We start from the raw sequence: 1,059,070 nt of genomic DNA, 5'->3' as shown, positions 1-1,059,070 counted from the left end.
CCACCATCCCTTTCACCAGAAAGGAATGCTGTAAATATAATCTTAGATTCAGCAAAGACTTTGATGAAATTGTACACAATGTCCTGTGAACAGATAAACAGATAAAAATTATCATCTGTTATTTTTAGAGAAATATCCAGGTGTTGAATACTGAGAGTATTAATAAAAGAGCTTGGTGATATAGTACCAGAATACTATTGAATGACCTAAGACTTTCTCTTAATACCATGTTGTTAAAATTATCTGTTAATGACTTAAAGCATTAAACCCTGCAAATAATACAGAACTGAGAATATTAAGCAATAGGGCTGATGTCATATACAAAATTATATTAATAGACATGCTCTGACTTCTGTGGCAGATTAACTTGTATCAGATGGACCTTCCAGCCAAGAACAACTTGGAAAGCTGATAACCTTTTTTAAATTATTGGGGTAAATTTACATAAAATAAACCCACTTTAAATGTACCGTTTGATTAGTTTTGAAAAATGCATATACTTGTGTAAGCCAGTACCACAACACAACATTTCATCACTCTGAGAAATTCCATGTGCCCCTTTTCAGCCAATACCTGTCCTCGGTCCCTGGCCTCAAGCAACCACTGATGGGCTTTCTGTAACTATAGATTAGATTTGGCTTTTTCCGGGGTTGCATGTAAACGCAGCCATACTACAACCACTCTTTTCTAACTTCTTTGATTCAGCAGAATGTGATTGACCCAGAACCTATGATGAGTGTATCATGATCTTTTTATTGCAGAGCAATATTCCATTATGTGTGTATACCACAATTTGTTTATACCTTCATTTCTTGAAATTTCTGTGGAAAGGGAATTTATTGGGAAGGAGGCATAGGAGTGATAAAATGTGCCATATTTTGATAGGGGCGTGAGTTATGTATTTGTCAAAGTTCCTCAAACTATTAGGATCTCTGAATTTCCTTGTATGCCAATTATGGCACAATGAGAAAGAGGGTGGGAATGTGTTTACAATTTTAAAAGTAATTTACCCTCTATGCTTGACTATAAGGTCATCCAGAATATCTAATTCAAAAAAAAATTGAAAATAAAGCAATAACTGATTAAAATCAATAGAGAAAAACAGATAATAGAAAGTTACACGTGAGTTCCAAATATTGCAATTGTCCTTTATAAAAGCTGTGATTAGAATGTTCAAGACATTAAATGAAGAGATCAAGCATTTCAGTAGAGAACTAGAAATTATAAGATTCAAATGGAAATTCTGGGACTGAAAAATAAAGTAACTGAAATTAACTCAAAGGTGAGCTTACATATTAAATACAGCTGAAGAGAGAATTATACCAGAAGACACGTCAAAAGAAAATATCCAGACTGAAACTCAGGAAGACAAAAGAATAGAAAATAAAGAATTGAACATAACGGTTACGTGGGGCATAGTGAAAACAAATTTACCTAAAAAGTTAAGTATATAGGTATGATTTGTGGGGCTTGCACACATGCATATGTTTGTGTGTGTTCGCATGGCTAAAATATATTACAAGAGTAATACAAATGCTGAGAGGCAAATAGAGCCAAGATATTCTGAGGTATTGACATTGTTTAGGAAGTGGTGAAAGTACTAATTTATATCAGATTTAATGAATCAGGAGACTTACTGTAATCTAACAAACTATAGTAAAGGAAATGAAATACTGAAAACCATAAAAAAGGGAGGTGGGGAAAAATGGTAATGTAGGATAGATGGGAAAAATAGAAAACAAATAGATGGTAAGTGGGGATCCCTGGGTGGCTCAGCGGTTTAGCGCCTGCCTTTGGCCCAGGGCGCGATCCTGGAGTACCGGGATGGAGTCCCACATCGGGCTCCCAGCATGGAGCCTGCGTCTCCCTCCTCCTGTGTCTCTGCCTCTCTCTCTCTATGTCTATCATGAAAAAATAAATAAATAAATCTTTAAAAAAAAAATAGATGGTAAGTCAAAACAAAAATAATACAGAAAATGTGAAGAGATTAAATGGTTTACTTAAAAGTTTATCATACAGGGACGCCTGGGTGGCTCAGCGGTTGGGCATCTGCGGTTGGCTCAGGTCATGATCCCGGGATCTTGGGATCAAGTCCCACATCTGGCTTCCTGTAGAGAGCCTGCATCTCCCTCTGCCTATGTTTCTGCCTCTCTCTGTGTGTCTATTTATGAGTAAATAAATAAAATCTTAAAAAAAAAAAAAGTTTGTCCTACTTGACCAAACCAAATCAAAACTTACAAATATACAACTTACAGGAGTCATGCAACTACACAAAAAAGTTTAAAATAATGAAAACATAAACATTAACAATGAAACGGAGGTATAAATTAGACTTAAGCCGAAAAAGATTACTAGAGATGAAGATATTCATATTGGTAAAAGAGCCAGTCTATCAGAAAGATACAAAAAGCCTGAATTTCATGCAGCTATTTACATAGCCTCAAGACATGGAACGCTAGAACTGTCAGAACTGAAAGGAGAAATAGACATATTCGCAATATGGTCAGAAATTTTAACCACCTCCCTTAATAATTGATGGAACATGTGAAGAAAAATCAGCAAGGGTATAGAAATGTAAACACCATTAATTAATTCGCCCTAATTGATACGTGTAGAACACTTCACCCTCAGTGTTAAGAGTGCATGTTCATTTAAAGTGCATGTTAACACTCACCAATATTGACATAATGTTGGGCAGTAAGGAAAATTTCAGCAACTTTCAGTGAACTCTACAGAGTGCCCCCTGACTAGTGTGGAGTTACACAAGAAATCAGCATCAAATGGAACTATAAAAATCACATGTGCTTGGAAATTAAACAGTACACTTGTAAATAACTCAGAGGTCTGAGAAGAAATTACAATGGAAATTTAAAAATATAACAATATTGAAAATATGACAGTTCACCTCCTATAAATAAGCAAAAGACAACAAATTAAACCCACAGAAGTAATGACATTAAAAGAAAAAAATAGTTCAGTGCACACAAGTAGGGATTAGTAAAGCCCAAAAAACAGCCATTTGAAAAAACTAATAAAACTGATGAAAGTAAATAGTCCATATCAAGCACAAAAATAGAGGTGATGTCATCGCAAATTCTAGAGATATTTAAAGATAGTAAGAGGATTTTATGGAGGGGTGCCTAGATGGCTCAGTTGGTTAAGTGTCTGATTCTTGGTTTCAGCTCAGGTCATGATCTCAGGGTCCTTCAATCAAGACCCCCATTGGCTCTGCGCTGGGTGTGAAGTGTTTTGGAGATTCTTCCTCTCCCCCTGCTCCACCCACCACTCGTGTGTGCTCATGCTCTTTCTCTCAAATGAATGAATAATTTTAAAAATAAATCTTTAAAAAAGTATTTTATGGAAACGTGCCAATAAATTTGAAGATTAGGTATAATGGACAAATTCCAGGGATAAAAAACCTTTCCAAGACTGACACAAAAGAAATAGAGAATCTGTCAAAGACAAAGGGCTAATCTCCCTAATATACAAAGAGCCCTCAGAAATTAAGAAGTGAAAGACCAACAAGCCAGTAGAAACATGGACAAGGAAGGAGGGGAATAGCAATCATGAAGGTACTAAGCGATTCATTATCGCTGGGTGCTAAACTAGTGTGGGAGAGCTGCGTGAGAAACAGGACACACGCCATGGTCTTTAAGTCATTCTCAACTGTAAGTGCTTCAGTTTCTACACACTGGAGTCCCTGCACTAGCTCTATTATTATTACTACTGCTGTTCTTCTTATATCAGCCCTCAATTTACTCCTCTTCTTGGTGGAAAGATCTAGATTGACCTAATCAAGCCTTAGAAACTTATCCCCATTCAGCTTTGGTGGTGTAATTCTTTCCACTCCTAAGAAGACGCTATCCTAAAACTCTTCTTGAATTCTCAGACGCTTTGTTTGGGATTGGTTAAAGGGACAATAGTAAAATTAGGAACATTTCAATTACATTTAAAATGTAAGGAATCTAATTTTTTTCCAAGTCGTGTTCTGCTATTTTCTTCAAAACAGATCGTTAGGAAGAAAAAATCTCTCCGTATAGTAGTATCCAAGACTAATTTCAAACAACTTACCCATTTTTGAACTCCGTATCTGAGAAGTCTGATAGGCAGTGAGATCTATTAAGACTCTTATCTCAATCACTTTGGTATGAGTTTATACTTCGGCTTAAGGCACCAGAGTATGTGATATTTCTTGATCTAGTCTATATGGACATAGACTTTCTTTTTTAAAAAAATTTTTTTAAAGCTTTTATTTATTTATTCATGACAGCAGAGAGAGAGAGAGAGAGAGAGAGAAAGGCAGAGACACAGGCAGAGAGAGAAGCAGGCTCCATGCAGGGAGCCTGATGTGGGACTCGATCCCGGGTTTTCAGGATCACACCCCGGGCCGTAGGCGGCGCCAAACCACTGGGCCACCCACGCTGCCCGACATAAGATTTTCAAGATCTCTGTTCTATGTTTCTTTGGGTTGGGGTAACCAACACAGAACTGTCAACTCATTTTGAAAATGACTACATTTTGCATAACATTCAAAAGTGAAGGAGAAAAACATCTTTCACTTAGTATGGAAGTGATTTGTGCAGAGACTGCCCTTGTTTCCCTTCATTTCACCTAAACAGATCAGTCTGCGTCGCTGTCTTTCACACTGCTCATCAATAAAAGGCACATGGTCTCCTTCTCCAAGTAGCTGAGTCTGCTTGAAACTTTAATAGTTACTGTTTTATGAGCCAACCTGCTTCAAGTTTTTCTCTTAGAGAATGGTTATATTTTATTGAGAATAATTGTGCTGCCAGGTAATGGAAAATAAACATTAAACACTGATACTATCATGCTCTTGACTTGTCTAATTTTCCTGGTTCATAATGCATTGTGGCTAGACTGATGAAATCAAACCATTAATGGTAAATTACCTGTCAGACTGATTTGTCTGCTCTGTTCATTATCTTTGGTGAAAATATGTCTGAGATGGGATATGTGTGTGTTTTAATTTCCTTGAGCTTGGAGCAGAAGCTGGAAATGCCTCTTTGCAGAAAGTAAACTTAGTGTGCGTATGTTTAAAGTAAAATAGCGATCTACTCATAACCTAGTTTAGATGTTCGAAATATAATCATCGAGCTCTTACTGTTTTGGATTTTTCTTGTTTATATGGATTAATCTCAGGGTCCTAGAAAACAGCAGTGGGAACTCTTCACTCTTTATCTTTACTACCCAGAGGGATTTTAAGGACATACCACGTACATACATCACTCTGCTAGGCTCTGGACAGAAGGTTTTCCCACTCCTTGGGTGTTTGAAGCTGAAAGCAGCTTTGTCATAACCACATGACAGCCTTCCAAAGAGCAAAATGGAAACCGGAAGTTGATTCCAAAGTAGACTGAAGTGTAATTCCGTTCAAAAACTTAGGAAACAGTATTTTTGCATCTGGAGACAACGTGGCAAAAATTTAAATCGGTTTTTTGTCTTAAGGTTGAAAGAGCATTTTTAAAAACCTTTGGTTAGATGAGAAAACACTTCTAGTATCAGCCTCTCCTCCCATGATCTTCAGATTCCTGAAGACTGCTTCAACTGTTTGTTTGCAAGCAGAGGGCGAGAGTAAAGTCATCTTGAACCAAGCAAATCTCAGACAAGATGAGGCAAGAAGCACCATCATCAGAATCATGGGAACATTCTGTGAGGAGGCAGAAGGCTTTGCAGAGCTGGGTCTGCCCGGCAGATCTGGGCTCTTTATACGAGGCAGTGCTGTGCTCTGATATGTTTGTTCTAGTGAATTCAGGAAAGACATGGATAGGAGAGGACCTTTGATGTCCACTCCTTGATTCCTAACCAGCCAGCCAGTCAGTTCCAGAGTGGACGTTACTCCCTCAGAGCAGGGCTTGGCGAAGCGGGGCTCTGGGATGACACTGAGGCATGGAGGTTAAGAGTGTGCAGGCACTGGGACCAGAGAGACCTAAGTTCAGATCCCAAATTCCTCGACTGGACTTGAAGCAGATGTCTTGAACTCTTAGGACTTCAATTTCTTTGTTCGTAGAATAAAAACCTTAGTATCTTCTTCACAGTTTTTAAAATAAGGATTAAATCAGATAATGTATTTGGAACACTTTGCATAGTGCCTAGTTTATAGTAAGTACCCAAAAAGTGTTGGGCATATAGCATACTTTGATATTACTCCAGCTATAATCCTATAATAAATTTCCTTACAATTCATATATTGGGGTTTATTTGGACTTTATAAGAACCCTGGGAAGTAGGTGGGTAGGTCTTACTATTCCATTATGAAAGAAGAGAAACTAAATTTCAGATAGATCAGTGCCTGACAAAGGCAAAGTGGCAATGTTGGGAGAAACTGTGTTCTGAGCTTCTGCAATTCAGCCATTCAAAAATAATTTTGAATGTGTTAAATACTAGAATTTATGACAAATATTACCAGATAGATTTTCTGCTACCAAGGTGTTTATAGTCTTGTGAGGGACAGAGATATTAATCAAATAATCCCACTAATAAATGTCTAATTCAAAACTAATTTAAGGGATCCCTGGGTGGCTCAGCAGTTTAGCACCACCTTCAGCCCAGGGCGTGATCCTGGAGGCCTGGGATCGAGTCCCGCGTCGGGCTCCCTGCATGGAGCCTGCTTCTCCCTCTGCCTGTGTCTCTGCCTCTCTCTCTCTCTGTATGTATCATGAATAAATAAATAAAATCCTTAAAAAAAAAAAAAACTAAACTAATTTAAGTGCTCTGGAAGCAGGGAAGGAAGTTTTATGAAGGTGTATTTACCAAGGGGCCTGACTTAGACTTGGGGGCAGAACAAGGTTACCCGCAGAAATGTCAGTGGAGCCAAGGTCAAAAGGATGAGTACAGGTTAGCTGCTCCCAGAGAGAATGTAGAACCCCAAGGGTAAGGCCGGGGTGGGGGTGGGGGTGGGGGGGTGGGGGGGGGTGGGGGTGGGGGTGGGGGTGGGGGGGGGTGGCAGGAGACCATGGGTGCTTCCAGGAAGTGGGAGGAGGCCAGTGCAGCCGGAGGAGGTCACAAAGGCTGGGCGGAGGCAGGGACTGGGTAGGTGGAGATGCTAGCTGCTAATGCTTATTGACTCTGTGCTGGTCCAGTAGGCTGGGCCCGTCTGCGATCGCCCTACACCAGATTCTGAGCTCGAATTTCCCTGTAACTCGAGGCTGCTAATCCAGTTTAGGGCTGGTGCCCAGGGATGTGTTGTTCCTTTCATGTTTTCCCTCATCTTGCTTGCTGGCTGCAGAGGCATCTTGCCATGACCCGTGGGCTGTGTGCACATGTAAGGCAGGGAGAATGGGCTTGGGCCCAAGTGGAAGCTTCCATGGGAGAGGGTGTCCTGTGGGCTGCCCTGTCTTGGGGGAATCCCGGGCCTTGGTTTCCGTTCCTTTGCCCCAAGAGGCTGTTAAGGTAAGATCCATTTAGTTTGTCCATTTTCTTTTATTTTTAAAAAGATTTTATGTGAAAGAGAAAGAGGCATGTGAGAGCTGGGGAGGGGTGGGCAGAGGGAGAGGGAGAAGCAGACTCCCCACTTAGCAGGGAGACCGGTGTGGGACTTGATCCCAGGACCCTGGAATCATGACCTGAGCCAAAGGCAGATACTTAACCGACAGCCACCCAGGCGCCCAAGTTTGTCCATTTTAGCAACAGCTCTCAAGGTCAAAGGAGCTGAGATGCTTCAATGCTCTCTACCTCTCTGGGTTTCCATTACCCTTAGTTCTAGCCTGATAGTTACTATCTGGTCAGCTTAGTGATGCTTTTAAGGAGTTTGTTCCTATTTTATCCAGTATTTTTTCACCGCAGTGAGCAGCTTGGTCTGAAAATCTGGTGTGCCATTGAAGGAATCAAAAGCCCACCTACCTATTTCTGGCTTCTCGCTCCGCCTGTGGGGAAGCCTTATGTAATCTGAGAGTGATAAGGGTTTTTTTTCCCCCTCGTTACTTAACGAGGAGTTAAGTAGCTGACGACCTCTTTTTTATTATGGAAAAATACATGTAACCCCCAAATTTACCATTTTAATTGTGTAATTCTGTGGCCTTAAGTACATTTACAATGTTGTGCAGCCATTCCCAGACCATTCCAAACAATTTTATACACATTAAACCACAACTCCCATTCTCCTCCTGTCTAGCGCTTAGGAACCTCAGATCTGTCTCTATGGATGTAACTACTCTAGGTGCCTCACAGAAGTGGAATCTTACAGCATTTGTCCTTCTGTGTCTGGCTTATTTCACTTAGTATGAGGTTTCCGAGGCTTCCTTCCATTTTATGGCTGAATAACACACTGACCATGTAAATCCACATTCTGTTTGTCGGTTCATCTGCTCCTTCCACTTGGGGGCTGTTGTGAATGATGCCGCTGTACACGTGCGTGTGCAGACACCTGTTTGAGGTGGTGCTTTCCATTCTTTCTCATCGATTTCCTAGGAGTGGAGCTGCTGGGGCACACGATAAATCTATGTCCAACTTTGGGAGGAACCAACAATATGTTTCTCAAGTCACTTCTATGGCACATACTTTCTGACCTGGGGCCTTCCCCGCACAGGTCCTCACACCCCAGCTTCTCAGAGTCAGCAACCCCCGCCCCTGTCCCCCATGTGCTCCTGGGGTTCCTCCACCAGCCCTGTGACCACACAGGTGGGACTTAAGGGTGCATCTCCTGGGGCTTCCAGGAGGGCAAGGTCTGTGTGTGCATCTAGCACAGTACCTGGCACACTCATGAGCTCTGCTGATGAATGATTTTATATCCACCCTTCCCAGGGTTGTGGCCTTGGAACACAGCCTCTGAGAACCTGTTCCCCCTTCATCTAGAATGGGTGTAGATGCAGCCTGGACCGAAGGCTCAGAGCCCAGGCACACCCCGCGGACACGGAGCCTCGGACCTGCCCTGCTTCCTACGGGTGGGGACTCAAAGTTTGAGGGTACCTGCGACCGAGGTGTGCCCTCGTGGGTGCCACTCCTTCCTATGAGCACCAGCAAGCTTGGACAGTCTTTCCAGCGGCTAGATTCGGAAACAATCGAACACTTTTCTTCTCTTTATTCCCATTAGGTTTTTCTTCCTTTTTAACAATTGTAGTGGAGGGATGCCTGGGTGGCTCAGGGCATGACCCCGGGGTCCCAGGATTGAGCCCCACAGTGGTGTCCCTACAGGGAGTCTGCTGCTCTCTCTGCCTGTGTCTCCGCCTCTCTTTCTGGGTCTCTCATGAATAAATAAATGAAATCTTAAAGAAATTGTGGTGGAACATATGTAATATAAAATTAAGCATTTCAACCATCTGTAATCATACATTCAGTGGCATTGGTGCATTCATAGTCATGCAACTTTGCCATTAGTTTTTCTTTTTTTAATTTTATTTATTTATTCATGAAAGACACAGAGAGAGAGAAAGAGAGAGAGAGGGAGAGAGGCAGAGACACAGGCAGAGGGAGAAGCAGGCTCCTTGCAGGGATCCTAATGTGGGACTCGATCTCGGGACTCCAGGATCATGCCCTGGGCTGAAGGGAGATGCTCAACCGCTGAGCTACCTAGGTGTCCCCCTTTGCCATTAGTTTTGAGAAGATCTCAAAAGAGATTTTCTCTTTCTAAATACTAAACAGGGTGTTACCCGAGGGAAGCAAAGTGTGTGTGATTTTTCATAAATGTGCACAGCATTGCAAGTAGAATAGGTAGCAGCACAAGGCAGCCCCCAGGCTGTGGAAGAGAGGGGGAGCCACAGCTCTTCCTTCACCACCCTTCCTCTCCCTCTACTCTCCCTTCTGTCCCCACTTCCCCCTTCCCTTTGTTTCTGTAGTATTGGAAGTCAACACAACTGAGGTTGTTCACCTTCTCCCAGAGGCTCAGCATCTCTGATGGTGTCTGCAGGAGCGGCGCTGCTCTGTGAATAACAGCGATGTATTCTGGCCTTGTCGGCAGTAGGTGATGGGGGTGGGGGTGGGAAGCAAAGCAAAACTAAGATAGCTGGAGTGGAAGGCTTTATTTACACATTTATTTATTTTACCAAACAGCATATTTTTAAGGAATTAATCTGTTAGGTTTTATTTCAGGGCCATCGTTTTTAGAGCAAGTGCCATTGCAAACTGTAGCAGCTGCAAAGCAGGAGACCTCACCTGGTTGTCTTGTGGCACTGGGTCCCAGGCTGGCCACCGAGAGACTTGGGCTCTGCTTTCAGCTCCATCATCAACCTTGGGTCTGCCTGCGACCTCTCCTCATCTGCAAAGTGAAAGAGATGACAGGCACAGTGCCTACTGTGAGCTCTCTAGCTCCGGCGGTCCATAGCCCGTCTTCCACCGCTCGGGGAGGAATGTCACCCCCCAGGCTCTGCACAGTCCTGAAAGCAGGATTGATAAAGCTGGAAGGACTGGAGGGAGCGAATCCAGTGCCCATTTTGCAGATCAGTTGATTGTGGCTGTCGGGGAGCAGTGCCTTCAGGCTGAGGCAGATCCAGGAGCAGAGGCAAACTGTCTTGAGAGAACCAGCACCCTTGTGTCCCCTCCAGATCCCAGGCTGTCTGCACCAGGTTGGGCAGTGTTGAGACTCTCCCAGGGGCTCTGGACTGGGCGACCGGGGGATCCTGGGGCTCAAAGTTTGGCTTTCAAAGATGTAGGATAACCACAGGGACACCTCCGTGGCTCAGTGGTTGAGCATCTGCCTTTGGCTCAGTTTGTGATCCCGTGGTCCTGGGATCAAGTCCCACACTGGGCTCCCTACAGGGAGCCTGCTTCTCCCTCTGCCTGTGTCTCTGCCTCTCTCTGTGTGTCTCTCATGAATAAATAAAAATTAAAAAAAAAAAGAGTTGTAGGATAATCACAGACCCTCCCCTTCCTCCTTTCTTTTTCTTCCTTTTCACCCAGGCAGTGGGCCTGTGCCAACCCCCGCCCCCCACCCGGCTTGCAGGAGCCTGTTGTTGATTTACGGGGACACGGCTCCTCTGCGTGCACCCAGCTGCATAACTTAACGGGATCTGTCACCTTCCATCAACTGCCACACAGCTGCGCGCAGGAGCAGCTGTCCTCCCGGCCTTTGTTTGGTGTCAGTGCTCGTCTGGGCGGCCATGGGGCCCTGCTCCTCCCGGCGCCTTGACCAGTGCGGCCTGGGTCTGCCCGCCAAGTGCCTAGGTTGACCCGCGTATATACGGTGTCTTGTGCAGAGTTTACGCTAGTGAGAGCGAGCAGAGGTCATCCATAAACACGGAGTTGTGGGTAACAGCATTTGCTCTTACAAATCATAATCAGCTCCCCTGGTGGCCTCTTAAATGTGTGTGGGGCTTTTCTTCTCATCCATAAAGTAGGCCACTCTAGACAGAGGCTCTGAGTTGGCAAGGGTGCAGAGCACATGTTTTGCCTTTGGTGCCTCACATGAAAGTTCAATCCCCAGTTTGGGCTGGAGAGAGTCTGTGTGCCTCCAAACACGTCCGCACACACCTCCCGTCACACAGGAGCACTCAGGCACACATGCGCTCCCCGGCCGGCCTCGGGGGTGGGAACCCTGCCGGGGGCTGGGCCTGCGATCCCGAGGACGGGGAGCCTCCTGCCTGCTGCTGCTGGCGGCCCTGGAGTGGGCCTGGGGACAGGAGTCCAGGTTCCCCACTGACCATCTGCCCAGATGCAGGGCTGCAGAGGGGAGGGAACGCAGGGTTCCCAGACAGTCCACCCCGGGCGCCCCAGGGCCTAGCTCCTCTGCTCCCTGCCCCTGAGGCCTGGGGCGAAGGGGGACTTGAACCTCTGAGGCCCAGTGTCCTTATCTATAAAAAATGAAGATGAAAGAACTTGCCCTCTTAGGCGCTGTTAATGGGATTTAAAGAAAGGATGTGTGTGAAGGGCCAATTGTTTTATTGGGGCCTCCATACACGGCAGCAGCGATAATAAATACTATTATTATTTTATTGTGTCTGCGGCCCAAGGCTTTGATACCAGGAAGAGGACACGGCAGGGAGCCACACAGGCGGCAGAACCAGGGCCTCGGCTGGGTGATGGGCAACTCACGGCTTCTGGCTCATTCCCCCACTGCCCGGGGCTCCTTGGGCTCCCCCGGGCACTGGCGCGTCTCGGCTGGGACCCAGCCCTCCGCGGTGCTGAGGCGGGAGGAGGTGGGAGTCGGAATGGCCAAGGAGTGGCGGTCGGTCCGGGTCACCTCCCACACCTGCCCTGGTCTCCCATCAGGCCTCAAGTGCACTAAGCCAGAGACCAAACCAAGGCCCAGCCTTCAGGGGAGGGAAGCCTGGAGACGAGGGACCACGGGGACCTGAACGCCGAGCAGAAGCTGTGGGAATGTGGGGGTTGGAACCCACTGGCTTGGGCCAAAACCTGAACGTTCCCGCATGCTAGAAGCTCCAGTTCAGGTTAGCACGGAAGGAGCAGCTCTCTCCTCTCGACGCCAGGAGACCCGCTCAGTTGTCTGGCATGTGAGCAGGACAAGGCATGACCCTTGTGATGTTCCTTGGAGGAACCATGTTATACTGACAGGTATTACCCAGGCCGAGCTCGCAGTCTGCCCCAGGACAGAGCTGAGAGCTGGGGAAGCGCCTGCTGCCTCACACCCCCAACCCCTCGTCCGCCCAGCACCTGGTGCCCATCCAGTCATCAGGAGGCCCCGGCTCAACTGGGCTGCTCTCATCTGTCCCCCAACCCTGGGAGCTCATCCCTGCCGCAGCTACCTCCTCTCACTCTTCCCGGGGTGCTGTGTTCCCTCCACACCCACGTACCCCAGAAGGTGCAGCTTGGTTCAGGTGCAGATGAGCAGGAGTATTAGTAGACAAACATTTTGATTTGCCTTTGCCATTTATATGAATAACTGTCATATGTGTGTGTATACACTTTAAGGTATAAAATTAAATTATCCTATATATCCTGGTTTTGAAACTTAAAAAAAAATTTTTTTTAAAGATTTTAATCATTTATTCATGAGAGACACAGAGAGAGGCAGAGCCACAGGCAGAGGGAGAAGCAGGCTCCCCATGGGGAGCCCGATGTGGGACTACATCCCAGGACCCTGGGATCACCCCCTAAGCCAAAGGCAGACACTCAGCCACTGAGCCCCAGGCATCCGTGTTTTTGAAACTTTTACCATTCAATATGCTGTGACTATTTTCCCACGTCTTTATAGGTAGTCTTCTCTAACATAATTTTTAATAACTGCAAAGTGGTCCCTAGTGGTCCCCAAGCTGGGGTGCATGCAAGCCAGTCCACTGGAATGAGGGAAGAAGATACTACAACTTCCTTTCATATGAGTTTTTATCCAAACATAAGAGAGAACTTACAGTTTACTGATACTCTAACTGCTGGACTCGCCCTGGTGTTATACCCGGCCATCTAGTCCCATGGCTACCTGTGGCACCTGTGGGTCCTGGGGGTGGGCAGTGGCACCCCCACGGTGTTGTTTGCTTCTGGCAAATTGCAGCTTACTACAGTTCATGAGTCTAGGTTAAAGAGATTTTGCCCGATTATATTCTTTTAACTTATAACCTTTATAAAATGAACAGGTGACCTAAACATCTTCCTGCAAAGAAAACACAGTGCATGAGAAAAGAACCAGAAAATGGCAGAGTGGATTCTTCTTCAATTTCTGGCATGTCATAATTCTTATTAGATGTAAAAGAAAAATGCTCCAATATCATCAGATCTGAAAAGTCAGGCAAAAGTGTATTAATATCTTGAGAAGATTATGTGAATAATGGATATATAGTCATTTCACTCATGATGGCCTTACCTTAGCTGTGTATTATATACAGAGATATTAGCTAATGAGACTATCACCATAGGCAAGACATTAAAATATAGACATTGAGCTATAAGGGTAAATCCCAATATGTCACCGATGTTTAAAGTCAAGCAATATTTCAGTACTTAAATATTTTTGCTAAACTACCAATAAATGTTTAGAAGCTTAAAAGCCACATACCATGACAAAAATGCCCAAAATTGTCAGAAAATACTGTTGGAAGCTGCAAGGAAAGCAATTGCTGAATGTTTGAAGAAACAAGTATGAGAATACATAATGCAGTGTGGGAGTGTTGCCACATACTTGGATGAAAGTCCATGTGTTTCCAACAGGATTCAATTATGGCAGTTGCCAAGTTCTGCTTCCAGAACAAAAACAAAACACATGAATTATGTTTGTATAAGCCACTATAGGAAGGATAATTGAAGAACATATATTCTCAATATTCAACGAGGTTTTCAGTAATGGTTAAAACAACAACAACACAAATGATGTAAGTATAAGTGCAGAGAGGGCACCTGCTTTGGCTTCGACAAGATTCTTTTTTTTTTTTTTTTTAAGATTCTGTATATTTATATATTTATCTTTGAGGGGTGAGGCAGAGGGAGAAGAAGAGTCTCAAGCTGACTCCACGTTGAGCACAGAGCCAGATGCAGGACTCCATCCTATGACCCTGAGATCATGACCTGAGCTGAAATCCAGTCTGGCGCTTAACGGTCTGAGCCACCCAGGCACCCCAACAACAAGATTCTTGAGCATCATTGCACAGATAATGGTTTAACATTGTGGGGAACAGCACTGTCCCTGGATCCTGGTCACAGTTCAAAATCCCGTGCTGCCACTTGCTAGCTCTGTGACCATGGGCAAGTCACCTAACCTCTCTGTGTCTTAATTTCCTCCCCTGTAAAATGGAGATAATTGTATCTACATGACAGGTAGTTGCAAAAAGTAAATGAATTCAAAAAAAAAAAAAAGTAAATGAATTCATATATGTAGGGTGCTTAAACTATGGCTGACGTGTACTAAGTGCTCAACAAACATCAGCTGGTAATTTATACTGCACTTGACATTTATTTTTAGACAACCTACTACAGCAAAGAATTTGAAGCTGGAAGTTCTACACTGAGCATCAGTGATGTGCTTCAGTTAAGAAAATGAAGCTTTTAATATACAGTAGAATCTTCATGATATTTTATATATCAATTCATTATTATATACATATATATGATTTGTATAATATGTATGTTTATATAACATAGAATACTTATGTTAGAATATTAAGGACATAGAGAATGAAAAAAATCTTTCATGTACACAAAAGTTAGATGTGTATCGTGTAGCAAATTAACAGTTAATAAATATAAAAATGAGTTAGGAACTTTTGTGGCTTCCTATATTATGTTACTTAGCTTTTGAAATATGTAAATAATTATATGGGGTTTGTCTCTTCAAATTATGGTGACATTTAAAAAAATGAATAAAACATGAAACTTTTTGAAAGAAATAGAGCATTTTTGTTTCCAGTGTTATAGGACTCTATTGCTGCAAAAAGTGCAGTTATATATAAAAACCCTCCTATACCCACTTTAAAATGTGGAAGCTGAATTTACTAACTTATTTAAAGATCTACCAGTGAAATTTTTAGTATTTTGGATGTATTCATTTAAAATACAAAAAATTTAAGATCTATAGATTGAAATGCTAGCAGGAGAAAATCTATTTAGCCTAATTTCAATAAAAATCTCTGTATACTGTCCACAATAGCCAAACTGTGGAAGGAGCCTTGGTGTCCATCGAAAGATGAATGGATAAAGAAGATGTGGTTTATGTATACAATGGAATATTACTCAGCAATTAGAAAAGACAAATACCCACCATTTGCTTCCATGTGGATGGAATTGGAGGGTATTATGCTGAGTGAAATAAGTCAATCGGAGAAGGACAAACATTATATGTTCTCATTCATTTGGGGAATATAAGTAATAGTGAAAGGGAATAGAGGGGAAGGGAGAAGAAATGGGTAGGAAATATCAGAAAGGGAGACAGAACATGAGAGACTCCTAACTCTGGGAAACGAACTAGGGGTGGTGGAAGGGGAGGAGGGTGGGGGGTGGGGGTGAATGGGTGGCAGGCACTGAGGGGGGCACTTGACCGGATGAGCACTGGGTGTTGTTCTGTATGTTGGCAAATTGAACACCAATAAAAAATATTATTAAAAAATAAAATAAATCTAAAAGATTAAAAAAAAATCTCTGTATACTTAGCATATGAGAATGAAAAATAAATTTCTTAATAAGTGTGCCCAATTATGCTTTTCTTCTATCTGTATCTGTGTCTTTATAAAAGATTGTTTTCAATTATGACAACTCTTATAACCAAGTATAAAAATATATTGACCTTTTAATTATTGTATCACCAAGTGTTGAGATAAGATTTTAAGAAATAATGGCACATATCCAAAATCATGTTACTCTAAGCCAAAATGCTTCTGTAGTATTAATGAGTAAAATAAGAAATTTAGAATATTGGTTAAAATTTCCGTATGGAAATTTTATGTATGTATGTATGTATGTATGTATGTATTTTATTCTGTATGTTTTGTAGTGTGCACACCATTTTTAGTTCAGTTGTATGCATGTATAACTTATTATAAACAAACATAGCAGGATGTGAACTCAAAAATTATGTCTGATAAAAGTATGTAAGTGTTGACTGAAAGTGCAAGAGACCACTTAACCCTCTATTGTTGGGCACTTAAGCTTTTTCTAAATTTTTTTCCTTTTGCCACATTCTGGCTGATTTTCTGGGATAGATTCCTAGAAGCAGAAGTGCTTCATCAAAGAGTATGTTCATTTTAAGGGAATATTTTTATATTTATGTATTACAAATTGACTACAGAAAGAGAGTAAATCTGTAATAATCCATGTGTCCACCGCCATCAATGAGAACGTTCATCCCCCACCAGTGGGTGTGTGTGTTTGAATCTGATTTCACGCTAGTAGGAGGGGAGGGCTGTGATCTGTCTCAGGGCACTCGTGGAGCCCAGAGGGTTCTGAGGAAGACAGTTTTGGGCAGGGAGCCCAAGTGACCACAGAAAATGGCCATCCAGGGCATCCTTTGCTTCACGCCTTTTCTCTCTGGATCATGAGCTCCCTGGGGACTTAGGGGCATGGCTCCTGGGTCGTCAGCCAGTGGGGTGGTGCAGGGTGGTGTGGGAACATGGTTGTCTTGTTCAGAGGTGGGAGTAGGAGGTCAGTAAGCGAGGTTCTGTTTCTGGAAACTGTCTGTGGGATGATGATTGTTTACACGCTGCAGTGTCTAAGGATCAAAAGCAAGTGGAAAGAAGCCTCCTCCACTCTCAGGCCATGTGGAAAGCATTTATCTCCTGCTGGAAACCTTGCATGAGAACAAAAGCAAACCTCACAGAATGCTTTCAGGGCCTGTATCTTCTTGGTGCTGGTGCCTTGGCCTTTGGCTAACAGAGCAGAGTGGGACTTCCCACCAGAATCAGAAAAGCCAGATTTTCCCAGCAGAGTGGGCTCACAGCAAAATGGTGGGACTGTGTTCTCTGTTTCCTGGTCTTGCTAAGCCAGTGAGATGTTCCATACGAAGCTTTTTTCTCTGGAGGCCCAGAGTGCTGCCCAGTTGAAGGTGTTGTATTCGGTCTTGAATTCCCTTCTTGAGGCACAATGTGGAAGTGGGGGATGATGACTTGGTCAGATGAGGTTTTTTGGTACCATCTAACCCCATCTTTGTGCAAGTGGGTCCCTGAGAGTCAGAGGACTAGCCTTGCAACGTGGGTGGGAGGGCTCTGGCCCCACAGGGAACCCTCACCTAGCATCCCTTGGGTCCTCCTAACCCTACCCAGAGCTGGAAGGCGGTCATGGGGAGGGGTGGAAAATCTGTAGGCCCAGGGAGGGGTGAACGTAGTTGTTGGGTCTGAAGAGAGGATGATTGAACTTGCCCTCCAAGAGCAAAGGACTCGAGGAGATGGTGACCACTTGCTTCATGTCATTTGTGCAGGTGTCCAGGCAACCAAAGAGACTGGAAGGCTTATTGAGGAATCTTCCAGAATAAGTAGCGGGGCCAGATTAACATCTCCACTGGCCCTCTTGATTTGTCTTCTCCCTATTCTCTGAGACCTTACCCTGTCTATCTCTAATTTGCCCAAACTTTCTCTTGCTCTCCATGCACACACACACACACACACACACACACACTGATTCCTTCCACCCACCATTCTAGCCAACCTTCCAGCCATGTATTTGTTTTTCACTTGTTCATTCATTCACTCATTTTTTCAATCCATAAACATGAGAATATTTTAAAGCACATGGCTGCAGTTGGGAGGGGTTTATGGGCTCTGACCTGTTCATACGACCTCACAGGTGGGTGGAACTTTGGACAGAATCTAGTTCAGAGCTTTGTGGGCTCAGAAACTAATTTTTGTCCACTTGCCCAGAGGTTCATTCCAAAGAAGTCAGAAGATTCTGATTTGTAAACCTAAAGGCCAAAAATCAGTAGTACCCTCAAGCTAGACTGGGTGGACTAACTACTTCCTACAAGTGTTCCCTCCTGGGGCAATTTAAAGTCCAGAATGGGGATGTCGACGCCCGATCAAGAATGGATTGCTTTTCCTCACACCAAGAAGAGTCCTCTCTAGATAATGCTACAGTCCATTAGCCATTAACAGCCAGAGTGGTGTTTAGAGATGTAAATCAGCTCATGCCTCTCCCTGGCTTAAAACCCTGTGATTGTTTTTCATTGGACTTAAAATTCCAGCTCCTTACATAGGAGTACTAAGTTCTGCAAGATCTGGGCCTGCCTTCCCTTCCAACTTCACCTCCTACCACAGTACTACCTCTGAGTACTTTGCTCCAGCCCTCTGCCCTCCTTCCTGTTCCCTCAGTATCCAACTATGTGTCACACTATTACCGCACTAGGTACCTCCACCAGCAGGCTGCCACTGCAGCTGGGAGCCTCAATGCTGTAGGGGTGAGTGTTTTCCTAGTCTGGCTTGTTTGCCAGTATACCTCCAGTGCCAGCCCAGAATAGGTGCTCGAAGGGTTTGCCCGTTACTGATGGGATAGGCTCTGCTTTGAACTCAGGTAGAAAAGACTTTGAACCTTGCTCTGTAGGGCGGGGAAAAGATGCATTTTAGCCCTTTATCTTCTTTTCTTCTTCTCCTCCTCCTCCTTTCCCTTCTTCCTATGGTTAGACATCACCATGAACTTCCAATTTCTGTGCAGATGGTTAACCAGTTTGGCTGCTTGTCTGTTTGAGAACAGTGTTGAAGATATTCTGAAGCAAAAGGAAAAGTTGGATTTTAGAAATTAACCAGAAGACTAGAAGAACACTACCTGAAAGCTGTTTTGATTTGGTACCTGTGGTGGGGGAGGCAGGTGGCTGCATCCTGGGGCAGAAGATGGGCAGAGACAGCAGGCAAGAAGAGGCCAGAGGAAAGCTTCTGAGATTCTTCCCTTGCCTCACAAAAGCCTTTCCTGTTTGATGAGATTGTAGTAAATGAGTTCAGTAAATGCCCTGATGCTGGGGTAGAGGAGGAGGCACAAGCTGTAGGTACAGGGAATGAGGTGACGTGGGTTTGGTAAAATGAGGAAATCTATCCTTGGATGACTGCAAGACTTCACAGGTACCAAATCCAACTGATTCTGTGTTGTGGGTTTGGGATATTTGGGGAATAAGAGAATCCAGCCACTAGCCACCCTGCTGCTGACCTAATGCTTCATCACTCTGCCTTTTAAGGTTTGGAAAGCTTGTGAAATCATCTGCGAGTCCTGCAAAGCGAAAGCCTATGTGTTGCAGAATCACTGGAATGCTCCAGAGTTTCGGACTGTGCCCAAGTTAAAGGCAGCTTCTTTGTTTTTCAAGGAATCTACCTTGGCTACTCTCCAAAAACTCAGCTGGGTCCTTGCCTTCAGTTTCTGAGGACTGGATTTGTACGTTGCCAATTGTTACTGGACGGTATGAGAGAAGGAAGAAGCAAACCGGGGCTCCCAGGGGAAAGCAAATGGTCTGAGCTGTCCCGCATGATGGGGCAGAAAGGACACAGTATTTCTGCTCTGAAAGCTGGGCTGCCCGGTGCAAGTCCCCTAGCATCTCTGGGCCTCAGACTTCTTATCTTATCCGTAAGGCAACGGGGTGCTGCTTGTTTATCGTCCCTGCAGGCTCTGACATCTGACACTTTAATCAGTCCTCAGCCCAGAGCTATTCCACATGTCCTTGGGTTGGATGGGAAATTCATCTCCCTTGCAGATTAAACACCTATTGATTTTTCCCCCCCTCTGGTAAAGGGGAATGAGACAGCTCTTTCTTCCTTTGCAGACAGAAGGAAAGAAAAAAACAAAGTCAAACCAGACTCCCATTCGGTGATTTTCTGTTCAAGGCCTGAATGCTAAACAGCATTGGCTCCCAGGGGGTGACTCAGCTTCCGCAGCTCATAGAAATTTGGAGTTGGAAGGGTCCCAATAGACGCCCAGTCCTCTGTAAACTGAGGCAACAGAGACCCCCCCCCCCCCCGCCCCCCAGATAGGAAGTGACAGGGAATTAGGTAGTGATGGAAGCGCCCGGACTGCACAGGTACGTATACAGGAGGAGCGTAAGCTGACGGCTCCTCGCCCGCAGAAACCCTTCCAGGGCTGACTACTGGGGGCTGCTCGGGCTCACGTATGGATCCTTTATGTAAATGCGATTAGATAATCGTGTTCGCGTTTTGCCTCTGATTGGAGTTCGCGTTAAACTCAATGAAGCCATCAGCCCTGCTTGCCCGCTCAGAGCACGGCTCCGGGAAGGAGGTGTCGCTCGACCCTTTGTAAGGAGACACGGCCGATGATTGGTGCCTTCGGGGAGCGCCGGGGCCGGCGGCCAATGGGGAGCGTGGGGAGGCGGGGCGTCCGGGGCGGGGCGGAGCCGCGGGCGGCCGGAAGCCGGGCAGGGGGCGGGGCGAGGCCCGCGCGGTCGCCGTGGTTACCGCGGCCGGGCGGCGGCGGCCCCGGGTCGGTAAACACTCATTATGCCGCCCCCCGGGGGCCGGGCCGCCGTGCTGGAGACTGAAAGACACCCCGGCCCCACTCCGGGACTTTGGTATGGCTTTTATGGCCTCGAATCTGCCCAAGCGTATTAGTAGGACGCGCAGGGCCCCGACAGGCCTGGATGGATGCTGCCCGGAGAGAAGCTGCCTTCGCGGGCGGTGGAGAGCTTCTCCCGAGGCCTGGATGCTCGAGCGCCGCTGTGCGCGCCCGCACCGGGTGCCCGGGTGGTCACGGCCCAGGCGGGCGGCCGCGGACAGGCGCCCCTCCCGCTGCAATCGGCCCCAGGTCGGGGTGCTGGGGGCGGCTTCCCCCGAGACTCCCCGGAGCCCCACGGTCCTGCCCGCCAGCAGGGGGGGCTCGAGCGCGCACGGACGGCCGGGGCCCCTCCACCGCCACGTCCGGGCTCGCGCCCTGCCCTCCCGGCGCTGCCCCCTCTGCCCCCACAGCACCCTCTGGCGGGGCCGGGTGCACCCTGATCGGCGGGCTGCCTGACCCACGGGAACCTAGCCCCAAGCACCCACCTCCCTGGCCCCCTCCCAGTGCCTGGGGCTGCGGCGGGCTTGTTTGATCACCTGCCTTTCTGTTTCTTCTGCAATTATGACCCTGCTGACCCTGGGGAGAGGGCAACACAGCTGCCAATCAGGATGCACTCATCTCTAAAGGTCAAGGTACTGCCCATTTCCCAAGATCATTTATAGACCGAAGGATGCTTGTTCTCTGGACAGAACGTGGCAGCCCTAAGTGTGACTTTCTCCCAACCGAAAGAGTAAGAAGCTGAAGATAAAAACGAACCCTTTTATTAGAATGTAGAGGTCAGTCTTCTTACGTGAACGCCCGCACCTCTCACTTGGGACCTGTCTTCAGTCTTAAGAGAAAGCACTGACATGAAAGGAGTCAGTCTGCATCCCTTGCATTCCAAGCTTGTTTCCCTCATCATTTTAGGTAATTTCTCCCCTCCTCCCCCCTTTAGCTACAAGACACAGACCACCTGCTGAATTGCACCATATGCAAAATGGATCCATTTGAAATACATCAATTTGCAATCTTAAAAGTCATAGGAGGTTGGAGGAGGTTGGAGGATGAAGGGGCTGGAAGGCCGGGGATGCACACCCATGGAGTCCCTTGCTTTCAGATAAGGAGGCTGAGCCTTTCAGTACACTGAATCTAACTCTCATTCCCACCTGTGAAAAAAATGTGTTTTCATCCTTATTTCTGTGCTTGAAAACCTAACACGACTCCTGGTTTGGACCTAATGTGCTAAAGACAAACTCTGGCCTCTGCAGTCTGAAGCCTGGAGCTACAGGTCTCATGAAACCACCCTCACTGTGGATGCTCTTTCTACTGCCATGCTTCGCCCTGCCCAGAATACCTTCCTTTCATCCCTCTAACTCCACCTGCAAATCCCCCCATCTATCTCCATTCATATCGGGCAGCCCCACAGCTCAGGCATCCGCTGCTTTTGCCTCATTAGGTACTAGAATAAGGCATTTCAGATGGGAGGGTTAGTCCAGCCCTTGGTAAGAGGCCTCTGGTTCCCACAGGGTCTGGTTCTAGCCTTCATGTGGTCCTAGGTTTGTGGAGCAGCGTGGTAAGGTTTGAGGAAGAAGGAACCCATTTGCAGTCAGCAAAGAGGAATGAAGGTGAGCTAGGAAAGTTGAGGTCAGTATCCGTAGCAGCTGAGACCTGTTTGGGATTTGTCCTGAACTCCATAATAACCCTAGACACTAAAATAATTTGAAGAGCTGTGTTTTTCCCTGTCAATTTATGACTGGCCATGTCTGGCCAAGAAAAAGGAGGTGGAGGAAGCAAGCCAGGAGCCATTTGCCAGACAACTCGGCAAATAAGGCTACATCTGAAACTGAGGCAGGCCAGAAATTGTAATTAGCGTGGAAATGAAGATCTTTTCAGAAAAGAAAATGGCCCCAGTGCTTGTTCTCTATTGTTTCACCCATCCTCTGGCACCCACCCAGACAGCCCTGAGACAGCCCCTTGGCTCACAGATTTGTGAATACCCTGCCAGGATAAGGGGGAACAGTCACCCGTCTTCACCTGCGTCTTCACCTGCTTCCTGAAGCGCCATGCGGCCTGTGGTGAAGGGAAGCTCAGGGAGGCTGGTGGGAGGCAGGTCAGTGGTCAGCAGGGAGGCCGGAGGTCTGCTCCCCTGGATGCATTTGGGCAGATTTTGTCACAGTCCCCCCCCCTCCCCCCAATGTGGGGAGTTTAAAATGATGTCCTTGAGAGTTTGTCTGTTTTCCCACTAGCTACCTAAAATGTGCATGGGAAGCCCGGAGCTCTGAGCTGAAGTTAGAGGACACAAACTTCGTCAACATTTTTCTTGGCAATAAAGAGGATAGGGGAACGCCTGGGTGGCTCAGAGGTTGAGTGCCTGCCTTCGGCCCAGGGCATGATCCTGGAGTCCAGGGATCCAGTCCCACATCGGGCTCCCAACGTGGAGCGTACTTCTCCCTCTGCCTGTGTCTCTGCCTCCCTCTGTGTGTGTCTCATGAATAAATAAATAAAATCTTTAAAAAAAATATAAAGAGGATAGGTTTTTTCCTTCTCAACCTAATTTTGTTTATAGAGTATGGGTGGTAGGCCCTGCTGGCCTACATTATACTCATTCTAATGAAGCTATCCATCATTTGAGCATTTTCCAGTGACAGGCCTGGAGTCAAGTGCTTTGTATGCAGTTTCATTTTATCCCCCGACTGCTCCACCCTGTGAGCTTTGATCACTGTGAGTGGAAGAGGAACTGGAGGCTGAGAGGTTAAGTAACCTACTGGATGCCACACAGCTCCTAAGTGGTAGCTCCGACTTAAAACTCAAACTGGGGATTATTATTATTATTTTTGAAGATTTTATTTATTTATTCCTGAGAGACATAGAGAGAGGCAGAGACATAGGCAGAGGGAGAAGCAGGCTCCCCGTGCCCAATGCGGGACTCGATCCCTGGACCCTGGAATCAGGCCCCAAGCTGAAGGCAGACACTCAACCACTGAGCCACCTAGGCGTCTCCAAACTGGGGATTCTGAGCCCACAGCCCAGCAGCTCTTGGCAGTCCCTGAGGGCACGGGGCTGTGGGGGCCTAGGCCGGGGAGACCCTTTGCCCCTTGCAGCCTCTCAGGAGGAGTCTGTGGAGTCTGGCGGGGAAAGGCCCCAAAGGTCCCAGGCAAAAGTACTGTGGAGACGGCCCCTGGCGGCTGGAGGGTGGCATGGAGGTGGGGGAGGTGGCCTCCAGTGGGGCCTCGGCTCGCTGAGCCTCCCAGGGTCACATACCCCGGGTGCACATGCGGTTGAGTAGGCCCATCACAGGACGAGTGATTAGCCACGATGCACTGTGTTTATAGTTCCTTGATTAGTCCTCCAACAATCCTGGGGTGGGGTGGGGGGTGTAGAATCCTTATTAGGGTTTTGCAGAGACAGAGGGAACCAAAGAGGTAAAATAAGTAGCCCCAGGTCATTCTGCTAGGAGGTGTCAGAGTTGAATTTGACCTACCTGGGACACAACAGGCAGGCTTTGGGAACTGGAGGAGTCAGAAAAGTTGTGGACTGTTGGGATCTGTCAGGAGGGCACAGGACAAGGGGATGTGAGGGCTTCTGTCCTTAGAAGCCTGTGCGGCGGTGGGACGTGGGGTCAGGAAGGCAGGGAAGCAAGTCTCCTCCTTCCATTTGCTCAGGTTCCAGGCAATTGATAGTCAATAGTGATACGATCCTCAAACTATATTTTCAACCACTTTTTATCACCTCTCTGCTGTAGTCAAGCCCCCATGAAACCTCCCCAGAACTGTGGAAGCCCAGCAGGGGGTGGGGATGAGGGGGGCCCCTGCCCCCATCCTTCCCCTTCTTGAACCTGTGTTCAACAAGGCAGTCACAGACATCCATTAGAACTCAGATTGGGTCATTCCTCTACCAACCCCCCCAGGATTTCCCCTATGTGAACTGTTTCCTGCCCCCTCCTCACCTGACTGAACTCCTCTTCTACCACCATCTTGTGGCTGCCTCTGCTTGGCCTTCAAGCCTGGGCACTTGCTCTTCTCTCTAACTAGAATACTTTCCCCCACTCTCTCACCCCCACCCCAGGTACCTGCATGGTTGTTTCCTCACCTGTGTTTTTTACTAAAAAGTAACCTAAGGTTTCCCTGGCCTCATCTGAAATATAAACCACCCCCTCATATTTCATATCTTCCTTTTGTCTTCTCTTTCTCCTTACTGCTTGCTTACTTTACACATTCTTATTTTTTTATTCACCTTTTGTCTCCCCAGCCAGTGTGGAAGCTCCATGAGGGCAGGGGTTTTTGTTTGCATTGTTTGGTTTCTTTCATTCACTGCTGTGTCCCTGTGCCTGGAACAGTAGCTGGCACATGTGATGAACTAAGAAATGTTTGCTGAACAAACAGATGAATGAACAAGTCCTACAGTTTATCCCTTGTCATGGAAAGGAGCTAGAACCTTCTGATAGGACATGAGGGCAGGGGGGAAGGGTGGGAAGGAAGGAGGGGGACATGAAGGAGACATGAAGGAAGCCATGTGGAAGGAGGAGGTGGGCAAAGACCTATGAGCTAAAAACAGATGTCATGAGAGGTGGTGGATGTGGGGAAACCCCCTCTGTCACCCACCCCCTCTTCTCCATTATGTACTGGGTCATTGTGACTGAGCCCTAGCACCTGGTATCAACTTGGAGAGTCCCATGGGAAGCCCTCCTGTAGATCTAGGGACAGGATGAGATATGTCAGATACATCGGTGTGTGAAATGTAACTTCCACGGTTAGAGCTGGGATGAAGTGGCCTTGTCTTAAGGAAAGGGAGGCCAAGAGAAAGCCAAGGAGTCTCTTGGAAACCAGATGCCATTGGCATCAGGGCAGGAAGTGTCTTCTCTGGTGGGGCTGCTTTGTCCACCTCATCAAGGGTGACATCTGAGACCTGCCAGGTAAGACCTGGGGACCCAGCAGGAGAGTCCCAGTGTTCTTCTAGCTCTTGGCAGCAGTTTAAGAAACACAAGCTTAATATATGGAAACAAGCCAAATGTTCATCAATGAATGCATGGATCAAAAAGACTTAGTATCTATACATAGTAGATTAATGTTCAGCTATGAGAAAGGAGGCTATCCTGCCATTTGAGACAACAAGGATGATGTGCTACAGACGTAGCACATTATGCCAAATGAGGTAAGTCAGAGAAAGATGAGTATTATATGATATCACCAATGTTTTGAATCTAAAAGAATGAAGCCTGTATAAAAGAGAGTCAGGGATGCCTGGGTGGCTCAGTGGTTGAGCGTCTGCTTTCAGCTCAGAACATGATCCTGGGGTCTGGGATCAGGTCCCATATTGGGGTCCCTGCAGGGAGCCTCCTTCTCTCTCTCCCTATGTCTCTGCTTGTCTCTCTCTGTGTGTCTCTCATGAATAAATAAATAAAATCTTAAAAAAAAAAAACAGAGTCAAATGGTTACCTGGGGATAGGGGAGTGGTAAAGAGTGATGGTATTTCAGGTACCTACTTGTAGTGCATAGTAAATAAGCCATAGAAAGCTAGTGCACAGTATAATGAACATAGACAATAATAGTGTACGATAATTATGTAACATAATATCACTACATTGGCAATCCTATTACAATATATAAAATGTATCAAAGTGACAGGCTGTACACCTTAAACTTACGCAATTTTTTTTTAAGATTTTATTTATTCATGAGAAACACAGAGAGGCAGAGATATAGGCAGAGGATGAAGCAGGCTCCATGCAGGGAGCCCAATGCGGGACTCGATCCCAGGCTGCGGGATCACGTTCTGAGCTGCAGGCAGATGCTCAACTGCTGAGCCATCCAGGCATCCCTAAACTTAGGCGATTTTATATGTCAAATGTATTTAAAGAAAAAGTTCAGGCTTCTTGTCCCCAGATTCTGGGCTCTCTGGGACTTGGAGTTATACAGGCCTGGGATGAATCCTCACTCTAGGGTTTATCGTGTGTGATGTTGAGAAGGTCTCTCTGGTAAAATGAGAGCGGGCCACTGGGAGAAGTAATGACATCATGCACAGGAAGTGCCTGGAATTCAGGTGCTCAAGGAACCCTGTAAGAGCCTTTTCTCTTCTGTCAGAGTTACATTCAGAAGCTAGGATAGTGTCCAACTGCACTTGAGAAAGCAAGGACCCAACAAGGAATCTGGGAGCTGGTGCTGGGCTCCAGCGCCAGTTTTATGGTCTGGGCAGGCTACTCCACCTCCAGAAGGCAGTGTCTGTAGGAAAATGGAGTGGCTTGAGCTCCATGACTCCTTATGGTGCCTTCCAGCTCCAGTATTTGTGATGTGTGACCCTGAGCAAAGATCAGTTATTTATTAATTTGTTTATTTAATATTTATGTATTTATTATATTTTATTTTTTAAGATTTATTTATGATAGACATAGAGAGAGAGAGAGAGGCAGAGACACAGGAGGAGGGAGAAGCAGGCTCCACGTTGGGAGCCGACGCCGAACTCGATCCCGGGACCCCAGGATCGCGCCCTGGGCCAAAGGCAGGCGCTAAACAGCTGGGCCACCCAGGGATCCCCTATTTAATATTTATTTAAATTCAACTTGCCAACATACAGTATAACAGCCAGTGCTCATCCCATCAAGTGCCCTCCTCATTGCCCGTCACCCAGTTACCCCATCCCTCCACCCCCTCCACTTCTGCAGCCCTTTATTTGTTTCCCAGTTAGGAGTCTCTCATGGTATGTCTCACTCTCTAATTTTTCCCGCTTAGTTTCCCTCCTTTCCCTTCTAGTCCTTTTCACTATTTCTTATAGTCCACGTATGAGTGAATTGTCTTCCTCCGACTGACTTATTTCACTAAGCATAATACCCGTTAGTTCCATCCACGTCAAAGCAAATGGTAGGTATCCAACCTTTCTGGTGGCTGAGGAATATTCTAGTGTGTATATAGACCACAGCTGCAAAGATCGGTTTTAATTGGTTTCCACTGAAGAGGAAATAGGAGACAGGGGCCCATTAGCCTTCACAAAGGGCCTCCTCAGAGGGCTTCTCCAGAGTCGGTGGGCACCTGCTTGTTCATACTGTGAACTTTGAGGAGCTCTGCTGCTACCCTAACTGCCATTGTCACTCACATGTAGGACCCAACCTCAATCTGGCCAAGGAAACACAGGGACATCCCTCACGTGTTGGCAGCCGGGTCCATGATTTGTGAAACTGGTTGTGCCTCACATTCACCTAAAAGCAGATTCTCAGACCCCACCTCAGGCTTATTGATTCAGAATCTTTCTGGGCCAGCTCAGCAATCTATATTTTTTTTCAGTTTCCCCAGGGGATGCTGATAGCCATATAAGGATGTGCATTTGGGACATCCTGGAGCAAATGGTCCTGTAGTATACAGTGTGAGATGGACAGGACACAGGTTCTCCTAAATGTCTTCACAGCGTGATGACAGAAAGGGACATCCTGTCTGAAAAAGTCCGCCAGTTGACAGCCCACCCCACAGATTTGAGAGCATGGTGACCAGGGGCTGTGCCCTTGCTTCTCTGGTGCTTTGCTAGGCCGAATGGGGAGCAGCTCTTTGTGGGACAACATCACCCAGTAGGGCAAGAGGATGAGTGGAAAGGCAGGCAGGAAGGGGCTGTGTGAGTTCACCAGGGCTGTTGTCGCGAAGTTCTACATGCTGAGTGGCTTAACACAAATCTATTTCCTCACGGTTCTGGAGGAGGGAAGTCTGAGCCCTGGTGTCTGTAGGCTTGGTTTCCTCTGAGGCCTCTCGCTTGGCTTCTAGATGTCTGCCTTCTTCCACAGCATGGTCTTCCCTTCGTATGGGTCTATGCCCCAATCTCCTCCTCTTATAAGGACATGGATCATATTGGATTAGGGCCCAACCCGTAGACCACATTTTAACTTGATTACCTCTTTAAGGATCCTATGATAGCAGCACATGCTGAGGTACCTGGAGTTAGGTCAACATAGGGATTTTGGGGGGATACCATTGATCCCATAGCAAGAACACACAGAGGCAGCATGGAGAAGAGGGGCACAAGGGGGAGTGTCTTCTTGTTTCCAGGCTTGTCCCAGGGCCCACCTGCCCTTCCTATGCACCGGCTCCTGAGGGCTCACCTCCTTCACATGTTTCTTGGAAGGGAGTACTGGGCTCTCCCTCTCATGGTTCCGATCTCATTTATTCCTCACAACCTCCTATGAGGCTGGCAGGGCAAGTTTATCACTATTTTGCAGGAAAACCTGAGTTCAGAGAAGTTAAATGGTGTATCCCAGGATATAATGATTGGCACCCAGCCTCTCATTCACCCAGAATTGTATTCTTTCCACAGGTGCCTGCTCTGTGCACTATGGCTTCCAGGGACTTGGGTGCAATGTCTGAGCAAGGCTGAGAGCTGGCAAGGGAGGGTGCCAGGAGAGACTCCATGCCTCTCTCCCTCCTCCTCCTCCTCCCTCCCTCATCCTTCTTTCTTCCCTCCCTCCCTTCTTGCCTTTCTTTTTTTGGCCTTTGTTTTTGTTTGATTACCTCTTCTATTCTCTGATGGGATTCCTGGGAGAATAAAGCCAATTCTGTGTATATGGTTAAGTATTTTTTCACTTTTGGGCCTATTAAGAGCATGGGACTTGCCTGATTCATTAAAAATCCCAGTTCCATTTGCTTTGATGTGGATAATGAGAAGGCTGAGGGGCCAAGGAGACCAGGGGGTGGATGGCTGGGCTGGGAATTAGAGAACCCTCTGGAGGAGCCGATTCATTCTACAGACACTGAAGTGCTTGCTCTCCCAGGCCACAAATGAGACGCAGCCTCTGCTGTTACTTCAGGGAACTAGAGAGGGAAACAGTTAAACAAATGGATGGTGCCCTGACAGTGCAGTGAATAGGGTGATGGAGATGTGCTCACTGAGGTCCCAGGTAAGGGCAGGATGAATGGGGCAGCTAACAGCGGATGGGGAGGGAACTGGGAGCTACAGTTGTTGGGCTGGGAGTGCTGGTTATCTCCGGCCCTGTGTGTGACTGGGGTCTCACCCCCGCATGCACACGCTGGCTCTTGTGATGAACAGTGCATGTTCTAGTCTGCATTTTCTGTTCTGGAGCCTGAGCCATGCTGGTGGAAAGCTCTGTGGGAGCCCCAGAATTCCCAGGCTGCCTGCCAGCCCTCAGCCTGCCCCAGAGTCGGTACTCAGTGGCCACTATGCTGCAGGCAGCCGATGACCAGTGGGGGGAAATGACATGGGGCTGAAGAGTCACAGGGCTCCCTGGCCTGTGGTCACCTCCAAGACAAGCTCAACTGCTTGTTTCCTGAAGCATCTCTGAGTCACCAGGAGGGTGGGAAGGAAAGTGAACGCCTAATCTGCAAAAACCAGAAACCAGAAGCAGGTGGGCCACGATGACAAAGCACCAGAGGGTGGCCCGTGTGGGGGCTTGAGTGTGACCGTCTTGTCACTCTGCTGTTGTATTCTGACTTGGGGACTTCCAAAAAGGAGCATCCTTGGCTGGCTTAGTCCCCCCGACAGTCCTTTCTGGTAGGCGCGGTTGCACTAGCCGCGGGGGATGAGGTCGCCCGGGCCGCCGGGCCTGGAGGTCCCCCTCCTGCTGCTCCTCCGCGTCCCGCTGCGCTCAGGAGGCGCCCCGGGCCGGCTGCCGTCGGGCAAGGCCGAGCACAGGACTGCGGGCTCCTTGGCTGTCAGAGCCTCACGCTAGCCAAGGTGCGCCCACAGGCTCTCTCGCTGCTTCCGAGCAGGCTGCCGGGCTTGGCGGCGGGTCGGGGCTGTAGCTTGAGCCCCGCGCCCCGCGCCCCGCGCCCCCGGCCCCCTCGCACCCCCGGACCCCCGCCCCCTCCCGTCCGCGCTTCGGCCGAGGGACGCGGCATCGCCGACGGGGGCGGGGCGCTGCTTCAGGAGCCGCCGCGGAGGCTCCGGGCGGGTGATGCAGTGACAGGTCCTGCTCATCGGCCCTCCCGTCCCTGGGGGCCGGCGCCCGGCCCCGCGGCCCCGCGGCCCTCGCCGTCCGACGGGCGCGGCGGCCTGGGGGCTGCGCTGCCGGGGGCCGGGCTGGCGGCCAGCAGGCGGCTTTGTGTCTCCGCCGCCCCGCGGGCTGAAGCTTCTATTTCCCGAGACGCCAGCTGAGCGGGGGAGGGGCGGGAGCCGGGCCTGAAAGGGACAGACTGTGGCCGCGGAGAGCGGGGCTGGGCTGGGCACAGCTGCGGCGGGGCGGGGGCGGGGCGGGGGCGGGGGCTGGACGCCCGCCCCCTCGGATCCCGCGCATCCGCCCTTCAGATCTCTCCGCCAGGGGAGCAGATGTCTTGCTGCAGAGACTCCCCATCAAGCCCCCCTCCAGTCCCCCGCCTCCCTCCCCCGAGGCTCAGCAGGGCAGGCGTCAGGCTGAGAGAGGGCCTGCCAGCTGTTGGCTCCCTCGGGCGCTGGCCCTGGCCCTGCTTTGTGTGTGCCAGGCGGCAGGTGCCATGCAGGGGGTACTGACCCCTGCAGTTAGTGTCTAGGCGCTGGGCTGTGCAGGGAGGGGGGAGGGGGTTGCTGGTGACAGGAGCCTGCTGGAGGGGCACAGGCTGTCGGAGGAAGGGCAGCTGCCTCCTCGGGCTGCAGGCCGCAGAGGCGTCCCGGAGGTCCTCCACCAACAACAGTTACAACATGCACAAAACACTGGGTAGACAGGTGGACCAAGTCTCGGCCTAAACCTAAGATGCCACGCAATTCTGTTTTCACTTGAAAAAAAAAAAAAAAAAAAAAAAGGCCTCCAGCCGTGGTCCCTCCCAGGCCTCAGACTTTCCCAGGACAGCGAGTGCTGGAGGAAGGAGCCCTTAGTGCCAGGAGACATTTCTCAGGCTGCTCTGGCCAAGCCTGCTCTGAAGCTGACCCTGAATTGGGCCCAGAGCCCCGGGAGTGCGGATTGGCTCAGCTGAGCAAGTGGTTCCACTTCTCCAGGCTTCTGCGGGCTTCTGGCACCGCCCACCGCCAGGACCTTCCTCCCCAAGCCTTCAGACCTCTTCAGATGGTGGGGAGAGCAGCTGCCACTGTGAGGTCACCATGGTGACTGGCGACAGCCGGCAGCCCCCGCCTCCACCCCGCAGCCCCCAGCCCCAGGCCCCCAGGGAGCTGCCTGCCCACCGGCTGCCCCGGGGCCTCCTTCCAGCCACACGTTGCTCTCTGGCAGCCTCCGCTCAGAAGCAGGGCTCTAAGTAGAGGCAAACGGGCTAAACGTATCCCTAGAGAACTCTAAGGCATTACACATGTGAGGTATTGTTGTTAGAAAGAAAATCAAACTCATTACTCAGGAGACAACAAAAATTATGATGTTAGAAAGAACCCTGGTCCTGTGATTTGTTCATTTAATGAGTCTTTCTGCTCTGCTGACATCTTCACTGTATTTTAAGATCATTTGCTCCTAGTGTGTCCGAGGTACAGAATGACAGACTCCCTTCTCAGAAATCAGCTATTTGAAGGCCACTTGAGGCGTCTCTTCCTTAAGCGGAGCAACCCCAACTCTTCCGACCCTGGCTTTTTAGTGACCACACGTCGTTTTTTCTTTGAGAATGACATAGACCTATCTGCTGACTGAAGTACCATGGGCTGACTTATTTGGCTTTCACAAGTCCACTTGCCAATCAAGAAGAGGGGGAGGAGTAAAGCATTAGAGGAACCCCAGGGGAGTCGCCTGACCATTATCAAGAGAAGAGAGCCAGCACCCAACTTAAAAAAAAAGAAAAGCACTACTTTTAACCTTCGTGTTTCCCATATCTTGAACCATCTCTTTTGATCTTCTCTGAATCCTTTCTAGTTTTCAAAGTCCTTTGGAAGGGATGTTAATCAAAATTACCCATTATTCTGATCAGGGCTCAAGTAGCCACACTGTATCATAGAGGAATTACTTTCCAATCTTTGTAAGTCATACAAGTATCCTTTATTGTAGCCCAAGTTAGAAGTACCTTCACTTCTAACAATCCTAAATTGTTGGGGCACTTGAATGGCTCGGTCAACATCCAACTCATGTTTTCGGCTCAGATTATGATTTCATGGGTCATGAGCTCATCAGTTGGGCTCCGTGCTCAGTGGGGAGTTTGCTTGAGATTCTCTCTCTCCCTCTGGCCCTCCCCCCAGTTGCATGAGTGTGCTCCCTAGCTCTCTCTCTCTCTCTCAAGTTAATAAATGAATAAATAACAACCCTAACTTGTGGGGAGCCCGATGCAAGACTTGATCCCAGGACCCCAGGATCATGACCGCTGAGCCACCCAGGCACCCCAACAACCCTAACTTGTTATTTCATGTTCAGCTAGTGGTCACCTATGGCCCCTGAATTTCCTTTCTTTTTTTTTTTTTTTTTCTGTTCCCTACACCTGTGCTGAACTACCAATTATTTTTGTGTTAGTAGAAGCTCTCTGCCATTTCATTTAGCATATTTTTATTGAAGTATCATAGACACACACAAAACTACAACATATTGTAAGTTTACAACTTGCTGAATTTCACAGACACAGCTCATGTAATCAACATTCAGATTAAGCAACATTATATCATCATCAACAGCCCTGAAGCCTCCCTTGGGCCCCTTTACCAACTTGGCCCTCACCCCACCTACGTTAACTGATGTCTTGATTGCTAATACCATAGATTAATTTAGCTTGTTTTTATTCTTTATGAAACACAATCACAGTGTGCACTATTTTGTGTCTGGTTCATTCGTGTTGTCACTCACCTCCGCTCTCCTTTATTAAAGTCCCCCTTTGCATTGGTAGGCCTAGAAGGATCTAGGGGCCTGAGAAACAGGGCATTGCAAGCTCAGGCCTGTTGGCATTGACTGCATCTAGGTGACACTCCTGTGATGTACCAGATTTCCCAGTTAGAAATTTGCCTGTCCATTTACTAGTGATGTTTGTCTCTTTTATTCCTCAAAATCAATGCTCTCCTCCCCAGGTCAGTTTGTACTCTTATATTCAGGGTAATCTTTGAGGACATAGTGCGTGTGTGTGTGTGTGTGTGTGTGTTACTACGTTAGCCCTCTGGGGAATTATTTCTGTGTTTATGATGGGAAGTATTATGGAAAGTTGTGTCTATGTTTAGGGATGCCTTTAATTCAGATGTTCAATTCAGCATTTAATTCCTAGTTATGGTTTGTGTTATTATGCTGTGGGCATGACAGGTATGGGAGGTGGGGAAATCACACAGGCTGATACCTGAGAGCAGCGTTTCCCAGCCTTTGTCACCACGTGGCACCACAGAGACGACAACATTTATATGGCAGCTTGGGGTCAATGAGAAGATATTTTGGATAATGGGTGACAAAACGTAAGACCAAGTTTTACACCGTTCAAATATTTACAACAGTTCCATTTATGTATATATTTATACTTAAACAGATATAATATATAATGAATTTAAATATATTGAGTAAATATGTAAAGCATGCATTTATATAATTATATATATTTATATTTAAGGAACCTAATAGCTCTTTTCTTTGTGTCATATGTAATGTTGATTTGTGTGTGTACGTTTGATGATGTGAATAGAATTTCAAATCCAGACTCATTTATTTCACGTCAACAATTTCAGAATAAAGACATTCTAATTTGCAGAATAAACATGCGTTGTTAGAGCGGCGCTTCATCAGCTGGCTTGAGCACCACTAAAAGGAGCGTCAACCAAAATCAAAACAGAAGTATCGGATCTACACAATGCTGGGGACCAAGCTTTGCCTAGGGGAGCCTCTACCCCCACCCCCAAGGCCTTCTGTGGGCCGTGGGCCATGCCCCAGGGCTCATGGGACTAGAGAGCCCTGCAGCAGCTCGTGGACTCCTTGTCCGTGAACGGCAGCTGCAGACTTGGGGCGGCTCCCGGGGCCCAGGCCAGGGGTGGAGGCAGCCACAGGGGAGGGTGTCTCCATGGTGTGCTGCCTGCAGGACCAGGAGCATCCGCCAGACCCCCCTTCCCAGGCTGCTCTCCGAGGAGGAGCAGGAGGTGAGGCGGCCCCAGCTGCTCAGGCCCTGCTCAGCTGGCCCGAAGGATGAGGGGATCATCGCCTCTGGCATCCCTGGAACTCAGCTGCGGCATTCCAGGTGCCTCACCATTTGGGACATTCTTCCTAAGACATATCAGTGACAGAGCCTAATGCCCTAGAACCAACGTCTAAGTCCATGCAGGCTGCTAAAACAAAGTACAGTAGGCTGGGTGCTTATAAACAGCAGAAATGCAGTTCTCACAGTCTTGGGGTCTGGAAGTCTGAGATCAGGGTGCCGGCATGGCCAAGTTCTGCTGAGGACCTCTTCCAGGTTGTAGACTAACTTCTCATCGTATCCTCAGGTGGCAGAGAGAAGAGAGTCTCTGTGGTCCTTTTGTTTTTAAGGCCATAATTCCATTCATGACCTACTTACCTCCCCCCCAGTCCTTACCTCCTTATACCGTCACAATGGGGGTGGGGATTTCAACAAATTTTGAGGAGACACAAACATCCAGTCCATTGCTACCCTTCCCCAGGCAAGCTGCTTGTGCCAGTCGATACCAGGGGAGTCCTGTTGGACAGCTTCCTGATTATCTGTTCAGGAAGTGGAGAGGTGGAGAGGTGTCTGAATACATGTCACACTGAAGACTTTTACACAGGATACTGATAGGTGAATCATAGAGTCAAGAGCTATGAGTCAGGCCCACTCAGAACTGGTGAGGATTGGCACTAGTCTGAGAGAAAGTTTCCATTCTAAATTCAGCCTGACTAAACTGGGCTGTATCAGAGAGGGTTGTGATACGTTATTCAAAGATTGATTTATTTATTTGAGAGAGAGAGCGAGAGCCTGCAGTATGTGAGCAGGGGTTGGGGGTGGTAAAGAGCGGAGGGAGAGGGGGAGGCTCTCAAGCCGACTCCCAGCTGAGCCAGGTCTGATGCAGGGTTGGACCCCAGCACCCTGAGATCATAACCTTAGCTGAAATCAAGGGTCGGATGCCCAACGAACTGAGCCACCCGGGTGCCTCAGATTATTCAAGTGGAATAATAGAGAAGAGTTTAATAAAGGTATTAGTTTCAAGGGTATTGGCAGGGTTAAGGGAATCAGCAGCAGTTAGTAAATCATCTTGGGAGCAGGGTCCCATTACCACTCTTTGGCTTGAAGAGAAGAAGAAGAGGGGTGGGGACCAGATCCTAGAATGCAAAGAGCCATATATTTTTTTAAGATTTTATTTATTCATGAGAGACACAGAAAGAGAGGCAGAGACATAGGCAGAGGGAGAGGCAGGCTCCCCACAGGGAGCTCGATGCAGGACTTGATCCCAGGACTCGAGGATCATGCCCTGAGCCAAAGGCAGACGCCCAACTGCTGAGCCACCCAGGTGTCCCAGCTGTAGGCTTTGGTAAAGGAATGTGGCCTCTCACAACCTGTGATGTGATGGAAAGGAGCTGATGCAAACGTGCTATGACCTCATTGTCCTCCTGCCTTCCGCCTCCTGCCAGAGCCCACCGTGGCCAAACCCAAGTGGAGGCTGAAGGCAAAGGAGCCCATACGTGTGGTGTGCAGAGGCCAGCTTCCTGGAAGAGAGCAATGGAGGAAAGAGACCTTTTCACACCTTTTGCACTTCACCATCCTCCTTGTCCAGATGGACTTCATGTCCCCAACACCAGGTGCACAAAATCCCATTAGATACCCAATGACATCATTTCCACCTGAAACCTAAAATGTTAGCCGTAATGCTCTTCATGGGGGTAAAAGTGAGGAAAGACAATCAAGTAATTAGCAGAAAAGCTGCTATAATCCCCACTTCTACACCTGGTCATGAGACCCAAGATGATAATTAGGACTTCTTTTCCCACCTATTACACATTTTCCCAACTCTTTGCTAGCACCTTAACTGATCAGACTCCCTTACCTTCATTCCTTCAGGATCTGTGTCCTTGGTGGTCCTCTTTTAGGGTTGCTTCAGTTTTCCACTGGCCAGTAATCCAGGTAACAGAATACTCAATGGTGGCCCATGAGTTCCCAGATTCTACACCTAGTCCTTCCTGGCCTCATTGTGTGGAGCAACCCAATTTCTCCTTGGTAATCAAATCAATTGCTTTGATGAGAAGTATGATCGTCTTTTCTGACTGTTGAATTAGAAGAAAGAGAAGCTGAAAATGGTTTGATGGTGATATCTGCTTCTGTCTTAACAGAACCACAGCCATGTTTTCTGGTTCTTCCCTTGCACACAAGGACCTCCACTGAACTCAAGGTTACAGGGATCAGAAGCAAACATCCCTTAAGAGAGTACAATAGTGAGAGGCCACTCCCGTGTCCACTCTTGATTCCCAGACTTGTGCATTCTGGTTATGAGAGAGCACTATATATTGGCTGCTGGTTTGAGGAATGTACCACGTCCGATTTTGCAGACTATTATCTTCCAACAGGCATGATACCTGAGCCCTTGATGGGCCATTCCACTGGAATATGAAGCCATCTATTTCTGGGTGACAGGGTATGTGGGAAAACCACATCAATTTAATTGGAATAAACCCTCTACTGCACCTGTTTTGCACTTTTAAAAAAATGGGTTTCCTGGTCATAAGCAATGTGACCTATAGTGGTGAATAAGGCATTCTTGTAGGTGCTGGTAGAGTGTTATGAGCAGGCAAAGCAAAAAACAAATGTAGAGTATATAACTATTCATATAAGGGCAAATCACTGCCCCACCCTCACCCCACCCCCGCCCCGCCCATGGTGGGATAGATTCAGTGTCATCAACCTGTCACTAGGTGGCTGGCTATTCAGCTCAGGGAAGAATCCCATATGGGAACTCAGCCCTGACCTCTGCTGATGGCAGCAAGGGCATTCAGCAGCGGCACTGCTTAGGTTAACCTTGGTGAGGCAGAGTGCATGCTGTTGAGACTCATCACTTAGACTCCAGGAAGGGGTGGGGTAAGCTACTCTGCACGTGGTACCAGTGAGTTAGCCTCAGTATGCCCTCTGGCAGGCACTCACATGGAACAGGAGTATTTTCACAACCTTGGCCTGTTCAGTAAAGTCTATTCATACACCCCTCCCCATTCCTCCTTGTCACCAATTTATCTTCACAGAAACATCAGGAATACTGTTTGACTGAGGGGCTCTTGGGTGGTTCAGTCAGTTAAGTGCCTTCAGTTCAGGTCAAGATCCCAGAGTCCTGGGATTGAGCCCCATATCTGGCTTCCTGCTCAGCGGGGAGTCTGCTTCTCCCTGCCTTCTACCCCTCCCCCTTGCTCATGCTCTCTTTCTCTCCCACATTCTCTCTCAAATAATTTTTTTTTTTTTTTTTTTTTACAAAGAATAATGTTTGATTGAATATCAGGGTACTAAGGTCCAGGTAAGTTGATACATAAATTAATCACCACACTGCAATTTACTTGTGCCTGAATTGGTAGATAATGCTCAGCTAATGATGGTGGTGCTGGTCACATAGTCACTTGGTATTGAATGACCAGGGATTCCGTGTCTATCAGAACCTAGTGATAAGCAGGGAACTGCTTTGCCGATGGAGAATAGTTGTCAGCAAAAGAGGCTGTACACCCACACTGTAGAGATCTCTACCAGACTTCCCCTGAGGCTACCACCAGCATCTTATTTAGTCTATGGATGAACATTGTCTCTAGGACTGGGTCTGCTTACTTGTATAGTTCCAAACGCAGAGCAGGTTGCTCCATGACCAGAGTATTTCTTGGTCTGGCATCCCTCAGAACTGGCGGCTCAAATGGGTCAGAGCAGCACACCCAATGGTGGTGTATGTTATTCTGGGAAACCCACAAGTCCTCCAAACATTGTATTTCTTTATGGTGGGAAGTGCAAAATGTAGCAATTTGTCATTCATTCATGACATCCTTCAGACCCCTGGGTCCCTAGAAACTTCACAATGTGGAATGCTATAAACATGCATGGGGTTTGTCTCCCATCCCCCAAAATGCATGTTTCTTATTAAGGCACATAAAATATTTGCCACCAGGTCCAATTAGCACAATGTCACCAATGTAATACAGTGATTTTTTTTTTTATATCAAAGTGATCAAGTTCTGTGGACCATAGTACAATAGAGAACAAGGCAGTCAATAAAGCCTTGACATAAGGCTTCCGGTGGAAGTGTACAGTGGTCCCTGCCATGTGAAGGCAATCAGCTTGCTCCTGGGAATTGGGATAAAAGCCTTTTCTGGGCTTCTAGCTGCATAGTGGGTGTCAACGGTGTTTTTCATTTGCTCTGGTTAAGATACCCATCTGGAACCACATTCGCAATTGGTGTCACCACATGACTGAATTCTCTATAATCTAGGGTCGTGCTCTACAACTTATCTGATTTCTGCACCAGCCAAACGTGGGCTAGATATTAAAGTGATAGGAATCACCACTCCTGCATGTTTTAAGGACTTAATGATTCCACTAATCTGTGCGATTCCCCCTATTTCTTTGGGTTTATGATCTTGGCAGTGGGGGAGAGGCAAGTTCTATTTGGAAGGGGACAGTTCCCACTTGGAACTGATAATAATGGTGTTCATTCCATGGGTCAGGGAGCCAGTTTGAGATTCTGTGAGTTAGTAACATATCCATTACTATCATATGTTCTGGGGCTGGAAAAGTCACAAGAGCATGGCTCCTCAGCCCTCTTGGAACACTATTCTATTTATCACCTGATCTCCATGAGTTCACACTCAGACTTGTGGATCCCAGTGCCAATCTGAGCCCCCCTGGTTAACATGAGTTCAGAAACAGAATCTAACAGTCCCTGGAAGTTCTTAGATAGTTCCCTTTCCCCATTCCATTTAACCATCTCTGGTTTTTCTGGGGAGGGGTTGGGGAAGGTTCACAGTATAGATTTATGGCCGCATTTCAGGTGCTTGTTCAGAGACTTCCCCTTACTCCCACACCCCAGTCAAGGGATCCTGGGCCTCTAGCTTCAAACACTGGGTAAACTCTGATTCTCCACCATGATTTTTCCCACCAGACCCAGAATTTTCCTGCTTGTGTATGTCAAGCAGCACCTGAATAATCTGGACATCTACCACAGGCCTAGGGACCCTATGATTAGGTAGATTAGAGTGCCAGAGATCCCTACAGGCCCACGCATTCCAATTACCACTCCTCTTTCACAGCTCATTATGCTAATTGGGTCCACCATGGCTTTGAGACCCCTATGACACCGGGATCCCATTTTTTCCCATTAAAATCAGGGAGTCTAATTTCAATGCAACCTCTCCCATTGTCATTTCCTGCTCACAGAAAACAGCCAAAAACTTTTCAAGGAGGTCTGTGAACACTTGACAATGGAATTCTTCTGGTCTTGTGAAGAGAGTATCCTCTGGCCTCCTGGGGAGTGTGGTTAAGGTGTGGCTGTGCATGTTGTACAGAATAGATCCCCTCCAACATTCCTAACCTCCTGAATCTTCAGTTTCCTTCTCAGAATGCTAGAAAAGTCCTCATTAATGGCCAGCCACCATTGAATCCAGGCTTCTGTTGGCCAGTATAGCTGACTGCCACTCCCAGCGTCATGAGCCAGCACATGAAGTCCTGAGTCTTGAGTGAGCATGCCTGTATCATTACGTTCTCCCATTCAATGGCCTTACAACTCTCTCCTGTATATGCTGCACAGGCCCCTACTGGGTGTCCCACAACCCTTTTAATGTATAGGCCCTCGGCCCCCGTACTAGGCTTTGTCCTCCATCCAGGCTATACTATAACATAATTTTTACTGCGGGCCTGGAGACAATGAGGGCTGTGGACCGAGGTCCTGAGGTGACTTCACCACATCTGTGTCTGCTCTAATGTCCCAACCTATGAATCAGGGTACCACTTTTTCAACCAGCAGAAAGTGTAAGAATTCTTAATTGACTCTGCATATGTGTCACTGTTATAAACAGTCCTTGGGCATATCTGCCCAACAGGAGATCTGTGACTCTCTCAAAGCTACCATCAAGGCTTTCTGCATTTCCATCCATGTTCCAAGTATTCGGTACCATCAATTTGTCCCCCTTCTGTTGTATACGGTCTCTGGGGCTATCAGATAAGCCACCCCAAACCATGGTAATCACCACTGTCAGCATAGCTAAACCACTGGATCTGCCAACATTGTATCTTTGATCTATGTTCTTTTAATGCCACTGATGGTGATAATTTGAACAACTATAATGCCGCTGTATTTTATAAATTACCTGTCTTCTATCTTCCTCTGTCTGGCAAGGGGCTATCTCTGGCCATACATCTCAAATGTGTGAGCAGTCCAATCCTAGAATCTCATCTGAGAGTTACTCTGTAGGGCCATCCCTGGCACCATTACTTTATCAGTCAGGGACCCAATGGGAAGGGGATGGCATGCTACAGTGGTGTAATTGCAGAGAGTTTAACAAAGATATTTACAAAGTTGTGAGCAGCATTAAGGAAACTCAACAGGGTTATAGTAGTGCTCCTGGGCTGCAAAGAGCAGAGATCCCTGGTCTTATCTAGTCTCTGAGTGGTTACCAGAACCTGGAGAGGGAGCTATAGTTGTAGGAAGGGGCCACTGAAAAGGCTATGTGGTCTTGGGAAGAAGAATGTTGTTACTGTCAATCCTCAGCCAAAAAGGGCAAGAGTCTGTGAGTGGGGGGAGGCTGCAGAGTCGTCACGCTTGGACTCCAGGGGAAAACCAGCTTCTCACCAACATGCTTGTCTGGGTACAGAAAACCTAGGGGGCTCTCACCAGCACTCCATCCTGGAAATCCTCATGCTCTGTGTAGACCAGCCACATGAAAATTGGTAGAACACACTTCCTGATTTGGAGAAAAAAAGTCACCTGTTAAAGATATTTGGGGGAATATTGGGAAATTTAAATATAAGAATTGATATTCAATGATGTCAAAAAACTATGCTAAGTGGGATCATTTTTTATGGATGATAGGAAAATGTTCTTATTTTTAAAATGCAATTAAAAAATGGCACAGTGTCTGTAATGGTTCAGCCAAAAGGATGGTTTAAGATGGTTCAACCAAAAAGGAAAATATATGGATGGTTTAAGACAGTTTTAAGGTTCAGCCAAAAAGGAAAATACATGGATACATAGAGATGCAGGAGATAGAGCAAAATGTTAGCTGTTCTTTAATCTGGGTGGTGGGTATGTGAGTGGTCCTTGATTTACTCTTTTTTCTGTATGTTCAAAACTTCTCAAAATATAAAGTTAACAACATAACAGGGCATCTGTGGCCTCCCATTTCCTCAAAGAAGTGGAAGCAGATGGAAGCATTCAGCGGTTGGACAGGGGATGTCACCCCCTAGGGACAACAGTGCTCAGCATGGGTCACTAGACCAGCCTGTATAAAAGTAACTATGGAGCTTGACAGAAGTGCAGATTCCAGGGCCAGATGTTCTTGTGTGCACCTGCATATTTAACAGATTTCCTGGGTGAGAAGCACAACAGTAATAAATCACCCACCAAACTAAAATTCAAGGGTGAAACATTTTGATTCTGTTCGCCACTAATCGCTGTGTGATCTTAGACAATTGGCTTAACTTTCCTGAGCCCTGGTGGTGTCCTATGTAAAGTTGTGACATTACACACACATGCTACCTCCCCTACATCACTGGTTTATTCCATATTGTATGTTTCTTAAATGTTCTCTAAAGTGCTCTTCGGGTGTAAGGCGACAATCCTAAGGGGTAAAGAGAGAATACCTATTGCTCACTGAATGCTTATTTCACCTCTCAGTAAGTGTGGTGCGTGCAGTGTTGGGTTTGGTGCTCATAATGATGAAGAGAGACACAAATGACACGCTTCTCCTTACAGATGAGGAAATATACTTGTCCTGTTGTATCCATTTCCTATAGCTGGGCCGAACTCCGATTACTCATTCATTCATTCACTTATATTTGTTCTGGAGCTCAAAAGTCCTAAATTCAAGGTGTCGTCAAGGCTGTGCTCCTTCTGGAAGCTCTGGGGGAGGATCTGCTTCCTTGCCTCGTCCAGCTTCTGAAGATTGCCAGCATGCTTGACTAGGGCCCCTTCTTCAAACCCACAGTGCAGCATCTTCAGATCTACCCCTGCTCCCACTGCTCTCTCCCTCTTTCTGACCTTTGGTTCACTGTCTATTGTCAGGCCTTCTCTTCAGCCTCCAACCTTCTTGCCTCCCTCTTAGAAGGCCCTTGGGGTTACATTGGGCCCTCCTGAATAATCCAGGAGAGTTTTCCCACCTCAGAAACCTTAACCAATAACCGCTTCAAAGTCCCTTTGGCCATGTAAGGTAACACGTTTACAGATTAACACAGGGATTAATATGTGAACATCTTTGGGGGGCCATTGTTCCCCCTACAGCTGCTGAACACCTAGGCAGTGCCCACCCGATTGCAAAGCCCATGCCCGTGGGCTGCTCTTTCAGGGATAACTTGAGCCAGTGACATGCCAGACACCCTCCAAGCCTCCTTACAATCTTCAACACGGTTTAGTTTATCAAGAAAGGGGATGGTCTGACAACCCAAGTTGTCGAATATTTGTTGAATGGTAGACAACTAGAGCAGCACACAGGTGCAGCAGAGGCTCCGGATGGAAGTGGAGCCACGTGGTGGGGCTCTGTGGGTACAGTCACATCGCCTGGGATGCTGGGACCTGCGGTTTCCCATAGCCCCGTACAACACCACTGAGGCACACACCTGCTTTTCTTTCCTTGATTGTAGAAGTAATATTTACTCATTTTGTAAACTGAAAATATAAGTGAGTATGAAGGAAGAAATGTCACAAAATTCCCACAATTTAGGCAGATTTTTAACATGGTATGTCTTTTTTTTTTAATTTATTTTTTATTGGTGTTTGATTTGCCAACATATAGAATAACACCCAGTGCTCATCCCATCAAGTGCCCCCCTCAGTGTCCGTCACCCAGTCCCCCTCCACCCCCCTGCCCACCTCCCCTTCCACCACCCCTAGTTCATTTCTAACATGGCATGTCTTGCTCTAGCATTTTTCCTACACATTTTTATATGATCTGGATCATACTATATATGTAACTTTGCATCTTTTCTCCCTCAACATCATATTGTGAATATTATTCCAAATCATTAAAAACTCTCTGTAAACATCATTTTTTAATGGCTGCATTATTTATTTAATCGATACATTCTTTTTGGACAATTAGGTTAGGTTTTATTTTCCTTTTTTTTTTGTGCCATTCTATACACTGCTTCAGTTGATATTTTTGTACATCAATCTATGTATAATGAAGTTGCATCTGATGCTGAGGTTAAGCTTTAAAGTCAAAGTGTAAAACCAAAATTGAGAATAGATAAAATTAATCTTGAAAAAAAATCCCTTAAGTCAGCCTTAATTCATCAAGGCCACCAGAAGCTCTCAAGTTAAGAATTAACTCTTTGTATTCCTCTTTGTCGTTCAGCTGTGACTGCTTTCCCTGGGGCAGTGGAGAAAATATGGATGAATAGGAAACGCTAATGGGGTAAAGAAAATATTTTTTCCTCCCTCTATCCATCCTTCTCCCCTTCCTTACAGCCTTCTTTTCTTTCTCTTTTTCAGGTATAGTTACATACACACACTGTTCCCTCTTTTGATTACAGCTGACCCTTGAACAACATGGGGTTGGGGTTCTGACCCCCACCACGCATCTGAAAATCTAGTTATAACTTTAGAAACACCTACTACCTACAAGTAGCCTACTGTTGACCAGAATCCTTATCAAGAACATAAACAGTTGATCAACACATATTTTATATATGTATTATGTCCTGTATTCTTACAATAAAGCTGGGGAAAAGAAAATGTTATTAAGGAAATTTTAAGGAAGAGAAAATAAACTTACAGTACTGTCCTGTATGTGTAGATGCTCTAAGTGTGCATCTGTGAATCCTCTATCATTACCTACAACAATTATCACCTAATAGGACATAACACACTGCTGGTGTCATATGTAGAACTAACACTAGACATCAAAAATGAAACAATAATATACAATCTATGTATGTATAAACTTTGATAAATGATAACTTTTTGTAATAGATTTGTGTATATTTTATGTTAGTGAATGATAAAATAGATGAGTACCTATATTTTAGGCATTCGTGCATAACATACCTCATTTTTCCATATCTTGTTTTTTGGGCATTTCTAGGCTGCATGATCCATTTATGAGTTTTTCTTTTTTTTTAATTTTTATTTATTTATGATAGTCACACACACACCACACACACACAGAGAGAGAGAGAGGCAGAGACACAGGCAGAGGGAGAAGCAGGCTCCATGCACCGGGAGCCCCACGTGGGATTCGATCCCGGGTCTCCAGGATCGTCCCCTGGGCCAAAGGCAGGTGCTAAACCGCTGCACCACCCAGGGATCCCCCATTTATGAGTTTTTCAAACTGTCACAAGTCTCCCCCAAATTTCCCCATATGTTTAAAAAAAATTACGTATGAGTGGGGCCATGCATCTCTAATCTGTGTTGTGCACGGATCAGTTGTATTTCCCTAGATGGATACTCTAAAGGGTAATTCCTGAGACAAAGGGAATGCTGTGTGGTCATTGGGGTATCTCAAGCATTGCTTCATTTGGCTTGGCCCTGTCTCTTGTTCCCTCATGATTCGGATCAGCTATGTGCAGGTGCAACTTGACAGCCTCCTGTGACTTCTAGATTCCCGTCCTAGGGCTATTCTGAAGCCTTGGTGTTCCCAGGTGTGCAATCTGGAAGCATTAGTGCCTGTGAGCCTACTTTGAACTTGGTGATGGGGCCAGTAGATGATTGCTTCCCCTTCATGCTCAGAGTTGGAACTTTTTTTTTTTTTTAATTTTTATTTATGATAGTCACACACACACACACAGAGAGGCAGAGACACAGGCAGAGGGAGAAGCAGGCTCCATGCACCGGGAGCCTGATGTGGGATTCGATCCCGGGTCTCCAGGATCGTGCCCTGGGCCAAAGACAGGTGCCAAACCGCTGTGCCACCCAGGGATCCCGAGAGTTGGAACTTTTAAAATCACTTCAGGGACCTCCTCAGAAGATCCTGCAGGTTTGAGCTCTCGCCACCAACTGCAGAGTGACTTGCTAACACATCCTTAGGCTGGCTTCTCTCCTTTGGTTTCCCTATCATGTTCTGCACTGCTTCTTGAGCTCAGCTTCAAGCCCACTTCCTGGAATTTGCTTCAGAGACACCTAAGGCAAGACATCAGGTGAGCCCTACCAGCAGGTGACAAAGGTCCAGTTACCCTCACTCTTAGAACCTTGAGTATCTCCACCCTCTAATGGTTGATAATTGTCATGGGAATGGCATTTCTTTGCTTCTTTTTCATTTTTAAAGATTTTATTTAGGAGAGAGAGAGTGAGAGAGAGCATAGGAGCAGAGGGGGAGGTAGATGGAGAGGGAAAGAATCTCAAGCAGAGGGATGCCTGGGTGGCTCAGTGGTTGAGCTCTCCTTTCGACCCAGGGCATGATCCTGGAGTCCAGGGATCGAGTCCCACATCGAGCTCCCTGAGGGGAGCCTGCTTCTCCCTCTGCCTATGTCTCTGCCTCTCTGTGTGTGTCTCTCATGGATAAATAAATATTAAAAAAGAATCTCAAGCAGATTCTATTCTGAGCACAGAGCCCGATGTAGGGCTTGATCCCACAACCCTGAGATCATGACCCAAGAGGAAACCAAGAGTTGGTCGCCCAACCGATCGAGCCATCTGGGCGCCCCCTATACCGTCATTCTAATTTATATTTCTTTGACAAATAATGAGGTTGAACAAATTTTCTTCTGGAAAGTTTTTTTCCTCTATATTTTATAATTCTTTCTTTAATGCTTTAATTATATAAAGTATCCTCATAATCCTGGTGTTCTAAACTTTCTGTTTACTGAGAACTATCTTTCCACATATACTGTGATTTGGGCCCTGTCATAGGCCCTGTCACTTGGCCTGCCGGGGCCCCTCAGAGCAGTTGTGCATTTGTTTCCATCAGGAAACATAGTGGATACCATTTTTTATATTATGTTCTTGGCTTGGAGTTCCTAGATCACTGGGATGATACTCTTCAATGTAAAAAAAATCTCTGTGGAGTTTCTTTCCCCACCAAAAGGCTAAGACCAGCTTCCCAATGGTCTTGGTTGGCCAGTGGATTGACTTTTTTGGGGGGCCCACCCTTTCACATCAAAGACACCTTTAACGGGAGTCTTAGTTCCAACTCCCTCCCTTTCTCAGGCCCAGGGCTGTGGCTCCTGCTCCTGTCTGGCCATTAACACTCCAGTCTTTGGGTTTCCAAGGCCAGCCAGCCCTTAGAGGTGAGATAAGGCAGGAGCTCTAGCTGGCCAAAGTGGTTTTGTTTTCCTCTTCACTTTTTGGCCTTTGGGGGTTTCCCTTACCTCTTCTCCACCACCCCCTCCCCATGCATTTAAAAAGGGGTTTGTCATATTTTGCCCAGAATAGTCTTTGTTCTCTCCCAGGAAGGCATTCAGGCTATCTGGTTCTATGTTGGTGGAAAGGCAAGTTGTCACTTAGCAAAGATTTGGGGTTTGGAAAGGGAAGCTGTGCTCATGCCCCATGAGGATGAATCTCAGTGGGACAAAGCTCAGGCTCCTGGCTCAGCTGACGTCCTCCACATGCATGTTCTCCTTGCAGAACACTTCTTTCCAGTGCTGGGGAGTTTTGTAGTTTATTTCCCAGGGGCCCAGCACAGAGCCTGGCATACTATTAGTGCTTTATAATTGTTTACAGGGAACGTTGTTGTTTACATCCTTCCATTATAAAACTTCCCAACATTAATTTTAGATTAAATAATTTGAATGTAACCTTTTATTTAAAGATTACTTCATTAAAGTTAATCTTAACCCCTAAAGATTAAATCTCAACATTTAATCTTCAGGGAATCTGGGTCCAGCTCCTATTTCTCCTGGAAATCGGCCCTAGAGTCAAGCTTAGGACTAATGGCCTTGTGGTTTTTCCACATTCAGTCTATCAACAAGGGGCCTTTATTTCTACTCCCAAAATAAGCCTTGAATATTCCGTTTCTCTGCATCTCCACTGCCACGCCTTGACTGGCAGGACAAACAGGCCCGTTGGTGTTCTCCCTCCAGACTCACCCACTTCTAGCCCATTCTCCCTCATTGGAGCAGAATGATCAGGCTACCAGACTGCTTTGAACCCTTCCAATATCTCCCATTGCACTTAGATTAAGGTCAGGACTCCTTGCCTTGGCTGCAAGGCCATGGGTGACCTGGTGCTTCTCTTAATTCCCGCCTGCCCCTGCCCCCCTCCCGTCCTGGTGGCAGCCATCCTGCATTTACTTTCAGCTCCTCAAACCCATGAGTTCTTTCTTGCTTCAGGGCCCAGAGCACTGATCTGCTCAGTCTTGGGATCAGAAGCTTTTTATTAGACTTTAGGAATGCACTTAAATGTCTTTGCTTCCCTCAGGAGAATAATTATAATTTGTAACTATTCTTCCAGTTTGGTTGTTGTATGTTTTTTTTGTGCTTCACTGTCTGTCCCAGACAGTGAAGAATGTAAACTCCATGTAGGGAGGGACATTCTGTCTTTTTGTCATCACTGGGTCCATCACACCCAGTCCAGCGTAGAGCATGAGCTTAAGAAATACATGTGAGGGACACCTGGGTGGCTCAGCGGTTGAGCACCTGCCTTTGGCCCGGGTCGTGATCTTGGAGACCCGGGATCAAGTCCCACGTCAGGCTCTCTGCATGGAGCCTGCTTCTCCCTCTGCCTGTGTCTCTGCCTCTCTCTCTCTCCCTCTCTGTGTGTCTCTCATGAATAAATAAAATATTAAAAATAAATAAATACATGGTGAATGACAGGGCAAGTGAGTGAATGGTAAGTTCTCTCCAAGGGTTTCAGCCTCTTCAGTTGATTTCTTAGCTCTCTAGCTAAGGACAGCCAGAGCCTCCCATGATTTGTTGAGGTAAGTATCTCTTGGAGATCCCTGAATGGGATCTGCCCTGAATTTATTTATTTTTAAAAAATTTTTTAGACAAAAATCCGATTCAGGACCAGAACCAGAATTCTTCCTAGGGAAGGGATTTTTTTGTTGTTGTTGTTGGGGAAGATATCTTGACTAAGCTCTTTTGGGATACAAGATGAGACTGTGAAAGGTATGGTTTTGGCAGAGACCCAAGCAATAAGAAGAGCTGTTTAAACTGCCTTTCAGCAGAAAATGAGGAAAATTTTTATCTTAGCTTGAGAAGGACAGAGAGAGGAAATGAGAGGGGACTGTCAGATGGTGACAGGCTGTTTGTGGTCAAACTTTTGACCAGAAGAAGCAGAGGCTCTCTCAAGAAGTAGCTGGAACAATAGGAGATTCTGAGGAGGGGTCCTGAGGGCACTGGTTCTGGAGCTGTAGGCCCAGGCTCTTTCTATCTATGTGCATCACTGTTCTGGTTGTGCCACATCTGTGTTACTCTGGACACAAGTCCTCATATAGCTGCATTCCACCTTGAGCAGGTGGAAAGGGAGCAGGAGAGAGAGAGAGAGGTTTTCCTTTCGTATTTTTAAATTTTTCCTAAGAAGAATATTTTCCAGAAGCTTCTAGGACACTTCCTTTCAAACCACTGGCCAGATCGGATATTTCTGATTTCAGGTGCCTACACCATAACCCATCCCAGTAAAGGGCAATGGAATTGTCATGATCAACAGGCCCAGCATGGCTCACTCTCTGGCCCTGTTGGAAAGCTCACCTTTGGAGAGCATGGAACCTATGGTTGAATAAAATGAATTTTCATTAGCAAGAAAAAAGCAGAAGATGACTGTTAGGTAGACAACAAATGGTGAAGAGTAAGTGAGAAGGAGCCCCTGCTAAGGGGGGTGTTTTTTGTTTGTTTTTGTTTTTTTGTTTAAAGAATGAGAGGTAAGGGAGGGACAGAGAGTTTGTTTGTTTGTTTTTTTAAAGCTTTTATGTATCTATTCATGAAAGATGCAAAGAGAGAGGCAGTGGGAGAAGAGGCGCCTTGCAGGGAGCCCGATGTGAGACTCGATCCCAGGATCCTGAGATCACGACTTGAGTCAAAGGCAGAAGCTCAACCGCTGAGCCACCCAGGTATCTCAATACAGAGAGTCTTAAGCAGGTTCCATGCCCAGTCCAGCACTGAGCCTGACACAGGGCTTGATCTCACAACACTGAGCTCATAACCTGGGATGAAATCAAGAATCCAATGCTTAATCGACTGAGCCACCCAGGCGCCCCAATGGGTAAGTATTTCTAATGTCCCCCTGGTTGTGTGCAAATCAAGGGAGAGTGTAACTTTCACACATTGGTCAGTATCATGTCAATCTAGGCTGTCAGGTGGAGGCAGATAGGACCATATAACTTAAGTTCCCAAATGAATATGTGAAATCTCAGGAGTGCTTTGGACACCCATGAGTCATGGGAAAGACGTGTGAGCCAACTTCACCTAGATTTTAAGTGGCCAGAAGATGTAGCTGACACATGAGTTATGAATGCACTGCACTGCTCCCCGTCGAGTGGGACATACAGGCTATGGGGAATTCTCAGAGAACACTCACAAGGGTCTCCCAGGGGTGTTGTCAAGTTGACCTGGCTCCTCCTTATCTCTCTGCACTTGCCTGGGTTCTTCTTGCTCCTCCTTCCAGGAGTCCATCAAGGTTTGGGGAAGGTCTGTGTAGCTGTAGCTTCTCAAGTCATCCCCAGACCAGGTAGCCAGCCTGGGGAGGTGTGGAGTCCTGTTCCCCTTCCAGCTCTGGATGCAAGGGAGATCTTGCCTCTTCCCTCAGTGTGGAGAGCAGGAGTTAGGTGTCCAGAGCTGGGAGGATGTGCACCTGAGGGTGTGATGTTGGGCTTCTACAACAGTATGTTTCTCAGGAACTGGGCCCTTTGTCTAAAAGGAATTCTTGGGGACATCCATCTTCCATTGATAAATACTGTTGGGGCATCTGAGACTTAGTTATATTTGATTCTCTGGTGTGTAAAGCCAAAGGAGCTATTAGGTAGCAATTGTGAGGAGCTCTGAATAAGATCTACAAAGGCAGTTATTAAACTGGAATAAAGGCAAGAAAGGGTGCTAATTCTGCCTGGCTTAACAGAAGCATAATTTCTCTGGCAGTCTTTCTACAAGTCAAAAGTGGGTAAGAGCTCCAGTCAATACAAAGCAGAATGGCAGCTGGTGATGCAGAGCAGGTGACTGCTGACGTTGCTACCTTAGGAGAATCAGTGTCCCATCCTGGCCATTGCTGGGATGAGCAGCCTTTCTTTCTTAGCAAAAGGGGACCCAATCCTGCTGGGCTCTGAAGCTCTCTTGGCAGGTGGGAGGAGGCCAGTACTGGGCCAGTCTCTTGTCTTTGGTGCCTCAGATTCACACAGTCTTTAGGGTTGCTCCCTCCCCTTCTTATATCTTATTGCTCCTCCGGCCGGGCTCTATTCCTCCAGTTTACCTCATGGTCCAAGATGGCTGCTTCAGCTCTATCCTCACGTCTGCATTCCAGCCGACAGAAAGGAGAAAAATGGAAGATAAGAGCTGCCTTTTTCTTTAATGGCATCTAGAAATTGCACATACCATTTCTGTTAATATTGAATTGGCCAGAAAGAGGCTAATTGGCCAGTTTGCTAAATGAAACAAAAGAGACACTTGGGAATAAAAATTATGGTAATGACAAATGAGCCAGGGCCTGGGGGAAGAAGGCAGTAGGGCACTGGGCTGCACACTGGGATATATTTGGCCCATCCAACCTTGCCCTGGGCCTCTGCAGGCCTGGAAGGAGAAGCTGAGGATGGCAGGTAACCCCTGGCAGAGGCGGTGCTGACAGCAAGGCAACATCTCTTCCTGCAGATTTCATGATTGGAACGTCAGAGGTAATGGCACCTCATATACACACTGTTCTGGACTCCCTCATCACAAATGCTGATGCTGTTGGCAGCCAGGTTATACCCTTCCTGGTACCTCCCTCATGCTCAGGAGGCAGAAACATAAAATGAGTTGTTTCCAGGAACGTTTTTTTGTTTCTGCTCCCTGTCCTCCCTGTCCTCTTGCAGACTCTGCTCTTGGCCTCAGTGGAATGTACAAAAGGTATGTGTGGGGGTTTCGCTGAAAGGATTTTCCTTCCTCACAGGCTTCACATGTACTCGTGGCACGGTCTCCGCACGATGCTCTAATGCAGTTGTATTTGTCTTTACATTTGTCAGTATTGAAAATGTTTGTTAAATATTTTTATATTTGAAATTTTTCTTTCTTTTTCTCTTTCTTTCTTTCTTCCTTTTTTTTTTTTATACATAGAGGCTCAAAAATGGAGGTGACTCATGTCTGTCTGTGTCCACCCTCCTGGTTTTATCTTGGCATTTCCATGCTCTCTGCCCAGCACCAAAAGATCAGCCATCTGGATGATTCCCCTGGCTCTCTCCCACCCCACATGGCCTGCACCAATGATCCTCTGCCCTTTTACCTTCCATCTTTATCAGATTTTGGTGTCAGGGTTATGTGATTTGTTAAATGAATTGAGTAACCTTCCTCCTTTTCTGGTACTTTCTTAAAAAGTGTATATAACTTAGGAGTTCATCTCACCTTGACAATTTAAAAGAAATCCACCAGGAAATCTGTCCGGTGCTGAGTTTACATTAAAGGTGGTTCCTGCCTAACTTCTTTAGGTCCTGTTGGTTTCAAAGTTTCCACATCTGGTTGCATTGATTTTGCCTATTTATATTTACTCAAAAAAGCATTTTTTAAAAAAGATCTCCAGATCTTTTATTACCATAAAATCATGTATAGTTTTAATTAAAAGATCTCCAGATCTTTTTATTACCATAAAATCATGTATAGTTTTAATTTTTTAATCTTTGAAGTTTATCACTTTCTCATTTCTAATCTTTTTTTTGTTGTTAAAACAGTTTTCTTTATATTTGCCAAATGTTAATCAGTTTTGTTTCTTCTCAAAGAACTAAATTTTTAATTTACTTATTCAGTTCATTTCTCTACTAATTAATTTTTTTCTACCTTTATGGTCTCATTTTTGTTTATTTCCTTTCTTTTTATTACTTTTTTAAGTAATAAAAATATATTTTAAAAATATTTTATTTATTTATTCATGAGAGACACACATGAGAGAAAGAGGCAAAGACACAGGCAGAAGGAGAAGGGCTCCATACAGGGAGCCCGACATGGAACTTGATCCTGGGACTTCAGCACCACACCCTGGGCTAAAGGCAGCGCTAAACTGCTGAGCCACCTGGGCTGCCCAGTAATAAAAATATTTAAGGTCATGATGTTTCCTTTGAGTTTAACTTTAAAAAAAAATAGACTCTATTTTTTAGAGGAGTTTTAGGTTGACAGCAAAACTGACAGCAAGGTCAACAGATATGGGTTCTTCCTGCTATCCAAAAGTAGAGTTTTCATCAAAACTTTTGTAAAATGGTATAAAGCAAAGAGTTTCTCTCTGCTTTCTGAAAGTTCATGTTTCACTGCTTTGCTTTTATAAAAGACCTGCATTGGGTACCTACTCCCTGCACAGTCTCCTCCATATCAACATCCACCACCAGACTGGTACATTTGTTACAATCAGTGATTCTACATGGATCTTTCATAATCACCCAAAGTCCAGAGCTTACCTAAGTCATCAGTCTTTTTTTTTTTTTTTTTAAGATTTATTTATTTGTTATTTTAGACAGTGTATGGGGAAGGAGCAGAGGAAGAGAAAGAGTCTGCTGAGTATAGAGCCTGACCATGAGATCATCACCTGAGCTGAAACCAAGTGTCAGACGCTTGACTGACTATACTTCCCAGGCAGCCCCTAAGGCTTCAGTTTTAATGCTGTCATTCTATGGGTTTGGCCAAGTTTGTGATGGCATGTCTTCACCATTATTGTGTCATTTAGAGTAATTTCATGGCCCTAAGAATCCTCTGTGCTCTTCCTATTCCACTCTCCTCACTCTTTTTCTTTGAACCCAACTGGTTTCATATTTTATTGTTTTTTCAGAGTAGCCTATGACTAGATTCTTAATTTTCTTCTTAAATCATTGCTTTTTTGATGACTGTTTTTTAATATCCACGTGACTAGGATTTTAAAAATCATTGTTTTGCCTAGAGTCTGATTTTTCAGTTTTTGTTTTTATTGTTTTAAAGTAGGCTCTACATCCAGAGCAGAGCCCAACATGGGGCTCAAACTCATTACCTCAAGATTAAGACCCAAGCAGAAATCAAGATTCTGATGCTCAATCGACTGAGCCACCCAGATGTCCCTGATTTTCAGTTTCTATCATTTGAGATCAAAGAACATGGACTGAGAAATTTCTTTCTTTTTTTTTTTTTTTTGGACTGAGAAATTTCTGACCAAAATTTGGGAGAAATTTTGGTTTTGTTAACTAGCATTTCATCAGTTTTTATAAGTACTTTGCATAAACTCAAAAAGAATGTGCATTTTGTTTCCTTGGGAGCTATGAAATACTTCAACATTGTGATCAGGAAGTAGACTGTATATTGTTTTCAATACCTTGATATTCATGGAGATTTATTTTACTGACCAGCCTGTGGCCTATTATGGTGAATGTTCATATGCGCTTAGAAAGAATATACACTCTGAAGTTGGGAGCTGTGTTCTATAAATGTTAAGTAGTAAAGCTAGTTGATTCACACCTTTTATATTTTTACTGGTATTTTTTCCATAAATTATTGAAATACAGATGTTAAGAAATCTTCTATATTTGCCACCTTGTCTATTTCTCCCATTAGTTCTTTTTTTTTTTTTTTTTTTTTGATTTTAAGTAGACTCTACACTCAACATGACACTTGAACTCACAACCCTGAGATCAAGAGTCACATACTCCACTGACTTGAGCCAGCCAGGCACTTTGATTTCTCCCTTTAGCTCTTTTAATTTTCTAAGTGCATTTTGAAGATCTGCTGTGAGTTGCACATGCACGTCTTCTTGATGAATTGATCCTTTTATATTAGGAAGCGACCCTCTATCTCTAGTAACACTGTCTTAAAGTCTACTTTGTTAGATACTGATTATAGCTACACCAACTCTCTCATGCTTATAACTTGCATGGTATCTTTTCCCCCCTCCTCTTTGCTTTAAACCGGTCTGTGTCTTTATACACAGCAGCCTATATTTCATCTTGCTTTTGTATCCTGGTTGTCAAATTCAGACCCCTAATTGGAAAGTTTGTCCCATTCACATTCAGTGTAATTATTACATGATTAGATTTATGTTTCCCAGGTGAACTGGCTATTATTCATCTCATTAGCTCTGTGTTCCTTTGTTTCTTCTTTCCTGACTTAAAAAACCCACTCCTTTGAAGTACTGTGGATATACAAAAGGCTGTACATACTTAATATATACACTTGATGAATGTGGAGATAAGTGTACATTTGTGAAACCATCACCACAATCTATGCCACAAAGCTACCCGTCACCTCTAAAAATTTCTTCCCATCCTCCTCCTCCTCCTCTTCCTCCTCCTCCTCCTCCTCCTCCTCCTCCTCCTCCTCCTTCTTCTTCTTCTTCTTCTTCTTCTTCTTCTTCTTCTTCTTCTTCTTCTTCTTCTTTTTCTTCTTTTCTTCCCTTTTATTGTGGTAAGAACACTCAACATAAGATCTACTGTCTCAGAAAATTTTGGAGTATATGATACAGTATTATAAACTATAGGTTCTGTGCTGTACAGTAGGTCTCTAGGATTTTTTTTTAAAGATTCAATTTTATTTATTTATTCTTGAGAGACACACACAGAGAGGCAGAGACCAGGCAGTGGGAGAAGCAGGCTCCCCATGGGGAGCCCAATGTGGGACCTGATCCCAGGACCCAGGGGATCATGTCCTGAGTCAAAGGCAGATGCTCAACCTCTGAGACACTCAGGTGCCCCTAGATATCTAGGACTTTCCTTGTACTCTTTATCTTCCTGTTTGCCTCTCCCCCTATTTCTTACCTTTTTTTAGGGGTGGGAGGTTACTGGGTATTTTTTAGTATTCTATTTTTTCCCTCGTATTGACTTTTTAACTATATCTCTTTGTGATATTTCTTTTAATGGTTGCTCTCAATCTCCCTTCTAATAATGTGCTACTTAATGAGCTGTATAAGAATTCCGTTTACTACTTTCTGTATTTTGTGTTATTATTGTCTTATGCTATGAAACCTATGATACATATTATTATTTTTGGTTTAAATAATAAATAGTGTTTTTAAAATTATTTTAAAAATTTACACATATGCTTGAAAATACACACACATACACACAATCACACAACTACAAAGATGAAATCTTTTATATTAACTGCACTGATGTTTACTCTTCCTGTTGCTCTTCATTCCTTCCTGCAGATCAGGGGTTCTATATATTCCATATGCTGTGTTTTTTCCCTTAAGAAAGATATAATTCTTTCAGACTGAAAAATATTTTAATATTTCTTGTCTTCTTTTAGCAATTCAGTGTGCTGGCAATGATTTCCTTATGTTTTTGTATGTCTGAAAATATCTTCATGTTGCCTTCATTTTTGAAGCAGCTTCGTATTGGGTATAGAATTTTACATTAACATTTTTTTTTCTTTTAGCACTTTAAAAAAGATATCATTCTATTGCACTTTGCTCTCTATTGTTTCTGGTGAGAAATGACATATCCTTCTTCCCTGGCTACTCTTAAGATTTGATGTTTATATTAGATTTTTAGTAGTTTGATCATGTTGTGCCTAGGTATGGTTATTTATTTATTCATTCATTCATTTTAAAGATTTTATTTATTTATTTGACACACACAGAGATAACACAAGCGGGGGGGGGGGGTGGGGGACAGCAGGCAGAGAGAGGGGGGAAGTAGGCTCTCCACTGAGCAGAAAGCCTGACATGGGCTTGATCCCAGGACCATAGAAGCATGACCTGAGCTGAAGGCAGGCACTTAACTGACTGAACTACCCACGTGCCTTGGTATGGTTTTCTTTTAATTCCTTGTGCTTGAGATTTGCTGAGTTTTTTTTTTTTAATTTTGGATTTGGAAATTTATTGGCCATTATCTGCTCAAATATTCTTTTGCCCATTTCTTTCCGTCCTCTCCCCTGGGACTCCAATTACACATGAATTAAAATGTTTGATATTTGTTATTGTCTCACAGATCTCAAATTCTTTGTTCTATTCTTTTCATTCATTCATTCATTCATTCATTCATTCATTCATTTTTATCTTTGTTCCAGTTTGGAAATTTTCAATTGCTCTGTCTATAAATTTACTTGGTTCTTTCCTTTGCTGAGTCCAGTGTGTCATGAAGGCCATCAACTGAGTAATTTATTTGGGATATTGTATTTTTTATTTCCAACATTTCCATTTTATTCTGTTACAGTTTCCATGTCTCTAGAAATTCCTTGAATGTTTTCCCCCTTCCTACTAGATACTTTAACATTTCTATCGTTGTTTCAAAATTCCTGGTTTGGTAATTCCAAAGATGATCTATCTGCTTCTACTATTTCTTCTTTTGATCAAATATCATATTTTCTTGTTTTTTCATGTGTCTTCTAATTTTTTTTATTGATGCCAGCTATTTTATATTAAAGAACAATAAAGAATGAAGTAAACAGTATTTACTTCCAGGAAAGGGTATTAGAATTAAGAGGCTGAGTTAAAATTTGTGCAGTTGGGTCTCTGTATTTTATTATAGTTTTATTTCTATTTGGTCTGCTGATAGATACCAAATGTCTCAGAATATTTTGAGAGTATAATCAAAACTTTTCTTTCTCCGGGTCTTGGGGCCTGGGTTAGCAAGATTCTGGAGAATTTGTTGTTTTTATAGCTGAGCTGACAGCTTTCTGAGGCATAGGAGATCTCTCACTTGACTTAGAGCCTGACAGCATTTTGAGTTGTGACGAGTTCTCTTTGCTCTAACCCCAGATTTTCTGTACCTGTCTGCCTAGAATTCCTGGAGCCATTTCCGTCAGCTATCCTTCCCTGCTTCATCTTGTGGCAGTCAAAAGTCCAGAGTATCTCATATTGATTTTTCTCAGCTTTCTTCCTTTGCTCTGCTACTTTCATACTGTCTTGAGCTTGGTGGAAGACCCACATACTTCAGGCAGTATCTCTTTCGGCTCTTTTGCTCTGCTTTCAGCCTTTGGCACACTCTTCCTGAGAATTCAGTGAAAATCTGTGGGAAGTCATTGGTGGATGGGAACAGCATGGCTCTGTGGCTTGAACTCCTGGGAATTCTTATGTATAATACTAGTCAATTCATGCTTGTTAAACAGTTTTGGGGGTTTCAGCTGGTTTCTCCTTATCCAAAACTATGGAAGATTCTTCCTCTTCTTGCCACTTTACCAGAGACCAGGTGTAGGAACAGTTGTAGGTATCTTATTTCCTATAGATACAGCTTGGCACTTTTGGTGGTCAAATCCACTTAGGTTACTTTGCGTTCTCAGCTCTCTGATGGGTTCTGAAAAACTATAATTTTGTAGCTTATCCAGTCTGTTTCAGTTGCAAAGGTGAGAGTGAGAATATCTTGTAATCTTTTACATCTTTATCAGAAGCAAAACTCAACGTAATGTAATTTATTGTAATTATTGTTCAAATCTTCCTTCTTTATCTGCTACTGGTAAATCACAAATTCATTAGAACATCCCAGGGCAATTTTGCTGCTGTTAATATTCTATGTATTTCTAGATTTTTTACATTATATAATTTGTTGCCATACTTGGTAAATAAAGAAAGCAATGTATTGAATCAATAAATCCCAAAATGGCTCTTTGGCATACTACTAAACAAACAAATGAAAACCCACAAAATAAATAATTCTCTCAAGTTCAGTTGATTTTACCTTTGACAATATGAAATTGTTATTTTGTTTTAATGATTTGTCTTAATTCCACTTGTGCTGTATTAATTAATCTTTTCTTTGTGCTCATGTTTCTTATTTTTGACTACCACAATCCTTTTATATTTAGCGCTTTATGTTATTTATGATATTATGCCTTAGAGATAACCTTATAAGCAGAAAAGTTTTAGATTTTGCTTTACAATTTAATCTGAGTCCTTGAAGATATTTAAGCCATTTATATTTATTGTCATAATTTGATGCTCATTATGACTTTTTATTTACTTATTTATCAAATATTTGTTGAATACCTTTCTAGAAAAAAAAAGGGAACAAAGCAAAATTTTTGCCTTTGGGAGGTCACAGTCTAGTAAAAGATTGTGATTACCACTACCAATGATAATTTTACCTAGGGAATATGAAGGAGTGAAATGAGAGAACTGATTCCAAAGAAAAATGCATTTTTCAGTTCTAATATATAATCCAGTTGAATTTATATGGGGGTACAAAATATATGCTTGTTCCTTGCTCCTTTTATGGCTACAAAGGGGATTTTTTCACTTTCAAGTGATATGATATATAAAGTGGTTTTCTTAAATCTACTCAGTGTATCATGATCCTAGAAGAAAAATTTTATTTTTGTAGCCACTTTGGATCATCTCAGTATTTTTTTTGGACATCTCAATATTTCAATATAATTTCAGTATAATTTTTGCCTAGAGCTTGAGGATAAGTTCTGCTGTAGAACAGTATTTTGCAGGCCAGTGTTGAATTTCTACTCTAGAAGGGAATAACCTTTTTTCAGTGAACGAAGACGTTTCCATCATATAGTTAATAGGTCTTGGGGGGCACTTGACGGGATGAGCACTGGGTGTTATGCTATATGTTGGCAAATTGAACTCCAGTAAAAACAAAAACAAAACAAAACAAAACAAAAACCTCTTTGGTTCTTTGGGGTCTGAGGAGAGAAAAGTTATAATATGATTATTTCAGATAATTTTGTCCCTGAAACTAGAGGAAGTTGTTTCTTACCAAACTGCTGGCTGGCTGTGTTAAATGGGGGGCGTAGAAGGAGATGGCATCTGACCTTCTAGCATTGCTCAGGGTGGGAAAGGATTTTGAGCAGTGGGCCTATCACTGTACCCGTTTAGAATGGATAAAGGACCATACTTTCTGCCTGGAAGCCAAGGACAAATGACTGTTGCAGTCTGTCTTCGGATAGACTTCACAGAGGCCTGAGGGAGGAGAGTGGACTTGAAATTCCAAACTCAGGACTCCTCAGGACTCTGCTGTCTTTTGCACTTGGAGAGGATTGGAGAGGAAGTTGGCAGAACTATCACTTTGCTGAGAGCAGTGAGCAGCTTAGACAAGGAACCTGGCTTTCCTCAAGTCTGCGGCAGAGCAAGCTTTCTCTAACCCTCTCTCTCCCAACTCTCCACTCCCCACCCCTGTATAGCTTCAGAAGGTCATGGCTGCTGACAGTCACCTTCTGTTCCCCCCTCAATCCCTTCTACCTTGTTGGGCCCAGGGTCACTTGGATCCAAATGAATGTCTAATATTGGAGCTGATACCCACTTAGAGCTCACAGTTGATAGGGTGACTCTACGTTCCAGTTTTCTGGGGACAGTCACCCTCTATACTTCTTGTTTCGGCCTAATTATTAATAGCTCTCCTTTTCACTCAACAGTGACCAGAGTTAGGCAATAAATCATGTGGTTACTCTAACTTTTTAATCTGTAATGAGACCCATTCTTTGGCTTATACTGACACCTGTAGGACACAAAATGGCTTTGAAGAAAATGAAAAGGTAGAAGACTCGCTATCCTCAATGGCCAGGATGTTAGCCCACCTCCTGAGTATACTGAGAACCCTGATTGTTTGGCATGTTCTAGAAAAGGACAATGTTGGGGAAACATTTCCACTTGAAGATGCTACACACTCTGCTGTGCCGAGTGTCCAGGTTATACTAATAGTTGGAGGAATGTCAATGCTCTGAAGAGGACATTTTGACCCCTTCTGTTGGTGACCATAATTTCTGATCAAACGGCTCTAAGAGCTATGAAAGACGGTGCCCGGGTTGGGAGGTGTGACACTTGGACCCTTCTCTGGGACGGACAGTCGTCTGGAAAGGGCAGGGAAGGACTCTGTGAGGACAGTCATATGAGCATTGAGGCTTTGAGTGTTCACAACTAGAAAGGCTTAGAGGAAGGATTTCTGCGGGTCATTGTCAAGGCACCTTGGCTCATCTGTTGGAAAGTAGGTGATGTTGGTCCATATAGACAAAGACAGGGCCATTAGAGAGACATGTGCTGTAGAAGAGCATAGCCTCCTTTCTCCTCTCCCTCAGGTTCCATTGTGACACCTGGGGTCTATTCTGAATGTCAGCAACAGCACACCACACTTAAAAATAAATAAATTCAGAAGTCAGGACAGCTTTGAGCAGAATTAGTCGGTAGGCTTGACTGTCACAATGATGGATTTGCAGTGCATTAACCCTTGGGCTCCTGGGCCCAACTGCCCTGTGGGGCCACCTTTTCCTGCATAAGACTGACTCCTCATGGGGTCCCCTGTCCTGGCGGAGGTCACCTCCTCCTGTGGCCTCCCAGCCCAAAGCTCAGAAAAGTGAAAATAGACTGTTGCCAAGATAAGAAAGGAGGCTTGAAAAGCGTGTTTGCCCTATTCAGAGTAAATCAGGATAGGGAAGGGAAACACAGGATGTTGTCTGACTTCCAGGTATTCTTGTAGGTTTTTACTGGAGCTTTTGTTTCTGAGTTTTTTTTTTTTTTAAGACACTAGTTGTTGTAAAGTTTTAGTTAAAGTGAGGCCAGATAGAAACCCCAAGCCTCACCAATTCCCTTGGAAAGGGCTTGCACTGGCTTTTTCCAGACTCTCTGTGAGAAAATCCTGGCTGTGCCCCCTGACCTGCATCTTGGGAATGTGAGGACTGAGGGGGCCGCCTTCTGGCTGTCACTTGCTGAATGAACAGCCCATAATGAGTCAATTCTCTGCTGCCTGCTATTTAAAACAACGGGTTCCTTCCTGTTTCCTACGCGCTGACTGAGGCTTCTTCTGTGTGAGAGGGAAAAAAAAAGGAACTCCGGGATAAAGTGCATCCTCGGAGACTGAATGAGCTACACATCTCAGCCCGCTGTGGCACAAAAGCTTCTAACTGTTTTATCTGTACAGATGGCTCTAATTTGGTGTTGGTGGCATGACTCTGTGAGCTAATTTCCTAAATACTTGGTTCATTAAATCGGGGGCGGGGGGGGGGGGAAGAACAAATCCTCTAAGCCAAGCTAGACTCATTCCAAGAAAGAGAATTGCTCCTAGGCTTGCATGTTGCATTTTTGCAGAAGTCCCTAAGTATTTAACTGCAAGGTTGCCTCCAAGAGGGAAAGAAGGAGAGTGTGAAAAGCCCCAGGCCAACACTGAAATGTCCAGCTGTGCGGATTCTTTGTCCCTCACCCTGGGGAAGCGCAGTTACTCACTAGGATGAGCAGGTCCTCAGTGATGCCCACATCAGGGCCTTTCTCAGGAAGGGCCCTAACTTTGACTCTTTCACCATTTCTCCAATCAAGTGTAAGGGATGTAGGGGGGAAGCGGGGTGCCCTGGCGGTAGTGACAGTTGAGTTGCTGTGCAGCAGTGGTAGGAGACAAGGAACTCTTGCTTTCCTGAGGACACCACTGGGCTGTTGCCGAGCCCCATGGACATCAAGACTAAGCCACCTCTGGCTGGTGTGCCTAGTGGCTCTGGGAACCAGAGCTTTTGAGGGATGACAGAGAAGCATGCGGACAGCTCAGAGCGCTGCCAGGAGTGTGTTCACTTGCTCATGCAGCAAGCACGCTAGAGCCTCACAGCAGGCCACGGGAGGCGGACGATTAGTGACTCAGGTCCCCACCCGCAGGGCTGTCATTTCTAACTGAGCCAGGCATATAAGAGATGCATCAGGGCATCCAATCCACCTGGGACGCAGGCAAAAGATCACAAAAAGGGTGCCACTGAGCCAAACTTCAAAGAAAAGGGATAGACCTACATTAGTCACGAAAGGAGGAGGATATTTCCCACTGAGCACATAATAGAAAACACCAGAAAACACGTTTGTGATATGTTTAAGAAATGGTCAGTGCTGTATCCCAAGCACAAACAGTCGGCACTCTGTCAATAAGTGCAAACACGATTGACTGGTAGGGCATGACCAGAACAGAGTGTGCATGGGTGTGTATGTGCGCATATGTGTGTATGCATAGGTGTGTATATGTGTGTGCACGTGGTCTGTAGAGGAGTAGAGGACTCAAGGCTTTATAGAGCAGGCTGGAACCTATTGGTTCCAACCAAGGCCTCAGATTGCCAAGAGACTGTTGACAAAGGGAAGCCTAGAAAAAATTTTTTAAAGTCTCAAAATATGTAAGCATCATTTAGGATGTAATAATCAGACATGTATTTCCAAAAGCTTATCCTGGCTGCTGTTCAGGGGTGAATGGGAGGGGCACTGATTGGGAGGCGAGTGTGGAGTCAAGGCAAGGTGCTGCTGGGACTCAGGGAGGGGCAGTGGAGGTGGAGAGACATCCAGAAGGCAGGGCTGGTGCTTGAGCAGCTGGGGGCAGGGTGGGGAGGAGAGTCTATTGTGACCCTCGGGGTCCCAACTCCAGGGCAGCAGGGGATCTAGACTCCACACTAGGTGTGGAATGGGAGCAGTAGGTCCAGGGAAAGAGGATGAGTTTAATGTCATCGAATCATAGGTTCTGAGGGGCAGCAGAACCAAGGAGAGCATGGGCATGGGGGTGAGGGGGCTCCTCGAGAGGGAGATGTCCCAGAAGTGACAAGAGGAAGCTCAGGAAGGAACCAGGGACAGAGGAAACAGATGCCCATGGTGGAGCTGGAAGCCTCCACGTCGAGTCCAGGAGAACAAGGGGCCAACCAGAGAGCTCGAAGGGAGAACAAAGTGGAGAGAGTCTGCGGTGTGCAGCAGAGAGAGGCGCGGGCCTACCCGGCCAAGGGTGGCTGATGGCACAGGATCTCAGGGAGGCAAGACAGGCCTACAACCACGGCTGTAGGTCCCCCCTGATTCCGGGCTTGGATTTGGAGGTAGACACCTCAGGGTGCTGGGGGAGCCTTTGGGGGGATTGTGCATGTGGAGGGCAGAGGGTAGCAGCCAGACTGGGCTGAGGGAGGGACATGCGCTCCCCTGACAGGCTCACCCATACTGGCACCCCAAGCCCCCAGGCCAGCTTCCCAGCCAGGCTTGGGCTCTGGATGCTTATTTCAGGGGGTCCCAGGGAGAGGGCGCCCCCACGCCCTGGCTGCTGCGTTCCAGCGGCAGCTCCACTGAGGTGACATCTGGAGGGGGTGCCAGTCATGGCCTGTGTGCTATGGAAAGGGTAGGAATTTTTGTGCTGCCACTAACAGGGCACCGTGGGGCACTTTCTACCCTGACCCTCTTGGAACACAAGGCTTTCCTCTTCTTATTGGGCCCGAGTGTGAAACCAGGGACAGCCTCCTCAGACTGATCCATCAGCTGCAGGGCCTCTGGGAGCAATAGCAGAATGAGCCAGCCCGGACCCCCAGACCCCCCGACCCTCGGGCGCAGAAACTGCTCTGGGTCGTGTCTTGTGCAGCTGCTCGCAGCAGTGCCTGACACGGGGAAATGCTTCAGAACACCTGATAGACGGAGTGAGCTGAGGCTCCCAGCTTGCCCAGGCTGGAAAGATGGAATAAATGAGTCCTCCCGGGGTACCTGGGTGGCTCAGTGGTTGAGCATCTGCCTTTGGCTCAGGTCATGATCCTGGGGTCCCAGGATCGAGTCCTGCATCGAGCTCCCATTGGGAGCCTTCTTCTCCCTCTGCCTGTGTCTCTGCTTCTCTGTGTGTCTCTCATGAATAAATAAATAAAATTTTTTTTTTAAAAATGTGACTTCTCTTTCTCTCCCATGACTTTTCCTGCCCCCTATTTCTTTTCCTTTGCCCGGTGCCTCTCCGTCATCTTGGTGTGGTTTCTTCTGCCTTCCTCCTCACCTTTCCCTTGCTCACCTTCTCTCTCTCTCTGTTTCTTATTATCTTTCTATTCCCCTCCTTCCCTTCCTGCTGATATGAGGGGAGTAGTGTCCCTCCCCCCCACCCTACCCTCGAAATTCATAGGCACCTGGAATCTTTGAGTATGACCTGATTTGGAAATGGAGTTTTTGTGGATATCATCAAGTTAAGATGAGGTCATACCGGATTGAAATGGCCCTAAATCCAACAGGACTGGGGGCCTTACCAGAAGAGGGAAGGCTGGACACAGAGACCCCGGGAGATGGCCAACAGTGCCTGAGGGCCCAGGTGGGCAGAGGGATACTGTTACAGGCTTCCTGCCACCCCCGAGAGGTAGGAGCCACCCAAGCAAGGCCTCCAGCAAAGCTACCAAAAGGCATCAAGCCCACCCACGCTGATTTCAGACTCCCAGCCCCAGAACTGCAGGAAACTTGCTGCTGTTTGGGACCAGACTGGGCTGGAGGAGGGACATGCACTCCCCTGACAGGCTCACCCATACTGGCACCCCAAGTGTGGTCCTTGATGAGGCAGCCCAGGGAAGGGACACGGGCCCTTGTCCATCTTCTCTGCATGGGGTTGTAGGGACCAGGACGTGACTTTGTTCTGCGGAGCTGTGCACGCTTGTCGCTGGGCCCGGAGATGGGGGGCCTGCAGGCCTGCTGTGTATCCCTGGCCTCACCTGAGTCACACGAAGAAGTCACACAAAGTGCCACAAAATCACAGAAAATACCTAGGGCGGGGGGTAAGTCGCTCTGGGACCCGTGTGAGGAGAGGAGGCAAACAAGACTGGCTGGCCAGCAGCAAGCAGGGAGTTTGAGGCCTGCTAACAAATGCATTGTCAGAACTCGCCACAGGTCGGCCCTGGGAGCAGGTGAAAAATGGGCTGCAGAGATGCGGGCCGGCAGCTGTGCTTCCAGAACACATTCATCTCAGGTACTGGAGCGGCCGGGAGGCAGGCAGGGAGTTTCCACAGGGTTCGTCACCCACATAGACCATCTATGGCCCGGGCACTGTGGGCGGCCTGGCAGCAGAGGGGGTGCTGTGCAGGCAGGAGGCACCCTTAGTGAGTTCTCGGGGACGTGGGTGCTCCCTGCACTCATTCTGCCAGGGGGCCAAGGGCCAGCAGCCCCGCTCGGAGGTCACATGCCAGCCAGTGGTCATCTAAGGATCCTTGTTCTTCTTTCACCCGGAAGAATGTGGCACAAAAGGGTGGGGGGCAGCTCCGTCAACCTCTGCAAGCTCCCCACGGAGCTCTGGACACAGCAGCATCATGGGGAGAAGACAGGGATACAGAGGTACTGTGGGCAAAGCAGAGAGGCTCACACTCTCAAGATCCCCAGAGCCAACAGTTGCGAGTGGGAAGGCATCGTCTCCTGCTCCCTCAGAAGGACTTCAGGCCTCGTCAAGAAAGAAGAGCCACGAAGAACACTGCAAAGAACGGGAACAAGGCTGCACGGCCCTGGTGGAGTCTCTCCACTGTCCCCTCAAACGGATAAGGCCGGGCCACTTCCTCCAAGGGAGGGGCATCGTGGGGGCAAAGGCAGAGGCCAGGAGCAGGACGGGGAGCACCACAATGGTCCATACCCGGAGAAGGAAGCCTCGTCCAGGGAGATGTGGTGGGTGGGAAGCCTGGGTGGGGAAGCGCTCACGTCCTCAGGGTGTCCTGGCTGAACGTTCCAGGGAGACCCAAAGTGAAATAACAGCAGCAGAGCAGTAGCAGCAACGTGCTGGAGACTCTTGCTTCCCTCATGGCCAGGGAGGAAGAGTCCTAGTGTGGTCAGGGGGAAAAATACGGGTGGGACTGGAATTAGCTTAGGACAGGGATAAGCTGGTCAAGCGATTGAGCCATGTGCCGCCTGTGCTCACCTAGGGGAGCCGAGGAGAGCAGCGTTGTCGCCCACATACCAGCCGGGCATGTGCTGTGTAGGTAATTCCCTGCAGAACTGAGAGGGCCTCTGTCCCAAGGCTGTGGTGTGAAGGAGGCCTTCCTTCGGGGCGGCTGGGGGGAGCCGTCTGCTCTGGGTGCCAGCACCTGGGAGCCCCACGTCCTCCAGATGGGGTGGCTGCAGTGTCGGAGAGCCGCTCCCCCGGCTCCAGAATTTACAGGAACAGAAAGGAAACCTGTCTTTCAGGGTTTTAAAACCTGTTTTGTATGTGTATATGTGTGAGCCGTGGACTGCTTTGTCAACTTGGTAAAGCCTATAAGACTCCTTAGAAATGGTTTTAAGTGGATAAAATAGTAAACTAGATTGAAATTTGTCCTGAAATACAGTTATTAAGATGTAAAAAAATAATTTAATATACATACATATCTCTCCTAAAATTTATTTATTATTATTTATTAATTTTATTAAATAACAAGATATAAATAATAAGGGGGTGGTTTAATAACCACCAATTATTTATTTATTTATATTTTATTTATTTATTCATGATAGACATAGAGAGAGGCAGAGACACAGGCAGAGAGAAAAACAGGCTCCATGCTGGAAGCCCGATGCGGGACTTGATGCGGGACTCGATCCGAGACTCCAGGGTCACGCCCTGGGCCAAAGGCAGGCGCTAAACCGCTGACCCACCCAGGGATCCCTGCACCAACTCTTTAAAAAAAAAAAAAAAAGTATTTATTTATTTATTCATGAGAGACACAGACAGAGGGAGAAGCAAGCTCCCTGCCAGGAGCCGGATGTGGGGCTTGATCCCAGGACCCCGGGATCACAACCTGAGCTAAAAGGAGACACTCAGCCACTGAGCCACCCAGGTGCCCCACCCACCATACTTTTGAAGTAGTGATGAGTATAAACGATATTTTGATATAAATGCAACTGTAAGGTGATGTGAAAATATCTTTGATTTCCGTTGGTGATGACATCATAGGCATTGTCAATACTAATGTGACTTATTGACTGCATTTATTATTGAAGAAAGTGCTAAGTTTACAGAATATAAAGATGTAGTTTTTTTTCTATCCAAATTCACAGATCCCCTGAATTCTCTCTAAGGATCCTTTGGAAATGCTGGATATAGGTTAAGAACTACTGTTTTTGGATGAAGCCATGGAGATTTTGGAGATTTTGGAGTTTGTGCATTCCAACTGCAGCTAGCATTAATTATCCTAACATATTTGTTGACCTGCAGAGAGGCACCCTGCCTTATAAGGAAGTTGAGCTTCATGCAAGGTTACCATGATAGGCTAAATAATGCCCCCCCCCCCCCCCGCTCCAATTGTCCATGTCCTAATGCCCAGAACTGTGTATGTTACCTTAAATGGCAAAAGAGGCCTTGCAGATGACGATTAAATCAAGGATTTTGAGATGAAGGGTTTATTCTGGAATATCTGGGTGGACCCAAAGTTGTCACAAGGGTCCTTACCAGAGAGAGATCAGGGAGTAAAAGGTGCAGTAGTAGGAGTAGTAGGTGCTTCTGTGATGGCAGAAGTAAGAGGTTGGAATGACATGAGAAAGGGTTGTTAGTCACAGCATGAAGGCAGCTTCTAGAAGCCGTAAGAGATACGGGAGGCAGATTCTCCCCTGAAGCCTCCAGAAGGAACTTAGCACTGCTGAGTTCCTTTGGTGGTAAACTTCTGACCTCTTGCAAGATAACAGGCCTGTGTTGCTTTAAGCCACTAAGTCTGTGCTAATTTGTCACAGCAGCAATAGGAAGCAAATACACTATATAGGATGTATCATTCTATCTTGAGAACGTTTTTGTTGAGGTATGTTGACATTCATGAAGCGTCTGGGTCTTACACACACAGCTTTGTGACCTCTCACATCATGCTCTGTATAACCATCCCCCAGACCAAGCTATGGAGCATTCTAGCACCCAGAAGCCTCTTGGTGGTCCGTCTCAGTCAGCAGGCCAGGAGTGACCACTCTTCTGATCTCCATCCCCAGAGATTAGTTTTCATTTTGCTTGCTGTTGAGCTTCGTGTAAATGGAAGCATGCCCCATGCACTCATTTGTGTCTTGCTTCTTTCATTCGACCATATGTTTGTGAGGTTCAGCCATGCTGCTGCTTGTCACTGTTCCACATTCCATGTAGTCCTTTTATCAATTTAGTGGGAAATTCTTACAACCATGCCAAAAAAGGAAAAAGAAAAAAGAGGTGGAAATAAAATAAAGGCACTGTCTTGTATTTTTTAATTGCATGGCTTCCCTTCAATGGCTTAAAGCATTCCAAACTTCTTCCTCCTTCCTCCACCAGGAGACCAGGGCCCTGCTCAGCAGCCCGCTTGGAGGTATTTGGACCTGGGTTCTTTTTTCTCCACAAACCGGTGCTGCAGGCTGTGCCAGCAGCATCTGGGCAGAGTGGGGGGCCTGTCTGCCACACAGTTTTCTTAAGGGGAACCAGCCTCCCGACTCTTGACATTTCCTGAGATTTTTCTGGCAAAGATTGTCTTTAGGGCCCTCTTGTCACCTGTGTCCTCCGCCCCTCTTCACACCTTTGCTTTAGAATAACTGTATTCCTGGGATGCCTGGGTGGCTCAGTGGTTGAGCATCTGTCTTCAGCTCAGGTCATGATCCCAGGGTCCTGGGACTCGAGTCCCACATTGGGATCCCCACAGGGAGCCTGCTTCCCCCTCTCCCTAGGTCTTTGCCTCTCTCTCGGTGTCTCTCATGAATAAATAAATAAAATCTTTTTTTTTTTTTAAGAGTAACTCTATTCCTACTCCAAGAACCAGCCTCTACTCTGCTCCCTTCTCATCCCAAAACCACACCAAAGACTCCTTCTCTTTGAGTCAGCATTTCCATCTATCCCAGTCTCTGAGTCTCCCGCAAAAAGATCCCCAATCCCTCCCCACGTTGGCAACATTGCCTTAAGGTGGCACGGTCCGGGCATCGCCGGGTGGCTCAGCGGTTTAGCGCCACCTTCGCGCAGGCCGTGATCCTGGAGACCGCGGGTGGAGGCCCACATCTGGCTCCCTGCATGGAGCCTGCTTCTCCCTCTGCCTCTTTCTCTCTTTCTCTCTGTCTCATGAATAAATAAATAATCTTAAAAAAAAAAAAAAAAAGGTGGCACGGTCACCTGGAGAGCCTGCGTTCGCTGAAAAGGAGGTTCTCTTCTGCTCAGCCGGGGTGGCTCAAAGAGAGGACGTCCTCGCGGGCCTTCCTGCCTCCTTGCTGCCCTCGGGACTGCCTGGCCTCAGCTCCCAGACCCCTCCCTCCGCTCTGTCCTTGCCGGCCCAGGGAGGCCCCACAGCCTAGGGTCTCCCGGTGCTGGGAGGGCAGCAGGGAGAGGCAGAGCCCCCGAGGAGGGGGCGGAGGCAGGTGGGCCCACAGGCGCGCGTCAGAGCCACGGCCCGGCTCTGAGTCCGGGATTACAGGCCTCTTGCGGGGCTTCCAGTCACTGTCCCCTCTGTCCCACCCCGGTCTGCAGCTGTCACAGTCACGCTCGGCGACTCAAGACATCCCGGGCATCACTGTACACCTCTCGGAGAAGGATCTACAGCCAAGAAGGCTTTCCAATATGCCCCGTCCTCTCCTTTAATTGGACTCATTACCCCAAACTTCCAACCTCTCCCCTTATTCTTATCTTAGGGCGCGATTCGTTGTCACCCGAGGCCCCCGCAAGGCGCAGGGGAGGCCCGAGGAGCGCGGGCGAGCGGACGCGGAAGGAAGCAATTCTGCTGCTTTACATCCTTTCTCTAGTCGGAGAAGGTCACCGCTCCCCCCCTCCCCCCCAAAAAAAACCTACAGACAAAACCCTGGTGAGAGTGTCTGAAGAATTTTGTTTTGAAAGCTGTTCCCTGCCCCAGGTCCCCGGGAAGGAGACGAGGGTGCAGGGGTGCGGGGCCGCGGCTGGGGCACCCTCCGCCTCCCCTCCGGGAAGTTCAGGGCCTCGGCCTCCCCCCTCCACCCCCACCCCCAGGTTTTCAATAATAAACATTTGTTATCCTTGCCCACATTCGTTGCATTTTTTGAAAAGGAAAACTAAGCCATACAAAGAGGAGCCGTGGGCAGAAAAAAGCCTGGCTGCAGCCGGGCTGGAGGGGCAAGGAAGGGGAGGCCACCTACCATTGATTTTTATAAACATCGTAATAAAAAACGCGAGTTTGAAGCGGCGACGGCTATGAACAACGCAGGCTGTTCTCACTCAAGGCTGCCCAGGCCCCCAGGTGCTTGCGGGGACGGACCAGAGCTGCGCGGCCTCCCCTTGCGGCCTCAGGCCTCAGGCCTCATTGTCTTGGGAGGCAGCGGGGCCTCCCCGCCTCCCCGCCCCCGCCCCGCCCCCGACCTTCCCGGGCAGGAGGACACCTGAGGAGGGAGAGGGGGAGGGAGGCGGATGGGTCCGGCTTCCTTCCTCAGCCACTCACGGCCGCAGCCTCGCAGATGTTCTCCTCGGGTTTGTTTTGATAGCTTGTTGCAAAAACAGTTCCTATCCACCAACTGTTCGGATAATAATATTCCAAGTGGCAAGCAACTGTGATTATCTGGGTGGCTGTTTGTCCTCGCAGGCCCAGCCCAGCTGGGAAACACGGGGCCGGGAGCCCTTGCAGCTTTCTCCCCATGGGAGCCCCGTCCCCAGAAGGGGCCGTGGAGTCAGAGGCAGGAGGCCCGGTAGTGGGGCTCTTCCCGGCTCTGAAAACCCTCTCAGCCTGGTCCACCCTCCCACTGAGAACCTCCTGCAGGCGCCTGTGCTGGGACTTCTGGGGGCCTGGCTGAGGGTGGGGGTGCTCATTTGAACCGACTCCCTCCCCAACCTCCTGAACGGTCCAGGCTGAAAATCCAACCTCCCAGATGTGTCCCCCCCACCCCCCCTCCCGACCCCCCAGACCAAGCCCCAGGGGCCCTGCCCTCTTCCCTAAATGTGCAAAGGCACCTCCACTCGGCCTCCCCAGGCACCCAGGCCAGGACTACTGGCCCCTAGGACATTCCCCTCCCTTGACCCCAAAGTCAGTGATTTGCCAAGTTCTACTGATTCTCCTGGGCTTTGTTATCTCTAACATCCATCTCTTGTTCTCCATCCCAGCTGCCTCCACTCACACATGGCCCCGTCACCTGTCCCTTCAACTGTGGCAGGAACTTGTGACCTTGGTCCCAGATTTTCCCCTCCCCCCACCCGTTACTAGGCTCAGCTTCCCACAGCATCGTTGTCACCCTCCCACTCGAAGCCCTTACTGACTGCTGGCTGCATGCAGAGTCATCACAAACCATGATGCCGGGCCCTCCGTACTCTCACTCTAACCTGACTTTGCACCTGGTCTCTCTCTCTACTGTCTACACAAACCCTTCCCACTGCCCAGGCTGGCTCACTGTTTCCTGACCACATCAGTGCTTTCCAGCTGGGCTACCATATGGCCAATTCTGGGGCTGGCCCCTCACCTGATAAACTCCAGGAAGATACTTTTTGGTGTTGTACAGCCGGAGTGACCAGAGGGCCCCTGGGCCTTTGCACAAGCTGCTTCCTCATTCTGGGGTACTCTCCTCTCCCAGCTCCATCTGTCAAAACCATACTATTCTCAAGCGCCACTTCTTCCTTGAGCCTTTAATCAAGGCTAGCAAAGGTCGCCTTTGCTAGAAAGGGTAGCTCTTGTTCATGAGTCACTGAGAAAAATTATAGCCCAAGTGTTTACTATTTCTTTGTGTTTGTGTGTCAGATTTTGTTAGAACATAAGCCTCCTTACGGATAAAGACCATAGGTTACTTTTCTGTATATAATTTGCTGTGCCTAGCACTCGGGATGGTACATAGTAAGTGCTCAGTGAATTCTTGCTGGACGAATGAAAGAACGGATGATTTATGTTGGGCTTGGGCCTGCCAAATTTCACCATTGACCTCTGGTTGCATTAAACTTAGGCACATCTATCAGGCTTTTTCTCCTCCTTCTTTGCTCCTAGATTGCAGACAAAGATCAAGTAGAACACTGAGGACGTTCCCTATGTTATCCGGACTCACATAACAGTGAATCAGGGATTCTGAGGTATGCGAGTCCACAAACTCCAAGCCATGGTTCCAAGCCCTGAGCCCAGGCGACGTCTCCAGGGTGCAGGGATACGGGGGGCAGGGGCTATGGGCTGGGGAGCTATGGGCTCCTGCCTCCCACTTCAACGAGATCAGCTCTGCTCATACCTGTCTCATTCTTGAGGTCTGAGAGAAGCTGTATGCAACCAGAGGCTAATTTTTTTTTTTTTAAATGAAAAACCAAACTAAGCCATTGATATAATCCATAGATATGGTCCTAGGTAAAGATTCCAAACTCTTAAGAGAAATGCCTGTTTAAATCTCTGTGTCAGGGTCTTACAGTATGTGCTACAGCTTTCAATCCAGAGAAATCAGGGCCCTATGCCAGGACAGCCCACAACAGAGTCAGCATGTCCCAATGTCCTGGGTCCAGGAGAAGAGCAGGATGGGGGGAGCCTGGGTGCCAGGTTCCCACGCTCCTGCTCTGCCATGAACAAGTTGTGTTGACTTAGTCCGGGTTCTCAGCTCCCTAGACTCTGCACTCACTCAGAAGTGCAGAGTGGCCCCAGTGGCCCGAGTGGCCGCTGCAGGGTGTTGCGGAGGTCACAGACGCAGGTGCCCAAGCCCCAGGGAAGCTGTCCTGGGCAGAGAGCCGCAGCGGGAGGTGACGCACAGGGAGAGGGCAGCAAGCGAGGGCTCAGCCTCAGCCCGAACCTGTTGATCTGGAAGGGGCCTCTCCGGCTCTAAGGTTTCGGCCTCTGACTCAGCTGGCAGCCGCGAGGGCCCAGTGGCTGGGGGAAATGCTGCGTGCACATTTATTCTGGGTTTGGATATTTAAAGAGCAGGGAGTGTTGCGCGACATTTCGGAAGTGCTTGAAGAGGGAGGGGGCTGCAGACTGGGCTTTTCTTTAAACAGTTATAGATATCCTGTCCTGGTCTCTCGGTCCACAAAGAGTGATTTTCTTCCCCCAAGAATCTGACGTGGGTCCTGCCCATTGTGTCTGCCTGGCTGGCTCCGGGCTGCTCGGCCTGGCAGGAAGCAGGTGGCCCGAGGCAGGACATGTGCCCGCTCCCCTCCCCGGCCGGCCGTGGGTCCCCATCCAAGTGCTACCAGACTCCCGGAGGGCCAAGCGTGGCGGTGGCCCCCGGGGTTCGGTCCCCCGGGGCCCGGGGCTGACCGTCTCTGGGGGGTGCAAGAAGGAGATCCCTGGCTTGCGGGGGTCTTGGCACAGGTGGCAGCCCCAGGGCCGCGGGGCCAGCAGGGAGCCCAGGCTTCCTCTTCCACGCCGGCTGTTTTCACTGGCTCAGGAAGCTGACCGGAAGCTGGGACTTTGTTTTCAAAGCCCTGCGTCATTTTTACTATTTAAATGGCCACTTTGGGCTGCTTTTAGGGAGGTGGTTCTTTTGTCGCCTTTCTCACTCAGGATGTTGTTGCCAGTTGATTTCCTCCCAGACTCCGTCTGCTGCCTTTGTCTGGCTCTCCCGCTGCACACGGAGAAGCCTCCCAGACCCCAGGCCGAGCCAGGGACGGGCCGGCGCTGTCAGGGCACCAGCTCCCTTTAGTTGGCCTCAGGTGGCGTTTATTGTTTCAGGTCTGCTCACAGGGGTCCTCTTGTCCACACGCTCGTTATAGCACATTTGAGGAACGGGAATAAATGTAGGTGATGTGATAGAGGAGGACAGTTACCAGCACCCAGAGTCCCGCGGCCACAGATGGACCACCGGCAGCCTTCGCGTGTGGTTTGTCCGTCTGTCTGTCTGTCTTTCTCACTGGGCTCATACTACACAGATCGTTAAGGAACTGGCTTTTCCACCCAACACGGTCGTTGACATCGTCCCAGGCCCTTGGATGTTTCGTAGGCATAATTTTCAAGTCTCTTTCGCTCTCCTTTGGCTCTGCCACCAGCAAAGCGGCATCAAAGACATTGGCCACTATTACAGAGAAAAGAATATAAACCATAATTCGCATCTGTATGGAAAGCCTAGATGGCTGGGATTGTGGGTAACTCTTATTTTCTAGTTTCTCTTCTGTGGTTTGCACGGTTTTCTGGAGCAAACCTGGGAGGAGAGGCAGGATGGTGTAGTGATCAGAAGTGCGTGCCCAGGCAGCTGGTGGCATGGGTTCCTTGCTGCCACTGCCTGCTGAATGGCCGTGACTCAGTTTCCTCGTCTCTAAACTGTGAACACGGATGCTACGAGTGATGCACTAGAAGCTGGGTAAATATTGGGCAAACAGTAACCATTGTGGCTTTTACTTACATTTATGTCTCCATTATAAATAACAACCATTACAATAAATTATACTTTCATTGTGATAGTAGAAATTCTGAGTTAGGGGCTTATGTGAATCGTGTCCATCTTTCATGTCCTAACCTCCCGTAGCTCAAAATCTGACTGTACTTGGAGATTGGGCTTACAAAGGTAATTGAGTTAAAGTGAGGTCATCTGGATGGGCTCTGATCCTGTATGATGGGTGTCCTGATAGGAAGAGATTGGGACATGGACACCCACAGAGGGAAGACCATGCGAGGACACAGAGTGAAGCCAGACAGAGAGGCCTTAGAAGAACCCAACACTCTGATCTTGGGCTTCTGAAATTATGAGAAAATAAATTTCTGTCGTTTAAGCTCCCCCAACCTGTGGTACTTTGTTATGGGCAACCTAATGAAGTTCCTTAGTATGAGTATTGGTGCCTCTGGTGTTTATGGCCTCTCTGCCCTGAGATCCTTACAATCTTACACCAAGAGGTCTAACGACGGTGGAAAAATCTCAGAGAGAGGAAAGAGCCCCTACCGTGGACCCAGGAAAGCAGACAGCCCGTGGCCACCTCTTGAAGCTCCCTCATCTTCCTGACATGCTTGGTGTCCTGGGGTATTCTTGGGGCCCCACACCTATGCTTCACCAGGACTACTTGTCCATATAGCAGCCACAGCTCTCAACTCCATTTGGAGAGAATTCACTCCTTCCTCCTCCAGGAACCTTGGCCAACCATCCTCCCACAGAAGGTGCCCTCTTTCCTGAAGGTGTATCTGCATTTGAATGAAGTGGTTTTAATGCTGCAGGTACCAACAGGAGGGTATGTTCACATGTGCTCCGTTCGGATCACAAACACAATGGTTTCTTAGGGTAGGACTTTTTTTGAATGCTTTATTATTATTTTTTTAAAAATTTACTTTCTTGTGGTAAGAATACTTAATAAGAAATCTACCTTTTTAACACGTTTTTAAGTGTATAATACATTGTTGTTGACTACAGGTACAATCTTGTACAGTAGTCATCTTTCTCGACTATTCTCGAAACTTCATGCCTGTTAACTAGTAACTCCTCTTACCCCCTCTTTCCAGCCCATGGCAACCACCATCACACTCTCTGAGTCTGTGCATCTGACTTTTAAAAAATTTTAACTACTTCATATAAGTGGGATCGTGTCTGTCTGTGACTGGCTTATTTCATGGCACAATGTCCTCAAGGTTCATCCATGTTGTCCCATGATACAGAATTTCTTTCTTTTAAGTCTGAACAATATTCCATTGTATGGATACACCCGATTTTCTTATCCATTCATCTGTCGATGGACATAGGCTGTTTCCACATGTTGCCTATTATGAATAATGCTGTGGTGAAAGCCAGAGTACTAGCATCCCTATGAGATCAAGATTTCAGTTTTTTAGGATAAACACAGGGCAGTGGGATCACAGCATAGGTTTTTGAAGACAGGGAGAGGAGGCCTCTAGGAGATGCCTATACAGTGTGCCTCAAGTTATCCAAGTACAGCTAGCCCACCACGGAGAGGGACCAGTGGGGGAAAAGTGGTTGTTGGACCAGAAAATTTTGTTTTTGAGGGTCAGCTCCTTTTCTTGGGCTGGAAAGTTAACCACTGCAAACCCTGGGGGCTGTTCCAGTCTGCTAAGCCAGCCCCTCCCCAGCCCTATTTTCTCAGGAGACAGTCTTATAAATCTGGCTAATAACTCCCATTTCATTTCCCCAAACTCCATTAGAGAGAAATTATAATGAAGCTCAAATACTTGCCAGGTTATTCATGGGAAAGACCTTTGGCTTTTAAAGAATGCATTTTAGATGGCTGGATTAATCTAGTGGCACATTACAATATGGCCCTGCTGAAGCTTGCAGGAGATCCCTGGCACCCAGCATTGTGCATTACACAATGCTGCCAGGGAGCATGAATTATCTTTACAGGAAGAGGCAGGAATTAATATATCTGATGGAAAAGACCCACTAGCAGGCAGCACTTGATGAAAGCCCAGGACCCTTGGTTCTCGTCAAGGTCCTGCAAGGTGGAGTCATGATCACACAACTCAAGAGCAAGCCCTCTGGGCAGGCTCCTCTCCAAGAAGGGCACGGGGCAGAACAGCAGAGAATTTATGCACTACCCCTTTCCATCTGGCCCGGCTCACCCACAGGGGCCGGGGCAGGAGTGTTTGCAGCCTTGGAAAGAGACACTTACTTAGATGCCTAATTTATGACAGGCACGTTGAAAAAGAAAATGCTGATTTCATTCATTTTATTACCTCCCTGGCACAGCAAGTTAATTTAAAAAAAGGTATGATTGCTGCCTTGTGCTCACTTAAGAGTTTGATTTGTAATGCAAATATATGCATCTGTGTGGTACATACATTGATATAAAAGTAATAATAACGATGAGAGCGTCTATCAGTAAATGGGTTCCAGACCCCGGGGAAGGAGTTATTTATAATCCTGCCAAGCCAGTAGTATTCAATTCATTTTATTGATGGAGAAACTGAGGCTCAGGATGGTCACGGACCTTGCCCAAGGTCACACAGCTGCTATGCTGGAATTTGACCTCACTTATAAGACAGTGTTCACGACAGGGTGAACCAGAACTTCTGTCTGTACACCCTGCTCCATCCCACCATCTGCGTCTCTCTAATCACTACCACGGTCAAGGGAGGACCCTGGGCATTAGGGAGAAGCAAGACTGCCAACCATGTTCACTGTTCCATAATATGAGGAGGCTGAGGACTGTGACTCAGAGCAGACTGTATGCTGCCACAGAAATGCAATTTTAATGAGACACAAGGAGGTTAAATGTAAAAGGATGAAAAAAGATACATGCTGCTAACCATTAATCAAAAGAAAACTAGAGAGAAGATATTAATATAAGACAAAGTAGATTACAGAGCAAACAATATTTCCAGGGGAAAAAGAGTGTCGTTTCATAATGATAAAGAGATTAATTAATCAAGAGGACATGACAATTCTGAATCTTTGTGTACTGAGTGACAGTCCTTCAAAATCCACGAAGCAAAAACTGACAGAACTGCAAGAAGAAATACACAAATCCACAATTATAGTCCAAGATTCCAATACCACTCTCTCAACAATTAATAGAACAGGTGGGCAGAAGATTAACAAGGACACAGAAGACTAGGACAACCCTATCAGCCCACTCAGCTTGACCGACATTTATAGATCAATCAGCAAGAGTGGAATACACGTGTTCTGCAGGTACACACAGAAGATTTACCGACCACATTGTACTCTGATCTATGAAACAAGTCTCAGTTTATTTAAGCAGATTCAAGTCATATAAAGTATATCCTCCGACCGTGGTGGAAGTCAATTACAAATCAAGAACCAATATTCAGAAAATCTCCAAACAATTGTAAATTAAGCAGCACATTGGTAACCAGCCAGTGAGTCAAAGAAGAAATTATTTGATTATCTTAATAGCTGTATAAAAAGCATTCAACAAAATCCAACTTTTGTTCCTGATTAAACACACACACAATGTAAAAGACTTAGTAGTAACTAGTCTTGACTTCATAAGGGGTATCTACAAAAAATGTATCACTAACATTATTGATGGTGGGAGACTAAATCCTTTTCCTCCCCTAAGGTCTGGAATAAGAGATGTTTGCCTCACAACTTCTGTTTGACATAGTATGGGAGGCACTGAGCAGGGAAACTAGGAAGATAAAGACCTAAGAGACACTGAGACTGAAAGGGAGAAGCAAAGCTCTCTTTACTTGCAGACAATATAGTCATCTATGATCAAAGTGATCAACTAAGAAGTGAATTATTGCAAGCCTGCAGGATACAATATCAATATAGAAAAATCATTTTTTGTTTTGTTCTGTCTTTTTTTTTTTTTTTTTAAGAGAGGGAGAAAGAAGGTGGGGGCAGAGGGAGAGGGAGAGACAGACTCTGCAACCAGCTTAGAGCCTGATGCGGGGCTCCATCTCACAACCTGCGATCACGACCTGAGCCAAAATCAAGAGTCAGAAGCTTAACCGTCTGAGCCACCCAGGTGACCCCAAAGTCACTTTTATTTCTGTATACTGGCATTGACCAATCAGGAGTTGGAATTAAGAAAAAATAATGTCATTTACAATAGCATCCAAGCAAGTGAAATTGGAGTACATTTGACAAGAGATATGCAGGATCTGTACACCGTGAACTGTGAACCATTGCTACGGCAGTTGGAGAAGACCTAAACGAATTGAGAAAGATGCCTTGTTATGGGTGAGGAGACTGACCCCAGCTAAGATGTCAGTTCTCCCCACATTGATCTATTTCTAGACTTAACCCAACTCCTACCAAAATCTCAATCGTTTTTATGTAGAAACTCAATTGATTCTAAAATTTGTCTGGAAATGTAGAGAACCTAGAAGAGTCAAATAACTTTGAAAAAGAGAAGTGGCTACCTGATTTTAAGATCATTGAAATTAGGAGGTTAAGTTCTTTCTCATATCTCTTTCAGTGCAAAACCTTACCTGTGACTCCCTAGGAGTCTTCTCATTGGCCTGAGGTTGAGGATGATCTTGTGGGGAGGATGGGTCCCCAGAGGAAACCCTGGGGCCTGTTCCAGAGAAGAGGAACACACAGATGTGGGACACACAGAAACCACAGATATCCATCTCAAGGGAGCCATGAGAAGAATTCAGGGCCAGCCGCTCATTTCGTCTGGTAACTCCCAATAAAACAAATGTGGTTGTGGAGGTTGTGCACATGCTAGACAAGCTACACACCTCAGGGCCACAGAACTTGGGAAACAGTGGAGGGAGTATTCAAGACACACTTGAAGAGCACGTAAGGTTGTGAAATGTCTTCCCTTGTGAGGCACAGCAAAAGTCTAAAGGGAGCAAAGGTGGAACCTTTGCTTCCTCTCCAGTGATATCACCTTTAAAGCTATCCCCATTGTTCAGTGGAGAGTCTCTCACAGGGAGCACAGTCCAGGGTACTGGCCAGCCAGAGGCTGGCAGCACTGTGTGGCCCTAGGAAGTGGGAAGGGGGCTGTTCCTCCTTCTTTGCTAGTCTAAGCTCCCAGATGGAGGACTGTGGAAAGGGTGGCCTTGGAGAAAGGCCAGGAGCTGTGGGATGCCAGAGAAAGTCTGTGAGAGGGACAGCAGATGGGGGTGGAGGGGGAAAGGGGATTAACGCTCAGTCTTCAGATTCTGCTGTGGATTGGAGTGGCCAGCCTTCAGCCTTTAGCTGCAGAAAGGGCTGCTGCCTGAGGAGTATTGGAGTGACACATAACAAGCAAAGTAACTTGCAACTTCTCTGAGAAGTAGTTGCTCTTAGAGCCCACAGACCCAGACTTGGCCCCAGGGGCCCCTTTCCTTTCCTGCCCCTGCCCCTACCCTAGCTCTTTGTGCCCCCATCACAGAAATTTCCAGGTGGCAATCTCCATGCTACAGGGTCTGGGGAAAGCAGGTAGGAGGGCCTCAAGTGGAGGAAGACATGTCCCCCCCTTCACTTCAGGCTCATTTTTGGCTCCCAATCTGACATCTTCCCAGATCACACACAAAGATGTGTTCTTGTCCTTGGGCCACCAGAAAGATATTCCCAGTATGTTAGAATGATAATAAAGTTGCAAAACTTACTTAACGCCTGTTAGGTACCAGGCACTCTTCAAAGTGCTGTACAAATCGTGGCTCTTTGAACACTTACGACTGCATGTGGGAGTCACTATTATCATTCCCATTTAACAGTTGAGAAAACTGAGGCACAGACATATTGGTAACTTAGCCATGACAGGCGTCTGTGTCTTCCCTGAACTCCTTTCCATTCAGCCCCATCCTTTTTGGAAACAGTTGCTCCAGAACATACCCGGTGCCTTAGGAGAACCAGGTGATACCGAGAAAACAACCCCACTATAAATACATACACTCAATTCTCATTACTTAAGAGAAATCTTGACTTCCTGGCCTTTTTCAAATGACTTTACTATGTTCAGGTTTCTCAACAGGTTCTTATTTTACTACCAGTGGCCCATAATGGTGACTTTTTCTTCCCCAGGAGGAAGGACTATTTGTCCCAGGATGACTTGGTTTCTCCTTGGAAGACCGAAACTGCTAGACCTGTAAAAATGGGATAGTTTGTCTCTAGCTAAAGAATTCGTGGTGGGCAAGGCTGTGTGGGGGGAGTGGGGACAGGATGAGAGGGCGGCCCCCGACTTTCACTACAACACAGAGGATGTCAGACCAAATATTGGAAACCAGGCAGCTATGTCCAGACTTTATCACTCTCCTTTTAACCTTCTATTTTGAAGTGGTTACAGATTCACAGGAATTTGCAAGGCTAGTAGACAGACGTCCTATGGCCAGACTATTTACCCGGCTTCCCCTCAAAGGTGACACCTTACACAGCAAGAGAACAATGAGAAAGGCAGACTGACACTGGTACAGTGGTGTCACACATCGGGCCATTTCATCACACGTGCACATATGTGTGATGGGGGCTGCAGTCAGGATCCAGAACTCCTTCCTCACGGCAAGACTCCCTCCTCCTCCTCCTCCTCATTCCTATCCTCTGGCCATCACGAATCTGTTCTCCATATCTTTCATTTTGTCATTTTGAAGATGTTATGTAACTAGGAACATCGACTATTTACCTTTAATGTAATTATTGGTATATTAAGAGCTAAACCAGCCTTTTTATTTTTTTGTTCTCTGTTTTTCCCTTTGCTTTCTTCTGTTTTTGCTTTTCTGTCTTACTGTTGGTTACTTGAACATTTGTCAGGATTCCATTTTGATTTTTCTCTAGTGTTTCCAAGCGTATCTCTTTACAGAGATGGTTTAGTTGTTGGTTTAGCTATCGTACATTATGCATACATAATTTATAGCAGTCTACACTATTGACATTTTACCAGTTTGAATAAGGTGCTGAAAGCCTCCCTCTTTTTCAGTTCCTATTACTCTCCCTTGTTTATGATATAATTTCCTGGAGTATTTCCTCTCCATGCATTTAGAGCCAATTGAACAATGTTGTAATTTTTGTTTCAACCAAACACAATTTAGAAGATTCAAGAGGTCTATGGTCTTTGTCTTTTTCATGTTCTTCCCATTGTTCTTTTTCCCCTCCCAGATGTTTCTTTCTGTTCAAGAATTTTTTTAAGCTATTTTAGAATATGTCTGCACACCACAGATTCTCTTTGTTTTCCTTCATTTTAAAATATCTTGATGTCTCTTTACTCATTAAGGATTTCTTCACTGGATACAGGATTCTGGACCAATAGCTCTTTCAGCACTTGAAAATGTGGTGCCACTTCCTTTTGGCCTCTGTGGTTTCTGATGAGAAATTCACTGTCATTCAAATTGTTTTTCCCCTCAAGGTAAGGTATTATTTCTCTCTGATTGCTTTCAAGAAGTTTTTGGTGGGGCGCCTGGGTGGCTCAGTTAGTTGTCTGATTCTTGATTTCAGCTCAGGTCATGATCTCAGTGTTGTGAGATCAAGCCCCATGCAGGGCTCTGCGCTCAGTGGGGAGTCTGCTTGAGACACTCTCTCTCCCTCTGCCCCTCCCCACCTAGTGCTCCTTCTCTCACAAATAAATAAATCTTTTTTAAAACAATTTTTTTTTGGTCTTTACTTTTTAGAAGTTTAACTATAATATGACTTGGTGTGGTTTTCTCTGGCCTTATCCTCTTTAGGCTTCATTCACCTTTTCAGATCTGTCAGTTTAGGTCTTTTGCTGAATTTTGGAAATTTCCAGCTATATTCCTTCTAATGCCTTTTCCACTCTTCTCCTCTCTTTTGGGGACTCTGGTGACATGAATATTAACTCTTACAAGGCAGTCCCACAGGTCCCTGAGGTTCCCTTTTATTTTTTATTCTATTTTCTCTTTTGTTTAGACTGGGCACTTTCTATTATTTTATGCTCAAGTTTATTTATCCTTTCATTTGCCATTTCCATTCTGTTGTTGAGCCCATCCATTAAGTATTTAAAATTTTGGTAATCATCTATTTTTCAGTCCTAAAAATTCCATTTAGAGAATTTACATCCTTACATCTTCTATTTCCTGGTTGAGATTTTCTTTTTGTAAGTGGGTTTGTAATTGTTCATTGGAGCATTTTTAAGATGGCGTTTTGAAATTCCTTGTCTCATAATTCTAACATTTATATTGTCTTGGTGTTGGTGTGGGTTGAGTGTCTTTTCTCACTCATAGTGATTCCTGCTTCTTGGAGTAGTGATTTTTGTTTGTATCCTGAACCTGGATATTGTGTTACAAGACTTTGCCCTTTATTTACATCTTCTCTTTTAGCAAGTTTCTACTGATACATGGGTCAAGCCAAGTAGAGCTCTGCCCCACTTCATGGTGCTGAAAATTGTGGATTCCCACCCACTTTCCAGTGATACTGGGGGAAGGGGAGGTGCTGCCTCATTACCACTGGGTGAGTGTGGAAGTTCAGTGTCCTCACATGGTCTTCACTGGCTCTAGAGAGAGGGTGGGTGGGACTGAAGTTTCCAGATCCCTACTCAGTCTTCTCCGATGCCACCCTAGTATGCAGGAGGAGGAAGGGCACCTTGTTAGAGTAGGCGAGGTGGACACGGAGGCTCCCTGTCCTGTTTGTGCCAATGGAGTGGCAGTGTGACAATATTTTTTCCTTGGTGTTTGGTTGGGGGTGGAGTGGTTATTGTCTAAAAGTTTTCCGGGCAGCCTGGGTGGCTCAGCGGTTTGGCACCACCTTCGGTCCAGGGCGTGATCCTGGAGCCCCGGGATCGAGTCTTATGTCGGGCTCCCTGCATGGAGCCTGCTTCTCCTCTCTCTGTGTGTCTCTCATGAATAAATAAATAAAATCTTTAAAAAATAAAAAAAAATAAAAGTTTTCCATCTTGCTCGGTTGCCCCTTTCCTGGTCCTTTACCTAGGGAAATATATTTACATTGCTAGTATTTACATTTATATTAAATATTTGTGTATAAATATATGTAAAATATATCTATATATTTATTACTAAATATAAATGTATCAATAGAAACATATATTTATCCAAGTATTTTTATTTGTATTTAACAGGTGGAACAGAGAAAGTGTGTATACCCTATCTTGATGTGGAGATCTAATCTTAGAAGAAAAGAACTCCCCACCCCAAAGCACAAAGAGAAAGATAAGCTTGACCACTGCCAATGCCCCAGCAGCAGCAGCTCAGTCGACAGATCACCAAGATGGGAGAGCTCTAAGCAGTGAGCTCTCAGCTTTCAACTCACATAACACACTCAGTCCATTCAGTGTGTTTTCAACTGCTTAGCCATTTTACTCACTAGATTTTGTTTTGTAGGAACAAGCCCCCCTTCTGAAAGTGAAAATTTGTCACTCTAAGATTTACAAGAAAAAAAACCTACTGACCCTGAAGACTTTTCTAGAAGCAAAGTTATAGCACTGCAGTTAAAAAGCACACTGTCTTCCAAGAGAACTTGTTTATTTGGGGTATCATTTCTGAAGGTATTGTCAGACAAAACCAAACAGAAAAAAGTCACCTTCCTTCTTTCAGAAATAATCTCTCCCTTCTACCTTCAGTGGGTCACGGGGTTCCCTGGGGGCTTCTGTATTATTAATAGCTTCATGGAGAAAGGCCAGGCTTTAGGCTCCAATAAATGAACAAAAATGTGTTGTATTGATGGAAGCACAACATTATTAGCTTTAGCCCTGGAAGGTTTGTTAAGGATTCAGTGACTAGTTTCACTTGCAAATAACAATTAGTTACCAAACACCTAAAAGGCTAAATTTAACAAGAAGTACAGCATTTCTACCAGTGTTTTCTTTTTTTAAACCTTCATTCCATTACTTATTCAACAAATATTTACTGAACACTTATTTTGTGCCAGTCACTGTTCTGGGTGCTGGAGATACAGCACCAAAGAAAACAAAACTCTGCCTTCATGTCGGCTGACATTCTGCTGGGAAGACATATGATAAATGTAATAAATAAATAAAATATATAGCACATTAGAAGGTCATAAGTGCTCTGGAGAGAAATGAAGCGGGAAAAGGAAGTAGGAAGTGCTTGTAGGTCAGATTGCATTAGTGTGGCCAGGGGAAGCCTCATTGAGAGGATGACATTTGAACAAGAACTTGAAGGAGGGACAAGGTAGATAGAGGGTGAGGCATTTGGACTGCAGGGCCAAGGCCCTCCCCACAGTTGCTGACAGCCTTGAGCTGGGAGCATGCCTGACCTGTTCAAAGACTGTCAAGAAGGCAGAGGAAAAGACTCCATGAGGTGGACTCCTAGTCAGGGCAAGTGAACATAGTGAAAATAATGTTTTAAGATTAATCTGGCAGTGGGTCCCAGAGGAGACTCACTACTTTGGTCAGAAGGGAATAATCGTGCACCTGGGAGAAGCAATCAGAATAGGCTGGTGCGAGAGCCTCCTGAAGGAAGCTTCAGTGGAATGGGCAATAACTGGTTATTGGGGAGAACTTTAAAGTACATGTGTGGGGATCCCTGGGTGGTGCAGTGGTTTGGTGCCTGCCTTTGGCCCAGAGCGCGATCCCGGAGACCTGAGATCGAGTCCCACGTCGGGCTCCCGGTGCATGGAGCCTGCTTCTCCCTCTGCCTGTGTCTCTGCCTGTCTCTCTCTCTCTCTCTCTCTCTCTCTCATAAATAAATAATTAATTTAAAAAAAAGGACATGTGTGTATGTACCTGTGTTCTGGAGCTTTTGACAGTGAGATGCACCCCCCCCCCCCCCAGTTTCCTTCCTGCTAGCCTGGAAGTTATATAGCTCCCAAGAGGTTCCTTCTGGCTTCCCCCTCTTATATTGCTTGCTCCCCACGAATGACCTTCCCAGTGGAATAGTGGAGTATCTTGAAGTTCATGGCCCATGATTTCCTCCAGTGGTCTGCTCCTGGGTGGGGAGGCATAGGTGGTGTTGACGCAGCCAGACTCTACTGTAAATTCATGAAATTTTTGAATTATAGGGGCTCCTAATTAAGAAATAACAATAAGTTTGTCATCCATTTGTTGGTGGGGTGCACTGTGCTGAGCAAAAGAGGAGCCTGGCCCTTTCACTCTGGGTTATCAGTGATAACCAGAGCTTCTCTTTTAGATACGCTGGCCCAAAGGTAAGGGTGCGTGAGTGGTGGCGGGGGGGGGGGGGTGTCTCATCAGACACAGCAGGTGTTGGTTCCCCCCAGCCGGTGCTCTGTCTCCCAAATGGTGGATCCAGTCGTTCTTTAGGTATCCTCAGACATTCGGGTCTTTCAGACAATCAGGGACACACCTCGAGTTCCAGGCCAGATCGGGCCAACGTTCATTTTTAAAGTGGAAAAACTGATTAAATCAGACACAAAGTGTATCCCATGGGATTCTGGTCTCATGAGTGTCTCTTCACAAACAGCTCTAATAAGCTGAGGAAATGCTTTATTCTCTGTTTCCTGTTACATGACTCACAGTGCATGTTAGCACATTGAAAGCTCTGAGAAGTCCTGTAATAAGGAAATTTTAGTCTATTTAACTTAGCATTTACTAGTCTTTGCTGACCATAGAATTTGTTTTCCTTTGGATAATTCACCTCAGAGTCAGGTCTTTAGTGTCACCCTCTTCCCTTATCTTTCTCTGGTGACACAGGACGTGGCAGCCCTTTGTACCCTTGTTCCAGGGCCTGAATCAGTTGGGGACCCTTGACAAATGAGGTCTTCAGTTCAGAACATGGCTGCCACTCAGACAGCCCGGATGTGACAGCGCTGCTCTGCCATTTGCCCCCAAACATCCTGACAGCTTATCATTTCTTAGATACTTGGAGGGTTCCATCTGCTGTCTTATCTTAGACCTTCCTCCAGGGTCCTCAGGTGTAAAGTGAGGTAAATAGTAACAGTACTAACTTTGCAGGGTTGCGATGAAGTTACCAATACATGTTCATGCATGTCCGGTGCTCAGGACAGTTCCTGACAGCCTGTGAGCTCTGTATGCATTTCCAAGTCTTGGCTTGAGGATCTTTCTTTCTTTCTTTCTTTCTTTCTTTCTTTCTTTCTTTCTTTCTTCCTTTCTTTCTTTCTTTCTCTTCCTTCTTTCCCTCTTTCGTTTCTTCCTCTTTCTTCTTTCTTCTTTCTTTCTTTCTTTCTTTCTTTCTTTCTTTTCTTTCTTTTTTTCTTTTTTCTTTCATTTTTTTTCTTTTCTGGCCTGAGGACATTTGTTAATGACCTTTTTTGTATTCATTATTGTTAAATTACAATTATTGTATAATGTTAGTTGTCTTACACGCACACACACACACACACAGACATGCACACACACTCCACTCTCTTCTTCTGAATTCACTGATTCCCATTGATCTATGTCTCAGGGCCTGGGGCCCAGTTACAGGCCCCCTGAGGTATTAACTCAAAAGATGAGAGAAAGAGAAAAAAGAGGCTTTCTTTGGGGAAGAGAAATGGGAGGAAGGGGGTGGGGTCTGCAGATATACAGGATCATTGTTCAGTGAGGGTCCTGGACAGTTTTATAGGAACAACACAGAGAAGTGTGGGCCAGCCATTCCCACTGAAGGGAAGTAGAAGCCACTGGGCTCTGTAAAGTCTCTCCAAGAGTAAGGTATGTGTATCACGTGTTAGGAAACACTGTCACACATGCTGGGAGGAAAAAAGATGTAAGCGAATGGGAAGGATTCCCCTCAGAGGTAACGGCCAGCTGAGAAGGCAGCGGCTGCCTTGTTCAGAGGAGGGGAAATGGCTGGTTTGGGGGTGCTCCTTGCCGCCCACCCTGCCACCTCCCTCACGAGAAGCAGAGAGGCCCGCTTTCCCCCGACAAGTGGGCACTAGAGATCCGGGAATGGCAAAGTGTGTGTTTTGCCTGTCACCAGTGAAGGAACATTTCTGAGGAAGGGGCAGGCTCTGGAGAGCCCAGCCTTTCCTCCCAGATCAACTTTTCTGAAGTGACGAGGATAGAAGGGATGCCAAGGAGACTGCATTGACATTTCCAAACCGCAAAAGTATGTCCCTGACTTTCAGAGGGCAAGACCCGGGCAGGCCCAGGGGCCACTTTGGGAACCGGGCTGTGGAGTAATGCAGTGTTGAAAGCATGTGCTCAGGAAGGCGTGTCTCCTTACACTTTAGTGACAAAGAAAAACACTCTTCAAAAAATATACGCCTCCTTGTGCATCTTTGGTAGCTAACAGATTGAAGGTGACAAGGGAACACAAACCTCAATGGCTTGCCTGTCTCCCGGGCAGGAAGGAAGCTTCCGTCAGCATCGCTCTGCCCTGAAAGGTCTTTGAGGTCTCCCCTGCCCTGGGATGACTAAAGTAGCATCGGAACCTCCAAAGTGAGGCCCAGTCCCATCAGTACCTGGCCACCTGGGCCTGCAAGTCTGGCAGACCCTCATCACCCTGCCACCAAACAGAATGCAAGGTTGGGTCCCCAATGACTGCTCACACACAGGAAAGGGACAGGTCCAATTTAAATTGTGTCACTGTCTCCATGCCCAGACTGGGAGGGACAGTGCTCAGTGGAAGCATGGGCAGGGTGCCAGTAGGCTCGGGAAATGATACACTGCCTGCCAGCTAGCCCCCCTCCCCGCTCAGTGTTTTCCCGAGGATGCCCGAGTAGGCCTCACAACCCAAACATGGCCCACTTCTCCCTGGAGGTGGCTGTGTCCTTCTGACCTGCACCCAGGTCTCTACCTGCAGAGCAGGGCTGAGGATGAGCTCTCAGCCGGCCTCTAGATTTACTGTTGCACCAGGAGGGCTTGGAAAGCCTTCAAACAGGACCCCTGCCCCGATGGGCACCTCAGGTAGCCAGGTCCCCTGGAGCCCAGCCTCCAAGCTGCACGGCCACTCCTAGCAGAGCTGACTGCTTGGCATGCTCTGCCCCGATTTGTGTGTCATGTGGTTTTGTTTGAAAGACTTGTCCTCTGCTGCTGCTGCCATGGGCCTGCTGGCTCCTGGCTGCCTGGTGAGCAGCTCCAGGCTGGAGGAGGGGGGAATCTGCAGGCCTCGCCCCTCCCCCAGCCGGGCCTGTGGCTCTGCTCTGCCAGGCCCTGTTCGCCATGGCTGCCTCTCAATTCAGGGTGTGTCTCTTCCATTTGTTCTGGAAAAAGTCCCCAGGGACAACCTGGACCTGCCTGGGAAGCCAAAGCGCAGGCTTCCAAGAATGCTGGGGCCGGTCTCAAAGCTCAGCTCCTCACAGCTCCAGTCCAGGGAGGCATAGGAGGCGGTTCTTTGTGTCCAGTGGAAGATACCAAAGGCCTGCGTGAGGAGGGGGCCACCCAGCCGGGACAAACCATTTCATCTCATCTTTCCTGAAGGCTGAGACAAGGCAGGACAAAGCCCACGTTTTCCCTTCCCCTGGTAGCCATGTAGAGGCGTCAGTGAGGTGGGGCTGAGGCCTGATTCAGTGAGCTCAAGAGCTGTTATCTGTGGGCAGATGGCTTCTCCTTGCAGGCCTTGGACTAATTGTGGGAGGCAGGCCCTGGGCCTCCTACCACAGGCCCCAGCCCAGGGAGATCCCCAGGCTCCTGGACCTCCACCTGCTCTGGGACCAAAGCTGCGGTGGGGATCACTCCTTATAAATAGCACTCACCTAATCCAAGTGCTGAATTAAATGAGACTTAAAATAGTCACACAGTCAATACCTGGTTTACTGCTCCTGGTAACCAACAGCTCCCACTTGGAAGTGCTGGTTTTCTGTGGCAGCTCCCCACTTTCCAAAGCTCTATCTCTTGAATTGAACCCAAGGCTGATTTTCTTCTGTGCTGTATGTGGTCTTTGTGTTGACAGCCAAGTCTGCAGAGGACAATTTGACCAACATCATTACCTGGTGTGATCCTGAGCTTGCTCTGGCTCCCTCCACTGACTGGCCCAGCAGCAGGAGAACTCATTTTTCTTCACGTCTACCCCGCAACCCCCCGCTTCCATCCACTTTTTCTCTGTCTCTTGGCGCTCACAAGAATGACCTGCTCTATGCCCTGGCCCCATCCACCACACCCTCAGGTCCTGCTTTCAGCTCAGTGTGCCCCAGCCTCAGGCTACTGCTGCAAATACTTTCCTCACCTGCTGGGGTCACAGCACCAGGCCCCTCAGCCACTGCTGCACAGCAGGGCCCAGTGGGTAAGCAGATGGGTTTGGGTTTTCAACGAACATTAAGTATTAGCTAAGTGTCATGCAGCACGTTACACGTGGGGGTTACAAGAGGAATGGCCATGGTTCCTGCTCCTGAGGCATCAGAGGCTTTGAACAGAAGGGGCGGTGGTGGTCCTGTGTTGTTTATTCTCTCCTTCATTTACTCAAGCTTTACTGGGGGCTTGTAGGTGCCAAAGACAAGGACACTCCATATACAAACTGAATGACACCTAGTCCCCACTACACAGGAGCTTGCAGCCCAAGTGCAACATTAGATAAACCGCTGTGTTCAGGGTAGGAGGCCACAGATGATTGCAGAGATATGCAGAGTAAATGGTGGGGGCCCCCTGGAAAGGTTGTCTACAGCAGAAAGCTGCAGTCCAGTTCTCTGGTGATGATCCTGGAGCTGAGTTTTCAAGGGTGGTGTGGTAGATTCACGGGGGTCCCGGTCTTCGCCACTCCTCACCCTGAGAAGTAGGCTCTGACTCTTCTGCCCTTGAGTATGGGATGGGCTAACTTGCTTGTCCCATAGGATGTAGTACAAGTGATGATCTGGAATTCCCATGTCACCCCTCCTGACATGGGGGTGCTCTTATTGACAGTCCCACCTGGGTCCAACTTTCTGGCCATCTCCTCTAAGGCAACAGACACGGGGATGAAGCTCTCCTGGATGCTCCAGACCAGCCTATCTGCTAGCTGAGTAACACCGAGTGACCTCTGTTGATACCACGAGGGACAGAAGAATCACTCAGCTGAGCCCTGCCCAAATTCCTATTTTACAAAATATTAAATACTAGAAGGTAAGGCCTACAGAGGGGTGGGCAGACATATCCCCAGGATCATATTCAGGTTAATGGGGACAGGGAGAGTATGCAGGTTGTCATCCTGGTCACAGAACTTAGCATAGCTTGCTGCTGGGTGTCTCAGGCATGTGCTCCTTTCTCTTCATCAAGATAAATGATCACCCCCCACACACACTCCCTAGATGACCACTCCCTACTCTACAATTAGGCATCCTGGCATTTGCAGATTCATTTTCTTTTTTTAAAAAGATTTATTTATTCATGAGAGATACACACACAGAGAAAGAGAGAGAGAGAGAGAGAGAATGAGAGAGGCAGAGACATAGGCAGAGGGAGAAGCAGGCTCCATGCAAGGATCCCCATGTGGGACTCGATCCTGGGATCCCAGGATCATGCCCTGAGCTGAAGGCAGAGGCTCAACCGCTGAGCCACCCAGGCATCCCCAGATTCATTTTTTGACTCGTTTGAAATACAATAATTTGATGTATATTCATCATACTAGCAACACTGATTTCGCCACTTCTCAGGCACTGGATTTAACACTTATGGGAATTATCTAATTAATCCTCATGCTGTCCCCCTCATGAACTCATGAAGCAGTTAGTACAGCCAGCTTTGCTATAATACTAGTTTGAAAAATGAAAATTTGTTTCACCATAATTGATGTATGAGGAGAACAATGTGATCATACTGTGAGCTTTGTGTTCAATTTTGTCCACAGGCACAGACAAAACTGGGATGCAAAAGACTGCCACCAGCTGCACGTCCAGCACGTCCTGGTGCCCCTGTACAGGAGCCGTACCCACCACATCCTGCCAGTACTTTCCCCCCAGTGTCAGACAGCACTTCCCCCTCTACTGTGAGGGGAACTCATACACCAACATCCACCTCTGCAAGCAAACTCCAGGTCTTCCGCAAAGTAGGGCACCAGACTTATTTGTAGTAGTTACATATTTCTTAACCACTGAACATGTGTGCAATGATGCTACAGTTTCTACCTTATTCTATGTGTCACTGATTAAATTTTGGGGTGTTGTACCCCAACCCCACTGCCTCGAGTTTTCTATCTTGCGATTTTGCAGAGCAGTGATCTTTAGGAACGCCTGTGTCATGTTGTGGCAGAACTGAGTGCACAGTTCTCTCCGCCTTAAAGATGGAGAAAGGGAGATTTGCCGCTAAGCTTAGTACCCAGAAGTCAGAGGCCGGGGTTGAGAAACTGGCCCTGCTCACTCCCCTGTCTCCTGGATCAGGGGCTTGAAGCCCTGCATTCAGCCGCCTTTCTGTGCTCTTCTAGGTGAGTGGAGAGGAAAGGCCACTGGGGGAGGGCAAGGCTTTGAAGCTCTCCGGTGCCCTAATTCAGTTTGCAGCTCGCAGTTTGTCAGCAGGCCTTTCCTCTCCAGCCCCCCTGCCCCCTGCTCCCCAGGCTTGCCTCTGACTCTGCAGCGTGTGGTGCGGGGCTGGCACCTATCCCTCCGGGCCTCAGAAATGCTTCTGGAGCCTGCCACCCTGAAGAGATGGCATGGCGGCGGGGAGCAGAGGGGCCAGCCTCCTGGGGCAGGCATGGCCAAGGCCGGGAAGGCTCAGTGGCAGCCTGCACAAACATAGACCTGTCGTGAAGCAAACTGTTGCCTCAGAACTCCAGGTGCAATGGGAAGTCTGCCCCCATACCTGATGGGGAGTTAGTGGGGACAGTGGCCTGCAGCCTGTTGAGACCCTGGGAGCTTCTAGAAGTGAAAGCAAGCTCCTTGCCCCTCCCATTTATCCTCGAGCCTGTGTAGCTGCTTTTCTTTGCTCTTTTTTGCCTGCGTTATCTGTTATCCGAAGCCCACCTAGGATTCAGAGCTGATCCCACACTTCCTTGGTCTCCAGGGAAACTCTCCACCCCAACACACTGCAAGCTGCAAGATTCTGTGTCTTTAGAACTCAGTGTCCTGTGGTTTCATGCTCCTTTGGTAATTAATCACATATGCTCCGTGATGAGGCTGAAGTCATCATCTGGTGCTATTAACTCCTCAGATACAGGCAGGTCCCCCCTAAGACGAATTGTGTTCTCAGGTCAAGGGTAAGTGCTGCTAGAATCAGAGCACATGTTCCCATAGAAGCTGTGTTGCAATGGAGGGTGGGCCCCTACGTCATCACATAAAAGCCTATGTAACCCATAGTGTGGCGGAACCAGAAGTTGGTGTGCTGAGGTGTGGGGAGGCCATCCAGCAGGAAAGGGAAAGCAGAGAAGAGTTGATTCCTCCTGAGCATAAGACCAGCTGCCAGGAAAACACACAAACAGTCAAAATAAACAAAAAACTCCAAAACAAACAAACAAAAAACAATATTGAAAGGATTCTCCCACCTGCTGTTCTTTCTCCCCTTACCTGTCATCCTCCCTTGTGCCTCATGCCTGCCCTTAGAGCACCTAGTGAGATGTTCCTGTCTCCAGAATTCCTAGAACTGTCTTTCCCAAGGCTCCCCAAGCCCATGAACATTCTTATTTTGCCTAAAGGGTTTATCCAAGAAAAACATTGAGACTAATAAATGCACTGCTACAAGGAGGATGGCAGAGAGGTCAATAGCAGAGGATTGGTTAGGCTGGTGACCTTGGGTGAGGAATGAACCTCCAGCTACAGCTTCCTCCTCTGATGACAATGCAGTTATAAGGACAGAGAGGATGTGGGTGGACCTAAATGCTATCCTGAGTGGGTGTCTTAAGAGCTCAATGAGCGTTTGCTATTTGGTGGCGTAGGCTCACTGCCTAGGCCTGCAGGCATCCCTAATGGGAAACAATCCAAGCTTCTCTAATACGTCCATTTGGACAATTATATTTCAGATTCTATTTCTTTATTTTGTGTTATTTTAAAAAGATTTTATTTACTTATTCATGAGAGAGAGAGAGAGAGAGGCAGAGACATAGGCAGAGAGAGAAGCAGACTCCCTGAGAGGATCCCGATGTGGGACTCGATACCAGGATCCCGGGATCACAACCTGAGCCAAAGGCAGATGCTCAACTACTGAGCCACCCAGGCACCCTCAGATTATATTTCTTTAAATATTACTTCTTCTCTATTTTCCCTTATATGTCCACCTAGGCCTCCAATTTCATTTATTTGAAACATTTTTACTGATTCTCATATGTCTGTTAAGCTTGAAGAAGCATCTTTTTCCCTCTGTCTGTGCTGCTTCCTCCTGGATACTTTTAACTCATCTCTCTTCCAAGTCACTAAACCTGTTTCCTGCTGTGTTCTATTGTTTAATCTACTGGATCCTTATTTTCTATTATTGTGGTTTTCAGTTCTAGGAGTGTCCTTTGGTTCTTTCTTCTAGATTCCAGTTCTCTGGTGAAATTCCCTGTCTTCTCCATTATTTTCTTGAACTGTTGATCATAGCTATTTAAAACCTGTGTCTGTTACATTTAGCATCTAAATCACCTCCCTCTGGTTCTACTTTCTGCTTTGTCTCTTTCTATCCCCTCCCCTTACCCCATGTCATTTGCTGCTGTCTCCTGGTTGTCTGATAATTTTTTATGTTGGGCATTATGTAGGAAAAGTCACAGAGAGTTTGGCTGATGTTACCTTCTTTAAGAAAAGACTTAGTTTTCTTCTGAGAGGCTGATAATTTGCTGATCTCCTTGAGATGATTTCAGGCTCTTACTCCTATGGGCTAGCTCTTCCAAGTCCTCAACTAAACACTTGGATGTTTATCAGTGCCCTTCCTTCTTGCCGCCCTTGAACTCATTGCTGTATCTCTAGCACTGTAAGATGACCGAAGTTAATATTGGCTTTTTAACCTCTTAGAGGCCGATTTCTGCTTGGTTTCTCAGTGTGTGATGGATGCTGTGATGCAATGGCCAGGTCACCTTCAGAAATGAAAGATTTATCCCCCTAACTACTTGGAGTCTCATCAGAAGGCAGCCTCCAGCAGTGCTTGGGTGGCTCAGTTGGTTGAGTGTCTGACTCTTGGTTTCGGCTCAGGTCATGATCCTGTGGGTCATGGGATGGAGCTCCATGTTGGGCTTCATACTCAGGGGGAGTCGGCTTACAGGTTCTCCCGCTCTGCCCCTCCCCTCACTCATGTACATGCTCTTTATCTCTCTCTCTCTCTCTCAAATAAATAAATGTATCTTAAAAGAAAAAAAAAAAAAGAAGCCTCCAGTCATCAGCCTTCTTTGGGGATTGCCTCTTCTGAAGAAAACTGCTTCTCCACCTCATTCCAGCCTGTACCCTGTTCGACAACTCAGGTTAACTCAGAAGGCTTCTTCTAGCTCTAGAACTTGCTATGGGTCAGCAGAGGCTGGACCTGCAACACAGCCCTGCCTTCTTCCTCTCCCCTTCGCAGAGGTTGATCCTAAATACCCTCTGGTGAGCATCATGCTTACTAATCTGTTTTAGGGAACCAATCTTCAACATTAGGCCTGTATCAGCACAACTGAGAAGTCAGCAAATGCCTCCAGGGGAAGTCCTGCACAGAATATTAGGCACATATCAATGCATTTCCTGTGCCTTCAGGATCTTGGCCCCTTTGGGGCCCTGGTTGCCTTGGTTGCTCTCCAGTGCTTTCCAACAGTTGGCCTTTGTATTTTATCCAGCTTTATAGTTGTTCTCAGTGGGGGATTAATCTGATATCATCCATTCCATCATAGCTGGAAGCATGCTCACTGTTTTAAATCTCAAAAGTCAGAAGGAGCGATGAGGGAAACTGTTGTGGTAGATCTAATTCTGTTCAACAAAGAACAGTTGGTTGGAGATGCAGAAATGATGAGAATGTGAGGAGGAAATGATCTGGTTGTCTCGGACTATGCAGGACTCCCAGGCCGGGACGTACAGAGCATAGCCAGATACATGCTCTGGACTTTAGAAATATAGATTTCAACCTCCCAAGGAAAAGATATAGATACAGGGGCCAGATAAGTAAAAGTGAAGAATTATTAAAAGACTCTCAAAGTGAAATTTTGCTATAAAAAGAGAATTTCCCTCTAATGACAAAATCTCTTACAGAAAGAGAAGTAAATCTAAAATATAGGCTGGTATGCAGGTATGCCTTTTGGTATTTCTTTTTGGAGAATAGATAATAAATAATGGCTATGAATAGAGATATTAATAGTTTGAACAATAGGAACAACATCAGAAGGACCTAAAGGAGAGGCTGGAAGGCTGGGAGAAACCTAACAAGATAAGATTTAACAGGGACAATGAATTTACTCAGGTCCTGAGAACCTAACTTCACAAGAGCAGGGTGATAAAAATCAGGTTTAGTAAGTGTTGGTGTGAAAAACAACCAACCAGCAACATACCTTAAGCACTTCAGTTTACTTAAAAACACAGGTTGAATTAATAGTATGAAGTTGTCATCAAAAATAATCTTCAGTCATGCTAAGAGAAGTATAAAGTCTCAAATGAAGAAGCTGGAAGAGTTCTGTGATGTTCCGTGCTATGCGCCAGCAGGGTAGTAGAAGGAGTGGATCACATGAAGTGCTTCTGAAGAAATGAGAAGAGGTAGGTGTGTTGAAGGTGTCGTCAAGTATGTCTTTGGCTATCACACTGAAGGGGCTTTTGTTTTTTTTTTTTCCCCTTCACATCATGAAAGACAGATTGTGAGGATACAGATTTAGATTCAAATAAATGAAAGAATTTTAAATGAGCAGAACTGTTGGAAAGCAAGGGGGGCTTCCTTTCAAAATAGTGTTGTCTCGCTCACTGCTATGTGACTAAAGGTCAGTTGTTGGCTGAAAGGTGGAGGAGATAAGGGGATATTTTGGTGGACTCATACTGTTTAGAAAGTTTGAGTGAACATTCAAGTTTGGGAGATTTTACTTTATTTTAATTTTTTAAAAATATTTTATTTACTTATGAGAGACACAGAGAGAGAGGCAAAGACAAAGGCAGAGGGAGAGGTAGGCTCCCCACTGGGAGCCCGGTGCGGGACTCAATCCCAGGACCTCGAGATCACGCCCTGAGCCAAAGGCAGTCAACTACTGAGCCACCCAAGCAAGCATCCCTTTTGGGAGGTTTTAAGTAAAGTATCAAGTGTCTGGATTCTGTGGAAGAATTGGAAGATCTGCCAACACCAGGCCCTCTTTTCTGCATGACAACAAACCCACTGGAGCTAATTTTCTCCTCTCCTTCATACCAGGCTACATTCTCCAGTTCTCCCAAGTCTTTCCCACTCAAGCAATGCATGCTCTTGACCAGACAATTGAACACAGCTCCGTCGCCTGTCTGGCCACTGTAGGCACTGGAGTTTGAAAACCCTACTGAAGAGGACACTCAACTGTTAGATCAGGGTAGAGCAATCCCACAGCCTTGCTACCCCTCCCTTTCTAGTAGGAACAGCCCACCCAGAGCCCCTGTGGCCAAGATGGCTGTGTTTTGTACCGTGTTTCTCCATGTTGGACTGAACAGTTTGGGTTGACACCTGATCTCAGGGCTGTCAATTCACAGGGTGACAGTAACACATAATCGGGCCTGGTGTGTAAAAAGGTACTGAATAAAATTTTCTCAGATTCTAAAACTAAGAAATGCATGTGAGCCAGCAAGTTTGGTTTTGATGCTAAGGGGAGGCTGGAAAAGTCATAAAGGACCACGAGCAAGTTGAAAGTGTGAGGCAATTAAAAAGAGTTCATTTTTATAGGGATAGGAGGGAGCATGTGAATGAAGAGGCAGAGGTATACCCCTGAGAGGGAAAATCGTGTGGCCTGAGACAGACAAACCAAGTCGCTGGGCCCCAGGGCCGTCTTGGATCTTTATAGTTTTTCAGCTTCAGACCTGGTTCATGCATCTTCTTACTCGAGCTAAGTGGAATGTTCTCTTGTCCTTGCACTTGAGAAAAGCTAATCAGAGCCATTATTAAGGCCTCTACTAACCTGAAAGTCTGTGAGTCTACAAATTGAGTTTAAGCATTTACCTCCCTGATATGACTTCCCTAGGCCCCCATCACTGTGGACAGATAACAGATGCAGGACTCCATCTCATGCCCCCCTTTTGCTTCTGCAACAAAGGTATACTTATAATTGCAAGGCAAAAACGTGCAAGCATGTGAAGATTTAATTTTATCACATTATCATATTCCCAACAAGTAAAAAAAGCGTGTAGGTAAACCTCCTTGCTTCTTATATACATCTGTCAGCCCTAATCAGAAAAACCCCACTTAAGTGATCGAAAACTATTCAGAGGTTGTCATCATTCTTGTGAACCTGAAGAATATTTAACTTGTTGATTAAGCACTTAACATTACAAATGAATGCAAAACTGTCTATCAGTTCTGGTGTGATTATTTTGGAAATGGTGTGAGTTTTGAGGGTGCTGTGATAATGAATGACCTTTGTGACACTTATGGCTTGCATCAGCCTTTTTTTGAGGAGTCACTCTGAGGGCTCCAAGGGGAGAAAAATAAAAAGAAAGAAAGATGCAGATTATAACATCATAAAGTCGCTGATTTGTCTTTTTCAAGCAACTGGTGTTGAAATGACATGACAAAGAATTTCAGGCTGTAGCTGGAGGGAGTGAAGGGCGTTGAGGAAGTGCAAGAAAATGTGTTATTGAGGAAAGCTGCCAACTCTGATGGGTCTCCCTGGCATCCGCCAAATAATCTGACACCAGTCTCTGAGCAGTCCCAGAGACTGAGAGACACACAGAGACAAAACAGCTGGGGAACGGACTACACTTTCCTCTTTGCAGCCAAGTCTTTTGGCGTCACAGAGATTAGGACTTGACTGATCTCACCGGAAAATTGTTCCAGCCTTTGCTATGCTCTGTTTTCGTAGACACCGTTGAGCCTTCCAAGGGAAAAAAATATCCACACCTGCTTAATCATTTCAAAAACAATAGAATACAGGGCACTTATTACCAAAATAGTGCAACAAGCAATTGTTTCCCTTTGCCCCATTTTTGCTAGTTTCAAAGGGTGTCAGAAAAAAAGGTATCTTTGCAATTTCTGGTGATAAAGACAAATTCATAAGAAAGCGCCAGGGAGAGAGAGAGAGAGAACACGTTTTATTATCTACTTTTAAAATTTATTTATAAGTCATATGCAGTAGAATACAGGAAAATAGCTCTTTGTGGTGTGTGGGTTTTAACAAATGCACAGCCTTATACTTCCATCCCCAGGATCCATAGGGCACAGCTCTCGGAGCCCCAGGGTATCCCTCCACCCTCACCCTGGCAACCACTCATCTCTCCTCCATCTCTGTAGTTTGCCTTTTTCAGAATATTGTATGAATGGGATCATTCATATAATTGTTTATTAATTATTGACTCATTAACTTTTGCTAAAGTTTCCACAGATATAGTGGTCTGTGTCGAGAAAAGAAAATCTGGAAAAATATTTTGGTTTCTCGGGATCTTAAAAGATAAGAAGGAGGAAGTGGGGAAGTGGCTGGGCCTGTCTGCAGAATTACTTTCATCTGTGCAGAGGACGTGTCTTAAAGGTGGTAATAAGAACTGATCCCAAAGCTCTAGGCACCCAAACTTGGCCTCTGTAACACACAAAGGAAGAACCCATGTGCTTAGCCCTTGGCCACCTTTAACCAGCCTTGGGATCTGACCCAGGGTTGGGTAATTAACACAAGTAATTAGCTCCTATTTAGTTATGAGAGTAGTTGTGGTGTATGCAGCATCAGGCTTGTGGAGAAAAGTGCAAATTAACTCGGCGTCCTGCTCCATAGCAGCCACCTTTATTATGCTTTATCAACATAGCAGCTGGATTAGCCCTCCATTCAGTTTGCTTTCCCTCATTACGATAATTGCCTTCTGAACAATGGCATGTGTCAGCTTGATCCTCCTTACTCGGGGAACATGATTTGTTTGTACAAGTAAACCTGCTGGCAGAAGGGGCAGCTGGCTAGGCTAATATTTGGTTCTTGAGATTGATATTAAGTTTTAAAAATCAAGTTAGATTTGCTCTACTAGAGATTCTTGGAAGGCTCATTATAAGTCAGGCCCTATGCCGGTTGTGTTCACCCAATGATGGTTACCCCCATTTTTCAGATGAGGAACTCCCATCCAGCTTCTCTGCACCCCCCCGCCCCGGGAGACTTTCCCCCATGTTTGTGGGCTCCACTGGTTTTGTTCTTCAAGATGTTTGGTAGGTTCTACAAAGTGGCTGCCATCATATGGAGCTTCTACCAAGAGGCAATGATACCTCAACAGGGGTCACATGCTATGTTTTGTCAACATACTTGGAAACTTTCTGAGAGTTTCACAACCACTTTATGAAGTAGACTGAGGGCATGGGAGTCAAATCACTTGAGTTCCTTGGAGGCTTTTTAAAATGGCCACTCCTCCATCCTCTCCATGGGCATCTTCAACTGTTGTTTACAAGGAGATTTAGGAAAGACTTTTGAGCCCTTGGCCATCCCAATGAAGAAGGGACTGGCCTCAGCTCAGGCCCTCTAGAGGAGACTAACTCATAACTTCTAGCAGTGAGTGGGCCCAGCTCTGTACAGCTGCCTGGAAGGAGGTCTCCTGCAACCCCAGAAGGTATGGAACCCTCATTAATCCCATTGCAAATTGTTACTTCTGGAGGACTCTGTGTGTGTACCCCATGCAGGAAAGTCAGAGGGAGGGAAAGTACAAGAAAAGGGAAAGACGGTCTGGTTTGTTCCTTCTGGGAGTTAGCTGGGGGAGAAAAAACAGTTATCTCAAGTAACTTGGTGACTTAGGTCCTTAAGATGTACATGTTTCTATAGTCATATCTTTGTAGGAGTAGTAGTAATACTGGCAAGAGATGCAACCCCACCTCCACCCCCCCAGACTCTGGGGTCAGGTAAATGTTGGCTCAGTTTCCAACTTTCATTACTCTCTGTATAACTTTGAACGAGCTCCTTAAATTCTGTGAGCCTCAATTTCCCCACCTGTAAAAGAGGATATTACTGTTCTTGTAGGGTTATTGTGATAGATAAGATCATGTAGCTAAAGCTAATCAACTGAAGGCTATTTAACCTCAAAGACCATGCTCTTAGGCATTAAGCAGATACATAAACTTTTGTTTCTGTGTGAAAGACAGGTGGCTGTGTCTGTGCATATATTTCTATTACAGAGCTGGACTGAGAAAGAGTCCATTTAAGGTTCCCCCCCCTCAAAAAAATCTGGGAGTCTCAGGATATAGCCAATAGATTGAAGGTGGGCATGTAAGGCCTGCTAATAAATATTTGGAGTACATGGTAGCATCTTGGCTTAATTAGGGATTCCACCTACTAGGGCTGGAAGGTGGTTTCTTGCAGCATTGTGATTCAGTGGTTTCTACCAAACCCTCTGCTGCAAGTGGTGAGCATAAAGTTATCTGAACTGAGTATAAAAGACTGGTGATGGAGGGGTTTTGTGCCCTACTCCTAGCCAGCCTGCTATTATCTAGTGGGGTTATTTATGGTTAGGTAAAAAGGACAATCATGAGAACCATCCTTTATATGGTTTTGCAGGGGTAATATGGAGTCATCAGATGGTGTCTAGGCACCTCATGTCCCACTGGGAAACTGCAATAAAGCGATATGGGAACAAACATCAACTAAACTCCCCTAACTTCCCTCCACCACTCACAGAAAGCAGAAACAAAAAAACCCTACAACTGTGAGCTTTCTATACTTGTTTATTAGAAAACTGCAAGACGCTCACTTAAAAAATAACATTAGAAAACTATCCAATGAATATGTGTTTATTGTAGAAAGATGGGGAAATGTGGGTAAGAGAAGGAAAGTAGTTACCTACAAGGCTTCTTTCTCTCTCCTTCAAGATAACCCTTGTTAACATGTCGGTATCACTTCGGGATCTTTTTTTTTATTTTTTATTTTTTATTTATGATAGTCACAGAGAGAGAGAGAGAGAGAGAGAGAGGCAGAGACACAGGCGGAGGAAGAAGCAGGCTCCATGTACCCGGAGCCCGATGTGGGACTCGATCCAGGGTCTCCAGGATCGCGCCTTGGGCCAAAGGCAGGCGCCAAACCGCTGCGCCACCCAGGGATCCCCACTTCGGGATCTTTAAGCTACAGACACACACACACACACACACACACACACATACACACACACGCACGCGCACCCCCACATGTATAGACATATGCATATGTTTGTTTATAGAAATGGGATTGCTCTATACACACAGTTTTATAAACGGAATTCTTCACATACTATCTCATAAACAATTCCAGGTTATGAAATCTTTGAGGTGTTGTATCTTTTTATAGGGGTTAGCTGGCTCCAACATCAGACATTCACAGTGTCCCTCCAGATGCAGCCCTCTGAAGAGGCCTGGCCCCCGGGGATTACTTTTTGGGAATATTGTGAATTCAGGAAGCTTGAGTGGGCTATGGGAGCCCCACATGCAAGAAATCAGCTTTCATAAATCCTAAATAAGAACCAGAGTTATTGTTGCTTCTTCATAAAAGTGAACTGGAATAACAAATGCCACCTGACATCTCAGCCAGCAGGGACCCTTTGCTGTGTGCGTACATTTGCAATCCAAATAAGGCATCAAAACCTAAGAAGAGAATGGGCGACAGAGCCGGCTAGGCTGAGAAATGCTTCCCTGTCACTTCTTTGGCAAGAGAACTGATCTTTCCACCACCTTCTTACCTCCATCATATCATAAACCTGCAGCATATTTCCCTCTGTGGGCTTTTGGCAGCCAGACCTTTAGCTTGTGGATGAAAGACATGGGCTCATTTTATCAACCACCTCTGCATTCCTCTGTTCTTACGAGCTTTCACGCTAGCTCAGACCAGCGACTCTTGGTGTCTTGATTCTGACATGAACTAACTCTTGAGGCTTCAGAGAAAAGGGTTTGAGGTCATTTCAAAATGATACAAATGCAATTAACTCTAATTTGTTAATGCAGAAGCAAGACATTTCAAAAGTTGTTACCAGTGAGTAAGGGTGGCCTATTTCTGAGATGTGGGGTGTTTTCCTGCTTCCTGGTAGGGGTTCCTCTGGCCTCCTAGGTGGCTGGGTGGGCTGCTACCTCTCAGCCTGCAGCTCAGCCTCACAACCGGTACTCCTGATCTCTGGCACCATCTCATTTTTGTGCTCACAGCCCTGTTGGTGGCAAGCAGTACTCACTAGAATCAGCTGGGGCCCAAACGGGAAGAATGTGTTGGGGGCTTCCTGTACCCAAGTCACAGGAAGGACGGTGGTGCGGGTGGGCTCCAGGGGTCCTTGGATGCTGGGGACCATGTGCCTACTGCCTCTTTCCTCTGCTCTCTGAAGGCCTATTTCCTTCTCTCCTCAAGAATATTTCTGTAGCTTCTGCCGGCAAGGGCCCTGGGTGCTAGGTGGGGATGGGGGTATCCGACTGGTCTGACCTGGCTAACCCATCCCTGGTAACTGGGAGGGAGCTGATGGCAGCCCCTCTACAGCCCCATGGATGGCATGCAGGGGAGGTTTATCTAAAGGTAAGGAAGTGTGTTTCTCAGAAGCAGGCAGATTTAAAAAGCACAGATATACTCAGCTCTTCCCATCCAGCTTTGCTTTTCAGTTCCTTTGGATGGATGTCATTTCACTGGTCTCTCCTTGGTCCTCCTTGGCCTCTGCCTACCCCTGTCCATATGATTTTGTTTACACTGGTTCCCAGGCACAAATGCCTCCTCTGCTCTCTATTGATCCAAATCCTGCCTGTTACCCGAGGGCTGAATCTCATCCAGAAGTTCTCCCCCACCTGTTCCAGCCTGTTTGAAGCTCCTTTCCCCAAGCTTGTGATGATAAACTTCCTGTACTCTGTTGGCTCCTGTTTTCTGAGTTGAGTCTTATCCCTGTCGCCCTCCCTATGTCCCTTCCAGGGAGAGCTGACCACTCAGTCTTTCTCTGCCTTCTAGTTTCCCACGGATAACTTCAAACCATTTCGCTCTGGCTTCTTTCTCTCTTTCCCCAAATGCTTTTGCTAGATCCACCCATGGCATGTGCACTGCCCATTGGCCACTTTTTAGTTTTTATCTTACTTGACCTTTCAGAAGTACTGGACTCAGCTGGCCACTTTGTCATCCTTAAATCCTGTCTTCTCTTGGATTTCATGGCACCAAGCTTTACTTGTTTCTCCCCACTTGAGATACTCAAGTGTTTTAAAAAATATATTCTTTGTCTTCTGGGGTACTTGGGTGGCTCAGTCAGTTAAACATCCTACTCTTGATTTTGGCTCAGGTCGTGATCTCAGGGTTGTGAGATGGAGCCCTCAGTCAGGCCCTGCACTCAGTGTGGAGTTGGCTTAAGATTCCCTCTCTGCCCCTCCCTCCACTCTCATGCATGCTTATGTGCTCTCTCTCTCAAATAAATATTTAAAAATCTTAAAAATATATGTATATTTTTTTCTTCTTATATACATATATATTATTATTCTTTCACCTGGCTAAAGCTCCTGCCTTCTTTATGTCTACAGCCTCTCCCCACATAACCTTAACCAGTTCCATGGTTTTATATACCAGTTGCCTGCTATTTGCTGCCATGTTTATATCTCCCCCAGGTCTTTTCAGCTCCAGATGTATACATCCTACTGTCCATTTGACATCTCTTCTTGTACGTCCCACAGACATCTCAAAGTTAACATGCCCAAAAGTGAATTTCCCTCAGAAATGTGGCTTTTCCCTAGGCCTTCCCATCTGAGTAAATGGCACCTTCACACAACAGTTGTTTTTACCAGGGTAAACCTTGACACTCTCCTCTCCCACTACCCACATCCATCACCAAAGGACAGTTCCAAAACATATAAGTTCATCTGTTTTTGTCCGTGTACCCTGTCGCTGCCTCATTGTACACTAACAAGTCCTCTCACCTAAACTAGCTCCTGACCTCACCTGTTCCTTTTCAGGTCACCTGTCCCACCTTTCCCGCTCAGCAGCCAGACATCTTCCCACATCATTCTTCTGCTCTCATACTTCAATGATAACTTATTGCTACTTAAAAGAAATCCAGAATCCAAACTCTGTCCTATGGAGACCTGATTAGGTGGCCGCTTCCTCTCCAGCCTTATTTTCCCATCAGCTTCCTGCTGACACTCCCACCCACACACTTCTGAGTTCCTGCAGTCCCAGGCCCTGGCACACACCTTCCCACAGTTCCTGTCTGGAACTTCCGATTCCTCACTCTTTGTGAGGTCACAGACTAGGTCACTCCCAACACAGGCTTTTCCTGACTTACCCAGACTAAATTGAGACCATGTATCCTAGACTCTATTGGATAGCTCTATAGCGCTCCTACTTTTCTACATAACATTCATTACAATTTTAATTCTATGTTACTTGTGTGATTGTTTGTGTCCCATTAACGGTCTGTTTCACAAGGGCAGGGATATCCAGTTTGTCACTGTTTCCCCAGGAACATGGTGTGTGCTCAATGAGAAGATTTTGAATGAAGGAATGAATAAATAAAAATAACTAGATTTTAATATCCCCAAAGGACAAAATGGTTTTCATTCTTTCACCCTTAGCTAAGAGTTAATAAATACTTATTGACCTCAGTACTGTATCATGAAAAAAAAATAGTAATAACAAGGAAGAGAATCACAGCACTATAAATCAATGTGACAGTATAAAGGTTATGTACTCTAATATAATTAGTCCCAGCCAATAAGGGACAGGATTCTCCCCACAGGATTCCTGAATCTGTGAAATAGTAATGCGCTTAATAATGTAAGTTTATTATATTTTGAAATAGCAGATGAATTGGACACACACATCTGGATATTTGGCATTGTATAGACAAAAACATCTGGATTATTGGCAGAATATTTCAACTTAACTAATGTATTTTAGAGCTGTGTAAACAGTCACAGATTACTCTGAAATTATGTTTCTTGGGAGATGGCCACATGAATAAAGGACAGAGGAGATTTCTAGTTCCAGAAAGATGATGGACTAAGAAACTTGAAATCCCTCCTGTCACAAATGCACTGAAATTCTGGATACATATACCTTAAAAATTGTATAGCTGAGATCATGAATATCTGAAATGAGGAGAAAATGGAAAATGGAGCAGTAAGTGCAAGAACTGATGTGGGAGTTTGCTTTTGGTCCCAGTAAACCTAGGCGCTTGGGTTTTAACACCTATTTGAGGAGAGGAGACAAGGTCTTGGGATACTGAGAAGTATAAATTAGGACTTTTGAAGAGCTGAACTCTCAGAGGAAAGGGAGATTAGAAAAAATCCGTCTCTTGGCACAAGGAGAAGACAAGGAAGCAGTCTCAGCTTGAGTCTAGGGAAACAGTCTCCCTAGAGAAAATTAAGCACTGGGCTAGCCCTTGGGTTTTAGGTCCAAAACATGTCTTTAATCCACTCAGAAACATGCAAATATCTCTGCAAGTCTCAGGAAACTCCTAGCAGAGAAATAAACATGACAATCTGTCCCAAAGTGGATACCCCTGGAATGCCTGGAGTCCTGAATCACCCTGAAGTGACACTCCAACAACACAAGCCTCACTGTATTTTCTCAGAAAATAAGCTCCATTAGCGATGAGCTCATGAGTTTAAAAAATTAAAAACATACAATGAAATAATTCACTGTGAGCAAGAGTCGGCAGACACAACAAACAGTAAGATTCAAGTTCCATGAGCTTGAGATAACAGAAGAACAATTGGAGAGGGAAAAGTATACTAAAAATGCTTTAAAACATAATAGAAGGAATCAAACTCTGTAGGAAAGATCAAGATACTAATAAAGAAAAGAAGTTTACTAAATAAACTTTCTAGAAATGAGAGATATACTCACTGAATGAAAAACTCATTTTGATGGGTTACACAACACATCAACACATGACAGGAGCAAATTATTGAACTAAAGGTTAGAAGATTTTAGCTAAAATACAGCAGAGAGAGATAAGACAGAAAAATAAGAGAAAGAATTCAAGATAATGAGAAAGTCCAATACAAGGTAGTAAGAGTTCCAGAAGGAGATAGTAAAGAGAAAACTTTAGAGGAAAATGGATGATAATTCTGAACCGATTAAAGCCATGAACCCTCAAATGGAAGAATCCTAAGGAATCCCAAACTGGATGAGTTTAAAAAAAAATCCACACCTAGATATTTTCTAATGGAACTATTTAAACACCAAGTAAAAAGACAAAATCTGCAAATCACAGAGGGATAAGAGATCACATCACATAGTAACAGGGGTTAAAATGATGGAATATTTCTCAATACCAACAATAGAGACCAGAAGATAATACAATAACATCTTCTTAGAATTAAAATATTAATCAAGAGAGGGGAAAATAATAAAGGCAGTTTAGCTGTCAAATAATGTAGAGGATTTGCCTCTCATAGAACTTACTTAGAATATTTACCAAAATATGGATCATCACAGCATGAACTCTTTTTTTTTCTTTATTTTCTGCATTTTTTCCCTTAGTACAATGCTTTTTTGAGATTCATCTGTGTCATTGGGTATACTGGTAGTTCATTTCTTTTTTACCGGTGAGATGTATTCCGTCTTTTTTATCCATTTACTAGTTGATGGACATTTGGATTTTTCCAGTTTTCAGTTATTATGAATAAAGCTGCAGTGAACATCACAAATGGTCTTTGTATGAATACATTTTTTAAATTTCTGTTGGGCATCTAAGGAATGATACTGCTGGGTCGCATGGTAAGTTTATGATAATTTACAATAAACTGCCAAACTGTTTTCCAAGGTGGTTGAACTATTCTGAATTTTCACCAATAATTGAGACGTCCAACTGTTCCACATTCTCACCAATACCTCTATACTTCCACGACAATCTACTACAAGTTTAGTGGCTTAAACAATACAAATTTATTGGCTATGAAGCTTTGCTAGACTAAAAATTAAGGTGTTGGCAGGATTGTGTTCTTTTCATGAGGCTGTAAGGGAGGAACCATCTCTTTGTTCACTGCTCTTTTTCTTGCTGGCTGTAAACTGATGTACATTCTAGCTTGACTTCTGGCCCCCTCCCTCCATTCAAAGCTTTCAATGGTAGGTAGTCGCATCACATCTCTCTAACCCATCTTCCATCATTATATCTTTCTGACCGCAACAGGGAAAGTTTCTCCCCTCCATGTGATTAAATTGGATCTACCCAGAACACCAGCATAATCTCCCTGTCTTAACATCCATACCCTTAATTACACCCGCAAAGGCCCGTTTGCCATGTATGGTAACATATTCACAGGTTCCAGGGATTAGAGCACAGACATCTTTGGGGCCATTAGTCTGCCTTCCATAGTGAGTTCAGTACTTTCAATTTTAGCCATTCTAATGGGCATATCATTAGTAGTATCTCATTATGGTTTTAAGTGCTTTTCCCTAGTGACTAATGATGGTGAACATACTTTCATTTGTTTGTCATTTATATATTTTCTTTTGTAAAGCAACTATTCAATTGTTTCTTTTTTTAAAAATTGGTTAATCTTTTTGTTAGTGGGTTGTAAGTGTTCTTTACACATTCTGGATGTAAGTCCAGCACAAATGTCTTATAAATATTTTACCCAGTCTCTGGCTGACCTTTTAATTTTTTTAACACTGTCTTTTGAAAAGTGAAAGTTGATGAAGTCCAATTTTTCAAGTATTTTCTTGTGGTTCTGCTTATCATATCCTACCTAAGAGTCAGCCTAACCCAAAGTCATAAACATTTGACCTACATTTTCTCCTACAAGTTTTACACCTTTGGGTCTACATTTACGTCTGTAATTCATTTCAAGTTAATTTTTGTATAAGGTATAATATAAGGATCAAGTTCCATTTTCTTGCATATGGATGTCCAACGGTTTCAGCACAATTTGTTAAAAATACTGTCTTTTCCCATTGAGTTAACTTTGGTACTTTTTCTTAAATTAATTGGCCAAATATGAGTAGGTCTATTTTGGGAGTCTCCATTCATTGATATATATCATCTATCCTTTGTCAATATCACACTATCTTTCTTTTAAAAGATTTTTTAATTTATATATTCATGATAGACACACAGAAGGAGGGGCAGAGACACAGGCAGAGGGAGAAGCAGGCTCCATGCCAGGAACCCGATATGGGACTCGATCCTGGGACTCCAGGATCAAGCCCTGGCCCAAAGGCAGGCACTAAACCGCTGAGCCACCCAGGGATCCCCACACTATCTTTTTTAATATGCTATTTAGTAAGTCTTTAAGACAGGTAGTATAACTCCTCCATGTGGTTCTCCCCCATCCCCCAGTATATTTGACACACAATGTTACATTAGTTTCAGGTGTACAACAGTGATTTGACATGTTCATACATCACAAATGTAGCTACCCTCTATCACCATACAACACTATTACAATCATTGACTATATCCCTTATACTGTGCCTTTTATTCCTGTGACTTACTCATCCCATACCAGAAGCCTGAATCTCCCACTCTCCTTCACCCATTTTGCTCATTCCTTCACTCACCTCCCTGCTGGCAATATGTTGTGCAGCCATAAAAAAGAATGAGATCATGCCATTTGGAAAACATAGAGTATATTATGCTAAGTAAAACAAGTCACACTGAGAAAGATAAATATCACAATATTTCACTCATATGTGGGATCTTAATAAATAAATAAACAAAAAACAAAGTCAAAGCTATAATAGAGAACCAACTTATTTTTTTTCAAAATTGTTATGACTACTCTAAGTCCTTTGCATCTCCACATAAATATTCAAATCAGCTTATAAATTTCTACCAAAAAAAAGACTTCTGGGATTTTACTGGAATTGCCTTGAATATTGAAATTCAGAAATAATTGATAGCTAAACAATATTGAGTCTTCTAACCTATGAACATAGATGATGTATCTATGGTGACATACCTCACCATTTATTTGGGTCATATTTAATACTGCTTGGCAATGTTTCGTATTTTTAGTGCATTGGTTTTGAAAATATTTTGTTAAATCTCTCCCCAGGTACTTCATACATTTTGATGCCACTCTAAATGTTATTATTTTTCAATTTTCAAATGTTAACTCATATATTTTGTATGTTGACCTTTAATCTTGATACTTTGCTAAAGTGTCTGTTAGCTTTTTTTTTAGTTTCTATAGGTTTTTCTCTATAGATGATGATACTGTCTATACGCAGTTTCTTTTGTTGTTGTTGCTTAATTTCCTTTGCTAGGTACTCCAATTTAATATTGAATAGATGTAGTAAGAGTGAACATTCTTGTCTTATTCTCAATATTAGGGGTAAAGCATTGTCTTTCATCATAAAATGTGACAGTAGTTATAGATTTTCATATATGCCCTTTATCAGATGGATAGTTTGTATAGCATGAATACTATTTCATCCTTAAAAATGTGAAATCAAAGAAACCATCTGAGCCTGGAGTTTTCTTTGTGAGAAGGGTTATAATTACAAATTCATTTAAAAACAAACTTGGGGGATCCCTGGGTGGCGCAGCGGTTTGGCGCCTGCCTTTGGCCCAGGGCGCGATCCTGGAGACCCGGGATCGAATCCCACATCAGGCTCCCGGTGCATGGAGCCTGCTTCTCCCTCTGCCTGTGTCTCTGCCTCTCTCTCTCTCTCTCTCTCTCTCTCTCTCTCTCTGTGACTATCATAAATAAAAAAAACAAAAAACAAAAAACAAAAAACAAAAAAAAACAAACTTGGGATCCCTGGGTGGCGCAGCTGTTTAGCACCTGCCTTTGGCCCAGGGCGTGATCCTGGAGACCTGGGATCCAATCCCACGTCGGGCTCCCGGTGCATGGAGCCTGCTTCTCCCTCTGCCTATGTCTCTGCCTCTCTCTCTCTGTGACTATCATAAATAAATAAAAAAAAGATTTAAAAAAAAAAAAACGAACTAAAAAAAAAAAAAAAAAACGAACTTCAGCTGCTCCAGTTTTATGTGCTTTTCAGTGAGCTTTGGCTTACTCATTTGTGACCTCCAAGAAATTTGTCTATTTAATTTGTCTAATATATTGGCATAAAATTGTTCATTATATTTCCTTACTATCCCAGTAATGCTACTGGATCTGTAGTGATGGTTCTTCTTTCATTCATAACATTGGTAATATGTTTTTTTTTCTCTCTTCCTGATCAGTTAGGCTAAATGCTTGCTGGCTTATTGATCTTTCCAAACAACTAGCTTTTGGTTTCATTGATTTTCTTGATTCTTTTAAAATTATCTTTTCATTTCTATTTCATTGATATCTACTTTTACTTTTATTATTTTTTTCCCTTTGCTTCCTGTGGGTTTAATTTTTCTTTCCTCAGATGGGCATTTAGTTAATTGAATTGAAATCTTTTTTACTGTAAACATTCAACTATCAATTTCCTCTAAATATTGGTTTGGCTATATTTCATAAATGTTGTTTGTTGCATTTTCATTTTCATTCACTTCAACTTTTTTTTTCCTTGACTTATGGGTAATATAGAAGTGTGTTCCTAAAATTTTGAGTATTTGATCATATTCCAAATATATATGTTATTGATTTGTGGTTATATGAAATTACACTGTGTTCAAATAATGTACTTTGCATAATTCTGGTTCTTCTAAATTTATTGAGTCTTGTGTTACAGCCCAGGATTTGGTTTATCTTGGGGAATCACCTGTGTGCCCTTTAAAAGAATGTGTAATTCTGCCATTGTTGGTGGAGTATTCTCTAAATGATTGATTAGGTCAAATTGGTCAATAGAGTTGTCAATACTCTATTTTTTTTAAAAAAGATTTTATTTATTTATTCACAAGAGACACAGAGAAAGAAAAAGGCAGAGTCACAGGCAGAGGGAGGAGAAGCAGGCTCCATGCAGGGAGCTCAACATGGGACTCGATCCTGGAACTCCAGGATCATGCCCTGAGCTGAAGGCAGATGCTCAACCACTGAGCCACCCAGGTGTTCCAAGTTGTCAATATTCTAGATAGTTACTGATTTTCTATTTATTCTAACAGTTATGACAAAGGAGTGTTGAAATCTTCAATTATATTGCGTACTTGTCTATTTTTCCTTTCACTTCCAGTAGTTTTGCTTCATGTATTTTGAAGCTCTGCAAAAGAGGGCACTCACATTTAGTTTTATTATCCTCATGGTGAATTGATTTCCTTATCATTATGAAATGTCCCTCTTTACCTCATATAATCTCTAATAATATATATTTCTCCAAAGTCTACTTTGACAATGACATAGCCATTCTAGCTTACTTTTTTTTTTTTTTCAAGATTTATTTATCTGAGACAGAGAGAGACCATGAATGGGAGAGGCAAAGGGAGAGGGAGAAAATCCCCAGCAGACTCTGCACTCAGTGCAGAGTCTCATGACCCCAAGGTCAACAACCTGAGCCAAATCTAGAGTTGGGTGCTTGAGTGACTCTGCCACCCAGGTACTACCCCCCCTCCCCCAGCTTACTTTTGATTACTATTTGTGTGAAGTATCTTTTCCATTCTTTTAAAATCTGACTTTATACATGAAGTAGATTGCTTCAAAGGGCATGTGGTCGGGTCTTACTTTTTCTTTTTTCCCCCCATACGATAATCTCTGCCTTTTAACTGCATTGGTTAGAACATGTACACTCAAAATACTTCATCATGTCATTGGGTTTAAATCTATCACCTTGTTATTTCTTTCCTGTTTGTTCCATCTTGTCTATGTTTATGTTTCTTTTTTCTCTTTATCTGCTTTCTTTTGGATTAAGTATTTTTAATAATTCCATCTTATCTCCCCTACTGCCTTTTTATGTACACCTCTTCTTGTGTGTGTGTGGTTGATGTGGACTTTACGATGGACATTGTTCTTTTAAAATTGTCTATCTTAAATAACATTAAGTCACTGCAAGTACATGTAGGAACTTTACAACAGTACAGTTAGGATTCACTTCCATCCTGCATGCTCTTGTTGTAAATTGTCCTACATATGTTATAAACTGCACAATATATTCCCATTACTTTTGTTCTAATCAGTCAATTATCAATTAAATAAATTCAAACATGAGAAATATGCCATTTATATTTATCCATTTATTTACAATTATGGCCCACTTCATTTCTTTGTACATCAAAATTGCCATCTGGTATCATTTTTCTTTTGCCTCAAGAAGTTGCTTTAATACTTCTTATAGTGCAGGTGTGCTGGCAATGAATTCTCTTTGCTTTTGTTAGTCTCAGTGAGGATGAATATCATGAAAAATGAGAGTGATAAAAGTAAATCTAATATTTTTACTAAAGGTGCTACATTTGAATGTATTTTACTACCAGATACAACATAGTGGCTCGGACTGGATTTTTAAAAATCCTATCCTATGCTATTTACTAGAAATACACCTAAAACATAATGACACAGAATTGTTCACAGTAAACTGAGAAGCTATAGTAATAACAGAAAAGATACACCTTAAGGCAGAAAAGCACTATTAAGAATAAAGAGGCTTGTCACATAATGATCAAAGAAAAATCCAGCATAAAACATGAAAATTCTGAACTTTTAAGTAACTAATAATTTAGCTCCAAATCATACAAATACAAAATGGATAGAATTATAAGGAAGTTCACAAATCTATAATCTTGGTAGGACATTCTAACAACCTTTGCCTTGCCTTGATGGATGAAATAGGCAAAACATTAAAATGATACAGGGAATTGAAGTATAATGACAAAGCTTATATATTGGTGGTCTAAATATCTATGTCTGTATCTATATCTGTCTTTATATAGAGAACCTCTCTCTCAACAATTCAGAAATTCACATTCATCCATGAATATAATTTATAAAAACAGAGAAAACTTCAAAAATATTAAACATTTAATATATGATACCCCATATTCTCTATAACGAGGGGGGAAAATAAATATCTCAAGAAAACATGCAAAACTCACTTTGTTAAATTTTAAAACCCACTTCTAAATAATTGATGGTCAAAAAAAATTATAATAAAATCTAAAAAATTAATCATACTTGTGAGAGATATAATAAAATCTAAAAAATTAATCATACCAAAACAGTTTTATTTATTTATTTATTTATTTATTTATTTATTTATTTATTTATTTATTTTAAAAGATTTTATTTATTCATGAAAGACACAGAGAGAGACAGAGACATAGAGGGAGAAGCAGACTCCCTATAGGGAGCCCAATGTGGGACTTGATCCCGAAACTCTGGGATCACACTCTGAGTGGAAGGCAGACACTCATCCACTGAGCCACCCAGGCATCCCACTAAAACAATTTTTTAAAATAAATCTATATCTTTAAATGTAATGAAATGAAGCAATATAGTTATTAGGAAAAACAGCAACAGATTAAATAGAAGGGAAGTATAAGAGAATAACTCCTCAAGAACAAAAATTAACAAAATAGAACACAAAAAATAGAATTGAAAAAAATTACTAAATCCAAACAGCTAGTCCTTTGAAAAGACTAATAAAATAAATAGATTACTCACAAAGTTTAGCTAGTAAAAAAGGAGACCTAGTTCACATATTAAAAACCTTAAGCAAAGTCTATCAATAAAAATATGACAATTGAGGTTAGAGTTTCTTAGAAAAATCTAACTTCTAAAAATTTGCTTGATAATAGATAGAAAACCTTACTAGATCTATAACCCATTAAGAAAATAAATTTAAAGTTAAGGATCTAGTTGTTTCCCTTCTTTAACACAAACAGAATCCTTGAATTCTCCAACACTCTAAGAGACAAATACTTTTTATCTTATGACAACTGTTCCCAGAATAAGGAAAAAAGGGAAAGACCTTCCTCTAACTTCTTTTATGAGTTCATATAACCCTAATACCAAAGCCCAAAGAAGAGTAAGATGAAGGAAAATTATTGAACAATTTCACTTATGAATATCGATACAAAGTTCTAAATGAAATGTGGGCAAAATAAATCCAGCAATACACAAAATACTCTATCACCAAATTCTGGGGTTTTCCTGGAATACAAGAAGGGTAACTGAACACATTAACAAATCAAGGGATGAAATAATGTAATCATTTGAATAGACGCAGGAAATAAATTTTATATCATTCAAAAGCCATTCCTTTTTTTTTTAAAGGTTTTATTTATTTATTCATGAAAGACAAAGAGAGAGGCAGAGACACAGGCAGAGGGAGAAGCAGGTTCCATGCAGGAAGCCCAATGTGGGACTTGATCCCGGGTCTCCAGGATCACACCCTGGGCAGAAGGCAGGTGCTAAACCACGGAGACACCCAGGGATCCCCTCAAAAGCCATTCCTAATGAAAATCCTTAGTACACCATGACTAGAAGGGAAGTTTCTTAACTTAATAACCTACCAAGAACCCACAATAAACATTATTTACTGGTAAAATATCCAAAGCATTCCTTTTAAAATTAGTATCAAGCTAAGGATACCTGCCATCACAACTTCTATTTAATATTAGCCCTGAAGTTCTAGTAATAAGAAAAAGAACTATGATGGTTGGAAAAGACAAAATCCTAACTAACAATATTTTAAGAAAATATGTTGAAAATATGTGCTGCCACTTGTAGACAAACTATTGAATAAGCTAACTAAGTTGCAGATAAACTACTGGGAGAATTTAGCAAGGTTGCTAGATATAAGACCAATGTTCAAAACCTAATAGTTCCATAATTATTAGTAAATGGTATTACAGACAATATTCTCTGACTAACAACAAAAAGCAGCAATAGGATACAATGTGGCAAAAATAAGAGGTCTTTATAAGAAATCACATTTATTGAAAGACAACAAAAAAAAGATCTATGTAAACAAAAATACCTTCATAATGGAAAGGCTCAATATTGTAAGGTTAATAGTTCTCCTAAATTAATTTATAAATGCAATGCAATTCCATTCCTGACTGGGAATTTTCCAAACTGATCCTAGAATTATTATGGTATAGTGGAAAAGGCCAAGAATAGAAAAAGTAGTTTTGTGGAAGACTAAAGATGGGGAGGCGTGAGGGGTTGTTGCAGATACCCAGACTTATAAAAGAATAATGATAAAGGCAGCAGAACTGGTAAGGTATAGAGAAACAGACCAGTGGGGCAGATTATTAATTCAGTAATACATATTTGGTAACAGTAAAGTGTCATTACCAATCAAGACTGTTAACAGAGACGACTGTTCATAGACAGGACTGGGCCAATTGGCTGCCCATAGAGAAAAAGAAAAATCGATTTTTATCTTACTTCATTCACAAATTACAGACTTATATAGAAGCTGTAAACTTTTTAGAAGAAAATATAGCTGAATATGTTTTATGATGTTACGGTCAGGGAAGCTGTTTTTAAGAAACGAAAGGCACAAATGACACAAATGACAGGCATGAACATTTTGATTAGATGGTTTTAATGTAAAGAGACAAGCCACAGAGAGGGAGAATATAACTGCAATCCCTATACAGTAGCAGAATTGATCCATGCATGTAAAGTAATCCTGCAAATGAATACAAGGAAAACAATCCTATAGAAACATGAGGAAAGGATGTGCACAGACAATTCTGGAAAGGAAATCTAAGTGTGTCAGTATGGAGATCTCAGCCACACTCCTAATCTGGGAAATAAAAATTAAAAAGTTATCACTTATACTCTTCAGAAAGGCCAAATTTAGAAATCTGGTAAGAACTGGCAAGGATGTGGAGAAGTGGAGATCCTGATACCTGGCTGGTGGGAGTATGCATTGGCATGACGGATCCCTGAGGGAAGTGGGGTGGATGGTGTTTGAAGATGCGCATATGCTCTGACTCAGCAGTTCCCAAAGGAGCCCAGAGCAGGGATGTGTATTGTAAGCCAGCCCCGCTGTGGAAGAGTCATCATTTCACCAGGTATAATACCAGGTAGTGGTTAACTGGAAGCACTGTGCCCTGTCTGAATTGCCAACCTTGCTCCCCACCCCCAAACACACCCTCTATCCCCTTCCTTCCTTAAATGTTCTCCTTAGTACTTCCCACTACCATAGTGTAATTTTCCATGTACACTATATTTCATATATATCATAGAGATGATCTCATATTCATATTTGACATTTTAATCTCCTCTACTGTCTATCTCATGAAGGTAGGTTGTCTCTGTCTTGTTGTCTTTTTTTCCTAATCCTACCCCCCAGCACCTAAAACACTGCCTGGTGTATTGTTGGAACCCTATAACCATGTGTGGCAAAAATGAATGGGACAAGTCACAAAAACACAATACTGAAAGAAAAAAATGAAGATCTGAAAGAGTATGGATACCATTCATTAAAACACATGATGGTACATAGTTTATGGCTATGGATGTGTAGTAAACAAAATAAATAAAACATGCATATTAACTAGCAGCTCTCTCTGGGGAAGACCCTGGGGTGGAGGGTGGGGGGCTGGGGTTGTGGAGGGGGAGCTTTGGGGTTGGATTTTGGTCACATCTATAACATCTTATTTCTTAGATTGATGGGCCTGACATAAATTTGGCAAGATGTTGACATCTGCTATCTGCGGTGCTTGAAATATTTTAGGATTAAAAAAATTTGCCAGTAAGTAAGGAAGAGAAAAGGTATCAGGGCATCTCCTTATATGAAGGCTGTCCCTCCATTTCCCATGCCAAGGCCGCCTTGGACATAGGGAATTCTTCACATTAACTCCCTCTCCTTAGAGTTGCTGACGCAGCCCTAGGCAGTCAGGCATAGGTGTTTCTGGTTCTACTTATCTTGGAAGATCTAATTCTTCTGGGTTTTATTTAATCAGGACTCTCTATTTGCCTGCAGGGAGAGGGCATCAGCTACTGGAAATGAGCTCTTCCCCAGTCAGCCATAACGTCAGTGTCCACTAACCAGGGTTGGGAATGGACACCGGCATCTCAGTGATCAGATGATGGGTGCATGCCAAGCAGACCAATCTCTAAGGCCAGAGCAGACATACACATGTATTAACACAGATAAGTTTTGATTGAATTAAGAAGGAGCACTTAGAAAGAAGACTCTAGGGCGTAAGAGGATTAAGTCATTTTGAAACCTTTTTATCCTGTCAAGTGAGCAAATGAAACATCAGGGTGGCCATCTGGCTCTGGTTCTCTCTTGCCATGTGGAATGGAAGTGAAGGACCCATAGGGTCCCAGGAAAAGCGTCTAGGGATAGGAGTGAGGAAGGACCTACCTACAGGACATTTCCATGAGCAGAACATCCAGAGAGTACACCACTCCGATAACAAAGGAAGGCGATGCGGAAGGTACCATGGTCTTTTTTCTTTATTAATAAAAAAATGCAATTTTTAACAAAAAGTGTTGATGTACTTTTCTTCCTTGATAGGTTGCTTTTCGGTAGTACACATAAAACGCCCACCATCTCTGCCACAACCCTGTAGTGGCCATTAGCGTCCTCACTGTGATGGTTAGGCTTTGAGGCTCCAGTGAGGTTAAATAATGCTGGTCACAAAGCAGGGGTGGGGTTCCAGGTGCCGCCACCTTCAACACCTTCACCTCTTTCCCCTGCCTCACTCCCCCCAGCCCCACCCCTGCCGACACACAGACACACACATACACACAACTGAGACTTTGATGACTAAGTATCTTTGGTTCATATTCTGAAAGTGAAATTATGTGTGAGGGATGGTTGGATGTGTTCTGAGCTGAGAGTATCCTGTACAGACTGCTACCTCAATTATTATAGTTTTCATTTCCAGGATTTCTAGTTGGTTCTTACCCCTAACCTTTTCTATTTCGTCACATTCTAGTTTTGTTTCATAAAATCTGGTTAATATCTTGGCTTGTCTTCCTTTATATCTTCAAGAACTTAAACATGCTCTTTTTTTTTTTAGATTTTTAATTTATGTATTTGAGCGAGAGGGCATGAGCAATGGGGAGGAGCAGAGGGAGAAGCAGACTCCCCGCTGAGCAAGGAGCCCTACTTGGGACTCCATCCCAGGACCTCAGGATCATGACCTGAGCCAAAGGCAGACGTTTAACCTACTGAGCCACCCAGGCGTCCAAAACATGCTCTGTTTAAATTCTTTTTGAGATTGTTTCTGTTACATGCATTCTACAAAGAGTAGGTTTATCTGTTGATTATGGAGTTGGTGGGAACACTGTCTTAGAGCTGCATCTCCCGTGTCCCTTAGAATTTTGTTTGTAAAACCACCTGGCCTGGAGTTGTTTCTGATTTCTCTCCATCCCTCTCATTGCACACCTCCTTGGTTTCCTCGTTGCCTCCAGCTGCCACCCAAGATGGCCTGTTTCTCTGACCGGGGCCTCCTCCGTTCCTTGGTGATACCTTCACTGGTGAAGACTTTCTTGGCTCCTTCCCCAGCTGTGAGGATGAATCATGACACGGGCTGTGTTCTGTCCTTCCTGCCCCACTCCCCCTGAAGCTGGCCTCCAGGAAAGTGTTCAGTGTCAGCTCCCCGCATGGTTGAGTTCTGGTTTCCTCTGCTTGGAGCTCCACAAGTTTGTGACATCAGCACTTACCACTGTGTTCACTTTCTAGTCCTTAGATGTGTTTATTTTGGTTCTAATTGTGACCTTGTCTTTCTTAGGTTAAAAAAAAGTCATCTATAACTACTATGCTTGCAAAGCAGGAGAGAGTCAAAGGGTAAACTCATAATATTGCTTTGACCTGAAGCCCAAAAGCTGCTATTAATTTTTTATTCTTTGAACAGGAATGAATGTTTTTTTAAACTATTTTTTTTCTGCTTCTTCTGATTTTTTTAATCTAAAAGTAGAATGCAGGACATTCTCCACCCCCTGTGGAAAGTCTTGATTTCTGAGGGTATTGGCAAGGTGGTTTGGATTTTTTTTTCAGATTTTTATGGTAGTACATTCATCTATAATGGGTGGAGTCTGACCCATTCCTGTATTAGGAGGACTAAAAATTGGAGGAAGGGAGGGAGGGGATAAGAGCTGCATTCCATGCCTTATCTTTAGCATTTACAAGAACCATATAAATGTATTCAAAATCCCTAAAGCAGGAAGAGAGTAGTAAAACCCATGTGTTCATAGGAAATTCCGTAGCTATTTGCTCTGCAGTGTGTTCTGGAAAGAGCCAAGAGGTAAATACCCAAAGGGAGGTGTCCTGGGTCTCAGAGAGAAGATGGCAGGTCCCACCCTGGCTTCCCGCTGGGGCCACCATGCCCAGTGGGCCCTCCCATGCTTCTCCTGGATCCCTGTGGATTATGGATACAGAGTGAGAAGCTTTGTGAGCCAGGATGGGTTGGTGGTTGTTGCCAGGCCTGAGCATCTGCATTATTGTGTCTAAGGGCTGAGAAGTCACGGGACTGTCTTCCTACTTGGCCGCTCTCCACCTTCCACAATAGAATGGACAAAATATCAGAGTCTGCCCATTCAGTGTGGCAGGTAGCATGGTACAAAGGCCAAAAGGCACAGACCTAGGAATCAGAAGTACTGGGTTAGTGAGGCAGCCTTGGCCCCTACCTGCCACGTAGACAGGCTCCTCAGTCCCTCCAGATCTCAGGCTCTCGCTATCACTAGAGTGGGACTCAGGGAATCTGGCTCACTGAAGGCTCTTGTGAAATGATGGGAAAGAATGTACAGTAAGCACTTAGCACAGGTAAGTACTCCATGCTGTGTTATTCTTTTTTTGCATCATTTCATCATCTGGTCTCATAAAGGCAAACTAGAAAGCCAACATATTTTTTTGTTCCTGGGCTAAGTTCCAAGAACTAAGCCATCCTTCTCCCACCGCTACCCTGAACCCAACTGGGACACTCTTTTAAATAAATCTCATTCTGATTGCATATCTATGCCTCTTAAGTTTTATTTGGTCTTTTTTTTTTTTTAAGTGTTCAAAGTTTATTTGCATTTTGCATTCGGCAGGTTTTTTACATTCTCAGCACTGATGAACATGCTTGCATAGAGTTGATCTGCCTGAGACAAAGGAGTCAGGTCTTGATTTCTACTCCCCATCTATCTGAAATATGGCTGTTTCCACAAAAGTCAGAGAATGCATCTTTACTGGGACTCAGCAGCCTCAATTTGGGAAGTGGTAGGGAGCCAGGGGCTCTAAGGCCTTGGCTGAACTGAAGTTTCATGCATCCCTCACCCACACTCCACAGGACAAAGCTGTCACCCAAAGGAACCACTAGTACCCACTTGTATCTGTTGGGCCTGTGCTACCAAGGCCTCCTGACCCACTCCCTCCACCTGGAGGACTTCTGTGGAAAACAGGAAATTGTTTTGCTCTTCACAAATTGCAAAGAGCTGTGTACCACTCTTTTTAAGATGAACCATGTTTGTTGAGGAGAATCACAAATTTACCTCTGCTATAGTATAAACTAGAGTATAAGCAGGGGTGGGAATATTTGTGCTTTCAAGAGAATCTCATCTATACTTTTTGTGCTTCAGGTACGTAAATATGATTAATCTTCAAAATATGATTAATCTTATTTTAATCTGTTGCATTTTCTCCATCAACTAATTATTGTTTCTTAGCATTAATTGATATGCTTTCTTTTCCTCACTGAATCAACAAGCCACTTTCCCCAGTCAAACATAACATTTTAGAACAAATTTTTCTTTTTTTCTATTTATTTATTTATTTGTTTGTTTATTTATTTATTTATTTTAGAACCAATTTTTCTACAGCTCACTTGAATTCTCTAACAGTATCATGAGGGACCCTAGGGTTCCAAGGATGAGAACACATCAGGAGAGGAAGGGGGTGGGGAGTAGTCAGATGGATGAGGCTACCCTACCTTGTTTTAATCCAGCCAGTCCATTTTATATAGCATATTGTACTTCTGTGCAAGATTTCACCTCGAGAAAAAATTCTACTGTTCCAAAACAGTAATTCCAATGCATTTCATGTGTGCCCACCTCTCATGAATTGTGAATGTACGAGTGTGATTAAAACGGTGTAGCTATTTTAGTCAACCAGAACTCACACTTAAGGAAAATGCTTCCCCTTTGAAGTTACCACATTAATATAGTATAGACATATTCCAATGATGTTGCCATTTCTCCAAAAAATTTTTGGCATGTTTCAAGAATTGATTCCAGGGCTAGTTGTATATTACTTTGGCTATTTTCACTAGAAACAAGATCTCATACATGAAATGGTGATAAAAATAATACTTACTTCTATTGTAAGTATTTCCATTGATCTGGAGAACCAAGGAAATGTGAAATTTATTGTGCAAAATGTGAAACACTAAACAAATGTTTTTAAAAAATCTCTGAGGATGGGCTGAAATGTTTGAAATGATCCCAAATCACTCTAAATTAAAACTACTAAACAAGATAGATAATCAAGTGAGTGGCCCACAAATAGGAGCAACTGTAATGCAATGGGGTTAACCTCCTTGGTGGTTTAACATTGGCTCTAAAGGCAATTCCAGAAGGGCAGCTTTCAAGATTAGAATATTTTAGGGCAACACCTTTGGGAGGTACCATTGGTGAATATACTCTGCTAGTTACCATTGTCCTATGTCTGGATATGGGGATTTGGAGAGTATGAATCCCATAAAGAAGTGAATTTCCCTACTCATCATCCCCAGAACCTGGCACACTGGCAGGAGGAGGCAGAAAAAGAATGGATATTGGTTGAAAATAAAACTTTCTCAAGGCTAAGTATGTACATATTTATAGGAATACTGATTCCTAAAAGATTGTATTTATGAATCGCAAACTAGATTCAAAAACTTGAATTTTCCTCACATCTTTGTTCTTTATCTTGGGTTGTCAGATGACCCAGAGAAGCTAAGTGACTCACCCATAGTCACCCAGCAAGCACATGGCATGTTGGGAACCAAACCTGAGGCTACCGACTCTCAGCCCCGGGCTCTCTGCACACTACCTTGTTGCCCAGGCTGGCTTCATGAGCATGCCACCTGTGTATTCACACAGAGTCCCCACCTTGGTTTAATGATCTGTTGTTGATATCTTGAAATTCTTAATCATTTTTAAAGAAGGAGACCCTCGTGTTAATTTTCCACTGGACTCCACAAATTAAATGGGTCCTGCCAGTACCTTTGTGGATATGTTTCAAGGATTAGTCATGTTGGGGAATTGTGATCTGGAAAATTCTGGTCAAAGATAGAGGCTGACAGTAAAGGAGGATCTTTACTCTACCCTTGGTTTTGACTTCTGTTTGGTGCTTCATTCATGGCAACTGCTTACCTGTTGGCTTGCTCTACTCCAAAACTAGTTCTTCCTATGGCAACTCCCCTTGCTGGGAGATAGCTTGGAAGTAACACTGGCCAAGACAACTACAACCAGCTAATGTCGAAATGGCTGGTTGAAGAGTGAAAAATCTTCTTAAACACAATCACTGGCTGTTTAGTATATTGCCAAGAGAATTGAACTACTGCTTTTTGTTTATTTATTAGTTTTCCTGCTGAACTAATGATGTTTCACTGAAGTGCCTCAAACACACAGTTTTGATGTTGTGTGGGAATGGGCACTGGCTTTTGTTGTATGGAAATTGGTTTCTTTCCTAATGCGACCTCATCAAGTCATGTGTTCAGCTGATGTGATTAAGTGTGGAGCCCGCTCATAAAAGCTCATTTATCAGCTTGACCATCTTCTTCCAACCGAGGCTGGTCTTTGGCAATGCTAGAAGATGAATAGCGCCTGTTTGGCACCTTCCTCCATTCTTCTGGGTCTTCTCTGACTTGCTTCTTCACACATAAAACAATCAAGTCTCTGGGCCACCACTGTGGCCCCTACCTCCATCCCCCACCCCCTGGCCTGGGACTTTGCTCTGCATTTTTAGTGTTGCTTCCTCATCACAGTTTCCCTGGGCTGGCCCTTGTTTCCATAGAGATCATGCCCTGCTGCCCAACCGTGCACAATCTTCAGTTGTTGCCTCTACCCCAGTACCTGTCTTGCATTGGCTTGCTAGCATGTCCCTGTGCAGGTACATATGCCTCAGCTCATTTAAAAACGTCTGCAGGCTGTAGCAGATGCGGTCACTGTCCTGAACCATCTCGCAGCACTGCATGGTTCTAGTCTGTGTGGACAGGTGACTGCAAATACCTGCTATTCTCTGCCTGAGGGCTTTCTTTCAGTTGCCTGGGGGTCACATTGGGGTGACACCTCCAGGAGTCAGTGGGAGTTGAGGACAATGCCTCAGCCTTTACAGCAGGTGAGGATTCTGAAGCTCGTGTCATGTTGGCTCCCAGAGATTGCAGCAAGATTGAACCCAAGTTGACCAAATTGGTAAGTTGCTGTGAACATCCTATTAGTGACTTCTCTTCATTTCCCATCTCACTTCCCACTCCCCTGTTGGTGTTTCCTGGTCTACCTGCCAAATAAATCACTTACATCCAAATCTTTGTCTCCAGATCTATTTGTCAGGGAGCCAGCTTAAGACATTGGTGCCAGGAGAAGCTTCAGAAGCAGAACAACGGGTTTGGCTTCTGGGTGACATCATTGCTGGCTAGTGGGGGTTGACTTACCAGGCTATGTGCAATTACATTTACTAAGGCTTATGCCTGCTTTGGACCAAGACAGGCTCTAGGCTGGAGGGCAACTCTAGTGACTGAAGATATAGGGGGAATGACCATTGTAAGGATTCATTGTAACTGCCATAGTAGCCCAGAAGAAAGACAGTAGCAGGCCCAGGCTGGGCAGTTATCATTCAGGGCACAGAGTGAAAGCCAGGTGTCTCTGTGGAAGCACTTGAAGAGCTTCTTCTCTCCTAGACAGAGAGAATGTGGAAAGCCAGCCCAAACCTGGTTGTAGGGATGGTAGAGATACAAGTACTGGCAGGTCTCATCTGCTGAAGTCAGGACTCTGGTAGAGAACAAGTGGAAACCAGAAACCTGTGATGAGGCCTTTTTGTGGATGAACTTGATCCACTGAGCCCTCAGGACGGGCAGGGATGGCACCCTCCTTATTGCCAGTGGTGAGCACTCTCCCATTGTCTGTATACCACAGAGAGGCCTCACATGGGGCAGATACTCTGCAAGGTGATGTATATTTTCCCCAAGAACTTTCCTGCCTTTCCTCCTGGCTTCGAGCTCTGGAGCGAGGGTCCTAACTTAGCCTGGCCTGAGCAGGGAAGAATAATAGCCTGTCCCTGCTACTGGAAGAAAAGGGTATGGTCCCAAGTGCTGCAGGGTCTGCCTGGCATATGCTGGCAAGGACTGGGTAGGACATGCCCAGGAATGGCTCATCGACGGAGGTTGTGAGGACCAGGGAGCAATGAATATAAGCATAGATGTGACATAGTGCCACACTTCTGTGACTCAGCAATTAGCAAGCTGTCAAGCACAGCTGAAGCTAGCCCTATGCATTGACAGCATGGCTTCTTGAAGCTCAAGAAGTCGGCGAGGTGGAGATGCTGTAATGAACTGGCATCCAGTATTAGTACATATGACACAACTCCACACTTCTGAGTCCAGGTAGCTGCAGGTAATTCCCATAACAGAGAGCAAGAACAGAATGGCCACTGGAGACATTGACCCACAGAGATCTCTCGTGAGGGTGAATAGACCTGGAGCTCCAGTGTCGAGGTGGACAGGAAACCCATAAGGATATTGCTTGACTTGTTCTCAATGAGATAATGAGAGACTGAGCGGAAGGTTGATATCTACCACAACCGTGGAAATGGCTATTCCTTGCCTAGTGTTCAGGACTGAATCTGTTCTCCGACCCAGAGACCAATAAAGGAGAAGCCAAGTTTCCTTGAGGAAGGACCCTGTAGCAAAAGTATGGAGTAGATATTCCTCTAATCCTTCCCCAAAGGAGTATGCAGATATATCTAGAATATATCCACTAGGAGAAGGGGAACATTGGAATTTTTTGAGGGTTTTTGGTTCCAAGTATATTGGTTATTTATTGTTGTATAACAGATCACCCCAACAGTTAGTGGCTTAACATGGCAATGATCCTTTACTATCTCTTACTGTTTCCATAAAAAGTCAGGAATTTGGAGGGACTTGAAGGCAGGCCCAGAGTGTTCAGGAGCTAACATCCCGGGGCTGCCCATAGCCACAGGTGATGGGGAGGCAAGCCCCAGGTGTCTGTTAGTGGGCTCCAGGCTTCCAGCTCACTGTGTGCTGGCTTCTCTCCCTTCCCAGTCTGACTCACCCACTTCCCTGTTGGTGCTTCCTGAAACCACTTCTCTGTTAAATCAATCACACTTCAATCCTCGTTTCAGGGTCTGCTTGTGGTGAACCCAGCCCAAGACACAGGCCCATGTAGCATAGGCTCTCACCTGCTTGGGACCGAGGCACTGTGTCTTTGGGGCAAAGAAGAATATACTGAACAGACTGTAGGAAGAGTCCATGACCTTCACCAGCCTTTTAAGAAGAGTCGTCTAAATCGGTGATTTCCTGGGTACACTGCCACGGCTTGTGCTACTCATAAGGGTCACCATTACTGCCACCCTCACCACAGGTGACAGACTAGGATTGTTGTCTGAGTCAAAGACAGTGATGGGACAAGTTAGACACCTCCGTAGATGATGCAAAATTGCCAAATCCGTGCTTCAGATCATATGATGACAAAAGACCACTGTCTGGGGAATGTAATGCTGGGCAGACAAAGAGAAGGCAAGTCACTCCATGCCTCATCAACGCCAAGGTGTCATGGTTGATTCCCTCAGGTTTGCAGCATGCCCCAGGTGGGAAGCCCTGCAGTGAATGTGTGGTTACTGAGAAGCTCTCTTCTCGTGTATCCTGTCACCTGAGATTAGCTAGGCATCTGTTTTCTTTAAAATTTAAGGAGTCCTTGGAATCCCATCATGTGGCCTCCTAAGGATCCTCTTAGCAGCATACTAGGATCATCATGTTTAAACCAAGATCTATATAAGGTAACAACCAAAGTCCCAAGACCATAAGTGCCTCTTGGGTTTACCAGGGTGTAGTACCATGACCTTGTGTTACCTTACTGACCCTAGTGCAGTGCTTCTCAACTCTGGCTGCCTTTGCTCTCACTGAAGAGTTAAAACACACACACACACACACACACACACACACACACACATTTACCTGCTCCTACCCCTAGAAATTCTGATTCACATGTTCTGGTTTTTGTATTTGTTTTAAGATTTTATTTATTTATTTTTAAGAGAGAGAGAGAGAGAGCATGAACAGCAGGAGAAGCAATTGGAGAAAGAGGAGCAGACTCCCTGCTGAGCAGGGAGCCTGACGAGGAGCTGATCCCAGAACCCTGGGATCATGATCTGAGCCAAAGGCAGATGCTTAAATGAGTGAACCACCCAGGATCCCCATACATTTCTGTTTTGAGGCACTTTTTATTTTGAAATAATTATAGATTAAAAAAAAAAGTCTTGTGTACTTTCAACCCATCTTCTCCCAGTGGTAACTTTTTGTATAATATAGTAGACTATCAAAACCAGGACACTAACATTAGTACAATACATAAAGCTTATTGAGATTTCACCAGTTATACCAACATTCTATGTGTGTATGCACATCTGCCACGTGTGAGCACATCTATGTGTGTGCACATCTGTGTGCATGTGCATATGTGTGCACACATCTGTTCGTGCACACGTGCCACCCGCTCCATCTCCTACTTTAGGGCAGCCAGCCTTCAACTTTTTGTACCTCAGTTCCATGGGAACCAGGGAGTTGAGTTTTATTATCTCCAAGTCTCTTCCAGGTCCATCACTGAGAATCAGGCCACTTGGATTGGGCCTAAGAGATGAGCTTTGTGTCTCCCAGGAGCTGGGAAGGACAGAGAGTGAGCCAAGCAGGTCCTTGCTGTGGGGGCGGGGTGGGCCGTGGAGGGGCATTGCGAGCACCTGGAGGAGTAGGAGTGACAGATCCAGGAGGACACTGTAAGTACTCACTTCCCTTCTCATTGCTGCCTTTCCAAATTGTGGAGAATGGCCCGTGGTAGAGCGCTGGCTAATGGACCATGGCCAGAGTCCCTGAGTGGTCCAGCAGCCAAATTGACACGTATTTCTGAGCTTCAGTATCTGAGAAAAGATATTTTGCAAAGCTACCCATCTGCTCCTGGGCAGGGTGAGGGCTGTGGTTGGGGTGGGAGCTTGGGGAACCCTGCTCTGGGTGGGTCTCTGCAGTTGCATGGGAGGGAGGGAAGAGGGGGACAGAAGAGAGAAGTTGGGTGACCGTGAGATCCGTAATGCCTGGGGCTGAGAACACCGTTAACCCAGCATGGGCCTGAGGACAGAATCCTAATAGGTCAGCGCTACCTAGCAACATTGAGGAGAAGGTACAGAGATATCCCACATACCCCTCCCCTCACATGCATAACCTCCCAGCAGAGTGGTATGTTTGTTACAAGAGATGACCCTGCATTGATCCATCATTATCTGTACATTATATTTTAAAACCCCTAAAAATGCTCAGTACTAATATTATTTGTAGTAGTTGTGTGAGCTTTTTGGTTTGTCAGTGGATTTATAAGACCTTCTGGGGCTGACAGATACCAATGCAGAGATAGTCTCCTCCTGGATCACCAATATTAGGGGATGAGGACAACGTGCTGTGACAGAGACAGAGCATGCCCTGGCACAGGGCAGCTCTTCTTCAAAGGAGAAACCATCACCCAATGGTAAAGGCTACAGTTCACCAGAAAAATATAACAATTTGGGATATTTATATACCTACGTTCACCCAATGTGTAGCCCTCAGATATGTAAAGGAAAAACCTGACAGTCACAGGAAAAGTTGGCAGACCCACATTGATAATGGGAGAATTTAAACTTTTTTTTCAAGCACACGTGGAACAGTTTAAAAAAATGATCACATGCTGGGACATTATGATCACCAATACACCTGGAGAAATGACAACACTTCAGTACCGTCTAGGCCAGGTTCTCTCAACACAGTGCAATGAAATGAGAAAACAAAATGGTAGAAAAAATTCCCCAATTTTCCATGCTCTTAGAAATGTTAAAATGTTTCTGAATAACTCATGATAGAAGAAATCATTTGGAAAATGGACAGTAGGATGGTGGGTAGAGGCAGGGAGACTGGTGAGGGGATGGCTAGAATGGTCCAGAAAGATGATGGCAGCATGAGTGACAATGGCCATGAATGAAAGAAAGAACTGGGATCCTATCTGTGATATACTGAGGAAGTGAAACTGATGGAAAGAAAAAAAAAGGCACCGTGGCTCTCTCTCATCCCCCTGATTGGAACATTGACTCTTTACCCCTGCCATCTACTTCTGGTTTTCATTGCTGGTTTTAAGTGCCATTACAGTTATGCCTGGGGAGATTCTGGTCCCCGGGCATGGGGTGGGACAGACCATCCTCTGTCCTCAGCCACCGAAAGACTGGAGGGGGACCCAGATCTCTCTCTTCCCCCTGCCTTGCTGAATGCAGCTCTGGGTTGGAGAGAACAAGTGTGTGTGGCTGAGGGACACAAGCTCCACTCATTTCCACGGTGCATTCCTGGAAACCAACACAGAGCTGGTTGCTTAAAGAAAATCTTTCTCCCTGCTAAAACAGTGTTGTAATTAAGGGCTATATCCTGTCCACATAACTCATAGATGTGATGCCCTCACCATGTAAATACTACGCAGTGAATTACAGAATGTAGGTGACCTAATCCAGTCTCCTTATTTTACAATTGGACTAAATGTTCCATAAAGTTAACCATGATGGTTTTGCTCACTATCACATTTTCAAGACCCAGAACAAAGAACAAGATATAGAAGAGGTTCTAATTGTGTTTTCTTAGATTTTTTGCTTATTTGCCATCCATTCATCATTGGGTCAATTATATTAACTGTATTTTCTTTTTGCCCTCAGTTTTATTGAGGTATGATTAGCAAATAAAAAATGTACATGTTTTCATTTACAGTGAGAAATGGTGACCATGATCATACTAATTAACATATCCATCACTTCATAAAGTTACTATTTGCATGAGTGTGGTGAGAACGTTTAAAATTTACCGTTAGCAAATTCCAAGTGTACAATATAGCATTAATCACGATAGTCAACATGCTATGCATTAGACTTCTATTTCATTTATTTCTGCTCTAATCTTTATTATTTCCTTCCTTCTGCTAACTTTGGGCTTAGTTTGTTATTTTTCTAGTCCCTTGAGGTATAGAGTTAGGTTGTTTGAGATCTATTTTCTTAATGTAAGAATTTATTTCTATAAACTTCTTAGAGCTGCCTTTACTCCATCCCATAAGTTTTTGTATTTTGTGTTCTGTTTTCACTCATTTCAAGATAATGTTTATTTTCCTTTTGATTTCTTCTTTGTCCCATTGATTGTTCAGGAGCATGCTGTTAATTTCTATTTATTTGTGAATTTTCCAGTATTGCTCCTGTTACCAATTTCTAGTTTCAAACATTGTGGTAAAAAAAAGAAAAGATACTTGATGCAATTTCAAACTTCTTAAATTTGTTAAGACTTGTTTTGTGGCCTAACATACGGTCTATCCTGAAGAATGTCCTGTGTGCACTGGGAAAGAATGTGTATTCTGCTGGTGGTGTTTGGGATGTTCTGTTTGTCTGTCAGGTCCATGTGGTCTAAAATGCAGTTCAGGTCCAATGTTCCTTATTGATTTTCTGTCTGGATGATATATACATTGTTGAAGTGAGGTATTGAAGTCATCATCTATTATTATATCCCAGTCTACTTTTTCAATCCTGTTAGTATTTGCTTTGTATATTCAGGTATTCCAATGTTGAATACACATGTGTATTTACAATTGTATATTTTCTGAATGAATTGATCCCTTTATCATTATATAGTGATCTTGTTTGTCTCATGTGACAGTTTTTAACTTAGTCTATTTTGTCTTGATCTAAGGATAGCCACTCCCACTCTGCTTTGGGTACCATTCACATGGAACATCTTTTGTCTCTTCACTTTCAGCCTATACGTGTACTTAAAGCTAAAGTGAATCTCTCATAAGAGCATATAGTTTTTAATTGTGTTTTTAATGCGTTCAGCCACTCTAAGTCTTCTGATTGCAGAATTGAATCCATTTACATTTAAAGTAGTCATTGATAGGTAAGGACTTATTACTGACATTTTGTTAATTGTGTTTTCATTGCTTTGTAGTTCCTTTCTTGCTCTTTTGCTGTCTTCCTTTGTAATTTGATGATTTTTTTTCTTTTCTTTTTTTGGTAGTGGTATGCTTTTATTCCTTTCTCTTAATCTTCTGTTTATTTACTATAGGTTTAGGTTTTTTCCTTGTGATTACCATGAGGCTTATAGTTAACATCTTATAGTTATTAGATGTTATAGTATAGTTATCGATGTTATAGTTAACATCTTATAGTTATTACAGTCTGTTTCATGCTGGTAACAACTTAACTTTGACCACATACAAAAACTCTTTATTTTTACTTCTCCTTCTCCCACATATTGTGGTTGATGTCACAGTTTACAAATTTAATATAGAACAATTCATTAAGAAACTTTTGTAGCTATAGCTTAAAAAATACTTTGTCTTAACTTTTACACTAGAGTTAAAAATAACTATATGCCACTATTACTAAAGTATTCAAGTACTAAAGTATTTGAATTTGACTATTATGCCTTTTACAGTGAGTTTTATATTTTCATATGTTTTTATGTTATTAGTATTCTTTCATTTCAACTTAAAGAACTCCCTTTAGCATTTCTTGTATGGCAGGTTTATTGGTGGTGGACTTCCTCAGATTCTTTTGGTCTGATAAATTCTTTATCTCTTCTTCGTTTCAGAGGGACAACTTTGCTGGATATGGTAATTTTGGTCAGCAATTTTTTTTTCTTACAACACTGACTATATCATCCTTTTTTTCTCTAGGCCTGTTTCTGCTGAGAAATCCACTGACAGTTTTATGGGGTGTCCCTTGCATGACAAGTCACCTTTTTCCTGCTTCTCTTAAAATTCTCTCTTTGTCTTTGACTTATGAGAATTTGATTATCATGTGTTTTGGGATAGTCCATTTGGTGATGATCTCTTTGTATTGGATCTATTTAGAGTTCTTTGGGCTTCATGGATCTGTACCCCTTCAGATTTGGGAGGTTCTCTGTCATTATTTCTTTAAGTAAGTTTTCTGTCTCTCTTTCTTTTCCTGCTCTTCCTGGGACTTGGGTAATGTGCATACAACTTCCTTAATTTATGATGGGGTTATGTCTCATAAACCCATCCCAAGTTGAAAATATTGTAAGTTGAAAATGCATTCAATATACCTAAACTACCAAGCATCACAGCTTAGCTTAGCCTATCTTAAACCTGCTCAGGACACTCATGTTGGTCTGCAGTCAGTCAAAATAACCTAACACAAAATCTATCTGATAATAAGATGTTGTTCTTCCTTCTGCTTGACTGAATCTACAGTTGAAGCTCTCTTCAATTTCTCAGTTCAGTCATTGTGTCCTTTAGCTCCAAAAATTATTTGGTTCCTTTTTATGGTTTCTGTGTCTTTGTTGAACTTCTCATTTTGCTCATTATTTTCCTGGTTTTGTGTGGTTATTTATCTGTGTTCTCTTGTAGCCCACAGAGCTTCTTTATTTTTACAATTATTTTGAATTATTTGCAAGGCAGTTTGTAGGTTTCCATTACTTTGAGATCAGTTACTAGAGCTTTATTTTATTACTTTGGTGTTGTCATAGTTCTCTGATTATTCATGATCCTCAATGCCTTGTGTTGATGTCTGTGCATTTGAAGAAATAGTTACCTCTTCCCATCTTCACAGATTGGCTTTGGCAGGAAAAGCTCTTCACCAGTCAGCCTGTCCAGAAATTCTAGATAGGCCAGTTGGGGGAGTGGGGTGGTCCATGGGCTAGTTTGGTACTAGAGTCCTCAGTGGGGCTGGGCTTGTGTTTGGGTCAGTGGGCTGGTGTGCTGATCCCTGGGTCCATAGGGATTCACTCAGAACCTAAGGGTATGATCCTGGGTTGGCCTGGGCAGGCCTGACAGTAGGGTTCACAGAGGCATACCTAGAGACTGAGTCTTCAGGGATGGTCCTGGTACTTGGGTCTTTGGGGACCCTCCTGGTGCTGGGGCAGGCTTTCAGTCTGAGTCCTCAAAGAACAGCTTGGCACTGGAATGGGCCAGATGCCTTGATCTACAGGGATGGAGCTGGTCCTGAAGTCTCTAGGGGCTGGCCTGGCACCAGGGTTTACTGAAGGAGGTCTAGTGCCTGGGTCCATGGAGGTCAACCTGGCCCTGAGGTCAACTTGGAGCCTGACTTTCTGGGGACTTACCTGGAGCCTGAGTCCATAGGGGCAGGCCAGGCGCCTGGCGTAGGGGCTGCCTTGTCACTGAGAATGAGCCTGGAGCCTGAACCCTGGCTAGCCTGTGCCTAGGTTCATTGAGGCAAGCCTGATGCTGTTGTCCATGGCAAAAATGCGTGCTTGTATCACTGTCCTGCCTCCATGCAGTGTATATCATTCTCTGTGCTATGGTGTAAGGAGTTGAGGAAGGTGTAGTGTGGTGTCAGTTCAATCAGGCTGCTATAATAAAATACTACAGACTGAGTGGATTATAAACACAGAAATTTATTTCTTATAGTTCTGGAGACTGGAAGTCTAAGATCAGGGTGCTCGCATGGTCAGGCCCTGGTGGAGACCTCTTCTGCATTGCAGAATTTTTTATTTCTTGCTGGGTCCTCACACGGCGAGAAGGGCAAGGGAATTTTGTGGCCTTCTTTTATAAGGGCACTAATCTGATTCATGAGGGTTCTGCCTCCCAGAGTCCCCCAAGGGCCCTGCCTCCTAATGCCATCATAGGGAACATTCGGTTTCGACATATGAATTTTGGGAGAACACAAGCATTCAGACCATAGCACGCGGGTAATGGGAAACTGTCCTTCCTATCCTCTTCAATGCATTTTCTTATTCTGTGCTCTACTCAGGTGCTACCAACTGTCACCTGGATTCCTCAGCTCTCATGAAGGTACTTTCGTGTGAATCATTGTTCAAATTGAAGTTTCTGGAGGGACAAGTGCTGGAAACTCCTATTCTGCCACTTTGCTAACATCACTCCTAAAACCATATTTTCTTATTTTTTGCATTCTTGATACTCTGGCATGTGGGGGTCTTGCAGACCCTGGGAGAGATTGCCCTTCCCAGGACTAGCCAATTCTTAGAACGAGCACATGACTTGGTCAGGAGCATCTCTCTCACATGCAAACCAAACGGTCTCAGGTCTGCCGCCTCCACCACCTCTTCATCTACCTCTCACGCACCTAGCCACACTTCCTCTGCCCTACATCATTCCAGGGCCAGATGCCAGGTAACTAGAGACCATCCTTATTGCCCAAAGCAAAGTAATTATTCAATCTACTCAGTCTTAAATTCTTTACCCTGCTTTGCTTTTCCTGAGGGAGCCTTAATAGACTGACTCAGACTTTCCCCTTGCTTTTGTCATCTGCCTCCTGGCCAGTCTGATGCTCCGCTGGTAGCCCTGCTTGGAGTGGTGTGTCCCTTCCTCTTAGAAAACAATGAAAATAAATAAAAAATAAATTCTTCTTTCAATAGCGTTGGCCTCTTAGTGTCGCCTCTATAAATTAGAACTACAGAGTCTACATTTCAGAATAGAAGAGGCCTAATAAATATTTGACTGTCTTAATGAAAGAACGAATGTATTAATTAAAAATAATCTTTGGTGATCTTAAGTGGCTAACCCAAAGTCACCCAGCTAGGCAACAAACACCGAAACCCTTCCTTTGGAGGTCTCCAAGTACTTGCCATATTGATGTACAGGAGCTGTTATATAATCTAAAGAATATACATGGCCAACAAAATACAACTCTGCTGTATCATAAATTTGACCTCCCAAACCATACTTTCAGGCTATTGCAAATAAAATATATATTTCCTTCTTAACTGGATGTGCTTTTTTCAGAATTTAAGAGGATTTTAGGGATGATTCCTATTTTTTTGAAGTTGTTTCAGGGAGAGCTGATGAGAGCCCTATTTTCTTGTAATATGTTGTCATACAACAAGTAGAGCCTTTTAGAACAACCTCATTGATCAGTCTTCTTAAGGCAGTTATTACCTCTTCAGAGTTTTTGAAGGCTTTGCTAGGGGATCTTAGGTGAGAGGCCAAGGAAATGATGACAGGCCTTTGGGAGCTGCTTTTCTGTTAGATAATTGGATAGTGTTGGAAGATGAGAATATGAAATGGAAGCTAGAATCAAGGACTGTCTGTATGCTGTGATGGTTTAGAGAAGAGTCTTCTAGTTAGCCAGACTTGGGTTTGAACTCTACCTGTATAACCCTAAATATGCCAATTAATCCTCAGTATGCTCATCTGTAAAATGGAACTAAAAACATCTACATTCCCAGCTTATTAGAATTGGATGACACAGTCACATAGAATCAATTAAGTATTCACCAAAAGGAAGCTGTTGTCACATTTCGAAGGGCAGGTCTATGGAGAGGTGATGATTTCACAGAAAAGGGCTGTGTGTATGGTGCTAATGTGAGGGCAGCCTGGTTGCCTGGTACCCTCCAAGTGCCCAATCACCCTAAGTGCCCATTTGTATCTTTCCTGTGTGCATGCTGATCACCAGCTAGCGGCACATTGAGTGGGATGTGCTCAGTTCCAGGAATTTGATAGTCAACAAACCAATCAGACAAACACTGAACAGACTGTACTGATCACCTACTGTGTGGAATGCATCAGGCTTAGAGAATCTATTCTTGTTCTTCCTCGTGAACCAAAAGAGAAGCTAAACTTCCCTGGAACTGAATAGGCTGGAAACCACCTGCTTCTGTCAGGGGTTGAGGTTTTCCAGAGCACTGTGGGCAAGAGTCATTGCTGACCTTAAAGTCAGTGACTATTTTGGACTTTCCAATACAATTCAATGAAAGGTTAATTGCAAAACTTAGGAAAAATTAAGATGTGATTTTCAAAGCTATGAGTTTCTGAGAATTAAAAGAAGTAACTATTCAAGGGTAGTTTTTAAAAAGATAGCTAACATCCTGGTGAATGATCTACAACACTTGAAAATAATTTTGTTTTATCTTCATTAATGTTTATTTTTATTGAAGTATAGTTGACATACAATGTTATATTAGTGTCAGTTGTACAACATTGTGATTCAACAACTCTATATGTTATGCTATCCTCAGCACAAGTGTAGCTAGCATCTGTCACCATACAACACTATTGTAATGTCATTGACTATATTCCCTATGCTGTGCCTTTCATCCCTGTGACCTATTCATTTCACAACTGGAACCTTGTACCTCCTACTCCTCTTCGCCCATTTAGCTCATCTTGCCCTCCCCCACCTCAATTTGTTCTCCATATTTATGGGTCTGTTTCTGCTTTTTTTGTTTGTTTGTTTCTCTGTTCACTAGTTTTGTTTTTTAGATTCCACATATAACTGAAATCACATGGCAACTGTCCTTCTCTGTCTGACTTATTGTGAAATTTAGCATAATACTCTCTAGGTCCATCCATGTTGTCACAAATGACAAGATCTCATTTTTTTTTCTGAGTGATATATGTATACATAACAATGTTTATTTTTAAACTTTAAAAATAACATATGTGCTCTTATTTTACATCATGTACAAAAAAGTAGGATCAAAGACCTACACATAATATATTATATATTATATTTATAATATTTATGATATAATTAATATTATAAAGACTCTTAGAAGAAAAATAGGGGGAATTTTCATAACAGTGGATTTGACAATAATTTCTTGGATGTGATACCAAAGCTTAGGTGGGAAAGGAAAAAATACATAAGCTGGACTTCTTCAAAGTGAAAACTTTTGTGTATCAAACGATACAATTAATATAGTAAAAGGCAACCTATGGGATTGGAAAAATACTTACAAATTATATATCTTATAAGAGATTATTATCTAGTTAAAATCTTTCTGGGAGGTGGGGTGCCTGGGTAGCTCATTTGGTTAAATGTCGGACTCTTGATTTCAGCTCAGGTCATGATCTCAAAGCCTTGAGCATAGTGCCTGCTTAAGATTCTCCCCTCCTCCCCCCTCATGCTAGCTCTGTGTGTGTCTCTCTAAAAAAAGAGATTAATAACTAGAATATGTAAAGAACTCTTATAATTAAGCAACTAAAACCAACTCATCTAAAAACCGACTTGAAAAAAAAGATTTCTTTTTTTTTTTAAACTTTTATTTATTTATGATAGTCACAGAGAGAGAGAGAGAGGCAGAGACATAGGCAGAGGAAGAAGCAGGCTCCATGCACCGGGAGCCCGATGTGGCACTCGATACCGGGTCTCCAGGATCGCGCCCTGGGCCAAAGGCAGGCGCCAAACCGCTGCGCCACCTAGGGATCCCCGAAAAAAAAGATTTCAATAGACATTTTTCCAAAGAAGATATACGAAGAAGACATAAACATGGTCAGTAAACACATGAAAAGATATTTAACATCACTAGTCCTTAAGGCAATGCAAATCAAAATCACCATGAGACAACAGTTCACACCCATTAGGATGGCTACTATCAAAAACAAACAAAAACCCATAAGTGCCAGTTGTTGGCAAGGATGTAGAGAAATTGGAACACTTGTGCATTACCAGTGAAAATGTAACATGCTATGGAAAACAGTTTGGCAATTCCTCAAAAAGTTAAACATAGAATTACCATATGATCCAGCAATTTCACTCCCAGATGTATCCAAAAGAATTACAAGCAGGGACTTGAACAGATACTTGCACATTAATGTTAACAGCAATATCATTCACAATAATGAAATGGTAGAAGCAGACCAAATGTCCAACAGATGAATGGATTAAAAAAATACACATGGTGTATATATACAATGGAATACTATGCAGCTTTAAAAAGAAATGAAATTTTGACACATGCTACAACATGAACGAATCTTGAAGACATCACACTAAGTGAAATAAGGTGGTAATGGTCCCACCACAATGTGAAAGTACTTAATGCTACTGAACTGACACTTAAAAATTGTTAAAATGGTAAATTTTATGTATATTTTTCTGCAGTAAAGGAGAATGAAACTCTAATACATGGATGAACCATGAAAACATGCTAAGTGAAATAGTCCAGATACAAAAGGACAGATGTTGTATGATTCCACTTATATGAGGCTCTGAGAATAGACAAATTCATAAAGACAATTGTATTGAATTGTGGTTACCAGAGGCTGGGGGAAAAGTGCAATGAAGCATTACTGTTGAATAGGTTTCTGTTTGAGATGATGGAAAAGTTCTGGAAATGCCTAATGGAGGTGGTCATGCAACATTGTGAATGTACTTAATGTTACTGAACTATAATTTTAAAAAGGGGCACCTGGGTGGCTCAGTGGTTGAGCGTCTGCCTTTGGTTCAGGGCATGATTTCAGGGTCCTGGGATCAAGTCCTGCATCGGGCTCCAGGAAGACAGCCTGCTTCTCTCTCTCCCTGTGTCTCTGCCTCTCTCTCTCTGTGTCTCTCATGAATAAGTAAATAAAGTCTTTAAAAATAAATAAATAAATGAATAAATAAATAAATAAAATGATTAAAAATGTAAATTTTGTGTCATGTATTTTACCACAATAAAAAAGTAATATGTGCACAAGTTAAAGGCGTCACATAATATAAAATAGTATAAAATGAGAAAAGAATCTCTCCTCCTTCTATTAAATACTTTTAAGCGTTTCTAGTGGTTATCACCATTATTCTAAATCACCCATGTGTATCTTTTTGCCTTGATCATCCCACCGTAGATGATGCCTGGGCCTCTTCTCAAGGACAGATGAGGGATTGAGTATATGTCCACTAACCCCCATCGACCTTCTGACTGCTGATATTCAATATTTACATGATACTTTTGGACTTTCTACTGGTTAATTTTAGCTTTAAATAACACACTTAAAACTTTATCTTCTGAAACTTTTAAAATACAGAAGTGTTCAAACATATGCAAAACTAGAGAGAAGAGTATAGTGAGCTATGTCTCTAGCACCTAGTTTCCCCTGTGAACCTATAACCAATCTTGGTTCATCCATGTTCCCACTCCCTGCCCTCCACTGATTATTTTGAAACAAATCTCAGACATTGTATCATCTTATCTGTAAATATTTCAATATGTATTTCTTAAAGATAAGAATAAAAAATCCTACAACACGATCACAATGCCATTACCATGCCTAAAAAAGAACAATAATTCCTTAATAGGCAGTTACTGTTGATATTTTAATCTTGGGGGTTTTTTTTTTCAGTTTATTTAAATCAGGATCCAAACAAAGTCTTAGATTGCAACTGGGTGACATGTCTCTTTCATTTCTCAATCTATTGATCCCTCACCCTACTATTTCTTCCTATTGTAATGCACTTTGTTGAAGAAACTGTCTTTTGGTTTGTAGTTTCCATTGTCTGGATTTACACAATTCCGTCTCGATGGTGTCACTCAACATGTTTTCCCCTTGCATTCTCTGGTATTTCCTGTAACTTGGTAATTAGATCTGGAGACTTGATCAGATTGAGATTTGATTTTATGGCAAGAATACTTCATACGTAGTTTTATTAAATTCCACCAGGCAGTGCATCATGTCTGGTATCTTTTTTAATGATTCCAGCAGTCATTGATAACTCTTGCCTGGATCCTTTAATTCATTAGTGGTAGTGATGGACTCAGTTTGTATTCAGTTAACAGTTGAGATGCTTCTATAAAAAGAGATTTCACCTTTGCCTATTTGATAATCCTCAGATACAGGAAAAGTAGAAATGATTGCTTGATCTTAATTAGTTTAAAATGTGTTTAATTACCAGTTTTGAAAGTGATGAGTTCAATCTCTAGCATCCTATAATGGTAAGTGTTAAGTTTCTTTTTCTATTAGTATCATAAGTGAACCCATACTGGATGTGTTTCAAGTCACTGTATTTTGGTTCTTACTGGTGTTGAAATTGTCTTGTTTTGGGCCAATGAAAGTCTCTTCAAATTTGCTCGAATCCTCTTGGTCTGATTCCAAGAGTCTTTGGTACCTTCCTCACTTTCTAGCATGAGTAGGTGTTCCAGGCACATGTGACATATTTGCTGTCCCAGGCCTGGGTTAATTATTTCTCCAAGGAGTTATGGTTGTTTTCAGTAGAAAATGATATTTGGAGGTCACAGTTTGAGTATCTGAGTTCTCATTGTTACTAGTTTAGTCTTTGTTTTTTGTTCTGTTCTGTTTTTAAATTGATAAATTAATTTTTTGAGGGAGAGAAAGAGCATGCAAGAGAGGCAGAAGGAAAGGAAATAAAGACTCTTAACCAGGTTCCACGCTCAGCATGGAGCCTGGGACCAGGCTCTACCTCAGGACCCTGAGATCATGACCTAACCCGAAATCAAGAGTTGGATGCTGAATTGAGTGAGCCACCAAGGCACTCCTAGTTTGGTCATTGTTAAATCTTTATTTCTAAATCCATAAAATTCAGACCATTTTTCTTAACTCCTTTCCTCAGATAACTGAAAAATTTAGCATACCTCCATTTTTTCCTACTTTTCTCTTTAATATTCTTAATTTCTGTCATCTATAGCATTACTTTTACACATCTTTAAAACTTATAACCTTGGTATTTGGTTCTTTGACTATAATCTTCCTGATTTTGTCCGTAGACCAATTTATAAGAACCATAAACTAAAAGCCAGCATTTGTAAAGTTACAATTATGTAAATATCATCTACTGATGGGCCTCAAAAAAAGGTGGCTAGATCCATGGCAAAGGAAATGTAATCATATTCCACTGCCCTGGGCCACTGGGGAAAACTTTGTAAACCACGTGGCCAAATGGATTCTTTTTTATTTATAATTATGATTATTTGCTCAATATCATGCCACATTTTATTCTGCTTTATATTTGTACCATGATGTTGTTCAGCTATTTATTTTCTCTGGAATTTGTAGCTATTTATTTGTTGTTGTTGCTGCTGTTGACAGAAGCATATGCTTTCATCTGATTAAAAATTTCTAGGTTCCTAATCACAGAACTGTGTAATGAAACCCTTTAGATTTCGAAGACATTCATGGTGGAGTCTTTTGATACAACTCATTTTAATTTTGACCTGTTGTTTTCCAGGCCTGTCACAGAATTTCAAGCTAAGATTTATTTTCATTGCACTCCTGAGTTAATTTCATTTTTTTTGGATCATAGATACTGCTCCTCTTTATTAGATTCCTATTTTCTCTGATGAAAGATGGAATACATCTTCAAATATTTTTTTAAAATTTTTGAAAAGTTTATGGAAGATGAACTTTCTGATTCCTCTCTACCTGAAACTGGCTTTAATTTATCTCCTATTTGATAGTTTGGCTGCATATAGATTTCAGGTTCGAAATATTTCTCACCTAGAACTGTAAATGAATTTCTCTTCTGTCTTCCAGCATTTAGTGTTGTCAGTGATAAATCTTATATCTGTCTTAGTGATACCTCTTGGTAGTAGACTACCAACTATCTAGCATTTTTTCTTCCTTTTTAACAAATCTTGATTTTGTTCAAGTGTCAAGACCACCGTTTTAGAAGGAGGAGGACCTCTTTCCCAGCCCCAGGGAAGGACTAATGACTCATTTAAGACAATCATGATAAAGTCATTTCTCATCAGTGATCAATTTAGAAAGAGGCTTTTGGATATTTCTGCTTGAGCATTAATGATGTTAAATGGTTAGCAGCCAAGTGACCATAAAGAGAACTATAAAATGTCAGAGCTAGCAGAGTAGAAAAATGGAAAGAATCCAAGTTATTGATGCTATAATTGTGCAGTTGAATTAACCAACCTTAAAGCTAACTACTTTACAATGTAAAATTTTCATTTGTAAACAGATTTTAGAGAGTCTTAGATTGTGGGTCACTTTGCTTCTTGAGATTACTTTTACTACTAGTTATTTATGTAAAGATTCTGTTTATTTATTTATTATTTATTTATTTAGAGCAGGAGTGGGAGGAGGGGCAGAGAGAGGGAGAGAGAGAATTGCAAGCAGACTGCGCTGAGTGCAGAGCCTGATGCTGGGCTCGATCTCATGACCCTGAGATCATGACCTGAGCCAAAATCAAGAGTTGGACAATGAACCAACTGAACCACTCAGGTGCCCCTTTTTATTACTATTTATAACTCTTAGTTTGAATCATTGACACCTCAACATGGCTAACTTTTGTATTAAAATGATTTGGGTCTGATGTTTCTCTAATCTCTTCTTCATGGAGGAATAAGAAATTACCAAAAAAAGAGAAAAAAGCATCTTTATAATAAATTTGATAGACTTGCAGACCTGAAAAGGCTGTCAAGAGTTAATTTAGTCTATTGCCTTGACTCTAAGCAGGCCTGATGAGAAACTACCCCATAAAATTGTTCATATGCTTTTCATAGACACAGAATGTCATCACCTCCCTTGCTGTGGTGCATTCCAGCACATTGATGCCAAAGAAGGAGGCACAACCTCAGAGTTTTATCCTGAAATAAATGTGATGGCATTTGTCCTGATAGAGCCAGTTTTCATTAGTGTATAAAGGCATATGTTGCTGCAAAAAAATAAAGTGCAAATTTGCAGAAGAGAAAGATTTCAGGGAAGTGAGAATTTGAACTGCAGAAATGGCTTTGTTTTACAGAAAGTTTCTTAGAGTGTTCTTTTAAATGTAGAGTTCACCAAATGAATTAAAAATATAACTTAATTTCAAAACTAAAAATTCCAAATACAAAACATTGAATGGATAATCTATTTCAAGTGAAAATGCTGTCAAATGTACAAAATCCCTCTATTATGTAGTAGCCATGTGGAAGCCTCTACTTTGAGAGTAGCATTTGCCTGCTCTCCATTGGGGACTTTCCTAGGGTGGGGTCATGCTCAGCTACCCTAATTCCTTCCACATGGAAGCTATGGACATCTGCAGTTGTAAACCACAATTCTCTGACACGCAAATCCCAGATGGTGCTTTGAATTTAAGGCCCATATTGCATGCAGATTCCTACCACATGCAGTTTAATTTTTTTCTTATTGTTAACTCAATGCCTGCTCATTGTGGGTGAAAAAGTAGATAAACACATTATGGAAAGAAAAAAAAGCCTCTCATAGCTCCATGACTGTTAATATTTTAAAATTTATCCTTCTAGATGTTTATTCATTAATATGTATAACTTTATTTTTCAAAATATCTATTTATTTATTTTGGAAGGGGGGGGGAGAGAGAGAGAGAGAGAGAGAGGCAGGGGGATGGGGCAGAGAGAGAGAGAGGGAGAGGGAGAATGTCAAGCAGACTTTCCGCTGAGCATGGATCCTATCGTGGGGCTTGATCTCACCAGCCTGAGATCATGACCTGAGCCAAAATCTGAGAGTTTGAGAGTTGGGTCAGACGCTTAACCGACGGAGTCACTCAGGCTCCCCTAACTTTATTTTTCCTTACAGAAGTGGTATTGTGCCCTGCCCACCTCTGGGCTGCTCCTACCCTGCCCTGTATATTCATGCTGTCGATGCCATGGCTCACAGGTGACCTGGACGTCCCCCTCATGAACTATAATAGCTCCAGAATCCATGATCTAATTATAATAGTTGACTGCAGTTCACTAACATGAAAGGAAGAACAAAGGGGCCACTGAAACCCAGAGCTACAGGGTATTGAGTGCCTACTGTTTGCTAGTTGAGATTCTACATGCATTATTTAAATTCTCATACCTACCCTCAGGGATGGTTTGTCACCACCTCTTTGCAGATGAGGAAAACTGGCACTTGGCTGGGTCAGAATTTCAACTCAGAGTGATTTGGCTGCAAAGCCAGTATTTCCGATGGTACCACAGTGCTTCCAACAGGGGAGTTGCGATTTCCTTCAGCCCATAGAGATCTGGCATGAAGGCAGCTGGAAGGAGAAGGCACCACTTGTGGAAGAAGATGGAGATGGGGATGGCCTGGAGTTACCTGTGATGGACTGAGAGGGTGCCCAAGGGCTGCTATCTGCAGAGTCAGGAGAACATGCTTGTGGCTGGGATCAAGTCTCCATGGGAGAGGCAGGAACGAGGGCAGATGAGTCACTTTGGACAGGGCTGGCCTGGCGGAAGCCATGAGGCTGAGAGGTTGATTTTGACCCATCTACCAAGCCCTCAAGCTCACCAGGTGCCTGCAAGGCCCGGGACCCTATGCCCAACTCCCAGGCCTCCTTGAGCAAGACCATGCCACAGTGCAGGTGTCCTTCCTGTCACATCTAAACTCCCACCTGTGCTTCCTGAGCTTTCACAACACTTTCTCTGCCAGAGCTCACTGAAGGGCAGCGTTCATGTTGTTAGGTTAGCGGATATTATTGGTTCAGTGGGTTTCTCTCTCCTGAATATTTGCCCTTTTACAGCAGTGTTGGCACCGGGAGCTGGAAATACAAAGCCCAAGCTACCTTCTCTTAGCAGCTCCTTGTGGCGGGAGGATAGACACTTGCATAAATGAACATGATGCAAGAGGCTGTGACAGAGGCGTGTGCGGGGTCATGCTGTACTTCTCCCCTCAGAGAGACGTGGGTGATCATAGTCTGGGAAAGATGTTTGAATGGGGCTTTGAGGGATGAGTAGGAGATGTGAAGCAGGCCCGGCAGGGGTGGGGGGTGGTCACTGAGCCAGCAAAGCAGCATAGCTGATGCAGACGGCCTCTCCTCTGGCTACAGAGTGCGGGCAGAGGCCAGCGGCCTGGGCCACGCTTCGGAGAGCCTCCCTGGTATCATAAGACACTGGAGCTGTATCCTATGGGCAGCAGGACTCATCGTATTTAAAACTGTTTTAATCAAGGGAAAGACTTAATTTGATTTGTGTTTTGGAAGGATATTCTTGGTAACAATGAGGAGGCTGGATGAATCACTTGGAGAGAAGGAGACAGTATTCCAGAGAGTTCAGAAATATGGACTTTTCCAGCAGATGGTGAGGGGGAATCAGGTCAAGGAGGCCTTTTCCCAAGGTCCTGGTGAGGGAAAGACTAGCTCTGTCTTCAGAAAAGGTGGAGGGTGCTATCTGGTTTCCAGCAGGTTAGAGGAGCCATCACCCACCACCCCTGCTTCTGGCCCTCACTTTGAAGCCCTGCAGGGACCTAATGCGGGGCCCTGAAGGGAGTGGACCGCCCTTCTTAAAGAAATGAAGACTTTTGTTGTTCATGGGTCCCCATAAATTCTGGGACTGGCCAGTGGAGGCCCTGGATGCCTTTCCTGTGTTCACTCCTTGGCTCCCCCTCCTCCACCCCCTACCACCAGTCCCGTGTTCACTTTTTAATGGCAACCAAGCTTTGTACAACTCTTTTGCTTCTGGAGGTGGGGCACAATATAGGAAACCGGTTCTGGTTGAATTGTCAGAACTCTGGAGGGGAGGTGTCCAGGTGGGCAGGAGGGTTCCCACCTGGAGAGAAAGCCAATCACAGACCTTGTGGAACCTTCCAGGGGATGAGAGCCAGCAGGCAGGGTGTGGTCTGCTTCTTGGGCAGAATAGTTGGTTTTAGGGGCACCTGGGTGGCTCACTGGTTGAGCATCTGCCTTTGGCTAAAGTCACGATCCTGGGGTCCTGGGACGAGTTCTACATCGGGCTCCCTGCGAGGAGCCTGCTTCTCCCTCTGCCTGTCTCTGCCTCTCTCTCTGTGTCTCGCATGAATAAGTAAAACGTTAAAAACATAGTTGGTTTTAAAGTTCACTTAAAGAGGCAATGTAGTGTGTCCTGGTTAAGAGCAGGGACTCTAGAGCCAGATCATGGGTTCAAATCCTAACCCTGGCACTTCCATGCTGTCTTCCTTGGGAAAGCCACTTTATCTCTCTGTGCCTTGGTTTTCTCATCTGTAATATAGAGGCAATGATGGCATCCCTTTTCCAGGTTTGTTGTGAGGATTAAATGAGCTAATACACCTATAGGATTTAGAGCAGTGAGCCTCATGAGTACCACATATGTATTCCCCTTTGCTGGAGACACAGAGTGGCATAAGCTCCCAGAAAGTAAACCTGCCCAGACTCACCCTGGCCAAAGACTCTTCCTTGTCCAATGTAGGCTCCAACGTGGGCAGCAGCTGCACCCCAAGACACCACCCGTCTCTCCTCCCAGCTCTCCTCCCAGATCCAAGGACCAGCTGGTGCCCAGACACATCCAGCCAGGGGCGGTGTGGGGCAGCATGGCTCTCCCACCTGTCCGGAGCCCAGCACAGCCGGGGAGGAGCCCTCCCTGCCCGGACTGTCCAGCTGTACCTGGGCCTAGGCCTGTCAGATCACCCCTTACCTGCAATTTCAAAGTGGTTTATTTTTTCCTTTTGCATTTGGATTCCAGGAATATTTAATGGGGCGTGTTAGAGCAAAACAGCCGTAACTTGCAATCTTTCTCTCAAGATTAAACAGGTGCATAATCCTTCTTTAGCCAAGCCCGTCAGCTGCAGCAGCCTGGGAGCTCCCCATCTGTGTGGGCCTCTGTGGCTGTGCTGTCCTCCTGTCTTCGGGGCTCCCCAAATGCTCTTCCATTCAGGGCCTTCCCAACATTCCCAGCTGTCCTGGCCCAGGGCAAAGCACTGTCCTCCCGCACCACGCTGGGCAAAGCCATCTTAGCTGAGAGAGCTGAAGTAAAAATGAAAAATATTTTTCTGTCAGCAGGTGCTTTGGGCTGAATTCACAAGGATTGTGGAGGTGGGGTGTGGTAAGCCCAGTGGAAGCCACCCCATGACAAGCATGTGGAGCCGTTGAGGTGGGCTCTCCCACCCCTGTCCCCTCTGATGTGGCTCTGGCTCCCACGTCAGAGAATATTCCGGCATCTCCTCAGGGACAGCCTGGGCCTTGGTGTGGTCTGCCTCCCTGCGGGTGAGGCGGCTCGGCTGGCCCAATGGCATGCTCTCTGCCACCTCTCTTCTTTCTGGAAGTTTCACAATCATATTCTAATGTAAACAGTCCTGTCAGAGAGTGCAGTGGGCCCTTGGGAATTCCACTGAGCAGTGATTGATGGGCCTGAGGACCCACACCAGTCACACCTCCCGCCTGGCTCCAGCACCGGCCTGTTAGCACAGCCTGACTTGGATCATTTGTCTCCAAGTACCAGGGGATTTTCAAACAGCTGTGGAGTCAACCATTTCAAAAAGGAACATAGTTCTGGTTTGTGGTAAGAATAACACACCCCGCATGTGCTCCAGAATCCGGGCCTCTGAATTCCTGGAGCGCTGGGTGTGGCGGCCTTTCCTCTTAGGGCCTGCTGTGCCACCGCCTCACCTCAGCGCACCGACGGTTATGCAGCTTAGAGCCGCCGTGGGACTCACACGCGGGGCATGCTGAGGTGGAGGATTTTTTCCTCTTTCCCTTTCCCTGTGACCTCATTTCTGCCGAACTCCAGGGGTGGGAGCCGTGCTTGGCGCCAAAACCTGGGCCAGGAAGGACGTTTCTTTCCACAGATGCAAAACTGTGTTCCGTTCTTCCTCTGTCCCCTCCTTGTCCCTTATCCTTTAGCCTGCAGTGTTAGTACAAGAAAGCCAAAAAGCCAGTGCGGAGAGTCGGCGGGGTGTCAGCGGCCACTTCCCTTCTCCCTGCACAGCCGTGCCTGGGAGCCACATAGGGCGGAAGGCTTCCTCCCTCCGCATCCTTCTGCATGGAAGCAGGCCTCACTCCTGGGAGAGCCGGGGGCGCAGCGTGGGCCCTTGGCCGGAGAGCGTGGGTTAGCCTTGGCTGCTTCAGGAGGGCTGGTGCCGGCTTCCCAGAGCGGGTCATGGAAAAGGCTGGCAATAGATACACAGTAAGGACGCTAAGAGGGAGAAAGAGACCAAGAGAGGGAAGATAGGGTACCAGAGGCCAATGACCAGCCAGACACAGTGGCCCGAGGCGGAGAACAAGAGAGGGAAGTGAGAGGGAGAGCAGAGGCACACAGCCACCCTAGGCAGGAAGGAGACCAAGGCCACGAGGACCCCGGGGCCCCACTGCCTGTCCCACACCCTGGGCCAACCTCTCGGGCTCTTGATGGGCTGGGCCTCCAGGCAGGGCCTGGAGACTGGAACCCCCCCTTTATCTCTTCCAGAACTGCCAACCCAAGTAGAAGGGAAGGGAAGGGAAGAGAGCCTTCCCAATACATCCTGCCCGCCCCAGGGCTGGCTGGCAGAAAGGGTGCCTCTGAGAGCTGGCACAGCTTCCTGGGCCTCCGTAGTTATGTCCAACCGGGCAGGAAAATTCTGGAGCCCAGTAGACGGAGCCAAGAGCTCAGGCAGCATGCAGGCCAATGTCTTCCAAAGATCCCCTCTTCCCCCTGCCAAGTGATTGGGACACTGAGGGACACTTGGGGGGATGGGAATTCAAGACTAGTAGGTCCAGCAGTGTCTGTGAGATTGGACAGTTTGTCTACTGGGTGTCATGGAGCCCAGCTGGGGTTTAGATTCTTTGTCTGCCTCAGAGCTATCTCTATAGGGAAGAAATTTTAGTCTTGGGGTTGTCAGCCCAGGTACGGTCCTCAAGGATGACATAAGCAGGCCACCCGGGGACATGGGCCACCTTCACTGTGACTCCCCTGCCCACCTTCTCGCCAGGTGACTGACATTCGCTAAGCCCAGATGGTGCTTCCCCACTCCCCCATTCTTCCACCTCAACTGCAGTGTGTGAAGCGAGGGCTCCACACTTAAGTATCCCACTCATACATGCATACACGCACCCGTGCACGGACATGTTCACTATAAAAGTAATCATAGCCCCATTACAGAACATTATGAAAACAAACATAGAAGGAAAAAAATCCCAAATCCCTTCATGATCTCACTTAACACAGCAGCTGTGACAATTAGAGGTTTATACCCCTTTTCACATGAAAATGCCAATGTAAACACAGGGAGTAGTTTTACTCTCATATATTTTTGTCCCCTCCTTTTCTCACTTAATATTTTGTTATAAGAATTTTATTTTAATTTTTTATAAGAATTTTAGATGTTGTAGATGTTCGGTTTTCAGTGAAAATGAGAGATTAATATTCCAGGAAATGGATGTAAAATGGATAATAGTCACGTGTTTCATTTTGGACATTTAGGTGATTTCTGTGCTTTCCCTTCTTGGCAGTGTAGCTTAGTAACAATTTGAATTTGTTTCTGGGAGAGATGAACCACCAGTTTCACATTCCTTGTGACAGACAAGGGCTACTATCTTTCAACCCCATGCCATTTACCACAAGGGAAACTGTGTCAAGAGAGTGGGTGAGTCGGGGCACCTGGTAGCTCAGTCGGTTAAGCGTTTGACTGTGGATTTCAGCTCAGGTCATGATCTCAAGATCATGAAATCAAGCCCGTGGTCAGGCTCTGAACAGTTTGGAGCCTGTTGGGGATTCTCTCTCCCTCTGCCTCCCCAATGTGTGAGCTCTCTCTCTCTCTCTCACTCTCTCTCTAAAAGAAAGAAAGAAAGAAAGAAAGAAAGAAAGAAAGAAAGAAAGAAAGAAAGAAAGAAAGAAAGAGAGAAAAAGAAAGAGTGTGGCTCTTTGTGAGTCCGTGCATATTCATGACCACTCCTGGGTTGGCTCAGCCCCTTCTGGTGAGAGGTGTTGCAGATTACTGTGGCATAGTTTTTTTTTTTTTTTTTTAAGATATTATTTATTTATTCGTGAGAGAGAGACACACACACACACACACAGAGAGAGAGAGAGAGAGGCAGAGACACAGGCAGAGGGAGAAGCAGGCTCCATGCAGGGAGCCTGACACGGACTTGATCCTGCGTCTCCCGGATGACACCCCGGGCAGAAGGCGGCACCAAACCGCTGAGCCACTGGGGCTGCCCTGTGGCATAGTTTATAAGTCAACAGATGAATTGTTGGAGTAAAGCAAGTTACTGGTCCACCCTTCCCAGTTGGCTGGGCTTTGGAGAAGTGGCCTTAGCTGGGACTGCTGAAAAAAGTTTTAGGGGACATTTGTGGCACTTTTGAAATATATCAGGTGCCTCTCAGTGGGAGCCACCTGTCCACCTTCCCACATTACTGAGCAGGGAGCAAAATTACCTTGACGAAGGTGCAGTCAACTCTTCCATGGTGGCGGAGGGGGGATACTTACTGCCCCTCATTTGCCTGAAACTCCAGGATCCCATGCAAATGTCCCCAAGAGCAGTACTAAGGGCACCCGTGTTGTGGGGGGTACTGGCTGAGCCATGGATTTCTCAACGTCACTTTTTGCTTTAAAGGAATTAAATTCAACAAGGAGATATAATTCCCGGCAATTTTCATTTGTAAATGTGGAAAATTTGAAAAACACAACAATGTAACAATAGAGGACACTATTTGAAACATTTGATTGATATAGGATGCTATTTGCAACGCATGTTTGTGGGGAAAGCAGGATCCCAATTTTTACTGAAAAAAAAAATGACACACATGCAAGTCTGGAAAGCTAAAAATATACACTTGAATCTTAAAATGTTATTTCTGGATAGTGAAATGATGAGTGAGCTTTATTGTCCTTTTTTTAGCTTAATTATATTTTCTACTTTAATACAGTTAGCACACAATAGTGGTGTAATTGTTAAAAGGTGCTGTTTATGGTACAAAAATATCTTTCATCCACATTTCTATTCACTTCACAAAGCCTTTCATAAGTACTATTGTATTTGGTCATCCCAGCAACACAGAAATAAGTAAAGAACAGTATTAAATAAAATTTATTTAATAAAAAATTTGTAAAATAAAATAAAACAAATCTCACACCCCATTTTACAGATGAAGTAGATCATCTGGGGGTTCTCTTTCCGGATGGAGTGCTCTCCATTCCAGGCTGTCAGCTCCCTGGTTCCAACAGCCACTCCTGGGCTGCATTCTGGTTTTTTTTGTTTTGTTTTGTTTTGTTTTTAAAATCAATTTCCTAACTCGTTCAATATGGACAAGGGAGCTAAGAACACATCTCTAATCATGTCACTGCCCTGCCTAGAGCCTTCAGTGGCTCCTCGTGACTAGTGTGGAGGTTCTCAATCCTGGGCATTCCCAGCTGATGATTCCTTATTGTGGGGGGGGGTCCTGGGTGTTGAAAGGCTATTAGCAGCATCTCTTGACTCTGGGTAGATGCTCATAGTACCCTCCCCACCCCGAACACACACCATTGCATCACCCAGAAAGCCTGCAGACATTTTGTCTCTAGACAAAATTGCACCCAGTTGGGAACCAGCCAAAACCCAGGAGCTGCCACCCAGGCCTCAAGTTAGCTCTGCGCATCCGCCTTGCCAGAGCCTATCACACGTATTAACCCGGGCATCTGCATCATCCTTCACCTCCACCTTCTTCACTTACCTTCTTGGGCAGCTGAAACCTGCTCTTCGTCCTCTCATAGTCCCCGGGGCAGGAGGCTTCCTCTGTACCCCCCTAAGCCCTTCCTGCCAGTGGAATTCCTCACCTGCTCAGCAGGGTGAGCTTGGGAGCCCTGTGCTCTGTTCATTTTGGAGCCCCACGTGCCTGGGAAGGGGACATTGCAAATACTTCATAAAATATTTGGGTTAGAAAGAAGGAGAGGAGGTAAAACAGGGCAAAGTTACTCGCATTTTGGTGATCCAGCACTCTAGTTTTTTTGTTTGTTTGTTTGGTTTTTGGAAAGGTCTGTTTATGCCTGTCAAGTTTTGTTTTGAATTGGAAGAAGACTGTGCGAGGGAGTCGCAGCCCAGTTTGTCTCTGGCAACCTGAGAAAGGGGGGACATCCAATGAGCATCCGTAGAGCAGCAGCAGCAGGAGGCAACCCGGGGATGTGACACCCAGTGCACATGGGTGATAACCATGCCCGTCGGGGAGTTGAGAGCAGGGGTGCACTGAGCTGGAACATGGGGCTCACCCGGCTGGCCTGGGTGCATAAAAAAGGTTCCGCCCATAGTGATTGAATAAGGTTTTAATCTGACCTGTCGCGTCGGTAGGACCCCGTCCAGCAGCCGAGGAAAACAGGTCATGATGTGACCTTGGAGCTTACACTGAGAGATAGACTTTCTGGTCCAGACCTCCTGAAGGGAGCTGAGAGGACAGCCTTCTGCTGGCGGAGGTCCTGCAATTGCATTTTCTACCTGTTCTCTGGGTTATTCCCTGGCTGTCAGGGCTTTCTCCCAGGTTCCTGGACCCTTCCTGTCCCCTGGGCTGGGGACTGGCTGCTGAGGCGGTGGGCCAGCTGCAGGTGCCTGCTGGGGACAAGGCTTCCAGGAGAGGTGGTCCCTGGGGGGCCTCTTGAAGCCCCCCTGCTCCCCTGTCTCTGGGGTCTGGCTCCAGGGAAGTGGCCATCCCGCTGGCAGCCAGAAAGGCCCTCTCCCTGCAGCAGAGCTCATGGTACCTCCGGGTTCCTGCCCTCAGGGGCTGCAGGTCTGGAGTGGCTGGCACGGCGTCCAGGCCCACAAACATGAAACCTGCCACTTGTATCATTGCAGGGTGCTGTTGCGTGTGTGGCCAAGAAAAAAGATCTGGGGCTTCAGGGGCGCCTGGGCGGCTTAAGTTAAGTGAAGGATTCTTGGTTTTGGCTCAGGTAGTGATCTCAGGGTCATGAGATCGAGCCCCATGTCTCACTCTGGGCTGAGCACAGTCTGCTAAAGTTTCTCTCTCCCTCTCCCTTTGCCCCTCCCCACCTCTCTTTCTCTCTCTCTCAAATAAATAAATAAATCTTAAAAAATGTCTGAGGTTTCAGCATCAGAAAAAAGCTGTGCTTCCTCTAAACCATGGGTTTACTTTTGTCTCATGGATACCATGGCCTTTGCAGTTGCTTATTTCCCTCATTGTTTAGGCTTTTAGGGAGCTCAGAGTCCAAATTGGGTCCTGCTTCTCTATACCTGAGGCAGATCATGTCATCTGACTTTTATTTTCTCATTCATGTTTCTCTTCAGTCCCTGAAGAGACTTAGGGACTGAAGTCTCTTCAGTCCCTGTTATTATTGTTAACATTGTTATTATTGTTATTATTCTGAATAAAACCTGCTTGTTGTATGAGGTTCATGGAATCATGTCTCTTGACAACCAGTGAGCTGGCCAGTGAGCACACCAGCACCTGTGTCCCATCATCCTCACACGGTTGCTGAAGGCTGCAGGAGTCAGCAGCCCAAGGATGCGTTGTATTTTCCATGTTCATTTAAAATCCTGCCCTGTTGGTTTATTTTCTTCCATTCCCACATGAGGCTGTGTGAGTTTTCACGGCTCCTCACGGGACTCGATGCCTGGCACTAAAGAAGAATTAAAGTGGATCTGCGTGTCAGGCACATTTTTCTTAAGTCAAATGATTTTCAAAAACAATTCTCTGAGGCTTCTCACAGCTCTTCTTAAGATGTTCCTTCTACCCCGCCCCTTGCTCCTTCTTTCTCCCTCTCTCTCTTTTTCCCTCTCTCCCTTTCCCTCTCTCCCTCTCCGTCTCTCTCCTCTTCTTTCCCTCCCTTTCTCTCCCTGCCCCTCTCCACCACCCCCCTGTCTCTCTCTCTCTCTCTCTCTCTCATGCACCCCTTTGCCCTTCTTTCCTTGCATCCAACATTCAGTCACTTACCCGCTAAATAAGTGACTTCACTTATTTGAGACTCTGTTGTTTTTTTTAATCCCTAAAAAAGAAATTGAAAAACATCTCATAGGAAGATTGTGTGAATTACATTACATTTGCTTGTGTAAAGCACTCAGCATATTGCCTGACACAGAAGTGTAAAAAACGCTAGCTCTTTTTGTTCATTTGTTCAAGAAACATTTATGATAGACCGTATGTTAAATGTTGGATGTACATAACCAAACATTTCTCAAAGAAAAATAATTCTTGTTATTTAGATGCATGTACCCTCGCAAGAATTTGGGAGCAGAGAGGTCGTGAGATTCCACTAATGGGGGCACCTCTGGCGTCCTAAGAAAGGCTGGAGTGGCCTGTTGCCTCGTCCTTTTTTGGAAGCCTCCACGGCATTGCTTATCATTAGTTCTTATCTCCTTGTCTTGCTCCTCCCCCTACTCCTTTTGCTTCTGAGATCCTCCTTCTCTGGTTTGGGGTTACCTTTGGGGCCCTAGCCCTTCCCCCCCCCCCCCCCCCCAGGCAAGCAATTCCCATAACTGAACTTTGATGTTCGTCCCTACCTGGGCTACTTGAATTGTCACTAGCTTTATGCAAATTAGTTTAAAAGAGATGAGTCTCAGTGTAAGATTTGCTTCCTCCCCCCTTTTTTTTCTAATCACGGCCTAATTGCTTTCTGTTTCCCTCTCTGCTTTTGTGGACCTGTTGTCCCCGTGGCTCTCACAGACTCTAAACACCCTCCATTCAGTGATGCCATGAGTGATTAATCTGTGGCTCGTTTCCTCCCATGTTCCCCAGAGCATGTGCAGTACCCATTCATCAAGATGCCCAGATAATTGAAGCAATCCACCTTCATTCAGGGCCATGCTCTGGGCAGCGATGCTGGGCCAGAGATCTGTTGTGCTCAATGTAATTACTCTTCCTGAGTGAATCCCTGGGGCCCCTCCCCGCCTCCTACAGATCCCCATCACCTTGACCAGTGTTTCCATGTGTGCCTTGCCTCCTCCCCTCCTCCCCACCAAGTCCTTCTGTGGACTTCCCCCCTGGGCTAGCTTTCATGACGGTCTTATCCTGATCCCGAGAAGAGCTATTGGCATTGAAGGAGCAGGCAGATGGATGCACTAAGATCAGTTTCAGGGAGCTGAGTTGGCCATTGGAAAGAACTGTCTTCCCTGAGGCTTGAGAGGCAGAGATCCCCTGTTGTGGAGGTGGTGTGGTGTTTCTCAGAAAGCTCAGGATAAAGGCCAGAAAGGGAATCTCTCTTGAGTGATGACTGGAGAACTGAATGTCTTCTCTGACCTGTGCCCAGAGGAAGAAGAGCTCCTAGGGTCAGAGGAGGCCTTAGCCATCGTGAGCTTCAACTGCCCTCCCATCCCAATCTTGGGATGCCTCTTCTCAGCACAGATCCTCTTTAATTTTTCACTTATTCATTCATTTACTCATTCCTCAGATACCTGTGACTCAAAGCACTATGGTGCCATGTCTTCACTGTCCTAAGCACCACGTGGCTGGAGGTGACAACAACAAAGTGGTGTCCCAGTAACCCAGAGGAATGAAAGTGTTGTATGAGTATCATCAATATCATCTCCAGACTGTCAGGTTAATAAGAGCAATAAACATCACCAGCTGTTTTAGGGGACATTCTGCAAGGGAGTTTTTGTATTCAAGAGGGTATGATTTCCTCCAACCAACGCCAATCAATAGCAGCAATAAAATGAGAAGGCATAAATCACCACAATAAAGAAAACTCTCCTGTGTGTGGCCTTGTATGCTATGCAGTGAAGGATCTAACTCCGGTGTTAGACTAGGGGTAGAGAATGTGAGGTTGCCAGTGGCCTTGAAGCTCCTTGCACAGCAGGGTGGGTGGGCTTTGATTGCCTCACTTGGAATTCAAGTCCTGCAGAACATGACCCCAGCTTGATTGTCTCCTAATGGGCTGCATCAGACCTTTCGAGGAACAAGCACTGATATGATCATGCTGTCTCACTTCTGTCTCCATAGAAGGGATTATACATGATTAAAAACCATAATGTAAGTGTAAGGAAGCCCAATTCTGTTCTAATTTTTCCCATAAAGACTTCTGCATGCTTTTTAAAAAACTATCAAGCCACAAATTCTTAAGCAGAGAATTGTTGGTGTCCTTGCTGGGTATGTATTCAGTGTGATAGAGGGGACCCCGCATTGTCCACTTTTGCCCCCATGAGAACCCTCCATTCAGTCCACTCTGAATCTGACTTTGCTGTTTCATGAACTTTCTCCGTGGCTACAGTCTCTCTCTTTCTTCTCCAGCTACATAACTCTATTTGTCATCTCCAGCCTTGCTCACTTCCTGGATGAGTAGTATGGCTAGACCCTCTCCCAACCGAGAAGGCTCCATGATCATTCCCATACAGGGAAAGCTCTCTTGCATCTGACCTCATAGAAAGTGTTGTTGTCCACATCACTTAATAACGTGCCACTTCGTGACACGTCTCACATTCTTACTTCATGCTTGTATTTAACTTTTTTAAGTGTTGCTGTGTCATCTTCCTAATGAGCCCAGGAATGTTTGAGGAAGAGACTCCGGTGTTGCACTTCTGTCTCTCACTATGGTGCTGCCAGGTACATAGACAGCTCTCACATTTCAAGGAAGCTTATTCCTTGAGTCAGTACTTCCTAATCTGAGGAACAAAGACACTCTCTTTAGAAGTAGAAAATTCTCTGAAACGTTGAGAATACATTCCACTTTGAAAACAATGCACTAAAAGTTGGTGAGCCCTCCATGCCAATGGGACAGTAAATTAAAATGCACAATCGAGTACTGATATTAACATGAAGTGAAAATACAAAACTTCAATGTCATTAAAACTCTCAGACTGTCCATAATATATCCCTAGCACCCTCTTCCATCCCAATCCCTGTTCTCTACCCTCTTCTTCCACTATAATCCACATTTGAGAGACACCGAGCTAAGTCTGTGAGAGCTGCTATCAAAATAATGAAATAAGTCATCTGTTAACACCTTGGCTTCTATGATTTCACTAGATAAGTTAGCCTTCACTCTGTGATGCACCAGGAGCGCGGGCACAGGCCGGCTGCATCTCTATGAGGTGAGAAGAGGTTTTGGAAAGAGGTTTGGAAGAGCTGTGGATCCTTAGAATATTTAGACCCTGGTACAGCTTCTGCAGGTCAGGAGGCTTCTTTGTGTTAGAGCAAGAGCCAGGAGGAAAACCATCCGGAGGAGTGCCTGTGTCAAGACTGAGAGAGTGGATGAGTGAGGCCAGATGCTGCAGACAAGCGGCAGGAGTTCTGGGAATTGGGCATAGCTCAGGATGCACTGCTCATGGGGAAAGAGGTGCAGGATTGCAGTCTAAAATGGAACTGGGGGATATGGGATAAAGAATCTCACACACATGCCTTCAGAAGAATGGAATTTAAGAGCCAAGAAACTGATTTCCTATCATTGTCTGATTTATAGAAGAGTGAGACTCATCTCCTGACTTATGAACATCCCTCAAGAATGGCTCCCTATCTTCAAGCCCGTGACTTGCGTGCTTGGACTCTGGCTGGATGTCCCCCTCTTGGCACTCCTTGCCTACAAATCTAGCCTGCCTCAAAACCTTAGTGGCCTTGCCCAATGTTGCTACAACATACATTTTCTGAATCGCGCTTGCTCTGTTATCCTCAAATAAACCCGGTTTCTGGTGATTTGAGCTCGCCTCAGCTTACCTCTTTATTTAGGTGAGCAGAGGGAAGATGAGAGGGAGCCCGATCATAGCAGTAGATTAGGTATCATAGGAGGTAAGGAAACAGAGGTAGAAGGGAAGGTACTGGAGCTTGGAGGAGGAAAAGAGTTGAAAATCTTTGTTTTATTATTTAGTTTTTGGATATAGAGATATTTCTATCCCCTGTAGGTCATCAGCTTTGTCAGTCTGAAGGGGGACACAAGGCAGACAGCTGTAGCCACAGGAGACAAACTGGACTGACTCAAAATTCTGTGGAAAGTTCTCACTGGCTCAACTTGAGTCTTTAGGAGCCCGGACTGGGTCAATAAATTGTGGCATGGGGAGGAGGTCCCATGTGGAGTATGTGGCAGCGCCCATGGGGGCCACACAGAGGGAGCAGAAAAGAGGGCAGTTTTCATCAAAGAGGGGTGTCCATCAATATATGTCGCTTGGAGGTCAAAGAGAGTGTAGAAAGTACAAGAAGCTCATACTTCAGATTTATTTTGTTTTTGCTCTTTGTTCTTGAAGAAGTTAGGGCCAGTGCCAAGAGTTAGAGGGTAGGTGGAGATTTGGGTTACCTAAGTCTTGGAATATTACCATGTGAACCGAGAAAGCCCACAGAGCAACTGAGTGATGCTGAGATGCATTCAAGGGTAGGAAGCATAACTGTGAAGTGGTGTCAATCCTGATTTATTCACTTAACAAACATTATTGATGACAATCTCTATTATCTCCCAGCATCCCAGACACAGATAGCACCAATAAAGGAGATGGTTGGGCTGATCCAGAATTGGAGAGTGGAAATATAGGGGCCTCAGGGAAGAGGGCAAATCAGCAGAGGAGAGAGAGGAAGGGCTGAAGTAGGTGTTCACAGAAGAGGACTAGGACTGATTTTTTTTCTTCATTTTATAAGTGAATATTTAGGGATGCCTGGGTGGCTCAGTGGTTGAGCATCTGCCTTTAGCTCAGGTCATGATCCTGGGGTCCTGGGATCAAATCATTGGACTTCCCATGGAGAGCCTGCTTCTCCCTCTGCCTGTGTCTCTGCCTCTCTCTCTTTGTGTCTCTCATGAATAAATAAATAAAATCTTTAAAATAAATAAGTAAATAGATAAATAAATATGAATATTTAATTCAGCACTGCAGTAAGAATTGAACAGTATTAAAAACAGGAGCAGGGCAGCCCAGGTGGCTCAGCGGTTTAGTGCCGACTTCAGCCCAGGGCCTGATCCTGGAGACCTGGGATTGTGTCCCACGTCGGACTCCCTGCATGGAGCCTGCTTCTCCCTCTGCCTGTGTCTCTGCCTCTCTCTCTCTCTCTCTCTGTGTCTCTCATGAAAAAATAAATAAAATATTAAAAAAAAACAGGAGCAGCTTAAAAATGAATATTAATCTTTAGTTTGCCAGTTCCCTAGCAAAGTGATGCTAGGAAATTGTCTCTAGAAGACAGAAATTCTTGCAAAATGCACATCTAAAATTCTTAAAAAGGATGAAGGATTCAGGGAGGAGCTAACCAACTGTCCTGTTTCAGCAGTATCAGCAGTACCTTCTATCATGGCCCCTGCAGATGGAAACAACCCCTCAAGTAAGGTGAACACACCCTGGTTTGCTCAGGAAAGTTCCATGCAATTATCAGTGGCACCTCTTTTCATTATTGAGAGGTTCCAATGTAGATGCTGAATCACTTGGTCAGCCCAGACTTGGTCATGTCTGAACCGACTGGGGAAAATTGCCTCTCAGTAATGTCATTTCTTTGTGTGGTGTGCTGCAGGCCTGGTGATCTGGAAAGAGGAAACCTTAGCTCTCCACCTGCTTCTCTCCTCTTGGTGACACCAAGGGACAGGGAGACTCCTGGAAGTCACCAGTGCCTGCAGATCTGGCATTTAAAGAGAAAGGATCCACAATAGAAACAAAGCTACCCTGTCCTGCTGGTTCCCCGTAGGGAGAAGCCACATAAGCAAGCGCTCCATCCCTTGTAGGCAGCTGACTTAGAAATTACTGTCCTACCCAAACTGGATTCCCCTGGGCCATTTGATATACCCAGGGTGCCTCAGGGCAGGAAGTCCCAGAAACCACATGCAGGTTCTGACCGCCCACTTCAGCTTTTTTCAGCATGAAAAAGACACAGCCATGCAGGAATCATCTTTGTTTCTGCCACAGTGAAGACCAACGACATCTTGCCTAAAGTATATTCCCTGTACATACTCCCATGACTGAATGGATGTCCTCTACAGAACAGATTGGAGCTGTTTTGTCTCAGAGGCGCTTCAGCTGCCAGGCTTCGGCTTGGTCTACAGACCTAGATGTGCAACAGTACAGCATAGAAGATGGGGCAGGTGAGGATGGGGAGGAGGCTGGCACGAGCTGGGATAGATTTTTTCCCCCTGAGCCCAGCTGGTGATCAGCTTATACCCTAAAGCAGAAGGATTAATAACCAGAGTCATTTTATCCCCATCAGAATGTAACTACAGATGTGGGCTTATTGGGTGAAACAGCTAATCCTTTCTACATTTGGCTCACTCATGAAATATGATGCCTGGGGTTGTCCAAAGCGCTGTTTCCACATGGGCGTGCGGCTGGTGTGCTGCCCTCGTGGGCTGAGTGGGCAGCTGTCGACTGCCTGTGTGCTTGCTATTGGGTGAGCCCATTTCTCACTGGCCTGATGGAGGAGGGGGAAGGGAACAGGCCTGCGTGTGTGTGTGTGTGTGTGTGTGTGTGGACACTGAGGGGAAGAAGAGAGTAGTTGAAGGAAAATAAGTGTCAGGTGTTGGAGGAGGTGGGTTCACAGAGAGGCTGGAAGGAACAGCCTAAGTAAGGTTCATTGCAACCACAAGTCCTAAGGTTTCAGGGAGAAGGAGGCAGCAGGAAAAGGGAAGGAGGCTGAAGAAAGGGGGGTGCACCTGGGCGTACACGTGCTCCAGATCGGAGCCAGCAGGCACCCAGGGATTCACAGCGTGGCAGTGGCTCCACGCTCCCACGCCAGGAGACTCCATTAATCAAAGAGCTGCTGCTGATGGAGCAGGGATGAAAAGGTTTCCAGGCCAGGCAGCGATACGCTTGGAGCCGTTCCCTGGGCAGCCCCTGGGGTGAGTAACAGGAGACCTGGCCCTCCGCGCGCGAAGGTCTGTGGGCTCGGCGCTGCCAACCCCGGAGCCACCAGGCAGCGCGGGGGGCCGCAGGGGCGTGGCCTGGGCGGCGGGGCGTGGCCTGGGCGGCGGGGCGTGGCCTGGGCGGCGGGGCGTGGCCCCAGCGCCGCGCGTGCCCGCCGCCTCCGCCTTCCGCTCCGCGCACCGCCTTCCGCTGGGCGGGGCCTGGGGGGCCGGGGGCGGGGCCTGGGGGGCCGGGGCCGGGGCCGGGGCGTCCTGCCTGACCCCGTCCGGGCTGCGCGGCCTCCCGCCCACCCACGCCTCCGGGCTCGGCCGGGCGCTGCGACCCGCGGGCTCACCCCGCTTCTCAGTCCCGGGCGGGGCAGGAGGGTGAAAGCTTCGTTCCTGCGTGTCCGTTCCCGAGACTTTAAAAACTGCCCCGGGGTTCCCGGAAGACGCGGAGACGCGAGCAGCGTCCGACATCCCCGCCCGCCGGCTCGGGATCCGGGCACGCGGCCCTGACGGAGCGGCGGGCGGGAGGGAAGCGCTCAGCGGCCGAGGGGCTCGTCAGGGCCCTTCTCACCCACTCTTCTTCCTGCCCCTTCCCTCTGACCTTGCGTTTTAATTCCTGGCCCCTCCTCCCCTCGGGCCCCGGCACCTGAGGCCTCCACCCGCTCCCCCCGGGCAGGGCCGCGCCGGCCGGTCCGGGCTGGGAGGCTCCCACTGCCGAGGTCGAGGTCTCCCTCCTTCCCGTGGGAATAACCAACTCCCGGAAGAGCAGCGGATCGGAAAGGGAGCTGCTGGGCGCCAGCTGGGGCTGCGGGCGGGAGGCGGGGAGGCGCCGCTCAGCACCGCGGGGCCGCACGTGCGGGACACGTGACGCCCCTGCTCCGGCGGCGGGTGTGGTCGCTGCCCCGGTGGAGCAGCCACTGCCCGGCTCTGGTCGGGTTCAGGGGGACCGGTCCCCTCTGTGCTCCGCTCAGAACTTTTAGCTACGGAATTCGGTTCTCGGTGGTTGAGGCCATTCATTTTTTTCATTTTTTTAGACTTTTTTTTGAGTTTTAAAACTGGTTTTAGTGGTAAAAAGAAAAAGTGTTTTCCCCCCAATTCTTAAAAGTGTAAAGGAGGAAAGGAGAATGATCCACAATTCCCAACTCTTATATCCAGAGATAACCAGTTTATATTTTGTTGTCATCCTTCGAGATTCTCCCTGCACACACGTTCGCACACGAATGTACTATTTGCAAAAGTAGATTATGCTGCACATGATGCTTTGTCATCTGCATTTTCACTTAATGTATCACAGACATGGTCTTTCTTTCTTTCTTTCTTTCTTTCTTTCTTTCTTTCTTTCTTTGTTTTCGTTTCTTTCTTTCTTTTCAAGATTTTACCCATCTATTTGAGAGAGAGCAAGCATGAGAGGTGGGAAGGAGCAAAAGGAGAGGGAGAAGCAGACTCCCTGCTGAGTAGTGAGCTTGACTTGGGCCTCTATCCCAGGACCCCGAGATTATGACCTGAGCAGAAAGCAGGTGCTCATCCGACTGAGCCATCCAGGCGCCCCAATTTATAATTTCTAATGGCAACATAGAATTACTCTAATGTATTAGCCAAGTTGCTAGTGCTGGAAATTTTAGTTGCTTCCCAATTTTTACTCTTCTGCATGGAAATAGATATCCTCACACATGCATTTTTGCACACAGTCTGTTAGTTTTCTTAAGTGAAACTTTTGCAAGTAGAAGTATATGGGCTTTTAAAATTTCAATGTCCGTTTCTAAAATCTGGGGCTGTGTGTTGTTTCCAAAGCAAGGGGGCTTTTACCCTCCTCCATCAGTACTTGGAATGGCAGGGAAAGTTCATTATCTATGGTGTCTTGATTGATATTCCTGCCAAAACAAGATCTGAAACAAGAATTTGGATGTGAGTAGTTTTTTTTTTTTTCAGGGGTGATCCTAGAAGCACTCTGAAGAGTGAGCAATAAAAGGGGCACTGGTGAAGGGGTTACTACTGTGGGTTGCTGGGGTCCAGTTAGGCTGACAACCCTCCGAGACAACACATGGAATGCTCCTCAGAATGGGTCCCCGTTTGTTTCTGCACGACGTTAACTCTCCACATCTGTGTCTTTCCTTGCTGTTATTTGGAAAATTTCTTCAGGTAAGTTCTAAGGTAGGCCAAGAAGATATGGCTGGAGCATCTACAGCCCCAGCTACAACATGAACTATTACAACTTCCCCTGAACCTGAGCCAAGGCTTGAGGTTAATACAGGACAAAATTGCGTAACGGACTAGAATTTTCATCAACTCCTCCACCTTCCCTGTCTGTTCCCTGAACCATTTCTTGGTGCCAACATCGGCTGTCCAGGGCTCCCAGAGCATATGATCCTCTAAGACACATCAAAGAGGTCTCTGTGATTTGCTCTAGAGGGTTAGACACAAAATCTATTACTTTTCCAGGGACTTTTACGTTTTCAGACAGGAGGAAGCAGAGGGGAGAAGAATTCTTCACCAGGGGAGTTGATGAGAATGCTGGCATTTCAGGCGTTGTGGTGGCTGGAAGCTTCTCTGGCAGAGGCACTGGAGTGTGAGGCCCGTCCAGCAGAGGAATTCTGCTTGTCCTCACCTGACCTGCAGCAGGTGAGGGGCAGTGAAAAGGCGAAAGTGGAACACGAGAGGACGCTCCAGAGCCTCGTTTCTCTCATAAGGACGACACTCAAGGGGCACCTGGGTGACTCAGTGGTTGAGCATCTGGCTCAGGTTGTGATCCCCCGGGGTCCTGGGATGGAGTCCCCCATCGGGCTCCCTGCAAGGAGTCCGCTTCTCCCTCTGCCTGTCTTTCATGAATAAATAAACAGACAAACAAACAAACTTAAAAAAAAAAAAAAAAAAGGATGACACTCACTGGCTTGTGAATTTGGAAAATGAGGCCGGCAGGAGGAAATAAAGCTGAATCTGCTGGAGGCACTTGGGAAAGCCATGAGCCACCAAGGCAGGTGTAGAGGGAGGAAGAAGCACCTCAGGGCTCTGGGGGGAAGGAGGCATCTGAATGAGAGCCTCAGCCTGGGATCCCCTCCTCCCTGCCTAGAGTCCTGTCTGCCGCTCTTCCTCTTCCCTGGCCCACCAGGGGCCCACTGGTTTCTGCCTGTGCCCGGGCTGCTGGTGCTACCAGGGTCCTGCTGGTCACCTGCTGTCTTCCCCAGCGGGTCTCGCCAGAGGGGAGGTCAGCGTCCCTCCTGGGCCTCCGCTGCACCCCCCATACCCCGTGCGGCCCTGAGGGCCCAGGCCGCTCTGTCTCCCGAGCTCCCACCCCCCGGGCCTGACCCGAGTCCCCCGGCGTGGCAGGACTCGCGGGGCAGACGGCAATTCCCTTCGGGCTGTGTGTTCTCTGGTTGTCACACTTGGAAGTGGAGTCCCTAAGGAAGTGGTGAGCTGCGTTGGGCTGGGGGCTGTGGCTTGCGCTCCCCTCATCAGGCCGGGAAGTGGCCAAAGGACAGTGGCCGAGGGGACTGCAGAAGGGGAGTCCCTCCCAGCCCCGCTCCTCTGTGGGCTCCTTGGTGTTTACTGCCTCGCCCCGCTTGCCCTCTGCAGTCCGCGGCCCTGGCCTCTCCGGCCTCCGCCGTCGCAGCCTCCCAGCCTTCCTCTGTCCAGTGAGCCGTTTCCCTGCTCCCCGGACCCCGGGCTCTGGGGCAGCGGGACTAGGGCAAAGTACGGAGGTTTGGGAGCCGGCTGCCTGTGTCTGCTTCTGAGCTGCCTCGGGAGTTGGGTGACATTTCCGGCCTCCGTTTCCTCAGCTGTAAAACGCACATGCCATGGGGGCTCGGAGATGGCAGAGGTAAGGGGCCCGACCCAAAGTAATGGCTAGAGGCTTGCACTCAGGGGCGTCCTCCTGGGACTGCCAAGCATCCCCGGCCCGCCTTGGCGCATGCTCAGCTCGGAGCTGAGGAAGGACAGTCCCGCCATCCCGGACTGCTCTTCTGCGTCCAGCCTCGGTCTCCCCATATCTACCAAGTATCCCCACTTGCGATGCCCTGCCGTGACCTCAGTGTCGCCTGCGCAGAGAAATCTTGTCCCTTCTCCAGAGCTCGTCCTGTCGGGATTTCCCTGCTTCAGTCGTCCACACAGCTCTTTTGCAGGCTCTTAGCCTTGAAAGGCTCGGAGGTGTCTTCCTTTGCCTTTCTTATCTGGAAATAACGATTATTGTTGGTAGAGGGCCTTCCCAGGCAGTTCAGACTTGCCCTCAACAGTGTTTTGAAGTAGGCTGGAGCCGGACTCAACCTAAATCCTGGGCTTAATCCCATATCTCAGAGAAGGCCTTCCACAGACTGGTAGCCAGGCTGATCCCAGTCTCACTGACCCAAAACGCTGAAGTCTCTCCATCCTAAGGACCAGTTGACAAACCCTTCCCAACATCTTCCTTCAGCTCCCAATTTTCTCTCAGCACCTCCTCCCCCCTTCAGAGACAAGCTCCTTTAAAAATTTATACACATCTACCAGTTTGATTTATCCTCTCTCTTTGGGTCCTCAGGGACTGCTGTACAGCTTTCACCAGCTTGTTTGGCCCTCACCAGGGTCATTAGGTCACTGGGCCCTATTTAACCCTTTCACACACATACACTCGCCCCTCCCCAACACCCTTTCCCCTCAGTGTCTCCCCTGAATCCCTTGTGTCTCTCTGGCAACTCTGCCTTAGGGTCTTTGGCTCAGCCCATCTCTTTTTTCTTTTTTCTTTTTTTTTAAGATTTTATTTATTTATTTAAGATCAAGAGAGAGGGAGAGCATGAGCAAGGGGGAAGGGCAGAGGGAAAGAGAGAAGCAGACTCTTCACTAAGCAGGGAGCCTGGCTCGGGGCTCGATCCCAGGACCCCAAGATCATGACCTGAGCCAAAGGTAGATGCTTAACTGACGGAGGCACCCAGGCACCCCGAGATGATCATTAATTCTATTTGAATGTCTCATAGACACATCTACTCAGCATGTTGTAAACTGAGCTAATCCTCTTCTATTTCTGTCTTAGATTGGGTTCCTTAGAAGCCAAATCTGAGACAGGGATATAGATGCATGAGATTTATTGAGGAAGAGAGAGAGAAGGAGTGAGGGAAGAAAGCAGGATAGGGCAGGGGAAAGAGCTAAGCATGGCTGTGATCTCAACTGGAATCCAGCTTCATCCCACAGGGACCTCTGGAGTTGATTTGTGCCACTGAGGTAATTCTACTTTGAGACAACCCTTCACAAGCCAAGATCAGGGTTTTTCTTCCTCCATTAGGTCTTAAGTGTGAATCAAAGGAAAGACATTGTTATAACCGTAGTGAGTGACATGATGGTTTATGTCACTTGTTGATACAGCTTATATACAAACTTTAGACCTGAAAGTCCAATTCTAGATGTATTATATACATTTCAGTGGATCTCTACTGGGTCCTTTCAACCTGATGATTTGGTCAGTTTAAGAGTACCAGTTCTGGCTGCATAGTCACTTGACGGCTCATCACCAGATGCTCAATCTCTGAAGTATAGTAGCATGTCAGGAGCTGTTTTTCAAACATCATGGAGGTCACTGCTATAGATTGCATGTCCTTTCTCTAGATCTCTAAGAGTTATCAATATGGTAGATAAATACAAGGTTCTGTGCAATGTTCAGATTGCCTAGGTTCCTTATAGACTAAGACTGTAGATGTATACTATGGTCCATCCCATGTGAATGCAAACTGTTTCTGACTCTCCTCTTTCATGGGTACTAGAAATAATATATACTATGTATCAAAAGCTGTGTTAATTTGTTCTAGTGAAGATACCACACAGCACCTACAGGTGGAGCTACTACTAGACTAAGCATGAGGTGGTCCATTGTCAGCCATCATTGTACATCCAATTTTTTGCAGGAGCCAGATCATGGATTAAATGGAGATACAACGAGGACCACCCCCTTAAAAGGACCAGTCCGTTAAGTTTTTGAGGGTAGCACTAATCTCTGCCACTTCTCTCAGGATGTGATTTTTTAAATTTACTATTTTGGCTGAGTAGTGGGGTCAGTTTTATTGGTTTATACTTGGGTTTTCTTACTGTAGTAAGGCTTATAAGGGTTATGTCAACGGCTAACATCCATCCCCATTATGAACTTGGGAAACAGGGATTTATGAACCCACTGTGGACAATAGTCTATTACTAGGTCCTCATGTAACACAATTCTAGCAGGAGGTCTAATGGCATGTGGAGATACAGGATATCTGCATCTACTCAGATCCTATATCCAACCATTCTCAAAATATCTGGGTATTCTTTCCTCACTGTATAGTTCTCTAGGTAAATGGCCATAGGTCCCTTTGGAGGGAAGACTGAAGTATCACTGCTGACCCAGACCCTTCCTGGGTCTGAAAAGTGGTTCAGATATGAAAGATTGTGATTTTTTTTTCCACTGGGGCTGCTGACAATCTTCTACTTACTTATTTTTTATCTCTCTTGCTTGTATATATTAGACAATACTTTTGCTAGTGACCCATCTATCTTCCCTTCAGGAACATCATATTCTGTTAGTCAGTCATTCCCATAGCTTACTATAGCTCGGGATCTGTGGTTGCCCATCCAAACTGTTCTCCCATTACAATAACTATGTTTATATGGCTTCTGATGGCTAAGTGCTGCCATTGGCCTCTGCTATTCCAGAATCCAATATTATCCTCATTACTACCAAAAAACCCAGTCTGTGGGGGACATAGGGGTAGACAGGTGAAATAAGTGATAAGAATTAAGGGATACACTTGTCATGATGAGAGTACTGTGTGGCGTATGGAAATATTGATCATATTGTACACCTAAAACTAATATAACACTGTATGTTAACTCTAATGGGATTGAAATAAAAACTTAAATAAAAAGCCTGGTCTGTGACCACATCTCTACAACAGCCCTAGATTAGAGGAAGTCACTACTTACTTGATGGTGCTCTCCTTAGCACTTTGGCGGATGCCTGTCCTCCAGGCCCTTCTGAGGGAGAAAGTCAGCCAGTGGGTTTTCTAGTATGCAGATTTGTTCTAGCACACCCACATCTATGGCCTTTTGATCCCATCTTCCATAGTAGGACATGATGATTCTGGCATTGCTCTTTCTAAGAGCCATTTCAGTAATATAAAAGGACTTCCCTCTTTCATCTGCTCTTACGTTCTTGCTGTAATGTTAAATTCATATTACTGAAGTGTATTCCCATCGCAATAAGTTTGCCTTATTTTCTTCCCTTCATGATCCACCACTCTTTTTTTTTTTTTTTTTAAGATTTATGTATTTATTTGAGGGAGCAGGACAGAGGCAAAGGGAGAGAAAGTTTTAAGCAGACTCTGAGCTGGACATGGAGCTAGACACAGGGCTCAATCTCATGACCCTCATATCATGACCTGAGCCAAAACCAAGAGTCAATGGCTTAAACCAACTGCGCCACCCTCGCACCCTGGTTTACCACTCTTAAGATGCATCTAAGCCATAGACCTCCAGTTCCTGCCACTCTTAAGATGCATCTAAGCCATAGACCTCCAGTTCCTTACCTCAATCCCACAGCAACCTTGATATATAATTCTTTTTTTTTACCCTTTAGCAGGCCCAGAACTTTCCATGAGTCACTCTATACTTAGCCCTAGTCATTGGTCTGGGGGCCAGGAAGAAGGGGAAGAGGGAAGACCCTAAGAGAACAAGCATGATTGTGATGGGCATTTGCCTCAGTTGAGGCTTCTGCATACTGTTCAGCAAGGGAAAGTTGCTCTCTTCTGACAAGATGGAGTGGGACACCTCTGCAAACTGAGAAAGTTCAGGGGGATCTGGCCTCTCTAGCACATCTCCCTAGAAACAACCCCTCCTCATCTCAGGCCCATTCAGTCCCTTCCAGGTTGTATCAGGACCTGACTTTGATGTAAAAGGTCTGCTTTCCTACAAGTCTTGAGTTTGGTTTTGGTTTATAACTTGGTTACCTGCTGGCTATAGGAGATGTTTTTGTTTTTTTTTTAAGATTTTATTTATTTATTCATGAGAGTCACAGAGAGAGGCAGAGACATAGACAGAAGGAGAAGTAGACTCCCTGTGGGGAGCCCCATGCAGGACTCCATCCCAGGACCCTGTGATCCCAACCTGAGGCAAAGGCAGACGCTCAAACACTGAGCCACCCAGGTGCCCTGTTTTTTTTTTTTTTTTTTTTTTTAATTTATTAGTTTGTTTGCTTAACATTTCCCAGGAAGCCTCTGTCTCTTACCTTTTGCTTTGAATTGATCATTGATTGCCTGAGCCTGTCATTTTCTCTCTTTAATGTGTGTGTTTTTTTTTTTAAGATTTTATTTATTTATTCATGAGAATACACAGAGAGGAGAGAGAGAGAGGCAGAGACACAGGCAGAGGGAGAAGCAGGCTCCATGCATGGAGCCCAACGTGGGACTTGATCCCAGGTCTCCAGGATCAGGCCCTGGCTGAAGGCAGCGCTAAACTGCTGAGCCACCCGGGCTGCCCTCTCTTTAATGTGTTAATGATGATCAACAGTAACCACCATTCCCACTGTCCTTTAATTACCATTTGTCCCATATCTCTCAAGTGCCAGAGATATTGCACAAACCAGTGTGTCTCCTTCAATTTGTACCCCTTTCAACTTGCCACAGGTGAGTGAGTCTTTGCATTGCTGCATCAGGGCGAAGTCTTTCACATTTCCCACTCTGCCACTAACAACGAACCCTCAATGCCAGCTAGTTGGCAAGTGATCGACTCCAGGATTCATCTTTAGAATTTGCTCTGAAGAGTACTCTTTGTACCAACTATCTTAGAGTGGGTTTCCTAAGAGCAGAGCCTGAAACAGGGATTTGGACTGCTGTGGTTTACTGAAGGAACGCTCTTCGGAGAAAAGAGGTAAGAGAAGTAGCATAGGCCAGAGGAAGGACCTAAGCATAGAGCTGGAGTCTAGAAATAGCATCGCTTCTCAGGTAGCCTTGGAGCATGAAGGGTACCCCAACACTAGTCCCACTCTGAAGCAAAAGAGCTAGCCCTTTGTACTTCTGTGCCAGTTGGTCATTAGCCGCCGGTTTCTGGGGGGTGTGACCTCCTGCCCGAGGCAGCTCCTGGATTCTGTTTGGCTGAGGATAATTTTCTGGTATTTGGCAGCTGGGTGTAGTGGCCTGTAAAGTGATCCGGGCAGGACACCAACAACTTCTAAGACTGTTTCAGTAAATAACTCCTCAGTCCACCAGTTGCTCAAGCTAGAAACCTGGGAATCATGCATTTCCCTTTTCTTTTTTTTTCAATTTTCAGCCCTATCAAATCAATCTCTAAAGTACGTATTCAATCTCCTAATCATTTCACTAAGTTTTCCCATTTTCACACTCACTACCCAGTTGATGTCTCCACCATCTATTGTCCTTGTTACTGCAATATCTCTGAACAAACCTCTGTAGTTTCTGATCTGAAAGACAGCCAAGATAATCTTTCTAAATCCTCATCTTTTCACATCACTTCCTTTATTAACCCTTCAATGGGTTCCATTGCTCTTATGATAATTTAAAACTGCTTTAAATAACTTAAAATATCCTTCATGACCTTGGTCCTACTCGTATTTCCTGGCTCATCTCTCACTACTTACAACCTCAGATAGCTGACCCAAATGAGCTTCTTTTAGTTACTTGAGTATACCATAGTCTCTCTTGATTCTATGTCTTGCATTCTATGATTTTTTTTTTTTTGTCTGCCAGGACACCTGTACCACCTCTCACCTGATTACTTCTTTTTCATCTTTAAGGATCTGCCTAGTTATGCTTGCCCTTGCAAAGCCCTCCTTGCTCTCAGCTTCTAGAGTCCCATAACACCTCATACTTTCCCATCATGTTTCTTATCACATGGCACTGCAATTGCTTCTTTATTTCATTGCCTATGTCTTCTCACTACAGTGCTATTTCTTTACCAATTTCTTCATTCTGTTCTCACCCTTCTTCCTTTCCCGTATTTCTTAAGACAAATTTCCTTCCATTTTTCTCTTCTTTAGTAATTTTGCAGTAATACAACTAATTTTTACACTTTAATGGTTTAGGATTAGATAATCTCAAATTAAATTGTAAGGTCTGTGGAAGCAGGGATGATGCTTATTATTTATCACTGTGTTATCAGTGCTTGGTATATGGATGGAACTCAGTAAATGTTTATTAAATGAACTAATGCATGTATAAGAAGATTTGGTTTCTGTTTTCATTGCCAGTCTAGGTGCCAGCAACCTGCAACAATGCCTTGCATATAGTACATGCTTAATGAATATTTGTTAAATTCATTAATGAACTTAGCCTTTCCTCCCAATTTGCATGACAGCTCTCCTGCGTGATTTAGGCCCTCAGCACCTGTGTGTCAGAGTCAGGCAGTAGATCCTGGCACGAGCAAAGTGACAGGCCAGAAAGATCCTTGTTCTCATTTTCCTAAACAAACATCAAAACAAAACCCAAGATGTCTTAAACAACTTTGAAGGAGCTCTGGAAACTGGTTAAAGGTTACAGCAACTAAGTAATGCCCAATTGAAAAACTCATTTTCAAAATGGTAAGAAATTTTGGAGTTTTTACTCACCCTCAATTCAGCCCACCTCACCTCTTCCAGCAGAGTAGTGATTTTGTTTGGGAGCAGGTGGCAACCCAGCTCACGGTTCACACCAGCCAGAGGGCACAGAATAGACCTTATTTTCAAATTACCATGTTTGTCTGTTCTAAATAGTCTGGAAGTACTAAAGGACCAATGCAAGGCAATATCTCTGTTCCACATAACTTAGAATGCAAGTAGGGAAAGCACTGGGCAATGTTTGTAAAAGCTGCAGACTGGTTACAATCCTACAGACAGCTGGGGCTAGAGATTCTCTGAGTGGAGGCATACAGTAGACCATCTAAGGCCAGGAGGATAAACTGAGGTGAGATGCTTTGGGGAATTAGGACATTCAAAGTAGCCATGTATATAGGGAAATTAGCACATTATAATGGACATTCAAAGTAGCCATGTATATAGGGAATATTAGCACATTATAAACACATGTGCTAATCCCTAGGGTCATAGTAAGCCTACCTAAATGGTGAAGGGATGACCCCAGACCAAACCATTCTGTAGAATGGTTAAAAGTGGTGGATGTTCTCTTTTTGTCTTTTTTTTTTTTTTTTTTGGTATTTGTTTGTTTTAGTTCCTAGCATTTCAGGAAACCTCTATCCAAACACTAGCTGAACACAAGCTAAAGAAATAGAAACCTCAGCGATTACACATGACAAGGCATATTGTCTTTGCCAAAATAGTTTGGAAAAGTTTTGAAACAAATGTATTGTTTCCACAACAACCACAACAACCACCTCCAGAAGAAATAAAGAATGGAGGAAAGAAAGAAAGAGAGAGAGAAAATTAGCAATCTTTGAGGTAGAGGGAGAATCTGATTTATAGAGTTACCACATGATAATAGTCAAATGCCTAATTTTCAACCAAAAAAAAAAAAATCCCAAGGCATACAAAAAGTAAGAGCACAAGTCTCATTCAGATGAACAAAATTAACTGACAGAAGCTGACCATGAGGAAACTCAGACATCAGAATAAGTAGGAAAAGACTTTAAGCCAACTATATTAGATATATTTTACCCTTATATATTAAGGGAATACATGGGCAAAGAACTAAATGAAATCAAGAAAACAATATATGAACAAGATGAGGATATTAACAAGGATATAGACATTGTAAAAAAAGGGGGCACCTGGGTGGCTCAGTGGTTGAATATCTGCCTTCGACTCAGGTTGTGATCCTGGGGTCCTGGGATTGAGTCCTGCATCAGGCTTCTGGAGGAAGCCTGCTTCTCCCTCTGCTTATGTCTCTGCCTCTATCTCTCTCTGTGTCTCTTATGAATAAATAAATAAAATATAAAAAAAAGAAATTGCAAAAAGGAACTAAAATTCTGGAGTTGAAAAGCATAATAGCTTAAATAAAAGTTTATTAGAGGGGTCTGACATCAAATTGGAGCAAGAGAAAGAATCAGAGAACTTTAAGATAAGATGATTGAAAGTATTGAGTCTTAGGAGTAGGAGGGGAAGAGCAAAGAAAAGTGAACAGAACATAAAGGACTTATGGAATGTTATTAAATGGACAAATTTATGTATTATGGGAATTCCAGAAAAAGAGAGCAAAAGAGGTAGAATAATTATATAGAGAAATAATGACTGAAAATCTCTCAAATTTGAGAAAATACATGTATCTACAAATCTAAGAAGCTCAATTAACTCCAAACAGGATAAACCTAAAGAGACCCATAAGGAGGCATATAATTAAACTGTTAACAGCCAAAGACAAAGAGGAAAAAATCTTGAAAATAGAAAGTAACTTGTCACAAATAAGGGATTCACAACTGACTTCTCATCAGAAGCCATGGAGGCTAGAAAGCAACTAGTATGATTTATTTAAAATACTAAAAGAAAAATACCTGTCAAGCAAAAAATCCATATCTGGTAAAACTGTCCTTCAAAAAATGAGAAATTAAGACATTCTCAAAATAAATAAACAAAAGCTGAGAGTTTATTACCATTACCCTCGCTCTCCAAGAAATTCTGAAGGGGTTCTTCAGTTTGAAATGAAAGATTTTAGACAGTAGCTCGAAGTGATATGAGTGCTCTAGTAAAGGGAAAAATATGGACAAATATAAAATCCAGCATCATTGCAGTTTTGATTTGTAACTTCATTTTGAATTTTCTCTTATATCTAAGAGACAAGTATATAAAAATAATTATAAATCTGTTATTAGGGACACAATGTATAAAGATGTAATTTGTGATATCAATAATATATAACTAGGAGTGATGGAACTGTATAGTAGTTTTGTATGTGATTGAAATTGATATCAATTCAAATTAGATTGTTATAACAATAGTATACCATAAATAAATCCCCATGGTAACTACAAACAAAATATAAACATACAGAAAGGAAATGAAAAGGAATTCAAAATCTATCACTACCAAAGAATCAAGTAAACACAAAAGAAGGCCATGACAGAAGAAATGAAGAAGAAAAGACCTAGAAGACATAGAAAAAAATAGCAAAATGGCAGAGGTATTTCCTTGTCAGTAATTATTTTAAATGTAAATAGATTGAACTCTCCAATCAAAGACATACATTATGTAACACAATAAAGAAGGACTGGGTGAAAATCTCCCATAACCTATTATAATATGTCCCAAGTCTTACATTATAAAGACCTTAGGAAAGAAAACAAAATGTAACTATTGGAATTGGAAATGTAATAAAACATTAAAATTAAAGATATATTTTAAAGAAAAAGCATAGATTGACATGTTGAACAAAATAGACAAAACTATGTGCTATCTACAAGGTACTTATGTTAGATTTAAAGATGCAAATAGGTTGAAAGTGAAAGAATGGGGAAAAAACTCCCAGGCAAATGATAAACAGAAGAGAACTGAGGTGGCTATATTATGATTATACAAAGTAAACTTTAAGTGAAAAACTGTTAAAAAAGACAAAAATATGTCAAGTCACAAAGATGATATGCAATTAATAATACATATGAACCAAGCATCAGAGCCCCAAAATATATAAAGCAAACATTGACAGATTGAAGATAGAAACAGAAAACTCTGCAGTAAAAGTAAATTTTAATATTACATTTTCAATAATGGATAGAGCAACCAGATAGAAGTTCAGCAAGGAAATATAGGACTTACACAACAAAACAGACCAACCAGATCTAACAGGTATATATAGAACACTGAGTAACAGCAGAATACACCTTTTTCTTAAGTATACATGGAAGATTCTCCAGGACAGACCAAATGTTAAACCACAAAACAAGTATTAATAAATTTTAAAAGATTGAAGTCATACAAAATTTCTTTTCTGATCATAATCGAATAGAACTGAAACTCAATGACAGAAGGAAAACTAAAAAACTGCAAATATATGGAAATTAAATAACATATTCTGAAACAATCAATGGATGGAAAAAGAAATCACAAGGGAAATTAGAAAATACCCTGAGATGAATGAAATAAAAAAAAAACAATACTCTAAAACCTATGGGATGAAAGAAGTACTAAAAGAGAAATCTATAGCATTAAACATATATATCAGAAAAGAAGACAGATCTCAAATCAATAACTTAACTGCATACCATAAGCAACTGGAAAAAGAAGAGCAAACTAACCCCAAAGCTAGCAGAAGAAAAGAAATAATAAAGGTTAGATCAGAGATAAATAAATTAAAGAATAAGAAAAACAATGGAGAAAATCAGCAAAATCAAAGGTTGACTATTTGAAAAAACCAACAACATTGACAAAGTTTTAGCTAGGCTAAAAAAGAAAAAAAGAAAGTAGATGCCAGTAATAAAAATTAAAAATGAAAGTGGGAATATTGCTACTGATTTTACAGAAATAAAAAGAATTGTAAGAGGATACCATGAATTATAGTAAGCCAACAAACCTGAATAACCTAGATGAAATGGACAAATTCTTAGAAACACATATATACCAAAACGGAATCATGAAAAAGTAAAAAATCTGAATAGACCTATAACTAGTTGGAGATACAATCAGTAATGAAAACCTCCTGACAAATAAAAGCCCTGGACCAGATGGCTTCACTGGTACATTAGACCAAGCATTAAAAGAAGAATTAACACTAGTCCTTCTCAAACTCTTCCAAAAACTGAAGAGGGGGGACCATTTCTTAAGTCATTTCATAAAGTCAGCACTACTCTGACACCAAAACTAGACAGAGATACTACAACAAAAGAAAACTACAAACCAGTATTTTTTATAAATATGGATGCAAGATCTTCAACAAAATACTGGCAAACTGAATTCAACAACATATTAAAAGTGTTACACACCATAACCAACTAAGACTTATTCCCAGATTACAAGGATGGTACAACCTATGAAAATTAATCAAAGTGATTCACTACACAGACACAATAAAGGGGGGGGGGAACACAGTCATTTCAGTTGAGGCAGAAAAAGTATTTGACAAAATGCAAAATCTTGTCAATAAAAATACGCAATAAACTGTGACTAGAAAGAAACTTCCTGAACATAACAAAGGCTATATATGAAAAACCATCAACCTGCCATTATGGTGAGAGGCTGAAAGCATTCCTGTAGGATGGGGGCCAAAGCAAGAATGCCTATTCTCACCACTTTGATTCTACATCTTATTGGAAGTTCAGACAGAGCAATTAACCAAGAAGAAAAAAAATGCACTTAAACTGGAAAGTAACAAGTACAATAATCTCTATTTCAGATAACTTGATTTTCCATATAGAAAACTCTAAATTAGAGTCCACACACACCCACACACACACCACAGACACACCACACACACAGTATGTTAGAGCTAATAAATACATTTGGCAAAGTTACAGTATACAAAATTAACACTAAAAAAATCAGTTGCATTTCTGTTCACCAAGAATAAGTAATCCAAAAAGAATACTAGAAAAACAATTGCACTTATAAAAATATCAAAAATAATAAATACACAGAAATAGATCTAAGCAAGGAGACAAAAAAACTTTTTGCACTGAAAATTACAAAACATTGCTAAGAGAAATAAAGACATAAATAAATGGAAACATAGCCCATGTTTAAGGATTAGAAGACGATGAAAATACTACCCAAAGAAATTATAGATTCAATGCAATTGCTATCAAGACTTCAATAGTTTTCTTTACATAAATAGAAAAACCTATCCTAAAATTCACATAGGATCTCAAGGAACCCCAAATGTCAAAACAATTTGAAAAATTACAAAGTCGGATGACTCACATTTCCCTGATTTCAAAACTTTTTATAAAGCTACTGATGTGACCACAGTGAAGCATTGACATAAGGACAGGCATAGACCAATGGAATAGAATAGGGAGGCCAGAAAAAAATCCTTGTATGTATGATAATTGATTTTCAACAAGAATGCTGAGACTACTCATTGGGGGAAAGGACAGTCTTTCAACAAATGGGACTGGGAAAACTCGATATCTATATGTAAAAGAATGAACCTGGACCCTTACCTTACACGATATACAAAAATTAACTCAAAATGGATTTAAAAAAAACCCTAAATGTAAGATCTAAAACAATAAAACTCTTAGAAGAAAACAGGACAAATTCTTCACATTGGATTTGACAATGATTTTTTGGGTATGCAATCAAAAGCACAGGCCACAGAAACAAAGCTGACGAATGGAAACTACATTAAACTTACAAATTTCTCCTTGTTAAAGGAAACAATAAAAAAAGAATAAAGGAAACAATCAACAGAGTGAAAAGACAACCCATAGAATGGGAGAAAATATTTCCAGGTTATATATCTGATTAGGAATTTACATGCAAAATATATAAGGAACTGGTACAACTCAATAACAAAAACTGGACAGTATACTTAAAATGTTTTGTTATAAATTTTGTTTTGTATATTTCACTACAATAAAAAGTCAGTGTAGCAGCTTCTTCACTGCTCTCCCTACCTTCTGGGTGTTTCTTCCTTAAGTTGCTCTAAAAGGAGAGCAACTTAAATGCCTCGATTGGTGTTTAACATGATTAGCTTATAAATTAGGGAAGAAATAATAATTCTGTCTATATGGCCAGATTAATTGTCCCAAAGTCAAGCTTTGATAATGTTGTTATCCTGTTTATATTTCAGTGGTTCCCCACTGCCTACAGGGCAAAATCTAGGTTCTTTCTGATTTACAATCTGATTCCAGTTTATCCTTTCTCCATGCCTCCCTCTCCCACTGTTTCTACTGCAGCCAGATAATGTCCCTAACAGACACCCCCATGTGGGGCTGTCCTTCTCCTCCTCTCCGAACTTGATCCTAATCCACCCTCCTAGGGCTATCTTGAACTCTGTCTCCTTCAGGAAGTGCTTCCTGCAACTTCCGATGCTGACATGTCATTTTTCCCCTCAACAGCACAAGTACATTCTGTCTGTGTAGCTATGGTTTAGTCCTTCCACAGACTTCCTGGCTGGATTTTGAGCACTGTGCCCTGTACATTTGTATTTCCCACACTTCCTAACTTTGCATATTGTTATCTGACCACCTGGCTTCCCAGGAAGTTTTTTCAGTGGCCTTTCTGGGAATATCGTTTGCAAAATTTCAAAAAGAGGAGACTGAAGTAGATGATAAGGCAGGTCTCTTGAGTTGTAAGGGTCCATGCCTGTTTGCATGAAAAACAGGTCAAGGCCTTAATCCACGCGAGCCACTCATCTTCATTTAAACCAGAGGGTCGGGATCCCTGGGTGGCTCAGTGGTTTAGTGCCTGCCTTTGGCCCAGGGTGTGATCCTGGGGTCCCGGGATCGAGTCCCACATCGGGCTCCTGGCATGGAGCCTGCTTCTCCCTCTGCCAGTGTCTCTGCCTGTCTCTCTCTCTCTCTCTCTCTCTATGTCTATCGTAAATAATAATAATAATAATATTTAAACCAGAGAGTCCTGAGCAGCACTGGGAGGGAGGTGAGTTCTGGCAGTCCTGCGGGCGACCACTTAGCCCATGGGCTCTGGACTAATAAGATCTTTCTCTGGATTCTGCCCCTCCTTTTTCTTAGTCTAATCTTTTCCCCAAATGCTATAGGAGTATTTCTGTAGACATTGGTCAAAAACAAATTCTAAAGATTGAGTGGTAGAGACTCCAGGGTAGCCTTGTGACTCCTGCCTCCCAGTATCTCTGACCTTGCATAATCTCCTGTAAGTGCAAGTGGTACCTGTGCTTCTGAGAGAATACAACAAAGGTGATGGACTGTCACTCCCATGATTAGATTATATCAGACTTAGCTAACTGGGGCTAGAGATTCTCCTTATGATCGGAAAGGAATGATGCAGCCATTTTGGAGAAGGTCACATGTCAAGGAACTGTGGGCAGCCTCTAGCACCCAACAGTGGCCTCTAGCCAACAGCCAGCACATAGCTGTCAGCTGTACAGTCACAGGAAGTGTCTTCTGCCAACAACCTGAATGAGCCTGGAAGCAGAGTCTTCCCCATGTGAGCCTTCTGATGAGAATGTGGCTCAGCCGCCACCTTGACTGCAGCCTTGTGAAACAGAGCACTCAGTCCAGACTCGGGACCAACAGAAACCGACATAATAAACACGTATTGTTTTAAGCCATTAAGTTTGTGGTAATTTAGTGTACAACTAGGAAACCAACACAGATTGTGTTCAGCTAATACACAGTAGCTGAGAAATGCAATGTCCCTAAAGAAATCTGACTATACTTTCCAGCTCCACCTTGGAACCCACGAACCCTGAGCAGGAAGGTTCCAAGGGCCATGTTCTCATGGTGTTTGCTTTCTAATCATGACTAATCTACTTAAAATTCAAATGTGTGAACGCATAGAAGGACAAACTGTCTTGCTGGGTAGAGCCCAGCACGGTAGTTCCTGTAGAATGGAATGTGATGAAGACTCAGTTTCGGTCCTCTGTTCCCACCACAAACACAGTCAGGCACCAGTTCTCCAATGGGGTCTCTAGGGGTGATGTTACCGAGGAACAGTTTTAATTTGAGTCTCAAATCAGTGATAAAACCAAATAAAAAATTTCAAAATAAGTTGCCTTAATACTTTTAAGCAATTAAGACAAGATACAACGTTTAATGAATTCTTGTTAAACTTGCTTTTATGATTGGATAAGCACACTTTGTAATTAGCAAAGTACTTGCTGATATTCAAAAGGGAGTGTGAAGATTTTAGTTTTTTTAAGACAGGCTAAACATTATCACAGTCGTCTTTGAATTATTTGTGTTTTAAGAGACAGATACGTTCCTATGTACCCTCTCTAAATAGTCACAGATAGCAAATAAGTTGGATACAAATGATCAGACTTTTACTTTGTGCTGGAAGGATGCCCATGAACCCCACCGCGCCTCCCGACGGCCCTCCGGCGCTGCCAGAGGTCACAGAAGAGAGAAGGGCATGCGTGTGTTCTCTGTCTGCAGCCAGGAGGGAGCGGTGCCAGCCTTGGGCTGCCTGCCTTGATAGAATCTAACATTTCCTCTTTCTCCCCTTGGAAAGCCCTCCAGCAGCAGCCCCACAGTCCACGTGGAGTGGATGCAGGGCTTGGGAATACCAAATGGTGTTAGGGTAATCAGATCCTTTCCAAGAGAATCTTGAAGTTCGACACAAAACCCCAGTTAGTCTGATAATGTGCAATCGGCGTTATGAGGTCACAGTCCTTGACTAGGAGGTGAGGAAGTGCCATTCTGGTCTTAGTTTGTTCTCGTGATGGCTGAGAACACTTTCCCTCCCTTCTTTCACCATCACTCCCGAAACCACGAAAACAATGCCGAGTGCCCCACACTGTCGATCTCGAGCAGGGAGTGACACTTTTCCCTGCAGCATCCAAGTCAGCATCTCTCCTTGGAAAAGTCCGTGTCTTCCCTGTGGCAGGGGTGAATCACAGCCGAGAGGGGAGCTGGAGCTCAGTTTTTGCCAAAACTCCCTGCAGGACTACCTTTCCTTCCAGATTGTTGACCTCTAAGGCCAAGGCACTGAACTGTTGGTAAAATGCTGCACGCTGCCCCGAGAGGCAAGGCAAGGCAGTTGCCACCCCATCTAGCATCGCGCTGGGAGGACGGGGCAGCCCGTGCCTGCCCAGGACAGCTCCTCTTCCAGAGCCTGCTCTTGGCTCCCAGGTGTCCGTGTGGTCACCAGCTGTGCTCCGGGGAGGTCCAGCAGAGGGAGGTGAAGGCAGCCGAGCTCGGGGCCGGGTACTACGCCAGCAGAGAGGACGCTGCACCCTGGGCCCGTGGCCCCCTGCCAGCAGTGTGACCCTGCAGTGGACCTCTGGGCAGCTCCCAGCTAGGCTTCTCTCCCCTGTGGAACCTGTCCCGGTCCCCGCCGGCATGTCAAGTTCCCGCATTTGTTTCCGCGTGTCCCCGAGTGTGGCATCAATTGCAGAATCTCTGATGATAAGGATCAGAACATAATTTTTCCATTTCTTATATTAGGGAGGATTTTTTGGGCTGCCTGTAAAAGAAGGTTTCTTTCCCTCTGCTGTAAAAGTCTGAATGAGGGAAGCACTGGAGGGCAGGATGGATGGTCCCCAAACCAGGTTCTCCAGGCCACCTGCTCAGCCATCCCGAGGGCGTGGCTCCTCCAGGTCCCAGGTGAGTCAATGCCCCCCAAGCAGGGTGGAGGACCCGAGAAGGAGAGGCATGACCCTTTCTTTAACAGATCTTGTCTCAGGTGTTTGCACGTATCCTTTCTGCACACTCCATTGGCTACAGGAAGGCAGAGAAATGTGGCCACAAACCCAGCTGAATATCGACAGATCTATTATTGTGGAATAAAGAGCGAATGATTATTGAAGGCACAGCATTCAGCCTCTGCCGCCTTTTTTTATACAAAACTCTCTACTATATCAATTTTTTAAAATTTCAAAATACTTGCTCAAAACAAATTGTTATAAAAGTATAAAAAGGAAGACCTCTATGCACCCCCCACCTGGAACTCCTATGAAGGGATTGATGTGCCTTCTCTCATGCCTTTCTTGACAGTCATTTAAAAATATGCAAAGCTTTCTGCCTCCCTGACCACGTCTATTTTTTTAATGAGATCATTCTAGACACAATATTTTCTATGATTTGCTTGTTTCTCAATACATAATGCATCTGTTTGCTTATTGGTAACTACATGTAGCTCTAAACCATTCTTTTTAATGACTGCATAGCTCATAATATGGGTTTCTTAGTCGGAGGCACTATAATTTCTTCTACCACTCCCCAGCAGAACATATAGCTTATTTCCTTTTATCATCACTGTGAATAATGTGGCAAGAAACAGCCTTGTGCACACATCCTCAGGTGTTTCTTTTTGTAGGATACTTGATTAAAGGATACGTACAACTAAAAGTGCAACAGATTCTCCTCGGTCACTTTATGGAAAGACCATCATAATTTGCAGGCTGGTGGGTCGCAGATGAGAATGAGGGAGTCCTTGGCAGCACCCCCCCCCCCCACCCCGTGCTGTTGGAAAAGAAGATGAGAGGATGGAGAAGGATGTCGAGCAGAAGAGTGATTTCCAGGAACCGGTTCCCTGGTCTAGTAGCTGAGAAACTGTTCATTCCACCTGCTCTCGGAGAGGCCATGAGGACACCTCTGTTTCCACCAAGAAGCGGGTGGAAGGAATCACAGTGTCGGCCGCACAGCAAGCTGCCCTGGCCTGGGGAGGACTATGACAGAGATGCAGAGGCTGAGGAGGATGGGCCTGGGTGCCCTAGAGGGACATGAGCCCTTGCAGCCCCATGGCCAGGCCAGGGTGGCACTGCCTGGGGGACAACCCAGCCCCGCAGGTGGACGGAGCACTGAGCCTGCAGCCCGGACTCACACAGCCCCTTCTCCATGGTCCAGAGGAGGGAGCAAGGCTCAGGGACAGCATGGCTTGGCCAAGTCCGTGGAGGAAGGCTGGGGGAGGCTCTGGGGATGAAAACCCCCTGCTAGGACTCCTGAGTCATTCCCCTTGCCCATAGTCCTGCACTTGGCCAGCATTTCTGGGGTTTTTGGCTTGGATTCTCTTTGTTGATTCCAGTTTGCAGCCTGGAGAAGCTCATGGATCGGCCACACCGGCTTGTGATTTGTGGGTGTGTGAAGGTTGGGGAGGGCGGAGGAAGGCTTTGCAGGGTTTGGGGCGGCTGGGAATCACAGCTAGGGGTGGAGAAGCAGAAGCCGCTCCCTCCTGCCCCTCCTCTCTCTCCCTCCTCTGTCTTCTCAGCAGGCAGGCTCTAGGGAGGTGGCAGGCCTACAGGATGACAAGCATGAGCCATCCCCCAGCTGGCCACCACAGGGAGAGGGCTGGCATGTGGGGAGCCTTCAGCCCCACTTACAGACTGGGAACTGAGAACTCAAGCCCTCTAGCTAGTGCAGTGCTGAGCTGGGAGCTGACTCACCCCCCAAACCCTTGCCTTCCCCTCCATGGCCACAGGTGCCCCCACCTCCCCTGCACAGAAACCCAGTGCTCACCCCCAGCTGTAGTCCTTCTGTCTTAACAGGGAAAGGGGAAGGATGTCGGGAAAGACAGGCTAATTCTTGCTCATGCTCAGCACTTTACAGGGCATCCTGTTTTTCTGTTGGGGGTGTTCAGCCCATGGGCCAGGACGGTTGGTGCTTAAGGACGTCAGGTCAGCTCCTGGCAGGCAGCCACACCCCCTCCAGAAACCACTTGGCTTCCTGGATTCCTGGAATCTCCACTTCCGAGGTTCATCTCCTAGAAGGGGGCCACCAGCACCCCCAGCCTCCCCACACTCACTATTGTGTCCTGGATGTATGGCAGAGACTGACCACTACCCAAGCAATTTTACTTGCCACCAACAAGAGGAAATGACCCGCATAGCCGGGAGAGGAGGGCAGACTCTTTCATCTTGGGGGGTCCTATGCATCTTGTGTCTTCTGGCAAAATGGCTGCTGCCATTGTGCACAGACAAATCAAAGTTATTACATCTAAATAACTTCAAGAAACTGCCTTGCTCACTTGGGCCTGGCTGCTGGGAAGATGATCAGTGTTGCTCAGCCTGGGTGTACTGACCTGCCCAGCCCAGTCCAGCCCAGCCCAGCCCAGCCCAGCCCAGCATGTAGGGCCGGGCCTGGGAGCCAGCCCCAACGCTCTGGGCCTCCCCTTTTTATCTGCCACTGACTTGTGCTGCATGCGGACACCTCATTCCCATGGGCCTACCCTTTGTTACTCAGGAGCTTATATTTAGCTGTTGTTTTTCTCACATTTTGGGAAGTGCTGACTTGGTGCCCATGAGGGTGAAGCCAGAGGCCAGAAGCTGTCTCGTGTGTTTTGCCGAGCAACCGAGAAAGCTGTTGTATCTCAGCATATTCTGACTTTGGAAGAGGAGGGAAATAAAACCTTCCAGGATAGTCCTGGATTGTTGTAGGGCCAGAGCAGCAGGTATCTTGTCCTTTGGGTCATTGGAAGATGAGCTCCCTGAAGGGCCATGATCTGTCTTATTTCTGAATCCCCAGCACCTATCAGGGGCTGGCCTGGAAAGTGCTAGTTAAATATTGCTGGGCAAACGTAGAGAGACCCGGACATCACAGACCGGCCACAGGCCAGGAATAACCGTGCCCAGGAACCCAATGTCTTTTGTGGTAGGGACTCCAAGAGTGGCTACGGCTCAGGCCAAAGGGGTCCCCACAGCACCCCATCTGCCCCTGGGGCTGGCTTTTGGAGGACTTGGGGGTGGTTAGCTGTGTGTTTGTCCCTTGGCTTCCCGGGGGCAAGGCCACGAGGCATGAGGCCACGGAGGTTGTACCATGGGAACAGCTGTGCCCCGTGAACATCCCATGGGCTCTGGGGTGGCGGGCTGGAGGCTGTGCACCTCCACACAAGCTGGGAGCTTGATTTCTCCTGGAGCTTTATTTCTGCAGTGCCGGCTCTGCTCCAGGCGGTGGCCAGCCACTGGCCGTAGCAACAGTTTCCAAGATAAACAAACAGCAGAGGATGCCTGGATCACAGATCGTTCCCTTTTGGGGCTGGCCCTGAGGGAGACAGGTCCGCCCCCCCAGATGGTCTGGGGGTGGGATGGGGTGGGCGGAGCAGGGAGCCCACAGAGGGCTCTTGGGATTGCTGCACAGCACAGAGATGAGCACAGCCATTTGTTATGTGTAATTAAATTGAGCTAATTTCATTCTGTGGCACAGAGCCGGAGAATCCGGGTTCTCAAAAAATGTTATTATCTTATCTCATCTTGTGTAAATGTCATCATGGCACAGCTGGAACGGGAAGAAAGGACATTTTTGAGATGTTCCTGGTCCCCTAAATGGATTGCGTTCTGTTCCTTCAGCATTAAAGTCAATCTGATGCCAAAGCCTCCAGGAGCTGATGTAGATGAAATGTTACATTTATATAATCATTCCACAGACAGACAGGAAAGTGCTTTTTCTGGGTAAATCTCAGAAGTGAGTGAGGGAGGCTGAGAGATCAGAGGATCGCAAGCCCCTGGGGGCCCCTGGCATCTCTGCTCCTGAACCAGCTACAGCCACTCATTTTTCTAGCCTCACCCCAGAGGGGAAACGACCGAAAGAGATGGGGAAATAAACCCTGGCAGCTAAGCTCCCTTTAAGTCCTTGTCCTGCAGTGGCTCCGTGACAGTAGTCAGCCCCCAGGGACGTGGCTGGAAAAAAAGTCAGTGAAACAAAAAGAATAGCCATACGATTCTTCTCAATATAAGGATATGACCAAATGTATGGCATGTGCCGTCAGAGGTCATGACTGCAGACTCAATGAGCCCGTTCCAGAGCTCGAGGGAGAAGGCCCGGGGAGACGCACACACGATGGACAGTCTCTTCCCAGGGGGCTAAGAACCTTCTGGGCCTTCCTGGGCCTTCCTGCCACGCAGCCCTGGCCTGGGGGATAGAGGCAGGCATCCCCAGCCTCCCTGCCTACCCACGCCCCCCCCCCATGACCACACCCTCGGCCTCAACCCCTTTTAGAATTCTCTGCCCCCGAAGCTACTCGCTGTCCCACTGCTGTCCTCATGGCAGGAATGGCCACTGGGGATGCTGTGGCCTCGCCTGCATCAGGCTCCCAATGACGGCCACCGCGTCCTGGAGGGATCGAGGGCCCTGTCACGTCAGCAGGAGCTTAGCCAGACTGTGGTGCCTCCATCAGCACCGGGGAGTTTGGAGATGGATCCCCATTGTCGCCGACTGGCCGTAGGAGCCGTGGGGCCAAGTATCCGATTGTCCTTGCGCCCCGGGCCTGTTGGCCACCCCACAGTCCTTCCCGGCTCCTGGAAGGTTGGGAGGGACTCGGATCTTAGGGGTGAACCAGCCAGTGGAAAAGTGTTCCCAGCAACTTGAGGAGGCGTGTCCGATGCTGAGGACCACCCAGGGCATTGCTGTGGTACATCCATGTATCCCCGCAGAGCCCGCCAGCCCTTGGGATGGCCTCGTGCTTGTGTCCCTGGGAAGATGGCCTGGCGACACCAGCTCCCTCCTGCCCGTGCCTCCTCTACAGGGTCACCGCGCTGCTGGCCTTTCTGGGTCCAGATTTTGCAGAGACGCACAGCTTGGCTCTGGAAGGGACCCGGGCAGTAGTTTGTATTCCTGTCACGCTACTGCTGTTCATTGCTGTCAGGTCCATGTTCTCATTTCCTCAAAAGATTGTCATCCCCTCCCCCACACCCTCTGTGGAGCACAGATGAGGACACAGAGGTTGGGACAGTTTAAGTGGTCTGTCCAAGGTCATGCTGTCCCTACTGGGGGCCCCGCCCCTTGGTTTTCCAACCCTGATGCCTCCTCATCCATGTCCCGCTTGGACTCCCCACCGCCTCTAGTGCTGAGTGGATCTGTCACCCAGTGGACATCCTAGGGCCACCCTAGTGGGCAGTGACCTGCCCCGATGCCTGCGAGATGTGGACAGAGCAAGTCTTGAGGCCCTTGTCTAAATGCCCCACCCCGGGGTGGGGGGTCCAGGCAGGGTCAGCCCGGATGCAGATGCACTAAAGCCACACTTTGACATGGGTCACCCACGGCAGAGACTGGTAGGTATGGTCGCAGGCGCCGGGCAATTCCATCTCCACCCCCATGTAGCACTTTGGGGCCATGCGCATGGGAACGTGCTCCCGCAGACCCACCCTCACCTCAGTGAGCTGCACGCCCTGGGCCTCCTCCCCAGCAGTGTGCAGCCGGGAGGATGGAGGCCCTGGACCCGGCCGCTGAATGAGCAGTCTAGGGGCAAGGAGGTTCCTGGGGATTCTCCGCCATGGGGCCACAGCCCCCGGGTCAGGGTGTTGCCGCAGCCCGGTCACCACGGACGTCTGCCGCCGGGGGTCCGACCTGCACGGAGCTCAGCCGTCCCAGGCGTGTGAGCTGCCCCTGCCTTCCGCAGCTACACCGCGGGCGGGCCGGGCTGACCTGTGTTTTAAGGCCAGGTGAGGGAGGGGGTCCTGTTACCTGAGGCACAGACCAAAGACGCTGGGCGGCGGCCCTGCTTCCGGACGCCATCGGGGGCCTGCCATCCAGCAGCGGGACAGAGGACACGTCCGTGGGGATGCGGTGCCCACTTGCTGACGGTGGCGCAGGAGGAGGCAGCGCCCTGAGCCTGGCCTGGGGGAAGAGGAACAGCTGAGGCGCGGAGAGCTTCGGTGGGCTGGGGCGGGAGGCAGGGGATGGAGAGGCGCGTTTGAGGCCAGGCCGTGAGGGCATCTGGGGCCCGCGTGCTGGCTGGACGCTGCAGAGACTGGGGCGGGCGGGCAGGGGGCCAGCAGGAGCCTCACATGTGGCCTGCGGGTTTGCCCTTCACCCCGCAGGCCCCAGGGAAGCCCTGAGCTGTTGAAGCCTGGCAGTGACCATTTCCCTGAGCCCCTGCTCCCACCGCCAGCTCCTGGAAACTACGGATTCATTTTCTGTTCCTGTCATTCCTGTCTCCTCCAGGATGTCATGTAAATGGAACCATCAGCTTTTGAATGTGGCCCCTTTCAGTCAGCAGAATGCATTTGAGATTCGTTTGCCGTGTTCTCTTTCTTTGTTTGCTTATCTCTTCTACCATTGAGAGAATTTTGGCAATCAGGCATAAAGCCTCTAGAAACATTTGCATACAGGATTTTGTGTGACCATAGGTTTTCCTTTCATTTGAGTAAACACTTGGGACTGAGAACACTGGGTGTTATTGGTAAGAGCTTTTGTGTAACTTTATGAGAAACTCCTGAAATATTTTCCAAGATAGCTGTACCTGTCTCGCGTTCCCACAGCAGTGTGAGATTTCCAGCTGCTCCCTGTCCTTGTCAGCACTTGGTACTGTCAAGTTCTAGGCTTTTCCCTCCATTCTAATAAGTATGCAAAGGTATTTCAGCATTTTGTCATGGCTTTGATTTGCATCTCTCTAATGACCAGTGATGTTAAGCATGTTTGCATGTGCTCATTTGCCATCTATGTATTTCCTCTGGTAAAGTGTATGCTTGGATACATTGTCTAGACTTTTAAGTTGGGTTGTTTTGTGACTTTTGAATTCTTCGAATATTTTCTGCACCAGTCCTTTATCAGCTATGTGATTTGCAAGTATTTTCTCTCAGTTTGTGTCTTGTCTTCTCATTTTTTTAGTGATCTCTTTTAAAGAGCAAAAGCTTTAATTTTGATTAAATCCAATTTACACATTCTTTCCTTTTTGGATTGGTCCTTTAGTATTACCTCTGAGACCTTTTGATCTCTGCCACTATCATAAATATTTTTGCCTGTGTTTCCTCCTGGAAGTGTATAGTTTTAGGTTTTACCCTTTAGGCCCTGGTGATCTTTCAGATGCATTCAACAATTATCTACTGAAGATGGAGGAAAATCTATTTTCTTTAAATGAAAATTTTCTACAGTAATAGTCATTAAAAAAAAAAAAGGTAGATGAAACCAAAACCAAACCAAAACTGAAACAGAAACAAAACAAATACACAAAAACCAAAAAGTAGACCAAAGGGCTCAAATCTGTGTCCTTTAATGACAGGGCAAGTCCACTTTCAGCATATCTATCGGACGTGGCTGTAGCCAGGCTTCAGGCTCACATAGAAAAGGTTGAGTCTGTTGCAGTTTACAGCACACTTTTATCATTGACATTAAAAATATGAAGTATGCTCAGTGTGTTACCCCTCCTTAGCAGATGCACATTTCAGTGTAGGATCTCAAGGAATGCATCAGTGCAACATTGATAAAATGTTGATAAAATCCCTGCACATGTCTCTGTCATGTGCTGGTTCTGATGACTTGTGCCTCTGATTTATACTAAATAAACTTGTGCCACTAATATACTCCAGAAGAAAAAAACAAGGTGGTTCAATATGCAGAAAAATAAAATAGTATTCATGCTTTCAGATTTAATGGCCACTGTATATATATATATATATATATATATATATATATATATATATATATGCATCTTTATAAAATATATGATATTGCGGTATATTTCTGTTTCTATTTCCTTTTGTTTCCTACTCAGTGCTTTTTTTTAAGACTCCCTCCTGTTGCAGTAGGCAGATCAATTCTGTTTCTTCTAATATTGTACAAAATTAAACAATATGCCTTCCACATAGTTTCTTACTTGTTCCCAACACAGATTTCTGACCTTCCTGATGCCATAAACAATGCTGTGAATTGCCTCCTACCCACCACCAGGAAAGACCTCTCTGAGAATTTCTCTGGGTTATATGCTCAGAGGAGGGACGGCTGGGTCACTAATATGGGTGTACTTAACCTCACTACATACTACATACTGGCAGGATGGCTGGACTGGTTTACTTTCCCATTAGTGGTATATGAGGGTTCCTGCTTTTGCATTTTGTTTTTTTCACGTTCTCACTCTCATTTCATTTGATCTCTTTTCACTTTATCCTCCTCATCTGACAAATGAATGCTCTTATTTTTGTTTATATTTGGATCTTCTTGTGAGTTTGTGCATCTCATCATATTTTTCCTAGTCATTTGGATTTTCCATTTATAAAGTGTCCATTCATATACATTTCCAAGCTTTTCTTTTCTTTTTTTTTTCATTTCCAAGCTTTTCTATAGGATTTTCTGTTGTTTTTTTCTTCTTATTTTCCAGTTATTTCTTGCATATTCTGGACATTAATCCCCTATTGGTTTTAGAGAGAAAAAAAAAATCTCTTTCCTTAGTCTGTTATATGTTTATTAACTTTGATTAGGCTATCTTTTATGATAAAGAAATCTTTAATTCTACGTAGTCATGTACTTCAATTTTTTTACCTTTTTGTTTCATTCTTTCCAGGTCTTCTTTAAGAAGTCCTTTTCTGCCCATAAATCAGAGATATTCTCCTCCATTTTCTTCCATTAGCCTTTTAGTTTTTCCCTACAAGATTCAATGGTCCTTAATTCCTCTGGATCACTTGAGTAATTATTGAAGATCAATTGAGGATATTATTTATATCAAATGATATAAATAGTTTTATTTTTCCACATGATGACTTAATTTACTCAGCAACACCTACTAAATAATCTGCCCCTTCCCATTTACTTGTGATGCCAACTATATAAACGCATACACATACACATTGTTCAAAGAAAACTGAGGCATATTAAAAAATTTTTAAGTTTATTTGAGCAAAAATCGATTTGAATAGGGAGGCACCAAGCCAGAAGAGGTTAAGGGCACTCTGCCAATAGGAGCCGGGAGAAGGGCATAGGTGTAGAAGCAAAGAATGGAAATTATTTGAGGGGCTGTAGCTTAAAGCCTATTTGGCTCTTTGTGTTTGGTTGTTCCTAGCATTTCAATTTCATGACCTTGAGGTATTTATAGGCTTTGGTTTGGGTTGCTTAAGTGGGGTGCTAGGGCATCAGATCCACCTCAGTCTAATGGCCTCCCTGTTTAATTAATTTAACAACACATGCACACAGTCGATTCTCATTACTCCCTGTAGTTGTCTTCTGCTGCTGGGTTCATGAATAGTGCTAAATTGATACAAAAGTGGTGAATAGGAAACCATTGTTCCTAGGGGAAATACAAGGTCAAGTTTCTTTGAGCCTCTGATCACAAGGTTTTCATCAACCAATACATACAGAACCTTGTTTTGTAGGTGTTTCTGTTTAAAGACAACTTGTTTAAGATATATTTCTCACAAATAATTACATTCACTATCTTAGAGTGATTTAAAGCCAGGGACTTTGGAGGCCACTCACATTTTATAGGTTCATTTGCCAACATCCTTGTAAAACAAGACGGTCTCATCAGCATCTAGAGCCTGCTCTTCCATGTAGAACTCTTTTCCTGCATAACGCTTAGCAGGTATTTTTAAAAATTCTTCTGCAGCCTCTTGATCTGTGGAACCTCCCCTTCTGCAAGTTTAACATTTTTCAGACTGTATTGCTTTTTGAAACTTGCGAGCCAGCCGACACCAGCCAAGAAGGATTTAGCATCCCCTGCCCCTGGGTAAAATGTGATAGCAAATGTCTTTGGCTTTAATGGCGCACAACAATGCTGTCTACTGTGCTTTACCTATGGGTCATCATTTTGAGAGTTGAGTCCACACCCCGCTGCCATAGCTTCATCATGCACTCTGGATGTTACTCTAGCCCATTCCTGAGCAGCCTCCTATACAGATTAGCAAATTTCCTTGTCTTTTCTGTGGATATATTGTATTGTTGGATCCTTAACATTGAAGTCATCATGGCCAACAGCACCCTCACACATACCTGAAAAATATTTATCAAAAAAATGTATTTTTTTTTCCTAAGGCACACCACAACTTTTTTTGCTTAGGAACACTAGACAGTACTTCAGCACTATGCCTGCAGACCATCTTAAACATTAAAATCAACACCCACCCTGCCCACCAAGAAATGTGAAAAACATGTGAACAAACCACAAACATTGGTTCACAATATGAAAACTGAAACAAGAAGACAGTGTTGCCTTGTTTGCCTCAGCTATGAACATGTACATCCAATAAGTCAAAATTTTCACCACTCAGCACATGTTCTCAAATGACCCCTAAGACATTATGAATATTGATTGTGGGTTACAAATAAATTTTAGTGAGTAGGCAGATTTATAAATGTGCAATGCACAATTAATGAAGATCAATTACATTTGTTTTTTTTTTGTTTTTTTAAATTTTTATTTATTTATGATAGTCACAGAGAGAGAGAGAGAGAGAGAGAGAGAGAGAGGCAGAGACACAGGCAGAGGGAGAAGCAGGTTCCATGCACCGGGAGCCCGATGTGGGATTCGATCCCGGGTCTCCAGGATCGCGCCCTCGGCCAAAGACAGGCGCTAAACCGCTGCGCCACCCAGGGATCCCTACATTTGTTTCTGAGCCACTTTTCTTCTCCCTCTATCTATTGTTATGTACCTGTACCACTGCCAAAGTTTTATTATCGTTGTTTTGGATTGTGTCAGTGTCCAATAGGATGGATTTCTCAGTGCTTTGTTCTCAGTTTTCAAAATAGACTTCTCTATCTGTGTATCTCAGTCTTTCTGTAGACAATTGTAGTAGAATCTTTGAACTCCTCACATAATCCAGCTGGAATTTTATCAGGCATTCAGTTTGTAGATTAATTAGAGAATAATTTATTTTAATGTTAACTCATCCATCCATGAACATAGTATATCTCATTTGTTTGATTTTCTTTTTTATCAATTACTATTTTTATATTATTTACTATTTTAATTCCTATATACATTATAGATCAATTGTAACCATTGTGAACTCTATCTTATTTTTTATTTTATTTCTAAGTTGGGTGTCATAGATGAAGAACAAAATTAATTTTTGTGAGTTCATATTTTATCTTATAGTATTGGTAAATTCTCTTATTATGATTTATCTAATGGTCCTGTTGGGTTTTCTATGTAGATTATCAAATTTGCAAATAAAGACTGTTTTATTTCTCCTCTTTGAATTCTTTAAGCTCTTATTTTCTTTTTCTTTCTTTCTTTCTTCTTTCTTTCTTTTTTCTTTCATCTCAGAGTGGTTGCCAGTACCTCAGGATTTATATGTAGTGGTAAGGATGATGGTAGGCATTTCTTATATTGATAGCTTTTTGAGCTTTTTTTAAAAATAAAAATCATCAACAGATGTTGAATGTTACCTAGTACTTTTCTGCATATATTTTTATAATAATATGATTTTTGGTTTTAGTCCTTAGTACCTTAATCCTTTTTTTAAAAAAAAGATTTTATTTATTCATTCATGAGAGACAGAGAGACAGAAAGAGAGAGAGAGAGAGAGAGGCAGAGACACAGACAGAGGGAGAAGCAGGCTCCACACAGAAAGCCTGATGTGGGACTTTATTCTGGGACTCCAGGATCACACCCCCAGCCAAAGGCAGGCACTAAGCCGCTGAGCCACCCAGGGATCCCTAATACCTTAATCCTTAATGTGGCTGCTTTCCTGATGCTAACACATCCTTAAATTTCCAGGATAACCTTTTCTTGATGCTGTCACATTGCCAATACCCATTGACTTGGTTCGCTAATATTTGTTTAGGGTTCATGAATAGAAAGAACTGTTACATTTCTTGTACTCTCCTTATTCAATTTCAAAATCAATCATACAAGAGAGATTATCTATTCCTTTGATAGAATGCACCCATAATACCTGTCTTAGTTCAGGCTGGTATAGGAAAAATACCATAGACTGGTTGACAACAACAAACACTTATTTCTTAACAGTTCTAGAGGCTGGGTATCCAAGATAAAGGTGCCTATAGATTCCCTGTCTGATGAAGGTCTGCTTTCTGGTTCATGAACATCCATTTTTCGTGCTGTACTCCCACACGGTGGAAAGAGAGTAAGGGAGCTCTCTGGGAGTCTTTTTTATAAGGACACTAATTTCATCATGGACACTCCACCCTCAAAACATACCTAACCACTTTCCAAAGTCCCCATCTCCAAATAACATCACACTGGGGGTTAGGCTTCAACAAAGGAGTTTTTGGAGGATACAAACAGTCAATCTGTAGCAATACCCTTTGGGCCTGGGAATTTTTTGGAAACTTTAATTTCCCTAATAATTATTAGTCTACTCAATATTTCTTTCTTGTGCCTTTTTTTTTGTATTTTATATATTTCCAGAATTTATTCATTTTGTCTAGATTTTCTGCATTGGTTTCTTAATGATTTTACTCTGTTATATCTCTGTTGTGTTATAGTTAATCCTCCTTTAATTCAGGATTTGATTTACACCATCTCTTTTTTTCTTGGATAGTTATGCCAGAGGTATGGGTACCTGGTTAGGCAGATTTATCTTCTGATTTGTTTGTACTGGCCAAAGCAGATCCAATTTTCTTTAAAAATCAGCAAAGCTTTCCGATTTTTTGGTAATTATTATTCTCTTTTTAAATTTTCTTTCGGATTTTTCCAAACTAGACAACCTCTTGGGAGTCATATCACAGGGTTTAGAGTATGTAAGTTAAATGTAATTTCATGTCATATATGATAGAAGAGAGAGACCAGATCCCTTTATCTCAGGGAGATTAGGGTTTAAGGGAAATTAGTTACATCAAAGCAAAAATTACACCTGTGGTGAGTTCTAAGGAGTGGAGAAAGCCTATGAGAATTTTGGCAGTTAAGGAAGGTTTCTCTTTGCAAATAATGAGATTTAATCTGATGAGGAAGAGAAAGAACAGCATTTTGTATGGGAGTAGGGGGACAGCATGAACAAAGGTTCTAGTGCAGGGAGCCAGTATGACTGAGTGAAGAGAAAGAAAAATAAATACATCCAGGGATTCCTGTAGTTAAGTCTGAAACAGTGGGGTTGATTGTATGCTTAGACAGTAGTGTTGAGAATGAGCACGAGATTATAAACCCAAAGAGGTCTGAATTACGGTTGGAAAAAACCAAAAGACAAATTGGAAGATATAAATCTTATTTGCATCCAGAGAAGAACGACAGAGATAGATTTTAATAAGTGAACATACCCTTCAGAAAACACTTCTCCCTCACTGCAAGTGCCATAACAAATATTGTTTTGGGAAGAGTTTGAAATTGTTCCTACATTGATTTTAAATAATTAAAACTCAAAATGTTTTAGTTTAAATAAAAATTTAAATTTAAAATGACTCTTTGGGTGAAGGGGGTCAAAAGGCACAAACTTCCAGTTATAAAATAAATGTCATGGATACGTAATGTCCAGAATTATGATTATAGCTAATAGTACTGTATTATAGATCTACAAGTTGCTAAGAATAAATGTCTTTTTGTGTGTGCATGAATAAACACTTTACTTTTTTATGAAATTATTTTGTAATGTAATTTTAAATTCTAATAGAGTTAATGCACGGTATTTTATTAGTTTCAGGTATAAAATACAGCGCTTCAACAATTTCATACATCACTCAGTGCTCATCACAAGTGTGCTCCTTAATCTCATCATTTATTTCATCTGTCCCCCCACCCACCTCCCTGCTGCTAACCATCAGTTTGTTAAGAGAATAAATCTTAGAAAGTCTTATCACAAGAAAAAAAAAGGTTCTTTGGGATGATATAATCCAAGGGAGCATGTTAGATCTGGAGTAAAATTTGTTCACCTTTCCCATCACTTAATATTAAAGATTAATATATTTTCAACTTATAAAATAATTTTTGCCTTTAACTTAATTTGAGGGAAAACGTGCTGATTAGGAAACTTCCATTATGCAACAACCAGCCTTTCTTAAGAACACAGACTCAGAAGCAATGCATGATGACATCTCACCTTGATTCATTGAGAAAGTGGTGTGCACACATTGACACTTCTGTCTATGCTGTGCCATATACTAGCTTTTTGGTTGAAAGAGGATATCCACAAGCACTAAATATCTCTTGAAGTGAATAGGCTTCAGGTTTGCTTACAGAATACAAACTTCAGCCGCCCCAAATATGTGAATGTAGGCTGCAAATCTGAGCCAAAAATGAGCCAAGAAATTGGGAGGATGTGATTTATAGCTTCTGTTCCAAAGAAGTTGAAAAAAAATTTGCTCAGCCTAATAGGGTTTTAATAGATTCTTTCCCATGACACATATTGCAAAATAGAACATTAAGCATGACAGAAGCCTTATTATGACTATAGATTTAGTAATGTGACAAACAAATCGCCTTGGTTATAACACCTGAGATTGCTTCATTTGGTTTTGCAGCATATGGAATTCTTCTTGGTAAACCATTACACATATAATATGCCTTTCTAATTAAAACCAGTGATTCCTGGGATCCCTGGGTGGCGCAGCGGTTTAGCGCCTGCCTTTGGCCCAGGGCGCGATCCTGGAGACCCGGGATCGAGTCCCACAGTCGGGCTCCCGGTGCATGGAGCCTGCTTCTCCCTCTGCCTGTGTGTCTGCCTCTCTCTCTCTCTCTGTGACTATCATAATAAAAAAAAAATAAAACCAGTGATTCCTTTGTCACCATTTATTTCATCAGTTCTAAATTTTTTTTTAATTTTTATTTATTTATGATAGTCACACACACACACAGAGGCAGAGACATAGGCAGAGGGAGAAGCAGGCTCCATGCACCGAGAGCCCGATATGGGATTCGATCCCAGGTCTCCAGGATCGCGCCCTGGGCCAAAGGCAGGCGCCAAACCGCTGCACCACCCAGGGATCCCCTATTTCATCAGTTCTAGGTGCAGAAACCTTCATAGCATCATATGATAAAGGCCAAATATCACAGTCTGCAGTGCAACTCCCCCACAACCTTCCTTCGTGGTCCTGCCACCTTCAGGCTCTTATAGGAAACTTAGAGATGTTTCATGATTTTCCCTGAATGTGACTTGAACTTGCTTGCCTCTGTAGTTTATGAAATGCTGCCTGGAAAGTCCTTTCTTTCATCTTGGTATACTGAAATTCTTGTGACTCTCTTAGAATCAGCTCATATGCACCATGTCTCCTGGAAACTTTATGTGTTCTTCATGATTATGTTTCCCAACCTCAGAACACCAGTCTTAGGCTCATAAGATCTCTATGATCTTAAGGACTTTGCTTTTTGGAGAGTCACAAAACAAAAGCAGTACCTTAAATGCTCTGAGAAGTCATATAGCAAAGACACCTGTTAATTTTTGTTCAGCTCAGGAGTTCATAAACATATTTGACCATGTAATTCTCCCCTTGCCAAACAACATCCATTAGTATTTTAGAGAGCACACTTAGAGAAATGTTTCCCTACTATACTGTGTTCCTTGTTCTCACATCCTATTTATTCATTCATTCAGTTAAGATGGTCAAACATGAATGGGTCAAACAGGGTCCTTAAGGAAGATTAATAGGGCAGTATGTGAAGATGAATAATCAAAAGAGGAAATATATTTGTTAAGCATCTACTACATATAGCACATGCTCAAAACACTTGTACACATTTTCTCATTTAATTCTCAGGACAGAGCATATTAAACATTTTATGAATGAAGAATTTGAGGAGTTATTCCTCACATTCTGAGAGTTAAGCCTAGGTCTATCCAACTGGGGGAAACCAAAAGTTTCTATGTGATAGGATAAGAGGTAAGAGATTTGATTGTAAGAATGGAGAACAAGACCCAAATGATAGAGAAGCATGAGGAAAAAGGGAGGGGCCCTATGCTCTGTAGATTTCCTTGTGTTCTCCTGTGTGTACTTGTGTGTATGACAGTACCCTGTGGTGTACTAAGGTATTCCACACATGCTCACCTTCACAATACATTCCTCATCATAGGTAATCACAGCTAACATTCAGCAGTAACAATGCTTTCAATGTATGAACTCATGTAATCATCACAACACCCTTTTGAAGTGGGTTCTGTTACCACCATCTCCATTTTACCAGGAAGGAAACAGATTCAAGATGTTAGGTAGCTTGCCAAGGATCATGGAGCTGTTAGGTATACATCACTGTCTCAGCTGGCATGTGAACATGTCAATCTGGTCCATCTGTAATATTATGCATACTGTCTTCCAACTCAATTTCAATAACTACTGAGTGAATTAGTCTCTCATCTGTAAATGGACATCTGGGCTCTTTCCACAGTTTGGCTATTGTGGACATTGCTGCTGCAAACATTGTGGTACATATGCCCCCTTGAATCACTATGTTTGTATCCTTTTAGTGTAGTAGTAATAGTGCAATTGCTGTGTCATGGAGTAGATCTATTTTTAACTTTTTGAGGAATCTACTATTGTTTTCCAGAGTAGTTGTATCAGTTTGCATTCCCACTAACAGGGTAAGAGGGTTCCCCTTTCTCCACATCCTCACCGACATCTGCTCTTTCCTGAAGAGATGATATATACAATGGAATATTACTCAGCCATCAAAAAGAATGAAATCTTGACATTTGCGATGATGTAGATGGGGCTAGAGGGTATTATGCTAAGTGAAATAAATCAGAGAAAGACAAATACCATATGATTTCATTCATATGTGGAATTTGAGAAACAAAACAGATGGACATAGAAGGGAAGGAAAAATAAAATGAGAACAGAGAGGGAGGCAAACCATGAGACTCTTGACTATGGGAAACAGAGCTGCTGGAGGTGAGGTGAGTGGAGGGATGGGGTAATGTGGTGATGGGCATTAAGAAGGGCACTTGATGTGGTGAGAATTGGGTGTTGTATGCAACTGATGAATCACTGAATTCTACCCCTGAAACTAATAATAAAAAGAAAAAAATACTGAGTGAATTAAAAGACAGCTATTCCTTCTCATAGGTCTAGACTTTTAGCTTTTTAACCTTGCTAAATGTTAATGTTGTAACTAAAATAATGGTGCCTATGGCAGTCAGAAAGATAAAAACTGCTGTTTTCATTTTCTAAAGGGAGAATAAGAGATCAGTTTCTTCCAAGATATTCCACAGGAGAGAAGATCCCTCCTCCATGCTTTCTTCTTGCTTCTAAAATGTGGCCTGAGCCTCTGGGTGAGTGGCAGTAGTATCTATTGGGATGGGGATTGCTGGGGAAGAAGTAGATTGTGGGTAAGGGCAGAGAGGTCTAGAGTCAGTGCAAATCAAACCCACCATCAGATACCATCTCATGCCCTTTAGAATGGCTATTATAAAAAAAAAATTAAAAAAAACACAAAACAAAACGGAAATAAGTGGTGGTGAGGATGTGGACCAAATGGAATGCTTGTGTGTGGCTAGCAGTATACAAAATGTCTTCCACTGCGGAAGACAGTTGGGCAGCTCCTCAGAAAGTTTAACGCAGAATCACCATATGACCCAGCAGGCCCATTTGGTATACACCCCAAAAATTGAAGGCAGGGACTCCGATACTTGCACATCAATGTGCATTGAAGCATTATTCACAGTAATCAAAAGGTGGAAACAATCCAATGTCCATCAACAGATGAGTGGGTAAACATGTGGCATATACATACAATGGAATGCTTAGCTTGAAAAATAAATGAAATTCTAACATGAACTACAGCAACGATGGACCTTGATGGCTTTATACTTAAGTGAAACAAGCCAGACACAAAAGGATAAATACTGCATGATTCCACTTATATAAGGTGCCAAGAATCGACAAATTCATAGAGACACAAAATATAATAAAGGGTTAACAGGGGCTGGAGAGAAAGGAATGATGGGGGGAGGTTATTGTTTAATTGGTCCAGAGTTTCTGTTTGGGATGATGAAAGATAGACAACATTGTGAATGTCCTTAATGCCACTGAACTGCAGATTTACAAATGGTTAAAAAGGTAAATTTTATATTTCATGTGATATATTTGACCACAAAAAGGAATATACAAGCCCAAGAAATAATAGAGAACATTTTTCTGAAGATCCAGATGACTTGGAAAAAAATGTAACTTGCAATTTGCCTTGACTATGCTTGCCATTTCAGGGATATATCTTTCCACCTTCCAGTATTTGAAAAGAAACTTAATCAAAAAATAGAAATATTAAGTCACTGCACAAAAACAATGGCAATTCAACCCAAATATATACTTAGAACAGAAAACCAGTGCTTATTACCTGCTGTTTTGATCTTTTAATTAATAAAGGAGATGGAGGGTGTTAGTTGACATTTCTGATTTTTACAGTTTTTACATTTACAATTTATACATTTTACAAATGTATATACCTGAGTAGCCAACACACAATCATGTTACACTTAGCATATATCTGCTTTTGAGATTCATCCATGTTGTTATGTGTTTGTTGTTATTATTGCTGAGTGGTATCACAATGTATGAAAATACTGCAATTTGTTATTAATTCAATGTTTTATAGACATTTGGGTAATCGTCAGTGTGGCTATTAAGACTAGAACTGCTATGAACATTTTAATATGAGTCTTTGGACATACGTTTTCATTTATCTAGAGTAAATACCAAGGAAGGGATTGCTGGGTATGCTAAACATGTCTTTAACTTCATAAAAAACTGACAAACTATTTTTGAAAGTGGTTGTACTATTTTAAATTCCCACCACCAATGCCTGGAAATTCTGGTTGCTCTATATTTTGGCCAACATTTGGTATTACTGAACTTTAGTATATGAATTTTAGCCTTCTGTTGGGTGTGTAGTGTAAACGTGATTTTATTTTGTCTTTCTCTAATCACTAATGATGTTGATCATGGTTTCATGTGCTTATTTCCCATCTGTAGACCTTCCTTGATATAATTATCTTTTCAAATATTTTGCTTAAAAAATTGGGTTGTCTTACTATTTTGTAAAGTTCTTTATATATTCAAAATTCATACACATGTATTTTTAAGTTTTTTTGAGATGTAATTCACACACCATAAAGTTATCCATTTAAAGTTCCAGAGATTTAGTATAATCACAGACTTGTGTAAATATCACCACAGTCTAATTTAGGACACTTCCATTATCCCCAGAAGAAACCCATACCCATTAGCAGTCATTATCCATTCACTCCCCACCCCCAGCCCTGGACTCCCACTAATGTATTTGCCTATTTTGGACATTTCATAGAGTGGAATAATAGAACATGTAGTATTTGTGACTAGTGTCTTTCACTTAGCATAAATTTTTCCTGGTGCATCCATGTGGTAGCATGCATCAATACTTCATTCCTTTTATTGTCAAATAAAAAATATCATTCTATGGATATACCATATTTATTCATCAGTTGACTGACAGTGGAGTTGTTTCCACTTTTTAGTTATTATAAACAATGCTTGTATAAACATTATATACAGGTTTTTGTGTGAATGTATGTTTTCATTTCCCTTGGGTATACAGATACTCGTTTGCAAATATTTTCTCCAAATCTATGTCTTCCCTTTTGATTTTCTTAACAGTATCTTTTGGGGGGCAAAAGTTTAAAATTTATATGAAGTTCAATTTGTCAACTCTTTTATGATTCATTCATGTTTCTTGTGTCTTATCCAGAGAAATCTTTCCTTAACCCCAGGTCACAAAGAATTTGTTTTCAACAAGATTTACAATTTTAGCTTCTATATTTAGGTCCATAATTCATTTTGAAACAATTTCTGTATATGGTATGAGGTTGAAATCAAGTTCATTTTTCTGCATATGGATATTTAATACCAGCACTGCATTCTGAAAAGATGGGTTATCTTGGCACCTTTGGCAACGATTGACTGTAAACGTGTGGGTCTTTTCTCAACTCTTAATCCTGTTTTCTTGATGTAGGTCTATTCTCATGTCAATACGATCCTATATTAACTACTGTAACTTTATAGTAACTCTAGAAGCAGTGTTAAGTCCTCCAACACTATTCCTTTTTAAAACTGTCTCGTATACTTGAAATCTTTTGCATGCCCATTTCTATAATTATGAGGCTGGGATTCACTGAAATTGTATTGAATCAATAGATAAATTGGGGAGGATTGACACTATAATGATATGGAGTTTTCTCTTTTACATGTATAAAGAAGGAATATCTATTTTATTTGCATCTTTAATTTTTTCAGGAATGTTTTACAGTTTTCAGGGCACAGGTTTTGTTTTTTTGTGTGAATTTTGTTAAATTATCCCTCTTTCTTTTTTTTTTTTTACTTTATTTTTTTTTAAGATTTTATTTATTCATGAGAGAGAGAGGCAGAGACACAGGCAGAGGGAGAAGCAGGCTCCATACAGGGAGCCCGATGAGGGATTTGATCCTGGGACTCCAGGATCACGCCCTGAGCAGATGCTTAACCGCTGAGCCACCCAGGGATACCACTATTTCATTTTTTGATACTGTTTTTTAAATTTCCATTTTTAGCACTACTTTGTAGAATATTATTGAGTTTTGTATACTTTGTTTTTTTAAATAATAAATTTACTTTTTATTGGTGTTCAATTTGCCAACATTCAGAATAACGCCCAGTGCTCATCCCGTCAAGTGCCCACCTCAGTGCCCGCCACCCAGTCACCTCCAACCCTGCCCTCCTCCCCTTCCACCACCCCTAGTTCGTTTCCCAGAGTTAGGAGTCTTCATGTTCTGTCTCCCTTTCTGATATTTCCTACCCATTTCTTCTCCCTTCCCCTCTATTCCCTTTCACTATTATTTATATTCCCCAAATGAATGAGAACATATAATGTTTGTCCTTCTCCGATTGACTTATTTCACTCAGCATAATACCCTCCAGTTCCATCCACGTCAAAGCAAATGGTGGGTATTTGTCGTTTCTAATGGCTGAGGAATATTCCATTGTAGAGTTTTGTATACCTTGTATCCTGTAACCTTGCTCTCACCATCTCTAGTTGCTTTATGTGTAAATTCCTTATTTTCCTTATAGACAACCAAGCTGTCTGCAAACATAGTTTTACTTTCTTTCCCCCACCTCTGTGCCTTTCATTTCTTTTTCTTGTCATGTTGCACCTGGTGTGACCTCTGGTCCAGTGTTTGATAAAATTGTGGGAGCAGACATTCTAGCCTTAAATTATAAATTTAAGAAGAAAGCATTTAATTTTTTATAATTGAGTATGATATTAACTATAGGTTTTTTGTGAGATGACTTTTATCAGGTTTTGGAAATTTCCTTCTATTCCTAGACTGCTGAGAATTTGTATGACTTGGTGTTGGATTTTGTCAGATGCTTCTTCTACACCTATTGTGATGATTATATGGGCATTCTTTTTGTTCTGTAAATATGATGCATTACTCACATTAATTGAATTTTGAATTCAATTCAAAATCAACCTTGCAATCCTGGGATAAATTCCATTTGGTCGTGAGATATTTTCCTTTTGATACACTATTCAAATTGATTTCCTAATATTTTGTTAAGGATTTTTGCATCAATATTCATGAGACATATTGGTATGTTTCTTGTAATGTTTGGTATGTAATGTGTAATGTTTTTGTTTCTTGTAATGTCATTTCTTGGTTGTGGTATCAGGTTAATCCTGGCTTCACAGACTAAAGTGGGAAGACGTGTCTTCTCCTTTTTTAATCTTCTCAATGAGTTTATGTAGAATTGGTACAATGTCTTCCTCACATGCTTGATAGAATTCACCAGTGGAGCTGTTGAGGCCTGGGGTGATTTTTTTTTTTTAAAGATTTTATTTATTCATGAGAGAGAGAGAGAGAGGTAGACACAGACAGAGGGAGAAGCAGGCTCCATGCAGGGAGTCTGACATAGGACTTGATCCTGGGACTCCAGGATCACGCCCTAGGCCGAAGCAGGCGCTTAAACCGCTGAGCCCCCCAGGCTCCCCCTGTGGGGTGATTTTTAACTAGATATTTAACTTTTAACTTCCTTGACATTGGACTATTCAGGCTATTTCTTCTTTTGGTATTTTGGATCTTTTGCAAAATGTGTCATTTGCATCAAAGTTGTCAAATTCACTGGGATAAATTTCATGTTTTCTTTTTTTTTTTTTAAATTTCATGTTTTCTTTTTATCCTTTTATTCTGCAAGGATGTTTTCTCTCTCATTCTTGATATTAGCAATTCATGTCTTTTTTTTTTTTCTTTGATCTGGCTGAGGGTTTATCAATTTTATTAATCTTCAAAGAATCAGATTCTAATTTCATTAATATATTACTTTTGTTTCCTATGCCATTAATTTCTGTCCCTTATTATTGCCTCCTTTATGCTTGGTTTGGGTTTATTCTTTTTCTAGTTCATAGGGTAAAAGCGGATACTTGACGCCTCTATTTTTTTTAGGAAGGGGGGGGGTCTTGCTTATTTAAATTCAATCTGCCAACATATAGTATAACACCCGTAAGCATTTAATGTTATAAATTTTCAATATGCATTGCTTTTGCTGCACACTATAAGTTTTGATATAGTGTATTTTCATTTAGTTTACCCTATTTTATAGTTGTTAATTTCTTTACTTTTTATAGATTACTTTTTTGGGGGGGTGTTTCTTAAAATTTTTATTGGAGTTCAATTTGCCAACATATAGAATAACACCCAGTGCTCATCCCACCAAGTGCCACCCTCAGTGCCCATCACCCAGTCATTTGTTATAGATTACTTAGACATGTTTGTCTTCTTTCCAGTAATTTTTGGGGATTTTCTACATATATTTCTGTCATAGATTTCTAGTTTAACTTTTTTTTGTAATCTGAGAAAACATTTTATTTGCAGTTCTTTTGAATTTGAGAGTAGTTTTATGGCACATAAGGTGGTTTATGAATGTCCCATATGATCTTGGAAAAAAAAAGTATTCTGCTGTGTTGAATGGAATGTATTTGCTGGTTAGAGTAGAGGACCTTCTGCTTTTTCTTTAGGTTCAAAGTCCATATAGTGATTGTTCTAGTATGTCCTCCCTTGATCTTAACAGGAGAAATCTAAGTTTATACTTTCATTTTTCAAGGCTAATTTTAACTTTGCACACAGATTTGAAAAACCTCATGCTCCTATGCTCCTTTCCTTTTTCATCCTGTTATGAAATGTACATTGGTCTTGCTGACATTTTCTTCTCATATTCTATGAGGCCAGGTTTGAGTTTAAACACAGAGTGAGCTTTTATATGAGATGTAGTATTGGCTAGTTAAGAACATGGAGTTAGAGTCACCGAGGCCTGTATTTAAATCCTTATTCTGCTGTGTTTGTGGGCACATGGTTTTTATATATTTTTTTGTGAAAATTAATTTTGATAATAGTAGCAAAGCACCTTTACATGGCACAAGTAAAAAACACATGGCCCTATTGTTATGTGATCTGAACAAATACTGGCAAGTGTCCAAAACTTCTCTGATAATGGCTAGATTCCTTTGTTAGCCATTTATCAATATGTATCAAGCACTGCCTTCTTTGAGCTTATTACAGTGATTGCAGTATAAATGCTTCCTAGAAAGGGTTACTTACTCTTATTTTTTAACCCTATATGGTGAATTTGTTTATTGGGTAGCTATTCTCAATGACAAAAGAAATGAATCAATATGACGTTCATGAGTACTTAGGAATGTGTGGCCATAAAATGGGAAGTGGTTCCTAAAATAGAGTCTCCTAGGACTGGTCATATCCTTCATACTGGAGGGAGTCACATCCACAGGCCTTGAATGCTTGTGTCATGTACCATGAGAGGAAGCGTCAGAAAGACACCTAGAAATAAACACTCAAGTCAGAACAGTAAGGCAACAGAGGAGGCACAATTTACTGTCGATGATGTCAAATGTTTAATAGGGCCTAAGAAAAATATTAGATTGCTAGATTTAATATACATATTCTTGGATTAGAAGCAAAAGAGTAGTAAAGACAGCTGAGCTCTGTTAACATGCAAATTACATTTTCAATCAACAAAGTTTGTTGTACCTCCTAGGTCTGGGCACTCTGCTAGGCACTGGGGATGTGAGAGTGACTGGCAGACAGGTTCCTGTCCCTAGTGGGGAATTCCTTCCTATAAGTCACTGCGTAAGAGTTATGGCAAGAAAGGTACAATGAACAGGGAGTGTACAAAGGAAAGGCATCTACAACCCAGGCTTCCCTGAAGTGACCTGAGTATGGCAAGTCCTAGAATCAAGAGTGGGAGGAGGTGGGTAAGGGTTTCAGGAAGAGGCAGCAACCTCTGAGGAAGCCTTTAGTGGCCAAATCTGATCTTCCCAGAAACATTTAGCCATGGGGAAGTCCATGACTTAATGGTGAATGTCTAAAACATTTAGTTTCTTACTCAAATTCAGCCCAAGATAAATCGAGTACAGGATGACTGTGCAATACCCCATTTCACAGAGAGATTTCCAAAGAAAATCTTGATAATAAAAGAATGACAGCAGGTCAGGCTTGTTGATGCATTTTATTGTGAGATGGGGGAGTCTGGTAAAAAACTAGAAAATGACCATGGTGTAACAAGGAACTGAAAAATGAAGAATCAGATTTGTAACTTACATACATGAATACAGGAACAAATTGGCACAAAATGTTAAACATTGTTCCCAACACTGTTTATATAAGGTTATCCTAATTTGGCTTACTAAGGAAATGAGTTTTATGGTTAGGCTAATCTCTTAATAAAACTGCAGAGCATCATGCTATTAGTCACACAGTGAATTTCAAAATTTAAGAGTTTTATATTAAAAACTGGGTAAAGGTAAAATGACTTGATTGTAGTTGTAAAACTAATACATTCCCATTTAAATTCTGTTCTACAGTCCAAGGCAAGTATAAATGTTAACATAATACTGTTAAATCAAATCTCAATGCAAGAGAACCAATTGCATCTCTACTTTAAATCTTATCAACTTTCCAAATTTTCATACTAAAATATATTATTGTATTAATACAAACTACAGTATTATACACTACACTGTGTAATAAATAAAGAAATATAAAAATAAGACACATAAATATAAAAGTTTTCTAAAACTAAAAGTACATGTCAGTAAGAAGGGTATTAATACTGCCAGGTTTGAAGACATACAGTACAAAAATGTTGCACAGATCTATAAACTAAAAGAAATAAAATAATACTGATAGGTAAAAATCAGCTAATGTTGTTAATAAACTCGGTCCATAATAACTAACATTTGGAAACAGTTATGAGCCAGATAATGATGGCATGTCCATGTCTGAAACGCAAGTACATGGACAGAGCAGATCAGAAAATTTCCCTTTCATTTCTGTAGAGAAATTTTGAAAGTCAATTAACACAAAATGAATACTGAGGAATTAAAGGATGAAATGTCCCAGTGTTTAGGTTTCTCTGACAGAGTCAGTGGTTTGAAGTTTTATTTGGAATTTTGATACAACAAACAAATCAACAAATGCTAGTTATTGTAGGCCACATATTGAACAAAGGCGGGTTAGAGCCTTGAAAATACTGAAAATGGCACTTACAGCACACAGGTCTTGCTTAAGGCCAAAGGAGATACAAAGCTTCATATCATATCCTTCATATTTGTCACCACATACTCAAACACAATAGCGAACACTGATTCTGACGACTCTGCTACCCTTCCCAGGATTAACACTGTTAGTCCCTGCAATCAGAACTCAACGACAATCTTCTGAACTCCATTTTAAACCACATGAGTAAGAAACTTCAGTTCTTCTATCGGCTGCTTTCTTAAGGCTAACAATACACTTTAAATGATAATACTCCACTATGACATCTAAATATTAGAAATTACTACCTTCTAGATTGAATTTATAAAAGGTAGTTAGCATGGTTTAGAACTGCGTTATACTTCTCTGTGAAGGGAATTTTGTAGTGCAGAAGTTCTCACATTTTAAAAAACATAATAAAATACTGAAGCGGATTTAGCATACGCTTACCAATAAAAAATTATAAAATTTCTCCCAATTATACAGCTTAAGAATAAACCAACATAAGAGTGATAATACTGACAAAATGAAACAATGCCAGACGCTTATCTAATTAATCAGTTTCCTTTAACCTGTTAAATCTTTGCTTTCCGAGTCATTGAAGTTTTCTAATCTGCTTCATGTTACAAACTTGTTCCTAACTTTGAAAAATGCATGAAAAATTACTAGGTCTGAGATCAGGCACACCCGGATTTTTTTTGTGTGTGTGTGTGGTTTTTTTTTTTTTTTTTTGTATTTTGTATTTTTTTAAATTTTTACTTTACACAGTAGTGAACAGAAACAACAGTATACAGGTTACTGTGTTTCCATGAAAAGCATGTATAATATAGAACAAACTTCATTACCAATTAGAATGTTATTTTCCTTCTAGAAAAACTATTAGGCTTCATTTGTTTTTTCTTCAGACACCTGCTCACTATTCTTGCTTACTTTTTGTTCTAAGTTGCTCTCTTGATTTACAGCTTCATCTTCCCTCATCAGACCTTCAGTTTTTGCTTCTTCTCCCTCATTCTCTGCCTCTTCCCCCTCCTCCTCCTCCATCTCGTCTTCCTCCTCCTCCTCTTCCTCCTCCCCTTGTGGTTTTTCACATTCTTTCTCTTCCTGCAGTTCTTCCATCTCTTTGTCCTCCTCCTCCTCTTCCTCTTTTTCACTGTCTTCATCCTCTTCCCTCATCAGGCTCTCCCTCTCATCGGAGTCGGCCTGTGAGGGAGACCCCCGGGCACCCACGTGCTCACTGGCCAGGACTTCTGGTCCAGCCTCCTCCTGCTCGGTGCTGTCACGCTCCTCAGCTTCCCGCTTGCAATAGGAGTAGCGATGATTCATGTGTTGAGAGTAAGACCCAGAGTGTGAGAAACGCTTTCCACATTTGTCACATTGATAGGGCTTTTCTCCAGAATGTAACCGCATGTGTTCAATCAAATGATGTTTGTGTTTAAATGCCTTTTTACAGATTCCACACTCGTGAGGTCTCTTACCTGCAAAGTAAGAACACAGCCATGAAACAAAATCCTCAGAAGGCTTCTGAGGGTGCTTCAGTTTGGGGAAAGGGTTAGAGTCATTTTTCAAAAGTTGTCAGGTTCATTGACATACCTGTGTGTTCATATTTATGTCTCAATAATGAGCTACTTTTTTGGAATATCTTATCACACAAATCACAAGCATACATTCCATTTTCTGTCTTCCGCATTTTCTTTTTGGGTGGTGTAGAATCAGAGTCATTCTGATCCTCTACATTTGATACACCTTCTGAGCTAGTGTCTTGCCTTTCCTCCTAAAGGAAGAAGAAAATTTATTTTCAAATTAAAAGGTAAACAAGAGACCTATATAAAAGCACAAGTTAAAAAAAAACTACTTTGATTTATACTTTCAATAGCTTGACCAAAGCAAGCATACTCATCACTGCAGACTGGCTGGAAGGGTGGGGCTAGATGCTAGGTGGGGGTGGATACAGACAAAAAGTGAGGTTGGGGGCAACATGGTCACAACATGACAAAAACAAGTGATCAACTGAGGAAAAGAAAGAATGTAAAATGTATAGTAACAAAATTTACCTGGCTCCAAATGAATCATTACTTTATGAGAAATTTGCAGAAAATATTAACTTACTGACTTTGCTACATAATTACTAATTTCTAACCACATCATTTACCTTCACTGTTTTCCTTCTGGGTTTTACTAAGAAAAAAACTAAGATTCTGTTTTTTAAAGGTGGTGTTTCACCTGTATCCTCCAGAACTTCAGTGGTCTATGAACTGACCACTATGGTTTCTTTGAAAAGAGAGAGGTTTGCTCTACTACTTTTCTAAGGAACCAGATGGCAAAACAATGCAGGGGAGGTCTATATTTTGAAATAAGAACACTTGTTAGACAAAGTAAATCTTTGTGCAGGGAGCTCTCATGCAGGTAAGCAATGAATGGTAGTGGGATTGGGTCCCCCGAGACCCTTACATCTTTCCTAAAGTCTTCCATTCTATTCCCTCTAAACTCACAAATTTTCTAAAAGCTCAAAGGTTTTTCACAACAGTTCTTAAGAGCAAAGTGGGAGAGGCACAGCCATTTGCTTGGGTCATTTGTGAGCTGCATTTGTGCTAAAGGAACTTGATACTTTCCTGGCTGTTTGACTTGGTCCTATGATTATGTGAATATTGGTGGGTCCCCCTTTATTATTCAAAGGTGTGCACAGTGTTTTATAAGAGTCTAGATGAATTAATTAGTCGTGTGACAATTTTTTTCAAGAGTAACCACGACTGCAGGAAACTTATTCAACAGCAATATTTAAGGGGAAAAGAGCAGCAGTACACATTTGAACAGATACTGTAATTATTTCGGCTGCACCTACTTATAGCAAACATTTAGATAAAAGATCAAACATCTCTAGTATTCTAGTGTTTATCTCTAGGTTCAATCAGAAATTGATGAAAAAGACGGGGGGGGGGTGCACATCATGGTTAGTAACCTAGAAAACATTTGGACAATGAGCTGCACAATAGTCACACAAAATCATTCTATCTAAAACTACATCATAGATTTTGGGGGGTAAGGTTAAAAGGAAAATGCATCTATAGATTCATATATATTAATTATGACTAAATGCTGTTTTAGTTTACAGTTCATGAAATGATGAGCAAACTCACTAGATGAGCTCATTGTATACTTAATTCTTGATTAATTAAAGCCTTTAGTAAACATAGGTGTTAACACATAAAAAGTAATATCTCAGTTTTGTTGGTGTGAAAGGTCTGTGAATGGGAATGTATTTTCATGTATTAATGATCATACAGCTAACATACTGTTACTAATTTGGGAATATAACTCTAAAAACAGAACTCCAATTGGTGAATATTCCAATTTTTCTTTTCTGTTTCAAATTTCAGATAGTCAAGTCTTTAGCTGAGAGTTGTCATTTCCACAGCAGAATAACACAAATAGAGTTGATAGCCATACCTTGGGTTAACTGGTAAGAAACCAAGGTGTGATGCTATGGAAGTTAAAGCAAACATTCATCTATTTTCTTTCAAAAAAAAAAAAAAAAAAGACAGTTTGTAACAACCTGCTCAGCTCTCCAGAGACTGATTTTTATTTTCCCAAATAGCTTTAGGATGGGGGCCTTTTCTTTACCTGATTCCCATTTGGCTGGATCACCTTCAAGGGTGGTTCCTGGACCGCAGGGCTGACTGTAGTTGAGTACGTGTAAGCCACCTGGGGAATCAGAATAGTCTGCTTATTGGCAGCTAGTGCTCGCAAGCATGGGACACTGTTCTGGTCAGCAATGGCCACGATCGTGGGTAACTGGGCAGTGACTGTAGGTATAGCAATATTTATGGGGTTGGCACTTGGTGGGATTACATTTACAACTGGTTCTGAGTCTGTAACACAACTGTCCTTTTGTGGCTCCTTTTTTGCGCAAGACAAGTTCAAGGGTTCTTCCTGGACAGAATAAACACTGTTCTGGTAAACACTAGTGATAGTTGACCTTTCCAATAATTCTCCCTGTTGCTTTGGTAGTGAAAGATCAAGAGGTTCTACTTGTGGCTCTTCTTGTGCACCTTCTGCTGTGTACAAGTAACCCTGTGTATTTCTGGATGAGGAAAGGTTTAGAGGTGATGGGGATGATGGACTGCTTCTGGAACCATTGATGGTTGATCCCGCTGGTAAAACTGGAGAGTCAGTCATCTTCAGAGGACTTTGTAGATTTACTGTGCTGTCCAGGGGTTCATTTGCATTTGTAGATTGAGGCTGCTCATCGTTCTTTGTAGGGATATTTACTTTGCCTGTTTCAGGAGAAGATGGTTCAGAAGACTGCACTGAAATTTGGCCAGCTTGCATCTTTTCAAACCACTTTTTTACTACATCCAGGGGTAGGTTTACTGAATCAGCAATTTTTGAGAGCTCTTCTGCACTTGGTTGTGCGTTCAAAGCATAATATGCTTTTAGAAGAGACAAGAGGTTCTTTAAAGGTGGCTGACTGGGAGACAAATTGCCATCTCCACCTGATGACACGGAGGACTCTGGCTTCTCAGCTTCTGGTGCAGGGAGTGGAGGAGGCTGAGCAGGCTGTTTTAGGTCATAGTGCTTTAATTCTGGAAGTGCATTAATATCTCCTGGACATTCGTCACACAGAAGGCAAGTGCTATCATTCACTCCTCCTTCAAAGCTTTTGTCCTTCTCTGATTTAACAGTAAGATCTTCTGGCAATTTTTCACTTTTGCAACTGTTTGTGGGGACTGGATTCTCTTTTTTTAAATTCTGAGGAACAACTTGAAGTTGGCTAGGCTGCTCAAGACTGTAGTTAATGATAATTTTGGTTGTTCCATCCTGATCAACCAAAGGAAGACTGATGGCAGAAATAACAGAATGGCCACCTTGCTGTATGGATGAAGCATTGATTGTTTCTTGTTCTTTGGATGCAAGACTGGCTTGATTATTCTCCAAAACTTGCCTTATTACATTACCATCTACTGCCACTTTGAGTACATTCTGAATATCACTTAAATTGATACTTATGGGAGACACCAAACCAACTGTTGGCAGAACAACAGCTTGCACCACACCCTGAGGAGAACTGGTTGCCTGCAATGGGCCACCACCACTAAAAACCCCATTCTGTAAAGGGGTTGAACAGTTGATTCCTGAAGCAACCACTATGGGTTTGAATTCATAATCCACAGGTTCAGTTTTAATTTGGTTTATAGAAAGTTGCTCTTGAAGGGGCTTATTCTCTATCTTTTGCCGTATCTGTGGTCGTGTGGGACTGCCTGGGGATGCAGAAAGAGATGGTGAGGAACACTGAGGTGTCTTGAGTCCTGTTCTTGGTCGCCCATTCACAGGCATCAAGCTGATACATTTCTTACTGCTTATGTGTGAGCTATAGGAACCAGAATGGGAAAAACGTTTCTTGCAGTTTGGGCATTCATATGGCTTCTCTCCTAAACAACAAAAAAAAATCATATTCACTCAATTATTACATATAAATTTTTATGTGTCCACATTTTCCTTAAAACAAACTATCAATTTTAAAAGAGATTAACATGTATCTTGCAATACAGTTTTATTTAGAATTATTTTAAGTTCAAAACTGACGTAAATGTTATGAAGACTAGTATTTGTGCTAACCAATAAGGGAATCTTCTCAGCATGTGTGTATAATATTCCTGCTAACCTCTAAAACTTCAAATAATTCTCAAAAGCCAAAATTAATTACAATTGACCCTTGAACAACATGAGTTTGAACTGCATGGCTTGACTTAACATGTGGATATTTTCTGATAAATATACTACAGTACTGTAAATGTATTCTCTCTTCCTTATGATTTCTTTCCCTTTTTTAAAAAGATTTATTTATTTATTCATGAGAGACACACAGAGAGAGGCAGAGACAGAGGCAGAGGGAGAAGCAGGTTCCCTACAGGAAGCCCAATGTGGAACTTGATCCCAGGATGCCGGGATCATGCCCTGAGCTGAAGGCAGATACTCAACCACCGAGCCACCCAGGTGTCCCTGATTTTTCTTAATTCCCTTTTCTTTTCTCTTGCTTGTTCTAGTGTAAGAATATAGTATATAATATATGCAACATAAAAAATATGCATTAACTGATGGTTTATCTTATAGGTAAGGCTTCTGGCCAGCAGTGGGCTATCAGTAGGTAAGTTTATGGGGAGCCAAAAGTTGTATGTAGATTTTTGACTGCATGGGGGGTCGGCTCCCATAACCCCTGCATTTTTGTTCAAGGGTCAAATGTACATTTACTTTTTCAAAGTAGATTTTTTTTCTTAACCTATTTCACCTATTTATATAATTTTTCTATATTTTACTACGCTTAACCATCTGCAGGAGAAATTAATATTAGAGGAAAGAAAAGTAAAGCCTTGATTATAAAATACTTAACAAGTACAAATAACTATCCTTCCCATATCCATAAGGTTTTAAGGTTTCCTTGAAAGATCTTTCTCAATGGGAAGAAAACTTTAAATATGAGGTATTGCTATAAGCCTTGGTTTATTAAACTGGGAGGCACGTACTCCTGGAGATATAAGGCAATGTTCTAGTGGGTATGCAAAGCTTTCTTGTAGTTTCAATTTTAGTGACAGTGGTTAACAGTAATTTAAAACATTATAATATCAAAACACAGCTTATACTCTGGAGAGAAATACAATATTCATGTGAATTGTTAGGAAAAAAACCCCCACAATATCAAAGAAGCTCCTTGTTTGTAGAGGCTTCTGTCAAGTTGCCTCTCTAGACCTTCCAAGATATAAGGCATTTATTATTCTTGTTGACTGTTAGGGATACTTTGGTAAAAACATTTTGAGAGGTATGGAACCAAATGGAATACTTTCAAAAACCCTAATTTTTCACCTTAATTTTAATTTATATTTATAGTTTATTCATTTATAACTTATAGGTTAGAGACTATCAGTTTCAATGGGGTAGTAACTTGAGTCTTGTGTGTCATTTATGCCTTGTACCTATTGAAGTGTAGGTCACAAAAAATATTCAATAAACCTTTTTTAGATGAATGGATGGCTAATTGCAAAATTATGAAATATGGTGATGTTTTTTATCTACTCAGTATCAAGATAAAGCTCTTTCTCTCCTGTTATTTTTATAAAACGAAAGTAGTGAGAAAGTCAATGTAAGCTCTTCTAATAAAATAATTTCAGTTTTGTAAAGTTTTTAAAAAGTTGAGTTGTATTTTCTCAAATTACTTCAAGAATTGGATATTAGAAGTGGAAGGGATCTAAGAACCCCTCTTGTACACAGTAAAGATTCATTTTCTAACATTCTTGACTTTAGTCTCCTAAAGAGACTAAACCTCTTTAACCTTTAACCTCTTTTATTAAAGGGAGGTTACTACCTGCTGGACTGCTCTATGGAAGATGGTCTAGTTTGGCTCTGCTGAGGATCATAAATTTGGATTCAAAACCTGCTTTTGCCACTAGTTTTTTAAATTTTTTTTTTAAATTTTATTTATTTATGATAGGCACACAGTGAGAGAGAGAGAAGCAGAGACACAGGCAGAGGGAGAAGCAGGCTCCATGCACCGGGAGCCCGACATGGGATTCGATCCCAGGTCTCCAGGATCGCGCCCCGGGCCAAAGGCAGGCGCCAAACCGCTGCGCCACCCAGGGATCCCGCCACTAGTTTTTTAAAAAAGATTTTATTTCTTTATTTTGAGAGAGAGAGAGAGAGAGAGATTGAGCAAGAGAACACAGTAGGGGAAAGGGAGAGGGAGAAGAGGATAGAGAATCATAAGCAGACTTGCCCCGAGCACAGAGCCCCATGCAGGACTCAATCTCATGACCCTGAGATCATGACTTGAGCTGAAATCAAGAGTTGGTCACTCAACTGACTGAGCCACCCAGGTGCCCCTGTCACTTAGTATTTTCTTAATCTTTCCAAGCCTCAGTGTTTTGGTGTGTAGATACATCCTCACTGGGATGCAATTATAAGACAATATAGCAAAACTGTGTGTGGTCTCAATACATATTAGTGATTCTTTTAAAAAGTAATACTATGGTTGAGTACTAAGCTAGAATTCGCTTGTTATAATGCCTACTTTCCTGTCCTAGTCTTCCCTCTGATGCCACACAGAGTAAGTCTAACTTTTCTTCTAAACATCAGACTTCCAAATTGATGAGAAGCTGTCACCTGTAACCTTAAACTTCCCTTGTGTGGATTAAATATACCCAGGTCCTTCAAAGACTCCTCATAGGACATGGGGTTTAGAACCCTTCCCACTTACCCATTTATTGACTCATCTCTAGAAATTCTCCAGTTTATCACTATCTTTCCAATGGGACGCCTGAAATATGATTCAGTACTCAAAGTGCACCAGGTAAATTTCAAGGGCAGGTAATACAAGGGAATACATTTTAAATTGTTGTATAACATTTTTAGATGAGCTATATATTGGTTCTCTTGTTAGAAACACTCAGAAAATAAGATTCTATGATATAGATTGTCTTTAAAAAATATTTTATTTGAGAGAGAGACAGAGAGAGAGAGAGGGAGTGAGTGCATGGAGAAACTGGGGCAAAGGACAGAGGGAGAGGGAGAAGCAGACTCCCTGCTGAGCAGGGAGCCTGACAGGGGCTCAATCCAGGATTTGGAGATCATGACCCAAGCTGAAGGGAGATGGCTGACTGACTGAGCCACCCAGGTGCCCCATAGATTATTTTTATCTCTAAATAGGGAGATAGAGGAGCACAGTGGCTAAGGCAATGGCTTTGGAGTCAGGACACCTACACTGGGACTCTGGCTTTGCCAGGGACTAGCTGAGTGCCTCTGGAGAGGCTAATTAAAGCTCTCCGAGCTTCCATTCTCTCATCAGCAGAAAGAGAGGAAATAATAGCATCTATCTCATGGGGCTATTGTTTAGGACTATATGAGTTAATGTATACAAGTAACTCAAATGTGGCTGTACATAGTTAAGTACTCAATAAATGCTAGTTATTATTATTATTGTTGGGGATTACCTGATATTTTGTCATTGCCAGAAAGAAAGTGCAGAGCAACTGTTCTAAAGCCAAATTCACTATGTTTGTTGGAAAACCCCGTTTCTAACTTCATAGCTTTATGGTTTATAGCTGAAGTCCCTTACCTAATCTGTCTGTCTGGCGACTGTCAAACCCTGGAGGGGAAGTCGTGCTATAAAAAGTCAGATGTCCTATGAATGCTCATTTTTTTTTTTTTTGCAATGGTTGGGGTGTGTGTTTGGTTGCATCTGATGTAAAAACTTTCCAGGCTAAAGTTCCTAGGACTATGGAACAAACCCCAGTTCTTTTCTGGGGAGGAACAGAGGCCGGGGAGCAGGAGCTTTTGTGTCTCATCTCTGAGTGGAGGTGAGGTGACCTACTCCTCATTAGAGCTCAACTCTCACATGAGGACTTCAGATGATGGCTAAAACATTTAATTCTCCATAGGGCTCATTTTAGTGGCAGTATCAGAAGATAGTAACAGTCCAGGTAATTTTAGGGAGTATAATTTGAAGATCCTGATTAAAAACTCAGCCGAGAAGAAGATTACAGAGGTTTCTTGAAGGATATGAAGCTTATCCATTATTCAGTGATCTAAACGCGCTTTCAAAACTATCTGTGTTCACCAGATAGTGACTTTTTTAATATTCATTTCTCTGTTTTAAATTTCCAATCTACTATACAATCAATTAAAATATAATAAAATTGTCACAGCATTTTCTTCATATAATACTTTCTAAATTACTTTCAATTTCTGTATTTATTTCTTCAAGAACCAGTCTCAAAAAGCTTACAGACTGGTCCAGTCCTAGGAGGACACCCAGTCATCTCAACTCAGAAATCTCCCTTTGGAATAAACATGAGATATACAAGCCTCATCTTAAGTAACCTTAAGGATAAGACTACCATATATGCACATAATGAATAGACAGTATAGAATACAGTGGATGCACTATGTCCACGATGTGCCCTAATTTGTAATCAGCTACTTCAGCAGCAGCACCAGAATGCTGTTAACAAGCCTATATAAAGCTCTCGACCAGCTACACTCCTAAAATTTTTCTGTCAGTACTACAGACGATAGCTCCCTACTCACTACTTGACTGAGACTGATTTTTGAATATCAATGCAGAATTTTGTGATAAATACCAAATTCCTGTTTCTAGTCCTGTTTCAATCTTTAGAATGTTCCATGCTTCCCAATTCTGTACTATCTATGGGTCTGACAGATCCTCCTATATACAATGATTTTGTACATGAGTCTTATTCTAAAATTTATTTTCCTTCCTCTACCCAAATCTCAACATTTAGGAAAACTCTCCTGAATTAGTTATATCCCTATCAACAACTTCAAATCATCTGTAGTAAGAAAGCAGGTCATCAAAAATATATTCTTTTTTTCCCTAAGATTTTGTTTATTTATTCATGAGACACACACACACACAGAGAGAGAGAGAGAGAGAGAGAGAGAGAGAGAGAGAGAGGCAGAGACACAGGCAGAGGGAGAAGCAGGCTCCATGCGGGGAGCCTGATGAGGGACTTGATCCCAGGTCTCCAGGTTCAGGTGCTGGGCTGAAGGAGGTGCTAAACTGCTGAGCCACCAGGGCTGCCCCCAAAATATATTCTTGATGAAAAGTTTTCAGTAACCCAGGAGCTAAGAAATAGGATTTTGTGCCAGACTGCAAAAGACACTTTTACTTTTCAGAAATATTAAAGTGTGAAAATAAATGATAAATGTTTTTGCAAAAATCTTGGTTTACACAAATTGGTAACTTTAACACTTAGCCCTCAATGAATAAGATAGTAAAACTTCTAAAAATGTAGTTCCAAAATAAAACAGATATCACCAGTCATCCCTCACATAGCCACCTGCTGTACTTTTTTTGTAGAATGTTTGTGAGATGTCAATATAATAATTTTCACAAAATAAGTAATGTGCAGATACCCGTCATTTCTCATTAATTAGAAAATAGGTGTTTTCACTACTATTTAAATCTAAAACAACATACCAAAATTAATCAGATGAACAGACGTCACAGTGCAATGTAAGATGCTACCCAGTTTTTGCTATAGCTTTTGTTGAAGTAGAGCCTCTAAAGACATGCACATACAGTTTTTTTTGTGTCTTAGTTTCTAAAACAGGCATATTTTTTCACATACCATTTTGTAAGTAATAATTTAGAAAAGGATGTGAAATAGAAAGGTGAAATGACAGGTGAACATAGTTTTCTTTTAAATTCTCAATGCTGCCCTGCCTGGGTGACTCCAAATCACCCTGACCACTTCCTATTTGGAGTTTACATTTTTACTTCTCTCATGTAGAGAGTATCTTCACCTCCTTACTTTCTTGTGCAAATTGTACCTCTATCTCCTTTTCCATTCCCTAATTGTGCAAAAGAGGCAATGAAACTAGCATTCATTGGAAAGCTCAAGAACGTTGTACTTTTTTGTTAAAACATGCTATATCCTAATTAGGAAATTTGGAGTATGTCATATTATATTAGCTTAATATGCTTAAGTTAAAGATTAAGACTCCAATAAGATACCACTTATAAATAGAAAATTTCTCCAGGTTAGTCTTTGTAAGAAAAGCAAGAAGTTTCTGACCATGTGTATAGACCACATGTTATAGATTTATTTATTACCACATGTGCTATGATATTCAAGGTGAAGAAAGAAAACAAATATTTACCACTGTGGATTCTTAAGTGCTCTTTTAGATGATGTTTGTATTTGAAAGCTTTCCCACATTCAGTGCACTTGAATTTACGATTACCCCCGGACTGTGTCACATGTCTCTGTAAGAAAGAATTGATATTTTAAATATAAAGCAAAAAAGCTCTGGACATAAAAGAATAGCCAATCTGCTAAAAGTAGTATTTTGGTGAATTCTGCTTCTCAAAGGCCTCAAATTGCGGCAGGCAGTCACAAAAATCTAACACTTGGAATATTACCAAAAAGAAATGATAGTGGGAACAGAATTTTGACATACAGAAAAATCTCCATTTGCTAATTTAGAGTATTAGAATCATACTTTATTGAGTAATATAGTTATTTAGCACAAATAAGATAATATGTACTTTACTAGAAACTAGAGATTATCTCTTCTGCAGTCAGGCTTTTTCCAGTAGTTTATCCTATTGCTTAAGAGCTTGCTATTTCCAGAATGTACTTTAATCTGATGAATTTAAAAAATACTTCCATCTTTTCATTCAAGTATGGAGTATTATAATGGCTTTCTGTCAAATTCCCACTTTTATATATTTCAAATATATTCTGCATTCTTAGATTTTTTCCAGATCCCATTACTTTGTTTACTTTTATTTATTCATTAAATTTATTTGTTATTAAGAAATGTTTTTCAATCAAGTATAGTTGACATGCAATGTTAAGTTAGTGTCAGCATACAACACAGTGAGTCAACAACTCCATATGTTATGCTGTGCTCACCACAAGTGTCTACCATCTGTCACCATACAACACTATCACAATACATTGACTATATTCTCTATTCTGTACCCTTCATCTCCTGACTTGTTCATTCTGTAACTGGAAACCTGGACTTCCCATTCCCCTTCACCTGTTTTGCTCCCCCCACCCCCACTTTGGCAACCACCAGTATGTTCTCTGTGTTTATGAGTCTGTTTCTGCTTTTTTGCTTTGTTAGATTAATCATACAAAAGGGATGCTTAAATTGAATTCTGTCATAAACCTCATAAACCATCAATTGCTCATAAACCTCCAAAGGCTCCCCATTAACCCTGAATATAGATTCTGAGTTTATATATTCCAAGTTTACCTGAGTTTCCAGGCTGATCCTTCACCAGTTCCCTATAAGAAGTTTATGCCATAGTCACTTAGTGAGTCCCAGGTTTTGTACATATACTACTCTTCTCTACTCCTTGCTTTGGTTTATACTTATTCCTTCTTGGCTATATTTCCCTAAAATTATGATTATTAAGATTCTAGCCATACTTCAAAGGTTTATTAATTCAGGTATTACTTGCTTTATGCTCACTCTAGCTGGAATCTCCCTTCTTTTGTTTTTCATACAGGAAGGAAAGAGGAATACTTACTATGTATCAGGCTCTACTGCATCCAAACTCATGGCTTTAAGCACCAAATATATGGTGATAATTCCCAATGGTGTATCTCTGGACCTCTTCCCCTTAACTTTAGACTCTCATAGACAATTGTGTCCTTGATGTTGCCAGTTGGAACACAATGGGCATGTGAAACTTAACACAATTAACACTGAACTCTTAACTGCCCGTCAGAGAGCACCTCCTCTGGTGTTTCCTGTCTTTGTGAATGACATTTTCATTAATTTGATTATGCTTAGGCCCTGTACTTTGGGGTAACACTTGATTCCTTGCTTTCTTTTAACACCCTTCATCAATCCATGAACAAAGCCATCTGAATATACTCTGAATTTAACATTCATCATTATGTTGTATCTGTCACCACCAGTGATTTCAAAGCCACCACCACGTTTGGCCTGGATTATAACAGCCTCCAAAATGGTCTCCCTGCTTCTGTTCTTATCTTTCTTGACCTACTCTCCACCCAACAGCCAGTGTTCCCTTAAAAATAAAAAATAAAGACAAAATTCAGTATCTTTCAAAGGCTTCCCTGTCACACTGTATAACAAAATCAAAGTCTCTATCATGGTCTATACAAGGGGATATATCATCTGGCCCCTGATACCTCCTGTTCTTACCTATCTTTCTACCTTAATTATTCACACTGGCCTCCTTGCTATCCTTTGTGGATGCTGGGCAGGCTTCTGGCTCAAGGCCTTTTCATGTTTCCCTCTGTTCCTTTTGACCAGAACGCCCTCCCCCCAATCATCCTATGACTGGCTCCTTCCTTTCATTCAGATTTTAGTTCAGATGTCCCATTCTTAGGAAGGTCTCCCTAACCTTAAAAAAGTTGCAACTTTCTACCTTCTGCTTTATTTTTCTTCACACTATCTGTTCTTATATTTTATATCACCTGCTAATATATGTTCCCTACTGTCTTGATCCTTGCTTATCTTTTTCACTATTGTGCTTTTATCAGCTAGAACAGGGCCTGACATGTAATAGAAACACAAATGTTTGCTTAACGAATAAATTAATAATACATAGAAATGCTTAACTAAGTCCTAGCATGACTTTTCAAACTCAGGTTTGTTGCCCCATAACCTAAATTATTTCTAAGACATCCTGATCATATTTCCTCACATTGTTGGTCCCCATATTAATCACAGCTCCTTTCTAACTTTGTCTGATCACATACTTCATATATAAAACCTACTACCTTTCACCCATTAGAAAAATCACCACAAAATTGGCTGGCATGCTCATCATTGGTCTTATGATTTGTTTCTATAATGGCCTCTCTCATTTTCACCAAAAGGATCTGCCTGACTAGTCTGCAGATCCTTTTCTTTGACAACGGCCCATGGTACAGAAAGGATATTGGGACAACAGTTGGAATTTGGGTCGGCTTCCCAAATGTCACACGAATAGGTTCTTTTCCCAAGGCCTGACTGTACTGTAGTCATGTTAGAACTCAGATGGAAAAAAGATTCTTCTGCATTGTCCCTGATAAGACTTGTATAGGGGTAGACGGTAGACAGGTGGTCTTTGTCTTCAGAAGTTCCTGCTCTGTATCAATTTCTTCCTTCTTTTGGTATTCTCCCCAATTTCAAGTGTTCCCTCATGGATTTAACCATTAACCTAAGAAAATCTTGGTCCTATACTTACTTCTTGATTGCCATGCTCTCCCCCTTCATCTTTTGATTTTGTGAGGGTTACTGCCAAAATCCTGAGAAGGTAGGTTGAACCTGCTCGATGAGTCTATTTTGGCTATAGTTTGTTTGGTTTAACCATCAATGTAGAAAAGGTTTAACTGGTTCTCTATGATACAGGACTTACGTTAGGCACATGAATAGGGCAGAGTTCTCACAGATTTGATTTTATGGATGGTCATAATCCTTTAAGAAACTGGATGCATGCCCCAATCATAACACATACCCTTAAAATATCCTATACAGCTGAATATTTATTTGGTTTTTAAAATTAGAATCACGTTGATATTAATTTGTTCAGAGTTGGCACTTATCAGGATCTTATAAAAGAAGGTCAACTGGCAAGAAGAGCTTCTTCATCTTTAATCCTTAAATACAGAGCCAACATTTCAAATGTAACTTATTGAACAGTCTTGGTTTTTTTTTTTTTTTTTTTTTTTTTTTTAGTCTTGGTTTTTATACATCTAGAAATCGAGGCAAAGTGACAGAAATAGAACAAACCATGTGAAAACTGAATCTTCAGAATAAAAATGTTTAGAATCTAAGCTTTAGATTCTTAGAGGAAGCATCTTCCCTTCCTACAGTAAACAGAACCCCGTAACTTATACTGAGAGTAAATACAGTAGTCTTTGTTTCCCAGAAAATTAACCTTTATTATTATTATTTGACTTTCCTCTAAATTTAGTTAGTATTTAGGCATATGGTTTATGAAATGAGTATTTATTTTTCTTACACTGAACATTTTAGTAGAATGCATTTTGAATCTAGTTATAAACTTAAGGGAAATACTTGTTGCAATATAAGCAAAATAAATCAAGATCGAAGGGATCTTATCTGAAAAAGAATTAAAAAACTTAGTTACTGCTAAAAGAATGTTCACATGCACTTTGGAACTCAGATAATTCATGTAATTACTTTAATTCTTGTAAGGCTGAAGATGCTGCCTAGTACATCCTTTTAAGTATGTTAGAACCCTTGCCTTCAATAGACACTGGATTTCACTTACTTGATCTCTTCCTGATTTATGTGATGTCATGTGACGCTCAAGTTGGGTTCTGTACGCAAAGGTGTAACTGCACAGGGAGCAACTAAAATTATCTTCATTCTTTTCATGGCGATATTTAATGTGTTCTTTCAGAGAGGTAAAGCGTTTATAGCCTCTATCACAATATGGGCAGGTAAGTAACTGGGAGAATGCATCTGGTGTTCCTATAAAAGAAAGATCATATATTTTGAATTTAAACATTCAAAAAATATTACCAAAGCTACCACTTACTCCCTATGCTTTGTGCCAGATATTATGACACCCACTTTATATTTGATCCTTAAAACAATACAATGATACTCATCTCTATTTTATAAAAGAGAAAACAGGAAGCTCAGAAAAGTTAAATGACTTAAAATTATAAGGCTGGTAAATGATGAAGTCAGGATTCAAATATGTGCTGTCCGACTTCAAAGTCCCATATCTTTTCCACTAAACTATAAGTCTTCCCTTCTTTTTGTATGATTAGACAAAGAAAACAAAGATAAACTTAGAATACATTACATTTGTAAATGTATACATACTGAAGAGGATTTGTATGCCACAATAGAATCTTTCCACTGATAAGAACATATCATTATTTATTTAATGCTTGTTCTTTCTAACTTGGAAATGACACCACAAAGTTATTGTCATCAAACAGTAAGTAGTACATAAGTAGACTATGTTTTTAAGACATTCCTGCAGTTAGGTGTGGCCATATGACAGAATTCAAACCACAAGAACAAGTACTAGGGGAAGTGAGTAACAGGAGCCATATCTAGGCCTGGCCTACAAAGACTTCCCATGCAGGCTTCTTTATGTTCTTTCCCTTACTGAATTATACAGATACATTTTTTTTGTAGAATTTTATATGGATAAATACAGGATAGCTTTTAGAAAAAAAGGCAATATGGAAAAACAGAGTTCACTGCATGAACCATTTTTTTTTTTAAGATTTATTTATTTATTTAGAGAGAGGTGTGCGACTGGGGGAAGGAGCAAAGGTAGAGAATCTTTAAGCAGACTTCTTGCTGAGCACAGAGCTTGGATGTGGCTTGAGGAGGCTTGATCCCAGAATCCAGGGATCATGACCTGAGCTGAAACCAAGAGTTGGACACTTAATCGCCTGAACCACCCAGGCGCCCTGAATGAACCATTTTTTTTTTTTCCACAGGAACCACCTAAGCCTGACAATCCTAAAATGTAATATGGTTTTGCTAATTAATATTATTTAACTAAGAGCGCTTTTCCATATATTATTTCTTCAAAATATAAGTTCCTAAAAGATAACTTATTGTAAATAGTATCTCTACCTTCATTTTGAAATTTTTATTGAAAAAGAGACTACCAGGGATGCCTGGGTGGCTCAGCGGTTGAGTGTCTGCTTTCAGCTAAGGGCGTGATCCTGTGTCTGGGGATAGAGTCCCACATTATGGTCCCTGCAGGGAGCCTGCTTCTCCTTCTGCTTATGTCTCGGACTCTCTGTCTCTCATGAATAAATAAATAAAATATCTTAGACAAAAAAAAAAAAAGAAAAAAGAGACTACCAAAGAAAATTTCATTACAGTCTCAAAATCCTTCATAAACATGTATCATCTTTATTGAAATTCAAGTCTATATAAATTAAAAGACTTTCCTGAGAACCAGCCTGCGTATAAGAGACTGAGCACCTAAACCCATATAGTTTGTTAATTATGTTGAAATATGTATCAAATATATGAATAAAATAAAAAAACCAAACCTTCCACAGTTTATGAAGGTACCTTTATTACAGCTAGCAAGGCAACTGGAATCAGTTGCGTGTTGGTGATATCTTTAAAATGACCTACTTCTGTGGAGACTAGATTAGCCACATGAAATTGTTTTGGAAATCATGCTATGTTTTGTTTAGTATTAATTTCCTTTTGAACAGGCAGGTAGGAAATCAACATTTGGGGCACTCTCCTTGCCAGGGTACCTAGTCTATCCTATTGGTTTTATCTGGTTACAATGGCAAGAGTCCAAGTCAGCCGTTGCAGATGCTTCATTATTGGCACCACAATCACAATGTGATTTCCATTACTTAAGCTGCTTATACTCTATAGCGTAATACAGCTGTCTGCTCTCATTATGTACTATTTTGTTCTTTACTTTCATCATTAATAAACAAAATACTAATTTTGTAAAATGACAGGTTACTCATGATATTTTACCAGCAAGTTATCATTTTCATAAATCGATTTCTATTGAATTTCTCACACATATGAGGTATGAATTTATTCTTTAGGATACTAGCATAAAACAGTTTTTGTTCCTATTTTTTAAGAATATTGGATATTTGCTTTTTTAAAAGAATCACTTTTTTAGCAATGAAGGCTTGTCATATAAGGAAAAAAAATTTTCTTTTTAGAATTCTTATAATCAACTTAAGGTAGTGATTCAAGACTACTTAAAAATCTAACCCATGTCATATCCTATGACTATGACTATGACTATGCTTATTTTAAAAAAAATCTTTAATTTTTGTATCCTAAATTTCCTTTGCTATGTAGTGTAACATTTCAGACTGATAGTAGTACTTCATATAAAACCTTTGAAAAATCTCCTTTGTTTGTGACCCACTGATTCAGAGTTTGTGATATTTCAGTCTGCTAGAATAAATTTTGCCCTTTCACAATTTTTGAAGTACAGGAGAGCATATTTAATCCATTAAAACTTTAAAAACTTAAGGGCTTCTGAAGACAATCAGATGTTACTGGTGTGACAGAGTATCTCCTGTGCAATAGTTTATCAGCTGTATACCTGAAAGTAATAACTACCTGAATTAAAAAACAGATTCTAGAATTCAAATGTTTCATTAATTCAAAATGTTAAATCCTAATTTTTATGGGATTTTACTGTGTTGATTAGTAACAATGGACTTTACAAAGTGTAACCTTATTTTGATCTGTGCAATGAAACACTGCTTTAGTTCTTATTTTCTTTCATGAGGCTTCTTGAAAAACTTTTGTTGCATAAAACATTTACATATATATATACAATTATATTGAAGAATTTTTATTCTTTTTCATTTTTATTGTAACCTATTGCTTCTTCAGGTGAAAGTTAACAAATTTTTTTTTAAGAAAAAAAACAAACAAACAAACAAACTGAAGTGCCTGGGTAGTTCATTGGTTAAGCATCCAACTCAGCTGAGATTATAATCTCAGGATCATGACACTGAATCTCATGTCAGGCTCCACGCTCAGTATAGACTCTAATTAAAATTCTTTCTTCCTCCCTCTGCTCCTCACCTACAACTAAACAAATAAATAAAATCTTGAAAAAAACACCCCCAAACCCTGAGGAATCAAAATAGAAATGGTAGGGCCCTACAGGATTACAATGCCTACAATTATATGCAAATATATCAATACAACACTATTCATAAAGCTTTAATGCTGTGTCCCTAGGGGCAATAATCTATAGTCTTCAAAAATGTGTCCTTTTGGCACACTGGAGGAATCAGTTATAGAGTGCCCTACTTCTATTTCCTTTGTCACTGATTTAGTGACAGAAAATCCTACCTATTCTGCGGTGAAACTTCTGTTTCTGCTTTTTCATAGCTGATTCCTGATTTAAGGAAGGCAGTTGACTCTGCAATGGAATATATTTTTCTATACCATTCTTCTCAATTTCCTTCAGATATTTAAGAGTTGATTGATTAGTAGCTTAACATTTATTTAGCACCAAAACACCAAAATACTTATGTATAAATTTAACAAAATATATGTAAGATTTATATGAGGAAAACTATAAAACTCTGCTGAACAAAATCAAAGAACTAAACAAATGGAGAGACATTCAATGTTTAAGAATAAGAAGACTTAATATTGTCAAGATGCCAGTTCTTCCCAACTTGATTCAATGCAATTCCAATTCAAATCTGGAGAGTCCTTTTACAGATATTGACAAACATTCTAAAGTTTATATGGAGAGGCAAAAGACCCAGGATAGTCAACACAATACTGAAGGTGAAAAATAAAGCTGGAGGATTGACACTATTTGACTTTAAGACTTACTGTAAAGCTATAATAATCAAAACAGTGTGGTATTGGTATGAGGATACAGAAATAAACTAATGGAACAGAGAGCCAGAAATACCCTCATATAGTCAACTGGTCTTTGACAAAGGAGCAGAGGCAATACAATGGAGTAAAGATAGTCTTTTCAACAAATAGTAATGGAACTTAGGAAGCAAAAGCAAAAATGAATTACTGGAACTTAAAGTAAAAAGCTTTTGTACAGCAAAGGAAACAATCAATAACCAAAAAACAATCAATAACTAAAAAGCAACCTTCCGAATGAAAGAAGAAATTCACAAATGACATATCAGATAAAGGGCTAGTATCCAAAATCTATAAAGAACTTAGAAAACTCAACACACAAAAACAAAAAATGCAGTCAAGAAATGGGTAGAAGACATGAACAGACATTTCTCCAAAGATGACATACAAATGGCTAACAGATACATGAAAAAATGTTCAATATCACTCAGCATCAGGGAAATACAAATCAAAACCACAATGAAATACCACCTCACATTTCAGAATGACTAAAATGAACAAGGCAGGAAACAACAGATGTTGGTGAGGATGTGGAGAAAGGGGAACCCTCTTATACTGCAGGAGGGAATGCAAACTGGTGCAGCCACTCTGGAAAACAGTATGGAGGTTCCTCAAAAAGTTAAAAGCAGAGCTACCCTATGATCCAGCAATTGTACTACTAGGTATTTATCCAAAAGATAAAAAAATAGTGATTCGAGGGATCCAGGTACCCCAATGTTTATAGCAGAATGTCCACAACAGCCGAACCATGGGAAGAGCCCAGATTTCTATCAACGGATGAATGGATAAAGAAGATGTGGTATATAAATATACAATAGACTATTAGCCATGAAGAAGAATGAAATCTTGCCATTTGCAACAATGTGGATAGAACTAGAGGGTATTATGCTAAGTGAAATAAGTCAGGGAAAGACAAATACTGTATGATTTCACTCATATGTGGAATTTAAGAAACAAAACAGACGAACATAGAAGAAGGAAAGGAAAAATAAAATAAGATAGAAAAAGAGAGAGGCAGACTAGGAAACAAAATGAGGGTTGCTGGAGGGGAGGTGGGGGAGAGATGGGATAACTGAGTGATGGTTATTAAGGAGGGCACCTGATATATCGAGCACTTGGTGTAATATACAACTGATGAATCACTAAATTCTACCCATGAAGCTTTTAATACATTATATGTTAACTAAAATGAATTTAAATTAAAAAATTTTAAAAAGTAATGGAACAACAAAACATTCAGGACATGCATAAAAATGAATCTAGACACAGACCTTACGTCCTTCACAAAAGTTAACTCAAAATGAATCACAAACCTAATTGCAAAATGCAAAACTATAAAGCTCCTAGAAGATAACAGGAAAACCTAAGTGACCCTGGGTATGACAATGCCCTTTTTAGATATAACACCAAAGGCATGATCCATGAGAAAGAACTGACAAGCTGGACTTCATTAAAATGAAAACTTCTGCTTTGTGAAAAATGTTCTCAAGAGAATTAGAATACAAGTCACAGACTGGGAAAATATTTGCAAAGACATATCAGATAAAGGACTGTTATTCAAAACATACAAAGGATTCTTAAAACTCAACAATAAATCAATAACTTGATTAAAAAATAGTCCAAAGACCTTAACAGACACCTCACCAAAGAAGATATACAGATGACAAATAAAGACACTCCACATCATATATCATCAGGGAAAAGCAAATTAAAACAAGAAAGATATCACTACACACCTATCAGAATGTCCAAAATCCAGAACACTGACACCAAAAAATGCTAGTGATGATGTGGAGCAACAGAAACTCACATTGCTGGTGGGAATACAAAGTTGTACAGCCTCTCTGGGAGATAGCTTGGCAGTTTCTGACAAAACTAAACATACTGTTACTATTTGATCCAGTATATGAACTTCTTGGTATTTACCCAAAGGAGTTGGAAAACTTAAGTCTACACAAAAATCTGCATATGGTGGTATATACCAACTTTACTCATAATTGCCAAAACATGGAAGTAACCATGTGTCCTTCATCAGGTGAATGGGTAAACAAACTTATGATACATCGGGACAATGGAATATTATTCAGCACTTAAAAGAAATGAGCTATCAAGCCATGAAAATACATGGAGGAAAGTGGAAAAAAAAGTGAAAAAAAAGTAAAAAAAAAAGTGAAAAAGCCAACTTAAATATTACTAAATGAAAAAGAAGCCAACTTAAAAGATTACATGTTGTATAATTCCAACTATATGACCTTTGGAAAAGGCAGAGAATTATGGAGACACATAAAGATCTGTGGTTTCTAGGGGTGAGGGGAGGTGGGGAAAATGGAGGATTTTTAGAGCAATGAAAATACTCTAGGAGATATTATAATGATGGATACATTATAATGATGGATACACACTTATAGACTTTGGGTGTTTATGACGTGTCAATGTAGGTTCTTCCTTGGTAAAAAATGTACAATTCTAGTGAGTTATGTTGATAATGGGAAAAACTATGCACATGTGGGGGGCAAGGGGTATATGGGAAATACCTGTACTTCTATATCACTTTTTTTGAAGCCTAAAACTTCTCTAAAAATGTCTTTTAAAAACGATTATTTAAGTATTAAGTTAAATCGATCTATTAAACTGGGAATCCAAAAATAAAAAAATAAACAAATAAACTGGGAATCCTGAAAAACAATCAAACCAGATTAAGGTAAACAAGCCAGTAACTTCTTAGTTCTTGGTGCAGATCTTTAATAAGTTTTCTTACAGAAATATCTGCATGCGAGTCATCTGTTTCTAGCATGGAAGGAGAGAATGGTAGCCTGCTTGCTTTCAGGAGAGTATGAACATATTAGTACTGCATTTTGCCACTCTTCATACACTGGCTGTTCATGTCAGAATGGCCTAGAGCAGATATAAAAAACCCCATTTGTCTCCAAATCGGTATGTTTTGAACCTGACAACCACGTTTTGCTTGCTAGCAGAGCAGAAAAATATCCAGAGTCAGAAAAAAAAGTCAAGAGTTAGTTAAGGATCATCCTAGCTCCCATTTCTACTACTTGCTGCTATGTGAGTGAGTGGAAGTCAACATCCAGGCATTATTCTAAACCTCACTGCAGTGGCCTTACCGCAATACAACACATGAGATGCCACTAATTTTAATACGACACTGTTACCATAAATGTGTTCCTTTCTCTAAGAGATTATTTTCTATGGGCACTTGCCATAAATTTTGGATTTCAGATCCCTAGAGTAGAGGAGGTTCCCATTGTACAATTATAGATATAATAATCCTGTACATATGAAAACAAAAACAACTGTGCAGCTCCACTTACCACTGTCATCATGACCACTGGCTTCTGGGGTGCCCTGCCTCTGGTCCTCTTCAGGTGCTTCGGGGTAAATGACAGCAGTGTCTTGTTGTTGCAGAAACTCTTCAACGTTAGGATCATGGTTTTGCTCATTTTCTGCATCTGAGTCACATTCATCATCTTTTACTAAAAGAAATGCATATTTTATAGAAAGCTTTCACCACCAGTTGTTACAAAGTTTTTCTAAATAAAAAAATAACTTAAGAGAATTCACTATTATTCTTGAATTTGTTGGAAATATTTACCAAAAGTTAAAAACAAAATTCACTCATTCTGTTATCCTCTATTAAAAAGTCTTTTAGAAAGCAATATGAAAGTTCTGAAATTTTTACAATATCCCTTTTAAACTTTAGAGTGTAATTCTAGTCCATGTGACTGATAAGACAAAGAAAAGGTAATATAGTTGACTGAATTCTTAATTTCTCAATCAAGGAAAAAAGGAGAAAATCTTACATCTCAAACCTTAGTCCCTCCTAGCAACCTACTGGATATTTATTTAGAGTTGTAGCTTAAATCCGAATCATTGTCAATTTAAACCACTCTGAAGTTCATTGCAGTTATGTGATGTCTTCGAAAAAAAACAGTGTAAATAGTTATCTATAATTAGAAAAATTTCTAGTAAGAATCAAAGAGTATAAAATCCATAAAACTGCTTCTTATCTCCTCTAGTATTCATACATAAACATGGCTATTCTTTATTTTTGCTTCAATAATGTTTAATAGTGGGCTAAGGGCAAAGGCATTTTTTCCTTTGATTAGAAAGGCTCAAGTGAAAATCAAATGCTTTCACTTTGAGAAGGTACCCAAAGTGCTGCTGAGTTTCTACAGCAGCATTGCTGCACCATGGTTTCCTTCCATTTCCTCCACTGGCTCTAGAGGACAGTGTCTACTCCATGCTGGTGGTAACTGTAGCACATTGTATGGCTCCCAGATGTCTCATGGCTGACTTCTTTATACACTTTGGGCTGAACTGTCAGTTTTAAATTTGTAAAAGAGCATTTCCCAGCAGACTAAAATTGGGCCAAATTAAAATGCTGAAGTATGGGCATGTTTTTGTTTAACAGTTATTGAAAAAAATCTTGCTAAGTGAACTTCTCAGGGCAGCTGCTGTTTTAAAACCTTAAAGCCAATGATATAATCATAATGGTGAGCCACCATTTCCCCCTCCTTTATAATACAGCCAATATGATATCAATTATTTAGCACTGGGTTATTGGATCCAGGGGTAAGTGAAGACTCAAGAGGTAAGCTGGTACTGTGGGTTTTATGGGAGTCTATTTCCAAATCCTCGACTTCTGTGTATATTCTTTCTTAGAACCTGGAAGATTCTTCTCTTTACTCTCCCCTTTCCACAGTATCTTTTGCTCACATCTAAAAGGAAGAAGAGAAGGGGTACCTGCATGGTTCAGTGGGTTAGGCATCCAACTCTAGATTTCAGCTCATATCATGATCTCAGATTCAATCTCAATCTCGTGAGATTGAACCCTGCATCAGGCTTTCTGCTCAGCTGGGAGCCTTCTAGTCCCTCTCCCTCTGTTTCTGCCACCCCACTCTGCTCACACTGGTACTATCTCTCTCAAATAAATAAAATCTTCAAAGAAAGGAAGAAGAGGGGCACCTGGGTGATGGTTCAGTCTACCCAGTCTTCACTTAGGGTACCCTTCACTTAGGGACCCTTCCTAGGGTCCTGGGATCAAACTCCACTTGGGCTTCCTGCTCAGCAGGGAGTCTGCTACTCCCTCTCCCTTTGCACCTCTCCCCCTATCCACTCCTGTTCTCTATCTCTCATAAATAAATAGATAAATAAATAAATAAATAAATAAATAAATAAATAAATAAATAAATAAAATCTTAGGGGAAAAAAAGGAAGAAGAGAAAAAAGCATATCCCAGTACATTAATATGGTGCATCGCTTGAAGTGTAAAAACTTTTGGGTTGCCAAAGGAAAAAATCCAAAATACTGATTGGGGAATATTTTCCCCAGTTGATTATTGATTAATCAAAGCAACATAAAACCACCACAATCCTTCCAGTTTTCCTGTTTATATGGATTTCTATCAGGGATAAAACAGGGCAATTTTCTGAAATGAATTATTTTGGTTTAGTAAGGAAGTTCTGAAATCAAGCTATATAATAATATGGCCAGAGGGAGTGGGAGTTTTCCTTTAATGACCTCATCTGTTCCATTCCGCAACTATTATTAAAACGTTCATTGCTCTTCAGGAAACTGGTAAGAGCAAAGCCAAGAGTATTCTCAAAAATCATTCCTACAATCAATATGTCATTAGTTGGAAAAATAAGCATTTTTGAGCAGCTAAAGCAGTACAAGTGAGTGTCACTGAGTATTTTCTATGTAACTTCAAATTTTCAAGTTAAACTAGATAAAACTTATGAAATTTATATTTTTATGTGACTGATTAACAATTCCATATAGATTATAAGATGCTTAAAATATTTTACTCAAATTATATTTATTTCAATTATAGTCTTCACCTATAAAAATTTCTATTTTCTGCATCCTATTAAGTATGTGTGTACATATGTGTGTGTAAAGGCTAGATGCTAGAATAATGAGTTTTTAAAGTATACATTTTACAGAATAATATAATCTGTATTTTACACATGAAACTTACACCTTCAGTAATTTATCAGCTTATATATGTACTTACTTGCTCTAAATGTACTACTCATTTTGGTAACATGAAAATAATATTAGATATAATCTTCATCTCACTATTGAAGAATCTATTTTTTAAAAACAATTATTAAGTTTTTAATTTTAATTCCAGTATAGTTGACAAATAGTATAATATTAGTTTCAGGTGTAAAATATAGTGATTCAATAATCCATACAATACCTGTTACTCCTCACAACAGGTGCACTCCTTAATTCCCATCACCTATTTCACCCATTCCCTATCCTTACCCCACTGGTAACCATCAGTTTGTTCTCTATAGTTAAGTGAATAATCTATTTTTAAGAAGATAGGTTTATTTATACTTTGCATATTCCTCATTATTTATAATTTATTTCTCACAGAGGAAATTTTTATAAAATTTCTCAAATTGTGTTTTGGCAAAATTACTTGAATTAGAAAAATGAGAACACTTTTTTCTTGACACAAAGTCTGATTTGGCTGAATGGTATAATAGTAATAATATCTGGCTTTGCTAGTTAGGTTATTAGGTACAAAATTCTTGGAAACTGAATGACCTAAGTCTGTAGCTCTAAGGCATTAATGACAATATTATTATCTCAAGTGATAAAAGGATTTTTGTTAAAATTTGTAATGTATTTATGTTACCATCAACTGTGTAATACTGATAATTATATGGTAAATCAATCCACAAATTTAAAAAATCTTAAGATCCTGTGCCTAGAAATTAAAAAGAAACTTAAATTTTAATTTATATACATATTTTTCTTATAAAGAAATGACAGCTGATCAGAAATACCTTCAAACAGGAAATATATACTCTGTTAGCATCAAATTCTATTGGTTTATGAAAACAGAAATATGAGTTCAAGGAGTAAATATTATGATATAACACTTCTGACTTTTAAAGAAGAGCTCGTAACCAAATTGAATGATTAGCAGGATTAAATTGTTATGGATTTCACATATAAGAGTGATGTTAAAAATGCCATTTTTAATGTCAGAAATTATATTGTAACTACTTATACTTAAGATGAAAAATTTTAAATGTACATTAAGAAATATGTGGCACAGTGTATAATCAGTTTATATAATATAAAGTTTGGAGGACAATAACAGTACCTCTTAGGGTAGTTGTGAGATTTAAATTAATTAATAGTGTGTTTATTACTGTACCTGCATATGTAAGTGCTATTTAATTGTTAGCTATTTTCCTCAAAGCAGTCCTGGTAAAGTAAACATTATAATTTCCTAATCAAAAGTTTTCCCAATAAAAAAATAGGGTCAGAAAGCTTAGATAACTTCCAAAGTCACACAGTAAAAAAATATTACTATTAGATTACATGATTTGGTATTGGGTATGGTATCAACTTCTGGGCTCTTTCCCACTGAACTACACTGTTTCCATGAACCTGCATCTAGCCAAACAACTTCAAGCTGAGACCAGAAATTCTGCAGTTTTACCTATAAATTTTAAGTGCTGGGAAGTGCATATTGTAAAAAGGTCAATTATGAAGCAAAATTTCTAGTCCTAAGACTGATAAACTTACATATTTCAATAGTAGAGAGATAAGCAAACACATAGGGATGTAATAATAACTTGGCTTCTTGAGATATGACAAAACTCAGAGCTGTCCAATATAAAATTATTTTGGACCATAGAACTATATATGACCAAAGTGTAGAATTCTGAGGTTATAATCACAAATTAGAGCAAAGAGAGAGAGAGAGAGAGGTAAACTTTTAATATAAAGATAAAAAATTATTTAGCTATTAATATTTTAATTCTACTGGAAAATATATCCTTAGGCTTCTTCCGAGCTTGACCTTCCATTTTACAAACTTTGTAAACTATTAACTATATAAACAAAAAAGGGATGCTCAGAAGGAACAAAGGATGTTTTGGGTGAATTTTTCACTCTCTGAATACTAAGCTGAGACTACAGTTCTCTTAACTTCATGAACTGCAAAAGGAAATCAGCTGAAGAAAGGATCTGACAAAGTTCTGAACTAATGATGGTGACCTTTGTACAATGTTTTTGTTTACTTTGTCAGCACATTATTCCCTAGCAGTCAAGGAAATAACAAAAGCAAAGGCAGAACATAATTTTTAAGTTTAAATGAACAAAAACCTCAACCATCTAATTTCTAACCTTTTTCCCTTGAAACTACACTTATCAGGGCTTTATTAGATGCTTACTTGCTCCCAACTCTCCAAGTTCCAGGGAAATAATGCAGCAGGGATCATCTTCCACTGGGTGGGGGACCTCATATTTCAGCAACAACTTAAGTTACTACAAGATTACCTTACCTTCCAGATGTGATTTTCTGGGGAGAGGAGTTAAGGGAATTTATATACTACTCAGTACTAACTGAAATAATTAATTTTTGTGGTGAAGAGCAAAGTGTAGGTTAAACACTGAAACCTGAAATTGTGAAATTTTTTTTTTATAGCATTTTGCCTAAAAGGGCAATTGATCTTCTGTTACTCTGGTAATGTAAGTCATCCAACTTTAACATTAGGCAAAAGAGTAATGACAGCATTCTTTTGTGTTCATTAATACTATTTTACTAGTAACAAATATCCCGTTTAAATATTTTATGTAATGTGTAAGTTAGCATGACAAATATTTGATAACATATTTGAATACATTATTCATGTAAGTTAAACACAACCAAGTTAAAGGCAGAATATAAAATCTTAGGAAGTAGGTACCATAAATGATCACATATCCCATTATTATTTAATTATTTTGGAATCCATCTTTAACAACAACATGAGGATTTACTCTTTGTTTTACAGAACTGACTGACAAGTATGGGAATGCCTGTTTATACCATAGATGAAATCTATTTTTTGACATATTACTATGAAATATACTCATCTTACACAATGAAAGATAATTTATAGGGCTCTATGGAATATTCCTAAAAGGCACTGCAGAGAAAAGAAAAAAAAAAAAAAACTAGAAGTGTTAAACCAAAAAAAGAGAAGAAAAACAGAAAATTTAATTAAAGTTATATGATAGAAATTTCTAATTTATGGTTAAATATACAAAATACAATTATACTACTTTGAAGTGCAGTATTTTGAAGAAATGTTTTAATAACTCAGAATTCAGTTTTGAAGCTTTCACTCTAGGAGTTCTAGCTGACTTATGTGACACAATAAAAAGTGCCTGGTGTTATCATACATAAGATCTTGATTTAAGTTTTCCACTTACTCTTTTGCTTCTTAAATCTGATTTGTATCCATTATAGAAATATAGCTTTAAGTCTCAGGGAATATGTACTTTTAGTCACCTAGAAGCAAATTTTCTTGTTTACTAGAATTTAACTTCATCTTGGCCTTTTTCAAAATCATAGAAGTTACAAGAAAAAATTTTGAATCTTTTGTTTGCTGTGACATGTTCACTCAGCTCATCAATATTCATGACTCTCATCTGGTTTATAGATAACTCATGATATTTGCTTATTCTTCTCCCTTCTGCTTTCTGTCTTGTGGGCAACTCAATGTAGATCCTGGTAACTAATAATGAAACTCAAAATAGTTAAATCTGTATTTCTGTAGCTTTGGTAAACAATTTGATATAAATTCAAATCATGATTTAAACACTTATTTTTTAGGTTTATCTGTAGGTTGTACTTGTCATCCTTATAAAATGGAAAATATGCTCTGTTAGATGAATCTGCAAATTTATACTATATTTAAAGAATATAAACTTCAAACTTTTCATATAGTGTCCTATATGCTTGGGTACTGAAACACTGAAAGAGGTCAAGATAAAAGAGGAGGAAATAGATTAAATTCATGACTCACAAATGCAAAAACCAGTGACACAAAAGACCTTGTTCAAAGACTACAGTATGAAAGAAAACAAGGAGAGAGTACCTGCACATCCCGCTTCATCTGCCTGAGCTTCAGGCCCCAGGATTTCTTGTCCTTCCTTTCCTGCTAAAATCAAAGAACAAAGGATTAAAATAGATCCATGTGGCACAAACATTTTTAACATCTAGAAATATGAAAAGGAACTTTTAGATTATATTTAATTTGGATTTTCTTCCCTTTTAGAAGTAATGTACCCTTGAAAAGTGAACTTTTTAAAAAGAGGTCTAGCAGACAGTTTTACCAAACTCACAAAGGTATCGTAAAGAAGCAAAATTAGTGAAGATTTCTATATAATCCTGGAATTATACATGTATTAGAATTATACACATACTGGGATTTTAGTGTTGTTTTGGGAGAGGAGTTCTACCTCTAGGTAGCAGGATTCCTTTTTAAAATTTTCTTCTGCAAAACACAAGTTTCCATGTTTTAGGCACTGTGCTAGATGCTTTATAAACTTATTTCTTTTAACCTTCATAACTACCTATTTTAGAAGTGAAAAAAAAAAAAAAAAAAGAAACCCAAAACTTCAGGCCTGAAAAGGTTGAACAGCCCAAAGACACACTGCTATTAGTAGAAGAGGAATTTTTTTAAAAGATTTTATTTATTTATTCATGAGAGACACAGAGAGAGACAGGCAGAGACAGAGGCAGAGGAAGAAGCAGGCTCCATGCAGGGAACCTGATGTGGGACTTGATCCTGGGACCCTGGGATCGATCATGCCCTGAGCCAAAGGCAGACGCTCAACCACTGAGCCACCCAGGTGTCCCGGGAATTTGAATTCAGGTATGAATGGCTGTAAAACCTACTTTTAACTCCAGCCTTGCCTGTATGATTAAAGTATCAGACAATCAACTAGAGAGAAGACCATACTAAACTTCACTGTGTCCAGAGCAAACACCTAGGGCACTACACTTTATCTTTCACTCTAGTCACTATTCTAACTACTGATAAATCATCATAATAATAGTACTGGTAAACATTTTTAGATGTCAGTTGTCCTCCTTTGCTACCTAAGGCTTATAGTGAGCTGACTGTAGTATTCTATACAGAATAAAATCAGAGTAAATAGGCATATCATTTTGGCAAGCAAAAAGTATGTTTTGTATATTCAGGTATATTTTATTTATTATAATGTTTATTAAGGACATGTATAGATATAAAAGACATGAAGGAGTTAAAAACTGCTTTAGAAAACTAGCAGAATATATATAATTATGATCAGAATACTTAGAAAGACATGCTAAAACATCACATCATGTAGTTAATCTGCACCCCAATCAAATCCCATTGAATGTCAGTCAAAAATCTTGATTTAGATTTCCCCTAAGTTTGATAATTGAATTGAGAAATAGAACACTAATCAAGTAAAATCTTTGCTCACATTAAGCATATTTTTCTGTAAGTGCCTTGGATTATCAGCTGGATTTATTTATTCAGCAGATTTTCTTTACTCATTAACTTTATATTAGTACTTAAAGATGATCACTATGTGAAAAATAGTTAAAATATGTATAAACCTCTTTAGACCAGCATAAAAACACGGTCTAAAGTAGGTAATGAAGCGATTAACGTCTGATAAATAATTCTCATTTTATACTTGCTATCAGCAAAATGACAATTAAAAACCTCATGTTAAAGTGTTTATACTATAGTAGGACAAACACCAGTATTGGCTAAGTGTTTGCATATCTCTAACATCTTTTTTTATCTCTCTCTCTAAAGCATCTACTCAAACTGAAATAATAAAGACTATGACAATTGGATAATTATATGATGGTAATATATTCATTCATTTACTGTTGATCAATCTATACTCTTTATTTCTCCTCAAATGAAAATTAAGATAGCTGGAGTTTTTACTTACGAAGATGGAAGATGACAGTGATATTCAAAGTTAAAATGGTATTTCGGACATGACTAAATTTTCTACTTATAGTTATTATAGCTAATTAAAAATCTGCAATTCAATTAAATGATTTCTTCATTTCTGCTCAGGATAAAAATCTAGGCTCCTTTGATGAGCATTTAACATACTTCAGAATTTTGCCCTAGACTTCTTAACTGTGATTTAAAAACTGGATGTCTCCATTCCTTCTCTCATCCCTGGGGCTGGAATTTTGGTTAAACAACTAAAATCATATTGTCTAATGGGAATAGAAAATATCCTAATGTTGGTCTGTAGCATAAACATACTTCTTTCACTATAGAGTGCTGCCAGGAGCAGGCTCCTTTCTGCTTCCCATGGATCAGCACAAGGGTGGACTGAAATGGCTAACTACACTGTTCAAGTAGCCTTCTCCCCTATGTGTCCCCTATTTCTAAGCTCGGAGAGCTTAGAAAACATAAGGGTAGTAAAGTAAGAGAATCTCCTTGTGCATAAGATTTTCTCTCCTGCAAGACTTACTAATGTCAACACATTGTGACCGACTAACCTAAATGCAATTTAGAAAGGTAAACTAGAATGCTCCTAAGGCTTTTACTTTTAGTTTAAATTCCAAAGCAAATACACAAATGAGGAAAAACTCTCAAGTGACAAGACTTTCTTTTTTCAAATAATGGCAAAATATAGCTGAAAAATAAGTCATGAAATACTACTCAGAAATCAAAAGGGACAATTTATTGATACATCCAACAATTCAGATGAATCTCTCAAGAAATTATGGAAAGTGAAAAAAAATCAATCCAAAAGATTATATACGGTATGATTCCATTTGTATAACATTCTTGAAATAACAAATTTTTTAAAATGGAGAAGAGGTGTCTGGTTGTGAGGGGTTAGAGTTGGGACAGGAAGGTAGGTGGGAGTATAGCATTGTTCTATCTTGTCTATATCAATGTGGATATTCTGGTTTCATACTGTACTAAAGTTTTGTAAGATGTTACCACTGGTGAAAACAGAGTAAAGGATATACAACAAGACCTCTGAAAATTTGTGAATCTAGATCTATTTGTGAATTACTTGCAAATCTATAATTATCTCAAAATTAATAGTTTAAGTGAAAAATAAGTCAATGCCTGATATCACAAATTTAGATCAAATGGACAGCACTTGTTTATTTTGCCATGTCATTCCTGTAAGTAAAAACAAGAATGGTAAATGCAATTCATTTTAATCAAAAATCCAGAAGGCTTAATGCCAATGGCAGGATAGAATAGCTCAAAGTACAGACTGGTTACTGAGCACACGTTGAAAATTCTAAAACTTTCATTTTAAATTCATACCAGTGTGTTTTTAACCATTTCAAATGTGTTTGTGGGAAGATTTTATAGCAATTTTTTTTTAATTTTTATTTATTTATGATAGGAACACAGTGAGAGAGAGAGGCAGAGACACAGGCAGAGGGAGAAGCAGGCTCCATGCACCAGGAGCCCGACGTGGGATTCGATCCCGGATCTCCAGGATCATGCCCCGGGCCAAAGGCAGGCGCCAAACCGCTGCGCCACCCAGGGATCCCAGCAATTTCTAATAAAGAATAAGAAGTGGGTAACTGAACCAGATTTTTCTTTCCTGCTTTCATCTCTTCCTCTATAACACACATGCACAGATGCCATGCACATTTATACCTGTCTTTTCTCAAGTTGACCCCTCTATCTAGAATGCTGTTACCCATTCCATCTGAAAAACTTTTACTAATTTGATTCTTTAAAGATCAGTTCACATTTATCTCATTCTGTAAGCCGTCCTTCACGCTGCTCTGAAGTAAATGCCAATAGATTTCTGAATTCAAACATAAAGTGTTCAAACTTTAATTAAAGATTATTTTTTTACTGTGTATTTTTTCAGAGTATTCCCAAGTGGCTTCATTTTTCTCTCTTGTGTTTTCTAGTTTCTACATATATACATATATTTTTGGTGTAACTGTCTATCAAAGTCACAGTAAATGTAATTCACAGTCTCCACGAATACATGTTAACTTAAACAAAGGTAAAAAAACATGTAACGGAGGTTAGATATTGTTAAGATAAAATGAACACAAACCACCCTGTGTGTCCCACTGAATGCAGCTAGAACAACCTGGGGAGAATTTAAGAAGTTATTTGAAGACTCTAAAAGGTAACCCATATTAGGAAGACCAGGGAAGGCGACATGACAAGATTTCAAAGTGCCACTGAATCACTGAGTAATTTCTCCTACTCTCTAGTCTGGATTCAAGGCAGCCTAGATTTAGAAGTGAGCATGGGAGCAGAACAGAGAAAAACTCCACGAAGAACACTCTAATTTAGGCTCACAGAACAAGAAAGGCCCCAGAGAAGGGAGAAATCATTTTTTTCCTTGATTCTCTTGTATTCCAGTCCCTAGATCATCCCCACGTAGTAGCTGAGATCATGGAGAAACCAGGAAAGTAAAGATACCTAAAATGCCAAGAATGGGGAACCTTCTTACCCACTCAGAGAAATAGTGGCCCGAAGAGGATGGTACAAATTTCCATCAAATTCTCTCTCACTGAAAATGAGTGGGAAATATCAGTGAGGGTGACAGAACGTGAGAGACTCCTAACTCTGGAAAACAAACAAGGGGTGGTGGAAAGGGGGGTGGGCTGGGGGTTGGGGTGATTGAGTGACGGGCACTGAGGGGGGCACTTGACAGGATGAGCATTGGGTGTTATGCTATACATTGGCAAATTGAACTCCAATAAAAAATATACAAAAAAAAGGGGGATTGTTTCCTTAAAAAAAAATTCTCTCTCACCATCTTTCACCTCTTCCTGCAGGCACAGTTGCAGGAAGTATGTGGCAAGGTATGACCAAGGAAATCCCAGATTTTTGGATAGAGAACTGACAAGGGCAGTCCCACAGAACTGAAGGTACTAGGGAGATCATGGATAGGGAGTTGCACAGGAAAGCAACCCAATAACACTGCATGTGAACTTCTGGTTTCATATCCAAACTTCCCATGTGTGGATCTGACCACAGGCTTTGAGAACTGAAGTAAGCATAAGACCATTAATCATGTCCCAGAATGGCCAATATAGGGCGCTGATCCAAAAAGCACTGTAAAGTCTTTGAAAACTGAACTGATATTGCAACCATAACCCACAGAAAGTTATTTAGAAATTATAGTCTGATACAACTGGATAAGTTGCTTGCTAAGCCAAAAATATCAAAATGCTCCACAATATTTAAATAAGACCAAGAATCTCATAATATTAAAAATGTCCAGGATACAATCCAAATTACTTAGCACATGAAGAACCAGGGAAATCTCAACTTCTGGAGCAAAAGGTAATCAAAAGATGGCAATATGAGAAGACACAGATGTTGAAACTTTCAGAAACAAGCTTTAAGCAGCTATTAATTATGACAGTACTCCAAGGCCTAAGGATGAACACTTGAAAAAAATGGAGAGATAAAAGGTCTACGCAAATTCTTATCAACAAAAAGAAGGTATAGATAACAACCCAAAGGAAATATAGAATTAAAAATACACTAAGAAAAAATTTTTTTTAAATCACTGGATGGACTCAATAGCAAAATGGAGATGAAAGAAGACCAGTGAATTTGATGATAGGTAAATGGAAATTATCCAGTTTGGACAACAAAGTGAAAATACTTTTAAAACAGAGTATCAGTGTGTAGAACAATAATAAAATATCTAACATTCAGCCATTGGAGTTCCAGAAAGAGAAAAAAGAGTATAGTACAGAAAAAATAGTTGAAGAATTAGTGTCTAAAAACTTCCCAGATTTAATAAAAAACACAAACCAATAAATAGATAAGTTAACTGAATCTCAAACAGGATAAATGCCCCCATATCCAGGCCTAGATTATCAATCAAACTCTGAAACTAAAGGTCAAAAAAATTCTGAAAAGAGAAAAAATGATACAGAACTATAAGGAAATAATGATTTAAAACAAAGCAAATTTATCATTAGAAATGAAATATTTCATAAGGCAATTGCACATTGTTAGAGTGCTAAAAGGAAAAAATACCTGTCAACCGCAAATTCTATATCCAGTGAAAATATACTTTAGAAACAAAGGCAAAATAAAGATATTCTCAGATGAAGGAGAGTGAATAAAGTATACTGCCAGCAAACTTGATATATTACTAAAGGAAGATCTTCAGAAAGAACACGAAGTAATATTAGGTGAAAATTTGAAATGTCAGGAATGAAAGAGGACACAAGCTATGATGTAGTATACATGACAACTATAACATAAAGGAAGGAGGGTAATGGAACCCATATGAGCATAAAGTTTCTATATTTTACTTGGGAGTGGTGAAATACTTAATTCTAAGTACACTATGAGAAGTCAGGTATATACATTTTCATTTACAGAGCAACTACAAAACATCTGTACAAAAAGCTATAGTAAAAATGAAATAAACAAATGGAAACAGAACACTAAAAATATTCAAATGATTCAAAAGAAGGCAGGAAAGAAGAAACAGAAGAATTAAAAGCAGGGAAAAACAGAAAGCAAATAATATAGTGATAGACCTAAATCCAAACATCAAAACTTACATTATTTGTAAATGGTCTAAATGAGCCAATGTAAAGGATTAAGATTGTTAGAATAGATTTTTAAAAAACCAAGCCCCATTTATAGCATTCTACAAAAAAATTATCTCAAACATAATATAGACAGGTTAAAGTAAAAAGTTGGAAAATATATACTGTGTAAAGATTAATCAAAAGAAACCGAAAGTGACTATTTTACATCAGAAAAGTAGACTTTGCAGCTAAGAAAATTACCAGAAATCTAGAGAAACATTACATAATAAGAAGGTCAAAACAATCTAACAACATAGCTTCAAAATATGTGCCCAACAGAACAGTAGAGAAAAATCCATGTATATACCTGGAGACTTCAATACTCTTCTCACATTAATTAACAGAACAAGCAGAAACTCACCAAGGATATAAATGATCCAAGCAACACTAACAACTACTCCATTCAATTGATATTTGTAGAACATTCCACCCAAGAGCAGACTACACATTCTTTTCAAATACACATAGAATACTAATGAAGACAGACCATATCCAAGATTATATAACAAAAACTTAAACTTAAATGAAATCATACAACGTATGTTCTCTGACCATAATAAACTAGATATCAGTAGCAAAAAGATAAAATCTCCAAACACTTTGGGAATTAATGAACATACTTCTAAAGAACCCCTGGGTCAAAGAGAAAAGTGAAAAACACCACATCAAAATTTGTGGGATGTACAGAAAGCAGTGTTAAGGGAAATTTAAAGTATTAAATGCTTATTATGTTACACAAAAGTTCTCAAATCAAAATTCTAAACTTCTATGTTAAAAAACAGGAAAAAGGAGCAAAATATGTCCAGAGCAAGCAGAAGGAAAAAATAAAGAGCAGAGAGCAATACAACGAAAGACACACAGAGAGAGAAAGAGAGAGAAACAATGAAAAAGAAACCTAGTTCTTTGAAAAGATCGATAAAATTAACAAGCCATTAGTAATACTGACAAATAGAGGCTAGCCACAAACAACTAACATCAGGAATGAAAAGGGAATGTCACTACAGAGCTAGGAGGTAGTAAAAGGATAATAAGGGAATACTCTGAGTTCAAGGAGTAAACATTATGATTTAACACATTCGACTCTTAAAGAAGACCTTATTATTTTTTAAAAAATTGAATGATAGGTGTTAAATTGCTATGGATCTCATATATAAGAATGTTGTTTTTTTTTTTTTTTTTTTTTAAATGTTTTATTATTGATGTAAATAGCTTCTGAGTACCAATTTTTTTTTTAATTTTTTATTTATTTATGATAGTCACAGAGAAAGAGAGAGAGGCAGAGACACAGACAGAGGGAGAAGCAGGCTCCATGCACCGGGAGCCTGACGTGGGATTCGATCCCGGGTCTCCAGGATCGCGCCCTGGGCCAAAGGCAGGCGCCAAACCGCTGCGCCACCCAGGGATCCCATATATAAGAATGTTAAAAAGCCAATATATTTGATATGCCAGAAATTGTTTTCAAGTATTTACACTTAAAATGAAAAATTTTGTATGCCCATTAAGAAATTTGTAGACAATACATAATCACTTTATATAATATAAACTTGGAGTATTTCTTATATAATATATATAATATAATATGGTATAGTATATACTATATATTATATATAATATATTTATAATATATACTATATATAATATATACTATATATTATATATAATAGTATATCTTAGGTTAGCTATTGAGGATTAATTAACTATAGTATGTGCTTAGTACTTTACCTGGCATATAGTGAGTGTTATGTAATTGTAAGCATTTTCCTTAATACAGTCCTATAAAGTGAACATCTCTACACTCATACATTTGAAAACTGAAATGGAGCAATTCCTCAATAACTAGAAAGTGTTAAAACGAATCTGAAATAAGAAAAGCTAACCTGAGTATTCCTGTAACGGTTTTAAAAATTGAATTTGTGGTTTAAAATCTTCCCCCAAAACAAAACTCCAGGCCCAGATGGTTTTCCTTGCAAATTTTGCCAGACCTTTAAACAAGAAATAATACTAATTTAAAATAATCTTTTCAAGAAAATAAAAAATAAAGGAACACTTTCCAATTCATTTTATGAGGCTAGCATTTTCCTGATACCAAAACCATATAAAAATAGTAGAAAAAAGAAAGAAAACTATAGACCAATATCCCTCATGAAAATGGACCTAAAAATTTTCAACAAAATTGTCGAATTGACCAATATGTAAAAGGAAAAGGACTGAGTGGGGCTTTCCAGGGAATTTCAGGCTGGTCTAATATTTGAAAATCCATTACTGCATTCACTATATATTAACAGACTAAAGAAGCAAAACCACATGATCGTATCAACTGACAGAGAAAAAATTCAACATCTATTCATGATGAAAACTCTCAGCAAACTAGTAGGAGTAGAAAGTTACTCAATTTGATAAAAGGCATTTACAACAAATCTAATGTTAACATTATAATTAAAGGTAAAAGACTGAATAGTTTCCCTCTAAGATTAGGAAAAAGGAAAATGTCTACTCTCACCACTCCTGACATCTTATGTCAATAAACAGGAATAAAAAGCATATGGATTAGAAAGGAAGAAATAAAACTGTCGCTATTTGAGAAGATTGTTTATGTAGAAATCCTAAAGAATCTACAAAAAAATTCCTAGAATTAGCAAGTCCACAGTATACAAGACACTGATACACTATAAGACACTGATACAAAAAACTGAATATGATACAAGTAAATGGAAAGATAATCAATGTTCATGAATTAAGAATTAATATTGTTAAAATGTCCATACCATCCAGAGCCTCTCTCTAGATTCAGTGAAATCCCTACCAACATTTCAATGGCATTTTTTTTTAATTTTACAGAAATAGGAAAAAGCAATCTTAAAAGGCCCCATATAGCCAAAGCAATCTTGAGAAAAGGAAGGAATGGGGGTTTTGCTTCTTTCTGATCAGGATTTTTAAAAACTTAAATTTAAAATAATTTTAGACTTACAGAAAAAAATGTAAAACTAGCACAGACTTCCAGTATACCCTTCAATCAGCTTCCCTTAACGAGAATATCTTACAGAATCACAATACTCTTATGGAAACCATTAAATTAGTGTTAATACAATACTATTAACTAACATACAGACCTTATTTGACTTATGTCAATTTTACCACTAATGCTCTGTCTTTTCTGGTTTAGAAACCTGTTCGGGACCCATAGTGCATTTGTCAGGTTTCTAGAGCCTTCTCCAAAATCTTACAATCCAATCACGTTTGAGAAGTTGCTTCTAGTCTTTGCTTTTTTGACCTTACCACAATTGAAGATTTTGTAGGGTGCCCTCAATTTGAATCCCTGACATTTTCTAATGATCAGAAGAGGAAATGCACTATGAACAAGAATACCACTGAAGTGATATGCCTTTGTGAATAGATCTCACCAGTGGTATATAATGTCACTGTATCTTCTTATTGGGACATTAACCTTGATCACCCGGTTAAGGTATCTGTCAGGTTTCTTTATACTAGTTATTATATAGTTACGATTAATAATTATCTGGTGAGGAAATACTTTGATACTATACAAATATCCTTTTTTCATATACTTTCACCAATTTTAGCATTCATTGAGGATTCTTTTTTATTAATGACTTATTTATTGGAGAAAGAAAGCACAAGCATGTCTGAGTGGGGGGAGAGGCAAAGGGAGAGAATCTTCAAGCAGACTCCCTGCTGAGCCTGACACAGGGCTTGATCTAAAGACCCATGAGATCATGACCCGAGCCAAAACCAAGTTGGACACCTAACCAACTGAGACACCCAGGCGCCCCCACTGATGGTTCTGGCCTGCAACAATTATTACCATGATGTTTGCCTAACAATGATTTTCCATTTTCCTAATTACTTCATAATTTATAACTGAAATTCTACTATAAGAATTATTTTCCTTCTCTCCCATGTATTTATTATTTATATCAATATGGATGTGTGGATATTTATGATTATAATCCAGTACTATCATTATTTATTTTGCTGCTAAAATTGTTCCAAATTTGGTCAACAGGCACTCCCTTGGTTGGCTCTTGTGCCCTTTTCACAGGTTGACTTTTAAAAAATACTCTTACTTGTTGTTCTGAGCTTACCTTACATTTTCCCTACCTCAGTTGTAGAATCAGCCATTTATGCAAAGAGTTTTGGCACCTTTTATTGGCGAATGGTATTTGAATCCCAGATCTGGGCACTAGGTATACTTACTGCTACTGGGTATTACTGTCCACAGGCATTCTCAGAAGACAGAGTTAGGAAATAGATGCATGTATACTAATACCTGCATATACCCCATCTATATTTTTGTATCTATCTTACATAAATTAAGAACCATGAGTTCATTGACAACTCTGATTCCAATAGAAAAATATAGGATTTATTCTAGCCTTCTCACTTTTCCTTGTTTATAACCTCTTTCTCTGATAGGAGGAATTTTGGTCTCATTATCCTCTCTCTCTCTCTCTCTCTCTCTCTATATATATATATATATATATATATATATATATATAATTTTTTTGTTCACTTCTAGTATATACATATTTTCAGAATAAACTTTAGCTTTTAAGAAACAAATTTATTAACTATAGGGAAAATGGGGGTGGGGGTAGTAGGCATAGGGGTATGGACACATCTCTGAGTATACCTCTTTGTATAGCTTACATATATAAACATGAAAATGTTTCCCATTCACACAAAAATAATTTAAATCACTCAGCAGAGATAATGGAAAATGAAATACAAGCAATGACAAATGAATCTGAATGTATTATAAATGAGTTATACAACACATTGAAGGGATTATTCCTTCATTACTGTCATCTCTTAATGCTTAGACAGAGGTAATTAAATACTAGAGGTATATATTTAGTGCAAATGAAATTGGATTCTCTTATAAGTACAGCTAAAAAAAATATCTCTGTGGTCGTCTGGGCCAGTCTTTTCATTTTACAGATGCAAAAGTGGAATTCAAGAGACATAGTGGTATAATGAAGACCAGAAAGCATGTGCTGAGCTTTTTCTACATTACATACTACCTTTGGTTGAAAAGTTCAAAGAGTAGGTTAAACTGATTTTTGAGAGGTAAGTATAAAATGGTTCAATGATGAGTTACATAGTGATTGATGTATTCTTTGCATAAGATTATTTATAGTATTTTGTTATAACCTGTGCCTAAGACAGCCTTTTTGCTAGAGTAACATCAGGATTTTAAATATTTTTATCATAAATAAGCTTTCATTTCCTTGGCATTTTTGTAAACAGGTAAATTTCTATGGAGTTTTAAATTTCAAGTCAGAAAAATGTTTTACTCATTATTGGTATCATTCTTTTCAGCTCATCAATTAAAAAAATAAGAAAAACATACTGAACACTATTTTACATCATCAGATCAGTTTTATATACTTTTTTAAAACTCAAATTATGAGAGGCCTATAAGAACAGGTGTTTCATAAGTAAGAGTATATATTTAAAAACGTTTAATTGACACAAGCATGAGTTTTGTGCTGAACCACAAGATATGTTGGAGCACTGCCAAGTTATACTATCTTCCCTACACACAACAGACTTAATTAACCTAGTTTTATTTATTTTTGAAAGTGCACATGTAGTAGCTTACTTAATATCTACAATAAAAATATTGTTTCTTCTATATATTCCTTCTAAGAACTTGATCCTAACTTGAGATTTCATTCACAGCCAAAAATAGTTTTAAAGGTACTTATTACAAAATTAACATTTCAATGGCACGTTATATTTTCAAATATACTTAGATTGTTGATTTACACTATGCTACAGATCTGTGAATATCAGTCCCATGTGCTGGTCTCTAGCATGGTTAAATGTTATTGGTCACTTTCTTCTCTACTGTTTTTCCCTATTTTAAAAAAAGTCTTTAAAGTAACTCACTGGCATAAATGGTGTGGCTTCCACTAACTGAGTGACAATAAATGGCCTTTGCTTCACTATTTCTTGGTCATTCTTGAGTAGAGAGGAAACACTTCACTGAGCAATTTGCATTCTAAAAACCTAAGTTGCAGCTACTCTATTTTGTAAGCGAAAACACTGTTAATCTCTTTTTATAACAGCTGGAGATTTCACATATTGCTATCTTCTTGGAAGTTTTAGTAGCGAGATGATCAAAACACCCTACACTCTTCCCCTTGTGTTTGTTTTTCACATTGGTAGTAGTTTACAAATGGAATGCGCAAAAAAGAACACAAGAAGAGCAGTGCAGCAGACAGCGCTCATGAAAAGAATCAGGAAGTAACTGAAAACAGTGGAGCTCAACTAAGCAGACTGCCCGTCAGAGCAAGCCCCTCTCTTGGAAACTCCAGCATTCTTTTTCTGCTTTAGGACCAGGTTGGTTTTGTCAACCATGTACAATTTGATAGACTAATTTTTCAAATTTAGCCACAGGGATCATCTTGAGAAGCCTTAAAACAATTCAAGAGTAGAAGTTCCTTGTTTGGATCTGAAGCCCCACCACATAAACTTTCATTTAAATGCATGACTTAATGGTTACCAACTAAATGAACTATTAAGGATTACTAACGATATTTGTGAACTTAATTTACTGAGGATTTTGAATCAGTATTCTAGCAAGAAGTTTTGGTTGCCTTGCATCACTGGGCAGGGCAGTGTTGCAGATCTATTGTGCACATTTTCACAAAGACATTTTAAACACTCACAATGGGAAAGGATACTTTTTAACTGACGGAATGCCAGAATTATCTTGATTTGTGATTTCTGGTGGCTGATAATGATTTTCTTACTTTGGTCAAAATTGTTTACCAGTTTTGTGTTTACTGGTTTGTTCTATTTGGTCAGGCAATATTGTTTTGAACATGGTATGGCACATTTCATAAACCTTTCATTTTTTAAAATTAGGTGAGGTAAAACCTAAACTAGTGCTATATAGGCTTAGAAATGTAGTTTCTTTACAAAAGAAATGTATCTTCAACTTGAGTATGTTTTTTTTTTTTTTTACAGGAATTTTAAGTAGCTTTCAGTATCTGAGAGTATTCTCTTTATAATAATGCATGTTGAACAATAATGACTCAAATGAAAATAGTTGTGTTAAGGTAGGAATTAATGTATAATTCTAAATATCCCATGACTTTATCATAAAAGTTGGTTATATATAACTCTTTAGGTAGGATGTACACAAATTATTATACAATTTATAATAATAAGTATTAATATTCACTGTATGTTTCATTAATTTAATTTTTATTTTTAAAATTTAAAAAAATTAAATTTTATTTATTTAATTTTATTTTTAATTTTTATTTTTTTAATTTTATTTTTTAAAAAGTATTTATTTATTTGAGAGAGTGAGAGATCACAGCAGGGGGTAGGGATAGAGGAAGAAGCAGACTCCCTCCCCACTGTGCAGGGAGCCTGATGCAGGACTCAATCCCAGAATCCTGGGATCATGATCCAAGCCCAAGGGAGATGCTCAACCGACTAAGCCACCCAGGCACTCTCATCAATTTTATTTATCCCTACTCTTGCTTCATTATACATAATTAAGAAAACTCTAGAAGGAAATTATATTGTATATACCCATATTTTTACTCTTTCTCATGTTCTTCCTTCCTGATATTCCAAGATTCATAATCTTTTACCATTTCTTTTCTGTTTAGCAGATTTCTCCTAACTGTTCATTTAGGGTAGATCTGCTGCTGACAAAATCTCTTAGTGTTCCTTCACTTGAAAATGTCCTGATTTCTTTTTCATTCTTGAAGGACATTTTTTCTGGATATAGAAATCTGGGTTGGATTTCTTTGGATTTATCCTGTTTGGGGTACAGGTTTATGTCATTTGCCCAATTTTGGAAATTTTCAGCTATTAATTCTTTGAATACTTTTTCAGCCCTATTCCCATTCTTTTCTCGTGGAATTCTGATTCTAAATTGTCTATTTGGTGCTTCTTTAAATTTTCTATTTCAACAAAGAGACTGTCTCTTTCTCCATCTTTTTTTAAAATGTGTAGTGACACAATATTATATTTGTTTTTTTACACAATATTATATTTAGATGCACAACATAATGATTTGACATTTGCATATACATTGAGAAATGATCATCACATTAAGTCTATTTACTGTGTCACCACAGGTATTTACAACTTTTTTCTTTTGATGAGAACTTTTTAGATTTGCTTTCTTAGCAACTTTCAAAACTATCATACATTATTGAAGTCCATCTATGTTGTCACAAATGGAAAGAATTCATCCTTTTTTTATTAGCTGAGTAGTATTATATATAAATATACCACATCAACTTGATCCTTTCTTCCATCAGGGGACATTTAGGTTGTTTCCATATCTTTGCTATTACAAATCATACTGCAGTGACCATATGGGTACATGTTTCTTTTCAAATTAATGTTTTTCTTTTTTTTCAGATAAGTAGCTGGAAGTGGAGTCACTGAATTGTATGGCAGTTCTATTTCTAAGTTTCTGAGGAAACTCCACTGTTTTCTATAATGGCTGTACCAATTTACATTCAACAAAGCATGAGGGTTCCCTTTTCTTCACATCCTCACCAACACTTATTTTGTCTTTTTCAGAATAGCCATTTTGATAGGTGTATAGGTTGATATCTTATTGTGGTTTTTATTTCTATTTCCATGTTGTTTAGTACTGTTGAGCATCTTTCCATGTACCTGTTGGTCCATCTTTGGAAAGAGGATTCTTGACATCCTCTGCCCATTTTTAATTGGACAATTTTTTTGCTATTGAGTTGAGTTTAGATACTTTGGATATTAACTCTTCATTGAATGTATGATTTGCAAATATCTTTTCCCATTCAGCATTTATTTTGTCAATGGTTTCCTTTACTACGCAGAAACTTTTAAGTTTGAAGTAATCCCATTTTTTTTCTTTTGTTGTCATTGTTTCTAGAATCAGATCCAAATACTTATCAATGAGACTAATGTTAAGGAGCTTGCCACCTATGTTTTCTTCTAGTAGTTTTTTTATGGTTTCTGGTCTTAGACTTACAAGTCTTCAATACATTTTGAGTTAATTTTTGTGTGTGATGTAAGATAATGGTCCAGTTTCATTATTTTACATGTGGCTGTCAAGTTTTTCCCACACCGTTTATTGAAGAGACTGTCCTTTCTTCATTGTATAATCTTGCCTCCTTTCTTGTAAATTAATTAATTATGTATCTGTGAGTTTAATTCTGGGCTTTCTTCTGTTCAGTGATCTACACATCTGTTTTTCACACCAATATTATACTGTTTTCATTCCTATAGCTTTGTAGTGTAGTTTCAAATCAGGGAGCATGATGCCTCTAGCTTTGTTCTTCCTTTTCAGGATTGCTTTGACTATCTGGCATTTTTTTGTGGTTTCATAAACATTTTAGGATGCTTTGTTCTATTTCTGTAAAAATTCCACTAGAATTTTGATAGGGATTACATTGAATGTGTATACTGCTTTGGAAAATATGGATATTTTAACAATATTAATTCTTCCAATTCATGAGCACAAAACAGCTTCCCATTTATTAGTGCTTTCTTCAATTTCTTTTAGTAATTTCTTATAGTTTTCAGTGTATAAGTCTTTCACCTCAGTTAAATTTATTCCTAGGTATTTTATTCTTTTTGATGCAATTGTAAAGGGAACGACTTTCTTAATTACTCTAATAGTTCATTGCTATTGTATAAAAATGAAATGGATTTTCATATACTTATTTTGTATCCTGCAACTTTACTGAATTTGCTTATTAGTTCTAAAAGAGCATTCCCTTCGCTTTAATTTTTTGGAAAAATTTGAGAAAGACAGATATTAACTTTTTTTTTTTTAAATGTTTGGTAGAATTCACCAGTGAAGCCATCTGGACTTTTGTTTGTTGACGTTTGTTGATTACTAATTCAATATCCTAGCTAGTAATTGGTCTATTTAGATTTTGTATTTCTCTATGATTCAGTTTTGGAAGATTGTATGGTATCCATTTCAGTTTGTTGTATTTAATTGTTCATGGTATTCTTTCATGCTCCTTTGTTTTCTTTGGTGTTAGTCTAACTTCTCTTTCCTTTCTGATTTATTTGAGCCCTCTCTCTTTTTTTCTTGCTGAGCAGAGCTAATGGCTTACTGATTTTAATCTTTTTAAGGAACCACCTCTTAGTTTCAATGATCTTCTTTTACTGTATTTTCAGTCTCTATTTCATTTATTTCTACACTCATCTTCATTTTTTTCTTCTTTTTGAGACTGTATTTTTTTAGTTGAAAAATGTTCATAATTGCTTGTTGAAACATTTTTATCATGGCTATAATCTGTGAGGATCCATGTCAGGTAATTTGCCACCTCACTGTTAGTCTGTTGATTGTCTTTTCTAATTAAGTTGAAGTTTTTCTGGTTCAGGTATGACAAATGATTTTTGAATGAAACTTGGACATTTAAGTTATTACAAAAGAAGAGACACTAAATCTTATTTAAATCTTCTGTTTTAGCAGGCCTCTTGTGAGAAAGAAGGCATTGTCCCATTACTAGCAAGTGTTAAGGTTTTTGTGGTTTGGCTTCTCTAGCACCCAGTCTGACCTATGAGGGATGTATAAGAGGGCACATAAGCTCAAATAAAACCCAGGGAACTCACTGTAGTATTGTTGCTTAGTTCCTGAGGTCCCTAAGCCTATCTCCTTCTATTTACCTTTCAGACTCTGCTGTTTGTTTGTTTATTTATTGATTATTTATTTATTTATTTATTTATTTTATGTAATATGTTGAGATTTTGGCTACTTAATAGGAGGAATAGAGAAAAAGTGTATCTACCCCATATTTCTAGAAGAGAAAGTATAATTTTTTTAAAAAAACAACTGATAAAAGTATTATATAATTATCTTATTTTACTTCTTCCTATATGCCTTATATAGGGCCACAAAAACTCCTTAATGTCTATTCATATTTAATATAAGAAATGTTTCTTAAGAAAAGTGGTAGGATCCCTGGGTGGCACAGCGGTTTAGCGCCTGCCTTTGTCCCAGGGCGCGATCCTGGAGACCCAGGATCGAGTCCCACGTTGGGCTCCTGGTGCATGGAGCCTGCCTCTCCCTCTGCCTGTGTCTCTGCCTCTCTCTCTCTCTCTCTCTGTGTGACTATCATAAAAAAAAAAAAGAAAAGAAAAAGAAAAGAGGCACACAGAATTTCCAGGAAGCTCAGATTTTAAAAGTATATTTACAAAGAACAGAAAGAACATCATATAACTAGGGTTAAATTCTGACTTAAGGCAATGTAAGGCCTGACAAGTGCCAAGAAGATAAAAAATGTAAAATACACGAAGCTCTCAAAATGCTAGGGAAACCAAGGAGGGAAAACCATTTTCTTGAAATTAATGGTATAATTAATGGAGATTAAAAATTAAAAAGGAAAGCATTTTAGCTCATTCACTCATTTGTAGGAGATATTTTAAAGTATATAATATGGATTAAGCATTGGTAGTAAAAGACAGATCATTAAGTTACAGTTGTTGCCCTCAATAATGTTTTAGTGACACAGAGTGATCAGTCAATCACAATACAATGTGTAAAAGCTATGAACAATTGTGGAAAGCTAACTTACTATGTCTATGGAGGTCAGGCAACGGTTTATAGAGGTGATACAAAAAAGAAGAGAAAGAAATGCTAGGAAGGCAGAAGAAGATATAAAGGCTTAAAGAAATGGATGAGTATTTACAAAGGGAGTGGTGCAAAATCAAGTTTGGGAAGACAATGTGTAGCTGTCATGCTAAAGAATTTAGACTCAAATCCTATGGGCAACCAGGGTCTACAAGAATTAGTTTTGATTTTTCTCTTCTAGGAACTCTAAGTTCAGGAAGCAAAAGAGAATAAAAACTCAGGATAGATTAAATCATTATAGAGAAGATCTTGGGTCTTCTGGCTCAAATAAAATATCTTCAGAAAATATAAAGGCACTTGAAAATAATCACTGATCTGGTTATAATCTTTGAGGAATAGTGAAGTTTAGGAGAGATGAACAAATGTCATTCAATTTGTACCTTATACCTCTGATTTCCTTTTGTATACTACAGAGATATTTGATTTCTATCCTACAAACTAGATTATAAAGGTGTGTCTGTGTGTTTAAAAAAAGACACATTGATCATGAGCATTCAGGATGCATTCACTGAAAAAAAGTCAAAGTGGCCTCAGATCCATTTTTGACAGTATTTCATATAATATTTTTGAAAATATGGATGGATTAAAAATAACTGAATAAACTTATTTAAAAAGTCATGATTTATAGAATGATGACAATAGAAGAAAGCTAGTGCCATGTCATTAGGTCTGCTCTTGGCCTGACTCACCACATTTTTGGATGATAAGAAGGATATGGACATGATAAATAACAGAATCAGAATAAAAACCAGATACAGGGACTGGTTCCAACAATATTAAGAGTAATAACTGTCTTATAATTAGATCCCCTCTAAACATAATCATCAAATGGAGGAAATCATGGAATCATCTTAAGCTCCTCTTTCTTTTGCAATCCTGATCCTATTAGCAAGTCCTATTGACTCTACTTTCAAAATATAACTTGAATTTGTTATTTTCTCACAATTTTTACTGCTGCCTTCATAATTCAAATGGCCACCTTAGGGAATAGTAAAAATCTCCTTGTTGGTCTTCTCGCCCTTACCTTTGGCCTTCTATAGTTTATTTTCAGAACAGCAGCCAGAGTCATACTTCTAAAATAAAAATAAAATTACACTACTATTCTGTTTAAATTCTTCTAGTGTCTCCACATTTCAATGAAAGTATTCCTGGGATGTCTGGGTGGCTCAGATGGTTAAGTGTTCGACCTTTGATTTTGGCTCATGTTATGATCTCAAGGGTTGTGGGATTGAACCCTGTGTCGGCATCCATGCTCAGTGGGGAGTCTGCTTGGAATTCTCTGTCTCCCTCTGTTTCTCTCCCCACCTGCACTCTCTCTCTAAAAATAAATAAATAATATTAAAAAATATTCCCAATGAGTTTTAAGACCTTTAAATGTTCTTGTATTCCATTAATTCATCACCTTCATTTCTACTAATCTCTCCCTCCTTCACTTTGTTCATGAGCTTCCTGGCTGTTCCTCACATGCCAGGTTAAATATCACAGTGATATCCTAGGTTGATCTAAATTGTCCTGAACTGACTGAATTGTTGAATCATTATATTGTACACCTGAAAGTAACAGAACACTGTGTGTTAATTATACTTGAATAAAAAAAGAAAAAAAAACAAAAAAATTAAGTTCATGAGATTACTAGGAAAAATAATCAAAGTGATGGCTTGAGGCTATCATATGCCCCCTGATAGGAAGTTGATGAGAAGGGCATTTTACCCCTGTGTTATTCTTTTCAAAATTTCACACTCTCATATAATCATGAGAAAAATATCAGACAAACTTAAACTGAGAAACATACCACAAACACCTAAACAGTACTCCTGAAAATTGTCAAGAGCATGAGAAACAATAAAAGGCTGGTTTCCTGAGACTGAGAAGACATAACTAAATACTATGCAGCAGGCTGGAGTGGATCCTGAACAACAAGAGGGTGTTGATGGAAAAACTAGTGAAATCAAAATAGAGTCTGGAGTTTAGTTTAAAAAAAAATTGAGTCTTCTAATTTGTGAGCATAATTTGTACCTTCACCTTACTGAGAAATTTGAAGAGTTTATATTTTTTTTCATGTGGTTTTATACAGCTATTCTCATTTTATAGTTCTTATTGATGTATAAAGACGACTTTGAGTTCAGTATATTGGTTGTTTCCAAAAACTTGTCAAATTCCCTTATTAGTGTAATAATTTGTTTAGATTCCTTTTTATATACAGTTATATCATCTGTAAATAATGAGATTTTTTTCCCTTCTAATCCCTATCTCTACTGACTTATTTTCTTGTCTTCTTGCACTGGGTAGCAATTCTTTTTTTTTTTTCTTTAAAGATTTATTTATTCATGAGAGACAGAGAGAGACAGAGAGAGAGACAGGCAGAGGGAGAAGCAGGCTCCATGCAGGGAACTTGATGTGGTTCTCCAGGATCATGCCCCAGGCTGAAGGCAGCGCTAAACCACTGAGCCACCAGGGCTGCCCATGGGTAGCGATTTTAATAAAAGACTGATTGAAAGTGGTGATGTAGATATCATTACCTTGTTATTGACTGCAAAAAAAAAAGTTCGCAATATTTTGTCATTACGTATAGTATCTGCGATAGATTTTAAAGAAATATACTTTATTAGAACAAGGAAGTACCCTTTTTCCCTGGTTTTCTGGCTTTTATGATATCCATTCATATGTACTAAATTTTACATACTTTTTTTCTGTCTGTTGGGATGAATATTTGTCCTCATTAAGTCTGGTAAAGTGATATTGTTTAATTGGTTTAAGTGCTGTTCTGACCTTGTATCCCACATATGTACATACATATATATTGTATAATATGCAATATACATTTTTTGCTTGGAATTTGTAAACAACTGAGTGAGTCTGTAATTTTCCTTTCTTATACTTTTTTGTTTTGGTATCAAGATTATTGCAGCTTCATACAAAGAGCTGGAGAATCTTCCCTCTTACACTAGGCTTTGGAAGAGTTGTCTAAAACTAGTATTATTAGTCCCTTGAATGTTTAGAAAAACTTACCAGTAAAGCCATCTGGGCTAGTGTTTTCTTTGTAGGAGAAAAAAAATATATAAATTTTATAATATATACATGTATAATATATATGCTATATATACACACAAACACAAGCACATATACAAATATAAATTATCATACAGAAAATTTTACTGTTTTTTCTTTCAGAGTATGGATCTTTGAATTTTAACACATGTACAGATTCATATAAACACCACCAAAATCAGGATCCAGAATACTTTTTTTTTAAGATTTATTTATTTATTTATGATAGAGAGAGAGAGAGAGAGAGAGAGAGAGAGAGACACAGGAGGAGGGAGAAGCAGGCTCCATGCCGGGAGCCCGACATGGGACTTGATCCCGGGACTCCAGGACCACGCCCTGGGCCAAAGGCAGGCGCCAAACCGCTGAGCCACCCAGGGATCCCCAGGATCCAGAATACTTCTATCACCCCCCAAAACTCCCTAATGCTTTCCCCTTTAGAGTCACACTCCCTCTAGCTCCAGCCCTTGGCAACTGTTGATTTGTTACCCAATGTATATGTTGTCCTTTTAAAAATGTCGTATGTTGGGGATTTACCCCAAAGATTCAGATGCAATGAAACGTCGGGACACCTGCACCCCGATGTTTCTAGCAGCAATGGCCACAATAGCCAAACTGTGGAAGGAGCCTCGGTGTCCATCGAAAGATGAATGGATAAAGAAGATGTGGTTTATGTATACAATGGAATATTACTCAGCGATTAGAAACGACAAATACCCACCATTTGCTTCAACGTGGATGGAACTGGAGGGTATTATGCTGAGTGAAATAAGTCAATCGGAGAAGGACAAACAGTGTATGTTCTCATTCATTTGGGGAATATAAATAATAGTGAAAGGGAATATAAAGGAAGGGAAAAGAAATGTTGGGAAATATCAGGAAGGGAGACAGAACATAAAGACTCCTAACTTGGGGAAACGAACTAGGGGTGGTGGAAGGGGAGGAGGGCGGGTGTTGGAGGGGAATGGGTGACGGGCGCTGAGGTGGACACTTGACGGGATGAGCACTGGGTGTTTTTCTGTATGTTGGTAAATTGAACACCAATAAAAATTAATTTAAAAAAATGTCGTATGTATGGAATCATATAGTATGTATTTTTGAGACTGGATTTCTTTGACTCAGCGTAATGACTCTGAGTGAGTCATCACTCACTCAGTAAATTCACCCAACTTGTTGCTCCTATGAATAATTTGTTCATTTTTTACTGCTATGTAGTATGTGGATGTACGACAGTTTTCTTATCCTTTCACTTGTTAAAGGACAATGGGTTATTTCCAGTTTTTGGCAATTATAAAGAGTGCTTCTTTAAGCGTTAGTGTAGAAGTTTTTGTGAAAACCTAAGTTTTGATTTCCCAAGGAAAAACACCCACGAGTGGGACTATTAGAGCATGATTAAATTTATATTTAATTTTATGATAAACTGACAAAATGTTTTCCAGAGTGACACTTCACTTAAAATGAGCAAGATACAAGAGTTTGTTGTTCTGTATCTTCACTACCTCTTTATGGGAATACTTTTGACCATCATTTCAATTTTTTTAGAGGACTGACAACTATTCATGTTTCCTAATTATTCTCCAGATACTTTTGGTTAAGAATTTCTAATATCTTTCCATACTTTCAAATTTATTGGCATGTAGATGATCCAATGCTTTATTTTACCTAGTCAATATCTGTAGTATCTTAGTTATATCCTCTTTTTCATTCTTGATTTTGGCTGTTTTATATATTCTTTTTTTTAAATTCTTGGCCAATCTTGTCAAAGGTTTGTTAACAGTTTTCAAAGAATGGAGTTTTGCCTATGTTGACATTTGTATTGTAGGTATATTTCTAATTTTATGTTACTTTTTTGTTTTTGCTTTCAAAAATTTCAGCTTGCTGTTCTTTTTCTAAGTTCTTAAAACAGATGGTTAATCCATTTACTTTTAGCCAGAATCTTTACTAAAGTATGTACTTAGGTTTCTAAATTTTCCTCTAAAAACTATTTTATAAATATTCCATATAGTTGAAAAATATTTTGCAATTACTATGTACATTGCTTATACATCTTATGTATATTTTCAAATCTACACTCTCATTGGTTTTGTGTGATTATTCTATCAATGACTGACTAGGTGTGTTAAATCTTCCACAATGACTAGATTTGTATTTCTCTCCTAATAGATTGCCTGTTTTTCTTTCTGTATTTTTTGAAGCCTTATTATTAGGTACAAACACATTTAAATAATATTTTATTAGGGAATTTAATCTTTCATTATTATAAAATGATCCTATTATCTATAATCATGATTTTAAGCCTTAAAAGTTGGTAACATCTGAAATTAATTTAGTCACATCCACCTTTTAACATATTTTCATAGGAAAATCTCACAAATTCACAGGAAATATATCTACTGTATCTATTTTTTCCATCTGTTTGTAATTTTCTCTGTTCTTACATCTCAGATCTATCAAGGATCTCTTTCCTCATGCTTAGCATACACTCTTTAAAATTCACTTTAGCAATAAGTGTTTACTGATAAATTTTCTATCTTCAAACTTCCCTGAAATCCTTACCCGTACTTCATCTATTTTTGCGAAGTATAGAATTCTGTATTGGCAGGCATCTTTTTACTGTCTGGCTTCCATTGTGGTTACTGAGAACTCAACTGTCAGTTTAATTGCTGCTATATCTCAAACACAATGTGACTTTTTTGAATTTACTTTTAAGAGTTTTCTTTTTGTCTCAGATGTTCTGCAATTTCACCATAATGTGAGTGGGGTTAGATTTATTTATGCTTCTTGAGATTTGTCTTCTTGGAGTCTGTGGTCTGCTGTCCTTATCAATTCTGAAAAAATCTCAGCCATCATCTCTTCAAATATTGCTGTTTCCCTATTCTCTCTTCTCCTAGAATTGAGACATATATTGGAATGTCTCATTATATCCTTCATGTTTCTTATCCTGTTTTTTGTTTTTGTTATTTTAAGATTTTATTCATTTATTCATGACACACACACACACACACACACACACACACACACACACACACACACAGAGGCAGAGGCAGAGGGAGAAGCAGGCTCCATGCAAGGAGCCCGACGTGGGACTCGATCCTGTGACTGCAGGATCACGCTTCAGGCCAAAGGCAGGCGCCAAACTGCTGAGCCACCCAGGGATCCCCTTATCCTGCCTTTTTTTTTCTATTTTTCTATATCTTTCTGAGTTGTATTTAGTATAATCTCCCCCACTTTCCAATTCTTTTTTATTTAATTCTATTTACTTTATACAGAAGCCATCCTTTGAATCTGAATTTCTATTATTCCAGTTTTTCATTTTTATAAGCTCCATTTGGTTCTTTTAAAAACCTGTTGGCTATATTTTATTCCCTCAAAGCAGGCAATTTTAAATTTGCCTTGAAAAATGACATTTTATCATTTCTATCAGATAACTCTACTAATTAAAGTCTTTATGGGTGAGTTTCTGCTTCCTTTTGTTTTTGGTAATTGTCACTTATGTTGTTCTCTTCTTATTAACTTATTTGGGAGATTTCTGCAGCATTAGGATAAAGGTATGTTCTTCCAAAATATCTGTATTTGCTTCTTCTTGGTGTCTATGAGTATTAGCAGTAGTTCTACTTTAAACTCAGTTATGGCTTGAGATTTATCAGGCTATATAGTAATGTGAATTTAATCTGTAAATCAACACAAGGTAGCTGGCGGTTGCTCCTTGCCAGAGACAATTCTCCACAGCCAAGGCAATTTTGTTTGCTAACTCCTGAGGATGGTAGGGATGGTAGAGAGTTTGCTTTTAGTTCACCATAGTTCAATATATTGTCAAGATGAAATTCATACTAGGGGAGAATCTGCTATTAAACTCTTATGTGGTCCTAAGCTTTGTCTCATCTCATAGGCTTGAAAACCACCTCTTATATTACCCTGATTAGGTGAATGTCCTTAAGACCAAAGAGAATTCTATGCTGTGCTCTGCTTACCTCTATGGGTTCTTGTCTCATTTAGATATAGATCTGTTAATGTCTTAGTATCTAGTTAGCTCTTTTAAAGCTTTCAAGAAGATTAATTTTAAATCTAGCATCATTAGTTATTCTCAGTGAGACAGTTCAAATAACTTATCCCAACATATTTTCAGAAACAGAACCTCTTCATTGATTTTTCACCTTTCCTTTTCCCCTCTATCTCATTCTCCTATCTCCTATCATGGCCTTCTTGTTTCCATATTAACACTCTGGATCAATGGATCAATTCTGGTCCCAGAAAGGAAATATATATGAGATCCTTGATCCCAGAAATTTTGAGCTCAGTATTACAGTTTAACAAGCTCTTCTATTAATCAGATGTGATTTAAAAAAAAAAAAAACCCAAGCCATTTTATTTCTCTGGGTTCTACTTTTCAGAAGCCTGGGAATTGTCAATCTTCATTTCCATTACCTTCCACGTAGAAGAAACCAAATCTTATATATACTACCTCCTGTATTCCTGTTAAATCTTTCCCTTTTATTCTCATTCCAAGGGCCATTTCTTCAGTTCAAAACTCTCATTTTCTGAATCTTCACATTCTCCTTACTGAAGGGACCATCTGTCTCTAGACTCCCTCCCTCCAAAATTCTTTTTCCATATTGCTACCATACTTATTTCTGAAGTACATATCAATGACATTCTTATAGCTTCTAAGGTAAAAGTTCAAATTCCTTGACTTATAAAGCATACAATGCCCTTCATAGTCTTTTCCTTACGTACTTCTCTGATCCCCTTTTCTGCAAACACCACTTGTCCACTTGTCCAAACCTCTATGGCTTCATGTATATTGCTTCTTCTGTGGAAACACATTCCTTTCTTTCTCCTTTACCTAATCAACTTCTACTGGTCTTTTTATAACTAAAGACCAGTGCTGTTTCACTTAGAAATTTTTCTAGGACATCTCTTCCTGTCTCTCATTTGGACTTTCTGCTTAATGTTCACAGAATTCTAACATATACATCAAACTGTAATGAATTTGTGACTTACTTCTCACTCACTAAATTATAAATGCTTTTCATATAGGATTGTCTTATTCAAGTTTGCAATTCCATTCCTGCAGAATTTGCTTAATGGACAATTAAACAATGCTATGAGGGAGCCAGCTACATGATTTTGAAAGTTCTTTATTAACCATAAATTTGCCCTATCGTAGAAATTTTAGCTACTGCTATACTGCATATTATTAGATCCACCTTTTATCTAAGCTTCCATGCTTTGGTATCCAGACTCTCTGACCTGCAAACCTGACTCATTTTCCCAGACTGCCTAGACTGAGTTTTGAATCTTATTTAGATTATCTCCTCAAATATGAACTCTTGCTGAGGAGGCTTCTCCTTTGACTGACTTTGAATGTGATCACTTGCATGCTCCTCTTTGCCTTTGCTGATGCCTCCATTCCTGATCCCCAATCCCTCTCACAATACCTTCCGTCTCCACATTCTTCTGTTTTTATACCCCTATGGTTTAAATATTGGCAAGACAGGCTAAATAATTTAATTAGTTCTATTAGGAAAAGCAGAGAGGAGGAATTAAGATCTAGAAGAAAAGACTATAACTATAGTCCAATTTCTTCATTTGACAGATGAGGAAGAATGTTAAATATTCAATGTAAGTAAATAGAAACATTCACCTGGAGAGACTCACTAATCCTTCCACTCATTCATGCTTGATATTGGTAAAAGAAATTTTACTTGAGTGAAAATTTAAAGCATTCTGATATAGATGGGAGAAGGCAGAGAAGTAAAAGGATGGGGAAGAGGAGGGAGAAGCTTTCAAACACTAAAAATACTCCCATGATATATCTGTTTTGGGGATTTTTGTTGAATTATGTTATAATTTAAAAGTAGGTTCAATTATATCAACAGTATATGGAAAGTTTGATTCTGGTTTTAAAATACTACTAAAATTCAATTAATATTTTATATGCATTGTACAAACAATCAGAATATTATTCCTTTTAACCTAATCAAAATTAGGGTACTTTCTAGAGATTAACAAAGTAGGGTTAGTGTTAATCAAGTAGGGTACTTTCTAGAGATTAACAAAGTCACAGATTATTTCAAGCTTTTCATCAAATTTATCTTTTCAGGTAATATATATTTTTTAAAGAATCAGGAGACTAGAATATTATGAAAAAAATTAAACTTACCATTATCCTCCCAGCAGCTCTTAGCATTGCCTTCTCTTTCACTGCTCCCCGGTAACACTGTCTGGTCTGTTGGCAGGTCATCTTCTGGCACACCTTCACAATCTGCTGCATCTGTAATACTTTCTTCTTCCACAATATGGAGTTTGTCTTCATCATCTGAATCTGAATTTGTTTCTACCACAGTATTATAATTTGTAACTGTAATACAAACAAGAAATAAATAATCAAAACCAACTAGTATAAAAACCAGTTTTTATACCTCAGTAAAAAGGGATTTTAAAAAGGACTTAGTATGAGTGTTCTATCAATAGTAACTCATTTATTCTTACAACAACCTTATAGCAATCATATGAAATAGAGTATCTGCCATCTACTACTCATAACCCGGAAACAAGAAATGGAAACCAAAACACAGGAATGTAGCTTGTTCAATATATAGCTAGGAAGTAGGAGGGTCAGGATTTAAATCCTAGCAGTCTGGTTCTATATTCTGTGCTCTTAAATACTACATTAAATATCCTCTCCAGTCATAATGAGTTTATTCTATATGATACTGCTTATGTACAATTAGGGCCTCAACTCTTGAAAGCATTACAATTAAGAGTTAATATCTCCTAATAAGACAACAAAATCTCATCAAATTTACCATAAGAAAGATATTTTCAAGATGCCAATTGGGCCCATGCATTTCATTTTAATCCCACACTGACTTTAGAAAGAATCCATCAAATCAATTTAGTCAAACTTCTACATAAATTAAGGCATGATTTAAGTAATGTTTGTATGTAAGCCTGTAATTTTGGAAAAAATAACTGTCATTCCAAAGTTTTCAAATGGGCATCCTTTCCACATTTTTAATGAATTTCAATAAAATTTAAGCCTAGCATTATGAGGATAAATAAGTATTTGGAATGACCACAGCTCACAGAACCATCAATAATAGCTGAGAATAAAATTCTCTAAAACAAATAATACAGTATAATCAATATTTTTTCTTCAGAGTCCTTGTAATATTCACTCTACTGGGATAAATTATTTAGTACCTCACTGGATATGATCACTCGAATACCTCTTTTCAATTATTTGCAAGGTGATTCTTATTTGCTAAGCAAAGATTGAAAGGGAGAAAAAGGAATCTCTGCTTCGTTTAGATAATAATTACTTTGTTATTCTTTCCATTTCTTCCGTAAAATTTCCAGCCATTCTTGAGAGAAGGTAATAAGCTAAATGTTTAAGGGAAATGAATATATCCCCCCTTACCATATAAAAACACACATACGCCTTAAAACAGGAAGAAAGAAATACAATCAGAAGTTTGAATGTATTTATCACAGTGAAAATGAATAAGCAAAAATCTCAAAAACTGATTTATAAACCTTAGAAAGACCCCGCTGTTCAAAAGACTACTGGAATTAACCTTTTATCCACATTAGAAATTCTTTTTTTTTTCACATTAGAAATTCTTCAACATCTTGTGTCAGAAGAAAAATACCAAGTTTTGTTGTGTCATTAATATTTTAGCGAGAATACATTTTTCCAAATCTTTTCCTAAGAGCAAATTATTTTCTAAGGTTATTACAAAAGTAATACAAATTTAGTGCAAAAAAATCAGATAATATAAAATGTGTAAAACTAATGAAAACCCTCCCACTAAATATTCCTTCCTCAAATCATTCCTTAAAGGTAACAATAACAGCAAGTTTTGATTTATTAATGCATGGCATACTAAGCATTTTATATACCTTATCCTATTTAATTATAATGCAGACACACAACTTACACACATATGTCATATTTAGTATCACTTATCTATATAAATACATTATACATCTTTTTTTAAAAAAGCTTTATTTATTTATTCGTGATAGACATAGAGAGAGAGAGGCAGAGACACAGGAGGAGGGAGAAGCAGGCTCCATGCCAGAAGCCTGACGTGGGACTCGATCCCGGAACTCCAGGATCGCGCCCTGGGCCAAAGGCAGGTGCTAAACCGCTGAGTCATCCAGGGATCCCCTACATCATACATCTTTAAATACACACATATGGGATCACATTGTACTGTTTGCCACCTGATTTTTTGCCACTTAATAACATATCTTAGAAATTTTTCTATTTTAGTGTATATGAAGTTCTTTCATTTTCCTCTCACTGGTTACCCGTCATTACATTGTACAGACAGGATTTAACCAATAACCTATATTGATAAAATTTATGTTTCCAAGTATTTTTTAAGCATTAGCAATAAGCTTCCTTGTAAACAGATCTTTGGCCATCCCTTAAATATATTTGTCAGGTATACTAGTAGAGATGGAAGAGCTGAGTCAAAGGGAAACCTTATTAAAAATAGATAGATATGGAAACATGGAGAATTCCTTGTACTCCAGCCACACAATGAGCAGAGTAAATTATGCAATTTTATGTGTGGATAAAGGTTCTCAAAAGGTTGTTCTATTGCTCTTAGTGCACTTGGACACGTATGGATAGTTGAAATTCTGACTATTTCGTGAAAAGAGGGCTTAGTGATTCTTCAGTACTTTGAGATGCCCACAGTTTTATATTGGCACTATTCTTGCCTTTTAATGATATAATACAGTTTTATCCGTATCAATTTTGTTAGCTGTTGGTTGTCTAGTCCTACATTTACATTAAGAGTACTGCGGCTTAAAAAGTACCCTATAATTAGTCTTTAGACATATATATCTTTGGTTCAAATATTTGTTTGCATGCTTCATAGTTTTCACTAAATTCCTTTACCCTGAGCTGCACTAGGCTCTTTTCACCCAGAGTTCCCTCACCTTGTTCTGCCTGGGTCAGCTGTAGCTCAAAGTACTCTTTAAGAATACCTGTTAATTCTAGGATTCTAGTCTCCAGTATGAGCTGCCATTGTGGTATGGAAGATTGTAAGTCAAATACCCAAAACCATAAAGATTGCACATATTTTATATTTATCTTGGGAAATTTCCCAAAGCATGTTTTGCATATGTGGCATAGAACTTACAAAAATTTAAAAACCACTACATTTTACTGGCTAAGTTGGAAAAAAGACCAGTAACTATTTTCCAAGTCTTCTTACTGTCTCTGCTTCACAGTCACTCAAGTGATAGAAAAAGCAGTGAAAACTGCTTATGTTGATTAGTGTAATTCAGAAAAAGTCAAGCTTCCTATGTTTCTGTATCTACCCTTTTATGGATCTATTTTAAAAAAATAGAGTCCCAGCATGAAAAGCATAAATAATAATGCAAGCCCTGATAAATTCTAGTAGCCAATGAAAATGTCCATTATCTTAACTGCCCATTTATCTCCATACCTCTGTATTTTTAAACCTCTGGTTAAAAAAAAATGACGAAAAATAGTTTATCTGAAGAGTGGCAGTCTTAATAATTAAGTGGTTACTGCATCTTGGTTTGAGTTTTAATTAAAATAATAAAATCCAAGAAAACAAAGATAAAGGAAAATAGAAAATGTAAATAGTTTTTAAAATCTTTACATATAATTCACAATACACAATATGAAATTTCTATAGAAAATGGTAATATTTCAATACATTTGTTGTCACTAGAATGTGTTTAAGGACACAATAACTTCTTGGTGGTAGTTCTTGTTGGTTTTATTTGCTAACATTTAGTGCCAGCTATAACAGTATCTACTGAATAAAGTATTTGTGAGGGTCCAATGATTTAAAAATGTACTGTACTTAGGTCAGTGTCTGGCACACAGTAAAGACTACAGCAGTATCTGCCATTATTATTATTATTATTATTATTATTATTATTTTATTTTATTTTATTATCATCATCTCACTGAATTTTTACAATTCCTAAGAAGCAGGTATTTTTATAGCTCCCATTCATAGACTAAAAAAAAAAAAAAAAAAAGCCAAAACAAAACGAGAGTAGTTAAGTAAATTGTTTGAGGTTATTTAGCAATTAAGTTGTGGAGCTAGACTTAAATCCTTGTGTGTCTGATTCCACAGATCATATACTTTAACTATTTGTGTACAAAGCCTCTTGATTAAAAATTATTACACTAATGATAAATATTCTTTTTTTTTTTAAATTTTTTTTTTCAATTTTTTATTTATTTATGATAGTCACAGAGAGAGAGAGAGAGAGAGAGAGGCAGAGACACAGGCAGAGGGAGAAGCGGGCTCCATGCACCGGCAGCCCGACGTGGGATTCGATCCCGGGTCTCCAGGATCGCGCCCTGGGCCAAAGGCAGGCGCCAAACCGCTGCGCCACCCAGGGATCCCAATGATAAATATTCTTAAACTTGTATTTTGTGTATGGCCTATTCTGGGGCTCTGAAATTCCATACTTAACAATACGCTACTAAAACATTTTCAAATGACTAATATCATCATTATAGTCAATAAACCTTTGAAAGACTTTCATATAACATACTATTTGTAGCACCTGATAGCATGTAGCACCATATCAAACTGCACTAATTAAACTCCCATGAAAATATCTGTTTCTGGGATCCCTGGGTGGCGCAGCGGTTTGGCGCCTGCCTTTGGCCCGGGGCGCGATCCTGGAGACCCGGGATCGAATCCCATGTCCGGCTCCCGGTGCATGGAGCCTGCTTCTCCCTCTGCCTGTGTCTCTGCCTCTCTCTCTCTCTGTGTGTGTCTCTCATAATAAATAAATAAATAAATAAATAAATAATTTTTTTTTAAAAAAAGAACTCTGCCAAGTACTGTTTACCAAAGGTCTGAATAGCAGGTTAGGCCTCACAGGGGAAGAGAGAGGGAGGGGAGAGAGGAGGGGACATATTTAACCCACAGGACTTTGATTCTTATCAGGTGATAACTGTGGCATGTGCTGATGAAAGCCACAGGCTAAGGCCACATGTCAACATATTTTCAGGCAGAAGGTTTTTTTTTCTTTTTCCTAGAGAGAGAAGTTCTGCTTACATCATGCCATTAATACATGCTTAGCGATGTCACACTCATTTCTATCAAACACACACTCTTCAACAAGGTAGAAAAGAAAGATAAAATTTCGGTTAGGAAAAGGGACTGATCCTTAAAAAATAACACACTACTGTACTTCTAACAAATTTATCCATATCCATTAGACTAATCCAGTGTCATAAATTAAGAAATACCCAGAAAAACATACATTTTGAGTCATGTTCTCAAGAGTAATGGATTATAGCTCGATTAAGTAACAACGTTAGCACTATGCTGAGAACAACATAATTTAGGATGAATGTTATGAAATATGAAGATAAAGGTGGAGACACTGAACAAGTATTTCCACTATTCACTGACATCAGTTGGGACAAAACCATAATACCACTACTTAATTTGCTTTTCTTACCCTGAAGAGAGTCCCTGGCACACTGCCTTCCACATAGTAGGTACAGAATTATTTGTTAATTGAGTGTGGGGCCACATTTTTTTTCCTGAATGATGAGGGAAATCAATATACTTAAGTGTTACTGATGATTCAGGATACTGCAGTGATAACCAAAGAATTGGCAAATCAGTACACAAAATGAAAAAGAGAGGGCATCTGACAATCCTAAGAGTGAGAGAAACCTTTATAAATAATGTTACCCCGGGACAGAGGAGCTTGTGTGTCCATGAATACTGTATCTAGCCATACTGTAAATATTTGTTAATCTGGCTCTTGACGTAACTTATAGATAACATTAATGTATATGTATTTTACTGTATAATAAATGTCATGACATAATATGCATATTTAATGTAATATGTAATATTACATGCAATATATATATTATGTAGTTACAACTTAAGTCTTTTAAAATAGGTATCAATGATTTTAGAATGTTCTAAGCACAATGAACATATTAGGTTTATTTATTTATTTGAGAGAAAGAGCACATGTGCACACAGAGGGGTGGTGAGGGGCAGAGGGAGCACACTCCCTGCTGAGCATGAGGGTGAGCATGCAGAGTTTGACATGGGGCTCAATCTCACGACTCATGAGATGATGACCTAAGCCAAAATCATGAGTAGGTAGCTTAACTGACTGAACCACACAGGAAACCCTGAACATGTCAGGTTTAAATAAATGCTAATGGTTCAGCAAATTTGGGTCAAGTTTTTAAATCTCTTTCTAGGTAAAGTTCTTTTTAATTTAGGGTGCCTATTAAATTGAACCATAGACTGTTTTTACATTTTAAAAATAATTTTAAAAATCTAGCTCCAATAAATGTCAGTGATTCTGACATTTACCCCTGCAAAGGTTTTCAGTATCTTCAGAAACAAGCCATTCATAAAATGAGAATAGACAAAGACAGAAGAGACAGTTGCCATCATGCACAGAATCTTAGTTCTTATTTTCCCCCCTTCCCATTACACAATCATTACTTAAGCATTCCTGGGATTTGTCTCTGATTGTTCTCTCCATTTTTATTCTGGCCTCTTTCTCATTCTCCACAGGTCCTCTGTCTATGTACCCCAACAAGAGTCATCCCAAATTACCTTCTCCTTTCCCTGATTGATCAAAGCTCCCACTCTTCTGAGAGCTAATTTCAGCTCACTAAGAAATAGATGAAACAGTTAAATAGCAAAGTTCTCTAGCAGATTAAACCAAAATCAGTCCCAGGGACAGGTGGTTCTTTTGTATGTGTGAGGAAAAGTATCTAGACTAAAATAATTCATATGAAATTATCAATAACTAATATTTCCTTCATAGGTAAAATATGCATTTATAAAAAGGATGCTTTTTAATTTATAAGACTTGTTACTTGTAGAATACAAGCAGGATGACAAAATTCAAGTGAAGTGTGAAGACTGAATTAAAAATACACAGAAATTGTAGAGAAGCCATATAATCGATAAATCAATCCAAAGCCAGATCTTTGAGGAATCAATAAAATAGATAAATCACTAGCCCTGAAAAAGATAAATCCTCTTAGCCCTGAAAAAAACTGAGAGGCAAAGATTCAATATTAATGCAGAGAAGTAATTATAGCTATAAAGGAATTTAAGAGACTTACTTTATAAATATTTTGTACAAATCTAAGCAAATAAATTTAAAAACATGGATAAAATAACTCTCTAGGAAAATATTAATAATTACAACTACATTTATTATTTTATAGAATTTATAAAATTATACAAGAGATGGTAAAGGTAGACCAGACCATAGAATAAATTTAGGAAGACATCAAAGAGTTAACTACCCCAAAACTGCCAGATGTTTTCCCAAGTGAATTTCTTCAGATCTTCAAAGGCCTGGTAATTCTGTTGCTTTTAGAGTCTAAATTCTTTCTATGAAGCCAGCTTTGTAACAGTCAACTAAAATCTGAGAAAGAACATACTTGTATGCATGTGCATGCACATGACACATACAACCATAAACTCAGTCTGACTGATGTAAAAATGCTAAAAAAACTATTAAATCCAGTGGTACATTAGAAGTTAAATATATCAAGCATTATCAACATTAGGAAATATTTAAGATAAGCTCACTATTTTAACACACTAAAGAAGAAACAGTATGACCACGAGAGGCATTTGGTAAAATTCACTCTTCCTTGTTGATACTTTCTCATAAAAATAAACGTGGAGTCAGTAGTATGATAAATGATTATGTATCAGTCATTTATAAGATAAAGATGATTAACTGTCATCATTACTTATAGCACTTTAAAAGAAGTTATTTTTTTACAAAGAACAAAAGGAAAAAAAGCACAAATAGTAGAAAAGAAAGCAAAATTATTATTTGTAAGGAATATGTTGATGTTCCTGGAAAAATCAAGAAAAAGGACTGCAAAAAGCTACCAGCAATTAGAGAATTTGGTAAATGACTAATTACAAATTTAATAGAAAAAAGAATCAATAGCTTTCCACTAAACCAATAATAACCTGCTAAAAACATAAATGAAAAGAAACTATCAATCTCTCGATTTCTATCAACTCTATCAAAAGATAACCCATGAGGCAAAAAACAAAACAAAACAAAAAACAAAAAACAAAAAAAAACAAGGACCTATATAAAGAAAATTTTAGCATTCTATTGAGGGTAATAAAAATTCAAAGGGATACATGCACCTTGATATTTACAGCAGTTTTACCTACAACAGTCAAATTATGGAGCAGCTCAAGTATCCGATGACTGATGAATGGATAAGACAATGTGTATATGTGTGTATATTCCACATAACGGAATATTACTTGGTCATAAAAAAGAATGAAATCTTGCCAATGGCAATGATGTGGATGGAGCTAGAGTATTAAGCTAACATAAACTAGTCAGAGAAAGATAAATACTGTATGATTTCACTCATGTGGAACTTAAGAAACAACAAACAAGCAAAGGGGAAAAAATAAGGACACACCAAGAAACAGTTCTTACTGGTAGAGAACAATAAGACAGTTCCCAGAAAGGAGAGGGTAGGGGGATGGGTGAAATAGATGATAGGGATTAAGGAGTGCACTTGCTGCGATGAGCACTGGGCGATGTACAATGTACAATGGGTGCTGAATCACCATATTGTACACTTGAAACTAGTATTATACTGAATGTTAACTAGCTGGAATTTAAATAAGAACTTAAAAAAAGATTTGAATAAACGAAGACATGTCTTGTATTTTGGTAGAATGGTTTCATATTATAAAGATGTCAATTCTGGGGATCCCTGGGTGGCTCAGTGGTTTAGCCCTTGCCTTTGGCCCAGGGCGCGGTCCTGGATTCCGGGGATCGAGTCCTGCATCGGGCTCCTGGCATGGAGCCTGCTTCTCCTTCTGCCTGTGTCTCTGCCTCTCTCTCTCTCTCCCTCTATGTCTATCATGAATAAATAAATAAAAATCTTAAAAAAATAAAGATGTCAATTCTATCTAAAACAATCTATAAATTCAATGCAATACTGATCCAAATATTAACATGATATTTTGGATTCTAAATCTAAGTGATTTAGGCCAAGTGATTCTAACATTTACAAGGAGATGTAGGAACACAATCTCTGCAATAAGCCTGCCTAATTCAAAACACAGCTTCACTACTGATTATCTATGTCACCTTGGGCAGGTTTCTTAATCTTCTTATGCCTCAGTTTCCTTATTTCTAAGGTGGAGATAATAATAGTATGTCCCTAACAGGGTTGTCACAGAGATAAAAATAGCTATATATGCAAGACTTAATATAGTACTGCATGTAAGTGCCCAATACCTATTGCTAGTATTATTATTTTCTAGCAAAATAAACACAAAAATATTCCAGAAAATTCAGAGAAATGATAGTAATTGTGGTGGTAGGAGAACAAGGATTTAGCCATACCAGACAGAAAATGAATCTTGAAGCTACAGAAATGGAAACAGATTTGTACTAATACAGGGATAGGCAGAAAATTAATAGACTTAAATAGAACCCAGAAATAGACTTATGGTTGTCTTGCTAATCAGATTCCACCTCACAAATTTAACCAAAATAGAATCTACATGAATTGAAGATTTTCATTAAAGAAAAAGGAATTAGAAAAGTAATAGAAGAAAATATAGGCAAATCCATTAACAGTCTTGGAATAAGTAGGGCTGGACTGTTATAAGCATGATACAAAATCCATGCTTGTACACAGAAAATATTTCAAATCAAAAGACAAACAACAAACTGTGGAAAATATTTGCAATACAGGTTACCAAAAATGGATTTTTATTATACAGAGAATTCCTTAATATCCATGGGAAAAAAATGAATAACTCAGTAAGAATATGCAAAGAAAATTCATACACACAAATATGAATGGTCAATAAACATGTAATAAGATGTTCAGCCTCACTAATTAAAGAAATACCTACTTTAATCCTATATCGTTTTAGTCACTCCTCACAAATACTCTTAATTCTCCTGTCTTTCTCTCATTTAAAAACCATATTCTGGGGATGTCTATGTGGCTCAGTGGTTGAACATCTGCCTTTGGCTCAGGGTGTGATACCAGGGTCCTGGGATCGAATCCCACGTCGGGCTCCCCTCGAGGATCCTGCTTCTCCCTCTGCCTATGTCTCTTTCTCTCTCTGTGTCTCCCATGAATAAATAAAATCTTTAAAATAAATAAAATAAAAACCATATTCTAATTTTTTAAAGATTTCATTTATGAGAGAGAGAGAGAGAGAGAGAGAGAGAGAGGGGCTTCATGGAGGGAGCCTGATGCGGGACTCGATCCCAGGACTTCAGGATCACGCCCTGGGCCAAAGGCAGGCGCCAAACCGCTGACCCACTCAGGGATCCCCTAAAAACCATATTCTAGTTAAATCCCTATTTTGATTAAATCTTACTTTTCCAAATTCTATGCCTCAGGCCCTTTTACTGGAAAACTTCTTGAAAAAGTTACCTATATTTGTATCTCCAATTTGTTTCTTCCTATTCTTTCTTAAACCCATACCCATTCGGGTCACAAAACTGTTCTTGTCATGATTATGAAGGACCTTTACATTGTTCAAGGCAATGACCATGATTAACCCACATCTTATCTGACCTACTAGCAGCATTTGACATAAAATCTCTACTTTTCAAACCAATCTCTTCTCTTGACTCCCGTAATTTCTCTAACTCACTGACTGCTGCCTTTACATTTCTTTCCTCCACTTCCTGGACCTCAATCTGTCTCATGGCTTTAAAATACTGTTTGATGACTCCCTGCTTTATATCCCAGCCCCAACTTCTCTGCACTCCAGACTTGTAAACCCAATTGCCTACTTGGATGTCTAGGCAAATATGCCATATCTAAAATGTAGTCTTGACCATCTCAGTTTTCTCTATTTCAGTCAGTGGCACTACTACTCTTCTTAGCTGGTCAGGCTAAAATGTTTGTTGTCCGTTTTGACTCCCCTTCTCCCCCCCATAACCCACATCTAATCTAGAGAGAAGTGTCTTAAAATTTATTTGACATCTGACCCCTTACCAATAACTCCCTACCACCATCTCTCACCTAGAGTGCCAAGATTGGCTGCCATGAGGTCTCCTTGCCTTCACTTTTGCCTTCCTGTAGAGCATTATCAACACAGCAGCCAATACAATCCTTCTAGGGCATTAGAGAAATTCTATTATTCTTCTGCTCATACCATCTAATGGCATCTCACCTCACTGTGATCCAAAGGCTTTTCATGAACTGGCTCCCACTCATCCACTATCTCTCATCTTCTACTTTAAACTTGCTCACTCCATACCACATACACTGGCCTCTTGCCTCAAAGCTTTTGTACTTCTTGTTGCCCTCCCCGGAATGTTTTTTGAGCATGGCTCAATTTTACCTGCTTAGTGAGGACTCCATTTAAATTCATAGACCTTCAACTAAGAGCACATCTCACTCTCCTGTGATTTATTTCTTCTTAAAATACTTATCACTAAATGGCATAATATTTTATTATTTTTTATTATCTCCTTTCACTAGAATACAAATTCCATGTAGCCAGGATTATTTTGTTTTGTTTACTGCTGGGCCCCCTTACATGTGTAACACTGACTGTAAGTATTAACTGCTCAATAAATGTTTAATAAATTAGCAAAAAAATAAATCTCAATAACACAGGGTACATATATGTTAAGGAAATGAGTACGTATTTACATTGCTGTTGGGTTAATTGTTGTTTATCAAAACACATTTTTTTAACTAATTTTTATCAAAATTTAAAAGGTTTACCCATTGATCCAGAAATTTCTTGGAATTTACTCTAAAATTAACTTATACACATATGCAAATACAGATATGTTTATCTGCAAACTTGTTTTTAACTACAAAAAGCCTAAATAATAACCCAAGATATATCCCTTTGTATGGAAAGAGAGAGGGGTCCTCCAGAATAGTTTGATTTCATTTTGCAGAAAATGAAGACATAGTAGTATGTGTACATGTACCTGAAAAATGTATAAAATCTAGAAGAACATACAAATGAAATATGGTAAAGAAAGAGTTGATTTGTCTTTTCCATTTTATGCTTTCTATATTCTTTAATTAAATACATATATTTCTTCAAAAAATTTTAAAGATTTATTTTAAATGTGCAAGGAAAAAGCCTGAAATAATATTCAGCATACTGTTGCCAATGGTGAACTTTAGAAAACTGACCTGGAATTAGGGGAAGTATTTTGATACTTTTGTTATTTGAATTTTGAGAACAGTAGGTAGGAGATGTAATTAGAAACAGCAATCAAAATACTAAAATGAAATTCCAAAAATAAAGTTTAAAATGAAAAAAAATAAATGTTATCTTATAAACATATATTCTGTGGATTTTGAAATAAAACAATTTATTTTAAGTTCTTATTTGGAAATAATCTTTATTTGTCAGGTGTGAAAGCCAGTGATCTTTTTTAGACTATGAATAAACCTCACCTTTTCTATTCATAACTACATAAAATGTGAAGTTATTGTAAAATGAAAAAGGAAGGTAGCACTTGCAAACGAAGTAAGTGAAGACCAAGACAAGTGAATCCTGCCCCTCCTCACTAGTGCTGAGGGCAGATGTGCACACTCTGCAGACATCCCAAAGAATGCTGTTGTGGAGAGCATATACTTCCCTTTGCCAGAGGCAACTACTACCCCCCAAATACAGGTTAGAGCCACATCCACATCCACATCCACACACACACACACACACACTTATATGTTTAATAGTTTCTACTATAGGAGTTGGCTTGATTCTAGTTTTTTCTTAATTTACAAATAAGTCTTTTTTTAAAGTATTTATTTATTTATTTATTTATTTATTTATTTATTTATGAGAGAGAGAGAGAGAGAGAGAGAGAGAGAGAGAGAGGGAGGCAGAGACACAGGCAGAGGGAGAAGCAGGCTCCATGCAGGGAGCCCGAAATGGGACTCGATCCTGGGACTCCAGGATCACACCCCGGGCTGAAGGCGGCGCTAAACCGCTGAATCACCGGGGCTGCCCTACAAATGAGTCTTTTTTTTTTTTTTAATTTTTATTGGTGTTCAATTTACCAACATACAGAAAAACACCCAGTGCTCATCCCGTCAAGTGTCCGCCTCAGTGCCCGTCACCCATTCCCCTCCAACACCCGCCCTCCTCCCCTTCCACCACCCCTAGTTCGTTTCCCCAAGTTAGGAGTCTTTATGTTCTGTCTCCCTTCCTGATATTTCCCAACATTTCTTTTCCCTTCCTTTATATTCCCTTTCACTATTATTTATATTCCCCAAGTGAATGAGAACATACACTTTGTCCTTCTCCGATTGACTTATTTCACTCAGCATAATACCCTCCAGTTCCATCCACGTTGAAGCAAATGGTGGGTATTTGTCATTTCTAATTGCTGAGTAATATTCCATTGTATACATAAACCCCAAAGATTCAGATGCAATGAAACGTCGGGACACCTGCACCCCGATTGTTTCTAGCAGCAATGGCCACAATAGTCAAACTGTGGAAGGAGCCTACAAATGAGTCTTAAGAAATATTTTGTCATTTACCAATCTCAGAAGGCATTTTTCCCCTAACTGGTTTTGAGACTCACTGATTCATAGCTGAACTGGTTATGAAAAATAAGATGAAGGAAGAGGATAATTTTATTTGAATTCCTTTCATTTGGGTTTCTCAGATTCCTTTAAACTAGTAATATAGTGTGTATAATTGAAAACTGTTGGACATGTGCTAGATACTAGTGCTCACAATGGGAAAGGAAATCATAAGAGAAAAGAAACAGGTCAAAAACCACATGGATGCAGTCTGAGGACCAATCCTCCCTTGTTTCCGAGGGAGTGGCAGTAAACAATAATCCAAGTAAGGCTTCATGGTACCCATCCAGGGCACCTCCTCTTGGGAAAGCTTTCCTGAGGGCCAAATTTTAATGCAGGTGTGCTAATTCTCTGAGTCTAAAGTCCCTCTCACTCCTCTATTGGCTAGACATGGAAGATCAAGGATCATGGTAATAAAAATTGATTGGAAGTTATTTCTTAATGAACCATTAAAAACAATCAGAGTTTAGTTTTACTGAGACCTCCTAAATAGCACATGTTACAAGCTTGTGAATTATCACATTAAAAGGAATAATTTAGTTCCTCTGACTTAAGTGCTCCAGAAAGTAGAAAGAAGACATAGACTACTTATAGTCTCTGCTTCTGAGATACAGGCACTATTTATAAAATATGAGTAATGTACATTAAATATTATAGGTGAAATGTGACAATAAATAATTCAGTGCTAAATTAAGAACAAACACTAAAGGATTCCCTATCCCACTGTATCTAATCTTTTCTTTTATGCTCTGTTGATGTTCCAAAGAAATAAAATTTTACTTTTTTATTTGAAATATATTGTTGGGAAGTTAAATGGATTTGAATTATATAGTATCAAAGACTTCCTGGTGTTTTCTCTTACCTGATTTATCAGAAAAACAGTTAAAATGGTAACCATCTGTGAATAGAACCTATACAGAAAATAAATATCCAATAAACAAGAAACCACATGAACTCACCCACATTCACATTTTCATATAAATTTTATCTTAAGAGAGTAAATGGACTTAGTGGTGAAAGAAGTGGACACCTTGGAAAAATACAGACAAATGGAAACTTTAATTCCATATGTAGAAACAAATATTTTTTAAGTATTTCAAAGAAATTATGTTTTCTCTGGCAGAAAGAAAAGTTAAACCAATCAATGCTGATGTAGTTTTGCATGCTGCTCCTACTCTGCTCCATGAAGTACTTAAAGTATTCACTGAATTTGTAATACACTGAATTGCTTAATCCTATTATTAAAGAGACACATGAAGAATTACTATCCTCATTTTATAGATAAAGAAACTGAGACTTAGAGATATCATTTGCCAAAGGGAGACCAGTTAGTAGTGGAGCCAGGATTTCAACCCAGGCCATTTGGCTCTAGAGATTTTGCTCTGAACCTACTTATATTGCTTCTCTGAAGCAAGCAGATTATAGTCAACAAACATGCAAAAAATCCTCAAAAACGAAACAGAAAAGAGGTTACAATGAATTATTAAACACTTCATTGACAAGAACTTAATCAAGTTCTTAGAATCTAAGAAAATAAAATTTTAAATATCCTTACTATTCGTTTTTGCATCAGAATGACAATGGTAGATACGTAAAACCATAAAACCTTAGTTCAGAAACTGTTTTATTCAAAATTTAAAATTCTGACAGCTCTCCACTGTATATATATGAATTCCAAACTCCTATGCATAGCAAATAAGGGTCTCTAGACTGTGAACATTAGAGCCTCAATTACCTGTACTTCCTACCATTGCCCAATATATTCTATTCCCTAGACGTTGCTGTACTTTCATGCTTCCCCTTTGCCCTTTTTCCTCAACTGCCAAATTCCCATTCATCTTTTAAAATTCATATCCAACTCATCAACAAATCCTGTTGGTTGCATCCCTCCATCTCTGCTGCTGCTATTCTATTTCAAATTGTCACGCCGCCTTCCTGGGTCCCTGTCTCCATTTACCACATAGCAACCAGGGTAACTTTTACAAACCGTAAAGTAGAATGTCACTCTACTTCTTGAAAACTTCCAATTGTTTTCCAGTGTTCTATCACGGCCTGCAAGGGCTCACATGCTTGGGTCTTCACCCTACTCTTCCACATCCTCACTGAATACTCTTTTCTTTCTTTGCAGGTGACAAGCCCTTGCACTTGCCTTTCCCTCTGCCTAGAATGCTATTCCTAGTTCTTTGCAGGCCTGGTTCTTTATTTCCCCCATATCTCTACTCCAATGTCCTGACTTCAACAAACCCTTCTGTAACCACCTAATCAAATACGTTCCATCCTTTATTCCTCACATCTTGTTTATTTCCTTCAAAGCATCGAATCTGTAATTATCTTAGTTACCTGCTTATTTTCCTTTTCTCTACATTAGTTTTCATTGCTGCTGTAACAACTTATCACAAACTTAAGAGGCTTAAAATAACACGCACTTGTTATTTTATAGTTTTTGAGGTCAAGAAGCCCAAGATGGATCTCACTAGGCTAAAATCAAGGTGTTGTAGAGCAGTTCTAGGAGAGCCTGTTTTCCTGCTTTTTCCAGTTTTTAGAGGCTGAATGCATTCCTTGGCATGTGACCCCCTTCTGTCTTCAAAGCCAGCAGTGGCCAGTTGAGACTTTTCTCATATCACATTAGTCTGACATTGACCCTTCTGTCTCCTGCTTGTACTTTTAAGGACTCTTATACTGGGCCTAACTAGATAACACAAAATAATCTCCCTACTTTAAGGTTAGCTGGTTATCAACCTTAATTTCTTCTGCTACTTTAATTTCCCTTTGCCATGTAATATATTCACAGGTTATGGGGATTAGTATACAGGACATCTTTGGGAAGACATTATTCTACCTACCACACTTCTTCACTAAAACGTAAGATCCATGAGGGCAAGGACATTGTCTTATTCAGTCCAGTAGCCTAAGTTCCAAATATCAAAGGCACTTAGGGTATTTGTTGAGTTAATGAACAAATTAAAACACTATTGCTTTGTTGATGCTCTTGACTTTTTCTGACTCTTGTCCTAAACTTTGTGCTCCTATATAATTTTTTACATCTCCCAGCAATAGTGCCATATCCCATCTTGTTTTCATTATGTTCACATGCTTATCATTAAGACCTTGGTCAAGGGTGAAGTGTTGTGATAATATGTCAATAAAGGATTAAGTGCTGTGAAAGATGTGTTGAATCAATAAATTTTATTTTATTTTATTTTTTTGAATCAATAAATTTTAAAGTAAAAGGGACAGTAAAAGTTTCCAAAAGATTTATGTTAATAATTTTGTAATTATTTTCATGATTCCTAATAAAGTATGGAATATTCTTTTTTTTTTTTTAGTATGGAATATTCTAATAATGTGTTGGTAAAGGATTACCTTCCTGTAAAGTGTGTATTAAATTAATGAATTTTAAACCTGTTAAGATAAATATCAGTTCCATATTTTACCCTTGAGGAAACTGAAATCCAATGAAGCTAACTAATTTGTATAGTTACACAAAAAACTGTGAGCCTGGCACAAAATCCAGTGGACTTTCTGTAAAAATCAACCTCCTAAGGTTGCCATGAAGATTAATTTAATGCATTTAAAAGCACATAAATAAACACAATGACTAGCACAGAGCAAGTGTTCTATAAGTAAGGGACACGGTAGATGCTTTTACTGGTATGACCATTATCATAAACACTATATATTACATTTCTCAACAATATAAATAACTTATACAAAGTACTCAATAAAATACTTGAATCTATAAATGATATAAAATACAAACATGATTAAACAATTTTAATAATGAAATAAATTAAACAATTTTTATAGGAAAATGCAGGAAAAAGAAAGCAGAGCATGCATTTCACAGTGATCTCTATCATGAAGCCTTCCCCAACTTATTCTAGCTAACAGCAAATTCTCTCCTCCTTTCATGTCTATGCCAATAAGGTCAAAATTGTTTTTATATTAGTACTAAGGTATTACATTATTTGCCTTTTTAATTCTTGATGTTTGCACTGATGCAAAGGCAATGGAAAACAGAACTCTTGGTGCTTTAGCATGATTCAAGGCCATGGCAACAAATCATATATATCCTACATCCTTCACTGATACTCATTCCCAATAAAAAATAAAAAAAATAAAAAATAATTACCAATTTCATTTAAGAATGTCCCTGATAAAGTAGTAAAAGTTACTTTACTAAATAATACCTCTTAATACATGTTTCTAGTATTCTGTGTGAGAAAATATATAAACTTCTGTTGGGTATTAAAGTACGTAGTTGTTTTGAAATGCCAGCTGAACCAGCTGCTTTTTTCATGGTACACCAATTTTACAAAGGAATGACGACTATGGTTTTTCTGACTTGAATATTTGAAAGACATTTTCTAATAAACAAACCAAATAATAAGCCTGTCACTTCAAGGAAAATAAAAGACCAAATGTGTTGTTGATAATTAAATTTGAGCTTTCAGGTATAAATTAGAATTCTGGAAAACATGCAACTGCCACTGTGAGTTACGCAGCTTCTCAATTTTAAAGACCCTTCTGAAGAAAATGATGCTAGTATCAGTGGGGTTTTTTAATAAGGTAAATTGCAATAACTCAACAACAGCTGAAAGATCTATACAAGTAAGTGAACCAATATATTCCAAATGAGTAGTACAGGAAATACAAATTCATGAGTGGGTAAAGAAGATCCATTTAAGGTTCAAGACAGAATTCAAGGTTTCATATTCTGCATCGCAACTAAACTTTAAGACCTGCTACTTGGTAAGTTTTGGTGCAGTAAACAAATAACACTCAGAATTACCTGAAAAGGCTAATTCCACATACATATCTATGTGAGGCCAAGTTTTAATATATTTCAACCATAACAAGTTACAACAGATTGAAAGCAGAAGCAAATATGATAACTCAGCTGTTTTTATTTATTTTTTAGACTTTATTTATTTGACAGAGAGAGAGAGAGAACAAGCAGGGGGAGTGGCAGTCAGAGGGAGAGGGAGAGGGAGAGGGAGAAGGAGGCTCACAGTGGAGCAGGAAGCCCAACGCAGGGCTGGATCCCAGGATCCTGTGATCACGACTTGAGCCGAAGGCAGATGCTTAACCAAATGAACCACTCAGGTGCCCCTAGCTGCCTTTATTATTAAAGACCAATTAATAAACATTTTTACATTTTTTCTTTTTTAAAGATTTATTTATTTATGAGAGAGAGAGAGAGAGAGAGAAAGAGAGAGAGAGAGAGAGAGAGGCAGAGACACAGGAGGAGGGAGAAGCAGGCTCCATGCCGGGAGCCCGACATGGGACTTGATCCCGGGGCTCGATCCCGGGACTGGATCCCGGGACTCCAGGACCACGCCCTGGCCAAAGGCAGGCGCCACCCAGGGATCCCCTATTTTTACGTTTTTTCACTTTTAATTGTGAATATAGTAAATAGTGATAAATATAACCCACATAATCAAACAGTTTGAGGTATTCAATATTTTAAAAGAGTGTAAAGGGATCCTGGGATCAAAAATTTTTGAGACTCATACTGTTAATAAGTAGCCACTCAACACACATGTCTAATCATACTAAAGTTAATTAAAATTATAAATAAGATATGAAGTTTGGGTCCTCATTCATACTAGACACATTTCAAGTGCTCAGTGACCACATGTGGCTAGTGGCTATGAGATATAATAGATATAGAAAGTCCTATGGGACAGTGCTGGTCTATATTTGGGGGGCAGTTAATTAGCATATTAGTAAAAATATCACTTGTATAATCCTACAGTCTTTTATCATACCTGCTTTAACTCTTTAAAAAGAATATATGCCTTTTGAGGGCTAAGACTAGAACACTGATATATCTATATATGATATTGTTTTATATATATACACATATATATGATGTTATATTCCATAAAATGCTTTATATATATATATATTATTTGGAATAAATACAACAAATATGATACTTGTTAAACTGATTATTTATTAACTCAATAAATACTTATTCAGGGTTTACATAGCCAGGTGCCATGCAATTATGATTATCTTTCATATTTCACTAATGTTCATAGCCAAATTTATAAGCTCTGGGTCTCCACTTTTCCTGTTCTCATGTAATTATAATAAACTATTCTATCAACAATTTAATATTTACATTGCTTCAAGTCACATTTTTCATAAATGAGGATTAAAGATAATCTTTCCTCTATTGGTTATATTAAATAGGATTTATAGTTCATAATTATGGACTACTAATTATGACTTTCAAGTTTTCTAAAGACTTCCATACATATGCTAAAAACAATGTTTTAAAGGTTACATTAAATCTGTAAACAATATCTGAATTTGTTTTGAATGAATTAGTATCACCTGGGGTTTACTGCTTGATTTTATTTCCTTCATAGCTTTGTAGGATTTTGACTTTTTGGAACTGTAGCACCTATTATTTAAATTTGACAATCTTTTCCGATTGACTTACTTCACTCAGCATTATACCCTCCAGTTCCATCCATGTTGAAGCAAATGGTGGGTATTTGTCGTTTCTAATGGCTGAGTAATATTCCAGTGTATGTTCTCATTCATTTGGGGAATATAAATAATAGTGAAAGGGAATATAAGGGAAGGGAGAAGAAATGTGTGGGAAATATCAGGAAGGGAGACAGACATGGAGACTCCTAACTCTGGGAAACGAACTGGGGGTGGTGGAAGGGGAGGAGGGCGGGGGGTGGGGGTGAATGGGTGACGGGCACTGAGGGGGGCACTTGACGGGATGAGCACTGGGTGTTATTCTGTAAGTTGGCAAATTGAACACCAATAAAAAATAAATTTATTATAAAAAAATTAAATTAAATTTTGTTTAAATACACTTCTGAGATTTTTATATCTCAGAACTGCAAAGGACTTTGGGATGCCAAAAAGCTAGGGGCTGGCTTGTTGTGTTCTAGCTGCCCTCTATTGCTCTTTGTGCAGTAATCAGAGATTTATAGTGCAATGAATGTTGCTTGTTTCCAGTGTAGTTTAAGGCAATGCTCCTGGCCAGCAAGACCACATTTGTAAGAAGCAGAATAACAGGAGAGATATGTGGGCTTCTGGCCAGGTACTTTTCTGGTCAACAACCAAGATATGTACCTGGAACTAGGTGAGACCAGCTGCTGTATGGAAACACCAGCCCTTTGCTAATTTAGGACAATGCATCACCCTCTCCATATACTTCTAGAGAATGTTTGGAAAAAAGTATATAAAATATTTCTTAAGCCTGCTTTTTGGATGAGAAAAGCAAAACATGATCTACAAAACTGACATATTATTTGTGCAACAGGAAGTAGGCACCGAAAAGCCTTATACAATCAAGTCGACTCCATGCAAAAGAATGTGTACTATAAATTGAATCACTGGAATTTATTTCTTCCATAAAAGTAAAGAAAATAATTGCTATTTAAATAATTTTTGTAAGCTGTAAACTTTATATTATGCTAACTTCTAAAGTTTGTTTTCAATTTTGCTTATAGAAGTTAATTTTAAACAATGTTTCTATAGCTAGAAAGGCTTATGATCTAAATAAAAGCTAACATTTTCATAAACTGCTTTGCTTTCCATACAGATTGGGTGTGTACCTATGCAGCAATTTATTTTCCAAGTAACAATCTACAGCCAAGGGTAAAATTTTTATACTATATTTTAGTGGTAGAAATTTTTTTAAAAAGTAAAACCAGATTTTATGGTTCAGATTGGTTTGTTAAATTTTAACACAAAAATTAGAAAATTTAGATAAAAGTCATATGACTAAGTAGTTATTAAACTTAAAAAAAGAATTTTTAGTAAGTTCAAGACATGTCTATTAACAGTAGCAATCTATGATACTATATTAAAAGGCAATATTTATTTAGCTTGCATAAGGAGGCAGTTTATTAATAAAAGATATAAAGATATAATAAGACAATGTAACAGGCTTTGGAGTCAGGCTGGTATGAGTTCAAATTATAGGTCAAACACTCAATGATTGTTTGTTTTGGGAAAAGTTTCCTTCCTAAGTCTTGTTTTCTTCACATATAACGTGATAATAAAAATCACTTATAAGGCTGTTTAAAGGAGCAAATTAGGTGATTTATGTAAACTGCTTAGCACAGTAAGTGATATACAATAAGTGATAAATAATGCCTTACACACCATACATATACAAAGTTTCCTCAGGACACAACCATATTTATAAGCACTTCACCTTGATTCATTCTAGTAATCTGTACCTGGTAGAGTAGGAAATTTTAAATAGCCTATTATTTCAAATACCATTTAGAAGTATAAATAAGAAAATTAAAAGATTTAGACTTCAAAATCATAAGCACAATTGCATACTAAGAACATGAAAAACAAGATCTCAGAATCCTATGAGACTCCTCCCCTCAGTAAGAATTTAGTCTATAGGGGATCCCTGGGTGGTTCAGCGGTTTAGTGCCTGCCTTTCACCCAGGGCGCGATCCTGGAGTCCCGGGATCGAGTCCTACATAGGGCTCCCAGCATGGAGCCTGCTTCTCCCTCCTCCTGTGTCTCTGCCTCTTTTTAGGTCTATCATCAATCAATCAATCAATCAATCAATCTTAAAAAAAATTTTAGTCTGTAGTATTCCTGACAGACTCACTGGCTTTTAAAATAACCATTTCAAGCCCTTTATAACTCAGATGGGAGATGATGAGAGAAAAAATTAAAAACAGAAAAAGAGACTGAGAGAAACAGATCAAGACTGAGTTTTGATGATATAGTTTGAACCCCTGGATCAATCAAAGAATCACTCTTTGTTCTCTTCCCTCTTTTAGTCTATGCCTAAGTGACTGAGCTGGGTTTCTAAAGCTCATGACCAAAACAGTCTTTATTAATACACTAATTATGGGTGAGAATGTAGCAATTAGACAGAAGGGAGGTTTTATTTACACCATACCATTAGAATTCTTTCGTAAGTGATGGATTTAGCATTTGTAGTCAGGATATTGATTCCAGAGCTTGTGTCCATAATCATAAGGCCTAATCATAAGGCTGTAGTAAACGGCAACAGTAATACATATATCCTCTTGAGATGTAATAGAGTTCTTTTCTGAATTAAGACAAGGTTGCACACATCTATATGCATCTATCTTTTAACCACACATTTGACACTTTGTAAAGAGAATGGAATAGCAAGGGAGACTACAATGATGTAAATGGTATTTTCCTATTCTTAATGATTTAGATAAGAAGATAATTAAGAAATTCTCTCTCTTCCCAGAACAATCTTTTCTATTTTTATGGGAAGAGGTGTACAATTCAAAACCTATTTCCTCAATTATACAGAAAGACTACAGCCTTGGATTTGTATTTTAGATATGTCTTCCATCCAAATCAACTGGAAACGCATGCAAAGTATGACTATAGAAACATAATTAAATATGTTTTATTATTTAATCTTGCCTTTTTTGAGCAAAGAGACTCACCTACAAGAGGTGTTTGATTAGGGAGAAGGTAAATAAACACTCCAACTAGAGAGTTCTATTGTAGAGGGTGCTATATAATCTGGCACTAGAATTTCCAGGCATCCATCCAATTATTCACAAACAGGATACGGGTGGGATTAGCTTGTGCACTTGAGCGGTCAGAATACAGGACGTCCCCAGTTGTAAAACCTAAACAACACTAGGGTTCTTCGCACTACTGTAGAATTATAAAGTTAGACTGGCTTTATAGCCACAATATCGCAATATTCTAGACTTTGGAGTGAAGTTACAGACATAAAACTGTCTTTCAAGAAAAGCATTTCAGAACACCAAAATGAACTTGAAGTCAATGAATATCCATAGGGAGCTCCCCAAACTATCATGTTTTTTCCCCAAGTCATCTCTTAACTCTGAACAGCTGGCAACTTGAGTCACCTTGTGTGGGGGAAGGGTGTGGTCACTTGTGTATTCAACTTGAATCTTCAAGTTGACAAGGAGTAAAATTACATCTTCAGACTTTAAAATTCTATTGCAATTTACAAATTGCAAAGCACTCCAACCAGAACAGAATACTGTAAGACTGACTGGTAGAGTTGGTATTACCACTTTTTAAGAAAAAGGCATATGAAGCTTGAAGAAATTAGGCAGGCTACTCAAATTCACAGAGAAAGTAATTAGGAAAGTTAAGAATTAAAAACTTCTCTGGGCATTCTCTCCAAAGTACCAGGGTACTCCAGGAATAAATGTTCTTGTTGTGTGGGTGCTTTGAATACATCACATTTAATTTTCACAAAACCTTTGGGCTGTTTATATGTATGCACATACAGTTCTGTTTGATACCTTCAACCAGTTTTTCCACCTTATGGTAAATATTTGCATTCCAATTTCTCAATAGATGGGAAGATGTTCAATTTTAGAAAAATATGCCCTTAAGTACCATCAAAATACAAGCTGCTTCACAATGATTTTTCAGACTTGGAAAAAAATAAAGCAAGGGAAAAATGAAATGAAAAAGTAAGTTTCAAAACAGGCTTTAAAAACTTTAAAAATGGGTACAATTTACATACTTCAAAATGCTACAGATCATGACTGAAGACAGTGGGTCAAGTAAGGAGTTTAGGAAGTTTATCACACTGAGAGATGGAGTTTACTCTGAAATTTTTAAAAAGATTTCTCGGACTAACAGTGAAATATATACCGAGTAATTTTTATGGATACTTCCCTAACCTTTGTTTTTTGTGAAGCTTGACTTTCTCTGTTTCAATTTCACTAACCTCATTCTTTTCAGAAACTTAACCTCCTGGCTGGTAAGGGATAAATGAGTGATAATGCTAAAATGGATATTAGATAAATCTGTAGTGTATTTTAGAATGCACACTGACAAAGTGCTCTGAATGTATGGTAGCAGTGAAAAGTCATTAGGTTAATTATTGGTTTACTCAAATTTTAAAATACTTTCCTACCTTTCTCTTTATTCTTAAATAAAATATTATCTAATAAATTCAATTAATTCAAGTTCATATTTTTCTGGTCTTGATATTTAAAATTAATAAAGGTTTGCTGAAATACTAAGTATACAGCTCTTTTTTTGGATATATTGTGCTATCCCAAATATCTTCAGAAGTATTGACATTCTCCCCCAAAGTAACAACTGCTGAATATCCAACTTACTAAACATTTTCAAATTTTCTGTAAGAATTGTTTTTTCCATTAAAAAAAAAAAACTTGATTGCATTTGTCTTATTGGAAAGGTTCAGATAGGAGACCAATGCTGTCTATATCGGATGTTTGATTAAACCCATATTAAGGTTATAATTATTAAGCATAAAATGCTGATTCATTAAGTTGAAGAAAATATGAAGCATAAAATAAATCAATAAAATACTATGATTTGGTACACAACTTTAAAGAGAAAAACCATGGAATATATTGTGCCAATAATACACACGTCAAAAGAAAAATTCCCACCTTAGAAAAATAAAGGACATCTGAGTAGCATAAATGTTCTAACACTAGTTTAGCAAACCAGGAGCTGTCAAGTTCCAATAACCTATTATTCACACCTCTTTAATCACTGACACACAGTCGATTATAAATAGCCTCATACATTTTTAAATAAGGTCATTCTGAAATGAAACAAAGAAGGTAGTAAATATTCTTGTACATAAGGAATTCAAATCTTAATGCACAACAGAACTGTATACTTCTTAAATATTCAATATAAATAAGGTTAACCAAATCTTTTATTATGTCAAGTACAGACTCTATGTGGATTCAGCGCAATAAACTAAATTGTAGCACCATTTAAACACATCCTCCTAAAAAAAAAACCCTTCCCAATGAATTTCATTCATTCATTCATTCATTCATTCATTCATTCATTCATTCATTATGAGGCATTACTCATGGTATAATAAAAACAAAATACAATAATTAATTTGTTGATCTACCTGAAACAATGCCATGGAAAGGCATGATGGATGAGAAGACCATTCTATAAGGAAAAATGTATAATATCATTGATAATGCCACTGGCTATTAATTACCCCATTTAGCTGATAACCTGAATGTATTTCTTCAACATGAATTTAGTAAACATGTTAGAGAAGATGTAAAATGTTTTAACAGAGTGGCAAAATATCTTTCTGAAAAAAATTAAATTAAAATTTAGAATAAAGGGATAAAGTACCACTTAGAAGGCAAAGATCTAAAATAACAAGCTAAAACAAACAATCAAAATAGGCAAAACAAGGACAATATAACAATGAAAAAAAACAAAAGAAACAATATGGTTTTGCACAACAGGTCCTTTATAGTAACTGATCATTATAGAATCTCTAGGAAAAATCTAAATTATTTCCATGATTCCAGAGTGCTCTGGAATGATTATAGAATCATGACACTTTTGGAGATTACCTGTTGAAATGACAGTGGCACACTACTAAAACTCCTCATTTAAGGACTAACAATACCAACAGATTGGGGCTAAAGAACATTTGATAACAAGTAACTACAATCAGATTTTAATTGACTATTTTAAGATTTCCTATTAAGTTTCAGATTAAAAATCCTACACAACCCACTTTCCCCCATTTTTCCATTTCTTCCTACCAGTGTGCCTGTTTAGAGATAGCAAAAGATAAAACATTACATTTGGGGAAGAGATAAACGAGAAGTCTATGACTATACTTAGTTTCTTAAAATCTTACCTTACATATTCACATTATATGGTAATACAACCTTGTGGGAGTATGCCTACTGCATAAACCTCTGTTATCAGAATAATTTGAAAACAGAAAAAGAAGTTGGAAAATCACGAATATTAAAATGTTTTACAATGAAAAAAAATCACATGCATGTCTCAATTTTTACTGAATCATTTATTACCTTCACCTGGTTTTAGAGCCGTTAACTTAAAAACATCATTTATGGCACAATAAAAAGTTAGTCATCTTGTGGGATCAATTTTTCATCCACAAAAGATTTCTTTTTTAAACAAGAACTTTTAGTTAATTATAGTCAGTTGAATATCTTCTGATGAGGTAAGTACCAACAAAAAATGATGACCAGAGAAAACGATGATACTAATTTCTGTTCATATTCCAGAAGAAGAGCTACATAGAGATTTCTGAAATCAATGAAGCATTGTTATCCGTATCACTAATTCTATATTCCTATGCTACTGTCTTTCATATTTTATAGAATTCTCAAATTAAAAAGACATTTCCAATTGGACGTGATTGTTCTTCCAAGGCCATATTTCTAGTGATGCTACTTTATCATCTTTAACATTGCTTTTCAACAGTCAAATACACAAGGGTCTTCAGTGGAGATGATAATCTGAAGATACTATCTCTGTCTAAGCTCTCTGCTAAGTATGAATTAAAAAATTAGTCTCCTTACTCCAAAATATTATAAAACTTTAAAATTATTCATCCCCTACAGTCTTAAAAATGTAGGGTACATTTTCAAATGGGATTTCTGAAGGTCTTCCTTGGCCCATACCCAAACCTAAGGATGCTGGGATGATAGCCCTTACTCTTCTATTTCACAGGCTCAGAAGTTCACTCAAATGTGAAGAATTATAATGAAGATCCTTGGCTATTTGCTATACTTTGTGACAAGCGGTTTCTTTTCCTATACTTTCTGGAGTAACTTATGTGGCTTCAAGACAAAAAGACTGTCCCAGCCATAGTCCCAGACTTCTTTTTGGAAGTCTGGTCTAGTAACTTTAAAACATGCCAGGATGCCTGGGTGGCTCAGCAGTTTGGCGCCTGCCTTCAGCCCAGGGCATGATCCGGGATCTAGTGCCGTGTCAGGCTCCCTACATGGAGCCTGCTTCTCTCTCTCTCTCTCTCTGCCTGTGTTTCTGCCTCTCTTTCTGTGTCTCTCATTAATAAAAAAAATAAGTAAAATCTTTAAAACATGCTGATTGCCGTGGGAGGGGAGCAGGGAGAGGGAGGCAAAGAACTCTAAGTCAGACCAAACTACCTACAGAACAGATGGCAGTACTTCTACTTCATATATGGATATATGGATAAGTGGGTGAGAATATTATGATTTGGGTTAGTGCAATGATTGATTCATTTACTTATTTAAAACACTTATGAGGCATTGGTTATGTCAGGCACTATAGTTAAGAAAATGAATATATCAGGACCCCTGTGCGGCTCAGTCAGTTAAGCGTCCAATTGTTTATTTTGGCTTGGGTCAGGGCTCAGGGTTGTGGGATTGAGTCCTGCTACAGACTCCATGCTTAGTGAAGAGTCTGCCTGAGATTATCTCTCTCCCTTTGTCATTCCTCCTGCATACTCTCTCTCTAATAAATAAGTAAAAATTTTAAAAGAGAAAATGAATATATCCTTTCAAATAAATAAAATCATTTTTAAAAAATAAAATGAATATATCAATTTCTACCAGCAAGGATCTAACTAGTATGGTGGACAAACATGTGAATAACTAAGTTGTCTAATATATTATGATAGGTATAACTGACATAAATCTGGAAAAGGAGAAAAGGATGAACTTTCTCAAGGATAGATACTGGGGGCTGCAGGTTTCTAAAAATGAAAGTACTTTAATAGGGAGATAATGTCTAAGCTTTTTTTTTCTAGGATGATTTTCTTAAAGATTTATTTATTTGAGAGAGAGAGAATGAAAGTACAGAGTAGGGAGGGGCAGAGGGGAAGGGGGAATGAGAATCTCAAGCAGACTCCTCCCCAACATGGGGCTTGAACTCATGACCCTGAAATCACAACCTGAGCTGGTCAAGAATCAGGTGTTCAACCAACTGAGCCACCAAGGCACCCCTCTAATCTGGTTTTTAACAAACCAATCAGATAAAAAGAGAGAGTTAGGTCATTTCACAGAGAGGAAAGGCAGTGCTTTTCCCAAGTAAATTCCTCCAAGCTATTCCTAAATTAAGACTAAGGAAGACTGAAGGCCTTAAGTTGTATGCAAGATACTTAATTCTGCTAGACGACAGAGGTCAAATTCAGGCGAAAATACTACAGCTACACGTAAATTTTAAGAATGTATTTGTTTTTAATTTTTTTATTAAAACTTTTTTTTCAGGGTGCCTAGCTGGCTTAGTCTGTAGAGCGTGCAACTCTTCGTCTTGCAGGCGTGAGTTCAAGCCCCACATTGGGTGTTGAGTTTTATTTAAAGTTTTTTCAAACCCATATCCCCATCCTCCTTCCCTTTTAGCAATCTCCAGTGTGTTCTCTGTATTTAAGAGTCTGTTTTTTTCGTTGTTCATTTGTTTCGCTTTTTAAATTCCACATATGAGTAAAATCATGCAGTATTTGTCTTTCTCTGACTTATTACATTTAGCATTATACCCTCTAGGTCTATCCAAACATAGAGTTTTCCACAGTGGCTAAACCAATTTGCATTTCTACTAACAGTGCACAAGGGTTCCTTTTTCTCCACATACTCAGCAACACTTGCTATTTCTTGTGTTTTTAATTTTAGCCATTCTGAAAGGTGTAAAGTAATATCTCATTGTGGTTTGAATTTGTATTTCCCTGATGGTTAGTGATGTTGAGTATCTTTTCATGTGTCTCTTAGCCATCTGGATATCTTCTTTGGAAAAAGAAGGACCTGTCTTTTCAGGTCCTCTGCCCATTTTTAATTTGATTATTTTTTTGGTATTGAGTTGTGTAAGTTCTTTATATATATTTGGATATTAACTCCTTATTGAATATACCATTTGCAAATATCTTTGTCCATATTAGGTTGCCTTTTTGTTTTGTTGATGATCTTATTTTCTATGCAAAAGCTTTTTATTTTGGTATAGTCTTAAGAGTTTAATTTTGCTGTTGTTTCCCTTGCCAGAGGAGACACATCTAGAAAAAAAAGTTTCTATGGCTGATGTCAAAGAATCTATTTGTTTTTAGCAATATACTTTGAAATCATTGGTTGGTGAATTAGCACACTGTTGCCCAACTCATTCATACCTGGTCCCTCTCAATAAAAGTCATGACCACACTCATATTCTTCTAAGGAACAAGACAATATTCTCCCATGCTATTGCAGCTACATCTTCTAGACTCAGCTGACACAACTCCCTATCTCCTAACCTGGTGAAGTTTTCCCAACCATCCTCAGGGTTTTCTTCACAATCCATGAACAACTTACCCTACCTTAAGTAGCTAGAGCTGAATCAATAATGCTCCTCTAAGCTAGGAATCTTCCCGTTTCTTCCCAAATGGATCCAAGAATGGCAGAATAATAGATGGCTTTTATTTTACTCATTTATCTCACTAGTTTGTATTCTTCAGCAAGTGATTGAAGGAAAAAGAATGTGCTGTTAGATTTATTTTTAGTAGGAAATTGGTCCTTGGCCAGTGCAAAACAACAGATACAGGGTCAAGAAACAGGTTGGAGGGTTAATGGGATATTCTGGGGAACCTCAACATTTACAAAATGGAGAGACCATCAGAGACACAGAGATACTAAGAAGAGCATGCCTGGTTGGAAGCCAACAGATATCGAGATTTAAAAAAGGGCAATTGAGACAGGCAGAATAATTCCCTCCTGAATATGGATAGGAGCTATGAATATGATGGGATACCACTCTCATTATAATGTTTGGTTATATGACAAATGTGAAGGGATCTTGCAGCTGTATTGCCAGTTTCTAATCAGTTGACTTTGCATTTATCAAACAGATTATCCTGAGTGGCCTTGACTTAATCAGGAAAAAGCTTTAAAAGAGGTCTTAGGCCTCCTGAGCTATGAGATTCCAAGTAGCAGAGACTCGCTCTCTTCTGTGTCCTTGAAGGAGCAAAGAGCCAGGTTGTGAACTATCTATGAAGAGGGGCATAAGGAAATGAATTCTGTCAACAATCTAAGTGAGCTTGGAAGAGGAACCTGAGTTACATGTGAGAATGCAGTATGACTGATGCTTTGATTGCAGTTTTGAGTGGAGAACCCAGTTACACTGTACTGGACCCCTGACCCACAAGAAATGTGACTTAATAAAAATGTGGTGTTTCAGCCACTACATTGTGGTCATTTGTTATGTAGCAATAGAAGGATAATCCATCAAGCAAGTTCTCAGCTTTTTTAAGAGTAAAGGAGGATGGGGATTCAATCTTTAGGTTGTCAGATCTCTGACATATGTGTTAGGATTTTTTAGGGGCTGAATTTTCAGTGAAGATAAAAGAGAAACCTAGTAGTACAAATTAGAGCCAAGAGGAGGTAAGGAAAAGATAGTTTAATTCACAAAAACATTGTATGGTTCATCTAGGACATTCCTGATGCTGAGGCTGGGATAAACCGACAAATTCCATGCCACATTGTTTCATAGGGATTAGGCCAAAACTGCTGGCTTTGCTTAGATCTGTATATCTGGTTAACCAGACTAGAAGTCACTTGATGGCAGGTATAATCACTATTTTATTTAGTGATTCTATGTCCTCAGCCCCAGTAAGTACCTGATATTTTAAAACCGCTTAGTATTTGTTGAATGAAAGAATGAATGATGGATTTATTTCACATTAGTCAATGTGAAATAGTAGTTTAAAAATATGAGATTTTGAGGAAACAGGAGTATAAACTGGCACCACTCTTTGTGACTTCTTGAAAATATTCAAGCTAACTCTGTTAAAGTATGAAAAATTTGAGATGTCACAACAGATACTGTGATATAGTGATCATCTAGGTAATCCAGAAATATCTACTGATACCCTACTGTGTGCCAGATTCTAAAATAAGACTTCTGTAATAGTTTCTCAGCTGATGTCTCTGTATCCATTCTAGCTCTTAGCCAATTTCCACACATCAGCCACAGTAATATTTTAAGACAAATCATCTTAATCATTCCCCTGTTGAAAACCTTTTAATGGTTTCTCATTATACTGAGAATAAAGGCCAAAGTCCTTAACTTGTCTTTCTCTACTCTGGCCTCTGCCTCTCCAACTTCCATCCCTTGCTACTCATCTCATCACCTCCAAGCATTCATGTATGTTATACACCCTGCCTAGAACATTGTCTTTGCCTACCTCCTACTCATTCCTCAGATCCTAGCTTAAATCTCTACTTAAATATCACTTCTTCAATGATCTACTAATACCAATTATACACAGCATTTATTGTATAGTTTGTAATTACATTGTATGATTACTTTTTAATATCCATAACCTCCATTACACTGAAGCTACGTTAGGTCAGGTATTATGTCTATTTTGCTCAGAGAAATATTGCTAGTACTAAGAATACTTCATACATATTTGTTGAATAAATAAAATCAAAGGTTAGGAGACCATTAAGTACAAATTTTGAAGCCACTGCTACCATCATTAGAACAATGAATCCCTACCTAGTAATGTCACTCTAGAACACAATTCGTAACTTCAGTGGAGTACAGAGGCAAGCAACCAAAACAACTATCACCCCTACCACTCCAACATCTCACCATAAAAACGAAATAAACATTAAACAGCACCAGAAGTAAAAATAAAGTCATTTTCCTTTTATTATTACTATTTTTCAGTACTGAATTACTGGGTAGAACTTTAAAATTCTCAATAGTTCTAATGCTAGGAAAGCAAAACTTTTAAAAGGATAAGGAGGTAAATATTCCAAATGTTTTTTATAAAGAATATTTTTTGAGAGTAAGAAAGTATAGAGTAACATTTTTAGAAATCTGATTAATAAAAGATATGAAAATGAACTAAACATCTATATTGAGCTTAGAACAACTCTGACATTTAAGCAGGATCCCGTCATTTTTCTTTCACCTAAAACCTTTCATTAAGTTCCCATTGGTTTCATGAGAAAGAATCATGAATCATGAAGCCTTTAAAGCCCTTCACCACCTGACTCCTGTCTACTTCTACAACGCATCTATGACCATTTCCGCTTCACCAACCCTTCCAACCAAATCTATATGCAGACCTTAGAGAACTACTCCCTCTAACTCGCCATCTTCTCTTTTCACCACTGGCCTTTGTTCATGTTCCCATCCCAGGAATATTCTTGGTCCTATCTCCTTGAGGATGACTTCCTACATACCCCACTTAGACATCCCTTCCACTTAAAGGTGGCTCCAGAATTTCTATATGAGAAGGTTTAGTGGTGGCACTCTGAAGAAAAAGAAAACTGGACGTTTGTCTTACAGCTATATTTGCATAACAAAAAACTGGCTACTTGGATTATAAATTTCATCTGGTACAGTTTGGAAGACTGAAGACTATAAGGAATTTAAGCTTCTTAATTCTCTCCTTGATACTGCTTCTACTGGAAAAAGTTTGCCTAATACTTTCTGAACTGAAAAGGTACCACATAATATTATGTATTTACTTCTATCAGAGAACTTACACTGTACTAGGTATGTCTGTCTACTTGTTTATCTCTTCCATTAGTCTGAAAGCAAGTTTAGAGCATAAACTTTCCATAACTATAGTCGTAAAGTCCTATGTCCTGGCCCATAGCAGATTTTTAACAAATATTTTCTGACAGAATGAGTCAAATATTTTATGAAAATCTACTCTATACAAAGTACCATATTAGGTGTTCAGAGCAGAGGAATAGAAATGATTACTGCCTGATTAAAAATATAAAACATATAAAATATTTACAATAGCTTCAAATAAATAAAACATCAGGAAATATGAAAGACAGTAAAATTGACATTTCCACTAACCAGCATTCCTATACATCAAAACTTCTAAGTGAAAGACTTCTATATCATCAAAGAAGCATTAACTATATTGCAGTATATTTTTTCATAACGTTAAGTTGACTGAATAAAGAGTGCTTAGCATTGTTAACCTACGAGTAATATGTGATAAGCCACTAATTAACTAGAATACTCAACTTTCTGATGATGCTTTCAGGATCCAGAACAAAGAATGATCCAGATTAGAAAATCAATCTAAAACTCAAACCTAACAAGGTATTTTTGGCTGTTGTTGTTTTAAATTATAATCAAGGAGGAGTATATCCTTAAAGAGAAATGATGAGGTACCAAGACAAGAAGTGGGATGCCATGCTGAAAAGAATAATTGTTACCATGAAGAAACTGTGCTGAAGAGTAAGAATAAGCAGGATTTGGAAAATGTGAAATTGTAGCTTGAGTTTTTGATTTGGTAACTAATGGAAGACTACTAAAACTCCCAACTGGAACTTGGAAACATAAATATATTGCTTAAATAAATTTAAGCAGGGCTAAACGGAGGCACAGATTCTAGCATAGAAGATACAATGAACCAGATGTAAAAAGATGAGAGCCAGAACTAGGGTAGCAGCTGCAGAACTGGATAGTAATGGTTTTGTAAATAATCTGACAGCCCAAATATTTGCACTGGAGCTGATTTCATTAATCAGAGTAATGCCACAAATACAAACTTTCAGGCTGTTATGGTACAATCAAGAAAATGTTTGCTTTATAGAATCATTGTATTTGGAAAATATGTGCCCAAGTGGTTGAGCCCTTGGATTAGCTATAAAATGTGCACTGGATTCATTCTTTCTATGTACTTCTGTATTTCTCTATAGTGCTCTCAAAATAAGACTTAGGTACATCTGTAGTATCTCCTAGCTTGCAAGGTACTTTAAATTTCTAATCAAATAACAATTTTAAATTAATTAATTAATTAATTTATATCAAATAATATTTTTAAGTTTACTTCAGTATCTTAGAGGAAAATAGCTAAAGAGTTCACAAAGGATTCAAATTCAGTATTTTCAATTTCTTATTTTCCATTTTAATCAGTCTGGTGCATTACCGTCATGTAGATATCTAAGCTTATGACATAAAGACTAGAAAATACATATTACACACATCATAAGAGTAAGAAAGAAATTGGAATTTCATTTTTTAAAAAGATTTTATTTATTCATAAGAGACAAAGAAAGAGACAGAGAGGCAGAGACACGGGCAGAGGGAGAAGCCAGCTCCATGCAGGGAGCCTGATGTGGGACTCGATCCCAGGACTCCAGGATCACGCCCTGGGCTGCAGGCACTAAACCACTGAGCCACCCAGGGATCCCTGGAATTTCATTTCTTAAAAAATGCTTTTCCTGAATTTTTAACTTTTTAGCAGCTTTACTGAGATAACTTTGACATATAAAATCATATATACTTTTGGTTTACAACTTGATGCTTTGATGTATGTATACAATTGTGAGAAGAGCACCATAATCAAGCTAATTAATAGATATCATCACCTCTATATAGTTACCATTTAGAGTGTGGTGAGATTTAAGATATATCCTCTTTGCAAATTTCAGGTATATAATACAGTATTGTCATCACCATGCTGTATATTAGATCTGTAGAACTTATTTGTCTTGCATAACTAAAACTTTGTATCATTTGATCAACACCACTCCATTTGCTCATTCCTCCAGCCCCTGGCATATCATTCTACTCTCCACTTCTATGACTGACTACTTTAGATTCTCCATAAAAGTGAGATCATGCAGTTTTCTCTTTCTGTGTCTTGCTTATTTCACTCAGCATAACATCCTCCAGTTCCATCCATACTGTTACAAGTGGCAGGATTTCCTTATTTCTTTAATGCCTGAATAATATTCCTTTATGTTTCTGTATACATATGTATTTTTTCTTTATCCATTCATCTGTCAAAAGACATTTAGATTGCTTCCATATTTTGACCATTGTGAATAATGTTGCACTTGGGAGTGCAGGAGATTTCTTCAAGATTCTGATTTTATTTCCTTTGGTATATACTCAGAAATGGGATTGCTAGATCATATAGTTCTATTTTTAACTTTCTGAGCAGTCTCCAATCTCTTTTCCATAGTGGCTATACTGAGTCAATTTCCACCAACAGTATACAAGGATTCTCTTTCCCCTTACATCCTTACCACTACTTGCTATTCCTTATCTTTTTGACAATAGTCATCCTGATAGGTATGAAGTAATATGACCTGGTTTTTATTTGTATTTCTCTGATGATTAGAGATGATGGGTACCTTTTTGCATACCTCTTACCCACCTGAATTTCTTTTGAGAAATGTCTATTAGGTTCTTGGATCATTTTGAATGGGTTATTTGTATTTCGGTACTGAGTTGTATGACTTCCTTATATATTTTAATTACCCTCTTATTGGATACGTAGTTTTTCCCATTTTGTAGGCTGCCTTTTCACTTTATTTCCCTTTGCTGTGCAGAAGCTCTTTAGTTTGCTGTAATTCCATTTGTCTATTTTTTTTTTTTTTTTGCATTTGTTCCTGTGCTTTTGGTCTCATTTTCAAAAAACTGCTAAGACCAACGTAAACTTTTCCCTTTGTTTTCTTCTATCAGTTTGATAGCTTCAGGTCTTACATTTAAGTTTTAATCCATTTTTGCGAATGGTGTAAGAACTTCGTTCTTTTACATGTAGATATCCAGCTTTCCCAACACCATTTGTTGAAGAGATTATCCTTTCTCTGTTACTTTTTTATGGGAAAGCTTATCAAAGACCAGTTGACTATAAATGCATAGGTTTATTTTTTCTCAGTATTATTCCATTTGTCTACTTGTCTGTTTTAATGCTGGTAGTTATGATTACTGTAACTTCATAATATAATTTGAAATCAGGAAGTATGATGCCTCTAGCTTTGTTCTTCTTGTTCAAGATTGCTTTGACTATTTGGGGTCATGGTTCCATACAAATTTTAGGATTGTTTGTTTCTATAAAAAATGTCTTTGAGATTTGGACAGAGATTGCATTAAATTTATAGAACACTTTGGGGAGGCTTCTGGGGGGCTCAGTCAAGCGTCTGACTCGATTTCAGCTCAGGTCATGGTCTCAGGGTCGTGAGATCAAGCCCTATTCTGGACCCCACACTCAGCAAAGAGTTTGCTTGGGATTCTCTCTCTCTCCCCCCCTCTATGCTACCCCCCAACTTGTGCTCATGTGCTTGCTTTCTAATAAATAAATTAAAAAAAATTATAAATCACTTTGGGTAATACGGACATGTTAACAATAGTAACTTTTCCAATCCATGAATATGGGATCCATTTATTGTCTTAATTTCCTTCATCAGTGCTTTAGAATTTTCAGTGTATAAGTCTTCGCCTCTTTGGTTATTTCCTAAGTATTTTATACTTTGCCTAGCTAATTTGAATGGGACTATTTTCATAATTTCTTTATCAGATAATGTATCTGTCAGTGTATACAAATGCAACTAACTGTTGTATGTTGATTTTACATCCTTTAACTTTGCTACATTATTAGTTCTAAAGGCTTTATGGTGTGTGTGTGTATGCATCTGAGTATTTGGAATCTTTACAGTTTTCTACATACATAATCATGCTATCTACGAAGAGCAATAATTTTACTTCTCTTCTGATTTGGATGCCTTTTATTTCTCTTTCTTGCTTGATTATGCTGGCTAGGGTTTTTTAATGCCATGTTGCTGGTTGTGGTTAAAGTGGGCATCCCTGCCTTCTGCTGTATCTTAGAGTAAATGCTTCCCAGTTTTTTCCCATTGATTATGGTGTGAGTCTTGTGTTTTTCATATGTGGCTTTTCTGTTTTAAGTATGTTCCTTTTATACGTACTTTGTGGAGGTATTTTATTAAAATATTTGAATGCTTTTTCTGAATCTATTATCACATGGCCTTTTTTTGGTCTTTCCTTTTATTAATGTGGGGTACACTACATTGATTATCACAGGTTGAATCATTCTTGTATCCAAGGGAGAAATCCCAGTTGGCCATGGTGTATGACTGTTTTAATGAGCTGCTGCTAGCATTTTATTGAGAATTTTTGCATCTGTGTTCATCAGAAATATTTACCTGTAGCTTTTTAAGTTTTTCTTGTGCTGTCTTTGTCTGGCTTTGGAATTGGGGTAAAGCTGGCCTCAAAATGAGTTTAGGAGTATTCCATCTATTTCATTTTTTTTGGAAGCATTGAAGAAGGATTGGTATTAGTTTGTCTGTTAGAATTCCCTCAATGAAGTCATCTAGTTCTGGCCTCTTCTTTGTGGGAAGGTTTTCTTTATCACTTATTTAATCTCTTTGTTATAGGTTTGTGCAGATTTTCTATTTCCTCTTTATTCAGTCTTGGTAGGTTGTATGCCTCCAGGAATATACTGATTTCTTCTAAGTTATCTAATTATTGGTGTATAATTATCTTAATAGGCTCTATGATCCTTTTTGTGTCTGTGTCATTTGTTGTAATGTATCCTCTTTATATTTGAGTGAGTGTTCTCATTTCCTTGAACTAGCTGAATGTATCATTTTTGTTTATATTTTCAAAAAACTGATTCTTAGTTTTGTTGATTTTTTTATGTTGTTTTTCTATTCTGTATTTCTGCTCTAATATTTATCATTTCATTCCTTCCACTAATTTTGGGTGCAGTTTGTTTTTTAGTTCCTTGAACTGTATGTAATGGTAGGTTGTTCGGGACCTTTCTTTTTAAAATGCAGGCATTTATTGCTATAGATTTTCCTCTCACTGTTGCTTTTGCTTTATCCCAGGTTTCGCTGAATTGCATTTTCATTGTCTTTTTTGTCTCAAGTTAGCTTTAAAATTGCCTTTCATTTCCTCTTTCACTCAATGGTTGTTCAAGAGTATGTTGTTTATTTTCTACCTAATTGTGAATTTTTCTATTTTCTTTCTATTGCTGATTTCTAGCTTTGTTCTCCTGTGGGTCAAGAGGATATGATTTCAATCTTCTTTGTTAATATTTGTTAGATATGTTTTATATCTAACATGTGATCTATCCTAGAGAATGTTCCATGTGCACTTGAGAAGAATGTATATTCTGCTGCTGTTTGGTGGAAAATTCTGTCTGTTACGTCTATTTGGTCTATAGTGTTAAGTCAGCTGTCTCCTTATTGATTTTATGCCTGGGTGTTCTATTCATTTACTGAAAGTGGGACACATTGAAGTCTTCTATTATTCTACTGTTGTCAAGTTTTTCTGTTTAGATCTGTCAATATGTTTTATATATTTAGGTACTTGGATGTTAGGTAAATATCTACCTGTTTATCTGTTATAGCTTTATATAATGACCTTTGTTTACAGTGACAACTTTTAAAATCTGTTTTGTTGAATATAATTATTGCCAACCTTGGTGTCTTTTGGTTACTATTTCTATAGAATATCCTTTCTATCCCTTCACGTTCAGCCTATGATATCTAAAGTGAGTATCCTGTAGTCAGCTTATCATTAGATCTTGTTTTTTTATTTTTCTTTAAAAAATCCAGTCAGCCACTCTATCTCTTTTCATTGGGGAGTTTAATTCATTTATACTTCAAATAATTATTGATATGTAAAGACTTAACTATTTGTTTTATTAATTGCTTTCTGTTTTGCAGTTATTTTTATTCCCTTCTTGTGGTCTTCTTTCATAATTTTTTTTATAGTAACCTGGTTTGATTCCTTTCTCTTTCTCTTTTGGGTATATATGATAAATTTTTCCTTTGTGGTTACCAAGAGGCTCATATAAAATTTTTTTATTTATAACCATTTATTTTAATTCTATAAGAACTTAAGTTCAACTGCATAGAAAAACATTATGCTTTGTCCCCACACACACATTTGTGTTCTTGAAATCAGCATTTACTTCTTTTTATACTGCCCAATTTCTATGGTTATAGTAATTCTTACTACTTTGTCTTCTAATTTTTATATCAAATAACTTGTAGAGTGTTATATTATTCTGCTTTTGTCTATGTATTTACCTTTACTAGTGAAATTTATACTATAATATTTATATTAATACATTTTATTTTTTTTTAAAGATTTTATTTATTCATTCATTCATGACAGAGAGAGAGAGAGAGAGAGAGAGAGGCAGAGACACAGGCAGAGGGAGAAGCAGGCTCCAGGAAGGGAGCCCGATGTGGGACTTGATTCTGGGACTCCAGGATAGCACTCTGAGCTGAAGGTAGGCGCTAAACCGGTGAGCCACCCAGGGATCCCCTATTAATACATTTTAATGTTCTTGTTTAGAAGTGTTTTAATTCCATTTGAGGAATTCACTTAGGATTTCTTGCAAAATAGGCCTAGCAACAAACTGTCTTCAGTTTTTGTTTATATAGAAGTGATTTTATCTCCTCTTCATTTTAAGTAGTTTTGCTTGGTATAGTAACCTTGGTTGGCAGTTCAGTACTCTGAATTATATCATCCCACCCTTTCCTGGCTTGCAACGTTTTTATCAAGAAATCCACTGATAGTCTTATTGTGTGTGTGTGTGTGTGGGGGGGTCCTCTGTCATGTGATGAGTCACTTCTTCTTGATCTTCAATTCGTCTTTGTCTTTGACAGTTTAACTGTATGTTTCTTGATGTGGAATTCTTTATGTTCAATCTATTTGGAGTCCTATTGGTTTCATGAGTCTGGATATCCATTTCACTGCCCAGATTTGTAAAGTTCTCAAATTATTATGTCTTTAAATAAGCTCTCTGTCCTTTTCTCTGTCTCTTCTCCTTCCAAGACTCCAGTAATATGTATATTGCTTCATTTAGTAGTGTCCAATAACTTCTGTAGGCTTTTTTCACTCTTTGTCAATCTTTCTTTTCCTCTGACTGGATAATTTCAAATGACCTGTCTTCACATTCATTGATTCTTTCTTCTGCTTGTTCAACTCTATTGCTGAAACTCTGAATTGCATTTCCAGTCTAGTCATTGCATGTTTCAGCTCCATAATTTGTTGTGTGTGTGTGTGTGTGTTTTTAAAGATTTTATTTATTTATTCATGAGACACAAAGAGAGGCAGAGACATAGGGAGAGAGAGAAGCAGGCTCCATGCAGGGAGTCTGATGTGGGACTTGATCCTGGGACTCCAGGATCACACCCTGAGCCGAAGGCAGACGCTCAACTGCTGAGCCACCCAGGCATCCCTTTGTTGTTGTTTTTTAATACTTTTCCTCTCTCTTGTTGAACTTCTCTTTTTGTTCTTGTATTATCTGTCTAATTTCAATAAATTGTTTATTGATGTTCGCTTCTGGTTTGCAGAGTTTCCTTAGGACAATTATTTTATATTCTTTTTAGGGCAAATTGTGAATTTCCATTTCTTTGGGGATAGGTTATTGGATGCTTATTGTTTTTTTTGGTGGTGCCATGTTTCCCTGATTTTTGGTGTTTTTTGTTTCCTTGCATTGGTGTCTGTGCATTTGAAGTAACGGTCACATTTTCAAGATTTTAGAATTGGTTTCCATGAGAAATGGCTTTTTCCACCTGTACAGAGGAGCAGAGGGGAGGTGTGTGGGTGCCACTTGAAGTGTTGTGTGTGAGTGCACTATTGCACCAGGTCTAGTTGTTCATGGGACAGCAAGTGCAGGAGTATACAGCAGCTCCAGGTGTCAGGAGGGGCCCAGTGGCATGGCATCTAGGCTCCATGACATAATCCCCTGCATGGTACTGAGTGGTGATGACGGTGGGGTTTAGCAATGACTGGCAGTGCTAGTGGGGGTCCTCAGCATTGCCTCTAGTCTCGGAGTGAGTGTTCTTAGGCTGGTTCTGACTGGGTACATGGTAGTGGGGGCCAGCTATAGGCCTGAATGTGGCAGCAGGGGCCAGCCAGCTGTGTGCAATTGTTCTGCTGTGGGAGGTCATATCCAGCAATACACTGAGTAGTACAGCCGGGAGGTGACAGGAACCAAATGCAGCCATGGGGGGCCAAATGTGTGGTGGCGGCATGCTATGAAGAGTTGTGTGGGGGCAGTGCCAGCAGAGTGTGGGTGTAACTGTAGAGGGTGACAACTACTGTATGCATGGCAATGACAATTAAGATTGATAGTGGAAGCTGGGCAATAGAGGCTAGTGGCTAGCTTGCATGTGACGGCAGAGGCTATTTAATTTTTATTATAGTAGTAAAATATAAAAATGTTCAACATATTTTATTATACTAATTTCAGCTTAGAAGTATACATCACAAAAAGACAGATATTAAGACGCCACTTATAAATATTCTTAAAACTAAACTGTCTTTCTTCCTTCTCAAATACAAATACTAAATTATAATCAATCAAAATAAAAATATTTAGCCAAGATAAGTCTTTATAACTATGTGTTAATAGTAAATACTATTGTATATTAAAAATCTGGGGGAAAAAAGCACTCTTCAGAAAAGTCACATTTCTCCATAGGACCTAAAATATAGCAGAAGAAATAATTTCAAACATTTCAACATGTTTTTATACCAGCAATAAAGTAGAGAAGAAAACCAACAAGACATTACCATTTATGTCTAAGATTATTACAAATAATTCAGCATTGATTAACAATTAGCTATCTCATGTTCTGAAGCCCTCTCAAATTTTTGAGCATCAAATTTGGTTAGCTCTTAAAATACTAATTCTAAGTAACTTTTTTGTTCTTATTCACAGTGGAAGAGAAATTAATATTTATCACTAATAATGATTTAAAAGAGAAAACAAAATAACCAATCAATTTAGTGTTTCTAAATTATTTTTCAGAATGAAAAAAAAAGGCAATAAATATCTCAAATACAGGTTTTACATCCAAATGTATTTTTCACTTTTCTACTTAGAATTACTAAGTATTTACAAAATTGACAAAGTATGTCAAGGTATTGAGAGTAAATTGTAAATGGCTCTATTAATGTCAGAAATGAATTATGTAAATGAAAAATAATTGGTGTAAATAAAGAAGCCCAATAGGATAGGATTTTTAAATTAAAAATAAAAAAATACATAAAAAGATTTTAAAAGAGATGTGATCCAACCACCCATAATCACTGCCCTTTTCCCCATCATGAGAGAGATCTTTTTCTATACTAGCAGTAGTATAGTTATAAGTACTAGTAGTAGCAGCAGCAGCAGTTACCATTATTAAGGTATCCTTCCTTAATTTATACAACATATGTGGGCTAAATGTTCCTAGCATTACTTCTCAGAAATGTAATTTGGTTTATACGTATATATCATCCCAATGGTTGAGAATTTTTTTTGACATTGGAGCTTTCAGAATTAAATGAACAAGGTAAAAACAAAAATCTATTTTTATAGGACTGTTCTATATTTCCACAGAAATCTTGTTATCCCTTTTGAACAGCTAATTATATCGGAAACATAAAGTGTGTATTGGAAGGAGAGACATCAGGACACTGCATTTCACCATTAGCAATGCCTACCAGATCAAAGGTCTTTGTAAACTAAGGATATGGAGGTAGACAAAGAGGAGAGCAAAATGATTCTGAGTTAAAAAACAACAATCAGTTATTATAACTGATATAATTTGGGTTAGATGAAATCTATGATTCCTGTTTCTCAATAAGCTTGTCTGAATAAAACTGATCTGCTCATCTTAAGTTTCAGTTCCAATCTTTCATTAGTAGTTAAGCATTATAAAGTATGAACAATGCTTTTATCATTCCTTGAGTGATGTTATTTAATATATCTAAAAGTCTAGTTGACAATGCTATTTATAACAATCGAGGACTTAATTTTACTTTACTAAGAGATCTTGAAAGACAGTAGGAGATAGTTATGACAGGTAAAAGGCTTCATATAAATATTATGAAGTGTCCAACAGAATGCCACATATGTCCAGAATATAATGATTGGATAATCTATAATGAGTCATTACATATAATAATGTGAAAACATTAAATCACAATCTCTAAAATCACTGTCATTGATAGAGAGATGGAATTAGAGAGGTAGCCTTAGTCTGAGAAGCAAATAATTTCATAACTAAACTGAGAGCTAAGTATAATGTGCCTCATATAACAAGACCTCTTACTAATTTTCAAAATATATCTCATATAACAAGCCCTCTGACTAATTTTCAAAATAGGCCTCATGTAACAATCCCTCTTACTAATTTTAAAATTTATTTTAAAATAGTTATGTTTTTATGGATTGTTTAAAGACAATGTTTCATTTTCTTATGTCCCAATTAATCCTTTAAAACAGCAAAGCAACTAAGGTAAAAACACTCAATAACTTATCTAATGAGAACAAGTTTATACATAATCCACTGTATAAGTACAAGCCATAATTTTAGCAAATATCACAGTTCATTTAAAATGTTTTCCCTAAATTATCTAGAGCTATTATTACCAGTTGAAAAGAAAAGCAAATAACATTCGTTGAACGAAAGCTCAACTGTGATGTGCCAGGCACTATGTTAGGTGCACTCACTTAACTCTGAAAGTGACAAAATTTTATTAGCCCCATGTTACATCTCAGAAAAATGAGGCACAGAGAGATTAAAGCAATTTACAAAAATTATATCTAGGATTAAAGAACAGTAGAGAATAGAGAGAAAATAGGACTTTGCTAGTCCTTAGAAATGCTATTAAGAGAGAAAGGAAGTTTGGGAGGGGACAGGGCTTTGCCCAGAAACAGCATGGAGGAGCATGTGGCAATGGAAGTGTCTCTGTGCAAAAGCAGACAACCAAAAGAGCAGTTTTAGGGGCAGGTGGAGACACACACTAGCACAGAGACTAAGACATTTTATCTTTTTATGTTTATGAACACCAAGTTTACTTTAATTCCCATAAAATTATAAAAATATTCAATCTACAAAATTAAACTGTAGCCAACTCTCAATATTAAAAGTATGAACCATCTCTGTATTCTTGTTTTTTTTTTTTTGTTTTTTTTTTTTTAGGATTTTATCCATTTATTCATGAAAGACAGAGAGAGAGAGAGGCAGAGACACAGGCAGATGAAGAAGCAGGCTCCCTCTGAGGAGCCTGCTGCAGGACTTGATCCCAGGACCCCAGGATCACGACCTGAGCCAAGGGCCCTCAACCACTGAGTCACCCAGGCATCCCCCATCTCTATATTTTTAACAGAATCGAAGTTTTATAGGTAGCCTTAGTAAGAGACTGTATTTTGTCTCTTTCAAACTTTTTACTCTGGAAAAAATGCCTATTAGTGAACAACTGGGTACATCAGCTTCGCTCTGCATCAGCTTTCTCCTCATCTCTTTTATGTTTGTCCCTTTTCTCTCTTTTGACAAATATGTTCAGGCCTTTAGCCCAATAGGTTTTGCTTTCTAGTTCCACACCACCGCAAGTCTATGGCCACAGATTCCTAAAGTTGGTGCTTCCTTACCACTGTATCTGTAATCACACATTCCCTTCCTTTTTTAATTGCAACTTGTTGAAAGCAATTTATCCCACCATCCACATAACTAAAATCCTATTTCCTCTGTAAAGCTTCTTTAGACTAAAGAAAAAGATGCATTTTTTTGCTGGACTATTCTAGCAGAAACAAAGGTTTATTATCTGTGAAGCCAAAAATGCAGTAGTTTATCAATATATTCTCTAACTTCCGCTGTTTGTTCAGTTGCTTACATATCTTCTAAAGGGCTGTGTTGACAGTATGTAAGCTTTAGGCTTCTGATGAACAGATATATTTAACTTTATATTTATAGCTATTAACTTATACAATGCCATGCAAAACTAGATGCAGAACTAATGCTTCTAATGTAGTTTATTTTCTATATAATTGTACAACTCTGGATAAAAAGTGCAATAAAATCATTCTTATCCATAACTTAGAATCTATGGCTTTTAAAAATTGTTAACTATATGACTCTTTAATCATTTCTTCCTACAACAGGATAAATTGCAGAGTAAATCATGGGTTTGGGGTTCTCTCTGTTAGTTCTACTTTTAGGAGGTAGAAAACTTCCAACACCCTTACTAGACTGACAGTATTCCTGCTTAAACCTTCAGCCTGATGCTTCCCGATAGCTTTTTGGAATACTTTATAAACCCAGCTGGTTAAAATATTTTGGACTGAAGCCAAGGAGAACTAAAATCAAGCCAACAAGTCCTTAAAATTATGTAAGAAAGAGTCTTACAGAAAAGTGGGCATGTACTTTCACTAAATTAGCAGAGAAACAAGTAGTGTTGTTATTTTTCCACACTCCTTTTTTTTTTTTTTTTTTTTTTTTACAATTTTGCTTCTAAAAGGAGTAGAGTCTCCTATTTCATGCTGTTTAAATATAATGAATTCTGGCTGAGATCTGTAAAGTAGAATTACATATAGCAGAAAATCTTATCCTGGCTTACTTAAATTTGCAAAGATACTTATGAATTTAGGCAATCCTCTCCCCCACCCATATTTCATATGTTATTAGAGTAAAAGAACTCTCACATGAAATAATGTAAAAAAAGTTTAGTTTTGTTTTAGCTTTGTTATGCAGTAAACGAAATTCAGCTTAAGCAAGGAAGAATCTGGAAAAGTTGTCTTGATGTGATAGGAACAATAGATGAGTACTATGTAACTATCAAATAAAAGAAAGAAACAGACAAGGCTTCTTATAAACTACTTAAAAACTGTTTGGGATTTTGAATTTCTAAATTTTAATTTCCAAAACTTTTTAAAAAAATATTTTTCAAACATTGTGAAGGCAAGGAACAATGACCATGTTAGATACAGTAACAGTATTAGAGAGACATAATCACCAAACAATAAAGCATTGCACTGAATACAAAGTCTCAGGCTCTGCAGCTGAAGAAAACACACTGTGGTTTGCATAAACATGTAGTAGGTTCACTCAGGAATAAAATCCTGCAGTTCCCATTGTTTTTACTTCTCAAACTATATATACTGTATACTTACTTGGTAAAGTCTCTATTGAAGTTTGATCACCTTTGATATTTTTATTAAAAAAAATTTAAAAGCTCTTACTTCCCCTTACCCAATTCTTTGGGAAGTGAATCAAGTACAGATGTGAGTACATATATAATCATTTTCAAATTAGGCTAATTTTCTATAATATTTCATTGCCTGTAAGTCATACTTTTAAAAATAATTCCCATTCTGGCTATACTGGGAAAAGGAATGAAGAACCAGGAGACAGAAGAAATCTCTGCTTCCTTTTCTCCTCTGTTATTCACTGATTTGCACAATCAGCTATATCATTTCGGAGATCCAGTGAGAAATGAGAATATTGGGAGGACCCGTGTTTGCTTATTAAAAATTTAAAGATGGTTTACAGCAGAGCATTCAACCAAATGCTGTTGGGCCCTGAATGACCACTTAAATCACCTGTCCATGAAACTATCCCTATTCTTTTCCCTATGTGACTTTGACTTTGTTTCACTCCCTCACCCAGTCTTCTGTTGAAGACTTATTTCCTCTAAAGTCAGCCACATCTGCTTTCACCTCTTAGCCACCACATGGCTTCTGGCTGAGATCATATTCATTTTCTGATACTGCCACTATCTTCAGAGGGACTAATAAAAGGAGAGACGCAGTCTGAACATGATAAAAGGCAAGGTCCTCTGTTTAGCACAATACCTCTCAATGGTCTTTGAGTTATTTTAATTGTAACCTGGTCCTTACATGACAATAATAGTATGTAATAAATCCACAAAAAGATCAACTTGCTAGAAAACTATACAAACACAAAATGCAAACAAAGTGATACATGAAAGTGAGCACAAAGTAAACTTAAAACATGACCAAATATGTTTTTTTTCCTACAAAGGTAAAAACAAATCCTCTCAAGTAGGAGGTTGAATTTCACTTTTAATTTTTTTTAAAGTAAATTAATACTTGCTTGCCCAGGCTAAGTGCTATATGTAGGAAAGTAAAAATTGTATAAAGACAGATAAACAGAAGCCTGAAATTTATTATTAACAAATAAATAATCATTTATGTTTCTGAAACAAGGGGAATCACTATAATGAAACAAACTTTTTTTTTTATTTTTTTTTTTGAAACAAACTTTAAGAGTAAAAAATAAAAAGGTTGTAGAAAAGGGATTGATTTTTAATTAGGAAAGCAATGATTGATTTTATTAAGATACACTCTTCAAATATAATTGCAATCATATAAAGTATTTCAAACACACTATTCCTGCCCTTAAAAAGAATGTGATTTACTTTTAAATGCCAGAAGGATAATGTATTGAATCTTTTATAATTTAAATAGGTATTTAATAAATATAGGCCAGTCTGTTCATACTCAATGCTTACAGAGTTTATCCCTTTAGCACTATGTGATTTTTCAGTAGCAATGTGCCTTTCATATTTCCTCCATCTATTTTAAAAGTTGTTTTTATCATTTCAGAAAATAATATGGGATTTCTACAAAAACATGAGTTTTACCATATTATTAGCATCACGTTTTTATTTAAAGCAAAACATAAGAGATATCAAGAAGTATCTAGATTTCAAATATTTTTGTAGATATTTAAACTTTATAAAAGCAAATATAAAAAATATACTAATAAACAATCATCAATACATAAATATCAGCTATATTTTAAAGGAAGTAGTATAAACAAGATTCTGTAAGATACTCTTTGTCTTACTTTGTCAGATCTAGCTAGCAGATGACTAATATGAAGAATTACTTTTAAAGAACTTTTTCATATTTGTTTCAGAAATGCAAGAATTTTTAAATGCAAGAGAATAGAGAAAGTCATCCAAATTTTACACAAATAACTCTTCTCTAAACAAAGAAATGATTTGATTTCCGTGTTTAAATGGCAGAAGAAATTAGTTTACCTGGAACAAGGTCATTTTTTGACTCTATTGCTAGAACCCAGTAAAAAAGAGTCACAAAACAAGCTTTAACACATGTAATTCAAACATTATTAATTTTTAATTGGTTGGAGGTGGGGTCAAGTAAAGTTACGCAGTTATTAAGTGTAGTGGCTTTCAAACTATGGTCCTTGGAACAATAGCATCGGTTCCATCTGGGAACTTGTTAGAAATTTCTTGGAAATTCTGGGGCCCCGCCTAGATCTACTAAATCAGAAAAAATGGGGGAAAGGTCCATCAACCTTCATTTAAACAAGTTCTCTAGGTGATCCTGGTGCAGCTAAAGTTTAAGAACCAGTGGCTTAGTATGTCTTCAAAATGTATCACAAGGTATTTGAAATTAAATGGTCCAAATTTCATGTATTTTTATTTATAAAGGGTCCCTAGACCAAATGAATAGTTTAATTGAGCTTAGAAGAAACACAGAATCAATTTTATAAATATATCTACTCTTTTTAGTAATAATATAATCAAACATATGAGAGAGAAATTATGATTGAATGTAATTTCTTGGTCAACAACAGGTTAAAAAGAACCACCAAAAATGCTGTAAGTAACACTATAATAAATCTTAGGAATTGAGAAATCATGAGTGCACAACACCTACTGACCTCACACCAGGTACAAAATGCAGCATAAAAGGAATGCAACATAAGAGAAAACCATATGCCTGTTTCTTAAAGAAATTTGGTCTCAAAACATAGCTAACTTATGACAGTTTCATCACACTTCCAGCATAAAATAGGTACTCTGATAGTATACCATTGGCATTAGTAATATTTGCATCTCTATGCTTCTTTAGTATTCAACTTAACTTATCTCTTCTCTTGAAGATAAATAACCTTTATGCTCATGTAATATATATTCCAAGTATTAGGGACTTTAAAAAATTTCCTTTTAATTTTTCATCTTTTCCTATTTTGCCTTCCTGATTAACATCTTTCTTGGTAAACCAAAAAATCATTTTCATCCATCTTTTCTTCGTTTTGAAGCTCATGATATGTCTGTATGAACCTTGTTCCCTCACTTACTACTCTTTCTTCCTCTACATGTTTGAATAAAGAACTTTCTGGGCTTCCTTTAAAAAGTATGTATCAAGCCAGTGAAGCACATCCCCCTTTCTTTAGATGCCCAAAGATCCTGAAAGAGGCCATTGAGAACCACAAGAAACTTCCTCTAGTTAAATTCCAGGGCAGTTCTTCTGGCTCTGGCACCAGAAATAGTAATTTGTATGTGGTATGGCAACACTCTGTATAACATTATAAAATATAACCAATAATCTATAAAGAAAAGGAAACGAGCCTTCCTGATTCCTATCAAAAAACATTCTGCATTATATGATCCAATCCCCTAAAAGTATACTTCCAGTGATTTTACTGAATGATGGTCTCAATCTAACAAGTGTCCTTACAAGAACAGTACAAGATGGGCATTTATAAGGAAACAAACATTTCTTTAAAAAGAAGCATTATCCCATCTGAGACCTAAATGTGCTGAAACTGTAGGATAAGAATTTTTAAAATAATTCTTTAGTTTTGACAAATCATTTAAAGCTGCCAAGAAATTGAATAGTAGAAATCCTAAGGTCTCACACACACACATGATCCTAATTACAGGATAAAAATATAGAGTAAGTGTTTCATACAGGTAAGATTTTGAAAAAGTATTAACTAAGTACACATACTAACAATGGCTGTTACTTTTTCATTTCAACCTGTCTAAAGAGACACAATACAGTAAAAAAGAGTGATATTTGAACCCAAACTAATTCCAAAATCTATAATCTTTCTGCTATAGGATACTGCTTCCCCTAGATTACACTTATTATGTTTATTTTACATTATATTTACATGACATTATAGTTGACTACATTAGTCAATATGTAATTGAATTACAGTCAATTTTTTTTTCTGAATAAGTTATTGGGATTTCTGGTAGCTAATAACAGTTAAGAACCCTCAAAGTATGTTTTAAAGAAAATTCCAGAGTGCCTTTTCCAAGTCTGGCCTTAATCCAATCTTCCTTGTTCTAAATTCTGATCTATGAGAAGTTCTGGCTGAGAAAGATAAAATGAAACAGCAGCTCTGCACTTCCTGTGTCAAGTCAAGTGTTTCAGTATTAAGGGATGTGTAATCTCCAATAGACTCAGGATTGAGCATTTCATGGTCTTTTCATTATTAACCGAAGCTTTCTTGAAAGGTCACTAGAAAATAGTGAGAAGAAACAGGAATGAAGTTCAAATAAAACACAAGACACAGCAATTGTCCCAAAGTTGGAAGAGCCTTCAGAAATCCTCTAGTAGTCCAATACTTATTTTGCAGATGACAAAACTGAAAGTTCAAGAAGTGAATGGCTATCCAGGGTCCCACACGATTAATCAAACTTTTCCGACACTCAGGTCAGTAGTACTAAACATATCATTTCAAGAATACCTCTCTTTCCACTCACAGAATTCTTTCTGATCCTCTATTCTTTTCTTAGGATCATTATTCCTTAGGTACTCAGGATACTTTGGAGCAATCTTGGACCAATATTTATTTTGCTTCCTCTTTATCCAACATTTACCAGGAAACGAATCTTACCACTTGCATTTATGCTTTCTTTTCCATTCTTACTGCCACCATGCTGGATGGCAACCTCCAAAAAGAGAACAGTTTATTAATAATAAACATCAGCAATATGGTCTATTATCAGTCGTTTAAAAAGATAAAAATGGAGACTACAATGAAACATGGAAAATGGATGTCATATTTGATTTAAAAATCAAAATGAAATACGTATTATGACTATAATTATTTAAAATAGTCACACATGCAGTCAAAACAGAAAATATGAACATTTGAAAACCGTAGCTATCTGGTGGTTTATAATGGTTATTTTAAAAAGGAATAACCTTACAAAAACTACACTGGCAGGCTTAATTAGTATTCATCTTATGCTTTTGGAAGCTTGCAAACTTATAAAACATAAAACAAGGGTCCTGAAGAGTACAGTCTTTTTACTATTTTTGCAACTCTTCTATAAATCTAAATTACTTCAAAGTTTTAAAAACTAAGAAAGGAAGACACACTGCGCTAAATGACCAATACTTTTAATGACAAAAAGATTTTTTATAAATATCCGCGTTGTACCATACTCAAATTGTAATATTTAATTTCAAATAGTAATTATTTTTTCAGCATTCTACACTTATAAAATTGGACAAGTAAGGGATGCCCAAGTGGCTTGGTTGGTTAAGCGTCCAACTCTTGATTTAAGCTCAGGTCCCCATCTCAGAGTCATGAGATCGAGCCCCATGTCAGGCTTCGTGCTGGGCATGGAGCCTGCTTAAGATTCTCTCTCTCCCTCTTCCCCTGCCCCTCCCAAACCCTGCAGATAAGATCCCTCTGGATTGCTCAAAAAATAAATTGGCTAAGCAAATAATCAAAACCAAGGATTTGTTCAAAGAAGAAAGTTAATTATGTTATAATATCAATTTATACATATTTCTAACACCTTAGTTTCATGCATGCTATCTACTGAAATGTTTGAACACTTATTAAATGATCCAAGGGCTCTCAAAATCCGAGTTAGTTTTAAATTTTTTGTGTTGTCAATTTTCAACTGCATTCATTCATTCAACAAATACTGAGTGAAAAACATGAGCCAAGCACTATACATATATGTGCTGAGAATAGAATAGTGAACAAAGCAAACAAAATCCTTCCCTTTCATTCTAGTGGAAGATGGAAGAAAATAAACAGGAAAATGAAGTAAAATATGGGATGGGAGATGGCAATAAGGTTTACAAGAAAAGAAACATATAGGAGGAAAGAGAATTACAGTGGTTTAGGGGAATTATGAAATTTTAGATTGAGTGGCTAAGGAAAGACTAAATTGGCTTGAATAAAAATCCCAAAGTGATTAAGAGACTGAGCTGTACAGGTAATAGGGAAAAGCATTACAGGTAGAGAGAAGAGCCAGTGTGAATCTCCCAAAGCAAAAACTTGCCTGATCCCAAGACCAGCAAAGAGGTCAGTACAACCAGAGCAGTTAGTTGGGGGAAAAAAGTAGTTGAAAGTCTAGGAGTAACAGGGGCCCAGGGGATAGACCTTGGGAGGCCATTTCTTGGACTCTGGCTCTTGTTTTCATAGAGATGAGAAGTCAGTGCAGGGTTTTCATCAGGAAGTGACATGACTTATATTTTAATATACTTACTCTACCTGCTCTATTAAGAACTGATTGAAGAAAATCATGAGTAGGAACAGCATGAAGACCAATCACAGGAAGCTTTTATAAAAATACAGGCAAAATGTGAAGATGACTTGGATCACAGAGATAGCTGTGGGAATGGTGATGAGTACTAAATTTTAAGTATATATTAAGGGCACAGACGAGAGAAAAGACAGAGATATGGGGAATTATTAGGCATGGGGTAAAAGAAAGCTAGGAATCAAGGATGACAACAAGGTTGATCAAAAGGATGCAGTTATTCACTGAGAGGGGAAAACCTGGGGGGGGAAGTTCTGGTGAATTCAGTTCACTACATTATATTTTGAGAAAGCTAAATGACTTCTGCTCATCAGCAAATGGATGGTCATCTAAAGCCACGGTATTGGATGGGGTCATCAAGGGAGTAAATATGGGGGGAAAAAAGAGGCCCAAATTCCAAATGTTGGAGCACTTCCAAGGTAGAGATTGGAAAGTAAGAAGGAATCAGCAAAAGAGATTTAGAGTATTAGCCAGAGAAGGAGAAATTTGGAGAGTGGAGTAACTGAAAGCCTTATAAATAAATAAAGTGCTCGGTGCTGCTGCCAGGTAGGTCAAGTTAAGACGAGGACAGGGAAGTGACCAGCACAGGGGTCAGTAACGGGGGCAATTTTGGTGCCATGGCAAGGGTCACAGAAAATGAATTCAGAGCACAGACAATTCTATCAAATAGATTGGCTGTAAATAGAAAGACATAGGGGAGTACACAGAGGGAGAAGTGGAAACAAGAACTTTTTATAAGAGATGAAAAAATCCAATACTTTTCTATGTTGATGAAAAAGATCCGGTGGTGAAGGAAAAAATAATAATGCAGGAGAGAGAAGTCAGAATTGCCCTAATTGTTGTCCATTAATAAGAATATTTCAATATTTATCTAAAAGTTGGAATCACAGTATCTCATATATTAATAATTAAAAAGTCAAAAATATATTTAACAGTTTCAAGGTAAGTTTAATGAATAAACCAATGAATAATACACTTTATAGCAACTGCCCTGCCCAACACTTTACCAGTTAAATGTATGTTCTCTTTTTCCTTTATACAATATACTTGCTTTATGTAAATGGTATCTTCAAAAGTAAAGATTATATTTTTAGGTTAAGTTGAAGATCATATTTTAATATTTATCAATGAGGATCTGTATTGTGGTTTCTGCACTATGTATTTGTGAAGAACAAAATCTACTTTTATATTCACACAGTCCTCTGAAATGGGTCACTAAGTCCACATTTTGTCCATATACTTTCACTGCAGAATTTAAAAAGCTGAACTACTAGCTGAATACCCTGTTATGATTATCTTACCTAATCAACTGTGCTAGAACTCTACAAATATATGCCCAACTCCTAAAACATCCACAAGCAATGTATCCTCTTGTAGCATAACATATGTATTTGGAAGAGCTTAAAAAATAAACTACTTTTAAACCAAGGATTGGCAAGAAAGCTAAAAAGTAAACATTTTAGGCTTTGAGGGCTAAACCGTCTCTCTTAAGTATTCTTCTTTTTCAGTCTTCAATCCTAATCACTTACCATCCTTTATTTTATTATTTTAAAATGTAAAAATAATTCTTAAGTTGTGGGCCATATAAAAAGAAGCTGAAGACTAGATCTGGCCCATGGGCTATAATTTGTTGACTCCTGCTTTAAACTGCTGTATAAAGGATTAGACATGACCCAGGTGAGTCATATCTCAGGATTAAAGTTGGACATTTATTTAAAATACTTTATATTCTATAGAAAGGAGATACATATTTTTTCCAAAAATGGGAAGAAAGTTCTACCTGAAGTAGCATGCTCAGAAATATGCTTGTATCTAAAAAAATCAAGTTAGTAGTTTTTTTACTGAAAGCTACAAAACTTAGAATATAGCCACTATCTCTGATTACATAATGAATCCAAATTGATACTATTTAACTCTTAATTACTGTACCTGTAAATCGTGAAAGAAAAAATGTCCAATAACATTTAATATGTTTTAATTCTCCTATTTTCCTATATTATGATTATTTATATAGAAAGGAATTAGATTAAAAATATTTTAAGTCAGGAGAGCAAAAGTTGTATTATTAACTGCTTTTGGCTTGTCAGATCCTTTAAGACTCTGATAAAGGTAATGGACTCTTCCTCCAGAAAAGAGATATATCCAAACTTCTGCCTTAATTTTAGAGAAATCCAGACTCCCTGAAACTAATCCACAGATCTTAGGTGAAGATTTTTCAATCACTTTACCCCAGCAGGTAACCTTACATGAAGTTTCTAAAAAGATAAAAATCTAAGGAATTACCACATAATGACAAGTAAAATTATACTATATATAATCTAAAAATCAACACAACAATCCACACTCTTATTGCTGGTGGATGTCTGAGTAATTCAAAGCTTCTAACAACATGGTCTTCATTAAACGTTTTTGTCTCTCCACACACAGTCTGTGTCTCTGCTGCAGTCTGGCCAGTTTCTCACTGTGCCCAATATATGCCATATTTGTTTCTGTACTTTTCTCATGATGGCACCCTTGCCTGCAATGCTCCTGCCACACATACTCAAATTCTACTTATCCACTGGGACCCAAATTAAATTCTACCACCTCCATCATTTCTTCTCTGATAGCATAACTTTTTTTTTCCCCTGAATTCACTGGTTTTACAACACTATTCAGTTAATCCAATAATAATTTGCATTATCACACTGTTTTTGTATATTTAGTCTCCCAACTATTGTGCCAGTAACAAAAGGCAGAAATACTTCTTTTGCATCATTATCCTAGGCTATAAAGCTATTACAAATACGGGATATTTTTCATAAATGTATGTTGAATAAATGAATCAACTCCAATGGCTTTAAAAAGTACTGGTTTGATTTCACTATATAAATGTTGATTTGGCAAAAATTTGAAACCAAACCAAAAAAAAAAAAAAATCAAAAACCCAAATCCATGAAGTGAAATGGGAGTATTTAATTTTGAAAACACAGAATAAACAGTGACATATCCTAAAGCTAGGGAAAATTCCATAAACTGAAAATTATGATCATGATTGCTTACTGGTGTTTTCCATGGACATGATAAAATGCTTTTACTTCAAATTTTGTGGGCTAAATAGAACACTAAATCATAACTTAGTGGTGTAAACTGCCAAGTCTATTAAGTATTCCACTATGTGCTAAGCATCTGCTTATTAATTCAGTGCTATATCTATTATTCCTCTTCCCATAAAATTTCCCAAGGGCATCAGTCCCAGGCAGCACTGCAAAGTACGCAGAGTTCCTACTTCATAATTCCCATCTAGCCCCTTTAGTATCTCATCCCTGTAAAACCAGGAGCTTTCATTCTGCTTTCTGACATCTAAGATTCTCTCTGCAGCTCCCTACTTAGGCTTGTGCTTAGGCTTCAGGTTTCACCTCATTTTTATCACTCCTTTCCTCTACCAAAATTTAATGAATATTTATTGCAGTCACCTTAAATGTTGCCAATCATTCCATATGAATAAACTCACTTTAAAGTGTGGCTATTGTACACTAATTCAAGATTATAATGATAGAAGCACAATTTTTAAAGTATGGAGGCATTACAATGCCTTTTATATCATATGTATGGGAAGATATGACTCCACATGCATGTTGTTAACAGTACAGTAGGGGAAATATAAGTATACATACAGATATATGGAAAAAAATAAGATGTGACAAAACCATGCCTACAAATATTAGAAAGCGTACCTTATGAAATTTGTAAAACAACAGATAGTGAGAAGATAAGATTTACAACTTTCCCCAAATACAAGAGTTCTTTGTTAGCACTGTTATTAATGAATGTCAAGTCATGCATTCATTCAGTTAATAAACAGGTCTTTAGCTGTACAAAGCAGACCTGTGCAATGGTTCATAACTCAAATATATGGATGCTAAACTCATTATCCCCTTCTATCACTAAAACTCATACGATCCATTCCTCTCCAGTGTTTGGACTTAAAGGGTACCACCACCCACTCCTGCTCAAGTCAGAAACCCATGAGTCATCCTTAGTGTCTCTGTATTCCTCAGCTCATTTAATTAATCTGCATGCGTAAAAATTCTTACTCATAAATCTCTCTCTAATGTGCCCACTTCTCTTTATCCTTACTGTCACCACACCAGCTCAAACCCCATTATCTCTCCCCTGGACTTACTGTGAAACTTGCTGACTTCACATCTTTCTATCCTTCATGGGGCAGATGTGGCAAGTCTCACGGTACATTGATATGAGGCATATAGCCACAAGACTAATCAGCAACCATCATCAGTAATATGGGCAAATCTCAAAATCAGAATATTGTGTCTGACTTCTTTCACTCCTCTGAAATGAGCATATACTGTAAGGCCCCATTTATATAAAGTACAATATAGGCAATACTATCTATGTAGTAAGAAGTCAGGTGAGAGGTGTCCTTGGTGGGTGGGGCGGCAAAACTCACTGGAAGGAAAGAGGACAGGGAACTTTTGGGAGCTGATGCTGTTCTGTTTCCTCATCTGGGTGATGGTCACATAGGAGTATTCATCATGGAGCAATATACTTATGATATGCTCACTTTTCTACTGTATTATTATGCTTTCATTAAAAATTCTAGAAAAAATAAAATACAATGTTCAATGTCTTCCCACTGTTCTTAAGCTAAAGCCCAAAGGCCAAATATCTGATAATGATTTTAAAGATACTTTAAAGATCCTTTCCCTCTCTCCTAAGTATTTTCTCTTCATTGTGTCTTATTTCTTCCTTCAGGGCTTTCACGTATGCTTATTCTGCCTTCCCATTTTGTTTGACAACCCCTAAGAATGCTTCAGGTTCAGTTAAAATTTCATTTTGGCAAAGAAGTCTTCTCTGACCCCCAGATTAGGTTAGAATCCTCTCTATCTTCTTTATACCACTCCATCACACATCTTTAGCAAGCTATAGTTTCTAGGAGTACAGGGAATTTATTTTATCTACCACGCTATTCTCATAATTTTCTGTATGTTTGATGACTGATGGAATAAATTTATTTCCTAAACAAGAATATGAAAAGCAGTTGTGGCAGTTTCAAAGTCTATGTACTGCAGTATAAACAGTGAAACTGTTAAAGAGTTTTGACACATGAACTGAAAAGAGTTAAATGCTAAATTGTTTATACACAGAAAGATATAAGCCATGCATTGTAGGCATGCAGAGGCTACTTTTAATTATTCTGGTTTATTTGAAACTTCTATTTTTTTGAAACTTCTATTTTAAACCATAATCTATGTTAATGAAATTGATATGAAATTGACTGTAAGTAAACTTCTACTCATCTACGTTCAGATGTTGGATTATTTTTAAGCTGCCATGTAAACCAAAGTTGTACTACTGATTTAAAGAACTGAGTAGGTGAATTAATTTTATCAATTTCTTTGAAAGCATAGAATATTTAAAATTGGTCTACCTCAAATTAAAGAAAAACTATTTCTAAATATTTGTAAATGTTCCTAAGAAAAAAATTAAGCTTTTCTATTTTAAACATAAAATAATTTGATGAATTAAAAGTAAAAATACAACTTTTATTTGTTACAATTACCTACAGAAAGTAACATAAATGGCTTACTGGGTAGCATATACAAACTGTTCTTCCTGGATGAAAAACCAAATCTGGTTCTCTTGAAAAGTTAGGCTCTACAAAAGCAAAGCAAAAGAGCATAAGTGATAAATAATCACTTTGAGTGAGAATTCCCAAAGGGAGGGAAGGGAATCAAAACTGTAATCTATTTCAGAAATCAACACCATTTTCTATAATGAGCTTTATATTATGCATTTTAGAATCTTTAAGAAAAATTAAATTATTAAATATTTAATTATTAAATATTATTAAAAATTAAATATTAAAATTAGATATTAAATTTAAATAAAAAATAAGGGTGGCTCATTTGGTTAGGCATCTGCCTCGGCTCAGGTCATGACTGAGCCCGAACTGGGTTCCCTACTCAGATGGGAGTCTGTTCTCCCTCTTCCTCTTCCCCGGCTTATATGTGCACACTCTCTTTCTCTCTCTCTCTCAAATAATAAAATCTTTAAAAAATATATAGGTAGTGTCCTAAGTTGTCTTACTGTTTTCTGCTTTTGGGAAATGACCGCTTTTTTGTGAATCATCCCTCAAATTTCTTTTCATTCTAACTTCAAAAATGGTATAAATTCATTAAATCCTGAATTAGGCACACTTTTGTGGCTACCAGAAAAAAAAATAAGTAAAAAAAGGTATTTCCTTTATTTTGAAAAAGTATTAGTTTCCTTAATATAGAATTTGATTACTTACTAAAATTCTACTTTAATAATAAAAACATCTTCTAATCAAAAAAATGAATGACCTTAAAATACTCTCATCACAGAAAAACGTGAAGTATGTACAGTCTACTGTAGACTTTCTTTAACTAGAGACAAAATTAGAAGGAGTCTCAGGCAACACTGCTCAGTGTGATGTTAATTAAAGCAATTAACTGCTTTTTTAATATTCTCAAAATAACATTATTTGCCTATTTTCTTGAGTTTTACTCTCTTTGAATAAGGGATTTGAAAAGAGGAAAAAAAAGTAGGAATCAAATTATAATAGATAATTCATTTTTTCTTTAACTGATCTTTAAGAATTTATCACATAGTCTCACTCTTTACTGAGGGGCCATTTTTATGTAACAGCTGGTAAAGATTCCAGTCAAAGGGTAGAATGGAAGAAACTAGTAGCAAATAAACTGCTCCCCGTTAGGCTGATATTCTCAAATTTAATTAATTCAAGGTAAAACTTTTCCTTCTAAAAACAAGTACAATGTTTTTTTAGAACCAAACTTTATATTTTTTACAAGTATTAAATTTCAAATGAGTAAAGGCAAATAACGTATTCTTTAAAATTCAGCTTATCAGTAGTGATAATGTTAGGCTTATCAGTGGCTGTTAACCAAATTTTTTGTTGCAAAACCCTTCAAGAAAAGGATGAAAATTATGTACACTCTTCCCAGCAAAATACACATACATGTGAAATTTTATTATAATTTCAGGGGATTCACAGACCCTTTAAAGTTCATCCAAACATCACTGGGTAAAAAAGGAACTACATTTTAAGATATTTTACAGCTTTAAATTTTGGTTTCAGAAATAAGGTTAAAATCTTTAAACCAAAGGAAGTCAGTCTTGAGAATAAAAGTGAAAACCCAAACACAATTCAGTAATTTACTCATTGCTGTTAAAGATATTAACTCACAAAGGCTGAACACCTTATCTATATATAGATGTAGGTGTTAATTTGACAAAATAATTCATACCTCAGACCTTAGAAGTTAGGCAAAGTAAGATTCTTACATAAACCTGGATATTTCTAGACATGGAAATGTGTGATATTCACAGCTTTCAAATGACAATAAGTTGTCTCTTCCCACTCCCCTCCTTTCCAGGTTCAATTCCTTCTTAGACTGAGGAAGAAAACTATTATATAACATAGGCTATATTTGAGACTTTTTAGGTGACTGTTTCAGGAAAAGAGTAATACTTTCAGATCCTTAAATTTCTTATATAAAAATAATTTTTGGATCACTGAAAAAAAAAACCAACACAATAAAACAAACCTTACCTGTAATTCTTGTTCTCTGAAGGAAATGCAGTAATTATAAACATATCCACACTCTTGGGTACATTCTCCTAAGCATGAATGGATTTGGAATGCGCCATAGCTTAAACTGAACTGCTAAACTGCCAAACCGCACTGGCGGCTGGATCTATCTGCCTTGCTGGTAATGCAGACCTGTTACCTAAAGTCATTCACCTCGTGAAGGAAAGTGTTCCCCCTGAGAGGGAGTGTGGAGCTGGTGTAATTACTGTCCTTAGAGAACACGAATTATAAATGGTCTCCTTTTTAGAGGTTAAGAGGAATAGATCTACTACTATAGAAACTGTTACATGCTTCAAAATGGTGCTAAAACTTGAACATTAAGAATGTTAAAAAATACGGATGAAAGCTGTTCTTCTGAAAAAGAAGCCCTCAGGCTGTCGACTGTGTCAGGGTCCAATGATCAATACCAGAGCACAGAATTACAAGTACTTAAATACTTGCCATGTAAAATAAGTCTTATCTTGGCATTTAGCATCCTAATATTTTGTGTTAATGCTTGCCAACTCGAGATGATGTGATAGTTGCAGTGGGCACCAATGGTAAGAAACTAACTTGAAATAGCTAAGACCCTGAAAACTGCCAAGACTGTTATCAAGGGTAAAATGTTTTTCATAAGAGGTGATACTAGCAATATGCTTTAGATAATTTCTATTTTAGAAACTCAAGTAACTAATCACGCAAGCCATAATATTTTATAAACCTTTAAGCTTAATGTAGTAATTTAGATTTATAATGTTTAAATTTTAAGGATTGAGTTTCCATGATAAAAACCCATCTTCCGTCTTAAATATCTTAGAGAATTACAAAGAAACGGGCTGTAGATAGTTTCTGGTTTGCATGCTGGTTTTGAGGGGGTTATCAAAATTCCCTGCCGAGGAAGAGATTCTCTACTCTCTAGTCCTACAAGTATCTAGGAAGCCTGATGATGTCTTCTACTCAGTTAAAACCAGCATAGGATTGCCATATAAAATACAGGCACCCAGTTTAATCTATATTGCAAATAAACATTTTTTTTCCTACGTACATTCCAAGTATAGCATGGGTGACAATTATATTGAACAGTTACTCATTATTTACCAGAAATTCAAATTAAACTGGGTATTCTGCTTTTTGTTCTTGATTTTTTTTTTGTTTTGTTTTCTGCTAAATCTGGCAACTCTAAACCTGGGTAAGGGTAGCTTACAGAGTCACCCAGTGGAATTCAGCATGGATGATGCTAACTAAAAATGGGAGCTTCACTCCTGGTGTAGATCTGCACTAATACAGTAGCTATTAGCTACTTGTGGCTGTCGAGTACTTGAATGTGGCTAGTTCAATAGACAATTTTCTATAAGTGTAAAATACACATCAAATTTTGAATATGTCATTGAATAAAAGTAAAATGTCTCATAAATTTTTATACTGATTACATGTTGAAGTAATATTTTAGATATATTACGTTATTTAAATGTAATTAAAATTAATTTCGCTTTTCTTTTTCCCTTTTTAATGTGGCTACAAAACAAACTTACAGCTATATATGTATTTGTGGTTTGTATTATATTTTTACTGAAGAGTGCTGGACTAGATGGCTCTAAGGAGAGGGCTGGGCTAAAATGTCCTTGTTCTTTCTCCAAAATATCAATACTGGCAAAAATAATATCAATACTGTAAACATAGAGCTGCCTCTCTTACCTCCCTTTAGCTATTAGAGTAGGTAGGGAGCATGATTATGTCAAAGAAACTAAATTTCTAGTAGGGACAGTTTCCATGGATTAGCTATGACTCTTTAAAAATAAAAACAAAACCTGACATCTAAGTGCTAGTGAAAGACAAATCAGAAACCTGATCTTTGACAAATAATTCTTACATAATTCAAAAGAAGAAATAAATACTAGGATGTATATGTGTATATGATTAAATGTGCATATGTATACATAACAGATCCTAGTTCCATTTCCAAGAGATGAATTCCTTAGTGCCAATATGTTGGGTTTTCACTTCCATATGTTATAAAAATCAAAGAACTATAGTTTACTTTAATGCCTAATATGAATGGAAGTCTTATGTTTAAAAAAGATCTTATTTTTCATACCCTAGATACAGAAGGCAAGATCTCAGTGGTCCCCATTATATATATCCATGCTACATAACTTATTTGAAATTAGAACACTAGTTCCAATGTGGTGAAATAAATTTTTCTTTTTATAAAATATATTGCCAATACTATTGTAAACCAGCTCATTTTTAAAAAGATAGGGTAGTTTTTTTATTTAAAAAATTCAGCTACAATAATGCTTTAGTCTAGGCACCACATAATAATCTATTTAGTTATTCTTATATCCTTACATTTTCAGTTGGTTTGACTTTCAATTCAAATTTTTTTTTCTAAACTGGCTCAAAGAGTTATTAATGCATTCATCTATTCTGTCTCATGCCATTATAAAGGTTAAAAATGTTTAACATACTCTGACAGATAAAAGTTCAAAAGAATTATATACAGGTTATTTCCAAATACACAGTAATCTCTACATCTTCACTATATTAGCTATATCATACCTACTTTGAAGATTTAAATATTTTAAAGTTGCTGACAGTTACAATAGCAAGACCAGTTCTAATTCCTCAACTATTTTCATAACAAAACAGTAAACTGGTTCTCAAAGTTTTTCCAAAAAAAGTCTCAGCTCCATTTTTTTCCCATTCTAACAGCAAATGCAAAGGTTTTTTTTTTCCTCCTTAATATCTTTTATTATACAGATATAGGAAGAATAATTATTTTAAAAGACAATAAAATTTATCATAAACCAAAGATAGGGCTACTAGATAAAAATCAGCAGATTTCTCCCAAATTTAATGCTACATTCTAGAAGTTCACATCTTTTAGAACTAAAGTTTCCAAGATCACTTTAAGGAAAAAAAAAAGATAAATGAAACTAGATGTAGACTAATTAATTTCTTCATCAGCACCTTAAATCATCCTTGTCAATAGTATAGTATCCTGGTGACTACAACACGAATGTTTTGTTAGACATTTAATCTCTTGGTGGCAGCCCAAATTATCTTATTTAATTCTAACCTACTTTTAATCTTGACATTTTCAAAATCAACATGCTCCTGTTCTTCTTCATAGTCAACGAATGGTATTCAAATGACAATTTAATTTAGGGCTGGTCTTTTTGGGAGGTGTCAATACACTGTATGATAGAACAATAAGGTTTTCTGATATTAGAGTTTAGTAGAAGTAAAAGTGAGACACTAATTTATTTATCCTTTATGAGGTTTGTCTTATGGAACCAACAATGTATATTTCTTTATTTCCTAGAGATAGGGAAAAGCTGTAAGATAGGAAAAGTACCTCTCATTTTAAGTAACTTTTTTCAATTAGGATCTGCCATAAGCAATTTTATGATCATATACCTACTAAAGATTAAGAAGGTCTTTGCTTCCATACTTTCTGAATCTTAATACAGATTAAAAAATGGTTTTAGAAACTTTCTCTGAAGGTAAGAGACAGCTTCAGAAAGATCATAAAAGCGACTCTTCAGAGTAGTTTATATCAATTTAAGCTATTAAGTCACCAGACTGCTTAAACCACTGTCACTGCTTCAAAATTCTTGAATGTAAACCTGAAGACATCCAAGAAGAGTTCCTGATGAGGGATCAACCATAGCAGTTATTAAACTGATTTAAATGCAGGCTGAACTAGAAGACAAGTTTTACTAAAATTGGGATTTAAAACAAAACAAAACAAAAAAACCCCACCCATACATCTCTAGGATATGCCTCACTTCTAAACAAGGAAAACCATCTCTTGATGTACGTGTGTGATGCCTTGCCCACAAGTGGCTGCCTAGGCCATCCGTCTATGAATGAGGAAGTTTGATGGCCTCAAATCCTCAATGGAGCATTCCAAAACCAGACCTGCATTAGGAGCTTGGGCTCATGAGTGTGCACTCACTACACAGTGCTTACCTTTAGAGAACAAGGTGGTTGACACAAACTGATCAAGTTCTCACACCCCACACCTCCAAGAACACTGAAAAAGATCTGCAGATCTTTCTTGGTGCAGGAGGGACCTCTTTTTAATCTTCTTGTGGTGGAAGTTAAAGATTTTCCTGAAGGAGGAGAGAAGAGTAAAATATTATACTGAGATCATACCATCTGGTTCAAGCTTATCTACCTATAGTACAAAATGTAGGTTCTGAAAAAAAGAAATTAGATAAAATCCTGAGTATTCCAAAACCACATTATCTTCTTCAAAAAAAGAGTATCTTCTCTAAGGAATATTGCATGCTCCAAATACTACTCCTTAAACCTAAAACCTTCAGTGGCTAGTTTAACTTTATGTCAGCACTGAATTATCAGTTGGGAAGTTGAGAAAAATGCAGAGAAATCTTGGGTTGACAAATGATCATTCTTGTAAATTCAATGAAAAACATCAGTAAAGCTAAATTCATCAAAGAACAATGAGCGAGACTCACTGAGTTAAAAGAAATTTCCCCCCATTTTTCTGTATCTCTGTATTTCCAAATAATGACATAATGCATCTACTGACAACAGAAAACTAGCCTTCTGGTTGTGTTAATTGCCACAGAATCATATATGAAGCAATCCACTAGAAGAATATAAGCTTGCAAAGGAAAAGGGTTTTAGCTTGTTTTTTAAACACTGATTACCTAAAGAACCTTAAATAGTTTCTAAAACATAAGCACTAAAAAGGGAATAGGAAAAATATTAACCCTTCAGTCAATATCCTCAAGGTCAAAACTTGCATAAAATAAAATAGAAGACTACAAATATTCTGAGGAGTCTGAAGCATGATAAATAGAAATAATATTAGCAATATAAAACTCTTATTTACATATTAAGAACATTATGTCTTTAAAATGCTGTACCTTAACATACTTACGAGAAAATGCTAAAAATCTATTATTACAACCCAAATCCTAAAAAGAAATGGAATACTTTGTTCAGATCAGGAATCATATACTGTACCTTAAAAATATATTACCAAATATCAAATAAAGTAAGATTAATAGAGCTAAGAAGGAACATGCTTAACACATTAGCATTATTTTTCATCTTTTAAAGATACTATACTACGTAAACCAAGTGATAATTATCTACAATTCTGCTCAACTAAAGCAAATCAAAATATTATAGTGAAATCAGAAGATGCCATTCTATCAGCATATTCATATATTTTTTAAATAAATACGTACAATTTGTTCAATTTCAAAAAACACAAAATTTAAACAAGAAATGCTGAACACTACTCATTTATTTTTCTGTAACTTATAGACTGTTATTGAAAACAGACTGATTTCCATCAAGTGTTTTCTAATCTTTTTCAAATTTGATAAACTAAGGAGAAAAAGAATGCTAAAATCAGATTAATCAGTCATATGGACTGATTCATATTGAATCAGTCATATTCAAGGACTGAATATGATTTTTAACCCAAAATGCAAGGTCCCTAGAATCAGAAGAAAGAACAATTATTTAGTACTTGCTTCCATTTGACCCCAAATTCCACAAATATGGAATTGGTCCTCAAAACAAACTGGACAGCCCATAAGGGGCATTTCATTTCAGGGAACAGACATTCATGATATACTGCCAAAATCACAATAAGAATACAGGTAGTAAGTCTAGGATTATGCTTACCCTGTATCATTAAAACAATGGTTTAGCTGACAGATTATACCTTAATTACAGTAGTAAAAAGCTTTCCACACTTCACAAATAATTCAATTGAATGTCTTGTATCAGGGAATCAAGCATAAACTTGAAAAAGGGAAATTTTAAAACAAAGCATGAGAAGCTCAGTCTAAAACAATTTTCCCATTTTGGACATTTTACAAGCCTCTGAAACAAACTTTGTGGGGAAGATATGAAAAGAGTTACAAAGAACTAAGTGTAACAGTATGCCAAAAGGAGCTTAGAAGGGGTAAAGGAAAACGTGAAGTTGGAAATTCTGCTAAAAGGAAAAGATTCTGCTAGCTGGCTGGATCCCCTCCATGCGCAGGAGGAGAAGAGGGAACCTAAAATAGAGGCATTGACTAGGAAGAATTCCTTTACAATCCTTATTCACACTGTTGAAGAATGAATCTTTTGCCTTGTTTCTACAGCAAGGAGGGATGAAGTCTAAGTTTATCATGTTCAGAGATTTAGCGTTCAATTTTTAATTTCACTTGCAACTATATTATTTTGCTATACTAACAACTTAAGTTCCTTACAAAATTGCCCTGGGCAGCCTTTCTCTTCTTCCTCTTGACCTGTTTTTCATCCTGCCTATAATACTGTTTTTCTCCCCAAATTTGTACTAAATTCTAGTTAGTTAATTTACAGTGTAATGTTGATTTCAGGAGTAGAATTAGTGATTCATCATTTGTATATAACACCCAGTGCTCATCACAAATGTCCTCCATAATACCAATCACCCATCTAGCCCATTCCCCACCCACCTCCATCAACCCTCAGTTTGTTCTCTATCATTAAGAATCTCTATGGTTTGCTTCCCTCTTTTTTCCCCCCTTCCCTTATGGTCATTTGATTTGTTTCTTAAACTTCACATATGGGTGAAATCATTTGTAGTAAAGAACTGTTTTTATTCCCATTGAGAATCCATACTCGTGGACTACTGCTCACAACTAATACTCAGCTCACACTACATAGAATTCTACAGGCAGCTTCATTAATAACTAGATCAGTTCAATGAGATAAGATAGGTGATGTGCTTGTATGACAGATAACTATCATATTGCTATAAATGTTGCTAAACAAGTATGAAATTGAGATGAAGCATTTAGTCATGGAATGACATAACCAGAACTATTTGGCAGCCCATACTTTATGGAGTGCTGATCTAAGACAAGTATAAGGTCTTATGATACTACTGTTCCTTATACTTTTTCACTAAAACCACTTTCCAGTTTTAATTCATTTGTGCCCTTAGAAATTATTGACTAATACATAATCAATGACGTGTTGCAGTACATTCTTTTATCAGCTCTGTAAATCTATACAACAGCATTTTTTGCAATGGTAGAAATGTTCTATATCTCTTCTGTCTAAATGGTAAACATTAGCTATGTGTGCTACTGAGCACTTGAAATGTGGCTAGTGTGACTGAGGTACTGAATTTTTAGTTTTACTTAATTTAAATTAATTTAAATGAAAATTGCCACATCAGGCTAGTGGTTATTATACTGAGCAGCATAATGCTAGAGTGATGTATTATTTCAACTGATGTTTTATTTTTATTTTTTTTTCAACTGATGTTTTAATCAGCATTTTTAAAAAGTCACCCATTTCCTCCAATCCTAACACAGATATTTTAATTCTGAGTATTATTTTCCTTATGTACACACAGGAATTTACATACTTGTAATCATGTCATATAAACTTATTAATTTTTTGGTAATTACTAAATTACTAACAATTTATTTTTTTCCACCTAACATTTCTCTGTATTTCTAGCACTGCACTGTCCAATACCATGGCCACTAGCCCTACATGAGTATTTCAGTGCAAATAATGTTAAATGAAATGTAAAATTAAGTTCCTCAGTTGCTTTAGCCACATTTCATGTGTTCACATGTGCCTAATAGATACCATATTGGGACAGTGCATATTACAGAACTTCTCATCAACATGAAAGTTCTATTGGACAATCGTTTTAGAGTCCTCAAAAATAACTATTTAAAGAAAACATGATATTTTACATTGTGTCCTATAATTAAGTCATTTTTTCTATGACTTATAATTAGCACAATATTTATTTCCTAAATTCCTTATTAGTGAAATATCTGAACAGTATTGTGACTCTCAGCATATACTCCTGGTGTTACATTCCAAAGGTGTTTGGTGTTGATCATGGCTTATCTTGCCAATATTAGATTTCTTTCTAAAAAATGTAATTTCTTTAATACAGTGAAAAAACTTTGCAAAATCATTTTACTTGTAACTTTGTAATAAGTACATGGGTAGGTATTTTCCTGCATTTATTATTCATATTTATTTTCATATTCTTAATCTATCATATTTTCTCTCACTTATATACTAGGATCTTGATGCCGAAATTAGCAAATTCTGCAATAATATAAAATTATTAAAGCTATTATCATTTGATTTGCAACTTCAAATGCAGAGATTTCCTACAATCTCCCATGATCCTTTTAATTACAATATTTCAGTCTAACATTTTTTTCAGATATTCAAGTACATCTTTATATTTTGGTGAGTTACACTAATGCATCAAACATGAGATGCAAAGGTATAGTGTATGCTTTTTCTTTTAAATTCCTATGGTTGTATAAAACACAAATGAAATTTTTTTTGGTCTAATCAGTTTTGCAGTTTTACCATTGAAGACTACGATCTAACAATACTGAATAAATAATCCTTTAGGTGGTCTCTCCTATAGGAAAGAGTGTTTATTTTATCATATATTCAGTTGTTATATGTAGATGGGACTAATTTTGGATTCCTAATAATGCTGCAATGATCCATGTTCTACAAAATGGAAAAAAGGTTTAATCTTCAGAATTCCCCTTAAGAAACCAACTGTATTTACTTAGGAAAGAGGGCATGGATGTGGACAGTAACATTTTGCTCAAAGACCAAGAAAAAAAGTCTGCTGGTAAACTAAAAACTGCTAAGTTTTTGAAACTCGCTAAAGGGGCCGATTTCATACCTATATTGGCACTAGCAGAAATCAGGGTGGCATGCAAGAAGAAGTAAGAAATATGAAATGCATTAGTCAGGCACAGAAATCTCATCTGTAAGTCACAGGATGAAGAGCATTTCTCTTAACTCTCACTGACCAGGAAGTCAGGGTCAAGTAAAGTTTATATTTAAATCTCCCAAGAGGCACAGAGGTCTCTTGTAGTTAGCCAGGCTGCCTATCTATTCCTGCATCACTCCACTAATTTAGACATTGTTGCCTTAAAAGGTTTCTGGTACATATCAGGGGTGAGACTTCCCCCACTGTAGAATCACTATAAATCACTTAGAGGGGCGCCTGAGTGGGGCAGTCAGTTAAGCTTCTGACTCTTGGTTTCAGCTCAGGTCATGATCTCAAGGTCCTGGGATAGAGCCCAGGGATGGGGCTCAGTGGGTAGTCTGTTGGAGATTCTCTCCCTCTCCTGCCCCTCTCGCTGTGCTCTCTTTAAATAAGTATATGTCTTAAAAAAATCACTAGGAATTTTGAATTAGAAGTAAACCCAGAAATCTATAAATTAATTATAGCCAATTTTCCAATATTCTCATGATTCAGAAAGTTTCCATTTATTTGATCTTAAAATATTTTCAAATATATTAATAGTTTCTTTCTAAAGATCTAACACCTCTCTCAAATTTATTGTTAAGTATTATATTTTGATGTGTTACAATTCTGAGTTGGGTCTTTTTCCATTATTACCAATGTAAAGATACGTTGTATTCTGTACTTCATTGAATTTTTATTGTACATAAACAGTTTTAAAGCTGACTGCTATATGTTTCCCTAATCAATCATGTCATCTAAAAATGAAATATTTTGGTTTTATTTCTTCTTCTTCAGGTTTTGTCCATTGACAATGTTAAGTAAAAATGGAATTAGTGTTGATTGTTGAATAAACTAATAAAAATGGTGATTGTTTTATTCTTGAATTTATAATTATAGCAATATAAAATCATCCCTACCTATGCTACTACTCTGCTAGGAGATACGGGTTTAGTGCTGACTTAATGAAGTTTCCTATTCCTTGAAGCTCAACTTATCATCCAAAACTTACCACAAGGCAGTACATCTGACCAAGCAGAACCAGGAAAAGGTCCTCAATTCCAGCCTGATCAAAACTGAATATGGTAATTATACAAAGTTATCCTAATACTGACAATGTTCATGAAAATCACATATGAAATACTTTTATTATATAAAAATCCTACAATTACATGGGTATGTAAGTGCCATGTGCTCCTCATATCTAAAGTTACTCTTGGGCATTAAACTAGGGATATAAGATCTATCAAAAGCACCAGGTTTCTATTTAGGATGAACTATGTCAGGGAAATCCAAAAGCCATAGTTCACAAGAGAAATTCTTCTTTATAGAAGAATTTCCACTAATGAATGTGGAAAGGGTAGATTAAAAATTTATTATCTTGCAAACCCTAATGACAGAACTGATTCAGAGAACAATCAGCAAGGGATGAAACAATGAGAAGAGACTGGACTGTCACCAGACCAGTTTCAGCATCACTAAAAGCATGACAAGGAGACTTTATATGCTCTCTAATGTGATGCAGTCTGAAGGAGAAGTCCCATGTATGAAGTCTTCCTGTCTACCTGCCCCATCATGAGCCAAAATAAAAGCTGAACTTTAATTAAGTATGTTGAGCTAACTTCTAATTTGCAGGCAACTTAGAGGTTAGAGAAGTGAACTGGGAAAGCTGACAGAAAAATCCAGAATAGGGATGTTACAGGGGAGAACTTATTCAGTTTCTTTAATAAGTCATGAATAGGAAGTAAAGAGGAAGAGAAGAAGGATCCTGTGTGCATTCCTCATGAACAACCCCAAATGGTACATGGCATTTTTGAAACAAAAGTGAAGGAAACTGAATAGGGAGATAACGTCAGGTCATACATAATTATTATTAATTTTGTTTGATGTCAGAAAGATGTTATGTTTATGTAAAAAATGTCTCTTTTTTAAGAAAAAAAGAAATGCATACTGAAGAATGTAGGAGTAAAAAGAGTTAAAATATGGGGTCTGCTTCAGAATAGTTAAGAAAAAAAGGAGGAAGTGGATGAGGCAAATGTGGCATAATTTGGCTGTTTAATTTGGGCCACCGACAGAGGGCATTTATTAGACTAGTCTCTCTTGTATATGTTTGAAATTTTTTACAATAAATTTTTAAAATTCAGGCCCCAGGAATATCACCTAATAAGCCAAATATATTCTTGTGAAAGTAAAAACAGAACTTTTATTTACTACCCTATTAAACACCAAACATTCACAATCTATACAAAGCAAGGATTCAGAATATATGATGGACTGTCCTGCAAATGGCAATAGACATGTTTGCATTTTAAAAGATTAATTTTAAAATTGATTTTTTCCCATTTGCTTTTCTGCAAAACCTCTGTGTCACTGAACCTTCTATCTTTCCTTTGCATCTCAAATTACCTACTTGAGTTCTCCTCTACTCCCTCTCTCAGCCAGAATTCTCCAAAACGTAGCCCATACCTAGAGACCAGAATCCTCACTGTAGCTAAGGCAAACTCTTCCTGGTTGTCAGGAACCCAGGAAAACAAAATCAATGAGTTAGAACTTAATCTTGGTTAAATGTCTATTATGTAGAACAGTGGATTCTTTTTTCTTTACATGTTATTTTATTGAATATCTCAACAATTGTATCAGAAATATGCTATGATCTCTCTTTTACTGATGAGGAAACTGACACTGCACATGAACTATACTAAAAAAAAAACCAATTAGACTTGCTTATATTGTTACAGTGTATATAAACATCTGTACAGAAAAAAATGTTTAATTCTAGTCCAATAGTACTTTAGGGAAAAAAATTTCAGAAGAAAAATAATTTGTACCCCCAAAAGAAACAAACGATATTACAGTTTGTTGGGCACACTGAATCAATGCAAGGTAGATTATTTTGCTACTTTCCTACCTCCTTCAAATCTCAATAAACTTACGTTGCTGCCTTATTTTAATGGTACATATTAGTTGGGTCTGCATTTTCAAAAATTGTTCCAATATTCAAATGACCCCTTCTTTAACCAATTGGATATTCCCTTCTCTGAATGAGACTGACTGGTCTCAGCTAAGTAACAGGAGGTAGTGTGTTACAGCCTCACTGTGCTAAGTGTAAAAGCACAAAATTTTATATTTAGTAAGTCGGGACTTAGGTATTCAGTGAATGACAGATAAAAGTTTAACATCCATAGGGATATTTGGATTTATATGCTTCTCTTAAAAATTTAAATGAATTTCTAAGGGCTGAAGAGTATGTGGCAGAAACACATTTAAACCTGAAAGACTTCCAGGAGCCCTTTATGCATGCCTTCATGAGCCTCTATCAAAGAGCAGCAGTGGTCAGGTACTCTTTCCCTTATAAAAAGAATTCTACAGCCTAAGATAGGATTGTCTACTTGTCATCTTATTTTCATAGCAATTAGGTTATTTTTGCTGGTTCTTGACTTCACTTTTACTGTATTAATGATTGCTTAATGATGTATAACAATTTTTCCACACGACACCACAATTAAGCATTCTCCAAAGAAAATTTTTTCTTTGTTAAATTTTCTTATAAATTTTAGTCTTCTTTCATATGATTGCTTTAATATTTCCTCCAAATAACTTACAGACTTAAGTGTTGATTCTTGCCCCAAAGATATTTTCACTCAATACCCTTGTAGCATTTTAATACTTAAAACGTTGTAGCTCCTAATACAGGTAGGTGTTCCTAAATCTTTTATTAAGCTTAAAAAGGTATCAATTTTAATTCATTAATTTTACATGAAAAATTATTCTAATTATGATTATAGTAGCATCTAATAGTTCAATAAACATATCAAGCAAGTTCTTATGATTAGTAGATATAAATACAACATTTTCTACCCAATATTCACTTGACTTAAAACCAGTCAGGGCATAGACCTCTACAACACTAATAATATCATTGGTGCTTCGATTAGCTACTCCCAACTATCCTCTCCTCTTTAGCAGCAGTGAATGGTGTTTAAGTGAGTCACTGAGATCACTTTGTACAACAAGTGTGTGCGTGTGTGCATATACACATAAATTATGCTTGTTTTATTTCTTTTCTCTTAAAATGCTTTAGTCTTTCTTTTGATGAATTAGTAAAACTAATCTGAGAATTCATGATGCTACAGAACTAGGGATGTCTTAATAATGTTGCAACAGTAGAACTGGTAATGACTGTAGCTATTTAAAACTGGTTTATAAAAAGTGAGTTGATATATAAAAAATATGTATTGGTATAAAAAATAATTTGGTATCTACTGAAAATGTTCATTAGAAAAAAATGAATCACTTAACAAGGAAATCCAGTTTGAAATTAGGCACACTGAAGAAAGTTTATATTCCCTTTGTGAAATTTTGGAACAGTACATAATTTATATGAAAATATTTGAGAGGTCCTAAAATAGTATATGTAAAAATCAGTAATGTTGTTTCCCGAAGGAATCATGTAAAATATTTTGCAGTACAGAATTCTTTACTCTGTATATTTGAACATGAAAATCTTAATGAATTAAAACAACTTAATGAAGTCTTATCCTTTTATTTCAATTCAGCGCATTAATTTAGGATGGATGCATACATATGTGTACACATAGAGGCATACACACACACACATATATATGATGATTAAACTTGAGATGCTAAGATGGCCTCACAATTTTAATAGGTTCTATATCTAAGATTCCTCTGTTTATTAGTAGCAGAACAAGATCTAGGTCTTAGATTTTCTGCTTCATGTCTAAGTATTCTTTCCATGGTACTAGTCTTCCTAGGGCCTAAACAGAGTGGTGGTATGATTATTTTAGGTTATCATGATTCTATTACTAGCAAGTGCTAGATAGTATGTCTTTAATAGATAGTTACTGAGTGATCTTATTCAAACTCATTGTGATCAAGGGAAACTACATGTGTAATATTTAAAGAATTTTCTCTCAGCATTTTATAGTGAAAGAAGTATTTCCACGTTACAAATGAAAACAACTAGGTTATGAAATACTTTAGATTTAACTCAAATATTTTATCTGAAAACAATTAATTGGAGTACTTGCTTGTACTTATTATAATTAAATTGAATCCACAGATTTAAATTATAATTTTACATATGCAGACTTGAAAATGTCATATTAAATTTTACCCTGAAATTGTTTTTCAACTAGAATTACTTAGCAAAAGTTATTTAAGTCTTACAAACATTTTTCTTGGCTATCAAACTAAAAGATACAGTAAAAGTCTACATAAAAATATATTTTTTTATAAATTTAAAAAATAGTTTCTCAAATTACATATAGAAGTAGTAATGTAATATACGACTATTTTATGGCAGAAAATTTATTTTCTAACATGAGCAAAGTAACAAGTAGTGCTACATATGGTTAAGTTTACAAATTTTACAAATACATTGTAAACCTATTATAAGAAGAAATCCATTGTTTAGATTTCTGCAGGAAAAAAAATACTTAATATCAACATAGTTATTTCCTTCCCAAACTTACTCTAATCTGGTTTGGGCTTATCTCCCATGGGTAAATAAGATCTTTGCTACTTCCTTTCTTAGACAAGGAGGGTCAGTTCCATCAGTTCCATGATGCACCGAGTCTTAGGTTAAATGCTGAGATAACCCTGGCTCTGGAGATGGCACTCTATGGAGGCCTCTGAGTGATTGCTGTATAGCTGCTAAAGAGGGCCTAAAACCTGGGTGAGAATTTCACTGAGATTTTGTTAGCAGTAAAAAGGATAGTTCTTTGTAGTGCAATACCTATATATTGAAAGCAACATTCTGAAATTACTTCAGTTGGCCCAACTTTGTGAATCAGGCAGAACATTTTGACATGGGGAAATTATTTCATTATTGTTTTTGTTAACTTCAACAACACATGTGGCTCCTTAAGCATTTTCTATGGGCCAGACGCTGTTTTAGACTTTTTATACACATCAAATAATATTTTATAAGATATGTTATAAAATTTTATATTATTATCCCCATTTTACAGATGAGGAAACTGAAGATCAGAAGAGTTATGCAAGTTTTCTGAAACTGCAAAGCTTTCAAGTGTCAGTTATTACTCAAATCCAATCAGTCTAACTCTAAAGGGCAACTCCTTAACCACTATGACTTTGAAATTTTTCATGTAATACTGCTTTCATGATTTTATTAAATGATCTGTATAGTGTATAACATACATGAGGCATTATGAGTTTGTTCTACTTATATTCACATTTCTTGGTACTCATTTTTCCTTAGTAATTTGTTTTAAATAAGCCATAGAAAAAACAAGACTATTTAAGTCTCTACTAATTTCTAAGACTGACTCCCAAAATTTTAGTCCAATTTTTATGTCAAAATGAATAACTTCATTTTGTGAAGTAAGCTGATTAAATGATCGGCATACTAGAGATCAATTCTCAAGGTATCCTTAAGAAAGGACTGCTTTGTTTTCAAAATGTCACAAGCCACTAAACTTTATTGTAATTATTTGTTCAATCCCTATCTTCCCTGACAGACTATAAACTAGAGGGTCATATCAGTCTTATTCATGACTATACTTCCAATGTCTAGTGCCATGCCTGACATAAAGCAGGTTGTCAGTTAAGAATTTGTAGAATGAATGGGTTGGATTTGTTCTTTTATTTCTTAAGTTTATTTAGTAAAGATCCTACCATAAATAGTAGCATAAAATTGCTAGTGACAACTATTTTATATAATACTGTATATACTTATTATATGACTATGCCACAAATTTCCTCCAAAAAATCCTTATGATTTATATCAGGAAGAATTCCTTCTTTATCATTTCTGTCATAGATTCTTAAAAAAATGGAAGACATTCTATTTTATTTTCCACATTTAAGAGGTTCTTCTTTATCTATTGAGCTGAAAATGTTTTTTCTTCCAACAATTGCAAACATTTTTACTAAAAATTTCCTTTCTCAAACTTCCAATTCAGCACCATCATTAATCACCATTTCTTCAGTCAGCAATAGTCCCAAAATTCTGAAGAGAAGCCATTATATGACAACCTATGTACCCAATCAGACACCACATTGTTTTTTATACTGAAAAGTTACATAATTAAAAACTGATAACCTCTGGCAGACCTTTGCTTGCTTTGAAACAGGGTTATTTTTCATTCATTTCAGTAAAAGAAATGTATCCTCTTCCATCTGTGAGGCTTACATATCTACATTTAAAAAATATCTTTGTGTGGCTAATGACCAGTTCTCCAGCTGACATCACAGACCAATCAAAGCAAACTGCACAGAAGCAAAAAGAGCAGTCAATAAAATAGAATATCATGGGCACTGCAAGGCATGTCACCCAGCAAGGAACATTTTCCCCAAAACAATCCTAGAAGTATGGAAGGGACATCTTTCTTCCAGCATTGATAGGCAGACCTGCCTAGATATTTGAGCTAAGAACTTCAAATCAGAATACTGAGGTTGGTGAACTTCTTTTGAGTATATCCAGGAAAAATTAAATTTAGAGGTCTATGTAGAGATGAAATTCAGCATAATTTTAAGTTAAAAGTTAACAACAGACTTAATTTCAATTTTGCTCTTTGAAAAAATACATTTCTTGAGTATTGTAAATAGCTTACATTATTTTAGTAGTAAGTTAGGGAAAGATCACTTCTGTTGTAAAACTAAGCTTTTCAAATTTTAGTTGCATACTAGATTGTACGCCCTGATTCAATTTGCTTATAACTATGAGATGAATAAAGAAAAGCTAGTCTTCAATTAGAGTTTTAAAAAATGTTGACAGATTGAACATACAAAACAACGAATTTTCTAATTCTTCAAACATCACTAGAGACTTTCCCTTAGATGAGATTCTGTGTGTCCCACAGAGAAAGTGTAAACATTAGGCCTCTGAATGTTTTTTCAAAAATTTAATAAATATATAATATACAAAAGATACACAAATTTTACATTCTTTTCCTTCAAAAAGGGATAAAAGTTGATTAAGGAAATCATACTGCCATTAAGAAATGTCTACATGTAACAACTCAGTGATTTAAAGGAATGATAAATAAATTCCTGTACTAGCTTGAAAATAGAATGGAACAGTTGCTAAGAAAGGAGAGTAATTATTTTATGGTTGACATCCTTTAATTAACTTAAATTCAGCTGAAGAAATCAAGGCCCTCATTCATTGCATTCAATCCTGAAATGTTAAAGCATCCTGTAACACTTTTCTCCTATAAGTGAAATTCTTCGAGGAGAATGCTACTTTGACTAAATTCTTGATGCTACTTTGTTTAAATTCTTCAGGAATATAATAAAATTACAGCATAAAAATGTATTTCTCCCCAGTTAAAATGTAGTCTTTCTGCATATCTTCTTTAGAAGATACCCACACTTAAATAGAATTAAACTTTAAAAGTTAAAAAAAAAAACAAGTTATCAATTCACTTTAAGAAATAAATGTGTGGGTTCTGTGCTTTATTTACACACCCACCACATTTTTACTCTCAGAGCGACTTCTGCCTTTCCATAGTATTAGTTCCAGTGGCAATTTTACATTCGCAAAATTTTTTCTACACTATAATTACTATCTACAATGGAAGTTCAAGAGCAGGTAGAAAGTATCTCTATTTTTAACCATGCCATTTTATCCTCAGCACCTAGCTGAATGGATGACACATAACAATCTATAAAAATTGGAATTACGAGGTAGATAGATTGAAGGACAGATGTTGCCATCTAGAGTACTTAGTTCACTGTCAATGTTTGAATGCTTACATAATGACAGATGCTGTACTAGGTGCTTGCCACATGTGCTATTCATGATATGTTTATTACTAAGCTCTAGAAAATAGTTAAAAACATGGTCACATTCAGTTATCATCACTTTGACATCTCTAATAGAGCAAGAAAAATTACTCAATCTCAAATATAAGTTTGACAACAAGAATCACAATATATTATTAATATCTGAGCTTCATCACCCATTATCCAGTTATCACAAAGCTACTATGTCCATAATGTTACTAAAATAAGCTCTGACAAACAGCAATTTCTGATTTCAACCTTTGTAAGCTACTACTGCCACTTCTGTCTGAAGTTAATGTGACTAATCACAAATCTGATGGGACACAGATGTCCAAATGAAGGGGTATAAAGAGAACAAATACAAACAGAATAAAAATGTTAGGTTTAAGGTCACCTGAAGCATATAACTGACATTATTTTCTCAATGCAAACTTGTGTAAGGCAGGGGGAGATGTCTGATTTTATCACCAAAATTTGATAAATGCTATATTATGAATAGATATTCTACTTCATTTTTGCTATATAAACATCTAATCCTGATAATTTAATATTTTCCACAGAGATATAGTAGCAATGATACAGTTTTAAAGACCTAATGTTAAACTAAGTGGATTTCATTACATGATACACTTTCTTTCTCTCCCCCCACCCCCATCATTTTACTATGGAAGTAAAAAACAAAACAGAGATTAACAGACTATTTTACTGAAAAACTTACGACTTACTTTATTTAGTAAGAAATATCTATGAAACTAACAAATTCAGTTTGGTATAAATTTGTTTTTTAAAAAAGTTAAGCTTCACTCAAGCAATATTTATATGTTATTTTTTAAAGATAACCACAGAACTATAAGAAAGTCAAACCTGTTAAACTATATAAATCATTCTTCATACTTTTAACTAGCATTTTCTTATCAACATTAAGCATATAAGATCACTTGTCTATAAAACTATTCTTTGCATTTATTTTATTACAAATGTAAATCACAGACATATAAATTTAAACATTTGTCTACATTTCTAAAGTTCTAAAATTTTAATTCAAATAAATTGATATGCTTTACATACACACACATACACACACACTGTAATTTAAATGAAAACTCTTACCATTGATTTTCTTTTGATAGTTAATCACTCCATTAGTTTTTCTTGATAGGGCCTTCCTATGTCAAGCAGACAGTAGCCAAATCACAAAAGGACATTTTGATGCTCACGTCTTCTGATGGGAGTTTTCGGCCAATTGCCAGTTGAGAATTTAAACTGAAACTAAATTACCCAAACTTTATTAAGTTGTTTCCACACCTACCAACTGATAATGAGCAATGACTCTAAACTGGAAAATAAAGTGAGCGATATTTATCTCCTTTCAAGTCATTACATTATGTTTAAGAAGAAATGCTAGGACAAAAGAAAGAAAAAAACCCTCTAAAATTCTAATATCTTCAGAGAACAGTTTTAAGTAAACTTCAATTTCTTCTAACAAAAATCCCTCAATTATTTTGTAAACCAAATTCACACACGATAAGATGACATTTATTCAATGATATATCTATAAATTACACAGTCTCTAAATTGTGTCAAACACTGACTCCACCTTAAAACTAACTTTAATACTTAGAAACATCTTGATAGTATTACCTACAATCACAAAATATATTAAATCATCAATTACTTGTAGTAGTACATACCATAAAAAGCTAAAGGTTACACTGAAAAGACATGCTCCGCCTGCAAATTTCATTCTTTTTATTGAAAAGACAAAGATCTATGGATATAAACTTCTAGTAACAGTGCAAAACAACTCAGTTACTTTTCTGCACCAAATTTAGGCTATTTTTCTCTCAATTATTATAGCTATCTTTGTAGAACCTGTCAATTATATATGATTCTTAACCACTAACCTTTATGATTGTTGAGTTTTACAGTCTGTTTTGATGCTTCTCAAATATTAGGCATATTAAACTGTTCCCATATGCTATTAAGATATACTGCAGAGCTCCAGTATTTCCACCCAGCTACACAAGTTGACCCATTTCAAAAATATTTTATTTTTGACAATTTAAGTGTTTGGAAAATATACAATAGAATAAAGCTGAAAGGAATGGAAAACAGGTCCTTATTTCCTGAAGTATCACATTTACCATTGATTAAAAGTTTTTTCTGCATGTCAGTAGTCTACTATTAAGTGCACATAACTAGATAATTATGTAATACTCAGACCAGAATTCTGAACATACCATGTAGCCCCAATTCCCAGATATCTATGCTTTCTCTTGTACACATACATGAGCACATGTGCATGGGCACACGTACATCTATCCAACCTAGCCCTTGACAAGCTTTCTGCTATCAACCTGATACTAAAGGATTATATAGAGAGAATATAAGGTGACTAATCAATTTATGGTTAAATCAAGAGAAACTGACTTCAGAACAAGTGCAGAGCTTAATAAAACTGCCATGTCTTATGTCTTTTGAATTAATCACACTGACCCCAATTTGATATCTTAGAAAAGGCTCATTCTACTTTATCCAATAATTTTAATCCAAAACCCTCAATAATAATAACATTTATACATTATTTAGTGACTAACAGAATTCTTTCCTGGGTACTATGAGATAGAAAGGAAAGATTAAATTCCTTTCTCAGCAGGTTTATAATCCAGAACTTAACATGGGAGTAGAGGGAGGAGAAAAACAGCTCATAAAGACTTATAAATGGTTATATTTCCAAGAAAGAAACAAGCACACTGGGGAAGCTTAAATTGTTTGAAAAGGTTTGCCGTATGTGTGGCTGATCTGAGAAGACTTTATTAACAGGAACATTTTTAAAGCTGAAAATACACAACCACTGTATTCTTATTTAGCCTGATGAAACTCACAAAGCAAAAACTAATTACAGAATATGGCTATAGAAGTAGTTATATCCTTACTCTGGAAGAAGATCAAAGATCTATTCTTTAGTCAAATGAAATTACAGAACATTGAGTATGTAAAAAATACTGGATCTTCAGTATAAGAAACAATTTTCAACTTGCTCATGTCACTCATTCTAATAATTCCAATCATCATGTCAGTAATTTACAAGATACATAATCCTGAAAAGTACTATCAGATTAACAAAATCATGAATCAAAAAAGCACAGTATGATTCTCTTGGTGTAATATTATCGATAAGGCACCCAACACAACAAAACTAGTTTCAGATTCCAACAATGATGAGTAGCAAGGGAACTGCCAATGTATTTATGTTTGTATATATCTTAAATATATTCTACTAATCTACTTATAAGAGTTTTAGATTTTAACACTACCTCTAATTTTATAAATGAATAGTTCCAGTAATATGACATTATTTGTGCAGTCACACAGCTAGTCAACAAACTTAAGACCTCTTAAGAACAAATGCTTTTTTTTTTTACTATCAAGGAAAGAAACAGTTGTATCTCAGAAACAGACATAATTTTATTAGAAAGATTTCAGCTTTTTAACCTCCAAACCAAATCTCAAATATTCAAATTATCAGTCCAAGCAAATGCAAAGAACCAATTCATAAAGTTAGAGAAATAAAGCTCTATGATTAAATTAAACCTTTATAAGCTTTAAGGCATACATTCAGTCTTATACACAACTCTTACAGTCTAAAAGCATGGATTTGAGGAATATATACAAATGTAGCAAATCTTTTTAATAAAAAACACAACTTCTTAGAATTTGCCATGACATCACTTCTATTTTTCCTTCACTGGCACCTTATTTTATTGTTTTTCATAGGACTGCCTAGCAATTTAAGCATGCTTCACAGATAGCATTAGAAAGAAAGTCTTATTTTGATTACTTCAGGTGATCTAACTAATTCCAACTACATGTAAATGGGCAGCAAGAGGGGTTCAGGATATTTGTAAATGGGAAATATAAAAAGAAACAGTCAAAACACTGCTTAGATTTAGTTGTAAGGATAAAAGCTGGCTACTAACTCACATGAAATTTCATGGTCTATCCAGTCATAACTCGTAAGATGTTTCTAGTGAAATGCAACAGGCTTTTAGTTCAATTGGTCTCAAAAGTCAGAGGGAGTACTCATTAGGTAACACCTAAAATCATTCAACACTCACCAAAACTCTTTTGAACAGGCAATGATGCTAAGCAAATTAATTCTACCCTACCACTACCCCAACAATCACAGTCCGTACTTACAAATAAATCTCAATAATAAAGCTCATTCATTTCCTTTGGAAGTGAGACTCCTTGCTTCGTTAAACTGGACTCACCTTAAATCTCCTATCATTCTTAAATGTAAGAAAATTCTAAATCACATCTTTGACTCTCATTCAAACCCTGTCTCCAGCCCACCCACCTTCCCCTCCCCAGTCTTTTTAGAAAGCTTTTAATAGGCAATTTTATAGAATTTCATCATATTACACATACAGGTCTTCTCAATCAAGTTGTTCACACTACTATGAGACAGCTCTCTATAAGTCTTTTTGTTTTTTTCCCCTATGGTACAATCAAAACTCAATAGCACGAGATGTGTATTTAGGGCGCTTAATAAGTGCATGATATCTTTATAATCTGATCTGTAAATGGACTGAATAAAAGCTGTGGATGATTATAAAATCTCATAGTAATAAATATGTGATTTATAAGAGTACTCAGACAATACTGTTTCAGGTTTCTGAAGCTTGCTGGAATAGGGTGCATCACTGTTGTGGCACTGGTAAATACAAAATGACCTTGAGAACTCTGTAGAGTTTTTAATTTGTCTACATGGTTTTTAGGTTAACATCTACCTTTGCATTAAAGAAACAGCATTCACTAGTTTATTAACTCTTTGGAGATATCAGTAAAGTATTTCAATATGATTAATCCTATTGGCTGAAAAAAAAAGAATCCCACATTTTATTAAAAATGATTTTTCTTGCTTCTGTATTTGTATTTCAGTTTTCAAAAATATCTCACCTCATTTTATTCATATGATCAACCAAATTAATCAACAATATCTTGTCATATACTATTTATTTCTGATTACAGAGATATTAAAAGCTACCATATTTTAGGGATACTGACTCATTAAACATTAGAGTATAAAATGATACTATAATGGGCAAATATCATTTCCGAAGTAAATGGGTTACTTATTTTAAAACTTAAGGAAAGGGAACTAACATTTATTAAAGTATTTCCTACACTAGATTTAAGACCCATTATTTTTAAGCTCACAATCCTCAGATATTGGTATAATATACCCATTTTACAGCTCTGAATTTGCCCAAGATTCTGGCAATATTCAATGATCCTGTTATAACCCCATCATTTGCTTCCAAAATCTGGAACACATGCCAAGTGCCATGCTTTTAAGGAAAAAAAAGGGGGTGGGGTGGGGCTGGGCATAAGAGAGTGGGATCATGAAACAGAGGGGAAGCACCAAGTGAAATAAAAGTAAACATCGTGAAGTCCAAGTACTTCCCTCACTGAAGTACTCTTCAAGCCTATTAAGAACCTTCTTTCTCTTACTTTATTCACAAATACCCTTCCTTCTCTGAATGCTAGTAGCCATAAGAATTAATATCAAGCTTTGAAAAATAGAAACACCATTTAACAAAAATCAAAAGAATAGTTATTGAGAACGGTTTATTGTTAAAGACAAATGGCCCTATGACATACCTCAGTAGCCCCTAAAGACACTATATCAACAAATATTCATCAACAATCCAGAATCATTAAAATACATAAAGCTTTCTAAGATTCTTTACAATAAGAATGGTTGAGATGAAATGTTTTAGCAATCAAAGAAGGTAAGCACCTATTATCTGGAAAATTTACTAACTGAATATCTAATGATAATAAACTATTATCTAGGCACTTTCAAGAAGTATACATGCTGTCATTTTGTTTTCAAAGCAAGATACAGCAGGGAGAAATCAAGCATTATTAATTTAGAGTAAAAACAATATTAAAAATTCCAAAAGGTATAAAGTTCTTAATTTCGGCAAAACTATGGGCCCTGCATTAACACAAACTGCCATAAACTATATTCCTTTCAAAGTTAAAAATATTTCAAAGTAGCCTTTACTTTACTACTTCAAAAATGCAGGTGAAATATTTGTTGTTCTGATATACATTCCCTCTCCCCTTATCTCTGATACTACAACGCTTAAGATTTCTCATTTTATTTTTTTTTAAAAGATTTTATTTATTTATTCATGAGAGACACAGTGAGAGAGAGAGGTAGAGACATAGGCAGAGGGAGAAGCAGGCTCCATGCAGGGAGCCTGATGCAGGACTCGATCCCAGGTCTCCAGGATCAGGCCCTGGGCTGAAGGCGGCGCTAAACAGCTGAGCCACCCAGGCTGCCCCAAGATGTCTCATTTTAACTTGAAGATGCTATCCCATCTAGTATGACATGTGAAACAAATTTACATTTCAGATTTTCATAGGGTCTTTAGGAGTTTCAATGTTCCCAGTAACTGACTGCATACAGGTTGAAACTTTAAGAAATGGGAGAGCTCGTGTGCCCAAACATGGTTTCTCTAGTATCTTAAACAAGTTTTACACAATCATTAGTACTGCAGTAGATAATTTAACATGTGTGACTCTCTGTACAGTAACAATTCTAAAACCTAGCAGTCAAGAGCACATTTATTTATTTGCTCTGTTCCCTTGATTCAGGGTAGGGAAAAAAAAGACCAGTTCCATACAAAAAAAAAAAATTAACACAGTACTCTGAGAAACAAGTAAAAGTTTAGTTGAAAGGGACCAAGTAACAGAAAGTCAGGCATAGTCAAACAGAGGAACTAAAGCTGGCAACTGAGAAGCATAAACCATTTTGGCCTAGATTTGTTTATAATGATAGTGTGACCCAGATACTAAATATTTGGCTAATATTTAGAAATTTGAAAACTGAAAGAAACGAAATACATGGTCAGTTGGTTAAAATTTTAAAAGCAAAAAAAAGTGAAAATGATAGGTGCTTAAAATACATCATTAGCATTTTCTACACAAAGATTTTTATTTATTTTGTTTTAAAGATTTTTAAATTTTATTTATTCATGAGAGACACGGAGACAGAGAGAGAGGCAGAGACACAGGCAGAGGGAGAAGCAGGCAGGCCCCATGCAGCATGCAGGGAGCCTGATGTGGGACTCATCCGGGGTCTCTAGGACCACGCCCCGGGCTGAAGGCAGCGATAAACCGCTGAGCCACTGGGACTGCCCTACACAAAGATTTTTAAAACTTTAATAATAAGTATTTTTGTTTTGTAAATAATCTCATAAATTATATTTCACCTTTATAATCAGATTATAAGGATAACACTACCTATTACAGAGATCATGGTATAAAAATCCTTTGAAAAGCAAAAAGAGAATATACATTTTTTCAAAGTAAAGCTTATTTAAGAAACTATTTATCTAAACTAAGTTTGTTCCATTCATGGTCCACAGCTTATTCTACAGAGTTGTCTATTAAGTGACAAGAAAATTTTTGGATAAAAACCTCAGTAGCATATAAATGTTTTGCTAATGAGACTGTTGAACCGAGACAAAACACATTCACCAGAGACCCACCTCATTCTTCGTGGTATTGACTGAGAGAGATGGCAGTGTTTCACAAATTCCAGACAACACATACTTCTTCATATACCTGTAGTGCACCAGGCTGAGCTTATCCATCGTTGCCTCGCTTTCTCCTTCCTAATTATTCATGATTGGATTCAGGATCCAAGTCTCTCCCAGTAGTCAGTGTGCCTCAGGGAAAGCTGACTGACCCTGAGCTAGGAGCCTAGACCACAATAAGTCTAATCCCTTATTATGGTAAACCCTATTCCCTTTACCAATGATTATTTTAGGTATTTCAGAATCAGACAAATTTAGGTCAACGAGAAGCAAGCAGGGGTGAAGGTAAAGGGTAACTGCTTAGGGCAAACTAAAAAAGCTATATTGCCCTTGAAAGTAAAGTTACCTTTTCTCTGTGGATCTGAAAGAAGAAACACATAATTCTGATTGCAACTGGCAGTCATTCTGTAACCACAGCCCTGGGAGAAAGGCAATACACCATATAGAACAGAAAGGCAAACTGAGTCCTTGAAGAAAATCACTGAGCTACTGGCTTCACTGACAATCTACATCTTACTTAAGATGATTTCTTACATGAGGCAATTAACAGTCTTTTCCAAAATCAGATGAATTTGGAAACTACTTATCTTTTAGAAAACTATTAAGTGCCAAGTTCTAAATAATTTCAGAAAATTATAAAATGTATTTTTACCTATTCCTGGCTTTTATTTTTTTTTATTTTTTTTTAAAGAATTTTATTTTATTTTATTTATGATAGTCACAGAGAGAGAGAGAGGCAGAGACACAGGCAGAGGGAGGAGAAGCAGGCTCCATGCACCGGGAGCCCGACATGGGATTCGATCCCGGGTCTCCAGGATCGCGCCCTGGGCCAAAGGCAGGCGCCAAACCGCTGCGCCACCCAGGGATCCCTATTCCTGGCTTTTAAAGAAAAGTGCTATACAATACTTTTCTCTATTTTCTTAATTGCGTACAATGATTGCATAGTATGTGTTATTGGGATGGCAGTATTTAAACCTCAATTGTAGCAAACAATTGGGCCTCTTTTTGGTCATTAATAACAAAGTCAAGTTATGCTTTTAATAGAGTAATGCTTTCATGGTCTATACTCAGTTTGCTGTTGTCTGATTTCTTTCTGATGTCACATGAACTGTTTAAGAACCACTAGGCTTTCCTCTATATTTCATTGGCTCCCAATACCCTATACACACTCCCATCCCACTCTGAGTTCCCAGTTACCATATTAAGATAGTTGAAGTTGTTACAAATATGTTCTGAAGCATATAAAATTATGCTGGGGACTGTGAATTTCTTTTTGAACTTAAACTAAAAAAAAAAAAATACCACCTAGATAATTAATTTTGTATTTCTTTCAAAAAAGTATCTCATCTCTTCTTTCCTCTCTTCCCTTTATCTTTCCCTATTTTGGCATTTACTTTGCCCAGGAATAATCTGATCTTTTACCTATATACAGTAGACCTCTATAAAGCAGAAGGTATAAAACAGAGACCTATAGGCCAAATATATTCCACATGCTTATTTTGTATGGTAGTGTTAGAGCATTTTTAAAACATCTGAATTAGTTGCCAACTAATTCACATAAAGATATGTATTTTAGGATATTTTTGAAAAACTAAAAAACTTGACACCAATATCAGTGTGAATATCTATGTGGCTACAACCAAATGCAACAGAATACTAGTTGTCCCCTGCCCTACCAAGATGAATATAAACTTTCTAGAATTCCAGTCTCCATATATTTCCCTAAATTCCCTAATTCTTCATAGTCAAAAGTCCTTCTAGGTATTTGATTATTCAGCCCCTGATATAACAGCTAATATTAACCAGAAGTATACAAAGGAAACTGTTAGCTAAGAAAATAAAGCAATTCATAAGGTGTTCAGGGAAATATATTTCTAAAATTATCTCTTCTTGAATCTTATAACTAGGAGCCTATAGACAATACACATATCTGCCTATTTCTAAAGCCAATGATCCAGCAATAACTTTTTATCATAATAAAGAAAAAAGTATTTAATAGAATGTTACTTGAAACAGAATGGTTTAATGGTTTAAATTCACCTGAGTTTCAACCAATCGACCAAGAATAGGAGAATCTTAAAGATTCAGTCAACTTTCAAATCTGATACTGATTAAAGAGTGATGTAAACAAAATCACATGCACAATATGTATATGTACCATACATACAAAATTACTTCTATGCTTTACCAGGGGTGCCTGGGTGGCTGAGTGGGTTAAACTTCTGCCTTTGGCTCAGGTCATGATCCCAGAGTCCTGGGATGGAGCCCAAGTCAAGCTCCCTGCTTGGTGGGGAGTCTGTTTCTCCCTTTCCCTCTGAATCTCCCTTCAACAAGGTTCTCTCTTTTTCTCTCTCAAATAAATAAACATAAATAAATAAATAAATAAATAAACAAACAAACCAACCAAATTCTCTTTTGAAACTAAGCTCTTCCATTTAATGGAATTCGCTCAACTCACAAATTATTTAAGGAATAATGCTTTCTAAATTATTTAATATAGTCACTTCCTAACATTAAGCATAAGTTAGTGAAAGGATTTTGGCGATAATCTTGTAATCAAACTCTACAGATGAAACAATAATACTGGTTTTGGGTTTCTGTCAAATCCCTAAGCTTTGTCTTACCTCAAAAATTTCAACCTATCACCTTCTCTCCAACTCAACTGCTGTATCCATGATCCCCAATGTTGTATGCAGAAATAGCTTGTAATAAAAGGCTTTTACATGCACTACAGATTCATGTTTTCTCAAATGAAAATGTAATCATATTATTCCTCTACTTAAGACTTTCCCAAGGCTTCCCAATAGTAGCCTTTAGGATAAAGGCTAAAATCCTAAATAAGATCTTATTTGTTTCCTGCATTCTTCTCCATCTTTACCCCTCCTTCTTCTCAATGCTCAGCTAACACTGATATCCTTTCCATTCTTTTGCTTTTGCAGTCACTATTTCTGCTACCTGCAACGTTCTTTGACTCAATGCTGATTCTTCCCATCTCAGCCACAAAGTAATTTCTCTGGTCCTCGCCTGACTTGACCATCAATACTGCCATTCCAGGCAGTTCCGTTCTATGATATATACTCTCATATCATCCTATAAATTCTCTTAATGTTCCTTTAGTTGTAATTATTTGTTTAGTCTTTTCCAAAGTTTTTGGTTTCATGAGCACACAGATTTTGTTTTATTTACTGTCTTACAATATAATTTAACATAACACCTGGCATACAATAAGAGCATTTAATAAATATTTGTTGAATAATGAATCTCTTGAGACTGAAGTTAACTGATAACTAAATTACTGTTGAAAAGGCAAAATACTACAGTAGGCAATACACGTATCTGGAAGTATTGAGAATCTGTCCCAGATCTACCATTTATTATGTGACTTTAACTCTCAAAAATTCAGATTCTTTACCTTAGTAACACTTTCCAACATCTGCTCTGCCTTCCTTATGTAGGTATTGTGAGGAGGAAAAAAAAGAAATAGTCTATTTACTCTAAAATGTGCGTTCTTTCATATCAAGAAGAGTCTTACAGTAGATAACTAAGACACTTGCCAGTCCTTACATGTTATAATACCTTGTCACTGTCTATCCAAGTGTAAACTTAGACATGACCAAGAATATACCTTTTATCTGTCACTTCAGTTATCTGCATTGATAGAACCATATATAGTTGCGTTTTAACCTAATGTTAAATTATTCTGGGTGACTTTCAAGAGAAGTTACTTAACTTCTAGTAATAGGTAATATAATTAGTGGAGGAAAAAAAAACTACAAGTTTAATAGGAAAGGAAACCAAACCAAAGTAATTGCTACTAGGTGTGCCTCCCAAGTATGCTATCAATCATAAATGCGTTAGGGTCAAGAGTAGCATGTGGCTGCATTGCCTGTGCTTACAAGTAATTCAGAATAATCCCTAGAGAGAATGCTACTTTCTTCCCCAGGAAAAGTGATTCATTTTTCTGAAAAGAGAAGAAAAAGTTATTAAAGCATGTATCTTAAATTCTTGATTTCTTTGAATCAAGCAAAAATAATAATATGCATGCACATGTTCTCTAAATCAAGTGCTACACAAACAGGTAGTTTTAAAGGTGCCCATTGTTTGTATACAGAAAGTCATGCTTTACATAAAACTCACAAGTTTCTCCCAAAAATCACTTATAAAGTCAGCGCTTAAAAATACAATGAAACAAGATTTTAATGTTACTAATTTTTTAGAAGAAATGAAGCACTGCCCCCTTTTAGGAGACAGACCTGACAAAACGGACTCCACTTCTTTTCTCCCATTCTTTCAGGGCTTCCCACACAATCCTTAACGCTATTTTATGTCCAATTCTTTGAAATATTCTCCTTGGAACCCTATTCTAATATATAATCATTACTACTGTCCAAAAATTCTTCCTTATGTCTATCTCCATTTTTTCAATTGTCTGTTATATTTAATGTGATATTTTGTTGGGTCTTTGTAGATCTTGTTTGAAGTCAAATCAATATCCTATTCAATCTGATCTTCAAGAGAAAAACAGGACATGGACTTTCACTTATTTTTATACAAGTACTGGTTTTCTACAACTTGCTTACCTGGTCACTAAAACTATGCACTGACAATATGACAGGTTGGTGGCACTGGTGACTACTGAGACTGGGACAAACATCTGGCTCAAACAGAATCAAACCTTTGACAATTAGTACCAAGAACAATTCCTTGCTCTCTTGAACAAAGAAAGTATAGAATCTCTATGCCCTCCCTTATAAGTGACCACTGGAAAATTAGATATCTCTTCAGACTTCTTTCTTTGATTCAGTTAATCTTTATGTGAAGGACTTATACATTAGATCATAAACAAATTCTGGAAGATGACCTAAAAAGACTGCTTAGGAAAAGCCACAAGACTTTCCTGCAAAGTGGAAGGCAGAATAAAATGTAGAACTATGGCAAATAAGGACAGCCAATTTGTTTAAACATTTCTACCAACCAGCAGTTCATTACTTTGTGAAACAGCCCATATAAGAGGAGTTTATAAAGAATTTTATATGAAATAGATGCTTAGAAGACCTACAAATTATATGTACCTTATAAACTTTATTCAGAAGGGAATTATCAAAATGCCTTGATGAGATGAGTAAGACTTTAGGTAAATTATGACTTGTCATTAAAAACACACTTTTAAGTACCATCATCACAAATAAATAAATAAATAAATATATATATATATATATATATATGTAAATGTGAAAGACATGAGACAAGGGTGGGAGAGGAGTAACTGAATTTCCAGCTCTATGCTGTGTACTTTCAAACAAACCATCTAAACTGCTAAATTATCCTGTGATGTTAACATTACTATGTACAGCTGAGAAAATAATAGATAATAGCCCTTAGGTGATTTTAGTATAAAGTCAGTGTACAATCCTATGTGCCTGACTATACCAGTTTGTGAAATGTGGTAATGGCAAATAGCTAAATTCAAAAAAAAAAATTCTATTCCCCTGTTATAAAGTCTAAGTTTCTAAAGTTGGCTACAACAATATATCTCATCCCATTTGCTCTTTTATAGTGTGATCTCCCCCCTCCAACAATTAAAAAACAACAACAAACTACTGCCCCTCCCCTTGATCTGAACTGGTTTTGTGACGTGTTTTGACCAACAGAATGGGCAGAAGTGATTCTGGATAATTCCAGAATCTCATAAAAGAGCTACAGTTTCTGCCTTTACTTTTTAGAACATTCCTTCTTGGAATCCAGCTATCCTACTGTAAAGGAGCCCAATTGACCTTAGGAGAACTAAGGATCGGGGGGCAGCAACCAGCATCCATTGCCAGTCAGGTGAAGGACCATTTGAGACTACCCTGCCTTCCTAACACACCCCAACAAAGACCATACAAGGCAGAAGATTCCCCAGTCAACCTTCAAAATGATGAGGAAAAATAAATTACTGGTGTTTAAGCCACTAAACCTTAGGGGTTTTTTTTTTGTTAAGCAGCCATTGATAAGTGAAATACTATTCTCCTTAAAAATATAGCTCAAAAATAACTGGTGTCAGCACTTAAATGGCCAATAAAACCCAAAAATATTTGGTTTCTGTGACTAACGAAATATAATTGTGGAAAACTATGGTAAAGTCTAAGTTTGAAGAATTACTAAGGGTTACATTTAGTTTAAATAAAAAAAAACCAATATAGTTCAGTGCTTAAAATCACAATGACTATTTATGAATAAGGTTAATATGAACTGAATCATTAAGTCTTAAAATAAGAAAATAAGAAGGCATCACTTCAAGTTAAAGAAAATGAAGACAAATAGGTAACAGAGAAGAGTTTGGTTATATCAAAATAGATAATCCAGATCAGATTTAATTAGCCTATTATAGATTACCATCATATGGAGAACAGCATACAATAAAATATACAGCAATGAATTATACTAAGCATAATATTTTATCTCATTCAGAAACTTCTTCAAAGAAGAGGTAAAGTACTAACACCCTGGAGGAGTTGCAAAATATCAAATATTCATAGATATTTTCAGCTGACAGAAGTCTGGATTACAGTCTACAGTCTTACATTATATTTCTATTACATAAAAGTATTGTTATACTATGAAATATGCTGAATACACAGAAATTTCAAAAAATTTGGGATATCAGATGCTGATTTATTACAAAATATAAGTAGTTGATTTATAAAAAATAACCATCATCTCCAGTGGTGTCACTGTCAAATTATTAGGATAAACAACAGCTCTGATTCAATATAATCCTGAGTCTCTTAATGACTTAAACAGCAGAAATAAAACAATCTGGCATAATTCCTACTTTGGTGCTATAATATAATAGGTAGGAAAAAATAGAATTTCACATTAAATATTTAATGTAATCTTATCATCCTTAGAAAATAAAACATTCTACAATATCATATAAAGAATTAAAAACAAAATTTCATGTTTTACCAGACTAACTCCGTGTCATTTAATCCAGTAAAAAGGCTTCTGAAAAACTAGAAGAAATTCATTTATTTATTCAAATTTAAAACTCAATTTGATTTTGAGGCCGACACTATGAAAGATACTATATCCGGTAAGAAAAATGTCTTTTGCTAAAAGAAACTCCCAAAGAAACTTTACTATAAGGATAAGGTCTAGTGATTTATAACTACTATATATCTTTCAGTTGCTACTGGAGAATATACATTTAAAACAGATTCTTCATTTTCTTAGGTTGACCTCAGATAGTTAACACTAGTTGCAAGGATGCCGATTTCAAGCCCTTGCACATTCACACAAAGTTACTCTTTGCCTCCAAAGGACCCTTTCTAAAAGAGAGAAAATGAATATAATGGGGGAGAAAGGAACTGGGGAGAAAGAAAAAGCCGCTTTTGTGCCATATGAATTATTTATTCAGTCAAGCAATGAACTCACTATTTCTAACTCTAACAATCTATCAGGGAACTCTAAAGAGTGAACTCAATGACTAATAAGGTTTAAAAACTAACACTATTTAACAAACTTGATTTTTTCTACCTAAAAACATTTTAACTATATAAATTTTGTTTTTACAGGATAATTTATATTCCTCATTTATAAATTTTATAAATCAGATGAGAAGTGTCAACTTACAAAACAGGCAAAAAATCAGCTAAGAACTTTCAAGATATCAAGAAAAAACTATTTTTTGTTATTCTTCATTTAGGAAGCTAATTACAGAAAATCTCATTTATCAACTTTTTATTATTACTATTATTTTTGTCTGCTTAATAATTAAATATCTGAAACTGGTTCAAGGAAATTTTTCTCCACTGGTGATAATGTCATTGAGATGTTTTACAGAAATTTCTGGTTCTTGAGAAGCAAAGCCAGGCTAGAGTCAGATTTCCCTCACAACCATTAATGATGTTTGGTTGCCTAAATTATTAATAGAGATTAAGTTTTTTTACTAAAGGCAAAGATAAAGTTGTTTCCTGAAAAGAAAAATAATGAGGCTTAATCTACACTACACCTTCACCTTTACCTACATATTGGAGATGATGCAGAATTTCTGCCTCCTTTCTTGTCACAAAACAATTTACTCTTTTTTTATAAACGTCTAAATCTTTAACATTCTCTCTCCCTTTTTCTGGCTTGGATTAAAGCATCTTGTAGCCTATAAGCCACACAGAGCACAACTTTTGAAAAGTTACATACAAATCTCCTTATTCTCTATTTAAAATTGTTTGAAAATCCTTAAGTCTCCACAGAAGTCTTATAATTTGACTGGACTGTATTCTTCTTTAGATAAAACACCTGAATAGAAAATCAAATGTCTTGTCCATTTGGCCTCCCTCCCTTCCTGTTCCAGGTACATCTGTTTCATCCTCTCAGACAAATCATCTGCTCAGATGTCACACCACTGATCCTCGTTTCAACTCTTTTTTTTTTCATAGAATTAGAATCAGAGCTAGGAGAGTACTTAGAATTTATCTTGGTTTACAAGGAAACAGAGTTCCACACCAGTGAGGTTAAGCCAGATACAAATTCTACAATTTGTATGTGGCACAGCAGAGATTAGAGACCACGTTTCCAGACACCATCTGGCACTCTCTGCTACATGTCTTCACCAGCCTCCCCAAAGGATCCTTGAATTCACATCCAAGGATATCAATTGATAAAGCCTTTTGGAAAGCACTTTAGCAATATGTACAGCGAGGCTTAAAAGGGTTTGGTTTGCCCAATAATTCCACTCCTGGGACTCTATCTTAGGATAAATTGTCACATAAGCTTTATATATGAATATCCATGTTAGATATTTATAATAAGAACATTTAAGAAAATATATGTCTAGTAGTAAGAGGAGATGGTACATCCACTAAAAGAATTATAATGGAACAATTTGAAATGTTTATTAAAATTTTATAGTACTATTATAAAAGGCACTTACCCATGTTAAGTGGTGCTATGTGTGTGGGGAGGAGGACAACTTACAAAACTTATGAATGAATACAAAACAAATATTCTCAATCAAATCCTTATGGGGTGTGCGAGGGTTGGGGGGGTGCTCAGTCAGTCTGATGGCTGCCTTCAGTTCAGGTCATGATCTCCAGTCCTGGGATGAAGCCCTGAATCTAAATCCCTGCTCAGCAGGGGGTCTAATTGTCCCTATCCCTCTGCCCATCCCCCACTTCATACTCTCTCTCCTGCTCTCAAATATATAAATAAAATCTTTTAAAAAATCCTTAGCTTTTCATTGAGTGACATTCTATCACATTAAGATAAATGGAAGTAAGAGGAATCTTATTTTAAATAAGAGATTGTAAGGGAAAGAAAATTATCTTTCTCTAAGAAATACATTCACCTTATTTTTTTTTAATTAGCAGTGCACAATTTCTTTTCTTTCTCTAGTGCTTTATAGGAAACAAAACCCTGCACTGACAATCACTTTAGACTGGAAATAAAATGAATTTCCTAAACCTTATATAAAACTTCAAGACCCTCCTTATCAAAAGCTGAACTGCATTTTACTTAGTAGGATTGTAATAAATATCTTCCAAGTGATTTGAGAAATGTTTTTAAAGTTATTAAGGCACTATTGGCTATTAAAGTACTACCATTTATCAAATCTTCTAATGATCTCAATAGAGGCCTTTCAAAAATCTCTCTAAAAAAATCTCTAGCTCTTGTCTAATCTAACCCCAAGTTTAGAGCTGAACTAGCAGAGGCACAGTTTGAAGACAGAAAAGTATTTCGTGCTTCTATCAACAACCAGGCAGTAGAGAAAAAAACTGCAAAGAATATTCATATTTAAGACTCAAAGGTCTGAGAACACATTTATTTATTCTGTAACTTATAGCGAAAGAAGACCTACCTGTTAATTGACATTACTGAACATGTATGACATGTGGCAGAAATAGGACACAAGTGGAACGTATGTGAAAGTTCACAAGATTCATTAAGTTTATAAAAGCTTCTTTTTATAACCAGATTACAAGACAGCGAAAATGTATAATTTTTTTCTAACAGGATGTTTTTCTTTTAGTTACTATTTCATTTTCTTCAACAAGTAGCTTGTTCTTGAGTTACCAAGACACACTAGATAAAAACATTCAAATGCTCATCTACCTCAGAAAGTTCCATTTACATATTTATTTCTTTGCCAAAAGAAATAGTATTACTCTCAATCTCATTTAAGATAAATTGTTAAGGACAACTAGTAAAACATCTCAAAAAGGCATTGTTTCATTCAAATTTTAAGTATTAAACTCACATCATTCTATCTTTATTTTGGGTATAAGGTTTCCATATAGCAAAAAACCTTATACTCCCTTGCTATTAAGTCTCCCTAACTAGGATTCTGAAAAATGGTCTAGTTCCTAAAAATAATCGTCAAGTAGTTGAAACACCCAAGCTGGCAAAAAATTTCCCCGTAATTCCCATTTGTAGGAAGGTCAGAGTCTCTCACACAAATTACTGAACAGTTTTTCATCGGAAACAAAGTAGATGAGTTGCAGTGAACAAACTGTAAAGTAGTAGTAGTTCTTCTGTCATAGGGTCCCCTATAACCTCCCTACCTTTTACCAATGACTGTTCACACTTTTAACCAGCTAAACCCAGTAAGGAAATTGGAGCTTCCACCTCAGACTAGCTCTGTAATCTACACCAAATCACATAACTGTTTGAGCTGCTCAATTCCCTTCTGTAAAATGACCAGACCAAATGGATATAAGTCTCTTTCCAATTTAAGAATTTTTATTTCATTTCTCTCAGTCTTTTTCAAATCGCTTTCAAAGTGATAAGGTACTTACAGTAAAAGAACACGTTCCACCTTTCTCTGATAGTCTGCACAGAAAAGTTTTCTGTGCTTTCCCAGCATTTTCAAAACCCTCCTTCAGATCTAGAGAAGCTGATTTCACTGGTTACATGATGATTCCTAGGAATGAATGAGGTCTCTGATAACAGCATCCTTTTGGTCACTCTCCACTTAGACTACTAGTTCCTACTGTCTTCTGCTTACTCAAGATGAGCACCATAACCTGTAACAGGCATTTCTCTCTCATAAAAGGTATTAGGATTTTGTTTTATTTTGCCTTTATACATTTTTGGGAAACATCAAGGTTTCTGGAAAGTTGTTTTGTATGGCTGGACAACTTACAGCACACCAGGTCCATATCCACCATATTAGCTAAAGAATGTGACAAACATAGAGAAAAAATTAATTTTAGGTTACCAGTTTACTTTCCTATCACTGAAACAATTCTGAATGGTGAAATTATTGTTTCTATTTTAAATAGCTTTAATGGAACTTATTGCATTACATAATACAAGCCACCAAAATTGTTTTCATTTATCACAACGTATGCTTTAATCTTTAGCTAAATGAGTTTATAGATAAATGGAATAACTTTAGAGCCCTGTAAACAAAAAGACCAGTCAACAAAAATGCCTAAATGGTTTAGTGAAATACCCATGGATTTGTATACTTAGCATGTGGTTAGTCTGGGTTTAGCTACCTCCACAATTCACTTCCCCCTCCCTCAAATTATTAAAATTAAAACAAGTTCTGGTAGAAAACATCTACTTCTAGTCAAATCTAGACAAATATTTATTTTGATTTTCTATGTTCTACAATATCAAAATTATTGGACCTTACCTCCATGTGATTTCATTACATTTCATTAACCTAAGTTTTAACATTTCTTTATTAAATATGTTGAAAGGCCATAAGCTTTAATCATTAAATACTCATTCATCAAACAACCAAAAAAATTAATTAGCTACGTTCTCAATCATTTCCCGACTCCAGCTCAGTGTGTTCAAAATACTCCTGAACAAGTTGAAATGACCAAGTTAGCAAGAAATGTCCTACCAACTTCATCTAAAAAGAGGTAAGGGTCTTCTCACTCAGGGCACTGAATTGAGCTTTTCTTCTGAAACAAAGTACCTGAGGTGCAGCAAACTATAAAGGTAACTAGTTCTTTTGTCATATGGTCTCCTACAACCTTCTTATATTTGAACAATTAATGACTGCAGCTTCTAATCAATTATAGCCAGTAAGATGTAGTAGTGTCTGCTACTACAAGTCATGTGAGCCTAAGTATGTTCCTAATTTTCAGAGAGATTATCAGAACTGAAATGAGAAAGTTTGAAAGAATAAGATCCAAGAATTTTCTATTTTCATTACTATAAAAGTAAAAACTAATTTAATACTATTTATTAAGTATATTTATATTTAAGTATTTTATACTTTAGAGTTGACAAATTGGCATTTACAAAATTTACATAGAAAAACAAATATTTCAATAAATATTATACACACGAACACATGAAAAACCTTATATGATATTAACTACTGTGAGACAATCTAATCTAGTTCATTGGTAATGGAAAAGTGAGATACTTTCCAATATAATGCCTTGATTTAATTTGTCATTTAACGTGTCTTTAACAGAGAACTTGGATCAAATGAGAACCATAAACACTAATCAGTAACCCACCTGGTCTGCTTTCATTAAAATATCGAAATCAGCAAGGCCCAATGAGGCTGCAGGGAAAAAGCATGAAGAAGACAACAGTCTACCTACTCATGCTTTCTCCTCAGAAAGGAGTGTTAGCCCATCCCCCAAGAAGTCTCTAGAACAGAAAAAGATGAACATGGGGATTATGCTAAGTTGACCCAAGCTTTGTTCTCCTCCTCAAGGCATGTTCAGTAAAAAGATCTAATTTGACACATCTAATTTGACAAGCATTTAGGTTTACAAAGAAAGGGGTGAAAGTGAAATTATACTTGGGGCATTCATGGGTTCTGTGTCAAAGGTCATTTAGCAGTACTTCAGTGGCTACTAAGATCTGAAGTGGGCAGAACATAGAGAACCACAAAATCACAGCATATCTGCTTTTGAAGGCACCCTGGAAATCATCTCTTCCAACCTTTTCATTATAAAAAAGTATTTCATAACATATTTGATTAACTCTGAATTTCCTAAGAGCTATTCAGAGGGTGATACTTACTTGTGGGAAAGACACATATATACACAAACAAAAGGACAAGCAGGCATAACTTTATAATACAAAATGAAAAATTCTGTAACTCAAAGTCTATGCTTTAAACTGATACAAAGATTGAATTTTAGGTTCAATATGCTCTTATAAGAAATTATTGGATCTTTATATTTTTCTGAAGGAAAATATTCAGGACAGAAATTACAATGTTATCAAAATATATGAAAAGAAATTAGAGCCTTTTAAAGCAAACAAAATATGAAATTGAATAATTCTTTTTAAAACGAACCTGGATTGCTTAGGTTACTGAAACATTCTGAAAATATTTTTTTTCTGAAAATATTCAACTTAAAATGTTAACTATAATTTAGTGCTAAAATAAATTTTACTGTTTTTCTCTGCCAAAATGTAAAGTAGAAAGAAAGCTCTCAAGAGCTTCTTGAAACAAAAACATTCAAAAGAGACTTCGGGGAGGGGGGAGGGCAAAAGGGTCAGCAAGGGAACTGGGAATGAATGACAATACACTGGGCAGTCACTGAAGAGTTAGAAGAACAACTGCATTTTATTTTCACCATCCTTGAGATGTGTACTCAACAGCTAACAAACAAAAAGAGTTGAGCCATGCTGCTTAGGACTCAAACAGAATATTGCTCTACTCCTATATTAAGAAAAGTGTGGAAAGTTTTTTTTGCAGGGGAGATATGTAACATTTAGAATTCAATTTTAAGCATGGCTGCAATACCAGGCAAAATTTTAAACATTCATATTTACATTGTGAGTACTTTTGAAGCTTTCCAACAAGATTATCTAAATAACATTCATCCATTTCCAATATTGTTTCTCAACTACACATTCCACAGAATTACTCTTCATTTATTGAAGACTGTATCATAATCTTCTCTACCCAAACTTCTATCATATTCTTAGAATTTTTCAACAGCTACATATATACTCATAGTTTCCACAATAAACATCTACTCCGCTGTTCTTAAGACCTGACCCTTGGTCGTCACCTGGAACTCCACTTCAACAAATTATAAACTCTAATACTTTACTCTCTGACCAGACTTCCTCTTCTTCTATAATCTCCCACACCTTTATTTCTACTGTATCCCACAGAGAACTCATGTCCTAGAATCCCTCAGTTGTTCACCAGCTCCCTCTGCTAGGCTCATACCGTTCCTCCCCACAAGCTCTGCCACTAAATTGCATAAGTTACTTAACCTCTCCTTACCCAGTTTCCGTATCTATAAAATGGGAATAATAATGTACTGCATCTTGACTCATTTATTCAACAGGTGTTTGAGCCCATTCTGTATGTCGGGCACGGAGACTATAGACAGACAACAAAATAACCTGCCTTCACGAAATTTAGATGCTAGGAATGAGGTTGTGTCAAGCTGATTGTGAGGATTAGAAGGGTTAATAATTCTAAAGAATAATGCACAGCACATAATATGCAACATTTGTCACAGCTCATCATCTAAACTGCTCTAACTTCAACACTTCAATTTCCCTAGACTCATAACTTTTTACTGTTACCAGTATGGTAAAATCTCAATCTTAGACTAATGTTACATTCTAATCTCTATCACTTACTCAGGCTACAGAGGACATCTAAGTAAACCACAAATATATTAAGTTGTTCCATTAAAAATAAGTAGTTTGTAGTCTCAGCTGGATCCATAGGTTGGCTCACTGATTATTTCATTTGTTTTTGGTTAGCTTCTCTCCTTTATGGGGCTTCTTTCTCTCTGCTGGACTCTAAAACACTGATGCTCCCCAAGATCCTGTATTCTGCCTTTTATTTTCTACTCAGCCCATATACGCTCCATATATGGTCCCATGGTTTCCAGCCCAGGGCCCCGAGTCACATCCTACAGCATCAGATTCAAAAGGTCAATTGCCTTGTTAGACCTCCCACACTGGTTATCTCACTACTGTCTCAAACTTAAAATATCCAAAACTTATAACTTCTAACTTGACTCTTATTCATGTATTCTCTTTGTTTGGTGTCATCACCATCCATGCAGTCACCCAAGCTAGGGACTCTGGATTTAATTTGTCTACTTCTCACCCACTGGCCATTTCCAAGTATCAAGTCCTAATGATTTTACAATTTACCAAGAACAAATGTAAAGTGTCTGAAATCTTTCCCTATTCTCCACGTCTATTAACACAGCCCTAGTTTAAGCTCCCGTCAGCCAACTACTTCACAAATGCCTTCCCTGCCTCCGATCTTTTCCCCTTCAAATTTATCATTCACAACAGCTACCAGAGTATTCTATTAACCCTACCTATAATCAAACCAGGTGCCCACTTTAAAGTCTTCAATGGCTTCCCAAAACCTAGAATGAGAGATAAGTTCAAGCTCCTAAACATGGCAGTTAAAACTCTCCATGATTTGGTTCCATTCCACTCCATCATTCCCTGTCCCTTGTTTATACTACTAAAACACACATATGCTTATGCTTCCAGAACATACCATGCTGTTTCGTACCAGCCAGTTGGGTCCTCTGCTCTCATTCCTCTCTGTTTCCCTCACCTCAATTTTCTCTCTCTTTCTCTGATCCTTTAATATTCAGGTCGGATATTAACTCTTTCAGCAATGCTTTCTTTGGCCATTCTTTCCATTTCTATTATAGTGACTGCACTATACTACAAATACCTGTTTTTGTTATTCTACCCATCATTTGTGAGTTCTGGAAGTGCAGAACCTGTTTTACCCATTTTGTATCTCTAGCAATTAACACAGTGACTACAATACAATAGGCAATTATTAAATGTTTGTTACATTATATTACCTTATCTCATACCAAGAATAAGTCATCAAGTACCAAATGGCAAAACTATATAAAACTGAAAATGAAAACTTAGGTGATTTATTTATCTTTTATGAATGTTAAGTGCTATGTTATCAGTGGGTCTTCAAGATCAGCTGCAGCTCCATTAACAAAAACTAGACTTTTAAATTGTTATAGTTTATCCTCCAAATGGTTTCAAGTCTGTACTAAAAAATTCCTAAGTGTTTTGACATCTTAAAGAAAGATATCTTGTGCCAAACACAGGAGGTACTTGGTAGAGGAAGGGAGCAACAACATGGAAACTTGAAGCCACAGATTAAATAAGGTAATCATCCTAGAAGGCTCATTTGACCCAATTTTTAAAGGAAAAAAATTACTACCAATTCCCATAGTCCTTAAATTAACACACATAAATAAATTACAGAGTAACACAGCAATTTTGCATTTAATATAAAACTTGAAATCAAGAAAAACTCCTCACTTTCTGGGATACATTTTATGAAGGTTATTGCCCAAAATCTTGAAGGATATTTCAAGAAGAATCATGGTATAATAAATACACTCTCTCCTGCTGTGTTGAGATGGATTAATCTAAAATAATTTAAAATACCATATACTATATGATCTAGTCTTGCTAGTAGAGAAGCAGGCAAGACAAATTCAGATGTGGATGGGATACTCTCATAATTACCCAGAATTCTTTGGGAACATCTCAAATTACCTAATGGTCAGAGCTATAAATTGCTGTACATTCATATGCGTTCTTAAAAAATAAATGTATTCAAAAAGTGTCTTTATTCAATAGTAAGAGCTTGCCTTCTTCTTTAAATATAATTCACTGCCTAAAATATACTACATATGTGCTTGATCTAACAAAATAAAAACAGGCCACTGAAGTAAATTAAGTAGGAAATACTGTCTCTTTGAAGAATCTCTGAAAAAGTATATTTAGGCCACATACAGAGTTTCAACTCTAAAGAACAAATCATAACAGTCATGTGTTTTGACTGATAAAACCACATGTCCCTAGAAATTATCTGAAGTGGCTGACAAAATGTCACAGACAAAAAAGTTGAACTTTTAGAGACAACATATAACATGAGCATATAGGTGTAGGAAGAGTTCTCTTAAGAACCCCTAAAGGCTCCACATGGGAATAAGGTTAGGGGTTGACCCATGGAAGGACTTTAATGCAGTTATAAAACCCTCGAATGTATACAGAAACTTCTGTAAGCTAACACATTCTCAAAAGAGTTTGACCCTCAATGGTAAAGAACCATTCAATGCTCTAAAGGATCTGATTCTCCTCACTCCTTGGTACATTACTTTCAAATATTACTACTAGCTTCTTCACAAATCATAATTGCATAATTTTCTCCATTCACAGTAACTATTTTATTGTAAGAATTTTCCAAAAGTACCAGGTCAACAACCCTGAATATTGCTTTCCTAAATTCATGCATGCTACTCTTAAAATTTCTGATTTTAAATTATGACTCTATGAACTTCAGAATAAGAAAGAGAAGTCACTATTACCATTTATGCATATGGTCATATCTGTAATTAGACTAACAGGTACTTTTATCTATATATTTTTCTCATCCCGTGAATCTGTAATAAGTTTCATTTTAAAGCAGTATCTAAAAACATATCAATTGTTAATATTTTTTACATTCTTGGATAAAAGAAAGGGAATTACATAATCATTGCATCATTGTGTGACAGCATGCTAACAGCCCTTAAAATTAATATGCTATTTAGTAGAGAATATTGAAAAACATGGCACATTCCCCTTAGAGATTTTTTTTTAAAGCTTAGAGGTTAAGTGCACAATATGGAGCCAGAGTGCCTACGTTTAAATAAAGGCTCTACCTACTAGGTATGAGATCTAAGACAATACCTGTGTCTTAGTTTCCTTACGAACACAGTAAGGATAACAATATCTTCCTCATAGGGTTAGATTCTCTTTCTCCCCTCACTCTGCCCTTCCAGCCCCACTCACAGGGCACATACCCTCTCTCTCTTTAAAAAAAAAAAAAAAGAAAGAAAAGAAAAAGGAAATAAAAGAAAAATATAAGCTAGGCAATACCTTTCTCAAACCTCTTAAAATGCAGCCAATAAACAAGAAAGATGTAAGGGAGGCCCGGGTAGCTCAATTGATTAAGCAACTGATTTTGGCTCAGGTCAGGATCTCAGGGTCCTGGGATCAAGTCCAGCAAAGGGCTCCCTGTGCAGCAGAAAGTCTGCTTGTCCCTCTCCTTTTTCTACCCACCACCTGCCCAAACTTCACTGCCCCACCCCTGGCTCATGCATACTCTCACTCTCTCAAATAAATAAATAAATAAAATCTTTAAAAAGCCCAGGAAATCTATGAAGGTGGAAAACATGTAAATTTAGTGCTAAGAAAATGAAAAGAATGACAATTGTACCCTTTGAAATAAATGAATAAATACATTTGGAGTATCTCACAATCAGTGCAGAAATTATTAGGCTCTATTAAATACAAAAATACTATTAAAAGACTAAAACTAGCAAAAAAATTGACATTTGAAAATTCAGATTAAATATAAGTGTACAGGAAATACACAGCATTCTCCCCAAAATGATTCACTTTTCTTTTTCCAGTTACTATTTTTTTTAAGATTCATTTATTTATTCATGAGAGACACAAAGAGAGAGGCAGAGACACAGAGAGAGGGAGAAGCAGGCTCCATGCAGGGACCCCAATGTGGGACTCAATCCCGGATCCCAAGATCACACCTGAGCCAAAGGTAGAAAGAAGCCCAACTGCTGAGCCACCCAGGGCTCACTCCAGTTACTATTTTCAATTATCAGTAAATATCATTCTTAAAATTAATTATCAGTATTAAGTATGAAATAAATAATTCTATGAAAAAAGCTTAAGGTAAAAAGAATACAATAATTATTTGAGTACTCACCATTCAGTTTAAAAAATAAGATCATTACTTTCACCTCTTGTATCTACACCGTGTTCCTTCCCAAATCCCTAAATTTTATATTTATCATTTCTTTTAGAGCTTTACTATATTCGTATTCTTAACATAACATCATTCTGCATGTTCTTAAATTTTGTATAAATGGAAATATGTTGTATATTCTTCTATGGTTTGTTTTTCCCCAACATTATACTCCTGAGATGGCCCTAGCTGCTGAGCATAGCTATAATCCATTCATTTCAAAATTGTGTAACATTCCACTGAATGAATATACCATGATTCATCCTAGTATTGATAGATATTTGAGTTGGTTTTTGTTGTTTCGGCATTATGAACAGGGCTATATTAACAACTATATACATCACCTTATCACCTGTATAGAGGTTTCACTAAGACATACTTAAGAACAGAGATATTGGATCATAGTGTACATACATCTTCAACTTTATTTAATAATGCCATTTTTTTCTGTGCACATACCACTTAACATTACCACCTGCGCTGTGTTCCAGGTGCTCCATATTCACATAACAGCAATACCATTCGGCCCTGAATTTTTGAGCATCTAGGAGGCATGAAATGCCTTTTCACTGTGGTTTTAATTTGCATTTCTTTGATTACATATGAGGTTGAATATCTTATAATGTGCTTACTGGCCAAATGAATTTATTCTTTTATGAGCGGCACATTCAACTGCTTTACTTAGTTTTCTATTAAGTTTTTACCTTTATATTTAACTGTGTGGCAGATCTTCATTTGTGCTAAATACTAATCCCCACTCTCTTTATGGTACTACTGGTGAAATTATTTTCATGAAGTGATATTTACCAATCTTTCGCATTGTGTTTTATACATTTTTATTTGAAATCATAAAACCACTCTATTGTCTATAGGAATTCTTGGTTTTATCTTAACTATATAATTACCTTATCTATAGATTTAGATCTATAACCCAGTCTAATTTCTCTAAATAATATGAGGTAGTGTCCCAAATCAATTTTTTTCCACTTAATTAGCTAACTACCTCAATTATTGAAAGAGCCATACTGTTTCCTCTGACTGGCAATACCAATGTCATTAAAGATCAAGTTTCTTTAATGAGTATCTTGCTATTATCCCTTGGATGTTTTAAAGAACTTGCTATATAACCTGTGTGGACGTGGTATACTTCTTTACAAGAATATTTTTCCTTTATATTTTAAGACTATCCAATTTTCTATTTCTTCTTCAGCTAATATGAGCTACTTTTTTCTAGGAATTTGTCCACTTGATATAAGCTTTCAATATACTAGCATAAAGATAACTATTCCTGAAACATCTGTAGTAACATCCCCTTTTTCACTCTACTTATTGCTTTGTGACTTCTCTTTTCCCTTGATTAATCTTGCCGACAGTTTTCAATTTTGTCTTTCCAAATCCATTTTTAGCTGCACTGTTTTGTCTCTGATTTACTTCTATTTTCTATTTCTTTAATTTATATTTATTTTTTAGTTCAATTGGGAGAATATTCTTTTAGTCACTTCAAAAGAATGCAGTTATTGGTTTTCAACATTTATGTAAGCATTAAATCTATAAATTTTCTTAAAGTATCAGTTTATCACAGTTTATCATATAAGTTGTGATATATAGTATTTTATTACTGTTAAATGATATTTTCTAATATTCCTTACAAGTGCTTCTTTTACCTATGGGTTAACTGTAAATAATACATTTCAACTTCCAAACATTCAGGAAAATTATGGTGCTTACAGCTAATGACATTGTAAACAGAGAATGTAGTATAATGCCAATCCACTGAAATTATGAAAACTGGTTGTATTTGGCCAGGATGTTACCAGTTTTTGTAAACAGCTCTTATGTGCTTTTAAATAATTTTTTAAAAATAATATTTTAGAAAAGTATTCTGAAATGCAGTGTTTCCTAAATGTCCATTAATGCAAGCTTGTAAATCCTGTTATTAAGATCTTCTATATATTTTATTTATTTGGCAGAAGACAGCACAAGCAGGGGAAATAGAGCAAGATGGAGAAGCAGGCTCCCCACTGAGCAGGGAGCCCAATGTGGGGCTCCATCCCAGGATCCCAGGATCATGACCTGAGCCGAGGGCAGACGCTTAACTGAATGAGCCACCCAGGTGCCCAGATCTTCTATATTTTTAATTTTTCTCTGTTTATTCCAGTATTAAAGGGATTATTTTAAATAATTCACAATGCCGATGAACTTGCCTATTCCTTCTGTGGTCCTATTTTTTGCATAATGTATTTTCAGAGTATATTATCAGGTACATAGCAATTTCAAATTATCATTGCTTTTATAATTATTTAGTGACTCTCATTCTCTAGGATAGTTTTTCCACAAAGCCAACTTCAGATAACATTAGCATAGCCATACAACACAATCTTACTTTAGTATTACCAAGCATATCTTTTTACATCCTTTCTATTTTCAAGTTTTCTATATCCTTTTTAAAGTTATGTTTCTTAAAAATAGTACAGATCTAGATTTTGTTATTTTAGCCAATCTGACAATCAGTTTTTGTTAACTGGAGCATTTTGTCAGTTTATATGTGCTGTAATTACTAATACATTTGCATCTACTACTAATCTTACTTTGTGCTTTCCTCTTGCCTTTTTTCTGTATTTCTTCTCCTTCCTTCATTTCTTTCTCTTCTAGATTATTTTTTCTCCTCTACTAATTTGAAAGATACCCATACTATATCTAGGTTTTTATTCCTCATCTCAGAGATTTCAACATGAATACATAACTTAACCAAAGTCTATAGCTGATCAATAATTTTATCCTCCTCCCAGGTTTTTTTTTTTTTTTTTAAAGATTTTATTTTTTTATTTTTTTTAAAGATTTTTATTTATTTATTCATTCATGAGAGACACAGAGAGAGAGGCAGAGACACAGGCAGAGGGAGAAGCAGGCTCCATGCACCGGGAGCCCGATGTGGGATTCGATCCCGGGTCTCCAGGATCGCGCCCTGGGCCAAAGGCAGGCGCCAAACCGCTGCGCCACCCAGGGATCCCCTCCTCCCAGGTTTTATAGTGTTTGTCTATAATTGCCTGTATTTACCATTTCCTGTGTTCTTTATCTTTACATCTCAGACCTTCCATCTGTAACCACTTTCCTCATCCGTGAGACTATGGTGATCAGAAACTCAAAGAACATAATGGCAGAAGTATGACCACTACTCTTACCTGACTGTTGACTCAATCAAATACAGTAAGGGCAGATGAAAATCCCCAAGCTCTATATGACCCAGGTGAACATGAACAAGATGGACATTTAGTGTGGCCATGAAACCTTAAAATAGCTAATGCTTTGCTTCCCACTGCATATGCTTAATATATTAGTCTTAATATAATAGACACTCAAAGTTTGTCTTACTGCCCTGAACTATTTTTGGAGTTGGTACAGTAAAAGTCCTAATCTACTGCTAATGAAAAACAAAAAAAAAGAGGATGATATTCCCCACCAAAAAAAAAAAAAAAAAAAAATCAGCTTGATGTGGTAGAAATTGAAATTATACAGCATTTTATGGGCTATTAAGTTTTACTGTTCTAAGCATATAAATAAGGTACAGTAAGATATAAATTACTAGTGAAATGAAGTTAAGTTTTAAAGTTTAGATTAAAAAACACTCAGAATATAACTACAGAACACAAAAGCCCCTTACCATATAAATTATGTCACATGTGAAATATTAAGAAAAATCGTGTATAAATAAGGCATTTTTTAAAATAAGGCATTTTTATATAAAGATTAACTTAGAGACTGAAACATGATAAAGTCTATTTTCTCAGCAACTGGACTGAAAAAAAAAAGGTGCTGTCTTTAATCTGTACATCTTGTAGCATATAGTGTAACTTGCAGAAAAGTTCAATTTTTTTTTTTTTTTGTTCAATAAGAAAAACTTCTATTAGGCCTACAGCTAGTTTCGATTAGAAACACTCAGGTAAGTGTTTTATTTTATTTGGAATGTGAAGTTTTGTGGATGGCCAGTTATTTAAATGCAAACAATAAAATATCCAGCTTATTTATCAGCCTAATGTATCATAGGCGGTCAGGTACTGGGATCGTGCCAGCTAAGAGAATGGCAAGGATTATCTAACTGTATTTTATTAAATATCTGGAATAAAAAAACTGATATCAAAGCACATATAATAGCTTCTACAAGATGGGAAGTTCTACACAGAATCATTAATAAGTGCCAGAAATAACCCAAAAATTTATCTAGTAATAATAAACTCAAAGGATTTTTACATGTTTGAAGAACCATCATTAATGACAGTAAAACTAACACATCTATATAAGCTGTGATTTAATGACTGGGAAAGAGGAAAAATGAAAACGTAATTCCTCACAATAGTGTAGAGTTCAGAAACGCATAGCCAACTTGATGCATAGATTTTAGCAACCAACTCTAACCAAGGCCACTTTTGCTTCTAGTAAAGGATGCTTTTTATTGTTACTGATGATGACAGAAGTGGTGTAGTGGCAGCACCATTTTAGAGCAATTACCACATAAATCTATTAACATTATAGTGTATATAAGCAAAAATTCAGGAAAGCAGGACAAATCAGCTTTTACTTTAACAGGTTTTCCCCCACTTTTAGTAAAGCGTGTACTCTTGAATTTTTAATCACTTAAAATTTAATACATAAGTCTTAAAGAACTTAAAGTTCTTTAAGTTCAAAGAAAACATAAGTTTTCTTTCTTTAGAAAGAAAATAAAATGATGAGCTATATATCTACATTCAAGTCCCTCCTACTTTAAGATCTTTGGAAATTCCTCAACACTTTCAAGAGAGAATCCAGTCATGGCAATATAAAGCTTGTTTTTTCTTCTCATTTTCTTCCTATCTAATTCTCTAGCCTCGTGTTTAGCTTTTCCTCCACTCACCCTACAGAGTTCAACCAAATCTGTAACTTGCAGGTCCCACATTATGTGTATATGTGTGTCTCACATACTTGTACACAATCTATTCCCCTACCTAGAGTAATATTTTCCACATTTTTACTAAGATAACCCACACACATACTTTAAGATTTGGCTAGCCCCTCTATGTGCATGCATGCACATGTGTCTCATGTGCTTTTACACATTCTACTCCCCTACCTGGAGTAATATTTTCCACATTTTTGTGAAAATAACCCACACACATCCTTTAAGATTTGGCCATCCCCTCTATGCATATGGGATAGAATATCGCAACAGTTACCAATATATATTGTAAAGGTTTGTTTCTCTGTGGTTCCCCCCCCCCTCTAGTATGCTGTAAGCTCTTCAAGTCAAGAAATCATATTTTTCATCTTCAGAGTCTCAGTGCCTAACACACAGTAATCCATCATATTCATTCTACAGATGAACAGACTTAGGCCAATTAATAGCAAATTTAGTATTAGACTCAGACTTCTATCTAAGACTTCTCCTAGTTCAATGCTCTTTCCATAAATGCACCTACAGATACCAGATCAGAAGGAATTGGGTCACTAATGTCTAGAATGTTCAAGGCAGGTCCAGAGCTAAATGGAGTATAGAAATGTGAGTGCTTTAAAAACAAAAATAAAACACAAGTTAGTTATGACAGATTTTCAAGGAATAGCAATAGGTGATAAAAATAAATAGAAAAGTCAGATAGAAAAATAGTCTTAAAAGTAAGAATTATGTGGGAGCTATTTCAGTGACATATACACTTTACCCATAAATATGAATAAGTAAATAAATGCATCTGTAATCAACTCATCAAAGTTCAAAGGAACTAAAATAAACCTTTTTCTCTTTGACTATAACAAAATGAGGGGTAAAGTCAGTAGCTAAAAATTAATAAGATCAAGCATTTATGTCAAGGTAATTGGCATAATAATTTGTGCCAAGAAAAATCACCAATTTAAGAAGAAAGGATTGCAAAGGGATTAGACAAAGCGTTTTTGAAGAAGTATCCTGTCCACCTTTCAAAATATACCAGAAAATATAAGATAAGGGAAAAAGGAAATAAAGTTCAGGTAGAAGAAACAGAAATATATTCAAATGCATGGAAGGAAAAATAGGAATCTATAGTTAAAAGGAGGTGGGGGAGTGGTCAGCAGACAGAAGAAAGAGCAGGGATAGGATCATAAGTCTGAGCCTTGTATGTCATGGAAAGAATCTTGGTTTTATCCAGCAAGTTACTAAAGATTCAGGGAAGGCATTTGATTGGGAGAAGGACTAAATCAGTTGTTTTTTTTTTACAAAGATAATTTTTGCACGGAGCCTGCATGGCAAAGAAGAGTAGGGACAAACAATAAGCCAGTGTAAGAGTTTGCATAAGAAATGAGGATCCTAAACCAACAGAGATAGAAATGAAGAGGAAAAGACTGATTAGAAAGACATTCAGAATATAGAACTGACAGATCTGGTGATCATCACAATATGGGAGGGAAGGTAAACCCCTAGTTTTTAACTTGAGTGTAATACACTGGCAGTGGCACTAACAAGATCATAAATGATAAGGAAATTGTTAAGACTTGGTGGGAAATAAATTAGTTTAACTTTGGACTTGTGAAACTTGACAGTCCTGTGGGATACATAGATGAAGAAGTTGTACAGACAACTGTATATATATTTGGAACTCAATCTAGTTCTGGGCAAGAGATAAAGATTTTGAAAACATGAGCATATAGGTGGTAGCTAAAACTAAAAGAACTGGGTCAGACTTCTAGGTAGGATGTGCTGAGTGAGAAGAGAAGCAGCCCTGGGCAATGCCAAAGAGAAAGAGGCTCTAGGAAAGATGAATGGAAAAAAATGAGAATTTAAGAAAAGAGTAAAAATGTAGAAGTTAAGGAAGTAAAACTTTCCAGGAAAGTCAACAATAATAAATATAGAGAACTCAAGTAAGAGAAAGGTTGAGAAAGACTGACAGGATTTGAAGTTCACTGGAGACCTTTACTATGTATCGCAGCTTCAGTGCAACAGTAGGGTGGAATCCTTATGCTAGAAACATAAAAGTGGTTAATGAGATGTTATTTTCAAATGTATAAAATTATGTCCCTTAATGAATTCAAGATAAATGTAGGTGTGAACAAATTCCTAAGTAAAGATAAAAGCTATGGCATGCAAAGAAGAGTTGGTATAATGCTAAACTCATTAAAACTGTGTAGGGAATAAGAGACCATGAAGATAACATTCTCTACGGGCACTCTCTTGGAGAATCTTTCTCTGAAATGCTAGCTTACTCAATGCTAAGACATTACTTATGTCTCTGTGAATCAAAAATGTGTCAAGGACATGAAAATTTCTGAAAATGCCATTGCTCTCAGTTCAAAAATGCATAAAACCAGGAAAGCAGGATTTGCGTTTCTCTACAATCTTGAGGTCTGGTTCTCAGCTGGGTCCTGAAAAATATTTTTTAAATATTCAAATAGAATTCTCACACAAAACTTTGATTAGTAAGGCCAAGGTTTAACCTCCTGCAAACTATTCAGAGCTACCTCAGGCAGGCTTGTAGATGAAAGATCAAAACTGGTTAAGACAAAAATTAACCTGCAATGGATCACAGGTGTAAATGTTAAAGTTATAAACTTTTAAAAACACGACGGAAAAAAAATCTTGGAATGAGCAAAGATTTGTTACAACACAAAAATCACAAAGGCCTAAGAGAATAGAATTATAAATTGGACTTCATCAAAATTGAAAACTTTTGCACTTTGAAGATACCATTAAGAAAATCAAAAGATAAGCCACAGAAAGGCAGAAAACATTTTAAACACCTATATCCAAAAAAAGAACTTGGATCCAGAATATATAAAGAACTCTTAAACCTTAATAATAGAAATAATAGAAAGATAAGCAACCCAATTAAAAATGGGCAAATGAATGAAACAGACACTTCACAAAAGAAAATACACACATAAATACATAGTAAGTACATCAAAAAATACTCAAATATCATTATAGTGAAGTCCAAATTAAAAACAAAAGAATACCATGACATACCTGTTAGAATAGCTAAAGTTAAAAACATGGACAAAAGTCTGTAAGGATTGGAACAACTAGAACTTTCACAAATTGGCGGTTTCTTACAAAGTCAAACATATACTTACTATGTGACCCAGCAATTCAAATCTTGGGTATTTACCCAAAAGAAATATAAGCATATATTCATATGAAAATTTGTATGTAAATGTTCACAGCAGCTTTACTCTCTCTATACTAAAAATCACAAACAACCCAAATACTTTCCCATTGTAGGTGAATGGATAAACAAATTATGATACATTCATTCAACAGAATACTACTTGGCAATACAAAAAGAAAGAACTACGAACTCATGCAGTAACATGCATGAATCTTGAAAATATCACATGAGCAAAAGAAGGAGACAAAAGAGTACATACTCTATGATTCCATTTATAGGAAACTCTAGAAAGAGTAAATCTAATCCCCACTCATCAAAAACAGATCACTGACTGCTTGGGCTAGACTGTGGAGGACTGACTGAGACGAGGTGTAAGAGAACTTTTTGGAATGATGGAAATGTTCTACAGCTTAACTGTGGTGGTGGTTACACACGCGTGTAAGTATGTGGAGAGTCGTCAAAATGTACATGCATAATGACGTATGTAAATTATACCTCAATAAAGTTTATTGACACAAACACAAAATGGTACAAGTTTAGCTTCTGTCTTAGGACTGCTCTGTTCTATACCACAAGCACATAACTATGTATTAAGAAGACATACAATCATCTTCTTAAAAATACTCTCAGCTAAATGAATGAATCTGTGTGAAAATCTGTGGACTCCACATTCCTTAGGGCATTCAAATATGGAACATAAAGTTTAGCTTTCTTGGGCCTGGGTTCTTTGTTTTATGAAACAGAATAGCATGGGGACATTATCCTTAAAGTCCATGTAAATATTACAAATAAAAGTAATATGGTAAGGTCTCCCTCAATATAATACCCCTTAAAGAGTCCAAGGCAGCCTTCCTCAAGCTGAAAGATGTATCACAAATAGCATTAACATACCATTTTCTGTTACTCATTTAACAAAAAGCCTTGTCCTTAAGGCCAGAACAGCTAAGCAATGTTTAAGGTCAAAGCTATAGAAACAATGAATAAATTTTATAACTACATCCTTTTAGACTGAAGTTATATCAGAGTTAATACTAGACAAAAGAATAAGAAATTGTCAGTTGATGGAAGATATATTTAAACCAAATAAACCTGGGAATCCCTGGGTGGCTCAGCGTGGCCCAGGGCGTGATCCTGGAGTCCCGGGATCGAGTCCTCCCTGCACGGAGCCTGCTTCTCCCTCTGCCTGTGTTCTCTGCCTCTGTGTGTGTGTGTGTGTCTCTCATGAATAAATAAATAAAATCTTAAAAAAAAAACATAATCAAATGTAAGTAAAATTTTAAACAAATACAAAGCACAGTGCTTGATACTTCTCATTTAGCCTTCCCACCTCTGAGATTATCATACCCATTTTACACACAGGGAAACTCAAGCATAGGGAGACTAACTTGACCAGGAGACTCAGCTAGCAAACTACAGAATAACCCAAACTCTTAACCACTCTGCTTCTCTTAAGAAAGAAATGATAAAGAAAAAAGGAAATCCTTTTTTTAAAAATTTTTTTAAATTATTTATTTATGATAGTCATACAGAGAGAGAGAGAGGCAGAGACACAGGCAGAGGGAGAAGCAGGCTCCATGCAACGGGAGCCCGACACGGGACTCGATCCCCGGTCCCCAGGATCGCGCCCTGGGCCAAAGGCAGGCGCCAAAGCACTGCGCCACCCAGGAATCCCAGAAAAAAGGAAATCCTATGTCCAAAAGGTGAACTCCAGATGCATTAAAGACTTAAACATGAAAGGTAAAATTACAGAACTATTAGAAGAAAACATAGGAAAATATCTTTGTAACTTGTAGATCAGGAAGGACTTTTTTTTTTAAAAGATTTTATCTATTTATTCATGAGAGACACACAGAGAGGCAGAGACACAGGCAGAGGGAAAAGCAGGCTCCATGCAGGAAGCCCAACGCAGGACTCAATCCCGGGACTCCGGGATCACACCCTGAGCCAAAGGCAGACGCTCAACTGCTGAGCCACCCAGGCGTCTCGATCAGGAAGGACTTTTGACTGCCTACAAAGTAAAAAATGTTAGGCACATTAAAATTAAGAATTTGTGTAACATAGTCAAAGTCAACACATGACTGACAGACTGGAAAGATACCTGTCATATCTAAAACCACCAAGGGATTATTATCTCAGAGGATTCTGGGAAATCAACCAAAAAATGGAAACCCAGCCAAAATGAAGGGCAAAGTGTATGAATAGGCCAGATATGGAAAGGGAAACTCAAACGACTAGCAAGGATATGAAGAAATGATCAACCTCCCTGGTAAACAGAGAAACATATAGCAACCATAAGATTCCATTTAACAGTTAAATTACTAAAATGTAAGATGTTCTACAATACCAAATGCTAGCAAAACTGGGAAAAAGTAAAAATTCGTATACGTTTTTGGTGACGGTAAACACTGGTGTAGCCATTTCAGAAATAATCTGGCATAATTTAGTGATATTAAATATGTGACTAACCTATAACACAGAATACCACACCTGGATATGTATACCCAGAGAAGTTTTTCCACAGCTGTTAGCAACACGTATGAAGATGTTTATTACAGAATAATTTGTACTCAAGAGTTGGAATCAACCTGGGCATCTATCATTAGGGGAAATGATAATCTGTGCTACATGCAAACCATGAAATATTCCTTAGTTAGAATCAATGAATTAAATGTACATAGAGCAATATGAACAGAAGAAAGTAAAATATATATCAAAATATATAGATGTAAAACATACAAATAACAACATTACTTTCCAAGGATAGAGACATAACTAAGAATATATATAAAACATACTAGATTGGATACAAGTGAGGGTTGGGAAGGAGTTGAGATGGGGAATGAAGAGTAAAAATTATAATCCAAATAATGAGGGTATGCCTCTAAGAAAAACTAACCTGAAATGTTTTAAATGATATAGTTAGGCCAACTATTGAATTTGATAAGTTTATGCAAATGGTTAAGAAATTCGCTTTTCTGGGATGATTGAACATTCCTTACAATACATCTTGGTTTTAACCATGATAAATTTGAAAATTCATGGCATATAGTTCTTCCTTGTTGCCATCATAGATAAACATGTCCAAATGTTCTAATAAAAGGAATACTGAGCTATGAACCCGAAAAGCTGTTAGTTTAGTCCAAGGTAACTAGTAAAAGGAACCTGGCAAAGTCATTTACCTCCCTGAATGTTTGCTTACCTGAAAAAATAAATTTGAATGATTCTCCAAATCTCTCCAGTTCCAAAATTATTTCATTCATTTTCCTAATTAATATTTATTCATATAAAATTATTTTCTCTCTCCCCAACTGTTTACCGCTACCCCCACCAAAACAGTAACAGAAACAAGCAAAACGAATAAAAAGAGATTTAGAAAAGAGATGTAGCAATAGAAGTGAATAGCAACTTAGCTTTTTTAAGTTAGAAAGAAGAAAACACTGAAGAAATACAGTGATTTTCACAGTCTTTTCAAGTATCTATGGCAGAGCATTTCAGCCCAAGTTCAGACAATCTACTCCCTGAGAGATTTACCACATGTCACTATTACCTCTTCTAAAACCTAAGTTAAAGTCTCTCATGGAATTTCTACTTGAAGGCCCTAAACTTCAGCTTATCTGTATCAGTTTTCAGATTAAAAAAAAAAAAAGAGATCTCTAAAGACCCCTTCTATATTAAACATGTAAAATTCCAAAAGAAAAATGAATTTTTAATTAACAAACTAGTCACACTCTGAGCATTTAACAAATAACCAAGCATTCAATTAGAAATGAGGATTAAATGGGGGAAAAGACCTTAAGATTAAGGAAAATCAGAATATACCATAAGTTGGTGACCATGAATAGTAACTGAGATATCTAAAAGATAATAGTATCACATACTGTAAAAAGAAAATTAAAATCAGAATATTAAAAATAACTAAAAACCAAAATTAAGATAGTTATTCCAAATTTCAAATACATAAAATTTGAAATTATATTTTAAAGGGGAAAAGAGAAGACTTGAAATTTCTTAGAATACAACAATAAACACGAGGAATTGACATCATTCTTGTATTTATCTCCCATTCGCATTTAATTTTAAATACGGATGGGAAAGAGGGGTGGGGAATGGGAATTAAGAGGTCACAAAACATCTGTTACTAATAATTCCAGCACAGATGTAGTTGTTACTGCAGAAGAGATGACGAAGTTGTTCCCAGGCTGCCATACCGTAAGGTATGGCTCCTACCAACAGCCATAGTTATACTCAAACTCCATGTATCAAATCTCAATAAATATGTAAAGTTAATTATGAGGGGAATTGTCTATATGGACAGATACATGCAATCTCTATAAATATAGTAGGCACGTATTAAATAACAGAAAGATGTTTGAAGAAATAAATGAGATAAAAATAACTTCTAGGAGAATGAACAATCTAGTAACATTTCACAGCTAGAATACATGTGTAGACTTAAACTTGGTTGTTTTTGCTCCACCTTTTGGCATCTTTTCCAATTTATCAACACCTAAATGATATACTTCAAAAGAGGTTTTAACAAAATTAATAAAGCGAGTTCTAAATATTAATTTTTTCTCTGAAAACAATTGTAAGGGAGATTTTACTTATTAGAGGACACTTTTATATTTAAGTGTTATAGAATATTGCCATATTTTCAAGCAACCAGTTCCATATTAACCAGCAGCATAGCCCACCTGCATGAATGTTAAAAATCTAGACCTCCTCACACACACATTGAAAACTTTCATTACTTAAAATTGATATCCTAAGCATGCTGCCTTTAGGAAAACAGTTCTGAAAATACTATACCATCCAAAGGAAAGATTATTTCCTAAAGTAATACCTATGGGATAGATTACATTTTTAACCAGGGTTACTAAAAATTTGTTCTGTTAGGTGTATACCCATTAATCTTCTTTCAACTCACATCTAGCTTAATATTTTACAAGTAATATGTATAAAATATAGCCTTCTAAAAAGTGTTTTTTGAAAATATTTTATTTCCTAACCAAGGTACTTTTCTAGCTTATGATTTATAAAATTTTCTTTTAACAACTATCACTTTCATTCTAGTTTCTAGCTCTATTAGGAACAGATATTTCGCCATAAATTAGTGATCATGCCACAAACATTAAGAAAACTTTTCCAATACCAAATGTTATTCTACAATTTCATCAAGTCCTCTAACCTTTCATTGCAGTTTTACATATTTAATGCACATCTTCTTCCAACATCTTCTCCTGTACTACAATTCAATACAGGTAGTTGAGAGTGGTTAACAATATAATTCCACATGATGTTGCATCTGTGTTTACATATGGCTCTAATCACATGTTTACAAGTAATTTATACAGGGGAAAGCAAAAAAAAAAAAAAGAAAAGAAAAGAAAAAATCACAATTATGAGAAATAATTGTTATTTTTAAGGTATCATTCCCAATGTTATTGAACTTTCTCACTTCTCAACACATGATTCAGAGCAACTACAACTGCAAACAGAGGGTATAGACTTTCAAAAATACTATTAATTAGAGAAAGAAAAAAAGTAAGAACAAAATATTCCATATTCTTTTACCTTAGGCTCATCTTAACAAATGACTGATACTTTCAATTTATAAGATGCTTTATGTTTTGCTCCATGCCACAATCATGTATGTTATGGCTCTGTGGTAAACTTCTTCAGTCCATAAAAGTAGTAAGTGAATCACACCTATTTACTACCGAGCTCTAGGAATTAGGTGAACACCAAATTCAAGAAACATCTGTCAGGAAACGTAAAACTATATTTATACACACACTCTCTTTCTCTTTCTCTCTCGAAAAACCATGACACCCTAAAATGAGAAATTCACACAGGCTTACCTGATAATTCAGGTAATTCCTACTTTAATTCAAGATAAACAGTACTACTATCGCATTATGAGATTGCTGTTGGTATATTTATAGAAACACCATTAAAAATAATTAGGGAAATAAATACGTGTAACATTTGACCTAACAAAAGCCTTCCAAAAGTTTACACTTATATTAGTGTAATTGTATGAACACACACCGAAAAGATATTACTAAATACATTAAGTCTCATGCAGTTATATATATTGAAAGTTATGCCAATTTACAGTTGTTTGAAAAGAATTCCTGAATACAAACATACAATAATTATCAAACTACAATTTTGCTGCATTTAAAACACCAAAGCAAAATTATATTTCTTAAATTTACAACTGATAAATGTAAAATTTATACTCTACCTACTTCTGATTCTTAACTAGAAGGGAAAGGAAAAGATAAAATCTAAAAATCGCTACCATCTGAGTGACTGCTGGCTAACACCTTATTTAGTAGTTGTCTGCCCAATCCATGTATAGTTTAAGTTATGGAAAAATAATTAGTATTAACAATCAATTAATTGCAACCTTTCTTAACCATCTTTAACAGCTTACATCTTTTAACATCTAAGATATATGTTTTCAGGGAATCTTACTAAAATAAAAAGGTTTAAAAGTATAGTAAATACGCTAAATAAATAGGGGGCCAATCATTACATGTTCTTTTCCAAATATAACATAAAACCAAACTTTAAAAAAAAAACCAATAATACAACTGGACTAAAATACGACTAAATTGATAGAAATATTAACCTCAGTATTTAAAGCTCAAATTTATAAAACTGTTCAAGTTAAAACACTCCTACTTCTTTCTATCTTAGCAGACTAGAAAACGCTTATGCCTAATTTACCCAGGGCTAGTTTTCAGTAACACTAAGACCCAAAATTACACCAAAGGTCCCTATTAATGTAGAGGTCCCAATCAACAGGAGATAGACTTATGGTGCTGCTACACCAATAATCATTTTTGTTAGCATCCTCTACTGGCGGCTTCCAATGACAGCAAGTGGAAATGGTGCAAATGACAGAAAAATATGTACCTGCTATTCTATCTAAAGTAAATTAATCAGCATGTGGTCATTAGCAGCTAGAGCACATTTCTCTCCCTGCCCCCCTCCCAAATGTACATATACATACATATGAAAACCACACACAGAGTGAAGTGGAAAATTAGAAGACATATTTTTAAAATACAACAAAGCATTACATTACAAATGGCAAAAATCAATTTTACGCAATTCTAATGCCACTCCTTTATAGATAACTAACATCATCACCATAAAGTTACCACCTAAGGTTTGATGCTTGGTCAAACCTTGCTCAACTGGTTTACCCCTGTTAAGTTACATTACTTGATTCTCCTATTAATATCCTACTTCGAAGATATATTCCAGAAGGGAAATTAAAATGTTTTACTGGAGGCTTAGCAGTAAAATCTGCATATCTTATTTTTAAATGAACAAAAAATTATTTACATATAAATAACAACATAAAGTATCCCTGGGACTGCTGCCCACTGTACACATCATTTATTCCCTCATTAAAAAGATTTAAGAGTTAACATTTTTCATGCAATTCTCTCCAAAAAACAACTGCAACTTAAATCTGACTGCGTTGCTAAGAAATATTTAACCAGCACCTATTCTGAGGTTTCACGACACAATGGCATATAACTTCATTTTTAATTTGCAAATTACAAGGTTTAATCAAATAGCATGGCTGTAATCACCGGCAATGGATGAAATGCATTTGAGAACAAAAAGAAATACAAGGACAGAGCCAAAAGTGATGAAAATGGAAGATACCTGTAGTAGTATGGTGCTATCTTAAACACCTTTTGTTTTCTGTGAGTAATGCAGACTGCAGACAAGACATTTTGTGCTAAATAGCCCAAATCTGTTTTTCTAATATTAAACACAAAGGAAAAACACTGACAGCAAGCATGGTAAATAAATCCCTCCCTTGAGAATGAAAGCAGCAGACAGGAGGGGGCTGACATACATGCAGGAGAAAACTAAACACCATCTTTTTTCTACCTGCACAAGTTGCCATTTGCTGCAGCGATCGAGAACCTCTTTTTCCTGTTGATTTCAAGTACCTTTCAGGATAGCTTTTTTCCCCCTTAAGTCATCTGTTGATATGCCTTAGGAGTGTAATATTCATATCACGGAATCTTTAGGAGAAAAATCCATTCTTTCCTGTTCAGGTAAACATGTTTACAGCAGCTGCACAGACGCTGGGTGGTTCAGACTCACATGTCACACACATGTCGTCAGCAACAAGAAAAGCCCCTTTCTCTGGCGATGAACATTTTAAATAAGGTAAAAAAACGAGCAGCCCTTTCCGAACCAACTTACCTTTCATAAAGCCACATCAGCAACAGTGGCAACAGCTCAATATAGCACACTATTTGACGCTAAAACAGGAAATTAAAATCGCAATAGCCTATGCTCCGCTCCTTGCTGTAACAAGTCATCTCTCCACAATGACGATACCAAATATTAGTTATCAGTCATCATTAACAGACGTCTTTAAAATGCAAACGTTTATTTGAAGAACTAGAATCGTTCACCCACGCAGTGATTTTAATGTCGGCTCAAATACATCAAAAATATTTTTTTACGATTGGAAGGAAACATCTTGAAACAGCTTAAAATCTTCGTATCTGCTTCTAGACAGGAAATCCCACACAAAAATCTAAAATTGCCAGGAAAGGTTACAAAACCTCGCGTTTCGCATCCCAGAGCGGAGGGAGGAAAGCAGCCCAGGAGCGGGGGTGGGGCGGGGGGAGTGCGGGAGAGTTTGTACCGAAACACGTATTTCCTCATTTTCTGGAAGAAACAGCGATCCCATCATAGGCGCGTTAATTTCCCTACAGTTAAAAACTCGTCTTAAAAATCCCGTGGGCAGCCTCCGGGGCCCCCGGGTCCGACATGCGCGTGTAATTCCTTATATAGCCTCGGCGCGGCCAGCGGCGGGCCGGTGCCGCCCATATTATACAAACAGGTACCGGGCGGCGAGGACCTCGCCCGCGCCCCGCGCCCCGCGCCCCCGCTCGCGCCCCGCTCGCCACAGGAACTGTCCAGACAATACCAGTCAGCAGACATGTCGCTGCCGCACGAGACGGAGGGAAAGCACAGAATCGCCCGCGAGATAAGCAGAAATAGAATCAACTTACAACGTCTCCCCAAACTGGACAAGGCGACTGTGCAACAACCACCACATGCTCGGGTCTCGCTCTCTCTCGCCGTCCGTGTCGCTGTCTCTTATTTCTTTCTAAGTCCGAAGTCAGGCCGCGGGGTGCGTGCGGCCCCGGCACCGCGGCGCCCATCGATACTCCCCGCAGCCGCAGCGCGGGCAGCGGACCCGCCGTCCGCCGGTCCGTCCGCCCCTCCCCCACCCCCGTCCACCCGAGACCGAGCGCCATCCCAGCTCCATTATCCGGCTTCAGCGCTCCGTGCGTCCGGCCCAGGTAACAACTTCCCCAAAAACCGAAAGAGAACAGCGAGGCGTTCGCACGGAGCCCCGTCCCGGCGCGGGGCAGGAGTGTCCCCCGGGGACCGGGATCTGTCTGTGGTGCTTCCCGGCCCCCAAGACCAGGTAACAAGTCCACAAACACGCCCGCCGCCAGCTCGCCGCCATCCACGCGGCTCCCACGGCGGCAAGTAGGTGCCCGCTCGCGCCCCGGCCGCCCCGCCGCCCGCCAGCTCCCCCGCGGGGCCCGGCTCCGGGTGCCGGGCCCGGGCCCGGGACGCGGGGGCCGGAGGCGCGGGGAGGAGGGGCGCTCCAGGGACCCGTCCGCCCGCGCGCCTCGCCGGCCGGCCACAACTTTACCGCCGCCGGCCGAACCCCGTCCGCCCGCCCGTCCGCCCGCCGCCCGCCGCGCGCCCCGCCGGCGCCCGCGCACACGCGCGCACGGACGACACGCAGCCCGCCGCCGCCGCCGCCGCCGCCCGCCCTCCGCGCGCCCGCAGCCCGGCCCGGCCCGAGCCGGGGGCCCGAGCGACGCCGCCGGCCGGGGCCGGGGCCGGGCGCGCGGAAGCCACTCTGCAAGGGCAGCACCGGCCACAAGTTTGTTCCGCGGCTCCCGAGGGCCTCCGCGCCGAGGGAGAATAACGCGGAGGGGGCTGAGAGGAGGGGGAGAGGGGAGGCGCCGAGGGGCGAAGAGTGGGGAAAAGTGCGAAAAGAAGCAACAGCCGCTCCACCCGGGACCAGAAAAGTGGCGGCCGCGTCCCGGCCGCCCGCCCTGCGCCGGGGATGCGGCGGCTAACGGTCCAGGCGGCGGCAGGGGCGGCAGGAGCCGCTAGGCGGAGAGAGACCAGGTAAGAGACATAACGGTTCAGGGAGAGCGAGCGGCCGCGGCGCGGCTCCGGCAGCGGCGGCGGCGGAGGGGGGCACAGAGCACTACTTTCTACTTTCCCACTCCACTTTGCCCGTCCCTGCCCCGGCCGCCCCCAGCCCGGCTCGCCCCCCTCGCCCCCGGGGGCGCCCCGGCTGCCCGGCTCCCCCTGACTCCGCCGCTCCCCGGTCCCCTCCGCCACTCACCGTTATTGCGCCGCGGGTTCGCCTGCTTTCTGCGCTTACACCTGGGGCCATCCGCCATGATCCTCTCGCTTGTGTCTAAATGCTCGAGTCACCTCCTCCCCCTCCCTCCCCCTTCCCCCCCACCCCTCCGCCTCCACCCCTCCCCCCTCCCCACCGCACCTGGTTTACGACACTCGCGGCTTTACGACATCACCTTCCTAACACCTAGAGCCGCTCGCTCTACGGCCGGAACCTTGTTGCTAGGAGAGGGCGGTTTGCGGCAACCGTAGGAGCAGCTGAGTTTGAATTGAGGGGAGAGGGAAAAGTTTCCTTCAGGTGTTGGGGGACCGGGGAGGGAGCGTTGGGAGGCTGTGGGGACGTGGTCGGAAGGGTGGCGGGCAGTCCGAGTGAGAAAGGTAAAGTAGGAGGCTCGGTGGCGCTGCCCCTCCGGACTGGCCACACCCGCCGCGGCCGCCTGCGGTGCGGACGGGTCTGGCTGATCCCTTCAGGACCCTGTCGCCCCGCTCGGTCAAGGCTGGGCTCCGCGCCCGCGCAGCGAGGGCTCGCTCGGCGCACCGTGGCGCGCACCGTGGGGCGCGGGAGTGGGTTGTGCCCCCGGCCACCGGGTGGTCCCCGGGGGTAGCGGGAGGGCAGGTGCGGGGAGCCCGGCGAGGGCTCGCGGCGTCACGAGGGAGGCTCCCTGACCCGTACGCGGACTCCCCTCCTTACGCGGACGCTCGGTCCCCCCCCCCCCCCCCGGCCCCCCGAGCGAACCGGGGTGGGAAGGGACTTCGAGTAGATAGAGCTCGAGCGGCAGCGAAAGACAGGCGAGCAATTCCGCTTGCCGGCGACACCGGCGGTAAAGCGGAATGAATAATACGCACCCGGCCGCGGTCTCACTTCCTCCTGCGCTTGGGGCTCTCACCTGCTGTCACCTCGGCCGCCCCCGCCCCGTGCCCTGCCCCCCTCGGAGCGGACGGGGCCAGGATCTGACGGCGAGAAACCGGGGCCCACAGATGTGGCCTCTGAAATGGATGGATCGTTGATCGTATCTGCAGTCCCTGACTTTGTACAAGTTAGAAGATTTCTGAAATACCATAGACATGAACACTCCAAATCCCGAAAAAGTCAAGTTCTCGGTGTTCGGTAGGATTTAGCTTCCCTTCCTCCCCCCATCCCCCACGCCCCGTTCAGATGGGGAAATGTCTTTGGTAACAGCTTCATAGGACAAATGAGCTGTATTTCAAGTTGTAAATTAGGCCTGTGAAAGTTACTGAGAAAGAGATGGAGGAAACTGGAAAGTGACGTACGGCATTACGAATAGCACAGTAAGGCGCCCAGCACGGTGCTGTCACCTAGTAGGGGCTCAACACCCCTATTTAGTCTATGATTTTTGCCATACCTATGGCAAGATTATGGTGTTAAAATCATCCTTTAAAACTCCAGAATTTTAGAAGATCCATTAATAATCTCTTCGAACCTTTCAACTGAAATAAATTTACATTTGAAGCCTGGTAATTTAAAATTAGAAAGTTTAATCCTGAATATAGATGAAATTCTCCCTTCCACATTTTCTTTGGCATTTTGAGAAGTGAATGCATTATTTATTAGGGCATGAAATGTGACTGTAAATATTCTTTGCTATACATTATGCCGATATATCTACTCATCCTCAGTGCTGAAACTAGACTCATTACTCTTAACGAGTACATTCAGTCCTCAATTTCCTTAATAATTCCCTGTTAACAAATTGTGTGTGTCAGAACCAGAACCATGTCCATGTTTTGCTTGGTTCAGGTGGTAATTTTTTCCTGCCTTCTAAAAGCTGTACAGTGTTCTTCAGTTGCCTTCTGAATCCAGCAGTTCCCCCCACCACCACCACCACACAACTCTTTTACAGGTACCCTGATTTCCAGTCCGGGAAAGCAAAACAAAACAACTTCGTACTTAGCACACACTACCTATTCCTGAACTTAGGAACTATTAATCATGTCCTTTTCTCTTTCTGAACCGTTTGTCCCATACCTCCCTAACTAAGCTTCGTTCAACATTCGTCTTCACCTTAAAATCAAATAAACAAAGGGACAAGTAGGTGGTCATTGTCTTCTTTACTTGGATGGTTACTGGTTTAGTTAGCTTGGCCTGGATTTTTTCTGTACCCCCATCACCTAGTGGAGTGCCTAGTTACATAGTACTTGCTCAGGGAAATATTTCTCAAATTAATATTCTTGATCTTTCCAATACAAAATGATTGTTTATCTGCCTTCATCACATTAGTTGTTAGGAACAGTTGAAATCATGGATATAAAGGCTGATTAGGGTCATTTATATCTTGCCTTATTTTGAAATTAATTGATGTTGATTTTAGTGTCTCCATAATGGTTTTCCCCAAATGATTAACTCACTTCTATGTTTTAAATATGCACAGGAAATATTGTTCTCCTGAATCTTCTAATATAAAATTTCAGGTTTGTAAAATCCTGGGATAATAGTATATATTACAAATTGAATATTTGATTAATACATTTTGTTGACTGTCATATTCCCAAAATTATTGAAATCTAGACTGAAGAGAAAGCAGACAAAAGTAAATCTCAGGGTAAAATTGCTGCTTTAAGCCTGAGCATGTGTAATGGTTGCTGCTTCTCTCTTAAAGAGGTGAAAAAAATCTTTTAAGTTTAGAAAAGTAAGAACTTTATTAAAATTTTTTCTTTACTTAGTCCATTACCTCAATTAAAAATTTAGGGCATTTAAATCAACCATGGTAGGGATACTAATAAGAATTTAACATGTAACTTACTGTTGATTTTAGTTATTAGGATGTCGTTAGGCAGTATATATTCAACATATATACTCCTAATTTAAGTGTAAATGTTAATATTCTGCTTCTAGTGTGCGCTGGGATTGCATTTGCTGAAAGAGGTATTCTGCTAAAAATGGATTACAATCTTCTTTAAATATATAAAGAAAATGAAAATGGGTAGAATACTCAGTGCTGAATTTTTTTCTATAAATTTTTCATAAACCCTTTGCACCTGCTATTTACTTTCCATGTAAGATCCATGTATAAGTTAGGATAAAATTTGACAAAATTATTTTGAGTTTAAGATGTAGATATTTCATGGTGTTCTGCATCAAGCATGTGATTTTCACATACTTCACTTCCTGAACACACTAGGAAGTATAACTTATAATATGATTCTATAATCTTCATCAAAATAAGTTGGTTTTCTTTGAAAGATAACATTAATTACACCAATTAACTTAATGACATTACCATGTAATTTTAATCTTAGAGCTTTGAAATGAAAAGAATAAATTTGATGCAGGTTATCCATCAAAGTACATAATTTAGAAGTCCCTTAATATTGCCCCTCAATCCTTTGCTTAATAGTGACTCTGGACATGGGGTTTGCAGTGAGACAAAAGAGGGCAATGGCGGTTTAACTGCTGCAGTTTGACCAAGTTCTACAGTTGCTGAGTCAGGAAGGAAACATGACTGCAGAGTGATCCAGAACCAACAGCTGCCTTAGGGACCCACACCAACTTTTCTAATAAAGTCTCCCAGGAGGTCATAATAGGGACAAATTTTTTCTCCGAACCTCCGTGTGGTTTTATGATATATTGCACCATAAAATGATTTTTCCCTCTAGGGAATAAGGCTCCTAATATAAGTCAATGAAATGTTAACACACAGCACTTCTTATCTTGGCGGCATTTTTTCAGGAACATGTCTAAAACAGAGTGATATAAGTATAAATAAATGTTTGAAGTGTGTCAATGAACATCCGAAAACTAAATCTAATCTTTCCATAAGATCACAGTAATTAATATGACTGTTTTCAAGTGTTGCCTTCATGAAAGATAGATAATAGTTTCTAGTATTAATATCAGAACACAAATAACTTCTTTTTGTATACTTGACAACTATAGGTAGGTAGAGAGCAACATGCATATTCTGGATTTGAATGAATTTTAGGTATCTTATCAGAGATCTGGTCTTTTCCCCCTTTGTCTCCATATATGTTTTTTCTCTGACATCTTGGTTGGGTTTTTTTTGTTTTGTTTTGTTTTGTTTTTAGCAGCTGACTGGTTCTGCAACAGAGTATAGCTTTTTTTTTTTTTTTTTTTTTTTTTTTACCTATACTCCACAGATCCTGTTACAATCACTACCACTTTTCATTCCTTAGAGTATATTTATTTAAAATACTTGCAGTCAGTAACAGGTTTTAGATGTCGTACAGTTGTGTTAAAGTCACGTGAAAAGTTGGCAATAAGAAACACTATTCAAATATATCCACAACTTTAAGATTCCTGATCAGACCCTCCTCATTCCTTCTTATGCCTTTATTTCTAGATCACTCTCTTTATCCTAATTACATAAATAGATCACAGATTCTGCCCTTCTCAACTGTGTTATGTTTTAATCATTCTCTTCACCTTTGGATAGCCTAGGTCTAATACATCTATTTGGATCAGTTCCATTTCTCTTTGTTTTATTTTTTTATTATTTTTTTAATTTTTATTTATTTATGATAGTCTCACACACACACAGAGAGAGAGAGAGAGAGGCAGAGACACAGGCAGAGGGAGAAGCAGGCTCCATGCACTGGGAGCCTGACGTGGGATTCGATCCCAGGTCTCCAGGATCGCGCCCTGGGCCAAAGGCAGGCGCCAAACCGCTGCGCCACCCAGGGATCCCCATTTCTCTCTTTGTTCAAAGTTTTTGAGTCATCCCAACTCTCTAAAATGCTTTGATTTCTCATATTCTGGTATTTCTCTGTCCCTCAAGGTCCATTCTCTGTATTTCTCTGTTCTTAGAGGCTGATTTTTATGGACCACAACACCCAGGCTCCTTTGCCCTCTGGTTTCTGTTTGGTTTCAGCCAATTTGGAGGCCTTGGCAAATGATCACAGGAAGGAAAGAGAGAGGTCAGGATATTTATTTCACCTTCCCCCCCCCCCCCAACTCCCTCCTGCCTTTTTGTGGCTTTTGGCAGTAGCTTCATTCCTCTACCTAAGGCTATGGCTCTAGTCATACAACTCCGTCTCATGGCGACTGGTCTTGGCAAGTTCCAGAAGTTGCTTCCCTCTGTCCCTTCAGGCCTACGGATGGCAGTGGTGTCCTTGTGTTACAAGTCCTTGGGGACTTTATCCCTTATTGGTTCCCCTAAAGCCAGCCCACATCTCTGTGAATAAGTCTTTTCATCAAGCTGTCTTAAGTTTACCCTTTGAGTGTGCCATTTGTTTCCTGCTAGGTCCCTCAGTACTACACATGGGGGTGGGGGGTGTATTTAGCCCTCTTTATCAACCAAGAATTCTATTTCTGTTGGTCACAACACTAAAGTTTGAATACCAAATAAATGTGTCATTCATTGACCAAGTATATACTCATATTATACTGTGTGTACATGCAAAATCTGGCAAATACTTAGAAATATGCCAGAGTCTATTACATAGTAATTATTCAGAGACTATTTGTAGAATGAAGGCCCCTGTGCTAATGATCTGAAATCTAGGAGATGCTACTTTTATATACTTAAGACATGAAGGGGAAAAGAAAATCACAATACCACAGTATTAGAGATAGCTGGTTGTCCCAGCATATTTCTTCTACTTAATAATGGAATCCTCCCATGGCCACTTGAATGGTCTTTGCATGTATCTAGGTGCTACCATGCTACTCAGTTCTGACCAGTGAGCTTTAAGTGGAGGTGACATATGTGATATTGAGGAAGTCTGTCCTTCAAAAGGAGGTGGTTAACCTTTCTTTTCTTATTGGTTGCAATCAGACCTGCTAGCTAGAGCTCCTGACGATTAAGAAAGGTAGAGCAACAAAATTAAAGGGGCCTGAGTCCTTGAAACAATGGAATACCAAAACTAGCCCTGAACTGCCTACCTCCAGATCTCTCTTTTTTTTTTTTAATATACAGAAAGAAACATACCTTCTTTAAGACAGCATTATCTTGGGTTTACTGTTGTAGCCAGCCAAAGTTAATCCTGTTTGATGTAGGCATGTATATGAGCTTCCTAACAGTACTTCAAAAAATTATCACAAACTTAGTGGCTTAAAATAACGCAAATGTATTATCTTACAATTCCTGAAGTCCAAAGTCTAAAATGAGTCCCACCAGGCTAAACTCAAGGTTTGGATAGGATTAGGTTCCTCCAGAAGACTCTAGGGGAGAAGCTTTCTTTGCCTTTTCCAGCTCCTAGGAGCCACCCACATTCCTTGGCTCATGGCCCCTTCCTCCATCTTCAAAGTCAGCATTGGGCAGAGTCCTTTTCAAGCTGTCAGCTCACTAGTTCTTTATATTTCTGCCATCCTCTTCTGTTTTTGAGGGCATTTGTGATTCAATTAGGTCCACCCAGGTAATTCAGGATATCTCCCCGTATCAAGATCAGCTGAGCCCCAAGCTTAATTCCCACATAACATATTCACAGGTTCTGGGGATTAGGATATAGACATATTTGGAGGCCACTATTATGCTTACCAAAGTATGCAAGCTTTAAGTTTCATGATTGGTAGGTGTTTTTATTGATTTATTTGTTCATCTTTAATTTATAAGCAGCTTTAAAATATGGCAATTGGTCATTACTTTTTATGTAACATTTAGCAGTGTGCCACATATAGAAGTTTTAATAATTACTCATTAGTTCATTTATTCAATTACTATTCTTGTGCATATTCTATGTGACAGATGTGTGGAGCTATACATGCTTCATACACTTTTTGACCTCAAGAGGTGCAAAAAGAAACAGATTGACAAAGAGGCTGTCAGACAAATGTCAGGGGGTTGTAGTATACATAGGAAAAACATCTAAACTAACTTGGAGTCCAGGAAGTCTTTCTTGGAGAGGTAATAGAATTTGTCAGGAAACTGAGGTAAGAATGTTAAAGGCAGAAGTTATAGCATGTGCAGACCCCTCCAGATGAAAGTACAGTGTTTTGGTGGCAGAGGATCCAATAGAATCAGAGCACCAGATAAAGGAATACTACTTATTCCACATGAAGCTGCAGAAGTGGGTAAGCAAGAGCCAGATCACATGAAGATTCTAAGGATTGGGGATCGTCTAGTGAAAGGAATTATAATCCATGAAAGGGTTTTTTAAAAAGTCAAGAGTGTCCACATTATACAAGTATTCTGGGGGTCAGGGGATAGCAAGAGGAGCAGAGGAAAAGTGAGCAGAACACCAATCATGAAGGGAGTTTTAAAAGGTTTTTTTTTTTCCCTCTTGGAAAATCATTTATAAAGGAATAACTCAGCAAGTAAAAGCCATACAAATACAAGATGCAGGTATCCAAATGAAGCACAGATGAGGAATAACATTTTCAGATTATATTAACAAATAGTATAATTATGTTGTTAAATCTTAAGCAATATAAACTGTAGTTAACATTTCTAATGTTTATAATAGTAATAAGTCGTTTCAAGTTGGACATTCTTGTAGTGGTCTTTCCACCTCCTAAAACTGTCTTACTATCTGCCAGGCCCTCAAAATTATATGATAAGTGAATGAATATTTTAAAAGTCTCCAATGTATTTTTAATACAATTTTTTCCTCTTGTGTTTGCAACAGCCTAATGCACTAAAATTAACATCCCCTCTGTTCAAATTCTGCTGTCCTCCAAATAGCCTTCTATATTTCCAAGAAAGCAGACTCATTTTCTTTCCCTGGATTTCAGTGTCTCAGCTCTTCTTCCATTGTGTCACAATTGGGAATTAGACAACCTGCCCTTGCATAGCTAGTAATTTCCTCACATCCTTCAGAGTATCTTGTATACCCCACTGTTGCAGCATTGACCACTTTTACTGTGTCATCTGTCTTTTCTCCTAGCCTGAAATTTTCATCTTTGTATTTCTGATACCAAAAGCAATGCCTGTATAATGGGAAGCACATTCAAGAGCTATGGAAAAGAGTAAAAGTTCCTGCCGTTGGTGAGGGATTCTGGCACAGGAGCTTTAGTGATGAGCAAATGAGATTGTATGTGAAGTGCTTTACTAGGTGCCTGCCACGTGGTAAACAGTAAATGATAGGTAATACAGCAAAAGCAAATTCTTAGACAAAGATCAGAGCCAGATTTTAAGAGCATAACCTATACCATTCCTTTCTGTTCAACAAAGCTAAACGGTAATATTTATCCCCAGAAATGTCACTTCAGGCATAGGTGTAATGATTCTAATTAAAGGGCAAAAAGAAGAGATGCGATTAACATGTTTGTTTAGCATTAGTTGGAATATTTGTTGTATCATTTAGAAATACTCTTGGCTTCCATTAGCTATATTATCTAAGGAATTGTCTGCACAATAAGTAAATTTACTACCCTAGGATAAATAACACTATTTGCAATGTAATTAGATGGCATACAGCACTTTTTAAAAATATGTTAAAGATTATGAAAGAAATATAAGGGCTTAGTTTTATTTCTTGGTTTGTATATAACAGACACCATTTCAAAATGGCCCAAGAAAAAAATATTGAAATTTATAATAAGGATGTAAGTTTGTGATTTTTTTTTCCACAGAATCCAAGAGTAGGAGAACACTCAGATCTCTTAAGTAAGGAGTTGGAACACCTTTAGATATACAGACAGTAACTCTCCCATTTCTTACCTCTGCATCTCTGCACATCTGTTTCACTTTCTTTCAGGACTTATCACTGTGCATGAAAGTGGTATTGACTCAGAAGAGGTATGAGGAGACACTTAAATATGTCCACTATAAAATTACACAGTACTTAGAGGAAAAACAATCATTCTTATTCCTACCCCAACACCAGTATTATTCAGTCTTTTTTCATGTTTACTTTATATAGTTATAAAAACTATGCCTAGTTTTTGCCATATGCATATGAGAACTATGTATAATTTAGTATTATGCCTTTTCACTTTAACATATCACATACCTTTTCCCATACAGGCACATAACCTTATACTTGATTTTTTTTTTACTTGACTGTAATATTCCTAGAATTGGTATACTATAATATACTAAACCAGTTACATATTATTGAACATTTGAATCACTTCCATTTTTTGTTTTGTGAATAGTGAGCCCTGTTGTAATACAGTTTTTGTTTGGTTTTTGATCATTTCCTTGGGGAAATATTCTCAAAACTGAAATTATTTAGTCAACAGGAATAAATATAGTTCTAACTTTTTAAGCCTATTATGAGCCTGCTTTTTTGAAAAGTATTGTACCAATGAATGATGCCACTGAAAATACATGAGTTTTTCTCACCATGATTAAAAATTTTTGGAAATTGGTAGCTTATCTTCCAGAGTGGCTGAAACAGTTTGTGTTCCCACAGTATAGAGATTCCTCAAAAAAGTTAATAGAACTACCCTACAATCCACCAATTGCACTACGAGGTATTTACCCAAAGGATACAAAAATACTGATTCTAAGGGATACATGCACCCCAGTTGTTTTTAAAAGCAATATCGACAATACCGAAATTATGGAAAGATCCCAAGTGGCCTTTAATTAATGTATACATACACACATGCACATGCGCACACACACATATATCATGGAATATTACTCAGCCATAGAAAAGAATTACTCAGCCTTGTCATTTGCAGCAACGAAGTTGGAACTAGGGTGTATTATGCTAAGTGAAATAAGTCAGAGAAGAAAAAATACCATATGATTCCACTCATGTAGAATTTAAGAAACAAAACAGATGAACATGGGGAGAAAAAGAGAGGCAAATCCTAAAACAGACTCAACTATAGAGAATAGAGTTGCTGGAGTGGGAAACGTGGGGAGGTGGTTAAATGGGCAATGGGCATTATGGAGGACACTTGTGAGCATTGAGTGTTATATTGAAGTGATGAATCACTAAATTCTACACCTGAAACTAGTATACTGTATGTTAATTAGCTATAACTTAAATTTTTGAAAAGAAAATTAGTAGCTTACTTACACTGTGAAAACATGAATTGTGTAATGGTGTAGAATATGTACATAGGAAAACACCTAAATATGTGATAAATTTCATATTGGAGTAAACCAATAATTATTTCAGCTCTGGATATTAGAACTTATTCAAGCTCTTTTATGCTTAGTATTACAAAAAACAAAACAAAACAAAAAACCCTTTAAGTATATATAAAATACCCTTACTAGTGAAAGAACAGTTTGTATTTCATTTAGCTTCTAATTAAACTTATCACTGGATTTTTATTTATTTTTTATCACTGGATTTTTAAAGAAGTGTCTAATAAAATAGCCATACTTAGAATTTTTCTAAGTTTCATATTCTTGCTAGCTCTTATGCAGTAATCAGTTAACTGCAAGGATTCCTGTTATGTGCTAGCAAAAGTTAACCATTTTGGAATTCTTGGGCAAGTGTACTCGACTGCAAAATAAGTTGGAGAGTAATTCAAAGGAATTCCTAGTAATACTATGCAATCATTAGAAAAGATGAAGCAGCTAATCTGAAAAGCTCTCAAAGATAGAGATGTAAATTCAGGTGAAAGGGCAAGGTGTAAAGAACAGTGTGTAGTTTGCTGTCATTTACTACACACACACACAATTATACACACCCAAAGGTAGGTAAGTGCAGAGATTTTCTGTGGGAGGACACATGGTAGCAGTGTTTGCCTCTAGAGGGGAGTTCTGGGAGACTGAAACACAGCAAAGAGACTTACTTTGTACTGAATATCTTCATATTTTTTGAATTATGTCTTATGAACCCATGTATTCAAGAACATGAACAATGATAATTTTTAATAATGGATACAAAGGGCTAGGTAATACTCCTGAAAATTGTTTTGGGTGTAAGATTATTCACTAAGGGATGGTAGTTTTAAACTAGAAAGACTGAGATTACGGAACAAAATTATGATTCCATTTATTCATTTATTCAATTACTATTCTTGTGCGTATTCCATGTGACAGACGTGTGGAGCTGTACATGCTTCATACACTTTTTGACCCCAAGAAGTGCAGAAAGAAACAGATTGACAAAGAGGCTGTCAAACAAATGTCCAGGGGTTGTAGCATACATAGGAAAAGCATCTAAACTAACCTGGAGTCCAGGAAGTCTTTCTTGGAGAAGTGATAGAATTTGTCAGGAAACTGGGGGAAGAATGTTAAAGGCAGAAGTTATAGCATATGCAGACCCCTCCAGATGGAAGTACAGTGTTTATGTGGCAGAGGATCCAATAGAATCAGAGCACCAAATAAAGGAATACCCCTATTCCACATGAAGCTGCAGAAGGGAGTAAGCAGATGGAATTAAGCTTGCTTATCGGCTGATCTTGAAATGGGGAAATATCTTGAATTATCTGGGTGGACCTAATTGAGTCACAGATGCCCTCAAAAACAGAAGAGGATGGCAGAAATATAAAGAACTAGTGAGCTGACAGCTTGAGAAGGACTCTGCCCAATGTGCTGGCTTTGAAGATGGGAGGAAGGGGCCATGAGCCAAGGAATGTGGGTGGCCTCTAGGATCTGGAAAAGGCAAAAAAAGCTTCTCCCCTAGAGTCTTCTGGAGGAACCTAATCCTATCCAAACCTTGAGTTTAGCCTGGTGAGACTCATTTTGGACTTTGGACTATAAGAACTGTAAGATAATAAAATTTTAAGCCACTAACTTTGTGATAATTTTTTGAAGTAACGTTAGAACTCTTATACATACTTACATCAAACAGGATTAACTTTGGCTGGCTACAACAGAAAACCTAAGATAATGGTGTCTTAAAGAAGATATGTTTCTTTCTCTATATATAAAAGTGATTCCATTTAAAGCTGTAGAGACATAGTCAATTCTTAGCCCTTCTAACAGGCAGAGGAATAACATGATCTGACAAAATTACAAATTTCTGTTAGCCAGTATTTTTACTTTTCATTCACATCCAAACCATACAATTCTTGCCAGTTTTCCATTTTTCTGATTTTCTATGGTAATTTCTTAATTTTAAAAATTAATTTATTAATCTCAGGTGGATTTTCTTGTTCTCCTCTATCAAGTTTGCCTTCAATTGACAAAAGGCACTTAGGAAATGGAAGAACACTTTCAGTATTAACAAAAGATGAATGAATGAATGAGATTTGAGAGTCCACATTCAACTCTCTACTGTGGGTGTAACCTTGAGTAAATCACCTAACTTCTCTGAGCCTGACTTCTCTGCAAAGTCAAACCTAATTTCTCTACAAAGTCTCTTCATATTCACAGGGTTTTGGTGTCACATGAGATCATATATGGGGAAATTATTTTAAAAACCGTAAGATAGAATTTTGAATTTTTACTGTACAAATCTGCTATATCAACATAACTCTTCCCAGAGTCAAATACTAATGAATTTTGAATAACTGACTTTTTTTTTGTATTTTTAAAAGATTTTATTCATGAGAGAGAGAGAGAGAGAGAGAGGCAGAGACACAGGCAGAGGGAGAAGCAGGGTCCCTGCAGGGAGCCCGATGCGGGACTCGATCCCAGGACCTTGAGATCACAACCTGAGCCAAAGGTAGACATCCAACCACTGAGCCACCCAGGTGCCCCGGCTCTTTTGTATTTTATTACAGCCCCTATGATATCTATCCACTCATTTCAGTTACATGAATTGAGTTGATATTTTTTTACTTCTTTTTGTTTCCTCTGCAATGGAGTTAAAATGTCAAAAACAGGTCTGAACTGACATGGCATATCAAATATTTGACTATTATGTTAAATCTACCTTGATATAGTTTTGAAAAATATTTGCTTTTTATTTCTTAAGGGTTTAGAAAAGGACTGGCTTTGGTTTTATGACCAGTTTTGTCTGAAATTATCGACTTAGATTTGGGCCAACTGTCAAATGCAATTGAATTTAATCTTGTTTTTCTTTCTAGGTTACTTCACAAAGTGTTTTTACAGATCATAAAGATGTCCACAAAGAGCCAAATTATTTTATTCCCACATTTGATATTGTTTTATATTGTGGCTGTATATGTAGATAATTATGTTGTTTTATCTTTGTAACCATATTTTAGTTATAGCTGAATTTATTCCTAGCTAAAATAGTATGTAAAGCATGTGCATTTAGAACCAACATTATTCAAAGTGATTTGCTATTACTCACAACTAACAATTTGCATTATTTTAATGTTGTAAATAGTTACGGAAGCTAGTCATTTTGTATACGTTGAATTTATTATTGCCATTAAATAAGTATCTCTGATCTTTAGTAGCTCAACTTATTTCCTGAATACTCATTTGTATTACCGATAAATATGTGTTTCTATTTTTCAAATAATGTCATAATAGTATGAAAGATTTTCTGGCAGATATTTTTATTAGCTAACTGGTAACATTTTTAGTAAATGCCAAAAAGTAATAATATATGAAGATAAAACATCGTATGTTCAGCATCAATAGCAGAAATGGTTAGTAGGAGAAATTATTCAGATGCTATCTGCTAAAGAAAATAATTAAAAACATGACTGTATGAGAAAAATATAGTTTTTGAGATGATTGAGTAAATTGTAGTTCTTCTCTATTATATATTTTTAAAATTTTTTATTGGAGTTCAATTTGCTAACATATAGCATTACACCCAGTGCTCATCCCGCCAAGTGTCCCCCTCAGTACCCATCACCCAGTCACCCCAACCCCCCACCCACCTCTCCTTCTACTACCCCTTGTTCATTTCCCAGAGTTAGGTGTCTCTCATGTTATTCTCTGTGCTTATTTTTTTTAAAAGATTTTTAAAATGTATTTATTCTTGAGAGAGAGGGAGGCAGAGACACAGGCAGAGGGATAAGCAGGCTCCATACAGGGAGCCCAACATGGGACTCGATCCTGGGTCTCCAGGATCAGGCCCTGGGCTGAAGGCAGCACTAAACCGCTGAGCCACCAGGGCTACCCTATTTTCTGTGCTTATAGGAGAAAATGTACAACCTGATTTTTTTTTTTGCTTATTACCTAGTTTACTTATGTTTTTGTCCTTCCCTGAACTCAGGTTCTTCAGACTTTGGATATGTTATGGACATACATCAAACTACTAAAATCCACTTTTGGTGGTTGAGGTTGGTTTTAAATCATGTCCTTGTTGTATCTGCTCTCCTCTCAGTGCCAGTCAGCATCAGGATGACCAAAAAACTCAACCAGACAAAAAGCATTTCATGCAAAGAATTTTGACAACCCATTAGCTAGAAAACCATCACCTAAATAATTCAAAATTGATTGAAGTTTTTCAATACAGAACAATATATGAAATTGTTCTGTAGTTCCATTCATTTTTGCATTTCTCTTTTGTAGCCTTGGAAAACATAGATCAGTGATGTAGCAGCAAAAGACATCATGATACCAAATAGGAAATGAGGACTTGGGAGATGCTTTGGACCTCTTAATTTTCAGGCCACTTGATAGCAGATACAGTTCATTACACAGGAAAATTGCTTGATCTTGGGAAAAGAGGGTGCTGGAGGTGAGGGAAAATGAGTTAGTCACCAATATGGTTCACCTTGCAATTCAGTCATTTAGATCTAACTGGAGAGTGATTGCTGCCATGTTCCAGATAAAGCATGAAAGCTCTTCTCACAATAAAATGGTGAATCACATATCTCCTGTGCAGATTCCGGAATAAAAAAGTAAAATAAAGCAAATATCCTATGTATGTTAATACACCAATTTTAATAGAGAATGTACTATTTGTAGAGCCTTTATCTACTACACATGGTTTTATTTGAGCTTCGTTATGGCATTAATAGATATTTCCATCTCATATGTATAAAGACAGATTGAGACAGGCTATAGTCACACAGTTCATATAATCTAGACTGGGACTCAAATTCACATCAGAACTACAGATTCTATATGTAAATTCTGTTGTACTCAATAAACATAAAATCATACCCAGGGTGGAATGAAGACACGATTCTGAAGCATAAAACTTTATTCTAAAACATAAAATTAATATTCAGAAAAAGAGTTCTGAGCAGACATATTTTAGTGAATATTTTGTTATATGTTCAATATTTCTATAAATTTTCTTGTACAAAATTTTGAATGGCTTATAATTATTTCTATACTCCCATTTTCTATGTTTCATGAATGTAAAACATTCCCTCCTGCCCCCATTTCAGAAGATCTTTGTCCTTCCTTCCCACTCCCTATCCCTCTCTATCTGCCCTTTAATCTTCATTGATTCCTCTCATCTCTGACCACCGACCACAAGTTTTATCATCTCTATTTCATAATCAGTTGTTTCATGTCTTGTCTTTCATTCTCTATAATAAGCTCTTTTGTGATAGAGGCCATGGCTAATAATTCCTGTTATAGTGATGAGCATATCTGGAAAAAATATTTTAAATATCTTTTATGATAGAAAACGACCATCTTTGACTGGTATAAGAAGAGGATCCTGGGACGTCTGGGTGGCTGAGTCAGTTAAGTGACCAACTCTTGATTTTAGGTTAGGTTATGATCTCAGGGTCTTAGGATCGAGCCCCATGTCAGGCTTCACACTCAGAGAGGAGTCTGCTTGGGATTTTCTCTTTCCCTCTCCCTCCACCCCTCCCCCACCTCTCACATACACATGCTCTCTCTTGCTTTCTCTCTAAATCTCTTTTTAAAAAAAAAAAGATCCTGATTGGATGCTAATATGGAAAAAGATCAGTTTGCTTCAGTGTACTTGACAACCTTAACACAATAGGAAACAAAAGGGCTGAAAAAATGGTAGCCATTTTTAAATGAGCAGCCAGGGATTAGCTATAACATTTTAGTACCATTGCATTGGTATTGATATTAGTATACCTGAGATCTGAGAGCCAAAGAAGGAAAGATTGATTTTTGGAGCAAACACCTTTAACATGACTAGACGAAAACAAAAAAGGAAGACAGCAGTGAGAAGTTGATATCCATCCTCCAAAACAACTGGAATTCTGGATTAGAATTTAGTACCTCTGGAATAGGAAGGGATCTACATTGTTTATGGATGCGAGGACACATGACAATACATCTTTAGAGTTATGGAAACAAAAGAAAATATATATCTAGAGGAGTGAATACCTCTACTGGAGAAAACGAAGAGTTAGAAAAAAAATTAATACTGCATTGTTAGCATTACCTACAAACAGAAAGGTTTTCTTGAAACACAATTTTAAAGTTCTTGCATTAATATATGGAGGCAAGAGGCTGTAATTAGAGTAGTTCCTTCTGGACCAAAAAAAATGCCGACCAGATACAACACTAATTTGTAGGATATCATGCCTTAAATATGCTAATTTTAGATTAGCCAATGGAAAAATTCATAAATGGTAGAAATAGAGGTAAGGGGAGGAAAGATTTTTTTTAAGATATCACAAGATATTTTAGTTGTCACTAGTTGTCAAAGAAGGCAAGAGCTCAAAAAGATGTATCACTTATACCATGGTAATCTATTTTTTTCAAAATCAAGACTACCTGTAGTCAAAAATGACTGCAGAATAGAAAAAAATCTCAGAAGCCTACCAAAGTTTTTAAAATAAAGTAAAAAAGTTTAAAAGTTTTAACATGTGTTTCAGAACCAAGACTGATTCTATAAGAATAAAGATAGTGTTACACAGAAGCACACATGATACAGTGATTGAGAATTTTAAAAAGTGAAATGAAATAAATATATTAACTGAATATCTGAGGAAAATGATAAAAAGACATGAAAGTTGGGAGAAAATCTGATATCCAAGGAAAAAAAAAGGGAAAGAATATAGGTACAGATAATAATTTTCCACAAAGAAAGAATACCTCTTAAGAATCAAGTCATGGGCACCTGGGTGGTTCAGTTGGTTAAATGTCTGCCTATGGTTCAGTTTAGGATCCCAGGGTCCTGGAATTGAGCCCCGCATTGGGCTCCCTGCTCATTGCAGAGCCTGCTTCTCCATCTCCCTCTGCTTGCAGCTCCCCTTGCTTGTGTGCGCTCGCTCGCTCTCTCAAATGAATAAATAAAATCTTTAAAAAAGAATCATTCAAGTTGTTAACAAAGATATCAAAAAATCATAGTGAAATAGAAGGATGGATTTTTAAAGGAATTTCTGAGTGAAGCCAGCTATTGATTTAAGGAATAAAAATTATCGTTCTGGGGCTCCTGGGTGGGCCCAGTTGGTTAAGCATCTGCCTTCAAGTCAGATCATGATCTCAGGGTCCTTGGATCAGGCCCTGCATGGCATCGGGCTCCCTCCTCAATGGAGAGTCTGCTTCTTCCTCTCCCTCTGCCACTGCTCTTCCTCCTGCTCATGCACACACACACACACTCTCTCTCTCTCTCTCTCTCTCTCTCTCTCAAATCAATAAAATCTTTAAAAAAAATTTTTTTAAAGAATTATTCTTTCATTGGTGGGGAAGGTCAATCATTACAGAAAATATTGCTGGATTGTTTTTAGAAAACTCTACAGAACTCTTGTGTCTGAGTGTGATGAAACTAAGATAAAATATTAAGCCAAGATGTCAAAACATGCCATTTAGCCTTGTAAGCCTAGCCTGAAAACAAGGGAGAGTGCCTAATCTTTTTTAAAGAGGGACACTTAAGAATTCATTTATTCATTTATTTAGCAAGTATTTAATGATCTGCTTCTCTGTGCCAGGCATTATTCTAAGTTTTGGGGGGAACATCAGGGAACCAGATAGACAAAAATCCCTGCCTACCAGAACTTATAGTCTAGTAAAATGAGACAAATAACAAATATAAATAAATTGTATGCTAGAAGAGGATTAAGTGCTCTGGGAAAATAGAGCAGGATAATGATTGGAGATGCAGAAAGATCATGGTTGCCCTTTTAAATTACAAAATATAAAATTCCAGAGCTATGTAACGAGTTCTCAGAAAGGTGCACGTGAGTATATTGAGGATGTCCATGGAGCTAAGCCTTAGGATATGTCCAGTAAATGACTATTTGATTTTAACTACTGAGTAATTCGTCTTTGGTTCACAGCAGGTGTCATAGCAGAAAGTAAGTTGTGGAATTCTCATAAAAGAAATATGTAGGTTTTTTTATGAGTGCTCTAATAAACAAAATCTGTGATGTGTACCATTAATTAAATCCCTAACACCTGTTCTCTATATTTACCATACTTTTGTTTTTCATTTTGTTAAGTACTATTTCACTACTGTTTTAAAACAAAATAATTGAACATATGTGCACTATTAGTCATAAAACATTTACATTACATTCTTTCCATCATTATTAATGATAATATAATTTTCTGTTTCATAGGTTTAAAAAGATAGAAATAATTACATTACCACAAATGAATATGTACATTTCATCTGTTTGCATAGGGATTTACTAACTTAGGGGTAGGTGAAGGACCTTTGGCTTCGTGTACCTTTTGCTTAGTTCTTTTAGTTTTATGCAGCAACATTATCAGTGACATGTAAGTTCAAGACCACATGGCTATAGGAACTTCTGCCTCCTTTTCTTAACCTTTGAAAGATCATTAGAAATAGGAAACTAATATATTAAACTACAATAATAATAGTTCAAAGGCCTTCGTGCTCTTTACTGCTTAAAATCTCACTTAATACTCATAATAACATGATGTCAGGAAGATTCTTTGCAAACAGGCTCAGAGAGGTTATTTGACCAGGGTCACTAAGTAGTAGGGGTGGGGTGGAGAGCACAGTGCACGGGGCTGAAATGAATACCATAGTTCTTTAAACACGAACATCTCAGCTATGTTAAGTGACCTGGTTTTGTTGTGAAAACTGGAAAAGTATTTAATAGAGTTTACCAAATATAGACATTGTATTGTCTAGGTAAATGCTCATCATTAAATGACAAAGCATCTTTCTTGCTCCAGTGTTCCTTCCTCTGCCTCAGCCAACAGCTCAGCTCACCTCATCTCCCAGGGCAGAAACAGAACTGTTGTAATCTCCAATAAAGGACATGACAAAGGATGCACAAAAATTTTAATTGGCTTATTTTTAATGTTACGCTCACTCAGGGTATGAACCGTACAATTTTTGAGTGAAATAATATCTCTTGTACAGTCTTAATAATTCACGATTCTTTAAGATTGAAAAAATCTCAAAGTGGGTATCATAAAAATATTTCAAAGTCAGCTTTTTGCTACTTTGTACATAATTTATGGATCAAGCCAAAATTTTGGAATTCAAGTTTGTGAAATTTTCCAGTTTCAATACTCATTACAGAGTAGAAATGCTAAACATTTAGTCTTTTACGGTATATTAGTGTCTAGAACATTAGCTGCCATAGGTATTGCCTCAAGTCTCTCTTTCAGGTTTGTCATTAAGCTTGCAAAGGAATAACCTGTCACATTTTCTTTAATGAAACTGACAATACAAAATTACTATTCTTGAAATCTAAAGGGTTTTTTTCCCTTTTCCAAAAATATTTTTGGAGTGTGCATATTATGTGTGTGCACGTATATGCGTGCATGCATGTCCACTCTATTAAGGGATTGGTAAGCAAGTTTAATTGCATGTTGAATAATGAGGTGAAATTTAACATTATCCAGCAGAATTACCCTCCCCCGTTCCCAGGTGAAAATCACTGTATTGTTTATCAAAAGTCCCTAAAGATTGAAGTAATACCCCAGGTAAGGAGATTTAGAATCTCATTCCGATCTTAACAGGTTTCTTAAGATACCATTTCTTATTGCTCAGACAGCTTACCACTTTTGCATTTTTGGATTTTTTTTCTGGTTTTCTCTTTAACTGGTAATAAGGCAGAGTGAATCCTTCGACTTATACACTGAATCCCACAGCTTCTCATCCACTCAGGGGCTGAAATTACCTCCTTTCTTCTCTATCCGTATTCTCTTCAGTACTACAATGTGCTGTAATCTTGTTAGACCCAGTGGTTCATTCTTCGTTCTCACATACCTTGTGATAAGCAAATCCCCCAGTTGATCCTCTGTCCTCTTTGAAATACTTCCTGCAATTAGCTTTAGGACACTTGCCTAGCTTCTCTAATTCTTCTTAAGCTATTCCTTTTCAGTCTTTTCTTACTTGTTCTCCTCTTCCCAAACTCTAAATATTAAAATACCAAGGGTCAGTCCATGGATGCCTTACTTAAATGATCTTATCCCTTTTCTTGGCTTTAATTCTTGTTATATGCCGATGGCTCCCAATTAAGTATCTCCAGACTGGACCTAATCCGTGAATTCCACGCTTATTTGGTGCCTCTATTTGGATGGCCAGTAGACGTTGCAAACGTAAACTGCCCCAAACTGTGCTTCTGGTGTCAACCTCCCCAAACCTGCTTCATCTGCAATCTCAGCTTCTTATTTCACACAATAGTAACTCCATCCTTCTAAAAGCTCAGGTGAAAACCTTGGAGTTAATTATGACTTCCCCTTGTTCAATTTTCTCAGAAAATTCATATCTTCTACTTTAAAAGCACATCCAGAATTTGGCCACTTTTCATCAGTTTTCTTGCTACTCTCTCCCTCACTGGGTATTATTATTTCTGCTTTGTTACCCTTCAGATTGTTCCAATAGACCAGCCACAGTTATCCTGTTAAAATACTAATCATGGTGTTTGCTCAAACCCATGGCTTCCCCTCTCAGTAAATTAAAGCTAGAGTCCTTACAATGCTTTTCAAGGTCCCCATGATCTCCCCACACTCAACTCTCCAACCTTACTCCTACAGTCCCCATCCTTTTTTTTTTTTTAAGATTTTATTTATTCATGAGAGACACACAGACAGAGGCAGAGACATAGGCAGAGAGAAGCAGGCTCCTCAAGGGGAGCCCGGTGTGGGACTCCATCCTGGGTCTCTGGGACCACGCCCTGAGCCAAAGGCAGATGCTCAACCGCTGAGCCACCCAGGCATCCCAACAGTCCCCATCCTTAACCCTGTTCAACCACTTCTGCCTCCTCAGTGTTCCTTGAACATGCTAGGCATGTTTCTGCCCTAGAGCAGGGATTGGAAACAAGATCTCTCAGATTCCCAACACTGCCCCTAAATCTAAATAATTTAAAAGAAGATGTAACAGAATTCTGAGATGTATGATATAGACCATCTAATTAAACCAAAAGCATCTAAGTAATGTCTACAAATGTTCACTCAGTATTTATTAAGTGCTAGTATCTATTAAGTCATCTACCTTGACCACATGGGTATCAAGTCTCATGTTAGGGAGGGATACAGTGGTGAATGAGAGAAACAATCTAAGAGAGAGAAACAGGAGAAGGCCCAAGTGATTTTGCAACAAGGATTAGCAGATGCCTTTGTCCAATAGGTAATAAGACATACAACTGTTAAATGAATCTGGGAATGCAAGTCTTAATATTATAAGTTAATGAATTATCATATTAATAGATTAAAGAGGAAAAAACTGTATCTGAATAGATGCAGAAAAGCCATTTGATAAAATTCAATGTTCGTTAAAAAAAAAAAACCCTCAAACTAAGAATAGAAGGAAATTTACTTAATCTGACAATGAGTACCTATACAAAAACTTAAACATTGTGTTTATCACTGAAATGCTGAAAACCTTCTAAGATCTGAGTGAGATAATGATGCCCAATACCAGCCTATCCAATCAATATTAAAATGATGTTCCTATCTAATGCAATAGGCAAAAAAAAAAAACAAGATATAGAATCTGAAAGTAAAACATAAAATTCTTTGTTCACAGATGATATGATTGGGTCAAGGAGAATTCAAAAGAATCTTCAGATAAATTTTTAGAATTAGAGTATTAGCAAGAAGGCTGAGCACACAATGTCACAATGTACAAAAATCAGTTGCATTTCTCTATACCAGCAATAAATAGGACTTAGACAAAGAAAAAAAATTAAAGCACCATATAGAATAGTCTTAGGAAGCATCACATGCCTAGGAATAAGCTTAATAAAAGCTTAATAGAAAGCTTTTCATATCCAGACAACCATAAAACATTATTGAAAGCATAGAAGACCTTAATAAATATGCATGCATTGGAAAACTTTCTATTGTAAAGATGTTCATTTTCCCTAAATTCAGTGATTTTGATGTGATGAATATATTCAACCAAACCAAATAAAAATTCCAGGTTTTTATGAAAACTGACAAGCTGATTCTAAAATTTAAATGGAAATGCAATATGCCAAGAATAGCAAAGAATCTTAAGAAAAAGAAATATGGAGATGTTCGTTTCTCAAATATCATTATTTTTAAAATATAAAACAAAAGAATTAAGTGTGTGAATTGGCAAAAGGATTGAGACAAAGACCAGAAAAGAGATCTCAAAATTTACTCATATACATCTATGGACTCTTGGTTTATGACAGGTGGCATCTTTCAATAAGTAGGATGAGTCAATTGGCTATCCATATGATAAAAGAGGAAACAGGAGACTTCATACCATATACAAGAATCCATTACAAGTAGATTGATATAAATATGAAATAAATATTAAATCTTGCAGAAAATAAAATAGAGGACTATCTTCAGGGCATTAGGATAGGCAAGGTTTCCTAAACAGAACACAGAAAGCACTACCTAAAAAGAAAATTACTGATACATCACACTAAGTAGACTACATTAAAATTAAGAACTACCACTCAAAGAAATCGTTAAGAGAATAAAAATGAAAGCCACAAAGACAGTATTTGCAACTTGTGTAATCAACAAAGAACTCATATCCAAAATACATGAAGAACTCTTATAGGTGAATAAGAAAAAAAAAAAGTGGGCAGGAGACTTGAACTTCACAAAAGAGGATTTCCAGATGGCCAATAAAGATATGAAAGGTGACATCATTACCCTTCAGACGAATGGAAATTAAAACCACAAGGAGATAGCATTTCAAATAATAAGAATGGCTAAAATGAAAAGCCTGAAAATTTTATGGGGAGGATATAGAGCAATGGGTATTCATATTGCTGGTAGGGATGTAAATTGGTACTGGTAATTTAGAAAACTATTTTGTATCACCTACTAAAATTGAACGGGTTCATACCAATAGTTCCACTCCTTGATGGAAATGCATGCATGTATGCATAAATACCAGAAGACATGTACAAGAATGTTCATATATATGTGTGTGTATATATGTGTGTATACACACACACACACACACACACAGATATCATTGTAAAATGCCCATTCAATCAATGGAAATAACCAGTGCTATTCCATTTATGTGAAGTTTAAAAATAGGTAAAAATATGGTAACAAAAATGAGAACATTGATTATCTTTTAAGAGAAGGGAGGGTTTATGAATGGAGAGGGACTAAGAGGAGTATTTTGAAAGTTCTAGTAATGTTCTATTTCTTGACCTGTGTGATGGCAAAAAAGGTGTTTACCTTATGATAATTCATTAAGTGTATGATTTTCACTTTAATACGACTTTTATACTTAATAATTTTTTAGAAATTTTATTGGAGAGAGAGAGGGAGAGAATGAATTGAAGGGAAAGGAAGAGAGAGAGAATTTTTCAAGCAGACACCTGCCTGAGTGTGGAGCCCAACTTGGAGGTCAGTCTCATGACCCATGAGATCATGACCTGAGCCAAAACCAAAAGTCAGATGCTTAATCAGCTGAGTCACACAGGCATCCCTATACTTAATAATTTTTTTAAAAAGATTTTTAAAAAATATCCACATACTAGGTGCCATTTTTACCAGTTTTGTCAATCATTTATATCTGTACAGTGTCTTAGAGCTGTTGAGAAAGGCATTATATGAGCTAATGCATATATTAGCACCTCAGGAAATCATAATCTTGGCACTAAAAATGATGGGATACTTAACTGGATATTTTCAGATAGCAAGCATGAGAACAAAATCTTAAGAGGCACTTTATCAAATAAATACCTTTTCAAATAATATTTTAATTCCTAATTAAAATATTTTTCTATGGTTCTAGACATTAGTCTATGCCTGCAATTATCAATATATGTAAAAATAAATAGTTTTTTAAGAGATAAAATGTAATAAATTACAATTTTGTGATTTATTTTTATACCTAAACATGTCTGAAATCATTCTATTTGTTTATTTTTATAAAGTTATTATTCAAAATAAAAAGATCTTAGAATGGGAAGCAAATTCTATGACTTCCCATTCTATGATGGGAGACTCCTCTCCCCCATCAAAATCTCCCCCATGCTAATCCCCATTAGCAGATTGTTTTTTGCATCCTTCCGTAAATTCTCTATGTGTATGGCAATGTGGTTTTTGTTTGTTTGTTTGTTTTTTTACAGACTTTGAGGTCATACTCTTCTACAACTTTTTTTATCAATATAGTTTCAGCATATTTACATATCAGTACATAAATATATCATTCTTTTAAACCTAGATAACATCCATATAATTATTTTTAATGGTTGCATAATATTATAACAGAGAAATTTCATTATTTAGCCTTTCTCCCACTAATAGGTAGGTTGCTCCCATTTTTTGTCATTACAAAAATGTTACAACAAATATGTGGGTGTCTATTTGAGAGAATATATGTATAAGAATTGCTGAGTCAGGAATATAAATATTTCTTGACATTGAAAATAACACAAACCATACTTTATTTTTGTGAATAGTCATTGAGAATTGGATAGAGCATCATAGCAAGAAAACAAATTTCAAGTAAAGCACCAAAATGGGAACCAATGAGTCTTTTAAGGCAGGTAGAATATACTAAGCCATTAATGGTGTGGGGTTTTAGTAGGAAGGAAGACATACTGGAGATAATTTTCCCTTGCTCCAAGACCATAGTCACAAGAACCACTTGAATTTGAAATGTAAGGATGGACAAGCAAAACTTAAAATTACACCCTCTATTCACAAACAAAAATTGTAATACAATATAATTAAATCACAAATTTATAATTCTAATAGTCAAGCAAAATATTTCACTTAGATTCCTTAAAATTAGAAATTGTCTTCTCAGGATGAGGCCACATTTACTCTGAAAGGTGATCATCCTTGAGACATGCTGTTCTAAGAATTGGGTTTCTCTTCTACCAGAGAATTGTTGATCATTTAAGTCTGTACCTACTGCTGATAGTGATCCTTAGCTTAACACCGGGAAATGAAGGCATCAAAACCTCTTAGAAATGAAGCAGTGACACTATTTGTATTAATGCACTCTAAAAATAGTTGAATTTAGAAAGGCGTGAATGAAATTTCTTCTTTACAGTCAAAAAATTAGTTACTCTAGCTCTGTTATTTGCCTATTACCACGCATCAAATTACAATCTTTCTTCACTATAATACAAGATTGTTGATAGTAACTGGAGACATGGCAGAAATTTAGATATCTGAATGACTTTAAGTTTTTGTGACTAGTCATAGCCAGTTTTTGAGAGCTTATTATGTGTTTGGTGCTCTTATAAGTACCATTTACCTGTTGTAACAACACTAAAGGTGGATGTTACAAAAAACACCATTGTACAGATTAGGAATAGGAAGTGTGTACACTGATTTCTAACCCAGGTAATGTGACTATTTCACTAGAAGTGGAGTTTCATTCAGTTCTGAATTTGTGAAGGCTGAGGCTCTGAATATTTTTTGTCTTCACCCACTTTAGAGCACACAGTATCATTTGGTCACGAGATTCCCCTGCTTTTGGGCAGAGGGACTAGATAAGGGCAGATATTTCTATTTGTATCATTTGTGAGATGAGTGTCTTAACTTTTTGCCTTTTAGGATAACTTGTAATTTTTTGCTGAAACCTAGATATGATATGCCTGGTGATAAGAACTGAGGTATCAAGTTTGTAGTATGAGGTGTTAACATTAATCTAATCAGGAGCTGGGCTATGTTTAATGTTCGCTGTAGCTTTAAAACTAAAATTAAAATCTTACCTATAGTTAACTAGCATAATTCTTATTTAAGCCCAGAGGCTTTAGTTCCCTCTAGGGTTTTTTGTTTTCATTTGTGGGTTTGTTCGTGGGTTTTGTGTGTGTGTTTCTTCCCGTTGTCTTTAGGTTTCCCTAAGAACTCCTTCTTAAATAGTGTGTGTGTGTGTCTAGCAGCTCTCTCATTTGTAATCCACTCTTAATATACTGGAGCCCTGTTGATATGGTGGTAAGGTATTGAGGAGGGGAACTGTTCTGTAATCTTATGATTAAGTGTCTGCTTTTTCTCATGGAAAACCATGCAGCTACATACCGCAGATAAGGTGGTATCTGCAGGAGATGGCAACAGTACCAGTCATGCACATAAAATGTGGTGGTGCTTGATAGGTCTGGCAGGTCTGGGTAGACTCAGTGGATATAGGAGTGTCCAGGAGATGTAGTGATAATCAATGGAGGGGACACATAGAGAAAAAAAAGGGATTAAAACTCTACAAACTGATGAATTATCTTCATTTATTCTAACTTGGGGAAAATTGACCAGATTTGCTAATGAGCTCATGTGAGACAGTCCTCAGGAACTCGCAGAAACACTTGGGGCAGGTTTTTAGAGGCCTAGGATGTTGTATTGGCAAAAAGATTGACTGAAAGATTGACAAAAAGATCCACTGAAATAAGAATTATGCTAGTTAACTATAGGTAAGATTTTAATTTTAGTTTTAAAACCCAGAGCTCTAAAATAAAGGCTATTAAATATTCTCCTATTTTTATCTCTATATTTTTGCTATCTAAAACTCCTTATTTGCCAATAACCCAGGTTTTTTTTATTTGATCACAAGTCTACAAAGTGGTTTAACTGTTTTGGTCCAGAGCTCAGATTACAGAAGAGCCAGTATAGAAGACAGCCAAACATATTCCACCAGGACTTCAAGTTTCTAAGGCAAGCACAGGAATGCACATCATCTTTCAGAGCTCTTGGCTCAGTGGGGAGCAGGGAGGGATGAGTTTTTACCTCTTCCTTGCCCCTTCTCTAAGCTCCATCCCTCCTCAATATTCTCTGGTCTCATTAGAGGTAATGGATATTCACAATATGATGTTGATAAATAATGTCACCAAGTACGCTTTCGTAGTTTCTCCTCTGTATAAGTTTCTATTCTTTGTTCCAAAGTGATGGGTACTTGATTTTTTATCATGAATGTTGACTTAGAAAGCCAGTCTCAATGTATGGTTGCCTTCCCACCAACCATCATTGTAGCTCCCAGACCACACTGCTGTGTCCTGTGGCACCATGGAGAACTCATGGAAGCACTGTGAGATCTTTTAAATTTTCAAAAGAAACACTGTAACAGTTGGATGTTACATGAACTACTATTATTACGTTGTTTATAAAAGGAATAAAAACGACCTGTTGGATATTTTCTTTGACACCAGGAAAAAGCTACTGGGGCAAGGGCAGTGTGAACAGAGGATGTTGGGCACCTCTGAAGTACCTCCTTCCCAACCACTTATTTCTCTTTGAGGATGCACACAGATCTGAAACCTTGACTCTACCTTCAAATCCAAGTAATGGAGTATATGATTCAGTTAAATTCACCAATGCAGTGCCTCTTTAAGAGGGGAGCATATGTCCCAAATCAGCCCAGTCAAAGTAAACCTCAGGTCTCTTGCTTAAAATGTTTGAACAATCTTAATCTCCTCTCTCTGCCTCTGACTGAGAAAGCATGTAGCTACTGGAGTTGTTGACAACCATCTTTTGACCATAAGAGCCAGCCTTCTTGGATGAAGTTGACACTGCTGATGGTAGAGTGGTGAAACTGAAGGAAACCGGGTCCTTGGTAACATCCTTGAGCCACTGGATCAAGCCCAGTCTGAAGCCTGAATGCTTCTTTTCATTTATGTTTGTTCCTCTAAATATTATTGTTTCAGCAAGTTTCCACCAGTTGCCTTGTTATTTTTAATTCATAGTTCTTGTTTTATTCTGGTTATTAGTCATATACGCTACTGCAAATATATTTTAGTTTTTCTTGCCTTATTCTGCTAACTAGGATCTCTGATACAGTTTTGAATAGAAATAATAGTATTGGAAATGCTTGTCTCATTCTCAGTCTCAGGAAGAGAGCTTTCAATAATTCACCGTTTAGTATTACACCTGTTCTGTTTTGTTTTTGTAAATACTCATTCGCCAGATTAATGAAATTCTCTTTTATTCATTGTTGCTAAAAGTTTATATCACAGATGAGTGTTGAATTTGTTAAATCAGTTTTTTTTGTTGTTGTTGTTGTTGGGAAGTAGCCATTACTGTACCTGTTGTCCTTCTGGATTGCCCAATCAGTGTTCTGGGCCTGTAGCATTCCCCTATCTGGAAGCGGGGTTCCAGACTGTCATTTTTTCCCATTTACTTCTTTGTTATTAGAGAAACCTCTCTCCTCTTCTGGGTACACAGTGAACTTCCTTGTATTGATTGGCATTATCACATGCTTTCTCTGTGACTCTTGGAATGTCCACATATTTTTTCCCCTTTTTTTTCTGTTAGTGTGGTAAATTATATGAACTGATTTTCAAATGTTATATTACCCTTTTGTTCCTGTAATAAACTCCACTTAGTCATAATCTAATATTTTTTAATACATAGCTAGATTTGACCTGCTACTATGTGGCTTAGGAATTTTGCATCTATCTTTAAGAGAGAGATTGATTTGTAATTTTCTTGTAATGTTCTTGTTAGATTTTGCTATCAAGATTATTCTGGTCTCATTTCCATTCTCTCAACAACCGTAGAACCTGTTTGGGAACATACATAGTCATTATATCATACCATGTCTTGGTTTGCAATTAAATATTATTGTGTGATTGTAAAAAAAAAAAAAAAAAAAAGTAAGTGAGCAGCTACCTGAATTGTAATGCATACCAAAAATAAATACTCTGGTTTCATTAAAGAGTTGTGATTCATTCTGACCTTTTCTGTTCTTTATAAGAATTTATTAGTGTAAGTCTTCCTTATAATTTGTGGAAGACTTCACCAATGAAGCCATTTGGGCTTGGAGCTTTCTTCAGCGTAAGATGTTCAATAATATATTTAATTATTTAGTGTCTTTTCATGCACACGTGTGCTCACATGTATGATTATTCAGTATTTGTATTCTTTTGTCAGCTTTGTTCAAAGTGCTGTTTTTCAAGGATTTGTTCATTTCATTCAAACTGCCACATTTTATGGTATAAACTTGTTCCAATTAGTCCTTTAATATATTCTTTATGTCCATAAAATCTGTAGTGATATTCACTTTTTTCCCCTAATGTTGTAATTTGTGTATGCTTTTTTTTTTCAATGATTGGTCTTGATAGATTTTCATCAGTTTTAGTTGATTTCTGCCATTGTGTTTGTTATTTTTTCTTGTGGTTTATATATTTCTTTTCCTAGCTTTTGAGATGGAAGCTTAAAAAATTGCTTTTTAGTCTTTTTTTCTTTTCTCATTAGTGCTTTTAAGGACATAATTTTTCATTATGTAAGGCTTTAGCTGCATACCATGAGTTTTGATATGTTATTTCTTCTTTATAATTAGGTCAAAATATTTTCTATTTTTTTGTTTGTTTGTTTTTTGTTTTTTTTCTTTTTCTTTTTTTTCTATTTCTTTTTAATTTTCTTTTTTTCCCATGAATTATTTTACTGTACGTATTTTTTAAGGCATAAGTTTATTTACAAACATATTTAGTATGTTGAATGAAAAAATTTGACACATTTTTTAAAGAACTTGCACCTCTTAAAATGCTCCTTTTCACAACTGTGTAATGGATTATAGTGTATTGTAGTTGCTGTTGTTATTTTGCAGGGAGTTGGTATTAGTATCAGTTTCTAGCTGAATTCCATTGTGGTCAGAAACATACTCTAAGTGATTTTTGTCTTTTAAAATTTGTTAAGACATTTTTGTAACCCAGAATATAGTAGAGCATGTTAAGTATTTCATATACATTGGAAAAGAATGTGAATTCTTTATTTCTTCATGCTTAAATTAGACAAAATTTGCTGACTGTGTTGTTCAGATGTTCTATAGTCTTTCTAATATTTGGCTTGCTTGCTCTGTCAGCTACTTAGATTAAATATTAAAATCTCCCTGCTATGGTTATAATTTAGACCATTTTTTCTTTTAGTACTGTTGATTTCTGTGTGTGTGTGTGTGTGTGTGTGTATATATATATATATATATATATATATATATATATATATATATATATATATATTTACCTTATATATTTTGAATCTCTGTCTTTGAGTGCATACAGATTTAGAACTTTTATGTTTCCTGGGGATTGATCCCTTTATATTTATGAAAAGTCCCTCTTTATCTCTGATAATGCTACTTGTTTTAAAATCTATTCATCTGATGTTAATATAGCTAAGGCAACTTTTCTCATATTTTACTTTCAATCTTTGTCTTTATATATTTAAGATGTATCTTTTATATTTGGAATATAGTTGAATTTTTTTTTAATCTGGTCTGACAGTCTTAGTCTTTTACTTAGAATATTTAGGCCACTTACATTTATTGTAATTATACTGTTGTGTTTAAATCTGTCTTCCTTTGTTTTCTATTTGACTCACCTGTTTTATGGTTTTTTCCCCTCTCCTTTCTTGCTTACTATTGTCTTAATGTTTTTTTTTATTATTTTGTTTTCATATGTTACTTGTTAGTCATTCTTTAACTTTTCTTTAGTGACTACCTTAGAGAGTATAATTTATGTTCTTGATTTATAGCAAGCTAATAATGTAAATGATTACTTTTAACACTTCCCAGATAATGCTAAGATCTAATAAGTTCTTAATTCAATTTACCCCCTTCTGCTTTCTTTATTATTCTTAATTGCATTTTAGTTCTTCTGTAGTTCAAACTCTGTAAGATGACATCATCATTATCATTCTGTACAGTCAGTATTAAATTGTTACTTTTTCTCCTACTCTTCATGACTTTATTATATTTGGTGTTTTCATCTGTGATCATTTTTCTTCTGTTGTTCTACTAGCAACAGATTATCTCAGTGTCAGTTTCTGTTTTTCTGAAAAGTATATCACTTGTCATTTTGAAAGATTTTGAGGAGTACAATTCTAGATTGGCAGTTATGATCCTTCAGTAGTCTTAGTTATACCATTGTTTTATGGTTTCAATTATTGTTGACAAGTTACCAACCAGTCTGTAGATCCATTTTTTAAAGGATTTTACTAATTTGAGAGAGAGATAGCAAGACAGAGAGCACAGCAATGGGGAGAGGGAGAAGCAGCCTCTGTTGAGCAGAGAGCCTGATGTGGTGCTTGATTCCAGGACCCCAGAAACATGATCTAAGCCAAAGGCAGACGCTTAACCAACTGAGCCACCCAGGCCCCTGTGGATCCTTTTCAAGTAAAAATTTTCTCTGGCTGCTTTGAAATTTTTCTTTTTGTTTTTTCTTTTTAGAAGTTTTATTCTGATGTGCTACAAGTATTTATCCTTCTTTTTATTTTATCCTTCTTGAAGTTTACAGAGCTTATTGATCTATATTTTTATGTCTTTCATCTTTTGGAATAGTAATCTTTATTTCTTCAAATATTTCTTTAGTTTCATTTTCTCTTCCCTCTCCTCACAAGACTCCAGTTACATTTTTGTTAGACCTTTGCACTATGCTTCACATGTATTTCATATTCTTTTTTGTGTCTCCCACTCATATTTTACTCTGTTCTTTAGTACTGATGTTTCACAATTACCTGCTTTGAGTTAACTTACCATTTTAATCCTTTGTATATAATCTATGTTAAATTCATGTGTTGAATTCTTAATTTCAATTTTTGCCTTTTTCAGTATTTGAATGTGTTTTTTCCTTCTCCTCTATTTCATTGAACATGTTAATCATAGTCATTTCAAAGTTGTTGTCTGCTAAGTCCAATCACCAGGTCACATAGAGGTCTGTATAATCTCTTGAGTTTTGTTTGTATGATCCTTTTCTTGACATTCTTTTAAATATACAATATCTATGGTGTATCAAAAATGAGTGTTGTGTATTAAAAATTATATAGGCTCCATATCATGTTCTCTTTCTTCAATTTTACCTTTTCTGCTGCTAGGCAGGAAGGAGTGAAGACTGAGGTTTTTGTAAGCTGTATGGAGTATACAAAGAAGAAGGCCCCAGGAGGCATGGGAGACTATTGATCACAATTTGCTTGTGACTTTAGGGGCTGTTATCTAGGGTATGTACTTACACAAGGGGCTAGTGTCAGTTTGAAGCCCCTGCAGGTGATTTGACTAAACAAAATGTATGCTGAGGTAGTATAAAGTAGCTCAGCTAAAGTCTCAACAATCATTTTCAATTGAGTACTAGCCCTACAAATCTCTAATTTTATATCTCAAGTATTGCAGGGCCACCTAAAACTCTGCTGGTGTTTCTTCATAGTAGCCAATTCTCAGATTCTAAGATCCAGCATCGCCAAATTTCCCCAGGGAAGAAGCGGCTAGAGATTCTCAGCTTTTCTTTCCATGGTTGTCTCTTCTCAAGAATCTTCAGAATCTTGACCTCCCTTCTTTCTCATTGCTTCAGTAGGTCACTAATGCATTTAAATAGTGCATCTCATTTTCAAAATGCATTTAAGTAATGCATCTCATTTTCTATTTGTCTTTTTTTTTCCCCCTCAGGGGGAGCATTGGTGTACTCCAAGGTACATTCCCTAAAATCGAAGTTGATTTTTTTTTTCACATTAAGCTTTCCAGTTGAACCATGTTTTAAGGAATCCAGATTTTCTATGTGGTGCTGAGTGGAGTCAACTAACAAACACTATTATTTAAATACTAAGTACTTTAAGTAAGATAAGTTACATATAAATTTAGAAGGAATCTGGAAGTAATTCTCACTTAAAAGTATTTTTAATGTTTGTAATACAAACAGGACTTTTCAAATACTCCTTTTTAAATTAAAAGTAATGTACGTAAATTTCTGTATGTTACAGGAAGGGGGTGTTATCAACATATAGAAACTGTGTTATCTCTTTTCTTCCATGTGATACCTCCTAGGATTTGGGACAGGGACACATCTGACCAATGTCAGAAAGATAAGGAATTTTGTTGACTTAGAGGGATAGCCACATTTCTAAAGACCAGTTTAGAAAAACAGAATGAGAATTTTCTGTCCTTAGAAAGGAAAAGCCAAGGAGATAAAATCCCTCTAGAAGAAGACCAAATTGGCAAAGGATAATCTGTTGGGATATAGATACCCAGCTAGCATTAAGAACAAGTAATAAAAGTTAGGATAAGCTATTTGTAGTACATATAAACACCTAGAGAAATATATGAGAGATTTCCAATTAGCCATAGAGGTTATCTAAGTATAATGGAATTTTGTGCCTCATATTGCTTCTCTTAATATCTTCAAACACACATTTGTATTTAAAGTTAAGGTAATATAATGCTCTGGAACAGTTTTGAAACCTATGTTAGCAGAAAAGAAGGAATTTAAGATTGGTAAATCATCAATTTACTGTGTCACCAGTTAATTCTAGTCCCACTGATCACTCCCCATCACTGATTCCCACTTTGTTTCTTCCAATTACTGATCCTTTTTAACATTTAGAAGCCTTTATTACTTACTTTTCTGGCCTCATCTTCCTCTCCTACCTTGTTGGTACTTATACTCCAAGCAGGCCACCTGCAGTTCTGGAAATATACCCTATATTTTTTATACCTCTAAGCTTTTGTTTATTTGGTCTATTTCCTTGGAGTATATCCTGCCATTTTATCCAACCCCTTTGCTCTTCTTTTTCCAGTCTCTCTGTTTATGGTAATCTTTTTTATTTTTTAGTACTCTCTCCCATGCCTCTTTCTCTAGTAAATATTTCTATTCCCAGCCAGATGTGACCTGTTCTTCCTTTAAACTGCTCTAACACTTTGCTTATGTCTCTCTTAGGACTTTTATTATAATCTGCCTTGAGGAAAATTATATGTGTTCTAGTGTTATCCCTCTTATTAGACACTGAGCCCTTTAAGAAACAGAACTGTGATTTTCAAAAAAAAAAAAAAATCACAGCAGAGCCCACTAGAGTCTTACATACAAGTACTAGTCAGTTAGTAAATATTTGTCCAATTAAATATAGGTGACACGTGGCCCCCATAGGCAGTTCACAATACTGCTGTTGTTTACTTCCAGGTCAGTTGGAACACGTTTCTTTAAAGGCTTACCTGATTAGGTAAAACCCAACTGAGACAATTTCTGTTTTGATTACTCATAGCTAACTTATTAACTTAATCATCAGAGTGATACTCTATCATATGTGTAGATTCCACCTGTACTCAAGGAGAGGGGCACAAAAATAACAGGGGCCATTTGAGCATCCTGCCTATTGGATGCCCCTTACTTTTCTGCATCTATTTTGTGTATCTCACCCAAGTGGTTTTCAAAGTGTGATCCCTGGACTCTCAGCATCAGTAATACTTAGAAATGTAAATCCTCAGGTCCCATCCCTACCTACTGTATCAGAAACAGTCTGTGTTTTAACAAGCCTTCATAGAGATGCTGATGCACACTCAAGTTTGAGAACCAGTGGTTAACCCACTGGCCTTTTATTTAAGTCCTGTGCCATATATAATTCCCTCTGTTCTGTGCCTTGATTAACCTTATTCTATTAGCTGTCTTATTCCTCATTTAATGAAGAATTTATAAGGAACATTGATTCCCAAAGCCAGGGTCTCTCCTATGCTGACTGTGACTCTGTGACTTCCCAACCCTTCACTTCCCTTCATGGGGACGAATTTTGTATAAAAGCCAACTGGTTAATTGGGCAATTCTTTGTTCATCCCTTTGCACTTCTTTACCCTCTTTTTAAAATCTGAATAATTGTCATGACTCTGAGTCTGTTGTCCTTTTTTGTTGTTATTGTTGCTGCTGCTATGTGGGAATAAGTGGAAAATTCTCATGTAAGAGATATGATACTTCCTGAGGCTGATAGTAGTTGATTAATCTCAGACATTAGCACTGAAAATAGGTTAAAAAATGTTACAGAGTAGAGATTTACCACATTGAAGCAGAACTATGTTATGATATGGAAATTAGATATAATACTTTATGTGTAAGCTCTTCATGGTTTAGGAAGTGAAATCTAAACACTACATATGTTTCCTCCATAATAAATCTATAGTATAGCTATTACTGAATAATTTAATTTATTTCATTATACTTTAATGAATTCTAACCACATAAATTAACCAATCTTCAACCTGTTTTCCAAATCCAAGAATATTTTGCACAGCAAATATCTGTGTATAACTAACTGATACATTTCTGTAAAAAGTCTACCTTCACATTGACTTTCCTTCCTTGCTTTGTTCCTTCCCAAAGTAGTTTTCATTAATGTAGGGCTTTCTGTATGTTTTGGCCTACTACTGAATCCTTAGCACCCAGGAGATGGTGCTCAACAAGTATTTGAGGAATAAATTTAATTTTTTAAATCATTTTATCAATGGAAAAATAAAATTGACTGAATTGCCTTGCCTGAAAATCCTCTAGGAATGTGAGGATCACTGGATATTTTAGTAAGAACCAATTCCTAGCAAGAACATGGCTTGGGTTTTAGTCATAACAGTGTAGATTATATGTTAAGCTGAATTTAAAAAATCTAATCCAAACTTTTTGAATTAAAATCAGAGATTTTCTAATGTGGCAAGGTATTCCATGGAGTAGGTGTCTCTCTAAAGGAAATTTTTCTAACATTCAGTATTTTATTAATTTGAGGTGTACAATATAGTGATTCAACACTTCTATACATGTCCTGGTGCTTATCACAACAGGTGAACTCCTCAGTCTCCATCACCTATCTCACACATCTTCCCATCTACCTCCCCTCTGGTAACCATCAGTTTGTTCTCTATAGTTAAGAATCTGTTTCTTGAGGCACCTGGGTGGTTCCGTTGGTTAAGCATCTGGCTCTTGATTTCAGCTTAGGTCATGAGTTCAGGGTCACGAGATGGAGCGGTGTGTCGGGCTCCATGCTGGGTGTAAAGCCTGCTTAAGACTCTCTCTCTAAAAAAAAAGAAATGTTTCTTAATTTGCCTCTCTCTTTCTTTTGCTTTCCTTGTTTGTTTTGCTACTTAAATTCCATATATGGGTAAAATCGTATGGTATTTGTCTTTCTCCACTGATTTATTTTGCCTAGCATGATACTCTCTAGCTCTATACATTCTGTTGCCAATGGCAATATTTAATTCTTTTTTAATATACCACTGTATGTCTGCATGTGTATGTGTGTGTATATATATATATGTATGTGTGTGTATATATATATATATATACACACCACTTTTTTGTACTTTTAACTTTTTATTTAAATTCCAGCTGATTAATATATTGTGTAATATTAGTTTCAGGAGTAGAATTTAGTGACTCATTACTTACATGTAACACCCAGTGCTCAACACAAGTGCCCTCCTTAATACTCATTACCATTAACCCATCCTCCCACCCACCTCCCCTCCAGCAATCTTCAGTTTGTTCTCTATAGTTAAGAGTCGGTTTTATGGTTTGCTCTCTCTTTTTTTCCCCTTATTTTCATCTGCTATGTTTCTTAAATTCCACATGAGTGAAATCATATGGTATTTGTCTTTCTCCAGTGACTTATTTCTCTTAGCATGATACACCATAGCTCCATCCTTAACATCGCAAATGGCATGATTTCATTTTTTATGACTAATACTTCAGTGTGTGTGTGTGTGTGTGTGTGTGTGTGTGTGTGTGTGTGTACGTGTACTACAACATTATCCATTCATCAGCTGGTAGACATTTGGGATGCTTCCATAATTTGGCTATTGGAAATAATGGTCCTATAAGCAAAAGGATACATGTATCCCTTTGAAGTAATGTTTTGTATTCTTTGGGTAAATACCCAGTAGTGTGATTGCTGGATCATAGGATAATTCTATTCTTTTTCTTTAAAAAAAAAGTTTTTATTCATTTATTTATGAGAGACACACAGGCAGAGAGAGAGACAGAGGGAGAAGCACATTCCCCATGGGGAGCCTAATGTGGGACTTGATCCTAGGACCCGGGGATCATGACTTGAGCCAAAGGCAGACAGACACTCAACCACTGAGCCATGCAGGTGCCCAGATAATTCTATTCTTAACTTTTTGAGGAACTTCCATACTGCTTTCCAGAGTGACTGCACCAGTTTGCATTCTGAACAACAGTGCAAAAGGGTTCCTTTTTCTCCACATCCTCATCAACACTTGTTTCTTGTGTTGTTGATTTTAGTCATTCTGACAGGCATGAGGTGATATTCATTGTAGTTTTGGTATGCATTTCCTGATAGTAAGTGATGATGAACATCTTTTCATGTGTCTGTTGGCCATCTTCTGTATGTCTTCTTCAAAGAAATGTGTAATTATGTCTTCTGCCCATTTTTAAATTTTTTTGTTTGTTTCTTGGATGTTGAGTTTGATAAGTTCTTCATATATTTTGGATACTAACACTTTATCAGATAATGTCATTTGAAAATATCTTCTCCCATTCTATAGGTTGCCCTATAGTTTTGTTAATAATTTCCTTCACTGTGCAAATTTTTATTTTGGTGTGGTACCAATAGTTTATTTTTGCTTTTGTTTCCCTTGCCTCAGAAAAACGTTGCTGTGGCTATGTCCTTTTCTAGGATTTTAATGGTTTCAGGTCTCACATTTCAGTCTAATCGATTTGGAATTTATTTTTATATGGTGTAAGAAAGTGGTCAAGTTTCTTTCTTTCTTTCTTTCTTTCTTTCTTTCTTTCTTTCTTTCTTTCTTTCTTCTTTCTTTTTTTATTGTTGTTGCTATCCAGTTTTCCCCATACCATTTGTTAAAGAGACTGTCTTTACCCACTGGGCATTAATTGACCATATAGTTGTTGGTTTACTTCTGGGTTCTGTATTCTTTTCCATTGATCTACGTGTCTAATTTTGTGCCAGTGCCATACTGTTTTGATTACTGCAGCTTTGTATTAATAACTTGATGTCTAGAATTGTGATGTCTCCAACTTCGCTTTCCCTTTTCAAGAATTCTTTGGCTACTTAGGGTCTTTTGTGGTTTTATACAAAGTTTTAAGGCTGTTCTAATCCTGTGAATAAAGCTGTTGGTATTTTGATAGGGGTTGCACTGGCAGTATAGATATTTTAATAATATTTGTTCTTCCAATCCCTGAGCATGCAATGTTTTTCTTTGTGTCATCTTGAATTTCCTTCATTGGTGTTTTATAGTTTTCAGAGTATAGGTCTTTCACCTCTTTGTTTAGGTGTGTTCCTAACTAATCTTATCATTTTTGGTGCAATTGTAAATCAGATTGTTTTTTTTTTAATTTCTCCTTCTGCTGTATCATTATTGGTGTATAGAAGTACAACAGATTTATGTACATTGATTTTGTACCTTGCAATTTTACTGAATTCATTCATCAGTTCTATCAGGGTTTGTTTGTTTTTTTGTGGAATCTTGGTTTTTCTATGTAGAGTATCATGTCATCTGCTAATAGTGCAAATTTTATTTCTTCCTTACTGGTTTGGATGTATTTTATTTCTTTTTGTTGTCTCATTTCTGTGGCTTGGACTTCCAGTACTATGTTGGATAAAGTGGTAAAAATGGACCTCCTTGTCTTGTTTCTGACTGTAAGGGAGAAGCTCTCAGTTTTTTCCCCATTGAGAATGATATTAGGTATGGGTTTTTCATATATGATCTTTATTATGTTGAGATATGTTCCCTCTTAAACCTACTTTTTTTGAGTGTTTTTATCATGAATGGATGTACTTTGTCAAATGCTTTTTCTGCATCTATTGAAATGATAATATAGTTCTTATCTAAAGGAAAAACATTTTTATATACTTTTTGTATTCATGTTTATTTTCAGTGATATTCAACTAACTCAGTTGATTTATGTGGTACCTTTTGCAGTAATTAGTCTCCAGAAGAGTGTTGGTTAGAGGCAACTTATGAGCTAGCTGGCCAGCAGGCAAAGAACAATAATGAAACAAAAGTTGGGTGTAGGAAGCTAATAGGAGCCCTAAGAAACACTTGCCTTGCTCCTGCTCTTCAGAAGACAGGCCAAGAACTTAAGGAGAAAATGTATACTCCAGACCAGGGCTACTTTTATTCCTAGAATTCTTGTAAATATAATTAGAAATGATTAAAAAATAAATTACTGTATAAATTATTGTAGAATAAGCAGGCCATGTCTACATTTACCTTATAGAAAAGACTGCATTTTTCTTCCCTTTATTCACACAGTGTATAGGGCTTCAAACTTCTGTTCCCATAAATAATGGTGGCATCAAAATGGCCACTTTGGCTTTAGAATGATCTACCTGTGGCCTTTAGTTTCCACAGTGTTGGACAGGCTTTCAGATTTCACAATACATTGGATGCATGGAAATGAGGCTTTAAATATCACTTTACCCAGAAACTCAGAACATTTGGAAATTTATGTAGCACAAATAGTTATTAAAGTATAGAAGACATAAAGGAGTATTAATTCAGAGTTAAACCTGTTTCCAATTAGGGGAGGAAAAAAACCCCCTACACTTCCAAGATCTTTTTCCCAGATCTTCATTTGCCCTGCATCCTCCTCTTTTCTAGAGAAAACTGCTCTCCAGCCTGGGAATCCCCTGTTACATATACATCGGGAAAGAGCTCTCAGCTTCTTTGGAAATGTTTTTTTTTTTTTCCTTCTCAAAACGTGTTGGTTCTATTATTTTTTTAAATTATAATTAAATATATAACTTAATTCATGTATTTAATGAACTCTTAATATTCCTATAATTTCATAAGTCTCCTTTCTTGGGCTCGAAAGGGAAAAAATAAACCTTTCTAGGAAATAGTTTCAAATCAAGTTATCAATAAATTTTTAAATGTTTTATTTGCCTTCATTAAATCTTTTCCTTCTCATTGCTTTCTGTTTGTGCTTGTGGATGACCAGCACAGGTCTCTGTGAGTCTGTCTTCTTTCCCACTTCCTAATGATTATATAAACCTTTCCACGGTTCCTTGGCTTTCAATGTTACTTCCTTTTCAAGTTCTTTTTTCTAGCTTATTTTCTTTTCTCTCACTTTCCTGTCTTTATTTCTCCTCTTAGTGAATATCTCTCATCCTCAGATTTCCTGCTTCTTGAGTTTGAGGCACTAAAATTAACTTCCTAAATTCAGAATTTTTTTTAAAGAGCAAAATTACAATCTTTAGCTATCAGATTGGAATAATTTAATATGGTTCTAAAAGCAACTTTTTAAAATTAATATAGACTCTCTGATGAAGGCTACCAACTCAAGATTAGTCCTTTTTAAATGTATTATTTATTTTTATTTTTTCATCTGAACCATAGCACAGGAGCATGTTTACATATTTTGAAATTTAAAAAACCTGAAGTCCATACAACTGAAACTAATATAATGTTATATATCAATTACCTCTCAATTAAAAAAAAAAAACTTAAACTCTTGTTGAAAAACAACACTCTCCTCATCATCCCTCTTCACTTCCCAGACTGATGACTCAGAAGCAACCAAATTCAATTCTTTTATCTGCTTCTCTACATTATAAGTAATATACTTGAATATAGTTTCTTGAATTCTAGACAATGTCAACTGGATATTTTGGTAGGTGGAGCTATAGTTACAGTGTCTCACCCTCTCCACACCTCCTTTTCCCATCTTCCTTATAGAATGGAATTTCAATTTTTGGCTAAATCAGCAGTATTTGTTTACATGAATAGAACTACATAAATATTTTGTTTCCTTTTTTTGTAGCACTTTTATTCTTTTTAGAAGTAATAATTACCTTTCTTGTATTATTTGCTTAGTTTCTATGTATCTATCACTATATATTTTCCTCTAATGCTGTAACATACCTGCCAAACAACTAAAAGATAACTTACAGCAAATCAATCAATTCCATTTTCCCCTGTCTGGAGATTTTGCTCCAATGGTTTTCAATCTTATTGCTGAAATATAGGCTTGCTGTCCAGGGCTGTTGCATAGCCGTCATTCTGGAACATTCTTTTACTAAGTCTTGGGAATTTCCTTAGTCTACTACATCCTCTATTTCCTGTTATCTCAGGTTTTCCTTTTTCCTCATTCACTTCCTCTTTTCTGTGAAGCAGATTCCCTAGTCGTTTCCTACTAGGAAAAAGAATATACAGAGGAGATAAAATTCTTGTGCCTTCAAATTTCATAAGATCTGAAAAAATTGATAATTTGGGTGTAATGTTTTATTAGGTCAGAAATCATTTTGCCTCAAACTTTTGAAGAGATTTCACCATTCTTGTCTAGTTTCCTGTGTTGTTGAGGAGTTTGATGCTTTTTATTTTATTTTATTTTTTATTTATTTATGATAGTTACACAGACAGAAAGAGAGAGAGAGAGAGAGACAGAGACACAGGCAGAGGGAGAAGCAGGCTCCATGCACCGGGAGCCCAAATGTGAGATTCGATCCCGGGTCTCCAGGATCGCGCCCTGGGCCAAAGGCAGGCGCCAAACCGCTGCGCCACCCAGGGATCCCGATGATTTTTGATACCTTACACTTTTCAAGCAGTTTGTTTGCTGGTTTGTCTTTTTAAGAAGATTTTAGGGTCTTCGCTTCCTTCTGATATTCTTAAATTTCCATGATGATGTCACTTGATGTGGGTGGTTTCTTGTTCATTGTGCTAGCCCCTTTCAATTTGGAAACTTTTTAATTTGGGAGCATTTTGGAAAATTATTTTCTTTATACTTTCTAGCATCCATTTTCTCTGTTCTCACTAGGACTTGCTAATAATTTCACTGTCTAATAACCTTTTTAAAAAGTTATTTAGACCATAAGCCTCATTATGATAAATGGTTTTCATGATTTAATGATGGAAAAAGAGGTAAAGGGGGAGAAAATTAAGTCTAAATCTAAAGAATGATTTATCTTACCCTGATTCAGTTTTTTACTATATGTGTATCTTGCTTTTATAATATTTTTAAATAAAGAAATTCCTTTTTGTTTTACTTGCTTTTATTGTTAGATATTAATGCTTTTAAATCCCAACACTATTAATGACACTGTGATTATTAATAGTAATGGCTGCTACTGTGTCAATTATTGTGCCTCAGATCCTCATTGTAAAGTCAAGTCTGAAATAAAATCTATTCCTTAGAGTTGTTTTGAATACTAAATGAGTTATAGCACATGAAGTGCTGGCACCAAATGTTGTACATAGTAAGATATTCAGTAATAATAGATACCTATTTTAGCACTATTTACGATCCAATTTATGTAATCCTAGTACTACCCCCATTTTACAGATGAAGAAGGTTCAGATTACTGAACCTGTTCAGATTACTAACCCCTCAGAGGTTAAATTACTTGCATAAGGTGACACAGCTAGCAAGTGACAGAACTGGAACCACCTTCTGTGGCTTTAAAATCCATGCTCTTTACATTTTGCTACTTCAGTAAAGATGTTCTTGTCTTTCCTTCCATGCCCTTTTTTTCTGCTTATGGATGCAACTCACTCACCTATTGTAAAATGGAATAGTATGCAAGATCAATTTGGGGTCACCAAATAGTAGAGAGTATTTTCTTGAAGACACTCCAGAAGCACATTGACAATACTCTGCCCCAAATATACTTAGTATTCATTGTGTGGAGGGAGGCAGGGACTGGGATAATGCATTTTCCACCTATGCAATTCTATGACATCATGGAAAGTTTAGGATTTGTCTCAAGGCTGTGATGATTTTCCGTTGGTAGTGCACTAAGAGCATTGCTATGCAATGCTAAGCTCACGTTAAAACAAGTGAGATATAGTGTCCCTTCTAGAAGAAGTAAACATTTGCCATCAATGTTCCTTATGACACTTTCCCAAAGTAAAGTTTCCATTTGTGATTGTACAGGCAATAAGTACAGTTTCCTAGTCAGTCACACAGAGTTCAGTCCCTTGAAGCTCTCCTGACATATCCCCCCATTGTGGCCAAGAGCTGGGGCAGCTGAACACCTTCCAGATCCTCAGAGGTCGCCCTGACAGAACCAGTTCTATCCTGTGCCAAGTGTGGAATTCTCAGCATGCTGGCTACAATAGGTTTCACTTCTCATTTTGGAACTGGAAAACATTCTTTCTTGATAAACCTGGACACTTTTGCCCAAGTCCTTTGCATTAGACAACTTTTGAACTAGAAATAATATAAATTAGCTTGGGTTGAAAAGGATCATTGCCTTTCTCACCGGTCAAAACCTCTTAACATTTTTAACAAATGTAAAAAAGAACAAACACTGAAGGAGGTGATGGGCTGTGTTATTCTTGTGATCCTGAGCATATGTCCTAGAAAGGAAGATGCCCAGGGCAAACAGCTAAAGATATTGAGACTATAGAAATACAAGGAACAAAAAATATATGCCAAAAATTTTATATGCTGGTCAGTCTGTTTCCTTATTGAAAATCTTTTTCTCAGTGAAGATCCAGTTTTCAAAGATTGCTTTCATGCTTCTGACAGTAATGAAACACCTAAGAGTCTGGAAGCCGAAGAATCGGGCTGAAAGGAAATACTGTATATAATTTCCATAATGTGCTCTAACCCTTCTTGTCTTAAGGTTTACATTAATGAGAATGGACTGACCAGATAAGCCAGATTAAATAATCGGGTCAGAACCAGAGGGAAGAGAAGGTGCTAACACACGTTGGGTACCTGCTAGGAGTCATGCGCGCCTAGATCCTGTACATTTCCTATTTAATTCCTTAACTCAGTGAGGTAGTCATTTCTGTTTGCATTTTATAAGTGAGAAAATTAAGTCATTTAGAATTCGTTTAAAGCAAGTAACATATAGAGAAGGAGCTGGGATTAAGCTTGTGTTGACTTTAAAATCTATGCTTTTTTCAACTATATCATATTACACACATACACACACACACACACACACACACACACACACACACACACAGCTATTGCAGACTAGCTGACCTCTGGAGAGGTAGTGTAACATGGTTAATAGGAAACAGGCATGGAGCCAGGCTGTCCCTGTTCAGATCCTGGCTCTGTTAGTTACTGGGTGTGGTACTTGACAAATGATTGTACTTAACCTCTGTAACTCAGTTTCCTCATCTGTAAAATGAGGTAATATCAGACCCTACCTCATGCAGTTATTTACAAGATATAAATGATTCTTGCATGAAAAATACTTTAAATAATGCTTGTACAGGGGAAGCATTCAATAAATAAAAGTTATTTCTAAAAATCCCATAAGGGGAGAGAAGTACTCTAGATGACCCAGGTAGAGTGGTCATTGGAACATTGATCTTAAAAAATCTCATTTTTTAAGATACTCCAATTTTTAATATGACTGATTACCATGTATGTTTATTAATAAGAAAAGACACATTTCATAGGATTTGCAAACTCATAAATGTGAGCAGACCTATTGCTAGTAAGGCCAGAGCAAGTCTCAATAAGAAATAAATAAATAAGAAAAATGAGAATTGTGAGGAAAAAAAAGGGAGGGGGCTCCTGAAGTGCCTTATTTATTTATTTATTTATTTATTTATTTATTTATTTATAGATTTTATTTATTTATTCATGAGAGACACACACACATAGAGAGGCAGAGACACAGGCAGAGGGAGAAGCAGGTTCCATGCAGGGAGACTGACGTGGGACTTGATTCCAGGTCTCCAGGATCACACCCTGGGCTGAAGGTGGTGCTAAACCACTGAGCCACCTAGACTGCCCCCATTTATTTATTTTTTTATTTTCTTAGGCAGGAGGGAGTGGCAGAGGGGGGAGGAAGAATCTTTTTTTTAAAGATTTTACTTGCTCATTTACTTTAGAGAAAGAACAAGCAGGGTGGAGAGAAGGAGAAGAGGGGAGAGAGAGAGAATCTGAAGCAGACTCAGCACTCAGCACAGAGTCTGTTGCAGGGCCCAATCCCACAACTGCAAGATCATGACCTGAGCTGACACCAAGGCTGGGGTGCTCAACTGAGCCACCCAGGTGCCTCTAGAGGGGGAATCTTATGCAGGCTCCATGCCCAGTGAGGAGCCCAATGGGGTAAGGGGGCTGGATCTCACAACCCTAAGATCCTGACCTGAGCTGAAGAGCTGGATACTTGACCAACTGAGTCACCCAGGCACCCCTGCAGTGCCCCATTTATAGAGACCTATCATAGTGATGGTGTGAGAATTTACCCTCCTAAGGGAAGGAATTTTTGAATGAAATACTCCTAGATTAACTTATATTATTATCAGAGTCCTTATAGCATGCCTCAGTGACTGATTCTGAGGCCCCTTAAGTGGAAGTAATCACTACATCATCTTTTTCATGGACTCCAAGATTTCTCTGCTCCGTACCCTTTGTTGCCCAGCTGAAGCGCAGTCAAGAAGAAAGGAAGTAGGGGTTTTTGGAAAGGTGAAGAGAGTTTTCAAAGTCCAGAACAAGCTTTCTCAGAAGCTCTGAGCCAGAGAGCAAAGCATGTCTCATTCTTATCTCCCTTCTGGCCCTGTTGCTTTAGGCATGAATACAGAAGGAAGACAGGGTCTAAAGATTGGGACCACCTTATGAATATTATGTAGCATATGAAGATGTGGACTAGGGGGCCTGGCACTTTACAGCTGAACCACTTGTCCTGTGTGCTATCCAGGCAAGTCATGGGAAATATTTGGGCTTTGATATATCAGGGCAGTAATATCCACGGTTCTTTCACTTCTCACATCCTATGACTCTGTTCTATGATTCTTTTGCTCTTTAGGTCTGGAATTAATCTGGTCAATCCAAGAAAGCATCTGGTTGTATAAAATACACAGATGACAGTCTGAGAGCCAACAGCCACCCATCATTATTCTTAATCCCTTTTGTCAGTTCCAGGTGGTATGTACTACCCTGGGGACAATTTGTCCCTCTCAGCCAGCTCAAGAGTAGCACTGCCTTAGAAGACATAGGAGATTAATAATTTCACCTTGACCTTATGTATCTCCCTTCCCAGCATATATTCACTATTCTTGTCCTTTCTAACCATTACTCCTCTTCCTCTTCTCCACCCAAGAGGCAAATAGAATCAAAGGCAAAGAGAGGTCCTTAGGCAAACCCTTTTTAGTAAAAGGGTAATTTATCAAATTATACAATAATTTTCCAACACTCTGTGACCCAAAGTTGGAAAATCGGCTGAGTTTCTGACAGGCAATAGTAAGAAAAATGCAATCACAAAGGTAGGCAGGGTGGATAAGAAGAACTTTCTGTTTTGAATTCTAAATGTCAAACGGCCATTCTAGTTTTAATTGTAGGGCAAATAATCATTATTTGTTGAGATTCTTCTGCAAATAACAGTTTGTTAAGGCTTTTGAGGAGAAATTACATGGGGAATATATTTGGTTCACTTCCTACTTAAAATTCACATTGGAACAGCTATTTTTGAGTATAGGCATACCTTGGAGATATTGTTTGCTCCTAGACCTCTGCAGTAAAGCTAATATCGCAATAAAGTAAGTCAAATTAATTTTTTGGTTTCCTAGTACATATAAAAGTTACATGTACACTGGATTGTACAATAGCAGTATGTCTAAAAAGGCAATGCACATACTTTAATTTTTAAAATATTGCTAAAAATGCTAATTATCATCTGAGCTTTTAGCAAGTCATAATCTTTTTGCTGGGGGGAATGTCTTGCCTCGAGGTTGATGGCTACTGACTGATCAGGATGGTGGCTGCTGAAGGTGAGAGTGGCTGTGGCAACTTCTTCTAATAAGACAACAATGAAATTTGCCACATTATTGACTTTTTCTTCTACTTTTTCTTTGTAGCATGTAATGTTGTTTGATAGCATTTTGCGTACAGAACTTCTTTCAATATTGGAGTTGATCCTCTCAGACCCTATCATTGCTTTATCAACTAATTTTATGTGATATTCTAAATCCTTTGTTGTCATTTCAACAATCTTCACAGAATCCTCACCACAAGTAGATTCCATCTCAAGAAACCATTTTCTTTGCTCATCCATAAGAAGCAGCTCCTCATCTGTTCAAGTTTTATCATGAGATTAAAGTGACTCACTCACATCTTTAGGCTCCAGTTCTCATTCTAGTTCTCTTGCTGTTTCTACTACACCTGCAGTGATGTCCTCCATTGAAGTCTTGAACTCCATCCATGAGATCTGGAATCAACTCCTTCCAAATTCTTGTTAATGTTGATGTTTGACGACTTCCTGGGAACCATGGATATTCTTAATGGCATCTAGAATGGTATCCTTTCTACAAGGAAAGTTTTTTTTCCATAACTCAGTTTTCAGTTTACTTTGCCCAGATCCATCTATGGCATCAGTAGCCTTATGAAATGTATTTCTTTAAAAAGATTTGAAAATCAAAATTACTTCTTAAGCCATGGACTACAGAATGGATGATAGTTTAGCAAGCATGAAAACATTAATTAATTTTGTCCCTCTCCATCAGAATTCTTGGATGACCAGGCATATTGTCAATGAGCAGTAATATTTTGGAAGGCATCTTTTATTCTGAGTAGCAGATCTCAATAGTGCACTTAAAATATTCAGTAAGCCATATTGTAAACAGATGTGCTTTGTTGTCCCATTTATAGAGCACAGGCAGAGTAGATTTAGAGTAATCCTTAAGGGCTTGAGGATTTTCAGAACAGTCAATGAGCACTGGCCTCAACAAGCTACATTAGCCAATAAGAGAGTCAGCCTATCCTTTGAAACTTTGAAGCCATTAATTTCTCTCTAGCTGTTAAAATCTTAGGTGGCATCTTCTTCCAGTAGAAGGCTGTTTCATCTTCACTGAAAATTTGTTGTTTAGTGCATCCCCTTCTTTAATGATCTTTTCTAGATCTTCTGGGTCACTTGCTGCAGCTTCTACACCAGCACTTGCTGTCTCCCTTGCACTATTCTTTTACAGAGATGGCTTCTTTCCTTAACCCTCTTGAGCTAACCTCTGGTAGCTTTAGACTTCTTCTCTGCACTTTCTCACCTCTCTCAGCCTTCACAGAATTAAAGAGAGTGAAGGCTTTGCTCTGGATCAGGCTTTGGCTTAAGTGAGTGTTGTGGCTGGCTTGATCTTCTATCCAGATCACTCATATTTTCTCCGTATCAGCAATCACGTTAGGTCACTGTCTCTTCATTCACTTGTGTGTTCACTGAAGTGACACTTCTAATGTCCCTCAAGAACTTTTCCTTTGCGTGCATGATTTGGCTAACTGGCACAAGAGGCCTAGCTTTTGCCTATCTCAGCTTTTGACATGCCTTCCTCACTAAATGTAATTATTTCTAGCTTTTGATTTAAAGTGACAGACATGTGATTCTTCCTTTCACTTGAACACTTAGAAGCCATTGTGTGGTTACTAATTGGTCTAATTTCAATATTGTGTCTTAGGGGATGGGGAGGCAGGAAGAGAGGGGGAAAGTGGGGAATGGCTGGTGGGTGGAGCTGCCAGAATATAAAACTGTTACTAAGTTTGCCGTTTTCCAAGGGCGTGTTTTGAGGCACCCCAAACCAATTTCAGTAGCAACACCAAAGATCACTGATTCTAGATCTCCATAACAAATGAATACAAATGACAAAACTTGGAATATTGCAAGAACTACCAAAATGTGATACACAGACATGAAGTGGGGCAGATGCTATTGGAAAAATGGCACCAATAGACTTGCTCCACTCAGGGTTACCACAGACGTTCAATTTGGGAAATAAAAAAAGCAGTATCTGTGAAGGACAATAAAGCAACATATGCCTGTACAATGAAATGCCATTTTAATAATTGCATGTAATGTTTTAGTGATGAATATCTACTTTAAATTTACATGCCAGCTATGTAAATGGCCTTAAGTGATTTTTCATTATCCTAAATGAAAGAATGGTAAGTAGTTTGAGATATCAATGTGAGCGCAATGCAAACATACCATTCATAGTTTATTAAATTAAAAGGATGCTAATCAATCATTATATTTAAAACAACATTCACTGGGGAAGGAGATTGATTTGCTACTTTTTAGAGTTAGAATTTACTCTAACAAGTATTTAATTTTACTAAGTAAATTGGTGGTAAGAACATACAATTATAGTTGCTAAGGATTAGTTTGACCGCAAGAGAAAACTGCACTTGTAGAGCCCAGGGGAGTGAGAGCAAGTGGGAACCCGTTGGAGGATTTCCTAGTAGCTGGATTGGCTTAACTTCTCTCGTATAAAGAAGACATTGATACTTGACAATCGTGTAAGCCCTAAAACTCAGTATTTCTATAATGACATCTAGACTCTATACTACATTTCTTTGGCTTTTTGTATTAAAAAGAGAGCTTTTCAGGGTGCCTGGGTGGCTTAGTTGCTTGGGTGTGTAACACTTGATTTCGGCTCAGGTCATAATTTCAGGGTGTGAGATTAAGCCCTGAGTAGAGTTGGCTCTAGCTCAGCATGGAGTTGGCTTGAGATTCTCTCCCTCTGCCCCTCTCTCTACTCAATATGCTCTCTTTCTTTCTCAAATAATTTTTTTAAAAATAGAGCTTTTCATTAAGCTTTAGTAGCAGAAGGAATGACATCAAGGAGAAGTAGTTTAGCCAAGAACAGCAACACAATCTTTTAAAAATCATATTTGTGAAACAACATGAAATTTGGTTTTTATGCTGTAAAAAAATTTGATCTAGGTCTTTAAGTGAATTGTAGTAACTAGAGATGAATTAAATAACGCTTTTAAAGTAATTATATTTTTTCACACAGCTAATTTTTCCAAAGGAACGCAGGATAGATTTATGAATTGTTTTGACCAGATTTTGTCAGCAAGGTATCAAGTTTGTTTCAGTGGGGGATCAAGCCCTTAGGTTCGTATTGATTACCTCTTATGAAACATATTTCCAGTTAATTATTATAGCAATGTTTCAACTGATTCAGAAATTGATCACTTTTCTTGGCAAGAAAAAAGTATACATTTGTATGTAAAGTTACTTTAAATGGTTAATTCATAATAACTTATTCTTGATTAAATTATTTTATAATTCTATGATACTTTAAAAACTGGAGAAAAAACCTGAAGCATTATTATATAGGTACCATTTTTTTTAATTAACTTTTATTGGTGTTCAATTTACCAACATACAGAAAAACACCCAGTGCTCATCCCGTCAAGTGTCCACCTCAGTGCCCGTCACCCATTCCCCTCCAACACCCGCCCTCCTCCCCTTCCACCACCCCTAGTTCATTTCCCCGAGTTAGGAGTCTTTATGTTCTGTCTCCCTTCCTGATATTTCCCAACATTTCTTTTCCCTTCCTTTATATTCCCTTTCACTATTATTCATATTCCCCAAATGAATGAGAACATACACTGTTTGTCCTTCTCCGATTGACTTATTTCACTCAGCATAATACCATTTTTAAAGCCATTTCATTTTCTGCACTTTTTTCATTACCAACTTTAGTTTTAGGCATATTTTGATGTGTCAAGGACAAACCTTGCAGAACATAGTTTCATTTGATGTCCTTTCAAAAGTAAAATCTTTGTGGGATTTGAAATTTTAAAACATTTCTCTCAGTGCTGACATTATGCATATTATGCATATAAGGTATTCATTTGCTCATTTATTTGATATTTATTTCAATAAACAGCTACTGAAAGCTTATTCAATATAAACCACTGAGCTAAATCATGACAAGCTTACAAAAAGAAGTAAGATATAGTCCCTGCTTCATGGGGAGCATATTTGTTAGGCTAATAACTTGGCTGCTATAACAAAGAGATCCAAAATATAGTGTCTTACATAAGATAGAAATTTATTTATTTCCCCTGTAGCAATCCATAGGTGAGTAAGTCAGGGTGATAGGGGCGTTGTGCCACCCTGACCATGTGGCTTCCAACGTTGCTTTGGTTATCAAATTTTCTAGCCTGCAGGAAGGGAAAACTTAAGATGAGAAATTTGCCATTAGGAAGGTGACCTGTAAGTTGCATATATTATTCCTGCCCACGTCTCATTAGAGTGAATTTAGTTTTGCAGCCACACCTAAGGAATGTAGTCTCCCAATAGGGCAGTGGGTACCCAACTAGAACTTAGAGCACTCCGTTACTGACAAGAAGAAGGAGTAGCTCAGCAATTAAAGGGGTCAAAATATAAACATATGCAAAATATGGCTGAATCTCAAAAACATTAGGTTAAGTGAAAGAAGTCAATCACAGGGGTGCCTGGGTGGCTCAGTCCCAGTTAAAGGAATCAAGCTGCCATCCGTCCCCTCACCCCTGCTGCTCAGCAAGGAGTGTGTTTCTGGCTCTCCCTCTGTCCCTCCTCTCCCCTCCCCTTGCTCTACTTTCTCTCTCTCTCTCTCTCTCTCTCTCTCTCAAATGAATTTTTAAAAAGTCAATCACAAAAAGTTAGGTATTGTGTGATTTCATCTGTGTGAAACTCTGGAAAAGGTAAAATACTGTGTTGTAGGTCCATGCTTTTTGGAGTGATGGAAACCTTCTAGATCTTGGTTGAGGTTGCATGACTATATACAATTACCAAAATTTGTGAAGCTTTACACCTAAAGTGAATTAATGACTGTTGTTGTTACTACTGGGGCTGTCCTTATTATTGCCTTAAATGGGGTTCTTAGAATTTTAAGGGAGTTAAGAAAAAAAAATCACTGGCTAAATTTGGAATTATTGAGTCAAAAAACTAACATTGCTGTATTTTGATTGAATTACTATTTAAAAAAAAAAAGGCAAATATTTGTTTTTGTGAAGACAATGAAAATGACTGTTCCACAGGGGGCACCTGGGTGCTCAATCAGTTAAACCCAACTCTTGATTTTTTTGTTGTTGTTTTTTTTTTAAGATTTTATTTATTTATTCATGAGAGACACAGAGAGAAAGAGAGAGAGAGGGAGAGAGACATAGGCGAAGGCAGAAGCAGGCTCCATGCAGGGAGCCCTACGTGGGACTCGATCGTGGGACCCCAGGATCACACTCTGGGCTGAAGGCATGCACCAAACCGCTGAGCCACCCAGGCGTGGCTCAGGTCATGATCTCAGGGTTGTGAGATTAAGCCCTACTTGGGCTCCACACTGGGTGTGAAGCCTGCTTAAGATTCTCTCTCTGCCTTTGCCTTTGCTGCTCCCCCCACCCAAAAGACAAAGAATAAATAAAATGACTCTTATACAAATAAACCTGAAGCTTAATAGCTTCACAGAGAAATAAACACAAGAACAGATGTATTTCTCATTCATTTCACAGTCCTCCTGGTTGGGTTGCTCTTTTAGCAGCATCGAGCAACCTAGTCTCTTTCCTCTAGCCTCTCCACCACTTTCTGGGGCTCTGGAATTGTTTGGGATCTTGGAACAGCCTCTGTGCAGCTGGTCAGGGCCAGGCTTGGCAGTAGCTCACTCCTAATATCCATATCCCATTGGCCAGAACAGGTCATATGACCGTACCTGGCAGGACGCAGGGAAATGTAGTCCTTCTGTGAGCCCAGAGCAAGAGGGAAATGCTTAGTAAACCTGTATAGCACTGTGTCTACTACAGTACAAAAAGTTGTAAAGACACAGTAAAAGTTGTTCTTAATCCCAATCTGGAAATAAACACCAGACTGCTTTCCTTCTAAGGTTTCAATCTATGCATTTTAACATTTTTTCATCTATGGATTACATAATTGTATGTACTTATTTTTCACTAAATATTACTATATATTTTTCTATTATTAAAAAGTTCACACCCTATCTCTGCAATATACTAATTGGGTGAGTGTGAGACAGTTTCTAGACCTTGAGTTTGTTTTTATTTAGAAATGACATAAATGATACCTACTTACTACTCAGGGACCTGGTGAGGATTAAGTGAGATCATTCATTTAGAATCCATGGTGTAGGGCCGAACACATAGTAGGCATATAATTCTGAGCTACTCTACCTAATTGAGTTTTCTGCCTAGTTTTCCTTGTATGAAGACCATACTGATTTAATCATTGTGGATTTATAATATGTATTAATATTTGATTGGGCTACTCCTTTATCATGTTTATATTTAATAAAGAAATTGAACACTGTTAATGATGGCTTATTCTTCCAAATAAATTGCAGAGTAGTATTTTCCCTGGACAAGTGTGTCTTAACCTGGCTTCTCTAGAAGGTAGAAGCCAAGACAAAGGACTTAAGCCTATTAGGGAGTGTAAGCCCAAGGGACACTGTGACGGACAAGGGAGGGATGCAAGGGAAGAAGAGGGAGCCCTTGCAAGAATGTGTCATCTAGTTCACTGGGGCTCAGCGCAACTCACTGTTCAGCCTCACAGTAGTGCCTTCTGGGAAGTTGTATCTCAAGCCAGTCGATCCAGGGGGAGGAAGGGAGATTTTGCCTACCAGCCCTTATATCTCATTGATTAAGATATCACCTCAAGGGGAACCTATTCCAAATGCTTCAGGTTTGAACATGACCCACCAGAACCCAGTGGATCCCATGACATGTCATGCCCATCTATCAGAGAGAAGCCCCAGAGAAAGCCCAGGCAAAGCCAACACAGGATGATCAGTGAAGCAGAACCAGGTAGGTGAGGCTGAGAGCACTTGAGGAGATTCTGAGAGAAAGAAAATTTGGGATACGTTAACACCTTTATATTAATACTCAGTTTTCCTATTCTGGAACATAGCAATAGCATTTGCAAAAGAGAGTTACCCTATTTATTCCTCAAGACGTGTTCTTACATTCTCTTCGATTTGTCTCTGTTAGGATCAAATTAACAAATGTATTTGTGTATTAATGATGTAACCACAAGTCCTTGTAAGGTAGCTTCCCTTATTACAGAGAAAATTTGGACAGTTTGGCACTATTTTTTAAAAATAAAGGATTTACTACTGCCTCTCGAGATGAGACATCACGTGTTCTCTGGCCAAGGAGTCTAGGATCAGAGAGTTAGTGGGCAATTTGTACCCTCACCCCAAGCCACTTATGATCTGCCTCAAGGCACCTTCTCTTCTCCCCAGTTGCTTTTAAAGGTCCCTTAGAGCTGTCCTTAGCAGTAAATTACTCTTGTTTAAAAAATGATTTGAGAATGGACATGTAATGAATGTCCTCCAAAATACTTTTTTCCATTCAAACTTAAACTCTTGTACCAGAAATAATATCCTGGGTACTCTAAGAAGTATCTCTATGGATATATAAAGGGACTTTGCCCCATATTTTGACATGCTATGAATCTGACAGTCAGTTAAAGGTGATCATTTTGCATTCAAGAGAATAAACTGTATGGGCTTGGTTTTCTCCTCTTGTTCAAAGTACTTTTAATGAGAGCCAGGTGGTAAGTTTCTGGCCTGGGATGCTGAGCTGTACATGGGAGTTCTAATACGTGCAACCCATACCAATTCTTTGTCATGAGATTATTCTGGGATGCTCTGAGCTTTAGGTTGTTCCTTGTGTAACCACAGAATTGCTGCATGCCCTTTGGAGTTATTTTACTCTGCTCCTCCATGTCTGGATGTAGTAGGGTTATTATATGATATCAAATTTCTCCACAAAATGCCATTGGCTATTCATTTGCGTACACCAACATTATTATTTACTGTACTTAGTCCATTTTGTCGTTTTCAGTAACCTTCACCAGAAGTTTAGCATCCTGGCAGGCATCTTTCCCCTTGGCCACAGAGGAACCCTGTATTTCTCTGAATCTTTCCAAGAGTTGGGAATGCAACAGAAGCAGCTGGAGATATGAAAATAACTAAGAACAAAATAGACATCAAGTTCAGGAAAATACTGAAAAAGAATTTCAACAGAAGCAGTTCTCTTCTGACACTGCACATTCTGTAGGATTCAGTGATAGGTTGGCTGCCACATGGCAGTTTTGAGCAGGGGAAAAAAGGACTGGATGTATATTGATATGTGAGTTCATATTTTTAAAAAAGATTTTATTTATTTATTCATGAGAGAGAGAAAGAGAGAGGCAGAGACACAGGCAGAGGGAGAAGCAGGCTCCATGCAGGGAGCCCGACATGGGACTCAATCCCAGTTCTCCAGGATCAGGCCCTGGGCCGAAGGCGGCGCTAAACCGCTGAGCCACCCAGGCTGCCCGTGAGTTCATATTTTAAATGCAAATGATAGAGTTCAGATTATACTCTTAGACCCATGTGGGTGATTAATATTATGTGCCAAATACATGGGCATAATTAGAAAAGGATAGAATTCTAAGATAGTTCCATTTTCAACCAGACACAAAGAAAACTTTAGGACTTAACCAAAAAAATGAATCTAGTAGGTGGATGATGTCAGTGCCTAAATTTCTGTTAATACTTTCAAAGTGTTCTTTTTTAATGTAAAAAAGTATGTTTCAGGGATTGGAAAGCCAAAGCTTATTGAGATACACAATGTCTTTGAGTGAGCATTCAAAAAAAAAAAATGAATATGTCATCCTGGCATGGATTGTTCTTTCTTTGCCATTCCCAGTTGACACAGCCACATTTCTTCAGTTACATGTTCTATATTACCCCTGAGACTCCTGGGCCGTCCCACCCAACAGCATTAAGGTTACCATAAAAGTCTACCCTGCAAGTAAAACAAATGGGCTGCATTAGCACAAAAAGCAGCCTTCCCTCCTGGATTGAAGAAAACATACACCCAACACTTGTGGTTGCTGGAGTTTCAGTCTCTTCCTGAGAGGATGATGATTTCCAAAGTGCAGAAAGCTTTACTCCAGTACAACAGAGACTTCCCTAATCTTTGTGCTTTTTCCCCCTTTAGGAATTTTAATGCATAAAATCTTAAATCTAAAGCTGTCTTTGAGATCAGGGAGAAATATTTAAACATTTATGCATTCAGTTCATGATTCAGAGATTTATTTATAAGACTGTTGATTCTGGGACACCCAACTCTTGCATTTAAACTGCTGAAGTGAGTCATGTTTGTGGGAGGTAATTACTACCAGAAAGTACAACTAACTTGTAAGCTTCTCTTTAAAATGTCCACTCACAATCTACAATTACTGTAAATAACAGGCTACCGGGACTCTTGCTCTGTTTTATGGCTGCATATATTTATTATGAGTGCATTAGGCTATACCCAAACATACTTTTGTCACAGAGGGGTTTCTTGGAGGAGAAATGAGTCCCTTCATTAAAGTATCAGTATAGATTTCTGAGGATGTAGGTTTGAAAGATATAATATCGCAAAGCTTCCTTCCATTATAGGGAACAAAGCCCAGAGAACAGCTGGCTCAAAGATGCACTAGATTGCAATTGGTAGAGAATGTATACATATGATTAGTGAATCATTAAAGATCAGATCCAACCCACTGAAATTTATAGCAGGCTCTTCCTCTTTACACCTCAGTACCTCTCTCAGACTGATATTGCGTCCTCCTAGAAGGCTGTCTGATCCTCCATGCAGTGAGTGATGAGGCCCACACTCATCTGACTAGCAGCAGAGTGGATAGCTGCCTGTGGGCCATAATGCCAGAGTTTCTGAGAACCTGCAGTTAAAATATTCATGACTGCTTCTTCACCATTCAGTGCCTGAGATTTCACAGATAAGATGCCTAGAGACCCCATAATGTAGAAAGGAGAAAAAGTAGGAGGGAATTTGGTGTCTGGAATCAGCTTAAAAAGGGAACTGCTATGGTAAGAATTGGCAAAAGCATCAAAAAAGGAAAGGCTGGAATTTCTGGCTACTTGATGGTTTTACCCTGCCTTTGACCTCACCTTGCTTAATACAACTCAGCTGTGATAGCAAGTCCTCCCAGTCTCCTCCAAAGTTCCTTGAATCCTGAGCCAAACACATACTTTTCGTTGGTGGGTTTGAGACTTAACCAACTATATAACCATGACTGCTTAGGGTGCCTCTGACTCGGCCACCTTCTTGGATCTGTTTACATTCATCCATTCTGCAACCATTTACTCACCCTGCATTCAATAACCGTTTACAGACTACCCTCTATATGTCGGTTGTCATGCTAAGGGCTGGGATACATCTGTGAATGTCACCCAGCCCCTGTCTTTGAGGATCATACTCCCTTGTTGGTAAATAAATCTCTGAATCAAGAACTAAAGGAAAAGTAGGAGATAGGAGACATAAGGGGAAGAGAAGGTAAAATATTCTATGCAGGAGAAGAGGAGCAGGCCAGAACCTGTGAGAAACAGGAAGATCCAATTCGCAGAAGAGTGTGATTAGTTCTCAGTGGAGGGAGCAGGAAGCAGAACAGTGGACTGATGACTGTGAAGGCCCTTTTCTGCCAGGTTAGGGCATGTGAATGTAATTGGGATCTGCGAAGGATACATGCTATATACCATGTTTCCATTAGAACAGCAGTTTACTGATTCTGACATGCTGGTATCTAAGCATCCATCTGAGCAAGTTAATAAGCTCTCAGTCATTCAGCTAGCTTTCTTACTCTCCTGATTTTCCACAATTAGCCTCTCTTATGGCCAGAACGACTGCACTATTTGCGTCCTCTGACTGGTGGCATTACCCACGTTCTATCTTCCTTACCACACACTGCTGTTTTACACATTTTAATAAAAAATGTCTCTCTTGCTTACTTTTAACTTGAAGAAAAATCTGGAGCATATAAGAATATATGATCTTACTATCCACTCAACAAATATTAAGGAACTCTTGTGTGCAAGGGAATATGTGCTCCAGGTAATACAGTAATGACCAGAAAAGACTAAGCTTCCACTCTCATGGAGTTAATCTTTTAGAAGAAGAAGACAGACAAGTGAGCACTATATCAGATAGTGATAATTGATGTGTCAAAAAAATAACTATGAGATAATGATTACTATGTAGAAAACTTTAGCAGGCAAGGGCTGCTGGAGGGTTGTTACCTTGCTGTAGGATTGTAATATATATATGTTCAATAGAATAGATACATGCTACTATTGTGTAAGCATGGATCAACAGGGTTTTTTTTTTAATGAATTGAGGATTCAAAAATTAGAGAATTCACACAACTAGTTTGAAATCCTAGACTTTGACAGTAATGTCATTGTCGCTTGTAAATTTCAGTATTTTCATGAGTCTCTCTGATTTTTAGCTTATTAAATTCAGTGTGTGATTTTAATTTCAGTTTCATAGTATAATACATAGGATTTTGTAATAATCCTATACTCTAAACACCACTGTCTTAAATAATGTGATTTAGTGCATTTCTGAATGAAAATTTTGCTTTATGAAAATAAGAGTTAAGCACTTAACTGTATTTTATATTAATTTTCCATTTGGAAGGGTAGACAAGCATTGTTGTTACAACCTTGTGAACAATAGTAGGGATTTTGGTAGAGAATGACACAAGTCCTCGACTATGCCTAATAGGAGTAAAGAAAAAGGGAATGGAGAAGCAATATTTGAAGAAAGAGGAGCTGAGATCTTCTAGCGTTGGAAGACGCATGAATACTCAGATTAAAAGTACACTAGTAGGGCAGCCCAGGTGGTTCAGCGGTTTAGCGCCGCCTTCAGCCCAGGGCCTGATTCTGGAGACCCGGGATCGAGTCCCACGTCAGGCTCCACTGCATGGAGCCTGCTTCTCCCTCTGCCTGTGTCTCTGCCTCTCTCACTCTGTGTCTCTCATGAATGAATAAATAAAATCTTTTAACAAATTTTTAAAAATTAAAGAAAAAGTACACTAGTAGTTGGGGCACCAACTCTTGATTTCAACTCAGGTCATGATCTCAGGGTTGTGAGATTGAACCTGGCTTTAGGCTCCACGCTCAGAGGGGAGTCTGTTTGAGATTCTCTCTCCCCCTCTCCCATCCTCCCCATTAAAATAAATAAAAATTTTTTTTTAAGATTTTAAAAAATTTATTCATGACAGACACAGAGAGAGAATGAGAGGCAGAGACACAGGCAGAGGGAGAAGCAGGCTCCATGCAGGGAGCCCAACGTAGGACTCGATCCCGGGTCTCCAGGATCACACCCTGGGCCAAAAGTGGTGCTAAACCGCTGGGCCACCAGGCCTAACCAAAAAATCTTTTTTTTTTTTAAAGTACACTAGTAGCAAATAAGATGAATGAAAATAAGTATAAAACATAGTGAAGTTGAAGAACATCAAGACTGAAGAGAAAAACCTTAAAAGCTATCAGGAATAAAAGATTTCATGCAGAGGAGCACTCCATGGACTGGTGGAAGACTGTCATTACTACAACAGATATGAGAAGACAGTAATGTCTTCATGACCCTGAGAGAAATTAACTGTCAATCTAGCATTTTGTTATCAGATAAATTATTAAAAATGGAAAAATAGACATTTTTATGATTATAAAGATTTAGATAATTAACCAATCATAAACTCTTACTGTAGAATATACTTAAAAAGAAAAAAATGAACCTAAAGGGAAGGTATCAATACAAGATAATGGTGGACACAGATGTCAGTATAAACAAAAGATAGTGAATTAACCACTAACAAGCAAGTAAGGTTTATAAAAGTTTTTAGGGTCATAGAAATTAAACTGAAAAAAAACTTTTTTAAGAGAGAGAGAGAGAGAGCACACCAACAGGGAGGGACAGAAGGAGAAGGGGATAGAGTGCTCAGCATGGAGCCTGAGGTAGGGCTTGATCTCACAACCTTGAGATCATGACCTGAGTCCAAATCAAAAGTCTGATGCTCATCTGTTGGACCCACCCAGGTGCCCTTTAATTGAAACTTTAAATAACAATGTAAAATATCCAGTGGGAGAAGGTTAAAATACTAAACAACTTTAGATCTTAGCTTTGAAAAAAATTATAGGTTGGAGTATATTTTTAAATTTTAATACTGATCACCAAAAGAATTGAATTGATAGCGTCTGAACAAGTGGAAGGGAGAAAGAGGATGATCAAAAACTGATTCACTCCAACAGAAGACAGAAAAAAGGAAAACTACAAAGGAAATTAGAGTAAATTAAAATTACAGGTGTTGGAATTACGTGCAGTATATCAACAATCACAATAAATATGAGTGGATTAAACCAGGAGTTGGCAAACTTTTTCTGTAAGGGACCAAATAATAAATGTTTTAGATGTTGTGGGTCACATACAGTTTCTTCAATCCTTTAAAGACCTAAAACAAAAAACAAAACCCAAACATTCTTAGCTTGCAAGCCATACAAAAACAGATTACAAGCCAGATTTAGCCTATGGGAGAAGTTAGTCAACTTCTGGATCAAAGTTTTAACGACAAAAATTTCCAGATTGGGTTTTTTTTTTAAGCCAACTGTATGCTTCTCATAAGAGAAGAGCTTAAAACACATGAAGGATTTATAATAAAGGATGGGGAAATATACACTTACAAGTGTATTAACCAAAAAGAAACTAATTGGCAGACCTGGAGGCAAGGATTCAAGTGCAGGTAGTCCACTGAGAGGGAATCTCAGGAAAGTGGAGGGAAGTGGAGACATGAGAAAGAGAAGAGAAGCCAATTAATCAAAGATGTGTTGTCAGCCACTTACCACTGTAGGCAACTGGAGAAGCCCCTGAGGAAGTCTGGGAGACAGAGCAGAATGTGCCTCAGAGCCATTCACCTGAGGAGCAAGGAAGCTTTATGACCAACTCTCTGTCATTGTTGAGCAGTGGCTCTGGAGACATGAACTCTTTGGCTCTCTTGGCTTGCCTTATGGATAGGTAGGTAGAGTGTTCTACCACAGCCAGGGAAAAAGCCCTCAAGCAGAAAGTCACTTGTTTGTTTAAAGATTTTATTTATTCATTCATGAGACAGACAGAGAGAGAGAGAGAGAGAGAGAGAGAGAGAGGCAGAGGGAGAAGCAGGCTCTATGCAGGGAGCCCGATGTGGGACTCCATCCTGGGTCTCCAGGATTAGGCCTTGGGCTGAAGGCAGCGCTAAACCGCTGAGCCACCTGGGCTGCCCCTGAAAGTCACAGGTTCTTGCAGCAAGCGCTCTTTACCGGTAGAGACAAATACTGAGGGAATAGGTGTTGGGCAAAGAGTGAATTCTGCTATGTTAGTACAATATTAATGGAAGTCAAATTGAATTTAGGGCAAAACGAACTAAAAGGGATAAAATGGGAAATTACATAATAACCGAGGAATAATCCACCAAAAAACCAAACCAATCATGAATTAGCTCAAGACATTGCATCAAAATATGCAAAGCCAATTGACATAATCACATGGATAAATTAACAAATTTAAAATCCTGTTTGGAGATTTTAATGAACCTTAGAAGAAATGAATAGATAACACAGACAAAAGTTAGTAAGGAAAGAAAAATGTGGAAAATATTAATTTGAGATCATTTATAAGAAGAATGAAAATGTGAAACAACTTTCTGACCAAAATTGTTCCCACTGGGCTAAAATCGATGTATCCTCAGGGCTGTGGGTAGGAGAATATCCATTTCTCTGAATTTTTCCACTTCTAGAGGCCATATGCATTCCTTGGTTCATGGTACCTTTCTCCATCTTCAAGGCCTGGCATCTCTAAAACTCTCTCTGACTTCTCTTGCTTTTCTTTTTCACTTCTAGGAACTTTTATAATTGCATCCGTTTCCCTCAGATAATCAGGATAATCTCACCATCTCAAAATCCTTAACTTAATCACGTCTGTTGAGTCCCTTTTGCCATATAAGGTAACATATTTACATATTTACAGCTTCCAGGACCAGGACATCTCCCAGAGGGTCATCATTCTGCAAACCACACAGTCTATATAAAGTTTTGTACTGTGTATATTAGAGACAAAGAGACACATTTACAAGGCTGATTTAGATTCAGAAATTTCAGACCACATTCTTTCTTCAGCTGGTTTTTGGAATTCTGTTTTGGTGCTATAGTATAAGGTTTAGATAAACTGTTAAGGGTAACCAACCATAGTACAAAATAATAAAATTAAAAGTTACCTATAAGAGTTACTCAGCAACCTTATTTCATGACTTACTCCATATAGTGTTATAGGTGACATGATTTGATCTTATCTACAATGCTACTGAATGTACCTTTGCTTACAATAGTGTAGACTGGGGGGCAGCCCGGGTGGCTCAGTGGTTTAGTGCCACCTGCAGCCCAGGGAAGACTGGGGATCAAGTCCAACGTCAGGCTCCCTGCATGGAACCTGCTTCTCCCTCTGCCTGTGTCTCTACCATTCTCTGTGTGTGTGTGTCTCTCATAAATATATAAATAAAATCTTTTAAAAAATAGTGTAGAATAGTCATTTTTCTATCATAAAACACAAAATTAATATGCTTAATCGAATAGTTTTATATAGAGGGCTACATACCCCCTCCCCTAGGAAATACATTTTCTTTTCAAAAACTTTAGAATATTTCCAAATATTAATTATGTACTAAATAACAAAGGAAACAATACATTTTAAAGAATTGCTAACATACAAAGAAATTCTCTAACCTGAATGAAATTAAGTTAGAAATCAACAATATAAGATAGGGAAAATATGCTTGGAAACTTAAGTAACAAAAAGGTGAAGAGAAAATTGCACCAGAAATTACTGTTAACACCAATCAGCAAAAAATGTACTACATGATAAACAGATAAAGTTATGGCACTTAGAGGTGAATGCATAGCACCAAAATATCTCTATTAAGATATATATATGTGTGTGTGTGCGTGCGTGCGTGTGTGTGTGTGTGTATTTAAGATAAGCTGGTGATTAAGAAGCTAGAAGAGAGCTGTAAAATGAAGCCAAGAAATATAAAAGAAAGAAATAATTTTATAAAAATTAATTAAATAAAAAATAAAGGAACAGTAGAGAGGATAAACAGAATCAAAGACTGATGTTTTGAAAAACCTAATGTTAGATCAAGATTTTTTTAATGTTTACTGTGAACAAGTTTATGCTCCAAATTTAAATATTTAGATTAAAAACTTCTTTAAAAAGAATCACAAAAACTCCACCAAAAAGACATCAAGTACTTAGGATTTTATGGCTGAGCATAATATCTTCAAGGTACAGATAATCTCCAACTTATATACATTATTTCAGGGAATTGGAAGAGAAGAAAGCCTACTTATATCATTTTTAAACCTACTGTGCTGTTGAGATCAGGGAAAATGTAAGAAAAAAAACCCCTGTAGATCCATTTTATTTAAAAGCACAGCAAAAAAACATTCTAAATAAAAAATAGCAGTAAATCAAATTCAGCGGTATTTATGTTTAAGTTGGGTTCATCTCAGAAGTGGAAGGGTGATTTCAGAAGGAATTCTAAAATCTTTTGGCATAGAGATTAAGAAAATCTTTATGATTATATCAATTCCAGAAATGCATATGTTAAAAAATCAATTCATGATGATTTTTAAAAAGCAAGCTAGGAACAGAAGGGAACTTTACTTAATATTCAAAACCTACAATAATCATGCATATTTTTTTTGATTTACACTTGAAACATTTAAATATAAAGCTAATAATCATGCATATTGATGAGACTTTAAAACCATTTGCATTAAAGTCAGGGGCCAAATAAAGATATTTCATGTCACCACTTCTATTCAACAGTATGCTAGATGTTCTAGACAATCCAGTAGATGAACAAAAACATAAGAGGTACAAGAATTTGAAAGACATAAAGCATGTTTATATACATCTGAAACCTAAATGTAATATTATTTCTAGTAATAAACCAATATAAAATTCTAAAACTAATTTGAAAGTTGTCTAAATTTTTCCATACAAGCTCAGCATAATCAATAACATTCCAAATAATCCACATAAAGCAACACATAAAGCATACTTTTTGCAATGACAACAAAAACCATAATTTACCTAAGGATAAATCCAACAAATTGTACAATTACAAATAATACACATAAAGCAACACATAAAGCATACTTTTTGCAACGACAACAAAAACCATAATTTACCTAAGGATAAATCCAACAAATTGTACCTTACCCCAAGGTAATGAGGGACTCAAATAAATGGAAGAGTATTGAATAAAAGCCATGTTTTGGGATTAGAAGATTCATTATAATAAAGAAGGCAAGTATTTGCAAATTAATTCATAAATTCAGTGTAAAATCCAATTCCATTTAAAATATCATCCCAGTTTTATATAGAACTTGACAAGTGTCCTTAATATTCATATGGTAGAGGAAAGGACAAGAATAGCTTAAAAATATTTAAAGAACAAGCTGAGAAAGTGATAATACTTTTGGCAAAATTATGCTGATTAATACAATACAATTTTGGCACAGAGATAGACAATATGCCCAATGGAATAGAATACAGAGCTCAGTCCCATGCATACAGTGACATTTAATATTTGTCAGGAGTTGTATTACTGATCAGTGGAGTAAAAAAATGATGGTGGAAAAATTAGTTACCAGTATGGAAAAAGAAAACACTTAATTCTTAGTTTATTCCCCAGGGTGAATTAAATACTAAATGTGTAGAGCGGCATTATAAAAATTTAGAACATAGCTTTAAAAATGTCATTAAAATTCAAAGATAGAGGGCAGCCCAGGTGGCTCAGCGATTTAGCGCCGCCTTCAGCCCAGGGCCTGATCCTGGGGACCTAGGATTGAGTCTCACGTCAGGCTCCCTGCGTGGAGCCTGCTTCTCCCTCTGCTTGTGTCTCTGCCTCTGTCTCTCTCTTTCTGCGTCTCTCATGAATAAATAAATAAAAATCTTTTTAAAAACATTTAAAGATGGAGAAAAGAGAGTTCTTTACATACAAAAGCAATCAAGGAAAGAATTGATAAGTTTGACTCGTTTAAAATTATTAAACTCCTTTACAAAAAAAGATACTATAAAATTAAGGTAAAATGCAAACCGAAAGAAGATATTGACAGTGTATATAGTTGACAAAGGATCAGTGACCAGAGTATATCACGGTTGCCAACAAATTAAAGAGAAAGGGAAAGAAAAAGAAAGAGAACTCAGTAAAAAATAAGCAAAGTATTGTGTGTGTGTGGGGGGGGGGTGAAGAATGAATAACCAAAGCCTAAAGGATCTTTTGGGCAGTGAAAATAGTCTGTATGACACCATAATAATAGCTACATGTCATCATACATTTGTCCAAGGCTGTGGAATATACAATCCTAAGAGAGACCTGTAATGTAAACACTATGGACCTTGGTTGATAATGTAGATAATAGGTTCCTCAATCATAACAATTGTAGCACTTTTGAGGGTATGCTTATAATGAATATGTGGGTGCAGGGGTATGTGGGAAGTCTCTGTACCTTCCCCTCAATTTTGTTGTGAATTAAACTGCTCTCAAAGAATGAAGTATTTAATTTTTAAAAATAGGGACAGCTATATGAGATAGCAGTTTATAGAAGAGGATTGTCTAATGACCAACACACATGAACAATTGTTCAACTTTTGGCAGTAATCAGAAATGCAAAATAAGAACTTGCCATTTCACATTATGAGATTGGAAAAAATATTTAAAAGCCCGACAATACCAAATGGTGACTTGGATGTGCAGCAAGGAGAATTTTCAAATGTTTCTGTTGGAAATATTAATTTGTACAAAATATTTAGAGAATAATTTGACAATATCTAGTAGAGATGAACAAAAGAAAAAGGCCAGATTATCAACAGCAACTCTTCATCGGGGATGGAGAGAGGTGAATAGGATCCAGGAAGAGTAACATAGGAGGCTTCTACAATACTTCTTGCAATACTTAATTTCTTAAAAAAATATGGAGCGATTATGGTAATATGTTAAAATCTGATAAAATGGGATGTACAAATACATTTTCAATTTTAAACTGTGTACGAATCTGGGCCTATTTATTCAAAATGAGTACCTAGCATGTGCCAAACACTCTTTTAAGAACTGAGAATAGAGCATTGAACAAAAGAGAAAATCTCCAGCTTCATAGAATTTAAGTTCCAGAGAGTGTTTAAAATATTCCATATTTTTCAAAGAAAAGAAAAGACCAAGAGAAAGATAGGAGAAGTGGATAGAACTTTTTTGAGAAAGGTTGGTTGGCATTGTGTAGATTCCAGTTGTGCTTGGTGATCATCAATTTATGGTGGTTAGAAATCTATCCATGAAAACAATTTTCTCTAGTGGAATTGAACTGCCTGATTGCAAACAAGAAGAAGGAGCAACTGGGTTGGTCCAAAGTTGTTTTTGCCAGCTAGAGAAGTGTCATTAAAAACCAAAGGTACTGTAAGGATTCTGGGGAAATGGCAGAATAAAAAGCACAGGAATCTGTGTTCCCACTTAGACAACAATTGCACTGGCAGACTCTCTCCTATGTAACTATTTTGGAATTCTGGGGTCAAGCAACTTCCAAAGGAAAACTTGGACAGTACATTGCGGTTAAAGTCAATCAATTTCGGCTCATAGCATGGTAGTAGCTATACTCCGTATCCTTTCAGCCTCCCCAAACTGGCCCCCCTTCTCTGGCTAGCAACCATGTATGTGTTCCTAAAGCAGCTTGCACAACTTTGGGGAGCCAGGATGGGCAGTAAGAATCCTGTCCTTCAAATACTGAAGATCTGTGCACTGATCACGCTGATTGCTGCTCTGACCACAATGTGCAGACAAAGAATACTCAGCCATTGTTGCAAGCCCCTCCTCTTCTGGCTGAAGTGACTTCCAGGGCATTTAAAAGTCTGATGACTCCCCCTCTTTCACTTTTCTCTTTGTCCCCTATTGGGAACCAGATACTGGAGACTAGAATATTAAAAAGGAACTGCATATACAGGGACCATTAGAAAGTTACCACACATACTCAGGGAAAGGTGCAGCCTCAGAAAAGACCTGAGAAGACCTTAAGTTTATACCTTGGGCTGATCCTCAGCATAGAGACAGCCTATAAAAATCAGAAGAAAAAAAAGAGAAAGAAACGATTAAAAAAAAATCAGTGAACTCTGGGAAGGGGAAGAATATGATTTCCAGAGTTATCACTTCATTGGGAGCAAATTTTCAGTTTTAAACAACAAAAACAACAACAAAATCACAAAAAAAATATGAAGAAATAGGGAAGTATGATCCATTCAAAGGGGGGAAAAAACTGTCCCAGAAGAAAATCAGATGATAGACCTACTAGACAAAGATTTAAAACAACTGTCTTAAAAGATTCTCAAAGAACTAAAAAAGTTGAGAAAGCCAAGTGAACAATGTGTTAACAAAATGGAAATATCTATAAAGAGATGTAAAATGTAAATAATAAAATTCTAGCTAGCATGTGGAAGCAACATAAGTGTCCAGAGAAGCAAAGTGTGGTATACGTGTGCCATACAATATTATTCAGCCCTGAAAAGGGTGGAAGTTCTGCCACCTGCTGTGGCATGAATGAGCCTTGTTAGATGACATTATGTCCATATTGAAGTCAGTGTTGCTTTTCTTGCTCAGTGATTTTCTAGCATGACTTCTCTTTCTTTCCTAAATTGCATTCCTATTCCCACCAAAGTCACGACTCTTTGTATTGGCTACTACAGTATTTCAAAGTATTTGAGACATTTCTCTCAATTTCATACAACCCAAAATGTTCTTTTGTATGGATCACAAGTGCAGCATCCCTTAATTATTTCTCTTTGTCACAAGTGTTATTTAAAAAACCAAGTTTGTCTTACATGAAAACATTATGACCATTTCTTCTTGGTTTAAATCAACTCCAAGGTAACTGGAAAAAAATATGTTAAGTGAAGTAAACTAGTCACAAAAAGACAAATATTGTATGATTCCATTCACATGAAGTACCTAGAGTACTCAAAATCATAGAGCCAGCAAGTGAAATAGTGACTGGCAGGCAGGAACTGGCAGGAGGGAGTATTGGAGAGTTTGTATTTAATGGAGACAGAGTTTCAGTTTTGTAAGATGAAGAAAGTTCTGTGTATGGATGGTGGGGATGATTGTATAACAGTGTGAATGTATTTGATGCTACTGAACTGTACACCTAAAAATTGATAATATGGCGAGTTTTATGTTTTGTGTATTTTACCACAATAAAAAAAATGGTGGTGGGAAGCAAAGGGACAAGGGAGTGTACAGTATTTGCAAGAATGTAGTTGACATAAGGAGTCTTGGAATCCAAACTTGATGGGAAGGAAATGGAGAAAGTGAAAAAAGGAGAGTTCAAGTTTGGAAGATAGACATTTCTCAGAGGTTGCAATAGAGTGAGTGGTAGTGGGGATACCCGAGCAGGCAAGCTGGAAGGCCAAAGTGCTACTTGGAGAGCTTTGAACTGGTGATTCTTGAGTGGAGCATTTTTTCCCCAATTAATGATATACCCTGGATATTTTTCCATTTCAAAAGTCAGAGTTCTATTTCATCCATTTTGACATAGAATTCCATTTTTCAGATGTATCATAATTTAATTAACCACTCCCTTACTGTAACCAGTTTGAAATTGTAGTAAATTTATTGTTTAAATAAATTATGATCCTTACAGAAATTCTCACCAAGAAGCCTCTGACTTCTTGAAACTGTGGAAGAAGCCCTGTGGTTCCAGAGAAACTGAGACCAAAGGTACTGACTGGCACTTTCCACCCCCACCCAAGGAGGAGGCACAGTCTTGAGGTGGACAGCCTAATTCCACTGCACACTCAAGTCGTGTTGGGAGAGAGATCAGATTATTCCTACTTGCTCATTATTGTATATGAATTACTTAGTTAATTCCACTGCATTTCTTCTATTTTAGAAGAACTGTATCAGGAACTGGGAGTGTTAAAATGCTGTCCACTAAAGATGGCATAGTTAGATGAGAACATAGGTTACTACAATGTAAAGTTAAATCAGAGGCAGATTATCGTGAAGTGACAGAAGCTTTGGTGTCAGTGTCCCTCACTTACATGCACTTCTTCTGATGCTCCAGGAGAAACCCTATAAACATACTTATATGGTCATACATTTTGGTAAACTTTACAAAAGATAATTTTTTTAACTAAGGTTAAACTGTCTCCTTTCCTTCTTACTTTCCCTACTGTTGAATGGCCAATGACATTTTTGAGACTCAGCAAAGAAGTTGTATTAAGGACACATGTAGTTGAGTGTATTGAAATAGATGTATGGGGCTCACAAACACTTCCTTTTAGAATGAACTGATTGCCAGCTGCACCAGTGTAGGAGTGATTTCTACAAACATTAGTGCTGATTCTTTGGGTTCATGGCTTGAAGGTATAGAACAGAGGCTTTACCATGACAGGCCATGTGTGGCACTCAGCCCAGGAAGTAGGTGGGTCCTGGAGGGGATGCAAGGGTCCAAAGTGTATGCAGCCAGAAAAGAATCTGGAGAGTTTTCCCAGTCAGACATGTAGAACTGTAAATGGAGGATTTGGTTCTCAACAGTGCCTGGTCAGAATAGAACTTTCTGAAGTCAGGAATACTATCAATAACACAGCATAAGAAATTATACACTTGAACATGAACCATCCATTCTTTCTTTTTTGCTGGCAATTGCACAAAATAATAGAATAGAAGTCTCGAGGCACAACCCAGTCACAGTACTAGGAAGGGTGAGTCCATCAATATGTGAGGTTGTATGTTCTATTCATTCCAATTATCAACATTAAAAACATGTGACCAGCCATTACAGAAGACTGAATTGTATTTCCATTTTTTCTAGAAAATACTACAATTAAGTCACAATAACACGAAAATGTTATTTTCCTAGATTTTGAAATATTGTATTAATTAACTTTTTAAAACCTGATTTTGTTGTAGTTTCTTTGTTCTAAATAAATATGCATTTTTCACTAGGACTTTGTCCTAATCACTTTCAATTATTTTTCCAAAAGAGGTCTCCCCAAATTGTTTAAACTTCAGGACCTACAAACCCGGATCTGCCCCAGTACAAAGTACTGAGCATGATGAGAGAGAGATGAAAGACGGTCTGTGGGAGTTCTGAGAAGACATTATTCATGAAAGAGATGATCAAAGAAGGGTTTTATCTGAGCTACGATCAAGTGGAAGACTTGAATTCAGAGATATGGCAAATGACATTCTAACTGAAAAAGCGAATTCTCCATCATAACATTTTTTTAGCCTTTACACACAGTGTAGTTTTTTTTTAAGATTTTATTTATTTATTCATGAGAGACACAGAGAGAGAGAGAGGCAGAGACACAGGCAGAGGGAGAAGCAGGCTCCACGCAGGGAGCCCGATGTGGGACTCGATCCTGGGACTCCAGGATCACACCCCAGGCTGAAGGCAGGCGCCAAACCTCTGAGCCACCCAGGGATCCCCACACACAGTGTAGTTTTAATGAGTTAAGCATTTGGCTGTTGCAATATCCTTCTATACTTACATTTGCAAACACATCTTAAGGAAAGAAGGTCTTGCTGGAAAGATGATTTATTCACAATGTAGTTTCAATGAGTTGAGCATACGACTATTTCCATACGCTTCTTCACAGATGTTTGCGAACACATATCTTTTTATTTATGTATTTATAATTTATTTTTTCAAGTTTTCATTTTAATTCCAGTGTAGTTATCATACAGTGTTGTGTTAGTTTCAGGTGTACAGTATAGTGATTTCAACACTTCCCTACATCACCCAGTGCTCATTTTCAGCACTTCTTAATAATTTCTATCCCCGGTTTTCCTCAAATACTCTGGTTGTCATTGACACATCCCCTTCTCTACCTTCACATCCTTTCTGATTCCATATCTAGAAACCTTTACTGCTGGTGTTTTGTGGACATAAGTTCAAGTAACAGATTAGTGCAAACTTGGTGGGTGTGCAAGGACAAGAATTTCTCAGGCTAGATTCTGGGTTGGAGTTCAAACCTAGAGAAATGTAACAGTTCTGTAGTGTAGTTTAGGTCCTGTTTCATAAATTAAGGCAAACAGAAATATGACATTAACAAAGCAAGCTTTCTCCCCTGTTAATTTAATTATGATATAATTAGTGAACAGGAATTAGAGAAAGTCCTACTTGTGAGCTCTAGGCTGGAGTCTCCCTCATATATTCATGTGAAGGAGACAATCATAATCTTCAGAAGTCATGGGCAAGAACAATTTCTCCTGTGCAGCAGTACGGCCTAGATACCAGCACACAATATCCATGACTTAAGATTGTGTGTGCGTATCTGTGTTTGAGAGAGAGATACACAGAAAGACTAAGAGCAGAGACCAAGACTGAGACAGACCGTGTTCTGTAAAGCTTTGGTAGAGGATCCCTGAAGGAAGTGCCTGGTACTCTGTGTCTACAGTTCCTTTTTTCCCCACCTGAGACCTCTTTTTACCACTGGTAGGCTCAGCCTTCCACAGGTCTGGTGACTCATCATGCAGCTCAGGCCCCTTGAGTTTGGATGACTCAGCATAGAGTAAGCTTACTATAAACCTAGCTGACATCAGCGGGGAGAAGACAGCAGGACAAACATAGACAGTCAGTCCCTGGGGTCTAAGGAACAAGGCTGGAGGCAGATCAAACAGCTGAGTAGTCTCTGAGTCATAGAAGGAAGAACAGAGAGATGTAACTCCTAGAGATGGGAATATGGGAGCAATGAATCCTGACAGTTGACTTCCTTGTTGTCAGGGGCTGATACTATAGACCCTGCTGAAATAATGGGCCATCTGACCAGTCATCTGACCAATCCTTCCCTAACATCATACCTCAGTTCCAGTGACTGGGCTCCTGCTTTGTGCTAATGACCAATCTGCTTTCCATTCACTGCTGCCTTGATTTTCCAGGCCTCTCAGGATTGGTGGCTGAGCTCTAGATTTCTGAGGCATATCATCTGCAGCTAGATGACCAATGCCAGCTTTTCCCAGTGCCAAGATTATTGTATGTGAATCTGGCCAGGCTCCAGTCCCTGCGCTCTACCAGCCTCTTGGGCTTTGGTAGGGACTTTAGTGTTCGCAACTGAATGCAATTTCCTCCTTGCAACTATCCTCCAAGACAGGTATTTGATCTGTTTTACAGGTAAGAAGGCAGAGACTCAGGTTATATTTTGTGTAGGTCCCACAGATGATCACCTTCACTCTACTTTTATTCTACTTTATCCTAGTTTCATGAAATGTGCCTCCTTTGCTATTTGTCAGAATTGAGGGTAATAATATCTACAGGAATGTTTTAAAGATTAAGTTAAATTCTCAGTATGAAAGTGCCTAATGTTATACTTAGCAAATAGTTTCCTTATTTCATACTATTCTAACTAGTACTTAGAACCCCTGGCTCTGCTGACAGAATTTGGGCTTGGCACACATCTAGTCCAGCACCAGAGCACATAGTAGGTTGTAGTAAGTATTGGGTGGCTGAATTAATCACTAGTCAATGGAAGCACTTAAATTCCACTTAGGGTTTGTGAAAGTCTGATGACCAAACCCTATACTGTGCTCCTCTTGACTTGCTTACTATTTGGTTCCATAATCTGAACATTACATATGCTCCTTCACTGGATTTCTCTTCACTGGCAGGTGAGCCTTCTTTAGCTCAACCTCACCTGTCCACAAGAACATGCTTATCTTGGTTGCGTATACCTGTTTACCATATCCCAGGCTCTCCTAGCTTGCCTGTACCTTTTCTTTCCAAGTCACCATCCTGATATTTTGGACTATAGAGGCCAAAGAAGGGGGAATGTGTTTAGCTGTGTGATGGTCCTGAAGGGGCCAGTCTACCGAGATGCAGACTTGTGTAGGACACACACAGTGCTCAGCTGCAGTGTGGTTAGACCCAGGCTGTGCAAGGCCACCTGCTGGCTCAGCACCTTTCCAAATAATTAAGCAATCTGCTAAGAGCCTGGAGTTTGGAATCAGAGAGAAAAAAGCTTTGGATAGAAGTACAAGTAAGAATTCTATAGAATCTTTTTCTGCTAGCCAGCAGTTCCATTAAGGAAATTTATCTTAGTATTTTAGAAGCATGAAGATTTTAGTTCAGTCATAGACACTTCCAGCCATTACTCAGTCTTCAGTCAGCAAATTCAAAGGAAGCTAGGAGGGAAAGACCCAGAGCCCTGGGCCATCTGTAAAACCTTGCCATGCCAGGAAGATACCTGGCCCCTGTTGCACATTTGTTAGGAGTCACAAGAGTAATACCTGGTAATCAAGGCAAAAACTGCCTTTAGTTCTTAATTGATCTCCAAAATTAAGAGTCCTGGAAATGGATAGAGAAGCCCACAGATAAAAAGGTGTCTAGTAAAGAGTGATGCAGTGATGAAGCAATACCCTGGTTTTAAAGTTCTCCTCTCCCATAGCTGGGATCACTGAACAGGCTGCCTGGAGACTAACTTTGCCCCAGGCCCTAAGACCAATTTCATTCCTAATTAGGGAGACTATAGGAAACCTTTAGGTATCAGTTTGGAGCCTCAGCACAAAGTCAAACTTGCTCTGGTGCCTACTCTGACCTTGCATTCCTGGATCTGGTACTTTATGCTTTTTTGGTCAGTTCACACCTGTGACTCAAAAGTTCCAGGTCTGCAGCCCTATCTTATTCGTGCACACCTGAGCTCTTCCCTGACTCTGCATTTTTTAGGACTAGAAGCTTGTCTTGCTATCACAAGAACATGCAAGAATATAGTAAGACTACTCTGTTGCTTGTCCAGTCTAAAGTAGAATTAGCTTGCTCAGTGCTGAAATCTTCTAAGACAGTCTGCTCTGGCCCACTGGATAAGTCAAGTTTTGCACCATAACCCCACTACAGCTCCAGACCTGAAGTTTGGCTAGGCCCTGATCATGAAACAGTAGAACTGGGTAGATTAATTCGTCCATGCCCAACATTTCTATCTGCATGTAGAAGTCTGGCTTCTATTTCTGCATGCATTCATTCACATCAGCCTTCCAAGACCTTGGTACTTCACCATACGCCTTCATTGCAAAAAACTATCCAGTGAAGGATCTTTAACTGTTGTGAAGCAATAAAAATTTCCCTAAACAATAACTATATAGAGGATCACTTCCAAGACTAAGATTTTGTTATCTCATTTCAGGCATTCTAATTAAATCCTGGAGAAACATTTTACTGCTAATAAATAATCACTGGTTGTAATATGTGTTATTGCTGAGATAATAGGTTCCATCAATATCTATTCATGTTATTGTAACTGGGAAATAAGACCTGAGAATACTACTCTGTGTCCCAGTATTGAGGAAAAACAAATGTTAATTTTCGTAATGTCGTGTTTGGTTCAAATTATCTATTCTAAAATATAGGCATGTATTCACCTTCAATATAATGAATTCATTTGTTATCCAGCCACATTTGATTTTGATCAAATATCTCTCCAAAAAGCCATTTTATATGATAGGACACAGAAAACAAAACAGTCTATGATTTACCAGTTGATAAATAACACATGGAAATATACTAAAAGGGAGTGTTGGGGCACCTGGGTGACTCAGTCAGCTGGGTGTCTGGCTCTTCGTTTGGGCACAGGTCATGATCTTGGGGTCATGAGATTGAGCCCTGTGTCAGGCTCCATACTCAGCATGGAGTCTGCTTGAGATTCTTTCTCCCTCCTTCTCCTTCTGCCTCTGCCCCTTCCCCTCCTCACTTTCTCTAAAATAAATAAATAAAATCTTTAAAAAAGAAGAGTATTGATTAAATCTTTACATTTAAAAAAAGGAGCTCTATAATAAACTTTAAAATTCATATCTTGAAGGTTTAAAAAATCTTAGCTTAGATTCTTATGTGTTTCCTCCCTGCTGGGCTACATTACAGAATGTGTTGATTTTTTAAGTCCTAAACCTTTTATATATTCCAATTTTTAACAAGTATTATCAGCTCTTCAAATGGAAAGTCAAGACCTCTGGTTGACTTCCAAGTTTTGATTTGAGTTTTTAAGCCATAAAATGAGATTGCTGTAAAATTACCTATTTTTCCCCAGTGGTTGTTTTAAAGTTTGATTTTTAAAAAATTCTTCCAAAATAAATTTAGATGGCATGAGACTCATGAAACAATTGATTTTGAGAGAATCTAAAGCTACTCCAAGATTTTTGTTTCTGATTTTGTGATCCATCACCTGTAAAGCCATTTAACTGAGTGAGGGGGGTTAATAGAGAGTGAATTGGCCATAAATAATCAATTTTGTAAAATGGGGCACGAGGGTGTCTCAGTCGGTTAAGCATCCAACTCTTGACTTTAGTTCAGGTCATGATCTCACAGTCATGGGATCCAGCCCTGAGTCAGGGCTCTGCTTCAGATTCTTTCTCCCTCTCCTTCCCCCTCTACTCCTCCCCATTCACATGAGCTCTCTCTTCTTCTCTCAAATAAGTAAATTACATCTTTATTTTATTTTTTTAAAAGATGTTATTCATTCATTTGAGAGGAAGAGCATGAGCAGAGAGGAGAGTCAAAGGAAGAAGCAAGCTTCCCTTTGAGCAGGGAGCCTGATATATAGGGCTTGATCCCAGGACCCAGAGATCATGATCTGAGCCAAAGGCAGACGCTTAATAGGATGAGCCACTCAGGCACCCCTAAAATATTTTTTTAAAATGAGATAAAATGTAGTAAAACATAGTTAACTAAAGTTAGATAGTTCCTAAAAGAAACACTAAATCAAGTTACAGAAATTGTGATGTTAAGTAAAAAAGGACCTTGAGTTTGCTGAACTTTGTAAAGAAGAATAGAAAAAGCATTAATAAATGGAAAATCATTTTAAAAGTTTTAGGTTTTCTTTTCATACCATAGGGTAAATTTTGGCTTCTGTACCTGACCACTGCTCTCACTGAAGCAGCCAGGACTTGAAGGGCTAATATCCCAGAGAAAACAGATATTGAGGACAGGCCAACATTTCCTCAACATTTGGCATCACCAGTCTCTGTAAAGCATTTAATGGATCGTAAGCTGTGCAGGGCAAAGTATGCGAAATTAAGCAGAAGCAACTGAAACACAGAGTGGAATTTTTGACAGTGTCATGGTGCTTGGGAAACAAAAGTTGGATTTTGGAGTATGCCAAAAGGGAAGGAAGCCCTAGTATACACCAGGCTTTTCCTTGGGATCTCTAGAGGCTGCATTAAGCCTTAGAAAGATTGCAACTCCATTTCAAGGCAACTCACTTCCTGACTGAATTGAACTCATCTGATTGCATTCTAGATACCTCACAGAGGATAGGGGGATAGCTGCTTAGGAAAAAAGATAATACCATCCAAAGCTATATATTTTTAAATCATAATGTCTATCATTAAATACCAGGCATACTAAGAAATAAGACCCATAGCTACCAGATATGTACTTAAAAATAATAGAGATTATTACGTAAAATATTAAAGAGAAAATTTTACAAAGGTACTAAATCTAAAATGAAGATTAAATGGAAATTCAAAAACAAAATTATAATAATAATGTAAATTAGTCTGTAAATAAATTTTATAATTAACTATAAACAACTGAAGATTAGGAAATGTAAGCAATATGACTAACAAAATTAACCTAATTAGCAGTGCACCTAATAATAATAGAACTAATAATAATAGAACATACTTTTTTCAGGTCATATTTACCAAATTTTATCAAAATTAAGCCTTTGGTAGGCCATAAACAAGTCACAACACATTTCTTTCTTTTTTTAAAATAATCTGTTATTATTAGGTTTTCATGTATTTTTTTAATTGCACTATACATAGATGACATAATATTCAGCCAATTCCAAAGGATTGAAATTACTTTATGCAGTAGAGTTAAATTAAAAATAATCACTAGAAAATTCCCAAATATTTGGAAATTAAGCAATTCATTTTAAAATAAACTTGGGTCAAAAAAATGCCAATGGAACTAAATGACATTTTGCACTGAATGAAAATAAAAATATGGCAGAGCAAAATATGTTGAACGCCTCTAATGCTGTGCCTAGACAAAAATGTACAACCATCAAATCTATATGTGAAAAAATAAGTTTTTCAAAATAGTGATCTCATTTTTGAGCTCAAAAACCAGGGGAAATAACTCCCAGCAAATTAAACTCAAGAATGTAGGTGGAAAGAAATAATTAAAATATGAGTAGATATTAATAAAATATAAAATGTTAGTATAATAGAAAAAAATCAACAGTGCCGATATTTGGTTCTCTGAAAGACTAAGTTCTCTGAAGGTTGAAAAAGAAAGAAAAAGACCCACACAATCTGTATCAGGAGTAAAAAAGAAAAAAAAGGGAGTTACTACAGATCATACAAACATTTAAAAGATAATAAATAATGAAAATACATTTAGGTAAGAAATTTACAAATTCGATGAAATGGAAAATTCCTAAGAAAATACAATTTACAGGATACCTGGGTGGCTCAGTGATTGAGCATCTGCCTTTAGCTCAGGAAGTGATACCGGGGTCCAGGACTGAGTCCCACATCAGGCTCCTCATGGAGAGCCCACTTCTCCCTCACTTGTGTCTCTGCCTCTCTCTCTCTGTCTCTCATGAATAAATAAATAAAATCTTTAAAAAAATACTTGCTAAAAAAAGAAAGCACAATTTACCACAATTAATACAAAAAGAAAAATAGAAAATTTGAATATCCATTTTAAACTTAAATCTGTAATTAAATACTTTCTCACTTATAAATCTCCAGGTACAAATGATTTCATTTGTGAACATTTCCAAATCTCAAGGCAAATATAACACCAGTCTTAGAAAAACTCTTCCCAGGGACAGAAAAAGAGAGTGCTTTCCAATTCATTTTTATAAGGCCACCATAATCTTGATATCAAAACATGGCAAAAACAGAAGAACTCAGAAAGAGAGTTGTAGGTTATCTTTTCTCATGAACATAGACGCATGATCCTAAACAAAATATTAGCAAATTTATTTCAATAATTTATAAAAACAAAAACAAAACCACAAAAGATTAGATTTATTCCAGGAATGCAAGGTGATTTATCATTATAATAATCAATAAAATGCTATTCACCATGTCAACTAAATAAAGGAGATGCAGAAAAATCATTTGATAAAATTCAAACCCTAAAATGATTTGAAAAGAAGGAATTTAGCAAAGTGCATATAGAAGGAAAGTTTCTTAATTAGATGAATAAGTATGTACAAAAAACCTGAGAACAAGCATTATACTTAAGTTTGATGTAGCAAAAGTTTTCCTCTAGATCAGGAATGAGATAAAGATGCCTAACATTACCATTTTCACTTAATATAGTAACAGAGATCCTAGCCAGTACAATAAGGTAAGAAAAAAATAGAATGACTAAAAAGTAAGAAATAAAACTGTCATTATATGTAGTATTCAAAATAAGTTACAAACTATTACCATTTATAAGTTAACTTAGTAAGAACACTAGATAAAAGATCAATACAAAAAATGTTTCTTATGTCTGTGTACTAGCAACAAAGAACTATAAAAATAAAAAAAAATAAATATACCATTTAGGATAACATCAAAATTACCAAATATCTAAGAATGTATCTAATGAAAAATGTGCAAAAATGTTAAAAACATCATGGAAGTAAATTAAGAATATCAAAATCTGTGGAGAGTACCTAAATCTCTACGATACCATGGTCATGGATTGGAAGACTAAAATTGTTAAGATACCAAGTCTCTACAAGTTGAATTACAGAGTAAATATGATCTCAATAAAATAAAGCAGACTTTTTTGTGTGTGGAAATCAACAAGCTTACTCTAAATTTTTTTTTTTTTTAAGATTTTACTTATTTGAGAGAGAGCAAGTGCGAGCATATGAATGGGGCAGGGAGGGGGGGAGAAGTGGGGAGGGAGACTCCCTGCTGAGCAGGGAGCAGAGAGCCAGACATGAGGCTCAATCTCAGGACCCTGAGATTATGACCTGAGCCGAAGGCAGATGCTTAACTGACTGACCTACCCAGGTGCCCCATTTTAAAATTCTTGTATGGAACTATAGAAGTCCAGAAATAGCCAAGGTAATTTTGAGGAAAAGCTAATTTGAGGAACTTATACTCTGATATGTCAAACTGATTATGAGAACATAGTAAAAAAGTCAGTGTGGCATTTACACAAAGAGAGATAAACAAAAATGAAGCAAAATGGAAAGTACAGAAACAGACCCAAATATATAGCTAATTGATTTATGACAAAGAGGATACTGAAGTGCAATGTAAAAAAGATGGTCCTTTCAATGGTGTTAGCTGGACCCATAGAATATACATATTGAGAAAAAGAAATCATACTCAAAATCAGTTCTAGGTGGATTTTATATCTAAAATTTCCAATATTAGAATCAATGTATAGACAACCCTTGAAACATTTAACTATCAATAGAGGCAAACTGCACATAACATTGGCATTGACAATGTAAAATAGATCTATCAAAGGTAGATGTTAAAAGCTGTAGGAAAGGTTAGAGGCAATAATATTCTTCTACTGCAAAATCAGAAAATCAGAATGCACAGTTGATGAAACAGGAAATAGAATTATAAAAATTTAGAGATAGGGTTTTAATTCACAAAGCTAACCCAAAATGGGGGTGCAGAGGAGAAACAGTGGCAAAACTATGAAATTTGAGAGAAGAGAGAAAGGAGATAAAATAATATAAATGTGCTAAATTCTCATCATTTCTAGCAGAAATTCAATAGATAATGACCAAAACTATACTTTTTTTTTTTTAGCAATATAGAGTTAATACCAGAAAAAAAATAAAACAGAAATGGTTAAAAGTGTTTGTCTCTGAAAACACAAGGATGGAAAGATTGGAGGGCTGTTCATTTTTATTATTAACACATTTCTGTATGATGAGTTTGAAAAATATGTGCCTATATTACAATAAAATGTTTTTAATTTTAAAATAACACAATTAGAGCATGAGTATAAAGAAATTAAAATAAAGCCTCGCTGATGTAAAACTCTGGCATCTGAAGAAAATGGAGTGCACAAATCAAAGCAGAAGAGAAAGAATTTTTAAATAAATGATGCTGGAACAATCTTTATCTGCTGAGATATACTTGTCTCATATCATAGTCCCAAATGAATCCACATGTGCAAATGAAATAAAAGTGGTAATGAAATAAAAAACTAGAAGAAAACAGAAGTGAATGCTTTATTTCCTCTTGGAGGTATCTCCAACCACAGAAGCAGTGAGAAACAAAAACTTAAGGATAATAATTGATATATTTAACAACATCAAAGTTTGAAGTCTTGTTATGAAGAAAAATAACCTATCTTCTAGTAAGGGAAAATAACTAATGGAGAAATATTTTCAATAATAAGGAAAGAAGTCTACTATGTTGATAGGTTCATATTTATTAATAAAAATATGCATTAAGAAATTATTTCAGCTGTCAAATTTAGAGGAATATTTAAAGAGAAACCATTTAGTGTCTGTGAAGGTTGAATGAAATAGGGACTTTCAGATACTTCTCAAAACAGTCTAGAAATTTGTCAATATGAATAATGGACTCAGAAAGGTTTGTATCTTTTGGCATAGCAGTTAGTCTTAAGGAAAAAAATCAGAAATTCTAAAGATTTCATTTATTTATTTATTTATTCATGAGAGACACACAGAGAGAGAGAGAGAGGCAGAGACAGAAGCTGGCTTCTTACAGGGAGCCCGATGTGGGACTTGATCCCAGGACCCTAAGATGACGCCCTGAGCCAGAGGCAGATGCTCAATCGCTGAGCCACCCAAGCGTCGCAAAATCAGAAATTCTAATAAGAGATATATATATAAATCAAAGACTTATTTATCTTTTATGAGAGAGTGGGAAAGAGGCAGAAAGAGAGGGAGGGAGAGAATCTCAAGCAGAGATTCCACACTCAGTGCAGAGTTGGACCCGGGGCTCAATCTAATGACCCTGAGATCATGACCTGAGCAAAACCAAGAGCTTGATGCCCAACCAACTATGCCACTCAGGTGCTCAGAGATTTGTATATTTAAAATTTTTTAAATTCAAAATGTTTAAAATGAGAGAGGGATGGTTAACATGTTGTAACCATCACATTTACACATGGGACAAGCATCGATTGTTTACTATGTGCCAGGCAATCATAACAAAACAGTGAGCAAGCAAACAAAACTTCACATCCTTATTGAGCTTACCTTCTAAGAGTATTTAATGATGGAGGAAAATGTTCAAGATAACAGGAATCTCTTATAATCTTAATTTTGTAAAACAATATGCAAATAGAACGAAACACACCAAATTCTTTGTGTGGTACAATGGGTGACACTTACTTTCCTGCTGATATTTCTTTAGTATTTTCCAACTTTTCTATTTGGAGCACATATTACTTTAGCAATTAGGAGAAGATACTGTATGGGTATGCGCTTATATAGAAGTATATATACTTATAGGATAGTTGTGAGGATTAAATGATGTATAATAAGTGCTTGGCAAAGAGTAGGCTTTATTTTTTTAAAAGATTTTATTTATTTATTCATGAGAGATACAGAGAGAGGCAAAGACACGGGGAGAGGGAGAAGCAGGCTCCCTGTGGGGAGCTTGATGCGGGGACTCAATCCCAGGACCCCAGGATCACAACCTAAGCTGAAGGCAGAAGCTCAAGCACTGAGCCCACCCAGGCGTCCCAGAGTAGGCTTTTAATACACATCAGTTTTTCCTTTCCCCTTGCAGTCTGAACATTGATTTTGTCCTTTGCTGTTCTCCCTTTTTACTGTGGATGGTTTGGCCTGTTGCCGTCACATTTCTGCATTTCTTTATAGTAAGTATATGTTCACTTTTCATGAAAATTGCCATTATTATTAAATGAATTGCCTATTATTTTTGGAGAATTCCCATTGCTTTACATAGTTCAGACCTGTAAGAGAGAGAACTTCAAGGCAGAAGTGCTTGCCAGAGCACCTCTAAGCATTCCACAGAAGGAGTTGCTTTCTTTATCATGGAAATTGATTTCTATGGTTACTATTCTCTTATTAATGCTAAAAATCTCCAGTTTTGGCCTCCTAAATAAAAGCAAGGAGATGGGCTGGTCTTTAATGGCATGAATATATCATTGATGTTTTCCAGGCTCCTTTTACTTTAGGATGCTATTCTTTGTATAGTGCAGTTAATATTGTTTCAGACTTAACATACAGACTCCAATTTCCAGGAGTTTCTCAAGCAGCCATAAAATTGCACACTTGGCAGGAACTTGCCCAAAACATGCTATACATGGGGGTCTTTTCTGAATTTAGAGGATTATTTAAACTCTGACCTTTAGATTACTGGTATATACAGTATAAGAAGTAGAATTTCTCTCTCCTAGAATTTTACCAATTCCTGGAGACTTTCATTTACATGAGCACTTAATGATGTGGATTGTGTTGCAACCGGGAAACATCTGGCTCATATCTGCTTCCCTTTACTTCTTACTTTATTACATATTGCTTACCTGGTAATTTTGAGAACTAACAGGTACCCAGGGAGGGAATCTGAAGAGATAATCATCCCATCTACACATTAGTTAGGGACTTGGTCTTCAAGCAGAGTAGGGCTGAAGGAGGGTGACAGGACAGCGTGGAATGCTCCCCCTGCAAACAGATTGTGTACTAGCCCAGCACAGAAGGCTATGAAAAGTGCAGGCAAGAAAGATGAAGTTGGTTTGAAAGGGCGTCTTCATCTGTTTGAGCTGCTAATACAAAATGCCACAGGGTGGGTGGCTTGTAAACAACAGAAATGTAGTCCTCCGTCCTGGAGGCTGAAGTCCAAGATTAGGGTGCCCGCATGGTTGGGTGCCAGTGAGGACCTCTTCCAGAGTACAGACTCACTCTGTCCTCAGATGGTAGCAGGGCTCAGGGAGTGCTCTGGGGTCTTATAGAAGAGCACTAATCCATTTATGAAGGCTCTATCCTCAACACCTACTCATTGGAGGTTAGGATTTCAACACAGGAGTTCTGGGAGTGAACACAAACATTCAGACCATAGCAAAGGGAATCTCAAACATTTCCCAAAATGGGTATAAAGAGTTAAAATTGCTAATCTTTATTGAGCACTTACAATGTGCTCGGCAGTGTAACTGTTCTACATGGGTTTACTCTCAATCCAGATGGTATGGGTGCTATCTTATCCCAAATTTACATATGAGAAATTTACATACAGGAGGAAAATAGACACACAGAGTTGAAGTGGCCTCCCCCAGCTAATAAAAGGCAGGTCCAGGGCTCAAACCCCACACGGTGTCCCCAGGGCTGGCTCCCTGGGGGGGAAGGCACTCCAGGCACCAGAAGGATACAAAAGCAACTAGGCTCCTCCTCCCCTGACCCCATCTCTGCCCACCTGTTTCATCTTCAGGCTGCTCAAAACCTGATTACCTAACTCCTCCTTCCTTTTTTCCCTCAACTTACTTATTGCCATGTAATGAGAAAGGCCCATTGCCCTGTATTGTTCAGCAGTCTCTACCTCCTTCCGTCTTAGAAATCACTTGGAACTACACACATGATGAAGTTAAAGGTCATGAACATTTGAGGAACATCTACCTGAAGATCTCTCTCTCTCTCTCTTCCTTCCTCCCTCACTCCCTCTCTTCCTCCCTTCCCAACACCTCCCTCCTTCTCTCCCTCTCCCTTTTCCTCTACTAACAGGCAGACTTTTTTTTAAAGATTTTATTTATTTATTCATGAGAGACACACAGAGAGAGACAGAGATAGACAGAGAGACAGGCAGAGACATAGGCAGAGGGAGAAGCAGGCTCCATGCAGGGAGCCTAACATGGGACTTGATCCCGGAACTCCAGGATCACGCCCTGGGCCGAAGGCAGGCGCTAAACCGCTGAGCCACCCAGGCTGCCCTAATAAGCAGATTTAGAAAGAAATAGGAGACTTGGACTTCTTGTTTGCATACAACATTCAGGATAATCTTTGAACTCAGGTGCTAATAAGCCCTATTTTAAGGTTTTTTTTTTTTATTGAAGCATATAGTTGACACACAATGTTATATTAGTTTTAGATATAGTTGACACACAATGTTATATTAGTTTTAGGAGAACAACAAGTGATTCCCCAAGTCTCTATATTATCCCATACTCAACAGACAACACTGCCATCTGTCAACATACAATACCATTTATTATATTCCCTATGCCGTGTCTCTTACTAAATTTTGAGTTTTGATGAGAAACTAATAAGTATGACACACACACACACGATGGGATCCTATATAGGATGTGTGTGTGTGTGTGTGTATGTATATATATATATATAAAATATAATGGGATATTATTCAGCAATAAAAAGGATGAACTTTTGCCACTCGCAACAACATGGATGGAGGGAGAGCATAATGCTAAGTGAAATAAGCCTGTCAGAGAAATGCAAGTACTATATGACTTCACTCATATGAGGAATGTAAGAAACAAAACAAATGAACAAAAGGAAAGAAAGAGACAAACCAAACAACAGACTCTTAACTATAGAGAACAAACTGATGGTTCCCAGAAGGGAGGTGGGTGGGGAGATGGGTGAAGTAGGTGATAGGAATTAAGGAGGGCACTTGCTATGAAGAGCACCGGGTGATGTATGGAAGTGTTGAATCAGTATATTGTACAACTGAAACTAATGTAAAATTGTATGTTAACTACACTGGAATTAAAATTTAAAAAAAAAAATTAGTACCTGCTCAATAATGTGTTTAAATTAGTGGAGGGGGCAGGAGTTTTCAACATTTAATCCAGTATCTTAGTTTTAGTCGGGAGAGTCATTCAGAGTACTCATCAGCCAGACCTCTGGGAACAGAAGGCCCAAAACCTACTCTACAGTGGTTGATTATTTTCTGGTAAGTGCTAAGCCTGGAGTTTCAATAGTGCTCTAATGTAATCATGGCTCTGTTCTGTGAACTATTTTACAAATTACTGTTGGAAGAAACGATTCTTTCTTACCTAACATCAGAACTTAATTAGGCATGTGACCGAGACTTATCTGGGGAAGTGTGTGAGTGGTAGAAAGCCTCCCTGTTATTGGAATTACATCTTCACATTTTAAATCAGTCCAAACATTCTTCACTCTTTCCATTGTTGGAACAGTGGGAAGCTTGGAATGGGTTTTTTTTAATGCAATCATTCTTCCAAATGCATAACATGGCACCAGTCCGAGCACTTGTAACCATCTCCAAAATGAGCAGAATGATTCCAAATTCTACTGTGACAGTCTAGCCTGTGGGAAAATGATTTACTGATTTATAGGGCTGGCCTAAGACCATAAAAGTTATTGTCCAAGTTTGTTCTGTGAATTGTCTTTCTTTTCCTTCCCTCCTGCTCTTTACTTCCCACTTCTATATCAAGTTTTTATAAAAGTCACTGGTTTGGAAATTCCATTTAGAGATCAATAACAGGATTCATAAGTCAAGCAAGATAAAACAGTACATCCTGCACAGTTATTTTCCAGAATTAGAATTTTTCTCTTTTATAAGGAATCTATTTCTAAACAGTTATTCTATGGAAAAGGAAATCAATTAGGAAAAGTGAAAAAATAAATATTTCATAATAATGCTCTTAAGAGGGAAATGCACAAGACATAATTAATGTTCATAGTGTTCTCTTTTTTATTTTTTTTCATAGTGTTCTTTTAGAATATTTTTTCTTTCTATTCCTGTGAATTCACGACCAATCTTTGTTTCCACACCCCCCTGAAATCATTACAATTCTGAATTTTGTGTTTATCCTTGCCTTGATTTTTTTAGTTTATAGTTTTATTGAATACTTTCATATGTTTGAACAATATATTTAGTTTCATCTATCATTAACTTCATAAAAAAGGATGTGTAGCTTTATGAGACTTGTTCTTTATTCAGCATTGTTGTGAACATTAATCATGTTGTGTATATAATTTTTTGTCACTGCTAAATACCTTCTTGTATACGTTTCTAGACACTTCTGTGCAAGGGTTTTGGGAAGTTCTTTCCTAGGAGTGGAATTGCTGAATTATATAATGTATAAATACTCAGCTTCTCAGCTTTCCAAAATAATGCCAAAGTGGGTGTCAAAGTGGTTGTGTCGATTTCTGTTCTGGTCTTCAATGTATCCCCTTATCTTCATACTATTCAGTATTTGGTATCATTAGATTTAATCTTAATTATTGCTGACACTTGACAAACGATATCTCCTGTGTGGTCTTGATTTGCATTTCTCTGATTTGTTTTTTTGTTTTTGTTTTTGTATCTCTCTGCTTCTTGAAAATCTAAGCATTACTTCATGTGCTGATTGGCTGTATATATTTCTTTGTGAAATGCCTGTTCATATGTTTTGTTCTATTGATTTGCTTGTTTTTTCATTATCATTCTTGTAGTGTTTTGTAGATTTTTAATACATTCTTTATAAGGAAACCTTATTACATGTGGCAAATATAGTTTCTTAGATATAGTTTGTCTTTTCGCTTCTTTTAAGAATAATCTTCAAAAAAAAAGAGAGAATAATCTTCAATAAACAAAACAAGAGCCCCTACCCCTACCCCCCTCAACCCCGTGAAACATTTCATTTCAGCAAATAATGGACATTTATTTCATGCTAACTGTGGCTCCAGGTAGCAAGGATGTTACTCTGAACACAGCACATCAAGTCCTTCTTTTTGTGGAACTGACTTGCTGGTAGGCTCATTCCTGTCCCCATCATTCAACAGTCTGTGGGAACTTTCAAAACTATTTCAGGTTTTGTCTCTATAAAGAGGAGTCTGAGATTCTTACCCCTGCCTTCCTGACAGACTCCAAGCAGGCGAATCAGAGGCTGTTTCTGCTTTGATGGAGAAACGCAGGACTAGTGCTCTTTCTCCTTTGGTGCTGTCACAGGCCTTTTCATTGGATGGTGTCCTCATTTCAAGGGACTGGTTGGCTCTGCATTCTAGCTCACCCAAGAGAAAAATGAGCTGTGTCACAATGAACTCCTATTCTCTGCAATGCTCGGCGGGTGGTGTTCAAAGAAAACAAATATTCTTAGATAAATTCAACCTAATACTCCATTGTTTCAATGCTTGTTTCCGGAAAATTCTCTAATTGAAAAAGAAAAGTCTCATTCAACATCTTGATTGTAGCACATCCACAGATGAAATGTGTGCTTACTCTGGGCTTGGATGTCTCTTCTGTTACACACGTGTATTCATGCTCTCAAATGAGGTAAAATTATGACAAACTGTGGGGCTGGCCAACTAGGAATCTTAGATTTTTTTTCTTTTCTTTGGAAATGATCACAATGTTCTTCTGTAGGGGAAATGCCTTCTTAGCTTTTTCCATCTAAATATCTGCCCCTGAGAATTAAAGGTCATGCTCCTTGAGTAGCTTGGGGTGGCACTTGATTTCCCACATTGGACCTAATTCACCAGCAGTCCCAGGGCAGGTAAGAATGACTGGCTCTCTCATGTGTGAGAACCATTCTCTGCTACAGCAGCTCCTACTAGTAAACATCCATCCCTCCTTTACCTCTGTTCATAAGTACTCATTCTCTTCATCTTCGTGACCATGAGATGCAGCTGTGATGCTCCTCATCTTACAAAGGAGGAATGGAAGCAACAAATTTCCATCTAGTTGGTCCAGTTTGGAATCTTAAGGTGGAAAGGATCCCCTCCTCCCACCTCCTGTCTGGGGAGGGAAGCCTTACTTAGGTGGCCTCAGTCTGCAAACTGCAGAGATGGGGAGCTTTGGCCTGTGTCTCCAGGTGGAACAAGTGGTGGCAGCTGCTGGGCTGCTGCTAGTAGGCAGTTTGTTATCTACCAGGGGACTACCCAATGGCCTCTGAGGACAGAAAAGAGCCCTAATTCCAAGCCCTCCCTTTACCCTCCTCCACTCTCCAAAAGATGGATAAGGTGTCGCTGACCAAGTCAGTGTCCTTCAACCAGGCCCTTAAAGAGCTCTGAGCCTTGCAAGCTCACCCCAGGGGAGGAGACAACGATGGGGCCAAGGGCAAACTCATCCGTTTGGCAGTGGCCCAAATATGGTAACACTTTCTGTAGCACTAATTGCTATGCTGGGCACTGCCAGCCTGATTAGGCTGATGAAAGGCTGCCTGGCCCAGAGGATCCAGGCCTCGCTGCCTCAGTGTGCACCCTCCCTCCATGGCCGGTGCTGCAGCCCCTAGAGCACACCTGTGGCTGTGGCCATAGCCAGGTCCACACAGAAGCTGAGTCCTGGCCATGCCAGCACCTGACCAGGAGCTGCAGTTGTCCTAATGTTTGATTTTCCTCAAGCAACCTCGCTCAGTTGCTGTCAAACATGCTGTGTCATTTCGAGAGCTCAGCATTAAGCAGATTTACCGCAAGGCAATGATCACAAAAAAGGAAATGAAAATATCCTTGATTAAAGGCCCTGACAAGCTTTCCACTTGCTTTCTTCTTTTATTGGTCTTGCAGGGACTGTCATCTTCCACCATGAATGAGATTTCCCGCAGCACCAGCAGCCAACAGGGCAGGCTCTGCACTTTGGGCTGGTTTACCTGAAAGGTGTAACATTTTAGACTCTCAATTTGACTGGTTTTTGCGCAGAGTACCAGTCCTCTCCGAAACATAAACTTGAAGTCATGGCTATAGGAAGATGCTTTCAGGGCCGAGCAGGTCTGTGGAGCTGCGATTTGTAGAGCCCGGGAGTTCTCTAGGACTTTCCCTCTTGGCTGACTGTGTCATCATCCAAGGTTAATGGAGCTCTGTCAGTGCGTGATCCTGCTCCAGATGTTAGCTCTCCCTTCCATGTAGGAAAAGGTGCCAGAGGTTTTCTTTTGGGATGCTCTAATTTGTAAACTATTTGCTGAATATAATAACAGACGAATTTGCCGACAAGCGATGGTTAAGGAATGGTTGATAGAAATGGTCTAGTTAATTGAGTGTTCTGGAAAATAAGTTTGGCATAACCATTAGAGTCAATTCTCAAAGAATTAGAGTTCCAGACGTAGCAAAATTGTGCCAAAAACCATGCAACTGTTCATTGATGAAATCTGGAAACATTTGAGGCGCTTGTTGTATAGAGCAGCTCTTTTTGCACACGACTGTAGCTGTGGAAGTGGACCGATGTGGTGAGGTCTATGATTGCTCAGAACTTAATGATGACCATCAAGAAATAATTATTTGATGAGGGAGACATTTTGGGAAGTTTGGAGAAAAGCGGTTAGTCATCTTAGATTTCGCAATAGACAAGAACAGGATGTGGTTTGCAAGCCATTCCAGGATAAAGGGTGGGGGGGTGGGGAGTGAGAAGCTGAGCCAACAGTTGGAAGAAGGCAGGATGATCAAGGGGTCTCAGGAAGAGGCTGTAGGAAGAAGAAACAGAGCAGTCAGGGCCTCGAGGAGCATCTCAGAAGATAATGTTTGTGGGGCCCATCCTCGAGCCAGGCTCCATCCAGATCCTGAGGACTGGAGAGAGGAGGATGAGGCCACAGTCCCAGAAGAGCAGGGACACTTAGACAGGTTCACAGGTTCCAGGAAAGAGATATAGGCATGAGGCAAAGTTGGGCAAGGGAATAGGCACTGACAGGGTGAACTGGCTAGATGTGTGGAATGCCATGAGAGTAAGTACCTTTCTGGAAAGGGGCCAAGAGGGAGCCGATGCACGAATGATGTTGGATGTGCTTTGTTTCCAGGATGGCTGGGGTGTCAGACCTAGCTGGAGATGGGGCTTGTGCCTTGTTGTGCTACTGCCTGAACTTCTCCTGACCATGTCTGTGGGCACTTTGGGTGGGAGTTTCAGCTGCTGCAATTGGCCAGCAGCAGGGGCAGGGAATCAGGCCAATCTCTACAGAGGAAAGAACCCCAGTCACAGCCTGAAGCAGAGCTTGCAAGCTCAAATGTCTGCGGACACCAGACAGATAAAATAAAATGCAGGAAGCAGTCAGATGTGTAAGATGATTGGGAGACATGGGGGCCAATAGGAAGTTCAAATTCAAATCTCAAAATTCGGCATTGGCCCAATCCAATCTTGTGTCTAATCTGGGCCAAACTTGGCCTGTGGACCATACTTCACAGGTCCAATTTCTGGTGGGACTGAGATTTAGGAAAGTGAAATCTAAAGACTCAAGACAAAGACCCTGATCCCAAGACCAAGAAGGTCCAAAAGGGGAAGTAGGAACCAAATATTTACAAAACAACCACAAGCGAACCTAAGAAGGAAGGAGAGATGACATCTAAAGAAACCATGATTCCAGAAGTAGCTGGTCTGAGTTCATGTTTTTTGTTGGGTTTGTTTGTTTGTTTGTTTGTTTTAAGAGAGAGATAGTGAGGGAGAGGGAGAGAGAGAGAATCCCGAGTAGACTCTATGCTGAGTGTGGAACCCTCTCATGAGCCCAAGATCATGGCCTGAGCTGAAATCAAGAATCAGACTCTTAACTGACTGAGCTACGTAGGTGCCCCCAGTAAGTTCATGTTTTTAATGGGCAGGCAAAAATGATGGAAGTGGGGAAAGTTGACCAAGAACAAACATAACAATAAATCAGAGCAGAAGGGCAAAGGTTCACACTGAATTGAGCCTGCAAAGATGCTGAAGGCATGAAGAGGCTGTTACAGCTATAAGAGCAATAAGAACGGAGAAGATCCTTTGCTTGCAGCTTGGAGAAATAGTAACAGAAGACCGAGAAAGCAGATAGAAATAGAAGCAACAATTCCTGTTTTAGTTCCTTCTTCATATTTAGAATGTTCTTCACACGTGGCACAGAGAAATGAAAACTTACATTGTCAAGCAGAATGATGCCTGAAATAGAGAAGGCCAGAGCAAGACCCCACTGTGCTGCTCTAGTCAATCTCAAATAGCCTTCAACAGACATCTCTCCTTTATCCAGGAGCGCCAGGGCTGGGATGCACTGCCGCCTGCACCCCCCACCTCCCCCGCCAACACTCTAAACAAATGCCCAGACATTGTCTGAGAAAGAGCAGAGCCTCTGATAAAGTGCCTGGCACATGGACCCGGGCATGACCTCAGAGTCCCTTAGGCACCCCTCCAGCTCGGAACCTCGCTCAGCCTTCACCCTTTCAGGGTCACTCCCTCTGTTCAGTAGATCCTGTGTGTGAGGTGTGAGCTTGCTGGTTCCCAAGGCCATGGGAGGGGCTGCACCAGGCCCAGTGTGGCACAGCAGTCCTCAGCACTGGCTACAGCTAGTCAAAAGGGGCCTGGAGATTATAAAACCATGTGTGGAGGCAGATGTCCGGGCCCCAGTCCTTTTATCCTAGTACGGAGTCAGGGTTGAAAACACTGAGCAAAGCAAGCTAGATGTTAGTCAGAAAAGGGGTGCAGGTCCATATTTGCCATTTATGCCACAAGAAAAATCATGTAGTCTCCTTCTGTTACCTTCCCATCTGGAAAGTAACAACGAACTTGCTGGCTTAAGAGGCATGGTGAGGTCTGCTGAGAGAGAATCTGTGGAAGTACCTGGTGCACTGAATAATGCTATTCATATGACCATTCTGCTGGGCCCTGGCACCCACAGAGAGAGAGCCAGGGGTTCAAAGGCAGCCACAGGGTCACCATAATAAAGAAGTGCATCACTGAGCATATGCAGCCTCATTTGGGCCCCCTTTTCCGATTATTAAACACGTTTGCACAGCCAGTTGAAATTCAGAAGGTTTGTTAAGGTAACATTTTCATGAAGAAAATAAGACCAAGAACATTTCGATCTCCTTCATAGAAAAAAGTTTAAACTTACTCTGTTGTGTCTAGGGAGTGAACTTCTCTAGTGTGAGTACAGCATGTTAATCCCACTGTGTCCTGCTGAGTATAACCAAATGTACTCAAGTGTGGAGAGACCTCTCATTTAGGATTTTATGATTGTATCTCATAAAGAACATCTTAAGGTGGACAGCTTCTAACATTTCATGTTTCTTTCCTTCTCTTTGGACTTAGGTAAAGTTCAACTGTTAAAGTTACAAGAATACTTATTTGACCAGTAGCAATGAGGACTCAAAAGCTGTAATTTGAAAATGCATTGTGTACCCAGGTCTTGGTCTCAAATTCCATTCTCAATTAAAGGGAACTAGGGCTCCTTGGAGAGAGAGTTGATTCCAGGAATAGGGCAGGGAAGGTACAAACAGGAGCCCAGGATACCCTACTGTGCAGGAAGGTAAGTGCTTGAGCAATGGTGGCCATATGTCAGAAGGACACAGCGGTCAATCTGCAGTGGTTCCCACTACTCAAAGCTGGGGCATTTTGAGCATCAAAATATATCATGACATTCACAATGAGTAAGTGATGAATGTGTGAGTCCACATGCATACAAGTAAATAATTGAGGAAGAGAAAAAAAGCTCTTCCTTACAACAGAGTGCCAGTTCATAAACACAGAATAAATGATAGGGTTAGAAAAAAATCACAATTTGATAACTATCATAGTAATAATGGATTCAAGTAATGGAATCATCAATGAGCGCTTCAAGTACTGGGTAAAACCAGGAGAAGACAGAGGATATTCACATAATTGCAAAATAGCTCTCCCCACCAAATTGCAAAATAGCCTTCCCCCAAATTGCTTATCTGTTACAAAGGGAAAGGTAATAACCTTACAGTGGAAAAACCTGACAGGCACCACCTCAACCAAGGCATCAACATAAACTCATCCTACATCCAATCCCAACAGAAAATCCAATAGGTTCTACCTTCAGAATGTACCCAACCAGAGAGCCATCATTTCCCACCCAGAAATTACAGTTCATCTCCTCAAGGGTGTCCCTGCTTCCGCCCCCCCCCCCCCCCCCGCCCGCTTCATTCCCCTATTGTCCGCTGTCAGCCTGCTGAGAGTCAGATCACATCAATTGTTGGAGCAAAACCTTCTTACACTTTATCTCACTCAGAACCAAAGCCATGTCCTGACAATGACCCCAGGCCCTCAGGGTCTGGCCCCTGTGTCTCTAAGGTCCCCAAACTGTTTACCCTTGCTTCTCCTATGTCAGCCTCTTTACTGTCCCTTCATTGCATCAACCATGCCTTCATCAGGGTCTTGGCACTTGTTGCCTGCAAGTCTTCCTCCAGATAACTGTCCGGACTGCTCCCTCATCTCCTTCAAGTCTTTACTCAGAGGTGTAACATCTTCAGTGCAGCGTTCCCTAGAAACCATTTACAACATTATTTCTCTGCTCGCCCACCTTGCCAATCCTTGTCTCTTCCTTGCTTTATTACTTCTGTATCTGCTAATGCTTTCTATATACCACATGGCTGGTGATTTACTTTTGCTAATTGTCTGTCTCCCACACTAGTATTTAAGTTGGGAGATATGTATTCCTGGGAGCTGGAACATAGTGGACACTCAATGCATATGTGCTGATATGCTCATTGAATAAATGTACTGATGACGTGCCTACTGTAAATCACCAGGACTATGCTAGGTATGCTATCGGATACAAAAACAAAACAAAACAAAACAGAAGACAAAAAAATAACTCCAAACTAAAAACTAATCAACTGGGCACCTGGGTGGCTCAGTGGTTGAGCATCTGCCTTTGGCTCAGGTCGTGATCGCAGGGTCCCAGGATCAAGTCCTGCATTGAGGAGCCTTGCTTCTCCCTCTGCCTATGTCTCTGCCTCTCTCTCTGTGTCTCCCATGAATAAATGAATTAAATCTTAAAATAATAATAATAATAATAACCAACTAAGCAAACAAAACAAGAATAAGAAACTAAACTAAAGAAAAACCATGTTCTATGGTCCCCAGCTCGCCAGACCCTGACAACTAAGTTGGAGGAGGAAAGGCAATGCCGAGAAGCATCAGCACACCAATGTGAGCCAGGTTCCAGGAGGGGTGTTCCCAGTGGCTGGCCCCCTAGAGAACGTGGGGTAGGCAGTGGGAGAGGCAAGGAGAGTGATTTCCCCCCACCCCCTGCACAAGGAGACAGTGCTGAGATGCTTCTTCTAGAGCTGGGAGGAGGAGGCCTGGGGATCCTAGGAGCAGAGGTCAGAGTGTGGGTCAGGCCAGCCTGGAGGGATATGTGGCTTTAGGGATCATTCATCCTCCCTCCACCCCTGCCCCTTCCCCACCCTCCACCCCCAGCCTCTCCTGCCCAGCTGGCTCACTCACTGTATCCTCTTAGACGAGGACTTGAGGCTAGTGACATGTTCATGGGAGTAACCCCAGGAGGAAATGAGACAGGGAAGGAAAGGAAGCTGATCCATGTGTATAAGGGAGCAGGATGCTACTGAAGAGAGAGCCGGCTGATCCACTGGGAGAAAGGGGAGGACTCAGGCAGTGAAATGGAACAAGTCTCCAAGGGTTCTCTTCCACTCTCGTTCTTCCTCTGTGGGGTGCCGCTGGGGTACAGGAGACATCACCTCCCTGGTAACCTCCAGACTGCTCCAAGCAGAACCTGAGAGACAGCCACAGGACAGAGGGCTTCAGGAGACCGGGATGCACGGCTGGCACTCATGAGAGCAGTGAGCTCCCAGGGGCTAGAGGCAGGCCCAAGGCTCCAGCATGCCTGTGGCTTATGCTTTTACAGTAAATAGAAAGCCAAGCTGTAGAAACCGTAAGAATGGCTTGTTTTTAAAAAGAGTAAGAATTCTGCTTGCACCACCTCAAGGCCTCACCCAGTTTAGATTCCTAGGAGACCCAGTCCCTAACACTTGATAAAGAAATGGAAAGACCTGGCACATCTAGTAAAGCAGGCTGATGGGAGCCTGCTAATCGCTCCCCTTGTCCGTTAGTGACTAAGCCGTCCTTCCTGCTAAGGGCTGCAAATCACTATCAATGTCATCGATGCTCTAAAGGCCTCTCCCCTGTGGGGACTGAGTGTGAGGCCAAGAAACAAAACGTGAGTCACACTCGATTCATTTGCAAGGGCAAAGAGGCCTTATAAATGTGCCATTATTTAAATGGAAAATTAATTTAAATGTATAATGAAATTATAAACTTTTACATTTAGTATTGGAATTCAGTGCCACAATTCCCAGGTAAAAATGTCATGCAAAACCCACATGCCTCCTGCTGACAGTGCATTTTTGAGAAGATGCAAAGGAGCTCACAGGGCCTTTGTGGCAGAAGGGAAATGCCTCTGAGGCTGGCTTCCTTTGGAAATCCTTGTGGTTCGAAGGAGAGCAGAGCTCTGTGCACACCGCTGTCTCCTGTGCCGGGCACTCGGGGTGCGCACAGGCCTGGAAAGGCCAAAGAGCAGGGACTTCATGAGAAAGGGAAGCACATCTCTACAAGATGAAGCAGGGCAGTGCAGCCCGCGGCCTCGCCTGCCCGTGGAACACACCCCTGAACTCTGGAGGTCTGTCCAAACCATTTCCATCAGAAGCAGCCCCACCTTCCACCTGCTGGTAACTGGAGAACACCGAGGCACGTCTTGTTCTGGAGGATTTTTCTTGACTCCAGGACCCGCCAGGAATGCGGCTCAGGGGCAGCTGGCCAGGCCTGGGATGTGGGCCGCAGAGGCATTCCAGCAGCTGCTCGGGGGCGGGGAGGGGGGGACAGCACGTTTTCATTGTCTTGGGGCAATTAACCCAGGGGTGTGTTTCCCCCTCCGACCTTTCGAGAAAGTGGGATAAAGGGGGCCTTTGTGGTCCTGTTGGGGAATTCAGGGATGGAGTCACTCATTAGGACCACTGCCTGAATCTGGGAGGCGGGAGGAGTAAGGAAAGAGCACCAGTCCTGTGTTTCACTGTGGGCCCTGCCTGGCGATTTCCCTCCTGTCTGCAGGGTTCTGTGTGCACAGCTGCCCAGAAAGGAGCCCCCCTCAAGTTCATATGCAGACAAGCTTCGGCCCCTGGTCCCCCCAGGAGATGGTGGCTGCTTTTATCTTTGATGGGAGGGTGGGGAGGCACAGAGAGGCCGTGAGTGGGTTAGGGGCACACAGCGGACAGGTGGAACAGCTATGCTGTTTGGGGCTTTTGTCTCCAGTCCCAGGAGACAAGGGCTCTTCCCTTTTGATTGCAGTGTCTTCCCCTCAGCCTCCCATGGAAGCAGCTATTTCATTTTGTTTATTTTTATTTTTAAAGATATTTATTTATTTATTCATGAGAGAGAGAGAGGCAGAGACACAGGCAGAGGGAGAAGCAGGCTCCCTGTGGGGATCCCAATGTGGGACTCAATCCCAAGACCCTGAGATCATGACCTGAGCAGAAGGGAGATGCTCAACCACTGAGCCACCCAGGTGCCCGCAAGCAGCTATTTTAAAATACAAACCTGCTATCACATTATTAGCAGAAAAGGGACAAATGTGCCCCCCCCTCACTCATTCCTCTACAAGTTCTGTTTTCCAAGGTCACTTTCATGCAAGGAAGGGTTCCCAGGTGGGAAAGACAAGGATGACAGCAATGACGCTGGCCACCTTCATTGAGTACACGAGTCACAGAGCTACGTGATTTATAAGCATTGTTTTCAAATCAATCCTTTAAACAACCCTATGATTTAAGTAATACAATTATTTTCATTTACAGATGAAACACGGAGGCTTGGTTAAATCCCGGGCCCTAGATCCCAAAGCTGGTAGTGGTCCGCCTGGGGACCCAAACCCACGAGTAGCTCCTGACCTTGCCCCCAGCCTTGGGCCTCACTGGCACACCCTGCAGCAACCACCTCTCCTCAGGCTGCAATCTCCAAGCTGCCCAGCTAGGGGCCCAGAAGGCCTGCCCCTCACAGGTGGTAGTGCCTAGGAAGCACGACAGCACGACTAGATGTTGAGCACTGTTCTCCTCGCCTTTGCATGCTAACTCATTTCATCCTCACAACAGTTCAATGAAATAAAAACAAAAGGTTCCCCTGCACCATTTTACAGATGGACAGCCTGAGGCACACAGAATAAGTAACTTGTCCAAGTGCACAGGAAAACCGGGGCCCAGAGTTCATGATCCCACCACCGCCCTCAGTGCTCTGCTGCAGAGATGACAGGTAACAGGCCACCTTTCACCTTGAGGGTCAAGGGATGAAGATAGACTGGGTTCAACAGACACCGTATTCAGAAACAAGGTAGTGTTTGAATTTTTTTTTTTTTTCTTTTTTGAGGCAGAGGTTTCGCTCCGGCAGGAACATGAAAGAGCATTTGCTTCATCAGCCTCAGAAGCCACTGAGAAGCATTCTGCTTTTGGAACTGGGCAAGAGGGCAGTGTAGACATATGCTTTGCTAATAGCGCTGCTGGCAGCCCGCGCTGCTGGCAGTGCAACCCACATGGGGTGTCTGTTACCAGCACATCTTGTGCTGGGCGGGAGGATGCAGGAAGCCTCCAGCCCTGGGGATGACTTCCTGCTGAGACAGGGAGTCGCCCCCTGCCCACAGAAAACACCACCCGATTCCGCAGGTGTGGGGATTTTCAGGAAAGACCAAAGCATATCTTTATATAGCATCTCGTGTGTGATTTGATTTTAAAGGGTTGTGTTTTCCAACTGGTATTTTTCTTGGTCTCAGTTCGAACCTTTTTGTCTTCAGCTGTGAGCTCCGTCCGGCAAAAGGAAGGATCCCTGTCTCAAAACAGACCAGTCTAGGTGGGAGGACCTGAACATGAACGTGGCTTATGTATTTCATGGGAAATGTGGAGTATTTGCCAACAAGCACCACAGGCAGATGCTGACACAGATTCTAGGAACCCCATTGCCCCAGAGCCAATCTATCTTCCTAGGATACCTTCTTCCCTTCCTCTTTCCCTTTCCTGGGAGCTGGGGAGAGAAACCTATGTTGTCGAATGCCTTTAATGGGCCATGTACCATGTCAGCTGCTTTCGGGGTATCATCTCATTTAGTCTTCACAGAAATCCCTTGACCTCAGAGTTGTTATTTCCATTATACAGACTCAGAGTGACTGATCCAAGGTCATACAGCTAAAAAGTGAACCCAGGATTCAAACTGAGGTCTTTTTGACCACATCCCTACCACCATTGAGCACCTTCTCAAGTCTGTAGCCCCGAAAATAATCTTACCACACAATGCTGCCCCACCCATGCCAAGCACAAGGTAGGGGCCTAATTAAAGCTTGTTGAGGGAATGAATAATGAGTGAATATCTTTTTTTATGGACACTCATTTTACCATAAGCTTCTCTGTGAATCCCCATATCAGGCCACTCCTCCACTCTCCAATTCTTTACACCTATCCCAAAATTTGTCTATGCTATGCAGCCATCACTTTCATGTAGGCTTCCAGTAGACTTGGACTTATTTATTCTTTTCAACCCCACATCTGTTGCTCAGTTGAATCATTTGGATTAGCCTGCTTTGCTCTCATTACCCAAGTCAGTGCTGACAGGACTGCAAATCTGGTGAACCTCCAAATCTACTGGTCCAGAAATAGATTATGAAATAAACAAGAGGGTAAGGCAGTTATAATCATGATGCTATTAATACACAATGAATGGAATTCTTACTACACACCACTCTTGGTTGACCACCCGGTAGCCTCATTCATGTACTTTAGAGTTACAGAAACTTCAAGCATAAATTGTGCATCATTTAAGATCCCCAAATGCATTGTAAACTCATTGTCTGAGGCCCTAGGAAAGTTCTATATCTATCCTCTATGTATGCTGTATCTACTCTTCCATTTGGAGTGGTTAATAAAGGCAGTGCAGTGTTTAGCTGCTCAAAATTCCATAGTTTTCTACCCCAAAATGTATTCTAAATCCAATATTCTCAAAACTCAAATTTCTGTAGAAACTTTCTTTCCCTTCACAATAAAGGGAAAAATTATCTCTGCTCATGGCCCCATTTAACCATGAATTAGTAACATTTTCCTGTAAGAAGATAGAAATCAGGGATAGTTAAAATTGAAGTGCACTATAATAGTCCAGCTATCAATGCCTCATAAACTCTTGGTTTCTTGAGGCTTAAAGAAAAGAGAACGAGAAAGAAAAGATGAAAATAAAAGGGAAAAATTTACTCGACTCAATATTTCTAGAGTGTATATTTCTACATGTTAATTAACAAATAGAATGGGTTGGGTCAGGCCAATCATTATACACCAATTATTGGGTAAATGTGATTTTGAAATGGTGTTTTCAGGTTGATTTATCCCTCCCACAGTGGAAAATGCTGTGCTCCTTTACTTTAGTAAGCTTCTCCCGAAAAAGAGTGATTTTCATGGGAATCAAAGAAAACACTCACCAACATCAATAATTAATGTCCGCTCTTCACTCTCATCCCCTGAGAAAGGTGCCTTTAAGGGAAGACTGTTAAAAGATGGCAAACAAATCTAGCTAGTGGTGATTTCACAGGATTCAAGGACTTCCCTCGAGAAGATGCCCCTTGAGGTCAGAAGGACATTATTTAGATAGACTAACTCTCAGTATCAAACTTATCAATATTTGATAAGGGCTAACGCTGGGCAGGTGCAGATGGGAAAGCTCTTCTTGCGCAGCCTGATCCACTGCCAAACAGCGACAATAAAGCCACACAGCCAAGCTGCAGCCAGCACAAATGTGTGTTCAAATTTTATTTAAATGTATCCATTCTTAATTCATTCACTCAACAGACTTATTCAACTATGGCATAAGGTGATTTTCTAAGTGCTAGAGGTATAGCAAGGAACAAAACAAAGTCCTTGCCCAGATGGCATTTCTATTTTCGTGGACAAGAAAAAAATATGTACATATGAGCAATATATATATAATATACTATACAGTATACATATATACACAATATATATAATATACTATACAACATATGATATAATTATATATTGCATTAATAATATAGCATACAGTAGTATTTATTATTATATATCATTTAATTATACATACACATATTGTCAGTGATAAATGCCATGGAACAAAAGACAGTAGAGGACAGTAGATGGAGGCATACACAGGGGGTGCCATTCTTTCCCATTGGATGGTGTCAGGGACAGTCACTGTAATAAGGTCGCATTTGAGCAGAGGCCTGAAGGAAGGGAGAGGTGAATTATTCTGACCTGAGGGAAGACTATTCTGGGCAGGGATTCCAGGGGCAGAATCTCTGAGGTAGGAGCAGGCTTAGCACGTCGGAGGAGCCGCAAGGAGATCCCGCGGGATGAGCAAGGAGGCCAGGCCAGACCACACAGCAGGGTGTGAGCCTTTGCCCCCAGTGAGAGTGAGACAGTGAGAAGGGAAACACTGGAGCTGAGAAGGGTTCGCTGAGGAGGGACGTGACCCAGGTCTACTCGAAACAAAACAAAACAGAACACTTGACTCTTGAGTAGAAAAGAGACCCAACAGCAGCGAAAGCAGAAGCTGGGAGGACATTTTGGAATGTTTTTCAATAATTCAGGCCAAGAGATGAAATCAGAGGCTGCTGATAGCTCAGGTAAGATGAGGACCACAAACTGGCGCTGGATTTCGCTGTGGGAAAGCCCTGGGGATGCGATCAAGGGCGGGAGGGAGGTGAGGATAAAGCCTGACTGGAATGAGTTCGAAAGAAAATGGGAGAAGAGAGGATAGACACTCTTCCCAGTGGCAGGGAATGAGGCAGTAACAGTAGGAGGTCATAGAGCCAAAAGAGTGTGTTTATCTTTTATTAAAAAAAAATTAGTGAAGTAGGGTTTGTATATAACACTGCCTAAGTTTTATGTGTACAATGTTATAATTTAACATCTGCACATTCTACAAAGTGATCACCTCTAAAAGTCTAGTTACCATCCATTAAAATACAGTTGACCTCCTTCACCCCTTTCCCCAACCCCCGGCTCCTTTCCTGTCTGTAAACCATCAATCTGTTCTCTGTACTGTGAGTTTCTTTGTTTAAGTAATTAATTAATTAATAAGGAGGCTCCGCACCCACTGTGGAGCTCAACCCAGGGCTTGAACTCAGGACCTTGAGCTCAAGAACTGAGCTGAGATCAAGAGTCCAATGTTTAACTGACTGAGTCCCCCAGGGGCCCGTATGAGTTTATTTTTGTACTGTCTTGTTTTATCATTTTTTTAGGTTCCATATATGTATGAAATCATATGGTATTTGTCTTTCTCCTTCTGACTTATTTCGCTTAGGATAAAACTCTCAAGGTCCATCCATCTTGTTGCAAATGGCAAGACTTTATTCTTCTTTATGGATGAGTAGTATTCCATTACCTATGTATACACCACACTCTTTATTCATTCATCCATTGATGAACAGACTACTTCCATATGTTGGCTATTGTAAATAATGCTTCAGTGAACAGGTGTGCATATATCATTTCAAATTAGTGTTTTCATATTCTTTTGGTAAATACTCAGAAGTGGAATAGCTAGATCATATGGCAGATCTATTCTTAATTTTTTGAAGAGTGTCTATACTCTTTTCTATAGTGGATGTACCAACTTCTATTCCTACTAACATCGTGTGGGAATTTCCTTTTCCCCACATCCTCTCCAACATTTATTTCTTAGCTTTTTGCTAACAGCCATTAATGGGTGTGAGGTGATAGTTCATTGTGGTTTTGATTTCCATTTCCCTAATAATTAGTGATGTTGAACATCTTTTCATGTGTTTTTGTCACAAATTGTGTATATATGTGTGTGTGTTTATTTTGGGGTTCTCAATTGTGTTTCAGTGATTTGTGTGTCTGTTTTTATGCCAATACTATGCTTTTTGGTTATCATAGCTTTATAGTATAGTTTGAAATCAGGAAGTGTGAGACCTACAGCTTTGTTCTTCTTTCTCAAGATTGCTATGACTATTTGAGATCTTTTGTGGTTTTATTATACAAATTTTAGAATTTTTGGTCTAGTTCTGTGAAAAATGCCATTGGAATTTTGATTGGTTTTGCATTGAATCTCTAGATTGCTTTTGGTAGGATAGACATTCTAACAATATTAATTATACCAGTCCATGAACATGGAATATCTTTCCATTTATTTGTGTCTTCAATTCCTTTTTTCAGTGTCTTATACTTTTCAGTGTACAGGTATTTTTACCTCTTTAGTTAAATTTGGTCCTATGTAGTTTATTCTTTTTGATGCAATTTTAAATGTGATTTCTCTCTTAATTTTTTCTTTTTGATAGTTTATTATTCCTATATAGAAATGGCATGGATTTCTGTAGATTGATTTTGTATCGGGCAGCTTTACTGACTTTGTTTATTAGTTTTAAGAGTTTTTTGTAGAACCTTTAGGACTTTCTATATATCTTCATATAGTGACAGTTTTACTTCTTTCTTTCTGATTTGTTTCTTTTTTAAGATTTATTTATTTATTCATGAGAGACAGAGCAAGAGCGAGAGTGAGACTGAGAGAGAAAGAGACATAGGCAGAGGGAGCCTATGTCTGCAAGCAGGCTCCTTGCAGAGAGCCCAATGCAGGACTTGATCCCAGATCCCCAGATCACACCCTGAGCTGAAAGCAGATGCTCAACTGCTGGCGTCCCTTCCTTTCTGATTTGAAGGCCTTTTATTTCTTTTTCTTGCCTTACTGCTATGGCTAGGACTTCCAATAATACATTAAGCAGAAGTGGCAAGAGTGGACATTCTTATTTCTGGTCTTAGAGGAAAAACATTCATTTTTTTCCCCATTTAGTATGATGTTAGCTGTGGGTTTTCATGTATGGGTTTTATTATGTTGAGGTACATTTCCTCTATACCCACTTTTTTGAGAATTTTCATCATAAATGGGGGGTCATATTTTGTCAAGTACCTTTTCTGCATCTTTTGAGATGATTATATGAATTTGATCTTTCATTTTGTTAATATGGTATATTACATTGATTGATTTGTGGATGTTGAACCATCCTTGCATCCTTGGAATAAATCCCACTCGATCATGGTGTATGATCCTTTTAACATACTGCAGAATTTGGTTTGCTATGTCTTGTTGAGGATTTGTACATTAAATTGTTAATTGTTCATTAAAGATATTGGTTTATAAATTTTCTTGCAGTTTCCTTGTCTGGTTTTGGTAGTAGGAATTTTTGTCTAGTCCTATGTTTAGATTCCTTTTTCATTTTATTTTATGTACTTTTAAGTTTTTGCTTTGTAGCTACCATAGGTGCACATAATATATCCTATGTATATAACGTTTAGTTTTAAATTGATAAGAACTTAAATTTGAACACATTCCAAGACTTAACAATTTTGTTCATACCCTACATTTTATATTTTTGATGTCATATTTTATATCTTTTTACTTTATGTATCTCTTTATTCATTATTGGAGTTTTAGTTAATTTTTCTACTTTTGTCTTTTAACCTTCATACTTGCTTTATTAGTGAATGATCCATTATCTTTACTATCTACATATTTAACTTGTCCAGTGAGATTTTTACTCTTATATGTTTTCTTGTTATTAATTATTGCAATTTCTTTTCAGCTTAAAGAAATACCTTTCTTATAAAGCTGAGTTCATGGTAATAGACTGCTAGCTTTTGCTTATCTGGAAAATTTTTAATCTCCTTCTTAATTCTGAATAATATTCTATCAGGGTAGAACATTCTCTGTTGAAATTTTTTTCCTTTCAGCACTTTGAGTATGTCATGACACTTTCTTCTGGTTTGCTAAGTTTCCACTGAAAAATCTGCCAATAGCCTTATTGAGTTTCCCTTGTATTTATTTTATTATTATTATTATTTTAAAGATTTTATTTATTTATTCATGAGAGACACAAAGAGAGGCAGAGACACAGGCAGAGGGAGAAGCAGGCTCCATGCAGGGAGCCTCACGTGGGACCCGATCCTGGGTCTCCAGGATCATGCCCTGGGCTGAAGGCAGACGCTCAACCGCTGAGCCACCCAAGGATTCCCCTTCCCTTGTATTTAACAAGTGTTTTTGTCTTGCTGCTTTTAAGGTTCCCTCTTTAACTTTTACCGTTTTAATGTGTCTTTATATGGATATCTTTGGGTCCATTTTATCTGGAACTATCTAGGCTTCTTGGACTTGCATGTCTATTTCCTTCCCCAATACGGAAGTTTTCAACCATTACTTTTTCAAATAAGTTTTCTGACCCTTTCTCTCCCTTCTCCTCCTACAACCCTTATTATGCAACTGTTATTTCACTTGATGTTGACCCAAGGGTTCCTTACTACCACTTTTTAAAATTCTTTCATCTTGCTGCTTTGTGTGAGTTCTATTGTTTTGTCTTTCATTTGATTCTTTCTTCTTTTTCATCCAGTCTGTTGTTAAACACCTCTCATGTATTTTTCAGTTCAGTTGTATTCTTCAGTGCTGTAAATTCTATTGGTACTTTCCTATATTTCCTATCTTTTTCTTGAAGTTAACACTATGTTCATCCATAGTTAACACTATGTTCTCCTTGGTTCAGTGAGCATCTCTATGACCAGTACTTTGAACTTTTTTTTTTTTTTTTAGTACTTTGAACTTTTTATCAGGTAGATGCTTATATGTTTAATTAAAGTCTTTTTCTGAGGCTTTGTCTTATTCTTTCATTTGAAAATATATTCCTCTGTCTCTTCATTTTTCCAGACTCTCTGTGTTTGAATCTATGCATTAGGTAAATCAACTGCCTCTTCCAGTCTTGAAGAATTGGCCTTGTTTGAAGATGTTCCGTGGGAGTTCAGAATTACTATTGCCCCTGAGTACTGTGTGGGGCTGCAGCTGTAGCACAGGGTGAGTGCAGCCCTCTCCTGACCTGGCTATAACATGTAGCTGTGGCATCAGGGTAGGCAGGCCCTCCATAGGGCATACTCTGGCCTTAATAAGCTAGAGGGAAAGTCCTTAAGTGGTACCTGTCAGAGCTGGCATTAGCAAGTTAGAATAAATCACATAAATGGTGCCTGCCAGTGTCTCTGGTCCTCAGTGATAGTCCCAAGACATTCCTGCCTCTCCAGCAGATACCCCAAGTTTAGTAAATGGGTGCCTTCATACACAGTCCAGGTACTTTCTGAATTGGTGTTTTTGTGCTAGGTCCCTGGATGAGGTAGTCTGTTTGTGAGCCCTTTCAAGAGCAGGTTCTCTGTTCCCTACAGTTCTATGGGTTCCTAGATATAATTCCCATTGGTTTTCAAAACCAGGCATTTGGAGAGCTTGTCTCTCCTATGCAGAATCTAGGGGTTAGGATGGCTGATGTGAAGCACAGTTTGCTTCTCAGGGAAAAGCTCTGCATTTTTTAGATCCTTCCCAATTGTGGATTGCTCTGCCAGGTGGGTTTTTTTTTTTCCTAGTGAGAACATGTCTCTGCCTCTCCTATCCACTTTGATGCTGCTCTTTTATCTTTTAATGTGGAGGCTCCACTCATCCAGTTTTCAGGTCTTTTTCAGAGGAAATTATTCCATACATACCTGTATCTGTGGAAGATGGCAGCTCAGGAGCTGCCTATGCCACTTTCTTAAACTATTTCTTAAGAGTCTGCTTCTATGATGGGAGAATTAGCAGGATGTTTGTATGCTGAAAAGAGTAATCCAGCAGAGAGTGGAAAAAGTGTACAGAAACAAAAGGAAACAGAAGCTGAAAAGATGTAAGTGGAGTGGATTTTCTGTTCCATTTGGATAGAATAGAGCTTAGATCGGTACCATCATAGATGGTTCACAGTTATGGGAGAGAAGGCAGTGTAGGTGGGTGGGTGGGTGGATCAGCTTATAGGGATTCAAGGGAGCCCTTTTCTGACCATCTGCTATCTCAGTGGAATAGGAAGTAAGATCACATACACACAAAATCAGCACAGGGTGGATATACAGAAAGAAAATTTGAAGATCTCCAGTGAGAAGAGAAATTTTGAAATAGCCTTCTAGGAGGGGGAAGAGGGTAAAGGGACAACAGAATGTAATAGGGATTTCCAGGCTTGCAAAGATCCTACTTCATTTAATCTCTTGATTTTGAAATGAGAATAATCAGATTGGTTGCATGTTTTCCAACCACATTTAGCTAGCAGGTTCAAGTATGAAATAGGTTACTGGTTGGATTCAACTAGAGTTAGGATTTTTCTCAGAGGAGCAGGACAAAGAGAGAGATCATGGGAGTTCAGAGTGTGTAATTGAGAGTTGCAAGTGAGTAATTATAATTCTATGTCATGAGGTCTGAGCTGTATAAGGAAGGAAGAGAGAACATGAGTGGGTTGAGAGATGGTATGATGATTATGGGATCAATGGATTGTAGGTGTTAGTGGGATCAAAAAATTTGTTACAGTTGGGGTACTAGTGGGTGTAAACTGTTAAGATAAGAGAGTGGGTTGCTCAGAGGCAAACTTGAACTAATTTGCTAGTGGAAGGAAAGTGTATTAGTTTCCTACTGATGCCATAACAGATTATCACAATTTATTGGCTTAAAATAATACTAATGTATTATTTTATAATTCTTAGATGTCAGTGCTCTGAAATGGGTCTTGCTGAGCCTGAATTACAATGTTGATAGGGCTGTGTTCCTTTCTGGAGGCTCTGGGAAAGGACCAATTTCCTGGCCCTTTCTATCCCACAGAGGTCACCACATTTCTTGGCTCATGGCCCCTTCCTTCATCCTCAGAGCCAACAGTAGTGGGTCAAGCTCTTCTCACAGAGGGCCATTCTGATTTCCTCTTCTGCTTCTCTTCATTCACACTTAAGGACCGCTGTTGTTACATTGGGCCTACTTGGATAATCCAGGATACTCTTTGTATTTAAAATCAGCTGATTAGTAACCTTAATTCCATCTGCTACCTCAATTACCCTTTGCCATATAGTGCAACATATTCACAGCTTCTAGGGATTACAAAGTAGGTATCTTTGACAGAGGTTGTTATTCAACCTACATAGAAGTAGTGTTGTTATTGGTAAAGACAAGATTTAGCTATGACTATGAGAGTGAGTGACTTAAGTGGGATAGAGAACAAGAATTAGATGCAGTGGAAGTTGGAGTCAAAGGAAAAGACATTTTCCAAGGTCTGCTTCTCTAGAAGAAGATTTATAAAAGGTGATCAAATGACCAAGAATTCCAGAAATGTGGAATTCCTTTATTACATGTCTCAAGGTGAGCTATCCTATGTGTAAGGTCTTGTTTTAAACTTTTCCAAACTTTTAAACATCTATCACCTTCATATATGGTCAATTGTAAGATGGAAACAGGTAAGTCCTGTTGCCATTCTTTCATGGTTTGGAAAGAGAGGGATCATTTGAGGGCAAATAAGTGGAAACATTAGATCTATCTGTGCGCAATTACTTAGCTGAGCTATTGAAAATACTGTGAGAAATACAATAAAGTATCTCATAGCTTCTCTCCTCCAGGAGACTAATTCTTGGATCAAAATCCCTTTGAAAATCTGCCAAAAGATAAGGATTTTGGCCCTAAAAAGGTGCATAGGGACATACACACAAAATTTACTTGTAATTTCATGACATTCCCAGTTTCCCTAAAATCACAAGGGATCCCGGCATCCTAGAATAAGAACCTCTTGTCTAATTGTTGAGGTAAAACCATACAGAGTAAAAAGTGGACTAACAATGTAAGTCACAAGGGAACCACCCTCCCCCTCAAGGGCCCTCAGCAAGCTCTGGTCAATGGTAACTCCCCAATATCACCACCCAAGCATTGTCCTGTCTTCTTTGCTTTACTCCCATTTGTCTACAGTTTCTTCCAACAAGCACCAGTCACAAAAATAACCTCCAGGGGTGCCTGGCTAGTTCAGTTGGTAGAATGTACTACTCTTGATGTTAGGGTCAAGAGTTTAAGCCCCATGTTTGGTGTGGAGCCTACTTAAAATAAAATAAAATACAAATTTTAAGTTAAAAAGAACCCCTCCAGATCAGTTAATGATCTAGGTGTAAAAATAAAACCACTAAAAAACTAGGAGGTATGTGGATGTATATTTTTATAATCTTGAGACAGGATAGGTTCAAGCATAACATAGAATCCAGAAACCATAAAAAAAATAAACTGACTTGGGGATCTCTGGGTGGCTCAGCAGTTTACCGCCTGCCTTTGGCCCAGGGTGTGATCCTGGAGTCCCAGGATCAAGTCCCACATCGGGCTCCCTGCATGGAGCCTGCTTCTTGCTCTGCCTGTGTCTCTGTTTCTCTCTCTCTGTATCTCTCATGAATAAATAAATAAAATCTTAAAAAACAAATAAATAAAAAATAAACTGACTTGATTTAATAATTTAAGGCCTTCATATAAGAAAATAGTTCATTATAAAATAGTTCAAGGAAAATCATGGAATGTAAGAAAATATAAGAACCCTATCTAACAAGTTAGTATAGACTTTATATAAACACTCTTACAAATCAAAAGGAAGAAGAAAAAAATTTAATTGGAAAATGGGTCAAGGATATGAATAGGTAACATGTAGGAGAACCATCAATGCTAGTAAATACATGAAAGAAATCATGATGAAATGAAACACCTTTTTCACCTAACAGATTAGTAAATACTGAAAGGGTTTTTTTTTCAGAGGCCATATTTTATTTCAAAAGTATGTAAATAATATGGTCACATTAATTGGTGAGAGGCAGTATTTTATTTCAAAAGTATGTAAATAATATGGTCACATTAATTGGTGAGAATACAAAATTCTTGTAAAAATTGGAATTCTGATAGGTTTGATAACCCCAGTGTTAGGGAAGGCTTGGGAAAACAAGCATTTGTACAGTTGGTAGAAGTGAAATCTGTGCAACCTAGTAGAAGAGACAAAAATAGCAATATCTAAAAAAATAAAAATAAGTTAAAATGTGCATAAACATCTATTATTTGTTTTTTATGAATTTATTTACATTTTTTAAAATGAGACAAGATATATGTACAAAAATGCTTGTCACAGCATGGTTGTACCTGCAGATACTAGAAACAATAAATGTTCTCTAATAGGAGTTGTGGTTAGAAACCTATGGTGTGGCCACACACCATAAGGCCATTCAACTGCAAAAAAAGCTGCATGCGCAAATATAAATGCTCTCCAGGATATATCATTAAGTAGAAGAAAAGGTGCCAAGCACAGCATTAGAATTATTCCATTTAGAGAGGTTTAAAAGGATACATGTACATATATGTTTGTATAATCATATTTTTTTCTAGAAAGAAGGAAAGGAAACCAACAGGCATTACTTTTGGGTAGACAGACTAGAGGTTAAGAAGATGAAAGATGTTTGCTTTCCATTTTCTATCTTTTATACTTAAAAAAAAAGTACCATGTTCATGCCTCAACTTTATTTTTCTTTTAATTTTTTTTTTTATTTATTTATGATAGTCACAGAGAGAGAGGCAGAGACACAGGCAGAGGGAGGAGCAGGCTCCATGCACCGGGAGCCCGACGTGGGATTCGATCCCGAGTCTCCAGGATCGCGCCCTGGGCCAAAGGCAGGCGCCAAACCGCTGCGCCACCCAGGGATCCCATGCCTCAACTTTAAAGAAGAAACTTTTTTTCCCCCTGAAAGAAATAAGAGTGTCGTAGTTTGAGCTCTCCAGAAGCAGTCCCCGAGACAAAGATATGAATGTGAGGGTTCATTTGGGAGGTAAACCTAAGAAAGATGCGTGGGGGATCTGGGAAGTGAGACAGAAAAGGGAAGGATGTCAATCAAGAGTGTGTTGTTAGTCAAGTCACCACCATGGGTGACAGGACACTGCAATCCATTGTCACATGCACACCTGATAGTTAACCCAGCAACACGTGAAGGAGCTGAGGGGTGTATCTGTGAACTCCTGTGAATCACTGATTGAAGTTGGCTTTGAGGCATTCATTGCATGGCTCATATACAGAACAAGCTCTGGTGACTGCAGGGAGCCCCAGGCAGAGAGTTGGGAGAGTCTGCACAGCCACAGTAGGTGCAGGGGAAGTGGTGGGCCATGAGGCACATCTGCTAGGAAACCATAGCCGTAGTATCAGATTAGAGCAGTTAAATCAAATGTGCAAATTGCTGACCTAGCAAACTCACATGTAGGAATCTCCCTCCTGAGATATTAACATACCTGGGCCCCAATCAACAATACAGGAGGACAGATTTTATTGCAGAATTTCTTTAAAAATATTTATTTATTTTATATACAGAGAGGGAAAGAGTGTGCACAAGTGGGTGGGGGGGGTGGTAGAGGGAGAGACAATCTCAAGCAGACACCACACTGAGCCTGGAGCCTGACGTAGAGCTCAATCCCAGGACCCTGATATAATGACCTGAGCTGAAATCAAGAGCCAGTGGCTTAACTGACTGAGCCACCTTGATGCCCCTATTGCAGATTTTTTTTTTTTAATACAGTAGAACCAAACCAAACCAAAGAAAACAATCAGTATGAAACACATTAAATACACCATGATATATCCTATACGTGAAGCCAAGAAAATGATTGAGGTATATTTTACTAACTTTCATGAAAAAAAGTCTCTGAGACACGTCACATTGTGTAAGAATAAGTATAGTAGAATCTCATTTTTGTAAAGGATAAAACAAAATAAGTGGGTGAAAGCACATATAAACGCCTAGCCCAAAATGTGTGCATTTATGTGTACACAGAAAAAAGTCAGGAAAGAGTGAATGCAACCTAAAGTATAAATTATTATATATTTAGTGTATTATTATATGTTCATTATATTTTAATGTATTAGTATAAGAACTCACATTATAGTAAAAGGAAGTGAGAGATAGTAAGTACTTCACAGATTCTTGCAGACTGAGGTAATCCATGTAAAACAACCTAGCATGGAGCCACATGTATAGTGAGTCTTCAATAAATGATGGATGATTGTTTTCAAGGGAGATGAACTTTCCACAGCATGAAGAAACCTTGGGTACAAAGTGAGTTGGATATTCTCCAGTCATCCCACATCACTTTATCAGCCCATTTATTTGAATACTATCACGGAGGGCCTCCTACCAGCCAGGTGTAGGAGATGCATCAGGAAAGAGGACCCAGTCCCACCCTCAAGGACTCACATTCTACTCGGACAATTATCTAATAAATGTGCAATATGTCAAGAGGTGACAAGTGTTGTGGAGGAAGATACAGCAAGGTGAGGGGATTAGGAGTGTTGGGAGCAGGCTGCTGTTGTTTATAGATGGTCTCTCATAAAGTGGTATTTGAGGCATTTTAAAAAAGATTTTTGTTTATATTTATTTGAGAGAGAGGGAGGGAGGGAAGGGGGAGAGCAGATGGATAAGCCGACTCTATGCTGAGCATGGAGTCCAATGCTGGGCTTGATCCCATGACCCTGAGATCAGGACCTGAGCCAAAATCAAGAGCCAGATGCTTAACTGACTGGACCACCCAGGGGCCCTGGTGGAGTCTGAGGCAGGTGGGGAGGGGGTGATGTGGAAAAGAGTTAAAAATTGAAACCAGCGGAGCCTGGTAATTAATTAGAAGTGAAGTAAGGAGGAAGGGGTGGAAGGGAGAGGGGAGGCGGAGACAGGGAGGAGGAGGATGGGGACAAGAAAGGAGTCAAAATGAGGTCGAGGTGAAATTGAAACTGTAGGGAATGACTCTGAAAGCTGCCCTTCTGCCCGCCACACATTGGATTCTCCCACTGCACCGGATGGTTGGGCCACCCAGAATGCCCTTGCCCTACTTGGTGGCCTAGAGAACTCATGTTCATTCTTTAAAACCCAGCTCAGACATCACCACCGGGCGGTGGCTTAATGCTACAGCTCAAATGAATCGTGGGCTCTTCTGTGCCACTCCGGGCCCAGTGCACAGTCTAGTGCAGGGCTTCCAACCCATGTTAGTAGCACAGGCTGTGTTGCAAATAGGTTGTGGGTGTGCACTTAGGCCCGGAGGTGTCCGAACAGGCTTAGAGCCTCTGGAGCTCCTGGCTAGTGACCTCCAGCTGGGAACAGCACATCCAGGGAGCCTCGAGGACCACACAGATACTATCATTTTCTGTCTGTGCTGTGCCCAGGGCGGGAGAGAGGGATGTACTGTGGTAATTGCACAGGATGCTAAATTAGAACTATTTTAATCTCAGTTTCCACTGAGGCCCCAAGCAATAGATGAAACATTCCAAAGTGAGCTGCAAGATTTGCAGAAAGTGCTTATGGAAACCAGTTTTCTACCCTCAGCCACCCACCCACCTCCAGACTATAAAAGATGATAGAGAGGCCAAGAAAAGAATTGAAGTTTCCAGTAGAGAATTTTGTGAGAGCTAAGCTGTGGGCCTCACCCAGAAGTGTGGGTGACTTGGCCCACCTCACACCAATGTACAGGAGCTCTGAGGAATATTGGGACGGTGAGCCTGTGTCCCCGGGGACACAGTGGCTGGAGTTGGGCTGAAGAGTCTGGGGGAGAGGCTGGCTGGTCAGCTGCTCTGATGGCAGGACAAGGGGTAGGAGCTGCCTCGAATCATCCAGCACTCAGAGATACGGGCAGAGGACCCCCAGTGAAAAGGGGAGCAAGAGGGCCATGTAGAGTGAGGTGCCGCCTAAGGGGAGGTGACTTCAGATTCCCAGGAGCTGGAAAAAAGTGGAAAATGAGCAGCCCCACCAAAAGCACCACACTCGCCTTCTTAATGCCCCGTGGGTCCTGGCTTGTCCATTCTGGCCTGGCATGCCCATCTCCATTCTTCCCAACCACTCAGAGCTCCTTGCAGGCGAGACCACACTGACTCCTGTCGGGGTGCTGGAGTCGTGGGCTGTGTGGCACACGGCGTGCGGTGTGACAAAGTCACATGGATAGATCCAAACCCCAGAGTGTCCCGTTTCATTTCTCTCTTTTTGCCCAGTTTTCCCAACCTGAGCTTCACCTCTGCGCCTTGAGTGAGTTCCAGGGGAAGGGAGATCTCAGCCACCCCTGAGCATCCTTTATCCCAGCACATCTTCCCAAAGCCTCATTCCCACCCTCCTGCTCTCAATACCTTTGTTTGTTTCCCATCTCCCCCAAGTTCACCACTCCCTACATTGCTCGCCTCCCTGTTGCCTCTGGAACATTCTTCCTTATGCCTGCCAGTTACACTTTGGAAACTGTATACCTTCTGCTCCACCTTGTCCCTGGCCACATATTCACACTGTGACCCAGGTGGCAACTATAGTCATATAGTCACAGGAGAACAGGGGTGCCCACAGGCATGGCCCCGGAACTGCCGTGCATTTAAACCCCCTTTGACCCTCGGTGGGCCTGCTGTGTGGCCACCGCGGGCTCCAGCCCATGGGCTCTGCAGCACCCCTGGGAGACCCAGCCTCTGACTTAGGACTCGATCTAGGCACGGAGGGTGATATGTGACAGTGACAGGCTCTCCGTTCATCCACGGGTGCCCAGGGGGCTCTCCTAGCCTCTGGCTGATTCCCAGCTTGGGTCCTATGTCTCCTTCTCAGCCACCTCTCCACTGTGGACCTGCTGGACTCGGAGTGTGGCTGTCCCAGGCCCCGTGTACCTGCCTGAGGCCCCTCTCCTGGGATCTGCTTCTCCTAGGCCCCTGCCACCAGCCTCTCTGGCTCATAGGGGCTCTAGGATCTGCTATCCTCATTTCTGGGCCTGGGTCCTTCCTGGCCACCCTGCCTGTTCCGTGGCAACCCAACCCTGCTGGGGACTTCACGGATCATGAAATCTTGAAGTAATTGAGTTTTTATTAGAAAAGATGAAGACAGTGGAGGAGGTGAGAAAACTCACCTGATGGCAATGATCATCTGAAATGAACTCGAAGGAGAGTGTTCCTGGGGAACGGTCAGAAAACTCCACAGTTGTTGGTTTGGGTTGCCTGTCTCCAGCTCTGACCCACTGGTCTTGACTAGTGGCACCATTATCGGTAGATTCAGTCAAGACAGCAGATGAAAAAAATTGTCTCATGAAGCCTGCTTCACGCTGATAAAGCCGTTGGAAATATAAAATTTTGCCTTTTAGGCTGGGAGACATCTCGCTTTTTGAAATTACTACAACAATCTTAAATGAGAACCATGCTCCCTGAATCTCTGAGCTACATAAATCTCCTAATTTCATAGCTTGTTGTTATGGGGGCAACGACTTATAACAAGTGAGTGAAACTACTTCCTCTTTGCCCAAGACTGTTCGAGAAAATGCGAGGCCTTCCTTATAGCATGTTCCATGTGTTCATCCTCTGTAGATTGGCTCACTCATATTCCTTCACGTTCTCATTCTTCACCACACACCTCACCAGCTGCTTCTCCCCAGTGGCGGAATTCCCTGGAGGTGAGCAGAGGGCAGCCCCCCTGGGACACCCCTGTGGGAACACAATGGAGGCAGAGTAATGTCTGCACCAGGAAGCCATGAGATGCTCCAAGAGCTTCCAACCCATTTCCTCTTGGGCCCAGGTTCTGGGATGGAGGTGAGGCAGCTCATTGGCTCCTTCTGAGGTCCCTCTCCCCTCACAGGAAGAAAGTGCTTAGTTAAGCAGCTGAAGCCTCTAGGCACTTCTCTTTCCTTATCCCTGGCATAGGGCAGGCACTTGGGGTGCCCTCTTCAACTTGGGACACCTACCCCAGGATCTCCAAGCCCCCACAAGACTACATTCTTCTCTTTTATTAGTCCTTGTACTGCCTCTGCTTCCCAGAGACAGGAAAACACCGTGGCGGCCTATACAACATGACAAAACCTGACTGTGACTTCAGGGCCACCGACAAACTGCTCACACCCTTCCAACTCCTTTAATGGGGGACAAAACCTTCATTCCTCAAATAAAGATAGGGCTGCAGTGTGAACCAGAGCTTCCCAAACCTCTGTTCCAATGGGGTGAATAGGTATATGCATAAATTGACCCCCTCAGCCCTTGGGCAGCTGGACAGGGGCTGGAGTCAATCCATGATCCCAGGGACCACACCAATACACTGTTCCCTGGGACAGCCATGATGCAAAAACTGTGAGTATTGGCAGGTCCTCCCCAAGGGAAGGTTCTGAAGAGGGAGGACCCACGTTCTGTTGGAGCCATGCCCCCCTCCCTCAGCTTGTGAGCTGGAGCACAGCATGGCCCAGCGGAGGGCAGCCAGTGGGCAAGGGCTGTGGGCTGTGCTCCACCACCAGCTGGGCAGGCCTGAGTCCTGGGGGGTGCCCGACCCCCACTCACCCCTAGAATCTGAAGTGGAAGATTTCCCATAGTTCTAGCTGCCCCGCAATCCTTCCTGGCCCCCTTTTGTTTTCTTTTTTTTACCTAGGGATAGGGTCTGCCTTGGCAAACATCATTCCCTGAGCCTCACTGGGCTGGGCTCAGAATTCTCTAGCAGGTGTGGGAGCACATGGCTATGCCCTTTAGCCCGTGGCCCCAGGGCAAAGGGCCTCACGTTTTCCCACAGGAGGAAGGCTCCAGAAATAGCAACCATGGTCACCACTGGGGGATTTTATAATAGAGGTTTCCCTCCCCTTCAAAAAAGTGAAGGAATATTTTTACATTAAAATATGTGATATTTTCTAGGCAAGAGCTATTCTGCTTTCCCAGTGGCAGTTTTCAAACATTTGAAAGATGTTAGCTGGTGAGTCAAATCTCCCTTTATTCTTTCTGTTTTCTCTCACTCTGAAAATATGTGTGTATATATGCACACATTACATTTGGAGGCATATTTTCTGAGATGTAAATAAGAAAGGAAAGTGTGTGGCGTTTGGAATTCTGGTGCTTAGAAGAGACAGTATGCGCTCTCGATTCCAGCACACTGTTAGCACGTTGTCACCTGCCTTACACGCCGAGCATCTGTTCGTTCATCTGCAACCTCTGCCACCCTCTTGCTCTGCATTTACCCGTCTGATCAACAAGGTGCTTGGGCTACTGTCCCGCTCTCATGAATGAGTGGAGACAGTTCCCAAGGCCAGCAATTCCAACCCAGGGCCAGGTCGCTACCTATTTCCAAAGAAATGTGTTCATATGTATTTCAGGCCCACCTTACTGCTGTTTGAACTGTTGTCAAGGAGAAATGAGCAGGCTTGGCAAGCACAAAAGCAAAAAGAGGATAACATTGGAAATTGCAATGTATGCTTATTTTTAAAAATTATAGGAGCCCTATTGTGATTTCGGGGCCAGGGTGCTGGTCTTGGTGTGTTCTCCAACCAAGGTTCAGAGGAAGTCTGCCCTTGATGTTTTGTCTTGGCCTTGTGATGCCTCGGCTCACTCCCCTTGCACACAGGCAGCGTCCTTTGCACATGGCCGGGGTGTACTGCGGAAATAAAGCTAGTGTTGCGTGGTAAATTCCATTGCAGCCGCTCTCCTAGCAACATGGCGACACTAACAAACCCAACAATAACCTTTTGTCTTTAGCTCTATAAAGCAATGAGGCCATTAGTCTCACCAGAAAACTCAGAGGATATTTTGCAAGTGAAGAGTGATTTGAGCTGAAACTTTGGATCCATTGCTTTTCTCCCATCTGCTCATATCAAACTGGGTGGGCAGCAGATTTTCACTTCCTGAGCAGAGCATACCCAAAGGGGCACCGGCTAGGGACAAGATGAGCCTGGGAAGGTCCTAGTCCTGATCAGTGAGCCACCTGTTCCATTGGCCAAGTCAAGGAAGTCTCTAGAGCTTGCCCTTCCTCGTCTTCCAAATGAGGAAGGACTTCCTAACACTTCACAGTGCTTGTGGACAGTCCAGACTCTTGAGTCTACACTAGGTTCCTGCTCAATCGGTATCTCTGGAATGCCATTCCACCAATGTCACTTTTAACCAAAGACAAATGGATGATGACATTGCTGAATAATTGTGAAGATGCTTATGTAACTAGCTTTCCAATGTTGTTTGCCTGGCACGAGAGGATGAATGCACAGTTTAGGATTGGTTTGTTACATGTATTGTGGGGAACATTGTTTTCTCCAACAGATTTTATAAAGGGCTAAAGTAGCCTGTTTTCTTTGCTGTTTCTGATTTGCTGTCCTCTATACAAGACTACATATCATGCATCCCTATCAGTAAAAATCTTTTGAGCATGGGCTTCCCATATATGTACATACTTTAAATAAAAGTATTTAATACTAATATCTGTATTTATATACTATATGGTGCTTTAATGTTAACATATTACAAACATTTAAAAATACTTAACATAAATGTTTGAAAAGGAAAAATGCTGAAACAAGATTTAAAAAATCCAATTAGTGAAATTTTGGTTTGACACTGTCAAAAATAATTTGTGATGTTGGTTTTGAGCTCGCTATATTTTATTACTTCAATATAATAAATGAAAATATGCTTCACCAAAGTATGCAGAGTCAAGTGGGAGAAGTGAATTTTTTACTACATTTACTAAATTATGATACTGATATTTTAAATTCCATCTACTACTCATCCCAAGGTTTCTTAAGGGCTAGTAAATTTCCAATTTTCTTGATGTCAAATGGATGTTGTGGCAAATTAACTGGGAAGTGTGACATTTACATTATCTAAAAAACATATTCAAAACATGATAAGATTCATTTGAAAAAATTGGGGGCATGTTGGAAAATTTTGTTTCTAGGATTCTTAGATGTGTAGATAGTAGTTTTTATATTTTTTTCTGCCAATAAAAACCATATAAATTAGTATTTCTAAACATTCATTTTCAAAATGCTTTTTCTGTAGCATGGATTTCTCTCAGAAGTTATTACTTTGTATTACTCACTCATTTTATGTAATTTTCTCCTCACCTTTATTTCAAATGGACAGATTAAGCATATTTAATTTTTTGAAAATATTTGCTGAATTGTATGTCAAATCCTTATAACCACAAAAAAAGCCAGCATATTAGGAACATTTGTATTTGTGAAAGAATAATGACTATTTCAAGTTCAATAATATTCTTAAGGACTTTGCCATGAGATAACTTAGAACCCTCTATGGGCACAAAAGATTTTATCCTCATTAAGATTCCATTCCTGTTTTTCTTTCAAGTAATCACATTGATGACATTTTGTGGATTTTTGGTTCAGCTGTTTTGCTGCAGTGACATCCTTGTGACTAAATAAGTCAATGAATGTCATAGGAGGGACAGGTCTGTGCATTTTTCCTTGGTGTCTTCTCTTTTTAAATTCTGTCAAACCTGTCATCCCATGAGGAGTATACTATGAAGGATACCACACCAGCCTCATTTCTTCTTAATTAAATAAGCCATTCATTGATGAGTATGAGTCTTTTTTTCTGGTACATCTTTCCTTTGGCAGACCATGTAGAAGCATTTCTGCATGTGTTCCATTATTGAAATGGAGTCAAGCAGCTCAATGACGGAGTCATGTTAGAAGTATATCAACTTTGATTCATCAGTGACAATTCATTCAGCGACCATCTGCAATGGGTAATTTTTACTAACACTCTATGTCCTCTACAGGATTTTCTAACTAAAAGAGCATTGTAATATTTCACCATTGCCTTATGTAAATTATTTCTCTCCTGCAGTTTTTCTAATGGTATATTTTCTGTCAGAGAAGAAATATCAAATGTAGCTTTTAATTACGTGTAAAGGGGTACCTGGGTGGCTCCGTGGTTGAGCATCTGCCTTGGGCTCAGGTCATGATCCCAGGGTGCTGGGATCAAGTCCCACATCAGATTCTCCACGGGGAGCTGGCTTCTCCCTCTGCCTATGTCTCTGCCTCTCTGTCTTTCATGAATAAATAAATAAAATCTTTAAAAAATAAATAAATAAATAAAATATGTATAAAAGTTTAGTAAATTGCTTTAAAATCCTGAATTGAGAATCACACTTTACACTTCCAATGAAACCAATATATATATATATAATATATTCATATATAAACTGATATATATGTTATATATATTCATTTCAAGTAGTTTGTTAGTCATGATAATTTTGTTTTATCTTCTAATATTGTAGGGAAACACTATACACTGAGGTCAACATTCACTGTTAATAATGGATGCAAAAAGCTATATTTCAAAAAGGTTTTTAGAAAGAGCTTTTTAATTTGAGAGTAGTTCAGGTTTACAGATGAATTGCTGACCCAAAACAGAGAATTCCCATACAGGCTTCACGCAGCTTCCCTTAAAGTTAACCTCTTATAACCACAGCATAATTATCAAAACTAAGGAATTAGCATTAGTAAAGTATTATTAATTACAGACTCTATTTCCATTTCTCCAAATCTTCCATCATTGTCCCTTTTCTGTTCCAGGATCCAATCCAGGATACTGTGTTACCAAAATTGTCATTGGTTAGTGCTGCATAATAATTTTGTGAAGATTTATTTAGCTTAAACTAAATCATATTATTTGTCATTCCAGTTAACCAAGAATGAGTTAACTGCAAAATGTTACAAGATGCTAGAAGCAAGGGTGTCTTTGCCATTGTCAGTTGGATCAAAGAATTAGAGTTTTCTCTTCTACTGTATTTGAGATGAGGCAGTTTAGTTTGGTTTATGGACTGATGATGGGGCCAATCTCCATTTGTTTATTAAATATTGGGTAGTCTTCCTTGTTATTCCTTTTTCAAAGACAAAAATATGTATATATAAAAACCGTCAAATTTCTTTTCCATAGCAAATGTCTTTGCTACAAACAGAGAGTCAGTGGATGTCTTTTGTATCCTCTGGAATATGTATATCTCATTTTGTAGAATACTGCTCTGTATTATATATATGCTCCTTTGGTTTCCCAGAGAATTTACCCTAAACTCCTACTAATATTTATAAGGTCTAAACTAGAGAAACTGGAAATTTCAAAGTCTAGTTCTCTACTGGCCAGTTCTTGCACTCCTGAATTGTTGATAGGTAATAATTATTGAGTAACCTGTGAAGGCAGTTAGTATTCATAAACGTCTTCCAGGATGCACGGCTTAAACCATCCCTCAGCAAAGTGTTAAAACGTCACTTTTTTTTTTTTTTTTTTTTTTTTTTTTTTGGCAGAGCAGTGTAGGAAACCTTGGGAGGTAAGGGTAGGTAGCCCTGCAGCACCCATTGAGTCACACCATAAAGGCTGCCTATCCCCCCCTCCCCCACTGGTTGGGCTTGCCCAGTGTTTTAATAATTGAGACTGGAAATTAAATCCTTGATAGCTGCATCATTCATTTACTGAAAGAACAAATAATGTCCTGGATACCATCATGGACTACCTGAATCTTCTTTAAGAAGAAAGGGCTTATTCCTCAGCTTCTGGGAATGTACTAAAAGGCCCTGTCAGTTTTCTTTGGGTTTTGCTTCAGTTGAAGAATACTACCTCACAGGAGGGCCCCCTTCTTCCAGGGTCAGCCAGCATCCAGTGATTGATCAATAGAAGGTATGAAGGGCATCTCAGGACAACTCTGAGGGGCCACCCCAACTTCAGAACTCCCCAGAGAGTTGACTGAGGCCTTTGTTGGGAACCAATAATAGATCAACTTCTGCCCAATTCTGCTTCTTCCCCTTCCCCTATAACAGAACTTCATAAAAAATGTCCTGTGAATTAACCTCAGCTCAGAATCTGCTGCCAGAAAACCAACCTGCCACATAGGCAAGTGGCCAAAAGTCAAACAGTACTGAAAAGTGTGCAAAGGAAAATAAGGATACCACTTACTTGTCTGTGGATGCTTCCAGAGATGGCCTTATGTGCATGAATATGTATACATAAAAATACATACTGTACATGTCTGTACATTTTAGCTATTGTCTTATAAAATTATAGCACCTCATACTTTTGAAAATGTATATCTTGTTTTAAAATTTTAAAATTTTTACATTTTGATACATAAAGTCTTAAAATCACTGCCTAATATCTCATGGTATGGATATAACATAATAACCACCATCTGAGTGCCAGCTATTTGCTGGACATTCTTGCAATGCCTGTGTTTATTCAACAACACACATTAGTGAGCCACATGTTTATTATGTGCCGGTCAATGTTGTAGGAGCTAGGGATATGAGAAACCGTTATCTCACATTTCACTTCAACCTTAAGAACTAGCTACTACTATTAGTTCTGCTTACAGATGAGAAAACTAAGGTTTAACTAGTTTGGCCAAGGTCACACTAAGTAGCAGCAGAACGGGAATCCATTACCAGGCATCTGGTCTCCAGGGCTTCTACTCTTACCCCCTCCACTAGCATGCCTTCCAAGCAACGCTGCAGTGAACATCCTTTCTCTTGCATCTTTGGGTGCTAGCTACCCACTTTTTAAAAAGATTTTATTTATTTACTTTAGAGAGAGTGAGAGAGTGCGAATAGGGAAAGGGGCAGAGGGAGAGAATCTTCAAGCACACACCCTGCTGAATGCAGAGCCCAACATGGGACTTGATCTCAGGACCCTGAGATCATGACCTGAGCCAAAACCAAAAGCTGGATGCTCAACCGACTGAGCCATCCAGGTGCCCCAATTTCCCCACTTTTAAGGAGGACTGAAAAAGGGAAACAGTGAGCTTATTATTTAATGGATACCTGTTAGCAGCCCCAGCTCATTATCCAGATCATTTGAAAAGGTGCCTTTCCTCAAAATTAGAGGTTTAAGGAATCAAAAGATACTGCATTCCATCCTTAATATGAAAATCTTAGGTTAAGCTTTTAAAATACTTCCATGCAGGCCTTGCGTGTTGGATGCATATTTGCAGATAGGGTAATACCTGGATTACCATTGGCAGCGTCTCTGGTGGGAAATGGAATGTTTTCATTGAAATTTCTCTTGTTTGTGTTTCAGAAAAAAATGAAAGCCCTACAATCTGGGTCTGGTTTTAATCAGAGCATAATCTTTATGAGACAATGTGAGGCTAAAAAATTTTTAATCTGATATTTTTAAAGAAAAATACACATCCAAAAATGATACAAACTAATCAGCCTCAGAAGAAAGATGGAAAAAGAATCTCTTGCATGAAAAAGAAGCAGGAAATTCCAGAGAAGTTTCACAGGGAAGGGGAAAAAAACCAAAGTCTCTATCACTATTTATTAGGTTATTTCTTAGTGCAGTGTAATATCTGGTTTTGTTGAACAACCAAAATTCAGTTTAGAGGAAATTAGAGAGTTCAGATTCCCTGAAGTGAGAACATAACAATTTACTGAACATATTACAAGCCACTATGTGTCCTATGATCCACTGGCCCTTTAAATAAATCTTTTGTCCCCTTTAGAGAATCTTCTGGCCATAGATCCATCTTATACTCAATGATTTAATGTCTATGTAATTTGTAACATCCCTGTACAGATATTTGAAATGTTCGTATTTTCATTTCATGGTGTATTTCACTGATTGGGGGTGGGTAGTAATTTGGCATGGGTTCAGAATTAGTTTTTGGGATTTAAAGGCATTTTTATATAATGCTTTACGACGGTGGGAATAGTAAAGTCTCCATCTTCCAATAAGCTGCAAAGCTATTAATGGATTTCTAGGTAATGTTGTTTAGTGTTAATACCCAGTGGAATATATTTTTCATTAAATATGAAAGTGGTCCAAGTATGTTTTATACCAGGTATGTTAACTTTACTGTTTCCTGGAGCGTCTATAATTTCAAAATTAATCTAGTCTTCTCTTATATGGTTTTGCATGAGTGTTGGCTTTCTTTTTAACAGTCATAATGACTCAACTATGGAGACTGAAAACTGGCAAGAAAAAGCCAATAAAAGCATAAAGAAAGTCAGAAGTTTCAGGGAAATGAGATTTACCAAGTGATATACAGTATAGCTGCCTCTCTACCAAGGCTTTTGATCTTAAATTTATTCTAAAAATGGCTCATTTCGTGTTGGTTTGTGCCAGTTTCATAGCATGAATCAAATCATGAAGGTTAAATGAATAAATCAAGCACCATTTTAAAATTCATCCTTGGGTTATAAGAGTGACTATTTTCATTGTCTTGTCTTTTCTTTCTTTATTTTTTCAGATTTTATTTATTTATTTATTCATGAGAGAGAGAGAGAGAGAGAGAGAGAGAGAGAAACAGAGGCAGAAGCAGGCTCCATGCAGGGAGCCCGATGCGGGACTTGATCCTGGGACTCCAGGATCACACCCTGAGCCAAAAGCAGGCGCTAAACCACTGAGACACCCAGGCGTCTCATCTTGTCTTTTTCTAAAGCAAGAAACTTCAAATTTCATGTTACAAAATAGTCACATGTCAGAATACCATAGAATTTAAAACTTCAATCACTTTGGCTTACACATTTTAATTTCCAAAATCCACTGCAAATCAAAAAAGAACACTGGAGAAATTAAATATCTATTATTTTCCTATCATTATTCTCCATTTATTTCCCTTTGCTACGAATGATACATGTTTACTAGGACAAATACTATTGCCTTGTCTCCTGTTGCTAATCCCTTTGTCTACAGAATATGTTAAGAGCTCATCCATTATTTAAGTTACTATATCTAAAACTGAATTCATACATACATCTACTCGAGCAAATAGGTTAATAGAGTGAAGATCCACACAGATTTTCTTCCTAAAGTTGTCCCGTTTCATAATCTCTGTTTAGATGCTTATTAGTGAGACACATTGCCAGAAATACCAGTTTTTAGTGTTATGCTAATGGCGTAAATAATACTGTAAGAAGAAAAACTCAAATGTTTTTAGCAAAAGGATGTTCTCATGGTTTACAAGATTCCTCTCCTACTCTCTTTCTTTTTTATTTATTTTTATTTTTTTATTTTATTTTATTTTTTTTTATTATTTGTTTTATTTTTTTCTCTCTCCTACTCTCTTAATTCCCTCGGTGCCAGAGTGGAAAGATGAAGCCCTTAAGTCTTGCTTGGTGGAGTGTAAATCAGGCTGAAATGTATTGATTGCCCTGGATTGTTCAGTATAAAACTGTGGAGTTTGATCTCACCCTCCTTAATCGGTCCAAACTCACTCTGCCGCTGCTGTGGGTTCCCCCGACTCTGGTTTCCCGGGTGTGACCCACAAGCCCCAGTGGCTGCGTCTGTGATGGGAGATGGTGGAGCAAAGAGGAAGAAATTTCAGGGCAGCTCTGTAAAGAAACCTAGTGGGAAAACCTGAAGTTTGTAGGAAAATAAGATCTGTCACTTGCCCATCAGCCTCCACTGTTGCACCTGCATATGTGCATTTGTTTAATATATAAATTGATACACTTTAAGAGAAGATTTATTTCATTTTAATAGATTGCCAATACATTCCAGCTTATGGAAGATAACCCTCAGCAAATGAGAAAATGAAATCCCACACATCTAAGTTGTCAGAAACATTTACTTTTTAAAATAAATGCATGGCAGGGGTGGTATGGGAAAGAGGACTGAAAAGGAACAAAAGAACTGATCATAACAATGCCCCACTTGGAGAGATTTATTGAATGAACTGGCTCATGTGATTGTGGAGACTGGCAAGTCCAGAATTTATGGGGCAGGCTGATAGGCTGGGATCTCAGGCAAAGAGTTGCTGCAGCTGTAGTCTTAAATCCAAAATCTACAGGGCAGGATAAAAACCCAGGCAGGATTTCTCTGTTAGAGTCTTGAGGCAGAATGCCTCCTGTCCACAGAAATCTCAGTTTTTGCTTCAACTGATTGGATGAGGCCCAACCACATTATCAAGGGTAATCTATCTTTAAAGTCAACTGATTGTAAATATTAATCCTATTTACAAAATATTTTCACAGCAACATCTAGACTAGTTTTGGCCAAACAACTGAGCACCACAGCCTAGCCATGTTCACATAAAATTAACTGCCACTTTACCCCAATTATAAAGGAGGAACCTGAAACTGGAAGGGTTAAGCAACTTGCTCAAGGTCAAACCATGAGAATGAATATCAAACTTTACCCTATGTAGCCTCAATTTTTATGCTCTTAATCACAAACTCTGGCTGCCTTCTTTGATTAATTGCTACATTTAAGAGAAAAGAAGGCCTAAAAGAGAGACAACAGAACTCAGCATATTTTAATTCAAGACAAAGGTTTTAAAATAGGGCGGCCAAAATGAAGTAACAAGGACTGAATTTACCCACCTGTTTGAAGTAACTGAAAACAAAGTACTATATATGAAACAAGAATTGGAAAGACATTGGACATTAGGCAATAAAAGAGAGTAGTCTTTGAGATGAAAAACAAACCAGGGGAACCCTACAATTGCCTAACCGCACAGCAGAGTTTCCAAGCCATGGAAAGAGAAGGGTAAGCCATGCAGGTCCCAGCGATCTCCCTGAGTTAAGGAGACACAGAGGGAGTCTGGGAAGGCCAACGCGGCTAGAATCAGCCAGAGAGGCAAGAACCATATGGAGAAAGAACTCCGGAAATAGGCAGAGGATAATAAAGATACAAGATCAATATACAAAAATTGGTTATTTTTATATACTACCAATGAACAATTAGTTATTGAAGTTTTTCAAAATTTCTTTGAAAATAGCATAAAAATGTAAAATATTTAGGGATAAATCTGGCAAAACATGTATAAGATCTATACACTTAAGCTACAACCTGCTGCTGAGAGAAACGAAAGATCAAAATAAATGGAGTGATTGACTGATGTCACGGATCCAATGACTCAAAATAACTCATATGTCAAATTGCTCCTGAATTAGCCACGAGAAAAAAATGCATTTTCAATCAAAATTCATTTTGTGGAGTTTTTTTTTTTCTTTTTTTTGTAGAAAGTGACAACCTGATTGTAAAATTCATTGGAAAATGTAAGGGACCTAGGAAAACCAGATTTTATATTACCTTACTTTGATATTTATTATAAAGCCTCAGCAATTAAGATACTGTAATACTAACATCAAGGTGGATAAATAGATCAATGGAACAGAATGCAGTAATTAAGATAATATGCTATTGGTGTCAAGATAGACAATATGATCAATAGAAAAAAAAATGAACAGTCCAAAGTAGACTCACACCAATATAGTTAATTGATTTTTTACACAGGTATAAAGACAATTCAGGGAAGAAAGTCTAATGTTTTCAACTCATAAAAATGGAACTGTCAGCTATCCTTATGCAAAAAATTAACTCTGTCCCACCTTTGTACTATGGACAAAAAAATAAGTTAAAATGGAGCAGAAATCTAAATGTAAAAGTAAAATTATGAAATTTCTAGAAGAGAAAATCCTTGTGGCCTCAGGTTAGGGAAAGATTTCTTACATCCAACACCAAAAGAATAAAACACGCTCATAAAAAAATTAATTGGGCTGCATCAAAATTAAGAACTGCTCTTTAAAGGACATTGTTAAGAAAATGAAAAGGTGAGGCACAGAGTAGGAGAAAATGTTTGCAAATCATGTATCTGATAAAGAATTGTTATCCACAATATATTAATAACTCCCAAAACGCAGTAATAATAAAGCAAGCAGTTTTAAGTGAGCAAAAGACTTGAACAAAGAAGATATATGGATAGCAAATAAATACATTAAAAAATACTCAACATCATTGTTCATTAGGGAAATGCACATTAAAACCACAATGAGATAGTGTTGTACCATCTCTTAGAATGTCTAAAGAAGGTTGACCATATTAAGTGTTGGGAATATGAAATGGTACAATTACTCGGGAAACAGTTTGCCACCTTCTTAAATGGTTAAACATACACTTACCATACCATCCAGCCGTTCTACCTCTAGATATTTACTCAGGTGAAATAAATGCCCGCGCCCATACAAAGACTTGAAGGCAAATATTTACAGCAGCCTTCTTTGTATTAGTGAGAGAGAAAGAGAAACGAGGGAAGGAAGGAAAGAGAGAGAGAGAGGAAAGCAAGCAAGAAAACATAGCAACACTGAAAACAACCCAAGTGTCCATCACCAGGTGAATGGATACACACACTACAGCATGTCCACACAGTGGAATACAGCTCAGCAACAAAAAAAGGAATAATGTAGGGACACCTGGGTGGCTCAGCAGTTGAGCGTCTGCCTTTGGCTCAGGGCATGGTCCAGGGATCGAGTCCCACATCGGGCTCCCTGCATGGAGCCTGCTTCTCCCTCTGTCTGTGTCTCTACTTCTGTGTGTCTCTCATGAATAAATAAAATATTTTTTTAAGAAAAGGAATAATGTATTAATCCACACTACAACATGGACAAAGCTCATAATAAATACGCTGGTGAAAGAAGCCAAATAAAAAACAGCATACACGGTATGATTTGATTTACATAAAACTCTAGCAAATGTAAACTGATCTGGGGTGACATAAAGCAGATCAAGGATCCATGGAGACGAGAGGAAGGGGCGAAGGAGAGATTATAAAGGGACAGAAGGAAAGTTTTGGCGGTGGCGGACAGGTGGATCACTTTGTGGTGATGGCTTCATGGGTGTGCACATATTTCAACATTTGTCAAATTGAACACTTTAAATATATTGAGTCTATTGTTTGTTCATTATACATCAGTAGGGCTGTTATAAAACAGGGCTAATCTTGCTGAGGCAATGCGGTGGTGGATCTTGGGGGTAGAGGAGGCAAGACTCGGGACAGCAAAATCATGCAGGAAGGTGCTGAGAAATCCAAGCATCCTTATACCTAGAACCGGCCCTGCAGGCACCAATTTTATAAAAATAACTCTAATATACACTTAAGAATTCAGGTCTGTTGAGAGTTACCTCATAATAACAAATAATGAGCAAGGCCCCTACTAGTACATTGGAAGCTTTTGTGCTACTTACAAAAAGAGGCCTCCTTGGCTCATGGTGCCCTGTCACCCATCAGCTGGGTGCCTTTGTGCAGTGCACAGTCTGCACAACCAACCACAGCAGTCCAGATCCTATAGACGACATGATATGACAGAAACAGCACTGACCACAAGAATCTTGGCTCTGTCATTAACCATATGACCTTTGATGAATCACCCAAAATTCCTCGCACCTTAGTTTCTTCCTCTTATTCCTTCCCTGTGGGGTTGCCCTGTGGTGGAGATAGGACTATGATGAGGCTTTACAAACAGACATGACCAGGAGGTGACAAAGAAAAAGTTGGTTCTGAGGTTAAAGTATTCCATTCCTTCCTTGGAGGAAAGCCAATAAGAACACCCCAAGAACTGTTATTAAACTTTATTAAGATTCATGCTGAGTTACTGAACAGGGTTGCCTTGGGTCAAAGTGTGAGAGACAGGCTGCCTTCTGAAGCCTTTTTCCTTTCAACTCCCACACCCAGTTCCCACTCCTACTTCCTCAGCTACCCAAGACCTGCTGGAAATTTCCTCCTAGTGAGGTTTGCTTCCCCAAAGTCTCAGGTTAACCTATGCCTTGCTTCCATCCCTCCATCCCTTCTCTGTGTAGATGACAGTTGGGAGGAATGAGGATTACTTAATGGATTCACACTCAGGTGGGTCTCTATGACTAGAGCTACTTTTTCAAAAGACACTTTCATTTTATTTTTAAATATTTTATTTATTTATTCATGAGAGAGAGAGAGAGGGAGAGAGGCAAAGACACAGGCAGAGAGAGAAGCAGGCTCCATGCAGGGTGCCCGACGTGAGACTCGATCCCGGGACTCCAGGATCATGCCCTGGGTTGAGGGGTGCTAAACCGCTGAGCCACCCAGGCTGCCCGACACTTTCTTTTTTTTTTTTTTTTTTTCTTAAGCATAGGCTGCTTTTTTTTTTTTTTTAATTAATTTTATTGGTGTTCAATTTACCAACATACAGAAGACACTTTCATTTTAAAAGAGATGTTTATTTACTCCAAAGGGTGGCTCTCTAATGGTGGGATCGGATACCAAGTAGCTAGCTGTTGGGGCATGGAATCAAAGGGTGTCTCCCAAAACAACTTTCTAAATTCAGCATCACCAAATCTTTCCATGGTAAGCCTGTACACTGACTTTTCAACAGGACTTTCCAAGCTTATCTTTTATAATTATATATGTATATTTGAAAACTCTAGACCATATAAATTCATATGTATATGTTATATACACTACAGAAGTTCATATATATAAACATTTATATATAGGTATATGTAAACTCTAAAGTGTAAACTGCACAGGAAGGAATCAAGTGAAGAATCAAATATGGGTTTTTCCTTTTCTAATATTGCAAATTGATACACTGATCTAAGGCTGCTTCCACCCTTGGTAAGTTGTTTCAGATACTCTTAATGCCTGAAGTTCAAGTTACTAGTTCAGTGATTTAGCTTAATATACTAATTAATGACCTAGAGGATGAAGTGAATGGCATTGTGGAAAATTTGCTGCTGACACAGAGTGTTTAGGTTGCTAAAAGCTAAGGAGGGTTGTGAGGAACCCAAGGTGGATCTAGTAACTTGGATGACCGAACAAACATGAGGACTGATAATGGTTTACAGGAAAGGGCAAAAGGTAATAGAGACTGAAAAACAAATTATATAAGTCCTACATAATTTAAGCAGCACACACTGATGGACTTGGAATTTATGTTAGTCTCAAAGGAAAAAGACCCGCCATGGGAATTAAAATAATCAACATATTTCAGTAAAATCATCTAATCTGCAATAGTCCCTCCCACATAAGCCAAAAGAGTCTAGATATGTGCTCAGAAAATATAGGAGTAAACACAGGAAAATGTGGTGGACAAGGCTGGGTGCCTACCTAACACTTTCTTCTGCTGACTTTGTCCTGATATTTTCCCCTATATTTTCCTAACTCCACTCCATTCAGAGAAGGTGACTTTTCCCCAGCCCCAGAAAATGAATTAAGATCTATTGGAACCAGTAGTCCTCAAAGAGTGATCCCCAGATGACCAACAGTAGAACAATCTGACAACTTATTAGAAATATGCAGTTCATTAGGCACTATCCCCAAAATATTAAATCAGGAACTCTGGTGGTGGAAAACAGCCATCTATAGTTTAACAAGGCCCCCAGGAGATTCTGATTCTGAAGTTTGAGTACCACCGGACTAAATCAATTTTGACAATTCTATTCCCCTTTGCCAATGATTATATGAAGCATAAGAAGTGACTCCCTATAGGCTAGTGAGATACAAGTTAAGTCTGCTGGGGATTCTAAGAAAGATCTTTCTCTCTTCAAATAAGATATTGAAGCATTTGGCCACACTTGCATGAGGATGTGATGCCTGGAGCTGCAGCAGCCATCTTGAGGCTATAAGAAGGCACACCAGAGGACAGCGGAGCAAAAAGATGTCCTTGAGTCACCAAATTAACCATCCTCAGCACCACTCTACCTCTGGGATGTCTGGCTATGTGAGGAAGCAAACTCCACTTTTGGTCAGCTATCCCATTCTTAGCATCCAAAAGTATCTCCCCAAAAGCACATCCCTTCCTTCTCCATTGTGGTACAGGGGAAGCAAATCTGAATTGGCACACGTTCAGAAACAGCGATACAAAAAAAAAAAAAAAAAACCAGAATGTGTATCTTCTTATCCCTCTCACCTGAGCAGGGCGAGCTAGATTCCCCAATCTTAAAGCAAATGTAGTTTTGAGCCTCACTGCTCTTATATACTGTTAGTATAACAAATAGGTACTTTTCTCACAGTTATTTGTAAAGCATATTTAGTAATGGAGCTATGTACAAACAGTAAAAAAAACAAAAACAAAAAACCCTCCTTCTGGGGTCAGCACGCAATCCTCCCAGCTCAGGGCTCCGTGTGACTAAAGGACACGCGGGGAAGAAGGTTCAAGGCGGTGGCAGTTCTGGGCTCCACCTTGGAGCTCACCCTGTGCACTTTCATGTTCCCTGAAAACCTAGGGGCTAACCATTTAGGAATCTCAAGTCTTGATACTGCCCTTCATTATGGATGAAGAGATCACATCGTAGAGGCAAAAACCTCGTCTCTGTTATCACTTTCATGGGAAATAAAGTGGCAAGACGGAGGAACGGCTGGAGGTCCGCACAGAGCCGGCAGCGTCTCTTGCTGCGTCTTGGTACCTCCGCACCAGGCCCTCTAGAGCATCGGCGCGGCCGGTGAACAGTCACCAGAAAGGGGAGGAGGAGGATCAGCCGGATACAGGCATCCTTTTCTCGCATGGTCCCTGCTTGACTCCGGACCAGCTTTTTACAAGGAAGCCCCTCCAGCGACTCGCAGCAAGAGCAGATGGGTTTGTCATCATGACCGAGAGGTCAGGAAATCGAGGCTTTACGGGACTGACGGCAGGATCGGTTCCAAAATCAACCGGCGTCGACTGAGAATTGCCCGTTAGCTGTCAAAGGTGGCGGCTCCGTTCGGCTGGGCCCTCGGAGCGCAAAAGGGGAGAGGAGATCTCCGAGAGACGAAGAGCAGACCTCGCAGGATTCTAGGGCGCAGGACCAGGGCCTTTCCCTGCGCGCCGAGCCGCGGCGGAGCCAGCAGCGTCTGCAGCCCAGATGCTCCGGGCGGGCCTCCCTGGGAGCGGTGGCCGTCGCCGCCCGCCGCGGCCCGCAGCAGGCCGGAGGGAAGGCGGCCACGCGCCCGGAGGAGGCGGGAGGCGGGAGGCGGGAGGCGGCGGGGCCCGGCCTCTACCCAGCGGAGAGAAGCAGTAGAGGTGCGGGGAAGAGGCTTCCGGCCCAGCCACGCCGCACCCACCGCGCGACGCCCTCGCCGCGCCGAGGCCCCTCGGCCGCGGGGCGGGGCCATCTGGCCGGCTTCCGGCCATGGGGCGTGGGCGGAAGTGACGCGCCACGTCCGGCTCTGACCCGGAAAGGGTGCCCCCGGCCTTGCTCCGCAGCTCCGTCCGGTACTCACCGGGGATGCGCGAGGGGTTCCGCAGGTGGGTCTCGGAGGTGCTAGGGGACGGCGGAGCCACGAGATGGAGGGAGCACCTGCTGCGTAGGAGCAGCCGCACAGCTCTAGCCCGCTTGCCCCGAAGCGCCCTGCAGTCGGTCTCTGTGCCAAGCATCCCTTGCCCTACCTGGTGCCGGTCCTGAATGAACCCCGGGAGAACAGCCGAGGGTGGGCCCACGCTCGCTTAATGATCCCCCCTTCTCAACGCTGTTACCCCGAATGAAAGCTGCGGTCCTTGTCGGGTCCGGCTGTCGGTGTCTACGCAGAGGCCAAGGACGCTGCTTAAACAGACCTTAGGGATTTCAGGGTCTGATACGTGGTAGTGGTGACGCCGTGGGCAGTGGCAGTGGCGCTGAACGTCCCGCACCACCTGGAGACCCACAGGGAACTGGCAGTGGAGCTAAGAAGGCTAATGAAGCCTCAGAGGCTCGCTTGTACGACTTCTTCCAAGGCCCTGGGAAGGGCCCTTAATGTGACTTTTTTTTTTTTAATTTGCAGAAGTCAGATATTTTAACTGATAAGTAAGACATTTTAACTTAAAATCAGTTAAGACCTCTCTCCCCTACAGCTTGCGTCTACATACCTCCCCTTGTTTTGGAAGGCATGAGAGGGCCCGTGGGCATTTTGGGGAGTCCTGCTAAGGGGAAGTTGAGTTGGGGATACATTCAATATTGGTACAGAGGGTTAGATTTATGTTGATTGCGGTTTCTACTGAACATAGCTAAGTTACTACTGGCCATCCCAGTACGGAAATACTTCTGGGAACACTCCTACCACCCACTGCGGAATCTCAGCAACATGAAGACCTGAAGGACATATGAAAGGGTCCTACACTAGTAGCAGAAGAAAAAGAGGTTTGAAATATGACAGCCATAAGTTAGCCTGTGGTAAATGTTTTCAAACATCAAACGTGTAAAATTGCAAGTGGAAACTTTGCTTTTCATCAATGCTGAACCAAAATGGAAGGTCTCCTCTGTTAGGATTTATATAGGATTTGATAATGCAGCATATACAATTATGAGTGCACCATACATTTGGTTCCTTTTTAACAAAAATTTCACAAAATAGGAATGGTCAAAATTCCTGTAGTTATAGGGCGACTCTTAAATCATGGTACTCTCAGCAGGGAGGGGATATGTTTTTAACAACTCATATATGAAAGAGACTTGAAAGAGGTTTTTTCCAAGTTTGATGACAATCTAAAAAAGGGAATTGTATTAGAAGTAATGGTTGAGAAGATGAATGAAATTTTCTAACCTATCAATTATGAGAACCGCCATTCTGATCAATTATGCTGGAAGAAATAACTGAATTCTCTTTGTCTTCTTTCTGTAGAAAATATTATAAAACTATTGTTTTTTAAAGAGATGTTTGAAAATATACAGACCACAAAATGTGTGTTGGGGGGTGGAAGTGTCAGAGAGTGGCCTGAGGCAACTAATAAAAATATGTTACTGCCTGGATCATGTAATGCTTGTGGCATTTGTCAGGCTTTTCACAGTGTGGATTTGTGATTTCTCATTCCAAACAAAAGTTTACTTCCCTAACAAATTTTATATTTGTAATTGGAGACTCTTTTTCTTGAAAAATCATCTTTTCAAGGTTGTCTAAGCTGTGGTCCCCACGAAACTTGGACCTGCCTCTGCCTACATACATCATGTTTTGCCACCAGTGACTCACCTTCCTGCAAAGCTAGACTCTTCTCTTTGTGTCTCTGGTACATCAAGGTCCCTGTGCTAAGAACATTACTGTGCTTACATGTTCATTTATTGACCTCCATTCCGCCCTACTCCCCTCATTCTGTATCAAACCAGCCCAGTGTCTCCTACTTCTGAAACTGCTTCCCCTCACTACTACACTCACTGCCCCCCCCCCCCCCCCCATGTGAGTTACTACTGCTTGCTTTTCTTTAGTAGCCTTCTCTGGTGGGCCATATAGTGAACCCCCACAGATCTCTAGCTCCTAATCCCTGGGACCATGAATGTTACTTTCCAAGGCAAAGCAGGATTTTACAAGGGGATTAAGTGAAAGATCTTGAGATGGGAGGTTAACCTGGGTTGTCCCAGGGGGCCTTAAATGTTCTGACAAAAAGGAGGAGAGATGTGACCCACACAGAAAAGGAGAAGGGAGGTGACCACAAAGGCAGAAATTGGGATGATGCTGCCATGAGCCAAGGAATGCCAGCATCCATCAGAAGATAAAAGAGGCAGGGAAACAGATGCTCTTCTAGAGCAACCCTGGTTGAGTTGAAATTGATTTTGGACTTCTGGTCTCCAAGAGCTGTGAGAGAAGAGACTTGGCTTATGATCATTTGTTATAATAGCCACAGGAAATGAATACATCTCCCAACACAAAGTCCATTCTCAGAGATCAAACATCCCCCAATCAGATTACTTCAGTTCCAATATTCTGGTTACAAGACACCTACCTCTTCATGAGACATGTTCTATTTAATTAATTTATTATTTTTTTAAGATTTCACTTATTTGAAAGAGAGAGAGAGATAGCAAGAGAGAAGGGAGAGAACACAAGCAGGGAGAAGCAGGCTCCCCACTGAGCAGGGAGCCTGATGCAGGAATTAATCCCAGGACCAAGATCATGACCTGAGCTGAAGACAGAGGCTTACCCAACTGAGCCACCCAGGTGCCTCTGTTCTTCTCACTCACAAGGACTTGGAGCCTCTCTTTGAAAATTCATGTAACACCCCCCACCCCCAACCCATTCCATTTAGCAGCCCCATGGCCATGACATCCTTGAAATGGTTCCCTCCAGTGGAGCCCTCATGGATGAGGAGGCAAAGCCTCCCTTTGGTGTATTATCCTGATCCAATTCTTCTCCTTCTTATGGAGTCACTCCATTCCCTTCTCCAACATACAAAGCAAAAAGCTTTTAAAACCTGCCTCCTCTAAGAATCTTTTCTTACAGGGAGGAATAGGTTGTATCTACTCCTGCCACATTTTCCTACCTTGTCTTTCCCCAGAGGGGAATGTTGAGTATTCTGGACTTCCGTAGAAGAAAAAACTCCTGGTTTTTGAATCAAGTAAGTTTCCACATATCCACTGAATGATTGTCAGCAGGGAGCTGGGCTAAGCACTACTGACCCCTGAGACATGGCTCCTGTTCTTAGGAGCTTGGAGACTCAACTGGAGTAGGAGGGGAATGCAACAAGACCAGCACATTAGTGTTTACAATAAAAGTCTGATGTGCAAAATGCCATGACAAAGTGTGACGAGTGGAGGGGTGGGTGCAAAACAGGGACACATCACATGAAATGGGAGTCAGGAGAGCACCTGTAGGCCATTTGAGAGTAGGTAACTTGCTCTGAGCAGAGTAGACTGGTTTAAGTCAGGGTGCAAAGGCAGGAAAGCCCAGGCTGCAAGGAGATGAAGCTGGGAAAGAAATTTGGGACCATACTTTAGAGTGGGGGTCAGTCAGCAAAACACTTTTGCTAGAGGGCCAGATAGTATTTTAGGTTTTGCCAGCCATGTGATCTCTGTCACAACGATTCCACTCTGCCACTGTAGCATAAATGCAGCCATAGACAATATGTAAACCGATGGGTATGGCTGTGTTCCAATAAAACTTTATTTACATAAATAGGCGGTGAGCCAGAATGCCCAGCGAAGGAAGCTCTGGGCCCCCTAGAAGGCACTGAAGGTCTGTGAGCAGGGGGGTGACTTTTTAATGTTACCAAAGCTGTGTATTTGAAAAAGTAATCTGGTTATGCAGCAATGCTAGGATCAGAGGAAGGGGAGTTGAGTGTGGAAATAAACAGTGGGCACTGGAGGCACCTGAGTGACTCAGTGATTGAGCGTCTGCCTTGGGCTCAGGGCGTGATCCTGGAGTCCCTGGATGGAGTCCGACATCCGGCTCCCTGCATGGAGCCTGCTTCTCCCTCTGCCTGTGTCTCTGCCTCTTTCTGTCTCTCGTGAATAAATAAATAAAATCTTAAAAAAAAAAAAAAAAAGCCTCTGGGAAGCTGTGAAAGTGTCTGGGTGAGAGGCCAGAGTTAGGGTACTGAGCTCAGAAAGGAGGAGGCCCAATGTCTAGGGCGGGGCAACTCAGTGGGCAGGGCCAGGGGGCAGAGCCCTGAGAAAAACTGGCTTCTGACTTGGGAATGAGGACCTGGGATTTCGGGCCTGCAGGAGAGCCGGGGAGCTACATAAGGAGGGGGCCTAGGGTCTGAATGCTTCGGGAGAGGCTCTGCGCTCAGGACGGGTGGCTGGGCAGCTGGCATCGGGTGACCTGGCCTCCCGGAACACGCACAGGGCCCGGGGCACGGGTTCAGCAGGGCTCCGATCCCGCCAGGCCCGGCTCCCTGAGCGGCTAGACACCCCGGAGGACAGCCAGGACGACAGCCAGCGCAGAGCAAAACCAGTCCCGCCAGAGGCGGGCTGAGGCCGTGCCAAGTGACCAGGGAAGCTGCGTGTGTGGGCCAAACTGCTTTCTAATTACATTGCGCTCCAGACAAGACAAAACTGTGTCTCTTGAAAAGCATGTATGCGGAGTCGGGGAGAGCCTGGGGAGGTCAGGCCCGCTGCAAATCCGGAGCAGAGTCATGTTGCAGAATTCATTACCACCCCGTGGTCCCGGCGAGGAGAGCAGGCAGGCGAGGCGGGACGCTGCCGTGGGCGCCCCCCTGGAGCCCTGCCCACACTTCTCCAAGCGTCACGCACATTTAAATGGAGTAGGTGATTCTGAAGGAAAATGTGCCATTTCACTCCGAACATCTCATCATTTCTCCCCGGAATTTAATATAATGCCCTCCTGGAAAAATATTAAGAATGTTTCTTCTCACCTGTGTCCTATAGCAAACATTCTCCCCGCTGCTCTGCATGCTGAGACAATTTAGTTGAGAAGGAGCCACCTTAGAATTTGCCACATTTATGTTTGACAAAGAGGCAGTTTACTCACTAGTTACACACTTTCTCGCTGAGATGCAAATGTTGTTGGGCAGAGATTGAAAATGCTGTTTTGATATTTTATGCCACTTTCTTGGGAATTTATTTTAGGAGCAGAGCAATAAGAGAAATATCCTGACTTAGAAATATAAATATAAAACTACCACTTGGGGTTATTTATTTCCCAGGCAATCAATCAGGAGATGTTGGGAAATACATTCAGAGTGGTTTCAAACAGGATTCCAGTCAAGTGAGTCATCTTTCCATTTACTTTTCATATATTATTTAAAAAAAAAAAAAGATGAAATAGTAAAAGAATTAGAAGGCACTCTTGAACTTGGATCATAATTATGAATTTGAGACTGTCAATTTTTTAAAGGGATGATATGGCTTCAGAGAAGCTGAAACAAACTTTGATAGTGAAACCAGATACCCACTCATTGTATTAATATGCACAGTAATTTGTTATGTAATTAATTATTTTTGTTACTGAAATAGAGTTGACACATAAGGCCATGTTAGTCTCAGGGATACCACATGGTGATTTGACATCTCTAGGGTTATGAGAGGCTCATCACAAATGTAGCTGCCATCTGCAACACCATAGACCATGCTATTACAACATCATGGCCTATATGCCCCATGCTATAATACACACGTTTTAAATACACTTGGTGATTCAGGACTTTTTGGCAACTTTTGTAGTTTTTTCAAGATGGAAGGTCAACCAGCCCTTATCTGGTCCCTTCAGCCCAGGCCCAGATGATCCACACCCAGTATGTCCTCAGTCATTTCAACAGTTGGGTTTCTATTGTCCTTGCACAACATGTGCTCTGCCTATACTTTCTGGCACAATAGTTAAGAAGTGATTACAAGTACAAGTTAGATGTCCTTTATGTGTCCTTCCCGCCAGTGCTATCAGAGAGAACAGACTGGTGGGAGAGCTTGCCTGGCTAAGTCAGGCGAAGAGAGCAAGTGTCATGGGGAAGTATGTTAGTTTGGTCTTCTAACAGTGCTTTTTCTGATAAGCGGTTTCTCTTCCTGGATGGACTATGTTCAAGGTTAGTTCAGCCTTTTGAAAAACCAGATGGAATGGTCCAGGTGTTTGGATCAAGAGCAGACTCTACTTTAACATCAGTTGTCCCCATTTGGAGATGCACATTGGCTGCGGGCCTATGGATTCTTGCCTGCACTTAAAGGCACGTCATAAGCCAAGTCTTGGAAACCAGAGTGCTGTGTCCCTGTGCCTACCACCAGGTGAATAAGAACTGGACCTCTAACCAAGTTAACTACCCATGGCACTGCTTGGGGATGGGGGGCAGTCAGTGTAGTGCAGGGTGAACTGAACACAAGCCCAGCTTTATGTGCTACCGGCCTTGGCATCTGAGAGAGAGGCAGATTTCCTCCCCCTGAAAGGCCTAGCACACAAGCCTATTCCCTGATGATAGGAGAGTCTTCAACTGACAGCCAGGCATGTTGTGGAATAGCGAGGTTGGCTTCGTTTTCTCTTCTGTCCCTTCTTGTGCACTATACCCGCTTCCATTTTCAAGGTCCTAAGGACCTTCTCGTTCTCAACCACCTTCCATCCCCTCTAACAATGGCCTAAAAAGCTCACCCTCATGTAAGAATCTGTATGAGTCATTGAAATCTTAGTGGGAAATTTTCAATGAGAATCTTCTCCTGTCATATTGGCATGGAGTCCTTAGCTCAGATGGCAGAGTTAAGGATTTAGTTTCTTGTTTAAGGATTTCAGGCAGTAAACTGGCAGAGGAGGACGTATAGGAACATCTCTTCATGCAGATGGCAACCCGAGTTTGGCCTCACTATATCCACATCCTGGGCACAAATATCAGGCAATATTTGGAGGCACAAGATAGAAATAGGCTGATTCTTAGAAATTTGTATTTGAAAAATCAGTTCATCTGTGCTAGTTTGGGTCAATTACATGGTTTGGACCATAGTACATGACCTTCAGAAATAGAAGACAAGTGGGGACAATTCTAAGGTTACTCTCAGCAGATATGAGGTATCTACCTCATTTGGATCACAGACACCTCCAATAAACTCAGCCCAATTTCCCTCTCTGGCCAGTTCTGGTTTGGCCTCAAGAAAGCCCTCACCCTAGTTGATGCAGTTCTTGTGGCTGTGGCCTGAGAAAGGAAGTAACCTGCTGTGATGAGAAGTTTCCCTGGTGACATCCATCCAGCTGTCCACTGTTGGGGCTCATCTGGGGCCCACACATACAGGAGATCAGAATGTGCCAAGATCAGCCAAGATCAGACCTTTGCACAGAATTCCTCCAACCAGAGGAGCAAGGAGACAGGACCAACTAACAAATCTGAACAGGGCTGGCTTCTCACATCTTTGGCCCACAGAACTAAACTACACTCTGTGAGTGGCCTGTTAAAGAGATGAGAAGAGACACATCAAGGTTGTAGCTGAAAAAATTTGGGTCTTCTGTAGCCCTGAAAGGCCAGAGCATCCTACAGATAAGCTCCCATTGGTTCTGAGGCAGGAGAGTTGCTCTAGCCAGAGTTCCACTGAGATCTACCAGCAACAGCTTGTATTTGTTGAGCCCCACACACTCCCGGGCATGATCGTTTTTCTCTTCTAATTGGTCTTGACATTGAGCTTAGGGACATAATGAAATTAGGAAAAGCATTCTGGAGGGAAAGTAGAAAACCAACTTGCAGTTTGGCCTTTGATAAAATATCTGCTCTAAATGGATACAGGGCTCTGGATCTGGCATGGCCTGATGGGCCAAGGTGGGTAGGCACAGGGGAGGGGGCAATTTCCATCTGATACCACGTGGGCTCCCCCAACCAAACAGTGAAGATTGGATCTCAGAACCCTAGCAAGGTGGCTTGCCACTTGGCATCTTCAGCTGTCCTGTACTTGATGAGCTTCGAGAAACACATGATCTTTCTACCTTTAGAAGGAGAAGTATCTGATGGAGCTGGAAAAGCATGAAAAGTTTTTTGCCTACTTAAAGACTGGTGCTGATGTGTATTCTTGCAGAGGGCAGGATGATGGCTTCCTCCTCGGGGCGCAGCTTGCTGACACTCCTCAGCCACTGCTGTTGCAGTGCACTGCTGCCCGAGACTGGGACTTGTTCTATAGGTTGAATGGCTGCTCTTCACTTTCCCGTCCTTGGCCTCTGCAACTGTGCCCTGGACCCTCTGTAGTGCACCAGACTCTCCTGTGTGTGCATTTAAAAACAAAAACAAAAATTTGCCTTCAGTTAGTGCTTTGCTGTATTGAGAAAGTTGGTCCTCCAACTTTCCAAGTTGATGATACTCGAACTTTCACAACAGATGTTTTTGCATTTATTTTCCCCTTGGAGGATGGTAAATGCAAATTGTTCATTTGAGCAATTTCCATCCCTTTTGGATGGCCCTTATTCCTCTTGCTGTGAAATGTGCAGGATCCTCAACTAAATTGTATGGGATGGTTTCGGAAGGAGAAAACCTAGTTTGCATACTTCAGATTAGAGGTCTGCATTAAAGTGTGCAGGAATCAGAGGCTCACATGGCCCCAGTCACAACCATCTCCAGCCCTTAGGGAGGGAGATGCTTGAGGCTTAGCAGTTCTGACACCCCACAGAGGTGGAAGGAGATCTACTGGCACTTATAAAAAAATGTATAGATCATTATAACATGTTTTGAAATTTTAAGTGGAGCATCTTCCTCATGCAGGTGTGCTAGGGATCAACACTTCAAAGCCTCCATCTCCACGCAGGCCGGGCTCAGGCCAGCAAAGTGTATCAGGAAAGGGGGAGGAATCCTAATTGGGTTTTCCTTCCTCAGCACTGAACTACCTTCTGCAGCTGAACTGCTGGCACTCCCTTCCTCGGCAAATTCAGGTTCTGTGGAACTCCAAGGCAAGCAGAAAACTCTGGAAACTGAAACCATGAAACCTACAGAGTTCCCAGAGGAAACTGGACCACCCGGAACCTTCCTAACCCTGGTGATCCCTGACCAAATTGAGTCAGGAAAATGGTCTTTGGTCAATGAGCATTTCTGAGGTCTTGGAACTTTTTCCTCTGACTGCGAATATTTGGGCTCAAGTTTTTAGTTTTGCGTCTGGATTGGAAAAAAAACACGCGGTGTGATTTTCTCCTCTGGAGAACAGAGCAAAAGGACAATGACTGTTGCGAGTGCTGCAGGGCCGCATTCCTACTCCTTGTCCAGCTGTTTCTCTGGTGACTCTTGCTCTTTCCAGCCCCTATGCATGTTTATCCCTCTCCTGGATCTCCAGCAGCTCGAGCACACAGACTTTTGGTGACAAGGATTTTTAATTTAGCTGTAAAGTTTTGCTGTTTTTCTCAAGTAGATAAAAAGTCCTGACTTCCTTTGTTTCTAATTGAAGACATATGGGCAGAGGATGACCAGCTCCCTCATTTTACCTCTGTGTAAAAGAGGGTGGCCTAATGGCATCCCCATTTGCCTGTGACCAGCTTGCTGAGAGGTTTTAAACAGGCCACCCCGATCTCTCTGCAACCTGAGAGGAATGTGCACCTTGTTGATTGGTGTCCTGTGCTATTTCACTGTTGGGTGATATCAAGTGGTAATAAAAATGCTTTAGAAGCAACGCTGTGGGTTGTCAAAATGCCCATCCATCACCATAAGCAAATTTATTCCATAACACTTCAGGTCTTTAGAAGTAAATTGAATAACTGCAAAAAGTGTCTTTGAAATAAAAGGCAGAAGGATCAAGTAATAGCCTGATCCAAACGGTGAGTTAACTACCCTTTGGGAGTGGAGGTTTTTTTCTACTTGGGAGGCTTTAACTCTGTGAGTGCAGCAGCACTAGGACAGCATAGACTAGTAACACGTTTCTATACTACCAAAAAGGCAAGCTACTAGTTATATTGGGTTCTTTGTGCCTTTTCCAAAAAAAGAAAAAAAATATGCATTGAAACAAGACATAATTTCTGCACAGCAGTTACCATTAATGCCAGGCTAATCTTTCCAAATGAATCAGTGTTCAATTGATGTAAGATGTTTTCAGATCTATTGGTGGCAAATGATAATCACTGGGGGAGAAGGAGCTCACATTCATTGAGCACTTACTCCATGCCAGATACTATGCCAAGTGCTTGTATATTAGCTAATTAAATCTACATGAACTCTCAGAGTAGGAATTCATTCACTTCCTCCATTTTAGAGAAGACAAAATTGAGTTGCAAAGACATTAAGGAACTGCCCAAAGTCACATTTCTTGGATGAGATTAGAGCTAGAATATGAACCTGGGCAGTGTGGTTTCAGGCTACAGTCTTAGCCACATGCTGTCCCGCCTCCAGGCTTCCTATGCTAGTCTGATGGAGGAGCCCTGCCGCGTTAGAATTCTGATTCCCTAGCCATTCATTGACCTGGAATCCAGTAGTCACTCAGGACATACTACTGCCCTCTCCCATCCTCTCCTGTCGATCCTGTCTTACAGACATAAAGGAGATATATTTTCAAGAAAGAATCTTCTGAGGGTCAGGAGAGAGTAAGAGTAACCTCTAAGAAAAACAACAACCAAAAAAAGGATCTTTTTTTCTCTAAATTGCATAAGGATTTAAATAGGTAGAGGCTTTGTCTACCTATTACATCACAATAAAGCTAGAAAAAAATAAAGTGCGTTGCTTAAGGTAAATTAAAAAATAAAAATAAAAAGTAAAAGGGTGGCACCTTTCAATATTTCTAAATGTGTGAGTCCCAAAATGTTGATGATAGCTGCATTAGATATTTTGGTAACGATCTTTGTCAGAGTCTAAAAAAACTAGTCATCCCCCTCAGTGTGAGTCATCAGAAATGTGCTCAAAGCTTCTCGTGTTTAATACACATGGAAAATAGCACATCCACCTGCTAATGGAAGCCCCCTGAAGTGGTTCCCTGGGGATCCATAGGTGACTATGTTATTATATCTTCCTGGGATTGCCTTTCTTTTCTTTTCTTTCTTTCTTTTTTTTTCTGGAAGGAGGTCAGAAGCAAAGAGGAAGTTTCTGTCCTAGGACATACTGAATCGGGATCAAAACCTATTATAATTCTAACCCCTCGGACCCAAGTCCCCTGGAAGGAATCTATCCGAAACTTCAGCAGAGAGGCTAAACTGCTGGAAGGACAGAGGGAGGAAGATACATTAGCAGGAAGGGTCAGAAGAGGGACTCATGCTATAGTCACATACCCTGGCTCAGCTGGGTTCTTTGCGAGTCACCACCGATGAGCCACGGCTCTGAGTTTTGTCCATCACTCATGACTGTAAACCGAGGCACATTGGGTTTTATTGGGGTAAATATTGTGTTTTTCATGATTTTGTTGATGGTTATCCATATTCAGAAGACCCTGAAAACCATGAGCTGGCCACCCCCATGAGAACTACCCCAAATCCCAGTTTCTACTGAAGGAGACTCAAGTAAAGAGGTTTGGGGGGCTTTGTGCTTATGTGGCGTTTTTTGTTGTTGCTGTTGTTGTTGTTTTAAACTGGTTAGCACCGTTCAGAGTCCTTAGGAGGATTTTTGCTCTGAGCCCTGGCTCTCCCAGCAGCACAGCCCCTCCACCACATCCTGCCTCCCCACTTCCTCCTCCCCTTTCCCAGCTCCAGAAGCCAAGATGGGAAGTCTCTCACGACCCTGTGGCTTGGCCGGGAGGAAGCCTGAACTTGATACAGCTGGCTTTCCCGGGGCCTGGTGAGAGCATTTATCCCTGACTCCGGGCTTCTTTGCTCACCTATTTTTAGATTTGTGCTGCAGACCTTCCTGAGGGCTCCCACATCGGTCTCTTTCAGGGCTGGCTCGTGCCGAGGATGGGACCCACATGTGGACTGTTGCGCACCTGAACGGGGATCCGGCATTAACAGCATCGGCAGCAGTTAAATGTGGTTTGCTTTAACGTCAAAAGGAAGAGAAATAAAAACCCTAAACCAACTCCCTCCCTGTCTCCCAAAAACAAAGGGCTGTTTTCTCTCTTCTACTTAAGCGGCAAGCCGGCAAGCCCAAGCTGTCCCAGGGTGGAGGGTGGATGAGGACACGTGACCTGGGAATCTGGTCACATCAGAGGGGCAGGCAGGATGGCAGGAATGTCGTATCCAAGACCAGCACCAGGCACTCAGGCTATGCCTCAGCAGAGAGCCGCCCTCCAGCTGCCCTGGGACCAGAGTCCCTGGCACGCAGGCCTGCCCTCCCCAGGCCACACCACTCCCTGGCCTCCAGGGCTGGGCACCTGTTGCCTCTGTGGAGCTGTTCTTTTCTTTTTTTCTTTTTTTTTAAAGGTTTTCTTTATTCATAAGAGATACAGAGAGGGAGGCAGAGACATAGGCAGAGGAAGAAGCAGGCTCTGTGCAGGGAGCTCGAGGTAGGACTCAATTCCAGGACCCCAGGATCACGCCCTGAGCCAAAAGCAGATGCTCAACCGCTGAGCCACCCAGGCATCCCTGTGGAGCTGTTCTTGATTATCTGCTCTGTGCCCTTTGAGGCCCAGATCAGACACCACCAAAGCATCCATCGCCTCAGAACAATGGGTGCGTGGCTGTCACCCTCATGTGACTGAGCAATGTCGAGGGGCAGAGACCGACCATGTGTCCTCTTACTCCAGGAGTGTGCCAGACAGTATGTGTGTGTGTGTGGGGGGGGGGGGGGGTGGCGGATGTGACGGGGATGCGTGGCAGAGGGAGCAGGAGGTGTAGTCCAGGGCAGCTTGTGAAACATCACAGGTGGCCCCACAAAACAGGTGTTCAGTAAAAGCCGAATGAATGCAGGAACAAATGACATACAACAAAAAGTTAAAATCAAGACACAGTAAATTGCCACAACTGGAAAAAAAAAACTAGCTAGTTCACGTTCTTGGTTTTATTTGGACTTATAAAGCTGTTTAAGCGAGACTTTATGAATTGACTCAATTTATCAGTTCAAGAGACTCATGGCACCTAAACCAGTGTGGGTTGGTCCAAATATTACAAATGCAAGATTAAAACATAATTACAAGATGGGAGCATACTGGGACCAGTCCCTGACTGGTCACCAGTGTCAGCCCTACCAGGTGGAATAGCATATCCATATCACATCATATCAGACTTGACAATAGAAATTAAAACAAACAACCCAGAATTCATAAGCTGGTGATAGCTTTTGCATGATGCAAGCTGTTACCGGTCACTCAAACATGATATTATTGTGATGTCTGTTGAGGTCTGTAGATGGCCAGAGCTTGGTCCTGGACAGGCAGAGCAGGAGGGGTCTGGGCTGGGAGTGGAGGGGATGGGAGGCGCAGGGGGAGAAGGCAACCGGGAAGCAGGCCAGAGGAAGGGAGCAAGCTGGAGAGGCAGGGCCGGTGGGGCTGGGTCCTGAGGTCCACCTTCGGGTCAGGCATCTAACTGTCCTGTCACGTCCCTCCCCCACCCATAGGCACTTGACAAAAAACAAACAAACAAACAAACAAACAAACAAAAACAAAAAACAAAACAACAAAAACAAAACAAAACAAAACAAACATGTCCCCTCCCATCCCGGCCCTCCTGTTTGAGCTCTGTCGCCAGAGCCCCATTCTTCTCTCACACTGACTTCTTCCTGTCTAGCTTCTGTGCGTGGCCGAGTCCTCCTGCCCAACTCCTCCTTTGGATTCAGCACCTTTCCCAAGTGCTTCTTTTCTGACTGCTGTGTCAACTCCACACACGTCAGCCCATGGGAAAGCAGTATGCTCCACCCAGGTGCCCAGGAGTCAGCCATTGGTGGCCCGGGTGCCCTGGGTCTCCACATGACTCACAAGAGAAATTGGCAGGGTTTTTAGAGCCAAGCGTAGAGGTCCAGTGACCAGGTAGGTTCAGCATAGGGGGAACCCAAAACAGCCCAGAACAAAGTACAGCAGAGAGGCATGTGGCCAGGGCTGGCATGACCCTGTGACTAGAAACAGCCCCTTCGGACTGGGCAGATTCTCATGGCCCTGAGCTTGTTACTGCCGGCCCAGGTCAGGCACTGTCCGTCTTCAGATGACTCTCTGGTTTGGGTGAGGAGGAGCTCATGGTTATGCTGCCCCATGAAAAGGATGAAAATTACCCTAGAAGTTTTTCCAAACCCACATGCCAGGGTCTCACTCTGGACCTGGAAAATCAGAATCTTGGATGAATTTGGGGTGGGGTGCGCAGACACCTATGACTTTATTTTTTTTTTTCAAGATTTTATTTATTCATGAGATACACACACACACACACACACATACACACACAGAGGCAGAGACACAGGCAGAGGGAGAAGCAGGCTCCATGGAGGGACCCCCATGTGGGACTTGATCCCTGGACTCCAGGATCACACCCTGGGAGGAAGGTGGCGCTAAACCACTAAGCCACCCAGGCTTCCCCACCTATGACTTTAGACTCCAATACAACCTGCCATTCCTTACCCAAGGTGGGCACCATCTTAGTTGTGCCACTTGGGGGTCAGAGATCATGTGGTCTTACTTTGTACTTGGCACAGTTCTTCCCACATAATAGATCTAAAATAATACGTGTTGATAAGTTAGATGAATGAATATGTGAATGAACGAACAAACATTTCCAGTGATTGAAAGAATTGTTGATTATGTCAACAAACACAGGGAAAGAACCAAGGTTCCCATAATGGATTTTAACTACCCTTGTAAGTAAGCCTTCCAGTTACCCATTCATAAGAACAGCTAAATATGACAGCACTAATGTGTATTTCATCGACTAGTGTGGCTCGGGAATATATGGTATTGCTGAACAAAATAAGGATTTGTATTAACATCAGAGATGAGAGTATAAAATGAAAGAAGGCACTGTACTTCACTCACAATTAATTATATAATCTGAGGCTTAATTCTGGCTTTGCAAACAATGGGAACCGTAATTACATGTCTAAAGCCCAAGATGGAATCCCACAAGTGTTTGACAAGCAGAACATAAGGATGATGGAGTGGTTTACCCATGAGCTTGACCACAGGGCAACCCTGGTGAGTCACGATTTCAGGCTGTGGTAGGATTTCTCATTATCCTCCATTCTTCTATGGTGAGTATATTGAGCTCTGGGCCACTTGATGGATGTGACTCTGTTTGTGAATTCAGGCTGGCCTGCTGTCTTGGCGGATCTGACCCGTACACAGAATAGCCATGCAAATTAGCATGGGCCTCCGGCCAGAAAAAATTAATCCAGGCCTAAAAGCAATCAAGTAAAAGGTGTCAAAGGGCAAACAAAGAGGGAAAGAGGACTGGGAACACCTGGCACCCTAATTTTCAGGTTTCCCTAGCTCACTACCTTGTGGGTTTTTTTTTATTGTTTTGTCACTAGAAAACTCAGTAACAGAAGAGCTGGTATAAATCTTTTCCAAATACTTATGGGATGAGAAAACAAAGTCACGTTGAAAGTTGAATTGAGGCGTTGAGAGAGGCCTTCCCTTAGGTCTGGAGGGGCCTCCAGGCCAATCCTCAGTGTTAATCTCACTGCCCTGTTGTGTCTGCATAGCTTGTGCCACACTGAGTGGTTCCAGTCATCTGTTTTATGGTGTTTGTCCCTTTATTGGACTGGAAGTTCCTTGAGGCTAAGAATTGTGTCTGTCTTCCCCACCTGACTCCCAGTGTGTGGCACAGGCATTGAACAAACACTCATTAAACCAATGGATGGATACTGCATAGGGATCCTGCCCCCGCCTTCCCATGACAAGAGGAGGCTGTGGGCTAGCAGGGCTCCCTCGTCATGATTTACGGCGCACAGCCCTTCACAGGACTCCCTGCTGGCCCCGCAGCCTTCATCTCTACTCGAGGATGCCTGAAGGCTCATGGCAAGTTGCTTGGTGGTGAAACACCACCCTGAGACATGGAGACAGAATGTGACAGAACAGGCGAACCTAACAAGGAGGGGCAGGGGCCGAGGAGGAGCTGAATCCAGAGAGTTGATGGTGAAGAGAGAGCCAGGGAGGGTGTCCCAGGCCCAGAGCACCACGGGGCTGGAGGTAAGGCAGTGACAAGGCCAAGGTCACGGAGAAGGACACTTCTCTGTTTCACAGGAGAGCTGCCTGCCATAGGGGCACCGCTGTTACAGCAGTAATAATAACTCATAGTTACTAAACTCTTACTATGTATATGGTGTGGAGTATCCTCCTCAGGGGAGTAATTGACCCATTTGAGGGACTGGTAATTGTCAGAGGTTAGAGGTCAGAGAGGTGACGTTTTGATGGCCAGGATAGTATTGTCGCTGGAAAGCCAGGAACACCCCAGGTCTCTGTTTGTCTTTCCTCGTCCCACGAGGTTGGTGTGTAATGACACACAAGGGGCATGTGTGCAATAGCACACAAGAAATAATGGCAGAATGGCAATCAAAATGCCACTTTATTGTTATCTCCCAATTGCCCCCAACAGAGAGCTCACTGGTTAAGCTGGATTGGATCCATGGTTTAGACTTAAGGCCAAACAGACCTCTTAACCTTCCCACCCTCCATCAAAACAAGATTAATCACAGAACTAGCAAATTAAGGGTGTCTGTAGAGCACACCCTGACCTCCCTGGTGAAGCCAGCAGTGTCCTGGATGAGGTCAATCAGAAGAGAGATTGCCTGAGCACACTTCTTCAGATGATGGTGGCCTGAGTCTCACAGTTGTATAAGCAGCTCTTCTGCAGAGGAGAAGGATGTCTCACCAGGCAGGAGCAAGGCAGGTGGCCAGGCAGAAGCATGCAGACATGGGAGGCAAAGCATCCCTCCTCTATAATGATGATGATGATGATGATGATGATACATATTTAGATGTGATCATTTCCAGAGTGCATTTAAGTGTACTGTTCAATCTTTATGACTATCATCTTAGGTAGCCTGTTATTAGCCTTGGAATAAGCATACTATTTAAGAGATTTCTCTGGATCACAAACCTAGAAAGTGGCAGAGATAGAGCTCAATATAAGAGGGCAAAGCCCACCAGCTTGCTATCTACCACATGGGTAATTGAGTTACTCTAGCTGGGGAACATGAGTGGGATGTGAGGGCAGGCCTGACACTGTGCCAAGCATCCCAGCCAAGTCTTCTCCTTCCTATCACTGGTTCTTCTAAATGTCTGTTGACAGCATACTCTCTCTTCCTTGCTGGCTCCCAGCGGAGGAAAGTCTCCAACAGGCTATACCTTTCCAATGTATAATTATACATAATTTAAAATGTTTCTAATAATGGATTAATTCCCAAACATAGAGGTTAGTTACTAGCCTAGGATTTACAGCAAAAGGCACCACCTAAATATATTGGTAACTTACTGTAAATAAAATAGCATGGTCTAGGTGCTAGAATGAAACAAATATAAGAAAATGGCTATTTATTATAACCAAAAGAAGTCATTTCAAATTACTGATGAAAGCATGGATTATGTAATAAATGATGATTAACTGATTAATTTAAAAAAATCCAGTTGGATCTTTATCTCATTTCTTGCCATCAGCATTTAGATGCATCAAATATTTAAGTATAAAGAACAAAGCCACAACTGCATAGGGTAAAAACATGGATGAATATTCTTATAATTTTGGAATGGGGAAGGGTTTTTTCACCCCAAGATCATATTGATTCAGCATATAATTTTAAATTTCATATAGCAAGTAATATGTAAAGATAAATAGCAAATTGGGAAAAATTAATTGCTAACAGACTAAGAGTTATTATCTTTACTATACAGGAACTCCTATAAACCAATCAAAGGAAACGCCCCCATAAAAATTGGAAAGGATACATACAGGCTTTTCACAAAAGAAGAAATACCAAACATGAAAATATACTAAATCCTTAATAATAAGTATAGTCACACAAATAAAACAATAATTAAAGTGTGTGTGTGTGTTTACTCATCATACATAAAGAATAAAAAGACAGAGAACACAGTGTTGGTGATATGCTGAGCAATGACTATTTTCAGGCACTGGTATTTGGAAAGTAAATTGGCATAACTTCTGGAGAGAAGTTTAGTAATATATACCCCAGTTTAAAAGACATACACTAACTCTTAGCCCCAAATTTCCAACTCGAGGAATTTATTTTTATTGCGTTAAAATATATGCACTCTAAAATTTATGATGTTAACCACTGCTAAGTGTCCAGGTCAGTGGCGTTAAGTATATTCACATTGTTGTGCAACCAGCACCACCATCCATCTGCAAAATTTCTTTCATCTTCCCCAAATTGAAACTCTGTATCCATTAAACACTAATTCCCCATTTCCTCCACCCCTGCCCTTGGCAACCATATTCTACCTCTGTCTGTAGGAATTCCACCACTCCAAGAATTTGTTTGAAGGAAAGAATTGTACACGACAAATACATATATACATATATTTGCACAAAATATATATTCATCCAAAAAATATTTCTGAGGACCTACTCCATGCTAGCTAATGAACAAGACAGACCAAGTTACTTATGCGCAAGTGGTGATCTAGAGACCTAAGGTGGACCGTTAGCAAGCATACAAGCAATGAAGCATTGGGTTGCCATAAGTACTATGAAGAAAATAATAGATTAATGCAATAGTGATTGTGGAGGATCCTTCAGATCAGGCAGTAAGGAAAAGGTGTCTCAAACACTACAATGAAAAACAAATTAGAAAACCCTAAACGTCTGAGCAGCATCCCCGCTGAGGCTGAGAGTCCACCTGGCCGGATGTCAGCATATGACAGTTCACAGTAGGCTGGAAGAGCCTTCCTTAGAACAAACACTCATAATTCGGCGTGCCTTCAGTAGACTATTTTCCTGGAGAGAAAGAGTTTCCAAAAGTTGGGGGGAAGGGTAGAAAAATAATTCAGGAGGGTACATGCCAGTGCTGCTTTATTCTGAGAAGGAATGTGTAGATGACAGTTTCAAGTGTTTGATGTCCAACCCCTCCTAAAACTATAAAATAGCAGCAGGGTGATCAAGAGGCTGATCTAAATCTTCTCTCTGTGGTTTTACTTTTGTTCTGGCAGGCTGAGCAATGCTGGGAAAAAATGTTACAGTGTGTGCAGGGGAAACCTATTCTTCCCTCTTTCATGACTAACCTACACACTGGAAAGCAAGTGTGAGTAAGGGGCAATGGCATTGGTAGTGCTAGTACCGAAATATAAGAAACAATTATTTAGCTTCGGGGCCTGGCCTACCCTTAGCCTAAGGCAGGAAACTCTAGGGGAATAGAACACTTTGCTGCTAAGTAATACCATTGGAATAAAAGCATGTTTGGGATGACTTTTGGCTTAAACTAGGAATTTCTGTTTCATTTGCTCCACAAAGAACTTTTTTCCCACCTAAAGTTCTTAACTTGTATTTCAGAAGTTTCTGTAGCTGTATAAACATGATGTATACCAAGTGGCCTTGAAGTAAAGCTGTATATCATAAGAGTGTGCTGAAAAACAGATTCAGGATCTCAGTTTTAACTACGAGACTCTGGGGCAGCAGCTTTGTACACAGGTCACAGGCTAGAGACCTCTCTCCGCGACTTATTAGCTGTGTGCTCTTGGGTGATTATTTGACCCCTGATTCTGTAAAAGAGGAGTAACGATAATAGTAATTAGAGAGTTTTTGTGAGGGCAAGGTGCAAGAACGTGAAAGGCACAGTGCTAGCACACGAGAAGGCCGTCTCCCTTCCTGGGCTTCCTAACTAAATCTGGCATTACTGACACAGAGGAGAAAAAGACGAAAATGGAGACCCCAAAATTATTTTTGTCAGAATAACTCGGGCCTGGTCGGACTGATTATGGTTTTAAGCCATACTCCTCCAGCGCTGCCTCCTGGAGAAGCAGAATTTCAGCTTGAATTGAAGCACTATCTTGAGCTTCAAAGGGACTTAGACCAATCAGAGCATCGCTAGGTAACTTGGGAGGGTACAGGAGACTGGGACCCATGGGGCGGAAACAGTTCAAGGACCTGGAGATGTTTCAGCCGGGAGAAGCCTCTGAGGGGACTGGGCGGCATTTCCAAATACTTCGAGGATAATATCACATGGAAGAGAGATTAGATTTATTCCGCATGGCTCTGTTAGAGGAAGCAGATTCCAGCCTCAGATACAAGAAAAGTTTATTAAGAAGAAAAAAAAAAAGATTGTCAAGGAAGGATGCTATCTTCCAAGGTAGGGAGCTCTATCACAGCATAGCTGATCACTCCCTGGGAGTGGAGCAGGGAATTCTGTATCAGAAAAGAGCTGGATGAAGTGCCCTCTAGGGTTCTTTTCCAGGTCAAGGGAGGCTGTAATTCAAATAGCTACAGAAGTGCAACATTTTGCTGCAGGAACGTCAAGAAGAACAGCCATGGCGAGGTGTAAGGCACACACAGATTGTGCTTATGTGTGAACTGTAACCTTCTAAAACAAAAGAATGTCATGGGCATGGAAAAGAGGGCTTTTTCACTGCTAGAAATGAAAATGTTCATACTTTAGCGTATCATATTTTATAGGTTCATGCAGACACGGGCCAAATGAAATGAACCAAGATCGTAGGCATTAAGTTACACACTTTAATTTTATCTTTTTTCCCCTGTGTTTTTGACACAAGTGATTAAAAATGAACCTGGACCTTTGACCCACTCCTTTGGGTTGGTTTTTTTTTTTTTTTTTCCCTCCACCATTCACCTGTGAACCTCTGCTGATTGTTTCATAGAGCCTTGGTCAACTGCTTTTAACAGCTGAACATTAAAGCCACCGAGAGCATAAACAGGAAGCTGGTGTTTAGGTGGGAGTTCCTAGGAATTTTATACTACTGACCACAGAGGCCAAGAGAGAAAGGAAATCGGAAAAACAGTGTAAATACCTGGGTGGACTAATGACTGCGCAGCATAGCTGGCTTTTCTGGACATTTAATGCTGTCTCTTCTATGGGAAACACGCTTAAAATGGATTTTTCAGGCCCTTGCGTGGCATCAAAGGGGCAGATACGCGGGCGTTCACTGCAGGCAGTTGGTCGGTTTTGTTCGCCGACTACGGGGCCCACTTCTCCAGGGGAGCGACTCCATCTGCATGCGCGGTGCAGGCGCGGCGGAGCGCCGGGGTTCCCAGGCCTCCGATTGTAAAGGCCTGTGAGGCCAGCCCTTCCCTCGGTCACAGGGACGGCGCCTAAGAGGATTTAGAATCAAGTGCGCACATTTGCACGGCCTGGCTCTGGAGAGGCAGCTGGAGCGCGGCCGGCCGGCCTGGCGAGCCCGGCGCGGATCCCCGGGGGCCGCATTGTCCTCCGAGGGGCCGCCACGGGGGCTCCATTGTGCGCCGAGCTGGCCTTTCTCCCGGCCTCCGTCTCCCCGGGCGCCCCCCGCCCCCGCCCCCGGCCGGCCGCCCGGATCCCCCCGCCGCCGCATTTCCAATGCAGAGGAGCGGGCAGGGCTTCGGGCTGGCCATCTGCACGCCGAGATTGACAGCGGCCCCGGAAGGTCAGTGCCTCCACGATTTCTGTCTCAACAGCAGGCCACCCAGGCCTCCCGAGCAAAACAGGGACATCTGCTCCCCTTAATTTAGAACACCGGTTCCAATTTCACCCGAGCCCCCCGCTCCACGCCGCGCTCCGGCTCCGGGGGAGGGGTCGGGGAGGGGCCGAGCAGACGCGCCGCCTGCCCGCCCCCCGCCGCCGGGGCCCAGCAGCTGAGCCCGGCGGGGGCGGAGGCGGGGGTCACTCACGTGACCCGGGTGACGTCGTGCGGGGGAGGGGCGCGCGCACACACGCGCGCGCGCGCACACCCCACCCCGCCGCCTGGGTCCCCGCCACCGCCTCCAGCGCCTGCGACGCCCGGATTCGTCCCGGGTCTGCGGAGGCGCGGGCTGCGGCGCCCCGGGAACCGGCCGGGGGCGGCCTGGGGCGGCGACCGGCCCCGCGGGGAAGGTCGTGCGGCCCCGCGACCCAGGCCCCCGGCGGCCTCCCCACGCGGGCGGGAAAGTTGGCTGCACGAGTGGGGACCCAGCTCGGCCCTTCCTGGGGCGGGGCTCGGGGCTCGGGGCTCGGGGCTCGGGGCTCGGGGCCGTGCGGCCGGAAGCCCGCAGTCAGGGCGAGGCCCAAGTTCCTGCCGGGGCCGCCTCCCACTGCGGGAAAGCACGGGACACCCGCGTTTCTGAGCGTCCGCCGCTACCCCCTGGGCTCCTCGGGCGTAGACCCCGCATCTCACGGTCCCTGCGTTTCCGGTTCCCGCGCGGACGTGGGGAGACCACCTTAGTGTGTGAGGGGGAGGCGGACCTCCGAGCGCTGAGTGTGACCGTCCTCCCTTTTTCTGTGCCGGAAAAGCAGGCCTGGTGGAGAATGGACCCGTGCACTCCGCTAGGCGTTGATTCCTTCCCACCCTTCTTCCCTTTGCTCCTCTCCGCGGCCAGGCGGCAGCGCCGGGCCGGGGACGAGAACAAACGAGGCCGGGCCCTCGCTGGGGCCCCTCTCCGGGGTGCCGCGTACATGGCAGCGGTAGTGGGCGCCTCCATCTAGCCTCGAGGGAGAGCAGGAGGCCCGAGTTAGTCTGAAGGGTGAGTGAAGCTACTGGGAGAGGGGCCCTCTACCCGCACAGGTCACTGCCTGGATTTCCCCCGACCCTAGTTACTTCCTATCCATTCCTAGTCCTCAGGTGGGATCACGTCCTTGGTGCCTGGACAACCAGCATACGGTCATCCTGTTAAGCGATGCTGTGGCACCTCCTGAGGCTCACCGCGTGCACAGCTGGGTACAGGTCATGGTCGCTGTTCAACCGTAAGCTTCTCGAAGCAGGAACTGGCCTCTCTGTTCTTGGACAAAGTCTCCATACCCAGCACGGTGCCTGCCCCAAATATTCCCTAAATATTTGGTGATCGGATGAGTAATCAGACTCTCTTAGGGGGAAACCTACTCCTGCATCTTGTTTGGGATATGAAGCCAGACTACCAGGTGGGAACAGAATGACCTTTGAGGATGTATTTCGTGGCATTCTGCAGCTCAGTAATTTCAGAACTCTCTTCTGCACAATCGGCCTGAGGTTGGGGCTCCTCAAAAAGAGATACCGTCACGGGACAAGTCTGGGGAAGACAGCAGGACAGGGCCTTCAGGGTGCTCCTGCACCGAGTCCCGACCCAGAGAGCTTGTTTTCAGGAGCCTCAAGTAACATTTTGCAGGGGGGTACGGGGGGAGGGTCATGGATGAAGATAAATGATAATTCTGCGGCTCCATCCTCCCACCACCCACCCCCAGGCCCTGGGAGGTAGAACAAGCTGCTGCGGGAAGAACTGAACCAGATTAACTTGCCAGCATGAAGGCTGCCTCCTTCCCCCTGGTTTCCTTGTTACACCTTGGACAAATTTGTTCTTGGCGTTTTGACAGCAGGGAGAGAATGGATGCGCACGGAGAGGCACTGCTGCCACACCTGAGCTGGAATGCGACTCTGCCACATCTTCTTAGCTGTGTGATTTTGAGGCAGCCCTTTGCCTCTCTGTACCCCAGATGCTGTATCTGAATAGAAATAGTGGTATCTCATGATGTTGCTCTCATATGTACTTAGAATTTTCACGATGGATATAAATTTTATTTAACTGCTAATAAATAATTAACTAAAAATTTAATATCCTGCCTCTAATAGGTTAATTTAGCTAATTAAGTCTCCTGTGGGTAGAGCGGGATCACAGAGGACCAGGGCCTAAGGGAGAAATTTTTCTCAGCTCACCGCCTTCTTGGCTCAAGTGAAGCATTCTGAGCGTTCATCATTGCTTTTCCAGCGAGGAGGATTCTAATTCTTTAACAGCATTTGCCGAGCTCTCCCTCTAAGTAAATTTAAACTGTGACGTCATTGTACTTTATTCTGGAACAGAGGAGTGGAGTGGCTGTATATCAAGATTCACAAGTTTTGCCTACAGTTTTCCAGGGCTAACTTACTAGCCAAGAGCTAAGCGCCTCGGCAACAGGATTATAATTCAGAAGTCCATATTATTTTACAGAATAGAGATCTGCTTACAATGAAAACGTGAATAGGATCCTGTCTTGTTTGTTGTAGCTTAATTTGACCCTGAAAAAAATCAATACTGGATTCTCAGAGAAGAAAAAAATGTTCCAGGCCTGTACTTAGACCACAGTGTCGAAAATTCATATTGCTTCAACATTGCACCTAAATCCCAGCATTAAAGAAAGCTGCTTCTGGAAATTCAAAGGTACTCTGAAAATGGGTGTAGAAATGATTTCTTACTTGTAGGTATAATACCGCCAGTTTTACTCCTTCAAGTCTTTATTTTACATATAGAACATTAACTTGTGTAGAGTTTGCTAGACTAGATGTTTAGAGTAAACCTGCTTTCAGATATAAATCTTAGATGCATTCATGAAAGCTTTATATTTTGAAACAGGGAGCAAAGGACATACTTTCTAAATGTTGCCTCTGGGGGCACCTAAGTGGCTCAGTGGTTGAGCATCTGCCTTTGGCTCCCGCATCAGGCTCCCCACAGGGAGCCTGCTTCTGTCTCTGCCTCTCTCTCTCTCTCTCTCTCTCATGAATAAATAAATAAAATCTTTAAGAAAATAAATAAATAAATAAATAAATAAATAAATAAATAAATAAATAAATAAATAATTGTTGCATCTGTTCATGGATAGACTCTCCATGCCCAGAATGGCTGGCTCAGTAATCTGACATAGCTTATGTCTTGCAGGGGGTCACTACTTAGATATCAGAAATTTATCCAAGGTCAAAAGATGCTCTCAAAAGATGCTTTGAAAGCAACATCTAGTTTTAGATCTGAAGTATGCGCTGGGAACTTCTTGGGTACCACCTCTCACCTTTGGGCATCCCCTGCGCCTTGTTCCAGACGTTGGTTCAGGCTCTAGGCAGCCTCCTTTGGGTGCAGCATGCCAGAGGCTTGCCCCATGCTCGGCCTCACGCCTCTGCTGGAGCTTCCCATCCACCCAGGAGATTCCCTGAGCCACATGGGGCACATGCATTGACGAAACCTGGGAGTAAGTTCGGGTTCAAACTGTTGACCTACAAAGCATAAGCCCCAATGGATAAGTGCTTTCTATTTTCCCTCCAAGATGGACAGCCCTGATTGGCTTTCCTACAGCTCAGGCAGGACAGAAGGAGCCAGCATCCACTTGCCAGGAGCTGTGACTCATCCCTGTGTTAGTTTCCCATCCTTCTCTGCCCGATTCTTCTTGTCCCTCCTCCTGTATGGATCACACTCCACAGTAAAGTATTTGCACTCCAGCCTTTGTCCTAGGATCTGCCATCTGGGAGACCCAGGCCAAGTCATTTCAATATTATTTTTTACCAAATTAAGTTATATTGTTTAACCGTCTTTACCGCACACAACACCCCCCACCCCATCCGATCCCTCTCCTCACTATCAGCATCTACATCTAGTTATTTTGTGAGACGGTTCATGGCCTTACCTCTTTCCTTGATCTGGATATGGTGGGGCTTTGTGAGAGTGATTAACTGTGGCTGCCTTTGCTTCAGCCACGACGGGACCCAGGGGGAAGTTTGCCATCTGCATCTGGCAACTGGTCAGTGGCTTTGGCCCTGTGCTTTCATCTGCTAACTTTAACCTGGCTCTGTTTAATTTTTCCAATCTGTATTTTTAACTTCCTCTTAAGTTTTTTATTTGTTCATTTTATCTTGCTCTATTTATGGATTTCAAGAGTATAAATAAGCAAAGATTAGTGGAGTAAGACTTTAGAAAAAAAAAATCATATGGCCCAAATGTCCCAGAGCATATATCATACTTTTACCATGTGACAAAGCTTTTAAAATAGTAAGAAGGTCATAGGTTGTTTTTTTTTTTTTTTTTTAAGTGGTAGTGGAAAAACTTTGTTGTCTTCATTTGGAGACCATTTATTGAATTTGTTTAATCACTTAGTCTCTGGATTTGTATCTGCGTCTTGCTAAGGACCTGCCATATTGGTACAGTTTTTATGAGTGCAGTGCTCAGGGGCATGCCAGGACATCACATCCAAAGGAAGAGACCAATTTTTGCATTTTCCTCTTCCACCATAAAGATGGAAGTGTAAAACCTGATGAGTGCATCTGAGTTCTGGAAGCGGTGTGTTCCACTGCTTCAACCAAAATATCATTCCAAGCTTACGCTTTGAGAAAGGACCAGAAAAAGAAAAGATTCTGCATCAGGTGTAGGTTGTGATGCAAGCAGTCTTACCACTTGGGCCATATAAGCCAATAGGGTTTCTGGTGTTAGGTGTCAGTGCTGGGTAAAGAGGCCAGGTGGAGTTATTGGCAAGCCCCAGTGGAAAAATCGCAATACAGACCTCCAGGATTCTGGAGCATGGCTGTGCCATTGGCAGCAGAGAATTCTATAACTTTCTAACAATAGCTCTTACATGCTATGGGGACCTAGTAGAGGAGAGCTCCTAACCATGGGACACCACCTAACCATGTGGCCAAAACAGCCTATCATGACTGGGTTCTGTCAGAACCACCACGTCATATCGTGGGGTAGGCCAAGGGACAATTCATTGCAAGGTTGGATTGGTGCACCTGGAACTAAGAACGAGAAGGAGTAGGGGACACAGCCTAGCTGCACAAGGGCTCATGTCACCCACTGTTACTGATCCAGCACTTCCCCTGGAGCTCACACCTATGACCATATGGAAGATCCTTTATGATCAGTTGATTGAAGGGGAAGGTGCTCAAGCTTGCTGGATGGGCCAGCTCTGTATGGTGCAAGCTGAAAACAATGAATGCATGGCTCCATTCACTTTTGGAAAACAGTGGTGAGGGAAAGGTTCCAGTGGTGTCCCTGGTCGTCTGCTTCCTGTTGAAAGAGAGGTGGCCTGCGGTTAGACTCGTGGGCTGTAACAAATGACTTGACTGAATGGGCAGGGGCCTAAAACAGAAAATGGGCAGATTGGCAACCAGGAGGTCTGGAGTAGACATGTGCACCGACCTGTGAGAGGACATCCTGTGGGAAGATCTTGTATTGAATGACAGTGCTCACAAGAGAGAGGCACAAAGCATGCAGGGAGACAAAATGACTGACCAGTTAGTGGCCCCCAGCCTCTGTCATCAGCCACTTCTAGTATTGGCACAATAGACCCCTGAATAGAAGAGCCATGGTGGCAGGGGTGGAGGCTATGCATGGACCACTGGCCTGGGCTTGCACTTACCAAAGTTTTTCTAGCTAATGCTGCTGCCAAACGGCTAACATTCCAGTAGCAGAGAGTGATACTGAGTTCCCAATATAGCACCATCCCTTAAGGAGACCAACCTGACACTCTGGCGGGCTGCCTACATTGGACATCTTCCAACATGGGAGAAAAAGCAATTCATTTGAACATGAATGGATATGGATTCTGGATATGAACACATATTCTGGATATGGATTTATATTTACTGCTCTCAGGGCCTCAGGTAGCACTGCTATCCAAGGCTTAAACAGTGTTAAATCCACTGTCATGGGATCCAATATTACATCACATCATACCAAAGACCACATTTTTCTGCAAAAGAGTCATTGGAATGACCACATGACTCCACTGTTCTGTCTCATGCTATATTTCTTGAAGCTGCCAGGCAGCCAGAGCAGAGCATAGACAGACCTGTTCAAAGTTGACCTGATGTGCCAGCTCAAAGGTGATACTTCTTAGAGTGGAGCACCATTCTTCACGATTCGCAGTTGATCTTAGATCAAAGACCTTTAAATGCCACTGTGTTCACAACAGGTAGAATGCAGGAGTCCAGGAGCCGAGGAGTAGAAGTAGAAGCGGTCCTGCTGACCATCACTCCCAGTGACCTCCTTGAAGAATTTGGGCTTGTTACCTTCACAAAATTGAGCTCTGTGAATTTCGAGGTCCTGGTGCCTAAAGTGTGTGTGTGGGGGGGGGGGGGGGATACTTCTGACCAGAGACACAGTGATTGCCCCCCTTGAACTATAAGTATGGCTGATCCATGGGCAATTCTAGCTCCATGCACCAACATGCCAACAGGCAAGAAGAAAAGTCACTGTCTTGGAAGGGGTAGTTGAACCTGGTCACCAGGAAAAGGCAGGAAGTTACTGTTATATACAGGGAAGGGAGGAAGAATGGAGAACCCAGGTGACCTAGTTAGGTACCTCTTGGTTTCCCTAGTCCAACTTTGAAGGAAAATAGATCACAGCCTGAGAGAGGCATCATGGCTAGTGGCTCAGACCCCTCAGGGCTGAGAGATTGGTCTCACCACCAAAAAAACCACCAAGGTCAGCAGAGAGGCTTGTTTAGAGTGAGGAGGATCTTCAGTGGATGACAGGAGGGAGAAGATGAGTACCAGCTGCCACCCTGAAACCAGCTATAGCATCAAGATCTGTACTTTGTCCCACTCACCTTTATCTGTTAAGTTCCCACTAGGAACAGAAGGCTCACCGGTATCTTGGAGAAGATTTCCCCAGAACCTCTAAGAAGAGGATCCAGGTGCTGCAAGGGGTGGACTGTAGTGGATGCTCTCATGTGCTGTCCAGATTCCTATTCAGGAAGATTCCTATTCAGGGATGGAGACCTTATTCCCCAGCTGCGGGGAGTTCTGTGAGAAGCTGGCCCTTAACTCTTAGCCTGTGCAGTTTTGCCTCACGTAAGCGGTTTGCCAATCTCTTGGTCATCTGAGGATCACACCACCTTCCAGGGACAACTGCACTGAATGCTCCTCTTGCTGTAATTTGGGAAAGCTCTAAAAGGCTACTCGTGGTCCAGAGCTCCATGCAGGTTGGCTGATGCTTTCCCCGAGACTGCATTACATCTTGATTTCTCATTCTGCTAATCCTGCTTCCTCCCCACCACTCCCTTCCCAGTTGATCCCAAGAACACTGTTTAATAAAGTTTCCTGGGAACATGACCCATAACAGCTAGTAAAACTTGGGTTATTATCAGATGAAATAGTTTGTGTTTGAAGGCTGGGGAACCCTGTGAATAAAGAAACTTCAGTTCTAAAAAGTAGTGGATTTGATTAATACCAAACTCTAATTATGAGTCTCTTGCTAGTTGCCAGTTGATTTTGATCAAATATACATATATGTAGAAAAGCAAACTCTGTGAGAATTCCTGAGTACATTCAATCTGGGCATATCTCACTTCAGATGCCAGATTTCCAACTCTGATTTCAATTCTCTGTTTGGATTTTAGCCATTTTGTACGAGAGAATGCACTTCCACAGAGTTAAGTAGTTGCAGACATTCCTCAGAGTTTTGATACATAGTCAGAAACTTGAGGAGAATCTGTGGATTCATATATTCATCTCTAGAATCCTAAGGTTTGGTGCCCCCTTTGCATGCATGGTTTGTTTCTCAGCCCAGTCCATGCTTGAAACTGAACCACACTGATAAAGCAAACGTTTAATAATTCAGATATCTGCCGAGGCTCGCATTCCACGAGCAACTGTAGAAACTTAAAAACATGATTCATTTTTATGAAACTGTCTGAATCTTCTTGAATTATGACCTTCTATTCATGCAATAGTAGCTCTTAAACCCTGTGGAGGTTTGGGGGAGCTCAGGACAGACCAGAAAAGAGGGATCGGTGTGTCCCCAGCTGCTGTCTGCTTGCTCACGTGTTCCTCTAACACTGAAACACCTGGACAAATCGTCAAAGCAAATTAGTCTTTGCCACTCTAAGTCCTGGTCTCCCGTTGCATTAGCAAGAAAGTTCCATGTTGAGACACCTGGGGAAAGGAACAAGGTGGTTCCTCTGAGTTTTTTCATGAGCAAGAGTTATTGATCAGTGGAAGTAGTTCAGAAAGCCTCTTTGACAAGTTTGACCACCTTAGCACTAACTGTGCTATACAGGGTAAGCCCACACCACCCACCACCCACCTCCCACCCCCTGCAACTTCTTCTGTAAGTCTATACCCTGAGTGTTATGAGGAGACAAGTATAAAGAAAACGGATGCTGACACCTCTCATGTAATAAGCCTGAATGGCCATGTTCACAGACAAATTCTTCTGATAAATGATATGGTGGACGTTGGGCACACATGCCTCTTCTTTTGACTTAATGTAAAGGACTGACAACTTTTTCCCCTTCTTGTATGATCCTTCTGAGGCCAGTGAGCTAGGTTTTCTATTTGATACCACACTTCTCGGACCTTTTGCTGGAAGGGGCATATGGACCAGTCCATCGTGAGCTGTTGTCATTGCACATGGTCCTGATGGGTTATTCCTCCCCTGCCCTCTCCTGCTTCCTCTCAGCCCCATCTCTGCCCTTTATGATCTGGATGATCCTGTCAGCTTTAAAAGTCTCTGGTTAGAGGGAGGGTAAGCACAAGCCCCCTCATACTTCCTGGTTTTGAAGCTTGGGGACATGAGGGCCCATTGGAGTGAGGGCTGCAGAGCGTAGGAGCAGCAGGTGGATGCGGCAGGAGCACTCCGGGAGAGCAGGGCAGGTGGGGCGAGTGACATCGCCTGGGACTGTGAGAGGTTGAGTCAGAGCTCACATCTTTGGGGCCCATGTGCTTTCCCAATTAGGTTAGGTCCTCTCCCCCACGCGGACTTCCCAATTGATTTACCCAGCACCAGGGGAGCTGGTTTATGAGAATATTGAGCCCAGCCCTCCTGTTTGCCTCATCAATATGCATTTTGATGTCAAAATTCTTGCAGCAGTATTTTTCCTCTTCCTTTCAAAAACATCTGCGCTCTGCTCCTGGACTTTTCCATCGAAAAGACAGCTGTTGAAAATAATAGTAAACTTTTCTGGTGTTGGTGACTCTGTCCTTTTCCGCTCTGATTGGCCATTTGATGGGCCATCTGTGCCCTGGGCTTCTCCCTCTCAGCGTGCCAGATTTAGTCCCTCATGTGTTCACACGGGCAATAGGGTGGTGACCCCCACATGAATTTGCACCTGGAGTTGCAGACTCTCCCCCGTGCTCAGTTCCAAAAGAATCTTCCTTGGTGTTTTCAGGTCTGTTCTGCAAAGGATCTGGAATGGCTCCCTGACGCCCGTTGTGTGTAAGCTCCACAGAACCAGGGGCGCTGGGCTTCTGTGCCACCACCGCTTCCTTGGCTGTGGGAACAGTGCTGGTTCAGGGGAGACACTCATAGAGTCTTTGCCGACGGGCACTGTGCGGGGCTCTGCACATGCAATGGGAGACCGGAGCTGGGGAGGCAAGAGAGCAAAGAGGCTGTTGTTAACGGCTCATTTCAGTACAACATGTTTAAGTGCAATGAGATGAGGGTGGAAATCGGGGGGGGGGGGGGACCCAGAGGTGACGTCTGTGCAGAGTCCTGAGGACAGTAGGAATTTACCAATCCATCTACGCTCCTCAAGCTAACGATGGGGCCATTTGCCATCTGCTTCCAGTCCTGCCTTTATCTTTTTAATCTAAGTTCTCCTTGCTTCCCAGCCAGCCAGCCCTTCTGTTCCGGAGAACTAATCTACTTTCTGTAACCCCCAAGGACTGGCTGCATACTGTCTGGCTGCTTTCGTCTGCGCTAGCCTTTCCCTGTGAATATATGTTCATTACATCCTGAAAGGTCTTCCTCAAACCCGAGGGCTCTAGGCAACCTTCCCTAATGAGTTCTCTTCTGATCCCTTTATTTCCTTCGTACTCACAGCGTAAACTTTTAGCTTGTACAGTCTCTTCTAAGAGCGCAGATAAATCACACTGGCGCTGAGCATGACTTGGATGTCTATAGATAAAAATAATCCAGAGGAAGGTGTCAGGATTCTCCTCATGTACTTTTTATAAAGGCAGGAAATGTAGTGCATGCTGCATTGCATTTCCATGTGAAAGTCAGCACAGTAGAGAGTGCTCACCTCCTTTGCCCAGAGACTCCTGGCGTCCTCACGTCAAGACTTAGTTCTCTATATAAATCTAGCACTGTTTGTAGAGATGAATATTTGGGAGGAATCTGGAGGGAAAGTGTGTTAACATGGGTTTAATAACCACTGACAAATGTTTATATTTGACTCCCCAACTGAGTTATAGGTTCTTTAGGAATCTTGCATCTTTGTATCTGTGTAGAAGAGTAGTTAAGGAAACAAAATTATAATAATACCTTGATAATTTTGTATGGTGGTTTACACTTCACCTCTAAAGTAACTGTCACCTCCTCTGAGAAACCATCCTGAATCTCCAGGAGAGTTGCCCTCACTTTTCTTTGTGCTCCATCACCTCTCGTCAAGCCTCTAGGGTGGTACCCTCAATGAACTACTGTCATTTATGTTACAGTGCCTGACTCCTCAGCAGATAGATTTCTTCAAGGGTGAGGAGCTTAGCTTTTTCAGGTGCACGCATCTATGGCCTGGCTCAGGATAAAGCTCAATACACCTCAAAAATACCCAACAGATAAATGAATGAGTGAATGGATAACATATAAATGAATGTCATTTCTGCATTAAGTGTTTGATAAAGGCTTATTATAGTCCTCTTTGATGGTGATAGAATAATGCAAAACAAAAGCAGATAAATCTTCCTGATAACTATGGAAAACATATTTGTGCGAGAAAGTTTGGAGTTGGTGAAATTAAGTCTCTAAATTTTCCTAAGAGTTCTTTTATTCCCAGAATAGATACCAATGAGTTCATTGTGCCCATTTGCACCCTTACTTCTGCAGAGTTGGGAAATTGATTTAATTAAGTCCTGTCTTTTCCCTAAGAGTTAGAAGAGAAACTATTCCAAGGGTTGAAAAAACTCATAGAACAAATAGTTATCATGTAAATTATGGAGTATTAGGTGCTACTCTGAGTATTTTCTCCTTCATGATTAAATATTAATCTCTGAGTTATGCACTGTAATAATAGATCCAACTGAAAAAGTGTTTCTGGCACTAATGCATAAAATATGTGCATGCAATTTGAAGGCTGAAAAAATGGCACATTCTTGGGGTGGGGGTGATGAAGGATGGTCTGAAAGTTACTGCCACTCTGGGGAAACGGAACGTGATTATCTACAAGGTTAGCTGATTTTAAATACTGATTGCCAAACTGTTCAATAAAATATGAATACTTACTCTGGCAATCTGTATCACATGTTACATATCCTATTTCGGGGGCGACGTGCCCCTTCTTGAAGAAACATGCGCTAACTAGGTAATGTCAAACATTATAAAGTGAGTAAAAATTGAGACTGAAGTTCTCCATTTCCTACTGGTTGCTCAACTAGACTCTAACCTCTAGGAAAAGACTAAAACTATAAACAACCCTCAGTATCCATGGCAACATGCATAAGAAGGTAATTATTTTTTCTTTACATTTTTACATTTTAGAGTTTAATAGCGTATTATATGCATTGCCTCAGGCCCACAGTTCCTGCAGTTGGTCATTAAGTATCAGGAAATGCCCTCTCTACCAGTCATTATTGCTTAAATAAAATGCCACTTACAAGCCTGGCGAACAAAAGAGCTACAGTGTCTATGTAAGGCATACCTTGACTATTGTAGTGATTTTGGCAATGAGTCCAAGTACCTCCAGAGCACCTGGCCCAGAAGCCAGGCTTGTGTCCCAGGAGCAGCATTCACAAGGAAGCCTTTTCAGTTATGGTTAATTAGACTCCAGAAACAGCTCCATCCTTCAGGTGAACACACCAGAAGAAAGACCCCAAACCCATGTTCTTGTATGGTCAACCAGCCGCTGTAGGAATGCTGCCGGGCCAAGGGTTCTGGGTAAGTCCAGCATACCTTAATTCCATCATATTGTGGTGAACAACTCTGATGTTCCATTTTGAAAGTTTAGAGTTTGTACTATTTAGTTTTTTTAAGGAAGACTCATTCACAACAAATCCAGTGATTGAGAAAGTGTAAAGGGAGACTACTTACAAAATCTATCTGATATTTCTTCTACCCAGGCAGAGTGATTGACCCAGTAAGCCAGAAAATTCAATCCAAGTTAAAACCAAAACTCCTTTCCCTGGCTACAGAGGCTCCTTTCCCTTGCCGCCCCCAACCCCCCCCCGCCACCGACCCTTCTACACCTGGGTGGCTTGTATCAGACGAGTGTCAACCTCATGGTTTTGGTTTGCCTGCAGAGGCAGCATCAGTAAACCTGTCCCCAGATGACTCGTGCAAACAAAAGGAAAAATCTGTGCTGAAAACTCAAGCTAATCTAGGAAGTTCTAAATTTAGATGAGATTTTTCTTCCAAGACTTTGTTTGTAAATCAGTTTTTGGAACCTGGAACAAACATTTCCCATGGAAATGTTGTAATAAAGTGGCTATGCAAATTTAACTCCTACTAAAGGTGAAATCTCACACATTAGCAAAAACAATTTTTTATCAGTTGTATTTTCTCAATCTTTTCCAGCTACAGTATGGACTCAATGGGTTTTTGTGGGCTGGTGTAGGAGGTAGACCACCATGTGCGATAGTGCCCATGGGAAATCAGTCCCCACTCAAGGAGCTGGGTGTGAGAAACTCTCCTCCTGCTGCCAAAACTTCAGAGAAGGCAGAGCTTGCTCCATGGCTTCTGAGATGCCACAAAGAAGTAAGAAGGGGCAGCTTTTTCATAAATTTGGTGTTCGTGTTTTGGAAATTGCTGGCACTTAATTTAGAAAGTATTACAACTGTATTAGGCAGCAGGTGAACTTGACAGAGTTTAGACCAGGAGGTTGAATAAAGAAACATAAATAGTAAAGTAAAATATAGAACCAAGATTTGAACAGAGATAGACTCTGCAACTACGAGCTTCATAGCAGAGTCATGAGCAAGACCAATGTTCTACTGCCAAACAAGGCAATGTGAAAACTTCTTTATTAGGAAAAGTAAAGAAATTTGAGAGCAGCAAAGCAATGGATCATGATGCTGATCACGCAAACTTTCTATTCCTCTTTTGTCCTTGCCTGGTTTGACTCCAGAAGTTAATTTCTGAACAGTCTAAGCTACCACAAAGTCCTGTGTCCTTCCCACAATGCATCCATGATCCACATCCCAGCTACTTGCTCTACCCCTCAAAAAGCTGCGAGCAGCAAAAGGTCTCGTTCTAGACAAGTCCCCAATTGTTTTTGCTCCAAAATGGCAAGAGAGAGAGAAGTTTTTTTTTTTTCAGTCAGGATGAGGAGTGAGGTGGGATGCAGGAGGGGAGCATAAGATGGAGCCATGATTCATGAAGAAGAACAGGAATCAGTTTAAGAGGTTGTCAGGGACAAGGGGCCTTTTGGAAGAGAGAAAGAGAGAGAACCATGATTCTTGGGGGAAGGAATTAAAGTAGTGTGCTAGGAAGAAGGCAGAGGAATACTGTGTGAGATGCATGAAATGATGTTTGGAATCTTCTAGGAAAAACAAAACAAAACAAAACAAACCCACAAATGAAAAATGTATGTGATGACACCAAATGTCTTGTGGTACCAAGGAGAGAGCAGAAAGTAAATTCCTAAGTGAGAACAACAATTGTGGGGCTCACCAAGAACTCTCCAGATTGCCCAGATTGGGAGTTTGTGCCCTGTTTGTTCCAGAGCTCTTCAAGCTCTTCAGGAGTAATTTGACTTTCTGTTCTCACCATCTAGTTTGGGCACCTCTGGGGACTCTTGTGTTTACATGTGCAATTCTAGCTGTGACCCCAAAGAACCACACTGGCTGGGTTGGGGGCCAAACTTTCTGTGCTTTTAAGGAAGTGGAGAGGGATTCCAACACTGTGTTTTTTGGTCATCACACGTGTCCTGTCATTTGGGGGCAGTTTGTTCCAATTGCCACCGTTAGAACCAAATGACAGACGATAGGGATTTTTCAAAGCTGTTTGGAAATTGCTTCTCTGAGTCAGTTAAGAAGACGGCCATACTTAGTTATTTTCACTGTACCAAAACAAAAACAGTGACTGTCTGTAAAGATGCTATTGGAAGGGCAAGGAACTTGCAGTCTGATGATTGGGAGAAATAGAAAGCATAATTTAAATTACATCAATTGTAGGAGACTTTTCCCGCTCCTCTAGACCTGGAATTTTGAGCCTCTGTGGGACTGGTTCCAGCCTCAGTTTGCAGCCCTGAATATAGAGGCTTAACACCTTCAAATATGTTAATTTCAGAAAGAAAAAAAAATCCCGCTTCTTGCTACTTAGTTCAAATAATCTTTTCCTGGATGAATTGAGTGAAGAGGAATAGGAAAGTCAATTTAAAAAATAGATTTCGTTCCAATATAATGAGACTGTTGGAAGTCTGCTTGGTGGGAAACCCGAGCTTCTGGGATGTCTGCCGCGGCGGCCGTGCCCTCGTGGCACGGTAACTTCCCGGCTCTGAGATGTTTGGAGAGAGTGGTTTGGACAACACGGATCATAAAAATATATCAGCCTCCTGAATGTTCAGCCCAGAAAGTTCATGCTCAGGTTAACACCATACTTGTCATCTGGATCAGAAGGGCCACATTTCTCGGTTGGTTGGTTAATGCTCTAGCTCATTCCAAAACAGGCTCTGGGTTGGGTAAGAGGGATTATAGGTGCTATCCTGTTAGTTATTTCCCCAACCTCATTGTGCTTATTAATGGATATTAATTGGAGGAAGTCATTTTTTAAAACTTCACTGATTTGCATACATCAGAGGAAAAACTTTCTGAATCACTGAATGTCTGGATTGTGAAACAATTTGAAGTACACATGAAGTTTGGTTGGTTTTTTGGTGTGTTCTTTGTTTTAAAATTTTTTATTTATTTATCTGAGAGACAGAGAGAGAGAGAGAGAGAGAGAGAGAGGGAGAGTGAGCATGAGTGGGGGAAGAGGCAGAAGGAAAAGCAGACTCGTCGCTGAGCAGGGAGCCCCGCCGTGGGACTCAGTGCCAGGACCCTGGGATCACCACCTGAGCCAGAGGCAGATGTGTAACTGACTGAGCCACCCAGGTGCCCGAAATTTGATTGTTTAAAGCAGTTTCACTTGACCATGAGACTTCCCTAAGCAAGTTATTGGGGGAACACTTCAACAAAATAATATAAATGATTTGTCTTTGTGCGTTCACTGTTTGGTTGTATTCTACATGTGACCTTAGATTGGGCTGGTTACATTCCCTTTGCCTCCAAGAATCACAGATCATCAAGAGGTGGAGAGGGATAGAGAGCTCCTCTCGAGGCCAAGGGCACAGTTTTCTGTAAAGGGCCAGATAGTAAATATTTCAGGCTTTGTGGGCCATGTGGTCTCCATCACAACTATTCAGCTGCCACTGTGGCATGAAAGCAGCTGTCGATGATACAGAAATGAAGGCGTGTGGCTATGTTCTAACACAACTTTATTAGAAAAACAGGCAACACGCAGGATTTGGCTGGTGGGGTTTGGTTTGTCAGCCTTGATCTCATCCAACTTCCTCGCTTACAGATAAGGAAAAAGGAAGCTGAGAAGATTGGGAATTCCCCAGAGTCACTTGATGGTTAGTGGCAAAGCCAGATCCCAAACCTAGAAATTAAATCTAGAATCCAGCTTTATTTCTACCATGATGCACTAGTTCTGTCTCATTTCATGAAGCTGCTCCTGCCCTCGAGATGACATAGGCTTGAGTCAGAAAGCAGTCTTTGAGGAAATTATGCTCTAGTAACAATTCAATTATTTAATAAAAAGTACTTTGAAGAAGAGATTTTTATAGGAGATTGTCACTAATTGTTGACATTACTCCCAGTGCCAGGGTTTTGTTTAAAGATGGCATCAGGGGAGTGACAAATTGAAAGATTGTTATTATGTCATAGGGTCTCATTGTAACATTTTTCACTAGAGTTGATTTGAATAAAACTAGCAAACTAGGGATTCTAATTTACCAAAAAACAATCAGCCCCCAGAACAGAAGTCCTTATCATGGGATTCAGGGATCTAATGAATCCTTGAAATTCATACAGAAGTTTCTGTGTGTGCACTTTTTTCCCTCATGACAAGGATACAGAGGGATTTTGTGACTTCCCCCTCCCCACAAAGTTACAGGATTTCAGATGATAGAAGATTCTTAACCAGCCAGGCTATCTGGAGAGAGAATGAAGAACCTCCAGTCAACCAAGTCCCTTCCTCACATGGGCCTTTAGTGGCAGGCACTCCACAGGGTAGTTAGCTGGCCACCAAAAGGGTGGAGAGGTGAAGGGAAAAGTAGTCATGGTTTGGTTAACACAGGTGGGTACAAAGTATAATAGACAATTTCAGCATCAGAGGGTCCGAAGCAGTGATGTGCAAGGTCAATGGGCAGCATCGCTGTAGTTTACGTTAGCAGATGGCCCAGGGCAAGACTCCAGTCAGTGAGTAGGTACATGAGGGAAAATTCAGTTCCCAGGAGCTAGCATGTGGGCTTCACTTCTGGCAATATGGCAGACCAAGTTGACTCAGCCCTTCTGCTCCAGACACAGAGTAACCCTGGAGGAAAGAGACTGGAAAAAAAATTATGTTTTGTGTTGTTGGTTTTTAATACAAGTTGAATTCAGAAGAAAGAAATGGAAACTCTTGCATGCCCGAAGCAAAGATTGAACTAAAATCGGAATGGTTAGCTTCAGCTGAAGCAACAGTGGTCCAGGAGGAGAAAAGCTAGACTTTTTATTCCCTTGTGTAAGAAACATGGCCTTGAGTCTACTCTAGGAGAGAAGTGAAAAGAGAAGTTTTAGCTTAAAGGCAGAACTCTTTAAGAGCTGTTGGTTTGTGCCATACGGTTCAAGAAAACTCCACCCTGTGGTCCAGGTAGGTATTAAGGAAGCTTTCTGCCCAGCCTGGGCTCCAGGTGAGAGAGTGTCTATAATGAATAACATTAAAAGCCAATCTTGCTCTTCGTGCTCGGGGAATCTGAATTTACATGACACATGTGGATCGGGACTCCCTGCCTGAGGTAAAAATGTTCCAAACTGAAGAGTGCTAAATGCCCAGTGGGGGCCTGCACAGAACTAGGGCAGATACCTCATCGCCCATGGTGCACCGACTCCCACACAAAAATGCCCTCTCCTGTAGATTAGCTTCTACCAGAAGAGTTCACCTACACACACAGCTAAATCACCATGGGAGAAACACAAACCACAGAGACTGAACAACCTGGTAGAGACTATAAAATAAACATTTTTAAAAATCTAGAATAAGGTATAGAAACCACTAGGAAAGAATACATTAAAAACAGCAAAAACAAAGGCTTGTAAAAGCACCACACAGAAATTATAGGAATGAGAATGACAGCCATTAATCACGGATCTGTAAAACTACAGTTCCCACATAAGTAAGGCACATTTCACTGAACTGGAAGGCAGATCTTAGGGAATGACTCAGAATGTTACACAGAAAGCTCAAGGCATGGAAATCCATTTTGACTAAGTCTGTGGAAGCCAAGGGAGCTCAGACTCTGAGGGCTTTGGCAGCAAGACCAATGCCAGACCTCCCGGCCAGGTTCCCACCCGGCCAGGACTCTTGTTCTCCTTAAGCCTAGACAGAATGGCTTCAGGAGGGCCTGAGCCTGAAAATCCAGGGCCTTGGAGGCCCGTGGGGTGCAAAGGTTGAGAAAGGGGGGCTGTCTTCCTGACAGGTCTGACTTACCTACCTGTCCTCTCAAGACTTCTGTCCTAAGCTTAGATCTTACATGGAGAGGAAGAGAGGGAGGTATTCACCTGCCCTCCAATTTCTTACCAGGCCTGGAATCCTCTAGCTGAGAAGAGCCTTGCCAGGGCTGGAAGAGCTGTCAAGGATGGTTATCTAAAGGCCACACTGGTCAGTGCTTCCCTGAGTAAGGACCTGACCCTAGGAGGGGAGGACCGATGGCAAGACCTGTGGTAGACCTCATCAGGAGGCTTGGAGAAAGTGGCTTTCTCCTCTGAGCAGAATTACGTAACCAAAGGATGAACGGCAAGATCACTGAGCCGACTCCTTCTATAACATCCCGAGGCCAGCAGTGAGTCCCTGACCTCTGACCCACTGCTGGCCTGGTGTCTGAAAATTGGTCACCGCTCCCTCCACATTTGCCTGCCCCTCCCAGGCCTGGCACCCCAGACACACACACTCCCTCTGCTTTGACACAGCCCCCAGGCCTGGCTTGGTCATAGCCCAAGGAAGACCGAGATACTGAGCAAGCAGGATCTTTCCAGAAGGCAAACCCTCCCTTGGCTTCTGTTCCTAGGAATCAATACTTTTTCTCAGAATCTTCTGACACACAGGAAAGCATCGGGAAAAACACACTTGCCACAGGAGGCCTGGAACAATTTGATTTGGAAGCTGGCCCCTTGCTCAGGGGAACCCCAGAGAGCCGCGGTTATTAGCATTTTGCAGTGATTTGGGCAGCGCGCACTAATGGCCAATGCATTAGCACCGTAAGGATGGGGCCGCCTCTCTGCAGACAGGACTCCCATTGACTTCAGAGGGACCCGGGCCTCAGGTGACGTTCAAATGCCCTCTGTCTCCTTTCCTTGTTCAACATGTACCCGTTCCAAAGCTGAGTCAGCAGTGCGAGCCAATTCTAGGACAGAATGACGACCTTTGTTATCTTAAATTGCTCGTACCATCTAACTCCCTATATAAAGCAAAATGTCTCTTAATAAAAATCACCTTGATTTCCATAAGTATGTAGTACATCATCACAGTGCTGATTTTATTAGGCCACTAGACCCCCAGAGAGGGTTAAAAGGCTGGCACAGAGGATGTCGATTTAGGTGGCGAGCTGAGTGTCCAGTTTTCTACCAGAAACTAAAATCTTGATTCTGGAGATCTGAGCAGGCATTCATTTTACCTGATTTCTCAAGACCACATTGTGGTCATGATATTCTTTATTATAATCCCAAATCAGATCCCAAAGGACCGCCCCTACCTGAGATAGGCTACTTCTAGCAAAGTATTATGAGGATAAAATATTTTTGAGTCAGCTTTTGCTCCTGTGTTAAACGTCACAAGCAGGAAGATCACCTATTTCGATTTTCTTTGCATTATTCCCCATAAAACAGACCCGATGCATTCTGGATCTGGCCCATGTGCACATATGACATATTTCATGGGGCCTTCTGGTGCCGGGCAATTGGGAAGGTGGGTGAGACGGGAGGAGCACAAATGCCCTGCCTGTTGAGTGCCTTCCAGGGAGGCAGATAATGGCAGTGAGGTAGGGCCTGAGTCCCAGTCCTGCCATTAGTCGGCAGTGTGACTTTGGACCTATCACTTAACCTTCCTGTTCCATGGTCTCCTCGCCTGTTAATTGGAAATGATAACGGCCTGCCTCATACAGTGGTTTCGAGCATCACTGCATAATACCTGTAAAGCACTTACCTTACAATGCTCTACTTAGCAGCTAAGTGAACTTCCCTTCATTCCCAGAACAACATAACATCACACACCCAAGAGAGGAATCCCTCCTAAATTCCATATGCAGGAGGAATCCTTTTATGGCCTTGTGGCTGCTGAGGAAGATAGAGACATTTCCAAGAGGATTTGGGCATTTCTTAACTGAGAGGACATGTTTTTATTGAATGAGAACTAGATTTTGGAAGACTAAAGATGTCGAGCAAGGACAATTAGGCTGCACTAAATGCTGGCTCTTCTGGCCAATGAAGGTAGGATTAGCACCCGGCTCACAGAGTTGTTGGAGAATTATATAATATAACCTTTGTGAGAGCACCTGGGTGGCTCAATGGTTGAGCATCTGCCTTTAGCTCAAGGCATGATCCTGGGGTCCTGGGACCGAGTCCTGCATCAGGCTCCCTTCAGGGAGCCTGCTTCTCCCTCTGCCTGTGTCTCTGCCTCTCTGCATGTATCTCTCATGAATAAATAAATAAAATCTTAAAAAAAAAAAACCCTATGCAAGAGTAATTAGTGAAGCGCGTGGCACGTGGGAGGTGCTCAGGTTATGTTGGCTGTGCATGTGCCTGAGGCTCCTGCACACAGCGCCCCCTCTAAAGCTCAGCTGAGCCCATTGCACAGGTGGTCTGCACAGGTAAGGAATCAGGGAACTGGAGCATTACATGAGGGTTTTATAGTATGTGCCAGAACGGGGGCTGGAGTCAGGGCTATGGGGCTCCATAGCCAACGCTTTCTACCCTCTGCCTGCCTGTTCCTCATCTTGGTATTTTGCGAGTGTGAAAGACTCCTAACCTGCTCACAAGACTTGATCCCCTGGTAGTGCAGCATTTTTACCATGTGTTCCTCCCAGCCAGCAAGGTGGCCAGCACGCCCTAGAGGGACTCTTACCTCCAGGGATTGTGTGAGGCCTATATAAGGCGATCATTGAGGAAGAATTGCTCCAAATCCTACCGTGTGTCAGTCCTCAGAACCTTCAGCCCCTGAAAGCACCCCTTGACTGGGGGGAAATATATGACTGTAAAATGTTGTTGAGCGCTAATTAGTGGGCCAGCCGGTATTATACAACTGCACCCCATAACACCTCACATAGCAGTCCTTTTGTAACACTGTTTATTCAGGTTTTAACTTTGAGGGTTTTTCCTCCTTTCTCTTCACTCACTGCTAATCTCGGGAATTCATTGGCTCCTATTCATTACTGCGAGGGACCACAGTGACCTGTGACATGGTGTTTCTCATTTAAAATGACCCAAAGACTTTGGTGAGCAATGTGATCCAGCAACCTGGCTTTCTTGTTTTCTAAATATAGAAACAAACTGAAACAAGCAAGCACACAAACAAGGGGTAGGAGGTACGGAAGTCCCTATTCAATCTGCGTTTGGATCTGGGAATGCATTTCTGGGAGTGAGATGCTGATGAGCATCACGTCGTAGGCCCACCTGCAGGTGGGTTAGTCTTTGAAGGGGCTGATTGGTATTAATCCATCGATTGTATTGTACTGTCCAAGTTATAAGGGACTTGCATGTGCATTATTTTGTGTGATGGTACAAAAACCCTGTAAAGTAGGTAAAACATTTTTACAGGTGAGGACAGTGACCCTCTGAGAGGCGAGGCCCCTTGTCCCGGGTTACAGAGCTCAGCAAGTGCTCTGACCTGAGGCCGGGTGTACAGCCTGCTCCACCACCCGGTCTCCCACAGAAAGTAGCCAATGCAGCTAAGGCTAGGTCCGAGCAGCCCCAGGCTGGGTGCTGTGGGAGTCTGGGCAGATCACTGGAACAGGACAATTGGAACAGCTTTATGGGATCGAAACATTGGAAGGTGTTCAGCATGGTGTTTCCAAATATGAAGGGAGAACCAGAGTCTGGGTCCCCCAGGTAATGATGCTACCTTAATTTTGGAGAGTGCTTTCATGTTTACACCCTCACAATTTTCTTGCTTGGTTCCAGACACACTCTGGGATGGGTGTGAAAAGTTTCACTTTCATTAATAAGTACAATAAAGTTTTGAAAAGAAAACAAGATGATGGAAGTGAACAAAAAGGAGACAGGCCTTCTTGACACCACTTTCCTCCCCACTTACCGGTGAGCTGCTGGCTGAGTGTGCCCTGTGGGCCCGGCTCTCTCTGCCTGTTAGGCCCCGTCCACTGGACTGTGTTGCCAAGTGAGCTTTCTGACCTCAGAGGGTGACTCTTTTACTGGCTGTGAAGGTGTTTTACTGACTTGAGTTAATGTCCACCGAGGCTCATTTGAAAGTAAGCTTACGTGGGAGCCCAGGAGTAGAGATGGGGCTATGGGAGTAAGAGCTGGGCAGCACTGTGCGCCTGGACAGGTGTACGGTGCCATGAAGTCTGGAAGCCTCCCTGGCTGCAGAGCTAACAACCCCCAGGTGCAAAGCTAGTCTTTTTTCTTTTTTTTTTTAAGCACTTCAGTCAGAGGGGATGCCCTGCCAGTCCTTGGGTCTCCTCTTTCTTGGGTAGTTTTCCCTGTAAATGCTCCTGAGGGCTCTACACTATAAAGCTGTGGGGAAGAAGCCAGAAGAAATGAGGCCACAAGGGGCCCAGCCAGGGCGGAACCTGTCCTGAGCCCCGCCCCCCCCCCCCCCCCCCAAGCATGAAGGCAGGAGTAGGGGATGTGGGAGGATCAAGCCCGAATGACGATGTTCAGCGGAGCACAGAGACTCGGGCCTAAACCCCTGAAGGAATGTACACTTTCCCTCTGGACAATTAAATAGCTCTCTGGCTGGTCTTCATGCTTCCACACTTGCCCTTCTATGGTCTGCCCTCAAACAGCGGCCCCAGAGATTCTTTTGGAACAGACTGTGTCACTCTGCTGCTCCCAGCTGGTGTGACCAGCCCCTCCCAGGCCCTGCCCCTCTTCTGGCCTTTCTTCCTACCTCTCTCCTCTTATGATCTCCCACCACAAGGCCTCCTTCCTGTCAGCCATGCTCACTCCCCCTTCGGGCTTTTGCACCAGCTGCACCCTGTGCTGGGAATGCTCTTCCTCCAGAAATTAACCCCCTCTAATCCTTCAAATCTTGCATCAGATGTTTCCTTCCTAATGCATACTGCAGCCTCTCAACTCTCCCCATCTCCTTACCCTGCCATTTTTCCATAGTACGATTCATTTTTCAGCCCACAAATTTAGTCACTGATGATTCTGTTCACTCTCTGACTTCTCCCACTAGAATGTAAACTTCCTGGGGAGGGGGAGGTGCAGAAATGTCTTTATCCTACTGTCCTGTCCCCAGTGTCTGTGTAGTGCCTGGTGCATGCTGAGCATTCAGTTAGTGTTGGTTGCGTAAATGGATGCAGAAGTGATGTTCCTCGGGTATGGATTGTGGCCGCTCCGAGGTACCCAGCATCCCGTTCATGTTGGAAACTACAAATGCCAATGTCAGCATCCAGGCTTCTGTAAGAGGGGCTTGAAATGCTAGGCAGAGAGTCTGGCTCCTGCCAAGCCAGCTAAGATGATTCTCATTTCAGCCAAGAGCTGCAGCAGAAACTTAGTCCTTTGGGCTGTGGACATGCGGTGTGGTGGGGGGCTCTGGGACAGGAGACAACCAACCACCAACCTATGATGGGGGCGGCAAAAGTCACTCAAAACCCCTCTACTGCATAGGGAAGGTGACCTCAAAACTTTCAGCCCTAGTCAGGATTGGCCTTAGCACTCAGCAGAGTTGTTCCAGGTTATGGCTTATACGGCTAGCTAGGAAATGATCAGGACCAGGACCTGTTTTTTTTTTTTTTTTTAAAGATTTTGTTTATTTATTCATGAGAGACAGAGAGAGAGAGAAAGAGAGAGAGAGAGAGTCAGAAATACAGGCAGACAGAGAAGCACGCTCCATGCAGGGAGCCCGACGTGGAACTCAATCCCGGATCCCAGGATCATACCCTGGGTGGAAGACAGATGCCCAACCACTGAGCCATCAGGAAGGACCAGGACCTGTTACATAATTTGCAGGGACAAGTTCAAAATGAAGATGGGGGGGCCACATATTTAAAATGTAGTAAGAATTTCAAGGCATATCTCAGGCAAATGGGGACACAGGGGTGGGGGTGGGGGCGTGAGAGGGCACTGCTGCTGCGGACCCCTTCAGCTTCAGCCCAGAGCCCACACCTGAGGACATCTGCTGCCTTCATTCCGAGTTTGCTGCTGAACAGGACTGAGGCTAGTTCCACCAGACTCGGAGCCTCCTATCAGCCTTTGTGGGGGGGTCTGGGGAGTTCATGGATCCCTTTCAGTAGAAGCCCGATAAGGAGACTGGCCCCCAAGCCTGGTGCCCCCAGAGCTTAGGGATGTCTTCATCTACCTGATTAGCAGCCTGCTGCCATATCGATCTGCCTCAAGCAGTACTCTCCAAGGTGGACACCAGTTGGCAGGCTCTGCTCTCAGGAATACAGACTTGCCCCATGAGGCCACCTCTGAAGATGAAACTTGGGGCCTACAGACCTTGCCCGTGAGTCAAGAAACATGGGTGCAGGCCTAGAAACATGGGTGTGGGACTTGCAACTCAGCATGACATCTGAGAAGCAGAGGGTGGCCTGGCCATGGAACTTTGTTCTAGTCCTTTCCTAACAGATCATGGACTAAGGGCCCTTCTTCCTAAGGTCTAAGGCCCAAGAACCTTTAGAAGACAGCCTCCTGGTATTTTTTTCAATCAATAAAAGTTTCGGTTAGCAAAAAACATAAAAATAAAAATTATTTTAAAAAATAAAATATATGAAGAATTTCATGAAATGAATGTTTCTGCAACAGCAGAGCATTAAACCAAGGTGCAGGGCCCTTCTGATGACTGACAATGCTGATAATATTTCACAGATCTCCCTGCCTGAAAATTTTCCACAAATGCAGACTGCTTATACCTGAGATGTGTAGCATGTTTCTCCTCAAGGACAGTAGCCCTAGGATGCAGTGGGCAAGGGTTCCAAAAACCGTATCTGTGCAACTAGCCAAAGGACCTGATATTGTGTTGTAGGATAGGGGTTAGGTGAGGGGTGGCAGATGAGGTGACAATCGAAGGTGGCATCTGGGGCAGACTGGGTTAATGTCTATGGAAAATGAGCAGCCAGGACTGTGGAGCATTGTCCATTCAAAAAGGTGGTCAGTGATCAGCAACAGATCAGTAAAGAGATGAGCAATTCGAAGAAATAAACCCAAAGTTGAGTCATGTGGTTGTGACTTGTTATGCTGGGAAGCATAGGGTCTTTCCACATGAATCAGCAGAGAGGTGATGTTACCAACATTTAAGTAGGCATCCCTGGGTATCAGATGCTGAGGGAGGTACCATCACCTTACAGTTAGATGGCACTTGACAGTTTAAAAAATGCTTTGGTATACATAATGGTTCCAGTGGACTCAATAAGCCTACTAGGTTAGCAGATTATTGTTTTCCCCAGACGGTATGACTGACTAGTCCTGGTCCACAGAGTCAGTAAGGGCCAGAGAGGGCATGAAGAGATGCAGCTCTGCGTCTAACACTTTGAGTCTAACACTTTTGTCCCTTCCCTCCATGATGCTTTGGGAAGCCACTGGTGATAGCTGCCATCTTTCTAGAGTTCGTGGCCTGAGACAGTCAAATGCAGCCCAGGGCATCACAAGCATATGGCAGTGCACTGACTAATTGCCTCCGACATACGAATATCCTGCCAGCAAAGCAAAAGGGACAGTGAGCTGCTACGGATGCAGAGTATTAGCTCTGCTTTCTCAGGAAAATGTAGATTTTCAGAAGGATGTTTCCCTCATGCAAACATTACATGAACTGCTTTTCAGGGTCATCCGATGAATGTGAACTACAGATTAAGTAAAGATGAATACTGGGATGCTATCCTGAGTGAGTATGCATTGTGAAATGGCCCATTAACCTCTTACCAGAAGGATTCCTTCCTTTGAAGTGTGTTGGTGGTTTCCTGCACTAAAAGGTGTGGAGACAATTTGCCAAATCACATTATTATGCACAGCTAACTCCAGTACCTGGAGATGCACAGTCAGTGGGTTTGAGTTAAATACCTCAATCATTAACATTTTCTCTAAAAATTAACAAGTGCAATTAGCTCATATTAATGAAATAATCTCAAGGAGTTCATTAAAAAAAAACTGAAGCTCCATTTGAGTCACACAAAAAGGAAAATGCATCTAAAAATCATTTCCATTTTAGAACAGGCACATGTTAAAAACAGCTGAACTTATTTTTCCCTCTTCAAATTCTGCAAAATTCACTCCCAGGTTTACTCTCTATGCCAAGTTTCAGAGCTGAGCAAATTTTTATGGTCTAGTTATAAACCCTAGAAAAACAAGGTTTATAGGAAATGTTGACACAACCTTAACTAAAGTGGTGCTAGCTGACACCTCTATATTTTCAATTTGGGGATTTCTACTGGGAAAATATAAACGCTTATTCAGCAAAGGAAGCCAACTATAATAAAAATGTTGTAGTCTTCCTGTTCACCCCATGAAGTTCTACTTCAAAAGATGCCAGCACAACATGGAGGTGAGTTAGAATTAGTATGCTCAGTATGTAGGGCACCTGCAAATAGCTCAGCCTCCTGGTTACTATAAACTTTGCCTGGGAATGCATGACCTCACCATGAGTCATGGCTGCCCACTGCAATCCAGTTGGAGAGGTGGTGGAAGGTTCCAGGTCTTTACCCAAAAGGCATCTACTGTCCTTGCACCGCACACCTTCGAGTTTACCATAAATAGAGGCAAGAGTGGGTTTTTCACAGACCAGGAGAGCAAGCCTTAAAATGCAGAGAGGCCCAAATGCTACAAGTTGAGCAAAGATGCACCGTGGAAGTTGCTTTTGAACGTGGTCGGCTCAGGCTGGGGCCAGTAGCAGTGCCAGGGGGACCCAGGTGTGAGGGCACGCCGAAACATTGGGACAAAGAGCCAATGACAGTTCTCATTTCCCCCATCCCTCTAAAGAGCCCAGATGAGAAGCACATGTGTTCCATATTTAGGCTTGGGGTTTTCTTTCTTTTTTTTTTTTTTCTTTTTTTCTGTTCTGAAACAGGAGAAGATAGATGGGAACAGGGGTGAAGTTTGACTCAGGTCCAGAGATAAAGACTGACATACACAAATGGACCATACCAGGGGGCAAAGTGAGTTAAGCTGAAGTAAATGTTTGAAAATCCTCGGCTAGGTAGACTAAACAGTATTGGCCTAGGAGCCAAAAGACCCAGCTGTCTGCCCGGCGCTCCCACCGGGGAAGCGGGCGAAGCCTCCCTGGTGCCTCTGTTCTGTCATCTGTACAACGGAGGCCAGTCTCCATCACGCGACAGCGGTGATGGTGACGAGTGAGTAACCTCCCCTGGAAGTGCTTTATGAATGTTCAGCTGCGGGTTGAATGGGAGGAGCATGTGTCGCATCGATTGCATTTTTACTTTGGAAAAGTGTGTTCAGAAAATGGAAGTATTTTGAGTGGAGGGACACATCCATCAGGATAAAGGAGGAAAAACCCTTCCTAACATATTTGTGATTGCTTTTAGTTCACCCTAGAACTGATTTGGAGGCCCATTGCCCACTGACATCTCTGCTTTTGTGTTAAGTCTAATAGTCTACTAAAAAGGCTGTTTGGGTCACACCCCAATTACCATCACATATGTCTAAATGTCACCGGCTCACGAGGGACCACTAAGTTACGTATCTTCACGAACAGAAAGTATTTTGGATGATTTTTTTCCTCCCAGGTTTCTAAGCCTGTTGGCAGCATTTTCCCAGAGCGTTTTCAAAAGCTTTCACAAGATATCCTCATAGCACTGGCAACAAATATGAAGCATACTTGAAAGGCTAATGCTTAACTTTTGCAGACCCTGTTTTTTTTTTTTTTTCAGGTTGAAAAGGAAGACAGTGAGTTTCTGGATGTACCTGTCAAGACTAAATGATTGTTCATTTCCTGTGAATTGGGAATAACGTAATAACATGCAGCTGGGGAGCTAGGCTGTTTCTTGCTTTTTCTTCTTCCAGAAGCTGGGTCCCTTACCAGCTGGGAAATATTACTGTATGAACGTGCTGAAAAACTGAAGGGAAGTGAAAAGAACAACATTCTAGATGTCAGCAATCAGTTTGATGGTCTTACCTGTTACCAACCTGAGAGGATTTTAATAGCAAAGGTTTGCAAAGATTAATTTAATTTAAAAAGAGCTCTTGGAAAAAGAAGAAGGAGAAGGAGAAGGAGAAGAAGAAGAAAGAAGAAGAAGAAGAAGAAAGAAGAAGAAGAAGAAGAAGAAGAAGAAGAAGAAGAAGAAGAAGAAGAAGAAGAAGAAGAAGAAGAAGAAGAAGAAGAAAGAGGAGGAGGAGGAGGAGGAGGAGGAGGAGGAGAAGAATTTGCAAAGTCACAAAAATCTTTCTAGTAGAATGAACCCTGCCACAATTATGCATGCCAATGACTGGGTAAGTTTGAGAGAAACAATTTAAAATAATAAAGTAATTTCACCTGAGAGAAACGGATTAGTAGGAATCAAAGTATCTGTGTCTTGCTAATGCAGTCATTACCTGGAACAACAACAAGAAAACAAAAAAAAAAACCCACATAAATTCAATGCTGAGTTTAAAATTGGAATTCGGCAAAATGTAATCTCAGGCACTTATTTTAATTGCACACTTATGTCTTTTAGTATCATAAGTTTTGTTCCATGTTTCATTAGCCATTGCACTATGCACTGTGATTATATCAGATATTAGATGCTGAGAGATGGAGCCAACGTTTCACTCCAGTCCTGTTCCAACTCATCATCACAATTAATTAAAGAAATAGGAGGTGGGATGGGAGAGGAGATGATTGGATGAGCCAGGTCGCAGCTTTCCCTGGGAAGGTGAGGAATGCAAGGAGAGAAGCCAAGGCAGAAGGAAAGTCTCTGCCAGTGGAAATCTTAAAGCATCGCTGCCCGCTGCACCCAGACTTGTGCTTGGAAGAAAAGAAATGTGGGGCCTCAGGGGAACAAAAAGGGGCTTCCCTTGCCCTGGATCACCATGTGCGTGTGGTTCTCGAATCTGGCTAGGAGTCAGAATCACTGGGAGAACTTTTAAAAATAGAAACCACTGGGCCCCATCCAGTCCTGGGATGAAGCTTGTGCATGACATTGGTATGTTTTTGTTTTTGTTTTTGTTTTATGTACAATTGATTCTGAATGCTGAGCCAGGTTTGAAAACCAGGGGTAGGTGATAGTACAAGTATACTGAAAGGTGAATTTGACAATACTGCGCTTTATCTAAATCTCTGCCCTATTGTTTGAATCCAGAGAAAGAGCTGTGTACATAAAACAGACATAAGATGATGAGGATGGCAGTAATAAAAAATACCTAACACTCGTGGGGCTCCTTGGGGAATCTTCTTGGAATGACACAGCACTTACACATCCATTAGGTCATTTCTTTCCCCTTGTCTGTCCCTTAGTGCTTTGAGGTTGGCAGTGCAAGCATCATTGTCGCCCCATCTTACAGATAAGGAAACACATCACACTCAGTTGAATCCCCCACCGGGGTAAGCGGGTGGGCTGACCCTCATTTTGGGCTCATTCCCCTGTGGCCACCCCATGGGCCTGGCCTGACAGCTATTTCTGCAACGTGCCTGGGGCAGGGGGCAGGGGGCAGGGGGCAGGGTAGTCCACTCTCAGGTAATTTTATGCTCCTGTAGCCAAGAAGGAAGAATTGGGCAGGTGCACACTTACCTCTCAAGTTGATGGCAATTGGACCAAGAAGCTTTGTGTTTTGTTTTCATCTTAAAGACTTGGCTGACATCCAGCCTGTGGGATAGATTTTTGGCTTTCCAGTGTACACTAGTTCTTCTCTTAAATTAACACATTGCGTCTCCTATGTCTATATCATTGCTTCCTGGGACTCGAGAGAAGAGATAGTGAGGAGAGAATGACTCAGGGGGCAGTGAGCAGCAGGTTGCCCCTGGCAGGCCGCGTGAGGCCAGAGCTGTGTGGGGCTCCTGCTTGCCAGCTCCGTTCACATCACGGGAAGCAAACTCTCCCCAGGTGAAGGATGGAAGAAGACACTAAGAAATCTTCCCGTCATATTTGGATTTATTTCCCTGCCGCCTGAGTAAGCTTTCAGTAACCTTGGTCTCCTGACTTAACTATTCTGATGGGAAGAAAGCATGATAACAGCATCTGCGTCTGATGGATGTTCAGAGCTAGAGATGACCCTTTTTGGGGAAGACTATTTGGGAATGGACTTGAGGACACAGACATTCCAAAGCATGACGCTGGAAGCTCTGCACTTGCCAATATGATTTATCCGATTAACAAAATTCCCTCACGTTTTATCGAAACTGCCTAGATAAGATCATTTTTTGAAGGTGTGTGATGCTATGGTAGCTACCACTGTGGTAAAAGAGCACATTAAAGTCCAATGAATCCATCCCTCATATAATATTTTACAGGTCAATAACTTATTGTGCTTATAAGTTAACTCCATCATATAAAAATATGTTTGTAAATAAGTATCATTCAGGCTTTTATAAATTAGTAGGCCGAGCATTCATGTCACCATATTTTCTATGTGCATGAAGGTAGGAGATCCGTGGCGTTTTAGTTAGGTTTAAATCACATCTGATTTCACAATAGCCTATGGAGAAACCTATTTTTGATAGTAACACAAAGGAATTGAATATACAGTTGAATATATAGAACTTAGCTAACCTTTTAAACCAACTGGTAGAGCCACTGTTTGTAACAAGAATGACAAATGAGTTTTACATGAGCACTAACGGGCAGCTCACTGAAGTGATATCTCCAGAAAGCTGGTCTGGGCACAGCAAACAAGTGTGACAGATTGATAGTGATATCTGCTGTGGAAGGACAAGGTGTTGGCGCCACTTGTTTGCCATCTCCGCTGGGGGAGGCAAGGGGAAATACGAAATATGTAGCAAATCTGTATTTCACTACGTACAAAGTCTGTGAGATGCATAAAGAATCCCGGGTCAGCCCGGGTGGCTCAGGGGTTTAGCGCCGCCTTCAGCCCAGGGCCTGATCCCGGAGACCTGGGATTGAGCCCTACATCGGGCTCCCTGCATGGAGCCTGCTTCTCCCTCTGCCTGTGTCTCTGCCTCTCTCTCTCTCTCTCTCTCTCTCTCTCTCTCTCTGTCTCATGAATAAATAAATAAAATCTTAAAAAAAGAATTCCTCTGATGGTACAGTTTTTGCTAGAGCAAAGACTCAATTGATGATTTCGAATAGTTTTAGATTTAAGAGCATTATTAAAACTATTTAATGCATATCTGGGTGTCTAAGAGAGTAAGGATTATTCATTTTTCTCAACATGTTACATGGTTATGTGAAATTCTGGAATTAGGTCTGTCATCATTATGGTAGTGAATGTCAGTCAGAATCTTCCAATTATGTAAGTGGCTCACAAATAAGTCTTTTTCCTTGAATTCCATCAGCACTTGGGTACACTGCAGCCTGGTTATTTTCATTAATTTGGTTTTCTTTGCACTCAAAGCAAATGCCATTGTTTGGTGATTATGATGCCTGTGCGGAAGTCATAAGGCCTGTCATATTTCTAAGTTCCACTTTACAGTATCAGCGAGGATGCAACTCTAGCCAAGTCATTTGTTTCCTGTTAAAGAGAATATCAACAGAAAAGCAAAGTGGGGTTACTGGAGAAACCCTGAGTTTAAGATGATTAATGTTGCAAAGAAATAGCTTTCTTATTGAATAAATGGCCTTTTCATCAGATTGTTTTAAATTGCAAAATTTAATTTCAGATGGAAGAAAACATTCCTCAATTGCATTGCAAATAATGACATATTTACACATCTTTAGCATGTTTTCTACCAAAGATTTATCATTTCAGATCATTTTCATTGTATTTTTCTTAGTTGCAGATTATTTCTCTTACTTGTCAAATGTATGGACACTTTTCGTTATCCATTGGCTGGGTTCTTGAAGACATAAGTTGACTACAAAGGGTTGGATTCTGGTTATTTTATATAGCCAGGTAGGTGACTAGTCATGAAAGATACCCACTCAGAATTTGTCATTCATTACCGTACCCCTCCTCTCTCTGTGGCTAATGAATCTGTTTTCTGGGATCTTAGTCAGCAAATCTTAGTCCCATTTTTCCAAGCTGCCAGTCAGCACATCTTGCTGCTTTCTCCAAACTAACGTGAGCCCAACCTAAAGTTGTTTTTTTTTTTTAACTCAAACTCTTCTCCTTTTCTTCATGGGTGTTCTAGATGCAGGACTTTTTTTTTTTTTTAGGGTGTGGGGGTGAAAGTAGAGTTTGCTTTATTTATTTTTTAAAAGATTTTATTAATTTATTCATGAGAGACACAGAAAGTGAGGCAGGATTCCTGTGGGGAGCCCAGTGTGGGACTTGATCCCAGGACCCTGGGATCAGGACCTGAGTCAAAGGTCAACCCCTGAACCACCCAGGTGCCCCTGGAGTTTGCTTTAATTATGAAAGACGGAAGCAGGACATGATTTTTCTGAATTGTCCCTTTAATGGAGCACATTATCTTTCCTGTTTCCATATATCATTCATCTTTGGGGATCTCTGGGTCCTACCTGAAGCCATGAGAGAAGCGAGGAGTATTTCCTTTGAGGTCCCTGTTTCTGAGATAGTTGTATTCACCAAAATGGAAATTTTCTACAAAATTATATATATGCAGAAGCTCTAGGAGAATAGATGTAAGGGCATTGTTTGCTTTTATTCAACCCTAATGGCTAGCACAATAGACCCCCACCCCTGCCAAATTTCATATGTAGGTATTTCAAGCTGGGTGAGGACAAAGTGCTCATTTGCCTTAATTTCAGCATTTGACAGAAACTTCTTTTAGAGTTGTGTCATGCTGCTGGTTGCCTGTTTAGTATCCACTCTTTCTTATTATGAGCAATGTGCCCAGTGAAAAGGTTTGGTTTGCCAGACTCCTTTGTAGGTGGAGAGGGCAGGGGGCCACTGAGAGGGAAGCCTATGTTGTTGGGTGGAACTTTTTCTATCGGCTGGCCCTTAGGTATCTCCAGGAAGAAGTGTCTCCTTTTATCCTTTGACAGCAGATTTCTGAGTCCTTAAAACTGGTCTTAGCTCATGTTCTTGTGATTGTGAGTCTTGCCCTTCCAGTGAGTAGTTTGGGAAAGATCATAGAAATGAAGAACACGCTCTGGTCATGTTAATGCAGCAGCATATAAAACAAAAATGCAAAGATGCTGTGAGGATCTTACCAATTTAAATCTAATTATGAATACATTGCCTTGGAAAAATTCAGATATGATAAATCCAAGTGGGAAGGTTATTTGCATTAGCAAAGATAGATTCGTTATTTTAATTAGAAAGTGTTAAGCACAGGGTAGGGCGCCTGGATGGCGCAGTTAGTTAAGTGACCCGACTCATGGTTTTGCTCAGGTCACGATCTCAGGGTCCTGAGATTGAGCCTTGCTTCAGGCTCTGTACTCAGCACAGTGGAGTCTGCCTGAGATTCTTTCCCTCTCCCTTTGCCCCTCCTCCCTGCACTATCTCTTTATTTTTTAAATAAATAAATAAATCTTTAAAAAAAGGAAATACTGAGTACTAATACTTACCAGCAATAGTGTTAGGTGTCGAGAATAAAATCCCGAACAAGGAGACATGGTCTAGGGACTCTGGAGTTGACAATCTAATGGGAAAGACATATAGTAGAATAAGCCATCAGAGTGGAGGTGTACAGCCACACAGGGTATGCACTGGCCAACTTCAGGGGACATTTTTCACATAGAGTACAATATGAATGGTGTCCCATTGCAAAGCATGACTGTCCAATCATAAAGGTGGCAGCCCTTGAGGAGAGTTTTCTGAACTGTACTAAGTGAACAGTGTTGGAGGACGTACTGTGCCACAGTAGGACAGAGCACTAGCACCTGGCCTAGCCTAGGAGGTGGTTTCTTGGATTAAATGACATGACACCTGAGACTTCAAGATCAGCCCAAGTTATCCAGGCCAAGAGGAAGAAGAGTTGTCCAGATAGGAAGAACAGTGTATACAAAGGCCAGGATAAGAGGTGGTAGGGTCAAGTTAATCAAGGAATAAATATGAGGGATGTTATGGAATAAATATAAAGGATGGTCCTTCCAGTCATCTGGAAGGCTTCTTTTTCTTGCTTTACAAATCCAGATCAGCTGCACTTAAACCTGATGGATGGTGAAAAAGGAGGAACTCCTCACCTCCCACCTCTGTTTTCTAAAGGTCTCAGCAACATTTCCCCATCTAGTACAGTTGGTTCCAATGCTCCAGGAAGATTCCCTGCCTCCAGACAGATGGGTCCCAATGGTGGGCTCCCGTTCCTGCCACCTGTTCAACTTTATCAAATGTCAAGCATTTTGATTCAGAGAAACTAAATCAATCCAATGGTGACATTTCTCTGCTTAAAGTCTTTTAAGGCTTTTGTGATTAAAAAACAGAACAAAATACTTTGGGGGATCATGGTAGAGTCGTCTCCCATAGGGCAGGGCCATTTCCATCTCGTCACTTAGCCTTTGGTACAATAGCTGGCACACAGAGTAGTATTACAGAATAAGCGAACGAATGAATGAATGAACGAATGGTCAGGCAACCTTGCCCTGTCAACAGTGTCTCCCTTTAGTCTATTCCATAAAGAAGTGGTCTGGCTTCCAGGCAGGGCAAGCCCCCATCGAGAGCCTTGGTTGTCCCAAGAGAGAACCACCCCTGCCTGTTCAAGTTTTTGGTCTTCCCTTCCCTGGCATCCTGGAGCATAGGCTCGCCAGACACAGTCGAGATGCCCAGTCAAGGGGCATCATTTTAATATCTCTGCAACTTCACACTTCTCAAAATTTTGGTTTACTGCCCTAAAGAGAAAATCACACAAGTGTGAAAGATGTATGCACAAGAATATAGGTTACAGCACTGTTTATCATAGTTAAAAATTGGAATGACCCAAATGTACATTAATAGAGGGCTGGTCCCATAAATTATAGAATATAACACACAGAGGAATATAAAGCAATCTTAAAAAGGAAGGAGAGTCTATTGTATTTAATCAAATCTGAGACACCATCATTTTTCAGATGCATTGTTATTTTATGATACTAAGAGAGGCAGTCAATTAAAAGACACAGTACTTTCTTGTTCCCTAGAATTTTTATTTTATATTCATTAGCTCTTTTTAAATTAGGTATATTTTTACATATTACTCTTATGCATACATGAAAGAAAAATATATAAGCATAGTAAGTTAATATGTTTCTGGGGGACTCTGGGTGGCTCAGTTGGTTAAGCATCTGCCTTTGGCTCAGTTCATGATCTCAAGGTCCTGGGGTTGAGCTCCATTGGGCTTTCTCTCTGCTCAGCAAGGAGTCTGCTTCTTCCTCCCCCTCTTCCCCTGCTTGTGCTCTCTTTTTCTCTCTCTCAAATAAATAAAATCTTAAAAAAATATATGTTTCTGGAACTTCTTCATATTTAGAGTCCAGGTCTTCTGAATGCTTATTAACCCAGAGTTTTCAATGTCCATGTATTTCTCGATCCATTAAGAGTGTTTTGGTGCTGAGTTTCTTAAGAAATTGTGTGAAAGAGAGAAAGCCATGGGCTCCTCAGCTGGCTTTGCAGTTATGTAGCATTGGCCAATTTTGGACTTGTTCTTGGGGAATATTGATAAACCAATTCAGATTTACTTGCAACAAAGCTCCCCCACCCTTCCCTCAATAATGTTGTTCCTGAGGGTTAAAGAAAACTCACCTCTTGCTCATAGATTTTTCTCCTAAGCCATTAACACCCATTCTGTATGTTTTGATGTTTTTGTGAATATGCCTCCAAGGCTGCTGCACAACCAGGCACCACAGGGTGTTCAGGTGCAGCCCCACCCCAGGAGTGCAAAATGTTTTCTAAAAAGGCATTTTAGGGGTGCCTGGGTGGCTCAGTCAATTAAGCATCTGACTCTTGGTTTCAGCTCAGGACATGATCTCAGGGTTGTGGGATCAAGCCCCACACCAGGGTCTGCTTGAGAATCCCGATCTTCTCTCTCTCATACACCTCTCTAAATAAATAAATAAGTAAAATATTTTTTAAAAAGGCATTTTAGAATCAATGAAATATTTTATATGTCCAAAACATGTTGAGGAGTGACAAAATATATAGTAAACAAACATATGTAGTATATATATGAGTTTATACTATAAAACTATATATATGAGTATATATGTAGTTTATATATCTACAAATAGATGTATATATATATATCTACTTGTATCAACATGAAATTAACATAAAGGATGTTAAATATAAACATGAGGGATGTCTATCCAAATATTATCTGTAGTTTCCTCTAAGTAGTACCATTTAAGATGATTTTACTTTCTTCTTTGTATTTTTCTGTATACTTAGCACTTTTATTTACAGTAAAGATGCAACATGTTTTCAAAAGTAACTTATTTGTTAAAAGGAAAAATCGTATTTATGGGAAATTGTCTAACATGCATGCACTTCTACTTAAAATGTTATTCTAGGGATCCCTGGGTGGCGCAGCGGTTTGGCGCCTGCCTTTGGCCCAGGGCGCGATCCTGGAGACCCGGGATCGAATCCCACATCAGGCTCCCGGTGCATGGAGCCTGCTTCTCCCTCCACCTGTGTCTCTGCCTCTCTCTCTCTCTCTCTCTGTGACTATCATAAATAAATAAATAAATAAAAATTTAAAAAAATGTTATTCTATATCCTATGGATAAGTTTTAAGAGGTTTGCAAGGCCCCTAAAATTAGAGCCATTCCTTTCATTTTCCTATCACACTTAGCATAAAATCTGAACTCCTCCCCAGGACCTCCGCACCTTGCCCCTGCCTATAGCACTGAAGTGACCCCCTCCGACTGTTCTGCAGTCTCTTTCCACTAATCACACACAACCCCTCAGTTCTTGAACACCCAGACTCCTGGTCCCCCTTGGCTCCCTCACATGGGCCTCTGACATTTAGCTACATGCTAAATGAATGAAGCCATCCTAATTACTTGATCTAAAACAGACTTGCCCTCATTCCTCACCTCCTCGCTCTGTTTTGTTTTCTTCAGAGTACTAATTACTATCTGAGAGAATCATCTAGATTGTTGTCTCATTTATACTCTGCCTTTTGCCACTAGAACACGCACTAGATCCATGTGAGCAGGATCCCTGACAAGGTACTATGACAACAGTACCTTGAATCATCAGTGGATGTGAGTTAGCTCCGTTGAAAAGCAGGTACTGAGATTTGTTGGAGAATAAAGGTGAGGGAAAAGGCAGGGAGAGTCTTTAGACCCCAATGCAGGTCTCGTGCCTATGAAAGGAGAAAAGAAAGGAAGGAAGGTCAGGGTAAAAGACTCTCAGACCACAGTACAGCTCTAAGAAAATTTTGACCAGGTCCACAGAAGATCATTCGAGGACTCCTGCCTCTTGCAGGAATGGGTTGGCACCTTCCTCTCTGCCATGCTCAATCACTGACTGGCATTGGGAGCAGCTCATGGGATGGTAGCCTTGGTGTGCATGGTGGTAGATTCAGAAGGGAGGCCTCCTCACAGCAGCAGATCCAAGCAGCTTATTCCCATGGCTTAGCATAACTTGGAACAAAGCACAATCTTTGCATATATGTGTTTTTTTAAATGAATGAATGTAAAGTTTTCACAAGTAGTCCACAACTCAGAAGAGATTAGAGCTACTGTTCTAAAAATTTCCCCAGAATAACTTATACACTCATACCACATGATTTATATTCCCATAGGCTTTCTTTTACTGAATTGGGTGATGGTATTTTGTCTTCAGTCATCTTGACAGCTGATACAAGAAACATCTTCACAAAATGCATTGCCTTTTTTACTTTCAAAGGCCGTTGTGAGAGTTATGGCTCTATTACTCAGTGCCTTCTTTACAGAAGACCCATGGGGGAAAAAATCCCTGTAGTATCAATACCAGGAAGAGCTGTGCAACTGGTTTGTGTATTTAACTAATTAAATAATTAAGTAAATTAACTAAGTGATTAAGTAATTGACAATGTGATTAGAGTTCTCTTTTTTCAAATGTGTGTCTGAAACTTGGAACTGAACTTGAAGCCCATTTTCAGCAAATACATAAGAATGCCTATAAATATTTATGTATATTATTTTAACAAATATTGATTTTGGGTCACCCTTACTCGTGAGTTAATCTTATTTTTCCTACCCTAAATCTCTTGCTCCATATTCACCATCTACTTATTTTTACTTTCTCTTCTTGTATTGCATACATTTTCATAGGGCATCTTGCATACATTTTCATGTTTTGAAGTGTGGTGGGGTATAAATAAATTGGTTGTTTTGTTGTTTAATACTAAGGATGACAACATGTAGCCACAATTTAGCCCTCATCTTCAGCCTTTACATCCACCCCACACTCCTCTCCCACTCTGCCCTGCTGCTCACCGTTTTCTTCTCCATCTTCCGCTAGAGTCTTTACTACATTTTATTACCAAGATCTTGCCTGCCTTGTAGAAGAGTATTTTGATGTAACCCTATTAATTTAGCCACTTTAAAAAAGGGAAACCATTATTAATTACCAAGTGTCATGCTCAAAGAAACTTCCTCCATTATTCCTTCTCCCACACTCTCCATTGCTAATTGTGGGAGACTTTCACCATCCACTCCATTCATTCCCAAATGGCTTATAATCTTTATGGGTATGAGTTCTTCATCATCAGAAGGGAAAAAATGAGAAAGATAGATTAAAGTCTACGGGTGGGCTAGCCTCTAAGAGGTGTTAGTCTTACCTCTCAACCATCATTATAATGGAGTTTTAGATTTTTTTTTTTTTTGAGAGAGAGAGAATGGGGGAAGGAGCAGGGGGAGAGATTGAGAGAATCTTAAGGAGGCTCCACGCTCAGCACAGAGCCTGATGTGGGGCTCGATCTCATGACCCTGAGATCATGACCTAAGCTGAAATCAAGAGTCAGATGCTTAACTACCTGAGCCACCCAGGTGCCCCTATAATGGAGTTTTAGAATATTACCTAAGATGTGTATATACAGCAGAGAATTTTTTAAAAGGCTAGAAATTTTCTTAGCCTGAAGCTGACAATAGAGGATCATATTACGGACAAAATATCCCCCCACTCTGATGTCCTATGTATACTAAATCAATAAAGACAACGAAATCAGAAAGAAAATCTAAAAAGCAAGAATGTCCCTATTGAAATGGAATGAATCCCATCATTGAACAGCTAAATCTGTTTATTACTAGAGCAAATGCATTTGACCACTACAACTTTAAGGGATCATCAGGAGAATCTGATATGATATTCAAGATTCATGTGAAATCAAGGGAAGGAGCAGACATCTTATTTAGAATGATTGATGGCTCCTGCTGTGATGAGCAAGTGTGAAAAACATATGGCGCCTGGTTTTCTGTGTTTTGGCTGCCAGATGGTGCCTAACCCCACCCCACCCTTGAACCTTCCCTCACTCTTGCCCATGCCAATCCCTGCTGTACCCCAAATCCTTTCTTTAGTTATCTCCAGTCCCTGTAATCTAACTCCCCCTCAGAAGTGGGAGAGAGGGACAGTGCTGTGTGAGGCTCATGAAGTACAGATGTCTGTTTTGCATATTATTGGGCAAAATTAAAAGCTTAAATTAGACTGATTTGTTTCCTAGGATATATGTTGACAGCATCTAAATGTCACATACCTGTCTCTCTTATTAGAAGCTCATCTTTCTATTTTCATTGCCAACACAGTTCCTAGAACATGGTAGGTATGCAATAAATGTTTGCTGTATGAATGAATGAATAAATTAATTAATATAAGATCAATAAAAAAAAAGAAAGAAAGTGAATTTGTCATAATCTGATCTCTGTAAACCCAGGCTTCTTCCCAGTATTCTTGAGTCATCTGTGTAATAGGCTGCTATAGAATTTGCTGGAGAATCAACTCAACCTTCTTGTTTTGTTATTTAGGAATTATACTGTTTTCCCTTCTGGGAGAGCTGGGACATCACCGGCTTCACTGCAGTCTTCCTGTACTGCTCCTCTTTTTTAAAAGATACCCCCCAGTGGAATTGGGGTCACATTTTTAATCACTTTTCATTACTAAGATTATAATTCATCTGGTTTTACAGACCAAGCTGTCTTTAGACTACATACTCTTTTACTGGTAATCAAATCCTTTCTCTTTTATATATAAAATTATTGAAATTAATGTAACCACCATACCAAGAAATCTAGAAAATAAGGATGAAGTGAGGAAAAAAAAATCACTCCTAAGACCACCTCTCTAATACAATCACTATTAGGATTTAGGTAAATTTCCTTCCAGTACTTTTCCCTATGCAATTGTTTTTACATGATTTCATGTGTACATACAATTATATTCCCTGATTTTTCTAGCCAGTCAGGAAAAAGTGGAAACAACACTAATGATTTAGCAGAGAGAATTTAATATAAGAAATTAGTTAAACAGGTATTGGAGCACTGAAGACACATAAAGAAGACTCTGAAATAAAACAGACATGGTAAGTGCAGAAAGCAGCTACTACCCCTAAGGCTGGAGGAACAAAGGGAAAAGGGGTCAGGGTAATCGGAGCTCAGAAGCTTGGGGGAGGGGCTGCAGAACAGGGACCCAGACCTCAGGGAGGAGACCCTACCAGGGCTAGGCTGATGGTTCTGAGAGGAGCGGTGATGAACATGGGCAAACAGTTGGAACTGGTGAAATCAACTGCCACTGCCTATGGCAGGGTAACTGACATGACAGACAGAAAGCACTAGGGGAGAGTCCTGCCCTTCCTTGTCCCACTCCTGCCTTGAAGTCTCCCTGTTGGTGGAATATAATCGGGAGCCACGTGGCTAAGCAGAAATGTAGTTTGCCAAGTTCCAACTTCAGAGCTTGGGTTCCAAGACAGGGGAACTCAGGAAGTGGAGAATAGCTTAGTGACCAATTTATACCTTTTAAGCTTTGTTTTGGGTGTTACTACCCAGCTTAGGTTTTAAATGGCTGTGCCATATTTCATAGAGCAGTTGTATCTCATTTACTTCACCATTTCCTTATTGTTGAACATTCCAGTTTATGGCCAGGGTTTTGCTTTTGAAAGTAAAGATGCAATGGAAATTTGTGATTTGGTTTTCCATTCTCTTGGGTTAAATTCTCAGAAAACTAATACTCTTTGTGTTAAAGGACGATGAAAGTGGCATGACTCTCAGGACACATTGGCAAAATGCTTTTCAAACCAGCTGTTTCAGTGTGTGCTGTCACGCCCATGATATAAAAACACCACAGCAGTGCTATGGCCAGAGCCTATCACATCCACAGAGATGGCAGTGCCCCTGTGCCATTTGAGGAGCCTTCGCTCCTCTGACTTCACATCCTGATTTTATAAACAAATAAACAAACACTTTCTCCATGTAGCTTATAGCAAGTATGATCTACGTTAACACTTTTACTAACATTCTAGGCTAGTTTATAGTGATTTGATATGCAAACTTTTTGGTATGGTTCAAAGGCCATCCTTACGACTTAGGAAACTCAGTTGAAGAAGCTTCTTTTTCTCTTCTCTCTTCACCTTTAATTGTTCTTTGAGCGCATGCACCCCAGGAGCTCAGCCCTCTTGCATAGGAGCAGAAACTATTCAGAGGAGTCCTACCCACGTCTTGACCCCAGGGAGTAAGCGTGTACTGTTGGGATCCATTCAGTTCGTGAATTCAAAGATAAAATACAAAGAGCTTGAGGTAAATACAAAACTCTTGACAGACTAGATGCAAAAGCTATCTTATCTTTTCCAAAGCATTGTAAGTCTTTACAATAATGATATATATTAACCATACAATGATATATCATTTGATTCTATATCTTTATAATGTTCTTTGCATGAACAAATTTATAAGTAAAAAAAATTCCCTTTGGGTCTCATTGTTTTTTGAGTCAGAAAATGTTATATATAGATAAAGACACATGCTATATCTCTACACACATATTGTAGTGTACCTACACACAAATTTGTATATACATTTGTAAATTTGTATTCACAAGCTCTTTCATGGAGAGCTAGATTCTGATAATAGATGACCATTTCCACTTCCTTTAATTAACTTTAATAAGACAGATTTCATGTAGCAGTTTGTTCTATTAAATCTAAGTCATCTCCTCTCAGCGCCCAAATTTATGGCTCCTAATTTCAGCGCACCTCCCACTGATCAAAACCAGGAAAATGATGGCATCATTTCACAGTGACTTAGAGTGTGCTGTAAAGATATTTCCTTTGTTCCATCCTTTGGCCTTGCAAGGTCCATGGAAGTCTGTCAGGTGCTCTTCTTTTCTTTCAAAAGTGTGGAGGGGAAGTGAAGAAGACAGGGAGCAGCCTCAATGTGGCTCATGGACCCCCTCAGTGTGGGAGGTGTAACAGGGTGTGGGGGGTACAGTTATCACTATTTTATGGTCTTTCCCAATTTACATGTTCGTCAACAGCAGAGCCAGAGAGCAGGGAGAGGAGACCATGTTTGTGGCCGGCATCAGGTTTCAGGGCTGGTGACCTTACCTCTTGAAGATAAATAAATAGAAGAAGCAACACTTGGAGCCAATTTTGAGGGACAAATATGTGGTTGAGAGGAAAAACAGGTCGTGGGAGAAAATAGACATTAATTCACAGGCCAGCACCTGAAAAGACCTGGAAAATGTGGCCTCTGCCACAGCAAGGTGCTTGGGAGGTGAGCGTGAGGGCAGAGGGGCAAAGCAGGGGTGACAGAGGGCTCAGACTAGTGACAGGCTTTGTTGTCAAAAACATTTATCAGAAGTAAGAAATAACATCAGGAACCTAAGAATGCGCTTTGGGTGACTAGGAAGAGAGGGTTATTAAGAAAAAAAATTCTACCACACTTAGGAAAATAGAATTGAATGAGTTGAGCTGTGCTGAGTGTTTGGATAGTAAACATAATGGAAGTGTTTGCTGTTATTGTTAGCATGAGCATCACATGGGCTAGATGAGGAAAAGGCAGGAGGAAGGGGAAAGGTTCAGAGGGAGGCCAGAGGACGGACAGCGAGAGGAAAAGCATCCAAGTACGCATCTGTCTTAAGTCTCATGGGGTTCTAGGACACAGGGTAAGTTGATAAGAAAGTTGGCCAAATATGTGCAAGTTCCAAAAATAGGCTTGGCAGGGGGCCCAGGCAGCCCTGAGCTGCTCCTCCTCCCAGATCTCTGGAAGAAGTGGGTCAGAGCCTACCAACCTTTTCAGATCATCTACTCCAGTCATACTCAAAAGATAATCAGTCCACTGGCCTTCTACAATTTCTACCGCCCACCCCCCCCCCACCCCAACCTACTAATTTGGAACACAAACTTTTGTTACATGACTGAGGAGAAAACATCGTAATATATTAATCCAGATAGTGGCATCTTGCCTAAAACTTAGGTCTACTGGATATAATTAATCCATCAGTAGCTAAAACCCACTCTTCCAGGAACCCTGGCAGAGTGGTAAAGAGCCTGGGCTGTGGTGTCAAACAGACTGGGATTTCATTCCCAGGTCTGCCTATTGCCCGTTATGTGATCTTGCACAGGTTGCTGAATCTTTATGAGTCTCAGGTTCCTTGTCCATAAAATAAGGATAATAATAATATTCACCCTTTGGGATTGTTGCAAGGATTCAATCACCTATTACACACGAAGGAATTAGCACATGCCACAATCCATTTGGGGGTACAGCCATTGCTTTTATTATTCCTAAGGTGAGTGCTTTGGAAGGCAGGATGGTGCTGACCACAGAGGGGAAAGGGGTAAGGACAGGAATAAAGATCCTGGATCCACAAGAGGTTGGCCTGTGCAACTTCAGCTTTATTTTGGTCACTCAGCTCTGTGATGCCACTCTGTGTTACTCATATGTCTTAGGAGCATAATTTTTTTCTCTCTTTTTTAAAAGATTTATTTATTTATTTGAGAGACAGAGAAAGGGGGGAAGGGCAGAGGGAGAAGAAAGTGAGAGAAATTCTAAGCAGACTCCGCACTGAATGTGCAGAGCCCAACTCGGGGCTTGATCTCATGACCCTAAGATCACAACCTGAGCCAAAAACAAGAGTCAGAGGCTTAGCCGACTGAGCCACCTAGGTGCCCCAGCATAGTTTCATTTTAAGGAAGTTTTGTTTCCCAGAAGCATCGTTGGTTGAGGCCTGGCTAAGGGAAGGTGTTGGAGCTTGACCTCTGAGCCTACTCACTTCAATCTCAAATTTCAAAAGGTCTGTGTGAACTTTCTGAAGAAACTACTAATTCAGATTATTCATTGGTGTAAACACCAAAACTCAGAAAACCTCCAAGTCATTTAGGAACCTCTAAGCTGAAAGGCCCATTCCCACACCCCTCTGCCGGCACCTATCCAAAGAGCATCCAGCATCCCCAGGTTGCGTCCTAAAATACTTGCCTTGGTCCGTTTTGCTGGCCACTTCCCTTCCCCAGCTGGTCCCAATTGTCCCAGGTCATGGCCCTAGACCTGTTTCCTGCTCCTTTGACCTGTGGTCCGATACAATTTCCATCAGGCTGACCTCTGGCTTCCTTCCTTCACTCCATTTTTCCCTTGTCCCTTTCTCACATAGCTTCACGACTGCTCTAAGCCAGGCTCCACTCTCTCCACGCATGGTACCAGCTCTCATGCTGGAGCACCTGCTTCCAGGGTCGCCCTGCCTTCATATCCCAGACCCACACATCTCCTCTTATCCTGTAAGAAATTAGTTTTGAGCCACTTTAAAGAATGGGCTGATACTAAGACTTTAGAATTTGGCCATAACTGAGAACCTAAATATGGATCATGAAGCTAAAAAGGCCATGTGTACATGAGAATTGACTTTCTCCAGGTGAGCATATGTGTGAACCAAACCTCACTCATATAACAGGTAACAGTGATACATAATAGAGTTTTGCAGGTACAGTAGTCAACCCAATAGTCAGAAAATAATTATAGTTGATCAACTAGAAAAGTCAATGGTTTTTTGACTTTATATCATGATTTTAACGACTTTATCTCAGGTGACATGGTTTATGAGCCAGGCCTTGTACAATGGCTTTCTAGGCACCCTGTCCACATCCCAGCACATGCAGTATTTTCTGAACATGTCTATTTTACAGATGAGAAAAGTGAAGCCCAGAAGTTGTGTTTTCCCAAGGTCATGGCTTGTAAATGTTGGAGTCAGAATTTGAACCTAGGTCATCTAGCTCCAAATTTCATGCTTTCGACCCCCTACATTATGCTATCTCTCAAAAGAATAGTTTCATTCAAACATCCTGCAATAGTAACTCTTTTTATTGATTTTCCTGTTTTATGCAACTCTGCAAGGTGGGTGTGAATTTATTGGACATATTCAAGGTGGTTACTGACTGTTTTCAAATGCTAAAAGGATGAAGCATTAAGGAACCAGAAATACAAGGAAGTGAGCTTTTTAAATCAGTTAGCCCAGACTAGGGAACTGTAAGCTGAGAAAGAGTGGACATTATGTCAAATGTTTGATAGTTCAGAGTTCTAACTTCTGATCCATCTTGGGGCAGCTAGACATTATTCATCCCTGGCTCAGCAGAACCTTCAATTAACTGGCATTTTGTTTTTGAAACTTATTTTCATTACCTGGTCTTTTCACAAAGAGGCCACTATCAACAAAATACTCCGAGACCCAGGCTGTTTGTTGGTTTCTTTACTTATTTATTTTTAGAGCAACTTCTAGTGGTTGCCTTGAGTTCATATAGTTTGGTCCAGCATCCTTCATCCAAATGACCTTTAGCATGAGGACGGTTTTGTTCTCCATTTTCTCCTTTGGACTATGCTGATTAAGTGAAACAAGCAGACTTGAGGGCTTGATGGGTTCCCAAAAGCATTGGCTCTGAAAAAGGGTCAATAATATTATATTCCCTCAAGTTTCTAGTTGAATACATTTTTACTACTGACCAAATTTTTTTTCATTTTATCAGTATAAATGGTGAGAAAAATATTTGGTATAACACTTATTGAGTGTTATATGGACACAGGTTGCCATGGGCATTTCATAGCTGTAAAGAGAGCACACAGATTAGGGGCACTCAGCTAAGTGGTGCAAAAAGTCAACATTGCCTATTGAGCCCCCATTACTGTGAGATCTGGTTTAGCTGGGTAATATGAGTGAATCAAAACTATGTAGGATGATGGACACCTGAGTGGCTCAGTTGGCTAAGTGTCTGCCTTCAGGGATTGATCCCTGCATCAGGCTCCCTGCTCAGTAGGGAGTCTGCTTCTCCTTCTCCGTCTGTTCCTCCTCTCTGCTCATGCTCTCTCTTCCTCTCTCAAATAAATACATAAAATCTTTAAAAAAAAAAAAAAAGCTATGTAAGATGCAACCTTACAGATGAGGATAGCATAGGTGATGACAACATAGAGCAAACTGATGAGCTACAACACCATGGGATTCATAGAAATGTTCTCACTCAGAAATGGCAGGTTCCTGGCAATGCCCTGCCATACCCCTTGCCCAGGTCCATGGCAGACAATATCGATCAATCACAGTACTCTTCCACTGAGCCCCAGAATTAGCCTTAAGAAATAATGATGCCTGTAATAACATCTCTCTCCTTCCCTTGCATTTCCTTCTCGAATGGGACAGCAAGGAGTGAGTCACAGCTACCAAGCTGGGAATACCCATCAGGTCATGCATGTAAACACGAACATAAACTGTCACATGCAGAGCAATGGAGAAGATGGAGAATTTTGGTGGGGTGGGGTTGTTTTCAAGTTTCCATGATATTCACTTAAAAAAATATTGTGGCTTCATTTGCATACTTTTGGGGCTTAATTGTTAGTAAGAAATTATTGCACCCCTCACAACTCATCCCAACATACCAGGCTGTTGGGACACCTCCAGGACAGCTGCTCTGGAGGCTTAAACTCCAAAGACTGTTTTAGACCAAGGTGAAAGAACGAGCTAACTAAGTAAAGCCACCTCAACACCTTAAGAAGTGACTAACCCAATCCAAAGCAAACTATCCTCTTCCCTCTACATTTCTGAGCAGCTGTGCATGTTCTTCCTACACTTAGATGCTTACAATTCTTGGTTACCGAGTCAGTTATGACAAGTGAGAGCCAACACACTGGCTTTTTCATTTATAGACACCTTTCCCCCCCACCCCAAATATGAGTAAGGCAGGTGTGGTTGTGTCCTACCTGGCAGCTTCCCATGTTCTGATCCTGTTTCAGTCGTGGCCATGACTCAGAGCAGTTCTCTACCTTCTCCTGGAGAAAATTTGCTCCACAAGGCCTCAGTAAAATGTGGGATACTTCACTGAAGGTTCTTGAGGGTTGGTGTCTGCCTTATGATCACTGTCTAGCACAGAGCCTGGCAGCCAGCAGGTCCTCGGTAAAGATGTTTGAACAAGTGAATTACTTGATGGATGAGAAATCAGTGAAGCTCCCAATACACATCTGTGTTCCCCTCCCAGAGCTTCTCTTCGGTCACAGGTGGCCCTCTGGCTTACTCTCCTTCCTTCCCCTTTACGGATTGGAGCCAGCCTTCCTCCCTTCTCCCCACCATCCAACACATCCTTTCCCAGGCAAGCTGCAGGCTCTGTCCTGCCCCGCTGTCCCCACACACACCACTTCATTCTGCCAAGGGTCTCCTTTAAGGATCATCCTTCCTTCAAAAGCAGCCAAAAAATTGTAAATACTAAAGAACTTCGCTCCCACAAATAACATTTTCCTGTCACTCACGTATTTGTAATTTTCCTTCTCTCCAAAAGGAGTAAAAGGAGACCCTGCCTTTTATTTATAATTCAAGTGGTCCGTGGGGGTCTGTGTGTTGCGGGAGGGTGACTGTTACTGTCATACTCTGCATAGGGAGGGCTCTTTCGATGCTTTGTGACTCTCAGAACGCCACCACTGCCACCATCACCACCTTAGAAGTGTTGATACTTTGTAGAAATATGAGCGTGTTAGCAATTAGAGGGAATTAAGTTCCTACCTTATTTCTCAGGAGACAGACGACTTCTGTAGAGAAGGGATCCTAGGGACTTAGAGTAAAGAAAACATGAGTTTGCCTCTCTTAAGACCTACAATCTAATGAGCATAAACACATTAATTTAGGCAGATGTGAAAGCTCCTCAATTCTGTCCAGTCACATGTAAACAGAAATACAAAATCCCCATTTTGTCAGTTCTTTCATCTCTTCCTCTGACCTCTTTCAAACCTTCCCCACCCTGAGTCTTTCCCTGCCCATATATATATAATATATAATATATAACATATTATATATTATATATATATATATATATATATATATATATATATTTGCTCATGCAGAAACAGGGGAAATAGAGTTGTCAGAGAATTTAACGCAGTCAAAGTTGTATGATTTATGGTTGAAAAATCTTTTTCTGAAACGATTTTCTACTTAAAAAGCCAGTTCCAAGAGCTCAGCTCCTTTTCAAATGCGCTTTGTGTGGCAATATTGCATATCTCCATTCCATTCCTTGGAACTTAATTTTTATTTGATTTTATTGACGCCGCTCGATTGGAATGTGTATCACTTGAGCCCCCACGGAGAACTGAGCAGGTGTGAGTAAAGCAAAACATCTTTTGTTAATAGAAGTACACCCTGGGAGTTCATGGAGATGCTGTAATTTCTATTGCTTTTATGAAAATTCTGTAAATTCCCATGTTGTGAATTTCAAACAGAGCTTGGGAGACCAACGGTCTTTAATACAAGCCAAAGATATGGTTATTTCTACGACTGAAATAAATGTTCTGCTTTCTTTTTGCCAAAAGAGAAATTCAGGTATTTAATTAGAATGTTTAAACTGTAAAAATCATATTAACTTTGAGTTTGGCTCTCAATAGCTAAAATGAAGATCTTACTGCAATCGCCCCACAGAAGGGTGCCTGGGTTTCCTGAGTAACTTCTGAAGCATGAAAGATCATTCATCCCACCTTCATCTGAATCCAGAATGACTTTGCAATAGCATTGACCATTTCCAGCCTAAGTCATATCTAATTTAGAAACCAAGGGAATGGGAACTGGTCCCCTAAACCTCTCAACTTAAGAGAGTGATGTATTAATTCTCTGCATCTAGGTCTCTTGGATCAGCTGCCACAGAGAATCTAGCGGTGAGGCCAAGCCCAACTTTCTTCCTGGTTTGGGTCCAGACACATATGGTGTTGCACTCTCCCAAGCTGGAAGGAAAGACGTAAGCCTGGTATATTACAAAATTGCATGTGTCATTAGAAAAAGATGTCAGAACGCTTTATTTAAAACTTTGTTTTCTCAGGTTGTGTTGCCCAAGTGTATCTTGGCATAGACAGCTTAGCTTCAAAAAGCCCAAGATGTATAAAGAGTTTCACATAGCTGAAGCTATTATATTTGGTTTTTTGCCACTAACACCTTTCCCCCCTTCATTCTTGCAGAGGAGTGAAATGATGACTGAATTTCCACTAAAAATTGTGTTCTCTTCTCCTTGTAACCATGGGATCTACTCTTGACAGGATCATTTATCTGCTCCAAAAAGACAAATGTAGGGTTCGCAGTGGTGTGGGACTTCGGGGGATTTCTTGGATAAGGCCTGTAGAGTCAAAGCTTTCACCGTTCCAGGACAACTTTCAGAAGAATGATCTAGCAGTCCGCCCTGGTAAACTTGCCAAATTGCTCGTACTTGGCTAAAAACCACGGGTGCTTGAAGGCCTTTCTTTCCCCTGTAGAGCAATAGAGTATCACTTGACAGGAGCTAAGCATATTCATGTGATGTGTCTGGGAGTTTTTCAGGCTGAGGATAAACTCCTGCAAAGGACCTGTTTCAAATGACATCTTCCCATCCACTTAGTCACACTAAACCAAAGGTCACCTATAGAGAAACAGATGTGCTTTTTTTTTAAACATATGCCTTCATGGTTTCATATGCTACTTGACAACTGGCTGGAGCAGTAATAAGGGCTCTGGTTATTTTTTTCTCCAAACTTCTCCATCAGGCTCTTATGGGCCAGGGCTATTCTTAAGCGTAAAGATTCTGATAGACTTGAGGAGGCTCCCATACAGCCTATAAATTTCTCTGGAAATGTGGTCCCTATGTCTAGCATCCCAGGAAGTTCCTGGGCCTTGCCAATTACCTCAGCACAGAGAAATTGAAACGGGCTGGCTCAAGTGTAGTCACGTCTGTCCCCAGAACCTTGCTTCATTTCCAAGCTACATTACCTCAGCCTTTCAAAGTTACCACAAGCAATGTTGGAATTTAATGTTGGTCCCCTTGGCCACAGCACGTATCTTGCCAGTCCTGCACATATCTTCACTCCTGTACTGTTCATGATGGCTATTCTACCACCCTTCCCACTCCAGACAAGTCATGGGAAGGAAGAAACAGGGCCCCGGGAAGGTCAACGATGAGTGTGCAGAGCCTCTGGGAAGGAATCAAGGAGCTAGGACTTTAAGAGAACAGTCACATGAGATGGGAAAGTCAAGATTGTGGCTGGTCTGGATGGTGATCCACCCAGGAAAGGAAGAGATTATTAATGACTTCTCATTTCTCTGGTGTCTCAGCTGTAGGAAACAGCCCATGGAACCACCCAGAGCCTATGCTATTAAGAGTTGGTGTTCCTCAGCTGCAGAGTTCATGGCCCTCTCCCACTGACTGCAGAAATGCTGAGTCAAAATGTTTTAAAGTAACATGGTGCACAGATTCTCATTTATGCCTAATTATCATGCAGTGAAGTAATGATTGTGTGTGTTGGGGATGTTGTAATTGTAAGGAGGTTTTTTTTTTTCATGTTTTTGTTTTGTTTTGTTTTTTAGTAATAATACTATGGCATGATCATGGGTGCTCAGTCTTCATAGTTCTGGAAAATAGTTGGATCCTTATTCTCATTTATCATCCTGGCACCCAAATTTCTAGATAATAAAACCTAAACCAGCAGTTTTTCAATATTAATCTGTAGATTAATGCTAAAGTTTTATAGTGTTTGTTAAAATGAAGATTCCTGGGCCTCACCACCAGAAGCTCAAACTTTCTGGGCACCAACCCTGGGTAACAGCCAGACATCATCTCTGGTAACTCAAGAATTGCCCCCAATAAATCCAAGTTCTAGTCTTTCCTGTTTCCTCTGTCGTTGTGTTTCTCAATCGCCTCATCCTTGAACTATATTGAGCTAAAATTTCTACCCTGCATGCTTCTACTTTGTTACATTATTTGCATTTATTCACCTTAATATTTCTTTTGGAAAGTGCCCTCCTGTTCTGAGGTGGGATTCCAGAGTCTCTTTCCCTGCGGGAAGGCTCTAGGGACTCCATTTTCCCCAACTTGATGAAAATGATGGGATGATAGGAATGGGGCCTCTCACTCCCACTACCTAGGCAAGTGGTTCCCAGAGAAGGGGCTCCCTGGGGATGGGAATGGGGTTGCTGTGGGGACTTTGGTTCCAGAAGGCTGTTCCCTAGGCTGTTTCTTTGCCTTGGGCCAATTAATTCTTTTTTTCCCAAGAATTCCTGGGTTTGTCCCACTGCTTTGATTTCCCCCATACCCACCTGTTTCTTGGGATCAAGGTTTCCTTCCTCCTCTGGCTCCTAAGCCTTGGGATCAACCCTAAATACCCTCCTACTCTCCAACTCCTGAAGCAAGCCACAATCCTTTAATCCTTTTGAAGTTGGAAACAGCTGGAAACAGACTGAGGGTAAAAAGGGCAAACAGAGACCCATGGATATTAAGTCCAAAGTGTCTATGGCACTTGACTGCTTCAGGCTCCTCAACGTGTCACTGGAGCTGAGGCCTAGATGCGAACCTGCAAGCTCCTTGTTCTTTGTGGGCCCTCCCAAACCCCGACAGCCCCAGTCTCAGGGCTAATCGCCCTGGGCACTGCTGGTCTCTCTGTTCAACAGTCCCTCTTCCTGTTCCAGTTCATTTATTCATTCCATGCTGCTCCTACCCCTCATCCCCAGGAGAAAAGGACACCGGGACAATGCAAATGATAGATTCTAGGATTACCAAAGATCCCCAGAAAGAGCCCTTTATGTTCTAGAGAAACTGTCCAACTATTTTTCCAGTATCTATTTTTTTTTAAACCAAAATAAGGCTACACTCTTCCTCTCAGGAGGCAGGGTGGTATGAAAGCAGGAAAAGCACAGGCCTTTTGGGGCTGGCATCTGTAAGGAACAAGACGTGGCAGGTAAAGTACCCAAAGTGTACTAGAGCAGGAAGCTGTGGTATTTGTCCAGCATGCACTGGATCCCACCTTCCTTCCTGCTTTAGGTAACAAAAACTTCCTCACAGCTGCTCCCTCCTGATTCATGCCTCTGCCTGACCCTGGGGTGGGGGGCCTAGCCTGCTTAATTTAGGGCACACCATAAGCCTGCAGGCCGAAGCCCCAGCTCCAAATAGAGTCAGGCAGCAGCAAAAGCAACCTTTGGAAAGGCTGTGCAGGCTCCGTAGGGGAAAGTCTGGGCTCAAATCCCAAAGTTAGCATTTATGTGACATTGGGCAAGTCATTTAACCTTTCCATGCCTCAGTTTCCTTCTCTGTAAAAGTGAGGTCGTAAGAACCTACTTTATATTACTGTGTGAATTAGGTGGGTTAATCCACAAAAAGCCTTTGGAATTTGCTGGAAAGTATTAGGTGTTGTCTAAGTAGTAAGCCCTACTATTACTAGCTGGCCTCCATCAACCTCACTTCTGCTCTTCTTTCTCAGATCCCCAGCACTGGAATTCAAATTGATCCCAAGGCTCTCTTTCAGGCTGTCAAAAGCAACGTGTTTCTTAGTAAATTGCTTTGTAATTTTTCTAAATATATATAAAATTTCTTAACACCATTTTGGACACATTAGACAAGCTACAATGCAAATTGACTCGCATGCAATTGATCCATAGGAAATGAGTTTAGCAGGATCAGGAAATTGCATGGGTTCATGATCTCTTTCTGGGCAAGGGGCACTGTTATAGCAGCACTAGAATCATAACTTCCAGCGGAAAAGGAAAAAGAAAACAGCTTGATTACCACACCACACTAGGAATCTATACCTGGGATCTTTAGGAAAATAAACATCGTTGGTCTCTGGGGCACCCTCCCCACCTGAGTGGCTATCACCCTGAGGAAGCCAGCAGAACCCCTGGAGCTGGGAGCCTCAGTCAGCAGCCTGCAGCCTCCCCAACCTGCTCTGCAGCTGCCCAGCCAGCTCTGTTCTAATGGAAATGTTCCCAGCACTGCCACTCGTTTTGTTTGCTGTGGCATTTTCTAGACTCCCTGAGAGCTGCCTAACTAGGCTCTTGAGATTATTGTTCCAAGAACCAATTTTTGTTTTTATACTGCTCTGGTTACAGAGTCACATAATTTTAAGTGGCCTGCTCCAACCTTATTTCTTCAGAAACTTAGTTACTTTAGCATAGCATTTGGCAGAGCATAGTTTTGTAAGGAAACATAACACATCAGAGCAGAAACAACTGCAGTATTATCATTACCTTGAACATTAAACATTAAATTTCAACATTAAATTTCAATATGTCTACATTATCTTGGTAAATGGATTTCAAGTCCTTACTTTATGTCTTGAAATTACCAAAAGGAAAACTTAGATGGTCATTTGCCTGGAAATGAGATGATGTTCTAATACCTTTCATCCTGGGCAGCACTGGCTCCATGCTGACTAGTTTCTAAGATCAGTTGAAATCCCATCTAGACTTCAGCTTCTGAGCTGCATAGTGATCATATTTTTATGAAAGTGTTTTTATTTTACTTTTATATCCTGTTTGTTCACTGTCATAGTTTCTCTCTCTCCCTCTCTCCTTCCTTCTCTCTTGTTGCTCTTGGAGGGAAGGGCTAACTTTGTTAAAGCCTAGTTCTTTTGTTTTCAGTGTTGTCAGTATGATCCATTATGGTAAGAGAATATTTTATATTCCTTGAAAAAGAAATGAAGACAGATACACCATATTAATGTTATGAACTTGGAGAGATCTGTCAGTATTCATACATCAGGCCTCCATTACCTTGTCATGTGATGTGAGTCATTTACCCGTGATGATGATATCAAATCAGAAAAACTTAGCTGGTGTTCATATAGACCTTACCTCTTGCTACGAAATATATTCAGATGAAATCTTTGCTATCACATTTATTGAGCATTTATTTTCTTTATATGCATTATTTAATTTAAAAATCACGATAATATCTAACAAATGAGTAGCCAATGCTATTTTAATGCTATGTGCTAAGTATTCATCTTTCAATGGTATTAACTTATTTTTATGCTCATATTTTATATTTATATTATATTTATGTATTATTTATATATTTAGATGTTTATAAGTATATTTATATTATTGTTTATATAATATATATTACATTATATATTAAAATATAAACATATTTATATTATATTTGTATTTCAGTGATATTAACTCATTTAATCCTCAAATCTCCTCCTTGAAGATAAAGACCCTTATTGTGCTTATTTTTCAGGAAAGGAAACTGAGGCACAAAAAGCCTAATGTGCCTAAAGTCATTAGAGAAGTGGTACATAGTAAAGCCAACACTAAAAGCTAGGTAATTGGACTCAATGGCCTGCAGGATAGACATCCCCAGGCCTCACCACCATGATCCTGCCACAGTGAGGGAAGAATTATCATGTCCATTATATAGTTAAAGAAATTGAGGCTTGAAAAGATAAGGTACTTTGTCCAAACTCACAGACATTCAAAGGCAGAACAGAGATTTGAATTAAAAACATTAAGTACTTGACCATTTTGGTTTTTCTTGAATTTCCACATTTCTCTGTTATCTCGGACTCCTGTAACTACATTAGATCCTCTTGAATATTTTTGAGATTTCAAATGTAAAGGCCTCAGTGCTTTTCATTTATTACTTTTGAATTTGCATATTTATCATTTATTTCTAGAGGGTGGAGAAATAAGAATATCTGGTTTAAACCAGAAGTCTTTAGTAAAAAGACATCAATTTAAAAGAACCCTCAAAAAATTTCTCAAAAGTGCAAACATTTTTTTTTCCCATTTAAAAAGCTTCTGAATTAACTTGGCAGAAGACTGGACAGACCTGATAGCTTTGAAATTCCTTCCAATTTCTCTTTTAAAGTCCCTTGAAGATAAACAACAAGATTAGGAGTAGAAACTGAGAAGACCATATGCAAAAAACCAGCCTGATTCTCCACTATCTGCACCATTCCAAGAGTTGTGTCGAGAAGCATATTTTTTTGGATTGAAACTCACACACACCACAGCCAGAGCCAGAATAGGACAGATGCTGCCCAAGGAGACTGGACAAGCTTCTGACTCACCATTCTGTTGTTGTGATACACCAGCTTGGCACTAGTAAGTAAAACAGACACACTCTCTGACTTTTTTTTTTTTTAGATTTTTATTTATTTATTTATTCATGAGAGACACACACAGAGAGAGGCAGAGACACAGACAGAGGGAGAAGGAGGCTCCCTGTGGGGACCCCAAAGGGGGACTCCATCACAGGACCCTGAGATCCAATGGTAGACGCTCAACCACTGAGCCACCCAGGTGCCCCACTCTCTGACTTTGGAACTAGGAAAAGCCACGCTTCTGCCTTTTACCTACCAATGTCTCCTTTTTCTTTCCATCAACTTCTTTAGGCATTCATCTAGGACCAGAGTGGTGGGACCTATGGGAGAAGAAACAATTTAATAGCTCCCACTGGAAGAAGCCATTTTCAGATAAAGGAGCATGTTTTCCTAAGAATTAAAAGGTATAGGGTTAGCTGATAAAACCTGACCCAAGTCCATGAGATCTGCCCTAAATGAAGACTAGACTTTATAAATTGAACTGGGTTCCATACATTAATTATATTCTCCAACCTGGGTAGAAGAGAGGGGTGTTTGCCAGTGTCTGGACCCCTGCTACAGAGCCAATGCATCCTTCCTCAGGCTCTGTGAGCTGAACTCCTCTCCAGAGTTGACAGGAACTGCCACATGGGGAAAGGCAGGGATGATAAAGCCCTTTTCCCAGAGGTGATGTCCAGCCAGTGACCGGCAGTATGCAAAAGGCCAGAGCCTTGTTCAAGGTGGGTCAGTGCTGTGTGCTGCTCTTACTCCATAGTTCCCGCTGGTTTCAAGTTGAGACTAGACCTCAGCTGAAACCATGGATTCACCTTGCTTCTTCCTCAGCCCCAGTACTGGTGCCTCCCCTCCTGCTAAATTACTCCCTCACTAAATTACTGCGAGCAGTCCCCATCTCAGCCTCTGCTTCTAGGAACACAAAGCCTCAGACAATCTACTAAACTAATGAATAGCAGGTCTAGGTACACTGAAAATCTCATAGATCAAGGTGTTACAAAAACCCCTACAAGAGTAGGGTTTTTTTTTTCTTATTTTATAGATTTCAAATTCAATTCCACAAAACACAGAGCCAATATATTTTGTGGCTCTTGAAATGCATTGCCAAATTATTTTTTATAAGGTTTGTCCCAATTGTGCTGCCTCCAGCCGTGTTTCAGAGAAGTAACAACAAAGCAGCCAGCACTAGCAACCAGCATTATTCTGAACTCTTGAGGTTATCTTACCGTGCCTGTTATTTCTGTACCTTAGATTGCTAATGAGGTTGAACAGTTCCCCATATTTGTTTACTCATGGTAGATCTTTCTTAGGTCAATTTCAAACCTAAGAAGAAAATACTATGCCAGGTTTCTGAAAGTTTTGACACCATGAGATTAATGTCATTGTGTGTGAGGGCTTTTAGGTTCCATGTAAGACAATTCCAAGTTTAGAAACTCAGCAAAATCATCAGCACTGTTTTTCCTGTGTAGAAAGGTTAAAGTAAAGCAGATGTGAAACTAGCCTCAAATCCCTTTTCTCATGTGGTATGATTTGTCAGGGATGTTAACTCTTGAACCTACACACAAAAGAATACTGAAGAAATAAATTTAGTAGTCATTAAAATTACTTTTCTTGTCATTTTATTAATAAAAACAAACATACTAACTGTCACAAGCATGATTGTGATAAATGGCCTCATTGGCTTTGCTCTCTATTTCCATGGCAAACTTCCATGTTTTCCTTGCTCTATGTCACCCCCTTTCCTACTCTTCAATGGGCTTGATTCTGGGTGTTCCCCCAAATTTCTTGCCTTTTGTTATTTCCCTGTTACATTTTTTTCCCTTGATGATTTATTTACGGTGTGAAACTAAACTGTCGTGATTTTTTCCCCAGATCTTTCCACTCCACTCGTGAGTGTGAAATGCCTCAGGATTTCCCACAAACTCAGCAGTACTGTCTGATAGAGAACTTCAGGATGAGGACACACTCTTGTCAGAAAGTGCTGCTCACTGGGAAATACCACAGAGATGGAATCTATGTTTCAACACAATTCCCACATCACCACCTGCCTGCTGATCTGGTTTATTGAGCTTGTTCTCCACAGGTTTCATGCTTTGTATTATGGGCATGAAACAAAAGTTTTGGACAAATGTAGCCCAAAGTTATGTCTCTAGCCTATGTTAAGATTTGAAATTACTACTTACCAATATCCAAAAACTGGGAGATTTCATATCCAACTTCTTCTTGCTTCTCTTTAAAAAAAAAAAAAATGATGATAATATTGGTTCCAAATTCCTACATGAGAAGAGACTATAAAAGCCTATAATGGCTCCCTCCTTTTAATGAGGAATGTACCTCTAGTTAACTGCAGTCTCCATGGCTCCCATTGCCTTAAACCTCTTCATATTTCTTTGCCTCTTTTCTTGACACACTTTCCCCCCTCTCTTCCTCCCTCTGTTTCTTTTTTCTTTTTTTTAAGATTTATTTATTTACTTGAGGGGGGGAGGGGCATAGGAGAGGGAGAGAGAGAGAGAGAGAGAGAGAGAGAGAAGCACAGAGCCCGATGTGAGGCTTGATCTCAAGACTCTGAGATCATGACCTGAGACCATGGCCTGAGCTGAAATCATGAGTCAGACACTTAACTGACTGAGCCATTCAGCCACTCCCCCCTCCCTTTCCATATTATTTTTATTGTATTGTATTTTTATGGAGAAAAGCAATTTATCCCATTATATACATGTTTTTTCCCTGCCTGAGATTCTCTCCCCACATGCTCCTGTCAACTTAGCCCTCTGTGCAGCATAGTCTACTCAGTTTTAGAATCCTCTATGGTGTCATCTCTTCTGTATAGCTTTTCCTAGCACCCCTACCGAGTTAACTATTAGCTCCTTTCTACTTACTCTCTGTGACAGGTATACCCAGGTGTATTGATCAAAAAATATTGGGCAACCAATGTATATTGAGAAACTAGCATGCAACAAACACTCTGCAAGGGACTGCACATATAAAATCAAATAAAATATGGCCCTGGGAAGCATGGAGTGCGCAGTTTGCAGGAACTGCCAGGATAAAAGGTTAAGTATAGTGTTGTGGAGAATACAAGAAAGTCTACTTCATTTGAAGCAAGCTTTCTAGAGTAAGAGACTTACTTGATCTGATATTTGAAGGACAAGGAGGAATTAACTTAGCTAATAATTTGAGGAAAAATGAATTTCAGGGAAGGAAAGCATAATCTGAGAAGACTCATAAGCATAAAATATACAGTAAAAACAGGGAATTGCAATCAGCTCTATACTGCCATGGATGACAGTGCTTCCCCTGAAGTAGCAAAAAATGAGACGAGAATCATTTTAACCTTCTTCTTTTATTTGAAACCTTTGGTTCCATTTTAAATGGTAGAATTAGGGGAACCGGGGTGGCTCAGTCTGTTAAGTGTCTGACTTCTACTCAGGTCATGATCTTGGGGTCCTGGGATTGAGCCCCACCTGGGGCTCCCTGCTCAGTGAGGAGTCTGCTTCTCCCCTCCACCCTACTTATGCCCTCTCTCTCTCTCAAATAAACAAAATATTAAAAAAGGAAATAAATGATATACATAATTAAACATCACAACTATCATAAATAAAAACAATTATATTTTAGAAGAAAATTTTAATTTTTAACTCAGGGCCTACAATTTTACTCTTAGTTGTATGATTTTATGTGCATATCCAGCCTGCTATTGAGCTTTCTTTGGAAACAAGAGCTTGGAAGCAAGAACACAACATAAACCATTTTTAACATCAGGGCTATCCTGCTATTTTGTTTTCATAGCCAAAAATATAAAAATTAAACAAAAATGTTTCACAAATAGAGTGAATGAAAATTGGATAAGGGAATGCAAGGCCTGCTTACTTATTTTGGGTAAAATAAGAACGTATCTTATCCAAAACTTTTCCAAATTATTTTCTGGAAGTTACAGCTAGATCAAATTTGATTCCCCAAATCTCCTCTTGGGGATCGTCTGGCAAATGCAATATGTTAGTGAATAGAAATTTCCTTCTAAACTTCCAGGTGGAATTTTTTGCCACAGTATCAGGAAAATATTACCTGAATTTATCTTGCAAGCAGACTAAATGACATTTTACATTTTTTCTTTGAAATTACTTTTAAGAATCAAGTCAGAAAATAAGAGACCATTTTTTAATGATTTGCTTGCTCTCCCTATAGATGGATTTGGTCTTAACTACCTGAAGTATATGTAACACACATTAAAATTGGTGTTTACCTCTTGAAATGTCAGGTTCTATATACAAAATTCCAAATATATCTGCCAAATATGACAAGTGCCAATGAAAGTTATTACTTTTGAAAGTTTTAAGTAATTGGTAGTTTCCTTGATGTTCTAAAAATAAGGCCCCTACATTCTTCAGCCAAATATCTTTCCTTTTGATAACTAATAAATTTCAGAACTTTAAGAACTTTGTCATGAACATCCAAATAATGACAAAGTAAAATATACACTCTAGTACCTTTCATGGGGTCAACTACCTTGATAATGATATGAATAATTCTCACAAATTGCTGGGTGGGGTTTTAGGTACTTAACAGTGAATAGTTCTGATTCCCCCTTTCCCTCCCACTGCAAAATTCCTCACTATTAATCCTGTGTTGCTGGAGTAACATCAATGCGCATTCCTATCCATTTTTTTTTAAAGCCCATTTGTTCAGAAGAATTTTGACAGGGCTTCAAAGATATTATTAGGTTGAGTTGTAGCCCAAAAGTTTTGAGAAACAGCTTCTTTTCTTCCATGCCATTTTTAACCACAAGTATACATCTACACATGGTGCAGCCCAAAGTTCTTCGGGTCAATCATAAGATGCCTGAAACTAATAGTAAGAAAAGGCAATGGTTGGATCTTCTGCAAAATTCAGTATGTGCTATCATCAGGTAAGACATTATAAAGCCTGACTATAGAAAGGAAAATTCTGGAAAAGCTTTAAAATATCTTCTCAGGTAAAGTTCTGGCAGCATTCAGAAACTATAGTTCCCTGAAAATTTCTCCAGCATTGTGTAATTTGGTCCTCCAATGATTAAAAACGCTACTTTATACAAAGTCTTCATGGTTATAACAGTTTTTTCTTTAAATGTTTTCTTATATTATTTAATATTACATGCTGCAGAGAACTGAACTCTAATAATAGAGGCTACCCATATAAAAATAAGGTTCGTGTGAATTTGATTTAAACGTCATTAATGCTGAGATAAGTGCAATATGGTTCCTTTGATTCATGCTGTTAAGTATAAAACACACTGAAGAAGTTAATCTTTATTTGCAATAAGCCTAGATCTAGCCTTGATATATAAGCGAGCCTCATTAGATCTCTTTTGGCTGCCATCTTCAGCTGTCAATTTTTTTTTCTTTTAACAAGAAGTATTTTCAAGGCTGCCAAGCTAATTTGGAGAAGTAAAGAGATACTGATAGCAGAAGATGGCGGCCTAGCCCTCCTAAGCCCAATAAGCAAATTATTTGTTCATTCTATACATGCACTTATGTCAACAACCTAAAACATGCCACTTTTTAAAGGAGACTTAGACAAATTTTAAAATATTTTCATGATTTTCAGATTTTCCTGGTTTTCTGTTGGAAAAACTCCATTGTCAAACAATAGAGAGATACATAAAGAAAAGTCATTCTCCTAGTCTCCTTACAAACTCATCCCTCTGATGTAAATTAAACTATCTCTCCACTTTATTCTTCATATTTCGACAAACACATACATTTGTATTTATGTTAACACACAATCAAGTAGTGTTTTTATTTTATAATAGTACTCTATTGCACATTTTCTTGCAACTTGCTTTATCAGTTAATGGTTTCTCATGGATGATCCAACTGGTCCATCCCTGGACACATAATTCATTTTAAGGAACACCAAAAGCTGAGATTTGGATTCAATTTCCATTAAAATATATTACAGTGGAGAAAGAATTTTTAATCATATTATATTGCCATCTAGTAACATGGCATATATTTTCATTTATTTGAGATTTTATTTTATGTCTTTCAAGAGAAAAAGTTCTTCATACAGATATTATAACTTTTTTGTTAAATTTAGTTTTGTTATTCTTTTTGTTTTTTATATCATTAGAAGGAGCATTTTATTTTCCATTTTTAGTTAACTGGTTATTGAAAGTATGGTGAATTGTATTGATGGTCATTATCTACTTTCCCTATCTAAAAAGAATATACATCCATGCTTGTTGGGTATGGTTTGCAATACCTTCCTAGAGATGAAGCATACTTCTTTCCCTCAATTGGTCTGGCCATATGACTTCCTTCGGCCAATGAATGTGAATGAACATGACATAAACACATCCAAACAGAAGCTCTAAATTCAATTGTGTGATTTCACTTGGCCTCTTGAGCATCTACTTTCTGGCATAAAAAAAGACCAGGTAGGAGCTGCTTCTTCAGTCTAGATCCTGGCATGAGAATGCTGTGAAGCAGACCTGCAGCCAACTCATACCTCAGAGTGGAATAGTAGCCTACTGTCAAGAACTGTGAAAGGTCTCATATTTTACCTAGCTTTGAGGCTAAGAAGTTACTTTGCCAGTTTCATGGATACTGACAGAAGACACTTAATTCCTGGGTCAGAGACAAAAACTATTACAACAAAAACAGCATCCAGAATATCAGCATGATTGTGCTGCTTCCCTGAGTCTCTGTTCCCACATTGGTAATGTGAAGGGCTTCAGATGGATGCCTGGACACATAGTAGGTTGCATTACAGGAGAGGAATGCTGAACTTGAAATCCCATCATTTCATAGCAAGCAGTGAGAAAGCTTGCTCTTTGTCCCTGAAATAGAAATTATCTCTTCCTTCTAGGTTGCCCACTGCAAACACCCATAAGAAATGGCTGAATAAAAAAATGATCAGGGTCTTCAAGGCTTAGCAGACCTAATAGGACACATAGGGGCATGAGACCTATGGAGCAGTGTCTCTCAACACCAACCTTAAGCCCCCAGGTAATGTCAGTGAGCAATAAATGTTTGATATTGTAGGACACTGCAATATTAGGTTTGTTTTGTTACACAGCAAATTTAACCAAAGCAAAAAGTATGGGGGAAAAAAATCCACTGATGTTTGTATATTTATCTTATATCCTGCCACCTTGCCTAATTCTCTTACTTGAAAAAAATAACTTACTATAGTTTCTTGGGTTTCCCAGGTATAACATCTTCTGTATGTAAAGTGATTAATCCCTTTTTTCACCCAGTAGTTATATTGATTATTTTGTTTTCTTACCTTTAATATTATCCTAAATCTTAAAAAACAGCTCTGATTAATGATGGCAGTAAATATGCCACTTATTAAGCTATTATCTCTTAGTTCCAGACCTACCCTTTGATGCTTCACTTCTAATGCCAGAACTGGAACTCTGTAAACCATGTTTTTGCTTTGCAAGGGGGTTCCCTGTTAACCTCTGCTGACAGAGGTACTACTGAGAGATCTCAAGCTGGAGAAGAAAGACTTGTTTCTTCCTGTCTGCTTTCTGGGGGCTTCTTATTTGCTCCCAGTTCTTCTGGGTGTAATCTCCTCAATGCTTCTTTATCTTGGCAGCAGCAGTTCCTTCCAATAGCAGCAGGAGAATCCCATAAATCGTTTTCCAATATGTTCAGAAGCCACCTCTTTGCACTTCCCTACCCTCACTCAGAGATACCAGAGGTCTGAGTTTTATTTCCACAAGGGCCCTTCTCGAAGCTTCTAAGGTTTTTTTTTTTTTTTTTTTTTTTTTTTTTTTAAGATTTTTATTTACTCATCTGACAAAGAGAGAAGGGGAGGGAGAGAGAACAAGCAGGGGGAGCAGTAGGTAGAAGGAGAGGGAGAAGCAGCCTCCCTGCTGAGTGGGGAATTCATTGCAGAGCTAGATCCCAGGAACCAAAGGCAGATGCTTAACCAACTGAGCCACCCAGGCACCCCTCCGAGCTTCTAAATTTTCATAAATCCAACCTCTCTTTTTGATCTCATCAAATCATAGGATGGTAGGTGCTTTATGCAATTGCTACCTCTGATTCCAAGTTCTCTCTCTTTTTAAAACTACCTTGTAAAAATAATTTGACACCTTGTTAGTAATTCCTTATATTAAGTTCTCCCTTCTAAAATAACTAGTGTGATTTCTGCCTCCTGATTGACCCCTGACTGATAAAGTAGGTAGGTACTCCCATTTATTTCTTGATTTTAATGATGATAACTATAATCACTCACCTGTTAGCTTGTGGTTGCTTGGCTTAGGTTAATTGCTGCTGAAGTTCATCAAATGTATTTATTATATATTGACAAATATATTTTTCCGTTAATTGTTACCATAATAAACTAGGTATTTTTCACAATGTTGAATCATCTTTATAATTCTGGAATAAATAGCTAATAGTTAACACTTTTGTAGCACTTCCTACATATGCTCTAAGAACTTCATATATATTGATTCACTTAAAAAACCTACTTGATCATGGCTTATAATTACATTGCCAAATATGAACTACCAATGTTTATTTAGAACTTCTACTCATAGCTGAAATTAAACAAAACTTAGAATGTTTTATCATGTTTATTATTACTTGTTTCCTACTATCTTGTCTCTATTCAACTGAAAGATCCTTCGAAATTAGTGCCTTACTGATATTTATCTCCTATTCAGTCAATATCACAGTATCTTGCAAGACCATATGATTGATGAGTGTTGATGAATAAACACATTTAATAGATCTTAAAGTAAGTCTACTTTTTGAAAAATCAGCATGTATTCTGTAATAAATTTTTAATTGTATATATATTCTAAAATATAAGAAATTAAAAATATATAATAGGTACATTTAATATTAATTCAACTGGATCTTTCAGGGCATATGTGTTCATTTCAGAACCCTAAAATTTTGTAAAGTGTTGCTGATGCTCTTTTTTTTGTTTTTTTTAAGATTTTTTATATTTATTCATGGGAGACACAGAGAGAGGCAGAGACATAGACAGAGGGAGAAGCAGGCTCCTCACAGAGAGCCCAATTGTGGGACTCGATCCCAGGACCAGGATCATGCCCTGAGCCAAAGGCAGATTCTCAACTGCTGAGCCACCCAGGCATCTCATGATGCTAAGTCCATAATATGTTTTCATAGTTTTTAAATTTTCCAACACTTAATTAATAGCAATAATTACTTTTGCATACTTTTGAGTTACTATGTTATATTATGTAGATTGTATCAACATTTTATCTCTTTCCAGAAGACTGAAGACAAATTAGTAAAAGATATGCATCAAAAATTCTTAATGTATGAAACCATTTTAAACAAAATGCTTTTTGTTAAGGTCAAAATTTGATTTCCATGGTTTGGGGCTTCAGGGCTTCTCCTGCTTTGCTCCCACAGATTCAAGACTTGAACTAGACACCAAAGGTTATCATGTTGCCCCTTTAAGGTACTAGCTAAAGGATTTGGCAACTATTTTCTATGATTTAGCTTTGCTTGGATTTTTCCCTTCAAAGCAGCTGTTAATTTGTCTTTGTGATAAAGTTTAAGGACAAGACATGCTATTATTTATTTGTGTCTTTTTTAAATTGCATTTTAAGGATCTTCTGTGTACACAGCAAAAATATTGGCAAACGGTAAGTAAAAGTGTATCCTCTACCACCAAGGACTTTGAAATATGAGGGAGAAACCATATGCAGACTCAAATTTTGTATAGAAGTAATAGTGTAGGACAAACTCTTTTTTAATCCCAATAACAACAGGAAGAAAACCCTATCAAAAGGAGCACGAAACTAAAATGGCAGTCTGAGGGTTTTTTTCCCTCTTTGTTTTTGTTGTTTTAATTCTAGGTTTTAATTTTATGTGGTTTGGGAGATAATGATTGGGCATTTACAATCACAATCCTAAAGGATGTTTTTCTCACATTGTCAGGTCATGTTTGGATGCAGTAATGTAAACAATTTTACCACTATTTTTGTTTTTACCTTCCCCTTTTATTCTAAAGTTTATAACTCATTTTCATAAGGAATGATTAGGATGGCATCCTTTTACTAAAACACTGTTTTATAGTTTGGGCTGGATTTATTTGAGAAAAGAACTGTATTTTAATTTATTATGTAGCCTGAAAATGACCTTAAGTACCTCTTACCAGTTTAATTCAGTTTGTTTACCTCAGCTTCTATGGTGTGTGTGTGTGTGTGTGTGTGTGTGTGTGTGTGTATCACACCCTTGATGATGGCAAAATCTATACGTAGTTTTGAAAACCACAAACACAGGGAGCTATTTTGATGATACTCATCTAATTTTAAAAGTAAATTAGGTCAGAGAATTATAGTTTGATTGTATTAACTATACTCTGCATTACTATTCTATATTTTTATCTCATTGTTTTACTCTACCTCTAAATATGAGATCCTTCTTTTAGAAAGTTTTCTGGAATTCTGATTTGAAGACAAGGAAATAAGAAATACATATAGTTTATAGGGTGTTAAGTGACAGACATGGGAATCTACTTCAGGAAATTAAAATGGCAACTTGGGGAAATTAGTTTTTCTTTTAAATTAGGTTTATTAAGAAATATAAATTGTCTCATTCAGATCAATTATGTGATATTTTAAAATATTAGAAAGTTTGTTGTTTAAAATTGACTAAGATAAAGGTTCATTCAAAGTTTTTCACCAACTGTCCAGAAAGCCAACCAGGGGATTAAAGTATAACACATTATCTATTTTTAATATAACGTTAGCAGTCCCTTTATTATATTGCTTACTATATATATTTTTAAATTTTTGATATTTTTTGTGTTTGATTAATTTTTTTTGTTGTTTGATCCTTTAAAGAATGTTGATGCTATTTTCACAGAGGAAAAAAAAACAAAACGCATAGACCAAAGGGAGAAAAGGATGTTGAACAAATGTTAATAAAAAATTATTTAGGACACTTACTTGGTTTTAAAATTGAAGTTGACAGTTTTGAGTTGTAAAGATTTTTTGTTTTGTTTTTTGTTTGTTTGGTTTTGTTTTTTGTTTTGTGTAATTTAAATGGAAATCTCTAAGAGTTTAGGAAAATGATTGAAATCAGGAGATGATCTAGAATGTGTAAAGATAAAAGACAGGGAAAAGGGTGAAAAAAGAAGAATGAAGAAACTTTAGCAAATGTCTTTGTTCCACAGCAACATCTTTTCTGTTTTGAAAATAAGTCTTTGCAGGTGCATTTCCTATCTTGCTTTTTTGCGCAGGGAAGAATGTTTATCATTTTCTGAATTTACCAGCAATTGGTGTATGCTGAGGGCTCATTTATTTCTTACAAAATGTCGCTAACCCACTTCTGTCCTCTTAAATTTAAAACAGCTGCTACCCACAGGCAGGATCTAAATCTTAACAGAGACAGAATTCCAGATTCTTTGTATGCCTGTATTACACTATTGTTAATAATAATCTCTGTCCGTCAAGGTGACAAGGGCACAATGTGCATCTATACACATAATTTCTCTGTACGTATATAAAAAGCTGAGGCTTTTATTTTGTTAATAAAAACTCATGATTTAATTAAAAAAGAAAACTGTTGCTGCCATTTGAAGTCCTATAATTTAGTTTTGCTTGAAGCATTGTATCTTTCAATGTTGTTTCCTTTCTGTGGTTATATTTTTTAATATTATCTATGAACTAGGGTAGATTATTTACTGAGAGAAAAGAGCAGAGGAGTCAAAGCTAAATGTTAAAAGGCAAAGCAAATTTGGAAAAAGACAATAAAAAATTTAAATTTATAAATTTATAATTTTATTTTTAGAATAGATTTCATAATTAAGAATTTATAATCCTCTCAACATTTATTTGTAAAGGACAGTTCCAACTTTTTTTTCAATGAATACTTCACTGTTTAAATTATGAATTTTGACATAATCCTTAAATACTGGGACTTTCAAAGATATACTGCTTTTTCTCATTTTTTTAGTTGTTTTTACATTGCTACCTTACCAAAAAGAAATAATTTTGTTTTTCTCTACTAGATTTTTCCTACAGAACAACTGTTCAATTTCTATAATGATAGGTTCATCTGTTTTGAGAAATGTTAAGGCTTATTTTCATGCCTAAGATAAATCACTGAAAGAGACAGTGAAGAATTCAAGAGGTACTTCATGTTCTACCAGAGTGAAACCCAAATAATTCTTCTCCAGAGTGGATTCATGGTTTCCTGCAAGATAAGATCTCATCCTGTTAAGGACTTCATCTCTGAAGAAAGAGAACATAATTTCTCCAGGGAACTCTAGTATCATAATTCATAAAATCAAATATATCAATAAGCACAGCTCTTATTTTAAAATAGTCATCCAAGTCTCTGGAACCTAGAGTCTAGTATATTGATGTAAAATTGTAATATGCTATAATATAAATAAGTAAAAGAGAACAAATAGTTGTTTAATTATTAAAAAGTTTTTATTCTCATGAATAAAATTAAAATGCCAGTAATCCTTAATTAATACATTTAGAATCCCTTCCTTGGTGATGAGAATTAACTTTGCAATTTAATTTGACACTTCACAGTGTGAAAAAGAAAGATAAAAAATAAGCCTCTTGGGAAAGGAAGGAAAATTTCCAGTCTCTAACCAGCCAATCCAATTTAATCAGGTTCTCTCTCCATCCCTCGCCTTTCTCTCTCATTTTCCCCCCTGAAATAATTGATTGGTGTTTCCACTCCAAGTCTTTCCCAGTCCTCTTTATATATATATATATATATATATATATATATATATATATAACTAACTTTAATATATATATAAACAGAATATATATATATAAACAGAATATATATATATATAAACAGAATATATATATAAACAGAATATATATATATATATAAACAGAATATATATATAAACAGAATATATATATATATATATATATATATATATATATATATATATATACAGAACTAACTTTAAAGATCTGAGGTTTGGATTTCATTTCATCTTGAAGGGCTTGCCTAGATTTGTTGCCAGTTAACGTGGTAGTCCAGAATCTTTAAAACATTAACAGATACATAGCTTCTTTCGATGGACATCGAGGCTCCTTCCACAGTTTGGCTATTGTAGACATTGCTGCTATAAACATTGGGGTGCAGCTGTCTCGGTTTTTCACTACATCTGTATCTTTAGGATAAATCTCCAGCAGTGCAATTGCTGCGTCGTAGGGTACCTCTATTTTTAACTCTTTGAGGAACCTCCACCCAGTTTTCCAGAGTGGCTGCACCAGTTCACATTCCCACCAACAGTGCAAGAGGGTTCCCCTTTCTCCACATCCTCTCCAACATTTGTTTCCTGTCTTGTTAATTTTCCCCATTCTCACTGGGGTGACGTGGTATCTCATTGTGGTTTTGATTTGTATTTCCCTGATGTCCAGTGATGCGGAGCATTTCTCATGTGGTATATATATATAATGGAATATTACTCAGTCATTAGAAACGACAAATACCCACCATTTGCTTCAACGTGGGTGGAACTGGAGGGTATTACGCTGAGTGAAGTAAATCAGTCGGAGAAGGACAAACATTATATGGTTTCACTCATACGGGGAGTATAAAAAATAGTGAAAGGGACTATAGGGGAAGGGACAGGAAATGAGTGGGAAAAATCAGAGAGGGTGACAACACATGAGAGACTCCTAACTCTGGGAAACGAACAAGGGGTTGTGGAAGGGGAGGAGGGTGGGGTTGGGGTGGCTGGGTGACGGGCACTGAGGGGGGCACTTGACGGGATGAGTGCTCGGTGTTATACTATATGTTGGCAAATCGAACCCTAATAAAAAATACCAAAAAAAATTATTATTTTTATAATAAAAATAAAAGTGTATAAATAAAACATAGTAAAATAAAAAATATATATATATAGCTTCTGTTAAAGAAGATACATGACATTCTAGGTATAAGATACCATGAGCAAATATGGCAAAAATTTCCAAATGTTTAATACTTTTTTACAGTGCCCAGCTTATCTTGGTATATATTATTCACTTATTCACCAAAAACATATTGAAAATCTATAATCCACGATGGCATAGGGCTCCAGGATTCTGCTCCTGGTAGAGAAGCTCACAATTTAGTATGAGAGTTGGATAGTTTTAGTATTAGATGCTTTATTGTTTTTGTTGTTGTTGGTGGTGGTGGTGGTTTATTTTTTTTATCTTAAACCTGACCAGAGTGAGAAGGATGGTCTCAAGGGAGGATACATTAATTAGAAAAAGATCAGATTGGGTTTTGTGAAAAAAGAAAAAAAGATAACGTCAGAGATGATGTCAAAGGTACTATGGAAATTCAGTTGGGGAAAGATAGTTGTTACATAAATGGCTCTGGAACAACTGGTTATCTATATGGGAAAATAAAGAAGCTCAACTCTTGCCTCACACTACACAACAATTTAATTCTAAATAAATCATATTCCTAGATATAAAAGTTAAAACTATAAAGCTTCTAGAAGAAATCAAAAGAGAAAATCTTTGTGACCTCAGGTTGGTCCAAGCTTTCTTTGAAAACAACTTAAGCGTTTCTCATTAAGTTAAGGATATGCTAACCATGCAATCCAGCCCCATTACTAGATATTTATCCAAGACAAGAGAAAACATAAGAGTTGTATTCCAAAGTTTATATGTGTTTAATCTATAATGGACAAAAACTGGAAACGACTCAAATGTGTGTCGATGGGAAATTGGATAGACTGCAATATATCCATAATATTGTGTATTACTCATCAATAAAAAAAGGTTTGAACTACTGAGACAATAACATGGGTAGATCTCACAGACATTTTTACTAGACAGAAGGTGCCATACACAAAACACTATTTACTCTATCTATATGAATCTATTTATATAAACACAAAAGAATCACTGGTACCAGGAGCCAGGGGAAAGGAGCAGATTGCCCACAAAGTAGTAAAAGAGAACTTTCTGGGTGATGGGAATATTCCATTATATATATATATATATATATATATATATATATAATTGTGTGGTGGAAATGTGGCTATATTTATTGGTTAAAACTCATTGAATTGTACATTTATTATTTATGAATTTTATTCTATGTATGTTACCCTCCTACTAAAAAGTGAAACATAAAAATAAACGAACAGCTCTTAAACAGCCACTAAGGCTTATTTCATTCCTGTTTCTCAGAAAAAGTTCCTTTGTATACCCTGCATTCATTCCTTGAATGAGGACTGATAGTGTACCAGGCTGCATGCTTTTTATAAATGTCCCAATTTTACTTAAAGGGAAGGAAATCTAGGAATTAGATAACTGTAGTCTCAGTGCTTTTGATCTTAATAAATTGGTCACGAAGCCCATATTAAGAAACTGGCCTAACATTCCTGGAGGGAAGGGAAACAAAAGCAAAAATGAACTATTGGGACTTCATCAGGATATAAAGCTTCTGCACAGCAAAGGAAACAGTCAACAGAACTAAAAGACAGCCTATGGAATGGGAAAGATATTTGCAAATGACATATCTAATAAAGGGTTAGTATCCAAAACCTATAAAGAACTTATCAAACTCAACACCCGCCCTAAAACTAAACAATCCAGTTAAGAAATCAGCAGAAGATATGAATAGACACTTTTCCAAAGACATCCAGATGGCTAACAGACACATATAAAGATGTTCGACACCACTCATCATCAGGGAAATACAAGTCAAAACCATAGTAAGATACCATCTCACACCTGTCAGAATGGCTAAAATTAACAACACAAGAAACAACAGGTGTTGGGAAGGATACAGAGAAAGGGGAACCCTCTAGCACTGTTGGTGAAAATGCAAACCGGTGCAGACACTCTGGAAAACAGTATGATGTTTCCTTAAAAAGTTAAAAATACAACTACCCTATGATTTAGCAATTGCACTACTAGGCATTTACCCAAAGAATACAAAAATAGTGATTCAAAGGGGTACATGCACCCCAATGTTTATAGCAACATTATCTACAATAGCCAAACTATGGAGAGAGCCCAAATGTTCATCAACTGATGAATGGATAAAGAAGATGTGGTATATATGCATATACAATGGAATATTACTCAGCCATCAAAAAAGAAATCTTCCATTTGCAACAATGTGAATGGAGCTAGATAGTATTATACTAAGCAAAATAAGTCAGTCAGAGAAAGACAAATACCATATGATTTCATTCATATGTATAATTTAAGAAACAAAACAAATGAACATATGGAAAAGGGGAAAGGAAAAAAGGAGAAAGGGAAATCATAAGAGACCCATACAGAACAAACAGGGTTGATGGAGGGAAGGGTGGAGGACTGGCTGGATGGGTGATGGGTATTAAGGAGAGCATTTGTGATGAACACTGGGTGTTGTATGTAAGTGATGAATCACTGAATTCTACTCCGGGATCAATATTGCACTGTATGTTAACTAAATTTTAAGTAATAATAATAAAAAACTGGTCTACTTTATATGACAAGAATAATATAATATTTCAAATTAAAAAGGAGGCTTTAGAAATAATATATGAAAGGAAAATTCAAAGCAACTTAGTATAAAATGCATGTCTTTTTCCTGTACTTTTTGGAGTGTAAGTACCCATTTAACTAGATGGATTTGGCAGGAATGAAAATTTTAAAGTGAAAAAAATTAGTTTTGCTACTATAAATCAGAAGATATTGATAACAAGGAAAATATCTAGTTAGGAAAATATTTGACCTTTTTCTCAAGTGTATGAGCCAGAAAACACAAACATCTCTCTGAGTTTCACCATCCATACCTGGGGTTCTTCAGGTGTCATCCTAAATTTCTATTGATATCACCTCTCTGCTTTGTATTCACTCTAAACAGTAGCTCTATAGTTATAATCAGATAATAATTAGAACATGAGAACTTATATATGACAATAAAGTATTGTTTAAATATAAGGTATTTTCCTGCACATATATATCAGCTTTTGTCACATCCACAATTTTGTTCCATGAGACTTGAGTCACAAGAACCATCACATTTCTTTAATTTTTCTAAATTAAATCCAATCGGACTTAGCTTCTACACTAGAGAGGTAGAAAATGCTATTATCTATCTATCTATCTATCTATCTATCTATCTATCTATCTGTCTTCCTGACTCCTATCTTTCTCTTAGAGTTGTACACAAATCCAAAAACAGTGGGAAAGAGCCTCAGATCTTCAGTGCCTGGTGGCTATCACCTCTGGTCATCCTAGCCCAAGGTTTGTGTCATCCATTCACACATATATGAAGCCTAAAGCCTCTGGATCATGTTTGGCCTCAGGAATATCTACATAGAATCCTAGGCTGATGTGTGGCTTCCCTGGCACACATACTCCTTAGGGTCCTGTGTCTACATGAGCCCCTGACAGAAACTACAATGAGGGTAAACCCCCTCTCAGTGACCCCATCCCTGGCCCCCAACCATCTGTCTTCTTTTGCCTTTGCGGTTGTTCTCCAAGTACAGATCCTGGACCACCAATGGCATCTGAGTACTGCTTTTCATTTTAAAGTTTGTTAGGCATCTCTAATGCATAGCCAGGGTTGAGAATCATTGTTCTAGACTTAAGAACAATGATGATGACAGAGATGTTGAGACTATTCATAACATAAATATATTTTAAAGTATTTAAATGAATAAACTCTAGTACAGGTAGGTTTTAAGTGAATTTAGAAGAGAAGTCAATAGGTCTCTTAAATAGCTGAGAAAAGCTTCTTTGAAAAAGTGGGATGTGAGGACTACAAGCTGCAGAATATTCTGGACCTTCTCCTTCCTGCATGATTACTGGAGCTAGGCTGCCATCTTGAACTATGAGGTGACTTTGGAAATGTAGGTCATGCATGACTGAGCAACAATCTAGAAAGAGCTCAAGTCCCTGACACCTGACATGGACAAACATCATCTATGTTCAGACATTTTTACACATGAAAGAAATAAACCAATTCCTCTTAACACTGTTATCTTGGGGTTTTCCTGTCATTTGCAACCAATGTCAATAGCCGTACCTACTATAGTCTAGACAAGAGAATCTCACCAAAATAACAGACTAATGAATTATTCACATTCTATATAGCCTCAAAATTTAAAATACAATGTAAAAGTGACTGTGACTACCCTTTGTGGTATAGCATAAAACATAAACCTGATAATCAACAAATACTCACTTCCCTTCTTCCATGTGTAACAAGAGAACTGTGAGGCCAGTAAAGAAAGTTGCATGCTGGGTAGGTGTGTATTCTGTGAATTAATCAATACAGTAGTCACATATGCCAGACCATACTGTGAACCCAATTGTCAATTTTGTGCTTCAATTTCTCATAAGGATTTTTCTCTTTTATTTACACACTAAAAAGTAATACAGTATTGAAAAATCCCTAATGCACAAAAACATTTCTTCTCTAGAAGAAAAATATAAAAATTGTGAAAACTCTATTTATAAAGGAAAATGTGACTATTGTCTATCATTACTTCACTTACAGCATTACTGAATTTCTGGGCAAAGCTTTTATGATCCTTCTGAAGCTAGAGACTTAAATGATCAAGCCCTTCACTTTCAAGATCTGTCATAAACTCAAGTGCCTCAGGGGCCAAGTGGGTAGGTTAAATAGTCCCCAGCTAGGGGTTATGGGAAAATAGGGAACATCTGCGCCTCTGAACCAGTCAGTTTCATTCCAATGATGAATGCCCTGGGTGAGTGGGCAGCCAAAATTGTCGGAGCTTTTTACTTTTTGGAAGAAGTCAAATGCTGGCTTTTAAAATGCGTTATCTGCCTTGTTAATTTTCCCCATTCTCACTGGTGTGAGGTGGTATCTCACTGTGGTTTTGATTTGTATTTCCCTGATGGCCAGTGATGCAGAGCATTTTCTCGTGCGTGTTGGCCGTGTCTATGTCTTCCTCTGTGAGATTTCTGTTCATGTCTTTTGCCCATTTCATGATTGGATTGTTTGTTTCTTTGCTGTTGAGTTTCATAAGTTCTTTATAGATCTTGGAAACTAGCCCTTTATCTGATACGTCATTTGCAAATATCTTCTCCCATTCTGTAGGTTGTCTTTTAGTTTTGTTGACTGTATCCTTTGCTGTGCAAAAGCTTCTTATCCTGATGAAGTCCCAATAGTTCATTTTTGCTTTTGTTTCTTTTGCCTTCGTGGATGGATCTTGCAAGAAGTTACTGTGGCCGAGTTCAAAAAGGGTGTTGCCTGTGTTCTCCTGTAGGACTTTGATGGAATCTTGTCTCACATTTAGATCTTTCATCCATTTTGAGTTTATCTTTGTGTATGGTGAAAAAGAAATACAAATCAAAACCACAATGAGATACCACCTCACACCAGTGAGAATGGGGAAAATTAACAAGGCAGGAAACCACAAATGTTGGAGAGGATGCAGAGAAAAGGGAACCCTCTTACACTGTTGGTGGGAATGTGAACTGGTGCAGCCACTCTGGAAAACTGTGTGGAGGTTCCTCAAAGAGTTAAAAATAGATCTGCCCTACGACCCAGCAATTGCACTGCTGGGGATTTACCCCAAAGATACAGATGGAGTGAAACGCCGGGACACCTGCAATGTCCACAATAGCCAAACTGTGGATGGAGCCTCGGTGTCCATCGAAAGATGAGTGGATAAAGATGTGGTTTATGTATACAATGGAATATTACTCAGCCATTAGAAATGACAAATACCCACCATTTGCTTCAACATGGATGAAACTAAACACCTGGGTATTATGCTGAGTGAAATAAGTCAATTGGAGAAGGACAAACATTATATGTTCTCATTCATTTGGGGAATATAAATAATAGTGAAAGGGAATAGAAGGGAAGGGAGAAGAAATGGGTAGGAAATATCAGAAAGGGAGACAGAACATGAAGACTCCTAACTCTGGGAAATGAACTAGGGGTGATGGAAGGGGAGGAGGGCAGGGGGTGGGGGTGAATGGGTGGCAGGCACTGAGGGGGGCACTTGATGGGATGAGCACTGGGTGTTAGTCTGTATGTTGGCAAATTGAACACCAATAAAAAATAAATTTATTATTAAAAAATAAAAATAAAATGCGTTATCTTCTACAGTCAAGTAAAAAATGTAAAAACACAAATCAAACACCTCTGTGAGCTGAGTACCATCTCCAGTGTCAAGTGTAAATGCAGTTACATCTGAGTTTGCAAAATCAGATTTTAAAATACTACTTCGATTTGGCCTTAGTATAACTGCTTTAATTGGTTAAAAATTGTGTGAACCCAACATAAAGGGTAAATGATAAATGACATTTCGTCAAGTGGAGAAGAGGCATGCTGAATTAATTGCCCAGGAGGACTGTCGCATACCTTTAGAGCCAGAGAGAACTCAACTAGGAAGTTGTGACTTTGTTGTCTCAGGTCAATGAGGTCTTGGGGATAACCACAATTTTTGGTGACAACAGTCTCTGACTTTTGTCTCCTGGATTGCACCTACCTGTCACTCTGTCAGGGAGATGACATTCCTTCTTCAACTGATTTCAAGAAGTCTGTCAAATGTTGTTTATGTGCTAGAAACTACATTAGGGGCTAAGGACACAAAGTTGAGTAAATCTCTCTCTATCTTCAAGGAATTCACAGCTTAGTGGGGGAGAGAAAGAAGCACCAGCAAACGTAACACAACACAGTATTTGTTATTAAATTGAAGATGCCATCAACTGTAAGATTCACCATTAGTTTCTGTATGTCTAAGAAGAAATTAATAGTTGTCAAGATTAAAGGTTTCACAGAGAAGGCTCAGCTTTAAACAGGTGCTCAGTAAAGGTTGGCAATTATTAGCAGAGGTGATTAATGATAGAACCTGAATTTGAAGAAAGAGTAGGCCTTTTCCAAGAGATAAGGGAAAAAATAGATTCCAGGGAGGAAGAACAGAATACACAAAGACCGGAAGGCCTGTTTCTGGAACATTCTGCCGGCCAGTTGTGCTATAGTAAGTGAGGTTTCTTCCCTGAGGAATTGTAAATCTTTTCGACACTCTCTTCTCTCTCCTGCATCTTCCTCCCCTGCCCTCTAATCCTAACACACACACACACACACACGCACATGCACATGCACATGCACACACGCACACACACACAAAGGCAGCTTGGTTCTTTCAACTTCATACTCAAAAGCATGCACCTGGCCTTGTACTTAATCATGAACTTGGCTCCTGAGAGCAATGACACTAGTTACTTGTCTTCCATTTCCCTCCTCACTCCCCCATCCCACCCTCTTGTTGTTGGGGGAAGCCTTTGTCCAACATCTTTTGTTTAAGAGGATTAATTGCCAGCTCCCAGTCCTGTCAGTTTCTTTCAGGGAACTTCATGCAAATAAGGCTCCAGGTGGCCTGCCCTGATTTCCCAGAGTTCCCCCAGAGTAACACTCTATTAGGGCATTCACCACAAATAACATTGAGCCTTCTAAAGGCTCAGAGAAGTTACTGGACTTGCACAAAAGTACTCAGTTAATAACAGAGCTGACCCTGTTCACTGTTTTGCTATGATTCACTGCGTCACCATACAAAATGGCTTTTTCGCCTTAAGGATTTTTCTTCTCAGTATTATTTCTATTAGCACAGTGCCCCCCTTTTAGGAAACAACTAGCATCCTGAGTAAGAGGCCTAGCCAGTCTTTAAATTTGAGTTCATCTATCCATTCATTCCTCCCTCCACACATAGTTCCTGAGTACCTACTTAGGGTATTCGGCTACCAGTAGAGGATTTGAGGTTGAACAAGACCAACATTGTCCTTACTCTCACAGAGCTTACAGTCTAGCAGAGAAGGAAATCAAAATAACTTTCAAGGCCAAGAGCTAAGGCAGTGTAGGAAAAGGTTCTCAGAGGGAGTTCCTGCTAAGAAGAGACTAAAAGGATGGGAAGAATTAGCTAAATAAAGGGGGGGAGGGGCACCTGGGTAGCTCAGTGGTTAAGTGTCTGTCTTTGGCTCAGGTCCTGACTTGGAGGTCCTGGGATTGAGTCCTGCATCACGCTCCCTGAGGAGAACCTACTTCTCCCTCTGCCTATGTCTCTGCCTCTGTGTCTGTGTCTATCATTAATAAATAAAATCTTTAAAAAATAATAAGATAAAGGGTTGGGGCGAGAGAGCTGATAAAATGACATATGAAATACTTTGCAAACTCTGTGCCAGGAAATCCGTGAAAGATTGTGTGGTTATTAATCACATATCCCTCCATAGCTCTTCAATCTTTGTCTCAAGTCTGTCTTCCACCAAGCTCCTTATCTCTGCTCCCTTCTCAGAATGACCTATGCTTTATTCTGTGTAACTCTCAGGTTATGGATGCTTATTATATTGTTAAGTTATTAGTACACTTTTGGGCTTGTGCTGGAGACAAGAGCCTTTCTGGATGCAAGAATGACCTGATTATTGTCTTTATTGCCTGGAAAGAGACCTCTCGGACCAGATCCTGGAGCTGAGACAAATGTAAGGGGTGGGAGGGAAATGCAAGGGGTTTACAGAGTAGGATTTGGTTTTTCTTGGTCTTGATTCTGAAAGAAGAAATATGCTAAGAAGTCAAGCAAGGGGTTATAATAGTGTTTTTCACATTTTTTTAACTTGAGACTCATAGTAAGAAATACATTAGCAAAGCAACTCAGAAAGCACACACATTATTACTAAAACAAGTTTCCCCAAATTTATGCTTTGGGAAAAATCATCCTTATCACATGTTATACAATCTGATCTTTCATATTTTGGATTTTGATTAGTGTTTCTCAGGGTGGCCATCTATTAATAGTTAGAAAATCAACTCAGTGGGTTATGATGAGCACCTTAAACAATTAAATAGAAGCATCCATGCAAAGACAGGGTGGGGAATAGTGAAAAAGATACCCATGGAATCAGTCTTTTGGAGCTAGAATTTACATATCTTGGAGTTCCTGAGTCTGTCTTTCTTACATTGTCATATGAAACTTCATACAGATCGGTGATTATGGCTGTGGAATCTGGAGCATGGATTCAAACCTTTACTTTGCTACTTAGACACTGTGTGACATGAGATACTTGACTTAGCACCAGGTACCCTGCTTGCCTTGTGTGTCTGATCGAGATAATGGCAGTGTTTATCTCATCCAGGTGCAAGGATTAAATGAGATAATGCAGGGATGAGTACATATAAACACTCAATAGATAGTAACCATTGTATTTCCATCATTTATTTGTCCCTAGTAGTAGAGTTCAGTTTTTTTTCTCAGTTTGCAGTGTAGGACCAAAGGAAGGAAGAGTTAGGGCGCAGGGTGCTCAGGGGGCTAGCTTGCTAGTGGCAGCAGATAACAAAGTGAAAGAACCACCAGTGGAAACCAAAACCCCAATGGCCAGAGTTGGAGGCCCTTAGTCCTTCTGTGCTAACCATCTTATGTCTGGGGTTTTATTTTCTTAAAGCAAGAAGTTCTTAGAGTTCCTCTCTCTAATGTCAACACATGTTTGACCTTAGCTCCTGGTTACTTATTTAGATTAGATTCCAGTTTGGCATAGGAACTTGACTGAATGTGAACGTGTAAATGTGTATATCCCCACAAATTTTTCCTTGACATTCCCTGTGGTTCCTCTTTGTTTGGGTACGCTTTCCACTTGTCACTCTTTCCTTGGTCGCATTACTTCTTTCCTACATCTATACTAAGTTTTTGTTCTTGTTTTAAATCTTGGGGGTACCAAGAAAAGAAAACTGAATAATGAGATGGGAAAAAAAGAATGCATCCTGTCAAACCGTCTTGTAGAAGCATAACTATTCAACGTTACAAACATTTAATAATTTGATGTATACTTCTTAATGATTTCCACTCCAGAAAATGAGAGATGACGCTTGCTTGTAAAAACAGTCCCATAGATATATCTAGAATCTCAAAGAGAATTCCAATGTTTGGCATGATATACATAAAACGTTTTATACAGATGTTAACAACGAAATGTAAAATTTAAACTTTTCTAAAAGTCGTTTCACGAAGAAAAATATCAGTATCATTTTAAAGATAAGTAGCCCTTTTAAAAAGCGCTAATTTTTCTAGAACTCTGCTCCACAGAAAAAATACTTTACTGTTTAAAATGATCCTTTTCAGACTTTACATTTACATTCCTTACATCATTTGATGATTAAGATCTTGTATAAAATTCCATGAACATAAATGTGCGCATAGTATCCAAATCGGAAACTTTTCAGAACTTTAGATTTCTCCTGAATGACATATTTATTTGTAGCCAGATTGGATATCAGGAGTTCAAGACTAATATTCTCCCGTAATCATTTTTTTCCTATGAAAACACTACAGTCTTTTCAACGAGAGTGTAAGTCCATTGTTTCAGGCTTTATTCACGCTGGAGCTGCTGGGCCAAATCCCACGGCTGATCCAGCCATTTGTCGTGATTCCAAACGCATCCTCAGTATGTCCTCCTGAGGGTCTATTTCCAAGGTCTGTTTTTCCTATTACTTTCCCCCCAAGACTGATGTGCGTGAGCCACTCTTTACCATAACGCTTATTTCCCCTGCTTCTACGAGGAACGTCGGCACCCTGAAGCCAGAGCCAGCCTGTCAGTACAGTTCACTGTCCCTTCCGCGGGGCCGTCCCGTAACCGGGACTCCGGGTTTGTCGGGCCTAAGGAAGCGCAGACGCCAGGGCGCGGGGAGGCGGCACCACGCGGGGGAGGCGCCGGCAAGCTCCCCGGCTAACAAGCGTGCTGCTGTCCACGAGGGCCACCTCTGGGGAGACTTCGTAGAGGTGCACGGGGCCCGTGGGAGGCTTCACGCGGCCCCAACGGGAAACCCGGCGGGAAGGAGACGCTGGAGCCCCCGGGCGGCGGCGGGGCGGGGCGGGGCGGGGCGGGGCTGGCGGGGGCCGCGAGCGGGAGCCGGAAGGGCGGGCTCCAGCGGCCGCGTCTAGCGCCGGGGGCGGGGCCGAGCCGGGGGCGGGGCCGAGCCGAGGCCGGGGGCGGGGCCGGGGCGGGGCCGCGGAGCGCCGGCTCCACCCGCCCGAGGGCTCGCAGGCACCTGGCGGGGCGCGGATGGCTGCTTCCCCACACGTGGAAAACTTTTCATGAACACGTGAGGGAAGGGAGGCAATGTCTGCGGAAAATCTACCTCACAACCCTGGCGTCCGACCCCAGCCCTGGGCGGCAGCTCGTTTGCTGTGTTCCCGTTGGGGGCGTGGAAGGGTGTGCGCGTCCACGTCCCCTCCCATTGGTGCCCCCTGCCCCAGCCGCACGCTCCCGGCCGAGCTCTCAGGCAGTCCCCGCCTTGGGAGGCGGCCAGGCAGGCCGTGTGCGCCTGCGCCCTGCGCCTCGCGGCGGGGTGGGGGTGGGGCGGGGCGGGGTCGCCGAGGAAAGGGGCGTGTCTCCCGCCGCCGCGCTCGGGGCGGAGCCGCGGGGGCGGTGCGGTCCGGCGCCGGGCGGCCTGACCTCCCTGAACGCCGGGTCCCGTGACGTCACCTCGCCGTGACGCGCACGCTGTAGGAAAACTGTAAGTTTCTGAGGATTCCTGCAGCTCCCTGGGCCTGCGGGCTCGCCCTGCTGCCCGCCTTCGCCGCGTCGGTGGTGGCTGCGGGCGTGTGATCCTTGGGCGATCGGACAGGTGCCCGCCCCGAGCGGGACGCCCTCTGCGGCGGGCGGGCCCGGGTGCGAGGAGGCGAGGCCGCGCTGCGCGGACTGGTAGCCAGGGCCCGGCGAGCCGACCGGGAGGACCGGGAAGGTCCACGTGGGAGCGGCCCCCCTCTTTCCCTTCCTTGATGAAGGGGCTTGGATTGACATGTGACGTCTGGCCTAGAGGGTTGCACCAGGGACTCCGCATCTAGGCTTCCTTTGGGATCCTGCAAGTTGTAAAGATAACCACCTGCTGCCTCAGTTTCCTCTTTGTGTCAAACGGAGGTGAAGCAGCCTCTGGCCTCATTATCACTTGCAAAGAACGGGGACATTGTGAGAGCACGCGAGGTAGCACAAACCTGTAAACGTGCCAGGTGAAAGCCCAGAAAGTCCTCCGTTCTTCTGGGATGTGGTGGCCGGTGGCCGTGGCCACTTAACAAAGGTCTATAGGTAGGGATCTTTTTCACAGTTTTGCCTCCTCAACCCTCACGCACCCACCCACGCATCTGGTCATGGGCAACACTGGAGTCTGATGGGCGATCTTGGTGGCCTAGGGGTCAAGAGACGACTGGTGCCGTTATCACTATGTTCTTGACGATTATCAGGTTCCCTTGGCGGAGTTGGTCAGAGGAAAGGTTCAGCATGCGGGAACTAGTACATTACACTCAACACGATACACCGAGTTTTAGAGGTCGTTGCTGTGTGGACTTGGGACGTGTGACTGTTATCTGTGACTTTGAATGTTTTGGCTTGCCCAGGGTTAGTATGTTATTGATAGTTAGTACTATACTACTCAAATGTAGAGATAAGTGTTTGTTAGGAACTTTTTTTTTAAATTTTTTTTTATTATTTATTTATGATAGTCATACAGAGAGAGAGAGAGGCAGAGACACAGGCAGAGGGAGAAGCAGGCTCCATGCACCGGGAGCCCGACGTGGGATTCGATCCTGGGTCTCCAGGATCGCGCCCTGGGCCAAAGGCAGGCGCCAAACCGCTGCGCCACCCAGGGATCCCTGTTAGGAACTTTGAAGGGAAGACCATTACACACATCTCAGGGAGTACTTATTCTAGAGATCGAGAGATCACATTTCTGTAAATTCAGTTTATCTTTCTTTGAGAAGCCTTAGCATTAGAAAGCAGGGGTGCTGATTTTGGTTCTACCACTTAATAGCTTTGTGTCCAGAGACAAGTCACCCAAATTTGGGATTTTCTTTTTCTATCTAAAATGGGAGATGATAGTGTATATGCTGTTGCTTTTTCAAGGATCAGATGAGCTCACAATGTAAGAGTGAAAGGCCGAGTATGGTATTGTTATTAAGAAATTCCCAGAGGTCTCCTAGCCTGGGGTAAGAGGTGTGTTTATTCAGAAGTCAGGTTCTGAGTCAGAACTGGGAATAGAGCAGCAAACAAGGTTGCCCCTAACCTGGTGGAGCTTATTTTCTGGTGGGGAAATAGGCTACAAAGAGTAAGTACATAATGTTATTCAAGATAGTGATTTAAGTACAGGGAGGTAAAGCAAGATAAAAGAATGACAGCAAGGGAATGGGGCAGGTTGTTTTAGGTAGGATCAGTCATGGAAGGCCTTCCAAAAGAGGGGACAGTTGAATGAATTCAAGTTGAGAGGAAGAGCCTGAGCTAAGAACATTTCAGGCAAGGTTCCTAAGAGCAATCAGCACTTGGATGGACCTTACTATATGTGAGGCAGTCTTCTAAACACTAAATTTTTACACCAACCTTATGAGGTAAGGAGGAATATCTCCATTTTTGTAGAAGAAGAAACTGACACAGATAGCTTTGCTCAAGGTTGTACAGCTGAAATGTGACAGAGACACTATTCGAATTAGGGCAATCTGACTGCAGAGTCCTGCTCCAGATGACAATCCTATACAGCAAGGAGCAACCCAGGAGCAATGGTCTGATGGAGGAAGCTAGCCTGAGGTGGCCAAGGCCTAGCAGGGTGAGTGTTTAGATCATAGCAAGGGAAAGTGGCGGCAGATGATGTTGGAGGACCAGGCTGGACTTTGGGGGCCCTTGTAGGCTAGTAAAGATGTTTTTCTAGGTGTGATAGAAAACCATTGGAAGGTTTGTATCAAGGAAATAGCACCTGACTTTGGTTTTGTTGGTTGAAGAATTAACTGTAAGGTCATGGAGTAGGGGGTTCTCAGAAATTGGAAGCTAGGAGCCTGGAAGACAGATGCTGTTGTCTTGGCTTAGGAGAAATAGTTGTAGAGATGATAGCAAGTGATCAAATTCCTGATACACTTTTTGAGGGTAGAGCTGTTGGGGTGGATTTACTAATCTGGAATGTGAGGAAAAGGAAAAGTCATGACTTCTTAGGCTTTAGCCTGGAACAACTGGGAGAACAATATTGCTATTGACTGAGCAGGGAGAAAGGGGTTTGGTGAGAAAATCATAAATTCTGTTTCAGGCCAGTTTTAGATACCTTATAGATGTAGTAACCATAATACTAGAGCTAGTAGTAATAGTAAGTGCTTTGTAGGCATAAACTGTACTAGGAAGGGTTTTAAGCACTTTTATATGTATTAATTAATTTAATCCTTACAGTAGTTGTATGTGCTAGGGGCCATTATAGTTCTAATTTTGCAGATGAGAACACAGAGGCACGGAGACGTTAAAATTGTGACTTGTCTAAAATCACCCAGCTGGCGAGTGACCGAGCCAGGATTCAAAACTCAGCAGTCTGAAGTCTACACAATCAATGTCTGTAACTACCTGTAAGTCAGTTTGTTGAGCAAGGCAGTTGGATATATGAATTTGGAACTCAGGGAAATGGTCAGAAATGGAAACTCAACATTTATATTTCTGAAGAGAAAGCCTGTTTTGTTCCTCATCTAAGCCTTGGTTGGCGATGGAGGAGAAGAACATAGGCAGTTGGGCTGTGCGGACTGGACTTTCATTACTTTGATTCACTTCACAGAGCCAATATCCGGCATCCCCCTTCCAGGAAGTTCTGTGAGGGTGAGGTCTGTATCTTTTTTATTCACTGTCTCTACTTCCTGACCCAGTGCCTGCCATGTAGTAGCTGTTAGTCTGGCTTTATATGCAGGGCATTTGATTAAGTTTTGGGAGTTCAGAGATGAATAAAACATAGCACTCTCCTTGGAGGAGCAGAGTTTGAGGAAAACCCTGTGGGAATAAAACCAGAGCAGACCAAATGCATGAGTGCATGCTGATCCTTTCATTTGGGTCTTCTGCAAGCCCCCTCCACTCCATATACTTGAGGGATGGGGCATGAAGGGGTCAAAGGAACAAAAAAATTGCCTAAGGAATTGTGCAGTGAATTTGAGGCTCCCCAAGAGTCCTCTTCAACAAAAGAATTACTCCTAATCTTGCATATTTTACTATATTTGCATTATCTTTATTTGGCAATGGTATAATTTTTACCAAATGAAATAAATTCTGACATTTTAGTATTGTTGTGGAGTGATGAGTTTTTCCAGTTGTATTACGTCAGTGTTGACAGGGTTTACTAGTGAAATAAGGGAGTTGGCTTGAAATGTTGCAGCTTGCATAATAGAGGGTGATGGAAGGGCTGTGTGAGGTATTTAGGCAGGTTTCCACTGACTTAAGTATATCACGCCAAAGTTCCACACATCAGAGTAAGTTTCAGTTTCTCTGCTTATCATCTCCTTAACTTTGATATATATATATATATATATATATATATATATATATATATATATAGGTTAAACATATATATATATATATTTTTTTTTTTGTCATAGAAAGGTGATCTGGTGGTATATGTTATAGATGGAATTATAGATTACATCTCAAATTTGGAGCATTGTAGAACATAGAAACTAGAGCAATATGCACAAAAGCGTGTGTCTTATTTCTGTAGATCTTTTGAAGGATATACCTTAACATCAATACATTTGTCACAATTTTATTACTTCCTTTTTTTAAAATTTTCTATTTTATTTTTTATTTTTCTTTTTTCTTTTTTTTTAAATTTTATTACTTCCTAACGTGAGTATTTCAAGTTTGAACCATTAAAAGATTATGTAAAATTACACCATTTTAGATTTTGTGATTAATTTCAGCGTTTTTTTCTTGCAACATATAAATTATATATATTTTATAAATTATATTTTGTTTAGCTTTTTTAGCTTTGGGAGAGTTGATATGAATAACTAACTCCACCATCACTCTAAATGGGAACCCTCCACAAATATAAATGTAGAAATGTGCCATCTCATTTTGCAGTTCAACAAAACTTTAAATCTACTACTGTGGCTAACTCTAAATTTAATGGGGTTGAAATGATTAGTATTTCTTTATACCACAATTGCAGCTAGCTTTCCCAGGAATATCAGATATGCATATGTGGTATAAAGTATCTTGAAGGAGCTGCTGATTGCTCAGGCTTTGTCATTTTTTAAGTTTAGGCTTAGTGAGGGCAGGTTGATCATGATTTAATTGTGCTAGATAGCTCCCAGCAGGGCAGGCATAATAATAAGTCTTCCTATTTGAAGACAGGATCCCCACTGACCATCCTAGAGAATGTATCCAAATTCTTTTAAGAATCTCTATTTACACGAGTGAATTTAGAAACTATTAGTTAAGAGTATAAAAATGTAAGTATATGGAAATTGTTTCTTGTAGAAAATTATGTGTCTAGCCCAGTGATGACATGTAGTGGGCACTAAATATTTTTTAATATTTAAATTTCGTGTATTTTTAAAAAAATTTTTGCATATTACCTTCAACTCATATATGTGTCTGTATGTATATACATATATGTATATATATTTTGTGTGTATGTGTGTATGTATATGTATATACATTAGGTGTATATATTTATATAACGTACACATATAGACACTGTGTATTTGCAGTAATAGCTGAATATTTGTATACTTCTGCTTAGCACGGTAACTGAATATATTTAAATAATGTAAACAGTTAAGTGTCACTTAAATTTGATTCATTTGATACATAGCTACTTAGAAATTAAGATCTTGAGGTTTGTTATTTTTTCCCCACATAAACAGTAATGACTACTAATTAGTAAGCATGAGTGGAGACTAAGCTTTAGTGACAGATTAACCAAGTTGTCATCCCAAAAGAACATGCAAGAAGAAAATTCTTAGAGAGGATTAAGCAAAAATGGCATGTTGATAGAAGGAATAATTTAACCATAATTCCCTACCACAGCTATAATTCTTAAGATATTACTGTCCTAGAGATAGCATTCTTTTCTTTGGTTCTTACACTGCAAAAGTGCTAGTTTGAAGCTGCATTCTGGATAAATGAGATAAATACTGGAATATACGGAATATATGGAACTATGGATTTAGCTCAGTGGATTTCCACTGGGGATGATTCTGTTCCTCCCTACCTCATTCTGAGGACATTTGGCAAATGTCTAGAGACATTTTTCATTGTCACAACTATGTGTGAGGGCATTGCACCTGTCATGCAGTTGGTGGAGGCCAGGACTGCTCTTAAATATCCTACAAGGCACAGGACAACCCAAACAATAAAAAATTATCCAATTCAAAAAGGAAATTATCCAGTTCAAAATGCCAGGACTGCTGATGTTGAGAAACCCTGTAATATGTAACTATTTTCCTTTCTTCCTTAATTTTTTTTGTTTGCTTTTATTTGATGCTTTAGAGATTGAGGTGGTAGTTGTAAGTAGCAAACACCCAACTTAAACAAAAGATTGCATTGAACTTTTAGTTTGTTGAGAGCTGAGGTAATGTGGTCCATTTATTGTAAGGAAAATAATTTTTGTAGCTATTAGCTACAATGTTGAATTTTTTTGCCTGCCAATATGTCTAGTGTTTCTGGTTTGTATTTAGCTATGAATTTCTTTTCTTAGTAAAACTAATTTAATATGGGCATTATACAATCCTGGGTTGTAATAGGTTTGCTGGTATGAATCGCCTTCATGTATTGAATTAACTATCTCACAGTTACGTGGTTGCTTATATATTTCAGAAATCCTGTCATGTTAATTTTTATATGTGATTTTCATGAACACCTCATGAAATGTGTAGGCCCTGCATTACCCTCACTATTTGCCAGATGAGGAAACAGACTAAGATCAAATAGTTTGCCATATATATTATAACAAGAGACAAAAGCAAATCTAGGACTCACAAGTTTTGATGCTTAAGATATTTTTAAAGTTACTAGTTACCATAGTTACCATATTTGATCTTCCTGACTGTCCTGTGAAAACTGGGAACTTACTTAAGGTCACCCAATTCATAATGTAGTTTTGACTATTTCCACTGACCTATGCTGCCTCCCCAGATATTCTCTAATAAATAAATTCTGGATAAATTTACCAAATCCATGCTTAACCTAAATAAGTAGGTCTCTTGACACTGTAAGGGAAGAAAAATTCTCCTTTGTCTTTGGGTCTTAGTCTGGGCCTAAGTATTAAGCTGATACACGACAGATCAGCAGTAGAAAAACAAACTTTATTAAAATTTTACTTGTACATGGGAGCCTTCAGTGAACACCCAAAGAAGTAATCAGAATAGGTAGCTTTTATACATTTTAGACAAAGAAATAATAAATTTGTGAAGAATTGACAAGACCCAGAGGAGTTTGGGCTAGGGGTCGTAAATGGTGAAGATGTAACTAGGAAGATAAGGATTAATTTAGTAAGATTTCTTTGTACAGGTTTCTCAGCTCCCAGTTCCCCGTCTCTGGTGATAAGAATGTCTTCCTTGCTCCTGGTACAAGGGAGGATACCTTTCACGTGGGAGTTTTATCTTTTATTTTCAGGATGAAAAAAAGGAGAGTCAGAGTGTCCTTGCACCTGCTGTTTCTTAAGTCTCTTTGATTCAAAATAATCAAAATGTCAAAATGGCATATTTGGGGGTGACATTCTGGTTTGTACAATATGAGTACTACAACATGTAGTCAGGTGTTCATGTTATCACTTGAATTGATCGGTAATTCAGTATTTGTAATCCTTCTGTGATTGGACTTGAGTGGAAACTTCATTGAGTTTTGATAAAGCATAAGGTAGTGCTACTTGCTATGGAGCACACGAAGTCCAAAAGCAGTGTGAAGAGATGGTTTTCAGCTGTATTTGAGCATATTTGGGCGCAGCAACCCCTTGGCATGATTTACTTTGCCATTCTGTTAGAGGGATTTATATTTGGGATAGGACTTCTATTCATTCTAATTTTTAAATTAGAAACCATCTTATTCTCTTTAGCCATTGCCATCTTTTATGTTACATTTGAGGCTGTTTCTCTTTCAAAAAGAATATCTACTCAAGTATTTGATGAGTTATCATTTTGCTTGAAGATTATTTGATGATATTCAATTCTTGATGTGAGTTTCAGTAATTGGAAGAAAAATTTTAATACCCAGAAGTGGGATTGCTGGGGCATATGGTCGTTTTATTTTTATTTTTTGAGGGATCTCCATACTATTTTCTATAGTGACTGCATCACTTTATATGGGTAGCAATAGTGCACCAGGATTCCCTTTTCTCCATAGCCTTTCCAACATTTGTTACCTCTTGTCTTTTTGATGATGGCCATTCTAACAGCTGTGAGGTGCTTTCTAATTGTGGGTTTGGTTTGCATTTCTCTAATGATTAGTGATACCAGGCACTTTTTCATGTTCCTGTTGGCCATCTGTATGTCTTCTTTGGAAAAATGTTTATTGAGTTCCTCTGCCCATTTTTAAAATCAGATTGTTTTAATGAAGTGTAGGTGACACAGAATGTTAAAATTAGTTTCAGATATACAAACATAGTGATTCCTTAACTCTATACCCTGTGCTGTGCTCACAGCAAGTGTAACCATACAAGCTATTACAATATCTTGACAGTATTCCTCATGCTGTACCTTTCATCCTGGGGTCTTACTCATTCCACACCCAGAAGCCTGTACCTTCCATTCCCCTTCACGCATTTTTACCTATCCCCCACTTCCCACCTTCTTGCAAACACCAGGTCTCTACTTACGGGTCTGTAATTGGAAATTTTAGTGTTTCATATAATAACCTCCACTGTGGGCAATTGATAGAATTATATTGTGAGATTGAGAAGGGGAGGGAAAAGACCATTGTTAGTGCATTTGTGTATTGGGCATTGAGGATTATATTTAAAAGGTGAAGGTTTTCAACTTTCCATACAACTGAATTGGCATAACAAAGTATTTTTCTTACCTCCATGAGGGAAAATGCTATATCCAAGAAACCATAATATTTATAGTATTATTGAGGGGAGAGACCACTGTTATGTTATTAAAACAGAGCTGGATTTCATACTTGCTGAGCAAGGGAGAGTGATGCTTGTAGAATATAATCCTCCAAACAGGCAGAGATGTACTTAGATAGGGTTTTGAAGAAGCATGGAGTTTTAGGATTGGCTGATTTTCAGTGAGACAATTTAGAGATTGGCCAACTTTAAGCTTGGAGTTTAGGGACTGGCTGGCATTGAGGAGCAAGGGTATGGAGCAAGGCAGTTGCTGATCCGCTGACTTCCTCAGCTGAGTACTGAACTGGAAATGTTGGCTAGAGTTTAAGGATTGATAGATTGGGGCATATTTAAAACCCGTTCCGTGGTTACTTGTTCCCAGCTTGGAATAGAGCCAAAGAATAATCTTTTCCTTTCTTGAAGTTGGAGAATAGGTACTTTTATTTTCCATTGACATTTATGTCAAACATTTATGTTAGCATTGTGCTGATACACGCTTCTGGTTTTGCTTTTCTTCTGAAACTTTTAAAAAAAGAAATGAATGCAGTGAATATCATTTGTTTTCTATCCACCAGTCACAGGATTGTATGTTATTTGGGACCCAGCCTGCTTCAAGGATTATTTTTATATATAGTTAAGAAGGTAATACGTTATTTATGGAAATACTTTAATGTTTTAAACACTATGGTGAAAGCTGTTACTTTTATGTCTATTTTTCTCTCTTGTGGGAGTGTGTCGTATCATATGTCTGCCGAAAGTCGTCTTGATGGATGCTGAATTATAGATCTAAAACTTTGTTGTTTTTGCTGTTGTTAGAGATACATCTAGAAGTGATGACTTTTTGAAAGTTAGCTAACAATTATTCTTATTGACATTTTAGAAGGTTAATGATTATATGTCTTTTACATAAGGTAGGCTGAATTATTTTACCTGTGAATCATTTTACCACAATTATATCATAGTACCATTTTTATAAAGTATTTGGTTTAATTTTTATTTTATAATATTTTTATTCAGAATGAAATAAAGGCTATTTATGACTGTTTACTGGAACTCTGACAAAAAGATATTTTTCTAAATTGATCTCTCACAGTAGTATTTTAGTTTTAAAAATATTTTTCTTTGGGATGCTAAAATAAACTCAAGACATTTTTTATATTAGAACTTAGAGAAGGCAAATGAGTTTCTGGTATACTTTCTTTGTTGTATTGAGGTTGTATTTAAAATAACCTGTGTACTGTATTTACATATGAAATGAGGTGATAATACTTAAAAAAAGAATAGGTGATGAGTATTGTCATGTTTATATGCAGCCCTTGTTTCCTTCTTTAACCTACAGCTTGTGCCAGACCTCTCTGCCTTCCAGACCAGTATTATCTAGTAATAAAACCACATTTATGATTTGGATAAAAGCATTTTTTGCATGAAAGCTCTTTGAAAATGTGAAGCCTGATTCTTGTATTTATTTACAGTCCAAATTTCTGACCTGCTATGATAGTTAATCTTAAGAGCTAATCTCAACCCAGTACTAAAATTAATATATTGCTTATGAAGAGCTATTGTTTAATTACTAAATGATACTCAAACATTTTTATCCTCAACATTTAAATTTTATAGATTAATGCTAAATAAGTACTTAAAATTTCTAGGAAAAAAGATGTCTTCAATGCCTGAATATTGTTATTGGGATTATGTATATGCTATTACTTATGTGTATGAAATAATGGATTTGAAATGTGGGTTTTCTCTGTGCATATTCAGTGAATAGTTGAGTTGTTATTGCCTAGTGATATGATCAAAAAAAGAATCCTAAGTCAAATCATCTTCTGTAGTAAGATGGAAAAAACAAGAGTTATCTACTAACATAATGGGTATAAAATGGTATCTCATAGTTTTATTTTACACTTTAATTACCAGTGGAGCTGAATTTCTCTTCCTCCACTTGTTAACCATGTAGATTTCACCTTCAGTTGTCAGATTTAGCAAATAAAAATACAGGACAATTTGTTAAATTTGAATGTTAGATAAACAACAAATATGTTTTTAGTATAAGTATATACCCTCACATTAGTTGGGATATACTTAATACTAAATTTTTTTATTGCTTATCTTTAATTCAAACTTAATGGGGCATTCTGTATTTAATATGACAACTTTACCCTCTGTAAATTGTCTGCTGCTGTCTCTTACCAAATTTTTAATTGCATTTCCTGTCTTCTTGTTATCTTCAAGAATTCTTGGCATTAAAAAAAAAATAGAATTCTTGGCATACACTGGATATTAGCTGCTTTTTTTTTTTTTAGAAGTTGCAAACATTTTTCCAATCTTCTGCCTGCTTGTTAACTTTATAATGCTTTTTGTTGAATAACAAGTACTTAATTTTGATGGAGTCAATTCTTTCAGTTCCACCAGGATGTTCCCATATTTTTTATACTTTTGAGATCTTAAATATTTTATTTAAAATATTCCAAGGTCACAAATAGGTCATCCTACTTTTTTATTTCATTAGCTTCATAGTTTTACATTTCATGTTTAGATCTTTAATATATTTAGTGTTTATTTTAAGGGAAGAGTATTAGGAAATGAAGAGAGAGAGGTAATGGAGGGAGCAGATTGCATGGGGATTGTAGGCCCTGTGAGGCCTTTGGTTTTTTTTGCTTTAGTGAAAGAGGAAGCCAGTGGAGGTTGTGAGCTGAAATCTGAAAAATACTTCTAAAAAAATTCTCTGATGACTCTGGTGAATATGTTGTGTGAGATATGGCAGACTATTCATTCTTCCCCGGTATTTAGGATATCCTTTTCTCTGTTAGTATCTGAACCCCTCTTAGAGACTGTAGCTTCCAACTTCCCCTGACTATAGGAAATGGCTACATTAGATTAGGTTTGGACTAATTAAACGTGAGCAAAAGTGGTATGTGCAACTTCTGGGTTATCTTCTTGAAGATGAAGTGCTTGTCCTGTTCCTCTCCCTATGCCACCCGCGCCTTCCTACTGACTAGAAGACAGCAACAACTGCCTTGAACCCAGAGGTAGACATCCTGTGATGAGGATGGCAGAGCCATCCCTTGTCAGCTTAGGTCCCGGATGACCTTGTGGAACAGGACCAACTACTACTCACCCTCCCCTAAGCACTGGCCTGTCTCTGGACTATTTCCAGGAAGAGAATAAACTTTCTTGTTTGAGACACCGTATTTGTCATCATTTAATCACAGCATCTGTACCCATACTCAATTTAATGCCAAAATTGGTACCTGAAGTGTGGTGTTGCACTAATAAATAGCTTAAATACATGACTCTGGCTGAGTAGGTGGTCAGCAGACAGTAGACACCATGTTGTAAGCTGGAAAAGTGGTGACCCCTGTTATGCTAATGGTACAACACTTGATGGAGCTGTCATTTCTGATCACTTGGAAAGGCATCCAAGTGTGTGTCCAGTTTGTACCTCCAGGTGGTTAGAAAGACTGCTAATGTGAGCCTGCTCACACAAGTTGGCTAGCTGCTTTAGCAAGGAGCTGAAAGAGGGTGTCAAGTAAGAGAACAGTTGGCTAGTTTGCAATTAGAGTTGCCCATGGCCTATGCTCTTACTGCACTGACTGAAAGGACAGTAGTATGGGGCTATTGCGGGCTTGGAAAAGTTATTCTTTTTCCCAAACAGCAAGAGGTTATATTCATTTTCAGGAACCTTTGTCAGATTTTCTTGGCCAGAGAAAAGTGGAAGCCAGGTGAGGCAAGGATCATGTTAAGATTTATCTTCCCATTTGAACCAGTCAGTTAGCTAGGTAAACCTCCAGTTACAAATAGAAGGTTTTAGTTTCCTACAACAACAACAACAAAAGTTTATTTCTTACTCATGACATGTCTATGGCTCTTTTCCACCATCCTCTGTCACTCTGAGCCAAAGGAAGAGGCTTTTTGGGGACATCACTGTTCTGTTTCAGAGGGAAAGGAGAAATAGCAGAACCAGCTGCTTGGAAGTAGCATATGTTACTTATGTTCACATTTTATTGGCTGAAGCTAATCAAGTGGCTGAGCCTGAAGTCATTCAGGCAGGAAGAACATTTTAAGTCACATAGCTTGACCGGACGTGAAAGGGTATGGTGGTGGTATTATCATCCTGCTGTGTGAACGAGATGCTCTCAATTTAGCTAACCTTAATTCAAGGGAGAGAGGAATGAATCTGCCTGAGAGGTCAAGTCGTAATAACAGGACAGAATTGACAAGCTTAGTATCTACCACCAGACTAAACCTTTAGTTGTGGTTACTTTCTGGGGGCACTGACTGAAGACAAAGAGATCTGTGGAGATTTTTGAGAGAATTGTGTTGATAAAGATGCCACAAGTTTAGCTTGCCAAAACCTGTGATGGTTTGACGTTGTTTGACAACCAACCAAAGCAACCTTTGACCCCCCAAACATGTACCCCCCAGGAAATAAGCTGTTAGCTCGTTCCTGCCTCTTTGGAGCATGTACTGTCCCATGTTCACTTCATAGTTTTGCCAGAAAGGATAATGGAAGAAAGTATCTTCCAGACTCCAATAGACAAATGGACATGAGAGTCCATCCCCTTGTACTTTTTTTCTTTGCTTTCTTTCCTTTTTTTCTTCTTTCTTTCTTTCTTTCTTTCTTTCTTTCTTTCTTTCTTTCTTCTTTTCTTTTCTTTTCTTTTCTTTTCTTTTCTCTTTTCTTTTCTTTTCTTTTCTTTTCTTTTCTTTCTTTTCTTTTTTTTCTTTTCTTTTCTTTTCTTTTCTTTTCTTTTCTTTTCTTTTCTTTTTTTTTTTTTTTCCTGAGGAGTGGAGGACTAGATAGAACCAGTAAAGGCTCTCAGGGAGATTATGAGAGAGCAGGACAGGGTGGAGGAGGGTGCCAAAGAAGACTCCAAATTCCCATAGAGTCCTGCAAAGGTGAGTGTTGCTCCCTCCCCAGAACTAAATTTTAACCAAGGAATTTTCTTTCCTGGTAGAGTGGAGGATTCTTTGCCATTCCTATGTAGTAGTACTCCATCATTGGTAAGAATAGTATTTGCCATTCTTTTCAAAATGGAAGACTTAATTACATTAATCTTATTTGTATTCCATTGTGTATTGGCTGTAATGCTGGGGATAGAGAGCAGCATTACTTGTCTAGTAGTTTGTAGGTCACCTGACTGGGACAGAGACACATTGGTATCTTTTGGAGAGTTGTGTATCACCCAGAGATCTTAGACTTTGAGCTGAATCCAGTAACTGGATGGGGCTTCAGGTTATCCCTTTAGAAAAGGAGAGGAATGTTTGAGTGGGAAGGAGGCACTCCCACCTCTGATATTTTACTGGCATCTAGCTCTTATTTCTTAGGCTCCTTGTAGCCAGATGAGACCACATATCTAAGTTTTGGCCAGTGGATGGAAGTGAGGAGTACACCTTCTAAAACACATTTGTATTTAAAAAATGCTGTTATATTCTTTTTGCCCTGCCCCTGTGGATGAGGTGTGGGTGAGCCAGCTTCCATTGTACAGGCACGGGCAGTGCCCCAGGGGAGTGGCAGGATAGGAGAGAAGGAGTCTCAGTCTCTGGACTGCAGAGAACTGCCCACCTTCCTGGGACCACTTGTCTGGGCTACATAAGAGAGAAGTGAACTCCTCTTTTGTTTGTGCTGCCACATTCCTGGTCTTGTTACTGCAGTTTAGCCTATACAGAGGGCAGTAAGGAAAACAGGAAACAAACATGGAAGATTAGTTTTGGAATTGTTCTTAGTGATTTTTTTTCACTTGAAGCTTTTCTCTTATATATTCTTCCTGTGAAAGTTTGTCTTTCAAATCATCTAACAAAGAGTTTAGAAATAAGGAAACTCTTTTATTTGCACATCACTTGTGATTTCCGTTTTATTTCATATGCGTATTTACATATTGTTATAGAAATTTTGTATCCTGATATTTTCATGTGAACATTTTCTTTGTTGCTGAAGAGTTCTTATACTTGTACAATTATTGTTAAATAACATTTGGTTTTACCACATGTGTATTGCTGTTGACTGCTATGGATTGAATTGCGTTCCTCTCCCCCCTATCTATCTATCTATCTATCTATCTATCTATTTTAAAAAAAGATTTTATTTATTTATTCATGAGAGATACACACACACACACACACACACACACACACACAGAGGCAGAGACACAGGCAGAGGGAGAAGTAGGCTCCATGCAGGGAGCCTGATGCAGGATTTGATCCCAGGACTCCAGGATCAGGCCCTGGGCTCAATGAAGGTAGGCGCTAAACTGCTGAGCCACCCAGGGATCCCCCCCCCCCCTAATTTATATGTTGAAACCTTAATCCTTGATGTGACTATATTTGGAGATAAGGCTTTTAGGGAGGTGATTGAAGTTAAATGAGGTCATAAGGGTGATCCAATAGGTCCTATAGAACTGGTGTCCTTATAAGAAGAGGAAGAGACCCCAGAGGTCTCTGCCTTGTGAGGATACAGTGAGAAGGCAGCTGTCTGTAACTCAGGAGGAAGGTTTTCACCAGAACCAGACTATATAGGCATCTTGATCTTGGGACTTCCAGCCTCCAGACTGAGAAAAATAATTTTGTTCTTTAAGCCACCCACTTGTGGTATTTTGTTATGGCAGTCCAAGCTAGACAGCCCAGGCTTTTAACTGCTACACCACATGCAGGGGGTTCTTCTCAGATCACAGTCAGTAGCAAAGCAACCTGTGAAGAAAAGTCCAAAAGAGGAGAACACCAAGAAAGAGTAGTGTTACTGAAGCCAAGAGATAAGCTTTTTTTTTTTTTTTTAAGATTTTATCCGTTTATTCATGAGAGATACAGAAAGAGAGGGAGAGAGAGGCAGAGACACGGGCAGAGGGAGAAGCAGGCTCCATGCAGGGAGCCTGATGTGGGACTTGATTCCGGGACTCCAGGATCATGCCCTGGGCCGAAGGCAAGCACTAAACCCCTGAGCCACCCAGGGATCCCTGAGATAAGCATTTTAAAATTGAGAATGTCAATATTAAATTGAAGGTCTTATAAATTCGGAATGAATTTTCCGGTAAGAAGTCATCTATATTTTGGAGAGTTATGTTTGCACAAAATCCAGATTGCAAAGGTTGAGTAGTGAATTGGGAGTGTTGGTGGGAGTGGTAGAAATAATGAACTTAAAGCCTCTTTTCAAGACACAGGCTGCAAAGGGGAAGGCACAAGTAGGACAGTGGCAGGAAAGAGAGCCATCATACCTGGGGGAGTAGATGAGATTTGTTTGTTCATTTGTTTTGTAATGGGAGAGCTTTAAGCATTTTGTTGGGGGGAGGGAGTCAGAAAGAAGTGGAAGATTTGAGAGAGGAAGGTGGATAAATGATGGCATCAGATCCCTTAGGAAGAGAGGTGGCTTGAGTTTTGGAGCCTGGTTGGAGGTGAGCTTTGAGGAGGAAGAGGGGCATCCTTCCTCCCTCCCTCTCAGGAAGGAGGTAAGAGAGTGGTTGTTGGAGTGGAGGTGATATCATTTGCTAGTGGAGGGGAGAGGAGGAAGCTTAAAGTGATGAAGTTTGGAATTGATTCTGTGGGATTTGGGAGAGCCCACAAAGAGCCTGATGTAGTGATCAAGAGCCTACTGGAGATGGGAGGCCATGTACTTGGAGAGGCTCCAGTCCCCTTGGTTGGGGCTTTGAAAGCAGTGATCTCTAGTCTGGGTGTGGGAGTGGAGAAATAGGTTCTCAGACTGGTTTAGAGGAAGGACAAGCCAGCAAGAAAGTTCACTTTAGGCAAGGGAGTAGGCAAAGCTGGATGATCAGATCCTAGGTGTATAGTGGGCAGGAAGTGAAGCCTAGAGTTTGGCTGATGGATCAGGAAAAGAATAGAGAGGGCATGGGGAAAACCTGGAATCTTAAACATGTTAAGATTAAGTATGATTTATTCATTTATTCATTGAATAAATATTGATCATTTATCTTCCAGACACTATTCTCTATGGAGTGGCTCCTTAGATCAAAACAGTGATCAAAACAAAGTTCCTGCCCTGCTAGAGCTTATTTCTAGAGGGGAGGTAAATAATAAACAGATATACATGTGTGTGTGTGTGTGTGTGTGTGTGTGTGTGTGTGTATACACACACACACACACGCACAAATGTTAAGAAGGAAAATGAAGGGTAAGAGGGTAGAGAGTGATGCAGATGCTATTTTAGGTGATATGAACAAGAAAAGGCTCTTGGAGGAGATGACCTTTGAGTGGAGACTTGGAAGGCACAGCAATTGGAAGAGCGTCCCAGAGTTTGCAAATGGCAGGAAAGAGCCCTGGCCCAGAGCTTGCATGAGGAGTGGCCAGGTGACTGGGGAGCATGAGTGAGGAGGAGAGTGGAATTCCTGAGGGTCATGATACCTTAGGCCTGCAAGTGGGATCTGGGATTTCATTCAAGTGTCATAGGAAAGCCATTGGAAGGTTTGAATCAGAGAAGTGATGTAATCTGCTTTACTTTACTGAAGGTTCTGTGCCGAAGGCTCACGTTGGCTGTTCTGTGGAGTTTTGATTGGCAACGGTAGGAAAGGAATTTAAAGAGCTAGAAGGGTACAAGAATGTAGCCCATAAGTAGCATATTGGACTTGAAGATTTCAGCAATTGAATGCTTCTGGGTGAAGGATCCCACTGCTGCTCTTTTAAGCAGACACACCCAGTCCACAATAGGCATTATTTCCAGTGGATTAAGGTCTGACCCCGACCCTTGGTTTCTGCCGCACCCTTTCCTGTTTTTGACTCTGCTCCTCACCAGCTTCATTATTCATTCTCCCATTTTTGTCGTCATTGGTCTTTCAGATGTGATGCACACTGCTGTCTGCCTGGCCAAGACTTCTCTAGATTTAGGTTTACAGACCTTTTCGTCAGAGTCTGATTGTAGTCTTCAGAAAACTTCCCTGGAGGCCACAGTGTGAGAAGTAGGGGTGGAAGTAGGGGCGAGGGAAGCTGGCAGCACTGTGTTCTGCCCACCGAGCCCTGTTCTCACTCCCTGAAGCAACCCCTGACACCTCCCGTGAACCCCACGCCTCTCAGCCCACAGCGTGCAAGAGCCCAGCACTGATGTGTGCTGCCACCCCTCTTCCCGGATCAGCTCAGGTCACACCATCCACGCTCAGCCTGTGCCACCTCACCCGCTGGCTCCTCGCTGGCTGGGTGGTGGGATGCACAGACTCCGTGTACAAAGTGGTCTGTTGAGGACACTGAAAACTGTGAGGCAGGCATGGTATATCATCCCAAATGTTAGTTTTACTCTGGCTGTTATTAAATTTACTGAATTTGCACAGCAAAAAATGAATGCAGCTCCAATTATGAACCATGAGATGTTGACAAATTCTTTTATTGACTAATTAAAAATGCCAACTTTTTTGTAAATAGGAAAATAGGTGTATGATAGTTTAGAATGTAACATTTGTGTGAACCCTTTAAGGAACAAAACGTAAGGCCAAGAGGTGTAGATTGTGTGGGCCATTTAGTGCATGGCCTTCAGTCTCCAGGAGATTATTCAGTCCCTCTGGTTTGCATTAAGGATACTTTCATAGACAAGGTTAGAACTACCTTTTCAGGTGGTTGGATTTGTAACTCTGTATTTTTGTTTTTATGTTTAATGGAGCTATGACAACATTTTTATTCACATGGGTTAGGAACTATAATATAGACTGAGCCTTCAGGCTTTCTGGTTAAAGGTAAAAATATGAGTATTTTCCTCATTTATTCAGGTTTCATTTTGACAGATGTCATTAAAGTAAACATTGCTGCATTATAAAAAGAATTTGTAAGAGCCAAGTGATGGCCTAGTAAAGCCAATACTCAAAACAAGATTATTCTGGGCCACAAAATAAGTTTGATGCTTCGGATTTTTTTTAAAGAAAAATAGGGTATCCCTTGCATTAAAATCTGCAGTGTTTCTTCTGAGTTAAGGGTAGATTTTTAAGCACTAAGATAAATTTCTTTATTTGGACTGTTTGCCATTAAGAAATTGATTTAGCACTAGGGATTTTGTATAACACTGCCAAATTCTAAGGTTAATGAAGGACTTGGTCATGTTCACTGATGCATCCTGAGCACAATACCTGACACATAACACTTAATAACTATTTTTTGAATGAATGGATGAATCTTTGATATAATTGTGGAAATAATACTGTCTGGTTATTGATACAGGCAGTATCAGGGTAGAATGAAGCACCTCCCTGGGTGTGCTATCACAGTGTTGCCGTGAATATATGGCTTCTTTAAATTAATAAAAATAGGAGCATAACTATAAGGTTTTTTTTTTTTGAGTCTACCAGTTGACAAGTCTGTTTAATCGTGTAAAATGCCAATTCTACTGGTAAAATGAGGATAGCAACACAGACTTTGTTTATTGAGTGTAAGTAACTGCACTAAGATTGGATGAGGTATAGAGAGTAGAAGAAAATACGTATATGCAAATCAGTTATCTGACGATGGACTTGTATCCAGAATTTATAAAGAACTCTTACAACTCAGTAATAAAAAGAACAACACGATTAAAAAATGGGCAGAGGACCTGAATAGACATTTCTCCAAAGAAGATTTATAAACTGTAAATAAACTCATGAAAATATGCTCAGCATCATTACTCATAGGGGTATACAAGTCCAAATCTCAAAAGATAGCCCTTCATACCAACTGTTTGATTATAATGAAAGGTAATAACAAGTGTTGGTAAGAATGTGGTAAAATTAGAACGAACTTACATTGCTGATGGGAAAAATGGAGGCAGCCACTTCAGAAAACAGTTTAGCAGTTCTCTGAAAGGTTAAAAAATAGGGTTACCATGTGTTACCGAGCAATTCCACTCCTAGGGCCATACCCCAGAGATCTCAAAACACATATCCATGTAAACATTTATGTACTAATGTTCATAGCAGCATTATTCCAGATAGTTAAGACATGGAAACAACCCAAATGTCCATCAGCGGATGAGTGGATAAGCAAAACATGTATATTATTCCTACAATCCAATGGAATATTTCTCATCATGAAAAAGGAATAAAGTACTAACACTACAAAGTGGACAAATCTTAAAACATGCTTAGGAGTCGGACACACAAATTGCCCAATGTTGTATGATTCCATTTTACAAAGTGTCCAGAATAGGGCAATCATAGGGACAGAAAGTAGGTCAGAGACTAGAAGGGGTTGGAGAAGGGAGATGCGGAGTGACTGCTAACGCATAGAGTTTCATTTGAGAATGATGAAAATGGTCTAAAAATTGTTTGCAGGGCAGCCCGGGTGGCTCAGCGGTTTAGCACTGCCTTGGGCCCAGGTTGTCGTCCTGGAGACCTGGGATCGAGTCCCACGTCAGGCACCCTTCATGGAGCCTGCTTCTCCCTCTGCCTGTGTCTCTACCTCTCTCTCTCTCTGTCTCTCATGAATAAATAAATAAATGAAAATTTTAAAAAATGCTTGAAAAAAAATTGCTTGTGGTGATTTTTTTTTAAGATTTTATTTATTTATTCGTGAAAGACACACACACACAGAGAGAGAGAGAGAGAGAGAGGGAAAGAGGCAGAGGGAGAAGCAGGCTCCACGCAGAGAGCCTGATGTGGGACTCGATCCCGGGACTCCAGGATCATGCCCTGGGCTGAAGGCAGGTGCTAAACCACTGAGCCATCCAGAGATTCCCTGCAGTGATGGTTTTATGACTCCACGAATATACCAACCAGTGAATCGTCTACTGTGAAAGAGTTAATTGCATAGTATATGAATTATGTCTCAATAAAGCTATTAAAAAAAGAATAAATGAGGTAATGTGTGGGAATATACTTTGAGCTACTTGAGAAGATATTATTGTAGTTTGACTGTGAGGCCTTTAAATAGTAGCAGGATGACTTAGATATTTTCACTTGCAGCTCTGTGATTTTTATGCCATGACTCAACTTTATAAGGCTGTAACTCAGCAATATAAAATATTGAAAATGTTGAAACATTAAATGAAAACTGCTTGGCTTACTGTTTTTATTTAACAGGATTTTCTGAATCTGTTAATTAGCAATGAGTAGAATGTGATTAAGGAATTAGGTTTTTGAATCATAAAATTTTAGAGCTGGAAGAAATTTTAGGAGTCGTGTATTCTAGGCCACCTCATTTTGTTTTATAAGTGAAAGAAATGGGCCCTAATAGGGTAACTAAGGTTAACTAAGATGTCTTAGGTCACAGAGTTGAGTAAGTTCTAGAACCGAGTCAGTGTTCTTTCTCTTGACTACCATTGGTTTTGGTGCTGTGATAGTATTAGCACTAATAATCCTAATAGCAGTTATTTAAATGTTTTCTGTATGTATCCTAGGCATTCTGTTTAGTACTTTATGTATATTTATTTTTCTTAGTTACTCTACACAGATTCTGAAATTGATTCATTTACCTATGGGTTAGTTTCCTATTGTTCTGTAATAAATTGAGAAAAACTTAGTGACTTAAAACAACACAGATTTATTATTCTATAGTTCTGGGGACCAGAAGCCCTAAATGGGTATTACTGAGTGTCCGCAGGATTGCATTCATTTCTGGAGGTCTCAGGGCAGACCTCCTTCTTGTCTTTTCCAGCTTCTAGAGGCTGCCCACAACATGTGACTGGTGGCCCCCCTTCCATCTACAAAGCCAGCAGTGGGGGGTCAAGTCTCTCAGGCAGTCTTTTTGGCTCTGACTTCTTTCTTTTCCCTCTAAGACCCCTGGTGGTTCCTGTGGGTCCACCTGGGTGTTTATTCCAGGATACTCTCCTTCTTTTAAGGTCAGTTGATCAGGAGCCTTAATTCCTCATTGCCATATAACATAACCAATTCACAGATTGCAGGGATTAGGATGTGGATGTCCTTGAAGGGCATTGTGTGCCTGCTATGCCTACCACAGTCTGTTGAGTGAAGAGAGTTAGGATCAGAGAGAGGTTAAAGTAAGTCATTTAATGTTGCAGCATTACCAAGTGAAAAAGCCTGCATTTTAACCGGTGACATGGTTATTTAGCCTATCTTTCATGATTACATGGTCTTTTCCACAAATGCTGTTTGGTCCTGGTGTGGCAAAGTAAATAGGATTGTTAGCAGTGTTCATATAGTAAAGAGGTCTTTCTGACTAAGGTAAAAATCCCATTTACTTTAATGATATCAAGATAGAGGGTATTTGAATATGGGACAATTGAGAGCATGGTAGAGGAGTATATTTGATATGGAAACATGTTTATGATTCATCAAAACCTTCAGTCCATCACCCCCCCCTTCATGAATTCCCTTTTGTCATCAATTCTTCCTTGTCCAACCCAGCTGCCTCAGTTCAAATTGTTCCCCTGCAAATTCCCTGATTCCTTTGCCCTCTCCTAATCTGGCAAAGCTGGAGGACTGGAGGAGCTCAATTACCTGCCTGTTGGTTACATTTGAGTGATGTCCATGGCAGCCTCACATTTGCCCAGCAGCCTTCCCACCTGCCTCTGTGGTCTTACTCCTATGGCCCGACTCCTCCATTCTTCCAAACACCTTATCCCCAACCGGTGTCACTTGCCATCTTGGCTGTTTTCTGTGAAGTGGACTACTGTTGAGCCCCCTTTCAAGAACACTCTTCTCTTGGTCTTTGGCCCTCCACCCTTTCCTGTGTTGCCTTTTCCCATTCTGGCTGACCCTTTCCTGTATTCTGTTTTGGTTCCTCCACTTTTATCTGTGCCTGCTGAAAGAGGAGCTCCTCATATTTTCCTTACCTTGCACTTAAGGTTTAAAATTTGATCTGTTTGAGTATGTCTCCCATATTTATTTCTCTAGCATAAATCTTCTCAGCGACATCTTAGGCAGGGTCAGTGTTTGTCAGGGGGGCTGTCTTGTGCACTGTAGGATTTTCAGCAGCATCTCTGGCCTCTACCTACTAGATGCCAGTAGAACCTCCTCTGTCCCAGAAGTGGCAACCAAAAATATGTCACACATTGCCGAGTGTCTCCTGGAGGACAGAATCACCTTGGGTGAAAAACCATTTATCTAACCTAAAGCTCTCTTCTGAGGATCTAAGGATAGTGCCTTCCTTGCAGCTCCACTGGAATGTCTCATAAGCATCTCATATTTAACATGTCCAAAACAGACTCCTGTTATTTCTCTCTGATACACTCTTCCTCCAGCTTTCCTCCTTCCATGTATGGCCTTGCTGGCCGTTGGAGATATTTGGCTTTTATTCTGAGTGAAACTAGGAAGCTATCAGAGGATTCTGGGCTTGGAAATGATAGGAGCTCACTTAGGTCAGATCACTATTGAGAAGTGACTATGTGATATAAGATTGAAGCAGGAAGACTCGCTGAGAAACTGCTATGGCGATCCAGGAGAAAGAGGGTAGTGTAGCTTAGACGAGGGTGGTAATAAAAGAGATGGTAAGAAGTGGTATCTTTGGAGTAAGCCTTTGATACAGCTATCCTGGGGAAGAAGAGTATATTGTATTATATGAGATTAGTATCTTAGTGTGATATGTTTATCAAGTTATTTGCTGAAAACTTGCAGGAAACAGGTTTTGGTGGATCAGAGTGAGAAGAGTGTAGCCATAGCCCAGAAACTTGTGGGGATGTTACTTGAATGAATCCAGGCCAGAATGGCCAGTAAAGTGAGAGTCCTCATAGGAGGATTAAGGAGGACATCCAGTCCAGCCAGGTACACTTCACAGTCTTTCCTGGGGCAGGCCCTATCACTGTGAAACATATACCTATGGCAGGTTGGATAGAACAAACAGAAGTCAGGAGATTTGCCTTCATTAGATATTGGAAGCAAGTCATTTGCCCTGTAAGCTAACGTAAAGTGGCCATTGGCATTTGGGGTGAGATCGATTTTTGTTGTACAAGATTGCCTTCTATGAAGTGAAATACTTAGGATCCTCACTGATAGGAATGTATGCTCCCTTATGGTAACATCTAAAATGTGCCATCTCTCAGAAAGGGAGACAGAACATAAAGACTCCTAATTCTGGGAAATGAACTAAGGGTGGTGGAAGGGGAGGAGGGCGGGGGGTGGGGGTGAATGGGTGACGGGCACTGAGGGGGGCACTTGACGGGATGAGCACTGGGTGTTATTCTGTATGTTGGCAAATTGAACACCGATAAAAATTTTTTTGGATTTAAAAAAATAAAGTAAAATGTGCTGTCTCCCCTCCAGTTTCCAAACTTCCATGGGAGTCAGACATGCTCAACTGAAAGCCACTTGACTAAGTCCCCCTTTCTAACTTGAAAACTGCCTATCATAACATAAAGTCAAAAGGCTATGGCATGTTAAGCCCTCAAAGAAAACACAGATTGTTTCTAGTTTGGGGGACTTAGAAGAGAAATGTTGCCAGGATTACTTCAGAATTAGTGCTGATTTTTATTGTATTGCATAAAATGCATCCTTTAAGTATTTTGTGTCCTTATATGTACCTTAAAATATTAATTCTTAATTCTGTCATAGAGGGTGTGGATGTCTCAGGGCCATCTCTAAAGATAGTGCAATAGGACACCTGCTCCTGCTGTTCTATTTGTAGCATTGTTAGGTAAGGGAATTTGAATTAAAAGGAATGAAGACATAAAAAAGAATTCTCTAGCTATATTTTGGCAAAGGAAATGGAAGCAAGGTAGGAAGAGGGAGATTAATGGCTATATGTCAGTGTTGTGTATATCATGTCTTTGTCAAGTCTAGCTGATATCAAGAGCTAAATATTTTTAAAATCACATTTTAGAAAACTCAGTAGAAAATAGAAGGTAGGGACACCTGGGTAGCTCAGTTTGTTAAGTATCTGACTCTTAATTTAGGCTCAGGTTATGATCTTAGGGTCATGAGATCCAGCCAGACATGGGGCTCTGTGCTTAGTGGGGAGTCTCTCTCTCTCTCCTTCTCCCTTTGCCCCTCCCCCTGGAGCTTGCACATGCTTGCTCTCTCTCTTTCTCTCTCAAATAAATCTTAAAAAAAAAAAAAGAAAATAGAATGTAATATTTATCAGGTTTGTGATAGCTCAGTAACTCAGTATAGTAACTTAGTATTGGAGCAGTGAAAAACTCACCAAAGAATTGATAGGTCAGCAGCGTGAATATATAACATTTAAGACTTATTCACAATGAAGAAAATAATATAACAGACTGGGAAAAGTGCTCCTATCAGGTGTGATTAAGGGTTAATATCTGTAATACCTGAAGAGTTCTCTTAAACTTAATGAGGAAAAAAATGTCAAGAGTTAGTACTTAAGTGGACAGAGAATTTTAACAGATATGTAATATAATTAGTAATAAAAATGTAGGAATATGTTCATCATCACAGGTAATCAAAGAAATGCATTTTAAATCCACTTTGAGTTACCCCTTCTATTCTCTTGCAAGTACTGGAAGTTAAAATAACTCCCAGGTCTGGTGAGATTTTGATGAAGTGGAGGCCATTCATGCTTACTTGTTTCTCTTGCTATACTCTTAGCCATTGCCTTTCTCTGAACATGTGTGATTTCAGATTCTTTTGCCTTGTCCATATTACATTTCTCCCATCTTCCCCCTGACCAAGTCCTGTTGACTTCTCATCCTTTGGGAGCAGCACTCAGATGGGAGAGGCATCCCACCCTAATTATCACTGCTAGTGAGCCACCCTTGATTTGCGTTCAGCACTACAGTGCAGTGCCAGGTAAATGCGTCAACCCCTGCCACTTGAGTAGGGGTTCTTGAGGTTAGGGGTGGTCAGCTGTCTCAGGGCCCGACACATAGCAGTTCAATAAATGTTGAACTAAGTTACTGAGATTTGATGAATGTTTTAATGAACTAAAGGTATGTCAAGATGATAAAGTAATGAAGTCACTGAAAGTGTAATTATGAGTGTAATTTATGGCAGAATTTTGTAACTGAATACAAAATGGTATGTTTAGTGTGATGTAACCACATTTGAGAAGTAATATGCAGAAAATAAAATTTTAACAATTTTAAATAACAGATAATTTTCTTTATAACATAAAGATAACTTTTTAATCTTTATGATAAAATATATAATTTAAAAAGTCAGCTGGCAGACTTATCTCCTCCTTTCTTTACCAAAGGCTAAACTCTTCTTTTTGTTCAATTATCTGGTTTAACTATCAGGAAACGAGGTAGACCTACCCAGATTGTGGGCTCATAAGGGTTAGCTGCATTTTTGTGAATGGGAATTAAGCATATTTAAATATGCTCTCCAAGCATATTTAAACTTTTACTATGTTTGGGTATATCTAACTTAAGAGTTCTTTTCCTTTTTTGTTTTATTTTCGAGATGATTCCGTCTTATAGATATATGGTACTTAGTATTTTATAGTTTATAAATGCATTCACATTATCAGTGATAAGTTCTATAGCTTTGATGATGTCAGATATAAATGGTAATTGACTTATTTTACATTTTTTGATTATCTACCATCTGTCAGTGACTGAGATACAGAATGCCTTCAGGGAAGTCCTTGTCTGGCAGGGAAGATAGGCAGCCATGATCACATGATGAACATATGGTGGGGTGCAGGGGAAGGGGGGAGCAGTTATTTACCAAGAAAATTGGCAAGATAAGATGACTTTTTTTTTTTTTCCAGCGAGATGATTCTTGAACAGGACTTCAGAAGATGAGCAAGATTTTTGCCAAAAGGAGAAAAAAAAAAAAGGAAAGCATGAACAGAAAGATGGAAATGTGGAAGTCCATGACGTGTTCAGAAGCCACTGAAAGACTTTAGAGAGGGATATGATGTGATCATATTTGTATTTTGGAAAGAAAACAGGTCAGTATGGGGAAAGATTGTTTTGAGGAGACTCAAGAGGAGTGGTTCTCAGTCTTTTTACTTTTACTTTTAGATGCTTTCCCATATGACATTTTTCTAAGTGTCCCTAGATTTTGATTGCAACATAGGTAAGACAGGTTTTATATTATGTACAGTTCTGTTCTGCCAACCATATGGCCTATCTCAAATTCATAGCGTATGTATAGAAAAGTATCTCTTATGAACTTCTGGATGAGAACCAATGGTTTAGAAGAATGAGATCAACTAAAAGGTCATTGCAATGTTCCAGGCAAGAGGTGATGGCTTAAATCAGGGCAGTAACAAAAATAGATGGGAGGGAATATATATGAGACATTTTTCTGTGTAGACTTGGTGGACTTGATTTGTGAGAGTAAGGAGAAAAGGAATTATAGATCAGTGTTTCTCAGATTTTAACGTGTATATGAATTGCCTGGGGATTTTGTTAAAAGGTAGATTCTAATTCAGCAGGTCCAGAGTGGGGCATAGTCTTGTGTTTCTAAAAGATTCCAGGTGATAAACAACAAGCATTATTGGTTCATGGACCAATCTTTAAGTAACAAGAGTAAGAGAATTTGAGTGTCAGGTTCGAGTTTCCAGGTAGTAATGTCATTATCTGAAATGGGGAACACAAGAGAAAAATGTTGGAGTGAAGTCCTTACATTCAGGTATAAAATTATAGACACCTGGAAATTTGGATTTTTAATGTAAGAGAGAAATTAAGTCTAGAGATACAAATTTGGGAATTAGCATTTCATCAATTGCAGTAAAAACTTAAGAATGAATGACATTACCTTGGCATAAAACCCTCTGGTTCTATCCACATCGTTGCAAATGGCCAGATTTCATTCTTTTTGATGCCCTGGTAATAATTCCATTGTATAATATATGCCACATCTTCTTTATCCATTCATTTGTTGATGGACATAAATAAGTCCAAGAAATACAAATACTATATGATTTCACTCATCTGTAGAATTTAAGAAACAAAGCAGATGACCATAGAGGATGGTAAGGAAAAATAATATAAGAAAAAAAAACAGAGAGGGACGCAAACTATAAGAGACTCTTAACTATAGGAAACAAACAGGGTTGCTAGAGGGGAGGTGAGTGGGAGGATGTGGTAACTGGTTGATGGGAATTAAGGAGGGTACTTGATGTAATAAGCACGCACTGGCTGTTGTATGCAACTGATGAATCACTGAATTCTACCTCTGAAACTAATAATACACTGATAATTAAATTGAATTTAAATAGTTAATAAAACCAAAACGAATGAATGACATTACCTGTAAGAAAGAGATAAAAGTAATATTAGAATATATACTTATGTTTGCTAGAATTTTAACACTCCATTTAAGTTACTTTATAAACTATCCATGTGGAAGAAATTGGATAGATAGCCTCCTTTCTATGAACAATGTGTAGGTAAGAATTCAGGAGTAGAGAAATTTTTGGAAAACTGCTTAATCTCTTGGTAATGGGCATGGATAAGGTTAAATATTCTGTGGGTCAGGTTAAAAATGAAGTACCTCATTAGGTAAACTCATTCATACAAACAAATATGTGTTAAACATCTTCAGAATGCCAGCTACTCATCTATATTCTAGGGCTAAATAGTGTCAAGTAACATGCCCCAAATACAGAGATTAGGAGGAGGATAAACAAAGTGATTATAATACAGTGGAAGAAATACTGGAGTGCGAGAGTCCAGCAGCAACCTGTGACTCAGTGTGGGGATAAGGAACTGTCTTCTTGAGGAAGTATCATTTAAGTTGAGACATGAAGGCTGAGAGAGGTGATCTAGAAGAGGTCAGGGAGGGCACGACAGCAGCAACTACAAGGGGAAAAGTTTCTGCAGGTTGAAGAGGGCAGCGTGGCTGACCCAGAGTGTGTGCAATGTAGAGAGTAACGATGAGATTGGAGAGGTGAACAGAGTCCATGGCTAGGCCTACTCTCCTGGGACTCGGAAGAGGGTGGGAGGAGAAAATGATGTATTTTCCAAAGGAAAAAGTACTATTCTGCCTGGGTGTAGTTCAAACAATAGTCTTATGCATATGGTTTTATAAGGGTTTTGTGGATTGGCGCAGTAACGCAGTGACTCATAGTAACATTGTTTCTATAGGAAAAATGTTTTGGGCTTCAAAAACTGTCTTAAAATTTAGTTTCCAGTTGTGTTTTTCGCCATTTGGGGACTGCCTGGGTAGTCATACGTTTCTACTGCTTCTTGTTATTTGTGTTCAAATGGTACTTTTACTGGTGTTTATCTATCTGGCTACAGTGTTGACTTTCTACCCCTTGATAGGAATCAAAGGTATCATTCCACAGATCTGGTTGAAATGTTTTCTTTTCTTGAACAGATTAGAAAATGTATAGAAATAAAAATAGAAATCTTTTTATACATTGTTTGGCTTTCAGAATGTTGTTCTTTCAAATTAAGGGTTCCCTCTGTAAACTACATTGTGGTACAGTGTTATATACCAAGAAAATTTGAAAAATTAAGACACAAAAATTGTTATAACAGAAAGTGGAAAGTGTTGCCATGATTTCACTGTTGAAGTCAAATGAAATGCAGAAGGTAAGCAGTACAAGGATAAAATGCCTTTGCTTTAAAAAATACTTTAATAAGCATAAGCTTATCACCATCATCTTCATGACTTTCGTTATCATTAGAAATACTACGTATTTTAAAGCAGAAAAGAGCTGGTAAGTCAGTCTCTTTATAAAATAGATCTATATAAGCTTCATTTGTTTAATAAATGAAACTTTAGTCTGAAACTCTCTCAAATTCCCATGTCTCCAAGAGGCAAAGTTAATTTCATTGACACTCCTCTCAGTGAAAATATCTTTCTGTATCAAAATGCTTTTAGCTGGCAAGTAAAGGAAGACCCAGCTGAAACTGAAAATAATAAGTAACTTTTATGATCTCATATAACTAGAACTTTGGAAGAAAGATGGTTTGATGGTTGGTTCATGTAGCAGCTAACTGCAGTCATTAGGCTCTCAGGATCTTTGTGTCTTTCCATTCTAACATCCTGTTAGCTTTTGTCCTCAGGCTTGTCCCCTCCAGGTCTGGAGATGTCAGGCACCTTGAGCTCCAAGATTTATATCCTCAATTCTGAGTATCCAAGATTGTGAGAAAGGAAGGTATCTCTTGTCTTGTACAGCAGCAGTTTGGGCTGTTATAGTAAAATACTGTATAGACTGGGTGGCTTAGACTGTTTTGCACCGTTAATGGAGTCTGGGAAGTCCAAGATCAAGTTGCCTAAAGATTCATGGTAAGGGCCTCTTTCTGGTTTGAGGACAACCACCTTTTTGTTGTTGCCTCACATGGCAGAGAGAGAACTTTGTCTCTTTGTCATTTTGTAAGAACATTAATACTATTATGGGGGCTCCACCCTCGTGATCTAATGTAACTCTGATTACTTCCCAAAGGCCTCACCTTCAAATACCATCACAATGGGGATTAGGGCTTTAACCTGTGAATTTTGTGAGGTGGGGAGCACAAAAATTCAGGCTATAGCATCTCTTTTATGTATTTTTTTAAAGTGAAAAAACTTTCCCAAAAGCCTCTTAGGAGAATTCACTAGCTGAATGTACCTCATATAACCCATTTCTAAACCAATCAGTGGCAAAAGACATAAAATCCTGTGATTGGCTTAGACTAGTCAAGATTCTTCCAACCCTCTTAGAAAAGAAGTAAATTGGGATTCTGTTATCCTGGAAAGAGAGTGGACTGGGAAGGCAACCACTGGTACCTGCCATACCTCCCAAGGCCAGTTCCTCTGCTTGGGCTCTGAATCATTTTCTGTCTTCTGGAGGACTTTATTCTGTTAATAATTTTTTTTTTTTGAGGAATAAACAGTCAATTTTATTGGGCTCAGACGAGGAGTCCATGGGTCTTGAGGAACTCTGTGTATTTGTCAGTTTTCTTCTCCACATTCTTTTTGGCCTGTTTCCGTAACCTCATAAGCTGCTTCTTCTTCCAGTAATGGATCTTGGCCTTCTCCTTCCTATTCTCCTCCAGGGTAGCTGTTACTGCCTGGTACTTCCAGCCAACCTTGTGAGCCAGGTGCCCCAGGTAAGCAAACTTTCGTGTAGGCTTCAGGTGTACCACCTTGAGGGCAGCTGGAACCACCATTTGCTTTTTATTTTCATAGGGTGGTGGGATCCCATCAAACACCTGAGGCGGTCCAGGGCAGCCTGGCCTCACTTGGTCTTGTGGGGCAGCATGCCTCGAGCTGTCTGCCAAAAGATACGGCTGGGTGCTTGGAAGTGGTAGGGGCCACGGGATGGGTTGGTGTTCATCCGCTTGCAGAGGAAGGCCAAGTACTTCAACTTGTTTCTGTAGAAATTGCCAGAAATGTTGATGCCCTCATAGTGCACAACTACAACCTTCCAGCCCAGAAGCACCTGTTTGGCTACAATGGCTGCCAGGCAGCCCAGGAGATGGCCTCGGCCACTGAGCACCAGGACCCAGTGCTTGTTATATACTTGTGATTGTTGAAGGCAGAAGGATACAGAATCTAAAGCCAGACTTCCTGACAATGTGACTCTGGCTAAAAGTCTCCAGCTTCCTCACCTGCCCCTCCGCCATCTTTGGCAGCTGCCTGGGAAAGTGTTAATAATTTTTTTAATCACCTTTACTTTAAGTCTGTCTTCTTATTCTTTTCAGGCTATATTGGAAGAAGAGCATATATGTGCTGTCTCCATTTCTCTTTTTAAAGCATATTCCTCAAATCTTCTGTAATCTGGATTCTGCTCCTCCTCATAATAACCTTTCCCTACTGTCATCATTAGTGTCCACCTGATTGCATGAACCTTTGCCAGTATTACCAGTGGTTTTTTGCCAGTCTTACCAGTGTTTGGCAGGATCAGTAGTTTTGCAGGTTTAGTGTACACCAGAATCATCTGGAGGGCAATTAAAAATACAGATTGCTGGGCTCCACCCTAGAGTTTCTAATTCAATAAGTCTGAGTTGGGGCTTGTAGATTTGAGATTACTTTTGTTATTATTGGTTTTATTAACTACTACCTTCTTCATGAGTTTCAAACCTGCACTTTTTTTTTTTAAAGTATTTATTCATGAGAGACACAGAGAGGCAGAGACATAGGCAGAGGAAGAAGCAGCCTCCATGCAGGAAGCCAGATGTGGGACTTGATTCTGGGACTCTGGGATCACGCCCTGAGGCAAAGGCAGATGCTCAACCACTGAGCCACCCAGGCATCCCTCAAACCTGCACTTCTTGTTCTTCCTGTATTCTGTTTTATTGATGAATACCAGTGTCCTTTTTCTCAAGTAAACTCTGGAACCCACCTTGTTTTTTTATTCTCCTTTATCCCCATACACAGTCAGTTCATGTTTCATACTCTAAGTATTCCTTAAGTGGATCATTTTGTCTCCATCCCTACTGTCTCTGCTTATTTGGAGCACTCATTTCTTTTCACTTATGCCACTAGAATGATCTCTAAAGTGCTCGTCCTATCTCCTATCTGATTTTCTCTTATTTATTCTTTTCCTATTGCAGAGTGATTTTTTAAAAGCAAATCTGATCACATTATTCCTGAACTCAGAATTCTTTGGACTCCTGCATCTTCCAGATAAAACCCAGTCTCTGTACCATGCAAGCAGAGAGCTTCAGGATTGAGTCTCTGCCCACCTGTCTAGTGTTCTTTTCTCCCCTCTTCTGCTTTACTCTACTTCAGTACTGAACTTGCCTCCATTCTGAATGCTGTTGAGTTTTTGAGCCTTTGCATGTTTTCTTCTTGCCTGAAACACTTCTCTTACCCCCTTGACTGCTTTGGAAGGTCCTTCTTATCTTCCAAGACTTAGCTTAGGGATGTCTCTGCTATTGCCTCACTTCTCTAATACCTTTTCTTATTTTATTCCTGGAAATCAGGTGTTCCTTTTCTGTGTAACCATACAAGTTTGTAAATGGCACTCATTTAGCACTTAACCACCATTTAATTCTGCCAGTTTATTGGGTGCTTGCTCCCTCTGGACTATAATTTCTTTAAGGACAAAGATTGTACTTTTCATCCATTTCCTAATAGAGCACCTAATATAATAAGAAATGTTTGTCAAGTGACTGAAAGTTAAGGACCATTTTTAGTGATAGAAACTGGTCATAAAATCAAATCGGAAGCACTTAGGACTGGGAAACAAATAGGAGGGTGACACCTTAGGCTTTAGTTGGATTTGTTTTAGATTCTAGTAAAATTCATGGTTCTTGTAGTCTGTACTGAGCAGCCATAGGGGTTGGTGATAGATTATAGAAAACACTTGAGTGATGTTCAAATTAGGTTGCTTTTTTCATTTCCTTGAGAGTTTGGATGAAATCTGGAAATAGCACTGCTGTTAAGAGTACTTTGGTATATTAAGAGCTCTGTCCAGTAAGATGAGAACAACTGATCCCAAAATTTTCTGATATATATATTTACATATATACATACATTATACATTATATGTATAATATATATATATGTGCATATATATACTTCTTCATTTAAAGTATATAATTTAGTGGTTTTAGTATAGTTACAGAATTATACAACATCACTACAATCTAGGTTTAGAACATTTTCATCATACCTGTTGGCAGTCACTCCCCATCCCTATTTTTCCAATCACCCCAGCCTTGGCAATTATTAATCTACTTTCTGTGTATGCATTTGCTTATTCTGATTTTTTATGTAAATTGAATCATACGATATGTAGTCTGTTGTGTCAGACTTCTTTCACTTAGGTATAGTGCCTTTGAGATTCATTCATGATGTAGTAAATATTTTAATTCTTTTCATTGCTGAATACTATTTCATTGTATGGATATGTCACATTTTGTTTATCCATTCATCAGATGAGGGGCATTGGGTCGTTTCCACTTATTGGCTCTTATGATTAATGCTGGTATGACATTTATGTCCAAGTTTTTGTATGGATGTATGTTTTCATTTCCTTTGAGTACTTACTTAGTTGTGGGACTTGCTGGGTCAAATGGTACTTTATGTTTTAACTTTTTGAGGAACTACCAAAATGTTTTTCTAATTGGCTGCACCATTTTTCATTCCCACTGGCAAGATAGAGGATTCTAATTTCTCCACATCTGAATCAATACTTGTTATTTCTCTTTTTGATTATAGCCATCATATTGGCTATAAAGTGTTGTCTCACTGAATATTAAATTGATTAAAAATGTATTGTGGTTTTCACTTGCATTTCCCCAGTGGTTAATGATGTTGGTCATTTTTTCATGTGTTTATTAGACATTTGTAAATCTTCTGCATAGAAATGTCTATTCAAACCTTTTGCTTATTATTTGATTTTTAATTAAATAATTGTTTAGTTTTTCTTAATGGATTAGAAGAGTTCATTATTACTGGTAACAGTTTCTTTTTGGAAATATGATTTACACTTATTTACTTCCATTCTCTTTTTTTCCCCAATTTTCTTGATAGTATATCATTTGCAGCACAAAATATTTTAATTTAGAGATGTCCTAGTTTATTTTTTCTTTTTGTCTCTTGTATTTCTGGTATATTTAATAAACCATTGTCTAATCCAAAGTCACAAAGATTTACTACTCTGTTTTCTTCTAGAAGTTTTATTGTTTTAGCATTTACATTGATGTCTGTGATCCATTTTTAGTTAATTTTTGTGTGTGATGTAAGAAAGAAGTCTAGCTTCATGTTTTTGATTGTGGATATCCAGTTGCCCTTGTACCATTTGTTTAAAAAGACTATATTTTTTTCCATTAAATTGTTTTGGATGATGCCCTATTAAATTAAAATTGACCATAGATGTAAGAATTTATTTCTGGACTCTCAGTTTCTTTCCATTGTTTTACATGTTTATCTGTATACCAGTACCTTACTGTATCAATTAAACTATAAGTATACAGTAAGTTTCCAAATTGGGATATGTGAATCTTCCAACTATCTTTTTTATTTTTTAGGATTGTTTGACTCTTTTGGGTACCTTGCATATCCGTGTGAATTTCTTTTTTTTTTTTTTTTTAAATATATTTTTTTAAATTTTTATTTATTTATGATAGTCACAGAGAGATAGAGAGAGAGGCAGAGACACAGGCAGAGGGAGAAGCAGGCTCCATGCACTGGGAGCCCGACGTGGGATTCGATCCCGGGTCTCCAGGATCGCGCCCTGGGCCAAAGGCAGGCGCCAAACCGCTGCGCCACCCAGGGATCCCTCCGTGTGAATTTCAAGATAAATTTTTCAATTTTTGCAGAAAAGGCAGCTTGGATTGTAATAAGAATTCTGCTGCATATGTAGACCATGAAAAGTACTGACATCCTAACAATATTAAGTCTTAACAGTGCATGAACAGGGTATGTTTTTCCATTAAAGTTGTCTTTAATTTCTTCTAACAGTATTTTGTAGTTTCCACTGTGCAAGTCTTATGCTATTTTTATTAAATAAATTCCTAAATATTTTTATCTTCTTGATGTGATTGTAAATGGAATTGTTTTTATAATTTCATTATTTCATTTTTGGGTTGGTCATTGCTGTTGTATAGAGAAAAGAATTTTGTATATTATTCTTGTATCCTGCAACCTTGGTGAACATGGTTGGTTATTCTAAAAGCTTTTTTAAAAAAGAGATTCCTTAGGATTTTCTATATACAAAATTGTCATTTATGAATAGAGATGATTATAGTTACTCCTTTCCAATCTGGATGCTTTCTTTTGTTTTGTTTTCTCTTGCCTAATTGCATGGGCTAGAACTTGCAGTGAAATGTTAGGCAGAAGTAGTAAGAAATAGGACATAATTCTCTTGTTTTTAATTTTAGGAGGGACACATTCAGTCTTTCATTATTGAGTATGATGCTAACTGTGAGGTTTTGAGATGTCTTTGTCTGTTTGAGGAGGTTCCTTTCTATTCCTAGTTTGTTGAAAGCTTTTTATGAGGGTGTTGGATTTTGGCAAATGCTTTTTCTGTGTCTATTGATATGTAGTTTTTAAAAATTTTGTTAACGTAGTATTGGCTAACTTAGTTAATATAATATGCATTAGGTTTTTGTGTGCATGTGTGTATTGAACCAACTTGGCATTCCTAGTGTAAATCTCACTTGGTCATGGTTTTAATACTTTTTACATATTCCTGGATTTGCATTGCTGGTATTTTGTTGAGGATTTTTGCATCTGTACCCATAAAGAGTGTTGGTACGTAGTTTTCTTATGATGCCTTTGTCTAATTTTGGTATCAGAGTAATACTGGCTTATGGGAGTATTCTCTCCATTTATGTATATATGTGTGTGTATATACTTTTATATATGTGTATATATAACTAATGAAGCCCTTGGGTCTGCACTTTTATTTGTTGGAAGTATTTTAATTACTAGCTCAATCTCTTTATTTGTTACAGGTTTATTCAGAGTTTCTATTTTTAATTCAATTTTAGTAGTTTGTGTTTTTCTAAGAATTTGTTCTTTTCATCCAGGCACTCAATTGGTTGATGTACAGTTGTTCATAGTATTGCTTTATAATAACTTTTATTTCTGGAAGGTCAGTGGTAATGTTCTTTTGTTCATTCCTAATTCTGGTAATTTGTGTTCCTTCCTTTTTTTTTTTCTTGGTTACTCCAGCTAAAGACTTGTCAATTTTGCCAGTATTTTCAAAGAATCAGCTTCTGTTTTCATTGATTTTTTTCTTGTTTTTCTATTCTGTATTTTATTTGTTTGCACTTTAATCTTTATTGATCCCTTCCTTCTGCTTGCTTTTCTATTTTCTCTTTTTTTTCTTGGTTCTTAAGATGGAAGTTTAGGTTATTCATTTGAGAACTTTCCTCTTTTTTCATATAAGCATTGCTTATTTTTACTCTAAGCATTGCTTTCTTTAGCTGTACCCCATGAGTTTTGGTATGTTGTTTTGGTTTTCATTCATGTCAGGGAATTTTCTGATTCCCTCTATAAGTTCTTCTTTGACTTATTCGTTAATTACGAGTGTATAGTTTTATTTTCACATATTTGTGAATTTCCAAAATTTCCTTCGATTACTGATTTCTAATTGCATTCTATCTGGTCACAGAACACTGTGTGATTTTAATCACTTTAAATTATTGAGGCTTGTCCATGGCCTGAATTTGGTCTACCTTAGAGAATGTTTCATGTACACTTGAGAAGAATGTGTATGGTGTTGTTTTTGAGTGGAATGTTGTATAGATGCCTATTAGATCTCATTAGCCTATAATTTGTTCCAATCTTCTATCTCCTTGTGGATTTTCTCCTTGATTGTTCCATCTAATATCAGAAGGGGATATAATGTCTTCCATTATTGGTTTTGAATTGTTTACTCTTTGATTCTTCCATCATTGTTTTAAATTTTATTTTTTCTGATTCTTTATGGTTCCTCTTTGCATAGTGTCTTTTTCCTTCCTTCCTTTTACTTTCAGCCTATTCGTATCATTGAACCTAAAATGTTTCTCCTGTAGAGACACTGTGTCCTTGAACAGGGAGTTTGTGGTGCTGACTCCTAGCACAATTGAAGATCCACGTATAACTTTTGATTCCCCTAGAAATTACCTACTGTTAGCCTACTGTTGACCAGAAGCCTTACCAATAACAACAGTCAGTTGACACATATTTTGTATACATTGTATGTTATTTGGTATGTTACATGTTCCAATAAAGTAAGCTAGAGAAAAGAAAATGTTACTAAGAAAATCATAAAGAGGGGGCCGGTGCCTGGGTGTCTCAGTCAGTTAAGCATCTGCCTTCAGCTCAGGTCATGATTTCAGGGTCCTGGGATTGAGCCCCAAGGCAGGCTCTCTGCCCAGCAAGGAGTTTGCTCTCCTCCTCCCGATGCCCCTCCCCTGTGCTTATGTGTGAGCATGCTCACTCTCTTCTTTCTTAAATAAATAAAATCTTTAATAGAAAAAAGGAAATCATAAGGAAAAGAAGAGGAAATACATTTACCAGTACTGTATTTCTTGAAAAAAATCATTGGATTTAAAAAAATACAATCTGATAACTCTGCTTTTTGATTGAGCTGTTTAATCTGTTCACATTTAATATTACTGATATTGTTGGATTTACAACTGCTGTTTTGCTTTTTGTTTTCTATAGATCTCATGCCTTTTTTGTTCTCTTGAATTCTTTTAAATTTAAGTGAATTCTTTTGAATTAAGTGAATGTCTTCCAGTGTAGTATTTTGAGTCCTTTAATCATTTTTGAATTATGTATCTTGAGTTATTTTCTTAGTATTTGCTCTAGACTTTGAAGTATACATTTTAACGTAGAAGAATCTATTTCTCAGTTTACTTACTTTCAGCAAAATGTACTTTTCTCCTGTATAGTTCCATTTTTCTCTCTCCCCACTTTTTGCTATTATTACACATCTTATGTCTATATATTATAGAAACCCAATAATATATTGTTATAATTTTTACTTTATATAATCTCATGCTTTGTATTTTTTATTAATTAATTAATTAACTCATTTGAGAGAGTGAGAACACATGTACAAGTGAGGGGAGAGGCAGAGGGAGAGGGACAAGCAGACTCTCTGCTGAGCGTAGAGACTGACGTGGGGCTCAGTCCCAGGATCCTGAGATCATGACCTCAGCTGAAGGCAAACTAAACAGATGGAGCCACCAAGGTGCCACTAATCATATGTCTTTTCAATTGTATGCTGAGAGAAGAAAAGAGAGCAAATACATATTTATAGAATTAATTATATTAGCCTTTCTATTTTTCATTCTTTTCTTGTATTCCTTTGGATTTGAGTTCCCATCTGGTGTTATTTCCTTACTCTAGTACAGCTTTCCTCTTACCTGCTTTCTATATGTTGTTATTGCAAATATATAAAATTTTTGGACGTTATTAGTCCAACAGTACATTGGTATGCATATTGTTTTATTGAATTATTCTCTAAATCAGTTATGAAAAGAAAGGGGAATTAACTGAGTTTTCACACAATTAGAAAGCTGGCATAATTTTTAAGTGTGAATTTCTTTTGTTAACAGAGCCAAGAAAGTAACGGCTATCTGGGACACCTGGGTGTCTCAGTGGTTGAACATCTGCCTTTGGCTCAGGGTGTGATCCCAGAGTTCCAGGATCGAATCCCACATCAGACTCTCTGAATGGAGTCTCCTTCTCCCTCTGCTTGTGTCTGCCTCTCTCTCTCTCTCTCTCTGTCTCTCATGAATAAATAAAAACAAAATCTTTAAAAAAAAAAAAGAAGAAAAAGTAACAGCTATCACTTAACTTTGTGTAAACAAAGTAAATTGTAATTAAGATTGAGAGAGATAAGTTTAAAGAACAATCATTTGATCTAAATGAAAAGTCATGCTTTATAGAGTAATATGTAAAACCTCTCCATCTGCTTTTCTTAAATTGGTCTTAGAGCTAATCATAAGCAGGGGCAGCGACATTGAATATTTCTTCGACTTCCACCCAAGACTGAAGGAGTTAGTTGTCTCTAACTATTCCTGTCTGAGCGCACTTTTTTTCCTGTGAGTGGCTTGGGTGTTGTCTTTGAGAATAAAGTATCAGTTACAGCCCATCCAAAAGTGGGTTACTGGTCAAAGTCTTTCAGACTTAACTACATGTTAAATTGGCAGCTGGGTTCTCTGCACATGCATCTCATAGTGCTTGACAAGATAATGGCAGAACCTAAAAGTGAAAATCCTGCTACTGCTACCGTTAAAAAAAATAGCACTGAATAAGAAAAATCTAAAAGAAATAATAAATTGAGTGGACACTGTGACAATAGGCATACATTGGGACTGTCTCAGACAAACTGACACACAAAGACACTTTACCAGAGATGTGTTTTTTCAAAAACCTTCTAACTCCAAACTCGGGATTACTGTTGTCCCATCAAAAGACTATGCCCTCAATATGATTCACTTGTTTGTGACTGTTTAGTAATTTCTACAGCATTACGTACGTGGAAAGAATGTGAAGCATTCTTCCTAGTTGGTTTCATTCATTTGGCATTTCTTTTTTGTGGAACATTTTCTATTCATCTTAAAACTTTTATTAAATTTTGTATGCCTTCGTTTTTAAACTAAAGACATGTAATAAGTTCCCTGAATTATTCTCCCTTAAATTAGTTCTTTTGTTACTTTAATAAAAATATATAGTAATTAAAAATGAAGTTTAGGAATGAAAGGAAGGCAGTATCTACATATGTTTGATAAAAATGGATTATTTGAATATGATTATAATAATACTTTACATTCTATTACAGGATTAGTTAAAAGGATTTACTGTATGTCTTAGGACTATTTACTGGAGCTTTGAGAGATAGGTAAGTGACAAGCATTTTTTGAAGAGATATTTCTGAGACATTAAATAATTTGATCTCATAGATTCCTAACAAAGTTCCTGACAAAGTGACTTAATTCTTTTTCTCTTTAGAAAAACATTAGTAGAAATATCATGTTTACATGAATCTTAATGTTTCTCTAATATCTGATAAGTCATATTTTCCAGGGAGCTGAGTGTTATTCCCTGTCATATTTATCATGAAGACATCTAATAAGACACACAAGTTTGGCATGTTCCAGAACTGAAAGCACTAAAAAGAAAAAAAAAATCAATACATGCAATGTGGTACTTGGATTAGACCTTACAACTGAAAAAAGGTGTTAGTGAAAAATCCAAATAAGCCTGCAGCTTAATTAATGGCAGTATATCAGCATTAATTCCTTAGTCTTGACAAAACCATGACGATGTGAGATGTAACTTCAGGGGAAGTTGAGTGAGAGGTATAAGGGAATTCCATAGTATCCTTGCAACTTTTCTGTAAATCTAAAATTATTCCCAAATAAAAATTCAGTTAAAGCAGAAAAAAAAATCAAGCTTTATTTATTTGAAAATTGTAGTTTTGCAGTAGCTTTTCTCTGTAATAATTTGAAAAATTAGAATTATCACTTACCTTTAAAAAATTCAGACCATGAATAGAGGTACGAGGAAATAATGTGACTATAGGTTTCATTTCACAGGAGGTGTGGGATTTTGGGTTTTGGGTATTGGCTTGGTGTTTGTGACTGTCTGCTTATGCCTGGTTACATACTTGCTTTTTGATTCTTTTAAGGTGCATCTATGCCCTTTGGTAGTTTAGTGCAGTACTTTATATTAACATAAGCAGGTTCTAGGTGTACTGCCTTTTTTTCCCTTTTCTTCTCTTTAATGTACTGTTGGAGGCAAAAAAGCCCAGTGATGGGCCTTCATTGTGGGGTTGAGACGCTCTCAGTGCAGTGTTGTTCATTTAGACCTGTGTGAGCTACTAGGTCAAGTACAAGACACAGTTGACCTATTGTTAAGGAGTATGAATAAAGATGAATGTAACTTTTAAATAACCATTTCTGTAATTGAGCTACAATAATTGATTGCTGTCAGAGAATAGAAACTCTCAGTTTCAAAAATGAACTCTAGCAGTATAACTCTTAAATTTCTATAAATATTAAAAGACTACCAGAATGGAACTCTGTAGTTTGCTGAAACTATTATATAACTTTTCATTAATAAAAGTAAAATAGCCATGCTGGTCTCATAAATGGTTTCCTGCTTCTGTTGCCAACTTTAATGATTTTAGTTAAACTTAAATTTCATAAAGGGAAATAGAAATATATTATACTTAAAGGATATAGACATGTAAAACAACAACAGGCCTGAGTGACTGTTGCAGAATACTTACTAGGCTTAGAGGTTTCTGTTTTGCTTGATGGTATTTATTCAGAATTGGTGTTAATCAATGTCATGTTAATAAAATTGACATCTTTATCTCTTAGTTGTGTAATGTAATTTTGCCAAATCTTGGTAGGGAAGTTCAGAAAAATGGAAGAGAGCTTTTTCAGGACACGTTTAAGTTCTATTGATAACATAATAGTTCGTATATTTAAAAAAAATCTTCTTATATTATTCTTTTTGCTAGGAGAGCACTAAAAATGTTTTCCCGAGACATATTTTATCATTCAGCTGACTGTCTTTTTGTGGTTCTCTAAAGTATAAATGAGAGTAGTTAATATGTATTGAGCACTGTCTATGTACCAGGCACTTTACTTGGAGTGATCCCATTTAACCTTCACAAATACAAAAATAGTTTGGAATTCCCTTTATAGATGTGGTGGGAAAGTAACAGATGTCTCCAGGCCAACACTGAGGCTTTGATGCAGAAAGAACAGGTACCCATGGTATGCAGTACCTACTGTTTGGTTCATAATGTTACCAGCTTCCAGGAAGTCCTTAATCCATGGATACGTGGTAAACTTCAGAGTACTTTAACTCTTCTGGGGAAAAGGATGTCTGACTACACTGGGTGACCTAGACCAGATTTCCCTGGGGTGACTAGCCTGGAGTATAATCTCTTGTTCTCTGTTCCAGCCTTGATCTGGCTCATTGTACAGTTCCCTAACATGTCAGTGGTTCTCTGTCACCTGATTAACTGCTGAACACTCACTCATTGTGTGCTTCATTGATCATAAGCCAAGAAGTCTTGGCAGCTCTGGGGAACATGATCTCAGCGTGTCTCCTGGTCAGTGTTGGGCAACTAGAAGTTGTTAGTTGGGGTGAAAATTTGGATTCAGAAGCCAAGACACATGCCAGAGGCCAGAGATCTGGTAATTGAGCAGCTGACACGTGAAATTCAGCTATCCAGACTCAGTAAATAGGATAGGAGTCAGAAATAGAGTAGGCACATGACTTTGAAAGGTGGTTTTTAAAGATTATGATGGGTAGCTATGTACTTTGTGGATAAACACTTGAACAATGTGGGCTTTAGGAGTCCTGCCCACCTCACAGTCAAATCCACATATAACTTTTGACTCCACTAAAACTTAACTACGAATAGCCTATTGTTGACAGGAGGACTTGCTAATAATGTAAGTAGTCAATTAACATATTTTGTACATTATATGTATTATATACTGTATTCTTAAAATAAGTTGGAGAAAAGAAAGTGTTATTAAGAAAATTGTAGGGAAAAAAATTGTAGGGAAAATATATTTATAATGCAGTACTATACCCAAACAATGATAACAATAACAAAACAATCACACAGTTTAAACCCATGCTTTTCAAGGGTTAATTGTAATTCCAGTTGTTTTTTTTTTTTGAAGAAGAAGAATAAGAGTTATTAACTTAGTCATCATAGTGCACATTATACTGTGCAAAAATCTATCTCTCTCTAACTTCTCCCCATCAATTCTAACTGTATCTTTCTGTAGCTCTAAATCTTTAGTTCCTCTTACACTTGAAAGCATAAAATGCACATAAAATTATGAAGTCTTCTTTTCTATCTTCTCTTCCTCCTGATCTCTAAAAGTTGGTATTCTCCAGGGCTTAGTCTTTGGCAACCTTCTACATTTATCCCTATATGGACTCATCTGACCTCTTGTTTTAAATGCCTCTGTTCTCCCAGGTTTATTCTTTACCTTGATCTTTCCTGTGAACTTCAGGGTCATATCTATGGCTGCCTATTCAACATCTATTTGAAAGTCTTAATAAACATTTCAAACTTAACATGTTTGAAACAGAACTGTAGAACTCTCTTCCCCAAATTTGTTTCTTCCCTCCTTCTTCATCTCACTAAGTGATCCACATAGTTGCTTAGGCCAAAAACTAGAGGCCATCTTGAGTTTTCTCTTTCCTTCTTAACCCAATTCCAGTCCAATCAGGTTATATACCCTCCTTTCAACATATATCCCAAATACTCCTGTATTACCACCCCTCTACTTCTTCCTAATATAATACAACCTGTCATCATCATCATAAGTTACCTGGGTGATAACAGCAGCCTGGCTCTCCTTATTTCCTCCTTGCACCTCTCCAGTCAGTTCTCCATATGGGGTCAAAAGTGGTTTGTTTTTTTTTTAACGTTAAACAGTTCCTGTCATTTTCCTTTCCAGAATCCTTGAGTGTCTACCCCTCACACTCAGGATAAAACCCTGTCTTACCATGTTCTACCAGCCCCTGCAGACTTTATCTTCTATCATTCTCTGTCTTGCTCACTCTGCTCTAGCAACAGTGGCCTTTTTTGCAATTCCTTAAATTCTCTAAGTCCATTGGAATCAACTAGATCCTTCTTACTCCCTACCCTACACCCTCATTCCAACCTGTTCAGCTTCCAGCCTGATACTCATGGAGGTAGATTTAGAACAAAGGTACATGTCTAAGGCTCTTTAGTGTATGTAGTAAGTGAAGTTACACTAGAAATTTTGCAGCTCTATTATTCTAAGTTTCTGTAATTTGCATTTTTTTCTTTCTTTCTTTCTTTCTTTCTTTCTTTCTTTCTTTCTTTCTTTCTTCTTTCTTTCTTTCTTTCTTTCTTTCTTTCTTTCTTTCTTTCTTTCTTAGAGAGAGAGTAGATTTTGGGGGAGAGCACAGGGGAGGGAGAAAAATGGGGAAAGACTCTCAAGTGGACTCTGCAGAAGCCAGATACAGGGCTTGATGTCACAACACTGAGATCATGGCCTGAGCCAAAACCAAGAGTTGGATGCTTAACTGAGCCACCCAAGCACCCATCCTGCATTGCTTTCAAGTGGAAGAGGAACTGGAGATTTAGAACTGTAGAAAGACATAGCTAGACCCAATGGGAGAAGCAACAGAGAGAATTTCTGCTTAGTATAATGAGCACTATAATGAATAAGTTGGCAGCAATTACATCTACATGCAAATAAACTGGGCTCCTTTACTGGACCATGAGTTCTCCAGCCCTGGCAGAGAATGATTGAGGCTGATCAGGTTGAGGCCCCAAAGATTTGTGGAGGGAAAATATGCTGGAGTAGAGGATGAGAGAACTGATATTTGCATCTTCCTAACTCAGATTACATAAGTTTAAAAAAAATTTTTTTTCCTATAGCACTCATTCTCAGAGTCTTCCTCAGATATATTCTCCTGTATTTGTATTGGAAACTTTTACCAATAAAGGGTAAGCACTTCTCGGTGAAGTTTCCAATAGTTGAAGACAAAGAAGAGCTACTTTCCAGGTTGACTCCAGTCAGATTGGCCAGGACCTCATTTAAGGAAATTACTATGAGGCATTTCTCTTTCTTCCATTTTTTTAATTTAAAATTTATTTTGATTAATTTTTGCTCTAAAATAAATAACACATATATGCACAAATTCCCTGATGGATTTCAGTTCTTAAACAAAAGTTTACTGAGTCGCAGAAGTAAAGAGAATAAGTAATATGTAGTAATAGCCTGTTTGGGGTTTTTTTTTTTTTTTTTTTTTGGAAATAGCCTTTGATCAGAGTTTACTAGAAATGGAAAATTTACCCCATAATTTCTCTTATATCAGAAGCCCTTTGAGAATTAATGATCATGTTTGAATGTTTCCTTGAGGATGAAATAACCATTCCCTTATCTTGAAAGGCAAAAATATGACTTAATAAAGAAGTTTGTTATCAATGATTTTAAGTTAGGCCTGGATAACTCTATTCATGCAAATTCCAGTTTCTTATAACCCCTGGACTATAGAACTTGGAATAATAATATAATAAAGAATAATTTTCAGGGTCTCTGGATACTAAAGTACTGTACTTTATTCCTTTGGTAGCTAGGACGTAAGTAATAGGATGGCACATTGCCCCCAGCCTGACAGCTTCCTGCAGCACCAGAGCAGGAAGCACACCTGGCACAGTGCTTGGCAGGCCAATATGAAATTAGCGCTGTGATGAATATACTGTCCTGGCTAAGGAAGGCCTAAACTCCTTAACATGTTTTCACCTTGCATCTCATCTTGTTTCTCTATCTTTCCTGGGTTTCTGACTTTGCTGCCTCCTTTCCCCATTACATCTATTTCTGTCTTTTAGATTTGACTCCTGTTCCTTCTTGGTCCCTATGTTGACTTTACCCAAACAAAACTATTGCTCTGATTCAAAACATACAGTTTGGATTGTCTCCTGTATTGATATTCCTGTCTTGACATGAGCCAGGGATTCTCCTATGTGGAGAGATAGACAGTAGTACCTCCTTGGTTGTAAAGGTAACATGAGCATTGCATATGCATCATGGTTCTTGACCTCTTCCACCTGGGCAATTAAGATTAATTTTTGCATCTGGCCTTAGCAGAAGATTAATATATCCATGTTCCTTTTAAAACTGATAATGAAATAATATAGGAAGAAAGAGAAGATGCAATTTTTAAAAGTAATGTACTTTTCTCTGTGAAACTCATCTATTTAGGACAGATCCTAGAATCAAGGATGAGAAGATAAAGAGACTTTTAAACTACATACAGAAGATGTTTGAAAATTCAAACCTTAAAATGGTATATCAGGTTCACTTAGAGCCTCTTTATTTACTAATTTCTCCTTTTAATTGCAAGCACATAAATAACACCATATTCTAAGTGCTTTATCTGTTTTAGCTAACTTAATCCTCATAGAAATCCTGTGAGGTATTTATTACTATAATCCTCATTTAACAGATGAAGAAACTGTCTCAGACAGGTTACATCATTGCCCATAGTACACAGCTAGTTTTGTCAGAGCTGGGATTCAAGTTCAAGTGTACAACCACTTGCTATACTGATCTGTGAATTCTGTAACTCCTATTTCCAAGAAACCTGATTAACTGGTATCTCACAACAGGTTAGAAGTTTCAAAAATTTTTAAAAAAGATTTTATTCATGAGAAACACAGAGAGGAGAGAGAGAGAGGCAGAGACACAGGCAGAGGGAGAAGCAGGCTCCATGCAGGGAGCCTGACGTTGGACTTGATCCCGGGTCTTCAGGATCACGCCCTGGGCTGAAGGTGACGTTAAACCGCTGAGCCACCTGGGCTGCCCAGAAGTTTAAAATTTGAAAGAGAACATAAGGGTAGTTCCATTATAATGTTATCATAGAAAAATAATTATTATAGCAAAATAATAGAAAATAGTACAGAAGTTCAATAATGATAAACTAGAGCACTGCCTTTCAAACTTTAATGTACATATGAATCACCTGGATATCTTATTAAAATGAGATTTTGATGAAGTCTCTGGTGGGGCCCAAGATAATTACATTTCTAACAAGTTCCCAGGTAATGCTGATACTGATCCATGGACCCCACTCTGAGTAGCAGGGAATTTCAGTACCTTCATATTATGTTTGTTAAGAGCAGGTCTGGGACTAAGGAGAGAGAGGTGCTTCACTCACCTCTCTTTAGCCCCATTCCGGCTAAGGATCATGTTTTAAAAGACCATTAAGTGACTCTTAGTTATGCTTATCACGTAATTAGAAGAAAATTCAAAAATGAAATTTGCACTATTACTCAATTTGTTTTAAAAAAGGTATAAACTGAGTTTATGACAGCCTAGGCTTGGAGGAAACATTTGCTTCCTGCCACCCACATGTGTCTTCAGCCTCCCCCAAAACATCTCATTTTTTTCTCAATAAATGTATCAACTATTCAGTGGTGTGTGGGGGCCTCAGATTGGGCATCTACCGGTACAAATAGTAAAGGACAAATATTTTTAAGAAAAAAGGTAGTGAAATAAATACTTTTTAATGTAATTGTGGTTTGGATGTACAGAGTCCTACTTTTAGTATTTATTGATATTATTACCTTTTCAGCTTAAGTTTTTTTTTTCTTTTAAAAAAATATTTTATTTATTCATGAGACACACACAGAGAGAGAGAGAGAGAGAATGAGAGAGGCAGAGACATAGGCAGAGAGAGAAGCAGGCTCCATGCAGGGAGCCTGACGTGAGACTCAATCCTGGGACTCCAGGATCACACCCTAAGCCAAAGGCAGGCACTCAACCGCTGAGCCATCCAGGCATCCCTCAGCATAAGTTTCTTGAGAAGCAAAATCTGTGCTTTTTCTGTATTAAGTTCCTGATGTGTGTGTGTGTGTGTGTGTGTGTGTGTGTATGTATAAATAAAATAAGTACCCTTTAGTGTAGCTGCCCCCTTTTTTAGTGAGATATGCCAAGCAGGTTTTTAAAGGGAGATCAGTTTTCCTTTCAAGCTTTAAAGCTCAGTAATGTGAATCTAGAAGTGAGTATCTTTTGCTATGGAGCAGGGAAGGAAGTAGTGAGGAAGCAAGATAGGAAAGTCTGATACATTTAAATCTCATTCTCCGGGAGAGGAGGGTGTTGGGCACAGAAAGAATTCCTGAAATCTGCAGATTCTTGAGGATCTGACTGAACACCAAACTGTGCATTCAGTTTGAAACCCCTAGAAGCTGCTAAGGACAAATTGAAAGAAGTGGAAATTTACCAGGTCTTCATAAGAATGAGCGCTGGAATAAAGGTTCCTCTACACAAGTTATAAAAGAGCTTAAAACCAAGTCTCAAAAGAATCATGTTAATCCACAAGTAATTTAAGTGTCTAGCAGAAGTTTAACACTCTATAAATTAATATAACAAAATCTGGCACTCAGCAACATAACATTCACAGTAAATTGCATCCAGTCAAGCATTACTTGATAAAAAAGCAAGAGAAAAAATCTCATGACCAGGAGACAATAAAAATAGACCCTAAAATGACAGAGATGGTATAATTAGCAGACAAGTACATTAAAACAGCTCTTGTAAATATGGTCCATATAAATAAACATAATGAGAAATGAGATATAAAATATAAAAAAAAATAATTGAGTCATCCAGAGATTGAAAAATACAGTTAATGAGGTGGGATTAGTGCACATTAGATCTTTTAGGAGAAGAGATTAGTGAACTTGAAAACACTGAGAATTCAGTTAAAAGGATAGAGAGAAAAAAGATTGAGAAAGATGAACAGTAACTTTTTTTTTAAAAAAAAGGTTTTATTTATTTATTCATGATAGAGAGAGAGAGAGAGGCAGAGACACAGGCAGAGGGAGAAGCAGGCTCCATGCCCGGGAGCCCGATGTGGGATTCGATCCCGGGTCCCCAGGATCGCGCCCTGGGCCAAAGGCAGGCGCTAAACCGCTGCGCCACCCAGGGATCCCTGAACAGTAACTTGATTCCCTATAGGATAAATCCTGTGGGTCTAACATAAGTGTAAGTGGAGTCTCAGAATTTTCGTAGGGAGGGCAAAAGAGAAAAAAATTTAAATAAATAATGGATGAAATTTCCCCCAATTTGAGGTAAACTCTAAACTCACAGATTTTAAAAAGTAAATAGACCCCAGGTAAGATACACACACTATCTCCCAAGGCACATCATAAGACAATTGCTGAAAATCAGTGATAAAGAGAAAATTTTGAAAGCAATCAGAAGGAAAAAATACATTCAGAAGAATAAAGTTAAGATTTTAGACAGCAGACTTATCTGTTTGAACTAGAATGCAATTTAAAGCATTTTTTGAGTGCTAAAAAAACTGTCAACCTAATATTCCAAAGCTAACAAAAATATTTTAGGAAATCGAGGAAAAAAACATAAGGGAGAAAGAGCTCTTTTAGACAAAAATTGAGACTTATGACCAGCAGACTTACATTATAAGAAATATTAAAGGAATTTCTTCAAGCAAAAGAGAAATGGTAACATGAAAATTTAGACTATAGAGGAATAAAAAAATCCCTGAAATGGCTCATGTGAAATGGCTCATAAAGGTTTTTTTCATTGTATTCTAAGTTTTTTTAAAGGTAACTGAGGCAAACAATAATAACATCTGTCTAGTGGGGTTATAACGTGTAAAAGTAAAGTGTATGACAACAATAATTCAAAGAAAGGGATAGGAGAAAGGAAGCATATTGTGGTAAGAGTCTTAGACATGAAAGTGTAATGGTTTTTGAAGGTAGGTTATAATAAGTTAGAGGACATTCACTGAAAAGATTGGAAAAACAGTTTTAACTAATAAAAAACCATTGGTGGATATGAAATGAATTCCTAAAAAAAAAATAATAATCCCAAAAAAGATAAGAAAAAAGGGGAAAAGGAACAAAGAACAGAAGGGACAAGTAGAAAACCTGCAATAACATGGTAGAACTACATACAGCCATATCAATAAACACATTAAATATAAATGATGTACTCTAATTAGAAGGCAAAGATTGTCAGATTGAATAAAAAAGTAAGAGTAAACTCTGTGTTGTTCTCAAGAAACTGTTGAGATGGATTAGAGAAAGGGTGGAAAAATATATACAATATAAGTCTTAAGTATAAGAAACCTTGGGGTGGCTATATTAATGTCAAAGTGGGCTTCAAAACCAGTGATGTTAGTAAGGTTAAAAAGTGACACTTCATAATGATAAATGGTTCGATTCTCCAAAAAGAAATAATAACTTTAAATTTAAATGCAACCAGTATACTGCATTGTCAAAATACATGAAGCAGAAACTGATAGAGTTGAAAGAATACATTGAGTAATCTTCTATAATAGTTGGACATTTCAACAGTGATACAAGTAATTGATGGGACAAGTACAAAGAATATCAGGAATGATATAGATGTGTTTATAACAACACTGTAAGCTAATGTAATTCCATTGGTATTTATAAATCATTCCATTCAAGAATAGCAGAGCATATCTCCAAGTGCACATGGAACATTCATCAGCATAGCCCACCATATGCTAATATATAAAACAAGTCTTATTAAGTTTAAAACAATGGAAATTAGGCATAGTGTGTCCTCTGACTCCAACAATTAAGTTAGAAATCAGTGTCAGGTATCTGAAAAATCCTCAATATTTGTGATTACACCAAATGCTTCTAACACATTGGTTAAAAAATAAATAAAACAGGGAAATTAAAGTTGTTTTGAAGTGAACCAGAATGAAAACATAAAAATCTGTGGGGTTTAGCCAAAGCAGTGCTCAGACAAATATTTAACTTTAAATGCATGTATTAGAAAAGAAAAAAGGTATAACATAAACGATCTAAATATTCACAGTAAGAAGTTAGAAAAGGAAGAACGAATTAAAACCAAAGTAAGTAGAAGGAAGGAAATAATCAACAGGAACAGAAATCGAAGAGAAAATTGAGGAAAACAAAAGCAGTCTTTTTGAAAAGATGAATAAACCTCTAGCTAGTCTAATCAAGAAAAATGAAGGAAGAAAACACAAGTTGGTAAATATAACCTCAGAATTGAAAGAGGGTATGTATTACATACTATTACATATTCTACAGAAATTAAAAGCTTATAGAAAGAATATTACAAACATCTAGAAATAAGTTTGACAACTTTGATGAAACAGATTAATTCCTTGGAAGACACACATTACCGAAATTGATTCCAGAAGAAGTATAAAGTTAGAGTACTAGCATATCTTTTTAAGAAATTCTTAGTTAAAAACCTTGCCATACGAACAAAGCAAACTAGAAACAAAACCAAAAGAATTCCAAGCCCATACATATTTTAACTGATAAATTCCATCAAACATTTAAAGGAAATAATTCAGAAAATAGAAGAAGAAGGAACACTTCCCAGCTTATTTTAGGACATCAGCATTATGTTAATACCAATCAAGTTAAAGACATTACAAGAAAATTATGGACAAATATCCTTCATGAACATAGATGAAAAGTTTCTAAAAGTTAGCAAATCAAATCCAACAGTAATAAATGAGTTTATTCGGGGCATATAAGGTTGGTGTAACATTGGAAAATCCTCTAGCATAAGTCATCACTTTAATAGGAAAAATGGGAAAAAAGCTGTATGATCCTGTGAATAGTTGCAGAGAAAACAATGGACTAAATTCAAGAGCCATTCATAAAATGAATCTCTTAGAAGGGAACTTTCTCAGCCTGACAAAAGACATCTACATAAAACCTCTAGCTAAAATCTCATTAATTTCACAAGTTAAGAATGCATTCCCCCTAAGATAAGAAACAGGGCAAGGATGCCCACTCCCCTCCTTATGTCTTTCTAACACTGTGATGGAGATCCCACTGTAATAGACAATAAAAAGAAATAAATGGTGTACAGATTGGCAAAGTAGAAATAAAAATCTTTATTTTCACATAACATGATCATATATAGAGAAAATGCTGAGAAATCTCAAAAGCCATTAGAATTTATCTTTGAATTTAGCAAGATTGCAGGACACAAGGTAGATATACAGAATCACTTGTATGTGTATATACTAGCAATGAAAAATTGGAAATTGAAAATTTTAATGTATATGGAAATACAAAGGACCTAGAAAAAAAAAAAGAATTGACAAAGAAGAACAGTATTGGAAAGTTTCCATTACCTAATTTCAAGACTTCCTCTACTTAAAAAAAAATTATTTATTTTAGAGAGTATGTGTGAGGCGGAGAAAGGCAGAGAGAAAAGGAGAGAATCTTAAATAGGTTCCCTGCTGAGTGTAGAGCCCAACGCAGGGTTTGGTCCTGTGACCCCTGAGATCATGACCTTTGCCAAAATCTGGAGTTGGATGCTCAACAGACCAAGCCAGCAAGGTACCCCAAGGCTTTCTCTACATTTTAAACCTTCTTCTTTAAAGCCACAGTGATCAAAGCAGTGTTGGCCTAAAGTAGACCTACGTATCAATGGAATAGAGAATGCAGAAATAGACCCACATATATATGGTCAATTGATTTTTGATAATGATGCCAAGGTGATTAAATGGAGAAGGGGTAGTCTTTTCAACATACAGTTCTCGAACACCTGGACATCCAAATGTAAAAAAGTTAACCTCAACCATTACCTCTTCATGTACAAAAATATCTTAAAAAGAATCATGGATCTAAATACAGCAGCCTAAAACTACAAAACTTTAAGAAAAAAAATCACAGAAAAAAATATTCATGAGCTTGGGGTGGGCAAAGATAACTTAGGACACAAAAAGCATGAGCCATAAAAAAATTTGACAAATGAGACTCTATCAAAATTTAAAACTTCTATTCTTTGAAAGACATCATTAAGAAAAAGAAAAGGTAATCTTTAAACAGAACATATGCACAATACATATACCTGACAGATGACTTGTGACCAGAATATATAAAGAACTTTTACAACTCATTAATAATAAGACAACCCAGTTAAAAAAATATGCACAAGAAAATAATGAATGGCTAGTGCAGCACAGGAAAAGAGATGCAACATCATTAGCCCTCAGAAAAAAAGCAAATCAATACAATGAGATACTACTGTAGATTCATCAGAATAGCTAAAATTAAAGATTAAAAAAGAGCAAGTGTTAGCTGAGATGTAGACCAATTGGATTTTCATATATTTTGCCATGGGGAAGTTAAATGATAAAACCATTTTAGAAAAAGTTTGGTAGTGTTTTAAAGGCAAATATATTATTACCATAAGATGCAACAATTTTACTCTTACTTACCCAAAAGAAATGAAAACCAATTTATACACACACCTGTACCTAAATGTTCATAGCAGCTTTATTGATAAGAGCCTCAAGCTAGGACCATCAACTAGTGATTTGATAAACACATCGTGGTATATCCATGCAGTGGAATACTACCTGCCAATAAAAGGGTATAAAGTACTGATATACAACATGAATGACTCTCAGAAACATTATGCTGTGTAATATAAAACAGACACAAAAGAATACAAATTCTATGATTCCATTTAGTGCTTTGGATTACTGCATCAAAAGTGTTAGAAAAGGCAGATCTCCTCAATGGTGACAATAAGCTGACAAGCTGTTGCCTACATCTGAGAGTTCAGTGTAATTGACCTGGATTGGGTATGAGAAAATTTTTTGGCATGATGAGTGTGTTCTGGTGGTGATTATATGGGTATGTAATATATATTATAATATATAATATATACAAACACATATATTTATATTATATATAATATATACAAACATAATATATTTATATTATATTATATATTTATATTATATATTTGTATTTATTTATAAATATTTATATTAATTATATTATATATAATATATATGTTTGTATAATGCATGCAAGTGTACATATTTTATTTACATATTTTATTGTATATGAACTATATTTTGGTAATTTTTTATTTTTTAAAGACTTATTTGAGAGAGACAAAAAGTGTGAGCAGGGGGAGGGGCAGAAGAGGAGGGAGAAGAAGAGGGAAAGGATACCAAACTGACTGTGCTGAGTGTGGAGCCCCATGCTGGATCTCACAACTCTGAGATCACGACCTGACCTGAAACCAACAGTTGGACACTTAACCAACTATGCCATCCAGGCACCCCTGAATCTCTGTTATGACAGAGGGTTTATACACCAATCCAAAGGAAAGGACTCAACAATTCCAAGTTTTTCTCTATATAATTTTGAGCCATATCCAATATTTTAGTGTGTAGTCTCAATTAAAATAATTATTTGGGAGAATATCTCTCAAAGTTCAACTTACTTTTAAACTTTAGGTACTAATTATTAATACATTGATATACAGGTTTTCTTCAACTTACAGTGGGGGTTATGTCCTGATAAACCCATTGTAAGTTGAAAATATCTTAAGGTGACAGTGCATTTAATACATGTAACCTACAAAACATCATAGCTAGCCCAGCCTACTTTAAACATGTATAGAACAGTTATATTAGCCTGCTGGGCAAAATCCTCGAAATCAAAGACTATGTTGTAATAAAGTGTTGGATATCTCATGTAATTTATTGGATGATCTAGTGAAAGTGAAAAACAGAATGGTTTTAAGGATATTGGTTGTTTATCCGTGATTGCATGGCTGACTGGGAGCTGTAACCTGCTGCCCCTACTCAGCATCATGAGCGTTCAGTGTTATTGTTATCAGTTTTTCAGTGTTCTATTGTTAACCTGGAAAAAGCCAAAATTCAAAATTTGAAGTACAGTTTCTACTAGAATTCTATTTTGTTTTCAGCTTTTCTATAATTATTTTTTTATCTAGTCTGTCAAAGGCTTAAAGATATAAATCAGTGATTTATTTTATTAATTTTCCTTATATCAGTTTTTGTTTGGAATGTGTGTTAACATCTCAATTGAGAATTACAGGGGATCCCTGGGTGGCTCAGCGGTTTGGCGCCTGCCTTTGGCCCAGGGTGCGATCCTGGAGTCCCAGGATCAAGTCCCGTGTCAGGCTTCTGGCATGGAGCCTGCTTCTCCCTCTGCCTGTATCTCTGCCTCTCTCTCTCTCTCTCTCTCTCTATGTCTATTGTGAATAAATAAATAAAATCTTAAAAAAAAAGAGAGAGAGAGAGAATTATAACTTTCATCAGAATAATAGGACTTTCTTCCTAATTTTTGCTCTGTGCTTTGTGTTTTAGCTGACATGAATATTGTTACCTTAGTTTATATTTTCCAATATGTCTTTATACTTATTTTATTTGTCCTTTCTTTGTCATGTCTTTTAGATAATTCCTAAAAGTAGAGTATAGCTAGATTTCATTTTTTAACCTAGTGAGAACCTTTGTCTTTTAAGGATATTTTAACTCGTTTATATTTATTGTCAAATTGATCTAATGGGTTTTACTTCATTGATCTTGTTTTAAGCTTTTTGTTTCAAATTCTTTTTTGGTTTCATTGTGTTTTGGACTTTTTGCTATTTGATTTAAAGTTTATCTTTGCTTAATTTGGTTTTGATTTTTTGAATTTGTGGGAACATTCCCAGTTCCTTACTAGTTAGCTTGTTTTCTAAAATGTCCCTGTCATTACTATATCAAGTAACACAGGGCGTGGCATTTACATTCTCATTGTTTGCTTAGTGACAGAAGCTATCCTCTCACTGCTTTGAGTCTTTGATAGGCTGTTAGCCTCCACTTTAGGTCATGTGATGACCTAAAGTAGGTACTAGCTCCATTCCCTTTCTGTAATAATGGAGCTCATTTATGGGGCTTCCCCCCCCACTTTTTTTTTTTTTTTTTACAATATACTTGACTATTTAGGGAAGTAGGGTGATAGATAACCCTCTATCTTGTCTTGGAAACAGTGTGGAAGGAAGAAGCCTGTAGTGGTTGCTAGGGGTGGTATCTTTAAGAAAACAATGTGTTGCAAAGTTATTTTTAGAGATGAAAGTCTTGTCTTTTTCATATTTTTTTATAGCAGATAATTATGTTGCTGGACTACCAAGATGTAGGGAGTGAGGTGAAGCTGAGAACAGCCTCTCCAGGATTGCAGGTTATGGTGAAGTTCTTGGCAAGAGACTCGTCTTAGTGTGGTATGTGGAAAACACATGAGCTGAGGAGGCAAGAAAGCCTGTTTTCCAGCTTTGGTTCTTTGTTATTCTTTGTGACTGTAGCAAAATGCTCAACTTTTGGGGGGCCTCAGGCCAGATCTATTAAATAAGAAAGATTACTCTCTGAGATCCTTTCTAACTTTAAAATTCCATGACTGACCAGGGTACCAAGGATAGCAAAGAAGTTTCCATTTGACAGCATTTTTATTTTTAATTTCATTAAGCAAAGAAGTCAGCTTGATTTCATCTTGCAGAGTCAAGAGGAAAAAATCACTTATCTTACTACTTTGAGTAAGGAGAGTTAGAAGAAGGGATCATATATGACTTGTGTATTTCTGCTCTGACCTAATATTAGATAAGTGACACATGTTGTGCTGGAGATCCCAATTATAATACCTGGAAGTAGTTTGGTAATAGAATGACTCAGAGAAATGTTAAATCACTACTTTTCCTTAAGAAAATGAGAAGGATATTTATCTACACTCCCAGAAGGTTATTGTAGGATGTATGCTTGTTTTGAGATTGAGAATGCTGGGAGGTAGGCCCACTGTGTGATAATAATTAGACATCAGACTAAAGGTCACACTGAAGGTCTCTTATTGAAGAGCTCCTGAGTGGTAAAAAGGCTGCTAGCATTGAATTCATGTTTCACAAGATCAGCAATAGGATGCTGCCCGAGCTGGCTTTTTGTCATAAGCTGAGCTGGGCATGGTTACAAGCTGGGTGAGAAGACAGAATTTTGAAATAATGAACATGTCACAATTGTGAGAGAATGAGGAAACAGTGCTGACTGAATAAAATCTATACAGCAGTCAAAGGGTGACTCTTTTGAAGAAAGGTTTTGTTCTGGCTCAATTCTGGAGGATGAACCACTGACAAAGGCTTCATCCACAGCAGCATGGAAAAGATCATGCAGCAGACATTGGTTGCTTCTCTTCTCTATAGTCATCACGTTGGGGAGTTTTATTTCCCTCTCTACCAAGAGCTTCTAGGGAAAAAAGAGAATTGTTTCATTTCAGAAATGAATTTTGTTCTAGTAAATAAAGACATGTCATGAATAAATCCAAGTAAAATTCAAAATAAGTTAGAAGCTTGGATTAAAAAAATACAGGTGATAGGCTTTTATGAAGTGCCATTGTATGGTAGGCCCACCTAGGAATGCAGAGATCAACATTCAGTGGCTTCTGTCCTCAAGAACTTAACTTGAGTAAAGCAGACAGATAAATAGCTAATACTTTTTTTTTTCTTGGTAGAAGACCTTTGTTACTGGTGGTAACAACCTGAATTCTAGACTCTTCTGTGGGACTCTAGATTCCTCTTTTCTTCAGCCTGTACATAGAGGGGTACTGTATGTCTTTATCATGCAGAAAGTTATTCATCTTCTGCTGGGTGATTTGGGTATTGAGTTGCTAAACAGCTCTGTGCAGAGGAATTGATGTCATGGCCATGGGCTTGCAAGGTTAAATTTTTAATACTACATTTCATTAAGTTTTTATAGAGCGTCTACTCTATGCAAGGCTCAGTGCTAGATGTTTTTTTTTTTAAGATTTTATTTATCTATTCATGATAGACACACACACACACACACAGGCAGAGACACAGGCAGAGGGAGAAGCAGGCTCCATGCAGGGAGCCTGATGTGGGACTCGATCCTGGGTCTCCAGGATCAGGCCCTGGACTAAAGGTGGTGCTAAACCGCTGAGCCACCAGGGCTGCCCTTGGTGCTAGATGTTGAGACTACAAAGTAAGATAGAATCCCTGTTCTCACAACTTTTATAGTCCAGAGGGAGATGAGTAAATGGATAAGTGGAGCCCAGGGTACATGGAGGAATACAGGAGTGACTAAATCATTAGAATGCAAAGGAGAGAATGATGCAGGGAGCTTTGAGTGTGTTCTCATAGAACTAAACAATCTCAAAGAACCTATTTCTTCAATGGTTGTAGTAAGCTGTGCTTAAAGCTCTGTTTTTTCCCAAGAGCTGTACGTTTCTGATGTTAAAGATAATAATAACAGCCAAGATTTTGGCAGTGTTTTAGTCTATGCCAGGCACAATTCTAGTGTTTTATGTATAACTGGTTAAGTGAGCCTACAGTCGTCCTATAAGGTAGGTATTAGTATTAACTAGAAACTGAGGCACAGAGCAGCTGAGTAGCTTGACCAATGACAATTAGTTTGTAGTAGAACTGGGCCTTGTTTCCAAAGTACATGTTCTTAACTACTGTGTGAAGTTAAGCTGTCTAAAATTAAGAGAGTTGACTAGTGGAGGAACCATTGTGCATTTTTGTAGGTACAGCAGCTTAATATTAATGAGTCCATAGCTGAACATCTAGGCGGAAAAAAATATCAATACATATGCTTGTTTTCTAGAAATGAAGCTGCATATTATTATAGTTATTGAATTGCCCTTTAGCAGCTATAAAACTAGAATATTTTATTTGAAATTTAAGGAAGATACCTTTTGATCAAATACTATTCCCTAATATTTACAGAGAGGGGCTTTTTAAAATTTTGAATATATGTAAAGAGATTGCACAGCCTCCCACAATCACTGAATCCCACAGCTCTTTGAGGTGGGGATTTCCTGTTAATCTCAGTGTCTTCTGGACAAGGAAGAGACTACTTTTTCTATCGCTTATCCATTGAAATGTCGGTCTCTTTTTTACAACACTGGAGGCCTTTAATTTATAAGCTGGATTTGTAAATTGAAGGGGCCCAGTCTGGTTAGGTCTGTGGTGCATGTGGCTTAGCTTCATGCCTGAACCACAGGAGGCCCGCTATTTGCTGCACTGAGGGAGTTAATAAGAGCTTTTGTGACCTGGTTTGCCCACTGTTTATAGGCTCGAATCTAGATGATCTGAAAGAAAAAAGAATGGGATGAAAAAGTCAAAGTTATGGTTGTAAACTAGAAGGGAAGTTAGAATTTTAAAACTAGCATCAATATAGCACAGACAAGAATTAGAAGTTAGGAAGAGCCTAAGAGAAAAGATTTTTAATTAGAACAGCACTCAAGACATTTGAGATTATTATGATGATTTTAAATTAGCAACCCTTTGGCTTTAAAAAGAGTCAAGGACTTGACTCTGTGGTTTATTACATGTAAACACATAGAAAATTTAAAAGGAAAAGTTAATCTTTTAATGTAAAACTGTTTTGATTTATGGCTTCCTGGACTTTGAAAGACTCCTTGCCCCTTGGTTAAATACATTGAGTTGTTCTAAAACTTAATAAAATATATTTTTTGTGCATCAACAGGCATTTTATTATAGCAATTAGAAATATCATTAGGAAGATTATTGAAAGCAGTGGGTAGCATAAAGCTTGAATGGTATTACTAAAGAAAATGAGGTTTCAGACATTGGATACATTAACTAAAAGAAGTAAACTTTTCATGTGCTGCTGAAATCAACTATGAGATTGAAGAAACTTAAAAAGATAAGATTTCGTGTAAATGTATTTCCTGTTTTGCTTTTTAAAAAAATTAATTTTATTTATAGAAGGAATACATACTTTTGTTTTTAAAGAAAAGCATTACAGATCAAAGTTTCCTTTGAGTACCACTGTCCCATCCTCCCAGAGGTCATCATTTTGTCATTTATTCATCCAAGAGGTTTTTTTGAATATTTATATGCATGTTTGTATGCATAGAATGGGTATGTTGTGCATAAATGTTAAAAAAAAATAACCCTTGGAATGTATGGTTTGCTTGTTCATTTTACTTATGGCCTTCCATCATGTTTTGTTTTTAATTCTTCAATGATGTGACTAATGGCAGCCGACCTTTATGGAGTAGTTACTATGTGCTAGATAAGATATTTAGCATTTTTCTTATAATTTAATTTAATAATCTTCATAAGCCTCAGTGGTGAGTAAAAATAGTTGGTTTTATATGAATACATTTTCACAATCCTTATATCTCACATGTACATCAAATTACTAATGCCCAGAGTTTATTCTTTAATAAGACCTCAAAAATAAACATGTGGAATGATTTGTAAAAGTTGGTAAGAATTAACTTTTAGCTCTGTTAGTTTTGTTATTCTTGTTCAGTCAGCCTTTTGCTACCAAGTCCCTGGAGTGGATGCCTTTGCTAAGCCAGAAGGCCAGGAATGTCAGGGGGACTCCTGCTCACCTTTCAGGAATGAAGAGGTAGTTTGTGTCATATTTGACTCATTCTAAATGAAGAACAGACAGCCCCAGACATTTCCTCACTGGTTAATGGTTTTAAAAGCCTTTGCCTGTGATGATGTCCTTATTTGGGGGAACAGTTACAGGATCCAAGTCCTAGGTGGAAGGAGGTTTGTTTTTGGAAGATGCTCTACGCTGTGCCCTTAGTCATTCCTGTATGAGGAAAACAGAGAGGCTGCTGCAGTAGGAGCTCAGAGGTTTTCTTATGGGAATTGGTAGAAAGGGAGTGATACTGAGAGGGAAAAAAAGGTTGTGTTTATTATGTATTCCCTGATTTTGGAGTTTGGAGGAAGGTATTTTCAAAATTTCATGACAAAATAAAGAGCTTTTAATGAATGAGATAGCTTTTTAGAAGGACTTATTTTTTTTTAAAGATTTTATTTATTTATTCATGAGAGACACAGAGAGAGGTAGAGAAATAGGCAGAGGGAGAAGCAGGCTCCTCTCAGGGAGCCTGATGTGGGACTTGATCCCAGGACACTGGGATCATGGCCTGAGCCAAAGGCAGATGCTCAACCACTGAGCTACCCAGGCATCCCTTTAGAAGGGTTTAAATCCCAGGTCTGCTGCTTAACTAGTTGGGTGACCTTGAAAAAGCCACGTTATGCTGTTTCAACCAGATGATAATTATCCACTTTGTAAAGTTTGTGGGGCTGAAATTATATAAAATATTTTATACATTGGGAATTGCTGTACAAATGTACAAATATTAGGTGATATTCTTACTATTTTTATTACGATAATTCTTGTCAAGGCTGTCTGCAGTTTGCCTCTTCTAACTATTGCCTCAATACTGAATATTTAATCTGCTTGTTACTTTTATCCTTTATTACTTGTAGCAAGAGAGGCTCTGCTAGGGCTCTGTTACTTTTCAAATAGAAGAAGAGGCCTTATTGCTGAATCCTTTAACAAATATTGAAGGCCTAATATGTATCTGTCACCATTTCTTCAGGCCCAGTATAAGAGCTGAAAAGGTCATTGACAGTAACTCTCCAGGAGAGATTTGCTGAAAGTCCCAATTATCATCATCTCATTGTCATTATACTTTCTAAAGATTTTTTAAATTTATTTATTCATAGAGACAGAGAGAGAGACAGACAGGCAGGCAGAGGGAGAAGCAGGCTCCATGCAGGGAGCCGGAGGCGGGACTCGATTCCAGGTCTCCAGGATCACACCACTGGCTGCAGGCGGCACTAAACCGCTGCGCCCCTGGGGCTGCCCTCATTATACTTTCATGTTCGTAGGTTTTTTGATATTTTTGTCTTCAAGATAAAAGCAAACAGCTGTAAATTGGCATCTATCTACTTTAAAAAGTATTTGTAATAAATTCTGTTGTAGTGGGACATTGTTTGAAAATACGATCAAATTATCTTGCTGTGATTTCTTTTTGGTTATAATGCTCAAGTTATTTTGAGATCTCAAATAACATTCAGTAGAGTATGAGGTGTTTGTGTTTATCAGAACAAGACATGGGTGAATGATGGCTAAGAAGTGCTTAAAAGTAAGCTCTCATTTCCAGATAGGGAGGTGGCTGCACCGAGTTTCCATTTGGTGCATATCAGGGTCCTCATTTAATGGGGAACTGATCTTTGTGTGAAAGCCCAGTCACAAGTCTGAGTTTCTTATTCAGAATTTGTTTATTATTTTGCTCCCTTGTCATTTCCCTAATGCTTTTTGTAACAAAAGATTATAGCAACTCAGAGTCCCTGGAAAGAACAAGCCCCTTTAGCTTGTTGAACAGTCAGTCATTGAACTGCCTCTCTGGGAGCCAGAAATCAGACATCAGTTGTTTAAGGCAACTAGAAAGTCTCCAATTTAAATCTCATTTGCCATTTGACTGATGTGCTATTTATTATACAAAAAATACTACTGGTATATGCTGTTTCTTAGGAAGACCCGAGTACTTTAGAGGAGACACACACACACTCAAAAACAAACCTTTGGTTTTATTGTTTCTCTTCTGGATAGTTCTAAAAAGCTAACACTTTTGACTTTACTGGTGGTTTCCTTCGTCATCTCTGTTTATGCTCATTTATTTCTTAACCTGCTCTTTGTGGCAAGCCATCTCTGTCCTGAAGTTATACCAATGAAAAAAGTTAAATCTAATTTCAAAGTGATCTGTGAAATTCCATTCCATATTTTAAGCTTAGCCCATTGGAAATATATTTTTCTTTATTTATTTTGCTGCCCCACCCATGCCCTCACTGTCTGAGGTATGGGTAGGTGTATTTTTTGGTTTGTTTTTGTTTTTAATTAATCTCTTAAACTCACCTGTTTATAGAAACTGAGCATTTCCCCTTTTCTGAAAGGCAGTTGTGGCAAGAGTCCCTTGTTTTCTTGAGATCACAAGCCAGGGGTCCCTAGAGGAGTCTAGTGTCTGCACAGTCACATCTGCTTTTTCAAATGAGAAGCAAGAGATATTTTAATCTGCCTTGACTACAACTAAACTCTTTTTTAATAGAGTTCAAAATTAGTTGAATTCTCTGAGCTTCTGGTGTATAATACTGAAGAACTTGTACACGGAGTAGATAAAGGATGGAGTAAGAATTTCTGATTCAACTGCATGTTATTTATTGTGGAAAGAATGTTTTCCCTACAGACTGGCTAGGAACAAGATGTTTAAACATAAGCCAGGGTGGAGACCTATTTGTTTGGTCAGCTTCAGAGGAGCCACGTTTCCCTACTTGTGATGCGTCTGCCAACTATTCTGTCCCCCCACCCCGCCTGATGCTTCAAGTTTCTTTGGAATTTTTACTTAAGGCTCTGTTGGATAAGGCAGTGATACAGTGCATACGTGGCAATTAGAAAGGCTAAAGGCGGTTTTCTGGAGAAACATGATTTTATCATGTCATGACTTTTTGCTGGGCTGTGAGTGTGTGTGTATGTGTGTGTGTGGGGGGGATATATTTATATAAAATGGCTTTTTTCCTTTCTCCCAGTCCCCCTCTGCTGTTACTCTGTGTATTCACATAGCTGGATGGCTGCAGGACTCCATTTATCACAGACGGTGGGAGGGGGTGTGAAGATATGAAAGGGTTACTGTTCACATTTCCTGTGTAATTCCCTCTGATCTTACTGAGCTGTAATTTCTTTCTTGATGTTAAACATTCCCAGGCTCCTATAACCTTCTAGCCTGCTTGCTCTGGCCAAGTTTGTCCCAGGTGATCATGTAGGCGAAACTCCTGTTTTTAAAGACTAGAAATCTCTGCTTTCTTCGTGAGATAGGCTTCATGCTCATTCCTTTGCAATCCCAGAAGAAATCCCTGTGATTTAACACAAGAACAGTGCATAATATACTGGTTTTAAAAATAAAATTTAGCAGCCAAGTTTGTTGTCCAATTGGCTTGTGTAGATTTTTAAATCTCCTGATTCCTAGTGAATTTTTAGTTAAATGAAAGCCCATTCATCTATTAAAGATTACATTCTTCCTCCTAACAACACACTTGAAAAGTGAGTTCTGAATCTAAGAGTTAAGTTTGACTCCACCATGTTACTTTTAGTTTGCTTAATAACTAGATCATTTTAAGTTGCCTCAGATGCAAAGCGACTTAGCTGAAACTGCCACATTTCTGCTTCAGTTCGGTTCAGAAGGTTGTAGTTGAGCATAGGGAGGCTACTGGTACTTGTAATTTTCTACTTTTTCTTTGGTTTTAAAAGTATATAGCAGCTCATTTTTATTCTGCAATTTTTCAAAAAAAACTTTGTGGTTGGCAAAAGATTTTCTATTTTTGCCTTTCCCCTTAAGTGTTAGAAGAGAATGCTATGCTCCTGTGAAGCATAAGAGTATGTCAGCAGCTGCTTGTGAATTGATAGGGGCAGGGGGCCCGTGCTCCAGCACTGCCCTCATTGTTAGCTAAGGAGTGTTTCTTTACACACAGCTCTGTGGAAGTTTGCTTGTATTGCTTATAGTGCATCTCTGAATCTTCATTCAACAGCTTGGGAACTTTAGGGTTTGAGGACAGACAGAAATGAGACAAAATCTCTTTGAAGGAGTTTCTAGGATAATTTAAGCTTGCTGGTATTTAGGCCAAAGTAAACTTTTTGCATTGCTTAAAACAGCAAGATAAAATGCTCTTTATGCACCTTAACCATGTGTAATATGGTTTTACATGGAGGTGGGTAGATGAATTTTTGGATTAATTCTGTTTGGATCTGCCTTAGGGAACCAACAGGAATGGTTTATTTTTCTCTTTCACCATTAGTTCCCCTAAGCCTTAAACAGAGCCTGCCGTGCAGTTGGCTTTCAATAATGGTTGACTGAATGAATTTGACTGGCAGATTACCTTTGTAGATTCTTAATTGTTCTGTATGTGCATGATTATGTATATGCCTAATAATATTTCACTTACCCTTCCTGTTAGTCCCTAATGATAGATCCTGTTCAAAGTCCTTTATTATTAAACAGTTAATTCCCTCAAAACATTTTGTGCCTAAGTCCATAAAAGTTGTACACCTGGCTGGTCTAACCATGCCACTGCTGTGTTGTAGAAAAACAATGAGATTTGGTCATAAATTACTTAAATAATCAATAGTCTTTTAACATTTCTGAAAACTGGTAAGCCCCTTCACTACTCTCATAATGGAAAAACACTTGTATTTTCTCCCAAGGAATATCTATTCCTAAGGCTGTCAGAAAGCACTAAATAGTAATATCAATCATCAACAAATACTTACTGAATAAAATGTGCCACCTAAAGTCTTTTATGCTTTTTAATAAATAGGATATATACACTTAGTCAAATTACACAACATCTTATGGTATATTAATGTGGTTATGTGCTAAGTGAGAGGCCTGAACAAGAATCATACAGCTTAGTGGAAAGAGAAATTGTTTTGACTTGAATTAGAGAGTGGTGAGAGATTTCATAGAGGTAGTGTGAGTTGGGTATTAGACAAATAGTTGAGTTTTAGATACAAAGGAGTGAGGCTATTTTACATAAATACCAGTGATAGTTATCGCACTTCCTATTCCCAGCAACATGAAGAAACAACAACAAAAAAGCTTAAGTATATGATAGAGCCTTTTCTCCACTGGTGATTTATTTATTCCTTATTTTTTAGTGCAATTTCAGAATAACTTCCACTGAGGACATACAACTCTGTGAGTTAACATAAGGATCCACTTCAGTAAAAAGTCCCCTCAAATTCAAATTTCAGTGGGAAGACAGGATATGTGTTGAAAAGTTGTCATTATGATTATACTTTGGTAATAAAGACTCCATGGAATCTCAATGGCAAATTTAACAGACTTCACAGCTGATTTATTCCTTGACTTGAAGTCTAATATATAAGGAGATAGATCCAAATTCCCTGTTTTTTGTTGTACAGATACAGGTAGCTATAGTAGCTATGTAAAAAATATAACTTCATAGAAATTTTTTATCAACCTCTTAAAGATTCTTCTGCAATAAAGCAATTACTGTAATAATATCCCAAACAAATCCAGTTTCTTGCTTTTGTAAAGCAAATTAAAATATGGCTAAAATTTAGATGAGACCCTTTGATTGTATTTACTTGTTATTGCTTAGTATTAAAAGCAAATACTTTAGTGCATTTAATTTTAGAGCCAAACTTCTATCTCTAGTTTTATTCTATTATTGCATAAACAAAGAAAAAACAACAAAGAAATGAAACTAGCTTCTATAAAATAGTAAAGATAGAGTCTTAAGACAGTCTATTGACTTTAATGTTTAGTCTTTTGGCCTATTGTTTTTGGCCTAATGTTTAGTCTTATGGCCTAGCATATTTATGTGGTCCTAAGCATATTTCTTCATATCCTCATTTGTTCAACTGTTGCTGCCAGTGTGATGATGAAGGGAAACTATAACCAGTGCTTATTTCCCACATTGTATTTTTGCCTCAGTCTTTCAAGGTATCACTAGGTGATCCATGATTAAAGAGTTTGGTGGTCAGCTAATTTTATGAAAGGTGGGAGCATCTCAATGAATATTGATATTTTATTTAACCCAGTATTTCCCAAATGCATTTGACTTTGGAAATGTCCACTGCTGCCTGCCTGCTAGCTGCCTTCCTTCCTTTTAACTTTCTTCTTTCCTTTTCTTTTTTAAGAATATGTATTAAAATCTCCCGTAGAAAAAGTTTCAGGAACCGTTACTATAAAGTTTACACATACACACACACACACACACACACACACACACGCTGTTTATGTCCATTTTTCTCAATCTCCATCTTTTCTAGGTCATAGGATGGGATATAGAAGGAAAAAGAATAGTTTTTAAGTCTTGCTAGCTATTCTATATCATATGTAGTGGGAAGGAAGCTCCTTTATAAAAGATTTGAGATTGTCGCTGTGCAAATAGAGATTCTCTATTTTTGTGCTTAGGGACTCTGTCTTATTTGTCTCTGTATCTTTAGCACCTAACTGCACCATGCCTGATATTCAGTAAGCATTTGATAATGCTGATGTGGGTGTGTGTTGGGGGAGACTTAATTTCATAATTATTCCTAGGAGAATCCCTTAGTTATTGTCACTTTCAAATCTTTTATTTTTTTTTAGATTTTATTTATTTATTCATGAGAGACAGAGAAAGAGAGAGAGAGAGAGAGAGAGGCAGGGACACAGGCAGAGGGAGAGGCAGTCTCCATGCAGGGAGCCCAGTGTGGGACTCAATCCCAGGACTCCAGTATCATACCCTGACTTAAAGGCAGGTGCCAAACTGCTGAGCCACCCAGGCATCCCAGTCACTTTCAAATCTTAAGAGGAATATATTCTTTTGAAATAATCTTTAAGATATATTTTATTTTATTTTTGTATTATATCTGTCTTCCTTCAGAAAGAATTTAAGATGGTATTTATTAGTACACATAATATAAAATAAAACTTTAAATAAATGAATAAAGTAACAAAATGGGAGGACTTTTTTACTTCCCAAATTTGAAACTCAATATCACGTGACAATAACCAAGATAGTATGTCATTGACATAATGATAAAATATGCAGATCAGTAGAGTGGAATTGAGAGTCTAAGAATAAATCCTTACATTTTTGGTCCATTGATTGTTTTTTTAACAAAGTTGCTAAAGACTATCAATAAACAAGGGGTTATCTTTTAAACACATGGTTCTGGAAAAACTGGGTATCCATATGTGAAAAAATGTACTTCCTCACAAAAACCAATGATACACAAAAATTAACTCAAAATTAATTATGGACCTAAAGATAAGAGCTAAAACTATAAAACATCTGAAAGAAAGCATAGAAGAAACTTCATGGCTTTGGGTTGGGCAACAAGTTGTTAGATATAACCAAAAACATGAAATAATGAAAAAAAAATAGAGAAAAAATGGAGAAAAAATGGATAAATTTGACTTAATTAAAATTACAAACTTTTTATGCTTCAAAAGACACTGTTAAAAAAATGAAAAGACAAGTCACAGAGAAAATATTTATAAATCATGTCTGATCAAGAATGGTATCCAGAACATATAAAGAACTTCAACACATGAATGATGTAAAGACAAACAACTCAATTAAAAAAATAAGCAAAAGGGAATCGAACAGGCATTTCATCAAAAAAGACATAAATGACTAATAACCACTTGAAAGTGTGCTCATCATCATTAGTTATTAGGAAAATGCATGTTAAAAACACAGTAAGATACTACTTCATACCCACTGGGAGGCCTGTTGTCAAATAGACACATCATGTCTCCTGTCTAGGATGTGGGAAAACGGGAACTCCCATACACTGTTAGTGGGAATGCGAACTGATACTCCCACCTTGGAAGACAGTTTGATCATTTCTTTAAAAATTAAACCAACTTAACATATGCATTGGTCAGGTTTCCAGAGAAACAAAAGGATGTGTCTATTCTAAGGAATTAGCTCATATAAATGTGGAGGTTTGATGGGTCCACAATCTGATGGGGAGGTTGACAGGCTGAGGGATTCACGAAGTGGTTATAGTTTGAGTCTATAGCTAAGTCTGCTGGAAACTAGTAAGAGCTGATGTTGCAGATGAATTCTGAAGGCAGTCTTCTGGAGAATTTCCTCCTGCTTGGTGAGGTTAGCTTTTTGTTCTGTTCAGGCCTTCTACTAATTGAATGAGACCCACCCACATAATGCAGACGAATCTGCTTTACTCAAAGTCCATCAATTTAAATGTAAATTTCATGTAAAAACACTTTTCCAGAATAATGTTTGACCAAATATCTGAGCATTGTGTCCAATCAAGTTGACACATAAAATTAACCAGCACAGCAATTCTACTGCTTAGAGTCTACCCAAGAGAAATGAAAACATATATCCACAAAAAGACTTGCTTGCAATTGTTCATGGTAGCTTTATTCATAATAGACAAAAATGAGAATTCAAATGTCCATCAACTAGTAAATGGATAAGTAAAACATGGTATGTCCATACATTAGAATATTCTTCAGCAATTGAAAAAGTGAAAATACTGATATATGCTATAACATAGATGAACTCCCAAAATATTATGCTAAGTGGAAGATGCCAAATTCAAAAGACTAAAAATTGTATGATTCCACTTTTATGAAATGTCTGGATAGACAACCAGAGGAGTTTTGGGGGTGGCAACAGGGATGACTGCATATGGATTTAAGGGATACTGAACAGTGAAGGAAATGTTTTGAAATTGGATTGTAATGATAATTACCTCTGCAAATTGACCAAAGCATCATTGAACTTTACACTTATAACAAGTGAATTTTATGGCTTGTAAATGGTACCTCAGTATTGTAAAAATAAGATAGGTGATAAAAATGGGACAAATGGACTAAGGGCCAGGCTTGCAATAAATCTCATAAAAGCCTCTATATTTCTTTGAAGTAGATCACAAATTTTGCTCCAAGTTTTCTAAAGTGGCCATTCTAAGATTAGATGTGTTTATTGTTGTTCACAAGATCAAACTTATCAGCATTTTAAGAGAAACCTAATAATTATAATTCAAAGAAAAATGTATCCTTTTATTCATAGTGCAGCATATTCAACTCTGCCCTCAATAGCATTCTTGTAGTAAACAACTGAAGACTCATCTCTACAACTGTTTCTTAACTCTCCCTTCAATATAGACCAGTGGCTTAACATCAGGGACATTTCACTAAATACAGTAAATGCTGAGTAAAAAGGAAGAGAGGTAGAAGGACAAAGCCAAGAATGCTGCTCTTTGGTGGTATGTCTTAGTCCAGATATGCAGTTTTACAATAATGAATGGCTGTACCAAATAGATATGCAGCAGTCCTGCAGAAGCTTTTTATAAAAACAGTAATAGTTAAGTTTAGCATTTTACTCCCTGGCAAGTACCTGAAATGTAGTTAGTCTCAGTTACAGGTTAGATATGGAGCCATTATTTTTAATAGGTAGATTGGGAGTATGATTGACATCCTCTCAGGAATGTTGGGAACCCTGAGGAGGAAAGTACCAGAATAGACCATCTACCATCTATGAGTAGAGGTAGCCTGGAGAAATATGTGCCGATGGGTTATGATTCTCCCTGAGAAACCAGTTGGGTCTTCTCCAGCGCTTAGACCAAGGGATCATTCAGGCTCTGAAGACAGTATAACATGGCCATAGACATTAAACTTGGAATAGTGTGGTTTTCATTAAATTTTCAAAAGTGGTACATAATGTATTGTAAAGCATTTCTAACAGTTCAATTCATATATCAAGTAAAGAATATGTAGAATAAAAAATTAAAATCTCTTTTCTCTGTCTCATTTTCATGTTAATATATATTTAAATTATTTCCAGATTTTTGCTGTTATAATGCTGTGATGAACATAGTGGCACAGGACACTCCTCCATTTAAATAAAAATGAGTGACCATACAAACACACATACTTACACAGTTACATATGCATATATATGTATATGTTTATATGTGTGTGTGTATATATATATATGTATATTATCACTTTAGTAACAGCTATTACCTGTTCTATACTTCGTAATTTAACATACCAGTATTTCTTTATTTTATATTTTAAAATCACTGTTTTAGACTACTACCAATGATGTTTTATATTTGTAATTCTGGTCTTACTCCAATCATGAGAAAGTATCTAAATTACCATTTGTTAAATTAACTAAAGAACAACCTAAGTATGACTCTTTTGGATTGATTATGTACGTACAGTAGTTTATTTAGTAAGAGAATGTTAATTCTAGTAACTTAGCTGAAGTTTATGTTTGGAAAATTGTTTGTTTTATTGTATCCCTGAAAAATGTTGGCTTTTTTATCTTTAAGGAGTAATTTTACCTTGTAATTAATTTTGCACATTATTTCTGAATTATATCTAGGTTTAGGCTTTTGCTTCCAGTTAGGTTATAGAAAGTGGTGGCAAGACATTGTGGCCCCTGTAACAACTTAAAAAAACTACAGAAGTCACTGTTGTGATGATCTGTTATTACATAATAAATTGCTGTAACACTTAGTGATTTAAAACAATTGTTTTATATAGCTTATGATTCTGTGGGTGGGCAATTAAAGCAGATCTCTGATTTTTCTATTTCATGTTGCATTGAATGAGATCACTGGATAGGTGAATTGGTTTGGAGGATCCAAGATCTCTTTATACATATATATGGTGCCTGGGCAGAGGTGGAATTCTAGGTTCACATGACCTTTCTAAAAGCATGGTAGTCTTAGAGTAGTCAGACTTCTAACATTTGAAATATTTTATACCAGAAGTAAACTGATTGGATTGAAGAGATCATCTCCTTACTCTGCCTGTCTAATAAAGGAAAAGATGGGTCCTATTAAGAAAAAATAATATCCAGCACAGTTTTATGTTAGTTGCATTTACAGTATTAAGAATACACTAAAAAGTTACATTAGATGTGAAAAGTAAAAATCAATTAATCAATCCAAGGACAAAAAGAAATAGAAATAGATCTGTTAGTGACACTGATACAGGAGATATCAAACAAGGATTTTATCAGTTATAAATATATTAAAAGAAATAAAGGAAGTGGTTAAAAATGGAGGAAAAGACAAAGAATAGCAACAGAAAGTTGGAATCTCTAAAAAATAAGTACTCTAGAGTTGAAAAATATATATGAAGTTAAGATTTGCTTTTAATAATAGCAGGCACAACCAAAACTTAACTAGAATAAGTAAACTCAGGAACAGTTCAGTGGGAAAATATACAAGCTAAAGCACAGGAACAAAAAACCAAGAATGGAAAGAACAATACAGGATAAGAGACATATGGGACTGGATCATTTTATCTAATATACATATAATTGGAGTCCCAGGAAAAGAGAAGAAGCAAAAACAATATTTGAAAAGATAGTCACCAAGGATTTTCCAAGCTGATGAAAGATTGCAATCTGCAGTCAAGAAATTCAAGAAACTTCATGAACCCCAAGCAAGATTAATATAAAGAAAACCACACGTGGATACAACATAATGAAACTTGAAGAAACTAGGTTGAAAATCTTAACCCAAGGAAAGAAACCACAGCAACTTCAAAGGAGCAATGATAAAATTTATGGCAGACTATTCTAACAGAAATTTTTAAAATTAGAACACAGTGGAATGACATCATTAAAGTTTAAGTTCAGAAAGGAAAAATATTGCCAACTTAAAACTTTATGCCCAGTAAAAGTATTCTTAAAATGAAGGCAAAATAAGGATATTTTTAGACAAAAGATGGGAGACTTTATTACAGGTAGAACCATAGTACAACAATATTAATGGAAGGTATTCAGTTTAAAGAAAAATGACCCCAACTGGGATCATATAACTTTAGGAAAAAAATGAAGAGCATAAATATGTGAGTAAATATAAAAGATTTTTGCCTATTTAAAGCAGTAATAACAATATCTTTCAGGCTTAAAACATATGTAGAATAAAATAAATGAAACCATAGAACAAAGAGCAGGGATCCCCAGGTGGCTCAGCAGTTTAGCTGTTTTCTTCGGCCCAGGGCAAGGTCCTAGGGTGCCAGGATCGAGTCCCGCATCAGGCTCCCTGCATGGAGCCTGCTTCTCCCTCTGCCTGTGTCTCTGTCTCTCCCTCTTTGTGTCTCTCATGAATAAATAAATAAAATCTTATTTAAAAAAAAAAAGAACAAAGAGCAGTTAGGTATAAATGGAGTAAAACCAATATTTTTGTCTTGTTAGGAAGTGGTAAAAGTCAAGTGTAGTAATTAAAGGAAGTATTTGTAATTGCTTTTAAGAAGTACAAAGGTGGTTGAACAGAAAGCTAACAGAAACAATGCTAAAATTTATAAAGAAACACAAAGGACCCAGAAGAGTGAAAGCAATCTTGAAAAAGAAAAGCAAAGCTGAAGGTATCACAATTCCAGACTTCAAATTGTATTACAAAAGTGTTGTTATCAAAACAGTATGATAATGGCTCAAAAATAAGTACATAGGTGGAACAGAATAGAAAACCCATAAATACACCCACAACTATATGATCAATCTTTAACAGAGCAGGAAAGAATATCCAGTGGGAAAAAGATAATTTCTTCAACAAATAGTGTTCAGACAACTGGCCAGTTACATGCAAAAGAATGAAACTGGACCATTTTCTTACACTATAAACAAAATCTAATTCAAAATAGACCTAAAAGTGAGACCCCAAACCATGAAAATCCTAGAAGAGAGCACAGGCACTAATGTCTCCATTGGCCGTGGAACATTTTTCTAGATATGTCTCCTAAGACCAGGGAAATAAAAGGAAAAATAAAGTCTTGAGACTATGTCAAAATAAAAAGCTTTTGCTCAGTGAAGGAAACAATCAGTAAAACTAAAAAGCACCCTTCTGAATGGGAAAAGATATTTGCAAATGATGTAACTGATAAAGGGTTAGTATCCAAATATATAAAGAACTTCTACAACTCAACACCCAAAAAACAAATAATCCAATTAGAAAATGGGCAGAAGACACGAACAGACATTTCTCCAGAGAAGACAGTCAGATGGCCAAAAGACACATGAAAAGATGCTCAACATCACTCATTATCAGGGGGAAATGCACATCAGAGCTACCATGAGGTATCAACTCACACCTGCACAAAATAAAAAACACAGGAAATAATACATGTTGGTGAGCATATGGAGAAAAAGGAACCCTCGTGCACTGTTGGTAAGAATGCAAACTGGTGCAGTTGCTGTGGAAAACGATATTGTATACCTGAGTCTAATATAATGCTATATGTTAACTATACTGGAATTTTTGAAACTAGCATAAAATGCAGCAGTAAAAATTTACTAATTAAAAGAAGAAAAAAGATTAGATGGAATAAATAAAAAATAATAAGGTGTTTTAAATATCAGTAGCTGATTACATGTAAATATGTTTAGTCCTCCAACCAAAAGCCAAAACATTTTGAACTACATTTAAAAAAAGACTCAACTATGTTCAGCTTGCACAAAAGAATATGAGAAGAAAAGGTACCCTGCACAAACGCTAAAAGAAGTCTAATATGGTAATATCAGATAAAGTAGACTTTAAAGCAAGAACTATAATGAAAGACAAAGGGAGAATTTTATGATGATAAAAGGGTCAATTCAATAAGAAAATGGGGATCCCTTGGTGGCTCAACAGTTTGGCGCCTGTCTTCGGCCCAGGGCGTGATCCTGGAGTCCCAGGATTGAGTCCCTGCTTCTCCTTCTGCCTATGTCTCTATCTCTCTGTCTCTCTCTCTCTCTCTCTCTCTCTCTGTGTCTCTCACGAAAAAATAAATAAAATCATCTGTCCAAAAGACATCCGTCTTTTGTGGAAACCTCCCTTCTCAGGTAAATTTATACACCTTTTAAGAGATAAGCAAACTTTTTATTGACTTGCCGTAGCAAGAGAGACCACACAGATGATTCTGAAGTGGTGCCTCCTTTGAGGAAATGAGTATAGGGTTTTAGCTGATTATTGGAGCTCTCAAGTTCTAGGGTCAGATAGTAGAGATGAGGCAAGTGTTTGGACTTGTTGATTTATTAAGGTAATAATTGATACATATAATGCATGGTTGTGATTGAAAAGAAAGGCCTATTGAAACCCAGGACACTCTGCATTTTTAACTGTATAATGGAACAGTGGTAATTGTTTCAGTTCTCAGTCCAGCATAAGTGATGGAGTGGTTGTTCTGGTTCTCATTTTCAAGCATATCTTCAGTGAATTTTTAACGTTTTACTTCCATTGCAATTGCCCTGTTTTCTTCTTATTTTGACTATGGCAGTAGCAAAACAGGTCTCACTGCCTTTGGGATCTTTTCATAGTAACTCATATTCTAAAACCAGAGCCAACATTCTAAAATACAAATTTAAACATGCTTTCTCTTGAAAATCATTGATGGTGAAACGTCGGGACACCTGCACCCCGATGTTTCTAGCAGCAATGGCCACAATAGCCAAACTGTGGAAGGAGCCTTGGTGTCCATTGAAAGATGAATGGATAAAGAAGATGTGGTTTATGTATACAATGGAATATTACTCAGCAATTAGAAACGACAAATACCCACCATTTGCTTCAACGTGGATGGAACTGGAGGGTATTATGCTAAGTGAAGTAAGTCAATCGGAGAAGGACAAACATTATATGTTCTCATTCATTTGGGGAATATAAATAATAGTGAAAGGGAATATAAAGGAAGGGAAAAGAAATGTTGGGAAATATCAGGAAGGGAGACAGAACATAAAGACTCCTACCTCTGGGAAACGAACTAGGGGTGGTGGAAGGGGAGGAGGGCGGGTGTTGGAGGGGAATGGGTGACGGGCACTGAGGCGGACACTTGACGGGATGAGCACTGGGTGTTTTTCTGTATGTTGGTAAATTGAACACCAATAAAAATTAATTTAAAAAAAAAAGAAAATCATTGATGGCTCATTTTATGTATAAAATAAAACCCAACATACCAAATACAGTATTCAACCCCTTCTACAATATGACCTGAACCCCTAATTCTAGTCCTTATTTATCTGTTGGCCTATCAGTCCCCTTCTTTTCCTCCCTCTCTCCTCCCCTCCACCCCCATTCTCACTTACCTCTTCTCTTCCTCCTTCCAATCCCCAACCAAGCTATAGTCATATTATGGAAGTATAGTGACTTATTTCACACTGTACATTTTGGTCCATATGCCTGAAATAATTTTTGTTTCTTCATAGAATGTTGTTTCTTACCTTTATCCAATTATTGAAAGTCCTTTTAAAACTCTATTTAAATTTTACTTTACAGAGAATGTTAGTTTGCTAGGTCTGCAAAACAAAATACTACAGGCTGGGTACCTTAACAGAAATTTATTTGGTGTTTTAGAGGCTAGACATCCAAGATAAAGGTGCCCACAGGTTTGAGTTCTGCTTAGGCTTCCCCCTTGGCTTGCAGATGTGCATCTGTTTGCTGTGTCCTCACATGGTCTTTCTGCTGGTGTGCACATCCCTGGTCCTCTTTGTGTACCCTAATCTCTTCTTGTATGACACCAGTCAGATTGTATTAGGGCCCACTTCAACAACCTGGTTTTAACTTGCCTTTTTAAGGGCCTTATTTTCAAATATAGTCACATTCTGAGATACAGGAGATGAGAGCGTTACTACATGAATTTGGTGGGGCTATAATTCAGCCCATAACACAGCCTTCTTACATTTTTCCTTTAGTGATTAACCCTCTCCAGAATCCCATACACCTCATACTACTGGTTGCACTTATTATCTGCCTTGATACGGAGTTGTTCATGTTTGTCTCCTGTTGTGGTTTTGGGGTTTCTTGAGGACAGAAACTGTCTCTTATGCAACTTCATCTTTCCCTGTTCTCCATGATATTAGTTCCAAAGAGGGCTTGATTATTGACTAAATTAAAGAATTCAGTGTGAATCAGGCTTGAATATCTAATAATATATTTTTCAGAATTTTGAGGAGATTGACATAAAAATGTATGAAGGGAATGTATTATATCTCCTATTTTAGAAGTCTTTGAACATAGCTTGAGATTTTTATCTGACGTTCTTAAATTATGCATAGTATAAGTAATGTGAGTTTTATAGTACTTCATATAACTCTCTTACGGTCTTTAAGGTGTAATCATATAATTGGCTTCTGTAAGCTACCTATCAATTCTTTCAATTTCATTACTTCCATTCCTTTTTTTTTTTTTCAGATAGAGATGGATGCCGTGTCTTATCCAGTACTGAAAATTTGAAGTTTAGAAGACATTTGCTAAGTCAGATCACTTCAAGTAAGTCTGCTCATATCCATTTTAACACCAATTTAAGATTGATGTAACTTGTAAAGAATTATAAGTTCAGTACCTTTGATACCTTCTCAACTCTGAAATTTCTCAGAATATCTTAGAATCACCTTGTATTTTGAATCAGTGGCCTTGGAAAATAGTGGAAAGATAATTTCTTATTAAGTTTCATGCACTTATTAAAAATATAATGCTTAAACTCTTGGTATTATTTTTTAAATGAGATTAACACCTCAGAATCTTCCTTTATTTTATGTAAGGCTACTCATCAGTTCCTGACTATTTGCCAAACTTAATGTTTTTAAAGGTAGTTTTTCCATTATAGCTAATACTACATTTTAGTTTTTTAAGGCATTGTACGGCTTTTCTAAATGATTTATATGTTTGTGATCATTAGAGGGAGGTATTTAGTAATGAACTAGTACTTGAACCTTAAATGTTTATTTATTCAAAAGCTTAGCTTTGAGAGGTCATCTTAACCAACCTTAACTAATATAATTATTTCCTAATGGTCTTCTGTCTTCATTTACTCTTCCTCCATCCTGTATTCCACTGCTAGGTAGATCTGCATATAGTACTCCAGTACTTTTAAAACCTTTTAAAACCTTTTAATGGCTCCCTATGCACTGTTGGATAGAATCTGTGTTCTGTTGCCTGGTATTCAGGGCCCTCTAACCAGCTCCTAAAAATATCCCTCACCTTAACCAACTGGGCTCTTTCCTATTCCCTGAATTCTCACCATTTTTTAATGCCTCCATGGCTTGATGTGTACTGTATTTCTTGATGTTTTCTTTATGGTGTTCTCCGCTTCCCCCTCACTACGTCCTATGATTGTTGAAATCTTGTACAAACTCTGAAGGCTCAGCCCAGGTGCAAGCTCATCCATAGAGCTTTCCCTGATTGCTCCAGCTGAAGCACTAACTCTCTCTGCTGACTTCATCTAATATTTTGTTTTTATCCTATCATTGCACATTTTACCAGGCAGCTTTATTATTTGTGTTTATGTATGTCTTATCTCCTATTTTAGATTGTAAGGACTATAGAATCCAGCTTCTTGTCTGAGTAATTTTTGTGTCTCCCAGCATTCAGCATAGCCTCAATAGTGCTCAGTAAATACTTGCTTAATAAATTAATAATGTGTCTGGATTTTTTTTCATTGTCCTCTCTTTCATCCTTATAGTCACATATGGTCCATATTCATGGCAACTGTTCATTCCTTTTATGGACTCCTGGCAAGCCTCCACACTGCCATCTTATCCTAGGAAAATACTGACCATAGTGTAATTAATAAGATACAGTCAGTTCCTAATCTAAGCAACAAACTGTATTCCAGAAGTTCATATCTAATTCTGTTATTTGGAATGCAGAAAACATTTTCCTACAAAAACAATGTTATAAATAGTGGTTAGGTTTTCAGCCAGTCCTCCCAAGACTATTTAACTCATAAGTACCAGGGCTACTTTAATTACAGGAAGCCACCATGCATAATGCTGTTTGGTAGAGAAGTTCTAGCTCTGAAAGTGGAATCACATCTCCCATGCCCTAGAAGCAGAATAGTACCTTTCTGGGGCGACTTGAACAATAGGAGAGCCTGAGCTGGAGCTCTGGCAATGACTCAGCATATTAGATACTCTCCTACCAGTAGTTTTTGGTTTTCAGTATTTGCATAAGAGATGTTTACCTGTAGGTTACTGATACTCACATGTCTTCTAAACTGAGGGCAAGGGAATACTTGCTCTTTTGGTCCTTCCTGCAGTAGATGAGGATAATCAGCTATCTTGATATATTATTTCTTATATATATATATCTTGATTCTTCTACTGTTTTATCACATGGGTGGGTCATTTTAAGTCAGGTATTGACACATTATAAACTGTTTTACTATTTTTCCCTTTCTGTTCTGTGAACTTATGGAAATTGAATATATAAACATGGAAAATACTTTTATCTATAGGAAGAAAAATACATTTATTAGGCATCAGCCAACCATGTGTTTGACATCATATCAGTTTTTGTGGACAAGTGATTATCATTTCTGCACGGGCATAGTGATGCTTCCATGAAAAATGCATCACTGTATGCATAAACAACCCTGAAGGCTTATAATTTATGTTGTCAGTCTCTAAGAATATACTCTATAAATTTTAGGACTTTAATTTGTTTAGTCTTCATAAGCTTTGAGCACATGAGTGAATGTCTGCTTTATGTTTAATGCTTTCATAGGTACACGGGGCTAGGGAATGAGAACCAAAGATATTATGAAAAGTTTATTTTCTCTCCAGGAGCCAGGAGTGAAGTATGAAAAAAAATGCTCACATTGCAAACGATATGTTATTAATTGCCATAAAGTACTACATGAAGATAACATATGCTCTTGGGGTTTTCAGAATGGCACTATTGTTATGATTCACAATGGTTGTAAAGATAGTGGTGGGATATTAGTTAGTCTTAGAGGAATGGCAAAGTTTTAAATTTAAATAAAGAGCCAGAAGAGGAAATGATATTCCAGGTTGGATTAACAGCATGAATGGAGAACTAGGGATACAAACAAACAAATCAGCTTTACTGGCTGGAACAGAAGGTTTATTAGTTCATGTTGGGTGAAATAATAGGTGTGAAAATTACACCATTGGTTCAATGCTGGCAGTGAATAAAAGTCATCCAGAGAGATTTTTTAAAATACTAGTCTCTGGATCTTACCCCAGAACTAATAAATAGAATTTCTGGGGCACCAGGTGTAAACCTCTTTATCTTTTAAAGCTCCCCTAGTGGTTGAGAACCACTGAATTAGAAAGATGGGCCAAATTTAGGAGAGCCATAAATGCCTAGCTGAGGAGTTGAGCCTTTGTGTCTCAAGCAGTGGGGAGTCCTCAGAGGTTTCTGAGATGGGTGACATGGTGGAATTCATGTTTGCCAAGATAAATGATTTACCAACTGCATGTGAATGGAAGAGAAATAAGAAACAGCTTGAATTAGAGCAGTGGTGGCGGGGAAAACAGAGAAGGTCACATTTTGAAGGGTACTTAGATGTGTGGGAGTTGGCGGTGTCAGCCTTGACCTCTCCATAATTTGTTTTATAAACTGATTATACAGCTTCACCCTCATTAATTTGATCTCTTTTCTCCTACAACCTGGCAACTTAAGCAGTAATTTCAGCCAGTTTGCATTTAATGGAAGGAGACCATTGTCTACTCATGTACACGTCTAACTCATAATAGTCAAGTTATGTGTATGAGGAATATGACCTTTAACATAGTCATTAAAAAGCATTTAATAGCCACCCACATATGTAATAACACAACCCCAGTTCTGCAGGATGGTGCCAAGAGCTGGAGTCAGAAATATAAGACAGCTATTGGCATATAATTCCCTAGCATTAAGTTAAAATTTGAAGAAATATTCTAAATCACGTTATGCATGTTAATATTTTTAGCATCAGATTTGCTAATTGCTTAGTTTTTGTGGTAGTAGGCCTGTGAATGCCTCCTGACATTAGCAGCTGTGAGCTTACACTTCTCTCCTCCCACATACACAATTAGTGTAGTCCCTTGCCTCTTATTCAGGCCCATCCCCTCTAGTGTCGGTCACGCATGCCCCTACTTCTTCCTCACCCAAGTGAGCCAGCAGACAGGACGTAGAAAGGAGTCAGCATTTAAGTTCTTCCATGGTACTGACAAGCCCCATGATCCTAGAAACTCCACTCCTGGCTGCTGCAGGACAGGACAGCTGTTAGGATAACCCATATTTGGAGTCTCAAACAATGCCATAAGTTGGAAGCATTTCATCCCTCTTTGATGTGTTCTGAATATTTTGTTTGGAAACAATGAGCCATGTTTATTACATGGCAAAAGTGTAAGTTCAAGGTGTGATGTTTTGATGTAACCTGTCCTCTTTAAAAAATGACTCATCATGGATTTTTTTTAAGACACTCTCTTGGCAGTTCTGTAATAGCACAAGCATGACAACAACCTCTCCCGTGGTCTTCTTTGCCTGTGACAATGAACTTAGTGTTGTACCATCAGTGTCTCTGCATCTTTAGTTAGTTTTCTTTTTTTTTTTTTTAATTTTTTATTTATTTATGATAGTCACAGAGAGAGAGAGAGAGAGGGAGAGAGGCAGAGACACAGGCAGAGGGAGAAGCAGGCTCCATGCACCGGGAGCCCGACGTGGGACTCGATCCCAGGTCTCCAGGATCGCGCCCTGGGCCAAAGGCAGGCGCCAAACCGCTGCGCCACCCAGGGATCCCTTTAGTTAGTTTTCTATGGCTACTTAAGATTTCACTAATCATCCAAATGTTTAACCAGAGAATGAGTGGTCTGCTTAGATTTAAGGGATCTTGTAGGAGAAAGCAAGAGAAAGGAACTGACATTTGGTGACCCCACTCTGCACTGGGGTGTTTATACGGGTTTTATTATTTTACCTCCATTTTACAAATGAGAAGCTTCAGATTTACAGAGTTTTTGAAAGATTTATCTAACATCAGACATCAAGGGCAATTTTGATCACAGGTTTGGCTATCCTAAAGGCTGAGCAGCCTGGTCTTCCAAGTCTGCAAGCCTTATTTGTGGGAAGGGTCACTGAACTCAAAGTCAGGGGGTTTGCATGCAAGCTTCTAGCTCCATCACTAACAACCATGAACAAGTTACTTAAGGCTCTCGGCTTCACTCTCTTCATCTGTCACGGGTGGGGGTAGGGTAGGGATAAAACCAGCTTTACTGACCATTTGAGGTTTTGTGAGAAACACAAGTTAGTGAGTTTCCGTATGATTTTACAGGTTTGGAATGGAAGATTGAGATATTCTTAATTCAAGCAAAAAATAAACTTAAAAACCCCAAACCATTAAATGAAGATGAACTTGGATGGGTTTTGTGGTATTTCACTTCTTAACATTGCTCTACAAACTTTCCAAAATAATATTTGTCGATCTTGCAGGTCCCAAACACCACAGTGTGCCAAACTGCCTCACTGAATTTAATATCTCAATGTAGCAGAGAGAGTTCTGGCAATATATCAAGTACTTCTCTCTCCCTTACCAGCAGCAATCATTAGTTTCTATACTGTATCAAATAGGTCTGAACTCCTGTAGATCCTGAAGACATGTTCATATCCAGTGAGGACTCAGAAGATTCTCTAAGGCTACTATATAGTGATAGACTTCTTGAACTAGAGTTGATATTCACAGTATCAGAACAATTCTTTATATTTTGGAAGTTTTTTTAAAATAAGCCTTAGAAATAAAGTTACATTTTATAAAACTGATTTCGTAGAACTCCTTTTCAAAAATGCTTCCAGATTTCTGGACAACTTTCATAGGTTATAGGAGGGTGAACACTGAAAAGCAACTATGAGCTATTGCAATCCACTTGCGTTTCTTTCAAGTATACATACAAGAGATAAGAAGTTTGGAGAACTAATTAAGTTATAAGCACAGTGCTATGAGTGAAATGGCAGTGAGCCTGAGCAGTACCAAGGCCAAATCCTAGACTGACCCCAAAGTTGTACCCAGTAAGGTTCTAAGTCTCTTATCCATCAGACTAACAAAGATAAAAGAAAAAAAAAAAGGAAAAAAAAAAAGCTTTAGGAAGACTAGCTGACAGAATAGAGAAATAGTGTTAGACTCCAGATCCAGATCCAGAGGAGTGCACCCATTCAGAAGTGAGTAGGACTCTTCTGCATCTGCCACTGTACCTCAAAGAGGGTTTTCTAGTCCTGGAGTGCTGACTACCACATGGCTTCTCACACACCGATGCTATGCCTGAGTCCTAGGTCTGGTGGCTAGATGACTTCAGTTAGGGACTGGTCAAGTAGAGTGAAAGGGAAAGTGGACATAAAAAACAAAGCAAACATAGAAAGCAGAGATCGTGGTCAGATTTGGTCCATAGATGTGTCATGTTTGCACAGTGTTTTAAACAGGAATTAGTTATTAATAGTGTTACTTTAACTAGTTACTAATATAACTTGTGAAATAATTTAATGTACAAATCCACATTTCTGGGTTCTCATGAAAACTGAAGACTTGATAACTTTTGTACTACCTTTCTATATGACAATAATCAGCTAGAGCTGAAAAGAAGCTGCCTCTAGATGGGAGGCTGTGTTTTTCCATTCTCACAGCCCCACCCCTGGTTTTTTATTTTCTTTACATAGAGTTAAGAGGAAAGTTAAATGTTACTTATACTGCCATCTGTGTGAAAATTGGAAATAACAGGTTGATAGGATGGTATATTTCAGTATAAGTGAAAGACAATGTGTTAGTTTTCTAGGGCTGTCATGACAAAGTACCATAAACTGGGTAGCTGTAATCAACAGAAATTTATTCTCTTATTGCTCTAGAAGCTAGAAGTCTGCAACCAAGTTGTTGGCAGGGCCATGCTCCCTCAGAGACCTCTAAGGAACATTCCTTCCTGCCTGTTCTAGCTTCTGGTAGCCCCATGTGTTCTTTAGCTCATGGCAGCGTAACCCTAATCTCTGCCCTGTTGTCTCATGGATTTCTTTCTTCTGTGTCCAGGTTTTCCTCTTATGAAAGCAGTCATACAGCATTTATACTTAACCCAGTATAACATCATATTAACCTAATTATATTTCCAAAGACCCTAATTCCACATAAGGTTACATTCACAGGTACCAGGGGTTAAGACTTCAACATAATATTTTGTGGAACACAATTCAACCCATAATAGGATGGCATATTTCTTTGGACAGTGCAGAGTAATAGCTTAAGAACTTAAGAGATCCTTGAGACAGAGTACCCGTATTCATATTTACAACTTATTTCCTATGTGCTCTTGGATAGGCTGTTTACCCCTCTCAGTGTCTCTCCATGCTCTCATCTATAAAGTGAGGAAAATGGTACCTAACCTCATAGGATTGAAATGAGTACAAAATAACTTTATGTGTAGATCTTTTTAGAACAGTCTATGGCACATACTAAGTGCTCAATAAACTGAACTATTTTTATCATTATTATTAGTTCTTATACATAATTTAGAGTATCATTGCCAAAAAACTATTATTTATGGTAACACTATGAAACAAACCATGGATGAACAAGGAACAGTAGACAGAAATGATGCGTGAAAAAAAAAATTGAACCAATCAAAGAAGAGAGGTGAGAGACACTAGAATTTTAATAAGATTATTTTTTAATGCAGATAAGGTTATGCAATACATTAAAAATGTTTAGCTTCTTCATTCTTTGAAATTACCTTTCTAGCCTCTATATATACTTGAAACCAATAAAGACCCAGGCAAGAACTTCAAACCCAGAAACTTAGACATTGACCATTGGATTGGCAAGCATATGGCCTGTAGATAATAATGGCGAAGTTACTCCAGGGAGTGCATCCAAGAAAAAAATAACTTCTGAGCTTTCCTACCTATCTCCTTAGAAGCATGTTATTACTGTCTACCTCCTTCCCACGAATACTTGGGTTGGAAATATCCTTGTTTCCAGTCTTTGGGTCAGAGATTGGGGCTGAATAATTTTTTGAATGTAATCCAGACTTTTCCTCCTAATGGAAATATTTTGAGATATATTCTTTTTCCACATAGCCTTTATGTAAGATAACCATGCAACTTGAGCTTTATTAAAAACTGAGAGCTCTGATAGAGAAGGTTTTAAGAAATGACGAGACTTCTTGAAGTACATGGAGGAAAATTAATTCTGTAGTTTAGTGGCTATAAGGTTTTTAATACTACAGAATATACATGACTCATTCTCAAAGATAACTGCTACCCTGAAAACATGAAAATACTCAAATAAAAGGGACATATGTATGTATTATTTATGATTGTGATTTTATTTTAATAAAAGAAGTTAGGCTGTTTAATTTTTGGCAAAGAAGTAGTGTTTTATAGTTCAAGTGTTAGTAATTTGGAACATTTTGATTAAATGATGAATTCATCAGGACTCCTTCGCTTGCAAGTGAAAGAAAACCAGCTCAAGCCAGCTTATGAAAATAAAAGGAGCTTAATTGTTTATATAACTATGGTTTCCAGAGGTGCATCTGGCTTCAGGCATGGTTGCAGCTAGGAGCTCAAATGATCTCATCTGGACCCTTTTTCAGCTCTGCTGGTTTCTTTATTTGTCATTATTCAGAAAGGCATATGATCAGTGAAATAACCACGAGCAGCTTGAGACTGCCATCTTCCTGGTTTAGCGATCCCAACAGGAAGAGAACTTGTCAGGCCACTTGGCCAGCTATCAGCCTTAGAGAAGATATGACTCTACATGTGATGAGGAATTACCATGGCCCAGGGAATGGGGCAGTCTGGTGGGCCAGCCTAAGGTATGTTTACCAATGCTACCACAGAGCTGCATTGTCTTGTGACCCCAGTGTGGGGAGTGAGGGAGGCTTTCTCCAAAGGAACTAGAAGAAGGGACATGGGAATGTGTGCTGAGCAGACTAAAACCGTAGTAAATTCCACCATTACAAATGGTGTGTGAGCTAACTTAGAAACTAAACTGTAACTTCTGATCTTGAGATGGCACATGAAGGACTTTCTGCCTTCTCCTACTGGAATATCCATCCAACTCAAAGGAAATAGGAAACAAAAATTCTAGCTCTTTCTTTGATAAAAAGTGGGTGACATTGCAGAACCAAGTACCTGCAGGTACTTGCAGAACCAAGTACCTGCAGGGCAAGAAAACAATGTCAGGAAACAGTTTTGCCTCACAGAGCCGTAGCAGGTTCTGCAATGAGAGGGGTATCAGAGTAGGCTGAAGGAGGAGATAAGGCATGATGGTCCACACGGATGACCAGCTGCACAGCCAGGTCGTTGTCTCACCCCAGTCAGATGAGTACTTCCCCTCACCCCCCACCCCTGGAAGATGGCCGGTTTAATCTCTGGAGAAGCTGAAATTACCGAGAGTGTAAGCTTGGGGGATACAGGAAGAGTGAACACCAGGAGCCAAACATCTAATTACCAAAACTAGTATTGGAGGATTCTCTGGAGAAACAGAATGATCCCAGGGAGAAGACCTTGTAGTGCTTCCGCCACCGAGAAAGCCAGCCTGCTCTTCAGTGAAGCTCACCTTCTACAAGCTCACCCCCACCGACAGAGCTGCCAGCTTGCTTTACTAATAACTTACACTTAAATAAAAATAGGCATCCAAGGATCACCAGATATTCGGGAATGCCTCCAGTATGCAAGCAGAGATAAAGTCAACACAAATGAGGGTTTCTGATGAGGCAAAAACTAGGGAGATAGCAGTGGGAAACCAAAGAAATGATAGTTTTTGTCTTTGAAAATGTGAGAAGATTTTGCATAGAAAATAGTCTTTTTTTATTTATTTATGATAGTCACACAGAGAGAGAGAGAGGCAGAGACACAGGCAGAGGGAGAAGCAGGCTCCATGCACCGGAAGCCCGATGTGGGATTCAATCCCTGGTCTTCAGGATCACGCCCTGGGCCAAAGGCAGGCGCCAAACCACTGCGCCACCCAGGGATCCCAATAGTCTTTTTTAAAAAGGAGAATTAAAGGGAAGGAAAATTTTAAAAATAGGAAATAACTTTCAAAAATTAGAAATCTGAAGACTGAAAGAAATTCATTGAGCTCTTGAAAGGTAAATTTGAGGAAGGAGTCATTAGTGATATAATCTAGCAGGTCCAGTAGCAGCTCACTGATGCAAGAGACAATGGGAGAGAATCATCCAAGAAATAATATATAAGAATATATATATAAATATATAAGAATATATAAGACCATTAGTGTGAACTTTTCTCAAGGTACAATAGAGTTGATATTTCTTGTTTTATATAGTAGCCCTTAATGTATCCATAGTTTTATAATCAGTGACAATCAATAACTGTAATTGAGTTAGAAACTTACTGATAATACTAGGATATGTAATAGCAGGACTTGTAAAATATTAGCCATTGTTTCTTTGTGCCAGCATCTCATGGTTTCAAGTGACAGAGTTTGGGCCTTACTCTCTTAAAATGTTTGGCTCTTATTTTTAATACATGTATAAAGCTAAATGATTATGAGTAACAAAGTATTGTATGGAATATCGTTTTTATATTCTCTTCTCTCAGTGAGGAAGACAAAGTCCTGATTGGGATTTTCTTCTGAAAATTAGAAGGGGCATCAAAAGCTAAATTATAGCAGATATATTTTTCAAGTTTTAGTTATTTGAATAAAATAATGTTTTTAGGATTCAGTGATTATTGTTGACTTTATAGCTAAATTTTTTTTATTATTGTATCTATCTTTAGGTTAAAAGTTACTCCAAATTTAATTTTTGTTTTTAAAATATTCTAGCTTTTAGTTTGCACATACTATAAAATAATTGAAATTTTTAGGTACAATGCAGCTTCCCCTTTCTTTTTGGATTAGTTTCTAAAGCCTAATGAAATGGAAGGTAGGTGTCCTTTCCAGTTAAAAAAAAAAAAGTTATGTTTTATTCCTTAATGTCCTATAATGAAACCAAAATAATATAGAGAAATTAAGAAATGAAAGAGTGCCAGGATTTTCTTGCCAGTATAACTTTTTCAAATTGTGCTGGGTTGCTTTTGCTGTAAAATTAGAGCAACTAGTTTATTATGTATTCTCAGGTAATGACATTTTATAGAAGATTTTTGTAGTTCTTTTGGTTCAGTGAGGTCTGGAACTTTAAATTAGAATTATTAGAACTGGAAAGCATCCTTCTATTCACTTTCTAAGTGAGAGAACTAAAGTCCTGAGAAATCATGATTTATCCAGGGTTACAGAGCTAATAGTGAAGTTTGACAGAGAATCATGGCCTCTTGGCAGTCAGTTCAGTGATCTTTGTAAAAGACTTTTTGGATTTATTCTCACCACCACCAAATTACATGCAGTGCCCATAATTTATTGCTTTGGACTCAGTTAGCAAATTCCAAGTTTATGTTTAATTTCCTAAAACCAAGGGAATATTTAGAATTAGGAATTTTGACAGTGACAAAAACAGGAGATGGCAAGAAATATTTTGAAGAATTTTTTACTAGGATCGAAGATATGCCTTGATTAGGCTGTGGTCCTCCTCTTTAGAAGGAATTCTATTGTTCATTATTCTCTAGGACATAATTCTGCCTTCCAGAAGGCTCTCCCTTGTTTATTTTCCTCCAAAGTCGACGTAGGTGGACACTGGGCAATATGTCCCCCATGGATGGTATGTAACCTTTATTTCCTTCTTTCTGTCCCTGCACTTTTGGTTGTGGGAACCTTGTTTGATGGATTAAAGGCTCATAAGCAAGGCTTGTGGGCTTTTTGTCCATGTTATCCCCTCAGAAATTTAATTGGCTCTGATCTATCTTTTTGTAGTTAATTCCTTGTGCTGGTAATAGAGTGACTACATGTCCTGTCTGGCAGAGGGAGTCTTAGTTTATATATATTTCTTGCGCACGGTATGTATGAATTCCCTCTTTCACTCTCAAAACTATCCCAACTTGGAAAATAAATTGTATGGTCACTCTAAACAAAAAGTGCACCAAAACATCCCAGCCACTTTTATTGTTTTGCTTCCTCAGTCCTTTCTTCCTGCTCTTGCCTTCTTACCTCTTGGGTGCTGTCATACGGTCATCTGAAATATGTTTCATGGGAGGTAACATACTTACCTTGATCTGCGTGCGGCAAGGCTGACTTCCTCTGTTTACCAGAGAAAACCTGATGGCCATTTTTGCTCACAGCGTTTCAGCCTTCTCTCTTACCATATGAAATCCAGAAGCAGCCAGCATTTCTAACCCTTGTAGCCTCCAAATTTCTGGATTTTTTATTCTCTCTCATTTCTATTCTCCAGTCTGTTATTTTTGCCTGTGTGCATTCCTTGCTTGTAAATTCTCAAGAAAAGCAGTAGGTAATATTGTTATTCTGTTTTCCATCTCCTTTACCCCACAGATACACACTTGGTAGATGCCATTGTGTCTCTGAAGCTGTCTCAGGCATTTAAAAAAATCAAGGTATAATTTACATAAAGCAAACATGTAGCTCTGAAGCATTCAGTTCAATGAGTTTTGACAGTTGTATACACCTGTAAAACCACTGCCCCAAATATGATGTAGAACACTTCCATGACCCCAGATGTCTGCCCCTTTCCAGTTAATTCCCTGCTTGGCTCCCTTAGAGGGAACCACTTTTTTACTTCTATAACCATGGACTCCTTTTGGCAAGTAATATTTTTATTAAGTTTTTGTGACTACATGACACAACTATCTTCCCACCCTTTCCTCAGTTTTTCTATTTCCTGCTGCCTGGCTTCTGAGCAGTTGCCATATATTTTAGATTGTTTTGTGTGGTCTGTACCCCCACTTAAAGATACCATTTTTCATGTTAGTGAAAGCTACCTGAGCAGCAGGTACTGCTTTTAAATATCATAGATTAAACCAAAGTAAAATATATTTATTCCTAATAAATAATGTATTGAAGGCATTCCTGATTGATAGGTGACTTTCTGTAACCTGGGCCTTTGAGTCTTCTAGAAGTTGGGGAAAGAGCACGAACACACCTCACGTGCTTCTGAAAAGTTCAGGGTGAACCTGAGAAATGACAGTCTTGCACTGACATCCTTCGGAGGAAAACTATTCACAAGGCCACACCTGGTGTCATGGGGGTAGGTGGGGAGAAGGTTTAGAAATGTCGACTCTGGCTAGGCAGTCACTTCTCAGTGACAGGTCCACACTGTGACACAGGGGGAAGGTAAAATTTGCACAGTGTTAATGTCTACAGGTTAACAGGGTTAATGGCACAGCTTTTATTTTGTTTTAATAACATAATACCATATTGCTTTTCTTTTTTGTCTTCATGTTATTTCCTTTTTTGTGTGTTATACTCTTTTATGCCTTTTGAATAAACATTTCAGTATTTATTTATTTTTAAAGATTGCTTAACCAACTGAACCACCCTGACACCCAAAACATGTCAGTATTTAAAACTAAAAAAAAAAAACCCCACATTGACATTGCTATCTCTGTGGTGATGTTCAAAGTAAAACCAACTAACTATTTTTTTAGATTATTCTGATGAAATTAAGATTATCTCTGGCCATCAAAAGAGATAATTCTTTCTAAAAAGTTTTTTTTTAAGATTTTATTTATTTATTTATGAGAGACACACACAGAGAGAGGCAGAGATAGGCAGAGGGAGAAGCAGACTCCATGCGGGGAGCCCGATGTGGGACTTGAGGATCACACCCTGGGCCAAAGGCAACACTAAACCGCTGGGCCACTGGGGCTGCCCTTAAAAAGTTTTTTAATTCCAGTATAGTTAACATATAGTGTTATATTAATATGTTGCAGATATACAATACAGTGATTCAATAATTCTGTATACATTACTCAGTGCTTGTCAAGATAAGTGTACTCTTTTAATTCCCATCACCTATTTCATCCTCCCCCACTCATCTCCCCTCTGGAAACTATCAGTTCTCTATAGCTAAAAGTCTGTTTCTTAGTTTGTCTCTTTTCATTCCTTTGTTTTGTTTCTTAAATTCCACAGATGAGTGGAATCACAGGGTATTTGTTTTTCTCACTGACTTACTTTGCTTAGTGTTATATTCTCTAGCTCTATCCATGTTGTTGCAAATGGCAAGATTTCATTCCCTTTGATGGCTTAATAATTTGTGTGTGTGTGTGTGTGTGTGTGTGTGTGTGTGTGTGTGTGTGTGATACATCACTTCTTTATCCACTCATCCATTGATGGACATTGGGGTTTGTTCCATAACTTGGCTTTTGTAAATAATGCTGCAATAAAAATAGAGGTACAAATATCCTTTCAATTAGTGCTTTTGTATTTTTTGGGTAAATAACCAGTAGTGCGATAACTGGATTGCAGAGTAGTTCTATTTTTAATTTTTTGAGGAACCTCCATTCTGTTTTCCATAGTAGCTGCACCAGTTTGCATTCCCACCAACAGTGTACAAGGGTTCCTTTTTTTCCACATGCTCGCCAACATGTTACTTCTTGTGTTTTTTATTTTAGCTATTATAGGTGTAAAGTGATATCTTATTGTAGTTCTTATTTGCATTTTCCTGATAATCGAGTGATGTTGAGCATCTTTTCATTGTCTCTTAGACATCTGGATATCTTTTTTGGAGAAATGTCTGTTCATGTCTTCTGCCCATTTTTTAATTGGATGATTTGGGTTTTGAGTGATGAGTTGTGTAAGTTCTTTATATATTTTGGATACTAACCCTTTATTGGATATGTCATTTGCGATTATCTTCTCCCATTTAGTAGACTTTTAATTTTGTTGATTGTTTCCTTCATTGTGTGGAAGGTTTTTATTTTATTTTGTCTCAGTTTATTTTTGCTTTTGTTTCCCTAGCCTCAGGAGAAATATCTAGAAAAAGTGTTGCTACAATGATGTCAGAGGAGATAATTTAAGTCTTAAAAGATAAGGATCTCTGATACCACCATTTGTATTCAATATAGAATAGAATAGAGATCTTACCAGAGATCCTAGCCAGCCGAATGAGATAGGAAGTGGGGGAGAGAGAGAAGATGATTCTTCTTTTCTATTCCCATACACCTTTTCTATAATGAAGAAAAAAAACACTGTCATTATTGGCAAATTGATGTAATTGTCTATGTAGAAAATTTCCAGAATTCTACAGCTCAATTCCTAGAATTAGAGAGTTTAGCAAAGTTTTTGGATACAAAACCATTATAGGTAAGCCAATTATGTTTCCATAGATCAGCAACAACAACATAAAACCAGAGAATATAATTTAGAAACATTTTATTCTGAAATAATTAACATCGTATGTGGCTACACTGTATTTTTTCAAAACTAAGAAATTGATATTGGTGCAATAATTTTAACTATGTTTTAATTCAGATTTTCCCAGTTTTTCTACTGATACCCTTTTTCTGTTTCAGGACCAAATTTGGGTAGCTGTATCCCCATAGTTTACACCAATTTACAGCTATTCCTTGCTCTTCACTTTTCAGAGCCCTGACACTTTTGATGAGTAGTGGTGAAGTCTTTGGTAGAATGGATCTCATGATTTTATCATATCATACAACATAATGTTATTGGTAATGTTAACCTTGACCACTTGATTAAGGTGGTGTTACTGTCAGGTTTCTCCACAGTGAGGTTACTATAGTAAATGTAATTTTAAAACTACACAATTTACAATATAAAATGAAATACAGAACACAATATAAATAACACTGAATAAATCTAACAAATAATGTCTATGACCTTTTTTGAGGAAGTTATGAACTTCTATTGAATACTATGATCCAATTAAATGGAGAGAAATGCTATATTAAAATATTGGGAGACTAAATGCTGCAAAGGTATTAATTCTCTTAATGCACCTAAAATCAAATTCCTAATAGGTTTGGGGGTTTTAAAATATTATTACTACTGCTACTATTATGATTATTGATTATTATTGTTGTTATTTTGGTAATGCCTAACATGATAATTCTGGATTTATATGGAAGAGGAGTGGTCCAACAGACACATGAAAAGATGCTCAACATTGCTCATCATCAGAAAAATACAAATTAAAACCACAATGAGTTGGCACCTCACACCTGTCAGAATGGCTAAAATCAGAAACTCAAGAATCAACAGGTGTTGGCAAGGATGTGAAGATAAAGGAGCCCTTGTGTACTATCAGTGGGAATGCAAACTGGTGCAGCCACTGTGGAAAACAGTGTGGAAGTTTGTCAAAAAGTTAAAAATAGAACTACCCTACAATCCAGTAATTGCATCACTACTGGGTATTTACCCAAAAAATGCCAAAGCACTAATTCAAAAGAGTATATGCACACATATGTTTTTTTGTAGCATTATCTACAATAACTGGATTATGGAAGCATTCATCAATAGATGAATGGATAAAGAGGATGCCATAATATTCCACTATGGAATATTATTCAGCCATAATAAAGTATGAAATCTTGCCATTTGCAACAACATGGATGGAGCTAGAGAGTATAATGCTAAGTGAAATAAGTCAGAGAAAGACAAATACCATGTGATTTCACTCATATATAGAATTTAAGAAACAAAACAAATGAACAAAGAAAAAGAAAGAGAGAGAGAGAGAGATAAAGCAAGAAACAAATTCTTAGCTATAGAGAACAAACTGTTGATTACCAGAGGGGTGATGGATTGTGGTAGGTGATAGGTGATGGATATTAAGGAGAGCCAGTTGTTGTGATAAATGGAATTGCTGAATCACTATATTGTGCAACTGAAACTAATATAATACTGTGCTAACTATACTGGAATTAAAACAAAAACTTAATAAAAAATGAAAAAGAAAAGATAATGTAATGTGATTATGTTCAAAGATATGAAAAAAAGACATTAGAAGAATTCTATAGAAAATTATATTTTAAAAAGTCAATCAATAAAATATTAATGTAAATTTTTTTTAAATGATGGTCCAAAAATTACAGACACTCCTGGAGAATGAAGTGTTTTTCCTGCCTTATGTAATGATTTAATATAAAACTAATAATTAATCCAGTGTAAGGCTATATATGTTGGTCAGTGGGAAGAACAGAAAATTCAGAAACAGATCCACCTATATATAGAACTTAGATTTATGACAAAATTGGTATTGTAGATCATTGGGGAGAGAGATGGGTAGATTTTTCAGTGTATGGTGCTGAGGCAAGAGGTTGCTCAGATGAAAGAGAATAGTATTGGATTCCTACCTCACATCATACACAAAATGGGAAATGGTTAAACTATAACTTATAAATTAATTATAAGTAAATCTAATTTATAAAATTAGAACTCAGGAACAAAGTTAAAGAAAAAAACAAAACTACCAAAGAAATGAAAACATAATTGGAAAAAGTGTAAGAAAAAAGAGATGGTACAGAAAAATAGATCCTAGAGATTAGAAATAAGAGAAGTGAGGGGTACCTGGGTGGCTTGGTTGGTTAGGTGTCCAACTCTTGATCTCAGCTCAGGTCTTAATCTCAGGGTCAAGCCCTGTGCTGGGCTCCACACTCAATGTGGAGTCTACTTAAAAAAAAAAAAAAAAGAAAAGTAGAAATGAGAGGTGAACCAAGTCAAATACATATTTAAAGCAGGATGTAACATCTTTAATTTTAAAATATTAATGTTTACGATATATCAGAACTGCATCATTTAATTAACTTTTCTCATCCTGCTGAGTTGCCAGAAATCATAAAATGATCTATAAACCATATATTGATCTATCTACTGGCAACTCAATTGCTCAATCACTTGTAGAAAGCAAAGTGTTGGAAACCACCTGACTTGCAGAGGCATTTATTATCACTTTGTCAGTTTAGGGAAGTTTATCAAAAATGGTTAATTAAGATTTCTCAAGTGACTATTTAAAACTTAGTACTCTTTTATTTAGAGGCACCTTGTTTAACCCAAAATACTTAGAAAAGGCTGTTTAATTTTAATACATATTTTCCAATATACAGTGTGTTTTTAGAGTAATTTTTGTCTTAACATATGTCTGAAATGTATTATCAGAACCTCGCAGCTATAAATGTAGATCACTCAATTTAAGGAAAACGGTTGTCATTTAATCTAATTGACAAAGCTTGTCTTCAGTTTCAAGTTTATCTTTCAAATCAGACTTCCTCTCGGGGTAAACGTACAACTTGATTTTTCAGCTCAAATAAGTATGTTAATATATGTCTCCATGACAACCATCACACAGCTGAATTCTAATTCTAATATAGATAAATAGATATGGCACAGAGCCTTACTATGCGTTGCCTAGAGACAGTTAGATACTGCTGCCTTCAATATTTCTTTGCTTTGTGTTCACTAAAGTCTTCCAAAGTTGAGATGGTTCTTTTACAATAATAAGGGTATGAAAGATATAAGGTCCTTAAGTAAAAATTCCCTCATTACTGCTTCAAATCTACTATATATCTAAACTTATACTAACAGGCCCACATAGTCCATTTCTTAATAAAATAGATATTATTTCTATGCATATATGATGGGGGAAGAACATATCATTATTGTACGACTTTGATTAAAGGGAGGATGTACAGGTTTGACATTCTGGAGAGTTTTTATATTCCAGGGAATTGCACTAGTTAGGATTAGTGAGTGCTATGCATTTCTTTTGTTAAAGTGGGAAAAGTGATTGTGAAGGAGGGAAGAGGAAATGAGAAAGAGGCAGGCTTGATACCTTAGCTACAGGTACATTTGCAGAAAGATCAGTCAGTAGTAGAAAAAATGGAAGTTGAGGATCTGGAATTTGATTGCTTTAAAACTATCTGTGCCCACATATCTCTTGAAAAGTCTTCGTGTAGCCCAATGTACTTCAATTTATAGATCACTGATATAGAAGACAGTCAGAGCAGATCCATCATATGTATAATTGCAGACAAAATAACCAAGCTAATGCAGTAAAACTAATGCTTAGAGATTAAACTTTTCTAAAATAAAAGACACCTAGAATCTGAAGATTAATTGGGCATACTGTGTGATTGGGTTTTTATAGTAAAGTTGCTGGACTTCAGAAGTCAAGAAAGATTTTTTAGGGGAGCCAGGCAAATAGGTTGAGTTATTTATAAGGAAGAAAGTTATATTGGCTAAAGATTTCACTTAGTGCAAGATTTCATACAGTAGAGTATACTTAAAAGATTTTCAAGAAAAGAATAGATTAGAAAGAACTGCTCTATTTCTCAGGCCTTTGGTTTTTCCAAGAACTAGAAAGAGTCACAACTTTTCAGCAATCTCGTCATTGATAGGATCCAAGACAAGATGTTTAAGAAAATCAACCACATAAATATACTTGTTTTACTGCCAGTTTGACTTCTTAAACATAAGGATGAACCAGTAAGTTTTCAAGGTAACCAATCTCAAACGTTAGTTTATGATGAAGTAGAATCTTGGGCATCAACTTTGCTATCAGTACAGTTATCAGAAATCTTCCCCAGAAACATTTACTTTTTTTCTAAGCAAAACAAATCAAATCCATAAGAGATCTTATATATTTAAGTTATTAAAAGCCTGAATATATTTGGGGTGGTGAGAAAATAAAAAAATATATCACCTCTGTCAGTTTAGAAGAAAGCTATGTAGTTCGTGAGCTGTGGTAAAAAAAAAAAAAAAGTTTCCTACCTTCCTTTTTGAAAAACCATCTGAAGGAGTATGTTGTATATTTTTTTTTCAGTTGTAAAGAGGTTCAGTGTTAAACCAAGATTTCTATTGCCTAAATACTCTGGTATTGCTATTCTTGACCTCTATGGGTGACAGCAACAGATGAGAAAAGTGGAAGTCTGAAGTAAGTTTATTTGCAAGAGAGCTAACAGTGACCTTTGCTCCTCGTACTTCAGCCAGAGAGTTGGATATACAGGCCATGAATTGAGTTCTTCAGTTTGATTGCCTGAGGCTGCCAACTATTATTCACAAAGCAGATGGACCTGCTAAGTAGATGATGAAGCTTTATTAATTTTGCTTCTTCCAGAAAAAGAAAAAAGGATGGTATAGCAACTTCTTGAGAAAGAAGTGCCTATGAAGCACATAAAAATCCAGAATACTTGAGGATATCTAGAAGAAAAACAAACAAACAAAAAACAATTTATAGCTGGAGTCATTTATAGCTCAAGATCAACATTAGAAGAATAAGCTCAAAGGCATTAGTATATATGTTGAATGATGAAGAAGCATTTGATTTGAGTAAGTTACCTTTACCCAAATATGTGATGTCTTTTGGTCTTGCTGTAACACCATGGATAAAATTTCTTCAGAAAATGTAGAAAGAGCTGATTACAAACCTATTAATGAATCTAGCTAGGGCTCTGTCTCTTACCAACAACTAAGTAGAATTTAGAGTTTATTTCCATCCTTCAGGCAGGTAGGAAGAGACAGAAGCAGAGGAAGAGTTCAGGCTGGCCAGTGTTAGTAACAATAAAGAAAGGGAAGAAGAGGAAAAGAGGCAGATGAGGGGGAAACTGGAAGAAAAAGTGGTAAAAACAAAAAGGCCTCCTAATACTGATGAGGTATAGTCTGCTCTTAATACTGAAGTGGCACAGAAAATCAAAGAAATCACAGAAACAATGAAAACAGTTTAAGAAAATAATGTTAACTAATGAAGGGAAGTTGGCTCACCTGTGGCCACCAATGTATAAATGTGAAAGATACCAGGGAAGAGGATCATGTGAAAGGTACTAACCTTAGTAAAGCAAAAGAAAGGCTTCAGGAAGAGGACAAATTTGACTAAAAGTGTATGAGGGAAGTTAAGGAAAAGCATATGGAGAAAAGACTTAAAGAAGGGAAGCCAAGAACATGACCGAGTGAGAGGACCCTGCACTTATTACTGTTCTACGTTTACAACTAGGTATCATCCACATCCAAGGCAGTAAACCAGGGAGTGATCCAAAGACTGGAGGAACAAACTCCACAACTAAATATAGAGAAGAAGCTGCACCTGAAAGGTTAGGAAGGTTAGAAGGATGGAGGGAGGCTTCCTGCAAGAGGGAGGGAGCTGCATGTATGGACAAGGCAGAGAAACGAGCACTTGCAACAGGGAGCTCACAGGAAAGATTAATCCCCGTAGCATTTGGCTTTAAAAACCAAAGACGCTGAGTTTTGGGAGTTTGTAAAACCAATGGGACTTGGAGCCTGGAGCTTTAAAAGCTAGTGAACTTAGTGGGTAAGCCAAGAGAACACATGAGAGCTGGGTCTCTGCCCTTAAGGAGACGGCAGCCTATATGGACAGGCAATATAAAAACAGCAGTTTACACAAAACCAGGGGCAAACAGGAGACAGATCTGTTTATTCTGATTTCAGAGCATGTTGGGAACTTCTCCGGAAACAAGGGAGCTGGCAGGTGCCATTTTCCTTTCCATCCTTCAGCATAAACACAGAGCCATCTGTGGGAGGCAACACTCACTGCACAGACACTAGCTACCTAACCTGCTAGAAGTGGGCCATACCCATGAGTTCTTCTGAGGACTCCCGACTCCAAGCCTTGGCCCAGTGTTCAGGGCAAATTTTGTTATAGCCCTGCACACACCCCAGGCAGCCACAGTATGCACAGCTGCTGGCACAAACTGTACCCAGCTGCTGCAGTATCGAGCCTTGCACCCCCAGCCGCCCTGGTGCACAGATGATGCAGTGAAAGCAGTTCTGAGAGGGAAGTGTATACCAATATAGTCCTACCTCAAGAAGCAAGAAAAAATCTCAAATAACCTAATCTTAGACATATAGGAGCTAGAAGTAGAACAACAAACAAAACCTAAAACCAGCAGAAGAAAGGTTAGATTAGATAAAATAAATAGATAGATAAAGATTAGAGCAGAAATAAATAATATAGAAACTAAAAAAAAAAAAAAAAAAAAAACAGTAGAATGGATCAATGAAACCAGGAGCTGGTTCTTTGAAAAAAAAAAAAAAAATGTCAATAAAATTGAATAAACCTCTAACCAGTCTTATCAAGAGAAGAAGAGAAAAGACTCAAATAAAAACACCAATGAGAGAGGAGAAATAACAACCAATACCACAGAAATATAATTGTTAAGAGAATATTATGAAAAACCATATGCCAACAAATTGGACAACCTAGAAGAAATTAATACATTCCTAGAAACATAAACTACCAAAACTGAACCAGGAAGAAATACAAAATTTGAACAGACTGGTAACCACAAAGAAATTGAATCAATAATCAAAAAACTCCCAACAAACAAAAGTCCAGGACCAAATAGCTTCACAGGTGAATTCTACCAAACATTTATTTTTATTTTTATTTTTTATGACTACCAAACATTTAAAGAGGAGTTAATACCTGTTCTTCTCAAGCTATTCCAAAAACTAAAAAAAGGAAGGAAAACTTACAAATTCATTCTGTTGGCCAGCATTATCCTAATACCAAAACTGGATAAAGATAACACTAAAAAAGAGAACCATAAACGTAGATATAAAAATCCTCAATGAGATACTAGCAAACTGAATGCAACAATACATTTTAAAAAGTCGGGGGATCCCTGGGTGGCTCAACGGTTTAACACCTGCCTTTAGCCCAGAGTGTGATCCTGGAGTCCTGGGATCGAGTCCCTCATCGGACTCCTTGCATGGAGCCTGTGTCTCTGCCTTTCTCTGTCTCTGTCTCTCTGTGTCTCTCATGAATAAATAAAATCTTTATAAAAAAATGTCAATCATGATGATCAAATGGGATTTATTCCTGGGTTGTAAGGGTAGTTCAATATTCACAAATCAATCAATGTGATACACCACATCAGTAAGAAAAAGGATAAGAACCATATGATCATTTCAAAAGTTGCAGAAAAAGGTTTGACAAAGTGCAACATCCATTCATGTAAAAACCCCCAACAAAGTGGGTTTAGAGGGAACATATTTCAACATAATAAAGATTATATATGAAAAACCCATAGCTAACATCATCCTCAGTGGGGAAAAACTCAGAGCTTTTCCCCAAAGATCAGAAAAAAACAAGGATGGCTACTGTCACCACTTTTATCCAACACAGTACTGGAAGTCCTAGCCACGGCAGTCAGACAGCAGAAGAAATAAAAAGCATCCAGACTGGTAAAGAAGTCAAACTTTCACTATTTGCAGATGACATGGTAGTATATGTGGAAATCCCAAAAAATTAAAAAAAAAAAAAAACTGCTAGAACTGATACACAAATTCATTAAAACTACATGATGCAAAGCCATTGTACAGAAATCTTGCATTTCTATACACCAGTAATGAAGGAGCAGAAAGAGAAATTAAGAGAACAATCCTGTTTATGATTTCACCCAAAATAATAAGATATCTAGGAATAAACCTAACCAGAAAAGTGAAAGCACTGTACCCTGAAAACTATAAAACATTGATGAAAGAAATTGAAGATGACACAAAGAACTAGACATGGAATGTTAAAGTGTCTGTATTACCCAAAGCGATCTACATATTTAATGCAGTCCCTATTAAAATACCAACTACATTTTTCACAGAACTGGAACAAACATTACCAAAATTTGTATGGAATCACAAAAGACCCCAAATAACCAAAGAAATCTTGAAAAAGAAAAGCAAAATTGGAGGCATCATAATTCCAGACTTTAAGTTATATTACCAAGCTGTAATAATCAAAAACAGTAAGATACTAGTCAAAAATAGACACCTACATCAATAGAACAGAAGAGAAAACTCACAGATAAACCCACAACTGTATGGTCAATCAATCTTCAACAAAGCAGGAAAGAATATCTAGTGGGAAAAGGACAGTCTCCTTAACAAATGGTGTTGGGAAAACACCATAGCTATATGCAAAAAGAAAGAAACAGGACCACTTTCTCACAAAAATAAATTAAAAATAGATTGAAGATGTAAATATGAAACCTGAAACCATAAAAAACTTAGATGAGAAGACAGGCAGTAACTTCTTTGACATTGGCCACATAGCAATTTTTTTCTAGATATGTCTCCTGAGGCAAGGGAAACTGAAACCAAATATAGACTGTTGGGACTACATCAAAATAAAAATCTGTGCACATTGAAGGAAATAATCACCAAAAGCAAAAGGCAACCTACAGAATGGGAGAAGATCTTTGCAAATGACATATTCAATAAAGGATTAGTATCTAAAACATGATAAAGAACTAATGAAGCTTAACACCCAAAAAACAAATAATCCAATTAAAAATGGGCAGGAGACATGAACAGAAAGATACATGAAAAGTGTTTATCATCACTCACTTGCATTGCATCAGGGAAACACAAATCAAAACTACACTGAGATATCACCTCAAACCAGTCAGAATGGCTAAAATCAACAACACAGGAAACAGCAGGTGTTGGCAAAAGTGTGAAGAAAAGGGAGCCCTTGTATACTGTTGATAGAAATGCAAACTGGTGTGCCACTGTGGAAACAGTATGGAGGTTTGTCAAAAAGTACAAAAATAGAACTACCTACAATCCAGTAACTGCACTAGTAGGTATTTACCCAAAGAATACAAAAACATTAATTCTAAGGGGTACACGTACCTGTATTTTATAGCAGCATTGTTTATAAGAGCCAAATTACAGAAGCAGCCCAAGTGTCCACTGATAGATGAATAGATAAAGAAAATGTGTAGAGTATATGCACAATGACATATTATTCAGCCATCAAAGAGAATGAAATCTTGCCATTTGCAACAACATGGATGGAACTAGAGAGTACAATGCTAAGCAAAACAAGTCAGAGAAGGGCATTTACCATATAATTTTACTCATGTGGAATTTAAGAAACAAAACAAATGAACATAGGAGAAAAAAGAGGGGGATGGGTACCTGGGTGGCTCAGTTGGTTAAGTGTCCCAATTTATGGTTTGGCTCAGGTCATGATCTCAGGCTCATGAGATCAAGCCCTACGTCAGTCTCCTTGTTCAACATGTAGTCTGCTTGAGATTCTCTCCCTCTCCCTCTGACCCTCCCACTCATGCTCTCTCTCCATCTCTCAAATAAATAAATCTCTAAAGGAGAAAGAGAGAGAGAAACCAAGAAACAGACTCTCAATTATAGGGAAAAAACTGATGGTTACTGGCAGGGAGGAGAGTGGAGGATGAATTAAGTAGGCACTTGTCATGATGACCAGTAGGTGATGTATGAAATTGTTGAATCACTATGTGGTACACCTGAAACTAATATAATACTATATTAACTAACTAGATTTAAAATTTAAAAAATAAAATTGAACACCAATAAAAAATAAATAAATAAACAAATAAATAAATAGATAAATAAAATTTAAAAAATAAAAGGAAAGCCAAGACAGATACCTATTAGAGTTGGTGTGGTGATGATGAGGAATTTGATCCATTCATTCTCAGATTCTGATAATAAAGATGCTGAAGAATCAGTGAAGATGTGGAAAATGACATTAGAGATGCCAGGAAGAAGCAGAGAATGGGGAAAAGGAGAAATAATGAATTAGAAAGAGTAAAACAAACAAGTTGCAATAGAAAGAAGGCCAAATGGGAAACCTAAGAGCCTTTGGATACAGGCCTGTCTTTAGCAGAGACCAAAGAGCTATGTTATATAAGCTCAAAACTCAAGGTAAATACTCCTTGCTTTACTCTTTTTGAAACCCTTTGTCATGATTATATGGCCAGAAGTCAAGAGTTGGCTATGGAATAGCTAACAAAGAGTCCATGCTTGAAGGATCTAGATTCTAGACAACTATAGACCAAAGTCATCATATACCTAACCCCTTTCTTAACCCATCATAGAATATACTTCAAGTGAGAGTGGATTAAAAAAATTTCCTGATCCTATTTCCAGCATGTATGCTCTTGGACTATATCCACTTCTTTATTTTACTTCCAAATTGTAGAGTTCTTGTCCCATTTTTAGAAATTATTTTCTTACTATACAGAATGTACTATGTACTATTAGACAAAATTGCTCAGAATTTGAGAATTTGATGTATTTAATATTTAAAAGAGAGTATATGATGGAGTGGCCTTAATAAATAATGAGTATTTTTGAATTGAGACTATCAATAGTAATCTTATTTCCCATTTTTAATAAAATTAAAGTATTTAAGAATATATTAAAACATCTGTAAAATATTTATGTTGGAAACAATAAAACATTCTGAAATGTTTCAAAATTCTTCATTTTGTGTAAGTGAAGAGAGATGACATGTTTATGGATCAGAAGACTCAATTAGAGGACAGCTATCTCCAAATTGATCTATAGATTGAACATAATCCTTACCATATTCACACAGGCTTATTAAATAAAATTGACAAGGGAATTCTACAAATTATGTGGAAATGTAAAAGATTGAGAATTTCCAAAACAATCATAAAATCATAGCTGGAGGCCTTGACTTCATAATATAACCATACACTACAATAACCAAAACAGTGTGGTGTTGCTATAAGGACCAACAGTTATTTGGTCATTTGATTTCAAAGATTCAAAGCAACCCACGTTTTTTCATAAACAGTGCTGGAACAACTGGATATCCATATGGAAAAAAAAATTTCAATTCCTACATCCCAACAAGCACAGAAATTAATTTGAGATGGATTATATTACTAAATGTAAAAGCTACAACTGTAAGGTTTTGGGGCAAAAAAAAAAAAAAAAATCCGAGACTATCTTCATGACTTTGGAAGGGTCAGGTAAAACTACTCAGCATAAAATATAACCTGTAACAACATGGATGAATCTCTTTATGCTAACTGAAAGAAGTTTTCTACAAAAGAATACATATAGTACAATACTACATTTTTATGAAGTTCTAGTACAAGCAACTTTTATGAGGGAAAGGATAGAATGGTTTTGTCAAGGATATGGAGCAGGAATTGACTGGGAAGGATTACAATGGAACTTTCTTTGTGATGGTAATGGTTTGAGTTACAAGGTACATGCATTTGTAAAAACTCATGGAATGGTACACTTAAGATTGATGCATTTTATGTAAATTTTCTTCAAATGAAAGAAAAAAGAGCTTTAAAAACATTACAAGGAGATACTATTTTATATCCACCAGATAGTTAAAAAGTATTGGAAGGAAGGAAGTATCCTGACCTTTCTCACCCTTGCTAGTGGTAATGTAAATTGGATCAACCGCATAAAACAGTCATTATCTAATAACTAGTGCATATACCAACCAAACAATTCCACATTGAGGCATAGAAACTCTTAAAATGTACGCAAGAGAAACGTATATGACAATATTCCAGAAAACTGAAAAGAACCGAGATATCTATCAACAGGAGAAGGCATAAATTGCGCTATATTCAAACATACCATCATGGATGAATCTTATGAACCTATGAGAATATGCCCAGTGTGATTTCAACCAATATAATTTCATACAAAATCTTGAAAAACTACATACTATGTTGATCCCCAATCAACATTTCTTATAAAGGAAAGCAAAGAAAACTTTCAGTGTATGGGAAGAAGACATGGCAAGGAGGATTGGAATTGGAATGGAAAAACCCATTAGGCAACTTCAAAGTTACTAGTAAGGTTTTATTCCCTAAAGTTGCTAGTGGGAAGAGTGTTTATTACTTTTCTTTATAACTTACACATGTTAAAATTGCTTTGATATGTATTTTAAATATTTGATAATTTCATGAGAAACAAAATGTACATTTTAGAATTTAAGAATTGTTCATTAGCAACAATATGATAGGCAAAATTTAAGAAGTTAGCCATTTATTCAGATGTTTACCAAATGCATGTACACAGCCTGATAGAGACGTGACATTAGTTAACTCCTTATTTGGAGGCTACCACTTTGGTAGCTATATCTTAAAAATGAATTTAAAAACCAATAATGACAATCTTATATAGGCCTGGCTTTGATCTCACTCCCCTAGTGCTACTCCAGCAGACTTCTGAAGGCATACTTTTATGAACTGGAATGTCAATTGAATTGATCATTGACCAGTCATAAAGATACCTTATAATCAGGTCATGGAGAAGGTATCCCATAATTTATTTTCTTAAAACTTAACTGTGATAAAAATTCTCAGGATGCTGTGGCTAACATGTAGATTTTACTGTTCTTTTGTTGAATCTTTAACATTTTTGAGGTATTTATAGATTTTTCATTTCAACATTTCCTGCAAAATCCGTGAATATTTTTCATTAAATCAACTTGCCAGAAAATAAAGGTTGAACTCTGTAGCTCTAATGTGGTCCTGAATTTGTAGCTTAAAATTAAAAGGGCTTACCCCAATCCTTTACTCTTTATAAGTATTCAAATATTCCTTTAGATGCCAAATAATAAATTCATAGTGCTACATATCCAGCAAGATGACAGTCTGGTTGCCTATATGAAGTACTTAAATATACCCAATTGCAATTCCAAAGCCTTATTGCTTCATTTATCACAGGAAGTGCCAGAGTTCTGAAATATTTTGTAAGAAAAGCTACTCTACTTGCATGAATTCTCATAGGAATGACCAAGAATATTATGCCAATTCAATCCTAAGTCCTGAAGTTAGGTTTCTAAATGACTTTTAATAGTATGATTTATTTTCTATCTTAAACTTTATAAGGCACAAAACAAAATCCTACCCTTTCATATTGCTTTTTATTTTTAAAGCATCTGAGTGATGATAAAAATCTAAGCTTAAGACCTGCCAGATGATTTATGATATTTCATTTATTTTTCAAAGGATTGGGGTGTCACCAGTAAGCCTATTAGAATTGTAGGTTTAAAGTTCTTCAATTTTAAAAAAGACCAGCTGCATAAACAAGCATGTTAGCTTTGTAATTTAATTCTATGTGATTTTTTTTAATACTTCAAAGTACCAACGGAGGCAGTTCTTCTTAGGTCATAAATACTTGTTTATGTCATTATGATCTCAAACTTTCAAGTACATTTCAAGATCTACTTTTTAAAATATTAATATGTTTTTATTGCGTTCTTTACAACCTCAAGGCATTTCTCCCTTTGTCCACCTAAATCTGCCTTTTTTCATGGGCTGACACCAACTAAAGTGGAATGTAGATTAATTGGAGGAAGATTACTTTAAAAAACTGGATTCTGGAGTCAGAGACCATTTAATAACCATATTTGTATATGTACTATGAACACCTTGAAGCTATTTTTAAATTTTTTTATTTTATTTTTTTAAGATTTTATTTATTCATGAGAGACACGGCGGGAGGGGGGCGGCGGAGAGAGAGGCAGAGACACAGGCAGAGGGAGAAGCAGGCTCTATGCAGGGAGCCCAATGTGGGACTCGATCCCAGGACTCCAGGATCACGCCCTGGGCTGAAGGCAGGCACTAAACTGCTGAGCCATCCAAGGATTCCCCCCTATTTAAAAAATTTTTTTAACTTTACTATTTTTAAATTTTTATTTATTTATTCATGAGAGACGAGAGAGAGAGTGAGAGGCAGAGACATAGGCAGAGGGAGAAGCAGGTTCCTTGCAAGGAGTCCAATGCAGGACTTGGTCCTAGGACTCCAGGATCACGCCCTGAGCCAAAGGCAGACACTCAACCACTGAGCCACCCAGGTATCCCCTTGAAGCTGTTTTTTAATTAAACTTTTAAGTTTGGGATAATTGTAAATTCACATGTAGTTATAAGAAATAATAGGTACCCAATGTAATCTTTATGCATTTTCCCCAAAATGGTAACATCTAGAATACCATCCAGATGATACACTGATACAATTCAGGTCTTATTCAGATTTCCCTAGTTTTATTTGAACTTATTTGCATATGTAGACATTTAGTTTCTGTGATTTTGTTATCACACGTGTAGCTTTTTGCACCACAGTTTACCACCAAACAGTTCTATCACAAGGCTTCTTCCTATTGTCCCATGATCACCTACTCCATTTTCCCGTCTCTAACCCCTGGCAACCTCTAATTTGTTCTCTATTTCTACAATTTTTTCATTTCAATAATGTTATATAAATGGAATCTTAGAGTATATAATCTTCTGTGATTGACTTTGTTATTTAGCATAGTTCCCTTGATATTCATCCAAGTAATTGCATGTATCAGTAGTTTGTTTTTTTATTGTTGAGTGGTATTTTGTCAAAATCTACTTTGATTTTTAGCATTCACATACATACATACACATAAAATAATAAGAGGTAATTAAAATATCTGTTCAAAACTTTTTAAAAATGTTACACTAACCTATTATTTAAAGTTATAGGTAAGCTTTTAATGTCCTTTTAGTCATTTATTGGATTCGTCTATGTCTTGTCATATCAAGACTAGATGAATTGTTACCTATATACTGAAGATATATTTCCAGTAGGAAAAAGAAAGATATTCTGTTTCCTACAAATAAGTCATTTTAATAAAAAGTGGCAAGGTTGAAGAAAATACATGTACATATACACATATAGGAAATCCTGTCATTTGTGGCCACAAATGGATGGATAGATCTGAAGAGCATTGCTAAGTGAAATAAGCCAGAGAGAGAAAGACAAATGGGGAATCTAAGAAAAAAATTTGAACTCACAGGCAAAATTGAGAGTAGAAAAGTGGCTGCCAGGGGCTGGGGTGTCTGGAAAATAGGGAGAGTTTGGTAAAAGGATATAAACTTTCAGTTGTAAGATGGATAAGATCTGAGGATCTAATGTATGACATAGTGACTATGGTATATCATTCTGAAATTTGCTGAGAGAATAGAACTTAAATGTTCTCACATAAAAGGGGGTAGGGGTTACAGTATGAGGTCATGATGTGTTGACTGACTTGATGAGGAGATTCTTTCACAATGTATATATGTGTCAATCATTACATTGTATACTTTAAATGTCTTGTGATTTTATTTTTCAGTTCTACCTCAGAACTGAAAATAACAATATTTGGGGTGATTTAAATTCTTTCATTAAAAGAATCTTCTGGTGATTCATATTATCATATATTTTATTTATCCTGCAAGACCTTTTTTTTTCACCAGCAAGACTTCCAACTAGCATAAGGGCAGAACTTGTATATATCTAAGCAAGCTGTTCATTGTGTATACCCCACAGATACTCACTAAATAAATGGTGGAAAAATGCTATAATGATACTGTGGGACACACTTTATTTGATCAGAGATTTTTAATAAAATTATATACATTTTTGCAAACCTTTACTAAATAGATAAATGTTCTTATTTGAAATAACAGTGACTCCCACTTCTTTGACCTCCCAAGAGAATTACTTCCTCTTACCCAGTTAAACTTTATTTAATGTAGCTGAGAAGTATGAATCATAATTGATGTATTATATTTATTCTTGGTTCAGATTTTTAAAATTATGAACATTTCTATTTACTAGAGCCATGTTCCTCTACCCTATTTTTTTTGTAGTAATTCCCCTGGATGTTTTTAATTCTAGAATATATGAAATTTTAGTCTTGATTTTTGTTAGGAGAAAGACACTGAATATAATAGCTTCAGTTTTAACTCTATCAATTTAAAATTGGCTTAAGAAAAACAATGTTTATCCAAAAATTCCTTAAGAGATACTTTAAAATTATATATATATATTTTTTTTATTCAGTTAGAGAATTTTGATATACTTTTGAAGTCTGATTTTTCTGTTACCAAGTAAAGATAAAGATGGCAATGATTTAGTAGCAGCTCATGGATAGTAAGTGTGAGGTGCTGAGTATTCAATAAAAGATAATCGGAGTCAAAAGTTAAGCATGTCTTTAGGATTTGTAACTTTATATAATTCAATAGTCATTATTTAAATTATATCTATGTGCATATACTTTGAAAAATCTTAGTACTTTACTGAAGTGGTAAGCTTTCATATTGTACAATAGAATAAGGCAAATATCTTCATGGATTTTGCTTAAGATCCCAATACTCTTTGTTTTTTTTAATAGATATGGATGTGGCCTTCATGATATACAAATACTGCTTTGCGTTTTTCTCCTAAGTTTGAAAATTCAATTATCTTTCCCGAGAATTTGAAGAAAGTCAACAAGTTTTATTTCTAGACATTTTGAGACATCACATAATAAAAACATTATATAATTTGTGCACACTGATGTAGTTGTCAGTTTTCCTAGACCTACCTCAAAAGGCCTATTTAAAAATAATGCATAGGACTTCCCAGAGTATCTATCAATTTCATAAATTAAGTTTCTTAATCATAAAATTTATTTTGGCTAAATCAAATAATAGGATCTTTCTTTTAGAAAGTGCTTGGGCAAACTAGTGTTTGAAATAACATTTTAACATTTCGCTGTGCACTCTATATTAATTTTTTATTATCAGGGTGTTTTACAATCCTTTATTTGCACCCATGAGATAGATATAAAATTAATTAGGAAACCTAGAACAGCTACATTTTTTTCCTACTTTGCTGTCCTTAGAAGTTTTTTTTTTTTTTTTTTTTTTTTTAGAACAGATGTATTTTAAGAGCAGATCCAAACTGAGAACTTTATTTTGCATACTTCTTACCATTAGGGTAATATGAAATGGAGTAATGTACACTTAAAAAGATGATCCCCCTCTTAGATACATCAGAACAGCTTGGGTGCCATTCCAACACTGTAAATTAACTAGACCTAAGAGACATGTATATAACACTCTACTCAACAAGAGCAGAATATAAATTCTTTCAATGTATATGGATTATTCTCCAGAATAGGCTATAGGCTTTTAGGCTATAAAACATGGCTATATGTCCATTAAGCTATAAAACAAGCCTCAATGAATCTAAAAAGTATAAAAATCATACAAAGTATGTTCTCTGACCACAATAGAATACAATTAGAAATAAGTAACAGAAGGATATGTGGGAAACACACAAATATGTGGAAATTAAGCAACACATTCCTAAATAGTGGGTCAAGGAAGAAATCACAAGGGCAATTAGAAAATACCTTGATATAAATTAATCTAAAATACAGCATATCAAAATTTATAGGATACAGCTCAAGAAAACAGTGTTTAGAGAGAAACATAGAGTTATAAATGTCTGTGTTTTTAAAAAAAGATCACAAATCAGTAACTGAACCTTTCACTTTAAGAACCTAGAAAAAGAAGAGCAAACCAAAGCAAACAGGAAAAAAAAAAAGGTTTAAGCATAAATTTAAACTAGTGAATAAAAAAATAGAGAAAATCAATGAAAGCAAAGGTTGGTTCTTTGAAAGATTAATAAAACTGACAAACCTTTGGACTGACCAAGAAAAAAGAGAGAACATTCAAGTTACTAAGATCAGCAATGAAAGAGGGTACATTACTACTGATCTTATAGAAATAAAAAAGGATTATAAAGGGACACTAGAAATAATCATATGCTAAAATATTATCAGGTGGCTTAGATGAAATGGACAAATTCCTAAAAGACAAAAGCTACCAAAACTAACTCAAGAAATAGAAACTCTGAACTGACAGTGATTGAATTATAATTAAAAAGTTCCCACAGAGGAAAAAAAACCTAAACCCAGTGGCTTCACCTGTGAATTCTATCAAATTTATAAAGAAAAATTAATACCAATGCTTTACAAAGTCTTCTAAAAATTAGAAGAGGAGAAAATACTTCCCAATTAATTAGTATATCCTGATACCAAAATGAGATGAAGACTACACAGGAAAACTGCAGACCAATATTCCTTATGAATATGATGGAAAAATTGTCAACAAAATACTAGCAAGCCAAATCTAGTAACATATACAGAAGATTATAAACAAAGGCCAAGTGGAATGATTTTATCAGAAATGCAAGATTGGCTCAACATAAGAAAATCAAGCAATGCAATACATTAATAAAAAGAAAAAGAAAAGCCATGTAATCATTGTTTAATAGATACAAAAAAACCTTTGACAAAATCTGTTCCTTTTATGATGAAAACACTCAACAATGTAGAAATAGGTGGGAATTACAAAACCTTCACAGCGTATGTCCGGAAGAACATAAGGGTGTGTTCTCTTGCCATTTCTGTTAAGGACTTTAGGCAAAGGTAAGGGGAAAAAAGTACCCATATTGGAAAAGAAGTAAAACTTTCTGTATTTGCAGGTGGCATGATCTTAAATTTGGAAAACCTTAAGAAACCAACTGAAAAAACTTAGAGTTAATAAACGAGTTTCGCAAGGCTAAAAGATACATGATCAGTCTAAAAATCAATTGTATTTATGTACACTAGTGATGAACAATGCAAAAGTGAAATTAAGAAAACAGTTACATTTATAATAGCACTAAAAAGAATAAGTACTTAGTGATAACTTTAACAAAATAAATGCAAAAGCTTAAAAACGTTGAAAAGTAAAAACAAATATATTGAAAGGTATCTTATGGTTTTTTAATTGAAGTATAGTTGACATACAATATTATATGGATTCAGTTGTACAACGTAGTGATTCGACAATTATATACATTATGAAATGCTCCCCATCATAAGTATAGTTACCATCTGTCACCATAAAATTTATTATAGTATTATCGATCGTATTGCATATGCTGTACTTTTCATCCCCATGACTTACTTATTTTACAACTGGATGTTTGTATCGATTAATCCTCTTGAATTGGGAGGCTTTAACATTGTTAAGATGGCAATACACTCAAATTGATCAACAGATTCAATGCTATCTCTGTAAAAATCCCAGTTGCCATTTTTTATAGAAGTTGACATGCTGATCCTAAAATTCATATGGAAATGCCAGGGACTCATAATAGCCAAACCAATCTTAAAAAAAAAAAATAGAAGAAGACTCACACTTCTCAATTCCAAAACTTACTATAAAAATGCAATAAACATGATAGGGTGGTACCGACAAAAAGGATAAACATATAGATCAGTGGAATAGAATTGAGAGTCTAAAATAAACCCTTACATCTATAGTAAATTGATTTTTCACAAGAGTGTGAAGATATTTTACTGGGGAAAAGAATAGTCTTATCAACCAGTGGAACTGGAGGAAGTGGGTATCCACATGAGAGAGAATGCAAGAGGACCCATACCTCACACTAGCTCAAAAATTGACTCAAAATGGATCAAAGATCTAAACGTAAGAACTAAAACTGAAACTATAAAACTGAAAGGAAAACAGAGTTTGCAATCTTTATGACCTTGGAGTAGTGATCGTTTCTTAGTTTGAGATGAAAAGCATGAACAATACAAGAAAAGTAGGTAAATTTAAAATGAAAAGTTTCATGCTTTAATGGACACCATCAAGAAAGCGAAGAGGCATCTCACAGAATGAGATATTTGCTAAGGGACCTGTACTGAGAATATATAAAGTACTCTTACAACTCAATAACAAAAAGAAACTCCAATTTTGAAGTGAGCAAAGGATTTATATTTCTACAAAAAAAGGTATACAAATTGCAAGGAGCAACTAACTAGTTGTTCAACATCATAGTCTTTAGAGAATGGCAACAATGATATACCACCTCATAGCCATTAGGATGGCTATAACTTAAAAAATGGACAGAGATTCAGTATGAATATATGGAAGTTGGAAACTCATATGTTACAGATGGGAAGGTAAATGGACAGCTGCTTTGGAAAAGTTCTGGCTATTACTCAAAAGATTAAGCACAGAGTTACCCTATGACCTAACCTATACCTGTATGGAATATACCCATTCGTTCCTAAGTATATATCGAAGAGAATTGAATATCTCTACACAAAAACTTGTACACAAATGTTCATAGCAGCATTATTCATAGTGGCTAAAAAGTGGAAACAGTGGTATATTCATACAATGGCATATTATTTGGCAACAAAAAGGAGTGAAAGTACTGGTACATTCTGTAACATTGACAAACCTTGTAAACATTATGCCCAGTGAAAAAAGTCAGACACGAAAAGGCCCACGTCATTCATGATTCCACTTATATGAAATTTTCAGAACAGGTTAATCTGTGGAGACAGAAAATAGACTAATGATTTCCAGGACAAGCAGGTAGGGTGATTGCTAATGGGTATGGTGTTTCTCTTTAGGGTGATGGTATATTCTGGAATTAGGTGGTGTGATAGTTGTGTGTGTGTATAAAATATATATATATATATATATGTTTTATATATATTTTATATTATATATATTTTATATTATATATATTTTATATATATTATACAAAAAATATATATATAATATATATAATACATATATATACTGTGAATATACTATATTCGTGAATATATTATGAAACACCAAATAGTACACTTTAAAGGGGTGAATTTTATCACAAATACAAATAAATAAATATGAACTGAGATCCTCCCAAGTATTCTGATATTGTGCCAAATGTTTAGGGTACCAGATGAACTCAAAGGGATATGACCACTGCCTTCTGGAGCTTCTTGTGTATTGAGGATACTAGGCATTACCTAAGTAAAATTACAATTGTGGTACATGCTTTGAGAGAGAAGGTACAGTGTTCACTGAGGTCATTAACAGGAGTATCTGAGCCAAATTAGGTCAGAAAATTCTCCTAAGGAGTTGATACTGCCTTGAGATCTGAAGGATGAGTCCATGTTATCAGGAAGAAAAGCAGCATTACTGGGAAGGGAACCAGCATGTGTAAAGGCTCTGCTGACAGAGCCATGCTATGCTGTGTTCAGGAAACTGAAGGATGGCTTGTGTGGCTGGGACACAGAAGGTGATGGTGAAGAGTGTAGGATGAAACTTTGGAGCAGGCAGAGACTAGACTGCAAACCTCATGGACATGCTGTGGTGTCTAATGGTTTTCATTATGGGATGGTTCATTCTAATTTATGCTTTGAAAACATGACTGTGGCCATGTTGGTTGGAGAAGGAGCAGGAGAGGAATACTACTTAATAGAGTAGTTTGTGGTCTCTGCAGGGAATGACACAGCAACTAGCACCAGGGAGTTAGCAGTGGAAATGAGAAGATATGGACGTATCCAAGGGCTTTATAAGAGATAAAACTGACACAACTGGGTGAAAACCTAGATCTGGGAAGTGAGGAAGATGTTGGACTTTTCCCCATGACTAGCTTAGAGGGCCATTGCTAAGCCAGAGAGATTCCTTCAGTATGTATTTTGTTATGAACAACTTCCAAGTACCATGAATGGATTTTTTTTTTCTCTCAAGAAATAGCTCTTTCTTACCAAGGCAGTCACATAATATAGAACTGTGCAATTTACTGATAGCAAATATTTGGGGAAAGTTAAAAAAATGTTTGAGAGAATTAGACAAATAATTTTTGTATATTTGCCAGCTGAGTCTCTCTCTGGGAGTCTCTTTGTCCTAGTATACATCCTCAGTGTCTTATTTTAATATAGTTGGCCTTGCTGTTGATCCCCAATGCTGTAGAGATCATCTGTCATTTGGGTTTCTTCAGTTTGATATAAGTAATGGAAATAAACTCTGAAATAATTTTTTGGCAAGTAGGTACCTTCCAATGAGGAATAATTGGAATGAACTCAGTTTTAGCAATTCTTATTTCCTTGGCCAGCCAAAGTCTTAAAATGTCAAGTTCTTCAAAGATATTTTTATTCTGCAGTTATGTGGAGTGGTAGTGTTTTATTACAATTTCTAAAAGCCACTTTGGCAGTTTAAGCCTACACTGAAATAAATTTTAGTCTGTACCCTAAAATTGTTTTTCAAATGACCCTTGAAGAATTAGCTATTGGGCATCCACTCAGATTTGAAATGTCAGCACACAGAACCAACTGACAAGTTAAAGACCTGGCAAAGAAAAGAGATCATATAAATACTTGTGATTTAAGTTATGTTATACTGTAACTGTTACAAGAAAGGCATCTCCCTTTTTATTAGTATTTTACTGCTAATGTACAAGTAATAAGAGAAACATTATAACTCTATAAAGGCCATTGTTTACAGCAAAGCTTGAGACAAATTTAAATTAGGAGAATTAAGAGTCATTTAGAGAAAATTGCAACGACCTGTCTTTTGCAATCCTCTTCTGGGGCATTCTCACCAACATCTGTTCTCATCAGCTGGTATACACACAGGAGGGAGCCAGGGATCATTGCTAATTTTTCCCTGAGAACACTGAAGCTTTAACCCATTTGAATCAAGTTTCCATTTGCTATCAATATAGGCTCAACCTTAGGATTAGCTCTTTACTTAACAGCATTAACTATATTATATTATTTTCTACACACACTTATCTCATTGTGCATTTTAATTTCTGAAAATCATCATTTTTCATATGTGCTCATTCCACTATGCATTTTAATTTCTGAAAAATGTCATTTGCAATGGGAACTTTAAGAAAAGAATGGGGACATTTTTGAGGTTGGGGCATTTGTAATTAAGAGCAGAACCCAATGTCTGTCTTGAAACTTTAGCTTCACTATTTACCAGCTGTATGAGCTTTGATAAATTACTTAACTTCTCTGTGCCTAGTCCCTCATTTATAAAATGGTGATCATAAAATATTCCAAGACTGTGATGAGAAATAAATTAGAACACATTTAAAATGTTTAGAACACTATTTAGGGGCACCTATGTGGATCAGTCATTTAAGCATCTGACTCTTGATTTTTTTCTGAGGTCATGATCTCAGCAGAGTCCTGGGTTGAGCCCCACTTAACCCCCCGCCCCCTAGTAAGACTCTGTGGTCAGTGGGGAGTCCGCTTGGATTTTCTCTCTGCCCTTCTCATTGTTCATGTTCTCTCTGTCTCTCTCTCTCTCAAATAAATAAGTAAATATTTTAAAAATGTTTAGAACACTATTTGTAACATAGTAAGCTCAAAATAAATGTTGACTGTCATTACCATGGTTATACCAATAAAATAGCTCTCTAACTACCACCTGAAAATTAAGATGTTATGATTCAGTTATGGCGGTTGTTTTTGTTGATTTTGTTTGTTGTTAGGGCTTTTTTTTTTTTTTTGGAGGAGGAGGAGTCAGGACCATGTCACATGGCTAGCAAGTGGAAGTTTATTAAAGAGTTGGTTTAGGTCCGGAGTCAGTAGTCTATGGCTTACAGGCCAAATTGGGCCAGTTTTTGTATGGGTTGCAAACAGGATAGTTTTTACATTTCTAAATTATTGAAAAAAATCAAAGGAATATAATACTTTGTGACACATGAAAATTATATAAAGTTCAAGTTTCAGTATCCATAAATTAAAAAAAGTTTTATTGGTACATAGCCACATTTATTCATTTATATTGTCTATGGCTGCTTTCAAAAGCAGGAAGGATTAGTTGTAACAGAGCCCATAGGGCCCACAAAACTGAAAATATTAACTATATAGCCTTTAGAGAAAAAATTTTCTAATGGCTGGCTTGTGGGGTTGTTAATTGATTTGATGAATGAACTCCTACCTTTTATACTGTCCTACTTTGACAAAAAATGTAAGCTTGCATAAGAAAGCATATGACTTTAATTAGTTATCCTTGTGGCCAGAGAAGTTATGTTTTGTTTTGTTTTGTTTTGATTCAGAAAAAGTGTAACCTTCCACTTCAATTAAAATTCTGCTGAAAGTGGAAAGTTCGTGAGTAGACCTAATTCAACTATAGTAGATTACATAAATTTGGACATGCCAAAAAACATACATATTCAGTAAAGAGTATTAAGATTTGGATTTCTCTCAAGAATTATCACAGTGGAAGTCTGGCTGTGTGTGTGTGTGTGTGTGTGTGTGTGTGTGTGTGTGTGTGTTTAAGGACATTCTCCATCTCATAATTCTTTCTGAAAGATTCTTGAAATAAAATGAATTCCAAGAGAATCTGCTAATAAGGCAAAGTTTTCAGTGATAACATACGTTAAGACTATAGTATTATATAATCCCATTTCAGAAGTTACTTGTGGTTATTTTTTCAAGGCTTTGGCTTTGTGACTCAGAGCCTAATATTTCTAAGATAGCCAAATTCTGGAGGCTTCTGGCAATTGTGCTTAGAGAACATATGCTTTGATTTTCTCAGACTGGTGGTTTAGGCAAATATCTTTTTCTTCTTTGCTTATACTATTTTTAACTATGATATGGATCTTTTTTTTATTGGTTACATAATCTTTGTTTAGGATCTGTGTTGCCCTTGAATATCTGTAAATCTTACAACTCCTGTTATTTAGGTTTACATCTTTCAAAGTCTGTTCATCAAATACTTGTGGAAGACTTCTCCCCCTCCAATGTCCTGGGTCTAATGGGAACAAGACAAACCTGGACCCTGCCCTGAAGAGTTTTGAGATTTTCCTGAAAGATAGACATTAGTTCAGTATAAGTATGATCAGTGTTGGAAATTTAAATCATCCATTGGGAAATAGACCAATTGAACTTAAACTGTGGAAGAAGAGAATATTCTTTATAGGAATTTTTTTCAGTTTTATGCTGATTTTGAAAATCCATCCTTAACTAAATGTCTACTACTAAGCTGAAATCATTTTGAGCTGAACAAAAGTATTAAAACAAGAATTTTAAGAAATTACATCTAATGTCGCTCTTATTGATGTAGGCACAATCTACTAACTTCTGTTCATTGTAAATATTAGATGGTTGATTGGTGAGCCTTGTGCATTTGATCTTGACAAAAAGTTATTTATTGATAGTAATGGTGACTGTGAATTTAGAATGAGGAAAATACATAAAGACTATCATTTTTTAAAAGACTTTATTTGTTTATTCATGAGAGAGAGAGAGAGAGAAAGAGAGAGAGGCAGAGACACAGACAGAGGGAGAAGCAGGCTCCATGCAAGGAGCCTGACATGGGACTCGATCCCTAGTCTCCAGGATCATGCCCTGGGCTGAAGGCAGTGCTAAACTGCTGAGCCACCCAGGCTGCCAGAAAGACTATCATTTAGTTTGTTAATTTACTACTTGAAAATCAAAATATCAGGGTACCTGGTGGCTCCATGAGATGAGTATCCACTCTCTCAGGTCATGATCTCAGAGTCCTATGTCACAGGATTGAGCCCCATTGACTCCACTCAGCATGGAGTCTACTTGAAATTCTCTCTCTCTGTCTGCCCCTCCTGTGTGCCCACATGCACATTCTCTCTCTCTCTCTCTCTCTCTCTCAAATAAATAAATCTTAAAAAAAAAAAAAAAGAAAATCAAAATGTCCATTTGTCTTTCTTTTTTTTTATTTGTCATTGTTTTTAATTTTTTTTTAATTTTTATTTATTTATAATAATCACAGAGAGAGAGAGAGAGGCAGAGACATAGGCAGAGGGAGAAGCAGGCTCCATGCACCGGGAGCCTGACGTGGGATTCGATCCCGGGTCTCCAGGATCGCGCCCTGGGCCAAAGGCAGGCGCCAAACCGCTGCGCCACCCAGGGATCCCCTCCATTTGTCTTTCTTAAACAGATACGTGTTTTTAAAGTGGAACCTAGGGTGTCTTCCTCTCTTTTAGGATAGTTGCTTATTGTTTGTAGTATTAAAAAAGATGGTAATGTAGTTTTCTGTTTTATGTGCATGCATACACACAGGCACACACGCACACAATGTACAAAGAAGAAAGGAAAGGAAAGTTCTACAAACCCAAAGTCCCAGAGGCAATGACTGTTGACAATTTGATGTTTCTGTAGCAACACACCTTTTCCTTTTTAAGACAAGTGGGATCAGAGTATATGCACTGTTCAACAATTTGCTTCACTTAAGATTATTTCATGGACATTTTTCCCTGCTAGTGTTTATTAAGAACCACCTGTCTCTCTAGATCTGTTCATGCTTTTCATTGTTCTTATTGTTGATAATGTTGTCTTAAGTAGTATATCCATAAGGTGAAATATGCATAAGATTTACCAACGAGCACACACAATGGCAAATCATTCTCTCTCCCAAGTGTTCATCTCTCAGTTCTCTTCTTTCCAGAGGTAGCTTCCCATAGCAGTTCCTTTGAAATCATCCTTTTATTTCTATATGCCTTTACTTGGTTAGACTAAAATTACCTCCCTACCCAGTCACTTATAGAGAACTGAATGCTGAGTGTGAATGTACTGCAGTCACCAATTGTTTTTGTAATATCAGTTTTTTGAGATCATATACCAAAATGAGAAAAGATTTCTCATTAGTAGGGTTTCATTTTTTGGATTTCATGCAGTGTGATTATTAGAGAATATAATCTATAGGTGTACAATGCTTACCAGTATTTTAGATCCTTCAACTATAACTGAATATCCCCAGAAGGCACTGCATGGAGGTGGGAGAATTATGGATGGGAGACTATTGCCTCCCACCCACCCTCACCCCTGTCTGTCTGTCGTATTGTCTGCGTTGTGAATACAGACCCAAGTCTTGGGAAGCCCAAGCATAAATAGCCTTACTGCTTTAATCTCAAAGCTAATTGAAGGGTTTACAGCTAAACTGTAAGATACCTGTGGCTGTTTTAATCTAAAACCACTCAGGTTACCTCGATTCTCTCAACTCAACTTTGATAGTGCCAAAGCCTAGGGAGTGGATTGAAGGAAAAGGGATAGACTCACCCCTGCCAGAGCCAACCTGGAGCTGAGAAAATGTTATTTATTGAGGCACTTTCCCTATAACATTTTGTCAGCTGTTAATATTAAAGTAGTCTCATGAACAAATGTTACCTAGAAACCCCCTGCATCTCTGATACACTCACCAGAGAATATGGGGTGATACACATTTGGGGACATAGAAATGAGCCAGATCTTGGGGTACCTAGGTGGCTCAGTCAGTTGAGCATCTGCCTTTGGCTCAGGTCATGATCCCAGGATCCTAGGATAGAGCCCCACATTGGACTCCCTGCTCAGTAGGGAGTCTACTTCTCCCTCTCCCTCTGTACCTCCCCTCTCCTGGTGCCCTTCCCCCCTCCCTGGTCATGCTCTCTCTCTCTCTCTCAAATAAAAAAATAGAATAAAAATCTTTAGAAAAGAGCCAGATCTAATCTTCGGAGTGGCTATGTTCACAGCCTATGGCCTGAGGAGCTCTAGACTAGGAATTTCTCTTTATAGGCAGTATTTACTTTTATATAAATTATGTTCCTCAAGAAAATACACGAAAATGTGTAATGCTATATAAGAAGATATTCTATCACTGGCAAACTACTAAAACATTATATAATTCCTTAATGCATCATTTCTTTTGACACAGATATATATCATAAATAATGTATATTCTGTAAATATTCTTTAATTTTATTACTTTTTTTTCCTCACAACTGCACACATATATATGGACTAAAGTCCAGCATGCTTCCAATAAAGGTTAAAGATTCGCTCACATAAAACACCCTGAATAATTGCCACTTTTGCCTAAACTCATATGGTTTATAAGATTTATTTTTTTCTTTTTTTAGAGACAGAGAGAGAGAGAGCACAAGTGGGGGGTGAGGGTGGGCATGATGAGGGAGCAGAGGGAGAGTGAATCTCAAGCAGGCTCCCCCCTGACTTGGGGTTCGATCTCCAAACCCTGAGATTATAACCTGAGCCAAAATCAAGAGTGAGGTGCTTAACTGAGTGAGCCACTCAGGCGAGACTTATTCTTCTTAATACTAATAAAATCATATTTACTTTTTAAAAACTATAATAAAAAACACATATAATTCATCATCCTAACCACTTTTCTGTCTTCATAGTTCCATAGTGTTAAGTATATTCACATTGTTGTATAACCAACCTATAAAACTTTTGTCATCTTATAAAACTGAAACTCTATACCCATTAGACAACAAATCCCTCTCTGCACTTTCCCCCAGCCCTTGGCAACCACCATTCTACTTTCTGTTTATATGAATTTCACCACTTGAGATACATCATGTAGGTAGAATCACACAATATTTGTCATCTCAAGACTGGCTTAATTCACTTAAAATAATGTCCTCCAGATTCATCCTGTTGTAGCAAGTGTCAAAACTTCCTTCTTTTTTAAGGCTGAATACTATTCCATTGTATATATATATATATATACACAATGTTTACTTATCTATTCATTCATCAATGGATGCTTGTGTTACTTCCTGGCTATTGTGAATCATGCTGCTAATGCACATGGATGTGCATAGATCTCTTCAAGATCTTGCTTTCATATCTTTTGGATATATATCCAGAAGTGAAATTGTTGGATCATGATAATTCTGTTTTTCAGTTTTTGAGAAACCACAATACTGTTTTCTAAAGCAGTTGCACCATTTTTCATTCCCACCAGCAGTGTTCAAAGGCTCTAATTTTTCCACATCCTCATCAACACTTGTTCTGTTCCTTTTTTGTTTTGTTTGATTGTAGTCATCCTAATGGGTGTGAGGTGACATCTTACTGGGTTTTATTTGCATTTCTTTAACAATAAGTGATACTCTACACCTTTTCGTATACTTGATGACCGTTTATATATTCTCTTTGGAAAAATGTCTCTTCAAGTCCTTTGCCCAATTTTTAACCAGATTATTTGTTGAGTTTTAGGAATTCTTTATATATTTTAGATATTACCCCGTTACCAGATATATGATTTATAATATTTTCTACTGTGTTGTAGGCTGCCTTTTCATTCTGTTGATTTTTTACTTTGATGCACAGAAGTTCTTAATTTTGATGTGGTACAAATTGTCTATTTTTGCTTTTGTTGCCTGTGCATTTGGTGTCATATTAATCACATTTAATCTTTTGAGCTCTACTAATTTTTCTAAAATAATAACTACAAAATATAATGAAACATTCAAATCATTATAAAACAGAGATGGCTACCTTCATGTTGCTGCCAGACAATGCCATCATGCATGAGCTTGAAAGATTGTCTCATCAGTTCTTGTGAAAATACACGTTTGGAGTACAAAGGGCAGTTTGCAATGTGGATCTATTAGCTATAAAACAATAGGTTGTGGGGAAAGAAACAAAAAACAAAAACAATAGGTTGTGGGAACATGGTAAATACATAAAAACAAAAGATCAGGGAACCACTCCTAATTATATCTTTTGAATTAGAATCCCTGCATGTCCACAGTAAGCCATTGTAGAAACCCTTGCAAGAGAAAACAATTCTCTGCTTCATTCTGACTTTTTTCAAATCTTTCCGACGTAGTACTTCCTCATAGTTCCTTAACACTTCTAAATAAAGACAATTAGAAAATCTTATTTTAAAACTAACTTTTAGGACGCCTGGGTGGCTCAGTGGTTGAGCTGCCTTCGGCTCAGGGCATGATCCTGGAATCCTGGGATTGATCCTGCATTGGGCTCCTTGCAGGGAGCCTGCTTCTCCCTCTACCTGTGTCTCTGCCTCCCTCTGTGTATCTCTCATGAATACATAAATGAAATCTTTAAAAATAAAAACAAAACGAATTTTCAAATTTAGAGAAACAAAATGCTATTAAACTATTTAATTTTAGCGGCACCTGGGTGACTTAGTCTGTTAAAGCATCTGATTTCAGCTCAGGTCATGATGTCCAGGTCCTGGGATCGAGCCCTGAGGCAGGTTTGCCCTCTCCCTCGGGTCACTCTCTCTGTGTCTGTCTCTGACTCAAGTAAATAAATATTCTAAAAAAATAAAGTATTTAATTTTAGTCATCTTAAGTTTTAATAAACTATTGCAGTTGATCAGCAGCAAAATCATTTACCAAGTCATTAGTCACTGAGATTATTGAGACTATCACTGACACACAAAACATCCTGGTCCTGTAAGTGTCTTTACTAATTGCAAGAAAGCATATGAAAAACTACTTCTTAGTTTTCTGTATCTTCTGAGATATTTAAAGAAACTGGAATTTAAGTGATTTTTCCCCATTAATATGCCATTTCTCCTTTTAAAATAATGTTGCCATTGTTCCTTTTCCCTCCCACTCCTTTTTTCTTTATTTTGTGATTGCTACTTATTCATCTTTCTGCTGGTCTCACACAGATGTGGATAGTCCTTCTTCTTCTCTACCTTTCCTTCCCATCCACCCAGATTTATCATTCTTTGTCCTTGGCCCTCATCTCTCTGCCAGCATTTGTAAGGATTAAAAGAACCCAACAGAGTCTGCATGGGTCATCATTCCAGTGTCAGGGCGCTAGAGGACACAGACAGCAAACACTTCCCACTTGCCAGGCCAGGCGGCTTCCTCTCCCATCTGGAGCCCAGGCCAGTGAGTGGTAATGAGGGGAAGACTGAGCCACCAGGAAAACTCTTGAAGTTTAGATGGACCCTCTGGATCATGTTGTCCTCCAAATACCTAAAGCAGTTCGAGTTTCAGAAATTTAGCAGAAAAAGATGCTACTGAGATATTCCTCCACATTTTATTTTCTATTTGGTGTAAATAATAGTAATAGGAGCCAATCCCTAGTTCACAAAATAGGAGAAGTAGCGGACCGTAGAAAACAAGTGGAGATAAACTGTCCGTGACTATTAGTTCAGTATTCTGCCCCTGTGAAGTTTTTCCTTTTTAAATAAAGCTTGTAAGAGCATTTTATGCATAAAGATTCCATGTATGCTTATTAAACGTTTTAGTTAAGCTTTAGGTGAATGAAAATTCAGATTTTTCAGTGGTTACTTTGTTCGACTAGTCCTCTGGTGAATCATTTTATGATATGAGAGGATGCAGTAATCTTACTTGGGAAGTTTTATTCATTAACAAAAGGTACCACGATAAATTTAGCTTGGGTCACAGTGTTTAATTTAATAGTATTATAATAATAACTACCATAATTAGTTTCAGATTTGCCTTCCTTCCCAGAGGACAAGATTTTTTTTTTTTTTTTTTTTTTTTTTTTTAGTTTTCTGATGCCTATTTAAAGCATGAGAATGACAGGAAAATTAATGTCATGACCTTTATAGCCTGTTTATGGTTTTCTGTGTTGTACCCTAAAGGATTTAGGGAGTAGTATACATCAAAAATAAACCACTTAGTACGGACAAGTAAAAATTGGGTTAATTGGGTTCACCTGATCCTCAGCTGCTAGCACCTCAGTCAAGACATCATTTCATATTAGACAAAGGAGCACCATTTTTACACTATAATATTATCCTTTAAACTACATCTGTATATTCTGTGATGTCTTGCAAAGAAAAACATTTTTAAAAAGGCTAGTTTTTCAAATATGTAGGATTTTTTTCTCCTGTTATTTTATCTGGTTTGTCTTTTTCAATTAGGAAATTACTTTGTCTTTTCATTTCATAGCAAGAATGTATTGACACCAACTAATGGGCGATGGTCCCCATGACATTAATACCTACTTCCTTTCGGTGATGCTGGGCAGCAGCACTTTCTTATACAACTGACTCTTTTTTCCTTTTCCAGTCTGTCAGGGATTTTCCATAAACAATCACCTTTCTAAATCCTTGAGATGTGAAACTTGGTTTTCATTTTATTGTCAGTGTTTCTATATTTCAACAAAGAGCAATATTTTTATATGCAACTAAAGTTGGGAAAAATATCTAGGCGTGCTAGAATATTTGAAGCTTTTGGATAGTTGACTGAAAAATCCCTGTGGCAATTTTTGCAAGTACTGGCTTAGAGGCATTTTTATACATTATTGGGTAAATCAGTATAACTTCTTTGAGTGATAATTTGGTAATATCTATAAAAATCTCAATCAACCTAATAAATCACTTACTGTGCTTTCATCCCACTGGTGGACTTGCAAAGATGTAAGTGTAAGAATGTACACTGCAACTTTGTGAGAGCAGAAGACTGAGAACAATCTCATTGTCAGTCAGTGGGTAGATGGTTAAGAAGTTGAGGAGTCTATGCAATAAAATACTAGACAGCCTTTAAAAAAAGAATGAAGAGGGGACACCTGGGTATCTCAGTCAGTTGAGTGTCTGACTCCTGATTTCAGCTCAGGTCATGGTCTCAGGGTCGTGGGATTGAACCCTGTGTCCGGCTCCACGCTCAGCAGAGAGGCTGCTTGTCCCTCTCCCTCTGCTCCTCCCCTTGCACTCTCTCGCTCTCTCTCTCGCTCTCTCTCTCTCAAATAAATGAATAAAAAAGTCTTTACAAAGCTGAATCTTAAAAAAAAAATACAAGGAATGAAGACATGAAGACGAACCATAAGTGCCAATAAGGAGAGCTCTTGAAAATATATTAAATGAAAAAGGAGTAGCATGTATAATCTATTCTGATTTGGGGAGGGAAGGAGGATAAAACACATTTCTATGCATGTTAGCTTATATACATTCAATTTCTGAAGGGAGATCCACATAGGTACTAAGAGTTGTCTCTGTGGAGGGAATCAGGGTTATAGAATGAGAGAGAGTCTTGTTCGTTTTTGCTTAGCTTTTTCCATGTTGGAGATAATCATTTTATGATAATCTGAGTATCAGACAAATGCCATTGAGGGCATAGAATAACAAAAATTTAGCTGATGCTGAGAAGGTAAATCGGTGACTAGAGTGTTCCAGGGAAACAATGAAAGCTTGAATTATTTTAAAAGAGGAAGAAAAATCACCAGAATCATTTGTTAAGCAGCAGCTCACACACCCACAAGAACATAAAAAATATGGATGAAGTTAGCAGGAAATAGAGCAGTGATGTGGTTTTTTTTCTTTAATTGAAACAGTCGTTGTAAAGCTAATTGATGGGATTTTAATTTAATGCAGACACTTTAGAGGAGAAAGAAAAAGCTAAAGATGGGAGTAGGGCTGAGAGAGAAATGGACCTTATTGGCAATGTCATGATGAGGTGAGAAAGGAAGAGATATGGGAGGTAGAACTAGAGTCTGTTGAAAGCACACCAATTGGTTTATGGTAATGAAACCAAAACTCCATGGCACTTGGCAGCAGGTGAGATTTAGGAGAGGAAAAGAATGTGAGGAATCCAAAATGATATTGAAATTATACCAATTTTCTGTAAACCTGCTTCCTTTAAAGTTGATTGCATCACTAAATGTAGACAGGAGAAGAGCAGGAATGGTGGAGATGTGATTATTTCAAAGTAATAAATTAAATCTAAGCTGATTGAAACATCGCCAGCCAGAATGGTCCAAGGAAGTGAAATAATAATGAACAGTTTCACATATGTATCTATATCATGAATGTGTAAATGACAGCATCTTTATTTTAGCCATTTATTTTACTGTTGAGTGTCATTTATTACCAAATGGTGCAATGCTTCTTTGCACTGCTTTTATCTTCATCCTAGTAGTAACCTCACTGGCTTGAACAACTCCCATTCTTTTAGCATTGAGAATCCAGGCGGGAAATTCCAAGGATGCTCTGGTTGATGTAGAAACACCCAAATATTTTTCTTACATCTGTATGCTTAACATATGAATAAGTAAGAAATGGAAAGATCCCTGTTTGTGAAGACTTACCAAAACTTGAGTCTTTTTAAATGTGACTAAAAAGGTCTTTTCACAGAAAAGCTGCAGTATTCAAGTATTGCACTTACAGGTAATGCTGGGAGGCATTGTTTCCTAGGACTTTTTATCAGTAGGTGATGACACTTAAAGCAACGTTGATCTATCTGAAAAGCCCCACGCCTGGCACTAGAGAAATTGAAAGTAGGACCTTTTTTTTTTTTTTCTTTTTTACAGTTACGTAAGATAGTTTTTAAGTCATTTTAGGAGTGTTTCAGTCCTTTTAAAAACACAGCCAGGCGATCTGTCATGATCAAAGGAAATTTACTACTGAAAAAATTACCTTAGTCAATTAGCTGTCACTTTAGGTTATGGAAAAGTGTAATTATGACAAAATTAAAAAGACATTGCTTCAGATTTTTAAAATCACTATTAATTACAAAAAATTACTTGTAGTTTTAGGAACTTACTATGGCAAACTAAAAGATTTAAATGGTATGAAAAGCACTAGGTGGAACTGTGCATGTATTATTAAACAATTTTTAGCACTATTGTTTTTGTAAGAGTCGTGACATTTAGTCATTCAATAAACATTTATTTACTAACCCTTACTATAGACCTAGACCTCTAGGTTCTGGAAATACAGAGATAAAAATGACATTGGCCCTGCTACCAAGGAACTCACAACGTTAAGTGGGAAACAGAGAAATTTAAACAAATGCTGCATGCTAAGAGAGAGAGCCAAAGTGTGTTGGAAGATAATGGACAGATCAATACAAATGCCTCAGATGGGCCAGATGGACATTGCCGAGGAAAGTAAATAGGAATTATGTAGCCAAACAAGGGAAAGAAGGCCTTTCCATGAAGAACTGTGGAAGCATATGAGTGGACCTGTTTGGTTACCTTGGAGATATAGCTCTTAATAATGTAGCATGGATGACCCCACAGGCCACTGTGCGGAAGGCCCCATGTGCCGTGCAAAAGAGGTCCAACTTTGTCTTGTGGACAACAGGGAACCACTGAAGGACTTGATGCCTAGGGAGAACATGATTAGATTTGCATTAAAAAGGGATCCCTGGGTGGCGCAGCGGTTTGGCGCCTGCCTTTGGCCCAGGGCGCGATCCTGGAGACCCGGGATCGAATCCCACATCAGGCTCCCGGTGCATGGAGCCTGCTTCTCCCTCCGCCTGTGTCTCTGCCTCTCTCTCTCTCTCTCTCTGTGACTATCATAAATAAATAAAAAATTTAAAAAAAAATTAAAAAAAAAAAGATTTGCATTAAAAAGACCATTCATGGGAGCGCCTGGCTGACTCAGTTGGTGGAGCATGGGATCCTTGATCTCAGGGTTGTAAACCATTCATCGACCACTGGGTAAAAATGATAATTGGAACTCAGTTGAACATTGGAAAATAAATTTTTCCAGAAAGAGAAAAATAAAAGAAAACCTAGGAAGAGGGGGAAGAAAAAGTATAAATGACCAGGGAGAATGGACATCTGAATAATAAGAGTTCAAGGGGGAAAAAGCAGAGAAAAGTAAATTAGGAAATTTCAAGAAAATAACTGAATAAGCCAGGATCTGAATGTAAGAGATTCCAGGTTAAAAAGGCCCACCAAGCACTTGGCGAATGGATGAAAATATGCTGAGATGCTAAATTGTGAAATTTCTAAACATTGTTTCCATAGAGAAAAATAAAAACAGACTGCATACAAAGGACCACAGATACTTTTGGATTTGTTAACACCAACATTGGAAACCAAAAGACCATGGAATGCCTTTAAATTTTAACTTGGAATTCTATACTCACAAAAATTATTAAGCAAAATTTTTTTTATGGGAAGAGAGAAATAGAGATAACTTTTCATCCTCCACAGTGGATCATCAGTAGATACTGCCTGAAACTGAACAATAAAGAAGTAAGATCATGAGCATGTTATCCACAGATACAGAGATACAAATCCAGAAGAATCAGCTCTTAGAATTGAAAGTGCTTGTCTCTGGGGATATAATGTACAGCATGGCAACTCTAGTTAGTATTACTGTGTTGTTTCCTTGAAATTTGCTAAAGGAGAGACCTTAGTGTTCTCAGCACACAAAACACACACACACACACAAGGTAACTGTGAGATGAGGGGATATGTTAATTACCCTGATCGTGGTAACCATTTCACAAATATACATACATCAAATCATTGTATTGTACACCCTGAATATGTATGGTTTTTATCTGTCAGTTATCCCTCAACAAGTCTAAATAAAATTTAAAAATTTTTTTATTAAAAAGGAAAAAGGGAAAAATAGTTCTAGCTGTATCACAAAGAATAGATTGGAAAGATGGAAGCCAAGAGGCAGGAGAACAATTGAGGAGGCTGTTGTAGTAGCAGCAAGACCTGACCTAAGGCAGGAATGAGTTTGGAGTAGAGGCGATAATTTTGAAAAGCACTTCAGAGGAAGCAGGAGCTACATGTAGTCTGCCCATAACCAGGTGGAGAGCCATAGTAAGCAGAGAACATTTTGCCCTGGAACCTGGGAACTAGAAATATAAATGTCGAGTTGTAATTAGAGCCACAGGAGTTGGAAGAAATTGTACAGAGAACCTGAGGAGGGAAAAGAAATGGAAGTCTTAAGCTAGAACATAATTTCCTGAATAGATTTTGATTGAGACAGAAAAGTGGCCTCCCAGACATCTGCCTAGTTCAGTGGCATGTAGAGCACCTGTTAAGGAACCTGAGTATCTATATGTACGTGTGCTTTATGAGGGTAAATGATTAGATCTTATGGTTGGAAATACCATTGTTTTTGTTTTTAAGTATGTTCTACTATATTCCTTTTTTTTACTCTTGGAAATGCCAAAGGTAGTAATAACCATTTCTTTATGTGTGGAAGAACTCTGGAGAACTTTATTAACAAATAAAACACGCTAGTTTTTTTAATAGCTTTTTTTACAATATTTTTACATTTTACATTTTTTACAATATTTTTACATTTTATATTTTACCATATATATTTTCAACACATTAACATCTAGCCTAATGCTTTCTTCAGCCAAATGGTTTACATATTCTCTCTCCCTTCCTAATTTGGGGAAACTGAAACAGAAAAGAAGATAAAATGACTTCTCCAAGACCACACAGTAAGAAGTTTTAGTGGAAAACATACATGTTCTCCCTCAATTTGCTGATCCTTTTACAACTTTTAGCTCATTGCATTGCATTTAATTCATTGAGATTGGGCTGGAACATGGCCCTGCAAATTAAAGGCCAGTCTCATCTTCTAAGATTTTCTGGTTTGGAGAACAGTAGAGAGCATCTGGTGAAACCACGTTAATAACAAATCTAAAAAGTGAGGGGAAATAAGGACTATGTAATTCCAAAGTTTCCCCAACTCTAACTAGAAAAGAAGTTGCCTTTAAGGGTCTGAAAAATTAGTCCTGACTCTATAAAGCACTTTACTGTGTCAGTGGCTGACATTCAGAAATATCTGAATTTAAAGAGAGACTTTCTTACTGAACTCATTAGCAGTATGCAGCCATTTAGGGAAGGAAGGAGATTGTCAAATATTAATACATTATATTAATGAAACATGAAGAATTTTCTAAGTGGTTCAAAATGTATAGATTCTCTTTCAGCTTTTCTAATCCTTTAGTACTAACTTGAGAATTTTATTATTTGTTTCTTAAATATGACAGAGATAGGAATAAGCATTTATTACAATTGAGTGAATGATGAATACTCCTATTAGTCCGAATTTATGTACTATAAGCTTATATTATTTTAACAAAATTGAACCTTAAGGTATTTGGGTCCTGTCATTTATATAGAGATCCCAAAAAACATGAATTCAATCATTGCTTAGAAGAGGTGGTTTTTTAAAACAATGAAATATAGTACAACCACTTTGGAAAATAAGCAATTAATTGCTTATAAAGTTAAACATACATTTAATAGACCACCCTTGGCTAAATTCCACTCGTAGGCTTTCACCCAAGAGATGTAAACACATTTAGGTCTGCAAAGACTTGAACACAAATATTTGTAGCAGTGCTATTCAGGATAGCTCAAAACTGGCAAAAAGGCAAATGCCCATCCGTGGGTGCATGGATAAGCAAATCGTATTACACTCAACAAGAGAGAGGAATGATTTGATGCATACAATAAGAGAATTTATACTGTTTGACTGATACGAAGTGATATAAAATCCTAGAACAGGCAAAGCTAATTTATAGTGACACAGAAAGCATCAGTGATTGATCCTGTGATGAGGGGTGGGGATAAAGAGCACAAGGGAACTTTTTTCAGTTGATGAGGGAACTTTTTGAAGTGATATTCACAGTTTCTTTTTTTGTTTTGTTTCCTTTTTTCCCCCCCTTTATAAGAGACACAGAGAAGCAGAGATATAGGCAGAGGGAGAAGCCGGCTCCCCATGGGGAGCCCAACCTGAGCCAAAGACAGATGCTCAACCACTGAGCCACCCAGGTGCCCCCACATTTTATTTTTTCTTAAAATATATCTGGGATTTGTTTCAGATATAATAAGGTGAAAGACACAGGGAAAATTACCTTTAGAAGAAGAATTTATCACTTCCTAAGAGGAAAGGGCATGCCATGCATCCAGGGCCACATTGGGAAGTTCCAGGGTTGGTCAGGAAGCACACAGAAGGAGCTACCTAGAGCCTTTATTGTGTTTTTCTGGGAAAGGCAACACAGGGCAAGATAAACAGTTTAGGATTGGCTTGGTTGAAAGATTTCAGCAGTTCAAGGCTTTGGGTGGGCCTAGTTGTCCAATACCTGGCCCTGAGGTGATTTAGGCCAGTGAAAATATTAGCAAGTTGTGTGACAGTCAGATAATGGAGGTGGTTGGGGATATGGACTCTGGATTGGTTTGTTTGCATATGAAATGAAGTTCACAGGGGAGCTGTTTGTCATCTCCAGGATTAGCTAGCTAGCCAAGAAGGGCACTCTGTCCTGTCAGCCAGGGCCCTAGTCTGAAAGAAGAATGTAATTACTACACTGGGGTATATGTTTGTTGAATGTAATTTATATCTCAATAAAGTTGTTTGGAAAAGTAAAAAAAAAAAAAAACGGTGAAATATAATGGACACATGAAATTACTTAAAGCAAGCTAGGAAAATTCCTTCTCAAGTACATTAAATGTTTTCAAACAATACCTGAGTATATATAAAGGACAAGAACAACGCGGAGTACTTCGCAAGTGTAAGTTCCTTCAAGCACTTCTTTTTTTCCTCTTCTGTGTCATGACGGGTTTCATTTCCTCAACACATAAAAGAAAGGTGGCTTTTCCAGTTATAGGTTGTCTGGGGTTATTCAACCTTTCTTAGTCCTTTGCTGCCATGTTCCTAAGGTATAGTGTATGCATTCTTAGGGCTGAAAACCAAAGCTTCAGTCAGCTTCTCCCTCAACTTTTTCAGAATTTAATATGTCCTTTAGCACTCCATGGTGTAGGTTCCAGAGTTAATATCAGTAGTCATGAGGAAGTCCTAGCTTGTATACATTTGGAATGTGCCCCCTATTACTTGTCTCCCTCACTGGTCTTAGGCTGCCCACTGGAGCTACATAGGATCCCCTCCAAATCCTTCTTCTAAGAAACTGCTCTTCAGTTATTCGAAGATGACTATTATCCCTCTCTGAATTTTTTTATTGCCCAGGTTTGCTCCTTTCCCAGCTTCACTAAGTCATTTCTCCCCATTACTTTATTCTCATTCTTTGTTTCCCTGATTGTACTTTGACTCCAGAATCCAGCACAAAAACGTTCTGTGCGTATTTCCATTGACTTGGTCCACACTTATATGTCTGTTCATGTGTGCATTAGAGAAAAAAGGAATGAAGTTGGAGAGGGAGGGAGAATCTGCATGTGGGAAAACAGAGCATATGTATGAATTTAGGAATCAGACAGTCCTGGGGAAATTAATTCTGGCTCATCCTAGTGACTTTGCACATGTAGTTTCATTTCTTTGAGCCTCAGTTTCTTGACTTGAAGGATGACAACTGCTGATCATCAGGTGAGGATAAGAGGTATGTGTGAATTACCTGACAGGTCCAGCACATAGTAAGCACTCAGTGTGGGAGACTTCATGTCGGTAAAGCTCTCATCTGTGGATTTACCAATTCCATTAAACCTAAAGCTTGTGCAAGAGTCGGTGTACAATACTTGAAAATTAAAAGTCACAGTAGGATCAAAACGCGGGGAAGGCCTGTGGGATGAGCAGCTGCCCAGTCACATTATCTTAAGATACAAAGAGCCTGTTATAAGTTACCAATAGTAAGACACCCAAGACTTTATCACCTTTTTTAAATTTTTTCATATTTCAGGTTCTCCTGGCCAAATTTATTATACTATGGTATTTGTCTCAGTGACAGTGTATCAGACAGGTGATATATGACATGTTTATTCTCTATAAAATGATTCCCTAAAATAATAATCTAGATAAACATCCACACTGTAGCTCTGGTTGGTGCCCATATACACACAATAGAGCATGCACTTAAACACAAACTCACATCGTGGGTTAATGTTAATAAGCTCATTGAGCATGGAGCCAGTGATTTTTATATATTCTGTAAGATTCTATATCTAAATTTATTTTGAAGGCAAAGTGGCATAACAAAGACATCGCAACATCTCCCTGAGCTTTCCTCAACTAGGAGTAAATGGGAGATTTCCATTTCCAGAACCATTGAGCTATAACTTCTCAAGTGACCAATTCACCTAATTCGTATTTTTAATCAACTCTTTAAATAGGACATATTAAATAAAATTAAAAGTATTCATATGAGTGATTTATAAAGCATATTGTAATAAATCTTGCCATAATTGATGACATTCACTGTTTGCATCCGTTAACTTTTTTTCCTTTCAGGTAGATTTTTCTACTTAATAGAAGTCAAGCAAGAAAAGTCAGGTTATAATGATCAGAGATTGTGTATACTATGAAGGACACACTGACTGCTAATGTTGTATTATGGTGCCTTGACCTTGCTTGTGTGATATTTGAAAAATAATGTTAGATCTTATGTGACTTTTTAATGCCACTTTTCCTCTAGCACATTTATATAATGCACTTTTATTTCCAGGCCAATCAGAAGATACAATATTGTGATTATTCATAAGTTTTCTTTAATAAGCATTAGGTGCATTTATTACATAATTTATTCATTTTTCATAATACAGTAGAGTTAAATACAGCAGTGCTTTATGTGGTAGAAGACATTAGACTCCATTTAAGCAAACTTTCTGCTTTAAACACCAAAATATTGAGGGTACAGGTGAAATTATTTTAATGGCACTCCTTATCTCATATAGCATTCCAGAGCAGTAATATAAAGACTTATCTTTTTTTTTTTTTTTTCTGATGGCAAAGATGGTACTTTTTCATTAAGGAAACTTAGTCATGTACCTATCCATAAGCATGAAAAGGAAAGTAAACAGTAATTTAATCCTCCACTCAGAAATAGCTCCTTTTAGGGGCGCCTGGGTGGTTCAGTCAATTGAACATTCAACTCAGATTTGATTTCAGCTCAGGTCATGGTCTTAGGGTCCTGGGATTGAGCCCTGCATCAGGCTCCATGCCCATCCTGATCTTGAATAACAGGAGTTCCAGAAAGATCAAAAGTCCTGATGGAAGGAAGAGAATGAATAGTTAAAGAGACAGGGGAGGGCCTTCCAGTTGAAGATGCTACTACCCCTTGTCTGATGACCATGCGGGAAAGCCCCAACGATGCTGTCTGAGGACCAAGAACTAGGGAAGAACACTTGGAAGATGGGAGGCAAAAGGGCTGATTTGAAGGGGGAAACTAAGGCCAGACCCTGCCCAGGTGGGAGTGGTTCACAGGGCTCTCCCTATCCCTAGGAGGTGGATTCCAGACACAGGAGGGCCCAGGGTGGGAGCTGGGAGGTGATCTGGAGCAGCCTGGAAGGTGGAAGCCTCCATCCACCTGCATCCTGCCCTCAGCCCCTCAGTGGTCAGTGGTCAGCAGAAGTGCCTGTTGCTGGGTGGGGAGGGGTGTGAGCTGGGTGGGGAGGCAGGCAGGCCCCGGAGCGGGTCCTCCCCAGAGGGTTGGGAAAAAACCCTCTCTTCCTTCCCCCTGCTCACATGCCTGCACACACACACTCTCTGTCTAAAATAAATAAATCCTGGGCAGCCCTGGTGGCCCAGCGGTTTAACGCTGCCTTCGGCCCAGGGCCTGATCCTGGGGACCCAGGATCAAGTCCCGCGTCGGGCTCCCTGCTTGGAGCCTGCTTCTCCCTCTACTTGTGTCTCTGCCTCTCCCTCTCTCCCTCTCTCTCTCCCTCTCTCTCTCTCTCTCTCTCTCTCCCTGTCTGTCATGAATAAATAAATAAAATCTTTAAAAATAATAAATAAATCTTTAAAAAAGAGAAGAAATAGTCCCTTTTAATATTTGGTAGTTTTTCTCATGCATATAGGGGGAGAGAGTATTGAACCTACTACCTCTCTGTAACCAGCCCCTTTCATACATGTATGATAAGCTTTTTTTATATTTTAAATATTTTAAGAAACATTATTTGTAATAGCTTTATTGTAAAAATATGTCCTAATTTACTTAGGGGTTTTACATTTTGTGTGTATTTTAAATGTCACCCTGAAAAATTTTTAAAAGGTAATAAAAATGATGATCATGAAGATGGATGGCTTTGCACATTATTATGATAACCTTCTGAAGTGGAAGAAAGGTCTGAATCAGAAGGAGTGCAGAACTTTAAGGCTCAGGATGCCTATTGCAAAAATACCCCCCAAAGAGTCTCCATGTAAATATCTCCTACTTAGTAGATTGCCTTGTTTTGTTTCTCTTGCTATGCAAAAAGCAAAATTTTGGTGTAGTCCCAATAGTTTATTTTTGCTTTTGTTTCCTTTGCCTGAGGGAAAAAATGTTGCCAAGGCTGATGTCAAAGACATTACTACCTGTTTTCTTCTAGGACTTTTCTGATTTCACATTTAGGTCTTTAATGTATTTTGAGGATTTTTGTGTGTGTGTGTGTGTGGTATGGTGTTAGAAAGTGATCCAGTTTCTTTTTTGCATGTAGTGGTCCAGTTTTTCCGACATTATTTATTGAAGAAACAGTCTTTTCCCATTGTATATTCTTGTCTCCTCTGTCATGATTGATTGACACTATAATCATGGGTTTATTTCTGGGCTCTCTATTGATCTGTGTGTCTGTTTTTATGCCATACTGAGTTGATTACCATAGCTTTGTAGTATGGTTTGAAATCTGGAATTGTGATACCTCCAGCTTTCTTCTTGTTTCTCAAGATTGCTTTGAACATTTGGGGTCTTCTTTGGTTCCATGCATATTTCAGTATTATTTTGTCTAATTCTGTGAAAAAATGCTGTTGATATTTTGATAGGGATTGCACTGAATCTGTAATTGCTTTGGTACTATGAACAGTTTAGTAATATTAATTCTTCCAGTTTCATAAGCATGGACTATCTTCTCATTTGTTGGTGTTGTCTTTTATTATCTTTCATCAGGGTTTTTTTTTTTTAAGATTTTTTATTTATTTACTAAAGACACAGAAAGAGAGAGAGAAACAGAGAGAGAGAGAGAGAGAGAGAGAAGCAGGCTCCATGCTGGGAGCCCGATGTGGGACTCGATCCCGGGTCTCCAGGATCACACCCTGGGCTGAAGGCAGCACTAAACTGCCAAGCCACCAGGGCTGCCCTCATCAGTGTTTTGTAGCCTTCACAATATAGATCTTTCAACTCCTTGGTTAAATTAATTCCTAGGTATTTGGTTCTTTTTAATGCAATTGTAAATGGAGTATTTTCTTAATTCCTTTTTCTGGTATTACATTATTAGTATACGGACATGCAACAGATTTCTGTACATTAATTTTGTATACTGTGACTTTACTGAATTTATCAGTTTTAATAGTGGAATCTTTTTTGGGGGGGAGTGGAGTCTTCAGAGTTTTCTATATATAGTATCATGTCATCTGCAAATAGTGAAAGTTTTACTTCTTCCTTACCAATTTGGATGCCTGCTATTTCTTTTTCTTATCTAATAGCTGCAGCTAGGACTTCCAGTACTATGTTGAATAAAAGTGGTGAAAGTGGACATCCTTGTCTTGCTGCTGATCTTAGGGAAAAGCTCTCAGTCTCTCCCCATTGCGTATGATGTTTATTGTAGGTTTTTCATATATGCCCTTTATTATATTGAGGTAATGTTCCATCTTATCCACTTTGTGGAGGGTTCTTATCATGAATGTTTGTAGTATTTTGTCAAATGATTTTCCGGCTTCTATTGAGATGATAATGTGGTTTTTATTCTTTCTCCTGTTAATGTGCAGTATCATACTGATTAGCTTGCAAATATTGAACCACCCTTGTATCCCTGGATTACGTCTTAAGTGATCATGGTGAATAATCTTTTTCATGTGTTGTTGAATTCAATTTGCTAGTATTTCGTTAGGATTATTGTATCTGTGTTCATCAGGGATATTGGCCTGTGGTTTTCTTTTTCTAGTGTCTTTGGTCTAAAATTTTGTTTGTAATATTTGCATTTATGTTACGCAGAATGTCGGTCTGAAGGTTTTTCCTTCTATTGGCTTTTTGTCTGGTTTTAATATTGTATAATATCTGTATAATATTGGCCTCATAGAATTAGATTGTTAGAATTCTCTCCTTTTCATTTTTCTAGATTTTTTACATAATTGGTATTGTTTCTTCTTTAAACATTCAGTAGATTTCACCAAACTAATCTTGCAGACTGGAGTTTTCTTCAAGAGAAGCATTTTAACTAGAAATTCAATTTCTTTGAAAATATAGGGTCACTTCTTGAGTGAGCTTTGATAGTTTGTGTCTTTCAGGAAAATTGTTGATTTAATTTAAATTATCAGATTTTTATGGCCAAAATGTTGTTTGTAATTTTCCCTATTATCTTTTTAATAGGAGTTAGCATCTGTAGTGAGGTCATCTCTCTCATTCCTGATATTGATCATATGTATCTGATTAGTTTATCAAATTTATTGATATTCTCAAAGAATCTATTTTTTATTTAATTTATTTTTATCTATTTTTCTGTTGTTATTTCACTCATTTACTCTCCAGTCACCTATTTCTTTTCTTCTGCTTACTTTGGGTTAAATTTGCTTTTTTTGGTTTTTAAGGTAGAAATTGAGGTCGTTGACTTGAGACCTACTTTCTTTACTAAAGGAGATGCTTAGTACTCTAAATTTCTCTCTGTGTCCTGTTTTTTGATATGTTGTGTTTTATCTCATTCAGTTCAAAAATATTTTTAATTTTCATTTTGATTTCTTCTTTGAACCCATAGGTTAGTTATAATTGTGTGACAACAAATATTTGCAGATTTTTCAGGTAATGTTTCTGTTTTTTTGTTTTCTACTTTAATTCCACTGGGGTCAGAGAACATACATTATATGATTTGAGTCCTCTTAAGTTTATTGAAACTTGTTTTATGGCCCAGAATATGTTCTGTCTTGATAAATATTTCATGTGCACTTGAAAACAGTGTATATTCTGTGGTGTTGGGTGGAATGTTTTATAAATGTCGATTAAGTCAAGTTAACCTTTAATACCTTTAGTGATTCTCTGTCTCTTATTGAGTATTGATTATGAATTATTATCTGTTTTTTCATGCAGTTCTATTAGATCTTTCTTTTGAAGTTCAATTATTTGGAACATAAACATTTGAGATTATTATATCTTTTTGATGAGTTGACATTTTATAATTATGAAGCGACCTTCTTTTTGCCTGGTATAATAGTCATTGCTTTATAATCTTTTTCTGATACTAGTATTGCTACTCTATTTTTCTTTTGTCTCATGCTAATGTGATATATCTTTTTCCATTCTTTTTACTTATAACCAGTTTGTATCTTCGTATTTCAAGTGCCTTTCTTATAAGCAACATAAAGTTTGGGTCCTGCTTTAATACAAACTCTGTCTTTTACTGGGATATTTAGATCACTTGCATTTAATATGATATTGATATGATTAGATTTTAATCTATCATCTTACTGTTTTATTTCTATTTGTCCCATCTGTTTTATTCTCTCCTATTTTCCCTTGGAAAACTGAGTATTTTTATGATTCCATTTTTTAATTGTTGGTTTTTTAGCTAAAATTCTTTGTTTTGTGATTTTAGTTTTGCTTTGAGATGTATAATATACATGTTTAATTTATTATAATCTACTTCCCAGTCATATTATACCACTTCACTGATAGTATAAGAACTTTACAAATGTATACTTCTATTACTCTTCTCTCAATTTTTGTCCTATTGTTATCATGTCATTTTTATACATATTATAAACCCCACATTACATTCTTAATTATTTTTATTCAAATAGTTGCCTTTTTAGAAGATTTAAATATTAAAAAGAAATGCAGGGATCCCTGGGTGGCGCAGTGGTTTGGCGCTTGCCTTTGGCCCAGGGCACGATCCTGGAGACCCGGGATCGAATCCCACATCAGGCTCCCGGTGCATGGAGCCTGTTTCTCCCTCTGCCTATATCTCTGCCTCTCTCTCTGTCTCTCTGTGACTATCATAAATAAATAAAAATTAAAAAAAAAAAAAGAAATGCATTGTATGCTTACTATACAATTCCCATTTCTAGTATTCTAATGTTCCTGCCTAAAAGACATTGTTTAGCATTCTTATAGTGTGAGTGGACTTGTAATGTATTCTTTCAGCTTTTGTATTTATAAAATACCTTCATTTCTCCTTTATTTTTTAAGATACTGTCTCTAAACATAGAATTCTAGATTACAGGTTTTTCTTTCAGTATTTTAAAGATGCTGCTCCACTGTCTTCTCACTTGCATTGTTTCCAATGAGAAATCCTCTATATGTAATGTATTTTTGGAATGCCTTTACATTTTTTTTCACTAGTTTTGAGCAATTTGGTCATAATATGCTTTGGTGTAGTTTTCATGTTTTTTTATGCCTCAGGTAATTTTGAGCTTTTTGGGTCTGTGTTTATAGCTTTACTCAAATTTGGAAAAAAGTCTGCCATTCTTTCTAAAATGATTTTTTTTTTGTCTTTCCATCTTTCTCCTCTCCAATAACTTGCATATTAGGCTGCTTGAAGTTGTCCTGTAGCTCACCAATCATTTCTTCTTTTCTTTTTTTTTTTATTATTCTCTGCTTCCTGAGTTTTATTTTGGAAAATCTCTAATTACTATGTCTTCAAGTTTACTAACATTTTCTTTTGACATGGGTAATATGCTGTTAATCCTATCCAATGTATTTTCATTTTATATATTATAGCTTTCATCTCTGGAAATTTCATGTGGGTCTTTTTTATATCTTTCCTATATATTTAACTTTTTGAACATATGAAATACAGTCATTACTTAATCAGTGTTAGAGCTTAATATTCATGACTGCTAATTCTAACATGTCAGTTCAGAGTCAGTTTTGATTATTTTCTTTATTATGGCTCATGTTTTCCTGTTTCTTCGTATGCTTGATAATTTTTAAATAGATGTCAGATATTATGAATTTTATTTGCTGGGTGATGGATATTTTTGCAGATCTGTTCTAAATGTACAGTTAAGACACTTGGAATTAGTTTGCTCTTTTCAGTCTTGCTTTACAATTTGTCATATGAAACCAAGAAATGCTTGGTGTAGGGCTTGATTTTTTTCCCTACTGAGGCAAGATCCTTCTTTGTCCTCTACTGGATGTCCAATGAACGAGGATTTGCTTCAATCTGGCTGGTAGGAGGACTGTGAGTGTTGAGCAGCGTGGATTTTCCCTTGACCTCACATAGTTTCTTCACTTGCATGTGCTCATCAGTACACATGCAAATACTTGATAGAGACCCTCTTCGTTGCTCTTTCTCTTTCTACAGCTCTGTCTTCTCCGTTACTCTGGGTGTCTCCATCAGGGTTCTCCCTTCCTACAAAATTGTCATATGGCTCATCTCATTTGTTTCCTGTCTCCCAAGAAAAGTCTTGTGATTTGATGTCCAATGTTTTGAAATATTATTTCACATATTTTGTCTATATTTTTTATTGATTCAGGCATGAGGACAAATCTGGTCTCTGTTTCTCCATCTTGGCTGTAGCAGAAGTCATGCCTGTTAATTTTGGCTAATTTTCTACTGAAAAACATTTAAAATTTTAAATAGATTCATCTGTCTTTACCTTAATGGTGTCTGTCTTTGTTGTCATGCTTGAAACACTTGTGTATTTGATGGCATATAAAATATTTACCTATATGTTTTTCAGTCTTCAATTGCCATATTTTTATATTCAAATATTTTTAATATATATTTTATTACAGACAATTTGGAAAATACCTAAATTGGAAGTGAAAACACCTGAAATGCTTCAGCAAACACACTGCCAGCACACATCTTAACATATTTCCTGTCATGCATTTTGTGATACCTTTGTTTTTTAGATAGTTGTTACCCTAGAGTGTGTGTCATTTACCATGTTCATTTTTTTTTAATTTTTATTTATTTATGAGAGAGAGAGAGAGAGAGAGAGAGAGAGAGGCAGAGACACAGGCAGAGGGAGAAGCAGGCTTTATGCACCGGGAGCCCGACGTGGGATTCGATCCCGGATCTCCAGGATCGCGCCCTGGGCCAAAGGCAGGCGCTAAACCACTGTGCCACCCAGGGATCCCTACCATGTTCATTTAATTTATTTTCCATCTTGCTGTATAATCTTCATAACTGTATCATAATGACTGAGTTATATTTCATCAAATGAGTACACTGCAATTATACTACCTTTACCTCTATTGTTAAACATTTTAGTTATTTCTTCTTAAATAGAGTATATGAAACATAATTATCTGGCAGGGCATTTTTAGGGAATCTTAATTTTGCTTTTTTCTTTTCTTTGCCACTCTGGGTCGAGATGCAGATATAGTTCCTCTCTCATTCTATCATCACTTCCCCCTCCAGGCCCATACCACTACACTCAGTAAAACTGTGTCTCTATAAAAATGAGAAGGAAATAAAAACATTTGTTTCCTAATAATAGTGCAGTCTATTTCTTATTACTCAGATAATTATAAATAGGAAGAATTTTTAAAGAGCCTGTAATGTACATTTTCCATATGTATTAACAAGGCATTGAATTGTTTTCTAATTATTATTTGTGCTTGGTTCTTTTTAGAGAAGTTGCGATTCAAGTCAAATACATCATAATGCAGAATTCTTTATCAGTACCACCAAAAGATCAAGGTAAGATAAACCATGCTGAGGAAAATGGTAATGTGCATGTTATAAATAGTGGAAATTGACATATTCAGTGCCACTGTCCTCTGACCACAGGTAATTTATTTCCTGGAACTAAGAACAAAATTCTAATTATATCAGAAAGTTAATTTCCTTTGATAAATTACTGAAGTGTATATAAGGACATGTATCCTTGATAGAGAACTCCTCGAGAGCAGGGCCATCTCATCCCACACAAAACTCAGAGAATCCAGCCCATTCGCTGGCAGTTAGTTGGCACCAGTTGATGTGAAATGCAATTATCAAGTACTGGCTTTGGTGAAGCAGAACAACATGTTTTAGTGAAAGGACTATATATATATATATATATATATATATATATATATATATATATTCATACACATGCTGTAGAGAGAGGGGATATTCACAATACATTTGACTTGTTTCTTCCCATTTTAAAAAGAAACATAGAAAAAAACATTCTGCAGCCCCACGTGATTTATAAAGAAAATCATGGTTTTTTAACAGGAATTCCTGGAGGTTTTAGAAAAGTAATATATAGGTGGAAATAAAGTCTTTCTGAATACAGAATAATTAAATTTCCTTCACTGTCAAGGGCAAACTCTAACCCTTAGGAAGAATTCAAATCTTTCACCTACCCCTACATATTCTCTTCTACACAGAAGTTTTGCTGTGTATGTGAGGAAAATAATGTTTTAATGATGCCAAATTGGGCTTCCTTCACAGAAGATGTAACTTTTAATGAATGGAGGGAATTTGCTACAAAGAACCCTTAACCAAAACAAAAGGCAGCATCGTAACTGGAGTCTATGTTTGACATTTAATTCTAGCACTGAATTGCATGTCTTAAGACACATCACTCGATCCATCTTTCTCATCTATAAATCTATAAAATGAACTTAGTAAGTACTACTTTACAGGTCATGTGGAGATGGAAGGAGATAATACATGTAAATCACCCAGCTCCTTCCTACTTGTGTATTAGGCACTATAAGATGACAGTGGGTATGCTCCTAATGGTTGTTTTTAATATCTGGGCTCCATCTGTGGAGGCTGGTATAATGAGATGAGCATGGCTACCTCCTGCTTCAGGTGCCTACTGGCCTTAAAAGGCCAAGCATGATCCAAGGGGATCCAAGGGGAGGAAACACAGAAGAGACTCTAGCTTAGTTTTGGTCTGGACATTTGGCCAAAGGAGAGTAAAAGTCCTTGAGACTCAGGCAAGATCCAGCCCTGGACACGAGGACAAGAAAGGACATGGGATGAGAGAGAGGAGAGCAACACTAACTAGAAATAAAAGTGTGCATTTTCTATGAGTTGTCTTCTGGCATAGCCTTTAGAAGATTTCTGCAGTAGTAGGTAGCTGATCAAGGATTTGGAAACTTAGTGTCCTACCTGGTATCACCTTCTTCATCTGAATTAGAGGTATGACTGCTTAGAAGGAAGAGCAGGAAAGCTGGCCTCCTTTCCTACATCTACTGCCAACCAGCTGTGGAACTTCAGACTACTTATTTTGTTTGTAAGCATTGATATCCCCATTAGTAAAGCCAGGATTACTAGATATTCTTTTCCATCTCTAAAAGTTTGTAAATCTATGTAACTACGCAATGAGCTGCTTGGTTTCTGGCTCATAGAGGGAAGTCATTCATGTCATCTCTCACACCTTCTGCCTACTTTCTCATCAAGCCTTGTTTTGTTTTCAGGTCTACTTCTCCAGCTATTGCATAATCTTAGTTACCTCTGTGGGCTTGGTGGGAAAATAAGATGCCTTCAAGCCTAGCAAGGAGTTCAGTAGCTCTAGTAAATACTTTGTCAGTCTTTTCTGAGACCAAAGATGCTTAAGCCTCAAACCCAGAATTTAACAGAGAAAAAGATGACATAACTCAATTAATCAAGTGCCTCCAGTCACTTTAACCACATCTTTAGATTTCTTTGTTTTACTTAATCCTCACGGTAAGTTAGATACAATCTTTATTTGAAAGTTTCAGGGAGATCGGTTACTTTTACCAAGATCACCAGTCAGGGAAGTGACTAAGCTAAGATTTGAACCCAGATCTATCAATATCCAATACTCACTATTTGTCCCCTGTGTCACACTATAAATCTATAAAGAATACTTCTGGTTCTATTTTTAGATTATTCCCCTTTTCCTTCTCTGATCAAACATTAATTTATATTTCTGTCATCAAATATAATCAGTTATGTGACATGTGAAGTGTGCTGGGCACATGTCACTTGTTAATTAAATGCTAAGTAATTTATTTAACACATCATTGATGGCTATCTATAAATTATGATACTTATAAATTTCAGACCTGTAAACACACATGCACATATATTTTACATATTACTGTATGAAATTCAGGTAAGATATTACCAGCAGAGATGTGGGGCTTAAGAAAATCCAGCATACCACATACTGTCTCCTAATAAAATTTCTGTAGTGGAAGCAGATTTAATGATCACCTGTATGATAGTTAACCAGGAATCATGTCAGGATTCAAAGATCTGAGGAATCCAGAGATAAGTCAGACACAGCTGGTGCTTTCACAAAATATAAAATCCTGTTAGAAGAGCAGACATGTGTGTAATTAACACATGACAAATGCTCTCTTTGAAGAGAGTATGACGTCCTTTGCGAACCTGGGTGAACCTGGACAGTTGGTTAGGTCAGAAGTTTTGAGACTGACGTTTTGGCCAGGAAATACAGCAGAGGAGATGACATTTGTTCAGGACATTAACACCTGTAGAAAACAACCTAGTGGTATTTAGAGGTCAAGGGATATGAGTTTAATGCTGAGAAAGAACTGGAGGAAATTAATTATAAATTCTAATGCCTTTTATTTAAATGTTTTCTAATTTTTTATAAAGAAATTTAATATCACCGTATCACTGTAATGATAATTTATAGTATATTGAAAGATTTCCATTGTAATTTAGTGTCATCATTATTTCTCTCTGCATTGAAGTATTACTTATAGCACCTCCAGAAGTTCATTAGACTTACTTCATTACCATTTTCTATCTTCTCATGCTTTCAGGATTTGGGGATAGGACTTACGGTTTTCCCATAACTTTCTGTTCTTTTGTTTGATATTTTCAAATGATAAGATAATAGAAATATAAGGGCAAGTATTTTGTGTTGGAAAATAGCAAATTGTAGCAAGTAATAAACCCATGTTTTGAAGGAAAAAAAAGGCATGAAAACCACAGGATAAGGCCAACTACAGTTGTTGTAGTTTCTACTTTAAATTTGTTGAAGGACAAACAGAACTACCACAGTGATTGAAAATGCCCATGAATCTGCTTACTTGCCAGATAAGGAAACACACAAATGAGTGGCTCTGCCAAATAGTTCTCTGACAGGGACAGTTTATGTTGTCCGTGTGCTAGATAGTTCACTGTGGTGATGCCAGCCAATGAAGGATTGAAGTTTGCATCTTGGAGAGGGCAGGATGAATTGTCAGTCTCCACGTAGTTGGTTAAAACACGTCCTGCTATCCACTAGGCAGGAAAGGGTCTTCATATAAGCCCAGGGAGGGTCTGTTTTACTGGAGTCGTTGGAAATTCTTCATCCTCTACCAGCTTCACAGTTCAGCTTTGCCATTGATGGAGGCAAGTGTGCCGCAGGTAGAAAGGTCTACTTCCATGAGTCTTCTAATGTTTTTTCTCAGCTCTGTCATATTTATATTGTTCAAAGATAGTTTTAAAATTGTGAGCACTATTTTTAGTCAGTGAGAGTAATGATAAATGGGGGTGAGAACACAGCAGCTGCTTTGAGGCAAGAGGGTTTTTTAATGACCCCCTTTTTAATGCAAGTAGCTGAATATGCAGTGTCAACCCCGACTCACTTCCAAAACCTGGACAGTGTTTAACTGTGTGGTCATGGCCATTACTGTGTATCACGAGAATTCAGATTTGGATCTGGAAAAAAAAAAACTGGATTTTCTGATTTAATAAAATACTTTTAAAATAATTATAGTATGGCCTAAAAATATAAAGACTTAAAAATATATACTTACATACAGATGTAAACATTTTGATATTGGCAAATATAGCATGTTAGAACTCAGGGAACATTTGGGGAAAGTAGTGAAAATTCATTTTTTTTTTAAGTTTGGAAAAATAATCTTATTTTTAGGCTTCTAGTATCAGGTTCCTTATAAACTTCTTGATGATTTTTTGTGTGTGTCTCTGGCAAGCTTTAAAGCAATTCGGCATGTAGTGCCTTCTCATATATACATTAAATTTTGTTGAAAATGTTTTAGACTCAAACTTCAAAAAAACTCCTATGACTTAGATGCTGTGAAAACATTTTAATCTGTGCTTCTTGACGAAACACCCAGGTGGAGTTCCCAAGTCTGCATGTTCACTTAAATATTTATGGCCTTTGGAGAGGCCATGAGCAAAGCACAGGGAGAGAGAAGGAAACCCAAACTAAGCTCTCCTATTACAGCTCAGTTTCAGTAAAGGTGTGCTGCCTATCAGAATAGTTCGCTTTTTATGAGAATTTAACCCAAAAATGGTGTATTATCCTATTATCTAACTACAGTTTGACTTTTCCCAACATGGTATTAAAGCTACTTCTTAAGCTCCTGTCCTGTTTTCTCTTCTCCTCCTCTTCCGTCTCTCTTTCTTCCCTCTCAGTCTGGGGAAAGAATATGAAACTAAAAGCTGAAGGGTTGAGCTCTATTTATCCTTCCACCCTTCTTTTTAGGCTCTGTGTCTTGGCTCAATCAGTGAGCCTCAGCCCCTTCATCTCTAAAATGGGGGTAATAATACTTGCTCTGGAAGAGCCAGATGAGATAAGATACAGTCGATCCTCATCATTCACAAGAGTCACATTCTCTAAAGTCACCACAAACACTAAATTAGATAATACGGAACCGTGGCTCCACAACGTTAGGTACCTGTGAGCTTCTAGTCACAACACAACATTTTCATTAACTGTCAATATAGAATCTAGGGTTTTGTTTTCCTTTTTTAAGATTTTATTTATTTATTCATGAGAGACACAGAGAGAGAGGGGTAGAGACATAGGCAGGGAGAGAAGCAGGCTCACCTCAAGGAGCCCGATGTGGGACTTGATCCTGGGACTCCAGGATCACACCCTGGGCTGAAGGCAGGCGCCAAACTTCTGAGCCACCCAGGCGTCCTCAGAATCTAGTTTTATGTGGAGTCCTTAACCTTGAACTCCCAGACACAACATTATATAACTCATGCCTAAACAGAGCTTATCTGACACATATATTTTTTCTTCAGAGCACATCAGTGTCTTCACGCTTAGGAACACTGGATAGCACAGTAGCCCTATGCTTGAGGGATATTTTAAACAGTGAAATCGCCAGCCAAAAAGGAATAAAATAAGAAAAATGTGACACTACATAGAAAACAAAAGTGACGATAGAAGAGCTGAAAGAAGGCAGAGCATCAACCACTGCTGAGAATGTGTACATGAAGTGACACAGGTTCTTTGCTTGTACGAGTCCACAGATGACCATGCAAGTGTCATCAGTATGGGATTTGGGGACTGCAAATAAATTTTAGCAAGCAGAAGGATTTGAATCTGTAAACAATGAGGATCAACTATATATAAATGTACCTTGTAAATTCTTTTAAAGCACAATGTGCATTTCAGAATAATTTGCAGAATAAGTTACTTTGGGTAACATTTAACTCAGATATAATAATTTTGTATAAAGTTGATATTATCAATGTTAAGTTAATAAAGTATTAACTGTAGGCTGCTTGGGTGGCTCAGTTAAGTGCCTGCAGCTCAGTCATGACCTCAGGGTCCTGGGATCAAGCCCCATATCATCTCCCTGCTCAATGGGTTCTACTTCTCCTTCTCCCCCTGTCCCTCTCCACAACTTGTGCTCTCACACTCTCTCAAATAAACAAAATCTTAAAAAAAAAAAAAAAAAAAAACCTTTAAAGGGATGCCTGGGTGGGTCAGTGGTTGAGCTGCCTTTGGCTCAGGGTATGATCCTGGAGGCCTGGGATTGAGTCCCACATCAGGCTCTCTCTATGTCTGGAGACTGCTTCTCCCTCTGCCTAGGTCTCTGCTTCGTTCCCTCTTTGTGCCTCATGTATAAATAAATAAAATCTCAAAAGAAAAACCTTTAAAAATATAGTAATAAATACATTATTTGAAAAAGACTGCAAGTTCTTAGCTCAGTAAAGCTATGAATATAATTATTATTACAAATTCCTTAGCTCTTCAGCGCTCACATTTAATGCACAGTAGCTGGAGAACCACTATTATCTGACACTTTGTGTTTAGTGGTTAACATGGCTTTGTGACCTCATAATTGGGAGAGGGAGGGAGAACATTCCCTATGTATTACCAAAATAATATGTTTCTAAATATGTGACATTCATATGGAAACATTTTTATCTTAACTAGTGGTGTAAATGCTGTTCTTGGGCTTTTGGTACCATTTTATTTCTCAGACCAAGTACAAATTGACATTTTCAACCTGGTTTTGGTTAACTTACTTAATGTTGGAAATTGGAACTTTCCAGTGTAATCACCTCTGCAAAATACCACTATGGATTATTAGTATGTTATGCTGTTGACAGAAGTACAAATGGAAAACACACACATACCTATAGGAATTTCCTCATAGAACAAAATGGAAATAACCTGAGTGGCCTAAAGTTTATCAGGTAGACCTAATATTGGAAGTTACTTTCCTATTTTGAGATAAAACACTAGAGTTTAAAATATTCTTATTGGTAAATTCAGATTATGAGTATTTTTGTTGTTTGAAATAGCCATATTTCCACTGCTTAAAAAGCAGGCTACTAATCATAGTCTGCTTGGGCATGTATCAGTGTCAATGTGGCCATTTGGCAGCAGAGTCAGAAGCTCCAGTTAACCATGCAAATATATTTCATAGCATCACATTCCACTTTGTCAGAACCCCCCGTTGCCTTTATATTATTAACATAAATGCAGGTGCAAATAGCATTTATGTTCTTTGATAGAAAGCAGTTGGAGACATTTCACTGAGGGACACAACACTTTCAGATTGTGTACATCTGTTCAAATAATGTATCCAGCCCCAGTGACATGAACACAAGGATGGAAACATCTGCCCCTGAGACCATTTGCCATATAGCAGGTGCTTACATCTTATTTATGCAGATGGTTGGTATGATGAGTTGAGCTGGGATAAAAGCAAAGAAGTTTGACAGAGGTATTTAGCATGCTTTGCAAGCCAGAAATATAGGTTAGGTGTTTCATGTTTGTAAAAGTCTAATACTAATAAGAATAGAAATGCATAAGTCTTGTAAAGCTTTAATGGAATAAACATACTGCCCCTCTGTAGATTAATTGGCACCAAAATTATAAATATATTTACAGAAATTCCAACATCCAACTTAATGCTAGAAACAAAACTTATTAGTTTTATTTTAATAAAATGATTTTGAATGCATTTTCTTACAAGTTCTTTAAAACAGTGTTTTATTTTTTAAAAGATTATATACTACCAAGAAAATCTTGTGATGACATTTCCTAAAACTAGGGGAAAATACAAATATCATTTTTTAAAAAAATTTTTATTGGAATTCAATCTGCCAGCATATAGCATAACACCCAGTGCTCATCCTACCAAGTGCCCCCCCTCAGTGCCCATCACCCAGTCACCCCAACCCTCTGCCCACCTCCCCTTCCACTACCCCTTGTTCATTTCCCAGAGTTAGGTGTCTCTCATGTTTTGTCACCCTCACTGATGCAAAATACAAATATCATTAATTTAAATACAATTTATTACCTATTCCATGAATATAAATTCAAACCAAGTAAAATAAATTTTTGCAGCATTACATCTTTATAAGATTTTTGTCTAGCATTTTATTATTTAATCTTCATTCTACCATTTCCAATTACTGATATTTTAGTTATAATTGGTATTTTTATTAGGATAAATTACCTTTAAATGCCTTATTTTCGGGATCCCTGGGTGGCGCAGCGGTTTGGCGCCTGCCTTTGGCCCAGGGCGCGATCCTGGAGACCCGGGATCGAATCCCACGTCGGGCTCCCGGTGCATGGAGCCTGCTTCTCCCTCTGCCTGTGTCTCTGCCTCTCTATCTCTCTCTCTGTGACTATCATAAGTAAATAAATAAAAAATTTAAAAAAAAAAAAAAAATGCCTTATTTTCAAAACTGTGTCCCATGGACCTGCCGTATTATATTCTCACAAGAAACAGTAGTGAAGGAAACAAAAACTTATCAACCAAAAGCAAGACATTTCCAGATTTTGTCTTATGTTCTCATTCACCCACAGAACAAAAAAATCATAGAATCTCAAAAGAGCTGGGACATTAGATTTTATTTAGTTCAACAGTTCTCAAACTTTCATAGTTTGGGGACCCCTTTATACTCGTAAAAATTTGAGGACTCTAGAGAACATGTTTATGTCCACCATATCCAGTGGCATTTATCACTTTTGAGATTATAAACTGAAAATATGTATGTACTTGTGAATTCATTTTAAAATAACAATAACAAGCTCATTACAGCTGAATATAAATAACCTATTTTATGTAATTAGAAACAATTAGAAGACTGGCATAGACTTTGTTTTTTTTTCAAATATGTTGAAAGTCTAGCTTCATTAAAAATGTTGGAGTCTTATATCATCAGTCTTATATTCAGTATGTTGTGATATGTCATTTATGTTGAAGTGTTTGTAGAAGATCTAGTTTTACATTAGTTGGAAAGAGAGAGAGTATATTAATAGCCTTTTCAGATAATTATGCTTATTTTTCTTGATACAATGCCAAAATGTGTCCAATAACTGTAACTGACTTTAAATGAGTCAGGTAACTTCTTAAAGTTCAGTTGTGATGAGAAATTTGAAACTTATGTCAAGATGCTTCTTATATTCTGCTACTTTTTGATCTGGCTTACATTTGAGTTAGTCTTTTAACCATCCATGTAACATCAGGTATGGGTTATTTTGGGGGGAGGGGAAAGTTCACTGAGTTTGTGGATCTTCTGTACATCATTTTAGCCAGTATTTTAAAGATCCTCTTTGTTCATGTGACCACCAGTCCCATCCCAAAAATCATTAAGTATTCGGAAGTTTCAGACTCCCAGTGATGGATTCATGTTTTCCAAAATTCTAACTGCCCCTTTTAAGAGTACTTTTTTTTTTTTTTTAATCACTGGCAGTGGTTACCATCAGTTTTTTTTTTTTTTTCTTGTAGTGACAAGCTTTGTTCATCCACTTTTGGGAAAATATCTGCCAAATACCCATGTTTGACCATGCTCTTTCAACATGTGTCTGTCAGATGTTCTTTCAAGTAAAAGTGGTATTCCATGACAAAAGGCGCTAGATCAGCTTCACAACTCAGTGGCACACGTGCTTTCCCTCAGGTCATCCTTAGGTATGCAGCAGAAGGTTCTATGCTATGAACCATTTCATCACACAGAATTTTAAAATGGCATGTAAGGACCATGGTTTTTATAACACTAAAATTGTGTGCTGCTTCTGCTGTGTTGTACTGAGAGAGTGTGTTAAGAATATGGCTGTGTGGACAGTTTGCTGTCATTGCCTGAACTCAGGCTAAGGTGCCAGAGCACTTTGACCCAATGCTCCCTTTTGTCCCATCAGTGCAACATATGCAAAGGTCAACACACTGGAAAAGGCAAATGGCATCTTGTTATTAGTATGAGAGGAGGGTGTTGGGACCCTTCCCAGGGTTTGCAGACCACATTTTGAGGACTGATGCTCCACTCTCATCCATTCTTAAAGGAAGCAGCTAAAGATCAATAAGGATTATTATCTTGCTCAGACTAGTTCCAGTAGCAAAAGGAAGAACCAAAGCCAGCCTTCTGCTCTCCTTTTTTTATGTAATTTGTTTGCTTTTCCCTGAGGAACTCCTTCTCCCCCAACACCACCAAAAAAGGGAAAAGCCCCCAGATCCATAGGCCACAGCACTGATGTTTGATCAAGTTTATTAAAGGGGCAGGGCTTTCCACAGAAGGAATTCAGAAATTCTTTCAACATTTTTAGACTTTTTTGCTCCCACTGTTTTCTCCGTGACTTCCATTTCAAAAGCCAGTGGTATGGGATTAGAAAATCTATATTATTTCTACACTATAAAAGACGTTTGTAATGATTTTTTTCTTCATTTTTGCACATCATAAAAAAGTACTTTAAGTCACTACTTAGATGTGTCATTAAATATATTGTGTAATTGTTGCTTTTAAAAGGTTACTTTTGGTGTGAGCCTGATTTTCCCACTGGAAACTGTAAAAGAAGGCCACCTTTGCAAGAGCCTAGCTTTTAGTGCCCAGGATACTGTGAAGGGAATCACTCTGTGTATTAACTGCCCTTCCAGCATCCATGCTATGGATTCCTATTAGAAAAAGAAAGCTCACTCTCTCTCCTGATAGTTACACTCTGTGATTGGAAAAGGGTAGTCAAAAAGATCTTTATTTTCTCAACATAGGGATGGATTATGTGGCACTCATTAGCCACTGGGGGAGACTGACATATGACTAGATAAATTGCAAAACATCTTAATAAGTAATAAGTTCAGTGTGTTGGAATTTCAGAGGAACAGCTTTGGTGCTAGACAGACCTGGCTTCAAATCTAATTCTCACCAGCCTTGTGCCCTTACAGGAAATATTCAGTTTCCGTGTCCATAGACTGGAAATGTTAATATTAAGAGTTGGTGGAGGATTAAATAAGATATAATAGATTAAGCACCCAATCTGACTCCTGAAAGTAGGACATTTTAGTATTCCACAATGGAATTTAAGGGGGTAGGGGACTGAGGGATGAATGCAAGTTGATGAGTAGAGACAGGGACCATATATACTAACTACTATTAAATTTTCTCAAGAAAAGAAAGGAGGTAGGGAAGTAGCTTGAAGAGGAGATAAAGCCCAAATACTCTTTATTGGTGTTTTGGGTTTTATATTTTTTGTGTTCAACAAAAGCAAAGGAGAAAGCAAGACAGTATGGTTGAGAGTTAATAGTTCACTCATTAGTGAATAACATATTGTGTGATGGCTGTGTACCAGAATCTGGGGACTGAGGTCCTGGAAGTGAATAAAATGAGCTCCTGCTTGCTTGGAGCTTATATTCTAGCAGGAGGAGATAGATAATATTATACCATTATAATGAAGGACAGTTAAAGCAGAGAAAGAAACAGCAGGTGATCATATGGGGCTGAACAGGTACTTCTAGATAGGATGGTCAAGGAAGGCTGGGAGCTCACTGATGGTAAAGGACCTCTGAGGCAGCATGAGGGGCCTGGAGAGAAGCATGGGGTACAGAATAGGGTTGGAAATACTCCCATTTCCTTAATCTAAAATGCACATTTTTTTCACATTTTACTGTCTTGGGACTTGAGGTAGATGAGTTGTATATTTAGAGTAACAGTGATTCTCCCTCCTTTTCCCTCACTTTTGAATAGGGAAGTTTATTTGTGTTGTCTAATTACATATAAGAATTTAGAAAAAAGGAGAAGGAACAGTACATGAGTTCCTACTTGATGACTTCTCTTTTGTGCACAAGGTCCTAGTTGCTCTAGGTTGCTATAGAAAAGTCTCATAGAATAAGTGGCTTATAAATTGTTTGTCACAGTTCTGGAGGCTGAAAGTACAAGATCAGAGTCCCAGCTTCGTCAGATTCTGGTGACAGCTGTTGGGGAGGAAAAATTTTTTCTCTACCCTTTTTGGTTCTTTGGCTGACCTAATAATCATATTAACAGAGGACAAGAGAAAAACAAATTTAATTATGTGTGAATGGAGGCCCCACAAAGACAATGAAATCAAGGATAAGTTGGGCAATTGATATTTATAGGCCATCCTGAGCTAAGAAAGGAGTAGGGGCCTGAGGCTTCAAAGGGGAGGAAGGTAATTCATAGGATGATAAGAAGAGCAGGTGTTTGGTAATTAGATGTTTGCCCTGCTATATACAGATAAGGCATTTAGATCAAAGTTATCTCTGGTAATATATCTCTCTCTGATCCAGGCCCCCTAGCAAAATTCTTTTAGGTAGTTAGGAAGAGGTAAAAGTTTTTCTTGAGTCTTCTGGGTCTTGATTGCCTTCAGTTCAAAATAAGCCACATACCAAGGATGCCTAGGTAGCACAATCAGTTAAGTATCTGAATCTTGGTTTCAGTTCAGGTCATGATCTCGGGGTCCTAGGATTGAGCCCCACATTGGGCTGTATGCTTTGCACAGAGTCTACTTGAGATTCTCTCTCTCTGTCCCACTGCCCTCCCACCACTCATGCTCTCTCTCGCTCTCTCTCTCTCTCTCTCAAATGAATAAATCTTTAAGAAATAATAATCCATATGCCAAAGTAGGACATTTTGGGGTCATGTATTCTGCTCCCCTTCAGAATCCTCCTCTGGGTTGCAAACCAACATCTTTTCATTGTATCCTCACATGGCAGAAAGAAAGCAAGAGAGTTCTGGGGTCTCATTTATGAAGACATCAATCCTATTCATAAAGGTTCTTCCTTCATGACCTAATTCTCTCCCATTGGCCCCATCTTTGAATATCATTATACTAGGGCATTAGGATTTCAACATATGAATTTTGGGGTAACACAAACATTACATCCATTGCAAGGTCAGTGCCAAAAATCATTGGTGAGAGAGAGACAAAGATAAATTGGGGGTGGAGGAGAAAGAGGGTGCCTCAGAAAAGCAATGAGAGAACCTGAGCGAGGCCCAATAAGAAACTGAGGAGAGTCTCTTAGGGATAAAAAAAGATTGTGGAATAGGTCTGCAGTTCGACACTAGATACTTTAAATTTGTAATGTCTATTGTTCACGGTGGTTGGAGTTCTCAGCACTAGGCAGCAGGCAGTGGGAGTAGAGAGCAGTGTGGAACCAGGTAAGATAGATGCTGTAGGAAGACAGCAGTGGGGTGAACCCACCATATGCTGGCAGTGTGCATGGATGGTCAGCCATTAGGCCAGCTCCAGAACCAGGGGTCATCTAACCTAAGTACACACACATACAAATGTGCAGAACCTTGAGAAAAAAAAAGAATGCAAGTGGACTGCATAATCACTGTATCTCTTCAGGAATGATAGAGAGTTAACTCTTACATGTTTCTAACATGTAGATGAGAGTACATGTTCCTTCCACCAGACTTTGTCATTGCCATCCAAATAACAATAAAGGTGTTGATGGAGAAGAAGCCAAGCAGAATTCAAAAGGAAAGGATTCCAAAGTGGTCCTACAGCTTTCCAACTCTGAGGATTCTGCACTAGCTTGCGTTGGCATCTGATTACCTTAGCTGCATCTCAGAATCTGTATTTGCTAGTTAACTCATATACAACCAATCTGGTCAGTGCCACAAAGATAATCATCAGTGGGTGCCTGGTGCTTCCTTTTCTCTTTATTTTCTTCAATATGTCAGTATCACAGGTGGTCTCTCTATATTAATCAAGGTGTATCCTGATTAAGAAATAATTAACAGCCAGGACGTACTAAGCAGCAGTTTTAGGGAATAATAATCTACATGACAAAGGCATACACAGTCCTGTGCATTTGCACTTACAAATCATGAACTATTTGATATAAGAGCTGAGGTACAGAAAAACTTGCAGCAAAAAGGGTTATAAATCACTGTGAGTTGAAAATAAATTAGAAGTAAAAACAAAACATCTGTAAAACTATACCGTAAAGCCATGGAACAATTACTTCATTTTTAAAAATGCAGTTTGTGTACTCCTTAAAATTGCCCATTCTATAAAGTAAACATACTTTTGAAATCACAGTATAAAAATATCTTTGTGATTCCAGTCCCTTGCTTTTAACCCTATTGTGATCTTCACCACGTTGATTTCATAATCATGGTATTTTGACCAAAGGCAAACCTTCTATATGTGTCCTCATTTCATTGTTCCCACAGACTGCACATTCTCATGTTGAAAGCTTATCTTTCTGTTTATCTCACTAAGGAAAAGGTTTTCTTCACCAACTGTCATCTTGTTACTCATCCCAGATACTTACCTCTTCCAACTGATATTAAAGTAGAAGATTAAAGAAAGGGACCCATTTTTTAATTTCTTGGTGGAAGAATTCTGCTCACAAGGCATTCATGCAGCCTACTAAAGCTCTTTTGCCAGAGACATTTCCTTGCTTACTCATTGTGTTGAAAAACCACTGACTCAGAAAATGTCAGAATCTTCTGGAAAGACGATGTGCACAGATATTTGCTATGAGTGCTAAGACATCCAACAAAATGATATGCTGCTTTTTTACCTGCATGAAGTTCAGTTATCAAGGTCTTCTGAATTTCAACCATGTGACCCCACTGCATCTTAATAATTCTAGTAATATTAACTGAAGAATGGGAGAGTGGGATTAATAAAGCATTTTAAAAGTTTCTATTTGTCTTGCTTTGTGTCCTCCAGAGTTCATTAGCTTTTAGTTAAATTTTCATTCTACTCAGTCATTCTTAGATTGGGGTAAAGATACAAAACTGAGTTTTGTAATAATGAATAAAATCTTGCCTGTGTTATAATTTTTTTGGCCAAAAAGATTAATAACTTTATCTTTCTAAATGTATTAAAAATTTAAAGATTTCATATAGTTTTCAACTGCTTTTCATCAGAAGCACTTGAAATAAAAAATTCCTCCCAGAAATAAGGACTGATAGAAGAACTGATAATTAAAATGAAGGAGAAATTCATTGAAATTGGGATTAGTAAAATGTATTTTAAATGATAAAGCTTTTAAAATTTTCTTTTCATTTGGGACATGAATTATGTGGCCCAAAAAAAGAATAGTTACTTGAACTTATAACAAACCATGTTGTATTAATTTTCCTTTTATTGCCATTAACATTTTAGGTAATTGGCTTTTAGATTCTTCCATAAAGAATGCTTGTTTCCTCTTGCTTCCTTCTAATTTATTCAATTTCATGGGTTCCTCTTTCGGTACCCACCTTTTCTTTTCCAAACTCAACCTGTCTTAAATGTTTTTCTTAATGAGTTCCTCACAAAAATACTGAAATCTACAAGAAAGTGTGTTTTTTTTTTTTTAAGAAAGTGCTTTCAGAATCGTGGTTGACGTGTTCCTATCTTCTGTGAGAGTCCACATATTTTTCCTCCTGAACTGAAAAATCAGATGGCTATTGCTCTCATGGTGCTGCAGAACTGTGGCCAGCATCCCTGGTTCTGCTCTAGGTCTCTTTCTTCCCAGGGCCACTGAGACCTTGGCTCACCCCCTCCCCCTGTAAAGGCCTGCCTAGGGTGGAGAACAACAACAATTAGCCTCAATACTCAATATAAACAAAAGCAGGGAAGAGTGTCCCCATAAAAAAGCTCTTTAAAATGCGCATATGTTAACTCCTATTCACAATAATTGTTCATCTGATTAGCACTTTGTCAACTGGGATGTAAAACTTGGGGGTAGGGAGGTAGAGGGGGTGATCAGATAGATGAGATGAGGGGAAGGTCAAGCTGCCATGATAGGTGGCTGCAGAGTGGCAAGAAAGAAAAACTACTTTACAGTTTTATTGGGACCATTATTCACAAGTAATAGCCATTTCTTCCCTCTTTTCTTCATTTACCTTTCAGAAAAGAAACATTAGTTTAAGGATTCAGGACTATTTCCATATGATTAGCAATTCAAGATTTGTGCACTTTTTTCCTTCCCACCAAAAACAACCGTCAGGAACTGCATACTTTTTGTCAAGAAAAAGTGAAAAGCTAATGTCTGCTGAGCATCTCACTGTGATAGGCACTATCCTGGCACCTTCGTGGGTACTTTTTTCATTGAGTCCTGACAGTGACCTTTGCACAAGGTATTCTTATCCCCATTTCATGAAGGACAGTTTGGCTCAGAGTGTGACATTCCCAAGCTACGAGACAGAGCCACAAGCTGAAACCACATCTGTTTGAACCCAAACCCTATGTTTTTACTGGAGACTATGATAGTGGCCATAACCATGCATAATAGCTCAGTCAGCGTGGACAAGTAGAAAGAGCCCTTGGAATCAACTGGGCCAAGGTTTGAGTTCCAGCAGCATTACTTTGCCAGCTTTGAAATCTTTAACTATAAAAAGTACCTAATAGTAGTTTCTCTTTAAGACTAGCTATTTGAGAGAGAGAGCCTGTGTGCTAGCACGTACAAGCGGTGGAAAGGGCAGAGGGAGAGAATTTCCAAGCAGACTTGCTGAGCACAGAGCCTGATGTGCTCTATCTTATGACCCAGGCGATCAGGACCTGAGCTAAAATCAAGAATTGGATGCTTAGGGATGCCTAGGTGGCTCAATGGTTGAGCATTCTGCCTTTGGCTCAGGGCATGATCCTGGGGTCCAGGATCAAGTCCCTGGTCGGGCTCCTTGCAAGGAGCCTGCTTCTCCCTCTGCCTACATCCCTGCCTCCCTCTGTGTGTCTCTCATGAATAAATAAATAAAACCTTAAAAAAAAGAGAGAGAGAGAGAGAGAGAGAGAGAGAATCAGATACTTAACCCACTGCACCACCTAGGCACCCCTCTCAGAAATTTCAAACTCAGGTTTTTGTGGCCATTCAATGACATGGTGCATGTAAAGTATTTGATGTGTGCTAGAACGTAAAGAAACTCTGATGCTCAGAAAGCAGGAATCCTCTTCCTTCCTAAGGGAGGCAACAAGTCCCTGTTTGGCAGGACAGCTCTCAGCTGCCTGTGGTGCGGGGAGGGTGGCCGACTCTTGCTGGCAGTGTGACAGGAAGGAAGGAGAAGGCGTTAGCTGAGACCATGGCTCTGCAGAGCAGGGAAGTTTGCAAGCAGAAGGGACCAGACTGGACTCTGATATAAGACACTCGATTAGGGAAGTGCCTCTTTCCTTTGTGTGGTATCAGATTGCCTAAAATTTGGGTCCTAGATGCACTGATTCTTGGAGGTCTTAGTGCTACAGATAAGGGGACTAGAGATGATGTTTGGCATCCCGAGTCCTTAGACTTGTGCCTGTCACCAGCACATTTTGCAGTGCACTCTGCAGTCAGTGCAGAGGAAATTCCTGTTAACTGTGGCTGCAGAGACTGAGCGGTACCTTGGGGAGCGAGTAGGCAAGGGCTCAGTGTGTTCATAGGTTTTTCAACAAAATTAAGTTGAGCTCCTTCGCGTCATGAGATTATTTCTTTTATCTTGTACATCTCCAAGATTTTACCATATTTGTTTTAACCAGAGGCCACTTGGAAAACAGTTTGAACCCCAACTGGAATTTATTATTTGAAAGCCAAGTGAGAGGGAGAATAGGGATGCCAGCAAATAAAATTTAAAATAGGGTTTTTCAGTTTAATAAAAATAAGACCTAAACAGCATCTGAAAATTCTGGCCCTTTGTGGCGAAGACTTTGGCAGCACTTTGGTTCAGAGCTTAGGTCCAGGGAGCCCATTTCAAGAGCAGGGACTCTCGTCTCTCTGCCCATTCACTATTCCATGCTCAGCAGAAGGCCCCAGAGTCAAAGGGGTGATGGAACTGTGCCCAAACCATCGAAGGGACGGGCAGGAACAACTTTACTCAGGAGCAACAGAGCAGACCCTGGTTCTCAATGTGGAAACCAAGGAGGCACTTGATGATTGCAGTCATCTATAGAATGGCCAGCCCTTGTAATTTTCTCTTACTCAGTATTTTCTAGACCTTGTTGTGATCAAGCTGGCTGCCATACTGGCACTTTAGCACCATCAAGCCCACCGTCTTCTCCCTGCTGTCCCTCCCTGCAACCAACACCCATCATACCAGTTGTCTGATGGTGTTGGAAGAGGAGGAGGATACACATTGTCCTTTGTCCAGACAGTTACGATCTGGCAACCTTATTGGACTTGTCTGAGTCCTATGGATAGTAAAAGCAAACTCAACATTTTAAAAAATCTGCTTTAATCTTCAAATGAATATTAATTTTTTGTGAATTCTCTCTAATGAGTGAGCTTTCAGAAAGTCTCATTTAATGATAAATGAAGTTTTGGGATATGATAAGCCGTTTCTATTTCGAGTTTCCTTTTTTTCCCCCCTTCTTAAAATTCAGAGATAACATTATACCTTGTAGTTAATTGCGGCAACCTTGTATATAATTTAGTCCCTTGGAGGGGAGAATGAAAGAGAGGAAGGTCTTTAGTTCAAATCAGAATGGGACAGATCTGCGAGGTGTGGACTTTGGCACGTAAATTAATTTCCTTGTCTCATTTGTCTTAACCTGTGAAAAGGGAACAAAAATAGTTATTTGCAAAGTTTGTGTGAGGGTTCAATGAAAAGACCTAGCACAGATTCCAACTCATAGTAAGGACTCCGTACCTCCGTTTTTCTTTAATCCATAGTTACATCCATTTTTCACCAACTGTAAATGCCACTTTGCAAAAGTTATTTTTAATACACTTAACATAGAAAAAAACAGCCCATATTTAAAATCCTAATATTAAGTTTCACATTGTATAATTGCACAACATTAATTTTACTGAGTGAGCCTTTTATGTTTTCAGTTAATAAAGTCCATGTTTAGTGCCTGAGAGCCCTGTGAGTCTCTTTAACTGTGTTATGGGAAATTTTGCAGGATTTCCAGAAATTATGAATGTCACTGGAAGTTTCTACCTCTCATTATTTAGTGCACAGTTCCTTGAGATCTATAATTCAGTAGGTGACAGGGGAGGGTTTTTAGATCACGCCATCTGGGGAGGCCTTGTAAATGCGTATGGAGCAAACCACTGTCGTAATTGCATTGCCAAGAAAGGCTTCCTGCAGTCACACCGTCCTAGTATTTTAGAGTTTTAAAAAGTTAACAGCATTTTCAGCTTCCTCTAAGGACTCCTGTTGTTCAAACTACTTTAAAAAAATTGTAGTCATTCTAGCATAACTGACCTTTATTGCAAATTGCGTCGTTTTGTCCTAAAGAGCCCAGTGTTTGCGGGACTCTCATTGTCCTTGGGAAGTAATGAGCTCAAGTACTTCTCAGTGTTTAACTTTGGGGGGTAGTTATGCACGGCCTGTCAGATTATTAGATTACTTCCCTCATCGTTAGCAATTCTTGTCCTTAAATAGGCAACAAAGAAAAGAGAAAACCGAAGACACTCCGTGTGTACTCTAGACATGCTCATTTATGCAGAGACACACACATACCCACCACAACTAGCCCCAAAGGTACCCGTTTTAAAAACAGATTCAAAAGGGAAATTTAATTTTCCTTGCATTCATTCAGCGGATATTTGTGAGCACCTCCTGTGTGCCAGGCACAGGGAGTATTCAGTGGGAAAGAAGCATGTGTCCCATGCTTCATGGGAAACATGCCCCCAACCCAAAGGCCACCACCAGTGCCAGTTTCTTTTGCTTCCCTTCAGAGATATACTGTGCATAGAAGGAATATATTTGTGTGTGTACCTCACTATTTTTTTGTAATCCAAGTGATAGCACACTATCCATCTCACATCTTGGAGAATATTCCAGATTGGTCTAGCTCATCCTTCTTTCTTACTGTTGCATAGCATTACACTAGATGGTTGGATGGTTATTTTATGATGTCCCTGTTGCTGGACATATTGAAGTAATTCCTAGGGGATGTTTTTCTTCTATTTTAGGGCCTTGTGTCTTTCTCCTCTGCTTTTACATTTCTTCTAGTGCATCACCCCATTCTGTGTCGTTCCATCAATAATGATTCTGGGAAAAGGGACACATCACCACCTTAATAGACACCCTCACCCTTGTCTGTACTTCCTGACTGATCCAAGCCAGCATGACAAGGTTACATTTATCCAAGGTTACATTTACCCACAGATTTCTTGTGATCACCTTATAATTGTTGATCTTGAAGACAACAGATCAACTTTCCTACTCCAGGATCCACTGCTTTGAATTACAGCAAACTTGACAGTTGACTCCATTTGACAGGCATCACCCCCATCACCTAGGACTCTGGTTGCAGCTGCCCTGGCTGCTCACTGTCCAATGTTCTCCTGTGCTGAAGCAGCCAGGTACCCCAAGGGGCTCCCTTTGCTCCTGGATCAGAGGCGGCCTCCTTTTCCTTTGAATGGCATTGCTCTCGCAGTGTGATTTTATTTCCACCATAACATAGAAACTTTTGAAGATCAATCAAAGCACAGTAACTTTAAATGCATCATAATTAGATCTCTCCCTTTTGGATGGCTCTATAAAGTGTATCTTGTTTCATTTCTGGAAACCTTAACTGCCAGAAGGTTGCTTTCTCACACTTGGTCATAAAAACATAGGAAGCCCCTTCCCAACTTAAATCTTTAGAGATTTTGAAGTGACCTTGACCACTGGTTGTTGCTTCAGCTGTACTTTCTGGTTTCTATTATTTCTGCTCTTCTTCATGTTGACATCACCTTTCTGTGCCTCTGAGGTTCAATTTTTCCATTTCTAGTTGTTTCTTCTCTCTTCAACCCCTGCTTTGCCCCTCTGTGGATATCTGGTTTTTGTTTGTTTGTTTTTGTTTGTTTTTTAAAGCAGTTTCTTCTTCAGCACTGGCTTGTTGCTTTGACTGTGTTATCTTGTACCTGAGCAGCATAATTTACTGTTCTCTCTCATTCCCCCAGATGGTTAGTCAGCAGGTCTCACCAGTCCCCTTTATATTAAAGGGTTTTATCATGATGCTAACCCAGTTTCTTATTCTGGCAGTGAAATTAAATTTAAAAATATATATGATTTTCTAGAGATAGAGGCTTTCCTTTTTTAATTTTGAAATTTTGGAAAAGTTAACATTTGCTTTTGAACTGTGGCCCCCTGAGTGTCCAGTGGTTGAGCATCTGCCTTCAGCTCAGATCATGATCCTGGAGTCCTGGGATTAAGTCATGCATTAGGCTCCTTGCAAGAAGCCTGCTTCTCCCTCCTATGTCTCTGTCTCTCTCTGTGTGTCTCTCATGAATAAATAAATAAAAATCTTTCAAAAAAAATTAACTGAGGCCCCCTTTCTTCCTTTTTTTAAGACAATTTTCTAAACTCAATCTGTAAATTCTTTATTTTAGCCATTTATCACTTAATTGCCACTTACAGATTCAACAAATAATTATAACATTTCTGCCACATGCCCAACACTGTCCTGGGCCCTGGAGACTAGACAAGCTCTGCCCTCCAGAAATCCACTTTAGTGAGAGGAGGCAGTGGCCCATGATGTAATCCAGGAGATGGAGCCAATGTGCTAGAAAATGACAACAGGAAAGCAGGTGGGGAGTTCAATTTTAATTAAGGGGATTAGAGATGAGCTCCCCAGGAAGAAGCCATTTGACCAGACTCAAGGAAACACAGTAGCAAGTGCTGGGGATTTACCTGGAGGGAGAAAGGCATCCTGGCAGTGAGCACAGTGTGAAAGCTAAGGAAGTGGGTGTGTGACACCCAGAAGGAACAGCAAAAAGTCCCCCATGCTGGAGGGGAGCAAACAGAGGAAGTTGGTCAGAGAGGATCCCAGGAGCCCATGGCGGGAGGCCTTTCATACCATCTCAAGGACTTTGGCTCTGGCTCTGAGATGAAGAGCCATTGGACAGTTTTGAGCAAGTGAGTGAGGGGATATGTCTTGTTCTGTGAGGCATTATTGTCACATATTATTTCAGGGAGATTTATGACTGATTAAGAAAGCAGCCTTTCTTCTAGTTATTTTGTGTTTAGTCAGAGTACGAAATGGTTCTAAAGGACACTGAGTTTTCTCTCCTCTTCCTTCCTCATTGTTGTGTAAATGCCCAAGACCATTATTATTATTAATATCATTTAATAAGCCTGGTCTTTCAGCAACCAAGAGCTGTCAGTAACATTAAGCTTTATATAAACTCAATCCTGGGGGTGCCTGGGTGGTTCAGTCAGTTAAACGTCTACCTTCAGCTCAGGTCATGATCCCAGGGTCCTGGGAAGGAGCCCCGCATCAGGCTCCCTCCTCAGCAGGGAGTCTGCTTCTCTTTCTCCCTCTGCTGCTCCCCCTGGTTGCGCATGCACACACGGGCGCTCTCTCTCTCTCATAAATAAAAAAATAAATAAATAAATAAATAAATAAATATCTTTTTAAAAATCAATCCTGATTTAACATATTTCTTTACAACTTATTTCAGTACTTCTTCCACAAGGATGAGAAGATAAGGCTGAAAATGAAAGACATTTGAATTCAAAGGCCACAAATACAGAACCAGAAAATAAATCACAGTATGGTAGGAAGGAGAAGCGAATATGGCAGACTCATTTAGGAGACTGTCAAGAGGTGATTGGCCTATTTACCCACAAACTTCATGGAAACCAAGCTAAAAAGGATACCAACAGATCACACAATTATCCTGACCTGAGTTTTTCCAGACCATAGTGCTTGTCTTTTCCCATCTTACTCTAATGCAAACTGCCATGTGATATAGGTTTTTAGCATGCTTCTTCCTCCCCCAAAAAGTGATTACTTTCTAAAAGTTGGTCAGGGGCACCTGGCTGGCTCAGTGGTTGCGTGTCTGCCTTTGGCTCAGGTCATGATCCTGGGTCCTGAGACTGAGTCCCTCGCAGGGACCCTGCTTCTCCCTCTGCCTATGTCTCTGCCTCTCTCTGTGTGTGTCTCATGAATAAATAAATAAAATCTTTAAAAAAAATTTAAAAAATAGAACAAGTTGGTCAGTATGCATTTCACCATCATTCCTACTATGCGGCTTATTTATGTGAGGAGTGTCATTTTTGCCAAAAGAAATAACTTCCCGCTAAAATTGTTAGTTTTGGTAATTGTAGACATTAAAATCAAGGCTGATTTTTAAAAATGTTTTAATTCTGTTTCAGTAGACTGAAACAGATTGCCAGCTTCTGGAGGCAGAAATTGTGTCTGTTGTTCACCCTTGTGTCCTTGGTACCCCCTGAACATCCCTTCAGGTCTTCATCCACAACTCCAAAATCTCAAAAGCTCAGAAAACAAAATTTTATCAAAAGTTGGGTACCAACATTCATTCAGAGGCTAGGCCTGAACTGAGTGAGCCTATTTAAAAAACACTCATCTGTCCCACTTTTTGTGAATACTCATGTATATTACTACAGACGTGATAATAGATCTAATTTGAGTGCTTTGCAGACCCTGCTGGGTGTTCTATAACATTTGGTTTATGCGTCTTACTACTTCTCTACAAATTTTTCCTAAAGGAAAAGATAATTCAGTTCTTAGAATCAGTGCATCGAAATGTTGCCTTAATTATTCTCTTAGAGTAGTTGTAATTGGTCTTCAGCTAACCTAGTAAATCCCAAGAGTGGGAAGTGTTATTGTTACCAGTTAAAATTGTCCTAATTAGTGTCCTAGCAGGTGATTTTTATGGGATTCATGTATTCATTATGTTGTCTCTGTATCTTATCATTTTGTATCATTTTGTTTTTCTTCAACATTTTTTAAGGTGTCACATCAGCCTTTTTAATGCTGGCGACTTAATTGCAAAAGCACACATAAACAGAAAGGTGTGAGAAGAAATTCACAAGTCACATGAGTAACAGCAACAAAGCTAGCATTCAGTCTGGAATTCCTCCGCCGTGCAAAACAACCCACTGCCAGTGGGTCGAATGGTGTGTCTTGAAAGGGAGAGAGAAATGAGCTTGATACAAGAAACATTTGTTTCACACTGAAAATACAGTGGGAAGTATGGATGTAAATTAAATATAGGCTTTCCCCTCTCCAAGCTTAATAGGGAAAATGAGACGTGTCCATAAAATAAATGAAATACACAGCAGAACATACCAGAGGAGAGCCCTTGCAGCTCGGGGGGCCGGGAAGGGAGATCAGGAATCGGAACATAGGTACTTGGAGAGGGTGAGCTCATGGAGTACAGATGGGAGAGGGAGTCCAGCTATCGAGAAGCTAGCTCTGTGTTGAGTAGTAGAGACACACAAACAAATAAATTATTACAGAAAGCAGTATATGTTATCCTGGGGGCTTTGGAACCATAGTGGAGAATGATCAGTCCTTGGGAAGGTGGGCAGGAGTTGACTGTAGGGCAGGGTCTTGAGGAACTTGGGAGTTCACCCAGAAGGGCCGGGGTGGGTAACCTCTCAACAGCCCGACAGCTGCATGAGGTGACTTGTCATATTGTATCCTCCCTACAGGTGAATCCCACATCTCTTCTGGAACGATTCAGAGTGGGAGAGGCTTGCAGAATAAGAGTCAGTTTAGGACCATTGCGCCCAAAATTGTGCCCAAAGTCCTAACCTCCAGGGTGCTACCATGCCATTCACCGTCGCTCTCTGACCCAGTGAATCCGGGCCCTTCCATCAACGCCAAGCCACTGGGGGTGCCTGCCCAGAATTATGCCCTGATGCAGGTTGCTGGACAGGAAGGGACCTTTTCTCTTGTTGCCCTGCCACATGTTGCTTCAGCTCAGCCAATCCAGAAGCCCAGACTGCCACTGCCCGAAAACCTCAAACTGCCTATTCCTCGATACCAACCACCAAGAAATAACAAAGGATCGAGAAAGAAACCTGTTCGGAGCTCCTCTGCGAGTGGCCGTGACATACCTCCTGCCCAAAACCAAACGTCCCCCTCCCCCCCTGACCGGCCTGAACCTCCACACAAAGCCAGTACCTCAGAGCAAGCACTGTCGCTGTCACTATACCCAACCCCCGCCAGCGTTGGCTCAGCGGTACCAACCCACCGAGGTGGCTCTGGAGACCCTCCGCCTCCAGCAACCAGTGACCATGGAGACCTGCACCCTCTTGCCACCCCGACGCCATCCACACAAGCGGAGCCCTCTGCCAAGCAGGCCCCCGCCAAGACTCTAGGGAGAGCGGACGTGCTGAACAAGAAAACGTGCAGTAAACCTTGTGCCATTGCCGGTGGAAAACTTAAAGAGAAAGGTGATCTCAAAAAAGCCATGACCATTTTATCACCAGCTGTTTTTGGCAACACAGTGCAGCTGATCTCTCCGGTCCCCAGAGGTAAAGTGCCCATCCTGCCCTACACCAGAATGAAAACAGTGGAGCTGTGCAAAGCACAGTCAGATGTTAACACCGCAGACATCTCTGTCCCTGGGCTTGGGCCACCCTGTGCCAAGACATTGGCCATCACAGGAGGCTTCCACGCCACCACCAGAATGGCTAGCAAGACTCCTGCCCCGCAGCCAGCAAGGCAGAGTCCCTGTGGAAGCGCTTTCTGTCCCGCCACCAGACTGGACCTCAGCCACAAAGCAAAACTGAACAATGGGGCAGCAAAGAGACGAGTAAGGAAACGAAAGGTACCAGATGAAATGTTGGCATTTCAGGGGAAGAGGAGGAAATGTATCATTAATAGGTGTAAAGACAGCAAAGAAAGGGTGAAACCCGATCCCCAAGAACCCAGGGACCAAAAACCTGGGGCTCTGAAGAAATACCGTAGCATTATGCCCAAGCCTGTGATCGTCGTGCCCGCCCTGGCTCCCCTGGCCTCTCCCACGGGTGTGGCACAGGCCCAGACACCTGGCAGCCTGGGACAGGACGTTGTGTTAAATCATCCATTCACTCCTAAATACCTGGGCTGGAAGCAGGATGGCAGCGCCCCCCCTAAGCCCAGCTCTGCATTGAGGAACGGCTTCTCCGGCCTCAAGAAGCCCTGGCACAGATGTCACGTCTGTAACCACCACTTCCAGTTCAAACAGCACCTCCGAGACCACATGAACACACACACGAACAGACGGCCCTATAGTTGCCGGATCTGTCGCAAGGCCTATGTACGTTCAGGCAGCCTGAGCACACACATGAAGCTTCATCACGGTGAGAACCGTCTGAAGAAACTCGTGTGCTGTGAATTCTGTGCCAAGGTGTTCGGTCACATCAGAGTCTATTTTGGTCACTTAAAAGAAGTGCACCGGGTTGTCATCAGCACTGAGCCGTCCCCCGGGGAAAGGCAGCCAGGGGACGTGCCAAAGAGCAGAGGCCTGGGTGTGCGAGGGACGGAGGGCCCCGTGGAGAGGTGAGTGCTGATGGGACGGAGGCCTGGCACTGAGGTCAGTCTGGATTTGAAGAACAGGGCATGATTTCGTATTTGGAAAGATGAGTTTGTAAAAACATCCCTGGATTGAGATTTATAAGGTAGCTATGTCTTCCTCCTCGTTCTGTGAAGAGGTTTCTCTCTGGTTTCTGAGCAGTGGTGGATTTTCATTGCTTTCTGTCCTGTCAGCCAGGGCACCAATGCCTGGATGCTGGGGACAGCAGAGTGAAGGACGATTTTTGCAGCTGAATTAATTATGAAGCAGTAAATTGCTGCATACAGTTCCCAGGGCTTTGTACAAGTAAGTTTCCCCAAACCTGTGGCCACAGAATTTATATCTAAACATCATCCTTCGCCCCAGAATGCAGTCTGACCCATGGTGGGGACTCTGTGTGCCCTGCACGGCCGGCCTCCGGGTGCCAGACCCAGCCTCTACAGTTGCCCTGTCTTTCCTGTCGTGCTGGTTTCCCGTGTCACTGTTGTCCTGTGGAAGTACTACTCTCGGGCTTCACGGACAAACAGGCTGTGTAGCTGGACAGCCTGGCTGGCAGGGCTTCAGGCCCTGGGTACACCAGGGAGGCCCCTTCAGTTTGCCTGCTTTCTACTGAAATCTGTTCTCAGCAGCACGTTCTAACTTTAGAAGCTCTGTCCCTCGTCATTCTTAATTGTCCTGATTGTTCTAAACTCTTTTATCCAGTTGTGTCTTTCTCTGTCACATTCACTAAAATCAGGGCCTCCTATCCTGTTTCTTCCTGGCTTTTCTGTAGTTTCCCTGCTTTTCTTTTGGGCATTCCCATCCACTTGCAGATAGTCTGTGCCTAATTTCTTTTTTTTTTTTTTTTTAGATTATATTTATTCATGAGAGACACACACACAGAGAGAAGTCTGTGTCTAATTTCATTAGCACATCTGGCGGCCCCACTAAAGAAGCCCCCCTTCTTAACAGCCTTCTGTAATACGTTTTGATTTTTAAGTGAATGTCCAAACTGCTCTCTCTCCGTGCTCAGGGTTAGTGAGGACGGGCAGCAGTGACGGTGGCCCTGTGCTGCCCTGTTTCCCTTGCTCCTACCCAGGGTAGAGACCAAAAGGGAAAGCCTCCTTTACTCAGTGGACACCGGGAGCTTGAGGACTGCGGGGCTGGGGCCGTAGCAGGAGTGACATGGGCATCCCCCGGCCTCTGCTTCCCCATCCCCTGAACTTCTCCTTAGAGGGAGTGTTCTGGATCCCTGAAGGCCAACGTCCCAAAGGAGAAGCTTCAGGGATATTTTCCGTGAAATCTGATGTTGGCTATTTTCCCCCTTTGCAGGGAAAACAAGTCAAGCCCGGAAGAAGAGCTCCTCCTGACCCAGGCAGATGAAGTCAAATTACAGATCAGATGTGGCCGCTGTCAGATCACTGCCCAGTCCTTTGCTGAAATCAAGTTCCATTTACTTTACGTTCACGGAGACGAAATTCAAGGCCGGCTACCAGAGGAGATCCTTCCAGGAAGCCCGGCAGCTCCAGAGGAACTGGCGAAACATGTGGCTCCTTTCTGGAAACAGCATCCTGAGAGAAGAAAACTGCTGAAGAAGCTCAGTCCCCCCGAAGACGAAGACGAGCTCCCCGCATTTCCCAAATTGAAAGGGCAGCCCTGCCTGCCTCCTCAGAACAGTGTGGAGATGCTCAGGAAGATGGAGGGAGCCCTGGCAGGGAGGGAGGAGGAGTGGGGGGTGGTCCCCCAGGGCCCTGCGTGTCCCAGCCCCCACGCCCCCCCCTTCCTGGGGGCCCATTCAGGCCTGAACTGTGTCCTTTGTGCACAGACGCTGGCCAGGAAGGAAGACCTCCTCCTACACTGGGAGCAGCGGCACTGCTGTGAGGACCCGCCCAAGCTGTGGACCATCTTAAATTCACTCCCTGATCAGGGGGGGATCGCACTTTCTGGCAAATCTGAATCCTGAAATACTGGGGCAGGAGGGGGTTCAAGAGAGTGTTGCTTGCTCTTTCTCTCAAGGCTTTGTTCTCTTAGGGTGGTGCTTAATTATAAAACCCAAGAAACTTAGGATCAGCATTAATGAGCCCAAGGGATTTTGTACATAGCTATATTTTCTTATTTTCTTTCTCCTTCAATGTATATTTTTCTAACCATGTGCAGTTTTATTTCAGAATTCTGTGTACTGTTAATGTCTTAGACTTTATGTGAGAATAAATAAAAAGATCAAAACTTGGAGATTGAAATGTAAAAGATTATAGGCTGTTCTCCAAGTACAGTTTTCAGCGGGTTTGAGTGTGTGCGTATATCATTTTGTTCAGCTGGTTTCTGTTTAAGTAGACCGACAAATGTGATCTATTTCCAGGTGGCAAAACCAGTTCAGTCTCAACCATAGTACAGTGTTGATATTTATCAGATTTGCTGGTGTATTAGGAGAGGCTATAGAGCGGGATATTTAATAAACTTCGAGTCTCCCATAATTGAAAATCCATGTTTCCAGGACTTAAATTTTTTTTTAATTTTGCTATTTTCTTAAATGTACACCACCTTGGAGATCAGATGTTGGTTCAGTCTTACAGCTGTAGCGTTCCGTATCAAAGTAATCAAAACGTATTTAGTACTCCAGCTAATAAAAAAACACTTTTTTTTGGTTAAAAGTTCTTTTCAAATAGTCTTTCGGGCCAGGAAATTTACAACCTGGAAAGTGCACTAGATAGTGCAGTCCAGATGGCGAGGTGTCTGAATCCGCCCTCCCTCCCAAGGAACTTTGCGGGGCTGTCTCTAGCTGGGCTTTCGATGCCACTGGGCCTTTTCAGCCCAGGGTTCGCTTTGAAAGTCAAGAGTGAATGATTTGCCTCTTAAATTCCTGGGAAGTGACCTCGAATCAGCAAAGTTGCCATTTGGAGCTCTGGGCCATCCTGGCTGCAAGTGTATTTTCTTAGAACAGGGGAGCTTGAGCTGTCATCCAGCTGAAATTTCAGCCTTTGGGCGAAAATGCTGTGCATGTGGCCACCTCGTCTGCGCAGAGCCAGGCCCAGGCAACAGTGGCCTGTTTTCCCGGTGCTGCAGGAAGTTACCCAAGCAAGAGGAACTGAATTTGAATAGATGAGCTCGTGGGTCTGTCTTAAGTCATCTGTTTTTAATGTCTTATTGTAAAAGCAAGCATGATTTGGCTCAAACAGTCCAGGAACGGATAACTCAATCCTTGACCTTTTGTAAATCATTTTTGTAAATTTGAGAATAGGAGCCTAAGAGTGGAAATCTCAGAAAGATTTTGCCATGGTTTACGGAGCAGTCGCGCTCTACCGAGTTTGAAAAGGATCATGGCAGACCTTCACTGTCTGATATTTTTAGAATGAGGTTCGTAATGAAACCACTTTACCATTCAGTATAGCACTCTGTGTGTTTGGGGAAGATTGGTCTGAAGACAAGAAGAAGGACATCCACTAAGAATCCTACTTGAATTCAAGCCATGAAACTCGGATTCAAACTGTAATTCGGAGACTCCTCAGCGCTCCAATACTAAGCAGCATTTCTGAAACACGAGCCAGTTGGCTAAGGCAGAGGAGTGGGCGTGGAGTGTGTCTGAAGCAGAGGTGTGGGGGCAGGATGCACTCACCCAGCATGGAAAGTCCGGGTCCCCAAGGTTCTGGAGACACCACCCACCTACGGCCAGTGTATAACCACAAGGGCACAACACTGAGGGTATAGACGGCCTCTGAAAAGGAGACTTAGGAATGGGGCACCTGGCTGGCTCATTCTGGAGCTCCCTGGCTGGCTCCCCTTCTCATCAGGGCCTTAAACCCTAGGTTGGGAGGGGGAAAATGGGCACTCATCTTTAAGAAAACTCTTGTTAGGAGAGGAGATGGGCAGCGCACAGGGGCCTCACTGGGTGCTTGGGATGGGGGGTTCATTTGGAATAGAATGTTCTAGTTCTCTCTCCCCTGCATCACAGTGGGAATGGCCCCAATGCCACTTAAGGTGCTTCTGGCCCTTAAGAGTATAGCACTTTGGGCAGCCCGGGTGGCTCAGAGGTTTAGTGCTGCCTTTGGCCCAGGGCCTGATCCTGGAGTCCCAGGATCGAGTTCCACGTCGGGCTCCCTCCATGGAGCCTGCTTCTTCCTCTGCCTGTGTCTCTGCCTCTCTCTCGCTCTCCCTATGTCTCTCATAAATAAATAAAATCTTAAAAAAAAAAAAAAAGTATAGCACTTCTTCAAGAATGGCATGGAGAGGGACCCCTACTAAGGGGCAGGGGTGGGAAGAAAGGAGAGTCACCCAGTTAAAGTACTCTGGGAACAGATTGATGAGCCATGGGTCTTCATTGATAAGCCTTCCTTGGGCACAGACCTGTAACTAACGCAGTCCTCACTACATCCTTGACCCAAAGGCAGGGAGGTTAGAAATGTGTTGCTCGGGGCACCTGGGGGCTCAGTGGTTGAGCATCTGCCTTTGGCTCAGGGCGTAATCCTAGGGTTCTGGGATCGAGTCTTGCATCAGGCTCCCCACAGGGAGGAGCCTCCTTCTCCCTCTGCCTGTGTCTCTGCCCCTGTGTATTTCTCATGAATTAAAAAAAAAAAAAAAATTGAAATGTGCTGCTCCCTTCATGTGACCATGAGAGGGTGGCCTGTCAAAGGTTCCATCCCCTCACCTGGGAAACGTGGTGCTTCTGTCTCAAAGCACCACTGCGAAGGGCCCATGAGACACAAAGGAAACGTCTGGCACATGCAGGCATCATTGGAAGGGGGAGCTGATATTTTCTACACTCCCGGCCAGCCTTGGAGAAGAGGTATGTTACACCATAGAAAGACCACTTAAAACAGCTCAGGTAGGCCTCGGGTCCAGAATTCAAAAATGAAAACTCTACTGAGAATTGTAGACATTTATAGAAAATGTGTATTTTAACTTTTCAGTAATCTGAATTGTATGGAGGCTTGCTGAGTGTTTATTTAATCATTACAGAAAGCAGAATTCATGAAATTATGCTCACTTCAGGCCCCATATTTCTCCCCGCGGTTGCCACTCCCTGGTCCTGATCTAGCCGGTAGCACGGCACCCACCCCAGTCTTGAACTTGACAGTGGACTTGTCTACTTCCCACTGGACCATAACCCTCTTAAAGGCAGGGATTGTGTCCATTTGCCCTGTAGCCCCAGGGTGGCCCAACACCTGACATGGAAACCTACAATAAATATTTGTTGAAAAATTGGAGACATTGGCTCAAAATAAACAGAACTGCCACTTGCCTTAGGAGCAACCCATATCCCAGCTAGGAAGACATAGAGGCAAATTCGGTCTTTAGCACACTCATTTTGCTTCAGTGTCTTTTGCTTCTTGGAAAATTGTCCCAAAGCCAGCAAAATGAGACTTTTTTCCTTTTCTTTTGGCCCTAAATTATTTCTGAAAGTTACAGCATTTTAGATTTGTATTGTTTTATTAGCTGTCATTTTTATTCATGTCCTCTTTTGTTTCGCTCCCTTTCTCTGGACCTCTTCCTGGTCTAGCTCGGCTGTTCCTCCGTTAAGCTGTTCCTCATATGGAAAGTTGTCTCTTCATCAGCACGCCATAAATAATCAAACCTGGGTGCGTTCCATTACCTTCTCTGGCTCCGCACTCCCACCTCCCAGATGCACGGCTCCAGTTTTCTGTGGCCCTAGTGACAGGACTGTTGGCAATAAATGCTCAACTTCATTTATTTATTAGAATCCTCAGATCTGGACTGGCTCGCTCCATTCAAGCCGCTGACATGCTTTGTTAGGTGCATATTTTATGGAGTCTCCTCCTTTCGCTGAGCTCCTGTAACGGTGTCCCGGTAAAGATGAACCGGGCTTGAACAAAACAGGCTTTTAGCTTCGACTTTATACTGACTTCCTTGACGTTAGACAATCAGCAGCTTATCTAGGCTCATGGTGCAATCCAGTATATATTTCACCCATATCCACCTCTTTGGGAATGTTCCTTTTGAGGTGAAATGTTTATGGTAGTTCTTATTTGGTCATGGTTATCCTCATAATAAAACTACAGCCACAGTTTTGCAAGCATATTTTAAAGTTGTGTTCAGTATGCAGACGTTAGCTTAGTGGTACATCACATTTTCCATGCTCTGAAGTGCAAAAATGTTTCAGTGTGTTGCCTGACCCTAGGGAAAAAATTGCTATCTATGGAAAGAAACCAAATGTGGCAACTAAAGAGAAATAAATATTATCCGTTCTAATTTTGATGTGAAGCTAATCAGGATTTTGTTTGTATGAAACTTGCTCCCATCTTTAAAATTGCTCCCCAATTTTGCAGCAAAGAAGTCACCTATAATAGGATGGCTCTGTTGCCTCTTCCGGGATGTTCCAAAAACAAAATTGCAAACAATTGACATGTTGGCTCATTTCTGATAAGCCAAACAGCCACTAAGCACAACTCAAAAAAATAAAAGGTTTCACCTTCTATTATTAAATATGAATTTAATCTCCTACTCAGAGTTGTAAAAAGACCACCAGATCTTCCATAGGCTTTTGCAGAAACAGCAATGAACCTGATGTGACTATGGCCCGAGTTGCAGTGTAGATCGCAGTACAAAAATTTGGCCGTGGAAGAGGTCCAGGTGGCTCAAACATATGAGCTGCATAACCATCCCAAAGCTCTGGCTATATCTGGAAGTAATACTTAAGAATATGTTCTTAGGAAACTAAAACACTGCCTTTTCCAAGTGTAATCCAAATTAAAGCACAGTTCAGATTTTCACAAGACATTCAGGGAGCCAAGCCGTTTGAACAATGGTTACACCCAAGGAAAGTTAAAATATCCAAGATGACAAAGTCTTCTGAATGGTATTTACTCTTTCTTGAAGTAAAGGGTGGGGTGGGGGGAGTGAGAGGCCAGTCCTCCCGTGTCAGGATGGGGCATGAGGATATTTTTGATGATGAAAAGCCCCAACAGGGCACTGTGAAGGTAGCAGTGATCTGGATGTGGTGTCCACACAGCAAAATGCCAGTAATGTTTTGGTACAGTCACAGTGGAGCAAATGAAATCTGACACACATTAGAATCTAAAACGTCCAGACTTCTTGACCCAGGAACTCCACTTCTGGGAGTATGTCCTATAGATACCAGCACAGAGGCGCACAGATAGATGTGTGAGGATATTCATGCAACACCGTTTATAATCAGTGGAAAACTTACAATCCACATGAAAGTCCAACTTCCTGAAAATAATAGAGTGTAGGCAAGAATGCACATTGCACTTTGATAGGTTCTCTTCCAACTTATTTTTTAAAGCCCAAGGCTACTTCACATTAAATTGATTCCATGACCCACTAAGGAGAAAATGCAATACACTGAAATACACTGTGGTAGACTTGAGACTCTGTGACCCCTCCCTGTCCCATCATGGCCTTTCTGGGCTGTTTCCCATTCCTTGAGTCCTTACTGCCAGAAGCTAATGAGGGACTCTGCTCTCTGCACAAATGCGCACCTGCTAGACCTTTGAAGGGTGGCCTCAGGCCAAATGGATGACTAACACTGGGGATGGCGGACACCCTGTGCCCACAAGGAAGACCTTTGGTACCTCTCCAGCAATGCCCTGGTGGATCATGAGTGCACCTCCAGACATGGGCAAGAAGAGACATTGCTGCCTTGCTGGGGCTCACCCCAGTAAGCTGCTGGGGTTTGACACCCTTTTTCAAAGTTTCACTTGAGGGGCACCTGGGTGGCTCAGTGGTTGAGCATCTGCCTTTGGCTCAGGGCGTGATCCTGGGGTCCTGGGATCGAGTCCCGCATCAGGATCCCTGCAGGGAGCCTGCTTCTCCCTCTGCCTGTGTCTCTACCCCTCTCTCTGTGTCTCTCATGAATGAATAAATTTTTTTTAAAAAGTTGCACTTGACTAGAGTGACTCTTTGGGTTTGGGTCAATGTTGCAACTGTCTCTAATTTTTCCCCTGAAGTCACATTAATGGCAGAGATCTAGTGGACCGAAGCAGAGGCAATCTGTCAGCATTGACCCGACAGCCTTCCTCTACCCTCCACTCGCTCCCCCTCTCCTGCCCAGTGCTGAGAGGCCCACCTGGCCGGTTTTCTGAATACAAGGATAAAACCCCTCCCTCTCCTCCTCCCTGGAGAACCTTCTGCCATTTGCCAGGTCACGGGTAGAACGTGGTGTGGCCAAAGGGCCTCTGAGCCTTCACGGTGATCTTTATCCTCCCATTGTCTCTGCAAGGAGAGTTTCTGAAATTCAGCCAAGTCTCTAATCAATGCAGACAAATGCTGTGCCCCCACCCCATGTCAGATACCCAGCTAGTTGTCCCTTGGTCCAAACCATTCCGAGGCAATACCTAGCTAATTCCTTCTGTATGTATTCCTCAGGGGTCACTCTTTTTCGTGTTTCACTGCGTTGGCTTCAAGAAAATAGATCTGATTCCCTTTTTTATAGTGGCTTAAATTCATCCTGAGTTTCCAAAAAAGTGTTTACTTTTTTGAACTACTCACAGGTCCTCCAGGGATATACCAAATCAACACACAGCTACCGAATGCCCGGGCTTACGTGGAGAGCTACACCTGCACAGGCCGTGCTGGAGTCACTGGCCTGCGGAGCCCGTCTGGTTCGGGCAAGAGCTTCTGGACTTCCAACTAGGAGGTGCTACTGCCGGGCTGTACTTGCAGATGGAGAAGACAGGACAGGAGAATTTGGCCCGCTTGTTGATAATAAAAAGGCCCTAGGAAAGAAGAAAATTGGGAGGTATGAGCCAATGATTAGATGTTTTCATTTTGCTTTGGTCTTCCCTAGGGTGCTGAAACATGACTTCAAACATGTTCGCCATCTTCTGTGGAAAATAATAATTAGAGCAATAATTGGTGTAACTCTAAGGGCCTTTATTGTGGAAGAGGGGAAGCTTACACCAGTTTCACAAAAGACTCCTGCTCTTCTGGGTCCTGTAGGATTAATTGGGGATTTCAGTCCATTTAGAATTGGGAAAATTTCCACATCACAAAATCCATTGCTATAATGGACACTAATCGGTCTCATTGTTGACAGTCCCAGAAAAGAAAGCTCTTGGCCCCAATACTGAGCAAGGTGCTAAAAAGTTGAGACAGTAGGTAGGAAGGAAATCCTGCTGTTCTGACCAAAGTTTTGCTCTCTTCCAGGGATAAGGGAGCATTCGGGTCTGCAAGGGCACAGACAACCCATTCAGAAATAGTAAAAGACCTTCTGGTACGGCAAGGAACTTAAAATAGGTTCAGTAAGACCTCCAGCACACTCTGGCATGAATGGTCTTTGAACTTAGGGAAGAAGCCACTGGATTTCAGTTGGTGGCAGAGCAGATGGAAGAGGAAGAAGAAAGAGCGAATTCTCCTGGAGTCAAGAGTGTTTGACTGTATTTCAGGAAAACAGGCTAACTGCTCTCTCTTGATGAGTTGTGGCTGGGAGGTGCTATTTGCAGGGACCGCAGGAGTCTCAGGTAATGCGAACAGGCTGGGAGGTTTGAATTGAACCTTTCACACTGATCAGAGTGGCATCCGATTGTTAGCTGTACTTGCCAATTCCCCTCAAGCGGGATCGCACATCTTCTGTCAGATTCATCACCAACACCTTTGAGAAAACGTCTTCAGTGGGCAATTCTCTTAGAAGACCATTAAAATAATAATCAGGATGCCTGGGTGGCTCAGCAGTTGAGCATCTGCCTTCGGCTCTGGTCATGGTCCCGGGGTCCTGGGATCGAGTCCCGCATCGGGCTCCTGCTTCTCCCTCTGCCTGTGTCTCTGCCTCTCTCTCTGTGTGTCTCTCATGAACAAATAAGTAAAATCTTTAAAAAAAAAAAAAAAAGACCATTAAAATAAGACACAGAAAAGATCTACCACCACAGTGGCATCTGTTGACTCTGCAGCACCTTCCCCCTTCCCCTCTCCCTTGGGTGCCTTGTTTCTCCCCTTTGGAACCAACACTGACAGGGTAACCATGCTTTCCAGGCCTGGACACATACTTGCCATCCAGGGAAGATGGATGAACCACCTCACCTCTGGCTCTGAGGTCTGCCCCCCCTTTGGAGCTGGTCGGTTTTCCATTCCCGGCCAGCCCACCCTGCTTTCTGCTCTGGTGTCAGGGGCTGGCCCCACCCTGCATCTGCCCACGTGCTCACCTGACCCCTTGCACGTGGTCACTAACAAGGGAGCCCTAGCTGTGCTCCCATGCCACCCTCTCGATGCTGAGCCCTCCACCTCACACAGTGACACCATTTTTCACTAGTCCCCAAGGGGGGAGGTAGCCCTCAGTGTCTTACAATTACCCCTGATGGTCAGTTTGCCCTCTCCTGTCTATCCTGGACTGGTGGGAGGTTGGCAGGGAGCTCCGGGGCCACTAGGTGCCATGCCCAGCTCCTTCCTCCCCTCGTGTGGCCAACGAGCTCTTGGCCTTTCTCCCCACTTGCTTGTGAGCTTTCTGCACCGAGTCCCTGGGCCATCACCCCGGCCCACATCGGGCCCCCCAAGGCAGGCCCTGCCTCCTGCACAGTCTGCCTTCAACACACGCTGATCCACACCCCCCTCTGCCAACACCCCTGATGCCAAACAGGGGCTGCTCCATTCCCCCTGGAAGCACCCTTCTGTTTCTTGTCCTGGGAGTCACACAAATGAGCACCGAGCAGAGGCCCACCTTCCAAGGGGTTGAGTTCTAACCCTCTGCCGCACACACGCAAGGAATGTGGAAAGCAAACGTCACAGACACCGTCAAGCCTCCCTCTGGCCCACGAAGCACCAGGCCTGGGTGTAGCGAACACGGCGCAGGGCACCTACTCATAGCATGTGTGCAAAGTGCAAGCTGGCAGCACTCATCACGCGCACAGAAGGGCCTCAGAGAGGAAACTTAAAAGGTGACGTTGGACCTACACCTTCCCTGGGGTGGGAGTGGGGCCTCCAGGAGCAGGATGAGGGGGGCACACAGCCCTGGGCACATACTGGGGCACGGCTCTGGGAGCTCAGTCCAGCTCTCGTCCATCAGATGCAGGCACCATGCCGCTGCTCCAATGCCTTGTCCAAATCCTCTTGCTGTGGAGGTTGAGACTCGTCAAGGATCTTGGTTTCCTAAGTAAGTGGCGCTCCTCAATCTCAAAGGCCTCGTGCTATTTCTCCACTCAACTTGATCAACAACTAGGAGAAGGACCCGATGGGTACGTAGGCCACACAGGTGACCGCCAGGGCTCCTGCCCAGACCAGTGAAAGCCATGAACCGTCTGCATACCCAGGACCCGAAAATTCACGGCCCTTCCTTCCCAGCAACTGAAGATCCCCCCTCGAACACTGAGGCAGAGGCCTACTCGTCACCAAAACAAACGGATTTGTCCTCTTCTCCCAAGTAGAAAATGTCACCAACTCACCAGCTTGGCCTGGGACGGTTTCTCCCAGCGACCCACGAGGCCCGAGGTGGGGAGCCAGCCGCAGACCCTCCAACAACTCCTGATTGTGATTTATTAGTGGAGGGAAATTTGGAATTGGACTTTACCGCGGGGATTCGCTCACATTTGAAAGCAATGCAGTTAGTAGTTCATCTTTCAACACTGAATGTATTTTCTCCGCTTTTATATCTTTCTGATGAATTAAGGGTTTATGTAAGGTGAGGGCTTGAAAGCATTAACAGCTGAATCTCTTAGTGGATCTGCTTGCCAGATATGGCTGGATGGGAAAACACAGGGACCAATTTTACATTGTTTCTCCACCAATTCATATCAGCCATGAACTGTGAAGCTTTCCCCGTCCTACAATGGGCGGATAATTTGAGTTCCTGGCCCTCGGGTTCTCCGGGCCATTTTGAACAAGGTCTGCTAATTGAATTCAGTTGTTTGCCGTTTTAAATGCTCTATGTTTTCCACAGAGCAAGAATATATTAAACTCATTTCATCTGTCATCCAAGAAGAATGGAGCCTAAATTTTATTACCGACTGACTTGTGTTCACCTTTATCCTAGATTTTTTTTTTGAGTGTTTACAATGTAATTAAAAATAATCAAGTCAAATTATCTATCTAATGGGTCCCTTTTGGGAAAGATTAGAGAAGAGAAAAGGTGCCTACAATTACTTCATTTTTGCTGAGCATTTCTGCTTTCTCACAGAAATACATCATGCAGCTGGTCACCGAGAGCGTTTTGTAATGTCACTGGTCACTCAACAATTGCAAAATATCGTAATTAAATGTCCGAATACTCTCTTTCGTTTTCCCATTACAAATGATCATGGAACTTGATTAACTTCAGCCGGGTAGAAAGAACCTGGCTTTGGTAATATTGTTTTCCTGCAATGCACACCTCCAGGGAAAATGATGATCTAAATTTTGAAGTCAGAACCAATTAAAGTCTTGCATTTTTCCCACTACAGCTGTAAGATGAGCCACATTTTTCAGGCATGGCTCAAGCAGACTCGTCAGGTCTCTGGGGCTCTCTCTGTGCCTCTGGGCGCTGCGTGCCTACTGCCAGCTGTGAAAAAGCATTCCCTAGGAACAGTTGCAAAATAGGGAAGAGAAATGATAAATTCACAAAGGCAGGGGCCATGGTGGGCAGTTCTGCACACTGATTGAGCAACAGGGCTGCCTGGACCTGCTAGAAAGCCCTGCCACCTGGTGAAAGACTTTGGTACTTTGACATTCACAGCAGGGTGGATAGTTTTTTGTTTTTTGTTTTTGTTGTTGTTGTTGTTTTAGGATTTTATATATTTATTCACGAGAGACACACAGAGAGAGAGGCAGAGACACTGGCAGAGGGAGAAGCAGGCTCCTTGTGGGGAGCCTGATGCAGGACTTGATTCCAGGACCCTGGGATCACAACCTGAGCCACCCAGGTGTTCAGGGGGGTGGGTAGTTAATAAGAAGTTGTGGAGCAGAAAATGAAACCTCAGTAGTAATGTCAGAGGGGGGAGGGCTTCCTAAAGAATTGGCCTTGGGGCTGATTGAATGGAGGAACAAATCCTCAGATAAGCTGTCAAATAAGAAATTAGCAAACAGGGGCCATTGATCAAGTCTCCTTATTTTTAAAGTTAGTTTTAATGATTCCCCAGATGATTTATAGAAACAACTTTAATGTCCTGAGTCTCTCCTCTAGAGAGTCGAACGCTGTGCAATTTTGTTCCATCTGACTCTTCCCCCCAACTTTGGTATTAAATAAACAAACAACAACCACCAAAAACTCCGGTATAATTAAGATGGAACAAATGAGTTGTCAGAGGGAACTGGCTCCTCTTCCCAGGAGGATTGTTGCCAGTCTGTTTGCTTTGGAGGATTTAAACAGCTCTGCCCTGGTGAGCAATAAACGCAAACCCCAAATTTGCTACTCCGAATGTTTGTTTGACAGAAGAGATTGGTTTTTCTGTTTTATTTTGTTTTTGCATTTTCCTCCCTGACCTAAAATGGGTCTTTGATATGTCATGTAGAGGCCAATGTCTTTCTGTCACAATTTATAAGGGCACCTGGGTGGCTCAGTGGTTGAATGTCTCCCTTGGGCTTAGGGTGTGATCCCGGGGTCCTGGGGTTGAGTCCCACATCGGGCTCCCTGCGTGGAGCCTGCTTCTCCCTCTGCCTGTGTGTCTCTGCCTCTCTGTCTCTCATGAATAAATAAATAAAATCTTGAAAAAATCCAATTAATGTATGAAGCAATCAGACAGCATGGAGACACCACAGAGGGCGAGGCCTTGTAATGAAGTCTGAAGGAGCCTCTGCCAGCCGCTCCCCTGGCATCTCGGGCTCCTCAACCTACCTGCTCGGAGGCTTCTGCTCAGTCTGTTCCTCTTCCCTCCTCTTGCTCTTCACATCAATATCTGTCCATGTATTAATCAGTCTTTAACATGTGCCCAAATGTTTCTAGACATTTCCCCAAAGTTCAGCAAAAAGTGGTTTTTTTCTTTTTTTTAAGATTTTTATTTATTTATTCATGAAAGACACAGAGAGAGAGAGAGAGAGAGAGAGAGACAGGCAGAGGGAGAAGCAGGCTCCATGCAGGGAGCCCGACGTGGGACTCGATCCTGGGACTCCAGGATGAGGCCCTGGGCCAAAGGCGGCACTAAACCACTGACCCACCTGGGCTGCCCCTTTTTTTTTTTTTTTAAATGTGACATGAGCGATATTAGCTCATTCTTTCTCATTAGCGCTGTCTCATTTGTGGCCATGCAGAACACGGCAGCACATCATTTGTATTTACCGAGATGTTACGTGCAACGTCATGATTCTTCTCAAGGTAACCAGCCGCCTTCCAGATGTGCCCCGGCACCACCCTGGGGTCAGAAGGGAGGTCGTGGCCTCCTGTGCTAAATGGAGACAGCCTGCCCTGGCCAGCCTGAAGGGCTGCACAGGCCGTGCCATCTTCCCCTGTATCTGAGCTGTGGCAAAGGAATGTTCTAGAGCGGCAGCCCCAGCCATGTAGCCGCTCCCCCCCATCCTCCTGTTGTCTGAACAAAGCCTGCAAGCCCACCTAATAGCCTGGGGCAGGAGGAAGACAGACCATTATGCATCAACCAGGAGGGCAGGTATGGGGGATCCCGGAGGGGAAGTTGGGGGAGATCCCAATACAGGCGGGGCTGCCCCAGGCACACAGAGAGCACTGGGTCTTGCTGAATGTAGGCCCCCCACCCCCACCCCATCCAGCTGCCACTCTGCAACCAGGAAAGCACCCCAGGGTGTTTGCACAGCCTGGAGAGCCAGACCAACCCCAGACCTGAGGCTCTCGTTAGGCTAGTGCCTGCTGCTCAGCTCTAAGCTGGCCACCCGCAGGTATGGCCCGGCAAGGCTTCGGGGCTTGGGAGCCCCAGCAGGAATTATAGTGAGCAGAGTCCCGAGGGTGAGGAATGGAAGGGATCAGAGAACGTGGAAGAGAAAGAAAAGTGGGTGGGTGAGCTGCAGGTGTCTGGGAAGGGACGGGATGGCCTGACGGAGAAGGCCAGTTTGGAAGGAAGCCAGCCCAGGCAGGGCCCTTCACAAGCCTGGCAGTGGGCTCAGCCCCAAGGTTCAACTCTGCTAGACTCAGCACTGTTTTCTAGAATGAGGGATGCTTCCACTAAGCCAGATTCTCCATCTTGGTGCTTCGGGTAAAAATCCCATTATAACTTCTGAAGCCCAGTCGGATTTATGACTGGAGAGGGCTGGCTAGGTGGGAATTGAGCTGTTTGTTATGCCTGCCCAGCCTCCCTCCCCCAGCCATTACCAGCCAGGGGCCAGTTTATGCTCCAAAACCCGAGCCCGGCTGAAATGCACCCCGCTCCAGACTGCAGAGATAAAGCAGGATTTAAAGGCAATGCATTTTCTACCTGGCAACCTTATCTGGATTGACTGCTCTGGGTTCTCAGCTAAGTGTGAATGTGCAGGATAATTACCATCGGGTGTTACCTGAGATTACAGGGTTGTGTTCCAACTAATGACACTGCGAGAACCAAGCAGTTGTTAATATTTAATCAGTCTCTTGGCTTAACAATTGGATAAATGAGGTGTGTAATTACACAATTATAAAAGACATTTCAGATAGGAATGGTACTGGTATCGATACCGAAGGTAAGAGCTGCTGGAAAGACACCACCGGGTCATTTCAGAAACATTTACCAAAGAAGACCCTTTGGGGACTAGGTGTGGGGGTGCGGGTGGGGGTTGAGGGGGCTCCCTTATGAAAATATAAGCCCAGATGTCAAATGCTTTTTCCAATATGGACTTTCACTCTTCCTTTGGGGCTGTCAATATTGAACATCAGGCCAGATGTTCTGTTGATGTTACAGACAATTATCACTGGAGTATTTAAATAGGCCCCAAGAGACAAGCTCCGGAGTTTGCTTAATTGCATCCTTAAGATGAGTCCTGTGTGGGGCCTATATGCACTGGATTTTTGCTTGTTTCTTATTTTTGGTTGACATTTGGGAGAGACTGACCGAAACCCAGGACAGTGAACCCTCTTGGGGCTCTTTCTACAACCCCTTCCCACTCCCTGCCCCAGGGGCACGCCTCTACCAAGGGAGCAGCCCCTGTGTGCCCACTAGAGGATGCCATTGACAATCACTGCGTGGTCGAACTGGGTGCCCTGGTTGTTCTTGGGTGTTCACAGCTCTTCAGCGGAAATGAGGGGCCCAGGCAACCACTTAGCTAAGCATTCTTCAGTGGCCAACATCTGAAAAACACAGCCAGGAGCCCATTAAAAGTGCCGGGCACATTTTAGCACCCAAGCTAGAGCTGCTATTGACCAGGATGATGGCAGTTCTGTGACATAAAGCAGAGTGATGTGTGTGGAATTTATTATGGTAAGATCATCCCTCAAGGGTCGTTTGTCAATGCTGCAAAGAAGCCCTCACCCCTTTGTTGATCATTTTAAGAACCACCTGTGTTCACCCCTGGCTAGTGACCCGTGGCAGGTTATTAGCCACTGGAAATACACATCCTCACCTGCCCTGTCTGGCCGCCCAGCCTCCATCCCCTTCCTCCAGGTGTGGGCCCTCGGGGCTTCATGGCCTTCCTTTCTTTCTGAGCTGAAGAGAAGGATCCATTCCGAATCCCCTTTTGCACCTCACCTACCTCGCAACGTCCCTCCCTCGATATTCGAGGCCAGCCCATTGGCATATGCTCCAGCGCTGGCAGGAAGCAGAGCCCTCCTCACACCCCAGCCTTCTCTGAGGGCAACCACCAGGGCTCTCTGAGATGGATGACGTCAGCCTCTCTCTGAGGCCTTCCTCAGCTTCTCTAGGTAGAGCCCACCTCCCCCCTTGCTCTGGGACCCCAGTACCTTTGGCAAGGCTGAACGGTACATTGGAAAATTATGGGCCCCAGAGCCCAGATGAATCTGTGTTTGAATTCTGACTCTACCACTTATTCCCAGTGGAAACCAGGAATAGATTCACCTTTCTATGCCATCACACCCCCAGCTGTAGGATGTGAGTGATTCTGCTCCATCAGAGCGCTGTCATGGTGGCAGAGAAGCTCAGCCCCTTGGCAGGCACTCAGGAGATGTTGGTTTTCTTCCCGTCATTCTGGCTAGGGTTATTTATTGGTGCCACAGACTGTGGGCTCCTTAAAATCAAGTAACTGGGACTAGTTCATCTTGAGTCTTCAACTCTTCATACCATTCGAGCCTATAGTTAAGCACTCAACGAGCACTAGTAATAATTCTCAGCTACTCAGCGTTTTATGGTGGCTCCTACATCATTCCTAAAAATCAAAGCTTCCCATTTTACTACCTCTTCTTAAAAGCAAAGAGAAATTATGAAAACACCTGACATAAACCCCTACACCTAGCAGTTTGGCGAATAAACAGAATGCACGATGAAGCTGTGCCCCTCTCGCTGTGGTGACCTCAGGGATGTCCTCTCAGTGCTCCCTGTGGGCCACACAACATATGCCCTCATGACCAACATGAGGCCTGTGAAAGTGGGTCCCACCACAAAACCCCTTGGCCTGGCTCACTGCAGACACACATCATAAGCAAGTCCACCCAGAGCAGGCAAATTATCAAAAGTTTACAAGATAGAGCCATCTAGTTTCATAGGTTTTGGCTTCACATGTGCAAAGAAGCACATTGAGCAGGGATGCAGGGATGTGGCGTGGGAACATCTCTGAACACCTTGTGCTTAAACTGTCAGGGATGCTAGAGGAGAGGTATTTAAATCCTAACACAGTGCTGTCCCTTGTCCACATTTCCACTTCCTGGAACTTTGGTGGCCCATGGTCAGCGAAGGGTCCAGAGCAGGTGATCCTCCTTCCCACTGATGGTCAGAAGGTCAGTAGTGGCCTGACGCCATGTCAAGATGCTCACGTCATGAATGTCACTTCGTCTCATCACTTAGGCATTCTATTATCCTACATCATCATGAGAAAGATGACTACAGTACAATAATATTTTGGAAGAGAGATCGCATTCACGTAACTTATTACTGGTATCTTTTTATAATTGTTCTATTCTGTTATTGTTGATGGTAATCTCACTGTACTTCATTTATAAATTAAACTTTATCACAGGTTATGTATGTATGAGAGCAAATAGTGTATATGGAGGGCTCCGTACTATCCGTGGTTTCAGGCATCCACTGGGGGTCTTGGAACATATCCCCCACGGACAAAGCAGGGGGACCACCGTAATCACCATTAACCAAGCAGGTGAAAGCCACCCCTCCCCAACCGAGACTGTGGTTGCTGATTATAAGCCTGATTATGCAGTCCTTTCCTACACACAAAAGTAAAACCCTCCAGTGTCTCTGTGCCTCAATTAGATGTCTGGCCAAGGAAGAAACGCAGCAGAGAATGGTGCCAACGTCTTTGTACCGGGTCCGAGTCATCCTCTCTCCTCTCGTCACACCTCCCCCAGGGCTCAGACTTCCTGGCCTTTCTCACCAGGCTGGTGTTGAAAGGCAGTTCTCAGCTAAGTAAATAATGTTGGGATTGAGCCAGGACACTTGAAAGTGAGTTAATCCTTTCCCCATCAAAATCCCCAGCAACAATCTGGGTTTGTTTAGCCATTTGGTACTGGTATTTCAGGGCTTTTTATTTTTTATTTTTTTATTTTATTTATTTATTTTTTTTATTTTTAGGGCTTTTTAATAAACACTGAGGGAATCGCTCCCTTTGGCAGTGGCCAGCGTGGCCATCACAGCCAGGCACCTAGTCACTCTTGCTCGTGAGGGCTGGCCGCATCGTACCCTTCACATCACGAGGTGGTCTTAACTCTGCGTGGTCTGCTGGAGCCTCCGGGTTAAGGGTCGCAACGTATCTAGCAGCTAACACGGGCCGAGCACCAGGCCAAGCTCTTCATGTACATTAGCTCCTTCAAACCTCGCTACATCCCTCTGAGGTCGGTATTTTTATTATGCCCACTTTACAGATGAGGGGGCTGGATCACTGAGAGGCTAAGCAACTTGCTGTCAAGTGGTTGTTACTGGATTTGAACCCAAGAGCCTATTGTACAAACATGCCCGTTGCGCCCAGGCATCCTCAAGAACACCTCTCTCCCGAAGCCACACATTCCTGTTGGTCTACAGGTGTTTCTAGAGTCTTGGTGTCTCAGCAGACAGAGCCCCAGAGCGGGGATCAGGGAGGAGGAATCTGAGAGGCTTCTGTCACCCTGTGCCCTCAAGCACTGCCGTGTGCCCTACGGAAACAGGACACCGCAGACGCACTGCTGGCCTGGCCTTCAGCTCTGCCCCGGGTGGCTGCTCAGCTGTGCACCTGCCAGTGGGAAGACTCTTCGGGTTCGGGGGCGTGCACCCTGCCAGGAGGGAAAGAGGGCAGAGAAGAGAGGCTGTTTGCAGAGCAGCCTGCAAGCTTTCTCTTCCACTCTTAGAGGATAGCGCTGATAGGAATGGTTTCCTCTTTGTATCCATGGAGCTTTGTAATTTTCTCTTCCTGCTGATTCTGGAGAAGAAACTCCCTGGGCTTTTCTGAGTAATATTCTACAGTAATTTGCATTTTTGATGATGATGCTTTGAAGTAAATGTTCTCTGTTTTTTTGTGTATTTATTTAGACATCAAATCGTATTTCTCGGGTCATTTGTCATGTTTGCTATTATGATTGTTGTAGCTGCTGATTGTCTATTTCTTGCTACAAGACCATGAGCCCTTGCATCTTTTGCATCTCTGGAGCACGGTTTTGAATTTGGCACATAGCAGGTACTCCAAAATGTCCATCAGCCAAGTGATTGGATTTATGGGAGGTCTCAGGTTCAAGTGGCAGAGTGGGAGAGGAGAAAGCAGGGCTCACTGGCAGGCATTGTGAAGAGGCACATTATCTCCCCCAAATCACTCTGGACCTAAGCCACCAACCCCAGAACTGCTGGTGATGCACAAATTGAAAAGTCAGGCAGAGCTGTGGGCAACCTTGTCTTGTCCACACTTTCATCCCTACTTCAATGCCACACCATTCTTCCCTTCTAGCTTTGCCATCCTGGCACTGATCCTACTCTGGAATCCCGCACCGGCCAATGTCATGTACAATCATTTATCTCAGCTCTTCCCAATTGTCCATTTCCATCTTTTAAGGGTTTGGCATTATCTGCCGAGGGCTGTAAATAAAGTCTTTTCGATGAGCTTCCTAATGATCAGTGTATTAGGCTTGGTGGCCAGGGACAGAAACTCAGCTCAAACTGTCTTGAACCAAAAATAAGGTGGGGGTGGGCAAGGTGCTGAAAAGTTTAGACAACTACCTCCAGATGCCCAGATGATGTTATCAAGGTTCTATGGCTTGTTCTACTCTTGGTTTGTTGAGTATCATCTCCAAACAGACTCTGGACGTGTAGACAAGATGGATGCCAGCAGCCCCACACCTACCAAGCCTTATATCTCACAACTACAAAAAGAGGAAACCTCTTTCCCCCAGACTGCTAACAGAATTCCTGAAGAGTCCTGATCATGGGTTTGGGTCAAGGGCCTGGTGCTGCCAAAACCTTGATCACAGGCCACTCTAGGCCTGGGGTGGGTGGTGTGAATAGAGAGTCCCACCCACTCAGTTGGTTGGGCATCCAACTCTTGGTTTGGGCTTGGGTCATGATCTCAGGGTCCTGAGAGTGTGCCCTACATTGAGCTCTGAGCTCAGTGGGGAGTCTCTCCCTCTGACCCTCCTGCCTCTCGCTCCTGTCCCTGCACTCTCTAGAGTAGGTAATTAAATTTTCAAAAAAAAAAAAAAAAATGAAGGAAGGAAAGAAGAAAAAACCCCTCCACACCACCACCAAAGCAAACATGAGCACATGCACTATAGAGAGATAGCTCCGTCGAGGAAGGCTTGCTGGAAGGACAAAAATATCAGATGCCCATTCCAATAATGCAGTCCCCTAAGCATCCATCTAGAACAATTTTTTTTCTTCTTTTAGAACAAATTTTCAACAAGATTTCATAATGCCCAGGCAAAGAGAATCCAGACTCCTGTTGGAAGGCCCTGGATGGGCCTCTCCATGCGTTTAGTTGGCAGTGACAGCAGGTGCTGAATACAGGAATCTTTCCTTACGAGTAGCACAGTTTTGGTGTCTCTGATTCTCCCAGTGACACATGGTTGGAATGACAACCTCCACTGAGAGAAAAGGCTGGGTTCGGGGGGATCTGGAAGCAGGGGATGGGTCTGAGGTGGCACCACTTTCAAGGCCCAGCTCAGAAATAAAAATTAAAAAAAAAAAAATAAGAAAAAAATTTGGGATCCCTGGGTGGTGCAGCGGTTTGGCGCCTGCCTTTGGCCCAGGGCGCGATCCTGGAGACCCGGGATCGAATCCCACGTCGGGCTCCCGGTGCATGGAGCCTGCTTCTCTCTCTGCCTCTCTGTCTCTCTGTCTCTCTCTGTGACTATCATAAATAAATAAAAATTAAAAAAAAAAAATAACAAGGCCCAGCTCAGGCCTGGCCAAAGTTTATCAGCAAGATCCAATTCTTCTCTGAAGTATTTATGAAGCTTTTCCAAAGGCCACTAGGATTTTGGAAATCATTCCTAGCACCTTTATTTGGAGCTGAAATCTCTCACTCCTGGAGCCTTGCTCAAGGACGAGGCAGCTGAGGGGCTTGAGTGCCACCTCCCAGGGCAGAGCTTACCCCAGGCATACTCGTCTGGCCCAGAAGCGCCCCTCTGAGGAAGCAGAGGCTTTGCAAGCCCAGTGGAGCCAGTGTGCACCATGTGCCATGCCCCGAACCAACCTGAACCTCTCCCAGCCTGCTGAGGTGCTATCATGGTCACCCTGTCCACACACAGGGGCCTCACAAAAGTTAAGGACCTGAGACCACACAGCTGGTAGCTGAAGAGGCAGCCCCTGCTTGCTTTCTTCGTGCTGTGCTCCCTTGCTATCCTCTGCAATCACGCAGTTCTCTGAATTCAGTCATCCAGTTCTGGAAAGTCCCCACAGCCCCGTCTTCCCCTTGGAATCATATCCAAGTCTTAAGATTGGACCTCACATTGGCATGAGGCCATGATTCGCCAGCCACAGAGGAAGATGAGGTGGAGTCCCAGGGTTCATGGGTGAGTCCCTCTTGCTACTCACTGCCCCTCTCTCTAGTTCTTGGCACACATGTACACACACACACATGTGCCTGTGCTCACACTTACATGTGCACATGCACACCCACACCCACTCACACACACGCTTGCAAAGTGCACACCCACAAATGCAGGCACATATGTGTACATATATGTGCTGCATACACTCACACACATGCACACAATACATACATTCGCACATGTTTATATATACATATTCTCACAGGACACACACTTGCACTCACATGCATGTGGACTCACACAATCACACGTGCACTCACACACAAACCTATACACACTCACACGTGTGTAAATATGTGTCGGTGTTATGCATACGCATAACATGCATTCACACCTGCATGCACACACGTGACATTTCTGTCAGAGCTTGGAGGCACCAGGGTCACCGGGTCGGCATGGCCCCAGTGCCCATCGCGTCCCATTAGCATCTCCCTTTATAACAATTCCAGTAGTACAGTGATGCTCCAAACCTCTGTCTCTTTAGAGTGAGCAGGGAATGTGGAGACAGTGTGCATGACTTGGGGACATCAATTGTCCTCGGCCACACAGCCAGGTGTAGGTTCTCAGGTTCCATTTTGCTATACCATGCATTCAGGAATTCACCATGTGTATTCCTCATAAATCTCTGGTCACAAGGCAGCCGTGGCATCCTCTGAATTCAGCAGAAAGTTGGGGCTTGGAAAGCAAACCTGGAGGCTCCCAGCTCTGGGGGTGCCCGAAATCTCAGAGGGAACTTTCAAATCCCCCAGCCTAGTTCCACACAGAGACTGACACCCACTTGGCCTGCAGGTGACCAGGGAGAGCAGCCAGGGCTGATGACCACTGCCTGGGGTGCAGCTGACTGGCCTATCCAGACGAGAGCATTCCCCATCTGTCCCTGCATCCTGTCCCTTCCAGGCGGTCAGCCCCCCACCTCCAGCCCCTGAACCTTTCCATGGGCCAGGCTGGGCTCACAGCCCAAAGGTGGGGGAAACATGTCTGGCTCCCTGGTACCAAATAACAGGCTGCGGGAGAGCAGAGGGAAGAGGGGTGATGGCTGGGTGACTGTGTGGCTGGAGGGGGTGACACTGAGCTTGGAGGGGCTGGAAAGCAGGGCGCTCAGAACCAGGAGCCCCCCAAGTGCGCCGCGGGGACACTAGTGCTGGAGCTCAGGCCCACCCCGGGCTTCGGGATGAAGTGCCAAGGAGGCTGTGACATCAGTCCAGCCTGAAAATGATGGAGGCCAGGGTGAAGGAGGCCACCACCTCCGCCAGCAGCAATGCCTGGTTTCAGGGGGAGAGCCCTGGACAAGACGGTTGGGCCTCTTGCCCACACGGCACACCTGGAGCGCGGCTGTCCAGCAGAAGGTGGGGCTCTTGGTCCACATGGCCCCCACAGTAGCCGCCAGCTGCAGGTGGCTCTGGAGTGCTCCCAAGGATGTGACTGTGACTGAGGAACCGAATCTTTCATCTTACTTAATTTTTAATAATTGAAATAGCCACACATGACCTGGGGCTACAGCACAGGCCGGGAGGATTGAAGGTGGATTTGGTAGGGCTCGGTGACAGACTGGACTGGGGCAGCTGGGTGGAGGGTGACACCATTAACAAAGCCAGGCCATCCTAGGGGCTGAGGGCTCTGAAGGAGGCTGGCAGGAAGAGGTTGAGGGAGGGAACTGTGCATCTTCCCTGTGACAAAGTCATCCTGTCCCTCGCTTTCTCTTTCCACCCTATCCCCATCCCCCCACCACAGTCAAGGCCTTCTTAGAGGAATTCAGAAAGTGTGGTGGCTGTTCAGGGTGAAGAAGACCCCTCTCTCTGGCTTGGCAGAGTCCCAGACACCGAGATGTCTCCTCCTCCCCACGGCCTGCCCGTCTCTGCTCCTGGGAAGCCAAGCTGGGCAGCGGTGGGTTAAGCCAGCCTCATCAAATATGTGCTCATGAAAAATGTAAAATGTTCCAAGGATGCAGCTTAATAAATGTCAGCAGGTAAGGCACTGGGCTAATTGATGTGCTACCTAGTTTTGCATGGCCTCTGTGTTTACTTTCATACTCCATTGAAACATGCACCTGACAACCCTGAATTATTGTTATTAAAAAAATTTAAAGATTATTTATTTATTTATTTATTTGAAAGAGAGAGAGAATGAGCACACAAGCAAGGGGGGAGGGGCAGAGGGAGAGGGAGAAGCAGAGTCCCATTGAGCAGGGAGCCTGATGTGGGGCTCGATAGATCCCAGAACCCCAGGATCATGACATGAGCTGAACTGAGCCACCCAGGCGCCCCAAGCCCTGCATTATTTATGCCCCTTCAGACACAGGACTCTTCCTGCCAAAGCCTGCCCCACAACAGGGCAGGGACAAAGGGAAGAGCTTAGGAAGAGAAAGAACTGAAATAATCCACATTAAACTTGAAACTCGCTACAAAGAAGCCAGCCCTGTCCCACTGATTGAAGAGGGTGGAAGCCAGCTCTGTCCTTTCCAGTTAACTGGTAGGATTTGGTTCCGTGCCTAAGTTCCCTCTCAAGCTGCTCCCCACTTGTGCCTTCACCTTTCCTCCCCTCCGGCCCCCATTCTTCCTTTTACCATGTTCCTCTCCCCATCTTTCTCTTGTCTTCATTAGAGCATGTTTGACAACACAAGTTGGTGGTGGTGCCTCCGACCCACACCACGACTGCAAGCCTGTTTCTTCACAAGGAAGTCCTTGACTGGATGCTCTCTAGATTGCTCTCCTTCACTGCCGTCCAACCCCGCTGCTGGAGCCACCACCCGTCCACCAGCCCCAACGCTGGCCACTAGCTGTTACAATATGTTTTACAGGCAAAATGTCCCAAGAATTTGAGAAAAACAGTGAATCACTAGTCCCCAAAGAACCTGGAAAATTTTCTTCAGTTCTTCAATAGAGAAATTTCACTGCCACAGTCAAATCATTTATTGGCTGATCGTTTTTCTCCCCATACTTAGAACATAAGCACTTTTGCTCTGCTTCACTACTATGTCCCTGGGGCCCAGAAAGTGCCTGGTATAAAACAGAGCTTACCGTATATCTACTACTTATCTTGACTTGGGTCAAGTTCATCAGGCTCACATATTTGAGGTAATGTTGCATATTTGTGACATGGTTCTTTGTACAAATCGCTGTGTTGTGATCCTACTTCTGAATTTTGCATAAACTTGAAAGAATTAAAGAAAAGCTATCCCCTTAATCTCCTATAAGAAATAAAAGGAGTCTGCTTTGTCAGCTCTGGCCATCCATCATTGGCACTGCTGTCCCATTCTCCTGGGTGGGAGCAGATAAAATGCACTTGGCAGAAAAAGATGTGCATCTGCAGAAGTTCTGCAGAACTGACAGCAAGAGTTAATAAGCCACACTAACAAACTTGGTCCTGGGACTTTTGCTTGAAAGCTTCATCAGGCTTTCAGTATAGAAGACCCCAAATAGGAGGCAAATACTTATAACAGGCAGGAGGAAGGGGTGATTCCTTTTGAAACTGACCAGGAGCTGGTTAACGACAAACGCAGCTGGAGCAAGTCAGTGTTCAAGGGACCTCTTCTCGGTGGCATCTGCTACTGCATTGAACATTTCTGCTCTTGCCTCTTGGAGTTTGTTCCTAAAAACTAGCCCAAAATATATTAATGGAGGCAAGTCACTGCATTAAAAAAGGGTCAATCCAAATTGCATTTAATCCAGTGCAGTCACTTTCTAGGCCGGAGATTGAGGGCATACCTAGCGAGGGGAGAATGGGAAAAGTGAACTAGCTTGGCAAGAACAAACCATTCCTAACCCCAGCTCATTTCAGTAAAAACAGGCATTAGAGTGAGGGCAAATTTTCAAACTGAATTCTCTCAACGTGACTCAGGGGTCATCTTTCTTATGCCAATTTTCAATTTGTTTTTATAGATGGATGAATGGGGGCCCACAGCACAAGCCTCACACTGAAATGCAGAATGAGCACATCTGCCATATCAGACAAGCCCAAAGTTGAAGGGGCTCTTCACCAAAAACCTAGACAAATATTTGAATGCGAGTCTTAGAAAGGGAGATAATGTCCAATTGGTCTCTTTTATAATGCATTTGTGTATGGGCGGGGGGGGGGGGGGGGGGGGCGGTGAGGAAATGGGATTTAAAAATAAAACCATCTACGTCAGAAACTTGGATTGTAAAAGCATAGGTTTCTCTTTCAGGACTCTCTGAAGTTGGAAAGTATGAATTACATACGCTCATTAAAACTTTTTATGTTAAATTCAAAGAGTAAAATTAGAAGCCATGTTAATGATCCAACCATGCAACAACTGGCCAACAGATGTTGGAGCCTTCTGGTTAAGAGATTACATGGTTCGAGCTGACAATTTACTGTATGTGTCCCTGGCACAGAGAAGGTGTAACAAACATATTATCAGACACAGAAAGTATGCAGCCCCGGAAAAAGGGAATGTGCAAATCTGACTGCCTGCAACACTTTAAAGCTGCACTTTCCACTAAAGTGCTATTTCAGAGAGGTGGGGGTTTTTCTTTCTTTCTTTCCTTCAGAATGAAGAGTTAATCTTGTACACATTCAGAGCCAGAAATGTGTCATATTAAATCCCAGCGAAGACCGACATTCTTTCCAACTTCCTTATTCACAATGTAGCTGAGTTTTCCACTGATCCACAAGCTAACTAGCTGTCATGCAAAATGGAGCCGCTCATCACCGCTTTGGGGATCCCTGGGATGCCCAGCTGCGGACAGGTATCTTGGTGTGTTGGCCTCCCTTTGGTGGTGAAAGCTGCCTGGAGAACTCAAGGATAGGAAATCTGAAAGACTGGGAGGGACTTGGTGGTGGGGAGGGGGGAAAGGGGGGGGTGTCCTGGTTTACACAGTACAGGTAGGTCACACTTTCGGTCCCCTGCAAAGGCGTCAGCACACTGGCGGAAAATGTTCCAGGCTCCGAGCCTCAGACTTGATTCCTTTTTTTTTTTTTTTTTTTAATTTTTATTTATTTATGATAGGCACACAGTGAGAGAGAGAGAGAGAGGCAGAGACACAGGCAGAGGGAGAAGCAGGCTCCATGCACCGGGAGCCTGACGTGGGATTCGATCCCGGGTCTCCAGGATCGCGCCCTGGGCCAAAGGCAGGCGCCAAACCGCTGCGCCACCCAGGGATCCCCTCAGACTTGATTCCTACCCCCGCTCAAAGCTGCAAATCACCAGGAAGAAGGAAAGCTGCAAGTGATCTCTGAAGGAGACAGTGCTCGCATGGGAGGGAGAGATGCTGCAAGGATCCCACCACTAGGGGATGAGCATGAGGGGAAATATATGAGATGATTCTGCTTGGTCTGAGCATCCAGGCTCCTTTCTCTTTTCCAAATTGCTTCCAGGATTGTAATTCTTTCTTTCAGGGACAGGCAGGACTCCACTGTTTTTCTGGTTTCCAGGGTGTGCCCCATGGGTAACCCAGGGGTGGGTGGAGAAGTGAGGCCACTCTGAAACATCCTGGAGCAGACACAGCTGCCTAACCTCAAAGGGAATGGGTAGATCCCAAGAAACCAACCAGGAGGCAAAATTGGGGGGATCCACAGTTTCCACACATGCACCCCTATGGAGGTTTTGCCCATGCTAGGAATGTGCAAACAAAGGCAATATACTGGATGTCATTTGGTGAATGCTTAGCTCACCTAACAAGCATCTAACAAATATCTATGGTGTACCAAGTGCTGAGCCAGTCACTGGGCAGAGAAGATGGGCCAAGGCCAAGCCTTGCCCTCCAGAAGCTTGCAGTTTGGTGGAGAGACACTCACAGCACCAGAGGGTCCCGTCTGCTCTGTTTCTGAGTGAGGCTAAGTCCTTCTCACCTGCCTACCTGAACTTAGTGTCCCGGCCTGTCACCAGCCAGCCTGTGGTTAGCAAACCTCCAACCACTCCTGTTACCTGACTGCCTCTCTGGGCGGCTCGTGGTCTCCAGGCTTCCCTAGGGTCCCAGCAAGAGGAGGACCAAATGTCTATATCACAGCTCAGATGTCCATGGTGACTGCCTTCCCCCCACCCTTTGTGGCTGAGATCCAGAAAGCTGTGACGAGTGAGCTTCCTGGGGATGTGGGCAACCCCAGTGGCCAGATAGCTGAAGGTCTTCAGTTTGTGAATTGAACATCTTAACAGTCAGAGTCTCCTCTATTTCAAGAGCGCTTTCCTTCATTAAGCCGCAAATAGGCAGGGCTTTCAGATCACGGGCCTGCGTCAACACCTACTGAGAGGCTGGCCTTGGGTGCCCAGACAGAGCAGCAAGCAACGTGGGTGAAAATCCTGCCCTTGTGGCCCGTACCTCCCAGGGAAGGGAGCAGACAGTGAGCACAAATAAGTAGACTATGGCTAATGAGAAGGGGAAGCTGTCTTAATAGGGAAAGGAATCAGGAAGGAGGGAGCAAATGTCAGGGGGCTGGTGGGAGAGGTCATTATAAATAGAGTGACCCAAGAAAGCCCCAAGGGGAGGGCGACAATTAGAAAAAAATTTGGAGGCTAGGAAGCAAGTCATTCAGATAGCTGGAAAGCATGCTCCCAGAGGAAGGGCCCTCTGGGATGGGCAAGGGGCCCAGAGAGACTGCAGGGGGTGAGAGGAGTGCAACAGCACAGGAGGACAGAGGAACGGCGCGGCCAGGTCAGGGGCCCTGAGCTACATGGGATCGTGGGGGGCTCTGAGCCGAGGAGGGCCGTGGCCCAACTCACATGGTGAGGGCACGCTGGGCCACCACGTGGACGCCCTGCGAAGTGGGAGGCAAGGGGAGAGGCCCGGAGACCGTGCAGAGGCCGGGGCAACAATCCAGGCGGGAAGCAGGAGTCTTGATGTAGACACAGGCCAGGGAGTGCCCAGCGTATGTTTTGAGCAGACAACCTCCAGAGTGTGCCGGTGGACTGGGCGTGAGGCGTGAAACACAGAAAGAACCCAAGGATAACTTCAAGAGTTGTTGGCCTGAGTGCCTGGGAGGCTGGAGTTGGCATTAGCCGACGCAGAGGGCAGGACTGGTGTGGAGGCGATCAGAGTGGAATTTGGGATACCCGTTAAATATGTAGGTGAGCATGTCTGGGGTGCAGCTGTCCACCTGGAGTTTAGGAGGGAGACGCTGGCTGGAGGTGGAAGGCTGGGATCATCAACACAGAGAGCACCGCCATCAGGGGCATGGTGTGGCTAGAAGGGGTGGGCGCAGGAGTGTGGACCCACTTTCACCTCCAAGGTCTGGAGAAGTCCCTAGCTCGCGGCTGCATTGGCTGGTCGGCTGGGCCTTTTACCGGCTCCCATGGCCTTAGGGGCCGGGCCCTCAGCTACTTTGTCAATGGGGCTTTTCCCTAGCCGGGAGCGTCACTGATGACCCAGCCACCGGGTACTGCTCGGGGCCAGGGTGGGCAGGACACTGCCATCGACCCCCATGGACACACGCGCTGCCAACCAGGGAGACTGCTCCGCGGGGCCCCCAGGCCGACCTGGATTCCAGGTCCAAAGGCCGGGTCACTAACAGTGCAGCATTTGCCACTCTGCATACACCTGGTCCCTGTTACCCCTGATAGGGAGGGCCGATAGGCAGCAGGTGAAATCAGCTCCCCCCTGAACCCCCTATACCCACTCATCCATGGGTTTCCCAGGATGCTCCCCAAGGAAAAACAGAACTGGCTCTCTCTCCCTCACCAAACCCGGGATCAGAGGTTCCAGAACGGGTTTTCGATTCCCTGCCTCCACCTTCCTCCAGCAGAGCTAGTTCCTGGACCAGGTTTTTTCCTGGTCGCAGTCACATTTTGAAACCCAGTTACCTGGGGATTCTTCTAGATTCTTAAGATTCTCATGTTGTTCTAGTCAATCCACAATGAGGCCTCCTCAGTCCACAGTGAAAATTACTGACTGGAAATCCATGGATCTAGTGTTTGGTTTGGTTTTGTTATGTCTGAGCCTGTGACAAGAAAGGATGTAAGTCTCAGAACTTTTTTCTCTTGAGGGAGGCAGTGTTCCCGTTAAGGGTCGAAAGCCTTGCTCTGTGACTTACTGGCGGTGTGACCCTGGGCACTAACGTCTCTGTACTTTACTTTCCTCACTTTTAAAATGGGGATAATAACCGTCCCTGGCTGAGGGGGTTAAGTGAGTTAGCAAATGTCAAGTTCTTAGAATAGTGCCTCACCCAGGACATGCCCTCACTAAATCCCAGTGGCTATTATTATTCCCTACTGGAGAGTGATGAATGGGCAGGGCCCTCCTGCCCAAGCCAGGTCGGAGCTATAGTCAGAAAAATAGAAAGTTTTACATTATTTAAGCCTGGCCATTTGCTCTGCAGAGAGCCCTGTGTCACGTTAAAGTGCAGCGTTAAGGGGTCAACTGGAGACCTATTCTGAGCTAACTGAAGGAGCGCTCTCCTACCTCCGAGTTAAATACAGCTTCATGCGGTGTACTTGGGCAGTGCGAACTAAGATAATCTCATCCTGTGAATTAAGTCCAGGTCTTGGAAGCCAAAGGTTGTAAGGCAGCCGGACAGACAGGAAACACTCTGGCCTTTGGTTTCCATCTCCAGACTTGGTTAGGCATCATTGGGCATCTGTACCTCCGGGGACGCAGGGCAGAGCTGGGACAGGTGCGCTCCGTGGCTTGGATCTGGGTTCCCACAGCCTCAGGAGAGCAGAGGAGTGAAGTCCTCTGTTAGCAACATGGGTCAGTTGCTGCCGTTCTGAGAAACAACTGAGCTTCAGTACTGCTCAGCCCTCTCCTGGTTGCTGGCCGGAGGGATTTAAGGGGACAGGGGGATGGCGAACCCCAGGGACCAGCTCCCTCACATAGTCAGGAGGCCTTCTTCCCCGGAGTGACTTCTGAAGTTTCATGGGCATCCAGAACTGCAATGCCCTTTGTCTGCTCTCGTTTTTGTCATTTCTGTTCCCATATGTATAAAATTCAGGAGCTGAGCAAGTGCCGGAGGCCCTGGAGTTCCCTGCTTCAGCCTCCCTCGATGCAGGAAAGCTGGGGAGAGCAGAGGCTTGAGGTTCTAGTTCACATTTTTTTCTAAGAAATGTTAAAACCGAAACATAACCAAAATACAAAATTGTTTGTGTTCCCCCTTGGTTCACTCCACTTGCTTCGAAGGTACCATCATACTTTGGGATGTGCCAGACTGGGAGGGTCTTTAGAACCATCAAACTCCCCAATTGGAGAGATGAGTAAGCCGAGGCTCACGGCAGCTGAAGGAGAGTAGATGCAAAACAGGGCTCCACCCAGTCTTGGCCTGAACAGAATCTTCATGACCTGCTGATTATCTACTGTGCTGGGCTGGGCCCAACTGGAACCTTCCATGTGTTCTCCAGCACCCCAACCCCCATACCCCAGAGGCCTCTCTCCTGCTCATCCCGGCCTCCTGGGAGCTGTACACATCTGCTGGCTTGGGGACCTCCTCCTTCTCACCCTCCATACCATCTTCCTGTAATCTCCTCACAACCAGCCCAACCCACATTTACAGATGGCTCTCTGGGCCACCCTGGAGATGCAAAAGGGAAAGAAACCACCCCCAGCCCTGCAGGAGCAGCACTTGGGCATTGGGGTGGCCCTCTGGCCTCAGCCTCTGACGGCACCCTCCCAGGGCTGGCCCAGAGTCTTAGGCAGGAACTCCCCAGCACTGTGATTCCAGATGAGAAAGGTCTTGGTATCTGAGAACCAGACTGCAAGGGTAGATGTCCTCCAGCTTTACAGGTTCCATTAGATTCTCTAAAGCTGGAGCTCTGTCAGCTGGTCCCAGAAATTGGGTTCCATGGAATTCCAAGTGTTCCTTGAGATGTTTGATGAAGACCGGGCTCTATGCTCAAGGAACCTTGAGCGACACTGCAGACTATTTTATCTATCTATCCATCTATCAGAGAGAGAGAGAGAGAGAGCATGTGCAAGTGGGGGAAGGGGCAGAGGGAGAAGGAGAGAATATCCAGGCAGATTCCTACTGAGCGCAGAGCATGTCGCAGGGTATGGTTCTCACCACTCATGAGATCTGAGGACCTGAGCCAAAACCAAGAGTCAGACGCTTAACCTACTGAGCCACCCAGGTGCCCCAACACTTCAGACTATTGTTGCCTTTTAGAGCATTACAGCCTTACTAGCTCATGTAAAACTCTAAGAAATCCTATGGTAGACAAATTCATTTAGCCAAGCATTTCCCTGACTTATTTGATCATGGAATTCTTTCCTTGAGGAATGCAACTGGAGACAATGGAAGACACTGGATTATATTAAGGTCCTTCCAGCTCAATACCTGCCCCCCACCCCCACCCCACCGCCTATATCTCTTCTACTCTGGTCTGGTGGTGAGCTCTCAGTCAAAATTTGGGACAAATTGAGTGATTTTTCAGTGAAGGGTAACAATTTCTGATAATTGCATGTTAGAGGCCTTCCTTCTCCCTCTCCCATAAGAAACTTAACCACAGGGAAAAAAATAAGTTTCTGGCCACAAATGGAAGTAAACAGCTGGAGCTGATGAATTCCAGAAGTGAGTATTCTTTTCTCCTACAAGCATCTATGAAAGAGAGAGAGAGACACCACAGAGGCTATGTAAATATAATTATTTCTAAGTAGAGTACCTTCAACATTTTCCATTAGGTAGCAGGGAGGTCATTGTGAGGCCAGCTGTCCAAATATGGCTGCTGATTCCCCTGAGTCAGCAAAGTCTATAAAAAAATGATCTTTCGGACAGAAATTTCTTACCACACACTCTAGTAAGTATCTCCAAATGTATGGGATATTAAATTTAGGTCTGTGGTTTTCAAACTTTTTTTCAAAGCATGAAAACCCCCTTTTCAAAGGAAATCTTACTCAAAACACTTCACACAATCCCAGCCCCTGAGGCATCTTCAGGAAACCCCTGGAATCTAGTCTGGAAAGCTGTGGTCTTGAGCCACACTGCTCAGAGCATGGTGTTCAGACTAGAATCTTCTGCGTCTCTTAGCCACTTGTGAGAAATATGGCATCCAGCCCCATTCAGACCAGCAACTCTGAATGTGCATTTTCACACCATCTCCAGGGAATTTGTGTGCACATTAAAATTTAGGGGGCAGATCTAAGGGATTTACTCCCAAATATTCCTTCTCTCTTGGGTCATCCTGAATACCTGTACGAGGCTCCTTCACAATGATTCTGAAATGAGATGAACCCAGCTATGGTTCCCAGTAGGGCAAGCCAGAATGGTTGGCTCATCTGTCTAATTGAATCTGTGTCCCTCCTCACCATGGAAACATCGAGAGAAGTGAGGGCTGCTTAGAAAGACACAGGAGAAGAGAGCACAACGGTGAAATGCAGACTATGGACCAGAGTTCCTGGGTATGAGCCAACAGTCTACCTCACCTCTGGGGGGGACTCTGGCTGGTGAATTATGGTTCTGTGCTATTTGTCCCCATAGTCAGACAGGGGTAAAGGATGATGATGGTGGTGAGGGTGATGAAGGTATCTATTAAATAAGTTGGTGGGCTGGAAGCACCTAGAATCTCTAGGTGCTTGGTCAAGGCTTTCATTCCCAAGTTCATAGAAGTTAGCCCCATGCAAGGCGCTTCACTTTAACGAATGTGTGAAGGAGCACCTGGGTCAGTCAAGCAGATTAAATACGGGTCACACAGGAGTCACTGTCAGGTTCTTTCAAATAATCACACTACTTAAGTATGATTGAAAGACTGAAAACTGCAATTTAAACTTTTTGATACATGAGTAACTTCTTTTTAGATGTAGATTTATAAATCTATGTTTCTATCGGGGCTTCTCCATTTATGAGCTCAGTGATCTTGGGCAGGCTCCTGTAGCATTTATCTCATTTTCTGTGACAGGGTGGGGGAAGGAATCCGGTCCCACCAAGCTCATGGGAATCCTGGAGGCTTGGTGATGATAATCAACACACTAGGCTGTAACCTCTGGATCTGCCAGCAGAAGTAAATGCAAGGCCCACCCACCTGCTATTCCTGGCTTCTGAGAAGTGCAGAATAAAAACACACGGGGGGTGGGGATGGGGGTGGGGGGGCTTCTTCACTTCCAGGGTAGGGCCAGGGCAAGAAACAGAGAACAAAATAGGAAAGCATTCAAAGGTGTTATTCCGGCTAGCACCTCACCCACCAACACTCATTCTTCTATCGAACACTAGTGAGTCACCTGCACCCAGCCCTTGCCCCTCACCTAAAGATAAAAGCGAGGCTCCCTACTAGAGCTGAGGCAAGCCCCAGCGCAGTGGCTATTGTGCGCCTGAGCTGTGAGCCCTGCTGAGCCCGGGTGCCCATCTGAGCCCAGGTACCCGTGGACCTGCTTGCAGGGCAGCCGCTCAGTGGGGTGATGCTGGCGCCGGGAGGCCTCTCTGCAGTGCATTGGAGCCTCTCTGGGTGTTTCGGCATCATGAACTGCTTGATCTCAGTCCAGCAATTTGCTCTTATAAACAAGAGAGGAAAAAAAATAGAAAAGTCATGAATAACAGACACAGGGAATTAGGTCACGGTAGAAACTCTAAGACATCAGCAAAGCTCTTATCTGGCATGATTTTCATTCAGTGACCTCTGACCATAGCAAGGTCTTGGATGGATAGGTAAAGAAAAAGAGTCAAGATGGAATGGGCCAGGAAGGAGGTCAAGGTGAGCCCAGGCCCTAGAAGATCTGCTGACCACTTTATCTGCTGCGTGGGGCCTGCTGCGGGGCCTTCTGGAGTGGTGAGCGCATTTGACGTTCTTTCTGATCCGAGAGTTTTGGGTCCTGACGTAGTAACCACAGCAGGCCAAACCTCTTCTAGGGCTCAGTGTGGAGCCGCCTGCTCCCTATTTTGCGAACTTCATCATCACGCTTCTGCTTCCTTGATTTCGATGCCAGTGTGGTGTTTGCCGGGGATGTGGAGCAGCGCCGAGTTTTGCCCTGCAAACGCATCTCGAATGATGAAAGCTGGTCTTCCACTTTGCAGCAAGCCTTTAAGCCACTTCGGAGACTATCTTTACTGTACACGCATCTCTCCATGGACGACCTTGGGGACACGCTTACACCTTGGAGTGACGGGATGCATTTTAATTGAGCTAGTAAGAGCTGGACAGGAGGGAAGACAAGAAGCCCACCCCTGCTACGTGAAAGGTGGCTAGGTACGCCGAGGGCAGCAGACAGCCTGTCCCTCGGGAGCCAGGGACAGCAAGCACAGGCATGCTGCTACAGACCCGGAGTAGGAAGGAAGCTGCCTGTCGTCTGGTCTCTGAAGCTTGCAAGGGAAGGGGGCTTATGGGTGGCAGTGGGGTTTAACCAAAAAGAGAACAAAAGAAAACAGAGGGACGCCTGGGTGGCTTAGGAGTTGAGCTGCCTTTGGCTGAGGTCGTGATCCCAGGATCCTGGGATCGAGTTTCGCGTTGGGTTCCCCGCAGGGAGTCTGCTTCTCCCTCTGCCTGTGTCCGCCTCTCTGTATGTGTCTCATGAATAAGTAAATACAATCTTGAAAAAAGAAAAGAGTCTTAGTGTAGTGGAATGAGCAGTGGCCTTGAGATTGGCTTTGACGCAAGTTCTTTAACCTCTCTATTTGCTTGTCTGTAACATGGGTGTAACCATCTCCATATCCTAATGTGATGAAGACAAAAGAAGAGGTTTCAGAATCCATAAAGTACTATGAAGCATGATATTATTCTTCACAGGCTGCCACTGATGCTGCATTGGGCTAGGGGGTCAGGACCCATGCCAGTGACTGTACAGATACTGTCTCCGTCCGCGTTTACAGCAAGCCTGGAAGGAAGGCAGTGGTTGCTACCCCATCATACAGATGAGGAAGGCAGAAGTTAGTTAACTTGCTTGAGGTCTCATGGGTCTCATGGGAGGTGATGGTGCTGAGCTTTGAATGCAAGGCCACCAGGCTGTTTCCTTCACCCTGGGGAAGGTGTGTGCTTCTGTGCTTTCCTGGTGACCGTATAATGGGACATGGCCCTACGCCATGGAAACAGTAGCCCACGTCCATGACACAGTGCCCCCCCCCCCCCCTGCAGCGCAGCTCCGTGCCTGTGTCCATCCGCACCCTCCCTCCAGGGCCCACCACCTGGCATGGGAGGGGCTCTGTTGTCGCTCCTTGTCCAGCTCTGAGCCAGGGCTGCAATACACTTCACTTGCAAAAGTCCTTCTTCCTTCCAGAATCATGTTCCTGGCTTGGTAAAGACTTCATATGGGACCAGAGAGCTCTGAGTGTCTCAGATACCTGAATGGAAGTCTCATCCAGTCCCTGGCACCCAGTTAGCTCATTTGTGGTCGACACTTCCAGAGACAAGAAGGCAAACCTCCCTCACCTGCATTCTAGGGATAGAACAACTCAATCTCAGTGGCTCCAGCCACTCCTGAAGTATCCACTGAAATCTGCTTCTTCCAAAGGGACGTAGCATGGAGAGACTCTCACTTCTATCTCTGTGCAAGGACATTGGGAGGCCACCTCCATTCTATTCTCTAAGCAAGACACCCCTGTCCCCTTGTCTCTGGGCTTACAGGGCCAGGTTCTCAAATAGCAGAACCATCGGATTAACCCAAGAGCCACTTTCAGCTTCCTGCACCTAGAGCCCCTCTCCTTGCCCTGTCTGCCTCTGATGTACTCTCTGTCCTACTCTCTGCCTGACTGAGGACATGAGCAACTTCTCTAAGGCTCAACCACCTCATGTGTAAAGTGAGGATGTTCACATACAACAGGAAGGTGGGAGGACTGGGGATCCTGTGGGCAAAGTGCCTGCCACAGTGCCTGGCTCTAGGGGAGCTGAATAATTAAGGGGTTCCATCATCACCAGGTTCATTCTTACCTTATTCACTATGGTGTCACCTGCGATGAAGATGGGTTTTTGTATAATTGTACCACCTTATATTGCTGATTCTTCATCTGCATGTACAGACCCCGAAGTCTGAAAAAATCTGGACATTCCAAAATCTGAACCAGAAATGTATCAGCCATTCCCTTTCCAGAGCTAATGAGCATGGAAGAACAAAGCCACCAGCTGGTCCCCATGCTCCATGGCTGTGTGGGAGGTGTGATTCTAGATTGACGGAGTGTCTTCTGTGTGAAGGGGGAGAGGCTGGGCAGGAGGCAGACACACAGAGAGAATGAGAGAGAGAGAGAGAAGAAAGAGGGAGAGAGGACTCTCTCCTCACATTTAAAGTGTTCAGTTTGGTAAGTCCTGACCTGTGTAGAACCCAAGGGCCCTCTCCTGGCCTGTTGAGTTGGTGGCCTTGGTGCCAGCCTGGAGCCTGCCCTTATGGAACCTGTCCTCACGAAGCCTGTCCTCATGGAGTCTCTCCTCATTGACCCTGTCCTCATGGAGCCTGACCTCATGGAGCTTGCTCCTCCTGGAGCCTTGTCCTCGTGGAGCCTACCCTGATGAAGCCTGTTCTCATGGAGCCTTATCTCATGAAGCCTGCCCTATGGAGCCTGTACCTCATGGAAACTGACCTCATGGAGCCTGCCCCCCATGGAGCCTGTCCTCATGGAGTCTGCTCCTCATGGAACCTGTCTTCATGGAGCCTGTCCTCATGGAGCTTGTCCTCAGGGAACCTGTCCTTCATGGAGCCTGCCCTTCATGGAACCTGACCCTCATGGAGCCTGACCCTCATGGAGCCTGACCTCATGGCGCCTGCTCTTATGGAGTCTGTCCTTCATGGAGCCTGACTTCATAGAGCTTGTCCTTCATGGAACCTGTCCTCATAGAGTCTGCTCTTCATGGAGCCTGTCTTCATGGAGCCTGACCTCATGGAGCACGTCTCTAATAGACCCTGTGGTCCTGGAGGGGGATCATGAAGGATCAGGGCCTGGCTAAAACTCTCTGGGACCAGACTTGGGGAATTCTCTAGAAGCCACTATACATTTGCCCTATATTCATTTTTCTAAGGTTTCTGAGAGAAAACACTCTCAAACTAGAAGCCAAAAGTCAAATCTCAAGGAGAGAGGAAAGCAGAAACCAAGAGAAGGCCAACAAGAAAGAAAGCAGACATTATGTGGATTCAATTAAACTAGAGCTTTAGTTTTGGTCAAATTGTAAGTTAATTCCTGCCTCCTGGACTATTTAATTAAAGGCAAATCTTACAGGCTGCCTGTTGTTTTAACCATTTTTCTTCTCTAGTGGAGATACCAGGACTGTGCAGAGGGAGCATGGAGCACTAACCAGTGATTGGATTCTCCTAGGGGAAATGAAGGAGAAAATGAATGATAAACATCTTGTCTTCAGAACATCATAAATTTTTCAATACCAGCCCCAAAAAGCATTAGATTTTCATCCTTAATTTGAACACAGGCTACTGTGTTCAAAGGCACACACTACTTTACATTCCCCACATGTGTGTTTTATTTTCTTTATGGGGTCAAGAAGGAAAAAGGAAGACAGACCTATCCCTCATTCTGTTTGTGTCTGCACAGTGTCACTGCCGAGCTGATTTCCTTTGATTAAATCACCATCTCTCCTCTCTTTGCTCCTCACCAGGGAGGGATGTGGAGCCGGTGTTTCACGCTTGCATACGTGATGCAACAGTGACGGCTTGTGTATCTATTCTGTTGTTCGTCCTCTAGCAGCTTGAAGCCTGGAAGGCAGTTCACCAAACCATGATGTTCAGGAACAGGCTTGGGGGCTGGTGCCATCCTGTCAAGCATCGCTGGGACCCGGGGACCAGGACAGTGGCCACAGTATTGGTGTTTGCAGTCTGTCGCTCCAGGTTGTGAGTATTATATCAGCAATGAGCAGCTAGCAAAACCCCCAAGTGGTACAAATCCAGATTCGAAATTACAGGGACTGACATTGTGTTTGGATTGGTCATCCTGCTGCAAAATGGGCAGTTTTGCAAAGGCAACCCTCATGGTCATCTCTCACGACAAGCTGTAAGGCCAGATAAACAAAGTGCCTCTCTGGAAGGAGCCGTGCCAGCTCCTAGACTTGGACTCCAGGGCTCCCCCTCCCCCAGAGCCTTTGCCCACTTCACTCCTTCAGGGACCATTATTTGTGCCACATCCTTGCACCATGATGTATTCTCTTTTTGCCATCTCCACAGTCCACTTGTGGTCTATTTGCTCAATCTTGTTTCCTTAAATGGTCTCAGCTTTACTTCGATCAATTAGTTTCTAAGGAAATTTCTTAGTATAATGCTAAATGGGAAAGAGTATCATTCGTGAGACATAGAAGATAATCACACTAGGGGACCTTGGGTGGCTCAGTTGGTTAAGCGTCCGACTCTGAATTTTGGCTCAGGTCATGATCTCAGGGTTGTGAGATTGAGCCCCGTGTTGGGCTCAGCATGGAGCCTGCTTCACATTCTCTCTCTCCCTTTGCCCCTCCCTCTGCTCATTCTCTCTCTTTCTAAAAAAGAAGAAGGACAAGGAGGAGGAGGAAAAGATGAGGAAGAAGCAGAAGCAGAGACAGAAAAGAAGAAGAAAGAAGAAGAAGAAGAAGAAGAAGAAGAAGAAGAAGAAGAAGAAGAAGAAAAGTAGTAGTAGGAAGACGACAACAATCATACTAAATTCAATGAAAACAAAACAGGATCATCAAAATGTAGCTGTTGTCTGAGGATGCCTCTAAGCCTGAGGCCTGCTCTCTGTTTCCAAGGGAAGATGAGCCAGCATGGAAGGGACACTGGGGACCCACCGCTGTGAGACAGAGGTGCTCTCTGACATCACCAGCTGGAACGGAAGGGAATCGAAAGAGGAACTGTTCCTTCCCAGGGACTCAGGGTTACTGACGGGCCACTGTCTCTCTCAACTCCTAGTGCTGGGACACTGTCTGCAGGTCATCATCTTGGCCCTTGTTTTCCTCCTCAGATCACAGCAGTGCAGCTTCAGTCATCCTGCCATCGGGACCTCCTTGTCATCCAGTCCTGTGGTCTCGTCATCGTCCTCATCATACGGTACCTCCTCATAGCACCCAACTCTTCTCTCTCATAGAAACCCCTTTTCTTGGTCCTGGCATTGTTTCCCTGCCTTCTAGATTGTTCCTCCCATTCACCCCCTGACACACACACACATGCTCCAAATTCGTCCTTCTCCCCATTGTCTGTGTGCTGACGCCGCCAAGGGTTCAGAGCCAGTTAGACATCTCTAGTCACAAGGACCGAGGGACTCCCTGACCTCTGTCCTTGGAGGTCTCCTGTTGGAATGCACTCCAGGTGGACAAGCCGGATCAGAGACAACAGAAGTGGTGTTGCTTTGTTGGGATCTGCGCTCTGTGTGAATTTGTGGCATTTTTGCTCAGACAAGTGGGAAAACCCAAACCCATATCCTGTGCCTTTCAGGATGGGAGATGCACAGAAGTAAAGATCCCAAAGGTCCCTGTGAAGGGACACTGGAATGATTGTAAAATCCCAGACAAACGGGGGCACCTGGGTGGCTCAGGTGGTTAAGTGTCTGCCTTCAGCTCAGGTCATGATCCCAGGGTCCTAGGATCAAGTCCTGAGACAGGCTCCCTGCTTAGCAGGGAGCCTACTTCTCCCTTTCCCTCTGCTCTGCTCATGCTCTCTCAAATAAATAAACAAAATCTTTAAACAGACAAATGGTTCTGTAGCGCTGTGCCCTGACCACCTCCACACCCCCTCACAGCTATCCCATGAGGGAGCCTCATCCTGCCTGGTATGAGGACAGTGGGCTGACACGTCAGGGCTTGAACACAGGCCACACAACTCTAAAAGCCTGGCTCTCTCACTGGTGTGCACACATGAACTCAACATGAAGTTCCTATTTTCACATATATTAAAATGTTAACACTCTTAGATTAGCTTATGACGCTAAAGATTTACTTAATTCTATATTGTCCCTTGTCCAACAGGTTCTCTTGTGAGGCTCTCCTTGGCCCATGGGTATCAGGTTCCCCTCAGAAAAGAGAAGAACAGGGGTGCCTGGGCGGCTCAGCGGTTGAGCGTCTACCTTCAGCTCAGATCATGATCCTGGAGTCCCAAGATCAAGTCCCGCATCGGGTTCCCTGCTTCTTTGGGAATCTGTTTCTTCCTCTCCAGTTCTTCCTCTGACCTCCCTGCCCCATGCTTTCTCTCTCTCTATCTCTCTTAATAAATAAATAAATAAATAAATAAATAAATATCTTTTTAAAAAGAAAAGAGAAGAACAAAGACCAAGCCTGGAGACACAATTCTCCTCTTCAAAATTGAGACTTGGAAAAAAACAAAAAGCAAAAAAACCAAAACAAAAAAAAACTGATGCCTTGTCCCATCAAGGGAAGGTTAAGCATATGCCAAGAGCCCAGTATGGGGGTCAGATGGATCCAGTGAATGCAGGGGTCATGAAATCTAGCACAAGGTGTAGGGCACTGTAGAACATTCTTTCAGGGCCACATTTCCCCATTGTGTGCTCACCTTTGCCTCTCCGAGTGTCACCTGAGCTCAGCCCGAGGACACCCTGGGTGGAAAGAGCGCAGCCTCTGGGACTGTTGGGCCTGACTGTGTCCACCTGACCCATGAAGGGCAGAGGGAGTACACGTCACAGACCGGCCTGGTTTACCCCTGGAAGATGTTAATGAAACAGCTCTTTGACACAAAACATAGTAATGGTTACTTGGATCTATTTCAATATATCATGTCACCCTTTGCTCTTGGAGATGTTACAAAGCTGTTATGGACGGGGTCCAGAGTCTAGTTTTACAAGTTCTTTGCTCAGAAGTGCAACTGTGTGTTGGCTCAGCTAATGCTCACATCTTCGGAGGAGTTTAGGGGAAAGAAAGATTAAAGTGACTATAAAACCACAAACTATGTTCAAAATATATTATGGACTTTAATTTGTGGGTTGTTCTTTTTCTTTCTTTTCTTTCTTTTTTTTCCTTTTTCTTTCTCTCCTCTTTTTTTTCCTCATACAGCTTGAGGCAGTGGTTTCCAGAAGAGCCTCTTGTTTGTGTTTAAAGCTGCTTTGTAAAAAAAAATAAAAATAAAAAAATAAAGCTGCTTTGTAGAAAAATACTCCATTTTCAAAGGTTCTGTGGATCATAAAACAAATCGTGTTTGTCCTGCCTGGGCCCCAGAGGCTGGTTTCTTTGGGGCCCGACTAGTTTCTGCCAGACTCCAGCTTGGGCGGGGATGAGGCTGAAAACCTGTGAAGCCCCAGAGCCTCGCTCATATCTGCCTCCCTAACTTCCAGTTAAAGAAACTGAGTCCTAGGGGCTTATTTAGTGCCTAAAGAGTTTTATCCTAAGAGTTGACATCGCAATGCAACCTTCAGACACAAACCTCATCAACTGCCCACACCTTCCGAGTCTTCAGATGCTTCTGGGCTCCAGGTGGTTCTGAGCATGGACCAGAGTATTGTGCGGCTAGGTAAGGCAGGAGGTCTCTGTTGCCTGTTGTTGGTGACAATACCTCACACTTCCTGCCTTCTCGTCCTCTGTGTTTCATGGGTGGAGAGGCTGCTGTTGCCCATCCTCCTGGGAGTACCTCTTGCCTTCCACCAGAGGGGAAGCTCTGCCAAGCCAGACACCCTCCTATAAAGCTTCTTTCTTTGCCCTAATGGTAAGCATACTCGGTACATAATCTGGATTGAATTAAAAGTCCCAAACTCAGTGTTCCAACCTCAGACATCTGTGCCTGGAGGAGGAATGTCAGAAGAGCAGCCAAGTTCCTGGGATGAAGGTGCTTGCCACAAACTTGCCATTTTAATCTTAATCAGAAAATCACACACTCAAGGGCAACACGAATAGCATCATGTAGCCCAGGTTCTGCCGTCTATCAGGCCTCATACTCAGGTGAGGGAATCTGCAGCACCCCTTTCCAGCAACATGTGGAGCCTGCAACGTAAGGTCCTCGTGACCTTCAATGTCCAACTTCCAACCTCATCTTGGCTTGGAATTCAAAACAAGTTCCATCCTGAGTATGAAGATCAGAAAAAGCTCCATGCAGAGAGGGTCTAAGAGTTCCCTGAGTTGGGAAACTTCTACTAGACAAACTGCAATATGTTCAAAGGCTAGGCACTGGGCTGGAAGTCAGCACACCCGAGTTCTAGGCTGGCCTCCCACCTGTAATAGTTCACTCAGGCTGCTCTAACCAAGTAGCACAAGTCAAGCAGCTAACATAACAGCAATGGATTGTCTCACAGATCGGGATGCTGCAGTCCAATATAGCAGTGTGGGCAGGATTGGTTTCTTCCATGGGCTGTGAGAGAGAATCTGTCTCAGGCCACTCCCCCAGCTGTGGGTGGTTTGCTGGCAATCTTTGGCTAATCCTTGGCTGGAATCCTTGACTTGAAGTATCACCCTAATCTCTGCTTTCACACTTACATGGTGTTCTTTCTATGTGCATGTCTGTGTTCCCATTCCACACACCCCCCTTTTTAAAGATTTTCTTTTTAAGTAATCTCTACACCCAATGCACGGCTCAAACTCACAACCCTGAGATCAAAAGTCACACACCCTAATGACCGGGACAGCCAAGTGCCCCCCAATTTCCCTTCTTAATAAGAGCACCAGCCATATTGGATTAGGGCCCAACTTAATAACCTCATTTTTACTTAACCAATTACATCTACAATGACCCTATTTCCAAATAAGGCCATGTTCTGTGGAACCAGGTTTAGGAATTCAGTATTTGAATTTGGGGATTGTGAGGGGATACAATTCAACCATAACACCACCCTACCTTTTGTACCTTAAGTGAGTGGGTGAATACTTCTGAACCTTATTTTCTCCATTGGTGACATTGTTAATCTTCAAGATTCTTTTCAGATTTAAGCTCAGTGATTCTAAAATTCTATCAAGTTGATGGTCTATTTCATTTCCTTTCTTAAGAGTTTTCAAGCAATTCTTTTCATTGAGTGTCATTTTTAGAAACACTATGTATAGGCTTTATGGAATGTGTCCCTTTCTCCCTTTGACCATAGTTATTTGTATAGGTGATGTTAAACATTTTTAATGATCCATATGTCAGGGTGCCAACCCATCACATGGCCACGAGGTATTATAGCTGCACATACTGGAGCATACTGGTGTGTACTGGTTGAATACTAGCCCTGGGCCTTTCTGTATGTGCCTTAGCTCTCCTATTAGATTTAATATTCTTCTGCCAATTTTTTCCAATTTTAAAATAAACATGTAGTCATTATTTTTTAAAACCTAAAATAATTCTTTTAAGTGATACACTTTAGTACCAAAACAGGTCATTGGGTGTACTCTCCTTTTTCCATATTTTATCCTAGATATTCTCCTGTACATTAAATACTTTTTGAAAACATGATTTTTAGTTTTGAAAAATATCCTATTCTATGGATGTGCTATTTCCATTTTTCAATATTATAAATCACCTGGTCTCTAACATAATGATGTTAAGTTATGATAATATGTAATCTTGGTGCAAGTCCTAATTGCTTCCTTAGGTGAAGTTCCTTAGTGTGGAATTCCTTAGTGTGGAATTACTGAACCAAAGCTGATACATATTTTAAATGTATTTTGTTAAACTACCCTCCAGAACAGTGGTGACTGGGCACTCTGACCAGCAGCATCTAAAATTACCTCCATTTCCTACAGGGATGTTCATTCTTTCTTATTGATCTGTAAGAGCTCTTGTTATACTTAAGATATTAGATCTCTTTCTACCACACATATTGAGAGTATGGACTTGAAACTTCTTAAAGTCAAGGTCTCTATCTTATTAAATGTGAATCTTTCATAATATTGAGTTCCATGACTTGTGCACAGTAATACCCAAACAATATCCAAAGGACATAAAGGAGTGATTATCTGCCATTATGAAGCATCTGTTATAGGCAAAGGAGTATGAAAAATACAAAAGCCAAAATGAAATAAATATTAGACACCAGGTAACTATGGGGGAGGGGGTCAAAGAGGAAAGTATGATCAATTCCAATCAGGAGAAATGGGAGGCCCAATTTCATTTAGATCTTGAGTGTGATTTCTTTTTTTTTTTTTTAATTTTTATTTATTTATGATAGTCACAGAGAGAGAGAGAGAGGCAGAGACACAGGCAGAGGAAGAAGCAGGCTCCATGCACCGGGAGCCTGATGTGGGATTCGATCCCGGGTCTCCAGGATCGCGCCCTGGGCCAAAGGCAGGCGCCAAACCACTGCGCCACCCAGGGATCCCTTGAGTGTGATTTCTTAACCAGGGAAGACATTCTAGACATTCTAGACTGAAGAAAGATCAGCATAAATACAGCATATGGCGTGAAAATGGCTGGAATGTTTGAGAAAGAAAGGCATTTACCCCACCCAATGCTGAGAGGGCTCTGAAAGCTGTAAGGCTTTATATGGACAATAGGGCCATGTGGAAAACTGTGACTTTGACTGTGTTCAGGAAAAATCGTACCAACATCTGTGTGAATGAGAGGTGGGAGGAGAGACTGCTAACTTGCTTTATTTATTTATTTTTAAAGATTGTATTTATTTTTTGACAGAGAGCAAGAGAGAGGGTCTGAGCAAGAGGAGGGGTATAGGGAAAGGGAGAAGCAGACTCATCAATGAGCAGGGATCCCAACACAGGTCTCAATCCCAGGACCCTGGAATCATGACCTGAGCTGAAGAAAGATGCTTAGCCAACTGAGCCACCCAGGCACCTCTGTTAACTTGTTTTAAAAGAAGGTTTGTGGGAGTCTAGCCCAGATGGTGACACAGAAGACCCCTGAATTTCCCTCCTCCCATGGATGCATCAAATTTACAGCTACACACAGGGCAATTCCTTCTGAGAGAGATCCAGAAACTAGTTGAGTGACTCCTATATATTGGGCAATTGAGAAAATACCCACATTAAAATAAGCAGAAAGGGCTGAGACACACTCTCACCATGTACCCTGCCTCTGACACAGGGCCATGCAATTGAGAGGCAATTCCTAACTCCTAGATTCTCCCTGAGGATCAAAGGGTTGGCCCATACATCTAGTGATCCAACTGCTAAGGCTGCCACCTTAGAAATGGGTCCCCAAGTCATCTAGCTCTGAAAGCCAATGGGGCTTGCATTCATAAGTCCCATAGGACTATAGCAAACAAAAAAATAGCTGTTAATGGGCACATGAGTACTCACTGTGGTGATCACCCTAGGGCTCAATGCAGAGGTACCAGGCAAAAGTACTCATTTTCCAGTATTTCCTTGGAAGGGGTTTGATTGCATACTTTAAAAGCTGCTGACTGGGGGTGCTAAGAAGCATGCATCTAGATGGTGACTGTTAGCATCCTTGTTGCCTGATACCCAGTAAGCATGTCCCATGCCTTTTTGCTGACTCACTTCAATGATAAAACCAAGTCACCAGTATGTTCCAGGAAAGAGCTTTTCCATACATGTAGCACTCCAACTTTTATGGCTACTACCCAAAGGATGGGCATCCAAATCACCCAGCTTTGACAGTCAGTGAGACTTACATTCATGAACCCCACAGGATTATAAAAAGCCAAAAAAAGTAACTGGGAACAAAGTTGACAGCTTAAACAATCACAGAGTTTTGATAATCAGGAGCTCAAGCCAAGCAGACTGATGAGATCCTTCTCCTTTGTGAGATGAGTCTGTCAAGAATTGGATAGATGACTGTTTTATCTACTGCACAGAAACAAACACAGAGAATCAAGGAAAATGAAGAAACAGGGAAATATTTTCCAAAAAAAAAGAACAGGATAAATGTCCAAAAACTGATCTTAATGAAATCGAGATAAGTGGTTAACCTCAAAGACAAGGCAGTGGAATTCAATCAGAGGAGCAAAAGAAAGAATAATGAAAAGAATAAAGATACCTTAAAGACTTATGCAGCATCATGAAACAGACAAACACATGCATTGTAGAGGAAGGAAAAGAGAGATAGAAAGGGGCAGACAGCTTATTTAAAGAAATAATGGCTGCAGCACCTGGGTGGCTCAGTTGATTAAGTGTCTTACTCTTGATTTTGGCTTAGGTCATGATCTCATGGTGGTAAGATCAGGCCCCACATCAGGCTCCAAGCTTGGCATGGAATCTGCTTGAGATTCTCTCTCTCTCCCTCTTCCTCAGCCCCTCCCCCACTCACGAGTGTGTGTGTGTGTGTGTGTGTGTGTGTGTTTACTCTCTCTCTCTCAAAATGAATAAATACAATCAAAGAAAGAAAGAAAGAAAGAAAGAAAGAAAGAAGGAAAGACTGAAAACTTCCCTACCCTGGAGGAAGAAACAAATATCCAGATCCAGGAAGCCTAGGGAGTTCCAAATAAGAGAGATTCAAAGAGAGCCATACCAAAACACATTATAATTAAATTGTCATAGTTGAAAATTATAAAAGCAGCAAAAGAAAAACAGCTTGCTACATACAAGAACTCTCATAAAGAATATCAGTGGATCTTTAAGCAGAAATGTGAAGGCCAGAAGGAGCGGGATGATATGGTCAAAGTTCTGAAAGAAAAAAATCTGCCAACCAAGAATATTTTACCCAGAAAAGTTATTCTTTAGAACTGAAGGAGAGATAAAAAAAAAAAAAAAAAAAACTTCCCAAACAAAAGCTGAAGGAGTTCATCGCCACTAGAGTGGCCTAACAAGAAATACTAAAGAGAATTTTTCAATATAAAATAAAAGGACTCTAATTTGTAACATAAAAATATATGAAAGTATAAAACTGGTAAAGGTAAATATATAGTTAAATTCAGAATATTCTAATATTGTAATGGAGATGGGTAAATTATTTATAACTCTACTATAAAGATTAAAAGACAAAAGAATTAAAAGTAATTCTAACTACAATAATTTATTAATGGATATACAATATAAAGATGTAAATTGTGACACCAAAAACACAAAATATGGGTGGGGGATATGTAAAAATATATATCTGAAAGTGTGTATGTAAAAATATATGTAAGTATGTAACATTTGAAGTTAACTTGTTATCAACTTAAAATAGACTGTTATGAATATATGATGTTACATGTAAGCCTCATGGTAAGAGCTAAGTAAAAACCTACAGGAGATTCACAAAAGATAAAAAGAATCAAAGCATACACTACAGATAACCAACAAATTACAAAGGAAGAGAGAAAGACAGGAAGAAAGGAACAATGGAAATCTAAACAGCCAAAAACCAATTAACAAAATGGCAATAGCAAGTCCATATCTATCAATAATTACTTTAAATGTAAATGAACTAAACTCTCCAAACAAAAAAAATACATAGTACCTGAATATATAAAAGAAAAACAAGACCCAATTATATGCTGCCTACAAGAGATTCACTTCAGCTTTAAGCACCATAATGGCTCAAAATGATAGATGGAGAAAGATATTCCATGCAAATGAAAACAAGGATAGCTATATTTATGTCAGACAAAATAGACTATAAACTAAAAACTGTAATGAGGCAAAAAAAATCATTAAATAATGATAAAGGGGTGAATCATTAGGTGGGTATAGCAATTGTACAGTTTATGCACCCAATATCAGAGCACATACATATAGAAAGTAAATGTTATCAGAGCTAAAGGAAGAAATGGACAGCAATACATTAATAGTCGGGGACTTCAATACCTCACTTTCAAGAATGGATAGATGATCCAGACAAAAAAATCAACAAAAAAACATTGGCCTTAAGCTATATGTTAGGCCAAATGTACTTAATAGATCTATCAGGCATCCCACCTAACAGCAGAACACACATTCTTTTCAAGTGCACATGGAACAGTTTCCAAGATAGATCAGATGTTAGGCCACAAAACAAGTCTTAATAAATTTAAGAAGATTGAAATCCTATCAATGTCCTTTCTGAGCACAATGGTATGATACTAGAGATCAATTAAAAGAGAAGACTGGAAAATTCACAAATATGTGGAGATTAAACAACATGCTCCTGAATAACCACTGTCTGAAAGAAGAAATCAAAATAAAATTTAAAAAATCTTGAGGGAAATGAAAATGGAAATACAAGATATCAAAACTTATAGTATGCAGCAAAAACAGGTCTAAGAGGGAAGTTTGTAATAATAAATACATTAAGAAAAAAAGAGATATCTTAAATAAACAACCTAACTTTACATCTCAAGGGGCTAGAAAAACAAGATTAGCAAACTAAGCCCAAATTAGAAGGAGGACAGAATTAACAAATATCAGAGTGGAAATAAATGAAATAGAGACTAGAAAGATAATAGAAGAGGTCAATGAAACTAAGAGCTGATATTTTGAAAAGAAAAACATTATTCACAAGCCTTTAGCTAGACTAAGAAATAAAGAGAGACAACTCAAATCAGAAATGAAAGAGAAGACAGTGATAATGGTACACAGAATTAATAAGTACAGAAAATACTACTATGAACAATTATTTGCCAACAAATTAGATAACTGAGAAGAAATGGATACATTTCTAGAAACAACCTACCAGGACTGAATCATGAAGACTGAATATCTGAATAGACCGAAGTGAGAAGCTGCTGAGTCATTGACCAAAACCTGCCAACCATGTCCAGGATCAGAGGACTTAACTAGTGAATTCTACCAACTTGTAGAGAATTTTTAAAGAAAAAATACTAATCCTTTTTAAATGCTTCCCAAAAACTGAAGAAGAGGAATCACTTCCAAACTCATTTAACAACGTCAGCATTACCCTGATACCAAAGCCAAACAAGGACACCACAAGAAAAGAATATTATAGGCCAATACCCCCTGATGAACATAGATGCAAAAATCCTCAACAAAATATTAGCAAAGCAAATTCAACAATACATTAAAAGGATGGAACATCATGATCAAGTGGAATTTATTCCAAGGATGCAAGGATGACTCAATATCCACAGATCAATGGATTTGATGCACCACATTTACAAAGAGGAAGATAAAAATCGTAAAATCAGAGCAATAGGTGTGGAAATAGCTTTTGACAGAACGCAGCACCCTTTCATAATAAAATCTCTCAACAAATTGCATACAGAAGGAACATGCCCTCAACATAACAAGCCCACACTAACATCATACTCATGGGTGAAAACCTGAAAGCTTTTCCTCTAAGGTCAGGAACAAGACAAGGATGCTAAATTGTTACTACTTTTATTCAACATAGTATGAAAGTCCTGGCCAGAGCAATTAGGCAAGAAAAAGAAATAGAAGTCATCCAAATTAGGAAGGAATAAATAAAATTGTCTCTGTTTGCAGAGGACATGATATCACATATAGAAAACCCTAAAGACTTCACCCAAAAAACTTTGTTAGAACTAATAAACAAATCCAGTAATGTTACAGTGTAAAAAATTGATATAGAAAAATCAGTTGCATTTCCATATATTAATAACATACTATCAGATAGAAATTAAGAAAACAATCCCATTTAAAATTGTATCAGAAGAATAAAATCCTTAGGAATAAATTTCACCAAAAAGGTGAAAGATCTGTACAATGAAAACCATAGAATGTTGATCAAAGAAATTGAAGAAGATACAAATAAATAAAAAGACAACCTGTGTTCATTGATTGGAAGAATTATTATTAAAATATTCACACTACACAATGTAATCTACATTTTCTATACTATCCCTATCAAAATTCCAGTAGCATTTTTCATAGAAATATGAGAAACAATCTTAAAATTCCTGTGAAATCACAAAAGACCCCAAATATCCAAAGAAATCTTGAAAAGGAAGAACAAAGTGGGAGGCATCATGCTTCCTAATTTCAAACTACATTACAAATCTATGGTAATCAAAACAGTAAGATATTGGCATAAAAACAGATACATAGGGGGCACCTGGGTGGTCAGTGGTTGAGTGTCTGCCTTTGGCTCAGGTAGTGATCCCTGATCCCCCTAGGGGTCCTAGGATCAAGTCCTGCACTGGGCTCCCTGCAGGGAGCCTGCTTCTCCCTCTGCCTATGTCTCTGCCTCTCTCTGTCTCTCATGAGTAAATAAATAAAATCTTAAAAAAAAAAAGAATTTGGCCAATTTATTAAAAAAAACCCAGATACATAATTCAGTATAACAGAATAGAAAGCCCAGAAATACACCCATACATACATGATCAATTAATGCTCAACAACAGAGCCAAGAATATACAATGGGTAAAGGATTGTCTCTCCAATAAGGTGTTAGGAAAACTGGATATCCACAAGCATAAGAATGAAACTGGATCCTACTTAACCATATACAAAAATCAAGTAAAAATGGATTAATGATTTGAATGAAATATTTGAAACTATAAAATTCCTGGAAGAAAACATAGGGTTTGTGTTCCTTGACATTGGTCTTGGCAATGATTTGTTTTGAATTTGACACCAAAAGCAAAGGTAACAAAAGCAAAAAGAAACAAATGTGACCGCATTAAACTACAATTCTATATAGCTAAAGAAATCATCAATAATAGGAAAAAGCAAGCTACAGAATGGGAGAAAATATTTGCAAGTCATATGTTTGTTAAAGATTAAATACCCCAAATATACAATGAACTCATGCAACTCAATAGCAAAAACCCAAATAACCCAATGTAAACATGGGCAGCATATCTGAATAGACCCTTTTCCAGAGAAGACATACAAATGGCTAACAGGTGCATGAAAGGGTGCTCAACATCACTAAACATCAGAAAAAATGCAAATTGAAACCACAATGAGCTATCACTTCACAGTGGCTAGGATGGCTGTTATCAAAAGGACAGGGTATGACGAATGCTAGCAAGGATTTGGAGAAAAGGGAAACTCTGTACACTGTTGGTGGAAATGTAAACTGGCATAGCCACCATGGAAAACAGTATGGAGGTTTCTGAAGAAATTAAAAAAAGAACTACCATAGGATTCAGCAACCTACATTCTAGGTATGTATATCCAAAGGAAATAAATCATTATCTTAAAGAGATATCTTTACTCTCATGTTCATTGAAGTATTATTCACAATAGCTAGTGTAGGGAAATAACGTAAGTGTTCGTTGGTGGATGAATGGACAAAGAAAATATTGTATATATGTGTGCGTGTGTGTGTGTGTATTTATATATATGTGTATATATATATACATATACATATATATATAATAGAATGTCATTGAGCCTTGAGAAATAAAGAAAGAAATCTTACCATTTGTGGCAACCCAGATGAAACTGGAGGGCATTATGTTAAGTGAAGTAAGCCAGAGAAAGACAAATACTAGACAGTATCATCTAGATAGGGACTCAAAAAAAAAAAAAAAAAAACCCAAAACAAAAAATACCATTAAATCATAGAAACAGAGAATAGAATGGTGGTTGCCAGGAAGGGGAATAAGGAGAGCCTGGTTAAGGGTATAAGTTTTCAGTTATAAGAGCAATACAGTCTGAGGATGTAAGTATAACATGGTGACTACAGTTGATAATGCTCTATTATATAGTTGAAATTTGCCAAGAAGAATGTTCTCACCAAAACCAAAAAATCTGTGAGGCAATGGATGTGTTAATTAACTGGATAGGGGTTAAAGTATATAATTCAATCACTTCTAGCATATTCAGAGTTGTGCTACCATCACCACAATCGATTTCAGAACACTTTCATTATGGCCTGGAAGGAATCTGGCCCTTAGCCATCGGCCCTTTCCAATCTCCCCATCTCTCCTGGTCCTAGCAACCACCACTCTACTTCCTGTAGCTAAGGATTTGCTTGGTTTTGACCTCTCGTGTAAATGGATCACACAATATGTGGTCTTTTGTGACTGGTTTCTTTCACTTTAGCATAATGTTTTCAAGGCTCATCCCTGCTATAACACGTGTCAGTACTTCATTCCTATTTATGGCTGAATAATATTCTGTTGCCATGTTTTGTTTCTCCACTCATCAGATGATGGACATGTGGGCTGTTTGCACCTTGGGGCTATTATGAATAATGATGCTATGAACATTCAAAACATCATCTCCTTTTGAGGTTTTTTTTTTTCATCCTTCAACCAAATGTGATTCTCCATTGTGTGGTCCCCATAGCTTGGTCCTTCTCCCATGATGCTTAGCACCTCTAAACTTATACCAGTTATTCACGGGCTCCTTTGAAGGAGGCTGGAGAAGCTCAGTCCCATGAGAGACTGTGTCTTACTCCTCTTGTCTCTTAGCTTGTCTTACTCTTTGTGCCTACTTGGTATGGTGGCTGGAGTATGGCAGAGGATGCTTTTTTAGGGGCTGTAGGAGAGCAGTGTTCTCTGTACCTTTGTTTCTGAGACAGGGAAGTTTAAATGTCTATATGGGAAAAACAAAAGTGGGCTGTGGTGTAAGTTACCCTATTCATTTTTTCAAATTCTTTCTACATTCAAGGAAAAGAGAACCATTCAAATTAAAATCAATGTCACCTGATGTAAAAGATCAATATTAAAAGAATAGGCAAATATGGTTTCCCCTGGCTCCCTGATGAATTGTGTAGAAATACCATAGAGTAGTCATTCTATTATTAGTGACACAGTCCATAATACTCAGAAAAAATACTGGTCAGGCATAATCAAAAATTTAATGACTTTCAATGTTTAGGCTCTAAAGAAAATCTTCTCTTTTTTTTGGATATGATGTCATTGAAATGGCTAAGTTGTGAATTATTAATTTTAAACAAGGGTACTTCTATCCTGGCCTCTAATGAATACTCCAGAATATGAATAAGTCCAGAAAAATGTGCTTTTGTGAATGTCAGATTTTTCCTTACTTACCCCTACTGCAACCCCAGTGACACTTGCCCAAAGAGGCTCCTCATGTCTCTGTCTTCCCTCCCCCACTCAAAGAGGCTGAGAAATTCAATCACAGTGAGATGAGACTGACACTCAAGGCCACTGTGTGATCACCCTAGGGAGTTGGCCCTTTTATAGGGTTGGGATCCCTTGTCACTAGGAAGCCCCCCACCCCCTGCAGCTGCCACCATGCAGTCCCAGGTGTCCTTTCTTTGCCAGAAGTCATCTTACCCCCCTTCCTTTATGCTGTATCTGCACCCTGTTCTTGTGCCCCCTCCCCATCCAGAGTGTGGTGGACTGAGGACAGGGACGTAGATCTGAGGTCAGAGGGCTCAGATTTAGATCTGACATTTTCCAGCCATGTGATCCTGAGCCAGTCGAACTTCTCTGGGCTTTGGCACCTTTAGCTGCAAGCCGGGATCACAAAGCGCGGGATTAGACGGTGGTTAAACCCCACAGTGGGTACGGGCCGGGTACAGAAGAGGCAGGCACGCTGGGCATCCTCCCTTCCCTGTATTTCTCAGAGACGGGTGATTACCCTATCATCCGAGTTTCTAGGGGACATTGCGTGGGTACCCTCTTGCATTATTGACGACCGTGTGTTCCGACAGAAACCCCTCCTCTCCTGCCTAGGCGACCCCCGCCCCCAGATCCCGGCAGAGGCCGCAGCACCCTGAGGACACAGAGTCGTCCTGTGGACTGGATGACAGATGACTCTCTCCTCTGTCCCAGGGAGGGGGACGCTGCTTAATGCTACCAGACGTGAGGAGTGTTGGTGCATACTGCCCCACGCCGCGGCCTGAGTCGGTGATCTGAACAGGATCTAGCTTACACGCTTTCTTTCCTACCCTCCATTCATAGCCAGGGGAGAGACGGTTCCCGAGCTCCTCTGTGTGCCGCTTCATGCTGCTTCCAGGAGAATGAAATTGATAAATGCACTGCGGGTCCTGGGGAATAAATAGTTCTTGTAAAGCCAAACTAAGTAAGGTGATTTGCAATATGGATTTTTCCCTCCGAGTTATTAGAATATGTTCAGTCAGCACATTCAGCCTCTGTCTCCAGCGATACATTAAATTAACAGCACTCACCTCCCACCCTCGTCTCAGGTGGTGGATGGTGCCTTGCATTTGCCTTGGCAGGTCAGGCTGAAGGAAGCAGGGACGAGGAGAGCAGGTTCCGGATGTGTGTGCTCGCAGAGATGCTCACTGGCTTATTGCTCTCTTGAGGCCATTGCCACTGGGAGCTCTGGGAGCCACTGGCAGGTGCACCCAGGGGCCACTTTGGCCTCCCTCCCGCCTGCATCTCCCATGGGTGCTCCCACAGGGCCCCTACAGTGCCTGGCATACAGTAGGTGTGACTGTCCAACCCCATCTGTCCAGCAGATCTCTCCCAAGGTACCATGGGAGAACTCTTATAGGACCTGGCCCGGCTTCCAGAGACGTCCACACGCTAGAGTCGGGCTAGGCATCTAATGCAGTGGGGAAGGACAGGTGGGCAAGGAGTCAAGTACAGTTTGCAAATGTTTAAACAAGAAAACCTGATGTAATAGTTCTGTTTAACTCTAAAATAAGTCCTTCCATAGCTAATTATGGAATCTATAATATATAAAGAGCCCCCACGCTAAACAGCGGGGAAGGGGAGGCGAGGAAGGGTGCCTCTCTCTGGGTTAATTATGCACTCAGCTCCACATCTCCTGCCTCTCTGCGTGAGGTGAGTTTGGGCTCTGATCACACTGCATTGATTCACTTACCTCTTTGTATAGCAAAATGTCCTAGCATTACTGTGTTCTGTAACAAATTTTTGGTTCCACTGACCAGTCCTGTGCTTTCCTTTGTTTTTGCTGAAATTATGCAACAGCACATACACAATGTCACACATCCTACTGGAAAAACCAACTCTTACTTGAAGGGTCCAGGTTTGAAACATCCCATATAATAAATGATTCGGGGAGCTCACCTTGTACCTCCGGGACCTTTGTGGGTTTTACTCTATTCCTGTCCTCGGGATCTAAGAACATGAGGGCACCCTATAAGCAAAGATATTTTTAGTATCTTTGGATGCGGTGCCAGAGGACCCTCTTCCCCTTGCTCTATGTCCTCCATTATCACAGCTACTGGCTCAACACCCAGAGCCTTTCAACCTTTTCCTCAATCACACACAAGGGCATAATCCAGGATCTCCACCTCATTTACAAAAATCTGCCTCTTATGTCCAAACTTCAAGAAGCCTTTTTGGCACTATGAGGATCGGTTCCAAGTGTCCTTGCCAGGAACTGAACTCCTAGCCATGAGTGATACCCCACGTCAATAAATTCTCTCCTTTTCAAGCTACTTATTCCACCCACTACAGCTGAGAATCATCTTCTTAAATGCTGCCAGAGGCCCCTTTGCCCTTCACCTCATACCTTGAGTTGATAACTGGCTGTCCTGCACCTACTGGGTAGCACCTGGCCAGCTCTGCTGTCCTTAAAATTACTGCTGCCTTTATGTTGGTCAGATGCCACAGCTACACATATCATAATACTCCCCTTCTACCTGCACTTCTTCCAAGCACAGGTAACAATCTGAGTATGATGCTATCACCTATCAGCTGTTAACACCACCTATTTGCCACATGGCCACCACAACAGGGAGCTGGCACTTCTTCCTGAGAGACCTGAGGCGTTTATGAATGGTGTCTCATGACTGTCTTCTGGGGAAACAAAGGGCAGGAGACTTTACCCATCAATTCCTGTCCCCCACTGGTTGAGGATGGAAACATGGGCAGTAAGCCCCTGAACTTCCAACTTGCACATGGTAAGAGCCAAGCACTTTCCCACAGGCATAGGAGACCGTGAGAATCAGGAATCGCGAGGTTGGGTACACTACAGGAGCCTGAGGCAAGGCATGGTCAGGTCGCACCCCTCAAAGTCCCTCAGTCCGTAGAACTGGTCTCTGCCGTAGGCTTTGGACCACAAGGTGGGGGCCAAGAGGATTTGAAGCGATACTTGAGGGTGTCCCATACAGCTGCCCGTTGCTAATGGAGGAGTAGATCATCCCAGACAACACACTGTTTGAGTTGACAATACCTTTAGCATTTCTATAACATCTACCTTTTAAATTCTGTGTAGCTCAGATTAATGTCGACATTGCGTTCCCTAAGCACACCGAGATAGGCAGGGATGGGAGCGGGGAGGGAAACCTAATCTGCTATTTGAAATACTCTGTACAGGGCAGCCCCACTGGTGTAGTGGTTTAGCGCCGCCTGCAGCCCAGGGCGTGATCCTGGAGACCCGGGATCGAGTCCCACATCAGGCTCCCTGCATGGAGCCTGTTCTCCCTCTGCCTGTGTCTCTGCGCCTCTCTCTCTCTCTGTCTCTATGAATAAATAAATAAATAAAATCTTTAAAAAAATGAAATACTCTGTACAGAAAATTCTCATGTGACTTATTTGTTAAAAAACAAAACAACAACAACAACCAAAAACAATGTTCTAGGCACTAGGGTTACAGCAGTAAAAAAAAGAATCTCTCCGGAAGCTTACAATATGGGGGAGGGGGTCAATGAGCAGGAAGAGGGTAGGGCCTGTAGGTGGTAGAGGAGGCTTTGCTGTATTAAACAGGTGCTCAGAGAGGGCCTCCTGACCAGGCAGAGTGGGTGCAGAGCCTTGAAGGAGGGAGACCCATGGACACCCAGACAGCTTTCCAGGGAGAAAGAGTAAAATGCAGAGGCATGGTGGGACCGTGTCCAGTGGGCTGGCATGGCGTGGGCGAGTGAGCCAGAGGGGTGGCGGGATGCCTCCTGCTTTTACTTGGAAAGAGGAAGGAGGGAAGTCACTGGAGAGTTTTCAGCAGAGGAGAAGGTGATGCTCTGCTTATATCTGAATTGTGCGCAAACTCACACATCAGTGTGAACACATCAGGCCTCCACACGGTTCAGTCTGATATTCTCAGGGATGATGTCCAGCGGGTGCGGCAGCTAAGCAGAGCTGCAGAGAATGCAATACCGAAGGTCACTATCTGGGACTTGGGTCACGGATGAGACAGGGCTGATGGCAGAGATCAACTTTCAAACTGTAGAGATGATCCAGGCTGAGGGCCCCAGGCCCCCAGGGGTACACGTGGGGCCAGGCCTGGAAGCACTCAGCGTGGGACTCGTGCATGGGGACGTCCGTCCTCCTGGGCAGGATGGGCCTCTGTCCTCCTCTGTCCCACACCGTGTGTCTAGCACAGAGCAGTAACTCATAAACCACTCATAAACCATGCCATCAACGCGCATGACGATAAAACTCCATTGTTCCTGATGGCGGTAGTCTATTTTTTTAACCTTTGGCTCCTCTTTTTTTCTGGTACTTTTATACATCTGGTTCTGGTAAAATAAAGAGATTCACTCCGTTTACAACTGTACTTCCTGTTCAGGCCTGGGTTTTGCTCCTCACCCCCTCCCCAGCTGAAGTGGAAGTATCTGAGCTCCTCCTGGAGGGAACATCCCCAGGCTCCAGGCCTACCAGAGGCGGCCCCTCCCCGGGCTGGCCAAGCGCCTCCAGGAAGGCATCACCCAGGAAATGCCACCCTGGTGTACTCTCCAGCTCTACCAGCCCCCCAGATGGGACTCAGTCCCTAAAGGTGCTCCACAGGCCACCTACACCTCCTGAGAACATGGATCTTGGGTCTGGGTTGGGGTTTACTTATTATTTTCTATCCTAAACTGTGTTTTCTCACACTCAAGCAAGATACAAAGTCTTCAAAATGCCGATAGCCTCTTACCTGCAAATGTTACACAAAGTCTGTATGGAGGGGCATCTGGGTGGCTCAGGGGTTGAGCATCTGCCTTTGGCTCAGGGTGTGATCCTGGGGTCCTGGGATCGAGTTCCGCATCGAGCTCCCTGCGAGGAGCCTGCTTCTCCCTCTGCCTGCATCTCTGCCCCAGTGTGTCTCTCATGAATAAATAAATGAAATTCTTAAAAACAAAAACAAAAACAAAGTCTATGTGGCCAGAAAGAGGCAGACGCATGACAGAAGAGCAAGGCCCACAGTGAAAGCTACTCACCGGGGCAAGAGAAGGAAGAGATAAGCAGAACACAGGTCCTTGTCACCTAACGAGGGGCTTAAAATCAGACCCTCTAACTGCTAGTGAGCATGCCTTTTCCTCTTGACCAAGGAGGAAGGGGAGGCAAAGTGAAGCCCTCCCCCAGCCAGGCCTCAGGCTGTCTTTCAAATCTCACTGTGCGACAGGAAATCGCACAGCCAACAGACACACCAGATATGTGCCCAAGAAGTCTCCTGGGGACAAAGCTATGGAGCACAACCCCACGACCAAATGTCCCCCCGCCACAGCAGGCCTCCCTGGGAGCAATGCTCTGGGCGTGGGCCTTCTCATTTGCCCTCGTCCTCTGCCAAAATGAAAAAGCATGCTCTACTGTTCCCATTTTACTGAGGGAGAAACCACCTCAGAAACATAATTTTCCAAAGGTCCTCATGACTAGACCCATATGACTTTGAGGGTGTAAATGTACACAAACAGCCCCCCACATACATACCCCAAACTATACACACTCCACACACCCCAGACACATATACTCCCCACAGGCACATTCACACACCTCAGACACACGCTTTTACACATTTACACGTACACACACCCATACACATTCCACACATGCACCTGCACACACACACAGACACTACACAACTGAACACACAACCCACGTGGCACGGCGCACCAAACACTCCATACACAGATATGCATGTCCAAAAACATGACAGAAAAGACAAAAGATTGAAATATTCAGACTTACTAGTGTTCAAAGAAATACAGATTTTAGAAAAATATGAAGCTGGCCCCATGACACCAAACACTTCTCCGTGTGTGGAAAGTATGGACTGCCTGGGTGGCAGTGTGTTTGTACTGTGTCCCTGCTGGGCGACGGCAGGCCAGTTAGTTAACCTCTGTGCCTCCTCCAGCTCCACTGTGTTCTGGGGATAATGACACCTACTTCAGAGTGGTGTTGTGAGAATTTAATAAGTAAAAATATGTGAAGTGCTTAGAACAGGGCCTGGCACCTCGGGAGAAGCACACACATTCCACGGTTACTGTGGTCATCACCGCTGCTGCTGACCTGGCTGAGGGCACTGCAGAAGGAGCTCTGTCATTGCTGCTTGGCAGGAACACCTCTCTGGAAGGTGTTTGGTCCAAATCCTTAAAAACCATCCCACCATATGAGCCAGTGATTCCTTTACCCCAAGGACATAAACAGAGAGGGTCCCACAAACTTATGGAGAAGGGTGTTCATTGCAGCGTTATTAGCAGCCAAAAAAGGAGAAATGGAAGCAACTTGAAGTTCTTACACCAGCAGGTTGGTCATGGGGCCATCCCTCCTGGTTGCTCAAGCAAGAAACCTTGAAGCCATCCTTTGCTCCTCCCTCCTATCCAGGGTTGTCGCCACCTCCAACTTCAGGAATCTGATCCCTTCCAGCTTTCACCGCTCAGAGAAAGCTCACCACCGCCCTGCCCACCATTTGACCACTTGACCAGGGCTGCCCCTCATCCCCTCAGGTCCCTCTCTCCCACGCTGACCTGATGCTCTGCCCTTTTCCATGGCACTCATCACCTCTGTAAGGATCAGCTCCCCACATCTGCTTCTCCCACCAGATTATGAGTCGCTGAGGGCCACGTGTGGCTGTCTTGTTTCCTACTGTCCCCAAAGCCTACAACAGTGCCTGGTACACATGATGTTTCCTGGCTGAGGAATAAGCAAGTGAAGAAGGAATGTGAATTGTGATCTTTCTTTCTTCCTTCCTTTCCTTTCTTTTCTTTTTTTCTTTTTCTTTCTTTCTTTTTAAAGAGAGAGAGCACAAGAGGGAGAGGGAGAATCTTGAGTAGGCTTCATATCCAGTTTGTAACCTGAATCAAGGCTTGATTTCATGACCCTGAGAGGGTGACCTGAGCCAAAATCAAGAGTCAGATGCTTAACCAACTGAGTCACCCAGGTGCCCCAAGAATGTGATTCAGTCTTAAAGCCATATTCTTAATGAACCTATATGACAATGGTATGTATCCATATGACACAATATTCAATGAGAAAAAAGTCCATAAAACTGTATGCATCACTTGACATTAACATTGGCGTAACTGTAACTAGTGTGAAAATCCAGGCACCACATCCTTAGCTGTGGTTCTTCTTAGTCATTTTAACTTTCTTTATATTTGCATCTATTTTTCCAGATATTTTGCAGTAAACATCCATTTCCTTTATAATTGTGAAAACAGTGGATAAAATAGATAGATGGGTACTGCCAAGGATCCAGAACTTTTGGAAGGAACCATTATTTTTGTGCAGGGTCTGAACGGTTGAGCCATCCTGAGAAATACCGACATTTGAACCCGCCCACGACAAATGTATTATAGCTGTCATTTCCAGAGCAGCTCTGCACGGTCACCAGTGATTCCTCTAATAAGGGGCTCCTTCCTTTCTCGTGGGGACACATGAGGCCAAGTACAGCAGAGATGACAGGTTTCAGTAAGATGCCATAAATTTCTTTCTCCTTCCTAACAGAAAAAGTCAGAGTAAATGAGTCCTTTTTTCTGAGTCACCATACTCACACATTCACAGTAACATCATAGAGGCTCTCATAGAGAATTTGTTTCTATGTCCACATGGCTGTGTCTTTTACTAATTGTAGGAACTTTTGAAAGGTACCAACGTGACAGCCACCATTTGAGAACATCAGAGTGATGTTAGGCGTCACCTCCTCAGTTCTGGGAATCCAAGGGAGCCCAAGGTCCCAGCACACAGATAAGTAGCCCTTGGATGGACCCGGGGGGGCTATGACCTGGCAGCAGCAGTGCTTGTGGAATTCGGGACAGTGGTTTCAAGTGTTGATCTGGACTCTGTGTTTCTTCTAGTGCCCGATTGCTCAGTACCTGAGTTTTCCCACAGGCGGAACTGGAATGTTTATGCACCTCTCAGAGACAGTTTTAAGGAGTAACGAAATTTACAGCACTGACACTGGGGATGCATCCTCCTGACCTTCTGCCCATTGGTCTCCGTTAAGCAGATCATCATATGAGGAATGGAGTGGGAGGAAGTAGGGATTTTCAGCCTAGAGAAGAGTAGAAAAAGTATAGAAAGGTAGAACATAAAAATTGTCACACGCACGAAGGACAGATTTTTCCATGTGCCTTCCCAGGGTAGAATGGAAGCCAGCAGCAAAAGTTCTAGAAAGCCGGATTTCTGCTTCACTTAAAAAAAAAGAACCTTCTGAGCACCTGGGTGGCTCAGTGGTTGATTGTATGCCTTTGGCTCAGGTTGTGCTCTCAGGGTCCTGGGATCGAATCCCACATCGGAATCCCCACAAGGAGCCTGCTTCTCCCTCTGCCTGTGTCTCTGCCTCTCTCTGTGTCTCTCATGAATAAATGAATAAAATCTTTGGGGGGAAAAAAGGATCTTCTAAGAACAAAAGGTGACCCAAAAGCCTTGCCTTTAAGGCAGTACTGAGTCACCAATCACTAGTTATTTCAGTGGGGCTGAGCGATCATGGGGTAGAGAGGATTTCTGAGTTAAGTTGAAGACTAGACAGATAAGCTCTCACATCACTCCCAATTCCAAGAGCCTGTGTTTCTGCCACTTGGCCTTTTTGCCTTTGGAGCTATTTGAAAATAATTTACAATTCATTCTCAATACCATTTTATCGACATCCAGCCAGAGCTACAATCTCCAGGAGGCCTCCCTCTCCATGGTCCTCTGGTGGCAGAAATCTGTCTCCTTTGTGGCTGTTGATCTCATTACGGGAAAAGCTCACAATATGAGTCCTGGTTCCAGGTAAGAGCCAGAACTCAAATTCTCAGCACTGCTGGAAGGATGAAGCCTTGGCCCTTCCAAAGCTCCCATTTGAGACTTGAATTTGGAAGTAAATAACCTGAAGGAAGAAAACGGGGAGAAGGGAGCCCCCCACTGGAGTCTGTGGCTGGGTTTCAGGAACACTCCGGGAAGATCAGCCTCAGCTCTGACTCTTCGTGCCTCCTAACATCACCTAAGAGAATGGCTAGGTATCCATTTTTTCTTTGCTGTTGGGCACACACAGAGCTGGACCACCTCTCCCACTCTTCCTTGCTCTTGCATATGGCCACATGGCTGAATCTGAGTAATGGAAAGTGGGCAGAAATGATGGACTTCTGTGCCTGGTCCCTAAAACTTCCATGCTCTTATCTCCCAGCACGGTGCAGAGGATCCAGTGGAAGACAAGATCCCTAGAAAGATGGTGGAGCCACTAGAATAAAGGAGTCTGGGCCCTTGAGTTCCCCAACTAGATTGTGATGTGAATGTAAAATAAGCCTCTTACTACTTAAGCTGCTTTGATTTGGAGGTTGTTATAGGGTTAACAACCCTTCCTAATACACTTAATAAATCCATTTTTTTTGCTGAACAAGCTAAAGTAGATTTCATTTTTTATGACTAAGAGTTCTGAGTGTTGGACTTTCCTACATGATCTGCCCTCAAGAGGTCTGATTTGTTGATTTGACAGAGCTGGAGGCATCTGGCTCTGCTTAGACTTCTCCCTCTAAAGGGAGGAGGAGGTAGGACAGACAGCTCCAGCCAGTGCTGCAGCCCAGAAATCCCATCCTTCCTCAGGCCCAGGCCCAGAAGTTTCTCTAAGGAGACTCAGCTTCTCCTCTTACCTGGTCATGGCAGGGCCTGTGTCTTCACCCCTCACACCCTACTGGATGCTTGTAGAATTCAGGCATGTTCCCCTTCCTGGGGCTCTCCAACTCAGTTTACAGAATCCTAACCTTTCCCTTTATTATTAGGTGAAGCCAGCTCTGGGTCAGGAGCCCAAAGAGCTATCTTGAAGGAAATTAACTTGTGCCCAGTAGAAATCAGGCTTTGAGTTAGTGCAGTAGGTCCCCTTTGGCATGACAGGCCTACACACCCTCATAATCCCCTCTCCCTGCCAGGTGCAACCCTATGGCAGCCTGTTTGTAGTTTGTGACTGACTCTCCTCTCACATTTGATTGGACTAGGCCTGGGCACACGATCCTGGCTGGGCCAGTCCCAGACTGTGTCCCTGAAATCTGGAAAGGCACTCTCAGACCAGCTGCCCTCAGACCATCTCACTGTTGAACACTGCTGACTTAAACTGATAAACAGCGTGGGTGGGACCGTCTTCTGTGCAGAACAGACTCGGAAACAGGCCTGGGGAATCCAATCGGCTAACAAAAACAGAACAAATAGAGAAGAAAGCGTGAGTGAAGAGGAAACTAGGAACTTTCTGTACCTGGCTGCATTCCATGGTGTGGGTCTCTGAGCAAACCCTCTATCCATAAAACAAAAATTCTCTAGTTTGCTTAAGCTAGTTGGAGTCAGTGTGTAAATTCTAAAATCGAAGGTCTCAGCCGATACAGGAAGAAACAGAAAATGTCACCCCCACAAGACTGCATATCTGGGAAACCAAGGCACCTCCCGGCTTGTCATGAACTGGAAAACCTAAAAATATTCAGCGCTAGGGAAAAGGCAGTGGCCAGGCAGATCTCTTGGGATATTTATTGGTAAAGCGAAAAAAGGATGTGTTTCTCCGGTCCGGCTGCAGCTTCCCATGAGACAGAGCAAAGGCAGAAGGCCCGGGAAGTGGGGTGACTTACCCGCGCCCCCACAGGCAGCCGGAGCTGGGGCCTGCATCTCGGCCCAGGCCTGCAAGCGGCAAGGTCAAGTCAAACCCCAAACCTGAAACCCCCTTTAGAGAGAGCATCCCCTCCAGGCACTGGGCGCTGGCAGGCGCGAGCCAGCCAGACAAGTAAGCAAGCACGTGTTGCTAGGCTGGCGACAAGTGACGCGGCTCGGTCCCTAGCCGGCCCCCCCCCCCCCCCCCCCCCCCGCCTCCGAACCCGTCCCCGGCCGCCTAGACACCGCGCCCCCCGCGCCCCCGCGCACACGTGCGCACCCGGCGGGCCCGGGAGCAGCTGCAGAGGCCGCGCGGCCGGGGCGGGAGGCTGGGGGCTCCGCGCCCCCCCCCGCCCCGCCTCGCTGCGCCTCACCCCGCCTCACCCCTGCGCCGCGGGGAGGGCCCCGCCAGCCGGGCCTTTCAGAGTTAATTAGCCTTCATGCATATGGATGCCGGCGCCGCCTGGGAGCGCTGGGGAGGTCACAACCCGGCCCCGCGAGGCGCGCTTAGAGAAAGGACCACTCTCCCCCGCTCCGTCCCTAATTGAAAGCCAAGTTGTCGGGCGCTGCGCCGTGGGTGCGATCGCCGCCCCCCGGTGACCCGCAGGCCCTCGAGGCCGCCCCGCCAGCCTCGCCCTGCCCCGCCGCCCTCGCGGGGTCCGCGCAGGGAGTGCGCTCCGCGGCCTCCCTCCTCCACCGCGGTTTTCATTTCCTGTCATTTAGGGCTGGAAGCATTTATGGAACATCACATGGTTTTCGTTTACACAGGAAATCAGCTGCAGTTGGGAGAAGATACCGACTGACTTTTGGTGCGTGTGTTTTAAATCCACCCTCGAATGCGCACACGCACGCACACACGCACACGCACACACGCGCACGCGCACACACACGCACGCACACGCACACACGCACACACACGCACGCACACACACACGCGCGCACACACGCGCGCACGCGCACACACGCACATACGCACACACACGCACACACTCGCACGCGCACACGCACATACGCACACACGCGCACGCACACACGCGCACACATACGCACACGCACGCACAGACACGCACACGCACATGCACGCACACGCACACACATGCACACGCACACACACGCGCACATGCACACGCACACACGCACGCACACGCACACACATGCACGCAAACGCATACACACGCACGCAGACACGCACGCACACACACACGCGTGCACACACACGCACACACACATGCACGCACACGCACACACACATGCACGCAAACGCACACACACGCACGCAGACACGCGCACACGCGCACACACGCGCACACGCACACACACGCACACGCACACACGGAGCCAGCTGGCGGCATTTTGTTTTGAGAGAGTTTTCCTTTTGGATCCAGAGTCCCGGTTCTCCGGAACGGGCGGTGACTGTCCCGAGAGCGCTCGATTTCTGACACGTGGTGACCGGTTTATGCGAAGAAAGCCCAGCAAGAGAGAGACGCTGGTGCCCCCCGCCCCCCTGCACCCCCTGCACCCCCCGCGGAGGCGGGAGCCCCGGGGCCGCGCAGCTGCGCGATGCCCCGCCTCCCGGTGTCCGCGGGGGGCGGGGGCGGGGGCGGGGGCGGGGGGCAGGGCCCGGGCTGCGGCCGCCGGTCCACCGCGGGCCGCGCTCGGCTGGGGCGGGAACACCGCCGCGAGCTGCGCCCACCCCGCTCGGCCCCAGGTCCTCGCCGCGTCACTCTTGCTCCTGACCCGGCCGCGACCCATCAGCCCGGGAACCGGAGAACCGCAGGGCTTTCCAACGGAGATGGGCACCGAGGACGGGGGAGAGGGCGGCTGTTCTCCGCGCCCGGCCTCCGGTGACCGGAGCTGCGGGCTCCTGACGCGCAGCGCCCCAGCGGCGGCCCTCCCCGGGGACCCCTCCCGGCTCCGGTGTGGCTCCCGCAGCCTCTCCCTCCCCACCCCCGCTCGGGGCCACCGGACGGCCCTGGGCAACGGCGCCACCTGGTGGGCAGCGCCCTCCGCGAACGTCCGCCTCCCCCTGCCAGGGTGCTGAACCATCCCTGCGGCCGATGGAGATGGGGTGCCCGGAACGGCTTCGGGCCAGGGAGGGGCCCCGCCGCGAACTGAAACGGAAAGGATCTCTATCCCTCAGCAGAGGACAGGAGGTTCTCCTTTCATGCCGCGTACTAAGACATTCCACATGATGTAGGACTGGAACCCCACCTCCCCCCAGTAAAGTGGAAAACGTCCTAGAAGAGATATGATTTAGATATGTACTTAAGAATGAACTGGTTTCTAGGCTCCTGGGGAAGGAAGAAAGCAAAGAGCAGGGACCCCCCCCCCCCAGGTCCAGGAGGGGCAGGAGGTGGCACTGAGGCTGTGGCCACCCTTCAAGGGCAGGGGTCATCCATACGGTGAGACTGAGAGGAGGAGGTGGTGAGGTGCTGGCTGTGGAGGCCGGTACAACACAGTCCTGTGCACCATCAGGGGTGGGCAGGGAGCCTCCAGAGAACAATGAGCTCTGTCGGGCGCCCCCAGGGCCCAACCTCCCTCTGTGGTTGCTGTGTCCCAGGCAGCTGAGTCCCATTTAATGGAGACTCTCAGCCTCACCATGACCATCCTCTTCCGTTCCTCTCCCCCCAGCCTGTAAAACCAACAGCCATCTGTGTGAACATGAGCCCCACATTTTTATGGGCTGCCTACTGGCGGCTGCGGGACAAGTGCAGGACAAAAGCTTCTTGCTGCAGCCCTTTCCGTCTCCAGTATTAAACTGTGTAACGTGACCCGCTCTCTGAAACCAAATATTTGCAAGGACACCCAGAAGCCACCTGGCTACCACATCTCTTGATCAGGCGGGTCATTTGTGCTGTGAAAATCCCACCTGGGGATTTTTCTCAGCTTCTGAGAGGTCAGCAGGGAAAAGCAGGGGAGCCTGGGGTCTGGCTGCCACAGGCAGGCTCCAGGTTGGGGTGTGCAGACTCCATCTCAGTTGGGCCTGGGACCCGACTGGAAGAAATCTGTTCCTTTCCACAGCAGGCAGCCCTGGTCTCCGTCTGAGGCCCTAAACTGTTTTCTTCCCAGGAACTGCCTTCACCTCATGTTGCTTATTACCTAATTGATGAACTATTTGAGTCAGCGTGGTGCTACTTTGAGGCTCTTGAGCTCTGCACTAGCTCTGCCCTGACAAGCTTGCAGAAAGCAGTCCCTTGCAGGCCCGGTGCACTGATGTGGTACATTTCAGGATGCATCTTCTTGCTCTCTCTTGCTCTCTCCCTCTCTCTTCCACACAGCACTCCTCTTTCTTCTCCTCTCTCTCTGGAAGTATGGAGATTATTGGCCTGGGGGTGGGAGGAAGGATCACAAACTTAATTACTAGAAGATCCAACCCCTGCCTGGCTGTGTTGGTTTCAGGGTGGTTCTCAGTGAAGCACTAGGGCACACCCTCTCTCTGGTTAGGGCTCTTCCTGGTCCCCGTGGCTTGTCGGAAAAGTGGAGGGTTTTTTGGAAGGAGGGGCAAGTTTTGAGAGGAAAAATCAGAGGCCTGAGAGCTTCTCAAACCACACGGGCCCATCGAAGCCCAGTCTCACCGGGCTGGCTGCAGCCTCTCCCAGAGACAGCCTTCCCTGAAGCAGTGAGTGCCTCCACTCACCTGCACCTATGGCTTTACCATCGGAGATTTAATTTTAAATAGATCGACATTTCAATGTGTATTTATTCCTGTTGCATTTACAAAAACCCAAATCCAAACCCGACCTCCTGGTAATATGCCAGAAGAGATATATAATGATGTTGTTTAGCGGCAACTGTGTTATTCGGTGTTGTTGACAGTAAAATAAATTAACATAATAAACATAATTTGCTCAAAAAACGGCTAAGGAAAAGCAGATGGTTAGCACATTTCACAGGACCTGTTGGTCCAAGTTTGCACGGATGTTTAGACGTTGTGCTGCCTGCAACAGATGCTCGCCTGGGTCCCCACATGACGCGTGGGGCACAGGCCCGGGGCAGGGCCCTTTCTGGGGGGTGCAGGGCGGCCGCACAAGTCGGGTCCCAGCCAGAGCCGGCCCAGGGCAGGGGCATCCAGGGCGCTGGCGAGGTCTCCCAGTGAGGTCTTCCAGCTAGATCTCCCAGCAGCTGGCCATTCCAGTGCTGGCCCTGCCTGCCCAGTGCCCATCCTTTGTGCACCTGGAACAATCGAGCTTTCTTCCGGTGAGGGGATGGCCCTGAGTCTCCGGATGCTGCCGTCGAGCCTCAAGCCTTGCAGTGGCTTCAGGGACCAGTGGGCCCTGTCTGAATGCTCAGAGTGGTGCCTAACAAGTTATTTTTTTAGGAGGAAGACCTACCAGGGCCTAGGAAGCCGGGGGGGGGGGGGGGGGGGGGAGGTGGGGGCGGGCTGTTCTCTTTCCTTCCCCAAGTTGGAGGGGAGGGAGTCTGCAGGTCACTGCTGTCCAGGTCCTGGTGGCCAGGGCATGCCAGGCTCTTCCCCCAGCTCCTTTTGGTGGCTGGGGGGTGTCAGGCCTATGACAGTAAAGAGGACCGTCACCAGCATTCAGAATGGCCCAAGAAGCTCCTGGAAGTTCCTGTACTGCCTGGGCACCCGTATGCAGAACCCTGGGTTAATCCTGGAGACCAGAGATGGCTCAGACGTGGTCTCTGACAGGAAAGAACTCAGGGCAGGAGGCTCAATGGTACAGGAGACAACCAGAAAGACAGATGCCTGTTGTCGGACGGCCTGGATGCTGTAGCTTGGCTGTGAACACTGCAGTGAACCTGAGTCCAGCTCCTGGTCCCCAAAGTGGGATTGCTGGGAAGGCTGGATACAATGGCTGCTACAGCGTGCTGTGCCCACGCGTGCCGTGGGCTGGCTAGGTGGCAGCCGTCTTTAATCTTGTTGGCAACGTCTAAAAAAGTAGCATTCTCCCGGGGTCCAGAAGACGATGAAGAACATATGCAGGGGTCTAATGGGCCACTCAAACAGCCCAACCAAGACCTAACTGTCCTCAGCAGCTCCCGACTGATCTCCAGCTCACTTTCTGCTGCTACAAGCCATCTTTCATCCAACAGCCCCCAAAGCAGAACATGCTGCTCCTCTGCTCAGAACCTGCGATGGGGCCGGGTTCTCTGGGATGCGAGGCAAGACAGAGTCAGAAGACTTATGATGGGGAAAACCCGTGAGGGAGAAAGGGGTGAGGCGGCAGTAGGATTCTGGGGAGTCTTCAGACCAGGATTCAGGCCCGGCACCTGGAGAAGGAGAGACAGGGGAAGATGGGAGTAGCCACAGCCATGGACCACAGTGCTGCTTGAGAAAGTCTGTACCAGCCCGGCAGGGAGCACCGTGTTGGGGGGCCCAGCTCCAGTACTCCTGTATGGGTCAGTCATGGGGCAGAGCATGGCCTAGGGTCGAATGCTGGGTGGATCTTGACTGCATTGCATCTGGAAGCTGTCCGCTGACCACTTTCCTCCTAGATGTTTCTATCCTGAAGGGAGAATGGAGCAGCACACCCGGAGGGCACCACTCTGACCTGTGGGTTCCCATAGCACTTAGAGCAATAAGCCCCTGCTCTCCAAGCTCCTGCCTGCTTTGTCACACTCCTCTTTCCCCCGCCTCCCCCCCCCAGCCCCAGCCACTGTGCTCCATGCCCTGGATCCTCCGACAAGGCCAGCTTCTCCCAGTGTTGTTCCCAGAACGCTGACCTCCTCCTCTTCCCCTGGTGGATACTCTTGCAGTTGAGGTCTGAGTTCAGATGTCAGCACGGCCTTCCCTGCACTCTGAAGTCGCCCCATCCCCACCCCCCATCACCGTCTTCCCCCGCACCTTATTTCAGTTTTGCATAGCCCTTATCACTGTCTACATTCTGTGTGTTTCTTCTGGCTGTTGTTTATGTGTGTAGGGATTGTGTCACTTGTGGAGATCAGGGGCCTTTGCCGATTGTTTACCACCGTGTTTCTACTTGACGCGCAGTAGCCACACAATCTGTATATGAGGCAGGCATGAATGCAAGACCCAGAAAGGCTGGGAGCACTAGAATTTAGTAGCTGAGTGCTCTGAGCAAGGCTTTGCCCACTTTTCAGAACAAAAAAAGAATTAGATACTGAGTGTTTGTGGGCCTCAGCTCTGTTCCCCTGGGGCCCTCAGAGAAGTCTAATAGGAAAATCTAACAGGGAAAGTGCTCTGAAAAACCAAGGGCACCAGACCCATTGAAGGTATTTATGCCTTATTTAAACTTTTTAGGACCTTTAGCTAACAACCACTGTGATGTGCTAACATGCCAGTGAAGGATGGATCAAAATCTCTTCCCCCAACATCCCTTTTCTCTGAGTAGTTTTTAAAAATCCTTTGACATAAAAGACCTGCTTTTGTCATCTAACCCAGGAGGCTGGCTCAACCGTTGGCAATTTAGTTATTACCAGTATGAATATTCTAGAACATGCCAGTAATTTGCTCTATGACCTTGGGCACTTTTCAAGCATAATTCTTAGGTTATTTTGCAGGGGCAGTGGGAGACTGTAGCTATACAAAAGTCTTCTGGCTGACAGTTATAAACAAACTTTTGCAATTGATACTTATATACCCAAACCAAGGAAAACGTTCCCCTACAACCACACCCAATAACAACCTTGAAAACCCTGAAATTTCCAATTATCCCAAATCCCCTAGGCTCGCAGAACATAGCCCTCTCAGCACTGTGTGTACCGTGCTAGCGAATCATCCCAAAACTATTACAAAAACTTCAACTGGGGCCATGGCAGCTGCGGCACAGATGTTCTGCATAGCAGCTAGGGCATTGTTTAGTATCAATAAACACTATCTCTAAGACCTAAAACGTGAGCGTGGAGCTAGAAATAGTGATAACAAGAGCTATGCCGACCATTTGCAGGGAAATGGGATAAGACTCAGGACTGAGAACAGACCCCTCCCTCCCACATGGAATGCCCAATTTCAGAGCACCCTGGGATGGAGGTGGTGAGTGTTGGCAGGTCCCAGGCTCGGATCTCTGTGCCAAATGGCCAGTTTGCTCCTAGAGATGGATGCCTGGAGTTTGTGCTAAACCTGAACACCCCAATTTGTGGTTCTCAAGTGCTGGATCCACCCTTTGGCATTTACCTAGCAGATGTCTCAAAATATTTAACTCTGCATGTGCTAATTTCTAAGCCACTCAGGTTGTGGTCAGTTCAGCCACAGCCAGTTCAAAAGAAGTAACTCCCGACTAGATACCATCTCTCCAGGATAGCTGGCTAGTGCTCTCATTTCTGCCAGAACAGGCACACTTTAGAGATGACAAGCCACCATGCTGAGCCTCAGAGCTCACCAGAGGTTCCTTGAGGTGTGATGTTAAATCAGTGCACGTACACACCAGCAGGAGGCGATGAGGCCAATCCCAGAGCACCACTGGACTGAGCCCAGAGGGGACCTGAGGGATGGGCTAGTCCAACCCTCATTTTGTAGAGGTAGACCTAGGCCAAAAGGGTGACATGATTGTCCAAGGTCACATGGCCAGATAGAAGCATTTAGAACTGCACCTCAGGCCAGTTTGATGCTTGGTGTCAATATTTACTTCCATTTAGTCCTTTTGTAGTTGTGCCTCATCTTTTTTTTTTTTTTAAGATTTTATTTATTTATTCACGAAAGACACAGAGAGAGAGGCAGAGACAGAGGCAAAGAGAGGAGCAGGCTTCCTGTGGGGAGCCCAATGTGGGACTCGATCTCAGGGCCCCAGGATCACACCCTGAGCTGAAGGCAGATGCTCAATCACTGAGCCACCCAGGCATCCCTGTGCCTCACCTTTTAAGTACAATCATTGCAGAGTGATTAGTACATCCTCAATTAAAGGGAAATTCTTCAATAAATGTCTGACATGTTTTTTTAAAAAGTCAACCAAAGCAGCATATCACCCTGAGAATCTGAATTTAAAGGTTCCTCATTCTGTAGTATGGGAAAGATTTGGGAGAAGAACACGAGGTTTTAAACTGGTCCAATCCCAAGGACATTTATCCATAGAAAGTAGGAGTCTAGGGGCTTCTATATGGCTCTAAAATTGTTAAGAAAGGGCCAAGATTATAGAAAGTCTTGTTTGGGTCTATTCCAGTCTACCCCAGGGTTGTAAGTCTCATCACTGTGTGAGCTACAGGGTCATGTGCCGCTCTGAGTGTTGGGGGCGGGCCCAGGGTGGACACCTCTCAAGGACTGCCTGCACCAGGGGGGGATTTGAGACAGGGACAGCCTTCTCAGGCCACCTGGGAAAAGCTCCCTTTCATCTCTTCTGGTCTAGACCAGGGTATGTGCATGCTCTCTGACCCGTTACACTATGTGTTGTCTGACTTGAATCTTCCAGAAAAGGAAAGAATTTCAGGACGTTTTTTATTGGTGAGGGGGAGTTTGCAAAGTTCTTCACTAAGTCTTACCCTCCCTATTTCAAAGGAAGAGTGTTTTCCAAAGTGGCCTATAGTGACTATGGGAGTTAGGGCCTGGTCAGGAGCAAAACCTTCAAACCCTGGCCACTGTTCCGCGGCCCTCGTGAACCAGCATTAAGGAACGAGAGCAGAGAAATGCCCCAGCTAATCTGAGCCTACAGAGCAGCTGGTGAGGGGTGGGAGGAATAGACAACTGCACAAGGATAGCCTTCCATGTTTTCCCAACAGCCCTGCAGTGTTTTAGGCAGGGGGCCCCCAATCATGACAGTCGATGCTAGGACTCATGGGAGGCAGATCTGGGAGCATCTGTGATCGTTAGACCAATATTCTTGGAGCATCTGCCACTTGCCAGGCACTGTGCTGGGCACGAGGGCCACAAGGTTTGGGAAGCAAGCTGCTATCCTTGCCCTTGGCAGATGCAGGAGAGAGACTATTTCTGGTCCATCAGAAAATGCCCCAGGACAGGGGAGGTGCATGTGTGTTCTTTGAAAAGCAGCTCGGGGGGATCCCTGGGTGGCGCAGAGGTTTGGCGCCTGCCTTTGGCCCAGGACGCGATCCTGGAGACCCGGGATCGAGTCCCACGTCGGGCTCCTGGTGCATGGAGCCTGCTTCTTCCTCTGCCTGTGTCTCTGCCTCTCTCTCTCTCTCTCTGTGACTATCATAAATAAATAAAAAAATTTAAAAAAATATTGAAAAGCAGCTCGGGCCTAGAGAACCTGTCCAGCAAGCCCTGGCAATGGTAGAGGCTGCTGGATGTGCCTCTCACAACTCTCTCTCCTCTGGACCACTCCGGTGAGTGTGGGGATGGAGGTGCTGGCCCCGGCTCCTTATCACTCTGATGTTGGACCACATTCCCATGTGTGTTTGTACCTGGCTGTTCTTCTAGCACTAACTTCAGTATTTGCAAGCACTATAGGGTCCTGAGAAGGCAGCAGGAGCAGCCAAGCCCTGCTTCCTCTCTCTGGCCAGGTGAGCTAAGGCAATGGGGTTGAATTATAACCAAGACCTGGGGCCAGGTGAGGCCTGAGAGGAGATTGGTGCTGAATGAGGACTGGCTCAAGCCATAATCCTCCTCTCCCAGCTCATGCTTATTGCTCTTAAAATAAAGGTGGGTGCTATAGGCAGCACCTAAGACAGAACAGGTCTCTGGACACCTTTCAGCGTGGATCCTGAAAGCAGCTGAGGGAGCAGCCCCCAACATACACGTTGCCTCAGGCCTTGTGGACTAAAAAATGCCATTTAAAAATAATTAGAGGTGATTGATAATTAATTTCAGAAATAGCCTTTGCCAAATAACTCATTAAATGTAATCTCCCTGGGTGTCAGTTCTGCTCATCGTCAGGCCTTTGGCACTCATGGAAAGCAATACAGAGTTTAGCTAAAGTTTCCATTTGGAATCTTTGCTGTTTTCAGCTGCTTTTCTGATGTGTGAGCCCTCTGACGTCCCAGCAGAGTCCATCCTGGTTCTCTGCAGGCCGGGATTGTGTGGTGTGTGTGTGTGTGTGTGTGTGTGTGTGTGTGTGTGTGTAGGGTGGGGTGGGGAGAGGGTCTTGCAGGGCATTAGATTGGAGATCACCTTGGGCTTCTCTGAGGCAACCACAGCAAAGGTGAGAAATTCTCACTTCCATACTTAGGTCCTCCTTGATCTTTTCTCTGAGGTGGACTTAACCAGCGAGTGTCCAGTGAGGGAGGGAAGGAGAATGTGGAATTGTGGGGTGTGTATGCCAGCGAGCATGCAAGAGGCTAGATGATTGTAGCTGGGTGAATGGAATTTTCTTTCCCCTCTTTCCATGTAAGTCAGCAGTTGGCTTTGTTTTTGCTGTATGGGTGGGCTCCTGGCAACAAAGCTGGACATAACCAGGGAGACACAAGGGACCCAAAGAGCTGTGACACAGGCCCTTGCCTTTCGGCGACTCATACTCTACTGAGAGAATTGGGATGTGTGTGTGTGTGTGTGTGTGTGTGTGTGTGTGTGTGTGATATAAAAACAATAAAACTCTCCATTGACGATAGGATGTGATGTCAGATGAGGGATTTGGACAATGATCCCTTTTAGAAGTCTAAGAGAAGTTGCTAACCCTTTCATTGTGGTCCTGGAAATCCTTCACAGAGAAAAGGAGATTTAAGTGCTGAACTAAAAACATGGTAGAGTTTGAAAAAAATTGGTGGGGATGGGGGTGGGGTGGAGGACGGCGAGCATAAACACCCAGGCGCAGGACAACACAGAGCACTTTGCACAGTGGGCTCATTGGCCCCGTGGCCTGAGAGGGTGATAGGCAGGTGAGGCTGCAGACATGGGTCAGGACCCAATTGTGCAGGGCCTTGAATGCTAAATTTTAATCTGATAGAATATTTGTTCTAAAAGAAGTGTCGAGGGTGCCAGGGTGGCTCAGTGGTTGAGTGTCTGCCTTCGGCTCAGGTCATGATCCTGGGGTCCTGGAATCGAGTCCCATGTAGGGCTTCTCACAGGGAGCCTGCTTCTCCCTCTACCTATGCCTCTGCCTCTTTCTCTGTGTGTCTCATGAGTAAATAAATAAAATCTAAAAAAAAAAAAAAAGAAAAAGTGATGAGATCTGGGTGTGAGTTAGGTTTTTCCATTTACAATGGAAGGTATTGTAGGGGAGCTTTTGCCAGCCCCCAAATGTGGTGCCTCAAGAAACTCTGGCTGTGGGGCACAGAATGAATAATGGGGGTACAAAATAGTCTTCTCGATTTGCAACTCTGAGAATATGTTGTGCCCCAAGTGACAGAAAAGACCCCAAATAACATTGACTTAAGAATAATTAGTTTCTCTCACATTCTAAAAATTCAGGAGTAGATTGTTCAGGGATTGGATGGTTTTCTATGGTATCAGGGATCCAAACTGCTTCTAACTTACTGCTCTGCAGTGCATAACTTTTCTTCTCAATAGCTTCTCATGGGTCAGGATGGCTGCTGCAACTCCAGCCTTCACATGTCATCCCAGGCAATGGGATGAAGTATGGAAAACTAAACATGATCATGAGTTCCTTGACAATCCTACCACTGAGAAGTGCGGATTATATTTTCTCCTCTTGAGTGGACTATTTTGTCTGCTGAGGATGGCAGAAGTGATTTATATCAGTTTCCAAGACCAAGTCTTAAGAAAATGGCAGCTTCCACCATTTCGAGGAACATTCTAAAAGCTGTGAGCTGCCATGTGACACACTGGACTATGCTGATGGTCATGCTGGAGAGACCCTATGTAAGGACTGTGTTTGACAGGCTCTGTTGAGTGCAGCCTTCCAGCCTTCTCCATCAAGGTGCCAGCTATGTGAACAAAGCCATCTTGGCCCCCATTGGCCAGCCCACCCCCCAGCTGAATATCACCAACCTACCCTGTAGAGGAAAAAAAAACACCACCCAATGGGTTCTATCCCACTTTTAGATCCACAAAATGGGGTAAGACAATAAAAATTATTGTTTTAAGCCACTAAGTTTTGGGGTAACAGCAGCAACAGATGGCTACAACAAAATTTGGTACCTGGAATTAGGCTGCTGCCATAACAAAAAGCTAACACATGACAGCGTTGGGATGAAGCATTGGGCAGGATCTGGGAGGACCTTGCAAGGATTGTTAATAAAAGCTGGAGGGACTTCAGAAAGACTGTTTTGAGAGCCTGGAGGGTAGTGAGGAAAATGTTATTGGAGGCTACACAGGAAGTTTGGCAGCATTGTTGCCTGTGGCCACATGGAAAATGGAAAGGATACCCAATGGATGTAAGGTTCTGGCTGAGGAGTCACCAGGCAGAAGATGGAATGTACCACTAGCTGCTTCCAGCTGCCTGGGAGAGCTACCAGAAGAGAGGGATGGACTAGGGAAGGTATTATTAAGCACAGAACAGAGCTCAGAGGACATCTAAAGGGGCCAGGACTTCCTGAGTCTCATTCCCACCATCTCCCACCAAAAAGGTCTCATGGTACAGGACAAAGATCAGATGCAGGAGACTCTCTGCACAGCATGGCCTTGGGTTGACGATCTCAAAGTAGCTGGAAGATTTCTTTTAAGACTTTAGAAAGACTTCAGGATATACCTAGTGGGCTTCTAGGAGTCCTAAAGGCATGCCTTGTAGAATTTCTCAGTTAGACAAGAGGGAGTTTAAAAATATTAAGGGCAGGGATCCCTGGGTGGCGCAGCGGTTTAGCGCCTGCCTTTGGCCCAGGGCGCGATCCTGGAGACCCGGGATCGAATCCCACATCGGGCTCCCGGTGCATGGAGCCTGCTTCTCCCTCTGCCTGTGTCTCTGCCTCTCTCTCTCTCTCTCTGTGACTATCATAAATAAATAAAAATTAAAAAAAAATATTAAGGGCACAAGGGATGCCTGGGTGGCTCAGTCGGTTAAGCGTCTGCCTTCAGCACAGGTCATGATCCCTGGGTCCTGGGATCCAGCCCCACTTTGGGCTCCCTGCTGGGGGAGCTTCTTTCTCCTTCTCCTCCCCTCTCGTACTCTCTCTCCCTATATATCTCTCTCTCTGTCTGTGTCAGATAAATAAAATCTTAAAACAAAACAAAACAACAGAATGTTAAGGGCATTTCCCACAGTAGCTCCTGAGTAAGCCACAGGGTGGACATGGCTCTAACCAGAGAACTGGAGATGTGAGTCTGGCTGGATTTTCAAATTGTGATGGACCAGTTACCCACTTAGGCTTCCCCTTCTCTCTCCATTTGAAGGGAAGGTGTTAAATGGAGCTTTCCTACCCCGATGTCATCATCATTTGTTGCGTGTGTGGGAGCCATGGAATCCTTTCTTGAGTTCAGTCTTCAGGACATGGGGCACCAGACTCGAGGAGCTGCTTCTGAAGAAGCACCCGGATGGACCTCCTTGGGGAACGTGATGCAGGACATTGCAAGTGAGCCCGAAGCTGTGCTGGGAAGAGACTTTGGGTGGGGGGAGGAGGTCCTGGTATGTTGTGTGTGGAACAAATGGAAGTAACCAGTGCTGGAGTGTGGTCTGTGGCAGAGGAAACATAGCAGGGGTTCTTTGATGCTTGCCCACCACGCTCTGGGTTTGGGTCACAAACCGGTTGGATTTGTTTGAGGTAACTTTCAGTCTGGTTTAAATGCAAATGAAAACATTGCAGGTTAATCCTTGGTGTCTACAAATAATCTGTCAGCATGTCACTTCTGAAAAACCTGAGCTAGACTCTGAGGGATGACAAACTGATGACACTGTATGGGGGAGGGGCGTGGGGTGAAGTGATGGAGACATAAAACAACCCAGCAGGAGGGGGACTGGCCCCTGGGCCCGCCTGCACACCCCCAGGTTCCTGTCCGGCCGTGGAGGGAGCCCCTCAATGGGGGAGGTGACACAGTCTAATGGACTTTAGTGTGACCCTCACGGAAGGTCACGTGAGGGAGGGCAGAGGCAGCAGGAGCTGAGGGGCCTGTGATGAGACACAGCTCCCCAGATAGGCCACAACAGGTGACTTCCGGCAGGTACCTCCTCAGCTCTCTGTGGCTGTGTCCCTGAACTCCTCCCTGCGGGAGGTCCCACTCCACGGGAGGGAGAAGCACAACTGGCAGGTGGGTCCAGGGACAAGGAGGCCCCGCCACAGCCCCTGGGGGCACAGCCCCCCTTGCTCTGCGTGCTCCCCTTGGATTTTTCTTGTACCTCTGCTGCTGCACCCAACTGTGTCTGTCCCACTGTTCTTCTGAAGGCACGTCTGTCTCCAAAGGACCAGTTTAGAGATGATGATTACGCCCAGACTCGAAGGGCAGGGAGGGCCCTCGTGAATCCCAGTGCGGAGCAGGACAAACGTATGTGAGAGAGAGAGTCTCCCCACACCCCCGGCGCTTCTTTCCCTCTCTCCCAGAAACCCCTTTCTCTGCTCTCCATCTGTCAGAGACTTTAAATAACTGAATTAAACGGATTATATTGCACACAATCATAATTGCCTGGAGTCAAACAATAAAAAAGTTTTACTGCTCTTCTGCAGTTGAGTTGTTATAAGGAAAGTAAAGGAAAGTGTGCCAACTTAAGAGCCCGGAACTAAGTTTCCTCTGGGGACAAAGGCCAAGCTGTCAACTCACTGCCACCCCTTTCCGCCCCTGGGGCGCCGGTCAGGCCTGCTCCCTACGCCAGAACTGTGACTGCAGGCACCGAGGGAGGGAGGGAGGACGCAGAGCTGGTCCTGCGAGTCCAGTCCTTCCCTTTTCTTCATAACTTTTTCCTAAATGAGGCAAGTGCCCCGCTATAGAAATGTCAAGCATTTTCCAAATGACGTTCCAGGTAGAGCCAGTCAAGCCGCCTTTCTGAGAAAGCACTTAAAGTCCAGCTCCAGGAGCAGCTGTCAGCCTTCTGGGCCCTCCCCTGCCAGGAAGGATGCAGGTGGGGCGCCCGCGCCCGGGTCGCCAGGGGCTGGCCCCCCAAACCACCGACGGCTGATGAAGGAAGCCTGGGCAGATGGGCCATACGTTTGAAAACATACGTTCTTTGATTCCAGATGGGATGTGCCTTCCCATCAGGAGAGGGAACAAACGAGCCAGGCTGCCGCTCGGGGCTCCTGGAGTGCAGGGGCTGTGCGTCCCCTGCGCCCACCTCGCCCACCTGAGGATGGGGACTCGCCGCCTCCGGCCACCGCGGCCCAGGCGGAGCTGGGGCTGCCCTGTGGCTCTCCTTTCAGGAAGCAGCGAGGCCTCCGGCCTAATTGTAGGGGTGGCAGCGCCGAGGCAGCCGCAGGCCTTTCCTTTGCCAACAAAAAGGCTGAAGTCCGGGCCTCCCAGGTTTCATTTCAAAGAAAGCTCACCCCCCCCCCTCGTTTCCCCTAAGTGCTGCCTTCACAGAGTGAAAATGGAGACTTTTATTTGTCCCTGCCCACTGCTTTCTGCACCCCACCTGCTTCTCAGGGGGTCTCATGGGTAAATTACTCATGTCCTGCTAATCAGTTCCAGGACCTGCGACAGGAAAGTGACAGAGGCCAGTTACCACAGGGCTCCTCCTCCTCCTCCGAGGGGCCCTGGACCTGGTGATCCGCTTCCAGGCAGGCCGGGGCTCCAGGGACAGCCCTCCGGGAGCACCGGGCGGGCTCAGCTGGGGCTCATCTGGATGAGAACTGCAGAACAGCTTCCTGCCCAGGCCTCTTGACCCGGCCGCTGGGGTCTGAGCTGGGGCAGGAGGAAGCAGTTGCTGCCTCTCCCGCCCCCTCACCAGTTCCCAGTAAGCAGGGCAGGGCCACAGGGCCTTACATGACTCAGCTGGACCACGTTTTTTTTTTTTTTAAGATTTATTTATTTATTTATTCATGATAGATGGAGAGAGAAAAAGAGAGAGGCAGAGACACAGGAGGAGGGAAAAGCAGGCTCCACACCGGGAGCCCCACGCGGGACTCGATCCCCGGGACTCCAGGATCGTGCCCTGGGCCAAAGGCAGGCGCCAAACTGCTGGATCACATTTTTAAAGGAATATTTGATTTATTAAAATTAGAAAATTTAAAGACCTGGTCCTTCTTAAACTTGTAAGTTCAGCTTCCAATAAATCTAGCATTCGTTTTAAGCTTGAAATGTTTGATCCCATCTATTTTGTTAAGAGAGAGCGTGCGCATATGTGCACATTCAGGGCAGGAGCGGGGACAGAGAGAGAGAGAGAGAGGGAATCCTAAACAGACTCCATACCCAGCCAGCATGGTGCCCGATCTGGGGCTCCATCTCACGACCCTGAGATCACAAGCCCGAAATCATGACCCTGAGATCACGACCTGAGCCAAAATCATGAATCAGACTCTTAATGGACTAAGCCACCCAGGCACTCTGTTTGGCCCCATTTTGATCCATCACCTTACCTTGCTGGCACACTTTAAAGCTTGAAAGTTTTCATGAGATCTTCCATAATAGTCTTAGATTTCCCCGCAGTTCAGTCCAGCCAGTTTCCCTTTGTCCCTCTTCCTGTCTGAATGCCCCATCATCTCAGGGGAAAATATGACTCAGAAATAATGTTCAAATGTGAAGTTTCCTCAAATGTAGACACTGGGAACTTGGTTCTCAGCAGGATCTATTTCACTGTATGTGCTGTGACCATGTGGCATACAAACTTTCAGGGCCTGGAGCAAGCTGACAGACCAGAACATTTCAGGAAGAGGCCCTCTCTCTGCATCCCTTCTGCTTCTGCCTGGAAGGCTGGGTCTGAGCATGCATCAGGGTGGGCTGCTGGCAGTGCACACCTTCCCCTCGGGAGCCTGGGTGGATTTGGAGCACCTCTCCCCCAGTTGCTCCCAGGCCAGTCTCCGTCCCCAGGTGCTCTCATCCCAGGCCTGGGAGTGAAGCAAGGTCGCTTGCTCACCTGGGGCACCCTTCAGGTCACCTAGGGTCATACTTCCACACCTCATCTCCACACCCCAACTCACAACCGTTATTCAGTAAATGAGCAGCCCATAACTAATCTAATCTTTTAGGATTTCTCCAATGGCCCTATTATATATTTCATAAAACTGGTTTTGTATTGATGGATAAGTCTGTGAGACGGGACCTTTCAGGTGTGACTCGGAAGAGAAATTCATTGCTGGAAAATTAGGGAAACTTCATATTTTAAATACACACACACACACACACACACACGCATGCACATGCACGCGCGCACCCCTCCCCCCCGACTTTTACAATAATATATATATATTTTTAAAAGATTTTATTTATTTATTCATGAGGGGGGGGGCAAAGACACAGGCAGAGGAAGAAACAGGCTCCATGGAGGGAGCCCGACATGGGACTCAATCCGGGGTCTCCAGGATCATGCCCTGGGCCAAAGGCAGGCACTAAACCGCTGTGCCACCTAGGGATCCCACAATAATATATTTTTAACGAAGGAAGTCTTTGGAGGGTTTGAAATGAGTCCCTTCCTGTGCTATCCCTGGACTCTAAGCAGAGGTCGTTAACAACGATGGGGGACTTGAGTCACCAGTTACAGTCATGCCCTGTGTAGCCCGTCGCTTGCAGGCCTGAGCCAGACTAATAGCCCAGGGTTAGTGCGAGCAGCCTTGGCTCGGCTTGCTGAAAACCAGTAGTTGTGTAACCAACACCCTGACTAGGTAATTTGAAAGCTGCCCTAGGGATCCATATATTTTAATTTCAAGATCTTAATTCACGAGCAAGTCCATTAGATGAGGAACAGGCTTGGGGAACTGCACAGAGTAAAGAAAATGTCCACCAGGCCAATTAGACCGAGTCTGGACCTTTAGCAGCTCCCGTGCTGGGGACGTCCTGCCCGGAAGAAAGTGAACATCACTTCACTGGTTTGCATGTGTTTCAGGGATGAGGGATTTCTGCTTTTGCTCAGGTTGATTTATTTTTCTTTTCCTTGGTAATCGTTGAAAAACAAAATAAAACCTCCCGTGAGCCTTTTTGGAGCTTCTGGAAGTCTCTTTGCTGAGGATAGCTGAATCTGAATCTGAGAAGAGCTGAGAGCAGAGCTGGAAACCACTACTCCGCAGCGCTTTCTGTCCTGGGTGTGCCTGGGTGCTCACAGGGCTCCCCAGGATGCCGGGAGGGAGCAGGGGCTGTCCCGGGGCTGTCGGTGAAACAAACCACAGCGCACCGGGTTTGTGTTGGCTGCAGGCACCGGAAAACCTTGCTGATGGTACAAAGGGACGGCTTCACCATAATGGGAGCAGAATTAAGAAAAAGAAAAAAAGATGGCCAAAAAAGGGAAAAAAAGAAGTTTACAATGTCTTAGTATGAGGATCCTTTTAATCCAAAGCTACCGTCTTATGCACTGAAGGCCGCTCGGAGGCAGTTTCCACCCGTATCCCCACCGGAGGGGGCCGAAGGCGGGGCTGGTGGGCCTTCGGTCCAGGGTGCGTGTCCTGCAGGCCTGCGGGAAGGCCCCGCTTCCTTAGGTGGGCCAGTGGCGTTCCTGAAAACGAGGGAGACAGTCTGTGGGGTTGGTTTGGCCGGGGGAGAGGCTGCCAGCGGTGTCCCTCCCTGCCCTTGGCACCTGCGCTGCCCCGACCTGGGTGGCCACCCTGGCGTGGACCCCGGTGCCCGCAGACACCGGCGGGGCAGTGGGGGCTTGCACACTTCTTGCCCACAGCTCGCTGGGTCTGCCCGGGCCACGGAGGGGATGGCTGCGTCCTCGACGCCGGGCTCTGTGGGACCCTCTGGGATTCGAAAGCTTTCCATCTCCTCCAAGTCCCGTCTCTCGTCTTTCTACACGGATACTGTCGCTTTGCCCTCAGTGGGACCCTGAGGAGACCATAGGTGGCAGGAGGAGGACTCCCACGGAAGCTGCATGTGCTGGGCAGAAGAGGACATGGGGCACGGAGGTCACGTGGTATGGGCTGGGCCTCTTACTTGGGGGCAGGGGTGAGACATTACATGGTCCCCGCAGGGCCCATTGGGCATCTGTGACATCATCCTGAGCCCCCCAGCCCTCACCTTCTGCAGCTCCTGTCTCACTCTTGTCATTGCTTCCCAGGGCAGCTGGGGGTTCCCCCAAGGGCCCTGCACTGTGCGGCCGATGTCACATCTCACTGCGCAGCTACCACGTCCTGCCCATCGTTGCCTCCACACCCCATCTCCTCGGTGTCACAGGGCCGTACGCAGCTCTTCAGCTCCCAGGAAGGGACTAGCCTGTAGGAATCGCTTACTGGTTTTTTTTGTTTTGTTTTTTGTTTTTGTATTGACTGACGCCCACCTTCTTCTGGAAAGCACTTAAGGTGACTCAGAGGTATGTCAAATACCGCTAGATGGGATAAAGTACTTTCTGACTAAACAAGTTTTAGTTCTTTCCAGCTCTGAGAACGGGAGAGTTGACGTGTAGGAGATGCCTTCTCCGCAAAGGTGGACACAAAAACCTGAAGTAGAGGCCAAAGAAGCAGTCCTGAGTCTGGAAGGAAGGCCCAGCACCTGGCACCTCTCGTTTGGCTATGGGGCAGCTGAGAGTGCCTCCAAAGTCATGCCTGTAAATCTTTCTGACCCACTGGGGTGTGTGGCACTTGGGGAGAAGCATGGTCGGCCACCTCTGCGTCGAAAGCTTGGGAGAGAAAGCCCACAGGAAGTGTGTGATAGAACTTCTGGCCTGATTTGTGCCCAGCCCTGGGGACCATTGTTCATAAAGTCTACAGGAGATGATAGCACACTTTCATCACTTACCCCTAGGCTGGGGCCAGACGCTACTGCCTTTTAAGTCTTTTTAAATGTTTGTTGCATTTCATGGACCATCCAGTGTCTGTACTGGATTTTTTACCACAGAAACAGACTCTGGTGAGTTTCTGCAGAAAAGGAATTTCATGGAAAAATGGCAGGTAGCTCACAAAATGTGTGGAAATCTGCAGATGCTGGAAATGGCGGGAGCAAGGATGGGGGTGGGTGGGTGGGTAGCAAGATGACCTTGTGGGAACTTGGTCCCGTTGATGCTGCTGACTCACCACCAAGCGGGTCCTTGCCCTTGCCACCCTGGAGTCACAAAACTGCCACTGCTATAGCCATTCCTCAGTGGCCTCAGCTTCTCCTCACTCCCTTGAGAATTAAGCCTGGGGGTTGCCTCTGTGAAGGCAACCCTTCATAGAGTCTGGTGCAGGGCTCTATCCCAAATCAAAACTAGTGATTTGACTTTGTTTTCCTCTCTAGCTGTCCAGTTCCACTGCAGGCAGCCACGTCACCCTATAATCCCCGCAATCCTTCACCCCTCAAACACCATTCTGTGAGAGGTCAGACCCAGCCCAGCCCCCTAAAGCCCTGCCCTCAGCGGGCACCTCATTTCCAGCAACCTCAGGTAATAGTTTAGCTTGCTATTTCCCCATTGTGGTTCATGATCCCATCCCTGAACACTGGAATTGCTCTGCCCTTGGCCAAGTAACAATCTGGTCTCTTCCCCATTTCCCGTGGAGTCGGTGAGTGGCAATCTGCTTACAGTGGGCAATGCATCCCCTGCTAGACTGTCAACTCCAGGAAGGCAGGAAATGAAGAGATGATTGCAATAGCACTCTGCATCACAGAGCTATACTTAGGAAATTCTTCCCTGGGATTCTAAAATCTTCCATGTACAGCCAAGATCAGCCATCAAAGAATTGTGTATGTGTTTTTCAGAGAGCAGCAGTATGGTAGGTGGGATCCTTCGTTCGCTCTTTAAGGCCAGAGAGTAACCAACCTCTAGTTGTAATCTTCCAGCCTATTGCTGTTTCAAATCAGTGATGAAGCAACAGGTGGGTCTGATTACCTGCATCTATCCTTGCTAACTTGGAGCGGGGGATCCAGAGCAGGGGCTTCTTCTTGCTTCCTCCTCAGTGAAGTGGATTCAAGTGGAAACCCTTAGAGCTTCATGCTAAGCTATGGCCTCTGAGTGGCTGAGGGAGGCCTCCAAAAGATTCAGGTTTGGGAATATTTGAAATGGCAATTATTTACAAGACATTGCTTTGAAATTTTTTTTAAGACTTTTTTTTTATTTAGAGAAAGAGAGCATGTGTGAGCAAGGAGAGGGACGGAGGGAGAGAAAGAATCTCAAGTAGACTCCCGGCTGAGCATGGAGCCTGATGCAGGGCTCTATCCCATGACCCTGAGATCAGGACCTGAACCAAAACCAGGAGTCAGACGCTTAAATGACTGAGCCACCCAGGTGTCCTGCTTAGAAATTTTTACAGGTGAACAACGGACTGAAGTTTTTTGTTGAGTCTTTGTTGAGTGATTATCTCCGAGGCACCGCCTAGAAATTGTCCAAACAAAATTCCCTCAGTTCTGAGCACACATTTCTCTATGAACTAACATGACAAATAGTGTTTCCTAGATTTGCTGGAGTCCAACTCTTTCTCGTTTCCGGGGACACCGGTGTGCCGAATACTACCCCGGGGGAAGTTATCACGTGATACTGTGTCTTGGAGAAGGCTGCCTGTTGGTAAAATGCATCATTGCATTTTAAGAGATGCTCTTAGTCCCACCCTGAAAGGGGCCTTCAGATCTTCCCGTCCAGCTTCTTAACCTAAAGGGAAACAGGGAGTACTTAAGGCCCACGCTGGCCTAGAACTCTCCTTTGCCCCTCCAAGAACTCCAAGACTCTTGTTGCTGGCTCTGGCCAAGGAGATGGAGAAGTTAATGATTTGAACCTGAAGTCTGGAGGGTTCTCAGCACTTTCTGAGGATCATGGCTTCTCTCCTGACTGGACGTGTGTTCTCCCAATTGCTTTCCCCCATAATGTGCTAACGTTGCCTGGTTTTGAGGAGCTACACAGGCTCTCAGGACTTGGCAGGGCCCCCTGGTGCAGAGCCTGCATCTGGCTGGGACCCACCTGTCTTCCTGCCTGGTTCTCAGATGCCCTGCTCAGGGTGGGGGGTAAGGAAGGAACTCTCCCTGCCCTCCCACCCCAGAGTGGGCAGGAGGCAGCCAGCAGGCCAGAAGCCGCACAGCTGGGACTCATTCAGGGCAAGCCTGGGGCTGGTAGGCCCAGCCCCAAGTGGAACCTCATTCTCTGTCGAGTACCGGCCAACTCCATCTGCCCCACACCTTCACACAGAATGTTCTTCTGGCTTCTTTGGAAAGTAACTTTACCCTAGCCCATCCAAGCTGAGGCAAGGAGTTGAAACTTTAGCATAGGCCCATTGGGATGTAGGAACAAAAATTAAACAGCTCGAGATAGGATCCTTTTTACCCATTCCAACCCTGATTACATGGCCTCCAGCTGGAATGTGGAGCATGTACCTCAGAGCACGCACGGAAACAGCTGGAATTTATCAATGGACCCCATATTAACCCATTGGTTCCAGGAGGTGGGATTTCCTGATCCCCAAACACTAATTTTTGCACGTTTTTTGGTCTCTCCTTTCTGACTTTTGGAGAAGTGGGGAGCTTGTGGAGGCAAACAGGCCCCGTGGAGCAGCAGCACATTGCTCCTCCATTAGCTTCACATAGTGCACCGATTTACCCAGAGAGAAAGTAAAACATGCTCTGGAAGGCCATTTGTTTATTGTTCCTTGCAGGTATGCTGAGGTCTCTGTGTTCCTGCCCCACGCTGTACCTTTGCCTGTGGCCTCTGGAAAATAAGGCCCGAAGTAACACTGACCTTCCTCACACCCTCCCTGAACTGATTCACTAGGCGTGAGGATGTTGGACCCGAGAGGCAACACCTCCCCACTCAGGAGGGGTGCTGGCAGCCCCGGAGCCAAGTCCCCCTTCTGCTGGACCCCCAAGGAAGAGTCACGAGAGGCGCTGGTGCCTGGGCTGGTGGTGGGGTGCCAGGAAACTCTGAAAGCAGTAGGCAACTTCTCACGGGCTCTCAGGATTGGCTTAATGCTTCTCTGGTCCCCGTCTTCAGAGCTGCTCGGAGCTCACCCCCCAGGAGCCTGCCAGGAGCGAGAGGAACTAAACTTCAGCGAGGTGGCAGGTGATCCCCACTCTGCCCAGGTGCTGCTTCCCCCGGGGCTTGGCAGGTGCAGCACCCGCAATCTGCGCAGCCGCGGTGAGCCTGTGAGGAAGGAAGGCCCCCTGGTCCAGTGCCAGGCCCGGGTCGCCCCCAGGCAACGGTAGCTCCTGCTGCCTGTTCAAGCTCTTCTGCCTCTCAGGCCACGTGAAACTTCCCTGCAGAGATCACCACGTGGTAGGTACCTGGTGGTCCAGGTGGCTAGTGGCTGGTGGGTGAAGAGTGCTGGAACTTTCCCACGAGTTGCAAATGTTCAGAACCCAGTGGCCGGGTCAGCACGTAGCCAGCACCTGTTTGCCCCCCTGGACCGCTGCTGCGCCCTTACCCAACACCCCGACGCTGCCTGGTGGGTCCCTGCCTCGGCCAGCAGATAGGAGGCCTCTGTTTTCAGTAAGCACATTGTCGGGGTGGAACTACGCCCTGAGACCCTCTGAACATTCTAGGCCCAGGGCGATGCGGGAGGGAACACAGAGGCCTCCCTAGGGGCCTTGCAGGGCCAGAGGGGAGGGGGCGTTCTCTCAGTACACGGGACCTTTCCGAAACGGTGACCTGGCCTCTTAGGCTTTCGGTACCTGCTACCTGCGTGTGTGGGAAGGCAAGTCTGCAGACCAGGACTGAGGTGAACGCAGTGGGTGCCCCAGCTTCGGGCTGCAGGAAGGACAGCGGGGAGAGGCCAAAGGAGGAGCTCACACAGAAGGATGTGGGCAGGGGCGCTGGGTGGCTCAGTGGGTTGAGCATCTGCCTTCAGCTCAGGGCATGATCATGGGTGGGGGATCGAGTCCCACATCAGGCTCCCCACAGAGAGCCTGCTTCTCCCTCTGCCTGTGTCTCTGCATGTATCTTATGAATAAATAAATACAATCCTTAAAAAAAAAAAAGGAGGTGGGCAGACGTGGCCAGTGAGCCCACAACAGAGGCCTCCAGAATATTCCAAATGCTGTGATGTGAGGGACCCAGGAAACAGCCCTGGGCTGCTCTCCAATCCAGAAGTATTGGTAGCATTTGTCAGAGTTGGGTGGTCTCCTAGCCTGTGAAGTGCAAATTCCCCCAGGATGGGTGCACTGTCAAAAGTTTATGGACCTGTCTTCTCTAGGACCAGGGCTCTTGGGGTGCTGCCCAGCAGGAGGAGAGAAAGGGGAAAGAGGACTGTTGCTGTATTTGGTTTCCTTTACAATTAGGCCCTGGGTGTCCCGGATGGCAAATGGTGAAGCAGTCTTTAAAAAAGTAAATAAGGAAGGATGCAAAAATAGCTAATAGTCTTTCCCTCAGATGAACTCTTATTTACTTGCAAACACCCTAGAAGACGGTGCAGATTCATTTAAAAAACCTGGATGATTTTACACATAAACCGCATCTTCTTTATCCATTCATCTTTCGATGGACACCGAGGCTCCTTCCACAGTTTGGCTATTGTGGACATTACTGCTAGAAGACGCGGTTCATGTATACAATGGAATATTCCTCAGCCATTAGAAATGGCAAATACCCACCATTTGCTTCAACGTGGATGGAACTGGAGGGTATTATGCTGAGTGAAGTGAGTCAATCGGAGAAGGACAAACAGTGTATGTTCTCATTGATTTGGGGAATATAAATAATAGTGAAAGGGAATATAAGGGAAGGGAGAAGAAATGGGTAGGAAATATCAGAGAGGGAGACAGAACATGAAGACTCCTAACTCTGGGAAACGAACTAGGGGTGGTGGAAGGGGAGGAGGGCGGGGGTGGGGGTGAATGGGTGATGGGCACTGAGGGGGGCACTTGACGGGATGAGCACTGGGTGTTATTCTGTATGTTGGCAAATTGAACACCAATAAAAATAAATAAATAAATAAATCTCTTCCAAAAAAAAAAAAAAAAGAAAGGAAAGGTAGAGAGTATTGAATTTCTGATTAGGCCTGCTGCCTGGTGCTCATCAGCTCGGCTCTGAGTCCTCACGGGCCACAGATCATTTCTATGACTGGTGAATAAATGATTATTATCTACATAATATCCCCAGCAAAAGGGCCCCGCCTGCCGTGGCTCCCGCGCCATCCGTCAGGGGTGGGGAATTGCTGGGCACAGCAGCTGTCCTGCTCCATGCTGGCTCTGGGGCCTCCCACTACAGCCAGAGCTGAGGACGCTGTGAGTGCAGACAGCCAGGGCCGCGTGGCCTGGCAGGTGGGCTGAGCTCCATGAGGGGCAGGAAGGGGAGTGGGGTGTCCTGCATGGCCTGGAGCTGGCACCAGGCCTGCTCCAAGCCACCCCGGCTCTGCGCAGCCTCGCCATGCCCAGCGAGGAGGGCCCAGGCTCCCAGCCCCTTTTGGGAGGAGGAAACAACAACCCTGGGTGGCCTCTGTGTCCAGCAGACAGCAGGCTCTGCTGCTCTCAGGCCACCCGCTGGCGCCGCCCAGGCAGGGCCTCAAGTGAGCTGAGCTGGAGTGATGAGGGCCGCTTTCCTGTTGCTGAGCTCGCTCCTTCCCCACGCCAGTGTGTCCAGGCATCTTCCTCTCCCTCCGGGCACCATCTCTGGACCCGGGGGCAGCGCAGCCGCAGACCCCTGTGGGGGCGTAAGGCAGGCACGGAGCTGCAGTCACATTCAGTTTTCTGAGGCTGTCACTTCTCAGCCTTTGCAAGACGCTGCCCCTGGGGAAGGGATCTGGGCCTCACCTGCCTGGTCCCCCTTGTGTGCGCCAAATGGCTCCAGCTCCTGGGTCTGCAGCCGCTCCTGCATGGGCCTGGTGAGGTCAGCGGGGGGACCGCCAGCGCCCCGGCCCCCGCCCCGCGTTCTCCACCCTCGCGTCCTCGCTGTGCAGCTGCAGCATTGCCGGCGTCGGCCCGATTTACCAAGAAGGGACCGGGGCAGGCCTTCCAAAGGCCCGCGAGCGCTCCTGGGCACCTGGTCGGAGGCCCGCCCTAATTGAAAGCAGGGCTTCCCGTCCCCTCGGCCCCCGCGGCCCCCCTCCCCGCCGGCAGTCCCCTTCCTCCGGTTGTGTAATCTCTGTCCACCGCCAGGCACTTTCCATCGTATGTGACTTCACCGCGGACTTAAGGCTCCGTCAGGTCGGCAGGTGGGGACTGAGCCAGACGGTGCCCCTCGGACCTCGGACCTCGGCCTGCAGGGCTTTCTGGGCTCCGCCCCACGCGGCCGCTCCCCGGGCGGGCCGGGGGCGCCCTCTGCCGGCGCTCAGCCGACATTGCGCCGAGCGGCGGGCCTCGGGGGCGCGCGTCAGGCCACCTGCACCTGTGGAGGGAAACTGGGTGCTCTCCTAGCACCCCAAAGGAACTGCTAATAGGAAGTCAAGACAGAATGTGACCCGCTGGTCATGCTTCACTTGTAACGCCCACTCGCCGAAGCTGACCGTACCCCAACATTCTGTGTTGATGCGCCACGTCTGTGCGCAGTTCAGATGTGCTCTAGGAGCCGCCTCTATGTAGACCACACCCTCTTCACCATTCATCGGCCAAATGGAATATTCCTCAGCCATCAGGAAGGACAGATACCCACCATTTGCCTCCACGTGGATGGAACTGGAGGGTAATATGCTGAGTGAAATAGGTCAATTGGAGAAGTCGATTGGAGAAGTGAAATAAGTCAATCATACGGTTTCATTCGTATGTGGACTATAAGAAATAGTGAAAGAGAAAGAAGGGAAACTATAAGAGAAAGGTGGGAAACTAGGTGGGGAAGTATTAGAGAGGGAGACAAACCATGAGAGACTCCTAACTCTGGGAAACGAAAAAAAGGGGAATGGGGTGACTGGGCACTGAGGACGGCACTTGATGGGATGAGCATTGGGTGTTATGGGTTGGCAAATTGAATTTAAATAAAATTTTGAAAAAGGAGCTACATAGCCTATATGGCCTGTGGCACAACTTCCCACAAGCCCCAGTGAGCTTTGTCATGTCAGTGTTCAGTTTGCTCCTTCACTCAGAGAGCTCCCTGAGATCCCGTGTAGAACACAGAGCTCTGCCCATAGCAACGGCAAGTATTTCTGAATAAATGTGTGAACAACTCTATGAATGACTCACTGGGTGGTTTGTTGCTAAGTGGGAGAAAGGTCTGGTCACTGAAATATCAAAAAAAAAAAAATTGTTTTAGAAGTGTGTTCTCCTACAGCCCGCCAGGCCGGTCACCGTTTTCTCCCACAAGCTGACCTGGCAGTTCACGTGCCGACGACCTAGGAGCGCTGCTGGAGCCCTGTTGACAGTCCAGCAGAATTTGGAAGCTGGAAATTCTTAAGAACGTCTTCGTGGATACACATCATGTTGAAAATTCTCACAGGTAGACTGAGATACAGGCAGATAAGCATCAAGTCAGGCCACGCAGAATAAAAATAGACCAATGACCCAAAGGGGGCTTTTTTTTTGGTTGCCTCTTGGGGCGGATTTCCTGAGCAGTAGGAGTGTGAAGCATTTGCCCCTTGCCTCAGGAAATCCTGACTCCCCAGATGGCGGTTAGAGCAAACACCTCTGTAACCTCCCCCTCAGAACCAGGAAGAGGCCTAATCAAAGGCCTGTCGCTGGTCTTTGGAAAGCTGGGGGGATGAGGACAATGGCTTCTGTGGTAATTGGCCGGCCTTAAGGGGAAGTCATCTGCCACAACCTCTGAGTGCAGTGAGGCTCATTGCTGCCGCCTGGCCTGGGTTTGTGCTGGGTGGGCAGGTGGCCACCTCCTTCTTGTGGAGGTTTTTGTATGCAGCACCTTCCTGTCACGATGGTCAGCTCTCACAGGCTGGTTGTCGGAATTGCTGCTAGTGACCAGGGAAGGCCCCTCTTCTAGGCCATGGGGACCCTTTTGTCCCATCCCAGATAGATGTCCTCATGTTAGCCTGTGGGCACCCTCCTGTGACCCCGTTGTCCTGCCCCAGGAGGACCACCTTGCCAAGCCCTGTGTTGTCATTAGGTCTGGCTCCCTGAGGCCTGGGTCCTCCCTCCATGCCCATCCCCACAATGGGCTGTTCTGTCCTCCTGGTGCCCCTAGCAGGTCTCTGCTTTGCCTTTCATTCCCTTGGCAGCTGCACCTCACGTAGTGTTCCCTGTGACCAGTCTCCCCTTTGGCCATATTCTGTCTCCTCCATTCATCTGTCTTTGTCTAGTTGGAACCTCGTTGCAAATGCCCCCTTTTCTCAGCTCCCATGGCACTTAAATGTCAGGCAGAACCTGCTGGTGTTTCTGTCTCTGTGACTCTGCACTAAATCCTCTGAGGAGGGGACCATGATGGAGGACAGACAGGTCCCCTGCAGGCTTCGGCCTCTGGCTCCGGGCTCCTCCTTAGCCCCTGACAAATCACCCCCACCCCCGCCAGGGGCTCCCAACTAGGGGGCGGTTTTGCAATGTCTGGGGGCGGTTGTGCAATGTCTGGAGACGGTTTCTGTTCGTCCCCAGTAGGATGGCACTCTGGTTCCTGTTGTGCCAAGGCCAGGGATGCTGCTACACCACCTTGGCGCCCAGGGCAGGCCCTCTAGCAGAAGATTATCTGGCCTCAAATGTCAATAGTGCCAAAAAGTGAGAAATGCCGCTTGGCCTTTGGTCCCCTTGCCCTGTAAAGGAGGAAGGTGGTTAACAAATCAACTGAGATGGCGTGTGTGACAACAGGCAAACTGTAAAGGCTGTTTCTGTTCTGCTCTCTCCCCCCACCACTCAATGTTTCCTCCCTTGAGGTAGGGACAATGGAGGATGACAGCCAGTGGATTATCTCATTTGGTCTTCGTGGACACCAACCAAGTGGCCAATAGGATGGTCCCTGCCTTCCAGGTGAGAAAGCGGATGCTTGCAGGCCCAAGGAGGCCACCAAGGGCACACACTCCATGGCGCAGCACTCAGGGACTTTGGAGCCTGCACTCTAACCATTGGTCATGTCACCTCAAGACAATACAGGGTGGCAGTCATGCAGCTGAGACACAATAAATCCTTGCAGATTAATTCAATATGGAGCCCACACTCAGACTGACCACTGTTCTCAGAAGACATGTAGCCCCTGTGCACGTTACCAATGCACCTGTTTATGCAGCTGGCAGATTGAATCAACAGCTGGGGCCCCCCGCAGCCTTCTCTCTGGAGGCAACAGTGCTGTCACCCAAGGTTGTTGACCAAGATCTTGCAGGACTGGGCGGGACAGTGTGACATCCACAGCATGACTGTCCCATGAGTGATGAGTGTTCTCCACTGAGAAGGATTTTAATCTCCAGGGAGAGGTTACCATGTTCCTTGCGGGGAACATGTGTCCACAAAGATGGAAGGCCTAGCGTCAACTGTCTGCCATCTACCTATCAGTTCATAGTTGACCATTGTCTTCCTATCGTGACCTGGCCAGCTCTGAAGAACAAAGTTCCTCATCACCATTCATTGTTTCCTTTTTGGTTTTCCATTTGGGAAGCACAAGATTAAATTTGTATCTGGAAATCTCTTTCCAAGGTTCTCCTCTGAAAACAAGTCTGAGATTAGCAATGGTTCTTCTTATGCCCTGGGCACTAAAGCCTATGACCCTAATGGCATTAATATAATTTTCTGAACAACATGCAGGAGGCAACATGGTCCTTCTGGTAGGATGAACATCAGTCCAATAAGAAGGTGACATATTGCCCGTTACCCTGTAAATAGAACGGGCCACATCAATTTCTCTTCTGCCTGTGAATGATGACCAGTATATCAAGTAAGTATACACTGAATAATGATTTCCATGGGGACAACAGCTCTTATGATAAAGTATTACTGCTCTAGCTGCATTATTATAAACAGCATCCAATTTATGGAGTTAGGAAACAGATACATTTCTCAGAAATGTGTCACTGTTATCTAGAACCAGCCATAAAATTTAGGCTGTCATGTATTTTCTGGTGGCAAACTTTAAGCAATTAATATTCCGATAACACAGTCTTGGTCACAAGCCCAACTTAGAAATTAGTGATTCAATATGATGACTACATCCCAGGGCTGGAGCTTGCTGTGGCCAAATGTGAATAGCCAAATGTGACAAACCGTATACAGCTTTTTCAGACGGAAGGAAATGTTTCAGACATTGGGGGTTTTTGGTGAATTTCAAATGAGGCACCTTCACCTTAGGAAAGGGCTACAGTCTTGCTCGGCCTTCCCGAGGAAGATGAGTCACTGGTATTTTCCTCCATCAAATACCATGGCTGTTCCCTAGTCACTGATATGGAGGAGGCACAGACATGCCCAAATGGACGTGGCACTGTGATGCAAGGCAGGGTCTCCATACCACTGTCCCCAGGAGAGCTTAGATGGCACCCCTGTTTTCCCCCCAGCTCAGGGAAGCCACACAAAACTGCAAGGACCCCAGATGAGAACTAGGAGACATGAAATGGTGGGAGCATAAAGCTTGGAGTAAGATTTTTTTTAAAGATTATTTATATATGTATTTATTCATGAGAGACACAGGCAGAGACATAGGCAGAGGGAGAAGCAGGCTCTCTTCGGGGAGCCCAATGTGAAACTGAATCCCAAGACCCTGAGAGCCTGACCTGAGCCAAAGGCAGACTCAATCACTGAGCCACCCAGGTGTCCCTTGGAGTAAGATTTGAAAATACAACCCTTTAGAGTTTAGAGCCAATGCCTCCAGAAACTGAGTGGAAAGGGTGACAAGAGTTTGGGACATTGTCACTGAGCAATCAGTCATTTTAAATATATGGGCAAGGCCATGTTTGGAATTTTAACTCCTTTTATGTCAGCAAAAGAGTTTTGCTAAATGTTCTACCATTTAGTTTGCAAAACCTAATTCAGCATTTGGTTCACATTGAGATGTGTTATTTGTTTCCCTGGTCATTTCAGAAGGCTGTCTTTTGTTTATCTCTAAGCTACCCAGGATGGTGACAAATTCCAAAGATGAATTTCATTGTGTTGAACATGGCCCATTGCATTTAAAATGAGAGCCAAGAAGAAACCACCCCTCACTGATGGTAAGTGTCTGGGGAAAGGAACTGTCTGTCCTACATATTCTCGTGAGGGTGCACACTGTGATGTTATGAAACTTGGGGAAGACAGCTTGGCAATAAGTAGCAGAAACTATGTCCTTTGACCCAATCATTTCACTTTCAGGAGTTTATCCTAAGGGAAAGAGTTAGTGGGGAGATGCTGAGGTGAGCATTGCTTGTGCTTACAAATGTCCGCTATAAGGTTATTGGTTAAGTAGGTGTTGGGACATCCATGCCATATAATGATGCACAGCCATAAAAATTGTGTTTGGAACATGTAATGGGAATATTATTCAATGTAACGAGTCATTTAAAAAGTAGACTATATTATAAGATCTCAATTTTCTATTAAAAAGAATATATTCTGGATGGTTGAGGGAGAAGAGTCCCCAATATGTTAACAGTGATGGTCTCTGTTGAGTGAAAGAGTGATTTTCGATTGTTTTCTTTATGCTTTTCTGAATAGTCTATAATAATCATACATTGGGCTTGTTATCAGAGGAAAAGAAATAATGTCAGTATCGAAGAACATTAGGCAACAAAATGACTGTTGAAAAACAGCACCCATCCTATAAAGACTATAATAATTTATATGATATACAATACTATAGCCTATGAGACCATCTTATACTCTGAGGTGCTATTAGTCATGAGGGGATGGGTTGCGGTGACTATGTTTTTTTTTAAATTTTATTGAAGTATAATTGACATAAAGTAATATATTAGTTTCAAGTCCGCAATATCATGATCCAAGATTTATATAAATTACAAAATAATCACCATAGTAAGTCTACTTCCCACCTATCCCCATACAGAATCAATACAATACTATTGTCTATACTCCCCAGGCTGTACTTTACATCCCCCTGACTGCTTTTATAGCTGCAAATTTATACCTCATGACAACCCCTTCATCTATTTTGCCCACCCTTTTCAACCCCTCTTCTCTGGCAACCTGAGTCTGATTTTATTTTGTTTATTCATTTGATTTTTAGATTGCATATATAAGTGAAATCACATGGTATTTGTCTCTCTCTTTCTGACTTACTTCACTTAGCATGATATCCTCTAGGCCCATCCATGTTGTCACAAATGCAAAACCTCATTCTTTTTTAATGGTTGAGTAATGTTCTGTTGTATAAATACCACATCTTGATCCATTCATCCATTGATGGACCCTTCTGTTGCTTTCATATCTTGGCTCTTGTCAGTAACACTGCAATAAATATGGAAGTGTATCTATCTTTTTGAGTTGCTGTTTTTGTTTTCTTTGGATATACCCACTGTCTAGTTCCATTTTTAATTTTTTGAGGAACTTCTGTACTATTTTCCATAATGGCTGCACCAATTTACAGTCCTACCAGCAGTGCACCAGGGTTCCCTGTTCCCCACATCCTCATCAACACTTGTTATTTATTTTTTTGATAATAGCCATTCTGACAGATGTGCTGATACGTAATTATATTTCCCTGATGATTACTGATACTGAGCATCTTTTCATTTTGGCCATCTGTATGTCTTCTTTAGAAAAATATCTGTTTAGATCTTATGCTCATTTTTAATTGGCTTTTTAAATTATATTTTGCTATTGAGTTGCATAAGGTCTTTATATATTTTGGATATTAACCCCTTATCAGATTTATGATTGGCAAATGTTTTCTCCTATTCTATGGGAATGCTTTTTGTTTTGTTCATAGTTCTTTTGCAATGTAAAAGCTTTTTAATTTGATATAGTCTCATTTGTTTATTTTTGCTTTTGTTGCCCTTGCGTGAAGGATCAGGTTTAAAAAATATCACTAAGACTGGTATCAAGGAGCTTACTGCTTATGTTTCCTTCTAGGAGTTTTATGGTTTCAAGTCCTATATTCAAGTCTAACCCATTTTGAGTTTATTTTTGTGTATGGTATAAGAAAGTGATTCAGTTTCCTTCTTTTGCGTATGGCTGGCCAGTTGTGGTGTTTTCCCAACACCATTTATTGAAGACATTGTTCCCCATTGTATAGTCTTTTCTCCTTTGTTATAGATTAATTGATCATATATGTGTACATTTATTTCTGGGGCTCTCTGTTCTATTGACCAAAGTATCTATTTTTGTGCAATTACCATACTGTTTTGATTATCATAGCTTTCTAGTATAGCTTAAAATCAGGGAGAATGATACCTCCAGCTTTGTTCTTCTTTCTGAAGATTGCTTTGGTTACTCAGTGTTTGTGTGTGTGTGTGTGTGTGTGTGTATGTGTGGTTTCATTAAATTTTAATATCTGTTATAGTTGTATGAAAAATGCCATTGGTATTTTGATAGGAATTACACTGAATTTGTAGATTGCTTTGGCCAATATGGACATTTTAACAATATTAATCCTTCCAATCATAAGTATGGAATATCTTTTCATTTGTTTGTATCTTGTCTGATTTCTTTCATCAGTGTCTTACAATTCTCAGAGTATAGGTCTTTCACCAAGTTGGTTACATATATTCCTAGGGAATTCTTTTTCATACAATTGAGAATGGGATTGTCTTCTTAATTATTTTTCTTATAGTTCATTATTAGTGTATAAAAATACAACTGCTTTTATATATTAATTTTGTGTCTTACAGCTTTCTTGAATTAGTTTATCAGTTTTAACAGGGTTATTTTTTGTCTTTAGCATTTTTAAATATATAGTACCATGTCATCTGCAAATAGGGGCAGTTTTACTTCTTCCCTACAAATTTGGATGCCTTTTTTTTTTTCTTGCCAAATTGCTATGGCTAGAACTTCCAATACTGTGTGGAATAAAAAGGGCAAGAGTGAGCATCCTTGTCTTGTTCCTGGTCTTGGGAAAAACTTTTAGCTTTTCACTGTGACTATGATAGCTGTGGGTTTATCACATATAACCTTTATTATGTTGAGATATATTTCTCCTCTACCTGCTTTGTTGGGAGTTTTTTAAATCATAAATGGACGTTGAATGCTTGTCAAATACTTTTATGCATGAATTAGAATGATCGTATGATTTTCACCCTTGTTAATGTGTAGATCATGTAGATTGCTTTGTAGGAGGTGGACCATCCTTGCATCTCTGGAATTAGTCTCATTTGATCATGGTGTATGATTTTTTAATGTATTGCTGAATTGATTTGCTAATATCTTGTTGATGATTTTTTGCATCTATGTTCATCAAGGATATTGACCTATAATTTTTTGCGTGTATGTGTGGCATCTTTGTCTGGATTTGATATCAGGGTAATGCTGACCTGGTAAAATGAGTTTGGAAGTGTTCCCTTCTCTTCAATTACTTTGGAATCATTTGAGGATAGTACTAATTCTTTGAATGTTTGGTAGAATTCACCAGTGAAACTGTCTGGTCCTGGACTTTTGTTTGTTGGAAGTTTTTTGATTACTGATTCAATCTCATGTGTTTCTAGGAATGTATCCATTTCTTCTAGGTTGCCCAATTTTTTGGTGTGTAATTTGTTCAAAGTAGCTACTTTCTTTGTATTTCTGTGGTATCAGTTATAACTTCTCTTTCATTTGTGATTTTATTCGGGTGCTCTCTCTTTTTCTCGATGCGCCTAGCTTAAAGTTTGTCAACTATCTTTTCAAAGAACTAGCTCTTAATTTCATTAATCTTTTCTATTGTTTGTTTGGTTTTTGTCCTTGTTTCATTTATTTCCACTCTGATTTTTATTATTTCCTTCCTTCTACTGACCTCTTTTTTCTAGTTCCTTTAAGTGTAAATAAAGTTAGATTATTTGAGATGTTTTTGTTTATTCCTTAAGGTAGGCTCATATGGCTATGAACTTTCCTCTTAGAACTGTCCTTGCTGGGTCCCATAACTTTTGGAATATTGTGTTTCCATTTCTATTTGACTCAAAATATTTTTTTTATTTTAGACTTAATTTCTTCATTGACCCGTTGGTTATTTAGTCTTCATGTGCTCTTGTTTTTCCCATTTTTCTTCTTATAATTTATTTCTAGTTTCCTACTATTATGATTGGAAAAGTTGCTTGGTATGACTTCAATCTTCTTAAATTCGTTGAGACTTGTTTTGTGGCCTAACACATGATCTGCTCTAAAGAATATCTGTGTGCACTTGAAGAATGTGTATTCTGCTGCTTTTGGATGGAATCTTACATAAATATCTATTAAGTCCCTTTGGCCTAATGTGTCATTGAAGGCTGATGTTTTTGTATTTATTTTTTTGTCTGAATGAGATATTCGTTGATGTAAGTGGGGCATTAAAGTCCCCTATGATGATTATATTGCTATTAATTTCTCCCTTTATATCTGTCAGTATTGTTTTATATATTTCGCTGCTCCTACTTGGGGTGCATAAATATTTACAAATATTTTATCCTCTTGTTGGATTTACCCCCTTATCATTATGTCACCCCTTTTTTGTCTTTCGTTACAGTCTTTGTCTTAAAGTCTATTTTGCTTGATAGTAAGTATTGCTATCCTAGCTTTCTTTTCATTTCCATTTGCGTGGAATTTCTTTCTCCATCCCTTCAGCTTCAGTCTGTGTGTCTTTAGCTCTGAAGCAAGTCTCTGGTAGGCAGAATATGTATGGGTCATAGTTGTTGGGTTTTTTTGTTTTGTTTTGTTTTTTGTCCATTCAGCCACCCTATGTCTTTTGATTGGGAACTTAGTCTGTTTACATTTAAATTACTTATTGATAACCTTAAACTTAATTGCCATTTTGTTAGTTGGTTTCTGGTTGTTTTGTAGCTTTTCTCTGTTTCTTTCTTCTTCTCTTGCTCTCTTCCCCTGTGGTTTGATGACTTTTTTTAGTGTTATGTTTAGGTTTCTTTCTAATTATTATTATTATTTTTTGTATCTATTATAGGTTTCTGGTTTCCGGTTACCATGGAGTTTGTATATAATTACCTATTTATATTGCAGCCTACTTTGATAGTCACTTCAGTTTGATTGTATTCTAAAAGCACTATATTTTTATTCTCCACCCCATGTTATATGTTTTTGTCATATTTTACATATTTGTATTTTGTGCATCCCTCACCCAATTATTGTAGTTAGTTTTTACTACCTTTTTCTTTTAACTTTCATACTAGCTTAATAAGAGATTGATCTACAACCTTTACCATATTTGCCTTTACCAGTGAGATCTTTTCTTTCATATATTTTATTTCTAGTTATGACCTTTTCTTTTTAGCTTAAAGAGGTCCCTTTAATAATTCTTGTAAGGCCAGGTTAGTGATGATAAACTCCCTTAACTTTTTCTTGTCTGGGAAACTCTTTATCTCTCCTTCAATTCTGAATAATTACCTTGCCAGGGAGAGTGTGCTTGGTTGGAAGTCTTTTCCATTTATATATATCATATATATGTCATGTTTCTCCCTTCTAACCTATAAAGTTTCTGCTGAAAAACCTGATAGTCTTATGGGGTTTCCTTGGATGTAACCAGTTGTCTTTCTCTTACTGCTTTTAAGATTCTTTATTTTTAACTTTTGACATTATTAATTATAAAGTGTCTTGGTGTGGAACTCCTTGGATTCATCTTGTTTGGGACTCTGTGATTCCTGGACTTGCTTGTCTGTTTTCTTACCTAGGTTAGAGAAGTTTTCAGCCAATATCTTTTCTAGTAAGTGTCCCGCCCCTTTTCTCTCTTTCTTCTCCATCAGGAGAATAATAATGTGCTTGTTGTTTTCATCCCACAGATTCCTTAAGCTATCCTTATTTTTTAAATTCTTTTTTTTTTTCTTTTTGTTGTTCTGTTTGGGTAATTTCCACTGTCTTGTCTTCCAGGCCATTGATATATTTTGTATCATCTAGTCTGCTGTTGAATACTTGTAGTGTATTTCTTGGTACAGTTATTATATTCTTCAGCTCTGTAATTTTCTTGTTTGGTACTTTCTTATTTTTTTTCTCTCTATATTGATAGCCTCACTATGATCATCTATTCTTCTCCTGAGTTTGGTGAACATCTTTATGATCATTAATTTGAATTCTTTATCAGGTATATTTACCAGGTAAATTACTTATCTCCATTTTATTTTTTTTAATTATTTATTTATTTATTTATTTATTTATTTATTTATTTATTTATTTATTTATGATAGTCACAGAGATAGAGAGAGAGAGAGGGGCAGAGACATAGGCAGAGGGAGAAGCAGGCTCCATGCACCGGGAGCCCGACGTGGGATTCGATCCCGGGTCTCCAGGATTGTGCCCTGGGCCAAAGGCAGGCGCCAAACCGCTGCACCACCCAGGGATCCCACTTATCTCCATTTTATTAAGGGTTTTTTTTTCTGAGATTTTATCTTGTTCCTTTATTTGGAATAGTTTCTTGTTTCTTCATTTGCTTGACTGTGTTTGTTTCTGTGTGTTATGTGAAACAGCTCTCTCTCTCTCTCTCTCTCTCTCTCTCTCTATCTCGAAGGGGTACTCTGTGTAGGAGATGAACCTTATTCTTTAATCTTGCCTTGGTTGTCTCTCCCAAGTTTTTCAGACTCTTGGGGCTCAGAAATGCAAACCCCTCACCCCCTGACTTGAGCCTGGGGCTTAAAGGGCATCCCCTATGTGGGTTGTGGTGCCTGTTGCCTCTGGTAGTGTCATGTGAGCAGTGCAGGGCTGCTCAGCTGCTGGTATGGTGGTGCTGTCCCAGCAGTACAGGTTGGAGGCATGCTGTTTGCCTAGGACTGTCAGGTGGTTAGGGTGAGGGTATAAAAATGGCACTGCCAGTACAGCATCAGCATCAGCACTAGCACCAGCAAAGTAAAGGTAGCCCATAAAAATGGCATCTGCCAGAGAGTGCAGACTCGAGAGAGAGAGTGCCAACAGACTTCTTGGGGGGAGTGCCAACAGACTTTTGCTTGGGGGACTTTTTAGCAGTTCTGTTTCTGATCAGATGATCTTGTGGAGAACCAGTAAGAGAGGAGTCTGGCCTGGGGAGCTTGAGCTAGTGATCTGGATCCATCTAGTTGGTGGTTCCATGAGACTCAGTGCTAAGCCTACAAGTTTCCCCAGACAGAAGCCATGGCAGGCGGAGGATCAACTGTCCTTGTCTAGGACCACACATATCCATCCACATGTGTGTGTGCTTGCCAGCCAGAGTCTATCCAAGTGTGTGTGCATGCACATGCATGCAAGCATATGTGCCCGCCATTTTCCCGACCATGAGGGCCCTGCTTTGTTTTGGCACCAGGACTGGTAAACCCAGGAGGGGACAGCTGTCAGTGCCACTGCTTCATTCTCTGTATCTTAATAAACAGTGATTTCCTCTTTTCTTGGTATTGAGTGCTCAGTTCCTTAGAACCGTGGGGCTTGTTTAGGGGGATATGTGGTCATATTATGCCCCTGCCAACCAGATCCCTTCAGTGTTTCTCAACAAAGGTGGTATTGGCATTAGAGCAAGAAAAATTTTGTGGCATGGGCTTGACCCAACATTGAAGCATAGGTAGTTTCCCTGGCCCTCCAGATGAATACCAGTAGGATGCTTTCTGGCCCCATGATAAAAAAAAAAAAAAAAAAAAAAAATGCCCTTGCCACTCTTCTAAAGCTGATGCAGCAGACTTTCTAAAATCAGAGGTTTACTCTCCAAATAGAATTGGATTAATTCTCAAAGCCTTTGGACCTGACTCTTCTCTTAGTCTGTGACCTTTTCTCTAGGACAATGACTTTGAATAACCACACATGTGCATGATGGCTTTCTCATTTGTTATTCCCAGCTTTATGATACCTTCTATCTCGGATAAGAACCTATCCCTGTGAATATGTGGAACTTGTTGCCTTGACCTATTTTGTGATGTCATAAATCTCTGATTGTTAAAGGATGTGTCATGACCCAAGTATTTTTAACTCATTCATTCATTCAATCATATTTGTTGAGAACCTACTACTGTGTTGAGGTTCTGGGATGCAGAGAAATCAATCAAGCGATCACATTAATACTATGAAATTGCAAATTGAGATTCCTGCTCTGAGGAAATGAAAGAATAAGGTTAAAGGGGAATTTAGTTATAAAGGAACCACCTAGACCAAGCAGTCAGAGAAGGCTTTTAGTAAAATGATGCTAGAGCAGAGATCCAAGGGTCATGCAGAGGCTAGCTAGATGAAGGGGTGAGTTGTTGTGGCATTTGATCATTCTAGATGCAAGAAACAGCATGTATAAAGGCCTATTGGAAAGAATCACTGGGCGGGGATTAGACAAGCCAGTATGGCTGAAGCACGGAGAACAGGGGCATTTGAATAGAGGCCTTGCAGGCTTGTTAGGTAATTGGTTTTTATTTTAAGAGCAATGGGAAGCCTTTGGTGGACTTTAAACAGGGAGTACTAGGATCAGCCATGCTTTTTGGAAAGATCCTTATAGATGCAGAGTTAGAATCAGGTTGGAAGAGAATCTGACTGGATCCAAAGAGGTGGCCACTCTAGTTATCCAGGTAAAGGATAACGATAGCCTGGATGAGGGAGGCAGCAGTGAGGGTGGTGAGCAGTGCATGGATTTAGAGATACTCAGGAAACAAAATGGTTGGTTCTTGGTGATTCATGGCTTGGGTGGTGAGAATAGAGGAAATAAGGATGACTTAGTTTCTTGCTTGTGTCATTTGAAAGATGACTGTTGATGCCATTTACTGATGTGGAAACTCAGGAGGAATCAAGTGGGGCTGGCAGCCAGGTCTGGGAAAAAAAACATGAGTTCACTTTTGGACAATTTGAGTTTGAAGTGTCTCAAACAATTTGAGGAGAAGTCAAATAGGGAAATGCCTGGGGGAGGTGAGGGCTGGTTACAGGGTGAGGACCAGAGAAGATATCCCAATATTGGGCTTGCAGACCTTTGTGAATATTTATTTCTGTCATATTTTTCCTTTCTTGAGGGTTCTAGCAGATGCTGGGGTGGCCTCCCAATGTGATAAGTGGTAAGAGGTGCTGGACAGTCTCTCTGCATTTCTTAAGAAAACAAAAAAAAAAAGAACTTGCACTCCTCTTTACAGATTATATTCAAAGTGAGATTGAAAATAATATTATGTGGGTATCTGGGTGGCTCAGTGGTTGAGCATCTGCCTTTGATGCTCAGGTCGTGATCCCAGGGTCCTGGGATTGAGTCCTGCATCAGGGTCCCCACAGGGAGCCTGCTTTTCATCTGCCTGTCTCTGCCTCTCTCTGTGTGCCTCTCATGAATAAATAAATAACATCTTTTTTAAAAAGTAATATTTTGTCCTTTGAAAACCTGAGATGTAGCACAACACATACATAATCTAGGATCTTTTAATGAGCCAGCAATATTAATGAATTAAGAATTCAAGTTTTAGGGGGGAAAAAGTGTTTAGAAGCATTATGACTGGTTAGGATTCCCTAAAGTGCCCTAATGACCCTGGCTGGAGGGAAAATGGGGCTTAACTCTTATGATATGAGATGAAGGCCTATGTGTATCTTCAGGAAGGTTCTGAAAGACCCTGCCTGGAGTCTCTCCTTAATGAGACTGTGCTGTGTGATATCTCCCTCCCTTCTGAGGACGCTCTCTGGTCACTGTGAAAATGTAGATGGTGGTATTTTTTTTTCCAATGCCAACAATCAGTTCTCTGGTTCTTCCAATGCAACTGGATGAACAATTCAATGAGATTCTGACACTGTCTACCCAGAGTTAGGGCAAATCCTACAAGGTAAGGGCTTATTGCCTCAGGACTGCCCCTACTTTAGACAACAGCCACAAGGCCTAGGCTTCCCATGCTTCAGAGCAACCAGCTATAAATCAAGGATTCTTGTGATGATTTTCTACAACACTTCACATAGCACAGAAACACAATTTATATATATATATTTTCACTTTATTGTAAAGGATACAAATGAATAGCCAGATGAATAAATGCATAAGTCAAGGTCCAGAAGGGTCTCGAGCACAGGAGCCTCTGTCCCTGTAGAATTGGGGTGTGCTCCCCTCCTGCCACACAGATGTGTTCCCCAGAAGCTCCCTGAACTCCATGCTACTGGGAACTATATGGAGGCTTCCTCACATAGACATGATTGATTTGACTCAATCTTCAGTCCTAGCCCCCTTTCCAGAGGTTGAGGGGAAGGGCCGAAAGTTCCAGGCTTCTAATCAAGGTCTAACCTGGCAACCTGCCCCATCCTGAAGCTATCTAGGGTAACATCCAGAGTTGTCTCACTAGAACAAAAGATGCTCCTATCATCCAGGAAATTCCAAGAGAGATAGGAGCTCTGTTGTCAGGAACCAGGGACAAAGACCAAAGGGTAGAACAAAAGACAATCACTCGTATCACTCAGGAAATTCCAAGGGTGTAGGAGCTCTGTGATAGGAACCATATATATATATTTCTCATTATACTACAGGTGGCTAGTGCACCCTGGAGGTGCTGCTTGGGTAGGGCTATTCCTGTGGGATTTTTAGAAGCCATTTGCAGCAAGGCCTCAGCAGGAACTGCTTCTTGTTCCCCTTACCTACCTTGAGCACCACCCCTACTGACTGGAAGAGGAAGCCCCCCTCTGATGCATGAACCACCAGTGACCTTCCTGGGCTGGGACAGAAAACCCAATTACAAGCAGTTGAGGACTTGCTGGCAGGGGAGAAAGTGTGGGATGGGGAGGAGGCTGTGTTCATGCCACAGGTTTGTGTCTCTGGTGTATGGTTGTTCCACTAAGATGGTAGCTCTTCCATCACAGGCTTGTTTTCAACCAGAAAAATAAATAAGGTAATTCTCACCACTCATGGGGTTTCTAATCTGAGCAAACTTATACACACATGATTGCTAATTCTCAAACCCTGGAGGGAGACATCACCTTCCCTCATTTTATACATGAGTAACAGAAGTTTTTAGAGATTTGAAAACTTGCTCCAGGCTCACAGGTAGGTGGCAGAGGCTGAATTCAAACCCACATCTGTCAGGTGCCCCTGTCTGTTCTAGGACATTTCATGATACCTTCAGGTTCATGTTAATGAGGACAAATGAGACCCAAGAGTTAATCCCTGGAGGCTGGCCAGACCCAAACAACAGCTGGTAACTTAGCCCATAAACTAAATCAGGGAGATGAGAGCCCCAAAATGTCTGAGGGATTTGGTTCAGGGTCAGCAGCAACCTCTGCTCACCTGGCAAGATGGAGGTGAATTTCCTCTACTCTGTCCTAGCAAATTCTGGTGCCTCTGGGACCCTATTTGGAAGCTCCCGTGTGTCTTCATGAAAGCCAACTTTGCAGCCAAGAGAGCCCTCACCTGGGTCCCTCTTTTCCCCAGGACACAGCCAGTCAGGATGGTGGCCCTCACCAGACCCCGGTTCCCCACTGCGTGCAGGTATCTGGGCAGGACCCAGGTGAGAACTTGGTGGTAAATCCATCAGCTGGTGTAGACAGGCCTTATTTAATATACGAATAGCTTTCCCTTAGAGAAAGGGGCCGCCCCACGGTCTTCCCCACCCACTTCTCATCCTGCCCTTAATAGCACTTAACTCACTTTCTTTGGCCAAAGAGACCGGTGGGGGAGGGGAGCCCCAGCTGTCCCACTGAGGGCAAGTCTGCTCCTTTACTGGGACTCACAAATGCTTCCACGTTGGCTCGAGCCCCAGCCAGCCTGTCTGGAAGCCTCCGCAGCCCCCCCCACCCCCACCCCCACCCCCGCGCACCTGCCCCCGCTGCGAATTCCTCGCCCCGGGTACTTGGGCAGCCCCGGAGGGGGGCGGGGCTGACGGATGAGCCCTGCACTTTAAACTACTTCCTTCCTTCCAGGTTCCTTGGTGACCTGGGGGCGACCTTGCAGATGCTCACCCGTCACGGCCAACGGTGTGCACCGCCATCTGGCCGTTTCCTTCTGGAAACGTTGGTTCGGGCGGCGGGTCCTGGGGCGCCGGGCGGCGTGGCCGGGCCTGCTGAGTCCTCCGGGCTGGCCCCGTCCCCCGCCCCCCCGCCCCCTCCAGCCGCCGGCACTTAAGCATTTAATCACCCGCAGCTTCGACGGGGCCTGACGCCTCCCCTGGAATGGGGAGACCCGCACTGAAAGCCCCGGGCCCCTTCCCGGCCAGCGCTGACTCCGCCAACCCCGCTCACCCCTGCTCCGGGCTCGGCTCCCGGAATCTATCTGGGCAACGGGGGTGACTTCGGGCAGCCCCGCCCCGGCCCGCCCCGGCCCGCCCCGGCCGTGCCGCCGGGTGAGAACCTGACCGCAGGTGGGACGCCCCCGGCCGGAAGGCCACCGGGGGGCCTGCGCAGCCTGCCTGGCCGCCGGGACCACGGGCACTGCGCATTCCCATTCTAGTGCCGGAGTCCTCAGCCTGGCCTTCAGAGCCGAAGCTTCTCCCTCTGATTCCCATGAGCCGGGGGCATGGGAGGCAGGAGGCCATGGAGCTCTGCTCGTGGGGCCCTGGCACCTCGAATAGTTTAGAGAAGTGCAGATGTGCCCTCTGGCCGAGGAGCTGGCAGGACCACAGCCTGAGAGGAAAGGACAGAGCCCTGTCCCTTCTCTCCTGAAACCCCTGCCCAGCATTGGCTCTCGGCCTGGTTGGCCCAGGGCAGCTCCAGCCCTTGACGTCGCCCTCCACTGTCACCTGCTCAGCACCATGAGGCAGAGAAGCACCAGCCTCCACCACGCATGTTTCCCTGGTCAGCCAGCCCCAATCACGTCTGTCTGTACTTTGAGAAAATGGCCTCACCAAGGAGGCTCCTGCAAGATTGTCAGAGACAAGGAGGCAGGCCTTTCAAGCAGCTCTGGACCTGGCCACCTGCTGGATGAAGATTAGTATCCCCATTTTACAGGTGAGACCACCAAGGTCCAGAGAGGGGAACCAATGAGCTTAACAATGTGGTCAAGATTGAACCTCTCAGAAGCTACCGATGGGGCAATCCAGAATGTAACCTGGATAGGCTCTGGGTCCGCGATGATCAATCTATCAGTTATCAAGTGCATTTTTGTTTCAAGTTTTTATTTATTTATTTATTTGAGAGAGATGCAGAGAGAGGGAGTATGAATGGCGGGAGGGGCAGGCTCAATCTCAGAACCCTGAGATCATTATCAGATGCTTAACCAATGGAGCCACCCCGGTGCCCCTATCAAGCATCTTTTAGAATAGTGTGACTTTTCTTTCTGATTAGAGAAGTACATTCTCCTTTTAGAAACTATCAAAAAAGGAAAATAAAAACTTTTGTAATCTCATCACTTGGAGGCAACCCAATACTCACACTTTCATATATGGTATACTCTTCTTTATATACATACTTTTTATATCACTATGTTCATGTACATCAAATTTTTTGTAGTCTGATTTTCTCACTTAATTTGATAAACATTTCACTAGTCATCAAAAAGTTCTTTGTAAGTATGCTTTTCCTAACTACATCTTGACATCATGCAAAACTTTGCTTAAATATTTCCTTGTACAATAGTTGCTCAATTCCAATTTTCAGCTGCAACAAATAATTCTGGGATTAATATTTTTGGTACCAGCCTTTTCTGCATTTTTGTGAGTTTTTATGATATAGATTCCCCAGAATCTCCTCCATGGAGTTACTGGTCAAATGATAGCACTTTGAAGGTTCTTGGTAAATTGCTCTTCAGAGGAGTTGTATTTTTTTATATGCCTGCCAGCTGTGCTTGTCCCACACCGCCTTCTCCAAGTTGTTATCAACAAAAATATAAAAATAGTAAAATGATCAAAGACCATCAACATCTTTAGTCACAATTTTCTCTATGGCTTCCTTTCCATTGGTCACTTGAGTGATAAATCAGACTGTGCTAAGCACCCTATGTGCTTTGTCTTGTGTGGTCGTCCCCGCATCCCTGCTCAAGCATTATTATTACCTTTGCTTTGAAGATAAGAAACTTCAGACATGGGTTGAGTGGCCCAAAGTGCACAACTACTGAGTGGTAGGATTGTCTCCTTACCTGGCTCTCACCACCAGTCCTGAATGCCCAGGGCAAACCTGGGGCCAAGTCTGGGCTGTCTGCCCTGCGTGGATCCCATTCCTGGTTCTGGGTGAGGAGCCCATGACCAACTTTCCACTTGATTGCATCATGGCGAAGTCAAGGAGTAAACCTGACAGGGTCAAACCAACAAAACCAGCAACAGCCTTTCACTGGGGCTAGTATAGTCAACTCCACACACAGTTGGGTTTCATGATGTGCCTGAAGGATTTAAAGTCAGCAAAACATTGTTCTTTGCCTCAAAGGCTCACAACTACTTCAAGAGTGAAGGTAATACACAAATGACTGTTCTAGAAGGTAGAATACTTAAGGGCCTAAAAAGAGGTAAGATTTGGGGGTCTTGGTCATTCAGAGAAGAGGATGGTAGCTGGCTGAGGAGGCACCACAAAAGCCCCCTACAGGGCGAGAATTTCCTTTGGCAGAGATACCAGGAGGGGACCCCAAATGGAGGCTCTGAGTGGCCTGAAGGATGGAGAGATGTGGGAGTGGTGGGTGTTCCATGTGGGAAATGGGGGAAGGTCATTTGAAGGGTTGTTGTTGCCAAAGGAAGGTATTTGCTCTTGACCTGGGCTGTGGGACCACAGGTTGTGGAGATGATGCCAAATGCCCATGGGTAATGGAGGGGAGATCTGAAATCAGGTGAGAAATGAAGCCTTGAATTAGGGAGATAGATGTGGGAATGGAAGCCAAACAACGGCCCATCTACGTGTTGGGCTGAGAGAGTCATTCACAATGACCTGAATCCCTGACCCCCTCTTTCCCTGCCCACCAACCCCTCAGTCTAGTAGCTGTCTTGCTGGTCACATCTCTGTAACACATCCCAAGGGCATCAGTTTCCCCCAGCTGTCCAGGTATCTACCATCGCTTGCCCACCTCACCACATTCACTCCCAACTGATTTCTCAGCTGCCACAATGGCTGTCCCTATATCTCCGTCTTGTGGCCAGAGTCGGGGAGATCTTGTGACTTCTTGTCTGAATCCCAACACTTTGGAAAGCGAAAAGAGGGGCCAGAAGTGATTACACCAAGTAAAAGGCATAAATCAGGAATTTGTTGGGCAAACCCAGACATATGGACTCTGCAGCCAGAAGGATAATTAGCAAATGTAATTCCACCACAAGGTTTTCCTGCTTAATGGCTTCCCACAGCAATGAGGATGAACCTGCATGTCTTCCCCTCTGATGCCTGCCCAATTTCACCCTCCATTCTCCCTCTGCCTGGCCTCTAGCCACACATAACTTTTTACAGTACTGAGACCTTCCACCTGCCGGCCCTGTGCCTGAACACCCTCCCCTAGCTTTTCGGGAGGCTGCCCCTGCTGCATTCACATCTCTTCTGCATACCCTCCTAGACACTTGTCATGATCTCGCAATAACCCTTCCCCATCCCCAGTTGGTTCTCTAACCCTTATCATAATCTGAAAGTAAGTTACTTACAGATTTCCAGTTTTAGCTCCAACTTGTAAAGAGCTTGGGGGTTGTCACTCCCAGCCTTACAATGAGAAAAGCTGGACAGACTGAAAATTAATGACTTTTTTGTACTCATTAGAGAACTGAGGTTTCTGGGCCAGCCCCAGCCCTGGAATCTGCAGAGTCACAGCCAAAAGCAGGAGCAGAAGCCACTGGCCCCATGAATTGGGAGGAATTTGAAAAATTGACAAATTGCAGAGACCGAGTGTAGGCTAATGTGAGAACAACAAATTCCCAGGGACAGCAGTTTTGGGGAGACCCCACACTTTCTGGGCTCTAGCTCTAGGAATTCAGGTTCTTCTGGAAAGACCTGGGAAAGATCCCTGGCTCTGGCTGGGGTAAAGAGCCATTCTTGTGAATGTACCAGAGCATTCTCCATAAGGAAGGCCCAGCGTCAGGGGAAAGGTAGCCCTCCTGCCCCACCTCACCATTCAGGAAGACCACAGACCAGAAGCACATGCCCACTACAGGGCTGAGATTGGACTGGAAGATGGTAGCCCTCTCCCCCTTCCCTAGGCCAGCAGGGCCAGCTGGCAGGGTGCCATACAAGAACGGTAATAGAGTAACCCCATACCAACCCCCGGCTCTCTGAGGAGGAGTACTTAGGGGAGCCCAAAGTCAGGAGGGAAGACAAAAAGCAGACCCAAGGATGCTAGAGTCTCTGGCAACTATAGCTACAGAAAACTTTAGACAAATCTGCCCTGTCCTAGGCAGATTATCACAAATCTTTCCGGAAGAGGCCTATTTACTACCTTGGTTCCTATTACTCAGTACAGCATCTCCTGCTTTCAACAACAACAAGAAAATCACCAAACCCAAGGAAACCCACAGTCTGGAGACAAAGCCAGCATCAAAATGAGACTCAGAAATAGCACAGATGTTAAGAATGATCACTCTGGGAATTTAAAGTAACGAGGCTTAATCTGTTAAGGGCTGTGCTAGAAAAAGTAGACTACATGTAAGAACAGCTGGGGAATGTAAGCAGAGAGATAAGGAAGCCTCAGAGGAAGCCCTGGACCCGGAGAACGCCCTTAATGAGTTCATCAGTACATTCAACAGAGCTGCGTGAGGAATCAACGAGCTTGAAGATGTATCAATGTAAATACAATGGGGGGAAAAACCCAGAACATCCAAAAACCTTGGGCCAATTACAAATGATGTCACTGACACATGATCAGAATACCAGAAGGAGAAAAGAGAATGAACAGAACAAATATTTGAAGTAATAATGGCCAGCAACCTCCAAAAATTAATGACGTAGAGCAAACCACAGATGCAGGAAGCTCCGTGAAATTAAACCAAGTCCGTTTGTGTTTATGGTTTGTTGTGTGCCCCCCACTAGTAGGCAGGCTCCTTGAGAGCGTTGGTTCTTGCTCAACTCTTTATGTCTGGAGTCCAGACGGGGCCCAACACAGTAGGTGGGCAGTACGTGCTTAGTGAATGAATGAGGGAGTCGGATTGGTTCTGAGCCTGTGTGCCTGCGCGCCGTTTCCGTAGCTGCAGAGGACTTTGAGGCTCGTGGGTCTCTTTCTCGGCCTGGCATCCTTCATGTAGCTGACCAAGAAGCCTTCTGAACAGCGACAGTAACCTGCGTGGGTGGGGGGGCCGGCCAGCCCAGCTCACCAAATGTCCCCATAGCCTGGGTGTGTGACACATAATCTGCTAGGTTCCCCTGTCCCCACCCCCCAAGTTTGGGCCACCATCACCTCCTACCTAGATCACAACAGCCTCATGTCCCACCTGCCATTCTAGTTTTAGTGTCCTCCAATCTCCTTTCCACACTCCGGCCAGAGTGGTCTTTATCAAACATTGATGCTTCAGATATTTCAGCGACTCCTCATTGCATTCAGGATAAAAGTCCCCACACCTGAGCATGGGGCACAGGATAGTTCACCCGTGTCCCCACTAGTCTCATGGCCTGCTCCAGTCCCAGGACCATCCCCTGCTCACCCTCAGCCCTCGGAAACTATTTGCAATTCTCAGAGGTGCCCCTTCAGAGCCTTAGTGTTGACTTCTCCTGTCCTTGTACCCACCCCAGCCCTGCACCTGGTTAACTCTACCACACTTCTGGCTTCTGTCGAGTGCCATTTCCTGGGGCAGCTCTGTGTCCCCACGCCCCAGGCTGAGTCTGGTGGCCCTCTTGTGGGCTGGCCCTTGTGGTAGCATTTGTCATGTAAAATTTTAGGTATCTCTTCTTCTTTTTTCCACTAGAATGTAAGCTCCTCAAGGAAATAATAATTATCCAAAACTCAGAGGTGAAGTACAAAGATAACTTCTTGCCCGTAGCAGTGACACATCACCCGGTAGGCCCACCTGCCCTCTGTACCTCTCGAGGGAGCACTCTCTCTCTTTTTTTTTTTTTTCAGTTTTTTTTTTAAATTTTTTTTATTGGAGTTCAATTTGCCAACATATAGCATAACACCCAGTGCTAATCCCATTAAGTGCCCCCCTCAGTGCCTGTCACCCAGTCACCCCCACCCTCCGCCCACCTCCCTTTCCACCACGAGGGAGCACTCTCTTGTCCGATCACAGCTTGCTACTGATTAGGGCCCAGACTCTAATGTTACATGTTCATCTGTAGGAAACAGATAAAACTATGAATGATTTTTGAATGAATGTCCAGGAGAGGTGCAAATGATTTCTGACTGGTACGAAAGAGGAATTGCCAATGTTAATGGTTTTATTACCTTGTGGGACATGAGCCTGTTTTGAAATCTGATTCCCTTACTCCTTTCCCCACTGTCTCCCCTCTGTGCATAGACAGGAACAGACATGCGTCTGCATATATGTATATGCTTTTTCTCCTAGCCTCTCCTGAACTAATGTTTTTTATCGTGTTGCTTGGTTCCATCATCGACCATTTAATGATTTAAGTCTTCGGCATGGCCGTGGTGGGCCTGGCGGCCCGCTGCTCAGGGTGTGGACTGCTGGCAGCTTCTAGGCTCAGCGCCTTCTGGGTGCGCCCTAGCCTTCGGGCCATGATCAGGCCCGGCCAGTGACCCAGCCCAGGGGGTCCTGGGGCTTGGCCATTTCTGCCCGTGTCCTGAAAGAGCAGCTGTGGGGCTCCCTATGGGCTGGCCAAAATCCCTCAGTGCTACCCCTGACACTACAGCTTGCTCTCCTCATCCTCCTTCCCTCCTCCCGTCCCAGGTGCAGGCCTCCATCACCACTGGGAGGCTCCCTCTGCCTCCTCCTGCTCCCCCTCTTTTCACATCCCCCCATAAATGTTCCTCCCCATACTGTCTTATGCATCTCACCCTGTCTTGGTGCCTGCTTCCTGGAGGCCCCCAAATGTCACCTGTGTTCACCATGCATCTGGAGGAGGGTTTTGCTTTCAGTTTTTTGAAAATTATGCTTTGCCAGTGAGTCCAAGGCCATCATTTGTACCATTTTAACATGTGTGCCTAGGATAGCTCTTACACCGGCAGCAGGAGCTCAGTACATGTGTGCAGAACAAGTGAATGTGGGGAAAAAAACGGATTTTGCTTTTAGAGGCTTGCATGGACGAGTATAACAGCACGGTCTTGGTGGCCCAGGAGCCCGGATCTTCAAAGCAACTGGAAATGCCTGAGTCACCTTCACTCTCAGCCGGTTTGGTGTCTCTCCTTTGAAAGTGCCCGTGTCTTCCATGTGACCTAATTCCTCCTCCCCGAGCCCCTGCCAGCGCTGCAGAGGGGAAGGCCTGTGACAGGACGTGAAGGAACTGGCCCGAGGAGGAAGGGGGAGGAGACCTGCAGGGACAGAGAGGAGCGCAGGGCTCAGAAGCGTGGTGGGCCCCGAGCACCTGGGCCAGGCCTGTGGGTGAGGGGGTCATGGCCAGCAGGCCCAGTGGGAAGGCAGCCTGTCTCCTCAGCGCCTGGAGAGCAGCACTGGAATGGAGAGCTAATGGGAATGTTCTCTCTCATTGTCCTGACCAGGCACAGAATCTATGAAAACTTGTACTTAAAATCATTTTTCTGCTCATGCCATCTTTCTCTGGTTATCCAGCAAGTTGAATAGATTATTACAAATCACTCCCCAATGGTGGCTAATTAAATATTTGATAAATAGAATTTAGCACTTTTCATCTGCAGACAGATTTCCTGACCAGCTGACTTGAGTGTAAGAAGGGTATCCCCTTCATGCTGTGGACAAGGTAACAAAATAAAAATAAATAAATAAACAAATGCAAATGTGTGTACAGTCTCACAGCAAGACTCTCCTGGCCCGCGGAAGCCCAGGTCCTTGGGCAGTTCCATTCGTGCCACTTCCCACTCCGTGTGCCCCTGCCCTGCTGGCCTCACTGGAGGTGCTTCTGGAAACGTTCTTGGAGCCCCAGACAGGGACCCGATCCAAAGGCGGCAGGACGGGAACTCCTCTCCCAGGGCCCCTGGATTTAAGTTTTTTGTGCTGGAAGCAAATCAGCGCGTGCAAGTGGGGTCACTCGGGGTCAGCTGGGGTCTCAGGGGGAAGGACGCCTCCCGCCCTGGGGCCAGACGAAGACCTGGCGCTCGCTGCCCAGCGCAGGCCCGGCCCAGCCCAGCCCAGCCCCGGGGCGCCCTGGGGCTCCTCCCTCTGCGGCCGAGCAACAGCGCCACCTGCTGGGGATGCAGCTCCTCTCTCGGCCTTGCTGGCTGGGCCGCCTGCCAGCGGTTTTCGTCTGTAATTTCCAGATTTCCTTCTCCGGCCAGTCCCCGCTCTGAGTTCCGGCTTCTTCCGCTGGAGGAATGCCGCTGACAGGTTATTTCAGGATCAATATAAATCTGTCAAAGGACCGTTTGGATATTAACGGCAAGCACCTCACCCTGGATTAAAATTAGTGTTAATGAAGAAATTTCAGTCTTCACTGACTAGCCATTGTGAAGGAGGTCTTAGAATCCCAGTGGAAGCTGAAGACTTCCTCCCGGGGGTGGGCAGAGGAGGCTGGGGGGAACTCTCTGCCTGGGGTGGGTTTCAGGGGGACCTATTGGATTTTTAAAAGATTCCTAAAAATTTATTCATGAGAGACACGGAAAGGTAGAGACACAGGCAGAGGGAAAAGTAGGTTCCCTGCAGAAAGCCCAATGTAGGACTCGATTCCAGGACTCCGGGATCACAACCTGAGCCAAAGGCAGATGCTAAAGCACTGAGCCACCCAGGTGCCCCTAGAATCTGTGTTTTCATAGGAAGTACTGTTCTTTCCCTTAGCCTGTTTGCTTGTTTGGGGGAGTGGCAGGGGAGAAGAAGGAGCTGATGGGGACCAGGGGATGGGCACAGTCAGGTAGCATGGCTTTATGAGGGCCCCACATGAGGCACTGGATCATCCTGCCACAGCTCCTACCCGGGTACCAAAGGCAATCGTGGGGATTCCATCTGAGTATGTTACTCCCTCCAAGTGAACAGAGATGGAAAAAAAACTCCATTTGTTCCTCCAAATGATGGACACAAGTCCTGAATTGCTTTATAGGCCTACACATCCTTTCTTCTAGAGTGCAAGGGGATTCAGCTTCTTGTTTCCCACCCTGCTGCCCTGTGGAATGTTAAACCAGAATTGCTGATTGTGAACACCCTAAGGAACCCTGTCCCCATAGAAGCCCAGACCAGGGGATGAGGCCGTCAGAATTCCAAACCGAGGTGAGGCAAAACCCTTCTGCAGCCAGGAATCAGAGAAAGAGGGTGCCCATCTCTCTCCCCCGCCCCGGGAACCAGCAGAGTGCAGTCTCTGGGGATGAGGAAATTGGAACCTCCCTTGCTGCATCCAGCTTCCAGAAGGGAGTTTCCTGACAGCTCTCTGGGCTTCTGGAGCCCAGCACAAAGGGTCCTGCCTAGAACGGAAGGGCCCGCTTAGATTGCCCTTGAGGACATCTGGCCTGTTTCCCTCCCCCTGGGGTCATACTGAAGATGAAATTAAAACTGTCAGTGAAGCAGCTTTAGATTTCTAAGATGTGTTTGGAGTCTTGCAAATGAGGGCAATGTTGGACATTGGCTAAGCGGCGTGATGCCACGTCACCAGTGGAGTTCCTATGCAGGCAGTGGCCACAATTGCTGCTGGTGGAGTCCTGGCCCCGCCCTGAGCCCCCAGGAGCCTGAATGTCAAGGTTGCTCAAGCCTCAGTGAGTTCTGCATCTTGCTTTTCTAGTGAGCTGTACCATCGGGTGGTCTGGCTGACGCGGGGAAAAGGCTTTTCAACATTGCAACCATCCTGTGTTATTCAACTGTCCTGTGGCAGGACAGTGTTTTGCACACATTCTGTTATTCCATACAGCCTCAGAAAGGGCAGGGACTGGCTCACCGGCCCCATTTTACCGAGGCCAATGAAACTGAGGTCTAGAGAGGTTAAGGAACTTGTTCAAGCTCAAAGCTGGAAGTGGCAGGGCTGGAGGTGGAAGTCTGAGAGGCCCCAGAGCCTGTCCTCCTCTTTCTGTGATCCTCCCTCCCTGTGTTGTGTTTGTGGTGCCAGCAGCATCTCCAGTTATCTTAGTCTCCAAGAGAAATGGCAATGGGTAGTAGGGAACAGGTGGGCCAGTTGAGGTACTTTCTAATACTTGAGTCAAACTTTGGGTTGGAGGTTGTGAGAACTAGTAGCTGCTTTCTTTTGGCCATGAGGAGGCAGCAGGCCACAGTGAAATCAGAGGCAGAGTCAAGTTCAACCTCTACCATTTCCTAGCAACAGGAGGACAGCATTGAACTTGGCTTCCGAGTTCCTCATCTGTATGGTGGGATAACAAGCACCTCACGGGGCTGCTTCCCAGGATGTGATGAAATCACCTGGTACAAGACTCAGCATGTAATGACTCTCCCGAGTGCCTCCTATAGAAGAGATAATGGGCTTTCCTTGGTCTTGATTATTCAGTAATAATTGGACAGAGATGGAGCACAGCCTAACCGGGGTACAGCCTTGCACTGCCTCTGCCATAGCTCGGTCTTCCATCTCGGCCAAATCCCTGACATTTTCCATGCCTCAGTCTTTTATCTACAATATGCCCAATCAATCTTTCAAGGCTTTTCAAATATATATATGTTAAAAGGACCAAGTAAAGTGTTGCTATATTTTAATGTTGCTCTAAAAATTATGTAGTTGGTTTTCTAGTAGCAATTTCATGATTGTTGTAAGGTGCCTAGAAGTCATGAATACATTGATAAAGAGTTTGTTTTAATGGAATAAAAGTTGGTGGACCTCAAAGAAAATAAAAGACCAACATTTAAAAAGCATTTATATTTCACACTTAAACTAGCAATGGAAGAGCAAGATTCAGAAATGTAAATATTTTCAATGTAACAAAATAAGTTCTTGTCTTCTTCAGTAGCTTCTAAGATTAAAGCCACAGTTGGCAGAGCTACTTCGTGGTTTCAGGATATTTGTAAAAGATGGCATTATTGTGTAAATACCCTAAGCCAGCCTTTCCCATATACTATGTTGTCTGTGAGAGCTTTCAGAGATATCTTTATAAGAAGATTAGACTGGAAGGAGATTTAACAGACTCAGCACCTTAATTAGGTGACTATAAAGGTACAAGATAGAAGTGCTAGCACACGGTATAAGATAAGAAAGATGAGACCAATGAGTCCTGGAAACAAATGCACCAGGTCACTGTGAGAAAGGGATGCTGCCCACTTGGCCCAATGCATCCTAGAGACCAGAGGAGTCAGTCCTAGGTAGTGTGGCCAGATCATCTTCACACGTGAACGTGTCCTTTGCTCTGGGTCAATCAGCCTCTTCATTTCCAGCTTCGTTCCCCTTTCATAGCATCACTTCACCCACGAGGTCCTATTATTCCCCGCATCCTGTCCATGCCATAATGGGGAGATTTGGGGGCCCTCCCTGTCTCCCCTTTTCCAGCCCCTTCCCTTTGGAGCTTCTGCCTGATGGGTTGATGATGCCCAGCTGCAGTGGGAAATCCTGCCTGCCCTTCCAGGCCTACCCCATGGGACTTCCTCCAGGAAGCTACCCTGATAACTCTCCTCCCTCTTTCTTCCAACTGGGATATCCAGTGTGCACTCTGTAGTAGTTTCCTAGGGTGGCTTAAACAACCAAAATTTAGTGTCTGAGGGGGATCCCTGGGTGGCTCAGCGGTTTGGCACCTGCCTTTGGCCCAGGGTGTGGTCCTGGAGACCCAGGATCGAGTCCCACGTCGGGCTCCCGGTGTGGAGCCTGCTTCTCCCTCCTCCTATGCCTCTGCCTCTCTTTCCCTCTCCACATCACGAATAAATAAACAAATCTTTAAAAAATATATGTAAAAACAAAATTTAGTGTCTGACAGTTTGGGATGCTAGCAGTCTGAAATCAAGGTGTCGTACCTTGGCTTGTTTCTTCAGAGGCTACTCTCCTTGGCTTGTGGATGGCTGTCTTCCCGCTACCTATGTGTCCAAATTTCCTTTTCATATTAGGACACTAGTCATATTGGCATAGGGCCTACCTTAGTGATCTCATTTAGGTTATCTATAGACTATCTCCCAAGAAGGTCACATTCTGAGATACTGGGAGTTAGGACTCCACATAACTTTCTTTTGAGGGGTGAGGGCTGCACAGTTCAACCCCTACTAGACTCTCATTGCATCATTAGTGATACTTTTTGGTGAGTTACCATCATTCTCTCTTTCTCTGGAAGGCTCCTTATGGGTTCTGAGCCTTGACACAGCTCATATTTATGCTCTCTGTTGAGCCTTACATTGTACACACACTCCATAAATATTTGAATGAATGAGCAGCAAATACACATGCTCCTGAGTGAATATGGACCACTGCCAATAATGACAGGTCTGGAGTATACAACCTGTGATCCTAGAAACATGCTTCGTCAGATGATGTGGCTCTGCAGTCAGCTCTGTGGGAAGACCCTAACCTACAGTTAGGAAAAATTCTTTCCCCTGAGGGCGTGAAATGTCATCATTGGCAAACAATGCTCCACACTCACTTTTATGATTCCTGATTCGAAAACCAGAATGGCCTCCAGGAAGCATAATCATCCAGAGGGGAAGGAGACACTGCAGTTGGGGGATTGGAATAGACAAGGGAAGGCAGCAGGAGGGGAGGCAGTGTTCCTGTTTTATAATCTCCTCCAAGGCTGGGCTCTGACACTAACCGTATATAACAGCTCCCAAATGCATTGTTTAGTTGCTTGCTTTTTTTTTTTTTTCTTTTTAAATATGGAGAAACCACTAATCAAAAAAATACCAGTTAGGTTGTCTGTCATTCCTGTCCCATTTTCTTTTTCTTTGCTTCCACCGAGGCATAGGGGTTCCTTGTTCAGTGGTTGTTCGATATTTCTTTATCTTTATGGAGATAACACATCCTGTTAGAAACATTTCAGAGTGGATGCTAAAATGGTGTTCAGATGGCAAAGCTGGGCTTAGCAATTCAGTGAGATTTAATAACAGGCAATTTATGTCAATTTCCAGATAATACAAGTCAGTTCCAATATATCCCTTACGAGACTTGTAGAGCTCTACAGCATTCAGCGTCAGAAACATTTCACACAACTGTGGTGAGGCTGTGAAGGCATGTTGGGGCTGTGGCACCATGGACACTGCCTTCCTGTACCTCAGCTTGCATTCACTTCTGCTCCTACAGCCTTTTTTAAATCTCAGAATGATAGAAAAGCTCAGTAGGGGATCAGTTTATTAGAAATGAGGGAGGCTGGTCTGTTCATCTTTCTTCCCTGCTAATCCTCAAGGACCAACGTCATGCACTGTGCATTAGAATGATGAGCCTGAGAGGAGGTATTCCCACACAAGTTCCCCAATGGCAGCACATCCGGGGTAGTGAATACGTAAACAGAAAGCCTCCAAAGTTCTCCCCTTGCAAATCCATCTTTCTGGTCTAACTCTTGGCATACCTCTATTTCAGGCAGTCTGAAGCAGCCCCGACATTCTTTCTCTGGTGCAGAAAGAGCAAGTACTTACAATGCAATCAATGCATTTACTCTTTAGAAGTAAAGTAGGAGTTTGTCTTTGGGTCAAATGCTATATCAATATATTCAATTTTCCATTATTTGTGTTTGAATCATTACCTTGTTCTGTGTCTTGCTATTGCCAGCCTGGCCCTTCCTAGTCACTCACTAGTCACTGCTGTTCAGCAAGGCTTTTGCCTGTTTTGGTGCTTTTGGCCCTTATTCTAGACTGGAGATCAAGGAAGGCCTATGAAAACCAATCCCTAGATCCCTTCTGTGGGCCCAGCTTTATGCTGCCCACCCTTAGCAAGGAATGGGGAATGGTTATGGGGTAGGGGGCTGCTGGGGCTGACTTTGGCCTTTACACTGTGCCCCACATGGCCTCAACCTCATACACCCTCAAACATCCAAGAACCAGCGTGGGAGCCCTATTGCTAACAGAAAATTATGATGGTAAAGAACAAATGCAACTTTTTTCTTAAAAAAAAAAAAAAGTGTGAGCATACATCTGTTAATAGATGCAAATAAAAATCTAGAATATAAATCAAATTACTGAAGTATTTGGATTTGAGAAGTGGTGATAAAGCCTCCTTGATCAAACTTTAGACAGGCTCCTCTGAGCCCAACAAGGCCCGGTCTTTGGGCATGTCCTCCAAGAGCACAGTTGTAGCACAAATCCTGTCAGGTAGGTTTGGTCGGATCCTCTACCGTCTCATTATCCCATCACCCTTGGTGTCTGATTAGGTTCATCTTCTTTCACCATCCCCAGGTCATGTCTCAGCCTGGCCTGGCTTCAGCAAGAATCCTGTTGGGTCAGCAAAGTCAGAACTCTCCCTTACCCTCGTGCTTCCTCTTAGTAATTTTTTATCTACTGACTTTGGCTACAAATTCCCACACTTCCTTGTATTTGGATTTGAGCTCACTCTCTCTCCCCTACACCTCATAGCCACAGTCCCTATACCTTTTGTGAGAGTCCCAGTCTGCCTTACTGCCTTCAGTGGCAGGAGTCATTATTTAACAGGGAGGACATCTATGATTTCCAAGTCTTAAATTATATGTTCTGTTTGCATCCTGTTATTTGCATATTATCATGTTTGCATTTTTCACCTAGATCAAGTGTATTTTTTAAAACTTTTCTTAAGCTATACATGAGCATTAACACCCACCTATGTAAGATGTACAATAAGCCTTAGGACTTTTATAGAGTTGTGCAGCCATCACTACAGTTTTTAGAACAATTTCCAATTTTAAAGCAATTTCCATAACCTCCAAAACCACCCCTGTGGTCCTTTGCAGGCACCCTTCATTCCCATCTCCATCTCCAGCCACCATGGATCTTCTTTCTGAGTAGATTTTCTGAAATTTTACATAAATGGAATTAAGCAGCATGTGGTCTTTTGTACTGGCGTCTTTGCTTGATAATGTTTTTGAGGTTCACTCATGTGGTAATGTATATCAGCCTTCTGTACTCTGCATTGTTAGATGGTGTGGACACACCACATTTTGCTTGTCAATGGACAATAGCAAGGGGTGGAACTCCATGTCTGGAAAAGTGGGTTGTTTACGGGTTTGTGCTGTTAGGAATAATGCTACTATGAACATTCATTGCAAGTCTCTGTGTGGAAAGAAACATTTCCCTTTTATAATCAGAAAAAGAGAAAAACAACAAAAAGACCAACATAGATTCTCAAGTTATTTCTGGAATGCATCTTCTCAGCAAAATGGAGCTCTACAAGTGGGGCCAAGGTTTTAAAATAAAAAGGGAAAGAAGTGGGTCCCTGGGCAGGATTTCCCTGACCCTGACCTGTGCTTGGCCCAAGAGGAGCAGGGATAATGGTTTCCCCTCTCTGCAAACTCATGGCATTCGCACAGTTCCCCCAAAGCCTCCAAACCTACATGACATGTCGTGTATCCCACTGCAGCTCTGATGTCAGTCAGTCCCAACCCAAAGAGCATTCCCCTCTTCCAAAGCGCCCTTTGATTCAAAGGCAGCACATTAAGGCAACTGCATGACTCTGTTTCAATTGGTGTTCCTCATGATGGTTCCTCAGCTTTCGGGAACGCTGCTGCAACCTACCTGGCTGAATTGCTCAGATTCAGCAATTCAGATTTGTAGCCTGGCTTCTTTCCCCCAGTGTGCAAAGTTCAAGAGATGCAGCTGTGAAGGGAAAAGTATCAGAAAAACCAAGGAGGAGCCAGTTCTGTAAGCAGGAAAGAGACACAGGAAATGACTCAGAGGAAGAGGCAAGCAGGAAGTTGGCAGGTAGATGAGATGGGTACCTTCTCTGCAGAGAAGAGGCAGGAAGCTCACTGCTGGCATCTTATCTACACTGCTGATGACACCTATCTCATCTATTTCCTCAGCAGGCTGTCCACTGAAGCTCTCTGAGCACCCCAAGTTCCTGTGTATGTAGGGACCTGGGTGACTCTGAATGTAGGTCACCTGCCTGTCCTTTGGAAACTCCCCTGGCTGCCCCACCAGCTCTGAATCCCCACTCCTCTTTGCATTCTGCTTGTGGGACACATACTCTGAATGCCTAGTCTCCTTCCTCCTCTACATTTCTTTGGAAGGTTCTACTTGTTCTGGTTTCGTCTGTAATGTTGAGGCGTGTGACTATGCTCCTTCAACATCGATGGTTTCCTATTTCAGCTACTGTCACAGTTATGTCAACACAAGTAGGTATCAGCACTTGACAGTGTCCGAAGAGCTTCAGCCTGATTCTCACTGAGAATCAATCCTAGGATGTGGGCAAGGTAGCTAGTATTGACTACTTTTTTCTTTTTTCTTTAAAGATTTTATTTATTTATTCATGAGAGACAGAGACAGAGAGAGAGAGAGGAGAGAGAGGCAGAGACACAGGCAGAGGGAAAAGCAGGCTCCCTATGGGGAGCCTGGAGCGGGACCCAATCCCAGAACCCCAGGATCACACCCTGAGCCAAAGGCAGATGTTCAACCACTGAGCCACCCAGGCATCCTTTTTTTCAAACAGAGGAAATCAAGGTGGGAAAGTTGAGCAACTGCCCAGTATTCCAGAGTCTCAAAGTGGGGAGACCAGGAGCGATAGGTGATGGGCCTCCAACCCAGGTGCAGTCCCAGGGTGGGGGCACATAAGCAACTTCACATGATGACATTTAAAGCAAATGTTATCTGATGTGTTAAACTGAGATCAGAAAGGGGGTAAGTGGGTGGGAGGGAGGAAGAAACAACTCATAGCAGGTCTATAGAATTCATTCAAAACCACGGATGTGGGATTTAATGAATATGGGAGACTGTGAGGAGTTTTCTCATTTTTTGATTTTCTAAATGCCTATATATTTAATATTCTTAAAAAGACATTGAGATCCTAAAAAGGAAATACAGAGAGTTTTAGTGTAAAAAGCTTGAGTGATGATTTGTAAAAATAGGTCTTCAATATGTCAACAATAGTAACCCAGAACTAATGTTACGGGTCCCATTAGTAATAGAACTAACGTCTATTTAGTTATATGAGCCTACATAAAATCTTGTCCTAAATTAAGAGTTACAGCAGCTAATATTCAATGGCAAAACATTGATACCAGGTTAACATTTATAAAAATGTAAAAAACCCCACATTTTTCAGAAAGGAACATGCTTGGGATTCAATGTGAATCAATCAATTATTGTGTTTATTCTTGAAGCTTTTATTTTGGAGCTCTGTACCGCAAAATGACAATGTTTCATGTTTACAACAGGTATTAGAAATTTGAGATTTTTTTTTTCATTTCTACTAGTTTTGAGTAAAATTGGAGATAATGTTCCAAACCATCATCAAAAAATGCAGAGCAAACTTTTCTGTATATAAACTGTACATAAAAACAAGGCACTATACATTTTGGGGAGATATTAAGGTAGAAAGGTGTATTTGCACAGATTCTTCAGAGCCCATGCCAGGAAGTATAAATTCATTTGTTCATTTTAGCACCGGAAGCAGCACTCAGAACAAGTCATACCTAATGCTGAAGGAGACATTTCTGAACACGTGTGAAGATATGTATGGGTGCCAGAGCTAATTCTGTAGAAGCAATTCCATCTACCTTTGAATATTATTTTGACACAAAAGAAAAACAAATCTTAAAAGTGAATGAATACATATTGCTTTGTTAAATACATATTTGATTTATATGTTGTTTATATAAATATATATATTTTAGAACCCACAAACTATCAAAATAACACTTTATAAAGAGAATCGCTTCCAAAAAAGTAGGCAGCGCTGAGCTGGCACGGGAGGCAGCGCAGGAGGTGCTGCGCAAGTGCGCGCAGGGACGCCTTTATTAACATTACCTGCTGGATCATGGAAAGAGAGTTTCCAAAGGGTTCGCTTAAACATTTACAAAATACACAAATCCGGGACAAGCAGTAGAGCTAATAACTTCAGGTTTTGGAAAACTCTGATTAAAAAAATCTTTTTTTTTTTTTTTTTTTTTTTTCAAAATACCAGTTTCAAAAAAAAAAAAAAAAAAAAACCAACCCATTTCCCTGGTCCAATGGTATCGAAAGTGATGACAGAGGTGCCTCTAGCATCTCTCCCGCTCAGAACAGACCCTTTGCTTTCTTCAGGTTCACCTGTTTCCAGGCGGGCAGAGCATTGTATTCATCTCTTGTCATGTCTAGTGCAAACTGCAAAATTGGGAGAGACACCAGCGGGTGAGTAAAAGGACTTCCCATCCAAGCCAAGCATGTTGCTTAAATGCTGTCCCACACGAGGGCATGCTTACCTCAAAGTCTTCATCGGTGAGATAAATCTCAAGCTTCAGAGGATCAACTCCCTCGGGTAGTGGCCTGGCTAGCAGATCAGCCAGGGGATAGATGGTTTTACAGAGCTTGGCTAAGACATCTTCCACAAGGGTGATCTGATTTGAAACTTCAGTATCCTAGGGAAGAGGAGGGAGCAGAGAGATTCGTGCCCTGCATCCGCACAAATGTTCTACTGCGCGCCCGCAAGTCCACGACCCTGTCCGCCCTGTGCCCCTGCAGAGAGGCTCGCTCAGGAGCAAGCAGGCTCTGACATTGAAAGGAAGCGCCCAAAGCTCCATGGTTCTGACTTTTAGGTGTCTTCCTGCCCCACCAGATAAATCCTGTGTTGGGGCTGTCTTGGACAAATGGTTAGGGAATATCACGAGTGAATTATGGCATAAGATTAATTTATTTGAACTCTAGACACTAGAAGCATTTGTTTAAAAGTATTTAAAAATAACCTTCAAAGGAATCACAGACTCCCACGTCAGCCGCATTTCTTAATCCATAATAAAAAAGGTAAGAAAATGCAGCTAGAATATGCTGCTGAATCTAGATTTTTTTTTAAAACCACTCTGTGCATTTAATCTAAACAGGATATTGCAGGTAAATTATCTTCCTCTGTTAAACCTGGAATTCCAGCTTGGCTGTCCTCTTTCTGATTGGAGGGAAATGAGTAACACTATTGACAAATTCATCAACTGATGGCACACACTCGTGATCAAGGAGTGGGTTTGGGGGCAAGCTTGCACCTGAGACCTGGGACGAGCTACTTCAGGTTTCTGGGTCTCAGCTCCTTCCGTGGGGAAACAGGGATAAGGTGAAGATGTCCCTTAATAGACGGTTGTGAAAATAAAGGAGAAAATACAGTAAAAAGCCTGGAGCCTTGCCTGGTGCACACAAGCACTCGGCGATTGTGTTATTACTACAAGGTGGTGTAGCAAGCCTGCAGGCCTGCTCACAATGATGCTCTGAGCCCAGGGCTCCCCGAGGATCTATGGGGGGGATGCAGAGAAACAGAGGAATTCCGACCTTAATTCAGACTACAGGAAGCATGACCTTCTGCATAATCCTCACCGTGCACTGCATGTTTATGGTAAACAGACCCCTTATTGCTGCTCTCGGGCTCCTCCCTGTGTGGACACTGAGTCCACTCAGTTCCAGAAGAGTAAGACTCATCAGTGCTGCTTGCACTAAACACACATTTGCACTAAATGTCCGTTGTCAAGCAGCAATGAACTCTTTTTATTTAAAACTGTCCAGACCTCCCATTAAATACCAAGTCTTCTCCCCTGAGCAGCAGCTCTCACATCAGTGAGAAAACCAAAACAGAACCTATTTCCTTACTAAAACAAAAATAACAAAAACAAAACAAAACAAACACCACTTGGACTACTACTGGTAGCAATGTTAACAACTCAGAACTGAAGAAATCCGATATAGCTGTAGTAGCTTTTCTTTCTGTGTGGTTGGAAATATAACGTTCTGGTTAATAATATATTTTAGTAAATAACGGTTGTGATAAATGCTTCCTGTGTTAACACCAGCTGGTCTCATAAAAGACTATGAATGAGCTATTAACACTGCTTATCGGGAGTGACTCCCGATACATTCATTCACTTAGGTATTAAAGCAGGTTAATCCATCATAGGTTTATTATTTGTCTCCTCTAACAGAAGGTTAATGGCTGAAACAAGAGGATTTTTGTTGTGTTCTTACACAGACCTCGAGAAGCAATAGATTTTTAGCTAAATGATGAAGAGATGGCAGCTTTTATGTATGTATTGTCTTCAGAGTAATTAAGTTCACCGTTGCTTTTAAGTTTTTTTAACTTGAGCACCAGGTGTAAAAAATTAACCAAAACAGCTCAAATGATTTATTAACCACGATAGTTCAAATGATTTCTCCTCTTCCTGAGCTAATTCTATGTAGACTTGTTAACACGTTGTAAAAGAAACAAAGGTTTTCTCTCTTTGAAAATGCAGTTGGGTGCTTCTCCAAGGTAAAGTCAACTTGCAATTCGAGAGGCAGGGAGCTACCCTGCACGGGGAAAGACCGCGCGCTCACCATTTCTGTGATCTCAGCAATGTCCTCTCTGTGCTCCCAGCTGGGGAACATGTTGGTGAATGTCAAGGGCTCCAGACCAGCATGGATAAGGTAAGACTTGGGGGGCGGCCTCTTGATATTTTTTCCTGTAGGTACACGGAAGGCAATGTCAGTACACCCAGGGTTTGGGTCCGAAGACCTGGGCTTTTTCTCTGATTTCCCTTGGAATCTTTTCTTCTTTCTTGGGATCTCCTATGGCTAAAATGCAAATTAGGAAGTAGTTCATAATAACACGTGGATGATGTTTATATAAAATGTCAATTTTATGCATATAATGATGCATAAAACTGCATGTAATTGACCTGACTCTGGAGGGGAGAAAGCCTCTCTCCGTGGCATCTGGGTAAGACATTTTCTTTCTCTTGTGCTCACTTGTAGAGAATGCCTCTGACTTCCTAATGCAGCATTAGGTTCAATGACAGTTAAACAGCTAATGACAGCATTTTATATGCCACTCTAACTTAAACACTGGTGGAAATTTATTACTTATTATTGACAAGCTTTTCAAGAGAGAATGGACTATATGGACTCAGTGAAACTAATCCACGAAACCTTAAAAATTAAGATAAGAAATTTATTACTGGCATCTTCACTTTATAAAAAATACTATAAATTCTAGGTGGACAGTATAGTAAAAAGCCATGAGTTATCTATAGATCTTTCTTTCTTTAGCTATAACACTAAACATAATAATGAATGATAAAAAGATTGCCACTGGTCAGCCCATGTGGAGGAGCTTTCAGCTCTCAGACATTAGAGTGTGGTGCCATGCGTGGATGGAGGCCTATGTGTCCCCAACATATTAATCCTCAGTGCAAAAGGGTTTTAATCAATCCAGGGTATCCTATAACATAGCCTTTGACTTTGAGGGTAGCAACTTAGATGGCCCAGTAATATAAAAGAGAACAATAAATTCTCATTCATGGGGATGGCCAAAAATGCATTAATCTCAAAATTAAGAAGCCTCAAAAAATTAAAAGTCGGGAAACACTGGGTTCATCACTGTCAGCCAGGCTTTATGGCAACACAGGAAGAGGAAGACTGGTCTGTGAGTCCGACATGGGGGGCAAAGCTTGTGGCCATGCTGCTTACCTTTGCAGTACTGGAGCACGGTTTCCATGGCGCTCTTCCGGTCGGAGGCCCAGCGAATGCGGGCCGATCCAGTGATCTTGTTCTCTATGGGCCACCAGCCTTGCCAGAGGTATACCTCGTGGTGATTGTCAACAAGGAAAAGTGCTGTGAGGGCAAAAGGACAGACCAATCAGGGGCTCCTCCATGGATGCTTCCAGGTCACCCTTGCCCAAACCTAAGGGATGCCTTCCCTCCCTGCTGCTCTTGTCAGGGGGTCAGGATCCCCTTGGCAGGAATAAGGGGAGGGTGTCCATGATGCCTCAGCCCTTTGAGCATTCAATCAGGAAAGGCCTCCAGGCAGAGAGGGATGGCATTTGTGACACTGGCCTCTCTCTTCCCCTCCTCTTGTCTCCCTCTGCCCCTCCTCAGCCACAGGCCTGCCAGATGCCCTTTTGGAAATCAGTAGCCCGCTGAGTGCAGGGGCAACACATGTGCCCCTTAAGGGGCTGTGAGCACCATTTATCCCCAAACAACATATTCAAAACCGGAGAGTACATCTCCCTCACCCTACAAAGCACTGAGGTTCATGGACCATGTGTGATTGCTTCTTGGTGACTAAGTTCATGGTTCTTTGTGAGAAAAACAGGCTTTGAGAAGTAGATGTGTTATACCTCTTCTTCCCCACTTTTTCTCATCAGTCACCCTGATTCTTGCTCCATGTGGCAAAGGGGTTTCACATGTGCTAGGTGTGCTGGCCCTGAGTCCTTTCTAATATGCATTTCAGGATTCTGTGTACACCACACCCTGATATCACCAGGCTGATAACTCGTCCTGAGTGTTGGCAGGAAAGGGTGGGCAGCCGCCTGTCTTAAGAAAGTTGCTGGTATTTCCCACAGTCTGACCAGGGCACCACTTGAGCTTTGAAGGTGCAGACCTGGGCGGCCAGGATACCATGACATTCCTGGCTGAAGGGAGAGGGCACAAGTGCTCAGACTCGACTGCAGGAGGGCCAGAGGGTCCATGCAGTCCAGCCTCTGGTGAATGAGACTGTCCCCACCAGAACAAGAGCACAGATGTTCTGCCTCAAGGTGGAGGTTGAGTGGAGATAGGGGGCCGTGGGATGGGAAGACGTAGGCGGGGGCCTCAGCCCTGCCTGCAGCCCTGGCACCGCGGCAGACTCTGTACTTTGGTGGACTCAGCAGATGCTCCTACCCCTTCGCTCCCAGACCACTTGCTTTCCCAGGCTCCCTTGAAGCAGAGGTGGTTGTGAATGTAAGCAGAAGTTAGCTGGGGGCTTCTGGGAAAGTGTTGGTTTTACTGGATAGAAGGGAGAGACAGGCCCAGCACTGCCTTCCTCCCAACCCTTCCTTTCTGTCTCGGGTGAAACATGATGGCTGGAGCAGGGGCAGCCAACTGCGGACTGTGAAGCAGCAAGACAGAGTGGAGGCTGGGAGAGATTCTGGGCCTGATGCAGATATGCTCAACCTTATTTTAACTGACATATCTGGGTGAGTTCAGTAACCAGGTCTCAGTTTCTCAGACTGTTAACATATGGTTCATGTCCTCTTCATTTTGGGGTAGGTGTGAGGATGAAATTAGGTAACATAAGGATGTTATTTGCCAGTGTGCTTGGCAAATAAAAGCTGTTTGCTAAATATGAAAGTAAAATAAAAAGGCTTTTTGGAAGGTGTATCTTGCGCAGCCATACCTGGCTGTGGCGCGCTGTAAAGATCTTCCTGCAGGAAAGGCATGGAGTTGACCACAGAGGGGTCTCGGGCGGGATATATGAACTCTGTGGCTAAGAAGTCACCGGAGGAACTGCTGAGGATGAATAGGCGAGGTGTGAAGTTAAAATTTCCAGGATCTTTAAAAGAAAAGAGAACAAAGCTGAAGATAAAATATACACCAGAGTATACATCCCAGGTGGATCCAAGAATTAACGTTAAGACATAAGATAATCCAAACATTAATGTGAAGATAGGTAAGATTCCTCTGAACTTGCAGAGGGGGAAGACCTTTTAAATCAGAATTATAAAAGAAGTAATGGAAGAAGGGGTTTATGCATTGACAGTACAAAAATGAAAAATTTCATGGCAAAAAACCCCAAACAAAATGAAAAGGCAAGTGACAAAAAGAGAAATATGGAAACTTGTATCTTTAGTATATAAAGAAGTATGATAAAGATAAATAGCTCAATAAAAATAAAACATTCACCAAAGTAGAAACACAAATAATTTAAAAAATTACTTAAAGTATTTAATAGTACTTCCAGTTTAAAACATTAAGTTAAAACAGTGCTTAGGTATTAGTTTGCCTCACTAATTTTGGCCAAGAGAAGAAGGAAAAGTGCCGAGTCTCTGTGCTAAGTGCGCATTCTTGTATGTATACTGCTGCTGAGAATGGAACTCGGTGCCAATGTCCTGGGGCACCCTTGTTGATATGTACTCAAAATCTTTTCTATATTTATCACAACAGTTCTGTAACTACGAACTTAACTAGAAGTAAACAGAGAACTTATTTTAAATTTATTCACAGTTCTATTGTATAATGGGGAAAATTGGAAACAGCTCTCTAAAATAAAGTTAAAACAGAAGAGGTTAGAGTAGAAAATGGCACACAGCATCTTCATTGGAATATCCTGCAGCCACAAACATCTAAATAAGAACTTGAGAAATTGTTCATAATAAAGGGAAAAATCAGGTTATAAAACTATATATATACTGCTATCCAAAATTTTCTTAAATACAGATATGTACGGATCACATAGAGAAATGTTAATTCTGGTTATCTTTGAGAGAGATGACTGTAAGGGCCTTAGTTTCTTTTTTAGCCACTCTCTGCTTTTAAACATTTCCCATCAACATGCATTATTAAGAATAACCGTATAGGGGCACCTGGGTGGCTCAGCCAGCTAGACATCTGACTCTTGATTTCAGCTCAGGTCATGATCTAGGGTGGTGAGATATCCCCTGCTTGAGATTCTCCCTCTCTCTGCTCCTCCCTGCCACACCACCACCCTGTTGTGTGTGCACTTGCATGTGCACCCTCTCTCTCAAAAAAACCCAAACAATATAAAAGTTAATGAAAATTGAGAGGCAGTATAATGGAGTGGTGGTTCTGAGTACACCCCACTGTGGTTCAACGCCGGGCAAGCAGATGAACTTCCTCATGCCTCAGTTTCCTCATCCATAGAAACATGGTGGCATTAGGCTATGAGTGCTGGGTTAATGTATATCCAGTGCTGAGGTGATGCCTGGCTCATCCTAAACTGCTTAATACTTGTTAGCTCTTCTTACGTTCAACTGTATTGAAGTTGATTTTGTGTATTTAAATGTAAAAGTGACCCTTTCTCTAATCTGAACTCCACTATGTCCCTGCATCCAGGACACTGGCCAGACTAAAGGGTCACAGTGTGTTACTACTCATCTGGTTTCCTGGACTTTTCTTCTTGCCTCTTCCTAAGTCACGATTACCTTCAAGGCTCTGTGTAAATGCCAGATCTTTCATGGAGCCATGTGTGATTTTCCTGGTGGAGCTAATCTTTTTTCTTTTTAACTTTCAACTTCCTTCATTTGGACCTCTTTTATGACATGCAAAAGTTTTATTTGGCATTATACTTGTCTTGCATATTATTTAGCATCCTTATTGGGTGGTAGGCCTGTGAGGACCTAGCCTAGGTTTATTCATTGGGTGCTGTACACAGTACATGCTCAGTAAATATGTATTGACTACATTACTGAAAGGAAGCTACAGAATGTTCTGTTCCTATGGAATGTTCTGTTACCTTGAAGCATACAGTCATATGCTTTTCTATCTCTCCTTCCTAAAGCATCCCAGAATCCCAGTGGCTCGGATCCTTCGTCACACTCGTGTATTGTCACTTTGCTGCTACTATGCAGTCCTGCTTCCAGGGGACATCTGCATGGAGAAAATCCAGTCAGTTTTTTTTACTAAGCCCTGGAAGTGTTGGCAGTACAAAATCATTCAAGACTAAATCTACAGATTAGCTCATCATCTCTCCTACTTTTTCACTAAATCAGTTCTTACTAATGAATGAAAACATGCTCTGTGGTTTTTGAGAATGTGTGTGTGTGGGGGGGAGGCAATGAGGAGTGGCTTGGCCCTTTGAGAAGAATGTACAATTACATATAAGACAGAGTGAAAGTGATTTACATTTTTAAATATAACATACACATTTATTATTCCTTATCTTCTCCTGCTGGAACATTAGCTTCACGGGGATGGATACTTGGGTTTGTTCACTAGCCGAGTCCCTGGTCCCTAAATCTGGACTCAGAGCTGAGTACATGCTCAATTATACCTGCTGAGTGAATGAGTGAATCAGTTCATTGTTTTGTTTTTTCTCAGTGGTCCAAGGGGAAAAGCCGATGGACCAGAGATGCCTCTGACTACCTCACTGAATGTCACTTATCACCCCTCCTTGCCTCCCGAGCACACAGAACAGTGTTTCGAGATGAGATGTTTTGCTCCCCCGCTGGCTGCCTGTTCAAAGGGCACTGGCCTGAGTGCTCCTCTCTGCCGCTGCCCACAGCACAGCTCTGGGAGCAGCCTCAAGGGAAATCTGCCCACGCCACACTGCCCTGGTGCCCAGGGGAAGGATCTGACCAAATGGCACTTCAGTGGCATGCTGTGGCCCTGCAAACTCTTCACTCGTAATGTTCACAAGTCACCACTGTCTTTGCGGGTCTCAGGCTGTGGAAACGCTGGGCACACCCTGAACACCTGGGCGATGTGGGGATCTTTCTGGCTGTCTGCACAGCTGGGTTGACCCGGGCCACAGCCCCCTCTGGATGGGGACTGCACAGCACATCCTTCCCTTGCACACCTTCTCTTCTTGCTTCAGTTTTTCCTCTCCCCCTGGGGCCCTCACATAATGCCACAGCACAGGGGGCTTCCTCTGGGTGAATGCCCGGTCAGGGACCTGCCTGGACCATTTCCTGGTGTGCTGTGCCCGAGAACCCCCCCAGGCCATCCAACGACTCCCTGGCCAGTGGCTGCCTTGGGAGTGCAGAAATAGAGCTGTCCTCGGCAAAAGGGGCGTGTTACAGCCAGGCACAGGTGCTGTCCCGAACTCCCCTTCAGCCAAATGCTTTCTGACTTCCCACTGCTCTGGCAGAACTAAAACTCTGAACCCCTAAAAGATATCTGAAATTTGCTCTCTTTAAATAACAAAGGACTCCAGGCTTTTAATTCAAAAGCTGAAATCTTACTACAAAGACACTAAAGCACTTGGGGTCATTTCCTTCACTCCTCACTCTGCCTTTTGTTGAGCCAAGTAAACCCTCTGAAAGGAGGGGAAGCCCTCCCATTGGAGGCTTTAAGAGAGACGTGTGTGACATCCACTTGCATGGTCAGAGGTGGCTGACAGCTTTCGTAACTACCCTCGCTGAAGTCACTTTAAGTACCCTGGGGTGTCTACTGGCTTCTACTGGGTAGCTTTCCAGCCTCGCCCTACATCTCCCAGGGAAGCCCCTGCTGGAGGGGCCCTCTCACACAACACTCACTGTTCTTTGATTTTATTTGCTGCAGTCCTTCCAACCTCCTTCGTGTGGGCTTGGGCTTTGCATCCGTGCCATAAGTAAATGAGGGCTTTGTTTATGTTGAGGACAACCATGGAAGTCCTGGACCTCAGGCTACTACAGTGACAGGCCACTTCCAGCAAATTTCCTTCCATGGGCACTTCTCCTCGGACACAGTACAGCCTCCACTCACCTGCAGGGGGCACCAGTGGCACAGAGTTAGGACGAGTGCTGCGTGGAGAGCTGCCCCTGCTGGGCACTCAGTCACCAGCCAATACCAGCGCCCTTGGGCCTGGGCCTGGGAGGCAGGATGGAGGGGAGGCTCAAGGGAGCAGCAACCAGCTTACTGCTGGCCCAGAAAGCACATCCTTTTGGAGTTAGAAGAAGGTTCATGATGTAGGAAAACCATTTTTATAAAATCTATAAATACCAAGCAAATCATATAACAGGCATAATTTCAAGAGGCTCCGATGCTAAGCATTTCTTTTCTTTTTTGGATGCTGGCCAACAAAAATCTCATAATTTATAATAGACGACCCACTGAATTTTTTCCCTCTTAAAAACAGAGTCGCTGTGAGGATTCAGTTTAAAGTGAAGTAATCATCATCCAGCCTCCTGCATGCAAAGCTGTAGCCTGAAGTACATTGTACAGGCCTGGGGGGCTTGTGAGCTCCCCAGACAGCTGATTTGTAAGGCAAATGTTAGGAGCCTTTCAGGGGTAAAGGCACAGATTTATAAAGGTAGACTTTCTTTAACCCCTCTTGTGCATAAAAATATCTAGCAGAAGGAAGAAAATCTGATTTCAAAAGTAAAAGTGACTTACTTTGTGCATTTTCTTCCTCCTCTTCCCGTCTCCCAGAGTGCACCACCATTCCCCCCTGGAAACACTGCAGAAAGCAGGGGGGCTCCTTTCCCTGCAAAACCTGGACCTTCCAATGTAAACACACCCAGATAAGTCACATGTACTGGTTTTTCAAAGTCTTAAATATAATACATGCCTATGGTAGAAAATCTGGAAAGTATCAAGAAGTGCAAACAAAAGCCAGTGATAATACCATTATCTAAAGATAACCACTAATAAAATTCTAGGGCAGACCTTTCCTTTCAAAATATTTTTTCAGATATGTGTTTCTCCCAAGCAAAACTAGGATTGTTATTTTATGTTACTGTATACCCTGATTTTTCTTCACTTGATATTTTTTGGGCACCAAAGACTCTTGAAACACGAGTTTTGATATTTTAATGGTATTTCATGATACAGATGTAACCTGACTGATTTAAATGCATTTTAAACAAAGTCTGCCTCTCAGCACTGATCACTTTGTAATTCTGGGGGAAAGAACTGTCTCTTTGGCAACAATTCCCACAGTCCACTCATGGAGCCATGTGCCTGCCAGCCACGGCCTCGCCCTCATCTGTGAACCACTGTGTTCCATCAAGTGTTAGCGGCTCATAAAACTGTTAGGGTTGACTCCACTCATTCTCACTTTGGCTAGACATTTTTCTTTAACGAGGAAATTGTTTATTGAGCCTGGCAGTCAGGGCATTTCCCAGCAAGTGTTAACTTACCAATCTCAGAGCCCATTCTGCATAATTAAATGCCATTTTGTGGCAGTGTTTTATAGGTTTGAAGTGTGTTTTACATCCCTTGGCTTGACAAAAAATGCAATGTTCAAACCAGAGAGATTAAGACTCAAAATTCTCATGGTGATTTTGAACGTATGATTCAAACCTGGCCTTTACAATAATTAAAAATGCAGTTGAAATTACCCACTATTAAGACTAAATTAAAATGCAGTGGTCAAAAAAAAAAAAAAAAAGCGGGGGGTGAGGGGGCAGCCCGGGTGGCTCAGCGATTTAGCGCCGCCTTCAGTCCAGGGCAGGATCCTGAAGACCCGGGATCTAGTCCCACATCGGGCTCCCTGCATGGAGCCTGCTTCTCCCTCTGCCTGGGTCTCTGCCTTTCTCTCTCCTGTGTTTCTCATGAATAAAAAAATAAAAAAATAAAATAAAATAAAATAAAATGCAGTGGTCACTAACAGTTACTTACAATTATTATATAGTCCACAGTAGAAAATATATGTTAAGTATTTTTTAGGGAAGAGGAGCGGTTCTTAGGAATCTAGAAGGCTGAGTGTTGATCTGTTTTGGAGAAAATGTCTCTGTTCTCTTTCCTCAGGCTATTGTTAACTACGCATCCACGATAGTAAAGATATCTGCACATGGTATCATGTTCTCCCAAAATGCCAAAGTCAATTTTAATTACTAAAGTCTGGGACCGTAGGCAAAGATCATCTGCACATCAAAAAGAACTGTTTACAAAGTCTTGGCATGGGGCATTATACAGGCCCTGAGGTTATAGCGTTGTGGGAGACCAGCTCACACTGGCTCTTTCATGCTTGTGGGGAAAGACAGATAATAAATAAGTAAACACAATGTATTCAAAATGTAAACAAAAATGACAAATTGATTATGTAGTTTTAAGTAGTAGTAATAATAGTAAGTGCTATAAAACAAAGCATAGTAATGGGAAGGGATTTGGGTAGAATACATGACATTCAAACAGCTAAATCATATGAGGTTGAAAGCTACTTATGGATGCAGAAGATATCCAGATGGGAAAATTGTGCAAAGGCCCTGGGGTAGGTGGAAAGAGATCTGAGGAATGGCAAAAAGGTTAGGGCAGCCCCGGCCCTGGTGCAAGACCAGAGGGAGGTAGGAGAGGTGTCCAGGGCCAGCCACAAAGGCGCTGACAGACCACGAGCAGATGGCTTTGACTGCAGTCCAGGGAATGACATGATCTAATGTGATCCAGAAAAATCAGTCAGGCTGGTGTGAGGAATGCAGATGATGGGAATACTAATTTTTATGTTGATCTCTGATATCTCCTTCGGATAGGTTTGTATAAGTGAAAAAAATGATCAGAATTTATGAGATTTTAAGATTCTTGAGCCAAACTTCTGTTCAGGATGGTGGTTTCAAGCTACATTTCCTGATGGAAGCATCCTGCTAAATCCTTACCCACCCAGGATCTGTGCTTTATAAAATCTCTACCAGCTTTAGAAGTGGAAAACAGCATCTCTTTGTTTTATTTATAGTTCCTTGAGTATTAAGTGGAAACTTAAAAAAAAGAAAAAAAAAACCAAAAAAACAAACCAAACCACTCACTGGCACTTTGCACTTGTTTTGTGGATTTACTATTTGCACATACAACATCTCACTAAGAGCACATGACTCTTGGCCAGGCGGTGGGGAGCAGAGAGCCTGGGATCTGGAGCAGCTGGCTAGGACTCAAAGGCACTTGTGCGCTGCTGTCTCCGCAGGGCACCAGCCACACCACTGTGGTTCCCCAGGAAGGCCGATCCTGGCATCCCCGGAGGCGGCCACTTTCCAGGACTTACCTGGGCACCCCTCTCCTCATCCAGCTCCACTGTCATCAGAGCTGATGTGCCCTTCTCACTCACGGTCGACTGCCGGCCTTGCCAGAAGAAGTAGACACACTTCTCCTTGCCAGCTACCCGTACTGGGTGCTCTCCCTTTTGTCGACTTCCCACTGCAAACAACACAGAACCCAAGGATAAATGGCTGATAGGCCAAAAGAAGAGCAAATATATGGCTTTCTTCTCCAGGCTCTGTGAGGACAGTGAAGAAACAGCTTTTTGGGCAGAGGGCTAAGGAGAAAAACCATCCTTCTTCCAGTTAACTGACCCCGAGCCTCCAAATGGGAGAAAAAATGATCTAGTCTTCTCAATGCCCTGGGAGAAACACCTGTCATCCACAGGCAGGAAGCAGATCACTCCAAGTGTGTGACAGAGAAAAATGGTGGCTGCCAAGGCAGGACCCACGCTCCCCAAGACACAAATACATTTTCCATATTACACCATCCTTTTGGCAAAGGATTAGCTGGTAGAGAAGAGATACTGAAAACAACAGCTGGGCCAGCTTTAAGCACAAAGGGAAAAATTTAGTCTGTGAAAACGATTCTAGTAAAAAAACGCTCTGAAGTTTCCAAATTCTGTCAGAAATGGAAGAGATATATTGCTGACATATCACTTTCATAAACTAATCTGGGATTTTAATAATATCTGTCCCCAGGACTGCAGCCAGGATGAAGTGCTGGTTGTCCTTACTGTCTGGCACCTCCCAGGCTCTCGGTAAACACGAGCAGCCCATAGGACACGCATCTCACCAAAGAGCTGGCACAGAAAGTTAGCTGGTCAAGTGGTCACTTTAAAAAGGCGATATCTCACACCCTGCCTCACCGCTTCTAGATATATGCCGCATTCCAGACTCCTCTTGCTCGTTCATTCAACAGATACTCACTGAGCACTTGCAGTATGCCTGGGACTCTTCAGGACACCTGATAAGCAAGACAGACAGCTGCCCTGCTTTCATTCTAGCAAACAGATGAGCGAGATGGTTTCAGATAGTCCTAAGTGCTCTGAGGAAGACAGACGGGGACGCAACATAGAGGCAGGGTGAATGTTGATGGGATCCCCCGTTGAGGGAAGGCCTCTCTGAGGTGGTGACCAGTGACAAGATAACAAGGACCTGCAGGCAGACCCTTCTGGAATGAATGAGATCAGAAGACTAAGCTGTTACCTCCAATGTCTGCCCGGGTGGTCCCAGAAAGTGGTGGTCAACCATGGAAGAAAATAGGCAATTATAACTCTCATGCTTGTTGAAAATTAAAGATGATAACTAGATTCTCTGGTTCTATATTAGCTCAATTTTTCTCAGCTCCAGTCCCATTTACAATATCAGAATTGTCTTGAGGTTTGAAGGTAAGAAGAAAGTTCATTTATTTTAGGTTCTTAAGAGGCCAGGGCCCTATTTATTTTACTTTTTTGCCCTTTAGCAAAGCACTCCATGAACAGTTTTCATAATTGATAATAATAACTCTTACAGCACTTGCCGAAGTACGACCTTTAGTGCCATCTCCTGTGGACATGTATTTTGAAGTGGACAGAATGAAAGAGGAACCACTGACGAATAGGTTATGCATATTCACCGTTAGTTTGGAAGCCACTCTTTTGAAATTTCTGCCAATTTAGATAGGAACTAAACCTTGCCTTCGATTAGCAAATCCCATTCTTCACAGTAGTGAAAATCAGTATGTCAGCTGGGGAAAGAGATGCTTAAAATAGGTCACAGAAGTTGATACGTATCTTGGAATTTGTCAGCACTTAGATACACTAAATATATCCAAATTTCAATAATAAACAGTGTTTTATCACCTAACATCCTAATGTGGACTTCAGTATCTGTATCTAAAACAGAATTATTTTGGGGCACTTGGGTGGCTCAGTGGTTGAGCGTCTACCTTTGGTTCAGGACGTGATCCTGAATCCCAGGATTGAGTCCTGCATTGGGCTGCCTGCATGAAGCCTGCTTCTCTCTCTGCCCATGTATCTGCCTCTCTCTCTCTCTCTCTGTCTCTCATGAATAAATAAATCTTTTAAAAAATAAAATAGAATTATTTTCTTAAAATATTTCTTAATAGTTTTCAGTATTTTTCCTTGTAATTTTCTTCAGTATACCCAAGTTGAATCCTACACACAACTTTTTCTTAGTTCATTAATTTTTAATTTTAGCAAAATAAAGATTAAGCTTTCATTGGTAAGAAATTACAGACTGTAACCTTTATAGCCTTGATCAGATGGCTAATTTAAAGTGCTGATCCATCGTACCTCAAAATACTTTCCAGAGTATGTCTGTGACCAGTAGTTGTGTTTAGGAGTAACAAAAGACTGCGGTATGAGGAACTGCTCACGGTCAAGTGGTCTTACAGCTGAATCCCATTTACTGCCTGCCTGCTCATGGCAATGAGACCTGTATCATGCTCTGGAGCTGCCTGGCCTGGTGTCACTGGGTCCCTTGCACACCTTGTCCTTACTAGCGAGGGCATGCGCATACCCTGCTGCCCTGGACACGGTTACTGGGGCAGGATCCAACCCACCCCACGAGGTCTCGGGTCTCCCTTCCCTGGAGCTCATGGTTCACTTCCTAAGGAGTTTTTCTGTGTGCCTGTGCGGGCTGGTGGGGGTCCGCCAGAAGGATGACGACGGGACTGTCTCTACAGCCGCTGGTTTCTGCAGACCTGGTCCCAGAAGAGCTTCCTGAGCTCCAGGTTCAGTCCCATTTGCAAGGACGGCCCTTGTGGGGTATGAGTGTAAAGGAGCTGGACCGCGGTCACCGCAGGGGCCCTGTTAATGCCATTGGGCTGTGCTTCTCTGCCCCCAGGGGGACCATCTGGAATCTGAGAGCTCCCTGCTCTAACTTAATGCTCTGCAGCTGGACTTCTTCAGAATTGTAACTTAGCTCGTAAAGATGCTGCTGGATCTGGCTGTGAGATGTACATTGTGTTTACTGGGAAGAAATACAAGAAGTATTTATGCCAAATCATTATTTCCTAGAGGCCTCCGAGAGAACAGTCTATGAAGGCCTCAGAAATCTTAGATTTATTTCATTTCAATATTGTTCTATTTATTAATTTACTTTTTTTTTCTTACTTCTTATAACTAACAGGTAAGGAAATGACTGAATTTCTCATGAGAGTGACTTGTTATTACTTTGGGTAGATTCATGCTATCACATCTTCAAGTTAAATACAGTAATTTTGCTTTTGCTCAGGACATCCGTGATAATTATTTCCTGTACCTTGTGAGCACATGTCAGGCCCTGTGCTAAACCTGATCCATACCAGATTATAAGAGTCTGTGGGCTGCATATCATGTGTTTTCTAGGTGAGAAAACTGAGGCCCAGATAGGCTAACTCACTTTACCCACCTTGCATAGCTGCTGTGTAGGGCCTGAGAGAAGATGCCGACCCCAGCATTCCCATTCATATGACCCTGGCCATATGAATGGGAAAGGGGCTTGCAGTATCCTGATCCACTACTAGCTCTGCAACTTCAGGCAGGTGACTTAATCATGTGTCCTGTTCCTCACCGAGAAATCAGCATAATGACTGAGTACATCCCATGGACCCACAGGGAAGCACTCAACTAGCGTGAGCCGCAAAGCTGCCAATGCTGTGCCTCGTGGGCTTAGTGGACCGACAGCTCTGGGCACAGCCTTCTGTCCTTCTGGGCAAAGCCCATCTACCAGCTGCCTAGGGAACAGTTTGCTGGGCTCCCCCACTGCCAGCAGAGCCAACCTCAGGGAATCCGGCTCTCCTCCCATGGCATGACACGGTTGCTTCTCCCCACACTTGCCTTATTGTCATTTACACTAAATGCTTCTTGCAGGCAGGGTCTGATGTATTTACTCACTCCCTAACATAAGCATCTTACACACAGAGACAGAATAGGTGCTCAGTAAATGCTGCCAGCTGATTAACAGACTTTAGGTCAATTAGGCAAGAAAGCAAATGTTTTTACATCTGTGGGCGTCTGATCAGCACATGACAGCCTCCACCCTGTGGCCCCAGAGCAGCCACCGCAAAGAGATTCTCAGGAGCTGACAAATCACAAAGTTGTGACAAACTCTGTCCTAAGTGGTGGGGCTGAGGGACACTGCAGAGAACTGGCTACTTCTTGGCAAGGAAAAAGGATTCTCTCTCCAAAGTTCACTGGCTTTCCTCCCTCCCTGCCTCTAGTGCACAGCACACAACTGAGTGTTTCGCTTGAGTGTTTCACTGACAGGAGCCATGAGCAGTTTGATTATATATTTATTCAATCAAATCCACAAAGTGTGTTAGTGTTCCCAGCCTCAGAGGAAATAGCTTCTTTTATTTTTAATAAATCTTTTGTGCGTTACTACTACACCATTTGGTTTCAGTTTGAAGTCAAGCAGATATGCTTTACTTAAGACTTTAAGCAGCAGACAGCCACATGGTAAATATCATTTGGAGGCAAATCATCACTTTCCTAGAAAACCTCTGGGAATGGGGCAGGAGAGAGAGTGGGGGGAGCAGAGAAACCTTACTGTGCACGTTTCATTTCTATAAGGGAACATGACCTTTGTTAGCAATGCTAGGCTGTCAGGATCTATCCTTAACATTTTCTAAGTGGTTCTCAAAGCGAAAGATCAGATTGGCGCACAGGGAATGGGTCCTAAGAAGTACTAGATTCCCAGCCCCAGAGCTGGGGTTACGCCCTCTTGGTCGGAAGAAAACGGTAAGTGCTCACTAACCTGCGGTGCTCACCATGTACTTCCACTTGACCACATAGGCATCTCCCTCGTGGAACTGCCCGATGCTCTGTTTGGGGAGCCTGCTGTAGTCAAATTCTAGGATGTGCCACACATCCACAGACACACTGGCGATCTCAAACTGCCTCCTGTCATCCCCATCCACCAAGCCGTAGCCACGACCAACATTCACCCCATCCAGCACAGTGCCGGTTGTGGCCTGGGGTGCTGGCACCATCCGTGTCACGTCATATGCCTTGGCTTCTGCCCTGGGATCCTCCTACAAGGTAATGTAAAAATGGTTCAGCGTGGCCCATTTCTACAGCCATTTCTTGTCACACTTGCTGGGGTTTCACTGTTAATGGGACAGCGTAAAAGTCAGGATTTTCAGTTCTGTCTCAGCATTTAACCATGTTCTGGGGAAAGACTATGGGCCCTGAACACCCAGCCCACTACAGTGAATCGGACACCTATAAACCCACGACACAGGCAGAGCCACTTTTCATCCAGGAGGTAGAACGCGATTGGAACCCATGTGCTGGACTCCCAGTAAACACTGGGAAGGCTTTTAGTTTCAAGGCCTATTTTGTTGGGACCTAAACCAAGGCCTGACATTTAAGACTTGATTACCAAAAGTACCTTTTGCTGGGTGAGTTCGCCGGCACTCTTCTCATTAGGCCTCTTCAGTTCCGTCCAATCCAGAAATTTCTCTTTGAACAAAATCGTCTCATTGTGTTCTGTAAGTCTCCCGAAAATTGCCCAATCCGGTCGCCCTTGTCCTTTTCTGCAAGGGTGGGTGGGTGGAGGGAGCAGATGGGGAAAGAACCGAGAGTAAGCCACGTGAAAACAAAGGAAAGGAATGGAAAACAGACCCACGCGGCTACAGAAAACAACCCAGAAGACATTAGTGGTACAGAAAATGAATGGTTCCTTTTATCAGGTAAGTGACATTTTAGTATTTCAGCCTGAAGCCCTCCAAGGCCGTGTATGCATGGAGCTGATGTGCCCGAGGCAATGTGAATCCCGTTAGGACTGGACTTTGCTTTAATTCTGGCAAACTCTTGCATTTGGGATTGGCTGGGCGCGGTGCACGGGATCGGAAGCTGGGCGAGGGCAGGGCCTTCCTCGCACATCTCCCTCGCCGGCTTCACTCACGTGCTCAGCCCCCTGCGGGCGTGCACCGCGCCGATGTCCCATGATGGGCAGATGGGAACCAGGCAGAGCTCACCCCGAATTCCCGGTTAGCTGTTCCGGCGGAGCCCTCCGGGTCCAGGCACAGGTGAAGACCTCTGTCACTAAAATGGGCATATACTTCCACTGATCATAAAGAGTTTCTGCATGTGCATTTCTAGGCCGCCAGACACGACGGCAGGCGGGGGCAGCACGATGACACGGGAAAGGCAGCAGCATGGCCCGACCTGGAGGCCTGGCCCCGCCTCAGGATCTCAGAACTCAGAACCGCTTGGCCCACAGGTAATTCCGGAAAAGGCCGAGGGGAGGAAACAGTGGCTGCTGCAGAGGGCTCATGCGGGTACCGCTCACCCCTCCAAACCGATCCTCCGCTGGGGGCGGAGAGCCGAAGGCCTGCCCCCCACCACGACACTGACGGGCAGTACTTCCGGGCCGGCGGCGACCTCCGCTCCACCACTTCCTGTTCGTCACGACCACTTCCTGTTTCGTCACGCCTCTGGTCCTGACGTCACGGCCACGGCGCCGCAAAGAGGCTGCCTGTTGCCAGGGAGACTGGCGGGGTGGAGCACGAATACACACACTTCCGCCTGGCACGCGTGTAGGGCTGTGGGAGCCGCCTCTCAGCAGCCGCGGGGAATTCAGGACTCCCCGGCCAGGCTCTGCTCTTTCACAGCAAATGTCTGCATGGCTGGTTCTTTATTATGAAGTCTACTCTGCAGACGCCCGCGCTCGGAGGCCTATAGCAAGAGCGCTTGGGCTCCGCTTTCTACACTGATCTTGTATGCTGGGAGGCAAGCAAGCGTGAGGGTGAAGCTAAGAGCGGGAGCGGGGCTGGAGACCCCAGAGTTCCAGCCTCCGCACGTGGAAGGAAGGGCAGGGTGCTTCATCTTGGCTGCACCTGGAACCCCTAACAAACTCTTAAGACATAATGACGCAAGGGCCCCACCCCACGCGAACTGAGAACACACCACTCGGGCTGGCGCAGGGGCCCGGCCTGGCACGTGCATTTTTTTAAAGCTCCTCAGGTGACTGCGATCTGGGATGTGGAGCAGCAGTGGGTTGGGGGCTCGTTCATTTACTCCCAGATTTGTGATTACGTCACTGCTACATATGTTATCCATCATACGGATTTTATGCTTTGGCACTAGTTTTTCTTTTATTACATCAGATAAAATGCTCTTTTCAGCCTTAACTTCATTCCTTAAAACACTAATGCTACAGGACCAATTTTATCTTAGATGTCCCAATTCTTTAAAATGTTTCCCCACATTGACATAACTTCTGATGGTTTTCATAATAATAAAATCAATAATTTGATTTTAAAACAAAACTAGATAAGAAAGTTGAAATTTGTAAAACGTTAAAGCCCGGTTGCATGATACTCAATGTTCTGTGCCATTTGGTGGCACATCCATGTCTAATCTATTGTATGACACACATAATAGCACTTTTTTCCCCTGGTAGTTAAGAAAAACAACAACAATGTAAGAATTACTTTCCTTGTGATCATATTTCTTAGAGTTTGTGCATATTCTGATTTGCCAAAATAAAAAAAGTCCAGTGCACTGTAGGAAACATTAAAATTACAATCATTATTTCAGTACAGTATCCTCTCTCTCACAACCTGTCCCTCAAAAGGCAGAGACATCTTCTACTGCCGAATAAATGGTAAGTCCTGGAATTCAAGAGCTACACTAAGAAGGTATGAAATTACAAGGAGATGTGTTGCTTTTGCACCTTCAGATCAATGGCGGAATTCCAGGTCCTGGGAAGCTTTTCAGATCAGCATGTAATCTGCTTCAGCAATTGCTACTCATCTGCCAGGACAGCACCTGGAAAGCCGCAGGTGGGAATAATTTGTGCACCTCATGAAATGAGATTGGACACAGGGTCCAGAAGACTACAGCAACTATATTTCCGCATCAGTTAGGCAAAAGCTAAAGACATGTTCTTTCTGAGAATATTCAGGGCACTGCCTGCAATCACTTATGAAAAGGAAACCCCACAGAGTGACAGTAGGTGAGCGTGGTGGGAACTCAGGCCCACTGACAGCATCTGCTCACTCTTCCATACCATTGGTAGGTGACGGAATACCTGGGAATAAGCGGATTGCATTCTCCAGGATCCAATGGGTTGATGTCACAGTTCTCGTAGTCAAAGGTTCCGTTCCATAAGTGCTTTGCCAGTTGAAATGCTATTTTCCGTTGCGCTAATGTGACTTCTTTTCCATGCCACACGTACACTTCACTACCAAAATCAAACACCAGTACCTGGGAAGATCACAGAGAAGAACAGGTTAACTTCAAAGTCATGCTTGGGTTGAATCAGGGTCTGTACTGACAGTGAGTCAAACTGTAATGCAGCAATCTATACAAACACGAAAGGACCGCAGGGTGTGACCAGTGGGTGCCACTCTGCCATGCTACCTCTGCCATGTGGGTGTGATTTCTGTCTTGTCCTACACTTTCAAACTCCGCAGCACTTCTAATTCACAAAAGAGTTATTTAACTGTGTCTTCCTATCTTTCTTTCCTTCTTCCTTGTCTCTCTCCTTCCTTCCTTCCTTCCTTCCTTCCTTCCTTCCTTCCTTCCTTCCTTTCCTTCCTTTCCCCCTCCCTCCTTCCCTCCCTCCACATATAGAGGCCACGTCTTAAAGGCCAGGCACCGAGGACCAGTGAAGTGGTCTCCCCTCTATACAGTTTCAGGACCCTCCAAAGCAGAGACCATACCATACTTATATTTATAGGACTTTACTAAGTGCCGAATGAATATGTGAATGTAATGCTATTTCTTATTTCCATGCCTATGGCTTATTCTTTCTTCCTAGAATAATTTCTTCCTTCATGTCCAGCAATCCAAATCCTATTCAACTCCTAACTAGGCTCAATTGCACCTTCTGTTTAAAATTACTAATTATTTCTTTTCTATGATTTTGTTTTCCATTTAAATGCCCACGCGTATCATACAATCCATCTAGCTTTGGATTACATTCTTTCTAATATTCTTCCATCCAATGAAATTTAAGGTTCTTTGTGTCTTTTTTTTTAACTTTCACAATACAGAATGGTAATGACAATGTATGTATTTTTTTTAAAAGATTTCATTTACTTATTCATGAGAGACATAGAGAGAGAGAGAGAGAGAGAGAGAGAGAGAGAGAGGCAGAGACACAGGCAGAGGGAGAAGCAGGCTCCATGCAGGGAGCCCGACGTGGGACTCGATCCCAGGTCTCCAGGATCATACCCTGGGCTGAAGGTGGCGCTAAACTGCTGAGCCACTGGGGATGCCCAATGTATGTCTTAGTAAATATTTACCCATGGGGAGGAAAAAGCTAGTATATTACCTGGCAAACCCAGATTTTATATGTAAAAAAATATATACCTCTATTTTTCCTGAAGCTTAAGGACTGAAAAAAATTTTATTTAATGTTTATGAAAAATCAAGAGATAGGGCTAAGGAGTATTTACATTTTATTCCCTGGTTATTTTGAGATATGATTGACACCTAGTACTGAATAAGTTTAAGGCATAATGACTTGATTTACATGTATCGCAAAATGATTACCACAATTTAGTTGACATCCATCACCTCATACAGATACAAAAAGAAAAAGAAAAACGAAAGAAAATAAAAATTTACATTTTGCCTAAGATAGAAAAGCCTTCAATGACCCATGCCTCCTCTGAACAGTATTCTGAAGTCTATATTCGTATTTAAGATGGAGTGATGGTTTGAAATCACAAGTTAATATCCTTTAAAAATATGTCACTGTTCAACAACAGGCACAACCAACCACTAACCAGTGTTTCTCCAGCACTTCCGATCTATTTTATCAGGCCCTGTGCAAAGTGCTTTCCTGGGGAGGGTGGCACCCACACACTGTACCTCTTTTGACTGCAGAAGGGAGCACTTGGGAATCTTTCCCCAGTAGTCGTCCTCAGGGACCAGTTTGTCATCCATCAGACGGTAAATGCAGTTTGTTTCAATTATGGCTGTTTCATAAAGTTCATCTTCTTTTGGGTCTCCGGCAGCTTTGGAAATGAGAACAACACAGTATGACATTTTACACTGAAAAGTGGCTGGTTTAGAAGAATGAGGTAGGAGCTAAGAAAAGTCTCATGATTCTCTGAAATACAGTAAACTCTTACACTGGTAACTGGTTTGGCCACCCAGAAGCTTCCAGAAGTCTTTGGCCGCATGAGTGTGTGTATTAATTCCTTCTTCGATAGTTTGGACATAAGTAGCTCTACAACCAAGTTCCCTCTTTGTCTGAATTAAACTTGCAAGTTCCGAGGCCTGGAAAAAAGGAGGAGCACAATTACCTGGGTAGACAAGCCTGTGGTGAGGTGGTGTGGCATGTACTGAAATCAGAAGATATGGCGTGTATGCCAGGAAGACCATGTGAGGCTGCAGGGGCTGCAGGCAACCGGTTACTGGGTATTTTCAGCAAGGTTGAGAGAATGGAACAAAAGGACCAGAGGTACATTTCTCTAGAGCAACAGTTATTTTCAAATTCAGTAGATCACTCATGAAGTTTTTTTTTTAAATACCCATTTGCTGGGCTTTTCCCATGAGATTCTCCATCAATAAGTCTGTAGCAGTTTTTTTAAAAGATTTTATTTATTTATTTATTTATTAGAGAGAGAGAGAGAGAGAGAGAGAGGCAAAGACACAGGCAGAGGGAGAAACAGGCTCCTGGCAAGGAGCCCGATGCGGGACTCGATCCCGGGTCTCCCGGATCAGGCCCTGGGCTGAAGGCGGCCCTAAACCACTGAGCCACCTGGGCTGCCCCTGTAGCAGCATTTTTTAAAGTGATGTGCCAGTTCCTTTTTCACACAAGAGAATAGAACTTAAAAACTGGTGAGATAGGTTATAATCCTTCTAAAACATCCCACTCAAGCACCTAACAAAGGCTTGTTTGAGAGACATTTGACAAAAGAAATACTGCCTCTCCCTTCTCACTTGAATGAAACATCAGGCATTTGAGAAGCCTTGTACAGATCTAGCAACTGGTAGACATTCTATCAGTGTATAAAGGAGATGCTAAACTGAACAATTTTAATTCTTCAGATACCAACCTTTGCCTTTTCTATGACATTTGCAAACTCTCCTACCCACACGAAGCAGTAGTGAGGGGAGAGCAGGAGGAAGCAGTCCCCACTGTTGAGGGACGAAGCTCGAGGTTCGACCAATCTTGTCTGCACATGTCTTCTTCCTGTAAGGCAGGAGGCCAAGAGTCACCACCTTCCCAGAGAGGAGAACTCTCCAAGCCACAGGAAGGACCAGGAAGCACCCCTGCTACAGACTCTTGCAATGCTAAAGATTCTCGTCTACCAATCCCAGTTCCATGATGCAGAGGGTAGAAGGGGATTTCTAGTGATGGCCTTCTGGATTATTCTCTCTTGTTAGCACTTTCCTAAATGTCACCATGTGTCTTAGGATCACCACCGGTGGCCTTTTACAGCGTGTGTGTGGATTACTTAAGTTCCCGCCTCTAGGAAAGTTAGCAAATGTGCTCCTTTCCTCCTTTTAACTCATCTCCTGGTCCCTTCTCTGCACTTGGCCCACATCCTACATTTCACAGCCCCCGCCAGCCACTCCACAGGTGAGGGCCTGTCCTCCCACAATGTCCTCTTCCTAGGGGTTTTCACACCAAACCCAGGGCAGTCTTAGAGGGAATCAGCTTGGAGGGAAGCACTGCTTTGGGCTGCTTCCCACACCTTCTCCTAAATGACTTGATTTAAGGCCTTTCCACAGTCATGCTGAGCTTGTCGCCTCTGGTCAGAACTTGGGAATGGAGGTTGGTTATTTGCACTTGTCACTAGTCCTCCAAGTGCACTAAAAAGGCCAGGGTCATGCAGAAACATAGTAACACCCTCCATGATGGATATTCCATCCATCTTCCCTGTGGTGATTTCTCTAGAATTGCTGCTGGGAGGCAGCTAAGTTTCTCCTCATAACCCAAGGCCTCTCTGTTGTCTCCCTTGCTATTGACAGAACAGGTGCTGGAGCGGAATTTAGATCAGCTTCATTGGCCTCTGCTTTCCCTGGATTCCTTCTCTAAGAACTGGCATCTCTGCCTCTGGTGCACACTGAGCTTGCTTACCTCAGCGAGGAGAAGTGAGTGCAGAGAAGTGAGTGCAGAGAAGTGAGTGCAGAGAGTGAGTGCACGTGTCCCACGTACAGACTTAGGGACAACTGGGACTGCATGATAACATGGTGGTGGGCCTCCCCCTGGGTAAGGGGAGGCGGCAGTAGAAGGTGAGCTTCTGGAATGGGGGACCTGGGTGCAAACTGACCTCTGCCACTCAACGGCTGCTGTGACCTCAGGCACGTCACTACCCTCTTCAAGCCTCAGTGGGTAGACTATCTCCTGCTTCACAGGATTTTGTGAAGCTCACATGACAGGAGGTAGCACAGCACCTGGTACACAGTAAGTTCTCAAAGAGCATGCATTCTCGCCCCCTTACTCAGGACTCCTGCTGTTACCAGACTAAAAACTCTTGGTCAATGTGTGATTCCTCTCCAAGGCTCTTAGGTACCTTTAATCTGTAACAACATCAGCTTCTTGTAGGGTACCGCGCTATTGTTGGAATTCTGTTCGGTCAGGTTGACGCTCCGCAGGCTGATGTTGCTGAAGTTTTCTTTACTGGCTAAGCCTGCCAGAGTGACTTCTGAGAAGTTGGAGTTGGAGGACACTGGGAGGGTTTGAATAAGGAAAAAATGGGGAGGGAGAGCAAGATGGGCAGGTGAAATGACAATGTTTACAGTTAGAGGTTCATAATCAACTTTTTCTTTGAAAGTTAATCTGGGGGAGAGAACATCCCCTGGTGCAGTTATAGATGCAAGTTCAACGTTGAACCACTGTACTCAGGATTTAACTCTACGGAAAGTATCAACTGCATGTGGACACATGGCACACCTCACCTTGCAGGGAGACAAGAATTGAGGAACAATGTGGATCAGCTATTTTAGTATGACATCAGGAGCTGGACACATGTTGCAACTCCACTGAAAGCTGATATAATTCCTAACAATGTTTAGATGTTAATGCAAGCACTCTCCCGAGGAAAACCATGAAATGTCTTTCAACAAAAGTCTCTATACATCAAAAAGCAGGTACTCTTGTAGGGATGGGTTAATCCTAATCTTTTTCCTGGAGGCAAAGTGATCAACTAGGTAATCTCTTGAGGTCTTCCGCTCTCAGAATTAACACAGTCATAACAAGATGCTGGGTTTTCCATGTACACCAACAAGTGTGTACTTGTCAATCATCACAGAGCCACCCCCAAAACCCCAAAAGTGGAGGTAGAGGAGGTAAAAGTGCTAATAAGCCTTTACTTCTTCACTGATTGCTTTAAAAAATGTCTGTGCTAGAGAGAAATTCAGAGAATTATTTTGCTGGGATTAGGGTCTTACGCTGCTTGACAATTTGTATGGCATAGTGGTTTTGAAATATCTTTCCTTAGTCAATCGGTTACAATGAAAAGACTCAACCACTTCATATAAACACATATTTCTAAGAAAACTCTAAGCACATAGGTTTATGAGTGCTAGAGGAAAATACAAATTACAGCAAGAATATTCAAATAGCAAGATGGTGTGTACCATTAGCTCCACCAAGAAAACCACTGTTTCAGAATGAGGGACCCCACCTTATCAGGCTGAGGAGAGCAGAGCAACTCAGCCTGAAGTGGGACACACAGCCTAGAGCTACCTCCTTGCTCCTATTTACCACTCTACTCCAAGGCCCCTGTGCTACCCAATCCATATCCCCAGTTCCGAGGCTCTTGTCAAAAGCAATTTGGTAAGCATTGGTTTAGGCATGAATTAATAACATGAAAATCTAGGATTAGGAAAAGCAGTAATTTGGGACATTTTCTCATGAGAGATCAAATGACTTGCTCTCGAACAAAAGTGGGGAATTACTGTGTTTGGGCTCCACAGAGCTGAATATGGGCTGAATTACAAAGCCCAGGGACACCTTCTCCTCCAGTCTCTTAAAAGAAAACTCAGCAAAACAGGATAATTTAAATTAACCAAGAGATGCTCCAACACTATTAAGAATCTCTGTGAAAAGCTTTTCCATTCTAGGCAAGTGTGCACGTGTGTGTGCAAATGTACTCATTTTTATTTGATGAGTGTTTTCTGAGCACTTGATTGGTGTTAGCAAGGTAGAGCAAGATTAAAATCGCCTCACCACCAGTTGGCAGGCACAGAGGTGGGGTGGCGGTTCCACATACTTACTCTTTTCTACTTTCATCCGCTTTGACTCCATGAAGGCAACGTTTAGTCTCTGCTCCGTGTACTCCTGAAGGAGATCTTCTCTGGCTGCCAGCATTTTCAAGGGGTTTCTGGAAGCCTGAACCCGGCGCTTGGGCCTAACTGCGCGCTTGTGCTCGGCCACAGAGGAGGTCAACCTGCAGAACAGAGCGGAGCTGAGGCCTCGGTCTGTATATCAGCCATGCCTGGTCTCTTTGGGGGTCTCTGATTTTATTTCCTGATTTTGTTGCAAGTCTTAACAACCCCTCCTCCTGCCCGCCATTCCCTGACAGGGAGACACTTGAATCTCGGAGCTGGGGGATTCAGCCCCCTTTAGTCCGAGATCCCAGAGGCTCCTCTGATGCCACACTGTGTGGTCTCTGCCTGGAGGCTCCTCTGGCAGCTCCTTCCACTATGAGATAGCTCTGAAAGGCAAGTAGTTCTTCCACACCCATGGACTTTTCCTACTTTTCCTGTTGGAATATTATATATGTCTACTTCTTCTGTCCCTGGAGAGCCCTACAAGAATTTACAGCCAGTTGTTGCTTCTTGATTTCTTTTTCCTCTAGACCAAACTTTCATTCATTCATTCATTTATTTACTTATTTATTTATTTGAGAAAGTGAGAGAGAGAGAGAGAGAGAGCATGAACAGGGGGAGGGTTAGAGAGGGAGAAGCAGATTCCCCATTGAGCAGGAAGCCTGACTCAGGGCTTCATCCCAGGACCCTGAGATCATGACCTGAGCTGAAGGCAGATGCTTCCTGGACTGAGCCAACCAGGTGCCCCTACACTTTTTTACACAACATTTTTTCAGTTTCCTTACAAACTCCCTCACAGCAAGCCCCCTCTTAACCCTTTGTGCTTTTCTGAAAAGTAACCATGGCTTTGAAGAATATATGGAAATTAAACAGGTCCAAGAGGCCAGCTATGACTGCCATACACTCACACAACTCTCTGGGGCAGACCAGACATGGGGAGGTGGGTGATCCAGTCACAGGGTTTCCTGACAGACTCCACTGCTACTCTCAATTTCCAACTGCACAGCTTCTGTGCTATTATATATCAGACTGTCCTCTGTGTGAGAGGGTGCATATAAACAGTGATATGCTTAAATACATAATGATTCAAGCAATGACATTTGGAGATGAGAAATAGTTAAATAACTGTGTATGCAAATATGCTAAATATCATTTAAAGGTGGGAAATGACAAACTGTTCATGTTTTAAGATAAAAAATTGAGAAAAACTGAAAAAAAAAAAGCAAGAAATTTATTTGGAGCAGCTTACAGAAAAAAGCATGATGACCACATGGTCTTCTTGGAGAGATGGTCACTCGGAATAAATTTGTGGGGAATAGACAAATGTGGTAGGTAGCTATGGGCTTAGCCTGCCCAGTGTCTACTCTTCCTGGCTTCTGCTAAGGAAACCTTGACATGGGCTCTGGCTCTGAAGGGCATCCTGGGACCAACTCTGGCCAATCGTCATCTTCTATCCTTCTGGCTACAAATGATTGCCTTTGGGCTGGACTCAGACTGTAGAAAATCAAGCCTGGAACTTGTGCTGGAAGACACTGCTGAGAAGAGAAGCTGCCTGTGCTGGAGTGGCCAAGTAGGGAGCCGACAAATCCACAGCTGGGATGGCCAGCTTCCACCACATGGGCTTGGCTGGAGCAAAGCAGCCCAAAGGAAAACAGGAAAGAGAAATACATCACTCTGAGGAGCCTCTGGAACCTAGTTCACACCTGCACTGCTCAGGGAGTGAACCTATAAATCCGTCCACAACTTTCTTTTGCACAAGTCAGTTTGACTTAGATTTTTTTCTGGCCCCTGCAACTGAAAGAATCCTAAAACCATGACTGCTTTCCTTAGATGGCTCAGTCATGATCCTCTGTGAAGAGAGGCCCTTGGTCATCACTGAGAAGACTCTCAGATCTATTAATTTCATAAATTATTGCAAGTTAAGCAATATGCTTTATTTGCTTTATTGATCGTCTAGCTAGTTGTATGAGTCTGAGCCCATGTGATCCAAATATTTTTCAAAGTTATGAGTAAGAGTTCAATATGACAAATGAAAGACAGTACAGAGACCTCTGGCTAAACTTATGTTCATCTAAAAATCTGCAAAATGATATTCAATTATGTGAAAAAATTCAGTGGCATTACTTTTATGGGCCAGGACAAACATCCGTGGATGTTTGCACATCTGTTCTGGAGCGCGAGTGTTTTATCTACCCCACAGCATCACACTGTCTGGCTCTAGAGAATAATCATGACACCATAATGAAGTTCTACGGCAGAAAGAGGTGGTGGTGAGAGAAGATCCTTGTGGAAGGACTACATGAAGGCTGATGGAGGAATCAGCCCTTCTCAGTGGGTGAAAGACAGAAACCAAAATAACTCACTTAGGGGCATAAGGATCGAAAATGACATCGAAATCTTCGTCTAGCTCCACAGGGCTTCGTGGCACAGTATAATCCATGCTGCGGTAAAATCTGGCAAAGGTCTCGTCATCATCCAACTTCATCACCTCTTTAACAGATTTACCGGTGACAGTGAGTACAGTCTCCTGCATCCCACCAACTACAAACAGACGGAGCAAATACACGACATTAGATCTGTGTCAAAACACTACCCCAAATATGCTTCACAATAGCTTCAAAATTACTTCCCCGCTCTGTTCCAGGAGTGGGGAGAGCATGATAGTGACACCCAGGGTTCTGTGGATGCTTCCTGGGCCTTACTTGACTTTTCACGGAAGGACTGCCCATCCCCATCTGAAGCTTGCACCATGCAAGTGGTAGAAGAGGAGGCACTGCAAGCCCACTGAGTATTTCTGAACTTGTTCCTTTTGCTACTGCAGGAAAAAATGGGCTCAGCCTCATTCCAGATCAGGAATTGGCAAAAACTTTTTCTGGAAAGGGTCACATAGTAAACATTTGAGGCTGTGCAAGGGAAGCTCTATGGCCTGTGTTGCAAGCCGTCAACTCTGCTGCAGTGCAAATGGACTCTTCACAATTCACTAACAAATGAGCTTGACTCTGTTCCAAAACAACTTCATTAACAAAAACAGGTGGAGAGCTGGATTAGTTTACTGACCCCCTGAGCTAGATCACCATAACATCTATGTAATAAGCTTTGAATTGTTTGAATTCCTTGCCTTGTCAGTTTAGTTATTACATTAAACTTTCATGTTTCTGGTATAAAGTGGTTGTCTATATGATTTCTGACCTATTGGGAAGTCATTGTCAACAGTAGCGACTCTCAGTGCTTAGTATTCAGTTTCAAGTACTGGACATTTTTTTTTTAAAGATTTATTTATCTTTAGAGAGACACAGAGAGAGCACAAATGAGGAAAGGGGCAGAAGGAGAGGGAGAGCATCCTCAAACAGACTCTGCACCCAGAACAGAGCCCGATGTGGGGCTTGATCTCACAACCCTGAGACGATGACCTGAGCCGCAATCAGGGTTTGGTGGCTCAACTGACTGAGCCACCCAGGCACCGCTCAAATACTGTACATGTTTATTAAGAGATGACACTAGTTCTGAATATTATTCCTTTAACTTTGTATACTTCATAGACTTTTGTACTAAAACAAGAATTTCAACATTTATTCAGAAATCATTTATGATAGGTCATCTGCTACTTTACTAGAAACTGACATATACGATTTAAATTTCATCAGGCCCAAGATCATGTCGATTTTGTGTAATATCTGCTTTTAAGTATAAAAGCAAAATTACTGTATTCCCAGTCCTGATTAGGTGACATCCCAAGGACTGACACTCAGGAATTAATATTTCTGGAGGTCCCCAGTCGAGTACAGGATGAAGTGATTCAGACCTAGGTAATCCAATCATTCCTGACTTCCCTTTTAAAACGATAATAAAGATAATGCTTTCACTATGAATCAGTGAAGTCAAATAGAAAGAAGACAATTTAGCTGAGGAGGAAAAGGAATCAGAATTGTGATTTAGAGATTTTGAGAGAGAAGCAGGGTTTTGCTTTTTATTTTTTTAGGTTTCCTTAGCTACTCATTGAAATATGAATCCCAGTGTGCTACGAGCACAAAAACCAAAGCTTCTCTCTGGCTTCTGACATGTACCTTTGTTATTCAGCCTTCTTAGAAAGGTTTCCAGCCTGTCCAACTTCAGGTCCGATTCCAACTGCATGTCTGGTCTGGCTTCAATATCTAGGCAGGCAGAAATCATCCATGAGAGAGTGCCATGGGGACTCTTCTGGTCTCACACCCATTGGCGTATCAAGTGCCTTGATGACTTACCTTCCAAGGGTTTAGAAACTGGTGTGGTGCCCCTTGTTTTACTGCAAATAGGAGACGCTACTGGAGTTATGGCGGTGGGTGATGCCAAACCTGCAAAACATCAAAGAAGCTATTTAGTATCTCAGGATCTTTTCTGGAAATTTCCAGGACCCTGGTGGATCTCCGTTAGTCCCACTGTAGATTTTACAACTTACAGAATTTACACACATGCATGCATTTGCACACATACATTTGCAGATATCATGACTATGTAGGACAATTGCAAATGTAAGTATAGTGTTATAGTTTGTAAGGACTACAGGAGTGGAGAAGCTGTCATTCCAAAATGAACAATAAAGACAGGTGAGAGAACATGCCCATAACATGTAAATGGAATAGAAGAGCATGTGAAGCATCAGAATGTACTTGAGCAGATGGGACTTGGGAGCCCTGAAAGCCCTTCAGAGTGGTGGAAGTAGTTCAAGAAAAAGTATATTTGCACCACATCCCATGGAGGAGGAGGAGAATGGATCATGTCACACTAGCTGGCAGGTGACACCTGGCACTGGACTTCTCAGCAGGCTGAGATGAAGTTGGGGCAGCCTGGCCTTTGGGGGCACCACTCTGAGTGTGATTTTATTGAGCAATAACTCAAGGAGGGCTAATCTTAGAAAAAAAGACACAGAAGTGGATATATTTAAAGTGATTTATGATTGCTGAAGGGTCAGTATCATCTTAGGTGTGGCTGGGAATTGGCAACATGCTTTCACATGTATCGATGAAGAAGCAGAGTGGGGAATCTTCTAAGGACATATGAAAGAAAAGGATCCCAGCACAGAGAGGGTATCTGGTTGGTACAAGAAACCTTAATAAAGATAAAGATGAGTACTTTTCCCCTCACCTAAGTAGAAGGGCTTGCAAAGGAAAGTAATTAGTGCGTTTACAAAGAACAAAATGAGACGTTACTGTTCTTTGTATTCATTTGTAATAAATGTGAAATAGATGACATTGCCCCTTTAAGCATCATCTAGAGAATATGTAACTATCAGTTATTAGGAAAAATAAATGAATGAATTGCTCTGCTCCCTCCTCCTATTAGTGGGAGAAGGATGTGAAATAGCATAATATTTTTAAAGAAAAATATTGAAATGTGGTTTAAAACTTCAGCGTTAGATGTTATTCTAGAAGTATTTCTTAAGATGTACACATATTTGCTTGATGATGTCTATAAAAATTAAAATATGTATTTCAATGACCAAACTCGCAAAAGGTTTATATCAGTGAGAAAGCAAACTTTCTTGAAAGATAATAAAGTAAAATTTGGTATCACAGGCAGTACAGGTGCAGTAAATCATCACCTACTAAAAGGCACAAGAGACAGCAGAAGAGTTCAAAAGCACTGAGGTCATTAACTCTGAAGCTAATAAACGGGCCCAACTCTGGAAATCTGGCCCCCTTGACCATTGGGGCACCTCCTGCCTGTGCCAGGGCTCCCAGCGGTGGGACATCTCTTTCCCAACTTCAGACAAGGGTTTTTCCCTAATGGATGAGGGCATATAAATTTTAATTACACGACACTGTTGAACAAAGCATTCTCCATACCTCTTTTCAGTATATGCTACATGCAGTAACCAGTCACCTACTCTTTTTAGAAACATTTTCATAGCTCTCTCATTCAAAGGCATATTTTGAACACTTTCCTTTCAAGAGAATCATAGGATACCATGGGAACCTTGTAGAATACTAATTGTCAGGTACAGTCTAGGGATATCAAAAAGTCTTAATGAGGCTCATGGAGAACAGTCTTCTGGAGTGAGAGAATGAAAATTGGGGTAGAGGAGCACCTGGGTGTCTCAGCAGTTGAGCATCTGCTTTTGGCTCAGGTAGTAATCCTGGGGTCCTGGGATCAAGTCCCACATCGGGTTCCCTGCATGGAGCCTGCTTCTCCCTCTGCCTGTGTCTCTACCCCTCTCTCTCTGTGTCCTTCATGAATAAATAAATAAAATATTTTTTAAAAAATCAGGGTATATAGCACACTTCTTGCCAACTCGTCGATATGTAGCAACCTGATGGGCTGTTCGCAAAGTCTGTGGCTGTAGCAGAGGGGTTATTTTACTCTGCTGTGTGTGAGTACAGCACACTGGATGCCCTATTACTGCAAATCAGAAAGAACTGGTGATTCAAGTGAAACATGTAGCTCAGCAGGTGGTAAAAAGTATTAGAGAAACAGGATGCAGGTTTTTCATGAGATTAAAAGTAGAAGAAAATTACTTCCTGAGCAAGCCATAACAGCACCTGTTAAATAAAGATCCTGGATCTATTCAAGAAATATAAAAGCCAACTCCTGCCCTAAAGGGATAAGAACTTCTCTAACCTTGCTCTCCAAACTGGCAGAAGAGCAAATCCACTTCTGACATCACTGTGGACAGGGACAGTGTGTTTGGTAATAAGGGCCTGCTTACAAATAAATGGTCATTTTTAAGATGGTAGAGGAAGAAAGAAACCAAAGTAAAAGGTTATCAGGATAAAGGTCCAGGCTAAAAGTTGGAAGACATGGACTCTGGTTCAAGCTCCCGCTTGAGTTCTTAACCAGCATGGACCTCTGGGTCTGCTTTTGTTAACACAGGGATGGGGCTCAGGCCAAAGTAGTTTAACACAAGTATAGAGGTCTGTGATCCGATGAAGAATCTATGCAAATACCACCTTATTAGGCAGAAGCAAATTATCCTCTGCTTTCTTCCACAAAGATTTGAGTTAATCATAATCCAGGGTTTCTCCTCCTTTTCTTCGGCAAATATTTATTATGAGCCTACAATGAGTTAGGCACTATTTATAAGTGAGGATCCCAAAAGGTTTCCAGGGAAGTATGAATTGAGAAAGCTGATGACAATGTACGTTAGCTCTAAGTGTGTGTGAGCACTTTTATCACTAAGTCAGGAAGTTATTTTTAAAATAAGACCTTAGAAAATGAAGGTAAATGCATATAAGTGATGAAGGGACCCCATATTTTAACCATTTCCTGCCAGATATGAAGCCTCACAGCTTTACTGACCATAAAATGACTTCACTGACCATGTGAGGTATTAGTCAATTTCTAAATCTTTCAATACTGGCTGCAAATCAGTGCTAAGAGCTCAGTGGCAAAGAAATGACCATCTGCAGGGAAATCCACTTCCTCAGAATGACATACATCATTCTTAATAGATGCATCTTGTAGGCATCTATTAAGACCTATCTGGAAATAGGGCTTTGAAAGCCAGAGAATTCTAGTTTGATGGAAAGGGACCTAGGAATTACTCTAAAAAAGAGAAGACATAAACTATTTTTTTATTGACAAAGGCTTATTTGGGTTAGCTGATTGCCAGATGTCAAGAAAATGAAAATAATCTAAAAGCAATTATGGGAAAGGACTAAGATTTGTTAGAAGACTTGCAATTGCTTTTGAAATCTGTACTCAAATTCTAAATGGCTAAATTTTGAAATGTGACTAATTGTATTTTGCTTCTTACATGAAGAGGACACTATCTAGGAAGAAAAAGTTTTCAGTAGGAATAACTTACAAAACCTACCCCAAAAAGGTTTACACGACTTCAATTAAGAGTAAAAACTAGGGACGCCTGGGTGGCTTAGCGGTTTAGCGCTGCCTTCAGCCCAGGGAGTGATCCTGGAGACCCGGGATCGAGTCCCACATTGGGCTCCCTGCATGGAGCCTGCTTCTCCCTCTGCCTGTCTCTCTCGACTAAATAAATAAATCTTAAAAAAAAAAAAAAAAAGTAAAAACTAAAACAAGACCATGGCTTGATTTATTTTACTGGGTTATTGTCACACGCCACCCTCTTGTCTGTGGGCAATGGAGTGTGCCCCGCCTCTCCCCCCGCATGCACACCTGCACACACAGGTATGCCCACCCCCCAGGTATGCAGCTGACCTTTCTTCACCATTCTGCCAGCCACTGTAAACTGGGTGGAGTCGTTGGCCGCTCCTTTGCCTTTTGTCTTCCAAGCTTCTTCTCTCACAGTGATGAGATGCTTCCTCTCTTCGATAGTCATCTGGCTCTCTCGACTTTCTGTGACCCGCTGTTTATAAAGTGTACCAGGAACAAAATGGGACAGGGAAAGGACAAAGACGTGAATTTCAGCAGGTGGCATTTTGTGAGCTGAAGAGCAGGCAAACAGGCAGGAGCACTACATTGTCCCCAAAGTGTCAGTAACTGCCCTAGCTGAAATAGGCTTGGCGTCCTTACTTCCAGCTTGGGCTAGAGATCACCATCAACAACACTGAAACTTTAGGTTAAGACTTTTGATTTTGTTCCCACTCATTCGTTCGGAATACCAGGACCCCCAAACGAATGATACCCTGTAAATAATGAACAAAACTAGAGACTCTCTCCATGCCATGAGTTTTAAAGCTGCTCAGTTTAACCTAGCTAGCTAAAAAACGCCTTGATTAGGAAATTTTATCCATATATTCTCACAAAAAGTTATGATCAATCCAGAAAAATATTACCCACTTCAGTGTGCGAGGACCATGGTGAATTATAAAAGAGAGAAAGCTGAGTGGGAATAAGGTGCGCTACAGGAAGGTTTTCTGGAATTCCGCACGCTTTCTCCTAGACAGCTCTGTGACATGGGCCATTGGAAGCAGGTCAGCCCCCAAAAGAGACTTCTGGGTCACAGTGTGTCTGACACCGAGGATGAATTGTGCTGTAGACATAACCTACATACAGAATAACATTGCCACCTAAAGACTGCTTTTGAAAGCTTCTAATTGGGGTTCTAGAGATACCTGCATCTTCAGTTTCTAAGGCCTTGGTGGACTCATTTGACTTGGGAGAAAGAGGTTTAGGGGACTGAGAGAGGCCGGGAGAAGGGGGGAGGTGGACAGGACTGGGAAAGGGGATGAGCTAAGTGAGAGTAGGAGGAGCAGGAGGCAGAGGACTGAGTGCTGGGGGTGCTCAGGGCCAGTGCAGAGGAAGCAGTGTGCCAGGGACACAGTGTGGATGACCGGCGGCAGGACGATACCAGGGCGGGAGGTCCTAAATGCTGGTAGGACAGCATTTGCTTCCCCTCCTCTTCCGCTCTGTCTCTCCTCTCATCACCAAACCCCTCTCAGAATTACTTGGAATTAGGGTCAAATGAGGCACAAATCATGAGGGTAGAAATTAAAAGAGTTTTTACATTTTTTGATAATTTTTAATTTTGATAGAATTAAAATTTATCAAGTGGCAGGTGCCACAGGAGTGAGTGGTAAGGAAGGAAGAGAGGAAGAGCCTCTGCCCCGAGGAGAAGGAGCTTCCCTCATGTGCTTGGCTGTCCACCCCAAGGTTGCCCTGATGACCAGGGCTCTGAAGCTAGTGTGGACTCCTGGCTTTGTGCTTTGGCTTTAACCTGAGCCCTTTCTCAGACCTGAGGTGGGCCATTCCTGCTGGGGCTTTGCTTTCAAACTACTGGTGAGCTCACCTTAACCTCTTCTGGCAGGTGCCCCAGCTCCACCTCCCTAGTTCAGTTTTTCTTTGGATAAGAAGCAATAGAGATCAAGGTGATCATAGACCTTCCACTGACAACAGTCAGAAATTCAGGAGAACCCTGATGGAAGCACCTCTGATTCTGTTCCTCCCCACTGTCTATCCAATTGACTTCCTGTAACTGACCAACAGAAAAAAACCTTCTACATTCTCTGTGTCTCTATGAATAAATAAATAAAATCTTAAAAAAAAATTTAAATTAGGTTAAAACCTTTTTTCCTGAAGAGACATGGCAACTGAAGGCAAGGCCCAACCCTGGCCTGAATCCTAGATGGGGTGGGGCGGGAGCTAAATGAGACATAGCTTGTGGGAGGGGAGGGGGACTAACACAGCTGGAAATGGACTGTGCTTGAGACATTGCATCAATGTTACATTTCCTCATCTTGATGACTGTATCCTGCTTACGGAAGTGAGCTAGACTGAATGTTTGCAGGCCCCAAATTTCATTATGTTGAAACTTAATCCCCAGTGTGATGTATGAGGAGGTGAGGCCTTTGGGAGGTGTTAAGTCAGGAAGGTGGAGCCCTCCTAAAGAGGAGAAACGCCCTCATAAAGGACACCCCAGAGAGCTCCCCTGCTCCTCGCACCATGTAAGGATGCGGTAAGCAGATGGTCCTCTAAAAACAGCAAGCAGGCTCTCACAAGACACAGAATCTACTGGTGCCTTGGTCTTGAACTTTCAGCCTCCAGCATTGTGAGAAGCCAATTTCTGTTGTTTATAAGCCATTCAGCCTATGGTGTTCTGTTAGAGGGGAGCCCCAACTCTACATATCATATACATGTACATAAGACAGGAGTGGGGAGGGGGAGAGAAACAGGGGAGGGGGCAGGGTTGAGGGAAGAGGAGACAGCAGCCGGGTGGCCACAGAACACCAACAGTCAGTGGCTCTGGTAAAGGGTATATGAGAGAGCCCTATCACGGCACCTTTTTTTATAAGTTTTACATTTTATCAAATTAAAATATTATTCCAAAGTTAAAAACCCTTTTACTTTACCTTCCCACTCATGATTGGTGAGATGACCCTAATTCCAAGTAACTCTGAATCATATTCCCTTATTAAATAAACTCTGAGGTTGACTTGCCAGGAAGACCTCATCAAAATTCAAAAAAAGATAATACATTTTCTTTTTAAAATGAAGTTTCAGGAGTGAATTTTAATCCAATCAATACAGCACTTAACTGAAAATATTTTGATAAAAACATTATAAAGTGCCAAGGAAGCTTGCTTCTCCAAAAATCTCAGACACCCCTAGTTCTGGTGAGCTTGGTAATGTATCTTCAAAGTCCTGGGTGTGGTGGTGGGGTGTGGTTCATGAATCAAAAAAATGGCATCCCTAAATCCACAACTCCATTTCCCAAAGCACTCAGATTCCCCTGGAGCTCCTGCAAGGACGTCGAAGCTGTGAGCCCAGGAATGATACAGCTGTTACAGGCTTGAAAGCTTCCAGTAGTCTGCCTGATGTTTGTCAAGGAATATTTTTTTACTCCCCTCTCAAGCATACTATCAAATGTGCAAGTTTTTGCTTCTCTATCCTAACTTGACAACTTAGTGAACTTGGTTTAGGGCCTCTAACTCCTTTATCTGACTTCGGGTGGCTCTACACTGGGGTGAGAAATATGCAGCTTATTTATCCACTGAAAAGATTAATACAATTTCTCACAAGCTGCTATTTAATTTCTGAACTCAAAATGTGAGAACAAGACACAAGTTTGCCCATTGACTTTTTTTTAGCTTTAAATTTCATTATTGTCTTGTTTTTCCCTTCTTAGTTTTTCTTTCCTTGTTTAGAGAAGGATGTAGTATATATCATAATAAGTACCATGCCATTTTCCAGGCTTGTCCAGCATTAGCTAATGATGTTTAAGATTGACTGGAATAGTAAGGAAGTTGGGACAGGAAATGAAGAAGTCCTACCCCATCTGTTTCAAATGCTGATCCCATGAATGTGGTATGGAGAAATGGAGACAGCAAGGGGAAGGAATAAGCGTGTGTGTATCAATGTGTGTGTGTATAAGGCAGTGAAATAGCTGGGAAGAAAGGCAGGTCTTAGGGATGGAGAGAGACTTGGTAGGACACAGTATGAAGTTAGGCCACAGATCAATCCACAAGTGTTTTCAGGTTCCTGCATTGTCACTGATGGGTTTGCTTCTGTCTACCCACTGAGAATGCATACTGCAAATCCTCCCACATGTTGCTGACACAGAGAGGTGATATGAGAAGAGAGAGCAAATCTAACATGCTTCGCTAGGATTAGTACAGATTTAAGGGTAAAATTCTTCCACAACTGGAGAGCTTCATGGATAGAGAATACTGTGATCTGGCTTTAAAATTTTTATTTTATTCATGTCTACTTAAGCTAAAGAAATTGTAAGAGCATAGATTAAGTAGTAGAAATAAAGTGACAAGTCAGTCACTTTATTTCTGCTTTTCAAAAATGCTACCGCCATTTAGAATTCTGTATACTGTCAAAGAAATGTGGCTTTGCCTCATCCTTCAGTGACTTCACTCCCTTGTCAGTGCACACAGCCTTAGATGGCCTGAAGAAAACATGAAGAAAGATCTTAACTAGGCTTAGCCCTCAAACTAACCATAATCTGGTCCTGCCACCATCTACTAGCAATTAAGATGAAGGGAGGGGAATACAGGGAAATCTTACTCTGGAAGAGTCATGAGGCACGTGGGGAAGAAGGAAATGCATGTTAAAGCCCAACAAAGAGACAAACAGTCCATTTCAACAGAACATATGTCCTGTTGTAATGCTCTGTTTTCTTTCCTGAGCCTCTGCATTAGCGAACATGGATACCAGGACTGCAGGAGGTAAGGAGTCTCCGAGAACACCGACAAGTTAGTGCTAAAAAGGCTAGTACATAAGATATCTGGGAAAGTTGTCAAGATATAAAAATATAGAATTTTAAAGCTACTTTAATTTTGAAGCAGTTAATCATAAACTACCTTTAAGTTTTTCTTTAAATTTAAAAATGTGTGAAGAGATATTCCATGTTCATGGATTGGAAGCTGCAATACTGTCAAGATGCCAGTTCTTTCCAATGTGATCTACAGACTTAGTGACATTTCAATTAAAATCTCAGCAAGTTACTTTGTGGATACTGATGAGCTGATTCTAACGTTTATATGGAGAGGGGAAAAGACCTAGAATAGCCAAAACAATATTGAAGGAGAAGACCGAAGTTGGAGGACTGACACTATCCGACTATAAGACTTACTATGAAGCTACAGTCAAGCTACAATCAAGAAAGTGTGGTATTAGTGGAAAAATCATATAAATAGATCAAGAGAACAAAATTGGGAGCCCAGAAATATACTCATACAAATATACTCAACTAACTTTGAAAGATCCAAGGCAATACAATGAACATAAGACAGCCTTTTCAACAGATTGTGCTGGAACAACTAGATATCCACTGCCAAGAAAAAAAAAAAAAAGAATCTAGACACAGACTTTACACCTTTCACAAAAAGTAACTCAAGGTGGATCATAAATCCAAATATAAAATGACAAGTTTATAGCAGATAGCATAGAAGAGAAACCTAGGTTACCCGGAATTCAGTGATGACTTTTTAGATAAATCACTAATGAAAGAAAGAACTGATAAATTGAAATTCATTGAAATAGGAAAGCCTTTGCTCTATGAATACACTGTCAAGAGAATGAGAAGTCAAGCCACAGACCGAGAGAAAATATTTGCAAAAGACACATCTGATAAAGAAATGTTATCCAAAATGTACAAAGAACTCTTAAAACAATTAGAAAACAACCAATTAAAAAATGGATGAAGATCTGAACAGACATCTCACCAGAGAAGACATATGTGTGGCAAATAAGCACATAAACAGGTGTTCCATATCACTTGTCATTAGGGAACTGCAAATTCAGACAACAATGAGGTACCACCATACACCCATTAGGACAGCCAAAATCCAGAACACCGACAACACCAAATGCTGGTGAGGATGTGCAGCAACAGGCACTCTTATTTTTTTTGCTGGTGGGAATGCACTTTGGTACAGTCACCTTGCAAGACAGTTTGGCAGTTTCTGACAAAACTGCACATACTCTTAACATATGCTCCTTGATACCCAAATGAGTTGAAAATGTATACACAAAAACCTGCATACGGATATTTATAGCAGCTTTATTTATAATTACCAAAACTTGGAAGCAACCAAGATGCCCTTCAGTAAGCTAATGGATAAATAAACTGTGGTACGTGCTTGCTTCAGCAGCACGTATACTAAAATTGGAATGATACAGAGATTAGCATGGCCTCTTGCACAAGAATGACACACAAATTCATAAAGTGTTTCATATTTTTAAAACAAACAAAAATTGTGGTTGATATAATCTGGAGAGAGAATATTATTCAGCACTAAAAAGAAAACTGTCAAGTCATGAAAAGACAAAGAGGATCCTTAAGTACGTATGACACAGTGAAAGAAGCCAATCTGAAAAGGGTACATGCTACAGGATTCCAGCTATATGACATTTTGGAAAAGACAAAACCATCGAAACAGTAAAGAAATTGCCAAGGATTAAAGGGAGGGAGGGAGGTATAAATAGATGGGGTGCATAGGTTTTTAGGGCAGTTAGACTAGTCTATATGATACTATAAGGATGGATACATATCATTACACATTTGTCAAAATCTGGAGAATGTGCATCATGAGTGACCCCAACAAGTTTAACAAATGGACCTCTCTGGTGTGGGATGTTGGTAGTAGGGGAAGGCTAAATATGTGTGTGGGAGGGGGCCAGAAGGTATATGGGAAATCTCTATACTTTTGGCTCAATTTTGCTGTGAATCAAAAACTCCTTTAAAAAAAAATAAAGCTTATTAAAAGTACGTATATATGTGTCTATATAATAAATATAATTTTTATTTAAAGACTTCGATAATAGATCTTGTGTTTTCAAGTTTAATAGGACTTATTTAGAAGAAACAACCCATTCACCCCCGACCCCAACCCCCTTGGCAATAGAATAGCAAGTGCGCTCCAGATTTCAGCCTGTTTTTGAGGGTGGCTACTGCTGTCTGGGTAGGGCTGGGCTTCAGAGGACCCCAGGCAAGTGAGGGGAGAGGCTGCCTTAGGGAGAAATGCAGTGAGTTTCCACGGTGAAGATATAGATGAAGTAGGAGGGGGTGGTCTCTCTGCTCTCTATGACAGCACTCTGTCAATTTCATATTTGAAATGAGGTCTCAGTACCTCTTACTCAAAGACTTGTTTGGTCACCACCTAGTCCTAAAGGAACAGTATAGTCATGACATCTTTAGTTAGAGCTCACCTTGGAGGTAACAAAGTCCCAGCTCTGCTGAGGAGACAGAGGCGCTCAGAGGGAAATGACTAGGTTAAGGTCCCTCAGCTGGAGGGAGGCTAGAATTTGGGACTTATGATGAATTGGATATAGGCACTTCTCATAGCTATTTTGACACCAGGGACATTCCAAGGGGAGTAAAAAACAATCACTGGTACTTTGAGCTTTAAATATAATCATGTATTATGTATGCACCAACTGAATTATTCAGCCCAAGCCGGGTCTCCCTCTCTGGGCTGGGGTTCAGGTGAGGTACAGTGAAGACAGAGACTAAGGGGCAGGGGGTCTGTGGTTTCTCATCCCAGAAAATCACTGCAAGCTCCTGTCTGAATGGTCTCTTCCTTGCTGTATCTTCCTCTCCAACCAATCCACACCCATCTATCTCTACCACATCTTCCTTCATCGAGCTAAGCAAGGTAGCACTGTCCCTGAGCGGGGGCAGGAACTCTGGTGTATCCTTGGGCTTCGACTTCCCTTGGGATATAAAGCTTGGACATTAAAGGGGGAAATTTTCCTCTAGACCCAGTTTCATGATTACAAGGTGAATTAATGCCATCAAGTCTACCTCAAAGTCTGATCCAAGGATGGAATGTGTGTGACTGACTCTAAATATATGAAAAACTGATCACACACACACTCACACACACACACACATTGAAATGCAGCAAAGGAGTTATTTCCCCAAAGGAAACAAGTTCTTCCCTACTGCTCAGAAATTGCAATGAGGCTTAAAATGTGTAGGCATTTCCTCACCTGATTAATAGATACAAAAGACAGGTGTTTATGGGCAGCAGGTATAGCAGGAGAATAAGTAGAAGCATATACAGGTTCCTATAGAGCAAAGCAAGAGGATTAGAGGTGAAAAGAGAAGGTTTATCAGAGCTGGGTGGGGAGGAGTAGAGACAAATACAGGATTTCTCAACCAGAATGTTAATTTTCTCATTGCAATTTCAGTTCTCTTTTTGAGACAGTCCTTCCTATTTGTTTGTTTTCTTAGAGTGCTAACAGAAATCCACACAAGCACAGTAAATATACCTGAGTCAGTTCTATGCAGTAATTACATGAGTTAATGACAAGATTACTGCAATTTCTATGATATTCAGTTACAGAGAGGGGAACCGTGACTTTTGTCAACAGTTTCAGCATTCAACATAAAATCTTTCATTTAAAGTCTTTAAAGTTCATCATTATATGATTAAAAAAAATTAAAGAAGCAGGATAGTTCTCTTCTCTGCGTAGAGGTGGCATCTGACCTCCAGGTAAGAAACCAAACAGCAAGAGCTTAAAAGGGAACCACCACTGATGAGAATTACACATGGCTCGGTAGAAGTGTGGCTGTAATCTAGAGGACACCTATGTTAGAGTCAGGCTTACCCAAAGCAGATTAGAAATGGCACTATCATCTGCAAATCCTCCTTCTTCCTACAGGTTAAAACAAATAGGAAATATTGCAGAGTGCTGGAAGAATAGGGTTGGGTTAGAGTGTCACAATCATTTTCAAGGATCTTGTGCCTGGGTTCAATCAGATGCATGCACATGCTCACACGGTTGGGTGGCACAAACACCAAGTAAACTCATATCCCATCAGTGGGACGATAATCTTGAATTCGGAGGTCATACCATCAGTCTTTTTCTCCCTCGGCTCTTAGCTCTTTGAATGGACTTCTTTCTCCTAAATTGTGTTTTGGAATGTCAGTGCCAGCAGACGATTAGAAGGTAAATCTGGCAGATCTGCTTTCGTTGGATTTTCAAGAACATGCTCTGCGGGTATCACAGGTCTTAGCTTGATTCACTGACCTGATGTCACTGAGCACAGCTGGCTATCAAACCCACATCCATGACACAGGCACAGAGCTGGGTTGTAATGGCAAACTCTGTAAAGGGATTTTATTTCCTGGAGAAAGTCTGGTATGCTGGATGATGATCTTAAACTGTATGGGAGTTACTACATGCCTTGATGTCAAACATGCCAAAATGAAGTTGAAATGTAAAGTAATTACTTGGTAAAAATAAATAAATGCAATTGAGTTTTAAACAGAGAGACTCCTGGTTTGAAAACTTTGCTCCATTTTTCTCACTCTTTGGATGGAATGAGTTAGCCTGGAGGAAATGGTCTTCACATCATGCTCAAGTGCACACATTCCAGACACCGCGGGCCCAGCCAAATCTACAAACCACATGGCTTTCCCATCTTCGGAACTAATTATATATGCTAGAGAAGCAAAAATGCTGCAGTCAGGTTAGCCCTGCCCTGGACTAAACCAAGAACAGGAGAAAGGAGAGAGAAGAAAAGAAGAGTGGCAAGGGGAGGGGAAGAGAGGGAGAGAGGAGAGAGAAAGAGCCCAGACTCGTTGTTGTGGGGAATGAGAGAGTCAGCTACGTAAATGGTTTGTACTCAGAAGTCCCAAATAATTGATCTTGATTCAGGGAGAATAAATTTGCAAAGCAGGGAACTGCTGTTAAGTTAGGTATTCTTTGAGGGACACCTGGGTGGCTCAGTGGTTGAACATCTGCCTTGGGCTTGGGGTGTGATCCTGGGGTCCTGGGATTGAGTCCTGCATGAGGCACCCCACAGGGAGCCTGCTTCTCCCTCTGCCTGTGTCTCTGCCTCTCTCTGTATGTGTCTCATGAATAAGAATAAATAAAAATCTTAAAAAAAAAAAGTATTCTTTGAGACACGACTAGTCTTTGTAGGGAAAAGAGAGTTCTACGTTAGTTCCCCAAATCTATTCCTGGGACAAAAGATATTTTCTTACCAGGGAGGATCCAGAATGAGACACCAGTTAGAGCACCACAAATTTGTTTTGTTTGGGGACAAACTCTTTGATATAAACAGGACACTTACAGATTTTCAAGGCATCATTTAACATTTGTTTTTATTTTTATTTTTTTAAAGATTTTTTTTAAAAAATTATTTATTTATTTATGATAGACATAGAGAGAGAGAGAGAGACAGAGACACAGGAGGAGGGAGAAGCAGGCTGCATGCCAGGAGCCCGACGCGGGCCTCGATCCCGGGACTCCAGGATCACGCCCCGGGCCAAAGGCAGGCGCTAAACCGCTGAGCCACCCAGGGATCCCTTAACATTTGTTTTTAATGTGGCTACTAGACAATCTAAAATTACTTATGTTGCTCACATTCCATTTTTATTGGATAGCAAGGATTTTCATAGGGGCTGCGGACGCGATTTATCTAGAATTCTGTCTCTGTTTCCTGCCTCCTCTGCATTTCTCCAGCCTGCAATTCATGGGGCTGGGCTTATAGCACACAAAAGCTGGATGAGGGCAAGCAGAAAATGTTTGGCAACCACAATTATGTGCCTTTAATGAATTAAACTGTGCCAGAAGTGATGCCCTGACTACATAACCAGCTCTCTTCTTCCATTGGTGGAAAACGTGGAATGTTCCAGAGCTTGCTCCCCTTAGTGGAGCTCTCCACTGGCAAGTCTAGATCCAGCTCATGCAGCAAGATCCCATCTGCACGCACCCCATGGTATGAATGTCTTTCTCTGGGGCAGCGCTCAGACACCCAGCAAGCAGTGGCGTCTCTCAAGCACTCCTCGGCTGTCGGGGGACTGTCTGAAGACAGATTAGGTTTCAGCCACCTCACATCTGAGCCTAGTGAAGGTGTCACTGAAATACACTGCCAGCCCTTGGGAAGTAAGAAGCCAAGGGCTTATCAGGGTCCATGTGAAAACCACTTGACCTCAACAGAACTTGAGATCTCCCAATGTCTGCTACAAAGCCTAAAATAGATTGGCTTATTTTAACTTCAAAGAGCTTACTGTCTCAGGCTGGAGTGAAGTAGGTCACTGAGGAGGAGGAAGAGCGAGTTCACTGTGGCTGTGGCTTCTGCAGCGTCCAGTAGCCCAGAGACACACCTTCACACTCGGGCCTCAGGCTGGCTTAGAGTCCTAGTGCTTCCCCCACCATGGGCAACTACAGTAACCACTGTGCACCTTCTGCCTTCTGAAAACCTTAGTCAAGTGGGAGGTAGTTCAGATCTCGTCCTCTAGCTCAAATGATCTCTCTACCCCATCTCCTAAGGGATAAGGCGCCTATCCCATTCACTGTTCCTGAGGAACCTAGCTGGCTTTGTGCATGACATCTGTATCTGAATTTTCACCTGACCATATGGGACTGTCAGCAACTCAGGGTTCTTTGCATCTTCCAAAATGGCCAACAAGAGGTGAGTGTTAAAGTCATCATTGAACCAATGATTTCAAGACTCTTTCAAATAAAGTGTGTGGGCAACAGGGATAAATTGAGGGACCTGGGTTTTTTTTTTTTCACCTCAAGATCTCATTCTTGAAATCCGGATTTTGTACACATGCTTTTAATATCCAGCTATATTGGAGAATTTTACAAATGGCTGCAATTTAATGTCTTTGGTCATTATCTTTAATAGCATATATGTCTCAAAAAAGAAAATTCAAATTGCTGTTTCAATTTAACATAAGAGGACACACAAGTGCCATATAAAATGGTGTCAGAATTCCCACCTCACCATCCTATACGGACACCTCCCTTTTATGTAAGTCTCTGAATGCATGAAGGCCACATTCATAATTCCTCTCTTCCACAGATGCTAAGAGAGGTGTAGGTGATCATCCTGGTGGATTTTTCTGGTTGTTGTTTTTTTTTTCTTTCATTTCTGCTTGAAGACTTTTGACCCTAGAAGTTAGCCAGTGGATATGTGACAGGTGGCCCACTCGTCCCCAGCCAGCACATGCATTTGCAATCGTAGGGCCAAGCAATAGGAAAGTCATCATCAGCTTCGAAAGTGTGCACTGACTAGTCAAGAGCTGGTCATCAATACATTAGTAATTTAACAACCTGTCGATACTTTCATAGATGAAATGCTTGTCAGTATCGAAAAAGTATTACTTTTATTTACACTTGTAACATATTTTGCTATACATTCTCAACAAAAGGTACACCTGCTCATCGTAAAATATGCTCAGCTCAGGATCATGAAAACGATTACTGATCACAGGCACGCCCTTGTTTTGTATGTTTCGGTTTGAAATCTCAGCAGAGGACATTCAAGTCCACATTTTATATGCAACTTATAAACTGCTCATGGTCCATTAAAGATTTTCACTATAAAGGTTTTAATAACACTGTAATGTCTGACTTTGTTTAGGAAGGTTTTAAACCAAAGTAAAAATACATACTTTAAAATGTAGGAACTTGCTTGCGGATACGTTAGGGATACAGTGCTGTTACCAGTTTGATAACATCTCAAGACTTTCCCCTTTGCTCGGTTTTAGCTGCTATGTGATAGATGTGCAGTGTGTACCCTAGCAAGACAGTGCTTTGTAGAGTGGTAATTAGTTGGGGCATGCTTGCCTGTCTGATGCACTTGCAAGCATGATGTTAGTTGAATGATTTTTCCCAACACGGAAAACATTACCTTCTTCTTGAGGGACTGTTCCGCTTCTTGTATGTGCAGGCTGCTGGAGACAGACGCCTTGCCGTACTCCTGCTTTCTGCTCAGTCTATTTTTCCAATCTTCTTCACCACTCTTCTTCAACAGCGCTAATCTGGGGGAAGAAACGGGCCAACCCAAAAGAGTTCAGCACCAAACTCTTCCTTTTAACACAACCATAGTTTGGGCTAGTCAGTCTTTGGCCAAAACATGACCATGGCTACTTCATTTTAATCTTTTTGAGTTTCACTTGTTCTTAAAAAAGTCATGTCTGGAAATTAATACAAACATCCCATTTTCTAAGATGCCCCCCACCCCTGGATTTTAAAGTTGACTGTAATGCAAAGCTGAAATCTGACCTGCCAGATAGAGATGCATCATCATTCCACCAGAGGAATATGTCTGTTTTTTTCCCTGCCCTTGAGTTAAGAACTAAGAACAAGGAGATAAAGGTAACCATCCCCAGAGAAAAATGTCTCCTAATGACCCCTTCTGGTCACTTTGTGAAATAACATTTAATGACTATAGTTGGATGGAGTACTCCTTCGCAGAAAACTTAGCAGAAATGTATTTGAAAACTTAAAGCATTAAAAAACTGAAAATCGCTTAGTAGCATACTTTTCAGGAAAAGTCAAAAGAAGATGTTTGAGATTTTCATTTTTCTTTCTTTCTAAGCCCTATTCCTTTCCTCCAAAGGCACTTGGTCTCTCCAATCTATCTTAATACAGAAACTATTCTCTACAAACCCGTTTCTAAAATGATTATTCAAACTTTCCTCTTGGGGAAAGCCATATACCAAAAAAGAATCTAATTAATTGAGATTTTTACCTAACCTACTTTAGTTCAATTCTGAAGTGACTTGATACCAAGCTGCCTGGATGCTACAATCTGTGAAAGGCTGTTTTCAGGAGTGTGAGGCTGCTCCGGCTCGCTCTCCTATAATGAATGAGGCAGTCTCAGGCATTTCAGTTGGACAAACGTGGGCAAGATAAAAGGAAACAAAGTGATCATTGAATTCATTTGAACTGATGTTCAAATAATGTAAAGATTAGAGAGGAAAAGGGATTACATCTCCTTTCTTCTCTGCTAACCCCCCCAGGCCAGGTCTTTTAAAACATCTTAGTACAAGTCCATAAACGGCATATTGCAAAGCAGCACATCGGCTCTGGCATGGTCGTGAACTCTGGCCCAGTAACTGGGCTTCCTTTCCTTGTTGGTCATACTGGGAACTGCACTCGATGGTCTCTTGGGTCCCTTCTACTAATTTTCCTTACCCCACTAAAGAAAGTTTTTCTAAGCAAATAAAAAACCAAACTTTGCAGTACTCAAATAAGAATCTACTTCCATCTACAAATTTATACACAATCATACCTTAACTTATCTATTCATTTAGTCAATAATGGAAAGTAATTAACAAAGAAAAGAACTCCCCCAATGGAGCAGGAGCTTCAAACTCTGGACCTATCCCTTTCTCTTCCCTTTCTTTTCCTTCCTTTCTGCTATGTGACAGCAGATAAAATCTCACACAGTCATTCTACAGAACTGATACAATACCACCATGTCAGTCTGTGATATTGTGATTTATAATAAGAAATATATATACTTGGTTTTCATCACTTCTTCTTGCCTAGAGCTGCTAAACCCCTTGGAGTTTCCTAAGTGATGGGAACAACAGAGGTGTCTTTCTATTAATCAGGTGACTTTGGGAAAACACTTAAGGATGAGGACTGGTTGCCAGGAGAACCAACCAACCATGTGGTTTGTGATTAGAGGAGGGGGACTTTCAGTCCCATCTCCTGACTTCTGTGGAGGGGAGAGTGGTTAGTGGTTGAATCAATGACCAATGACTAACTAGTCAACCATATGTATGTAATGAGGTTTCCATATATACCCAAAAGGATGGGGCTCACAGAGTGTGGAAGCTCTACATCCTTTCCCCATACCTTACCCTAGGCATCTTTTCCATCTAGCTGTTCCTGTGTTTATCCCTCTATAATAAGCTTGAGATCTAGTAAGTAAAACCTTTGAGTTTAGAGGATCCTCTAGTAAATCAAAGGAGGCAGTCGTTGGAATTTCCATTCTATAGCCTATAGGGTCAAAAGTCTAGGAGACAACTGGGACCTACCTCTGGCATCTGTGTGTGTGTGTGTATGTGTGTGTGTTACGGGACATTCTTATAGGATGGGACCCTTAACCTGTGGGATCTGATGTCATCTCCAAGTAGACAGTGTCAGAATTGAGCTGAATTGTAGAAATCCCAACTGGTGTCAGACACATGATTGGTGGTAGAGAAAAAAAAAAACCATGTTGGCAATTAGATAGAGTCAGAATCCTAAGACAGGTCCCATTTGGCTAAAAGTTCCATTTAGCCCTACATTCTATAGTCTGTGATATTTGACAGTACTCTGCAAGCCACCAGGGCTGGTTCATATACTTAAAAAACAAATTCTCAGTGCCTTCAGGTGTTTTCAGACTATATAACGATTTCTCTTTTCTCTAAGTATTCTGAATGAGTCAGTTTTGTTCTAATAAGAAAAAAATAACCTAGTAAAATCATGAAAAAATAATTAGTATTTGCATAGAGCTTTCATAGGTTTCAAAGTATCTATAAATGAGATTTTTAAAAAGTGAGTATTGCCAGTACTTTTACACCCAAATGGAAAAGTATTTCTAATTTACCATCTTGTGACAAGAGATAATCATCTTCCTCATATTCTTCTTGCAAACTGGTCTCAGAACCAGCTTCTGTCTCTTACTTCACCTTTGACACAGACCAGTAGTAATTCATCTTGGCCATCTACCTTTTTAATCAGATTTGATCCCAAATGAGTTGAGAGAATCCAAAAAGTCAAATTCATCCTCATGATTGGGCTTATGGGAAACACTGTGCTACAGTCTTTGAGGATGCTCTCAAAACAAAGCTCCTGGGTATCCAGAGCAATGAAAACATAATCCAAATAACCATATGGTTTCCTTGGTGTCTGCTCTGAGGAACGTAAACCTGACTTAGAAAAAAGCAATCTGTGGAATCTATAATCACTTTATAGTCCACTCATGCTCTACTGGTTTCAAAAAAAACTGGATATTGTTCTCAATGTGACAGATGAGGCGAGAGTGCACACACAGGCCAAGGATTTCCCTGACCGAGGTCACACTGTGTGTCAGGGGGCAGGGATTTTCAGTTCCCAGGTGGGGGTGCCTTGCTTCCCAATATGTGCCTTGTCTCTCTACACTAGTGTTGTTAGCTGACCGGACACATTTTTGTCCAAATGTTTTAGAAACTGCATAGTATCCTGGCTTTCTTATAATGTTGTCCCTCCCACCCCCTCCCGAGATGGCCTTCAAAGAATTCATCCATTCCAAAAACCTGAAATCTTGCTTCTGGATGTGTTGGCAGGGTCATCATCTGGCACTTCCAAAGACTACAGAGTGAGTAGGATAACATGGAAGAAGCAATGTTTCAATTTAGCCCACATGGCACTTGGACCCGGCCCTAGCTTATGGAGTGTAAATGATGGCTAACTTAAAAATAACATGCACTGAAACTGCAATGCATCATTCCTGTCCCTTCAGATTTCCTAGTTGGTGTTCAACAAGCTGAGGAGGGTGGGACGCCTTTCTCTCCTCCTGTGATCCCATGACCCTCTGAGTCAAGGAGACCGCTGTGCACTGGTGGGGGCTGAGGAGCAAAACGTCTGCTCCTACACATGACATAAATTACTGCCTATGCAATTCCAACAACTGTCAGCACTTTTAACATCCACCAAGTCCAAGTGCTATTTGCAGGGCTGTGATGTTGAGAGCCTAGGCATCTGCTTAGTCTGAGGCTGGGAACCCAGTGAGTGGCACTGGGTTAGCCTATTAACCCCAAGGCCTGGCCTGGGGCCACCATGATGTGTGCTTCCAAGGCCGCCTGGGGAAATGTCTGCTTCTCTTGCCCAGGCCCACACTCTTCTCAGCAGGGAACGCTGGCCTGACATGTTGTGTTCAGCCTGGTCCGAGAGGCTGGCCTGCTTAGACCGGGCTCTGCAGGTTCTCGGCAGTCAGGGCTGGGTCAAATGTGGGACACGAAACCACGTGCCCTTTAATCTTACAGTTTTTCTTTTTCCGTTCCCCTTGAAAAATGCCCCCACATTTCAGAGAATCACAGGCACTGCACAGATTTCAGATAGGCCTGACGAGCACTGATTAGTACTTGTATCAGATCTTGGTCTTGGCTGGTTTGCAGGCCACAGGAGTGAGCTCATGTGTCTTTTAAATGAGGACAAATCAAAGATCAGAAAAGGAGTCTGCAAAGGGGACAGACATTTCTGTCCCTAAGTCTTAAGTAAATCTGGGGGCCCTCTGGAGCTGAAATCTTGAGTAAGAGCCTCCAGTCCCTGTAGAGGAAGTAGGGACATAGCCTTTGACTGGTGGGGAGCAGGTAGTGGGTGGAGGGAACTGTAGGAGGCATGGAAGCCAGAGTGGGCCTCTATGGGGCAGACCACTATAGGCTGGCGAAGGGTAAGGGGCACATTCTCCCCCATTCTGGCAGTTCAACTAAGCCCTAATGCACCAATTTCCCAGTGAGAGGATGGTTTTCTTGCCTTTTTTTAAGGAATCCTCCCCTGAATATGAAAGTACAGATACGATTGCTTCAGTAACTGTGGATAATATTTGTACACTTTTAAAAAGGTTTCAAAAGTTTTCCCCCTAAAGAATTTATTTGACTTATAATGTTTTTCAAAGAAGTACCTAAACAGGGATGCCTGGGTGGCTGCTCAGGGGGTTGAGGATCTGCCTTTGGCTCGGGTTGTGATCCCTGAGTCCTGGGATCAAGTCCTGCATCGGGCTCCCCAGAAGGAGCCTGCTTCTCCCTCTGCCTGTGTCTCTGCCTCTCCCTCTGTGTCTCTCATGAATAAATATAAAATATTAAAAAAAAAAAAGCAGTACCCAAACAAGGGCAACTTAAACCCAAATCATTCAGGCAGTTATGAAATAGTGATTTTATTAATCCAGTGGAAAAAGCCAATTGTAGCTGAAGTATTGTGCTGCTTATGACTCAAACTTGGCATTCTGGATGTAAGAAGGGATGAAGAAAGGAAAGGAGCCTTTGGGTTCATTTCCTTGAACCCCAGCCTACCCGAAAGGAGGAGTGTACTGTGGATTTCCTGTAATTTCTTAGTGGTTACACTCTTCTAAGACCCAGTTATCATATACAAAATGGGGTTTGCATCACCTCTGCATGAGGGCTGCCTTTGGCATTCAGTGAGGTAGTACATGAAGAATTCCAAGGGTGGAAGGTGACCCAGGTGCCCCTTAGAATGCATGACTGACTCAACATGCCCATGTCCTGAGCAGAAAAGAGACAGATGCACGAAGGTGAGGAAGCCAGAAATGCCACTTTTTAGAAATGATGAGGGAAATCTTCAAAGTCCAGTCTCTACCTCTTGAAGAGTCTGATTTGAACATGGAATTGGAAATAAGCCATGTAGAGAACAGGTGAATTGAGAAAATGACTGCAGGAGGAGGACAATCTTTCTACCACTGCTGTCTTGCTAACATTTCTGTCCTCTGGTCAGTTTCCCAGATGGAGCACAGGTGGGCTGCTGATGCACCAGTGTGGGGCTGTGTGAATCTCACCCCACTACCTACCAAGGGAAAGCTGGAGCATCTGGGGTTGTCCCATTGACCCCTGTGGGACTTTGTGTCTCTTGGAAAAACAAAACCCCTCCTTTGGTAAAATGAGAAAGTCAGAAATTAAAATAAGGTTTAAACATTCCATGTCATACTTCACATTATTTGGAAAGCCCAAATAATATGCAAAGAGCATTCTTATTTGAAATAGGTCAAGTTTCATTCTTTCTTAACAGAAGGGAGGGATTGGGGCCCCACTTAAGGAAAAATGATCATAGATGGACTGTCAAGATATAGAGTTTTGTTTTTTCAGCAGAGTACAAATAAAAGTACTATTAAGATAAGGGGGGAAAAGATCACTGGCAATGTATTTTCTAAGAGAAGTGTCTCTCTTCCTTAATTAGCAGCTATGTTTGTCATAAATGATGCTAATAGAAATACATCACCAGTGATCTTTCCCCCTTATCTTGACAGTACTTTTATTTGTACTTTCCTGAAAAAATAAAACTGTATTTTTACAGTCCATCTGTGATTTTTACAAAAATGTTTAAAAAAGTGTCCCTCATCCTTTTTTTAAGCATATATTTTTAAAAAGCTCAATAGCTGAAATATTCCTTACTCTCATGGTTCTCAACAGAATGGGATCAGGAGTCTCTTGGAGACTGTGAGAAGTTCTGTCTCCCACTGGCCAGAAGATAGATGCCTGTGCACGGACAGCCAATTTTGAACCCACTTCCAGGCAGGTCACAGAAAGATACAGATAAACTCAAATTTACCAAGAACAGGCAGGTAAATCAAGATTTACTGCATAGTGGAAAGGCACAAAACTTCTTCATCAAAAGTCCTAAGTCCCAGCAGACAGATCATACCCAAAGATGGAGACTTTCCTTTAAGAGCCTGTGAAAGAAGGGGGCATATTGATATTTTTCACTGTAATTTCACCCTGGGAATATTTTCTGATGTATAAAATACCTGAACTTGTGTGTAAGAGATATTTGTCATTAATTCCCTTAAATGATGTCTCTTCCTTCTCATCCAACTGATTATCAGAAGTAGGATCCCTGGGATCAGAATCTCTCTGGTCCTGGTGTCTGTGGAGGAGGCCTTCACGCCAGCACAGGCCAGACAGCTTCCCTGATTCAAGACATCACCGTTATTTAGCTGAAGGGGTAACATCAGCCCTTTCATCTAAGTCCGTTCCAGCAGTCTCACCTACTATGAATTTTAAACAAGTGAAGGCAAAAGTAAGATTTAACAATCTTACTAATTTGTCAGTTGTTAAGGGCTCCATCTATCTAACCTTTTATGAATCATGCTCAAAAAGTTTGACTTGAAAACAGAATGATGAATTTTCATTGCGGCTTGAGATATAGTCTTAGGGAGTGCAAAATGCATTCAGAAAAATCAGAGTAGCCACTTCCCGACAGAGAAAGAAAGCTTCTGAATGATGGGAGGTGCTAAGGAAGGGTCCAGCTGGGCAGAGTAGATGGTGCTTGTCACACTGGAAATGTATAGAGATCTTTTGCAGCCAGTCTTTCTGTCGCTATGACATCTTTTGCTGCTTAATTCCTCGGTGGCTAAATATTTCCTCCAGGTCTTTGTATCTGTCCCATTTAAACATATCCTTTCAATACTCCATTATTCTTTTGAATGAAATGAGGTTAGAGCGTTACTTGATACTGAAATGTAATCTTTCATAGCTATTATCTGATATAAAATTTCTAAACCCAGTTCAGAAGAGTCATCCATCTCACTTTCTGTAGAATAAACAAAACTTAGATTCTAGTCCCAAAGACATATGTCCCAAATATGGGTTTATCTTCATTCCATCTAACACATACTTTACATAGACAGGCAGTCACAAAGCAGTGGATGCATTCAATTTGAAGCCATGTGTCTGATGGGGAAACAGCCAGGATCTCAGCTCCCATCACCGGACAAAGAATTTCATATGAAAAAAAGACAATGGAACCCCAAACAAAAGAAGCAAGAGGAAGTCTGCGTCTTTTTCCCTCATCTAAGTCTGGAACTGACACTCCTTCACGGTCACCACCCCCTACACGTCCAGGATCACGACGTCATCTCTGCCCATTACTTGGATATTTTCCTATGAGCAAGTTGTCAGCTCCTCCCCAATAGAATTACTTCTTAATCATTCAATCCTATTACCTTTCTTTAATTGACATGGTTTTGCTGGCTGAATCCAGAATGCCCTCCACCGCTGGCACTTTGATCTCTCCGGCAGCAAACATGGCACATGGATTCCTGGGGTACGTCTCCTGTACTGGTTCTAGAGAATCGTGCTGCTTCCAGGACATGGGGGCTGCAGTCTGGGTGACGGTTTTCCCGGCTGCTGTTCCCGTCTGCTCAGAAGCAGGCTCCCCAAACTCTGCTGCTGGGAAGGAAAGGAGCACCGTCAGCACCCACTCCTCCAGGCAGACATTCCTTCAGCGACTTACCCCCAGCCATCCGCGCGCAGAGTTCAATCTGTGGGCGCAGGGGGGGTTACCCAATCTCCATGGATTTATGCAAATCTGCAGCACGCTATACTCTGCAGGGAAACCAAACTGCCCAGTAGGTTACTGCACACAGCAAATGGTTTTGTGACAACTGGTCTTTTCCTGTGTGCAAGATGCAGGAAGTGAGCTTTAACTACACACTACAGAATGTTTCTCCTACTCCAAAACCATCCTTTTACATTTCAAATGGCTATAATCACAAACTAAAACCACCATTGTAACTTAAACACTATCATTTTATGTAACTGCAGAAAGAGAATTAAAGCCCCAGGCAGGACAGCTTACTTGTCTGCTTAACAGGACTGTGGAAGGAGTCTGGAAATCCACAGACCTGGGTTCAAGTCTTCATTCCCTGTGCTTACCCAGCCCTTTGGGGTGATCAACTCCTAAGAGGGGCTGACACAAGACTGTTATGTGAGTTAATGTGGCCTGAAGTCAGCAAGAATCCTTATCAGGATGTGTAAAAGAGCTCCAGCTATTTTTATTGTTGAAAAACTGATTAATCCATGGACCAGGTCAGCTTCAAGGGGAAGAGATGCTCAGGGAGGAGGAGAATTCACACATGATTTGCAATCGATATGAGTTATAAACCATCCTCCTACTTTAATTGAACATAATCATAGACACACTCAACCAGTCAAGCAGACACCAAAAACCCAGCTGGTTTCTAAACCTTTTGGAGCAGTAACCTACCTCTTAGCGAAAACCTCCTTCTCGTGACATTTTCCGGGTCAACCTTCTCTTCAAAGGGCTGCCTATCTGTCCAGTCTGGGCTCCCCTGTGCAATGCTTTTACCCACGGAGAACTCCTTCAGTTCATCGCCAAGGTGGGCAATGGGAGGGTGAGCTAGTTCCAGGCTACCCTTTCGCGGAACAGCATATTTGGTTTCCTTATGGCTGTCTCCTTCCCAGACTCTGTTCAGGGTAGGACAGGGTGGCTCCACTTCCTCAAAGGACCCGTACTTTTTACCACCATCTCCACCTGTCAAGACTCTCTTCCCTTCTGTCTCGCCCAGCTCTCTCAACATTCCTCTGTTTCCACTGCCCTCAGTCAAAGGCTGCCAGACTTGGGACTTCAGAATGCTTCTAACCGGAGAATCTGAATTTTCCATCAAAGAAGGAAATTTATGGTCAGTGGCACTTGTTCTGTCATCCACAGGCAACTTTGTCCGAAGATCCCCTGCATACATTGGAGTGACTGTAGATGCCATGGTGGACACAGATGTGTTAACGGTAGGTGAGAAAGGAATGAGCTTTCCACTTTGCACCTGGAAGGACACAGTTAAAATGCAAAAAGCCAATTCAAAAATACGGTCTCCCTGAATCTCAGTTTATCTGTTGACATAGACATAAACTGAACTACTACATTTGGTGTCGTTTCATGGCTTATCTTTGCAGGAAGACATATTTTGTATAATGCATCTCATTGATCAAAATCATCTGGGTGAAAAGCAGGTTGTTCATCCTATTTTTCTCTCCATAAAGGACTCATTCCAGATGATTTCAGCACGCAAATTATAAAAACAAGAAAAGAGAAACATGCTCGGCATGGCTATCTTAGGAAGGAAGTCATTACCAAATTTCCTACAGGTAACACTGTCGACAGGTAGATCACCTTAATTTTATCACTGACCTCGGAGACAACGCCGTGGTCCTCCATTTTAAGACCAGACCTGCAAACCAGAATTCAATCACAGCGTACCCACCTGTTCCACCTCTCCAAGCGTGACTGGCTGAGTCTGATAGCGAGCATTCATTCTCCTCTGTCTCATGTCTATTCTGTTTCGGGTAGAAATAGCTTTTGAGACTGGCTGGGATAATTTGTTAAACAAGGCCAACTTCTCTGCTAAGCTTAGAGTGGAGGAGTCAGGTTCACCTTGTTCAGCAGCATCTTTGCCCTCATTTGCCTGGTCTCTGGCTAAGGCTTTGTGGTGAGCAGATGCCTGCAACCTGAAAGGGATAAATACTCAGTAACACAGATAAACACCAACAAAAGCCCTCTGCTAAATTTTGAAAATTAACATTCTTCCAAGTGTCATGTAAGTTTGAAAAGGGTTGATTTCTCCCTTCAGATATTTAAGACAGGTGTAGGCACTGTTTAGCTATTAACAAGACCATGAGTAGCAGAGGAGGCGTTACCAATTTCACAAAGAGCAGATCTTTATCTCTGAATTATTTCCAAAAAGTGAATTTCCTCTTTAAGGAACTAAAGTCAGTTTGGATATACCTTATCTTAGAGAGATGATGTATCAGTGGTATCAACAACAAATAAAGCAGAGTCCCAAGGTATTACCCATGACACGTCTAGACGTTCTCTAAATATGTGGTTCAGGGGCACCTGGGTGGCTCAGTTAGTTAAGTGCCTGGCTCTTGGCTCTGGCTCAGGTCGTGATCTTAGAGTGGTGAGATTGAGCCCCAAGTTGGGCTCTATGCTCAGTGTGATGTCTGCTTGAGATCCTCTCTCTTCCTCTCCCTCTGCCTCTCCCACTCCCACGCATGCTCTCTCTCTCTCTCTAATAAATAAAAATAAACAAACAAACAAATAAATAAAAATGCAGTTCAGAGGTATTCTTTTCCTTTTATAGAACTGGGAAATACTATGTTCTGTCAACATATCTGTAGAAGAGTTTTGATTTTCACAATTGTAAAGATTCCTTCACTCCTTTAGTGCAGCATTTTCTCTCATAGCTTTCTACCAATTTTGTAAAAGGTACTTAGATCTGTAAGTCCCAGGAACTTGAAAAGTAAAGGACATTTCAAGTGCTGATAAATCCCTCCAACTTCCAGGTGGAGGAGGAAACCTCCCGTTACCTGGTCATGGTGGATCTTGGAAGGTTTATGACAATGTAGGTTGGTGCCATTGGCAAATCCAATTCTCAAACCCAGCAGACAGTATATTGTCTTAGCTCCAATTAATCACCAACTCAGGGGTTTCCCCAGACTAAAGAGCCAGTATTCCAGGGTATCATGAAGATGGTAAGAAAGGCAACCTGAGTCTCACATGTTTCCGAGGTGTAGCACAGAGCAAGGAGACCAATGGCCACCTACTTCCCCAGACAGACCCCTACTTCTGGGGTGGGGGGTGGAGGGATCTATTTCTGCGCTGCCATTTGATTTTTTTAAATCTTATCTTTGGTTCTTTTGTTTTGGCCCCTCACAGCAAAACAGGGGATATCTAGATGCCTTAAAGGTATATTTTCAAAACGTCACAATTCAAAACTTAGTAGTAAAACATCTAAGTTCAGACACCATAAATTAATATTGTCTTAATCCCAAAAAGTCATGGTCTTGTCTCTCTATACATTAGAAGCAGATAGGGTTGTTTCCAGCATGTATTTAGGACTACAAGTGCTTACAAAGACCAGGGTATTACTGGAATTTCAACCTTCATGTTGACTCCTCATTTTCCTATTAATCTTTATTAAGTGCTAGTATTTTAGATGAAGGATGAAATTTCTTAGGGGTGACCATGATTATGAAAAACAAACAAAACAAATGAATAAGTGAGTTAGTGGGATCCTAGTTCCAATACATAATGTAAGCAGAGAGATGAAACGTTTTCTCATGCAGGCCTACACGAAGTTTGCAGTGTCTCACACACCACGACAAAACAAAATGGAGCCCATTCCCACAGCAACTAGTTGCCCTGATTCGTTTCTCAAACACATGAAAAGCATTCAGGATTATGAGATGCATCTGTTGTCTAGGACTTTTGCCTTGAGGGCTGCATGCAGCTACTTCTATCCAGTACCTGGCAGGCTGCACAGTGCTCTTAGCTACAGTGGGACTAGGAAGTCTTGCCATTACAGGGTGGGTGGCCACAGAGCACGAAGCAGGGATAGGTTCACTTTAAAAGCAATTGCCAAAGAAGGAACATTCATAAGGAAAGAGAAGAAAAGAAGCATTAAAGGAAAACATAGTTTTAAATTCAGAAACAGTACATAAATATTTATTAATATATTCTGGGGGAAAATACCAAAGAATTTGAAAAGCAATTACAAACTTAGGAAATCAGAGAGGGAGGCTATGCAAAGTAAATGGAATAAGATTAGATTTCTAGAGCTTGGAGAAGATTTACCCTAACTTCAGAATAAATGTCCTGATTTTAAAAAATAACTTGAGAAAAAGCTAATATCAATCACTAGTAAATCAGCAGATTATGCTCATGTTTTAGAACGTTGTTTTCAATCTCTTTTGTAAAAAAGAAAAATCAGTATCCTCATATAACCTATAAGCACATCAAAGTAAATTCGGGGAGCCTTCTAAGGTGGTAATTTTTGTTTATATTTACTGTTTTGCTCTCATGGATAGTTGCTTCTTGGTATAAACAATAGCCACTCAAACACTAAAAAAATGAAAAAGCTGATTTGCTAAGAGTTCCTAATAAATACAAGAAGTTTGATCTGCAAACACAACATGGAGTTGAGGAACAGCTGGGTAGGGAAGTGAAGCAGCTAATCTAATAGCAGGCCCATAGGTGTGGGCTATGACACAGATGCCTCTAGGGATGTCCGTGCCCTGAATGAGGTGAACTTGCTTTCTTCAGGAAGACCGTGTGTGTGTCCAGGAGAAGCACGAAAATAATTTCTAAAAACCAAATATGAGTTTTCACTTGATTGAAGCAATTATCTCTGAATGAATTACTTTGAGAAATTCACTCTAAACATATTGGAATAGACTGCTCAAGTATGGAAAGTCATCAAACTTCCAAGGATTTTTTTTTTTAGGTTTTTTGGTGATTGTTTAAAAACAAATAAAAAGGGATCCCTGGGTGGCGCAGCGGTTTGGCGCCTGCCTTTGGCCCAGGGCGCGATCCTGGAGACCCGGGATCGAATCCCACGTCAGGCTCCCGGTGCATGGAGCCTGCTTCTCCCTCTGCCTATGTCTCTGCCTCTCTCTCTCTCTCTCTGTATGACTACATAAATAAAAAATAAATAAATAAATAAATAAATAAAAACAAATAAAAAAACACCCCCAGGCCCCTGGAGATATCTGCTGAAATATATATGGATGAAATGACATCTGGGGTTTTTCTGAGAACAATACACTGGGAGATGGGAAGTGGATAGGATGTCGGTAGAGCAAGCTTCACTAAGCTGCTGACCTTTAAAACTGGGTGGTCAGTACATGGCGGCTCAGTATATTAACCTCATGTTTTAAATTTTCCACTGTAAAAAAAAATTAAGAAAGGCACAGACCAAAAAAAATTAAAATTCCTCTAAAAAGAGGTTTTTCTAGGAGATACAATGGGCAACACACTCCTTTACAAAGTTCAGAGAGACCATGGTTAAGGAGAATCCCAAAGTACCAATGTCTCTGTGGCTTTTAACTAAACCATCTCCCAATCACTTCATTTTTATTTAAAATCTTTAAATCTTTTTTTTTTTTTTTTTTGCAAGAAGGTATTTCAGCTCAAGCCAAGAGGTCACGAGGGGGACTTACGTGGCTGCAATGGCCACTTCCTCGGTGGTAACGGGCTGGGTGTGGGATCTATCCTGTAGCCGACGCAGCCTTTGCTCCACAGCCGCGTTTCTGGAGCGTCGCTTTGGAACATTTTTCTCATCAAATGATTTTTCCATTTCCTAAGATCAGAAATAATGAGGAATCCTTATACATTGCAGGAAGGATACAGGGGCAGCAGAGTCTCTGCTTTGTTGTCCTAGAAGCCCCCACTCCCCCCCAAGGGACCTCCTGCAAGGCACATTTCATTCTGAGAAGCACACACCTGTTAGGGTGTCAGCTGGTGGTCACACCTGCCAGAGGCTCAGCCAGAGGCAGAGGGGCCAGAGTGAGGCAGGCTGAAGGGGTCCCCCTGCAGGGAGCAGGGGCAGCAGTGGCACCTCCCTGAGCAGGGGGACAATTTCCCTCAAGCACTTCGGCACACCTTACCCTGAAAAGCAGCCTTTTGGCAGCGACACTCAGCTTGGCTCGTTCATCTACCTTTTCTTCATCTGTAAAAAAGCCATAAAATAAAAACTGAACATCATTAGAAAAACACGGGTGAAGTCTCTGAAAAGTTTCCCAAGGCTGACCTGGAAATCCTTTGAATATAAGAATCCCTTGGAGGGATTCCATTCTTCTGCTCAGTGAAAAGGTGCTAATTTCCATTGCAATTAGCCAGACAACCCTTAGTCTGGAGAATATTTTTCTGTGGTAATATTTGAGTAATTGAGGTCTAAGAATAGATTTTTCTGAAAGGCATTGCTCTTTATTGTTACATAGTAACAATAAATTAATAACAAAAAGTTGCTTCTTTAGCCAATCAGTTGTTTTAATATTATCCATTCCACAGTTCTCTCTCAAAAATAAGGAAAAGCTCACTCTAGAATCTCAACTAGGTTTTATTAGATTCACAGAAAGAAAATATGCAGAAAAGAAATCAGTATGCTCCATAATCTCATCCTCTCAAAAAGCAAAATTAATGGAAACCTAATCTGGGTGAAATGATAGAGAAGTGGCAAAAGGAAAACAGGTACTTGCCCTCAGTGGTTGGCATTTCTGAATGCGAAGCAGACCTAGGAAAGACATTAGGCAATAATAATAACAAAAAATTAGTTGGTGGGAATAGAAGATCCAAATAAAACATCAGATTAAAACTAAAAGCAAAAATAAAAATAAAAATTCAATTCAACTCTTTTAAGGAATATCATCCTGCTAACAATTCTTGTTGTGAATACACAGGTACAGGTGTTAATGGACACGGTGGAGTGCATGTGCACACAACCCAGCCAGGTGCACACCTCGTGGAGACAAACCAGAACTGAGTGTGACTTATTAAACATGACCGATCACTTTGTAGAAAAACTTTATCATCCTTATGTGTAAGGCTACAATCGGGTAAAACTCAAATGTGACAAGTAGACAGATATTTATAAGAGGAATATAAAATCCCTATTTCTTTGCACTGGAAAATCTAGTGAATACTCACTGGTGGATTCTACTTTAATGAGGGCATAACAAATGAGAAACAGTAAATGAAGAAAAATAACATGTCTCACTTCTTACCCTCTGAATGCAATGTAAAATCGTATTGTGATACTGTTGTCACAGGCAGCATCCTTTAAAAATACATACACACAAGCCAAATAAAGATCTCTTAGAGACTAGCTGGAAGAATGATGGAATCGCCACATCCCGTTTAACCAGCACTAGGACCGTGGCTGTAGGAAAAATTCTGGACTATTGCCTTTACGTTCCCTAGACTACGGTACTACACATCACGCATGCCTACCTATCCGATTCCTTTCGTTCTGCTGAGGTTATAGGTTGAGTTCTAAATCTCTCGGAAGTTTTTCTACTTTCACCAGGAGAAAAATAGCGTCTTGGTTTCCGGGACCCTCTCTCCCGCTCCACACCGGTAGGCAAGCCAACTCCTTCGGTTGACCTCTCAACCCGGGATGGGCTTTTAGAATCATTGGGAGGGAGTATACAGAAGAGAAACGAGAGAGAGAAGAGAGTGAGTGAGAGAGAGAGAGAGAGAGAGAAGCAGAGGTTTATGCATCTCAGTGAGGTAAGGCCCAGACACCACCAAATCCCACCACATGCTCCGACCATGCACGGAAAGGGGGCGGAACATTCCAGCAACCCAATACTGTAGCTCCCCATTAGTAGGCAAAAGCAGAATGGTAGTTTCTGAGCCATTGCCTGTACGGGCTGCCCTGCACACTGGTGAGCTAAGCTAATATGATTCAATGCAGGACACAACACAAGTTGCGAAGTGAATAATTCTGCCAAGGACGTGCAAGTGACACATCAGGATGACGTCTGAAACATCACCTACAGTTCGCGTTTCTTGCTGGCATTGACAGACTCCAGAAATGCATTTCGCAGCTGGGCCACTGAGACCTTTGTGTCCAGCATGCCAACTTCTGTGGGGGGCCCTTCGGCTCTGGAACTCTGCAGCTCTGGATCCTGCTTGGAAGTGGGGTCCTTACACTTGAGGGGGGCCTGCAGCTGAGGGGGGCCCGTGTAGTCAGACAGGGAGCGGGTGAGGACCTTGCGCTTCTTTGTAAATGCTTCCCTTCTGTGGCCTGTCACCCTGGCATCTTGAGACACGGGCTCGCTCTGAACATATAGAACCATCTCTTGTCTGCTAATTCTCTCCGTGGGTTGTTGCTGAGTTTCAAGGGGGTGTGACAGACTTTCTGCTTCCATCTGGTGTTCTAAGGTGACTGTGCTAACAGCAGGCTTGCCCAAATCTTCATTTCCAGAGGGCTCTTCGTGGCTTCTCATAAGCTCATGGTCCTCCAAATCCAAAAGTGTTTTCCTGCTTTTCTCCAGAGCTTCGGTGAAGAGCATATCTTCCTCTGTTTTTGACTCACAAATATGGAGAATGGGAGTATCCTCCCTTCTCTCACTTTCTAGAACCTTCGAGATGGGAGGCTTCCTGACATTCTGGGTGGCCGACCCCCCCCAGCTGTATTCTGATATGTTTTCAGGGATCTCTGAGGTCACCAGAGTGGCCGTGTGAATGGGGTCTGCTGGTTGGACATAGCCGCGGATGGGCTGTCGCACGGAGCTGGCCGTCTTGCTGGAGACCCTATCAAAGGCCGAATTTTCTGACTGAAAGGACGAGCAATGGATGGGCACTGGCTGATGTCTCCTCTGAGTGAAGGGCTCGGAGGCCACTTCGGGGCTGCTGCGAGCACTCTCCTCTCTCACCAATTTTTCTCTAACTTTAACTCTTTAAGAAAGAAAAAGGATTTAAGTTGCAAAGTGCAGTAACTGCTTAACGGGGAGAAAGCATGCGTGGATCATAGATTACTGGTGAATGGAAATCCACCCAAAGACAGAACCACTGGGGACAACGCATTTCTGGTGGTTAATGTCAGAACCCCACTGCGTGCTAGATGAGCGATTTTGAGTTGAGTTTCCAAAAGTGCATACAGATGCCAGTGTGGCGCCAAACTAACTCCACCCTCCATAAAGCTGAGATGGCTCAGATGCCATCCTGGGTGAGAATGGACCTCTTCTGACTACATCAATGACCAGGAGCCACAGAAAAATCCATTAATATACACCACCAGTATGCATGAGGGCACACTGAGGCTGGCCCTGGGAATCCATAAACCCTCCACATGTACAGGCCTTGTGTATGGACTCCAGGGTGGGGAGGGGGCTTTTCCAGGTATACACACACACCTATTGACCAAATGTAATTTCATTGTTTCCTGGAAATGTAAGAACATTTGTGATTTTTAAAATTTTTTTAAATTGGACTCAAGATACAACAATTGCCCCTTTCAAGCACTCAACTAAACATTCCCAAGCTTTGTCATGCAATGCAGACTATATTCATTCATTCTGAAGACTTGTGACCAGTTTGGACATCGTTACTACTAACAATTGTGGCACCAAGGAGGGTGTTAGAGAAAAGATATTCTGTTGAAAGAACTAACACAACTGAACGTTTTCTTCCCTTTGGGGTTGCTACTAGGCCCTTAGTTAAAAACTAACCTGAAAAGACATTGCTCTCATTTCTAGAGTTATTTGAGTATCTGAGAGCAAAACAAATCCATTTTAAAAGCTACACACCTTATTCTATTACTGCAGAAGCAAAATAACCAAGAGCTCTGGCTAGAGGCACCTAGGAGACCTGAGTCCAAGACTGGCTCAGCCAGTTCTAGCTGTGTGGTCTCAGGCAACTTACTTGGCTCAGGAGTCTTGCTTTTTAAATGGAAATGGAGAAGAAATGTTGGGAAATATCAGGAAGGGAGACAGAACATAAAGACTCCTAACTCGGGGAAATGAACTAGGGGTGGTGGAAGGGGGGAGGAGGACGGGTGTTGGAGGGGAATGGGTGACGGGCACTGAGGTGGACACTTGACGGGATGAGCACTGGGTGTTTTTCTGTATGTTGGTAAATTGAACACCAATAAAAATTAATAAAAAAAAAAATGGAAATGGTAGTGACAAAATGTAATGTGGTGGTTTGGAAGTACATGGAAGGCTTAGTACTTTAACCATTTAATAGCAGTAGCTGGTACTTATCTTTACTTTTTGAAATGCCATGTAGTGAGAAAGGAGAAACCACTGAAGCTGTTTAAGCATAGATTACTAATTCGCAATCATCTTTAAAAAGTAAAACACGTTTTTAGAGTGGGAAAAGTGATTTCTTGGGGCTAAACCTTCATTTCCTGAATATTGGTCAGCAAAAATAATTATTAATGACAGTTTCAGAAGAGAATATTTCCTTAAATGACAAATGCACCCAGCTAAATTTGATATAAACACCTACATGTTTTTCAACATGTAGGATATCTATGTATATTTCGTTAACAAAAAAAATCAAAGACACACATAAAAGGCAGTTACCATGAACAATTCAGGAGGAAAAAAGAAAGCATTCCGAGTTGTTATTTTTCCCAGAGACTAGCCAGTGTTGGAGGTTTTCATATTTATAAGCTTTGTTAATCAAAAGAAGACTGAAATGTGGTTCCAAGTTCTCCTGTGGAATGTGTCCTTCTAATCAGAGACAATCTGAATGTTGTCCTCAGCTGAGAACAAAGTGACTGTTAGAAACTCAGTATATGGGTGCTTTGTCCTGCCACAGCCTTATTCATTCTTACTCCTTCCGCCTCTCCCTGCCCCCAATCTTAAAAATGAAATGATAGGGGTTTTTTGTTTGCCTTTAAAACCACATGCCCTAAGTGCAACTGGTGAAAATTAACTATTGATTTAGAGATGAGGAGACATGGAGAGGAGGAGGCTGGAAGTGCTGGGTGGATCCAGCTGGTGTTGACCAGATGGGACACTAGCTGGTTAGAGTGACTCAAGAGGAGAGCAACCAAGAGGCTTTATTTAGGTGCTCACTACTGCCCCCACTTGGTGGTGTGTGGGTTGGTGAGAAAGGAGAGAAGTGAGAAGTGTAATCCAAAAGATTTTCAAAAAGGGGAAAAAAGAGGAGGTGGGGAATACTATTAGCAGGGATTAAGGCAATTGGAGTAGAAAAGCAAACATTCAAAATGTAACTTCCAGCAGCCCCTTGTGAACACATAATTTTCAAAAACACTGCCATTAAGAGGGCAAGAAGAGAGTTAGCATTCATTCAGTAATGTGTGGAAGAGCAAGGCATGTCAGCAGGGAAGTAGAAGCACTCACTACACATAAGCCAAGACTTTCAGCTTGGGATATACCTGGAAGGCCAGTTGATAAGAGAAGGTGTGTCCCCTTCGGAATCTTTCTGGAGAAACCACTCATGTTTGGGTTTCCCGGTACTATCACGTACAAAAGACAAAACTTCAGATAATTTCTATTTGAATGTCAACACATCTACAGACAATTATAATTTAAAACTATAAAGGCTGATTTTTGTTTAAGTAAAGACTAGTCCTGGCTTTTGAAAATGTGTAAGTGCATTTTGCCACGGAGTTTATATTCACTTCACGAACCCCCAAGGACACGTGGGCCCATTACTAAACCCAAGAGATTGAAATATATCTATCCAAAGCCACCTCCTAAAGTGTTTTTCCAAGTAATCTGAAAGTATTAGGAGTCTGTTAAAGTCACACTTTCCCCATAAATACCAGACAGTTTTCTTGTAAGAAGTCGGATTAAATATCAACTTATCTATAAGTTTTGTCAAGGTACATTGGTAAAGAGCCAAATATAAAGATAGTGTCCATGCAAAATGACATGTATCACATAAAGGAGATAAATAAAAAGAAATTTAATAAGATCATATCTTTAATTGCTCTTGTACATTTTCCTTTTATATTTGTCACTAAATAGGGGAACTAACATAACGATTACATAACCATTACTAATTCAGGTCAATTCAATAAATGTTGAGTTCCTACCATGTATGAAGCACTGTACTAGGCTCTGAGAAGTACCAAAAGTGACTCAAGCATCATCTCAGCCATTAAAAAACTTACACTACAGGCAGGCAAGATATGATTTACACATACATTCTTCAACACACGCTCAGCTATAATGCAAAGTTGAATGTTATGAAGGAATTATGCCAGGCTGAAGATATTTTAGAACAGGCCAGGAAAACCCTGTGGTAAAGCACGCAACAGGAGGTGAAGACTGCTGATCTATATCACCTTACAATGCAGAAAGGGAATGTTTACCAGCTTAAAACCAGACCAACTTATTTGTAAGAGTTTTTTCAATACTAGGCTAGAAACACATATTAGTTGAAAGCAGTTTCCAAGAAAAGAGAATAATAATCAAATAATCTTAATTTTCTAAAAGTCATTTTATTTCAAGTTTTAGTTGAAGCTGACAGGCAAGAACCAGTCTATAACCACTACCGTACTTTTTCTTGTGACCACTGAGATCTGTCATAGTCTAGGCTTGGAATCCCCATCTTTCTATACCCAAACCTGTTAGCCCACCCTTCTATCCCCAGCATTACAGCAATTTAGTCAGTAGTGAACAAAAAATCAGATGTATGGAAAGCTGTTTTATTTCCAATTATAAAAGGTCTAGTTGGGGATCCCTGGGTGGCTCAGCAGTTTAGTGTCTGCCTTTGGCCCAGGGTGTGATCCTGGAGTCCTGGGATCAAGTCCCGCATCAGGCTCCCTACATGGAGCCTGCTTTTCCCTCTGCCTATATCTCTGTCTCTCTCTGCGTGTGTGTGTGTGTGTGTTTGTGTGTGTCTCCCATTAATAAATAAATAAAATCTTTTTTTTCTTTTTTTAAAGGGTCTAGTTTTTAAGGGTGGTATCTGGGTGGCTCATCAGTTAGGTGTCTGTCTTTGGCTCGGGTCATGATCCCAGGGTCCTGGGATAGAGCCCCACATCAGGCTCTCTGCTCAACAGAGAGCCTGCTTCTCCCTCTCCCTCTGCCTGCTGCTCTCTCACCTCATGCTTTCTCTCTGTTAAATCAATCAATCAATCAATCAATCAATCAATCAACCTAGTTTCTAATTTAAACATAGGAATAATTAGCTTATCATTTGCAGCTAAGAAAGGAGGCAATCACTCCAGGACAGGATATAGTAGAAGAGGGAGCAACAGATATTTGCTTTTGAAAACCATCAAGTTAATATAACTGAGATGCCTACCTCACAAAACTATTTTAAGACTCAAATGCTTTTTGTATAACAGAATTCTTTGTAAACTGAGAAGTGCTGTGCAACGTTTTGAACATGACTTTCACTGATAAGACTAGAACTTGGTCAACACCACCAAAAAAAAAAAAAAATCAGGAGCTAAAGAATATGATGGGTCAGCATCTGAAAAGTGAAAATCATACAGAGACTTGGGATCCTTGCTGGGCTCCATTTATTCATTACATCTCAGGTGTTTAGCCCTCTAGCTAAACAACCAAGTAACTATGAGCATGGTAGCAAATAGTCAAATTTTGACAATTTCACATATGATACATATGAATGTAATGATAAATAACTGAAAGTAGAGAAGGCATCATGCCAAGAATGTGGCAAGCCCTTTCAAATGCTCTTCCTCTCCTTCCTTTTTTCATAGACAACATCCAACTATCCATCTCTGAGTTACTGCTTTTATATTTTAAAGAGATGAGACATACAGAGTCTTAATTCAGAAGTCACATGATTTCAAGGAACATGGTCCAGCCTCAACCAGGAGGATGATTTTGTCTTAAATACGTTTACTTAAGCAGGAGTGATTTAGAACAGTATTTCTCAAAGTATTTCTAGGATCCTTGACTTTGGTTGAAGCACTTACTTTGGTGATATTTTCTGCCATCAGGACCAGAAAATAAAGAGAAGGGATGGGGAGACACCTCATCTGAATGGGACACTTTCTGAACACAGGCTGCTGAGAGCATGCCTCACCCCCTGGCTCGAAGCACAGGCTCCCTCCTTGGTCCTTCTCTCCCTCATCCACTAGCAGCATCTGATGCAGGCGATCCCTCCCTTCACCTGGCTCAGCAGCCTTCTAGGTCTCCTCCTCCCCATACCGCCTGCCCCTCTAGAGCTCAGGGTGCCCAAGATGGGCTCCTCTCCTCCTCCACTGACATTCAGTGCCTTGATGTTCCCATCAGTCTCTGCTACCATGCTGCCCTCCCCTTCACCTCAGACTCTTGGACTCTACTGGCCACTTGATGCTTCCATTGGGATATCTGGTGGCTATCTTGAGTATAACATGTCCAAAAACTGGACTCTTGGTATCCCTCCAAAGTCAACCTGCATTGGAGCTTTCTCTATTTCAGCAAATGACAATGCCCCACTTCGAGTTGCCTCCTCTCAAGACTCCTCTTCGATTCCTTGGTTTCTTTTATGCCCCACATCCAAGTTATCAGCAATTCCTCTGGTGACCCTCAAAACCTAACCTCTTTCCTCCCCTCTGCTGCCATCATTCTAGTTCAAGCTACCACCATCTCTCACTCAGATTACTAAGATAGCCCCCTAATTATTCTATTTGTTTTCATCCTTGCCCACCTACACTCTATTTTCAGCTTAGCAGCCAGATCGGTTATTCCTCTTTTCCATCCCTTATATGGCTCTACACATCATTTAGAGCACAACTCACCCAAAGCCCTGGTGATGGGCCCTCCCTGATCTGTGCACCCCTCTCCCCCAAATCTCTCTCACCTCCTCTTCCCCTCCTCAAATGCTCCATGCATGGAGTCCCCTCAGATCTTTGTGGGTGCTACTTCTGCTTGGGCCAATTCACCCCAACAGTTGCAAGGCTGCTTCATTTTATGTAGGTCTTCACTTAACTACTATCCTATCAAAGAGTCCTTCCTAACCACTCTATATCAAAATAGCAACTGCCAATCATTTCTCTGTCTCCCTCTACTGAATTGCTCGAATTTTCTTCATAGCACTTACTACATCTATCATGTTGCATGCTTGTTTGCTGCTTTTTCCTAGGGGAGGGAGATTCAGTAGGGGAAATGAGCTTCTTGAGAAAAGCCCGTTGTATCACCAGCACCCAGAACAGTGTGTGGGAAGGAACAGGTCTCGATAAATATTTGTGGGATGGATGAACTGTTCAATGATCACACCCTCGAAGGTGTTCTTATACTCATTTTATAGATAAAGCAAGGAAGGTACAAAAAAAAAAAAAAGAAAAAGAAAAAAAGAAAGGTATATTAACTGGCCCAGATCACAAGAAAGGCTGGGGCTTGAACCCAAGTGTTGTGAGACCCTTGAGGCTACATCTTCCTCTCCAGCGCTACAGGCTTTGAATTCTGGAAAATGAATGGGTAATGAATGAGCAACCCCTCCCTGGCTGGAGTGAGATGATGTAGTTGGGACGCCAGTGTTCACGTGCTCTGAGGCTAAGCAAGGAAGGCACCAAAGGTGTCCTGGCCATACCCAGAACTCTGACTGGATAGTGGTCTCAGCTGCAATTATTCTACCTTCAGCAGAAAGCCTGGAAATTACCTGTAAATCCTACAAAACTTAATTATCTTCTTCCTGTTTTTTCTCCAAATGCACAACATGAAATCAAAGGTGTCCAACAGTGAAGAGCAGTTTGGTTCAGAGGGCCCTCCTGCTGAGGCTGGGGTGGAAGGGGACTGCAGGGGCAAGGTGCATGAGACCTTGTCTCCTTTCCTCACCAAAGCCATCTATAGCAGAAGACAAGTATAAGAATCAACCATCTGGAAATAAGAAAATCCATGGGAGGGATAAACTGGGAGCAGGTGATGCTGGGTGTTAAGTGGAAAGAATCAGAAGTACTCTGAGGCCCAAGTGAATATTATAGTTTGACTGGGTCTCTTAGCTGCCCCTCCTCCTCTGGCACATGCAGAAAATGATAACATGACATGACACCTAATTCACAATCTAACTCCCACTTTCATAGGCACTTTTCAGGCTCAGCATCACAATAGCTAACTATCAACTAAACATTCATTGATAAATATTCACGTGTCTGCTATGCCACAGGTACAATGTGTGCATCAGGGAAAATAATTTTAGCATGAACACCTGACTTCACTGCATGTTGAGAATTCCCTAGGAAATCAGAAATTTAAAATCAGCTCTGTATGACCTATCTTGTAAGTTTAAATCTCAGCCATTTAAGATGGATTCCTTTTCTGATGATACTCTAAATAGTTGATACTACACTTCTCCTATGATTAAAAAAATAATTTCATTCAATTCTTATATGACTTCTTTGGAACTGACAAGAACAAAATATTTAAGGAATCTGATTTTATATATTCAAAAGTCTAAAACTGTAGTACAGAAAACAGATTATTGGTTGGTAGGACCTGGAGGTGGTGGTAAGGACCAAAGGCACACAAAGGAATCTATGGGCTGATGGAATCGTTCTATATCTTGATTGTAGTGAGAGTTACACAACTTTAGATATTTGACAAAATTCACAGAATTTCACTAACAAGGGTGAATTTTACTATATATAAATTATACTTCAATAAAAATATCTTATTAAAGATCTAACATTTCTAGAAACTGTAATTTGGCATACCTTCATAACTGATCTAGACAATAGTCACAGTTCACGGATTTACTTTGACATACATGTTTAGCATAGTTACTGGAATTTTTAAATTCAAATCTCTCTTTTCATCCTTTAAAAGCAAAAATATGTATAAATAAATAACAAATGAAAATGTGAGCTAACTGCAGTCAATTCCACAAAATCTATTTTGGATCTTTTACTTTCTTTTCTTTAAATTTTCTCCCCAATGCCCAAATGGGCTGAGAAACCTGCCCAGAGTGGTCACTCTTAAGTGTTGACATTAGTGGAGAAGCCAATTTCTTCCTTTTGAATTAAATGCTTGGCTCCCAAAATGGTGGATCAAGGTGTAAAACTGATCTGGCTAATTCACAGACATGCTAAAACTATGGAATATAATGGAAATTTTTTAAAAAATATTTTATTTATTTATTTATGAGAGGCACACAGAGAGAGGCAGAGACACAGGCAGAGGGAGAAGCAGGCTCCCTGCGGGGAGTCTGATGTGGGACTCAATCCCAGGACCCCAGGATCACCACCTGAGCCAAAGGCAGATGCTCAACCACAGAGCCACCCAGGCATCCCTATAATGGAACTTTTTGGACCACATTTTCCATACAATCGGACTGTAAGACTGACAGGTGGCTAAGGGATGTTCAAACCCAGATTAAAAAGTTTATCATTTCATAAGAGTACAAAACTTATTTCTGGGGCCAAGGGGCTATTGTTTTGGAGAAGTAGTATAATATTAGGTGAATTTTTAAAAATAAAAACAAAAAGATCACATCTGAATAGTGGCAAATAATACTTTAGGTTCTTTTTTTTTTTTAAATATTACATTGATGTTGTTATTTAATGCAGTGCCCTTTTAATGTTATGCTTAACTATTTCTAATATTTAAAACTTAGTTAAAAAAAATTAACCAGGTGGGAAGGGTTGGTTTGGTACAACATAATGAGTTGAGTGTATGATACTAAGTTAGGTCCATGCAAAAAGAGAACAGGCAATGGTGGACAGAGGTACAGCAGTGATGTAAACCTTTTCTATCTCAACTATAGTACCGGTTACACTCTTCCCAAAACTCACCAACCTGCATCATTAAAATATGTGCATTTTGATGTGAACTGTACCTCAATTAACAAATATACCACTGTTGGATTATAAAGTGGGGACTTCTTGGGGTGGCTCAGTTGGTTAAGCATCTGACTTTTTTTTTTTTTTTTTTTTTTTTTTTTTTTTTTATTTATGATAGTCACAGAGAGAGAGAGAGGCAGAGACACAGGCGGAGGGAGAAGCAGGCTCCATGCACCGGGAGCCTGATGTGGGATTCGATCCCGGGTCTCCAGGATCGTGCCCTGGGCCAAAGGCAGGCGCCAAACCGCTGCGCCACCCAGGGATCCCAAGCATCTGACTTTTGATTTCAGCTCAGGTCTGATCTCAGGGTCAGGAGATCAAGCCCCACATTGGTCTCACGCACTAGGTGTGGAGGCTGCTTAGTTCTCTTTCCCTCCTGTCTGCCTCTCTAAATAGATAGATAGATAGATGATAGATAGATAGATGACTTCTTGAGCAATGAAAAGGTAGAAATACAAAGCCTTCTTGAAGCAGAAGTAGGATAAACATGTGAAATAACAAATTTCTTCCAGCTTCCCTCTGAACTAATCTGAATGCCTAAATGCTACAGCCTCAGATGAGAAAGTACAATGATGGAAGGTATGTGCACATAGATAGAACTATCTAGAAAAGCACTGGAGTCTGAGGAAGGTGCCCTAGGGGTTCTTCCAAAGTGGCTCAAGCTTCTAGTGCCAGCTAGATTGGGATTTCCACCTCTCCGCTTAGATTCTAACCACCCCTTGCTAGAACAAAGTGGTTCAGGGACTTGGCTGCCTTAGTCCTGAGACTAACCTAGAATCAGCCAATCAAGGCAGCCCAGGTGGCTCAGCGGTTTAGCGTCTCCTTCGGCCCAGGGCCTGATCCTGGAGACCTGGGATCAAGTCCCGCGTCGGGCTCCCTGCATGGAGCCTGCTTCTCCCCCTTCCTATGTCTCTGCCTCTCTCTCCGTGTTTCTCATGAATAAATAAATAAAATTTTAAAAAATCAGCCATTCAGGACTGGAGACTGAGTTCAATGAGGCCCCAAAAAAGCAGCCTTATCCGCCCCCCACATCATGATTCTCACTCACAGCTTAGTAATATTTACGAGCACAATGACTCGAGATCATATACAAGAACTCCAGCTTCAGAGAAAGTAGAAAGAGCCTTGTCACATGTAAGCGCTCAAAGTGTGTTCTGCTCATTGGTGTCACCAGGCCATGATTAGATAAGAGACGAGCACAAGAGTGGAGTTCCCAAGCCTGCCATTTAGTTCAGCTGACGTTTTGTTCACAGCATGACATTTTTGATGAAGAAAAGGACCCAAGATTCATACTCAGCTGCAAGTCCCTCATAGGTCACTGGCTGATAAACAGTTTGCAGAGTTGCAATTTCAAGTAGCACTGTTACAGTCTGGTGACACTTGAAGAAAATACAGAAGAAAACAGAACCTTCATTCAAAAATGATCAACTGAAATACTTGGTATGGGCTAGATGCTGGCAGTAGCAGAGAAGGAGACAAGAAAATGACTCCGACTGGGTAAGTCCCCTTCATGTAAGGCCTGTTCTAAAGTAATGCCATCATTGAGATCATCCTTACTGATCTTATGGATTGGCATAATACTAAATTCCTGTTGCCACGTTTGGGCCATCCTGACAGAATTGCTAAACCTGGGTATGTCAGCCTTGTCGCAGGCAGTAAGGCATTTGAATGTCCCTCTTCCCAAGACACAAGGTACAGGTGAAGCTGCATGTGTGAGACACCTCACAAATTCACGATCTCTTTCTGTGCTTCCCTTCAGGCAGAATCATCATCAATGAGAAGCCAGGTTGGTAACAACAGGGCTCCCTATGCCATGCCAAACTTCAGCCTTAGAACCACACTGGGAAAATGACAATCTGATAATGAGAACAGACTGGCTTGAGAGTCTAAGCATCCGAGAATGTGTAAGAGACTTCTAAAATGACTCTAGTTTCTATTAAGACAGGGAGAAGTTTCTAAAGACTTTGAAAGGTCAAGAAAGCAGGGCAGACAGGAAAGTAGACTCTCTGGATAAGTTCTCATTTGTCAACAGCTCAATTAGAACGAGATACCCAGATGTAATCTGACCACTGTAGAACACGGGTGGACCAGGACTATTTGTGCTATTGGCAGTTCACTTTCAGTACTGTACCCCAAGACTGGACCAGCCATTTTGGCAGCCACATAAAGAATTTACTGTCAACTAAAACTTCTAGGTCTGTTTCCCATGAACTGTAGTTAAATCAGGTTTCCCCAATACTGAACTTGTATGCTGATTCTTCCCCCCCAAGTAGAGGACTTTATTAAATTTCATCTTGTTAGTTTCCAACCTTGGCATAGGTACATGTGCTCTCTCCTCTCTCTTCCTGTTCTATCCCTCCTTCCACTCTCTTCCTCACCATCACCAAACTTGTTTACAATCCCTCCTTCAGAAATCTAATCAGCCTATCATGGATATCTTTCAGACTATCTAATGAAATGCCAAACAGGACCAAGTTAATGATAAAGGCCAACTTCAAAGCACAGACTTCATTATCTCATGCCTGGGTAACTGCAACCTACACGCCTGTGGCCTGCCTGACTGGAATCAACTCTCTTTCTGACCAACCAACCTTCCATACTCCTCCAGAGCAATCTTTCTAAAAAGCAAAATCAATCATCCTTGCTTTAAAATGCTTCAGAAATTTCTTATTGGATGCAAGGCAAAGGCCAAACACCTGCTGTGTCATCTGAGGCACTCCATGACTGCTCCCCACCTGGCACTTGGCCTCATCCTACCTCCTGCTCTTAGATCTTCACTGGGTATTGACGTCTTGGTCCTGGGAGCAGCCTGCCTTCCATGGCTAGCAAATTCACCACATCTGTAAGGACTTGGTTCAATTTTGACCACTTCTCCATGGAGGAAAAATTAATACGCCATCTTGGTATTCCCCTGGCACCCAACCTTGATCTCTAGAACCTTACTGACTCTATTGTGTTATAGTTATTTCCTACACTTTTTTTTTTTTTTTTAAATAATATAGCCAGGTAGGAGCACAGTGCCTGGTACACAGGAGACTCAATATCATTTCCTTCAATGATTAGTTAAACTATGTCAGAGCTGAAATTAATCTATAAATCCATGCCTATGAGGTATGCATGGATACATGGATGCCTAGGATGAACTCTCCTAAATTACAAGTTTTCATTTTGCTTATAAGGGCCAAGTTTTTAAGGACCTTATGTAAATCCACATAAATTGTTTCTCTAATACCTCTGTTCTTTCCTAAAAATCTCTAACCTTCAAAGAGCAAAACCAGCAAACTCTTCTCCACTGTGTTAGATAATAGAACTGATATAAGTAAGGGGAGCAGAGCACAATGGAAAGAACTGGCAGATTCAGGGAATTTTACTTAATGAATGGGTGATGGATGATGGCATCAACTTTGTCAAAGTAGCCATATGGTCTTAATTTAATTCTTTAATCCTTAGTTTTTTTCATGTCTAAAACTGATGTTTAAATAATCTCCAGGATTACTTTTGTTTCTAAGAATTTAAAATTCCTTAACATTGAGTATCTATTCTTAGGGGGTCTTGAGGTGAAGCAACTCTCTATAGGGCAGAAGTCACTCTCCTGGGAGAGGACCACAGGGTCACTGGGACAAAATAGTGAGATGGTGACCTTGGGTATAACAGAACTCTCTTATGATGTGGCAACTGGCTAGCAGGAAACAAGAACTCACCCTAAGTTGTCATAGAGGTTGGGAGTTGCTCTTGGTTGTATCCCTAAGTATATAATAACCGGCTTTCACTCCCTGTAACTCCTAAGAATCAAAAGACTAAAAAGTGCTTCCTGCACCCACAATGAAGTCAAATCCAGCACAGTAGAATTAGTTTCACCCTGTGGGTGCCCAGCTCTAATAATATAACAGCTTCTAATTAAAAACCAGTATTCAGCTTAAGAAGAATAGTTATGAACTTAGGCATCTCATTAAAATTAACAGTTTATATGCTTCAAGTTGCTTGTTCAGAAAAAGTGCTAATGATTGCTTTGTGTCTACGTGCAGGCACACGAACGTGGGACGGCACACGCACATGGCAGGTTCTGCACTTAAAATCTGGCAGACATTTGAATTTTAGGACATACTAGCTAGGATTCTGGGTGACATATTCATATTTAATTCAATGAACAGAAATTGATACTTGCCAGTGAGAACAGAATAAAAAAGAAAAAAAATGGGAATGAGTTAACCATATTTTAACAGTCAAAAGCTAGTAGAGCAGGGTGAAAAGAAGATGTTTGGGGATACAGGGGCTAAAAGGTGAAAAGAGTTCCATCCCATTAGGAGATCTGTGAGAGTACTGGCAGGCCTCTTCTTTAGAGACATAGGTGTTAGAGATCTAGGTTTTCTAGGACACCTGGTCTGACCTGGAAGCTATGTCAGGAACACTCCTGCTCTGCGGGGACAGGGGCTGAGACAGACATGCAACGTGGATGGCCAGAGGCAGCATTCTTCCTCTGTATCACTCCCTTGTGGACATTTCTATCATGGCAGGTTAACAGGCAATTAACGAGGAAAATAATCAGTTTGAGGCTACGAAGACAGTTTTTAGACAGAGACGCTCCCGGGAAGATGAGCAAATATAATCAGAAATAAACTATAAGAGCATTGCCTAAGCCCCTTTCCTTCTCGGTTGGCTGAATCTGCCTGTCACCAAGTCTCTGAAAAGGCCCATTGTGGACAAAGCATTCATTGACCAATGATGGCTCTCCCTGGGTCAAATTTCAGGGATGGCTCTACATACCATATTCATTTTCTAATGATGCAATTTGCTAAGTGGGAGAAAAAGGGGCGGAGACAGAAGTGGAGTCATGAAACAAACAAAGGAGGGTTTTCTAGAGTGGACCACGACTGGGAAATTAGGTATAATTTTCTACTTTGACTAATAAACAGGTCGTTGAGAACTGGGAGTCACAGTATATGCTCAGGAAAACAGCAGGGGTGGGGCTCAGGGAATGAGTTTAGAAATAAATAAAAATATGATGCATTTTCTTTTTTTTATTAACTAAGAAATACAAATTCTGCATTTGGGATTTCTATTAGTAACAGGAGCTCAGATTTTTAAAAATTTGAATAATCCACAGCCCCCAGATCCCTTTGAATTTTATTCTAAAATTCACAATGGCTGAATTAGCAAAGAATGGTTCGTATGGGCAAAACTACTAGTTCTGGTAGTCTAGAACTCTTAAACACTGTTCTAAAATTCTAAATTGAAGGGGCTTGGCAGGATTGGGGGATGAGGATTAAGAGGTGTCTTAGCCTGGGTGGCTCAGTGGTGCCTTTGGCTCAGATTCTGACCCCCTGGGGGTCTAGGGATCTAGTCCTGCATTGGGTTCCCTGCAGGGAGCCTGCTTCTCCCTCTGCCTATGTCTCTGCCTCTCTCTATGTGTCTCTCATGAATAAATAAATTTTTAAAATCTTAAAAAAAAAAATGAGGTGTCTTAGGCTCTATGCAAATGGAGAATATATATATTCTCCACGTCAGAATGACGTGTTCACCTGCACTCCCAGGCAGCTATAGGATTTTTGAACTAAAGACCCTTGACATACATATTTTCTTAATGATATACGTGTTCAAATGAACATTAAATAATTCTAATAAATTTAAATTTACTGCTCAGCTAAATATTGCCCTATAGACAGTTATGAGCTTAGAATGCTCTTAACTGTATACTGACTGTTCTGTATGCACATGTGTTAGTGTGTGTAGAGAAATACAGAAACTGTGCATTTGATGTCTGGCTTATAGTAGAATTTTTAGGATGCCATAGGAAGTCTTTGATAGTATATTTATGAGTGACACATTCTTTTTGTAATTAATGAAAAGGAATAGCCTCTTGCTAGTGAGCAAAAAATAAAATGATGTAATGGGAATGAGTTAATTCAGAGATTAATAGCCAAAATACTTGGCAGAGGTAGGTGCTGAGAGAGTATAGCGTAGCAGTGAGAAAAATATTCCATCTCAATACCACAAATTCATGTCGTATAAAATAATTTCATTATCTGTAGATATTTTTTATGGTCACTCCTTAATCTCCCTAAACTTTTCTTTTACATATTTCCATATTGGATGACATTGCATTTTCATTTATGGTTATTAAGACACTGAAATTTCTTTGGTTACTGTTATAATTCACAAAGTATTTTTGTGTTTCTTCTTCCCAAATGGAAATCAGATGACCATGGCTTTCTGACACCCATATTTCCTGGCTCTAAAAAAAGGACATCTAAGTAGAATATTAATCCATTTAAATACATCTTTACAAGATGAATTGCCATAGTCAATACAAAATAAATCATTTTTTAACATACAGTACTACATTAGTTTCAGGTGTACAATATAGTGATTCAAGACTTCCATACATTACTCAGTGCTCAACATAAGTGTACTCTTTAATCACCATCACACAAAAAAAATCACCATCACATGTTTGACCTATCACCTCACTCACCCTTAACCATCAAATTGTTCTCTATGATTTCTATAGTTAAGAGTCTATTTTTTGGTTTGCCCCTCTTTCTTTTTTCCTTTGCTCATCTGTTTTGTTTCTTACATTTCATGTATGAGTGAGATCATATGGTATATGTCTTTCTCTGACTTATTTCACTTAGGATTATACTCTCCAGCTCCACTCATGTGTTGCAAATGGTAAGATTTCATTCCTTTTTTAAGGCTGAATAGCATTCCTATATCTATATCTATATCTATATCTATATCTATATCTATATCTATATCTATATCTATATCTATCTATATCTTTATCTATGTATCTATCTATGTATATATAATCGGGTAACACTGCTATAAATGCAGGGGTGTATGTATCCCTTTGAGATAGTGTTTTTGCATTTTGGGGGTAAATACGCAATAGTGCAATTACTGAACTGAAGATTATTTTTAACTCTTTGAAGAACCTCCATGCTGTTTATTATATCTTATATCTTTATTTATTTTTAAAGATTTTATTTGTTCATGAGACACACACACACACACAGAGAGAGAGAGAGAAAGAGAGAGAGAGAGGCAGAGACACAGGCAGAGGGAGAAGCAGGTTCCATGCAAGGAGCCTGACGTGGGACTCAATCCCGGGACTCTAGAATCACGCCCTGGGACAAAGGCAGGTGCTAAACTGCTGAGCCACCAGGCTGCCCTATATCTTTATTTTTTAATGTCATACTTGTCACACATTATGTTCCATCCTTTTTAATATATGACAGTAGTTTCCTAATATATATGAAATGATTGGTTTCTCTGCCTATGAATCATAAATTTGTATGCCTTGAATGGCTTTTAAAAAACACGTGCCTTTTTAAAATTAAAAAACAGATAGATAAAGCATATGCCTCCTCAAGAATTCCTTTACAATTTTTTAATTCTTTTAATCCCCTCTTTGTGAAAGTCAAGTACTAAGAGGCTGAGGCTAGGCTTATGGAAACTTCCAAGTAATATGCCTCCTCAAATAATTGAGAAAGAAATATCTCTTAAGATTTCACATTCTAGATGTTTTTTAAATATTAAGATTTTAACTTACACAAAACTATTATATACCTTATCTTTTTACCTGGAGCATCCAGCCAAGTTTCAGTTATTATTACAAATGATTCAAGATCTCAGTGAGGATTATATGTGATTTTGATGACTAACCTGGATGCCATGTTAACAACTCAAGTTTTCATAATACGGCAATCAGAAATTAGGCTCTGAATTTTCTTTAAACCCATGTAATTATAAATTTCTAATTTCCTCTCTAAATTGGACTGCTAGGTTTCTTTGTCTTGTTCACAAAGCACACAAAGAGTTGGCTTTGACAGTGACTAAGAACATTTTTTCTACTGTGAAATGCAGGCTTCCCAAAAAATAGATTTTCATTTCAAAAACTGAGACAACAGGTCACAGTCTCAAAATTCAAGAAGTCCAAAAGCTGAACAAAGGCTCTCAGAATCCCAAATCAGGCTTTAAAGTATTTAAAGTATTTAAAGTAAAGTTAGTTCTAAGGAACTAACATCTCTAAATATTTTAGTGTGAATGATCAAGTAAGTAGGGACAGGTCTTTGATTCAATAAACTTCAATAAGTAAAATGATTTGTTTTAGTTGTATTACTGGCACCTAAAGAGGACCACATTTACTGCTCTGTTCCAGTATGAAAGAAATAGGAGTATTTTGCAATACTTCCCCCCCCCCCCCGAATAAATTTGCTGGATCCTCACCTCTCCTCAATTCACCTGAGAAGCTAATGCTTATTTGGACTGAAAATCATACTTAGCAGTCTACCGAGACAATTGCCCCAAACTTGTAAGTAGGACGTTTAAGTGAATTGCATTTTGAACATGGTCATCACGCTTACCGAATTTAAATATTTAAATTTTACCTCAATTTAGATATTTAAATTTAATTTAAATTTAGAAATTTATTTTAAATTTAGAAATCTAAACCTAAATTTCTAAATTTAAATTTAAGTTTAAATTTCCAAATTAAATTTAGAAATTTTAAATTTAAATTTAGAAATTTAAGTTTAGGAACATATATTCTCTTCTGGCATTTGAGTTTCTGATTTTATACCTTTTTAAATTTTGTCTGTCCTTGTGCTGTTGTCTTTGTGTAGCACAATTACTCTTAATGACTGATCTTTCTAATGCGGTGCTCTTCTACCCAGCTGTCTTCTTAGCATGTTGATATATTTGTGCAGCTATACGCTACAGCTATTTTCAGGGTGTACTGCAGTCATACTTCATCCCCTAAACCCAGACCCTTCCACAGTGTTCGTGGTCCTTCTGCTTTGTGATTTTAGATGACAGCAACAAAACAATCACCAATGAGTGTGACTTTAATTATAGAAAAATATAGGGATCCCTGGGTGGCGCAGCGGTTTGGCGCCTGCCTTTGGCCCAGGGCGCGATCCTGGAGACCCGGGATCGAATCCCACCTCGGGCTCCTAGTGCATGGAGCCTGCTTCTCCCTCTGCCTGTGTCTCTGCCTCTCTCTCTCTCTCTCTGTATGACTATCATAAATAAATAATAATAAAAAAAATTTTAAAAAAGAAAAATATATATTAAAAGAGACAGTTATTAGAGGCATGTAAGAAATGCATAAAAAGAGGGGTCCCGATGTGAGGCTCCCATCAAAGTGTCCCCACGACACCTGTCAGCTTCTTGTTTTCAAAAAGAAGAAGCTGAAGCCTCCTGCTGTGGCAGAACCGGTTCTGTTCCTGTGGACATTTAAGAATTGCTCTGGGGATCCCTGGGTGGCGCATCGGTTTGGCGCCTGCCTTTGGCCCAGGGCGCGATCCTGGAGACCCGGGATCGAATCCCACGTCGGGCTCCCGGTGCATGGAGCCTGCTTCTCCCTCTGCCTGTGTCTCTGCCTCTCTCTCTCTCTCTCTGCAACTATCATTCATAAATAAATAAAATCGTAAAAAAAAAAAAAAAAAGAAAAGAATCGCCCTGTTACCTGCTTCCGCCAGCAGCGGGCCCTCGGCAGGACGGGACAGAGCCCAGACCCGGCTGGGGAGCAAAGCAGACGGAGCAGGAGCGCAGCCCGCGGGCCGCTCGCTTACCTGGCTCGGGCCTCGGGAGCCAGCGGCGGGTCGGCGGCCGGGGGGCCCGGGGAGGCCGGGGCCGCGCTGCGCGTGGGCTTCGGGGACCTTGGCACGTCGCTGAAGGCGCCTTCCCGCCCGGGCAACGGGCAGGGCGAGGCAGTGTCGGCGGGGGGCGCCGGGGGCGCGGGGGGCGCCGGGCCGCGGGGCTCCTGTGCGCGTCTGTGGTTCTCCACGTTGAGCAGCGCCTCGGCGTCGGACAGACCGTCGCTGGCGCGCAGGCCGCGGTCCTGGGGCTCGCGGACGCAGGGCCTGGGGCGCGGAGGGCTCGCCTCCTGGCCCGGCTCCGGCTCGGCCGGCCTGTCACCCTGCCCCGCCCTTGGGTCCGCAGCCTCCGCGTCCTTCCTGGACTTGGAGTACCGGGACGGCGGCTCCGGGGCGGCTTCGGGGTCCAGGGCGATGCCGTACTTCTCGGCCAGCTGCCGTCGCCTCTCCGCCTTGTAGCGCGCGATCCTCTCGGCCTTGGACTCCAGGGCCTGCGTGTCCGGCAGCGCTGGGCCGCCCGGAGGGTCACCGAGGACGCCCGAGCTTTGCGCGCAGAGCCTGGAGCGGGTCTGCTTTTCCGCCGAGGAATCCGAGGTGTCCTCGTCTTCATTGGACCGGCCTACAAGGGGACCACACGGGGAACACAGGCAGCGTTCAAGGACAGATGCACCGTCAGCCTCCATGTGCTGTGCACAGCGTGCACCTGCGCACCTGCGCGCCCGCGCTGCGGGGGACCCGCACCTCAGCAGGTGCATCCCGCCACGAGGGCTACCTGGGCTGCGGAAGAAGCGCGAGGGCGCAGGGCGATCCGCTAGCCACCTAGCCCAGGGCCCCCGCCAGAGCTCAGCTCCTCGCTCCTGGCTGGCTGGCTGCCTCTTACCTATTTACCTTTCTGTTTTTGAGTTTCGTATTTCATGTAGGAGGCCAGAGGGTGAGTTTGGAGTCCTCTAGAAAAGATAACAGATGTCTGAACCACTGTGATGGGCAGCCCAGGTGGCTCAGCGGTTTAGCACCGCCTTCTGCCCTGGGCGTGATCCTGGGGATCCTGGGATCCAGTTCCACGTCAGGCTCCCTGCATGGAGCCTGCTTCTCCCTCTGCCCATGTCTCTGCCTCTCTCTTTCTCTGTGTCTCTCATAAATAAATAAAATCTTAAAAAAATAAATAAACCGCCGTAACTTGACAAATGACAGATTGTGGTTTCACAGGATCTGACAGTAACCAATGGGCCCTCTCAGTATGTACCAAGTTCTTCGTGTATGTGTCCCTTCTTTTTTTTCTTAAACAAAACTGGAGTTCTGCGATTGTAGCACACATACTTAATACAGAAAATATCTAGGGGTGCCTGGGTGGGTCAGTGGTTGAACGTCTGCCTTTGGTTCAGGTTGTGCTCCCAGGGTTCTGGGATCAAGTACTACATTTTATGTCCCTAAAATAAGACTTCCAAATATAGGGAAATGTATATACACAACATTAATGATACAATAAACATGAATTATTTTATATAGAAGAAATCAATTTTATAAAGGACTAGAAGGAATATATAGAAATGTTAAATAAATTAGCAGTTTATTGATTACTATATATTAGTCATTATTGGTGATTTGGAGTTTTATCTTCCTGTTTTTTTCAAAGATTTTATTTATTGATTCATGAGAGAAAAAGAGAAAGAAACAGAGACAGGGGCAGAAGGAAAAGCAGGTTTCCTATAGGGAGCCTGATATGGAACTCGATCCCAGGACTCTGGGATCACGACCTGAGCCAAAGGTAAACAGATGCTCAACCACTGAACCAGCCAGGTGCCCTGGCTTCATAATATTCTGATAGACATTCCATAACTAACTTAAACCTTCTCATATCCCTGGGCATTTACGTTCTTTTTTTTTTTTTTCATTGTTTCTAACTTTTAATCAGTCTGATTTTCTGACTACTATCACAACAGATAAACATCTAATTGCTTTATCAGAAAGTATATCATTTTAAGAAACTTCCTAGACTACGAAATTAATTTCTATAAAGAGTGTATCAATTTACACTTGAATCTGCAAGATGTGTTCTCTTATAAACAGTGAGTATTCATTTTAAAAATTTCCTTTCATTACTAGAAAAAGAGAATATATGCATTTTTAAATTATTTATTAGCCATTTTTATTACTTTTTTTTTCTCTGGAATATCTGGTCAAGCTTATTGCTCTGTATTCTATTGATTGATAGTGCTATTTCTATTGGTTTTGCATGCACTTTTATAAGACTATGAACCTGAATCTTATTCATGAATATTTCAAACTTGTTTAATATTTTGTTGTCTATGTGTAAGGTTTTTTTGGAGTCTGGATGTGAATTGTTATGTGGTAGATTGACCTGGTCATTTGTGATTTCTCCAGCTGTTTCTGTGTCTTGAAAGTCTTTTTCCATTCAATTTGAATGAAATATTCACCCATGTTTTCTATGGTTTTTTTGTCTTTCTTTTTTTTTAAGATTTTATTTATTTATTTATTTATTTATTTATTTATTTATCTATCTATCTATCTATTTATTTATTCATTCATTCATTCATTCATTCATTCATTCACTCATGAGCGACACAGAGAGAAAGGCAGAGACACAGGCAGAGGGAGAAGCAGAGAAGCAGGCTCCATGCATAGGGCCTAAGGCCGTACTGGATCCCCGGACTCCAGGATCATGCCCTGGGCCGAAGGCAGGTGCTTAACTGCTGAGCCACCCAGGGATCCCTTTTTGTCTTTCATATAAATGAGAAGAGGGCTACGTCCCCTCTCCCACTGTACAAGAACCTGTTTTCCCAGTACTGTTTTATTAAATAAGTCTACATTTCTCACGAATATGTGATGCTTAAATTATCATATAATACATAGGTTTACTTTTATATGAGTGAGGGTTTATTTCTGACTTTAAATTTTGAACTCTGCCTAATTCTTGATTCTCCATGTAACTTAAATCTTAATTCTCTAGTTTTCTGTCCACAGAAGATCAGGACATCCAGATAAGTGACATGATTACATCATGAAGTGAGATCAACAGCCCTCTCTGAGGAAGAAACTAGAAAACACTAGCTATAAAAAGCAGCAGCACAGAGCTGCAGAGCCAGGAATGGGGCGAGAAGAACAGCCCCATATGGGTCATCCTCTTCCAAGGCCAAGTTGAATATTTGATGTTCCTAACATTGACAGTTATCAAAAAAGTCACGTTTGAAATACTGCTTAATATAAAACAAATATCCAAAACATTTAAAATCACATGTATTAAAATAATTTAAATAGAATGTTTATTGCATAAACACCTAGACTAAGAACTAACCACTCAAGGTCCAGGTTCACTTTTAATGCTCCCTGCTTCGAGCGGGCCCCAGGCCCTGTGCTGGGCACCTGGGTACTCTGTTTAAAGGAGCCTCATTCAGACCCCTAAAAACTCTCACTGAGGATCTCAGGCAGCAGGTCCTGTGCCAGGGCGCTGAAGGTACTAAGAGGGAGACATGGTTCCTGCCCTTTAGGGGTCCCAGGAGTTACCAACAGTAGGAATCACTTCTTACCACTATGATACTGGAGCAGGGCAGAGCTGATAATACGGTCATTGCAGTTTTTCACAAATAATGTATATTTAATAAGTAAGTACATCTACACAATTCATTTTTGTGGAATATCTCATTTTCTAATAGCACTGGATAAAAAGGCTTGATGGCAGGCCACCAGGCAAGCATGCTCACCAGTGTGGGGGCTGGCAGGGTCTGTGGCTCGCATGTATCTGGGTGTGTCTTCCTCCAACAGGCGATGAGTCACTAACCCCGTGCAGCTCTGTAAGAGGATGGGCTGGGTGTCCGTCTCGATTCCTTCTAGGCGCCTGGCAATTCTTTCTTTTCTGTGCAGGACACCAAAACAGACCTCGTGAGCCTTAGAAATCAGTTCTCGGGGAAAAGTGAATACTGCTTCAGCAAGCTCTTCTACTTTCTAATTAGGTACGATAAATATCTTACCTTTTCATTTCTAAAAATTCGTTTCTCTTTGGTTCAAAGATTTTTCTTAATTCTGCAACTAAAATAAAGAAGAATAAAAAGATGCTCCAATTTCTAGTAGTCATGCATTCATTTTACTCATTCATGAAGCATATATTTATTGAACTTATGTTTCTGTTCTTGGCTCCCATGAGCAGTGATACACAGAACTGACAGAGGTCCTGTTTTCCGGGAGATTGTCTTCTAGGGCAGGAGGGCAGATGCCAAATGGGAAGCATGTACATCCAGGTACATACATACACGCACATACACACACATACACACACACACACCATACACACTGCAGGTTTTGCTAAGAAGTAAAACCATGAATAAGGGATAGGTTGATAAGATCGAATTCTATTTCATCCAGGGACGTACTGAACATTAAGATCTCTCCAGCAAGTACACAGCTCACTATCTGTTTTTAACTGTTAGTAGGTTCAATAAAGTATTCCAAGCTTTTCATTCTGGAAAACTTCTAATGTCTGCAAAAGTAGAGACAAGTACTAGAAGCACCACACACCCATCAGCAAGCTACAACTACTGTCTCACCACACCCCTATTTTGCCCCATTAGTTAACCTGTAAAAATCTGTAACTACCTGATTGTGTTTCCAGTGGTACCTAATAGAGGATATAGCCATTAACTGCAGTTTAGGTTAACACAGTTCCTCAGCCTCCCCTTACCAGCATTTGCTAGAAGGAAATGTTAACATTTGTTTCCTTGCTATAATTTGGGTGGATGATGGATAAAGTAATTGCCCTAATTCTCCTGGTAACACGGGATGGGCAGACAAATGTTTTGCTGAGCTTGGGAGGATCTCACGTGATACTGACTACAAGGATATTACTGAGATACTAAATAATTGTTCTTTGGAGAAATGGCCAAATTTGATGGAGAGTAAAGGTCTCTCTTCTCACCTCCTCTTCAATCACATGAATTCATAAAGACTCGTCTGAGTGGCTCCTGTTGAGGGCCCAGGAATACTGGGAAGAGGTATCACTGACAGCTCTGGGGGCCCATGGAACTTTGAAAGGTTGAATCAAAGGAGGCATACTAGAATGCTGGAATATTTTTTAATTTTATTTTTTGTTTTAAAGTAAACTTTAGCTTTTTCGCAACGGGTTTGCCGCCAGAACACAGGTGTCGTGAAAACCACCGCTAAACCTAAACCAAAATGGGAAAGGAGAAGACTCACATCAACATCGTCGTCATTGGACACGTAGATTCGGGCAAGTCTACCACTACTGGCCATCTGATCTACAAATGTGGTGGAATCGACAAAAGAACTATCGAGAAATTTGAGAAGGAGGCTGCTGAGATGGGAAAAGGCTCCTTCAAGTATGCCTGGGTCTTGGATAAACTGAAAGCTGAACGTGAACGTGGTATCACCATTGATATCTCCCTGTGGAAATTCGAGACCAGCAAGTATTATGTGACCATCATTGATGCCCCAGGACACAGAGACTTTATCAAAAACATGATTACAGGCACATCTCAGGCTGACTGTGCTGTCCTGATTGTTGCTGCTGGTGTTGGTGAATTTGAAGCAGGTATCTCCAAGAATGGGCAGACCCGTGAGCATGCCCTTCTGGCTTACACACTGGGTGTAAAACAACTAATTGTTGGTGTTAACAAAATGGATTCCACTGAACCACCTTACAGCCAGAAGAGATACGAGGAAATCGTTAAGGAAGTCAGCACCTACATTAAGAAAATTGGCTACAACCCCGACACAGTAGCATTTGTGCCAATTTCTGGTTGGAATGGTGACAACATGCTGGAGCCAAGTGCTAACATGCCTTGGTTCAAGGGATGGAAAGTCACCCGTAAAGATGGGAATGCCAGCGGAACCACACTGCTTGAAGCCCTGGATTGCATTCTGCCACCAACTCGTCCAACTGATAAGCCCCTGCGTCTACCTCTCCAAGACGTCTACAAAATTGGTGGTATTGGAACTGTCCCAGTGGGTCGAGTGGAGACTGGTGTTCTTAAGCCTGGTATGGTGGTCACCTTTGCTCCAGTCAATGTTACAACTGAAGTAAAGTCTGTTGAAATGCACCATGAAGCTTTGAGTGAGGCTCTTCCTGGGGACAATGTGGGCTTCAATGTCAAGAACGTATCTGTCAAAGATGTTCGTCGTGGCAACGTGGCTGGTGACAGCAAAAATGACCCACCAATGGAAGCAGCTGGCTTCACAGCTCAGGTGATTATCCTGAACCATCCAGGCCAAATCAGTGCTGGATATGCGCCTGTGCTGGATTGTCACACAGCTCACATTGCTTGCAAGTTTGCTGAGCTGAAGGAAAAGATAGATCGTCGTTCCGGAAAGAAGCTGGAAGATGGTCCCAAGTTCTTGAAATCTGGGGATGCTGCCATTGTTGATATGGTTCCTGGCAAACCTATGTGTGTTGAGAGCTTCTCTGACTATCCTCCTCTGGGTCGTTTTGCTGTTCGTGACATGAGACAGACGGTTGCTGTGGGTGTCATCAAAGCAGTGGACAAGAAGACAGCTGGAGCTGGCAAAGTCACCAAGTCTGCCCAGAAAGCTCAGAAGGCTAAATGAATATTATCCCCAATACCTGCCACCCCAGTCTTAATCAGTGGTGGAAGAACGGTCTCAGAACTGTTTGTGTCAATTGGCCATTTAAGTTTAATAGTAAAAGACTGGTTAATGATAACAATGCATCGTAAAACCTTCAGAAGGAAAGGAGAATGTTTTGTGGACCATTTGTTTTTTTGTGTGTGTGCGTGTGTGGCAGTTTTAAGTTATTAGTTTTTAAAATCAGTACTTTTTAATGGAAACAACTTGACCAAAAATCTGTCACAGAATTTTGAGACCCATTAAAACAAAAGTTTAATGAGAAAAAAAATAAATAAATAAAATAAAGTAAACTTTACATCTTGGGGCTCCTGGGTGGCTAAGTCAGTTAAGGGTCTGACTCTTGATTTTGGCTCAAGTCATGATCTCAGGGTTGTCTGATCCAGCCCCATGTTGGTCTCTGCACTGGGCACAAAGCCTGCTTAAGAATCTCTCTCCTCCTACCTCCTCATCCCCCTCTCTAAAATAATAATAATAAAATAGTAAAATAACATAAAGTACTTTATGTCCACCATGGGACTTGAACTCACAACCCTGAGATGAAGAGTCACATGCCCTACTGACTGATTCAGTCGGGTGCCTGTGAATACTCGAATTTAATTTTCAACTACTTTAATTTCCTTTCTTTTTTAAAGTTGTCATTTTTTTTCTGTAATGAGTCAAAACCACACAGACACACACACACACAAACACACACACCTTTTATATTGCCCTTTTATAGTCTTTGGCGATACAAGCCTTGTCTTTATTTATTTTTAAATGATAGCCCCTTCAACATTTCAGCTAAGAGACTAAATTGACTTGTGTTAAGATAGTTGGCTTCAAAAAAGTCTCTCCCTCAGTGGCCTTTCCCAGGAACTGGAGTGATGGGAGGCAGAAGTGTACTCGTTCTGCACTGTCAATTATGTTCCTATTTGGACAATGAGGGTATAATGATAATAATGCATCCTGCCATGTTCCCTTTTGAGGAAGCTTGACTAATCATAGCCTCCTAGTTAACAAATTAACTCCAGCAAGGTGATGGTGTGATAAAACTTCAATAGCTGGTAGTACACATTTTGAAAATATTTTCAAAGATGATATAAACCAGAGTATCAATTAATTATTTAAACCCTGAGAAGAGTAAGAGCCCATATTTTTCATAAGATTGCTCAAGAAGCTATTGAAACCAAATTCCAAGTGCTCTGAAAGGTAGGTTTCAAACATAATGTGTCAAACTCGTACCTAAGAAGCAGATTGTATTAATAGGATCTGCAGGGTGTAACACACTGACCCTCCACCCAGATATGCTATGGTCTAAATGTTTAGTCCCACCCCAAATTCTTTTTTTTTTTTTTTCCTTTTATGATAGTCACAGAGAGAGAGAGAGAGAGAGAGAGAGAGGCAGAGACACAGGAGGAGGGAGAAGCAGGCTCCATGCACCGGGAGCCCGACGTGGGATTCGATCCCGGGTCTCCAGGATCGTGCCCTGGGCCAAAGGCAGGCGCCAAACCGCTGCACCACCCAGGGATCCCCCCTACCCCAAATTCATATGCTGAAGTCTTAATCCCAAAAGTGATGGTATTAGGAGGTGGGAACTTTGGGAGATGATTGGCTCTACCCTCATGAGTAGGATTAGTGCCTTTATAAAAGAGCCTCCACAGAGCTCCCTCACCCTTTTATCATGTGAGACACAGTGAGAAGCTGAGAGTCTTTAGGCCATAAGAAGGTTCTCACCATGGGGATCCCTGGGTGGCGCAGCGGTTCGGCGCCTGCCTTTGGCCCAGGGCGCGATCCTGGAGACCCAGGATCAAATCCCACATCGGGCTCCCGGCGCATGGAGCCTGCTTCTCCCTCTGCCTATGTCTCTGCCTCTCTCTCTCTCTGTGACTATCATAAATAAATGATAATAATAATAATAAAAAAAAGAAGGTTCTCACCAGAACCCAACCACGCTGGATTTCTGATCTAGCCTCTAGAACTATGAACTCTTTAAAAGCCACCCAGTCTATGATATTTTGTTACAGAAGCCTAAATGGGCTAAGGCAAGATAAGGATAAAAATATTAATTTAACACACAGTGTCCTATAACTTCTATTGGAAAAAGTTAAGATATACTTCTTTATCTAATTTGAGACTGAAAATTACTTTTATTTCGTTAAATTTTAAATTTTTCCATAGAAATTAATGTAACTAAAGACATTTTTAAAAAAGATTCCAGCAGTACAGTGAAAAAGCTAAGTAGCAAGTTGCTTCCTGACAGTTTTTTTTTTTTAAGATTTTATTCATTTACTCATGAGAGACACAGAGAGAAAGGCAGAGACATAGGCAGAAGGAGAAGCAGGCTCCACATAGGGAGCCTGATGTGGGACTTGATCCTGGGACTCCAGGATCACACCCTGAGCCAAAGGTAGATGCTTAACCACTGAGCCACCCAGGCGTCCCATTTCCTGACAGTCTTATTATGGAAGGAATGATCAACTAGTTGGCAGAGTATGCAAATACCTCACCCACAACAAAACTACTTTTCCTACTGCCATTACCTACATGTTTCAATATTCTATAAAAACTAAGATGATATGAGAAGGGAATGGGCTGATGGTCAGAATAGTCATTTGTCCCAGAAACTGAATTCCAAGAAGCCCTGGCCAGTGAGGAAAAAAGGTAAGGGAAAGAGTAAGCCAAGTTATCCTACTGTCCATGGTGATCTCTGTCCTTTTCTGGATAGAACACGCTGGGCAGCCCGCTAGTGAACCGTCATCTGACAGCCACTCACTGCTCTAAGTCTTAGGATAGCATTTAGCAGACATTCAGGTGCATGTCCTCAGGTTCCCAGACTCATCAGCTGGCTCTGGACCAGATAACAGATCACCATGGGGATGCTAATGGCCTTGTGAATGAAAAGCTTCTTCATGAGTCCTGCACCTCAGATGTTAAGTATCCTTGGCTCTCCTGCCAAATGCCTAATCATCATTAGCTGGAATGACACAAAAATGCTTTCATTTATTTCCAAAGCCCCCCCAGGGATGTTACCATCCTGGATTGAGAAGCATAGATCCCAGGACAAAGATTAAAATAAGCAGCCAGTCCTCAGGATGCCCATGCTCTAGGTTATCCCAATGACAGACACCACTAGCTAGCATTGCACTCTTTTCAACAATACCCAGGTTTAAACTCAAAACCGTTTCAAGCCTATAACCCATAGTCCTCTCTGATTATTTACTGAGGAGTGAAATGAGGCCATAAATCAAACAATACTTTAAATGTATCAGCAAGCAAGGGGCACTTGGCTGGCTCGATTGGTAGACTACCCAACTCTTGATCTCGGGATGGTGAGTTTGAGCTCTATGTTGGGTATAGAGACAACTTGAAAATTAAATAAATAAATAAATATATCAGCATGCTTATTCATTCTTAATAGAAATCTATAGTGAATCTTTTAGGGAAAAAAAAATCCCTTAAGCAAACAAATTACCTCTCAGTCTATTCTTTGTAACAAGTATATTTTTTAGTTACCAAGATTTGCTTCATTCCTATAGACATGAGATTACAGGGGAAAGAAAAGATGTGGAAGACAAAAGAAATCATAGACAAGCTTCCTTTCCCAAGACTATAATTTTAAAGTAAAATTAGCAAAACAAACATGCGATATAATTACTCTAGTATATCTATCCCATGGGAAAACACTTCAGTTGTATAAAAGAGAATGAGGTTTTATTTGAATTGCTGATGTGTGTGTATTTTTTCCTCCCTTTCCAGGGGAGGAAATCCAACAACCTCTTAGGCCCTCCAGCTGGAATTTTTGGGTCAGGTTTATTATAAAGCATTGAAAAAGAGCTAATACTAAGAAATCACAGAAGTCACCCCAGCTGTAGAAATCTATGTTGCCCTCTGTTGTTTCACTCATAAAGCACTACGCCAAGGTATCATGTGAATGATAGTCTTTTTTTTTTTTAAGTTCTTATTTATTTATTCATGAGACACACAAACAGAGAGGTAAAGACATAGGCAGAGGGAGAAGCAGGCTCTCTGTGGGGAGCCTGATGCGGGACTCAATCCCAGGACCCCAGGATCATGCCCTGAGCCAAAGGTAGACACTCAACTATTGAGCCACCCAGGTGCCCTTGGATGATAGTCTTGAATATAGTTTATTACTGTTTATGGTCTACCAAAATTTATCTTTTCTAATTGTTACATCATTTTAGACTTATAGAAAAATGAAGACATGGTTCATAACATGCTTCTACTTTACTACATTTGCTTTATTTTTATCCTTTTCCATACACATATTTACATGTGTCATGTGTGTACACACATGCATGGATGTACACATATTTACATATTAGCTTTTTAAAGATTTATTTGAAAGAGTGAGAAAGAGAGAGAGAGAGAGAGAGAGAGAGCGGGGCGGGCGGGGGGGTGTAGAGGGAAAGAGGGAGAAAGAATCCCAAGCATGCTCCACGTCCAATGTGGGGACCGACTCGGGGTTCCATCCCAAGACCCTGAGATCGCAACCTGAGCCAAAACCAAGAATATGATGCTCAACTAACTAAGCCACCCAGGCATCCCTACATATTAATTTTTCTGAACCAGTCAAGTGTAACTGGCAACATGGTACACCTTAAATTCATCAGTGTATATTTCCTAAAAACAGGAAATATAAATTTTTTTAAATGGGATTAAGCAGCCATAATTCAATTGATTGCATGCTGTGGCATAATGTGTACAATTCATAAATGTCTCAGGTAATAGAAATACTAGTCATCATGTAATACAGATCTAAACAGGCACTGTTGATCTAACTTTGGTTGTAATGAATTTTCTACTTCGCCTTCAAGTACATTAAAACTGTGACACACACTAAATTATCCCTCATTGCATCTGCTCTCTGAGCCTGCTGCCCTTGTTTGAGGATTTCCGAATGGTGCTTCTGTGGCAATACGGATTCCATGAGTCTATTTCTTCAGTTATTTTTGATGGGAATCAATGGTCATTTTCCAAGTCAGGTAATTTAAGGGCAATGGCTGTCAGGTCTATCATACTTTATAAAGTCATTTAACTGCCTAACATGCTTTATCATAATATATAATGCCAATACCCAGCATAATTTGGTCTGCTGGGTAGTCTTCTTGGGGAACACAGTTTCTTTAATTAGCCCTGAGAAACAGGCTTTCTGGTAAAGTTATTGTCGAGTTCAGTTGTCCAAACCCAAGTACAGTAGAATCTTCCAAAGAAATATAAGTGGCAAGGGACTGCCAAGAACACCTCTCTCCCACCCTGAATTGGACAGGCCAAGAGCACAGGCCAGACCCAGAATGTCCTGAAAACTGATCTGGCTTTCCAGAGAAGTAACACACTTTAACTTTTACACTTGGATGGCAGCCACTAATCTAAAGACAAGCAGCTTATAAAATAAGTGATTACAAAACTAGAGGAATGGGCAGAGGGGCGGCGGGGGGGGGGGGGTGGTGGCAGTGACGGCTAAGAAGTGTGGGATTTCTTTTTGGGATAATGACAGTGTTCCAAAACTGACTGTGGTGATGGATGTACAACTCTGTGGATATGCTAAAATCCACTGAGCTGTATACTTAAAAATGGATGAACTGTATACTACGTATATCTCAAGAAAGCTATTAAGAAAGTAGAGTAATATACTTGGTCCATTTCATAATTGTTAAGCGGAAAATCTATTTTAATATTATAATCTTTACACAGGTGAAGGCTCTTAACCCTTGGAGAACTTGCTGTGATACACAGTTAAAGGAAGACCCTCAGAGAAAAGCCAATGATCATTTCAACGCTCAATTTCACAGAAGCAAGAATTTCTCACTAAATGAACACAAAGAAACTTCTGTAAATGTATAGACAGACATGAAACTCTACGCCATGAAAAGCTGCAACCGATTCCTACTTTCCCCATCATACTGCCAAGAGTTGACAGAATCATTAAAATATTTGTTAAGATGGAGAAGTGAGATTATCGGTATTATGTGGGTCTTTCCAAACATGCCTGCCCAAATTCGTAAAGTGCAGAATGTGAAATAAGACTATGGGGAAGTCACATGAAATTCAGGGGAGGAGGGGCTCTAACACTTTTTAAACATGTTTTAAAGACTGTGTGAATTTGGAAACATAAATCTGATTAATACGCGGCATTATCTTTGATTTGTGAAAAAGTATGTTTTTATAACCAATTATGATATATTTTCTAATGAAACTGGTTCATCAACTTGTGTGTTCTTAAATTTTGGCACATATGGAGTTACAAGCTGTTGAACCTTAAAGAAACCTCACATCTCATGTGCTGTTTCTAATTTTTCTGATCCCAATATTGCATGTACTATCACATATCAAGAAAAGGAACAGGGTAGACAAAGAGGAAGAGTAAAGCAGCTTTTGTGATAGAACTCTGCCTAATTAGTCCAATCTTCCAAGCTCATGCTAAAATCAATTTGGTCACCCTTGTACTTTGTTTGGATCATCTTCATAGATTGTAAATTTGACTCAGATTAACCAGTTTCTTTGTCTTTCACAAACAGTCTGAAAAATCAGAAGGGCCCTTCCACGTCACACTATCTGGGGGGCACCCACAGCATGGTGTCCTTCCCATGGAAGCCTATGACCTTCCTTGAAAGTGCCAATGGGAGCAGATAAGATAGTAATAAAGCCCATTCCATTTGCAGGTCTGCAAACTATCAGAATTGTCACTCTCCTATGAAACCTCACCTATTTCCCTGTAATTCAACACATTATTCTTGGTTTTGGCCTCTGGGGCAATATGGAGTAAGTCTGTATTTCAGTTGACAGTTTTCTAAGTACTTGAAAATTGCAAAATGTCCTTGTTTAAATTTTCTCTACAAGGCCAAATCCCTGGGGACCTTTGAATATCCATCCTTATCAGACTATGTCTAAGCATATCACCTTTTCAATTCCTCAAGATGTATGCACATTTATCAGTGGGTCTTTTAAATTAGATTTAGTTTCTATTAAAAGAATATTTTTTCTGGTCTAATTTCTCTTGGGTTTGATCTTATGTTTGTTTGTTTCTTTCAGAGGACCAAAAAAAAAAAGAAAGAAAGAAAGAAAAAAGAGTATCTGGCCTTCCATCAAACTTGCTTCTTCTAAAGTAAGGGTTACATAGCTGATTTGGGGGTGAAGGCAGCTTGTGAGCTGGTGCTACCCTGTGCTAGTGTTAGAGCTGGGGGAAATAAAGATCTGGTTCACATTTACATCACTTTGCAGTCAAAACACAGGGGTAGTTGGTTGATGGCAGGTGTAAATGTTTTATTGCTCATGCATCTTCACCAATGAAAATGCTAGTTCACTGAACATGTGAGCACCTACTGGAGAAATGAGATATGTAAGATATGCACTGGAAGCCCAGTGTGCTGCCCGGCAGGGAGCTCTAAGATACTCGGTGTAAATGCAACACACTGGCAAGCACACAGAAGTGGAAGGAGTGGAAAGAGTGGACCAAGAAGATATGGGCTTATGAGCAAAACTCACGGCCCCTGGAGAGAGTGAAAAGTAAGAGAGATAACAAAGGTTGATTCTATGCTGGCTCCCTCTGTCACCCTCCCCACCTGGCCTCCAGGGAATATCCGAGGATGCCTAAAATGAATGAAAAAGATGTAGACAAAACACACAAGAAGAGAGGTACCTTCACTAAGGTTAATTCTTGGAACAGGCAAAAAGGAACACAAAGGAGGGTATGCATGGGAGATTAATGAATGAATTCCCCTCAAAAAAAATCAAGTGGCAAAATATTTACATGCTCTGTACTGGTCAACCAATAAGAAAAAGTCTCACCTTTCGGAAGTGCAGTTAAAAGCTTAGCATCGATTCCTTTTTTGTGGTTAGCAAGCTGTTCTTTATCTTCAAGCCAGAACTCTTTCTGAAAGCTAAAAATTAAATTATTCCATTAATAATATTTAAAGTCAATTTGAATCAAGATATATGAAATTTAGTGACAAAATGCAGAACAAATGTTACACAACTGTTATAGTTAAATATGTGTATGTGGATTACAAGTAAAAAGTTTTATTTCAGAGAGTTAAATGGCAGCTTTTTTCATCTATTTATAGTTATGTTAATACGGCTTTTTTTGTGCACTTGAAGAATTACATTAGTATAGGCAGGTGGCATGGTGTCAGGGGTTAACAACATGGCTGAACTGGGAGCTGGGCACCTTGGTTGGGATAGACAACCTCTTCTAGAGCCACTCAACAATAGCTGTGTAAGCTTGGATTAATCACTCAACCTTTCTGTTTTCTTCTCTTCCTCAGAAAATCAGCAACTCGTCTCAATTATGTACATGCTTTCCTCTAGAGCTGAAATTATATTGAAGTAACAAATGCCTTCAACCAACCAAGTAAGCAAAGTGTGGTGAACAGGTCTGAAAGGCTCATGAAAACTTGTCTTGGAACAAAGGAAGAATGAGGAACTCAGTACTTACTATATGTATTTTTTTTATAACTAGGCATAATCCAGGTATAAATCTTTTTTTTTTTTTAATTCATGAGAGACACAGAGAGAGGCAGAGACATAGGCAAAGGGAGAAGCAGGCTACCTGCAGGGAGCCCAATGTGGGATTTGATCATAGGACCCCAAGGGTACCACTGAGCTACCCAGGAGCTCCTTCAGGTGTAATCTGAATTATCTTCACAAGACCCCCTGAGGCCTGAACTACTCAGTGCTGTGTTGCTAAATGTTTAACAACAGGCTCCTACCCTCTTGCTCTCCCACCCACTTCCCCCTAAGCCCATGCTTTGCGGTCTTTGCTGATGCTGTAAATACTCCCACTATGGCTGATTTTCAAGCTTCCCACAGAACTTGCTGGACTCAAAGCTGAAAGGGAGGCACACATTTGCTCTCACGAGGTGTGAGCCGGCCTCAGCACACCACTGGCACTATCATCATCTTTGGTTTGCAGATTAGGAAACTGCTACATAGTTTGCCCAAGGACAAGATACGAATCTAGCTCCTGCTCTCACACTGTATGCAGTGGCTTCCAGGATGCTGTGCACCAACCCCATGGGCCTCCTCGGGAGTGTGCCTGGGGTTGGGCAAGAGAGACAGAGTTGCCACCATGCAGGAAGAAAACACAGTATGAAAACAGGAAAACTAATATCTCCAGTGATATGATCACCTCCAGAGAGGTGAACGACTTGCAAGGCTTGCAGAGGCTGAAGGTCAGTGCAAAGCCAACCTTCCTCAAGGGCTGGTCTTCCATTTGTGTTTCTGCTCTGCAGGGGTGCATGTCCCTACAGGTCCAAGCGTAGACTAAGGAAGGTGCTGGGCATAGTAGGTAAGTGAAACACACAAATCATCTGTGTCCCATACATGAATTCAATCAGCACATTTTTTCAAATGTGCTGCTGCACATTTCAAGACATGGGATGCCATTCATCTCATCTGAAATCTTAGTTATTGCTTACAGATGTGGTAGGGCTTTATTCATAAATCTGACTCCCATGTATTCACATTATTTAATTAAAAGTCTTCAGAATAAGGAGTCTTTATAGATCATACTCCAGATGGCTTGAAGATCCTAGGACACCTGCTTGGGTCAGAAATCTGGACTGAGTGCTGACTTCTATATAGTGAATCATGATGTAGTGACAATTCTTTTTCGGTGTTTCATTCAGATGTATGACTTAGTATAAACCTACAGAATTAGATAACTATAGAAATGTAGCCCACTAAAGGAATGGCATGCCACTGTAATTGATTTATTTACTTATTTAAACATCTTGATGAAGTTTCGTACTTTCTCTGGGAAAGTAAAATTTCAGGAAAAGAGTTCTATATTAAAATGAAATGGCTCACACGCTGAAATACTGAGTTTCTCAGGCCATTGACCTTTGGGTACAAATATTATCTTATATTTTCAAACATAAATAGAAGCATGCAGATATTTAAGACTAAGAAACTACTTCCCAGTTAAACACCTTTCTGAACTTCTGTAGTGGGGTTTCCAAGTCATCCCCTGACACCCCCTGCACTTACTGTCTTCAAGTAAGCTACAAGAGTGTCAGCACCAATAAAAAGTACAGCCTTTTCACTGTTGGTCAGAAACCAATGGAAAACCCAAGCGCTGTCATGAAAAGCTCTTATAGTTCTTAACATGGTTTACTGTAAATGCTGTGTCCTTTACCTGAGTTCTCTCCTCTCCATCCTGCCTTCATCCTGTTTCTGCTCTGGGCCTCTGTTTAAGGTCAGTCCCTCAAGGAAGAAACCCCCTGCCCCAGTCCCTGTTCCACCATTTTCTTAATCTATATTATGTGCCTCTGTTGTTTTCTCTCATGGTATCCTGATTTCTTTTTTTTTTTTTAATTAATTTATTTATTTATGATAGTCACAGAGAGAGAGAAAGGCAGAGACATAGGCAGAGGGAGAAGGAGGCTCCATGCACCGGGAGCCCGATGTGGGATTCGATCCCGGGTCTCCAGGATCGCGCCCTGGGCCAAAGGCAGGCGCCAAACCGCTGCGCCACCCAGGGATCCCGGTATCCTGATTTCTTATTTGCAGAACATACTACAGTATTTTATTTCAAATTATTGATTTATAGGGGCACATGAGTGGCTCAGTCGGTTAAGTCTCCAATTCTTGGTTTCAGCTCAAGTCACGATCTCAGGGTTGTGAGATTGAGCCCCTGTCAGGCTCCACACAGGGCATGGAGCCTGCTTAAGCCTTTTCTTCTGTCCCTCCCTGTCACATGACTGTCTCTCCCTTTCACAGACTCTCCCTTTTTCTCTCAAAAAAATAAAAATAAAAAAAAAATAAAAGAAAGAAAAAGAAAAAGAAAAAGAAAAAATTCTGGAACATCTGTGAACTCCTGATCATCTAAAGGCCGTTAAAACACAAATATCTCAAAGGGCCCTAACATTACTCTCCTCTTACTTTTTTGAGTCAGAAGCACCAGAGCAGTGTGACTAGGGGAGCCCAAGTCACACGGACATTGGCTCACATGATGGGTAACTCCGAAGCACTGAGCTCCACATACTGGATGGCGTTCTCTTCTTCATGGACCATCACCCCTGGGACAAGGGGTCCCTGCTGACATCCTCTGTAGGCATGGGTGTGTTGCCACAGCTCAACGAGAAGGATGATCCTATATTTCAGTTTGAAACCATGTCTCCATGTATAACTAAAGTAAATGCTAGACTTGATTTTTGAATTACCTTTTAAAAGTTTCTACTATTAAGAAGCACCTTTTATATTTTTTATATATCTTTACCTCTGAAATAGTGCTCTCTTTAGGACTACATTTTTCATACTCTACCCTCCTTCCCTCTGCTTCAAAATCTAAGAAGAGATTGCTCCCTACTTCCATAATTTTTTTCAATGTGTCCCATTAACCTACTTAAATGCCAGCAGTAGAAAACGGGAAACTTTATGAAAGTGAGGACAGGATATCCTTCGGCAGTTACTACCTCTGATCTTTCACAGAATGGGGCTACCCATGACAGTGATTAGTCAGCACCCCTGCTGGGAAAGGCTCCCTACAATCTGCTCACTCTTCTACTTGAAGTTTATATTACAAGATAGGAGAGCTCAAAGTCTACCACCTCGTATTTGTACCTCTGGTGTCTGGTTGACTAGACTGCTTTGAAGGAGGCAGGTGCTTGTATCTCCAGTCTATTTTACTCAGTACCTCGGCCAGGAGGCTGTAATTTGCATAGGTCCACAGGAGTCACTGCCCACCACTTCAGAGCGGCTGTGTCCCTCTGCTGAAATGTCTGACCTTCTATTTCATGCTTCTGCTATCCTTAAATAGGCAATCCTTTCCTCTTCTTCCTTTTTTTTTTTTTTTTAGTCACTTACTAGCTCTATTTCAGCTAAATCAACCTGCTAGGGACATACTGGGAACTAAGCTCCTCTGGTCTAAATATCAGTGTCCCCCCAAATTTATATGTTGACATCTACCAAAGGTGATGATATTAGGAGGTAGGGACTTTGGAAGGTAATTAGGTGATGAACAAAAATAGTCTCCTTATAAAAATAGACTCAGAGATCAACTATACTTCAATTAAAATAACTGAAATAAAATAAAAATAAAACAAAACAAAACAAACAAAACAGGGGATCCCTGGGTGGCTCAGCGGTTTGGTGCCTGCCTTCAGCCCAGGCCATGATCCTGGAGTCCCGGGATGTAGTCCCACGTCAGGCTCCCTGCATGGAGCCTGCTTCTCCCTCTGCCTGTGTCTCTGCCTCTCTCTCTCTCTCTCTCTCTCTCTCTGTGTGTTTCTCATGAATAAATGAATAAAATCTTTAAAAAAGAAAACCAAACCAAAAACAAAACAAAACAAAACAGACCCCCTGAGAGACCCAGTGATCTCCCTAGCCCATTCCACCAAATGAGGATTCGAGAACATGGTAGTCTGCAACCAAAAAGAGGGTCCTCACCCCCAGTATGCTGGTACCCTGACCTCAGACTTCCAGCCTCGAGAATTGTGAGAAATAAATTTCTGTTGTTTATAAGCCATCTAGTCTATGGTATTTTGTTATAGTAGCTGGAACTAACTAAGATTTACATCTTAGTTAGCCTTAGGTTCTATCAAAAGTATGGTAAAGATGAGAAATATAGGAGAGAGTGTCAAGCCCTACAAAAGGATTTCCTGAGTCAAATAAGACAGACAAGACAGCCTTACTGATGACCCTGCCTCATTCCTGCTCTAGTTGACCTGGTACTAAGACACAGATCAAATCCATCAAGGCTTTATCTCATCTAATGTGCTCACAAGACCAATTTTGCCATTTTCAAATGCAGAGCCAGGCTCAGCCTGATGGGAACAGCTATTTATTCAATGCCATTGAAATGCAAACCCTTTATAGAAAAGGAACAATGTCATACGTGATACATTAGGAACAAGAGCATCTGAGTGGAATGAGGGGTAGATCAGGGTTGGCTCCTTCTATCATCATGAAGTGTAGATTGGGATCAATGTCTGCATGTCTTCAGGGTAATAACTTTGTGTCTTCACTTGAAAAATCTCAGAACTTATTAGGGACAGTGATCTACTAAGAAGCATCTGAGATACAGTCATCTTGTTTAGCACAAACTTTAATTTTTACAAGAGCTTATATAAATGATTATGTACCATAAAGTCTCACCGTATTAGGTAAATCAAATTAGTACCCATATCTTGCAGTCAAGGGAAGTGAAGTGCATAATGGTTAAGAGACCTCACTGGACAGATGGAAGAATGGGTTGGTGGGGGTGGGGGAAGAAAGGAAGGAAAGAAGGATTGAAGGGAGGAACTAGGCTAAAGTCTTTCTTAAAAAATCAAAAGCTCTCTTACTTGATGGACAGATTGCAAAAGAACATCCCACATTTAGAGGTGGGTATGAGAAAAAAGATAACAGCCCTTTACAGGTTCAAAATTTTATCTGTTCTGCAAATAATTCCCATAAACAGCATTAATAAATACAAAAAGAATTTTTTTTTGGCTGAACATATTATTAGGTCAGCTTACTTCATATATTTTAATAAATCAAACTCTGGAGAGAAAACATATTGCCAAACATTCAAACTCATGAATTAGGAATTTAGGAGAATAATTCCAAAAGCTACCACAAATCATCAAAATTTAAGATTCCTTGAGCAAAGACCACTTTACCTTGGAACTTTTCTTTGACGTGGTAATCCAATGTAGCTTAAGTTTTTCTGGTTGAAATCTAAGGAGAAAGAAATAATATAAAATTGAAATAGCTACACAATAATCTTTAAAAAAAAAAAAACAACAAAACTCAAATGTGTGTTGGGGGGGTTATTTTTCAAAGTCCCTTTGAACATACGACTTAAGAAAAAGGAAACTGTTAACCAGACAAGAAATATGAATACAAAAATGACACCGTCTAAGAATCAAATTCCACAACACACATCTTACAAAGGCAAGGTTTCTTCTTCTCCCAAAATTTAGCCTACATAACTCTGCTTGGGGGGGGTGAGAGACAGAAATCTGACATAGTTCAATGCTATCATTTAAATTTGTTATAGCTACAAGAATAACTCAAAGCAATTAAATACTGAATAACATAGTAAATACTCAGGGGAAAAAAAGGAGAAAAAATTAAACAATTTCAGTCAAGGTAACCAAAAGCGGTGAAACTCATCACCGCCTGATGTATTGAGATGCCTTTAAAGAATGTGTGTGTGCAGTGGGTTGATGGAGAGCAGGGGAACACTTCTGCTGTTTTAATTGCCTCCATTAAAATCTAAACAATAACAACACATCACATCAACTTCTTGCTCCTTTATTTTTGAAGAGAAGATATGTATTATGTAAAGACAGGTGGTAACAATCCCATGCAACAAAAACACACATCCGGGTGGACCAGTTAATCAAAACCAGGCACAGACAAATTTATACCAGTCTGATGGCAAGTAATCTGTTTTACAGCTTTTGGCATAGTAACCATTCATCCACCAAGAAAACCACAAGCAGACCACTTATACAGACTTCTAAGCAAGTGCGTCTTACTGCTTAATATTTGGGGGGCAGAAGCCTGAGGAAAATGAAGTACAAAATACCCCAGATGCTGACATGTCATTATCCAGCAACACACATCAGAATCCTGGAATTTGGAAATTCTAGACCAACTAGAGAGATACAATAAAACGAAAGGTAATAATGCCAATTAAACATCTAGGCTTTTTTTCCTAATTATACAAATATCTTGTTATGTATTTTAAAAATGAGAAGTCACTTCAAAAAGCTACCAAATGTTGTAGAAGAATATTCCCTGAATCTGAGGACTATTCAAATCACCTCCCAATCATGCATCTGTGCTGGAAACGATTTTGACACAGAATGCCTGAATTTCACATGTGACACTCAAAACAGCTAGCATCTCAGTTTCATTCAATCAGTGGACAGAATCGGTGGTGCCACTCCAGTAGTTAAATGGAAAGCATGTATTTTCCTGTACACCCAAAACAACATTTTGTTCCAAAGAGTATCACATGAAGTTTTCCTACAAAGACAAGCACCACTGTCTACGTAATAATTTAGCATATATAGCATTCGGCTTAGAAAACTATTTTAGCTAAAACACAGCACATCCAGAACTTGATCCAAAGTTTGGGCATTCTGATTGAATTTGCAATTTTTCCTGCACAAAGGCTCTAGTGGTTGAGCAGTATCTCTAATTTAAAATAGGGGGAAAAAAAAACCCCAAACCTCATGTTTTTCAGCCACAAAATTAGCTAATTTATAAACTCAATTAGATCTTTCAAGTGTCCTTCGAGGAAACTGTATCACTAATGGGACACAGGAGAACACAAGGTAAAATGGAGGATGCAAAGGTATTCATCAATGTTATAAAATAAACCCGTAAGTGCAGCTCCTATATTTCTCTTGCCTTACCTTGTTTCTCAGAGAACTTGAAAGCTCCCAGATAGCTGGCAATCTCTGGGCTTCTGAACATGGTGGCACAGAGAAAGTTGAGGTGCACAGCCTGCTCTATAGCTCAGTGCTCAACCAGCCCTGGCCTTCAGCTCGTCTAAGCAAAACTGGGTTGAGATTTTTCACAGCACAGGGCTGGAGCAATTGGGCACTCGTGTCCTTGAAAGTATAGTAAATGCAGAGCAGGAGGCTGCAGGCTGGAACAGCTCAAACCCCGTAATCAGATTACAAGCAGAAATCAGGCCTGGGGATGCGGGAGCAGGCTGCACTCCACGGACCGGCCATTCATGATGTTACCACTTCAAAGCAAGGGCCGAATCCCGGCTCCTGCTCCAGCTACAGAGACAATGCTGCAACCCAACCGCCACCGCCACCGCCACCGGGGGAGTCCAAAACAACTCCTCCTCTCCCTAAAAATAAACAAAAAGGAACTGTACAGAGACTCTTGATGTATTGGGAAGCGGGGAAGCCGCCTAACGATTCCCAGGCTGCTCTGAGTCTGGCTTTGGCTAAGTTAAATGAAATATTTCACCTAACAGGGAGCCAAAACCCCATCGTTAAGAGTTAAGATTTATGAACAACATGTGAGTTAAATTGTGGGAAAAGACAAGGCAGATATTATTGGAGGTTCAAAAATTTTAATTTGAGACAGAAGCTCTTAAGTTAGGCATTACCTCTTGGGCTGCCCCTTTTTTATTTCATTGTTATTTTTTTTAAAGGGACTTAATTTTTATAAAGTAGGTCCAGGTTTACGGCAAAATTGAGGGGAAGGTGACAGAGAGGGTGTCACCTGTAGGGTGACAGCCCTACAACACGCATGGGCTTCCCCAGGGGCAACATCACTCCCCAGAGTGGTGTATTTTTACCAAGGATGAACCTGCATTGACAAGTCCTAATCACCCACGGTCCATGGTTTACCTGAAGATCTACAATATCCTATGCGTTTGGACAAATGTATAATGACATATCTTTCACTGTGATATCACACAGTCAGTATTTTCAATGCCCTCAAAATCCTGTCTATTCACTTCCCTCGTCTGCCCCCTGCAAACTACTGCTTTTTTCCCATCTCCCTCATTTTGCCTTTTCTAGAACATCGTGTAGCTGCAGTCACATAGCATATGGCCTTTTCAGATTGGCTTCTTTCATTTGGTAACACACATTTAAGGATCCTCCATGTCTTTCCATGGCTTGACAGCTCACATCTTTTCAGTGATTAATAATATTCCATTGTCTGGATGGACTGCAGTTTGTTTATTCATTCACCTACTGAATAGTTGCTTCCATGTTTGGGCAACTATGAATAAAGCTGCTATAAACATCCATGTGCAGGTTTCTGTGTAGAAGACATGAGTTTTCAACTCCTTTGGGTAAAGACCAAGGAGTGTGATTGCTGCATCGTATAGAGTAGGAACATGTTTAGTTTTGTCAGAAAGCGCCAAAGTGTCTGGGAAAGTGGCTGTACCATTTTGCATTCTCACCAGCAATGTATGAAAGTTTATGTTGCTCCAATCCTTGCCAGCATGTGGTGGTGTCTGTGTTTGGAATTTTTGCCATTCTTTTTTTTTTTTTTTTTAAGATTCTATTTATTCATGAGAGAGACACAGAGAGAGTCAGAGATACAGGCAGAGGGAGAAGCAGGCTTCCTGAGGGGAGCCCAATGTGGGATTCAATCCTGGGATGCTGGTATCATGACCTGAGCCGAAGGCAGACACTCAACAGCTCAGCCACCCAGGTGTTCCAATTTTTGCCATTCTGATAAGTGCATAGTAATATCTTACTGTTTTGAGTTTCCCTGATGACATGTGATGTGGAACATCTGTTTTTATATTCTTCTTTTTTAAGATTTTATTTATTTATTCATGAAAGACACACAGAGAGAGGCAGAGACATAGACAGAGGGAGAAGCAGGCTCCTTGCAGGGAGCCCGAGGCGTGACTTGATTCCAGGACCCTGGGATCATGCCCCAAACCAAAGGCAAGACCCTCAACTACTGAGCCACTCAGGCATCCTCTCTTTTCATTTTCTTATTTGCCATCTGTGTATCTTCTTTGGTGAGGTGTCTGCTGAGATCTTTTGGCCCATTTTTACTCCATTGTTTGTTTTCTTATCATTACTTTTTAAGAACTCTTTGTATATTTTGGATAACAGGCCTCTATCAGATGTGTCTTTTGCAAATATATTTTTGTAGCCTGTGGCTTTTCTAATTCTCTTGAAATTGTCTTTTCTAGGAGTTTTATAAATTTAATGAAGTCTAGCTTGTCAATTCTTTCTTTCATGGATCATGTCTTGTGCTTGCTTCAGCAGTACATATACTAAAAATCATGGATCGTGCCTTTGGTGTTGTATCTCAAAAGGCGCCTGGGTGGCTCAGTCTGTCAAGTGTCTGGCTCTTGATTTCAGCTCAGGTCATGATCTCAGGATCATGAGATCGAGACCTGCATCGAGCTCTGTGCTGAGCATGGAGCCTGCTTGAGATTCTCTCTCTTCCTCTCCCTTGCCCCTCTCCCCATGCACCACCTCTAAAAAATAAATAAATAAAAAGCATCACCATTCCCACAGTCATCTGGGTTTTCTCCTATATTCTTATCTAGGTATTTTGTAGTTTTGTGTTTTACATTTAGGTCTATGATCCATTTTGAACTAATTTTTGTGAAGGGTGTAAAGTCTGTGTCTAGATTCATTTTCTTTTTCATGTGGCCATTGAGTTGTTCTGTTAGCTTTTGCTGAAGAGACTACCTTTTTGCTCCCTCACCTTGCCTGAGAGTCTCTACTCCCATGTGCCCTGACTCCCTGCACTGTCATTTCTATGTCTCCAATCATAGGAGCAGTGGTTTGCCCTGGGTCCTCCCCTCTCCTATAGATCCAAGAAGAGTTGTTGATTTTTCAGTCCTTTCCAGCTTCTTTCTTGCTATGGGATCAAATGGTGACTTTAAGCTTCTTACATGCAGGACTGGAAACCATGGAGTGCCCCATTTGTTTTTAACTGCAACATGTAGATGGTGAGGCCAAGCAGTAATGATGCAATTCCATGAAAAAATATGCAATAATTAGAGGCTGGTAATTTTATAGCTAAAATAAGCATTAAGGAGAACACAAGAAAATGGTCTCATTTACAAGATGAGGAACAGGACTAGTGGAGTAACTTGCTTATGTGTAGACATTTGGTTAGCGATGGATCTGGGGAAGGTGGGCTCCAGATCATGATTTGCCCCATACACCACTGAGAGGCAGGAATCTTGAGTACATCCATCTTTGTGGCCTTGGTCCTGAACACCATACCTGGTGCACAGCAGGCCAACAGAGAAGATACAAAACAATGGTGTTATCTTTACTGATGGCTAGAAGTCAACTCTAAAGTGATTTTCATTGACTTTATATGCTGATTTCAAACGAAATGGACTTAAACTGATCTCTAAACTACAAACTTAACTGGAAAAGGAAGAATCATATGTCAAATAAATCTAGAAGGTACATTAGCACTGGTTACTTCGTGGGTATGTAGTGGCATTTAGCATTCTCTCTATACTGCTGGTTACTACAACTCTGATAAAGGCTAGGGAGAAATATGGCAAATAGAACAGTTAAAAAAAAACTCAGCAAGGGACAACACATGTACCTGTAGATAACTGTAGTAGACATTTTGTTGTCAGGTCAGGGCTGACTGGGAAAAAAGGAGGAAAAAGGAAGTGTTGGAAGGTGAAGAGGAAGGGAGGAAATTGTGCAAACAACTGATTCTGGAAATGAATAATTAGATGAGATGAAATAATATTTATATTTATATATAATCTTTATAAAGAATTTAGTTTATAAAACACAGTACCACATGCTCATGACCATTTTCATTCCTGAAAACTACTCATCTTAGAGAATACTCAGAATTATACTAAGTATATCTAAATGTTTCTTTTTAATTATTACTAAGGAGTAACTAGTTTGAATTTTTTAAATGAAATTCCAATAGAAAAATAAAAAGAATCTGGATATTCTCCATAAGTTGGTAATGGAATCTAACCAGAATTATTTGCCTCGCCCATCCATTATGGAAAAAAGCAAACAGATTTAAATATGGCTTCAGTCTTGAAAAGAAAAAGCCAACATTCTTTATTAAATTATGAATATACAATTTAATTTCTTATTTAATTATCCCATCCTCATGAGATCATAAAGATGACAGAAATCTACATTTTACATCAGTAGAAAGTATGAAGTTTTAAAATTTACTCTCCAATAATTAGAAATGACAATTAATAATAATTTTATTATTTTAGTTTAGTTCATTCACACAGAGGAGCTACTAAATAGACATTTCATCACATCATTCTGTAGGTTAGCATATTTTATTTCTCATAGAGAAAATTATAAGTTGTAGTTGTGATTTTATTACATTTCAGGGAGAAGATATCTTAATTTAAAACAGAGATGGTGCCGATTCCCTTTCCAATAACATCATTTAACCACCAGCTCAGAACAAAGAAAGGAGGGCTACAAAATACACAAAATTCTCTGCCACTGTGTCCACTTAGAAACACTAATCTTTTCCATTTTTAAAGCACCATAGTCTTCAATGCTCAGAAGTAATGTTTTATGGAAGTATGTTACAGGATATGTTTTGAAGTTTCAATCTTGAAATTAAAAAGAAAGCAAACGGAGTTTTCTCTATATAGGCACACATACAAAGAACGCTTCATGAGAAGGAGCATAAATGTGTGAATGGGAGGGCAGGAGGGAGATTGCTGTCATGGGCATGCATATGTCATGTCATGATCTGTGGGTGGTAGATGACCAAGAAAGATCTATGAGTGGGCCACTGAGATGCTGACATCCCAAAGTGAAATCACTCATCAGGCCTTGGTAAATCCAAAGCCATAGACTCTGAGAAAATGAGCTTAAGGGGCCTTTCTGATCACGTGGTGTTTACTTTGCTAAATGTTAGGCAACCTCCTCAAGGTCACACAGCATACGGTGTGGCAGTGCCAGACCAGAAATCCACATTCTCTCACTCTCCCTACCACAACTCTCACATTCCCGATTGGCCTGGACACAAAATAACAGGGGCTGTTGCTGTAAATGTGTCCTGGATTGATGTCACAGGGTCCCCAGCCCTCTGACCTACATTGGTTTTATTGGTAAAGAGGCCAGTCTGACCCCAGGAAGAGTCAAGCCAGCTTCTGGTTGCTTCTTACAAATCTCATAAGACTCCTTGGTCTGGTTTTTGTTCTAGAGATGCTCCTCAAACCCAATGGTGACACGAGACATGAGTGAATAGAACAGATATATCTGAGACCTTTAGGCAAAGACAGAAGTCAGGGCTTCATGGAGTATGGGTATTATGGAAAAAAGCAAGTTACCTATGATTCTTCCCTCCCTTAAATAAGGTCCCCACCTTATTGAAGAGGGACAAGATAAAGTTGTTTCTAGCAATCTGTAAGACTGTATAAAGCCATGACTCAGTAATTCTACTTCTAGAAATGTACTAAGGAAATGACTTTGAATGAGTACAAGGATGTTTACCACAGTCTTGTTTATAAACACATGAAACTGGAACCAGCCTACATAGGAAAACACATAGAAAAATGGGTAAATAAGTTACACAAGAAAACCAAGTTTGAAACTCAGTTGGTGATTTGAAAAGCTTTTCATCATGATGAGAGATAGACACCCCACCTTATCACAAAGACAGTAAACACACCAAAACATGAATTGTTGCACATACATAACAGACATAACTCTGTTCACATATTTCCTCCTCTATTGTCTAAAGTTCCCACAATAAGCATGAATGATTTCTAGAAATAAAGACAAAGGTCCTAGGTCTTTTTGAAATTCCAAGGCTTAGATTTGGTCTAATCATGCAGAAGAAAATTATAAATGGAATTGTGTCTGTGGGCTCACAGCACAACATCAACCTGCCCTTCACCCCTGAGCATATGCATTTCTTGGCTTTAGGAGAGTTGGCCCAGAGAATCGCCAAGGCCCTTGGTAACATGCAACTCAGTGTTTCTCAAACTCCACCCAACACGGGCCACAATCCCATGGAAGTCTTGGGCCAACTCTCGCTGCCAACCAACATGGAATTTACCTATTCAAGCCCTTCCATGGTCTTCTCTCTCAGCATTTCTCTATTGCCAACTACACTTTTCCTGCTCTTTAGAAGATATGGCTTATCAAAACTTGAGGTGCAACCCCTGAGACACATTCCCAGCACAGATCTGGCTCAGAACAACCAACTGTAAATACTGGATGAACGAGTGAATGAAGTGAACAAGCAAACAGACAATGGGCTCGCTTCTATTCTTCCTCGTTCTTAGATTCTGGCTCATTCACAGCCAAATCTATTTCTTTTCTAGGAGGCATAAAGGAGAAGTCTTACCACTCCTTCTTTAACTTGAGACTCTTTGGAACATCTTGTCTTTCCTACACCATGAAGTAGGGATGTGCAAGGGGAAGAATAGGAAAAAAACATTAAAGATTTGCCAGGGATATGATGTAATAGAAAAACAGGAGCTGATTTCTGCAGCCCAACTGGGGATAATGTCAGTATGAGTTCAGGTAAGAAGGGTCACCTCCTAAATGGCCACGGTCAAAAGATAAGGCATTAGATGACAGAGGATCAAAGTTTTAACCCCTCAGGGACTATGGTTCACAGCTGTGGCTCAGGATTACATGGAGGCTTTATTGCAGGGCCAATCCTCCTGTCTGCTCTCTGGTTGACAACATTCATGCACCCTTCAATGTGAGTGGAAGTTATCCTTTGAGGGTCATCATCATGGAGGAGGAAATGGGAAAAAGCCAAAGAAAAAGAAAACAGCCCAATACCTCAACTGGCAGCTACCCATTTTCTACCAGACTTACTGTGATGAGGTACAGAATAGCAAATGATCTGGGACCCCACTGACCTTTCAACAGAGGGTGGGGATCACGTTAAGAGTTCTGGGGCTTTAAACTCATTTAGTACTCTCAAAGCCTGCAGGGAGATGGTGGTACCATCCCCATCTGCAGACAGGAAAACTGAAATACAGTTGGTTCTAGGATAAATCCCTAGACTGGGATGGACCATTTAAAATGTAGCTCTAAAGGCAAAACGACCACTTCCTGGCCAATCAAAATGAAATCAAAGAGGTAAATATGAAGGTGAGGTCATGATTAAATGAGAGAATGTACAGTTCACCCTTGAACAACATGGGGGTGGCACCTGGGGGGCTCAGTGGTTGAGCATCTGCCTTTGGCTCAAGTCATGATCCCAGAGTCCCAGGATCAAGTCCCACATCGGGCTCCCTTCAGAGAGCCTGCTTCTCCTTCTGCTTGTGTCTCTGCCTCTCTCTCTCTGTCTCTCATGAATAAATAAATAAAATCTTAAAAAAAAAAAAACCACCCAAAATACCAACATACGGGTTGGGCACAGATCCCCTGAACAGTCAAAAATCAGAGTAGAACTTTGACTCTCCCAAAATTGAAGTGAAAATAGCCTGTTAGCCAAAATCCTTACCAAGAACATATGCAGTCGCTTAACACATATCTCGTATGTCATGTCTATATATCCTGTGTTCTTACAATGAACTAATAAGCTAGAGAAAAGACAATGTTATTAAGAAAATCATAAGGAAAAATACCTTTACAGTACTGCCCTGTATTTCTTGGAACAAACCACAGAGCAGTAAATCTCAACTTGAATCTCAAGTTGAAAACTGTGTTGTTCAAGGGTCAACTGTATGGGGGAAGCAGTCCGAAAACCGGGGTGTGTCATCCAATCCCTGCATGGATCTCTGTATTGAAAAGAGACGCAGGTGCATGTGACATTCCGGCTCAGGCCTTTGTGCTGTCACCTCACACTTCCTCACTGTGGTGTCTGAACAGCACCCGAAGTGCTCCCAGTCCACAGGAAGGTGAGCTGATGTTTACATGGGCAATCCTGACTACACAGTGTGAGTTACTGATACATTTCTATGATTTTAACAAGTACGGCAGAACAATTTTAATGAAATCTACTATAAGCTACTACAAGCTCTGGCTGGACTAAAATTCCATAATGAAGGCTGTTTTTATAGCCTAGTAAAGGAGCATTTTGTATGTTGGAAGCAGCTGGAAATGGTATTCACATTTTCTGTGGTGGATTTTATTTATGTGCAGAGACACTGAATCTGGGACAGATCTGCCTGATGTGGGGCCATCCCACCAGTGGGAAGCCCAGTTAGTGCTTTTCGTTTCCCTTTTATCACGTACTGGTTTATTCAGACATTCCAGATTCCTTATTTTAGAGTTATTCTCTTCCTGTGTGCATAGTAAAGGCTTTGTGAATTTTGGTTAGTGGTAATATTTAGGATCAGTCTCAAATAAAATTTTGTGTTATAGGATTGTGTAATTTTAAACAGGCCAAGTATGTAGACATGAAAAGGCAAAAGTACTTTCAACGATAAGAAATGTGACAATTCACAGATACTTCTGTATCAGATGTGTTGAAAGAACTGTCCCTCTTGCTACAGGAAAGATCTCGTTTTTAAAGAAAAAGTCTACTGCAAACTCTTAGGGACTTATTCAGGTCTTTGAATGTCCAAGAAAAGAATGTTAACAGTTGAGGTAAAAATTATCTCCAATCATGTTAGTTTCTGGTCAATTCTGAATCTGTAGCTAATGATTCTTGGGAAAATAACCCAGGTAGCTTACAGGAAGAGAGGATGGTCAACCATTTCTCAGAGCAAGGAAAAAAGAACAAAAACAAAGGTCAGTTCCATGTTTAAAATGCATGCTGAAATACACCTGCAATGGAATATTATTCAGCCTTAAGGAATGAAGTTCTGACATGTGCTATGATGATATGGATGAAACTTTAAGACATTATGTTCAACGACTAAGCCAGACACAAAGGACAAATATTGCATGATTTTAAAATACGAGGTATGTCAAGTAGTGAAATTTATAGTGACAGGAGGTAGAACTATGGTTACCCAGAAGCTGGTAAGCAGGGAGAATGCGGAGCTATAATGGGGACACAGTTTTATTTGGAGAAGATGAGAAAGTTTGGGAGATGGATGGTGACGATGGTTGCCAGCTAATGTAAATGTACTTAATGCCACTGATTTGTGCACTTAAAAATGGTTAAAATGGTATTATATTTTAGCACAAGTTTTTTAAATAAAAAGTATATTAAAGGTAAAACACAAAGTAATGCAAGTTATAGGCATATGCTGGGCATCCAGTCCAGGCACAGGTCTCCTGAGGGGCATTGGACCAAAGGCAGATGCTGGCTTACATGTGTCCACTACTCCTTCCAGGTCGGAGACGCCCAGAACTTTTTTGACCTATTCGAAACACCAATACACAAAAGGTCCTTCAACAATGATCTGACAAATAAGTATATACTTAGGTATTTAGTGTGTAAAATCTGAAACTATGTCCTAGAACAGGAGGTGGAGAACACTGTTCCTAGAGCTATGGGGGCCCAAGCCCCACCTGGCTTGCTCACTGAGGGTGGAACCCCAGCTGAGGGGAAGGGGGCTGGCATGATTACAATTATCCAGGGAGCTCACAGAAGGCTTCTGCCAACTGCAGTCATTCAATACTTGCTATTTGATGGTTTTAACATGAACAGAAAGTAGGAAATACTGAATCATCAGATATGAGAATTTTTTATAAGTCTAAAAATCCAGATGGTAGACCAGTAAATGTATAATATTACTGTTGATCCTGATAGATTATAGCTGTCATTCAACTATACTTGAGTGATTTGAAAGAAAGGGCTTTGAATAAAATAATTTCTGGGCTTCCTCGTCCCCAGAAGAGCATTTTTATAAAAACAACAACCACCCCCTCACAAAACTAATTAGTTAAAAAAAAAAAAAAATCCAGCAACCACCATCCCCAGCATCTCAATATTTTCTACAAGTGTACATTAACTGGTACCCAGGACCCTACCTAGAGTCTCAGAACAGTTGCCAATGTGTTTGCTGACTGATAGAGGGCAAGGGGGAGGGCGTTGCTAAGATCAGACATGTTCTTAATAGTTTTCTCCACGGGCAGTGATCACCACGAAAGCAGATCCTGTGCTCAGATTAGTGGCATAGGAAGGTTATGACATAGAAGTTGAAGATACAGTCTTTTCTGCTTGAAATGACTAAAAATATACTTACACTGATGAGTCAGTTTAACATGTGATACAAAGGCAAATGATATCAAAGTTTGGTGCTCCTCAGAGCCACATGGGTGCTTGTTAAGAATGAAGGTTCTCCCTACCCCAGGTGGTTAGGATGTGCTTGAAAGTTCAAAAACCACTAGAATAAGCCATTCATTATATTACGTCCAGGAAGAAGCAGGAAAATCTAATCAAATGGATGAGTCTGATGAAAGAAGGCTCCCTGGAGAAGGTGATGGTGAGCCTAGCTAGGAATGGGGGAGAGTATGTGCCAGGAGGAAGCAGTCATGTAAGCGTGACAGATGGGATGAGAGCAGTGCTTTATCACAGGAGGTGTGAGCTGAAAGGGGGGGCCATGTCAGAGGAAGTGTGAGAGTCCAGGCCGCAGCACAGAGGCAGGAAGGCAGGAACCTCCCAGAACAAGAGATTCACCCGCTGTGAAGAAACATGAAAGCCATCACTAAAGTCCAAGCAGAAGAAGAAACTTCAGATTCTCTTCACGTCTTGACACCAAGCTGAAACACATCATGCTGCATGGTTTTTAGGTGGTGTGAAAAGCATTTCTAGGAGCACAGATGTACTGGCCAAGTCTCTTCCCATAAGAGGCTGGTGTGCCTCTTACCATAAGGGGGACTGCAGATAGCAAAATAAAAAAGTTTATAAAGGCCAACATCTTTTTGATAAACTTGCTATTGTGATCCTTCGACGGGTCACAACCTGGCCGGTGGCTGGCCACCGCGCTGCTGGGCTTTGGTCTCTGTTACCAGACACGACTGGCCAGTCAACATGTCACGGGCACCTGAAGCCAGTGAAGCGGACTGACTGCCCAGGATGTAAGCTACAGGAGCAGTTCAGTGCTGGAGGAAGATGTCCTCTGAGAGCTAGCACTTCTCCCCGCCTGCACAGGGTTTCCAGTTAGATGCTCAGCCACCTACCTGAACCCAACATGCAAAAGACAAATGTCAAAGATTTGGTCTCTCCCCGCTTCTTGCCCCAGACCTCTCCTACGTCCCGCAGTGTATTCCCACTTCACTTACAGAAGCCACCTCTTCGTTCCCAGTAGGATTCCCTGAGCACCAGCAGTCAGGTCCCAGAGTGGTCGGCATGCTGAAATGACTGCCTGCCCTCGATGAGTTCCCGGTCTAGACGAGATCACCTAACAGATGCACGACTGGCTTTTGCACACAGTGCCAAGTCCTCTTCCATCTTGTTCTCACTGAACCTTTTGAAGTTTCCCTACTTCTTCCATTATTCCTATCAGGTACATAGACTTGTCTTCCCCAGGTTAGATATCGCTCCTCATGCACTCATGCATTCATTCACTCACTTACTCATTCATTACTTTTACATTAAGTTCTTCCCAAGGATAACGGGAGACCATTCCCTCCTGCTTCAGCACAACCAAGTGCACAGCAGAGTTGAGACAAACATGGAGGGAGGACAAGTCCTCACTTCCTAAAAGGGAGAACAGGAGGCTCCTCCTGCCCCCTCTTATCTTCAAAACACCTAGTGATATGAGCTGAAGTATTTTAACTGTGACAACGTGGAAATAAGTATGTCAACTCTAGTGTCCTAGTTGATGTAAATTATGTGATTTTTTTTACACTCATATTGATTTGGAGTGAAATATTTATCATTGCTCCATTGTAGCTAATCACTTATTGAAGTCATTAAGAAATAATCAAAACAACCGATTAAAACAGTATAATTCATATGAGTCAGAAATCCTTCCCCTTAAAAAGGCGACACTTTAAACTTTCTCAGGACAGGGGCTATTCCTTAAAATCAAATCATTGTTTACCATTAAAGCTATATACATCTACTTTAAAATCACATTGGAAAACCCAATTACCTACCTGCTAGAGTCCTAACTTCCTCATTCGAAATAACTAGATGTAAAAAAACTCAAGCAATAGTCTTGCAATTTACAATGTTGTAGACTTTGTGGCTTCTCATTCAGGGACTCAGAGTTTATGTTCTAACAAGAAGCCTCTTCCTCCCCCTTGACGTCTTTGTGATGTATAAAGAAAATGTACCCACTCCAGAGGTTTCTCTGCTCTTTCTTGTTCTGCAAACAGTTAATCTTTTCCTCTCTACAATTTGCGGTGCAGTAATGTGCCCCTCAGGCAACATGCTTTGCATCAAGTTTCAAGAGTCTTCTAAGGTCCTAGGGAAGCTCAGCACCAAGCTAACAAATCCCTTTTTGTACAGGTCAAAGGTTCCTGTGTTAAGAACAAGTAACTCAAAGTCTTAGCCTGTGCTTTCAGGAGTCAGTCAGCCAGGCAGTCAACAGAGATGGAAGGAGATACTTAAAACAGAAAAAAAAGAAAAAGAAAAAGAAAAAGAAAGCATTTCTTTAACAGGAGGGGCAAAGTGATTTACCATTTCCCCAAATGAAAAGAAGCAGACAGGAGTCAATCAAAAGAAGACAATGAGGTCAAAACCGCCCAGCAGCAACACCTCAGGTGCCCTGTCCGCTCCCCTACCAGTCCACAGGCATTTGCCTACTCTAACCCAGTGGTGGGAGCAGTCTCTTGGCACAAAAAGGTGGTGAGCTTTGCTACTACAAGATTTCTGGGGGGACAGGATAACCTCATGGTGACCTGGCAGGTAGAACGAGGTACCATTTGCTCCTTGCATCTTAGTAGGCTGTCCAGAGCCTGCACCATGTTCAGAAATAAAAAAGAAATCACTTAGATGGGGGCATCTGGGTGGCTGAGTCGGTTGGGCAGCTGATTCTTGGTTTTGGCTCAGGTCATGGTCTCAGGGTCCTGGGATCGAGTCCCATGTCAGGCTCCATGCTTAGTACGGAGTCTGCTTGAGGATTCTCTCTCTCTCTCTCTCCCTCCCCCTCTGCCCCTCCCCTGCTTGTGTGCATGCTCTAATAAATAAATAAATCTTAAAAAAGAAAACACTTAGACAAGAGACAGGATTTTGAAGTTCCTGTATGGTCACATTATTAATTCAGGCTCTTGCTCTGTATATACCTGTGAACCACATACAGCTTTGGTTCATGAGACATGACTGCCAATTTCAAGAACTTGAAAAGTCTGAACAAAACTTTTGGTATAGAAAAGTGCCATCCTCCCTAGTTTCTAGCTACTGCATCAATTTGGAAACAGAAAAGAGAAAAGATGAATTCAGCCTAAAAGGCCCAATTGTGTAGATATTTCCCTCAGATGCTAAGCTGGGGACTAGTCACCAAAAACACTGAGTAAAACTTATTATTGAAGAGATCAATAAGGCAGATGACATAAGGTAATGAATGTAACTTCAGTAGAGAATTAAAAATTTTTACCCTACATTTTACAGAGAGCAAAGGAAGTGACTTGTTCAAGGTCACTTAGACCATTTGCAACAGCCCGAGAGCCCGGGTCCCCTGGCTCCTAGGACTCTGTTCTTTCCACTGTACCACCTTGCTGCCTAGTGATACTTCCTCCCTCCCATGCACAGGTAAGACCTCACCACAGGCAAGACTTTACTAAAAAATATGATCAAGACACTAAGAGTCTCCACAACATCTTGGGTTAACAGAAATTGATTAAACATTTCCTGATAGGAAAAAAAAATTCCTGATAGAATCCATACTCCATAGAGTAAGTCCTAATATAGTACAAGCTACCCAGTGTGTAAAGGCCTAGGAAAAGGAGATCTAGCACTCTGTCCTTGGGGAAGCCACCTCCTGTTTTCCATCCATAGCATAAAGAAGGTCTGCCAAGGACAGTGCATATTCCTGTCATCACGGTGCACTAGAATTAATTGAGCAGTACTAGGCCAGGTCTCCAGAGTCTGGGCTTTCTGGCTCCTACAGGACCTAAGCCCACAGCCACCAGCTCTGCCGGCCTGTCCCCAGATGCCGCCAGCCTCCTCGGTCGGCCGGCCTGCCTAATAAGGCAATGTGCAAGTTGACTGGCTGGCTTATAGGTCACCCACTGTTTACTGTGCGAACTCTGGACTCAGAAGTAAAGGGAAAGCCTACCTTTTGGCAGACAAAGGGTTACCCTTTGCCAAAATCTCTTAAAAGGCAGCACTGTTGGTCCATTTACATAATAATAGTGGTCTGCAAATCCCTCCAGACTCTAAGACCCTGGGTGGCTTGCAGTGTTAAAGGAACTTACCTCCAGCAGGCCTGGCCCTAGGCTTCCAGGGAAATGTCTTTGCCTCTGCAGCCCCTGGCCCCTTTTCCTAGGTCCCTCAGAGAACTCACAATCTTTTGGAGCAACTTATTTAGCATGCATCCTGACTCCTGAGGCCTGAGGCGCCCACTTCAAAAATAGCCACTGACTGTCTCCAAATAGATTGCATGTCCTGAGTACTTAAAAGGGAGTCACTGGGTCAGGTGCAGGAATGGTCCTTAGCACTGCACAGAATACGTGCTGGTGAAAAATAAACTTGTCTTTTAAATTAAGGAGCCTGAGTTGCTGGCCAAACTGTGCCTGAACACAAACTTCCATTATTTTTCATGCTGTAAAGGTCTGGGCTCAGAGACTCTTCCCACCCACCCTCCACCCCCGCTCCTGAGACTTCTTCTCTACATATAAGGGCAAGAATACATCCGTTATGATGAACTGTGGCACATTCATCGTGGCACAAACTTCCTTCAGCTTCTAGCCATCAGTCTCTGTCACTGAGAAGGCATTCCACCCACTGGTCCACCAAAATCTGATGAGTTCCAACAGAGTTCTGAACACTACCAGCATTTCAAGTCTCCACAGTAGACTGGCAATGTTGAATTGGAGCAAGATGAGGAAGGGTCAGGGAGCATGAGATGGCTAACCTTGAGGACAGCATTCACCAAGCTCTCAGTGCACGTGTGAAGTCCAATATACAGCCCAAATCTGTAATTATGGAGTGGAAACTAATCTGACAGCCCATCCTTCCACACTTCCCGCGAGTATCCAACGCTAACTTCTTATGTAAACATACGGTTCCTTCAGAATTTCTCAGAGCCCCAACAGTGAACATACAGCAGCCTTAGTTTGCTTCTCAGAGGAATGGGGTTTAGAGTATCTGAAACGAGGGTTAAGGAAAACATGCCTATGCATTGCTGATATGCTGGGGATGAAAATATTAGATCAATTTTTAGCCTTCAGGAATCCAGGGTCTCCCTCTTCAGTCCCTAGGGGATTCTTCCAATGGAGGCATTCAGAAATTCCATTCATAACAAAGAGAAAGAGCAAGGGATAGGACCCTTAAAACCAAAAGCGCGTCCTTTAGCTCTGCGAAAAGCAGCCTTGGAAAGCAGAGTTTTAAAAAAGAAACACCAACCCCGATATTGTCCTATCAAGCCTTTGCCCCTCACAACCTCAACCAGAAAGCTTGCACTCTCCTTTGGGGTCTCTAAATTAGGCAAAGCAGAAGAGGAACCATAGAAGTGTGGGTGTGGGCAGTAACCTGAGCCTGTGGCTCTGCTCTGGGTCCCTTTGGCCCCTCAGCAGGCAGAGGGAGGTCACAGGTCTTCCACTGCAGGCAACAACCACCTGGTTGGCTTTTGTGTTTATTTTACTCCCAAACAGCTGATCTCCCACTGTTCAAGGCCAAGTTAGCAGTGAAGCATTGTTACTCCCCTTTCTTCTTGGATTGCCAGCTCTAGTGGTTGTTTGATTCCTAATTAGCACTTCCAGGGAGCCTAGGCCAGGAAAAGGAAAGAAGAAGAAACCTGTAGCTACTGGCTACCAACCCAACAGCAGGGCAACCAGGATTCCTTGAAGAGGAGGAAGAGGCAGCTGCAAAAGGGAAGGGAAGGCCCGGCATTGCACGGTGACTGCATCTACCTTGGAATTCTATGTGGCCAAGCCTCAGGATGTCAGAGATCCTGAACTGAAGACAGTAAAAGAAAAAAAAGTTCATTTCTTGAATAATCTGCAGTGACTATTGAGCTAATCTAAAATGTATTCTAATTGAATGTTGTAAAAAAAAAAAAAAAAAGAAAGAAAGAAAGAAAGAAAAGAAAAGAAAAGAAAAGAAAAGAAAAGAAAAGAAAAGAAAAGAAAAGAAAAGAAAAAGAAAAAAGTCCTCTCTTTCCGGTGGTCCTGGTGACTCTCTCCTTAACAATAAAGACAGGACTGTGCTCACCCTCCCACTGGCATTTCCCTCTGAAGCCAGGCTGTTCAACAGGTTTCCAGGACAAGAGATGCATTCATGGACCTGATTATATTAAACCAGCAGCTGCCCATCAGTTTGAACGTATATGCATTTAGTCAACAACCAGTTAGCAGAACCCAAACCACTGTGCTGTCCCCCGAAATTAAAACTATGCCAATTACACAGTCAAAATAGTGGATTTTTATTAGATCCTCTCCTGTTCGGAAGAGGCAACAGTGTTCTCTTTAATATGTACCTGATCTTTTTTGGCCATTAGGCCATATGAGCTATTTGGGTGGCAGAAAGTGACTTTAAAATTAAGGACTATGGGATGCCTGGGTGGCTCAGCGGTTGAGCATTTGCCTTTGGCTCAGGTCAGGATCCTGGGGTCCTGGGATCGAGTCCCGAGTCCCGCATCCCGCTCCCCACAGGGAGTCTGCTTCTCCCTCTGCCTAAGTCTCTGCCTCTCTCTCTCATGAATAAATAAATAAAATCTTTAACAATAAATAAATAAAAATAAAATTATTAAGGACTAAATCTTCATTTGCTACCTATTTATATAATACTTTGTTTTTAAGCACATTGTCAGGCTATTTTTACGGATATATTTTTAACCCGGACACATGCTTACTCTGTGTTAAGCTTAAAATATGCTGATACAGCTTGAAACTCCCTCCTGCAGGACTGATTTAACTTAGTCATAGCTCTCCACGTCTAAGAGTAGGAGCTCAAGAGCCAACCTTTCTTTGAAAACGAGTCGAGGGGATCCCTGGGTGGCGCAGCGGTTTGGCGCCTGCCTTTGGCCCAGGGCATGATCCTGGAGACCCGGGATCGAATCCCACGTCGGGCTCCCGGTGCATGGAGCCTGTTTCTCCCTCTGCCTGTGTCTCTGCCTCTCTCTCTGTCTCTGTGTGTGACTATCATAAATAAATAAAAAATTTAAAAAATGAATAAAAATAAAATAAAGAAAACGAGTCGACTCCGTTCTGTAGCTGCGCTACGTTGCCCCCTGGTGGCCAAAAGAAGTTGGTGCATTTTCCAAAGTCAATTTCACAAACATCCCTCCGAAATGGAAAGCCTCAAGTCAGGACATCTTTGCTTCCAGCAGCAGCTTTAAGAGATCTGAGATGTTCACAAGCTTGAAATGTTAGCAAATGATTTCGTTCATTTACTCAACAAATATGCCCTAAGCATCCCTGTTCTGGGGCTGCAGAGACCGAATCAGTAAGGATACAAGAGATGATTCCACTCTAGTAATCACCAACCAAGTATAACGTAATGTCCCACATGCCCAGTGGCCTTTAATTCTAATGTGTGTGAAACATATGTCACAGGAGTTAAGTATCAGATACTCTGGAAACAGGAGTGATTCTGTATTGCTGGTGCCCCTCCTCAACGCCTTGTTTGTCCTTGTCCCCTCCGGTTTACCATTCCGTTCCTCCCAGCAGGCTTGGAGCTGGCTGCCAGTGCCCTTGGTAAGCACCTGCTAAATAAAGCCACCCATGAAATCCAAACTAATGAGGATTTATTATCAGCGACATAAAAAGGCTTTGGCTATTTTCAATCGTCCATACTATAAACTAAAATACTGATAGTTATAAAAGCAAGGGAGTCTCATAAAAACGCAACAGGTGTCTCTTTCTCCATATAAACTGATGCAACAATGTGCCACGATAATATATTCTTTTGTATGTAAACATTGCAATGCTGTGAACAGTTTATTCAGAAGCTCACATCTGACGAAACAATAATCATAAATTCCAAAGCCATAGAACACTATCGTCTTACACTCCCATTCCCCACATTTTTTTAAACTGGCTGTTCACAACTGGCATCATTCCTCTGTGAGTGTGCTGTAGGAGGGACCAGGGTAGCAGACAGCATTGTCATGCCAACTCAGAGCCCTGGCCTTGGCTACGTGAAGCTCCATGCTGAAGCCCACCATGCATGGGGACATGCAGGTGCTCTGGGTGGCTGATGTCTGCTCTGGGCTCAGAGGGAGGGGGGGTGGCTTGCCCTCTACCACCATCTCTGCTGCTGGATACTAGTCCTGGGTTCTGCTCTCATGCTTACAGCATGCTGAGAGGCTCCTTGAAAACAACACTAATGTTTTCAAGTGTTTAAGTGTCATAAACACATATTCTGCTTTTCCACATATTACATACCTTCGAGTAAGAAAATAAAGCCACTTGAATATTTCATAAGACAAAGGACAAGAGTGTCTCTCCAGAGCATGAACTCTCATAAAAACTGAATACACGTAGGTTCTCGTTTCTGTTTCAATTTCCATCTCACCTACCCAGGTGCTGTTCACTTACTTGCTGCTGAGATTTTTTTCCACTTAATGGTGAGCTTCCATGATACAGATTTAAATGTCAAGGGAGGGCAGCCCCTGTGGCTCAGCGGTTTAGCGCTGCCTGCAGCCCAGGGCGTGATCTGGAGACCCTGAATCGAGTCCCAGGTCAGGCTCTCTGCATGGAGCCTGCTTCTCCCTCTGCCTGTGTCTCTGCCTCTCTCTCTCTCTCTCTCTCTCTGCATCTCTATGAATAAATAAATAAAATCTTAAAAAAAATAAAAAATAAATGTCAAGGGATTCACACCTACAAGTCTCCGTTAGACATGTAGTAAAGGGAAGGTGGCATTTTACAAGACCCGCTGTGTGATTCAAATTAACAATACACAGAAACTATGATTGTTAAAATACGCAAAGGCAGCTTTGTTAGGTGAAATGTTAAATTGGAAAAGAAAGCTTGGTTGATTTTCAAGCAAAACCTGTGTGACTAGTACACTGTTAAGTATAAACAAAATTCAAATAATTTATCCACATATCTCTATTCACTTAAGTTCCACCTCATTTTTTTAGGGCTAGGGAAGGGTAGTGGCAATGTGTTTAATTTCAACTCAGTGTCTGAATTAACAGAAAGAAAAATCTCCAGAGTTCTAAATTATCATTTTGTTAAACTAAATCTTTACACAGAAGCAGGACTTTGGATATTCAAGCTCACATCAAAAGTTACCAACTATGGTGACCCAAGCTAAACACACCTCAGAGATTGTGTCCCTAATCTCTGAGTTATACTTAAATTTTGATAGCAGCCATGTTAATATTTGGATAGTTAGAGGGCACCTGTGAAAGAAGAGGGTCTGTAATTTTACACTAAACCTGTACTATAATGTTTTATACAAATTCATATAGATGTTTTATACAAATTTCACACTATTTTAGGAGTGCAAACAAGACATAAATTGTCCCTCAGTCCTTTGCAAGAACCGCCAGTTGGAAGTAAACTGGTAAGTGTCTGAAACCTTCACATGAAGAATATAAGAATACTCTTATAAGAACATAAACTGCTCTCTCTGAAGTTCCCCAAATGCCTCAGTTGGGAACCAAGGGACATTTCTCATTCTCTATACCCATTGTCCAGGAAGATACTCAGCCAGTGGACCCAGTTAATGTTCGATCAGACTCAGGTCCTCAGAAACCAGGTTGTTTCCACTAAACTCTGACCAGGTTGGTTATCAAAATCCAAATATGTCAAATACCTGCTACTCCTGACTTGCCTGCCTCTTTTATCACACAAAGGAATTCAAAGTGTTTGGGCAATTTGCCTCCAGCCTATACCCTCTAAGGAAAAGAAAGATGTTATTATGGAAGTTCCAAAATTAGTAATGTATTTTATAATTATAGAAACAGAATTTCTATAACTGCAAAACATATAATATAGGATATTTTGAATGAGTCAAATTTTATTAAGAATCTCTAACACTATATACATATATTTATATATATATATGTTAAGCTACAGTCAATATACAAGCCCTATAATTTTTTTAAAAAAAGATAGTATGTTGTTTTAAAAAAGTATTTTATTTTTCATTTATTTGAGAGAGAGAGAGTGCACGCAAGAGAGCACATGTGGGGGGAGAAGGACAGACTCCTCCTTGAGCAGTGAGCCCAACTCAGGGCTCAATCCTAGGACCCCAAGATCATGACCTGAGCTGAAGGCAGATGCTTAACCAACTGAGCCACCCAGGTGGCCCAAGACAGGATGTTTTTAAATGTACAGAGTCCAAATCCTATCCTAAAGAGCTTGGTTGTCTGATTCCCTAGCCCCTGACAAGACACCAAGAAGCTTCTGGAAGGTTATGAACTCTAAGAAAAGAGGGGCGGAGAAGCTGGTCCAAAGGTGGAGGACTCCTTCACATCTCTTAGGTCTGCCTTTGCTACCTGACATCTGTTAAGCCAAGATGTGAAAGTTCAAGCTTGATGGGCCTCCTTCATCGAATTCGGGGTTCTTGTGGATGGGGCCCTGGAAGCAGCCACCACTGTGTGTCCAGGACAGCAGACAGGTGTGCACAGCCCTCTTGGGGAGCACGGAAAGGAGATTCACCCACAGAGCAGCCCCATGTACACGGAGGGCAAAGCACCCTGGCAGCAATGATGCTGATTTACAATGGTGATAGGAACAGAAGGGCCACTGCCATTCAGTTAAATAGCAAAGGAAAGTCATTTCATTCATCCAACTAATCAGTTTCTTTTTTTTTTTTTTTTTAAGATTTATTTATTTATTTATTCATGAGAGAGAGAGAGAGAGAGAGAGAGAGAGAGAGGCAGAGACACAGGCAGAGGGAGAAGCAGGCTCCATACGGGGAGCTTGACGTGGGACTCAATCCTGGGACTCCAGGATCCCACCCTGGGCCAAAGGCAGGCGCTAAACCGCTGAGCCACCCAGGGATCCCCAACTAATCAGTTTCTTGATGGGGAAAGAACTAATAAGGTAAACACTGAACAAGATACCCTTTGGGCGGGCAAATCTTTGAAACTCAGTTTGTAAGACATAACTACGTGTAGGAGAGGGAAGTCTACATCTCATTCTTGCTCTTGATTTCTACCCATTTCTATCCCACAGGCTGGCTCCATACCTCTGGTCACACATGCCTTCTTCAATGCCTCATAGTGGCATGTGATCATGCTTCACCTTCTGTGGCCCTCACCCTAGACCCAGGGCACCAGACCACCACTGGTCATGGTGCACAGAGGAAATGAACCACTTCAAGACGCTGTCCTCACTCCCACTGCAGTTTGTGGCTCCTAGGGGAAGAGCAGCTGTCCTTCTGTCCTGGCAGCCATGGCCTAGCCTATGGCTCATAGCTCCCCAGGCCTTGCAGCAAGACCATTCCAGAAGTTCCTTTCCTGCAGCAGTGACTGCCCTGTCTCTGCGGCCAAGGGTCATGAGCTGGTGGTCCTCACGTCTGAGAAGGCAGGCTGTGCCACAAGCCACTTCCCCTCACGGGAACTCCCTCTCCAGTGAGTGCTGGGCTGTGCCAGGGGGGCCCTGTGCAGGGCACCATCTGTCATTTGTCTTTTAAAAATTCCTTTCCCACTAGACACAGAGAGCATTTCAGCAAGCCATCAGCAACAGAGAGGTTAAGGGGTTTGGGAAATGATGCCATAACTAGTGAGATATGGGGTATAGCCACCGGGGCATCCAGCCAGAGGGGTCACCCCATCCTCTGCTGTACTCTTCCCCTTCCTACCCTCTTACCTGGGGAAACCAAGTCCTCCCCCAGTGCCAAGTAAAGACAGAAGTTTTCCAGGGCAAGAGTGAATCAACACTAGCTCTTCCCGGGTAGATAGTCTTTAACACCATACAACATACTTTCAGCGTCTCATTTAATCTTCACTTTGCAAAAATAGACATTGTAAAAGTGTTTTATGATCTACAAAGCAATTTAGTCAATGTGACTTCACGCAATCCTGCTGGCCTGAAGGAGAAGAGCACAGATGAAGATGCTGATGTCCAGGGAGGTTGAAGCAGAATCAGTGAGAGATGAGGACAGCACACAGTTAACCCATGGGTCCCTTACAAGGGTATGGGACTGAGGAAAGGCCCTCAGGTCCTTGAAAGCTACACAAAAGCCTTGGATTTCTGCTTGAGGTTTTATTTTATTTTTTTTTTAAGATTTATTTATTTATTTATTTATTTATTTATTTATTTATTTATGATACACACATAGAGAGAGAGAGAGAGAGGCAGAGACACAGGAGGAGGGAGAAGCAGGCTCCATGCCAGGAGCCCCACGCGGGACTCGATCCCGGGACCCCAGGATCGCGCCCTGGGCCAAAGACAGGCGCCAAACCACGGAGCCACCCAGGGATCCCCTCTGCTTGAGGTTTTAAAAGCAAAGGTGATCAACCCGAATCACAAATTCAAGTTCTCAGCCATGGCTGTTCTCAGTTCTGGTTCCCCACTCCCTCCTTTCCCCCACCTCTGTCTCTCCACCAGCCCCCTCTCTCCCTCCTTCTCTCTCCCACCAGCTCCCTCTCTCCCTCCTTTCCAGCTTCAGTGGAGACTTGCAGATATTATGAAAAGGATTATCCCATATGTTCTAAAACTCAGCAGCAATTACCTCCAGAGTGAGGGGGGAACAGGGCCTGGAGAAGTGTGTGTTGGGCTATTGGGAGAAGTGCCTCCATTTCTTCTTATGAATCATGTAAAAAGTAGGTTAAGTTTTATACAAAAGTGCTGTTTTTAAGTCTTGGCGATCTCGACTATGTAGACACTGGACTCTGGCTAAGCAAAGGGTGAGGAAGAAAAGATTCAAACAAGATTCTCACTACATTCTTCTGGTGACAGATTTGGAACATGAGCTAATGCACACACCAGCCCAGCCAAAGCTGAACAAAAACAATGCTATCTACAGCTGCCTTGGGGCATCTTTCTGAGCACAAAATAGCCTCTCCCCACTCTCTCCCAGTGGCAGCTCCATTTTTTTTTTAATTGATGCAAGGGTGTGGATAATCTTTGTAAGCCAATATATCATTTGGTTTAGCTTTAGAAATATTTGATCATGCTGATTTGGCAAAGAAAAAAAAAGTGCTCTCTAGCAGGAATAGTTCATCTCTGCAGTAACTAGTTTGAGCAAGTCAGTAACTAGTCTGAGACACAGACAGAAGGGGAGTCTCAGGCCGAGGGGCTGGTGCCTGTGTTGGGGCCAAGGATTGACTCCGGAGCCCGACTTTGGCCTTCAGGCAAACTCACAGGCAAACAGTGGCTTCTTCCTGTTGAGTAGAAAATTTAGAGCAAGCTCTGAATCACAAGATACTTTCTCTTTCTTTTATTTTTTTCTCCAGTTTTGCCCAGTCTTTCTTGTATAAAGTTTTTTTGTAATCTTCTGGCAGGAAGCACAAAAAACAAAATCCATTCATAGACCAGATTTGGGTTCCTCATGAGATGCAAGAACCAAAGCCCACAGGGAAAAATATAATTTATAGCAAATGTGAAAGATGCCCCTGGAGTGATATATTAACTAGGGTGCTGTTACCTAGAGCCCTCTTCTGTGTAGTCGGCTATTCTAAATGCCTGTCATTCTGAATGCACAAGGTGGAGGTAGGGAAAAAGTATCTTTTACACGTAGCCCACAAATGAACGCAAAAAAAAATACCCTACAAGTAGCAAAAAGAAGATGCTCTACTACTTAGCATTTGGGGCGAAATGATAGTCTTACAAAAATCACAGAAAATTTTAACTGAATTTCGGTCATTAGTTATGTATGACACAGACTAGAAATCAGGAAGGTGAGGCTAAATTCATTTGGTACCTCATGGTAGAATCAGTTACCTGTAGGGTTGGAAAGGACTTTGGGAACCCTCTGGTTTAACAGTTCTCCACTGCAGCAGAGTGTCAGCCACTCCTGAGGAGCCTAAAAACCTCCCCATGCCCCAGCCACACCCCAGGCCCATGGCACCAGAATCTATCTCTAGGCTGGACCAGGTTAGGGGATCTTGTAAGAGCTTCCCCAGAGAGAGGATACAGGGCTGCCGCCTGGGTGAGGACCACAGCTCCCTGCACCTTCCCATTGGATGAGGGAATGCATGCAGGTAGGCTCAGGTAGAGACAGCAGCAAAGGCAAAACTGTAACAACTTAACCATTTCTTTTTTAAACAGCAGCACCATTTATATAATAAGTTTGTCGCAAGGTCATGTATTTAAACAAACATTATTAGAGAATATGGGATTCAAACATTCATCTCATTCAAATGAAAGAGCTTCATCACTAAAATGGGCTCCATGCCAGGGGATCCCTCTTATAGGAGATGGTAGTTGGAAGGACCCCCTGATCCAAATTACACTGATACATATTATGATTAAATGCCAGTTCACTTCTAACACTCAGATGGCAAGCAATGCACTTCTAGAAATCAGATCTAACCACAGGACCCAGGCACTCCCCCAGAGTCTGCAGCGTTCTTTCTTCAAAACCCTCTTTGCTGGCCCGTGTCTCTCTGTCATTAATCTACATTATTCATGTGCTAACTTGAAAGCTTTATATTCTGTTGTGGTTTTCATACTCTGTATCTCAGAAACATGTTACTACAATTATACAAGTTTGTCATCCAAGGAAAACAGCTAACAATACCAACATAAATAAGTTCCCAGAGAAAAGCCATTACAAAAAAAAAAAAAAAAAAAAAATCCCCCCCTAGAGTTTTATTTGTTCACTTTGTTTTCCCAAATACCACATGCCACATTTTAATCTAAAACCAATGCACACATCAGATTTACCAAAGCCCAGAGTTGGAGCTAAAAAGGATGATGAAGATAGAAAGTGCTCTTTTTCACCTGTGAAAAAGATGCCTCTTAATCAGTATTAGGGAGCAGTGCATTCTAATGTATTTCTCTAAAAAGAGGAAAAGTGTGTAAACCAGTAAGCTATGTAAGCTATACACCTTCACCCTAGCACCCAGCCACTTCTAGGCCCCAATTTTGGGAGGAGCCCGATGTACAATCTACAACTAAATAATGCAATCTTGCCTGAGGCCCATTTCAGGATTGAACCTGTGGCTTTCAGCTTTACCGATACCATTGTAGGCAACTAATGACAGGCCACAGACTATACTTAATGCAAACAGGTGCCCGGAGGTCAACAGCCAGGGTTATTTAGACAGATAGGAGTTCAAACCCCAGCACTGGTGTTTTCTAGTTCTGTTGCTCTAAGGCCAGTTATGCCCCAACTAACTGGAAGTTAGGTTTTTCTAAGGAATGAGGACACTCCTGTCTATAACAAAGCTCTCTGTTCCAGCAGAGAGAGTGAGAGAGCACAAGCAAGGGGAGATGGAGAGGGAGAGGAAGAAGCAGGCTACCCACTGAGCAGGAAGCCCGATGTGGGGCTCGATCCCAGGACCCCAGGATCCTGACCGGAGCCAAAGGCAGATGCTAACTAACTGACTGAGCCACCCAGGCGCCCCATCAGGCAGGCTTCTGTAGATACCACTACCTGGTCTATCATCTGTTGCTGTCCACCATGCTTTCCCTCTCCATCCGTTCTTCTGTCCAGCACCCCTTCCCAGCACACATACACACACATCCCCTCCCAACTCATCATCTGTCCATTCTGTGCTCTTGGATCATTATCCAGTTTTACTCTCCTGTTTCTCTTTTTTTTTTACTAGTTCACTGCCTGCCAGGATCCCTGTAAATTCCACTTCATCCAAATCAGTGAGTGTTTGGTATCCTGGTGAGAGATTTGGAAGAGTGTTCTTTTAAAACATGGGGCTCTGGATTATTAGGTTATATTTTGACCTTTTTGCTCTTAACAGCATATGGAGCTTTTAGCCATCCTAAACAGTTATCCACACCAATGCAGTTTTGATTATTTTGCGGTAAGGAGAACACGTCCTGCTCACCGCTGTGGAGCATCTTCGGAAATCCCAAGGCCTCGCCTGCCTCTCCCTCCTCTCGCTGCTCCAGGGCAGGGGGGTTCCCCGCTCCACTAGACAGGAAGGCTACACTCTCCCACCAAAGGGCTGGGGCCGGTTAAGTGCTCACCACCAGAATGATTTAGGCAAGAAAGCATACACAAACGTCTCCATTCAGGACACAATATAAACGGGTGTCGGTTCCTACTTTCTAAGCAAATACCTGTAAACTGTGTGAAATTGATGAGCTGCGGTTTTCACGGCTTTGCAATAATAATGTTTAAAGACCAAAACTGTCAAGTCTGAAAGATGACTAAGTCTAATGTCTAAAAGAAAGAGGAGAGAAACAAAACAAAACAACCTCTTTAAAATCTTTACATTCCCATTAAGATGATGAGGAACTATTTTCTAAGGGCCTGACCACTGGATGCTCGGAGTTCCTTCTTTTCCCTCCATGGAGTCCAATGGAAGCAAGTGCTGAGCGGGACACAGTTGCTGCCATGCAGAGCACTCAGTCCTAGGCGAAGGAGTAATCCTGTGAAGGAGCCCCCCAAACCCCGCCTTTCTCTCTCATCCTCTTACCCAGTAAACACAGTGGAAATGCAAAGACTCCCTCTTTCTTTCTTATAAAGAAGAGCAAAATAGGGGAGGAGAGAGATGAATACTTTTGCCTCCCAAACGATGAAACATAGCAATCTCTGTCACAGAGTTCTGCGGCGCGTGGTGTGAAACCAACAGGTGCAAACCTACAGCTTTTAAAAGGAAAAATGAAAGGCACCCAGGTGGCTCAGTCAGTCGGTCACTGTTGATTCTGGCTCAGCTCATGATCTCAGGTTTGAGGAATGAACCTCACACAGGCTCTGTGCTGAGCCTGGAGTCTGCTTAAGATTCTTTCCCTCTCTCCTCTCCATATGCCTCCCACCCTCTGCTTCTCACATGCTCACTCTCTGTAAAAAATTTAATGAAATAAATTTTTTTTAAAAAAAGAAAGAAAAAGAAAAAGCATCCAGCAAGCAAATACTTGAAGTCCCAAACACAAGTGAAGCAGCTCTGGTTCCAGGCTAAAAACTCTCCCAAAAACCAGGATATAATTTATGGCCAGACAGTTCATCTCGTTTCTTCACCTGTAGTTTTGAAACATACGTGGTATTCACATTTAATAGAGAAGCTGGCTGGATTGAGAGGAAGGCGGAGGAATGACAGAGGAATGGATGACGGGGGCCTTTCCCCTCGCAACACCCACAACATCTTACTTAATCCAAGTGGCCACCGAGGGCTGGTCAGATCACATTCTGAACAAAATGTATATTGAAAAGCCCATTTAATGGGCACCTGAGGCATATGTTTTCAAATGACCTAACTGTTATTTTTGGACTTTTAACTCAATTCATATAAAATTATATTGCTAATAGATGTAATACATAAAGCCAGAACTTGACCTGCGAAGGTGACTCTCATGTACTGAGCTCACGGTACAATCTTTTAAGAGCCATCTTATGTAATTTCCTGAATTACATGTGAATCCCCCAAAGTAGGAGAAGCCTAGCCAGGAGACCTTCCAGCCCTCTCCCTTGTTTCCTAGTTGCCAGTGATTCATCTCATCTGTCCTTACAGTTTCCTTATGCAAGAAAATCCACACGAATGCCTCTCCTCTTTTATGCCCAAATACGGAGAACCTTTGGCCCTGTTCTTCAGAGATCTGTCCCTCCAGGAGCACAGACAGCATTGCCCTGCATTGCCCTCATCTGCCACAACTGCACAGGATTCCACACTTGACTGACCCAGTCCCCCTCTGATGGGCACCAAAGTTTCTAGTCTGCTGTCTGACACAGAGCTGCAGTATATAACCTGTGACGTAAATGAAGCCTCCCTGAAGGTGTTCTGGCTGCACCTGCCACATCGCTCTTCACCGACATGGTGACATTCTCATTCCCATCAACAATGGTTCTTGGTTTCCCAGTTCACAGCTGACTTCTAAGTTTTCGCTATTCTGAGGCTTCCTGGTCACAGGACATTTTTATTTCTCTTACTCTGAATGCAGTGGAATGTTTTGTTTTGTTTTTTCACATATTTTAGACCTATTTAAATGTCCTTTCTCTTTTTGTCAGTTGAGATGCTTTGCCAATTTTCCTACAGTGTTTTTTTGTTTGTTTTGTTTTCCTAGGATTTCTAGAAGTTTACATAGTAATATATTATCCACATAGCCTGTGATATGAGTTGCAGGTAGTTTTCCTAGCTTTTTCTTTCTCTTTGGTGGTGGTTTTTTTTTTTTTTTTCCCCTCCAGTAGGAAAGTGATAGTGTCTTTAAAATACAGTTAATTCTTATCAATCTTTTATTACATGACTTCTACACTGTAAATCAGTAAGAAAAGTCTGCCAAGCCCACAGCTCTGAAGAAATTTTTCCTGTTTCATTTTGGCTTTTTTAAAAAAATGTAAATCTATACAGAGTAGACAATGCTACAACGAACTCCCCTGTGCCTACCACTAGATTCAATTATCAAGGTTTTGCCATACTTGCAGCTTCTATTCGTTCTCTCTGTACAATACCATTTTAAAGCAAACCTAAGATATCAAGTCATTTTACCCCTGTATACTTCAATATACACTTAAAAACATTGTAGACATTTTCTTTCATGGCTATCATGCTACTATAATATATAACAAAATTAACAAGCTATTTCATATCATCTAATACTTGACCAACAACATTCAATTTTCTCCGATTGCCTCAACAATGTCTTTATACAGTTGGTTTGTTCAAATCAGGATGTATTTGTGGTCTATTTTTTTTTAAACATGTAACCAAATATTTGATCTATTAAAAATTTATCCTGGAATAGGATACAACTTAATTATTTTTCCACTTGGTTATGCAGTTGTCTGAACATTCAGCAGTCTAGTTTTCCCCATTGATTTTAAATCCCACTTTCCCCCCATTTATTTTATTTATTTCCATATATTTTGGGGACTATTTCTAGATTTCTAATCTGTTCCACTGTTCTGTTTATTCACACACCAGGACTACCTTTTTGTTACAATGTAATTAAGGCTTTACAATTCACTTACTAAGTGGTTGCTCTTGTATATTTATCCACATGAACTTGAGACTCCACTTAACTACTTTTTTTTTTTAAATAGTGGATATTTTATTAGGAATGTGTGGAATTGAGGAAAAAAGGATATATTCATGATCTTGAATTTTCCTATTCTAGAACATGAGGTATGCCATTCTACTTTTTTTCAAATTCTTTTTGAATTCTTTAGGAATGTTTAACAGGTTTCTACACATAGATCTCACATATTTCATGTTAAGTTATTCCTTGATATTTTATCCATTTTATTGCTTTAGTATACGTGGTCTCTTCTTTCCATAAGTATTTGAGCAGGCTATTTGGAGGTATAGCTTTTGACAGGGTCAAGTTCTTGCTCTCCACCTCAAAAAGATGCTCAGAGGCCCTGGTTCACTTGCACCATGACCCAGGCCACATCCTTGAAGCAGAGCAGGGAGCAAGCCAAGTCATGCCAAGGCCTTTCTGTCATCCTTCTCATCCCATCCATGGGCCAGGTTCAAGGAGCTGGGAATCTGGAATAAGCAGAAGATGTGACAAAGCACACTGTGGGAGTTGTGGGACTCTTGGCCTTTTGATAAGCTTTTATTTTTATTCAATAAATAATTTGTGATTGACGGTACTGCAAGACAGGTTTGGATTTCTTTTTTTCTTTTTCTTTTTTTTTAGATTTTATTTATTTACTCATGAGAGACACAGAGAGAGGCAGAGACATAGGCAGAGGGAGAAGTAGGCTCCCTCAGGGAGCCTGAAGTGGGACTCGATTCCTGGACCCCAGGATCACCGCCTGAGCCAAAGGCAGATGCTCAACCACTGGGCCACCCAGGTGCCCTCAGGTTTGGATTTCTTTTTTTTTTTTTTTTTTAATTTTTTTTTATTTATTTATTATAGTCACAGAGAGAGAGAGAGAGAGAGAGGCAGAGACACAGGCAGAGGGAGAAGCAGGCTCCATGCACCGGGAGCCTGACGTGGGATTCGATCCCGGGTCTCCAGGATCGCGCCCTGGGCCAAAGGCAGGCGCCAAACCGCTGCGCCACCCAGGGATCCCAGGTTTGGATTTCTAAGGAAAGTCATAAAAGGCCCTTAAGGATCATTAGGCTACCCACAGACTTGCAGTGGAACGACTGGTTCTCTACTGGGAGATACCTCGAGATCGCCAAGGTGAAGATTGGCATTATTACTGCAGCAAAACCCTTTCTCGCTGGGGACACTGTGCCATGCCTGCTTTCCTGCTGACCCCGCCTAACCTTCAGCAGGATGAACCAGTGAAGACAAAGCAAGCTCAGGGCTGTGAAGTCAGAGCAAGCCTCTCCTTTTTCTTATTTCCTTCCTATGAGCCCCTGTGGATGTTAAGTAAGTGATCCCATAGTGTCTCTTCCATTCTGACAATGTCTACATCCTGTCGACCCCTCAGGTGACTCTGCCCACACCACTCTGGCCCCTTCCCTTGTCTTCCTGCTGCCATCAGGGTGCTCTCAAACTCATACAGTCCTGCCTCCTAGCTACCTCAGTGCCACCCGCTCCAACCCATCCTTCACAGGGCCCAAACTCCCAAGGTTTCCTGTGGCCAAGAAACACATTCCACGTATCCTATCATTCAGGGCTCTCCTTGCCTGAGCAGTGTCCATTCATTCTACCTTTGTTGGCACTTCCCTCCTGCCCACCAACCTCCATTGTTCCACTTACTAATATCCTACCCACCTTTTACATCTGTGAAGACTCCCCGAACTCCCTCTTGCTCCTCAACCCTATACTTTATGACACAGTCCATCAACTTGTGAATGCTTGTGAGGGCACTCACCTTTAAGCTTCTGAGCTGCCTGAGGCTCTACAGTACCCAGAGCACTGCTTGCTTACACCAACCTCCAAGATGCCTTTGTGTACAGAGGGATCAACTATTTTATATTTGCCACACACATTGGATCTACTTTATTCCGATCTTTCAATACATAACATCTTGCTTTCTTTTTTGCATTTATGGTTAACAGTAATACTTCTGTAACATTCACAAAGTGCCCAAGGGGAATCTTACCTTTTCCTTCTCCAGTGTCTACACAATCTCTTAGAATTCAACAGTCTCCTCATGCCTCACCTAAATCCCTCTTAAGGTAATTCTTGGTTTACTTTTATTTGGTAGGAGGAGAGGTCATTCATAGTCTTGAGTACATTGCTCCTTCAAACTTTTAATGTCTAGAAGCACCTGAAAGCCCTTCTTTATAAAATCTTTAACTGCTTCAAATGTAAAGGCCTGACACTGGTGCAGGCATAGTGCTGGCTCATCCCGGATAGTGACAACAGCAGGGAAGAACTGCCAATAAGGGGCAAGTGGTTACTCATCCCCAACTGTTCCCAAGCCAGGACAGGATGTGATAAGAGGCTATTTTTAGCTCTGGTAGGCATGTTCCTATGACATATGATGGTTCAAATGCCACTCCTTGTTTAAGATAAAAATTACTTGACATTTCACAACATCCAGGGGTATTCTGGAGGGGAATGGGGAATAAACCAATGCCAAAGGTAGAGAAGTTCTTGAATTCAAGAGGTACCCAGAAGATCGTGTTGACTACTGTTAGATGAGTCTATAAACTGGACAGGTTCCCAGTTCCATAGTATTCTACAGGTGAGGGAGAGAGGTATCTCAGAGGTCAAGCAATGGCTTGGAGGACTTCCAATCTCAACCATACAGAATTCAGAGTGAATCCTTCAAGGTGACTCGAGCCAGCTGGTTTCCTGGGACCCTAACACTGGGGGTAGTCTCAATGTTCAAGGTTATATATGGATATTATAAAAGAAAAAAAAAAGAGGCCATGCCAGCAACAAGGGGGAGAATCTATCATTCCAGACATAAAGCTGCAGGAAATACCAAATGCCACAGGGGGAGGAGGTGAGTCGTGGCATGGCGTGAAACCTGTCAGCAAAATGGTGCCTCCTCTTCTATAGAAATATTCTATCTGCTAGAGAGGACGACCCAAATGTTGCTGGGACTCACTTCCCCAACTATCTCAGAAAATATCAATTCTCAGCCCTTACTCCCATTACAAGTAAGAAGAGAATGTGTTTGGACTTGGGTGGCAGGTGTGTGCCAGCAGGGTGCTGAGGTCATCTGAGCAAAGGTCCTGGGAATCTGGAGAAACCCAGGCAGTTACAACTGACCACAGGTTCTTAATGGCCAACAGAAACTTAATCCCCTCATTCTAGTTATTCTCAGGGAAAACTTTTTAGAGTCTTCTGCTGTCCTTTCACCCCTCTTCTAGCTTCTTGTGTGTTGGAAATGACATCAGGTAATAGAATGACTAAGCATTCTTTACATCCAAGCATGATGGCAATGATGGGATTAGAAATGATCTCCACTCTCAGTTGGACTGAATTATAGTGAATCATTTATAAACAGCCACTTGATTTTCTTACTGTGAGAAGTCAGGGTCTGGGAGCAGTGCTATCTTCCCCTGTGTGCTCTGCCTAGGTATACTACAGTTGAACAAATAACTTATATTTCAACGAAACAGCTCTGGAGCTTTGATCTGATAAAAATAAGAGGATATCATGAATTCTCTTGAATTTTAAATATGATTTTTCTTTTCTCTTTCAAGAACTTATTTATTTATTTGAGAGATAGAGTACAAGTTGGGGGAGAGGCACAGGGAGAGGGAAAAGCAGGCTCCCCACTCCACAGGGAGCCCAACATGGGGCTCGATCCTAGGACCCCAGGATCATGACCTGAACCAAAGGCAGATGTTTAACCAACTGAGCCACCCAGGGTGCCCCTAAATATGATTTCTCTAAGAGATGTTACACAGTTTAAAAAGCACAAAAATTTAGCAAAGGAATATTCCATTTTCAAAATATCCTTAGATCCTTGTAAGTAGGTTTTTCCTAATCACCTATGTCCTGACCATACAGATAATTGGAACAATGTTCACAAAGCTCCACTGCAGGTGGATCCATTCACATGCCAGATGGATGGGGAGGCATTGGACCAAAATGCTACAGAGGAAGGGACAAGAAGCCAATGCCAGTGAGACCCACCATGCTGTGCATCAGAATCACTTGCGGGAGGATTACAGTCCTTACCCCCTAAGTATGAGTACACAGGTTTGGGATGGGGCCCAACAAACTATATTTTTCAAGAGCTTTATCAAGCAATTCTAATGATCATTCAATCTTAGAAAACAATCACCTTGATGAACAATGATCTATTTCAAACTGACAATGATAGGATTCTTGTTGAATATCTTATTTCAATTAATTCAGAATTTCCTCTAGATGAATAAATATGCCATTTGACATTTGAAGAAGAACAAACTCTTCTTTTATGTATGTTTTTAAAAAGCCTATAGGTACTTGAAGTCCAGATAATCCTCTTACATATGAGTTCCAAAAACTTACCCAACTCCACAAAAGAAGGAAAATTTTCCATTCCCCTTATGGGATGTGTAAGATTTATGATCAAGGCTTTCTCGGTGTAAACCTGCTACAGAATGCTGGTTAAGTCTGATGTACTGAGCTCCACATACTCAGGAAACTGGCTTTGGAATGATTGCTCTGGCATCATGAGTAGCCATTACCATTACTAAGGACATATTTTTTTAAAAAATTTTTAATTAAAGGATATGAATCATTTCCCTATATTCAAAGAAATCACTGGTTCAAATCACCTACTTTTAACACCAAAGTTATAAAAAGTACTGTAATAAAGTTTTAGCCAAAAAAATCCTTATAGCTTAAGGCTAAAATTGAAACCTATATATCGTCTTAGTCCCAATGAGGGTTAATAATAATAATCTCTAAATCAACATTGCCATCCAACAAATGACACTTTCAATCCTCAAAACAGCACTCAGCCCATTTAATCCTCAAAACAATTCTATGTGCCATGTACTATTATCATTTCCATTTTACAGATAAAGAAATTGGGACAGAATCTGAATTCCCCGCCTGTGCTAATACCAGTAGTAACTAACTATGTTGAAATCTGAACCTATCGAGTTCAGTTCTAGAGGCCCCAGAGTGAGCCTGCAGTCAGACACCAGGTTTGAACTTTCAAATAAGTGAATCATTAGCAAATCTTTTAAGGCAAAAACAGTATCTATTTAAGAAACACAGTAATTTGGGGCAGCCTGGATTGCTCAGCAGTTAGCGCCGCCTTCAGCCCAGAGCATAATCCTGGAGACACATGATCGAATCCCAGCTGGGGCTCCCTGCATGGAGCCTGCTTCTCCCTCTGCCTGTGTCTCTGCCTCTCTCTCTTTCTCTCTCTCTCTCTCTCTCTTTCTCAGTGTCTCTGATGAATAAATAAACAAAATCTTAAGAAAAAAAAAAGAAACAGCAATTTTTAAATTGCTATTATTAAAATGATCCTATCAAAATGATCTGTTCTTATTTGCTTTAAATTTAATGAAACAACTTTCTAGCTATTTGCCACCTTGTTTTTGAACCTTTTAAAAACATCCTAATTCTCTCAGTTATTTAAAAAAAATTCACCAGTGCATTATTTAGCATAGTTTCCCCATCAATACACAAAGCAAATTCAACACAGAACTGGATTAATGACAGATTTTATTGCAATATTACTGGCAGTACCTTCTGTGTTTAATTACTCATTTCATTTAAAGCTAAAAACTGGTCGCTCCTCACTTGTCACCTGCAGTATAAAAATGGAACTGCTTAAAACAAAACATTTAATTACTTTCTTCCGGAAGAAGGCTTGAATGAATCAGAAGTGTTACAAAGCAAAATTTTCACTAAAGAGCTTGGCAGATGAAGACATCAAACAGGCTTTCCATTCTTTATGCTTTTGGCTAATTCATGTGTGTTTGTGTGTGTGAGCACATGTATGTATGCATGTGCATGTGTTTGTGTATTTATCCCATTCATTCATTTCTTCACTGTACAACTATGTATGAACCACTTGCTCTGTACCAATTATTGGAGCAGTTATGGTTAGAAGTCCTAAATATCAAACATACCAATATAAGTAAGTATCATTATAAAACCATTTTCTAAATCCTGTTTAGATATGCTTAAAAATATTTGCCACTTTGAAATAACTAATTTTCAGAATAATTAAAGAGTTCCCTGTACTTCAAACTCTCACCCCAACTTCCTCACATTCACTTCTACAACTTTGAACTTAAGTTGATGCATTTCCTACACAATCTGCAAGAACTCACATAATGCCCCACCTAAATAATATACTTCTAAAGAAGACCATGTTTAGTTTTTAAATACTTATCAACTCAAGATACTTTCAACATATAACTGGGTGGTTTATGAAACCATTACTATTTGTGGAAATTATATTCCTAGCTTTAGGACAAAAACATGTAAACCTGTTCTAAAACACCAGAGCTCAGGCAATTAGGGTATATATACATGCAAGTTGTCCCCAAATCAAATAAACTCTACAATAAAATGATATGTAAGACAGAATTCACATAAATAAAATCTCACATTGAAAACTTGTTAATTTGCTACTAGGATTTACTATACTGCATCCATATTTTCTATGTAAAGTGCATGATAGGTCATGCATTTATCTTAACAACGACATGTTTCATTTTCAATTTCAAATAATACGTTAATTCTTTTGCCTAATCCTATTATGAGAGAGTACGGTGTGCAGCCAGAGTACACTCAAGCAAAGCTGTTCTGCCTGGGGCCAGGTCCACACAGAGCCCAGCTCTGGGAGGCTCTAGAATATTCTCTCGTGTGCCCAAGTTTTCCACAGGTAGGGCTGTGTGTGTGTGTGTGTGTGTGTGTGTGTCTGCGTCTATGTCTGTTCTTCGTGCTGTTATCTGGCTATTTAAATCTAAGTCAACTAGAAAACCAGCCAATTCACATTAAGAAATTCTGTCTACTTGACTAAAAAACTCCATAAGGTGTGTGAAAGGAAACCACTTATGGAGAGGGGCTTTGGAAGGATCTTTCCAGGTGACCAAGACAGGTTTCTGTGCACCCTTCAAGGCATAAAAGTCAACTTATTGCCAATGGCTCCATATTTCAAAGAAGGATTAAACTCTTCTCAAGTTCATTTCTGTGTGGCTCTCCTTGGACAAGGAGGAGTGGGGAACGATTTAGAAGACAGATGCCTCCTTGAATATTCCACAATCCGGCCGAGATGTTGAGGTTTACCAGTCCTCAAACATGGTCAACATCATGCTCCACAAGGAACCATCCTAGGAACCGCTAATCGCGCGACTGTCCTAGGAACTGCTAAATAGTGACTGTGGATAGCTGCAGTGTGGCAAGACCACTTGTGAGCATCTCACACAAGCGAAAGGGAGAGAAATGTTCTCCTGGGAGGCTGGTGAATCCAGTCCTCTTCAGGGTGGAAGAATGTTACATAGATCTGATTTTACACATAGTTCTAGAATCAGCCAAAAACCCAACAGCTGGATACAGTTCATTTTAAGAATCAAGACCTCAACACATGATTCTTAGGGAGGGGAAGATTTATGTTAGAGTTTGTAAAATTCAAGTTTTACTTGATGTCCATAACGCTGTGGAAAAGAAAACACTATTTTTTTGTTTGTGTGTTTGTTTCTGATTACGGCATGCTGCAGAGAAGACGCATGGCCTCTGGGGCCGCAGGCAGAATTTTTCTGGATTAGTGACCGCACAAACCAAAAGTCAAAGCACGGTCAGACCCAAGCCTTCCTCAGCTCTGCTTCTCCTGGTGCAGTCGGGAGCCTCTCAACCACTGACGAAACCCAAATGCCCTCGTTCTACTCATGTGTGACTGTCCAGATCCAATGGTCATGGCAGACGCAGGGGAATCACTGGGAGCTTTCACAGTCAATAGGTCTCTGCCTCAAACCCTCTGCTGCCTTGTTTCCCAGGAACAGCTGTGGCCTTTGAGCAGACACCCGGAGTGCAGAGCAGTGGTGTGGCCACCAAGCACCTGAAGAGCCACAAGCACATGGCAGGGGATCTGTGCTCAAAGTGGCCAATCAAGATCCGGGTGGCTTTGCCATCACTTTAAGTAGCCCAGGAGGACAATAACCAAATCCCCCAACGGAAAAGCAGAGAAAGAACAGCAGTTGAAGCCTCCAGAATCTAAACAGAAACTCTAATGATCCTCTTTGAATTCCTCAGAGGACTGACAGAGGACACAGAGCCCCACAACATTCTTTTTTTTTTCAGTCATCCAATGTTTAAGTTCTTTTCTATATTTCATTGGATCAAGAATATATATTTAAGGAGATATGCAGTACCAGAGAAGCAATGTTTTCAAATGGACTGTGAGTCACAGTCAAAGCCCATGTGAGAAAAACAAGGGATTCTGTATAATTTGTCGGGCTGTCAAACTTTAAGGACTCTGCTGCCAAAATGATTTTGGTCAGTAAAAACTAAAACTAACCAGACATATGACAAATGTTCATAGTCAGGGTCAAGAGTGTTTACTCGTCAGCAGTTAGCTTTTAAAACACTAGAGATGAACTGAATGTGGCTGAAGCCGACGTATTTAAGGCGTCTGGGAAGAGTCTCGAACTCTCCGCTGCTGCTGACAAAGCCTACGGGTTAATCCACAGGCCTCGCTGTGGGTGCCACCTAGTGGGTTCACCTCCTTGCAGGACAAGATCTATTTTTAAAGGCCAACACATACACACATACACTATGATATGGTTTCCCTTAGAGAGTCAGATCTGCCAAATAATTACCACACTTCTAATTTTACATTTGAGTTGACGAACACCAAAGCAAAAGCGGAGGCTTGATTTTTTTATTTTTGCTCTACTAAAATTAACCCACCACGGACAGTACTTACTTTCCCCTTATGGCAAACCACATAGTGAAAAATGTAAGTAGAAAAAAAAATGAAAATAGGTATTTTTTGGTTGTTGTTCATACATATCCATGAGTAGATATATAATACACACATAAGCATAACACAGTGGAAAGATAGCCAATTTGCTCTAACAAGACAGGTCTCTTTCTACAAAATATAATGATGCCTAAAAATCAGATTCCACATTGCAGAATACAATAATTTTTCAAAGGTCATCTAAAGTATTAATTGGATGATGAAAGGTTATCAGAATTGGGTAAAGGGAGATTTTGTGTCTATAAATAGGTCATCTGTACACATACACACATATTATAAAAATCACACACGGTAGTATAGTGGGCAAAACTTACAGATATCCATGGCCATGATGCTTATGTCTTGATTTAGCGGAAGATAAGAGAAGCAGCAAGAGAAAAGAAAATAGAAAAAAAAATTGGAAGAAGACAAAAAGAGGAAAGGAAGAGGGAGAGAAAGAAGAGGAGGGGAAAGAAAAGAAATGGGAAAAGAGAAGAGAAGAAGAGGAAAGGAGAAAGAGGGGGAGCAGGACAGAGGAGGAAGCAGAGGTGGCTGCCCTGCCTTTTACTGGCCCCTAAATATGCCCCCACCCCTCCAACAAACCAGAGGGTCAGGTGGCAACGAGGAGCGTCAACTCTGTTGGTTATTTTAAAAACATCTATTCAGCTTAACAGCTGAGCTGAATTGTTTTTGCTATATGGTCACCTAATCTAATTAACCACATTTATTCATGCACACTGGACGCAAGGTTACTTGGGGCAATAGGGAACTGCCCCTGCCTCTCCATTCGGGGTATTTAATAATGGATCACCACATTCTTTTCCAATAGAAAATACGTTTTCAGCTACTCGTTGCACTTGTAGAGTGAAACATCACTCTAGTCTGTTAAGATTTTTAAATGGAAGGCAGCAGAGTGGACAACCATCTGACCAGCTTATGTTATTCTACACATGAGGCCACCAGGTCTGTCTCTGAGCTGGCGCAGCCCAGCCAATTGCTGCAGAAGCTGAAAGGTGGCCCCCAGGAGAGTTTCCTGGGAAGGCAGCAAGCTCCCTGAGGCCGGAAGGCTCTGAGGGCTGGCGAGGAGTGGCATTCCACACTCAGGGGAATGTAGGTGCAAAAGCAGAGGGTGGAGGCCCATGGCACCCTGGCACACAGGGATACCATCGAAGTCTGAGCCCGGGGTGCAGAGGGAAGGAGCAATTCCCTGGGCTCCCAACAGCCCCTCACCAACCACCTGGACTGTGGGCAACAGCCCTGGATGTCAGCTGGCCCTTTCTCAACTCTAACACACCTTAGGCCATGTCCTTCTGTGCCCAAGAATTCCTGTTCTCTTCTGTTTATGGGCTCATTTTAATCATAAAGATTCTAATGAAAAGCTATACAGTCACAAGCCCCAGGGGCTTGAAAGTTCAAGCAGCCTGTGACAGTGTGGGTCAACACCTTGATGTTGGGATGTGAGCTTAAGTGACATGTGCAGGTTGGCAGGGCTCCCTCTGGGCTCCCCATCACACTGCCTGGCACTGCGTTCTACACTCACGGGGTTCATCAGCCACAGACATTTGGGGGAAATACTCAGTATCATTAGTCACCCTGGTAAGTACTCAAAAATAACCAGGATGAATGGATGTGTGTTCTGTATGTTTGTGACATAGGGGCCATCACAGGAGTCACCAGCACATAAAAATCTCCTCCGTCATACATACCACATCCCTGGTACCCAAAAGGCAGCTTTAGTTTCTACCCGTAAGTATAAAAAAAGCTAAACACCAAATCACATAAAGTAATTTCTCACAATACCGCATCACTTTAAATCAAGACACAAATTTAGGAAAAAAAATAAATAAATAAAGCCGCCAAAGGACATGCTGGCAATTTATCAGATTAAGCACCAGTGACTTCCCCTCCTGACCGCCCTCCCCACCCCCTGCCTCCCTCACCAGACCAAACCACTTTGCTGCTGGATTCACAACCTTCGCATCCATGCTGATCATCAAGCAGGTGTTGCTATGATATCAGGCTGAAGGTTCCAACTCATGTGACTAGCGATGTTGAGACTATAAAGCATGGATCTTTGGATATACAAGTAAAGTGTGGAAATGAATATTTACTGTGGTCAGGGCCACAAAGAACTTAAAGGACCATACTGTGTGTGTGCACATGTGCACTGGGTATATTTGTGGGCAAGTGAGAGGAAGAGGGAATCTACAGGAAAGTTTCCTCAGATTGGATAAGTTTTTAGTTTCTTTTGAAAAGCACAGTATTTGCTATTTTCCCTCTGCAACCCAAGCATCACCCACCACGTGGCTCTGTCAACAGGTGAGACCCTACAGCTCCCCAACTCCTATCAGCAGATGCACAAAGCACAAATCCATTTCTTCTGGACCTGCAACGCCCAACACAGAAGGTTAATGCAGTTTAAACTAATTAAAAGTAATTTAAAAGTTCAATTCCTCAGTTGTACCCGCTACGTTTCCAAGTGCTAACAGCCACCTGTGGCTGGTGGCCACCTTACAGAACAGCACCAACCTGAGATCACGTCCACTAACATGGGAAGTTCTGCTGGACATTGGCGACCCAGACCCTGCCCTGACCCTGTCTCAGCAGGTGGATGCTGAAATATCACACATCCCAGGGGGGGCCCCAAATGCACCTCCAGGAGTTTCATAGATCTTCATTTCTATACAAATAGTTAGAACGTGACTTTAGTTTCTCATGGGAGTCACAGCCCCTCTGGTAAAAAAATGGAAGACAATGGATCGTCACCTCCACTAAACGCACTTTCAAAAAAAGGAACATTTTTCCATATAGTTTTTGGGAAATATTGTAGCCTTCGAAAGCCTGTTCATGGACCTCTTTAAAACATACGCTCAGGGAGCCTGGGTGGCTCAGTCGGTTAAGCATCTGATTTTGGCTCAGGTCATGATCTCAGGGTCCTGGGATCCAGCACTGTGTCTGGCTCCCTGCTCAGCGGGGAGTCTTCTCCTTTTTTCCTTCCTGTCTTCCTCACTCTCACTCTCCTTCTCTCTCAATAAAATCTTAAAAAAAAAAAAAAAAAAAAAAAAAAAAGCTCTACAAGAGCATGTTTCACAGTGGTCACTTGAGACACAACTTCTCTGCAATAATAACCTTGGCTTTATGCTGCCCTAAGTTATCTCCTTATTAGTCTTTTTTTATTTTTTTTCTAACTTGAGCTCATTAATTATAGAAATCAGCAGCAGCCCTCACATTAGCCAAAGAGATGCTATGAATAAAAATTAGCTCAAGGAAACTCTCTCCATTAAAATATCAAGGTAATTTCTTCTCCTCCAATCTTAGAGCATTCATTTACCATGTGATTAGCATTTTTATCTGGAGCTACTGAATAAATTGTAATTTACTTTTGACGAAATAATTACCTTGTGGAGGATAAAGGTTGAAATGTTTATAGCCCTATGAACCAAGAATGCCCTTTACAACTTGTGCAAAATAAAATGTAAAAATGTAACAAAATTAAATGTAAAAAACTAACATAGACTGTAGGTGGGAAGGCAGCTACTGTACAATGTAGTATAAAACCAGCTTCCCCTGGTAATAAAGGTGACCAGACAAATAATCTTAAAAAGAAAAAACACACAAAAAGACAGATTATGGATTCCAAATTTTCTGTCATAAGGCAACTTCTCTCCTACTACTAGTGATATACGCAACAGTTTAACTGATGTGAGTCAGGTCTTCTCAAACTCACTTCAAAATCTTCAGGTAAAACTACCTTTATTTTTAAACTTTTTTAAATGTAATAAAAGCTTCAAAGCAGATAGAGTCTGAAAGTAAGAAAGAAGTCAAGGTGATTTAATGATTTATTTCTGGAGTTATCTTGGTTGAAAGTTATCAGTGTCAACCTTTACCTCGGCAGTGAAGCAACATTTTATAGACAGCACTTTGTGACAGTGGAGAGAACATGAATTAAAAAATTGAGGGAAAGGCGCCTGGCTCGTTCAGATGGTGGAACATGAGACTCTTGATCTCGGGGTTGGGGGTTCGAGCCCCACACTGGGTGTAGATGATACTTAAAATCCTTTTTAAAAAGTTGAGAGAGGTATCTGACCTGTACATGTCTAAATCAAATGTTTTTTCAAAACAAACTTATGATCTTTATCAGTACATGGGGGAAGAGAGAATTTCAGAAAATAATGCAAACAGTAGGCACATACTAAACCTAACAAGCACCTCCTTTGGGTTAGGAACCATGGCAGCTATTTTAAATTCTGCTATTTCAGCACTTTAAAGAGACAGAAGGTTAAAAAGAAGAGAATCATACTTGAGTCCATTAGAACTCAAGCCCCGTGATGGCAGGGATTTTTATCACTCTTCTTTCCTCAGAAGCAATATCAGTCCCGGGCACACAGTCAGTGATCACAGAATAATTGTTGACAAAGAATGACTATCTGGCAAGTGGAGCTAATAAATGTGAAGGGGAAAAAAAAATCCTAGCACACCCTACTCCTGTTCTGAACAGGAAATTTGTGTTTCAGGCATCCCTTCTGGGGTTTGGCATGATCACCCTGGGGTCTCACATCCAGAGAAAAAGCAAAAGTGCAAAAGAAGAATAAATTAGGCTACAGGAAAGAAAATTTGAGTATTTGAATGAACACAAAAGAAACAATGAGAGTTCAGTCTGAAGAGATGGCAGAAACTTCCAAAAGTAAACGACTGAAGACCAAGCCAACAAGAAGGGAGAAAGGCTGCACAGATCAACAGAAGCATACCAGTGCAGTGAGAAAACCTTTTAAAACATATAGGTCTTGCTGTTTAAGACATTTCTAACTTGGTCCTGCTCTGCTGCCTTGAACCAAGCCTTTCAGATGGAGGGTTTCCAGCGGAAGACAGAATATTTTCAAGCTCTGAAATCTTTGAATTATAGAATCCTAATATGTAGAAGGGATCTTAGAAATCCTTCATTCCAGTGCTCATTAACTAAGGCTCAGAGAGGGTAAGAACTTACCCAAAGTCACACAGCCAGTTATGAAGACCATGGCTACTCCCACTTACTCTGCTATTGCCCCCAGCATTCCTCGGAATCAAACACCCTGGATTTCTAATTTTCTTCCTCCTCTGAAAGCGAGGGGAACAGTTTTAGGGAGCTTTGGGAGATGGGCTGAGGTGCATAGGGCACAAAGCTTATTTGCTATCATTGCTTTCATATTATTTTCCTCCCTTATGCTCCCTACCACCTACTTAATGAAACTCTCTTTTGAAATATTTAAGGTCTGTTAGATGTCTGCAAGCTCCTTGAAGCCTCCAGAGAGAAGAACTGATACAAATCCAACTAAAAAAATTCCATCTCAAATGGGAGGATCCCACATCGGGGCAGAAGGCATCGCATGAAGCTTACTCATTCTCTACAACTGCATCACGACAATATTTATCGGATCACAGAATTTTAAAATATTCAACACTTTCAATCAAAAATGCATGAAATAGTAAAGCCAAACTATTATGTGTGTCTGGCTAAAATGAACATCTGGTGGAAATTAAGACCATGAGCATGATGATTTGTGGAGCCATCTACCTCTGAACAGCACGACTGAGTTTATTTTTCTAACCTAGCTCAAACCTATAGAGCCATTAGCTGTGTAAGGTACCAGAAGTGATAGTTGCAAACAAGTAATAGATGGTAAAATGTCATTTGTCCTTGGCTTTCATAATAGCAACTATTATAGGCATGAAGTAATTGCAAAATTAGCAAATGTGGCTAATCTTGTGACCAATCTGTACCTGAGAATCTGAAATCTTAGCTTAAACTTTTTTTTCTAAGAAAATCTACACAAAACAATACTAACATTTTCAAAGGTTATTTTACCTTACATTGCCAACTTCTTAAATCAACGTATTTTCAGGTACTGGAAATCAACTGTTTTCCCACTTCAGTTTCAGCTGGAGTGGCTTGTTTTGTTAAATGTGTAATACCTGTGCAAGTGCATGTGTATATTTTAAATTTTTGGTTAAATGAGATAAAATTAAGTAGTGTTTTTAGAATGTATGAAAAGCCTGGGGGTTAAAATATTTAAAATATTCGATGTCTCAAAAAATCTAAAGGTACCAACATGATTTTTCTGTTCAATGATACTATATGTCTGAACCTAAATTATCTGTTGACTTTCTGTACTCAGAATGTAACTGAAAATCCAGAAAGAAACATGAGGCCTTTGATCAACCAAAGCAGTCCACAAATTATAGGCACATTACTTATAAAAGCCCTTTGAGTCTTCACGCAGAAATGAACTGATCTTTCTTTAAGCACAATTCTCTCAACGCTTGTTGTCTAGGATGCAGATGTTAACAGTTGATTGGAAGTGAACAACTTCTAATTAAAAAGAGAAAATACACTGTAAAACCCACATGAATACATTTCATCTGGAATGGATGGATCTTCTAATTCACTGTAGAGAGAGGAGCGAATGTTCACCCTAACCCTAAGAAGGGAAGCCATAGCAGAGAGGAGACAGAGCATGATTTAGATAATACAGGTGTCAGGAGAGTGCAAGAGCACAGCAGTCGGTGTGGCCCTGAGGCAGGATGCTCCCGAAGGGGTGCTCGGGTGCTCAGAGGTAAAGCAATCGGAGGTCATGTGGGGCTGGGAGGGAGAGAGAGCTCCACAGAGCCTGGGTGCTGAGAAGTGAACACGCAGTGAAAGAAATAGCTCATGGCTGGGGTCAAGGGGAGCTTTATTTAGGATGGTAGAAACTTGAGTATGTTTGCAACGTGAGGAGGAGGAGCCAGGAGAAAGGCAGACATCAGAAGAGAAGTGGGAGACAACTGTGTAAGCAAACACAGGGGAGGGATGGCACGAGAAACACAGAGGAGCAGATTGGCCTGGAAGACCACCTGGACTGCCCAGAAAGCCCTCGGATCTCCCACCAACCTGACTGCATCCGTCTCACTTTAAAACTGCCACTCACAGGCAGTGCTCGCCAGAGACATTAGTGTCACCTGGGGTCTTCTCTGCTGCATCGCTGCCCCACCCCAGACCCACTGAATCAGAATCGGTACATTCACAAGATCACGAGTGATGCTTATTACATCCCGAGAAGCACTGGTTTTGACGATGGGCGTAGAAGTCCAATGGACCTGTTTGAATTCAGCTCTACCCTGGCCCCATGGTATGGGCTCTTGGGCAAGTCCCTTTCAACCTCAGTTTTTTCCCCTGTAGAATGAGGACATTGACAGTCATATTTCTTAGGGGCCACTGTACAAATTAAATGAGATCATGTAGGTAAAGAGGTTGGCACCGAGCATGGATGGTACGTTACTAGTGTTCGTCCCTTCCAGCTTTGTTAAGCTGTGGCCGAACCCCTTTAGGAAATGACTTCACCAAGGATGGAAAGGAGTTTCATCATCTTCATGCCACGGCATCAGCTCAGAGACCTGCACACAGACGTGTAATATTAAAGTGAAGCATCCAATAGTGACGCGCTGAGATGAATCTAGCACTGTGATATGGGTGAACCAACTCTCCCAAGGCAAATATGAAAGCTCGTTCTTTGATTGTATTTATACAAATGCCAATTTGGAGTAGGTTAGGAACTTGTTTGGGATTAAAGGATCAACTTTCAGAAGAGAATAAGCAAGGTTCAAGGCAGAATAAATTCGTCTTTCAAAATCTCCTGCAACTAGGAGTAACCTAAGACAATGAGTCTCTGAACCAGATGTCAGGATGCTGCATTCTGGTCCGGGATCAGCAGTACAAACCAACCCGAGATGCTGAATCTAAGGGATCAGGGTTAATGCTTGGGGAAAGTACCTAAGTCAAATCACACCGCTAGAGCAGTTTCTTCATTTTAGGCAAGGCTCCAATAATGAAGTGGCTGACTTCACTGAATGCACCATAATTTCCTGTGTTGGCAAAAGCATATATATATATATATATATATATATATATATATATATATACACACACACACACACACACACCATCACACCTGTACTAAGACAAATCTGCTTGCATTATTAAATATGGAAAAAAAAAACCAGAACATATTACACAGAACACCCACTTCTGTTGGGAATAACACATAACAATGGCTAAAGTATTTCAGAGACAGTTAATTTTTAATATGAAGAATCCACAAGTCATTCCAATGCATTCAATTTGATTAATTCACCTGCTGGGCTAGATCCTGGGTGGCAAGAGGGCCAAAACCCAGGTGCCTTGTTGGGTAACCCCCTACAAAGGAAGGAGGCACCAGGACACAGTGCCAGGAACCTGCACTACAGGCTTGGAGTCAAGGCCTGGAGCCCTGATCAGTAGAAGCTTCTGGAAAGATCTCATTTGATACCACTTCCCTGGGATGCAAAGGAAGACAGAACATTTCTGGTAGGGATGGCAGTAAGACAGTGGCATGAAAGAACCTGACGGGGAGGCTAAGGAGTCAGGCTCTTACTTTCATTAGTGGGAAACCATGAAAGGTTCAACTTTTGAGGAGTGACAAGATCAAATCTTGTTATAGGGTTAGTCATTTTGAGGATGGACTGGACGGCAGGGAACCTGGGGGCAAAATGACAAATTAAGGGCAATGCACTTAACCAGGCAAAGGATAAGCAGGCTTGGGAGGAGGTGGAGGGTAGGAACATCATTTCAGAGTCAGATGTGGGGGCCTTGGTGACCTATAGGGAGAGGAGTCAAGGGTGACAGCATGGCTTCTGGTTCAGAGGTACAAAATAATAAAGCCCAGAACTATAGGAAAGCTCCAGACCAGGAATTCTCCCGGTCACAGGGAGGTCATTGTGAGTATCACTGTAACGCATGTCCTAAGAGCCCAGGCAGCACTATAGGGAGGACAGGATTTCCTTTGTGTCCAACAGTAAGAATTCCCCTCCACAGCCTCTACACAGTCTGTGAACCTTGAGCAGCCACTCTGGGGACATCCCTGTGAAGGCCGATGGCCCTTTCCTTTAGATTCAAATCCTCAACTGGATAAGTTTAAGTGACTCCAGTTGTTAAAAAGGTGTTCCTTCCAAACTGAAATTCACAATGTTCCAGAGGCGTGGTTACCAAGAAAGAGCAGGTCTCAAAAGTACAAGATACCTGGGTTGGTTTGTTAAATGAAAGTGACGTAAAAGCTAAGTGCTTTAACCAAATTTTACTCTGAAAGTTATGCTCCTGGCACCAGTTAGTTGATTTCAAAAAGGCATTTCCTTGAAGGCTAACAAGCATTGTCCCACTCTCAACAGAAGGAAGCATGATGAGCAGTGTCTCTGCTCACCTGTATCACCTCCTCTCCCCTCCCAGGGCAGCAGCATGGATGATCCACTCCTGGCAGGACACTCAACTGTTTGGTGCCTCAAGGGTTTCCCTAGCTTGGTGAGAAGAGGCAGCCTGTATACGCAGCCTGTTGTTGGTTCTCCCTGGAATGGGGGGCAGCATTTATACCTTGCCGCTTTTGTCAGCAGGAAATACCACCAACATTTTGGCCAGAGCCATGCTTCACCCTGTGAGATGGTCAGAGTATTTATAATTCTTCACATTACCCCAAATGCCAGCCACAGTTATCACCCCAAGCATCTCCAAATGCCCACTAAACTTGTGATACATTCGGTTTGAGAGCCACAGCGGTATCACCGATGAAACTCATCTCTATAAATATTCTGTTTTTCTACCTGATAAAAATAATTACTGTTCCTACTGGTCCATCTGATATAGTATAAAAAATATTTTTTAAAGGAGTAATAGGTCAAACAAGCCATCAATCTTCTATAGCTCTTTGCTATTCTTTAGTAAAAGCAAATTGCTAAGTGAAATTATAGAGAACACAGCTATCTCTCTAGGACTTAAAATGGCTAAAGATGGCACTTTTTTTTTTCTTGGATAATTTAAAAATGAAATAGAGTTCAAAACTCTAGGAACGAAAGCTTGAGGTTTTTCTTTTCTTTTTTCTTTTTTTTAAATTTAGGAACAATAGAGGTTTTATAAACCAAGCTGGAAGAATCAGAGTACCAAGGTAAAAAAATGCCTCAAAACGAAGATAATATAAAAGGATCACTGGCGATTTACATTTTCACATGTATTAGTAACAAGAATGAAATAAAATAAAACATGACTTCTGAATCTCACTCCCATACTTGTGATAAAATTATTGAAGTACTCTGTATTGTGAATATGCTTTTAATTCCAAGGCTTCGAGTATTCACATTTAGACAGAATGTATTTACTAAATAATATTAAGTAAACTGTTAGTACAAACTTCTCTGTACCGGAAAGTTCTTTGATTTTTAAGAAAAAAAAGTCCCATCATTCCAAAACCAAAAAACATGCCCAAGGGTACTCAGAAGAGCAACAGCAATAACTAGCACATACTGGCAGGAACATTCCAGTGCTTGAAATCCACAAACCTCAGGAAGCACGCTTAGACAGATGGTACTTAACATACAACTGCATTTAGATTTATAGGAAGATTTTTCACTTACTTCAAATTTCTGTTTAACCGCTGTTCCTCTAAGTTAAAGGGGTGGGGGTGGGGGGAATCACACTGTAATTCCTGATTTTTCTAATTAAAAAATAAACAAAACACGGCTTTGGATGTCCTCAAGTAATTGCTTTGAGGCTCCTTTCAATAAACACGACTTTCAAATTCTAAACAAAAAGCAAAATATCAAAAGTTAGCCCAAGGAACACTGTACAAAATCAAATATCACAGCGCAAACCAGGTGATGGCGTCTATCAGAAGTGATGATTCAGAACAGGATAAATTTAGATCGGTGCTTTCCAAAAGGCGTTTGGATGCCAAATGCAAGTAAATAGGTGAAGGCTACATCCCAAAAGTTTCTTGGAAAAAAAGATCGCCAAAATATTAAAAAGACTCTTCTTTTTGAAGTTTTCAGGGCCCTGGTGTCCTTGACGCTGAACTTCCCCGATCTGGCCTTGGTGTGGCCATCCATTACTGGGTAAATCAACGTGAAACCTGAGGACGCTGCAGCCTCCGAGGGCGCCGTCAGGAGCAGTGGGGCAACTCCACATGGGACCGGCCTTTTATGGCCTGAACCAGAGAGCCCTGATCCCAGCTAATCTACCATAAATAGCTCTTGAAACTCAGAGGAGCCCATCAGCTGTTGCAACAAGCCTGGCCAGCAGCTCCTTCAAATGCAATTAGATCATTCGCATTGTCTCTCAGCTTGTTTTATAGAGAAATTAAAAATGCAACAGCAGTCTACTCCACAGGCTGCAACAATAGAAAATTGAGTGGGCAAACATTTCTTAGATTCTACTGTTTGCATCCCAAAAGAACACATCAGCACTGATAAAGCTCAGATACCGAATGCCGGAAAGTAGGTGACACGCACAGTATATACGTTAAACAGCACATTATGAAGGCACGGATGGGTCTGTTTACAGCTTTACAAATTGTGTGGCCAGCTGTAGATTTCTTCCTACTTCCATTAACTGCAGAAAAAGGAGACATCAGAAGAAAGAACGGTGCCGGAACTACTTTCTCTAAAACACACAAGGTTTTGTCTTAAGAGCAGCAGCAATGCTCCCAACTAGCAAGAAGGATCCTTCAGAAGGATCTCAGGTCACTCACCTCACTTAAAAACCAAAGGAAGCTTAACTACTGAGAAAATCTGAACGACCTC

The 1,059,070-nt window shown here is 40.8% G+C and overlaps 3 protein-coding genes, 1 long non-coding RNA gene, 1 other non-coding gene and 1 pseudogene across 56 annotated transcripts; 3 read left to right on the top strand and 3 right to left on the bottom strand.

Moving 5' to 3' along the window:
- The first annotated feature begins 158,948 nt into the window (after positions 1–158,948).
- On the top strand, positions 158,949–183,093 carry LOC112921543 (uncharacterized). The gene is made up of 4 exons (XR_003235260.2): positions 158,949–159,277; positions 161,219–161,428; positions 179,234–179,392; positions 180,105–183,093. It is a non-coding gene; the product is annotated as an uncharacterized lncRNA (long non-coding RNA).
- Positions 183,094–203,820: 20,727 nt separating this feature from the next.
- On the bottom strand, positions 203,821–384,570 carry ZEB1 (zinc finger E-box binding homeobox 1). Of its 26 annotated transcripts, none has more exons than XM_072749307.1 (12): positions 384,123–384,207; positions 340,335–340,493; positions 325,658–325,800; positions 261,991–262,188; positions 255,792–255,818; positions 234,660–234,722; positions 228,075–228,236; positions 220,643–220,845; positions 216,535–216,640; positions 208,486–210,293; positions 206,458–206,638; positions 203,821–206,342 (listed from the first exon to the last, which is right to left on the bottom strand). In XM_072749307.1, the coding sequence occupies exons 8-12, from the start codon at positions 220,670–220,672 to the stop codon at positions 205,747–205,749; spliced, it is 2,721 nt and encodes a 906-aa protein (XP_072605408.1). In that variant the 5' UTR covers positions 220,673–220,845; positions 228,075–228,236; positions 234,660–234,722; positions 255,792–255,818; positions 261,991–262,188; positions 325,658–325,800; positions 340,335–340,493; positions 384,123–384,207; the 3' UTR covers positions 203,821–205,746. The 26 variants fall into 26 exon arrangements, with proteins under 26 accessions (XP_072605408.1, XP_072605409.1, XP_072605401.1 ...); XM_072749308.1 differs by having other exon boundaries at positions 234,660–234,719; XM_072749300.1 differs by lacking the exon at positions 255,792–255,818 and having other exon boundaries at positions 234,660–234,719; positions 384,123–384,247.
- Positions 383,578–783,577, top strand: ZNF438 (zinc finger protein 438). Of its 10 annotated transcripts, XM_072749316.1 has the most exons (8): positions 615,931–616,025; positions 641,865–642,047; positions 655,272–655,331; positions 691,310–691,387; positions 751,177–751,220; positions 755,000–755,067; positions 779,098–780,934; positions 782,259–783,577. In XM_072749316.1, exons 6-8 carry the CDS (start codon positions 755,031–755,033, stop codon positions 782,887–782,889), a joined length of 2,505 nt encoding a protein of 834 aa, XP_072605417.1. In that variant the 5' UTR covers positions 615,931–616,025; positions 641,865–642,047; positions 655,272–655,331; positions 691,310–691,387; positions 751,177–751,220; positions 755,000–755,030; the 3' UTR covers positions 782,890–783,577. The 10 variants fall into 10 exon arrangements, with proteins under 10 accessions (XP_072605410.1, XP_025856662.1, XP_072605411.1 ...); XM_072749310.1 differs by lacking the exon at positions 655,272–655,331 and having other exon boundaries at positions 615,893–616,025; XM_072749311.1 differs by lacking the exon at positions 751,177–751,220.
- Positions 645,937–646,437, bottom strand: LOC112921514 (large ribosomal subunit protein uL13 pseudogene; annotated as a pseudogene).
- Positions 783,578–904,463: 120,886 nt separating the features above from the next.
- Positions 904,464–1,058,441, bottom strand: SVIL (supervillin). Of its 18 annotated transcripts, none has more exons than XM_072749284.1 (40): positions 1,057,907–1,058,441; positions 1,007,887–1,007,944; positions 1,002,074–1,002,165; positions 991,663–991,720; positions 991,396–991,547; positions 987,653–988,295; positions 971,715–971,795; positions 968,360–969,262; positions 967,811–967,981; positions 967,060–967,094; positions 966,469–966,530; positions 966,022–966,161; positions 964,331–964,426; positions 962,286–962,529; positions 961,274–961,847; positions 960,231–960,456; positions 952,431–952,560; positions 948,389–948,436; positions 947,768–947,845; positions 940,085–940,232; positions 936,178–936,267; positions 936,001–936,087; positions 934,300–934,477; positions 931,883–932,055; positions 930,178–930,333; positions 928,714–928,850; positions 927,784–927,931; positions 927,521–927,666; positions 925,731–925,906; positions 923,085–923,229; positions 922,449–922,725; positions 917,714–917,865; positions 915,136–915,241; positions 914,298–914,505; positions 912,557–912,690; positions 910,481–910,636; positions 908,794–908,937; positions 907,663–907,787; positions 905,577–905,732; positions 904,464–905,478 (listed from the first exon to the last, which is right to left on the bottom strand). In XM_072749284.1, the coding sequence occupies exons 4-40, from the start codon at positions 991,668–991,670 to the stop codon at positions 905,392–905,394; spliced, it is 6,720 nt and encodes a 2,239-aa protein (XP_072605385.1). In that variant the 5' UTR covers positions 991,671–991,720; positions 1,002,074–1,002,165; positions 1,007,887–1,007,944; positions 1,057,907–1,058,441; the 3' UTR covers positions 904,464–905,391. The 18 variants fall into 18 exon arrangements, with proteins under 18 accessions (XP_072605385.1, XP_072605372.1, XP_072605373.1 ...); XM_072749271.1 differs by lacking the exon at positions 1,057,907–1,058,441 and adding an exon at positions 1,056,706–1,056,757; XM_072749272.1 differs by lacking the exon at positions 1,057,907–1,058,441 and adding an exon at positions 1,056,706–1,056,757 and having other exon boundaries at positions 960,231–960,453.
- LOC112921675 (U6 spliceosomal RNA) lies at positions 945,912–946,016 on the top strand. The gene has a single exon (XR_003235289.1). It is a non-coding gene; the product is annotated as a U6 spliceosomal RNA (small nuclear RNA).
- Positions 1,058,442–1,059,070: the final 629 nt, after the last annotated feature.

This window comes from Vulpes vulpes, chromosome 2 (genome assembly GCF_048418805.1).
Source record: "Vulpes vulpes isolate BD-2025 chromosome 2, VulVul3, whole genome shotgun sequence".
NCBI classification, from domain to species: Eukaryota; Metazoa; Chordata; class Mammalia; order Carnivora; family Canidae; genus Vulpes; species Vulpes vulpes.
This window is presented reverse-complemented; position numbering and strand designations above follow the sequence as displayed.

Bases quoted from the DNA above. Each gene is read 5' to 3' on its own strand.
- ZEB1 (XM_026000880.2), bottom strand. From the start codon at position 384,180: ATGGCGGATGGCCCCAGGTGTAAGCGCAGAAAGCAGGCGAACCCGCGG. The intron at 262,189-384,122 runs GTGAGTGGCGGA...TTTGTATTACAG, and splicing joins GAACCCGCGGCGCAATAACG to TTACAAATTATAATACTGTG. The intron at 255,819-261,990 runs GTAAGTTTAATT...TCTCCTACAAAG, and splicing joins GAGCTGCTGGGAGGATAATG to AAAACACTAGCCCAGATGGC.
- ZNF438 (XM_072749309.1), top strand. From the start codon at position 755,031: ATGCAGAATTCTTTATCAGTACCACCAAAAGATCAAG. The intron at 755,068-779,097 runs GTAAGATAAACC...TCCTCCCTACAG, and splicing joins AGTACCACCAAAAGATCAAG to GTGAATCCCACATCTCTTCT. The intron at 780,935-782,258 runs GTGAGTGCTGAT...CCCCCTTTGCAG, and splicing joins ACGGAGGGCCCCGTGGAGAG to GGAAAACAAGTCAAGCCCGG.
- SVIL (XM_072749271.1), bottom strand. From the start codon at position 1,056,742: ATGCTGCTGCCCTGGGAGGGGAGAGGAGGTGATACAG. The intron at 960,457-961,273 runs GTAGGTTACTGC...TTTCCTTCCCAG, and splicing joins AAGGAGGTTTTCGCTAAGAG to CAGCAGAGTTTGGGGAGCCT. The intron at 940,233-947,767 runs GTGAGGAAATGC...CTTTATAAACAG, and splicing joins CTTTTGTATCTATTAATCAG to CGGGTCACAGAAAGTCGAGA.